The sequence below is a fragment of the Delphinus delphis genome, chromosome 12, assembly GCF_949987515.2.
Source record: "Delphinus delphis chromosome 12, mDelDel1.2, whole genome shotgun sequence".
In the NCBI taxonomy this organism is placed as follows: domain Eukaryota; kingdom Metazoa; phylum Chordata; class Mammalia; order Artiodactyla; family Delphinidae; genus Delphinus; species Delphinus delphis.
This window is the reverse complement of record NC_082694.2, coordinates 7,545,308-8,698,740: the sequence shown is the minus strand read 5'-3', so window position 1 is coordinate 8,698,740 and position 1,153,433 is coordinate 7,545,308. Positions and strand designations below refer to the sequence as shown.

Sequence of the window (1,153,433 nt, the reverse complement as noted above, 5' to 3'; positions counted from 1 at the left end):
TTCTCTTGGGCCAAGGGGCTAAATTGCTGGTTCCCCCCTGCAGCAAACATCCAACCTCTCATGTACAGACCATAAAACTCCATAGGATCCATTAGCTACCCTGAAACAAACTGATGAAGTAACTCTAAGTAAAGTTCTTTATTGTCCACAGGCATGGAAGTGTGAGACCAATAAAACTGTCTTATTCAGGAACCAATAAAATTCGTAGATGCTGTGACTCATGCAGTGTCTCAAATATCCCAAATGTGGAAACCTGCCCAAGGGATCACCCGGTCAGACGTCACAGTGGTGGATCACTTCCCAGGGTATCAGATACTTTCACACATGCTATAGAAGCGTCCTTATGATGTATGAAGCAGGCGTAATCATTACCCATATTTTACAGTTGAGGAAACTGTGATCCTCAGTAATGAAATGACTTAGATGACCTAATCAGGTCAGGTTAGGTAGACTTGTTTGCCTACAATTTTATGTCCTGTAACTCCCCAGAGAGGATAGAGTTCCTCTCTTTAATGGGATCTCTGGGAGTACCGTGATTTGGGATTCAGCATCAGTCAAGGCCACAGAAGTTTGCCTATGTGGGGAACAATGGCCCACCATGGCTGTAGAGAGGTGATTGGCCTCCGGTGGTGGCTGGGATCCCAGGGGTATGATGCTTCCCTGGCAAGGCTGAGGAGATTGCCATTGGTCAGGGAATGCCATTGGTCAGGTGAGGGAATGGACCACTGTGTCCTGTGCCTTGGGGATTTGCATTCAGGAATGGAGGATGTTGGATGCTCTGTCCAGTCTCTATAGAAGAGCATGGAACTCCCAGGGGTTGTTACCCAACATCAGATCATGGGGGAAGCCTAGGTCATGGAGTCACCAATATCAGGTCTGGGGTGACCCTGGAAAATCTGAGATGGAGGCTTCTCTAAGTAGTAGGATTTGTGGCCTTGAGAAATGAAGACCTGAGTCTTGGGCCCTCCTCATTAGCAGCCAATAATTCCAAGCCATCTAGGGCTTCTGTAATAGTAGCTACATGAGCAACCAAAGGGAATAAGAAGGTCCTATGGTCTGCAGATAAATCCCTTGAGAATAACTGCCTTGTGTCTGCATCAAAAGGAGTGTGCTCAAAGCTGGCTAGGGCTTCCCATCCACTGGTTCTGAATTAAGTTTAACTTAGGCTGAGACGCAAGGATTGGCTGTTCTATCCTGTGATTCCCCCAAATAATATTATTATGGCATCCACTCGACTTGTGGAAATGAGTGTGTAATTGTGTTCAATTCTAAAATTTCTATTTGATTCTTGGTATCTTTTAAATTTTTTTTCTTTTGCTGAGACTTTCTATTTATCTGCTGAGACTCTAATTTTTTGTTTGTTTCAAGGGTGTTTGTAATTGTTTGTTGAAGGATTTAGAAATCGCTGTCAGATAAATCTAACATCTGTCTTCTGGGTATGGGCATCTACTGATTGTCTTCTTTCATTCAGTTGGAGATCTTACTGGTTTTGGGTATGAGTGATTTTTAGTTGAAACCTGGACATTTGAGGTATTATGTTATGAGACTCTGGATCTTATTTAAACCTTCTCTTTTAGCTAGCTCCCTCTGACACTGGTCCAACAGGGGAAGAGAGAGGTGCTATGTCCTTTTTTTTTTCTTTTTGGCCATGCCGTGGCATTCGGGATCTTAGTTCCCCTGACCAGGGATTGAACCCATGCCAACTGCAGTGGAAGCTCGGAGTCTTAACCGCTGGACCGCCAGGGAAGCCCCAGAGAGGTGCCATGTCTTTCCTGCTAAGTGGGAGTGAAAGTTCCGGCTCTCTACTCAGTTCCACTGACACCCAGTGGGTGTCATTACTGCTGTGCGGGGGTGGGGGGTTGGTTCCCAGCCAGGCCTCCGTTGACATCTCCCCAGCTGGGCAGATTAAGGGTGCCCTGCTGCTCCCCTGGCATTGGGTGCGGGTGGCCTCATTACCTCTGGGTGGTAAAGTCCTGATTCTCTATTAGACCTGCTCAGAATCACCTCTATTGGAGAGAGGTGCTTATTACTGCCAGGTGGTAGTGGAAGTCCAGGTTCCTCACTTGGTCCCCAGTGACACTGCGGTGAGAGCAGGACATTCATTAGCTGCTTTGGGATGAAAGTACCAGCTCCCTTCCTGACACCACAGCATAGGGAGGAATTGGGGCCCCTTGTTACAGCCTGGCAAGGGGGGAAGTCTAAGCTCCCCGTTCAGCCTCTGTTGCTGGGGGTGGGGCCACAGTTTTGCCTCTGGTGTTTGGATAGACTTGAGCGGTGGTCGTCTAAAGTTTGTCTGTCCTGCTAGGCTTCTCCTTTCCTGGTCCTTTGGTTAGACACAGCAGGCTTCTGTTGAGGTCTCTTGGGGGAGGGGAGGGACTTTTTCTGGGCCCTTAGGTGTTTCCAGGTTAGTGGCTTCTTCAACTTCAAGTCTAGCATATATGAAGCAAAAAACAAACAAAAGAAAAAAAAAAAACAAAGCAAGAGAAAACAAAACCCAGGGAACTCACTGCCATGTCATTCTTCAGGTCCTGAGCCAGTCTGCCTTCTTCTCTCAACCTTACAGTTTTCTTATGTTTTTTTTTGTTTGTTTTTTGGTTTTTTTAACTGAAGTATAGTTGATTTACAATATTGTGTTAATTTCAGGTGTACAGCAAAGTGATTCACACACACACATGCATATATATATTTATATAGCTGAATATATATAAAAGAATATATATAAAGATCCTTTTCCCTTAAAGGTTGTTAAGATATTGACTATAGTTCCCTGTGCTATACAGTAGGTCAGTGTTGGTTATCTATTTTATATATAGTGGTGTGTATATGTTAATCCTAACCTCCTAATTTATCCCTCCCCCCCAGCTTTCTCCTTTGATAACCATAAGATTGTTTTCTGTGTCTGTGAGTCTATCTCTGTTGTGTAGATAAGTTCATTTGTATCACTTTTTTTAGGTTCCACATGTAAGTGATATCATATGATGGTTGTCTTTGTCTGGCTCACTTCACTTGGTATGATAATCTCTAGTTCCATCCATGTTGCTGCAAAATGTTTTTTAAAATATATAAGGTCCAGGGTTTTTAGTTGTACTTAGAGGGAAAAGTAGGGAGCAGAGTGTCTATTCTACCTTCCCTGAAGCAAAGTCCTTCATTCACTTGCTTTTGAAAGAAAGGAAATTTTTTTCACATTAATATATTTTCCAAAAGGTACTTTATTATTTATTTATTATTTGGCCATGCCACAGGGCTTGCAGGATCTTAGTTCCTGACCAGGGATCAAACTCAGGCCCCAGCAGTGAAAGTACTGAGTTCTAACCACTGGACTGCCAGGAAATTCCCAAAAGGTACTTTTTTTAAGCACCTTTTTTTTTTTTTTTTTGCGGTACGCAGGCCTCTCACTGTTGTGGCCTCCCCCGTTGCGGAGCACAGGCTCCGGACGCGCAGGCTTAGCGGCCATGGCTCACGGGCCCAGCCGCTCCGCGGCATGTGGGATCTTCCCGGACCGGGGCACGAACCCGTGTCCCCTGCATCGGCAGGCGGACTCTCAACCACTGCGCCACCAGGGAAGCCCTAAAAGGTACTTTTTTAAAGCTTATTTTCACACTTAATATTATATTGCTAGGACCCATCCACATTGTGTATAGCTGCATTCCAGGCTTGGATGATTTCCAGTGCAGACTCGTGGTCAGTGCCCTGTACTGCCAGTGTAAGGCTGCCAGGTTCAGTTAACTGGCCACCTTGCCCAGTCCTCGCAGCCATGGGCCCTCCAGAGATGATCCATGACCACACAGCACAAACCCCATTGGTGGTGTTTTCATGGTCGCTCATTCCCCTTTTCCTTCAAAGATGGAGATGTGGGGAAACTTGGGTGCCCACAGTGTTAAAGATGCAGGGGACATGGGTTCGTGCCCCGGTCCGGGAAGATCTCACGTGCCACGGAGCAGCTAGGCCTGTGAGCCGTGGCCACTGAGCCTGCGCGTCCGGAGCCTGTGCTCCGAAACAGGAGAGGCCACAACAGTGAGAGGCCTACGTGCCAAAACAAACAAACAAAAAAAGAGCAATAAGCCATGAATGTGGCCACTGGGGCATTTGGAAATGACTTAGAAGGGTCGGACCTACTCAGTAAGGCCTGGAGAATCTTCTAAATTCTCCAGAAGAAAACTACCAAAAGCTGATAAGTGTTGCTTTACTGGGAAATTAAGCTACAGTTTGGCTGATTTTATGATGTGGATCCCTAACAAAAATCAGGGAGGCTCTATTTTTAAAGGAGTAAAGATATGTGTGTATATATATATGTTTTCTGTTTCATCTTAAATGCACGAAAAAGTAGTTAAGCTCAGTATTGGCTTATAAATCATGAAATGTAACCTGGCCCATCCACACTAAAGACCATTTAAAAGTACCTGGTTATGAACCTATTTCTACTTCTCTAAACACAGACCCCCTGTATCAAGACTCCTCAGGTCATATCTATAGCTTCTAGAGTTCATCACAGTTTATAGCCCTCCTGGAATTTCAATGTTAAATATCTGATTTACACCTTTTGCTTGTGAGTCGAAACTCTAAATGCTCTTTTACCTCTATTATCCAGTAGCAAAATGATGCAGATGTTACAACAAGTCAGACAGAACTGGGAGTCACTCCTTGTTCTACTGCTTTCTGCCACATGATCTTGGGCAAATTTCTGAGTCTGTTTCCTTGTCTGTAAAATGGGGCTAAAAACAGTACCTGTTTCCTAGGGTTGTTGTGGGGATTGCTTGAGAGAAAATATCTGTAAAATGTCACCACAGTATTAGCACAATTAATTTATCACAATGCCTGACCTATAGATGTTAGTTGTCATAAAGGAAAAATCCAACCATCATAAATTTTGAGAGATCTAATTGGCTTTATTCAACAATTCATGAAGCAATTCACGAATCGGACAGTCTCCAGTCTAGCAGATAGAAAGGAGCTCCGAAGAACCGTACAAGGTGAGAGATTTTTATAGACCAAAGTAAACAGGAACAAGGAAGTTATCCTGGGCATTTGCTGATTGGTAAAAGCAGGGCTATTCCCTTATATGGAGCAAAGGACAGTCTTGGAGCAGGTTAGCTCACTTGTGCTGAGCAGGCAAGCACTGATTGGGTGACCTGACCTTTCCTTTTACGGGAGAGCTGAACACAGAAAAGTAGCATGAACCACTCCATCTTGGGCCTAATCAGGTTACTTTAACAGTTGTTAAGTAAAAACAGGTTGTTGGGAAGGTTAAATGGTATATAAATAATAAAAACATCTAGGACCATGCTAGATGCCTATGTATATTCTATTTCTTTAGAGCAGTGGCTTTCAATGGCAGGTCGTTAGAGCCTCTTGGAGAGCTTTAAAAACATCAAGATGCCCGTGCCATATTCCAGGCCAATTACCTCAGAATCTCTGGGGGTTGGGCCCAGGCATCATTACTTTTTGAAGCGCCCCAGGTGTGGTGGGCAGAACAATGGCCTCCCAAAGAAGGCCGCATCTTAATCCCCGGAACCTGTGACCTGTTTTCTGGATGTATGTTACCCAGCTGAAGGGAATCGGGGCAGCAGATGGAATTGAGGTTGCTCATCAACTGACCTTAAAATAGGCAGAATATTCTGGATTATCCAGGTGAATCCAGTATTCACAGGGGTCTTTCAATGTGACAGTGGGATGCAGACGGGTCAGTGTCAGAGACTCTATCCGGCCTTGACGCTCATGAAGACAGAGAGAAAAGGGCCCCGAGCCAAGGAATGAGGCAGCATCAAGAGGCTGGGAAAGACAAGAAAATGGATTCCCTGTAGAGCGTCCAGAAAGACCACAGCCTTGCTGACTTCAATCTGAGCGCAGTGAGAGCCCCGGACTTCTGACCTCCAGAACGGTAAGGTAATACATTTCTGTTGTTTTAGGCCACCAAGTGTGTGGTAATTTTTACAACAGCAACAAGAAACTGATATATGCAACCAAAGTTAAGAACCACTGCAAAAAGCAAAAGAAAGCCCCACTGCTGTAGAGTTTCTGTGGGCTCTCAGCCGTCATTTGCCGAAATCTTTCTAAGAGTGTGGCTTTGCCTGAGAGGAAGGGGCTTGTCTCGACTGTTTCCGGTTCTTTTTTATTTCTAAATTTTAAAACTTGAGATATGATTTATGTATACTATGGGAATTCCACTCCACGGTGGTCCAGTGGTTAGGACTTTGTGCTTTCCCTGCTGAGGGTGTGGGTTAGGGAACTAAGATCCCGCATGCTACATGACCAAAACAAAACAAACAAACAAACAATTATGTGTAATATCATGTAAGTTTAAGGTGTCTGTGTCGATTTGATACAATTATATGAGGCAATTTGATTACCACCATAGTTTTAGCTAACATCTGTATCATGTCACATACTTAGTATTTCTTTTTTTGTGCTAAGAACAATTCAGATCTAGTCTCTTAGGAACTTTCATGTAATACGGAATTGTTGACTGTAATCCCTGTACTGTGTATTAGATCACCAGAGCTTATTCATCTACTTCCAGGATTATACCCTTTAACATCTCCCAGATTCCCCCACCCACTAGCCCTTGGTAACCACCATTCTACTCTTTTTTTTTTAATAAGTTTGGCTTTTTTAGAGTGTACCTGTAAGTGATATCATATATTATAATATTTGTCTGGCTTATCTCACTCAGCATAATGCCCTCAAGATCCATCCATGTTGTTGAAATGGCAGGATTTCCTTATCTCTCTTGGCTGAATAATATTCCATTGTGTGTTTGTATACATAGTATATAAGGTATATCTGTATATCTCATCTCCTTTATCCATTGACGGACACTTAGGTTGCTTTCATATCCTGGCTATTGTGAATAATGCTGCAATAAGCATGAGAGCACAGATATGTTTTTGATACCCTGTTTTCAGTTCCTTTGGATCTATACCTAGAAGTGGGATTGCTGGATCATATGGTAGTTCTATGTTTATTTTTTTGAGAAAACTCCATACTGGCTGCACCAATTTACATTCCTACCAAGAGTGTAAGAGCGTCCCCTTATCCCTCTACATCTTTGCCAACATTTGTTACCTCTTGTCTCCTTGCTGATAGCCAATTTAACAGGTATAAGGTGATACCTCATTGTGATTTTGATTTGCATTTCCCTGATGATTAGTGATGAGCACCTTTTCACGTGCCTCTTGGCCACTCAGATGTCTTCTTTGGACATTTGGAAAAATGTCTATTCAGTTCCTCTGCCCATTTTTTAAATTGGACTGTTTGTTTTCTTGTTATTGAGTTGTATGATTTTTTAAATATATTTTGGATATTAACCCCTTATCTGATATATGGTTTGTAAATATTTTCTCCTACTCCATAGGTTATTTTTTTCATTTTGTTGATGGTTTCTTTTGCTGTGCAGAAGCTTTTTATTTTTTAATTTTTTAAATTTTTATTTATTTATTTTTGGCTGCGTTGGGTCTTCATTGCTGCACGCAGGCTTTCCTCTGGTTGCGGCAAGCGGGGGCTACTCTTCTTTGTGGTGAGCGGGCTTCTCACTGCGGCAGCTTCTCTTGTTGTGGAGCACAGGCTCTGGGCATGCAGGCTTCAGTAGTTGTGGCACACAGGCTCAGTAGTTGTGACTCGTGGGCTCCAGAGCGCAGGCTCAGTAGTTGTGGTGCACGGGCTTAGCTGCTCCACGGTGTGTGGGATCTTCCTGGACCAGGGCTTGAACCCGTGTACCCTGAATTGGCAGGCGGACTCTTAACCACTGTGCCACCAGGGAAGCCCCTATGCAGAAGCTTTTTAATTTAATGTAGTCCCACTTCTTGACTTTTGCCTTTGTTTTTTGTGCTTTTGGTGTCCTCTCCAAAAAAATTGTTGCCAAGACTAATGTCAAGGACCTTCTGCCCTATGTTTTCTTCTAGGAGTTTTACAGTATCAGATCGTATGTTTAAGTCTTTAATCCTACATACAAACAAGTTCCATTCCAGGAGCACGTTCATAAAGTCCAATTTGTTTGTAAGTCCAACAAATTAGCCAAAGGTACCCAACTAACACAATCAGCTATATAGTAATGTACTGTAATAGGTTTCTAATACTTTTCACACAAATAATGCATAAACAACAAACACAAAAAATAAAACATTTAAAATCTTACAATGCAGTACCTTGAAAAGTACAGCAGTACAGTACAACAGCTGGCGTCCAGGGGCTGGCATCGAGGGAACAAACAAGAGTTACTGACTGGAGGAGGGAGTGAAGGTGGGAGATGGTAGAGCTGAAGGATTGTCAGCAATAGGCGATGGAGGGCAAGCTGCAATTTCACATGGCACATGTTCTAGTTCCTTGCTGGATTCAAGTCCATCTACCCTCTTGAAAAAACAATCTAGTAATGTCTGAGTGGTAGCTTTTTTTTTCTCGTCATAGATGACATGGTAGCACTGGATTGCATTCTGAACGGCTGCTGCAACTTTCATATACCGTTCTACATTGGAGTCCTGTGCCTCAAAAACAAACAGGGCCTCCTCAAATAAAGAAAATCCCCTTGCCATTTTCTGTGTCATGAATCTCTTCGGTTCTTCAGTTACTTCTTCCTCTTGTCTCTGTTCGTCCTTTCTCTGGGCACATTCCCATCTTTGCCGTACGCGGGCCTCTCACTGCTGTGGCCTCTCCCATTGCGGAGCACGGGCTCCGGACGCGCAGGCTCAGCGGCCATGGCTCACGGGCCCAGCCGCTCCGCAGCATGTGGGATCCTCCCGGACCGGGGCACGAACCCGTGTCCCCTGCATCGGCAGGCGGACTCTCAACCACTGCGCCACCAGGGAAGCCCCCACATTCCCATCTTTGAAAGTTCACAACTTGAAGGTTCGTCTGTAGGGGACTTAACAGTATTTCAAGTTTATTTTGGTGAGTTGCGTAAGGTGAGGATCTAATTTCATTTTTTTTTGCATGTTTTTGAAACACCATTTGTTGAAGGGATTATCCTTTCCCCACTCAGTGTTCAGACCCCCTGTCAAGTAGTTGACCGTACACGCAGGGGGTTATTTCTGAGCTCTCTATTCAATTCCATTGGTCTGTGTGTCTGTTTTTTACGCTAGCACCATACTGATATAATTCTTTTTTTTTTTTTTTTTTTTTGCGGTACGTGGGCCTCTCACTGTTGTGGCCTCTCCCGTTGTGGAGCACAGGCTCCGGACGCCCAGGCTCAGCGGCCATGGCTCACGGGCCCAGCCGCTCCGCGGCATGTGGGATCTTCCTGGACTGGGGCACGAACCCGTGTCCCCTGCATAGGCAGGCGGACTCTCAACCACTGCGCCACCAGGGAAGCCCGTGATATCATTCTTATAGCTTTGTAGTATAGTTTGAAATAAGGAAGCGTGATACCTCCAGTTTTCTTCTTTTTCAGGGCTGCTTTGGCTGTTCAGAGTCTTATGTGGTTCCATAAAAATTTTAAGATTGTTGTTTGTATTTTTGTGAAATATGTCATTGGAATTTTGATAGAATTGCATTAAATCTATAGATGGTTTTGGGTGGTATGGACACTTTAACAATATTATTTCTTCTGATCCATGAACATAGTATCTCTTTCCATTTTTCACACTGTCTTCCATTTCTTTTATCAAAGTCTTGGGTTTTGCTGTCCAGCTCTTTCATTTCCTTAAATTTATTCCTAGGTATTGTTTTTGATACTGTTATAACTGGGATAATTTTCTTTATTTCTTATTCACATATTTCATTGTTAGTATATAGAAACATAACTGATTTTTAAATATTATTTATGGAAGTATAGTTGATTTACAATATTGTGTTAGTTTCAGGTGTACAGCAAAGTGATTTTGTTTTATTTATATAGAGAGAGATAGATACATATATGTGTGTGTATATTTTTTTCGATTCATTTCCATTCTATGTTATTACAAGATGTTGAATACAGTTCCCTGTTCTATACAGTAAATACTTGTTTATCTATTTATTTATGGTAGTGTGTATTTGTTAATCCCATCTTCCTAATTTTTCCCTCCCCCCTTCCCCTTTGGTAACCATAAGTTTGTTTTCCATGTCTGTGAGTCTGTTTCTGCTTCATAAATAAGTTCATTTGTACTGTTTTTTTTTAGATTCCACATATAAGCGATCTCATATAATATTTGTCTTTCTCTGTCTGAATTCACTTAGTATAATAATCTCTAGGTCCATCCATGTTGCTGCAAGTGGCATTATTTCATTTTTTTATGTCTGAGTAATATTCTATTGTATATATATACACCACATCTTCTTTATTCATTCATCTGTTGATGGACATTTAGGTTGCTTCCCTGTCGTGGCTATTATAAATAGTGCTGCTATGAACACTGGGGTACATGTATCTTTTCAAAGTATAGTTTTCTCTGGATTTATGCACAGGAGTGAGATTCCTGGATCATATGTTAACTCTATTTTTAGTGTTTTTCGGAAACTCCATACTGTTTTCCACAGTGGCTGCACCAATTTACATTCCCACCAATAATGTAGGAGGGTTTCCTTTTCTCTAGCATTTATTATTTGTAGACTTTTTGATGATGGCCATTCTGACTGGTGTGAGGTGATACCTCACTGTAGTTTTGATGTGCATTTCTCTAATAATTAGAGATATTAAGCATCTTTTTATGTGCTTGTTGGCTATCTGTATGTCTTCTTTGGAGAAATGTCTATTGAGGTCTTCTGCCCATTTTTTGATTGGGTTCTTTCGGGTTTTTTTGTTTGTTTGTTTGTTTTGCGGTATGCGGGCCTCTCACTGTTGCGGCCTCTCCTGTTGCAGAGCACAGGCTCCGGACACGCAGGCTCAGCGGCCATGGCTCACGGGCCCAGCCGCTCTGCGGCATGTGGGGTCTTCCCGGACCGGGGCACAAACCCACGTCCCCTGCATCGGCAAGCGGACCCTCAACCACTGCGCCACCAGGGAAGCCCTGGTTTTTTGATATTGAGTTGTGTGAGCTATTTGTGTATTTTGGAAATTAAGTCCTTGTCAGTTGCATTGTTTGCAAATATTTTCTCCCAGTTCATAGATTATCCTTTTGTTTGTTTCCTTTGCTGTGCAAAAGCTTCTAAGTTTGATTAGGTCCCATTTGTTTATTTTTTCTTTTATTTCTTCTGCCTTGGTAGATGGACCTAAGAATATATTGCTATGATTTATGTCAAAGAATGTTTTGCATATGTTCTCGTCTAGGAGTTTTATGGTGTCACGTCTTATATTTAAGCCATTTTGAGTTTATTTTTGTGTATGGTGTGAGGGAGTATTCTAACTTCATTGATTTACATGTGACTGTCCAGCTTTCCCAGCACCACTTGCTGAAGAGACTGTCTTTTCTCCATTGTATATTCTTGCCTCCTTTGTCGAAGATTAATTGACCATAGGTGTTTGGGTTTATTTCTGGGCTCTCTATTCTGTTCCATTGATCTGTATGTCTGCTCTTGTGCCAATGCCGTGCTGCCTTGATTACTCTGAAGTCTGGAAGGGTTATGCCTCCAGACTTTATCCTTTTTTCCTCAGGATTGCTTTGACAATTCTGGGTCTTTTGTGGTTTTATATAAATGCTAGGATTATTTGATCTAGTTCTGTGAAAAATGTCATGGGTAACTTGATAAGGATCACATTAAATCTGTAGATTGCTATGTATAGCTGATTCACTTTGTTATAAAGCAGAAACTGACACACCATTGTAAAGCAATTATACCCAATAAAGATGTTAAAAAAAATCTGTAGATTGCTTTGGGTAGTATGCCATTTTAACTATATTAATTCTTCCAATCCAAGAGCATGGGATATCTTTCCATTCTTTGAATAATCTTTGATTTCCTTTATCAGAGGAAACATAACTGATCTCTGTATGTTGGGTTTTTTTTTTCTTTGTTTTGTATCCTGGAATGTTACTGATTTCATATAGTTCCAACAGTTTTTTGGTTGACTCTTCAGGATTTTGTTTTTTTGGCGGCACTGCAGGATACGGGATCTTGGTTCCCCAACCAGGGATCGAACCAGTGCCCCCTGCAGTGGTAGCATGAATTGTTAACCACTGGAATGCCAGGCAAGTCCCAGAATTTTCTTTATAAGAGGTAATACATATCATCTATAAATATTGACAATTTTTCTTCTTCCTTTTTTTAGGAATATTTGAATTTTATTTTATTTTTTATATAGCAGGTTTTATTAGTTATCCATTTTATACATGTTAGAGTATATATGTCAATCCCAATATCACAATTCATCCCACTATCACCACCAGCCCCCTGCCCCTGCTTTCCCTCCTTGGTGTCCATATGGTTGTTCTCTACATCTGTGTCTCAATTTCTGCCCTGCAAACCGGTTCATCTGTACCATTTTTCTAGGTTCCGCCTATATGCATTAATATACGATATTTCTTTTCCTCCTTCTGACTTACTTCACTCTGTATGAACGGTCTCTAGATTCATCCACATCTCTATAAATGACCCAGTTTCATTCCTTTTTATGGCTGAGTAATATTCCATTGTATATATGTACCACATCTTCTATATCCATTCGTCTCTTGATGGGCATTTAGGTTGCTTCCATGACCTGGCTATTGTAAATGGTGCTGCAATGAACACTGGGGTGCATGTGTCTTTTTGAATTATGGTTTTCTCTGGGTATATGCCCAGTAGGGGGATTGCTGGATCATATGGTAATTCTATTTTTAGTTTTTTAAGGAACCTCCATACTGTTCTCCATAGTGGCTGTATCAATTTACATTCCCACCAACAGTGCAAGAGTGTTCCCTTTTCTCCACACCCTCTACAGCATTTGTTCTTTGTAGATTTTCTCATGATGCCCATTCTAACTGGTGTGAGGTGATACCTCATTGTAGTTTTGATTTGCATTTAACTAATAATTAGTGATATTGAGCAGCTTTCCATGTGCTTCTTGGCCATCTGTATGTCCTCTTTGGAGAAATGTCTGTTTAAGTCTTCTGCCCATTTTTGGATTGGGTTGTTTGTTTTTTTAATATTGAGCTGCATGAGCTGTTTATATATTTTGGAGATTAATCCTTTGTCCCTTGATTCATTTGCAAATATTTTCTCCCATTCTGAGGGTTGTCTTTTTGTCTTGTTTGTAGTTTTCTTTGCTTTGCAAAAGCTTTTAAGTTTCATTAGGTCCCATTTGTTTAGTTTTGTTTGTATTTCCATTCCTCTGGGAGGTGGATCAAAGAAGATCTTGCTGTGATTTATGTCAGAGTGTTCTTCCTATGTTTTCCTCTAAGAGTTTTATAGTATCCGGTCTTACATTTAGGTCTCTAATTCATTTTGAGTTTATTTTTATGTATGGTGTTATGGAGTGTTCTAATTTCATTCTTGTACATGGTAGCTGTCCAGTTTTCCCAGCACCACTTATTGAAGAGACTGTCTTCTCTCCATTGTATATCCTTGCCTCCTTTGTCATAGATTAGTTGACCATATGTGCGTGAGGTTATCTCTGGGCTTTCTATCCTGTTCCATTGATCTTTATTTCTGTTTTTGTGCCAGTACCATATCATCTTGATTACTGTAGCTTTGTAGTATAGTCTGAAGTCAGGGAGTCTGATTCCTCCAGCTCCATTTTTCTTTCTCAAAACTGCTTTGGCTCTTCAGGGTCTTTTGTGTCTCCATACAAATTTAAAAATTTTTTGTTCTAGTTCTGTGAAAAATGCCATTGGTAATTTGATAGGGATTGCATTGAATCTGTAGATTACTTTGGGTAATATAGTCATTTTCACAGTATTGATTCTTCCAAACCAAGAACATGGTATATCTCTCCATCTGTTTGTAACATCTTTGATTTCTTTCATCAGTGTCTTTTCATTTTCTGCAAACAGGTCTTTCGTCTCACAAGGTAGGTTTACTTCTAGGTATTTTATTCTTTTTGTTGCAGTGGTAAATGGGAGTGTTTCCTTAATTTATCTTCCAGATTTTTCATCATTGGTGTATAGGAATGCAAGAGATTTATGTGCATTAATTTTGTATCCTGCAACTTTACCAAATTCATTGATTAGCTCTAGTAGCATCTTTAGGATTCTCTATGTATAATATCATGTCATCTGTGAACAGTAACAGTTTTACTTCTTCTTTTCCAATATGTATTCCTTTTATTTCTTTTTCTTCTCTGATTGCCATGGCTAGGACTTCCAAAACTATGTTGAATAACAGTGGTGAGAGTGGACATCCTCGTCTTGTTCCTGATCTTAGAGAAAATGCTTTCAGTTTTTCACCATTGAGAATGATGTTTGCTGTGGGTTTGTCATATATGGCCTGTATTATGTTAAGGTAGGTTCCCTGTATGCCCACTTTCTGGGGAGTTTTTATCATAAGTCGGTGTTGAATTTTGTCAGAAGCTTTTTCTGCATCTATTGAGATGATCATATGGTTTTTATTCTTCAATTTGTTAATATGGTGTATCACATTGATTGATTTGTGTATATTGAAGAATCCTTGCATCCTTGGAATAAATCCCACTTGATCATGGTGTATGATCCTTTTAATGTGTTTTTGGATTCTGTTTGCTAGTATTTTGTTCAGGATATTTGCATCTATATTCATCAGTGGTATTGGTCTGTAATTTTCTTTTTTTTGTAGTATCTTTGTCTGGTTTTAGTATCGGTGATGGTGGCCTCATGGAATGAGTTTGGGAGTGTTCCTTCCTCTGCAATTTTTTGGAAGAGTTTGAGAAGGATGTGTGTTAGCTCTTCTCTAAATGTTTGATAGAATTCACCTGTGAAGCCATCTGGTCCTGGACTTTTGTTTGTTGGAAGATTTTTTTTAATTTATGTATTTTATTTATTATTTTTGGCTGTATTGGGTCTTTGTTGTTGTGTGTGGGCTTTCTCTAGTTGCGGCCAGCTGGGGCTACTCTTCGTTGCAGTGCGCGTGCTTCTCACTGCAGTGGCTTCTCTTGTTGTGGAGCATGGGCTCTAGGCATGCGGGCTTCAGTAGTTGTGGCTCGCAGGCTTCAGCATTTGTGGCTCACAGGCTCTAGAGCGCAGGCTCAGTAGTTGCGGTGCACGGGCTTAGCTGTTCCGCGGCATGTGGGATCTTCCTGGACCAGGGCTAGAATCCGTGTCCCCTGCATTGGCAGGAGGATTCTTAACCACGGTGCCACCAGGGAAGACCTGTTGGGAGATTTTTAATCACAGTTTCAATTTCATTACTTGTGATTGGTCTGTATATATTTTCTATTGCTTCCTGGTTCAGTCTTAAAAGGCTATACCTTTCTAAGAATTTGTCCATTTCTTCCAGATTGTTCATTTTATTGGCATACAGTTGCTTGTAGTAGTCTCTTAGGATGCTTTGTATTTCTGCAGTGTCTGTTGTAACTTCTCCTTTTTCATTTCTAATTTTATTGATTTGAGTCCTCTCCCTCTTTTTCTTGATGAGTCTGGCTAATGTTTTATCAATTTTGTTTATTTTCTCAGAGAACCAGCTTTTAGTTTTATTGATCTTTGCTATTGTTTTCTTAGTTTCTATTTCATTTATTTCTGCTCTGATCTTGATCATTTCTTTCCTTCTGCTAACTTTGGGTTTTGTTTGTTCTTCTTTCTCTAGTTGCTTTAGGTGTAAAGTTAGCTTGTTTATTTGAGATTTTTCCTGTTTCTTGATGTAGGCTTGTATTGCTATAAACTTCCCTCTTAGAATTGCTTTTGCTGCATCCCATAGGTTTTCGATCGTTGTATTTTCATTGTCATTTGTTTCTAGGTATTTTTTTAACATCTTTATTGGAGTATAATTGCTTTACAGTGGTGTGTTAGTTTCTGCTTTATAACAAAGTCTAGGTATTTTTTGATTTCCTCTTTGATTTCTTCAGTGATCTCTTGGTTATTTAGTAATGTATTGTTTAGCCTCCATGTGTTTTTGTTTTTTACATTTTTTTTCCTGTAATTGTTTTCTAATCTCATAATGTTGTGGTCAGAAAAGATGCTTGATATGATTTCAAGCTTCTTAAATTTACTGAGGCTTGATTTGTGACCCAAGATGTGATCTGTCCTGGAGAATGTTCCATGTGCACTTGAGAAGAAAGTGTAATATGCTGTTTTTGGTTGGAATGTCCTATAAATGTCAGTTAAATCTCTCTTGTCTATTGTGACATTTAAAGCTTGTGTTTCCTTTTTAATTTTATGTTTGGATGATCTGTCGATTGGTGTGAGGTGTTAAAAGTCTCCCACTATTATTGTGTTACTGTCGATTTCCTCTTTTAGAGCTGTTAGCAGTTGCCTTATGTATTGAGGTGCTCCTATGTTGGGTGCATATATATTTATAATTGTTATATCTTCTTCTTGGATTGATCCCTTGATCATTATGTAATGTCCTTCCTTGTCTCCTGTAGCATCCTTTATTTTAAAGTCCCTTTTATCTGATATGCATATTGCTACTCCAGCTTTCTTTTGATTTCCATTTGCATGGGATATCTTTTTCCATCCCCTCACTTTCAGTCTGTATGTGTCCCTAGGTCTGAAGTTGATCTCTTGTAGGCAGCATATATATGGGTCTTGTTTTTGTATCCATTCAGCAAGCCTGTGTCTTTTGGTTGGAGCATTTAATCCATTCACATTTAAGGTAATTATCAATATGTATATTCCTATTACCATTTTCTTAATTGTTTTGGGGTTTTTTTGTTTTGTTTTTTTGCGGTATGCGGGCCTCTCACTGTTGAGGCCTCTCCCGTTGCGGAGCACAGGCTCCAGACGCGCAGGCTCAGCAGCCATGGCTCACGGGCCCAGCCGCTCCACCGCATGTGGGATCTTCCTGGACCAGGGCACGAACCCGTGTCCCCTGCATCAGCAGGTGGACTCTCAACCACTGCACCACCAGGGAAGCCCTGGGGTTTGTTTTTGCAAGTCCTTTTCTTCTCTTGTGTTTCCCACTTAGAGAAGTTCCTTTAGCATTTGTTGAAGAGCTGGTTTGGTGGTGCTGAATTCTCTCAGCTTTTGCTTGTCTGTAAAGCTTTTGATTTCTCCATCGAATCTGAATGAGATCCTTGCCGGGTAGAGTAATCTTGGTTGTAACAGTTTCTTCCCTTTCATCCCTTTAAATATGTCATGCCTCTCCCTTCTGGCTTGTAGAGTTTCCGCTGAGAAATCAGGTGTTAACCTTATGGAAGTTCCCTTGTATGTTATTTGTTGTTTTTCCCTACTGCTTTCAATAATTTTTCTTTGTCTTTAATTTTTGCCAATTTGATTACTGTGTGTCTCTGCGTGTTTCTCCTTGGGTTTATCCTGTATGGGACTCTCTGTGCTTCCTGGACTTGGGTGGCTATTTCCTTTCCCATGTTAGGCAAGTTTTTGACTATAATCTCTTCAAATATTTTCTCGGGTCTTTTCTCTCTCTCTTCTCCTTCTGGGACCCCTATAAAGCGATTGTTGTTGCGTTTAATGTTGTCTCAGAGGTCTCTTAGGCTGTCTTTGTTTCTTTTCATTGTCTTTTCTTTATTCTGTTCCACAGCAGTGAATTCCACCATTCTGTCTTCCAGGTCACTTATCCGTTCTTCTGCCTCAGTTATTCTGCTATTGATTCCTTCTAGTGTAGTTTTCATTTTATTTATTGTATTGTTCATCTATGTTTGTCTGTTCTTTAATTCTTCTAGGTTTTTGTTAAACATTTCTTGCTTCTTCTCGCTCTTTGCCTCCATTCTTTTTCCAAGGTCCTGAATCATCTTCACTGTCATTATGCTGAATTCTTTTTCTGGAAGGTTGCCTATCTCCACTTCATTTAGTTGTTTTTCTGGGGTTTTATCTTGTTCCTTCATCTGGTACATAGCCCTCTGCCTTTTCATTTTGTCTGTCTTTCTGTGAATGTGGTTTTTGTTTCACAGCCTGCAGGATTGTAGTTCTTCTTGCTTCTCCTGTCTGCCCTCTGGTGGATGAGGCTATCTAAGAGGTTTGTGCAATTTTCCTGATGGCAGGGACTGGTGGTGGGTAGAGCTGGCTGTTGTTCTTGTGGGCAGAGCTCAGTAAAACTTTAATCCGCTTGTCTGCTGATGGGCGGGGCTGAGTTCCCTCCTTGTTTGTTGTTTGGCCTGAAGTGACCCAACACTGGAGCCTACCCAGCCTGTTTGGTGGGGCTAATGGCAGACACTGGGAGGGCTCACACCAAGGAGTACTTCCCAGAACTTTTGCTGCCAATGTCCTTGTCCTCACTGTGGGACACAGCCACTTCCCGCCTCTGCAGGAGACCCTCCAACACTAGCAGGCAGGTCTGGCTCAGTCTCCTATGGGGTCACTGCTCCTTCCCCTGGGTCCCGATGCACACACTACTTTGTGTGTGCCCCTCAAGAGTGGAATCTCTGTTTCCCCCAGTCCTGTCAAAGTCCTGCAATCAAATCTCACTAGCCTTCAAAGTCTGATTCTCTAGGAATTCCTCCTCCCGTTGCTGGATCCCCAGTTTGGGAAGCCTGATGTGGGGCTCAGAACCTTCACTCCAGTGGGTGGACTTATGTGGTATAAATTTTCTCCAGTTTGTGAGTCACCCACCCAGCAGTTATGGGATTTGATTTGATTGTGATTGTGCCCCTCCTACCGTCTCATTGTGACTTCTCCTTTGTCTTTGGATGTGGGGTATCTTTTTTGGTGAGTTCCAGTGTCTTCCTGTTGATGATTGTTCAGCAGTTAGTTGTGATTCCGGTGCTCTCGCAGGAGGGAATGAGAGCACGTCCTACTCCGCCATCTTGAACCAATCTCGGCACTTCCTTTTTCAATGAATGCCTTTTTATTTCTTGCATAATTGCTTTAGCTGGGACTTCTAGTACTATGTTGAATAAAAGTGGTGAGTGTGGGCATCCTTGTCTTGTTCCTGATCTCACAGGAAAAACTTTCAATCTTCCACCACTGATCATGATGTTGGCTGTTGGCTTGTCATATATGGCCTTTATTATGTTGAGGTACATACCCTCTATAAATAATTTGTGGAGATTTTATCTTGAAAAAAATGTATTTTGTTGAATGCTTTTTCTGCATCAATTGAGATGATCATGATTTTTATCTTTCATTTTATTAATGCGGTGTATCACATTTATTGATTTACAAATGTTGAACCATCCTTGCATCCCAAGGATAAATCCCACTTGGTCATGGTGTATCACCCTTTTAATGTGTTGTTGAATTAGATTTCTTAACATTTTGTTGAGAATTTTTGCATGTATATTTATAAGGGATGTTGGTTTGTAGTTTTTTCTTGTAGTGTCCTTATCTGGCTTTGGTATCAGGGTAATGGTAGCTTCATAAAATGAGTTTGGAAGTGATTCTTCTTTGATTTTATTTTTTGAAAGTTTGAGTAGGACTGGCATTAATTCTCCTTTATATGTTTGGTAGAATTCACCAGTAGAGCTATTTGGTCCTATATTTGTCTGTGTTGGACGGCTCTTGATTACTGATTCAATTGTCTTACTTGCATTATTGGTCTGTTCAGATTTTCTATTTCCTGATTGTCTTGGCTCTATGTATCTAGAAATTTATCTGTTTCTTCTAGGTACCCAATTTGTTGGCATGTAAGTATTCATAATAGTCTCTTAGTCTAGTTAAAATTTGTCAGTTTCATTTTTCTTATCAAAAACTGAGTTCTTAGTTTTGTTAATCTTTTCTGTTCTCTATTTCATTATTTTCCACTCTGATCTTTATTTCCTTCCTTCTGCTAACTTTGGGCTTCCTTGTTCTTTTTCTAGTTCCTTGAAGTGTGAAGTTAGGTTGTTTATTTGAGAGCTTCCTATCTTCTTAATATATGCATTTATTACTATAAAATTCTCTCTCAGAACTGCTTTTGTAACATCCCATAGATTTTGATGTGTTGTGTTGTCATTTTCATTTGTTTTGAGATTTTTTTTTTTCTTTATGAGCCATTTCTTGTTCAGGAATGTGTTGTTTCCACATGCTTATAAACATTCCAGTTGTTCTCTTGTTTTTTATTTCTAGTTTCATCCATTGTGGTTTGAAAAGATGGTATAATTTTAATCTTCTTAAGGTTGCTAGTATTTGTTTTGTAACCTATCATATGATCTATCCTCTAGAATATTTCTTGTGGTCTTTAGTAGAATATGTATTCTGCTACTGTTGGATGGAATGTTCTATAAATGTTTTGTAGGTCCATTTCATCTAATATATGAGTCCAGTCCAATGTTTTCTTTCTGTCTGGATTATCTTTCCATTGCTGAGAGTGGGGTATTGAAGTCTGCTGCTATTATTGTATTGTCTGTTTTTCCTGTCTGATCTGTCAGTATTTGATTAATATATTTAGATGCTCCAATGTTGGGTGCATATATATTTATGATCTTCTTGATGAATTGACCCTTTTATCATATATGATCACCTTCTTTATCTCTTACTACCTCTTTTGGCTTAAAGTCTATTTTGTGTGATAGAGGGGTAGATAGCTACCCCTGCTTTCTTTTGGTTTCCACTTGCATGGAATACTTTTTACTGTCTCTTCATTTTGATCCTATGTGTGTCCTTAACCCTGAAGTGAGTCTCTTATAGGCAGCTTATAGTTGGGTCATATATTTTTTTAAATCCATCCAGCCACTCTGTACCTTTCTGATGGGTGAATTCAATCCACTTACACTTAGAGTAATTATTGATATGTAAGGACTTACTAATGCCATCTTAATAACTTCTCACAGTTTTGTAGTTCCAGTGTATTTTTTTTTTCTTGTTTCTGCCTACTTTTGTCAACTGGTCATTCCATGGTGATATGCTCTGTTTCCCCTTTCTTTATCTTTTGTGAATCTCCTATAGGTTTTTGCTTTGTGGTTACCATGAGGCTTACGTAAAACATAAATAAAGCAGTTCATTTTAAGCTGATAGCAACTTAACTTCAATCACACACTCCCTCCCTTTACATTTTTGACATCACAATTTACCTCTTTCTATATTTTATGTTCATTAACAAATTATAGAGATACAGCTACAAAAATATAGAACTATATATTTTAAAATAATCTTTTCGTATAATCTTTGTACTATAGGTAACTTGTTAACATACCACCTTATTACAGAATTAGAGTTTTCTAAATATGACTGTATATCCACCAGTGTTCTGTATACTTTCATATGTTTTCATGTCACTAATTAGCATCTTTTCATTTCAGCTTGAATAATTCCTTTTGGCATTTCTTGCAAGGCAGGTCTAGTGGTGATAACTCCCTCAGTTTTTGTTTATCTAGAAAAGCCTTTATTTTTTCCTTCATGTCTGAAGTGTAACTTTGGATAAATTATCTTGGTTGGAAATTTTTTCTTCCAACATTTTGAATATGCCATTTTCACTCTCTCCTGGTCTGTAGGGTTTCTTTTGAGAAATACACTGATAGCCTAATGGGGGGTTCCTTGTAGGTTATAATCTTTTTTTCCTTCTGGCTGCTTTTAAGATTCTCTTTGATATTTGACATTTTCATTATAGTGTATCTTACAGAAGTACTTTTTTTTTTTCATTGAAAAATAGGGTGATCTATTAGCTTCATGAATTGGATGCCCAAGTCTTTCCAAAGTTTGAGAATTTTTCAGCTATTACTTTAAACTTCTTACCACTTTCTCCCTCTCTTCTCCTTCTGAAATACTAATTATTTTAATATTTGTACATTTGATGGATTCCCATGGATCATGTAGGCTTTCTTCATTCTTCTTCATTCTTTTTTCTTTGTTCTCCCCTAACTGCATTATTTCAAAATTCCTATCCTCTAGCTCACTTATTCTACCTTCCATTTGGTTTACTTTGCTGTAGATATTTTATATTGCATTTCTCATTTTATTCATTGAATTCTTCAGCTCCAGAATTTGTTTGGTCCTTTTTTATGATTTCTATCTCTTTGTTAAATTTCTCATTTTTTCATGTGTTTTCCTCATTTCATTGAGTTGTCTTTCTGCGTTTTTTTGTAGTTCACTTGAGTTTCCTCAAAACTGCTATTTCAAACTCTTTATCAGCTAGATCTCAAAATTCCATGTCATTGAGTTCAGTTTTTGGAGGATTGTTTTCTTTTGGTGATGATATTTCTCATGTTTCTTGGAGGTTTGCATTGTGGCTCTTGCACTGAAGTAGTGGAACCCCTCAAATCTGTACCAGTTGCCTTTGGGTGGGTTCATTGGTCCTGTTATATCTAGATTTTCTCTGACCTTGTATGGGTACATCTGCTCCACACTCCTTATTCCCTCTTGTGGTGGAATTTTTAAGCTTTCATGCCTTCTCTGGTTCTTACAACTCATCAGGTTGACCTTTGGAAACCTCTTTGTTTGCCAGAAAGTGGCACTACCACTCAAGTTTGTGGTTTCTCTCTTGCCAACAGACCCTGGTATGATTTTTCTGAGAACACTCTGGCCATTGCACTCAGAAACACACACAAAGAGTCACCTGCAGACTTGGGGGTGGGGGGAAGTGTGGGTTTAGCACTCAGGGCATTGGGGGGTGCCTGCAGGCCCAGTAGAAAGATCTTCAGGTGAGCCTCCCAGAGGCTCATAGGCAGACTTCCTGCTGAAGTCCTGAGTGCAGTTAGTGGGAATTTTCATTCCCAGCCTCTGACTTCTCAGTGGGAATGGTATATTCAGTCATGTTTTTTATCAGACAATTAAAAAGTTAAGATAGCTCTCAAGGCTATTTCATAATGTGTAATCTGTGCTTTACATTTTACGAGCTCAGAAAACCTGGTACTTTGCTCAATATTGTTTGTTTTTACTTGGAGATCTCATTTAGAGATTTGGTTTCCTCTTCTTTTATGAAAGAGAAAAAAAAGAACATTGCTGAGGTTGCTGGCCCAGAGCAGTCCACATTTTATTTCTTGTGGAACTGATGACACAGGGCAAGTCCTTCATAAAATAAAGATTTGGGGGTGTGTTAAAAAGAAAGGGGAGTCCACAGGACTTCCCTGGTGGCGCAGTGGTTAAGACTCTGTGTTCCCAATGCAGGGGGCCCGGGTTCAATCCCTGGTCAGGGAACTAGATCCCACATGCATGCTGCAACTAAGAGTTCACATGCCACAACTAAGGAGCCCACAAGCTGCAACTAAGGAGCGCGCCTGCTGCAACTAAGACCTGGTGCAACAAAATATATAAATAAATATTTTTAAAAAAAAGAGAGAGGGGAGTCCAGAGGGTTTTCTCTTTCACATGTGCCTGATTAGGAAACATTTTCATATGAAACATCTGTACAATAGAATACTTTGCATTCATTAAAGAGAGAGGTAGCTCTGTATGTACTGATATGGGAAAATGTTCAAGCTATGTAGCTAAGTGGTGGGGAAAACAGAGTCCATGTTAGAGGCTGTCCTGACTTCTGCAGGGTACCTCAGATTCTCATCAATGAAAACAGTCCAGCCTGCTACTGACAACCTGAAGAGTGGCTTTCCTGTCCCTTCTAAGTTTTTCTAAAATTATTCATATCCCTTACTTTTCCTCTTCTGTCTCATTTCATTCCTAAAATCCCCTAATATTCAGCTTCTGTCCCAATCACAGTGGGTTTTCCAGTATAGTTCCTTTTCATTATATATATTTTTTGTTCAGTAACGATTCAATTTTTAAAAAGTAAAAAAAAAAAAAATTGTCAAAAAGGATTCAACACAGAGGTTCAAAAGATACAAGAAAAAAAAGGAAAAACAAATGGTAGATAAGGGTCTCTTTTTCGACCATCTCACAACTACCAATCCACTCTATGGATTTACCTATCCTGGATACTTCATATAAATGGAATCATAAAATATGTAGCTTTGTGTTTGTCTTCTTTCACTTAGAATAATGCTTTTGAGGTTCATCCATGTTGTTTCATGTGTTAGTACTTCATTCTTTTTTTGTGTCTGAGTAATATTGCATTGTATGCATGTATCACAACTTGTTTATCCATTCATCCAGTGACGGACATTTGGGTTGTTTCCACCTTTTGGCTGTTATGAATAATACTGCTATGAACATGCATTTACATTTGTTTGCATAGCTGTTTTTAATTATCTGGGGAATATACTTAAGAGTTCAATTGCTGGGTCATATGGTATTTCTATGTTTAATGCTTTGAGGAACCAACAAACTGTTTTCCATGGCAGCTGCACCATTTTACATTTCACCAGTGATTTACAAGGGTTTCAATCCACACACATCCTAGCACTTGTTCTCTTTTAATTTTAATTATAGTCATTCTAGTGGGTATGGAGTGGTATCTCATTGTGATTTTGATTTACATTTCCCTAATGGCTAATGATGGTGAACATATTTAATGTGCTTGTTGGCTATTTGTGTATCTTCTTTGAGGAAATATCTATTCAAGTCCTTTGCCCATTTATAAATTGGTTGTTTGCCTTTTGTTGTTGAGTTGTAATTTCATGTGAATTTGAATTGGTTTTTTCCATTTTTGCAAAAAAAGTCATTGGAATTTTTATAGGGATTATATTGAATCTCTAGATTGTATTGCCATCTTAACAATATTGTATATTATAATTCATGAGCTTGAGAAGTATTTCAATTTTTAAAATAAATATCAATTTACTTCAGTGACGTTGCATAGTTTTCAGTGTACAAGTATTTCATTTCCTTGGATAAACTTATTCCTGGTATTTTATTCTTTGGATGCTATTGTAAATGGCGTTATTTTCTTAATTGCTTTACTGATTGTTCCTTGCTAGTATATTGTCAACACACAACTGAGTTTGTGTGTTTGTTTTGTAAACTGCAACTTGGCTGAAATCATTTATTCTAGTAGTAGGTTTTTTCTGTCTATTTGTGTATTCTTTGGGATATTGCATTTATAGGAGCATATCATCTGTAAAGAGAGGTAGATTGATTCTTCCTTTCCAGTTTGGATGCCTTTCCTTTTTCTTGCCAAATTGCTCTGGCAAGAACATCCAGTACAATGTTGAATAGCAGTGATGAGAAAGTGGACTTCCTTGTCTTGTTCCTGCTATTAGGGGAGAAAATTTTACCATTGAATATGAAGTTAGCTTTGAGGTTTTACATGAATCATAATGAGGAAGTTCCCGTCTATTCCTAGTTTTCTGAGTGTTATTATCCTGCAAGGATGTTAGATATTTTCAAAAGCTTTTTCAGCATCAAGATGATCATGTGAGTTTTTTCCTTTGTTCTATTACTGTGGTGTATTATATTGATTTTCTTATGTTGAACCATCCTTGCATCCTGGAATAAATCCTACTTGGTCATGGTGTATAATCCTTTTGATATGTGGTTCAATTCTATGTGCTAGTATTTTATTGAGGATTTTGCAACTATAAGTGATATTGGTCTGCAGTTTTTTTTGTACTTTAGGTACCTTTGTCTGGCCTTTGGTATTAGGGTAATGTGACCTCTAATAGAATACATTAGAAATTGTTTCCTCCTCTTCTTTTTTTGGAAGAGTTTGTGAAGGACTAGTGTTAGTTCTTTAAATGTTTGATAGAATTCACCAGCAAAGCCATATGGTCTTGGATTTTCTTTCCTGGAAGGCTTTTTATTACTAATTCAACCTCTTTACTCAATAAAGGTATGTTCAGATTTTCTATATCTTATTGAGGTGGTTTGGTAAGTTGTGCATTTTCTAGGAATTTGTCTATTTCTTCCAGGTTATCTAATTTGTTGGTGTATAATTGTTCATAATATCTTACAATCCTTTCTAATTCTGTAAGGTCAGTAGTAATATCCCCACTTTCACTTCTGATATTAGTTATTTTCATCTTTTCTCTCTTTCTCAATCTAGCTAACAGTTTGCCAAATTGGTTAATAGTCTCAAAGAACCATTTTTGGTATCATCAATTCTATTTTAAAAAAATTTCTATTTTATTTGTCTCTGCTTTAATCTTCATTAGTTCCTTCTGCTAGATTTGGGTTTAGCTTGTCTTTCTTTCTGACTTCCTTAAGATGTAAAGTTAGCTTATTAATGTGAGATTTTCCCTTTTTTTAAAAAATATACATTTTTAAGAGCAGTTTTAGGTTCACAGGAAAATTGAGTGTAAAGTGCAGAGATTTCTCATATATTCCATGCTCCTACTCATGCATAGCCTCTCCCATTATCAACATTCCCAACCAGAGTGGCATATTTGTTACAATTGATCACCTACCTGCCTTGACACATCATTATCACCCAAAGTCCATCGTTTACATTAGGGTTCATTGTTACTGTTGCTCTTTCTATGGATGTGGACAAATGTATAATGTATACAGGTATAATGACATGTACCACTATTACAGTATCATACAGAACACTGACGTCCCTGGCTTATGATGGTTCAACTTAATGATTTTTTGACTTTATAATGGTGCGAAAGCAAACAAGCATTCAGTAGGAACCGAGCTTTGAATTTTGATCTTTTCCTGGGCTAGTGGTACGTTGGCCAGTACTCTCTGGTGTTGCTGGGCAGCAGGAGTGAGCCACAGCTCCAGTCAGCACGATTACTAGGGTAAACAACTGATACACTTATAACCATCTGTACCCATACAATCATTCACTTTTTTTCACTTCCAGTACAGTATTCAATAAATTATATGAAAGAGTCAGCACTTTATTTATTTATTTATTTTTTGCGGTACGTGGGCCTCTCACTGTTGTGGCCTCTCCTGTTGCGGAGCACAGGCTCCGGACGCGCAGCCTCAGCGGTCATGGCTCACAGGCCTAGCCGCTCCGTGACATGTGGGATCTTCCCAGACCAGGGCACGAACCCATGTCCCCTGCATCGGCAGGCGGGCTCTCAACCACTGCGCCACCAGGGAAGCCCTCAACACTTTATTATACAATAGGCTTTGTGTTAGATGATTTTGCCCAACTGCAGACTAATGTGTGTCCTGAGCACATTTAAGTTCGGCTAGGCTAAGCTATGGTGTTAGATAGGTTAGGTTCATTAAATGCATTTTCGACTTAAACCCACCATGAACTGAAAATATCAGGATGTAACCCTGTTGTTAAGTCTAGGAAGATCTCTAGTTTCACTGCCCTAAAAATCCTCTGTGGTTCACCTTTTCATACCTCCCTCCCCTTTAATCCCTGGCAACCACTCATCTTTTTATTGCCTCCATATTGCCTTTTCCAGAATGTCATATAAAGTTGAAACCATACAGTATATAACCTTTTCAGATTGGTTTCTTTCACTTTGTCTAACATGCATTTAAGTTTCCCCCATGTCTTTTCATGGCTTAATAGCTCATTTAATTTTAGCACGAAATACTATTCCATTGTCTGAATATACCACAGTTTATTTATCCATTCACCTACTGAAGACATCTTGGTTGCTTCCAAGTTTAGCAATTATGAATAAAGGTGTTATAGCCATTCATGTGCAGGTTTTTGTGTGGAAATAAGTTTTCAACTCATTTGGGTAGATACCAGGAGTGCAATTTCTGGATCATATGGTAAGAGTATGTTTAGTTTAGTAAGAAACTGCCCAACTGTCTTCCAAACTGGCTGCACCCTTTTGTATTATTACCAGCAATGAAAGAGTGTTCCGCTTGCTCTACATCTTTGCCAGCATTTGGTGCTGTGTTTTGGATTTTGGCCATTCTAATAGGTGTGTAATGGTATCTCATCGCTTTAATTTGTGTTTCCTTCATGCCACGTGATGTGGAACATATTTTTGTGTGCTTATTTACCATCTGTATGTCTTCTTGGGTAAGGTGTCTGTTCAGGTGTTTGACCCATCTTTTAATTGGGTTGTTTGTTTTCTTTTTTTCTTTTCTTTTTTTTAAAATATGGAATGCTTCACGAATTTGCGTGTCATCCTTGCGCAGGGGCCATGCTAATCTTCTCTGTATCATTCCAATTTTCGTATATGTGCTGCCGAAGCGAGCACTTTTTTTTTTAATAAATTTATTTATTTTTATTTATTTATTTTTGGCTGCATTGGGTCTTCATTGCTGCATGCAGGCTTTCTCTAGTTGCTGCAAGTGGGGGCTACTCTTCATTGTGGTGTGTGGGCTTCTTATTGTGGTGGCTCCTCTTGTTGTGGAGCACAGGCTCTAGGCACACGGGCTTCTGTAGTTGTGGCACGGGGGTTCAGTAGTTGCAGCTCGTGGGCTCTAGAGCGCAGGCTCAGCAGTTGTGGCACACGGGCTTAGTTGCTCTGCAGTATGTGGGATCTTCCTGGACCAGGGATTGAACCCATGTCCCCTGAATTGGCAGGCGGATTCTTAACCACTGCACCCCAGGAAGTCTCAGGTTTTTGGTTTTCTTATTATTGAGTTTTAAGAGTCATTTGTTTTCACAGAGCAAACATTTTTAATTTTAATGAAGGCCAGCTTATCAATTCTTTCACTTATGGATTGTGCTTTTGGTGTTGCATCATCACCATACCCAAGGTCATCTAGGTTTCCTCCTATATTATCTTCTAGGAGTTTGAGTTTTGTGTTTTACATTTAGTTCTCAAATCCATTTGGAGGTAATCTTTGTGAAAGGTATAATGTCTGTGTCTGGATTTGGGTTTTTTTGGGGGCTGGCATGTGAATGTCTAGTTGTTCTAGCACCATTTGTTGAAAAGGTTATCTTTGCTCCATTATATTGTCTCTGCTTTTTTTGTCAAAGATCAGTTAACTATACACACACACACACACACACACACACACACACATACATACATATACATATATGGGTTTATATCTGGGCTCTCTATTCCATTGATTTGTCTATTCTTCCACCAACACCACACTGTTTTGATTACTGTAGCTTTATCATAAGTCTTGAAGTTGCGTAGTATCAGTCTTCCAACTTTGTTCTCCTTCATTATTGTGTTGGCTATTCTGAGCCTTTTTCCTCTTTATATAAACTTGAGAATTAGTTTGTCAATATCCACAAAATAAGTTTTTGGGATTTTGATTTGGATTGTGTTGAATTTATGAATTAAATTCATGAATCCGTGAATCAAGTTGAACCTATAAATCTATATATCAACTAATATCTTAACAGTATTGAGTCTCCCTATCCTGAACATGGAATATCTCTCCATTTATTTAGTTCTTCTTTGATATCTTTCATCCGTTTTATAGTTTTCCTCAAGTCTTGTACATACCTTATTAGATTTGCCTATTTCATTGAGCACTAATGTAAATGGTTATATGTCTTTAATTGCAAATTTTACTTGTTCATTGCTGGTATATAGGAAGGCAATAGACTTTTGTGTATTAACCTTGTATCCTGCACTTTGCTATAAACTTTTATTAGTTCCAGGAGGGTTTTTTATTTTGTTCATTTGCTTGTTTTTGTCAATTCTTCCAGATTTTTTACACAATTATGTCATCTACAGATAAACACAAGTTTACTTCTTCCTTCTCAATCTGTGTATATTTTCTTTTCTTTCTGCATTTGCTAGGACTTCCAATATGATGTTGAAAAGCAAAGGTGGGAGGGGCAGACATCTTTGCCTTGTTCTTGATCTTAATGGGAAAACTTCAAACTTCTTCCCATTAGGTATGATATTAGCTGTAGGTTTTTGTAGATATTTTTTATCAAATTGAGGAAATTCCCCTCTAATCTCAGTTCCCTGAGAGTTTTTATCATGAATGGTGTTGGATTTTGTCAAATGCATTTTCTGCTGTATCCATTGATATCATTATGTGATTTTAATTCTTTAGCCTGTGATTACATTGATTTTTGCATATTGAAACAGTCTTGCATACCTGGGATAAATCTCACTTGGTTGTGCTGTATGATTATTTTAATACACTGCTGGATTGATTTGCTAATATTTTGTTGGGGATTTCTGCATCTATGTTCATGACAGATATTGGTCTGTCATTTTTTTGTACTGTCTTTTTTTTGGCGTTAAGGTAATGCTGGTCTCATTGTATGAGTTAGGAAATATTCTCTCTGATTCCATCCTCTGAAAAAGATTGTATAGAATTAGTGTAACTTCTTCCTTAAATGTTTGCTGAAATTCACCTGTGAACCCATCTGTGTCTGGTGCTTTCTGTTTTGGAAGATTAGTAGTTGTTGATTTTATAATACAATAGAAAGAGGCCTATTGAGATTTATCTATTTCTTGTGTGAGTTTTAGCAGATTGTGTCTTTCAGGGAATTGGTCCATTTCACCTAGGTTATCAAATTTGCAGGGACAGATTTGTTCATATTATTTCTTTATTATCCTTTTAATGTCCACAATCTGTAGTGATGTTTCCTCTTCCATTTCTGTAAAATAGTTTGTGTCCTCTCTTTTTTTCTTAGCCTGGCTAGAGGTTTATCAAATTTGTTTTTTTCTAAGAGCCAGCTTTTGGTTTGGTTGACTTCTCTCTATTGATTTCCTACCTCCAGTTTCATTGATTTCTGCTCTAATAATTATTATTTCTTTTTTTCCTGCTTCTTTGGATTTAATTTTCTCTTGTCCAACTTTCCTAAGGTGCATGATTTATTTAGACCTTCTTTTCTAATATATGCATTCAGTACTATAAGTTTCCTTTTAAGCAGTGCCTTTGCTGCATCCCATACATTTTTTAAAATTAATTTTTATTGGCGTATAGTTGATTTACAAAGTTGTGTTAGTTTCTGTTGTACAGCAAAGTGAATCATTTATACTTATACATATATTCACTTTTTTAGATTCTTTTCCCATAGAGGTCATTACAGAGTATTGAGTAGAGTTCCCTGTGCTATACAGTAGGCTCTTGTTGGTTATCTATTTTATATATAGTAGTGCATCCCATAAATTTTGATAAATTGTATTTTCATTTTCATTTAGTGAAAATATTTAAACATTTCTCTTGAGACTTCTTTGACTCATGTGTTATTAAGAATGTGTTGTTTAATCTCTGGGGATTTTCCAGCTATCTTTTTGTTATTGATTTCTATTTTGATTCCACTGTAGTCTGAGAGCAGACATTTATATGATCTCTACTTTTTAAATTTGTTAAGGTGTATTTTATGGCCCAGAATGTGTTCTATCTTGGTGAATGTTCCATGTGAGAAGAGTGTGTAATCTGCTGTTGTTCAATCAGGTAGTTTATAGATATCAATGATACTTAATTGATAGATGGTGCTGTTGAGTTCAACTATGTCCTTACTGATTTTTCTGCCTGCTGGATCTCTCCATTTCTGATAGAGGAGTGTTAAAGTCATCAATGATAATAGTGGATTCACTTATTTCTCCTTGCAGTTCTGATTTTTTGCCTCACATACTCTGATGTTTCAATGCACATGCAAATTAAATTGTCATGTCTTAGATTAGGTAAGTCTCCTTTCTATCTTTGACAACTTTCCTTGCTCTGAAGTCAGCTCTGCCTGAAATTAATATAGCTAGTCTCAGTTTCTTTATGATTAGTGTTAGAATGGTATATCTTTTTAAAGATTAACATTTAATCTATATGTGTCTTTATATTTAAAGTGGGCTTCTTGTAGACAACACAGTTGGGTCTTTTGTAAAAATCCAGTCTTACAATCTCTGTTAATCAGCATATGTATACCACTAATCTTTAAAGTGACTATTGATATAGTTGGGTTAATAGTTATAATATTTGTTTTTCTATTTTTTTTGTTCTTTGTCCCTATTTTTGTCTTCCACATTTTTTCTGTCATTTGTGGCTTTAATTGAACATTTTATGATTCCATTTTCTCTTTCCTAGCATATTAGTTATACTATTTTTTTTTAAGAGTTTGCTGTAGAGTTTGCAATATACGTTTACAACTAATCCCAAATCCAATTTCAAATAACACTGTACTGCTTCACAGGTACTATAAATACCTTATAATAACAAAATAATCCTAATTCCTCTCTTCTATCCCTTGCATCATTGCTGTCATTCATTTCACTTACACATAAGCATACACAAGCATATGTGTGTACACACACAAGCATACATAGACGAATAAGGTATTGCTCTTATTAACAAATTGTCATCTTTAGAACAATTAAGAAAAAAAAGTCTTTATTTTACATATTCCTTCTCTGATCTTCTTTCCTTATTGGATCCAATTTTCCGTCCTACATTATTTTCTTTCACTCTAAAGAACTTTTAACATTTACTGCAAGGCAGGTCTACTGGCAACATAGTTCAATTCTGTTTGTCCAAAAAGGCCTTTATCTCTCCTTCACTTTTGAAGGGTAATGCCACAGGGTACAGCATTTTAGTTTTGTGGGCTTTTTTCTCCCAACATTTTCATTTCACTATATTCTCTTCTTGTTCACCTGGTTACTGAGAAGTGTGTAATTCTTAACTTACCTACAGAAGAGTGAAAGGTATTTTTTCCTTCTGGCTTCCTTCAGGATTTTTTTCTCTATCTTTGATTTTTCTGTAGTTTGAAAATGATAGGCCTCAGTGAAGGTTTTTGTGTTTTGTTTTGTCTAGCATTTTTCCTTCTTGGTGTTCTCTGAGATTTCCTGGATCCATGGTTTGGTATCTGATATCAATTTTTGGGAAAATTTCAGTCATTATTGTTTCAAATATTTCTTCCGTTCCTTTCTCTTTTCTCCTTCTGGTATTCCCACCATGCTTATGTTACACCTTTCATAGGTGTCCCACAGTTCTTGGATTTTCTGCTTATTTTTTTTAGCCCTCCTCCCCTTTTTTCCCTCTTTTTCAGTTTCATGGGTTTCTATTGCAATATCATTAAGCTCAGATATTCTTTCCTCATCCATGTCTACTAGTCTACTAATAAGTCCATCAGAAGTATTCTTTATCTGTGTTACAGTGTTTTTGATCTCTAGTATCTATTTTGTTCTTTCCTAAACTTTAGGTATCTCTGCTTACATTGCCCACCTGTTCTTGTATGCTGTCTACTTTATCCATTAGAGCCCTTAACATAATAATCATGGTTTTAAAAATCCTAGTTAATAATTCTGACACCCTGTGATATCTAAGTCTGGGTTTTATGCTTGCTCTGTCTCTTAAAATTGTGGGGTTTTTTTTTTGTTTTTTTACTGTTCTTATTTAATTTTTTCTTGATAGCTGAGCATGATGTTCTGGGTAAGAGGAACTGTTGGAAACAGGCCTTTAGTAGTGTTGTGATAAGGTTTGGGAGGAGCAAAAACATTTTATTCCTATGATTATGTCTCCGACTTTTGGTGAGCCTGTGCTTCTGGACGGTGAACTTCACTCATGCTTTTTTTCTCCTCACCTCTTAGGTGGGACAGGATGGTAAATCGGGACTAGGGTTGGGTATTTCCCTTCCCCAGGGCAGTTAGGTTTTGGTCTGAAGGCCAGACCTTATTAAGGAGAACAGAATGCTCTGGCATATTTCTAAATGCTTCCTTTTCCCTTCCCCCCGACAGAACCATGACGGGATTTTTCTTTGACATTCATTTTGAGAATCCGATAGAGATCCCGGAGATAACACTCACAAGTGCAGCGTCTCCCCTCCCCTGTTGAATGAGTTCCCCTGGAAGTTTTAAGTCTGACTTGTCCACACTGAGCCTCCAGAAATTCATCAAACTATAGTTGAGGTGTCCCTACCCTGGCACTGGTTCCCAAGGAGATTGCTGCTCCAGTGAATTGTAATTCTCTATATTATCTGTTGGTCTGTCTAATTTTAGGAACAGTGGTTTTCCCTGTGACCTAACTTCTCTTAGGGACATAAGAAGAGTTGTTGATTTTTCAGTTTGTTCAGCTTTTTACTTGTTAGGATGGAATGGTGACTTCCAAGCTTCTTACATGCTGGACCAGAAACTGGAAGTCTCCCTCTTTTTAAAATGTGTTTGCTACTATAAATTTCCCATTTACCAGTATTTTAAGGTGGGAGATCATTGACTTGAGATCTTTTTATCGTAATATAGGTGTTTACTGCTATTAATTTCCCTGAAAATGGTGCTTTAGTGGCAGCCCATAAGTTTTGGTATGTTGCATTTTTATTTTCATATATCTCAAAGGATTTCCTAATTTATCTTGTGAACTTTCCCTTTGACTCATTGGTTATTTAAGAGTTCACTAAATTCTACATATTTTTGAATTTCTCAGTTTTGTCTTTATTTCATTCCATTGTGGTCAGAGAACATACCTTTTACGACTTTTAATATTTTTTCAATTTATTGAGGCTTTTTTATGGTCTGACATATGGTCTATCATGGAGAATGTTCCATGTGATCTTGAGAATTGTCTATTGTGTAAATGTTCTATAGATGTGTTAAGTAGTTGGTTTATAGTGCTGTTCAAGTCTTATTTCCCTGTGGATCTTCTAACTAGTTTTTCTATTCATTATTTAAAGGGGAGGCAGGGTCATGTCTCTGACTAGTATTGCTGAATAGTCTATTTTCCCCTCAATTCTATCAAGTTCTGCTTCAGAATTCTTGCAGCAAAATACAGAACTGTCAAGAACATGAGTTCTGTTGTGAGGTGCAGAGATGTTTACGCTGTTATAGCTTCCTGACAGGTTCTTTTCTATCATAAAATTACCCTCTTTATCTGTAATAAGCTTTTATTTTCAAGTCTATTAGTTTAGCCACTCCAGTTCTCTGACTGGTGCTTGCATGGTATAGCTTTTTCATTGTAGTTTTACCTTTCATTTTAAAGTGTGTCTCCTGTGGACAGAATATAGTTGAGTCTTGTTTTTGTTATCCAGTCTGACAACTTTTGCCTAATCATTGTTAGGCATGAGTAATAATTCACTCACATGTACTGTTACTATGTATATGGTTGGGTTTACATGTCCTTTTACCTTTTTGTCTTCTATACGTTACATCTTCTTTGTTCCTGTGTTCTCCTTTTTCTGGTTTAAGTGAATATTTTCTAGTGTAATATTTTATGTTCTTTAATAATATTTTTCTGTATATTTTGGGAATTATTTTCTTAATGGATACCCTAGGACTTACAGTATACATCTTGTCAGAATCTACTTTAGCTGTATAGCATTTGTTACCCACATTGCATCACTATATGTTAAACATATAATACTTTCTAGAAGTTTGTTTTAAAGTAGCTGAATATATTTTTAGATTTTTTAAATTAACCTTTTAATTCACAATTTCTTGTTAGCTTTCTGTTGTTTCATTATTGAAGTATGAAATATTTGCTCCCACCTGCTTTATGGTGTTATATGCAAATATACGTTTCCATATGTTATAGGTGCAACACCACAATTATATATATATGTATATTGTTTTATACAATTGCTTTTATATCAGCCGAAAGAAGGGGAAATAAGTTGTTACAATGTCTTTTATAATTTCTTACATTTTAATTGGCATTGACTTTTGGTAAGGGTGTGAATAATTGTGGGGTCTCACTTCCTTTCAGATAGAAAAACATCATTTAGCATTTCTTGTAAGGTGGGTTTCCTGGGAATGAGTTCTTAAAATCTGTGTCATTTTGCCTCCATTTCTGAAAGCCTGTTTCGTTAGACGTAAACTCTTTGGTTGAGTTTTTTCCTTTTAGCACCTGGCATGTCCTTCCACTGCCTTAGGTCCTCATTGTTTCTAATAAGTCAACTGTTAATGTGGTTTCCTTGTACATGATTAGTGGTTTTTCTTTCTGTTTTCAAGATTCTTCTGTCTTTAAACATTTTTATTCTGGTATGTCCGGGTGTGGATCCTTTTATTTTCAGAACCTGACCTTCTTGGATTAATGCTTTTCATCAAACTTGAGATTTTTAGGCAGTTTCTTCTAGTAACTTTTCTACTCACTAGTTTCTCCTCTTTGTGGCACTTCCATGACATATATGTTGATGTTCCCTATTTCTCTGAAGCTGTTTTTTTTTTCTTTTTCCTGTTCTTCTGACTGCATTATCTATATTGATTAATCCCCACATTGGCTTTCTACTGCAAAGCTACTGTTGAGTCCCTCTAATGAATCTTTCATTGCAGTTATTATACTTTTTAAGTCCAGAGATCTCCATTTGGTTCTTTAAAAATAATTTCTATCTCCATTAATATTCTTTGAAGGAATATTATACCTTCCTTTACCTTCAGCATGGTTTTAGTATGTGTATGTGTGTATGTATGTATATATATATTGAGATGCTTTGAGGTTTTTGTCTGCTTCCAATACCTGGACCCACTCAAAGGCAATTTTTTTAAAAAATTTTTTTTTATTGCTTTTCTCCCCACCATGTATGAGTCACACTTTCCTGTTTATTTGTAGATCTTATTTTTTTGGTTCAAAACTGGACATTTTACATAATACAGCAGTTCTGGAGACTCATACTCCCTTCTCCAGGGCTTGTTTGCTTATATGGTTAGTGACTTAGCTGGACCATTTTGGCTAAGTCCACTTACCCTGAATTGTATGGCCTCTGATGTTGCAGTACGTCGCCTGGGCATAGGCAGTGTTGCTGACACCTCCCCTCAACCCCAAGGACAGTAGTTTTAGCAAGGCTCTCTTGCTGTTTCTTTCCCTGCCGTCCCTGCAAGCGTTCTAGTTGGTCTGTCTCCATTGTTATCACGCTGTGCTGTTAACATCCACTAATTGCTGGTGGACCTCTCTATTATTTGACAATGTCCTGGGACATAAATTGCCACACAGTTCAATCTAATTGAATTTAGGTTTTTGTAGTTGTTGAGGTTTGTTCCAACTGTAGGGCTACTCTGAACTTCCACTTTCATTCTCTGTTGAAATTCTCACTGGCCTTCCTTTCTGCTTGTTTTGCTAACCTGGAGATCCCAGGCTCCTCTTACTTCACCCCCAACCCCACCTGAAATCTCCTTTGTCTGCAGCAGCATCCTTATGCTTCAACTTTTCTCTGTTCTAAATAAAGTCAGTCCCTTTAGGGAATGCTATGGAAGCTGTTTTTACAGCCTGCTTCTCCCACTGGGCAGAACCTCTGTGCTACTCCCCCCGCACTGGGAATGGGGAGAGTAGCTGGCTTTGCTAGTAGTCTGTAAGTAAAGCAGTGGGTGGTAGCCCCTGATCTTCTCTGCTTGCCTCTCCTTCCATGGAACCTCCACCCTAATCACTATTGCTCTAGTTTATGAGTACGCCAGGGCAACAGTGATTAGAAAACAGTATTGCTGGGGTAGATATTCTGTGCTACAAGTGGGGACTGGGTGGAGGAAGGCAGGCTCAGACCTCTTTGCTACTGCTGCTTGCAACAGAGCTTCTGCAACACAGACCTTGGGGGAATGAGAGATGCTAGCAGTCTGCTCCTCCTAGGGATAAACTGTAGGCCAAGACTGGGAGATGAGGGGAGGAAGGGTGCAGGCTCATGGTTCAAATACCACAGAGACTCACTATTCTTACCAGGATTGAGTATTTTCTTGGATAAATGTTTCTGTTTGCTGTGTGCTCTTATGACAATTTCCAGAGACTTTAATTTCTAAAAAAATATTTACCAGTTATGATTGTTTCACTGAGGGGTCTGTACGTCTCCTCATGTTGCTATTTCGAAAGTGCTTCTTGATTTGTTTAATACATGTCTTAAAATATAAGCAATCAAGACCCTTTAAATAAGGCAGTATGTTCACAACCTGAAAAAGCTTTCTGTTGCCATCAGTTGACTCAACAACACCATGCGGCATACAGAATAAATACAGTTCTTTAAGTTACTTATATTCCAGAAGTAAAGAGTGTTTCTAATCATTTACAAGTGCAGTCTGTTACACCAGTAAATGTTACTTGACCTCTTTATAAAGTAAATAATGCTAGGTAAGAATTAGTCCTGGAATAGTGTGCTGAATTTCTATTTCCAATCCAGTAGATTAAAAACACAATTGTGGATGGTATAAAAATGTAAGAATCATATTGTGATAAAACCAATCTCAAAAATAGAGAATCCAGACCCGACTCAGATAATTTTAGAACTCAGAAGTTTTCCTCAACTTAAACACGAGCTCCACACAGAAAATATCACAGATGTTTTTCAATGTGATGCAACTGCATAAAACTCTAGAATGTGACCATTAGGAGACGAATGTACTGAAATCAACAGAATTTAGAAAACACATCTAATTCTGAAGTCAGGAGACGATTTACAAAGAATTAATCATCATCAGAGTCAGAATCATATTTCTTGCCTCGAATAATTTTCTTTTCCAGTTTTGTGAAGTTTGTTCCAAATTTCTTTTGGCTCTGAAATGGTGGCTCCGTTAAATTTCCACTAAAAAGAAAGCAAATTTGAAAAACACTTATTCTGTATGATTTAGTACAGCTGGTATACTAAACTGCACAAAAATCTATCCTCACTGTAACACAAGGAATAGAGTAAAATTTTCTTTAAAATGTTGGTGTCAAGGAAGAGGTGTATTATTTACACTGATAGTTAACAGTTTTAAACCTTACTATGTACTACTAAATGCTTTAGATCAGCGTTTTATTTTCTTATCATTAATTACTGATTAACATTTCACGGGATGCACCAACAAAATTTCTGACTGAAAAAGCATAGAAGGAAATCAGTTATTTTTATCTGTTTTGGGTATGCTGAATCTGTATTAGATTCTTTCCTGAGAATGACACAGGAAAACCATGCTCTATTTTTGATAGCCTGTTATGACTGGTTTGATTCTATTTAACATCTTTTAATGCTTAGATCTCTATAGACATCAACAAAACTCATGGAATTCATTATCATTAACCCAGAATTAGTATGGAACTCTTTTCATGACGCCTGAAAAATATTTCGAAAATATGTGGAAATATTCCTAGCAGCTAGATCTTGGTTCTGAAGTATCATCCACCACTGAAAGGAACCATGGCGTCTCGGAGAAAAAGCCAGTTCCTATGGAGAGTATAACACGAGGCCCCCTAAAAGACCTTACGTGCACCAGAAAGAAAGTGCTCAAAGAATTATGGGGATGTGTCAAAAGGACACAGAAGCCAGTATGAAAGGCTCTCACTGGCCAAATTTGAGGCAATCTGAGCTTCAAAGTAAATAATAACAGCAACAGACTATAACCCACTGAATAAAAGAATCCACAGCCCATTCTAATACAGATAAATGAAGAAGTAAGTTAATGTGGGGTCTGGAGAAGTTCTTCCTTAAATCACCAGTTGGCTTGGTGGACAACTGGTTAACCAGTGCACAGTCATCACCACCAGCAATGAGACAAACCATCATATATCTCCTGATATGGTACACTGAGAAGAAAGAATACAACATCACTTCCATAATACACCTGTGGAAAACACGCAGAATCTGAATCTAACTTTGAAACAAACTGGGAAATGCTCTATAAAATAACTAGCTTGTACTCTTCAAAAATGTTAAAGTATTGAAAAACAAAGGAGGGGAACAAGTTGCTACAGGTTAATGGAAACTAAAAATACATAGTAAGTACACAGAACCCATTTTTCCAGTATGGAGGACATTATTGGGACAATGGTGGAATTTGAATAAGCTCTGTAAACTGTATTTTGTGTTTTAATAAATTGTACTGTGGTTATATAAGAATGTTCCTGTTCTTAGGAAATGCACACAGAAACATTTAGGAGTAAAGAGACAATATATCTACAACGTCCAATCAAATGGTTCTGAAAAAAAGTTTACATATATCTAGAAAGAGAACGATAAAGCAAAGATAAAATGTTGAAAATTGAGGGACACAGGTCAATGATATACAAGAATTCAAGATTTCTTTGTACTAGTTTCCAACTTATTTAAAGTTTGAAATCACTTCAAAATAATTTTATTTAACATTAACATTTTACTTAATATTAAGAAAATAAAACCTATAACTCCAAAATCAATCACTACAATGTAGGAATGATTTATGCATGTGGAGGAGAGATTCAGAGATAAAGGAGGAAGGGAAGTAAAAAGATGAGAGAGGTTTCTACTTATCAAAAGGCACTCTGACTGGAATAACTGGAAAATTTCACCTGTTATTTTTGCAAATCAAAAACAGGCCCAAAAGATAAGATGATATGCTCTGATTTGTGGAATTAGATAAATTACTTGTCTAGAGAAGTGGACAAAGAGATAAGCGGAAAATGGAAGTTGGATTTTATCAACAGATGGTTTTCTGAGACTGTTTCCCAGAGTAAGTAATTTAAGCTAAGCATAGAGATGAGATTTTATACGTTTTATCAGATTCTACAAGTGATACAGGAATATCTACTTTCAAACATTAGATTTTTCATGTAAGTCATTATCAATTTGATTAAACTCGTTTAAATCAGGAAGGAGTCAATTCTTCTGGAGTGTCATTTGGGTTTCCAGATTAACAGAGAATTAGATTCCATAGGCTCTGTTAGTTTGAAAACTTTTATAGTTAGATGGACTCCAAGATCCAAGATCAATTTTATTTATAACTCTGATTTTGCTGTAAGATCGTGCTAATGTACACTTTAAGAAATATGCTTTTCCTTTGTGAAAATTTTTCTACATCTCAGCTTAAAGATCTTAGTTCCATAAAATAAATGTTAACATAAAAAAATTCTCTAAAAAATCAACTGGGTATGTGAATTAATACAAATTGATAGTTTACTAAAAGTTACCTGTAATTGAGAATATCAGAACAACCCAGCCTCCATTCTAAAGTTTCTGTGGTGAAGTCATCTGTATTTCCTAGGTCAGAAAATCCAACAACAAAATCTTGTGTTTTCCCATCTTTCACCAGTGCTAGCGTGGGAATGACTTTGATATGCAGTCTCTCGCAAAGGAAAGGTGCTTTTTCCACATTCAGCTTCAAAAATTTGGTCTCAAGATGTTTCTTGGACAGTATCACCAAATGTCTGTCTAGTATTTTACACCTATAAGTGACAACACATAGAAAATCAAAAGCTAAAAACAACAGATTTCTTTTTCAACATAAATATTAAGGCACATCTAAGCTTTTAGTTTTTCTGAATCTCATAATCTGGCAGCCAACCTATGCTTCGATCAGATAACCTCATTTCCATTTCACAGGTTAGGTACCTCTTTTTCTACCTCTCATGATATCATATTCTAGAAAGTCAGATCTCCCTTAATGATACTTATAAAAAACAAAGTATTCAACTTATGCCTTAAGTGGTTCACAAAGCTGTCATGTTCATGGTTAAGAATAAAAAAACTGTCATTTCCCTTATGCATGTTTCCTGGCATCTCACAGGTGACACATCTGAACTTGACAGAACTGGGAAGACAGTTCTCAGAATTAGAAGGGAACATGTGGGGCCACATTCGGAAGTCACTAAGAAAGACTGAATGGTGTCACTGAGAAGGAACCCTTCCAACTGTGCAACTCTGTTAGTGAGCAGCGTATCAAGGTTAAGGGCTACAAATATGGTCATTATGGTATGAAAAATACCAGCAGTAACCTTTATTAAGCCACCTGAAGAGTGGAAAGCGATCTTTTCTTTAAATTATATTTTAAACCGGCCAACCCTCTAGTGTTTCTGAAAGACTACTGTAATAATCTTTTGAGCAGTAGTTCTTACCCAGAGGCGATTATTACAGTCAACTTTTAAAATATGCAAATGAATCAAAATTCTCTAGGAGTTGAGCTGAGAAACATGCAAGTGATTCTCATGCCCAGCAAAGTTTGAGAACTACTGCTTTCGATGAGTAAGACACCGAACGCTTCATAGCTGGTTTTACTGGTAGGCTTTTTGGGTACGTCTTGGTATAGTTTTTCCTGAGTTAGGTTTGGGTCCACGGAGTTTCTTATACCCTTGATGCATCATCACCTGAGTGATTCTTTTTATATGTCACCCACGTACTGCAGCAATGGGATGTTAGTGAAAAATGGTAGGGGAATAAGCTGTTTTTGAATGAAGTTCCAAACAAGTGACAAATCATTTTGAGAAATACGTTCCTGAAGATTTGTACAAAAATCAGCTCCATTGTTTTATTGGAGTAATACGGAATCTATTTTAAATAGGTCTGTGTCCCACTTGTCAATTAATCCATTTTTTAAAAATCCAGAAGTAGTAGTTATGGTGTAGTTAAAACAGCATTAGGCTTAAAACCTGGGTTCAAATCCTCTTTTATTATTTAGGAGCTGAGTGACGTTAGGTAGGTCACTTAATCTCTCCAAGTCTTAGTGTCCACGCATGAAGCACAGGAATTATACGTGCTTACCTCCAAAGGTGATTGTGAATGCTCCAGGATTTTATACAACACGAAGTATCTAGCGTACTATGTGCTAGAAACTTTGATATCTACCTATCTATATCTCTATCACCTCATTTCAATCTTGACTTTTCAGTTCTGTTTTAAGGTAAGTACTGCTGGTGCTGCACTGTTTATAAATCCATCAAGTATACTTACTGAGTACCTACTATGTGTAGTCAGTGCTGCTCTATGGCTAGGAACCCAGAGCACAGTGGGCCACACGACACAAAGGCAAACCCTCTGCCTTCACAAAACTAACAATCTAGTGGGCAGAGACATCTAATAAATAAGTGGACAAATAATATCAATCTTCTATTTACCTTCCTAATCCCTTTCCCACTTTCCCTTATAGGAGATTTCATCATCTCAGTTATTTTCTTTCATCTTTATTTTCTTAGTCAATAAATCCCAGGCAATCAGTCCCTGAAAGGTGTTAACTAATAGCCACGTTGTTGGGTGATGAGGTAAAGACAAGGGCCAGGCAGGCTTTGGAAATGCGAGAAGAGGGCAGGGCTGGGATCCCAGGGAATAACAGAGACTCTGCATTGGAGTGTGTGTCTAAGGGGGGCAGGAGCTACTTGGCATCAGTGAATTGCTTTCATACAGTTCTAGGTCTGTTATCAAGTTATCTGATACTTAAAAAAAAATTCTAAAATCTGATTGGTTGCCAACATTTAAAAGTTTTTTTGCCAACACTTAAATGTTGGCAAGTATTCAAATTTGGGGGCTAAAAAAAAAAAAGGCTTGAGTCCTCTGGTTTAAGATGTAACCTCTTCTGGGGCTATTTTCACTTTGAGGGATCTGCCTCCAAAGAGAGGTTGGCAGACCTGGGTGCGTCTAATAGAAATCACTTTATTGTCCTTCCAGCCATGCCTGGTGCCGCAACTCTGCTTCAGGTGAAAGGCTTGGTCAAGCCACAGCCTCCCGGTGAATTGCAAGTTGAGAAGAAGTGACTGAATTCAAAGCTGGTGTTCAGGTGTTGGCCCCATTTCCAACACTGTGGCTGTATCATAATAGTAGGGACAAAAGTAGAATTCTTTTGGCATTGATAAAAAAATTAAAGTGTTCATTTCTAAGATGTTTTAAAAATTAGCTAGTGAAAATATAGTTCAGGAAATAGCCATTTCTATGGAAATACTGATCTTCTATAGTTTGTACTTTTGTATGACACTGGTTTTTAAGTTAATCTTTAATGATTGCTTAACTTTAATATAATTCTAGTACAAAGAGACAACTTAGGAATTACTTCCTTTTATATTTTTCTTAATTTCTCTATTAAGTCAGTGTATCTCTATTTAACAATCTCATCATGTTCAAGAACAGTCACTGAGGGAAACAAATTACCTCAATGTGGAGTCTCTGTAGAAATGGCAAACCACTTTTTTACTCTCCTTGACTTCTTGAAAAAAGTCTCTCTCACTAGGGATTTCTCTGTATTCCCCATGTCCTTTTGAAAGCCATTCCTGATTTGGAGAAAAGGGAAAATATCACACATTTGAAATATCTCTTTCAATATCACTTTATATTTTATGTCCAAATCACTATAGTATTTTGTAATCAAGCTGACTTTATCTTAGAGAGAAACGAATTCCTTTCGGTGATGTACTTTCCTATGTTGCTAGTGTCAATGCAAATACAGTCTGTGGGCCGTGACTATCTCCACAGCATGGCTCATATTTAAGATGATTATCTGTCTTGGTAACTTAAAACATACGTTTTCTTAGAACTTCGAAAGTAAAAATTTAGACTACAAAGAGACTTAGAATGTAACCATCTACTTAATTTCTTTGCACTGAAACTATTAAAGTCAGAAGCATTTGATCTAAGTTACTACATAGCTTTAAAAAATAATGCTTGTGAGATAAAGCCAATCCGTCTTTGGGGAGGGGGCGGGTACTGCAGCTCTGAAGCTCGGGAGCCCTGTTTGCTTTTGATGACTAACTCAGAGACAGCAAACCTCTTCTGTACTGGCCACCAATGGGTAGTGTCCTGGGAAGAAAAAGGTGTTTGTCTTCACGTGGTGTCCAGAAACAAAGATCCCGCAAGTCACCTAATCCAACTCCCCAAATCAACAAATCAACCCTTATCATCCATGTTGGATAGACATTTCAGCTTCTTGAACCTTTCCTGTGGCAGGAAGCTGGTCCCCTCAACTGGAAGCTTGTTTCCTTTCTCAGGAGCTGGTTTTAATAAAAAGGAGGACTGGACTTGCAGGCAGAAGGCATGGGCTTGAATCACTGCCCTTTCTGAGTCTCACTTTCCTCATTTGTAATGTGGAGATCATAAAGCAACTATCTCATTGAGTTACTGTGAATGGACAACGTGACAATAACTACAACAGTGTCTGGCAGGTGTGCTTAAAAAGCATTTGTATATGTACTCTCTGTTCTTAGAAAAGTCTTCTCACACTGAATCACAGTATATCCAGAACAGTGGGCTATGGAGCCCAGCTTGGACCTCAGATGAGAAAGAGAAATTCTAATCTCCTTCACGTCAGCCCTTCAAATATCCTACATCGCCTATGTCCTCCCTGCTTCACATTGAGCATTTCCATTTGCTTTTGACTTTCTCCTATGAAATGACTTCTAGACTTTTTCATCTTCTGGCTGTCCTCCTCTGAACAGTCTTCCAGAAGTGGTCCAACTAGAAAGGGGCAGGAGTGCCATCCCTGGACTTACACTAACAAGGCCGAGACTGCGTCACCAGTTTTGGTATCTATACATTTCATGTTGGCTTACACTGTGCTGAGACCTACCGGAGGCCCTGATATTTTTCTCCTTATTTCTTTGGTAAAGCTTCCATAAAGAGTTTATAAACTGTCAAATACACTCCTTAATGACGCATTTGCTTTGAGCACAGCTAAGTTATGACAGGCTTTCTCATAACTCCACCTGAAAGGGAACCCACTGACCCCTATTCCTCCCAGGGTTCTTCCTCATCCACTCTCTCCTCAACCACACAAATCTGAACTCAGAAGATTATCCTGGGCGCGTGTTTCCTGTACTTGACTGTGGATTAATACACTGGTCAGGCTAATTCTGAATGTGTCTTTAAAACAAATCTTTTTTCTGGGCAAATTTTTAATGGCATTAGGTACTTTGAGGTCAAACCACCCTAAGAACTACAAGTGACTACTGCAGCACGGGTATATGTAAGTTGTTAGAAGCATACTGTTAGAGCAATTTCAGAAAGCAGGGCAGAGAGGTTACTTGTTTCTGCTGCTGAGCTCTCCTCAGTGCCTTGAGTCTCTTTTCTTTGAGGTGTTCCAACTCATCCTCATCCATCTGATCCAGTTTCTGAATTTCCGAATCCAAATGTTCTTCCACTTGCTTGGTTGTCTGAAGCAACTGATTCTCTAGGACTTTTGAAAACATTTCAACAGATGCATTCGCTTCCATTCTTCTAAATGGTACAGTTCAGCCTTGATGCTGGGGAGAAGGTTTACAAAGTTAGAGAAAAAAAATAAGACAGGGGCTTCCCTGGTGGCGCAGTGGTTGAGAGTCCGCCTGCCGATGCAGGGGACGCGGGTTCGAGCCCTGGTCTGGGAGGATCCCATGTGCCGCGGAGCAACTAGGCCCGTGAGCCACAACTACTGAGCCTGCGCGTCCGGAGCCTATGCTCCGCAACGGGAGAGGCCACAACAGTGAGAGGCCCGCGTACCACACACAAAAAAAATAAATAAGACAGTTTTCTCTTAGTTTCAAAAATGCTAGCAAGTATATAATTTGTAGTCCACAAAGTGTTCTGCTGACAACCAAGCATATCATGTTAAGAATTTTTATTTAAATGTTTTAAAATTTAATTTTCAATGGATTATAGTTACACTCCTCAAAAACGATTTAGACCAAAGTTTAGGTGCTTTTGATTTGGTTTGTGTTTTACTACCCTAAAGCAAAGACAAATCTTTAAGACCATCGCCAGACCAGAAAGGAATGACGAAATTAAACCTAGTGCTGTATACTGACAGTATTCTTTACCAAAGGAAAAGGGAAGAAAAGCAGAAATGACTGTGAACAAGATAAAGTTTAACTGCAGTGAGGTTTTACACACACATATACACGCCAAACTTTGCTTCAACATAGAGCAGAGTTGAGCAAAAGACATATTTTTCATCTCTGCCTAAATGATTTTCGTTTAGCTCTGAAGAGAGCTCATTACAACTTATGTAAAGAACTCTGCCTGATGTTCCCTAAGCTTTAGTTTCCATTCCTGTTCTCCCATTACCTAATAAAGTCTATGAGGCCACAAAGATTGATACTGGTATTGATTCACTGACACTCAGTGTTCTTAACTTTGAGGTCAAACAATATAACACTACAAATAGTAAAAAGAATATTGATTTTTCCATCAAACCTCTATGTAAGATAAGAGTTTAAAAATAGAATCTAGGGACTTCCCTTGTGGTCCAGTGGTAAAGAAACCAACTCCCAATGCAGGGGACGTGGGTTCGATCCCTGGTCAAGGAACTAAGATCCCACATGCCGTGGGGCAACTAAGCCCTCGAGTCGCAACTACTGAGCCTACATGCCTCAACTAGACAGCCTGTGTGCCACACACTACAAAGCCCACATGCTCTGGAGCCTGAGCACCACAACTAGAGAGAAGCCTGTGCTGCAGTGAAGAGCCTGCATGCCACAACGAAAGATCCCGCATGTCGCAACTACTAAGACCTAACACAGCCATAAATAAATAAATGAATATTAAAAAAATCTAATTCAGATTAGAAAGGAAGATCTCTCTCAATTACATATTTATTTTATATTGGCATATAGTGATTTATAATGTTAATTTCAGGTGTACAGCAAAGTTATTCATCTATACATATACACGTATCCTTTTTCAAATTCTTTTCCCATTTAAGTTACTACGAATATTGAATAGAGTTCCCTGTGCTATACAGTAGGTCCCTGTTATCTATTTCAATTACATATTTTAGAAGAAATGTATTATTGTTGCTGGTAGAAAATCAAATGTTTTATGGGTAGCCCTGAATTTCAATTTATAATTTGCCTATCAAAGCAGGAGGCTGTTGCATCTCAATTAGTTATGTGATACATTTGCAACCACTACTGAAGCACTTTCAAAAATCTGAATAAACTTGTGAGCTTATTCACCCAGCTTCAGACACGCAGTCTGGCCCACCAGACCCTCTATAAATGTCGAAGTGAAGAGAAATAGTCTTCTTGCAAACTTCGCTTCTGATTCCATTTTTCTACACATGAAAAGAAGCTTTTGAAAAGCATACTGGGGACTTCTCTGGTGGCGCAGTGGTTAAGAATCCACCTGCCAATGCAGGGGACATGGATTGGATCCCTGGTCCGGGAGGATCCCACATGCCTCGAAGCAACTAAGCCCGTGCGCCACAACTACTGAGCCTGCGCTCTGGAGCCCACGTGCTACAACTACTGAAGCCTGCGTGCCTAGAGCCCGTGCTCCGCAACAAGAAGCCACCGCAGTGAGAAGCCCATGCCCCGCAACGAAGAGTAGCCCCCGCTCGCCGAGACTAGAGAAACTCTGCATGCAGCAACGAAGATCAAACGCAGCCAAAAATAAATAAATTAAAAAACATACTCGATTTCACCTTGTATTCCTGGAGCTAGCAGTGCTGAGAACACTGCAGAGGCACAAAAAATGTTTGTCAACTGTTGAAGGAACGTGCGTAACTTTTGTTCAAATTATCGTTAAGTTTCAAAAGTATTTCCGGTTAGGAAAAAAAACAATGTAACTTCCTCATAAACGCTATAAAATTTTAAAGGAGCCGTATTTCAAATGTAGCAAATGAATTTCACACTCTCTACCTCCCGAAAAAAACGTAAGGCTGTGACTCAGGACTGGGGCCAGACGAGGCAAAAACTCGACATTAAACATTGACTTGCATGTCACATCCTGTTCTTTACCGGGGGCGTAGCTGTTGCTTATCCCTAGAGGTTTATAGGCTGAGCTCAGGATTCAAGTATTGGATAACTGGGAGGAGAAACGATTAACAAGGGCTGCTCTGCGGGCAGGTGGTGCTGGTCACCGCATTCAGAAAGGGGGAAAGGAGATGGTGCAGGTATCCTGGGAACTTCATTCCCCAAACAAGCTTCTTTTTTTCATTTCAACTGAATGGTGAGCAGGGACTTGTCCTCAAATTACCTAACCATTTCCTTGATCCCCCGGCATGCACCCGCCAAAACAACCAGGGGCCTCACCCTTAACTGCACGCCAGCCGCTTCCCAAAAGTACCCTCGCCACTCCCTGCGCCCCCGGAGACAGATGAGGGCAGAGTTGAGGTGGTCCCGGCTTCAACGCCTCCCGGGGCGCATGCGCCAAAGCTTCCTCCGCGGCGCGGACACCCTCGCCCGAGCCGCGCCCCTCCCCCGCCCAGGCAGGAGGCTGAGCAGTCCATTAGCACCGAGATGCATGGCCGGCTTTTTCACACCACTCTCTGCCTCACCTGAGCTCTCGGTGATACCTGAGAAGTGAGGAACCAGCTTCTCCAGAAGAGCAATCCACTCCGGCTTCAGCCTCGTAGCAGCTTCGGGGGACTGGGGAGCGGCCGTCACTTCTGCCTCCTCATTGGCCGCGGCTCTCACGCGATACAATCTGCGACGCCCCAGGAAGTGGAGGGGGGGAAGGGAGGGGACGTGCGTGCGGTGAGCGCTTCTGCGCGTGCGCTCCCCCCACCCTTCCCCGCCCCACCGCCCGGAACCGAGGTGGCCCAACCTCTCCCTCCCTCCGTGTAAACAGCCCAGAGAGCAAGGAAGCGATGTATGCTGGAGTTTGTAGTTTCTTAGTGCCCAGCCTGGAGTTGACGTTCTTAGGCTCTGACATAATGTTACATCAGAAATGAAATAGCTACTGTCTTCCTCAGGAGTGACACTCCAATTTCGTTTCCATTGTTTATTGAACGTTTCCCCTTTTAAAAAAAAAGTTGAAATATAACTTATACGCCATAGTTTTTACATAGTTAACACTCGTAGTGTCATCGTCCAGATCCGGATATAGAACACTTTCACAACCCTAATAAGTTCCCTCGCGACTTCCCTGACACACAATTTTAGAACTTGCTCTCGCTTTGAATGTAAAGGTTATGATCTATTTTTCAGAATTAATGGGTGTGTCCTTGTTTTATGATTTCTGGTTTGTTTGGTTTATTTATTTATTTTTTTGGTAAGTCATGGACTCATGTTGTGCTGGATTTCTCTATCTCCCTTGGGAACACCTGGACAGCTCACCAGGGGTTCATTGTGGTTCTTTACTGAACTTCACGCATCTGAGAGTACAAAGGGACCGAGGTTAAAGGTGGAAGGGAAACGGACAGTCCACTCCTGAACTGAGATCCGATTCCCCAAGTCTGCGTTCCCCACAGGGAGAAGGCTGACGGTGGAATTTTCAGCCTCATTGTCCACCTCCGGGTTCTAGAATCTGGAAACCGCACGGGCGTCGGTGCACGGCTGACGCTTGCGGAAAGGGGGCGCTCGGGCTCCTGCCTGGCGGGCGGGTCAACTGGAGACGCTCTACCCGAGGCGCAGCTCTCAATGAGCCGCGCCCTGCGTCCACACGCCGAGGCGGTGGGGCGATGCGCTTGCGCACTCGGAGCTCACACCATATGTGCCCTGTCCCAGTGCGCGGGTCTGTGGAGAGCCGGGTGCGAGAGGCGGCACCGCGGTGGGGGACGGAGCCGAGCGGAGACCGAAGTCGGCCGGGGGACACTGGGTCTGTGAGAGACCGAACAGAGGGGCTGGGGCTACGAGCGCCGCTGACACACGATGGGAAAGAAGCAGAAAAACAAGAGCGAAGACAGGTAGCCGGTGTCGGGGTTTCAACGGCGGCGGCCGGCGCGGCTGAGGGCGGCGCGCGGGTCCCGTGGGCGCGCGGCGGACCGGGGTCGAGGCTCGAGAGCGGCCCCGCGGGGCACCGTCCGGGGCCCACAGTGGGTGGCGCGGGCCCGAGACCCCAGTACCGGGCGGGCGCGGAGGGCCTCAGCGGCGGGCGGGTTCCCAGCCGAGACTCCGTCCCTTTGCTGCCCCTCGCCCGGCCCGGGAGAAGGGGTGTCCGGCCTGAGGAGCGGGGCAGTCGTTTGGGGTTCGAGGCCCCGCGGGGCAGGGCTCGCGGCCCCGCGGGGCCGGCTCAGCCAGCGTGGCTCGGAGGTTGGGAGTTGTTTTCGTGGCGCTACTCTTGCTGGGGGTCAGGAAGAGTTCTTTTTATGTCTTTGTATCTATGAATTCTTGGCGAGAGAGGGAGTTGGGATCCGCTCTGTCTCCAGCCAGGTGTTCCCACTCTCTGAGCCGCTCAGGTGCCTTGGAGTTACCGGGAGGAGCGTAGCAGCAAGCTCCCTTTAACTTCATTTAATTTGGGTACAGCTTTCAATTACTTAAGGGCTGATTGTCCAGACTCCATGCTTTTCGCGTTCCTTCTTCCGGCCTTTTGGTCATTTCTTTGCTCTCTAGCACCTCCCCTAAGAAAGGAGGAGGAGATGAAACAAACCAACCAGGGTCGGTCTTTTCTAAACCATTTAAAAGACTTCTGAGGCGAGGGAGCGTAAGGATGTATGTAGAGTTGCGTACCCTGAGATTATTGGAACATTTCTGGGTGTCATATTCGGTTGAGTTCTTTACCCCTTTTCATTGAAAGGGTTTTACTTCCTGGGAGTGAACATTTGTTACTTTTCACCCTTCTGTACTACTCACCAAACTTAGTTCAAATACTGGGGATAGTAAGAGAAATTCAAAAGACAAAAACAACCTGTGATAGTTCATTTTGACTCAAAACGGATATGTGGTCTTGAAGTTAAAATCAGATTACCAGTTGTGAGTTGGAATCCTGGGTTGTGTCCTCACTGGCCTTCACCTATCTGATGAATGGCGTTAAAAAGACACCAAGGTGAGTCTTGTATTTCAGTTACAGGTCTATTGGAGGAAGTTAATTGGTTTCAAGAATAGAACTTATTGTTAATCAAAGCAGATAAGAAGAAAGAAGCAGAATTCTGGGGTGATTTAGTGGGAGAGAAATTTCTATGCTTTTGACAGGGTGTTTTGGTGCCTAGGATACTTTTTTTCTTCGACCTTATACAAGAAATAGAGATGAGTGTAATAAAGCTTCCTGTACCAGTTACCCAGCTTCGACCATTGTTGTCACATGACTGGCCCTGTTTCATCTCTGCTGGATATGGTAAAGAACTCTCAAAATCCTTTCAGGTGTAAATCTTTCAGGTGTATCTGAAAGATAAATACTTGAGGGAAAAAAACAACCACAGGAACACAACATAAGACACAATCACAATGTCATCATTAAGCCTAAGGAATACTAACAGTGATTTCTTAAATATTATCAATTGTCTAGTCAGTTTTCTGTTTTCACTGATTCTAATTAAAATTATGTTTTGTGGGTTTTTTTTTCATTTTGTGTTTTACAATTGGTTTGTTTGGATCAGAATTACAGAAGTTTGTTCTTTAGATTAAAAAATATTTATGTATATGTTATTTTAGCTACAGTTTTTCAAGCTCTTTCACATTGGACAAAAGCTATTCAGAGGAGAGATTTATTTTTGTGTGTGTATTTTTATAGAAAAGTGAAAGTCTTTTCCTAATTCATAAAGGTTTTCCTGGATGACATAAAGTTTAAATTGCAAACACTAGAGCCTGTTAAATGATTGGTTTGTTAGTATAGAAGGAATGCTACTGGGTTTTTTTCCTTTCCGACTAAATCTGCAGTGTTTACTTTTTGTCTCGTATTGAAGGAAAAATGGTGGCAGTGTAATGGAAAAACACACTTTCTCATAAGCCAATATCAAATTTTTTTGTTTGTTTTTTAATGCTTCGTGGACTCCTCCCACCTCTCCTTCCCTTCTGAGCTGTCCTAAGCCAGACATGTTTCTGCTCAGGAAGAACTGGGTGAGAAATGAGCACCTGCTTATTAGCTATCAAGTTAAGGCCTTGAGCCACTTTTCAGTTCTTGGAAAAAACATAAAATACTTGAGTGTTTTAATCCTTATATTGTTATTTAAAATTTTTAGCCACTCAGCGTTTATTTAAATTTAGATTTTACTATCTAATCTGAGTAATTTTATTTGGATTACATATGTTTTATCAGTGACTGATCTTTGTTTAAACATTGAGTTCTAGAATCTTGTTTCAGCTTGTGAAATTCTGAGAATGAGATTTTGATAGGTGTTCAGTTTTCCTGTCTTTTTCAGTTGACTGGGGTAGGGTTCAATATTCACAGATCATATAGACAAAATATAAGGCCAATATTTTCATTTCTTCCTATAACCTTCCCAGTAATCAGCTTACATAATGGGACCATATCTTATGGGATCTTGTGTGTTGTAGCAATGTCTTACCATTTCCATTTATATAACATGATGAATGTTCTCTTATTGATGTGTGCAGAGAAAAAATGATCCTGATTATCTAGTTTTTCACAATTAGCCTCCAATTCTTCATTCTGATCCCTTTTTTTAATCCCCCAAGTGTGGTAGTTATGTTTTTCAGGTTGTAAGGAATGTGGTATATTACCTTAATAAATGGGATTAATACATCTATACCCCCTCACAAAGGATATAGAGGGAAGGAAGATCATTATTTCACCTATCTCACAGTCAGACATGAAGGTGGGGATGTCATTCAGGAATTAGGAGGTCTTTCAGGATTGAGTACAGGTATCTTCAGCTATGATTCTCTATGCTGGTGGTGAGTTAGTATAGTACCTCTTTGTTTTTAACTACACATAATGCTCCTATTATTCTTGGCAAAATTCCTCCTTTTGGGGGAGTTCTGGCTATCTCTGAGACAGCTGCCTACGTTTTAGATTTTTGTCCTGGTGTCAGATATTCATTGTAGCCAGGTATGATCAGGGTATCGGGTCCCTCTTCTGGGATAGAAAGCATGGTGATCTGCTTAAGGAACCTGTCCAGAGGAGCTGTGAGCATAGCAGGTACATCTAAAGCATCCCAGAACATCTAAAGCATCCCAGAGAGGAAGTAGTCCAAGTGGCAAACAGTTCAAATAGTCTAGTTCAGCAAAGGAATTTATTTCTCATTTGAATATATTTGAATTAATAATAAACTATCTGCATACATTAGATCAAAAAAGAAAAAAAGATGTATAATCTGAGAGTTCTCTTGGTTTACCTTGTTCCTAGATTGATACTTTAGGTAATCAATATGTGGAAGGACGGGAAGAAGTCGTAGTTTGCCATAAATGAATAAGAAAGCAGATGATAAACTTGTTAGCTTGTTAGCTTATAGAAACCTCTTCTGCCTTCTCTACTGGTGATCTCTGGGGAGCTGATGTAGCTACTTTTTTTTTTTTTTTTGCAGTATGCGGGCCTCTCACTGTTGTGGCCTCTCCTGCTGCGGACGCGCAGGCTCAACGGCCATGGCTCACGGGCCCAGCCGCTCTGCGGCATGTGGGATCTTCCCGGACTGGGGCACGAACACGTGTCCCCTGCATCAGCAGGCGGACTCTCAACCACTGCGCCACCAGGGGATCCCAATGTAGCTACTTTTGATGTTACTTGCCCACTAGTTGTGCTTTACTTAGCCTTCTAAGTTTATTCCAATCTGGCAGTTGATCTATACGTTGGGCAAAGCATTGTTTAACTGAGGAACTGAGTGTCTGCTTAGGTTAGAAAAGCAGTTCTCAAACTTTTTGGTCCTAGGACCCCCTTACTCTCCTAAATTACTAAGGAACCCAAAAGCCTTTTGTTTATGTGGGTTAGGTCAATCAGTACTTACCATATTACAAATTAAAACTGAAAAGTTCTTTAAATATATTGATTTAAAAGTAAAAATAACATCACATTAACATAAATAACACTGTTAAATAATCATTTTCAAAAATTTATGAAGAGAGTGGTGGTAAACATTTTGTAAATGTTTACTATCTGGCTTAGTAGAAGATAGCTTGATTCTTGTCTGCTTGTGATTCATCCTGTAGCAATATCACACATCGTGTGGCCTCTGGAAAACACCACTGTACAGTTATGAGGAAATGAGAATGAAAAAAAGGCTAATAGCCTCGTAGTACTATGTTGAAAATAGTTTTGACCCCTTGAATTAGCTTAGACCCTCTGAATTGTGTTGGGGGGAACTACTCTGAGAACTGTTTATTTAGGAATTCCTAAACCAGATTTAGGCATTTGTGAGACATTTCCCAAGCCTTTTGACTTCCATTCATGTTTGTCCAACAGGTGCTTAGAATGTTTGAGAAGCACTCAGAGGACAACTTAAGACATTTGTGGGTATGTTCATGCTCTTGATATTTTACCCACTTATGATTTTTAAATTTTTTTATGTAATAGGTGAGTTTATCAAGGTCTATTAAAAGTCTGTTGGGACTGATTTTAATTGGGAGTCCCATTAAGTTTTTAGATTATTTGGTACACTTACATCTTTATGGTATTGAATCATTCCCTTCAAGAAATATATTGTCTGTTTAAGCAGTTAAGTGCCAGCTGTTGTTCTAGGTGCTGAAATGTAGTGATGAACAAATTAGTAACATGACATGCTTCTTTATTTGGTTAATTATCAGTAAAACTTTATTTTCTTCAGTTGAACCTTTAAGGATATTTCTTGTTTGGTTTATTCCTAGGTGTCTTATAGTTTTGGTTGCTGTTAATGTAGGAAAACTTTTTTTCAAGATGGTCTGACCAACTTAACTCTCTCTTATTATTAAAAGTAGCTGTTATTAAAGGATGAGGCCTTAACTGTGATTTGGTTATTAGTTTGTGATAATATATAACAGAGGGGGAGACCAGGGAGAAAAATTAGAGACATTACAGCAGCATTCAAATGTTTTAGTTAGTGACACACAAATGACTCCTTTTTCCCTCCCTTTCTAACTTATGCCTTGTGTCAAATATGTACTGTTAAGAAATTTCAAATCAGGTATTTTGAACTATTGAAATAATCACAGTATACTACTTGCTCTAGCAGTAATCACAGTATTTACATAATTTTAATAATGAAGACACTTAATGTAGAAGAAATAACTATGCTGTAACCAGTTTGAGAATCTGGAGGAAGGGAAAGGTATAAAGATAAAAGAACTACTTTATAACATATAGAAGAGGAAACAGATTTAGCATAATAATGTGCTTGAGGCTTAGAGCCTCTCAGCTGTTAAGCCAAACCAGACCTCAGAACCTGTGGTTTTGTTTTTTTTTTAAACTGTGCTGCACTAGCTGATTTAAGAAATCCTGCTACTCCAAAATGTAGACTTCCCAAAGGATCTTTACTGGTGAAGCAACTGTTACAGAGGAACAGTTTAACAAAGGAGGGAGAATAGAAGAATGACAGCCGTTGTCCATAGGTCAATCAGTGCCAGAATTCCTTTAAAAAAATTTTCTCACTTAACCTTAGTTGAATAACTGCCTGTCTCATAGCCTGTCTGTTTAAAGTGAAAACAGTGATGATTTAATGTTTCATTCCTTCCCATTTCAGACATGGTATATAAAATTTCAGGTATATTTTTTCAGAGGAATCCCTACTTTTCACCCAGGTAGCAGTCATTGTTTAGAATCATTGGTTTTCAAATCTCCCTTTGGTGATAGAAAGATACTTTCTATTGAGATTTAAAATAATGTTTGTTTTTTCTGTTTTTGAAACTACCTTCGTACTGTAAACTTTATATAAACAGTCTCTGAAAATACAATAAGTACTGTGTTAATTAAATTTGTGTCATTAGGTTTCGGGTACTGAGCTCTGATGAAACTAATAGATGTGATTGATGATACTGCAGTAGTTGGAATTTTTTCTAAGTCTAGAATCACATGTTCTAAGGATTCATTGTATGGGTGTGCCACATTTTATTTACCAGTCCATACATCAGTTAATGGATTCAAGGTTGTTCCACTTTTTGGCTGTTACGAATAATACTGCTAAAAAAATCCGTGTATAAGTTTTTGTGTGGACTTGTGTTTTCAATTCTTTGGGGTATATACCTAGGAGTGAAATTGCTGGGTCGTAGAGTAACTCTATGTTTAACTTTTTTAGGAACTGCCAAGTAGTTTTACTTTTTTTCCAGGAACTGCCAAAGCTGCTGCTCCATTTTATAGTCCAACCAACAGTGTGTTAGAGTTTCAGTTTCTCTATATCCTCATCAACACTCGTTATCATCTGACTTTTTGATTATAGCCATTCTAGTAGGTGTGAAGTGGTATCTTATTGTGACTTTTGGTTGGTCTGCACTTCATGATGGCTTGAGATGTTGAGTATCTTTTCATGTGTTTATTGGACATCTGTATGTCTTGTTTGGAGAACTGTCTATTCAGATCCCTTGCCCATTTTAAAATTGAGTTCTTTATTATTGAGGAATAAGTGCTTTATATACTCTAGATACAAATCCTTTATCAGATATGATTTTCAAATATTTTCTCCCATTCTCTGGGCTGTCATTATTTTCTCCCATAGGAGGTTGTTGTTTCACTTTCTTGGTGTCGTTTGTAGAACAAAAGTTTCTAAAAAGCCCGATTTATCTATTTTTTCTTTGGCTGCTTGTGCTTTTGGTGTCAGATCTAAGAAATCATCACCAAATCTAAGGTCATGAAGATTTACTATTTTTCTTCTAGTTTTACAGTTTTAATTCTTACATTTAGACCTTTGAGCCATTTGGGGTTAATTTTTTTTATATTGTGTGAGGTAGGGGTCCAACTTCATTCTTCGCGTGTGGATATTCAATCGTCCCAGCACCATTTAAAAAAAAAAGACTATTACTCCTCTAATTCCTTGATCAAATCAATTGACCGTATATGTAGGATTTTATTTCTGGAGTCTCAGTTCTGTTCCATTGATCTGTATGTCTATCCTGATGGCAGTATCACACTATCTTGATTACTACAGCTTTGGTATTAAGTTTTGAAATTGGGAAGTGTGATTTCTCTTTGTTCTTTTTTGAGATTGTTTTGGCTATTCTGGGTTCCTTGCATTTCCATACAGATTTTACAATTAGAATCTCTCAATTACTGCAAAAAAAAGGGGGGGGGGCAGCTGGGATTTTGATTGAGATTGGATTTCTTCTGTAGATTAATTTTGGGAGTATTGCCAATGTTATGCCTTGAGATCCATGAACATGGAATGTCTTTCCACTTATTTAGGTTTTCAGGTTTTCTTTCAATGATTTTTTGTAGTTCTCAGAGTACAACATTTGCAACTCTTCTAAAAAATTATTCTGAGGCATTTAATTTTTTTTATGCTATCATAAGTGGAATTATTTTTTAATTTCATTTTCAGATTGTTTATTGCTAGTACACAGTTTAAATACAGTTGATTTTTATATATTGATCTGTTCTGCAATCTTACTGAACTCATATATTAGCTTGAATTTTTTTTGTTGTGTATGTGGATTCCTTAGAATTTTCTATGTACATGGTCCTGCCACTGCAAGTTCAGATAGTTTTCTCCTTCTTTTCCAATCTAAATGGTTTTTATTTCTTTATCTTACCTTAAGCTCTGGCTAGATCCTGCTGTACAGTGTTGTACTGAATGGGGAGAATGGCCATTCTTTTCTTGTTTCTGATCATGGGATGGGGGGGAAGCTTTCAGTTTTTCGCATTGTGTTAGGTGTGTCCCCCCATCCCGCCCCCCGCCCCGTGAATGGATGTTGGATTTTGTTACATTGCTGTCTCTTCATCTGTGAGATGATTATGTGGTTTTTGTGTCTTATACCATTTATATATGGTGGATTACATTAATCAATTTTCATATGTTGAACCAACTTTGCAATCCTGGGATATATCCCAGTTGGTCATGGTGTGCAATCCTTGTTATATGTTCTTGGATTTGGTTTGCTAGTGTTTTGTTGAGGATTTAATTTTTTTTTTTAAACTTTTAACCTTTCTATGTACTTGTTTGAGGTCTTTGGATAAACTGCATAAAATTGAATTCTTACTAAACCAATTTGATAACACCTTTAAGAGTTTAAAGTTACTTACACATTGCTTGTGATTAATGATATATTTGATCTTATTTCAGCCATCCTGGTTTGTTTTTTTATTTGTGCCAATTCTGCAATGCTTTGTTTCTATTTTTCCCCCTTCTTATCTTGGGTTAGAGTTTATACATGCTGTTTCTATTTTTTTTTTAAGTGGTTTGACTTATACCTTGCATATACAAAGTCAATATTTAAAGTCCTGTAAAACAGTACAAGGACAGTAGTACTATTGTCTGGTATTTTGTTTTATAATCCCCCACTTCAGGTCAGTGACCTTTTACTTAAGGTTGGATGTTACTTGAAGGCATTACTTGTCAGGAATGAACCTGGGGGGAAAAAAGACACATACTTACTGGATTATCCATTGTTCTCTTAGGAATTTAAGAGAAGTGATTTTCTCTTTCAGACATATTAGTAGCTAATAAGTCTTAAAAAATGAAATGTTGGGATTAAAGTTTAAAATTTTAACTTTTTATTATAAAAATTTCAAGCACACAGAAAAGTTGAAGGAATAATATAAGGAACTCTTATATACGCATCACCTAGATTTAATCATTACCAGTATTTTGTCCTCATTTTTGCTTTATGTATTTTATTTTATAGACATCTTGACATTTTCTCTCTAAATGTTTCCTTATGTAACCATAATACCCTTATCCCACCTAGTGCAATTAACACAAATTCTCTTATATTTAATATCCAGTTCATATTTCAGATTTCCAACTCCACAATGGCTTTTCAAACCAGGTTGCAGAGGAGGTTCACCCTGCATTTCATTGTGGTGTAGCTCACAATGTTTAAAAGTCACACTTTCATTATAGGTATCTGCTAAAGTTATTCTTTTTTTTTTTTTCTGTGTAAGTCTTCTTTTCACGTTCTCACTCTGAACTTAGAATTTTCACAACTTGGTCATCTCAGCCTATTGGTAATTAGAATGGAGGGGAGTTATTAGAGAGACTTGTAAGTAGCAGTTGGCATTGTGTTGTTTGGTTTAAGAACAAAATTCTTTTGCAGGCCTACAAACTTGTCACTCCTGAATGATGACTGAAGTGCTAAATTATATTAGTTTACTCCCATTCAGGTTGGTATGAAACACGTAATCAGTTTTGTGAATTTTTTTTTTTTTTTGGCGGTACGCGGACCTCTCACCACTGCGGCCTCTCCCGCTGCGGAGCACAGGCTCCGGACGCGCAGGCTCAGGGGCCATGGCCCACGGGCCCAGCTGCTCCAAGGCATGTGGGATCCTCCTGGACCGGGACACGAACCCGCGTCCCCTGCATCGGCAGGCGGACTCCCAACCACTGCGCCACCAGGGAAGCCCTTGTGAAATTTTTTTGAGGCTAAATTCATATAACATAAAAGTAACCATTTTAAATGTACAATTCTGTGAGATTTAGTACATTCACGGTGTTGTTCAGTCTTCTCTGTCTAGTTTCAAAACATTTTCATCACCCCCAAAGGAGTTCCTATATCCATTAAGCAGTTACTTTCCCTTTCTGTCCTCCTCTGAGCCCTTAGCAAACACTAATATACTGTCTTTTGATTTACCTATTCTGGATATTTCATATAAATGGAATCATACCATGTATAACCTTTTGTGTGTGGGTTCTTTCATTTTGCATGTTTTCGAGGTTCATCTATGTGCAGAATATATCAGTACTTCATTTTGTTTTTATGGCTGAATAATATTCCACTGTGTATATATACCACATAATGTTTATCCATTCATCTGATGATGGATGTTTCAGTTGTTTCCACCTTTTGGCTATTGTGAAAAGTGCTGCTATGAACATTTGTGTCTAGATGTTTGAGTACCAGTTTTCAGTTCTTTTGAGTATAGTATATATCTAGGAGTGGAAGTGGTAGATCATCCTATGTTTAACTTTTTGAGGAACCACCAAACTTTTCTACAGCAGCTGCACCATTTTACAGCACCACCAGAATGTACAAGGGTTCTGATTTCTTCATATCTTTGCCAACAATTCTGTTCCTTTTTTTTCCATTAATAGCCATCCTAGCGATTGTGAAGTGGTGTCTCATTGTCATTGTGATTGGCATTTCCCTGGTTACTAATGATGTTGAACATCTTTCTATGTATTCATTGGTCATTTGTATATCTTTGGACAAATGTCTGTGCAAGTCCTTTACTCATTTTTAAATTAGCTTGTTTCGCTTGAGTTTTAAGAGTTCTTTATATATTCAGGATACTTGATCCTTATAAGGTACATGATTTGTAAATATTTTCTCCCATTATGTGGGTTGTCTTTTCACTGTCTTGACATAGTATCATTTTTACAAAAGTTTTTAAATTTTGATGCAATCCAGCTGACCTAATTTTTGTTATTGTTGTTGAAGAGACTATTTCTTCCCCTATTGATTGGTTTTGGCACCACTGTCAAATCAATTGGCCATGGATGAATGGATTTATTTCTGGACAGTTTTATTCTTTTGATGTTTATGTTTATCCTTATACCAGTACCACATTGTTTTGGTTACTATAGTGTAAATTTTCTTAAATAAAAAATTTCAAACGTATATAGAAGTAGAATAGTTTAATGAACACACCTGTCCATCACCCAGTTTCAGATATTACTGATTCACAGATAACCTTGTTTCATCTGCATCCTACCCACTCTCGTCTTCCCTCTCCCCATTGTACTGAAACAACCCCAGACATTTGTAAATATTTCAGGGGGTTACATAATCAGTTATAAGAAAGATTTACATTTTAAATATGAATTTTAAAGAATGGTACGTTTCCATTCATTTGGAAAATTCACATACAAAGGATCCTTGTCTGTGTTAGGTAAATAAAATGTAGCTGTAGTTTTCTCTCAGTGGGATTTTTAAACTGGTGTTTGAATTTATTGTTTCAGAAAATTCAATTTGGAAGTTTTACTACGATCAAAATATAGTAATTGTTATGGTGGTAGATGAGGTTTTTATTAAGCCTCAGTGATGAAACTGGTGAGCCTTTCTAATTGTATGAAAATTGTGGTTGCCATTCTAAAATAGGGCTTTTTCTTTAATAGTGCCTGTTAAGAATGTGTTACATTCCCTGCTGGTTGCTAGTTGTAAAAGGTAGGGAGGTGGGGACTTCCCTGATGGCGCAGTCGTTGGGAATCTGCCTGCCAGTGTAGGGGACACGGGTTCAAGCCCTGGTCTGGGAAGATCCCATATGCTGTGGAGCGACTGGGCCCGTGTGCCACAACTACTGAGCCTGTGTGCCATGACTACTGAGGCCTAGAGCTCGTGCTCCACAGCGGGAGAGGCCACTGCAATAAGAAGCCTGCGCACTGCAGTGAGGAGTAGCCCCCCCCACCCCCACCCCGCTCACCATAACTAGAGAAATCCCATATGCAGCAACGAGGGCCCAGTGCACCCAAAAATAAATAAATTTATTTTTTAAAATGGGAGGTGAATTGAGCACACAAAAAGGAGTTTTCTGTTCTCAGAGGAGCTTACGTTTTAATATAGCAAGTAGGCATATGCACAGATAATACAGTGAGGAGATGAAGGGAGAATGTGAAGTTTAGGTTAAGTATGGGAGTGCTACCCTTGAGATTTCAAATTTCCCTCCTAAAGTTATTACATATGTCTTCCAGATCCCTTTGTAATTAAATCTGCCGTCAGGAGAGCAAGCCAGATTGGAAGGAATGGGAGTGTGCTGTATGTTTCTGTCTCTTGAGAAGCAAGGGTTGATGATGAAGAGTATCCAAGATCTTCAGTTGCTTAGCTAGTGCCTGCACACAGGTGCAGCCAGACCATTCTAATGATGATGTTGTTCAGCAAGTGAGAAGTACCCTCTCCTGAGAGTGGTTACCTGCATCAAAATTTTATTAATATTTGTTTGGTTATGCCAGGTGTTACAAAAGGAAATTAGGTGGGAAGAATCCTTTAACAGTGATTAAGGACCAGAGTTACTTTTACGGAATACAAAGACTATGAGTTCACTATCTGTGAGTGCCGGAAGTGCTCAGTCTAATCAATTAATTTAGAACATAACTTGTGTCCTTAAGGTGTTAATTGAGAATGTTGACTTAAATTGTTAATATTGCTTATATATATATCTTCAGGCCCAAAACTAAGTATAAACTTACCTCTTAGGCAGTTATGAAACCCTAAATACACTTATATCAAACAGTAACAAATATAAAAATTTTTGAAGTTCAAATTTGCAGTATTGATGTGAATGATAGTGTTTTGTTGATTCTAAACCAGTGCTTCTCATATTTTAATGTGCATGTGATTCACCTGTGGGTCTTGTTGAAATGAGGATTTTGATGTAGTAAGTCTTGGGTGGCACCTAAGATTTTGCATTTCTAACGACGTGATACTAATGCTGCTTATCTTGGAATTATTCTTTTGAGTAGCAGGATCTAAATCACTATTTTATTGTGAAAGTATTGCCTCCTATAATGGACTTCTTTTGAGTTCAGCATGCATATACTAGTAAGAACTCAATTTTTCTAATCTTTTTCAGTATGAACTAATGATTTTCACCTTTGTTTTATAGCACCTTCTCTTGGCTAAAATGTTTAATTTACATATTAAGTCTGCTTCTGCTCTTTTTCGTCAATGTGAAACAACTTAGTGGAGGTTTGTAAACAAAAGCTTTGGTTGATATTCTATGACAGTGAACTGTGATAAAGTGTCTATCCATATGCTTCATGGAATGTTCATCTTAAATCTTTATTATCATATTAAAATTAAAACAAATTAAACAGATAAAAGTTACTGGGGAGAATTTTCAGTCTTCTGAAATTACCCACAACCCTGCGTTTCCCCCTCCTAACCCATCTCACCTGCCCCCTTTGAGGGTACTCGTTCTGGTTTGACAAAGCTGCCCTGAACTGATTTTATAGTTAAACACATTGGAATCCATAAAAATGTGTGAACTTAGATTATATATATTTGGAGGTCTACAAGATGACGCTTATACTTGCTTTTGTATTCTTACCGCTTCAACTATGAGGTATTTAGAAAGTGGAGAATTAGGCTGAATTTTGTGGAAGGTAATGAGATACATTCTGTTTGCTTGCATTGTACAATGCAGTATGGTTTCACATGCCTTTTAAAGACGTCAAGACCCAGTTCATAAGGAAGTTTTAAGCTCAGAGGGCTTTTTTTTTTTTTTTTAAAGACATGATTGGGTACCTCTGAATTTATTAATGGGTTGTGGTGCTTAAGATAGAACTCCATTGAGGGAGTGGGGAGTGAGAACTGTTGGGTTCTGTGGTGCAAATGGTGAGAGCTAGTGAGGAGCAATGACTGCTGGGCTTTTCCCTCTTTCGTCTTGTTTTTCCTGTTTGTATATGTAACTGTTGTCAAGGAGTGCTGGGTAAGAAGAGATGGAGGTTGGAGGAAAAGAGATGCCAAAAGGCATCTTATGGAGAAGGCAGGACTAGATTTCCCTGTTTCCTTTATTGCTACTGGCACTGCTGGGATAGAGTTAGGAGTAAAGAATGGGATTCCTCCTTATGTTTTTCCTCTTGTTTGTTCTTATTGAGCCTGTTTCAGGCGAGGAGCGGAAACCAAAGTAAAGTGCAAAGAGTTAGATATCACCATGTCTTCCCTCAGTACTTATAGATTACGAACAATTTTTTTGGTCAAGTTGGTGGGGAGAGAAGAAGGACTGGTGTGGTTTCTACTTCTGTAGGCCCTGGTATCCATTAGGAACAGAAGGAAATATGTGAGTGCTTCAGTTATTATTGTATCATAACAGGTCATCCCAAACTTAGTTCTTTAAAACAACAAAAATCATCGTCTCTCTTGGTTCTGAGGGTTGACTGAGCTCAGATTGGTCTTGCTTGGAGGTCTCCATGTGGTTGCAGGTAAATGATGACTGTGATGGAGTCATCTTAAAGGCTATCTCACTTGCACATCACTCACTTCTGGTGGTTGATAGTCGCTGTTGGTTGGCACGTCAGCTGGAACACCTATCCTTGGCCTCTCTATGTGGCCTGGACATCCTCATTAGCTTGGCAGTGAATGTCTCAAGAGCCCGGAAGTACAAGGCCTGGGCTTAGAAACTGTAACATCATTTCTGCCATATTCTGTTGAGTAAACAGTCACACAGTCTCATATTAAAGGGGAGGGGCATAGACCCCCACCTCTTAGTGTCAGAGAAATTTTGAGCCAGGATGTAAGACCTCCTCAGAGGGTAAAAATAAAGAGACATTGGAGAAGAGGGGTTGGTAGGAGAGAATCCTAGGAAGCTTGGAGATTTTGAATTGTGGAATAATTTGGGAAAGGGTTGGATTTCCTATGTTCTTGTAGAACTTAAATCAGACAACTTTTTAGTGGAAAATGTCTGTCATTAATAAATAAAATTTGCCAGTTTGGAGTTGAGAGGAGATTTGCAAACAGGTTAATTTTTCTTTTACTTCTTTACAATGAACGTTTTTTTTGGTTATATTATGTGTATTTAAAAGGCTTTAGTGTATTGATCTCAAAGTGAAGTGTCTCATTTTTTATTTTTATGCATGATTTTTGATTATTCCAAAAAGCCAAGCACCAAAGTTGATCACATGCCTTTTACATACAATTAATAAAGAAATACCATGTTTTTAAAAGATTCCTTCACAGTAATGTCATTTTAGTTACATATTACATTGTGTTAATAGAAATTAAGGTGTTATAAAAATATTATATGTTGATTCTTATTTTCATAACTTATAAAAATGGTTAAAATGACTTATATTAGGTATATGTAATTTTAACCTTAACTGTTTTCAGTAAACTGATAAATCCATTCTGTAACTTCTCATCCGTTTTTATAGTATCCCTAGAAATTTAAATTCTCTTCTTTGAGGTGTAATTGACATAAAATACACAAAGTTAAAGTGTGGCGTTAATAAACTTTGATAAATTATACAGTTGTGCTTCTTTCACCACAATCATGATACTGAATATTTCCATTAACCCAAAAAGTTCCCTCATGACCCTTTGTAGGCAGTCCTTTCTGGCCAAAAATCACTGTAGCTTTTGTGTTTTGTGTGTGGGGGGGGGTCACTGTAGTTTTCACTTTTCTAAAAATTCCTATAACTAGAATCATAGAGAATGTAGCCTTTATTGGCTGGCTGGGTGTCACGTGAAATAATCTCTTGAGATTCATCCATGTTGGTGTGTGTAACATTCTTTACTTTTATCATTGAGTAGTATCCTTTTGTGTGGGTAGATGACAATTTGTTTATGAATTATCTGGTAGTTGGATATTTAGGGTTTTTTTCCCAGCTTCTTGTGATTATGAATAAAGCTGCTGTGAACATTTGAGTACAAGTCTTTGTGTGGACATATGTTTTCGTTTCTCTTAGGTAAATACCTGGGAGTGGGATTGCTGGGTCATATGGTAAGTGTGTATGTTTAACTTGAAGAAACTGCCAAACTGTCTTTTCCAAAGTGGCTGCGCCAGTTTTGCATTCTCTCTTGAGGTGTGTTCCAGTTGCTCCACATCCTCTCTCAACACTTAATATTATCAGCCCTTCATTTTAGTCATTCTGGTGGCTGTGTAGTGGCATCTCATTGTGATTTTGTTTACATTTCCTTATTAGCTAGTGTTACTGACCATCTTGTCATGTGTTTATTTCCCATCATTATATCTCATTTGGTTAAGTGTTGAAATCATTTGCCCATTTAAAAATTGTGTTCTTTAATGTTGGGTCATAGGAATTTTTTTATATATTATAGACAAATCTTTCATCAGATATATGTATTGCAAACATTTTTTTTTCTCAGTTTGAGGTTTGCCTTCTCCTTTAAACAGTGTTCAGTTTTGTTAATTAAACTTTTAAGATTATTATAGATTCACACGCAGTTGTAAGAATTAATACAGAGGGATTCCTGTGTCTTTTATTTGGTTTCCTCTAATGATAACATCTTGTAAAACGGTACAGTATCACAACTTGGATATTGACACTGATATAGTTCACTGATCATATTCAGATTTTCCCAGTTTCACTTGCACTAGCACACGTGTATGTTTGTGTTTAGTGTTATACAGTATTATCACATGTGCAGATTTGTATATTCACTACCACAGTCAAAATACAGACCATCACTGCAAGGATCTCTCATGTTGTTCATTTGTAACCATAATCATCTCCTTTCTGTGCACCTCCTCTCACTAAACCCTAGTAACCATGAATCTTTTCTGTACTTATATGAATTTTTGAAAATAAAAAATTTTATAAGTGGAATCATATATGTATATAACCTCTGGGAATTGGCTTCTTTCCAGTCAGTCTGATTTTCTTGCGATCCGTCCAAGTTGTTGCATGTATCAATAGTTCATTCCATTTTATTGCTGAATAGTATTCCATGGAATGGGGATGAACCACAGTTTATTTAACCATTCACCCATTGTGAAGGACATGTGGGTTGTTTCCAGTTTTTGGCTGTTGCAAATGAAGCTGCTACAAGCATTTGTCTACAAGTTTCTGCATGAGATAAATTTTTTGTTACCCTGGGATAAATGTGCATGAGTGCAATTGCTGGGTTATATGGTAAGTACATTTTTAGTTTTCCAGGAAAATGATACTGTTTTCCAGAGTGGCTGTACCAGCTTACATTTTCACTAGCAATGTGTGCGTGATCCAGGTCCTCTTCATCTTCAGCAAACACTGGTTATTACCACTGTTGTTTGGGGAGAGGACATTCTGATGGTGTAGTGATATCCCATTGTGATTTTAATTTGCATTTTCCAAATGGCTATTGATGTGGAACATCCTTTATTTGCCATCTGTAAATACTCTTTAGTGAAATGTCTTTTCATGCCTTTTGTCCATTTTCTAATTGGATTGTTTGGGTTTTTACTGATGTGTTTTGAGAGTTCTTTACATAGTCTAGATACTAGGTTTTTTTTCAGATATGTAGTTTGCAGATATTTTCTTCCACTTTGTGGCTTGTTTTTTTAAATTCCCTTCATATGGTCTTTTGCACAGCAAATATTCTAAATTTTGATGAAGTCTAGTTTTTTTGGGGGGGTGGGTTGTACTTTTAATTTCAAATCATAACTCCTTGCTTAGTGCAAAGAACTAATAAGTGGGTTCAACAAGGTTGCAGTATACCAGATAAACATAAAAAAATTCAGTCACATTTTGTATATTAGAAATGAGTATGTAGAAACAGAAATTAAAAATACCACTTCAGATTACTTTAAAAATTAAATACGAATTTTGTGAAAATCGCAAAACACTGATGAAAGAAATCAAAGAAGATCTAAATAAATGGAGAAATATGGTGTTCATGGATTGGAAAACTCAACATAATAAAGATGTTGGTTTTCTTTAAATTCACATACAGTTAATGCAGTTACTATTAAAATTACAGCAAGACGGACTTCCCTGGTTGCGCAGTGGTTAAGAATCCACCTGCCAATGCAGGGGACATGGGTTCGAGCCCTGGTCCGGGAAGTTCCCACATGCCGTGGAGCAGCTAAGCCTGTGTGCCACAGCTGCTGAGCCCGTGTGCTGCAACTACTGAAGCCCACGCACCTAGAGCCCGTGCTCTGAAGCAAGAGAAGCCACGGCAATGAGAAGCCCATGGACCACAATGAAGAGTGGCCCCCACTCACCACAACTAGAGAAAGCCCGTGCACAGCAACAAAGACCCAACACAGCCAAAAATTAAAAAAAAATAATATTAAAAAAATTACAGCAAGATTCTTTTTGTAAATTCACACAAGAATATTCCAAATTTTATTTGAAAAGTTTGAAGGAATTAATAATAGATAAAACAATTCTGAAAAAGAAGAATAAAAGCAATCACTCTGATTTCAAGACTTTTTGTGTAGCTACCTTAATCATGACAGTTTATTAGTGTCAGAGGGAAAGACATAAATCAATAGAGCAGAATAGAGGACTTAGAAATAGCCCCATACAAGTATAGCCAAGTGGATTTTGACAAAGGTGCAAAAGCAATTTTATGTATATAGGATGGATAGTTGAAATGTTGCTGGAGCAGTTGGATAACCATAGGCAAAAGATCAAAATACAAAACATTAAAATACCCAACTTTTGGAATATAACATAGTTAAAAATCTTCAGGACCTATGAGTTGGTGCAGAGTTCTTTTTCATGACACCAAAAGCATAAAGAAAAAGCTTGATAAATGGTACCTCATGAAAATTCAAAATTTTTGCTCTGGTTAAAAAACCCTGTTAAGTGGATGAAAAGGCAAGCTACAAATTGGAAGAAAGTATATGTAAACCACATAGCTGACTGATGACTCATAAAGGGCATATAAAGAGTTCTCAAAACTCAACATTAAAAGAAAATCAATCCAATTAGAAAAGGGTAAAAGATATGAAGACACATTTCACGGAATGTATATGTATGGCAAAGTAGACCAAAAAATGTTTAACTTCACTAGCCTTTAAGGAAATGCAAAGGAAGACCTTGATAGCACCACACATCTATTAGAACAGCTTAAAGGAAAAGTAGCCATAATGCTAAATACCGGCTGGTTGTGGAAAAATACTAAATACTGGATGTGGAAAAAATACACATCTCCATTCATTGTTGTTGTGAATATTAAATGGTGAAGCCACTTTAGAAAGTAGTTTGGCTGTTTCTTAAAAAAACTACATATGCAATATTTTTAATAGCTTCATTTAAAAAAAATTAATTTTTATTTCTGGCTGCATTGGGTCTTTGTTGCTGTGCATGGGCTTTCTCTAGTTGCGGCAAGCAGGGGCTACTGTTTGTTGCGGTGCATCGGCTTCTCACTGCGGTGGCTTCTCTTGCTGCGGAGCCACGGGCTCTAGGTGTGTGGGCTTCAGTAGTTGTGATGTGAGGGCTCTAGAGCACAGGCTCAGTAGTTGTGGCGCACGGGCTTAGTTGCTCCGTGGCATGTGGGATCTTTTCGGAGCAGGGATCAAACCCATGTCCCCTGCATTGGCAGGCAGATTTTTAACAACTGCGCCACCAAGGAAGTCCCAATAGCTTCACTGTTTAAAGGCCATTAAGTTATAACATTTTTTCTGTCCTGATGATGGAGGAATGTGGCCTGTGAAAACACTGAGTTGAATACCATAGAAAATTGCCTTTTATTTCTGGAAGTCTGCAGTAAGTTTAGAATAAAGGATTGGGGCTGGAAGGGCAAATATTAGTAAGAATACTGTAGCTTTGATAAAGGAAAAATGATCTGCAGAAAGATGTACCTACATAAAAATACTCTTACACATTCCTTAAAGGTTTTAAAGCTTTCATTATCAGCATGACTGGATTGTAGATTTGACTCTTGGTTTACTGAAATCTTTAAGCTGTAGTATGTAATGGGTAGGTAGAAAAGTAGGGCTGAAATGTAGGTAGAGTATAAAAGTCTCAAGTTAAATAACTGATGTTATGTGTCACTTTCATGAACTTTTGTAATATGGTTGACATTTTAGGACATTCTCTTGAATCAGGGGTAGGAAGTTCAGTACACATTGAAAGAACACTGTAGAAACCATGGTAGGTAAGACTGTTAAGCATGTTGTTATATCATTGATATATTTTGTAGCTGTGTCAAATAATTTTCAGAAACTTGATTACTGTATTTCCCATTTTCTAGGAAGTCAGTACAATCTTGGTGTCAGATTTGGGCTTGAGTTCCTGGTATGTAACTTTCTAGCTGGATGCCTTTTATAAAGTATCATCATCTTTAAGCTTAATTTAATAGAGTTGTTTTGAGGATTAAATGACATACAGTATGTCTAATAATTGGTCAGCACAATTCCTGATAAACAGTAAGCACTCAGAAGCTGTTAATTTCTATTACTAGCCAGAAGAGCTTTTCAAACTCAGCAGCATACAGATGTAGTCCAATGTTTTATTATTCTGGAGATGTTTGTTAATGAATACTGTGGCAGTATAGCAAATCACAGACTATTTTTATGAGGTGAATAGAGTCAGATGAGGACTGGCAAGTTTTTGGAGGTGAGGTGCCAAGCATCGATCATTAACTACCTTCCCTTGTCACCCTGTCTCGGAATCTGCTGTAGTGTGGAATATTGGCAGAGCTGCCTTTGGAGATGGTACTGGTTGATCTCATGCTGCTGGGCCGGATGGTTGATGCTGGGCCAGACTAAGGTTTCTGTTACCTGATGAGACCTGAGAATTATCCTTGATTCTTCCCTCCCCCTTTCTATATACAACCAGTTGGTCATTTGTGTTGCTGATTGATCTCCTTAGTATTTATCTGATTCATATATCTTCATCTTGCCTGCCACTGCTGCAAGTCAGATGTGTGTTTGTCATCCCAATTAGCTAGAAAAGCTTCCTACCTTTTCCTGCTGCTTGACTAGTTGGGATTCTGCCCTATCATTTATACCAGAGGTAGCTTTCTGAAATGCAAATTTGATTATGCCAGCAGGGTTACTGTCTTTGACTTCGGAATCAGAACTTCGTGGGTTCAAATCCCATCTCTGCCTTGTGTGATCCTGGACAAGTTCTCTGTGCCTCAGTTTCTTCATTTATAAAGAAAGAAAAACCATTCAAATCTGACCTGGAAAGATTGCTAAAAATACGCTGCCTAGCTCCGACCCCCAGTTTCTGGTTCCCTAGCTTGAGTGGGCTCAAGAAATCAGTAACCTACAAAAAGCTTCTCAGTTGATTCAGATACCTTTTAATGAGTCCTCCTGAGGCACCATACATGTATTACCTTTAGGTTTTTGTGCTCATTGTGTCTGATATATGCACTCTCTTTGCCTGGTTAACTCCTTTTTCTCCTTCAGTAACTTGGGTCTAGGTTTCTCCTCTGCTAGGAAGTGTCTGACTTTCTCATTCTGGATTTGGTGCTTTGGGAAGTCACCACCAGTACAGTGGTTCAGTGTTCTATGATCCCCCTTAAATACACTGTCTAAAATGTAGGACAAAAGGGAACACATTTCAATTCTGGTCACCTGTAAAAGCATTAAATTCCTTTAATTCATGGCATTTAGCATTTTGCAATTTCTGGTTTTTTACTCGTTTGCTCTCTCTCTCTCTCTGTCTCTTCTGTGAAGCTCCTTGAGGATAAATTCTGTGTCCTCCGTGTCTTGTTACATAATCTTTATGTTTATCATATTAGGAATTATCTTTATTGAAGTGAAGCATCTTCACAACAAGGCATCCACCAGTGGAGGCTCTGTTGCATGAGGTCTTTGTTTTCTGATTGTATCATTTATTTGAATTCATACACCTTTTCTACTTGTACATCTCAGACTGACCTTCTTTGTTTTCTGTAGGTTTTAACTGGAACTTAGTTTGGTTTATTACTCCAAGTAATATTGGTAGATGGAGGACATTGTGGGATGGAACCAGAAATGAAACCAGGAATGTAAAAGATTGTGACCAGGTTTGGTTCTGGATTTTGGGGTATTTTATTTACTGAATCATTCCTAATTTATTTAGATTTGGATGTGTGGTGATGTTTTGCTGAAAGCATTCAAACTTTGTGCATCTTGTTTTCCCTTTGGTAAAATGAGAGACTAGATGAAAGTCCCTTTCAGCTCTAAAATTTTTGCTATTCCAAGTAAAAATGCAAAGGTTTCCAAAGATTTAGGTGTTATTGATAATCAAATAATAAGAATCTTTTTCTCTTTTAACTTTTCTTCATTTTATAAATAATTCCATTCAGACACTCAACAAAAAAAACTTTGGTATCAACAAAAGTGAATTTCCTTTTCTTTTCCTTTCTTTCTTCTTTTTTGTTTTTTAGGGTTACTTGAATACAAGCATGAATTTCCTTTTCTTGATTACCTAGATTTTCTTCCTGGAGCTGTTCATTATAACTCTTTCTGGGTTTGAGTGTAACTCAAACTTTATTGAAGCAGATACAGAGAGGCTTATGAGTAGTTATAACTCAAGTGTTGTCATGAAAGAACTTGCCAAGTGATTTTTCTCAGTGGGCTGCTAATGCATGAAAAAGGCTAAAGTGAAAAAAAAAATTCTCTGTAAGTGAATGTGACAGATTATTTTGCTCTGGAGTAACATTTAGGTCTTCTGTGTTTTCATTTAAGTGCCAAGGATGACATTGATCTCGATGCCTTGGCTGCAGAAATAGAAGGAGCTGGTGCTGCTAAGGAACAGGAACCTCAAAAGGCAAAGGGGAAAAAGAAAAAGGAGAAAAAAAAGCAAGATTTTGAGTAAGTATATTTTAAATATATTTGATTTTTATTAGCTTTCGTACTAGATTTACTTATTAAACTAATACAGTACCTCAAAATATATTTTAATCCATTTCTAGTGAAGACGATATCCTGAAAGAACTGGAAGAATTGTCTTGGGAAGCTCAAGGCATCAAAGCTGACAGAGAAACTGCTACAGCAAAGGTGAAATACAGATTGTTGTTACCTGTTTATGCTTCTTCGTAGCTCCAGTTTTAGGGACTGCTTGTGGAAACCTTTGAGCAACATATATGTGTTAGTTAAAAGTTTCCATAAAATTTGATGCCAAAGGGGGAAAACAGTTTTTAGGGAATCAATAATGCATTTTAAAACCTTTCACAAATATAAAGATGCTTTATTTGGGAATCTAAAGGTATTTTGTGATATGTTGTCTATTTATAAAATTGGTGCATTTGGAAATATAACATTTCCCAACTCTACCCGCAGTTTTCTATATTATTGATACTTCTTTCCATCCTTTGAAATTGGATAAGCCTCAGAGTAATGAGAGAGGGATGGATATTTTTTCTTTCAATTTTCCCCTTAGGCTTTTTATGCCATTTGAAGAAGGTAATAAATGTGGACTGGTGATTAGTGTTTGCTTCAGAGTGCCTGGATTCTGAAATTTACAGTGATTATGAGATGTACCTGAGGCCTAGGCTAGCTTCTGGTACTTGCTTGAGTTTTATATTCTTGTAAAAACAACTTTATTTTAAAATTATTTCGATAATTTTTCCATGTGTACTTAACGAAGTACATGACTTTGAGGAGTTTCAATTAATAAAAAAAATAAAGTATAACTCTGTTAATATTTCTAACAATGGAAATTTTTTAGCCAACAGAAAATAATGAAGATGAATTCACCTCAAAACAAGATAAAAAAAAGAAAGGACAGAAAGGCAAAAAACAAAGTTTTGAAGATAATGATAGTGAAGAATTGGAAGATAAAGATTCAAAATCAAAAAAGACTGCAAAACCCAAAATGGAAATGTACTCTGGGAGTGATGATGATGATGATTTTAGTAAACTCTCCAAAAAAGCTAAAGGGAAAGCTCAAAAATCGAATAAGAAGCAGGATGGGTCAGAAGAGGATGAGGATAACAGTAAAAGAATTAAAGATTGCATGAGAGTACATTCTTCTGGTGAAAGTGGTGATGAATCAGATGAAGTTTTGCAGTCCAGGAAAGGACAGAAAAAGAATCAGAAAAATAAGCCAGGTCCTAATGTAGAGAGTGGGAATGAAGATGACGACTCCTCCTTCAAAATTAAGACAATGGCTCAAAAGAAGGCAGAAAAGAAAGAGCGTGAGAGAAAAAAGCGGGATGAAGAAAAGGCAAAACTGCGGAAGCTGAAAGAAAAAGAAGAGCTAGAATCTGGTAAAAAGGATCAGAGTAAACCAAAAGAATCTCAAAGGAAATCTGAAGAGGAAGCTGTAAAATCCAAAGTGACTCTTGATTCTGGAGCACCTCCTGCCTCTGAAGAGAAAGGAGAGGCTCCCACAGCTGCAGAAGGTTGGTAATAATATCGAGGAAAGGGCAAAAGGCTTGGATTCATAATCAGCCTAAGTTTTGATTATTATGCCCCAAAGTCATTTTGTTGTTTGTCCTTGCTTATAAAGGTACTAAATTGTAAGAAACTTAAAATTAGGTCTAAGTACTCCTTTAATTGATTTTCACTGTTAAACATTTATGTATGTAGTATAAAATATCTTTCAAATGATTTGTGCACACACTAGGATTTTTACGGAATTTCACCGTGGAAAACAGTTTTTTGCTGCTCATGAAGGCTGGAAGTTGCCTAATGAAAAATTTACTCTTCCTTTTGATGCCTCAGTGTGAGATAATATCTGAATTCTTTCCTGTTTTTAAAAACCTAATTTGGTCTATGAAATGGAAAAGTAACATGCCGAAATTAGTTAACATCTTTTAAGCAATACTGAGGCACTTTTTTGTACCAGAACCAATTAGCAAAAAAGAAGCTTTCTAGTTAAATTTCCCCCTTATTCAGAATGGAAACAAAGATCAAATGACTTATATAATTTTTCTTTAGACTAGAAAACTTTTAATGGGAAAATTGACATAGCTTTTTAACCACTCAAATTTTTACTGTCTGGACATGTTTGAGGAGAACCATCAAGAAAGTAGCTTCATAATCTTTAATTCTTTAGCATAATGCTATAGAGTTCTTGGAATATATTTATATTTTTGTATTTTATTCTTCTAATGTCTGTCCCCTTAAGGTAGGCATCATTCTTATCATCCCCATCTTACAGAAGCAAAACTAGCTACAGAATTTATGAATTCAGACACCATGGATTTAGAAGATACGTTAGGTACTGTATATCTTCTCCCTGATGACAGGATCCTCACATCTTCTTGAATCCCTCAGGACAACTCAGAGTAGCACCAGCATTGTAGGCTTCTAAGGAGGCCAGCTGGGTTGTTTGGAGCTCTTCTGGTTACTCAAGTGCTCAGGGGGCCTAGATATCCAAAGCCCTTAGCCTGCTGCTGGCATCAGCCCTGGCCCATTATGGTTCCTGCACTCTGGGGTTTGCTTACCATTGCCGTAGGAAACAACTTTTAAAAATATTCTTTGCCTCTCTTCTTTTTTGGTAGATGACAATGAAGGAGACAAAAAGAAAAAAGATAAGAAGAAAAAGAAAGGAGAAAAGGAAGAAAAAGAAAAAGAGAAGAAAAAAGGACCTAGCAAAGCCACAGTTAAGGCTATGCAGGAAGCTCTGGCTAAGCTTAAAGAAGAAGAGGAAAGACAGAAGAGAGAAGAGGAAGAACGGATAAAACGCCTTGAAGAATTGGAAGCCAAGCGTAAAGAAGAGGTATGTCATTGTGAAGCTGCTGACTTTGACTTGGTATTTTACTTAAATCCGCTTCTCGTAAAATATCTCTAGCTTTCTAATTCTAAAAATTTCTTAGTTGTATGGTATTTCAGTTGCATTATTGTTCAGATATAAATAATAAGATGAAGGGGTAGAGAAAATCCTACCTTATTTCCTCAGGTACAGACAGGAGTTGCTTGTGCATCATTGCCAACACATAGTCGACTCTCATGTGATACTAATTAATACTCATTATGTACAACATTTAAAGTACTTTCATTTGGAAGCTCCTAACATAATACTTTGCATGTATCTCAAGAGCTTTGTTAGAAATTTGGGTTGTTTATGTTTAAATTTTGTAATTCATTAAGCTAATACAGTTTTTGTCTGATGCATATTCTTTTATAGGAAAGATTGGAACAAGAAAAAAGAGAGAGGAAAAAGCAAAAAGAAAAGGAAAGAAAAGAACGCTTGAAAAAAGAAGGGAAACTTTTAACTAAATCCCAGAGAGAAGCCAGAGCCAGAGCCGAAGCTACCCTTAAACTTCTACAAGCTCAGGGTAGGTGGTGTTCTTAATTAACTGAATGCTCTAGAAACTTCTCTCATGCAGTTATATCTCTATAATGGTCAAAAGGAGAATTGAATCAGGAGGAGAATTCTATGAAAATGCTGTGAAAAAGTCCAATAATAATATAAGGAATAGGTGAGATAATTTCATTATTTAGGGAGATGACATCTATACTGTGGTAAAAATTTGTGTGTAAATGATAGTATGTCTGTAAATGAAAATACAAAATAGTAAAATGAGTCCCCGTGTAGACATCACTCAGTTTCAACAATTATCACCATTTACCATTCTTGTTTTGTCCCCCCTCCACCCACTTTTTTCCCCTGGAGTATTTGAAAGTGAATTCCAGATGCCATTATGGGTTTACTCACATTTTACTTTAGTGTGTATACCTAACAGATAAGGACATTTTACTTTTTAATATAAGTGTAGTATGTATTATTATATTAAACAAAGTTCCTTGATATCTTGATGTTGTCCATGTCTAGTTTTTTCCACTTATCTCCAAAATGTCTTTTATAATTGATTGTTCAAATCAGGATCCAGATTAAATTCATGTGTTGTATTTGGTTGATAATGTCTGTCTCTCATTGATACCAGTACCACCCCTATTTTTGGCATGGATTTATTTGTTGAAGATACTGGATGTTTTCCTAGAATTTCTCCTATCCTGGATTTGTCTATTTGCATTCTCCTGGTGTTGGCTAACTTATTTCTCTATACCTTGTAATTTTTTAGATCTAGCAGTTTGGCTACTTCTTAATGGTGCTTTACCACCTAAAGTGCCTCATGTGAGGAGGCACGTGATCTGCTTGCCTTCTGGTGATGTCAAGATTGATCAGTGAGTTTAGCTATTGGCAGCCTTGTCCATTAGAAAAGTTCTTCATTGACTTTTCATCTAATAATTTTAATTCCAATTGGTGATCATTGCCTATATCCAGTACTTTGTTAGGAATTAAAGAATTGTGATAGTCTGTCATTCTTTCTGCATTTATTAGCTAGAATCTTTCTCTAAAGAAAAGCTTTCCCTGAAATACAGTTCATGCAGGAAAACCAGAGTATATGCTTAATTCTTTCCCTTTCTTTACTAATTTGTAAAATAATAAGTTGATGTCCCCTTAACCTCCAAAGGTGACCAGTGGAGGTTTAGTATTAAATTTAGAATTTAATTTTGCTTTGGATGTATATCATTTTATCTTAATGGAATTTTATATAATTGATATGTTTTCATCTCCTAAAGTCATTTATGGTTTTGTTTTGTTTTGGTTTGGTTTTTTTTGCGGTACACGGGCCTCTCACTGCCGCGGTCTCTCCCGCCGCAGAGCACAGGCTCTGGACGCGCAGGCCCAGCGGCCATAGCTCACGGGCCCAGCCGCTCCGCGGCACGCGGGATCCTCCCAGACCGGGGCATGAACCCACGAACCCTGCATCAGCAGGTGGACTCCCAACCACTGCGCCACCAGGGAAGCCCCATTTATGTTTTTGATACTCAAATTATACCATCTTTGGCTAGCAGGAAGTCATTCAGGTTGGGCCCTGTGACTTTTTCACTTGACTACTGTATTCTTGGACCTCTTCCTTGCTTTCTAACACCATGAGATATCCCAGGCTCATCTTGCACATTTTCTCCTCTAGACCTTGAAATCAACTGTTTACCCAGGGAACCTTGGTTCCTTTTAGTTTAGAGACCATAATCTGAGCATTTAATCACTTATGTTTTTGACAGGTAAGATGATTTAAAATAGTGTCTTTGCTCCTTTGAGAAGAATATTTTGGGACCTCTCTTAATGTCCTGTCCTTACGTTCCACAGATTTTTATATTATAGTAATTTTCGTGCTTATGCTATAATTAAAGTAAGAGCTACCATGTATTATGTATTTAGTATATACCTGATGTTACCTTTGACATTATTTCCTCATAAATATCTTCATTCCCATCATATAGATGAAAAAATGGAGACTCAGAAAACTTTAACAGCTTGTCCAAGGACCTAGAACTGAGATTTAATTGATCTGTGTGACCAGCTCTTTGTTATGCATTATATGGTCAGCTGGGAGCAGTAAATGTAGAGAAACACAGTACTTAGATTTCAGAAAGTCTTATTCTCAGTTGGGGATATAGCTTTTTAAAAAACAAAAGTAAAGAACAAATTCGAGTACAACTAGCACCCAAATATCAGATTTGACTTGTGGCTATCTGACAGGCTAGAAGCACTCATGGAGAAATTGGGATAGGATCACGTAGGGAGTAATTTGCCAATCTCAGAAATGCTGTTTTATGGAGTAGCTTGACTTGTATTTACAAGTTTAGATGAAAATCATTTAAAATTGTGAACTTGGCATCAATCTTTAGGACAGGCTTGGAAGAGATGGTCTCTCAGGTAGCATCTCTGGCCCTAGTCTCTCTTCTTATTCTTCATAGTGTTGCTCAGTTTTTGCCCTCTTATGGGTTCCCTATTGTCTGTTAATAAAAGTGTCCAAACTTCTTAACCTGACATTAACGGCCCTCCACAAGTGCATTCATTGAAAAGATACTACATGCTACGTCTCACCATATCTTTAAAAGCTGCCTTGTTAGGTAAATATTATTTACCACATTCATTACCTAGAATAATATAAAACTTATTAATTGAGCTCAAAATGTGTTCTTAGTGTATCTGCAGATATTTTCGGATAATTACGCTGAATTGTGTAGCAGGTTACCTTTTTAGTCTGTTCCATAGCCTTTAGCCTGTAACTACTAAGCATATAGCAAGTACACATTCCCCTAAAAGACACAAACAACCAACATGCAAAGAAATACATAACCTGGGTAGTCCTATACCTGTTTAAAAAATATACTCCTATATCTACTTACATTTTATCTAAGTTAAAAAAAAATTTCCAACAAAGAAAACTCCAGGCCTCTATGATTTCACTTGGGAATTCTAACAAATATTTAGGGAAGAAATATTGCTAGTTATGAACATTATCTTCCAGAACTACCCAACTCATTTTATGAGGACAGCATGCCCTTATATCATAGTGAGACAAAGACATTACGAGAAAGGAAAACTGCAGACCAATATCCCTCATGAACAAAGATGCAGAATTTTTCCACAAAATATTAGCAGTTTGATTCCAGCAGTACAGTTGACCCTTGTACAATCTAGGGGTTAGGGGCAACTCTCCATGCAGGCACAAACCTGTGTATAATTTTCTAGTCGGCCCTCTGTATCCACGGTTCCACGTCCACATATTGAACCAGCAGTGGATCTTCTAGTACTATAATATAATACATATTTAGTGAAAAAAATCTGAGTATAAATATCTGTGTAGTTCAGACCTGTTATTCAAGGGTCAACTTTATAAATATTTATGTTTATGTGCGTATATTTATATTTAGGGTTAATCTATCATGACCAAGTGGGTTTTATCCTGGGAATGCAGGGTTGGTTCAGTATTTAAAAATAAATAAATAGTTCACCATATTAATAGACTAAAGAAGAAAATCTACATGATCATCTCAATAGATGGAGAAGAATCATTTGACAAAATTCACCATTCACGTATAATAAAAATTCACAAACTGAGAATAGAAGGGAACTTCCTTCCCTGATATAAGACATTTACAAAAAACATACAACAATTTTCAGTTACTGGTGAATGACTGAATACTAATAAACACTAATATTGTGATTTAGGCAAGGATATCCACTCTCATCACAATCATTGCACATTGCACTGGAATGTCCTAACTCAGGCAATTGGGCAGAAAGAGAAATAAAGGCATGTAGACTGGAAGGAAGAAGTAAACCTGTCTATTCACAGATGACAGTTGTCTACATAGAAAATCCCATGGAATCTACCCCCCACAAAATCCTACAGCTAATAAGTGAGGTTAACAAGATTATAGATAAGACCAGTATGCAAATATCAACTGTATTTCTATATGCTTGCAATTAACAGTAAAAATTAAAAATGGTACCATTTACAGTACCCCCCCATAAAAGTAATTGAAACACTTAGTATTTGTGGAATCTATATGCTGAAAACTATAAAACACTGACGAAAATAATCGAAGACCTGTGTAAATGGAGAGATGTTGCATTCATGGATTGGAAGATTTGATGTTGTTAAGATATCAGTTCTCCTAAACTGATTTGTAGATTCAGTGCAATCTCAGTCAAAATTGCAGCAGAATATTTTGTGGATATCTATAAGCTATTTCTAAAATGTGTATGAAAAGATAAAGGAGTTAGAATGGCCAAAGTATTTTTGAAAAAGAACAAACCTTGGAGGACTCACTATCTGATTTCAAGACTAACTGTAAAAACAGTAATCAGTACAGTGTGATACTGGCAAAAGGATAGACAAATAGATCAATAGAACAGATAGAGTCTACGTATGGTCAGGGTTTTTTTTTTCTGTCATAGGAAAAGACAATTCAGTAGGTAAAATATGATGTTTGCAACAAGTGATAGTGGAACAGTTAGACATTGTGTAAAAAAAAAAAAAACCTCAAAACAAAAAAACTTAGTCCTAAATCTCAATCGTTATATAAAATTTAACTCAAAATGGATTGTAGATCTACATATAAAATATACAACTTAAAAACTTTTAGGGCTTCCCTGGTGGTGCAGTGGTTGAGAGTCCGCCTGCCGATGCAGGGGACACGGGTTCGTGCCCCGGTCCGGGAAGATCCCACGTGCCACGGAGCAGCTGGGCCCGTGAGCCGTGGCCGCTGAGCCTGTGCGTCCGGAGCCTGTGCTCCACAACGGGAGAGGCCACAACAGTGAGAGGCCCACGTACCACAAAAAAAAAAAAAAATTTTTAGAGGAAAACATAGGGGAAAATCTTTGTGAGTTTGTGTTAGGCAGGGAGTGCTTAGTTACAACTTCAAAAGCATAATCCATAAAAGGAAAAAATTATAAAATTGAAGTCCAGTTAAAAACTTTTGCTGTGCAAAAGACACCATTGAGAGAATTCAAAGAAAATACCTGAAAGTCATACGTGATAACTGTGTGTGTGTGTGCATAAAAATATATATAAAGATAACTCGAAACTCAACAATGAGAAAAACAATCCTATTTAAAAATGGGCAAAAGTTTGAAGAGACACTTCACCAAGAAACTATTCAGTATAAGCACATGGAAAGACTGCTCGACATCATTAGGAAATTCAAATTAAGACCACTGTGAGATATCACTACACATTTATTAGAATATGTAAATTTAAAAGAACCCAACATCTGTCTTTACCAAATGCTGGTAAGAGCAGTTGGAACTCTCATATATTACTGGTGGGAATGCAGAATTGTAAAGCCACTTTAGAAAACAGTTGACAGTTTCTTACAAATTTAAATACAGTTGACCCTTGAACAACACGGGTTTGAACTGTGTGGGTTTACTTAATAGGTGGATTTTTTTCCAATAATACTACAGTAACTACACAATTTGTGATTGGTTGAATCTGAGGATGCAGAACCATGAATATGGAGGAAACATGGATACGGAGGGCTGACTATAAGGTATATGCAGATTTTCAGCTGCGCGGAGAGTTGGCAGCCCTGACGCCCATGTTGTTCAAGAGTCAACTGTACATATTTATCTTAATGTCCCATCATTCCCACTCCACAGTATTTACCCCAGAGAAATGTTCACAGAAAAATCTGCATGCAAATGTTCCTAACAGCTTTATTCATAATTGTCAAAAACTAGAACTCAAATGTCCTTCAGCTGTCTGTCGAATAAGGGAACTGTGGTACATCCATACAATGGAATGCTGTTCGGCAATAAAAAGAAATGAAGTACTGGTACATATAGTAACGAGGATGACTCAAATCCATTATGATGATAGCCAGACTGTAAAGTGTTATTTCTGTGACTTTCTGGAAAGAGCACATGTTTTGGGTTGGAGAACAGATCAGTAGCTGCCAGGGGCATAAGGATGTGAATAGGGTTTAACTTCCCAGAGCAGCACAGGGTGATGGAACTGTTCTGCATCTTCATTATGATGGTGGTTGCATAACTACATGCATTTGTCAAAAGTCATAGAACTGGACACCAAAAAAATGGAATTTAAACGTATATAAATTTTAAAATACCTTACATTACAAAAGAGGGTTTTCCATGAATGTTCCTTTATATTTTAGGGTATGCATCTCTGAGGTGAATAAAATGTTATCTTCTTAAGTAGTATTTCTTAGGTGACAAGCAAGTAGTATAAACCCTGAAATTTTCCATTTTTATCCCTCAGGTGTTGAAGTGCCATCAAAAGACTCTTTGCCAAAGAAGAGGCCAATTTATGAAGATAAAAAGAAGAAAAAAACACCACAGCAGCTGGAAAATAAAGGTTTGCATACAAAATAGCCTGTGATTTAGAAACAGTTTTGTTTGCCTTTTCGTAAGCACACATTGATAAGTCCAGTGGTTATTGGAGGTGTGTATATTAAAGAAATAGTCTCCCGATGATGAAAGCTGTATGAACATTCCTGGGGATAGAGACCAGTCTTGCTCTCTCCATTGCCATGGTTCCTAAGTCCTCATATGGATCCTGATTTTATTAATAAATGGTTTTTCAGAAAGTCATTTGTAAGATAGTTGCCTAGGCTTTAGAATACATTTTTTCTCAGAAGTCTTAAAAAGAAATCAGCAAATCAGAATTGCATACTGAAACTTACTTCCTGTACCTTGTTTCTTGTTATTATCATTCTCAACGTATTCAAATGACAGGTTAATGGAAAAGTACTTTTGTTTGAAGAATGTGGATCCTATGCTATGAATAACTGTTCTTAACTCTGAAAAGCACAACTATCATTCTTATGTTTTCTGTTCCCTTCTCAACCTTCTGTAATTTTACATTCTATTCTTGAGCAGAAAGAAAAACTAGTTTCCTCTTTAAAAAAACAACAACGCATAGCTGATGTTTAAATGTTTTCTAAACTTGCTAAAGAATTTAGGTTGTACTACTGGTTTTTATTCAGTACTTAATAGAGTATCCTAACAGAAATTATGCACTGAAAAGTATTGTTAACTTGTTTTCTGTTCCTTTTTTCAGTATGTGAACCAATGGAATTAAGTGCTGCTGTAGAAGTTGTGGAACAAGGAGTACCTGAAAAAGAAGAGACACCACCTCCTGTTGAACCAGGTCAGTAGTGTTGACTAATTAATTCCTGTTAAATATCACTGATGTGTCATAAGTTGTCTTGGTTATCGTTAGTTTGGGGAAACCAAATGTCTGGCAGGATGGCCTTCTTCATAGTTCTTTCTTTTCTCTAAATCATTTCATTTCCACTGTAAAAAGTGTAGAGGTGAGACTTGAATCACTTTTGTTCTTTACAATAGTGTTGGTAAAATGTTTTTTAGAGAGGATAGAGAGAGGTATTTGGATTTTTTCTGATGTTTTTATTTATGGGTCAGAATTCTTAAGCGGTACCAAGAAGAACTAAAGTTCTTTATTTAATCCTTCAGAAGCAAATTGGAAGCATTTTTAATTAGAACTTTTATTAAGAGTCATAAAAATTGGCATTTTAAAATCTTTATAGAGGTCAGCTTCTGTTTACTAAATTAGTAAGAGGATTCAACTTACTCATTTTGTGTGTGTGTTTTGAGATTGGAGAAAATCTCTGGATTTTTTTTTTCTTTAAGATAAACATTGTTCTAATTCATGAGATAGCTGTTGCTAGGAGAGCCAGAGGCCGGCTAAATGTATGTTTTGTAAAATCAGGAGAATCTCCAGTGTTTAAAGACAGGAATGGGAGCAGCTTTAGAGAATGTTAAGACTGACCCACACTGGTGAAAGGTATTACTGATCCTATTTTTCTTCCCCTCCTATTCTCAATATAAAAAGGATCATTTTCCTGGGCACACCTCAGCTTAACAGGATGAGATTAGAGAAATTCACATTGATAGACTTAACAGCAGTTCCCTATTTTAGGTGATATTTGTAGCACTAGAAAGAATTGCTAATTTAGGAGGAGTTAGGGGTATGTGTTTCTGACTCATTTCCTCCTCAAGAAGGCGTGTCCAAACTTGCTGACAAATAGTAATTATGACAGGGAAACAAATACTACAGTGTCCCAATCTCATCTTCCTTTCATTTGAGAATAATTTTGCTTGATTAGATTTCAGTAAAAAGAATCATTTTTGTTAATGAGAGTTTAAAGTCTATAAATTCAAAATTATACCTTTCTGGCTATTTTTTGGGTTGTAAGCACAACGTACTGTTCTTATTTTCAACTGGAATAGAAGTGTAGATTTGTACCTCCAACTATGTAATTTAAGTTGTATTTATATGTATTTGTAGAGGTTAAAGCAAAATAAACAGTACATTCTTCTGTATAAAGTATAGGTTGAAGATCAAAAAGAAGATATATGTGAAATTTCTTTTATCCTCAAGAACTGAATGCCATCATTTACCCTTTTCAAGATCTAAAGGAACATTTCAATGAGTTGCTAATATTTTAATTACCTCAAATGTGAAATCTGTGTTAAGTTTAATATAGTGTATTCAAAACACGAGGAAATTGTGAAGCATTTAGTAATAGTAGAGGATTTAACATGGTAGGTATATTGAAAACTAGTTCCAAAGGTAATGAAATTGTGTACATACTTTTTGCATAACTAAAACATTTATTTCTTTATGTCAGGATAGTTTTCTACGTAATTTTTTTTTTCTAAAAGCAATCTTATCTGTCTAGATATATTCTGTGTCTTTAATGAAAATTTTATTTACAGAAGAGGAAGAAGAAACTGAGGATGCTGGATTGGATGATTGGGAAGCTATGGCTAGTGATGAGGAGAGAGAAACAGGTGAGTAGCTCGTAAGCACTCATTGATAAGTCCAGTGGTTATTGGAGGTGTGTATATTAAAGAAATAGTCTCCCGATGATGAAAGCTGTATGAACATTCCTGGGGATAGAGACCAGTCTTGCTCTCTCCATTGCCATGGTTCCTAAGTCCTCATATGGATCCTGATTTTATTAATAAATGGTTTTTCAGAAAGTCATTTGTAAGATAGTTGCCTAGGCTTTAGAATACATTTTTTCTCAGAGTGATAATGTTACAAATGGGGATAAGTTATTAAAGCTAGCCTACCAAAAAAACCTCTTGAACTTAAAATATAATACAAAGATAATACAAACGAATTGTTTAGTTCCTAATCACTATGAATAAAAAGTGTTTTTGTCATTTCTTCCTGTCTCTTTTAGGGTTTAATTTGCTGGCTTTTTGCTAACTTTTTGAAATGAATATTTGGCTCTGTTTTCTCAGTCGTTTTTTAAAACTACAGATTTTTCTTTAAGCCTGGCTTTAGCCAAATTCTGTAAGGTCTGATACGTTGATATATTAAATTTTCTATTTTGATATATTAACTTTTACCTGTGATTTGTTTAGAAGTATATATATATATATTTTTTTTTTTTTTTTTTTTTTTTTTTTTTTGCTGTACGCGGGCCTCTCACTGTTGTGGCCTCTCGCGTTGCGGAGCACAGGCTCCGGACGCACAGGCTCAGCGGCCATGGCTCATGGGCCTAGCCGCTCCGTGGCATGTGGGATCTTCCCGGACCGGGGCACGAACCCGTGTCCCCTGCATCGGCAGGCGGACTCTCAACCACTGTGCCACCAGGGAAGCCCAGAAGTATATTTCTTAATTTATGAAAATGAGGACTTTACGTATCTTTGTTACTTCATTGTGATCAGAAAAATACATGGTTCTGTCCTTTGAAATACGTCGACTTAACCAACCATTTGTTGGGCTGTAAATTATTATGAATGTTTCATATGTGATTGGAAAGAGTTTATATTCTGCATTAGTTGGGTGACTTGTTACCTATATTTAGTTAAGTTTGCTGATCATTTTCACCTCTTATGTTCTGTTCTGAGTTTTTTTTCTGGTGTGCTTTTTCTCTCTCACTGAGAGTTGTGTGTTCAAATCTCCCATCGTGCTTGTAGATTGTCTGTTTCTCCATGAGTTATATTAATTTTTGCTTTATATATTTTGGTGCTATATTATTAGATGAATGTAATCTTATATCTTTCTGATGAAATAACTGTTTTATCGTTTTATTTCTAGTGATGTCTTTTGCCTTAAAGTCTACCTTATCTGATATTAATAGCTATGCCAGCTTTAATTTACATGATCTTCTTCTGTCTTTATTACACTTTCTATATCCTTAAACAGCATATAGTTGAGGTTTTAAATCCAGTTTGTCAATTTTTATATTTTACCTAGAGTACTTAGCCCATTACATCTAACATTTGATAGAGTTAATAAAGTATATTGATTATATATTTATCATCTTATTAAGTTCTTCTTAAGTTCTTCTTGTTCTGTTTCTTTTTCTCTCCTTTCTAACCATCTTTTGGATTATTTGAATTTTTTCTCCTTTCATGAGCTTGGAAGTTTCGTACTTTTCTGCTTACTTTTAGTGGTTACTCTAGAGAGTTTTCACGTGGATCTTTTTTTTTTCCCCTTTCTCTCCATCCTCTCACCCAGTATTCCTCCTCCCAGTCCTTATCTCCTCCTCTCACATCAGCCCCACTAGAAGATGAGGACTTGATTTCTCTGTTCCCTGCAATGCTTGTGGCAGTGCTTTGCACATTAGACACCTCAAACAAGGATCTGTGCAAGAATAAATGGATGGGTGGGCAACTGCTCTGTGTAATCCCCCCCCCCCCCCCCCCCCCCCGCTTCCTGATAGATGCCTTTTAAATCCTCACAAAAGCTGAGAGGGGCTGAGGGGGTTAGGAAAGTTGTGAGAGGGTGGGCAGCTGTCCTTAAGTGGTGCAGCTGCATCTGGAGCCGCCTGGGCCTGATTCCAAAGCCTGCCTCATCCCCTCTCCCTCTACGGATTCCATAACAAGATGGCTCCTGCCCTCAAATCTGATGAGAGACAGAAACTAATGCAGAAATTTAAAAACTCTGCCTGGCAAATAACAGGCGCCAATAAACACGTTTCGTTGTTGAAGGAGCGAAGCCCTAACAGTGGTGTGCAGACATTTCTGTGGGGCCCAAAGGAGACACCTAAGTGTGTTGGATGAGGGGTGAGGAAGGGGCTGTAAAAGACTTCTAGAGGGGCACACTTGAGGGGGACCTTGAAAGGTAGGTCCTTGCCAGGGGTGCGGGAACAGCACGGAGGGATGAAAAGGAAGCAATCTGAGAAAATGGAAGACCTTTAAAAGCCACGATAGGGAATGGCTCCAGCCCGAGATCAGCAGACAGTGCTGGGGCCTGACAGGCTACAGAGCTGGCAGCAGGTTGGGGGACTACGCCGCACAACGGCTGCACCCTGCCTTCCCCCGCTCTGCCCAACCCGGACCAGTGCTCCTTGGCCCTCCGACTGGGCCTAACATGGATCTTTGAACTATCACTGTCTACTATTATCTTCTTTCCAGGCAATGTAATGACCAAAGAATACATAAACAACATTTAACCAATTCTCAATTTATATACCATTGTTCTCATTAATTTTAATTCTCTGTTTTAAACCCCATAATAGCTTTTTTTAAAAAGCAGTCAGTATATATTTAAGTTTACCCACATTCTTAGCTTTTGTTGTGCTTCATTTTTTTCCTGCACCTCTGACCTTTATTTGGGATCATTTCTTCCAGCCTGAAGAATACCTTTTAGAATTTCCTTCAGTATGCATCTGTTACTGAGACATTCCATTTTTGCTTTTCTGAAAATATCTTTATCTCATCTTCATTCTTGAAGGTGACAAACTGAATGAGGAATTCTTAGACGTAATTTTATTAATACTTTGAAGATATTAGTCCCTTGTCTTGGCTTTTATTGTTTCTGTTTAAAAGTCAGGTTACCAGCCTAAATTTTTCATGTGTCTTTCATTTTCATCAGTTTTATTATGATGTGGCTAGGTTTGTTTTGTTTTTATTTATTCTGCCTATATGTTTTTATTAGTTTTGCAGTGTTATGAGCCACTGTTTCTTCTCAGGGTTATTAGTTAAGCCTATGATAGACCTTCTTACTCTATCACTGTATCTTTTCCTCTTTTCTGTATTTTTTACCTATTGAGTCTCCGTGGTTCATTGTAGATTGTTTCTTCTGATCTGTGTTCTGGTTCATTAATTTTCTCCTCAATTGTTTGCAACTGTAGAAATAATTTGATGTCAAGGTTGGTGTTTTCTTCCCCCAGAGAGAATTTATATGTACATCTACCAGGAGTCTGAGTGAACTAGCAATATAGAGTCATCTTATTCCACATGTGGAATTTAGAGGATCTGGAGGTGATATGCCAATAATGGGGAGGCCCTGTTTACTTCTCGTTTATCCTTACTGCTACAGTACAGTTTTTCAGGATTTCACCCCACAATAAGGGTATTACCCAGTGTCCATCTCCCTCGCCCCATGGAAATCCTTGGTAGGCCTGAACTCCCAATGCCTGGACCCCTAAGCTTTGAGGGGCCACTAAGAGCTGCATAGCTTTTCAGCTGCCTCCTCCAGGATCAGCAAATGACCCCAGGGGAACAAAGTACTAGGCATCGTGTCCACCTCCCTGGGTTTCTGTCCTCTCTTGTATCCTAGCTTAGTAATGTTTTTCTTGTTTATTAGCTGAAGTATGGTTAATGCATTAAGTTTTTACTGTTAAGTGGCAGTCTTCATTGTAGCAATGTAGACAAACACTTTGCATTTATGATGTATGAAAACATTAATTTGGAATTAATGCTGTATTAAAATGTTACTCCCTGGGCTTCCCTGGTGGCGCAGTGGTTGAGAGTCCGCCTGCCGATGCAGGGGACACGGGTTCGTACCCCGGTCCAGGAAGATTCCACGTGCCACGGAGTGGCTGGGCCTGTGAGCCATGGCCGCTGAGCCTGCGCGTCCGGAGCCTGTGCTTCACAATGGGAGCGGCCACAGCAGTGAGAGGCCAGCATACCCCCCCACAAAAAAAAAAAAATTTTTACTCCCTTATTTAGTACATGTTCAGTATTATTTTCCCTTTAAGGTCACTATCTTGATAGAAATCTCATTGTTAACTTTCATTTATTTCAAAATCTGTTTTCCTGAAAGTAGGAAACACGGTGCATATAGAAGTAAAAGAAAACCCTGAAGAGGAAGAGGAGGAAGAGGAGGAGGAGGAGGATGACGAAGAGAGTGAAGAAGAAGAGGAAGAAGAAGGAGACAGTGAAGGCAGTGAAGGCGATGAAGAAGATGAAAAGGTGTCAGATGAGAAGGATGTGGGGAAAACATTAGTTAAAAAGCCAAGTAAAGAAGTGAGCTCGGAATCTGAGTATGACTCTGATGATGATCGAACTAAAGAAGAACGGGCTTACGACAAAGCAAAACGGAGGATTGAGGTATTTATTTTTCCTCTTCTCTTTCCTCCTTTCCTCCCCACTCCTCTGTGAACATTAGAACTATACAACTAAAGGCTTTTATTGAGGAGCACTTTTAAAAATACAGTCTCGGAGTGGTATCTTTGTCCGGTTTTTGTGGAGACATAATAGGTCTTTAACAGTGGTCTAACCCAAGGACCTCACTCTTACCTAAGACAGAATGGTGACTGCTTCATCATTTTTTTCTTTTTTCCTCCAAATTTTAATGTGCTCTTTGACAATTTATCGGTATACAGAGGTATTCTGAGCTTATGCCCTCTAGTTGAGTTTTTGCCTTACGTATTTAGGTTAGTCATTCTGAGGCATCTGATCCCTTTAGTTGTTTAAATCTGGTGGGTTAATGAGGCTTCTATCAATATTTAGTCAAGTTCACATACCTAGCCGGCTTACTGTTTGGCCTACTTAATGAGGTAGACTTCTACTACTACTTCTACTAGGCTTCAAGAGAAAGTTTCCTTTAGTTATGTCAGCTTAGCATAAATAATACACTAAAAACTACTTTAGTTTGCTTTGAGGATGCTAAACTATTTTAAAGCTAAAAACTGTTCTTAGCTTTCCTTTTCTTAATCTTTTCATATGTAATTCTAGTTTTTAATTTTTGTTTTAATACCTATATATCAGTATTTGCCTTTCCTTCTGTAAAGTCTAGATAGGAATAGATTTTCTGAATCTCTAAAGGACTAACAAAGTCTATTATTGTAAACTGGGGTTTCTCAACCCCAGCACCGTTGACATTTTTGGGCTGAATAATTCTCTGCTGCGGGGGACTGTCGTCTTCATTTTAGGATGTTGAGCAGTATCTCTGGTCTCCACCCACTAGATCCCCTCCCTTCTCCTGAACGTGTCTCTGCTTCTTCCCCACAGCACCTACCTCAGGCCAACTCCCTTGTATACCTATGTGTAAGAGAGACAGTTTGTGTACTGTGTTTGATGATTTAAAAACAAACAGAATGGGTGTAATCAGAAAGTAAAAGTTCCCCCATTATCTCACTCCCCAGTGAGATAACAAGAACTACCCTTGTTAATGAATCTGTTTATCAGCCTCATGTTAAAAAAAATTCATTAATAATTAGATAATAAATTTTGTGGATGCATATTTTTTTCCACATAACAATATGCTGTGGGCTTCTTTAGCTCAACAGTTTTTAAACAGCTTGGTTGAGATATGATTTACGTACCATAAAATTGACCCATTTTAAGTGTACAATTCAGTGACATTTTGTAAATTTACAGAGTTGTGCAACCATCACCACAACTCAACTTTAGAATATTTTCATCACCCCAGACACATTCCTTGTGCCAGTTTGCAGTCATTCCCCATTCCTAGCCCCATGCAACTACTAATCTGGTTTTCTGTCTCTAGAGAGCTGTCTTCTCTGGAAACTTCATTATAAATGCAATCCTATAATATGTAGTCTTTTCTGTCTGGCTTATTTCACTTAAGCCTATTCATCTGTGTTGTTGCTCTATTAGTACTTTGTTCCTTTTTACTGACAAATAGTGTTTTGTTGCACAAATATACCACATTTTATTACTGTCCATTCACCAGTTGAAGGATATTTGACTTTCCACTTTTTTGGCTATTATGAATAGTACTGTCATAAACATTCTCATATGAATCTTTGCATGGAAACATGTTTTTATTTCTTTTGCATATGTTCCTAGGAGTGAAATTGCTGAATCATATGGTAAATTTGTGTTTAACTTTTTCAGAAACTACTAAACTATTTTTCAGAGTGGCTCTGCAACTGAAAATTTTTATCAGTTGAGGGTTCTAGTTTCTCTACATCCTCACTAATACTTGTTACTGTCTGCTTTTCCATTATAACCGTTCTAAAGGATGTGAAGTAGTATATCTTATTGCAGTTTTTAATTTGCATTTCCATGATGTTGAGCATTTCTTTGTATGTTTATTGGCCATTCCTATAATCTTCATTGTTGAAACATCTATTCAAATTTTTGTCCATTTTTAAATTTTGGAATTTGTCTTTTTATTATTAAGTTGTAAGAGTTCCTTTCATTTTTTAAGTTTCTTTTGAAGTGCATAAATTTTTAATTTTGTTAACATCCAGTTTATTAAATTTTTCTTTTACTAGAGCATGCCTCTGGTGTTGTGTTGAAGAAATCTTTGCCTAACCCAAGATCATGAATATTTTGCCCTGTGTTTTCTTCTTAAAAATTTATACTTTTTGTTCTTGTATCTTTAACTCTATGTTAAGATAATTTTTTTGTATGGTGTGATGTAAGGGACTAACATCATTTTTTAATGAATTTAACCAGCATCATTTGTTTAAAAGACTACTCTTCCCCCATTGTGTTGCCTTGTCATTTTCGACAAATCAAGTGATCAGAAATGTGAGAGTTTATTTTTCGACTTTTGAGTTCTGTTTCATTCATTTGTATATCTGTTCTTACATCAGTACCATACTGTTTTTGATTACTATAGTTTTATGGTAAGTTTTGAAATTGGGAAATGTAAGTCTTCCAACATTATTCTTGCTTTTCCAGATAGTTTTGACTATCCTAGGTCACGTGCTTTTCCATACAGATTTTAGGGTCAGCAGTTTCTGCAAAAAGTCTACTCAGACTTTGATAGAGATTGCATTGGATCTGTAGATCAATTTTGTGGAGAATTACCATCTTATTAATATTAAATCTTCCAATCCATGGAAATAGGCTGTCTCTCCATTTATTTATATCTCTTAAAATTTCATCCAGCAGTGTTTTGTAGTTTTCAGAGTATAGGATTTATGATTCTTTTGTTAAATTTACTGCCAAGTATATTTATTGTTTTTGATGCTCTTGTGAATGGAGTCACTTCATTTAATCTTCCATTGTCAGTATAAAGGTGCAGTTGATTTTATAGATTGATTTTGTATCCTGCAACTATACTGAAATTTTTTTATTCCAGTAATTTTTCATGGATTGCTTAGGACTTTCTGTAATCAGTGTCATGTCATCTATCAAAGACAATTTAATTCTTCCTTTCCAAACTTACTGCTGCTTATTTCTCTCTTTTTGCCCTATTTCCCTGGCTAGACCAATACATTGTTGAATAGAAGTGGTAAGAACAGACATACTTGCCTTGTTCCCAGTATTTGGGGGGAAAATGTTCAGATTTTCACCATTAACTATGATATTAGCAGTGGGTTTTTCACAGATGTCCTTTGTCAGTTTGATGAAATTCCCTTTTTTTCCTAGTTTGTGGTGAGTTTCTGTTGGTGAGTGGATGATAGATGCTTTTTGTATATTTATTGAGATGGGTTTTTCCCTTTTTGTATTGATATATGATGTATTATGTTAATTGGTATTCAACCAACCTTGCATTCCTGGAATAAATCCCACTTGATCATGGTATATAATCCTCTTTATATGGTACTGGATGTCGTTTGTAATATTTTGTTGAGGAATTTGTGATCTATACCTATGAGGATATGGATCAGTAACGTTCTTATCTTAAGATGTGTTTCTCTGGCTTTGATTTCAGATTAATATTAACCTTGTAGGATTAGTTGGGAAGTGTTCCATCCTTCTCTACTTTCTGCAAGAGTTTGTGAAGGATTATATTATTTCCTGTTTTGAATGTTTGTTGGGATTCATCAATAAAGCATTTTGGGGGGGAGGATTTTAAAATTACTAATTCAGTTTATTGTATTGTCATTTTCTTTTGCATCTTGAGTCATTATCAGTAATTTTTGAGTTTCTAATTATTGTTTTTCATCTAAGTTGTGAGCATAAAGTTGTTCATAGCATCCTTTTACAGTCCTTTAAGTTTCTGTAAGGTCAGTAGTGGTGTCTCCTCTTGATTCTAATTTTGGTGATCTTTGTCTCCTCTTTTTTTTTTTTTTTATTGGTCTGTCTGGCTAAAGGTTTTCCATGTTTTTGAGCATCTCAAACCAACTTTTGGTTTCATTGATTTTTCTTTATTTTTGTTTGTTCTCTTTTTAGTTGATTTTTTGTTCTGTTCTTTATTATTTTCTTTCTACTTTGGGTTTAGTTTCCTCTTTTGCTAATTTCTTAAGGTGACAACTTAGATAATTGATTTGAGACCATTCTTTTCTTCTCCACATCATATAGGCATTTACAATTACAGATTTCCCCTCTAAGGTACTGCTTTAGCTGCATCCCACAAATTTTGACTTTTTTTGGTTTTCATTCAACTCAGATTTTCTAATCTCACTTTTACTATTTCTTCTTTGATCATGCATTATTTAGAAGTGTATTGTTATAATTTACAAATATTTGTGGATTTTCCTTATTTTCCTTCTGTTAATTCTAAATTCTGACCATTGTGGTCAGAGAACATACTTTGTATAGTTTCTGTCATTTTAAAGTAATTGACCTGTTTTATCTTCTAGCATATGGTCTCTTCTGGAGAATGTTTCTTGTGTACTTAGGAAGAATGTGGATTATGCTGTTGGTGGGTCTGGTGTTAGTTAGGTCAGTTTTGTTGATACTTCTGTTCAAATTTTGTATACATTTGCTCATTTTATGTATAGTTTTTCTATCCATTATTGAGAGTGGGCTATTGAAGTTCCCAAATTTATTGTTGAATTTTATTTCTCCCCTCAATGTTTTCAGTTTTTTCTTTATATATTTTGGGTCTCTGTTAGGTTTGTATGTGGTTATAATTGTTATATCTTCTTGAGGATACAGATATGTCTCTCGTCTCTAATAACATTTTTTGTGTATTATTAACATAGCCATGAATCTCTCTTATAGTTATCATTTGCATGGTATGTCTTTTTCAGTCTTAATGCTTTCAGTTTATGTCTGTGTCTTTGACTCTAAAGTGTCTCTTGCTGACAGCATGTGCTTTAATCTTGCTGTTTTATCCAGTCACACAATGTGCCTTTAAGAGCATTTAATTGATTCACATTTAAAGTTATTATGGGGAATTCCCCACTGGTCCAGTGGTTAGGACTCTGCACTTTCACTACTGAGGGCCTGGGTTAAATCCCTGGTTGGGGGACTAACATCCCATAAGCCACTTGGTGGGGCAAAAGAAAAAGGAAATGGAAAAAAGTTGTCATAGATGTGATGGAATTTTCTTCTCTCATTTTGCTATTTGTTTTCTACATATTGCATGTCTCTTGGGTCTTTCTCTTTTTTTAAGTTATTTTCTTCATGGTTACTCTAGGCATTACAATATGTATCTTAACTTATTATTTTCTATTATTAGTAGCTTAATTCTAGTTAAAAAAAGATTTTGTTCCAATATAGATCTATTTCTTTCTTCTTCCTTTATGCTATTATTGTTACATATATTATGTATTATTGTTACATATATTATGTTTATAAATGTTACAAACCCAATAAAACAGTGGTGCTATTAATGTCTTATTTGATCTTACATCTTTTAAAGGAATTCAGAGAAGAAAGGAGAAAAATATATTGATAGTCTTTAATATTAGCCTAAATATTAACGTTTCTAGTATTCCTTATTTCTTCCTATGAATTTGAGTTTCTGCTGGTGTCATTTTGTTGCTACAGTATAGCTCCAGTACCTCCCTCGCCTTGCCTTTGATCTTTGTTATATTTGTTACATCTTTATCTGTTATAAGATCAAGCATACAACTTTAGAATTATTTTTGAAGTTATCTTTTAAATCAGCCTTTAAGAGAAGAAAATAGAAAAAGGTAATTTTTACTGTGTTTTATATTTACCTATATAATCATCTTTTACCATCACCCTTTTTTTCTTCATGTGGCTTTTCGTTACCATCTGGTGTCACTTCATTTCACCCTGATAAACTTTCTGTGATATTTCTCATCATGCTAATCTTCTAGCAGTGAATTCCTTAGTCTTTTTAAGTCTGGGAATTCTTTATTTTACCTTCATTTTTAAAGATAATATTGCTGCATGCGGAATTCTTGCATGACAATTTTTTTCTCTTGTTTAGTCCTTTGAATATGTTACTGCATTGCCTCTGGCCTCCATTGCTTATGATTAAAATTAAGCTGTTAACTCTTATTTGGGTTCCCTTCTACACAGGGAGTGATTTTTCTCTTGCTGTCAAGATTTTCTTTTTGATCTTGGCTCTTAACAATTTAACTAGGTTGTGTCTTGGTGTGGCTATCTTTTGTATTTATCCTACTTGGAGTTTATTGAGTTTTTTAGATGTGTAGATTGATGTTTTTTGTCGAATTTTGAACATTTTCTGCCATTATTTCTTCAGATATTCTTTCTGCCTATTTCTCTGTCTCCTCTCCTTCTGGAACTCCACTGGTGCACTTGAGAGTATCCTGCAGATCTCTCAGGGTTCTGTCCAGTTTTCTTCATTCCGGTTTAATTTCTATTAATCTATCTTTAAGTTCTTTGATTCTTTCTTCTGCCAGGTTATAGCTACTGTTGAGCCCCTTCAGTGACGTGACTTTTTAAATTTGTTACGGAACTTTTTAACTCCAAAATGTTCAAGTTATTTTTTTTAATTATAATTTTTTTTCTGTTTATTGATGTCCTCTTTTGATGAGTCATCATCACACTTTTCTTTCAACATGGTTCCCTGTTTTTGAGTCTTTGTCTGATAAGTCCAAAATCTGGATCTCTCAGAGGTAGTTTCTGTTGACCACTCTGAATTCTGTTAGCTCCTACAAATGTGGTAGTTTGGGTTTTTTGGTTTTTTTGCCTAGTGAATCAGGTGGACTAATTCTGTTATGTCTTTGACTTTTATTGTATGCAACTGCTGATGCCTCTTCTCAGTTTTGTTTTCTTTGTTTTTGTTTGTTTTCATTTTTTAAGTTCTTGTTAGAGGACCAAGGACCTCTTTGTCTCTTCTGACAACCTTGTAAGGGGCACAGCCTTCTGGACCACCGGAGATTAGTAGTATCTTATCAAAGCCTGGTTTGTCAGTCTTGTTCCACAAGCCTCCCTGTTAAATGTCTGACTGATCTTCCTGGTTATCTCTTGTCTCACCAGTATCAAGGCCTTAGTCTAGTTGTGATTTTAGTTTTATCTTTTTGTTTGCCATTGGGGTCACTCCTGGTTTTGGCAGTGCCCTACAGTGTGAAATCCCCTGTCCCTCTCTCGTATCACTTCTGCCCCATGGAGCTGTGGGAGTGAGAGGAGTGTGATGGAGCAACTCCAGTCTGAAACTCCACAGTTGCTCTTACTGATGGTCAGTAGATTTTCTTGAATTAAATGTTTCTCAATTTGTTATATGCTGTTGGCCAACTTCTAGAGTCTTTAAGTGGCTGTTTCAACAATTTTGTCTAGTTTTATCTTTTCTTTTTAGGGAGAGGACTTGCTGAGCCTCCTCATTCCATCCTTTAAGAAGTCCTGCCTCACAACACCTTTTAACAGCTCCATGTTGTCTTCCATTTTATAGAAGGATCCTAATTTAACTTTGTATCCGTCTGCTTGGGCGGCCACAACAAAATACTGCAAAAATACTGCAAACTGGGAGGCTTAAATGACAGAAATTTATTTTCTGACAGTTTTTGAGGATAGAAGTTCAAGATTCAAGAGCTAGCAGGGCTGTTTTCTGGTGAGGACTCTTTTCCTTACTTGCAGGTGACTACCTTATTACTGAGTCCTGACATGGCCTTTCCCCTGTAAGTGCTGAGAAAGATTTTTGATTTTCTTTTATAAGGACACCAGCTCTATTGGATTAGGGCCCCACCCTTAGGACCTCATTTAACCTTTCCATTACCTCCTAAAGGCCTTATCTCCAAATAAGTCACATTGGGGGTTTGGACTTCAGTGTATAAATTTGGGAAAGATACAGTTCAGTCCATAACACACTTCATGGTTCTGAAACCTTGCTATATACTATAATTTTCTGACATTCACCACAGACTTCCTAAGTAAGACTCTCCATTGTGGATAGGATACCTATATGATTCTATGCAACCAGAAAGGTATCAGCCCTGGGGTTTTGGAAACACTCATTAAGAAATCCTCCACTAAAGATTAAGTGGTTACTGATTCTTGCTATTATAAATACTCCAGTGAGCAAACTGTTGTACACCTGTACATCTCTGTATACTTGTCATTGCTTCAGAGCAAATACTTAGAGGTAGAATTTCTGAGTCGTGGTCTATATATACTACATTGCCCTCCAGAAAATTTCAGCATTTCATCAAGTATGGGAGAGAAAGGCAGTTTTCAACCATATCAAGTTCTAACTAAGGTCCCGTTTGCTTTTGAGTCGTACATGTTGTGACACTGTTGTGTACTACTCTTCGCTAGTAAATACTTGAGTCTTACTTTTGACATTCCAAAATGTCTTTTCATTACAGTTTCTATAGAAAGAATCAGTGTCGTGGTAGAAATGAAAGAGTTCTTAGAAAAACGGTTTTTTAGATGGAAAATAGTGATAGTTTTGTAAATGACATTGCTTCAGACTTTTTGTGAAAAGTGTTATTTCATTTGAATGCCAGCTTTACTGTACTTCAAAGGCCGTCATTTTAAAGAGGAACTGCTAGCTTGTGTTTTGTTTGGTTCTCAGAAAGCTGAAGTATTTAGAAGTAAATGATACAGTAAATACATTGTAGTTCAAGGACAGGCTTTCTCATGCTTAGTGGTTACTTAGGAAGGTAGGAAGTGTCATTTGGATGTGTCAGGCTGAAGCTTGCAGTAACCATGTCCTAATTGAAAAGACATAGCATTTGTACACTGGATACAGCTTTGAAATATATTGCTTTATAATTTTTAACAATTCTTAAGTTCTAATGAAAGTGTTGGAATGCTAGTGTATACCTCTTTCTATGTAAACCTCCACGTAAGTTAGAGGTTGTACTATATAGTAAGTGTGACAAAATGATCAATTCCTTTTTCTATTCATTATATTCCATTAAATTAACCATGTGCAAAAGTGTTCAGAAAGTTTGAGCCAACACTTTACACCATTCTTATTCATAATTAGTAGTGCTGCTCAGAAATCTCTTATAAACAGGTGTCTCCTTGTCCAAAGGTTGTAAAGTTCACATTGTAAAATGCAGTTACATGTAGTTAAAGCAGCAAAACAAGCAGCAAAACCTGTATGCAGGTTGTGGCATTCCCTTGCAAAGGCAAAATAATTTAAAGGAAGATGGTACTAAGTGTTTGAAATAGTATTTAATTTTGTGTTTTTTTTTTTTAATTCCTAGAAACGGAGACTTGAACATAGTAAAAACGTAAATACAGAGAAGCTAAGAGCTCCTGTTATTTGTGTACTTGGACATGTGGACACAGGGAAGACAAAAATTCTAGATAAAGTAAGAAAATGTGTGCATTGATACATAACTTTTTGAATAAGTGAATGATACCTTATAAAAAGCTAATAGAAACCATAGCACACATGGGCAGTTCTGTTTACAAGCTGCTGTTTTCTTATTGCTTTTGCTTCTTTTTGCATTTTGAAATTTGAATCTGAATCTGCCATCTTATCCCAGCTCCGTCACACGCATGTACAAGATGGTGAGGCAGGTGGTATCACGCAGCAGATTGGTGCCACCAATGTTCCTCTTGAAGCTATTAATGAACAAACGAAGATGATTAAAAATGTAAGTACACTGTACTTCATGTGTTTTAATCTCTGACAAAAATTAACGTATAAATTATTTCAAACACAGAAAAAAGAACAGAATAGTATAACAGACCCATATGCTCACCGTTCATAATTAACACACGCCATCTTTAAAGACATAAACCATTAAATGTTGTAGGAGTCCTCCTTCCCTCCTGCTCCAAGAGGCAGTCACTATTATGAAGTGAAGTAATCTCTAAATGTTGATATTCCAGTCCCATCATCTGATTACTTCTATAGAGTCCTCATCTACTATTTGGTCATTGAGTGATGGGATGTGGAGGAAAGGCAGAATAAATGCCTGATCCTTCACCTTTATTAACCAGCTCTTAAAATAAAGAGTGATTGGTTTGGTTTGCTATTATATTATTATAAACTCATGGATTTCAACATATTTACTGTGTTTTTTCTTACCTTTTTATTTTTTTTTATTTTTGGCTGTTGGGTCTTCATTGCTACTCACGGGCTTTCTCTAGTTGCGGCGAGCCGGGGGCTACTCTTCGTTGTGGTGCATGGGCTTCTCATTGTGGTGGCTTCTCTTGTTGCGGAGCACGGGCTCAGTAGTTGTGGCTCGCGGGCTCTAGAGCACAGGCTCAGTAGTTGTGGTGCACAGGCTTAGTTGCTCCACGGCTTGTGGGATCTTCCTGGACCAGGGCTTGAACCTGTGCTCCCTGCATTGGCAGGCGGATTCTTAACCACTGCCCAACCAGAGAAGTCCCTATTTACCGTGTTTTAATCCATTTCAGTTATTGTTGTGCTGAGATAGTTCCATCTTTGCCCAGTGATTGGCTTCTGAGTCTTTTTGATACAGGTTCTAGTAGTCTTATTTGTGTTTGGTTACATCGTGCTGTCTGATGTAACACATAGCACATTATTACATGCTGGTATCTCTCTTCATTCCTTATTTAGTCTCAGTTCTGTGTATAGAAAGGGTCTGTGAGCTTATCACTCAGTTTTTGTTTTGTGTGTTTGAAATTGTTTTATGCAGCTTGTTTTCTGGTAGATTGCTGAAGAAGGAGTAATGGGAATAATATTACTTGAGTTTTTTAATATTTAAGAGTTACTTTGTGGCCTTCATCCTGGAAAGTTAGTTGGCTACATGTAAAATCTTTGGTTCACATTTTCTTTCCTTAAGTATCTTGACTGTTACTCCAATTTCTTCTGACATAAATCATTGCAAGTTTGATTACAAGCTGGTTTTCATCCTCGTATAAGTTATGTAGTCTTTTTGCATCTTGCTTTTGGTTGTTCTGGGTCAGTTTTCCCGTTACATGGTGTTCCATTTCAGTATGTAGTTTAAAATCTTTATTTTAGGACAGTTTTCTTGAATTACAGTTTTCTGAATTTGTAATTTAAATTTTATTTTGGTTGTTTCTATCTGTTACTTTTCTGTGCTAGTCACTGGGGAGTTTATAACAGCTTATTCCACCAGTTTCCAGACTCTAAATCTGGTGTTATTTTAGCACATAGTTAAAAAGCATGATTTTTATTAGGCCTGTATGAAAGTTCTCAGGATAACCTTTATATGGCAATTGTCATTATATTGTTTGTATTCCAGACAGCGAAGTGGAAATAATTATGGTGAATTTTGATCTAAGACCACCAGAATGCAAAATTGAAATGTTTTGCATTTGAATCATTTTGACCTAGATCCCTGGATAAGATTTTGGAAAATCATTTGAAGATTGACAAAAGTATAGATAAGCAAAGAAAAAAGTTTTGTGTGTGTATGTGTGAGAGAGATTTGTTGGTCAGTGCTACTCTTTAGATTAAAGGAGGACGTCCATATCTGGCTTGTTGTAATGTTGTTTCCATTCATTTGTGTGCTTTTGTCCAGAAAATCAAGTGTTGAGGATAGTATTTGAATAAAGCAGGGTATGAACTTATTCTTTAATATTTTAAGTTGATGTGGTAAATTTTCTTTAAAACATGCTTTGAGATATTTTTCAGAGTTTAGAATTGCTTTAAAATTGGACCAGATACATTTTCCAGATACGGAGAACCTCTTCTTCTGTGTCAGCTTTTTATAAATAATCACTCTCGGATGACTACTCTGTCATTTGTCACTTACTATGTCACTTACTAATAATCTGTTCAGATTTAGACTACATCAGTTATATAACTTTAACAAGGGGAATATTTTCTCATTTCAGTTTTTTTTCTGAAAAATTCCTTTTGATATTAATGAAAATATTAACTGTTGTGCTTTGCTGGTTGAAACAGTTTTAAAACAGTTCATTTGGAAAAGGAAGTGATGTTGAAGTTTTCATGGCAGAATAATTGTTTTGTAAAGAAGCTTTCATTGTTTTGGCTTTGTTAAGCTCTCCACTTTCCCCCACCTTTTCTAGTTTAATAGAGAGAATTTACGGATTCCAGGAATGCTGATTATTGACACTCCGGGGCATGAGTCTTTCAGGTAAGAATGATTTGTGTCTTTTGTCATCAGGCAAACTGCTTGAAACCATTAAGTCTCAAAGTTCAGTGAGTGAGGAGTTCTAACTAGTCGCTAGTCTTGGGGTACTGTTTTGAGGTCTGTGCTCCCTGTAACTGCCAATCCTCATCTGTGCCTCACTGATTTAGTAGTACTTTATTTGGATACTTGTTTTTTGTAGAGAGAAGTCTTTTCCACTTTGAAAGAGCAAATCCTAATACATACCTGGTCTATCTCCTATGAAACCCATTACAGGTGGAATTTTGTCCTGTTACCTCTTGGCTATGTTCCTTAGCGCAAAAAACTTGGTCAGTAAAATTGGCAGAAATAATGGAGTAACTTCTGGAACTAAGTCATTCCAACTGATGTCAATTCACTGTCAGATAAGCATTTGGCAAGTTAAGGGCTAATGGCACTTGAATTTAATGCATGTACTTCATTTTGTTCTTTTTTGTTTAGGTTTTACAAAGAAATTAAAATTTTAAGTTTTTAAAATAAAAGTATTAATTGCAAGATTTCTATTTATACATCTTTTTCTTTTCCAACAGTAATCTGAGAAACAGAGGAAGCTCTCTTTGTGATATTGCCATTTTAGTTGTTGATATTATGCACGGTTTGGAGCCCCAGACAATTGAATCTATCAACCTTTTGAAATCTAAAAAATGTCCCTTCATTGTTGCACTCAATAAGGTAAGCTCTCCTTCTGAAAAATTAAGTTGTGAAAATATGCTTCTTATTTTTTTGTGGTTAAAAAAATGTAGTATAACTTTCATGTAAGAAAATGCACTTAACGCTAAGTGTACAGTTCAATGTATGTTGACAAAATTATACGCACATTTAACCACCGTCATTCAGAATATAGACTTACCTCCATATTCCCAGAATGTTCCCTTATGTTCTTTTACAGTCAGTGTGCCCCTTCTGCACCCCGAAACACACCAGCCTTCTTTCTGCTGCCATAGACTAGTTTTGCCTGTTTTATAATTTCATATTAATGGAATTATACAGTGTATAATCTTTTGAGTCTGGCATTTTTCACTACTCATGTTAATATAAATTTATCCGTGTTGTTGCATAGGTCATAGGTTGTTCCTTTTTATTATTCAGTAATATTTCATCATCTGGCTAATACATCTTAACACTTGATCCATTTACCTGTTGAAGGATTCTTGGATTGATTACAATTTTAGGTTATTAGTGAAGCAGCTATAAACGTTTTTACACAAGTCTTTGTGTAGACGTTTATTTTCCTTTACTTTTAGTAAATATTTAGGAATAGAATTGCTGGGTCATATGGTAGGTATATGTTCAACTTTATGAGAAAATGACACATTTTCCCAAAGAGATTGTACCATTTTACATTTTTTAACCCACAATTTGGAAGAGTTCCAGTTTCTGCACATTATTGCCAACACTTAACCCTACCTGTAGCCATTCTAATGAGTGTGTAGTGCCAAAGTATACTGGTTTCATTTGCATTCCCATGATGACTAATGGCATCAAACATCTTTTCATGTACTTGTTCCACCTCTGTCTCTCTGAAGTATCTATTCAAAATCCTTTGCTCATTTTTATTCGATTGTTAGTTGTCTTAATTCAGTTTTAAGAGTTCTTTATATTGTCAATAGAAGTCCTTTGTCAGTTATGTGTATTGCAGATATATTCTTATAGTCAAGGACTTAGTTTTTCATTTCCTTAATGAGGTTTTTGGAAGAGCAGCAGAAACTTCTAATTTTAGCAAAATCAATTTATGAGAAATTATTTTTTTTTATAATTTGTCGCTTGTGTTCTATATAAGTAATCTTTTCCCACCCCAAGTTCATGAAAAATTTCTCCAGTGTTTCTAGATATTCAGCATTTAGATCTATGATGTTTTTAAGTTAGTTTTGTGCATGGTGTAAGGTAGGGTCAAGGTTAACTTTTTTCCAAATGTATATCTACTTCAAAAACCCCTTGTGAAAAGATTATTCTTTTCCCCATTGAATTACTTTGCAGTCTTTGTTGAAAATTAATTGACCATGTAGGTACATGTTTGTTCTTAGTATTTCTCTTCTCTTCCATTGACCTATATGTCTGTCCTTGTGCCACTGCTACCCTGTCTTGATTATTGCAGGTTCATAATAACGTCATGAAAGCAGGTGGTGGTTAAGTTCTTCAACTTTTTATTTTTCAAAATTGTTTTGGTTATTTCAGGGTCCTTGAATTTCCATATAAAGTTTAGAATCAGCTTGTTAGTTTCTTCCCTCCGGGATTTTTATTGGGGTTGTATTTGTAGATAAATTCTGGGAGAATGGACATTTTAACAAAATTGAGCCTTCCAATCAGTGAACATGATGTCTGTCTCTACATTTACTTTACTTTGTCTTGACAATATGCTCCAGTTTTATTATCTTGTGACCTTTTTAATTCACTGATTAGGCCTAGTAGCTTTTGTAGCTCGGGTGGGAGTTTCTATATACGTGATTATGTTATCTGCAAATAAAAACTGTTACCCTTTTTCCCTTATCTGTATCCTTTATCAATTTATAAATGTTTTTCTTCCTTATTGCACTAACTAGACCTTCTAGAACAATGTCGAATAAAAGTGGTGACAGACATCCTTGTTTCTTCTCCATACTTACCATTAAGTATGATGTCAGATGTAAATGCACTTCATTAAACTGAGGAATTTCCCTTCTATTCCTAGGTTGCTTAGTATTGTTTTTTCTTTTAAGTCTGGAATGGTTGTTGATTTTTGTCAGATGCTCATTCTGCATCTCTTGATATGCTTATGTGGTTTTTCTCCTTTATTCGGTAACAGCCTGAATTGCTGTTGCTGTGGGGGTGAGGGGCTTTACTTTTTGTTATCAGGACTTTATTGTTTTTAGAGCACTTTAAGGTTCACAGCAAAACTGAGGGGAAGGTACAGATTTCCGGTATACCCCTGTCTTCACACACGCACAACCCCCTCCGTTCCCAGTGTCCTCCACCAAAGAGGTGCATTTGTTACAACTGATGAACCTCCTTTGGACACATCATTATCACCCAGAGTTCATCGTTTTCATTGGGGTTCACTCTTGGTGTTGTATACTCTGTGGGTTTGGACAAATCTAGAGGAGACTGACCACTAAGCCTTCTTCCCAGCCACAGCTTCACTAGAAGACCTTTGTAAACTGAACCCTTTCTAAGTTTGTCACTTTTTTTTAAAGGAGAGATGACAATTCTCATTAAGCTCTGATCTGTACCAGTTGCAGAGATAGGGTTGTTTTCTCTCTTTTCTAAGTCATGAATCCTGTTAAATAGCAATAACAAGAATTTACTGAGTGCCTAGTAGGTAATGGGCACTTGGCATGTATTACTTCCAACTATTGTATTAACTTTGGAGAGAGAAGATTTCATGGGTTGCTTTAATTCAGTTTGAGCTTATAAGTTTCCGAGTCTTTTATTATACAGTGTACACACCTAGTAGACCATTTCCTTCCACTTCATTTTGTTAATCTTGTTTTCTTCTAGGAGTTTAACTGTTTGTGTTTAATCCAGTTTCTCTAATTTATGAAGGTCATTTTCGAATCTTCATTTATTTTCTAAAGTTATAGTTACTTTGTTCAAACGCAGACACATCCTCCCTTAGGAGTTCTCTACAGGCCTATGCTTTTGACCTCTGACTGGAGTGTGGATTTGCCAGTGGTGGGCAAATCTGGATTAAGCAGGCACGGTGACCCTAAGATTGCAGTCTTCGTTGTATCTTGGAAATCTCCATTTGCTCTTCATTCCTAGAACGTTTCTAGTGAAGATGACAGTCTAACAGGATCTCAGTCTGCTCTTCCTCTGCAGGCACTACCTTAGTCACTTGCTCTTTCTAGTTTCGTTATTGTCTCCAGAGAAACTACATCCTACGAGCTCTGAGTTAGCAGAGTGGGACAGTGGTTAAGAGCTTGGCTTCCAGGGTTTGAATCTTGGGTTCATATCCTGGCTTTGGCACTTCAAACTGTATAAAGAGGGTCCTTAATTAGCCCCTTTTTGCCTGCAAAACAGAGCATTACTGGATTTTTGTAAGAATTAGAGGCGATAAAACATGTCAAGTGTTAAGACTAGTATCTGATCAAAGTAAGGGTTCAAAACAGGTTAATTATTATTACCAGGTGGAAAAGCTGTGACATAAATATTTTTATGCTTTCTGTAAATTTGCTATATCCTTATTTTTAAAATTGAGGTAAAATTTATATACAGTGAAATGCACAGAACTTAAGTGTGAAATTGAGTTTTGATAAATGTATATACATCCTTGTTACACAGCCCAAATTAAGACATCAGACTTTGCATCACCCGAGAAGTACCAACATGCCCCATTCCAGTCAATCCCCAGCCCCTCATAGCAACCACTGTTCCAAATTTTGTGCCCATGGGTTAGTTTTGCCTGTTTCTTGAACTTCATGTAAATCAAATTTGACAGAATATGTTCTTTTGTGTCTGGCTTTTTACATTTAACATTATGCTTCTGTGACTTCATCCATGTTGTTGAGGGTGTGAGAAGTTTGTTGCTATTTAAAAAACATGTCATTTTTTAGAGCAGGTTTAAATTCACAGAGAAATTAAGGGGAAAGTACAGAGATTTCTGATATATCCCCTGCCCCCCCCACACTCATAGCTTTTCCCATTATCAATATACCCACCCAAGTGGTACATTTGCTACAATTGATGAACCCGTAGTTTACCTTAGAATTTACTGTTGGTGTGGTGCATCCTGTGGGTTTGGACAAATGTATCATAATATGTATCCACCATTATAGAATTATAGAGCCTTTTCACTGCCCTAAAAATCCTCTGTGCTCTGCCTATTCATCCCCCCACCTCCCACCCACTGGCAACCACTGATTTTTCTACTGTCTCCATAGTTTTGCCCTTTCCAGAGTAGTCATATAGTTGGAATCCTACAGTATGTATGTAGCCTTTTCAGATTATCTTCTTTCACTTAGTAATATGGATTAAAGTTTCTTCCGTGTCTTTTTGTGGCTTGATAGTTCATTTCTTTTAGCACTGAATGATAATCCCATTGTCTAGATGAACCTGTTTATTTATCCATTCACCCACTGAAGGACGTCTTAGTTGTTTCCAAGTCTTGACAATTATGAATAAAGCTGCTGTAGACTTTTGTGTGCATATAAGTTTTCAACTCCTGGGTAAATAACGAGCACGATGGCTGGGCCGTATGGTAAGAATGTTTAGTTTTGTAAGAAACTGCCAAACTGTCTTCCAAAGTGGCTGCACCATGTTGTATTTCCTCCGGTCGTGCATGAGGGTTCCCGTCACTCCACATCCTCACCAGCATTTGCTATTGTAAGTGCTTTAGGATTTTGGCCATTCTGATAGGTGTGTAGTGGTATCTTGTTTTAATTCGTATCTTCCTGGTGACAAAAGGTGCGAAACATCTTTTCATGTATGTATTTGCCATCTTTATATCTTTTTTGGTGAGGTGTTTTTTGTTAAGTATTTTGGCCCATTTTCAAATTGGATTCTTAGTTTACTTACTGTTGAATTTTGAGAGTTATTTGTATACTTTACATACCATTCCTTTATCCAGATGTGGTTTTTTGCCAATATTTTCTTCTAGTCTGTGCTTTGTAATGTCACTCTCTTGACTCTCTTTCACAGAAGTTTTTAATTTTAATTAAGTCCAGCTCATCAGTTCTTTCATGGATCATGCCTTTGGTGTTGTATCTCCGTAGTCATCACTGTGGCCAAGGTCATCTGGGTTTTCTCCTGTTATCTTCTAAGAGTTTCAGAGTTTGGTGTTTTACACTTAGGTGATCGATTCTGAGTTAATTTTTTTGTGAAGGGTGTAAGGTCTGTGTCTGTATTCAGTGTTTTGCCTGTGGACGTCCAGTTGTTCCAGCACCATTTGTTCTTTACTATTGATTTTTTAAATGTTAAACCAACCTTGCGTTACTGGAACAAATTCCACTTGGTCATGATACATTTTTCATATATTGCTGGGTTTGATTTGCTAATTTTGGGGGGGAGATTTTCATGAGTGATTTTGGTATGTAGATTTCTTTTAATATCTTTTGTCTGGTTTTGCTATTAGAGTAATGGCCTCCTAAGATGAGTTGAGAAGTATTTCCTCCTCTGTTTTCTGAAAGGGTTTGTGTAGAAATGATAATTATTCTTTACGTGTTTGATAGGATTCACTAGTAAAGCACCATCAGCATGGAATTTAAGCTAAGTTTAGGTTATTTAGGCTTTTTACTTTTGTCAGTATAGAAATTTGTGTAGAAATTTGTGTCTTTCAAAGAACCAGCTTTTGGTTTTATTGATATTCTCTAGTTTGTTTTGTATTTCATTGATTTCAGGGTTAATTTCTATCATTTCTTTCTACTTACATTTGTCTTCATTGTTCTTTTACCAGTTTCTTAAGATGGAAGCTTAGATGATTTGATTTCAGATATTTTTTTCTTTTCTAATGTAAGCATTTAAAGGTATGCTTAAAAGCACTGCTTAGACATACTGTGTTTTTATTTATCATTTAGGTCAAAATATTTTCTGAATAGTTTTACTTGATATAGAATTCTAGGTTTAAAAAATATTTTTTTCCTTCATCATCTTCATTTTCTGGCTTTTATCTCTACTCATTCTTTGTTCCCCAGTATGTAATGTGGGATTTTTTGATTGCTTTTAAAAAGACTTTTTCTTTAAGAGTTTTGTCAGTGAGATTATATAATAGTTTTCTTTATATTTATCCCACTTGAGTTTGACTTTCTTAGAAAGTTCTTGGTCATTACTTGTGCAGTTATTTTTCTGCTCTCTTTTCTTACTCTTTCCTTGTTTAAGTGTTTGATAGAATTCTAGGACTTTACTTCTCTTAATATTGTCTCATAGTGACTGAAGGTTTTTCTTTTCTCCATCCTTTTTTCTCTACCTGCTTTGGTTGGGATAGTTTTTATTTGCTTTATCTTCAAGGTTGCTGATCTTTGGCAATATGTAATTTGCTTCAGCTCATCCAGTGATTTATTTTTTTTCATTTCATATTATATATATATATTTTTTTTTTAGCTCTACAAGTTACATGTTTTTCCTTTAAAGTCATTGAATATATTTATAATAACTATTTTAAGGCCCTTGTATGCTAATTATATACCATCATTGTCATTTCTGGGTCTATTTCTACTTACTGATTTTCCTTTTTGATAGCAATCAGATTGGTCTGCTTTTTTATATTATCACCCTAGAATGAGCCAATATATTATGCCTTTTTGTTTGTTTTTACTCTTAAATAATCTTCTTTATACCCATTTATCATCTTTTGAAAAGTGAAGGAAAATAGATTATTTTCTATTATTTTTCATGTCATTTTCCTGGTGATGGTACTTGGCTGTAATTAATCCTTTTTCCTGCATACTACTTAACATAACCATTTTGGAATTCCAACATATGTTAATGTTCCCAGGATAATTCTAGTTTTTCATCTTTTGCAGGAAATGGCAGCCTCCCATGAACTGGCTGGAGGCTGGTAGGCAGTGTGGCACTTCACATTTAAGAGGGGGTGCGGTTGAGCAGACTGAGGGGCTTTTGGTGCAATGAAAGTAATACTCTTCCAGATATGTGTGATATGCATTTGGAATTTTCTGGAGCTTTTAAATTAACCTTAATTAACTTCCTGAGTGTTGTGAATGCTTTAGAGATGTTTCTTACGAAAAATACTTTTCCAGATTGATAGGTTGTATGATTGGAAAAAGAGCCCCGACTGTGATGTGGCTGCTACTTTAAAGAAGCAGAAAAAGAATACAAGAGATGAATTTGAGGAGCGAGCAAAGGCTATTATTGTGGAATTTGCACAGCAGGTAAGAAAGCTTTCCCTTCTTTACGAAGAGACTATATCATAGAATATTTTTTCTTCTTTTACATTGTCTTTATAATTAAGTCACTATTTTCATTAATACTGGTTCTGTTCCCCTATTAATGGCAATTAGCATTTTCATTCTTTTCCCTTCTCCCTTTTCCTTTTAAAATCTTTATTTCAAGACCTCTCTTTGTAGTCTGAATGTTTAACTTTGAAAAACCAAATTGACTTGGAAAGAAACTACTTTTCTGCGATATGGTTAATACCTCCAGGATATACATGATCTAAGTGTTTTTGAGGATTTTTCAGAATGAAGAGCCATTATTCATCCAGCTTCTAGTTAGTCATTTCTGTTCTGGAGACCTCCTTCCACCACTCGGCCTGTGGGAATGACTTTGCTTTTTATGTCTCTAGGGGTTGAACGCAGCTTTGTTTTATGAGAATAAAGATCCCCGCACTTTTGTGTCCTTGGTACCTACCTCTGCACATACTGGTGATGGCATGGGAAGTCTGATCTACCTTCTTGTCGAGTTAACTCAGACCATGTTGAATAAGAGACTTGCACACTGTGAAGAGCTGAGAGCACAGGTGATGGAGGTACTGTCAGCTTTTCAGTTTATTCCTCCCCCCACCAACCCCCAAATAGGGTTCTTGGGTGGGGATGTCCACTAATTTAGATTTAATCTCAACATGGTGCATTGTAGCCTATATTTCACTCCCTTTGCAATAAATGTCTCTTAGGTTAAGGCTCTCCCAGGGATGGGCACCACTATAGATGTAATATTGATCAACGGGCGTTTGAAGGAAGGAGATACAATTATTGTTCCTGGAGTAGAAGGGCCCATTGTCACTCAGATTCGAGGCCTCCTATTACCTCCTCCTATGAAGGAGTTAAGAGTAAAGGTAAGTCAGGGTGGTAAGCGTTGGCATGTGTGGACTTGCACAGTGTTTAAAAATTCTACTGAGGTTGTTTCCTCACTTCAAGAGCCACCTGGCTTAATACACAACACACACCCTTCACTGGTTTTATTTTAGGTGTCTTCATACAGGAGGGACCATCCATCAGAGTAGAGATGTGTGAAAGTCCTTGTTTACCAACTAAGTTTCTCATAAAAATCAAAAGTACATTGTTTTCGTTCTACACTGGTAGCTAGTTACTAGTATGTTACTGGTTTGTATGCACCTTCTGTTCTGTGACTTGTCTTTTTACTCATTCTGTAGTAGCTTGAGAAACAGAATTATTTAACTTTAATGTTGAATTTATCAGTCTTCCATTTGCACTTACTGCTTTTTGTATCTAGTTTAAAGAAATCTTGCCCTGTCCCAAGGTCATGACAGTATCGTCTTACATTGTCTTCTACCACTAACCACTTTTCAAATAAACGTGATAACAAATGTTTTGATCTCTGTAGAACCAATATGAAAAGCATAAAGAAGTAGAAGCAGCTCAGGGGGTAAAGATTCTTGGAAAAGACCTGGAAAAAACATTGGCTGGTTTACCCCTCCTCGTGGCTTATAAAGAAGATGAAATCCCAGTTCTTAAAGTAAGTTATTTTATTTTTTCCTCCAAAGCTGTTTTGAGTTGTACCTTGTGTCAGTAGAGCACACGCTAAGAATGATGAATAAAATGGGCATCTTTGTCTTTGTGAAGACTTACCTGGTGGTCTCTTAACAAACAGTTGATGCTTTTAAATTATTTCACTTTGTATAATCATGAATTAGCATCTTAAGAAACTGGAAAAAGAACAATGAAGACAAATGTAAGTAGAAAGAAATGATAGAAATTAACCCTGAAATCAATGAATAAATGATAATTTATATATATTCAAGTTAGAACATTTTAAATAAAAAATGAACCAGAAGCTAGAAGAAGTTTATTCCTTTTTTTTTTTTTTAAAGATACTCAGCTATATAGATGGAACTAAAATAATCTCTTACTAGGTTTTAGGAGTCATTTTAAAGCCTGTTTGCCTATTTTCAGGAACAGATGGCACACATGAGCCCAGCGGAGTTTCACAAAAGCAAACATTGAGACATATTTATTCTCTTGCCAAAGAGAAGATACCACTGTTCCCAGCACATGGCTCTTGTCCTATGCTGGGACCATTATTCTTTAGGCAGCACCCAGTCACTGTCGCCAGGGAATCGGCCCCCTTAGGGCCTATGAGAACAGGGCAGGCATCCCTGTGGCCAGTCTTGAGTATGGGTGGACTTGTACATCTTTAATGGCATCGACATGGTTGTTTTACTTATTTCTGGTCAAAATCTCTTCACCTTCAAAGGAGTGATGATGGAGTAAAGGGCTGCTGAGATTAGGGTATTTCATCATTAAATACCTTTGGGCTACTGTAACATATTACATTCATGTAGTACTATTTAAATTTAGAAGATTCTTATTTATCACGTCATTTCATTCACCCATCTACTCTGCCAAGTGGTGCAGAGGTTAAACATATTTCGACATTAGTAAACCTAACATAGACAGAGGTGAAGTGGGATACAGCTCAGTTATGGCCGCCAAATCTCTCCTTCCTTTCCCGTACAGGTTCTGCCATGCCTTGCCCGTCCTAAGCCTTGGTTTCTTATTTTCAGATGAACACCTAATCAAAAACAGGAACAGTTTAATTCTAGGCTGCTGAGATAGAGGTGTATTTATAACCTTGTCAAATGTAATCTTTTTTCAAGGATGAACTGATCCATGAGTTAAAGCAGACACTAAATGCTATCAAATTAGAAGAGAAAGGAGTCTATGTCCAGGCATCTACACTGGGATCTTTGGAAGCTCTACTTGAATTTCTGAAAACATCAGAAGTGCCCGTAAGTAATGGTACCCGACTCCACGAGAGTCAGTGGTCGGCATAGTTTATGGCGCTGTTCCTGTTACCCAACACAGGCAGTTAAACTAGGAAACTCCCTTTTTACAGTATGCAGGAATTAACATTGGTCCAGTCCATAAAAAAGATGTTATGAAGGCTTCGGTGATGTTGGAACATGATCCTCAGTAAGTAATTTCTCTTCTGCTGTAAAGGCTTTTATGTCGCCTATCTATTTTATTTTAGTAGAACTGTTATGACATGGTCTGTGTTTCATTGAATGATCTTTGATGTGTTTTAACCTTTTAGGTATGCAGTAATTTTGGCCTTTGATGTGAGAATTGAACGGGATGCGCAAGAAATGGCTGACGGTTTAGGAGTTAGAATTTTTAGTGCAGAAATTATTTATCATTTATTTGATGCCTTTACGAAATATAGACAAGACTACAAGAAACAGAAACAAGAAGAATTTAAGTAAGTTGGTGATTTTTACCTACTTTGGATCTTTGGTAATAAAGTTGATTATTTGAGGATTTCCAAATACCAGCCAGGTGTGTAGACAACAGAAGCATGGCACTCGCTCGTCTCCCGGAAGCTGCATCCTCAGGTGGTGTGTTATACGCCACAGATTTGGCCCACCTGAGACACTCCAGCAGTGTGTGAACGAATCCTCTCTGTAACATTTCTGCTTAGTTTTTAATTTTCTTTAACTTGGCAGACCTAGGTTGCGTTAATGGGTGAGTAGTTGCTACATCTGGGGACTTTATCTTGCTGGAGTTCCTCATCTGGGGTTGCATGGAATGGAGGTAACACCGTGAGAGTGTGGAAAATTAGAAAGAGAAAGGAGGCGAGGCATTCCTTGGCAGGTGTCATTCCTCGAGCAAACCTGACAGAGCCTGTGGTGCTGGGGAGCCCTTGTCAATGGACCTGACCAGGTCCCTGCCTCTCGGAGCTTAGGGGAAGACAAGTGAAGAACACATGAGAAGTTGGGATAAGCGCAGGATGAAGCAGGGCAGGGCCTAGATAAGGCGAGGAGAGCTGTGGTTAATAGTGTGGTGGGGAGGCAGCTCAGCTGGGGAGAGTGAAGCGAGCCGCCCAGACACCCGGGAGGTGTCAGGTGGAAGGACAACGCCGGCCAGCAGGGCCGTGTTCAGAGGTGGAGGCAGCCACAGTGACCCTCGGGGAGGGTGGCAGGAGCTGCGGTAGAGAAGCTGGCAGCACCCATACCCTGTAGGACCCCGTAGGCCACAGGCGGGGTTTAGGGGGCTGCTGGTTAGAGCCTGTCAGGAGGCCCCCGTAGTCCAGGCAGGACGTGGTGGAGGCTCAGACCAGCGTGACCAGAGGGAGGGACGGCTCAGTCTGAGGTGCATTTTAAAAGCAGACTGGTAAATACTGGGATTTAGATTGAGGTGTGCTCACTTTAGATCATGAAACCTGAAGGGGAAAGACTGAAGTTCGATTAAGAAAATGCTACAAACCATTAAAGCATTCTAAGCATATGCTTCATAAGCACAGAAATAGTGTCCTTTTGGATCAACTGATTTGGGAACGTGGTAGAGAAAAGGAGGATGTGGTTTGATACCAGTGTGGTCCTCAGAATAGGCCTCACACGGGCCCCAGGACACACCTGATGGTGGATTCCACCGAGGCACTCAAGCTCCATCTTCAGGGGCGGGGCTCAGCCTTTGGTCTGGGCCCAACGTGCTCCTGTGATGCAGCTGCTTTGAGGGGAGGGAGGAGGATGAAGAGACGATGCAGCACCCTAGGGACCCCAAGCGCCGATGTGTGGCCTTCCTGCTGCCCTCAGCTGAGGGGAGAAGAAGCCTCATATTCACCTGCATTTGCTTTTTTATGCTTCGAAGTGATTTTGTAAGCTTAAAAATTCTTGGGTTTTCTTTTTTCCTTTTAGACACATAGCAGTATTTCCCTGCAAGATAAAAATTCTGCCTCAGTTTATTTTCAATTCTCGAGATCCGATAGTGATGGGCGTGACTGTGGAAGCAGGCCAGGTGAAGCAGGGGACACCCATGTGCGTGCCTAGCAAAAATGTAAGTTCTGGTTGTACTTTTTAGAAAGTGTGTCATCTCTTAAAGCAGTTCTGGGAGTCAAGAGTGATAAAAAACTGAAATCAAGGAGAGCTTGTCACCTCCTGTAATTTATACAAATTCAGTATCAGTGTTCCTTAATCAGTGTTGATTCTCAAGCACCTGGTGTCAGTGCTTCAGGTAATGAAAGTTGCAGAATTATTGCCCTTCAAAAGTTTTTGGTGTTTTGAGTCTGGGGAAAGCTTAAAAAACAGTATAATGGACACGCATGTCTTTCCTCTAGCATCATAGCTAAGAGAAAATAACATTAATTCCATAAAATCCTGTAGTTCACAGTTCACATTCACTTTTTACCAATTGTCCCAAATGTCTTTAGTAACGCTGCTTGCTGACCTGGCCCAGGGCTCCTTCGAGGTGCACTGCATTTGGTTATTAGTGTTTTAGTCTCAGTGATGAACGGTCTGCCATTCTTTTTAAAGAAGAGTCCAGAACAGCAGTTCCACAGATGATTTCTCAGCTTGGATTTGTCTGGTTGTTCCCTTGTGACTAGATGCAAGTTAGAATGATTGGGAAGGATACTGTGCACACAGGTGCTCCTGCGTGCCTCTGAATTGTCACACGGGTTGTCACTGTCGCAGTGCAAACTTGGGTGATCAGAGAAGGTGCTGTCAGCTCAGCATCGCCATCAGAGACAGATCCTCGCCCGCTGTACTGACTCAGTCACCTGGAGCACTGAGAGTCCCTGTGAGCTTCCCAGCGGCTTTAACCACCATTGACAGTCCTCGCCTGAGTAGTTATGACATGGATGGTGGCAGTATTGTGATCCCCCTTCCCACACGCTTCTGTAAAGAACCATCCCCCACCCCGGCCTTTTCATTAGGTATCTGAAACACGCCGGGTTTTTTTTGAGACCCCCGTTATCCAGCGTTTGGTCACTGGGAGCCCGTTCAAGCTGCCTTGTGTCCTTGCACATAGCACTTGGGGCCCTTTCTTCCTTTGTGGTGCAGTAAGGTGCTCCAGGCTCATCTAGGACTTTCCCTGCCCCAGACTTGGTTCCTTTAGTGGGAGACGGCACCTGACGTCCTCCGAGTGCTGTGACTCACTGCTTCTAGGAGTCATGCTTCTCTGCCAGTGGCTAAGCTAGGACACTTACTGACAGCAGTGATCGCCTGTGTGGCTTCGGCCAAACCAGGCTACCTGTTTTTACTCTCGCTGCCCAGGCAGCAGAGTGGGATGTTGTTGTTGTTGCCTTCCCCAGACTGTGACTGAGGTCAGGTCGCATCCTCAGAATGAGCAGCAGAGTTCTCAGCATGGCCGCCGGGGCCCACACAACGGGTCCCTGCCTCTCTGCCTGCATCCCCATCACCCCAAGCTCATTTCTGACTCAGAACTTGTGTGCCTGCTGGCCTCTCTTACTCTGGGAGCTGTCATGTGGAAGGGCAGGGTGGAAACACGTCGGATGGACAGAGCACTTTCCACGTGTCCCAAAGCACACGAGCGACCTCCTTTTGTCCTCACAGCCATCTTGTGAAGGCAGACGGGGTGGGGTGGTATCACCCCCAGTTCTCCAGTGAGAAAAATCACACTGCGGAGAGACCCAGAGACCAAGGTGATAGAGGGGCACAGGGCCCAGGCTCTGCAGCTGGCTCATTCGCTCCAGTTACATCAGTTGTCCAGTTTGGGCGCCTGTGACTGCCACGATTCCTCTGCCCACATCGTAGTTTCTGTTATTACTTTACAGTTTGTTGACATTGGAATAGTAACAAGTATTGAAGTAAACCATAAACAAGTGGATGTTGCAAAAAAAGGACAGGAAGTCTGTGTCAAAATAGAACCCATCCCTGGTGAATCTCCCAAAATGTACGGAAGACATTTTGAAGCTACAGATATTATCGTCAGTAAGGTAAGTATCTCACTCAGCAAAAGTGGCCCCTTTTAAGAAAGGGGGCCGTCGGCTCTTCTGATGGCCTTTACTCAGGAGCTGAGGGCTTGGCCTGTAGCCTGGCCTCCTGACAGAGTGCCCGCTAGGACTCTAGGCCGGATCCCCAGCAAACAGATGTGCTGGCATTCTGCTCCCAGAAAATAGAGGCAGGCAGGCTCTGGCAGTTTCTGCCTGAGCTTTCCATCTGTGATGAGCAGGATCTGGTAACAAACTCCGGGGCCACATGCTCCTCTTTGGCACTTGTTACATTGTTTTGTTCACTGTGTGCCTTGGGCCTTACAGATCAGCAGGCAGTCCATCGACGCCCTCAAAGACTGGTTCAGAGACGAGATGCAGAAGAGTGACTGGCAGCTTATTGTGGAGCTGAAGAAAGTATTTGAAATCATCTAATTTTTCCACACGGGTCAGGAATTGGAATAAATGCAAAATGATGTTGTAATACTACCAAGAAAAACAAGGCAAAAAATGGAATGGACCTATCTGAAAACTGATGAACTAATTAAGCATAGAAGGAAAAAAAATAGGCGTATAAGATGTTTTCCATGAGAAACCAAGAAACTTACACTGGTTTGACAGTGGTCGATTACACGTCCCCACAGCTCCGGCGTGCCTGCGCACTCGTCCACGCCTTTCCCAGTCCTCCTCTACTGGCTGCTGTTTTAAAGGTTGCCCTTCCCCAAATTTGGATTTTTATTACAGATCTAAAGCTCTTTCAATTTTATACTGATTAAATCAGTACTGCAGTATTTGATTAACCAAGCTTCTGCAGATTTTCTGATACTTGGGACTTTTTTGAGGTAAGAAATACTTATTTATGCATACCCTTCCCACAGTGGTGGTTTTTTTTTCTTTCCCCCCATGCGTTCTTCTGCCATATGCCCTTAGGAATTTTTTAAGATAGAAGATTAGGCGTTCTGGTATTTATCTGCTTTGTGTGAAACCACGGTGTAAAGCAAAACTGGCTGCTACTTACTGCTTGTGTGGTCGTGAGAGTCCACTGTAATCAGCACAGTTCTGAACTCCAATAAAGAACCCAGACGTTGACCCGCGAGCTCTGCTAGGCTTCATGTCAGCGTAGCTGCTCTTCTGCGAGTCTCCATCCCCGTGCAGCTCGTTCTCTCAAACTATTTTTATTAACTATCATACCTTGTGTACCAGCACATGTTAACATTAGGAATTCTTATACCTCCATCTTGGTCTATTTTGTCCTAGCAAATTCCATCATGCATACATTTTCTGATGAGACAATCAATAGGGTGTTGATTACCTGTTTGGACTTAGTGTAAACACTGAGTTGTTACAGAGGCATCATAGTGGTTTCTTCATATTAGTCTGATTGATTGAAGCTAGTTTCTTATGGTTTTCCTGAAGAATGTGGGAAGTGGGTCCCTGAGGTAAGAGATCTGTTAGCATCAGAGTAATTCTTCTGGCAGATCCCTAATATCTGACTACCTATTTATAGCACAGTGTTGAATGAAGTCAGTGTGGGGTGTTGGAAGAAAATGTTCCTGAGTATTCACTGGCATAGAATTATAAACTATTTTTAAAGTGTTATGGCATAACATATAGCATAGAAAAATACTTTTATATACATTTGAAAATCTGGACCATTCTTCATTATGATTGAAGTTTCTCAAGGGCCAGTAGAGGCAAAGACAAAACTCTAAACCATCTGGGGGACATAATTTTTCCCAGGAAAAACTTAATCTTCAATTGTGTGTGTGTTCTAATTCAAAAATATGTAAATTCCTCCACTTGGAAGAAGTAAAGAAGATTTTCTTAACATGTTCCTGTGTTCATGCTTTGGGTCAGGCGTGATCAGAGTATTTGGAAGCTTTCTTTACCCTTGCTTGGAACAAGTAGAACACCAGTCTGGGCCCCCTCAGGCATTTCAAAGCTTAGCATGAAGCGTGTAACGGTCCAGCCGTAATAGTTCAGGATTTGCTTCCTAAAGGATTCACAAAAAGGAGCCTGTACAAAATATACATACAGTTCTTTATTAAACAACTGTAAACACTTCACTGTAAAAATCCATAAAACTTTATAAACAAACATTTTGTAAACAGAATCTATGCTACAGTAAAAGAATTAACACAGTTATTTACATGCAATACTGACAAATTTGGCACTTATTGAAAAGAAATGTACAAAAACACGTGGCTTAAAAAGAAATTTAAAATTATAAAACTCAGAGCGTTACTATCATGCACTTTGCAAATACCTCACAAGCACTTATGGCACAGCTAGCGGAGAGCAGCAGGCTCCCTGGTAACGTTCATGTAACTTTCAGTGTGCTTCCGTAGGTTTGCTGTAAAACCACCTGAACATTGTCTAGAATAAAGTCAAATGCCATATTCCAAACCGACTCCACCGACTGCTGCATCAGCCTGCAGGTGAGGAGAGACAAGCGATCAGGAAAGACCCATTCCTTCAAGAATCTGTTTAACATGTATGTTTAAGGGTTTTAACGTCTCTATATAAATACACTCAAAAACGTACTTCTATGGTTTAAACTCTATAAACCTTGCGAGGAGGAGCAATCTCGTCGTTTCGACCATTTTATGCTCCCCAGTCAATATTACGGCACCTCTTTCTCTGGCATTCAAAATACAGGGCTTCCCTTTTCAGTAATGCTGAAGAGCAGTTACCATACCGCAACTGATGGCCAGAAAGGGTACGGCTCGCTCATCACCTCCCTCCAGTAGCTGTGGTGACAGACATGCTGTCTAAATTTTTTCCCCTTTGGGTAAAGCACCGAGTAGTTACCTTTTCATGTATTTTATAACTAGGTCCAGTTTCTCCAAATCTTTTTCCTCTATTAGATCAGTGCAGTATTTCACAACTTGCAGAATGTCTTCTTCCATTGGATCTAGAGAGGGGAGAAATCTCAAATGAGGACCAACTTATGCTTTTGAAGGAGAAAGCGCAGCGATCTGCAGGGACCAAGGAAACTATGTGCTACGATAGTGACTCAGAGCTGCCACACGAGTGGGCTGTGGTAAGGAACCTTTCCGAGCCGCCCACAGAGGTCAGAAGGTTGGGGGGGGGGGCTGGTTTACGCTCATTCGATTTAGGAAAATAGTTCCTCTACAGAGCTGAGTTCATGTTCTGTAGTCATAGGACATCACATCTCAGTACCAGCCAGGCCAACCTGAAATGGTAGTTATCCATTCTCTGAGCAAGGTCTTCACATCACTGAATTCCACAGCTCCAGCTAGGTTGGGTGCTGGGGGTCTAACACACGCAGACGGCTCAGGCTGCAAACCAGAAAGGCCAGCAACACCTGAAGTGGAAGCAGAGAGTTCTCCCTGTTAAGAAAACAAATAATAGAAAGTGCTATATTTACATAACATCGAGTACATAAACATCCGATGGAAGGAGAAGGTCAAAGTTTAAAAAGCATGAAAGAAATTACCAGAGGTTTCTCAGAGGCAGGACCTTCATGTTTTAGAAATCCATCGACTAACTTCTGGGGACTGCCACAGGCCCCTGGCAGAGTTTTTGCAGGACTGTTAAGCAGCACATTTTTCAAAGGGCTCTGAATCTTTCTGGGGGGACTGATGGAGCTTTTTTTCTTGTTTCTTTTCTTTTCTTTCACCGCTGCTGGTTTTAACTGCAGTAGCGGGTTCTTTGGCACTAAAAGAAGATGGACATAAGATCCTCAACACAACATGCCTGGGGAGCAGCACGGGCCCCTTCCTCCTCCCAAGAGCAGCCCTGAACACACGCATGCACACAGCACAGGCCTCCCTGAGGTGGCCCCGCATTTCCTAGGGTTGCTCAGCCACTTATTGGTGACATTTGGGACCTGCTAGTCTATACGGGGCTCGCAGCAGTCAATGAAAACTCACAGGCGAATTCCTTCCAGCAGTTCAGCAGGGCAGTATTCTGTTTTCATTCTAAATGTGGTATTTGTGACGCACGTTCAGAAACCATCTTCACATTCTGGGCTTTAAACCTACATCCTCTGAAGGATCGGTCTCAAAGGACAACTGGCTTGACAGATAATCAATTCAAAAGATTCCTGGGTAATAGCTTGTTCAGACTTTTAAGTCAAGAAGCTACAGATACAAATCCACCTAGGACTCTTGACAGCACTTAACCTGTACTGCGTACTAGTTCCGTTCCCCTGATGTGAAGAGCACTGAACATGACTAACAGCTTAAAGACTTGGGCCATCATATATATATATACTACAACAATCAAACAACAGTTTCATGTCTCACATCTTCACTTCTGTTACGTGTCACTTGCAAAGCTTACCGGATGTGCTGGCCTGCTGCGGGTGAAGGGTGTTTTCTCCCTGCCTTTGTCTTTGATCGTAGGCTGCTTTCAGCTCCTTCTGAAGCTCTGCTGGAAGGGCCGCAAACACCTCAGGGTCCACCTGGTGGAAAAGAGAAAGTTCAAAGTCAAACCTGAGCTGACTCTATATAGGCGGCTGGTTTATATTTTTCACAAAATAGACTTTATTTCAAATCATACTTTTCTGATCTGTATGAATTAGGTCCTCAGTGTCAAAGCTCATAAATAATCCTCACAAGGTTATAGGGTGAGAATAAGGAATACAGCTTTGAATGTGAATTGACTTAATTAAAAAAACAAAACAAAAACACTGTGCAGAACAACCAGGGCAAGAAGCACTAGTAGGAAATGAGAAGCAAAACGCAAGAAAACAGGTGCACATGTCATGTTTTTCTTAAACATCAAACTCTGATTGTGTTACTGTCCCTAGTGTACGGTTACACATCTTCACCCTGGCACTTGAGTGTGGCCCGGGGTCTTCTCAGGCCAATGAAACAGAGTGTTTCTGTCTTTGGGGTGGAAGCTGTGAGCGCCCACACCCCATAGCCTCCCTCTTCTCTGCCCTCTGTTGTCCATACTTGGCTGCTCTGTCAGTTTGTGTCCCGCAGGTGATGCGGAGACAGGCCATCCCTCCTCCCCCAAGGGACGGAGTCAGCCACTGGGAGGTTAAGGGGCAAAGGAGAAAAGGAAAAGAGAAGTGCCCTGAGCTGGGAGCCAGATGGCCGAGGATATTCACGCTATGGTAGAAGGGCCTCAATTCAATTCACCTGTGAAAATGCTGGAAGGGCTATTACATTAATTCCCCCATCGCTGTTAGATTCTTGAGGTTCCGGTATTTGTAACAACACTGTCCCAGCTGGCTGTGGCAACACCCCTGTGCTGTAGCCGTTTACGGGCTCTCTCCTCCTGTCGCCAGGCGGCTGCCCCTGCTGCGCAGCACACACTTGCTCCACCTGCTCCCGGAGATCAGGTGGAAGCGCTTCCAAGACAGACTGATCTAGCTGTAAGACACCAGACAGATGCTGAGATGATGCATTTCCAGAGTTCATGCCCCACCTTCCTTTCCATTGCAACATCATGGATAGTGAACACAAGGTGCAGATCATCAAGCTAGGAGAGCCACCCCCAAACCAGCACGTTTTTGAAACATCTTGGTCTTTTGCCACTGATGCCTGGCTGGTCATGTGTGGACTCGAGATGACAAGGGCAGGCCCCTGGCCGGTACCCCAGGGTCAGCTCAGCCATGTCTCCTCACTGAACCTCCTGCACAGGAACAGACAGACAGACAGGCGGGCCCTTGTCAAGCTCAAATCTTAAACTTTGCCCAGGGGAAGCGGCCAGTGCCTAAGGTGCATGTCCATTTCTGGGATGAGGTCAAGAGTCCTGGGTCAGAGGCTTATTTACCTTTCAGACAGGAGACTGTCTGCCCCCAAATATAAATTATATTCGTCTGAGCAGCAAGCTAGGAAAAAGGGATTCTAGAAGCTCAACTCTCCAGCCTACACACTAGAATCCTCTGCCCATCCATCCCTTTGAAAACAAGCAATTACCATACGCCGGTAGGCCAGTCTTACCTCGCTAGGAGCCACCATTTTGGGGTAGCTCGCCAGCACCAGGGACCTAGTGCAAGCATTTCTCAATCGCCCCTTTCCCTGGCCTCACAGCCAGCACATCCCACCACTTAGGGGAACAGAGAAAACTGATTTTCCCAACAGAGCTTAAAGTGCTATGTAAAGTTTCCAAGAAGCAAAAATGCCAACAGCATACCACGTTTACAGACCACACCAATGGAATTAATAGCTGGTGTTAGGAAAATCATTTACCCTATACAGAGAACTGTTTGCAAATCATGCAAGAGAAACCTTTGACAAAAGGCCTCTACTAATGAGCAGCAAAGCCGTGCTGTTGACCAGAGCTGTGTCCATGTGATCACAACTGTGAGAGGGAGGTCCAGAGGCTGCCGACAGTGGCAGTTCACAGAACGGGCTTTCTCATCCATGTTTTACAACCCGCGAGAGTCGCAAATCTTTGCAAAAGCACAATCTTGCCCTGAACTTGTTTCCCATTTGGAACTAACACCATGATCCACCCTGTCAAGCTGCCCTTTCTCCCTTTCTTGGCTGTACTGATAACTTAAAAACATCATTCCTACTGTAAAACTACTTTTGTACTGACATCATATTTACAACTATAAATACATACCTGGGAAGGTGATGGGACCTCTATACTCAGGTTAAGTCTTGATTTTAAACTGATGGGAGAATGTAGACCATTCCATTTCCCTGAGGACTCGGCTTTGCTAGTAGTAACAGGACTGACACTTGATGTCAGATGTGAAGACAGAGATGGCAAGAAAGTGCAAGTTCTAGAGGCAGATGAAACTTCCAGATCCATAGCAGCCAGAAATACTGAAAACACAGGAAATGATGTAAAATAGCCTCTTCGCTGAGGGGGAGGGAGGGAGGGGAGGAAGGGTGCACTTTAATCCATTACAGATAAGGCTTTATTACTGATTCATCATAATTCAGAATGTCAGGGTGTTTCTGAGAGTCACAGGCAGCAAGGCTGGACGACCTGTACACTAACTTCCCACTCCGGACGGTATAAGCTCCAAACGAGAACCACGCTGACGAGCACTGACCTTCCTTGTGCTCCTCTTCCGTAGGCTTCTTAGCTTTCTGAACTTGGAGGAGGTCAAGGACAGAGTGTGACCCACCAGGACAGTGGCTTGACTGAACTGCCGGGCGACTGGGACATGCAGAGGGGTTTGGATTAGTCGGAACCAACTGATTCACATGAATCCCAACCTAGAACCAGAATAAAGTAGGCTTCTAGGAAAAAAAGTTAAATTCAAACAGCCTTTTATACAATTTATTACAAAAACAACTTCTATACTACCTATACTAGCTACTCTCAATTTTAGAGTATCTAATCTACCCAAACATTATCTCTTCAAAATCAGGAACTCCAAAAAAGTGGAATACTGTACCCACTGAAGTTCTCATCAATTGAGTTTTTGTGTTTGTTTATTTTTGGCCACGCCGTGCGGCCTGTGGGCTCTTAGTTCCCTGACCAGGGATTGGACCCGGGCCCACGGCAGTGAAAACGCCAAGTCCTAACCACTGGACCGCCAGGGAAGTCCCAATTAAGTTTTTAAAATAAAACTTGAACAAAATTTAACCATGGGACAGTCTACTTGCAACCTTACTTTACCTATCATTTTTGTCAGTAAAAACCGGGAGTGGGGGTAGGGTGGGCAGTGGGTACGCGGCAGGTATCCGCACAGATAAGCACCGCCCCCTGCCCATGACAGTACTCCAGGGAGGAGGATCATCACTGTTGGCTTAGTGACTTTTTTTTTTTTTTTTTGCGGTACACGGGCCTCTCCCGTTGCAGAGCACAGGCTCCGGACGCACAGGCTCAGCGGCCATGGCCCACGGGCCCAGCCGCCCCGCGGCATGTGGGATCTTCCCGGACCGTGTCCCCTGCAACAGCAGGCGGACTCTCAACCACTGCGCCACCAGGGAAGCCCGGCTTAGTGACTTTTTAATCCTTCCACAACACCCATACCAAGCGAGTAACCATCCTTTACTCACACACAACCTACAAAGGTTAATCTTTAAGAAAATGAAGGCTTTCACATTTTTGATGCCCTCTCACTGATCATGCATCCTCACGTGCCCATGGTAAACTCTCCCTTCTAGATCATCGTTTATCAGACATCAGAACAAACTTCTGATGAAAAAGAACCTTAAAGGTCAAGAAACATTTGCAGCTTCACACTCCCTCCAGCCCCGTCTCCTTCTGCGGGAACCAGAGCAGGAAGCAAATAACGCATGTTAAGATAGGTCTTTGGTTGTTCAAAAGAAAGGCACTATAAAAATTCAAGATATGATACTTACTATTCTAAGCAGAAAACAGATTTCAGAACAAATGTGAATTCTTAAATAAGGAGACCAGCTCAGATGAGAAAGTCGTTTTTCAGTTTCTCTTACATTTCATCAGTGGAGCTGCAAAAGCTGCATATAAACCCCCTGAACGGCACCACGACCACCCTCCAATCAACCCTCAAATAAGAAAAACATTACAGAAAAGCCTGTTTTAATATGTTACTACTCACCCCTCTCATGTCCGATATGTTGAGTTTCATTGTATGAAACATGTTTAGTGCAGCCCTTCCAATTATTTTTGCACTATCCGTTGCCTGGTCAAGAGTCACAGTCCTGTAAGTGATAGAACTAACTTTTTTAAAGGAACAAAAGCTACATTCCATATGTATTCCCTGGTACCTCAGTAGTATGGAACAGTTTAAAGAGTTAAAGTTGTAAAGCAAGTTATCAGAAAGTTTAAATTTTAAAGTATTAAATATGATCTTTAAAAAAGCAGGAGATAGTCTTCCTTCAAGGAAGCCAATAATGCTAAATTAATTACATTGGCAACAAGTGGGAAAAGAAAAATCATCAAGAACATTGGGACTTTCAGAGAGCTGGTCAACCAAAAATAAGTTGAGAAAAATGTTTTAAAGAAATGTACTTCAGTTAATGTATATTCAAATATAAGCATATTATGTTGCAACTAAAGCCTGAGCAGTAAATACAACGTTTTAGATTCCCAGAGATGTTTTAGGTTGCAAGATTATCTTTGTTGAGGTACGGTTAATATTCAGAAGAGAAAGATGAATCTCCCGGATTCTCCTGACTCTGTTTTCAACATGTGAATATGCCCAGTACATGGGCATGTGGATTCAGAAATGTGTGGACACCTCTGAGGAAGGAAGTATGGTGGCGCCCTGTCTAAAACCCAGAGAGACTACAATATGCAATTTCTACATCTGTAAGAACTCCTCAAGGGGGACCAGAGAATGTGCCAGCAATACCAGGTGCCCAAGACTACATTTACTCTCTTTTCTCAGTACTACGAATACATTATCTATTTATCTATGAAAAGTACCTATTTCTTTAAGGAAATCATTTGCAAAAAAATTTCCATTGGTTTGTTACCTAATGATTACCTTAAATTTATTTCACACAGATAAATAGAGAGTAACTTAAAAGCAAGATCTGTAGTGGGCCATAGTGGTTTAAACACGTGTTTATCTTCATTTCTTTCCAAAACAACACTAAATGGACTTGAAATTATTTTTGAAAGGTGTAAACTCTTAAAAGATAGAAAAAGGACAGAAGACAAGAGTAGAGGAAAAATGTCAGCCATAATTTAGAATACTCAAATGCCTGCTAAATGCCTAAAGCAAGGCACCAACTTTGAGATAAGCCAATTTATGCTACAGAACCTCAGAAGAGCTCAGCAATTAGAGGTGTCAGATACGTCTGAAAGGAGGGGGAGAGAATACATGGGAAGCAGGCTCTCACAGCTGGCCATCCTCCTTCCTGGACAGCTTCCCAGAGATGGGAATGTTGACACAGAGAAGCTACAGGGGGGGTCAGGCACAGCAGAGGACGAGCGAGGCCCCTCGCTCGGAAGCAGCACAGTACACCCGTTTCTCCACCCAGACCCCTCTCCTCCTGAGTAACCAGAACACTAGCTGTCACTGGTCCATCTTCTCACCCACCCCCTGGGTGGAACATGTCACAGGAAGAACCACAGACACTGCCAGCTGGTTGTGGTAACCAAAGACCAAGCCCCTCCAGCCGCCCTCCCAGAGTGAAGCCCCCTGGTCTGCGTGTCCCGCTATGAGTCCAGAGGCTCCCACAACATTTCAGCAGTTCACATACAACAGCCAAGAACTGTGAGACAGATAAATGCTTGAAGAAAATCTCTGATATAAAAGGCAGCAACCAAAACAGGAAAAAAGGAACTCAGAGAAACAGACTGACACTGGGAGTAGAAGAACATTTTAAGAGGTAAGAGATAATTCTGCATCTTCCAAAGAATAAATTCAAAAACTCCAATGTAAAATGTTAGTATTGATAGAAATGGTAAATTTAATACCGGCAAAGTACCTGGCACGAAGACAAACTGATACCATCCCAGAACACCTGTGATAAAGAGAAGATCCTGAAAGTTCCAGAAAGAGCAGATCTCCTATAAAGACCAGGCAATCAGAAGAACAGTGAACTTCTCAACAGTAACCCTGAAAAGATGATGACAATGGAGCCTTTAAATGAGGAAAAATGATTTCTAAGATATGTTTATAACCTTTAAGTCAGCAAACCACTGGGCATGAGGATAGACAGGTTTACACCCATGAATTCCTTCTCAAGATATGAGACCAGGGATCTAGGAAAACAGGGATCCAACACAGAGAAGGGACACCCCACGACTCCAACTTTTCAGCAAGTCTTAAACAAATTCAGACCGGAGTAGCAGGCTGGGGGCCCCAAGAGAAAGGCCTCCAAGAAAAGAGATCACAGTAACAGACTTGCTGATGTGTTAAAACACAGTCACAGTGGAAGGCAGTCTGGGGATAAACTCAGTGGCAAATTCACAAAAAAGCAAGCAAAACGAGATACTCAGTAACTCCAGGAGAAACATATTCAAGAGGAAAGAAAATGTGATCCTAGTGGACAATATGGACCAGCTATGTACACTATGTACATGTCATAATAATGGGACAGTGGAGCGTGACTGAACCAAAACCCACCGACCTGACTGGGGGCAAAGGAAAGAAACACGTCTGGGGAGAAGAGCAACAGGCAGTGGAGGAGAGAAGGGAGAAGATCCTCTTCTACAGTAGAAAGTCAGGCAAACGTTCTGCAAGACTCAAGACAGAAAGAGCAGTTTAAGTATATATCTAGAAATATGGATGTAAATATCAGAAGAAACCACAAAAAGGTTGAAAAGTATGGTGCTCGGAGCTGGGGAGAGGTGCAAAGGACTGGAAGCTGTATTTGACCTTTTCAATTTCGTTTATCACTTTTAAATATATATAATATACATATATATACACACACACAATTCAGATTAAAAGCACATATACAGAAAAGAACTCCAAGAAGGAAGAAGTCTTTTCCCAAAAGGAAAACTTGTAAGAAAAATTTTCCTAAGTGATAATCAAGCCACAGATCTCCATCTACACGTGGCTCTTTGGCTTATGCAACTTAAACTTTGTCGTTTCGATGACAGTGTCAAAATGTGCCTGTGAGTCACGTGATTGCCATGCAGCTTTTGATTAAGGCCAATTACAAGAGATTACAGAATAATTATACACTTCTGAGTTTCCTAAACCACACAGGACTTCAGTTTGACTAGAGCACGGGTCCAGACTACTTCTGGGAAGGGCCAGATGGAAAACAGCTTGTACTCTGTTGTCTCTTTCACCTACTCTTCATTTTTTACAATCTCTTATATAAAAATCATTCTTAGCTCCCATGAATCATGTAAAAACAGGCCACAGGCTGGATGTGGTCCACAGGAAGTAGTTTGCCAACCCCTGAATTAGAGGAAATACAGGATCAGTATTATAATATTTCATAAGCTCTCACCTAAAGCATTTCTTATGCAGTTACAATACCACCAAAACGTTAGGCTTAAATTAATGGCTTACAATTGATCTACATCTTATTACATTTACAAAATTACACTTGTTTCAATTAATCACGTGCTATTTATGCCTTATGATGTCTCATCCAAAGATATTTATTTTAAGTGCGTGGCAAAATGTATACTTTACTGCCAGCAATGCAGGCAGATTTCTGAACTGTCCTGTGTTAATATCTGTGGAAGAAATGATACTGTATCTGAGATTTGCTTCAAAATAACTAGGGGGAAGGAGAGGAAGGATGGTACAGGTGCCCACCAGCAATTGTGGAGATCAGGTGAAGGGTACATGGGGTTCATTACACTGTTTTCTCTACTTACATGTTTAAATTTTTCAAAATAAAACTTTTTTAAAAGTTTAGGACAAAAATGAACAAATACCAATAACAGCAAGCAGATATGTGCTTACCGAAAAAGCTGAATATTATCCTTGAATTGGGGGAAATAAAGTACAGTTAAAATCCCAGTTTTTCTTAATGCTATATTTAGATTTTTGGAATACCTAGATTTTCCAAAAAGGATTAAACGAAGGCTGATTTTCTTATTGTGCTCAGACAGAGGGAGCCCCTAGGTACTGCTGAATGCATCACAACATACAGTTCTAAGAAACTGTGAGATATTTTAAAATGCACAGACAGCAAGAAGAAACTACTACACTGTATTTTATCTGTCAATCAACCAAAACTTTGAAATCCAGTGTACTGTGTAGCATAAAATGGCATACAAAATTAGGTATTTTCATATTGGCCACAAATCTTACATGCAGTTTTATATTAGTAGCCCTCACATAAAAAAAACAGGGTTTTAAAATGCCTTCTACCAGTTTCCAGAGACTACCATAATCTGATTAATCTTTTCACAAAAAGAAATTATACCTCCCTAAATGAAGTACATGTTTCACTGAAATCATTTTCTGAATTATTACACTGACGTTTCCCTGCAAGACCCTTCCACCAAGTCCACAACCGCCTCCCTTTCTGTCCCTGCACTGAACTCAAGACCCCAAGAACAGTCTGCCCCGGTCAGGGACACACAGACAGGCTGGCCTGGAACCTGGCAAGTCAACGTAGTTCTGACAGCCTTGAGCTGAGACCTGGCTCCGCAGAACGTCCAGGAACATCAGCGTTTTGCAGATTTTTATTCATACTCTTCCTTGTTTTTTTTCATTTTCCATTAATTGTAATAACCTGCACTGAAACATCAGTATCCAATATCCTTTTTAAGATAAGCTTACCTGGTGATGTTATCACAAATTCCATGGCCTCCAAATTTTGCAGTTTCTACAGGGGCCCCCGGCTTTCGTACCATGATTTTGAGAGTCAGGCGTTTACCCTTCATGCCAGCAGCTTCAAGTCGCCGTTGGATTTCTTCTGAAAGACTCAGAAGAAAAGCTTCTGCTTCTTTTGGCTACAGAAAGACAAACATAAAAAAATACCCTCCATGTTACTTTCCTACATGCCTAACAATTCTTCTCAAGTAGATTAACTTTCAACATTAAACATGTATATGATTTAGTGCCCTGCTCTTGTCTACTTAAAAACAAACATTCTGCCAGTTCTGGGAACGGCAAGAGTTTTAAGACTTAATTTCAAGCATCAAGAGTCTATGGTCTAGTTGGAGAGACAGGACTATGTGAAAATATAAAGAATATAAAGTAAAACCTGTGAAGAGAGCAGTACCTGGGTAAACCTTATTCCATAGTTGATCTCAGCTGAAACAGATTTTCTTTCCTTTTCAGTTCGAACTGGTCTATCGTCCAAACCACGGCAGAACCTATAAAGCATCTGACCTGTTTTGGGACCAAATTCTTTCTGGAGTCTTGTCATGGTCATATATTGCAAGTCTCCACAAGTTCTAATTCCCAAAGATGTCAACTTGGATTCCATTGAGCGTCCAACTCCTAGGAAAGGGACAGTTCTTTAATTCTGCATATAAGCTATTAAAAACAATTGAGCATTATGAAATAACTATTCATGCACAAACAACTAATTTAAAATAATCTCCCTTAAAATTCTGAAGTGACATAACTGAAGCATCTCATAGATTAAGAATTTTTTTTTTTGGTTGGTGCAAATCATACTAGTGCAAACTTATTTTTAGAAGCTACTTCTCAATTTGGACTCTACCTATAGGTGAACCAGAACTTTTCAAGTGTGTATGACTAAGTAAGTTCTCCAAAAAAATGTTATTTTTATTTATTACTGAGTAAAAAAGTTTTCTATCTTATTTACAAAATCAACTAAGTTACAGACTCGTTTAAGCTAGTCTATAGTATGACTTACAGACATACTAGGAGACTCAGGAATGTTAGGGATTCTACTATGACTTTGGTGAGGACCAAACTTCTCAATGGTTCGGCCACATTTTCTCTGAATGGGAACTAGAACAAGAAGTCATGACAGAGATCCAAGCCCACATGTCGCTTGCTCTCATACTGGACAAAGTGGCACAAGTGACGTGGAGATGAAGCTTCCTGAGCAAAGTAGCAGCGAGGGGAGGACAGACAGATGTCTTTTACCAACAAAGATCATCTCCCTGAAAGGCAGTCAGTGTCCTGCAGCTGGGCCAGCGTGCAGCAGCCCCTCATCACCGTCTGCAAGATGCAAGGTTAGAGCCTCGCCCAAACGATGCTCATGAGCTCTGTTGCTCTCCATGTGCCCAAAAGCTTAACGAAGGTACACATGTCTGGGAAAGTGATTTAAGAGTAACCTGGGGGAACTAAAACTCTTATTAAAATGGTCTCCACACCATGAGATCAGTATTGTCCATCAGTGAGGAAGACTGCGGTCTGGCCCTCTGTAGGATGTTACCAGAGGGCTCAGAGTGGAGTCTGGGGTCGCCTATCTGTCACCTTTATTGTTACTTCTGGCTCCAGTTCTCTGAGTGGCCCTAGTGGGGGAAGGAGCATTCTCGTCCAGGTTCTGCCAGGAGAACCTCTTGGAGTAGTTATGCAGACACACGGTTAGGAGGGAGGTGGTCAACTTTACAAAAGGTCTATGACCACAGAGGTGGGCGAGACAAGTTTAACCCAAGAAAATCTGTCCCCTAATGGAAGTCAGATGAAAGGTGTTAAGGGTGCTGTATAGCATTTGTGCCATTTTCAAGTTCAATTCGGAACAGAGAACAAGCAAGAATAGCAGAGTCTGAGTTAACAACAAGAGAACCCTCCAGACGAAGACCATTCACAAAAAGACGAAATTCTAAGTGAAACCTATTGGAGTATTTTTCAAGATGGGGAGGAGGAACCCAATGAAAGGGACAAATCAGATACGAGGGTGGCCAAAGCCAGAGACACTCTACGCAGCTGTTCGTGTTCAGGGAATGCTTTCTGTCTCTATTTTTTTCCATTCCATCATTGCCGCAACTCCCCACCCTCAAGATGTGATCATGTTCTTTCCCTGACAAATCTGGGCAGCCGATCTGTTCTCCCTGATTTGCAAAATCAGCAAGAGGCAATAATCCTGCATTAATTGTGTGTACTGGGATGGGCAGGGGGAAAACCTATGGTTTTTGAGAGTCTCTTGAGTATACCAGAACACAATTATTATTCACTAAGAGGTACAAAAGAAAGACTGTTACATTAAATCTCACCAACTTAACCACGATCAACCTAATCTAACTGAACTGCCGTCTAGGGAAGAAGAGAGGTTCCTCTCCATCACAAGCTCACCTAATGGAATGGAATGGCCTGAAGGTGAGTGGGGGACGGAGGCATATGGATGGTCTACCTCTAACCCCATGACGTCTGCACAGGGGGGAAAAGTTAGCTTGGAATCAGCACCAAGACCCCGAATGGGTGCTAGTTTGATTGCTTCATGTGAGCGTTTTTAAGGAAAGGAGGCCCCTCTAAGGAGGAAGGAACAGGGTCTTGAGAGTCACATTGAGTGCAGCCACCTAGAAAGGGAAACATGAAGGAAAATGTGCAGCGTAGAACCAAGCTTCTGAGAAGGAGAGAAGAAAACTCTCTTCTCCTTGAAGAAGCCGTGGAAGCTGCCAGTAGAAGCCACTGGACGAAGATGTGGCATCTGTCCTTGAAGGGGAACCATGACCCCAGGCTAAGAACAGCCAGGAATGCCTCCTCCCGGCACCCGGACCTTGACAGTCCAGAGACGCAGAAAAGTCAAGTTCCAAAGAATCAACCTTTGCCATCTAAGTTAGCACCGTTCAACAGAACTTTCTGTGGTGATGGAACTGTTCTCTTCTGTGCTGCCCAATTCAGGAGGCACCCGCCACATGTGGTTAACTGAGCACTGACTGCAATGTGGGCAGTACAACTGGGAAGATGAATTTTAATTTTATTTAACTTTAATTAATTTAACCTAAAGTGTTCTAGCTTCACTTGGCCAGTGGCTCCCATATCAGGACAGTGTAGATGGTCATGTACACCTACACGGCCGCGGTGCTTATCTGACACGAGAAGAAAGAGCCGGAAACCTCAGAGTGGGTGCACACACCCAGCAAAGGATGGACAAGGGGCAGAAGGTCCTACAAGCCAGGGTGGAAAGCCTTGCGAGGAGCCACAGAAGCAGTGGAAAGAGCGACCGCGTTTAAGCGGTTGCTGGGGACAGTCCTCTCTTTCATCAGCTGAACAGACCTCGCTGGTGGTCTGTATGCTAGCACACATGCAGTCGCTACCCTGGGGCGCCTTCATACACTTACCAGCACGTGCTCCCCTTTTACGCGGCTGTAATGACTGTGTGCCAGGCACGCCGTGTGCTCAGTCACCGGGCAGGGCACACAGGGACAGAGGCAGCTGGCGGGGGACAAGCAGGGAGGCGCGTTTAACATGGACCCGCTTCTGGTTATTGGTTACAGAGCAGAACTTACTCAAAGCACGTGCCACAAAATGTTAATAGTCACCATGTATTCACTTTCAACTATCTTTGGGAAATGACCAATTTTTAACAAAGATGAACAACTTCCCTTCTTGTAAGAATTCCCGCATGCGTGTGGAGCCTGCTTTCAGAGGGCAGCTCGTACTTGAGATGCGTTACCATCTCAGGGCAGGAGTAACAACAGAAAAGGCTGACGTTTTACATACCGAAATGTTCTAAATCTTCCTGACAATAAATTTGGGGATTTTTATAAAAGTCAGTAGTCTTACACATGAAAATCTCTCCAACAATTCTGGGCGGCCACAGGCTACAAGCTGGTTCTCACGGAGAGAGGAGCAGGGGGATCGCCAGAGGAAGCCCATCCTGGCCGCCCCCATCTCCCCCAGATTTCAAGGTTCTCTTAGGAACTTCAAGGCTGTGCCTAAGAACTCAACCGGGACACATAAACCCACATGTGCCCTTCAAAAAGTAAAGTCCTTCCAGCCAGGAAGCAAATGAAGGTGAAAGGTAAGATGACTAGGTCAAGGAACTAAAACTAAAACCTCTCTGTTTCTATGTAAAACAAAACAAAACAAACAAAACAAAACTTACAAGAATGATGCAGTATAAAGATGGCGCTGTGGACGGAACTGTGTCTCTTCAAGATACCTATGCTGAAATCTTAATTCCCAGTACCTCAGAATGTGACTGTAACTGGAGAAAGGTCCTTCGTAAAGGTAATTAAGGTAACAAGAGGTCACATAGGTGGGCCCTAATCCAATATCACTGGTGTCCCTATAAGAAGAGATCAGGACACAGACGCACAAAGAGAAAACACCATGTGAAGACACAGGGAGAAGACGGTCACCTACACGCCACGGAGAGAGACCTCAGAGGAAACCCAACGCGCTGGCAGCACATTCATGGACCTCCAGTCCCCAGGATCCTTGAGGGAATAAGCTGCTGTTGTTTACGCCACGCAGTCTGGGGTGTTTTGTTATGGCAGAGCCTCAGCAAACTAATGAAGATGCCAAGTAATGGTAACTGTGAACTCAAATTTCACATGCACTTTAAATACCCTGGTTCCTTCTTATATAAAACTGCAATAAGACATGTTATTAAAACTCCTAAATTGTGTTGTCTAATAAGGTAATTTGCTAGCATGATTTTATAAGGTTACTCTTCAAATTTAACCTCAAACTGACCATCAAAATGTCATATTTCACATTTCTGATACTACCACATTCTTGGATGTTATTTACTAGGGAGTCAGGAGGCTTCAGAACTAACCCATCATAAAATGGCATTTGGGTCATTTAATAATTTTGGCCTATAACAGAAATTTCTAAGTTTGTTCAGATATACTTTTCTTAGGCTTAAGAACATGCATCTAAAAATACCACTAAATCCACTGTTAAAAGTGTTAAAACTTTTAACAACAAATGAATAAAAAGAAAACCTTTCACCAAAAGTATACTCTCTTGAACTTTCCCACCACAAACACCTGGGAGCTTTGTGAAGCTAACGCAGGCTGCTTTATAAAAACAGGAGAGGATGATCTGAAATGGTATCCTGGATTACTACATGGCTTAGAGAAATTTCTTAGAAAGAGGTACCTACCATAGAAAGCAAGTCTCGATATTTACTAATTGTGAAATGAACTGCCCTACACACAAAAATTACATCTGTTCAAGGCCCCAAAAGGCAACCATTTTCCAGTTACAATGAATTATACTTGATTTCTCCAAAGAGAAAGGTTTTTACACGCTAGGTTAGCTAGCCACACTACACAAGAAAGTAAGACAGCTAAGCATCCTGCCCGTTAGGTGAGAAAGGTATGCCTTTTTGGGCATTTTACTTCAGCCTGAGTTAACAAAATACAATACTTCATTTTAGGTTTTCTTCTTCCTAATATGGTTTATATATTTTCTACTTTAAAAACTATTTGTTTAGTAAACTCAGAAAAGTATCACTAGTTTGGAAGGACAATTTTGTAAATAGGGGAATCGATTTTCAAAACTTTACCTTGGGTCTAGAAGTACACTATTTCAATTTTGATTTATTTAAAGGACCAAAAGTCAATTTCATCATATTCTTTTAAGTATGACTTCTTAGAATTCCTTGATCTTGGTACTTGAGAAATACTTAAATACTTGAAGTAAAACACATGAGAGGCAAAACTAAAATGTTATATTAGGGTTCTGATAAATCAACTGAAAGGATATTCATTGTGGAGTTCTAAATTTTGCTTCCCATGGCACTCAATAAAAGATGAAAAATTTTTAATTCATTTTTTAAAAAAGAAAGAAACGTTCTACATCTATGAAAAGCACTAATGAATACTTACAATAAATAAAAGTTAAAAAGAAACGATTTGTATTTACCTGGTAGATTAGTAACTAGCTGACCTCTGATAAAATCATCTACTTCTTCTGGTTTTAAGTGGTACTGGCCATCCGGTTTTGCTTTCCTAGTTGCCATTCTAGCCAGGAGAATATTAGAACCTATAAATTTTTTTTTAAAAAAAGGAAAGAAAGAAGTCATTCAAGAAATATTCACAATTACTTTCAAAATTTCTTAACAAAGACATCTAGAAACAGGTTACCTATCAAATTTCTAAAGAGAACGAAAATAATGTGCAACTTTGATCATTTCAAACACAGTACAAAACTGGCAGAATTCTGTTAAGTATTACAGATTATAACCAGCATGGTTCCTGGACAGATGTTACCTTCTGTTCCAAAACACGTGACATTTCAACATCTCCTACCCAGGTAAAGGAATAGAGAAAACAGTCCTAATCTAAGATTGGAGGTTTACAGGAACTGTGGGCAATGACCAGCCATCAGTTCATTTTACCAACCAATGTTTATCTGTTTGTTTGTTCTTGGCTGGCAGGGTCTTAGTCCCCTGACCAGGGATCCAACCCGGGCCCCCTGCAGTGGAAGCGCAAAGGCCTAACCACTGGAAAACCAGGGAAGTCCCTCATTTTACCAACCAATGGATCCACGCTGGGTAGAAATAAGGCCAAAGAAATGCCATTGGACTTGGGGAGGAGAAGCCCAAAGAACCAGATGTCTCACTATATGATCAGAACACGTGGAGTAGAAATTGAGGGTATGAGCTTCTTAAAAAAGGAGACAGACAGTGACAGCGAGGTCCAAGGTGTGTGAACGGACACAGACAACTAACGCAGAGCAGAGAGAAGGCTACTGGAGCCCGAGAAGGTATCAGGCATCTGAGAAATACCTAAATGGGGTCAGATGAACTTCTGTGTAAATAATAAAATCTCCACGAATTACAGAAGACTTCTATAAAGCACATATCTTAGTTTTACAGGAGACTTACATTAAAAACAGTGTGTTTTCCTAGGGTAAATGTATAGATATTCATGAAGAGAAAAAGTACTGGAAAGGCACACTAAAATGATAAAAGTGGTGAGTTCTGAAGAAAAGAGGGCTGAGAAGTGGAAACATCATTTGGGATTTTTGTCTTAATTATGTGCTTGAACTTAAAAGGACATATTCATGTCATCCCACTTGTAAATTTAAAATAAATACAATTTACAACAAAGAACTAAACCTGTGCCTGACAGTGGACTCCAGAAGGCAAGTCCTAAACGAATGCTGAGAAGGGAGTGCAGGCCACACACCGGGGAGCCGAAGGGCAGCCTGCTCGTAACCGGAGGGACGCTGTTAATGTGTTCCTCACGCTCTGTATGTTCTGCAGCTTACGACGTTCTGACATCTTAAAAATCCCTCCGACGGGGAGGGCCTGCCCTCCCAGGGCTGGTTAATCCCTAAAGACAGCAAGCAAGTTCCTGGGGGTGCGCCTCTCACACCCACGCCAGACACCCCCAGACACCCCAAGAGAGGCTCATCAAACTCACACACAGACCCCAAGAGAGGCTCTGGCCGAGGATCTCCCCTCACTCCTGCTTCTGCCTCCAGACCTGTACGTGGCGCTCCTGCACGAGGCCCTGCGTGGGGCTGCACGCCCTGCCCTCCTCTCGGGACAGGTACCCAGTAAAGATCTCCTATGGGTAGAGGCACTGGGCTCGCTCAGACAGGAGGGACACGGGGAAGCTCAGGGTGACAGCGGGGGCTCCAGAGCACACAGCTGCGAGAGTCGACAAGAGGAGGACCAATGATGTGAAGGGCTGAGGAAGCAAACACGGCTTAGAGACAAAACAACAGGTGGGGGGAGGGGATAATGGGGGGTGTGTGTGTGGACGAGTCAATAACAGCAACTTCTGGCCCCGAGAGAGTGAAGACAGGGCTGGCTGAGCGGTCCAGGAAGCTTCAGAAAGTAACTGAGTTACCACAAGACCCAACAGCATGGAACTCCAAACCCCACTCACACTGCACTGCCTTGAATACCGCCTCCGTTCACTTGAAAAAAATACTGCTGGCATACATTGCATCCAATATTCCCCATTTTTGAAGAACAAGAAATATTCCAACTTGTTTATTCCAAAGATGTTATCATTTACTTACGTTTCCAACACTTTCATCTCATGCTTTGCCCAACTGTGAGCCATGCCGAGAACTGTTTCAGAAGTGGGAGACCTATGCGGTACGGTGATAAAAACGAAACCTAAAAATCACTCCTAAAGATCAAGCGGTATTCAACGATCCCAGAGCACTGCTTTGAGGAAAATGAGTCGTACACGATACGCTGGCTACTAACCGATTCCCACAGAGGCAGCACATTTAGTCTGGTCTTTGATTTCCGTGCGGACAGCATTTGCAAATTCGTCAGGAGTGAGCCTGGTCTCTGCGAGGATCTCAGTGATGTCTACCAGAGCTTCATCACAGCTGACAGCCTCGATGCTGTGTGTGTAGCTGCCAACACAGAGCAAAGGCAACGAATCACAGCCCCAGCCTAACGTCAAGCAGCCACATGTGGCAAAACAGGCTCTCCTATGGTCTCTCTCTTCGACATTTCCTTACAGACTTAAAAGGCTAAAAATATTAGCAGTTTACCTGAGCTGGCCCAAGTGCCCCTATTTAGTCACTTAACTTTTAACTGCAAAGTTAATCAATGTTTTCTTTTTTTCCATATTAACTACCAAAAATACAACAGAAATGACCATTTCAGTTTCCCTATACTGAGAATACTGTTGTAAACCTCTCAATAGTTGAAAAGTAGTAAGTGAATTGGAATTGTCACAACACTTAATTTCAAAAATGTTCAAACACGGTTTACCAGAATCCTTGAGGAACAGAAATATCACACAAATCAAACAAGCAATTGACAGTCTCCTAAACAAAAACGCCCAGGACACAGCAGGATATGATGGTGGCCAGTCACCCAGATGCCTGTCCAGGACGCCAGCAACACCCCCTGCACGTGGAAATGCTCTGGGTTCTGACTGCTGCTGCTGTTTGGTCACGATCTACTCACACAAAGGACTGTTTCAATTCTCCACAGAAGAGGAAAAGGAAGAGAAGAATCACCACGTGGCTCTGATGCTAATTAAATATGTGAACCACAAGGCCAGCAGAGGCCTCAGGACCAGAAATGGATGGTCAATAATCCACCTGGTAAAGTACCAGGAGGGCCAGGCCTCACCTCTCACTACACCTTACTGTAGGTTACGAATCAGATTAATTACTATCAATAATCATTTAAGAAATGAGTGTTTTGTTAGGCTTAACTCCAGAGAGAAATCTGCAAGAGCAGAAGGCTATTCCTGATATGAAAGCTGCTCTGAGGCGTGGAGAATATGAAGCAGAGGCAGGATTTCCAAAGGTGGAAGGAGAACAAGGAATTTTTTCCCCCAAAGAACAGCCACGTGCCACTAACAATGTCTTCACCCACTAAAATTATATGATAGCGTCCACCAAACCCCCCAATCCGAGGTGCAGGCTGGCTGCCCGCTCCAGGGCCTCCGTAACCAGAACACACAGCACCCAGCTCAGCCACCTGCTCCCAGCCCACACGCGGCGCTGCTACTGACCGCAGCTTTCGGACAGGACTTGAAAAGCACTCTCTCCACCTGGTAACACTGACATTCCCACACTGGGGTCTTAAGGACAGCTGTGATTGTAACTGGCTTGTCACTCAGCCCTAAGTCCACAGACTGATGCCAGATAACTTCACCTGCCCCTCTATGTTTCTCTCTCCTGCTAAAGTAAGCTCCTCAAAGGCAGAGCCTGGATCTGACTCCACTCTCACAGGATTGGCAGCATCAACAGTGGTTTGCACTTGGTAGATACTCCATAAACAGGTGTTCAAAATAACGCGTTAAGAAAGGAGAGGAAGAAGTGAAGATAGAGGCAAGAACCTCCCTTAGAACATCAACACAGCCCAAGGGTTGGCGGACCCTGGTCTGCTGTCTAGAGATCTGTTTTGGTGAATAAAGACTGAAGGGAGCAGAGCCGAACCCGCACCTCATCTGTGACTGCTGCCACTGTCCACGGCAGGGCTGAGCAGCTGGGACAACGACCTCATCCGGCCTTTTATGGAGAAAATATGCCAACTCCAGCTGTAGAGTATACAGGGCCTGACATCTACTTATCTAAAATTTTAAGTTTTGAGTTAACATTCAATATACCTACACTGTAAATATTCTAAAAATTAATCTCTTTTTCTCAAGCCAACTAATCGCCCACCTTGAAACTACAGCTGACCCTTGAACAACACTGGTTTGGACTGCACGGGACCACGTATACCTGGATTTTGTCAGCAGTAAACACTGGAGCGCTACGCGATCCCCGACACGGAGGAGCCACGGGCGCAGCGGGCAGCTGCCACGGCACGTGGCCCTCCACCGCACGGAGGACGGCACCGCACCACCCCAAGCTGTGCAAGCGCCAGCTGTACTGCTAGAACCTTCTATGAAAGCTAACTTCTGGCGTCCTGAAAGATCTTAGAGGACACAGGGTTTGACAAGGTCTCTACTTGTTAACGTATAGTTCTCATTTTAAACAAAACCATAATTCAAATGTAATAAAAGAGAATAACCAGGTTAAAAACTCCAATCCTTCAGCTGTCTGGTTCCACGGAGGGAAACCTGGAACCGCTGACGAGAAGTCATGCAGGCACAGAATCAGACTGACATCACCACCAGGGAGCAGCTGAACAATCCCAGCCGTGCAAACACGTCCCTGAGGCCTGAGCCCTGCTCCGGGAGGTGCTCGTGGGGAGGAGAGGGGGCCGTGACACCCGAAGGCAGAGGAGCAGGTTCCCGGAAGAGAGGAGCATCCAGCAAAAGTGACCCCGACAGGCCTGGGGAAACTGTTCTCTCTTCAACATTAGGTAAAAGCAGTAAAGGAACAGACAGGAGCGTGAGCGCAGCACACAGTGTACCTGGCCAGTGTCTCATACATCGTTCGTGCAACTTCCTTATACGCGTGAAAATCATAAGGGACAGCCTGAAGACTGGGACAAAGTTGTTTCGCTTGCCCGAAAAACATTCCATTCCTAATGCCAACTTGTCTAGAGAAAGAACAAAATACAGTGGAGGTTAGACTAGGAATTTTTAAATGCCAAATCAAGTATCAAATACTGATAGTATCTCCCCAAGCCACTGATACACAATTTTCATTTAACTCCATTTTCATGAGGGGTAAAAAACAGGCATTAAGACAACTTACAGGTTTGTTTTCCCCCAAAAGGAAACTGACAAGATTGTCTGATGCGTGTAAGTGACATGTGCAGATGTGCCCAAGTACGTTATTCAAAGGCCAGGTTTGGCTCCTGCCTCTGTGAAGACGTCTCCTGAGACTCAGACCTCTGGCGCCTGTGCAGAGATGCCAGCATACCACACGTCGGTGATACCACAACCACCGCAGAGCAGGAGCGTGCTGTCAAAACGGTCTGCTTCCACTCACACGGGGCCCGGTTTGGCCAGGGCTCAATCCCCCAAAGACAAAGAATATAAACAGCAGAACCACACAGAACAGCGCTATGCGACAGACAGACACAGTGTACTCATCCTATTACCACCCAATTCCCAATTGACCAATTCCAAGCTCCTGCGGTGGCTCCACAGTGGCTGAGATGCCAACAGCATTGGACATGGTGGGACATCACTCTGGGCAGGGGCCAGGGTTCCAGAACTTTGAGGGACCTAATTGAAAATGGTAAATTTCAAATCTTTTGCGTGTCTCCACGCCCCACTTACCTGTGGTAATTTGGAGCATTCAGCACAAAACTGTAATCATGGAATTATACATAATGAGTACAATTCCACGTTACTACTATGCAATGAATCGAAAAAAAATCTTGCAGTAAAAACACAAGCAGATAATAATAAGCAATGTTTCCCCAGATTACATACCCATAGGTGTAAATACATCAAATGGTTACTTTATACATCCACCCAATAAATATTTACTCAGTGCTCACTTAGTACGGAGGTGTGCCCTGTGGCACAGAGGCCTGTGGCGCCTGCCCATCCCAGACCACCAGAGAGCCAAGAAGGAAAAGACTCCGCCAAGCCATTCAGATGAAAGAAATGCAAAATGACATGCATTTTTAATGTATATAAAAACAATAATAGATCATCAGACTGCAAAGCCCAGAGTAGATGAGAAATATCTAATAAGAGGGAAAAATGACAGTAAAGGAAGAGATGATTAACAAATCATGGTGAAGAAAACAATGCTTTCATTCATTTAACAAAAATTTATGTCTCGGGCACTATGTGAATAAAGCGTATCCCATGACATCCACGAGGATGACCTGCACTGGCCTAGGAGAGGACGGATTCAAGGTGACGGACCTGGTTCATAAGGCAGGGAAGTGTGTGCAAAGGAGTTCACAAGTCTGCAGAGAAGTGCATAAACAAGCTGAAACGTTCCAGTAATGCTAGATACATAGCTTCAGCATGTAAAAAAGCTAAACTTACAAATTAAAGGTAATTATTCATTTTTAAAGGAATGTCTTACATAATTCCTGTAAGCACAATACTCCTATATTTACAATAAATTCATTTTCAAAGTTTTCACTTACACAAAAAATTTCAGGGACATATTACTTAGAAAAATGTAATACATCAACTTATGTACTCATGCATACCTACATCTCATGGAGAAATGTTTAGGGATCACTAGACACTGTAAGGGAGTTATGAACAAAAAAAGGGTAAACCTCAGAGGCTTCCCGTAACTAAGGGAAGCAAAAGACCTTGAGTTGGTGGTTGGAAAATTAGACTTGTTTCATATAAAATAAATGAGTAGGAATTCCCTGGCGGTCCAGTGGTTAGGACTCATCACTCTCACTGCCAAGGGCCCGGGTTCAATCCCTGGTTGGGGAACTAAGATCCCACAAGCCATGCGGCACAGCCAAAAAAATAAAATAAGATAAATAAATAAAATAAAATAAGATAAATGAGTAAAGACAATTACAAAACAGCTTGAAATAACTTCACTACAGTGACATTTATTCCTCTCAAATGAAGTCCCAGGCAGCAAAGACTACCAGTACTTCATAAGCTGCAGAAACAGTTTACTCCCAGGTTTAAAGTGAAGGCAGCACACTCCTTCTTCCACGTGCTGTATGCTCAGACAACGGTATTTGGTGTTGCATTAGACAATATTAAAAAAAAGTAACCAGTAAATCACTGTCACTGTCAATTCAATATACCGAAGGACATCCATACCAATTAAGGACTGTAAAGTGTCCTTACAAAAGCACGTGAAAACAGAGATTTAGAAATGATTTGCTCTTAAAAATTTATGATTCTAGGATATTTGTCTATCATTACCTATCCGTCTACATTATTCACCTTCTAACTATGTATAAAGCTAGTTCTCTATGGTAAGTATGAGTACATATTCCGACCTACATGTACACATTCTACCTTCCTATGGCTTCTACCGTCTCATGTTCACGTTCCATCCTTTGCTGACCCGTTATTATAAAGTCTATGTCTACTGAAAACTCACCAGTGCCTAGAGCTGGGATGACCACGCCCACAACACAGTCCCCACGCCAAGCCCAGAAACATTTCTCTGATCCAACTGTGAATATACTTATTTAAAAAAAAAACTTCTCACTTAAGGAAAATATAACTATTAGATAGCCACACACACACAAAAGGGTATTCAAGAGACCTTCATTAGGAATAGTCTTCTAGAAAATGAAAAATTACAATTAAAGGACAAAAACCCCATTGCTGTGGGTTTCATGTTTTTCTTCGCCAACTAAAACAAATTCATTTTCATCACTTTCTGCATCTCCTTAAAATAAACATGTGCCCTCTAAGCGACACTCAAATGGCTTGCTACACAGCATTTGGCCCTCATATATCGTCACCCCAATTATTCTGTGACACATTCAGCCTGACAATCGCCATCTGTGGTACAATACAAAGGCACCATCCAAACACCAACAGAGGCCCAAGCCCAGACATATCTGTGGCTACTGGACTTGAAAGCCACCAGGAGTTGGCAGTGCTTCTAACTTTGAGGTGGCCTTGGTGCTCACTCTCCAGCCAGTGTCCAACCTGGGCCGCTGGGAGAGAAGGGAGATCCTGCAGAGGCAGTATGGAAAGGCGGCGCTTCTGTTTCACCAACAGCAAAATCCAAAGACTGAGCATGTGTTTCTGGGTTTCATCACACCCTCCAGATACAGGACACGATGCCCAGTCATCATAAGCGCATTGCCTGTAACTCAGCAGGGGGAAAAGACCAGCCTACGGAGCACAGCGTACAATCAGCTCTAAACCGCCTGTGCTAATAAAAACATAATAATGCAAAATGTATTTAGACCTGACGTATCTCTTTCATTAAAGTAAGGTTCAATTCCTTGGCTACATTAACAACTAACAATGAAAAAGATTAAAACATAATTCTATCAATGAGAAAGGCGAAGTTAGTTCAGGAGTAAAAGTCTGACAAGTCATAAACAGAAAATAATTTAAAATATTTTATGGACTTCCCTGGTGGCGCAGTGGTTAAGAATCCGCCTGCTAATGCAGGGGACAAGGGTTCGAGGCCTGGTCCGGGAAGATCCCACATGCCACGGAGCAACTAAGCCCGTGCGCCACAACTACTGAGCCTGTACTCCAGAGCCCACAAGCCACGCTACTGAGCCCGTGTGCCACAACTACTGAATTCAGCCCACGCGCCTAGAGCCTGCGCTCTGCAACAAGAGAAGCCACTGCAATGAGAAGCACGTGCACCACAACGAAGAGTAGCCCCCACTTGCCGCAACTAGAGAAAGCCTGCACACAGCAACAAAGACCCAACACAGCCAAAAATAAATTTATATAAAAACATTTTTTATAATTATGCATGTTTGAATATAATCCTTTTTTCTTAAATATCCTTTTTATAAAATAATTGGCAAGATTTAAGCAAACTACTCTGGATAGATGATGTTGTGTTGAGATACTTTTTGTTCAGACTGGACTTGCTTGAATAACCCCAACTTTAAATCAAGACTGAAAAATGTTATATATATCAAGTCGTTGTATGCAGTTAAGGTTACATGTCAATTGTAACTCAATTTTTTAAAAGTATGAATGACTAAGCCATAAAGACACTATCTAAAAAAAAAAAGGCTGAAAAATGTAGCTGATGTGACTTGACTCTGTTTCTATAATTAGTAAATACTTTAACACTTGCCAACAATGTGTAAATAAATGCTTGCTGTGCTATAAAGGTAAAAATGTTTGTGTTCAGTTATAAAGAAAGAAAAAATAAAGAATACTCTTTTAAATTAATCACTTCAGGGGGCTTCCCTGGTGGCGCAGTGGTTGAAAGTCCGCCTGCCGATGCAGGGGACACAGGTTCGTGCCCTGGTCCGGGAAGAGCCCACATGCCGCGGAGCGGCTGGGCCCGTGAGCCATGGCCACTGAGCCTGCACGTCCGGAGCCTGTGCTCCGCAACGGGAGAGGCCGCAACAGTGAGAGGCCCGTGTACCGCAAAAAAAAAAAAAATTAATCACTTCATTATTACTCCATTTTTACAACTATAATAATCGATTTTTAAAAAACAATTAATTTTTTTAAAGTATGAGGAACATATGATATATATGTCTGTTTTTTTAGTACTGAAACAGCTGGTTGTAATTAGGATTAGTGCTAACAGGTTGACAACTGCAACTTTAAGTGAGGAGATGATTAGTTATGCCATTATGGAACTGTTTAGTTATAACTTAACAGGCAATCAAGTTTTAACATAAGTTAAAAAAAATACTATTAGGATGTTTAAATAACAAGGGATCCTGGTGCTAAAAGGGAACGATCAGAGTAGATGACATTAAGGCCCTCTCCTATTCAAGAATATCTAATTCTTTAATTCTATACTTCAAGAGACAATGGTTTAAAAAACAACAATGTCCAGCTTCTTTTGGTTTCCACCATAGGACCCACTGGTTCATCAGGACACTAAGGTATTTATTTGAAGTTATCTAGCATTTGTGAAGGGAAAGAAAAGGAAACTGAAGGGATTAAGGCTAGAAAGATTTCTTTCCATAACATGTTTCTAACATTTAAGTCATAGGCTTGACCAGCATATCTAAATCCACTTCAAAAGATTATATAAAAATGATTAAGTAAATTAATTATTCATTAAGTATTACAACACCCTTAATTTCTACATACCTGGCTTCGTAACTACAAGATGCGATTTCAGCCTTTGACAAAACAGAATCAATTCCATTTGTTTGTGCAGAATCTTGATTCTCCCACATTGATGAATCTGGTATTTCTGCTTTAAAAATAAAATTTAATGATTGTGTGTTAAAAACTGATTTTCCTTAACTTTCATTCAAGAAATTTGTTTACCAGTCCTTTCATATATAAATGTTCAATAAATTCCAAATATAGTTATCTCCATTGACATTTATCCCCTTATTTAATAAAAGAAAATCTATAACTCTAAAATGGTTTGCTTCCAGTACATTCTTCACCAGCAGTCAGACATAAACTTATAATAAATCGAAAGAGTTCTGTTTTAACAATAGTTTTAAAAACCATATACCAAAAGATAAGTATAAAATATCCCTTTAAGTCTGTTGAGACAGACAAGGATGAAAAAAGTGATCAGGAAGATAAACCCCCTCCTACAGCCTCAAAAGGATGACACAGCTCTCTGGAATGGGAAGCAGTTAGTGGGAAATACAGTAAATTTCTCTGAATGTTCTTGCTGTTTCTTAAAAACTATCTGCAAAATTTAAATCTAATTAACAACATTTTCAACAAACATCAAATTCCTTCCTACAAGTCATTTGATCAAAAAATAATTTAAAAGGTCATATACCATAAGAAGTTCCATCCTAAATCTAAGCTTTTTCTTTTGAACACACATCACGTAAAAGAGCTTCACAGTATTATCCCTTATCCCCCCTTTCAGGAAATTCTACTTTTGGCTTAGCAATGCATGTGCGATTAAAAACATTCAAGTGAGGGCTTCCCTGGTGGCGCAGTGGTTGAGAGTCCGCCTGCCAATGCAGGGGACGCGGGTTCGTGCCCCGGTCCGGGAAGATCCCACATGCCGCGGAGCGGCTGCGCCTGTGAGCCATGGCCGCTGAGCCTGCGCGTCCGGAGCCTGTGCTCCGCGACGGGAGAGGCCACAGCGGTGAGAGGCCCGCGTACCGCAAAAAAAAAAAAAAAAAAAAAAACATTCAAGTGAGATGAGACTATCACTTGCTCTACAGACTACAACTCTAGCCTAAAGAGTAGAGCTCACAAATAAGTCTTAATATCCAAACCAAACTGACAGATTCACGCAAGAATATTAAGGCACTCAGTCTAGAAAGCCTACTGACCGCACGTCACGTGACATCACTAGCCAGTGAGAAACAGATGAAAACACAACTTCAGCTATGTCTCTTGGGATACTACTGAGTTCCAAGAAGAATATGCTTTAAAAACATCAATTCTCAGTCATAATTCTACTATTCTGAACAAACAATCAGTAAAATAAGACTACGACAGGACTTCAGCTAATTCTAGACAAATCTATTTAGAGTACAGTGTAACAACACGTAACTAATAAACCCAGTATTTATCTATTTATTTCAGAGACATAATGTTCCACAAAAAAATCAGCCAAGTAAAGCACCAGCAGGTAAACACGGCAGGGTGTCCGGCTCTACGAGCTGTAACAACTCTTCCTGGTCTGACCTCAGTAATCACCAGCTTTCACCCAACTAGGAAACCCACACGAGCAATTCTGGATTCTGGCACCCATGCATACGAAGTGTAAGTGCGAATCAAACTCTGAGGATTGGCATGTTAATGGGGTCAAATTCCACTTGCGTCCAAAATAAAATCAGCAGAGTGTACAATCTGAGCCATGATTTCTGATACACTGTGACTAACAGAAGCTGTCCCAGGACAAATTAAAGACAGAACACAGAGCAGACAGCCCAGTGTTCTGAAGGGTTTTGGAAGGCTAAATATCCCATTACTCTAAGCTGAAAATCTGTGAGAATTTTGGGGCTGTCAGTATCACAGTTCAACAGGGGCTGCTACTAAACCGAAAAAGAAGAGCTGAAGCCTGAACGGCCACAACCAGCTGCCTTTCAAAGGTGCACCCGTGAGTTATGCCTTGTGAGTTATGGGGAGTCAGGTGACTTACATTCGAAGGGCTAAACAACCTAAGAACTTGTTTTGAAAATCACAGAAAAGTCATGCTTGTGGTGAGAACAGTGTCTGTGGTCCCTGCTCCCAACGCCCTGCCTGGGGTGGCACCTCGCGTTCTCTCCTCTGGGCGGGCTGACCTGGTCCACAGCGCGGCAGGGTGCGTGGTCCCTCCACGAGCGGAGTGAGTTGCTTCATGGGAGATTCAGGGAAATGCAGGGACACACTGTCCTCACTGGAGGGCAAAGTAGAGAACTGCTCATCAAAACTCGACAAACTAGACGGGCACATGGAGAATGTGGAGGAACGGTTGGAGAAATCAGAGGCCAGGACCCAAGTCTGTGAAAAAGAAATCGCTGAGAATAAATCTATGACTAACACGATTTTAAAAACTGTTGTTCTTTAGACTGAACACTGAAGTTGTTGAAGGGATAGGAGACGTCTGCATTCTGGAATTCAGGAAGGGAGAAAAGGCCCCAACCATGAAATTCTGAGTATAAATGGATTCCAAATTCAAGATCGTCAATGAGAAGGCTCGCTGCTAAGCACTGCTCAGGAAGCGGCTGCCAAAGAAGCCAGGGATGGAGAGCCCTGGTTACGTCGGTCCGATTAGACAAAGAATCTCTGAATATGACAGGTAAGAAACTAAGTTGCGATAAAGGGCTAAAGATGCTATTTGTTCTAATACTTTGCCTAGACATACAATCCAAAACATCCGAACTGAATTTTTTTTAAAAGCTACTGTACAGAAGGCAAAGATTCTAATTCCTAAACTGCTCCTCAATATTTTAAAATTTGGTGTCATATCTAATAATAGGAGCCAGAGAAAGAAAGATCAGAGAATAACAAGGAAAGAGGAACAAAAGCATGGAAAAAAACAAGTTCCAAGTATAAGCCTAGCTGCAACCAAACTCTGTAACAGAGGACAATCTATTCATGTTATATGTAGCAAATATTTTGGTAAGATCCTAATGGGTCAAAAGGCTTAGGACGTACATAAAAGCAAATGATATCAAGTTAAAGAGAGAGTATAAAATACAAAGTATCATATTCATTTTTTCTAGTGATAGGAAAATCTGTTTTTGACAGTTTTCAATGGCAAGTGAAATTTCAATACTTCTCCTAATATATACCTTCTGGTTTACCACTCACACTTAGAGGCAGAGGGAATGTGAGTTATAAAAGGTCATTACAATGTTATGAAAACCCAGTGGCTACACTGATGAACACAATTAAGTAACCAATGCCAGAATTCTGTTTATAAACTGTTTATGGTCAGATCATTTGTGATGCGAGGAGAGACAGAAGAGGACCAGCTCTCTGCTGCTCTAAGGAATGTGTAGATATAGACTGTAAAGTAAGGGCACGTGTGCAAACACAAGATTCTTCCCATGGGAGGAGCTCTGAGCACCGAGTAACGAGAGATGCTATGAACGGTATACACAGGGTATTATTCTTCCCTCTTTAATGTTCATCCAATATTTTACTGAGTGCCCAATGCGTGACAAGTACTGTGCATTCCCTTAAGCTACTATTTGTTTTCCAGAATTTTAGATTTCATCTTTAAAATGATACCACACAGAAAAGACAAAAAGAAAAACCAACCTGCCCCCAAACCAAACTACTAATACTTAAGAAACTACCCATATTGTCAAATACCATAAAGTAACTAAATCTCAACAAGCTCAGTATTTCCTAACCTCAACATCTACTCATTTCACACAAAACGCTAGAATCCTAAAAATTCTCTTAAAAGATTTAATGACCAGGAAAAGCTTTAGGAAATCTGCAGAATACAGGTACACGTGAAGCATAAAGATGTATCTATAATTATTTTCCTTTGTACCTATAGCATGTAAACAGATGAACACAACCAGCAAGAGGAATGTAATCCCGAAAAGGTTCTCAGAGATGTCTACTGGCTTTCCTTTTGTCTTAATTTCATTAAGAGCATTTCTAAAATAAGCCCAAAGTTTTATAACTGAAAACTAGAGACCTGAAATAATTGGGACGAAATTTAACTGCATGCCTTCCATTCTACTGCATATCTAATTTCTGTTTCCTGATTAACATTTTTTTGAAAAACTAATTAAAAAAAATTTTGGCTTTCCAGACATTCATGAGGAAACTGATCAACGCCAAATAATTTCACTTCTAAGCAAATATTTCTCAGGGAATTTAATGAAGGCGGGGGGGGGGGGGAGAAACATGAAAATCTTAACAGCACTGTGATTAGTATAATTTATGATTTTTGTTTACTAATAGCCAAAATTTAAGAGCCAGAGAGGCAAGAAAAAAGTTTCTCATATGAAACAGGTTCAACAAAGATATGGGGAATGACTGCCGGCACTTATCTTCTCATTCCAGTAAATTAAAGCCTTACTGTTTCTCACTCCACTGGCTCATACACATCTTCGGCAACACAAACTTTAGTGCCCTTACTGGGATCCGTGACCAAACAACAAGTAATTAACTTTCAAGTGGAGAGGTTCCACAGAACGATGTCCATGATTTTCATCCCCAATCTAAATTTATACAAAGCAAACTAATCACACCCTTTAAAACATTCTTCTCTCTCTTTCCCAGGAAAGTATCGTTATCCAATTCAACAAAGCGTAACTATTAAACCACTCATTTGTACTGCATTCGGATTTTGCTTTAAGATGTCACTGACACCCTTGAAACCCTTGAATGAAAAAGCTAATTATTTCATCTCTGCTTTTATTTCTGTAACAACAATACCAAAGCAAAATCCAGAAGTCTTCAACAGGAGCACTCTGACTTCAAAGAGGGCTCGTTATCTGTACCTGCTTTGCCTGTCAGGATTTTATTCTGGTACCACTGCCACTCCAACTGGGGGTTAGCGCCAGGGCGCAGAGGTGCCCTTCCCGTGCCTCTGTTACTTGTGACAGCCACCGGCCTTCCTGTAAGGAGAGAATAAAAGCTAAGTACAGGAACACTAACACTTAAGAAATAAGACATCTCTCTTTAGCTTTAACTTAGGCATTAATCCCTAAAAGAGCCAAAACCTTTGAAGATTATCAGTCGCTATGCAAAAGTCATCTATTGATGTTTCTCTGTACCCCCCCCCAAAAGTAAACTATTTATGACAATTTTGATGCATTTATTCAACTTAAAAGCAACACTATCATAGCTTTGTATGGTTTTTGTCTGGTTTCTTACAGTAGAAAACAGGCAACTCAGATCCTAGATTCAGACTGGCAGGGTGGGGAGAGAAAGAAAAACTAACTATCTAGATTTTTAATATTTCTGGTATCAGAAAAGTAAGGTAACATCTAAACTAATCTTTATTTTTACAGCAAGAAAAAAAACTAATTAAATGTATATGTAGAGGAATCACAATCTGACCTATTATATAATCAAAGGTGAGTATATACAGTCCCCAAATTTTTGGTTTAGTTATAATATCTTTCATGCATCATTTCCTTATATGTGTTTGTGTTAAAAGATAACTCTAACTTTGTAAAGCAATAGCATGGATAATCCATGTGTGTGTGTGTGTGTGTATATATATATATATGGTATATATATATACATGCATATATTTCATTGAATGCATTTGTTGTGAGGACAAAAAAAAGCATTAAAAAGTCACTCATGGGCTAAAATCAACTCTTTACAGTCTAAACACTCCTATCATAGCCGAAGCAGCAACTGCCCGTGATAAAAATAAAGCCCTAGTATTAACCCCGGCAGTTTCTATGCTTTCCTTAAGGGGAAGATTCTCTCTCAGAAGACAGTACTAATAGCTATCTCTTTTGGACACAGAACTCTCAAAAATCGAGAATAAATATTTTCAAAAGTATTGACTAGGTCACAAATACCTAAAATTTCCATTAAAACAAAGACTGCACAGATGACAACATATTCTAGCAATATTCAATAATACAAAATTACCCTACAACCAAAAAGTGGGAATGTTCCCTAGCATCAGGACAGTTAAGCTATTCATTCAAGAAAAAGCATAGTGACTCAAGGTGCAAAGACATATGCTACCATAAAATCTCCATTTATTGACAAAGTTATCATAAATATAGATTAAAAATATAGAAAATGCCCAAAGCAGGTGCCTATCTACATTAGTCTTAGATGTTCAGCTGAAGAGGAATATTCTTCCCTAAAGGCCAGGTCTCTACAGGGAGGAAAAAACTTTTCTATTTTCCCTCTCTTTCTTGATAATGGAGTCCAGAACATTTGGAAGTAGGAATTGATTTTGCCAAGGAAAATGAGAATAAATATTTCTTAAAGAATACTTTGTGACCCCTTAGAATAAACGTCTATAACAGTATATCAGTTTTCTTAATACATAAACGAGAATACAGACCTTTGAGATCTGGTCTATTTCGTATACCCACTGACACAAAGAAGCAATCCATATCAACATGCATTATACAGCTCTGAGGTCTGGGTGAACTCAATACTGACATAGCTCCTGGAAGGAAAAACAGAATGTTCAAACCCCAAACTAGTTTTTAGTATTTAAAAAAAAATCAGGTCTGGTTAATTTTAGAAATTACATTTTTAAATGCTTACAAGCAGAATAAAGTTTTAAAAAAATACAGATTCTATAATAGATTACTTCTATCACCTCAAGAGAAATCAAATTTCAGTTTCTTTGGCTCTAGAAATAATTCAGAGATACAAATTTAGTTTCCAAACAGAATTTAAAATCAATTGTGAAGACATCATGTTTTCCTAGTCTATATTCTAACAAGTCTCCAATTAAAAGTCTGTCTAAATGCTTATCTCCAAGTTATTTCTGTGGGCTGAATGATTTATAAAAATGTATAAAGATGTTTTCATATATTTAGTTCCACAGACCTAAGTTACTTTAGATGATTACTATTCTATGCAGTAACAACATTCCTTGGTAAGACAGCAGTAAAAACTGCTACTGTTATTGAGTGCTCTGTAAGTAGGTGTCAGGCACTGTTTTAAGAGGTTCACATGTATTAATTTATTTAAATTCTCACAACAACACTATGAGAGAAGTAAGATTATCCCCATTTTGCAGATTAATAACTTGAGTCATACAGCCAGTAAGAGGCTGAGCTGGAATTCAATCCCAGGCAGTCTAATTTCAGAGCCCCATAAGCCACCACACTTGTAAAAAGTGATGATCTCATAAAGGAATTTTCCTCTGCTAGATTTAAGAATAACAGTACTGAGGTTAATCTTCATAACAGGCTTCCAAAAACTTACATTTACTCCCCAAAATGTTGAGACAACTCTATTTACCAAATTGTGACTGTGAAAGAGTTTACCCTGTTCTCACTAGGTGCAGGGCACCGGACCTTTGTTCCTATTTTCTGCCTGTACTATCACTTGTGTGCCGACAGGAAACTGAGACTCAGAGAGGTGAACTCACATGCTCTGCATCGTAAGAGTGGCAGAGCCAGGATGTGGACTCAGGCTATTACCTAACTTCAAAGCCAGGGACTTCCTTGCTACCCTCTATATTCCCTCGAGAAATCATTTATAAAATAAACCTTAACAATTGTAAGTCTGCTGTATAAAAGTATTATACACACATAATGCAAACAACTCAAAATAATGGTTTTAAAGATTCAAGTCACACAGAATGTATATACTAAATGCCTACTGAATGCTTTCATACAACATAAAAATCTCTCATCTTATTCCCATTCATAGAACTGATCCGTAATAGCTCTTTGAAGCTTTCAAAATTAAACGACCTTTAGGTAACAAGGCCAAGGCATGATAAAAGGAAAATCTAATACCTATAACATTATTTTGAAATATCTCATAAATAACAAAAAGCATTTGGAATACATCAAACACAGCAAAACATAACAGAAAAAACCCACATGGAGAGGTTCTATCACATTGTGAGAGAACCACGAGCTTCTCTCTGCACCTCAGTTTCCACAGCTATAAATTAAAGGGTAATACTAGATAATCTCTGAGATCCCGCCCCAGGGGGAACCCATTTAATCCATAAAAAGCAACTAAAACCTCAAACCAGATACCAATTTATAATGACAGGCACAGAAATACAGCCTGTTATTGTTGGTTTTGTTTGTTTTTGATGCCAAGAAAACTATTTAAAAAACAAAATACAATTAACCAACCTACTTATATGTGAAAATACTTAACCTCACTAAAAGCTTACCACTATACTTATAATAGCTATTATGACAAAGTTATTTAATTATTGATAAATCATTATGACGCAAGCTTTTAAAAATTAACAGTTACTCTTACCAAACCAATTCATTCTTACAGGAGTTTAAGCACTGAATATAAAATATGCTATATTTTACAGTTCAAAACTTCAACAACTGATAAGGTCTACAGGAGGAAAGAATGCTCAGAATCCCAACCTCATTACTATTTAAATTACCTAAAAATGTTCACTTAGCCACACTCAAATCTAATTTTGTAGAAAATTTTTAGTAAGAAAGCTTTCTGTCATCTGTTATACTCACTGTTACTTACATAACCTGCTATGCCTAGAGACTTCCATGTTACAAGACCTTAGTATTGACGAGAATACCAGTGACAGATTAAGAACGAAATGATCAAGCATGATTGTTTCTTAAGAAAACAATTTTAGTAAGTATCTACCTGGGTCAGTTACAACAAATGCAGACCTGCCTGCTTTCATTTTTTTTAACTTTTCCCTTCCTGGAAAGATACCACTACTTTGTCTCTGCAGGGTATTGACAAACTCAGTCAATTCGCACTTCCACGTGGAAATGTGGTGCAGTCTCGAGCGAGAGTAGAAGTCCGAGATGAAGCGGCAGGGCCTGGGTGGCACAGAGGGTGCCGCCTTGCTCGGTGAAGGGACTGAAGAAGTGCTCTTTGTGCTTGAAGGCCCCTGAACAGTGGCGTGGTGAGCACCATTGACTCGAGTGTTGCTGTGCAAAGGTGACAGGGAGAAGGAATTAGTTCTGTGCGGATTCCGCAGAGCATCTGTGCTTCTGGTGCTTTGCTGGGACTGTTGCTCAGCGCAGTCTCTGAAGCCGCCGCCGCTCCTCTCGGCTGCTTCCTCCTCATGGGCAGGGTCGGGGGACAGGCTGCTGGCAACACCGCTGCCCCTGGGCACCAAGCAGTCCTGTGTCTTTAAGGCACCGTTAGAGCTATGAGTGTGTCCGTTGCAAACGGCACTGCCATCTCTGGGATGCGGAATTCCGTTCTGTTTCCTTCCTGGGAAGAAGGGCTCCGGCTCCACAAAACCCAAGTCATTATCTGCATCTTCTTCATTCCAACTGTTCACTCCATTGACTCTGACTTCATTTTCCGTCTCAATCTTCTTAATTATGTGATTTCTAGGGCAGGAAAAAAATTTGTTTAAATGAATAATGTCTGACTTTCAGGCTAAAACAATTTTCCATTTAAACGCTATCTTAGTGGTACACACTTTAATATTCCCTCCACCAAATCTGAATGATTAAGCCACAAACTTTTTTTTCATTATTGCTCTTCTAATAAAAGATAATTCTTTGCTAAACTGAAGGAGCAAGGTAACTAGGAAAATTCTAGCACATTAACAGCCTTTCAGGTTTTTGTTTTTGTTTTTTTAATTTCAGAGACTCACAGAGAAGAAAATAGAATTGGATCTTTTTCAGACTGAAGAAAAATCCAAGAAACTCTTTTCAATTATTTTTCCCACTATAAATTAACTGTAATCTGTAAGCTTTAAATACCCAGTTTGTAGCACAGTGTCTGGCATTTACTAGGTAGTCAGTAAGTATTTGCTAAATTAATACAATATGAATTAATTCCCGTAAAAATGGGTAAGAAACCTTATCTGAATTCTTACTCCTCTTTTTACTTTCAGTTTTATGTAAGGCACTGTTCAACACATTAAATCCAGTACTGCTACAATCCTGAGGCTCCTTACTTTCCCCCAGGAAATGACTGACAGACTATATTCACTAATCCATTAACAGGGTCAAACTGTTGCACAAGTAGATAAAAAGTAAAAAAAAGGTCAATGTGTATGGTTAATTCAATAAAATTCATACCTAGAAAAATGAGGATGTTCGCCCTATTGACAAGGGAATTAGCATTTCATTTCTAAGAAAAGCATTATTTAGATGCCAGGGCGGTAGGTCCAAGGCAATCTGGACCAAGTGTCCTGATGACAGGTTTATAAATGCAGTAACTATGACAAATGTTATGTTAAAGTCACATCCTGGCTCTTCTAGATGTCTGCTTGGTAATGCTCTGTAATAAAGACAAGATTCATCTGCATTCAAAAGAATCACCTAAGTAACAAAAACAAAAATCTGAATTACAAAGCAGTAATTCATTCTACTTAGAAAAGTCCACAGCATTAGTCCAAGTACAGTTCAGGCTCCACATGAGGGTGCCACATGCAGCACCAAGGCACAGGTGAGATTACCACGGCACTACCAGGTTTAACCTAAAGTTCCTGCTCCTAATACCAACTGGGTACATTAGTCATGACAGCCTGACTGCACAGCAAACCACGCATGAGCTGGATGCGAAACAGCACCAGCCATTCCTGGGTTGGCTCTGGCTCTGGCTGACCAACTCATGGAATCTGACAGCCAAGTCTGAGTAGGTCCTGTCCTCAAAGATGATCCCACCAGTGGAAGAGGAAAAGATGACCAACGGGAAACGATTAAGAGAGGAAGGAAGGAAAACCTCATTTGATATGTGTCAGAGAAAGTCTGGCCCTTGAGACTGAGAGCAAGGGAGCAAAAAGTCACATAAAGGAATTGCAAAGAAATTTATTAAATGCACTGAACATGCCAAAAATAAAGAACACAGAAAGCAACAAAAGTAAAGTCAGAAAAGTCTTAAATCTAGTTTTCTATGTCATAAATATTAAGGTTTTTTTACTAGCAACACATGCAACAGAAATGCACACATTGGCAGAAAACATACTGCTCATACCCATTCTTTCTGCACTACGGTGTTTCAGCCCAAATGGACATTTATAAAGTAGCTGTACTAGAAATATATCACGAGTGGATATACATTCACTAGGCAACAGCATAAATGGATCAATAATTTAAATCTAATAGGTAAATTCTTCCTAAAATCAACACAAAGAAGAATTTCAAAAAAACACACACATATGTATTTTCTTTTATTAGTGAAGAAAAAGCTTCTGAATATATTATATTATATTCAGAAGCTTTTCTGATATTATTTGTACACCTTGATGGTACTAAAAAAACAAAATTAAATGTTTTAGGTAACATGAAAAACAACTGAATACACTTATAAGTGAACCTATAAGTTAAAGAACAAATGACAACAAAACTACAGAAGGTAGTGACACTGGATCATCCCAAGTTAATTAGACTCCTGGTCTTTTAGAAAAAATATTATCAAACTCCCAAAGCAAACAATTTAATAAATAAGGGGAAGGCTAATGATAATGAACCATGATAATGAACTACTACCTGATACACAAGTTAAGGCAACACACCAATTAACTGTGAAGCCAATTTACCCAGGATTACTGCAATTAAAACTTAAGTCAAAATATTTTTTAAAATCAGACACATGGACTAAAGTCTAGATTCACCTCTAACTCTATAACCTTGAGGGTCATCAACTAAATTTTAATTGATATAAAATATTTACCTATTTAGAATTGTTACTGATTTAGAATTTTTCAAAAATAACCTAAAAGTGTTAACGTTTTCATTACCTGTCTTTCTATGCAGTAGCACACAGCAAAACTTTAGCTGGAGTAGTTAGTTCAGTTTTTGAGAAAGCAATAGTCTATGGCAAATTACTTGTGTCAAAAATAGTTACTGCCATGAAAACCCATGGAACATTTTACTTCTAATAATTTAAGATCCATTGGTTTAACATGGGAATCTAATGAGAGTGGAAAAGCTTTCTTGTTTACATTTTATTTATGAAACTGTCATGATAAAAATAATTTTTAGGTAAGACATGCACGCCTGTACTTCAACAGGATTAATATAGACGAATAGCCAGTTTTTATGTTTGTCTCTATCTTCAGCAAAGCAGGGGCCGTTCTCACTGCTAAAAACCAGCTGTGTAGTCTCCCCCAACCTAGACAAACTTACACCCTGTCGTTGAGCTGTTTGGTGATGCTGCTGGGACCTGGTACAGGGTCCTCAGGTTTGCACACAGGATTAAAGTTGAGACCTTTCTGCGTGGAGGACTGCTTGCTGTACAGCTGATATGGAATGTAGGACAGGAGTCGTCCAGCTTTGATGCTAAAATAAAAAAGTAACACCAATTTAAGAGTTTAATACTTGGGGAAAAGGAGCTTCACAAAAAATGAATGTTCTCAATGACAGGAATATTTCACCAACAACATGCCATCTCTTTTCCTAGTTTATTCCTTTTTCCTTTGTTTTAGTGGTCCTAATACCTTACTTATTACACACTTAAGAATGAGACCTTCTGCCCATGAAAAGACAGGTCTGAAATTTTAAAAACTAGTAGCCAACCATCTCATGTTGAGGAAAAGAAAATAGACTATAGAGTAGGATGAGAAAAACTTCAAGCACAGAGTTGGACTAGTCGATATTGTAATCGTCATGACTTTAATATTTAACCACAATCTTCCCCCCCCCCCAAAATTCACACAGAATCATCAAGATTTTCTCAAATCCTATCTCACATATTAAATTTTTCCAGAATAAGGGAACTGGATGAGGATTCCCAATTTCCAAGATTCATGTTAGGTCTATTAAATGTGAAAAACTGTAAAATAAAAGGACAAAATAAAGAATCTCAACTGTAAGATTAACAAATAATTTATACTATCTTATGTGTGTAAGAGTGACAGAGACAAGGCCACTTGAAGACAGAACTCTGAGAGGGCAGAAGCTATCATATATATCTATATATCGTCTTCCAAATGCTCACTATATATGCATCAAACACCACCTGTAAAAACGAGGGGAACAGCAGTATTATAATACTAGATTAACTGACACTCCCTAATGCCTATTATACTTCAGAACTAAAACTGATTCGATGAAACTGAGTTTTGCTTTCTAATAAACTGAGTTACACATATGGTTACTGTATCTTTAAAAATACCATTTTAAACTCAAATTTTAAAACAGCCAACTAATATGCTTAGGCTAACATCCAAATTTTAAAACAGGCTCCTTAAGTATCAGGAAATATTTCAAAGCACATGTGTGGCTTTAAACCTAAAATATATATTAAGAAAGCCATCCTTTAATTATTTAGAAGAAAAATAATACAGTAAAATACTTTTCTTATTATCTGACAAATCCAAGAGTTTTGACATTTTTATTTTCTCAAAGCACACTCCACAGAACTTAAAAAAAAAAAAAAGACTGAACTGGCTTAAAACAAACAAAACCAATCTAAAATATTAAGTCAACAATTGTGAATACAGAAAAACATACTGATGACATACCCTAAAAATGAAACTATACCATATTATAGACTATGTCCTTTATGTAATTATATCAATATACAATCCCACCTAAACTGCCTTCAACTTTAGGCGGAATTACTAAATATGCTAAACTACTAATTTATGACAGTTGAGAACATACTAGTGACAACACGCTTCAATTTTCATTTACCTAAATAAATTTACCATCAGGCTAAAAGTTAGTTTTATCAAGATTACAGATTACATTCAAATACTAGAATTAAAATCCTAAAATTAGACCGTCTATTAATTTACTTTATTCTTTTTAAAAAATTTTTATTGGAGTGTAGTTGATTTACACACAATGTTGTGTTAGTTTCAGGTGTAGAGCACAGTGAATTTTACTTTATTCTTTTATCAAACTAACTTCACTTCCTTTAGCAACTGGTCTTAACTGCCTGGCTATGGACCTTTGTCTTCTTAGTTATTACCTATCTTGCCTGCTCTCCCACACTCAGAAGCAGAGGGACTTACCCCTAACGTTAGCCTTCTGCCTCCTTCATGACACACAGCACAGCTGTAACTAAGGGGTAAGTGGAGACTGAAACTGTGCTCAATATGTCAGCTGCACATCTGAAGTAAGACCAACGTGCAATGAAGCCAGGACACGCCCCATTATCATGCTGGCTTCCCCCATCCTACTGACAGCTTGCTGGGTGACCCAGACGCTACAGGTGCTCTCTAAACTGATCATACACGACTCCTAACAACAGTCACCCAGAACTTAAGGCTTACATAACTAAGTCCGTGGAGACTGATATAAAATAAGAGCCAATTTAAATACTGCAGTCTCTAATCAGACATCCTCAGTAAAAGAAACTAAAGCCCAGTGCACTATAGTAACGTTAGACAAGAAATTCTTTTAATTTCAAGCCCAAACCACTATACATCTGTGTACATTCTTAATTATCCCTGCTTATCCATTTATCCATCTACAGATATATGGAGAGAAACATTATCTGATGGTATATTTTTAAAAGATCTTCTTTTACAAAGTCTCTCAGGGATTCATTTCTAACGTTTTCTAATTTCACTGTTTATCCTAAGCACAAAGGAGCTGTATTCTATATTTTCTACCATTCTTCTTACAAAAAAAAAACACAAACAAACAGAGCCAAACATCAAAACCCATATTTCAAAACCAAATGGAGCTTCACTTTACCAAAATATATTACTACATGGTTTCTTTATATACTGAGCTTTCTTCCCACGTACACTGAAAGTAGATTCTGATATATATGAAAGAGCTTACATTCTATACAATGTATCAGGCACATACTCATTGCATGTGAGATATTCACTTCCTTTGAGGAGTTGTAACTCTTGGTTTGTCCTATAGCCCCAGTAAAGTTATCTACAGCAGAACTTTGTTCTTTAAATCATTTCCTATTTCCTATGCTGAAAATGAATTTACACGGCCAGTTATAACCAGAGTCTGGGAGATTTTACAAAAATTAAGATACAAGAAAAGTCACTAAATTTCTATTCCAAACTTTTTATTGTAACTGTAGCAATAGCATCTTCTTTAGATGAAGTAATTCTGCACATCAAATGTTTGTATGGTTCCAGTCAACATCCCAGTCGTTCTCTATTAGAAAAACCATATCTGACACTGTATACCCATCTGCCCATCCATTCACGCATCTATCCTTCTTCCTCATTCAAAAGTGGATTTAAGGCAAGAAAGGATCTAATTATGTGCTAAGGACAAACTGAGCTGTTTTTGCCTATTATTCTACCATTAAGCAAACATTATTCTTTATGCATTCAAAATTAAAATTCGCTTTGCCACCACCTCTCCCATTACCCAAACTTTCCAACCACTCACCAAGATCCCACAAGCTCAGAAAAGGAAATAACAGCTAGGAACATATGTATATAACTTTTTGCCCTTTATCCTTCAGGGTCCAGATTGCTTTTTAATTTTTACTACAGATACTGAGAGAGTTAAGCTATTCATATTCATTCTTTAGCTCCTGAAGACCAAGACTCTATTTTCTAATAAATATTACCTACAACAAGTCATGGGGTGGCGGGGAGACTGAAATGTGTACTGGTTAATTGGCCAAGTAAAAATAATTTGAGAATTCTTTAGTACTGTGAGAGAAAAAAGTAAACGACTCAAGATTAATTTTTTTTAAGTCAAATCTATACCAGAAACTAGAATCACACACATTTTCTACGAAGAATAAACTGAGGCAAGACACACAAAAAAATAAGGGGAATGAAAAAAATCATGAGATAAAATTGCAACCAACTTTTGAGTTGAGTTAAGCACTAATATTGACACTGAGTGTAATTAGAAACAAAGTTTCAGACCATAGGAAGTATGAGATCTTCAGAGCATCACGAGTGTGTGACAAACGTGCTAACGTTACAGGTGGGAGCTTAGAAAGAAAGGACACACTCACTGGGAGCCAGTCACCCCCCACGAGAAGAACCGAGTTGGCAACAACTGGACCCTCTCATTTCACAGCAGAGCCCGTGAGAATCCAACCAGAGGAGGCAGGTTCCCACGCCACCGAAGACTCAACACAAAATGAACAACGAGAACAAAATGGACTCGGAATAACTTAGGACCATGTTTTCAACTGTGCTCGGGCCTGATGAGGCAGTGAGGTGAACCACAGCAGCTTCCGTAACTACGTCACACTTCAAATTTCAGTGTAAAATTGTCTGAAGAAAAGGATTAAGAGAAAAATTTGAAAATCACTAACTTATACTATACTGTACTATATACAAACATAAGATTTACAAAGCAAGGCCTTCAGTAACAATCTCAGACCTTAAACTAACGCACACAGGCTTCTCATTAAAGGACTGCCCTGCCTCTCAGAAGTCATGACCCCATAATCATGCCTATATTAACTCAGGTTTAATGGCACCTACACAGACACCAGGAAATTCTAATCAAAGCAAAGTAATCATCCTGCACACTTATAAGTGGTAGTCACTTTTCAAACTGCTCAAACTAAAAACAGGAAAACTAATTATAGAAGAGAATATCATGTATGATCCATTAAACGGCTAATATAATGTTCAAATTTTTAAGTATAATAAAATCTCATTAAAACACTGCTGAGAAGGAGAAAAGATGAAGACGACTGGGATTAGAGTGTAAAAGAAAACAGCACTGTGATTTAACGTGGAGGAGCCCATGCTTATGACATCGTAGACACTGGGCATTTATTTCATGTATTAGGGTACAGCCCAGACTGAACCATTTCCACATGGGCCAACTCACCTATAACAATTTAATTAAATGGCAAAGAGCAGACCCAAATACGAGTCAGAAAATCTGGGTTCTGAATTCTTGGGCAAATCAGTTAACCGTATTAGCCCTGCCTTCTCATATACAACATAAAGCAAATAAGCCACATAACCATGATTCCAAAGTCACTTCAGGGGCTTCCCTGGTGGCACAGTGGTTGAGAGTCCGCCTGCTGATGCAGGGGACGTGGGTTCGTGCCCCGGTCCGGGAAGATCCCACATGCTGCAGAGCGGCTGGGCCCGTAAGCCATGGCCGCTGAGCTTGCGCGTCCGGAGCCTGTGCTCCGCAATGGGAGAGGCCACAAGGGTGAGAGGCCCGCGTACCGCCAAAAAAAAAAAAAAAAAAAGTAAAGAAAAAAACAAAGTCACTTCAGTTATTTAAAAACAGATAATTAAGCCTGACTTCAAACTAAAATAAAATCCATTAAGGTGTATTTTATAACTTGTAACTGTCTCAGGTGCATTTTTTATTGTATTATCTCTCTAGCAGCATTCAGCACAAGAAAGAAGAGGAGGTATAAAGCAAGAGCTGTAATGAAGACCACCATTTTCTAAGCAAGTCAAGTCCCACCCAGCAAGAGCTCTTTTCACCACCGCTTTCCTTACCCATGGATCTCCCCCACCCCCTCCAAAGCCAAAGTAATATCCCCAGATCAAAATCCTTGCCCCGGCACAATGAAAGGATTGTCTTTAAGTGACAACACACAGTTACACTCTGGAATGATACTAACTTCTTATACTGAAAACTTCACAATTTACTTTTAAGAAGACACACAGCTAAAAGCTAGGTTCATTAATCCTATATAATGAATGGACAGTGGCTGGGTCCTGGGAACATAGCACAAAGATGTTTTAGGGATGGACCTTCAACTTAATCTGCCAAGGCTTAAAAAAACCCTAATCTATAAGAATATTTGGCTTTCCGGAAGACAAATGCACTTTGACCTTTTGGAATTTATTTTCTGATACTCGGTGATGTTTATAGAATAAAAATAAAATAACAACAGTAGCTTCTTACATCTTATGCCTCTACAACGCACAAGGCATTGTGCTAGGTAGTTTGCACAAATTATTCCTAGTTGTCACATAACCATAGCGGGTAGACAGCAGCCTTCTTTTACAAATGAGGAAACACGGTTCAGAATGGCTGCGTAACTGTTCCCATTACACAAGATCACAGGGACCCTGAATTGCTGAGTTGGGATGTGAACCCAGGTATGTCTCCAGAGCTCAAGCACAGCCTTTCCACTATAATACACTGCCTCTCACAAATCTATGCTGCTATATCTGCTATACAGAGGAACAGAACAGTTCTATTTAATTATCCTTTTAAAAAATTTTTGGTCGTGCCACGTGGCATGTGGGTTCTTAGTTTCCCAACCAGGGATCGGAACCACACTCCCTGCACTGGGAGCATGGAATCTTAACCACTGGACCGCCATGGAAGTCCCGAAACCTAACAATTCGAAATCTACTGAATAAATTAATGGAAGGTGTCAGAATTAATGAAATATAGGATAAGAAAAAAGCTCGGCAGTTGACTTAAAAAAACATAATTTCTAAGTTTGTTTCATCAACACTCCATTATACAGTCTGACCATTCTCTCATATACTGATTACAATCTATTCATAAAATTATGATTTAAATACTTTCACTTTTAACTTTCATAAATCTAGCAATCACTCATATGTATTATATATGAATCACTCAAGTTCTGGCTCATCACCAAGGTTCCAGATGACATGTTTAACCTTAGGAAGTTAGTATGAATGGCCAGCACTGATTTACAACACGCCAATTCCAAACCAACAGCCAAGGAGCCACACTAACTGAAAAACAGGTACTAATAATACTGCAAACTGCCGCCCACTCCTAGTGTTCCGGGTGCACGTTATCCTGATCTTCCTTCTTCCCCCACAGCATGTACTGACTTTTAACATATGACATAAATTTACTTATATACTGTATTATCTGTTTCCCCTTATAAAATGTAAGCTCCAAGAGGTAGGGGAGGGACTCTGTTTTGCTCACTGATGTATTTCCCAAGTACACAGAACACTGCCTCCTCGTAACAGGTGCACAAATATTTGCTGAGTGAACAGCATGCTTTGTCAACCCCTCCCATCGCTGCTTCCTGCCGCTCACTTGAGTCATCTCCCTTAATTCCTGGGAGCTGACGTTGCAAGAACACTAACATCAAACCCCAGGCCACCTGAATCATCACGCGAGGCTAAGGAGCACAGTGGTGTTTCTTAAGACATGGATTACTCTCCACCCTTAAGAGGCAATACAAGAGGCAATACAAGTTAGATAAGGGTTTATAACAGAAAAAGTATTACAATTTTTAAAACTCATTAATTTAATTAAAAATTAAACTTACCTTTCCACAATCCATTCTGGTCTAATTACTTTTTCTCCCTTTAACTCTTTAATTTTGGCATTAGGAAGATTTGTGGCAATGATGTGTGTTGTTTTGGATCTGGAATAATACACATGATATTGGCCTCCATGCAACATCATTAGCTTTCTCAATTCCTCAGCAGATGGATCTGTAAAATTAATAATAAAACATGTTAAAAGTTTTACATGAAGAAAGTAGAGCCCTAGCTGAACAATCCCTTAAACAGGATGATTTAAAGAACGTATCACTGGTACACCTTCTCCTTGGCTGTGTTGCCAGTAAGCAAAGTTGGGAGGAAAATCACAAAGTGATAGAGCTATTTTGCCTTAGCACATCCGACTCTCCTGGCTGCTAAAGGCACAGTCAACCAACACAAAAACATCTACTGCCAAGCAATGCCCAGAAAAGCAGATAGGCACCTCGAGTAATGAATTAAATACTGATAATAGAGCAAATATTTAAAAAATTTCAACCACATTTAGCTATATTGACCTTGACATTTTTATCTTATGTTTAAAAATACTTACTGTGAGCACACTTACTGTAGAGCTTATTAGACTTTACTCCTGTGAAGCTTAATAACTTAAACTTTTATTTAAAAAATATAAGGGCTTCCCTGGTGGCACAGTTATTAAGAATCTGCCTGCCAATGCAGGGGACACGGGTTCGAGCCCTGGTCTGGGAAGATCCCACATGCCGCGGAGCAACTACGCCCATACGCCACAACTACTGAGCCTGCGCTCTAGAGCCCGCGAGCCACAACTACTGAGCCCGTGTGCCACAACTACTGAAGCCCACACACCTAGAGCCCGTGCTCCACACAAGAGAAGCCACCGCAATGAGAAGCCCACACATCGCAATGAAGAGTAGCCCCCTCTCGCTGCAACCAGAGAAAGCCCGCATGCAGCAACAAAGACCCAACACAGCCATAAATAAACAAACAAACAAATAAATAAATAAATGTTTCTTTCAAAATGTGTAAAAAGATGATTGGCTTAAAAAAATTTTTTTAATAAATAAAATAAAAAATATAAGAAAAGTTAAAAAAATTTTACTCCGTTTCCTAATACGAACTTGTATCAAAGCCAAAAAATAAAGTTAACCAAAACAAAATAAGAATTGCAGACCAAGAAGCACTGTTTTTTCCCCCAATTTTGTTTCAGATTATTTTATTCTTAATAAAATTATAGAAAAATATCTTAAACAAGAATCAATGTGGTTTATGCTTTCCCATAAAAAAATGTCTGACTCACTAAAGTTATGTTATGACAGGCATTACTAGTATCACATGAAACTAATTATTTTCAATAGCTTCTCTATTTCTTTCACCTATTAATCTAAGGGAAACTCTGTACCACACTTCTCCTAGCAACAGCTGTACCTGGGGGTGAGGCTGGGGGTGGCCTCCACAGGAGGCTTGTGTATCTACTTTGTTATTCAAGCAACAGATTTTCTTTAAACACAAATGATACAGGTCCAAGTATTTAAATAAGTACTTTTATTATAATAACTATCTAATTCAGTGAGTTTTGGTCTTTAGAAGAAGAAATATGTTCCCTCTATACCGATTTTGGTAAGAGTTTTTATCATGAACAGATGTTGAATTTTATCGGACGCTTTTTCTGCATCTATTGAGATGCTCACGTGGTTTTTGACTTTTCTTTTGTTAATGGGGTGTATCACACTGACTGATTTGTGTATGGTGAGCCATCCTTGTGACGCTGTGATGAATCCAACTTGGTCATGGTATATGATCTGTTGTGTTGTTGGATTCGGTCTGCTAATATTTTGTTGAGAATTTTTGCATCTATATTCATTAAAGACATTGGCCTGTAGTTTTCATTTCTCCAAAGAAGACATAGAGATGGCCAACAGGCACATGAAAAGATGCTCATCATCACTAATTATTAGAGAAATTAAAATCAAAACTACCATGAGGTACCACCTCACACCAGTCAGAATGGACATCGTCAGAAAATCTACAAACAATAAATGTTGGAGAGGATGTGGAGAAAAGAGAACCCTCTTACACTGCTGGTGGGAATGTAAACTGGTGTAGCCGCTACGGAGAACAGTATGGAGGTTCCTCAAAAAACTAAACATAGAGTTGCCATATGATCCAGCAATCCCACTCCTGGGCATATACCCAGACAAAACTAGAATTCAAAAAGATACATGCACTCCTATGTTCACAGCAGCACTATTTACAAAGCCAAGACATGGAAACAACCTAAATCTCCATCAACAGAGGAATGGATAAAGAGATGTGGTATACACACACACACACACACAGAGGAATATTACTCAGCCATAAAAAAGAACAAAATAATGCCATCTGCAGCAGCATGGATGGACCCAGAGATTGTCATACTAAGCAAAGTAAATCAGAAAGAGAAAGATAAATATAATATCACTTTATGTGGAATTTAAAACACAACACAAATGAACACATCTTAAAAACAGGAACAAACTCACAGACATAGAGAACAGACTTGTTGTTGCCCAGGGGGAGGGGGGTTGGGGAAGGAAAGATTGGGAGCTTGCAATTGCAAACCAGTATATATAGGATGAATAAACAACAAGGTCCTACTATATAGCACAAGAAACTGTATTCAATATGCTGTGATAAACCAAAATGGAAAAGAATATATATAACTGAGTCACTTTGCTGTATAGGAAAAATTAAAACAACATTGTAAATCAACTATACTTCAATAAAATATATTTACAAAATGAAGAAGCAAGCAAGCTAACAAAGCGCATACAGACATGCCAGGTTTGATTACTTCTTGTTAAATGCTTACAGCGTAGAATCCATCTGTTGTTACTGACTGCACCTACTGGAGATGCTCAGTAAAAATACGTTAACCACATATGCAAGCCACATATATAAGTTTTTCTAATTGCCTCATTAAAAATAGTAAAAAATTAATTTTAATGTTTTTATTTAACTCAATAAGTCCAAAATATTACCATTTCAGCATGTAATCAATATATAAAATTGGGATATCTCACACTCTTTTTCTCATACTAAGTCTCCAGAATACAGTATATATTTTGCATTTACAACACACCTCTATTTAGACTAGTCATATTTCAAATGCTTATTAACACACATGGCTAGTGGCTACCAAATTGGATAGCGCACTGGAAAGAGAAATGAGAACAACTTTCAAACAAAATTAATTCAAAATTCATAATTGAAGGTTTTCAGGGGCTAGGGATCACAGAAACTAAACTAGAGCATCATAATGACTTCACATACAATAGTGGAAACTGAACATCTGGCCAGTCAGGAATCTACAGTTTACTTACTTTCTCTCCCTAAGATTAAAGCATTTGCTGATAAACAAAACTGATAAACCTCTAGCCAGACTCATCAAGAATGAAAGAGAGAGGGCTTCCCTGGTGGCGCAGTGGTTGAGAGTCTGCCTGCCGATGCAGGGGACACGGGTTCGTGCCCCACTCCGGGCAGATCCCACATGCCGCGAAGCGGCTAGGCCCGTGAGCCATGGCCGCTGAGCCTGCACGTCCGGAGCCTGTGCTCTGCAACGGGAGAGGCCACAACAGTGAGAGGCCCGCGTACCGCAAAAAAAAGAATAAAAGGGAGAGGGCCCAAATCAATAAAATCAGAAATGAAAAAAGGAGAAGTTACAACCAACACCAGAGAAATACAAAGGATCCTAAGAAACTACTGCGAGCAACTCTATGCCAATAAATGAACAACCTAGAAAAAATGGACAAATTCTTAGAAAGGAACAATCTCCCAAGACTGAACCAGGAAGAAATAGAAAATATGAACAGACCAATTACTAGTATTGAAATTGAATCAGTAATTTAAAAACTCCCAACAAGCAGAAGTCCAGGACCAGATGGCTTCTCAGGTGAATTCTACCAAACAATTAAAGAAGAGTTAACACCTATCCTTCTGAAACCACACCAAAAAGTTGCAGAAGAAAAAACACTTCTGAACTCATTTTATGAGGCCACCATCATCCTGATACCAAAACCAGACAAAGGGGACTTCCCTGGTGGCTCAGTGGTTAAGAATCGCCTGCCAATGCAGGGGACACGGGTTCAGGAAGATCCCACATACCGAGGAGCAACTAAGCCTGTGCGCCACAACTACTGAGCCCACGTGCCACAACTACTGAGCCCGTGTGCCACAACTACTGAAGCCCGTGCACCTAGAGCCTGTGCTCTGCAACAAGAGAAGCCAGCTCAATGAGAAGCCCGCACACAGTGACGACGAGTAGTCCCCGCTCGCTGCAACTAGAGAAAGACCGTGCGCAACAACGAAGGCCCAACGCAGCCAAAAAATAGTCAGTAGACACTCTCATTCTAGTAGCACCAATATATATATCAATTTTATTAAAAAACATCCACCTCTTTGTAGAACAAAATAAAACTGTCATTTACTGCTTCATAATCATAAGCAGGTAAAAGGAACTGAGGAAAGAAAATTAACATTAATTTAGCACCTATTCCAGTCATGTACTTTCCATACTTCATCTCACTTAATGCTCACCACTGGTGATTCCAAGATTGGAATTCAACAACAGAGTTTTGGCACCACAAGTTCTCTGTGAGATGATTATAGTCATTTCAATGTTATCCTTACCAAAAACAAAAAACAAGCATGTTCTCGATAATTTGGATAACCATGATTTCATTGCACAGGTTTTGTTCATGAAGGTACTGGTGCTGTCAGGGACTGCTTTAAATGTCATGTGCTAATGAAAAGAACAGAAACCAACTTAAGGTGCAAATGATGCATCTTCATCAAATGAAGACCAAAAATGTCATGGTACAATGTTCAAATGTTGATTATGTAGTGACAGAACAGAAAACATCAGTGGGGGGAAAAGGTCATTAAAAAACACATTTGCTGGATATCCACATGCAAAAGAATGAAGTTGGGCCTTTATCTTATACCATACACAAAAATTAACTCAATGGACTAAAGACCTAAATGTAAGACCTAAAACTATAAAACTCTTAAAACACAGGGGAAAAGCTTCATGACATTGGATTTGGAAATGATTTCTTAGATATGACACCAAAAGCACAGGCAACAAAAAGAAAAACAGATTAAGTTAGACTACATTAAAATTCACAACTTCTGTGCATCAAAGGACACAATAAACAGAAGTAAAAAAGCAACCTGTGGAACTGAAGACAATATTTGCAAATCATCTACCTAATAAGGGGTTAATAGAATATATAAAGAAGTATTTCAACTCAACAACAACAAAATAACCCAATTTAAAAATGGGCAAAGGACCTGAATACACATTTCTTTAAAGATGATATACATATGGCCAACCAACATATGAAAAGATGCTGGGCTTCCCTGGTGGTGCAGTGGTTGAGGGTCCGCCTGCCGATGCAGGGGACACGGGTTCGTGCCCCGGTCTGGGAGGATCCCATATGCCGCGGAGCGGCTGGGCCCGTGAGTCATGGCTGCTGAGCCTGCGCGTCCGGAGCCTGTGCTCCGCAGCGGGAGAGGCCACAACAGTTAGAGGCCCACGTACCGCAAAAAAAAAAAAAAAAAAAAAGATGCTCAACATCACTAATCATGAGAGAAATGCAAATCAAAATCCCAATGGAACATCCTTTTAAACCAAAATTCTTAGCTCCTCAGCATCCTAAATGAGGATTTTATAAAGGAGACCAACTTCAGATAAAAGAGGACTGTAACACGGCAACATTTTCAAGTTTTAATAGATCTAAAAACAGGTTCTAAAATGCATCTTATAGGCTGAACAACATATACACCTTTCTTTTCTATGTTACATGTATCCTTTCTTGACAAAACACAAGATACATCAAAGAACATTGGATCAACAAGAAAATAATTTTTACTTAAACTGTATTTCTCACTGAATAGGACTGTGCAATTTTAAAAACTTAAAGATATCTTGGAAAGAAAGCTTTGCAAATCTGTAACACTCATGGTCCATAATACTCCTACTGTTAATTTTACAGAACATTCTTCGAGAATATTCTGTATGCAATCAAATTTTAGCATTAACTAAAACCAACCACAGAAAGTAAGAGACAGGCAAGCACAGAAAAGGTAAAAGGCACATAATAAACACTGGACCACGATTTAGGCCTAAAGCTCCACATGGGAAATTCCACCACAGCAAACGCCATCACATAACATCGGAACAGCCACTGAAGACCACTGTGACGTCTCTGGACACAGCTTATAAAAGAGTTTTGCTCATGTGGTTAAAACACATTCTATAAACAAAGTTTTAAAATCTTGTGCAAAAGCTTTCCTTGATAGATCTCTATTGAGAAAACAGTCATCATGTGTACGGTTTCATCCTGCATGTCCAAAGAACTTGATTAAATCTTGGCTGTGTCACATACATGCTAGAAAGAAGTAAGCCAATGGCTGCTTATACCTCCTTTGGTCTTACAGTAGTTAATATCTTTCATTATTTCATTTGAGTCTCACAATCCTATAAATTAGAAAGATAATTTAGCATAGTTTACTGATGAGGAAATAGAGGAAAATTAGAGGACTTGTGCACAATCACCTAGCTATTGTGCAGACCCCTTTGTCTTCTGACCCCTGGCCAATACTCTTTCTCCAGCAGCCATGCCTACTCTCTCTTCCCCTCTCCTCCCTAAGTACAGCAGACTTACAAAATTCGACTAAAAGCCACATACACTCAACCAAGTAAAAAGCAAAGAAACGTCTCAAAAGCCTAAATAACACATTTTTGAGTACCTAACAGGTGCAAGTACCTATCAGACACAGGCAAAATTACAGGGGGTGGTAGAAATTAATACAGTAAGTCTCTCCCATGTAGGAGGTTAAATTCCTACATCCCTGGATTCACACCATCAGTCTCACAGGAAACAGGAGGAGATGCTATGTATATATTCGTAGAAAATAATTCCTGGAAGGTATCCATTTCAAAAAATTAGATTAGAGCATTAAATGGACTCTTTTCCTAAATCACCATATTCACATGCTCAGAAAATTATCAATGTTAAGGTTACGTTTTCAAACAAATCCCTACCACTTCAGATATAAGTCTGTTATACTTGTATATCCCCTTCTTTCATTTTGCAAATCATACGCAAGCCTGCCCTGCTTTTCCACAAACTTCAGCAGTGCCAACGTCACCAGACCTGGTCTCTTATCCACCTACTGAAAAAGCAGAAATTACCAGAACGCCTCTTTCCATATTCACTGTCCTGATCCAACTCCACAGAAGAGCAATTACCGCTCCCTAGATTTGAAGCACTAGCTCACTCGGAGAGCTTTCATCAAAATAAACATGCCCAGGGCCTATTTCCCAGAGATTACAATTCAGTAAGCCTAGAGTGTGGCCCATTTCTTATTTAAAAACTACCCATTTGGGCTTCCCTGGTGGCGCGGTGGCTGAGAGTCCGCCTGCCGATGCAAGGGACACGGGTTCGGGCCCCGGTCCGGGAGGATCCCACATGCCGCAGCGGCTGGGCCCGTGAGCCATGGCCGCTGAGCCTGCGCGTCCGGAGCCTGTGCTCCGCAACGGGAGAGGCCACAACCGTGAGAGGCCCGCGTACCGAAAAAAAAAACAACAAAAAACTACCCATTTAAGAAAACTGAGTTGAATTAGTGTATGAGTGAACACATTTTAACATTCAAACATCAAACACATTTTGTGTTTAATGTACAAACACAGAACTCTGCTATTCATTTGTAGGCTCAACTAACATTTATTGAGAATCTTACAATGTGCCGGGCAGGCTTCTAGGCCCTGGCACTCTCGGCTGTGCTCCACAGCACTTTTATTTCACTACGCAGACAGAAAGTAAGTCAGATAAATACCAGTTCAGGAGAAAATAAATTCTATGAAGAGAAATGAAGCTGGATAAGGGATTAGAAAACAACTGGGGGGCAAGATACATGTATTTTACATAAGGCTGGTCAGGGAAAGTCTCCTGGAGAAGGCAACATCTGACAGAGCTCCGAGGGATGAAGCCCTGGAGGAGGAGCTAATGGAGGCCCCACAGTGTTCTCTCTGATCCACATCCGGCCAGTGTCACCACACACAACGGGCTTTCGGACTCCCCCAAACTCAGCACATAAGTAAGACCTGGCAATACAAGACAAAACTCAGGTGTCAAAAGTAAATGTTTCTAGCAATAATGCTATGAAATGTATATTCTGTGGACCAGTTTAAGGAAGGAGGCAAATCTAATTTAACTGGGTCTTAATGGATGAATATGACTCCATTTCACAGAAGTGAGGGAAGCAAGAGCACAAACAGCAGCACAGGAAAGAGGAAGTACAAAGACAAATCTCAAATATCAGAATAATCCTGTTGACCAAAATTAGAGAATATAAAGGTGAAAATGGAGGTCAGGGTTAGGACAAGAATGCCCTTACCCATTTTCGTCTAAAAAACACCTTATTTATCCAAGACCAGTTCAAAAAGTCAGTTCTTCTATGAAGTAATCACTCTAACCCTCAAAGGTAATTACTTCTATGTTGCCACCCACGTGGCTCTGTTCACGTCTAATGCCCAGAGATTACTTTTTTGTCACAAAATCCACATTCTCCATCACTGTCATCTCTGTTCAAACACAGTACCTAACACGCAAGCAGCATACAAAATATATTCGTTGAATTAATTAACACAGAGTAAAATGGGATGAAAGGTCCAAAGATTGGAAAACTTAACAGAGTAAAGATGTCAATTCTCCCTAAATTGAGATATAGGATTAATTTACTTCCTATCAAAATTTCAGCAAGGTATCTATTCTGTAGACACAGAAAAGCTTCTTCTAAAATTTATGTGGAAAAGCACAGGTCCTAGAAAATAGCTAAAACAACCTTTCCAAAGAAGAATAAAATGGCAATGATCACTGTACCCAGTATTATGGCTTACTATATAGTACAGAGGTACAGTAATCAAGACCATGTGGTACTGGTGAAAAGACAGATACATATGTCAATGGAATAGAACACGGAACCCAGAAACATACCCACCCAAATATGCCCAACTGATTTTTGGGCAAAGTACACAAGTAATCCAATGCAGGAAGAATGGCCTTCTCAACAAATGGTGCTAGCAAGTGGATATCCACAGGCCACAAACAACAAACAAAAATATTCTAATGGACCATGAACTTAAAAATTAAACATAAACTTATAAAATTTTTAGAAAAAATAGGAGAAAATCTTTGGGATCTAGTACTAAGCAAAGACTTTTGACTTGAAAGCACAATCCATAAAAGGAAAGGCTGATAAACTGGACCCCAACAAAATTAAAAACTTCTGTTCTGCAAAAGACCATGTGAAGAGGGTGAAAGGCAAACCACAGACCGGGAGATAATATCTGCAAACCACGTATCTGACAAGGAGTAGTATCTAGAATTATATAAAGAACTCTCGAAATTCAACAGTAAAAAACCAAACAATCCAATTGGAAAACAGGCAAAGGACATGTACAGACATTTCACTGAAGAGGATCTACAGGTGGCAAATAAATACAGGAAAGGATATTCAACATCTTTAGCCATCAGGCAAATGCAAATTAAAACCGCAAGGAGATACCACTACACATGTATTAGAATACCTAAATTAAAACAAACAAAAAACCCAACCTGTCTGTACAAAATGCTGGTGGGGATGTGGAGCGACTGGAATACAAATTAAAACCACAAAGAGATATTACTACATACCTATTAAATTTTTAAAATAAAAATCACTAAATGCTAGCAAGGACACAGAAACTGGATCACTCATAAATTGCTAGCGGGAATGTAAATAGTACAGCCACTGGGAAACAGTTTTGCAGTTTCTTAGAAAAAAACGAAACATGGAACTACTATATAACCCAGCAATTGCACTCTTTATGTTCACACAAAAACCTGTACACACGTGTTCACAGCCAAAAAGAGGAAATAACCCAGAAGTTCTTAAATGGGTGAACAGTTCAACTGTGGAACATCCATACCATGGAATAAAAATGAAAAAACTACTGATACACACAACAACTTGGATGACTCTCCAGCGTATTGTGCTGAGTAAAAAAGCCAATCCCAGAAGGTTATATACTGTATCTTCTATTTACGTAACATTCTTGAAATGAAAAAAGTAGAGGAATGGAGGCCAGACTAGTAGCTGCCAGGCTGAGAGCAGAAGGGGAGTAGGTATGGCTCCACAAGGGAGGCAGGAAGGATCCTTGTGTGAAAAGGTTCTGTGTCTTGACCGTATCAATGTCGGTTTCCTGGTTGATACAGCACCATCTTCTAGAGCAGCGGTCCCCAACCTTTCTGGCATCAGGGACTGGTTTTGTGGAAGACGGTTTTTCCACGGAGGGGTGGGCTGGGGGGTGGTCCGGGCGGTAACGCGAGCAATGGGGAGCGGCAGATGAAGCTTCGCTCGCGCACCAGCCACTCACCTCCTGCTGTGCGGCCCGGTTCCTAACAGGCTGCGGATGGGTTATCGGTCTGGGGCCCCGGAAGTTGGGGACCCCCGCTCTACAAGATGTTACATTGGGGGAAACTGGGCAAAGGTTCATGGTGTCTATTTTTTCTGCATGTGGTTCTACAGTCAAAATTTTTTTTTAATTAAAAAAATGAGATAGAAGGCAAAGAAGTTATTAACCTTCGAAAGGAAAAGATGCTGTTTCGGAGAAAAAGAGAGATGAGAGAATGGGTTAACAGAGGCAGAGTAGCCAGAAGATGGGGGAATCTTATCTCTAAACTCAAGTTCAAAGCTAATTGTGTTGGAAGGGATGTGGGTTACCAAAGAGAAGTTCAGATGGCAGAACTAGGAGCTTTAAAGGAATCAAGAAAACTTGGAACATCAGTTAAAGTCTATGTGTAGCACGAGTAAGAACCAACAACAACACAGGATTCCCCACCTGTCTCACTGCATCTAAAGCACTATTCTTTTCATGCTGATTTATCACAGAGACTGTTAGATTCTGTTTTATCTATAAAGCTTCAAAAGTAGTCACTAAAAGTGAAAATTTTTCTAAAAAATTGTATCACCACAACTTGCATGTCCCTATGAAATTCAACATAAAGGAACTTTACTTAAAGAATTACAATGTAATCCTAACAATAACAAGAATAAAAATTAATATTATCTCTATCTTAAAGAAAAGGATAGGGATAATAATAGGTCCAAAAGAGAAAATGTCTTACAGTCACATAAAAATTAGTGATGAAAGTAAATTAGAATTCCAGATTCTCAACCATGGTAATGATTACTACAATATTCATTTTTTTCTCCCTCACACAAAGAATCTTTTTTTCTTCCTCTTATGTAAATAAGGGTGCCCTCGAAAACTGGGGACTTCCAAAACTTGCTGATGTAACAAGCAATGTTTATTTCTTAACACCTTTAATCTTTTATAATGCATCTCAGGAAGGTCTGTGGAGCTTGAACGTTCTAAGATGCCTAAGTAGAAAAGGTGCATGTGAATTTTCCCAAAGTTGCACCACCATTCGTTTTAAGATAACATTCTTAGACTAAATTGTCAATCACACCTGCTAAAACTCAACCAGGCAACTGTATCAGTCAAATTAAAACTTAACTTTAATCAACAAGTACCCCCTGAGTGGTTATACCCATCACTGTAGAGGCACCAAGGACACAACAGTAATGAAAATGTGGAAATGAAGCTCTTGCTCTTGTCTAGTAAACAGGCAACTACAATAAGATCTAATAAATGCCAAGATGTGAATAAATACAAGGAGCCAGAGCCCCACAGAACCTTGAGAAGCCACCCCCACCAGTAGCAAGACAATCAGACAACCGAGGGGGAGTGCTAAACGGAGACCCTAAAAACGAGCGGGTATCAGCCGACTGAGAGGTGGGGAGGAAATACCGTTAACCGACCAACACAAATATTTATAGCCATTCACCTCAAAAAACACAAGAAAATGATCTTAAGAGGAGAGGAATCCTCAAGAAAATAAAAAGAAAACTTTGGCAGTAAAATCTGACAGCCAACAGACAAGTGGTAACCGACGGGGCAGATCAGAGAAAGATAAGATCTGACAGATGAGCTGGCTGTGTGGAGACCCAGAAAACACTGCTTGGTGCCAGTGAAACCAAGAGAAACTCGTGAAAACAGAGGCACTGGGCACCTCCAAGAGTGGGCTTGTGGACAGGTTGTAAAACAGGAAGCTCACGGCTGAAACTGTGAATTAGAATCCCAGAACTCCTCTCCAACTCACAATGAAACACAATCCTGTCCCTTCCAGATACTGGACTCAATGACAACAGGCACAGCAAGAGGGGCGAAGGGATGGAGAGGAGGAAAGAACACAGCAGGGAGATTAAATGGCACTCTACTCCCTAAACAGTGAGATTCCTGGCCCTCTCCTTCCCTCCTGGCAACCAGGATGCCAGCAGCTGGGTTTACACCCTTCTCTAGGCAAGAGTCTGGGAAATCTGACACACACACTCCACCCCCTCCTCCACCAGCCCAAAAGGACCTCTGGATAATTACAGCTGAAGATTCACCAATGAAGTGGCCCTACCAGATCCCCCTCTTTGAAGCTCACAGTTGACAAGCCCCATACGTGTAATGAGTTGTTTAAGCAGGAGGATCCTAATTTTTCATTTTAAACCTCACTGGACTTTAAAAAACTATGTGCTTTGATAAAATTTAAAATAAGACAATGGCAGGCACAGGAGGAGGGAAAGGAAACGTGAAGGAGGGGTATCTAAGCAGAGGGTTTTACTTTTACCTTTTTTATATACAAAATAAATAATTAAAAACAGAATTCAAAACAAATCGCTCCCAATTCTAATAAAAGTACATGCCAAAATGGGGTACCTAAAAGGTAAAGAGTACTCAACCTGTATATCCATTAACATAGATGGCGACGCCACTAAAAATTGTAGATGAAGCTCCGTCCTTCTGTACAGCAGCATCTGATCGAAACTGTTGCTCCAGTTTCTGGACCTTGGCAGCCATATACCCACCCTAGAATTAAAGGAAAGGTAAACTAATCACAAAAGTTTTATTTTTCTTCCCACCCTCCCCTTTTTAGAAAGAAATTTATATTTAAAAAAATAATAATAAAAAGGCCTTACTCTGTGCTAGTAGCCAAGGTATAAGGATGACATAAGGTATAATGACAAACATGAACCATAATGCAAGGCAATAAAACAGGCAGGTCAAGGGAGAGTTTTTCCCTCTGTCAACTCAATGTTTAATAATTCTATCACATTGTTACAATGGTAAAAGTTCCGTTAAAAGAGGGAAAAGGTAAGTCAAGGTTAGTAAGTGTAATGCCACAAAATATTGTTCTTATCTACAAAATCAAGCAAAAGTTATACCAAAGCTTAAATCAATTAAAAATTTGACAAGTGGTCAGTAAGAATATATTTTGACTGGCTTCCACTATCTTCTGTGTATGTGAAGCTTAAGATTAATAAATTCAAGTAAAATGAAGCAGTTTGACAAACCAGTAAAGGCTTCCATACATGTAGATAAGAATACAATAAGTGATTCAGCGGCTAAATTCTGGATCTAATCAATCTATCTGGTAGTACTACTAATATTCATAACACCAACCTCAAAAAGAATATAAAAATATTATTATTTTTGCTAAAGACCTTGACAAATCTATGAATTCAGCCACACCTTTCCTGAACATCGAAATAATTAAGGTTAATCGATTAAGACTATCAATTCTACTTTATCAATAAGGTTTTTAGAATAAAGCTGTAGGTGTCTAGAAGTGGTATATATTTTTTTCCAAAATGGAAATGACTTCATTGTTTTTGATTACTCAAATATTACATGCTGTCAAAATTTTAAGAAAATTTAAATTAGCTATGATCCCATTCATTGCTAACATTTTGGGATCTTACTTTCAAAGTTATTTCTGTGCCTCAGAACACAGAGGTTTTACACAAATAGGATCATATGTAATAACAGTCCTTTATAATACACCCTTTTAGTTAAGGCCATCTTGCCAGCTTAAGAAATATACAGCTAAATGATGGGTGTACACTGTTCCACGGTATAGAGATAATCCCCTATTACTGGATATCTACGTTTTAATGTTTTTCAGTATTATTAACAATGCTGCAATAAAATTATCATACAATAAATTCTGTGCACCAGAACATTTATTTCCTCAGGACAAAATTTCTCAAAGTTTAAGCTTTCAATACACTGTGAAAACACAGAGTTGGTGTCTAAAGTGATTTACAATTTAGAAAACGCCTTCAACCACATTATAAACTAAAAGAAGAATGAAAAATACCTAGACAGTTCAATATAATTATTTTTATTCTTTTAAAACACACCCATTTTTCCCAGTCATCCTCAGCTCGCTTCCTCCATCCACCTCGTCTCATGGTGGAGCTTCTGTATTAGGGGAAGAAAGAAATATATCAATTTCGTGACAAAAGGTACTACTAATTGATATCTTATTTCAATATCAAGAAAAATGAGAAATTAAAATAAATTCAAATGTTCAATTCATAAAAGTTCAAAATATCATACTGAGGAAACTTTTTCCAAAGCATATCATTCTCTGGCTTCACAAGTGAAATTTGTTCCCCCCAAAACTCCTGACAGCTAAGTATCAGGTTTTAATTATAACTATTTTAAATTTTAATTTTAACAGGAAAAACTTTTATGCATTTCTGGGCATCAATCCTAACACCTTCTTATGTAAAACATCACCAAATCCAACTAACATACTGTGCTTACTTAACATTAATGTTAAGGGAACCTCAGAAAACATTTTCCTTCATGCACTGCCCTATAATATGGCTCTTAAATTCTGTCTTTGCTATTACATACTGCACACTTAAGAGTACAGTCATAGTGTAATTCATCTATTATGCAAAAATCCTAAAAGAAGTCAATCAAAGCAACTAGGGGACATGATGCAGAAAGACTATCACCAATAATAAATTGGTAACTCTGGCATTCTCCTTAAGGCAACACATGACCAACTATACCATGAAGCCACCAAAATGGCTCATCTCAAGTGTCAGCTGGCTTAGTGGTGAGCAAGGTATAAATCAAAGCAGGCATTATATGAAATTCCTTGTGAAGTCAAATTCTTCTAACCCAAATGGCTACATCTTGGGACATGACTGCATTATTCTTCACAAAATTAATATGATCTCCAATTAAGTATTTTTCTTCTAATAATTATATAGGTTAATATCAAAGGGTTACCATACACCATTGGAGAAGGCTTATACGTTATCCAAGATAAACTGGCTTTGATATGCTTTAAAAAAATCTTTTATTGAATAACATCTTAAGATAGCCACACTTTATCCACACACATCAGCAGATATTTTCTTTCAAATATTTCTATTCTTAGTATATACAGGATTTATAATTTCTCCTTGCTGACTTTATATTAATTATGAATTTTTACTGTCTACTCTTAATAGGTGACTGAAAGACATGCAGAGAGAGTCAGAGTTGAGTCCAACAGAGAGACAAGGGGCAGGTGGAAAGGGCTGAGAACAGGAGGCAAAGTGATTAACCCTGATCAGGTGCTGTGGATGCTGGCGGAGAGAAGGGCTGCTTTGCTTTGTTTTGCCTTTTTAAGTTTGACGAAGGTAAGGGCATGGCTACCCAATGTGTTCACCCTGAGTCCCAGGACTGCCATCAGTGCTGTTCAATACTTCTTCTGATTTCAAGAGGCTCACTTTGTCCAGTCCCTCAAGACCTCTCCCTTATCTTAAAGGAGTCTGGGAAATGTGTTAACACACAGTTCTTGACTTCAGTATAAACTATGACTCTGCACATCTGCTCTTACAAGTAAAGAGTGTGGGTGTTCTGGCCACTGTACATTAAGAATGCACACTCACAAAAATTATCTGCAACTATTAATCTGCTAAATGAACATAAATTAAAGAACAAAATACATTTAAAAAGTTTAATTCATCTGGCCATCTACTTAAAAGCCTCATTTATTTAAGATCTACCAGGTACCTATTGCAAAAGGCCAATATGAAAATCTTTATCCATAGTTTAATGAGGGTAGACCAGTATGCAACAAAATCATTTTTTAAAAAAAGTTTTAAAGGTTCTTCCCCCATTCCAAAGTAAAAGAGCTATCCCAGTCAAACGTTTAAAGTTTTGAAAAGTGAAAGGAATGAAGGACTGAAGATGTAATTTCATCCAATTTCGAAGAATATAATTTGACCTATGTACAGCAAACTCCTATTGGTGCAGGATTCAATTAAGATCAAGAAAAGGAAAAAAGAAATAAACATATTTCATTTTACACATTCAAATTCTACTTTTGAGAAAATCCCATAACAAACAGTGAACTAGGTAATTTGGACCTACCCTCCCGCTGAGGAGGAGGAAAGCTAGACAAAACATAGTTTTAAAAAACTGCCTCAAGACACAGAAGGCCTAGCAAATAATGAAAAATCACTGAGCCAAGATTCAGTAGATGACAGAGGAGACCTGCCACCTCACATCATCTCCCCAAACTGGGAGACCCTTTCCCTCTGAGAAATCTGGCAATTCTCAAGGAGTGGCTGAGAACAAACAGAGCTAAGGCAACGACAGCTAGGGCTCTCTTCCTAGGACACAGCTCTCACACCTGGGCGTAGGACCCCAGGATCAGAGTAAACTGGAGGCAGGCCGACCAGAGTATCCTGCCCCAGGTCATCTCAGTCTCCGAAAGCAGATGCAGGTGACCCCAGGCTGCCCCATGAGTGCCCCATGGCACCTGGCAGAAGGAAATGTGGATCCTCTGAGGATGAGACAACTTCCTAAACTTCATATATTTCTACAAATGAGTTTGCAAATATAGTATCTAGTACACAAATAAAAATCACCAGGCACACAAAGAAAGATCACATGAACCAGCAGAAAAAAGAAACAACAACAGACAGACCTACAGAGACTCCAGATACGGAATTTAAGGTAGACTTTAAATTAATCAAGCTTACCCTGGCTCAAAGAGGGAAAAGACAAATTTCAGTATATCAGTAAAGAACTGGAAAATATTAGAAATAACTAAACGGTGACTCTAGAATTGAAGGATACAATATTAGAAATTAAGAACTTAATAAATAGATAAAACCAAAAAAAACCAAAAAACAAATAAAAGCATAACTGGGGGCTTCCCTGGTTGAGTGGTTGAGAGGCCGCCTGCCGATTCAGGGGACACGGGTTCGTGCCCTGGTCCAGGAAGATCCCACATGCCGCAGAGCGGCTGGGCCCATGAGCCATGGCCACTGAGCCTGCGCGTCTGGAACCTGTGCTCCGCAACAGGAGAGGCCACAACAGTGAGAGGTCCACGTACCGCAAAAAAAAAAAAAAAAAAAGCATAACTGGAATAAGTCAGAAGAAAATGTCCAGATAAAGCACAAAAGGACGGAGAATATGGGAGATGAGACACCGGGGATACACGAGAAAGTCTAATTTAAATAAACTGGAGGGAAAAAGGAGAAAAACAGAAGTTATATTTAAAGAAATAATGACTAAAACAGTCTAAAACTGATTAAAGATATCAAGCCACAAATTCAAGAAGCCCAATGAGCCCCAAACAGGAAAAAATAGAATCTATATCTAGACATACAATAGTAAAACTATGAAAAACTGAAGACAGAAAAAAAACATCTTAAAAGCTGCCATGGGTAGGAAAATCAGAGATTCCATCAAAATACTCAAAGGAGCAGCAATTAAACAGACAGCTGTCTTTTCAACAGAAACAACAGAGCCAGAAGACAACAGTGCTGAAAGAATACGATTACTAACTTAGAATTCTAAACCCAGAGAAATATTCAATCAAGAAAGATGAAATAAAGGCACTTTCAGGCAAATAAAAAGAGGTTAATGCCACCAGCAAACTTGTCTAAAGGAAATTCTAAAGGATATCCCTTAGATAGAAGGAAAATTCTCTTGGATGAACCATCAAAAATACAGGAAAAAAACCCCAACAAGGTAAACAATAAACATCTGGATAAATCAATGTTAAAAACGGACTGAATAAAACTACAATGACAATCAATCTGTTATTGTTTGTAGCATAATACACAGCATACGTGAATCAAAAGATTACGAATAAAAGATAGGGGTGAGGGATTTCTTTCTAATCCAGGCTCTGCCTCTAACTAGCTTCATTAATCTCTGGTAAATCTCCATCTCTCTGAGTCTCAATTACTATCTTATCCGGCTCTCTCACTATCAGACGTTTGGGTAGTTGACTACTAGAGTTCCCCTTGGTGCTCTACACAAGACATACTGAAGAACCATTTTCAGAAACTAAACATAAAAAATTAAAACTACTATATTCACATACTTTAGTAATGTACTTCAATTTCAGAAATTTGATTATGTAACAACTTTGATGTTCTACATGTTTGTTTATATTTTTAAAAATGTATCCCAGAGAAGATTTAAGGCAGCTTGTCCTATCAAATCCATTTAAATAATATATATGTAGATTAAGATGGCCTATGACAATGGATTAGGGGTAAAAACCTAACTGTAAAACTGGTCTTTGCTGAATATTAGGAGTAGCAATTAATCAGCCCTGTCACTGCTGGATGACATCAGTTGTGTAACTTTCTTCTGTCCAACAGCAGATGCTAGATAGTTCAGTTAGGGTTAGGGTTACAACCGTAACCCTACACAATGTTCCGAATTACAGTGTGTCCTCTTGACTAACCCTGCTCACTAAAAAGAGAATGCCCTTTAACAACAGCCATCCAATTATCAAGCCAGACTTGCAAATAAAAATTGCCTTCTAGTTTTCAGATGAAACTCTTGCAGACTCTTGCAGAAAAATTCCCACTACATACCCAGAAAATGCCCAAATACATATTCGTCAGTGTTAATCTGTTGCTTTCATATTCATAACTCTCAAGTATATTGACTATTAATTAAGGAAAGTGAGTGGCTTTTATTCAGTCTCATTAATCTAGCCATATGTACATGTATGGGTTTATCTTATCTTCATTTAACAGTTACTTAAGAAATAGTTGCTGACTGTTGGTGGGAATGTAAATTGATACAGCCACTATGCAGAAGAGTATGGAGGTTCCTTAAAAAACTGAAAATAGAACTACCATATGACCCAGCAATCCCACTACTGGGCATATACCCTGAGAAAACCGTAACTGAAAAAGATACATGCACCCCAATGTTCACTGCAGCTCTATTTACAATAGCCAGGACATGGAAGCAACCTAAGTGTCCATCGACAGATGAATGGATAAAGAACATGCAGCACATATATACAATGGAATATTACTCAGCCATAAAAAGAAACGAAATTGAGTTATTTGTAGTGAGGTGGGTGGACCTAGAGTCTGTCATACGGAGTGAAGTAAGTCAGAAAGAGAAAAACAAATACCATATGCTAACAACTATATATGGAATCTAAAAAAAAAAAGGTTCTGAAGAACCTAGGGGCAGGACAGAAATAAAGACGCAGACGTAGAGAATGGACTTGAGGACACGGGGAGGGGGAAGGGCAAGCTGGGACGAAGTGAGAGAGTGGCATGGACATATATACACTACCAAATGTAAAACTGATAGCTAGTGGGAAGCAGCTACATAGCACAGGGAGATCAGCTCAGTGCTTTGTGACCACCTAGAGGGGTGGGATAGGAAGGGTGGGAGGGAGATGCAAGAGGGAGGAGATATGGGGATATATGTATATGTGTAGCTGATTCACTATGTTATACAGCAGAAACTAACACACCACTGTAAAGCAATTATACTCCAATAAAGATGTTAAAAAATAAATAAATGGGCCACACTCTTCAAAATGTTAAAAAAAATAAAAGTAAACAAGAAAAAAAATTTATCAGGAAAAAAAGAAATAGTTGCTGAATGAACTGGAATACAGAAATGAATACACAATGGAAGAATGAATGTGCATATTATGGTAGCATACTCATCCATGAATGCTCCACAAATGCAGAGAAAAGAGCGCGCAGCCACACAGACCATCACCAGGCAAGGCCAAAATAAAGCAAGTTTACTTGCAGCTCCCACCACATCGCTGCTCAACACCTCTTTTTTCCTTCTTCAGGGCCTCCTTCTCTACCTTAGTTAGCTGTCAATTCTCTGCTAACAATTAAGAAACTGCTTAATAACTGGCTTAAGGTATGACCCATCCCAGGGACCTGTGTATTTAAAAGGACTTCTCTAGGACCATTCAATGGGGGAAAGCACCGTCTTTTTGACAAATGAAGTTGGGAAAACTGAATATCCACAGGCAAAAGAATAAAGTTGGACCCTTAACGTACACCATATACAAAAATTAACTGAAAATGGATCAAAGACCTAAATGTAAGACCTAAAACTATGAAGCTCTTAGAAGAAAACATAGGAGAAAGCTTCATGACATTGGATTTGGCAATGATTTCTTGGATGACGCCAAAGCATAGGCAACAAAAGAAAAAAATAAATTGGACCATACCAAAATTTTAAAATGTGCATCAAAAAGGCACAATCAACTGAGCAAAAGGCAACTCACAGAATGAGAGGAGATATTTTAAAACATCTACCTGAAAAGGGACTAATATCCAGAATATATAAAGAAGTGCTACAACTTAATGAAAAACAAATACGCTGATTAAAAAATGGACACAAAATTTAAATAGACATCTCTTTAAAGAAAATATACAAATGGCCATTAAGCCTATGAAAAGATGCTTAGTATCACTAACCATTAGAGAAATGCAAATTGAAACCACGAGATAACATCTCATACCCATTAGGATGGCTACAATCAAAAAAAACCAAAAAAACCAAAATAAGTGTTAACGTGCATGTGAAAAAACTGGAACTCTTGTGCACTGTTGGTGGGAATGTAAAATGGTGTAGCCATTATGGAAAATGCTATGGTGGTTCCTCAAAAAATTAGAAATAGCACTGCCATATGATCCAGCAATTCCACTTCTGGGTACACACCCAAAAGGCTTGAAAGCAAGGTCTCAAGATATTTGCACACCCATGTTCACAGCAGCATTATTCCCAAATGCCAAAAGACAGAAGCAACCCAAGTGTCCACAGATGGATGAATGGATAGACAAAGTGTGGTATATACATAAAGTGGAACACTATTCAGCCTTAAAAAGGAAGGTAGTATTAAAAAAATAAATAAAATAAAATTCAAAAAAAAAAAAGGAAGGTAATTCCAACAAATGCTGCAACATGGATGGACCTCGAGGGCATTATGCTAAGTGAAATACGCCAGTCACAAAAAGACAAGTGCCATATTATTCCGCCTATATAAGGTATCTACAGTGGTAAGATTCACAGAGACAGAAAGCAGAAGGGTGGCTGCCAGGGGCTGGGAGGGCAGGGAGCTACTGTTTAACAGGTACAGTTTCAGTTATGCAAGGTGAAAAGCATTCTGGGAAGACAGATGGTGGTGATGGTTACACAACAGTGTGAACATACTTAATGCCACACTTAAAAATGGTGAAGATGGTAAATTGTATGTTATATGCATTTTACCACAACTAAAACTTTTTAAAATATATTTTTAAAAATAAAGAAAGTTTAAAAAAAGGACTGTGACACTGGCAACTGGGTTCACAGGGACTGGTTAGCTGCAGGGAAGGGGGTAACCGGGACGTCCACTTAGGATACAAAGCTCAGAAGCAGGCTGTCCTTCTCCAGGACACTTGTATAGCACATCTGGGATTTTTTCCTGGGGAGGGCAGTGGGAGGCCATGTGCAAAACTAATTTACTAGGGCCAAGTATCCTCCTCATGAGTGACAAAGTAAACGAAATGCTAGGACACAGTCACTGACAAAGTTTAACAAAGCTGCTCCACTGGGCTCTCATCTGTCCTTAAATGCTGAAGGCTTCAATACCAGATAAACAGCTGTTTTGAGGTTTTGTTTTGGTTCAACCTTAGAGACCATCATTGTCTAAGGCTATAGTTCTCAGACCACTGAAGTTATTAGAGCACAATGGAGATTCTTGAATCTCAAAACCCAGGGAAGCAGAACCTTCTTCTAGACCCACCTACATACTAGTCAGGTTTTGACTTTGAAGAGACTTTCACCAAGGTATTAAAAACAACAATCAGACACCTGTGTGAAGGGCATTATTGTGCCTTTGTAACAATCTTTTGTCTTCACCATATACTGGTTTTTAGGGATTCTAAACCGAGCTGACAAGTTTATATCATAATACAGCATGTATTTCATGTATTTAAAATACCTTTGAAAAACATATAAAAATAAAATGTCAAAATATTTAGACCAAACATTATTCCTAGTGTAATAGAACCCTTAAAAATTTTTTTTAACCTGGTCTCTTCACCTTCAGTATACTGAAGCATTTTCCTATTATCAATTTTTTATGCACAGTTAAACAATTCCTGTACTATATGATACCATTTTGATCAACACCAAACAAACACAGACTTCAAAGAACTTTAACCCACCAAATAAAAGGGGCTACAACATACACAGCACTCTCTAAGCAACAAATTATACATGTGGGTACTGAAGCCTTTTCTTGAGGCATTCTCTATTACCCTCCAAATTCATGATTTGTGTTTATACACTGCTCTGAGTGTTTTCGGTATTCAGTCTTGTTAAGTGTTCCTTTTCAAAAACAGTTTTTCCTTCTCGATTTATAAAAGCACTATATGTTTACTGCAGAAAACTGAGAAAATGCAGGAAACAGAAAAAGGGAAGGGAAAATTACCATATTCCCACCTTCTTTTAAAAAATTCACCTGTTGACTGACACTTTACATTTCCTTTTTTTCAGTACTCCTTAAATTTTTAACATTTAAATTTTAAAAATTTCAGCACACCACTATATCTTACATTTCCATAGTGCTTTTATTTTTCCAAGGGGTCCTTACATATCGTATTTATCTTGACAACACATCCATGGAGTAGGCAGGCCAAATACTAGCTATTTTGCACATAGGCGCCTTCTAGGATGGAAGGGCTAAGATAAAATATCTGATAAGGCTGCACGGCTGGTTTGTGGTACAAAACCACACTTACCTTGTACAAACCTATGTCTCCAAATCTTCAGTGGAGAAACGAACAATGCTATCAGTATAATAAACTCCTGAAAAGAACACTCCTACTGGATTGAACCAGCCTAATACAATTCAACAAAACAGATGCTTTGACCCTAGCACCTGTCTGGGTCAGAACAGTAGCTGCCATACATGTGACAGAAGGACTAAGGAGGAAACAGGTCCAACAGACAGCTTGCATCTAGACCCCAACTGTACACGTCCATATTCATGAGAAGTAGAGACCCAGAGACACTACCAACTTTAACTGACCTTTTAAGCAGTCAGATCTTAGTTCTTTCATTTGTGGATAGAGGTGGACCTGACAAACCCTAGTCTCTTGCAGTTTTTTAAATGTATGATTCTATATATCTACCCATTTTTTAAAAAGGCTTTTAAGATGAAAGTACACATATTATGCTACTCTGTTAAAAAAACTCAAAGGCTATGCACAGATGTGGCTATACAGTAAAGAATTAACCCTGCTCAAAGAGGGGTCTGGCCTTTGCTCTTGGAACGCCCTGCCTGACAAATGTCTGTTTATCTAGGGGCTAAGAGTCACTCCAGATAGTCTAACAATGTGATTTGTGATATACGGTGGAGGCTTCAGACCATGCACTACCAACCTTCTGAGAGGCTGGAGACAGAAGGTCAACCTCATCTATTTGACCAAACTCCAATACAAACCCTGGACACTAAGGCTTAGGTGAGCTCCCCTGGTTGGCAATACTTCATGGGCATTGTCAGTTGTCATTAACAGAAGTCACCTCCATCCCAGATTCCTGTGGTGAGGACAACTCAAAGTTCCACACGTGGACCTCTCCTGTGTGCCCCATGCCTCTCTTTGGCTGGTTTTAACCTGTAACCTTTCACTGTAATAAATCATAACCACAAGCACAACAGCTTTCAAGAGCTCTGAGTCCTTCTAGTGAATTACTGAACGTGAGGGTGGTCTTGGGGATCCCCAAACTCTGGAGTGGCAGAATGACAACTGTCCCCTAGTGTTCAGTCTCCCTTTCTTTTAGTAAAAGAACACCTCTCCCACCCCCTCTTAGTGGGGAGCAGGGTTGCCAAGAGGCTACATTTCCTCAGCTCCTTTAAATCAGGAGTGGCCACGTGATTAAGTTCTGGCCAACGAGATGCGAACAGAGTAACGTATACAAAATTCTGTGCCATCTATCCTTAAAGGAAGTTGTTTACTTTTTTTGGAATGCAGCTGTGAGGTAACTCGGCTTCAACCAAGAGAATAAGGACAATACCCTAGCGGCTGGCTAAGCAAACAGAAGGAACCTGGGCCCCGGAATGACCTAAAACAAGCAGTAGTTCATCAGCTGTGAACCGCCACCCCCATCACAGCGGAGAGAGCTACTTCACTCTCTGCATCACTGCGCTCTCAAGTCTCTGTCACAGCCTTGCACCCTGGTACCTGGTTAGCCTGCACCCTAATGAACCTAAGTGCATTCCACTGTCTTCATATTATGACTTAGAGTCAGTTATTTCAATAAACGACGCAGAAATAAAAGGAGAGACAAGCAATAAAATACATAAGAAAAATGTCTAGATACACAGGCATCCTCCACTTTTCAAAAGCTTACTTTGCACCACTTCGCCCTTACGAAAGACCTACATTAGTACCCGTTTCCACTAACCAAAAGAAACCCGAAGATTTTCACTTTTACAAAACAAAAAGGGCAAAGCAAAAGCAGCATTCAGCCTGTCTTACAGCAGGCTGCTGCAGAGGGAGCGTCCTCCCCAAGCACCTTGGTACCGCCCAGTCCTTGCCCAGGAACCTTGCTCAGCATCTCAGCATCAAGCCCCCATGGTTTTGGACTGTGTCACTGTCTGTGAGCATCTGTGCTTTATCTTGGTTTATTCTGTGCATCCGTTAGCAAGATGAGTCCTACGGTAATGGTTTCTTTGCTTTTGGCCATTTCGGCTTAAGAAAGGTTTCACAGGAACACTCTACTTCCAGGTAGCAGGGGAAACCTGTATTAAAACTGAAAATGCATAACATCTATAATGTCCCAGTTTGAGGCTGATCTTATTAAAAGCAAATGTTCTATCCCAAACAATTTAATATAACAAATTTCTCTCTTATCCTCTTGGTTATTCGTAACAATGAAAATACACACCCCTCCCCCACTGCAAATGACTGATCTAACAAAATCAGTCATTTGAAAACAAGCGGAAGGAGGCGTTCTAAAAGAATCACTAATAATTTTCTTCCCTGTAATTATAGATTTCCATAGATGGGAACGGAAATGAAGACACCATTTTAATAAAGTACAAAGAACCTCCTTCTCTGGCTTTCCAGGGTGCGGCAAGATGAACTGGTTTCCCTCACCTTCATGAACTCCTATCGCTCATTAAGTATCTCCACCAGGATGTCCCACATGCATCTCAAAGTCAGCATGTCCAAAAGTAGGGATCAGGCTACAGAGGAAAAGAAAAGAATATTCTGGAGATGATATGATAAAGAAAAGAATCTATAAGGAGTAAAAAGCCAGTGATCTTCACTAAGGAGAGGCAGCACAGTCTTATAGGAAAGCCAAAGGGTTAACTGAAGAAAAGTTCAAGGTTGCAATAAATCAAAGACTCCAAAGGCCACAGCACAAGTAAACAGGGACAGAACTCAGCTGGAGAATAAAGGAGGTAACATCAAAGAAGAGGGGGCTGTATCCTGAGCAGCGGTTCTCATTCTTGAGTCTTCACCAGTATCACTTAGAGGGCTTGTTAAACTCATTACTGACCAGGGGATTTTTGCAGAATCTAATGCCCGTGCCGGGCAGTTTTTATTTTGGCTGGCCAAAAATTAATTCTGTTATCTCACTAACATTTTGTGCGTTATTACATTCAATAGTTACACCCGACACACCTGTAAAGTCTTCTAATTTTTGTGAAATGTTGTCTTCAATCCACTCTTCTGTGGAAGAAAAGGAGCATTCTCCAGCATCGTGAGCTTCATTTTCACTTTCTGTATCAGAATCAATCACTAAGGTTTTTTTGTCTTTTTGTTGCTCTAATATTCACATCGTCTGAATCAGAACTATATTCTGAAGAACTATCATCTTCTGAGACATTAGTATATACGTTGCTCGGACAACCATAGAGAGTATCTGCATAAAATTCACTGAAAAATTCTTCACTCAAAATTTTGCAATATGTCATTTTTGAAAATTTTACGTTTATAATATACACAAGGTTGGAACAAAAATCTAAAGGAGCAAAATGTGAATCATAATGACAGTCTTAAGTTGTATAATGAACCTTTGATCAATTTTAAGCTCCAACAACTTCGCATGGTGATGTTAATTGCATCACTCTCTAAAAATGTACTGATACGTCTCCGGTCAATAATGTGTTAAAACCGACTGCTGGGCCCCAACTCCAAGTTTCTCATTTTGTAGGTCAGGAGTGGGGCTGGGAATTTGTATTTCTAAAAAGTTCCCAGGTAATGCCGATGCTGCTGGCGTGAGGCACATACTTTGAGAACCACCAATTCTGCCTGTGGTGTACCTAGAGTGGTCACCGAGAACAGAGACAAGGACCGGAGAAGTTCAGAGGTAATGAGACAGTATACTATGTAGAAAGAATGCTGTTACAATGTGCCCTAGTAGAAAGAATTTCACAACAGGCATAAAGGCAACTCCCCAGTTGGTCTGGGAGGGAGATCTCTCCTGTCCTTTGCCTCCCACTCCCTCTCCCCGCAAATCCCAGGTCTGATCTAACACGTTACTCCATATTCACGGAGTATTTACTGTAATTTTCAGTTTTCAAGATGAGTAAAGTGTAAACCACAATCCAAAGCTACCTGTTAGAGAAGAAAGATGTGCATAGCACTACAGTCAGGAGCCAACATTAGAGGCACCGACAAAACACAACAGACCACACAGAAGACAGCAGTAAAGCTCCCCTTGGAGAAGAGATCCAAGAAGGCTTCACTGAAAAGGTGGATCTGGGCTGAGGGAAATAAGTAGGATTTGAACGGGCAGAGGGGAGTGAGGGGGTGAATTCAAGAAGAAGGAAATTCACGAGCAAAAACATAAAAGAGAAAAAGATGTTTAAGGCAACATTCTGGGGCTGACACAGAGACAGTGATAGATGAACTAACAAGGTAGCTGAGGGAATGTCCCGAATATCATACTAAGAAGTTTGAACCCTCCTTTGTGAAAGTCAGGAAAGGAAGTGTGAACTTGTGCATATAAATGATGGGGGATGGGATGGCTGCACACAGATGGGAAAGGTTCTGGCTCCCCAGCCTCATCTACACCAAGATTTATTAACTTGTCTCGGCAGCAGTCCTCATCACATGTATTGCATCCGCACAATGCATTAGATCTCCAAACTCACAAGGTAAACCGGCATACATGGTGGCATATAACTAAAAACAAATCCTTCTGAGTAACTGCAATTCAAAAAATATGGTCAAACTCACTCTTTTCTAGATCTGCTATCAGTTCCATCTGTCACGCATCTCTTTTCTCACAAATCCTTATGGTAAGTGTAACTGCAAGTGAAAACAGAGTAGAATGTTGAAGAAACTGCCACTGCATTACCTTCTGGCCTCGCTTCCCTCGCTTCATGCCAAGAACCCCCCATCATAGATTAAAAGCAACAACAACAAAAAACCCACTACTTTTTAGGATGATATGACATTCTAAGGAGATGCTACATTCTTCAACAGACACTTATTAATGCACTCTATGCCTGAATTAATAGACGCTAATTCTGAGAAACACTCAGTGAGCTCCAAGAGGATGTAATAACCTTTAAGTGACAATCGGAAGTAAGATTTTCTACTGGGCATAAACGATATGCAAAAAAACATTATTAACCTTCAACACTGTAAACTTGAACAGCTAGTAACTTCAACTCAAGATCTAAAATTCAAAGTGGCAACTAAGTTACTACAACATTTTTACAGCTCTAACAACAAATACATTATCAACACCTCCACCTTAAGTTTAGATTTCCTTTCAGTTAACAGTAGTAATAACCTAAGCCTAAAATTACAAACTCAAAAAGAAATACCAAAATCAAACTTTTTGAGCCAAAATTATTGTGTTTTTAAAAAAATACCAAAAAGTATGTAGTTTATAATCCTACCTACAACACAATTTACATAAATAAAATATTTCACTCAAATGAACATCAACCCAGGTTTCAAATACTATTATACCGATAAAAAAAAAAGCTATAATTTTCAACAGAAGGCAACCTTTCTACATACATAAATATACTGAAATGCAACCTGCTCCAATCTTTAGTATACTGGAGATCTCCGAGCTACCACTACAGAGGTGTGTTCTAGTTTGAACTGTAACAATTGTGCATCTGTTCTCACCTCCTCAGCTACTGTTCTCTAATGAACAGGGTGGCTGGCTGGCCTTTGTCCCTGGTTCTTGGGAGACTCTAAACCCTTGGAATTTCACAACTGATAGGAGTCTCCTTGTTATCCATGGTGGACCCCTACGACACATCTTTTTATTAACAGGTGACTCCCAGTAAGCCCCTCATTTCAAGATGGGGCTAGCCATGCTGGAAAGGCCAACCAAGTGATTAGAGGGTTGGCTTTGAGCCATATGCTATCAGCCTGACCTCCTGGAAAAGGAAGGGGTTTGGAGATGAAATTCGACCTTGTGGCCCATGACTCAATCAATCGTGCAATGTAATAAAAATCCAATAAAAAATCTGGACCCTGAGGCTTGGGTGAACTTCCCTGGTTGGTAATCATAAACCAATACAGGAGGATGATGTGTCCTGAGCACATGGAAGCATCATCTTTGGGACCCTCCCAGACCTCTCTTTGCATATCTCTTCCTTTGGCAGGTTCTGGTTTGTATCCCTTATAATAAAACGATAATTCTAAGTACAGCCCACTCCTGAGTTCTGTGAGTCACTCTAACAAATTATCAAGTCTGAGGGGGCTGTGGGAACTCCCAATTATGTGGCCAGTTGGTGAGAAGTGCAGTGGCCTGGAAGCCCTGGAGCCTGCAGCTGGCACCTGAAGTAAGGGGAGTCTGGTGGACTGTGCCCTTAACCCGTGATGTCTGTTCTAACACTGGGTGGTTAATGCCAGAATCACACTGTGCCTATAAAATAGGAGATACTGCCCTACCTCTCTTCTCAGGACTCTATGGGAGCTGAATGAGAAAAAGTCAAGCAAAAGCACTTTTTAAGGCATAAAGCATTAGAAAAAGTAAGGGACTTTTTTGGTTATGCTCTCAAAAACGTTAAAGAAGAAATTGTTAAAATATTTTTTAAATTCAGGATCGTCCAGCTTAAATTTTTAAAAAGGCTTAAAATAGGGATTTTCCTGGTGGCGCAGTGGTTAAGAATCTGCCAATTCAGGGGACACGGGTTTGATCCCTGGTCTCAGAAGATACCACATGCTTTGGAGTAGTTAAGCCCATGCGCCACAACTACTGAGCCTGCACTCTAGAACCCGCGAGCCACAACTACTGAGCCCGTGTGCCACAACTACTGAAGCCCGCACGCCTAGAGCCTGTGCTCTCCAACAAGAGAAGCCACTGCAATGAGAAACCCACGCACCACAACAAAGAGTAGCCCCGCTCGCCACAACTAGAGAAGCCTGCGTGCAGTAAAGAAGACCCAACGCAGCCAAAAATAAACAAATAAATAAATTTATATTAGAAAGGCTTAAATAGGCAGTAAGTCATCTAGAAATACAGCTTATTGTAAGATAAAATTGAGAAATTTGATGAAAAGCATTTAAGAGTAAGGAATCTAAATCATAATTTCAATTATGTAACTAAGACTAGTGCCTAAATGATAAAAACATATTAGCAATCTCAAGTGTAGAAATGATGGAATTTAGAAAATGTAAAATTCAGCTACTATTTTCTGACTAAACTTCCCAAGAGCTCGTTTTAGTCTTGGTTCTGATCAGGCATGATTGAAAGCAATAGACAACATTTTGGTTACTCAGATACTGGGCTCAAGTAAAAACTGTTCACATCACAACCAACTTTTTTGCCCATCCCTAACTAATTTAAGGATAAAGCCACAAGATCTGATCTTTAAAGATCAGGTCTTTAAAAAGCTTGTCAAACCATCCTATGTGCATAAGACAGTTACCTGCCTACGTGAATGAGAAAGCATAATTTCTAACTACATTACAGAATCGCTTCTATTACTTTAAAGCCAATGATTAACAAAAAAAACCTCATGACTTTAAATCACAAGTTTACATGAATATATTGCTCAATTCTCTACCCTCTTGAACATAAGATACTAAGCGTACGCTGGTCTTACCCTGCATGATGAAGGGGGCAGTTTAGTGTAGCAGAGGAAAAAATGGCTTTAAAGTATTAAAACAAACAAACCCACCCCACAAAACCCTAGATTCTGGTCCTGTTTCTCCTCGATCATCAGATGATTCTCTGGGTCTCATTTTTCCTCAGGGAAAATACAGGGGCATGGCCTACAGAATCTACAGGGTTCATCCTAGCACTGGCATTCTGAATCTACTTAAGTGTTGAGAAGTCAACAACTCATAATTTAGATATTCTTCATATTTTTGAAGTGTCACAAGTAGATGTCAAAAATCATCGAAACTTAGCATTGTGTAAAAACGCTCCACACCAATGAGTCCTTCCTTACTAAAAACAAAAATAATAAAGATTCGCTCCATGATCGGCAGAAACACATGTATTTACTTGCTACCTGAAATTTCTTTTGGCCTTAAGCAAATTTAAATACATTCATGTTTTCCTTAAATCTGAGGCATCACCTCTATTACATGCAAAACCTTTTCAAACTAATTACAAAGCTGACCTACCACGACACACATCATGCTGACTTATTTTTAATGATTTAATAAGGAAAAATGATTTTGCATATCATCAACCTATTAAAATGTTTCACACTCATAAAAAATAGACATTATGTATAGTAGAGATGGTTCCTAACTTATGATGCTTCGATTTACAATTTTTCGGCTTTATGGTGGTGCCAAAGTGATACACGTCCAACAGAAACCGTGCTTTGACTTTTGATCTCTTCTGGAGCCAGAGATATCGGTACAGTACTCTCTTGTGATGCTGGGCAGGAGCAGCACTACAGCTCCCAGTCAGCCACGCGACCCTGAGGAGGAACCACTGATACACTTACAACCATTCCGTTTTTCACTTTCAGTAGAGTATTAAATAAGTTACACGAGATGTTCAACACTTTATTATAAAATAGGCTTTGTCTTACTTGATTTTGCCCAACTATAGGCTAATGTAAGTGTTCTGAGCACGTTTAAGGTAGGCTAGTCTAACCTATGATGTCCAGTAGGTTAAGTGTATTAAATGCATTTTTACTTACAACATTTTTAACTTACGATGGGTTTAATGGAAAGTAATTCCATTCTAAGTTGTGGAAGATCTGTCGTAGTCAGAGCCAAAAAACAAGAAAGAGAAAGAAAAGAAAAAAACAGCCATAAAACTATAAAACTGCCAGTAGTAAAGAAGAACGACACATACAAATAACGTGATGAAACACAATGCAAGTTTCCAAACAGAAACCTTGTTTCGACCTGCCTCATAGCAAAGTGGATGTGACCTTGGGTTATGGAATCAGGTGGAAGCAGACTGAAATCCTGGCTTCCTTCTCACCTGTGTGACCTGCCCAAGTAGCATCATCTCTCTAAATCTGTTTCTTTAAAACTGTGTCCACCTGACCCGGTGGTTGTGAAGATTAAATGAGACCCTGCACTAAGCAAAGAGCCTGACACACAGTAAATATTTAATGATTTAGCAATTATTATTAAACTTTATAACAAATGTTACACAGAGCAGTATTGTGATTTTTTTTTTTTTAAGTTTAAGGCCCAAAGTCTAGGATCCTATTGACTAAAGTTCAGACTGAGAAATGAAATAAAACAATGCTCCTACAAAGAGGCATTTTACTAAGGACCAGTGGACTAAGTAAAGATAACTGGTATTATGCAAGGGCAATCACCACAGGCAGCTTAGTTTCTACGAATACAGTTTGGGGGTGGGCAACCCATAATGAAAGAAGGCAGAAATTGAACACACTAAAGATGGTAAAACATCTTTCCTTTCCCAACTACTACAGGACTCATACTTCAACTGCATCTCAAGGATTTTCCTGTCTTCAGCCTCCAGCAAGTCCTTTCATCACCACAATTACATCTCTAGCTGAACTTCAAAGGGAAATATATAAAAGCCACTCCCGTGGGCAGCTGTTGAGATAATCACTCTTAGCATCTTCCACAGATCTAAGAATAAAGAAGCTGACTTAGGGCTTTCTTGGTGGCACAGTGGTTGAGAGTCCGCCTGCTGATGCAGGGGACGCTGGTTCGTGCCCTGGTCCGGGAAGATCCCACATGCCGCGGAGCGGCTAGGCCCGTGAGCCATGGCCGCTGAGCCTGCGCGTTCGGAGCCTGTGCTCCGCAACGGGAGAGGCCACGACAGTGAGAGGCTCGCGGACCGCAAAAAAAAAAAAGCTGACTTACACATTAAGAACGAATACCGGTCACCATTCTTAGCAGTTTATTTTTTAATCCGTTCTAGACATCCACAAAATGTATTTATTTTAAAAAGGAGTTCCATAAATATAACTTTGGTAGCCAGAAAAATTCAGTAAAAGTAGTAAAGATAAAATTCAATGCTTGCATTTTTAATCTCACACAAAAACACAAAGTCCTAAGTGAATACTCCAAGCTAATTTCAAGTACTGGTTTTCAAAACTGTGAAATAACCCTGTTCTAAGAACTTTATATACATTAACTCAATTATTTCTTACCATAATCATAAAAAGTAGGTATTACTGTCCCATCTTACAGATGAGCAAACTAAGGCACCAAAAGATATTAACTAGCCCAAGGCCACACAATCAGTAAATGGTAGGAGCCAGGATTCTGACCCTGGCTGTCTGACTCCAGAACTAATGTTTAAATTAACTATACCACTCGTTCACTTAATTCACTTAACAAGTTTTACTGAGAGCCTACTATGTGCCAAGCACCCTTCTAAGCACCAGAGACAGGGTCATGAACAAGTCAGACAAGGCCTCTGCCCTCCAGTGGGGGAGAGGCTTTGGAACAAACAAGTCTTATGGGAGAAATGGGTAAGTAAGTGAAGAGTGTATCTCTGCCTCGTAATAAATGCTGTGAAGAGAAATAAAGCAAAATGAATCAAAAGTGACAGAGAGAGGGGCTGGCTTCTATTGTAGGGATCAGAAAAGAGATCACTCTGACGTGATGACATCTGAGCAAGATAGCCACCAGGAGGATGGGGTGGCCCAACTAAAAGAACAGCAAGCATAACACCCCCAAGAGAGGAACAGTTTGGTTTGTTCGAGAAACGGCAAGAAGTTCTGATTCAATTCTAAGGGTAACAGGAAGCTTTTGGAGGGTTTTCACCAAGAGAGTGACAATATGATTTATTTAAAAAGATTAAAAAAAGTGTTTAAAAAGATCATTCTGTTATGTGGGGATCAGTTGGGAAGGGAGCGACAGAAATAGGGACACCGGGGAAGGCACTGTTGCAACAGTCTAAGGGTGACATACTTGAACTCAGACTAGGATTCCCGTACTGTTCATAAGTAGATGAGATACTAAAAAGGAGAGCATGCAACCTAATTGCCCCTGAAAAAGACTTTTTTAATATTCCTCCTTCCTCATGTCCCATAGATTCTTTTTAATATCCATGTTAATGCTTTAGTGGGAGCTGTTATAGAAGGAAAGTAAGATTAAAAGGTATTTCCTTCATTTATAAATGTTCTATTTAATACACTCCAGGATTTATTACAATATCACATACACTCATACATTCTTGAGAAGCAGAAAGAGCTTTACTGCTCCTTAGTTTAGGGCTTGTTCATTTATTTGGAGACAAGAAGAGGTACCTATCACCTCTTGTGATTAGCTTTCTTATGCTTTGTCTCAGCACATCCCAGCTCATTCTAGACTGTGAACTGCAATAAAAAGGTATACCAAAGGGAATCTGTATTTACGGAGCACCACTGTGTACCAGGGACTCACTAGATGCCTTACATTTAAGAGCTCATTTAATCCTCAGTTACCCAAGGTAGGAAATATCTTCGTTATACAAATGAGAAAAAAATCAGAGATATTAGTAACTTAAATTGTCCAAGAACACAGCTAGTAATGGGTAGAGCTAGAATTTAAATCTACATCTAACTCTGAAGTTCTTATCTTCCTACTACAGCAGCTATGAAAGAAAGGACTATAAAATATACATTACATGTAGTCTCTCTTATTAGTGACTAGCTTGTTGCTGGTGGGGACGGGTTTCTTTCTCTTACACAGAATCTGAGTTTTGAAGTTGGGGTTGGAGAAAATGGAGTGATCTTACATATTCAAACACATTATTTTGAAAACATATTTACTACTTGAGGTTTCAAAGAAATTAGTCCTAAAAGAGTGATTCCTGCCTTAAAAAAAAAAACTTAAATACGTATTGTTTACCATGAAATAGGAGTAATGTTCTATGACAAGTTTGGTACAGATTCTGCCCACAAAAGACCTGGAGATAGAGAAAAAGAGGATACGGATAAAAAGATAATCATCATAACACATGAGAAGTGGCAAAAAAACAGCCTAAGAAGTGAATGGAGATCCTTCTAGACCAGGGAAGGATCGCTGGAAAAAGAGGGACGCTAGGTGCGCTTCCAAGAGTCTAGGAAGTACGGGGAGGGAACTACACGCCCGCAGTACCTGCTCCGGCTAAGACAAGGCTACGTGGGAAAGCTGAGATGGAAGTCTGGAAAGCAGGTAAACGGTATACCCCACAGGACGGGTTACCGCGAAGTCCACAGGAAGAACCAAGGTTATTCTATGTCCTACCCTAAAGCGGAAATGGCTAATTCTGGAAGACGATAGTGGAGAGGCCGGGGAGACAAACAGAATTAAGAATCGCTACATCAAGTCCTTACCAGTTAGTTACAAGCCCTTTGATGATATGTGCTAGTCTTGTTATTTTCACTTAAATGATACCATTTCTATGCTGGACGTGACCTGAAAAGATGTAGAAGATAGAAACAGCAGGCTTACACCACCTGCAATTTTTTTTTTAAAAATCAGGTGGGTGGGGGGTCAACTAATGAGTGACACACTAAGGTATTTCTTTACAAACTGGGTTTCGGTAGAAAGAGCAGGGAAACATAAGGAAAGGGCCCTTTCCGTCTGCACAGGTGCTGAATCATTTTCACAAGGAGTGAAGTGGGAAACGGGCACTTACCAGGACAGTTGGGGAAAGGAGCTCTGCATATCAGTGAACAGATAAGTAACAAGGAAAAAATAAGTGAGTAAAAATTGCCTTCGGATAGTCCGACACCGATGCCGGGATCCGACACGGGGCAAGGGGTGGGGGGATGCGGGGTCACGGGGAAGACGCCGCGGCGAGAGGCCGGGCGGAGCATCCAGCGCGTGGCCCCGGCCGGCAGCCCGCGCGCATGAATGAATGGCGCGGTCCGAGCGGGGCCGGCGAGCAGGGCCGCGGGCGCGAGTCGTCGGCGCGGCGCCTCAGCGGGCGGCCGAGCGCGGGCGGCGGGCCGGCTGCGCCATGGCGGAGGGGGAAGGGGAGGTCACGCGTTACATAACCCGGCAGCGGCCGCGCTCCGGGCGCCGCGGGCCGCCCAGGCCGCGAACCAAGGGCCGCGGGAGCCGGGCCGGCGCGCCGCCCCCGCCCCGCCTGAGGCCGCCCGCGCTCGGGCCGCCGCCCGGCGACGCGAGGCCGGTCCCACCCCGCCCCCATCCCCGCCGCCGGCCCGGGGGTCGCTCACCTTTCGCGTTGCCCCAGACCACCATGCCCGGGCACGGCCGCCTCCTCCGGCCTCGCTGGCCCCGGCGCCGCCGCCGCCACCGCCGCTGCCGCCGCACGGTGCCCTCGCCGGGGACGGGGAGAAGGGCCGGGTAAGGAGTCACACCGCCGCGCCGCGGTCCACGTTCGCCCCAAGCTCGCGGCGGCCGCCCTGAGCGCGCCCGGTGGCTGCTCTGTCCCTCCCCCTCCAACGGGCGCGCGCGCCGCGGCTCCGCCCCGCCCCTCCCCCTCCGGCGGCCGGCGCGCTCCCAGGCTCCTCCCCGCCCTTCCCCGCCCACGGCGGTCCCGGCCCCGGCTCGCGCTGCGCAAGCGCCCACCTGGCTCCTAGCCCCGGGCGACCCCGAACCGCGGGCGCGGCGCCCCTCCCAGGCCCGCCCTCGGGAGTCAGCGCCTCCGCTGCACGTGACCGTCTCGTTCGCGGGGGCGGAGAGGAGCGCGGCGCCCGCTTTGCACCCCGAGACCTGCGAGCCTCCCGCTAGGGTTGATGCGCTGTCCTCATCTCTGCGAGTCCCGGCCCCGCGCTGCACTCCCCAGTCCGGGAGGACACTAGTTCAGGGACCCACCATGCTTAATAACCCTGAAAGATCCGTAAAACACCCAGGTCCCCCGCCACGAGCGGTTGACTTACAGTGACATCTAGTGGAGGAAGGGACACACGTGAACTGACACTTTGCTGTGTCAGGGAGCGACCGGGAATCAAGGCCCACAGAGGTTAGTGGGAATGAACGCTGCGCCGCGGGGTTTAAGCGTTGCCAGCTCTGGGGCGTGAACATCATTCCCTGCGCGATGAGTCCCGCCCTCCATTGCACCTGGATATTCGTAAACCTGCGGCAGGTGTCCCATCTCACATGCAGCACTGGGATAACACGCGAAAGCAATTTGCTACTACTGTAAAAACAAACAAAAAAACATACATTATGTGTGCTTAAATGCAATTTTAATTGAGGGCCTTCTGGCAAAAGACAATTGTTCCCTAAGGACCATTTTCCCCCTCTTGGCAATGTCGGTTTGCCTGGAGATCCCACATCGCTATTATAATAGTCTTTATTGTTGTAATGCACAAACATGAAGCGAACCTCCCTGCAAAGGCTTGACACTTTTCCCCCTTTTTCCCTTACCTGAGAGACTTGCAAGTGCGTAGTAAACAATTAGTACTCGTTTCAAAATTGATTTTGCAGAGCTGAGGCTCGTTTACTGGTAATTTAGAGAATATTCAAATGACTTTGTTTCTTTTTTCGAGCCCCTTCGTTTTTGCCACTTTATAGACTTCTATAAATGCACTTCAACCTCAGTATTCTTGTCTCTAACCCTACAAAATCACGTTGCATGCTTTTCTGAAACGTCATAATTTAATACAAACAGCGTCGTTTCAATAGACTCACAAACAGTTGCCAGCTGCAACATCAGGGTATCATCTGCTGAGATGCCACAGAAAAACAGTGGCAGCCCCTTATTAATTATGGGGTTTTTTTTTGGTTTGTTTTTGTTTTTTGCGGTACGCGGGCCTCTCACTGTTGTGACCTCTCCCGTTGCGGAGCACAGGCTCCGGAAGCGCAGGCTCAGCGGCCATGGCTCACAGGCCCAGCCGCTCCGCGGCATGTGGGATGTTCGCGGACCGGGGCATGAACCCGTGTCTCCTGCATCGGCAGGCGGACTCTCAACCACTGCGCCACCAGGGAAGCCCTTAATTATGTTTTTTTAATGCATCTCTCTAAATGTCAGTATTTCACTAACATGAAATGGCAAAACTCGATTTTCAAATTGAAGAACGATCTGTGGACTCTACTGGAAAAAATACCGTCGTATTTCAATTTTTTCACACTCCTATTTGAGTCAAAGGTTCTTGTTGTTATTGTTGTTTTCTTTATTTTCTCAAGAAAGAAACACAGACGCTGAGCTAACTGACCTTGGCAACACCTTTACAGAATATAGTAAGACAGTATTAACTGCATTTTAGTGCAAATTAGTAGGCAGGCTCTGATAAGGGAAAAAAAAAATCAGGTTGCTCTCTAGATACAATAGGATAAAAAGAGAGATAAAGAATAAACCCCAGAATCTTTGCTAAAGTTTTCTTTTCGCCCATTCTAGAATATTCTGTTATCACCTACATTCATTCACTCATTTATTTACTTCCATTTATTCTCATGAGGACTGTCTTTCCCAGGCTAAGGGGAGTTGGCCTGACCTTTGGGTAAAGCAGCTGAGATGTCTACTCTGGACTCCCACACATGGGGGAGAACTTTGGGGGGCACTGCACCTTATTCCTCTTTTCTGAACTTTATTAAAAATCATTTTTGAAATGCCTAATATTACTGACATCTCAAGATCCTATGAAAGTGCAGACCCGTGACCCTTGCAGGGACAGCCCTGGGTAAGGGCATGGATCTGTTATCTTTTAACCTCCGTATCCAGCAGTAAACATTTGTCGGAAAGATCCACATCTAGTCTCTCAAATACCAAAAACAGAAAAAAAAAAGAACATGAAACCACTAAAAAACAAAGATTTGTACTCAAGTCCCTTGGGTGAAATACACACTGTAACCCGTGCTTTGCTCTTAGGAAAGAGTGATCTTGATGATTGTTACAAGGCAATATATGCTTTTATGTTACAAGGCAATTTGTGCTGAAAGATGAAATAATAAGAATGAGCACCAGCCCACAGAAACTTAGAAAGGAAATTGGAACCAGCATTGGCTTACCAAAACTTAATTCTTCTAAAAACAGTATCTGTCTTTACAGAGTAAAGAAAGTCCACGGACAGGTATATATACTGTCGGCCCTCCATAAGGGCAGGATTCCATCTGGAATTGGCTGAACCCACTGATGCAGAACCCTGGATACATTAGCCTGACTGTACCACACTATTTTATATAGGGGACTTGAGCATCTGGGGATTTGGGTATCCATGGGGGTCCTGGAACAAATCCAACATATTTAAACAACATAGTTCCCATAATTCAGGATGATTAAATACTTGGTTATAATGAGCATTCTGAATGCCAATCACTGTCACGTCAACAGTGAACAAAATGCACGTCCCACCCTCAAGAAGTTTCCATCGTAGTGAGGGAAGCAAATAAGTACCACGTGCCTGCCAGATAGGCTCAGGGCTGCTTCCAGAGACTGTTCTATGGAGCACATAGGAAGGGTGTCCGGGAGGCTTCCTAGAGAGAATGACATCTCAGTAAGGACTAGGAGACTAGTGGGGTACCACTGCCCATGGAAGGAGCAACATCTGTAAAGGCAGAAAAGGGATGGAGAACAGGGAACATTCCAGAAACTTCGAAGTGTGAAGTACAGAGGGGGATGGGGGGGTGTGCTGAAAAAGGAGGTTGGAGAGGTAAGAAAGGGTCAGAGCATGAAGGGCCCCACAAAGTATATGAATGGGTTTTGACTCTATCCTAAAGGCAGTGAACAAATTAAAGGGTTTTAAGGGATAAGGTGACTTTAGAAAGTTACTCTGCTGCATGGAAAATAGTTTTGGGAGGCATTCAGGAGGACTTGTAATCGTCCAGGTGCCCAGGGGCAGGCCAAGAGGAGGCAGGGGGTTGGATTTGACCAGGGTAGGGCTTTTGCAAAGCAAGTATAATGAAAGAAGAAAAAGGGAAAGAAGTCGAGGACATATGCAAGGGAGGAATCATACTGATGGATCATGGAACTTAGTGATTTTTTTTTTTCACAGCATGAAACACTTAATAGTTTTGTTTATTAAGTAGGTAGAGCCAAACAACTTAGTATTTGTGACATAACAACTTAGTAGCCATTTGAAAAAAAATAATACACATAAAGTGAAAGCAAGAATAGTGTTTTGATTCCATTCTTAAATAACCATTGTTACTTACCAATGGGAACTTTGTGCCCACTGGGCAGTGTAAAACTTCTCAAACTGTGGGATCGGATTTGGTACTGCCACCCTCATTTCCCATTCCACACTGGCAAGAACCATTCATACACATTGCTATGTACCTCATACTCCATTATACCAAGAGGTGGAGGTTGTCCCACTACTAGTGATACGAAGTTAAATCACTTGGCTGGGTGGTGACAGCCAGATCTCTACATTGTAAAACTACATTTTCCCCTATGCATGCCACGGAGTAGTACTTTTTACCAAGTGAGTATTCGCTTCAACCATCTTTTCACCTAGTGGTTTCAGCATCCATTGATGATCCTGAACTGAGTCAACTTTTTCACTGGGTTGCAAAGGAGTGACTTTCTACTTCCGTCATTCCTTCCACATTTATTAGCATTTTTCTTCAAAGAAGAACTGTCCCTTATCAACTGGGGATAAACTATCATTTCTCCCTAAAAAGGAGGGCAAATGCTTCCTTCTTTCCCTATAATTACTAATTTTCATAGAAAAGTATTGTCTAAATAGTTACCTCTAATGGTGGTAAATGAGTTTTTTCTTCCTGTTTCTCCTCCTCTTCTTGAAAAATTCTAATGAACTAAGTTTTAATTTACTTATTGTAATCTTGAGATTGATTATGTATATATATATATTTTTTGATGCACAAATGGTCCCAGATTTGGCCCCTTCAAGTTCACACCTACCACACCTCCATTAGTTATTTAAAGTTTTTTTTTTTTTTAATCTAGTAAGGCTACCACTATTACCCTTCTCCCCCACCCAACCCCCCAGGTTTTCTTAGCTATTCTTGCTTGCTAATTTTTCTATTCTAAGATCAACTTGTGTAGTTCTGGGTGGAGGGACTTGATATTTTTATTAGGATCTCATTAGGCATATATAAACTTGGGGAGAATTTTTGATGGTGAGTCATCCTATCCAAGGACATGGGACATTTTTCAATTTATTCATTGTCATATTTGAATCTTTCAGAAGTTTCCCAAAATTTTATGCACCTTTCTAATGGGCTATTATTACTTTTTTTTTTTTTTTTGGCTGCATTGCACAGCATGCAGGGATCTTAGTTCCCAGACCAGGGATCAGCATAGAGTCTTAATCACTGGACTGCCAGGGAAGTCTGGGAATTCCCTATTCTTACGTATTTTGTTTTTGTATTTTTATTGCTATAGTAAATAGAGTCTTATTTATTATGTCTTTTTATACTGGTTATTGTTTATATGAAGGCTGTTGATTTTTGTATATTAATTTTATATTCTACCATATTAAAATGGCTATTATCTATATTGGTGTTTTTCATTGATTTTCTTGTGTTTTTCATAAGAAGAACACATAATATGAAAACAATAAAAAATACATAATATGAAAATAATTTCATAGATATTATTTTAATTCTTCTTTTACAATTTTCATTTCTCTAATAATTTTTCCTTGTTTGATTGCATATATACAATGGAATACTACTCAGCCATAAAAAAGAATGAAATGATGCCATTTGCAGCAACATGAATGGACCTGAGATTATCATACTGAGCGAAGTAAGTCAGACAGAGAAAGGCTAATATCTTATGATATCACTTATATGTGGAATCTAAAAAAAAAAGATACAAATGAACTTATTTACAAAACAGAAACAGACTCACATAGAAAACAACCAATGGTTACCAAAGGAGAAAGGGCAGGGAGGGATAAGTTAGGAGTTTGAGATTAACAGATACACACCACTATATATAAAATAGATAAACAAGAAGGTCCTACTGTGTAGTACAAGGAACTATATTCAATACCATATAATAACCTATGATGGAAAAGAACCTGAAAAACAGTATTTGGATATATAACTGAATCACTTTGCTGTACATCTGAAACTAACACAACATTGTAAATCAACTCTACTTCAATAAAAAAAAAAATTTAAAAAATCTCTTTATGGTCATTTTTCTGAGATTTGGAAAGGGATAATGTGTGCTCAATCCAGAGCTTAACAGGAAGTCTCCTTGTTTGATTATTTTTAAAATTAACAAACGATTATTTTTCTGGTTTGCTCAGGTCAGTTGTTCTTTCCTGATGCTTGTATCAGATGTTTCAGAGCGTGTGTATTCTGACTGAGATCGATCAATAATCTGAGTGATAGGTTTTTCTTCCTGCTTTCCTCCTCTCCCTTTCTCTAAATCTTCTTCTTGTGCATGAGGCAATGTATTTTATTTATGAATTGCCTGGGAACACTCCTAGCAGTCACGAACCAGGAAAAAGCATGCCATAACCATTTAAAACTACAAGGAGTGTTTCCTTAGACAATGTGCGCATGTGTGAGTGTGTGGGGTCTGTGTGTATGTTTGAATTTGAGGGTTTGCACTTATGAACATTTATTCTCGGGTTAGAGTAGGAAGTCACAAAGACCCTTACAAATGTAATTGCATTCCACCTCCATTTAGCTTAGGCCTCAGCTGGGTGGGAATTCCGAGGGAATTTGGAATCAGAACAGAGAGGGGGTATCCTCATGTCACACACCATCTCAGGAGCTCTGGGGAATTTATAGGGTGCAGGCCAGGAAGCCTCTTCTTGTGGATTCTTATAGCTGATTCCTGGAGCCAAGTAGCCACAGGTAGAGAGAACTCTTGCCGGGCTCCCTCTCAGGGCTTTTCCAGGCCTTGTTAGATCAGTCCCATCCCTGCCCTGAGCTCTGTGACATAGGCCTGTGTCCTCGCAGTGGATTTCTCTATCCAGTGTGAGTTGACTCAAATTGGTTTCAGTAACTTACAGCCAAGGATACTTAATAAGATTAAAGATCTGTGTTTCACTGATCTGCAAGGTTGATCCAACTTTCCCTGGAGAGATAAAGCATCGTCATAAAGAACCAAGGCCAGGGCTTAGGACCAACTTAGCTCTCAACTCAACTTTCCTGGGAGGCCAGCAAATTCCCATGACCTCAGACTATTCCTGGGACTTTAGCAGAACTTGATCTCAGGGACTCACCATGTCCCACCATACAGAGAAAGCAGCATAAGAACATAGGCTCAATCAGCACTCCCCTTTTCCCTTCACTAAAATAGTCAGCAAACCCAAGGAACCTTCTAAATTGCTGTGGGTCTTGGGCTTAGTGGGAGAGGATGAGAAATGTACTCTTAAGTAGCATGAGAGACAGGAGGGTCACATTTCTGGATTAAAAGTAAGCGCACTTCCCCAAGTTAATGTCCTAAATGATGCTATATATCTCATTTTTGGACTGTCTTAGACGAGGTCTTTCTTAGGGTCTGTCTATAACTAGAATCCAACATATTAGGAAAGCCCAAGGGGAAAATACAACCAAAGTTACATACCAAATCAGCAGGAAAACTGAAAATAAAGCACAGGGACTTTTCCTGCCCACTCTGACAACAGTGAGTCCAGGGACCTGCAGGGACCTTGAAGGATGGAGTCTGTTTCTTGATTTTATTGGAAGATTTCCCTTTTGTAGATGTTCCAGATACAAATACTGAAGGAAAAACGATTAATCCACATGTGAAAATGATGACCTAGGCGGTTGGTATTCAAACACAAATGCCACTTTACATGGAGACGCAGTTCTGTTGTAGAAACATCACTGGACAAGCAGTCAGGGACCAGGTTTCACCTGCGCTAGTGAGCTGCTTAATTTTGGACAAATAGTTTAAGTTCTCTAAACCTCAAATTCCTGGTCTGTACAACGAGAGGACTGTAAAAAACAATGTTTTCCCTAGTTCTAACATCCTATAAAAACCTTAATTTTTTGAAAAGTTTTATTTTATAGTGGAGTGTAGTTGATTTACAATGTTGTGTTAAGTTTCAGGTGTACAGCAAAGTGATTTGGTTATACATATACACGTATCCATTCTTTTTCAGATTCTTTTCCTATACAGGTTATTACAGAATACTGAGTAGAGTTCCTTGTGCTCTACAGTAGGTTGTTGTTGATTATTTTAAATATAGTAGTGTATGTATGTTCATCCCTAATTCCCAATTTATCCTTCCCCTCCACCTTTTCCCTTTGGTAACCATAAGTTTGGAAAACCTTAGTTTTAGAGGTTTAAAAATTGAATAAAATGAATGGGAATGATGGTTGCATTATGCGGTCCAAAATATTCACAATAATTCATTTAATTTTAAAAAGCTAAAATGGTTAAGAAAGATATTCAATTAAGGATAGAGAGAACAATAGAGAGGGCTTTTGTTTCTGTCTTTTTTTTTAAGACATGAGGAAGTCAGAATAAAGATAAGGGGATTATAAAAGACAAGCAGAATTAATCATTATATGAATTTAATCAGGGAAAGATTAAAAAAATCAAGAGGCTCAACATTGCAAGCAGCATTCATAATCATCAGCTTTTAAACCACATACACAAGACATCAAATATTTTCACATGGGGGAAAAGGGGGCTCAGAGTACAAAAGGAATAAAGAAAGACTAGATTTTGAAAAGACAATTTCATTACTCACAGAGGGAGAGAGTGAAGAATTGCCAAAATCTAGGAACCACAGCTGATACTCAGGAGACTGAGTGAAAGGGTGGTGATAGTAGAAATGATCAACAGGCAGAATGCGTTTCAGCTAAGCAAAGCACCAAGCTCAGATATTATTGTCTCAAAGGTGTTCAGCAAAGAAGCAGAGATACAGATAAAACTTGAAAAAAAATTATGGGAAAAAAAAACCCCAATCAATGTGAAGAAAGATTCCAAAGTAGGAAGAAGCACAGTTACCTTGAAGGGAAAACAACCAACAACTGAAAGATGAAATCAGAATATACAGTAGTCTAGGCAAATACAAAATCTATTGTGGGGAAATGGCCAAGAAGGAAACTATGGAAAAGTAATTGGAATTTTGAAAAGCGCAATTTGGTCTCATTTTTAGACACAAGCTTAGTCATCCGTCACCAAACTTCGGGCATTTCTGGAGGTTTATTGCTGTAATGATGACGTAAAGCTGATGCCTGGGCTGTTCTATACACAGTGATTTTTAGTAAGGAGTATTCGAAAATTCCTGCAGGGGAAATAATTTCAAATGCTGAGTCAGAGGCTAGGAAGTTGCCCCACTTACGAGCCAGGAAGAGGTAGGAAGGTGGCTCATCAGTGCCCTGGGACTAGAACACCACTGCTCAGAAAGCCCGGATTCCCAGAAGGAAACTTGGGAAGGGCAGCAGGAAGAAGAAAATTGCGAGGCAAGGGGCTTCTGGGGTGAATAGCATCTGTGCAACTTGGTTCCCTCTCTTCAGCAAAATTCTTATTTTAGTCTCCAAGACCCTGTGCTCACTGGCCCTGCTTCCTCGCCAATGTCACTTCGTCACAGTCTGTCCTTTGCCCACCACTCTGCAACCAAACTTTGTGCCTTTTCCTCGACTTCACCTCTGGCTCTTTCCCTTATCTGTTCCTCTGCCTGAAATGCTCCTTGTACACTCTCTGTTTGGCCAGCTTCTGCTTGCCGTTCAGGTCCCAGCTCATCACTCACCACCACAGGGTGACCTTGCATGAACAGCCTGCCCGAGTTGCCGCCACCACTCCTTCTGTCCACTTTCCATCACAACCCCTACTCTGTTGTGTGTCTCCTTTCTTATCACAAGCCCAAATGGTCTCCATCACGCTGCCCTCACTGGAGTATGACCTCTCTGAGAAGAGGGATTAGGTTGTCTGTGTCCTGCAGGCATCGGCTGCCTGCGTAAATGAATGATAATTACTCAGTTCCCACCAACTCTTCTCCCAAGTACCCCTTGTCTCTCCATCTTTATTCCCATGACTGTAGTCTTAGGACAATCCCTCATCCCTTCCCTCTTAGACAAGCATGACTGCTTCCTAAATAATTACCCCATCCCGTTCTCTGGCCCTTCCCACATGTTAGTTTCAGATGATTCTTCATAAGACATCATCTTTATGACTTACCCTATGATGAATTTGTCAACACTCTCCAGCCAAAGACCACTGGGGACATACCTGTAGTTAGGAAGCTGGGTTTTATTACTCACTGTGGAGAACACACACTATGGGGGTTGGGGGACTCAGTCAGAGTGTGAGGAAGAATCTACTATAAAACTTGGCTTTCTGGGCTTCCCTGGTGGCGCAGTGGTTGAGAGTCCACCTGCCGATGCACGGGACACGGGTTCGTGCCCCGGTCTGGGAAGATCCCACATGCCGCGGAGCGGCTGGGCCCGTGAGCCATGGCCTGCACATCCGGAGCCTGTGCTCCGCAACGGGAGAGGCCACAACAATGAGAGGCTCGCGTACCGCAAAACAAACAAACAAAAAAACACTTGGCTTTCAGTGGGTGATTTGGAAGAGGGTTTAGGAATTAGGGGTATACTCTAGATTGTATGTCAGAAGCAGGGGTAATTCTATGATTGCTTGTCTCAATAAATCTTACCTGTGGGGAGAGGAGACCAGAAGGAAGATAAAGTTGTAATTGGTAAAGAAGCAGCTGTCACTTGTTTGGCTGAGAAAGATGGTGTTTGGTACTTGTTGAGTGGCAGAGTAGCCTTATTTTTTCCATACTTAAGCAAAATTATGAAGTGGCCTTGCTTTATCTCATTTCATCATGGTCTCAGAGTGACCTTGTCTGAGAATGGGATTCTGTGAGATTGTTTATCTCTACTAGAAGACTAATACTCCTCGCTGTCAGAGCCAGGCCAGCTTCTGAATGTCACGGGCTGCTCTTTTTTCTTTATTTCTCATTCCCTTTTGGCCAAGGGCAGATGAACTCAGGCCACCAGACATCAATCATGACATCCACATTTCTACCATTGCCCAGATTTTGTTGATTATGATCAGAAAAGTGTGCTTCGAATGTAGTCTGCGGTTGATCAAAGTTTACTCTTTCCTTCTCCTTCTGTTGTAGGATGGGTTGTTGAAATTCTGATGTGACAGTGGCTTCCCAGATGCATTTAGGATTCTGGACAGAATACATCAGCCAATTGCAACACAGGCGATTATCAGAAGCAGAATGACTATTAGTCTTTGTTATTGGGCTTGAAGCCAAGGGCCTAGATTATGAAACCCAGTCAGTGTGAAAGTGTGCCCTGTAATCCACCACAGAGTCTGTTCAAGAGAGCCGGGTACCTTTTTCCTTTAGTTTACTCAAATTGTTCTATTTACCCTGCAGTGTTTATATAGGTGCAACCAAAGTATACGCTAGGGCACAAACTCCCCCTTGGTTGGTTAGGAGGAAATCAAGGGCTGTATGATTTTCCAAGATAACTCTAGATACTGAGTTTAGACTAGCTCTTTGGGTTTCCGGATCAGAAGTAGTGTCATTTATGACTTCTGCTAAAGGTAGAGACAAGTTTCAAACGACTTTTCTAACTGTATTATCCCCATTATGGTAATCCCTCTGGAAGTTCTCCCCAATCATTTGTGCTTGCTTCATTTTGGAGGTTTCTGGGTATCCTTCTCAAGGAAGCAGGATCCAGTAGAAGGATGGTGTTCTAAATACCTGGACATCTCCATCAACTACTCTGAATAGACAGGATTGGTGAGTGTGTGGTACAGAGGGATAAGCTTGATGTCCATTTAAGAAGTTGTATCCTAGTGGAGCACAGATAGAATTGGGAGTCTGAGTATCACTCATTATACTAGGATTGAGCCGCTACTGTGTACCTGAACACGGACACATTCCTTGAGTGGAATTAAATAGTTCCTATAAGGCAGGCTGAAGTATCTCTGAAGAGAACAAACTCTCATGATCAGGATAGCCCTAATATTAGTGCCTATTCCTGGTTGACTAGGCTTTGCTAATAGGACTGTAATGATCTCAGCAGAAACATTTCATTGATGAAAGGTCAAAGTTCAATTTTTGCAAGATTGGAGGTTGGGATTAATGATGCAAGGGAAACTCAAGTGCCAGAAGGGATCTGTTAAAGGGAATTTTCCTTCTGAAAAATGCAAAGGAATAGCTATTACATGTTTGTCAACAGGTCAGTTAAGGGCTTACAGATCCACCAACCCACTGGATTCAGAGTAGCAGCTATGGTCTGAGAAAAACATATAAGAGAGTTTTGCTTTTCTGTAAGGGGGAGGAGACCACAGGAAGTTAGAAATAAAAGAGTGAAGATAAAAGGGATTAAATCAGTGTTTTGGAAGGTGTTAAAGTGGATAACGGGCCACATTGTATAGTAGAGTGAAAGGAAATCAGAAAACTGTTGAAGAATATGAAAATTCACCTTGTTCCATCACCTTGAGTGGAAGCTGTCCATTTCTGAGGTCTATCATTTGTCCCGTCCTCTTGAGTGGACACCATCCATCTCTGAAGTTGGCAACTTCTGGACAATTCCCAAGAATCCTCAGTATAAGGTCTCAGATGGAATGGATATCCAGTATTCAGGAGGAAGTGATGTTTATCTCTGGATCCAGGAAACATGAATCCAAGAGCCAACACCCTGGCGTTTTACTCTGGGTTGTAAATGGTAACTGACATGGTCCTTTCCATTGAGGCTCGGGGCGGTTTTTCTCTGTGCCTTTTCCAGACTAAATCTCCAGGTCACAGACCTTGCGGAGGCTTTTTGGGTGGGGGTGGGGGGGTGTTGGAGATGCAGCTCTTACTTGTTGATGTTAAATCTGGAAGTACGTATGAGTCCTTTGCAATAATTAATCATATCTGCTTGTAAGAATACTAGTATATTAGTTTCCTAGGGCCGCCATAACAAGTACCACAACATGAGTGGCCCAAAACAACAGAAATTTATTCTCTACAGTTCTTGAAAGTAGAAGCCTGAAATCAAGTTGTAGGTAGAGCCATGCTCTTTCTGAAGGCTCTAGGGAAGAATCTTTCCTCGCCTCTTCCTAGCTTCTGGTGGTTGCTGACAATCCTTGGTGTCCCTTAGCTTGTAGAAGCATCACTCCAATCTCCGTCTCTATATCATACGACCTTCTCCCTGTGTGTCTCTATGTCCAATTTTTCCTCTTTATAGAAGGACACCTGTGCTTGGATTCAGGCTCACTATAATCTAGCATGACCTCATCTTTATTTGATCGCATTTATGAAGATTCTTTTTCCAGATAAGGTCACATTTATAGGTATTGGGGGTTAGGACTTGAAGATATATTTTTAGGGAACATAGTTCAATGCACAACAGATAGAATCTAAGATTGGGGGTGAAATTCCCAGGCATATGAGGCAATCTGTTATTCATAAAGAGAGAATCTGTAGGTTTCATTTTCTAGACATTAGAGTTAATGGTAATACTTTAGGCGATGGGAGTTTAAGGTTTCCGAGAGCTTTGCTAACTTTGTTTTGAATTCCACTAGTTCTATCTTTTGTGAGGATTGTGGCTGATTAGTTGCACAGTAGAAGACAAAACTTTATGGAGTTCTTTAGTAAAAATACCAGTAAAATCAATGTCCCTCTCACTAGAGAAGTGGAAACTCCTCAAGTTGGAAAAACAAAAGCAGGCAATTTTCTTTTCTCTTTACTTTTCTTCTTTTCTCTCTCTTTTTTCCTTCCTCCCTCCTTCCTTCCTCCCTTCCTTCCTCCTTCCTTCCTTCCTTCCTCCTTCCTTCCTCCTTCCTCCCTTCCTTCCTCCTTCCTTCCTCCCTCCTTCCTTCTTTCCTCCCTCCCTCCCTCCCTCCCTCTCTTTGTCTCTCTCCTTCCCTTCTTTCTTTCTTTTTCTTTTTTTAGCATAGTTAGAGCAGTAGCTCTCTGAGAAGAAGCTTCAATCTGCTCTGAGAACAAATAGTCAATAACCAGGATGTATTCATAACCCAGGTAGGAGGCATTTATACAAAGCCTATACGGAGTGTTTAAAGGGTCCCTGAGGTTTGGTTCCTGTCCACACCTGTTCCCCAGAGTTTTGCCAGGATTGTGTCCCTGGCTGGTGTGATGTATTTTGGAAACATCTCAGCATACCTATAAAATTATCCCACTAATGGTAATCTAACACTCCTAGCAAGTGATTTTTGCTATTATGTATAATATCATAAGCATTTTTGCTAAACTTCATTTAAATTCTTTTTGGCACAACCAGAGAGAGTACCAATTGTTTTGGCCATCATGAGAGTGCCAAATATTATCCACATGCAGTGAGCATCCTAATTCCTTCCACTTACTTTTTCTGAATCGGGGCTTGTCTCTGATAGTTAATAATTGCCTTTTTTTTTAAAAAAAAACATCTTTATTGGAGTATAATTGCTTTACATTGTTGTGTTAGTTGCTGCTGTGTAACAAAGTGAATCAGCTACATAATAATTGCCTCTTTGAATTCCTCCAAGGCGCTCTTTTCCATGTGATTACATGAGCAATTATCTTGGTTAACGTTGCCCCCTTTTTTTTTAGCATAGTGGTCAGCTAGAGCATTACAGGGAGATTCAAAGTCTTTGCGTTTTGAATGACCTTCCATTTTTATTATAGCTATTTCCTGAAGTAAAAGCAAAGCATTAAAATTTCTTTAATTTGTCGTCTAGTTTTTATAGGGGATCCTAGCAATGTATTTCTGAAGCATTCTGAAGTCAGTGACTACTCTTAAAAATATATCCACTATCAGTATAACTATTTGCTCTTTTATTCTTTTCCAGTTGGTAGAACCAGGTGAGGGCAATTACATCTGAGCTGACTTGATCTTGGGGAGTGGTTTATCTTCCAAAGGTGAATTCGGTTTTGTGGTAGCATAACCTGCTTGATAATTTCAAGTTTCTGTTTTTAAGTAGGAACCATCCACCAATAAAATCAGGTCAGGGTTATCCAGAGAATCTGTAATAAATTGGTAGGAGACATAGGTAATACCCCAAGACACACTTAAATTATCATGAAGTTATCCTTTAGGTAAAGGAAGGGGAGAGGTTGGGTTTCATGGGTTGCAGCAACAAATAGTGATATTGAAATAGAAAGAATAAATATTCCATTGGATGTCAGGCAACGAGTTGAGAAACGCTGACTACTTTCCATCCATAAAAGAATCTGTTCACGGAGAGCCATTAAATTTAGTGGTGACCCAAGAACTAAGCCAGTTGAAACTTCCAAAGCTTTGATGCTGCTGCTATAGTTCTTAGATGAGCTAACTTTTTCTGAGCTGCCAGATCTAAGCAAAGACTGAAATAAGCAATGGGCCTCTGATGCCTCCCAGGTAGTTGAGTCAACATTCCTGGTGTTCAGACCTTCCATGAATGAAAAGGGTTTATGAGAATCAGGCAACCCAGGTTCGGGGGTTCTTGCAGACCGGTTCTTAAGTTTCAGACAGTTTATCTTCCTAGTAGAGGTTCAAGGTCTGAGGATTTAGTTCATGAAAAGGAGATTCAATATTAGACAAGTTTGACATCCAGTGCCTGCAAGATACAGTCATCCTAGGAATCCTCAAAGTTGTACTTTAAATCGTTGGCCTTGGAAAATTCTGAATAGTTTTTCATTTTTAATGTATTGAGAGAGTTGCCTTCTTCTGATATTGTCTGCCATAAATCATGAACTTGTTGTGTTGCAAAACTGTAATTTCTTTGAAGGGTTTACGTCTCCTCTGAACTAAGGTCTTTAAGAAATACACAAAAATCAATCTCAAAGCTTTGCTCATTTTTTGAACATAGTAAAAGATCATCTACATATTAGATAAGAACAAAATCACAAGGAAATCTCAAATCTTTAAGGTCCCAATTAAGACTCTGAGAGAGATAAGAGGAGAGCTTCAGTATATTCCCGAGGCAAAACAGTCCAGGTATATTGTTTATTTTCCCATGAGAAGGGAAATAAATATTGACTGCCTGGATCTAGTAGGATGCTAAAGAACATAAGTCCATCACCGCAAAGTGGGTGGTTTTGAGTAGCACTGAAGACAGAATAGAATTCGGGTTAAGGTCCATTGGGAAAAGAGGAATCACGATCTTATTTACGGTACCACAGTCTTGCATAAATCAGAATCTATGCCCATGAGGCTTTTTACCAGGCAGTCCTGGAGTTTTACAAGAGCTGATGCAAGGAATAATAAATCCCTGTTTTACAAAATCTTTTATACTGGGTCTCAATCCTTCCTTAGCTTCAGGCTTTATAGGGTATTGAGCAAAAGAACAGGGAAGGGTTTAGAAAAGTCAATTTCTACGTTGATGGGTTTGGTCTCCAGAATTCTTCAGGAGAACTGTTGTCCCAGAGAAAATCAGGGACCTTACATTAAGTGCTCAAATTGAGATTGGGTTAGATTTTTAGGTACAGGAAAAGTGCCATCTAAATTGCACTATTAAAGGATTATGCGGGGCTTCCCTGGTGGCGCAGTGGTTGGGAGTCCGCCTGCCCATGCAGGGGACACGGGTTCGAGCCCTGGTCTGGGAAGATCCCACATGCCGCGGAGCAACTGGGCCCATGAGCCACAACCACTGAGCCTGCGCGTCTGGAGCCTGTGCTCCGCAACAAGAGAGGCCGTGACAGTGAGACGCCCGCGCATCGCGATGAAGTGTGGCCCCGGCTCGCCGCAACTGGGGAAAGCCCTCATACAGAAACGAAGACCCAACACAGCCATAAATTAATTAATTAATTAATTAATTATTTTAAGAAAGGATTATGCATGGGAGAGTCTTTGGGTGTTTCTAGCAATAGTCCAAGGAACATTTGAGGGTGTAGTTCCATTTACATAAAACATCCTTGCCAATAAAATTTCCTGGTATGGTATCAAAGAGAAGAAATGCATGTTGACTACCGAGGGGCCGAGAGCTACAGTCACAGGCTGGGTAATGGGAAGTCTGAGCACTGTTTGAAATTCCTAGTTTAATGAATCTGAGGAAGATGGGCAGACGTTGTGGTAGAATTTACAGTGACAGAGTAGCACTCATATCTAAAGGAAAGATTTGCTTTTCTTATTCTATTATTAAAGATAATTCTCCTTGTTGATTTAGAGGAATCATTGGAAACTGGGCGCTACAATATCCTTCAGAGTCCCTTCATTGTTCCTGTTTGGAATAACAAAGGGGCAGCGTAGCTCTCTTTCATTTTAGTTCCGATGGGGCAGATATTTTTCCAGTGCCCCCCACCTTTTTTTTTTTTTTCTTACAGTACTGGCAAGTGTCTTTATCAAAGGGTAAGTTTTTATTGTCTCTTGAGGGAGAGGAGGGTGGATTTAATTGCTTTAATTGTAACATGATGTGCTTAGTTTGTTTTTCTTTTGGGTTTCTAGAGCCTCTTCAAAATGTTTAGCCAAATGTTAAAGTACATGTAAGGGGGTAATTTGCAAACCAATTTTTAAATGTACCATATCTGCAGTTTCTACCTTTAAACCACCAACAAAGAAGGGTGGACAGGGCATTAGAAATGCTATCAGGAGCTAAAGCAGGATATTGTCTAAATGTGCTGATCAGTCTGCTGATGAAGATTCTTTGGATTTTTTCTTTTGCTATTTGCAAGATTGAATCAAAGTCCAGTTTTTTTGTTTTGTTTTGTTTTGTTTTAGCATGAAAGTCTTGTGTTATCGTTTCCAAAATGTTCTCATCCATTTGCTGTACTTTAAGATGTCCTGATTGAGTAAAATGTATCCCATTATTTTTATTAAAGTTTTTTTTTAATTGAGAAAAGTAGATTCCCATGTTCTTGTAAGAAGTCACATGGAGAGATCCCATGTATCCTTTATCCAGTTTCCCCCAATGGTAGCCCCTTGGAAACTGGGGTACAATTTCACAAGGATATTGACGATCCACCAATTTGTTCAGATATCTCCCCGGTATTACCTGTACTCATTTGAGTGGATGTGTGTACAATTTTATACTTTGTGTAGGTTCATGTATTCACCACCAACAATCAAGATACAGAACAGTTCCATCATTGCAACAACCCCTCCTGTTGTCCCTTAAATACCACATCCACCTCCCTCCACTCCCTTTCCCCCAAGCTCCTACCCCCTGCAACCAATAATCTGTTCTCTGCTTCTAAAACTGTGTTCTAGGTGTTAGAGAAATGTTATATAAACGGAATCATGCAACCTTTTGAGACTGGTTTTTTTCACTTAGCACAATCCTCTGGAGATTCATTCAGTTGTAGCAGGTATAGATAATTTGTTCATTTTTTATTGCTGAATAGTATTCCTTTTTCACTCATTCACCCATTGAAGGACATCTAGGTTGGGCTTCCAGTTTTTTGGCTATTACAAACAAAGCTGGTATGAGCATTCATGTACAGGTTTTTAAAAATTAATTAATCTTTATTTGTTTATTTATTGGGCTGTGTTGGGTCTCTGTTGCTGTGCTCCAGCTTTCTCTAGTTGCAGCGAGTGGGGGCTACTCTTCATTGAGATGCGTGGGCTTCTCACTGCAGTGGCTTCTCTTGTTGTGGAGCACAGGCTCTAGGCACGTGGGCTTCAGTAGTTGCTCCGTGGCATCTGGGATCCTCCTGGACCAGGGATCGAACCTGTATCTCCTGAATTGGCAGGCAGATACTTAACCACTGCGCCACCAGGGAAGTCCCGTTGTACAGGTTTTTGTATAAACGTAAGTTTTCATTTACCTGGAATGAACACCCAAGTGCAATTGCTGAGACATATGGTAGTTGCACGTTTAGTTTTATACGAAACTGCCAGACATTTTGCAGAGTGACTGCACCATTTTACATCACCACAAACAACGCGTGCGTGATGCACTTTCTCCACATCCTTGCCCACATTTGCGGCTGTCATTATTTAGGTGCTTCTGTTTTGGGTACGATGTTAGGCATTCTGATAGGTGTGTAGTGGTATATTGTTGTGATTTTAATCTGCATTTCTTTGATGGCTAATGATAAACTTCTTTTCATGTTCTTATTTGCTACTCATTTCCCTTCAGTGAAATGTATTTGTGTCTTTTGTCCATTGTTTGACTGGATTTTTTTAACTGTTAAGTTTCAAGATCTTTATATATTCTAGATACTAATCCATTGTCAGATGTGTCATTTGTAAATATCTTCTCCCATTTTGTAGCTTGTCCTTTTATTCCTCTTAACAGAGCCTTTTGCAGAGCAAAAGTTTTAAATTTGATGAGGTCCAATTTATCAGTTTTTCCTCTTATGGACTGTATTTTTGGTGTCAAATATAAGAACTCTTTACAAAGCTCTAGATCCCAAAGATTTTCTCCAATGTTTGCTCCAGAAAGATTTCTAGTTTTTCATTTTACATTTAAGTCCATAATTCATTTCAAATTAATTTTTGTATAAAGAGTAAGGTTTAGGTTGAAGTTTATTTTCTTTATTTTGCCTGTGGATAGCCAATTGCTCCAGTACTGTTGGTTGAAAAGGCTATCCATCCTCTACGGAATTGCTTTTTCATCTTTGTTAAAAATCGGTTGAGTACGGCTTCCCTGGTGGCACAGTGGTTGAGAATCCACCTGCCAATGCAGCGGACACGGGTTCAAGCCCTGGTCTGAGAAGATCCCACATGCCGCGGAGCAACGAAGTCCAGGCACCACAACTACTGAGTCCACGCTCTAGAGCCCACAAGCCACAACTACTGAAGCCCGCGTGCCTAGAGCCCATGCTCCTCAACAAGAGAAGCCACTGCAATGAGAAGCTCGCGCACCACAATGAAGAGTAGCCCCCGCTCACTGCAACTAAAGAAAGCCGTGCGCAGCAATAAAGACCCAACGCAGCCAAAAATAAATAAATAAAATTTAAAACATCAGTTGAGCCTATTTGTATGGGTATATTTCCAGGCTCTCAATTTTGATCCATTGTTCCATATGTCTCTCCCTTGCTAGTACCACACTGTGTTGATTGCTCTAGCTATAAAGTAAGCCTTCATATTAGATATAATGATTCCTCCCACTGCATTCTTCTTTGTCAAGATTATTTTAGCTATTCTATAGTCTGTGCCTTTTCATGTAGATTTTAGAAAACCTGTTTATGTCTACAAAGATCCTTGCTGGGATTTTTGTTGTTGTTGTTGTTTTGGAATTACATGAAACCTATATAGATCAATATGGGGGAAACTAACATCTTTACTATGTTGAGTCTTCTAGTCCATGAATATAGTATGTTCTTCCATGTATTTAGATTGTCCAAGAAGCTTGCTGCAGTGGAATTCTCCCCTATGGGGCCACTGGGATCTCTGGGTAAGTCTTAGGCTAAACAAAGAAGTTTAGCAGGCTGGGTGCTTCCTGGGTAGGATTTTTTTAGTGGGTAGCTCCATATATGGTGGTTTCCTGTCTTTTGGTGGGGAGGGGAATCTCAGGACCACAGGGAAGGAGAGCACCACCAGGTTAGGCACTTGCGGCAGGACCCCTTGCCATTACTGTGGGTTTATTTGGTGTTGGTGGAGGGATTGCTGTTTCATCATGGAGGAATGAGCCTACTTGAGTCACCATCTGTTGCTAGGTTCAGAGTCGGGAGATACCAGGCCTGAGTGTTGGGTGGTTAGTTGGGAGACACCCTACTGCTATGTTGGTCATCCATTCCTGGGTCCCTAAAAAGCTCTCCTTCCTCCTTCTACCTTCCAGCCCTCTCCTTTGGTTGCATCTTGCATTGTCTCCAGGGTTTACAGTCGTACTTAGGTTGGGGATCAAGGAGAGATGAGTCTATGGCATCTTGTCCAAACTGGAAGACTCCGTTTTAACTTAATTTTAAGGCAATTAGAGAGTTAAAATAGAGGAGCCATAATATACCTATCACATCATAAGAAAACGCAACTTTCAGTCGAAAGACTGGAAAAATGGAATTATTTCCAGTAAGAATTAATGTAAAATAACTGGATGTGTTTCAGACTTCCATCATCCAACATTTTATCCATTTACGCTGTTCCCAAATGCATGAAATAAAACCTTAAATGTATTACATAAATAATAAAGAAGGAATAAAAGACTTCGTGTGATCACTCATACATCAGAAATGTTGGTTTTGAGTTTAAGAATATTGGACACGTGCAGATGAAGGAGAACGCTGCCGTTGGCTGAACATCTGAAGGTCCTTGCCTTTATCCTTTTCTCGAGGACAGCACTGTCCAGAGGAAATATAACGCAAGCTACATGTATAATTTTTTATGGTGATGGATTTTTTTAAATTAATTAATTAATTTTTGGCTGCGCTGGGTCCCCGTTGCTGCGCGTGGGCCCTCTCTAGTTGTAGCGAGCGGGGGCTACTCTTCATTGCAGTGAGCGGGCCTCTCACCGCGGCGGCCTCGCCCGTTGTGGAGCATGGGCTCTAGGCACGAGGGATCAGTAGTTGTGGCTCGCGGGCTCCAGAGTGCAGACCCAGTAGCTGTGGCACACAGGCCTAGTTGCTCCGTGGCATGTGGGATCCTCCCGGACCAGGGCTTGAACCCGTGTCCCCTGGACTGGCAGGCGGATTCCCAACTGCTGTGCCACCAGGGAAGCCCATGGTGATGGATTTTTAAAAATTATTTAAATTGAAGTATGGTTGATTTACAACGTTGTGATAATTTCTGCTGTATAGCAAAGTGACTCAGCTATACATATATATACATTCTTTTTCAAAATTCTTTTCTATTGTGATTTATCCCAGGAGATTGGATATAGTTCCCCTTGCTATACGGTAGGAGCTTGTTATTTATCCATTCTAAATGTAATAGTTTGCATCTACTAACTCTAAACTCCCAGTCCATCCCTCTCCCTCCCCTCTTCCCCTTGGCAACCACAAGTCTGTTCTCTATGTCTGTGAGTCTGTTTCTGTTTTTTAGATAGGTTCATTTGTGACATTTTAGTTTCCACATATAAGTGATATCATATGGTATTTGTCTTTCTCTTTCTGACTTACTTCACTTAGTATAATCATCTCTAGTTGCATCCATGTTGCTGCAAGTGGCATTATTTTGTTCCTTTTTATGGCTGAGTAGTATCCCATTGTATATATGTACCACATCTTCTCTATCCATTCATCTGTCGATGGACATTTAGGTTCTTTCCATGTCTTGGCTATTGTGAATAGTGCTGCTATGAACATAGGGATGCATGTCTCTTTTTGAATTATAGTTTTGTCCAGGTATATGCCCAGGAGTGGGATTGCTGGATTATATGGTAGTCCTATTTTTAGTTTTTTAACAAACCTCTATACTGTTTTCCATAATGGCTGTATCAACTTACATTCCAACCAACAGTGCAGGATGGTTCCCTTTTCTCCACACCCTCTCCAGCATTTGTTATTTGTAGAATTTTCAGGACATTACGTTAAAAAAACCCAGAATACACATTTCAAGTGCACACAGAACATTCTCTAGGATTGACCACATACTAGGGCACAAGACTAACTTCAACAAATTTAAGAGCACAGAAATTATTTCAAGCATCTTCTCTGACCACAATGGCATGAAACTAGAAATCAACCACAGGAAAAGAAATGAGAAAAAAACGATTACCTTGAGACTAAACAACATTCTGCTAAAAAGCCAATGGGTCAACGAGGAAATTAAAAAGGAAATTTAAAAATACCTTGAGACAAACGTCAATGAAACCACAACGATACAAAATCTATGGGATTCATCTAAAGCAGTTCTTCTTAGAGGGAAGTTCATAGCGATACAGGCCATCCTCAAAAAACAAGACAAATCTCAAGTAAACCACCTAACATACCACCTAAAAGAATTTTAAAAAGAACAAACAACACCTAAAGTCAGCAGAAGGAAGGAAATAATAAGGATCAAGGAGGAAATAAATAAAAGAGGTTTAAAAAAACAGTAGAAAAAATCAATAAAACCAAGAGCTGGTTCTTTGAAAGGGTAAACAAAATTGACAAACCTCTGGCCAGGCTCACCAAGAAGAAAACAGAGAGAACCCAAATAAACAAAATAAGAAATGAAAAAGGAGAAATCTCAACAGATACCGCAGAAATACAAAAAAACCATAAGAGAACACAATGAACAATTATATGCCAACAAATTTGACAACCTAGAAGAAACAGACAACTTTCTAGAAATATACAGCCCATCAAAACTGAATCAAGAAGAAATAGATAACTTGAACAGACCAATCACTAGAAGTGAAACAGAACCTTTAATTAAAAAAAACTCCCTACAAACAAAAGTCCAGGACCAGATGGCTTCACAGGTGATTTCTAACTAATATACAAAAAATAACTTATACTGATCCTTCTCAAACTCTTGGAAGCAGCCGCATGGCACAGGGATATTGGCTCGGTGCTTTGTGACAGCCTGGAGGGGTGGGATAGGGAGGGTGGGAGGGAGGGAGACGCAAGAGGGAAGACATATGGGAACATATGTTTATGTATAACTGATTCACTTTGTTATAAAGCAGAAACTAACACACCATTGTAAAGCAATTATACCCCAATAAAGATGTTAAAAAAATAAAAATAAAAATAACTTATACTGATCCTTCTCAAACTCTTCCAAAAGATTGATGAGGAGGGAACACTCCCAAAGACATTCCATGAAGCCACCATCACCCTGATACCAAAACCAAAGACACCACCAAAAAAGAAAATTACAGGCCAATACCTCTGATGAATATAGATGCAAAAATTCTCAATGAAATATTAGCAAACTGAATCCAACAACACATTAAAAGATCATACACCACGACCACGTGGGATTCATCCCAAGTTCACAAGGATGGTTCAACACATGCAAATCAATCAGTGTAATACACCCCATTAACAGAAGAAAAGTCAAAAACCGCATGATCATCTCAATAGATGCAGAAAAATCATTTGACAAAATTCAACATCCATTCATGATAAAAACTCTCACATATGTAATTTAAATTTTTCTAGAAGCCACATTTAAAAAGTAAAAAGAAGGAGGTCAAATGAGTTTTAATAATATTTTAACCCAATGTATCAAAAATATTATCATTTCAACATATAATCAATAAAATATTGTTAATGGGATGGGTTTGTTTTTTTTTAATGTTAAATCTTCAAAATCTTGAGGGTATGTTTTACTTACACACATCTCAATCCAGACTAGCCTCATTTCAAGTATTCAGTTCCACCCCTTTCCCCCTCACCTCTTTTTGCCTGACAAATTCTTCCCATAAGACAATGAGCACAGAATAGCCTTGAATGCTTGAATTCTTTTTAAAAATTCTTTTTACGACAGGTTCTTATTAGTTATCTATTTTATACACATCAGTGTATACATGTGAACCCCAATCTCCCACTTCATCTCACCACCACCACCCACCCCCCTTCCCCGACCCCACTTTCTCCAGTTGGTGTCCATATGTTTCTTCTCTACATCTGTGTCTCTATTTCTGCCTTGCAAACCCGTTCATCTGTATCATTTTTCTAGATTCCACATATATGTGTTAATATACGATAATTTTTTCTCTCTCTGACTTACTTCACTCTGTATGACAGTCTCTAGATTCATCCACGTCTCTACAAATGACCCAATTTCATCCCTTTTTATGGCTAATATGCCATTGTATACATGTACCACATCTTCATCCATTCATCTGTTGATGGGCATTTAGGTTGCTTCCATGACGTGGCTATTGTAAATAGTGCTGCAATGAACACTGGGGTGCATGTGTCTCTTACAATTATGGCTTTCTCTGGATTTATGCCCAGTAGTGGGAATGCTGGGTCACATGGTAATTCTATTTTTAGTTTTTTAAGGAACCTCCATACTGTTCTCCATAGTGGCTGTATCAATTTGCATTCCCACCAACAGTGCAAGAGAGTTCCCTTTTCTCCACACCCTCTCCAGCATTTGTTGTTTGTAGATTTTCTGATAATGCCCATTCTAGCCAGTGTGAGGTGATACCTCACTGTAGTTTTGATTTGCATTTCTCTAATAATTAGTGATGTTGAGCAGCTTTTCATGTGCCTCTTGGCCATCTGTGTATCTTCTTTGGAGAAATGTCGTCTATTCAGGTCTCCTGCCCATTTTTGGATTGGGGTGTTTGTTTTTTTAATATTGAGCTGCATGAGCTGTTTATATATTTTGGAGATTAATCCTTTGTCTACTGATTTGTTTGCAAATATTTTCTCCCATTCTGAGGGTTGTCTTTTCGTCATTTATAGTTTCCTTTGCTGTGCAAAAGCTTTTAAGTTTCATTAGGTCCCATTTTTTTACTTTTGTTTTTATTTCCATTACTCTAGGAGGTGGGTCAAAAAAGATCTGGCTGTGATTTATGTCAAAGAGTGTTCTTCCTATATTTTCCTCTAAGACTTTTATAGTGTCTGGTCTTACATTTAGGTCTTTAATCCATTTTGAGTTTATTTTTGTGTATGGTGTTAGGGAGTGTTCTGATTTCATTCTTTTACATGTAGCTTTTACATGTCCGCTTTTCCCAGCACCACTTATTGAAGAGACTGTCTTTTCTTCATTGTATATCCTTGCCTCCTTTGTCATAGATTACTTGACCATAGGTGCGTGGGTTTATCTCTGGGCTTTCTGTCCTGTTCCATTGACCTATGTTTCTGTTTTTGTGCCAGCACCATATTGTCTTGCTTACTGTAGCTTTGTAGTGTAGTCTGAAGTCAAGGAGTCTGATTCCTCCATCTCTGTTTTTTTTTCCCTCAAGACTTTGGCTCCTCTGCTTTGGCTATTTGGGGTCTTTTGTGTCTCCATACAAATTTTAAGATTTTTTGTTCTAGTTCTGTAAAACATGCCACTGGTAATTTGATAGGGATTGCATTGAATCTGCAGATTGCTTTGGGTAGTATAGTCATTTTCACAATATTGATTCTTCCAATCCAAGAACACGGTATACCTTTCCATCTGTTTGTGTCATCTTTGATTTCTTTCATCAGTGTCTTATAGTTTTCTGAGTACAGGTCTTTTACCTCCTTAGGTAGGTTTATTCCTAGGTATTTTATTTTATATTTTTGTTGCAATGGTGAATGGGGTTGTTTCCTTAATTTCTCTTTCTGATCTTTCATTGTTAGTGTATAGGAATGCGAGAGATTTCCGTGCATTAATTTTGTATCCTGCTACTTTACCAGATTCGTTGATTAGCTCTAGTAGTTTTCTGTGGCATCTTTAGGATTCTTTATGTATAGTATCATGTCATCTGCAAAACAGTGACAGTTTTACTTCTTCTTTTCCAATTCGGATTCCTTTTTTTTTTTTTTTTCTTCTCTGATTGCTGTGGCTAGGACTTCCAAAACTATGTTGAATAACAGTGGCGAGAGTAGACATTCTTGTCTGTTCCTGATCTTGCAGGAAATGCTTTCAATTTTTCACCACTGAGAATGATGCTTGCTGTGGGTTTGTTGTATGTGGCCTTCATTATGTTGAGGCAGGTTCCCTCTATGCCCACTTTCTGGAGAGTTTTTATCATAAATGAGTATTGAATTTTGTCAAAAGCTTTTTCTGCATCTATTGAGATGATCATATGGTTTTTATTCTTCAATCTGTTAATATGGTGTATCACATTGATTTGCATATATTGAAGAATCCTTACATCCCTGGGATAAATCCCACTCGATCATGGTGTGTGATCCTTTTAATGTGTTGTTGGATTCTGTTTGCTAGTATTTTGTTGAGGATTTTTGCATCTATATTCATCAGTGATATTGGTCTGTAATTTTCTTTTTTTGTAGTAGCTTTGTTTGGTTTTGGTATCAGGGTGATGGTGGCCTCATAGAATTAGTTTGGGAGTATTCCTTCCTCTGCAGGTTTTTGGAAGAGTTTGAGAAGGATGGGTGTTAGCTCTTCTCTAAATGTTTGATAGAATTCACCTGTGAAGCCATCTGGTCCTGGACTTTTGTTTGTTGGAAGATTTTTAATCACAGTTTCAATTTCATTACTTGTGATTGGTCTGTTCATATTTTCTGTTTCTTCCTGGATCAGTCTTGGAATGTAATACCTTTCTAAAAATTTGTCCACTTTTTCCAGGTTGACCATTTTATTGGCATAGAGTTGCTTGTAGTAGTCTCTTATGATGCTTTGTATTTCTGCGGTGTCTGATGTAACTTCTCCTTTTTCATTTCTAATTTTATTGATTTGAGTGTTATCCCTCTGTTTTTGGATGAGTCTGGCTAAAGGTTTATCAATTTTATCTTCTCAAAGAACCAGCTTTTAGTTTTATTGATCTTTGCTATTGTTTTCTTTGTTTCTATTTCATTTATTTCTGCTCTGATCTTTATGATTTCTGTCCTTCTACTAGCTCTGGGTTTTGTTTGTTTGTCTTTCTCTACTTCCTTTAGGTGTAAGGTTAGATTGCTTATTTGAGATTTTTCTTGTTTCTTGAGGTAGGATTATATTGCTATAAACTTCCCTCTTAGAACTGCTTTTGCTGCATCCCATAGGTTTTGGATCATCGTGTTTTCGTTGTCATTTGTCTCTAGGTATTTTTTGATTTCCTCTTTGATTTCTTCAGTGATCTCGTGGTTATTTAGTAATGTATTGTTTAGCCTCCATGTGTTTGTGTTTTTTACGTTTTTTCCCCTGTAATTTATTTCTAATCATAGCTTTGTGGTCAGAAAAGATGCTTGATATGATTTCAATTTTCTTAAATTTACTGAGGCTTGATTTGTGACTCAAGATATGATCTATCCTGGAGAATGTTCCATGTGCACCTGAGAAGAAAGTGTAATATGCTGTTTTCTGATGGAGTGTCCTATAAACATCAATTAAATCTATCTGGTCTATTGTGACATTTAAAGCCTGTGTTTCCTTATTAATTTTATATTTGGATGATCTGTCCATTGGTGTAACTGAGGGGTTAAAGTTCCCTAGTATTATTGTGTTACTGTCGATTTCCTCTTTGATACCTGTTAGCATTTGCCTTATGTATTGAGGTGCTCCTATGTTTGGTGCATATATATTTATCATTGTTATATCTTCTTCTTGGATTGATCCCTTGATCATTATGTAGTGTCCTCCCTTGTCTCTTGGAACATTCTTTATTTTAAAGTCTATTTTATCTGATGTGAGTATTGCTACTAGAGCTTTCTTTTGATTTCCATTTGCATGGAATATCTTTTTCCATCCCCTCACTTCCAGTCTGTATATGTCCCTAGGTCTGAAGTGGGTCTCTTGTAGACAGCATGTATATGGGTCTTGTTTTTGTATCCATTCAGTGAGCCTGTGTCTTTTGCTTGGAGCCGTTAATTTGTTCACATTTAAGGTGATTATCGATATGTATGTTCCTATTACCATTTTCTTAATTGTTTTTTGTTTTTGTACATCCTTTTCTTCTCTTCTCTTGTGTTTTCCACTTAGAGAAGTTCCTTTAGCATTTGTTGTAGAGCTGGTTTGGTGGTGCTGAATTCTCTTAGCTTTTGCTTGTCTGTAAAGCTTTTGATTTCTCTGTCGAATCTGAATGAGATCCTTAGCGGGTAGAGTCATCTTGGTTGTAGGTTCTTCCCTTTCATCACTTTAAATATATAATGGCACTCCCATCTGGCTTGTAGAGTTTCTGCTGAGAAATGAGCTGTAACCTTATGGGACTTCTTCTGTATGTTATTTGTCGTTTTTCCCTTGCTGGTTTTAATACTTTTTCTTCATCTTTAATTTTTGTCAGTTTGATTACTATGTGTCTCGGTGCATTTCTCCTTGGGTTTATCCTGCCAGGGACTCTCTGTGCTTCCTGGACTTGGGTGGCTATTTCCTTTGTTAGGGAAGGGAAGTTTTCGACTATGATCTCTTCAAATATTTTCTCGGGTCCTTTCTGTCTCTCTTCCCATTCTGGGACCCCTATAATGCTAATGTTGGTGCATTTAATGTTGTCCCAGAGGTCTCTTAGGCTGTCTTCATTTCTTTTCATTCTTTTTTCTTTATTCTGTTCTGTGGCAGTGAATTCCACCATTGTGTCTTCCAGGTCACTTATTCGTTCTTCTGCCTCAGTTATTCTGCTACTGATTCCTTCTAGCGTAGTTTTCATTTCAGTTATTGTATTGCTCATCTCTGTTTGTTTGTTCTTTAATTCTTCTAGGTGTTTGTTCTTTAATTCTTCTAGGTCTTTGTTAAACATTTCTTGCATCTTCTTGATCTTTGCCTCCATTCTTTTTCTGAGGTCCTGGATCATCTTCACTATCATTATTCTGAATTCTTTTTCTGGAAGGTTGCCTATCTCCACTTCATGTAGTTGTTTTTCTGGTGTTTTATCTTGTTCCTTCATCCGGTACATAGCCCTCTGCCTTTTCATCTTGTCTGTCTTTCTGTGAATGTGGTTTTCATTCCACAGGCTGCAGGATTGTAGTTCTTTTTGCTTCTGCTGTCTGCCCTCTGGTGGATGAGGCTATTTCAAATGCTTGAATTCTAAGGCACAGGAGGTGATAATTTAGAAAGTGGGAAAACAACTGGCAAATATCTCAAGAAGTATTATTCCAGCAGAAGAGGAAATATTTCATTCATCTGAGACCCTCAGCTGATTTTCTATATACCCTTTGCTTAATTTTTTAAAAATTGGCATATTCATGGTGTCTTTTCCATCTAAAATATAGGGCCTGAATATATTTTCATATTATTTTGTACTACACTTCCAATAGGAAAACGACCCCCAACTTCAAGGAAGCTAGGGGATTAAGTGCCTGTTTTCTGCTCAGAAATGCATCAACTCAGACACTTCTAGGAGCTTCCTGGGTACTTGCTCCTTCAGGATCTGGTTGGCAGGATAGAGGAAGGGGAACTCTGTTTGCAGCCTTCACAGGGATGTCAATCCCTTCATTGATGGAGCCAGCAGAGTGCTAGAGCAGCTTAGAATGGAATGAGTAAACGTGAATGGTCTGAGAGCAAAGGGTGAATCTACGGACAGAGCGAACTCAACACAGCCAGCAAGGAGGGACCCCCAAGAAAGGCCAGTGTTTGAACAAGGATGATCTGGAATAAGCAGTAATGATCAGAGAAAGGGTAAAGTACTTTGCCTGACATTAAAAAGAAATAATAGCCCAGCAACTGATGTATGTGCTAAGGGCCTCGCTTTATTGAGATATATATATATATATATATATATATATATATATATATATATATATGGTTTTAATGAGGGACAAGCATTTACTTTTATGGCTGAGTTAGCGGGCTTCTAGAAATAAAAACTGAACACAGAGAGCAACATTTACTACTCCTATAACATTAGAAAGATCTCTAACAGCTTTTCTCCTTTCTCTCCTTCCTTCTCCCCCCTTCCCTGCTTCCCTTCATCTCCCCCTCCAGCCCTCCCTCCTCTCATGCTCATTTACTCAGCTAGCATCTACCCTGTGCTAGGAATTGTGCCAGGTACTGCAGACAAAGAGAGAAAAGACAGAGTCCCATCCTGATCTCGCAGACTAGCTCACACTCTGATGCCATAAAAGTCTGCACAGAGGTTTCTCCTAGGAAGTGCAGGAAGGTGGGGGTGGAGCTCTGAACAAGGTGCTTCCAGGGTCCAAGGCAGGAGGAAGAAAAGTAAAGGAAGGTTGTATTTGGGGGTGGTGGTGGGTGGTCTGGATGATGCCTGTCTGAGTTTTGAAAGGTAATAAGGGACTGGCTGAGTGAATTTGGAGAAAAGTGGTCTAGGAAGTGGGAAGAAGGTGTACAAAGGCATGGAAGCACTATTGTGGGGCTTAGTCCAAAGACCTCAAGTAGGCTCAGCATGACTGGAGCCCTCTATGGGGACAAGGGAGTAGGCTAAGAGAGGAAAAGACCAGATCACTACGGGCCTTTATATATCAAAGACGTTGGATTTTCTTCCAAAGCAGTAGTTCTCAGTGTGGGGAGACTGTGCCCCTCAGGAGACACCTGGTAACGTCTGGAGACAGTTTTCATTGTCACCACTTGGAGAGGGGTGCTACTGGCATCATCTAGTGGGTAGAGGTCAAACATCCTATAATTCACAAGACAGCTCCCCAGGGCTGACTCTTTACTTTGCAAGGTCCAAACGAGAAGACAGCTTTTGACCTAATGTACACTGATCAGGGTTCCGTTTGATCATAGTATACCAATGCTCAATCATTTGTGTCCTGTTTTGCTTCCCCTCTTTTAATGTTTGGAGCGAATATAAGCTGTTGGAAAGCCTTATTTTTTTGTGCTGGGTGCATGAATTAACAAACCAAGAACAGCTCATCACAGTAAGAAAGAAATACTATTTTTCTAGATATTAAGAATGTGGAGGGTAGGAATTATCTCCAAATTCATTCATTCATTCACTCAACAATGAAAGCCAGACTCTCTGCACACTTTGCAGGCCACCTGCACAGCTCACCACAGCCCTTCACTTTGGTTTGGAGGTCAGGACGGTCCATGGGACTTCCCAAAGTCTGGGAGGGTCCTGGATCACCATTCCTCGTGCAAAAGCCCACATCTGTGAGCTTGTGTTCCTGTGACTCCTCTTCCTGTTCAGAGTCCTCCCTGCATCGTAACTTATACACATTCTGGGTTACAGATATCACCTCTTCCACTTCCCAGTTGTTGACCTCAGATGCAGAATTTTCAATCCACAGCAAATATCTGGAGATTTTCAGACCAAATATGTACATTTTCAGAATGGGTCTCTCATAGAAAGATAGATATAAAGTGTCAATTCAGTGAGAAAGGATGAATGGGCAAAGATTCAGACCCTGCTCCCTGTCAGACTGTCAGACTGTAAGGCTAGTATAAGCTATGGGAGGGGCTTCCTTGAAAGTGGGAAAGGTTTTTTGACCTCTGACAGACACTCATCTGAGTACAGCCTGTGGCCCACTCCCCCTAACCTTAATGAATTCATATGAATTAAAAGAAATTAGACAGATATATAGATTATTCAACTCTGGTTCTCTCTTCTTCCCTTCCTCCCACCCTCCCCTCCCTCCATTTCCTTTCCCTCCTTCCTTGCCTTCCCCTACCCCTCTCCCTCCCTCCCTTCCCCTCCCACTAGGAATCAGGTGTGTATGACAGTCAGCAGGTCTCTCCTATTACCCTAAGTAGGAGGGAAGGAGGCTGGGACCACAAAGAGAAGGAAATGGGAATAGAACTGATGAAATCCTCTAGCACCTCCTATTGGGGAGGGGAGTGGCTGACAGCACTGCCCCTTAGCTCTGTAACCATGGAGAAGTTGACAGTTCTGGTTTCAGACAAGGTATGGAGCCCTTAGCACTGTGTCCCACATGTTGGGAGGGCTCAGTCAATGGCAGACATGTGTGCATAGATGTATTACACAAAATGCCAACAAAAGAACAGAGAAAAGTGATCATCTCGTCCAACTGGTCGACCTCTCAGATGTGGAGACCATGGCTCAGAGAAGTTAGTGTACTTTTTCAAGGTCACAGGCAGTAGGATCCCTGGAACCATCCCCTGGACATCAGATTATTTGGCTGGAATTCTTAAAGCCTCCCACACCCTTGGAGTGAATAAATCAAAACCATTGAAAAACCTGTATTCCGTCCTGCACGTGTTCTTTGCCATGTGTTTTGGCCATCACTGAACTTAGGGTTTGAAGCTATCATTTTCATACAAAAGCAAAACAGAATAAAACAAAACAACCCATTCAAGATGATTTACAAATCGAAGGCACCTAAAAATACCTCGCACTCCCAGACAGCTTTTTAATCTACAGAGCACTTCCTAGACAATAAGTAATGAATTCTCTAACTCCCCTCGGGAATAGAGACACACATATTCCCACATGCACCAGCAACTTAATTTACATGAAATGAAGGAAAAGACATTCTGAAGCCGTGTTCCACTAAATCATAATTACAACCTCAAGCCCAAGATGAACATGTTGAACTCTCCTAGGAAGGCAGTGACGCTCACCCACTGGGGAGTTTCCTCTTAGAGCCCAGCACTTCCTGCATGGGGAGGACAGATCACGAGTGTTCACATAGAATCAGTTTTCCCTGGGATCATGGTCCCCCTGTAAAGGCAAACGACCTCAGGTAAATGACCTGTTAGGCGGCAAGTGCTGGTGCAGTGATCGGATTGGACTGCGGGCCTTCCTCCTCTGCTGGGCATCTCCCCTTCTCACCACTGGGCCTCTCTGGACCTCCCTGGCACCCCTACCTCTCCATAGTCTCCTCCTGCTAATTAGGGGGAAACAGTGAGATGAGGTGTCATGGATGTGTCAGGGACTTCCTGTGAGATGCCTCACGGGGATATGGGCATTTTACAAAGAAGAGCCTGGAGATGGACACCCAGGAGTTGTCAGTCACCTAGGGAGGTGGAGCAGTCTTCCGAATGCTCCGTGCATCACACTACCTGGCGTTGCCTGCCTCCACCTCCCCAAGGGGAAGGTCCCCTGTCCAGGCTCACGTGTCCACCTGTGCGTTCATCACCCTGGACCCTTTCCGTGGTCTTGCCTTACTTACCTTGCTTACTTACCTGCTTTGAGATGACATCAGCTACCACTGAGATGTCTCCAAGTCCCACATTAGAAATGTCCTGGGCTAAATGATGGCTCCATAGGGGTACAGTGGCTGAATGTGGAACCGCCCTCCAGGTCAGCAGGCTCTGTAAGAATCATTCTGGTGGAAAGGATGGAACCACTTTACTTGCCTCTACTCCTCACCCTCTTCCTTTCCATGGCTGTGGCCATGTGACCTCCACCTGCAGGCCACTCATCCCAGGCTCTAGACTCTGAGCTACGCTGAGTCAGGAGCCACATCTCAGTGTTTGGGCAACTCATGATCAAGTCCCCTTGGTGCTGGTCCAACTCTTCTGTCTCAGCACTGATACCTGTTATTTTTCCTGGGCTATGTCCCTGATTTTCACCCAGGCTGGGGAGTGCTGTGTTGACCAGCAGTGGATTAAAACTGCCTGGCTTCTGAGTGTGGCTCTCTGAAGGCCAGAGTAGAAATGGTTTCAACATGGTCTGTGATGGAGAAGACATTTCTACCTCCAGGGAGCATTTTTAAGGTGAAATTAGGGGTGGGTTCCAAGAAGCCACCTTATACTAGCTTATGAGTGTGGCAGAAGCAACAAAAGCCAAAAAGAGCCAGTAGGGAGGAGAGACCTGCCAGGGGTCCCACTGGATATACTGACCAGAGGCATGGAGAAGCAGTAGCAGGACTGAACAGCAAAGGGGTTCTTCAAAGGGCAGAGCAGCAATGGAACCAGAAAGGCCAGGATAACTAGAGCTGGCTCGCCAAGGACGTGGCCGCCAGTGGGGCTGCAGCCTCAGTGAGATCCCAGCAATGTGGAGTCCAGAAGTCCAAGGCAATCTCAGAAGAACAAGTTAGACAGAAGAGGAAGGAATGCAGACCACCAACATACAGAACCACCAGTAGGGAAGCCTGAGCTGCATCAAGCCCAATCCCAGTATGGAAATGCTCCTGCCCCTGGGAAGCATTAGAACTTGATTTTACTAAAGAAGAGAGGATCAAGGTGGCCAAAGAGATATAATCTTCATCACCATCACCGTCACCACCATCACCATCATCATCATCAACATCAACATCATCACAGCCATCATCGTCATCATCACCATCGTCATCCACAAACTGCACTAAGAAACTAGAAGCGGTGCCTTCAAAGGTCCAGGAACTTTGAGGCATCTGTGAAGGATGGAAGGATCACCATGAAGAGAAAACCACAGTTCTGAGGTTGTGCAAAACTGAAAAGATAGAGGCCTGCTCTAGGATGCGATGAGCTCGGAGGTCGAGAACACTGGGAGGATCCTGGGAGGGTAATCACTTGGGTCACACAGAGGCGCTGCCACCTCTCTACCCTGAAGGTCGAGAAGCAGGCAGTAGGTTCCCCCTGGGAGGGCAGAGGTGTGAAAGGCAGCGACCTGGGCTCAGGAGCTGGAAAGTAATGCCACACCTGGGAAGTTAAAAAGAAACATGGCCGATCTCCACCCCAGGCCCTCAGCCTGCAGAGACCAAGGGAAAGGCACTCCTCCATGCCGGCAGTGGCTGAGGCCTCCCCAAGGAAGGTGACCAGGGGAGCTGAAGGGCTGCCAGCCCGCGTGAGTGCCCCCGGCTGGGCCCTGACTCTGCTCTCTGCCTCGGGGTTGCCTGAAGCAACCCCCAAGGTCTCATTAGACCCTGATCCAAACCACCCAGGTCTTCATTGGAGTCTAACAGGATGTTAAGATAGGACTCATTTTCTCCCTTTTTTGAGGAGTCCCCAAGACAATAGATGCCAACTACTCCCACATCCCAAAGTGAGGTGAGACCCACTATGCAGGGCTTCCAATGCAGACGTCAGAGACCCGTGGTCAGACGCACTGCAGGCCCATAATAGAAGGCAGAGAGGCCATGGGAAGGCCTGGGAATTCAGGAAGGAGTCACCAGTGTGCTGTGAGTCCCACCCTGATTCCAGGCACCTCTCCATCACCTCAGGTTCAATGAGAGGGCCTCGTAGAAGGCTGAATCCACGTGCCTGCAGTCTGGGGAGTACCTGACTTCTCACACTCACAGGTGTGCGGGTCAAAGCTGCCCTCAGCAGCAGGGAAGGTGCCACGTGTGGAGGTGGCCTCTGTCTGTCACACTGGGGTCAAAGGGGATGACACGGATCCATCTGCACAAGAGGTCTGGTCTGGGCTTGTCTGAGCGCCTGACCACAGTCCTGCCCAAGACCTGTCCTAGAGGGACGAGGAGGCCTCAGCAGGAGAGGCTGGAGGTCTTGCCAGGTGCCCACACATGAGCAAAGGCCATTTATTAGTCTCCCAGGGCGGCCTTAACAACATACCACAGTCTGAGTGGCTTGAACAACGGAAATCCATTTTCTCACAGTTCTGGAGGCTGGAAGTCCAAGATCGAGGAGCCAGCAGGGTTGTGGCTGGTGGTAGATCTCCATAATGGGAGTGAGGGAGTGGAAAGAACAGAGGGGTTTCCTTCCAAAGACGCCTCAAGGATGTCCAAGACAGAGTCAGCACCAGGCAAGGAGACCAGCATAAGGTACATCACGGCCAGTAAAAGAAGAGCCTCCCTCCCCCTGCTTCAGGCTGGAGGAGCTGCAATTGCGAAGGACAGTGAAGAGGCCAAGCATAGCCCTTTGCTAACTGCCCACTTTCCACCAGAAGCTGGGCAGGGAAAAGCTTCAGCTTCAGATGGAGTCTGAATAACGCACAGGCCAGGCCCTTTAAGGTCGAAAATGAGATAACTTTTGGATGAGATGACCCCAGGACTTTTTCTTATTTGAGGGTGCCTGGCAAAGTTATGGGCTCAACCCTAGATTTCATGCAAGGGTCTCGGAAGAACTGACCCTCTAGAGGGGGCTGGAGCAGGCAACGGTGGGTGGGTGTTGCAGGTAGGAAGTATAAAGTCACTTTCTGAGTGTTCCCTCTGGGTTAATTCATTCTGTCTGTTCTATGTTCCCATATACTAGCAATGAAGTAAAATCTATATCCTTGACGGTCACAGGAGAATCTGTTCGACTCCAGGAAGATCAGCAAAAGTGGCCAGAAAGACTTGAAACATGGTGAGACGAAAGTCCCAAAGAGGTGCGGGGGTCAAGCATGCCTGTCAAGCGCTGGGAAATCTGGTGACCTCAGGCAGACTGACACAGGTGTTGTCTTTTGAGTGGGACAGAGTGGCCCAAGTGCCAGGTCCACACTGGGCACTGAACATACAGCACTGGGGCAGAAAGAGGCTGCTGGACTCTGGAAGCACAGAATATCTGGACCAACTTTATATTTCTATCGTACCCTCAGAAACACATATTACATATATCAAATGCTCCAGCTTGGTGGGGGACGCCCAGATACTAGCCCAAGAACCCCGGGATGGGCGGTGTCTCTTGGAGGACAGGGACTGAGAATGTGCAGGGACTTGGCTGGTTCATGAACCCATTCTGCACTTTCCATACAGTTCTTTCAGCCATGCTACTAGGGCACACATTATTTGTTTTTAAGCTGGGCTAGATGTCACCTGCTTGAAACAAGTTCATTTATAGGAAATTTAATACATAATTGATGGTTAATTAAAAAACCACTTTTCGCCCAAAACAACTTGCAAAAGAACAAAGTTGGAGGACTCACACTTTCTCATTTTAAAAATCACTACAAAGTTACAGTAATTAAGGCAGTGTGGTGCTTCCATAGGGCACAGTCAATTGTTTTTGGACAAGGGTGACAAGACAATTCAATGGGGGGGGGGGTGAGAATAGTCTTTTTAACGAAGGGTGCTGAGACAACTGTATATCCACATGCAAAAGAATGAAGCTGGACCCCTTTCTCATGCTATACACAAAAATCATCTTAAAGTGGATCCTGCATCTAATTTTTAGAGCTCAAACTTTAAAACTATTTGAGGAAAATATAGGAGGAAATAAATCTTCATGACCTTGGGTTAGGCAAACACTTCTTATATAAGACACGATGAAGGTGCAAGAGACAAATTTCAAATAGATAAATTGGACCTCATCAAAATTAAAAACTTTTGTACCCAAAAGGACACTATCAAGAAAATGAAAAAATGAAAAAATGACCACAGAATGGATTTGCAAATCCTGTATCTGTTAAGGGACTCGTATCCAGTACACACACACACACACACAAAAAACCCTTACAACTCAACAGGCAAAAGCCAAATAACCTTTTAAAAATGGGTAAATGATTCAATAGACGTTTCTCCAAGGAAGATTTTTAAATGGCCAATAAGCACCTCAATATCATTAGTCATTAGGGGAATGCAAATCAAAACCACAATCTAATACCACTCCCACTCAGTAGAATAGTTATCAATAAAAAAAGACAATAACAAGTGTCGATGAGGATGCAGAAATTGGAACTCACATATGTTGCTGGTGGGAATGTACAACAGTGCCGCTCCTGTAGAGAACAGTTTGAAAGTTCCTCAAAAAGTTAAACACAAAAAAAGAAAAGGGGAAAAGAAGTGCAGGCTTACATCAGTCTTAGCATGGACCGTTTTCAATGTTCGTCGGCCGTCTGTGTTCGAACCATGTCATATAACAGCTACCATTTATGCACTGCTTTATAATAAACAAAGCTCTGACATGCAAACAAACAATAAACAACAATCAAAAACTCTCTTAGCAAGATAATTCCAGGTTCTATCACAGGCTGCTTTATTTCTCTTTCACTCCAAAGTGACACTTAACCTCTCCTGCCAAAAGCATTCTGAGACCGGTGCCCCTTCCCTTAAAATGCTGTCATCCATTCTCCTAGCTCAGAGGGAGTCCGACTTTTGTAGAGGAAAAGATAGTTTGTGACTAGTGGATTATATTTACAACCAAATCGTGTAACCCAAGAGAAAGAACATTTTACTCATAAGAAGTTCTAGCAAGAGACAGTAGGATGTTTTTGAGACAGAGTGATGTTGATTTCAAGGTTTATTAGGACATTAAAAAAGTAATTTCACTGATGCCTTAGCATTTACCTTCAAATATAAAAGTGCTTATTCTTATAAATCCTTAAGGCTCGTTCTGTTACAGTGCAGTAAGACACTTCCCCAGTCCAGAACTGTGCTGCACGTGTTTCATGTGACTTACAGACACAGCAAAATCTCCAAACAGTCAAATAAATGGTCGATGATTCCACCATCTTTGTACATGTCAATTTAAACTCAGACAAAATATAAGATCCCCCTAGACAAATCCTTGATATTAGTTGTACTTCTCCACTCCTTCCTAATATCTTGCCCAAATAATTCACTCTTGAATTAGTCACGATTTGAACGTGGACTTCTGTTTATTTGCAATATGATAAATACAGCTGTGTGGGAGTAATTTTTTTTTTTTCCCTTAATACAAGAGGGAGACAGAGAAAGGGGAGTTAACATTTGCACTTCCTTAAGCAGATCCGAGCAACCAGCAAAGTAGAGAAACTTTAGGCTCCAGGCAGGCAGACGTCGTAGAAGTAGCCTGGGAGTTGAGGCCCCTCTTCGGGAAGAGCTCTGGGGGACTTAGAGTCCACTGGAATTTCCTTGGAAAAAGCGTTCACGAATTTTGAGAAGAAAAGCTGGAGGAAGTGTTCCTTACTAAAGCCACTGTTCTTTATTAATTCCTTGGGTTAAGATTTTTATCACATTCTTAAAGACACAGGTAAGAGCACACGATTTCATCAGGAGTAGGGTTTGTCATGGTGACGCGTAACAGACCATTACGACTACTTGGATTAAAACAGTGCCGATCCACACAGATCCCGGACTTTCTAACCATATCAAACGTTCTCACAAGAAGCCCCAAATGAATATCGCATAACAAAAATGAACTTAAACTCTTTTAATAGTGAACAACTAGACAAAAATGGAAATGGTATTGGACCTTAATAAATACAGCACTTTATAATCAATGCTACAATATGTACATTTTTTACAGCGTAAATGATTGTACAGAATTGTCCGACTTAAAATCCTCTTCAATTGTTGAAACAATGGTAAGACCAATTCCTGTAAGAGGAGAAGATGAAGGCCCTTTAGTTTGGTTCAGTGGCTGCTTCATCCGGATTGCTGGCAACGTCTCCAGGGGAATAAGCAGGATTCTAAGTTGCTGGCAGCTTTCCCAAGACCGAGATGCAGAATTTGAAATGGTGTTTGATGTGACACACTAGGCCATTGATATCAGAATATTGAATTAGAGTTGCCAGCTCCATGAATAAACATCCAAGATGACACAGCAAAAGGAAAATGGTGGAATTAAAATTCCTGCTCCAACCGAGGCAAACTACGTGGGAGTGAGTGACTTTGAACTTGATTCCACAGAGCCTCAGCAGTAAGCAGCTATTGTGCTGTAGTAGGCGTGTCTGTTCCTTCATATCCTGCCTGAGATCAGGGGAAATCTGAGTATCTAGCTGGAGTATCTCCACCTCCTCACGCTAATACACCTTCTGTTGCCACCCTAGAATTTTTAACGCAAATACCCGGAGTTTACCCCATAAGGTGTTGTGCTCCCCTGGAAAGGGTATTGGTATTGATTCGGGCTTAAATCAGGCTGGATCTTTCAGAACCTTCAGCTGTTGCTCTTTTGTCCTAAAGGAAAGGGGGTTTCCAGTGACTATGAAAAGAGGCCCTTTTGAATGAGTGTTTCATGATTATTTTGGTTAAGCTCAAAGCACTGATTTAGGGACACAAGGAAGCCCCCGTGTCTAAATAATATAAATATTAAGTAAAAGCTAAAAAACTTCGATCCAACATTTAGGTCGTGACCTCCGTGGTGTGAAACACTCAGGTCAATGGTCAGAGTTCCAGTCTCTGTCCTGATGTTTGGGGCTAGAACAGTCACCCTCTAGCTCGGCATCACAAGATCACTCAGTTCTCAGGTTGATTTTCTTTCTCCCGGGACCCTAAGGTTTAGCCTGCAATGAAGCAGTCATGTTGAGGCAATTCTCTAACGCACTACAGAAAAAAAATCCATCCCTTCCTCAGGAGGAGTTTCCTCTTTCCCGAAGCTCATGACATACACAAGTCCCTTATGACAGATCTCCTTTCTCAGGGACAGACCTCCCAGAGCAGCTGTCCTCTGTCTCCCGGCCCCAAACAAACAAAAAATTACCATCAGAGGCACAGGATTCACATGAAGAGAAGTCAGCTTCCCGGCATTCAAAGGAAATCCAGGAGAGCACAGGTAATGGGACTGTGCTGTGGGCATCTGGCTTGACAGGGATGTCTGAAGCCCGGTGTTCTCGAGGCGGGCTATGTTCTCATGGAAGAGGCACCCATTGGAAGCTTGGACCCAAGGTTCCCTCTTCCGCTTTCCACCTGGATACCCACTGCTTCCATAAGACCAGGACGGGACAAAGAAGAGGACGGTGCGACTGTATCACTGATTGCAGGGTACCTGGCAGCCCTGGTGCTCCTGCCCAGGACAGGACACCCTGCCCCAGCTCCCTCACTGCTGGCGGGATGGACTCAAAGTGGTAATAACGAAGGCTGAGGGGTCCCATGGAGGGGCCTGTGGCGACCCCATTGTCATCCTCTTGGTCCCCTAGAAACGGGTCAGAGCTGGGACAAAGTGTCATCTCCCCCATCACCCACCTTTGCATCATGGTGCCTGCAGAGACAGTGGGTTTCCGGTGCCTCTGTTCTGACAGTGATGCTTAACTCCAGCTGTGGGTGACAACTGGGGATCTCAAAATGCTGCCCCAACAGGGTGGTCCTCACACTCTCTCGGGGGGGCGGGGGGGTGGTCAGTTGATGCTCTGCGTTACATTTCAGATGGACGAAAAGCAAGCGTGGAGAGGGGCTTTATTTAAGAACCAGGGGCAGCAGGCAAAGGAGGAGAGCGTCCAGGCAGCCCGCTTATTTCCCAGACTTCTCATCCCCAACGTCGGCGAGTTCTAATATTGAATCTTTGTCTCCCGAAAGCCCCCACTGTCTCTAGTAACTGTTCTTCGAAATAGTCAAGATACAGAATCTGACTTACAGAACTTAGAAGGAAAAACCCCAAAGGAACAAAAAAATCAAGCCAGCTCTCAGAGAAGGACATTTCGGGTTGAGTTGGCAGCCCTGGGAACTTCAGGGGATCAAGAGTCAGTTTGCAAATTATTCAAAGGAAAAGTGTTAACATTGCCATTTCACCCCACAAATAGGCCCCAGAGAGAGCTGGTAATGCTAGGAAAGTGTCTGTCACTAAAGATGAGTGTGTTATGTGCTTAGGATTTTTGACACCTCAACTACGTGGCTATATTTCAGGCTTCGTGATCACTCACACTGTAGATGAAGGTAACAGAGGAGACTCAGAGAATGTTCTTTAAAACAGGGGTCCCTAACCCCCAGGTCTCAGACTGGTACTCGTCTGTGGCCCGTTAGGAACCGGGCCGCACAGCAGGAGGTGAGCGGCGGGCAAGCGAGGGAAGCTTCATCTGTATTTACAGCCGCTCCCCATCGCTCGCGTTACTCCCTGAACCGTCTCCCCCCATCCCGCCACCATCCGTGGAAGCACTGTCTTCCATGAAACCAGTCCCTGGTGCCAAAAAGGTTGGGGACCGCTGCTTTAAAAATAATACATACGTTTGGCTACTGTGGGTGGATGCTGTATGGTTAAGTAACGCACATTCCTCAGGGGTAAGTATTTTCTTTGCTCATTTGGGCATCTAGAAATAAAGAGATGATAAATACGGGGGAAAAAAAATCAGTTCTGTTTTACGAAAAAGCATTGGAAAACAATACGGAAACTAGAAAATGGTGATCATTTTTATAACCAAAGAGCACTGTTTGAAAATCCTGAACATGGGTACTATCTTATAGTTGGATATAAATATTTTCTGATGAGCTTTTCCTGTGCTAGAAACGCGTGGAAAAACAAGTCCTCGATTCAGTTTTTCAGGTCTCGTCACTACTTCCTGGTGCTTAAAGACAAGTGCTGATCCTTGTGTTGATGGGCAATTAGCAATTCATCCCTTAGATCAATGTGTTTAAAATTGGCTACACGAGGTGGATTTTCAAAGTAACACAGAGGGATTTAGTCCCTTGATTCCCATTACTTGAGTCAGAGCTGTGAGTCTAAATCCCCTTGTAGCCGACCCCAAATTCACCCCCTGCTGCCTCAAGAGTGCCAATTAAATAAAATAAAAACCAAAACCATGGTCAGAGGTAATGCGTTTGAGAACAGAGTTTTATCATTTTCCTCATGCCAAGCAAACAAATGGACCCGTCTGATGACATATACAGAAGAATTCGGTTTGGACAAAGAGAACACAAATCTCAAGTCTGAACATTTCTTGTGCTGTCAGGAAGTTGTAATATTGAAAAACTGTGCTCTTCTGGGAATGGGAAGACAAGGAAATAAAACTCTGGCTCCAATTTGTTGGAAATGCAGTTCATGTTGTTGTTTTCTTTTTTTTTTTTCACTTTCATAAAAAAAAAAAAAAGCCTTTCAAGACTCCACTTGATCCAGGTTTCATCGAAAATGGGTTACTTCTTAAAAATAGGATTCTGATGGGAACAGACTTCAGCTGAGTAGTAGGCAAAACTGCATAAGGGAAAGACAGTTCTTGAAAGACTCTTGGGCGTTTCTTAGCCCAAACCACCTCTGAAAGAGTATTAAGCTCAGTGGTCTCTCGAGCAAGCAAAGCCAAGGACCCCGGCCAGGTCATCTTTGGGATGAGGCGGTCTCCATGGTGACCGGAGCTAGGGTTCTGCTGTCGTATTTGAATCTAAGGATATAGGCTGGGTAAAGTGAAGTAACTGTTTTGTTTCTGTGGCTGATTCTGCTTCTTTGTTTAGTTTAGTTTGGGGAGAAGGGGAATGAAAAAGGAGGGAGAGAAGAGTAAAAAAATGAGGTTAACAAAAAACCCTCCCACATCGGGGGGGATACATTACGGAAAGCCACTGGTCTAATATGTCTATCTTTGTTAGTTCAAAATTCTCTCATTTCACTCAACCAAATATTGCCAGCATTATTCCACCATGTTGGTTAGAGTTGGAAAAACCAGGTAGACACAAGTCAGGGAGTTAACTTCTGTCATTATGGAATGATGAGTCAAACAGTGTCCCAGGGCTACTGGTTGGACAGGCATCAGTAAAGTCATCAAAATAAACACCTCAAGCTTCTTATGCAGTGTTTTCTGGGACAATGGGGGTGTGTTCTCACCCATGCGTGTGCGTTTGTATTCTCACACATGCATGTGTGTGTGTAAATATGCTGGGAAATGGGAAAGACAAATAGTAAACTATACTTACAATAAAGAAAAACATACTTTTTACCCCCATGAAAAATATCAGACTTATTAATGATAATCTGTGGAAGCGCCATTTAAAAATTTTATGAAACAACAAGGTCCATTCTAAAGAGATTATGAAATGGGGACCAGAATGCTTATTTGAATATATTTTTGATTCTGAAGTTTCCTTGTAAAAATATTCACAGAAATTGGTGGACATTTTTTTTTTTTTACGTACAACTCGATGCCTCTCATTTATAACATAAATCATTTAATGTAACATTTGCAACCTTAGAAAGGCAGACATAGTTAATCCAAGTCAGTTTATAAATTCCAATTTCACATGGATTAAAAACTGCAGATAAATTAAGTCACAATAATATCCTGTACATGCATTAAGGCTGGTGACTGCTAGAGTGTCTTGGGTATCTACAGACAGGAAATCACACACAGATTACTGGGTCTGAAGAGTGTCTATGTCATTTAAAAAAATCTTTTTTTTTTTTTTTTTTTTGGTGATACAGATTTCAACAGTAACTCTGGAAAACTGTGAAAAATGTTATTTAAAAATATATATGTATATACTACTGCACAGTTTCAAAGATGTGGTTCATAAATAAGGTTGGCTGCACTGATCAATTTGGTAACAATTACTGCACTTCTGAGGTGATTTGAACACGTAGTGACTTATACTCAATATTAGGCACTAGTCATATCCTTCAGGCGTACTACAGTTTTATGTTAGCTGTATTGTACATATATATTTTTAAACGTATGCATTTATACAAACTGTGTATTATGTATGGGATGTCAGAAATGTACACATCACTGTTATATAATACACACATCATCGTTGCACATACGAGGGTACGTTTTAGTGCAGAAGGCTCATTGCATTGATTCCATGTGTTCAATCTAGTACACAATTTGTCAACTCTTCAGATTTTTTTTTCCAGTACATTCCTCTTTAGACAGTGGGTCCGAGTTTCCCTTTGTGATGTGAAAGTTTCCAGCAGTGTGTTTTAACTGAACCTCTCTTTCCAAGCACAATTCTGCACATGAGTCTGATCTGTGTCGAATGGTAACAAATCCCACATTTTGATCAGGAATATATTTGGGTTCCTCTCTTTCAAAGGTAACTCTAACAATTGTGATCCAGGTCCGTTCAGGTCATGGAGGGATAAGGCCAGTTGAACTTGTACTGAACTTCTGATGAAATAATGTCTTCAAATAGAAAAAAAATGATGATAGACATTCTACGTTCAAAGGGGAGACTCTCTAGAAGGATATACAGGAAAAGGATGATACAGGATATACAGGAAAAGGATATACAGGAAAAGGATGAGCAGTGTTGTCTCTGGGGAATGGGACTGAATACTTCCTACTTTATACTTCTCTGTATTGTTCAAGTTTCTACCATGAGCATGTATTACTTTCATAACCAGAAAACACAAGAAAGGTATTTCTACTTTGAACAAAGCTAACTAAAAGAAACCAGCAACAATCAGAAGATGCTTCCTTATCAAAAGCATCAATGCCAAAGCAAGGAAAAACCACTGCCATCACTGCCCCCAACATGCTCTACCAATGAAACAAAAGACACTGAGAATGGCGTGCTGTGACGGCCCCCAAATGACCAGCTTCACGTTTTGCTGGAAACATGGCCCACCGAGTGCTGACGTGCTGCTGCTCGCACAACTAGCCAGAGGTCACCTGTGTGTTTAAATGGGTTTCACAGGTGAGCACATCACGTGAACACCACCACGAGGCCAGAGAGTGAAAGGTGGGGAAGACCAGAAAAGCACCCCAGGCATGCACCATGGACCTTGGGGGCCATCCCTTTTTGTGAGAGTCTGAACATTTCATCAGAATTCAGCAGGAGTGAGTACAACTACGCCTCAGTCTTCCTTCCAGAAAAAAAAAAAAATTCAGAATGTCTTAAGTGAGACTCCAGTGGGATTGGGAACTCTAGCAACAATTAGTGAAAGGAATGTCAGAAGCACCTCAGTTGAATAAATGTAAAAAAGAAGTACTGTTAATATTTCCAGATGCTTGAAGGCCAACGCCAAATGCAAATTGCACAAAGCCTTCACTTGTTCATTTAAATGAATTTCAAATCACCAAAGCTACTCAATCCTTTGTAAGGTTTTAAATCAGTGCTTAGAGCTAGGGGATGACAGCAATCTTATTTCCCACCTACAGATCAGGCTGACAAAGACATTAACATTGCAACCAAACCAATAAGACCATCAGTATCTGTTATAAACGTTTTGTGTTCCCATCACCTTGAAACATGATTGTTCCACATATCACATCACCTTTCTCAGGCCGTCTTGGGGCAATTTTGTCAAGTGAGAGGCCTCAAGGTCATTGTTTTTGTTTTTAAAGTATAGGAAGTATATCCTCTTTTCCAGGAGTTTTTCTTTTTTTTTTTAACCAATATTTTTATATCCAAATATATTTAATAAGAAGAAGACCAAATCTAGGGTATGACGAGAGACAATAAAAGAAATAAGTTTCAGACAAAAACTGTAAACAAAGATGTCAAAAAAACTAAAATGTAAACTTAATTAAAAAAAAAAAAAAGAAAAGAATCAAGGGCGAGACGGAAACATACCAGACTGGTCGTTGCTACCCCAGACAGGACTGCGATCCTTGCAGGAATAACTTATTCTGTAGAGTAAGCAGCTTGCTAATCAAAGCCTGAAACACATCGCCCAGATCAAAATGCATTCAACGCCCGCAGTGGCACTTCCTCCAAGAGTGAGAGGATTAGATAGAATCATGATAGCAAATAGTTTTTGGCCTGAGAAGCAACAGATACAGACCCGAGTGAACGAGTGAACGGACGTCCTAGGTAATGTCCTCATCTGGCCAAGAAAACTGGTAAGAAAGCTATCATGGAAAGAAAACACTTGAAAACTATCGGCCGACAGACACCACGTGGCTCCACAGCCCCTGGGTCACAGTGGCAGGAAGAAGAAACACATGTGCCGGGCGGGCTCCTGGCGTGTGCAGGAGATTTCAGTTACTCACTGAGCCCCCCAAAAGCAGTGGTTGCTGCTTTCATGTTGGTGAATTTTCAAAGACACTGAAGTTTTACCAAATCTCAGTGTCATGGTCATACTATTTTGCGGGGCAGGGCAGGGAAGGCCCGTGGGAGTCAATTCACTTGCTTTCTAACACGTTTAGTTGACAGTAAAGTTGGCTGGAGGGGGCAGGTACTAGACAAAAGGCAGGGTATTTGGTAACATGCAATCTAGTAAACGTACAGAAAAATAACTGACTTATTTTCATTATTCAATTACCCATGAATACACACAGTCAAAAAAATAATAACTGGGGGAGAGTATATTAATACTGAAAGTAATCAAAAGTATAAGAACTAAGATGATCTTAAGTGGCAGTCAAAAAGCTTTTGGTGTGCTGTATTGCACCTGGTTCACTAACCCATGAGATTTTCGTTGAATGTTCTAAGAAGTCATGGTTTAGCTTTGAACTGGAAAGTGTGTGTGTGTGTGTGTGTGTGTGTGTGTGTGTGTGTGTGTGTGTAAGCGTGTTTTCTCTAATCAGAAACGTCTGATCACTTTGTCTAGCCTGGGATTATGGAAACTAGACAAAGGAAACGTGTTCTAAAGAGCTGTGTATCTCACACACTTACACAGGCAGCTTTTCTACACCCACACATACAAACACACATGCCCTGGGAGAAAAGACCATTGTTCGATGCTGAGAAAATATTCACCGCCGTTTGAGAAATGCTGTGGCTGGGAACTTCAGGAGCACAGTGTCCAGAAATGTTGAGCCGTCCGTGAAGACAAGAGTGCCCTCCAGCCCGAAGGCGGGGCCCCTATGTCAGGTGGGTGCTGTTCCGCAGCCAGTGCAGGCCCTGCTGGGAGTACTGGACCAGGTGCTCCATGCTGCTGTGCAGGGTGACTGGCCCCATGAGCAGGTCCAGGTCATTGAAGAATTCTAGGGGACAGAGAGGGTCGTTAGAGGGACATGCACTTGGTCCTCTTTGTAAATCAAGCCTTCTCTGTCCCATCACTTGACATGAGCTCAACCTAACAAAATAAAGCCCCCGAGAGCTCACCTCTATCCCAATAATCCCTCAACTGGCGACTTCTAATTCAAACGAGTGACATTTACAATATTGAATTTAATGGATGTTGTGTGTTTTACATGTCATTTTTTCACTGTTCTGCAAGTACACTGATTTTAATAGATTTAACTCTTCATGTTTAAAATATATACATGTATATAGACAGAGAGGAAAAATATGTATTTTACTGAAATAGTTCTGAATAAACAAAGGAAACATGGCATGGCAAAACCAAACCAAACCAAACCAAACCCAAATGAAGGGCATTTGTTTAGCCAAAGAGCAAAGAAAATGTACTTCCTCAGGCTGCATTCTCCTTGTGCAGTAATGCGTCCCACCCTGAACTTGGCCTGCAGCTCTGTCATCCCTTACACTGTCCTCAGCTGTGCTATGTGCTGAGCCCCTGTCGGGGGAGGGTGGGAGTCCGATGGAGGAGGCTCCAGGCTCCTGGAGACAAATCAGAGACGGGTTTTTCTTTCTTTTTTTTTTTTTTTAATTTTATATTTATTTATCTGGCGGCACCGTGCGGCATGCGGGATCTTAGTTCCCTGACCAGGGATTAAACCCGTGCCCCCTACAGTGGAAGCACGGAGTCTTAGCTGCTGGACCGCCAGGGAAGTCCCTCTTTTTTTTTTGAAGCATCCAGCTTGTTTAAATTGTCTTTTATTTTTATTTTACTGAAGTATAGTTGATTTACAATGTCGTGTTAGTTTCAGGATTCAGTTATACATATTCAGTTATATATCTATTCTTTTTCAGATTCTTTCCCCTTATAGGTTACTACAAAATATTGAGTAGTTAGTTCCCTGTGCTATACTGTAGGTCCTTGTTCACAGATGGGTTCTGAAACACCTCTACTGAGGTCACCTTCTAGTCCTTGGACATTCTCTGGGTTTGTCCTTTCCTTAAACATTTATTACTGCCAAGACACTACACTAGGTGTAGGAGGGCAGAGGCAGGGGGTACACCGAGATGAAGAATGTAGGCTCTGCCATCGCAGAGATCACGGTTTGGTGGCTCAGAGACACGAATCAATTCATGTGGCTGCCAGGCTGCCCTAACGGGACCACTGAACAGCACTCCTTGAAAGTAAGAAGCTGGGAGTATTCTTTCAAAGGTGCTCTTGTACGTGCTGAATGAGGTCCTGCTGGGGAGGCTCTGAGAAGGGCCGGGAGGACAGCGTGGCAGGAGGTCAGGAGGAGAACAGGGGAGGAGAGGCAGGTCTGGGGAAGCTGTGCGGACTTTGCACTCGATGTGCAGCTCTGCTGAGGGACGGCTGGCAGCAGCTGGCAGTGCCATCTGGAGCCTGGCCTGCTCAGGCTTCTCCCAAACTGACCGCGGACATTTGTACATTTGTCCCTTCTGTTTCATCCACTTGTGACACATCCACCCCACTCCATCTCAGCCACTCAACTACTGTTTGCTTTTCAAAATCCTGTTCCGTGCCAGCTCCTTTGGCGAGCCTGCTGGGCTCAGCCCCTGGCACTGACCTCCTTGGCACCCCACTGGATTTTCAGGGTGCATCACCGCCGCACTACTGTTATATCCTGTCTGGTTTCATTATCAATTTCACGTACTCAGGCCTATCTGTGCCACTGGTTCCTCATCTCATCATGGACATCCTGATCTTAGCCGCAGAGGCACATGTTACCATGGGAACAAAATTTGCATTTAATGGCTTGATAGTGAGCTCAGATTCACACTCTCACCCAGCACTGGAGAAAGAGTAGTAAATTGGTATAATCTTATGGGAGAAAGTTAATAATATACCAATACATATCTTAAAAGAATCTATACCTGTTGACCTCCACATTCTACTTCTACAACGCCCTCCTATGACAGCAATTAGAAATATGAACAACGATTGACATGAGGATACTTATCGTAACATTATTTGTAACAGTGGGAAAAAATTGGAAGTAACACAAATGTCCAACAACAGGGGAATGGTTTGAGAAATCATGATACTTATGATTGCATACCTCTGTTTTGAAAGTATTATAGAGTCATCATAAAAGGTGTTCCTGAATGAGTTAGTGACATGAGAAAATGCCTGACATAATGTAAAATGAAGAAAAGACAGGATGTAAAACTGTATATATACTATGATCTTATTTTGGTAAAAATCGTGCATATTTGGAGAAAACGAGAAGCAATTTCTAAAGGTTTTTTTTTTTCAATAGAATGTTAATAGTAGTTATTCCTTAGTGACAAGATTACGGATGATCAAAAAATTTTTTTCTCTATAGTTTTTCTGTACTTTACAATTTAGCCACGGTAAACATGCATTCCTTTTGTAATCAGTAAAAACAAACATTATTTAAAAAGAAATACAGCTTACCCATCCAACACGTTTTTTTTCAGTTGTAAGCAGCTATCACTTCAATAGCTAGCAACATTCATACTCATCAGTTAATTAATTCATCCAGTATTTCAGATCCCCAACTGTGTTCTAGGCACTATGCAGGTCTTAGGAATACAGAGTTGAATAAAATGTAATCCCTACCTTTAAGGAGCTCACTGTCCGAAGGAAAAAAACATGTGTGTGTGTTTATCTATATAATTTGTGTCTGTATCATTGGTACCTATATCATCTCTATCTCCATCTCTATCTCTGATCTTTCCCACAGTATAGACAGCTTCTACTATTTCTTCTTTGCCCGCTGATGCCCAAGGATCGGGGTGTCCCCCTGAGCTGTGGCTGAACTATGCACACACTCCCCAGAGGCACACACACCTCTGTTCTCCTTGGCCAGGTTGTCCGCCATCTCCCAGTAGTCATAGCTGTGGAGAATGCTGTTGGTGATGCTGACGTGGTTGGCTGCCATCTGGTGGATACGCTGTGGGATGCTGACGATGGTTGATGGGGACAGGGCGTTCCCATTGGAGAGGCTCCCCTGAGATCCCACGGAGCTGGTGGGAGAGGGGTTGGGAGACATGGGGGATGGGGTGCCAGTGCTCCTGGAAGGGGAGAGCATAGGAAAACAGGTGGAGAGGTTGGTAGGGCAGCCCCTCAGGGCACTGTAAACAGAGGAGCACCTTACCCAGTGTCATGCAACACCTCATTTATCACCTTCACTTTGGAAAAATGAACTTACTTTCCACTGGCCCCCCATGGAGATGGGGCTTGGGCAGCTTTAGATGAATTCTGCAGGAAAATAAAAACATTGACAGTGAGTACCATCTGCTTGAGTTTAAACAGCCCACAACAACGTGTTCTCAGGTGACCGCTGAGACAAGTAATGGCTGACGCTGTAGATAAAATGCAGATTCACAGAAATTGGATCTGGGGAGTTTTTAATTACCAGGCTATTGGCTTCCTCTCTGCAAGATAGTGGGAGGCAGCTGCCCCCTCCCACTGACACAATGAGAATGTCTTATTTTTAAACGTAGGGCATATTTGCAGAAATTGTTGACATATATTTAATGCCTGAAAATATATGAGACATCAACTGTTACCATTTTTTTTTTTTTTTTTTTGCGGTACGCAGGCCTCTCACTGTTGTGGCCTCTCCCGTTGCGGAGCACAGGCTCCGGACACGCAGGCTCAGCGGCCATGGCTCACGGGCCCAGCCGCTCTGCGGCAAGTGGGATCTTCCCGGACCGGGGCACGAACCCGTGTCCCCTGCATCGGCAGGCGGACTCTCAACCACTGCGCCACCAGGGAAGCCCAACTGTTACCATTTTAACTTATGAAGATTAAAAGTATTTCTCTTAAAGGAAGTTGATCTTGAATGTTTCTAAAAGAACAGATTAAAATGTATTTCCTTAACAACAGTGAATTCAAAAATTCTGATATATTTAAAATTCTGATATAGGATATGTTGCATGAGCCAGTTGTTTGCATCAGGCATTTAAAAGACATTTTCGCCTTTGGCAAGGAAAGCTTCTCAGTGTACAGATAGATTCCCTCCCTGAGAGCCCAATAATGCTTTCTTGGACGTAAGTCTATGAGACTGTTAAGGAGAAAATGGACTTTATAATATTGAATTTTCCCTTCCAGAGACAAGAAAATAGCCTCAGCCTGGTTCCCCAGAGACAGAGTGTTTCTTTTGGTTAAAAAGAACTTTAGGAAGTGGTGACTGATTTTTAGTTTTTAGTGGAGGTGTCATCAAAATGGTAAGAAATGGCCTTACATGTGGGAATTTGGCAAAATCACCGTCAGGCCTCTTCCCCTACCACTAAAGTCCTGTGACTATAAGAAAAACATGGGTGGGGACAAAGGCCTTTTGTTCGGAGCCAGCTGTCCTGATAAAACTCATTTTTTATGGACCAGTTATCACTGTTTCCTAAAGGTTTCCTAATCTCTGAACTTTAAGTAGTATTTAAATAGCCTTTGATTTAGGGTCTCTACCAATACCTTCTGGGGGAAGCTCTGATATTTAATTTGTATCCTCTATTCGTTCTGTACAGTTTCATGGACTGCCTACAGACATTAAGAACATCTTGGATCCCTTAATAGTTCTGCTGTAACCTCTGTGGCTTACAGAGTTCAGATTCCTTCTCTATTCAAGCGTTTTGCTTGACTGTAATAACTCTCTTTAGTATTAGCGCTTAGATTCTAAATTTTTCAAAACTACTTATCTTGACCTTAGGCACCCAAAGTAAAGGGAAAGGCTTAGTGTCAGTACTTGTCATTATGACTGATGACCGTCAACGGACCAAGACAGTGGCTTAGCTCCTGGTCACTGCATGCATGACCAGGAAGCAGACAGTATGCTGGGTGGACATCGCCCACGGAATGCCCAGCACAGCCGGCTCATCAGAGATCATCTCCAAGAAGTGGAGGTTGGGGATTAAAGATCGAAAATGATGGTTGTGTATCTGACAAACAGCCGGTGGAGGTAGAAATGGCGTAATTTCTTGTTTCTACGGTCAAATGGGCAGCGAAGAGGCCCAGAAATCTCAGATGAATTATTCACAACAGTACATCAGAGGTTTTCTGGTCTTTTTACCCCCCTTTTTTCATTCTCCCAGCGAAAATGACTTCATTCCCTGAGATAGGTAAAAGTTAGCGCCGTTTGCAATTCTACCCTTATACGTGCACATTGCTACTGTTCTAGTGCCTCTGGGTTCTAACAAGTCATTTCTTACCATTTAAAATAACACCTTTATGAAAAATTATATTAGCTACTGGAGATAGCTAAGAGGAAGTTCTAAGGAATTACTTCTCAGAGGAAGAAGCTCTAAGTGAACATGAGCAATTTATGTTAGCTATAAAGACGGATTTGCTAGGACACTGGGATAGGTAACGGGATCTTCTTTCTTTAGAGGCTATAAAAATACTTGGACACAGGCAGAGGGATAAATTAGATGGGCTCTCAAGGCCATCCTCTGAGCCCTGAACACCACGAGTATGTCATAAATGGGGTTCGTGTGGATATCAGCTCCTGTATTATCCCCAAAGCAATGGATTCTACCTTGAAAATGTCCTTGACAGGGAGACAACTGGGTACAACATGTTGCCTGTTAGCCAGACAGTACCTTGAAATAGTCGATAAGTGCTTTTGAATACTTTACAGCGTGGTCCCTTTTGAGTCGAAACATCCGCCAGTACAGGAGAGCCAGGCATCGGTAACTGCAGCAGAAAAAGAGGAATAGCCCCCGAAAGTGTGAGTGGGCCCTGTGCTAACAAGACTTAAAAACAATCTTGCTGTTCCAGGTGCACTCCAGGTCCATAGCACAGTAGGCATATGACCTTCCTATCTGTTCAATGTAACTCAAAATGTCAAGGAGTTACTCCACAAGTATATCACTTCATATAAAGAAATATGAATAAAAGAAGAATATACATAATTAAAGAATATAAATATGAAGACAGAAAGCAGCTTTACTGCTTCTTTGTGGGGACTGAGGGGCTTGTCATTTCCTTCTTCCACCACTAGGAGACAGTCTCTCTCCATGAGAGGAGGGAGGAGGCTCTAGCGCACAGCTCTCACTGCTTGCTGGGTGAATTTCAGGGCACAACTACCTTATTCTGATTTGCCTTGACACCCTGGACTTCGGGCAGCGGCTTTGCTAAAAGAATAGCCAGCCCTTCCACCTGTTTTTATTCCCTTCACTACCACTGTACTGGACTATAATTAGTTCAAATAAAGTAACGGACATGAATGTATTTTATGAAAACCATACTGGGAGTAGTCACTATTTTATGTTACAGTTTATATATTTGTTATTTACATACTAGTATTCTATTTTATATAATATTAACGAATCATTGTTAATTTATTAATCCTAATAAGGAACTTAAAGTTTGAAAAGAGCACAGAGAGCATTTCCTGCACCATACCCACTTTTTTTTTTAACATCTTTATTGGAGTATAATTGCTTTACAATGTTCTGTTAGTTTCTGCTGTATAACACAGTGAATCAGCTATACTTATACATATATCCCCATATCTCCTCCCTCTCATGTCTCCCTCCCACCCTCCCTATCCCACCCCTCTAGGTGGTCACAAAGCGCCGAGCTGATCTCCCTGTGCTATGCGGCTGCTTCCCACTAGCTAGCTATTTTACATTTGGTAGCGTATATATGTCCATGCCTCTCTCTCACTTCGTCCCAGCTTCCCCTTCCCCCTCCCCGTGTCCTCACCATATCCACTTTTCCTTGGTGCTTTCCACTCCTAATTATTTGCTAACTCAGATCTGGTGTTGACATACTAGAATACCAACATACCAAATACAACTTAATAGTCTCTTAAAATTTTTTTTTCAATTTTAATTTTTCAATTTATTTTAATACAAGTTTTAAAGGTTACTTTCCATTTACAGCTATTACAAAATATTGGCTGTATTCCCTGTGTTGTACAATACACCCTTGACCAAGAGTCTCTTCTTAGCACACCAAACTCTAGAGGACGTGATATTGCAAAACTAATGTTTTCTCTTTTGCGTATGTTGCTGTTGTTGCTGTTATATTATTTTGAGATTCAATTCTCCAACTTGCAGATCCGGTTCTAAAGTGGAGTATGAACCATCAGAGAAAAAGACACTTTGGCCCCCCGTCACAGGAGGAACCAACAGAGAGGTGTCCTGTGATTTGAGGCAGTACTAAGGAGATGTCGAGGGGAAAATTATTATTATTATCATTATAATCGTCATCATTATAGAAAAAAACCTATTACGTGTTGATTAACATTTAAATATTGCTTTTATTATCAAAGTGGGATGAACTGCTCCTCAGTTTAATGTGTTGAGAACTTGAATACATCATCTTGATTCAGTTCTACTAATCCCACATGTAAAGAGACAGATGAATTATCTTGATTGCCTCTAAAATGTTAAACACAAGAGATTCCATTTGGCGCAATTCACATTCAAGTGATTTAAACACAGACTTACCTGATTTTAAGACACACACACACACACACACACACAGAAAAATGGGTCCTTGTGTCATGGACCTGTTGGTTTTCAATCACTGTGAATTCACCTCATGCCTAGGACAGCAGGGTGCAGGCTCTCCCTGGCCACCATGAGCACTGCCTTTGGTTTGGTGTGTCAGAAGCGCTAGGAAGCCATCGTGCATTTCAGCACCTGGTTTGCCACTGAAGAGGTACGAGGCTGGGGAGGCTATTTTCATCTGATGTGATGCACTTACCATAATGCAGCCAGCTGTTTATCCTCTGGTGTGGCATTGGGGCCTGAGTGGGTTTTTAGTCTCATAGCATATCTTAAAAGAAAAAAGGAAAGAAAAACAAAACATTAAAGCTTTCTTATTAACAACAGAACATCTTCTAGGATGGAAGTTCTCTCTGCCCAATACTTAGTTTTTCATAGTGCTTGCTGACAGTTCTTTCTTAGAAGCCAGCTGAGGCTGCCCCATTTTCTCTAAGCATGACATGATTGTGATGTGACTAGAACAAAATGGCTTTTATGACCATCTAGCAACTTTCTGCCCTTTAACAATACAAGTGCAAACGCGACAGATGGTCAAGAGTGGTATCGGTTCAAGCATTATCCACGTATGTGGTGACACACCCATTTTTACCAATTCTGATTTATGGCTGAGTGGCTGACAGGAGGGAGCGAAGGTCAATCCTTCCAGGCCAATCTCCAGAAAAATTTTTATTCCTTGTCCTCAGATGAATGTTTGGATTTATTTCTTTTTTATTGTTATGGAACTCTTACTTTGACAGTAGTGTAACTGTCCTGGATGCATAACTAGTAGATTTTATGAACTTTATTCAATCTCACTTATTTCTCTGAACCAGAGGTCTATGGCTGTTCCTTTCTCCAATAATACACCAAGTTACTTGCAGACTCTTGGAGAGAGCTGAGGCGGTATATGGAATGGTCAGGGAGACCTGGGTTCAAGTCCTTACAGTCGTGAGAACTTAGACAAATTAACAGCTTTAAGCCTCCATTTCCTTATTTATAAAGTAAGATGAGTACTGCGGATCCCATAGCATTGCTGTGAGGATTAAGTGAGAGAGTGTTTATAAAGTTCTTGGCATAGTGGGCTGGCTTATTGCAAATTGCTCAAGAAGTGATACTGTTATTACACTATCTCCACAGCATGCAGACTTGTAGTGGTTTTTTCTTTTTTTAATTTATTTATTTTGGGCTGTGTTGGGTCTTCGTTGCAGTGCGTGGGCTTCTCATCGCGGTGGCTTCTCTTGCTGCGGAGCACGGGCTCTAGGCGTGCGGGCTTCAGTAGTTGTGGCACGTGGGCTCAGTAGTTATGCCTCGCAGGTCTAGAGCGCAGGCTCAGTAGTTGTGGCACACGGGCTTAGCTGCTCTGCTGCATGTGGGATCTTCCCAGACCAGGGCTTGAAGCTGTGTCTCCTGCATTGGCAGGTGGATTCTTAATTACCACGCCACCAGGGAAGTCCCTTGCAGTGTTTCTGAGTGTATCTCTTTGCTTAGTTTTCACAGTGGTTTCTCCGGGTATTACAAGATACATATGTGACTCATCACAATTTATTGGTATCAATATTTTCCACTTTGCTTGAAGAGTTGAAACCTTACTTCCATCTCACTGCTTTTAAATAACACTGTCTTGAGCATCACATGGTGGTATAATTTTTGTTTCAATCATCAACTATGATTTATAAAACTCATGAGGAGGATAGTTTATTGCATGTACCCATAGTTCTGTTCTTATGTTGTTTTTCCTTCCCTCCTGTTGGTCCAAGATTCCTTCTTTTGTCACTTCCTTTCTGTTTGAGAAACTTCCTTTAGCCAACCTTTAAAGGTAGGTCTGTTAGAAACAAAGTCTTTTTCCTTAGTCTGAGAATGTTTTTATTTCCTCTTTATTCCTGAAGAATGAATTCTCACTGAATCTAGAGTTCACAGTTTGACAGTTTTTTTCTTTCAGCATTTAAAAAATGTTGTGCCACTCCCTTCCGGCTTTCATGGTTTCAGATAAGAAGTCAGCTGTTATCTGAATTGGTGTCCCCCTATGGGTAATGTGTCATTCCTCTCTCATTGCTTTCAGGATTTTTTTTTCCTTTGTTTTTAGTTTTCAGAAATGTAGTTTTGATGCGTCTTGGCATGCATTGCTTTGGCTGTTTATGCTGTTTGGGTTTTTCTCCACTTCTTGAATCTGTAGGTTTATGTCTTTTGCCAAATTTAGCAAGTTTCAGCCATTACTTCTTCAAAATATCTTTCAGTTCCATTCTCTCCCTCTCCTTCTGGGACTCCAATATTGACATGGAGGTTCTACTGTCATTGTGCTTGAAGCTCTATCCACTTTTTTTTTTTCAGTCTGTTTTCTCTCTGTTGCTCCGATTGGGGGGTAAATTCTATTTTCTGTTCTCAAGTTCATTGATTCTATCCTCTGTCATCTCTACTACTGAGCCCCTCCAGTGAGATTTTTATTTGTTATATTTCTCAGTTCTTTAATTTCCATTTGGTTCTTTTTCAAAACAACTTGTATTTCTTTGATGAGACTTTCATTTTTTGTTTGTTTCAAGAGAATTTGTAATTTTTTGTTGAAGCATTTTTATGATGGCTGCTTTAAAGTCCTTGTCAGATAACTCCAACATCTGATTCATCCTGGTTATTGGTGTCAACTGATCGTCTTTTTTCATCTCAGTTGTGGTTTTCTTGTTTCTTGGTATGATGAATGAGTTTCTATTGTATCTTGGACATCTTGGCTATTATGTTAGGAGATACCTGGGTCCTGTTTAAATCTTTTCTTTTAAAAGGAAGTCACCCTGTTTAGGTTTAGCAGGCAAGTCATAACCTACTTCTGTGGGCTGTGGTTCCATGTACAATTTAATTTTCAGAGGTTTTGTGGTGCAATTTTGATCTGTGGTGGCAGGGTTCCACCCGTCAGTGTCCCCCAGTCACTTGGTGTCCTTTGGTGGAGAAAGGAATTCTCTTGCCTACTGGGACAAAGAGCACATCCTAAGCTGGGTACCTGTGGCACGATCCTCCTTGGGGGTGCTCCCAGCTCCCGAGTATCTCTCAGTGGGGGAGGGGAATCTCAAACCTGGTGGGCAACATGCAGATTCAAGTGGTATATTAATGCTGTTTTCTAACTCAGAGAAGAAAAACTCTTTTTTATCTTAGTTTTTGGAGTAGCTTAAGGGATTCTATTCAATCATCTAGAAACTGCATTGTATTTTCCACCCACGCAAGGTCCCATCTCTGGTGTAGCACGGGTGTGCACATCAGCACCTCCAGTTTATTTGACATCAGGCTTTTATCATTGTTTGGATTTATTTGTTTGTTTTTTAAAGTCTGAATGCCTTTAGGCAGGCTATGCAGTTCACCAGAGGCCCTGTGACTTGCTTACTTGTTCATTCCTCAAATATTCACTGAGTACATACTGTGTTCTAAGATCTTTTCCAGGGGGTATGACCACATACACGAACAGATCAAACAACAACCAAAAACATCCCTCTGTTTGAGGCACTCACATTCTAGAACACATTATGGCTTTGTGCCTGTCCACTTCCACCCATATTCTTCCATGCCCTCCTGTGGGCATCTGAGTCTGTGCCTTATTCTGAGGAAGAAATGTGAGGACCTAGGGTCTCTTAAAGTAATTTTAAGTTTTTTTTTTTTTTTTTTTTACTATGGCAACTTCTTCTCTTCACTGCCCAAGATGCTGTACCACGTAAGAAAACGGCATGAAGGAGTCACCAATACATTGGTGTAATAGAAATATTTATTTATTTATTTATTTATTGTGTGTGTGTGTGGTTTTTTTTGTTTTTGTTTTTGCAGTACGCGGGCCTCTCACCGTTGTGGCCTCTCCCGTTGCGGAGCACAGGCTCCGGACGCGCAGGCCCAGCGGCCATGGCTCACGGGCCCAGCCGCTAAGCGGCATGTGGGACCTTCCCGGACCGGGGCACGAACCCGTGTCCCCTGCATCGTCTAGGTGGACTCTCAACCACTGCGCCACCAGGGAAGCCCAATAGAAATCTTTTAATAAGAAAAATGCTTGGAGAGTGTTAACTTTCAAAACATTCTTGAGAAGTACTTTTTGAAGATGATGTGTTCTTGATACTGGGATGACAAAGTCAAAGGCTGTCATCCTTTCCTATTTCCTGAAGGAGAATAGTGTAAAATACCAAGGAGCAAACCTGGGCCAATGCATACCAAGAAGGTTAAATTTAGGATGACTAGAAATCTTCCATCTGGAATGGTGAGACATGGTAAACCACATTTACTCTTAGGTTGCCTAGAATTCCAGAATTAGAAAAGTCTCTTAAAGTTAGTTTTGGGAAGGATTATTTCACATAATGGGTATTAGACATTATCCCAAGCAGTTGAACCAGCTAAAGACATAAACCATATGACGAAGGTTCCCAGTAGTGTTAATGGATGAAATTCCTTTAATGGTTCATTAAAGAGACATTAAGGATGTGCCTTTCCATGTTGCCATCATGGAAGACAAAGAGTCTCCCACCCAAGTCCTTGCTGTGCCCCAGTCAGAAACCCTGCTTCTGCGCATACTACAGGTCTTAACCCAGGCCGGGGGATGGCGCTCACGTCCAAGTCTTAGACCAGAACAACGCCAGCACCTATTCAGATAGTGCGTCGTAGGATGGATTTCCTTTCCTAAAATCCCCTTGAATCTTCTTTCCTTTCATTAAATACTCCTGGATCATTTACTGATGAAGTTAGGATTTAGATTATATGAATCTGGATCAGGTTAAAAAAAAAAAGCAGCATGGAGATGTAGTGAATTCAAATTCCGCCACTTCCCAGCTGGGTGAAGTAGACATCTCACATCTCCCTCAGATTCAGCTTCCTTTCTGCAGCCAGTGGGGTTAGAGGAGCTGCCGCCACCCCCAGCACTCACACAGAGAGCGAAGGAGGCAGCCTGTGCAAAAATGTCTTGCAAGATTGTCCACTCTTATTTGGGGGATGAACATTGGTTCTTGGTAGCTCACAGTGCAGGCTGACGTTCTTTTGTGTGTTCACAGCACTTATATACATTCTTCCCTCCACCCCCAACCCCTGCCCCCAAGCAAGAAAACGCAGCGCTTACCTGATGAGCTCAACTGTTTCTGAATACATTGTATAGGGAGATTTGGATTCCATTGGGCCCTGCTCCATTGCATTTCCACACTCAATGAATGACAGGGCTGCTTCAGCATAGTTCAGAGCCTTTCCAAACTTTTCCACCTGATCAAGAGAGTTAATACAGTGTCTTCCTTAGGAATAGTTTTTCAAACAGCATTGTCACATAATCTATACACTTTGAGAAACCCGACTTTGAAGTTCCAAACTCCTGTGAATGGAGCTGAGAGAAGAGAGAAATAGGGTAATGCCTTCTCTAGGTATTTTCGCAAATTGCTACTGGTTTAGGGTAAATGAGTAAATGGTTATACAGAATTATACCAAATCCACAACTGCCAATCAGAATTGTGCAGAACTTCACGGTTGCTTTAATTTCTGTTGCCCTCTTTCCAACTCCTAATGGTTTCTCAACTTCGCTCCTTGGTCCTCACTGCTGTGCTAAATATATATCTATGTTCATAGGCCTGACTCCATGCAACAGTTTTCACACTTTTGGGCTATACTCTCACTTTGATGGTTTAAGGCCTTCCTTATTATCTTTTACACTATTTGTGACATTTACATCTCCACGCCTTCCTTTCAGTATGTATTTTTTAGTTGTTTCGTTAGCAGTTAGAACGTCACCCTAAGCGGGAGGGTGAGGAGAGAAAGGGAGAGGAGGTAGAGCTCAAGGCATGATTTCAGCTTGAAGGACACAATGTTGAAAATTAATTAAAAAAAAGACCTTTTGGGATTATAGGAGGTCCCTAAATTTACGTTAATCTTTACCCGTATCAGTGAGGATAACCAAGAATCAGCTTTACGTTCTTAGGTTCTCATAAATCTAAACACACACGTCAGGTTCGTGCACGGTTCCGTGCATTCTTCCTCTCGGTGGATCGTTGACACATTCTAAATTTGAATTGCATCATCTCCGCAGTTTTCAAACATTCCTTCATCAATCAAAACAGAATTACGCAGATACTCTTAACTACTGATCTAAGTCTTGCCTCTTAAAAAACCTCTCATTATTCATGACACCTCAGGAAAGGGAAATGCAGAGCAGAATTCTCCCGCATTAGCAAGTCAAAATTTTAAACAGCTTATAACCCTAAGAGGCTATAGAGCAATATTTCTTGGCAGTGCTTTCAGATTAAGGAAGTCATTTCTTTCAATAAGTATTTGCTAAAGCACCTGATTCTGTGTGGTCTGTACTTGACACACAAAAGCTCCTTCCAGGAACATATATTTGCAGGGAAAAAATGTGCACTCACAAGATAGCTCAAAGTGCAAGGAAGTCTGTGATTAACTAACCGAATGCAAAGCAAGGAGTCCCATGCCAGAGAGAGGGCAGGAAGGGAGCAAGTGATGGGGCTACAGGGAGGCTGGGGAGGAAACTGGGAAGGAACAGTATGATCTGGCTGAATCTGGGGAGGACACTGAAGGTGTGGGTGTGCGTGCGAGTGACAGTGTGAGTGTGAGGCTCTGCAGGTGCAAAGACCTGCCAGCTGGCACGAGTCAGGTGTGCTTAGAGGCGGCAGGGGGCCAACATGGCTGGAGCAGAGTATCGCTGGGAAAGGCCAGGTTGGGCAAGATGACACTGACTGAGGAAGCCTGGTAAACACTGGATGATTCAGGCAGGAAATTTCATTCTGCTTTAGAACTCAACGTGACCATGCATCGGTTCCTTCGGGTGACCAGAACTCTCCATCAGACTGTGGGACTGTGATGACAGAAGCTCTACCTCCTATTTCCCTTCTGTATTTTCTGACACCCCCTGGTTATTTCTCTGTACACCAGTGGACCTAGGCAGTTAGCTTCATATAAATGCATGCTTGGTGGGCAAAATCAGTAGCATTGGGGGGGGGGTGGGGTACAGTTATGGCTTAGGCATCTTCAGCCCTGGAATAATACTCTGAAGGTCATTTGAAATGCCTTATTCGCCTCCAGCACCCTGATTTCACTTATGAGCACTGGAGGGGAGCAGAACTAGAATCGCTAGATAGGAAAGACTCCCTTTGGATGAGATCTTCTGACAGAACAACCATATGATCTCTTTTAGGAAAAACCAGAAGTGTTCTAACTCTTGCCTGAAGGCTTTAAGCTTTCTCAAATAAATTATCCAAGTCAGAAAAGTTACTCTCTGAAAACATCAAATCATACAACTTCAGGGTCTTATGTGCAGTGAAATAGTTTCTGGATTGTCCAGATTCATAGGAAAAATTCATTCTGGCAGGTACATATGAAGAACGCAAGTCTTTTTGAAAAGGGATTTGATCCTGGGACCAAGCCAAGCGTTGGCCAGGCTAACAAGGGAGAAATATGCAAACTGGGGTGTTTTCTTTTTAAGGAAAAAAACTATTACCACCCACTGACTCCATTGCCTCTGGTTCCTAATCAAACTTTAGGTCTAAACTGAAATATTAGTTTATCCAGGGCTTCCTCCCAGTCAGACATTATTGGCTGAGGTCATAATTTATTGGGCGATGAGCACTGGATTATCTAAACATTTTTGCCTTTAACAGACCCAGCCATCCTTGTAATAGATTTTATAATGACCCTAGCTATGTTGCCCCAGTGATGAAGCTGTGGTACAAACATCATTTGGAGGAAAGGATCTGGAGAGAAAAGGTCTTACCATTGCATCTGCTTTATGCTTCATTCGCTTAGCTTCTTGCATAAAATAATCTGCACTGCGTGGCCTACGAGGAGAGGGTGATATGAAACGTCATTACCGTGCACGTGCAAGATCTTTGGAAAATATTCTTTCCTTTGCTCACACTTGAAGCACAATTTCAAGACTCTTCTTAAGACGGAATCAAGTATTTTTCTTTTCTTTTGCATTTCCAAACTACTATAGCCTATATGTAAAAGACTACGATTATATTTCTCTTAAGTTAGCAATCCAAAACACACTCAATATATGCAAATAAATATATACATTTACAGTGATTTTTAACATGGATCCCCAGTACCTAATTTGCGAATCAGATTTTTTATTGCACGGTTAAGAAATCAAGTGCAAAATCTTATTTCACAGGTTATTTACATAAAACAATCCCTTTTTAATGTAAAGATGGCAAAGGTATCTCATAATAATTGTATGGATATGTACAGGTGAGTATATTTCTGTACCCTTATGAAAATCAGTGTTGTTTGTATGCATAAATGGTACCCAAAGTTGCTTGTATCTCTATATCTAATTATTTTAAAGCTTTGCAATGAAAAATGAAAAGAGGTGCTGCTGTATGATTACATTCCAGTTGTAATAAAGTTAACTGTAAAATGATGTCTTCCTTGTCACAATGCAAACATGGCATGTATTCTCTCTAGCTCTGATTAACTGGCTGGTAAACATTAACACCAGACATGGGCATTATTAAAACAATAACCCTGGCCAGCGCTGACTCTGCTGGGAGATGAAGGGAATTCATCCAGAGATGGATCTGAGTGTGTGACATGACCCCAAGTTACACTAAACTACTCATTAGACAGTAACTTTAAATGCTTCATTGGATAGATTTTTTTAAATCTACGTACTTTAGGTACCATCAGCATAAACTTGTTTTGCATTATGGGTCTTTATATAATCAGTAAACTTGACCTATTCATGTACACACCATAAGCCAGGACCCCCTGAATGGGAGATAAGATGTAAGTAGCAATATTAATCATGAACTGTTTAACCTATTTAATACACTTATTTTGAACTGCCTTCTTTCAGCTAAGGCATCTTTTCCCCAATGCAGTATTAGGTAGTCAGAGCGTCCTTTTATCCTAAGGGGTCAAAAGGCTTAGAAAAATCACACATACCATGTCAATGACATTACCATCCAAAACTATAATCCTCAGCTGAATGGTTTTAATCAATCAATCAAACAAATAAACAAACCAGGATCAAAGCAAATACTTAATTTTGAGTCACAAATCACAGAAGCAAGAAAAAGACCTTGGTTTTCTGTCTCTTCTTCCGCATAAAATATTGTCAGTACTGTGGAACATGCTGGGAATTTTTAACTTTTCCAACAAAGAAATGAGGAACATGGCTGCAGGATTTCCCTAATGTGCACAACGAAACTCTGTTTCTCGATCATGAGCCCTTCACCATTTTTCCTGCCATGCAGGCCTGGACTCTTTCATTCATCATGATGGGTCTTCATTCGTGGGTGAGGCCTGAGGTTTCCTTCAAAGGAAGGCCCTGCTCTGACCGGCTCTTCTTGTTCTAGTTTATTTCCTCAACGTTCACGCTTCTTCCATTTGAAGGGCGTTTTAGTTGACTTTCACGATGGTTTGTTCTTCTCTGTCCACATATTGACCTTTGAACACATACTGGCTATCTGTGGGGTCTTTGATGCCGACTGTGGCAATTTACATTATTTTTGTTCTTGTTTTTGTTGTTTAATGGACTGACTTAATTTTTCTGAGCAGTTGTAGGCTCCGAGCAAAATGAAGTGGAAAGTACGAAAAGTTCCTGTGTACCTCGTGCTTCTGCACGTGCACAGCCTCCCTCACTACCAACATCCCCACCAGAGCAGCACATCTGTTACAATCGATAAACCGAACCTGACATATCATCATCACCCAAAGTCCACAGTTTACATCTGGGTTCACTCTTGGCGTTGCACGTTCTGTGAGTTTTGAGGAATGTATAATGACACGTATCCACCATTATAGTATCATACAGAAGAGTTTCATGCCTTAAAAATCCTCTGCAATATCTTTCGTTTGTCCTTTTGCTGAATGCCCCGAAGCAGAAGACCAGACCTACCTCTGCCCAAACCCAGATCTGACTCCTGAGCTTCAGATGGGGTCCTGGAGCCTATTTGTTCAGGACAAGAGTTCAGGCATCTCCATCCATCTCTCCCCCAGTTATCAAATGCTATGAATGCTCCCTCGTAAACATCCCTTTCTTTCCCCAATGACCGTATCCACCAAGTCTAGGCTTTCATCACCTCTCCTGGTCTCTAGTTTCACACCCATCCAACCTATTCTGAGCTTTAAGCCTTGACCTATGTTTGTAAAACGTGGCTTTCATTATATCCCCATCCTACTCATAGATCTAAAATCCATCTCCAGGGCCTATGAATTCCAATCGCAGTTCAGGTCTCCAATCATCTTGCCTAACCCTCTTAACCGTACCACTTACTCACCAAGTCCCTCAACCACAGCCAGAGAGGTGTCCTCACTGTCTGGTTGACATGCCATGGGTGTCTTAGAAGCTCTGCTCATCCTTTCCGTTCTTCCTGGAACACTCACCTCTCTGCTCATTCATTAAGTGCTTATGATGAGCCAGATGTTACCTGTCCCTCAAATTCTTAGGCCATAAGGCCTTCTTGGTCATTTTGGTCCATGATCAGCTATGTCTTTCCTGATCTCAGACACTACCTCTTGTTTACACTTCACTTCCAGGCATTTAATTACCTTCTGCTGTCCTGGGCTACAGTCACTGCATGTATGCAAACTTTGCAGCTGGACCATTTTCAGCGGGGGCCCTGTTGTAGACCTCTTTGATCTTCCCCACCTTGTAGTTTTAGGTACATGGTAGAAAAGAAATGAACCCCCCCCCCCCTTGCATTCATATTTTGAGTTTCAAAGAGAGAGAGACAGGGTTGACTTCTGATGGGGTGCAGCCTCGAAGGCAATGAGCCAGAGAACATCTCCATGGCAACCTGAAATTCTCCACATCATTATCTGTCCCACACTCCAGTATAGGAATTTGGTCGTTTTTCTCTTGCCCTGTTTTTTGTAGACCTCGTCACTAACGGATCATCATTTTTTCAAATGCATTTCGTTCTCACGAACGAATTACTTTGGTAATAAGCAAAGGCATCTGTTAGCCTTCTTAGTTACCCCTGGGGTGGCAGTGCCACCTGATTCCTAATACGGGTACCTTAATCAATGCTGTTTTTATCTGCAGCATGTAAGTGTATCCTTTAAACCTGAGTTGGAGGCTGAGTCACAAACTCTCACAAGGGTGTAGGTGGATAAGTAACACACCTATTTTCTGACTACATCACAGCAGCTACAACATTAACCTGAGATGCTGAAGAAATGTACTATCAGGGCCTGTTTAGGATCGCATAAGAATTCTCATCTTTGCATCTAATGGAGGGCTTATTACACTGAGTCACTGAAGATTGCTTGATGATTGGCCCATTTGTTTTCCTTTCAGGTGATTTCTAGAGCCACACTCCTAGATCAGATCATTATAAAGGCAATGGGATGATGGGATGTCACCCAGATTGTCCGGCAAGGCAGTGGACACGTGCTGTCATGAAGGCATCACTCCGACGGTGACGTTCAAGTCAGCAGGAAAGTAAAACTGCCGTCACCATTGTGGCAGTTACAGAATATAACATGGCACAGGCACTAAAATGAATCTAATGATCGCAGCGTTCAAACTCATTTTTCATTGAATCTTCTTTCTTTTCTTTCACATGGAAAACCTAGAGTTTTGCTTTTCATTGTGATCATAAGGTTCTTCACACCGTTTCTCACAGCGATGGTATTTGATGATGATACGTGAGCAACCCTAAGAAAAGTACAGTTCAACATCATGCATGTAACTAACCGTGTCTCTGGGGCTCTTCAGAAGCTGGGCTCGAGTGATCCAAAACGCCAAAGCCGAGCCCCGTGTATCTTTGTTATAAGAGCTCTCGGCAGCGAAAAAAATGGGAGCACTTGATCCAGAGGGGGTGCGCCCTCCTCACCTCTCATTGCCCCCACCTACACGCGAGCCACCTTAGTTCTAAGCAGCGGCGGGGGCTGAGCTACCCTAAAATTTCTTCTGGCACCAGCGTATTAGAGCAACCTTGCTCTTTGTTCTCCTTTGTGGCTGCGATGGAGTTGAACGCCCTCCCACGGAGAGGCTGGCGGGCTGCTTTCTGTGATTCCTACCTCTGTGAAATGCACCTCCTCAGCAAAACCAGCCTGTTTTATGAAAACTGGCAGAGATGGCGAACTCAACGTGTCTGAACAAACGGGTTCCTTGGCATAGCAGAAGTGGGGATCATTTTCTTAGGGAAGTTGAAATCCAAATCAGACAGCTAGGCAACTGCACACCAAATGAATTCGTCATCTGATAGCCTGTCAGCTTGTCATTTAATAAGTCCCCGAGGTGTTACTGTGGCCCAGGCTGTGAGGTACTTTCTTGACCAAGAAGAACGCGTAAGAAGTGAGGTAATTGTTTTTCACGCACTGAGTAAGTGGGTGCTGCCGATGAGGGCATTGCGCAGCCAGGGACCCCGGTGCTGCCGCTGGCTTTATGAGTGCTTTCCGAAGGAAGCAGGAAGACTGCTTTCGGCAGCAAGGATTCAAATGCAGCTTTTGTTTCTATGCCCTTGATGTTGGCTGGGACTCCCGAGTCCCTGGCTTCTCAGAAGCATAAGCAATCACTCATTGTGTCTCCTACAGGCCACAGGCTCTTGCAGGTGACTTCTCTCTCGGCCACACATAGAAAACGGCGTGTGCTTTCCAGGACACACAGGCTAAATGGCAGGTTTTGGTCACGTGAGCATAAGCAACTTTCTATCGAAAGGGAAACACATCAGTTTGATTGTTGTTCTTCTCTGGGTGTGATATTTAACAAATGAATTTATTTACAAAACAGAAACAGACTCACAGACTTAGAAAACAAACTTATGGTTACCAAAGGGGAAAGGCGGGGGCAGGGATAAATTAGGAGCTTGGGATTAACATATACACACTCCTATATATACAATATATAATCGATAAGGACCTACTATATAGCACAGGGCACTCTACTCATTACTCTGTAATAATCTATATGGGAAAAGAATCTGAAAAAGGATATATGAATATGTATAACTAAATCACTTTGCTGTACACCTGAAACTAATACAACATTGTAAACCAACTATATTCCAACATAAAATCAAAAATTAAAAAAGGGCTTCCCTGGTGGTGCAGTGGTTAAGAATCCGCCTGCCGATGCAGGGGACACGGGTTCGAGCCCTGGTCCGGGAAGATGCCACATGCCACAGAGCTAAGCTCATGCGCCACAACTACTGAGCCTGTGCTCTAGAGCCCGCGAGCCACAGCTACTGAAGCCCGCGTGCCTAGAGCCCATGCTCCGCGACAAGAGAAGCCACCGCAATGAGAAGCCCACATACCGCAAGGAAGAGTAGCCCCTGTTCGCCGCAACTAGAGGAAGCCCGCACGCAGCAACAAAGACCCAACGCAGCCAAAGATAAATACATAAAATAAAATAAACCATGATAACTGTAGAAAAACGACTGATAAAAAAAAATTAATCAAAAGAGATAAAATCATTTGACAAGCCCTTAAAATGATCAGAGAGCTCAGATTTCAATCAGGGAGATCTAAAAGGCCTTGTCCCCAGCTCCTGCCCTCCCAACACCCCCAGCCAAGTCCTCTTTTTCCCCTTTCTTTCTGTTTTGGTTAGAAAAAAACAAAAACCTGGCTGAGAGGGGTTCATAAAGTGAAAAAATTCCATATGAAGAACAGAAAGGCACATGAATGGTGTATCAGGAAAGGTGGGGTCCAGCTTTGAAGCAACTGGGAAGGGGAGCCCCTCGGGAGAGGAAGAACGGCCACAGCAGGTCCACCGTGGGCGCCTTGCCTCGACGTAACATCACCTACTCAAGGATTGCAGTTGGTGTCCTCTTACTCCATCATCTGGCCTTTCACATACAGGAATCTTCCACCCTCTATAAAATTAAAACGCTTTTAGCTATGAGGCGGCTGAGCATATCACAAATGCCGACTCCCTCTTCCTGCCCTGCCAGCCACATCTCCCAGGCCAGGGCTTCAGCACCGCGTGGCTAGGGAGTCTCTTCTCACGTAGGGAGGTTTAAGTAGTTGGGTTCCTGGTATTGGTGCCACGGGGACAGATGGGATGTTTGGTGGTGTGGCTGAATGTGACGATCATGACTGACTCTTCCTTGTGAAATGTGGGCAAGAGACAGCACATCCTTCTGGAAACAGCAGGCAGGGCTGGCACCTGGGGTTCTCTGGCTCCCCGGCACAGCAATATGGCACGTGGGAAGAGAGGCCAAGCATTTCACCACTCAGCTCTGCTCTGACGTCTGTACTGAGGACTTCGTGACACAATTGTTCCCTGGATTTTCCAGCGCCAAGAACTCCCCTGTCACTAATTATGACACCAAGTAATTTACAGCTCATGGCTCTGCACTAATAAGATCCGTTTCTAGGCTTTGAGTTGAATCAAGTGCTGTCACTCATGGACATAAATCCTTACAGATTTTTTTTAAACAGAAGTTTGGTAATTACACCAGTGTCACCTTAAAATCAGGGCTCTCGAGGAGAGAAAGTGGAGCACGGCTAAACGTCAGGGGTGATTCTGCAGGACAGGCTGACCTGGATCACAGTTTTAAAACAAATGATTCCGTTCAGTTCCATCTACATCCTGAACGGGTAAGTGACCTAGGAAAAGGGCCTGGAAGCCTGTGAATTTAAATTGACTTGCACGTAGTAGATTCCTTACATTCACGGAAAGAGAAAGAAAAAAAGATGCAGGCATTACCCCCTGGGAATGTTATTCTAATTTAGCTGGGGCCATTCAACGGTTGTTATTTGAGTGCCCACTGGATTCGGGTGGCTGTTGTCTGAATCTCATGTTTATTCAACCGTTAACGAGTATTTGTAATACAAAAGGATGAGTTTACTTTTTTTAAAAAAAGCTACGTGATGTGGCTTTAAAAGTCACGTGACAGGATGGCATCTGTTACTCGCTGGAGCGCTATAACTGGATTTCCATCAACTCTAAATCATTCCGCTGCTAATTCTCTAGTTCTTTCTTTCCTTCTGGTGGCTTCTCTTTGGTCATGTCACTGCCTGTTGACACCTCTAGTGAGGAGAAGTCAAGGAAAATGACAGGAGCCAGGTCATGGTCCTTGAAGCTGGTGCAGAGCAGAGAGGTAGCAGGAGGCGGCCAAGGTTGTGGTCCCGGGGAAGCTTCCTGGAGAGGCCACCCATATGCCTCCATCTTCCCTCAATTAATAACTGAGAATGAATCAATCACATACCCTTGTTCCTACCACTGGACCTCAGGACACACCAACTGAACCTGGGAGACACTTTACATACTTTTAGGTGACTTCCTAGCCCAGTGATCTCTTTATTATTATTATTTTTAAAAATTTATTTATTTATTTGGTTGCACCGGTCTTAGTTGTGGCAGGTGGGCTCCTCAGTTGTGGTATGTGAACTCAAAGTTGCGGCATGCATGTGGGATCTAGTTCCCTGACCAGGGATCAAACCTGGGCCCTCTGCATTGGGAGCATGGAGTCTTAACCACTGTGCCCCCAGGGAAGACCCCCCAGTGATCTCTTCACGGACATATTTTTATTGTTCCAATGAAGAGACAATGCCTGTTTTTGCTTTTCAAGCTTGAAGAATCTTCCCACGACTTTCTCAGTTCAGCAGTTAAGCGGCTGTTTGAGTTGCATGTTTCTCTTACTGTCATGGATTTCAAATCAATTGGGACACGTGGCAACTGGAAGACGTCTCTCTCTATATATGATGGATATGAAAGAGTGCTTTTTTATTCTATTGTATCTTTATCCATAAAGGGAGAAACACTGTATTGTAGCTGCCAGCCAGAAAAATTACACACATTGCTAATGGGAAGAATGAATGATAACAGCCTCTTGATTAATACAGATAGGGACAAAATTATATTAGCTGCAGTCCCAGCAGACTGAGAAACATTGCCTCTTGTAAACAGTCCAAGACACTGCAGGTAGAAGTAGGACCATTTAGTTGTTGCTGTTTCAAACTTAGCTTTCTGGTCCATACACTGGGAAATTCCTTACATTTTAATTTCCCATACGTGTGTGTTTAAACACCATGCCCTTGATACATTTGATGCTTTGGGTACCTTACTGTCAAATGCACGTGTGTTTGTTCATGTTGTAGATTATGACTGCTTCTCCTTTTTTTTTTTTTTTTTGCTCCCTGAGTCCAGATCTTTTATAATACCTGCAACTTTCTTTTTCCTTTTAAATTTATTTTTTATTGGGCTTCCCTGGCGGCACAGTGGTTGAGAGTCCGCCTGCCGATGCAGGGGACACGGGTTCGTGTCCCGGTTCGGGAAGATCCCACATGCCATGGAGTGGCTGGGCCCGTGAGCCATGGCCGCTGAGCCTGCGCGTCCAGAGCCTGTGCTCTGCAACGGGAAAGGCCACAACAGTGAGAGGCCCACGTACTGCAAAAAAAAAATTTTATTGAAGTATAGTGGATTTACAATGTTGTATTAATTTCTGCTGTACAGCAAAGTGACTCAGTTATACACACATATATATACATACATATATATATATATATATATATATATATACATTCTTATTTATATTCTTTTCCATTATGGTTTATCTCAGGACACTGAATATAGTCCCCTGTGCTATACAGTAGGACCTTCTTGTTTATCCATTCTATACATAATAGTTTGCATCTACTAACCCCAAACCCCCAGTCCATCCCTCCCCATCTGCAAGCTTCTTGAGATGAATAAGGGCAGTTTTGGGACTGGTAAAAATGACAGGTGGGCTTTGAATGATGTCTAAAGCCCCATTTCCATTCTTATAAAGACTTGATTTGTAAGATAAGTATAATTGTTTTTAATTCCTCAAAGAACTGGGTTGCAACCTAAACGATATGGAGGCTGACCCACCCATATAACTACTTTGTCTTCAATTTGCTTCTTAATATTAGGAAGAGCATCTTTAATTAAGATGAAAATCAAAAGATTCCTATATCTCCTGAATGCAAATTTCCACACTGTCATTAAACACGATTCTAATCTCCTGTTTTTGCAAACGGTTAAAGCTCCCTTGAACAATTTACACCACCAAACCCTAATTATATATGGAGTTGACTGCCTGATTGTACTCCCATTACACGCCCCCCACCCCGGGGATTAATTACCACCTCCCTTGATGCCCAGGGCAGCGGGCAAGGAGGGGAAGGGGAGGTGCTGAGGGTCAGGAGAGAGCGTGCTTGGGGTTGAGTGCAGCTGCGGCAGCCATGGGAAGAGGAGAAAAACACACGTCCTCCTGGGCCACCCTTACACTTTGGTAAAACCAATTATCTGGGAACGTGTTCAATAAAGAAACAAAATAATGTGGATTTGGCTTTGAACCCTCAAAGTCTGTGCCCTAAGTAGCTTAATGAAGTCCAAGCAGGGCTTGAGGGCTACAACTCGGTATCCTTTTTTTTTTTTTTTGTGGTACACGGGCCTCTCACTGCTGTGGCCTCTCCGGTTGCGAAGCACAGGCTCCGGACGCGCAGGCTCAGAGGCCATGGCTCACGGGCCCAGCCGCTCCGCGGCATGTGGGATCCTCCCGGACCGGGGCATGAACCCGTGTCCCCTGAATCAGCAGACGGACTGTCAACCACTGCACCACCAGGGAAGCCCTAACTCGGTATTCTTGCTTCTTGGAGGTGAACCAACTGATCGTGCCTATACTCTGAGTGAAGGTAGGATTGGAAAGTAGGATGGGAGGGAGATGAGGGTGGAAGAGTCATCACCACCACGCCGAGCTTTCACTTCTCAGGTGGTCACGCTCAGGAGAGACCATCTCACTGGATCTCAGATGAGCCTGTCATGACAGTCACTTTTTCCGATTAGGAAGCTGGGACTCAGAGACATTTAGCACCATTTTATTTTCTGACTCTGGGTGAGGGTCGTGGCTTACAGTCTGTCCCCTCAGCCAGACTGTCAACAGTCAGAGAGCAGGGTGTCCTCTCACTGTTGCCCGCTGCTCCACGCCGGGATTTAAGGGCGTGCCTCAAACACACACACGCTACACGCTTGGTGAACGGCTCAAATTGAAAGGAGGATTCAAGGCGAACTCTTGAAACCATACCTGCTGCCTTCCAGGCTTGTCCTTGACACATATTTTTTCCCCAAGAGCCTAAATAATTTTCAGTATCATTTTATCATTTCTCATTTGTCATTTTCAGCATCTCCAGAGCATTCCAGGATGTTAATTTATTCCTTTTCTTTTGTTTCTCCTCCTCTTAAATCGATGCCGGGAACGGAACTAATACTTGGGTTTCAGTGTTAGGACTGGGAGATGGATGACAGGATATTTTCTCCTGGATAAGAACTGTTTACACTTTTATAAAGACTACAGCATTTTAGAGGAAAAAAAAAAAAGCTTTCAGGAGTGAATCACTATTATTCTTTGCCTGTTATAATTTACAGAAACAAAAAATGCTTCTCCTTCTGGCAGCATACAACCCCAAATGCAAGGGCTTAGAAATATGACTCACTGATGCCATTTAGCTTAGTTTTCTGACATCCTGGAGGCAGCCCTGTTAGCCCTGGTTGTTCTATTCACTCAGAAGTCTCCCAGGACTCAGGGATACACTTGGAGTGAAGCTGCAATTCCCTTCGAGAGGGTGACATTTAACAGATGAGATCACATGACAGAAATGGCCACCCTGTGAATCAGACGCATATTAAACCATCTCCCTGCTCCCACCGATCTGGCCCTCACCGTACCAACCAAGGGTCCACACTTACATGTCATCGAAGATGAGTTTCTGCCTCTTGCAGTCCCTGTGGCCATTGGAGCCTGGAGACCATGGCTCTGTCTGTGGCCGTGGCTTGTGGAGAACGTTTTCGGAATTGCTGTGAGCCGCTTTCTAAACAACAAACAAACACACCTGTATTTGAGAAACTGGCCACCTGGCTGAAGGAGCAACCTGTTAGAATCGCTTGTGTTCTGTGTTCTAGGTTAGAGCTGATGGTGCTTTCCTCGTTGAAATAAAGAAGAAGAAATACTTGCACTGCAGGTCTCAAGCTGGAGGCTTTTACATACGTGGTCAAATGCCATTCCCGGGACATCAAAAGGGCACTCTCTTGGGCTTCCCTGGTGGCGCAGTGGTTGAGAGTCCGCCTGCTGATGCAGGGGACGCGGGTTCGTGCCCCGGTCCGGGAAGATCCCACATGCCGCGGAGCGGCTGGGCCCGTGAGCCACGGCCGCTGAGCCTTCGCGTCTGGAGCCTGTGCTCCACGACGGGAGAGGCCACAACAGTGAGAGGCCCGCGTACCGCAAAAAAAAAAAAAGGAATGTCAGTGTGCCCACTCCCGCAGATCCAGATCTTGAACTCGCCCAAGCTCAGATGGCTATTGTGGATGGAGGCTGGGGGCTTAGGATTCAGGCTCCTACGCTTCCCAGTTGGCTAGACCCATGGTTGTCCAAATGGACTGCATCAGAATCACCATTAACACACAGCCAGCTGGGCCTCACCGCCAGCATCTCTCACTCAGTACGTCTGGGGAAGAGCCTGACAACATGCATTGCTAACAAGTTCCAGGTGATGCTGGTCCAGGAGCCAAGCTCTCAGAACCACTGAGCTATGATCATCCCTCACAAAAGAGGTCATTCAGGTCACAATTGACGGGTTCTCATCAGCTGTCTGTGAAGAACAGGGAGAGCCAAAGGGAATCACTAGAAATTATTTAAGATGTGTTTTAAGAAGGAACACTCTGGATCTGGGGAAAAATGGAAACACCCTTTGTCCTGGAGATGCGGACATTATAGAGAGCACCTACTGTGTGCTGATGTCTGGATAATAAAACACCCCGGTTTTAGTTAGGAGATTCAAATGGATTCCTCTGAAGTAATTAAGGTGGAGTGTATATCAATGCTTCTTTAAATATGGACCGATTTTATGCGTAGATTAAGCCTCTTTGTTACGAGAGCCTCCAGGACTCTGGGCGTTTCCTTTCTGGCATGCAGGGTAGTAAATTACGGATGTGTGTGAGCCCTGCTCTAAGTGGCTCTCCCCAGCTAGAGTGTAAGCTATCCTGCAGGTAGAGACTGAACCCTTTAGATCATCAGTGCGTCTCTGTTATGTAGCAAAGTGCCTGGGACACAATAAATACTTCCTTGATAAACACCCGTTCAGTGAAAAGAATGCCTCAATAAAGTCTATCATTGTTTTACGATTCTCTGCGTATCATAGTTGCTTGTGATTGAAGGATCTAGAGGCAAAGAAAAGTTGTGTTTGGTTTAAAATTGGAATCGTTAGCTTTTTATTTGTTTTTTCTAATATGGTCTTCTCAGATTCGTGTATCCTAGAACCAAAGATAATTGCTCCCAAATGAGGGTGCATGAAGGAGTTAATTTCCTGATGGTTCCGTAAGATTTAGGCTCTTGCTGGACCATCTACCGACTCTTTTTGCCTCTTTAATTCATGGGATAAAGCATGACATGCTGCCTCCCGCCACTTTCTTTGCAGAGTCCTATCGCCAAGTCTCATTTCTCCCTGCCTCACAAAGCCCCACTGGTTTTGAGAGGCACAGGGGGAAGAGTTTGGAATTAAATAATGTACCTGGAGGATGCAGGGTCCAGGGCCGCCCGCTGTTAGATGGAGGGTGGCAGGAAAGAGGAACTTACATGCAGTGTTAGCTGCACAGGTGTCCACAGGGGTTGGGTTCTTTAGGCGGTACTGCCTCATTGAAATCTTACACCACCGTTTTGCAAATGAAAACAGGCTCAAGAGATTAAGCAACCGGCCCAAGGTCACACGGTGACTAAGCTATGAGGCTAGAGGGGAACCCAGGTTCCCAGGGGAATACAGCGTGTTGGAATCACCCTTGACAAAGTCACCGGAAGAGGGGTGGTGGCAGCTGTCCCACCCTGGTCACCACATTGGTCACTGAGGGCAGCGGGGAGCCCTGCAACTTGGCCTTGGGCTCCAATCCCGGATTTAGCTCTGCCCCAGGGCAAGAAATCTTTTCCAATAGAAAGACTGGCTGGTCCAAAACTCCCAATTTACTTTGTCCTGGGAGAGTTACGTTAGGGCTAATTCTTTTCAGGATGGGAAATGAAGTCCTCCAAAGAGTGTTCCTAAGCAGAAGAGGCTGAAAATGCCTCCTCCGTTTCTTCCGCAGCTGCCTGTGCGAGACGCGAAGAGCAGCTGCTTTGCCAGGTCTTCCCAGACCAGCCTTTAGGGCTGCTTTGCGGGACCTCACTGGTCACCACGTATCAATGTAATCTTCCTCGACCAGGACAGGCTCCCATCGGTAATCTACCCGTTGGACCAAATGGAGGTATGATGCCACCGCAGCCAGGCATCCCACAGCAACGAGGAATGAGACCCCCAATGCCGCCTCATGGTCAGTACGGCGGCCATCCTCAAGGCGTGCCAGGTTACCTTCCTGGCGCTACGCTGCCATGTGGGCAGGGACCGCCAGCGGGGCCCCCTTACCAAGGTGGGCCTCCTCGACCTCCTGCAATGTCGCAAGGTGGGTGTTACTGATCTTAGGTCATCCAGTCTAATACGTTTGGAGATTAAACCTTTTCTCAGCTTGTGCTGTTTCTACAGCCAAGCTTTCTGTCAATAAGGCCTCCTTGTGTTGAACGAACATTATCCTCCCACATACCAGAAACTATCGGACATTTATTTTACCTGGGAACATTTATTTGGAATAATAAAGCAGGAACTTTTCCTGAAGTTGCAATTTAAAAAGCCTGTGTTCGGACTGTGCTGGGCTAGAGGCAGAGCAGAGGGGCGTGCTCATTTTCACTCCTGTTTTATCTGGGGCAGAAGAGCATCAACGTACCGTGAGGTCTCCACCATGGGTCTGCAGCTGGTTCTCAGCCTTATGCTTTTTGCTGGACGAGGCGGAGGTGAACAAACCGTTGCTGTTGGATCTGCTGGGGGAAGTCAGGTCCTCGCCGGGGTATTTGTGTTTAGATGCGTCGGAGAGGGGTGAGGTGGGTGAGCGGAGCATTTTTTCATTTTTATTTATTGGGATTGCCAAGCTGTAAACGGAAATCACAGTAATGGAATGTCACACACTCAGCGCGTGGCAAGGTAACTGTTTTATCTGTGACCCTCCCACTTAAAACCTGCTGGTAGGAAGACGTTTATTGGGAATTATCATGCCAGGAAACGATTTTATGGCATTAGGACCGTAACGAACAATAAAGAAATTTCGTTCATGGTTTTTTTACTCGTCCTCCCAGAAAAAAATAGTAATCTAGAGTTAAATAACTAAGCATAATAATACCTTCATTTCCCAAGTTCTTCATCCAAGGATCTCAAAATACACGACAACTTACTGTTTTTCTAACAAGTGTAAACAGCAGGTAACAGGAAACTCAAATTATACACGAGATCTCCACTTCCAAAAGGACTTTTGCTAACACCTGAGCTTGTACTAATTATTATATGGAGAATAACAGAATCACAGAATACCCAAGCATGAACCCACCTTCTAATTGTTAGGTAGCCAGGCATGGATCAGAATAAACAAAGAATAGAAGACTGTCATTAGAAATGACATTTTCTGATTCCTAGCTCCTTATTTTACCTTCCAAACTATTGTCTATGCCTGAATATAAATCCCCCCACACCCCGCCAAAGACCACCAGAGAAGGGAGTCATATTTGAGTCTTTGTAACGTACAGTATGTAGATAGGGCTCCCTCCGTTGAAACAAAAATTGGGGGAAGACACATTAGCCTCAAATAAACCCAATCATTGCGAATTTGGGATGCTTCTAGAAGTCACCTGGTAGAGTCAGTTAAAATAAATTCATTTAACAAAGATTTAGTCATTATTCCCGCAGTTGTGACTTCTTAATTGCATGCGTTGACTATCACTGCAAACAAGCCAGTAAAGTCACTTTTTATTTTTAAGCAATTTCCTTAGTTGGTGGTCACAGTGTAGAAATTACAAACACAGGCCCCTAGAACAAACGAGAAGCCAAGGTTCTTAATGTTATGCAAACAGATCTGTGTCGGGAGAGAATTTCTGATGACAGCTTTCTGGTTCAAGAAGTACCGTGCATCCACCAACTTAGAAGTGAGAGGTGTGTTCTCGAAAACTGCCTTGGACGAGTCAAAAGTGGCTCAGCCAGTGAAGATGAAAACACTGATGTTGAAGACGGATATGAACCGTCTGAACATAACTTTCTTGACATGTGAGTGAAAAAGTCTTATTTCTACGTCTCAATTATTTTACATACTACATGATCTTAAATGTTTGCAGAAAACTAAATTATTACATTAAATATTGTCATGAACATATGACTATTTCTTCTTCATCATTGTAAGTTTATCTATTCAGGTTGACCAAAGTAACTTGGAAACGTTCTTGGGATCGCATCTTTCGGATGGGCAATCACCATATATGAAGGATTGTCTGATTACGCAGGTAAAGCTTAACAGTGGTAATCACAATTCCAGAGGTACACAGGCTACCTTTCCAAGAAAAACTCAAAGCACTTTCATCTGCGTTGAGTCCTTACTTAACGTAAATGAAACTATCAGAGCCAGGAGGCTCTGCCAGCAAAAACTCTAGAGCAAGAGCTCTTATCCTGGGGTCCCCGCACTTGCATGGGAAAGAAGTTGCATCTTCACTTTCCTTAACCTCTCACTGAAACTGAACATTTCCTTTAATTACGAACAAAGGCAAGAAACCACAGTGGTGGTTTAGCAGGAGTACTACTAGCAAGACCTGGGATTGTGTCACCAGTGGAAATCACAGATATTTTCATGCCTTACCAGTTGTGGCAGACATCCTGAAATATGGTTTACACTCATCACTACTAGAAATTATGGTCATTACTAGATCTGCTAGAAAGGTTATTTAAGGCATGAACAAAGAAGCACATATATAACTCTATCACACATTTAAAAAGACATTTTTGAGGGTTTCCCTGGCGGCGCAGTGGTTGAGAGGCCGCCTGCCGATGCAGGGGACGCGGGTTCGTGCCCCGGTCTGGGAGGATCCCACATGCCACGGAGCAGCTGGGCCCGTGAGCCATGGCCGCTGAGCCTGCACATCCGGAGCCCGTGCTTCGCAACGGGAGAGGCCACAGCAGTGAGAGGCCGCGTACGGCAAAAAAAAAAAAAAAGAAAAAAAGAAATTTTTGAGCCGTATTTTCCCCATTCACATTTCCTCAATATTTTGGGATGCCATCTGCTTGGCCCAGAGGACTGTGGGCTCGGGCAGCTTGTGTGTGTTGCTCTTTCTTGCTCAGACCTTCAAGGGCTCTTGCCCTTCTTCCCAAGGTGATTCTAACACTGCAGTGGGCCTGTGCTCAGGTGCCCTCGCTCTCCAATTTCCTCTCCGGGTTTTAGTACTACTCTACATCTTCTCCTAACCTTTCAGTTTACATTTTTATGTGTTGCGCTGAAACATTAATCTCCCCTTAAAAATTCTATGTACACAGTCAGGGAGAGTGAGGAGTGTCTCAGCAGAGGATAAAGTGGTTTCTGAGCTGTGCTATTTCTAAATGGAAAGGACTTCTATGACTGATGATAAGCTGCTCACTTATAATAAATATCTGGGACCTTGCTTTGCTAGGAAGCCTTTGTCACAGAGGGGATTCAGTGCCATGTGGGTCTCTCTGGAACCCACTGAGAGGAGGGACTGGGTGGCTGTTTCGCCTTGGAGACCCGGATCCTGTCTGTCACCGCAAATTCAGTCTACACCCAACGCCTTTAGGTGTGTCATATGGAGATTCTGCTCAAGTTTATATTTTTCATTGGTGTAATAAGCTTATTCAGTTTGTAAGTTTTCAGAGTGGAGGGTGTGTTTTTGAAAGGATAGAACTGCGTGCAACTAGTAACTGGTCTTTTGTTATAAAGAAGTACTTCCAGCGCACCTGGAGCTGTGACAAGAAGCACACGTCCAGGCATACTGGTTAGTCTTGGGTTAAACCAAGGGAAAGGAGTCTGCATGAGACAGGCTGGGACCTGGGACCCTCTGCTGCAGTGCTTGCACCTGGACAAACATCTCCTTGAGCCACAAAATACAAAGAGACTACAAGGGACTAAAAATAACTGCAGGCACAGGGCAGTTGGAACAAATTACGAACAAGATACAAAAAGACCAAAAACCCAACGTCCACTTCTGAGGAGTCCGGAGCAAAAATGCAGGGTGTCAGGAGCAAAAGTAGGTTACTGCGCACTCAGCGCCAACAAGGGGGTGAGCAGACCTCCTAAGCCACCCCTCCAGCCTGGCCCCACCCTACCCTCACCCCATTTAAGGAATCAGCTGGTCCCGCCCCAGGAAGGAATCAGACCCCTGGCCCCACCCTACCCTCACCCCATTTAAGGAATCAGCTGGCCCCCCATCAGACAGCGTGCAAGGGAATCTGTTACTTGTCTTTGTTCCCTCGTGCTACAGCACGAGCCCCAGTAAAGCCTTGTCTGAATTTCTTGTCTGGCCTCTTATCAATTTCTATTGATGCAGGAGCCCAAGAGGCTTGGTAGGCAACATGGAGACCCAGAGCAGAGCAGTCACTCAAAAATCCGACTCTCCCCCAGTAGGCATGTGCCTCTCAGACCCAGACACGCCTCCAGCTCCCTCTGCCTTCCTGGGAGCGTGAGTACCTGTTGACGTTCACGTTGCAATGGTTTGCGGACAAAGTACTGCCGGCGGAGGCAGTGAGTCGTGAAGAGCTCTCCTTCTCTCCCTGAGCCTTCCTGATCTCCCGGCAGTCATCTTCGCTGTCACACTGCATGGGAAGAAGCAAAAGCCAGTCAGCTTTAGATTTCAAGGGATCACAGCGAGCTCCCATCGCCAACCAGCTCATCCGGGCTTCTCTGGACAACATCCCGAGCACCAATGTGGCTGCAGCACTCTCGGCCCTGGCCTGGGTTCCCCATCAGCGACTCCGCGAACAAGGAAGAAATCTGTCAGCTTACTGAGAGGAAAAAGCGTGACACAAAGATCACCACTGAACACTTCTTTACCCACAGGCAGATTCCACCCTCCAAAGAAGACCTGTTCTGGAGTTTCAGCATCCCTCCCTTTGGCGTTTCTTGGTACCCAAACAAGGCATAGCGACCTATCCTGGGCTTGATGTTGTAAGGGCAGTGACAAGCTCGGACCTTTCTTTTGAAATTCATGGCCTCAAAGGACATTTTTATAAAACAGTAGTTTGACTGGATTCTTGTTTTCCACGATGGTATTTAACCTAGGCGTGTACTAGGGTACGAGGCACATGCACTCAACCAAATTCCATTTTTGGTGAGATCGCAGCAACACGGTACAGGCACATGTAGGGCTCTCAGCAGAGCTTTCCAGGAGACAAGCACTGGCACCAAAGATAGAGAAATTTTGACCTTCTCTCTCCAGCTGGGATTGTTACACAGCCTCTATTGCAAGGACCCCAGCAGCTCACGCCGAAACTGTGCCCCCGTAAGGGTCCAAGCCAAAGCTCTGAACCCCCAGTTCTGGCTTCCAGGGCTCTGGCAGGGCTCGACTCTGCACCCTGGGAGCCAGGTCTGCGGTGTCCCACCTCCAGCACCCAAAACTGAGGGCTTCACACCCCAGATACTGAGTAAAGAGTGCTGTGAAAATGTTCTTTCACTTCTCTGTGTGAGTTTAATCATGATTCAGTAGATTTCATGAGGAGAGCTGAGTGTGAGACTTAGTGTAAATGAAGTTTTGTAAGTTAAAATAAAAAAGCCCATGAATAATAAACTTATTTAAATACAGAATACTATGGAATATACATGTATATGTTTTTGCACATCTCTATCTAAATATACCTATACAGCTATATATATTTCCAATCTATCTGTATGTTTATCAATTTCTATCTCTGAAATACCTCTCTCTCTCTCTTTCCATCAGCCTGTCCATTTATCCATCCATCTCCAGATGACTGGCTGATTCACTCATTAATCAATTAATCACCTGGGGACTGACGGACAAGCCAATCCAACGAGTAAGGGGGAGGGCAGGGTATGAGAGGAACACAGAAGGAAAGAGGGTAGGTATGTAGTGAGCTAACCCGCATTACTGCATTATATCATGTGACTCTGACAACACCCCTGCAAAGATGTCACCATTTTACAAACAAAGAAACTGAAGTCCACAGAAGGGAAGGTCACCCAGGAGGCCAGGGCTGACTGCGTGATTTGCGGGATTCAGTGCAAAATGAAAATGCTGGGAGCCTTGTTCCAAAAGCAGGAAAAGATGCTTGATGTCAGTCTTGGTGATGATTTTTTTGGATTTAACACCAAAAACAAAGGCAACAAAAGCAAAAAATAAACAAGTGGGACTATATTAAACTAAAAGGCTTCTGCACAGCAGAGGGAACCATCAACAAAATGAAAAAGCAACCTAGTGAATCGGAGAAAATATTTCTAAATCGTATATCTGAGAAGGCATTAATACCCCAAATATATAAAGAACTCATACAATTCAACAGCAAAGAAACAAACAAAAAAATCCAGTTGAAAAATGGGCAGAGGATTTGATTAGACATTTTTTAAAGAAGACATATGGACGGCCAACAGGTACATGAAAAGATGCTCAACATCACTAATCATCAGAGAAATGCACATCAAAACCATAATGAGATAGGACCTCATACCTTTCAGGATGGCTATTATCAAAAAAACTAAAACTAATAAGTCTGTGAGGATGTGGACCAAAGGGAACCCTAGTGCACTGTTGGTGGGAATGTAAATTGCTGCAGCCACTGTGGAAACAGGATGGAGGTTGCTCAAAAAATTCAAATAGAACTACCACATGATCCAGCAATCCCACTTCTGGGTATTTATCCAAAGAAAACGAAAACACTCATTTGAAAACATATCTGCACCCCCATGTTCACCACAGCGTTATTTACAACGGCTAAGACGAGGAAGCCAATGTCCACGGCTAGACAGATGGATAAGGGTACTGCGGCATATATGTGCGTACAACAGAAGAAGGAAGCCTGCCATTTGCAACAACACGGATGGACCTAGAGGGGATTATGATAAGTGAAACAAGTCGGACAGAGAAAGACAAATACCTCACTGACATGCGGAATCTAAAAACAGAAACCAAACCTCCTCCCAGCTTATGCTGTCAGACTGCTGACTGCCTGGGGTTGGGGGGAGTACAGAATGGATGAATGAGGTCAAAAGGTACAAATTTCTGGTTATAAAATGAGTTAAGTCATGGGGACGTAATGTAATATACAGCATGGTGACTATAGTTAATAATACCGTAGTGCATATTTGACAGTAGCCAGGAGAGGAGATCCTGAAAGTTCTCACCAGGAGGAAAAGAAATTTGTAACTGTGGACAGTGACGGATGTTAACTGGACTTACTGTGGTCATCATTTTGCGATACTTATAAACCAATATCAAATCATTATATTATACCTCAAAAAAAAAAAAAAAAGCAAGCCGCTAAAGACTAACATTATAAAGTACTAAGTCGGAAACATTTTCTTGTCTTTCGTGTCTTTCAAAGTCTGTCTCCTGACCTGTCACGCTGTGTTTATTTGCTATTTCATACTGTGCTCCTTGAGGCACGGGGATACCTGAGGGGCATGTGTAGACACTCCCAAGTACCGGGGGCCTGGGCCTGCGACAGGGCGCTTGTGCGCAGCCCACCAGTGAAGGGCTTCCCCCGCCAGCCATTTGTGGAACCCATGGGTCAAGGGGTGAGGAAGTCCAGTTAGGCATTTCCCCTTCCCCAAGGCCAACTGGCAACCCCTTGCGGATTGGACTGCACTCTTCCCTGGAGGACCCCTCAGTACTGGGATTGGGGGTGGGGAGATGCCCATCCTGACCCCGACCCTCATTAGGCCTGTGCCTTGGCCCCTGGATGGGGATGCTGCACAGGGCTAGGAGTGCACAGGGGCCACGGGGCAGGCAGAACCTGTCCTGGGAAATGGGCAGGAGGTGGGACCGCGCAGGCTCCATCGTCCCATCACACTTCACTTACTAAACACAAATTCAAAAATAAAATGAAGAATTCCAAGATGGCAACTGCAAGCATTAAACTCCAAGTACAGAGCCCTCTGAGCAGGGGCCCTGTGGGGAAAATACTGCACAAACCTCATGCTGACTTCTTACTGGGAGACCCTGGAGCCACAGACCCAGGCTTCATTCCCGGCTCTGCCCTTTCTCACCTATGTGAACCTGGGGCAAGTCCCTTTAGGCACTATGAGCCTCAGTTTCCTCATCTGTAAAATGGGCATGATGATAATATTTGCTTCATAAAGTTGTAAGGACTTTATAAACAACTTAATATGTACAAAAACAGCATCCCTCATGGGGACATATATACGTGTTAACTGTTGTGAATGATTTTCTCCTAAATTTGGGACCATCCACGATGACTACAATCTTTGGCTTGTCACGCATTGTGTTTTCCTCTGTGGTCCAAGTTACTTTTGAAGATGCAGTAACAGGAGGGAATAAAAATCCTCAAAATTGGTTTAAAATTATGATTAAATTATTCCTGTGCTCAAAAATCTTCAAAAACGGCCAAACGGCCGAGCATTTGGGTCTGCTTCCTGACAAACGTCCTGCTCTCCGAGTACTTGAGCTGCCTGTCTCACTTCGTGCAACCCGCCTTTGTTCAGCTTGCTTCCCTCCTTTGGCGCCACCTCATCCCTGACCCTCTGATTACTCAAAAGTCCCTCCTCCTGAGGGCCCTGTTCCCAGCCTGTCTCCACCACAAAGTTCTCCTGCTCAATGCCACGGGAGCGCCAGCCGCTGGCTCTCATGGCGTCCCCTCCCGGGGCCCCGTCGTCCACGGTCCCCACTAGGCACTTCCGGATTCACGCCTCACCCCAGTCACAGCCTTACTAAACTCTCTGAGGCTGCCGGCTTCTAAAGTCAATGAACGATCCCACCCCTTCCAGCAAAGAATGGGGTTCACCCGTATTTAGCTTTTCTCACAGGCCCGGCCTCCAGCTTGCCTCTCCACACACACTCAGGGAAGATTTCCCGTTCGCCTACTTCCACATGCAGTGAGACGGACCTTAATTATCTATAACGTGGCAATAATAAGGATACTTCCCTCATTGGGCAGTGCTAAGGATTTAACTGAGTTAATAGGTGTCAAGTACTTACAAAGGTATCTGGCATACATAAAGTGCTCTATGAACGTTTGTTGAGGAAAGTCACATAGAACTCCTGCTCCGGGAACATTCTAGACCAGCAGACCTGCTGCCCACAAGTTCAGGGAGAGCCCTCCCTCCCGCCGTGCCCTCAGCCCCTCGGGTTTCCAGGCCTACCTTGCGTTTCCTCTTGGATTTTGGCAAAGCCTTTTCTGCGGGCGCATCGGATGCGTGGCTCGGCGGGGCGCTTTCAGTGTCCTTGGCCGCGGGAGCGCTCAGGACCCCCGGCTCCTGGGGCAGGTGTTCTGGGATCCTGGACAGGAGGGTCAGGTCAATTTTGACCCAGAGTGACCTGACCTCGTCACTGTCCTTCAACGGGGAGAGAAGTTCATTGCGGCCGAAGGGGACCAGTGTGTAGAACTGCTCTTCCAGCTCCTTGGCGATGTCGCTGGTGGTCCTGGCGTTGATAGAGCCCACAGGGGCCCGCGGGCCGCCACCGCTGATGCTGCTGGCAGCCTCCTTCAGCCTCGGGTCGTTCCCGGAGGCGGCAGTGGCCTTGGACAGAGGGTAGTCCTCTTGCTCCGACTCCAGGTCCGAGTCCGCGGAGGAGGACGACGAGGACGACTCGGTCTCGATGAACTCCTTGGATTTGGGGACGATCCGGCTCAGCCCCCGCGTGCGGCGCTTCTCGCCGGTTACGGCCGAGCGCAGCTCCTTGCGGTGGCTGGTCCTACTGTTGCTGCAGGGCCGGGGCTTGGGGGGCTCCGGGGGGATCCCCGCGCTCGCCCCCAGCGCGTCCGCGGCTGCGGGCTCCTCGGGCCGGTGGCCATTGTCGCCGGCGGAGGTCCTCTCGGTGCGCCGCGTGGGTTTCTTGCCCGCGGACCTCCGGGCAGGCGCGGGCGCGCTCTCGGCGGGCGCACCGGCCACCGTGGGCGGCGGGGCGGCGGCGGTCACGGCCACGGCCACGGCCGCGGGCGGGGACTTCTGCTTCACCCCTTTGCTCCCCGGGGCCTTGTTCGCGGTCCTCGGCCTCTGCTCCTCCTTGCAGGCGCTCTTGATGTCCTTGTCTCTCAGGCTGGTCGGGCAGACGTTGTCGGGAAGCTTCCCGCAGTCTGGCGCTTCGTCCTTCACCGGGGTGTAGTATTGATTGCTCTCGGGCCCGTGGCTTTCATTGTGGATCAGGATAGGAGGCTTGTGGGGATTAACTTTGTTTAGCCATTTATCCAGCTGCCACTTGTTAGAGGACGCTGGTTCGGCCTAAAAGCAGAAAACCAGCGACAAACAAATATCTTTTATGATGGGCTCACGTAAAAGGGGCCTGGCTGTTTTCCTCTCGACTTAGGGCAGACAATGGATGGGCTGGAAACAAGGAACATGGAAGCTGTAGGTGTGTGCAGCATCAGTGGGCACACAAGATGCAGAGATGCTGCCCGCTTCCTGGTCCCCGGCACTGAAATGCCGTTGCAGCAGTTGGAGGCCTATGCACTATGCTTCATTAGGACCCCTTTCCAACATTTCTGAGGGTTATACAATGTATATATTTTTATATTTATACAGACATACATAAACGTGAGAGTCCACAAAAGTTAACTGGGGTGTAGTTTGGAGACCCTGAGTGTTAAAGCACTCATTTTTTGGGAGACTTAAAATACGGGGAGGGGGGCAGAATTAAAAAAGGGGACTGAGTGGAAACTAAACTCCCAAAGAACTACCTGTGTGTGCCCAGTGCACTTTGATGGCTGGACTTGGTTTGTCCATCCTCAACCTGCATCCGTCACACTTTGCCCGAAATATTTCAGATGAGGAGGTGACAATGGAAACCTTTCCTGCAAGCAGTTTTGCTACCTTAAAGCAAATCCTGGACATTTCAGGTTTTAAACTCTGGCCCATAGATTGGCTCCGGGGGGTGGGTGGGTGGGCGGGGGCGGTGGTGGGGACTTGGGGAGGGCAGGTCAGTGAATGCCCTGTAACAGAATGTGAAATGTCATGTAGACGCATTTTTCGAGGAGAGGGACATAGCTTTCATTCATATCTCTAGGCAGCTACGTCTTATTCAAAGGTTAAGAACTGATGCTTTTACAGGGAGTAAATGTTGTTGATTTCTAATAAAAGTCCATTTATCCAGCATCTGTGATTATTAATAGAAAAGAGGTATATTGATAAGTATAGAACTTTAGCTAGAGTATTATCAATTTGTGAATATAGGTGAAATGGGGAAAATTTTTGAAGTGATTAAGGTGATGTATTTTTCCTTCCCTATGGTCTCTGCCCTACGAATTCATGGCTTCTGATGATCCAGGGGAAGACTAAATACCAGCCTAAAATAAAGAATCAGCTTAGCTTTGCACTTCAAACTTGATTGGTTAAAGCCCAGAGGAAGTCAGGCAACCTTGTAGGCGAAAACCACTGTTTTCTAACATAATAATTTCCTAAAGCTTCCTTTCATGTATCAAGATTTGGTTCTCAACAGTGAGGTTGGTATTAAGATCAGAACTTGGGGCATAGCCACGTGCAGCAAGGATCTTGGGGGAGGGGAGGGGAGGGGAGGGAGGGGAGGGCAGTAATATTAGACCCAAGGGTCCTGGCTGAGTCTGGAGGCATCTGGGGCACAGCTTAGGGAGATGGGAAGCCTTTAATGGGCCAGCAGGGCCTGGGGCCAAGATGAAGTGGCCACAGGGTGTGGGCACCAGGCACTGGAGCTGTGGCAGGGACCGTGGACATCCTGCTGGTTCCCCCAAAACAGATGAGACTGTCTACACTTCAGGGAACCACAGCGCAGGGTGTCCAGGGACTGGGAATGACAAGAGACCTTTCAGTGGAGGCCAGCATGGGGATTCCAGGCCCTTTCCTTGGCACCCTGAGGAAGGGGAGCCTCCCCCTGGGATACAGGTGTAGAAGGGGAATCTCTCATGACCCTGATAGGGAGTCTGCTGTGTGACTTAACTTTCTGCTTCATTTGCTTTCATGCCGTCCAAAGGACCAGGGCTCCCAAAGCAAGAGGCAAAAGAACAAAACGATACGTCTTTTTTTGCACCTCTGAGTTGTCCTGTGTAAATTCTGACCTCGCTTTAATTTGGCTTCTCCAGAGATAGGGGACAATGGAACCTGCAGAGCACACCTGACCTGGTCCATCCTGCGCCAGTGACGCAAGAGAGGAAGCAGGGCAGCAGGACCTCTTCTTCGCCAAGGGGAAGCTCTCGCCTGCCCTGAGATTAGCCGGGTGTGGTTGAAGGCTACTTTGGTGGCAAACACAGCTATGGCTCTGAGGCTGTCTCCTCCCCACCCCATTTCTCTCGGACCACCGGCGAGTCAGTGACTTCTGTGCCTCAGTTTCCCCAGATAAATGGGGCCCAGTCATATGAATGGATGCTGAAGCGGCCTTGCAGAAGGGGACACACACGGGGAGAGGGTGGACCATTTACGGCAGAGCCTGCCACTCACACTGGCCCCGGCACCACGTCTCACGCTAGCTCGCCCTCATCCCCAGCATCCTGGGCCTCCCACACCTCCCATCTCTTATGTGGGAGAACACAGACGTGCGCCTGGAGCTAAAACACAGCGGCTCACGGGGAGACTCCCACTAAAACTTCCTGGAGGGAGCGTTAACAGTGAAGGGAGAACTGAAGCACTTGAGTGCGGGCCCACTGCCTGATGTGCTCTAGGGACACTTTTTCTCCTCTTCACAGCTGAAGAAATGAGGCTGAGGGACCATTTTCAACACATCACTAAATCACATTCTCTTTCTCAAAGGATCTACAAGGACCTCCTCTTGCCCCTCAAACAAAAATCCAAATTCCTCGGGCATCCATCCCCTAACAGCCGTCTCTCCTTGCCAGAACACCTACAATGTGCTCCCACTTTATAGGCATCATCTAACTGAATCCATACAGGTAAGAAATACTGTCGCCCCTAGTTTGTAGATGGGGCTCAGAGAGGTTAAGTGAAATGCCCAAAGCTGCTACCAGGCACCACCAAGGCTAAACCCACATTTGTCTGGGCTTAAAGACCAGATTCTCTCCCCTGCTGCCTTGCCAGTCTCCCATTACTGTCTGGTGTAGCCTCACGAAAGAGGGACCTCGTTTCTTTTGAGAAATGTCAGTCTTCAACCTAAAATGATAGAATTAGATTAATTTTTGGAGACACCACTAACTCTCCAAATAACACCTGTGGCCTTCTGTTATCCTTAATGCATCACCTTTTGATGTCCACAGCCATTTCATGTATATAAATCTTGTGTCTTCAACAAAGCCCAACACTGCTTTCCAGCAGGGGCCAGGTCTCTGCTTCTTTGTATCCCTCGCAGGACCCGTAATAGGTTAGGGGGACAGCACGCTATGACTCTGCTCTTCCTAATAATGACTCACAATGAGCTGTCACTCCATTTGTATCACTTATTCCTCAGAACAGCGTCACAGATTAGACGGCATGGGATTATCCACCATTTCGGGGATGAAACAATTGTGGCCAAGGAAGCTCAAACAGCCAAGAATTAGGTGGCAGGGGAGGAGGGGGAACTCAGGGCTTGGGGTTCCTTTCCTGCCACGCTGCTGGCTCTGGTCCATTTCCTGAGCTGTCCATCAGGGTTTCTGCCCAGTGCATTTGATTGTTTCCTGGCTTGCTGCTTTGTATCTCCATCCAGGACTCTCCTCTCTGATCAATCTTCCCTCTGATCAGTGTATAAGCTCTCCACCGTGTACTTTAGTCTCTACTTCATCTATACCCTTCAGAGCACCCACGGCCACATACCCCACAGATGCCTAATTAAGGAGAAGCCTATTGAATCAATGAATAACTTGTATCGTGTACCTGCTGATTTTCAAGAACAATCTAGGGCAGCATTTTCCAAAATGTGCTTTGAGTTCATATATATCCCAATAAAGAAAAGTTTCCGTGGCTTTGAGTTCATATATCCCAATAAAGAAAAGTTTCCGTGGTCAGATACATTTGGGAAATGCCACAGTGGAGAACACCGTTTACATGAGCAAAATTAAGGGCTGAATGATGCCCTACGGTAAAGAAACAAGTGAAACCTACTTTATCCTGGATCTCCTCAAAATCCTGTGACCAGGCTCTTTCTTGTCCCTGCAGCATCCTTTACTTGGGGAACACCGGTCTAAGGAGCTCTGTGTGCTGGTGTAAACGTGTTAACTGAAGGGCGAGGCGCTTCCCCCTATGAAGCTCTGGCGTGAAAGGATGTCCCAGGCCAGGAAAGAAGATACAACTCAAATGAAAACAATTAGGCTGAGGAGAAGCAAGCAAACGTCAGGCCGCAGAGGGGGGATCTGCAGTGATGGAAATACTGTTTTCGGGGTCTCTTCCGTGCTAGCTTGCAGACAAGGGGTTAGACTATGGTGATTCATGTGAAATGCAGTGGCTTTCTACAGCCACGGCCATAAACAACAGCTCGTATGAAACTCAGGAGAGCCAAGTGGGTGTCCAGTGCTGGACGTTGAGGGGGAGAATGCAGGTGTCTTGGGATATCATGAGGGTCTCCTGCTTGATAATAGGAGGGTCTCAGGATATTTCCAGGAAGGAAAGGAGGGCCACAAATGTTCTGCTGCAAAGCAGCGTAAACAGGTCTTGACAACGGAATGTGAGGTGTGTGGCTATAAAGTGCTGGATTGTCCTGTGGGGGGGAAGGAAAAGGGGTCTCACTGCTCTCTTTAAGGGGTCCTGGGCTAGCTTGGCCAGAAGAAGGCAGAGATGCCGTGGAAACTCAGCAGGTAATGCTTCCCCTCTTCGCAACTTTCATTCTGCAAACTCACTGTATTTCTTTTTTAATTTTTCCGTGGAGACTCAGCAGGTAATGCTTCCCCTCTTCTCAACTTTCATTCTGCAAACTCACTGTATTTCTTTTCTAATTTTTTTCTTTTTTTTTTAATTTTTGGCCATGCCACACGGGTTCTGGGATCTTAGCTCCCTGACCAGGGATCACACCCGCGCCCTTGGCAGTGAAAATGCAGAGTCCCAACCACTGGACCACCAGGGAATTCCCTCATTGTATTTCTGAAGGGCGTGTCTCTCTAGTCACCTTGGGAAAAATGTTAAAAGAAACCTTACTTTTATTCCAAGGAATACATTCCTTTCCAGCAGAAAGAAGCCACCTGCAGTGTGGCTACATCTCTTGTCACTCCTGCACTCCCTCTGCATAGAGAAGCCAGGAGTTGAAAGCTACACGCGGCCTCAGGCAACTTAAACTTTGAGGCCTGTGTTACCAGGCTCCCCTCCTTCTCCTCAGCTAGGGGCCTCTGGTAGCTGCTGGAAGAAACAAGGAACGGCAAGTGCTTCCTTTCATCACCCAAGAGTTCAGGTCTTTGTGATTATCTCAGTGACATTTAGAGAGAATCTGCTTAAAGCCGTTTATAGCTGTACTTCTCCAAGGCTGCTTTCAGCCTCGCCTAGAAACTCCAGGAGTCACATTTCAGCGTGCAAATGAGACTCAACTTTCCTGAATTTAACCTTCAAAGTCACAAAGAGCCTGGGGTGGAGGTAACGTTCACAGACCCTAACGCTTTTAATCTACCGCCACTGTCCCCCCTGGCTCTTGCGATGTCCCTGGAACCCAGTTCTTTCTACTAAATATTCTGGAGTTTTTCAACAAATTAGAGCATAAAGCTGGCTCTGAAGAAGCCCGGTTAACGCCTCTGTTTTATTTAACTCCTGTATTTTTGTTTGTTTCAAATTACTCCCATTAGAATATCAGCTCTGTGAAGACAGGAACCTTCTCTGTCAGCTCATCGCTGTCTCTCAGGGCCAAGCATCATATCTGTGGCAGAGACTCAATAGATCTTCGTTGAAGGAACACTAAATGAGTGAATGAATGGATGAATGAATGAAATGATGAAGAAGGACAAATAATTTAGCTTCTGGGAAAAGTCAGGATTATATCAACATATGGCTTTTATAGGTTAATGTTGTCAAGGGCCTTCCCCTTAAATAGGGAGATAGGGATAGAAAGATAGATAGGGAAAGGGAGAGAGAGACAGAGAGAGACAGAGACACAGGTACACAAGCTGGAAACATGGGTCTTGCTGGCCCTTAAAGGTGCTCCTGGGGACTTCCCTGGGGGTCCAGTGGTTAAGACTCCACACTTCCACTTCAGGGGTCACAGGTTCGATCCCTGGTCAGGGAACTAAGATCTGCACGCATTGCCGTGTGGCCAAAAACAAAAACAAACAAAAAAAAACCAAAAACCTCTCACCGCCAAGGTCTGCATATGTGGGTTTGGTTTCATTTTTTTTTTTGGCGGTATGCAGGCCTCTCACTGCTGTGGCCTCTCCCGTTGCGGAGCACAGGCTCCGGACGCGCAGGCTTAGCGGCCATGGCTCACGGGCCCAGCTGCTCCGCGGCATGTGGGATCTTCCCGGACCGGGGCACGAACCCGTGTCCCCTGCATCGGCGGGCGGACTCTCAACCATTGCGCCACCAGGGAAGCCCTTGGTTTCATTTTAGAGCATATTTAGAAATTTGGGCCCAGAGTGGTACAGGAGGTTGTAGGTAAAAAGTCAAATCCTATGAGCCACAGTAGCATCAAATGTTTATACACTCGAGAAGCAGCATATTTTATTCCCTCTTTAGAAATCAAAGTCTACCCTTACAGATCCAGGGACTAGAGAAGGGTGCTCTCAGCCCTCTCTCAAGAATCCACGCTCTGAATTGCTATTAAATTTCCCCCTTTTTCCCCTTTAAAGTAGAAGTAGCAATGGCTTTTATTGGGACCTTATAATATTTTTATAGGAGGCACCTAAATCTTCCACACAGATACTCATCATAGCTATAAAAGTTTTCATTAGTATTTGTAAGTTGATGCTAATTTTCCTTTTTATATTTTTACAAAGAAAACAAAGGAGGTTTTATTCATATTTATAGCCCTTGTTCTCCTAATCTGTGATGAACTGAAAAAAGGTAAGATCCTAACCATGTCCAATCCACAAAACTCCTTTCCCCGTGATTTACGGGGGCTCACACTTCCAGGCAGGGAGCTGCCCTGTCTGCTTATTGCCTCGGCTGACCCTTAGGGAGACCCGATCCTCAGGTTATTTCCAGTCAGTGATGTTTACAGCATACTTGGAAAGTTCTGGACGTCAAGATAGAGAATTTGGGGACCATAAGAGATGAAGTTTCTAGACTTCAAAGGAAGCTCTGTGATTAGGAGCACTGTGAGGAGGGGCTGGGGGAAATGAGCCTAAACCAACCCCGGCAGGCTGCCAGGAGGTGGTGGCCTAGAGAGGTCACGGTGCCTCGCAGGCCAGTGTCATAGCACTGAGGCTGGAGGAGCAGGAGGTGTGTGAACCACACTCGGAGGAAGACTGACCTCGCTCACCGGGTCGGGGAGACGCAGGCAGGGGAGGCGCTCAGGGGCCGGCGTGTCCTTACCTCAGGGCTGGAGTAGTGGGGGGGTTTGCTGCCCTCACTCTCGCTGGAGCTGCTCTCGGTCTCTGAGTCAGATCCCGAGCTGCTCTCCGAGTCGCTGGAGGAACTGCTGCCGCTGCTGCTGCTGCCGCTGCTGCTGCCCTTGCTGGAGGGCACGGAGGCCCTGCAGTCGGCCTGCGGGAGGCCGGCACTGTCAGCCCACGAGGCCCCGGGAAGGGAAGGGGAGGAAAGCCAAGTGAGCAAACACGCATACACCACCGAGCGAGCTGTTGTTCCACCAGCCTGCGCATCTGTCAGCGTCACCTGAAGCTCCAGAGCCACCGTCAAGGTCAAAGCAGCCTCACAGTTAAAACAACGGATGCACAGAAATTAAATTGGGAGTGAAAGTTGGTGCCACTTGGTAATCAGGCCCTCGTCAGTGTGACTAGTTTGTGTGATCGTTTTAGAGGGGAAGGTGGTGTAACTGCAGAAGGACTGTTTCTAGTTTGCTCCTGTTTCTGGGAATGGCTTTTCAAATGCATTCCCGATTCCAATCACCGACAAAAAGGCAAGGAAATCTAAAATGCTTGAAATGTTTTGTAAAGAACGAAAATGTCTGTTTGCTTTATTTTAGGAAGTGGGCTGTGAGGAAGGGAACAGTGTCCTGCTCTGTGCTCTCACGGCCTGCTGGAAGGTTCCGGAGACAGCGGGACTGACAAAGTTGTCTTGCTTCCCACCTCTTCCTGCCCACAGAGGCGAGTCCTGTAGTCTTTACAGGAGCCGGCTTGCTGTATAAACAAGTAATTTTCCTTTGAGCCCTTTATTATAGAACTGAAGATCCCTCACTCACACATTTTAAAACATTTTAGACTTTAAAATTCAACCCCAGTACAGTGGCTTATAGCAATACTATTTGGAATTATACTCGATGTTCGTTCGTATCCCTGCTGAAATTTGCCAGAAACTTACATACTCAAATTATAGACTCAAAGAGAACAGGAAACACGGACACTTCTCATGGTAATTAATTAACCACAAAAATTCAAATCACACACATCCACCCAAACAGTGAGCCAAAAAGAAAGTTTCAATACTCACATAATAGTCAACATCTTCAAAGTCCTTTATTAATTGCATTGAAACACACCTGACTGTTTTTTTGAGGTCAAACTCTAAACCCAGAAAATGCAGTGACCACTTTTTAAATGTCGAGTCAGCAAATATCTGCTTGCCCCTTCCAGCCGGGACCACTGCTTCAACAGGATGAATGCGAGTGAAGGCCCAGGGCTGAGGGAGCTTGTCAGAGAGTTTATGGTCTCAAGTGCAAATCAGCCAGGACAAGGTAAAGGACCCTTTTCACCCGCCCCTTAAATCTTTGACAAATGCTTTGCTCAAGGACAGAGCCTCATAAATCCTCAGTGTTGGGGCAGGGATTGGGGGGGGGGGAATGTTTAAAACTCACTGGAACCTTGCTTCTCCCAGAGGAATGATAAGACAAGAAACTATCTTACAGGATGTACCTGAAAGTCAAAGCACTGTTTTGAACTGCAGGCTTAGGGAAAAATGGAGTTTGAACATAACCTTCCCTAGTGGTTTTTATTTCTTCTGCCAATGTCATGGTCCATACCTACTGTCTGACAAAATTCTTCAACGTCAGACAACATCTGCACCTTTACGCCTTGCCTAAGCTGCAACAATTCCTTTTCCAGCCTGCTGTTTGTTCTGGTGTTGAGTGAGGAATCCTGGATCTTTTTACAGAGGCTGGGAAGGGACGGTTAGTGATCAAAGGGTTGCAATATTTCTTTCTTCCCTTATGAACTAAAATCCATCTTTCCTGGCAGCTGAGTCGACATGGCTACTATCAATGGAGTCATTAAAAAAAAAAAAAGAAGGTTATTAGATTGTGACTGAACACGAACGGCTGGGATCCATGTTAACAGTGTGTCAGGAAGTCCCCCAAACACTGGGGGAAAACTCCAAAAACAAACAGATAGAAACCCACCCCAACCCAAACAAACCAACCGAAACGTAAAAACTCCCCAGAGCCAAGCAACACATGGTGGAGGAAAGAGGTCTGTCTCCCCGCCACACCCTGGAATGACATTTGCTGAAGACTAGGAAATTAAGGGAAATAAAGAGCATTTTGATTGGTTTTATATGATGGTCAAAGGCTTTGATCACCAAGCGGTACATTCTCCCACTTTCATTCCGACAACAAAGGACACTGAAGCCACTGCTGTGTGCACCTGGTTGCTGTGTTTGCGGCAGAGGCAGCAACGTGTGTGCAGTTCCCTGGGGCTTGCACCGCAAAGTGACTGTCTTTTGAAAAGCTGCACTTTAATTTCTGGGAAAACGGCCATTAAACAGTTCCTGTGCTGCCTTCCTTTTCTGACTGCTGTCCTATCGTAATGAGACCCACTAGCCCAGCAAGACAGAGTCTCTGATCTGAATTAGATTGGCAGAAAAGTCTCAGAGTTTTATGTTTTCCTTCCTTAAATTAGGAAATTGACTTAAAACGACAGTTTTACTGGCGTAATTATTATTTGTTTTTGAAACCGTCGGGAGAGCCAAGAATTTCAGGTTTTCTTCCTGCTTTGCTTTGAAGTGCTGTGAGGCCCCAGTCCTCTGGAGTCAGGGCCGAATACATTCATGTTTCAATGGTCCCGGTGGAGACAGTGTCGCTGGAAGCAATCCACGTCAAGGATGGGGGCAGGCTTGTGTGCAAGGGCTCTGGTGGTTCCAGTTGTGGGATCAAGATAACTACCCCTACCTGCAGAAAGCCTGCTCCATTAACTAGCCTTTTTGTGGGTCTCTGGGGGACAGCTGGTCATTCAGGACTCGGCACAATGACTGCTCTCGCCAGGAGAGCGTGCAGTTGCTTTGCCTCTGCTGGGGGAGCTGCAGCAGCCAGGGTGGCAGAATAAAGAAGCCGGGGATGGTCATCACTGCAGATGAGAACTAACAGAAGGATGGGCTCAGTGAAGCCAGGAAGGCTCTTTGGAGTCATGGAATCAAGAAGATGGAAAAAGACATATCAGACAGACCCTCCTGAAAGAAGACTTTAAACTTTATATATTTAAAATTGCCAAGTTTGGCGTGCTTACTAGTTGTCACGTTTCCATACCAAAGACGCTAGCAGTTCTTTCAACTTAATTTAAAAAGCAACTTTTTTCTGAAACGATAACATGGATTGACTTGACATGATGACACAGCATTGGACAAGTTTTAGGAGAGTTCTTGGACCCTCTGCTATTTGAGGAACATGGTGCCACTGTAAACGTGTGGGCATGAAAACATCACTGAGGTCGTGGAATAAAAGGCTTTGTGTCACCAAACTTAGCACAGTGCCTGGGAATAATAGGTATTCACCTGTGATTACGAAATGAAAGAATCAATAGAAAAAAGTCTATCACTAGGTTAATGAGTTAAAGGAAGAAGGATTTAACCTTTCAAAAAGGCTACAATCTTTCTTTTCCAATAAAAAAACACTTAAGGGGATTTCAGCCCCTCTTGTGCTTTTCCAATGTTAACAGCACTTCCTTGCACAGAATGTCTTTAAATGTACTCTAGATTTCATCTGCTATATAATATGAGCCCAGTTCTCCCCTGGATGGTTTATTTACTTCTGGTATTTTGATTTCATGACATGTTTTGCTGGTTTTGTGAGTGGCCAAGACCAAATCCACGTTTGGGAGAGTCCCAGCTTTATTCTAAATGATCTGCTTCCTGTGTTCCCTCCTTTGGCTGCAGTGACACATTCTTTTCCGAATCTGGCCTGGGCTGAATCTGAATACAGACAGTAAAAGAAGAGATCTGGAACCTAAATGCCTGCATCTTACAGGCATGGGTGCTCCTGCCAAGTATATTGTGGGGTCTGGGTAAATATCCAAAGTTGTTCATGAGCTTTGAACTAACAAGGAACTTGGAGGCAGGCTCTGCGCCTAGTGGGCACCGCGTGGATGGCCGTGATGCCCAACAGCCTGTGGGCAACGCCACTGGGATGGAAGAAAGGTTAATAATTTAGAAGAGGTCCCAGCTCCCTCTCATTCAATACTCCGGATGAACTCAACACATGCTTGATTTCTAAACTGTAATCGGTGCCCTGGCAATGGTGTTCCTTTATTGTTGGCATCTCTATTGATATGAACTGATCTAAAATTATAATCATGTAATGAGACACGAAAATGGAAAGCTGGCACAAGGAGGTTCGCTGATAGGACTGCTGGTCTTGTACTAAAAGTTTTTGTTAGCTCTGTAATACCTCCAGGAACAAGTCTTCTATTAAACACAGCTTTTGAAGCTCTTCATGGTCTGGCCTCAATCAAGTCTTCAGCCACACCTCATAGGGTGCACCCCCAAAGCTTGTCTATAATAAATTTCTCACCGTTTTGACAACCTGTGTGCCTCTGCATGCGCTATTTTCTATGCTACGAAGCCCTCTCTCCCTTCCTTCTCCTGGGACCTCCAACTCACTCTTCAGGACTTGGTTGCAAATATTACCCTATTCTGTAAAGTTTTTCTCAATTCCCCCAGGAAGAGTTAATATTTCCTCCCCTAAGCCCCTTAGCACATCACCTATTTTTCTTTTGTAGCCCTTACCACACTAAGGATAGGAATTATCTACTTTATCCTTGTATCCCCAGTGCTAGCAGGCGGTGCGGCATGAATAGGCTGTCAACAACGTTCAGCTGAATGAATGAAAGAAAAATGATTCTTGACACAGTAAGCCAATGCATTTTATTACACTATGAAATAGCCTACGAGATGTTCATATATTCACATATGTAGTTTTTCTGTTGCCTTGGGGCTGCCAAAGATTTCATAGAACAGATGACTTAGAGAGCTACTATCTATATCACTGGTTGAAAATCCAAAACCTACAGGGGTCAGGCAAGTAGCATAAATGAGTGAAGTGTCCAGTTATAAGAGAAACAAATGCCTAACACACGATGATAAAGACAGTGGACCGTTGGCTCCCCAGTGGGAAAGTGTCAAGCTGGACAGTCCTGACTGGTCTACTTCTTCCCCAGGCCAGCGGATCTCTGCCACGCGGAAATAAGAGCCAGTGTTACCAAATCCTTCAATTTTTTTTTTTCAGAGGAAGCCCCAAATCCTGATGTTTATATCAAATCTCCTGATTTTAAAATGCTAGTAACTAATTTGAGAATTTTTAACAATGAAAAGTTTCATTTTATTTTTTGCAATGAGACACATCTGTAGGTCAGATGAGGCCTGTGGGGTACCAGTTTGAGACTCGCTAATCTATGTCTTACTCTTACACCTTCTGAAAGCCTAAGGTGGTTCCATTTAGAAGAGACACAAAGAGACCACAACCAGGAGTTTCGCCTCTCTCAGGGATTCAGGTTCGCAGGGACAAACAAGAGGTTAGCCAAATACGCTTATTCTCTCAGCCCGCTTATTTAAACATCTAAAATTTTTAAAAAATTACTGATTCAACAAGAAAAATCTCAAATAAACGACCTAACCGTACACTTAAAGCAACTAGAGAAAGAAGAACAAAACCCAAAGTTAGTAGAAGGGAAGGAATAATAACGATCAGAGCAGAAATAACTGAAATAGAGACAAAGAAAACAATAGCAAAGATCAATGAAACTAAAAGCTGGTTCTTTGAGAAGATAAACAAAATTGATAAGCCTTTAGTCAGACTCATTAAGAAAAAAAGGAAGAGGACTCAAATCAATAAAATTAGAAATTAAAAAGAAGTTACAACGGACACCTCAGAAATACAAAGGATCATCAGAGACTACTACAAGCAACTATATATGCCAATAAAATGGACAACCTAGAAGGAATGGACAAATTCTTAGAAAGGTATGACCTTTCAAGACTGAACCAGGAAGAAAGAGAAAATATGAACAAACCAATCACAAGTACTGAAATAGAACTGTGATTAAAACTCTTCCAACAAACAAAAGCCTAGGACCAAATGGCTTCATAGGCAAATTCGATTAAACATTTAGAGAAGAGTTAACACCTACCCTTCGGAAACTCTTCCAAAAAAACTGCAGAGGAAGGAACACTCCCAAGCTCATTCTATGAGGCCACTATCGCCTGGATACCCAAACCAGACAAAGATATAACACAAAAAGAAAATTACAGGCCAATATCACTGATGAACATAGATGCAAAAATCCTCAACAAAATACTAGCAAACTGAACCCAACAACACATTAAAAAGAATCATATAACATGATCAAGGGGTATTTATCCCAGGGATGCAAGGATTCTTCAATATACGCAAGTCAACTGATGTGATACACCACATCAACAAAAAGAAGAATAAAAACCATATGATCAACTCAATAGATGCAGAAAACGCTTTTGACAAAATTCAACACCCATTTATGATAAAAACTCTCCAGAAAGTGGACATAGAGGGAACCTACCTAAACACAGTAAAGCCCATATACTATAAACCCACAGCAAACATCATTCTCAATGGTGAAAAACTGAAAGCTTTTCCTCTAAGATCAGGAACAAGACAAGAATGTCCACTCTCACCACTATTATTCAAAATAGTTTTGGAATTCCCGACCTTGGCAATCAGAGAAGAAAAAGAAATAAAGGAACCCAAATTGGAAAAGAAGTAAAGCTGTCACTGTTTGCAGATGACATGACACTATACATAGAAAATCCTAAAGATGCTACCAGAAAACTGCTAGAGCTCATCAATGAACTTGGTAAAGGTGCAGGATACAAAATTAATACACAGAAATTTCTTGCATTCCTATACACTAACAGTGAAATATCAGAAAGAGAAATTAAGGAAACAATCCATTTACCATTGCATCAAAAAGAATAAAATACCCAGAAATAAACCTACCTAAGGAGGCAAAAGACCTGTACTCATAAAACTGTAAGATAATGATGAAAGAAATCAAAGATGTCACTAACAGATGGAGAGATATACCATGTTCTTGGATTGGAAAAATCAATATTGTAAAAATGACTATACTACCCAAAGCAATCTACAGAGTCAATGCAATCCCTATCAAATTACCAATGGCATTTTACACAGAATTAGAACAAAAAATTTTACAATTTGTGTGGAAACACAAAAGACCACAAATAGCCATAGTAATCTTGAGAAAGAAAAATGGAGCTGATTTTAGACTATACTACAAAGCTACAGTAATCAAAACAGTATGGTATGGGCACAAAAACAGAAATATAGAACAATGGAACAGGATAGAAAGCCCAGAGATAAACCCACGCTCCTATGGTCACCTAATCTACGACAAAGGAGGCAAGGATATACAATGGAGAAAAGACAGTCTCTTCAATAAGCAGTTCTGGGAAAACTGGACAGCTACATGTAAACAAATGAAATTAGAACACTCCCAAACATCAAACACAAACATAAACTCAAAATGGATTAAAGACCTAAATGTAAGGCCAGATACTATAAAACTATTAGAGGGAAACATAGGCAGAACACTCTTTGACATAAATCACAGCAACATCTTTTTGATCCACCTCCTAGAGTAATGAGAATAAAAACAAAAATAAACAAATGGGACCTAATTAAACTTAAAAGCTTTTGCACAGCAAAGGAAACTATAAACAAAACGAAAAGACAACCCTCAGAATGGGAGAAAATATTTGCAAATGAAGCAACTGACAAGGGTTTAATCTCCAAAATATATAAACAGCTCATGCAACTCAATATCAACCAACAAAACAACCCATTCAAAAAATGGGCGGAAGATCTAAATAGACATTTCTCCAAAGAAGACATACAGATGGCCAAAAAGCACATGAAAAGATGCTCAACATCACTAATTATTAGAGAAATACAAATGAAAGCTACAATGAGGTTTCACCTCACACCAGTCAGAATGGCCATCATCAAAAAATCTACAAACAATAAATGCTGGAGAGGGTATGGAGAAAAAGGAACCCTCCTACACTGTGGGTGGGAATGTAAACAGGTACAGCCACTGTGGAGAACAGTATGAAGGTTCCTTAAAAAGCTAAAAATAGAGCTACCATATGATCCAGCAATCCCACTCCTGGGCATATATCTGGAGAAAACCATAATTCGAAAAGATACATGCACCCCAATGTTCATTGCAGCACTATTTACAATAGTCAGGACATGGAAGAAAGCTAAATGTCCATCAACAGAGGAATGGATAAAGAAGATGAGGTACATATATATAATGGAATATTACTCAGCCATAAAAAAGAACGAAATAATGCCATTTGCAGCAACATGGATGGACCTAGAGATTTTCATACTGAGTGAAGTAAGTTAGACAGAGAAAGACAAATATCATATGATATTGCTTATATATGGAATCTAAAAAAAATGATACAATGAACTTATTTACAAAACAGAAACAGAGTCACAGATGTAACAAACCTATGGTTACCAGGGGATAAGGGGGAGGAGAGATAAATTGGGAGACTGGGATGGACATATACACACTACTGTATATAAAATAGATAACTAATAAGGACCTACTGTATAGCACAGGAAACTCTACCCAATACTCTGTAATGACCTATATGGGAAAAGAATCTAAAAAAGAGGGGATATATGTATATGTATAACTGAATCGATTTACTGTACACTGGGAACTAACACAACATTGTAAAGGAACTATACTCCACTAAAAAATTTTTTAAAATTTATCAAGTGGAAAGGAACCCTCTCTCAGTACTTCCAACCTCCAGCTCTGATTAATTGTATCAAAAGATGATGAATGAAACAACCAAGCAGGTCTCTTCTATAGTCAGTCACTGCCCATTTTATCACCCAGTCAAATTAGGCATTACTTAATTTAGTTAAAAACCATTATTGTGGAAATTAAGCTCTGATTTTAAAAGTCTGTGTACCAAAGCTAGAAAGAACAGGTATATAGATAGCCTTGTGAGAAAAATGACTCAAATAAGTGCGGTTCTAAAAATGTTAAGGATAAAAAGGTGGGTGGTTCTTTAAATTTATGTTCAGAGTAAATGGCATGGAGATGAGGGATGATACTGGTGTGACCTTTGCTGAGAATTCACTTGGTGCCAGGTACCACAGAGCCATAGCATGTGTGTTTGTGTGTGTGTGTGTGTGTGTGAGAGAGAGAGAGAGAGAGAGAGAGAGAGATTGAGAGAGAGAGAGAGAGAGAGGAGGGACTTGATAGACACTCAGCTAGGCAGAGAGCTTGGAACAGAGGAGTCAGCTTCTCCCAGGAGAAAAGTGTAACTGTCAGAAACCATACAGAATCATAAAAAGTAGATGAAATCAGCTATGAGAAACTGTAATGCAAGTTACAATACCACTTGTTGACAATGCAAAAACTGCACATGTTTCATTAATCTACAAAATCAAACAAAGAAAAGTTCTACAAATAAATCAGAATGGAGCACCCAGACCCCAGGGGAGGACAACAGCCATATCCCAACACAAAATAGCAACTGAGGACAACGGACAAGACCTCCCTCGAGACCAGAGACCCTCAAGATTTCTGTAGTTGTTGCTTTATGCCTTGGTCTCCTTCTTACAGGGTAGGTATTATTCTGTCTCCTTCTAGGTAGGGACAATAAGGATCCTAATAAGGGACAGAGCTGAGATTCTACTTCTAGAAATTTACCCTATGAAAATAATCAGGTATGTTTAAAAACATTTATCTACAAGGTTATAGGCTCTTATGCTATTTGCAATAGGAAAGGATTTGTAAACAACCAAAATGCCCAACACTAGGGGATTATACACCCTTATGAGAACACTTTTCAGTACTATGTAGTCATTATAAACATATTAGAGTGGGCTTCCCTGGTGGCGCAGTGGTTGAGAGTCCGCCTGCCGATGCAGGGGACACGGGTTCGTGCCCCGGTCCGGGAAGATCCCACATGCCACGGAGCGGCTGGGCCCGTGAGGCATGGCCGCTGAGCCTGCGCGTCCGGAGCCTGTGCTCCGCAGCGGGAGAGGCCACAACAGTGAGAGGCCCACATACCGCAAAATAAACAAACAAACAAACAAAAATCCAAAAAAAACCGTATTAGAACAGAATATTTACTGTTGTGAAAAATTCTCACTCTGTATTTGTGAAGCAATGGGCTTTCCAGTCATCTGAGGGCAGAGAAATAGATCAGGACTACTTAAGTGTTAAACCCTGCTTTTTCCCTGGGACAGAGGATGGGGTTTCGCTGACTCCGGGTTTTGCTTAAGAATCAGAGGGTCCCACTGTCTGTAAACAGGCTCTGACATGGGATTATTAAGAACGCAGACTGTGTAAGTCTTCTTGACTGGACATGTGAGGTCCAAGCGTAAAACGATTGAGGTGTAAGTACTGTTACAACCTCCAAGGGCACCTGGGGTACACCCGTTCCAGCTTGGTCTCAGCTGTGTTTCTGAATTCTTTGCCAAATTAGGGGAGGACCTCACAGGATATCTGTACATGGTCTTTCCCTGACAGTCTGCTGGCTACAAAGTAGCATGATCGTAATTACATAAGAAATTTATACAGAGAAAAAAACACTGTAAGGATATATACTCAAATGTTAACTGTGGAAAATTCCTGATGGTGGAATTACAAGGATAAATATTTTGTAAACTTTCTTATTTTTTCCAGTTTTTCATTTTTTCACCGACAGAACATATGCTACCTTTTAAATGTCTATTTCATTGTGGAAGGTGATTCTACCACTATATGATTGAATTTAACTTGCGACTATTTTAGCTAGCATTTGGGGAAGATCTATGTTTATAGGTGAACCTGACATATGTTTACATTGATCTGTTTTATATTTGCGGGCAATTTTTGGCAGGTTTTGCATCACGGTGGTTTTAGCTGAAAGGAATACATTGGAGAGTGTTTTACCTTTCATAGTGTTCTGTCTATAAGAAAAGCTTATCTAGTATGAGAATTATCTGTTCCTTGAAAGTTTAGAACTTATCGCCAGTAATAACGCCTAGTCATAAAGTCTTTTAGAATGGCAGGTCTTCGGTTTATTTTACAATTTATTTCTTGGTTTGTCCATTTCTTGTCAATTCTGTTCATTTGTTTTCAAAAAATTCTATTTAATTTATATTTTCAAGTTTATCCTACAAAATTTATATAATAGTCTCTTAAAATAAAAAATTGTATTTATTCTAAATTTTGTTTTTTCTCCCCTTTTTCTTTATTATATTTTGCCAAGGGTTTGTCTATTTTATATTATTTTCAAAGAAACAGCTCTTGATCTATATAATAATTGGACTATTTTCTGGTCTTGCTTCCTTCTACATTTTTCAGGATTACTTTATAATACTTTTATAAACTTCTTGAGTTGTTCATCTTGGCTATTTAAAAAGCTATTTATTTATTTATTTGGCTGCACTGGGTATTCGTTGCGGCACATGGGATCTTTTAGTTGCGGCATACGAACTCCTAGTGTGGCGTGTGGGATCTAGTTCCCTGACCAGGGATCAAACGTGGGCCCCCTGCCCTGGGAGCGTGGAGTCTTAGCCACTGGACCACCAGGGGAGTCGCCATCTTGGCTATTTTTATTCTTTCTTAATAACAGAAGCTTTGGGAACTATCATCTTGCCTTTGAACGTTCCTATGGTCGCAGGTGATCGTCCTCATTATGCCGTGTTTCTCATTTCTTTACTTTCTAAATAGATTGTCGTAGTAGTTTCAAATCTTCCTTTAATCAAATAGTTATTTAGAAGATTGCTCTTCAGTACCAGGTGACAATGAAGAAGGATAAACATTATGTTTAGGTCCAAAAATAAGCATGGGGGATATAGTTTAGCCTATGTAAAAACTTCAGGCAGGATGGTGGCTTCAGCCTGAAGGGGGACTCCAAAGGGCTCAGGTAAGACAATCTGTTAAAGGTAAGAAAAAAGGGGCAGGGAACTAGGATGGGAGTAGGGAATGGCTTGGGGAAGGGATTAAGGTCATAGAGAAGACTTATTCAGCATGGCACATATCCTAAGGTCTCTGAAAATTTCTGCTGGTCTTAGGGGAGGATAAAAGTCAACAGAACTTGCCACATTCAGCAGGAGAGAAATCCAGTAACATAGGAGGTCTGTAAACGTGGACATAAATCATGCCTCATATTTCAAAGCTGATCCCGTGGTAGCATACGGAATACTTTGTGTTACAAGCCAAAGAAACCAGAAACCCTCCTGACCAGTCAATGGGGCCATTTACATAGTTCGATCAAGGACTGAAGAACTAATGCCCAAATTCCAATTTTATGAAAGGCTTTGGAACATAAGGCTTGATCATCAATTTCAAACACCAGAGAGCACAGATGTCACCTCATGGGGCCCTTGTCATGTTCCAGATTTCTGACCTTTATGACATCAAATGTTACAAATGACAGTAAGCCATTAATTCTTTTTTTTAAATTTTATTTATTTTTGGCTGCATTGGGGCTTCGTTGCTGCATGCAGGCCTTCTGTAGTTGCGGCGAGTGGGGGCTACTCTTCGTTGCAATGCACGGGCTCCTCATTGCGGTGGCTTCTCTTGTTACGGAGCACAAGCTCTAGGTGTGTGGGCTTCAGTAGTTGCGGTGCGCTCAGTAGTTGTGGCTCGCAGGCTCTAGAGCTCAGGCTCAGTAGTTGTGGCGCATGGGCTTAATTACTCCACTGCATGTGGGATCTTCCCGGACCAGGGATTGAATCTGTGTCCCCTGTACTGGCAGATAGATTCTTAGTCACTGCACCACCAGGGAAGTCCCGCCATTAATTCTTAACCAGCTGTCTGGTGCTCTGCTTCCTTAGCTTAGAGGGGTGCCATGGTTTGGGAAATCTGTTTGAACAGCACCAAAACACTCCTTTAGGATCCCTGAGGTTACAGCATTACTGCCCAACTAATAATACTTGCTAAGGGATGTCAGTTCTTCTGTTCTGGGGTCAGCCCTGCTTTTGGATTTACCTGATTTTCTTTTTAGGGATGGGTGAAGAATTTTCTCTTCCAGATGAACCAAGAGAAAAAAAAGTTATTGCTTGGAGTTCTGGGTCATATTTGGAACAAAGTTTTACTTTCAGTTGACTAAAGACCCACATGTGACCCAACCAAAGAGGATGACATTTCACAAATAAAGGAAAAATACAATAATGTACAAATACTCATTGGTTCCCAAATAGTCCTGGACCTGTTGATATTTTTTCTGTTTCTAAAATATTTAATTAGTTTACTTTAAAATAAAGGCCTGTCGGAGAACATTCTCCACCCAGCTATCTTCTCTGGACTGAAGGCTTTGAATGATCAAAACCAGGCCCCCTGCATTGGGAGCACGGAGCCTTACCCACTGGACCACCAGGGAAGTCCCATCTATGTTTAATCTTCTGAGGAACTGTCAGACGGCTTTCCAAAGCAGTTGTCCCATTCTGCGTTCCCAGCAGGAGGGTGTGAGGGTTCTAATTTCTCTACATGCCTGCCAACACCTGTGACTGTCCATCTTTATGGTTCTAGCCATAGTGGTAGGTGTGGAGTAGGAACTCATTGTGACTTTGTTGTGCGTCTGTCTCATGATATTGAGCATCTTTTCATGTACTTATTGGCCACGTGTGTGTCTTCTTTGGACAATGTCTATTTAAGTCCTTTGCCCTTCAAAAATTCTTCATTAATGAATTATAATAGTTCTTTATATAATCTAAATAAAAGTCCCTTGTCAGATATACAATTTGAAAATATTTTCTCCTGCATGTGGGTTGTCTTTTCCCTTTCTTGATGATATTGTTTGCAGCAAAAACACTTTAATTTGGATGTAGTCCAATTAATCTAATTTCTTGTCCTTACTTGACTACTTTTAATAGTAATAAGTGCTTGAATTTATATGGTTCGTTAACATTTTTCAAAGCATTTTCTTTTCAAGTCCCTCCTCTGAACCTCACGATAAACCTATAAAGTAGCAAAGTCATTATGTCTACTTTACAGAAGGCAAAACAGAGAGATTAAGTGACCTACTCAAGGCTGCACACCTAGTTAGTGGAGGAGAGCGGCTGCAACCCAGATCTTAGGCTCCTAACGCTAACCTGTATTCTGTGTAGAGCCAGACTTTCCCAGCAAGTGAAATAAATTATCAGCGTTTCTGGCCTCAGCCACATTTAGAGAATTTTTACCACGTGAGGCAGAATGTTGGGTAGGTTTTAGAATCAGATGGACAGACCCAGATGGACATTTGACCTCCCCTGCTTGCTGGCTGTGTGACCTTGGGGAAGTTACTTAACCTCTCTGAGACTCAGCTGCCTCACTGGATTAACGAGGTAATAACAGTGCTGACCTCACAGGGCTGCTAGGTGGACCAAATGAGAACATGCTTGTAATGTTCTTAGCACAGTGCCGAGCATGTCGCAAGTGCTCAATACATAAGGTTAACACTGGTCTTTAATTTTTAAGAACTCTAATACTTCTTCCAACACGGCAGCCCAAACAAACAGGAATTCCTCCAGTTTACTGGCGTTCTTAACTCACTTCACCCATCTGGTCACTCCATGGGGTTATAAAATGTCTGATCAGGAAAAAACCTGGGAGATTAGCTACTCTTGTCTCCCCAGAAAAGGAATGTCCAAAATGACTCAGCAAATGAGCTTTCCAACACTACTTCTTAGAAGTCTCCTATTTCCATAAACCTGGCTGTTTTAGTGCAGAGCTCCAGACGGCTATGGCCTTGAACGAGGTCAAAGGCAGCTCCCAAGGGAGGCTGGCAGGGCTCAGAGAGCCTGGTGGCTACGGAATTGTGTCTGGCTCTTGAAAACACTCCTCCTAACCTCATCTCCATCGGAATAAACCAATTCCATTTTGCTCCTGTGTTTAAAGCAAATAAGGTGAGCTTCTGAATGTCGGCACGATGTGGCGTTTAATTTGCATCTCACCAAGGAATACAAGACTTCAGGACGATGAGCACAAGTTTATGGAAACCAAATGACAGCATCTGAGACACAGACCTGTGGCCGTACCCGCTCAAGCTGTGAGCTTGCGAGCTGTCGTACACCAGGCTGGGTTCGCTCCTCAGATAAGGACTCTCAGGGCAAATGTGTAAAGTATTATTCAGGTGTTTCTGCGGGAAGTGCCGTGCAGAAGGGCCTTCTGAAAGGCTATGTAATAGAGCATAGCTGACAGGCTGTGTGTAGTGACAGGGAACAGGGATGACAACTAAAATAAGCAAAAACATAGTCAGGAAGGACGTGCAGGCCTCATGTGAGAAGCCCCAGGGAGGGGCGTTTCCAGGATTGGCTAATTCTCAGGCTCCGAGGCCTCCTCAAGGACCCAGGTTCTTTCCATCTTCTCTCACTGCCGTCCTTGGCTTGTCTGCAGGCTGACGCCCCTCATGGCCCTCAGAGAGCCGCTACAGTCATCACTCATGGCTGACCATGTCCAGAGAAAGCAACGGTCCTGTCTTATTTCCCTCGTTACACAGACTACCCCTCATATCTCGCTGGGCTTGCACTGTGTCACGTGACCACGACTAAACCAGCTCCATAGCAAGGGTAATAAGACCACGAAGACTGGCTTGGACCAATCAGTAGTCCTTTCTTAGGACTGGAGCCTAACCAACCTCCCCTGAACAACGTGCAGCTCAGGGTAGGGTGAACCCAATAGGGGATTCTCTCTGTAAGGAAGTGAAGGGCGTCTCTTGGACAGGCCATCATACAGCCTGCTCCATCCAGGAGGTCTTGGACACATGCCACAAACCCAACTTCCCAGCTACCTGCTATATGATCATCAAGGTGAGCTTGACGGCTCATCCCAGCTGAGGTTCAAGGAGAGTGAGGCAGCCTGGAAACCTTCACACCTGGGTTGTAGTCATTCCCTGAAGGTCTCCACCTCTCCATCTATTAAGACATGGGCTTGGACCAGATGACTGCTAAGGTCCCCCTCACTACTAATATTCTTTGTAATTAAAAACCCGGTGACCCTCATTTTAGTTACTTATCCCTAGAAACGCCTAATACCAAAATTTCTAACTAGAAGGTATGTTCATTTCTATGCAATTCTTTTCCTTTCCCCCATTCAGGGTGATGAGCCGTGGGGAAGCCAAAAGAAAACCAGAGAACATTGGAGCCAAAAGTCACGATGACTTGTTACTGCCAGTTAGTCCGGATTGGACGATAACATGCTGTCCTGTGTTTTCTTCCTGGTTGTGCCAGGAGGTTACTGTGTAACAGCTGAGCATATGCCAAATGCTTAGCTCTGCTCCCTCTACAAGCGCAGGTAATCGCAGACATTCTTCTGACAACCAGGCACTGAGCCTCTGATTCGTCAGGCGCTGTGCTGGGAGCTGGAGATGTCTTATCTTGCCACGTGTTGACTTCACGGAGGAGCTGAAGGCAGTATCTGCCTGAAGCCGGTCACATCCAGAGCATCTTCATGTAGTTTTAGGTCAATGGGGGTTTCTCTGCCATTTAGAATGTGCCCGGCTCCTTCCCTTGCACGGTAGCTTTGCACTTCCCCTGCCCGGCACTGTTCTGAGCGTCCTGGGGGAAAGAAGCACGGTGCTAATCCACGCCCTCAAATTTGGAGGGCCTAGAACAAAGTTCCAAAGAGGACAGTGTAGGTTAAGTGCTAAATTCTGCGATAAAGTTCTTAGTCCTAAGAATACAGAGACCGGGAGAATAAGGAGGGCTATAGCGTTTTCAGGTAGGAGTCCATGGAGGAAGTGAGAGCTAAGCTGGGCCCTGACCACAGGCAGGATTTCTCTGGGAGATGAGAAGCAAAGCAAGCCTCAGGGCAAGGGGGTGGGATAATGGCGCGAAGCCAAGGCCGACCAAGAGATGGGGACCCACCAGGGCGGGTGTGTAGGGGGAAGCAAAACAGGCTCAGACCAGCGGGTGGAATCATTTATCCTTCTTTCTAGTTTACAGAGTCCAGTACCAAGTAGCCCTTTAAGTTATTTATTTATTTAGGTCCCAGCAGCCCGCGCCTGTGATCCAGCCTCTCCCTCGATAGTCTGAACAGCGAACCGGGTCCTGGGAATCATGGAGCCTGAGGCCTGCAGGCTCGCGCATGCGCAGTTCACGCCCAGCACCCGCCCTCAGGTATCCGAGTTCTCCAGAACCACGTGGACACGATGGCCCCTCCCACGAAGCTGGATTCCGCGGATCTCCGCAGTCCAGCCCTTCTATTTAGGCACACGGGTGATGATGAAAAGAGCTGGAAAAATAGACTGGGATTGACTGATTTCCTGGACCAAGTGAAGTAAAGTTCTATAAGCCAACATCCTATGTAATTTAAAAGAGTAGAGACTATTCTGAGTGGGACACTCTTGAGAAAAACACTGGACCAGGAGTCTCGGTGCGGGCGTGGCTAGAGAGGGGGGGCAGATGAGTCAGGGAGGGTTGGTCCCCTCCAAACTGTGTGGCCCCTGCGAACACAGGGGCTGCGCCCCCAAGAGAACACTTGGTGAGACCTCATGGTTGAAAGCAACCCCCATGCACAGAGGCCGGGAATAGCTGACGCTGTGAGAGGGAAATGACCACGAGGACATTCTAGTCAAGGAAAGGCACGTTCGGGCCAAGCCTTTGTTTCTTTACGGTTTGCTGAACGTGGAAAGGTGCTTTCTGGGCAGGCTGAGCAAAGAGGGAGAACAGAAGAGAGGGGGAGGTAAGAAAAGGAAGGGGGAGCAGAATAAACTAGAATGTGGGCAATATAATTTTATTCGCTTTATTATGCCTGAGTATGGTGCCAAGTTAGACTGGGTCCTGTGACTCCCCAGCTCCACCATCGTGGAGAATGTGAGCAATCCTGCTTCACAAATGAGCCGCCTGCTAAAAGGAAAAGAATACCAAGCACCGTGCCACAGGCCAATCAAACTTTAAGCCCAGGCCCAGCCCGATGTGATGATTTCTCCCGGGAGGGTCTGAATGGTCCTGTGCATCAGCTGGGGACCGGGCCTGCAGAGCTGCAGCCTGTTCTTTCACGGGACACCAGGATGGAGTCAGGAAATGCAGTCAAGGCCCCAGCAGGCTCTGGGGAAAGGCAGGGGGACTGCACCTTGTCCCGGGGACACTCCCTGCCTGCAGGGAGCTCCCGCTTCAAACCGGTTTGTCTCCTTGATCAGAATCACTCTGCTTCAAAGGTGGTCTCACTTTTCTTTTCCCCCATGAGGAAAAAAGGAGCGAGGGGATTCACAGGAGAGTTTTGATAACAGGAGGAAGAGAGGGCAGGGGGAAGGTCTGTAGCCAGATGTCAGAGCACGGCTGGCAGTGTGTGCCTCGCATGATTCCTAGGGGCAAAATGCATGTGGGACCTCAGAGTGTCACCTGAGAGAAGGCACTCCATGCGGATCTTAAGACCTTAAAAGACAGGCCTTTCCTGATGCCGAATAAGGGCAGTGACCCGGCTCCCCTAAGCCCTGGAGCCAGGACCTGACACATAATCTGCAGGGCTCACTGCAAAACGAGTATGTGAACCTCTTATTCAGAAGGCAGGGAAACAAGTGTCGTTACAAGCACTAAGACGTGGAGCCCTTCTTTCTTCCGTGGCCTCTCGTATGCTGCCGCATTTTTTATTTGCTATTTCATGCCATGCTCTCTGAGCCCTAGGATACGTGTGGGGTGAGTATAATCCCTCACGGGCATTGGGGGGTCTTATCAGGGGGTGCCCCGGCCGGGGGGTTGTGAAACTGAGCCAGGCATCTCCCCTTCCCGTAGGCCCACTGCCCCAAATCAACATGGGCATGGGGTAACCTCCGAGGGTATTGTGACCTTTGCACCAGGACGCATGAGGCACCTGGATCGGGTCGCGGGAGGAGGCTCGCCCCCAGAGAGCTGCCCACTGAAGACCCCGGTGCTGCCAGCTTGGAGCGGAAAGGGCTTTGTGGTGTCCTGGGCGTGCTACCCTACCCCGACCCCAGGTGTGTCCATGCCCTGCTGGGGGCGCAGGAAGGCAGCAGTTACCGTGCAGGTTGGAGAGGGGAGCATTAGATGGGACCAAGGCACCAGGCAGGGATGCAGACGTCTTTGAACCTGTCGCAGGAAGGAGGATCTACCCACGAGCCAAGGTTCCAAGCCCCTGCCGCACTCTCTGTCGTCCCACTGGACTTTGCTTACAAAACACGGATTCAAGGATCAAACTCTTGAGAATTTCAAGAGGACAAATGCAGAGCATTACACCGAGTGTGGACCCTCTGAGCATGGGGCTGTATGACCACATGGGTCAGCGGCCCACGAAGCTGGTCCTGCCCAGAGTGCAAGTTTCTTCTACCTTTGTCCTCCTCTGAAACAAAATGCCCAACACACAGGCTGTCTTCCTGGCTCCTGGGGTGGGTGGAGGTCCAGTGCCTGCTGATAACCTACCCAGTTACCCATCTGCTTGAATGCCCCTACTTGCTCGCTACTGTAAAGGTGGAAGAAAATTTTGCAGACTGTCTTCAGGTAACCAAGGTGGTGACAGCTTTGGAAGCTCCAAGGAGGCTCTGTGGAGACAGGCTTTTCAATAAGTTGGAGTCCCATGTAATTAAAATCATCTCGAATTAAAATTGCCACTTCAGTCATTGCTTTTATGTTATAATATTTACTACCATTGCCATTGTGTAACGTATCTCATTAATTACATTTGGAAAAAAGTTAGGCAATGAATAATTAATGGGATGTGATAACTGAGGGAATAACAGTGCTTATGACACAGAGCTTGAAAGGAAGTGTCACCCACACGCAGTCCCGTTAATGAGAACCTCGCAGCCTGACGGCCACGTGCTGGGAGGTGATGCTCTGCGACCATCACCAGCTATTTTTAGAGGTCAACACAGAAATCTCCTTGGTCTCCTCACAGACGTGGAAACAGGTCAGGAATTCTCCTCTGTGGCAGCAAAAAAAAAAAGCTTCCACATTATCGAACCAGACATTCCTTGGTACAAATAACTCAGCAAAATATAAATTATAAATGGCATCAAAAGGTCAGCATGGTACTGAGGAAGCGGCCTGTGCCTCGTAGAAAGTGGAGCCTGATGTCTTCCATCACGACATGGATGGTGGGTGGGGACGGGGGTGGAGGGGGCAGGAGTTCAGCCAGATGGCTTTGACCTGTAAATGGTACCAACCCTCACTTGAATTTCCAAACAGGCCAACGCTTGCTACAAGGAAGACACACACTCCACATGCACAAAGATACATAATAGGATGAAAAATCAAAGAGAATCCTTGAGCACTGTCCTGTTGGGAGTGAGATGCTTATGCTACTGTCAGAAAAGAGAGAAAATTCGTTTTCAAGGAAGCTCTCTAGGAGAGTAAGACAGAATTTTGATTTAAGCTGCATTCACAGTTTATATACAGATGGCCCTCTAAGATCTTGACATTTTCTGATGTAATTTCCAACAAAGATCAAATACTTTCACAGAATACTTTTTTTAATGGTCTTTCAATCAAAATATGGTATCTGTAGGTTTGCCAGATAAAATACAAGGCACCCTGTGAAATTTGAATTTCAGATAAACAATGAATAATTTGCAATATTAGGGACATACTTATACCAAAGTCATTTCTGTATTTTTATTTGCTAAATCTGGCAATCTTAGGTTTGTGATCTTTCCTATCCACCCAGTGTAGAAATGTCTGGTGCCAAGCACTGAAGACATGCTCCTGGAATGTCTGTGGATGAATTACTGAAGGAAGATGCATGACATGTGGCAAACAGCATCACCATTAAATAACGTGCAGGGATTTCCTGCCTGAAGTTTTGCAAAGTGCCTTCTGGGTCACTTGACAGGATCCAAGATGGAATGACATGTGATAGGATTAATTATAACTAATCACAGATTGGGAAGTTTGGGGACCTGGGAGTTCATATTTCAGGTTGCCAAAGCTGTATTTTAAGAGCAATGTAATACAGCAGACATTCTCATGGAGGAACAGTCAGAAGATAAAAGGATGATAAGATATGGTCTGTTTCAAAGTCACAAAATTCAGGGATAGAATGGTGCCTTTTAAAGCTTTTGAACGAGCTGAAAGGGATGAAAAGTGAGCCTTATGTAATCACTTTCCCAGCGAAACAAAACTTGTTTACAACTGCAACACTGCCAGCTAATTTAGAATCTTAAGGTGGCCATACGAATAGATTAGAACTTCTATAAAAAGAAATGTACCAGAGCCGGTGGAGAGACGGCCCACACCAAAGGGCCTTCAGTGCATCCCTGCCCTGAGATGTGTGCTGCTGCATCTGGACAACAGACATTGGAAAATGTTATTTTATTAACAGAATAGGCTTGGTGATAATGCTGGAGTTAATAAAGACATGCCCTCCTTGGGCTGTTTCACTGAAAGAAAGTGGGATCTGTAAACCTAGAGCTGACTTCCCAAGCTCCGGCTTGGGCAATTTTCATTCTCATACTACAGACAAGGTAGAAACTTCCCTTGGGAAGCGATTCTATTCCTTTAGACCCTATTAGACCTTCCTACTGCCCTGGATGCAGTTTACCCTGTTTAGAATAGGTAGGGAGGATGGAGAGGTAGGTGAGGTTGATGGTACACACCAAGTTTTACTTGGGGTCTGCTCATGGGGGCAGAAACATGACTCCTCAGAAACATGACCATTGCAAGGGGCGAGCTCATCAAGATACAAGTTTCCTGGAGAAGCTCTGCCTCCATTCTAGACTTCCAACAGATGACCTTCCTCAGAAAGCTCAGAGAGAAAACTAACACCATAGCTACCATGGGGATGCATCGCACGAAGCTTGGAAAGGGGAAGGTTAACACGCCGACACGTTAAACAGTAACTGAAGTCATGACAATGGTGATTGCCAATGGGAAATGGCCTCCAGTAGCTAGCCACTGCTGGTGTTCAAACACCTGTCATGGAACCAAAGAGAAGACTTTAAGACACCATCTTCATACTTCCCTCCAGAAGTTTATCAGCTAATGCAGGATGTGAGGCCAGTGGAAGAAGGATGACGGTCCTGGGGAGAATGGATGGGGTGCTCTAACACGGTGAGGACACAGCAGAAGGGCCCGTACCTTGGAGGAAAGGGAGAAGCCTGGTGGGTCCTGGGCTCACCTCGTGGAGGGGCTGACCTGTTAGGGGACCCAGGGTTTCAAAAGGGACAGTGGAGCTGAGATGGAGGAGGGCATTTCAGGAGGAAGCAGTCACGAGCTAAGTCTGGAAGACGGGGAAGGCCTGTGAGCTGTTGCAGGCCGTGGTGGAAGGCTCAGTCCAGGAGTGAAGGCTCCTGGGAAGGGCCTGGACGTGGGAGCCTCTCCCTCGGCCCTCCTACTAGCATTCTAGAAACGCAGGGAGCCTTCTTTCTCAAAGAACTGCAGCCCCGAGTCAGTGAAAGGATGGGAACATATGTATATATATAACTGATTCATTTTGTTGTAAAGCAGAAACTAACACACCACTGTAAAGCAATTATACTCCAATAAAGATGTTAAAAAAAAAAGGATTCAGTTGGGTTCCCCCTCACTGGGGGCCTGATTCTCGTGTGAACTCTTGCCTATCACGCCACCCACTCCAAACAAATGTCCCTTAATCTCTGCCCCATCTGCCTTGGTAACAGGAGCTTTTTATTCCATAGTTAGAAATAAATGGCTAAGATTGAAAATGTTTCCTAACACTGACTGACACATATTCAAAATTAGTAATAATTAGGGTGGACATATAATTTATGGTCTAAACCAGGACATTTTGCTTTTTTAAAAAAATTGTGGTAAAATACACATCAAATAAAATTCGCTATCTTAGCCATTTTTAGTCGTACAGTTCAGTAGCATTAAGTATATTCATGTTGCTTTGCGACCATCACCACCCTCTATCTCCAAAACTCCTTCCATCTTACAAACCAGAAACTCCATACCCATTACACACTACCTCCCCATTCTCCCCTCCTGCAGCCCCTGACGCCCACCATTCTACTTTCTGTCTGGATTTGCCGGCTCTACATACTTCATACAAGTGGAATTACACAGTTTTAATCTTTTTGGAACCGGCTTATTTCACTTAGCGTAACGTCCCCAAAGTATATTATGCAGCACATGCCAGAATTTCCTTCTCGTTTTAAGGCTGAATAATATCCCACTGTATGCAGAGACCACTTTTTGTTTTATCCATTCATCCATCTATGGGTGCCTGGGTTGCTTCTACTGCTTGGCTACTGTCAGTAATGCTGCTATGAAAGTGGGTCTGCAAATAATCTCTTGGAGATCCTCCTTTCAATTCTTTGGGATATATACCCAAAAGTGGAACTGCTGGATCACGCGGTAATTCTATTTTTCATTTTTTGAGGAACTGTCATTTTTTTCCTATAATGGCTGCATCAGTTTACATTCCCACCAACAGTGCACACGTTGTTCCAGTTTCTCCACATCCTTGCCAAAACTTGATGTTTTCTGGGATTTTTTTTTTTTTTTTTTTTTGCGGTACGCGGGCCTCTCACTGCTGTGGCCTCTCCCGTTGAGGAGCACAGGCTCCGGACGCGCAGGCTCAGCGGCCATGGCTCACGGGCCCAGCCGCTCCGCGGCACGTGGGATCCTCCCGGACCGGGGCACGAACCCGCATCTCCCGCATCGGCAGGCAGACTCTCAACCACTGTGCCACCAGGGAAGCCCTGGGGTTTTTTTTTTGATAGTAGCCATCCTAATGGGTGTGAGGTGGTAACTCCTGGTGGTTTAAATTGGGACACTTTTAAGAGTGAGGGAGGCACGGCCTGTCATTACGCCGGGGCAGAGGCACCTGCTGGGGCCCGTGGCGGCTGCCGCTGTACTCAGCCCGGGGAGTCGCGCCGGAAGTGCTGCTCACATGCCCTCAGATCTACGGGGGCCGGGGGCGCAGAAGCCCGGTGTGCAGGGCTTTGCAGCAGAGCAGCCTGACAGTCTTTGGAGGGGGCACAGTTCTTCCCTGTCATCTACCTGCTACCTAGCTGCTGGCATTCCTGAGTTGCAAAGGTGGAAGAAAATTTTGCAGATTATCTCCAGGTAATCAAGGTGGTGACAATTTTGGAAGCTCAAGGAGGCTCTGTAGAGACAGGATTTTAAATAAGTTGGCGTCCCCAAGCACTGCTGTTTACTGCATAGTAAACACAAAGAAAATTTAGGCTTGTCGAAATTCACATCCTGATTAGGAGAAGAGCGGGCATTTGAACCTGACTGGGCTGATAACCAAGGCAGTGCAGTTAACTACTACGCTATGCTCGTACAGCTAGTTAGCTGTGTGCTTCAAATAATCCACATCTCTAACTGGATCTGTTTTTATACCTGTCATTTTATTTTAGATTGGGGTATTTTATAGGATAAGTTTTGGCTGTGACAAACATTCTCCATTTACGTGTAAAGATTTATTACGTAGGCCAATTTGGATTATGAGTAAAGCTTTAGAGACCCAAACAAAAGGCAGATGCATAGAATAGTGAACAAGTTAGTGGTTACCAGTGGGGACAGGGAAGGGGGGAAGGGTAATGTAGGGGCAGGGGGAAGAAAAAAAGGGTTATTATGGGATTATATGAAATCACGTGTGTGAAACTTTTGAAAACTGTAAAGCATTATAGAACTGAAAAAAATCTTACATTCAGTAAAAAAATTAAAAATAATAAAGGACAGATACTAATGCAGTTACTGAGAAATTAAACAGATGAATCAGTTCTTAATCCTGATAAACTCTTTAACAACAACAACAAAAATACAGATGCACAGACTGCAGTATGATGATACAGGAAACGACCTCATGGGCAAGTTGGATTTAATGAACATAAGAATGGCTCAAGATTAGGATGGCAACATAGAAACTCAGTTGTTTTTATGCTTGGTGATCCAGGATATTTACAGGAAGAGAGATTATATCAAAGATTGTAAAAAGACTGTTCTTTATCCTGAGTATCTAATATTCCAAGCATCCCATGTCCAGTCTACTAGGTGCCCCAAATAAAGAAACAAAATTACCAATTATACTGTTTTAATATTTCCTAATTTACAGATTTTTTTTTTTTTTTTTGGCTGTGTTGGGTCTTTGTTGCTGTGTGTGGGCTTTCTCTAGTTGTGGCAAACGGGTGCTACTCTTCGTTGTGGTGCGTGGGCTTCTCATTGCGGTGGCTTCTTTTGTTGCAGAGCACGGGCTCTAGGCGCACGGACTTCAGTAGTTGCAGCACGTGGGTTCAGTAGTTGTGGCACGTGGGCCCTAGAGCGTGCGGGCTTCAGCAGTTGTGGCGTGCAGGCTGTAGAGTGCAGGCTCAGTAGTTGTGGTGCACGGGCTTAGGTGCTCTGAGGCATGTGGGATTTTCCCAGACCAGGTATTGAACCTGTATCCCCTGCATTGGCAGGCAGATTCTTAACCACTGCTCCACCAGGGAAGTCCCTACAGATTTATTATTTTAGAACTTTGACCAAATTTACACGAACTAAAACATTCTCAAGGCTTTACAGTGGGTATTATTCAGGTTCTATTCCAAGTATGGAAAAAGAGGAAACTACTGTTAAGGTTTTCTTCAGCCAACACCATCCTGCTGTTAAGAGGCAGTGCTATGAGGAAGGATCCTAGTTGTGAAATATCTAATGGTATTTTAATAACAGATTATAATATAACTATTACTATAATGACTCCAGGATTTTAGTAATTGGGACATCTCAATTACTTTTCCAGAAAAGCAACTGGATGTCAACAGCATCTCTATATTGATTTTGGATATATTCAATTTATGATACAACTTTAAAATCATTATATTTAATGTCATGGTTGCTATAAACCACTTGAAGTAATTGTGTCTTTAGTTCACGTTATAGATTCAACAAACAAGAAAAAAATAAGTTGGAGTCCTGTGTAAAGTAATTTTGAATTAAGATTGCCACTTCAGTGATTGCTTTTTTATTATAATATTTACCACCATTGCCATTATGTAACTTATTAACTACTATTGGAGAAAAGCCCCTGCCTTCCCTAGGTTGGGGTATAAAGGGTTAAGAGTAAAGGAGGGAATGGGGTGTTTTGAAGTTACCCTTTATTCCTCATCAAAGGTAAGAGCTATTCAAGTTGCTTTTTCTTTTTTTTGCAGCAACTCTACTACTAAAAAGTGGGCCATTTGTAATCAGCCTTTTTAAACATAGCTCTCTTGCAAAAATAATCTCCCAGAGCCTGACAACAGTGGCTTGAGATGGACAGAGTGAGCATTACTCTCTCCACTTTACAGAGGAGAAATTAAGCCCTTGTCGGTGTGACATCCCTTCTGAAGGAGCCTGTGTGGTCTCCATTACCAAGGGTCTTCCTCTCACATGACTAAGGCAAGGAACTCGAGAATGATGGATGACCCGTGCCCAAAGGAACAATATATGGGCAGGGTGAGGCAGGCAATTCAGCAGCTCATTACCATAGTGACGAGGGCCACACAAGAGGCAAGTGGAGGGTGCCCTGGGGGCGGACGGCAAAGGCAGGAAGGCCTAAGGGGGGACCGGCTGTTTCAGCTGTGACCTGAAGCATGGATAGGGGTAGCCAGGCACGTTGGAGGGGAGGACAGGGGAGAAAAGACCCTGTTCCAGGTGGGAGGAACAGCATGTGTGCAGGGGTAGGGGAACTAAAACTCCTGCGCCTTGACTCACAAAATTAGTCTGTAACAGCGCCTGGGCTTGAAGGGGACCCGAGGAGTGCTGTTAGTTGAGCTCCTGCTGTGACATCTCTTCTTCTCTTTTATTCTTTTCCATGATAGTTTATTACAAGATATTGAATATAGTTCCCTGTGCTATACAAGTAGGACCTTGTGGTTAATCTATTTTATATACAGTACCTTGCATTTGCCCATCCCAAAACTCCTAATTTATCCCTCCCCCACCCACTTTCCTCTTTGGTAACCGCAAATCTGTTCTGTCTGTGAGTCTGTTTCTGTTCTGTGTGTAAGTTCATTTGTGCCATAGTTTAGATTCCACATGTAAATGATACCATATGGTACTTGTCTTTCTCTGACTTACTTCACTTAGTATGATCATCTCTAGGTCCATCCACGTTGCTGCAAATAGCATTATTTCGTTCTTTTTTATGGCTGAGTAATATTCCAGTGTGTATATATGTACCACATCTTCTTTATCCACTCATCTGTCGATGGACATTTAGGTTGCTTCCACATCTTGGCTATTGTAAATAGTGCTGCTGTGAACACAGGGGTGCACGTGTCTTTTCGAATTAGGAGTTTTCTCCGGATATATGCTGAGAAGTAGGATTGTAAGATCATATGGTATGCAAGAACATACTATCTTTATAGTTTTTAAAGGAACTTCCATACTGTTCTCTATAGTGGCTGCACCAGTTTACATTCCCACCAAGAGTGTAGGACGGTTTCCTTTTCTCCTCACCCTCTACAGCATTTATTATTTGTAAACTTTTATTTTATTTATTTATTTTTCTGTTGGCCGAGCCACGTGGTTTGTGGGATCTTAGTTCCCCCACCAGGGATTGAACCTGGGTCCTCGGCAGTGAAAGTGCCAAGTCCTAACCACTGGATGGCCAGGGAATTCCTGTGTAGACTTTTATTTTTTATTTATTTATTTTTAAAATTTATTTATTTGTTTTTATTTTTGGCTGTGTTGGGTCTTCGTTGCTGCACGTGGGCTTTCTCTAGCTGCAGTGAGCGGGGGCTACTCTTCGTTGCAGTGCACGGGCTTCTCATTGTGGTGGCTTCTCTTGTTGTGGAGCACAGGCTCCAGGTGCGTGGGCTTCAGCAGTTGCGGCATGCAGGCTCAGTAGTTGTGGCTCGCGGGCTCTAGATCGCAGGCTCAGTAGTTGTGGTGCACGGGCTTAGCTGCTCCACAGCATGTGGGATCTTCCAGGACCAGGGCTCGAACCCGTGTCCCCTGCATTGGCAGGCCGATTCTTAACCACTGCGCCACCAGGGAAGCCCCCTGTGTAGACTTTTAAATGATGGCCATTCTGACCAGTGTGAGGTGATACCTCATGGTAGTTTTGATTTGCATTTCTCTAATAATTAGTGACGTTGAGCATCTTTTCATGTGGCTATTAGCCATCTGTATGTCTTCCTTGGAAAATTGTCTATTTAGATCTTCTGCCCAATTTTTGATTGGGTTGTTTGGTTTTTTTTGTTATTTATTTGTATGCACTGTTTGTATATTTTGGAAATTAAGCCCTTGTGGGTGTGACATCCCTTCTGACACCCAGAGAGAGCCCCTGTGGTCTCCACTACCCAGAGGCTTTGCCTCACTTGAATGAGGCAAGGAAGTCAGGATGACCGGTGAGCAAAGGAACAACATATGGGCAGGTTTACATTTTAAAGACTCACAGGGGCACAGAGCTGCTGTAGGGATGTGAGCAAAATTTGGCCTTCATTTTGAAATGTTAGTGAATAGCTAATATTTCTCCAGCCAGTTGGAAGGAAAAAAAATCTTCAAGAAATATGTCTTAGGCAATCATGCTGGCTTGGCTCTCTTTTCCTCATCGTATAAGTCCATCTAAGCACGACCATAGCGCTTCTCAAGTTTTCTGCCATCTTCTATTTTAAGCACAGAGCACAGAAGGATGGCTGAGATGCCTAGAAGTACTTTCTTGGAGAGAACAGAACTGGATGAGGTCTGTCCTAACACGCAAGGCCCCAGCAGGATCCTTCGTGGCTGTGCGGTCATTCCTGTTTTACATTCAAACGTGAAGTGGACAAAGATGAAAGGTGATTAAAAGTGCCTCCGCTCTGACACACGGGCAAGGGCAAGGGCAGCTCGTGGCCCCACATGCGGTGCTCAGGCCTGAGTCATGAGTGCAAGGCTGCGGCAGGCTGGGTTTTGTCCTGTTTCAAGGGGATTCTGTAGGCAGAGCAAGGATGAGGCCCTTCGCCACCCGCTCGGTCTGCAGGGCCACACTGCTGCCCAGAAACCTGGGCTCTAGCCACCTTGGGCACATGACTCCATCCTCCAGGCCTCAGTTTCCCAGTGTGGAAAGCAGGGACAATGACACCTATCCCAGAGGGCAGTCGGGGGGATGAAGTGGGATTATGACATCAAGTCCCAGCACAGGACAGGGTGTGGTAGCCATGAGACTCTTGGAGGCCTGGGGGTGACCCTGAAGACCATGGGCCCCTGTCAGAGGGCTGGGGTATCATTCAGCTTTGTGCTCATCTTGCAACCACACCAAAGGCCCACTTGGCTGTCCTTTCAGAATTCTATCAAATAGTTCAGTGGCTGGGCAATGACTCAAAGAAAACAGGACCTCCTTCACACAGCCCTGCAAAAACTAATAAATACCCCAATTCTCTGTGCCTGTGTAGCGTCCATGGCCGACAGGGCCTTCACACATTCTATCCGCCTTCCCTCCCACTGGCACCAGGGTTGGGCTGGCTGAACAGGGGTTATATCTTCATTTTAAGATGAGGAACCATGGCCTAAAGAGGCTCCCTGGCCAGGAACAGGGCAAATGGGGCCACAGGGAGGTCAAGTGGGGTCTCTGGACTCCAGGCCTGGGCTGGGCTTCTGGGGGCCCCATCCAGTTAGCGGAGCAGGGCCAGCAAGCAGGCGGACCTGGTCTGTGAGATGGGAAAAGGGGCCATGGCCTTTCCCTTCCCAAGGAGTTGGTGTGGTTTCAACATTTAACCCAACTGACCTGTAATTCATTAATGGGCGTTGACATACCGAACGCCGTCTCTCAGGATTGCAGGAGCAGTGGGTACCGGGCAGCGTGTGAAACTCAAGGCCACAGAGAATTACAGGGAGGGGAGGCAAGCTTCAGGAATCTGCTCAGGTTAGATGGCAGACCCCGAATAACAGGGGTGCAGATGGCCGGGCTCCCATGCCGGCTGATGAGGGCAGAGGTGGGCGCCGTGTCCTGCCGGCCAACGGGAGGATCCGGTATGGCAGCTGGCCCGGTAGCCAGCGCGGGAAAGGTCAGCCTGCTGCCCTCTGGGGGGGCACGTTAACCTTTCAACACCAGCAGGGGAGCTCATCAGGCTCCAAAACGCAGTGGAGCCAGCGGGCCAGCCTGCCAATGCTGGCCCACGGCTGCCTCCGGAGGACGCCAGAGGCCTGAGTCACGGGAGGCAAGTGGTGAAGGGTCGGAGGCGGAGGGGCCGGCCCCGTGCCCAGAGTTAGCAGCAGAATGGGCAGCTCGCTCCAGCTGGCTCAGCATCCCCAGAGCGAACTGGCCTGGGTGGGACTGTCTGGGAGGGAATAAGGGGGATGGAGAGGTGCTGGCCTGAAAGGCTCTTAAGGCAGAGAAAGAAGGCTCCAGGGCTTTGGCCAGTTTTCTCCACTAAAAGGAGATTCAAAACAAAACAAAACAAAAAACAGTTGTGGTGTCGAGATTTAAATAAACTTTCATCAAAAGCAGCTAAGTAGTTTGGTTTTAAACAAAACAAAACAAAAAACACCACTAATCTATTCGTTTTAAAACTACCCACCCCACGAGAAATGTTCCTCCAGCTGCCCTCCGTTCACTAAAGGCACAGACACCAGTGAAAGAGCTACAGACAGTGGCCTCAGTGTGTTAAGAAATATACATGGGTATTAAATATGCACCTTTTGTGAATTTTTTCCTGTAAAATATATGATTGGTTGCTCTTGGGTTTATTTTATGTTCAGTTCAATTTCCCAGATCTGAGTCAGTGTGAATGCAAAGTTTAAAAAGGGGGAACGCGGGGGAGATTGCATTATATCTTCATGTGTAATCAGTTTAAATATTTGAATAGAACTGACCACTAATAACCAATCATCAACACATTCAGTGCAGGACAGCAAGTGCTTAATTCAATCTAAGTAGTTATTCAAGAATGTACAGGCATAATTCCACTTCAGATATACAAACAAATATGTTTATATATAAATATGTGTGTGTGTGTATATATATATATATATATATATATATATATAAATACTGTGTGTGTGTGTGTATATATTTCTTTTTAAGAAAAGGAAAGATTTACTACTTGCAGCAAGTAAGGAGAACACCAGGGATCTTTTCCGAGTAGTGTCTCCAGCAATATATATTTTTAAAAAGGAAGAGGCAGCATCGAGAAATATTGAAAACTATGCTCATTACACAGTCTTTTATTTCTCTTAATTTTAACTTGGAGATGTCTCATGTATTGGATACATTAAAAATTTTGGGGGGGGGGCTTCCCTGGTGGTGCAGTGGTTGGGAGTCCGCCTGCCGATGCAAGGGACACGGGTTCGTGCCCTGGTCCGGGAGGATCCCACATGCCGCGGAGCGGCTGGGCCCGTGAGCCATGGCCGCTGAGCCTGCGCGTCTGGAGCCTGTGCTCCACAACGGGAGAGGCCACGACAGTGAGAGGCCCGCGTACAGCAAAAAAAAAAAAAAAAAAGAAAAATTGGGGGGATGCATTAAAACTTAAGTGAACAACAAACATCAGACGTACACGGTACCATCGTCCTTGGTCTAGAAGTGATGCAACACAGTGTTCAAAAGGGGTAACACACAGGGACAAAGCCTTCCAGCAAAAACAACTCCAGTTCTGTTATTTAAATATTTTACCACTGGCAGCTCTATCAACTTAGTCTGAAGGAACGAGTCCAGAAGAGAGGAACACCGTGTGCACGGTAACAGGTCCAAGCTAGTAACCTAAGGGGTGGTCCTAACTGTTAGGTCACTCCATCCATGGGGTGTCTTGTTCCTCTGGTCCCTTTCCTGAGGCTGGTTAAACCAGGTGGTGTGGACAGTGAGCCTGGCTCTTCTGCAGCCACAGGTCCCTGGCGACAGGAGGGAGGTGGGCTGGGACCTGGGACCCTGGGCTGCAGTGCTTGCACCTGGACAAACATCTCCTCCAGAGCAGAATACAAAGGAACTATGAGGGACTAAAAATAACTGCGCGCATGCACAGGCAGGGCAGTTAGGAACAGTAAGATACCAAGAGGCCACAAACCAAGTGCCACTTCTGAGCTGTCGGAGCAAAAGCACGGTCCTTGCACACGATCCCTGCACATGACACCACCAAGCGGGTGGGCAGACCACCTAAGCCCCGCCTCCGGCCCCCACCCACAGATCCACCCCTACTTTCACCCCACTTAACAGACCAGCTCGCCCCCTCTCCTCGGGGAGTGAGCAAGGGCACCTGTTACTTGTTTTTGCTCCCTTGTGCTGATGCACGAGTCCCAGTGAAGCCCTGCCTGAATTTCTTGTCTGTCATCTTATCAACTTCTATTGATTAAAGAGTCCAAGGATCTGAGTCAGTAACAAGAGCAGGGGAGGGACGGTGGCTCTCCCCAGCGCAGGATACCAGAGGCACCTCTGCTAGCAGAGAAGGAAGGAAGGAAGAAATCTCCAGGCTGGAACCTAGCACCTCAAACCTGGGAGAGAGACGCCTGCTTCCCACTCCAGACATTTGAGAGAAGGGACCATCCTGAAGACCTGGGGATATTAGTACGTGCAGAGATGTACTCATTTTTTCTTTTTTATTGTGGCAAATACACATACAAAATTTATGATTTTACCTGTTTTTAAGTGACAAATTCGGTGGCATTAAATATATTCACATCGTTGTGCAGCTGTCACCACTACCATTCCTTAAATTTCTTTTTTAGTGAATGAAAGATTTTTTCTTTTTTTCGGTACGCGGGCTTCTCACTGTTGTGGCCTCTCCCGTTGCGGAGCACAGGCTCCGGACGCGCAGGCCCAGCGGCCATGGCTCACGGGCCCAGCCACTCCGCGGCATGTGGGATCTTCCCGGACCGGGGCACGAACCCGCGTCCCCTGCATCGGCAGGCGGACTCCCAACCACTGCGCCACCAGGGAAGCCCCGGAAGATTCTTTACATTCAATAGTGCTTTACAATTTTCAAAAGTCTCACACAGATGATTTCACATAATCCCATAACAAACCGTTTATTTTCATTCTTTTTGAAAGAGGTTAAACCCTGCTAAAGTATGCCCAGCTCGCATCACCCCATCTGCTCCTTTAGGTTCCTGGCAACTGTGGGCATTGACTAAAAGGGTTATTAACACTTCCTTTCACCCAGAGGTCCCTCCGGGCTGCATCCTCCTTGCCCAGACCTCAGGCAGCGGGTCCACGAGAACCTGCAGGCATCACCACCCCACTAAACCATCTTCACAGGTAATTAGTGGCTTCATACAAATTGTTATTCATTTACTCGAAAGACTGTTAACAGTTTCTTCCAGGCTGCTCTGTTCTATTGTGTAAAATACATGTTTGGGACCTTTTAAAATGTGTGTTATTTACCTGATAGAATTCAATGTCTTCTCTGGAGCCATTAAGTTTCGTGGTGGAAATTAGTACTCACGGGGACTTTTTTTTTAATAAATTTATTTATTTTATTTATTTTTGGCTGCGTTGGGTCTTCACTGTGGTGAGTGGGCTTCTCATTGTGGTGGCTTCTCTTGTTGCAGAGTACGGGCTCTAGGAGCGTGGGCTTCAATAGTTGTGGCTCGCTGGCTCTAGAGCACGGGCTCAGTAGTTGTGGCGCACGGGCTTAGTTGCTCCATGGCATGTGGGTTCTTCCGGGACCAGGGATCAAACCCATGTCCCCTGCATTGGCAGGCAGATTCTCAACCACTGCGCCACCAGGGAAGCCCAGTACTTAAGGGAACTTTTTAAAAGCTGAGTTTTAGATTCGATAGCCTACGTTTGCTTACGATGCTAATGCAGTCAGCTGGGCTAACAGTCACCGAAGGGCGGTCGGGGACACTTAGGTGGCAGTTAAGAAGAAGCAGTAAGGAGAGTGTGTCCACTTCTGTAAACGTCCATGGGTACCGCTGGCCCCGTTAGAGAAGAGAGCTCACACAGAGGCCCAGTTAGCGTTCTTCTCTTTTTACAGGGCCCCCAAACAGATCTCTACCAGGGATCTCCCATGTTATCTGAGAGTCATTGCTTGCTTTTGAAATAATGATGATTTACTTTGGAAATAATAAGATGAATCCAATTCTTCAGGGATCAGCTGGAAAAGGTGTCTGGAAATGACCCAGGATGACTTTTCCAGGCGAGTGAAGTAAGATGCTGACATAGGAGGCACGGGTTGCTGCTTCCTCAGGGGTCGAGGTGAACTTACCCAGGACCCAGAGACCCATAGTTAGGCTTTGATGGGAGAACAGGCTAGATTAGAACCTATTACAAAGTAGGGATGGAACGAGCAATAGTAAGGGATAGTTCTTGGGCTTTGTTGATATTCATTTTTCTATAATGTCAAGGTAAAAACACGCTCCATACTATTAGTTATTCATGGTTTCATAAATTAAGTCCACTCTGTCACATTTTCCTCTCTTTGTTTTTAAGCTTCCTGGCACGACTTAAAGAGTCCCTCATGGAACCTTGATGAGTGGATTTTCTTAGTGATGTAATAGAGTAATTACTATCGTATGGATAGATTAACAAAGCACTTTTTCTACTTATCGCCTCATTTAATCTGTCCATAAACCTAACAAGGAGGACATTATCACCATCCTGTTTATGCAATTGTGAGAGTTCAGACTCAGATGTATAAATACTTTGCCCAAAGTAAGTTCCAGCCCAAGCTCAAGGATTCAAAATCCCGTGCTTGCTTCATGATGTCTTGTAAAAAAGAGAAGAGATTAGGGAAAGCTAGGCCAGAGGTTTGGCATTTTTCCCCCTCCTTATCATGGCAGCAGAGATGAGTGGCATAATTTGAATTCTTAGTCTTTCATGTTTGAAAGGCATTGAGTAAGTCATTATTGAGCATTCTTTCTTCTTCTTTTTTTTTTTTTTAGTTGAAGTATAGGTGATTTATAATGTTGTGTTAATTTCTCCTGTACAGCAAAGTGATTCAGTTATACATATACATATACACATGCTTTTTTTTTTAAACATCTTTATTGGAGTATAATTGCTTTACAACGGTGTGTTAGTTTCTGCTTTATAACGAAGTGAATCAGCTATATGTATACATATATCCCCGTATCTCCTCCCTCTTGCGTCTCCCTCCCACCCTCCCTATCCCACCCCTCTAGGTGGTCACAAAGCACCGAGCTGATCTCCCTGTGCTATGCGGCTGCTTCCCACTAGTTATCTATTTGACATTTGGTAGTGTATATATGTCCATGCCACTCTCTCACTTCGTCCCAGCTTCCCCTTCCCCCTTCCCATGTCCTCAAGTCCATTCTCTATGTCTGCGTCTTTATTCCTGTCCTGCCCCTAGGTTCTTCAGAACGTTTTTTTTTTTTTTTTTTTAGATTCCATATATATTACACATGCTTTTTTTATACTCTTTTCCACTATGGTTTATAATAGGATATTGAATATATTTCCCTGTGCGATACGGTAGGACCTTGTTTATCCATCCTATATACAATAGCTTACATCTGAGCAGTCATTCCGTATACAGTATTACCTAATATTCACAATGGGGCTCCTGTTCTCCAGCCACTGATGAGAACACACATAAACACATAAAGTGAGCAGAGGGCGGAAGCAGGTCTATGTCAGCAATTCCACGAGGCACTGATGGAACAGGGCAGTAGGAGTCAGGGTAGTTGGTTAGTTAAGGTTTCCGTGGAAGATGAGGCTTGATCCCACGTTTGAGGGAAGCCGGGCTCCCCTGCCTCCTGCACTGGGGGGGGGGGGTGGAGAGCTGGCTCCCAGACCCCTATCCCTCTGGATGCCTACACCCCAGGGGAACGAAGGGCCTGCTGCCCCTGTTGACCCCCAGCCTTCCCTTGCTCAGGGTGCTCGTTCTGTCTGCGGAGAAAGCCGTTCCGCTTTCCACTCTTGGGTCCCCTGATGCTCCCCTCCTTTACACGTTACTTCAAATGCCCCCTCCCTGCGCCCCTTGCTCTGCTCAGAGAGGGCTTCGGGTCTACCTGCATCCCCCCAGGGACAGTGATCTCTTTATAACTTGATGGGGTGGAAGGATGTTACTGAAGCTGCTAAGAGCATCTGCTAGAGGCAGACGGGCCATGCAGCAGCTTTACAGCCGTAAGACTGTGGGTCGGTTACGTGTCTCTGTAAACCCAGATTCACTAGGATTCTAGGGAGGGTGTTTGGAAAATGAAACGAAATAAATGTTCATCTCTTTAAGGCCCTAATATTGAATTCCTCCTTCCTGGCTGAGTGGGTTATCGTGAGGATTAATGATAAGTGATGCATGTGAAATGCTTGGTGGTGCACCTACACGCCACTGCTGTACTAACAAGGCCCAGGACCACACAAGCACACGTTGACATTTAATGCACGCGGTAGATCTGCGCACGTTTCCGCTACCACCCGTAAACTCCTGGAGAGTGGGATGCGTGGGTAAAGCATTTTCATGTCTACCACAGAGACTGATGTGATGCCTTACCCATTGCAGGGGGTCTGTACGATAAATGTGCATCAAATGAAGGAAGGAAAAAAAGAAACATGAATAACTGGTGGAGATAATATGGGAGAGCATCTTAAATCGTGTCCACAGTGGGAAGCACAGCAATGAGGAGTGGGGAGGGGGACACAGGGAGAAGCCAGTGATCATCTCTGGCCAGGAAACTTCTCTAAGGCATCCTACGGCCATCCTACAGTTCTCTCTGGTTACTGATTTCTAAGAATTTAATTTCACTTGAATTGAATCGCATGGGATGCTTTCAATCTTTTGAAGGGTTTTTTTTTTTTTTTTTTTTTAAGTCCCTGACCATCAAACTCTGCCTCCTGAGATGGTCTGCTGCAATGGCGGACAGCCACAGTTTCAGAAATCTATTTTCTATTTTAAGCCCAAATTTGCCATTGCTTAACCACAAAACATGGGTTCTGATTCACGTATTCATTTGTTCATTGTTTTCTTTCATTCATCACATAACTTATTGTGTCTCCTAACTGCCAGGAACTGTGCTAGGTGCTAGGGATAAAAAGATAGCTAGGCAAGAAATGTACGGATTATTATAACTACTAGTAGAAACAAAGTATTAGTACACACTAAGCTATTTGTTACAATATAAAATGTGGCCTGAACCACCTGCCTCTGACCCCATCCAAGCCTGTTTCCTTGCTGCGTGATGGGGATGAGACAATTCTACTCCACACGAGTCAGAGGACCTGGAATCTAGTCCCAGCTCTGCCACTTGCTACCCTGTGACCTGGGGTGAGTCCATCACCTGTCTCAGGCTCAGTTTTCTTATCTGTAAAATGGGTCCTTTCTATCTCATAGGGTTATTGTGGGATCATAAAATGAGATAGCCAATGAGATAGGGCTTCTAAACTCTAAAGCTCTTTTAAAAAGTTTTACCAAAAAGACTTCATCATCAGAAGCCCCTGCACTGGAGAGACTGGAGACCATCGTGGGTCTCGAAGGTGGGGCTGATACATGTCCTTCTGCTACCTTGTCATCTTCCAAGCTTGAAATTTGAAACTTTCTTAAAAGTCCCCCAAGCCCCCTTTTTGGACCCTTAGAGAAGAGGCCAACCATTACCAGTGCCTGGCAACTGTGACTTTCTTCTTCAGACTTCAGGGACAGTATGTAAAATGTGACCTGGAAAGACACCATTCGGCGCTGGTGGCCACTCCCAGCATGTTCCCTCGGCTTGGCTCAGGTCCACGTGGCGACAGGTCAGGAAGACCAGGCTGAATGCAAAGCCCCCTCCCTGCCATCAGATGCCTACCCTGCCCTCCCCACTGGTCGTGGGGCCATTCATTTCCAGCCCCGCTTCCAGACACAGGTCACACTCACTTTATTTTACATGATTCCTCACTTACTTAATTTCATTATATTCTCCCTAATGGGAAGAGGAGATGTGACGGGCGAGGTTTATTTGAGGAAGGGCGAAATTGAGGTGAGCAGATGCGCGAGGCTAACAAGGGCTTTCTCTCCGCAAAGCCGTGGTCGGGGAGGCCATGAGCAGAGGGATGGCTGCTTCCTACCACTGCCCACCTGCACCAGCCCAGTGCCCGCTGTGCACGCAGGACACGTTCAGTAAAGCCTCGCGGCACAAATGAATAAATCAATGGCAGTTGTTTGGATTCCAGCATAAATGGATCCTGGACCTGAGATACTGCCAGATGGGCAGACAGGTTACAGTCTGGTGATGCATCTCCAAGGCTGTAAAAATGTAGCCGTTTCTGGAGTCATAGGCTGACATTTCAGAAGATGATTATACGTACAAGTTAACCACACGGCCATTTGCACCCTCCCAGGGCCATGGCTTCAACAACTGTTTTCATGTTGGCTTTCTTGCTCGTTCCTTTTTTTGTTTTTCTGTTAAAGTCAAGCACAATTTTTCCCCCCAGCTTCTCATCTTTCTAGCTGAATGTGATTTATTCATATGAAATTATGCTGCATTTTTATAAAACCCACGTTACTGAAAATGATGCTGGAGGGTTCACAGAAAATATTAATTCCTGATCTGTGGCTATAAAGCATCCCTGCTCGCTCTGCAGCAGTTCTGTCGCTCTGAGACGGATGCAAGCGGTCCAAGGGGATGATTAACTTCTCAGACCTGGCGATTGCCTAGTGTTCCCCTTGCTCTGGATTTCAAGACTGACCTCCGGCTCTTCTGCAGATGCACAGTTGCCCAGCTTGATAAATCACACAAACCCTTTTTTGATCACAGTTATCTACTATTTACTACTCGGGAAGGGAAGTTAATGGTTTTCAGAGGCACTTCACATGCTGCACACATATCCTGCCTTCTCCTCACCGCACTCTGCATAGTCTCCACATCACTTGTGATGCGGCAGTGTCGATACCAAAGACTCACCTTTAGAAATGACCCACAAAGCCCATTTATCCCAATTCTTCTCTGCCTCTCTCTACCCCATCTAGTACAATAATATGTACAGAGAACAGACACGTGAGAGGCACATCATAAGGTGTGAATAAGAAGGAGAATGGGAGAGACTGGTTCAAGATGGCGGAGTAGAAGGACGTGCGCTAATTCCCTCTTGCGAGAGCACCGGAATCACAACTAACTGCTGAACAATCATCGACAGGAAGACACTGGAACTCACCAAAAAAGATACCCCACATCCAAAGACAAAGGAGACGCCGCAATGAGACGGTAGGAGGGGCGCAATCACAATCAAATCAAATCCCATAACTGCTGGGTGGGTGACTCACAAACTGGAGAACACTTATACTACAGAAGTCCACCCACTGGAGTGAAGGTTCTGAGCCCCACGTCAGGCCTCCCAACCTGGGGGTCAGCAACGGGAGGAGGAATTCCCAGAGAATCAGACTGAAGGCTAGTGGGATTCGACTGCAGGACTTCGACAGGACTGAGGGAAACAGAGACTCCACTCCTGGAGGGCACACACAAAGTACTGTGTGTATCGGGACCCAGGGGAAGGAGCAGTGACCCCATAGGAGACTGAACCCGACCTACCAGCTAGTGTTGGAGAGTCTCCTGCAGAGGTGGGGGTGGCTGTGTCTCACCGTGAGGACAAGGACACTGGCAGCAGAAGTTCTGGGCAGTACTTCTTGGCATGAGTCCTCCCAGAGTCTGCCATTAGCCCCACCAAAGAGCCAGGGTGGGCTCCAGGTTTGGGTCCTCTCAGGCCAAACAACCAACAGGGAGGAAACTCAGCCCCACCCATCAGCAGACAAGCAGATTAAAGTTTTACAGACCTCTGCCCACCAGAGCAACACCCAGCTCTACCCACCACCAGTCCCTCCATCAGGAAGCTTGCACAAGCCTCTTAGATAGCCTCATCCACCAGAGGGCAGACAGCAGAAGCAAGAAGAACTACAATCCTGCAGCCTATGGAATGAAAAACACGTTCACAGAAAGACAGACATGATGAAAAGGCAGAGGACTCTGTACCAGATGAAGGAACAGATAAAACCCCAGAAAAACAACTAAATGAAGTGGAGATAGGCAACCTTCCAGAAAAAGAATTCAGAATAATGATAGTGAAGATGATTCAGGACCTTGGAAAAAGAATGGAGGCAAAGATCGAGAAGATGCAAGAAATGTTTAACAAAGACCTAGAAGAATTAAAGGACAAGTAAACAGAGATGAACAATACAATAACTGAAATGAAAAATACACTGGAAGGAATCAACAGCAGAATAATTGAGGCAGAAGAACGGATAAGTGACCTGGAAGACAGAATGGTGGAATTCACTGCTGCAGAACAGAATAAAGAAGAAAGCATGATAAGAAATGAAGACAGCCTAAGAGTCCTCTGGGACAACACTAAATGCAACAACATTCGCATTATAGGGGTCCCAGAAGGAGAAGAGAGAAAGGACCCGAGAAAATATCTGAAGAAATCATAGTTGAAAACATCCTGAACATGGGAAAGGAAATAGCCACCCAAGTCCAGGAAGCACAGAGAGTCCCATACAGGATAAACCCAAGGAGAAACACACCGAGACACATAGTAATCAAATTGGCAAAAATTAAAGACAAAGGAAATTTATTGAAAGCAGCAAGGGAAAATGACAAATAACATACAAGGGAACTCCCATAAGGTTAACAGCTGATTTCTCAGCAGAAACTCTACAAGCCAGAAGGGAGTGGCAGGACATATTTAAAGTGATGAAAGGGAAGAACCTAAAACCAAGATTACTCTACCGGCTAAGGATCTCATTCAGATTCGACAGAGAAATCAAAAGTTCTCTTGTCTTTACAGACAAGCAAAAGCTAAGAGAATTCAGCACCACCAAACCAGCTCTACAACAAATGCTAAAGGAACTTCTCTAAGGGGGAAACACAAGAGAAGAAAAGAACCTACAAAAACAAACCCAAAACAATTAAGAAAATGGTAATAGGAACATACATATCGATAATTACCTTAAATGTGAATGCATTAAATGCTCCAACCAAAAGACACAGGCTTGCTGAATGGATACAAAGACAAGACCCATATATATGCTGCCTACAAGAGATCAACTTCAGACCTAGGGACACATACAGACTGGAAGTGAGGGGATGGAAAAAGATATTCCATGCAAATGGAAATCAAAAGAAAGCTGGAGTAGCAATACTCATATCAGATAAAATAGACTTTAAAATAAAGAATGTTACAAGAGACAAGGAAGGACACTACATAATGATCATGGGATCAATCCAAGAAGGAGATATAACAATTATAAATATATATGCACCCAACATAGGAGCACCTCAATACATAAGGCAACTGCTAACAGCTATAAAAGAGGAAATCGACAGTAACACAATAATAGTAGGAAACTTTAACCCCTCCGTTACACCAATGGACAGATCATCCAAACATAAAATTAATAAGGAAACACAAGCTTTAAATGTCACAATACACCAGATAGATTTAATTGATATTTATAGGACATTCCATCCAAAAACAGCAGATTACACTTTCTTCTCAAGTGCGCATGAAACATTCTCCAGGATAGACCACATCTTGGGTAACAAATCAAGCCTCAGTAAATTTAAGAAAACTGAAATCATATCAAGCATCTTTTCTGACCACAACATTATGAGATTAGAAATAAATTACAGGGAAAAAAGTGTAAAAAACACAAACACACGGAGGCTAAACAATACGTTATTAAATAACCAAGAGACCACTGAAGAAATCAAAGAGGAAATCAAAAAATACCTAGAGACAAATGACAACGAAAACACGACAATCCAATACCTATGGGATGCACCAAAAGCAGTTATTAGAGGGAAGTTTATAGCAATACAGGCCTACCTCAAGAGACAACAAACATCTCAAATAAAAAATCTAACCTTACACGTATAGGAACTAGAGAAAGAAGAACAGATAAAACCCAAAGTTAGCAGAAGGACAGAAGTCATAAAGATCAGAGCAGAAATAAATGAAATAGAAACAAAGAAAACAATAGCAAAGATCAATAAAACGAAAAGCTGGTTCATTGAGAAGATAAACAAAATTGATAAACTTCTAGCTAGACTCATCAAGAAAAAGAGAGGACTCAAAGCAATAAAATTAGAAATGAAAAAGGAGAAGTTAACAACAGACACTGCAGAAATACAAAGCATCATAAGAGACTACTACAAGCAACTCTATGCCAATAAAATGGACAACCTGGAAGAAATTGATAAATTCTTAGAAAGGTATAACCTTCCAAGACTGAACCAGGAAAAAATAGAAAATATGAACAGACCAATCGCAAGTAATGAAATTGAAACTGTGATTAAAAATCTTCCAACAAATGAAAATCCAGGACCAGATGGCTTCACAGGTGAATTCTATCAAACATTTAGAGAAGAGCTAACACCCATCCTTCTCAAACTCTTCCAAAAAACTGCAAAGGAAGGAACACTCCCAAACTCACTCTATGTGCAGAGGAAGGAACACTCCCAAACTCATTCTATGAGGCCACCATCACCCTGATACCAAAACCAGAGAAAGATACTACAAAAAAAGAAAATTACAGACCAATATCACTGATGAATATAGATGCAAAAATCCTCAACAAAATACTAGCAAACAGAAGCCAACAACATATTAAAATGATCATATACCATGATCAAGTGGGATTTATCCCAGGGATGCAAGGAGTCTTCAATATACGCAAATCAATCAATGTGATACACCATGTTAACAAATTGAAGAATAAGAACCATATGATCATCTAGATAGATGCAGAAAAAGTTTTTGACAAAATTCAATACCCATTTATGATAAAAACTCTCCAGAAAGAGGGCATAGAGGGAAACTACCTCAACACAATAAAGCCCATATATGACAAACCCACAGCAAACATCATTCTCAATGGTGAAAAACTGAAAGCACTTCCTCTCAGATCAGGAACAGACAAGGATGTCCACTCTCACCACTACTATTCAACATAGTTTTGGAAGTCCTAGACATGGCAATCAGAGAAGAAAAAAGAAATAAAAGGAATACAAATTGGAAAAGAAGAAGTAAAACTGTCACTGTTTGCAGATGACATGGTAGTATACATAGAGAATCCTAAAGATGCTACCAGAAAACTACTAGAGCTAATCAATGAATTTGGTAAAGTAGCAGGATACAAACTTAATGCACAGAAATCTCTTGCATTCCTATACACTAATGATGAAAAATCTGAAAGAGAAATTAAGGAAACACTCCCATTTACCACTGCAACAAAAAGAATAAAACACCTAGGAATAAAATACCTAGGAATAAACCTACCTAGGGAGACAAAATACCTGTATGCAGAAAACTATAAGACACTGATGAAAGAAATTAAAGATGATACAAACAGATGGAGAGATAAACCATGTTCTTGGATTGGAAGAATCAATATTGTAAAAATGACCATACTACCCAAAGCAATCTACAGATTCAATGCAATCCCTATCAAATTACCAATGGCATTTTTTACAGAACTAGAACAAAAAAGTCTTAAAATTTGTATGGAGACACAAAAGACCCCGAATAGCCAAAGCAGTCTTGAGGAAAAAAAACGGAGCTGGAGGAATCAGACTCCCTGACTTCAGACTATACTACAAAGCTACAGTAATCAAGACAGTATGGTACTGTCACAAAAGCAGAAATATAGATCAATGGAACAGGATAGAAAGCCCAGAGATAAACCCACGCACCTACGGTCTACTAATCTATGACAAAGGAGGCAACGATGTACAATGGAGAAAAGACAGCCTCTGCAATAAGTGGTGCTGGGAAAACTGGACAGCTACATGTAAAAGAATGAAGTTAGAACACTCCCTAACACCATACACAAAAATAAACTCAAAATGGATTAGAGACCTAAATGTAAGACTGGACACTATAAAACTCTTAGAGGAAAGCATAGGAAGAACACTCTTTAACATAAATCACAGCAAGATCATTTTTGATCCACCTCCTAGAGTAATGGAAATAAAAACAAAAGTAAAAAAAAAAGGGACCTAATGAAACTTAAAAGCTTTTGCAAAGCAAAGGAAACTACAAACAAGATAAAAAGACAATCCTCAGAATGGGAGAAAATATTTGCAAACAAATCAACAGACAAAGGATTAATCTCCAAAATATATAAACAGCTCATGCAGTTCAATATTAAAAAAATAAAGAACCCAATCAAAAAATGGGCAGAAGACCTAAATAGACATTTCTCCAAAGAAGACATACAGATGGCCAAGAAGCTCATGAAAAGCTGCTCAACATCACTAATTATTAGAGAAATGCAAATCAAAACTACAATGAGGTATCACCTCACACCGGTTAGAATGGGCATCTTCAGAAAATCTACAAACAACAAATGCTGGAGGGGGTGTGGAGAAAAGGAACCCTCTTGCACTGTTGGTGGGAATGAAACTGATATAGTCACTATGGAGAACAGCATGGAGGTTCCTTAAAAAACTAAAAATAGAATTACCATATGACCCAGCAATCCCACTACTGGGCATACACCCAGAGAAAACCATAATTCAAAAAGACATATGCACCCCAATGTCCACCGAAACACTGTTTACAATAACCACGTCAGGGAAGCAACCTAAATGCCCATCGACAGACGAATGGATAAAGAAGATGTGGTACATATACACAATGGAATATTACTCAGCCATAAAAAGGGATGAAATTGGGTCATTTGTAGAGACATGCATGAATCTAGAGACTGTCATACAGAGTGAAGTTAAGTCAGAAAGAGAAAAACAAATATCGTATATTAACACATATATGTGGAACCTAGAAAAATGGTACAGATGAACGGGTTTGCAGGGTGGCAATTGAGACACAGATGTGGAGAACAAATGTATGGACACCAAGGGGAGGAAGTGGTGGTGGTGGAGGGTGATGTTGGGATGAATTGGGAGATTGGGATTGACATATATACACTAATATGTATAAAATGGATAACTAATAAGAACCTGCTGTATAAAAAAATTAAATTAAATTCAAAAAAAATTACACTGGCAATTTAGAATAAATTAATTTGACAATTGATAAGTCATCTCAAAAGAAAAAAAAGGAATGAAGTACTAGTACATGCCACAACACAGATAAACCTTGAAAACACGCTCAATGAAAGAAGCCAAACACAAACGAGTGCATTTCGCAGGATTCCATTTATATGAAATACCCCAAAGAGGCAAATTCACAGAGAGAAAGTGGTTTGGCATTTGCCAGCGGAGAGGGCAATGGGGAGTGCAATGAAACAGGACCCTATGGTCCTTCCCCCACCCCCATATCCTCCTGTCTTTTGTCTGCATAAAAACTTTAGCCAAAGAATAAGTTTAATCAGAGAAGTGAGAAAATGTAGAAGAAAGAAAAGCAGTCAAACAGGACAAAACGATAACAGTTTAGTCAGTAAGCAAAGTCAAGGACATTTAGTTCTCTCTCAAGGGCTCTGGAGAATATTCTGAGCCACATCCTGTGAGCTGTCTTACAGGTACTGAAACCCTCACCAGGTGGAAGAAGTTAACTACACGATGACCAGGCTGTAGCCATGACACAGGCTGCCACAATTCCGAGAACTGGCCTCAAGGAAATGGGAACAAACCGACCCGGGAACTGAAGGCTAACTGTACCTAAAACAATCAAGATGGTGCTGGTCAGACCACCGATGACCAATTTCTCGATGACGGCCAGAGCTGACTGTGCCGTTTCTGCGTGTAGCCCGCTCCCTCTGCCTATGAAAGCTCTGGCCCGCTGGTTGTCAGGGGGAGCGAGTCGGCCTTTGGACACGAGTCTGCACCTCCCCCCAGTTGCCAGCATCCATAATAAAGTAAACTTTACTTTCCACCAAAAAAAAAAAAAAAAAGAAGGCGTATCCTCCTCTGCAAAGGGAGGTTCTCTTGTAATTGACTGGTTTACCTTGCTGAGAATTTTGTCACCTCTTCCTGCCCTGGTGTCTTGTTTTTTCGTTATTTGGGGCACTGGCAGGCCTCTGGTAGGCCAGCTGCCTCTCGATGGCATAAAACAGATGGATAAAAAGTTCTACAGGCAGCAGTAGAAAAGAACAAAACCCAAGCCCCCATCCCACCTTCACACACCCTTCCCATTGCTGCAGGTGGCACGGGTTAGTTGGGCCAAAGCCCACATCTGCCTCGCTGTCGTGATCCTGTTTGGATCTGTGGAGTGTTTGGGCTATTTCGGCTGAACCATCACCTAAGCCCATCGCTCAAACTCAAAGAAGGCAAAAGGTTCTCTATGGGAGTGACCACAGATGCTTTTTAAATTTTAGTAATGGCAATATCAGAGTTTTAATTGATCAAGGTTGTGTATTGACTACTGAGGACTCACTGAACTTTAAACCATTACAATCGCCAACTGTCAGATGCTAGACTTCTGCTAGAATGCCCCTGGAAACCAGGAAGCTGGAGCAATGAAAAGATAGACAAGACTGACCTTCAGAAGATGTCTGGATATCCTCTACCCTCTGACACCCCACGGGGATGAGATTTCTATCTGCCCTCATAGAGGGAAACGACACCCCTTTTCCCTATATCTAGTCCCATTAGGCCAGGTCCCCAAGCCTCGAAGGCCGGCTTTCTTACGGGGAAGCAGAGGACAACTGGCTTCCTACAGTGTAAACTCACATCGCCCCTACAATCCCAGTCAAGCGAATCCCATTTCATCATCAAGTTGTACATCTTGAGACAAAACAGCTCTCCTCCTGGATCACACGTCCTGTGTTCACCAGGTACTTAGGCAGTTATAAGGTTAAATGGAAGTGACATGGGCCCAGAGAGGAGCAAACCAGTGGGATACCTCAGTGTCACATGGTAGCCTGACTCAAGCCAGCATGGGCTTTCTGTCCAACTCCAGAATCGCAGAACTCAGGAAGCAGCTTTGAAGGCCTGAAAAGTGCTCTTTCTTTTTCTTGGAGAGAAACAAAACTGCTGCCTAATCATTATGGAATTTTAAATCAAGAGGTGAAAACGGGCTGAAAAAAGAGTTTAGGAAACCAGTAGAGTCTGCGTTAATGAATGTATGATAGATCACCACCAGACTGTAAGTAGACAGAGATACTGGGGTTAGATCTCTACCTTGGGAAGGGCACAACCTGGAGGGGAATTTCTACTCAATTCCCTTCCCAACTTGAGGTCGTTCTTGGGACAGACAGAATTTTAGGCAAGTCATATGGTGGCTGGACCCAAAGCCGCATCCCTCATTTTCTAGAAAAGACTAGTTTATTCAACAGAATAGGTAATGTGATAGAAAATGACATCTGTCATGTGTTAAGTGAGCGTTCTCTAATTGAAGAAACTAGAAAACATGAATCCAATTAATTCAGTAGGTGTTACAAGTCCTTATTTTGAAGAAGGGTTTTTAATTGTATCGCCCAACAATTACAGAGACTTCTCACTCATGGAAATACACAAGTGGTCCTGAATTAATGGAAAATATAAAACAGGAAAAGCACAGAGAAGTAGCTTTACACAACTGCATTGCTGTCAGCCCATTACTTTGAAAGGCGCTGAGTTCCTCCCATTGTGAACAGAAAAACTGTTAAGATTTAGAGGGAAATGCTCAGTTACGTTTGAAGACAGGGAAATTCGTTAGAAGAGCAGGGATAATGGGAACCTCTGTTTTTCTGTTTCTAGGGAATGAACTTTTTTTTCCTCACAGTATCTGCACTAAGTGGTTATATAAGAACAAGGGCTAAGATACTAACTTAGTAGTCAATTAATAATTATTGGGCTTCAGGAGGGGTTTTTGAGAGAAGATCAGAAAATGTCAAAGGTAATAGCATTGCTCATCATGAAAATCTATGCACATTTTCTACCCAGGACAAAGTCCTGTATCTTTTGGGGAGAAGCCTTAGAATATACCGGTCCTAGCTTCTGATGACTTGTCTTTGTACCTACAATCATGTCTTCAGTGGGAGTCCATGTTTTTAAAAATGGTTCTTGATTCATTCTACCAAAGTCTATAAAGATATTTTGTGTCTAGATATGTAGCATTATTGAAATGTAATTTATATACCATAAAGCTCACCCATTTAAAGCATGCAATTCAGTTGTTTTTAGTATATTTACTGGGTTGTGAAGTCTTCACCATAATCTAATTTTACACCATTTTTATCACCCTGAAAAGAAACCTCGTCACCATTGGCAGTGGCATAATATTGTCAACTGAGGGCTTTCTCTTGCTTCTCAATGCATTTTGTTGAAGGAATCACTGAAGAAGAAAAGTCAAAGGGAAAAAAGAAATATGTAGAGGAAAAGAATTAATGTGTCAGATTTTAAGTGTGTTGTGATCCGGAGTCTCTCTTCTTTCTACCAACAGACTCAGAAGCAGTACAGTTATCAGCTTGTGCGAGAATCCCAGAAGCAACCCCAGAAGATCACGTGGCAGCCACTCTTAGAGCCCACAGGCTTGTGTGGTTGTCATGGGGAAGGCTTTTCAATTGAAATCAAAACACTTGGGCTCAGGCTGCCACCATCGAGAAAACGCTTTTCATCCATGAGCACAGATAATTCGCCTAAGTGACAGGTTTCACCTTGGAGAAGCACTGAACTGAGCTGGTTTACATAGTCAATTATTGCTCATTCCACAGAAGAGAGCTGGGAAGGAAGGGAGGGGGGCGGTGGTAGCTAGACAATGCCGAGATGCCTGCCAGCCCGCTGAGGGGAACAGCTCCTCCGGCTGTTTCCAGCCCTGTGAGAACCTCACTTGTGGAGAGAAAACAAAGCTTCATCTTTACCTCCTGATGGTTCTTTAAAACACACACACACACACACACACACACACACACACACACACACACACACTTTGGCAAATGAGAAATCAAAGACCAACCCAAACCAAGAGATGGTCTGCTCTATTCTAGAAAGTAACTTTATATATGCCCATTCAAATACTTTCAAACAGTCTTATAGGCAAAGGAAGATGTGAAATACAGCTGGAGTATGTTTACTGATTAGCTTTACATATCTCATTCAATAACACAAGTTAGGAAAAACAAGCCAGAGCAAGGAGTCAAAAGTCAGGCACGCACAGCACCATGAATGGGGTTCCGCGCATAAAGTACAGTTCGAGAGAGAATCGCATCAGAAGGCAGACAGCTCTCGGGGAAATGATGTGGAAGAGAAGTCTGAAGACAACACCCCAGAATAAATGAAGTACTTATTGTTGAAAAATGAGCTCAGATCTCAACCAATTCCAAAGTTCAGAATTTACTGCACCATTCAGGACTTTCCCTCCAAGTTTCCTGTCTCCTGTTTCATTGTACAACAAGGGATTCTTCATACTTTCTATGAAATACAACAAGGCGATTTTTGCAGTAATAAACTCCACACAGGCATGACAAATTGAAGCATGCAAAATGTTTAACATCCCAGTTCACAGACACTTTAGGGACAAAATCCGATTATGAATTATACGCCACAGTAAATAGGGCTCAATGTTTCATAAAGCAATTTATAGTTCATAAAAATGACAAAACGTACCTGTCAGACAGAGCGTGGAGAGCCGTTCTCTGGGCTGCCTGCTGGAAGAAAGGGCAGAGATGTTTATTTAATATGCTGACTTTAAAATTATGTGCTCAATCAATACTTAAAAAGAAACCCTGTGTCACCCACACTTCTGACAGGTGGCCAAATATGAAACTACTAATAACACAGTAGAGAATCCTCTCGTGTTAGGAAACGAATATTTCTGAAGAGTTAAGGGAAGCCCCCATGGGTCACACTTGCCACCAGGGGGTGAGCTTGAGGAGACTGGACATACTGCACAGGTGAGGTTGGACAGGTCTCAGGAGACGTGGTACTGATCAGAGCTGTTTCACTTTTACTTCCGGAATTCCCTTTTACCATTTGCTTTATTCTACTTTCCTGTAAGGAGAAGATCTGTCTTGGTTCCTTTGCAGCTTCTTTTCCTACGCAGCTATAATTCTGGACCTGGTTTTCAGATTTATTGATAAAAGCATCACAATTGGATATTGGAACATTGACTCGCTATGTGATGATATTAGGAGATTGCTGCTATGTTTTAAACACAGGAACATAACTGTGGCAATGTTTTTATAAAGAGTCTTTTAGAGATTCATACTGAAATACTTATGAATACAATTACACGATGCTGGGGTTTAAAATAATACAATTGGAGGGAAGAGAGAGTAGGTAGGCATAGAAATGAAATGAGATGGCCTTGGGTTGATAACTGTTGAAGCTAGGTGACAAGAACACAGGAGGAATGGTATAGTATTCTGGGAATTATTGTGTGTTTGAAATTTTCCATACTATAAAAATTAAAAGAAGAAAGGAAATAAGAAGGCCTCCACTGCTCCCTCAGATTCTCCAAGTTTTGCACTCACTTTCCTTTCGTCGTTTGTCCTATTTTTTTGTCTGTTTGCCTTATGCCGCCAAGCACTCTGAATCTACGGAAGGCAGAAAAAGACTTCTCTGACTGAGAAGTCACAATTGGGAGGGGATCAAGGCATGGCCTCGAAGACCAAGGCCTCCTCAGGATGCACGTAGGAAATAAGGAGCGTTCAGAGTCAGTCTTCACCTCGTACATGACATACGTCAAATTTACTGTTTACCAGGGATACCAATGTTTCCCACGCTATTCCTCATTGCAGGTGGGTGGCAGACAAAATAGAATCTTCAGATTAGAAAAAACGACACATCAGAACCATTATCTCTATTACAGAAAAGAAATATACCCTTGGCGATGGTTGCATATCCTTGGATCACGCAGTCAGACCAACACTTACTGAATTCCTACTACATGAAGATGATTGCTCTGGGGTTTCAGAGGGGAAAAAAGCCAAAGCAGAAGTGGTCACTGTCCTGGACAAGCTGAGTCCCCAGGGAGGGAGTCAGAAGAGAGGTCCAGGGATGACTGGCAGACAGTTATGAAGTAACATGCAAATAAACAGATGAAGATAGGACAGAGCTACGAAGGGGCAGACGTGAGTGGTGACTAATGGCTGGTGGACCTACAGCTCCTCAAACAGGGTGTGGAGCTGTTAGCAGGTGCTCTGGAAATATCTGCAGAGTAAACATCAACGAACGAATCACTTAGGGGACCCTTCCCACTGAAATGTGGTCAGGCGAGAAGAGGCACTGGTGGTCCTGGACTAGACGGCGGAGGAAGGGCCTGTCCAAGCCCCTGGCAGTGGTTCTCACCTGGGCTACCCTCCCCCCAACCCCCGGAGCATCTGGAATTGAGTGTGTTTCTGCGTGTCACACTCACGAGGGGATCACTACTGGCATTTAGTGCCTGGCCCCAGGGATGCTAACACTTTTCAAACGTCGGCAGGGTCCCCTTGTACAATCAGGAACTGTCCCCTTCAAATAACAAGGGTGTCTCTGTGGAGATGCTGCAGCAAAGGAGCGATGAAAGGCAGATCTGAAAGACAGAACCCAGGGAACATGAGCTCCTGGGCCTGGCACCAGGATTGGAAAATAAATTAGTAAGAGAAACTTAGATAATTCCACAAGGGACGCAACCACAGTGAGTTAGGAAAAAGCATAAAATCTGTTCAACAGGGAATTGAGAGTCTTACATTCTGGGACAGGTTCTGCCTTACATTTATATTATGGACCTGGAGTCTGGTCCTCGACCCAGGTCTCAGTTTCCAAACTACCCTTTCCTTCTCCAAATGGAGGCTGAGGGAGCCAGTCAAGGTCTAGGCTACTGTGGACAATCCAAGGGGCAGGGGTCCCCTCCTTCTTGCCTGGATTCCAGGGAACGACAGCCCAAGTGACCTGGCATTGAACGAACATGATTCGTTCAAGATAGAGAAGAAGAACTACAGCGCTTTCTCTTTGCGGGGACACCTGAGGGGGTCGAATGTGGCAGGGGGAAGAGGTGAGAAGCCAAGGAAGGCCTGGACAGTACTCCCTGCCCTCTCCTCTCTCTCCTTTGTCTGTGCTCTCCCGAGGGCCACCCCAGGAGCAGGTTCACGAAAAGCACCCGGCAGGTGACAGGCAGCTGTCATTGTTCCCAGGTTCATCTCCTAAAGCGTTCTCCCTCACACAGCAAGATCGCTTTCCACTTTCGGCAGTTATCCTTGAAAAGAACTTCACTCTCTAGTAAATACACAATGTGTTTGGCTAAATATACAAAAAGTGTTTGGAACTCCCCGAAGGAAAGATGGCAGGTATTATCAGCACAGCCTCTCATCATCTCAGCAGGAGGCACTGGAGACACACTCCTCCCGGAATAACAAAAATCACGAGATGTGACTAAAAGGTCAATAGGAATCTCTCACATGGCACCTGAATTTTCGTCCAGCCCTGGATGTCAATTTTTTTTTAAGTCTATTGATTCTCTTCTCTCCTGCCTGCAAATACTTCCTGCTGACTTTTGTGATAAGGAAACACAGTGCTTGTTGATGTGCAGTCTATAAGAAGATGATTTAAGAAGCAAAAGCAAAGCAAAACAAACCCCAAACAAGAAACTCAGATGCCCGACCATCACTAGAATGCCTGCGAATTGACGCATCCCAGGTGGTGGTACCTGCTGAGAATAACTCCCTAGGACTGACATCGGTGAGTCCTCTAATGTAAGCTGAGTTGGAAGCTGGGAACAGTCCTCTAATGTAAGCTGAGTTGGAAGCTTTCCTTTAGCCGATGGACACGATGCTGGGACCAAAAGGGCCTTCTGGGCTGAGACATCATGCATGTCTTTCTGTGACCCTCACCCTTCAATCTGCCACACGACTGCCTGCACTACTATTTTTAATGCCTGCTTTTGATTGTTCTATTTAATTTGTTGTTATTCTACATCATTCAGAACTTTACAGAGGAGGACTCATCACCCATCAAAAAGGAGATGAAACTATATTAAATGCTTTAAATAACTCCTTGAGGGAAAAAAAAACAAACTTAACGGCATTAAAATTGTATGTTATATACCAAAGCAAAGACCACCACCACCACCTTTTTCTTACTGCCTCCTCTCTTAAAATAAACTTTGGCTGTTGCACACTATTTTATTTTACTGTTGGAAAATAATAAAATAAACACTGGAATGAAATAGCAGAGAAAAAAATTACTTAGGTGACTCATGATTGAAACCTGAAAAACTACTCGTAGAAAACTAGATGAATTTCCCAATTTCCTTCTTTCAAGACTTGTATGTTAGAGCAACCATATTTCTCTTTCTAAATCATCGTCTCCTCTTGTGACTTTTTTATTCAGTTCTCAGCAAAACAGATTGAAGCCTTAAGACAATGCGTCACTGATCCTTCCTGAGTTCATTACTCATTCATGAATGACTCTGAAGGGTAAGTCTGTGAGACAAAACAAGTTCTCTGCCAGAAATAATTATTTTCCAGGTTCTCTTTGAGAGATGACATCTTTTCTCTGTCTTTATCACAGCAAGCTGGGCACTTGGGAACCTAATCAGTAGACTTGCAGGTTTCAACATACGCTAAATGAATTACCAGTCACAATCTGTTATTGAGGGGAAATCAAAGAGGAAGTTAAGTGCCCTTACTGTAACTGGGTCGAGCGTAGAACAAGTTCATGGATATTGGAGGGGGAGAAAGCAAAGGGAAGAGGCTAGAATTCAGAGGGGTCTTAGCATAATCCAGTTTCTTTCTTACTTGATAGAAACAGAAATACCACGTGGACAGCTCCATAAAGCCAACTGCTGTACCTATCAAGTGCAGGGCCTGGGCTCTGCTTGGGTGACAGTCAAAGCGGACAAAGCTTTTGCCACATTGTACTTGGAGTCTACACGTGAGCCAGACATGAAAAGTTAAACACACACACGAGCATTCTAGATCCTGGATCTAGACAAGGGCTATGACCAAAGAGGACAGAATGTGAAGGGACCTCATTTGGAATGAGTGCTCAAGGAAGGTTCACTAAGGAAGGGATAACAAAGCTGCCACAAGGAGGGCAAAGAAGAGTTACTGAATGAGAGAAGTAGGAATGGGGAAGGAAGGAAGGGAAAAGTGTTCGGGAGCAGAGGCCCAAGGCAGGCCTAGATCTCTGGTCAGTGGAGGAACTACAGGAAGGTTGCTGTCAGGGAGGTCAGTGAGTGGTGGGGACAGTGGCAGGTCCCAAGGGCTTCGGAGGTCAAGTTAAGGATTTTGGACATTATCCACAGCAATGAGAAGTCACTGAAACGTTTACATGAGGGGAAGCTGGGTGAAGGATATATGGCAGCAGTCCCCAACCTTTTTGACACCAGGGACTGGTTTCATGGAAGACAACTTTTCCAAGGACCGGGGGCAGGGGGGATGGTTCAGGAGGTAATATGAGCAATGGGCAGCGATGGGCAGCGATGGGCAGTGGCAGATGAAGCTTTGCTCGCTTGCCCACCACTCACCTCCTGCTGTGCGGCCTGGTTCATAACAGGCCGTGGACCCCTGATATATGGGACCTGCCTGTACATTCTTTGCAACTTCCGGTGAATCTATGTAATTAAAAAAAAAGGGCTTCCCTGGTGGCGCAGTGGTTGAGCGTCCACCTGCTGATGCAGGGGACATGGGTTCATGCCCCGGTCCGGGAAGATCCCACATGCCGTGGATTGGCTGGGCCCGTGAGCCATGGCTGCTGAGCCTGCGAGTCTGGAGCCTGTGTTCCGCAACGGGAGAGGCCACAACAGTGAGAGGCCCGCGTACCACAAAAAAAAAAAAAAAAAAAAAAAAAAGAGTAGGCAGTGAGGCAATGACCCACACTTTTATTTTATTTATTTATTTATTCATTCATTCATTTATTTATGGCTACACTGGGTCCTCCTTGCTGCGCGTGGGCTTTAGTTGCGGCGAGCAGGGGCTACTCTTTATTGCGGTGCACGGGCTTCTCTTGTTGTAGAGCACGGGCTCTAGGTATGCGGGTTTCAGTAGTTGTAGCATGGGGGCTCAGCAGTTGTGGCTCTTGGGTTCTAGAGCGCAGGCTCTGCAGCTGTGGTGCACGGGCCCACCTGCTCCACGGCATGTGGGATCCTCCCAGACCAGGGCTTGAACCCGTGTCCCCTGCACTGGCAGGTGGATTCTTAACCACTGTGCCACCAGGGAAGCCTCAACTTACACTTTTCAAATTCCCTTCTGGCCTTTGTGTGTTGAATGGATTGGGGCAGGAAGGGGCAAAGTTGAAGGTCATCTGCAGTGATCCAGGAGAGAGAAGGGCACGGTAGCGGTGGAGGTGGAGAAAGTTCATGCTACATTTTGGAGGTAGGGTTGAGGGAACTGGTGATTGATTGAACGTGGGAAGTAGGGGAGGCGTCAGGAATGAGTCCCAGGTTCCTGGCTTGAGCACCTTGTACAGACCGAGGGTCACTGATGGGCAAGACGGGTGCAGGAGCAGGAAGGCAGAGCTTAGGTTTGGGTGTAAAAAACTCTACTTTGAAAAGACACATACACCTCAGTGTTCACAGGTGCACTATTTACAACAGCCAAGACATGGAAACAACCTAAGTGGCCATCAACAGATGAATGGATAGAGAAGTTGTGGTGTGTATTTACAATGGAATACTACTCAGCCATAAAAAGAAAAGAATTTTGCCATTGGCAGCAACATGGATGGACTTGGAGGGCACTATGCTTAGCGAAGTAAGTCAGACAGGGAAAGACAAATACTGTATGATCTCACTTATATGTGGGATCTAAAAATTACAAGAAACTAGTGAATATAACAAAAAAGAAACAGACTCAGATATAGAACAACTAGTGGTTACCAGTGGCGGGGGTGGGGGAGCGCATTACAGGGGTGGGGAAGTGCGAGGTACAAAGTACTGGGTATAAGATAGGCTCAAGGATGTATTGTATAACATGGGAGGAATATAGCCAATATTGTGTAATAACTGTAAATGTAAAGTAACCTTGAAAAATTGTATTTCCAAAATGCTATGCTCTCTCCCCCGTCTCCCAAAAAAGTTTGGGTGTGTGAAGTTCAAGTTGTTTATGGGAAGTCAAGTGCGGATGTTAAACAGACGGTTGGATTTGAGATTAAAGCTGCTAAATGATAATTAAGTACACAACGTCCATATGTTTTTGACAAATGACAGTCATAAGAAGACAGATGGCTTGATTTTCTGGATCTACATTTTGCTATTGTTCTAAGAGAAGAAGATCCAGGAGACAGCTGGTTAGAACACATCTTTGTTTCCGCACTCCATGTGGGATTGACCTCCATCTCTGCTACACACAGTATCAGGTTTATGACACTGACAGTCAAGGAGGTATCACTGCAGCAGTGATTGTAATCACATTGCTTCACCTGTGTTAGGACACTGTCTCCACATTTAATTACCTGAATAAATACTATCACAGCTTATCTTACTTCATTTGTGTTTTGCTGTTATTGGAAGAAGGCTGTGAAATTTATATGGACACACCTGTCTTTCTAGGAATTCTGGCTGGTGAGGCCTTACTTTTTTCTTGTCATTCTTCTTCAAGTTAAGACTTGTTATTTATTAACTTATTTCCCTGTTTAATTTCCTTCTACCTCTATTAGCATATTTTATGTTTCGTTAACTTTTATGTTGTTGTTTTTCATTTTGGTCCCCGTTGATGAGCATTTTTATGTTGTGAACATCCATTTGGTGCTTTACAACCCATTTAGGAACATTTGTAAGACAAAGGAAAGAGTCTATTTCTGGTCTTTTTTTTTTTTTTTCTCAGTCATGAGTACTTTGCAATTTCGGATTCCTAGAAATGCTGTCTAGGAAGCATTTTGTTCAGTGGACTTTGACCTTATCCAGTACTCTACAGGGGTCAGGCAGAGTCAGGGAGGACAATATAATTTATCATCCAAATAAGAATAGTTCTATCCAAATAAGAACAGTTCTGAGAGTGAAAGGGGATGCTAACCCAGTGGGAGTCAGGGACAAGGGGAGAAAACCCTGCTTTTTGGGGGCACAATGTATGGTCAGTTCTAATAAAGATGACTCTACAAATATAAACAAGATCAGGATTAGAGGACAGAAATTCAGGGGCTGAGGAACCTGCCAATAATGAAAGCAAACAGCTGAACGGGGGTCAGCGGTGGACAAATCACTGCGACTCTTGGTGTCTCTTTAAATCAAGCCAGTGCTTCTCCTGTTCTCTCTCCAGTTCGTCCTCTTCCTCTTTTGAGTCTGCCTACAACCCAAGGTCCTTTTCATGAAGCTTGCCGCGACCGCTCAAGCTCTTGTTGACCCTCTGCTCTCAGAGCTCCTGGTCTAGAACATGGCTTAGCGCTGGGTTCTCTTCTTTCCTGGGGAGCTTGCCATCTGCTTCACGGAAATTTTAGTCTTGGCTAAAAATTCAAGTTCCTTGAAGATCACTGAAGGCGGAGATCCCAGCTCATCCTCCCTCCGCCGGAAAGAGCTTCCTGCTGACGGACAGCACCTGCCGTGTGATTCGCCAGTAGGACATGAGTAGGTAACTTCCGGTGATAACAAATGTTACTCTCTGCCATGGCTCCAATTTCAGAGCTTTGATAAATACATTTTTTCCCCCTTAGCTGTATATTCTTTCTCTATTTTACTATCTTGAAAAACTAGGGTACACATTTCTCTTTAGAGAAATTTTGACTGGTTGTTTTATTTTAACTGTGTGGCTTAGATTTGCACGTGTCTACCAGAAATTTGATAAAGACGATAACAGACATTTATTAGTACCTAGTGTATCCTATGGGAAGTGCTGATTAAGGTCGATGACACCAGATGGTTTGCTGGATAACATTATCTCATAATTCGGATTCCGGTTCCAATTGACTGATTTGGGGGCATTATTTGAGGTTGGGGGCTGCCCAAATTTGGCAACTCAAATCTCCTGAGAGGGATTATTAAAGGAGGCGCTCTTGGCTTCACTGGGCATTTCCAGGACATTTTATTCTAGAGATAACACTATGAATAATTGGTGACATCTACCACGTGGTCCCTTCTGCTTCCAGGCCCTGGAGGCTTTTGCCATCAAAACAGAAAACTCGGGGGGCAGCCGCTACGAGCTAGGAGAAAGAAGGGAAGGTGTGGGGATGGTGTGAGTACATGCCCCGGGGGCTGTCCCTCACCCACAGTGATTGATGTCAGAGTCCTCCCAGCAGGCCAGGGTCCCACTGAGGGTATGGACGGTATCAGGCACCCTGAGTGATGGGCCATACTGACTGCCATGTGGGCAACATTATGGGTCAGAGGATCCCAGTGGATTCCTGGAGGATGTCTGTGCACCAGGGGTAGCTGGTGTGGAGGTGGTAAGAGGTCAGTCTGAAGTGGGCGGGTGGTGGTAGGAAGATCCATGGCTGTGCATGAGGTTATAAGTGTGGGTGCTGGGAGGGAGAAGTGAGCTGGGTGACATTCAGCCCCAGTATAGGTCCTGGGGAGCAACTTGTGCTTCAAGAGCTGTGGCATCACTGTCCCATGGCAAGTAGCTTCTTCTACCTGGTCATCTGGACATTTACCCCATAAAGGACTGGACTTAGGGAGGCTAGACACCAGCTCCTTGAGAATAGGAAGTGGGTACCAGTTACATGACTGAACAATGTTTGGTACAAGGTCCAACCAATAGCACAAGGCACATAAATGCTTGACGAATATAATGTCACTAGGTGACCAAGCCATAATGGTGCCCCTCCTGAATCCCTGAGGTATAACGGATTAGCTTTTATCTCATTCATTCATTCAATTTGGTCTCATTCCAAAAACGATTTGTGTCAGAGGATGGGACAACCGGGCTTTAGTCTTTAACAGATTCTAAAGTTTATTCGAGCTTCTGTTAGTACAATTACAATTTTTTTTTTAATTATTATTTTTAAAGAAATGAACAAGGCAGTCTTTTGCTTTTAAACAGGCATCACCCTTCAGTTGCCAATTACCCTTTTAGATGAGAGGATCTGACAAATCTTTGCTGAACTATTATTTTGTTCAAAATCAAAATGGCACTCTCTATGTACCTGCTTCCTTGTAAGAAATTCACTTCTTTCCTTGTGGCATTTTTCAGTAAAAGCTTCTATCCAGGTACTATACAAGGGACCGTTTTACTCTATGTGACCCCTGCTGGGCAGGTGGTAAATTACTAATCTTTCTTCTCTCTCTGCCTCCTTACTCTCTCCCCTAGATTACCAGCTCACCATTCTCACTTCCTCCTCTGACTTCTAGATCTATTCTTCTATCATTAGCTCCTTGCCTTTGCTTAGATAAATCAGTTTTCTGGCTTCTTCCTGTACTCCTCTCCTTTTATTACCTAAATAAGCCTAAAAAAAGTTCCAGCAATGTAAATAAAGAACATTTCTGGGGAGAAGGGGAAGAGGAGGGGGGGGGAGATGTTAAGATGTACAGTTTAATGGTTTTACACTAATATCTATGTATAGTAATATAAATTCTTTTTTAAATTGAAATATAGGTGATTTACAACATTGTGTTAGTTTCAGGTGTACAGCGAAGTGATTCAGCCATATATGTATATATAAATATATACACACATATGTATATGTATTTTTTTCAGATTCCTTTTCATTATAGGTTATTACAAGATATTGAATATAGTTCCCTGTGCTATACAGTATATCCTTGTTGTTCATCTATTTAATTTTATTTTTTTTAAATTTATTGATTTTATTTTTGGCTGTGTTGGGTCTTCGTTGCTGCGCGCGGGCTTTCTCTAGTTGCGGCGAGTGGGGGCTACTCTTCGTTGCAGTGTGCGGGCTTCTCACTGTGGTGGCTTCACTTGTTGCGGAGCATGGGCTCTAGGCATGCAGACTTCACTAGTTGTGGCTCGCGGGTTCTACAGCACAGGCTCAGTAGTCGTGGCACGTGGGCTTAGTTGTTCCGCGGCATGTGGGATCTTCCTGGACCAGGGCTCGAACCCGTGTCCCCTGCATTGGCAGGTGGATTCTTAACCACTGTGCTACCAGGGGAGTCAATCTATTTTACATATAGTGGTGACTATCTGTTAATCCCATACTAGTAATTTCTCTTTCCCCCCTTACTCTTTGGTAACCACAGGATTGTTTTCTATGTTTGTGAGTCTGTTTCTGTCTTGTAAATAACTCATTTGTATTATTTTTTAGATTCCACATATAAAAGATATCATATAATATTTGTCTTTGTCTGACTTACTTCACTCAGTATGATAATCTCTAGGTCCATTCATGTTGCTGCAAATGGCGTTATTTCAGTCATTTTTATGTCTGAGTAGTATTCCATTGTATATATGTACCACATCGTCTTTATCCATTCATCTACTGATGGACACTTAGGTGGCTTCCATATCTTGGCTGTTGTAAATAGTGCTGCTATGAACATTGGGGAGAATATATCTTTTCGAATTAGAGTTTTCATCTTTTCCAGATATATGTTCAGGAGTGGGATTGCTGGATATATGGTAACGCTATTTTTAGTTTTTTAAAGAACCTCCATATTGTTCTCCATAGTGGCTACACCAATTTACATTCCCACCAACAGTGTAGGACGGTTCCCTTTTCTCCACACCCTCTTCAGCATCTATTATTTGTAGACTTTTTAAGGATGGTCATTCTGACCAGGGTAAGGTGAGCTGATACCTCATTGTAGTTTTGATTTTCATTTCTCTAATAATGAGCGATGATGAGCATCTTTTCATTGGCTTCTTGGCCATCTGTATGTGTTCTTTGGAGAAATGTCTATGGAGATCTTCTGCCCATTTTTTGATGGGGTGGTTTGTTTTTAAAATATTTTCTATTAATCCAATTTAGCATTTTTGTCTACTGACATTAAGATATTGGAACAGAGGTTTAGGGAAGTTGGCTTCCTCATGGTCAGAGTCGGTAGGTAAGGGAACCAGGCCAGTGAAGTACCACAGAGCACCCCGGTCCTGCCTCTGCCGGGCTGTGGACTCTTCAGGGCAGAGATTGAAGGGAAGGGGACCAGATACATTTTGGATTCTGCCAATCCCAGCCAAAGAGGACTGGTGGGATGATGAGCAGATGTAAACAGACACGGGGGGCAAGCTTCCTCTGGGGATGCTAATGCAGAAGCAGCAAGGAGTCGTCTCTTAGATGTTTGCAAAGAAGACAGGACGGCTTTAGGTTTTTGAGACTAATCTTGACTCTTCAAGCAGTTTACAGGCAGAAACATACGGGTCATTTAGAGCTTGCCCGAAACTCCCAGGGAAGAATTCTTTTTACCTCCAGGGCTCACTATGACAGGACTACACATGTAAAGGAAGTGCCTGCCTGAGTCAGGTCTGGTGCTGTTGGATGAAGGCGAAAGATCCCAGCTCGGCTGTCAACTCTCAGATCTGTGAGAACGGCAGAAGCTTTTGGATTCTGGGACAGAGCGCTGGCAAGGCAATAACACCTTCCATGTGAATGAGTCCGTGTGTGTGCGTGGGCCCGTGCGTGTGTGTGCGTGCACGTGCTTGTCAACGTCACATTGAAAGCAAACAAGAAGGACCAACGAATGGCAGCTGAGCTGCCTGGAGACAGGCTACAGGTAGTGCATGGATTGCAATTCCTGGTTCTTGGGAATGGGAGGCTAAATTGGGAGCATGCAGGGTGATGCAATCCAGGCCCCGCAGGCTCTACGTGGCTGCCTGGCTTTCTGGCCTGCTCCTCAGGGCTTTGGTCAGCCACACACTCCTGCAACTCTTCTCACAGTGCTATTTCAGTACAGGCCAGACTTTGAGCACAGCCAAGATGACGTGGCCCAGTAATAACTCTCATCTTTGGCAGAGCAGGTGGACACTGGGATTGCTCACTCCCCACTTTGGTGGGTTTGCCCAATGCCTTTTGGAGCTTTTAATAGAATCCTTACTTTACCTTCATACAATGCTTTGGTGGAGTCCCATTTACTTTTTCTTTCTTTCTTTCTTTTTTTAAATTCCAGCAATTAGGTTAGCGGTTGGTTTAATTCAGCAGCTAAATAGATGTTATCCAGAGACCCGCTTTGTTCTGTGCTTACATTGTCAACGTCACTGCCTCAGTAGGTGGTTGGTTCTTATGAATGCAACCAGAGCCCAGGTTGTGGAATACAAATGCTACTTTGTTTTTGCATAAAGACAAGATGCAAGTCACATAACTATTTTGATAGTTTTGTTAAAATAATGCAACCTGTGCATGAAGAACAAAAATCTACCAAAATCTAAGTCTGGCTTTCTGTTTTCGCAAAACATCTCTTTTAGTCAGACAAAGTAGCAATATTTGAAGGTAAAAATAGGTTTGTCATGGTTAGGTAAGAGTCTCATAATTGCACTTTGCAAACCAATTATATAACGTAAGAGAAAAGCTGAAGCAGTTCTGATTGTTCTATTATTGGTATTAGGATTTTCACCCTTCAAGTGACCACTGCTTGATGGTTTATACCTGAAAATGTTTTCACATATAACATGCAATCACACCCTCTTCCTTCAACTGCCTTGGACTTCTAAGAATGAAGTCCAGGTGGAAAGGAGACGTACCCAGAAACACGTTGCTGAATCAGACCTCCACAGACAGAGATTCTGGCTAACCCACACTCTAGCACTTTTCTATGTGAAGAGGACCATGTCTGGTGACATTTCAGAAACCATCTGGTCTACTTCTTTGTTTTTTGATCTTCTTGGCTACACCGTGTGGCATGCAAGGTCTTAGTTCTGTGACCAGGGATCGAACCCATGCCCCTTGCAGTGGAAGTGCGGAGTCTTAACCACTGGACCACCAGGAAAGTCCCTGGTCTGCTTCTTGTTTCACTTGGCACAACTTGTTGGCTACAGATCTGGTCAGGATGGAACTGCAAGTGCCCAGGGGCACTGAATTCCTGCAAATGATTTTGCTCCAGTAGAAACAAAAGGTTAAGATAGTCTCCTGAGAAAATCTGTGCTTCTGAGATAACCGGCCCCACTTGGAGAAGATTTGGAAAAACACAAACACAATTTTCCGAGTGCATATCTGGACCAGGTACCTGAATGACTGCAGGTAAATCCTTTCCTATATGAAAGCCCCCAAGCCTGGATACGAGTGATAGCACAGACTCCAAGGAGCATCCAGTCTTGAATGGTTACAATTCTGCAAAAGCTACTGAAGAAAAAAACCCCATAAAAGTCACAGGACAAAGGGCTATTCCTCCGAGTTAAATAGCAGTGTCCTCCGGAGGGAGATTTCCACTTCCTCTGCCAACCAGCAGCCCGGCTGGCAGCTGTATTTGAGCATGCCTATCCAATAATGGTACATGGCCCTTCTTCTGTTTTCTGAATGGAGTCTATTTTGGTGGTACTGATATGCACAGTTAAAAAAGCTTGGCTTAGTTTCCAGAATGTAGCTTCCTCTGAATTCTTCAACTTAACAAAGCCATGATTCTCCGTTTTTGTGTTAATTGCACGTTTGCCCAAATTCAGTGGATCATCTCCTAATTTTTATATAATATTCTCATTTTCCAGATATCCGCTGAGGGTCCTCAGGTTGAAATCAGTCACATCCTATGATCCAAGCTGAGTGGACACAACTAAACCTCCATCAATCTCAGGTCCCCAGAGGAGGTCTGAGAAAAAAAGTGAGGAGATGGGGTTGTGAGCCGTTGTATATCTGTGCTCTGTGACATTTAGGTTTGCTGACCATTTCAGTTTTGGAAATGACAGTTGATTAATATAAAAAAAGACAACTACTTTTTTGTGTATCTCCACCAATGCCTGCGCTTCTCACAAATGTTTATAAAGAGTGGCATGATGTAATAAAACTGGCCTTCTTAAAAGAGTTTTGCATTTGCCTCTGGTGACAGTAAAATTTTATTTATAAAATATTACTTAAGTAAGCTTTAGGGCTGTTAAACAAACAAATAAACAAAGATGCAAAAACCTCCTGTTGAACATTCGTGTTTCACTGACTGTGCCTGAAGGTTTGAATTATGATTACTTCACATACAGATGACAAAGATCTGATAGTTTTCAATGAGCGTTATTGTGCCGTTTCCATATTAGAAAGAAACCAACTTGTCAGTATAATTAAACTGGATAGGTAGCTTAGGTTCAACATCAATGCAGGACAAAAAATTATAAAAAACATAAACTACTCTTTTTTTTTTTCTATTTTTGCTGTTAGGTTTAATATATGTAATACATACTTTTTTGTATAGTCATTGAGAACAGGGCATTTCCCAGCATTTAAAAAGTCCTTTAGATTTTTGAGGTTAAATTATCCTAATGAATATTACGAATGTGTAATTCATCAAGACCAACAAAGCCAGCGTCTTGCACAATATTTTACATTTAGTAGGCATACAAGATTCTTCTCAGAATGACTCCTTTGGAAAAATGTTTCAGCTCTTGTTGGCTACAAATCCCATCTATGATATAGTTCATTTCTAATGTAGGAGAAACTTGATTTTGGAGCTCACCCCTCAAACCTGGTCCTGATTACTGCTTCAACTCCTGTTTATATAATTCTACACAATTTTGGCAGGATTCAAGAGCACATACCAGGGTGTTGGCTTTTATGAATCTCCTGGGATGTGAATGTCAAGCTGACTGGATGAACTCTGGCCACAAATCCCAGACAAGCACAATGACTCTATTTATTCAGACTTGGCCGCCTGAATGCAGATTGACTCTGTGGGTAATAAATTTTCACAGGCCAAGAACTTCAGCATCAACCAAGCTGATTCTGAGAAGAAAAATACACCCAGGGAAGTGGAGCTGGGCTGCAAAAACCTCCTATATTTTTATTTCACATCTGCATATCATTCGGCTAATACATCTGGTGACGGATGGACACGCACTGCTGATGGCTTCAGAGGTTCTTCTGAAAAGCTCTGCTTTCTGTTATGCAATTGTCATATTAAAAAGGAACAAGGAAAAAAATGACCAGCGGCCATTACAATTGGCAATCTGCTTTTAATATTACACCCAGAGCTGATGTTACTTATCCAGTGACCTCTACGGTAAACAGCAGAAAATTGAGATGGGAATGTTCCTTGTGCTTCTTCTTAAGAAACCAACGTTAACAAAAGGCAGTTAGGAACTGTAATTCAGTGCTCAGAGCAATCTCACCACCTATAATCCTGACACCTTGAGACGCGAAGCTTTAGAGTCACTCTAAGAGGACCGAGATTCTTTTTGAGGGACATGATTAGTACTCCATGCGTTAAGAATAAGAAAAGAAGTGGCTCTTTAACTTGCAGATTTATGCTAATTACCTGGATATCTATTAAATGAATTGTGTGTTCTCCAAATATTGACTGGGGATTAAAAGGTAACTCTTCTTCATTGTGAGAAGTAAATGATGCCAGTAGGAGAACTTCCCTCTACAGATTATATCTCAGGATCACTGTCTGTAAAATTAAAACTGTCAGTTTAAGTGGATAAACCATGCTCATTTAAAGAGAAAAATGTAGTTATATAATTAAAATGAAAAGACTGCCTAATACGTACGGATAATGTAATTACTGGAAGCTGCAGGCACATACACAGCCATTTAGTTTGCATCCCCTCTCCTTACTTCCCTGCGCTTATGTATCTGTCATCTCTGAAACGCTGTGTGCAGTTGACACGATCTTAGCTGCTCCTTGTTGAGTGTCTTATTCACGTGGCCCTGTCCTCATGCCTTAGCGGTAATAATTTCATCTAGATATTTGCTGTGTCCAACCTCCCAAGCTTACCCTCCTCACCTGAGAGGCAGAACTCATTTTTTTTTAATAACCTTAAATCTGCCTTTTATTTATTTAATTTTTTTGGCTGCGCCCGGTGGCATGCGGGATCTTAGTACCCCGACCAGGGATCCAACCCGTGCCCCCTGCAGTGGAAGCATGGTGTCTTACCACCAGGCTGCCAGGGAAGTCCCAGAACTCATTTTCTTTTTTTTACTAAATGGGAAGATAGGCAATATAATTCATTTCTCCCTTCCAAATCCATTTAAAAAATGGCTTGAGTACTTAGTACCTTCAGGAATCATTTTGTCTTAAATCTTCTAACTCCTTTACTTTCTTCCAAAGAAACGCTGGCGTCTAGAATTGTTAAAACCAAGAGCCACAGGTTTTAACTGGAGATCAAACCAACTGCCACACATATCTTGTGTCCTTCCTTCATTTACTCAGACACAAAATCTGATTCTCAAATCATTTGTCCTGTTTCTAGTTTGAACCTCATCAAGTATGAAAATTACAGGAGCAAACATGAGATTACGACTCCATTTCCATTAAACCTCCACATTTTGTAAACCTGGTCACAATCCTAGCTCTAGAGGTTAGTCAAAATGCTACAGTTTTTGAAAGGGAAGGCTGTGAAGAAATGCACTCTCTTGGTTTTGGAGGCTTCTGTTTGAGATACCTTCTAGAAAGTTATAACCTCAATAGGGCTTGGTATGAAGCACATTTAACAAGTGACTATTGACATTTCTACAGAGATTGGATAAATGCTTTTCTCCTAAATAGGTAGGTGATTTGTGTATTTATCTACAGACAATTTTTGTCCTTGGGTCTATGTTTTTTTCTTCTTTGTCAATACTTTTGATCTTTGGATAGGACTAATTTGAAAAAAAATCAGTGTTTAATTAAAAAAAAAAAAAAAAGGGAGACCCAAAGTCATCTTTGATACTGGACAACAGACAGCAGGAAATACTCTCAATTCAATAACATTATGCATCATTCATGCATCCATTCAGCAAGTATCCAGCACCTCTGCTGTGCCAGATACAGTTCCTGCCCTCAGGAAACTTCCAGTCTGGTTGGTTGAGATACTTAAAAAAGTAAACGTAATGCACAACTAAAATTATGATAAGACCTAAGAAGAAAGCTTAGGTTATTGTGACACGGACTAACCAGGGGTCCAAGTTAGATAACTGGAGACTCCCTGATGAAGTGAAATTTATGCTGCACTTCCAAGATGAGTAGGTATTAATGGGGCAAAAATCAGGGGGGAGAGGCCTATGGAGGGCCTGAGGCAGCTGAGTTTGGCTTGTTGGAGGAGCTGAAAGAAGACCCATGGGGTGGAAGTACCATGAACCATCTCAGTGTGAAGTGAAAGGGAAGCGTTGAGTGAAGCCAGCTGGGTAGGGTACTGTCGGCCAACTACGGGCTCTGGATTTTACCCCAAGTGAAATGCGAACCCATTTAAGATTTTAGACCAAGGAATGACTTGATCTGATTTTGATGCTTTGACTTGATCTTTTTCAAAAGATCCCTGTGAGGAAGTTGTATTATAGAGGGGGGAGAATGGACTGGTTTAGACTAGCCAGGATGGAAAGAGGTGGATGGACTAATATTTGTGAATTTATAGGGATTAGAGATAAAATTAACATTTGAGTGAGGAATAGGGAGTCGTCAAGGATGAGCCCGATGTTTCTAGACTTAAACAACTGGGTGCCTGGTAGTTCTAGGTTTAGAAATGGTAACAGTCACAAGAGGAACATATTTGTGTGTGGATAGGTAGAGGGGTGGCAAAGACCAGAACTCCAGTTTGGCACAACTTGGATTTGAAATGCTTGTGAGACATCCAAGTGGAAAAGTCAAATAGGTCTGTGGTTAACAAGAGAGTTCTGAGCTGAGGGTATAATTTTAGAAATTGTAAGTATATAAAAATTGGGGCTTCCCTGGTGGCGCAGTGGTTAAGAATCCACCTGCCAATGCAGGGGACACGGGTTTGAGCCCTGGTCCAGGAAGATCCCACATGCCGTGGAGCAACTAAGCCCGTGTGCCACAACTACTGAGCCTGCGCTCTAGAGCCCACAAGCCACAACTACTGAGCCCACGTGCCACAACTACTGAAGCCTGCGTGCCTAAAGCCTGTGCTCCGCAACAAGAGAAGCCACAACAATGAGAAGCCCGTGCACAGCAACAAAGACCCAACACAGCCATAAAATAAGCAAATAAATTTATTAAAAAAAAAATTGAAGGTCATGGGAATTGATGAGATCATCCAGAGAGAGACAGAGAGGACGTGGAGAGGACAAATCAGAAATGCTAAAAGATTCCAACATTCAAGATTGGCTGCAGGAGGAGCAGTCAGCAAAGGAGTCTGAGAAGACACAGCCAGAGGGGCAAGAAACAAACCAGGAGGGTATGGTATTAGACAACTCAATAAAAGTGGGGTAATTAACAGTTTTCAATGCTGTAACTCTTCTGGTGAGACAAAGGACTGAAAAGAGTCTGGTACATGTGCTCTGCAGACCCATTGCGGTCACTGGTGACCCAGTGAGTGGTTCTGGTGGAGAAGAGGGGCAGAAAAGAGTCAAAGGAGTAAGTCCCCAAGTAACTGAGAGGAAATAGGACAAACTTTTGATAAGAGGAAGGCAGTGTCCTCTTATAGTAGGGGGAAGGGAGACAATGAGTGAAGACAAAGGTAGTTGTGTGCATCTGCTTACAGGAAGATGAGGCTTCCCTGTTAGATGCCAGTCAGCATGGTATGCAATAGGGAAGTAAAGATGAATAAGACACAGCATCAGATTCAGGTCACTCACTCAAGAAATCAGGAAGACAGATAACTAAATCTCATATTATCAATTCTGTGATGGAGGTAGTTATAGGATACTCAGGGAGAAAACTCATAAAATGCCATCACCAGTGAACTGCTGTGAGTTACGTATATATAATGTAATACCCAGAAATGCCACTAAAAAAAGCTATACAAAGAGATACACTCAAAAATACTATAAATAAACAGGAATGAAATTCTACAAAATGTTCCAGGAAGCTACAGGAATTCAGGAAAGAGAAAACAGAAAAATGAAAAAACAAAGAGAACAAACAGAAGACGAAAAATAAAGTGGTAGACTTAAGCCCTAACATAATTAATTACCATTAATGTAACATTACATTAATTAGTATTAGTTAATCAGTTTAATTATCAACTAATAATTACATTAAATGTAAATGGTCCAAGTACATCAATTAAAAGACAGAAATTGGCAAAGTGGATATGCTGTCTGTAAGAAACTCACTTCAAATATAGGTAGGTTGAAAGTAAAAGAATGGAAAAAGTTATATTATGCAAACATTAATCAAAAGAAACTAACAGTGGCTACATTGATATAGGATAAAGTAGACTTCAGGGCAAAGAAGATTACCAGAGTGGAACATACGTAATTATAAAAGGTCAATCCACCAAGAAGATGTAGCAATCCCAAATGTGTGTGCACAAAATAACAGCTGTAACATATGTGAAGCAAAAACTGAGAGAATGGAAAGGACAAATAGACAAATCCACAATTACAGCTGGAGACTTCAACACTCCTCTCCCAACAATCGATAGAGCAACTAGACAGAAAGTCAGCAAGGATATAGAATATCTCAACAACAACATCAACCAACAGGTTCTAACTGACATTTATAGAACACTCCACCCACCATCAGCAGAATACACATAAAACATATACCAACATAGATCATATCTTGGGCCATAAAAAATACTCAATGCATTTATAAAAACTGAAATCATACAGGATATGTACTAAGACCACAATGGAACCAAACCAGAAATCAATACAAGTAAGATCACAGGGAACCTGGAAACACTTGGGAATAAAACAACACGCTTCTAAAAGCATCAAAGAGGATGATGTCTCACTGAACTGACAATGAAAATACAACATACAAAAATTTGTGAGATGTGGCTACAGCAGTGATGAGAGTGAAATGTACAGCACTAAATGTTTGTATTATAAAAGAGGACTGGGCACATACCCTGAGAAAACCGTAATTCAAAAAGAGTCATGTACCACAATGTTCACTGAAGCTCTATTTACAATAGCCAGGACATGGAAGCAACCTAAGTGTCCATCGACAGATGAATGGATAAAGAAGATGTGGCACATATATACAATGGAATATTACTCAGCCATAAAAGGAAACGAAATTGAGTTATTTGTAGTGAGGTGGATGGACCTAGAGTCTGTCATACACAGTGAAGTAAGTCAGAAAGAGAAAAATAAATACTGTATGCTAACACATATATAGGGAATCTAAAAAAAAAAAAAAAGGTCACGAAGAACCTAGGGGCAGGATAGAAATAAAGACACAGACGTAGAGAATGGACTTGAGGACACGGGGAGGGGGAAGAGTAAGCTGGGACAAAGTGAGAGAGTGGCATGGACATATATACACTACCAAATGTAAAACAGATAGCTAGTGGGAAGCAGCTGCATAGCACAGGGAGATCAGCTCGGTGCTTTTTGACCACGTAAAGGGGTGGGATAGGGAAGGGAGGGAGGGAGACACAAGAGGGAAGAGATATGGGGATATATGTATATGTATAGCTGATTCACTTTGTTATACAGCAGAAACTAACACACCATTGTAAAGCAATTATACTCCAATAGCGATGTTAAAAAAAAAGAAATCAACATAAATCAATTTTCAAAAGTAAAAAAAAAAAATAAAAGAGGACAAATCTCAAATCAATAATCTAAGCTCCCTCAAGAAACTAGAAAAAAAAGAACAAAATGAACCCAAAGCAAGCAGGAGGAGGGGAACAATAAAGATAAGATATCAATGAAATTGAAAAAAGAAAAACTGACAGACTACCAATGAAACAAAAAGCTAGTTCTTTGAAAAGAGCAATAAAATTGATAAAGCTCTAGTAAGACTGACAAAGAAAAAAAGAAGATCTGTATCAAGAATGAAACGGGCTATCACTATAGATCCAGGCATCAAAAGGACAATGAAGGAACATAACTCTACACACATAAATATGACAACATAAATGACCTGATGGATTAATTACTTGAAGAGCATGTACCACCATAACCTACCCAATGTGAAATAATCCGAATAGTCCTTTAACAATTAAGGAAATAGAATTTGTAAGTTTCTAAAAGTCTCCAGGCCCACATGGTTTCCCTGGAAAATTCTGACAAACATTTAAAGAAGAATTAACATTAATGTTATACAATCTCTTCAAGAAAGAGAAGAGCAAGGAACACTTCGCAATTCATATGATAAGCCAGCACTGCCCTAATGTCAAAACCAGACAAAGGCAATACAAAAAAAGAAACCTTCGGAACAATATTCCTCATGAATATAAAAAGACGAGCATGTGAGGAAAATGTAGAGTAATGGGAATTCTCTTATACTGCTGGTGGGAGTGTCAGAAGGTACAACCATTCTGGGAAAATGGTTTGGGATAGTCTACTCAAATGGAACATCCTATAGCACTTCTACTCTTGGGGACAGACCAATAGGAATGTTCCCACACACCCCCCAAAGACCTGTACAAGAATGTTAGTAACAGCACTATTCCAATAGCCCTAAACGCCCTCGTGTACGTCAGCAGTAGGACAGGTAAGCAAATGACAGTATATGCACATAATGGAATGGGGTCCAGCAATGGAAATGAAAAAACTTCACTTCATGCAATATCATGCATGAGTCTCACAAACAAAATGCTGAGCGACAGAAGCCAGACACAGCAGCGTGCACTCACGATCCTACTGATGTAATTGTGCTTCAGAGACAAGCGCAATTACCCTACGGTGTTAGAAGTCAGGAGAGTGGTTATTCTTTTGGAGGCTGCTGCCCCGAAGGGGATGTGGGAGACCCAAGAGGCCGGTCATGTCTGTGTCTTGATCTGGGTGCTGGCTACACGGGTGAGTGTGGTTTATGAATATTCATCAAGTTGTATTCTTAGGTAACGTGTAACTTTCCTCTATGCCTGGTGTATTCCATTGTAAGTTGACTAAAAAAGAAGAAAAAAGCCTACTGGATCTGGTGACATGAAGATTGTGGGTGAGCACAAGTTGTGAGGAAGTGGCAGGCTGCAGGGATCTAAGGTTGATTCCAATTTTACAAATGGCGGCACCAGAGCACCGAGCAGTTCAGTGACTGGGTCTAAGGCTGCAGAGCCACTGGGTAGCAGAGCAGGGACTTGAACCCAGGGAGCTGCTGAGCTGGTGCTCACTCACTAAACTAGCCTGTCTCTTATTTTGAGAGCACAGAGGCAATGATAAAGGAACATCAAGACGGGAATATGCAAATGCATGAGTGTAGGAGGCTACTTTAGGAAGAGCAAACAGCTATAGCAACTCGATGCTCTTGTGGATGTTCCTTTATCACAGTGGCTACACAGGCTGGTGACCGACAGTCACAAAGACAACCAGGTGTCATGTTAGAAAAGGACAAGGATTTTAGTACACTATATTTATCGAGGCAGGGAAACATACAGTACATTTTTGAAAGATTCTGGGTTAAGAGACGGACTCTGATTATATCTGAAAAAATAATTTACGTTAGATGCTTAATTATCTCTCAATGCCAGAGAAATGCAGAGCGTGTATGTGTGCCGTGTGTATGCACAGGCTCCGCTCTTTTGGGGTGCAATCACATTTCGGTCTTGAAGAGAAAAAAAATTCTATGTCATCAGTGTTTTTTAAAAGCATGGGATTTACGATTTTGTGATTAGGTCAGGGTATATATAGGATATATAAAGGATAACTTAATATAATCAGTGTTAGAGCAATCACTAAACTGCCACATACGAAACCACTGTCCGGAGTCTTAATTACAAGGGAGGATTAGGGTATGAAAGTCATTCATTCTGTCAGCTGCTTTCATTGTAAAAGACAGGAAGGTGTACATACGTACGGACCGAAAGCAAGAAGGATGTGACTGGTAGGTTCACAGTACAATATTTTCCACAGCTACAGACTGAAGCAAAATGAGTAAACGAAAGGTTCTCACTGCCTTAGAGAACGTTTCTAGTTCATCCTTGATAACTAATTTTTTAAAATTGTGTTTTCAGTGGAAACATTTCCTGGAGATAATTCAGGAAATTCTTTCCAAATTAAGAAGGTCTCGCTGAATGAAACAGTCTGTAAATCCCTTTTCCAGTATCAAGTATACACACTCTACATGTTTGCTGTGACTTAATCCACAGCAAACATAGGTCCAATCCTATCTGGACCTCCACTGGGAAAAACAACACAAGAGATGAAGTCATTTGCTTGTAGACACAAAGACGAGGAACCAACATGAGGGGTGAAATCGTTCCCCAGATCTGCCAAGATTGCTGGGTTGTGGCTGTCTGACGGGCCTGCTGCTTGCACCTAGAAACAGATCAATAAATCTCTAAAAAAGCCTGAGTGGCCCTCCTTGCTCAAACTTTCTTCACTTGGGCTTTTCTCAGCTGGCCAATCTAGTTTCAAACTGCACTGGGTTCTATCTCATACCCAGTCCCTTCTTTGATGCCTCACCTTCTCTTACAAGGCGAGCAAGCTTTTCTGTGATCTCACAGTCATATCTGGCTCAGATGCTCTTCCCGGAAATTTCCTTTGATCTCACCTCTGCACACTCTCTCAGTACATTACGTGCATTTGCATGTCTAGACAGCTGCAACACCTGCACAGCATTCCATGACACCTCTGTATAAAATTCACCATTCCAAGATGACCTGAACAGTACACGTGTCTTGTATCACGTGTAAAAATGACAGAAAACCTCTCTGAATTGTCTTCATACCTATCACGTTTATCCCACCTTGACACGATACAAAACAGGTGATGAGAAAAAGGAAACAGAAGTGGAGGAAAATCTGTCTTTTCATGCTTTCAAACTTGCTTTAAAATACAAACATTTCCTGAAATGCAGAAGTGAGAGTGATGAATGTTAATTGGGTATTTTATCACCTTAACTGACTGATCAGAAGAGTATTTATAAACCCCTGACTGATGTCTCGAGCTGATAAATCAACACCAGGGGAGAACATTTCAAGCACATTTATCACTTAAGACAAACAGGCTATTCTGAGCGCGATTATTTTTTATTCATCGTTTTAGCTCACCTCTACCTTTGCTTCCGCTCAATGTTAATGATATCTGTATAAGACTTCTCAATATTTAATGCTAAAGCATGCCTGTTGCATGCTGATGAGGTGAAGCTCACACATTTGATCTCCAGAAAGCCAGTAACCTTTCCGAAAGAGAAGCTCTATCTCACATTGAAGCCTGATCCCAGGCGGCTCCCTTATAAACAGCTGCTGTTGGCTTCGATGCCATGAAGATCACAGAATTACAGTTTTACGGGAAATTAAAGCCAAGATATTTGAACAGACTGGCCCAATGGCACAGAATCTCATAATCAGCAGAGGATACCCAGCGTCCTAGAGCATCACAATTGAGCATTTGTATGACTCAGTTAATACCCAGGACAGTCTACCAGATTGGCATCATCATATCACATTCAGAGAACGGCAACATCAAGGAAAATCTTACCTGTTCATTCTCCTCTTCATCGCTACTCAGCTTAAGGTCATCTTCTAGCATTCTGAAAGAGGGAACAAAGAGGTACAGATACTTAGAAAATTCAAGAGAATTTAGCACCAAAATACCTGTATTAGAGCAATGTTTCAGTAATGAGTGTATTAGATTTACTAATTAAAAAAAAAATGTTTCCTATTGAGCCCTTTTCCTCTGATGCACTTAGGAAATTACAAACTGCCACATCATGAAAATAAACCCTCACAACAGCCAAAGGACGTGATGACCTGCTTCAGGATTATGAGGTTTTTGGGCTTCCCTGGTAGCGCAGTGGTTGAGAGTCCGCCTGCCGATGCAGGGGACACGGGTTCGTGCCCTGGTCCGGGAAGATCCCACATGCCACGGAGCGGCTGGGCCCGTGAGCCATGGCCGCTGAGCCTGCGTGTCCGGAGCCTGTGCTCCGCAACGGGAGAGGCCACAACAGTGAGAGGCCCGCGTACCGCAAAAAAAAAAAAAAAAGAATATGAGGTTTTAAACGAACAGAGTCAAATAGGTGCTTTTCCTTGTGAAGTTGTAATTCCACAATTATTTGTCCAGTGTTTTCCATGTGGCGGGTGCTGAGCTACATCTCCATCACCATTCGTGGGAAGCAGAAGGAGAGAGCGGGCAGAACCCTGCCGAGAGCTAGAAAACCACAAACTCAAGTTCTCAGAGCAGCTGCTGGGTCTTCCCCCATCAAAGATCTGGAAAAGACAGCTGCCTGAACATCCTACCGGATGAGGAAAACCAAATAGGAGGAAACTTTCTGGAAAGACTCTGGGGAGGAACTCCCCAGAGCCCCCTGGGTCCCTCAGCTGCGTCATGACAACCGCAGTGGGGAAGCTTACTTTTGGGTCCGTAAGAGTTAAAAGTTTAAAAAAAAAAAAAAAAGAATTTGAGAAAGAATATATGGGTATGTATAACTGAATCACTTTGCTGTACACCTGAAACTAACACAACACTGTAAATCAACTATACTCCAATATGAAATTAAAAGAAGAGGATATATTAAAAAAATTAAATTAAAAAAAGAAAAAATTTCAAACATTATTTCTGACGATGATGAAACTGTATTCTTATCAGCATTGCTGATTTATTTCTTTGTAGAATAATCGTTTTCAGATGAACTCATTTCATAAGAAGTCTCACTCAGAAGTGTGTTCTACACACAGATGAATGCAGAGCTCTTCTGTCCGGAGTGAGGGGAAGAGTCCGTCTTTGGATGGACCCTGGGGCTCCAGGGATCAGTCCGGAAGCCACTGAGTCCCTGTGCTCGAAGGCCTCGCTCTCCTCTCTGAAATCACCTTCAAAGTCCAAAGACTGACCCCTAAAATGTGGTGTTTCCTATAAAAGCCAATTATAGGCCTATTGTAGATACATTCCTCTGAATATTTTTATAAGTAATTTCAGTGACTTTTGGGGTGAGCTTGGGGTAAAGACCTGCCAGGGCAGGGCGTGGGCCCACTTCTGCCTCTCACGGCTGTGTGTTTGGGGCAAATCAATAAACGGCCCCGCCCCCAGCCCCATTTCCATCTTTGTAAAATGAAGGGCTGTGCTGGACATCTCCAAGGTCCAGTCCTCCTTTAGCGTCCAAGTCTGCAAAATAAATGTGCGCCCTATTTCCTAAAGTAAAACAACTCCTGTATTTGCTCTGAAGAGCACAGTTATGAAATTTTAAAGCAATTCTTGGTATTAAGAATTTAAGCCATAACCATTAGGACACCAAATCCCCCCTGGCTACAGCTATTCTACTAGTAGCAAGTGGTATCCTTCTTTTATTATTCAAACCAGAAGCAAACAAGCCAAACACTGGCAAGGACTGCACAGCTGCACCTCAACCGCCCTTTACGTCTGTGTGGCACGTCACTCATTTCCCTTGACCTCACAAACTTGAACCTGGGCTTCGAAGAGAAGAGATGCTGGTGATTTACTATATTAGAGTGCTTCGGGGGGAGAATCTAGGAGAGGATGGTGTTTCCTTTGTCCTGGGACACTACTGACCAGCATGGTGACGGCACAGAGTACAGTACCAGTTGGTTGGCTGGGGTGGGCAGCTACCCCAAGACGATTTTTTTTGTTTTTTGTTTTGGCTGCGTTGGGTCTTCGTTGCTGTGCATGGGCTTTCTCTAGTTGTGGCGAGCAGGGGCTACTCTTCGTTGCGGTGCACGGGCTTCTCATTGTGGTGGCTTCTCTTGTTGCGGAGCACGGGCTCTAAGTGCACGGGCTTCAGTAGCTGTGGCACGTGGGCTCAGTAGTTGTGGCTCGTGGGCTTAGCTGCTCCGCGGCATGTGGGATCTCCCCGGACCAGGGCTCGAACCCGTGTCCTCTGCATTGGCAGGCGGATTCTTAACCACTGTGCCACCAGGGAAGTCCCCCCAAGATGACTTTCCTACCCAAAGGCACAAATACGTTTCTGATGAAAAGGACCAGAGAAGTCAGGACAGTTTCTTACCCTCCACTCCTCACTCCCTCTTTTGGGGTCAGCTGCCAACTGCGATTCGGTTTACTCTCAAGGACTGCCCTGTAAACACTGGGTGTTCAAAGTGTGGGTGGTTCTGTCGGGGGATGGGAAGGGGGAGGGAAGGACACACAATCGTTGTTAATGACCCCCGTTAGATGGAAGTCACGTCAAGGGTGACTGAGGAGTTTCATCTGCGTATGGGCGACGGTGTGGACAGATTTGAAGGCCATGGCCAACCACAGCAAGATGCCCCTAAATGCCCCAAAGCAAGGGATCTTAGCTTGGCCGCACACCCGTCCTGTGACTCGGTTACCACGTGAAGCTGGCAGAGTAAAAGCCGTGTGTGGGGTTCCTTTTAAGGTAGGGAGTAGAACTTGTTTTGTTTATTCTAGGTGCACGCTCAATGTGTCAACACATGAACATGTGTCTGGTTGAATCTCAGGCTGCCTTTCACACCCCTGATCCTGGGAGAGTCACACCTCTGGGCCATGGTTTTGTCATTTCTAGAGTGAGACTCAGCTCCCTTGTCATCCTTTCCAGAAGAAAAGCAGTCAGAGATCCACCTCACTTTGGGAATAGAAATTATCACTGAATTTACCTCTCTTATGTTAAAAAAAAAAAAAAGATTAATTGTGTTTCTGGTCTGAGATCCAAAAACAAAGGATCAAATGTAAAAACATTCTGTATTCAACAGAGGCCTGGAGAGAAGTTAGACGCCAATAAGCTTCAGAATGTCTTGGAAAAATGGGAACACCGAGTCCGACAGCTCATTCACATTGCACAGTAATCCTGTGAGCCTGCTGCTACCAGCACGAGGGACCGCATTCCTGGAACAGACGGTCACCACTGCCCGGCGCCCCAGACCCCAACAGGCGTGCGCTGAGATGACTCAGTCTCAAGGCCACCCAAGAACACGCCCGGCCCTTCTGCATCATTCTGGTCACAGTGGAGTCCCTGGGACTCAACTTCCAAAGCACAGTGCTGGTCCCTTTTAATGCTGGGAAAACCAGAGTGGCTTCTTGAGAGCCTGAGGAGGAGCTGAGGAAGATGTGAAGCTAGAGAAGAATACGGGAGAGCTGGGGCCACTTAGAAGCCTGAGAGCTGTCCTCGTTTGGTGAAGGCTGTGTCTGCCTCCATTGAAACACACAAATGGCACCATCGGAGCAGTCTGCCCCCAAATCTGATCCCACCTGCTTGACAACATGTTTATCATCTGTCTGTTTTCAAAAGGAATTACACTGGCGTGAGTAAATTAAACAAGAATAATAATAACAAAAGTTTTAAACCAAGAGTGAAAGAAAATGCAAAGTAAGTGTTGGTTAGGACACAGGGCAGAGACGGAGGATACCTGACTCTGTTTTTGATGCTCTGAAGCGCTGAGGATGGAGACTGGGAAGGGTCATCAGCACATAAGTGCAGGGCCCGTGCTCCAGCATCACATTGACTCGCAGGGCACCCTGACGCACCTCTGCATCCCTACACCCCCCTCATCTGAGCACCACCAGGCCTTCCTCCCGATGGTGACGCCCACCCACCCACAGCCACGCTCCTTCCATGTCCCTTGGCGCCCACCCCCCCTTCGTGTCCCCGCAGCACCCTCCTAGGTGTCCCAGCTCCTGTCCAACCTGATCTCATTCAACCATACCTCGAGGTGGGTGCTGCCGGGGCAGCAGACCTCGGGGGTCTGAGCACAGACTCTGGAGTCAGACTGCCTAGGAGGAATCCTGGCTCTGCCACTCAGCTTGCTATTAGCACAGAACCTTGTGCGGAACCAACATTCAACACATGTTCATTCTTCATTAGTGTTCCTCTTTTACCTCTGAGGGCCATGCCTTGGAGCGTTTAAGAAACTTGCATGCGTAAACAGTTTGGGACAGAAGATGTTTCTGTAACAATGCCTTAAAACTAAGCCATTTGCTCTGTTTTCAGGCCATCTTGAGAAGAAAAGATGACGTTTTCTAGAGGTTGCGGAGGGGGATCTATTTTAGGATATAACTGCTGCCATGGTTGATTGATCTGATGTGAGTTCATGCCTGCAGAGGACAGAAAACATGGCCACCAGCCTGAGTGCACAGGGGACATATCCTGGGAGCCTGTGGTCGGTCACACAGCCTGGAGTACCCACAGCCTGATGACAACAGCTGAAATAAAATAGATAATAAAATCAAACTCTGCGAATGAAGGCCAGAGAGCAGAGGTGCAGCCAGAGGTACAGAGAAACCTGGACTTCGTGCCCTGAGCACCTGCGCAGCTGTCACACTGTGTCCAGAGCACTTCCGGTCAGTGCCTGGTGGTAAGTTCACAGTGGAGTCTGACCAGACAGCTGACTTCACAGTGGGGCCCTGACAGGACCGAGGCAGGATTTTTTTTTTAAACATGCAATTAGGTGATTCAGATTCTATCCATTTTTCACTGGTGAACTGTGTAGACAACAGTTTCTTAAAATTATTGTCCCAGGAAAATTACAACACGCCCCCTGAACACCTGGTACAAAGGGTCAAAAGGTTTGAGCCACGGGCTGAAGGCTCTTATGCTTTCATGCAGGGACAGAGGGTCCCATTGGAACTGTGTAGAGGAAAGGGTGTGTGGAGGTTTGCCTCTGAGCTCAGATCGGGGAACCCAGTACAAACATTTCCATCTGTGGTTTGCCAAGGACCACCTCAGGTGAACCTCTCTGCTTCTGGAAGTGAAGGATGAAGAAAACACTGCCTCACCACCAACAGTAGAATTGGCATTCAAACACCCAATCACCTACACATTCAATTTTCTACTGCGTTCTTTCAGTGGTGGGCACCTATCTTTGGAAAGCATACTGTCTCCCAGGGCTGGTTCTTCTCACACATTACATTCAAATCAGCATTGCCATTTTAGCCATTTTTAAGTGCCTTAAAATTCTGAAGGTCTGGCATAATGAACTCTCACAGAACCCAGTCACCTCATCTGAAGGTAAGGCCCTCAGAAAAGGGAGGGATTCAATACAACCCTTCCAACTTTACTATCTGATGATGGTAGCTTCCCTGTGTGTACTATTTTTTAATTGAGCAGTAGACAACTTTACGTTGTAGCTAGTGCTTTTATATACATATATATTTTAAAAATAAATTTATTTATTTATTTTTGGCTGTCTTGCATCTTTGTTGCTGCACACAGGCTCTCTCTAGTTGTGCCGAGCAGGGGTAACTCTTCACCGTGATGCGTGGGCTTCTCACTGCAGCGGTTTCTCTTGTTGCAGAGCACGGGCTCTCAGCACGCGGGTTTCAGTAGTTGTGGCACGCGGGCTCAGTAGCTGTGGCATGTGGGCTCTAGAGCGCAGGCTCAGTAGTTGTGGCACACGGGCTTAGTTACACTGCAGCATATGGGATCTTCCTGGACCGGGGCTCGAAGCCATGTCCCCTGCACTGGCAGGCAGATTCGTAACCACTGTACCACCAGGGAAGTCCCTGGTGCTTATATTTTTGAGGTCCACAATTTCTCAGGAAGCAGAAATAGTAGCCTACCCATAACAGATGGCCAACTGCTTCTAGGGTTCATCTGTATCTTACACAGGTATTGCAAACGGGCACATTAACTACCTTCAAATGTAACGGCAGTCATTTCACAGAGCAGCAGTTTTTAATTAATAGGGTTTCCCTGGAATTACTTGTCATTTGGGGTCCTTATCAGATCTGAATCCTTTAGTCCTTTAAAGTTCATTTCATTTTGCTATGTCTTAATGGCTTCTTGAAAATCTGACTTTTATATGGGCTGTTTGGTTTGCAGATTTGTTTCTATAGCCGGTGCTTCTATGATCTCCACCTATTTGAGATTTAAAGCCAAAGGCAAATGTTTATGAATCCCCATTAAACATATTCATATATGCAAAATGGATAAAGAAGATGTGGCACATACATACAATGGAATACTACTCAGCCATAAAAAGAAATGAAATTGAGTTATTTGTATGGAAATGGATGGACCTAGAGTCTGTCATACAGAGTGAAGTAAGTCAGGAAGAGAAAAACAAATACCGTATGCTAACACATATATATGGAATCTAAAAAAAAAAAAAAAAAGGTTCTGAAGAACCTAGGCGCAGGACAGGAATAAAGATGCAGACATAGAGAATGGACTTAAGGACACGGGGAAGGGGAAGGGTAAGCTGGGACAAAGTGAGAGTGGTATCGACGTGTATACACTACCAAATGTAAAACAGATAGCTCGTGGGAAGCAGCTGCATAGCACAGGGAAATCAGCTCGGTGCTTTGTGACCACCTAGAGGGGTGGGATAGGGAGGGTGGGAGGGAGACTCAAGAGGGAGGGGATATGGGGATATAAGTATACGTATAGCTGATTCACTTTGTTATACAGCAGAAACTAACACAACAATGTAAAGCAATTATACTCCAATAAAGATGTTAAAAAAAAAGACATTTTCTATAGTGCATCTCATTGAAACCTCAATGATTAAATGATAGTACTACTAAAAAAAAACCCCATATTCATATACGCAAATATCTATTCTAACAATTAGCCGTGCATGATAAACCTGTTATGCAGGTCCACCTCTCTGAAGGAATCCAAGCCATCCTCTCCACTGCTTGGAACACAGGAGGAGAAGTTATAAAACTCATTTCATTGTTTTTGAAGTCCACTGCTCTGTCAGGGTCAGCACTACCATCTGCCTGGGCTTATTTTCAAAAACACTTGACCACCTTCCTCTCCACATTCGTTCAGAAGAATTTAACTTGCGCCATTCCCCAGGTAACTGGGAACCAGGATGGCCTGGACAGGCTCAGCCTGGGGCTGGTGATGTAGTGCATCCAAGGCACAAAGGAAGGAACTTAGTCTGGAAGCCAACGTAGAAATCAGGAACGAGACAAAGGGTGGTCTAGATGACCTGAGAGCTTCCAGCTCTGATGCTTTCCTACCTGGGTTTCCTACCTACATCTTTTGAGGCAATGTGGAGCATAGGGAGATGGTTTCTGTTCACACACATCTTCTTCCTGGACCCCCTCTTCCTAGGATTGGTTCTAGCTGTCAATGAAATCACAAATGATCTTCTGATTCTGCCATGTTCACCCTGGGGCGAAGGTGTCCTGTACCTCTTCTGTTTAAGAACAATAGGTTCCAATGGTCCTTTTCTTCCACTTATACGATGAGTCCACCTGCGACCTTGACACAGGTCTGTTTTCCCTGGGGGACAGCATCTCATTTCTTGCTACTTCAGACCCTCGCAAAAGCCAACCTCATTCAGGAGACCTGTCAAACCCTGGTGACATACAGGATGAACGTGTGTCTTCAAAATCTCAGTCAAGCAACCGCCTTTCCAAATAGTCCCATATCTAGTATATTAATATAGAATAAATGGAAATCAAAGGAAAGTAAAAGTCAACACTAATAAAAGGACACAGTCTGTGGTACTAGAGTGTGGAGTGGTGGAATGAGGCTGGCCAGCATTGAGTCTGAGTTCTGTCCGTAACCAGCTCTGTAAACTTGGGCAAAGTGTGCACTCACTCTGGATATCATTTCCACATCTCTAAAACGAAGCTGGGATAAAAGGACCTCTACAGCCCCTTGTGGCTCTGAATTCTGACTCTCTGCCTTTACCAATGCGTGGAAAGTCCAGTTAGATTGTTGGAGGTTTAGAGGGTTCCCTGGATCTGAGCTGATACGACTCATAAAAGTAAAACTGACAGGTTGGAATCTGAGTCAGGATCCACACTGGAGTCAGGAGCCTGGGGTGAAGTCCGGTTACTTCTTTGAGCACTTACTTCCTCGTATGTCAGGTAAGACATTTCCCATCGTTGTTCTAAAAATTCAATAGGAAATGGACATGGCAGTGCTTTTAGATGGTAGGGTGCTACATAGAATGTTTGACTACTTCTGGAAACATTTCGCATGTGATACGGTGTGTAGGACAGAGCCTCGCCCTCAGGCAACAGCCTGTGACTCTATGATACCAGAGCAGCTTCTCGTGGACCAGGAACAAAGGCAATAATCAGACTGGAGCCCGGAGCTCCTGCACCAGGTGGCCACAAGGACTGGACTGGGAGATCATGCCAGTTCCCCAACTGGGCTTGAGACCAGGGAAGTGTTCTTTCCTCTGTTACAAACTAATCAATTGTCTCTAGGTATTTTCTGGACACTTCCTTATTACAGTGAAATGTCTCCCCAAACACACATCCAACAGCTTTTGGGTAGTTAAAAAAACTAGATTCATCTTTTTCTTTTCTCCTAACAGCATCTGCAAATAAAATCAGATGACACGTATGCTAAATGATGAGCAGAGCAACAGAGCATTTGCTGAGCCCCCAAGGAGCCTTCGTCAAGTCCTCTAGGCTCTGGGCCACACGGCGCCAGAACCATACATCCTCTCAAACGCTCTGTGTCTGCAGGATCCTTCATTCTTTCTAAGGAACAATGTGTCCCCGAGCTCCACCACGAAGGCACATTTAGAAAAGCAGGAAGTCACAAAATATTCTTCCAAGTAACTGAAAACGGGACGCTAGCGGCCAAGTGTACCGAGAAGTTCCTCATCACATCAGTCCTCTGGGGCAGGTGGACTGCCGTAGGACGCGGAGGTGCTGTGGGAGAATGTTTACAGAGAAAAGCGGCCTTAGCAGGCCACCTGCTCTGACCTCCAGCCCTAGGGAAGCAGGAAGCTCCCTCCACAGGCACCCTGGGAGTCAAAGCTGGGCCAGTGGTTCTCAGACTAGAGCAGAAGCAGCATCACCTGAGGGCTTGTTAAGACACCGGTGTCTGGGCCCACCTCCAGGGGTGGGAAGGGGCCCCCAATTTTGCATTTATAGTAAGTCCCCAGGTGATGCAGAGGCTGCCGGGCAGAGGCCACAGTTTTAGAAGCGCTGGGCTAGGCCATCACCTCCTGCCCGCAGAGGTTTATCACATCTCTAGTCAGCTACTGAAAGTCGAGAGCCTGTGATATGGCCCCTTGAGCCACCTCTGAGGGCATATTGGGGCCTGTGGTCTGGGTGGATGGGTGGGGGGCCTGGGGCCCTGAGGATGTGTACTCCTCCCCAGATCTCTCCCAGTTTGCCCTGGCCCACAGGGTAGGACCCCAGAGAGGACCAGGGACCCCCTCCTCTCACCCCCAAATCTGCTAAGGAAAAGAGCTCGCTCATTCAACCAACTGAGCCTGACTCACTGAATACAAGTTCCAAAGGCTCTGTGCCTGCCCTCAGAGCATCGGGTTATCAGGGGACAGAGACAAGTAATCCAGTGATTGTTATATGGTGGGATGGGCCCTGGAGCAGAGCACTGGAGGAGGAAGGACCTGTGCTGGCTTCAGACTCCTAAAGAAGTCAGATGGAGTCGGGGAAGGTGACCCCCGAGCATGGCATGCCTGGGGATGGAGGCAGGTTATATCCTGCACTCCCACGATGTTCTTTTCTTTTGGAAAAGTGATACACACACAGGGTTCCAATGCCATCCCCCCGCCAAAGAAAAAATCCAGGGAAATGTCTACCTCCCCTCCTGTCTCTACCTGCTCGCTTCCCACTCTTTCCCCCAAAGTCACCACTGTCTGTAGTTTCTTATAGATGATTTCCGAGTTTCTTTAATGCATTAACCAGCAAATGGGAACACAGCACTTTGGACCCCTTACAGTCAGTACATGGCACTGGTGGACGGGTGTAAGGTTAACGGGACCCTCGTTATCTAGCTGCAGCAGGCAGCTCTAAGACACTCCCAACGACCCCAGCCTCCTGGTACTGTGTCCTCCCCACCCTGAGTGTGGCTGGACCTAGTGACTTCCTTCTAGGGAACAGAACAGGGCAAAGTGATGGGGTGTCACTCGTGAGATTGGGTGATGTCCGCCTGCTGGCATGCATACTCTTTGGCTCTCTGGCTGGTTTGCTCGGATGATGAAAGCTGCCACGTTGGGAGCTGCCGTATGGAGAAATCCCCACGGCCGGGAGCTTAGGGGACCTCTGGCCAACGGCCAAGGAGGGAATGAGGCTCTCAGCCCAACCACTGGAAGGAACTGAGTCTGGCCAACAATCACGCGATGTGAGCTTGGAAATGGATCTTTCCCTAGTCAGGCTTTGAAGTGACTGCAGCCCCGGCTGCAGCCTCTCCAGAGACCCTTAGCCGGGGGACCCAGCTAAGCCATGCTCAGATTCCCGACCTACGGAAACCATGAGATAACAAATGCCACTAAGTTTGCGGGTAATTTGTTGGCATCAACAAGTAACTGGTATGCCACTGGATGGTAGTAAATATTTAGTGTGTCCCTTTTCAAGGTCACTCCCAATTGCTTGCGCCAAAGCATGAACAGCCATCATTCAAACTGTCTCACAGTGGTATAACGCAAGCCTAACAGGTCATTAAAATGTTCTAATAGCCACATTAAAAAAAAGGAAAAACAGGTAAACTTACAATATAGTCAATATGTTTAAGCCAACATAGCATTTCAAGGTGACAACATACACATTTCAAGGGCTCAGTAGCCATGTGTGGCCAGTGGCTGCTGGACTGGACAACACGGGCTCAGAGCTTCTGCAGAAGGTGAGGGGTGTTGACAACTCCAGAAGGTGTCATGTCCCCACCTCCCTGCAGCTCTCCTTTGCCTCTTGCAGGGGTCAGTCTTCTCTACAATTCCTGCCTCACAGGGTGCACTGGACAAGCCTGTGAAGGTAAAGGCCCTGGTAACTTAGAGTGTGGAGGAGCTGAGCGGGAAAAAGGGAAGGCTCTGGTCAGAACGGATTGCAACCGCACAGCCCCAATGACGACCGCTGGTGGACACAGGGATTCCAGAGGCCTGTTTCTGAGCCAGTTGAACGTGTTAACGACCCATCTTGCTCCCAATTCTGATGATGCTATCTGCTCATGGCATGGCGCGCCGTGATGTCTTACAAAACAGCTGTAAGGCAGAAACCAGCGCACAGCTGCAGGTGGCCCACAGAGGGCTACGCTCAGGGCCATGCGTTGAGGAGCCATGGCCTCGGAAAACGGAACAGGGGCAGCCTTGCAAACACACCTTGTAAAACGCTGACCACTTGGCAAGGGAAGTCTGTCCACTGTTTGCTCTCATTTATCACGTCCCCATTTCTGTTGGATGTAGTAAAGACACATCTCACTAAAGTTATTTGAAATATCCCAGGTTTTCTTTTTAGTTTTGTTTTTTGCTTTTTTTTTTTTCAGTTGTGTATTTTAAAAAGTGTGCTCGTTGTTCTTTTTACTTGGAATTACAGTTGCAAGGGGACTAGATAGGGGATCTGAGCAGCCTGGAGGGAACTCTTTGTCTGGGAGAAATGGAATGCTGGGCCCAGTTTCCCTGAACATCTCAGGACTCTTTCCACCCAGAAAGCTGTAAGCACCGCACACAGCTGGTGTGACTGTGAAAATATGAAGATGCTCCATCTTTTCCACTCAGGGCACTGCAGGCCACGGTTGTAAAGTAGCTTTCTCCGAACTGACTTGAAAATTGCTTCCTCCTAAAAGAATTATAGGGAAAGAGGGCTGGACGGACTCGATCATTTCTATCAAAAAACAAGCTGGACTCTAGAAAGGGTACTTTAATAGGGAAGGCTCACTCCTCAAAGATGGTTTTAAAATTCCTCTCTTTGTTCGGTACAAGGACTTTTAGAAAATTAGCTTCTGAACTAATGTTCTTGGTATTAGAGAATTCCGTTTCTAAGGCGTAATGAATTCAAGTACAGAGTGTGAAAGAACATGGTCCTTTTTCGGCAGAACTGGAAGAGAGGTTGGGGGACCTCGACTGGGAAGCTTTGCACAGACTTGACCATGGGCATTTCTTTTTTTGTTTGTTTGTGGTACGTGGGCCTCTCACTGCTGTGGCCTCTCCTGTTGTGGAGCACAGGCTCCGGACACGCAGGCTCAGCGGCCATGGCTCACGGGCCCAGCCGCTCCGTGGCATGTGGCATCTTCCCGGACCGGGGCACGAACCCGTGTCCCCTGCATCGGCAGGCGGACTCTCAACCACTGTGCCACCAGGGGAGCCCTCATTCATAACTTTTGACAGGAAGAATGTATTGAATCTAGAAGGGTCACACATACGGCGGGCCCAATACCAGTTTTTGCATGTCTGTGGCGATCGTTATTGACAAGTTGATTCCTGAGACAGCCCCTAATTAAGAGATTTAATTGAACAGATAAACTGTTAGGGTCAGGAAAGAGAACCCAGCATAATCTCCAAATAAGCAAATGCACACATGTTGAGCTACGCCCATGTCACATGTTCCCTGAATATGGCCTAACATGGTGGTTTCTAAGCTTTACTGCACACTGGAACAACTTGGGAACTCTGAAAAATATGGATGCCTGGCTCCCACCCCACCCCCATATTCTGATGGAATAGATTTGGGGTGTGATCTGGGCATCCACAGTTTTAAAGGTTCCCTAGGTGATTCTAATTTACAGCAAAGCATAGGAACCCCTAGACAACACAGAGTGAACTTGGACCGTCTGCAGAGCTGAATGTCTTGAATAGCTCTGTTCCCTGGATCAAGTCCCGAACTCTGAGTTTTAGTTTGTCCGCTAATAAAACGCTACGACAGTAGAGACACAAATGAGACAATAAAAGTGAAAGCACACTGGAAACTGTAAAGCCTCCGAGGGGTTGCTCAATGATGAGGTCAGCATTGCCCGTGGTGTTTAAACGCTGATTCGTGGGCCTCCTTCCCAGAGACGCTAATTTAATTGGTCCTAGATTGGGCACAGGCATCGGCATTTTTGACAAGCATCCCAGAGGAATCTACAATTCAGCCAGGGTTGAAAACCACTGCTTGATTCCAAGTGAACTTTCGCCTTCTCATTAAAACCATCTGCAATCCACAGAATAGAATTCTCTGCATCTTATCTGCCTTTGTACAGAACTAGTGCATTGTATTAAGACTGTGTATCAACTCAACAGCCTCCACCTTTCCCCCGTCTTCCATTGGAATATGAATGCTTCCAGGGGAGGGGTGTTACCTCCTGAGTACCTAGCGTAAGGCACAAGCCCATCCTTACTAATGAGTTAAGGAGTTATCATTTTGCGTTTCAGAATTCTTCAGGGGTTGTTTTCAGAAATCATAGGCAGTGCCAGGGCATCTGAGATCATTTTCGGGCCTGTTCTTTAGCCTCTGGGAGGAAATACAAAAGATACCATAGGTTATCCTGCCTTCCAAGTTCTCTGGAGAAGTCCCCAAGGTTTCTTCAAGACAGTACGGCACAGTATGCAAGGTAATCTGTGGACATCTCAGCGTCATTTCTCCCTTTGGAGCACTACCCTGTTTCACAGGGGCTAGAGGACTGGGAACTACATTTCCTACATGCCTGCCTGCAGGGTTCTGAGTTAGATGTTGCCAATGAGAGGCACCCCCATAGGGTTTGGAAGGCCAAAGGGTAACAGAGGCCATCGTTGTACCAAGGCAGTGGAAGCAGGTGTATAAGCTTCAGCAGGTGGCAGATGTAAGGTTCTGCCAGAGGCTTCCAGGCAACCTTCTGGGAATAAAACCTGTCAATGCTGAGATGTCTGTTAGCAGTTCTCTGCAATTCTGGCATTTACTGATTTCCTGAACTAATCACTGATTTCCTGTTGGCCCCCTGACCTTAGATTCCCTAGCCCTCCTGATGGACTTGGAAGGCATTCATGCCCTATGTTAAGTGCCCTCCTATTAAAACACCTAGAGTGGTTTCTCTTTTCCAGACTGAATTCTGACTGGTGGGTATAGTAATTAAGAGCCTGAGCTCTGCAGTCAGAAAGCCTGATTGATGGATTCGTATCCCGGCTCTGCCACATACTAGCTGTGTGTCCTTGTGCAAAGAACTCAGAGTCGCTCCCTCAGTTTCCTCATCTTTAAAATAGACAAATAAGAGCGGTAACCCCCAAGGAATGTGGGAATTATATGGGGGAAAATGTACACAACATTTTATACGGTGGCTGATACACAGGAATGACTCAATATTCAACATTCGTATTGGAATTTTACTACCCATGCCATCTTGTAACAATCACCAGGCTGTAACTTAAGTCCATTTCACTTTTTCTAACAGAAACTTCTTAATTTGCTGACCACCACCAGTGAACCAGGTACATTCTAGATGCTCGAGATAGAAGGTTGAAAAGCCTTTGCCTTCACATGGCTCACTGTTTATTGAAGGGAAAGATAGATAAGTAAGCCTAGTGAAGCGATAAAAAGTGGGAGTACAGATCCCCATCTTCTTTCCTTGTCAGAAAATCCTGGCCCCTTTTTTTCTTTCCTCATGGGCTTTATTCTCCAGTCTTTGAAACACCTGTATAGTCTTCAAATATTAGTTCCCCAATGTCCTTCCCAGGGTACAGTCATGTGAAGGACAAAGTCCACTACCCAAGCTAACTCAGTATTAACTGGAGGGGGAGAAGTACCTGTTCTACCTTGGAAGTCAACAGTTCCTAAGTTTCTCTAATTAAAGCTTTCTCCACTTTAGTTCATTGAGTTGTTCCTGCGCCATTAAGTCTTTTTTTTTTCTTTCTTTCTTAAACATCTTTATTGGAGAATAATTGCTTCACAATGATGTGTTAGTTTCTGCTGTATAACAAAGTGAATCAGCTATACACATACGTATATCCCCGTATCTCTTCCCTCCTGCGTCTTCCTCCCACCCTCCCTATCCCACCCCTCTAGGTGGTCACAAAGCACTGAGCTGACCTCCCTGTGCTATGCGGCTGCTTCCCACTAGCTATCTACTTTACGTTTGGTAGTGTATATATGTCCATGCCACTCTCTCACTTCGTCCCAGCTTACCCTTCCCCCTCCCCGTGTCCTCAAGTCCATTCTCTACGTCTGCATCTTTATTCCTGTCCTGCCCCTAGGTTCTTCATAACCATTTTTTTTTCTTTTTAGATTCCATATATATGTGTTAGCATACGGTATTTGTTTTTCTCTTTCTGACTTACTTCACTCTGTATTACAGACTCTAGGTCCATCCACCTCACTACAAATAACTCAATTTCGTTTTCCTTTTTTTTTTTTTTTTTGGTACGCAGGCCTCTCACCACTGTGGCCTCTCCCGTTGCGGAGCACAGGCTCCAGACGCGCAGGCTCAGTAGTTGTGGCTCACGGGCCCAGCCGCTCCGCAGCATGTGGGATCTCCCCGGACCAGGGCACGAACCCGCATCCCCCACATCGGCAGGTGGACTCTCAACCACTGCGCCACCAGGGAAGCCCTTGCTTTTCTTTTTAAGGCTGAGTAATATTCCATTCCCATTAAGTCTTGAGGGAAAGAAGCCACTGCCTCTCTGTTCAGGGTATCCATAGGTCATTTGAGACTTATGGAATGTTAACCTCCTATGCTGTGTGGACCAAGATGCCCATTCTGGCCCCTGTGATTATGGGCAGAACCAGCTGGAACCGGATACGGCAGGGATCCCGCCAGCGCTGCAACTCCAAGCTGTCCCTCTCTGGAACGTGTGCCTTCGGCTGCCTATGCCTAGACGCAGCCTTCTACATGAATCCACTCACCCTCTCTGCCACAAACGTAGTAAGCGGATCACTTAAATGTAAGGAGAAGGAAAAGCCATATATGTTCCATGTTAAAGCAAAAGCATCCTGTTAGCTATTCACTGAACTGGGAGATTGGCATTTGATCCTCAAACCAAGGCATTTCCGTGAATTCACCTTTAATGCTACCATTTTTGTAGTACTTTGCATGTTATCTCTGATGCTTCTAGAACTATTTACTGTAAAACGAATCCAGGTGGTCAGAATACGTAAGTCAGATAACCTCAATTAAAAAAGAAATCTCAGAGGGGATACATGTATATGTATAGTTGATTCACTTTGCTGTACAGCAGAAACAAAACATCGTAAAGCAACCATATTCCAATAAAAAATTTTTTAAAGATCTCATATATATTTGTACACACACACACACACACACACACACACACACCACCAAGACTAGTTCACCACTTTTTCTTTTTTACAGTGAATAGGTTTGAAAATTAGGTCAATATATGAAATGTTCTAATTTTCAGGTGGCATAGGCAAAAAAAAAAAAAAAGAGAATGAAACAATGCCACTTACAGCAACACAGAAGGACCTAGAGATGATCACACTAAGTGAAGTCAGACAGAGAAAGACAAATACCATATGATGTCACTTATATGTAGAATCTAAAATAGGACACACATGAACTTATTTACAAAACAGAAACAGACTCACAGACATAGAGAACAGACTTGTGGTTGCCAAGGGGACGGGGGCGAGGGAGGGATAAATTAGGAGTTTGGGATTAGCAGATACAAACTATTATATATGGAATGGATAAACAACAAGGTCCTACTGTACAGCACAGGGAACTATATTCAATTTCCTGTAATAAACCATAATGGGAAAGAATATGAAAGAGAATATATATATGTGTAACCGAATCACTTTGCTTTATACCACAAACTAACACCAGCATTGGTCAGGCCACTCTGCAAGAAAGCTTCAGCATTTCCTCATGGTTTTAGATCAGGTATATTTTGGGTTTAAGTAAAGAAGAGTAAACTTGCAGAATCAAGTTGTTTGCTGCCTATCCAACTTTTTATGTATTCATCTACAGCAGACCTCGTTTTACTGCACTTCACTTTACTGTGCTTTGCAGATAATCGTGTTTTTTACAAACTGAATGTTTGTGGCAACCCTGCGTTAAGCAAGTCTATCGGTGCCATTCTTCCAACAGCATTTTCTCACTTCATGTTTCTGTGTCACATTTTGGTAATTCTTGTAATATTTCAAACTTTTTCATTATTATTATATTTGTTATGGTGACCTGTGATTCGTAACCTTTGATGTTTTACTGCTCTGATTCACTGAAGGCTCAGATGATGGTTAGCATTTCTAGCAATAAAGTGTTTTTAAATTAAGGTATGTACATTGTTTTTTAGACATAACGCTATTGCACACTTAATAGACTACAGCATAGCGCCAGCATCATTTTTATATGTACTGTAAAACCAAAAAAATTGTGTGACTCACTTTACTACGATATTTGCTTTAATGCTGTGGTCTGGAACCCAACCTAGAGTATCTCCGAGGTCCACCTGCGCTTGATTTTCAGTTGGCAGAAGGGAATCTCAAGTGCAAAGAAAAATGATTCAATAAAAAATTTTAAGTGCGAGTGCAAACTTTTGAGACAGAATTTGACTTCAAAAGAGTGCTTTTCTACTTGCTGCTTAAGAAGATAATCAGTACTAATCATGATAAATTTAGTTACTATACTGGAACTCATGGCTAAATCCTGCCTAATTGGGTCTATTCTTTGATGGAGGACAGGAGAGGAAGGCTGAAAAGAGATGGGATCCATGACCAACGCAGACTTCTTGATTTTCCAATTTTAGATGAGTCAAGACTCCTGGTACATAGGTTTTCATTAAAATGGCAGAAAATCAATTGATCTCTGGATCAACACTAGACAACACTGTGAGGTAGGTGACACTTATCTTTGAAAAACCCTACCTTTTCAGGGGTGCTCCCCCCACTCCAGGGCTATGCTTTCATCCAGATTCCTTTCTTACACGGGCACTGGAGCACCCCCTACCCCTGCCTGGCCCCTAACCATGGTCTAGAATGGGTCTCCTTTCCTGCCTACCTGCTAAAATAATCTTCCTCTGTAGCCCACACCCTTGGAAGCGGCTGTGACCTAGACACACTGCATGGTGCAGGTTGGCCAGAACACACCCCTTCTAACAGTTTCCCAGGCGCTTGTGATCTGTGATGACTTCTCACAGTTAAAAAGAGAAGAAACGGAAAAACAGAACACAACAGAAACCTCCCCAAATAACACCAAAAAAGATCCTGAAGGTGTGAAAGTAAGAGTAGAAGTTTTCAGGCACAGTGTCAGGCCCTTGGATGGACCATTTTACTTTCAACCGGCCTTACTGCACAGTTAACACAGAAAAGAGTGGGCATTCTTGACCAGGAGCCCTGGTGAAGGCCCGACAGAGATGAGACAGTGTCTAACCAGGTCCAAGCAGCACTGCCCCTAATGTGCCCCTATAACCAGGAGCCTATCTTGTTCTGGGATAACAGCATAGCGGCAGCCTACATCACCTGTAGTGAGATTAATTATTTAAGTAAAATTTTACTGGTACCCTACATGTGTCAGGCACTGTGCTAGCAGATGGGTAGACCAGGACAAATAAGAAATGGTCCCCAACCTCACAGAGCTCCAGTCTGATAAAGGAGCTCAGGCTTACAGGATTTTCTTACCCGGACAACAAACTGTCCCGGGATCTCTGAAACAGTGCTCCTAGATTCCCCTGATGCAGTAAGGATGTGACATGAAACTCAGAACAAACAGAAGGAATGTCACTTTCTATATGGCCCAAAGATAGCTTCCTACCAGAAATTCACCCCTGGCTTCTGCTGCATTTTCATCACTGAGACTCACATAGCCGTTTTTAATAGCAAGCAGCTAAATGGGCCACAGGAGGTACTTTGCGAGTATTTGTTGATTTGAATCGGCTAGTCTCAGGCCAGGGAACACCTTGCTCCCGTGCAGCAAGGGGCTGGGTGCAGTAGGAGGCGTACCGGATCCTCGGATTAACTAGGTGGGTGACGGGAGAGACACGTAACTTCAAGTCAGTAAGAACAGAGGGAGCGTTCTGTGTATTCAGCGGGGACGAACTTCAAGCCACGGGGCCAGCTCTCACCGGCCTGCAGAAGGGAGAGGTGGCAGTCTCCTCCTGGGTGAGGTCCAGCCAACAGTACATGAAAGCACGGGGCTCAGTGGGAAAACTCAGGCCAGTAATAGTCAGCCATTGCTTTTTTTTTTTTTTTTTTTGCGGTACACGGGCCTCTCACTGTCGTGGCCTCTCCCGTTGCGGAGCACAGGCTCCGGACGCGCAGGCTCAGTGGCCATGGCTCATGGGCCCAGCCGCTCCGCGGCATGTGGGATCTTCCCGGACCGGGGCACGAACCCGTGTCTCCTGCATTGGCAGGCAGACTCTCAACCATTGCGCCACCAGGGGAGCCCAGCCATTGTTATTTTTAAACAAACTTTTATACTAGTTTTAGATTTACAGAAATGGTACCAAGATAATACAGGGAGTTCTTGGAAGCTCAGGACCCAGTTTCCCCTGCTGTTAAGATTTCCATCAGTGTGATCCATTTATCACAACTCATAAACCGGTATCGAGATGTCATTATTAACCAAAGTCCACACTTCGTCCCAATTTCTTTAGTTTTCACCTGACCTTCTTCTGTCCAGGATGGGATCACTCGGTTGTCATGTCTCCCTAGGTCCCTATTTGCGGCTGTGAGTTTCTCAGACGTGCCTTGTTTTTGGTGACCTTGACCATTCTGCGGAGTGTTGGCAATGTATTTTGTGGAAGGATCCTTCATGGGGCTGTTTGATGTTTTTCTCATGATGAGACTGAGTTTATGGTTTGGGGGAGGAGGTGAAGGGCCCCAGAGCTGAAGGGCCTTCTCATCCCATCATCGCAGGTGCTTGTTACGCACGTGACTTATCACCGGGCTGAGGCTGTACTGGTCTGGTTCCTGTGCTGAGACCTTACCCTTCTTACCCCTTCCAGGCTGCACGTGGAAGCTATTAAGACAGCCCACACTTAAGGATGGGGAGTTATGTTCCACGTCCTTGAGGGGGCAATACGTACATGAATTATTTGGAAAATTCTGTACGGGACATTTGGGGGGACTATGTACGGGGACACAGTTGCCCCCATTTATTTATTTACTCATTTATTTATATCAGTAGGGACTCTTGTGTATTTACTTTCTACATTAGAATCCAATAGTAGTCAGCTGTTTCTTAGTCACCTACAAACTCTTAGGTATAAAATAAGCTACACGAATACACTGTACAACATGGGGAATATAGCAAATAGTTTACAATAACTGTAAATGGAATATAACCTTTCAAAATTGTGAATCACTATATTGTACACCTGTAACATATAATATTGTTCATCAACTATACTTCAATCAAAAAAAAGTAACAGAACCAAAGCCCATAAAGGAAGGGGAAAAGTATGTAAAGATTAAAAAAAAAGTACAAGACTGAAGTCTATAGATACAGCTAAGGGGTGGGGTTGCAGTGTGTTGCCAGTGGTAGCAACAGGCACAAATCAAAGGCTTGCATTACCTGTGCAAAGTGGTAAAGTTCTGGCCAGACACTGCAAGTCCTAACAGAGCATTCACATTCTTGACCAGCAAGAGTAGAATTTTTTTCCAAATGGCAGATAACTGCACATGCACACATACCGACTAAGGGTATCGGGGACATTGAATTGCCGAATCAAACGGACATCTTTGTTTCTTTGTCTTTCTTGGTCACTGATTTATGTGCCATTTATGTGACACTCCTTCCTTGCAATGTTCATTGCACGGCTCTCTGGCCTCTCAAGGGTCTCTTTATCTTTGACTTCAAACTACCTTGGATGAATCCACCTCTTCTGGCCGCTGCTCAGAAGCTGATGCTATCCTAGGATCCTACCCTCGGTTCTCTGGTCTTCTGCACCCTCTCATCTCTTCATCTGCTCCCAAGGAGACCACCATGAGTTTGTCCTCCTACTGTCAGCTCTACAGGGCCAAGTGCATCTCTGTACTGTGGTTTCCCGGAGGCTAGAGCCCACATTTTATGTCACTGGGCAGCTTGAGAATCTAGTCAAACGCCTGGCACAGAATAACCACACAGTAAATGTTTGTTGAGCAAGTAAGTTCATCTCCACTTGGACGTGCCTCCACCTTGATGTGCCGCCCCAAACCAGGTCCCGCTACCTCCCCACCTAAAATCCAACACTCACTGCTGAATTCTGTATCCACCCGGTCACCTGCACGTGGTTTTTGACTTCCCTTCTCTCCTCCTTATGGACAACAAAACTCCTAGAGGCGTCTGTCCAATTTCTTCAGCTTTCTCTTGAAGGCGTCTTTCTTTATCCCTTATCATACCCTCACCCCTTCCCACACTCCAGTTCTCACTGTAATACCTTATTCACTCCCTCCTCTCTCCAGTCCTGCCTCCAGCTTCTATTTCCCACCTGGCTTCAGCCCATCTAAAGTCTAAGTTCACGGTGCCTGCTGCTTCTTAAGGCACACAAGCCTCCTCACCGCCTGGCCTCAGCTCACTGCAGGTGCTTCCCTGTCCTAGCCCTTGAACTCAGTTCTGGAACACTGCAAACTATTTCTGGTTCTGCTTCTCTGAATGTCAGCCAGGGTTTCTCCTCCTGCCTTAAGTGCCCTTCATTCTGTTCCCTGTTCTCATTTATTACCTTTCAAAGGCCACCCCAGAGGGTATATCTTGATGCTCAGTGACCTTAACTAATTACCCTCTTCTGTACACACGTCTATCAGTGCATTTGCCACCCTATATTGTAAGTATTTGTCTTCAAGTCTGTCTCACCTACCTGAATCATGGGCTCCTTGAGGGAAATGTCTGGCCTCACTCCTTTCTGTGTCACCAGGGCCTGGGGGCACAAGTATCTGTCTAACTGAAAAAACATCAGCACCCACCCCTTCAAAATAAGAGACAAGACCTGTAACTGTGCACAGAAGAACTTGATCCTTGACCCCAAGTGGGGTGGAATACACTAACAATATACCTATATACCTTTAGCGAGCTGAAAACCAACGAGCTCCAATTAAGTTACATAAAAGCTTATTTAAAAGAGAAAACACTTGATAACAATTACGCATTTTAAAGCTCACTGGCTTTTACTTCAAAAAGTGCACATCTCTCTGCTCTAGAGTCAGACCAACAACGGGAAGAGCTCACACAGAAACTGCTGAGAACCCCAGGCCTCCTCCGGCTGGGTAGTCGCTTATGCAATAAAAGTTGCAAGACTGGACACCCACATGCTGCTGTCGGAACTCCTGTAGGAGATGACAAGATAGCGTATGCTAGTTTTTATCCAGACCTTTTCCAAGTAAGAGTTTGGCATTTGACAAATATATTTTGGTTGAGGTATCTTACTACAATATCCTTTTTTTTAAAAAAAAAAAAAAAGGAAAATTCATTTGTGTTTCGAATGGTTTCTCCGCAGGTGTGGTGCACTTCCTTTCGGTTTTCTTGGTGGAGAGGCACGAGCTGGGGGGGCCAGGAGGGGTGATCGGGGAAGGATGCAGACGCTGGCTGCTGTGCAGTGTCAAGCCAACTGGGTGTGTTTCCAGCTGAATGTCCAGGTTGTGGTGCCCAGGAGGCAGGCACAAAGGCGGGTGTTAACAGGACTCACCCCTCCTTTGCCCTGACCTTGTCTGTGGCCTACAGGACCAGGCCCTCAGAAATCTGAGGCCAAGCAGGTGCTACTGAGCCCTGTGAGACCCCCTCACTGCCCTTTCTCCCTCCTCACCAGACCATCTTAACCAGATCTTCCTCCCTCCCACCTGCACTGCACTCCCTGTTTCAGAGAAATCTCAACCTGCTGGATTCCCAAGGCTGATCTCCAACCCAGACTGCGACCCATCACTGCTCCGTCCTCCCAGCTGAGTCTGGGTTCCCGGCAGATTTAGTCTCACGGGTACTCTGAGAGCTCCGTGTGGGATCTTTCAGTATACCTGCACCCAAATGATCTTCAAGAAAGATACAGACACCATCACAAAGCTCCACCGGGACGTGTGTGCCCTCGGGACACCTGCGGCCTGCGGTCCGGGGCGGGGCATTATTCTGGAGCATCTGGTGATGCAACACTCCTGTGCCCTTGCCCCCAGTCCCCCCACCGTGTCCAAACCAGAGCGTTTCCCTGCTTCCTCTGAGCTGCCTTCCCCAAAGACCTCCACCCAAAACCACAGTCAAAGGACTCAGGCCGTGAATGAGCTCGTGCACCAGAGAAACCCTCTGGAAAGGGATTTGAGAGGCTTTGGCGACGACGGAGGCCGGTGGTTGATAAACTGCTATTGTTGCTGGCATCCCAACCCTTTCTGCAGAGGAGAGCCTGTGCAGGAGGGCAGGGGCCTCAAACATCTCACCAGCCACTCAGTCCTCCACAGGGAAACAGCACTGTGACAAGGCACGCGGGACAGTCCTGCAAGGTTAGGAGAAAACCGAACTTAAGGGAAAAGCTCCCCAGGACAAGGGCTGTTAGATAAAAGGTAGAAATTCATTCTCAGAGAGGTCATGTTTCAGGAGGATATTTACTTAGCGATCAGGGCCCAAGGAAGGGCTAAGTTCATGAAATTGACTTAGTAATTAACATGGAATTAATGTTATCTAAACCTCAGACTCCTTTAAGGATGTTTCGGGAGAGCCTTCTTGCCTTCTCCTTGGGAGCAGCCACTGGTCATCATCCCCCAAGGCTCTGGCTGAGCTGGCCTGAGTGGCGAGGTCAGAGCAGCTTTGCTGAAGGCCCTGGAGGGTGCGGCTGCTGCTTCCCTGGCCCGTGTCCTCCCAGTCTGGGCTGAGGCCGCCTCCCGCCAAATCCAGAGCACTGCTAACTCTTTCCCCGGCAGGACTGAGGCCCAAGGCACAGAAAAGCCCCAGCTGCTAAATCTGGTGTCGGCCTCTGCCGAGGTCGCCCGTCAGCCCGGGTGGCCCCTGTGGTCAGGGGAACAGGACAGTGAATTCTGCTGGTCCCTTGGTCTTGGTTCCTTCTTCAGCAGCACTGTTTTCGATTCTTGCCCAACCATCTTATTAACAGCAGCAAGGGCTGGGAAAAGGTTATCAGTTTATGGTGGTTGGAGGTGAGGGCTGTGCCTGGGAGTTGCAGGTAACAGCAGGAGGATGGGCTGATGAAGGCGCCGGAGGAGTTTTCGATGAGTGGAGAGGAGACGCAGCAAGCCAGATCCTGCAGTGCTGGGCGCTGCGTCCTCACCTGCAGCCTGGCCTCCTTCCTCTGCAATTTGAACCATACACACCTTTGAGTATGTCCATCCCCAGAACTGCTCCTCTAGGAAGCCCACCAGACAGTCCACCTTCTCTGATCTCCGCTCTTCTCTGAGCCCCATCATGGACCCGATGTTTTGGCTGGGCGCCAGGGGTCTCCTTCCTCCTCTAGACTCTGAAGGACCGAGATGATGCGTGAAAATCCTCTGGCGTCCTTTGGACCAGTCAGGTGGTTGGGTACCAGGTTAAGTGCAGCGTGAGGAGACTCAATGTCAAAGCTTCCTGAGGCTGGAGCTGCTGCTGTCACGTGGGGCTCTGAGCCCCTCCGGATACACCCTTCTCCGTTCCACCCCACTCCAGCAGGGTCAATGTCGTTTGAGCAGGGGCCGTGCCATTTTCCCAGATTTATCTGGTCACGTCCAGTGCTGAGGGTGGGGCCCCCAGCAGAGGAGGAACGTAACAAATGAACAGATTCCCAACTGAACCAAATGGAAAGGAACAGACTGCTGTGTGGTTACACAGGAAAGAGCCGGGTGATGGAATAAGAGAAGGGGGATAAAACGATGTCGAGATGAGAAATCCATTCTAACTTCAACTCAAGTCAGTGTTAATTGATAGGAATGTTAAGATTATTACCCCAAATGGGTATCTTTAAATGTGATTCTGCAAGAAAATTTTATTTTTCTCTGTGTACATTTCAGTCAGATTCTTGGAAATAAACTTTCCTTCTACTCTCAGATATTGCAAAAACCGGCTGTGTCCAAATCTAATTTTCATATGGAAAGAGTTTAGGATTTCTTACCTGGGAATTACGGTAATTCTAAATTTTTTCTATTAAAGGAAAACACTTACGCATTTTTTTTTTTTTTTAGAAGCCAGGGTGACTTCAACCAAAGAAAAACTAAAGAGTGAGTGGATAGTACAGAAATGGCTTTGCCTCCTGGATCCTGCAGGTTTATTGTCCTAGGTTTATTGCTCGTTCCTTGATAACAGGGAAATGACTTTTTTTTTTTATCCCGTGACACCAAGTACTTCCTTCTACCTTTCCCTTATTCCTCAAAAATAAAGCCACTATTTTTTTTTAAAGAATGAACATGAAAGCCAGCGATTTTTGGTGCCCAATTTATATTCAGGTTGGTAATAAGTAAAGCACTCAAAACACTTCTTTCCTTTCCCATCATTATTTCCAGTGTTAAGGTATCCTACATCAAATCTCTAGCCTTTTCACTGTGTAAATACATGCCTTTCAGAACTCTCCAGCCAAGAAATTAGAGATGGGTACTCTAGGCTTTCAAAGGATTTTGTGGCCTCAAGGTCAAGTTCTGAAGGATGACCCATCTGGCTGCTCTTACCACACTGGTCAGGCAGCAGGTGTAAAGAGAGGGGTGCTTGTGGCGTCAGTGTGGGCCCTGGGCAGTCAGTCACCCTGGCAGTCCAGAGGAAGTCAGGGGCTCTGAGTGTGAGTGGGTGAGTTTCCAGCTCTACTCGCTAGTGTTCTTTACCAGCTGGGTGATGTGGTGGCGGTACTGACTGTCCATTTCCTCCTCTGTAAAGGAGAAAATAAAATACTCTCTCAGGACGGTGTACCTGAAAAACGCTATGTTGAACTAAGGCTTCTGTACACCCAGGAATAAAACATCATCACGCCATAAAAAGGAACGAAATAGTGCCATTTGCAGAGATGTGGATGGACCTAGAGACTGTCGAGTGAAGTTAGTCAGAAAGAGAAAAACAAATACTGTATAATATCGCTTATTGGCAAAGCAGAAATAGAGTCACAGATGTAGAAAACAAACTTACGGTTACCAAGGAGGGGGAGGGCGACGAATTGGGAGATTGGGACTGACGTATATACACTACTGATACTATGTATGAAATAGATAAGGAGAACCCACTGTGTAGCACAGGGAACTCTATTCAATGCTCTGTGGTGACCTAAATGGGAAGGAGATCTAAAAAAGAGGGGATATATGTATATGTATAGCTGATCCACTTTGTTGTACAGCAGAAGCTAACACAACATTGTAAAGCAACTATATACTCCAATAAAAACTAATAAAAATAAGTTTGTCACTTGGTTATGAGATATACTGCAATTTCTTATCTCGGGGGTTTATCTACCAAAGCCTTGCATCCCCCTTTCATATCCCTACAAGACAGCAGCCCTTTTCACTGAGCCAGCACCCTGGGTCGTTTCTGAGACCAGTTCTCATAATTTATTTGCTGCCTCCCCGGCTCCATTCTGCCATTTCGCATGGTTGGGTCAACCTTTCCTTCACAAGTCTGGGGTATCATTTAGATTTTTAGCCTAACTGTCAAGATGTATTAGGGAAAGAGGCTGAATGGTGTCAACACTGCTTTGGCAAATAATAAGAAAAGTCACATTTCTGGGCTAGCAGTGGGCAGGCCATCACACCTCCTCAATGACCTTCAAACGTCCAACACGTGTACTCACAACAGGTACGGCATGAACAGGAAGTGGCTGACACCTGCATGGGAAGAAGTGCTGGGTCTGCAGTTAATTTTTGACTCCTAACTTTGTCACTAACTAGCGCTATGGCCCTGAGTAAATTATTCAGCCTTTTCGGGTCTCCACTTCTCAATGTAAATTGAGAATGAATAGTACATATCCTCTCAACTTTAAAGGACTATTGGGGAATTGAATAAGAAAATGTAGACAAAAGTATTCTGCAAATTTTACAGCACAGAATAAATATGAGGGCTTGTATCAGTGTAGGCTCAGAGCCCTGTACACAGTAGGGCTTCAAGAAATAGGAACCGAATTGCAGGGTACGGAAGAGCCACCACTAATTCTTCTGGCAACTTGACATGTAAACCAGAGGTGAGGGAGGCAGGCAATCAGGCTGGCGGATTAAACTTGGGCTCAGTACGCTCCAATCAGCTTTCTTAACTGACACAAGGATGGAAGTAATGAACTTCAACATCTGGTGATGTGGATCTAAGGAATCAGTTCACATGACAAAACGCAGGGAACTCATTTAATTCTAGAAGGCAGCATCCTTAGGGTGTCCCTTGGGCCTCCTGGAAAGGCAGGCAACAGGCCAAGCCTCATTAAGTATCTGGAGAGGACAGACATACAGGTGAGGGACCGGAAAACTGCACCCCCTTTCCTTCCCTCTCCTGCCCCCTCACCTCCATGCTGCACCTGCCCAGCCCCGCCTGCCTCTTCCGCACGCCCCAGACCTGGGAGCCTGTGCTGGCTGCTCTGCTCTCTTCTCTTCTTCTGCCTGCACTTGGAGCCGGTTTCATTCACCTGTGCACTTAACCCTTTTGCTATTCACCGTGGTTTCTGGGGCTTCACCTTCCCTGCTTTGAGGTCAGAGACTGTATTTCAAGTGTCTTTTGAGTTCCCTCAGTCCCTGTCTGAGGACCAAGCCTGTAGCAGGTGATAAATACCTGCTGATGAGGAACCTGGACACCTGTGAAGGTGCTGGAACCTGGTCCTGGAGGCTGTGGGCATCCTTAAAAGGACTAAAAGCAGGACAATGACCTGCTTAGATCCATCTTTAAGGGAGACTTGATGGAAGACAGGGAGAGCCAAGCCAGGTTTTAAGGGAGGGAAAAATTGCTTCAGGTCCACAGTCCTTACCTGAAACCCTCAGGTCTGGATGTGTTTTGGGATTCAGAACCTTTGTATTTTAGGAAGGCAAACTGATGCCTACACCACACACCATACACCACGCCAGGCAGGGTCTGGGCCGTCTAACGAACAGACAACCACGGGAAGTGGGATCAAAGCTATACATCACTTTCAGTCAGTTCTACCAAATGAGCTCTTAAAAACTTCAGGCGTTCAGAGCTTTCACAATGTATGAATGGCGGGAGAGAGACTGTGGGTTGATATTTTAAGAAAAGCCTTCTCAGGAGGAGGGGTCTGGCTGACCAAAGACTCTTATGTTTTGCTGATCGCCTGGAGAGGAGTCCGGGGACGGGTCAGACAGAGGAACCGCTCAGCTCCATGGAAGGCAGGGTGTCTGGACTGTGGGGCAATCCCAGAGACAGGCAGAGGGCGAGGAGGGGGCCCAGCGGGCTGGTGCGGGATAGACGCTGAAGCCACGCAACGAAGCCGGGGAGAAGCAGCCGGTGGGGCAGCCAAGGGCCTGCAAGAACAGGAACGCCTAGCCATCCAGTCTGAAACTGTTTGCATTGTTTTCTGCAAGTCCCCTCCTTGGCCACCCCACGTGCGGGTCCGTTCTCTATCTACAACAGCACTGTCTAGTACAAACATCATGGGAGCCACCTAAGTAATTAAAAGATTTCTAGTAGCTGTGCTAAAAAAGTAAAAAGAAATGGTGTGATGTTAATAATATATTTTATTTGAGCCAATACACCCTAAATATTGTCATGTAATCAATAAAAAGTTACTAATGAGACCTTTTACTTTTTCTCCCCTTGGTATGAAGTGTCTGAAATCCGGTGTGTATCTTACACTAACAGCCATCTCGGTCCAGACTCTCCACACTTCGACAGCCGCCTGGGCCTGGTGGCTGCTGGACCGGGCAGTGCAGCCCTAGATTCCCCAGTGGGGCCTTGGGGGGCTCAGGTCCCACCCTCGGCTCTTTGCTGAGTGAGTCTCCCAAGTGGGACCCTTGTAGACTGAACGCTTACAGCTCTGGACAAACTGACTCAGGTAATTCATTAGCCTCCCAACGACGAGGGGATTTAGACCAGGTGCCTATATGTATGAGCATAAACATGTTCTCCTCCAGCTAGATCTTTTGAGAGAGGCTGGAAGTCTGTCCTGAGACTGCAAGGGAAAATCTGGGATGTGGGCTTTCCTGTAAAAACTCTGAGTTTACATGCCTGCCTGTAGCTACACAGGATGGAGTAGGTAGGGTTACCTCTGCCCCCACTTTTTTTCATTATAAATGAACGTGTTTAGTTCCGACAACCGTAATGAACAGATTTCTCAAACTAACAACACAGCCCTACATTTTCACTGCTTTTTTTAATTGGTAAGAGATGGGATTTCATTTGGAATGATTAATCCTGAGACTTTGTGAGCACTTATAAGCGCTTGAATGCCATAAAATAAGGGAGCTTGATGGAAGTCGAAATAAAGTCTCTGCCAAAATAAAGACCCATCACAGAGTCGTTTTTTTTTTTTTTTAATATTTTTGCGGTATGCGGGCCTCTCACTGCTGTGGCCTCTCCCATTGCGGAGCACAGGCTCCGGACGCGCAGGCTCAGCGGCCATGGCTCACGGGCCCAGCCGCTCCGCGGCATGTGGGATCTTCCCGGACCGGGGCACGAACCCGTCTCCCCTGCACTGGCAGGCGGACTCCCAACCACTGCGCCACCAGGGAAGCCCACAGAGTCGTTTTTATATAGCTAAAGACCTCTCCAGAATCTGTGAAGAGATGACTCGTGTGTGTGGAGACACCCCAAACCGTGCCCACAGGGCACTTACTAAACAATGAGTCATCCTAATACTTGCTCAGCTTTCCCAAGGAGGCACCCACTCCTCACGGACGGATGGCCCCCAAAGCAGCTAGCCATCCAAACCCATTCAAACAAAGCTGATTGTTTTTTGGTGAGGGGTGTAGATAAAATTCCTAGATGAATTGCCTGGGAAGTCAATTTGACATACAATCACCTAAAATCTTGGCTGCTCGGAAGAGCTATAAAAAGTTTCATCGATAACCCTTCATTTTCCTCCAACGCCCTCCCACTGGCGTCCCATCATCTTACAGCATCAAGGCTCGGGTGGTTTACATGCAGGAAGCTAAAATCACTGCATCTCAGCCAAAGACTATGCAATTTCAAGCCAAGTTTATCCTGTGCTGTTGTTATTTAAACTTTTAGTTGCGTTCCATAGAAAAGGTCTAAGAACCCAGAGTGTCAGCAACCTGCACAGTTATATCTACCTCCATTTTGTTTTCTACAAGAGAAAGAGAATCAAGTCTCGCTTATTACTGTTCCATGTTGTTCCTCCTTCTTCTGCACTGGACACACAGTCTCTGGAAGCCCAGAACTTGGACTAACGAAAAGTCTGCACATCTTACAACACAGCATGTGATCTCTGTGTTCTGGTGGGATTACTGACAGCCGTGGAGAAGGAGCTGGCCAGCCTCTCTGCTACCTTTGTTCTGCTCTTCCACCATCTATTTCTTCCGAGATCCCTGCCATGCCATGAAGATTTGAAAGCATCAGGTCTCTCAACTCAACTTTTCTTCCCATACCAAGGAAATAAAGCCCACCTGGCTCTTCCTAAGCAGAAACTATTTAGAAGAAGGAATGGAAAGCTGGTGAGAGGGCATTTCACAAGAGTTCAGATCAGGTTCCTGCAGATTGGAGAATTCTCAGTGCCGTGTGGGGTCCTGCCACCTACTTAGCTAGGTGGCCCTGCCCGTGGCATGAGATGGCCTTCTGCCCATTCCTGACCTGGATGTGGGGAGTGGTGCGTGCACGTGTGTGTGTGTTTGGGACTGTGGATATTCTACACAGAAAAAGACTTTCCAACTCAAAGACCAACTGTTAAGAGCTCAGAGGTTTTCTTTTTTTTTCAGAGAAATAAAATATGCAAGTTTCAGGTCTACAGAGAAAATGTAGTAAGAAAGCAGTGACTAAGATGACAAGTTAGGTTTCTGGGCGTACTTCTACCGTAAAGACTATTTTTGTTTTAAATAAGCAAGGCATTCTCTTCTGGAAGAAAGGCCCTTGGGATGGAAAGAAGAGAAAAATAGGTCCTAGTAAGGACCCAGGTCCCAGGAGCTGTTTTCAGGGTCTGACAGCTCTGCCAGGTGTTCAGAACTGAGGACCGGAAGACCCGAGGATCTGACTTCTCCTGACTCTGATGTTAACTACTTAGCCATAAACTTTCTGGTGGCTTCTTTATAATGGGAATAAAGAACCCAATTCTGCCTTCTTTATACCTTGTTTTTGAAGACAACGTGATATAGTAGAATGGAAAGTGCTTTGAAAAACATTTTTTTAATGTACATAAATACAGTAGTAAACAAATACCTGACTGAATTTGCATGCTGCTGATATATCTACTGCCTGTATCACAAACTCTCATCTATAATGGTCTATACCTGGGTTTTTTTTTCTCTAAAACTTCTCTGTATATTCCCAGCCTGTTCAAAATAGAATTCCAAGTGTGTATCATCTGCAGGATTGGGCAACGGCAGAGCGCTAGGCTGTTCCTGTACCTCACCCAAAGTTCCAAGAACCAGACAATCTCTAAACTTCTTTCCAGCTTGAAAACTCATCTAATCTAAGCAACAACAATCTCTAGCCAGGCATCTCTCCTCCTTGCCTTTGGACTACTATTTTAGCAGCTTATTATTTTTTTTTTAGCTCATTTCTCCACCCCATGGCTACGTGTCTTCTGACACCACTAACGATGGAGTGCTGGGGCCAAGCTGGGCATCTCTTCGTTGCTGACTGTCCAAGAATCTGCCTGTGACTCATGCCTTGGACTGCCCAGCGTTCGGATGCTGGGTGGCTGTCACCATAATGTTTGTAGGATTTGGAAATTCTACCTCAAGCTCTACTCCAAGGGTGTTGATCCTGGCTGGCTGCATTCGTGCAAAACAATCCAAGCACTCTGACTCACTTTGGGAATCTGGCATTCTTGGGCTTTTGATATTGAGACAGTGGAAAACTTTTATATCAGTATCCGTGCTGCCAATAATTTTTATCCATTTAAGCACTTAATCTTTTACATATTTACCCAGCAATTTCCAAGGCTCACTATAGATCAGAGTTAGCACTCTTCTGCTAGGACAGACTTCCCCATGGTGCTGATAGAGACACATTTGTAGATATCTCACGGGAACATTTGAGGCATTTCGGCATCAGCATTTTATAATTTTCATCATAGAGCCCTTGTACATGTTTTGTTAGATTTACACCTCAGTATTTCATTTTCTGTGAAGCAACTGTAAATGGTATTGAAGTTTTAAATCTGGTTTCTACTTGTCAGCATATAGAAATCCAAATGATTTTAGTGTGTTGACCGTGTATCCTATAATACTTCAGAACCTGTTTATTAGTTCTATTTGGTAGATGCTTTGGGATTTTCTACAGAGACAAGCATGTTGTCTTCAATTAGAGACAGTTTTATTTCTTCTTTTCCAATATGTATGCCTTATATTTCTTTTTCTTGCCGTATTGCAGTGGCCAGAACTTCCAGTATGATACTGAATCAGAGTGGTGACAGTGAACATCCTTATCTTGCTTTCAATCTTAGAGGGAAAGCATCCACTCTTTCACTATTAAGTATGATGTTAGCTGTTAGCTGTGTTTTGCAGACGTTCTTTACAAGGTTGAGGAAATTCCCCTCTATTCCTAGTGTACTGAGAGTTTTTATAATGCATGTGTGTTAAATTTTGTCAAATGCTTTTTCTTTATCAGTTGATATGATCATATGCCTTTTCTTCTTTAGCCTGTTGCTATAGTAGATTACAATGGTTGATTTTCAAATACTGAACCAGCCTTGCACACCTGGAATAAATCTCACTTGGTCATGGTCATGGTCTTTTTATACATTGTAAGATTCAACTCGCTAAAATTTTCTTGGACTTTTTTTTAAAATGTCTAAGTTCATGGGGGATATTGGTCTGTTATTTTGTTTTTGTTTTGTCTTTGTCTGGTTTTGGCATCAGGAAAATGGTCTCATATGATTTGGGAAGTGTTCCCTCCTTTTTTTTTCTGGAAGAGATTGTATAAAATTAATGTTAATTCTTCTTTAAATATATGGTAAAATTCTGCAGTGAAACCATCAGTGCCTAGAGATTTTTTTTTTGGTGAGGGAAGGAACTTTTAAACTACAAAGTAAATTTCTTTAATAATTACAGGGCTATTCAGGTTAAGCATTTCAACTTGGCTGAGTTTTGGTAATTTGTTGTTTTCAAGGAATTGGTCCATTTCACATACCCATCAACTTTATGTGTGTAGAGCTGTTCATAGCATTACCTTATCCTTTTGACATCTGCAGGGTCTATACTGTTATCCCTCGATTCACTCTTTTTTTTTTTTTTTTTTGGCGGTACGTGGGCCTCTCACTGTTGTGGCCTCTCCTGTTGCGGAGAACAGGCTCTGGACGCACAGGCTCAGTGGCCATGGCTCACGGGCCCAGCCGCTCTGCGGTATGTGGGATCTTCCTGGACCGGGGCACGAACCTGTATCCCCTGCATCGGCAGGCAGACTCTCAACCACTGCGCCACCAGGGAAGCCCTCCCTCGATTCACTCTTGACCTGTGTTTTCTCTCTTGTTATCTTCACTAGAACTTTATTAATTTCTTCAAAGAATCAGCTTTTGTTTATTAATTTTCTCTATTGTTTTCATGTTTTCAATTTCATTGATTTGTGCTCTTAGCTGTATTACTTCCTTTCTTCTGCTTGCCTTGGCTTTGTTTTGCTCTGCTTTTTCTAGTTTCTTGAAGTAGGATTTCGCTAACTGATTTCAGGTCTTTACTCAAGTCTACTGTAAGCATTTAGTGCTGTAAATTTCCATCTTGGTACTGTTAGCTGTATCCCACAAAGTTTGATATGCTGTGCTGCCTCTTTTTTTTTGGTGTGTTGTCATTTTTATTTCTTTCTATGTATACTATAAATTTCCTTTTTGACCTACGGGTTATTTAGAAGTGTGCTGTTTAATTTCCAAGTGTTTGGAAATTTTCATGTTATCTTTCCATTACTGATTTTTAGTTTGATTCTGTTATGGTGAGAGAACATACTGTATATGATTTCAATTCTTTTAAATTTGTTAGGGTTTGTTTTATGTCCCACAATAAGGCTTGTCTTGGTGAATGTTTCATGGGAGATTGAAAAGAATGTGTATTCTACTGTTGTTGGGTTAAGTGTTCTATTAATATCGATTAGATCCTGTTTGATGGTATTTTCAGTTCATCTATATCCTTGCTGATTTCCTGTCTAGTAGTCTATTAATTGCTGAAAGTAGGGTTTTGAAGTCCCTAACTATAATTGTGGATTTGTCTATTTATCTTTTCAGGTCTATCAGTTTTTGATTCATTTATTTTTAAGCACTGTTGTTTCTCCACACACATTTCTGATTGGTATATCTTCTTGCTGGGTTGATCCTTTTATCTTTATGTAATTTTCCTCTTTGTCCCTAGTAATTTTATTTGCTGTAAAATCTTTTTATATTAATATAGCCACTCTTGATTTTTTTATTACTTTTTGCATGATGTATTTTCTGACATTTTTACTTTTAACCTACCCATGTCATTATGTTTGAAGTGAGTTTCTTGTAGACAGTAAATAGTTGGGTCATTAAGAAAAAATCCACTCTACCAATTTCTAGGTTTTACTTGCTGTATTTAGACCATTTACATTGAATGTAATTATTGACAATATTAGAGTATAAGTCTGCCATGTTATCCACTGTATACTATTTTTTTCCTTTGGCTTCTTATTCCTCTTTCTTTTGGCCTTCATATGGCTTACTAGTACCTTTCTCAGAGCTCTGTTTTAATTTATTTATAGTGTTTTTGAGTATGTTGCTTTGTATAGATTCCTTATGGGTTGCTTTAGGTAATGCCATACACATAGATAACTTATCACAGCCTAATGTATCCACTTTGAAGCATAGAAAAGTTACCTCTATTAAAGTCCCTTTATCCTCTCCATTATGAAAACTACAACAGTTCACCTGGGATAAGAATAGAGTTTTAGAAGGTTGGGTCCAAAATATAAAGCCCTGTGGTCCCTGAACTTCAGGTATGACCTTGAGGTCTCAAGCCATTCTTGTACTAGTAACACCCTATTTGTACAGGCAACGAGCTTGCAGGTACCCCACATAACATACCCTCCTTTATGCCCATCAATGCAGTTTAAAGAAACATAAGAATATAACCATCCACTATAGTTCAGACCGCAGATGTCTGAACATCTGTCTAAAAGCCCTAGGCAGATGGTCAGTGTCAATATACAGGATCACATCTGTGGCTGTAATTGGGTAAAATGAAGTACTTGTCTCAGAAGGTACGGATCCCACCATGGAGAGCTACTCCACTTGCAGAATTTGGTTTCTATACTATCTCTGAATTCTGGAAATTAAAACCAACAAGCAACTAATCATGTTTCTTGCCCTTTATTGCTTTTCTAGCAGTTCTGTATCACGGAATGTATTATGTTCCTAGGTCAGTGTGCTAATACCTGGCTAACTCACATTTTGGCATGATCAGAACTGTACTCTAGATACATTAATCATATGGTTGGAATGAAGAAATGGGTAGCAGGGAGATCAGCCTTCTACAGAGGGCTGGGAATGAAGCAGGGAAGGCATGAACAAAGGTGTGGCCATGGAGATGTAAAGGAATAGAATTAGGTAGGAGAGGCTGCAAAAATAGAACGTGATAGGATACAGCAAGTGATTGGGCTCCGGAGCTAAGGAAGGAGAGAAAGTCCATGGTTTTGAGTCTGTGAGGCAGCACTAAGAAAAGTAGGTGAATAAGAGAAAGAGCTGGGGGGAGGGTGGAGAGGAATGTGAGATTCTGAACATGTAGGATCTAAGGTCTCAGTGGCTGGCTGTAAAGACTGGTTAGGAGCTCAAGGAAGACATCACAGTTAGGGATCTCAATGCAGTAGGCTCCTGGACAGAGATGAGAGTGAAAGCGGCAGGAGTGGATGAGCTCACCATGAGGAGGATGCAGAGAAAAAGAAACAGACCAAAGATTGAACCCTGGTAAAAAACCAAAACAAAACAACCAAGGGAGTGCAGTCAGATGACAGACAAAGAGTAGATCGTTCAAAGAGGGCATGATTGACAGGTCACAGGCTGCCAAGACATCAGGGAAGTTAAGGACTGGGAAAGGGCCACTGGTTTGGCCCGATGCAAGTAGATCATGGTGGCCCACGTGTACAGATGCCCGAAACCAGATGCAGTGGACAGGTGGCCAGAAAGCAGGGCCCACGAGAGGTTCAAGGACTGGGAGAGAGAGAACGACTTCCAGAGCTCAGCAGCTACAATGGTTGATGTGTGGGGATTTTGTTTAGTTTGGGAAAATATGAGTATGCTGTAGGAGGAAGAGTACCTAAGGAAAGAACAAGCCAGGCCTGGAGAAGGATGGAGGGAGGAGATGAGGTCAGGGAACCAGAGGAGAAAAGGATCAGGCATTTCTTCCTCCGGGATGGGGGAGAAGCAGGGAGGCACGTAGCTAGGGAAAAACTGAAGGTGAAAACAATGAAAGTATAGTATGCTGCTCTAAAGGCTCTGTACACATGATTAATTTTATTTTTAACCCAAAATGCTTTTCTCAATGAAATTTATGTAATTCAGTTGGGGCAAAGGGGGTTTCCAAATCTGACTAATCAGCAACACTAATTGGGAAAGTTTAAAAAATACAGATTCCTAGGCCTCAACCCAGCCCCACTGAAAAAGAATTTCTGGCGGAGGGAGCCCCGGAACCTGAATTTTAAAGCCTCCTCAGTGATTCTGATGGTTAGTTGGGTTTGAGACCTCCTAGTATGTTTCCAACCAAAGACGTGTATCAAAATCATGGCGGGGGCAGACGTTGACTCTGCAGAGCACAGCTATTAATATTTTTAAAAGCTCCCCAGGTGATCTGATGGGCACCCTGGTTAAGAAACACGGTCAAGAAATGGGATTGAAAAAGCCACCTGGTTGGAAAGGATGCTGAAGTCGCCATGCAGATTGGTTCTCTGTTGTTGATATCACCTGGCAATTTCCTTCGGACATTTTTCCTATCAAAACAGCACCTGCTCCTAGCCTGGCTGTCACAGGTGGACGATATGATTCCCTGTGGCTTCTCAGTGCATTTCCACAGGCAGCCAGGCTGGTGGGAAAGTCATCTCTGCTATTTGGAGAGACACTGGAATTTTTTGAAGTCTCTTTAAGGGAAAGCATATAGAATAACATTGTTCTTTCTCTGAACTAACGACACACTGTACCTTATGAAAGAAACAGTAAGATGCAGAATGGAGACAAGGTGGTAGAAAAAGCAACGATGGTTCATGTTTCATTAATTCGAAAGAAAATCTGATCAAGCAGATTCATAATTAATTTGGTCTGAAAATTCCTTGCCCTCTTCTGTCGATTTTTCTTTTTTTTTTTTTAAGCAGCAGCAACAATACAACAACAACTACAGAAATGAGAACCTGACACATAATTGTTTGGCTTTGAGGGAGGCTGCAAGCCCAGCTCTTTTAATGCCTCCCAGAGAAATACAACATTTTCTTTTATCCAAAATGGTGGTGTGATCCAATTCCTGCTCCAGCAGCCCCAGTACCTCATCTGTTGGAGTCTTTAAGTTTACGGCACAGACGGAAGCAGTCAGTTTCTCTCTTTTTATAGGATATTCACATTTGCATTCTCAACAGACAGTACAAGCCTCAAAGGCCATATTCCCCCCAATGTAATAATCCTACACTTGAAATACGAACGATATAATAGCAGCATGAAAATATTCTTACCCCGATGAAGGCTGGCTCCAGCTGTGGCTTAGTAAGTCAAAAACTAGTAAACTTGCTTGTAATAACATCCTAAAAATTCCAAAGGTTATTTTCCCTCATCCACAGTTAAAAAGCCATCTCCTACAGAACACTGTCACATCTGTGACGTGTCCAGGATTAAGGCAAGAGGGTTCTTGCTTATAGTAATTTGTCTGGTTAGAGATTAAAGAAAAAAACCTGTCTTGAGCTGTCAATTAATATTTTTTCACTTAAAAAAAAAAAATCCATCTTCATGCTTCACAGCAGAACTGTGTGATTTTTAAACAGAGGTAAATTCTCCTATCAGGCATCTGATAGTTTTTTGCATGTCAGCGCAAGGCAAGCAAACAAAACACGACCCGCGAAGTTTCAAATGCATCTTAGTAACATAAACGGAAATTAGCTAGCTTTCTTTGATATCGAATTACCGAAGCATCTCACTGAAAAAACAAAATCCTCCTTGCAATTAATAAAGAATTGGGGTATTCTAACCAAGTTGAAAGCTAAGAACCTTCAAATTCCAAATCTTTCCATTCCTGGATGAGCTTTGGTATTCAGATGTTAATAGGATGCCTTTTTTTTTTTTTGGCCAATGTTTAGGCCGAAGAGTCTGTGAAACAGACTTTTTCCATCCTATGACCTGTTTTAGAATTTCTTTCTTGCAAAATGTTAGTTATTTTACTTGGCGGGTTGCCCAAATTCATTCTTACTTTCTCTCTTTCTCCTATTACTTTACCTCCTCTCCCTTCTCTTTTCTCTCCCTTCCTCACCCTGTCTCTCTTCTATTCTTTGATAAATTATGGATTTAAATGAAAATCCACTTGGCCCTACAGTCTATGTGAGATTTGGCAGGGTTGCTGGAGTTAGCAAATAAAAATACAGAATCCTGGGGCTCCCTGGTGGTGCAGTGGTTAAGAACCCGCCTGCCAGTGCAGGGGACACAGGTTCAAGCCTTGGTCTGGGAAGATCCCACATGCCGCGGAGCAACTAAGCCCATGTGCCACAACTACTGAGGCTGCGCTCTAGAGCCCACAAGCCACAGCTACTGAAGCCCACGTGCCTAGAGCCCGTGCTCCGCAACAAGAGGAGCCACCACAGTGAGAAGCCCGTGCACTGCGACGAAGAGTAGCCCCCGCTCGCTGCAACTAGAGAGAGCCCGCACGCAGCAACAAAGACCCAACAGTCAAAAATTAATTAATTAATAATAATTTTAAAAAAATACAGGATCACCAGTGAAATTCAAATTTCTGGTAAAAAACGTTTTTTTTAGTGTATGTCTCAAATACTGCATGAGACATACTTACACTCAAAAACTATTCCTTGTTCATCTGAAATTCAAATGGAACTGGGTGTCTGGTATTTAATCTGGCAGTCCTAGTTTGGAGGCTAAACAGAGGGACATGAAACAACAAAGACATCTATTTACAACAACTGGAAGAAGAGACATTTCCATTCCCGTCCTCCTGAATGCTTTTGGTCTAGGTGTAACATTTTCTGTGGCATTACTTCAATTTATTTTTGATCAATCAAGTTTTACTAAAAGCTCCACAGAGGATATCACATCTCGATACTGAAGAAGTCCAGCCAGGGTTTCAGGGCTAACCCAGCACCACCCGAATCCAGAACTTGCAAAATCGGTCCCTCAGGAAACATGCAATTTTAGTCCAAGCAACAAAAACCGTACGAATATTCAAGTTTTAATGGCTCACTTTTCTTCAAAATTTGAACCTCAAATTTAGTACTTGCAAAGGCACTGAACTCTCTGCTGTTCTTACTCTGAGGCTGTGTAGCATGATTGGTAACAGTATTATTAGAAAAAACAACAGAATTCAAACGTACTTCAAAATGTAATGAAATGATCACCTCTTGGACATTGTAAGGGGAAGGTAAAAATAATGATATGCTACAGACATTTATAGATAAGATTAAAATCTTAATTATGCTAATTTTTTTTTTTTTTCCCGGTACGCGGGCCTCTCACTGTTGTGGCCTCTCCCGTTGTGGAGCACAGGCTCCGGACGCGCAGGCTCAGCGGCCATGGCTCACGGGCCCAGCCGCTCCGTGGCACGTGGGATCTTCCCGGACCGGGGCACGAACCCGTGTCCCCTGCATTGGCAGGCGGACTCTCAACCACTGCGCCACCAGGGAAGCCCTATGCTAATTATTAATTCAAGTGTATTTTTCAACATCTTGAGTATACCCAGGGGTATCACACAATTCAGAAATGCTGTTCTCTTGTTCATAGACACATTAATATTCAGTATTTGGAAGTAATTTGAAGTCTAATAGCTGAAATGAAGGCTGTATAGAAGCGAGGTTAAAAGCATGGACTCAGGAGGCAAAATGAGTTCAAATCCCAGCTCTGTCACACACTAGCTGTGTGACTCTGGGCCAGTTACTTACCCTCTCAGTGCATCATTTCCCTTATCAGTAAATGGGGATAACCATCCCAGAGAGCTGTGAGAATAATATGAGTAAAATGCTTAGAATAGTGCCTAGCACATAATAAATGCTCAGTAAACTTAAGGAGCGAGAGTCATACGACCTAGTCAAAACTGTCAATAGGAAAACAAAACTCACAAAATTAGAGAATGTCTCCATTCTTACAATTGGCTCATGAGAAAAAAGAGTTTTTTTCTTGTGGTCAAACGGATAATATCTATTTTTTTCAAAATTAAAAACAATGATATTTTACGTATTTAACCATTAAAAAATCCTCTGTTTTCAGAGTAACCTGCTTCTGGGGTTGAGTGAAAGTAACATCATCCTGTTTCAAGAAGTGAGGCTATACGATTACCAGTTCTATCCAACTAGTGCTTGTTTTTCTTGTCTCACCCTGCTTATTATTTTCCTTACTTGCCAAAACTCCAAAAGCAAATGATTAATACTCTCTCCCCCATCCCTACAAGCCAATTCATCTAACTCAACCCTCTAGCTTTAGTGTTAAACAGACTTTCAAATGAAATAGTCTCCAGTCGCTGGGTTTCCTGCCATCTGGTCACTCGTAACTTTGTCTGTGTTTTGAGCCCAGCACTGCTTAGATCCACACGACGGTGCAGCGCACGTGTCTGCAGTTTAAGGCGGCATCGAAGAAAGGGGGCTTTCAAGTCAGACAACTGTAGGGGAATATCCTGGCTGGGCCACACCACCTGTGTAAGCTCTTGTAGCCTCGGTTTCTTTATCTATAAAAAGGGAGGTTCTAATGCTGTCGACGGTTCCCAGTTGCTATGAGGATTCAAAGAACTGATTCATCTGCAGGGTGATCCTGTGTTCCGTTTACACCGGCTGTCCCTGCATTACTGTTATATTATACAGCTCTCCTATTTTTAGAAAGCATTTAGTACACAGTCTGGCTTATAGTTAGTATTTGCTACCTCTTCATCATGATATACTGACACTGGTACTATTTGAAAGAAATGCTTTAAATCCCACGGAGTCCTCATCTTTCAAGCAGGAATGGCCTGCTTAACACAGAAGGGTGAGTGCGCACGTGTGTGTGAATGCTTGGTCATCTGCCCATTATCCCTACAGTCCCTGTCTCTTTGTATATTTCAGTCACTTAAGAAGCTCAGAGTGGAGATGGAATTCTCTGTGGCAGAGCCCTGAGGGCAGAGGCTTAAATATTTTACATGTTTTTGTGGGGATCATGTGAGCACTGCTTTACCAAAATACACTCTGCCAACAGCAGAAGGCCCTTTGAGGTGAGCAGGTGGGCCGGGGCCGGGGAGCTGTCCTTCGACTTCTGCCAGCTACTCGGACTGTCAAATGAATTCCAGACTCCAGCCTCTACTACTTCCAAGACCTCCATCACCAGGCAGAAATACTACCCTGACTCATCGCCTGTAACCAGGCTTCCTCCTGTCTCCTTCCGCAAGCTTTCTCACAGGCTCTGTGGGCTGCAATGCTCTCGACACTATGGAAGGAGAGCAGATATTCAGGGCTTGAAGGGAGACGCCAGCCCTCTGCTCAGAAACAGAATTTCTTCCTTAGTGTCTCTTCTAGTCCATGCGCCCTCTGCACCAGACCTAAAGCAGCGGCTCCAAGTGGCTCTGACCCAGCTGGGATCTCAGCTCTGCCACTGCCAACTGTGAGGTCTCACTCACTGAGACCTCGATTATCCCTTCTGTAATATGAGATGTAGTAATGTCACCTCACCGGGTTGTTGTGAGACTGAAATAAGACAACGTGTCCGGCAGAGTGCCTGACACAAGATAGACATTGAAAGCTTGGGGAGTAGCATTTTGGTACTAGGCTGCCTGAGAGGGGACCAGCATTAGAGGCATAGGGGTGCAGAGAGAATCTGTGATCTGGGGGTGGGAGGGACGGGGGAGAACTCAGTTTGTAAATATACAAGCTCTGCATTTTGCAGATTTATGTCTAATTAAAATCCATAGAAAAGAAAGCACAAGTCAAGCTAACGGCATTTCTGAAAGAAGATACACGAAATGCACAGCGGATATATTCCAGACATCTTCTGTGTTATCCTGCATGCGTTCATTTACTCACACTAATAATCTTTTACTGAATAAGTATTATGTTCTAAATGCTGGGCCAGGCTTCAACACAAGAGTGTGAAGCAGCTTTATGAAAGAAAACACTTGGAGGAAGCATAATCAGCCTGTTAATGTCAGGCAATATTTATTGATTACGCACTGCAATCAATACATATGGTAATATTTATTGATTTACCACAGTCTCCCTTGGCCAGAGTGACTCAGAAAAACACTGCCATCTGCTACAGTCACGCTGAATACCGAGGAGCTCCAGTTTATTAGTGAATGTCTCTTTGGACTGAAAGAGCTCTTTGCAAACGTGCCAAACTCACTTTCAGATACTGTCCACCTGAATCATTAAGTGAAGGAAGCAGTGGCTTCTGTGGTCTAGTTAGGGGTTGGTGAAGACTAACCCTGCCTGCATGGCATACACCCCAAATACCTTCTTCTTGAGCCTGTGAATGGGTCCTGAAATTTTCTGAGTTGTCACTCCCTTGAGCTAAAGCTTTCCTTGGCCCTAATAGAATGCCTTGGGTCCTCTGAGGGGAGTCCTACCAGGCACCCTATACACTAGCCTGTCAGGCAGTGTGGGCCAGAGAGATGGCCCGTGGCAGATGGGAGAGGCGACAGACTCACTGGAGGCAAATCTTTGGACAAGCTTCTTATACTCTTTCAGCCCTGATTTCCTCTTCTGTAAAACAGGAAATAAGAACTTCCTTTCCAGGCTATTGGGAGGACAGAAGAAATCATCTTCATCAGGTGACCAAGCTGGGGTCAGAAGCACTGCAGGGCCCCTACAGGTGGTTTCCTTTCTGTTCCTGACTCCCGTGGCACAAGCTATCTCGTTAGTTGGTCAGTAACCTCTACTGTGTTTCGTGAACATGGGTTGACCAAAAATGAATTTATGTAGTGTGACGTGCATTTTAAAAATATTAACAAAAAAAAGAAAATGTCAGCGTCATGGTGGGTCCTGTTTTGTGACACTGTTGTTTGAAACATACACTCTCATAGGATGTGACATATGGCTGACTGGGTAGGTTATATTTGAAAATTTGTGATGGGTATGATCTCCAAAGAATGAAAGCTGGAACTTGAGGGGATATCTGTATACTCATGTTCCTAGCAGCGTAATTCACAACAGCCAAAAGGTAGAAGCAACTCAAATGTCCATGGATGGATTAATGGATAAAGAAAACGTCTATACACACAATGGAATATTATTCAGTTTTAAAAAGAAAGAAAATGCCTTCTTAAAGAGGAAGGAAATTCTGACACCTGCTACGACATGGATGAACCTTGAAAACATAATGCTAAGTGAAATAAGCCAGACACGAAAGGACAAATACTGTCTGATTCCACTTATATGAGGTCCCTAGAGTAGTCAAAATTAGAGAGACAGAAAGCAGAGTACTGGTTGCCAGGGGCTGGAGAGAGGAGGAAATGGAGAGTTACTAGCTATGGCAATCTATTAATTTGGCCTGTTAATGGGGACAATTTCAGTTTGAGAAGATGAAGAGTTCTGGGAATACTTCACGGTGATGGAAGCCACAACCATCTGAATGTACTTAATGCCCCTGAACCGCACACTTAAAGGCGGTTAAGACTATAAATTTTATGCTCTGCATATTTTATCACAATTAAAATTAAAACCCTTTAAATTACCCCAAAAAAGCTTGAGAAATGCTGACCTAGATGACACCTTGAGGAGAGGTATGTTTGGATGGAGTCCAGGTGTAGAGGAAAGAGAAAGCATCAGTTTAGGGGAACAAAACAAGAGAGGGGAACAGAACAAGAGAGGGGAACAGAACAAGAGAGGGGAACAGACTTCCTAGTTTTGCTGAAGAATTTTCTTCTATGACCTCTGGGACCATGGGCCTTCCAGTCTGGTGTACGAACATGAAAGATAAGGTTTGCAGTCTTGTTCTGTGATGTCATAATTTCCGATCTACATTCCTGGATCTGTTTGCTGTTTTAATCTGACGGTATAACCAACACAACAGCAACATCTAATTTCCTTTTCAGGTAAAACTAACAGCCTTCTCACCTCTCTTTTCCTTCAGCAATGGTGCCCAGCCCCAACTGGACTTGTTGGTCTTTGAAGGCTGGGTCAAGGCCCTCCCTCCTTATCCACTGGACAAGCCATACCTCTCAAAGGCCTTCGGTCTAATTTATACATCTACATAACAAGGGGGTCCAAGGAGCCCTAGAGACCCTTCCTACGTTCTTTTTTATTCTTAGTGTCTAAGCGTTGGAGAAATGGGATCTGGCCAATTTTCTCTAGGCCAAGTGTCTATACTAGATTTCTCATTTTCCTAGCAGACAGGAGCCTGGCAAATTACTTAAACAGATAGGGAAAGGAAGTCTCTGGGGAAGGTACCTCGTGGGCTAAAAGAACAGTCACAGTTCATCATTTTAGACACGCATTGCTATGGCCAAAATAAATACCAGGAAGGTTTTAAACTTCTCTGAAAAAAAAAAAAAACATCTTTTGGTAACAGTTCTCAGATCGACTTTGATCTCTCAAATTCCAAAACCTATTATATGATCAGTTTGTATAATCTTATTATTAAAAGCACATGCGTAAGTGATAGATTTCTTTATATGTTTAGCACATAATTGTTCCTCTGTATATTTTCCCTCCATATTTAACATTTCCTAAGATAATTCTACAATGGGCATAAGATATTTTTAATAAATAACTATGGACTGAATGTTTGTGTTCCCCTCCCCCCAAACTTATATGTTGAAATTCTAACCTCCATTGTGATGGTATTAGGAGCTGGGCCTTTGGGAGGTAATTAGTCATGAGGGTAGAACGATCACAAATGGGATTAATGCCCTTATAAGAAGAGACACGAAAGAGCTTGCTTCTCCCCTCTCCGCTCTTTGCCATGTGAGGACACAGCGAGAAGATGGCCATCTGCAAACCAGGAAGTGGGCCAGACACTGAATCTGCCGGCACCTTGATCCTAGACTTCCTGGGCTCCAAAACTGTGAGAGAGAAATTTCTGCTGTTTATCAGCCACCTAGTCTACAGTGGCTTGTTACAGCAGCCTGAACTGATGGAGGTAAATACTTTTCACTGATATAAACACGCTTCACCTTTCACCTTTATAAATGAATCACAGGTGCACATCAGACATCTGGAAAGGAGCTTTGGGCATCACCGTTAGACCCACTCTGTTCCATCAGTCAGTGATATCCAAGTCTTCTAAGACATTTAAAATTAGAAGTCCGTGGTGGAGGTGAATTCTCCAGCCACCTCCTGGCTATGCATTCTCCTTTGGGGAGAGGTAAAGCCATGCACTGCTGGCCTCTGGTCCTATTGTCTGAAGGCTGGGAGAAGAGCTCATTCCGGCTGACATGTCTGGAGAAGACTGACCACTCTGCATTCTTCTTCACAGCTCCGGCTTCCCTAGAAGACCTTTGTAAACTTAACCCTTTCTAAGCATGTCACCTTTTTTAAAGGAGAGATGACAATTCTCATTAAGCTCTGATCTGTACCAACTGCAGAGATAGGGTTGTTTTCTATCTTTTCTAAATCATGAATCCTATTAAATGCAGTAATAAGTATTTACTGAGTGCCTACTAGGTAATGGGCACTTTCCATATATTACTTCCAACTGCTATATTAACCTGGGAGAAATAAGATTTCATGGGCTGCTCTAATTCAGTTTGAGCTTATAGGAGTTTCCAAGTCTTTTACTGTACAAGGTACACACCTGGTAGACCATTTCCTTCTGCTTCATTTTGTTAATTTTTTTCTTCTAGAAGTTTAACTATTTGTGTTTAATCCAATTTCCTTAATTTATGAAGGTCATTTTTGAATCCTCATTTATTCTTTAAAGTAATAGGTACTTCGTTCAAATGCAGACAGGTCCTCTGTTAGGAGTTTTCTGCAAGCCTACGCTTTTGACCTCTGACTTAAGCGTGGACTTGCCAGTGGTGGGCAAATCTGGATTAAGCAGGCACGGTGACCCTGTGAAATTGTGGTCTTTGCTGTAGCTTGGAAATTTCCATTTGCTCCTTATTCCTAGAACTTTCCTAGTGAAGATGACAAACTAACAGGATCTCAGTCTGCTCTTCCTCTGCAGGCACTACCTTAGTCATTTGCTCTAAAAAGTCATCACCATAGTCAAGGTCATGTAGGTTTTCTTCTATGTTGTCTTTTAGGAGTTTTCTAGTTTTGTGTTTTACATTTAGGTCTGTGATCCATTCTGGGTTAATTTTAGCGAGGGGTGTAAGGTCTGTGTCTAGATTCATTTTTTTGCATGTGGATATGCAGTGTTCTACCACCATTTGTTTTAAAGACCATCTTTATCCATTGTATTGTCCTTGATCCTTTGTCAAAGACCAGCTGACTATATTTACGTGGGTCTATTTCTGGGCTCTCTATTCTGTTCCACTGATTGACTTATCTATTCTTTCGCCAACACCGTAGCTTTATAGTAAGTCTTGAAGTCGGGTAGAGTCAGTTCTCCAACTTTGTTCTTCTCCTTCAATACTGTATTGGCTATTCTATGTCTTTTGCTTTTCCAACGAGACTTTAAAATCAGTTTGTTGATATCCACAAAATACCTTGCTGGAATTTTGATTCAGATTGCATTGAATCTATAGACCAAGTTGGGGAATTTGTTTTTTATTAGAAGTATTCCATTATGTTTCCAATATATTGGAAAGTATTCCAGTATACCAAGATTGTTTATCCATGTACCAGCTGATGTATATTGGGGTTGTTTCCAGTTTTTGACTATCAAGAATAAAGCTGCTATTAAAATTCTTGTACTAATCTTTTTTTTTTTTTTTTTTTTTTTTTTTGCAGTACGCGGGCCTCTCACTCTTGTGGCCTCTCCCGTTGCGGAGCACAGGCTCCGGACGTGCAGGCTCCATGTGGGATCTTCCCGGACCGGGGCACGAACCCGTGTCCCCTGGATCGGCAGGCAGACTCTCAACCACTGTGCCACCAGGGAAGCCCAAATTCTTGTACTAAGCTTTTAAAGGACATGCGTTTCTTTTTTTTCCCATGCTAATAATTACAAATGGAATTGTTGGATCTAGTACCAAGTGTGTGCCTAATTGCTGGGGAATGCAATAAATGTGTGTAAAAGGAACAGTTTTTAAAAATGGTTATGCCATTTTATGCTCCCATCAGCAATGCACTAGGGCTCCAATGGCTTCATATCTCCTGACTATTTGGTGGTGTTGGTCTTTTCAATTTTAGTCATTCTAGTGGGTGTATACAGTGGTATCTCATTGTGGCTTTAATGTGCATTTCCCTGAAGATGAATATTATTAGTAAAATGCATGTTTTCAGTTCCTTACTGGACATTTGTATATCTTCTTTGTCTGTTCGAGGCTTTGCCCATTTAAAAAATTTGTGTCTTTATCATTTTGTTATTGAATTGTCAGAGTTCCTTATACATTCTGGATACAAACTATTTGTCAGATATATGTATTGCAAGTATATTCTCCCAGTTTGTGTCTTGCCTTGTCATTTTGATGACCAGATGTTTTGAATTTTGATGAAATCCAATTCATCGGGGTTTTCTTTTCTTTTCTGTGGTTTTGTGATTTCTGTAAGAAATCATTGCAGGTTGTGAAGATATTGTCCCATGTTTTCCTTTAGAAGCTTTATAGTTTGGGCCTTTAAATGGAGGTCTGTGATCCATCGCAATTGTGTCTTAAGTGAGATTCAGATTTTCCCCCAGTAGTTCCTCCAGCACCATTTGTTGAAGACTTGTCTTTGTCAAAAATCAGTTGACCATATATGTGTGGGTCTATTTCTAGACTCTGTTTTGTTCCATTGATTTGTCTGTCCATGTCAATGCCACACTACCTTCATTACTTTAGTTTTACAGTAAGTCTTGAAATCAGGTACTGTAAGGCCTCCAACCCTGCTCTTCTTCAAGACTGTTTTGGCTACCTAGGACCCTTGCTTTTCTATAAAAATTTTAGAATCAACTTGTCATTTTCTAGAAAAGTGCCCTGTTGGCCTTCTGATCAACACTGTGTTGTATCTGTATATCATTATGAGAAGAACGGACATATTAACATTAGGAGCCTTCCAATTTATGAACATCTCTCCATTTAAGTCTAAAATTTCTCTCATCAAGGTTTAATAGCTTTCAGTGTACAAGTCTTATATGTCTTTTGTTAAATTTATTAAGTATTTTATATCATTGCAAATGGGACTGCTTTTTAAATTTCATTTTGCAATTGCTTACTGCTATTAGAAATAGAAACACAACTGATTTTTGTAAACTGACCCTGCTAAATTCTTTTATTGGTTCTAGTAGTTGTTTATTAAATTTCTTAGGATTTTCTCTATAAACAATCATTCATAAAGATTTTTCCAAAAGATTTTTCAATCTTTATGCCTATTATTTCTTTTTCTTGCCTTATTGTACTGACTAGAACTACAACGCTGAATAGAAGTGATAAATGCAGACATTACTGCTATGTTCTTGATCTTAGGAGGAAAGTGTTTGGTATTTCACCATTAAATATGACATTAGCAGTCGGTCTGGGGGTAGATGCCCTTTGTCAGATTAAACAAGTTCCCTTCTTGTACTAGTTTGCTGAGAGTTTTAAAAATCATGGATGGGTGTTGAATCATGTCAAATGCTTTGCCTTCATTTTTTTAGAAGATCATATGGTTTTTCTCCTTCATTCTATTAATACGGTGGATTACGTTAATTTTTCTTCTAACATTAAGCCAACCATTCATTCCTGTGATAAACCCTACTTAGTTATAATGAATAATGTCCTTTTCATATATCACTGGAACATATATGCTAATGTTTTATTAAGAATTTTTTAGTGTTTATAAGAGATATTGGATTACAATTTTCTTTTCTTATAAGGTTTATGTCAGATTTTGGTATCAAGGTTATACTGGCCTTATACAATGAATTGGGTAGTTTTTCTTCCTCTTCTATTTTCTGAAGGAGTTTGTATAAGACTAGCAGTTCATTTGTCGATGTTTCATTGGTAAAAACATTTCTTATTTAAGTTTTGATGGAATTTACCAGTGAAACCACCTGCCTCTGGAGGAATTTTCTTTGTGGAAAAGTTTTGATTACAAATTCAATTTCTTTAATAGCAATAGGGTCATTCAGATATTCTATTTCTTCATGTGGCAGTTATGGTAAGTTACTTACGGTAACTGTATTTTTCAAGGAAATTGACTATTTCATCTAAGTTGTCAAATTAATTAGCAGAAAGTAGTTCATAATATCCAGTTACTGTTGTTTAAACTTCTGTAGGCTATATAGTGATACCCACTCTTTCTTTGCTAATGTTAGTGATTTATGTTTCCCTCCTCTCTTCCTTGATTAGACTTGTTAGTGTTTTGTTAATTTTACTAAATTTTTAAAAGAACTAAAGTTTGGTTTTTTAATTTTCTCTATTGTTTAAAAATTTTTATTCCTATCTTTATTATGTACTTCTTCCTAATGATTTGGGTTTAATTTATTCTTCCTTTCTGGCTTCGTAAAGTGGAAACATAAATTACTGATGTTCAACTTTGTTCTTTTCTAGTCATGTAAAGCTATACATTTTTTTGTGTGTATTGTTTTAGCAAAGCCCATAAAGTTTCATAAACTGTATATGCATTTTCATTCAGTTAAAATTTTTTCTAATTTCCTTTGTGATTTATTCTAACTCAAAAACTATTTAGAAATGTTATTTAACTTTCAAATAGTAGGCATTTTCTAGAATTTCATTGCTATTGACTTATAATATAACCATGCTGTGATCACAGAACACATTCTGCAAGATTTTAATCATATGGAATTTATCTATATGTCTTTTATTGTGCACAGTAAGGTCTTGCTTCATGTGTACTTGATAAGATTACATATCTTGCACCAGTCGGGTGTAGTGTTTTATAAATGTCAATTAGGTCAAAGTGGTTGATAATGTTCAAATATTCTATATACTTCCTAATATTTTGTTTAATTTTTCTACTGATTACTGAAGAAATGGATGTTAAAAATCTCTATTATTATTGTTCTGTCAGTTTTTGTTTCATATATTTTGATAATCTCTTAGTAAATATGTACATATTTATGACTGGTCTGTTTTCCTCATTAACTGACCTTTTTAGCATGATAAAATGTCCTTTTTACCTCTTCTAATACTCTTTGTCTAGAAGTCTGTTTGGTAGTTTAATAGTGTCACACTAGCTTTCTTATGCTTACGGTTTACACAGTCTATCTTTTCCTCTTCTGGCTTCAACCTACTGTGTTTTTATATTTAAATTGTATACCTTATAGACAGTAGGCAGTCTTTCAAATCTAATTTATTTTGGTATTTTATTTTAATCCCTCCAATGACATTTATGCTTTTTTTGGTATTTTTTTTTTAGTGGTTTTTCTGGTTATTACACTATGCATCCTTAACTTATTGCCAGTCTACTTGGATTTAATATTGTATCACTTCACATAAAATGTAAGAATCTTAAGAGTCATGCAATTCCATTTGCCCTCTCTTATCCTTTGTGGTATTTTTGTCATACATTTTACATCTACATACATCATAAGTCCCATAAAAGAGTATCTTGTTTTTTACATTACATAATCTTTTATATTTACATATATATTTATCATTTCCTGTAAATACTTCCTTCGTGTAGGTCTGAACTTCCCCCTGATATTATTCCCCCTCAGCCTGACAAATTTCCTTTATCACTGATTGTAGTGCAGGCCTTCTGGAAATAAATTCTCTCAGATTTTGAAAAACCAAAAATGTCTTTATTTCACCTTGTTTTGAAGGATATTTTTGCTAGATTTAGAATTCTAGCTTGATAAAGTTCTTTATTTTTTTTAATTTATTGTTTTTATTTTGTCTTCCAGCACTTTAAAGATGTCTTTGAATAATATTCTAGCCTCCGTTGTTCATGGTGGGAATCCTTTGGTTAACTGCATCACTGTTACCTTTTACATAATATGTCATTTATCTCTGGCAATGTTCAAGATTTTTCTCTTTATCTTTAATATAGGTTTTAGCAATTTTACTGTAACGTTTCAAGGTGTGGTTTTGTTTTATTTATCCTGCTTAGGATTTGTTAAGCTTCTTGCATTTGTAAGTTAATGTGTTCAGCCAGTTTGGGATGCCTTCAGCCATTATCTCTTTGAATATTTTTTCTGATCTGTTTTTTCTGTCCTCTCCTTCTCAGACCCCAATTACATGTATATTATACTACTTGATATTGTCCTATAATTCACTGAGGTTCTGTTTATTGTTTTTAATCTTCATTCTCACTGTTCCTCATATTGGATAATGCTTATTGATCTGACTTTAAGTTTACTTACCCTTTATTTGGTCATTTCCATTCTTCACTAAGGCTATCCAGTGAAATTTTTGTTTCAAATATTTTACTTTTCAGTTCCAGAATTTTCACTTGGTTCTTCTTAATCATTTCCATTTCCCTGCTGAGGGTCTTCTTCTTTCAATTATTATGACCATGTTTTCCTTTATATTCTTGAATATATTTTAACACCTGCTTTAAAGTTATTGCCTGAAAATTCCAACATTTAGGTTACTTCAAGTTCTATTATAGTAATTACATTTTTTCTTGATTATGAGTAACAGTTTCCTACTTCTATACATATCTGTTAATTTTTAATTAGATAATAAATATTATGAATGACATGTAATAGAGGCTCTAGATCTGTTTTATTCCTTTAAAGAGTGTTAATATTTTTGTTTCAGACAAATTACTAGCTGAACTTGTGAATGCTTAGGATTACACTTTGTTATGATCTACTTTGGTTTTGCCCTTAGTTTTAGGATGAATCCTTTATTCTTAAGGCGAGGCCTTTCTGAGGGTTCAGACAAAAACCTAAGTGTTTGCCAAGTCCCTATAACTTGGGTGAGATTCAAATTCCAAACTCTACAGGCAACCTTTGTAGGCAGTAGGCAGCTATTGAAATGTATGCTCAGCTTTTCAGCTCTCTAGCTATTGTTTTCCACTGGGCTCACTGGCCTTTCTCCCATACCTATGCAGTTTAGAAGTCACCCAAGCATGGAGGAGAATTTACATACAGAAGTGGAACTCTCTTCTCTATGGCTGCCTCCTTTCTGGAATTTCTTCCCTTAAATCCCAGCCACTCTGGCAGCCTTGAACTCCATCCTCATACACTTCAAGAATATATGATTGTGGCCTTGAGTTGTAGTTACTCTTGGTGGAATGGGGAGTGCCCTCAGGAGAGAAGCTGTAAAAATGTAGGTCTCATGCATTCCAATTCTTTCTCTCAAGGATCAAATTGCCAACATTTCTGCCTTCTTTTGATCAGCCTCTAGTGTCTTCAAATAGTTTTGTTTTGTAAAAAATATTTCATCCAGTTTTTTTTTCTTTGCGGTACGCGGGCCTCTCACCGTTGTGGCCCCTCCCGTTGCGGAGCACAGGCTCTGGACACGCAGGCTCAGCGGCCATGGCTCACGGGCCCAGCCTCTCTGCGACATGCGGGATCTTCCCGGACCGGGGCACGAACCCATGTCCCCTGCATCGGCAGGCGGACTCTCAACCACTGTGCCACCAGGGAAGCCCTTTTTTTTTAAGATTTTACATACAAATGAGGTCATATGGTATTTGTTTTTCTCTGTCTGACTTATTTCACTTAGGATGATGCCCTCAAAGTCAATCCATGTTGTCGCAAGTAGCAGGATTTCCCTCTATGGCTGAATAATATTCCATTGTGTACAGATACCACATTTTCTTTAGCCATTCATCCATCAGTGAACACTTGGGTTGCTTCCATGTCTTGGACATTGCAAACAATGCTAATCTCTCGTTTTTAAAAGAGGCTAGTGAGGAAAGATGCTTTTTCAGAAAATGAGCTGTCTGGATACTCTCAATTTTATACTACAGTTTAAAACCAAATAATGGCTTGAAATGACTCACAGGTCATGGAACTATACAGACAGAGGGATGTATAGGCATTACTGACTGAAGCCAAGTCTGTCCCACCAAACCACAAATGTAGAAGAGGTATCTTTCCTAGTGCCTGTGTGTATGTTATTTACAGTTTTCAGCTCTCCTTCACCTCTTTGGTTTCCATGGAGCTCATAATTTTTGGTCTGTTTTACCACCTTGTTCCATCTTCTGGCATCTGTATACTCCTGATTCTCCTGACCTGGCTTCTAAATCATTTTGATTGCTCTGACCCTTAATGTTGAGTGTCCTCTCAAAATCCATATGTTGAAGTCCTAACCTCCAGTACTTCAGAATGTGATTTTATTTTGAGATAGCATCTTCACGGGGTAATCAAGTTAAAATGAGAACATTAGGGTGGGCGATAATCCGACATAACTAGTATTTTTATAAAAAGGGGAAATTTGGACACAGAGACATGCAGAGAAGGAAGATGATGTGAAGAAACACAGGGAGAAGATGTTTATCTACAAAACAACGGACAAGGTCTGGAATTGATCCTTCTTTCACAGAAGAAACAAACCCTAATGACTGATCTTGGGCTTCTAGCCTCCAGAACTGAGACAATAAATTTCAGTTGTTTAAGGGACCCAATCTATGCTACTTTGTTACAGCAGCCCTAGCAAACTAATACCCTTACCACTTAACAAATAAATGGGTCCCCACTTTTCTCCTTGGTTCTGCCTTATGACTTTGTTTTGTCTCCTAAGATCCCCTGACCCCTCAGTACGGTAAATGGCCCAAAAAGCTGAATATCCAAAGATGTGTGTCCGAATTTTTTCACTTAAGTTGAATGACTTTTCTGATCCTTAGATTCCTTATACATGAAATAAGGATATTGTCTTACCTATCTGTCTGCATAGATAAAGCTCAGATACGATACCACACAGAGACTGTAAAATGCTACGCAAGTCTAAGGCATCCTGAGTCCCTGCTCTTTATTCATAATGAGCTGCTCCTCTTGCCTAATTATAACAGACCACGGTTAGAAGGTTCTTTGGGAGGATCAAGTTTAGAATTCTCCACTTTTAAGAGGGATACTTGCAGCCTCAGGCTTTATTTCTGCTGTTTCTAGTTCAAGAGGCAGGATATGAGATGGATGACTAAGTCTGTTTTGCTCAAAGAGACAAGAATGTGGGGTGATGCTTTAAACTCTCACTGTTCACAAATCTCCAGAGGGTTTAAAAATAATTCCTCAGACAACATATTTATTTTGATTAGGTAATGAGTTATGGAAACCAATTCTTTTAGGGAATGGACTTTTCGGAGATGTATAAGGGGTGCAGAACTTTAGCGGCACATCAAACTGTATTAACAAAATCGGAGCCCACTGAATGTGATTTTAAATTTGAAAAAATTAAATGCAGGATGCTAGCAGCTTTCCAAAATATTTTGTATGCTCCTTTGCCTGTTTTTAAGATGATTTGTTAACGAGAATTTGAAAAATTGTTGTTTCTACAGTAATTAACACTTTTATAAAATTATTTATAAAAAACATAACTTACTCCCAAACAGTTGACATTCTAGTTGCATAAATTCTTATGTAGTCTCAAACACCGCTCAAAAGAACTACATATTTAAATGATTCTACCCATTTCAGTTCTCTAGAATGCCTCCAGATGGCATTAAAACCCTTTTCCTACTATATTTTACAATCAAAAATTTAAAAATTAGTAATATTTTAACCATTTAAAACCAGTCACATTCATTATATCATTAGAAATCATGATAATGGAACTATTTTGAACTTTTAGGGTAACATCTTAAGAAACATGTAGTCATAACCTTTATGAAACAAACAGCCATCCTATGTAAGCCAAAGGCTCTTCCTAGATTGAGAAACAGATCTTGGACAAATACACTCAATAATGTTATATAGTAAGCTGTCATTTCTAATGAATAGCACTTTAAATGCTTAGTAATAAGAGCACTGGTCCAAATATAGATATATGCACAAAACTGTCTTATAATAAGAAAATACATTTAACTCCTCAGAAATGATAAAAAATAATGATTTTTAAGGAATAAACCTGTTACTAATTCCTATGGAGCTAAAATAACTTGTTAGCTTGTGAATTATGTAAACTTTGGCATATAAATTTGGCATCGAATTAATCGTCAAAACATTTCTTGGATTGCTTGGCTATCGAGAGGAAAAAGACAAAATGTAGAGTGAAGAACATGTTTTAAAAGCCTCTTCTTATCTTTTCAAAACTGTGCTTGTTAACTCAAAACTATGAACAAACCCTTGAGGGTCCAGAGATATCTATAACTGTATATTTCACATAATTCAGAGGTCAGGTTGCAAAGGGCAGGCTTTAAAATGACACTGGTACTTCCCAGGTGTGCAGGACAGACTATCTCCTAGTATGTGTGAAAAGTCCTCTAATTATTTATGACAGTGATGGAAGTTGCCAAGCAAATTCCAAAAGCTTTCCTCCCCTCCCCCTGCCAAAATAATACCATTAAATCTCGTTACATTTGTACTTTATGAAGGAGCCTTGTGTTTTCAAGATTATTCTTACTGGGCTAAAGCATAAGAAAGACCTCAAAATGCATATGCACCCAAAAGCATTTAAAAACACATTATCATGAGAAAGAGAACCACAGGCTTCTTTCCATTATTACTGTTACTATAACAAGTTATTTGCGCAGTTTCATATTATAAGCATATTAAAGAACAGTCATCTCGGGATAGAAACAGGAAACAGACTTACGATGTATTCGATGTGCCATTGTCTGGACTCCCTGGCTCAGCATCACCTTTCTCTTAAAAAGGAAGAAAATACCAACATGTGAGCGTTACAGCCTATAAGATTTAAGAGAGGTTCAATATATTTCCACACTCCTACTAACAACCATTCAAAATGTGCAGCAGGAAGCTTTTCAAACATCTTTTTTATTGTCCAAGAACCGGATTTGCAAAATAATTTCTTCTTTGTAATACAATGGCCCGGGCAAGGATCTGTGAATAGGTACTACGGAGCTGTTTGCAAACAAGCAGAGGTTCAGAGTGGAGACCCTGCCAAAAGATGAATACCTTACAGATGGCATCTGTTTCCTTCTACTTCTTTTACAGAAAACTTAAGGAAATAAACCCCATTAGCATTCTAGATGCAAGGCGTTTTGAATTCCGATCCCTTCTGCAAACACAAGCTAAACCAGGTCAGGTGACATCAGAACTTGGAGGAGAGAATTTTACACAACACTGAGGTTGCACCCCAGCTTACAAGATTCCCAAGAATTACACCCCACAGAGAGCCCCAGCAGCAGGTTCTGGGGTCACCCTGTTAATGCAGAATAAGATATAAATCAGAAATCCTTCCTGGCCATCTGAGAGACTAGTTAAAGAAATGTTTCTGCCGTCTGTGGTCACCGAGGATTGAATGGGTTTTAATGAAGGGAGCCTGGAACCAGTTCGTTTCTTGTAGTTTTAAAGGGCAAATTCCTCTTGCAATTGACGTAATGTAAGTCTTAGATCCTCGACCACTGATGGCTTGACACCATACATCCTTGTATTGTAAGGCATTTCTTTTTGTTTTCTTGAGGCTACGGGATGGAGGAAGGTCATGACTGCCATTGTGAGTTAGCTGTGGTTAGTTAGGCTGGTTATGTAGTGCTAATAGTTTAACACACCCCAGAGAAGGTTATGAGTTGCAAGAGATGGGCCTGATGGTGGTAACTTGCTTTGCTTTGCTCTTTCAAGTCAGGCCTGGAGACCTCACAGAATCCCCCAGTCTGCTGTTTAGGGCTTCAGGCCTATGTCCTGTACCAAGTCCCTTTTGTCAGCTGTAGCCATTAGCTTATTGTCACCGAGGCTTGGGAATGACCCCCTAAATTACATGATGAACACATTCTGAAGATATCGTCCAAACTGAACTCAAAAGTAAACTTTATAATTTCTTTTCCTTTTAGTTCTTTCAAACAGAACGGTTGTGAGAGAAAGAAGACAGTGACATACAGTGCACACATCTATCTCAGATGTGACTCTGCTAATGTGTGTCTACACGCTGCCGGGACATATGTGAGGGACAGTCACCTTGTGAAAAGTCACATCTATTTTAACTGCCTCAATAGCAAACACTGACGGAGTCCCAGTACGTGGGAAACCATGCTGAAGTAAAAATAGAGGCAGAGAATTAATGAACTTGCTCTAAAGCTTGTACGTTCATAATATATTTTCTCTTCCAGGCCAGGTTTGTTGTAAACTCACGTAGGAGACATGCAAGACCTTGTCAACTGGCTTTGGTGCTAGAAAATAACCTTAGTACTGTCCAAAATCACTTTTCAAATGAGAAACCACAATTCCTGCCAGAATCCTAAAGTACAGAGTTGTAACACCTGCATCACCTAAGATAAAACTAAATGGAGGTTTAATTTTTCTCGAACATAGCGATCTTTTTTTCCCCCTTAAATTTGGAGAAATTGGTTACTTTCCCTGGTCTGGAGCTGCCAGAAGTTACCCCACATCCAATCATCATCAGGAATGTAGGCAGCAGGCTCAGAAGCCCAGGAGTAAACGTTTCTCAACAACTTATGTCATTAAAAAAAAGGAAATCAATCTGATACGTGAAGACAGTGTTTGGATGTCTGAATAAATATGTTTCACCTTGGCCAACAATGCTGCCAGATACCCCGTGGGCTGAGAGGACAGAGGCCTTATTGCACATGGGATCTGGGGGCTGCAGGAATCGGGAGCGGGAGCGGCGCAGGAACAAAGCTGCAGCTGGTTATCTCTGCTCTTAGCAGCACTTATGTTGTGGCAACAGGGAAAACAGAATAGGTTCTGGCGAACAGGAAGGATGCAATGGGGCCACACTGGGCATGTATGAACAGTCGGGGAATGAGTGCTCTCAGTGGATCATGAATTAACCTTTTTGGAGAAAAGGAAACGCAGGATGGAGTCAGGAAGTAAAACTCTGTTTGCCCTTCAGAACACAAAATTCTCCCCAATATCTGGAAATTTTACGTGATGTAATTTCTGAAGTTAACTTGAAGTGTCTCTGTGCACAAGCTATGGAGAATCATAGGCTCTTTATCAGGACCCAAGGGAAAATGATGAATGGGAGCCGGAAAAAATCCTCAGTAAGGGATTTTTCAGTTGGGTGCTCAGATGTTTCCTCTCCGCCGCCAATGAGGACTGTTGGGGCTTCGTCCTGATTATTCCGGCTGTTTTCATGATAGATTCAACACTGCTCTCCTAGGGAAGGAACCTGCATTGATCTTTAAGACACTGGGCATAAGAGAGAGGCTCAGGTGCAGTGTGGTCCTTTTGCAGGCGGACATATAATTAAAGAGAGAAAGAGAAAAAACGAGCCATAGAAAGAAAATGTACACATTCACACTCACATATCAATACATATGTATGTGTACATGTATATGACATGTATACTTTCAACTTGACACTCCATATTTGTCTGCCTGAGTCTTCCACAGTACCAAACATATATTACATGCTCAGTATATGTCTTCTGTCTGATGACCTATCATTAATGCAGTGTCCCACGCTACAGTGGGAAAAGAGGACAAAGGTACACATACCACGGAGATGGTATACAAGTTAGGGTATGAAACGGCTTGATGCCTCCAACAGGTCACTTAAAAAATTACAGTAGCTACATGTTTAATCCAGTAAATCTACCAAGGACGTTTATGTCGAGTAGTCTCTCTGGAAACATAGATAATATCTAATTCACGCCCCTTCAACTGAAAATGACTGCACTGCTGGAGTACCATAATTAGCGCTATGAAAAGGAAATCAAAATCGACCTAGGCTGTATTCTGCTTCGAAGGCAAGTTTTGCTGTGCTACCACTTTATAATAAAAGGAATCTGTGCTCAGCGTAAAGAAAAAAAAACTGAACAGTAGAGAAAAGGTAACGGCTCTGCTTGCTTTTGTCATTAGTCCTGTTAGCCCTGCAACTATAACACTAAGTAATATGCTTATTTCTAGATGAATCAACTTCAGACAGTATGTAATAATTTCTGATATGAAAAATGAGAGATAAGATATTTAATACACTTATACTGCCACCTCCCTTCCACTTAAAATTTTTGTTAGTTCTGTCAAACTTTAGTGTCTAGTGGGTATTTTAACTTTGAATAAATTTAACCTATTTTTTGATTAAACAACTTCTGACAGTACCTTTTCTTTTGTACTATGCAAAGTGAGGCAACTCACATCCCACTATGCACAGCTATACCTTTCCTCCGGCATAGCCAAGATTTAAAATATTTATATTCTGTTCAGTAACTATTAATGAGTCATCCTCATTAATATTAATTTTATCAGTAATTTAATTTTGGGAATTGCCCATAGGCCATGAGAAAAATTATACATGAGTAACGGAATTTACAATATTATAACAACATATATATCAGCCTCTAAGGAACAGTAGAGAGACCGGACCTGCACGGAGGGACGGCCACTACACTTGAAAGAAGGCAAGGGTTCCCAGTATTTACGTCAAATGGATTCTCATTCTTATATCTCATCACGGCACAGGTTCATTTGTCTCAAGTAAAGGCTATGCTTTTCCTAAAGAGAAATTCAATAGAGCATGCATGTAATGTGTACAAAAATGTTTATATACAGTTTTTAAAAAGTAAAATGAGTTAACTGTAAAAACACCTTCCAGGCCCAGAAAGGGGACACTGACAAGAAATAACCCAGAAGCCTCCTGAGCTTGTGTCCTATTCAAGCCCAGCTAGCTAGCAATGGATTTTTGTGTTAATCATTCTCCCTTTCTTGACAGTTTCTGCCACCATGAATTAATTTGTAAATAAAAGTCTTTAGTTTTTCCTGATTTTAAATTTCGTATGAATGCAATCATAGTGTAGGCATTCTTCTGGGATTACTTCTGTCATTCAATGATATGACTTTAGATTCAGCCAATGTGATGTGCATAGCTTTGGTTCATTCACCCTCACTGCTGTGCAGCATCTCCTTATAAAAATCTGTCATTTTGGGCTTCCCTGGTGGCACAGTGGTTGAGAGTCCACCTGCTGATGCAGGGGACACGGGTTCGTGCCCCTGTCCGGGAAGATTCCACGTGCCGTGGAGCGGCTGGGCCCATGAGCCATGACCGCTGAGCCTGTGCGTCCGGAGCCTGTGCTACGGGAGAGGCCACAACAGTGAGAGGCCTGCATACCGCAAAAAAAAAAAAAAAAAAAAACTGCCGTTTTCCTTTATTTGACACTTTTTCGGTGTTCTACTTAAGAAATACATCAGAAAGATGTTCTCTATTACCTTTTGAAAGTGTATAATTTTACTGTTCACATTTAGGTCTTCTACAAACACCTGGAATAGTTTCTGTATATGATGTCAGGTAGGAGATAGCTTCCTTTTTTTCCCTATAGATAACCAATTATTCTGGTACTATCTATTAAGAAGCCCATTCTTTCCCCATTGATCTACATTTTAGCTCTGACACGAATCTAATTTTCATAAATCTGTGGTCTGTTTCTGGGTCCTTTACATCTGTTTCATTGCTCAATTTATTATTATCTTCATTACTTAGCTAAAACATTTATTCATTCATTCACTCATTCATTCATTCATATAATAATATTAGTAAGGCAAGGCTCCAACCTGGTTCTTCTTAAGGAGTGTCTGAGTTATTTTTGGTTCCTTGTTCTATCAAATAAATTTGAGAATCACCTTGTCAAATTCCAGATACACGGCTGCTGTTGAGAAGTCAACTGGAAGTTTAATTGTTACTTCTTTGAAGTTATTAAGGGCACTTTAAGAATTTTTCCTTTACCTGTGTGGCTTGCAGTTTCACTATAATATGTCTAGGGTGGACTTCTTTTTATCTATCCTGCTTAAGATTCATTGGGAAGATTCATTGGGTTTCTTGAATCTATGGGTTAGTGTCTTTCAATTCTGGAATATTTCCAGCCATCATCTCCTTTAATATTCCCTCTGTTCCCTTATCTTTTTCTGGAATTCTAGTTAAATATATTTAGGCCTTCTCACTTTATACTCCAGGTTTGTTAACTTCCTTTTCATATTTTCCATTTCTGTCTCTCTAGGTTGCATTCTAGATAATTTCTTAAGTTCAGTTTCCTGATTCATTACTTTTTCTTCACCTATGTGTAATCTGCTGTTAAACCTGACCAAAGAAATTTTATTTCTGTTATTATTTTCTAACTTCTAGAGGTTCTGATTAGTACATTTTCAAATGTTTTTGTTCTTTATCATATTTTCAATTCTCTCATTTCCGTAAATTAAAGTAAGCACTCTTACGTTATATTCTGGGCTTGGTAATTCCAATATCTGAAGTCCTTGGAGATCTCTCTAATTCTCTGCTGTCTGTTCTTTTTCCTTGCTCTTGTTTCATTGCACACAAGTGTTTTTGACAATGAGTGCTCATTTCCTGAGGAATTCTATTTCTATTATTATTTATTCTTATCCATTTTCTTTTTCTGGTATTCCTACTAGCTGGATTTGACCTTTCCACCCTGACTGATCTTCCATGTAACTTAACTTCCTTTCATATTTTCCATCTGACTTTTGCTTTATATTCAGAAAAAAAAAATGTTTTCGACCTTATATTCCAGACTTCAGATTTCAGCTATTATCTATTAAATTTTTAAATTTTGTCAACCCTATTTTTAATTCCAGAGTGCTCATTTGTTCTGTAACTGCTTCTTTTTCATACCAATCTGGTCTTTTCATTTGATGCAAATAATTTCAAATCCTTCTGAAGACTGTAATTACATTTGAAATTTTTTTCTTCTGTTCCTTGAATTAAGTAGATTTCCTCTGGGTCATTCCTTCTCTTTGGTGCTCCTGGGTTATGTATTCACATCTTTGAATGATAACAGGCTGGTTAACAAAGGTACTGGCGTGGATTTCCCATATTAGTATATTGATCCATTTTGCTAACATACGTCTCCCTTGTAGGGAAGGGCTGATTTAGGGCTCTTTCTAAGTGGACAGGGTATGTTAACTGGAAGGCTTCATTTAGGGTTCAGGAGAAGAGGCCTCAAGACAAGCTGGGAGCCCTGACTGCTCTCTCACTCCCCAACAAAAATACGAAGTACTTTATTCTGGGTGTATAGCATTTCGGTTTACTTCCTTCTTGAGAAAAGTTAGCTCTTCCTCCGCCCATCAGAGATATCTATGTTTAAGGTCTGGTATTATCTCAGAATCTATTCTGCTTCTCTCTTAGGTACTAGCTCCCAACTAGAAGTTCTAGTTAGCTGTTCATTTTCTTAGCAAATATTACTATGTGTTTTTTTTGTATTTTGTTTTTTTGAGGGAGGAAAGCCAGACTGAAAGCTCTGTATGAAAACCCGCTAAGATAGTGGTAGAGGAGTAATGGGTGGAAGAATGGCCATGTTCCTATCACTACGCACAGTCCACGTCTCTTCTCTGTTGGGGTTGAGAGGAAATCAAGTCTCTCCTGGAGCTCCCAAGGACATTCCCTCTACCACCACAGCTTGTTCCTGTTTGGTTCATTATTTTCCTTTTTTCTTTTTCTGGGTCATGACCTTCCCTGCCCAGGATTACCTATCTAACAGTAGGGTCCTGTCCAGTCTCCATTTTCCAGACACTCAGCTGAATTTCTGGTTCTCAGTGCTGTTACGGATTTATTTGCATCACTATTGCTTTACGGTTAGTTCAATGGAGACTGTGAAGGCAGGGAAAGAAGCGCTTACGCTCAGGCTGCCACCTGAACAGGACAGTCTTACGCGTTAAAAAAACTGTAGACGTACATCACCTGTTTTAATATTTAAGTTTCTCAATACTTAATTAGCTTCTATTTTATATTAAATTAAATTAATCGGTAATCAGCAAACTGGCTAAAGTAGCTCTCTTTAAAAAGATTTGGATTAAAAAATAATTTTCTGTTTAATTTATACACTCTCTTCTCTTAGTACCTACACAAGTTAGTTTTTCTAATTTCAAAAAGATAAAAATGACTGACCTAAAGTGGCGAAGGTCAGTCCATCAATACACATTCTGTCTCTCTGAAGTACAGTTTTTTCCTATTTTCTACATATTTACTGGAGTCATGACTCCCAAAGCTGTAATGATTCCAAACCAAATACAAGAAACAGCACAGGAAATGCTGGTGGGACCAGCTCTCCTAAAATTTCCAATGTGCTATAATCTACAGAGGACACTGCAATTTTTATCTTTCTTTTTTTATTTTCCATTATGGTTTATTACAAGATATTGAATATAGTTCCCTGTGCAATACAGTAGGACCTAGGTGTTTAACTATTTTATATATAGTAGTTTGTACCTGCTAATCCCAAACTCCTAATTTATCCCCCTTTCCCCTTTGGTAACCGTAAGTTTGTTTTCTATGTCTGTGAGTCTGTTTCTGTTTTGTAAGTAAGTTCATTTGTGTCATATTTTAGATTCCAGACATAAGTGATATCATATGATATTTGTCTGACTTATTTCACTTTGTATGATAATCTCTAGGTCCATCCATGTTGCTGCAAATGGCATTATTTCTTTCTTTTTTATGGCTGAGTAGTATTCCATAGCATATATATACCACATCACTATGATTTTTAAATAGTGATATTACCTTTTTATAGATGTGCTTGGTTTTGAGGGGCGGGGATTTATTTGAAAAAAAAAATCCCCTTACCCCTAGAAAAGAGAAAACCAATTACAAATGTCCTCAGGTGATGAAATGCCAGAGGGATTTATACCACACCATGCAAGTGCCGCTCACAGTTCCCCAGAAGATACGTCTGCTTTGACATAATCTCAATCGTAGCATCAGCGAGTGAAAGTTACGGCATGCTGTAAAAATATGCCAGATGAAAACAGAAATCTTGGACAAGAATTCAATCTCACACTGAAGGGACAGAAGCAACATTTGGGGGGTCAAGGTAATGGGTTAGTTATTAACTGCAGAATCTCATTTTCATCACGTGCAGAATGGAGATGTCATGCCTACTTCACACAGCTATGGTTAGGATTAAATAAAATAGCATACATAAAGAAGAGACTGAACACAGACGGGACTGAACAGCTGTTTCCTTTGTTCTTCTTTACGTCAAAGACTCCAAGCTGAGAGAAGGTACATTTATTCTATTATATCTATTTTCTCCTCCCTTTACGCCGAACTGTTTAAATTCAAATGGAAAGAAATGGTGAGGGAAGCAATGGCAATTCTTCCGTACGCTCTAGCCTTCGGCATATGACGCTGATGCCTACGAACCTCATGGACCTAACCATGCATCTCCTGAGTCCTTTCCTTACTATTACATTTATTAATTTCTATAGATTTCAAGTCCCTTGGCATGTCACCTCTTCCCTGGTGCTAGTACTCACAGCAAATTCCAGCAGAGGGTGGGATAACTACGGGATACTGCCTGTGGGTCATTATGCCATCCTCCTCCTACCCTGGCCTTTCTCTAGCTGTGCATTAAAAGTCTGGGGCTGCCCAACGCATTTGTCTGGATGTCTTTTCTCCATAATCCTCCGGCCCTCACAGACGCTCAGTAGGTGAGCCTCCGTTCCTAAGACACATCTACTGGCTCAGAGTGATTTTCATGTTTAAACATAGCTTTGAAATTTGCAAGGGATGCTCTCAGCCGACTGGCCGATCAGGAGACTAACAGAGCCCAGTCTTCGTGGGTGTGCTTTCACGACATGAATGGGGCAGCTTATGCATATTTAATGCTCAAGAAAACATTAATACCAATTAACAGTGCCAAAGAAGAGAATTAAAACAATACTTCATGAAATGATATTCCCTCTTCGATGATGAAGTCCACATGTTTTATTAGACACTGGGTTCAGTAATGAAATTCCTTCCTGGACCCTTTAGTCTGTTTCTCCCTGGAAGAGGGCATGGTTTCTTCACGGATTCTAAGGACATTTATCATGAGGTCTTCTGATCTCTTTACCCACCTATTTTCTCTCAATTTAGGTAACTCATTAGCTGCCTTTAAAATTTTTTCCCCTTACACATACCAGAGGCCAACTATAAGAAAGGATGGCGTTCCTTCCTCCTCGGGTTGGTTTGAAATTCACCATTTTATGTTTTGGCCCTCCCTCCCTTGAATAAAAAGACAGAGGAGCATTCACGGTCACCATGCATCTTATCCATTTTGGGTAGCACTTGGACAAATGGCCCTCCTTTCCCCACTTGATTTTGTCTTTTAGTGAAATTCTTTTAAGCCTCCTCACCTGTTCCACCCCCTCCAACGCCCACATATGAAGCTATAGAGAGAAACTTTTCTTACTTGGATTACTGTGTCCCGAGGAAGTGAGCTGAGAGTCCTAAAAAAAAAAAAAAGAAAGAAAAAAGAAATATCAATTAATTTTCTTATTTTGACTTTCAAAATGTAACTTGAATATGAGATATATTACTGGTCATTCAGAACCTAATCACAGATCATAATCTCTACCAGCTACCGTAATGAGAAACATTTACGTGTCTGTTAAGCAGCTCTGGTAACAGAGCTCACAATCACTTCCATGTTGTATTACAGACTTTTTGTTTTATTTATTGAGGTGAAATTCACATAACATAAAATTAACCACTTTGAACTGAACAATTCAGTGGCATTTCACACAGTCACAATGTACTAAACCACCACCCCTATCTAGTTGCAAAATATTTCTATCATTCCAAAGTAAAATTCCTTACCCTTTCGGCAGTGTTTCCCCATTTCCCCCTCTCTTCAGTACCTGGTAAGCACACACACATGCACATGTACTTGTTTGAGTCCTTCTTTTCAATCCTTTTTTTAGAAATTAATTAATCTAGTTTTGGTTGCATTGGGTCTTCGTTGCTGCACACAGGCTTTCTCTAGTTGAGGCGAGCAGGGGCTACTCTTTGTTGCGGTGCGTGGGTTTCTCATTGCAGTGGCTTCTCTTGCTGCGGAGCACGGGCTCTAGACATGTGGGCTTCAGTAGTTGTGGCACGTGGGCTTCAGTAGTTGTAGCACATGGGCTTCAGTAGTTGTGGCTTGCGGGCTCTAGAGCGCAGGCTCAGTAGTTGTGGTGCACAGGCTTAGTTGCTCCGCGGCATGTGGGATCTTCCCAAACCAGGGATTGAACCGGTGTCCCCTGCACTGGCAGGCGGATTCTTAACCTCTGCACCACCAGCGAAGTGTCCTATATTATTGACTTTTAATCTAACCCACTTCCCTTTGAATGTACCTTCACTCTCACCACCTTACTGCAGACGAGGCTGGCAACCATCCCATCAGGGACACTCCACTGAACAACTGCTGTCAATCTCACATTGGTGGGTAGAAAGATTATTACAGATTTCCACTTATCTGAAATGGCAGAAAGCCAGTACTATGTGGTATTTGAGTTCAGTTATTGATCAGGTAAACAGTGTTTGAACCTGATTTTATTTCCATTAAAGTGAAATGCTAAATTTTGTCTTGGGAATTCACATCCTCTTTCCTTGCAGAAGTCCCATTTAATATGAAATATATAGGAGAGTTATAAAAGAATGAATGAATGGAGACAGGGTCCATGAAGGACTACTGCCCTGCTCAGCTGGCTGCAAAACCCTGGGGGCCCCACAGAGTGTGCAGATCCTTCGTCCTTCACAGAGCCAGGCTGGGTTCAGAGCAGAGGGCAACAAGCCCCAGGCACTGAAGCCCTTTCTGCTTCTGTGTCTCCTGCTGCCCCATCCAGATAGGCACCCTTACACCTATAGCTTCTGTCTCAAAGGCCTTCTCTCCCTTTGTGAACATCGTCCCTGAGTAGATGCCTAGGGCATGGCTCAACACATCTGCGCACTGTCATTTCAGCCTCCTCTGGGAGCATTCAAGGAGGCCTGCTAGGTTCTCTGTTGGGTCCTCAAGAGTTACAGAAGTGAGGGTACAAAGCCCCTGCCTTCCGGGCCTGGGAGCCCAGTGAGTCAGCAGAGGAGGTGATGTGTATGCAAGTTACGAGAACCCAGGGCTGAAAGGCATTTCATCACTGCTGTGTGGGAGTGCTTCAAGCCTCGAGAGCCTGTCCTCAGCTTTGGGATGCATGTCCTGCCATTTTCTGTTTTCTGTCTGGCGAACTTCATTCTTCCTTCCAGGCTCAGAACAAAAAAGCTCAAGGGTTACCTGTTCTTTGAAATATTCCTGAATCTCAGAAGGACTTACTTGCTTTCTTTATGTTTACACTATACTGTGTCAAATTTCCATTACAGGAATTGCATTTTCAACTATGACTCCTTAAAAAAAAAGCTTTATCAAGGTATACATGATATAACATAAACGGTACATATGAAAGCATACAAAAAGAACGCTACTATTATTAATTGTCTTGACCCAAGGATGGCTCCATCCTATTAAGTATTTGCTATTTAAACAACAAAAAGTAACATTAATTTATTAAAAAATAATTCAGAAAAATAGGAAAGTATAAGAAAAAGTTGCCTGTAATTCCTAACAGGGCATTGCCGAGATTACTCTACTGCTTTTAGTGGTTTTTTTTGGTTTGTTTTGTTTTTTGCGGTACGCGGGCCTCTCACTGCTGTGGCCTCTCCCGTTGCGGAGCACAGGCTCCGGACGCGCAGGTTCAGCGGCCATGGCTCATGGGCCCAGCCGCTCCGTGGCACGTGCGATCTTCCCGGACCGGGGCACGAACCCGTGTCCCCTGCATTGGCAGGTGGACTCTCAACCACTGCGCCACCAGGGAAGCCCTACTCTACTGCTTTTAATTTCCCACATTCACTCAGCAAGTGTGTGTCCTTCTGACGGTCACGTGCACAAAGAGGAGAACCACTTCTTAGTTACTTAGAAGAATATCTGCAGTTGGAAACTTGTTCTCCTTTCTTAAATCCTTTATTCCCAACACCTAAACTATTGTTGCATACACAGGAATCCCCAAACTTCTTCAAAGGTGGTATTTAGCTGGGAAGTAAAGTTTTACAAATCACTGTACTGAAGGCAGAAATAACCAAGTGCACTGGCAGCCGAGAAAGCCATTCAAGGAAGCACGATAATAAGTACCGTATTTCATCACACGTAACCAAACTGTATAAGGCTGCATTGCTTCATGTATAACTATGGAAGAGAATGGCTGCCAATGAATTGTAAAATGCCATCAGCTGTAAAACAAACCCTGATTTTGGGGATCTTAAAACGTGAAAAAAATATGCACCTTAAACCGATAAAGTATAGTTGTTCTTAAGCCATGTTGCTGATGGAGGGCAGCCTTTATCCTGTGAGAACACTCCTTAAAAATGGCTTTTTGGAACCATCTGAGGACTGCTGTACCCTTATCTCCTCTTGCTTGTCTGTCAATACATCATTAGAATTACAAAAGGCAAGAAATGGAAATATATCTTCTTTGGTTTTCAGACCTCCACGTAAAGCTAATTACTCTAGGAAAAAGCACCACTTGGTGTGGTTTGGTCTTACTGCTTCCCTACCAATCCCTTTCTTTTCTCTAAAGCTCAAAACAATTGAAATAATGTAAATGACAGTAAATGTAAATGTTTACTTTGAGGTAATGAAGTAAACATAAAGTTTTAGCCCAAGCATTTTGTGGTCGTTTCTGAAGCACGCTAGGAACCCAAAGAGGGAGACATATCATAAACTTCCCAACTTCAAAGCACTTTCCTTCACACTTGCTGGCTTTCATTCTCCTTGTACTGTAGAAAGAGGATGGCAATAGGATTCTCATTTCTGTAATCATGCTAGAACTTTTCTGCCTAATGCTTTAGAAACTGATCAGCAAGAATAGTTTCAAACCAGGTCTGATCCCATCAGATCTGGCATTCGTTGCCACATGAAATGCTTGTGAAATGCCATTAGATCCGCACAGATGCCTTCTGAGTATGGAAAAAGTTCTACAATTTTAGCTATTTGCATTTCAGAACTTAGGAGACTGCTACAGAAACCGAGGGAAAAGGACAAAGCAAATTCATTTCTTTTTCTTGGTTGAAATACCTCATAATAGCATGCATTCTTTTCTTTACCAAAGTCAATAACTTCTGAGATTTGAAGAATGAGGCAGGCACGTCTGATAGTGTTTGTCTAGGGAATTGTGACTCCCAATTAAGCCTCCAGAGAATAGAAAAAAACATCCAAGTTCAGTATCAATTGACTTTATTATATATTATGTCCTTCAATACCCGGACAAATTGGGAAAATTCTTGGAAGTATGTAGCTAATTAATTTAGTGGTACTGGTAGCTCAGAAAGCACATTTAAATCGACTTTACTTGTGAGGTCAAACTGCCCCTTTAATCTCAATAAGGGCTTAATTTCATCATTTATTAGTCATTTTGGAGATTCTGCCCTGCAAATTCCATAAACAATTCTAGCTCCTACATAGTAGCAACTGTGATCATCTCAAACATTAGTAGGCTAATTAATGAATTGCAAGCCTCCAGCTGTCAGAATACTAAATAGTTGAGACACAGGTTAAAAGAAGTGCACTATGGGTGAGAACTCGTGATGTCTTTGAAGTAGGCACAGTCAGGGCTCCTCCAAAGATGTCTGTATCTTAATTCCCAGGCCCTGTGAATATGTTACCTCTCATGGCAAAAGGGACTTTGCAGATGTGATTCAGTTAACTATTCTGAGATGGGAGATTATCCTGGATTATCCAGGTGGGCCCAGTATCATCACCAAGTTTCTTATAAGGAAAAGGAGGAGGCAGGAGAGTCAGAGAAGATGTGACAAGGAGGTCAGAGGTCAGCATGATGAGGGCCACAAGCTAAGTAAGCAGGGCAGCCTCTAGAAGCCGAGAAAGACAAGAGAACAAACTCTTCCCTAAAACATTCAGAAGAAACGTAGCCCTGACCACACCTCAATTTTAGCTCCGTGAAACTGATTTCAGACTTCTGTCTTCCAGAGTTGTAAGATAATAAATTTATGTTGTCATGAGTCACTAAGTTTATGGTGATTCGTCAGAGTAGAAATGACACTAATGAAGTCTTATTTCATTGATACAAGATAAAATTTTTTTAAAATATTTATTTATTTATTTGTCTGTGCCAGGTCTTAGTTGTGGGATCTTTTAGTTGCGGCCTGTGAACTCTTAGTTGCAGCATGTGGGATCTAGTTCCCCGACTAGGGATTAAACCTGGGCCCCCTGCATTGGGAGCACGGAGTCTCAGCCACTGGACTGCCAGGGAAGTCCGATACAAGATACGTTACCAGCACTTATTGTGAACTTTTTGAAAGAAAAGCATTATTAAAATCATGTAATGTCCCCACACTCTGTAAAGTCACCTATTTTTTTTTTTTTTTTGCTGCAATGGGTCTTGATTGCTGCGTGCGGGCTTTCTCTAGTTGTGGCGAGCGGGGGCTACTCTTCATTGCGGTGTGCAGGCTTCTCATTGCGGCGGCTTCTCTTATTGTTCAGCACGGGCTCTAGGCATCCGGGCTTTGGCAGTTGTGGCTCGTGGGCTCCAGAGCACAGGCTCAGTAGTTGTGGCGCAGGGGCTTAGTTGCTCCGAGGCATGTGGGATCTTCCTGGACCAGGGCTTGAACCCATGTCCCCTGCATTGGCACGTGGATTCTTAACCACGGTGCCACCAGGGAAGTGCCTGTTTGTAAATTATACCTTAATTTTTTTAAATGGAAAGAAAATTCAAACCTTTAAAATATTCAGAAAGCTAGAAAAATAGAAGGAAGTACCCTCAGCTGGACACAGAATAAGAAATTATTATATTTAACAATAACACATTGGAATCATTCTTATTAAGGGACTTTGGGACATCTTCAACACTTCAAAAAGAAAGCTTTTATCCTTTAGCTGTCACTCAACCCTCTCTCCCTACCCCTAAGCTGTAAGCGACTACTAATCTATTTTCTGTCTCTCTGCATTTGCCTCTTCTGGACATGTTGTCATTTGTGACAAGGTGTGACAAAGGTGAAAGGTCTTTCACCTTTGCTCAGCATATTTTCAAGGTTCGTCCATGTTGAATCGTGTATCAATGCTTCATCCCTTTTTATGGGGCCTAATATTTCATTATAAAGATATATCACTTTTGTTTATCTATTCATCAGTTGATGCACATTTGTACTGCTTCCACTTTTTGGCTGTTATGAACAATGCTGCTGTGAACATGTGTGTAAAAGATTTTTTGCAGACGTGTGTTTTCAATTCTCTTGGGGATATACCTAGAAGTGGAATTGCTGGGTCATACAATAATGCAATGTTTAACCTTTGAGGAAATGTTGAAACTTTTTCAAAGAGGCTGCACCATTTAAGATCCCACCAGCAACTGACATCAGGGTTCCAATTTTTCCACACTCGTGTGAACACTGGGTATTGTCTGTCTTTGATTTTAGCCCTTTAAGTAGGTGTGAAGGAGTCTCATGGTAGTTCTGATCTGCATTTCCTAAATGATAGCAATAGTGTCTTTTCATATGTTTATTAGTTATCTGTAGATCACCTTTGGAGAAATGTCTATTTAAATCCTTTGCCTATTCTTTTTTTTTTTTTTTTTTGTGGTACGCGGGCCTCTCACTGCTGTGGCCTCTCCCGTTGTGGAGCACAGGCTCCGGACACGCAGGCTCAGCGGCCATGGCTCACGGGCCCAGCCGCTCCGCGGCATGTGGGATCTTCCTGGACCGGGGCACGAACCCGTGTCCCCTGCATCGGCAGGCGGACTCTCAACCACTGTGCCACCAGGGAAGCCCCTTTGCCTATTCTTAAAACGAGTTCTCTTTCTATTATTAAGTTGTAAGACTTCTTTACTAATTGTGTTTCTGTAAATAAAGTTTTATTTGAACATAGTCACATTCATTCATTCAGATATTGTCTGCAAAGCCTAAACCATTTACTATCTGATCCTTTAAATAAAAAGTTATTTGACCTCTGACTTAAACAATGAGTTATTGGGAAAGAATGAGATGAATATATCAAAAGAACAGAATAGACAGTCCTGAAACAAAACTGTGTATTTATGAGACTTTCAGGTGTTGACGTAGGTGGTATTTCAAACCAGTGGGGGGAAGATGGGCTAATTTGTTGATAGTGTTGCCATCATCTACTCAACCAATGAAAAGAATAAGGCTAGAATCCTATGACACACCAATGCAAACAAAAGTTTTAAACCTAAAAACAAAAATTATAAAAGAATTACAATAAAATAGAGAACGTTGTTAGAATGTTGGGCCGGGAAAGATCTTTTTTCTCTGACATGAAAATTAAACACTTTGCTAGTATAAAAGGTACATAAGTAAGGTTGCAAGAAAATAGTTGCATCATATAGGACAGGCAAATGAGTAAGATATAAGGAGTTCCTACGAATCATTTTTTTAAAGTGGCAATGGACATGAATGGGCAATTTGCAAAGGAAAAACAGTCAATGCTCAAACTCAGAAATTACTGGAGAAGTGCAAATTAACGAAATAACAGTTTTTCATCCATACTACAGACACGATGATAAAAAACCAGATAATATTAAACACTGGCAAAGATTCATAAGAAAATACTCTTGAAACATAGTCAAGGGTAAATAAGGCTTCTGATGCCTCCAGCACCCCAGCTCCTGTTCTAGGTGTCTGGACAAGAGACACTGAATAAGAGGCACACACAGAGGCACTTACAAAAACTGTGTGTTGTAATAGTGTTTCTGTTAACAGCAAACCATTAACAGTCTCAATGTCCATTAAAGGAGCTTGAGCAAATAAATTACAGCAAATTCACACTATGAGATATTTTGCTGCTGTTAAGAAAAAGTAAGAAAATCTCTACGTATTCACTTGGGAAGATCTCTAAATACGCCTTGTTAAGGGAAATAAAAACCGACACTTAGAATGGAATTTACCATTGTGATAATAATGAACTATTATTTCAATAATTTACTTTAGAACGTTGTGATGTTAATATTTAGCAATGATATGTATGTACTGTGTGTATCTGGAAAAAAGTCTACTCTTAGAAAAAGTACTTTTAGTACCATTTAGGATTTTTAAAAAACTGCATATGCACATATGTGTATGTAACACACAGGGAAAATGACTGAAATGGTACACACCAGACTCTTGATAGCCATCTGTGGGTAGGGAAGGAAAATCTGGGCAAGGGCATGAGAAACTTTCATATTTTGCTGCTTCTATGTGCATAATTTCACCTTTGTAATGAATATGTAATTACGTGTTGGATGGTTAATAAAAATCAAAACTTATTAGACTCACGTGTAATTTAAATATATTTTGTAGCTGATATTCTGTGTATGCTGGTTCTTAGAAAATATGGAAATCATTTTTTTTAAGTCCTAGAAAATATTTTCAGTTTTATAAAAGATAACCGAGAAATTATATACTTCATGTCCTCAATTCTAAGACACTGATTTTAAAATACATCATTAATTTAATAATAGCTTTTCAGGAAAAAACAAGACATACAATCACACTGGATGTATAAAATGATCGTAAGATGCATTTCAACTTCACAGGTGTTTTTAGATAACATGATAATTGTAATATTCATCATATTTTGCAGGAAGTATGGAAGTGGAGGTAGGTAGGACTGCAAGTTTGATTTCTTCCCTTGGAATGAACAGACCTATGCTTGCAAACTGTTGAAAATCAGATCCGTGTGCCTGGAGCAGGAATATTTACAGAGGAAAAGACAATCAAGGGAAACCCACTGTCCACTAAAAATCTCTGTGTGAGTAAAAAGCCTATTCAACCTGGGCAACGCAGGATCTCACCTTATTTGGAAATGGAAATTTGCTCGGTTCCACTTTTCCAGGCGCTGGAATAGCTGAAAGTGGTGGAAGCCAGGTCATCTCCTAAAGGGAGGGAAAAACAAACAACATTGTAATACAGAGAGTATTTAAACTCAGTAGCATACAAAGCAGTTTCACAAGTCTGCCTTAATAAGCATAGATGGGATAAGGAATGAACAAGAGATGAATAGAAATGAAAGGGGTTTTTTTAAAAAAGGATTTAAAACCCACTTTTATAATTTCTTTCCCTAATCTTACCAATTCTTGGTTCAGTGGCTATTGCCATCAACCCTTTATACCTTAAAAAGATCTACAAGCCTGTCCTATTTCCATTTCATTTAAGCTCCTAAGTAAAGGGACAACCCAGTAGTAAAAGTTCTATGTAAAATGCCATACAAAGGGAGCTGCTTCCCACAAAATTTACAGGAAGTTTCTGAAGTAATGAACAAAGTACTTTTACATTAGGGATCATTATTAGCGGGGCTATTTATTTTATTAGAAACTCCTATCAGTGTAAGTTTCCAATAGGTCCCACACATCATTTTGGTCTTCATAAAAATGTCATTCATGGAGAAGTGAAAAAACCAATTACACATATGAAATAAAGAGAGAGTGCTGTGATTTTTATAACAGTATTAAGAACACAACTTAGGATCAGCATGTAATCTTTCCTATACTTTTTGACATACGCTCTCACTAAACTGTGAGAGAGAGCAAGGTGGGGAGAGGTTTGTTGCATTAACATCCAGTATTCTTCTCCAGTTCCTTCTCCTGGAAGATATTTGCATTCACTAAATGAGTGTGGAATTAAATCGAATCCATTTCTGATTTCCAGGAAAGTGACTTGGAATTTACAAATCAGGTCTCAATCCTATTTCTTGACTCCTTCCACTTCCAAATCGAAGCAAGTACAGAGGCAGGAGTTGATCCACTTTGAGAAAAGTAAGAAATTCTTTCTTTAGGTAAAGACAATTTCTCACTTCCCTGGGTTGTGGGGCGGGAGGTTGAAAAGGGAATCTGTCAGGTGTCTGAAGGGAGACTTTCTTGAGGCTGCTCTTGTGCCTTCTTTTCTTGGGTAACTCTCTCCCCCCAGCACCAGAGAGAGCGTGGACCCACACGGAGAACAAGGACAGTGAGCGTGTTCAAACCCACCGGGGAAAGATTTACTGACCCTATATCACCTCTCACCTACTGTGACACATGTGCCATTGGGTGGTCAAACTCCTAGACACTCGAGGTGTCCCTTCTCCATCCTGATGTTACCAAGGTTTCTCCAGTGGAAAGCAAAGGAAGATCCAGTGTCCCTTTATGACCCTCGCTCCTCTGCTCCCCAAGTACCTGCCTGTTCTGTCCTGTATCTGACCCTTGTTGTCTCTTTTGAAGAGGATGCTAAGCAGCCCTGCTGAATTTGTGTCCAGGAAGACAGGTGGTGCTCAGTACGTTTTTGAATTAGTATCTCTGCAATGTCTCTACCTTGCTTTCTGGTTACCTGAACTACCACCCTAACCACACCTTCATTATTTTTAACCAGAGGACATTAATGGTTTCTTTTCTTTATTTTTTAAATTTTATTTTTTTTATTTATTGTTTTAAACAGCAGGTTCTTATTAGTTACCTATTTTATACATATTAGTGTATATATATGTCAATCCCAATTTCCCAATTCTTCTCACCACACCTCACCATCATTTTGCCCCCTTGGTGTTCATACGTTTGTTCTCTACATCTGTGTGTCTATTTCTGCCTTGCAAACCAGTTCACATCTGTACCATTTTTCTAGATTCCACATATATGTGTTAATATACAATATTTATTTCTCTCTTTCTTATTTCACTCTATATGACAGTCCCTAGGTCCATCCGCGCCTCTACAAATGACCCAATTTCGTTCCTTTTTATGGTTGAGTAATACTGCATTGTATATATGTACCACTTCTTTAACCATTCATCTGTCAATGGGCATTTGGGTTGCTTCTATGACCTGGTTATTGTAAACAGTGCTGCAATGAACATTGGGGTGGATGTGTCTTTTTGAATTATGGTTTTCTCCAGGCATGTGCCCAGTAGTGGGATTGCTGGGTCATATTGTAATTTTAGTTTTTGTTTTTTAAGGAAACTCCATACTGTTCTCCATAGTGGCTGTATCAATTTACATTCCCACCAGCAGTGCAAGAGGATTCCCTCTTCTCCACACCCACTCTAGCATTTGTTGTTTCTACATTTTCTTATGATGCCCATTCTAGCCAGTGTGAGGTGATACTTCACTGTAGTTTTGATTTGCATTTCTCTATTAATAAGTGATGCTGAGCAGCTTTTCATGTGCCTCTTGGCCATCTGTATGTCTCCTTTGGAGAAATGTCTCTTTAGGTCGTAGGCCCATTTATTGATTGGTTGTTTTTGTAATACTGAGCTGCATAAGCTGTTTACATATTTTGGAGATTAACCCTTTGTTGATTCATTTGTAAACATTTTCTCCCATTCTGAGGGTTGTCTTTTCGTCTTGTTTATAGTTTCCTTTGCTGTGCAAAAGCTTTTAAGTTTCATTAGGTCCCATTTGTTTATTTTTGTTTTTATTTCCATTACACTAGGAGGTGGGTCAAAAAAGATCTTGCTGTGATTTATGTCAAAGAGTGTTCTTTCTATGTTTTCCTCTAAGAGTTTTATAGTGTTCGGTCTTACATTTAGGTCTTTAATCCATTTTGAGTTTATTTTCGTGTATGGTGTTAGGGAGTGTTCTAGTTTCATTCTTTTACATGTACCTGTCCAGTTTTCCCAGCACCACTTACTGAAGAGACTGTCTTCTCTCCATTGTGTATCCTTGCCTCCTTTGTCATAGATTACTTGACCACAGGTGGGTGGGTTTATCTCTGGGCTTTCTATCCTGTTCCATCGATCTATATTTCCATTTTTGTGCCAGTACCATACTGTCTTGATTACTGTAGCTTTGTAGTATAGTCTGAAGTCAGGGAGTCTGATTCCCCCAGCTCCATTTTTTTCCCTCAAGACTGCTTTGGCTATTCGGGGTCCTCTGTATTTCCATACAAATTTTAAGATCTTTTGTTCTAGTTCTGTAAAAAATGTCATTGGTAATTTGATAGTGATTACACTGAATCTGTAGATTGCTTTGGGCAGTACAGTCATTTTAACAATATTCATTCTTCCAATCCAAGAACATGGTATATCTCTCCAGCTCTTTGATTTCTCTAATCAGTGTTGTATAGTTTTCTGAGTACAGGTCTTTTACCTCCTTAGGTAGGGTTATTCCTAAGTATTTTATTCCTTTTGTTGCAATGGGGAATGGGACTGTTTTCTTAATTTCTCTTTCTGATCTTTCGTTGTTAGTGTATAGGAATACAAGAGATTTCTGTGTATTAATTTTGTTTCCTGCAACTTTACCAAATTCATTGATTAGCTCTAGTAGTTTTCTGGTGGCATCTTTAGGATTATCAATGTATAGTACCATGTCATCTGCAAACAGTGACAGTTTTACTTCTTCTTTTCCAATTTGTATTCCTTTTATTTCTTTTTCTTCTCTGATTGCTGTGGCTAGGACTTCCAAACTATGTTGAATAATAGTGGTGAGAGTGGACATCCTTATCTTCTTCCTGATCTGAGAGGAAGTGCTTTCAGTTTTCCACCACTGAGAATGATGTTTGCTGTGGCTTTGTCATATATGGCTTTTATTATGTGGAGGTAGGTTCCCTCTATGCTTACTTTCTGGAGAGTTTTTTATCATAAATTGGTGTTGAATTTTGTCAAAATCTTTTTCTGCGTCTATTGAGATGACCACATTGTTTTTATTCTTCAATTTGTTAATATGGTGTGTCACATTGATTGATTTGCATATACTGAAGAATCCTTGCATCCCTGGGATAAATCCCAGTTGGTCATGGTGTGTGATCCTTTTAATGTGTTGTTGGATTCTGTCTGCTAGTATTTTCTTGAGGATTTTTGCATCTATATTCATCAGTGATATTGGTCTGTAATTTGCTTTTTTTGTAGTATCATTGTCTGGTTTGGTATCAGGGTGATGGTGGTCTCATAGAATGAGTTTGGGAGTGCTCCTTCCTCTGCAGTTTTTTGGAAGAGTTTGAGAAGGATGGGTGTTAGCTCGTCTCTAAATGTTTGATAGAATTCACCTGTGAAGCCATCTGGTCCTGGACTTTTGTTTGTTGGAAGATTTTTAATCACTGTTTCAACTTCATTACTTGTGATTGGTCTGTTCATATTTTCTATTTCTTCCTGGGTCAGTCTTGGAAGGTTATAACTTTCTAAGAATTTGTCAGTTTCTTCCAGGTTGTCCATTTTATTGGCATAGAGTTGCTTGTAGCAGTCTCTTAGGATGCTTTATATTTCGGCAGTGTCCATTGTAACTTCTCCTTTTTCATTTCTAATTTTATTGATTTGAGTCCTCTCCCTCTTTTTCTTGATGAGTGTAGCTAAAGGTTTATCAATTTTATCTTCTCAAAGAACCAGCTTGTAGTTTTATTGATCTTTGCTATTGTTTTCTTTGTTTCTATTTCATTTATTTCTGCTCTGATCTTTACGATTTCTTCCCTTCTGCTAACTTTGGGTTTTGTGTGTTCTTCTTTCTCTAGTTCCTTTAGGTGTAAGGTTAGAATGGTTATATGAGATTTCTCTTGTTTCTTGAGGTAGGATTGCACTGCTATAAACTTTGCTCTCAGAACTGCTTTTGCTGCATCCCATAGGTTTTGGATTGTCGTGTTTTCATTGTCATTTTTCTCTAGTTATTTTTTTATTTCCTCTTTGATTTCTTCAGTGGTCTCTTGGTTATTTAGTAACATACTGTTTAGCCTCCATGTATTTATGTTTTTTACGTTTTTCCCCTGTAACTGATTTTTAATCTTACAGTGCTGTGGATGGAAAAGATGCTTGATGTGATTTCAATTTTCTTAAATTTACCGAGGCTTGATTTGTGACTCAAGATATGATCTATCCTGGAGAATGTTCCATGTGAACTTGAGAAGAAAGTGTAATCTGCTGTTTTCAGGTGGAATGTCCTATAAATATCAATTAAATCCATCTGGTTTATTGTATCATTTAAAGCTTGTGTTTCCTTATTAATTTTCTGCCTGCATGATCTGTCCACTGGTGTAAGTGAGGTGTTAAAGTCCCCCAATATTATTGTGTTACCATCAATTTCCTCTTTTATAGCTGATAGCATTTGCCTTATGTACTGAGGTGCTCCTATGTTGGGTGCAGATATATTTAACATTGTTATATCTTCTTCTTGGATTGATCCATTGATCATATGTAGTGTCCTTCCTTGTCTCTTGTAACATTCTTTACTTTAAAGTCTATTTTATCTGATATGAGTATTGCTTCTCCAGCTTCCTTTGATTTCCACTGGCATGGAATATCTTTTTCCATCCCCTCACTTTCAGTCTGTATGTGTCCCTAGGTCTGAAATGGGTGTCTTGCAGACAGCATATATATGGTTCTTGTTTCTGTATCCACTCAGTGAGCCTGTGTCTTTTGGTTGGAGCAGTTAATCCATTCATATTTATGGTAATTACTGATATGTATGTTCCTATGACCATTTTCTTAATTGTTTTGGGTTTGTTTTTGTAGGTCCTTTTCTTCTCTTGTGTTTCCCACTTAGAGAAGTTCCTTTAGCATTTGCTGTAGAGCTGGTTTGGTGGTGCTGAATTCTCTTAGCTTTTGCTTGTCTGTTAAGCTTTTAATTTCTCTGTCGAATCTGAATGAGATCCTTACTGGGTAGAGTAATCTTGGTTGTAGGTTTTTCCCTTTCATCACTTTAAATATATCATGCCACTCCCTTCTGGCTTGTAGTTTCTGCTGTTAACCTTATGGGACTTCCCTTGTATGTTATTTGTCATTTTCCCCTTGCTGCTTTTAATAATTTTCCTTTGTCTTTAATTTTTGTCAGTTTGATTACTATGTGTGTCCGTCTGTTTCTCTTTGGGTTTATCCTGCCTGGGACTCTCTGTGCTTCCTGGACTTGGGTGGCTATTTCCTTTCCCATTTTAGGGAAGTTTTCAACTATAATCTCTTCAAATATTTTCTCGGGTCCTTTCTCTCTCTCTTCTCCTTCTGGGACCCCTATATGAGAATGTTGGTGAGTTTAATGTTGTCCCAGAGGTCTCATAGGCTGTCCTCATTTCTTTTCATTCTTTTTTTCTTTATTCTGTCCCACGGCAGTGAATTCCACCATTCCTTCTTCCAGATTGCTTATCCGTTCTTCTGCCTCATTTATTTTGCTATTGATTACTTTTAGTTTATTTTTCATTTCAATTATTGTATTGTTCATCTCTCTTTGTTTGTTCTCTAATTCTTCTAGGTGTTTGTTCTTGAATTCTTCTACATGTTAAACACTTCTTTTTCTTAAAAATAAATTTATTTATTATTTATTTATTTTTGGCTGCATTGGGTCTTCGTTGCTGTGCGCGGGCTTTCTCTAGTTGTGTCGAACGGGGGATACTCTTTGCTGCGGGGCACGGTCTTCTCATTGTGGTGGCTTCTCTTGTTGTGGAGCACGGGCTCTAGGCATGTGGGCTTCAGTAGTTGTGGCATTCAGGCTCAGTAGTTGTGGTTTGTGGGCTCTAGAGTGCAGGCTCAGTAGTTGTGGCGCACGGGCTTAGTTGCTCCACGGCATGTGGGATCTTCCCTGACCAGAGATCGAACCCATGTCCCCTGCATTGGCAGGTGGATTATTAACCCTTGCACCACCAGGGAAGTCCCTGTTAAACATTTCTTGCATCTTCTCGATCTTTGCCTCCATTCTTTTTCCAAGGTCCTGAATCATCTTCACTATCATTCTAAATTCTTTTTCTGGAACGTTGCCCATCTCCACTTCATTTAGTTGTTTTTCTGGGGTTTTATCTTGTTCCTTCATCCGGTACATAGTCCTCTGCCTTTTCATTTTGTCTATTTTTCTGTGAATGTGGTTTTCGTTCCACAGGCTGCAGGACTGTAGTTCTTCTTGTTTCTGCTGTCTACCCTCTGGTGGATGAGGCTATCTAAGAGTTTTGTGCAAGCTTCCTGATGGGAGGGACTGGTGGTGCCTAGAGCTGGGTGTTGTTCCGGTGGGCAGAGCTCAGTAAAACTTAATCCACTTGTCTGCAGATTGGTAGGGCTGGGTTCCCTCCCTGTTGGTTGTTTGGCTTGAGGTGACCCAGCACTGGCAGCTCCAGGCTCTTTGGTGGGGCTAATGGCAGACTCTGGGGGGGCTCACGCCAAGAAGTACTTCCCAGAACTTCTGCTCCCAGTGTCCTTGTCCCAGTGGTGAGCCACAGCTGCCCGCTGCCTTTGCAGGAGTCCCTCCAACACTAGCAGGTAGGTTCAACACCTGCAGGTATGGGGTCACTGCTCCTTCCTCTGGGATCTGATGTGCACACTACTTTGTGTGTGCCCTCCAAGAGTGGAGGCTCTGTTTCCCACAGTCCTGTCAAAGTCCTGTAATCAAATCCCGCTAGCGTTCAGTCTGATTCTCTGGGAATTCCTCCTCCTGTTGCTGGACCCCCAGGTTGGGAAGCCTGATGTGGGGCTCAGAACCTTCACTCCAGTGGGTTGACTTCTGTGGTGTAACTGTTCTCCAGTTTGTGAGTCACCCACCCAACAGTCATGGGATTTGATTTGACTGTGATTGCACCCCTCCTACCGTCTCACTGTGGCTTCTCCTTTGTCTTTGGATGTGGGGTATCTCTTTTGGTGAGTTCCAATGTCTTCCTGTCGATGATTGTTCAGCAGTTAGTTGTGATTCCAGTGCTCTCACAAGTGGGAGTGAGCACACGTCCTTCTACTCTGCCATATTGAATCCATCTCCTCTCATTAATGGTTTCTGATGGTTCTCTTTCTTCCATTATTAATAAATCCTACACATCCCTGCCAACTTAATTCTCCTTAAGTGCAGATCCAAACAAAAAGCTCCCCTGCTCTACAATCTTCATATACCATCATGTACACAGCAATAACGATGGTGATGATGCCACTGGTTGCGTTTTATGGTTTTCAGAGTACTAATTCCACACAAGTTTTCTCATTGACATCCAACCCTTAATGTAATTATTATCATCTCCATATTGCAGGTGAGGAAGTCAAAACTCAAAAAGATTAACTGCCACCACTGATACTTGCACAATCTATCGTGTTAGTACCAGTCTGGTATTTGTTTTTTACTCTACTGCATTCAAGACCTTCTACAACAAGGTCCTAGTTTTCAGCCTTGTGCCTTTTGGTTAAACTACACACACTACATGTAAGACAAACTACCGTCTCTGCTTTTACTTACAGCAACCCCTTTGTGTGTGAATGCCCTATCGCCACATGCCTTTTGGATTTCTAGCCATCCATGAAGGGTCATCTCAAATATTACATCTGTCTTGAAGCCTCTGCTGATTCCCCTTCTGTTCCAATATGATATGAGAGCTCCCTTCTCATCCTCCTCCAAGGCACTTTCTTTTCCTTTCTTTTTCACAGTAACTGTTACATTCCTTTTTGTGTTGTAGTTTTATGAGTATATACCTCAATCTGCATTCAACCATTTCCTCCTCTTCTGATACCCTTCCCCCAATGCAGAATAAAAATCATGCTTAGGAATCCTAACAATCTCTTTCAAGAAGAGTTCTCTAAAAAGGACTGAACACTTCCTCCAAGAGGGATACTGTCTGCTCATCCTTGTGTAGACTAAATAAAACACCTTGCCCAAAATTAACTTGTTGAATTGAACTGAACGCCTATATTTCAATGCAAAATTGCTTGCTAACATTACTTTAATTATAGCTAAGTATTTCCAGGTGATTTTTCCATCTAATGAGTACTACTAAATATACGAAGGAATAGTAAAGACAGCTTGCTTAAAACAATTAAATCTGTTAGAATTTCCCAAAACATAAGAATTATTTATAGCAACCATTTAAATATATTTGTTTTTATTTACTGTGCAATGAGTTTTTAAGATTGATTATTCATCGTATTAAAATTCTCCATTAGGGTTACATGGGAAAATTAAGGGAAAATACAGTATTTTTATTTCCTCTTCCATCACTTACTAGCTCAGTGAGCTTAGGTAAGTCACATCTTTAGCCAATTGTAGTGATTTCAAACCAAAGACTCCGGAATCAATCAGATCTCAGTTTGGGGCATCATCTCTGAACCAGAGGAAATGTAGGTGTTAACTATATCATGGTTGAATCATGGGGACTAAATGATTAAATGAGAGCTCATATATATGAGCATGGTTCTCTTGTGTTTAATCATTCAATAAAAACCAGCTGATTAATACCAAGCTGATTTTCAGAATTCTCTCTAAAATGAGAAATAGAATTTCTCTCTGTGTTTTAGATGTTGGGAATCTGAGATGACAGAGTATCTGGGAAAGTGTTTTGATAAAAGAATGAAGTATTGTGCAAATGTAATCTGTAATTAAGCTAGTAATAATTAATACAAACTATATATTACTAAAACTGTAAGTTATTTAAAGAGACTATTATGATTCCTAAGTATGACTTGCACTTTATCCTGTAAAAAACGTCCTTAAGTTTTCTCATCAGAGCAGATCTCTGACATAATAATAGCAGTCAGTGAGGGAAGATCTGATTTTTAAAAACGTATTTAATTTGTACCTTATTTCTGGCAGTGATTTAAAATAAAAGCAAAGGTAAAACTTTTCGTAGCTGCTAAAACTTCACTTAGTTTGCTTGGGATTATTTTCTTCACAGGGAAAGGATGCTGTGTCATTGCTAGGCCATGGATCCCACACCACTGCATCCACGGGTCCCCACCCCCGTCACTGCTCCTGACCACCTAACCTCAACCATCCCCTCATCACTGCTTTGCTCCTCCTCCCTCCACTCGGCTGTCCTTTACCCACTTCCTGGACCACAGGTAAGACAGGAAGAGAAATACAATGTTTGAAGCTGATTACTCCCAGGTCTGGGTAGCTACCTTCTGATCTTGTAAACTTCCCTGCCACTGCCAGGATCTGTCTGCCCTTCTCTCTTTTTGATTTTCTTGTCACTTGGAAGTGAGGGCACATCCTATCTCCCAGCATTGGGAGGTCCTCACTTTTGAGTCTACATTCCTTAGCCAACTGACAGGATTAAGAATGTAAAGACATGATACAAATGAACGTATTTACAAAACAGAAACAGACTCACGGACACAGAAAACAAACTTATGGTTACCAAAGGGGAAAAGACGGGGAGGGACAAATCAGGAACTTGGGATGGGCAGCTACACACTCCTATATATTTATCAAGAAAATAAACAACAGGGACCTACTGTATAGCACAGGGAACTATATTCAATATTTTGTAATAACCTGTAATGGAAAAGACTCTGAGAAAGAATATATATATACGTTATGTACAACTGAATCACTTTGTGAATCACACCTGAAACAGAACATTGCAAATCAACTATACTTCGGTTAAAAAAAAAAAAAAAAGAATCCATACATCTGTCTTCACACAGCCTTATTGTGTTAAGCTCCCTAAGCAAATGTCTAGTTACTCAAGGGACATATTTCAGAGTATCTTATTTCTTAAATAGACTTAAAATGCCAAGTCTTTTTATAGCAAATACACTCACTTTTGTCCTAACTGAAAGAACAGAAGAGGTTAAATGATTGGGGCATAGAATACTGCCTTTCATTAACTGTCCAGCTTTCTCTCTCCTCCATATACCATCTTCAGAAGGCCACGGGGCACATGGGCTAGTTGCCATTTTCCTGTCTACTGAACAGCAAGACTGACCACAAGCCCCAAGAATCCACAGCTTCAAGGTGAGCAGACTCTCGTGTCCTCATTCTGCACCCCACCTCCACCCTGTGTAGCTACCCACTTGCTCTGATGTCACCTGCATCAGCCTGTCTCAGGACGAATGGCTGGAGGATTACGGTATCCATTCACTAAGCACCGTAGCTCTTTGTTATCAAAAAAGAGAAGAAACAAAAATTGAATTTTAGCCTGAAATCTAATCTTGGAGTTCAAAACATTCAGTTATGAAGAGCTGCAAAGTATATTGAGTTTGCAAAAAGATGAAATCGGAACAAATTTAAACTGTATGCTAACTTTCCTATTAGATTCAGTGAATAGAAAAACACTTCCCCTGGTCTCTCTCCCTGGCTACCGTTTCCCCAGTGCATTCTGCCTTAGTCACAGCCACAGAGGTGTTTTAGCGGAAACAGTTACCATGCCACGTGGCTTCCAGCGACCCTGCTCCAAACACTAAGGATGCTCTGTCATAGGGCACCATCAAGGACCACTGCAGGGTTACTGGTCTGTTACGTTCCTATTACATTCCTCCTCCAAAACCAATGGGTTTGCTTCCTGTCCTGCCCGAGATTTTCCTGTCCTGACATCGTTTAGTTTTCCTTTCATGTGATTCCAACTTCACTTACTTCTTCATTTTTTTCTCACCCCCGGCCTCTCTCTGAATCAGGTCACTGACCAGTGCTGTCCTCAGCGAGGGCTGCCCACCCCCCCTGCCTTTCCCGCGACTTGTGTCACTTTAACGTTTACAGGCTACCTGGGGCTGTGAGTTTTCATTTTATGGGTTACTGGTATTAGATTATAAACTTTTTGACCCCTACTAGATGATAACCTCTTTGAGGGAAGGGATCGTGTCTTATAACTCTCTCGTAACTTCTCAAAGGCCTACACAATGGGTAAAATAATAGGACCATTTAATCATTCATTTAATCTCTCTGGGATTCTCTTTTCTCGCCTGTAAAATGGTGGCGACAATAAATTATACTGGTCCCACCAAACACATACGACTGCTGCCAGGTTTGAGAAAGATTAAATTACTTCCTTCTCTCTCTCAGCAATGTCTTCACAACCACTGCCAACTCAGGGTCCACATCCACAGGCCTGGCCCGTGACCATAGTAAACTCCAGAATGCTCTGTGCTCAGAAACTCTTTTCAAAATAAAACACTGAATTAATCCCGTCAAATGCAAAATGCCAGAGTTGATTATTATGTGTGGCAGTGGTTACTGCAGATCAGAGCATTGTTTTATTTTCGGTTTCCATCTCAGAACCATCACTCAGCACTGTAGTTCTTTCACATGTATTATTCATGTTATGACACTCCTATCAGATAAATGTCGCCAACCACAGAACGCGGTAATTTTTATTACACTGCATATCCTTTCAATGCTGGAAGCTAACAGGAGCACCGTGTCTGGTGAAAGGAAAACACTCCTGCAGGCCTGTACTTGGGAGGCAGAGTACCGGCCGGGTATTGGGCGAGATAAAGTGGGAGAAACACGCTCCTCCCCTGACAGAACCGGAGAGTACATTCTAATTGTCAATCCGCTCCCGGACTGTAAACACAGACACCAGGTCAGACTTGAAGCCTAGGCAGACTTGGGCTTAGAACAAGGAGGTCACAGTCAAAATCTCTAATTTGGCCCCTAAATCCACAAAAACGCAAAAACATCCTCATTCTGTTACCACAGTAGAGGGACCTATACTTTGAAAAAAGTAGTAAGTATAGTGCATTCGCAACCACTGATGGAAAGCTTCTGGAAAAACAGTAGCTGCTGAAAAATAAAAATATTTTCTTCATTAAGATTTTTAAAAACCTATTTTTCCTTTGTTAAAAAAATTATTTTATTGAAGTATAGCTGATTTACAGTGTTATGTCAATTTCTGCCATGCAGCGAAGTGATTCAGTTACACATATACATACATTCTTTTTCATATACTTTTCCACTATGGTTTATCACAGGATATTGAATGTAGTTCCCTGTGCTCTACAGTAGGACCCTGTTGTTTATCCATTCTATATATAATAGTTTGCATCTGCTAATCCCAAACTTCCAATCCATCCCTCCCCCTACTCTCCTTCCCCTTTGGCAACCACAAGTCTGTTCTCTATGTCTGTGAGTCTGTGAGTAAAAACCTATTTTTCTTAGTAACGCTTAGGCTGCTATAATTAAAAACATGCAAATAACCAATGGAAATCTGTAAAAATAGGGTTACCCAAAATCACAATGAAATCTTGTTTCTTTAACTGAAAAGCCAGGCATATGTCCAATTTGAACTAAAATTGGCCTGAGAAGGGGATTCCCAGTTGCTGTCTGTCTATTTTCTGGTCGCATGCATTCCCCTGGGTGAGAGAATCTCTGATTGGAACACTGACTACTCTAATTCACTGCAACACCCAAGCTGTTTAACTTGTCGCTGTCCTTCCTCTGCTCTCAGTGAGGGTAATCACCAATGGATAAAACGGAGGGTGGACCACATAGGTAAAGATAACCGGAATCAAATCGAGAAGCAGCTTTCAAATCAGGTTTCGCAGACTGGAGAACACATGCATGAGACAACAGTATGACTCCAGGGGCTTACGGCAGGAGGGCAAGCACTGGGTGCTGACAAATACAGAGCAAACCTTCAAACCGGAAACTCCAAGGGCTCCTTAATACCTGTACTGCCCATTCGCTCCCACAAATCGTCCGCACGATTTCCAGTTCTCACAAAGCTGAGGCCGTGCGGTGTCTGGTCTTTCCTTATTTCCTTCACGTTGTAAAGAGTGTGATTCATTGTAAGGAAATCAGTCCCATTTGCTGGAGACCCGGACCTCTCACCCACCTGACTTCAGTGGCCCCTGCAAACTCTGGACTCTTCATGGAAAGGATAAGAGCCTTGACTGAAGTCGATGTAACTGTCACTCTTTTTTTTTTTTTTTTTTGTGGTACGCGGGCCTCTCACTGCTGTGGCCTCTCCCGTTGCGGAGCACAGGCTCCGGACGCGCAAGCTCAGCGGCCATGGCTCACGGGCCCAGCCACGCCACGGCACGTGTTATCTTCCCGGACTGGGGCACGAACCCGCGTCCCCTGCATCGGCAGGCGGACTCTCAACCACTGCACCACCAGGGGAGCCCTAACTGTCACTCTTAAAAAAATTATCTCACGCTGGATTTCTTCATTTTGGACTTTTCTGAAGATTTCTTGCTCTGGATGCAGTTGTGTTGTTTTCTTTAGCAGAAGGAAGGTGGACGTGATCTGTCCTATTCTCTTGTCCCTCTGTGTTAAGTGCTTTCCTTCTTCTATCTATGTACTTGGGAACTTTTGGAACAATAAAAACCACACATTTCTAATATTCATTTTAAATGAAGCCTATTCATTTAAAATGAATATATTTAAAGCGTACTATCATTCCCATGCTTTAATTTGGGGATTTTTTTCTAGAACAGAACGTTGTATTAAAATGTTATAAGTAGTGGAATCGGGCTCCCCTGGTGGCGCAGTGGTTGAGAGTCCGCCTGCCGTTGCAGGGGACGCGGGCTCGTGCCCCAGTCCGGGAAGATCCCACATGCTGTGGAGCGGCTGGGCCCATGAGCCATGGCCGCTGAGCCTGCGCGTCTGGAGCCTGTGCTCCGCAACAGGAGAGGCCACAACAGTGAGAGGCCCGCGTACCGCAAAAAAAGAAAAAAAAAAAAAGTAGTGGAATCTACGCTGGGTTCTCAGAATGTAAAGGAGATGGTTTTGATGTTGAGTGTACAGCTGCAGGAACTTAACGACTCTTGTTAAACCCAGGTGACAACTTCGCCCCTGAATTCCTGCTCCAATGCACAGGCACCTGCTAGTTTCCTACACTCCTACAAACCCTGTGCTCCCGCTAAGAGGCACTCATTGGTCTAATCTTAAATTTAAAAAAATGCTTTAAAGAAAATACTAAAGCATTTGAGGGGCATTAAGAGTTTTCCCCAAATTCTGAATCTTGGGCTGGTATTTTCCCATATCATTTCTGAGAATAAATCATGCTAAGTCTAGATTTACAAGAAGTGAGTCAAATTTCTGACCAGCTTGTGAGAAAGGTCATGTTATTAATGATGCCACTGTCACCTGACTTCTGATCTACACAACACCTCTCAGTGGTAGCGCAAACGCTCAGAAATTTGCCCTGGTAAAGACATAAAGGTTGTAATTAATCTTTGAACTAGCTGTGGCTTGCAATAATCAAACTGCTCTTTCATAGGCATCTAAGGGGAAAGATGCTATGGTTTGGGACAGAAAGGAAGGCCACGGAGGCTAGAAGGAGAGGAGGGTCATAATTACGTTCTTGGCCATGCTTTCCGCTTAACACGTTCCTGAACTTCTTTCCACAGACAGACAATCTGGAAATGTGCATTTGATGAAACCTGTGTCTCAATTACAGGGAAGTAGAATGGTGGAACAGAACAGGCTTGGAGTTGGAGTTTAATACTGGCTAAACTTGCCTAATGCTGGCCCTGCCATGAACCAGAAGAATGACCCTGGGCAAGTTTCCTTTTTTGACTATTGGTGGCCTCATCTGTAAACTGGTGTTAGTAACCCTATCTCACAGGATTACTGAAAGGGTTAGTGATAAATACACAAAGTACCTAGCACCGGGTCTGGCACAGAGTAGGTGCTCCGCAGAAGGTAATTATTGCTGTGTCACTACCTTTATGATTAGTGTTCCAGCTTTTGGCTTGGACCTTGTGAAAAGAGGGGATGAATACAGAAGACATTTATGAGTTTGTTTTCTAATCTATTTCACTCAGTGAATTACTTAATATTTAACTGGTTAATTATTCATAGTCAAATAGAAGGCATAATTGAAGTGTGCTGATTAAACAATAATGTGCCTCCCTAATGCCGTTTGCCACTCAAGCATCATGCATACAGAGGGAATGGGGGATGCTGTCTCAGTGTCTGGTATTTTTCCTAAATGGGGCAATTACGAGTAAGCAGGAGGCATCCTCTTCCCAAAAGCTGGTTTTGGGTTCCAAAGAGTTTAGATGCTTTGCCTTTGTGCCTATAGACTTCTCCCGGGGCAATGGCGAGGGCCGTCTAGCTGGTACGCTGGCCTGAGAGCTCATCTCAGATGAGCTGAAGGAGGCAATGGGGAAATGGGACATAAAGGAGGAAAGCTACTGTGTTAGCATCCAGGCAGGGCACACAGCAAGGTAGGCCAGCCTGGACATAAACAGATCCTGAAAGCCACTGGGGCTGAGACAAAAGTCCCTGGTGTGGCAGGATTTCTGGTTCACCGGAAGGAATGGAAGTCTCAGCTTCTGTGCTGCTGTGGACCTCACCCCGCTGAAGGTACACATCTTTCTCTCCTTCAAGCCCTTTCCCAGCTAACGTCCTTCTGGATACAAGGTTTCTGTCTATTAAGTTTACCCAAATATTTCTTCTCAGTTTGAGAGCTAGTTTATAAATCACTGGATGGCATTGCCCAAGTCCAGCCAGATGTTTCCCAGTCTTAAGGATGAATATGAAAAGCAGGATGACGTTACAGGAGACAGAAAATGTCTACTGAAGTACTCTAGATACGGACAGCCAAATCCAGAGGCTAGAGGAAAGCTGCTTAGCCCTGGAGACATTTTTTTTTTTTAACCAGGAGATTAAAATATCCTTAAAGAGGAGAAGCAAAAGACTAAAGTGTTTTCCCTCAAAACTTCACAGGTCTTCAAGAAAAGAGAAGTTAGGTTCAAAATAATATATCCTTTCTAAAGGCTGCATAGACCACTGCATTGCCTGGAAGTACTATAGTTTAATCAAGGGATGGAGAATTAAGATGTGGCTATTTTTTCATTACCACGACCATATCCTTTGGCAAAAATCCTTGTCCATTGATTTTCTTTATGGTTCTGAATTTCTTCCATAGGATTAACTCCTGGTATAGAATTTCTAAGTCAAATGGTATCAAGTATTTTAAATTTTAATATGATGTCAAATTGTTCTCCAAAAATGGTCTATTAATTTACAGCTCTCCAACAGAATATAAGAGTCCCTGTTCCTAAACACCTCTACTAATACTCTTTTTAAAAATCACATTTGAAGTGGGCTCTGGACCACTATGGCAACACAGGAGGCTCCTGAACTTCTCTCCTCTCATGGACTCACTGAATATACACTACACATGGAGTAATTTCCTCTGAGAGAAATTCGGAAACTAGATGAGTGACTCCTACACAGCAGCCAACAGAGAACATGCCCATATCAAACTAGGTGGGAAAGGATGAGACACACTGTTGCCATACAGCCCACCCCTGGCATAGCACCACAGACTGGGGAAGCAGCTCCCCAACTCCCAGCTTCTCCCTGAGAGTGAACCATTTGGACCACAGACCACACATCTAGCACTCTAACCTTTAAGGATGCCACCTGAGGGGTAGGCCCCCAAGTCACTCAGCTCTGATAACCAGTGGGGCTTGTACTCATGAGTCCCACAGGACCACGGAAAATAGGACTACAGAAGCAGTTGTTAAGAAGTACAGGAATACTCCCATGGCTACACACCTGGCTCAGTGCAGAGGGAGCAGGTAAAAACACGCAGTTTCACGTTTCTCCCTGGAAGGGGTTCAACTGCATACTTTCCCAGTTGCTTCCAGAGAGTCCAGTTTCCGATCAGCTTGCATCTAGGTACTATAAATCTCCCCTTTGGGACACTGACAGGTGTTGGCACACTCCCAACTACTGGGAGACACTAAAAACAAAGACAGCAGCTTGGACAATCACAAAGATGTGAAAGATAACCAGGAGCTTCACCCAGGCTGATTGATAAGGTTCATCTACACAAGACCAGTCTGTCAAGACTGAGAGAAGTGGCTCTTCTATCTAGTGTGCAGAAATCAACAAAGGATGCATCAGAAAACAAAGAAACACGGGAATACATTCCAAACAAAAGAACAAGCTATTGATATATTTCTAGAAACCAATGTCAATGAAAGAGGATTTACCCAACAGACACTTCAAAATAACAGTCATAAGGATGCTCACCGAGGTTAGGAGATCAGTGCATGAACAAAGTGAATATTTCAATAGAGAGACAGAAAATATTAAAAAGTATGAAAGAGAAATCAGAGACCTGAAGAATGTAATAACTGAACTGAAAAGTTCAACAGAGGAATTCAAAAACAGACTATATCAAATGCAAGAAAGGATCAGCGAACTAGAAGAAAGGGCACTGGGGGCTTCCCTGGTGGCGCAGTGGTTGAGAGTCCGCCTGCCGATGCAGGGGACGCGGGTTCGTGCCCCAGTCCGGGAAGATCCCACATGCTGCAGAGCGGCTGGGCCCGTGAGCCATGGCCGCTGAGCCTGCGTGTCCGGAGGCTGTGCTCCACAATGGGAGAGGCCACAATGGTGAGAGGCCCGCGTACCGGAAAAAAAAAAAGGGCAGTGGAATTCATCCAATAAGAGGAGGAAAAAAAAAAAGATTGGAAAAAAAGTGAAGATAGCTTAAGGAAGTTATGGGACACCACCAAATAGAACAATATGTGCATTGTGGGGGTCCCAAGAGGAGAAGAAAGAGAGAAAGAGGCAGAAAGCTTATGCAGAGATACAGTGGCTGAAAACTTCCCAAACCTGGGGAAAGAAACAGACATCCAGGTCCAGGAATCCCAGAAAGTACCAAATAAGATGAATCTAAAGAGACTCATACTGAGATGCATTATAATTAAATTGTCAAATTAAAAGCAGCAAGAGAAAAGCAACTTGTTATGCACAAGGGAACCCTTATAGGACTATGAGCAGATTTTTTCAGCAGAAACCTTGCAGTCTAGAATGGAGTAGGATGATACCCAAGAATAGTCTACCCAGCCAGGCTGTCCTTCAGAACGGAAGGAAATATAAAAAGTTTTCCAGTCAAACAAAAGCTGAAGGAGTGGGCTTCCCTGGTGGCGCAGTGGTTGAGAGTCCGCCTGCTGATGCAGGGGACACGGGTTCGTGCCCCGGTCCAGGAAGTCCCCACATGCCACGGAGCGGCTGGGCCCGTGAGCCATGGCCGCTGAGCCTGCGCGTCTGGAGCCTGTGCTCCGCAACGGGAGAGGCAACAACAGTGAGAGGCCCATGTAACGCAAAAAAAAAAAAAAAAAAAAAAAAAGCTGAAGGAGTTTATTACCACTAGATCAGCCTCACAACAAATGTTAAAGGGACTTCTATGAGCTGAAGTAAAAGAATGCAAATTAAAATAGTAACAAAAAACATATGAAAGTATAAAAGTCACAGGTAAGGGTAAATATATAGTTAAATTTGCAATCCTCTAATATTATAATGATGGTGGGTATTAAAATGGTGATAAATTACTTATAACTCTAGTACAAAGGTTGAAAAACAAAATTATTTAAAATAACTATAATTAGGTAATGGATATACAGTATAAAAAGATTTATAAAAAGATTGTGACATCAAAAACATAAAATGTGGGAGAGGGAGTGTAAAAATGTAGAGCTTTTGTGTGCGTTCTAAGTTAAGTTGTTATCAGCTTAAAATAGACTGTTATACCTATAAGATGTTCTGTATAAGCCTCATGGTAACCACAAAGCAAAAACCTACAGTAGAAGCAAAAACAATAAAGGAATCAAAGCATATCATTACAGAAACTCTTCAAATCACAAAGGAAGAGAGCAAGAGAGGAAGAAAGGAAAAAAGGAACTAAAAAACAGCCAGAAAACAGTGGAGCAAATTGCAACAGTAAGCCCGTACCTATCAATAATTATTTTAAATGTATATGGATTAAATTCTCAAATCAAAAGACAGAGATGGACTGAATGGATAAAAAACAAACCCAACTGTACGCTACCTACAAGACACTCACTTCAGCTTTAAGGACACACAGGCTAAAAGTAAAGAGATGGAAAAAGATATTCCACACAAACAAAAACTACAAGAAAGCAGGGTTAAATACACTTAGGTCAGACAAAATAGATGTTAACCAAAAATGTTAACAAGAGACAAAGAAGCTCATTACATAATGATGAAGGAATCAATTCATCAAGAGGATATGGCTTCACTGGTGAATTCTACCAGATATTTAAAGAAAAATTAGTATCAGTCCTTCTCAAACTTTTCCAAAAACCTGAAGAAGACACACTTCCAGACTCATTTTATGAGGCCAGCATTACCCTGATAACAAAACCAGACACAGACAACACAAGAAAACTACAGGCTGATATCCCTGATTAACACAGATGCAAAAGTTTTAAAAAAAATACTAGCAAACTGAATTCAACAGCACATTAAAAGGATCATACACCATAATCAAGTGGGATTTATTCCAGAGATGCTAGGATGGTTCAACAAACACAAATTAATAAATGTGCTATATGATGTTAACAAAATGAAGGATAAAAACTATATGATCATCTTAATAGATGCAGAGAAAAGCATTGAACAAAATTCAACATCCATTTATGATAAAAACTCTCAATAAATTGGGTATAGAAGATCTTACCTCAACATAATAAAGGCCAGATATGAGAAGCCCACACCTAACATCATGTTCAATGGTGAAAGACTGAAGGCTTTTCTCTAAGATCATGAACAAGAAAATGGTGACTACTCCAGCCACTTTTGTTCAACACATTACTATAAGTCCTACCCAGAGCAGTTAGGCTAGAAAAAGGGGAAAAAAGCAGCTAAATTGCAAAGGAAAAAGTAAAATTATCTCTGTTTGCAGACGACATCGTATTATATATAGAAAACACTCAAGACTCCATCAAAAATATGTTAGAACTAATCAATGAATTCAGTGAAATTGAATACAAAATCAGTATATACAAATCAGTTGCATTTCCATACACTAACGACAAACTATTAGAAACAGAAATTAAGAAAATAATTCTATTTACAATGGCATCAAAAAGAATATATTACTTAGGAATAAATTTAACCAAGGAAGTAAAAGATCTGTATACAGGGCTTCCCTGGTGGCACAGTGGTTGAGAGTCCGCCTGCCGATGCAGGGGACGCAGGTTCGTGCCCCGGTCTGGGAAGATCCCACATGCCGCGGAGCGGCTGGGCCCATGAGCCATGGCCGCTGCGCGTCCGGAGCCTGTGCTCCGCAACGGGAGAGGCCACAGCAGTGAGAGGCCTGCATACCAAAAAATATATATATATATCCATATTACGCTATTGATGCAATCCCTATCAAAATTCCAATGACATTTTTCACAGAGATAGAATAAAGCAATTGCAAGATTTGTATGGAATCAAAAATGACCCTGAATAGCCAAAGCAATTGTAAGAAAGATGATCAAAGGCAGAGGTACCACACTTCCTGATTTCAAACTATATTCCAAAGCTGTGGTAATTAAAACAGTATGGTATTGTCATTAAAAACAGAGAGAGATCATTGGAATAGAATTAGAGCTCAGTATTAAACCCTGAGGCTTATATTGCCAATTAATTTTTGAGAAAGGAGCCAAGAATATACCATGAGAAAAGAATAGTATCTTTAAGAAATGGTGCTGGGAAAACTGAATATCCACTTGCAAACAAATGAAACTGTCCCCTATCTTCATCATATAAAATATCAAGTCAAAATGGATTAAAGATTTGAAGGTAAGATCAGATACTATAAAACTCCTAGAAGAAAATACAGGGCATAAGCTCCTTGACATTGGTGTTGGCAATGATTTTTTGGGTTTGACACCAAAAGCAAAGGCAAATCAAGGAAAGTAAGCAAGTGGGATATCAGACTTAAAAGCTTCTGCACAGCAAAGGGAACATCAACAAAATGAAAAGGCAACCTATGGAATAGGAGATTTGCAAACCGATATCTGATAAAGGGTTAATATCCAAAACAGACAAGGAACTTATACAACTCAATAGCGAAAAGCCAAATAACCCAAATAAAAAGTGAGCAAAGGACCTGAAAAGACATTTTTCCAAAGAAGACACACAAATGGCCAACAGGTTCATGAAAAGGTACTCAATGTCACTAGTCATAAGGGAAATGCAAACCAAAACCATGTACACCGCATTTTTATTCGGATATCTATCATCAAAAAGATAAGAAAAGACAAATGCTGGCAAGGATGTGGGGAATAAAGGAACCCTTGTTCACTTTTGGTGGGAATGTAAACTGGTACAGCTACTATGGAGAACAGTGTGGAAGTTCCTCAAGAAATTAAAAATACAACTGTTATCGAACGCAAGTCCGCGTGCCTGACGCACAGTGAGTCTCAACAATACCAAAATGTCGGAGTTTGCAGCAGAGAAAGGTTTACTGCAGGGCCACGCAAGGAGACGGGTGGCTCATGCCTTAAAAACCCTGAACTCCCTGAAAGTTTTCAGCAAAGCCCTTTTGTAGGAAAGGTGAGGGAGGGGCGTGGTTAGTTGTTGCTAACTTCTTGGTGTCTGATCCTTTGTTCTTGAGGTCGGGTCTCGGTCAGGTCATGATGTTCCCCTAAATCTCCACCAAAACAAATGTCTTTCTCTATTCTGACAAGAAAGGACAAGGGCCCAAGGCTCAACTTCCGCCCTCCGAGGTCCAGGTCCTGCCTAAGAGGAGCCTGTGCAGGTCGCTTACCCTGCCCGGGAGTGTTCATCCAGCGCCCAGTCTGGGTCCTGCGGCCAAGGCCCAGGCTCCGCCGAGGAGGCAGATCTCAGCTGGTGGCGCCCTCGGGGCCAGGTCCCCAGACCCCGCCCAGCCGTCATCACTGAGGGAGCCAGGCACGCCACACCCAGTCGGCCCTCAGCTTTTCATTTAAACTGGAGAGAATCATTTGCAGAGCATCAACAGGAGCACATGCTGTAGCAAATGCCAATCAGGCGAATGCCCAGCTCACCACAGCTGCCCTTCTTTGAGAACAGCCCCACGACAGAGGTGGACCTGCAGTCACGACGTGCAATGCCCTTGCAATTTAACCCTGACCTCTGGCCACCTCCTAGGGGTGGACAACTGATCTAAGCTGGACCAAGTTTAGAAACTTGAACGGACAGACTGAAGCTGGTTGAAGCTGTTACCTTCATGGCTGTGTCCGTATACTCCCGTTGCTGAGGCCTCCAGGGACTGCGACCCAGAGACGGCCGCCGCCATGAAGTCGCGGAGGCGGGGATGGGGGAGGGGTTCGCTGCTGCCTCAAGGCCTGGGCCCGGCCAGTGGGTGGTAGTGAAGAGGACTCTGGAGCTCTGGGGGACACAGCCCTCAGCCTGTCCCTGGGCCCCCGCCCCAGCTCACCCACCAGCCCCGAGGCCTGGAGGGCCCCGCGGAGAAGGCCACCATCCGCTCTCACTGCACTCTCTGCCGCGAGGACCACCATCAGGCCGACCATGGGTGGAGCGGGACGTCCTACCACTGCGCACAGGGTCTTGCTCTAACAGCCGCGTGTCACCCTGCCCCTATTACAGAACTACCGTATGAGCCAGCAATCCCACTTCCGGGTATATATCCAAAGGAAACTAATCATTATCTCAAAGAAATATCTGCACTCCCAAGTTCACTGCAGCATTCTTCATAATAGCCAAGGTATGCAAGGAACCTAAGTGTCCACTGACAGATAAATGGAAAAACAAAATGTGATATATACGAATATTTTTTTAAATTAATTAATTAATTTATTTTTGGCTGTGTTGGGTCTTCGTTTCTGTGCAAGGGCTTTCTTTAGTTGCGGCGAGCAGGTGCCGCTCTTCATCGCAGTGCGTGGGCCTCTCACCGTCGTGGCCTCTCTTGTTGCGGAGCACAAGCTCCAGACGCGCAGGCTCAGCAGTTGTGGCTCATGGGCCCAGTTGCTCCGCGGCATGTGGGATCTTCCCAGACCAGGGCCCGAACCCGTGCCCCCTGCATTGGCAGGCAGATTCTCAACCACTGAGCCACCAGGGAAGCCCACGAATCGTTTTTAAAAAGAAGAAAATCCTGCCATCTTCAACAACATGGATGGACCCTGAGGACATTCTGCTAAGTGAAATTGGTCAGAAGGTAAAGACAGATACTGTGTGGCATCACTTTATGTGGAGAAACAAAGTAGAACAGTGGTTGCCTGGGACTGGGTGGTGGGGTAAATAGGGAGAGGTTGGTAAGAGGGTACAAACTTTCAGTCATAACATAAATAAAGTCTGAGGATCTAATGTACAGCTGGTAATAATGCACTTATAGTTGTAATAATTATACAACTATAAGTGCATTATTACCAGCTGTACATTAGAACCTCAGACTTTATTGTATGTAAGTATACTGCAATAATTATACTGTATAAAGTATTCAATAATTGAAATTTGCTGAGTAGAACTTAAGTGTTATCACAAAAAGAAAAAGGTAAGTATGTGAGGCAATGGATTTGTTAATTACCTAATTATCTCAATGGTGAGAATACTTTTACAATGTATACGTATATCAAATATCATGTTGTACACTTTAAATGTATAATTTTATTTGTTCATTATAGCTCAATTAAAAAATCATTTTACCTCATTGCCAATTTTATAGGAAAAATGCTTCAACTGTTGCTTGAACTGCAACTCTAATCATTATAGAGCATATTTATTAGACATATTCTTTTCCTATTCCCAGAACACCTATTTATATCCTGGCCCCCTTTGATATCAGAATGTACATATTTTTATTGCTGTTTAAAGAGTGCTTTGGGTATTTGGGAAATCAGCTCTCTGTCCCACCTGTTAGGCTGTCCCACAAATATATTTTCCATATCACATCTCTACGGACAGAATTCCTAAAATAAATATGAACAAGAAAACTTGGAAGGAAAAGCAACTCTTGAGAAGAAAAGTTGAGCTACATAATTTTATTCTTGAAAAGTATTCAATATACTCACCGAAGTATGCAGCAGGCAAGTTTTTTTGTAGAGCAGCAAATTTTCTAAATGTTGAAACCAGATTGCTAAAAATCCGTGTTGTAATAAAAGCCTAAATAGGGCAGGATATTAATATTCCAGTTGAACCATCAGATGTGTGAGTGAGTGTGTATGGGGGGGAGTGTTATGTCAGTGAGAGTGTGTGTGTGTGTGTGTGTGTGTGTGTGAATGTCTTCTACACAATGGGTATGAGCGATCCTACCAGGTTGACGAAATCTTCTAAAACTATTTTATGGTGGTAGGTGCACATATCTATAAATTTACTCCATATCACTGAATTACACACTTGAAACGAGTGAGTTTTGTGATATGTAAATTATGCCTTGATACAGTTGTCAAAAAAGGAGAGCTAGAGATTGCCCAACTGTGCCTGCAGATGGTGAGTGGCAGAGCAGTACGGGGATGATAAAGACGCTTTGCACTTAAGGAAGGAGTAGCAAGTTTTTGATGAAGGGTCCAGACCCTCGTCAGCATGGCCCTGACAGCACCCAACCCCAGCTAAACGTTCTTGTCACGATTTGACAGACTGAAGGAATACTGAAGGACGCAGAAGCCCCAGTTTCACATTCTAGCCAAGTCCCAGAACGACCATGTGGCCTTGGGCAGATAACTTCTCTGGGCCGAGTCCTCTCATTGGAAAAACAGGAACACCGCTTGCTACGGTGGCCTTCGCCCCCAGATTCCATGGTTCCCCGTGGCTCTGGGACTAGACTCAATATCTCCTCATTCTGAGTCCAGTGCTATTTCTACTTTTTTACACAGAGCTATTCTATCTATGGGGGCCCAGAAATACTGGGGGAAGCATAATTTTTAAAAATTCCAGGTGCCTCTGGCCTGTCTGAGTGGACATGTCCCGATGCCCATCCCAGGAGCCTGGGGTTCAGGCAAGCTGGGTTCCCACTGCTGCCCACAGGAAGGAGGCTCGTGCATCCCCCTTGCAGTCTGCTCAGGTGTCTGACCTCTGCTATCACATCCATGACCACATGCTACCCTCCCATCACATCTTAGTTCATGACCCAGATGGTTCAGGAGTGTCTGCTCACGGCCTCCTTTGCTTAACCTTTCCTTTCTTTGGCTGTCTAGAGCACTAACCGTTTATAACACTCAATCAACACCAACTGAGACCACCGTTAAGCCTTCTGAAGGCAGACACCCCTCTTTTGTTCCCCGGGGTCTATCTTAGTGCAACGCTCATGGCAGGTACTCAGAGAACGGTTACTTAAGCAAACGAGGTGCGATGCGGTCCTGAGTCCGCTGCTATGACCTCTGCCGAAAGAGGCATCTTGTGTTGTCACTGTTGGGCAGATGAGTCTTTCTTTCCAACGGTGAAAGCTGAAGATCTTTCTGAAATTCCTCTTTAGGAACTAACTGCTCTACATCACAGGCCTTTGAATTCCCGGAGGATGAAGGGTGGGGAGTTTCAGTGTTAAGAGTGGATCTGGATTCACAGAGAGTCAGAAGTCATTCAGAGTCAAGCCTCAATGAAGCGAATGAGTAAGCTAAGGAGAGCCGTCGTGAGTCAAAACTCAACTCAGGATGTTGGTCCCTCAGAGCTCATCCACTTCATCCTCAGAAAGAAAGTACAGCTCTAGGAATGCTTCAGAGGTGACATCACTAGAATGAGTATTTGGTTTCTCAAAATAACTTTGTGAGGAACAATGAGTGATCCCTTTGAATGCATTAAAAATACCCCAAGCGGGAATACTTCTTTTAAAAATGAACCTAGCAACTAAACACAAAACAGGAACTAAACAGACACCGACTGATTGCGCCTTACTTACAGTTGTGGTAGAACACTAGCTTGGTTCTGTGCAAATATGGACTTTGAAATAAATGTGATGCCTAACAAATTCCAAGCATCTCTAGTAGAACAATAAAATAATGTAACGGTAGGAGACACACGAAACTGAATAATGATCTCTCAGGAGGAAGGAAAGTGTGGGGAACTTGCAAATTACAATTCTCAGAGGGGTTTCAAATAACACTGGGCAAAAAAGGAATGCACTAGATGTTTCTGGAGTTCCTTATAATTGTGTCTTTTTGGCTCCTAACAAAGAATCAACAGCAGAGTCAGGATTATTTTGGACAAATTTCAAGAAATTAAAACAAAAGTTAAAAAAAGGAGAAGAACAGAGGTCAGTCTGTTTACCTAGTACGGACAGATGGTTGTATTTATGTATGAGTAAGGCAGAGAGACTTCCAGAGTTCCACGAAGTACGTTTGCCAAGAAAATGCTTCAGGTTGGCAGAAGGTAGAAACCTAGTATCGGGTAAATATTTAGCAACACTGACGAATTTTTAACACTAATATCTCATGTGCAGCAGAGTAGGCTTTATGGTCTGAAATCTCTCCATTCTGTTTTATAAGTGATGATACAAATCAAAACATAATAATCACCTGTCGAGGATGAATCCTGCACCTGTGAAGCTATGCTTCAAACAAGCCAACTTCCTAATAACAATGGAGAGGAACTGGCCCGAGGAAGTGTGCTCTCTCCCTGTTCCAGCAGTGTGCTCCAGGCTCTTAGACGGAGGGCTGTTGGTACAACCACGAAAAAAACCCGCTGAAACATCTTTTATTATTCCTGTCTGCACAGCCAGCAGCTCTCTGTCTGGGGCTCCACGGCAGACTCCAGACCAAACTGGAGAGGCTCAGCTCTGAGGCATCCACAGCAGCCCTGCCTCAGGTAGGAACCAGACGACCAGAAACATCACGAACACCGTCTCTGCAAGTCAAGGGACAGCTGGCCTCGGGGGCTGCAGGGGGAATGGGCTGAACGTGTCAAGGGACACAGAGAACAGGAATCATGGACTCTGCTGTAAGGGAGCTTACAGGGCAGCTGCGGAGACAGGAATCCACAAACACATGCCATGCGGGAGCAGAATGGTCTCTCAGGCATGGCTGTCAAACTCCAAATTCAGGGCCAGGCAGTGATGCAGTGCTCACCCTAAGCTGGCATGGTCAGGGCTGCATGGATCTATTATCCAGAATTTATAACAGAAGGTGAGATTGGGGTGACCCCAGGAACAGGCTGGAGGGACAGTTTGAGCCGGGGTGAGGGAATGAGGTGAGAGCTAAGGAGGGTAATGGGTGTGGTCTACACGGGGCTTTGAATGCCACATCGAGACGCGCAGGGTAGGGGCTGGCAGTGGGTGGGCAGTGCGGGTTTGAACATGGAGGGTCACACGTGCCAGGTGCTGCTTTAGGCAGAGCAACTTGGCAACAGTGTGCCAGACAGTCTGGATGGGGAGACAGTGGAAAAGAAGGCGTCCTTCTAAAGTGATGAGAAATACAATTACAATTGGCTAGGAAGGAGGAAGTGGCAGGCTCTAGGAAACATCAGATGTTTCGGCATCAGAGTGAGGAATTGCTTTTAGAGGACACAGTCTGCTGGGCCCACTTCTGATCTCAGAACAGGTTTCTTCGAAGGCAGTTTGAAGAGCACGCGGTGCCCCAGGCCTGAAAGGATGACTAGATGGGGCACTCCCACCCCAACTCCTGGATCCCTGCCCTGCCCGGGCACCACCAGGACACAGAGAGCCCCCTTCTCTCTCCTGGATTCTCCTTTCGCTACTGCAGGGAGGCGTGGACCTGGTCGGTCTGCATGTAAGTGAATCAAACAAAAACTGCATATCAACCTGCCTGATTTATTCAAATGCACGCAGGGGCTTCATACAGTCTTTCCCTGGCTTCTGACCATACAGAAGAAATCCAAACCGCAGTCCTTCCCCTCAGGAGAATCGCGGTTAGAAGTGGAGACATGATGAACACACATCAGTTAGTGCACAGCACAAAATGGCATGTGGTTTAGGGCAACATTATGTATTTTAGATCACAGGGGCTAGAGGGGCTGAGAGACGTTTAGAATCAATGACCAAATAATTTCAAAAAGCGCAAGAGCCTAAAACTGAGCAGAGCAGCCTTGCTTAAAGGACACTTGCTCTTTCCTTACGGAGGATAAGACTTCAGGACAGAGGACTTGTTGGGCGTCGAGGAAGAGGGGAAGGACCTGAGTTGATGTGTGAAGATTAAACAATAAGGGGGATGATCAGTGTAATCACCAAGTCACCTTTAACTGGAAACGTCACATTTAAAATCACAATTCAAAACAAAAAAAATCACAATTCAAAGAAAAAAAAGTCACAATTCAAAAAAAAGATCACAATTCAAGTGTGAGACTAGCTGATTCAGCTCCTTGGGCTACCACTGACCAGAGCACGGACACCTAACATGTTTTCAAAGGCACAGAGTACTAGCTGCTCGCGCAGGGCTCCCTCCACACGGCTCCAGCAATCCTCAGAACAGCCGCGAGGTAAACACGACTGCCCAATTTACAGATGAGGAAACTGAGGACTTGAGAGGTTAAAGAACTTGCCCAAGGTCACACAGCCAGGAAGTGAAGGAGCGACACCTCCACCCACCTCTGAGCCACGCTGTCTCTGTGCCCACCTCCGTGGGAAGGCGCAGCCCGGCTCCCACCCACGGGGACTGGCTGCTGAAACTGCTCCCACCGCCCTCAGCAGACGCCTTCTGCTACTGCCCAAGCCCTCGACGCAGCTGCAGAGCAGAACGAGGCTCTCCCAGGTTCCGCGATGAACGCCTCCAGACGGGACGCAGGCCCCATGTTGCTCCTCACTCTGAAACAGGGAGACTCTTCAGGGGGAATCTACTTTGCACTAGTACAACCTTAGAGGCATAGCCACTTGCAGAGAACTAGGTATTTCCAGAGAGACTGTTGGTAAGGCTGGGGGTGTGATGGTAAAGGGGGAGTCCTGGACCTAAAATCATCTCTGGTCCCAAGCAAGGGGCCTCTGATAAGGGGTCTATGTGTTTCTGGAAAAAAAAAAAAATTCAGGCTTTCGAGTCAGTTGTGGCTTAGGTGCTTGGTTTTAAACTAGCATCTATTGAGAGCCTCCTGCCTCCATGCTGAGGTCCTACATAGGTCCTCTCAGGTACCTGCTTCCTTCCCAGGCATGTCTGGGGAAAGTGTCACCAGGCATCTGCAATGCCTTCTGCACCGAGGAAATCTCTATTCCTCCAAAAGCCTTGTCCTGACTCCAGGCCCAAACCCCTGCAACTCCTCTCTGTGGGCCTTAAACCAGCTGACAGCAGACAGTGGCTGCGGTGAGTCCGAGGCCGGCTGTGCAGAGCAGCGAGCCCTGGACCGTGGGCGTCTGCAGACTGACCACGCTGGGTCCCCGGCTCGAACGCTGAGTCCTGGGAGTGGTCTGCCAGGGAAGACGCTGCCCTGGATGGCTGTGCCCTTGCTTTGCAGTGCTGGGTTAAGCATCCCACTGCCTGGCCTTCTACGCGTCTCTCCCAGATTTAAGTACAAGGCTCCTCGTGACAATTCTCTTAAACTGCCTCATTATAACTTCTAAGGATGCTAGCTCAACACCTCCAGCACCTGGCAGGCTTTCTACTCTGTTCCTTTCCTTTCTGCGGACACAACAATGCCCCGGAGAGCGGGTTTCTGCCAGGGAGAAGTCAGCCACCTTCAGAGGCTCCCCGGGCTGCCCAGAGGAGAGGTCCAGCACTCCCGAAGCAGGCCCCAGGGTTACTTTACAAAACCCAAACCCCAAACCTGGGAAAATTAGTTCCGGCACTGGCAGTTCAAATGGGCAGCCTGCATGTGCCTACGGCCTGGTCCCTGCAGGTCTGACTGTGTAGTAAAGACAGGTTTCAGCTGGTTTGTCCCAGGCCTGAGGGCCCGAGGCAGAGAGCGGTCTCTGCAGCACCAAATGCAGAGTGACACCGGTACCTGCTTCATGGGTCAGAGCCGCCAGGCGCCCCCTCTGCTCGGGGAGCGCTTCCCCTTCCCCGGCCTCTAGTCTCCTAATCTCCTTCCTCCCACAGGTCCATGGCCGTTCCCTGTGGCTCACCACAGTACTGGCGCTGAGCTCGCCCGTATTTGTTCGGGGATTGAAGGGATGAGACCGTTGATCTAAGGAAGTGGTGAAGCAGTGGGTATCTGAGACAGGCAGTTACGGGGATGGAAGGCGGAGGAGACGGGGTGAAGAGCAGATGTAGAAAGCAGGAGAGGTATCACGTACACACATATACTCCAGCACGATTCCCCCAGCTCTCAGCAATAACCAGCTGGGGCAGGACCGCAGCCTGTCTCTCTCCAGCTCCCACGTCCATCTCGCCTTTTACGTGAGCATCCGTGGGGTCCATATGGATGCCCATCTGTCTACGGATCTACGGATCCATCTATCAAGAGTGTTTCGTGAGGGCATCTCTGTGTGTATTAAACATGTGCGTGTCCTCTGCCGCCACCCCCCCTACATAGAAATATAGAAATAAGGAGCTTAGAAGAGTCATCTCTGTTTAAGTGGTTCCTCCTCAAACATTTCAATACAAGGATACCTTTCTGAAGTCAAAATTTTGTGGGCTTGTGGTTTTTAGGATATGTTGACCGTGAAATGACTTAAAAAAATATACTAAGGCCACAACAGTGAGAGGCCTGCGTACCGCAAAAAAAACCAAAAACTATATATATATATATATATATATATATATATATATATACACTAAATTCAGTGGCACCTTTAAATGAACACATTTCATAATCAGGAAATGAAATGACATTTAAAAAAGTATAGCCCCTCCTTAGGGATCATCTTAAATTTAGTGATGAGAAAAAGAGGCTCTGAGAAAAATGCTCATTGGACTCTCGTTGATGGAAGGGTACAGGTGGACCTTCAGATGTTCAGCTGTGATGACGTTAAGATCCTCAGTCACTTTCAATTCAAATGGCCACAGACAAACATGTTGATTCATGACTCCCAGACCTTGAAATTTAGATAGGCTTTGGGGAAAGAAAAAGATTATGGGGCTTTAAGACTTCATTGGCCACATATGTTAGGGTAATAGGCCTGCATCACAGAGCTTCACTATATTTCCTATGTGAAGGCTCTTTTTGTTATTTTTGATCCAAACAGTCTACCTTCACAATGAAGAGAAGAGCAGGAAAGGGTCTGTGTGTGTCAGTGTGTGTGGATGAGTGTGTATGTGCTAAGGAGATGCCTATCATGGCCACTTCCCAATAAAGCAGCGGTCCCCAACCTTTTTGGTACCAGGGACCCGTTTCGTGGAAGACGGTTCTGCCACGCACGGTGGGTGGGGTGGGGGGGATGGTGGGGGATGGTTCAGGCGGTAACGTGAGCGATGGGGAGCCATGGGGAGCGGCAGACGAAGCTTCGCTCGCTCGCCCGCAGCTCACCTCCTGCCGTGCGGCCCGGGGGTTGGGCACCCCTGCAATAAAGCATATTCTACAGTTGGATTTTTCTGGCACCTCAGAGCCCAAAACGGCCATTATGTTATTTGTACTAGGAACTACAGAATAACTTTCTAAAAACTGAGGTAAAATTCACATACTAGAAACGTCATCATTTTACCCATTTTAAAAAGCACAGTTCAGGGGGTGTTTAGTTATTCACCATGTTGTACAATCTTCATCTACCTCTAATTCTAGAACACTTCCATCATCCTCAAAAGAAACCTTGTACCTTCCAGCTTCACGCTCCTCCTGTCCCTTGGCAACGACTCTCTACTTTCTGTCTCTATGGATTTGCCTATCCTGGACACTTCACAGAAATGGAATCATCCAGTGTGCGGCCTTTTGTGTCCGGCTTCTTTCACTTAGCATAATGTTTCCAAGGTTCATCCACGTTGTAGCCTATGTCAGTTAGTACTTCATTCCTATTTATGGCCCAAAAAGACTTCATTGTACCACAATTTGTTTACCTACTCATCAGTTGATTAACATTTGGGTTGTTTCAACTTTTTGGCTATTATGGATAATGCTGCTATAAACATTCATGTACGAGTTTTTGTGTGAACGTACGTTTTTATTTTTCTTGGATATATACCTCAGAGTGGAACTGCTGGGTCGCTGGTTACTTTGTGTTTAACTTTTTGAGGAACTGCCAATAGTTCTCCACAACCCCTGCAACATTTTATAGTCCCACCAGCGATGTATAAAGGCTCCAATTTCTATACAACGTCGCCAATACTTGTTTTAGTTTTAGTTACCCTAGTGGTGTGAAGTGGTGTCTCATTGAAGTTTTGATCTGCATTCTCCTAATGACTAACGATAAGCACCTTTTCATGTGCTTATTGACCAACCATTTGTAATCTTCTTTGGAGAAATGTCTACTTAAATCCTTTGTCCTTGCGGTATGCGGGCCTCTCACTGTTGTGGCCTTTCCCGTTGCGGAGCACAGGCTCTGGACACGCAGGCTCAGCGGCCATGGCTCACGGGCCCAGCCGCTCGGCGGCATGTGGGATCTTCCCGGACCGGGCACGAACCCGTGTCCCCTGAATTGGCAGGCGGACTCTCAGCCACTGCGCCACCAGGGAAGCCCCATGTTTTTTAGTTGTTTTATTATTGTTGAATTCTAAGAGTTCTTTATAAATTCTGGATAATAGATCCTTTTTAGACATACAATTTGCAAATATTTTCTTCCATTCTGTGAGTTGTTTTTTCACTTTCTTGATAGTGTCCTTTGAATTACAAAACGTTTAGATTTCGATAAGGGCTAACATAGCTATTTTTCCTTTTGGTTGCTTTTACTTTTCATGTAATATTTAAGAAATAATTGCCTAATCAGAGATCACAAATATTCAGACCTATGTTTTCTTCTAAGATCTTTATAGTTTTAGCTCTAAAATTCAGGTCTTTAATCCATCGTGAGTTAATTTTTATATATGGGATGAGGTAACTGACTTCAGTCTTTTGCATGTGGTCATCCAGTTGTCCCAGCGCCATTTATTGAAAAGACTCCTCTCTTCCCATTGAATGGGCTTGGCATCCTTGTCAAAGATCAACTGACCATAAAATGATGGGTTTAATTTTGAACTCTTAATTCTATTCCATTGATCTGTATGTCTATCCTAATCCCAGTGCCACAACACCTTGATTACTGTTGCTTTGTAGTAAGTTTTGAAGTCATGACGTGTGAGTCCTTCAACTTTGTTCTTTTCAAGGTATTTTTTAGGCTTTGGAGGTCTGTTGTATTTCCATATGAATTTTAACATCAGCTTGTTCACTTCTGCAAAAACTGCAGTTGGAATTTTGATGAGGATTGCACTGAATCTGTAGGTCAATTTGGAGGAGTACTGCCATCTTAACATTATTCTTACAATCCATGAACACAGGATATCTTTATATTTATTTAGGCCTTGAATTTCTTTCAACATTGTCTTCTAGTTTTCAGTGTACAAGTATTGCACTTCCTTGGTTAAATTTATTCCTAATTTTATTTTTCTGATGCTATTGCAAATGGACTTTTTTTCTTAATTTCACTTTCAGATTGTCCAATTATTTTTGTATATTGATCTTGTATCCTGCAATGCTGCTCCTTGTTTATTAGTTATAATAGTTTTATGTATGTGTGTGGGGGGGGGTTCTTTAGGGCTTTCTATATAAAAGATGATGTTTTCAGTGAATAGAGATAGTTTTACTTATTCCTTTCCAATCTGGATGCCTTTTATTTTCTTTTTTCTTTCCTAATTGCCCTAGATAGTACTTCTAGTACAATGTTGAATGGAGCAGTGAAAGCAGACATCCTTGTCTAGTTCCTGATCTTAGGGGAAAGTTTTCAGTCTCTCACCAGTAAATATGATGTTAGTTGTAGGTTTTCCATAGATGTATTTTTACTGGTTGAAGAAGTTCACCTCTGTTTCTAGTTTGTTGAGTGTTTTTGTTTTGTTTTGTTTTGTTTTGTTTTGCGGTACGCGGGCCTCTCACCGTTGTGGCCTCTCCCGTTGCGGAGCACAGGCTCCAGACGCACAGGCTCAGCGGCCATGGCTCACAGGCCCAGCTGCTCTGCGGTATGTGGGATCCTCCTGGACCGGGGCACAAACCCGTGTCCCCCGCATCGGCAGGCGGACCCCCAACCACTGCGCCACCAGGGAAGCCCTGTTGAGTGTTTTTATCATAAAAGGGTGTTAGCTTTTGTCAAATTTTTTATATCTACTGAGATAACCATAGGTTTTAAAAAATTATTTATTCCATTAGTTATGGTGTATTACATTACTTGATTTTCATATGTTGAATCAATACTGAATTCTTGGGATAAATCCTTAAACAATAATTCTTAATAACAGCAGGAAGATGATCATTATGCTTATAGCATGATATACCAGTGTGGTAATTCCATTTTCATGGAATTTTCACAAACAAAACACCCTGGTAAAGTGACCACCCAGGTATTATTATTCATCTTCATTTTACAAGTGAAGAAACTGAAACTTAGAAACTTGCCCAAGGATACAACAAAGGCAAATGGTGGACCTGGGTCCAAGATTCGGATCTTCTCATTTCCAGTTTATATATTCAACCACCAATAAATAGTTTTTAAAATTCTACTGAAAAGATTGCCACGGGATCATTATAAGAAAAGGTAAGGAACACACCTCATTAAAACTAGAATCCCAACATGCGAAGCCGCGGAAGCATTTAAAGGTCATCTGCTCATAATTCCTCTCTATGTATCATCCTATCACTATAGCAACAGCAGGATTTATCTCCCGTCTCCAAACACTCTCCCTTGACCTCACAGCACACTTGAACAACGATCCCGTTTTTCTGCTCCCTTTATAACAAAACTCCTTGGAGTTAACTCCTACTCTCTGGCTCCATGCCCGCTCCTTAATCTCCCAATTCCAGTCAAACTGAGCCGACACAGTATCCAGCTCTGATTCTCAGTCTCCGTCTTACTGGACCTCTCAGCAGTCTTTATTTCAGGTGAGAATTCTCTCCTCCACAAATCACACTGCACCTGGTCACGGAATCACCTTCTCTTAGTTTTTCTTCCTTAACAGCCACTCCTTCCGGTTTCCTTTGCAAGAGGATTGTGTGACCCTGGGCTCAGCCCTCAACCACTACTCTTCCAAACAGACTTATGTTCTAGGCGATCTCATCTCAGCCGAGTTTATCCTGATAACCTACATCTTTACCTGGAATTCCAAATTCACGTATCTAACTGCTTCCCATTTGCCTCCGCTTTGGTATCTGAAGAGTACCCCAAACTTAGTACATTGAAAACTGAGCTCTTGATTTCTACCACAGGTCTAACCGTAACCCCAAGCCTAAGAACACAAAACCAATCATGTCACTCGTCTGCTGAAAACCTTCCAACGGCACCCTGTCTTACAGAGAATAAAACCCAAGGGCCTTACGAAAGTCTGAACGGCCCCATACAATCTGGCCTCTGGTTCCCTCTCTAACTCAGTTCCCATTATCCTCCTGTTACTCCCTCCAGTTTACCTGCACTGGCCTCCTTGTTATTTCTCCAAACAAGCTCCTGCCTCAGGACCTTTGTACTTGCTGTTCCCTTAGCCCATCCGCTCCATTCCATGACAGCAACACCACTCACCCCCCTCCTCGGTGAGGTCTCTGCTCAACTGTCACTTCAATAGAGAGGCCCTCCTGCCCACGTCCTGTCTTAGATAACACTTGCCCACTCACTCTCCGTACTCTCATGCTGCCTAATTTTCCCTCTTAGCATCTATGACCACTTGACATTTATATATTCACTGGTTCATTTGTTTCTTGTTTCCCTCCACTAACATGTAAACTTCAGGAAGACAGAGATCTTTCTCTGTTTAGTTCATTGTTCTATCACGGAACAGGGGTCAGTATACAACGGCCTCCAGACCAATGTGACTGTCACCTGATTTTGTAAATAAAGTTTTATTGGGACATGGCTATACCCCATTATTCACTATGGTTCCCTCTGGCTGCTTCTGTACTACTAGAGCAGAGCTGAGTAGTTGCAACATACAAGCCACAAAGCCTAAAATATTTACCAACCTGGCCCTTGATGGAGAAAGTTTGCTGACCCCTGTTTTGAGGCCTAGAAGACCATGCTGGCATATGACAGAGGCACTGAGCACACTTGTTCAATGAACGAATGACTGAAAGGGAAAAAGAAAAAAAGCAAAGAAGTCGGGTGAAGAAATATCATATCAAAAGGGGTATCTGCATTTGTTAGCAGCTTAACTAAGTATAGCAGAATATAGAGATTCGAACTTAATAAAATCCAAACATATGTAAAAGATATTTTATAATTGTCTTTTCCATAAACTGGAAATACAATGCGTTGTCTTTGATGTGAGGATAGAGCAATGCTGAGACGGATGCTGTGAGCCGACGTGTCATTTAAGCTTACGGTGAGCATTACTATCTGGGAGACTTCATTCCAGATAATCAAACACCCCCCCCCCAAAAAAAAACTGCTTCAGAAACCGAAAAGGAAAGTTCTTTTTCTTTCTCTTCTTTAAATTATTCTGGCCAATGTTTTGATTTTCCGTTTCCCCTTGGGCACGAAGACTGTTGTCTTTGGGATTTAGGGTCCTCACATTGTAATAACTGTAAACAGAGTGCACTTGAAATGCTTAATGTAGGCGTTACCAAAAGCCCTGTAGCCCAAACATCTGTAAATGCTAGTGAACATTATAAAATAAAGAAACAGGATTCCAGGTTTATGATGTTATTCTTTTTAAAGGCACTAATTCTGCCAGCGAAAGCGTGAGAGACGGAAGGAGGGGGGAGAGAGAGAGAGAGAGGAAGAGACAGAACTCAAAAGGGGGAAGGTCAGCATTAGAATATTAAAAGGCAGTACAATGTCCCCACCGAACACTCAGGGGACACCCTGCCTGAGCCACGACCTTTGCTGTCGCCGTAGCATGAGGGGCCCACACTGACCCTGCCGAGGTTTTCCAAGTTAATCCATTTGAAGCTGCTCCTGAAACTTTTTAAACCTTGACCTGCAGTGATTGTTCTCAAGAGACCCAGCTTCAAATGCATCTGCTCAGTTCCTCTGGGCTTTACTTTCGGTGTAACATCCAAGGCCTGATCAGGCTTCTCCCGATGTTTGACCGTTCAAACCGGTAGTTGGGTGTGTGGACAAATACTCCTGCCCCAATGTGCGCACACACACACACACACACATATACACACACCCCACCGGCGGCAAACTCAGAGATGAGGCTTCTGAAGGTAAAATTAGTGCTCCAAAGCCCTATGAAAGGACCCAAAATATCAACACTTTAATGACATTTAGAGATCCAGAAAGGACAAAAGGACACAAATGCTTATTGTGACCCACAAGTGTGTAGAGAGTCTATTTTCTTAAGTTTGAATATCTGCCAGACAAATCATTTTCAACATCCCAAAGTCCGTCTTGCTTTGCTGTTTTTGGCAAGTGCCTCGAGTTTCAGGGACTTAAGTGGGGGACAGAGACAGTGAATGGCTGCGTGGAGCCTTGAGCCCAGGTTGGCCTTCTCTTCTCTTGGTATCTCTTTTACAGAAGACAGTGGTGGAGGGACTTCCCTGGTGGCGCAGTGGTTAAGAATCTGCCTGCCAATGCAGGGGAGCTGGGTTCGAGCTCTGGTCCGGGAAGATGCCACATGCCGCGGAGCAACTAAGCCCGTGTGCTACAACTACTGAGCCTGAGCTCTAGAACCTGCAAGCCACAACTACTGAAGCCCGCGCTCCTAGAGCCCGTGCTCCGCAACAAGAGAAGCCACCGCAATGAGAAGCCTGCACACTACAACGAAGAGTAGCCCCCGCTCGCCGCAACTAGAGAAAGCCCGCGCGCAGCAACGAAGACTCAACGCAGCCAAAAATAAATAAATAAATACAAGAGGGGAAAAAAAGAGAGACAGTAGTGGATAAAATCCATCCCTCACAGGAGGAAAACAGACAACGAGCAGAGATTTCAATGAGAAAACTTCACTATTTACCCAACTTCAAAACGGCAGGAAAGGGTCGTTGCCATGCGTTGCCAACCCGCACCTCCTAAATACTCTTAATATCTTCCTCCAAACTTGAGGGGATGGAAACTCCCTCCACCCTTGGCCCCAGCTGTGGAGATCCTGAAATACTGCTTGTTGCATGACCACTTCCTCCCCTGGAGTCCCTGCGCTCGGAGGGGGCTCATGTGTTGTCCATGCCCGGGGATACTGGGCAGGCTATAAATGTCAACCCTGCAGTTTTGTGCCAGGAGCCAAGCTGCCCTGCGTTGCGAGAGAATCCACCTAAACTCAGGCTTCACGTGTCACGCAGGCCTCTGTTTCTCGAGGGCGCTCAGTATCTACTAAGGAAAGACGCCATGTGACAGCAAGGACGAGACAACCTAAGACGGTTCACTTCAACCCCACGTGGTCCTGAGGACTAAGTTCAGCTTGGTCACTGACAGAAAGTGTGCTCTTTTCTCAAACAAACATCTTCATTCAAATCATCTGTAACAAAGCATTTAGCCTATCTTTCTAGAATCCAGGCCCACTTTATGGTGTGGAAGCCGTCATTTGCAGAACCTTTCCTCCAGAAAAGGAAAGAATGGTCAAGAGACCGCTCTGAAGCTCTAAAACCAACCACTTTTCTAAGGTATTCTGTTCTCTGCTCTGATAGACACGGCGCCCTCGTGGAAAGGGAAAGGGAGTCGGGAGGATCTTCTGGGCCTGACTAGAGCAGCCAATCAGAGCTCTCTTTGGAGCACCCACTCTGTGCTAAGCTCAGAGACTGTACTTCGTCAGTCAGACACCATCCACTGCAAGTACCTTGGGCAGCTGCATTCACTCTGATCAACTTTTTAAGGTGCACCCAGGCGTCCCCCATAGTACCAAAGAAAATACTCAAGGAAACCTCCTCCTAGGCCTGGACTTACCTCGCCAGCTGCTCTAGCCTGAATGATTAGCGAGTGACTTATTTAAGCCCCAGGCCCCTCAGAGAACTGGATCTAGTCCAGAGAAACTGGAGGCGGAGTCTTGATCAGAACCAGGCCCACAGAGCCTAAGTTCCCAGGACCTCGTCCTCTCCGACGCCTCACTGCCTGGAAATAAGTCTTCATCACGGAGCTGCCTCAGGCCTCTAGTCAGGGGTGCTTTTTGGGCTCAGTGTGCGCGTGTGCACATCAGTGTAGTAATACCCTGTCCAGCCTCAGCAGGCCTGACAGATGCAGGACTCACACCAGGGACCATGGTGCACATCACAGAACAGGAATGACAGATGCAAGGCCTGGGACTTCCCTCCCTACAGGGGCCAGGAACAGACTCAGAGCAAAGGCTGGACGGAAGGCAAATGGGCCGGCCAACAGAGCTGCACACACTAGGAAATTCTATTCATGCACGTGACATACGAGTATGATACTAGGACAGTAGAAAGCTTTGTGCAGACCTAAGATATTCTGTTTCTCAACTTTAAAATCTTAGGCTGTCAGCATGTGGTGAGCAGGCTCTACAAGGCATTAAACACGACAGCAGTTTTCTTCTACTGAATAATGCGAACTTCAATCCTCTTAGCCACTTTTTGTTTCGGGATCTGAAGTGAGACTATGCCCATGTACTTGTACTGCCCTAAAATTTAGTCCATACCCTTTCAATTACCTTTAGAGGCTGTTTCTATCATGAGTACATGCTAAGTTATCAGAGTATAAAAATTCACAATGATCCTATAAGACAGTGTGTTAGTTTTCCTCTTTGCGAATGTGCTCTCCGTACTCTCTTTTGCGTGTTTCCTCAATCTTTAACTTTAGCTCTGCAGTTGTTGAGGGAATCCTAACTATACAGTATCTTAAACTGTTTGTGTCTTGTTTGGTGTGTGTGCATAGAGGTGATGCTGGGACCCTCTGAGGTTTTCTTTACCTTATCCTCATTTACATCCTTGCTTGTGTCCTGGCAGCCAAGAGGACACACAGGGGGAAAGAAGAAGAAGAATGAGTTAGAGGTGCTGCAGGTCAGCCTTGAATTGGCTCGTCTGTTCCTAATCAAACTCTGCCTAAGCCATTGCAAGCACTAATCTATGTGGACCTGTATAACAGGAAGAGAGGAAAACAGAGAATAGAGAATTACAGTAATGGAGTCTGTGAGTTATCAGATTATATATCACTACCTTGGCGCTCACTCATAGTAAGGGGCCATTTCGAAATCTAAAATAATAGCATGGAGGTGGATTCTACCTGCCTTTCAAAGGACAGCGCTAGTTCAAAAATTATATCCAAATCTCCAGCAATTACCTGGAAAGGTTACAACTGCCAAAGACAGAAAGACTAGCTTAAAAAGAATAGAGCTTTTCTCTCTCCTTATTCCTTTTCTCTTTTTACAACTGAATCGTATCAGAAGTTCTCTAAGGGCAATAAAAGGGGGACTTCTCTTTCACTTTGGGTTTCTGATAGATACTTAAGCTAAAAGTTGTAAAAAATATTGTAGATGAAAGGTTTCTCTGCTCTATCTTCTTCCATGATATGGAAGAGTTTAGAACGCTTCAGAAAACTTTCAACTATTTCCATACACTCAAGAAATTCTGGGAGTTGGAGTCAAGTACAAACTTTTCAGTTTTTTAAGAAGCTCTTTAAGATGTGGAGTTCACCTAGTGCAATACACCTGTCTACATATTCCCTTCTCTCCATTCCACAGATACTCACTGAGTTCCTGCTCTTTGAATTCCACTGAGTGACATGTGACATTCACCCAACACAATGCCTGGTGTGTTTTGCATACGAACTGCAGGAGGGGAAGAGTCTGAGCTCTATAACGTGACCATGGGTGGGTTTGAATCTTAGCTCTGCTGCGTTTGCTCTGTGCCCTTTGGCAAGTTATCTAACCTCCCAGGTCCAGTTTCCTCATCTGTAAATAGGGACTGATGACAGTACTTGACTCAAGGGCCAATGGGAGGCTCAGAAAAGACACGAGCACTAAAGCCACTATAAGCACATGAGCTCCTTGTATGTTTTTAAATATCAGTTGTGGCCATTGACAATTTTTTTTCAGGGTGAATGCTTTCTTTAAAAAATTTTTAAAAAATGTATTGATATATAGTTGATTTACAATGCTGTGTTAGTTTCAGGTGTACAGCAAAGCGATTCAGTTATACATACATGTACATATGTGTACATATATATATTCTTTTTAAGATTCTTTTCCATTATAGGTTATTACACGATATTGAGTAGTTTCCTGTGCTCTACAGTAGGTCCTTGTTATCTATTTTATATTTAGTAGTGTGTATATGTTCACCCCAACCTCCTATTTTATCCCTCCCCCGCCTTTCCTCTTTGATAACCATAAGTTTGTTTTCTTTTTTTTTTTTGCGGTACGTGGGCCTCTCACTGCTGTGGCCTCTCCCGTTGCGGAGCACAGGCTCCGGACGCGCAGGCTCAGCGGCCATGGCTCACGGGCCCAGCCGCTCCACGGCATGTGGGATCTTCCTGGACCGGGGCACGAACCCGTGTCCCCTGCGTCGGCAGGCGGACTCTCAACCACTGCGCCCCAGGGAAGCCCAAGTTTGTTTTCTTTGTCTGTGAGTCTATTTGTTTTGTAAACAAGTTCATTTGTATCATTTTTTTAGATTTCACATGTAAGCAATATCATATGATATTTGTCTTTCTCTGTCTTACTTCACTTAGTATGATCATCTCTAGATCGATCCATGCGGCTGCAAATAGCATTATTTCAGTCTTTTTTATGGCTGAGTAATATTTCATTGTATATATGTACCACATCTTCTTTATCCATTGAAATTATTATTAAAGATTAAAGTAGTCATAAAGTGAAGGATATAATATTGCATAGTCAGATAAAAAAATAATGTTTCACCTTCAAAACCAACGTTTAAAAAAAAAAAAATCAAGATTTCCCACACTCTGTTTAATGGTCCTGTGTGATAAAAACATGAGTGTAACTCCGTAATGTGGAAAAGAATCGGGCAGGTGAGCCTCTGACGCTGCCCAGAAATCGGGGGTGCTGGAGTCAGTAAACAGAACAGACACTGGAAAGCATCTGTGGTTTTGATGCTGTAGTGCTATAGAGTAAGAGAGTAAACATATAAATGATAACTCCAAATTAATCCTTTTATGCGAACTTGCTATGAAATATTTAAAGGATTCAGGCTGACTTTAGTGATAGGTTCAATGTGCCGTGGAGCTCTGTCCTTTCCCGTACTTTTAGCTCCAATGGCTGGATTCCCACCATGACATCTGTTCCTGACGCTTGGTCTCATTAGCACGACTCTTTTTATTGATACACACCACAATGCTTCTCATACCATCTTAGCTAAGCATTATTTACTGTATCTATATATACAACAATATTAACACAGTCAAGCAGCAAGATCGGCCCTTGAGGGTATCATTAAAACCAGCCAGTGTTCAGCGAGAGATTTAATGACGGATTTAATAGTATTAAATGGGAAAAAATGCCCTTGGCCTTTACATCCTCATTTAAAAACATATAAAAGAGCAGTAATTCAGGCAGTTATACTTCCCTCAAAGATTTTGCTCTAAATCACAGATGGCCATGGGAGGCCATGGCGGTGGCTGGCTCTCACCCACCCACTCCAAGAGGAGCCAGAAGGGCCTCGTTGAGTCATAATTAGCAACCTGCCTGCAAACTCAACTCTTTACATCAGAGGCCAGTGAGGCCAGGCTAAAGCACAGAGAGTAGAAAATAAGCAAAAATGGCAGTCTAGGTATTCTCTGGAAGCCGTTTACTCTGGATACCTGCAACCCCTTCCTTTCAAACTCATGCAGTGCAAAGTGGTGTGTTTTGCTTTCTAAGAAAACCTCATGGTTTGGCTCTTTGCTTTACAGGGCTTCAAGGCAACACGCTTCCCCTGACTAGCTCCGGCCCACCCCCTCCCCAGACAGGTCACAAATTTATGTTTCAGAATCACATCACTTGGCCAACTAATTATGAATTGCCTATGACGGGGTACCCTGGAGAGTTCTGATCGGGGCTGCTGCTCTGAAAGTCTAAACATTTCTGATTGGAGACCATTCGTCTGGGTTTCTAATTTGGATGGAGATAGTTTTGGCAGAGCAGGAAAAAAAAAATCCTGGGTTTTACTCAGAGGATTGGCTTTGAATTCGCTCGGTTCTGAACCAGCTCTGTGAGCTGGGGCTTTGTTCTAGTCTCTGTAAGATGTCTCCCAGATTTCGTATGATACTTCTCATAGAAAACAACTCTAGGTAAAAAAAAATTAGATAACACCTATGAAATGCTCTGTATAAAGCTTAACGTCCATAGTTTTAATAAGAAATTGTTGAGGACTCAAGCAATGGGTACTGTGCTCTTTTCTAGACCCTGGAAATCATGGAAGTGTGACCATGACTGCCCTCTCCTGGAACTTCCATCAGGCCTCACTGATAACAGCTGGGATTAACAAGCAGTGGGAGGCAGCGATGCCTTTTCTTGCCTCTGGCATCAGGGAAGACTCACTTTGGAAATGCTGCAAATCAGCCCTGAGAATGGGTCATGGGGGAGAAGCTGGAGAGGAACTGCCCAAGGACTCAGGCTGCCTCTATGGGAAAGTGACAGTGCTGAGATCTGCCCACACGTTTTAAAGTCTTGTCAGGAAAAATAAACATCAGTGGCAGAAGCACAAGCTCTGCAAATTAAGATATAGCTACAGAATGATCTTCTTTGCATTTTAAAGCCAATTACAGAATCATTCAACTAATTTCGACAATGAAAGGAACGTAGATCCTGTCAAAATTACACACACATGGACCCTAGTGATGACACCTAAAATTAGACTCTCGGTGGCAGCTCCTGCAAAAATAAATGCAAAGCGATTGCTCATCAGAAAATACATACATTCCCATGCGAAGCTCTCTCGCCTGTGATGAATTCTTCCAACAAAATGATTACTCAAGCATTTACCAACCTGCTTTGGAAAATACTGCAAGCTAACGTTTCTTGTCCAAAAATGTGTACACAGCACAGATAAGAGAAGAAATGTGACAGCAACATCAGAGTCTTGAACTGTGTGAAAAGCCAATACAGTAAATGAAGTGTAACAAGAACTGGCTGAAATTGACTAAGAGCCAGGTAAACATGGTAACCATGGTGTCCAACAGTGGTGCCCGAAACAAAACGGCTAAAAACCTATTAATAAGCACATTAACATATGCTCTTCAATATCCAGACACAATGGGCCTAAGGCTTTGGAATTTTTGAATGAAATGCACTGAACAGGATCTTCTGTGACTGAATGAGACACCCAAGATCTGCTTCTCCCTGGTAAAGGAACTCTGAGAAATACTCATGCATCTGAGGATAAAATGTTTCCTTCACTGAGCACTGTTTGCTTGCAGAAGCTTATTAGCCATCTCCACTAAGTGGCTACCAAATTCTAGGGTGGTTTTCAACCAGGGGCAAGGTCTGGAGGTATTTTTTGGTTGTCACAACTGAGGGGATGCTACTGGCATCTAGTGGGTAGGGGCCAGGGGTGCTTCTCAACATCCCACAAGGCACAGAACAGGCCCCCACAACAAAGAATTCTCTGGCCCCAAATGCCAAGAGTGCCAAGGCTGATAAACACACAACCCAGCAATTCTACTCCTAGGTATTTACCCAAGATAAATGAAAACACATGTCCACGAATCAAGAGCCACAAATGAATGGATACAAATGAACAGCCAGGTGAAGATACACAGGGGGAGGTTCAGAAGACGCTGAAGCGAGTTTGCTCTCCCAGCATAGGAATCCGTTCTTGTTCTCCAACCTGGAAGCTCCCTGAACCCCATCCTTTTGGGGTTTTCTGGAGGCTTCATTCTGTAGGCATGATTGATTAAACCATTGGCCATTGGTGATTAATTCAACTTTTAGCCCCTTGCCCCTCCCTGGTGGTCAGGAGGTAAGGCTGAAAGTTCCAACCTTCTAATCACATGGTTGGTTCTACTGGCAACTAGCCTCCATCTTTAGATTACTTCGGGGCTTCAGCAAAAATCACCTCATGAATATAAACTCGGGCATGGTTGAAAGAGGTCTGTTATGAAAAACAAAAGAAATCTTTCTCTCTCTTATCACCCAGGAAATCCTCAGGGTTTGAGGAGTGGTAGGCCGGCAACGAAGACCCAATATATATTTCTTATTATAAATCGCAATATCATAGTGGTCTTTCATGGACTTGCCCAGAATGATGAACAACTGAAATGCTTAATGTGCATGTTCCCGCTGAGGTCCAACAAGGCGACGATGCTTTGCCATCTTCTTTCAGCTCTCATACTATAAACAAGTGTCCTTATCACAGTATATGCAGTGCCATGGTGTTCGCATTTCTGTACTTTTTGTCGGTGATTTCGCTGTTTATAGCCCCCACGCATAGTGCTGAAGTGCTGTCCGGTGCTCCTAAGAAAAGTACATCACAAGAAAGCTGTGATGTGTCTTATGGAGATGAGCTTCAGTCAGGTCTGAGTTAGAGTGCTGACCATGAGTTCAATGCTAATGAACCAATAACATATATTAAATAAGGTGCCTTTAAAAAGAAACACACACAAATCAAGGTTGTGTACTGATGGGTTGATGAAAATGTTGTGACCAGAGAGGCTTGCGGGAACCTTTTATTGTTATTCCCCTAGGTTTATACTTTGGAATTCAGAATTCATGGCAACATAGAACATAAATGCCATGAGTACTGAGAATTGACTGTACATGTGGGTCCTCTACTAGACTCTATGATGCTTGCATTTCCGTCTATGACAATGTCTGTTTCCCGAAACACTATGGTTTAGCTCCTCATTTAGGCTTTCTTTAATTTCCCTTAGTAATTTTCTATAACTTTCAGAGTATAATTTTGCATGTATTCTGCTAAATTTATCAATACCTACTTTACAATTGTGATGCTGTTGTGAATGGACTATTTTATTTCATTTTTGTATTGGTCATTACTTGTATAAAGACACTGGCAAGAGTGTCTATCCTTGCCTTATTCATTATCTTAGAAGGGACGTATCTGTTCCTTTATCAATAAGTGTAATGTTTCTCTAAGCTTTTCGAGAATGTCCTTTATCAAGCTGAAGTTCTCTTACATCCCTACTTTGCTGAGAGTTTATATTCAATTTTGTTCAATGCTTTTTTTGCATCTGATATGGTTTTCTCCTTTGTTAATGTGGAAAGTTACATTTATTGATTTTTGTATGTTAAACCCTTCTTACATTCCTGGGATAATTTACTTGGTCATAGAATAAACTTTCTTATGTATTTCTGGATATAATTTACTAAAATTCTGTGAAGGATTTTTGAGTCTATATAAATGAGGGGTGATCGTCTATAGTGTTCTTTGTCTTATTCTGATATCAGGTAATACTGGTCTCACATAAGTATTTGGGCAAAGGTTCCTCCTCTGTTTTTTCCTCTCAACCACTGCGCCACCAGGGAAGTCCTGTTATGCACTTTTGATAACTTATTATGTAATCTTTATCACTTTAAAACATACACTACATACCTGGCCATATTATCTCTTCTGAATTCTACTTTGGCTGATATTAATATAGACCCTCAGTCTTTCTTTAGATTAATATTTGAATATATTTTTCATCTTTTCACTTTGTCTATCTCTGTCTTTATATTTAAAGCATGCAGACAGAATATAGTTGATTTCTGCCTTTATTATATCCATTTAAAAAATCTTGGTCTTGGGCTTCCCTGGTGGTGCAGTGGTTGGGGGTCCGCTTGCCGATGCAGGGGGCATGGGTTCGTGCCCCGGTCCGGGAGGATCCCACGTGCCGCGGAGCGGCTGGGCCCATGGGCCATGGCCGCTGGGTCTGCGCGTCCGGAGCCTGTGCTCCGCAGCGGGAGAGGCCGCAGCGGAGAGAGGCCCGCGTACCGCAAACAAAACAAAACAAAACAAAATCTTGGTCTTTTCATTAGAGTATTTAGACCATTTCATTTAATGTAATTATGAAATTACATTAATTTGTTAAGTGTACGTTACATTGGGCTTTGGTTTAAGTTTACTACATTAGTAGTTGTTTTCTATGTGCCCTGTCTGTTCTTTGTTCTTTTTCTGCTCTTTTCCTGCCTTCTTTTGTATTAATTGAATCTTTCTTGTATTTTTTTCCTCCATTATTGGCTTATTTGCTATACTTCTGTTTACTTTTAAGATGTTGCTCTTCAGTTTACACTGTGTATTTTTATTATGGTCTGTCTTAAAGTAGTATACCACTCGATTTCCAACGTAAGAGCTTTACAACGGTAACCTCTATTTCCCTCTTCAGTCCTTTGTACTGTTGTTATCATTCATTCTACTTTTACATATGCTATAAACACTTGAATAAATGTCTATCTTTGGTTTTATTTTTATTTTTTGAATTTTATTTTATTTATTTTTTTATATAGCAGGTTCTTAGTAGTTATCTATTTTATACATATTAGTGTATATATGTCAATCCTAATCTCCCAGTTCATCTCACCCTCCCACCCCCTCCACTTTCCGCCTTGGTGTCCATACATTTGTTCTCTACATCTATGTCTCTACTTCTGCCTTGCAAACTGCTTCATACGTACCATTTATCTAGATTCCACATTTATGCGTTAATATATGATATTTGTCTTTCTCTTTCAGACTTACTTCACTCTGCATGACAGTCTCTAGGTCCATCCACGTCTCTACAAATGACCCAATTTCGTTCCATTTTATGGCTGAATAATACCCCATTGTATATATGTACCACATCTTCCTTATCCATTCGTCTGTCAGTGGGCATTTAGGTTGCTTCCATTACCTGGCTATTGTAAATAGTGCTGCAATGAACACTGGGGGTGCATGTGTCTTTTTGAATTATGATTTTCTCTGGGTGTATGCCCAGTAGTGGGATTGCTGGGTCATATGGTAATTCTGTTTTTTGTTTAAGGGACATCCATACTATTTTCCATAGTGGCTGCATCAATTTACATTCCCACCAACAGTGCAAGAGGGTTCCCTTTCCCCTACACCCACTCCTGCATTTGTTGTTTGTAGATTTTCTGATGATGCCCATTCTAGCCATTGTGAGGTGATACCTCACTGAAGTTTTGGTTGGCACTATTCTAATAATTAGTGATGTTGAGCAGCCTTGCATGTGCCTCTTGGCCATCTGGTATGTATTCTGCACATTTTTCGATTGGATTCTTTGTTATTCTTAATATCGAGCTGCATGAGCTGTTTATAGATTTGGAGATTAACCCTTTGTTGATTCGTTTGCAAACATTTTCTCCCATTCTGAGGGCTGTCTTTTCATCTTGTTTATAGTTTCCTTTGCTGTGCAAAAGCTTTTAAGTTTCATTAGGTCACATTTGTTGATTTTTGTTTTTATTTCCATTACTCTAGGAGGTGGGTCAAAAAAGATCTTGGTGTGATTTATGTCAAAGGGTGTTCTTCCTTTGTTTTCTTTGAAAAGTTTTATAGTGTTCGGTCTTACATTTAGGTCTTTAATCCATTTTGAGTTTATTTTCATGTATGGTGTTAGGGAGTGTTCTAGTTTCATTCTTTTACATGTACCTGTCCAGTTTTCCCAGCACCACTTACTGAAGAAACTGTCTTTTCTCCATTGTGTATCCTTGCTGCCTTTGTCATAGATTACTTGACCACAGGTGGGTGGGTTTATCTCTGGGCTTTCTATCCTGTTCCATTGATCTATATTTCCGTTTTTGTGCCAGTATCATACTGTCTTGATTACTGTAGCTTTGTAGTATAGTCTGAAGTCAGGGAGACTGATTCCTCCAGCTCCGTTGTTTTCCCTCAAGATTGCTTTGGCTATTCAGGGTCCTCTGTGTCTCCATACAAATTTTAAGATCTTTTGTTCTAGTTCTATAAAAAGTGCCATTGGTAATTTGATAGGAATTGCAGTGTATCTGTAGATTGCTTTGGGTAATATAGTCATTTTCACAATATTGATTCTTCTAATCCAAGAACATGGTATATCTTTCCATCTGTTTGTGTCATCTTTTATTTCTTTCATCAGTGTCTTATAGTTTTCTAAGTACAGGTCTTTTACCTCCTTAGGTAGGTTTACTCCTAGGTATTTTATTTTATTTTTTTTGCAATGGTGAATGGGATTGTTTTTTTAATTTCTCTTTCAGATCTTTCATTGTTAGTGTATAGGAATGCGAGAGATTTCTGTATATTAATTTTGTATCCTGGTATTTTACCAAATCCATTGATTAGCTCTAGTAGTTTTCTGCTGGCACCTTTAGCATTGTCTATGTATAGTATCATGCCATCTGCAAACAGTGACAGTTTTACTTCTTCTTTTCCAACTTGTATTACTTTTATTTTTTTTCTTCTCTGAATGCTGTGGCTAGGCCTTCCAAAACTATACTGAATAATAGTGGTGAGAGCAGACATCCTTCTCTTCTTCCTGATTTTAGGGGAAATGCTTTCAGCTTTTCACCACTGAGAATGATGTTTGCTGTGGGTTTGTCATAAATGGCCTTTATTATGTTAAGGCAGGTTCCCTCTATGCCCACTTTATGGAGAGTTTTTATCATAAATGGGTGTTGAATATTGTTGAAAGCTTTTTCTGCATCTACTGAGAAGATCATGTGGTTTTTCTTCTTCAATTTGTTAATATGGTGTATCACATTGATTGATTTGCGTATATTGAAGAAATCTTGCATCCCTGGGATAAATCCCACTTGATCATGGTGTATGATCCTTTTAATGTGTTGCTGGATTCCGTTTCCTAGTATTTTTTTTGAGCACTTCTGCATCTATATTCATCAGTGATGTTGGTCTGTAATTTGCTTTTTTTGTATATCTTTCTCTGGTTTTGGTATCAGGGTGATGGTGTCCTCATAGAATGAGTTTGGGAGTGTTCCTTCCTCTGCAAGTTTTTGTAAGAGTTTGAGAAGGATGAATGTTAGCGCTTCTCTAAATGTTTGATAGAATTCACCTGTGAAGCCATCTGGTCCTGGACTTTTGTCTATTGGAAGATTTTTAATCACAGTTTTAATTTCATTACTTGAGATTGGTCTGTTCATATTTTCCATTTCTTGCTGCTTCAGTCTTCAAAGGCTATACCTTTCTAAGAATTTGTCTACTTCTTCCAGGTTGTCCATTTTATTGGCATAGAGTTGCTTGTAGTAGACTATGATGATGCTTTGTATTTCTGTGGTGTCCATTGTAACTTCTCCTTTTTCATTTCTAATTTTATTGATTTGAGTCCGCTCCCTCTTTTTCTTGATGAATCTATCTGGCTAAAGATTTATCAATTTTGTTTATCTTCTCAAAGAACGAGCTTTTAGTTTTATTGATATTTGCTATTGTTTTCTTTGTTTCCATTTCACTTATATCTGCTCCAGTCTTTAGGATTTCTTTTCTTCTACTAACTTTGGGTTTGTTTGTTCTTCTTTCTCTAATTCCTTTAGGTGTAAGGTTAGATTGTTTGAGATTTTTCTTGTTTCTTGAGGTAGGATTGTGTTGTTATAAACTTTGCTCTCAGAACTGTTTTTGCTGCAACCCATAGGTTTTGAATTGTTGTCTTTTCGTTGTCATCTGTCTCTAGGTAGTTTTTGATTTCCTCTTTGATTTCTTCAGTGATCTCTTGGTTATTTAGTAACATATTGTTTAGCTTCCATGTGTTTGTGCTTTTTACATTTTTTTCTCAGGTAACTGATTTCTAATCTCATAGTGTTTTGGTCGGAAAAGATGCTTGATATGATATCACTTTTCTTAAATTTACCAAGGCTTGCTTTGTGACCCAAGATGTGATCTATCCTGGAGAATGTTAAATGTGCACTTGAGAAGAAAGTGTAACCTGCTGTTTTCAGATGGAATGTCCTATAAATATCAATTAAATCTATCTGGTCTATTGTGTCATTTAAAGCTTGTGTTTCCTTATTAATTTTCTGTCTGCATCATCTGTCCATTGGTGTAAGTGAGGTGTTAAAGTCCCCCACTATTATTGTGTTACCATCGATTTCCTGTTTTATAGCTGTTAGCATTTGCCTTATGTATTGAGGTGCTTCTACACTGGGTGCATATATATTTATCATTGTTATATCTTCTTCTTGGATTGATCCCTTGATCATTATGTAGCACGTTTCTTTGTCTCTTGTAACATTCTTTATTTTAAAGGCCGTTTTATATGGTACGAGTATTGCTATTCCAGTTTTCTTTTGATTTCCATTTGCATGAAATATGTTTTTCCATCCCCCACTTTCAGTCTGTATGTGTCCCTAGGTCTGAAGTGGGTCTCTTGTATACAGCAAATATATAGGTCTTGTTCCTGTATCCATTCAGTGAGCCCATGTCTTTTGGTTGGAGTATTTAATCCATTCACATTTAAGGTAATTATCGTTATGTATGTTCCTATTACCATTTTCTTAATTGTTTTACATTTGTTTTTGTAGGTTCTTTTCTCCTCTTGTGTTTCCCACTTAGAGAAGTTCCTTTAGCATTTGTTGTAGAGCTGGTTTGGTGGTGCTGAATTCTCTTAGATTTTGCTTGTCTGTAAAGCTTTTGATTTCTCCATCAAATCTGAATGAGATCCTTACTGGGTAGAGTAATCTTGGTTGTAGGTTCTTCCCTTTCATCACTTTAAATATGTCCTGCCACTCCCTTCTGGCTTGCAGAGTTTCTGCTGAGAAACCAGCTGTTAACCTTTTGGGACTTCCTTGTATGTTATTTGTCGTTTTTCCCTTGTTGCTTTTCATAAATTTTCTTTGTCTTTAATTTTTGTCAATTTGATTACTATGTGTCTCGGCGTGTCTCTCCTTAGGTTTATCCTGCCTGAGACTCTCTGTGCTTCCTGGACTTGGGTGACTATTTCCTTTCCCATGTTTGGGAAGTTTTCGACTCTAAACTCTTCAAATATTTTCTCGTGTTCTTTCTCTCTCTCTTCTCCTTCTGGGACCCCTATAATGAGAATGTTGGTGCATTTAATTTTGTCCTAGAGGTCTCTTAGGCTGTCTTTATTTGTTTTCATTCTCTTTTTCTTTATTCTGTCCCACGGCAGTAAATTCCACCATTCTATCTTCCAGGTCACTTATCCCTTCTTCTGCCTCAGTTATTCTGCTATTGATGCCTTCTAGTGTATTTTTCATTTCAGTTATTGTATTGTTCATCTCTGTTTGTTTATTCTTTAATTCTTCTAGGTCTTTGTTAAACATTTCTTGCATCTTTTCAATCTTTGCCTCCATTGTTTTTCTGAGGTCCTGGATCATCTTTACTATCACTTTTCTGAATTCTTTTTCTGGAAGGTTGCCTATCTCCACTTCATTTAGTTGTTTTTCTGGGGTTTTATCATGTTCCTTCCTCTGGTATGTAGTCCTCTGCCTTTTCATTTTGTCTGTCTTTCTGTGAATGTGATTTTCGTTCCACAGGCTGCAGGACTGTAGTTCTTCTGGCTTCTGCTGTCTGCCCTCTGGTGGACGAGGCTATTTAGGAGGTTTGTGCAAGCTTCCTGATGGGAGGGACTGGTGGTTTGTAGAGCTGGGTGTTGTTCCCGTGGGCAGAGCTCAGCAAAACTTTAATCCACTTGTCTGAAGATTGGTGGGGCTGGGTTCCCTCCCTGTTGGTTGTTTGGCTTGAGGCAACCCAGCACTGGCGCCTCCAGGCTCTTTGGTGGGGCTAATGGCAGACTCGGGGTGGGGGGGGGGTGCTCACGCCAAGGAGTACTTCCCAGAACTTCTGCTGCCAGTGTCCTTGTCACCGCGGTGAGCCACAGCCACCCCCCGCCTCTGTAGGAGACCCTCCAACACTAGCAGGTAGGTCTGGTTCATTCTCCTATGGGGTCACTGCTCCTTCCCCTGGGACCTGATGCACACACTAGTTTGTGTTAGGCCTCAAAGAGTACAATCTCAGTTTCCTCCAGTCCTGTCGAAGTCCTGCAATCAAATCCCGCTAGCCTTCAAAGTCTGATTCTCTGGGAATTCCTCCTCCTGTTGCTGGACCCACAGGTTGGGAAGCGTGACGTGGGGCTCAGAACTTTCACTCCAGTGGGTGGACTTCTGTGGTATACTTGTTCTGCAGTTTGTGAGTCACCCACCCAGCAGTTATGGGATTTGATTTTACTGTGATTGCATGTCTCCTACCATCTCCTTGCAGCTTCTCCTTTGCCTTTGGATGTGGGGTATTTTTTTGGTGAGTTCTAATGTCTTCCTGTCAATGACGGTTCAGCAGTTAGTTGTGATTCCAGTTCTCTCACAAAAGGGAGTGAGTGCACGTCCTTCTACTCCACCATCTTGAACCAATCTCCTCTATCTTTGGTTTTAAATTGCCAGCTATCTTTAACATGAAAGTAAATTAGGAAAAATATTTTATATTTTGTATTCAATTATATGTTTACCATTCATGGAGCTCTTCATTCTTTCATGTAACTCCAAGTTTCCCTCTGGCGTTATTTTTCTTAAGCCTGAAGAAATTTCTTTAAAATTTCTTTAGTCCAATATGTCGGTAATGAATTCTCTCACCGTTTGTTTATTTGAAAAAGTCATTTTTGTCTGCATTTCTGAAAGATATTTTCATTGGATATATATTTCTAGGTTGACTTTTTTTTCTTTCAACACTTTAAAAATGCCATTATGCTGTTGTTTGTATTATTTCTGACAATAAGACTGTAGTTATGTTTCTGTTTGTTCCCCTTTGTATAGTGTTCCTTTTTATTCTCTATCTGCTTAAAAATTCTCCATTACTCATTTTTAGCATTTTGAATATGATCTACTTTGATTGTGTGTTCTTTGTATTTATCCTACATAGGGTTTCTTGAACTTCCTGGATCTGCAGGCTTATAGTTTTCATCATATATGGAAGACTTTAAGCTATTATTTCTTCAATATATTTTTTTCTGCATCTTTCTCCTCTTCTCTCCTTCTGGGATTGCCAGGTACACCTACAATAGCCATGTAGATACGGTGACACAGAGCACTGAGGCTCTGTTCTTTTGCTTTTGCAATCCTTTTTCCCCTTATGCTTCATTTTGGATAGTTTCCATGGTGATGTCTTCAGCTTAACTGATTTTTATTTTCTGAAGCCTCAATTTAATGGTTAAGTCTATTCGGTGAATTTCAAATTTCAAATAGTATACTTTTAGCTTTAGAAGTTCCATTTTCATATCAGCAATTTCTTTCCTTATTGTGTTAGTCTTTCCTTTAAATCTTCAAGATCATTTATATTAGCTGTTGGAAAGCCTTCATCTGATAATTTCAAAATTTTTTTCATTTCTGGGGATGTTTCTATTGAGCAGTTTTCCTATTATTATAGGTCACATTTTGCAGCTTCTTTTTATGCCTAAAAAATTGGAATGAGTGCTTAACATGAATGCTATAATGATAATTGTTTTAACCATTTTTCTTGCTACAAAGATTGGTGAAATTTGCTACTAGTAAATAAGGCTTATCTTTACAAGGCTTAATTTTAAAGTCCGTTAGGGTGTGTCCAAAGTAGCCTTTCCTCTAGGGATATTTTATCCTTATTACTAAGGCATGACTCTTCTTGAGTCTCTACTAATGGTCTGTTTTTTTTTTCCCTCCATTATGGCTTGTGAGAATTCAAATATATCTCTGCCTTATGTGAGCTCTGGGAACTTGTTCAGTTTACAGTTCCATGGAAATCTTTATTTGCATGGCCTGTGGAGTTTCACATTATGTATGCAAGGATTAGTATTCAGCCAAAGACTCAAGGGGCTTTCCAGGCAGATTTCTGAAACTCCTTCTCTGAATGCCTCCATTTTTGTATTCTGCCTTGCAAATTCCAGTTCCCTAGGCCTCTCCAAACATTCTTCTCTCCTCTCATCTTGGCGAGACTTATAGGTTCTGCTTGAAGCCACCTCTCCATATTGCAGACTGGAAAGCACTTCTGAGTATGAATCTGAAGTGGTTTCAGGAGGCATCTAATTTGTTTTTCCTTCTAATAGAATCACAAATCTGTACTGACTGTTTTCTGATGTCTGAAAATAGTTATTTCATGTATTTTGTGCCGTTTTCTAGCTATTTCCGATGGAAGGACAAATTTTATGCCATTATTACTTCACCAGAGGAACCATTCAAAAATACAAGCGTGATGATGCTGCTCTCGAGCTTAACACCTTTCCAAGCTGACGATATAACTTATTGTCTACAGTGGGATATTTTGGTAGTGCTAAAATGCTAATCCAAAGTGAGTATTGTAATAAGAGAAATAAAGGAGCATGATCACAGGAAAACTGTAACCCTCCGCCAATGTCATATATATGGCTTCGCTTCTGGGCTTTCATTACATTTACCCACCTCTTTCTCCAACAACTTTTATTCCTTAAGCTTTAATACCTTCACAGTGCTCTTTCCTTTGCTTCTGACACCTCTCTTCTCTTGTCCACCAAGTAAACGCCTCTTCTGCCCTCCACGTGGTTGAAACACTATCTTCCTCTATGTCTACGTAGGACTCAACCGTATTTGGCATGTACTTCATGGCACTGCATTAATTTGTTCACATGTTGCCTCCTCTTATGAGTTAGGCTTTTGAGGAGGTGAGTGCAAAATCAAGAAATATGACTTAGAAAAATTAATCTTAGAAGCACTATTTGTGAAAAACTGGATAAAGGAAAAGTGATCAAGGCAACTTAGGAGACTGTTGAATATCTACAGTTTTATTTCATATTACCCTTCGAAGCTAAAGGAACTCCAAGGCCTCAACACATATCATTCTACTTAATCTTAGACTCTCAACAATAGTCAAAATCTGTTCAGAAAATCAGGATTTTAAAATCTGCAAATCTCAGTATAGAGGTTCTTCATAGTTTATGATCTAAGCAAACCTGACAAGGTTTGATAAGTTTTAAAGCTGGGAAAATACCAGCAATTTTCCCACTGAGCTATATTTAATATCCTACTGTAGAACCCACTGCAACTGACATATATAAACACATTGTGCCCGCAATCGCATTACTTGATATAAAACTCTCCAGCTTAGGGGGCTTCCCTGGCAGTGCAGTGGTTAAGAATCTGCCTGCCAGTGCAAGGGACAAAGGTTCGACTTCTGGTCCGGGAAGATCCCACATGCCACAGAGCAACTGAGCTCGTGCACCACAACTACTGAGCCTGCGCTCTAGAGCCCGCGAGCCACAACTACTGAGCCCACATGCAACAACTACTAAAGCCCATGCAACTAGAGCCTGTGCTCCGCAACAAGAAAAGGCACAGCAATGAGAAGCCCATGCACTGCAATTAAGAGGAGCCCCCGCTTGCCGCAACTAGAGAAAGCCTGAGTGCAGCAACGAAGACCCAACACAGCTAAACAAAACAGATCAATAACAAAAAACTCTACAGTTTAACACTGTCATGATTTTTTTTTCCTTTTATGAAAATTTATTATAATTCAAAGAGTTTCCAAACTGGGACAAATACATAAAAGAAAGATTTTCAAGAACATAAAACAAAGATTTTCGGCCCTCCCTGGTGGCACAGTGGTGGAGAGTCTGCCTGCCGATGCAGGGGACACGGGTTCGTGCCCCGGTCTGGGAAGATCCCACATGCCACGGAGCAGCTGGGCCCGTAAGCCATGGCCGCTGAGCCTGCGTGTCCGGAGCTTGTGCTCCACAACGGGAGAGGCCACAACAGTGAGAGGCCCGCGTACCACAAAAAAAAAAAAAAAAACATTTTCAAGATACTCGACATTAGGCAATCAACAACACTGATTCCTGGGAGATTGAAAAGAAGTGAGGTAGAGCTATTCATTACCCCAGCTTCCTGCATTAAGAGAGTTTCCAGACTATGGTATCTAGAGGATAGCCCAGTGACCATCCTGAGATGAGTCTGGGAGGACAAGGTGACTAGAGTTTGTAGGACAGGGTGCCAGAGAGACTACTGCAATAGAGAGAACCCTGAGATCTGCAGAAGGTCTCCATAGAGTACTCAGCACAATCCTGAGTGGCCCAAGTGTGTGAGGAAACAACTTGAGGCTGGGGAAAGAATCATCTGAAAGGAGCAGAAAGAAAACACCAGGTGCTCACACAAAGCCAAAAACAGTCATTGTTTTCACTAGCTAGAGTGGAAAACCTCATCATTAATGGGGCACTGGATACAGCACTCAAAAGAATCTTGTCTCAGCTGTGGGCAATAATTAGCCATAGACTCAATGCTGCTCTGTTCTCACCTAACAAATTGCAAAAGCAAGACCCAGAAGGATCACATTGTTTCCAAGTAACTTAACTGCACCCTAGAAGAAAGCTCAAGAAGATTCATAGAAATACAAAAAGGCAGAATTCTCACCATCTGATATCCAACTGAAGATTACTAGACCTACAAGGAAGCAAGAAAATGCAACCCATAAGGAGGAGAACACATGTCAAAATCAACTCAGAACTGACACAGGTGTTAAAGTTAGCAGATAAGGATATTAGTTATTATAATTGTAATCTATATGTCCCCAAAGTTAAAGAGACACAGAAGATATACAGAAGACCCAAATCAAACTTCTGGAGATAAAAACTACAGTGTGTGATGAAAATATACAGTGAATGCAAATAACGGCAGACTAGAGATTGCAGAAGAAAAGATTCATGAACTTGAAGACACAGCAATAGAAACTACACAAAATGAAACACAGAGGAAAAAATGGTAAAAAAAAAAAAAAAAATAAGACTATCAGTGAACTACAGGATAACTTCACGTGTGTCCTAATGTACATGAAATTGGAGTCCCTATAGAAGAAAGGGATGAGGGGGATAGAAAATATGTTTGAAGAAATAATGAAAAAAATTCAAATTTGATCAAAATTATAAGTTCACACATTCAAGAAACTCAATGAACTCTAAGCACAGGAAACATGAAGAAAGCTATACCAGGACACAGTAGAGTCAAATTGCTCAAAAATCAGTGATAAGGAGAAAATATTAAAAGCAGCCAGAGTAACATGAAATTCAGATAAGGATTACAGCAGATTTTTTTGTTGCTGTTGGAAACAATGCCAGTGAGACAATGGTAGAGCCACATCTTTAAAATGTGGAAAGAAAATGAATACTAACTTAGTAATACATAACCAGCAAAAATACCTGTGAAAAACTAAGGTAAAATAAAGACATTTTAAGACATACAGAAGCTGAAAGAATTCATAACCAGCAGATCTTCACTTCAAGAAACGTTAAAGAACTCCTGTAGGCAGAAGGAAAATAACAGATGGCAATACGGACATACACAAAGGACTAAAGAGAACTGGAAATGGTAACTTCAGAGGTAATAACATAAAAATATATTTTATTATTAAATGTGTTTAAAATATAATTGATTGTTTAAACAAAAATAATAATTGATGTGGAGTCTATAACATGTATCAGGAAAACATGTAACAACAATAGCATAAAGGTGAGTGGGAAATGAAAGTATCCTATTGAAAAGTTCTTATACTGTACACGAAGTGCCAGGATATCACTTGAAAGTAGACTGTGATAAGTTAAAGAAGTCTGCTACAAACCCTAAAGCAACCACTGAAATAACTAAGCAGAGTTATAGTTAGTAAGACAACAAATAAGATAAAATGCAATAATGAAACAATACAAAAGAAGGCAGAAAAAGAGGGAAGCAAAACAAACAAACAAAAAAGAATGAGTAGAAAACAGATAGCAAGGCAACAGACTTAGTCCTATGCATATCAATAATAACAGGTAATGAAAACATCCTCAAATCCCAACTGAGAGACAGAAATGGTGAGAGTGCGTAAACAATCAAGACCTATTATATGCTGCTTATAAGAAACATACTTTAAATATAAAAAAATAGATTTAAACAAAATGATAGAAGTAGGTATTACACGCTAACATTAGTCAAAAGAAAGCTAGAGAGGTTATATTAATATCTAAGTGTATCTCAGAGCAACCAGGGAAAAGAGGGTTATATCATAATGTTTAAGGAATCCATCCATCCATAGGACATTACACCTATATGACTACACACCTAATAACAGAGTTTCAAAATGCATGAAGAAAAAATGGATATGATGGCCAGAAGAAATAGACAAACCTATAATTATAGCTATATTTCGATATCCCTCACTTAGTAACAGACAGAATAAGTAGGAAGAAAATCAGAATGCAGCCTTAAACCACTCTATGACATGATGGTCTATATAGAAAATCCAGTGGAATCTACAAAAATTAATAAGTTAGTTTCACAATGTTGCAGGATATAAGATCAATAAACAAAGATCAATATGTACCTACATGCTAGCAACTAATAAACAGAAACTGAAATTAAAAAACAAATGCTATTTACAATCGCAAAATACTTAGGGACAAATCTGATAAAAAATGTTCAAGTCCTATACTAAAAACTGCAAAATAGTGCAGAGAGAAGTTAAAAGAGATTTAAATAAATGGAGATGAATACTGTCCTCATGGCTTGGAAGAATCAATACTGTCAAGATATCAATTCTCTCCAGCTTGATCTGTAGATTCAATACAATCCCAATAAAAATCCCAGCAAGCATTTTATTTTTAATTTTTTTTGGTAGAAATTGACAAGCTGATTCTAAAATTGACAAGGAAATGCAAAGGTGTTAAAATAACAAAACTTTGAAAAACAAGAACAAAACAGAAGAACTAACACTATGTGATAGAAAATCTCATTATAAACCTACACGGACAAAGACAGTGTGATATTGGTGTAAAGACTGAGAGACAGGAACCAAATAGAGAATCCAGAAATACACATAGATGGACAACTGATTTTTAGCAAAAGTGCAAAGGCAATTCAATAGAGAAAGGAAAGAATTTTCAATAATTGGGGGCTAGAACAATTGTATACACATGTGCAAAAACTGAACTTCCAACCATACTTTAAAGTGGACCTTAAACCCAAATGTAAAACTGTAAAGTTGCAAAACTTTTCAAAGAAAACATAGGGAACAAAATCTTTTGACCTTGGATGAGGGAAAGATTTTGTAACTATGACACCTAAAACATTATCCATAAAGAAAACACTGATAAAATAAACTTCATCCAAATTATTCTTAAAAAATTAACAATGTCAGGGAGACCTTCAAGATGGCAGATGAGTAAGACATGGAGATCACCTTCCTCCCCACAAATACATTGGAAATACATCTACATGTGGAACAACTCCTACAGAACACCTACTGAATGTTGGCAGAAGACCTTACACTTCCCAAAAGGCAAGAAACTCCCCATGTACCTGGGTAGGGCAAAAGAAAAAAGAAAAAACAGAGACAAAAGAAAAGGGATGGGACCTGCACCTTGGGGAGGGAGCTCTGAAGGAGGAAAAGTTTCCATAGGCTAGGAAGCCCCTTCACTGGCAGAGACGGGGGGTGGCGGGGGAAGCTTCGGGTCCACGGAGGAGAGCGCAGCAACAGGGGTGCGACGGGCAAAGTGCAGAGATTCCTGCACAGAGGATCGGTGCCGCCAGCACTCACCAGCCTGAGAGGCTTGTCTGCTCGCCCGCTGGGGTGGGCGGGGGCTGGGAGCTGAGGCTCTAGCTTCGGAGATCAGATCCCAGGGAGAGGACTGGGGTTGGCTGGGTGGACACAGCCTGAAGGGGGCTAGTGCACCACAGTTAGCCAGGAAGGAGTCCGGGGAAAAGTCTGGAACTGCCTAAGAGGCAAGAGACCATTGTTTTGCGGTGCGCGAGGAGAGGGGCTTCAGACCACTGCCTAAACAAGCTTCAGAGACAGGCGTGAGCCGTGGCTATCAGCGCGAACCCCAGAGATGGGCATGAGACGCGAAGGATGCCGCTGCAGCCACCAAGAAGCTTGTGTGCAAGCACAGGTCACTATCCACACCTCCCCTCCTGGGAGCCTCTGTAGCCCCGCACTGCCAGGGTCCCATTATCCAGAGACAACTTCCCTGGGAGAACACACGGTGCGCCTCAGGCTGTTGCAATGTCACACTGGCCTCTACTGCCGCAGGCATGCCCCGCATTCTGTACCCCTCCCTCCCCCACCGGCCTGAATGAGTCAGAGCCCCCTAATCAGCCGCTCCTTTAACCCCGTCCTGTCTGAGCCAGAACAGATGCCCTCAGGCGACCTACACGCAGAGGCGGGGCCAAATCCAAAGCTGAGCCCTGGGAGCTGTGAGAACAAAGAAGAGGAAGGGAAATCTCTCCCAGCAGCCTCAGAAGCAGCGGATTAAATCTCCACAATCAACTTGATGTACCTGCGTCTGTGGAATACATGAATAGTCAACGAATCACCCCAAAACTGAGGTGGCGGACACTGGAAGCAACTGCAGACTTGGGATTTACTTTCGGCATCTAATTTGTTTCTGGTTTTATGTTTATCTTAGTTTAGTATTTAGAGCTTATTATCACTGGTAGGTTTGTTTACTGATTTGGTTGCTCTCATCCTTTTTTTTATATAGAGATATACATATATTTTTCCTTCTTCTCTTTTTCTTAGTGTCTCTGTGTATGCTTCTTTGTGGGATTTTGTCTGTATAGCTTTGCTTTTACCATTTGTTCTAGGCTTCTGTCTGTCTGTTTTTTTCTTTTTGTTTTTTAGCAGTTTTTGGCACTTGTTATCATTGGTGGATTTGTTTTTTGGTTTGGTTGCTCTCTTCTTTCTTTTTCTTATTACTTTTTAATTTTTTATATTATTAATAATTAAAAATTTTTTAAAATAACTTTTTATTTTCTTTCTTTCTTTCTCTTTTTTTCTCCCTTTTCTTCTGAGCCGTGCAGCTGACAGGTTCTTGGTGCTCTGGGTGGGTGTCAGGCCTGTGTCTCTGAGGTGGGAGAGATCCAAGTTCAGGACACTGGTCCACCAGAGACCTCCTAGCTCCGCATAATATCAAATGGCTAAAGCTCTCCCAGAGATCTCCATCTCAACGCCAAGACTGAGCTGCACTCAACGACCAGCAAGCTCCAGTGCTGGACACCCGATGCCAAACAACTAGCAAGACAGGAACACAACCCCACTCATTAGCAGAGAGGCTGCCTAAAATCATAATAAGGTCAGAGATACCCCAAAACACACCACTGTATGCGGTCCTGCCCACCAGAAAGACAAGACCCAGCCTCATCCACCAGAACACAGGCACTAGTCCCCTCCACCAGGAAGCCTACACAACCCACTGAACCACCCTTAGCCACTGGGGCAGACACCAAAAACAACAGGAAGTATGAACACGCAGGCTGCAAAAAGCAGACCCCAAACACGGTAAGTTAAGCAAAATGAGAAGACAGAGAAATACACAGCAGATGAAGGAGCAAGGTAAAAACCTACCAGATAAAACAAATGAAGAGGAAATAGGCAGTCTACCTGAAAAAGAATTCAGAGTAATGATAGTAAAGATGATCCAAAATCTTGCAAATAGAACGGGGAAAACATAAGAAACGTTTAACAAGGACTTAGAAGAACTAAAGAGCAAACAAACAATGATGAACTAAACAATAAATGAAATTAAAAATTCTCTAGAAGGAATCAACAGCAGAATAACTGAGGCAGAAGAATGGATAAGTGACCTGGAAGATAAAATAGTGGAAATAACTACTGCAGAGCAGAATAAACAAAAAAGAATGAAAAGAATATAGGACAGTCTTAGAGACCTCTGGGACAACATTAAATGCACCAGCATTCAAATTATAGGGGTCCCAGAAGAAGAAGAAAAAAGGGACTGAGAAAATATTTGAAGAGATTATAGCTGAAAACTTCCCTAATAAGGGTAAGGAAAGAGTCAATAAACTCCAGGAAGTGCAGAGAGTCCCATACAGGATAAATCCAAGGAGAAAAACGCCAAGACACATATTAATCAAACTATCAAAAAATAAATACAAAGAAAAAAATTTAAAAGCAGCAAGGGAAAAACAACAAATAACATACAAGGGAATCCCCATAAGGTTAAGAGCTGATATTTCAGCAGAAACTCTGCAAGACAGAAGGGATGGCAGGACATACTTAAAGTCATGAAACGGAAAGACCTACAACCAAGATTACTCTACCCAGCAAGAATCTCATTCACATTCAATGGAGAAATTAAAACCTTTACAGACAAGCAAAAGTGAAGAGAATTCAGCACCACCAAACAAGCTTTACAGCAAATGCTAAAGGAACTTCTCTAGGCAGGAAACACAAGAGAAGGAAAAGACCTACAATAACAAACCCAAAACAATTAAGAAAATGGTAATAGAACATACATATCGATACTTACCTTAAATGTAAATGGATTAAACCTTCCCCCCAAAAGACAGAGACTGGTTGAATGGATACAAAAACAAGACCCATATATATGCTGTCTACAAGAGACCCACTTCAGACCTAGGGACACATACAGACTGAAAGAGAGGGGATGAAAAAAGATATTCCATGCAAATGGAAATCAAAATAAAGCTGGAGTAGCAATGCTCATTTCAGATAAAATGGACTTAAAATAAAGACTATTACAAGAGACAAAGAAGGAGACTACATAATGATCAAGGGACCGATCCAAGAAGAAAATATAACAATTGTAAATATTTATGCACCCAACATAGGAGCACTTCAGTACATAAGGCAAATGCTAACAGCCATAAAAGGGAAAATCGACAGTAACACAATCATAGTAGGGGACTTTAACAGCTCACTCTCACCAATGGACAGATCATCCAAAATGAAAATAAATAAGGAAACACAAGCTTTAAATGACACATTAAACAAGATGGACTTAATTGATATTTATAGGACATTCCATCCAAAAACAACAGAGTACACTTTCTTCTCAAGTGCTCATGGAACATTCTCCAGGATAGATCATATCTTGGGTCATAAATCAAGCCTAGGGAAATTTAAGAAAATTGAAGTCATATCAAGTATCTTTTCCGACCACAATGCTATGAGACTAGATATCAATTACAGGAAAAAATCTGTAAAAAATATAAACACATGGAGGCTAAACAATACACTACTTAGTAACTAAGAGATCACTGAAGAAATCAAACAGGAAATCAAAAAATACCTAGAAACAAATGACAATGAAAACACAACGACTCAAAACCTATGGGATGCAGCAAAAGCAGTTCTAAGAGGGAAGTTTATAGAAATACAATCCTATCACAAGAAACATCTCAAATAAACAACCTAAACTTATACCTAAAGCAATTACAGAAAGAATAGAAAAACCTCAAAGTTAGCAGAAGGAAAGACATCATAAAGATCAGATCAGAAATGAAGGAAATGATAACAAAGATCAATAAAACTAAAAGCTGGTTCTTTGAGAAGACAAACAAAATTGATAAACCATTAGCCAGACTCATCAAGAAAAAAAGGGAGAAGACTCAAATCAATAGAATTAGAAATGAAAAAGGAGAAGTAACAACTGACACTGGAGAAATAGAAAAGATCATGAGCGATTACTATAAACAGCTATATGCCAATAAAATGGACAACCTGGAAGAAATGGACAAATTCTTAGATATGTACAACCTTCCGAGACTAAACCAGGAAGAAATAGAAAATATGAACAGACCAATCACAAACACTGAAATTGAGACTGTGATTAAAAATCTTGCAACAAACAAAAGCCCAGGACCAGATGGCTTCACACGCAAATTCTATCAAACATTTACAGAAGAGCTAACACCTAACCTTCTCAAACTCTTCCAAAATATAGCAGAGGGAGGAACACTCCCAAACTCATTCTACGAGGCCACCATCACCCTGATACCAAAACCAGACAAAGATGTCACAAAAAAAGAAAACTAGAGGCCAATATCACTGATAAGCAAAGATGCAAAAATCCTCAACAAAATACTAGCAAACAGAATCCAACAGCACAATAAAAGGATCATATACCATGGTCAAGTGGGGTTTATCCCAGGAATGCAAGGATTCTTCAATATATGCAAATCAATCAATGTGATAAACCATAGTAACAAATTGAAGGAGTAAAACCATATGATCATCTCAATAGATGCAGAAAGAGCTGTCAACAAAATTCAACACCCATTTATGATAAAAACCCTCCAGAAAGTAGGCATAGAGGGAACTTACCTCAACATAATAAAGGCCATATATGGCAAACCCACAGCCAGCATCGTTCTCAATGGTGAAAAACTGAAACCATTTCCTCTAAGATCAGAAACAAGACAAGGTTGTCCACTCTCACCACTATTACTCAACATAGTTTTGGAAATTTTAGCCACAGCAATCAGAGAAGAAAAAGAAATAAAAGGAATCCAAATCGGAAAAGAAGAAGTAAAGCTGTCACTGCTTGCAGATGACATGATACTATACATAGAGAATCCTAAAGATGCTACCAGAAAACTACTAGAACTAACTAATGAAATTGGTAAAGTAGCAGGATACAAAATTAATGCAGATAAATCTCTTGCACTCCTATAAACTAATGATGAAAAACCTTAAAGAGAAATTTAGGAAACAGTCCTACTTACCACTGCAACAAAAAGAATAAAATACCTAGGAATAAACCTACCAAAGGAGACAAAAGACCTGTATGCAGAAAACTATAAGACACTAATGAAAGAAATTAAATACGATACAAACAGTTGGAAAGGTACCATGTTCTTGGATTGGAAGAATCAACACCGTGAAAACGACTGTACTACCCAAAGCAATCTACAGATTCAATGCAATCCCTATCAAACTACAACTGGCATTTTTCACAGAACTAGATTTAAACATTTCACAATTTGTATGGAAACACAGAGGACCCCGAATAGCCAAAGCAATCTTGAGAAAGAAAAACGGAGCTGGAGGAATTGGGCTCCCAGTCTTCAGACTATACTACAAAGCTACAGTAATCAAGACAGTATGGTACTGGCACGAAAAGAGAAATGCAGATCAATGGAACAGGAAAGAAAGCCCAGATATAAACCCACGCACATACAGTTGCCTTATTTTTGATAAAGGATGCAAGAATATACAATGGAGAAAAGACAGCCTCTTCAATAAGTGGTGCTGGGAAAACGCGACAGCTACATGTAAAAGAATGAAATTAGAACACTCCCTAACACCATACACAAAAAGAAACTCAAAATGGATTAAAGACCTAAATGTAAGGCCAGACACTATAAAACTCTTAGTGGAAGAAATAGGCAGAACAGTCTATGACATAAATCACAGCAAGATCCTTTTGAACCCACCTCCTAGAGAAATGGAAATAAAAACAAAAATCAACAAATGGGACCTAATGAAACTTAAAAGCTTTTGCACAGCAAAGGAAACCATAAACAATATTAAAAGACAACCCTCAGAATGGGAGAAAATATTTGCAAATGAAGCAACTGATAAAGGATTAATCTCCAAAATTTACAAGCAGCTCATGCAGCTCAATATCAAAAAAGGAAACAACCCAGTCCAAAAATGGACAGAAGACCTAAATAGACATTTCTCCAAAGAAGATATACAGATTGCTAACAAACACATGAAAGGATGCTCAACATCACTAATCATTAGAGAAATGCAAATCAAAACTACAATGACATATCACCTCACACCAGTAAGAATGGCTATCATCAAAAAATCTACAAACAATAAATGCTGGAGAAGGTGTGGAGAAAAGGGAACCCTCTTGCACTGTTGATGGGAATGTAAATTGATACATGGAGAATGTAATTTGATATATGGAGGGAATGTAAATTGATATATGGAGAACAGTATGGAGGTTCCTTAAAAAACCAAAAATAGAACTACCATACGACCCAGCAATCCCACTACTGGGCACATACCCTAAGAAAACCATAATTCAAAAAGAGACATGTACCACAATGTTCACTGCAGCTCTATTTACAATAGCCAGGACATGGAAGCAACCTAAGTGTCCATCGACAGATGAATGGGTAAAGATGTGGCACATATATACAATGGAATGTTAGCCATAAAAAGAAATGAAATTGAGTTATTTGTGGTGAGGTGGATGGACCTAGAGTCTGTCATACAGAGTGAAGTAAGTCAGAAAGAGAAAAACAAATACTGTATGCTAACACATATATACGGAATCTAAAAAAAGAAAAATCGTTCTGTAGAACCTAGGGGCAGGACAGGAGTAAAGATGCAGACGTAGAGAATGGACTTGAAGACACGGGGGCAGGAAGGGTAAGCTGGGACGAAGTGAGAGGTTGACATGGACTCATGTATACTACCAAATGTACAATAGATAGCTAGTGGGAAGCAGCTGCGTAGCACAGGGAGATCAGCTCGGTGCTTTGTGACCAGCTAGAGGGGTGGGATAGGGAGGGTGGGAGGGAGATGCAAGAGGGAGGAGATATGGGGATATATGTATATATACAGCTGATCCACTTTGTTATACAGCAGAAACGAACACACCATTGAAAAGCAATTATACTCCAATAAAAACATAAAAAATAAAATGAAAAAAAAAACCTAACAATGTGAACCTTCGAAAGACACTGTTAAAGAGAATGTAAAGACAAGCCCCATACTGACAGAAAATATTTGCAAAGTATGTATCTTCAAAGTACACAAGACTTGTATGTATATAAAATATATATAAGGAATTTTCAGGCTTCCCTGGTGGCACAGTGGTTAAGAATCCGCCTGCCAATGCAGGGGACAGGGGTTCGATCCCTGGTCCGGGAAGATCCCACTTGCCGCGGAGCAACTAAGCCCATGCACCACAACTACTGAGCCTGCGCTCCAGAGCCCACGAGCCATAACTCCAGAAGCCTAGGTGCCTAGAGCCCGTGCTCTGCAACAAGAGAAGCCACCGCAGTGAGAAGCCCGCACACCACAACGAAGAATAGCCCCTGCTCACTGCAACTAGAGAAAGCACACAGACAGCAACAAGACCCAACGCAGCCAAAAGTAAATAAATGAAATAGATAAATTAAAAAAAAGAACTTTCAAAAAATTAATAATAAAACCCAGTGCAATAAAAAAGGGCAAAAGTCTTAAACACTTCAGTAAAGAAGATATATAGACGGAAATAAGTACCTGAAAAGATGCTCAATGTAATTAGTCATTAAGGCAATGTAAATTAAGACCACAATGAGATACTACACACGTCAGAATGTTTAGAATTAAAAAAGACCAAGTGTTGGAAAGGACGTGGAGGAACCAAAACACTCATATACTGGTGTTGGGAATAAAAAATGGTAGAAGTGCTTAGGAGGACAGTTGGGTAGGCTTTTTAAAAAGTTAAACCTACTTCTACAATTTGATCCAAACACCCTACTCCTGAATCTTTACTCCAGAGGGAAAACAATAAAAAGCGTAATTCTACAAAAAGACATTTTGTGTGTTGTAAACACGTGCACAAAGGTTTATAACAGATTCATTTGTAACAGCCAAGAAACAGAAACAACTCAAATGTCCTTTGAAAGTCAATGAATAAATACAGTACATCCATACACTGGAATGCTGCTCAACAATAATTAAAAAAGAATGAATTATTGATACAAGCAAAAAGATGGTTGAATCTCAAAATAATTATGTACAGTAAAAGAAGCCAAAGAAGAAAGAGTACATGCTGTTTGATTCCACCTATATAAAACTCTAAAAAGAATGCAAACTCCTCCATAATGAAAGAAAGCAGGTCAGTGGTGGCCTGGGGATAGGCAGGGCATGTGGAGAAGGGTAAGAGGGATGAATGACGAAGGGCTCTGAGAAAAATATGGGGATGATGGATATGTTCATTACCTTGATGGTGGTGATGCTTTCACAGGTATACACTGACATGAAGACTTATCAAGCTGCCATTCTAAACACGTGCAGATTATTGTATAACAATTATACCTCAGTGAAGAAATGCGAAAATATTTCCTATTTCCTCCCAGTTCTAAGCAATTTACACTTCATACATGTCATCCTTTCTGTAAGCTCCAAGCAGGAACCCTTTCATCAAAACAAGCCAAGTAATTTCTGAGAAATTTTTCAGAAAATTTTAAAGTAATTTTCAATTACTTCTTGTCATTTTATAAGTTAACTTTCTTCTCCAACCTTCTTCCAAATGTGCTAAAAGGTATTTTCTCATGTTTTCATTAACCTGGTCTTCAGTGTCATAGATTCTGGTGATTGTGGCTATTTCAGGTCAAGTAAATGAAGCCAATGGCTGCTAAGTAGGGCAGCCATGGGCCCATCCCTCCCACTGGAGCACAGAACCTGTGCTTCCTTCCTTCAGGACGCCCTGGATGGAGGAGGCTGCTCTGTTGAAAAGTTTTCACCAACTATCTCCCTATCTTAACACCTCGTTGTGGGATCTCTCATCTTACTCATACCCCTGAGTTCCAGCTCTTCAGTTCATGCATTCCCTCTGACCATAAACGTAGACCTTGTGAACACACACGCTGTAGCATCAGTACTCCCTATAGTATTTCAAGTCATTAATTAGCCAAGTTCCTTTATTTTCTGTAAGTCAATCCTTTCGCGGCTCTTCCCATAACTACCTCCCTCAGAACTATTTCCTTTGTTAAATACATGCTTATATAGGTTTTTGCATGTGCATTATGTATCAATTATATAATTACATAATTACTGTAATCGGATTTAACTGCATAATTAGAATGCGTAATTACGTAATTAAAACATGTAATTACCAAGTTTAAAAAGTTATGGAAATTATTTTTTTAAATGAATAATGCATGTATGAGTAGGTGACTCTCGAAGTTCACTACTTAAGCCTTCTAAAAATCATTTGAACTGCAAACTCCATTTAGAATCCAGTAACCAGTTATTTCACTTGACGGGTTGGCTACTTTCAAAAATGTTAATAGATTTTAATTTTATTAAAATGGTAAAAACCTTCAAGCGTTCAGCCTTTGGATGCAAGAGAAAGACAGAAAGGCAGTTCTAGAGGTTTGACTCCATTTTTAACCTATTCCCCTAGACAAACTGAAAGTTTCCTTAATGCAACTAACTGCACATAATAAGTAGTGATGACTAAGTATGCAAGTCATTACCCAGCTGGTGTTTTGGTGAATCCAAGAAACGGTGTTTCCGATTCTGCCCAAAAAGCCTACGCTTGGTCTCAAAGGTACAACGTTACTTTTAAAAATAGATGTTGATTATACGTATGCTTCTTAATAAGAAAAAAACCTACCTCTATTCATTTAATTTCAACTTGAATAAAAATTTTTTTCAAGTTAGAAGTGTATTGTATCAGTGGTATTATGATGATAATTCAACTATGTTATAGATGCTGGAGATGAAAAGAGGGATCAGATGTGTTCTCCAGATTTATGTTGTTCAGACAGACCCATAAGCCAATAAATAAAACACAGAGAGAATATGGGCAGTAAGAGCTTCAATAAAAACTTTAAAAAAATCTAATAAGTCGCAATTTGGCGCCTAAGGAATAATCCTCATAATCTAAACCAGCGATCAATTACTGATTTTTCTGATCCAAATCAACACAGCAGTTGATTACGTTCTGTGCAGGAAAAAATCCCTAGTCCTCTTCAGGCCCAGAACACTTCGTACATACTTAATAATACAGCGCGATCCCATTATCTCATAATTATGTTTATGTCTGCCACTTCTTCAGAATGTGAGGTCTAGGAAGGCAATCATTCAGTGCAGGAAACACTTCTCACACGCATTGAATGTCTGCAGGAGTCTTCTACACACACGCACACACACACACACACGCACGCACACACGATGAAGGAACATGTGCCTGCCCTTTTCATGGGAACACAGAACGTGCCTCTCTTGACAACACACGTAACCAGCACGTCTTTCAAAGCCCAACAGTTTAACTTGCAAATATTCCTAAAGATCATTGTCAAATGACAACTTGTTCTTGGGCAAAAAAAAGGAAACACAAGTACGAAATATAAGAATATGCCGCAGAGAGATGGCAGAAAAACATTAGCAGAATGGTTACAGTAAACCATAGGCTAAACCTTGATGTTTTGCATCACATCACATATACGGCCATAATAAATAAGGTCTGCATCTGTCAGATCTGATCAGCCTGGTCTCCAGCGTCCCTGTTCCAGCCGAGTGTTCCATCACTGCTCATCTTGTGAATTCACTAGCAGCAGGTTAATGTTCAACTCATTAGTTAATTACTCCCATCAACGTTTCTTGAGCTTCTGTTTACTCTATGAGAAGCGTGTGCTGGGCACAAAAGATGCAACAAACAGCAGGAAACAACAGCCCCTGCCCTCATGGAGCTCATGCTCCAGGAACAGGGCAGACACAAGCAAACAGCAGCGCATGTGCTCAGCTCTGTGATGAGAGTGTGTGTCAAGACCCAAGGAGTGTGGAGGAGGACAGGCCTCCCCATGACAAATTCAGTGCACAGCGCAAGGGATCCAACTCCCTAGGCTCTAAGCACTGCAGATTTGATGCAGGTAATCCAAGTTGAACTTCATATGATATAGCTCAGAACAATTCCACTGTCCCAGAACCTAGAATATCAGATCCACTAACCTCAGGAATCCCATTCCCTCTACACACACCCATCCCTAAGCACCCATGCTTATTCCAGGGTAAAAATTTGCAAGCACTGTTCTAGTGTGTTTTCACTGGGAAACAAATTAGTCGGTCGGGGCCCAGCGTACTGTCTGGTAAATAGTAAAACATTCCATGTTGAATGCTTATGTGGCTGTCTTTTATAATCTGTGGTACAATACGTTTGAGTGGGTTTCTTTTTTTTTAATCATCTTTCATCATTTCTGAAGAAAGGGACATGTTGACGGGATGTGAAAATCCATGGAAACCTCCAGGTTTATCACAGATCATGGAGTTGATCGTGGCCTCAGGAATTTATCCAAGTCACGTGTAAGGGCTCAAAGCTCAGCTGAGGCTTTTGGAGAAGGACTGAGAAGGTGGCATAAATCTTAGCCTAAGCCCCAACCATTCCTTGCTTTGTTTGGGTGGGGCTACTGGTACCTCTAGGGCTATTTCTTGTACCATCATCAGTCATAGAAGGAATTAAGATCCTGGGTGGAAGGGGATAGAGCATAGAACAGGTGAGAGAAAATGGCTTGGTGTATGGGTTGCCACCTGGTCTGTTGGCTCTTTCCTATAAGTTCACAGAATCCCAGGTCTTGGAAGGACTAGCCATGAACCTAAGGCAGGAATCCCTGCCAACACACCCAGGTTCTGTTCCTCCTCGGATGGGAAGCTGTGACCTCCGCAAACAGACCCTTTAGTTTTCTGGTATCTCAGCTGGTAGAAAGGTCTTCCTGATCAACCCCACACTGTAAAAGCAACTCCTTGGCCCTGTTTTTTTGTTTAGTTTTGGTTTGAGGTTTTTTGCCCTGAAGTCTGAAGAACCAATCTGATCATCTGTCTCTGTGATGGAAGGACTACAATTGAGATTCAGTACTATGTGCTTCCCTGGACATCGGGTGAAACCAGGAGGGCCTCGCCTGGCCTAACCACAAGCCCCCACCCACTCCGTCCCCGTGGCTAAGGTCTCTAGCCAACAACCCCCCTCAGCCAGGGACCAGGTGCAGCTCCAGCTCACCCCTGAGGCAGGCGTCTAGTTCCCCGCCAGCCTGCCGAATCAGCTGAACAAGCCCAGCTCACCCCCGTGGGGTCTCCCGTCCCCTTGTTACTCCAGAGCCTGCCTCCTGCAGTCCCTGCTGGTTCACTCTGTGCTCTGGGTGCCCCTCCCCAGGCTGAGGATGAATGGGACCAATAACCTGCTGTCCATCGCCTCTGCCCAGCGTCGGGAGGCCCGCGCTCTGCATCCCCGTCACCGTAGGGCAGGAATCCCTCCCTTACCAACAGGGTGAAGACGAGGCCATCACAGCAGCTGCCAGTTAGCAGGAACCTGGGACAAGTGGGTAAAGAGAGGCCAGAAGAACTCTATTTCATGGGAAATTAATAGTCACATTTCCTTACACTCTCCACCTCCTCTAAATACCACTTCCGGGTTCTGAGACAGCCCATCAGCAGGAAACAAGACCAAGTAAACAGAGGCGGAAACAAGAGTCACACTTCAGGAGGAAGAAAAGAAAGAAATATTCTGGCGCCTCAGGACCATTGGTGACAGGAAGCTTATTCTAGAAAATATCTTAATTATTTCATTCACTGGCAGATTCTGTCCCCGTCTTACTCCCGTTCTTTGAATACCGCATCCCTGGGTACCAGAACGCTACCTGTCTCCGTATGAAAACAAAGCGTGATGAACAAGAGAGCTAATGATTAGTATTAGTATGTATGTGTTCTAGTTACAAACACAAACCTGCCTCTCCCTTCCGCCTCCCACCCCGAGCTAATGTATGAGTCTCAGTCAATAAACTCAGGAAAGACCACAGAATCAATAACGGGTCTAATTTAACAGAATTAAGAAGTGGATTTTTTTTTTTAAACAACAAAGCGGACACATTTGCAATAACCACATTCTTATATGTTGCCTAGCAACAAGATATAAAAGATATACAATGTCAGTAACTTATTTTCACGTACAAAAACGGCCCCCTGCCTTGGCAAGGCTATAATGTACTTTTCCCCAACTAGAACACCATGGAGACTATTAACACTGCCATTTTCCATAATATACTCTGTTAAACAGTCATGTGTTTTTGTTAGTGCATTAAAACACTGAATTTACTTAATAACTACTGGTGAAGGAACAGCTACAGAAAAGGGAGGAGTTTTTCCGTTTCCATTTTAAGCTCATGGGTTCATTGCCTGGGCCGGAGAACTCAATAGATAGCAAAGGTAATGAATCAAAACACTGGAGTTCACCTATAAAAGGTAAGAGAACAGGGCAAGAAGTGGTCTTGTGGGGGTTTTTTTTGTTTTTGTTTTTTTTAAATTTATTTTATTTATTTTTGGCTGCTTGGGTCTTTGTTGCTGCGCGCGGGCTTTCTCTAGTTGCAGCGAGCAGGGGCTGCTCTTCATTGCGGTGTGCAAGCATCTCATGGCGGTGGCTTCTCTTGTTGTGGAGCAAGGGCTTCAGTAGTTGTGCATGCGGGCTCAGTAGTTGTGGCTCGCAGGCTCAGTAGTTGTGGTGCACAGGCTTAGCTGCTCCAGGGCATGTAGCATCTTCCCAGACCAGGGCTCGAACCTGTGTCCCCTGAGCAGATTCTCAACCGCTGCGCCACCAGGGAAGCCCTCTTGTGTGGGTTTTAAAGGGAAAATAGACAATGAAGCGAAGTATTGGTGTGTCTTGATGTGTTTTAGAATTTTTCTTTGGAATATGAAGGAAGTTTCTGGAAGGTGGAAAACTTCTGAGGTTCCAAGGTCTGTCCTTGGGTATGGGAGTGAAGGTGTGACAGGAAGGGAACATGACAGCAGAGCTTCAGCTGAGGGGCTGGTGGAGAAGAGGAGGCAGTTCCTGAGGTACCGAGCTCTTAGTGGCCACCTGGGATCGCACTCCCAATGCAGCTGCTGCTCCTGCCGGTGGGATGTGGGGACAGGTCTGCCCCGAGCTGGGGCTTTGCATGTACTGCCTCCTTTCATCCTCCTATGATGTTGAGTCCATTTAATAGAAGCAGAAAATAAGCTCAATGAGATTAGGTAATTTACCCAGAATCACTCAGCTAGTCTGTCGTAAAGCTGGAATTCAAACCAGGATCTAACTTCAGAGCCCCCAAGCACCTTTGCCTCAGTTGGCAGTGACTGATGTCCAGCTGTGGGGAAAGTTCTGGGATTGCAGCTACTTAGTAGCAGGGAGCTAGGGAGGAACCTATTTCCTCAAAAGAAGTAAACAAACAAACAAAACCCAAGCCTTCCTGATAAGCCTCACATCACACTGCAGGATATTTGTGCCCACATTTGTTAACTTGCATGCTTCCACGATTTTTGCAAGTTTCCTATTCACCGTTACGTGGGATCATTAACTCCTTAGTTTAGGGCCACGTGCTACATTAAAAAAATATTTTCTGCTGAACAGGGCATTTCATTCAGGAGACCTCCAGTAGGTATCGATGGACAACTTGTGGGACAAAGGACATTCCGTTTCATGAAATCTTTGGGGGACTGAATCTGTCTGAGTCACAGTGCTAGCTTCAACACTTGTGCTGGAATATTGCAAGTGCTCAATAACTATCTATAAGATGAACTTTATGCACTCATGAATTTCAAGGCTTCCCAAACAGGCCGATTGACCAGTGATTTTTTACTCATGATCCTCTGGAGATTGACTCAGTACTGCTAACTATAAAAAAGCCCAGGGCTTCCCTGGTGGCGCAGTGGTTGAGAGTCCGCCTGCTGATACAGGGGACACGGGTTCGTGCCCCGGTCCGGGAAGATCCCACGTGCCGCGGAGCGGCTGGGCCCGTGAGCCATGGCCGCTGAGCCTGCGCGTCCGGAGCCTGTTGCTCCACAGCGGGAGAGGCCACAGCAGTGAGAGGCCCGCGTACTGAAAAAAGAAAAAAAAAAAAAAAAAAAAAAGCCCAGGATGAGCAAAAAGGTCTGTTATCCCTGGAGCTAATCTGGAGTGGAATGAGTTGTTTAGTGGGAAGGGCAGCGATCCTAGGTGAAGACTACTCCCAGGCAGCTGGGCATCCTCTGGTTACTATGCAATCCCAGCCAATTCCCTCCTCTTACCTGTCCTTTCTCACCTCATCTCCTTCCTCCTCTAGGAAATAATTACAACACTTACACTGTCAGACAGTCAAGAAGTATTTATGGAATACCCACAGGGCACATAGCAATAAACTTACTGTTTACTTAAGCCAGGAAATAAAGCTAAAGAGAAGGACAGGATTAGTCCAAATACCTGGGCAAACCAGGTTCAAGTAAAAAGCACTAGACTCTTACTTCCTCCAGGCAATTGTGGTCACATGCAGTCTTGGCCTTGGGGTATTTTAAGATCAGTACCTGAAAAACTGCATCTACCTACTTTTGTCAAAATTGGTGCACGTGTTACGCGTTGGTTTTTATTATTTATTTTATTGCTGCTGTAACAAATCACCTCAAACTTAGTGGCTTAAAACCACACACATTTATGATCTTGCAGGTCAGAAACTCAGAAGTCCAGAATTGGCTAAAATCAAGATGTCTGCAGGGCCGTGTTCTGTTCGGGACGCTCCAGTGGAGAACCTGTTCCTTGTCCCTCCCAGCTTCTAGAGGCTCCCAGCTTTTCTTGGTTCCCGGCCCCTCCCTCCATCTTCAAAGCCAGCAAGGTCAGGCAAGCCCTCATTTCCCCAGCTCTCTGGTTCTCTCTCTTCCATTTATAAGGACCTCTGTAATTACGTTGGACCCACTCAGATAGTCTAAAGTAATCTCCACCCCGCGCCCCCCCAAGGTCAGCTGCCTAGCAACCTAATTCCATTTGTACCCTTAATCCCCTTTGCCATGTAACCTAACATAGTCACACGTTCTGGGGATTAAGACATGGACATCCTTGGGGGAGGGAATTACTCTGCCTACTACAGTGTGCATCTGCATATAGTTAATTTTTTGTCTATCATCAATCATCTTTTGTCTATCAATGGTGGGGTATGAATTCTATGGGTACAGCCCTGGGACCTGTGTAAGACTGTCTTTGGCCGTGAGAACTTTGTATTCTAAGGAAGGTAATACATAAATATTAACTACAATCAGAAACAACCCTGGCCATTTATAACATGATTTATAGCTTGTAAAGCACTTGGACATATATATTTATTAGATCCTCACCACTACTTCGCAGGACAGGTAAGGAAAGTATTGTTACTTCTGATTTATAGATGACTCAACTGAGGCACAGAGGGAGTTTTTTTTTTTTTTTTTTTTTTAAAGCCACAGAAACGGCAGATTCAAACCCAGGTAGGCAGAGTTCCAGTCCAGTGTTTTTTCTCCCACTCACAATGCAGAACCCTGATGTTCTGTGTCGTATCAACATCTACCACCCAAAGAAGCAGTAAGAGACCCTACTTGTATTCTATGAAAGGAAATCCAGGTGTGGGGTTGTTCAGAAACTTTATAAGGGACACAAAGTATGCCTCTTGCAGAGCTGAGATTCTCTTCCCCTCACCCCAGGGCTAATTCCTGGTCCCTGCGGTGGTCAGTCACGTAATGATGGAGCAAGAGGACAGGAAGGGCTGCTTAAACAGCCAGCGTCACCGCAGGGTTGAGGAGCAGCGGAGCAGTGCGTGCGCTTCACACCCAGAGCCGAAACGAACTGCTTGCTTTATGGTTCAGTGTTCTGTGTGTTAGTAAGAGGACGCAGCGGTAGGACGGCTTCAGCCTGCTGTGCCCACTAACAAGCACGCACATGAACACAGGTAACCAGGGAGGTGGAGGAGTTCTGTTAAAAGCTGGCTCTCCCCTTGACATTCTGGGTTATTTGATTCTCCAAAAAGGCACATCGTTTTCATGGAGAATCCAAGATCAGAAACCTGTTCGTTCTAACCACGATCTCACAGATCGGTTCTGATGTCGTACCTTCAAAAAATAAATAAAGGGACTGATTCTCGCATCCCACCAAAGTAATGTGCTGCTCATCTGTGAAATGTGGCCGCTCCCGCGTCCCACGATCTCCCACTCTCCCTATTTGGAGGCCACCTACAGTGGCCACTAGAAATGAGGCATTTTTCCAGGGATCTTTATTTTATTTTTTTTAAAAAATAAATAAACAAACAAATAAATTTATTTTTGGCTGCGTTGGGTCTTCGTTGCTGTGCACGGGCTTTCTCTAGTTGCGGCGAGCGGGGGCTACTCTTTGTTGTGGTGCGCGGGCTTCTCATCGCGGTGGCTTCTCTTGTTGCAGAGCACGGGCTCTAGGCGCGTGGGCTTCAGTAGTTGTGGCACACGGGCTCGGGAGTTGTGGCACGTGGGCTCAGTAGTTGTGGTGTACGGGCTTAGTTGCTCTGCGACATGGGGGATCTTGCCAGACCAGGTCTCAAACCCGTCTGACCTGCACTGGCAGGCGGATTTTTAACCACTGCACCACCAGGGAAGTCCCTTCCAGGGATCTTTAAAGAAACCTCTGAAGGTAAAAAACTAACAGAAGCTTAAAAGTCATGCTTGCCTGCTGGTGATGTCTGACAAAGGCTCAGGGGACATGATGACTGAGTGGTGTCCCAATGCAGCATCCCTTGGAGGTAAGACCTGCCAGGCCCCAGAACCCCCAAATGCTCACTGGCCACCACAAGACGTGACTCTGATGGTTAAGTTGTTGGAGGACGAGAAAAACGAGAGTCACTGGTATAAGAAGATACATAAATATGAATGCATGAAGGAAGCCTAGTGTGACTCCCTTTCTTAATTACCTAATACAATTCCCACTAGATGCACAAATTAGAGTTCCTATTAACAGCCCTATGAATAATAATCAGTTTACTTTCTGACTTGTATCTAAATATACTTTCTATATGATTTCATCTTTTATTCAGCTGTTTAAAAGCAGAACATCTAATTACAGTTCCTATTAGTCAACATTAATTTTTTTTTCCTTTTTGCCATGGAACATGTGTGATGACTGACTTTCTAAAAACAGAATTCCTTAGCATATGGAACAAATCGTGTTATTATTAATGCATCCCCAAATGACTCTGCATTTCAATTCCCTTAATTATTTAGTCATTGCTGATTATGTCTTTTTACAATTCATTATCCCATTTCTTGCAACGTGGGCATTTTATTTATTAAGTGTCAAAACGAAGGGTTGGACCTCATAAAAGAAGACATATTTTTTAACGTCTGTGCTTCCCTTCTTTAACATTTTCAGGCTATGTGATAACAGAGCTCTTAACAGCAAGTTTTTCAAGGACACCGTTAGGTACATGCTAATCTGTCCATAGTGACAGCCGTTGTTGGCAGGCTTTGTAAAGGAGGGGGGAAGTGGGCTGTGGAGTTGCCCCCAAGATATCGCTAAAGATCAGCGCAGGATAAATCAGGAGTTTGGGATTAAGATACACACATTACCGTATATAAAACATAACCAACAAGGACCTACTGTATAGCACAGAGAACTCTACTCAATATTTTGTACAACATATATGGGAAAAAAATCTGAAAAAGAACAGATATATGTACATGTATAACTGAATCACTTTGCTGTACACCTGAAACTAACACAACACTGTAAATCAACTCTACTGCAATATAAAATAAAATTTTAAAAGAAGATCAGCTGCACTACTTCCAATTCAATCACACTGAAATGTGCTCATTTTAAACAAAGATACTGTTTGTGTAAGTAGATTGTTGTACTACTTTTATCCACAAGCTAAAATGATCTTTTAAAAATAGCTCTTCAAGTAGGACTGGGAAACACAGGATAAGAAACATTTACTAAATTAAAAGAGAACCGACTCAATAAGAATTTTGTCCTCTGGCTGATCCTCTCGAACTTATGAAACCAGATTCCGACCTGTGCTATTTAAAAAGGCCTGGGCAGTAGGACCATCGTGCAGATGTTGGCTCATGACTTCAGAGGTTCTTGTCTGAGGCCAAATTCATTGCAAAAACTTTTAAAAAGGCAAAGGGAAAACAGGAAAGGATTAAGAAGGAGGAGAATGTGAGGAAATTAAAGGAAAATAAACATACTTATTTCTACCCAGCTAAAGCCTTGTCTCTGAGATGTGAGGTTTTCTTAACTGTGTTTTTTGTTTTTGTTTTTATATTTATTTATTTATTGAGTAACATCTTTACTGGAGTATAACTGCTTTACAGTGTTGTGTTAGTTTCTGCTGTATAACAAAGTGAATCAGCTATATGCACACGTATATCCCCATATCCCCTCCCTCTTGCATCTCCCTCCCACCCTCCCTATCCCACCCCTCTAGCTGGTCAAAAAGCACTGAGCTGATCTCCCTGTGCTATGCAGCTGCTTCCCACTAGCTACCTATTTTACATTTGGTAGCGTATATATGTCAATGCTACTCTCTCACTTCGTCCCAGTTTACCCTTCCCCCCTCCCCGTGTCCTCAAGTCCATTCTCTACGTCTTCAGTCCTGTCCTGCCCCTAGGTTCGTCAGAACCATGGTTTTTTTCTTAGATTCCATATATATGTGTTAGCATACAGTATTTGTTTTTCTCTTTCTGACTTACTTCACTCTGTATGACAGACTCTAGGTCCATTCACCTCACTACAAATAACTCAATTTCGTTTCTTTTTATGACTAAGTAATATTCCATTGTATATATGTGCCACATCTTCTTTATCCATTCATATGTCAATGGACACTGAGGTTGCTTCCATGTGCTGGCTATTGTAAATAGTGCTGCAATGAACGTTCTGGTGCATGTATCTTTTTGAATTATGGTTTTCTCAGGGTATGTGCCCAGTAGTGGGATTGTTAGGTCATATGGTAGTTCTACTTTTATTTTTTAAGGAACCTCCATACTGTTCTCCGTAGTGGCTGTATCAATTTACATTCCCACCAACAGTGCAAGAGGGTTCCCTTTTCTCCACACCCTCTCCAGCATTTATTGTTTGTAGATTTTTTCATGATGGCCATTCTGACTGGTGTGAGGTGATGATACCTCATTGTAGTTCTGATTTGCATTTCTCTAATGATTAGTGATGTTGAGCATCTTTTCATGTGTTTGTTGGCAATCTGTATATCTTCTTTGGAGAAATGTCTATTTAGGTCTTCTGCCCATTTTTGGATTGGGTTGTTGTTTTGATATTGAGCTGCATGAGCTGCTTGTATATTTTGGAGATTAATCCTTTGTCAGTTACTTCGTTTGCAAATATTTTCTCCCATGCTGAGGGCTGTCTTTCTGTCTTGTCTATGGTTTCCTTTGCTGTGCAGAAGCTTTGAAGTTTCATTAGGTCCCATTTGTTTATTTTTGTTTTCATTTCCATTTCTCTAGGAGGTGGGTCAAAAAGGATCTTGCTGTGATTGGTGTCACAGAGTGTTCTGCCTATGTTTTCCTCTAAGAGCTTTATTTGTAACCTAGATGGTATATACTACGGTAACGTAGAACAAAATGGCAAACCTTCTACTAAGCGTACCTTCTATTTAAGCATGTACCTCCGGATCGTGCTAAAACTGAGTACTACTGAACAGGATGTGACAGTGGAACTCGTTCTTTGTCTTTTGATTTAGAACAAACAACAGATGCCATATAATCCAAGGGAGGCACACCCAGGCAGGGCAGAGCTCTCATCCAGGGGCTCAACAAGCCTTTCATGACCTTTTGCTCGACACTCTGTATGACAGACTCTAGGTCCATCCACCTCACTACAAATAACTCAATTCCGTTTCTTTTTAGAGGCCCCGAAAGTGAATTTCGTTGAAGAAAGTAGCTGTAATACCACTACATTTGCCTCCCCCATCTGAAGTGAGGGAGGGGAAGGGAGACGGTTTTTCCTCACCTCAAGCTCAAGTAAGAAGGCTTTTAAACAGCCCCCATCCCACACCCACACATACCCCAACAGCCCTCGGGGGGCTTTATATTTGCTCTGGGAGTTTGGGAATACCTAGCACAAGCCTGAGAAACTCCACAGGGGCGTTGGCTGACTTGAGTGGCCAGGGTGGCAGCACAGAAGACTGTGTTGGCTATGGGCTCCACTCCCATCTACAGAGACTAACATACCATTGGATGCAGAAGCCAGGTTGGGGCAAAAACAGGCGGAGAAGTGAGGTCGTTTAGACTGGAAGAGGGGCATCACCCTCATCAAAGCAGCTACAGGTGGATGTTTACAGTTAGGAAAATCTACTTGGAACCATTAAAGAACCCTGTGGGAGAAAGAATATTCTTTCTCTCCTAGAGAGAGAGAGAGAGAGAGAGAGAGAGAGAGAGAGAGAGAGAGAGAGAGAGAGAGAGACCCACCAACCCAAAAGAGCACCAGTGTCAGCTCACAAGGACCACCAAGTGTGACTTCTTTTGCCCTTCACCTCTCTCTTGTCACCCTAGCTCTAGTGGAACCAGAAACCTCAACTGAAAAAAAGAAAAGCACAAGCCAGTGAAGTAGAGAAGGCACAGCCATGACCCTCATTCCTTCCTAGGATTCCAGCTTGCAGGAAACCCAAGTTGGGGGAAAGAAATCTTTAACTTTAAATGAAGTTCAGAGCTTTGATGATGGCTTGTGACTGGGCATTTTAATTACTGAAGTGAAACATGTTGTCACTAAGAGTGACTAGAGAACTTTAAAATCATCGAGTAGTATCTGGAAAAGCCATGGGAGTTACTGAGAGTTCATTCATCAGCAGGGAGAGAAGCAGCTCGTGAAAAGGGTTTCAAGAGAAAATGAGGGACTTCCCTGGGGGCACAGTGATTAAGAATCCGCCTGCCAATGCAGGGGACAGCGGTTCGAGTCCTGGTCCGGGAAGATCCCACATGCCGCAGAGCAACTAAGCCCATGCACCACAACTACTGAGCCTGTGCTCTAGAGCCCGCGAGCCACAACTACTGAAGCCCACGTGCCTAGAGCCCGCGCTCCGCAACAAGAGAAGCCATCACCATGAGAAGCCCGCACACCGCAACGAAGAGCAGCCCCCACTCGCCGCAACTAGAGAAAGCCCGCATGCAGCAACAAAGACCCAACACAGCCAAGAATAAATTAATTAATTAAATTAAATTTAAAAAGAGAGAAACTGAGAGGGAAAACATTGCTGTATGTTTGCATGCTGTGGAGCACCTCTTGGATATAACAGTTGCTCACTGAGGTAATACACGCGATGTAAAATTTACCATTTTTACGTACGTGGTTCAGTGGCCTTACGTATATTTGCATTCTTGTACAACCCTAACCACCACAACTTCTTCATCTCTCCAAGCTCAAACTCCCTACCTGTTAAATAGTATGTAATGGTTGCCTTTTAATCAGTAAATAAAGGAACTCGGTGTAAGGCCAGGCTTTAGCATTTACGACATGCTGTTGGGCCTGTTTTACTTTATCTATTCGTTTCTGATACTCTTATTTTTGTGTGGGAAGATCTGAGTTTTTGACTACATCATATTCCTTCTGCCTAAAGAACTTCCTTTACCACTTCTTGTCTGGTTGATCTGATAATGAATTCCCACGGTTTTTATTTGCCTGGAAAACTATTTCTCTTTAGCTTTTGAAGAATATTTTTGTTGAGAATTCTCGGTTGACGTTCCCCCTCACCTCGTTTCACACTTTAAAGATGTATTCTGTTGTCTTTTTTTTTTTTTTTTTTTTTTTGCGGTACGCGGGCCTCTCACTGCTGTGGCCTCTCCTGCTGCGGAGCACAGGCTCGGGACGCGCAGGCCCAGCGGCCATGGCTCACGGGCCCAGCCGCTCCGCAGCATGTGGGATCTTCCCGGACCGGGGCACGAACCCGTGTCCCCTGCATCGGCAGGCGGACTCTCAACCACTGCGCCACCAGGGAAGCCCCGTATTCTGTTGTCTTATTGCTTGCCTGGTTACCAATGAAAAGTCTGTCATTTTTATCCTGGTCCCTCTGTTGGTAAAGTGTCTTTTTTTCTCTGGTTGACTTCAAGATTGTCTCTGTCTTCGGTTTTCAGCAGTTTGAATATGATATACATTAGGGTGTGTGTGTGATTGTGTGCATGTGTGTGTGTTGGTATTTATCTTGCTAAGTATTCTCTGAGCTTGAGTTTCTGGGATATGTGGTTTGGTGTCTGTCACGAATTTTGGAAAATTCTTGGCCATTATTCCTTCTGCCCTGTTCTCTTTGTTTTTCCTCCTTCTGGAATTTCAGTTACATGTGCTTGACCATTTAATATTATCCGACCAGTCTTGGATGCTCTGTTCTGTTTTTGTTGTTGTTGTTTTACACTGTTCTCTCTTTGTTTTCAGTTTGAGTAATTTCTGTTGACTTATCTTCATGATCATGGATTCTTTCTTCAACTGTGCCCAGCCTACTGATGAGCCCATTACAGACATTCTTCATCTCTTTTTCATTTATCAATTTTTTTTCATGTGGTCATCTCTTACAGTTTCCATCACCCTAGTGAAATTATCGGTGTGATCTTGCATGCTGTCTGCCTTTTCCATAAGAGCCATTAATATGTTAACTGTAGCCAGTTAAGTTCCGTGTCTGATAGTTCTAATATCTGTGTCTGGTTCTGATGATTGCTTTGTCCCTTCAGATTGTGCTTTTTCTTACCTTTTTATAGGTCTCCTAATTTTCTGTTGAACACCGAACATGTTGTATAAGACAGTAGATTCTGAGGGAAGTATGTTCTATTCTTGGAGATGAGAATGCCTTTCCTTCTGTTAGGTCTTCAGTGTGGAGGTTTGTGTTAATCTAATGAGGGGTTGGGCTGGATGTGAATTTGTTCTCTGCTGGGCTATGAGGCTCCCACTTGGCTTTGGGTCTTCTCTTTGCATAGCTCTCCCAGTTGTATCCCACTGTTCTTTTTACTCAGTGCTAGTCTGTGCAGTGGTTGGAGAGCCGGGGAAAGAAGATGGTCTCTGATGTTTTGCTTAAGCCTTGGTGTTAGCTGGGCACTGTGAACATGAGTCTTGGTGGTGTAGCTTTCCTCCAGATGTAATGTAATGTTAGGGAGCACATATTCCTGACCCTTCCCTAGGGGTAGAGCTTTTTGTTTTTTCTAAAAAAAAAAACCCCAAACTCTGCCGATACAGTGGGTTTCCCACAGGGACTTCAGGATGCATTCTGGTTGCCCTAACCCCTGAAGATTAAGGAATGACAGGGGAGAAGGGTGTGCGTTGTTTGGGTGATGGTTGCCATTCCTCTCCTCCAGCTATAGGGGGACCCACCAGGGCTCTCAGGCTGCAGTTTTGTGCCCTTCTTCCTACAGATTAAGGTTTGTGATCAGTAGGAGAGAAAGAGGAGATGGGTCTGGGTGGAGGTTCAGCAGTGGCTGCAATTCCCTTCCCCTAGCCAACACCACAGGTGAGGCCTCCCAGCCTGCTCCCAGGTCTTCCCTATGAGCACCTGGGGGCAGAAAAGCCTGCAGAAGAGTGCAAACTCCCCTGTGCTTGTGGTGCCCTCCTGTGAGCCCATGTTCACCTTTGCCAATCATACAAGTTTCTGCTAACTGGTTTACATGGCCTTGGGTGGTGTCCCTTACAAGCAGATGCTCAAGTCCTGTTTCTCCCTGAAGGTGCCTGTCTCCCTTCACATTTCAGGTCGTTTGCCTTGCGACCTCAGTTCTTTCATGGGTTTAATACAAGTAGCTAATGTGCTCTTTCTCTGGCTTTTTTTCCCTCTTGTAAGAGTGGACGTGGTGCTCTCTCCAGCTCTCTACCTTCTGTAGCTCTGAGCTGAAACACTGCTGTTTTTAATAGCACTTTACCAAGCTGTGTGCAATCCTTAATCTCCTTTGAGCCATACAACCAGCCTGGGTCAACCACATGTTATTGCTGCCACAGGAGGAGAAGAAAATCCGTTAAAGGAGACTGGGATTGACACACACACACACATATACATACACATACACTCCTATGTATAAAATAGATAACTAATGAGAACCTACTGTATGGCACAGGGAACTCCACTTAGTGCTCTGTGGTGACCTAAATGGGAAGGAAATCCAAAAAAGAGGAGATATATGTATACATATGGCTGACTCACTTTGCTGTACGGTAGAAACTAACACAAGACTGTAAAACAAATATACCCCAATTAAAAAAAAAAAAGAAAACTCACTACTGACTGCTGAATGTGCATGCCCAATTCTTCAGTTTCAAGTAACCACAGGTATCATTATAAACTCCTAATCCACTCAAGAGTGGATTCCTAACAGATGTAAAAACAGTTTATAATTTTAGATGCCTTTGAGTTCCCATGAAGACCTAAATTTTCTACATGTAAAATTCCAGCTCTTACTCATTTTTGGATGCTAGGGGTCACTGACTTTTTTATAGTAATAACTCAAGGTGTTGAATATAAATAATTAACAAGTAATAAGTCCCATACTTGAAAGGATATATAAGATGTCTTTAAAGATTGAATGAGTCAGTTTTTTCATGAAGTTACATTTTCAATAAATCATTCAAGTACTTACTGAGAATACTGCTGGGTGCTACCAAATCATACAGAAATGTAGGCAATCACATTCTAATTGAAATTAAATCTGTATGTCAATGAAAAACACAATACTGAAAAGATATAATCCTTCATACATGGTACAGGAATATCCACCCATTTCCCTTCTTGTGTCTTCTTTTAAGGCTCTACGTGGAAGCTGGGGATTTTCTCAACCTACCTCTTTAAAGACTTCCACTATTTGAATTCACTGCCCTTCCAAGCCCAAGCAGATTTCTGAGCCTTACTCTGCTCTCCTCATCAGTTGGATAAGTCTTAACATGGGAAGGATTTATATTTAAGTAGGAGGGTTCTATGTCATTTGCCAATAAGCAAGACAGCTGTTCCAAGCAATCTACCCAGTTTATTTCAATGTGAAAATACTCCTATAAGTTAGAAGCTAGGCATAATTTTTAATCCTTTGTGAGCTCTGAAAAGGAGTCTTTAGAAACACAGTAGACTAGAACATATATTATAAAAACGACTTTGCCTGGGTAATCTGATTCATAATTAGGCATACTTGGTATAACCATATACTTGTAAAAGCAACTAACAGGCATAAATTGACATAAATGAACGTAGTTTACAATAATTAAGAAGGCAAAGAAATTTAAATACGCACTTCAACTCTATTTAAAGAGAGAAAACGCCATCAACCACCTATCAAACAATGTTCCACCAGGGGGTGTAGTCTGCATTTATTCCCTTTGCAGCCGCTTTGCTTATTAGTGTGCGCACCTGAACAGTTGTACAAAAAAAAAAAAAATGATATTTTTGTAAAGTGATTTATAATGTCCCACTGGCTTTCATTTTTATTCCAAGGAAGCACTGTCTTTATATTTTATCATTTGTCAAATCAAACTCAAAGTGATTCCAACACCCTTGTTTTCTAGTCATGCTAAGTTGTAAAAAAGCTGTAAGCAGATATCTAGATTCTAGATATCTAGGGGAATTTGCTATGAATCCTAGGTTAATCCTTTCCTGTAGGCAGGAGTCCTTTAGCAAAACAATGATTTCTTAGCAATAAAGAGCTAATCTCACAAATATTCTACAACCGGATTTCATGGACTGAGATTTCCTTAAGTGAACCTCATCTCCAACGAGTTTGAAAATATTTGATTACCCTAATGAGAATAATGGCAGCTAACAGTCATCAGTTCCAAAATAAAAGGCTGATTTCAATCACAGATCTGCAAGACTAGTTTACCTCCAGAACTGCGTTTGATGAATGAAAACGTTTGGTTAGGTATGCTGATTCACGATGATGTTTGTATCCACAAATTTATCTGGCAACAGATGTTACAGCCATATCAAATAACGAGCAAGAACTATAGCTTTCTTCTTTGCAAACTGTGCACTGTACTGAAATCTCTGTTGACTCAATGCTACCAAGCTGGTCAGCGGCAGAGCCGTTGTCAGACAGAGTGTCTGATGCAAGAACTCCCTCCAGCGACAGTGAAAATTCACACCTGTGCAGCCAGGGGTGTGGACTGCGGCCACCTGGACCTCTCGGTGCCTCTGACTCTACATTTTCACCCACCCCTCTCCTGGGGAGGAGGACAGTGTTGACTATTGGGGCTCTTACGAAGGGTAATACGAGCAGGTGGTGTCAGTAACATGGAGCTTTATGGAAGGTAGCAAAACACAGGCTGATGCAGAAGAAGCTGGCCCTTCAAGATGTACTACCAGGAACTAGGTTACAGGTGAATACACGCTCAAGACCAATCTGTAAGGAACTATCAAAGGTACTTCTGGGGCTTCCCTGGTGGCGCAGTGGTTGAGAGTCCGCCTGCCCATGCAGGGGACGCGGGTTCGTGCCCCGGTCCGGGAGGATCCCACATGCCGCGGAGCGGCTGGGCCCGTGAGCCATGGCCGCTGAGCCTGCGCGTCCGGAGCCTGTGCTCCGCAACGGGAGAGGCCGCGACAGTGGGAGGCCCGCGTATCGCAAAAAAAAAAAAAGGTACTTCTGTGCTCACTGTGCACCCCTTATGCCACACCGCAGGCATCAATGCTCCATCTAACTCCTCAGAAACGCTGTGTGGCTTCTGAAGCAACGACTGCAGCCATGAGCATCCTTTCCTGTCCTCAAGGCCGTGAGAAAGAGGCGGTACGAACACGAGAGTCCTGACGCCTCCCCACAAGAAGAATCTGCCTCGTCTTACGTACTGAAAATATTCAGCCTTTTAAAAAAATCACTCTATCTGGTTTATGAACTTAGGCTCTGGACTCTGGAGTTTAAACCTTAACCATGTCTCTTATTTACTATGTGTTCCCCTCCCCTTATCTCGGTTTCCTGCTCTGGAAGATGAGGATGACATCATCTAGAGTTAGAGTGAGGATTAAAGGAGATAACAGACATCGAGGGCACAGAAAGCCATCAATGCGTGTTAAGCCATGCTATCATTATTGCTTCTGTTGCTTTCATTCATGGAGTTTGCTCTAGTCCAAGGAGACGATTGAGACCCCTGCACCTCAAAGAAAGGGGGGCTATCACACAATATTGCTTTGATGGGCTCTTTATCGTTTTTAGTGATAAAAGGTCCAGCACACATCCTTCTAGGGACCGTGAGTTTTCCCAGGGCTGCTAAGACCTTGGGGGTGGGAGGTTGGGTGGGGCATAAGAATGCATTTAAAAAATGCTCCAATCAAAATTATTGCCAATCTGATCTCGGAAACATTTGCTCTAATGCACTAAGTATTCTGACCACTGCTTTTTCTTTCCATTTTCCTCCATTTGCACGTGCTTGGCTTTTGATGTGGCATACACTTTAAAAATACATTATTAAGCAGACAGGCCTGTCACCCCTGGAGGTAGCACTCTGTCCCCCGCTTATTCTTAACAAATCTCCTTTTGTGCTCTTTTGTGCTGAAGTGATTAATCATTTCAACTATCCAAGGGTTGCTGACGATCTTTCTAGATGACTCCAGTTACCATGAGTCCCCCCCTCCCCCCATCACCATCTACATTGTTTTGAACCTGCTGGGAATCTGCTCTTGAGTCTGTATTCATGTCACAGTGATCTCCTGATTTCATACAACAATAACCAGCGAACGTCCAAAAGAACTCAGTGTTCATTTCTTGCCTCTTTCCAGAGTCTGGGGTTGGGGTGCGGGTGGAGGGCTGAGTGAGAGACTTCATTGAGAAAACCAAGGAAATAGAAAGCGGAAAGGTCAGAATGATCAATGCTCATGTTGCAGCCCAGAGGGGAGGTTTTGCTCTCACTGGAGGGAACCTCTCGCGACACCATCTTCTTCATGCATCATGGCCAGATTTTCTTTCTCCCTTTTCCTCTTTCTCTCTAGTTTATCTGCAGCTGAGTTTTCAAATGGCTTTCCTGTTTGAAGCTGGGTAAAAGACTGTCATTTGGTTTCCAGAGAAGCAGCCTGGGTAGGTTTTGGGGGATTCGGTCATTTTTCAGAAGCTGTACTAACATTTTTAGCTAACTTGAAAGGTTCTATTTTTAAAAGCCTGTCCTGTCAGCATATGCTCAAGGACTTTCATTTTTATAATATTACTTTTTAAAAATACTTTGCGTATTCAAACTCAGATATTAATATATCTTGAATATATTAACTTTTCTCTTGGGCTTATCGTACTAAACTGTTGCCAAGTTGGAAAATAAAAAGTAACCACTTATAATAATCTATATTCTACAAAGGAAAGAGTAGGATTTATTTTAATCAATATTTTATCATATCCTTGATTCTTGTTTGCCCTTATAGATTATATTTTATTAAAAACAGTATGTTTACCAAAAAAGTACTCTTTAATTATATAAAATAAAATATCTTCCAAAATTGCAAAAAAATAAGAAAAATAAATGAAAGCCTATCATTCCCTCTCCCCCACCCAGATAGACACTGTTAAACTGAATTCAAAAACATGTTTAAAAACTGACCAAAAATACTGTGAGATCACAAGTTATTGCCAGAGAAGGGAAGGCTAAAATGATTCATAAAGTATGCAGATATAAATATATCGATACTGTTAAATTACTATAGAATCCCAGGGTGATTTTTAGAAAATATGTACTTCATATGCAAAAATAAATCTATATTTGAGATTATTAAAAAGATATTTACAAGTAGCTGAGGCATAGAGTTTTAAATTAATGCGTAATATGTCAATAATAAGCATGTTGATCTTAGGATTTTTAATCACGTTTCAGAAGCCTAATCAATGTTCACAGAAAAATACTTTTTTTTTTTAAAAAAAGGAGAAGAATATAAAATTTTTAGTATTTTTAATTCTACAGAACCACAGACCTCTCATGATTTAGGATTACAATTAAAAATAAGGCATTAAAATGAAAACGCTGTAATGAAAAAGTTGTAATAATAAACAGCAAACTGCCCATGGGTTACAACGCCTGTAACTTTTTAGGAAATTCAGGGGAGAGAGAAAGATATACTTTTGCATAAATAGGTACACCTTTTTAGTGGGAGGAAAGAGAGAGGGAGAAGCTGTAAGAAATAAATCAGCTAGTGTCAGGATATGACATTATTTTCCAGCCCAATACTGCAATCCCCCCTTATCCAGGGGGTATATGTTCCAAGACCCCCAGTGGGTGCCTGAAACCACAAGTAGCACCAAACCCTACACACATTGTTTCTTCCTAAATATACATACCTAGGATAAAGTTTAATTTATAAATTAGGCACAGGCAGAGAAGAGCAGAACCACCAGCATCACTACTCTTGCACTTTGGGGCCATTATTAACTAAAATAAGAGCCACTTGAACACAGTACCGAGAGAGATACCGAGATGCACGGGATACGCCGGACAAAGAGACGGTTCTCATCCCAGGTGGGACGGAGCAAGATGCCACAAGATTTCATCACCTGCCTCCGAACAGCACATGATTTAAAACTGATGAATTATTTCTGGAATTCTCTATTTAACATTTTCAGACCTCAATTGACCATGGGTAACTGCAACCTCGGATAAAAGAGGACTACTGTATCTGCAGAGACAGGAAGAGGTGTACGTTTCCCAGTTCATCAGCAGAACCAAAGGTGTTCAGAAGCAGGCCAAGCATAGCGATTCTCCAGAACTTCTGGGCTACACGTGGGCCCAGGAATGGAGCCATGTGCAAATGGGAAAATGCCTCAGGCGCAAAAACCAGTTAATTTAGGAGCTTAAAGAATGCCAAAACTAGGGCTTCCCTGGTGGCGCAGTAGTTGGGGGTCCGCCTGCCGATGCGGGGGACGTGGGTTCGTGCCCCAGTCCGGGAAGATCCTACATGCCGCGGAGCGGCTGGGCCCGTGAGCCATGGCCGCTGAGCCTGCGCGTCCGGAGCCTGTGCTCCGCAACGGGAGAGGCCCTGGCAGTGAGAGGCCCATGTACTGCAAAAAAAAAAGAAAAAAGAATGCCCAAACTGGATTACCCATTCTGAAACTGTGGGCTGTGTGTGTGGACAGCTTTCAAAATCAGAACAAAACCACCTGTAGATAAATACGGGCACATGTTCTAAAAGTCATGAAAAACGTCCTGAGTTTCAACCCCTACATTTTTAAAATACTTACATCTCATTGCATCCAACAACCATTAAAAACACACAAACTGCATAACTATAAACCAAATATATCAGAAATCATAAAACAGCACATAAATGAAATGGCAAAAGAATAATCAGGTTTCTAAGTTTTTTCCATTATAATGATCTAAATAATTATGAGTGTAAGAACTACAGGTAATTATGTCTTACTTAAAAGATATCATTAATATATAGATAGAGGTTCTAATTTTTCAAGGCCTGTATCTTCTCAATCCTCAAATTATCATTTTCGATCTTAGCAATTATTTTTAACTTTCCTGCATGTGTACAATAGTAATTTGCAGCAAATCTGTGTAATTTCACAACCCTCCATTTGAAAAAAGAGAACACCGTGTGTGGTTTTCATGGTAATAAGTACAATTTTAAAATGTATGTCTTGAGTTGATAACTTTGGGTAATTGTTCCAAGAACTGCTTTACACGGAGCATATTAGCAGTGGAAATAGCTTTGACTTCCCTCCCTCGATTACACCAGCAGCAATATGGTAATTAACCAAATTATCCCTGCAAATTTATTATCTTGATTTCTTCAACTTGTACATTACATTCATTAGCTATCAAAATGGAAAACTCAGTTTCATGAAAGATAATCAGACTACAAGTGGCAGACACAAAAGGTCTGAGCTTTTCTGGCATGGATACCAGCAGTAGCTGGGGATGCCTTTTCACTTCCAACCCTCAGGAGTTATTAGTTGAACTCTCATCTCTCTTGAATTTGTGCGAAATGTAGAATGTTCTAATGCTCCCAGGTAACCCAACAATCTCGGCCGTCCTTGGAGAGCTTATGTTTCAGGGGGACAGCACCTCAATCTTTTTTTTGTTGGAGGACTGGAAGGACAACAGGGTGGAGAGGAAAAACAGACACTGAGCAAAAGGTCAAAGGCATTCATTCATTATTCCTCATCCATTTATTCAGCATTAATTAAACACCCATTACATGCCAGGCAGTTTGATAGCCCCTGGAGATGGATGGTAAGAGCCTAATGGGGCTTAAGAAAGACAATTACGACTCAGTACAATAAGTGCTATGATAAAAGTAAAGGGTACTTGGGGAATATAGAACAAGAGCATCTAACTCAGACTCTGGCAATCAGGAAGGCTTCCTGGAGGGAGTGACATCTTAAGTGAGGCTTGGAAGATAAGCAAGAAACAGTCAGGTGTTCGGGGTCAGGCGTAGACAGAGCGTGCTCTGGGGTTAGAGAAGAGCATGCGTGAAGCCCGGAGGTGAGGGAGAGAGCTGTGGTGCCGCTCCTGCAGAAGCCATGTACAGAGTGAGAGGTGGGCAGGGGTGAGAGATGGGGCCAGAGCACGTGTGGCTCTGCAGAGGACTTCCAAGAATCTGCCTCTGTCTTGAGCCCAGTCTCACTATCTCTTTGCTCGGTGGATGTACCTTGCAAGGCTAGAGCAACAGACAACTTTAAAAATCAAGTATATTTAATGCCTCAGTCCTCTAATGTAGCGCTGAAGTTCTCCAAATTTCTTCACGAGAAATGGGGAAGGTGTGCCTTTGACCTTGCTGGAAACCCCGCCCATGGTGCAGTCTGGCTACTGACATGCTTCCCTTGTCCCAGCCTGGGCACAGCAGGAGGTACACGGCACCGTGAGCTCCGTGACGGCCTGTGGCATCCAGCTGTTGTTAACACTGTGTGTGCACCTCCTCCTGTCTTCCAGTCGGCACCTTCACAGTAAGATAATGACAAACACCCAGGCAAAGATATTGACTGCGGTATCAGAACTCACCCTTGACTATGAGGGCAGAGAGTATATTCCCACAGAAGATATGCTGCTTGGGCTGCTAACATCCCCTCGGTCTTCCACACCCCTGGTTCTGTAAATGCCTCTGTGATGTCTAACCGTGTGCATCAGAAGGAGACAGGTAAAAACAGAAAGGCAAAGCCATTCACTCCCAATGGGAGCTTCCAGACCTCCACGGTCCCTGTGGCCATCACCCCAAAGCCTCTGGGCTCGGAATAGATTCTGAATTAGAGTATTCTCGCCCCACCTCTGTTACAAACTGGACACCTCCAGAGTCATCACAAAGCCTACAAAGTGTAGCCAAATGGCCCTGAAACAAGCGGCAGGCTGCTGCACACCCCTTACAGGCACCAGGATGCCCCTGGAAGAGAAATGGAGTCATTTAAGTAGGGCTTTTGGTTTCAGCCAAAAGGACAAATATAATAACATCTAGTAAAAATGCACCTACAGATGTAAAATAAGATATAAATTGTGTTCCTGCTGTCTCTATCCGTCCAAGTGGCCAACTGCAAAAAGAAAAATCAAAACAAAACACTACCCAGTGAAACTCATTTATCTTGGATAAAACATGTAGCTTTTGCTTGGTGAATTTCTCTAGACCTCCACCAGGTTTACTTTTGCTTTGATTCGATTTTATTATGACAAGTCATGGGATATATAAACGGGCTCCTCTACATTTATACCCGGATTGATTTTGCCATTTGTGGGCTTCATTTTGCCATGAATAAAATCTTTACTACTTGAAACAAATGAGATAATTTATAAAATAAAAAAAAACACAACATGAGGCAGGAAACGCCTGTCTGGTCTGAAACGGGAGATTTGACCTAGGTCCAGCTCTGCAAACGACCCAAACAGGTCACTTAAAACAAGTTGTCCCTTTGTTCTCTATTTTCTCCGAGTGGCTAATATATTTTCATGTGGGTTACGGAGCCTGTAGACATTTAAGCACAAGGTTTCTCTTGTCTCACCATCCAGGGTCTGAACACGTGAGGGGGCCATGACGACGTGCGTCCCATGTGATGGTAATCTCAACTCTCTCCTCACTCACAGATCTCCCAGCAACTGGAAATCTTGCCTAGGAGGCTCCTTAGTTTCTAGAAAACCAAGGAAAAGGAGTTCCCTCTGTCTGCTGGAAATCCGTTCAATTATAGTGTCAGGAAATTGGTTTGGGTCTCCAGAATTTAAACAAGTCCCAGTTACTCCTTTCATATCAACAGAAAGGCAACTCTACGTAAACATTCGCCATGACTATTTCACAGGAAATTGGAATTAAATTAGTGACTAAAGATGAAAGCCAAGAAGATAATCTGCTCAGATGTTGCACTGAGATTGTCTCTAAATTCATCCTTTAAATCCAAACCAGATCTCAAAATACTGGTCTCTTATGACAAAGGCTCCCTACGTTATGAGGAATGCTCAGCAATAAACACCATCTAGAGCTGTGCGGCATAAAATCTGTGCATTCTAGATTCCAGCCCTGCACACCCCCATTAAGTTGTAAATGGATTTTATTTGCTGAACAAATGTTAATGCCATTCTACGTTAATGGGTAATGCTAGGGAAAGCACCTAAGTATTACAGCACTGGAGCCTTTAGGGATGAAATACAGTGTAACAGAAAACTGTCTGTTACAAACATATGTCAGCAATAAGGGCTCCCAGCCCTTAGTGCCCATCTCCTAAATGAATTTTGCAGTAATACACAGATTTACTAGGTCCCAGGATTGAAATTCTCTGAGTGACGATAAAAAATAATTATACTGGAGAACATAATGTAATATTCAAATGACTTGAAAACAGTCACCTCAGCAAAAATAAGAGAGGGGGGAGGAAAAAGAAGTTCAAAGGTGAGATTGCTGACGTTGGCCATAAAACCTCCATTAAGTTCAAGTGCACACACGCGTGATCGGGCACTTTCAGATCATACACACATGGGAACGGGAAACCTCCCTTTCACAGCAAAATGCCTGAGTGGTTTCATGAATGAGCTGGGGTGGGGGGGGGCTTCTTCCTTTAATAAGACAGCACAGCAGGTAAGAGAGAGGGGGTGCTGGTCCCAGATGGTGGTGCTGGTTAAAATCCCAGCTCTACCATGTGGTAGCTGTTCCCTTGGCGAGCTGTGTTTAACCTCCCCTCGCCTCAGTTTCTTCCTCTGTAAAATGGGGATGATAATAGTTCCCAGCTACACAGAAGGCAGTTGTGATGGTCCAATGAGAAAACACATGCAAGAAGCTTGGAAGAGTGTCCCAGATATAGTAAGTGCTCAATAAATGTTAGCCTATCCTCATTGGTGGTCGTGACTGTGTAGGAAATAAATGGAATGGAAATAAATGGAACGGAAACCACTGCCTTTCCTCACAAGAGGTCTCTAAACTCAGGGACTCCATCCTCTCAGTTTTCTCCAGTCTGGACCCTGCCCCCTCTCCTCCACAGAAACAGCTCTCCATGAGGTCACCAATAACCTTTTTGTTGTCCAATCCGTTGGGTGGCTTTCGATCCTCATCTTTTCGTGTCCTCTCAGAAATTCTGCACCCTGTTGGATGGAAACTCTCTTTCCTTGACTTCTGTGGCTTTCCACGGTCCCAATTTTCTCTAGTCACTCCCTCTCATGTTCGTTTGCCAGTGGCTCTTCCTCCCTTCCCTGCCCCTGAAATGGTGGAATTCAGGCCCTCATTGCTTCTCGGCCTCAAGTCTCTCTCCAGGCAAATGTACCCATTTCTGTGGTTTTACTGCCAATGTGCTAATTCATCCAAAATGCTGGCCTGCAGCTCAGACCTCCGTTCTGAGTTCCTCTACATTCTCCTCGTCTACTTGAACATCACAAAGGCACCTCAAACTCAGCACGTCTAAAAATTAACAGAGGATGTCCTCTTCTCCCCAACCCAACACAGCATCTCCCTCAATCTTCCCGTGTCTCCACCAAGCGTCCCTCGCTTGGAGCCTGCATCAGCCCCACATTCCTCTTCCATTTTCCCCTCAAGCCACTCCTCACAGCAGCCAGAGCGGTGCGTCTACAATCTGATCACATCCCTCCCAGCCCCAATCCTTCGCCGGTTCCCCTGTGCTTAGAGGCTCTCGAATGTGGCTGAGAAAGCACAGCTCGGCTGGCCGCTCCTGCCTGGCTTTTCCCACCTGCTCTCCAGCCACGCGGGCCTTCTCTCTCCCTCCCGGGTCTCTAACCAGCTGAGCTCTTCACTCCCTCTGCTTGGAAGCTTCACCATTTTCCTTAGGTTGCTTTCCTACTCACCCTCCAGCTCAGTTCAAGGGCCGCTTCCTCAGGGAAGTAGTTCTTGACCCCAAATTCGGTAATACACCCTAGAGTAAGCGCTCATAAAACCCTGAGTATTTACCACAATTCACACTATACATTTATTTATGAGATTAAAAAAAAAACTTAGTATCTATCTCTTCCAGCACATTGTCGGTTCCCAAAGGGCCAGGGGTCATGTCTCTCTGACCCACCGCTGTTTCCAGTACCTCCCACATGGAAAGGGCATGCAAACACTTGTCCAATGACCACCTCCATGTTCATAATTTTAAGGTATTTTTCATGACCCTGATTTTCCTCCACAACAAGAGAGAGCCTTTTTACAACGAGATGACTGCAAGTAGTAAGCACCTCTGGTGACCTTGACGACATCAGGTTTACCTGAGCTGATTCCAAGGGGAGAGATGCTGGTAAGGAAAACTGGGCTCCACAAAGATGATTCACAGGAACCGAGCATTAAAAAGGCCAGTACATCTTGTCTGTGATTTACAGCAAAGGGAATCTCTGAGCCATCACAACGGTACTCATCACTCTCCTTTGGAGGATTCTTTTACTCACTCACTCATTTATTTATTCATTCCACAAAATCGTGAATTCTAAATTCCAAACATTAGGGCCACCGTGTGGGAAGAATACTGATGTGTGACAGATACACAACAAATCCAACAGGCTGTAACTGAGAAGGCGCCCTGCGCTTGTGTTTGCAGGAGAGGAGATGCTTAGGATAAGAGGGGAAGACGATCCTGGGGCTGCCTGGTGTGAGAGGCAGGTGACAGCCAGAAAAACATTCCAGGCAAAACTGGGAACACAGACATGATCCTCTAGGAGCTCCTGAAGTTAGAGCACTACTAACACCTTAGACTGCCAGGTGAGGGGAAAGAAAGATGCTCACATGACAGCACCAGCACCACCATCACTTCCCAGTCTATACCATCTCCTCTTTGGAACACTCCTCACAAGCTCTGGGAAGTGTGGAGCTCAGAGCTCAGCTGTCTTCCGATGAAGGAAGCATCCCCCTACCCTTGACCCTGCGCGTACACATAAATCAATTCTCTCATTGGTCCAGGCTTTTCCTCTTGTTCCACGCCTGATTCAAGGCAGGTAGGGGCAGCACCCGTGGTGTGATGGATTTGGGGTCAGTATTGTGGGAAGGTAGGAGAGTGGGGCCGGGGTGCCAGGCTCTCATCAGCTTTCTTAAGAAAATAAATAAATAATGCTTTAAACTCTTGACTACAGCATTCAGTTTTTGGGGGTTTTTTTTTGCTGTACGCGGGCCTCTCACTGTTGCGGAGCACAGGCTCTGGATGCGCAGGCTCAGCGGCCACGGCTCACGGGCCCACCCGCTCCGCGGCACGTGGAAGAGATCTTCCCGGACCGGGGCACAAACCCGTGTACCCTGCATCGGCAGGCGGACTCTCAACCACTGCGCCACCAGAGAAGCCCCAGCGTTCAGTTTTATTTGAAGTGAATTTTGCACTGTCTAAAGCAGGGGTCCCCATACCTCGGGCCACAGACCACTACCGGTCCGTGGCCTGTTAGGAACGGGGCCGCACAGCAGGAGGTGAGCGGCGGTGAGCAAACGAAGCTTGATCTGTATTTACAGCCGCTCCCCATCGCTCGCGTTACCGCCTGAGCTCCGCCTCCTGTCAGCATTACGGTGAGTTGTATAATTATTTCATTATATATTACTATGTAATAATAATAGAAATAAAGTGCACAATAAATGTAATGCGCTTGAATCATCCCCAAACCATCCCCCCCTCCCCCGTGGAAAAATGTCTTCCACAAAACCAGTCCCTGGTGCCGAAAAGGTTGTGGACTGCTTCTCTAAAGTATATCGTTATGGTATGAGAAACACTCAAGCTCTTTGTAAACTTCAAGCCCTGCTTAGAATATAGGACAGAAAGGTCAAACAACAGAGTTCTTCCATATCCTCAGAAAAGATAAGAAAGGATGAGAAGCGGTAGGATTTTTTAAACATAAACAGAGAAACCAAAGAGGGGATTGGTGTGTTGTGGTATTATCATTTTGCAGATATAAACACCATAACCAATCAAAGGAAGATGGCTTGAACACTGAATATTGGGACCCCAAACATGAAAGTATGTTAAAAGAGAAAAATAGGAAAAGTACATCTGCATTTTACACTGTCTGTGTTTAACCTGAAACAAGGCCCCAAGATAGAGATAATTTAGATGTAAAATACAACACGTATTTTATACAACGTATAATTAAATGCCAGAAATGAAGCTACCACACTTTGACAACTGCTTTCTATATAAATCTCTCCCAGAAAAACAAAAATCATTATGAATTCATCAAATCAAACTTCAATGAGTTATTTTAATCCATTCGAGAGTGAAAACATTTATTTATGAAATAATGCTTTCCAGGAAGAAATAAAAATCCTACCGCTGAAAACAATTTGATTGGTTAATGTAAAATTTTAAACCACATAACCATATTACTGTAATTCACTAGCCATTCAAGAAAAAGTGTGTAGGATGCCCAAAAGTTACAAACATATTAAAACAAAGTTTTTCTTTTTCTTTATAGAGAATTGCCACACCATCTGGTCTGATTTGCCTTGGTGTTTCGCCCAGTGTAATATCAGCTTTCTGAGAGCTATAAATTATTAGGTTATTCCGATGAAAAATATGATTGAAGACAAAATACAGGTTGAAGAGGACATCCTGATTATGAGTTCTGAGTACTCAGGAGATCACTAATACGGCAGAACAGCCCAGCCTAAGTGCATCTGCGCATGAAACTAGTTCACAGAGGCTGTGCGCGTGAGATGATGATGATGAAAAGGACAGGCCTACAGAGACTAACAGGCAAAATAATAACAGGCATAACAACATAGAAATAAATTTTCAACACGGAGCATCACCTCTTTGTCAGAGTGCTTCTGATTCTAATTAAGTTTGGGAGAAAAATAACCAGGCAACCCCTGCCTGACTGGAAAGCACAGACTATTGAAAGATGCTTTTAAATAGTAGGGTGACAAATGGGGGCATCCAAATGTGAACACAATCATATTTTTCATCTCAACTCTGTTGTTCTGTCTTCCAGCTGATCCCTTTCATACAGTGTCACCCCAGCCTGTGCAAAGGCACCAGATTAAGGTGTAGCTCCTAGGTTTCTAAAAGAAGCTTTAGAAGTTGTTTTGTAAAGTACTGTTATTTAGGCAACTTAGGTGATTACCCTCAGAAAGGGTAAAGATCAGACAACACATGAACAATGGGCTCACTTTGACACTGCAGCTGCACCTCCTTCTATTTGGAATCTATGTCAACCAGTTGGTAAGATTTGTAAAAGAATATCCTTACCCGAATTATTTCTTCAACACAGCTGTTGGTTTCTCCAGATCTACTCTCCTGCAAGCAAAGGGAAAAAACATTAAGCCAGATAGAACAGACTCATGGTTACAGAGAAGAAATGACCCATAAGCCTCCAAATTTAATAGAGTTTGGACAGGGGGCCTTGCCTGAAGTAGGACTTACAGATGAGCTCCCTTCCTTAATGCGACAACTCCAATCAAGACTGTGACCATCCTCCCTTCCCCACTGCTGCACCGTGGACAGGGCGGCCGGGAGCATCGCACACGCCCCAGAGTTGCAACGCTGGGCCCTCCAACCACGTCAACTCTAAGCAGGGAAGGCTCCTAGGAGTACAGCACATGACTGGCAGGTACGAGCTCCATTCACCTTGGGTTCCATCAAAGTGGAAGCAAATGTGGCCTACACCACAAAGATGGATCCGGTCCACCCACCAAATACATGCAATGGTCCTGCCGAATACAAGTGAAACTCTTGGTAGTTCTACCATCCTCAGAGCCTAGATTTACTGGGTGATGGGCCAAAACCCAAAAGACCAAAAGGAGACACATTCTCCCAGCACTCTCAGGGTAGGCTGGGTGTCACACTCCAGAGCCACTGGTTCTGTAACCCACACTGCCCTGTGCTGGGGAGATGGTATAGGCTCCGAGGAACGGTGGCTTCAGGTCACAGCCGACTCTGGGGACCATCTTCAGTTTCAGAGATGCTGTGTGGTTACTGCTGGTAACGTGCTCCCAGAGCACAGGAGGTAGTTTTGTGGGGACGAGAAAGCAGCATTTGCTGGTAAAAGTGCCTACTGTGGTCTCAGCAAAATACTCCCCTGGCCTTTTAATTCAATGACATTGACCACGACTCAGCATGACCTCCAGCATGAGGCTTTCTTCGCGATGTCTTCCCCAAGCCCACTCTGCTTTCCTTCCCCCTCACGGTTCTCTCTCCCCCGGGAACGCTGCTCTGCACCTTCCTGGTTTTCCTGGTTCATTCCAAGTCATCCTTCAGAGGCAGGTCAACCATGACCCTCAGAGCATCCCTAGCCCTGGAATACTCATCCACGCAGCATTTACTGTTTCTTCAGCACACTCACCACAACTGCAGTTCACAGACGGACTCTGGAATGATCTCTCCTCCCTCTAGGACAGACACTCCACCCACTCAGGGGCTCTGTGTCTTTCAGTGTGGATATCTGCCAGTGGGCGGCATAGGAAGGAATGAATGAATCTACCTCCTGCCCTTCCCAGGAATGTAAGTGCTATCACCACCAGCTCCAGGACTTCTCAGTATTACAAAGGCGCTACCAGAAAGTGTACTTTCACACTCCCAGACCCCTGTGTGTGTCCCCCACCCGCTCTTCCTGGTAGTAGAGCATTCCATCAGGAATATTCCACCCTTCACACTGGGTAAGAGGCCAAGGTGAATGCAAGTGTGTGAGGCTTGAAAACGTCCCACAAGTGATTGACATTTTTCCCACCCAGAAATAGAAGGTTTGTCCAAGGCTCCCAGCTGAGGCCCAGAGAGTTTACATGACTCGCCCCAGGCCGCAGAACAGCGAGTCTGGGCCAGGAAACAGGACTCATCCTCAGTCATGCACATTTTCTCTTCCAGAAGCTTTCCCCAGTCCCAAAGGCTGTACTTCAAATATATGCATCTCCTCAGCAAACCTGAGCTCATCTGTTTGTCAAATTACCAGCGTTTCTATGATGTTTATAGAGTCTGGAAATGGTAAAACACACATAACATAATCTTTACTATTTTAACCATTTTAAAGTGTATAATTTCCTGGCCTTAAATACATTCACAACATCACCACTATCTAGTTCAGGAACGTTTTCGTCACCCTGAACGGAGACCCCATGCCCCTTAAGCAGGAAGTCGCCATTCCTCCCTCTCCCCAGCTCCTGGTAACCACTAATCTACTTTCTGTTACTACGGATTTTTCTATTCTAAATATTTCATATAAATGAAATCATATAACACGTGGCCTTTTGTGTCTGGCTGGTTTCACTGAGGATAATGTTTTCAAGGTTCATCCATGTCGTAACCTATGTCTACTTTATTCCTTTTTGTGGCTGAGTAACATTCTATTGTATGGACAAGACCACGTTTTGTTTATCCGGTTGATGGACATCTTGGTTTTTCCACTTTGGCCGTTGTGATAGCACTTCTATAAACACCTGTACACAAGTTTTTGTTTGAATACCCACGTCCTTTGGGTATAGAACTACAAGTTGAATTGGTGGGTCATACGGCAATTCTATGCTTAGCCTTTTGAGGAGCTGCCAAGTTGTTTTCCACACTGGCTGTACCACTTCATATTCCTACGAGCAATGTATGAAGGTTCTACTTTCTCCACATCTTAACCAACACTTGTTATTTTCTGGTTTTGTTGTGTTTTGTATACTAGGCATCCTAATGGGTGTAAAATGGTACTGTGTTGAGACTTTAACCTGCATCTTCCTAAGGACTAATGATGTTGAGCATCTTTTCATGTGCATTTTGGCCATTTGTGTATCTTCTCTGGAGAAATGTCTTTTGCCCACTTTTAAATTGGGTTTGTTAACTTTTTATTGTTTTCTAAGAGTTCTTTATATATTTTGGATACTAGGACCTTATCAGATACATGATCTGCACATATTTTTACCCATTCTTTGGAATGTATTCTCACCCCCTTGATAGTGTTCACGGATGCACAAAATTTTTAATCTGATGAAGTCCAATTTACCTAGTTTTCTCTTTATTGCTTTGCTCTTGGTGTCACGTCTACGAAGTCATTGCCAAATCCAAGGTTATAAAGATGTACCCATGTGTTCTTTTAAGAGTTTTATAGTTTGGGTTTTTATATTTAGGACTTTAATCCAACAGTTTGAGAACTTTTAGGTGAAGTTTATTTCCTTATGGATTATTTGATGTTTTAGTTAAAACAGGTATATTGTCTTTGTATAAATTACTCCTTTCTAGTCTCATCATTAAGAAAATCAATAATGAAATGTGCAAAGCACAACTACTGTTGCTAACAGTGCATGAACATAACATATATGTCTATCCTTATAAAACAAGAAAAACAGTGTTAAATATCGTGATAAGATTAGAAGACCCAAAGCTTTTTACTAATATTTCATTCCTCTTTCCTATATTCATCCCTTCTCCTGTTTTCCCAAAAGTTCCAGTTTGGCAACATACATCTAATACACCCCCAACTTCTGTTCCCAATGCCTTTTCCTGGGACTGCTCTGGAAATTTCACCGCTCTGCTACTCCAATCAAATTAGATCAGAGAGCTCTTTTTGGAACCAGCCCAAACCCTGTTTCCTTTTCAGAGCAGCCAGAGGCAACCATCACAAAGGCTATGTGGTGAAGCCTCAGCCAGGCCAGGGCTCAAGGGTCCTTTGAACTGACCTCCTTCAGAGCTCAGGTGGGAATCAGTGGTCGAACTGGAAAACGAATCTTCAAACCCACAACCATTTCTCTTACCCTGCTTCCAAATCCCAACCCTTTCCTACCATGTAATATACTGGGAGAGCAGATGCTAAATTCTCAATGTACTTTTTATTTTCCACCTTAAAACAATCAATCAAGGAAAACTTGACTTCATGCTCTCCTGGTGGACTCACCCAGGTACACAACTTACTACAAAGACTCTTGATGTGTTTCGTTCCTTGAAACTAAGCTTCCCCTGAATACCACACTATAATTTCATTTGAAATGATTTATCTCAATGGCAGGTGGCCCTTAGTATCTCTCCCCATAATCCTATAAATTTCCACTACCCTACTCTGAAGAGGGAACACACTGAGAGAGGAACAGAATATAAAAGCTCTGCTAAATATTTCCCTCATCAATGTAGATGAAATATGCAGAATTATTACACTGGGTCATCTCGATGGCAACTCCAACCGGGAACTTTGATGGTCTGGCCAGACATCAGGTCATTCCCTCCTGGGAAGGCCCCTTGCCCAGCTGAGCAGGTGCAGAACTGAGGCCAGGACAAAAGACTTCCTACAAAAGTCTCAGGGAGTCCTGGCTTTAAATTACAGAGTGGAGGAGCTTTGGCAGAGGAAAATCTTGGCCCTCGTCTGGAACATTTCTGACTCCTGGGGCCACCTGGGGAAGGGTACCACATTGGGGTTGAATTTCCCAGGCCCCATTTAGATTGGAGTGGATCCATGAGGCATAATATTACAGAAAGGTTGAAATGGAAGGAATCTTACAGCTCAGATGGAGAAACTGTGGCCCAGTGAAGTGAAGATTCTTGTCCAAAATCATTTTGGCAGCAAAGGACAGTCAAGGTAGAACCCACACACATTTCTTCAACACCACTGCAGTCAGTTTTCTACTATCTAATGCTATTTCTCCAAGCTCAACCTTTAGAACTGGATCTACTTGAGGTCACTCTCGTGCTTAAAGTATGGAAATAGGAGAATCTGGATAGTGTTTGGATAAATTTCCTCCTTCACTCCCATGCTGCAAATTATCCAATGCTTAGTCACTGTGGACCGTACTCATGAACCTCAAACATCACATGCATAGACCAAAAGGGTTAAGGCAGGAGAGGAAATGGAGCGAAAGGGTTAACACTAACCATCTCTTCTGTGATGTCGACAAATGAAAGACAAGGATTTGTGTCCTCAGAAACTGGAGGGCAGAATTCTATCTCTTCTTTTCCGAATCCACAAAGGTGGGGTTGGGATGGGCAGGGTGTGAGGGTCGGGGAGACTGCAGGGCCTTTCACCTTCTTTCTTTCTCAAGATCCTTCTCAAATCTGGTTTCAGCTGCAGTTGTGCACTTTGATTATATTTACATTTTAAAAACTTTCAGTGTTTATGAACAGGATTAAAACATGCATGTAATTTACATCTCCAAATTTGTGTTTATATTTTTCCACAATAAAGTCACTGCTTTCCTTGGAAAGGTACCCACTGAGGAGGGCTGTGCAACGCCAATTTTAATTACTCTGCATTTTGTGAGGGTTCGTAGCTGTTGCTTCACGCTGGGTTGCTGAGCTGTTGCTCTGTATTTACTCCGACTCTGATGAACCCACCCCCTCTTCCTATCATTACATTTTGAAATCTGTCATAACAGCCTCACCTCATTGAACCTCCAACTAGACTTCAATTAAAAGCGAGCAACCCCAGCTGATTCTCCTTCTCTACAAGCCTTGTCGATCACGTTCCTTTTTCCATGGAACTGATTTCCTCAAATCTTACCGCTTAAAAATACACACCACACGCTCTGCCAGCGCAGTGTGAGGAACGGAGCTGTGGGTAAGTATAGCTCAAGAAATAGCCAGGAGCATCCTGCCACTGAGAACCTAAGCCCCTAATTACCATGCCACGCACACAGCGCTGGAAGAAGCCAGCCAAGCTTAAGGAGAAAAGGCTCGATCCAATCAGTGGGAAATGTCATTTCACTATGGAGGAGATGAAGCTGCACATATCCTGTTTTCAAAAATAGTTTAACTCTTCATCAGACACATTGAAGGCGGAACCTTCACGCTAAAATAATACTGTTTTAAAGTCACAGTACCCTTGTCTGTCTGCAAGCACTCGAAAGGTCCTCAAACATTTAGACATTGTTTATCACACGCACACTCTTGAATACTGCTACAGAAATATTTTTAAATAAGTCTTACTATTTTTGATATAGAGAAAAATTGAGGTACAAAGAAATTAGGTGTCCCATCAGTGCTACCAAAGCACTGGGCGAGGATCTAAGCTTGAATCCAGGGATTATCGCAAGTCTATGTGAAGCTCCATCCACTGACTGTGGCACCAGCCTCACCTGAGGCCAGGGTCACCTGAGGTCAGGAGCGTGTCAGCCAGTTCTCTCCTCAGCAAGTCTTATGCCCACCTAACTCTTCCCCCTTCTTTTCTTTTCTTTCTTTCTTCCATTTTTTTTTTTACAAGTGCTATTTTTTTTAGGAATGATCATGCCTGCATGGCTTTTTTGTTGTTGTTGTTTGCACCACAGTCACCGGCATGTGGGATCTTAGTTCCCCAACCAGGGATTGAACCAGTGCCCCCTGCATTGGAAGTGCAGAGACTTAACCCCTGGACCGCCAGGGAAGTCCCCACTTCCCCTTTTGAGGCTACACCCTGCTCCTGATCGCCAGAGCTGGAGACGGGTCTCATCCCTCCTGGGTCCCCACTCCTGACCTCCCCAGTGTGCTCAGCCAATTGGTTCACCTGTTGCTCTGCTGCTCACATCCAGTTTTATCCCTCAGAATTACTGTCACCACTGCTTAGACGTTTATACACTGAGAAAAAAAAAAAGAATAAAAAAAAAGGAAAGGTGTATAAATGTATATCATAGGGCTTCCCTGGTGGCGCAGTGGTTGAGCGTCCGCCTGCCGACGCAGGGGACGTGGGTTCGTGCCCCAGTCCGGGAAGATCCCACGTGCCGCGGAGCGGCTGGGCCCGTGAGCCATGGCCGCTGAGCCTGCGCGTCCGGAGCCTGTGCTCCGCAACGGGAGAGGCCACAACAGTGAGAGGCCCGCATAAAGCAAAAAAAAAAAAAAAAAGTATATCATAAGAATGCAAACATAATGACAGCAAATAGTGGTGATATTATTTTCAACTAAAGAACAGTTCATAGCAAAAAAAAAAAATGAATTGGAGAGTACAACACAGAATGAGGGAAAAATAGGGCATTAATAGAGCATCAAAATAAGGTATGCTAAGAAAAAGGAAAAAAATAGAATTATTACGGTTGGACATCTTTAGCCCAGCCCTATTTTTCCTAAGAGACAAAGGATACCAAAACAAGATCCCAACTATATAAGAGAGATAGAGAACTTGAAAATAAAATTAAATAAGGACAAACCGAAAGATATCATAAACTTAGACTATTATGAGGAAACCCCAAGTTTTCAAGCACACATGAAATAGCTACTGAAGTGGTTATATACTGAGCTATAAAAGAGCTTCAAAAAATTCCAAAAAGCAGTTGTTTTATAGCCCAGACTCTTTAGCTACAAGTTATCAAAACACTTAAGCTATGAATTAAAACAGGGTAGACATTAAAATCTCCTAGAACTCTTGGAATAAAAAAAAATCACTATAAAAATCAACTATAAATAACTCTTCATATTTACAGGAAAATAATATAAAAATACTGCAAAACAAAATTATGGGATGCTCCCAAAGATATTCTTAGAGGTAAATTCATACACTAAAAACTTTCATTATTTTTTTTAAAAAAACCAATGTGCTAAGCAATTGAAAATTTAAAATCAAAGAGGCATAGCAGGAAAAGAAAATAACAAAGAGAGAAAACCAATGAAATATTTATAAAGCAAAAAGTCAGAATTTATAAAGCCAAAATATAATTTCTTAGAAACAAAAATAAAACATATTACCCAAAACAATAATGGAAAGTCACTTAAAAATCTGTTCAATAAAAAGAAAGCTCGGGCTTCCCTGGTGGCGCAGTGGTTGAGAGTCTGCCTGCCGATGCAGGGGACACGGGTTCGTGCCCCGGTCCGGGAAGATCCCACATGCCTCCAAGCGGCTGGGCCCGTGAGCCATGGCCACTGAGCCTGTGCGTCTGGAGCCTGTGCTGTGCAACGGGAGAGGCCACAGCAGTGAGAGGCCCGCGTACGGCAAAAAAAAAAAAAAAAAAAAGAAAGCTCAAATAAACATAAAATAATTTGATATATGAAGGGGATAAAACATATGAAAGCACTTATAATCATGAGAAAGTATTGAGGTTAACATTAATATAGAACACAATACTAATAAATGAAAAATTTTGATGAACTTGGCAACTTTCTGGAAAAAACTGACATAAGACATAAAGAAAAATGAAATTAGGCCTATAAATCTGAGAATGCAGATTAAATTAAAAATTATCTTCAAATAAGGATTTAAGCCGAATAGTTTTACAGTGAAGTATTTCAAACTTTCAAGGAAGAACTAATTCCCACATATTTTCTCTTCCAGAGTAGAAGGTAATGGGAAGCTATATGATTTATTTTATTAAATTAATATAAAAACCTCACATAAGAGACTAAATCAATCTCCTTATGAAAATAAATGTAAAATCCTCAAAAGATTATTAGTAAATATGATTCAATAAAATGTTATAAGAATTAGTGGGAACTTAGTGGGATTTGTCCCAGGAATGCAAAAATCGTTTAATATTTAATATTAGGGCCTCTTTGAAGTATTGTATCACTAGGGAAATTACGTAAAACTGTGATCATCTCAGTGTTTTTTTGATCTCAGCAGATTTTTTTGATCATATACCTAGAAAAATCCAAAAGACTCCACTGTTACTGTTATTAAAAAGGGAGATTTAAAAAGTGGTTGGCTATGAACAGTCCAAGCTCAATAGCTCTTCTGTGCAGCAGCAATAAACACTTTAAAAATACGAAAAAAATCCCACCCACAATATCAAGAAAAATAAATGAGGAATAACATTAACAAGACATGTTTAAGACCTATAAGAAAAATCTTCAGAATTCTAGTGAAAGATACCAAACAATGCCTGAAAGGGCCAGAGCCAGGCTTCTCAAATACCTTCCAACTCTAATATAGGATACAAAGTCAAATAAATGTATCAAGAGGAAAAAACTGCAAAGTATATTTAAAAAAATTGAGGTGAATGTCATGCAACAGAAAACCAACCATTTTTAAAGTGTACAGTTTAGTGGCATTTAGTACATTCACAGTGTTGTGAGTCATAATCACGTCTATCTAGTTCCAAAACACTTCCATCATCCCAAAGTAAAACACTGTACCCATTAAGCGGTTTCTCCCCACTCCCCTTCACATTAACTTTATGATTTTACTCTAGTAATAAATACCATACTGAAATGAAAAGAAAAAAATGAGAAAAATGTTAATGAGTGTCATTTACTTGTATTAGTAGATTTTACAGTGGATATGGTATTTCTCATTTATGACCACTTCCTAGCGGAGTACTGGTACAACATAGTAAGCGCTTGAAGATGTTTGTTGAATGAATAGTAAATGGCCAATATACTAAAAAAAATTAGAAGACTATTTAAAAAATTAAAGTCTTACACTTGAATACGGCTGGTCGAACAAATGTCTTTGCTTTATCAAAATAAATTACCAGAGTTATCTTAAAAACAAATTCTTAAAATATCAACATTTATTTACTCCACTGAAGTTAAGCACATACCCATTAACACAGAAACCATTAGGAAATCATTTGGCTTCCTAATCTGCACACTGGTATTTGTAAATTAGGGAACAGGTATTAGCCTTCTATCAACAGGCAATATTGTTAAAGAGTTAGTAATCGATTTTTTGTCAGATTCCTAGCCATAGGACAAGATCATTTAATCATGTTATTATTTTTAGAATGAAAATTAGTGATCTCAATCAGAGCTTCTAGTTAAAAGTACACTTGGTTTTCAGAAAGTTAAGTGGTCTGTCAATGCACTGACCTTGTCAAACATCTATTGATGGCATAAAGAGATTAAAGCCAGAGACAGTGTTTTTACATCCTGAGCACTAATTGGTATTGAGTGCTTTTCCAGGGGGTCATGTCTCAATAGAGTACCCCGTGCTGTATACCAGGGCCACCTTCCACACTGTCCTGTCAAAGCTGGGTACAGAATCCACATAACAGGAACAACAAACATGCCCATCCCACTTGTAGTCTGAAATTGACAAGAACACTTCAAGATTCCTGTGTTCTTTACTCTGTGTTCTCTCATCTGAAACTGCGGTCATTGCTTTTAACACAGGCTCAGGCAAGAGTGACAATGCTGAAGTTACTTAACCCTCACATGTCAGGCCGACTTCAGGGAGACTTCTAAAATGTACCATTTCCTTTTTAAAAATTTCCTGAATCTCATCCTGCAGCCCACCTGCATATCGCTGACCCTTGAATAACAAGGGTTTGGACCACTTACATGTTCGCTTTCTCCAACAAATATAGTACCTGTATTTTCATTTTACAGACCTTTAAGTTAACTAAGTATGGGGGAAAGTTTGTGTTCAATTAGAGATCAGCGTATGTGAATCAAAAGAACTAGGATCTGAGTCTTGATTCTATCCAAACTGTTCCCTGCCCTTGGGTGAGTCACTTATCAATTCATTTGTTTTTGACGCAGAGATGGCAGTATGTGGACTTTTGACTGTTCAAGGGTCAACCTAATCTATTAACACATAACATGTTATTTGTAGGTAGCAGAAGGCTTACTGATAGGGCATCCCTAGAGTATATCCTTTTTTCCCCCTTAAATGATGGAGCGAAATGTACAAGAAAAACACATTTGATTATTATTTATAGTCAGAACATGGTTTTCTTTTCTAATCATGAAATTCTGAACACAAAAACTTGCAAGATGGAGAGAGTAATCCAATGGGCCTGAAGAAATTAACCAATTAAAGGTACTTAGGGCTACTCTGATTTATGTCCCACAGAAAGACAGAAAATCAGTTCTCTTTTAGCCATATTGGAAATGGCAAAAGTGGGGCTACATATTGGACAATATTCTATTTGGTACATTCTATTATTTTTATTTTGCTAAAAGAAAGAAAGCAGCAATTCACAAGTAACCCTTAATATGTTATGTCCTTCATGAGTCTTTCTCCCCATTATCATTTCACCTTTTCAAAAAGGTCTCAGGTCGTCTGGCCCCCAGAATATAGTTCATTCTGTGTATGCCTGACATCAACTGTTTCTATGTATGCTCTAGTAGGAGATATGCTATAAATACATGCTGAATAAAGAAATCCAGCTGAAATCAGCTAGGGTGCAGGGCAGAAGGATCACCTGAGAAGTGGGAGCAGGTAGCATGGGAAAACATGAGAAATTGGTACGCATTTTGATTGGCTGGTGAGGTGGTTTTTTTGTTTGTTTGTTTGTTTGTTTTTTGCGGTACGCGGACCTCTCACCGCCGCGGCCTCTCCGGTCGCGGAGCACAGGCTCCGGACGCGCAGGCTCAGCGGCCATGGCTCACGGGCCCAGCCGCTCCGCGGCATGTGGGATCCTCCCGGACCGGGGCACGAACCCGCGTCCCCCACATCGGCAGGCGGACCCCCAACCACTGCGCCACCAGGGAAGCCCGGCTGGTGAGTGTTTAATACTCGAAGTTTCATATTTTAAAATAAATCTATCTACAACGCCGTCCTTAGAGATTTTCTTCTTTTTTCCTTCTTTTAATTCGTGCACATTTACAGCATTCTCATTCTTGAGTCTGCTGGTGTCGCTTTACTGTTAGTCTTGGAAGACCTTTGCCGTCTATTGGGAGGAAAGCTGTCATAATGGATTTTATCTTCTACCTCCCATTGCCATAAAATGCTCAGTTGTTTCAAAGCCTGTATGTGTGTCGTGGTGTAAAGCAGAGTGAGCCCATTGGCCTGTGGAACCAGGGTACGTGGGGCCGAACAGGGATATGAATCCACACATGTTCCCTTTCCTCTATCAGGGTAGGTCTCAGAAGGCCCCTGGGAGTGTTGGCTGACCCTTGGATTTCCATGTAAAACATCACCAGACAAAGCCATCCTCTGGTAACTCTTGCTGGGCCACCCAGGAAGAGAGGAGACATGTCAGCTCCTGTGTCCCTACTACAGAGGGGGCTGAGCTGCTTTCTATCCCCACTCCAAGGCCTCTGAGGGGCCCAATGAGAAGACAACCTCTCTATGTCTTCATTCCCTCACTAGATCACAAAACCCCTTGCCGTTATAAGCCAAAGGGAGAAAAACAAAATCTTTACAAAGCAAAAAGTTTAATAATAAACATCCCATTTTAACTATGCTGCAATTATTATGGCAAGATGCCATCTGCACAGAATGCAGGCATCCCCTCTTCAATGCCACCTAGCACCATGTGTAAGACCTTCCAAGTACAAAGGAGTTGGAGGGCTTCCCTGGTGGTACAGTGGTTAAGAATCTGCCTACCAATGCAGGGGACATGGGTTCAGGACCAGGTCCGGGAAGATCCCACATGCCGCGGAGCAACTAAGCCCGTGTGACGCAACTACTGAGCCTGCACTGTAGAGCCCACAAGCCACAATTACTGAGTCCACGTGCCGCAACTACTGAAGCCCGTGCTCCGCAACAAGAGAAGCCACCACAATGAGAAGCCCACACACTGCAATGAAGAGTAGCCCCAACTTGCCGCAACTAGAGAAAGCCCGCACGCAGCAACGAAGACCCAACACAGCCAAAAATAAATTAATGAATTAAAAAAAAAAAGTAAAGGTTGGTGACCACTGGGGTAGATGGTGGGGTGAGAAATGGTACAACATGAGCGACGACAGAAGAAGGCATGACTCGACTTCTACCGTGCTTCTGACTTCACACCAAGAACCATCCTCAAAGTGAGGAGTAGACAGATAAGAGGGTCTCACACCCTGGTGAGGTGGAAACACTAAGAGAATGCTAAAAGCATTTTATGTTACTTTACGTGGCAGCCCCAGAAAAAAAAATGCACTAAGAGCACTGAAGGAAATTACATCAGGAAAAGGCTAAAGCTCTAGCTCTTCCTAAGGCAGGATCCCCAAACTACAGACTTAGGTTTGCCCAAGGTTCCAACGGTCACGCCAGAGGCTGTACGGTGCGGTATCCAGAGACATGGACTTTTGAAAATCCAGTTCTGCTTTTGTCATATGTGTCCCCCAGGAGAAGTTACCTAACTTCTCCAGACATCATCTTTCTCATCCATAAAACAGGATAATGATAGTACCTAATAACTGTGAGGACGAAATGAGGCAATGTGTAAGAAGCGTTCAGGAGGGTGCCTTCCACATGACAGCTGATCAGTAAATAGGCACAGTGATTTTATTTTTGAGTTACATAGAGAATATTTTAGTACTTAGAAAAGAAAGCAGTGATTACTAGGGTCCAGCATGAGTTCCCGAAGACCAGATGATCAGATGATGTTCTGTCTCCAATTTCCTCTGGTCTTTTCTTTTTTTTGGCCGCACTGCATGGCATGCAGGATCTTAGTTCCCTGATGAGGGAACAAACCCCCAGCCCCTGCCATGAAGTCTTAACCACTGGACCAACAGGGAAGTCCCTCCTCTGGTCTTAAACATAATGTATCTGGATTTCTGTAAGGTATCTGTCAAGGACTTATAAGATCTCCCAGTAGGTGACCTGGAAATGTATGAATTTGTTGTTAATATGGTTAGATGGACGGGTAGCTAACTCTGAATAGTTATATCTAAGGGTAAGTATTGTTCAATAGGTACTTATTGAGCTTACTATGTGCCCAGCATATTCTAGATGCTAGGGATTCACAACTGAATATAACAGACAAAAATTCCTGCCCCTGTGGAGTTTAGATTCTACCGAAAGGAGGCAGTTAAATGATAATCAAATAAATCATACAGTATCCTAGAAGGTAAAATGTTAAGGGGAGAAACTCGAACAGAGCAAGGGGACTGGGAGTGCGGGATGGAGCATTATGTGTGAAATCCGTTCATCTCATGGGCATGCTACCTCTGCGACCAACAGAGAGTTTAAGGCCTGGGCTGGGTTAGCACCCTCCCCAAGCTCCCTCTCTATCATTATACCTGCAGCACTTTTTCCTTCCACTATGAGAACCTCATTACTCTTAGTAATACTTGTGTGTTTAGCGTTTCCCTTTGTTGCTGAGCTGAAAGCTCCTGGAGTCTAGAAAAGGATGACAAGACTGATGAAGCATCAGAGCACTTGAGGAAGAGCTGAAGAAAGTGGAGATACAGTGTCATGGGAAGGAGAAGAGTGGAATGGGCCACACTGGACATCTGCCATATTTCAAGGCCATTGTCATGGAAAAGGGTTTAAAGTAATTCTGGGTCACTCCAGACACTGGAGTTTGGACCAATGGGGTCAAGCACAGGAGTCATTTTAGCGTTCTGAAAGTTCTTTTTCGAAGAACCATTCAAACAGAGAATGGGTATGATTAACTACATGTTCAATCAGAAAATAAGTGACTCTCTGAGTGGTAGTTACTTATTAACTCACACTACTAAGTGTGAGATTCTTGCTAACTTTAAGACTATAATTTTGGGCATTGCCAACCAATTTTCAATTAATAAAATGTTGCAAGGTAAATTTTTTTTCACTTTAAAAAAATTTTATTGAAGTATAGTTGATTTATAATGTGTTAATTTCTGCTGTACAGCAAAGTGATTCGGTTATACACACACACACACACACACACACATATATATATATATTCTTTTTCATATTCTTTTCCATTATGGTTTATCACAGGATATTGAATACAGTTTCCTGTGCTATACAGTAGGACCTTGTTTTTGCTTTTTTTTTTACTTTTTTTTTAATGCACGGTAAATTTCTGTATCTTCTAGTTTAGTTATAGTACTGTAAGTCTATATGAGTGATTTGTGAAGAAAGCCCACAACGAGAACAAAAAGAATATTTTTAAAGTACTAATCTATGAGTATGGAATAAGAACTATTACAGTATCCAATAAATTAAGTAGATTAATTGGGTAGAGATTTTAACGAACAATTAATCAATAAAAGTATTCAACATGAAAATCTATTACAACCCTGTTGACATTATTTAACTTTAAGCACTTGAGTTCTGCATGCTTATAATTAGCAAGCTACAAAAGATGCCATCCAGGACTTCCCTGGTGGCGCAGTGGTTGAGAGTCCGCCTGCCGATGCAGGGGACACGGGTTCGTGCCCCGGTCCGGGAAGATCCCACATGCCGCGGAGTGGCTGGGCCCATGAGCCATGGCCGCTGAGCCTGCGCGTCCGGAGCCTGTGCTCCGCAACGGGAGAGGCTACAGCAGTGAGAGGCCCGCATACCGCAAAAAAAAAAAAAAAGATGCCATACATAGGAACACAATGAGAAGAACTGTTTATAATGATAATTAGTATTCATCTTCACAGAGAGGAAGGTTACATGGTTACAGGTTGCAGCAAACAAAGGGTTAAACTCATTACTGAGGAAAATACTACACTTAGGTAGCATTTATTATACACTTAACCCTATAATGCAAAGCCCTGCCTTAGAAAATACATAAATAAATAAAGCTTCATGCTAAGACAGGTGAGATTGTTTTCCAAAGCGAGAAAGGAAGTATAACGAATCCATATACCTTCACTGGACATAACGAATCCTACCGTTTTTGGTAAAGACTCACATCTAGCAGCTGACTTTTATATTCTCTTCTTGGTTCCCAAATCTTACCTGCATAAATGTTCCACAAAAAAATACTGTGCGTACTGTGAAGGCCAGGAAAAAAATTTTTTTTTTAATTTTTACTTTATATTGGAGTATAGTTGATTTACAATATTGTGTTAGTTTCAGGTGTACAGCAAAATGACTCAGTTACACGTATACATATATCTATTCTTTTTCAAGTTCTTTTCCCATGTAGGTTATTTCCTGCATTGGGGCTGGAGCTGACCTCCTACAGAACTTTATCTTCTACTCTGAGCACAGTTGGAGGCTTCCAGTGGCAAAATCTAGGCTCAGAAGTGGGAAACAGAAACCCAGGGTACAAAGACCCTCACTTTTGTAATTCTGGCTTTAGATAAATCAAAGTTTTCATTCAGCAGAGATGAAGCTCCTGCCCCTTTTCACAGACACTTTAATATCTATAAAGATCTACTTGGTGAAGCCAAAAACACTTTATAGACACATGGTTGAAGCCATCAAAGTGTCTCTTCACCTCTCACTGTACCTCTGAGCTGACAGACAGAATCTGTTACTCTACTGACAAAGAACCCGCCAACACCTGGCAATAATTAGAGCTGACGGCCCTTTTCTAGACCCAGCACTGTGTAACTGTCAATATTAAATGTTTCTTCTATTTGTTCTATGTGCAAGGCTCAGACTGAACAAATCTTAGACAGGTTCCTAGCCTGAAGTCACGGAGACATTTAGTGCACGTCATGGGCAGGGCACAGCAATGATCAGGGCAAACCCAGATCCCCGTGCATAGCAAGCCGGTGGTCAGACAGTGCGGCCCGCTGCATGAACCCCCTCTGAGCCGCGCAGGTGCCCTAGCAGACCTCATTTAGATTTTTTAAATTTTTATTTTTTTGGCTGCGCCGCACAGCGTGCAAGATCTTAGTTCCCCGACCAGGGATTGAACCTGGGCCCCGGCAGTGAAAGTACCGAGTCCTAACCGCTGGACCGCCAGGAATTCCCACCAGACCTCATTTAAAAAGAGAAAAATCAAACGACCTTAATAGAGATATTGGGGGGCTTACTTTTCATCATCACATGCCTTTAAAAGGAACCAGCTCTGATCAGTACAGCCTCTCCTGCATCCTGTGTCTTTTCAATCTGTGAAGCAGGAAGACAGATGTCTAGATGTTGGCACTAATCTCACTATGCCCTCCAAGTAAAAAAAAAAAAAAAAAGTCTCTTGAGGGACTATTTATATCCACACAGTCATTCTTATTAAAAAGTCATTTATTATTTTTTTTTAAAAATCATAAAAAACAAGGAAGGCTATGAAGACATCACTCCTGGACAAACCCTTTTGCAAACAGACGTGAGTAAAATAAAGGTAAAAAGATGAGAAAAGCAATTATGTTCAGGGAACCCATATTCTGCTGGCGAAAGAATTCTAGTACCTAGAAGGTCCTTTATTTTATTATTATTATTTGTTTTTATTTAAGGCCTTATTTTTTAGAGCAATTTTAGGTGTAAAATAAAATTGAGAGAAAGGTAAAAAGATTTCCCATATACCCCCTTACCCCATACATGGATAGCTTCCACCATTATCAATATCATTCACTAGAATGGTACATTTTTTACCAAGTATGAACCTACATTGACCCACCATAATCACCCTGAGTCGATAGTTTACCTTACGGTTCACACTTGGTGTTGTACGTTCTATGGGTTTGGACAAATGTATAATGACATATATTCATAATTATAATATCACATAGAGTATTTTCATTGCCCTAAAAAATACTCTGTACTCTGCCTATTCACCCCTCAACATGAACCACTGATCTTTTTACTATCTCCATAGTTTTCTTTTTCTAGAATATCACAGAGTTGGAATCATACTGCATATTGCCTAGAAGGTCCCTTATTAATGACTTCATTCACTCATTCATTCGTTCACAGGTGATCATTGGGAACCAACGAAACAGACAGGGTCCAAGCTCTCACGGAGTTTATTCCATCCTTGGGCAAAACCAGACAAAAAACAAACAGGACAGTTTCAGGTAGCAACTAGAAAAGTCAACAGGGTGACGTGAAAAGGTGACATGTAATCATTAAGGTTCCTCTCAGCACTAACACCACCCCATTTTTACTCATATCATAAAGGTATAATGAGGACTTGTAGTTCTCTGAATGAAAGGGCCAGTTTGAAATGACAGGATGTACTAGTAACAGGAGTATAAAACCCCCAAAATATAATCACATAAAATTAAAAAGAAGAAGCAATACGCGATCCCAATTTCCACCATATCCTCGATGCTCTGGGGAAGAATCTATTTACCATTTCATTGCAGCCATACTGAAAAGGTAGAGAAAGAATCACAGGTTTGTGCTAAGAAAATTTGCAAATAACGTGGCAGGATTGCAGAATGCAAATGTACATGCCGCCGCGCCATCTGTTCAATATGACGGCAACACTGGGAAAAGGCCCTGAAAGAAATGATGTTTGAAATCATTAAAAAAATAACATGTCAAGTTCAAAATACTCAGGAATCTTAAAACCAGCATCAACACATTCAGCAACCATATGGCCCTACAGCAGGTTACAGGAAAAAAAAAAAAATCACCCTGCCTGCATTTTCTACTTCAACCCAATGGTTTCTAAAACAGGTTTCTTTTCTTCTGTTGAATTCCTTGGTGTTTACAGCTTCTTGAATTATACCTAGAATAATAATATGCATTTCACCCTTTCTGAAACAGCAGATAATGTAGTGAGGAAGATTAAAGGCAGCTGTTCCAGAAAAAGGGACGTGGAGGTGACTACGTATAACTTGACGAACACATCTTGTTTCAGGTCGATTGGTCTATCCATATGGATCTCACAGTCTCAGTAGTAATTGCCAACTTCACTGAGTATCTTAACTTTCCAGGCACTGTGCTGAGTGCTTTACGGTCATCATCTAATCCAATCATCAACAATTTTACAAAGTGGATACCGTTTTACCACATTTTGAAAAAGAAAACTTCCTCAACATCATATGGCTAGCCTAGTTCAAAGCCAACTTGGGAGGCCAAGTCTGCGTTCTCAACTACCATTCCATGCAATACGTCAGTATTCAGATGTTGGTGTAGGGCAACCTGAACTGACTTTTCAAGCTTAAGAAATGACCAGTGTATGTTTAGGGTAGAGCTAGCTCCCTTGTCTCATCAAGAAGAGATTCCTGCAGAAGTGCCTTTTGAACTCTAAGGAAAAGAGATAGTGGTCTACAGGAAAATTCGTCCAGAGGCAGCAGAATGACAGTCACAGAGCTGGGGAAACCAGGAGCAAATGGAGGACCCTGAGCGAATACTGCCAGTGACGTTCTTGAGAAAGGAGTTAGAAGATTAACATCAGCAAAACCTAACCTGCCCCCCACAATAAGTCAGAGACTTAAATTTCAACCTAACTTGTAAAGTGACTTCTACAAAACCATCATTTACACTGTCAGTAATAGACGATATGTCCTACTACATAACCCAAAGCAACCACCACCAGAGAACTGACTTTATCTCCATCAGAGAAGCGGAGTTTTAGTTAGAGAAAGCTTTCCGGCACCTGCCCAAGGACACGCCAGTTGCACAGAATACAGTGGTTGACCAGCACTGCAGAGATGTGTGTCGATCAAATCAAGCAAAGGGTTTGTGATCAATAGTTCAACCTGTGAGATGGAAAAGCAGCCTGAAGTCCATTGGTTAGATGATAGTTCATAATTCATCTCACAAGCCAATTCCAATGGTTGGTAAAAATTACAAAATTTATAAAGGCCTAGAGAATTATAAATTTATAACAGAATCCTTGGGGCTTCAAATGAATTAAAAAACGAGTTTCATTCCACTTAATAGTTTCACACAGTATCTTGGGGACATAGTGGGAGCCCAATTCTTGATGACTGGATAGCAGTCTTAATTCATATGTAAAAATCAGTACAGGCATACCTCGTTTTACTGCACTTCTCTTTACTGAGCTTCACCGATAGCGTGGTCTTTTACAAATTGGAGGTTTGTAGCAACCCAGAGTCGAGCAAATGGACACCATTTTTTTATGGACCCCATTTTTCCAACAGCATTTGCGCACTTCGTGTCTCTGTGTCATATTTGGGTAATTCTCACAGTATTTCAAACATTTTCTTTATTATATTTGTTATGTTGATCAGTGATCTTTGATTACCATTGCAAATATTACAACTTGCTAAAGGCTCAGATGATGATTAGTATTCTTTAGCAAGAAAGTATTTTTTTTTTGCAGTACGCAGTCCTCTCACTGTTGTGGCCTCTCCCAGTGCGGAGCACAGGCTCCGGACGCGCAGGCTCAGTGGCCATGGTTCACGGGCCCAGCCGCTCCGCGGCATGTGGGATCTTCCCGGACCGGGGCACGAACCCGTGTCCCCTGCATCGGCAGGCGGACTCTCAACCACTGCGCCACCAGGGAAGCCCTAGAACAACTTTTGATTTCAGACTCAGAGAAAACCTAACTGACCTCCAGCTTGAATGGGCAAATGCAACAGTCCCTGCAGACGAATCCATCATAGTGCCACCTTAGTGGAAGTGGTTTGTGCCCCAACAGGATTTATCTTTTTTTTTTTTTTTTTTTTTTTTTTTTTTTGCGGTACGCGGGCCTCTCACTGCTGTGGCCTCTCCCATTGCGGAGCACAGGCTCCGGACATGCAGGCTCAGTGGCCATGGCTCACGGGCCCAGCCGCTGCGCAGCATGTGAGATCTTCCCGGACCGGGGCACGAACCTGTGTCCCCTGCATCAGCAGGTGGACTCTCAACCACTACACCACCAGGGAAGCCCTAGCAAGAAAGTATTTTTAAATTAAGGTATATACTGGTTTGGTTTTTTTTTTTAGAAATAATGCTATCACAAACTAAACAGACTACTGAATAGTGTAAATATAACTTTTATACACACTGGCAAACCAAAAAAATCCTATGACTTGCTTTATTGTGATATTTGCTTCATTGCAGGGTCTGGAATCAAACCTGCAGTATCTCTGAGATATGCCGATATTACCTCAAAAGGTCAGGGTCTGGTGCGTACATTTTATTTTATTCATTTATTTATTTTTAACATCTTTATTGGAGCATAATTGCTTTACAATGGTGTGCTAGTTTCTGCTTTATAACAAAGTGAATCAGCTATATGTATACTTATATCCCCATATCCCCTCCCTCTTGTGTCTCCCTCCCACCCTCCCTATCCTACCCCTCTAGGTAGACACAAAGCACCAAGCTGATCTCCCTGTGCTATGCAGCTGCTTCCCACTAGCTATCTATTTTACATCTGGTAGTGTATATATGTCCATGCCACTCTCTCACTTTGTCACAGCTTACCCTTCCCCGTTCCCACATCCTCAAGTCCATTCTCTACGTCTGCATCTTTATTCCTGTCCTGCCCTTAGGTTCTTCAGAACCTTTTTTTTTTTTTTCAGATTCTATATATATGTGTTAGCATACGGTATTTGTTCTTCTCTCTCTGACTTACTTCACTCTGTATGACAGTCTCTAGGTCCATCCACCTCACTACAAATAACTCAATTTCGTTTCCTTTTATGGCTGAGTAATATCCCATTGTATATACGTGCCACATCTTCTTTATCCATTCATCTGTCGATGGACACTTAGGTTGCTTCCATGTCCTGGCTATTGTAAATAGAGCTACAATGAACATTGTGGTACATGACTCTTTTTGAACTATGGTTTTCTCAGGGTATATGCCCAGTAGTGGAATTGCTGGGTGGTGCATACACTTTAAATGCTAAAGTTGTTTTTGTATCTATAAGACTTCTAAAAAAAAAATCACAAAGCATATTTAAACAAGTTGATGAATAATTTAGGAAGAACTCAAAGGAAGTCAGACAGTAGGAACATCTGTCACTTAAGTTCTCTAAATGTAGTGATAGAAATGAAGTTGTAACTGTAACCTCACCAAATGCAAAAACTGTACAAGAAATAGATGTGCATGTAGTCAGTGATTTCCAAAAATCTGCAAAGGTACATTGCTCTTTAGTTATGTCTACAAATCAGCCAGCAGAGGAGTTATTGATACATATGGCCACAGGCATTAATGTTAGTACAGAAAACCATGTGGTCTCATAAAACTCTTTCCCAAAACTTTTATTTCACATTCATCTGTCTTTTGCTTTTGTCTAATGATTTTATTTCCTGACTTATTAGCAGTCTTGACTGTCTTCAGCAACTCTTTAAATCTCATGTAGCCAAAGCATAATAAAATAAAGAGAATAAATAACCACAACAACAACTTGGGCAAAACAAGTCAATGATAAGCAGTTGTAGTTACAAACTTATCACAGAAAAAATCCATACACCAAATTCACATAAACACATATACATTAGTTACAGCTCACAACCTCCTACCACTTTCGCCTTTTGTTCCCTAATTCAGGACACTTGGTAAACCTCTGGCCTAGAGTGGTATTTTATTTTTGCAACAGTTAAAGATTTATGAGTAGAATATAGCTTCTTGTAGATAGAACTTGTCCTCTTTCCTCTCTACTCAGCAGGGAATCCTTACAATAAGGATGGCAAGGTTTTGCATGCCAGAATTGGAAATATATTTCTTTTTCTTGCCTAACTGCTTTGGCTAAGACTTCCTGTACTACACTGAATAGAAGTGACCTTGTTCCCGATCTTAGAGGAAAAAAGGTCAGCTTTCTACCACGGAGTATGATATTAGCAGTGGGCTAGTCCTACATGGCCTTCATTACCTTGAGGTACAGTCCTTATATACCCAATTTGTTAAAAGCTTTTTTATCATAAAAGGATGTTGAATTTTGTCAAATGCTTTTTTCTACATCTATTGAGATGATATTATTTTTATCCTTCATTTGTCAATGTGGTATATTGTATATATTGATCTGTGTACGCTGAACCAGGGATAAATCCCAGTTGATCATGGTATTTGATCCTTTTAATGTACTGTTGAATTTGGTTTGCTAATATTTTGTCAAGGACTTGCTTATCATGGGTACTGGTTGGTAATTTCCTTTTCTTGTAGTATCTTTGTCTGGCTTTGGTATTAGGGAAATGCTGCCTTATAAAATGAGTTTGAAAGTGTGCCTCCCTCTTCAATTTTCAGAATTGGAGAAGGATTGGTATTAATTCCTCTTTAATATTTGGTAGAAGTCAATCTTTTAATATTTGCTAGAAGCCATCTTTTCTTTGTTGGGAGATTTTTGATTACAGATTCAATCTCCCTACTAGTAATTGGTCTGTTCAGACTTATTTCTTCATGATTCAGTCTTAGTAGGTTGTATGTTTCTAGGCATTTTAATAATTTTAACAAAAATTTTTAATGAAGTTTAAGAAACAGACTTGAATATAAATGGTTAATTTGTTTTTTTTTTGTTAATTTGCTTTTGATGAAGGTATTTTGTCAAAACATAATTCAATAAGGAAAAGATAATCTTTTCAAAAATGGTGCTAGAACAATTGAATATCTGTATGAAAGTAGGTGAACCTTGAACCTTGCCACATACCACATAATTAAGTTGTCTCAAGATGGATCTTAGACCTAAATATAAGCACTAAAATACAAAATTTCGAGAAAAGAACACAGGTGAAAATCTTAATGACCTTGGGTTAGGCAAATATTTCTTAAATAATACACAAAAATCACAAACCACAAGAGAGAAAAATAAATGTGACTCTGTTAAAATGAAAAGTCTTTCTTCTTCAAGACATTGTAAAAAATGAAGGGATAAAGGGTAGAGGGTTTCTTTTGGGGGTGATGAAATGTTAAAAAAATTGACTGTGATAATGGTTGTATAACTCTGTGAATATACTAAAAATTACTGAAGGCTTTTAATGAGTGAATTGTATGGTGTCTGAGTTATATCTCCATAAAGCTGTTAGCAAGGGAAAAAAAAAGAGAATCCACAGTCTGGGAAAACAATATTTGCAAAACATATATACGATATACTCATAACCAGAATAAAGAACTCCTACAACTCAATAATAAGAAGACACACAACTCAATAAAACACAGGCAAAAACACAATGATGGAGTATGTCAAAGGGCCACATGAAAGAGTTACTAATGACCAAAGCTGAAACGATAAAATACAGTAGTATTGGCTTGTAACTCAAAGTATAAAATGAATATCCATGATTCCATACTGGTATAAACAAATGACTGAACCAGCAAGAGCCACCACTGTCCCTTACCTCACTGGAATGGATTCCATGCGTGCCAGGTAGAGTTGCAGGAACATGTAACAGAGCGAGATAAAATCCCAGATTTCTGGCAGGATGTGTAAAAAGAGGAGACCCAGGGAACTAGAAAGTTCTAGGGAGAGCACAGAGAGGGAAAAGGTTGAAAAATCAACCTCATAAAGTTTTTTTATGATCCCCTGGGCTCACCTCCAAGTGGAATATTACATTAGTATTATCTTGGCAGTAGGGTGCGATAAATTTAGACCACAGGAGTGGTCTAACCAGCACACAAATGATCTGAAAACAGAACTGATGTTGAAACTAAAACTCACAGAAGGTGCATCAGAGCTTAAAGCCTGAATCTTCCCAGGGGGACTGCCCACTAAAACAAAATATCAACATTCTCCACACAATTTAAACGAGAATAGGGGTCTTAACGGCATATAAGTTTTAACAGGAGGATAGAAATATTACATTAGTATTATTTTGGCAATAGTGCGCAATAAATTGATTCTTGTGGACTATTCTGAAACTAAACCGCTACTCACAACGTTATTTCTTTGAGAAATTACGTTTTAAGTTTCAAACATCAAAAAGTTTTCTGGCACCCAGTCCTTTCTTAAGTTAGTGACCAAACACTTTAGAAAATGTGGTACCATACAGATCTCATCTTAAGCCCAGGAACATGAGACTTTTGATTAATTGGGTATTAAATTATACATAAGCATGCCTTAATGCGATTAATATTTTTCAAAGGATTTTGGAGATAGTACACTAGAGGAAGGGTAGGCTTTTAGGCAAGCCTCAAATGATGACTCAGCTGTTGTGCTGACATGAATATGAACGGCAGAACTATTAAACTCTTTCTTCCTCTCGTATTGAAATTCTGCTAGAAATTAATGAGTTCTGCTTTTGTAGAGTCTCTCTCTTTAAATTCTTCAGCTTTTTCCTAGAAAGAACCACAGAGACTAATAGGACTCTAATTTTTATCTTTACTTGTTTTTAAAGTATTTGGAGAGGGACGTATATACATAGATTTCAAGAAGATTGCCCAAATGAATATTTATTTTCTCAAAGGGAAAAATCTGTGAAACTCATCTTCTTTGATTCTAAATAAATGAATAATCGTAATTGGTATCTATGTTTGGGAGCTCATTTGCAAACTGTTCCTGTAATTGTGTCACTCATTTACAGGCACGACTGAGCGAATCAGTACATAATACTGCATCTTACTTATTTGCATTAATTGTGATCAATTGTCACAGTTTGTTTATAAGACTGAATAATTTTTAATCCAAAATAACTATGCTGATTATCAAATGATTCTGTATTATTTAGTTTATTTTAACATTTGGAAAATGTTTAATATAATCATTGCATTCTTGGATTTTGAACTACGGAGCTTTTTAATTTTACTGTGCTTGCTTTATTTCCAAGAATTTAGAGGGTTTTCCAAGTCATTCTATCAACTGCTCATTAGCAAAGTAAACTAGGGTGATATTTATATGTTGCGATTTTTAAGTACGATAAACATTAAGATATAGAAATGTAACATTAGAACATATACATACATGGATCCCAGCCTGGATCATACTGACTTTGTTTCTGATGGTGTAAGATCCCATCCATCCTACAAACCCTATTCAATACAACCTTCCTGGATGATCCTAAAAATAATTAATCATTCTTTCTTATGTTCCTCTCAAAGCCCTTGCACCTATTGTCACATTTCTGCCAGCACATCTTTAATTTGGGTGAGTTTTCCTCGTAACTCGACCTTGAACCGGTGAGGATCTCAATAATAGCATTTTTCCCCCTGATTTTAAACTAAAGAATAATACCTCCACTGCGCGATTTTGGATTATTGTTCAGAAAATATTCATTTCCCTTCCCCTCCCACTGTGGGTGGAATATTCTTCCCTACCCCTTGATTTTGGGTGGCCAAGTGACTTGCTTTGGCCAGTGGACGTGAGGCAAACCGAGGCTAAAAATATACTCGGTCAGTGTGCCTCGCCCTTCCCCATGAAAAGACACATCCAAGGTAGCGTGTGGCTGAAGGAAGATTAATTTGTTGAACAGATCTGAACCCAACTTTCAACATAAAGATCAGTGCAGCCAGTTGTAGCCTAGGCTGGATATAGGGGCAAGAATAAATGATTATTGTTTTAAGTCACTGAATTTTGGGGTGGTTTGTTCCTCAGTAGGATCTGACTGATACACTTGTTAATGTGAGGTGTCATAACACCAACAGGGAACCGTAATGTAAACTATGGACTTTGGGTTTATGGGATTACGATGTGTTCATGTAGGGTTACCAACTGTAACAAATGTTCCACTCTGGTGGGGGATGTTGATAACTGGGTACATTTTGAATGTGTAGGTGCTGGGATTATATGGTAAATCTCTGTGCTTTCCCCTCAATTTTCCTGTGAACTTTAAACACCTTTGACAAAATAAAGTCAATAAAAATGTTTTAAAATTTAAAAAATGTGAGGTTTCATCCTTTACAAATATGTCTATGTTAAATTACATTCTGGAATAATCTCCAGAATAAAACAGCTCTGAGTTTCCCACGTTCTAAGTACAGTGTTAAATCAAGATTGGGTTGCTTTCCTCTACTGGCATTACCTTACACTTGCCTACAGTAATGCTAATGTTTCTCTTTTCTGCCCACTCAGTCTTTGAAGATTTTCCTGTGATTTTTCCTTACCACACTGTTCTTCAGAAGAGTTGGGAATTATCTGCAAACATGCCACTCTGCACCTTGTCTTCTAGAATCACATCATTTTTAGTACGGGCTTTTTTTTTTTTGAGCCTGGTCAGGAACCATCCACAGCACGATCATCTAGAACTTTTGTTGAAATTACCAATTACTGGGCCAGCTCCAGACTTACTGACTCAGAATTTCTAGGGTAGGATCCAGGAATTTACATTTTGAACAAGCTCCCTGGGAAATTCTTATATTACAGCCAAGTTTGTGAAACACTTGAATACTATGAATATGGTAACTAACCAGACCCCCAGCTAATACTTAGGCTAGTCCTAGAGGATTTAAATGATTATCTATCATCATCCAGAAATATATCTGCTTACCCTTTATTTTTGTTTCCTATATGTTCATTTTCTACCTACTTCAAAACATTGCTTTTTCTTCCCTCCACTTTTAATCCCATGAAAGCTCAGTTTTCTTTTTTTTTTTAGTAACCTTGGTAGAGAGTATTTTTAAAGGCCTTTTGATTATCTAAATTAATTTTTTCTTTTTCTTAAAATTTATTTATTAATTTATTTATTTTTGGCTGCATTGGGTGTTCATTGCTGTGCACGGGCTTTTCTCTAGTTGTGGTGAGCAGGGGCTACTATTCATTGAGGTGTGCGGGTTTCTCATTGCGGTGGCTTCTCTTTTTGTGGAGCAGAGGCTCTAGGTGTGCGGGCTCAGTAGTTGTGGCTCGCAGGCTCTAGAGTGCAGGCTCAGTAGTTGTGGCTCGCAGGCTTAGTTGCTCCGCAGCATGTGGGATCTTCCCGGACCAGGGCTCGAACCCGTGGTCCCCTGCACTGGCAGGCAGATCCTTAACCACTGTGCCACCAGGGAAGTCCTAAATTAATTTTTCAATGGCTTCTCTCTATTAAAAAATTTATATCTTCTCTCAAAACTGTGGTTTTTGGGTTAGTCAGATACTTTCCCTACAGAAAACACACTCCCCATCCCTCAAAGTGTATTTTGCACTCAGTGACTCTCTCCTTTAACGGAGTGAGTTCACTGGCTGGCCTCGTATGGAAATGACGCACAAATGTTAATTCATTGAGTTTCTGATGGAAAGAACTCAACTGGTAGCCAACCAGGTTTTCAGCAATTTGCCAGTTAAATGATGGATATGGTCAACTGCTCCCAAATCAATGTTGCCGCTGATTTGTTTCATCTGTAGCTTCGAACCAAAAGACAATTTGAGACATACAGATAAAAAGTTGCTCACTGTCACTAATTATTAGAGAAATGCAAACCAAAACTACAATGAGGTACCACCTCACTTCGGTCAGAATGACCATCATTTAAAAATTTTTTTAATTAATTTTTATTGGAGTATAGTTGCTTTATAATGATGTATTAGTTTCTGCTGTACAGCAAAGTGAATCAGCTATAGAATAACCATTGTTTAAAAGTTTACAAATTATAAATGTTGGAGAGGGTGTGGAGAAAAGAGAACCCTCATATTGTTGGTGGGTATGTAAATTGATACAGCCACTATGGAGAACAGTATGAAGGTTCCTCAAAAAACTAAAACTAGAACTACCATATGATCCAGCAATCCCTCTCCTGGGCATATACTCAGACAAAACTAATTCGAAAAGATACATGCACCCTAATGTTCATAGCAGCACTATTTACAATAGCCAAGACATGCAAACAACCTAAATGTCCATCAATGGATGAATAAAGAAGATGTAGTACATACAACAGAATATTACTCAGCCATAAAAAGAATGAAACAATGCCATTTGCAGCAACATGGATGGACCTAGAGATTATCTTACTAAGTGAAGTCAGAAACAGAAAGATAAATACCATATATCACTTATATGTGGAGTCTAAAATATGTCACAAATAACCATACCTACGAAACAGAAACAGACTCACAGATGCAGAGAACAGACTTGTGGTTGTCAAGCGGGAGGGTGGGTGGGGGGAGGGATGGATTGGGAGTTTGGGATTAGCAGATGCCAACTATTACATATAGAATGGGTAAGCGACAAGGTCCTACTGTAGAGCACAGGGAACTATATTCAACATCCTGTGATAAACCATAATGGAAGAGAATATGAAAAGAATATATGGTTGTTAACTGAGTCACTTTGCTGTACAGCAGAAATTAATCACAACATTGTAAATCAACTACATGTCAATAAAATTTTTAAAAAAGACAATTTGATCTTTGCTATCTAACAGCCAATGCAAATTTTATTTAGGCTCTTTATTACTATGTAGGTGTTACAGAAAAGAGGCCAAGAGCCTGGGCTTGGGAGCCAACGTGCCTGGATTTGCACCCTGTCACACTGTGTGGTCTCAGTTTCCCTCACTGTATAAATGGCCATGGTAATAACATATTACAGAGCCCTGTGAACAACATGAATTATTACATTTAAAAGTGCTTGAACAGAGCCTGGTTCGTCCAAAGTCAAGATGTGAAGTCGTTATTATTACTTCCAAATCCTCACGTGTATTCTTGGCACTGTTAGAAATCTTTAGTTGGGCTCCTTTGTACTTAACCACTCCTTGTTCTGTTTTCTTAAATGTTTTACTTCAAAATGTATCATACGTACAAAAGTGTGTCCGTAATGCATATGCACGTTTTAAAGAATAATAGTAAAATACACATTTGTGTACCCAAACAGCTCCAGATACAGAATTATAATACATTTTCGGGTCCACTGTGCCCCTCACTTACCTCATAACCCTCCCTCACCACCCCAAATGGTGTGCTTCTCATTCCCTTGCTTTTCCTTAGAGTTTTACTACCTGCTTATTACAATTTTCAAGGAAACTTTGCAAGTTGCTCATAAATTCTTCTATGACCTATTTTCTTGTCCACACTTCCCATCTGCCGCCTTTTTTTTTTTTAAGCTCCCCTGTTCTCTTAAAGTGAGGGACTGTCACAGATTCTGAAAGATGTTTTGTTCCTCACAATGGTCCATTTTTTTCTTCACTGCCTAGTTTCTGAAGGCTTCCTCTATCCTCCCCAGGACTCCCTCAGCTAACGTTTCGGCATCGCCAGTCGTGTTTATGGTTAACACCCAGCATCATGAGTCTGGACCAGGGGACCATGGTGTGGTCCTGACACTGCCCTGAAGTACTTAGGCAGGGAATGTCCACAGTCTCAAATCATTCTTTATGCTCTTTGCCTGGTGTAAGAGCCGAGTAAAAAACTGTATTTTGCAAGCATAAAAGGGATCTTTGAAACCTATCTGGTGTGTCAGTGTGCAAAAGGCTAAAGGCATCACAAAAGGAACTAAATGAGATTGTGATGAAACTTACTCAGTTTTCTGTTCTAAATTAAATTTCTGTGCCAGATACCAAAGGTTTCCTCTCTCCGTCCTTCTTTTAAGTAGTTCTGATGGCAGTTAAAAAGGGCCCTGTGGTCATTACACTGTGCTCTATTCTAACCACTTCTATCATCTAACGATGCTATTTTGGCCAATGAATATTACAAGGATTTTTAAAATTAAAATATAGTTTTAAATGGAAACACTCAATAAAATATCTCAACAGATGTTTTTCCTACAAAGAAAATGGAACCACAGAAATTCAAAACGAATCCATCCACCTTGCTCAATAAAGACTCTGCTGTTCACTTGCTGTGGTCATTGATTTTTGGAGGTAATAACGGAGGTTGAGAAGAAGTAAGGTGTTTAAAAGGGGGATGTTTTTGTCATTCACAAAGGAGCTTTGTGGAGGAGACTTTGAAAAAGTCTGCTCCTTTTTCAGACAAAAAGGTAAAATTGCCTATTTTAGACCAAAAAAAGGTAAAAATTTATCTTGTGTTAAAAGGATAACTATTTCAGAGTAAAAGTGACACTTTTGTGCTATGAAGATGACTATTTCAGCGTTAATATACTACTTTCTCATGGGCTATGAAGTCAGCTGATGACTGATTTAAACTATATAAACATCAGAGTCAGACTGTTCTATTTATTTTGTCTCCACTTTAAAAAAATTTCAGAAAAGAATTCACATCGCCCCAACCCTAATCCGTTAGCTACCAAATAAAGTATCTTAAATAAATATAAGTATGATTTAGAGACACTGGAAAATATCTGAATTCCTCCACTGATTTATGTTTCTTACATGCAATGTTATAGAGATCACTTCTAAAACTCAGCTATTAATGTATGTTATTATGCTTTGATCCCAGGATACAAAAATATTATTTAGTGGAGACTAATTTATCCACACAGCAGACCCTTTCTTAACAAGCTGATCCCGAAGTTATTGGGACGAGTGTGGCCAGAGTGTATGAGTCAGCTGACAGCATCCTAACCAAGCAGCTCCAAGCCAGATGAGCATGGAAGTGCTGTATGAAACAAACATGACAGGTTCATGATCAATTTCCACCTGAAATCCACATGCCACAAAGATGTTGCTTCTTTCAAAAGGGTGGAGCAAACTCTCTGCATTGGAAATGACAGAGAAGGAGATAAAAGAGAGACATCATGAAGAACTTCCAAACCATGAGGGTACCAGGAAGATGCAGTAAACATCACCTATGTACCTGGTACTTCAATTCCTCTGAATCACCTTCCTAAGGCAAGCTGAGGAAGGCGGTTGTTGCCACGGTCCTGACAGACAGTTCACTACTATTATAACATCTGACTAGTCTAGCTACTTCCTCATCTCACCCACTCCCTTTTCCTTGATTGATGATACAAAGAATCTGATGATGGTTGCATAGCCCAGACAGAAAACAGAGGATAAGATCAAGGTCTCTACTCTGGGTCTGTCACTTTTACCCAAGACGTGTGATATCACTTGGAGTTGGACTCTGGGGTCTTGACAAGTTTGTCTGCCGACAGAAATCCGCACATGTCTTTAAAAGTCCCCTTGGCCTTTTCCATGATGATGAGGCCAGGACGGGCAAAACTGTCTGAAAAATATTGTCTCCATTGTGGCTGGAGTAAAGCAGAGTTCCACATTAGCTTCTGTTTTGATCAATCTATTTTACACATTTTTAAAAGCACAAACACAGATCTGTGGACTGGTGTAACTATGAATCCAGTCCTTTGAAAGAGCCTCTCAAGTGAATAGGCTACGAATGTCATGAAAACTCCTTGGGATCAGCCATTCGATTAGCTATGTGACTAGCTACCCAAAGGCTGCCCACTTTCCAGACACCATGACTGCTCTGCTGGTAACTGACCTCCAAGGGGCAAGGAGAAGCCTGAGTCCCCACGCTGGGCAATGCCAGGGAGACCTGCAAGCAACCAGAGCCTCCTCAAAGAAAGGCAACTAGGAAGTTTGCTTGAATTCTGCTTCATGACCCAACGTGTTCACGGAACATGAACCTGAACTTGAGTCAGTGCTGACACGTTCTCTGGGAGCGTGATGGACAGAGTTCAGCACCATCGACACCCCACAAAACCCCAAATCAAACAAAAGGGCAAAGAGTTATGCCTTCTTTGCAGCTGGAGACATGGAGGTGACATGAAGGTCACATGTTGCTTCTTAAGCATTTTAACTAGTGTCCTCTAGGAAACTTCTTAGCAGTAAATAGAAAGAAGAGATTCCGAGAGTCAATGTGACAACACTGCTGAGAACACATGGGGGCTGAAGCGGAACCAGACCTCAAGCAACAGCTATGTGACATGCTGAACAACAGTGAATATGAGCTATGGGTAGATAAAATGCTCTAAGGACACAGTGTCAGAGCTCCGATTGCTGTCGCCTAGCCACCAGGTGCCGAGAGAGACAGCAACAGGGACCATCCTAACCAGTGGAAAAGGGACAGCTTCTCTGGGTAGATTCTTCAGAAGCCTTCAAGGAAAAAAAGTGGGCAGCTTTGGCCCATGAGCAATGAACTCTGGAAACAAAGAGTGACTAAAGAGTAAACCAAAGAATTATTTACATGAGCACAGAAGGTCCTGGCTGTCACACTGCTTATTTTAGCCACACATACTCCATATGTTTGATGACAGAATTAGATTCAGAAAGATCTCATTAAGCTGGATGGGCCATTCCAACAGAATGGAATTTAGTAGAGATAAATGAATATTATATTTAGGCCCAAAGATGCAACTCCAAGAACATATGAGCTGGAGCTGAAGCAGCCTCATGTGTATACGACTTAGGAGTGACAGGTGGGAATCCACAACGAAGTAAAGTTGACCAAAGAATAATTTCATTAATTATGCAGGAAAAAAGGACAACCCTATTATGGACCAAATATAATGCACTGTGCTGTGTTCTGGATGCCGTCCATGAGGAACGTGCCCAGAGAAGAGGAACACATGAAGTCATGGAAAATGCTCACTCAGGGGACGTGAAAAGTCAAGGATAGTATAAAGCCCTCACATTTTTGAAGGGTTATGACATAAATAAGAGACTGGAGTTATTCTATGGGGCTATTATGGGTGAAATTAGAGCCAATGATGGGCATTACAGTTTAATCATTCACTCAACAAATATTTGCTGAGCTTCTGCTATGTGTCAGGCATTGTGCTAGGTAGCAGAATTGCAAGATAATGGAAATTTCCCCAATACTTGGATCCTTATAGAAATAACCTAGGCTCTACAGTGAGTGCGGAGTCCCTGAAGATCTTAAGGCCAAACCTGGAGGCTACATTTCAGCCTTAGACTGTCTGGACATAGGATAGATGAATTGTAAGCTCCCTAATTCAGTGTTTTATAATCAACTACGAGTCACACTACATATTTCTCTTTTTCAGTTCTTCCACATTCTAAGAGACAGGTTCACTAATTCAACATAGTTCTCAGTAGAAAGCCACAGAAACCAACACTGGCAAACTTAATTCGAAATGGCATTTATTAAAGAGAATATTGGGTTTCTCATAGACACTTCAGGAACCCTGCAAAGCTAGGCTTGAAGATCTTACAGTCAGAGAAGCTGCCCAGCGTGCATGATGGGGCTGGTCGGGGGAAGACGCCTCTCTGTGAGTGATGGACGCCATCCCTATCAGGGGGCACTGGATGGTGGGCACTGGATGGTGCAGCAAAAAAACAGCAGCCTGGAAACCAGGGGAAACTGTCACCATTGCCCTCAACCTCACTGGTACGGATTCCATACATTCCCTACATCCTTGGACCACAATTCCAATTTTGAATCAAGCTGGCAGAGCCTGGATCACGAGCTTAAGCACCAGCTTCAAGGGAGGCTGGAGTATCTGGCATTCTCAGCTTCTATACATGGGCTCTGCCTCTATCAGGATGTTCAGATGCTGAGAGTCCCCCAAGACTAACACAGATGTAAAAACACTTCATGGAAATGACAGCAATTCTTCTCCTAATAATACTTTAACCAAGCCCGATAACTAAAACAGAAGGCCGAAAGGTGAGAAAATGGAAGTTGACAAAGTAGCTTCCCTAATACTAGAGGGAGTATTTGCTTCTCTGAATCCCTTTTTAGGAAGAATTCTGACAGTCATGGTCACTCCCAAAAGTGGGTCACATTGATGAGAAATTGTCATGGTAGGTCTGAAAGGAACTGATAACAGGAGAAAAACCAAAGAGAAAGTAGGGAGTTCCAGGCTATGTTACAGCAGATGAGGCTGGAGTCACCCTATAGGAAAAGTCATCACCACAGCAAGACTAGAGTAACTTACTAGTATCACAGAACGGGGAGAAGCCTCCAGCAGCTAAAGAATCTATCACACAGTGTCCCCGGGGCCTGCATTTCCAAAGAGATGGCTGGCAGCCCCCTTCTTCAAAGGGCCTCTAGAGAAGGTCATTTGATCACCTCCCTAGATGAGGCCGAATTGCAGATGACTTATATCTCATGCTCAGAATGTCCTCTGATAATGCCTTGCTCTTTCCATCCAAGTGCCCTCCCTGCTCCAACCCCCAGGAGTGAAAACAGAGACGAGGGGCTCACCATCTCTTCCAGCCATTTCACTGTGGTTTCCAAGAGGACAGTGCTGGGGGCAGGGCAGGGCAACCTCACACGCAACCCTGGGACGCATCCGCTGGGGTGACACCTCCGAACGCTAGACTCCCCCCCAGGAAGTGTGAGTTTGCTAATCATGCCCCCGGGACAGGTGGGCACGTGGAGAGAGAGATTCGCTATCCCAACAGCTGTCAAGCTGGGGCTCGCTCATTAACACCCACGTTTCTCTTTCTTTTTTATTTTTTTTAGGTCTTTTGACTGCAGCTTGTATACTTGAAGCATGTCACCAAAAAACGCACAGATGGGATCTACCAGATCATGAGAAGGCTTTCGCGGCTTCTGAAAGAATGCTGGGTTTCTTTCCTTAGGAAGAAAAAAAAATCCTGTATTCTGATACCTACACATTTCCCACTCTCTTCCTGCTTCAGAGATAGACTATCACAAAAGCCAGTGTTCCTCCAAGTAGTAATAACCAACAGGGCAATAATTAAAATCGAGTCCTTGTGAATTTTTTTTTTCTTTTGCTCTTAAAGCAGCTGATTGTATCTGCTAATCTTGTCTTCATAGTTCACAGAGAGGGCACAGCATCGGAAATAGACTTGACATTAGCTGGAACCTACCGAAATTCAATGTCAGGCCAGAAGGGGAGACAGCAGGGCAGGCAAGGGGGTGGGGGGGTGGGGGTGTCTGACAGGTGGTACCCTGAGGGCGTGTGCGTCCTGAAGCAGGAGGCTCTTGCAGGAGGGGTCTTTTATCTTGTTAGGAAAGTTCTGGAGAGGGGCTGGGAGTTTTAGTACAGAAGCAGGACGACTCTGTCTGGGATGACCCTGTGACTTGAGCATTTTAATCAGTAGCACCTCTGATCCTCTGAACATCAAAGAGGCAAAGAGGATAAAGTTACTATTCTCTGGGTGGACACTGTGTTCTCTTTGTAGGAAGAAGAAAGGGAGCTATGCCAAGATCCAACAGTCTGATCCTGAATACAGATTCCTCATTCTGGACTCAGAGGTGGCCCCAGCTACCCACCCCTGGCCCCAACCAGCTCAGGAGTCTCACCAAACTTATCCCCAGCAAAGTGCCCCCCTTCCCTGTGGGAGCCAGTACAGAGAGGGCTGCAGTCAATACATTTAACAAATGCCCAGGATTTGGAATGGATGAGATCAGCAATCTTCCCAGAAAATACCCAACAATTCATTTGGCTAATAAAAATTATAGGACTTCTTCAGTCTCAGCAAAGCCATTCCATAGAAAGCAGGCACTGGCTCAATAAACATTTACTGAGCACCTACTATGCCCATGTATCAGGTGCAGGGCTAGAGCATGGGTGTGGGCAGACGGGGGGGAATTAAATACAACTGGGACAGGTTTTTTACTGCAGAGAACCCACAGTTTAAAATATCACTAATACAATCTTGGAAATGATGACATCTGTCCCCAGGAAGTATTGGGACTGACTTTCCTGAATCATAAGAAATGCTGAACAAGGAGTATTCAAACGTGTCCGTAGTCCCCAGCCCAGCAGGTCCACCACCGTGTGTCCTTTCAAGGGATATCAGAGTAACACAGCTTACCCGGTGTTACCCAGGGGGGCACCACAGTGCAGACAGTGACGTGCCAGACAGCAGTTGAAGCCAATGCATAACGATAGAACCCTGTCACAAAGAGTCACTTCTGTGGGAGGATTTAGAAGGGAGAGTTCTACGTTCTTAAAAATTTTGTCACTAGTGGATGAACTCAAAATTCTGCTCTTATCTGTGAGTTACTTTCATGCTGTTCCTGAAAACTCAGAAAGAGCAGGAATGTGTACATTCAGTGAGAGATTGGCTGGATAACGGGGAACCTCCACTAGGGAATTCACTGCGTGCAAGTGAGCCAGGCACAGAGGAGCTAGTGTAGGTGACATCAGCCAGGACCGTGCACTGGTGATGTCTCAGCATATCCACAGGGACCCCGTTAGAAAGCTTTTAGAAAATGAATTAGACTGTGAGCCCAGTGGCCCTGCAGGTGTCTCTCACTTCAGTACCACTGTTTGTACCTAACAGAGCGAACCAGCCTCCAAAACCCCTCCAAGCTCCTCCCCAGTCTCAGCCTCTGGACCACCTTCTTGGGCATCCTCTGCTTCCGGTTGGCATCTTGTCATTGACCAGCCATGGGCTCCCAGATCCAACAGAATTACTCCTCCCAGGGTGAGGTCATGACAAGTCTCCTGGTCGATCTGCGTTCATCTCCTTTATTGTATCTCCTCCCTGTGAACCTAGACCTCCACCCTGATGGCGTGGCCCGAGGGGCGTGGGAACTTCCCCAGCTGCCAGAGGGGAGTGGAAGGATGTGCCTGCTCTCCCCGCACACACGGAGCTGGCCATGATGAGGGGGGCGGCACCCTGGCATCCTGGCCCTTCCAAGAACCTGCACCAGCCCTGCTGGATCTGCCCACACAGAGCCCATCCCTGTGACTTGCGGGAGAGCCACTTCCTAGACGAGGAGAGGGTGACCACCTGACTATCCTCCGCAGCTGGCAGGCCCCCAGGTGGGCCGGGCTAGGACCCCTGAGAAAGTCAGGCCCTCCATGACTAGGAGCCTCCTAGGCCTTTGAGGGAGCTTTTTTTTTTTTTTTTTTTTTTTGTGGTACGCGGGCCTCTCACTGTTGTGGCCTCTCCCGTTGCAGAGCACAGGCTCCGGACGCGCAGGCCCAGCGGCCATGGCTCACGGGCCCAGCCGCCCCGCGGCACGTGGGATCTTCCCGGACCGGGGCACGAACCCGTGTCCCCTGCATCGGCAGACGGACTCTCAACCACTGCGCCACCAGGGGAGCCCCAACAAATATGATTTTTTGATGTACTATAATGAAATGTGTTAGCATATGGAAGATCTGTGTAACTCAACCAACCAATATTTTCCAAATTACCAGTGCATCATGTTCCATAATAATGCATGTGTAGGAGATTGTTCAAAGTGCCAGACAGACCAATGGATTTTGACGCGGTGGTGTTGCAATGAAAACTTCATTGCTATGATTTCAGAGTTCACCTAACAACTAACCTTTATCATTTCTCAAAACATTGTTGCCATGTGTAATAAAAATATGCACAACATTGCCTTCAATTAATTGTTGAGTGAGAGTCAACCCTGAAGAAAAATCTACAGGGACTTCCCTGGTGGCTCAGTGGTGAAGAATCCGCCTGCCGATGCAGGGAACACGGGTTTGAGACATCGTCCGGGAAGATCCCACATGCCGCGGAGGGGCTGGGCCCGTGAGCCATGGCCGCTGAGCCTGCGCGTCCGGAGCCTGTGCTCCGCAACGGGAGAGGCCACAGCAGGGAGAGGCCCGCGTACCGCAAAAAAAAAAAAAAAAAAAAAAAAAAAAACATATTTGTTTACATCACCAGCAGTCTCATCAAAAAAGTCTTTTAAGTGTTTAAGTTAATGCAGTTGTCAAGCTCCTAAGTGGGAGATACAAGTTTTCTAAAATTCTAATTTTTACTCACAAGCTCAAATTTTATCATTAGCAACCAAACACTGTCAATTGTTTTCCCTGAAGTGACAGTTTCACTTCATTCACTTTCAAGAAGGTGTCTGCCAAATGCCCAAGTCTGAGAATCATCGCGTGTCTCTCGGCCATTCTCTAAAGTAAAATCGTGTCCCATCTTACTGTTGTGCCGCTAAGTGGTTTTTCTCGCCAACCATCCTACCCGGGGAGGCACAAGTGTCTTACACATATGTCCCACTTACAGAGTATTAGAAAGAATGCCCTCACTGTTGAAATCTAACAAAACTAATAACTTGTGCTTTTTCATCAAGGACATTCTTAAGTGAAACTGGCAGGGTTTGTTGTTTGTTTTTTAACTGTGAGTACGTGGCTGCGAAGGATGCAGCGGCACTGCTTTGATTCATGCTAAGGACGCGCAATTTTACTCTCCATTGTTTTTACACCAAGTGAAAAGTCAACACAGTGAAAAAACCCCCCAAATAACAGTTCTGTATTAGTATGAAGAGAGTTTTGACCTTGGGGACCCACTGTAAGGGTCTTGGCACCTTCAGAGACCACATGGTAAGAACTTCACCTCTCTCTGACTCAGTTTTCCTATCGATAGAATGGACATAATTCATAGGACCTATCCACAGGGCTGTTGTGACAACTACATGGAATAAACCACCTAAAGAACAAAGCTGGCCGATGGTAGGTGCCATGTAAGGACTGGCTAAAAGGGCAGTAGGGATCACGTGAGAGCCCTGACTCGTGCAGGTACGATCAAAACAACCATCTCAGTGATTTAATAAAGAGGAGAACATTCATCAGTCATTTGCACTGAAAAAGTCCTCGGTTGAGCATTTCCCTGAGATCATTTTAAAAAGATCAGCGGGTCAGGGACTCCTTCAAACGCCCCAACTATGAGATCTCTGTTTAAAAGGCTCTAATTGCTGCCTTTCCCCTGTGCGGCCTGAGCACATCCACGGCCCCGCCTCTGCGTGTCCCGGGCACCTTGCTCAGGGGCTGCCTGTGAATCCCTCAGAGCACCGGGGAAAAATAGCTGACGTTTACATTCATGTCTTTGCGTGTATCCGGGTTCTCAAAATATTGTGACAGCAAAAGAGATGAGGGATTGCCTGGAACCTGGACCTGACGGGCCATGTCAGCTCTGCAGCTCAGCTCAGCTTTCAAAATGTGACACACACGGGACAAACACATCTGTCCCTGCAGCAAACAAGATAGGAAAATGATTTGGGGTTTTTTTTTTCTTCATGGTACTAATGTGATTTTCTTTAAATTAAGGCAGACACAGACACATTATGGAGTAAAATACAAACCTGTATGAATTTTTTATTTTTTTTGCAGTACGCGGGCCTCTCACTGTTGTGGCCTCTCGCGTTGCGGAGCACAGGCTCCAGACACGCAGGCTTAGCGGCCATGGCTCACAGGCCCAGCCGCTCCGTGGCATGTGGGATCTTCCCTGACCAGGGCACGAACCCGCGTTCCCTGCATCGGCAGGTGGACTCTCAACCACTGCGCCACCAGGGAAGCCCTTTTCTTGCTTTTTAATTTTTTTTTTTTTTAAATTTATGGCTGTGTTGGGTCTTCGTTTCTGTGCGTGGGCTTTCTCTAGTTGTGGCGAGTGGGGGCTACTCTTTGTTGCAGTGCGTGGGCTTCTCAATGCCGTGGCTTCTCTTTGCGGAGCACAGGCTCTAGGGGTGTGGGCTTCAGTAGTTGCGGCCCGTGGGCTCAGTAGTTGTGGCTCGTGGGCTATAGAGCGCAGGCTCAGTAGTTGTGGTGCGTGGGCTTAGTTGCTCCACGGCACGTGGGATCTTCCCAGACCAGGGCTCAAACCCGTGTCCCCTGCATCGGCAGGCGGACTCTCAACCACCGCGCCACCAGGGGAGCCCAAACCCGTATGAATTTTTAAGACAATACATTTGTGCTTCCGTTGTGAGAGCTTCCAAATGACCTTGCTCCCAGGCTGTCTGCTCCATGTGTGCCTCTCCGGCCTCATCCTGAACCACCACCCTCCTGTCCTGCTCAGAGCACTGCGGCCAGAGCACCTCTTCCCTGACCCTCAAACAGGCCCAGATCTGTCCTGTCTGAGGCCTTTTGCCCGGACGTTCTCCAGGTCTTAAATGGTGCTCCCCTGGGCTGTGCACCCCGGGCTGTGCTCCCCAGGCCGTGCTCCCCCAGGGCTGGTCCTCTGAGAGGCAGGTCTCGGCTCAGTCATCTCAGCCCCAGGGGCCTTGTCTGACCACCTGATTTAAATGAGCTCCCTCTCTCCCAACGCAACTCACTCCCTAAACCCATTCCCCTGTTTTATTTTTTAAGTACAATTATTATTACTATTATTGACTGAATGATACTATATGTATGAATGAATGAATGGGAGAGTTTCTGAATCTAAAGAGGTCTAGAATCTGGAAGGCTGAGGACCTCCCTGATCACACCCAGATACTCTCTGCAGCCTGGTGGGATACTTGGTGGATACAGTCTCTGTGACATTAACTCTTATCAAATGACTTCAGTCCCGCTCCTGCCCCATCACCGCACAAAAATGGCTCATGCTAAAGCCACTCATGATCTCTACATTGCCAAATCCAATAGGCTTTTTCAGTCTTTATCTTTCTTGTCATTCTAAGCAGGGCAGGCCCCGCCTCCTTCACTGACTCTAGTCCCCGGGCTTCCACGGCTTTGGTGACTTCTGGTTTCTCCCCGACTCTCACTTTGCTTTGCCAGCTCCTCCCCAATCACCTAATTTTCCTGATGGTTACAAAGGGTTCACCAGCACCTTCTTCACCTCCCTACCACACCCATGCCCTTGGTCATGCCCTGCACCCCTGTGGCTTCAAACATCATTTGTAAGTTAATTCCCAAACGTGTATCTCCAGCCTGGATCTACTGTTGAATTCCAGGCTCACTTATCCAACTGTACCTGGCACATCCCCTGGACTATCTCACGGAAATCTCAAAGTGTCTAAAACTGAACTCTCGATCTTTGTTCCTAAACTTCTTCCATCCGCCTCACCTCCTATGTCCATCCTACAAAGCCACTTGCTGTCTTACTGTCACATCTACTTCACCAATGTCAAGTCTATTCCATCTCCAGGAGGTATTTTCTTTTTTCTTTTAATTTATTTATTTATTTTTGGCTGCATTGGGTCTTTGTTGCTGTGCGCAGGCTTTCTCTAGTTGCGGCGAGCAGGGGCTACTCTTTGTTGCAGTGAGCGGGCTTCTCATTGCGGTGGCCTCTCAGCCTGGTACTCTTTTCCTCCAACTTTTCTGCCATCTGAATCAGTTACAATGGGAACCTCAGTTATTATGGGCATTTATTGAAAATTTTTCAGGAAATAAAATCAAATTCAGATTTTATAGCGGCAAAAGAATGAAAGATGAATTGGAGTGGTCAGGATAGAAGAGTGACAGCACTGAGATGGCGATGTTTAGGAGGAGATGAAATTGGTAACCAGGGTGGAAACAGGACAATGAGCTCTGTTTGGGATGTCAGTGAACATCGGGTGGAAACGTCCGTCACCTGCCGTGATGCGGGCATTGGGCAGTCCTAGCAGGTGGGAACTACCGCTATGAGAAATGAGAAAGGGAACTACTGGAAATGTGAAGAAAGACACTGAGAGCCCATGGGTTGTGGAAGCCATTACAACTGTTGGCACTACAGACAGGGGACCTCTTTTATGATGAGACTGTCCTAGCCACTTTATTAAAGACCAATATTCTGCCGGCTTCTCTGGTGGTGCAGTGGTTGAGAGTCCGCCTGCCGATGCAGGGGACACGGGTTCGTGCCCCGGTCCGGGAAGATCCCACATGCCACAGAGTGGCTGGGCCCGGGAGCCATGGCCGCTGAGCCTGCGCGTCCGGAGCCTGTGCTCCACAATGGGAGAGGCCACAACAGTGAGAGGCCCGCGTACCGCAAAAAAAAAAAAAAAAAAAAGACCAATATTCTGTAGCCATATGTTCATGGCCTGTTCATATAACACATGAAGCCCACATGACTCTATTTGGAACGCAATGAAAATATTAAGTGACATAGAAAACTTTTTTTTACGAGCACAATATACTACTTTGTTTAGAAGCCAACTGTAACTTTTGTTTGCCACTAGCATAAATATTGCTAACACAGACACTAGACACCATCATCCAGATACTAGGTATTAATTTCCTTCTACGCAAAAACAGTGTAATTCACAAGAGAGTGTGCTCTTCATTCATTCAACAAATATTCAGAGTCTTACTGTGTGCCAGACACTACCTAGATGCTGGAGATAAAGTGGTAAGAAAGACATAAAGAAGGCGCTTACAAGATGTGTGCTGAATGAATGGATGAGTCACATCAAACCACACTATCACTCTATCACAGCCTCAACACTGCTCAGCTCCACAGACACGATGCTGTTAGTCAGCTTACCTGGATTATTTAGCAGTAAGCGTTGCGAAAGTACCTAATAGTTAAGCTCTATGTTGAAACAGACATCCAACAGAATGCCATTTTCTAGTAATATGTAGGAGAAAACAGAAAGCAGGAAGAGGAAGTCTGTGTAACCTCTATGGCAACATTCTCCAGGTCAACAGGAGCTTAGCTTAAGCTGAGAAGAAAAAGCAAGGCAGGGCAATTTGACCTTGGAACAAAATTCTTTCGGTTGAATTTTAAGTGGCTAAACGATAACTTCTAGGAGGAAGAGTTCTTGCCATGGAATGTTCTTCCCTTTGTGATTAGACAATCTCAATATTTTTATGCAAATATATTCTTATTTTTTAACGGAAGTATTGTTGACTTACAATATTATATTAGTTTCATGTATACAACAGAAGGGGCAAGACAGGTGAAAGGGATTAAGATATACAAAGTACTAGGTATACAATAAATAAATTATAAGTACAGCACTGGGAATATAGCCAATTTTTTATAATAACTTTATATGGAATATAATCTATAAAAATCTCAATTGTTATTTATTTACCTTTTTGTACTTCAGAGTCAGGGAAAATCCCATCCTGTAATCATCTATTTATTGGGACACTAAGAGTGCTTTACCCATTCATGATGGATTTTTAAACACTCAGAGCCTTCCAAATCAATTCAAAGTCTCATGATTTCTTCCTTTAATATGCTACTTTGCTGGGCTTCCCTGGTGGCACAGTGGTTGGGGGTCCGCCTGCTGATGCAGGGGACACGGGTTCGTGCCCCGGTCCGGGAAGATCCCACATGCCGCAGAGCGGCTGGGCCCGTGAGCCATGGCCGCTGAGCCTGCGCGACCGGAGCCTGTGCTCCGCGGCGGGAGAGGCCACAGCAGTGAGAGGTCCGCGTACCGCAAAAAAAAAAAAAAAAGGTTACTTTGCAACAGAAAAGAACAAACCTGACTCCAAATTGAACCTCTTCCATTAAATCTCTGTTGCCTGTGCTTAGTCATGCTGGCTCTGCACCTTTTGCAGAATAATGTTGTCTATATCCTGAAATATACAGGATAATCCATTCTCAATGCTCTGACCTTTAGAGGTGTAACACTTTTGCATTCATATAGAGATTAAAAAGTTACAGAACAGAGAACAACAACTGACTTATTGGAGTTTTACAGGAACACTGTGATCAGATGGGCTGTGGACAGCTGCAAGAACAAAGGATTCCCGCACGGAGAAGTATGCAACAACCAGCTACACCCCCGCTGCCCTTTTAGTATGAAAGAAGCCTGAATTCTAACTCGGGTAAGATGGTTCTTTGGGACACTAGTCCACCATCTTCACAGTCTGCTGGCTTTATGAATAAAGTCACTATGCTTTGCCCCAACACCTCATCTCTCGATTTACTATGGTGCCGCGAGCAGTACGAGCTTGGACTTGGTAACAACTTTATAATAAGTAGATTTTAGTAGAAACAAAGGAAACAAATTTGTTCTGTCAGTAAACACTGACTGTTTCTTCCGATTCTCATGTTCTCTGGGGTCAATGAAAATTGATACAATCTAAAAATAGTCGATAATAAGTGTAAATTTAAGAGCATGTAAGACATTTCAATCAATTACTTACGAAAGCTATCACTAAACTCTTGATTTGGTAATGTGAAGTCTCGCAAGTCTCCTGATGCCTGCTAACAGGTTTTGTTTTTGCACTCCTTTTTTAATAGCATCCTGTCAATATGCCAGTTTTAAGCAGTAATCCTTTTTACACATCTTGATTCTTTAAGTCTATGGAATATCTTGCAAATATCTGAATTAAACATGGGCAGAGGAAGAAAAAAAACTAGACAACTTGAAGTCCAAAAAATCAGCTCACTTTGGAGAAGATATCAGGTTTTCTTTGTTTGCATGAAGTCTGCACTCAGGGCAGCCCAGGAATCTGCTGGGTAGAAGCAATGAAATAATAACTCATAGGGCTGAAAAAAATAATCCCAGAGCTGGTCATGGTGAGGGAAACACAGAGCATGCAGGCCTAAAACTGTTTTCCAGACTGTGTCCTTTAACAAAGATACCTACTATTTATGCTTTTGAAAAAAAGTCAGTGACTTCCCTGTGCAGTCGGTAATGAGTTCTGCAGATTCATGGAATTCCTTTCTTGAAATTGTTTCCTTTACCTGAATTTTTATGTTTATACCATCCATCTCCAAGCTATTTAAATTCAGCTTTGTACACAGGGACCATGTTTATATCTTCTGAGCCAATGCTCGCCAACCTCCTAGTAACTCCATAAATGTCTAGATAACAATATTAACAATACCAATGAAGCATGACATAGAAACTACAGAGTGCGTATCAGTTTTTCTTCCATTTCCTAGAGGTGCACAGAGCCCCCTCTGTAAAATTTCTCTATTATTATTACCCCATGTTAGGAAAACAGTCAGAGGTTCTCTGTGAAGGCAATTCTAGCTTCTGGAAAGTTTGCTCAGAGTCAACTGAGAATAAACAACTGATGTTTATTTTGCAAAAAGAAGCAAAAGAAATTGGTCATTATTTCATATGTGGCCAGGTTCACAAGCAATCTGGTCTTGCCAACGTGCCCATGGCCACATCTGTGTGTTCTTGTCCCAAATATGAAAATGCTGATCTTAAGTTTTCTTGAGTTTTTAGTGCCCTTTTTGATTATTACTAGTGTCAATGGGAATAGATAAAATAGCTACCCTTTTAGGTATTAGCTATCATCAATTATCATTTTAACTTTCATTAAAAAAATTAAAGTAGTTAAGGACCAAAGAGAAATAGTTTCCCTTATTAATATCATTTAAAAATAATGACAGTGGTAAGATGGTTGTATGTTCATTCAATTGCTAATGAAGCCAGTTCCATAACTCAAAGCTGGATTCCCTGCAGAACATCGATTTGAAGTATCAACAGCCAAGATAATTTGATAAGAGAGATTTAAAATTAGTATCAGGATTTTTTACTTTCCAAGAATTCATCTTTGAGCTTTTGTTGCTGGTTGTTTTATCTCCAGTCGACTGGAAAACGTAAGGTCACCTGAAGCAGGCAGGCATGAGTCTAGATGGAGGAATGAGATTACGATGAAGCCCTTGCACATCCTATGACAGTGGATGGGAGCGCCCTGCACACTGCCTGGTTCCGTGTCACACGCCCTGGGAGGGCCCCACGGGGGCTGCTGAGCCACCTCCCAGGACACAGCTCCCTCCGAGGCTCTGACTCACTGCGTCAGGGCTGTTTTTCCTCTTGGGAAAGACCAGACACTTGCCCTTTATAAAAACCTCCAAGATGAGTCACAAGGAAAATGAGTTGGCATTCCGGGGTGGTGTGTGGCAATCAAGGCTTGAAGCGAGGCTGTGCGCGGGTGGAAGGATGCTGCGGCCGCGTCCCAGGCAGTGGGGGAGGGTTCGTGGCCACGCCGCATGGAGAATCCCTCGCTCCAGGGTTCCTGGCGGGGATCTCATCATGCATCTAGGACTCCCACTCAATCTCCAAAGGGTGCTACCCACCCTGGAAACAAACCTAGCCCATGGAGGAGATGGGAAGATACACAGCCCGGGAAACAGATGGCTCGGGAAGAAGCAATCTGGAAGAAGAGTGAGGGTGTGGGAGTCGACGTGGAGGCTGGGAGAGGAGAGAACAGGCATCAGTATGTGGCAACAGATGACAAGAGTGTCGTTGGTGGGGGGAAGCAGTTGGAGGAGGCAGGGGAAATGGAAGTAACGCATTTATGCAGAAGGGCTGCAGCATAATTAGGAAAATTCCCCTTCTGTCGACTCCGCCAGCCCTGCTTGGTTCAGACGGAGGGAGACCTGCCTCCTCAAGGAAGCAAAGGTTACACACTATCCCAACAGGCTTTCTATTTCTGATCGAAACAAATCCAAACTGAGCTAATTTGTGTACAGCTGCAGGCAACAGAAACATGGCTGTGTAGAAGTCTTTATAGAGTAGAGGCCTTTGTACTCCATACTTCACTGAAGTTAATAAGTAGGTGTCAAACTCTGAATTAAAATTCCCCGAAGAGGACACAGAACAAAGGACAATAAAAATGATTTTTAAATAATCATAGGGATAAATAGCACCCAGTTCTGACAAATGTAAGTGCTGGCATAAAATGTTATTAGGCTACAGAGATTGTCTTTTGTTCAGGAAGTGTGTTTTATTCTCCAGCCGTGTCATTCATCATCCTAATGACCCCTCAAAATGTAAATTAAATAGCAAAGACGGATTCATTTGAAAAGCATCTCTGTGCTCGGTGTTGAACCATTTTTCTACTTTTATTCTTACATATCGGTTCATTTTTTCATTGAGGAAAAAAAAAAAACCCTCAATACTTGAACACTTTACGGGGTAAGTTCATGTAATTCGTATTTTCAGTAAACAGTTCATTCATTCTCCAGTACTGTGGAATCTGCGATTTCAAAAAAAACCACAAAATCCCAAATCTCATTTTAAAATGCTGTGCCCTGTAAATTATGTCTGATCCGGAAAAATCTTAGAAACCTGTGCAAGCATTTGCTTTATTGTTTTATTCATAAGTGATTTGGTCTAGGGAAGCACTCAGTGGGCAAGGATTAGTGAAAATTTCAAACAGCTTGAGTTTACTGAACCGAATGCATTAATGGCTAGGCAAACACCATTTCAACCATTACTGATAAAAGCGTAAGGTCATAAGCCAAATTAGTTGCAATTTCTTGTTACGTACTGATGAGAACGTTACCCGTTCCTATGATGAATAGAGAAATCAGGGTTTTTTGTACTTGACCTGAATTTATGCACGAGCACACACACAACAGGAGTGACGGCTCGGGAGGCATCCAGGAAAAAACACACTGGGAAAGGAAAACAGCAGCGAATCGTGTCTCATTTTGGCATGATTGGTCCTCATTTGCCTCCCTCTGTCTCTCCCTGTCTGTCTGTCTCTCTCTCCCTGGCTACCCCTCCCCTCCCCCCAGCCTATCCTCTCTTTCCGCAACTTATAAATCATTCTTTGGCTGTCTCTGCTTATGGGAGAGCTCAGCTCGGTCTATCCAGCTCTCAGCTCTGTGTGCGTGAGTGAATGTATCTAAAACGAAGATACAAATAATTGCCCTGCTGAGGTTTACCTGATGTCCAGGGAACAGCCATTAATCTGTGCAAGGGGGTTTCTACAGCCCCGATCTGCAGAATAAATTATCATTAACCAAGCTAGGTATTCTAGAGACTTTCTATTTTATGAGGTCAGAATGCTGAAGAGATAGCCCAGGGGGACGGCTTGAAGCCATCCAGCTGGGAAAGAAGAAAGCTCGTAAGCAGCATCGTAGGAAAGCCTGGGCTCTTGCAGTGGCTAGGAACCAACCGCTTGCCTGGCTTGAGGGACACCCCAAAGCCTGTCTGGTTCATGGGGACTGCTGCATCTGAGAAGCTTCCATACCTAGTGGCCAGGCCCAGTGATGGCCCCCCTCTGGCTGAGCGCCATCCCCTTCTGAAGGTTTGGCTGATGAAAGAGCGCATCATGACAAGTAGGGGCTCACGGTAAGGGCTGCATATTCCACTGAACAATCTGTGGGTTATTTTTAATGGAGAATTTTCTTTCTTTCTTTCTTTTTCTTTCTTTCCTTCCTTCCTTCCTTTCCTTTCTTTCTTTCCTTTCTTTCTTTTCTTTCTTTCCTTCCTTCCTTTCCTTTCTTTTCTTTTCTTTCCTTCTTTCTTTCTTTTTTTTCTTTTTGCCGCATTGGGTCTTCATGGCTGTGTGTGGGCTTTCTCCAGCTGCGGCGAGCGGGGGCTACTCTTCATTGCGGTGCACATGCTTCTCGTTGCAGTGGCTTCTCTTGTTGCGGAGCATGGGCTCGAGGTGTGTGGGCTCCGTAGTTGTGGCACGTGGACTCAGTAGCTGTGGCTCACAGGCTCTAGAGCGTGGGCTCAGTAGTTGTGGCGCCCGGGCTTAGTTGCTCCACGGCACGTTGGATCCTCCCAGACCAGGGATCAAACCCGTGTCCCCTGCATTGGCAGGTGGACTCCCAACTACTGTGCCACCAGGGAAGTCCCAGAGAATTTTCTTTATAATGTGATGGATTCACGTTATAAATTCACTGAATTCAACGCAAGGCTCAAGACTGTCAACAGGACACTTGGCCACATAAAGAGACTCTGTCGTCTGAGCTCAAGCCATGGCCATTTCACTTTTGCCCATCAATGTCCTAATAATGCACGTTTTGACGGGCCCATGGATTGGTTTATGATCTAAGAACCGCACTAATGAGTGAGGGGGAAGTTAATGCCGTGTGTCCGTGGGGCCTTAACAAGTCCTGGTGGAAAAGGGACAAGATGGGGAAGGGATACAGTTTGAGCAATAAAGTGAACACTACTCCCGACAAAGAAAAACAAGGCATGATTCTACACAGACATCTAAGTCTAAGAAAGTACACATCGATAGGTGTATTTTAAAGTGGGATTTAAGCCTTATCTACAGTCTGGGAAGATAATTGGTTAGGATGTCAATAAATTAGTTTATTTTTGACCCCAGGCAGGAAAAACAATGTCCAATCCAGGAACGGGAAGGTTCCCCACTGTGGAGAATGTGCCTTTTAACCTTTGCAACCTTTCAATAACATGAATTCACACCAATATGGTACCTTCTTAAAAACACAGAGCGCGCACACACAAAACCTTTCAGGTGTAAAAGAAAGAAGCTCGTCCATAAATGTCTTCTGAGAAAATTCCCGGTGAAGAAGGATCTCACAGTCTGAATGCCCAGAGTTTTAACCAGGCCTCAAATTCCTGCAAACAGGCCCCTTTATAAATGACTGACAGTCCCACTAGGAACTCCACAAAATAAAATACATGCTTCATTAGTCCCCCAGCTGAACTCAGAACCCTCTGGCTCAGAATAAATCTCAGCTTTTAAAAATAAATTCTCCTCCGAATTAACATCTCAGAATCATTCATCTTTGGAGTGACCCTTCAATTTCACTTGGAAGAGAACTACCGCATGTCACAAAAGGTCTTTTTTCTTTTGGCAAACCATGATTTCATGGAGAGAAGGAAAATAACGTGCCCGTTCTTTTATCACGTGCCCATTCTCACCCTCAAGGTGGCTGCTTTTTCCTTCTCAACCGAAACATCCTAAATCTAAAATCAAAAGACAGCCATCGACTGAGTCAGGAAGGGACTAAAATTTAGTTTTAGGTATATGGAAAAATAAAAACAGGCTAGAGGGAATGATTATACATTTCAGGAAGAAAGAAGCACTGCACTTAATAAAAGCTTGCTACATTCACAATGGTTGGCATTTTACTCTTCATTGAAGGGGTCTGGTTTATCAAGAAGACACAACTAAGCTTGATTATTCCACGAGGTAATCACCAAACAGGGATTATACTGATTTATTTAACAAGTCCAATGAAGAGATGAGGTCTGTGTGCAGTCAGGATAAATGTTCCCTTTTTTAACCCAATGTGTGGGGTATCGGAGGAACAGACGTCGAGTTTTAAATACACGTGGAGGGCTTGGTCTACAAAGCAATTCTTACTACGATTCCTCCTGAAGCAGGGAACCATTTTGATAAAGCAAATAATTGGTCCTTTATTTGCTTGTTCACTAATCTAGGTTTTCAAAGTTAGATGTTTACTGAAAGCAAAGTATGCTATACTGTCTGCCAACAGGCCAGGGCCCAGAGGCGAGCCATTCTGGCGTAAGGATTGCTGGGTTCACCGTGTCTGCTTCTCTTACCATCCCTCTAACCCCAGTTCTTCCCTCTGCCAAGGGTATTCCCTGGAACAATCCATGTGTCTTCCCACATCTGGGGATTCTTTAGCCAGAAATGATGCCCTACAAGCTTGTCTGTCACCCACCCCTTCCAAACAACTCTATTCTCTACTATTAGGTTAATCTGAAAACACAGCACTCACCACTTAGCTCTTCATGCTTACCAACTTTGCACGGCTCCCTGACGCCCAGAGGATAAATCTAAAGCCCACAGAGCCCACGGCAGCCCCACACTAAGCGTTCCTGTCTGGCTCATTTGGGCATTTCCTTCTGAACAATCTCTCTAATGGCAGGAGTTGTGACAGGTACTGAAAGGCATATAGCCTGCCTATAACCTAGTGCCTTAGCCAGAGTAAGGACTAAATGAAAATGTAATCATCTCCAAACCATTTTCCTGTTCCCACCTTCAATTTGAGGAAAAATAAGTCTCAGAGAGATACTCTGTGTTCTAAATTTGTGTTCGTGCCTAGTCGTTGCTGGCTTTCTGGATGAGGGTACAGGGGCCTTTTAAGCCCTGAAAATTTCATCCTTGGCTCCTTGTAATTTTCAGAGGCAGTAAAAGGTACGGAACACTTTGGGGTCCTTTTTCAGTGATCACTGACTTGGTGGTGGTGGATATGCCCTTCCCGGCTGGGAGAGAAATTCACCTACTCACTGGGGCCATGTAGCAAGGTCATTTGGAGGGCAGATCTCAGCCTTGGAATCTGGGTTTCTCTGTATCCCTTCTGTTGCTACAGTATAAGCAAGGGAGGCTCACCTGTTATTAACTAGTTTTACTTCATGCCCTACTGTCTGGAGATGTGCCAGGAGATACTGGAACAGGGGACATGCAGACAGCGAAAGTGTATTGATCCAGTTTACTCTTGGTGATGAATCCGGGTGAGGCAGAACAAGGCCTGAACCAGGTGGGCAGTTCTTCTTTAAATCCTCCAAATACATTAACAAATCTCCTTTAAACATGCCTCTCTGCCTGATGTCCAACCCTGTTCACGTTTTGTTCAGTTCTATTGTGCCTTTCAGATTTATCATCTCTTTCCCACTTCAGAAAGGTTTACATGATGCTAAGGTGGGTGCCCAGCCTCATGCTAGCTGGGTCTTATCATTAACTTTCCACCCACACATTCCCGAATTGGGAGAATGCTCATCTGACCCCGGGCCAGGTCTTGCTAGGGTACCCTTTCTTCAGATGGGTCTCATCCTATCCTGACCCATGGACGCTCCAAGATCCCCACGGCTAAATGAAAATGAATACACTGGAGTCATTAAAGAAAAATGTTTTTTCTGGAACAAAGGAGGGACAGGCAAGGTCAGACAGCCTCCTTCACACAGGATGGACATGTTCCTATGATGCCAGGCCTGCGGTCCCCTCCCTGACAGGCAAACACAAAGCATGCAAGTTTGCCATCAGGAGAGTTTCTAATTGCTTTTGGACTATTTTAACTTCAAGTCCATTGGATTAAGGTCCTTTAAAAAATGGTCTGTATACCATGCTCCATGGAAGAAATTTTATTAGCCAAATTGAAAAAAACTCAGTGACAATAAGGCAGACGTATATTACATCAAAATGATGCTGCAATATAATATAATATAATGATTCCATTATATTATAACATGTGATTTGTCGATTTCTTGACAGGAAAAAGAACAACAGTATTCATGAAGAAATTTTACTATATGAATTTGGGCTGTTTTCTTAAAGATTTTCTCTTTAAAGGGACTTTCATTTAGAAAAATAATCTTTAAAATATAGTGACTTCAACTTTGGGAAATAGTAAATTTCTCTCACTTTCAAGTCCTAATTTGTAAAATGTTGTCACTCATTGTCTCTCAACTTCCTTTAATGGGATGGTTGAACTAGCTCATCTACCAAAACCCCTATCACCTGTTGGTGTTTGAAAGGGTGGAACCATTGGTTTCTCCCCACAGGTGGCAGCCACCTCCTGGCTTCGGTGGGGCGGAGCGCCTAAGAGCAGCAGGTGTGCAGATGGAAGACAGCTGAGCTAATGTGGTCACCTGCCCTCCCCACCCCCGCCCCGGCCATGTCCAATTTAGCCTCCAGCTATAGAAACACAAGGTAAGAGGTCTAAGCCACTAGCAAACGCAGACTCAAGTCAGAGAACCTGTCTGAGTCCAGAAGGGGTAAAAACACACAGTTTCCTGACAAAACGTCCTGGAAACACAAAATTAGAGTGAAGAAAACCTTTGTTATTAGGCTCCCCTTTGGGTACGAAAGACAATAAATTCATCCAGGACTCTGAGCCTTTTTATAACCGATTATTCAGGGTAAGGTAACGCTGAGCTTGTTAATTAAGCATCTGCTTCCTTGATGAAGTTGATTTATTTTAAGCAACACGTTATCCCTGCTCACAAATTATCATAGTGTGTATTAACAACAACTCGATTATTATATTACAACTAATAATAAAGCATTAAATAGATGTGCTTTCCCCCAAAATATAATCGCTTCAATGTTAGGAATTATTCTATCATTTCTTTTTAAGTCCCAGTTCATAATACAGTATCTGGAACATGGTTAGCATTCGCTAAATATACAATTTTTACTACTGTTGTCCTTATTATTAAAGCTATGATACAGCTGTCAAGTATTGAGTAGTAGTAAAAGACACCGTGCTGAGCTCTTTCCATACATCAGGGGATTAATCGTTCATCACATCCCTATGAGATAGGTATTATTTCCCCCCATTCACAGGTGAGTTAATGAGGCCTGACAGGGCAGGTAACTTGGTCCGGATCACCCCACCACGAGGGAAGGAGACAGGCTTCAGCCTGGGTCTGAACAACTCCAAACGGGCAAGTTACTAAATATCCATGAGCACCCCTGATTCTAAGAGCCACCTCTCTGCACTTACTGTTTGTAACCAAATTCAGCAATTGTTGTATTAATAACTTCACACACACTGTGACACACAGCCAAAACTCTGCACGGAATGTTTGAGTAATGAACCTGATATGAATACTTCAGATAATTCCAAAGTAAGGGATGAAAAAGTATATCCCCAATAACGTACTGGGATGGGAACTCAAAAATTAAATACAGTAAAACATCACTGGTGTTTTGAGAACGAATAAGAGAGTAGATAATGGAAGTATTGGGATAAATTAAAGAGATCTTGTCTACTAAGCACAGACACTGAGGACATTATACAAAATTCCAAGTGAATAAAAACTGTCAATTAAATAGAAGCTTTAGCATATGTATAACGTTTGAACTTTGCCACTTTAAAATAGCATTTCATTTTCTGCATCATATTCAAAATGACATTCAGGATTTCACAGTTACAAGACTAGGAATGTTTATTTAAATTAAATGTTACAATTACTCTAGTGCTTGTAGATAAATTGATTAGCTTTTCCGTTATTGCTTCCTACTTTGCCAATTTCTTTTTAAAAACTGTATAAGTGGTGTGAATTTTGAAAATCGCCATCCTGCAATGACTTTTATTCTTAAGTATTTCAGATGGACATTTAACTCGATGTAACTTCAGGACACCTCTTCTGTGTGTTGTAATCCATCACTTGTAACTTCTGAAAAGACTAAAGCGTGTACATCCAAACTGTATCTTTTTTGAAGTGTGCAGCTGTCTTTGTCAAAGCATTGCATCTTTTCAAGGAAATGTCAGCAATGCTATTGTTGGGCCTCCCCCTGCCCAAGAGGCCAATGAGGGCCGAACAACGAAGCCAACAAGACAGTTAAATCAATAGCAGTCTCTGCACCAGTTAACCATCCAGAATCTTCATTTTCAATGAGGTTCACATCATTAAAGCAAGAAAATAGGACTGTCAATCTCTATTGGTTTCAAGTGCTAGATGAAAGAATTAATTTGACTGTCATAAAAATTATAATGCAACTGTGTGCCTCACGCCTTTAAAAATTCATGTTTAGGTTTAAAACCTAGAAGAAGGACAGATGTATTGCCTAGAATGAAAAACACTGATTTATCAATTCTTTCTTTTTCTCATAGTCTACAAAGATTTCAAACAGATCTGAATCTTGCAAAGAAAAGCAAAAGCTTTCAATACAAGTCCTTTAAGATGTTATGAATAACATATCTGAGGTACATTTATTAGCAGCGGTACCGGTGCCATTATTTATGAATGATGTTGACACCTGTCTTAACATGTGCTCTAATCATGACAGATTTATATGAAAGGAGTGAAAACAGCACATAACACCCACATACCCCTTTCTCAGGGGCAGACGTGGGTTTTGTGGGCCCCAGAAGCTATCTCTTAAGAAAAAAAATGCAAAGTTAAGAATACAAAATTAGGTACAGGGCCTTGTAAGAGGACAATGCAATCAGAAGCCCTGAAATTTAAGCTTGATTAATTTAATGGTGAATTCACCCCTGCCTCATCCACTGAAAAACGCAAGGATCCTTCTGCTGGTCCACTGGCAAGTTCTGAATGAGCTGGGCTTCTAGTTTGGACTTATTCTCAGAGCGGCCTCCCTGGACCCCTGCTAGATATTCTGTGTTAGTGTGAGGAGAGAAGGCATGGCAACACGGGCTCAGTCCACAGTGTCCTGTGAACATCCTAGAAAACTGCTGGGGCCACTCACACCCAGAAAGGCAGCAACCAGGCAGTACTTTCCGAGTTCTACACAATTTAGGGGACTGATAGGTTTGCCGTTAGGTATAGGCTCACGGTTTTCCTAACTAGCTTTATACATTTACATGTTTTGCTTCTAATCATTTATTTTTAGTATTGATTTTCAATGGAAAATTAATCAGAAATGCAAAAAAAAAAGAATGGAGAGGAAGCAGAAGAGATAAACTTTTAACACTTGATTAAGTTACTTGCATTGGCGCCTCATTTTCAGTTGCGACACAGACAAAGCAAGCCCTGTCTTCGGGCTGTCACCATGCCTGGCCAGGAAGATGAATGTTCACGGTCAGTCAGGGCGGCGGCAGGGCTGGAGCAGGAAGGCACGTGTGACTGCTGTGAATGTGGCGTTTTCTCACAACCACCACGTCCTCACAAGCTGACGCCTGCTGCCCCTCCCTCGCACGCCCTTCAAGCAGCAGGGGTGTCCGAGACGGGCTTTGGTGTGTTCCGATTCTGGCTGGGTAGAAGGGACCTCTGCACGCCCTGGGCCTACCAGGTGCAGGATCGAGGGCCTGCTGGCTGCATCTTCCCCACCTCCATCATGGGACCCATGCAGACCGGCAGGACATTTCCTTGCTCACTGGGGCCTGCCTTCCCCCCAGCGCTGGTGTCTTTTCAATGTGGGTTTTATTATTATTCAGGTAAGGTGACAGGAGACAACAGATCAGAAGACAACTGCCATTGAAAATATAGTTTGTTACTCACAGATCCCAAGAGGAGGGGACACAGCACACCATGGGGGCCACACAGGGACTCACCAGGGCTGGTCAGGAGACAGAGAGAGTGAGGGGGAAATGTGGGCAAGAGGCTTTAGTGTGGTTTCCAAGGCAAGGAATGGGCGAGAGCAGGATAGGCAGGTTTAGGATTAGGTAATTTGAGTAATTTCAGTGGGCTCTGGGGCACAGGGGCTGTCCCTAATTGTCTGGTACCTGGGGTGATTAGGGCAGGTGGACAGTAGCCTGAAAAAGGAGGTAGCTGAGGGTGTGGACCCTGGATTTAGTTAGTTTGTATATGAAAGGTGCATTCCCAGCAATCAGCCAGCCCTGGGAGGGGGCAGTCCCTCCAGGGTCAGCCAGGCCCCAAGATGTCAAAGCATCAGAAACGGAGAATAAAAAGATGTAACTAATACAGGAGGTTACAATTAGTTACAATTAGATTGTAACTGATACAAGAATGTCACAGCCTGCAGCAAAGGCAGCCAAAGGCCCACCCAAAGTCCTACCCAGCTGTTGGGATGCTGAGGCTGGGGAAGAAAGACCTCTCTCACTCCTGCTTCAGGTGTGGGCTGGGAGGGCTACTGAACCTCCCACCCTGATCCCTGGGACAAAAGGAGGACAGTCGGAAGTGAATGTCTCACCCAACACCAAGAAAGCATATGTGATCTCATTGGGGGAGGCATATTAGCCCCATTTTACAGACAAAGACACTGAGGTTCAGAGTTTGAAAGTACCATTCCCAATGTCACACAGCTTGCAGGTGATGGAGCCAGGATTCCTATCCAGGTCTGGGACCATTCCATCTCTCAGGCACTGGGCTTAAAGTCAAACCAGATTTTAAGGTCCCACACAAATATTTGGGAGCTGAAGAAGGAAAATATATGGGCTCCAAAATAAAAAGAGAAAGCTGTCAAAGTTAATAAATGTTTAATTAAATGTCCAAAAACATGAGGTCATTTTTGTTATACGTATTTAGTATTCATTTTAAAAATCCATTACACTTGAAAATAATTGTATAGCTTAGTGTTTTTTCACTTCCCATGAATTCCTGAGTTTGCCTGATAACTACACAGAAAGCAATTGTAAATTAAATGAATTATATTCAAACTTCAAAAGCAAAATTACAAAGGCTCTTTCAAAATTTTTAAAATATTAAAATAAAAAAAACAAAATGTCATATTCAATGTAGGATGTGGGTCTATTTTAATAGGTTCGATAGGACAGGGTGGGGGGACCTCTAAAAGAAGCAGGCCTGAGGGCTTGGAGTTCTAAAAGGCCCTGCCTGAGTCGGCCTGCTCCCAAATCTGGGCTCCTTCATCCCATATTCCCATGTCCATCACACCAGCTTGGAGGGTGGCTTCAGAGGTCCCTGAAGGAACGGGCCAAGGGCTCTGCTCACTGCCTGTGCAGGACTTGATACCTTCAATGCTGTAGGAGATGCTGCCAACTATTACACAGGAGGAGAGAGGATTCAAATGCAGGGAGGTGCCAAATGCAGTTTCTGGAATGTCTGTCGAGAGCACCGACAAGATCTAGGAGTCTGGAGACCAAGTTCTCCTTTTAGTGCCATCATTCCCTGACTACCTGGGCAGGTTCCTGTCCTGGGCTGGCCCTTATTCTCCTTACTTCTGAATTCTGTGACTTGAATTAGAGCAGACGGAAAGGTCTCTGACCTTTCAAGTCTTTTATTCTATACTAAAAACATACACATCTCTTTGTGAAAGGGCGTGATTCTCAGAATGGAAGGGTCTACTTTAATAAGCTGCTCATAATAGTATTTATAGGCTCAATTTAAACGGAGGGGCTCAGGGCAGCCATTGAGACAGACAGGCTCTGGGGCCAGGCTGCCAGGTTTGAATCTTGGTAACAGAGACATCGGGTGATTTACTTAACCTCAGTTTTCCCATATGTAAAATGAGGATTACCTCTCCTAACATATAGGGTTGCTGCTCTAACTAAATTTAAACACTTACGATAATGCCTGGCACACAGTAAACGCTCAGTAATTGTTGATATTGTTTTTAACTTTTAAAATCTGTTTTTAACGATCAGAACTTCAGTTCCCTAGCAAGAAGGGCTGTACCTGTAAAAGTCACTGAAAACAAGATACAGTATAAAGTTGAAACACAAAGACCCTTGGAATCTGCAAGTTTTGTATGTGTACTGGTTGCTAGATTTCAAAAACTATAAATTAAAAACTCCGTGGTCAGGTTCAGCACGAAATCAGTGCCTCCAAAATGCAATCATATTCTCATAAGTTACAGAACATCACCTCCTGGGAGACAGGAAAGTAAATGTACAGTTATGGGGCAAATCTCACTGTACAGCACACATTAGGATGTCTAGCGTGATTTTAAATAGTTATGAGACTAAGAGATTGAAAACACAATGTAACTTCACTCTTTTAACTGGTCTTCTGTATCACAAACTATGATTCACGGGTCAAATCCGGCCCACCACCTGTTTGTACAAATAAAGTTTTACTGGAACACAAGCATACTCATTCATTTATGTACTGTCCATGACCGCTTTCATGCTCCTCTACCATGGCAGAGTTGAGTGTCTGCAGCAAAGACCAGATGATCCACAAAGCCTTAAATATTTATTATCTGGCCCTTCACAGGAAGAAGTTTGCCAACTCCTGTTCTGTTCTGCTCCCCTTTTATTTATAGAATTACCTGAAGAACATTAGAGGTTGACATTCACACTTACTGATTTCCATACAGTAGTTATCTTAATTCGATGATCTAGGTTCTCTGGGATCACTTTCCTTAAGCCACTCTCCTCTCTGGAATATTCTTTCAATATTGTCTGCCTGCAGAAAATGGTTCCTGCCTTCTCCCTGAGAAGGCTTCTCTAAAGCCATGTCTTGGTAACTCGAAAACATTTTAAATTACTTGCCTATTTCTTATTTCTCTAAGGATCTGGTGTAACTACCAATGTTTTATCACAGCTCAGATGTTCACTGCAGCACTTGATACCTATAATGTTGCAGTGTATGATCCCATGGTTATAAAGAAGGTGAGAATATTCAAATACAGGGCAGATTTCATATGGAGTTTCAGGAATATCTGTCAAGAGCACCAACAGGGTCTGGAAGTCAATTCTCCTGAGACTCAGAACAAGTTCTCCTTTTAGGGCTACCTGGGCAATTTAACACAAATTTCGGGTACAATACATTCGTCTAGACAACTTAAAACTAGGATACTATTACCAAAGTAGACACATTCTCAAATATAAATTGTTTTAGAATGTGGAAAAGGAAATTCTATATTATTTGATGTTATTCATGTAAGTCTCCTTGGAGGGACTCCTAGACTCACAGGTCCTAATAAAACATTATTCGGATGTCAAATAAGGAGACAACAGAGCCTAAGTGCCATGATCTGTCCCCCGTTAGTTTAGTCATCATTTGTCATCCTCTTTTCCCACCCAATTCTTCCCAAGGCCTGTGTGTTCCTTCCATCTGAGACAGGCTGGGACCTGGGACCCAGGACCCTTTGCTGCAGTGCTTGCACCTGGACAAACATCTCCTTGAGGAACAAAACACAAAGAAACTATAAGGGACTAAAAATAACTACAGGCCTGTGCAGTTGGGGCAAATTATGAACAACAAGATACAAAAAGACCAAAAACCCAACTGCCGCTTCTGAGTTGTTGGAGCAAAAGCAGGGTCCTGCACATGATCCCTGTACCTGACACCACCAAGCGGGTGGGCAGACCACCTAAGCCACCCCTCCGGCCTGACCCCTGGACCCACCCTAACCCTCACCCCATATAAGGGACCAGCATTCCCTCCCCTCCTCAGGGAGAGAGCAAGGGAATCTGTTACTCGTTTTCATTCCCTGGTGCTGCAGCATGAGTTCCAATAAAGCCTTGCCTGATTTTCTTATCTGGCCTCTTATCAATTACTATTAATTAAGGAGTCCAAGAACCCTGGCCGGTAACACATCCACATCAACAAACTGAGCACGGAAGAGAATCTGTGACATCAATAACATGGCGAATAACTGTCGGGTTACCTCCAATGCTGTGGGGCTCAGCATTCAACACTACGACCTCTCACCCTAGAGCAGCACAGAGGGAAGGTGTGGATTTGGGGGGGAGGGCAGGAGGGAGTGATGCGCCATCATGGGCAAGAAAAAGGACATGGTCACCTAATTCTCATCACCCTGAGACTTACACAGACCGTTCTGTGAACCATGAAGAAGAGAAACGCCACTGTCACCATCTGGACAGACATCATAGAGTGAACCAGCTTTGGCCCTCCCCCTCAATTTTTTTTTTTTTAAATCCAAGTAAACCATTTTGTTAACCATGGCTGGGCCTGTCTGTTCCCTGGTACAGTCTAGCTTTCTTTTCAGGATGAAGATGATCAGACCTTCTCAACACCTCTCACAACAGGAAAAATTTCTCTTAAGAATATATCTGAAGCACTTCAGAGTATGCTACACAAAGCAAGTATTTAATAAATGTTACTGAATGACTGGAGTTTGACAGTCTCTTTTTGGACAGTGCTATGGACTGAATGTTTGTCTCCCCCCAAGTTTATATTTCAAAGCCCTAACCCCTGATGTGATTGTATTTGGAAGTAGGGACTTTGGGAGGTAATTATGGTTAGATGAGGTCATGAGGGTGGGGCCCTCGTCATAGGATTAGTGCCCTTTGAAGAAGAGACACCAGAGAGCTTGCTTGCCCTGCCTTCACCACGTGAGGACACAGTGAGGAGGACACAGTGAGAAGGAGACAGTCTACGAGCCAGGAAGAGGGCCCTCACCAAACCCAACCATGCAAACAAACACCCTAATCTAGGTCTTCCAGCCTCCAGAAACTTGCAGATATAAATGTCTGTGGTTTTAAACCACCCGTCTATGTTTCTGGCATGTTGTCACAGCAGCCTGAGCAGAAGAACACTGACAGCTTTATGGGCTGAGGAAGAGCATCAATGAACACTATTTGATTTCATAAATTAAGACAGAGGAATGAGGCAGAAAGATCCAGAAACTGCTAACTACTTTTATCATTATCTTCAGATTTTGACTTGAACTTTTTTATCTATTACTATTTAAGGGACTCAAAACTAAATCTAGGTTTAGACTATCTGAGTTTATACCCTGTTCTGCCACTTTCTCATCTGTAAGCCTCTTCCTCTCTGAACTACAGAGGGTCCTTATCTATAAAAAGGGCTAATAACAGGACTAATTGAGATGTTCCATATAAAGTGCTTAGAAAAGTCATAACCCACCCATACAATGGAACACCATGCAGCTGCATAAGGTGATGAGGAAACTTCTAGAGAGAGATGTCTAAGTCAAATTGGTGAGTGAGAAAAAAGAAAAACAAGGAAGGGAAAATGCACACTGATATGGCATCTTTTGTTAAAAAAAAAATGGGGAAAAAAAGGAGGAGGACAAAAACAAATAAGGAGAATATTTATTCCTATGTGATTGCATCTGCTTAAAGAAAACTTTAGAAGGAGACACAAGGTAATAAATACAGCTATCAGAGTGCTGGGGGACAGAAAGGAGAGATGAGGACAAAGGTGGGAGCGGAATTTTATTGTATAGTTTTTTTTTAATATTATTTAAACTTGAAAACTCACTTACTTATGAAGGAAGGAACATAAAAAGGAAAAAAAGGAGGACCATGTCTGGTACTTAGCATTTCGATTGTTTGGCAATTTTTCTGATGAATGCCATGAAAATATTTTTTGGAAGCTTTATTACATAATACATAAAAGCACATGCTTTTAAAAAACTTCACAATGCATGAAAGTACACAGATTTAAAAATGTAAATCCCCTTTACTTTTGCACCAGTCTGCACCTCTCTCCCCAAATAACCAATTATTAATAGTGTTGTGTGTCACTATTTAAAAATAAAAGTAGGATCAGCCTATATATTGGTTTTACAACTGCTTTTTAACATTTCTGAAGTTCTTTCATCGATTACAGATAGATACATAGATTTGCTATATTCAGCATATGTAGATTTGCATCATTTTTGTGTCACTGATGTATGATAGTCCACAATATTTTTATACCACAATTTAACTTCTTCCCTACAGGAGGAAGGCATTCAGGTTGTTGAGAGTTTTTTCTCGATTACTAGTTCCTGATGCACATGTGTGTGTAGTTCTGCTGGAAATGTTCTTAGGAATGAAACTGCCAGGCTAAAGGGCTTGTACTTGCAAATTCTGGCAGATTTCGCCAAATTGCACTCTGAAAAGACAATGCCAGTTCACAATCCCACCAACAGAGCACTTCCCCACACTTGAGAAGAAAACTGATATAAAAATAAATTTAAATGTGTTTTTGAAGCTGAACTGTATTTCAATAACACAGTGTAGAAACACGTCTTTGATTTTAAAAATATGACATGTTGAAATTCAGAAAGGCTAAAGCACAAAGATATTCTTGTGGAATAAGGATCATAGCCTCCACTTATATATGATTTAATTGCACCTATTCACACAACCCTTGAAGTCAGTACAGAGGACACGCAGCTCACTGCTGAGAGCACCCTCATCCCCAGTAAAGCCTGACCTCTGACACTGGCATGAAGAACCCACTCGCCTTGGTGCCCCCTCTAATAAAGGTCTGGGCTGTGTGCTCTGTCTGTGCTGATGAAAAAGAAAGAGCAGCACATCAGGGACTTGGTGGAAGTGATTTAAAGCAAATTGATTAAAATAATAAACCATATCTGTACACACTTAGTAGCTGTTTCTATACTGTAAAAAGGCTGCCTCTTTTTGTTTTCTTTTTTCTCCACCTCTCCCTCCTCCATTTTTGCCTCCTCATCCTCCCCTTCTTCTTTTTATTTCTTTTTAAACTAAATCTAAACATCTATGGCCAGATGAGAAATCATCTGGCCATAGAAAACTCAAAAAAACTGTTCACCTTAAGTTTCTTGAATAAACAGGTAGGAAGGCCCAAGTTGGTTATATAATAAATACAGCACGTATATGATATTATAAGTTTATATGAAACTGTTATTATCAGTTCAGGGAACTTCCCATCAACATCATCTAAAGTGCTCACCTATTATCCCCAAATTTCAGAAACAGACAAAAGCCCATGCTGACCTACTTCCTGCTATAGCCACCTTCCCAAAATGCCACTCCTGCTACTTTTGCAGGTGTCTCTGGTTCTAGAATAATTTTCCTGGGACAGTACTTGATGTTTTCTGCACAAAGCTTGACCCGAGAACCTGCCAGAAGTTTCCACCTGAAGTGAATCAGAATTAAGTCAAGGTGCTTTAAACTTGCTAGTCAAGATATTTCATTTGGTCATTTTTTTCCCTGTCAAAAATACATTCTTGGGCTTCCCTGGTGGCGCAGTGGTTGAGAGTCCGCCTGCCGATGCAGGGGACACGGGTTTGTGCCCCAGTCCGGGAGGATCCCACATGCCGCGGAGCGGCTGGGCCCGTGACCCATGGCCGCTGAGCCTGCGCGTCCGGAGCCTGTGCTCCGCGACGGGAGAGGCCACAACAGTGAGAGGCCCGCAGACCGCAAAAAAAAAAAAAAAAAAAAAAATTATTCAATAGTTCTCTACCCCAGGTGTAAATGAACTGTTTTGCAAGTACAACCCAAAAATTTTAAAGAAATGATTTACTTTTTTATATATATATATATAAATTTATTTGTTTTTGGCTACATTGCTTCATTGCTGCACGTGGGCTTTCTCTATCCGTGTCGAGCGGGGGCTACTCTTCGTTGCGGTGCGCAGCCTTCTCATTGCGGTGATTTCTCTGTTGCAGGGCACAGGCTGCAGGTGCGCAGGCTTCAGTAGTTATGGCATGCGGGCTCAGTAGTTGTGGCTCGCGGGCTCTAGAGTGCAGGTTCAGTAGTTGTGGCACACGGGCTTAGTTGCTCCGTGGCACGTGGAATCTTCCTGGACCAGGGCTCATACCCGTGTCCCCTGCATTGGCAAGCAGATTCCTAACCACTGCAGCCACCAGGGAAGTCCCAGAAATGATTTACTTTGTTTTTTTATTTTTTTCATTATTTTTTCAATTGTACTGTGAAGGTTTATTCAAAAATGGAAATGTGGTTGGTCACTTTATCTGCCAAAGTTAAATGAAACAGATATTTCTTACAAAATCAATAGAAAGGTGAATTCAACTAATTTACCATAGGTATGATCCCCATTTTAGGACAACAAAGACCAACATTTAAACTGCATTTCAGAATTTTTATTTCAGCAACGAATAAAAGACAAACTGGATTGTAAGCATGCATACTTAATATAATTTTTAGTCACGTGCAACTGATTTATTGTGTCTTAAAAAGCAAACTCCACCCCTGCTCCTGCCTCCCTCCCTGCCTGCCCACCCCCACAAGCCATTCCAACAGATTCTCATGAGAAACTCAGGGATGAATGAGTCCCGCTGTCCACACTCACCTGCCTCCTCAGAGCCCACCTTCTTTCCCTTTGTGAAGCCTTTTCTGATGATTCAGGGCCCATTTCTAAGTTCCTTCCACTTCTGGAGTGCTGACTGTCTATACCACTCCCTTTAGTCTTTACTCATTTACTTTGTTATATCACTATTTTATAGTCTTACACATCTTATGCCTTTTTATTTGTCCAGACTAGGGATGAACACATAGTTGGCAAATTCCAGTAAACACTGAATTGAAATATTTAGTTGAAAAAAAAGTGATATAGACATAGCAAATGAATATGACTCATTTAAGAGCCCCTGAACCACAAAGCAGAATGATGATCTGCCAGTTTGATAAAAACACATCAATCGTGAAATGATGAGAAGAAAACGAAGCCTCTCAAATGACTAACTTCTGAAATATCCTGGAGACCTTATCTGATAAGCTGGGTCAACAAGTCTTAAGACTTTTCTATTTCCAACCCTCTCTGCAATTCCCACTGAGGACATTATAAAGTTATAAGCAGAACCCAGACAAAAGTGGATTCTCTCCCATCCTGTTAGCTAAGAAATGTGGTTGCAGAGAGAAATCTGTGCTGTCATCCCCATGTTAAATGTTGATCTCTGTTGTCCTAAAATGGTGGTCATACCTATTATGGTAAATTAGCTGAATTCACCTTTCTATTGATTTTTTTAAGAAATATCTGTTTCACTTAACTTTGGCAGATAAAGTGACCAACCATTTTTCCATTTTTGAATAAAATTTCACAGTACAATTGAAAAAACAGTGTCAAATAACAAACAAAAGTAAATCATTTCTTTAAAAATTACAGATTGTATTTGCAAAACAGTTCATCTACACCTGGGGTAAAGAACTACTGAATAAGAATGTATTTCAGCAACGAATAAAAGACAAATTAGATTGTAAGCATATATACTTGATTTAATTTTTAGTCACTTATTTTGTCTTAAAAAGGAATTTCCACCCCCATTCCCGCCTCCCCTCCCCCCTTAGCTTTTTTTTCTTTTTAACATCTTTATTGGAGTATAATTGCTTTACAATGGTGTGTTAGTTTCTGCTTTATAACAAAGTGAATCAGCTATACATATACATATATCCCCATATCTCCTCCGTCTTGCACGTCTCTCCCAGCCTCCCTATCCCACCCCTCTAGGTGGTCACAAAGCACCGAGCTGATGTCCCTGTGCTATGTGGCTGCGTCCCACTAGCTACTCCCCTTAGCTTTTGTTTCAGCTTTCCGGAGACGTAATATTTTCCCATATATGACTTCAAAGTAACAACTGTTCACATGTATTGAGCATCTACCCTGTGCCCAGCACGGTGCTCAGTGCTGCCACTGAATCATCTCATTTAATCTTCACGCACACAAGGACATGGAGGCACAGAGCGCGGCTCTAGGCCGGCATTCTCGCACCGCCCTCAGATTCCAAAGCCCTGGCTTGCGACACACCACAGGGCTCCATGACCCCACGCGGGAGAAACTGTCATCTCCAACCCCAAAAGCAAGCTCACGATCTGGAAGAGCACTTCCGTAAGCAACTGCATCTTGGACAACTTCTCTTTTTACCATCTCCTTTTCTCCCCTGGGGGAATCCTATCACTTGTCTTACCCTCAGCCCAGCGCTTGCTCTTGCCCGCGCCAATACTTTCAACCCCCAAACGTTGCCTCGGACCTGCAGCGTCATTCCCTTGACGCCTCTTCCATGTCTACTCTGCCCATCTCCTACTCCCAGACTGAGCTTTCAATAATACATTCTTGGAATATTAAAAGCAGGGAAAATGCATTAATTACCACTACACGTGACAACATGATGAATCTTACATACCTAATGTCAGCTAAAGAAGCAAGATAAAAAGAGAGCACAGTCTGTATTTCCAAATTAGAAAAATAATGAATGGGGACAGAATAATGGTTACCTTTGGGGAGGGCATGAAGGCAGCGTCGAGGTTATCGGTTCTGTCCTATTTCTAGATCTGGGTGCTGATTACATGGGCTTGTTTACTTAGTAAAATTGTAGCAAGCTATATAGTCATGATTTATATATTTTTCTGAATTTGCTATATCTATTAAACATGTGGGCCCTCCAAATCATAGTTTTACTTTTAGGAAATTGCAATGACTTCATTATATTTTGAATCCTGGAACAGAGTGTGCAAAGTTTCCACGTTTCTTTCCCCAATCTTAATAATAAACAACACGTGTGATGAGAAAAAAAATACATTTTCATCTCAGCTTAAAATTCTACAACAGCTCCCACTGCCTCCAGGCCTAAAATCCAAGGTCCTGCTGACGGGCACCCTCTTGTTGGCCAATGTCACGTCCATTGCTGCCCCTGCTCCAGCAGGGCTGCATCCCTCCCTTCTTGTCCCTAACTCTTCCTTCACCAGTATCCCAGCCCCTTTCCTGCTTCCTGTTCTCAGCTCCTCTCTTCTCTCATGTCTCTCCTCACACCTTCAAATCCAAGGCCAGTTCAAATACCATCTCCTCTAGAACCCGTCTCCCAGGGCTCGGCACGAGGTTGTCTTTAAGAAGTCCTGTGGCTTTGGAATGTCTGGGTTTGGCAACACAAAAAAGAACGCAGAAGGTCGAGTACTGAAAACAAAAAAAGCCCTCTTCATGGTTTCTTTTCTGTCTTTCGCCCCACATTCACTAATATACACATGTCCTTCCAACTCCCCTAATCTTGGCAAATTGAAACTGCAGTTTTCTGGAAACAAAGGTCACTTGCTCAGCTACAGATAAATAAAAATTCACAAGCGTTGCCGGGAAAATCAATACTGGTACTAAAAAATCTAAGTTGATAATAAATTTTAGTTCCCCTTGCACATTGCTCATGAATGTCACTATTTACTGGAACCACTGCAATATCAAATATTTCAGAAGGTTATTGATTTTGCCACTGAAGTGTGACTAAAGGGATAAATAAACTGCTGCTGGGGTCAATCGATCCATTTATCTTCACTGGTATTTTATAAAAAGTCAAAGTAGCATAAACTTTGATAAATAAATGTTATCACGAAAGAAATATTGCTGACATAAGGAGTGGAAGGAAGAAAGAACAGACAATTCTGCTTTCTGAAAGACACACAACTGGCTTAACATTTTAGCAGTTTTAATAATGGCTCCCTACGTAGAAACGTCAGTTTTCATCTGCTCTCCATCATCCACGTGGGCCCAAGTGAAAATCTGAGCCCCAGGGCCAGGAAGAATAGGGCCCACAAGTCAAGTCCTCATGAAACAGAAATGCAAGTAACACAAAGTTTTGTTTGGTTTTGTTTTCCCATTTAATCAGAAAGGAACTACTAGAGTCTCTAAGGTAGAGAAATGTCTCTGGATGTTCTGAAGGTACGTTTGGAAATGGCAGAGCTTATTTATATATTAAAAAAAAACAGAATGGGGCACACTCTGAGGGCTTTTTAGGGCTTTACTGTTAAACCAGGCTGTACCAGTAACCGCTTAACTGCACCACAATGATCCCATGAAGATTTCAAGGCAAGGCCATGGGGAAACCACACCACGGTGGCTTTAAGAGAATATTAAGGCTCCCAAGGAACTTTAATTCAAGTGCAGGAACAGTGGGACGCTGTGAAGAGGCTACAGCTCACCATGACAACTTACACTGGCCAGAAGATTTTACTGCAATTGCGTGAAGACAGCATTACCATCTTGTGATGGAACAAAATGATGATGATGAAAGTACACATGTTGATACAGTCATTTCAGCCCCAATCACGACTTCAGTCAAATCCCCATCCCCCAGGGAGACGCACGGCTCTGAGGACGCATAGACTGCTAAATGATCATGAACTTGGTTTAGGTGACCTCGGAAAGGGCTCTCCAACTTAAAAATTTTTCCAATCCAAATCTCTCAGATTCAAGCCTGCTCTGGTTCTCTCCTCATTAAGTACCAAGACCCCTTCAGGAATGCCTGATTTTTCTCCTTTCCTTCACACAGACCACAGCTGCCTTTAAAGACCCCTGCCTAAAAAGACACTTTTAATGGTCCTGTTGGAGAAAAGCCTGTTCAGCATTTGGTGAGGCAGCTAAAAGGAGCATCTCTCCCGGGGGGCTGGTGCAATGCCCAGCACGACACAGTGGGTACCGCATACAATGCTATTTACTGACAGCGAGTGTCTGGGTGGCCAGACCAGGCCTGGGGTTCTCTGAGGGTCACAGGATGTTGGCAGTGTGGTTCTAACAGCTGCGAAAGCTATCCCGGGCAGGAAAAGAGTGGTAGCCATGGGTACAGTCAAAGGGGGAAAGGCCCTCGATGAGCGGCTGTCTGGAAGCCTTGGACGCTCTCCACCAAATAAGTCTGGCACATTCTCGTGATGCCAGGTCACTAGAAAGAGTCTGCAGAGTGTACAATGCTCTTCAGTTTCCATCTCCTAACGAGCTGAAAGTAGAGGATTAGCCCCAGGCTTACAGGAATGCACGCCCCCGTCCGATGGCAGCATCCCTCCTTGTCATTTGAAGTAACAGGATGCGTGTGTGCATGTGTGAGTACGCATGCGTGTGTGTGTATGCACGGGCGTGTGCACGCATGCCATCCAGCTATGAATTTACTGTAATAAGTCTCCCTGGTGTGATGGCACTAAAGAAACAGGGAAGGTTTTCTTGGATGGGGGCTTTCTTCTCTCTTCTCCGCCCTCCCAACTCTGTCCCCCTAAGTCCTTGGGAGGCATCCTGGACTTGCCTTCCTAATGCATTATGACAAATCAGTGCAGGCTTCTCTTCCTCCCCCAGTACACCATCTACACGTGAGTTATGTAGCCCAGCTGGAGAAAATCTAAACGTAACCCAGCAGAATGGGCTCTGTCCTGATGCATGGGCTGTGAAGCCACCTGTGTTTCTCCATCCAGACTTCTCCCAGTCTCCGACAGGTGCTACAAAACCCTGCTGACTCTATGGCCAATGGAACATCTCCACTTGGTTCATCTTGGTCCCCTGCCCTAACCTGCTTTTCTTCATGTATTCACTTCCTCAAGGAATGGCACCGCCATCCTTCTGGCTACCCAATCTGGAGACACGGGAGTCAGCCTCAACTTCTGCCCTCATTTTACCCCACAACTGATGCATTACAAACTCTTCCTGAAGACCTCCGATCTCTGCACACTCCTCTCCATCCCTGAAGTATCTAGTCTGCTCCGGCTTCCATTCCTTCTAATCTGACTGCAGCACTCGCCTCCCGGCACGTGTCCCAGCATCCTGTCTGACTTCAGTGGGTTCTCTCACTGCAGCCGTAGTGATCTTTCCAAAGCACCATCTCATCACGTCTTTCCCCTACTGGAGACACTTTGATGGCTGAACCCTTAGCAGCAAAGGCCAACTACTCCTCACAGCTAAGAGGGCATTTCATGATCTGGCCCAGATGTACCTGCTCAATTCCTTTCACAGTTCCTCCTTCCAGCCTCGTTCAGTCTCTCCTACGCATCTAGGTTTTGCAAACGTGTTTCCCCTGTCCCTGTGCATCACCTACGTCTCTGCTTGGAGGAAATTTTCTCCTGAAATTTGAAAGGGAGGTCCCTCCTGGGTGCTACTACAAAACTGTATGTGGTGGCCGTCAATATTGTTCATGAAATATCTGGAAGTGTATTTGCTCATGACTGTTTAAACTGTAAACTCATGCACTTAAAAGAGTATAAACTTTAATAAACAGTATAAATAATTTATAGCCCTATAAATTCTTAAAATCTTGAAGTCACATGCTACAATTAGTACTGACTTGTTCTGCATATACAATGGAGGAAATATTTCTTTTTACAGTCAGAGAAATCGAATATTTATTTAAAATCAATAAGTGATAAATTCTAATTCCCAGGGGGTGACTTTTCTGCATAATGTTTAAATATACACATATGCAGCATACTATGTGTTTGAGCACAGTTAGCTGAATTCTGTTGACTCGGCTCAACAATGCAGGTGTACCTCATCAATGCAGGTGTATCTCATTTTACATGACAGGCATCCTTTGAAAACTGCATGCAACCTGAATTTCTGTGAATCAAAGTTGATTTTAAATGTCCCTTTTGAGCAAATTCTATGGTAATTCCATGTTCAAAGGGAAGAATCACCTTCTAATTTAACTTTCGTGAATAATCCAGACTTTCATAATTGGATTTACTTATAGCGATATTATAAAGTAATTAAATCGATTTTTGTCACAGAATAAAACATGAAGGAAAAAACCAGTAATGTAAGATATTTAGATACTCATTACCAACATCCTACAAAATACAAACACTGAGATGATTAAGCTATCTTAAAAGCCTCTCATGCATAATGAAGGAAGAAATAGAGGAAAGTTTAGTATTTACATCCTTCTGAATCCCATTTTATCCACTATTTAAAAAAATTTTTTTTCTCTCAATTTACAACTACCAAGAACACACAGAGCATTCTAGAGTAAAGCCATCTTTCCCCCCTAGGGGCACAAAAATGAGTTTCTTGGAAGAATTATCTCAATTTTCTTCATAAATAAATATGAAATAGCTTCTTAGGCACACCAACATATATGTGTATAATTGTATCATTACACTCTATTTCGACAATTATAAGATGCTGTCAATTGTGAGATGGACCACAATGCTGTGTTTCACTGAGAAAGAAAAACTTCTGTCAACCATGTTATGACACATAATAGATTGTGAGACACACGCTAATTTCAGAGATGTTAAAATGTGAGGAAATGTGCATTTTGAAATCAGTGATATACAGGAATCGAGTCCTTTCTGCTTTATCTCCAGCATTTGGAATAGTGCCTGGCAATAGTAAACATTCTATAAATATTTCTTGAGTGAAGGAAAAAGTAATAATATTTAAAACATAGAGAAATAAATATATTGCATAGAGGAAAATTACAGAAATGATGGGCACTGATCAAAGGTTTTAAGGGTTTTAAAGAGTAACAGTTGTTTTATTGTCTCTTAAATTGTAGCTCAGGAAATTAGAATGATAACTCTTTATAAACTTCCATAAATAGATAACAATCAGGTTTAAAATATGCAAATAAAATCATCTATAAATTTGATGAGATTTTTTTAACTAGATTTTAAAATGATCACCCTGATATGCCATTCTGACATAGTTTGCAACAGACTGTCCTCTGAATTTTACTTTAAGCTCATTACTTATATCAGACTTATCTCAAAGGTCTGGGTTATCTTAATGTGACCAAACACGCCTTAGATTATGTCTTTTTTTAATATATAAATTCTTTTATTTATATTTTTGGCTGCGTTGGGTCTTCGTTGCTGCGCACAGGCTTTCTCTAGTTGCGGCGAGTGGGGGCTACTCTTCATTGCGGTGTGCAGGCTTTTCATCGCGGTGGCTTCTCTTGTCGCGGAGCATGGGCTCTAGGTGCACGGGCTTCAGTAGTTGTGGCACACGGGCTCAGTAGTTGTGGCTCACGGGCTCTAGAGTGCCTGCTCAGTAGTTGTGGCGCATGGGCTTACTAGTTGCTCCACGGCATGTGGGATCTTCCCGGACCAGGGCTCGAACCCGTGTCCCCTACACTGGCAGGCGGATTCTTAACCACGGCGCCACCAGGGAAGTCCCTTAGATTATGTCTTGAATCCTGTCAATAAGAATGGGAAAATGCCCTATTTCACAACTGCTGACAACTTGCTGATGCTGCCGATAACAAACGTCCTCAGCGTATTTCACGAACAGTTCTTCCTCTAGTATATTTCTTTTATGTTAGCTGACATCCTTTTAAGATATTCCCAGCAGAGAGCACTTTTATAAATGAAGAGAGTTCCATAACTTCTCATTTGTTGCTTAAATTGGCTAAGTTCTAGTTAATCACTTTACACATCCTCTTCACGAGTTTTATCCTTCATCTGAAAACGTCCCTTTTCCTCCCACTTGTTCTGCCTTCATGGGCTCACGAGTATGAAACCAGACATGGGTGATGTCCTCCCTGATAGTTTTGCCATCTGATGGTCCACTGGCAGTGGAAGCGACGGCCTTCCCAAGCCTTGACCTTCACGTATAAATGCCAGGTCCGCTAGGTCTGAAGTAACTCTGTCTCCTCTGTACTCAATACACAATGCAAAACGGGGTCTGGACTCTGGAGAATAACGGAGCAAGGTCACCGTGTTCTCTCTTCAGAATAAGATGCACATCTCCCATTAAATGTCAAATCCTTCCTTTCTAAAGGTTGAATAGGACAGTATTTTTGAAAGAATTCCTCTTGGTAAAATTGAGAGGGCAGGAAAAAAGTCCTATCCAAAAATACACCCTGGCTTGGGGCCCTTTTCGTTTGATTTTGAATTAACTTATTTTACACACTTTTCTCTCAATATCCTGGCAGGCAAACACTGGTCGATACAGCAGTCTCAGGCCCTGAAATCTGAAATACTGGGTTGGCCAAAAAGTTCATTTGGGTTTTTCCATACGCTGTTATGGAAAAACCCAAATGAACTTTTTGGCCAACCCAATACTTTCATGCTCTGTTTTAGCGGCCTTGTAGAGTTTTCAGTTACGAGAGGGCTTTCTTTTTTATTGATACATTTTCAATGCAAGCAATATCAGTAGCAATGTTTCCCTATCTTCTTCATCATTTTGTTTCTTCAGCAATCAACTCTGCCTTGGCCTCCTTCGCTAGACTCCCCAGGTATCCCTCTTTCTGCTTTGGAGGAGGAAAGAAGGTCCCAAATGACCGTGGCCAGTTCTACAAGACTGTCTGGATCACTAACATCATCTGGCTGGTCCTCCTTCCTAGGTGCCTTTTAGGGTCTAGAATTACAGGCCTCTCCACACCCCTAGCGCCTGCATCCCTGCCTGCGGCCATGCTGGCCAGCTGCTCCAGAATGATGCCCAGGTAGCTGGTGCCCCAGCGGCCTGTCTTCCCTTTCCTCCACCCTCCTCTTTGCTGCTGCCCCTCTGGCTTCTTCCCTTTCCCCGGCATCTGCTCCTCCCACTGTCTCTACTGCTTTGGTCTCCACACTGGAGTAGCCCACAAGCCATGCTCCCCCGTGGCCCACATTCGAGGGATGGAACTGTGCCGCCTACAACTCTGCAGGGCATCTGATGATGGCGTGCCACCCAGGAAGCTCTGCCGCTCCTTTTCCCTGCTGGCACCCAAGTCCTCAAGGAGTTGCCCTGAAGACGCTTGCTCAAGTTCCTGCCAGCCTAACTCTGCTCCTTTGGGGAAACGCTTCCACTGAAACTTACGTAAGAGCCCTCTTAGTCTTGGAAGCCCTCCACACGTAAGGGCAAAGACGGTGCTCAGCACACCTGCCTCACGTTCATGCACACAATGCTCCATGCCTGCCCCTCTGCCCTCCCTCCCTCCCTCCCTCTCAGAAATGAAGATCATCTCGTCAGTTATTGCTTCCTCTCTCACCATCTCAGATGGCGATTATTGTAAAGTGCCAAGGAGGAATGGCCCCAGTGAACTGTTCCCTTTGCTCTTGGCGTGTTTATTCCTGGCTTCAGACCCACAAGAGAGAGAGAGGCTTCGCGTACTCCACGGCATTGACACAAACAGCAGTGTAAGGCTTTTGTTGCCATTTTATAGTTTAAGAACTATAACAGATATTCATGAGTTTAATTTAACTGTCTACTTACCACCAGCCATGCTTGTTAAGGGCTGCAATAAACCAACAGAAAAATTAAGCGCTCTACTAATAGATTATGTGAAGAGGTCCACGTTACGGATTCACTTGGTACTCATACCAGTGGCGTAGATCCTGATGACTCCATTCGGTATTCCTGCAGATGTTGTCATGTATCATGCCTTCCACTGCCATCAGAGGAACAGGCCCATTCACTGTTTTGTTTTGGTTTTTTTTTCCCCAATTCTCTGTGTTGGATAAATAAGCTGATAATCTTTGTGGTGCACAATAAAAAAATATTAAAACCAGGCCTGACTAACGTGTGTCTGGAGACATAAGAAGAAAAACGTTTTAAAGTCCCAGCCCTAAAATACTCTGACTTCTTCCCTACTACTCCATCCGGTTGATTTTTAGGCATTCTTACATTTCTGGACGCCATTCCAAACAATGTGAATATAAAATGCTCTAATTTGCATCTGAAGCCTTTAACTGTGTTCTTCTATCACACCATTTATTCATGGGATTGGCCTAAGAGAACTCCACAAACCCCACGCTACAGGTGAGGAAACGAAAGCCAAGAGAGGTTAAGAAGCACGCTTGGCAGCCACAGACCCAGAGCATGGCGGAGCTGGGCTGCACCTACACTCTGCGACTGCCAAGTGGGTGCTTTACGTCAGCCCCAAACACAATCCTACTCCTGCCTGTTTGGGATGGTCAGCTGTATGTGTCAGCCTGGCTAGGCTGCAGGCCCTAGTTTCTCAATCAAACAGTCATCTAGGCGTGAAGGTATTCTGTAGATGCTGTTAACATCCACTATCAGGCGACTTTATGCAAAGAACATTAGCCTGGATAACCTAGGTGGGCCTGATCTAATCAGTTGAAAGGCCTTAAGAGCAGAAGTGAGGTTTCCCTGAAGAAGAACAAATGCCACCAGTTCCACTGGGGGAGGGGGGGGGTTACAGCATTAGCACCTGCCCAAGAGTTCCCAGCCTGCTCTTCCTGACGGCCTGTCCTATGAAATTTGTACTTGCCTAGCCATTCCCCAAAACTGCATAAGCCAACTCTTTGCGATACTTACTCATGGTTAAGGGGCTGTTATGGGCCAATACTGTGCAGGGCCCTCAAGTCATATACTACATGCCAGGCACATATTTGATGCACATATTCTAGAACATCAACCTCCCCTAACCCCTTCGTTGCAAGCGTTTAATTCTAGTTCTCCTTTTGTAATTCAGGGCTCCTTTTTCCTTACGGGAAGCATATCTTTCAAGGATATCCTACTCATATACTTGAAGTCACTCGTGTTTATCACGTCGTTGATAAAAAAGATGTTAAAATTAGGTAAAATCTGTGTAATCTGCCTAACACTGGCCCAGTTCTGTTGCACTGTGTACAATTTTACTATTTTATATAATTAACAAGTTCATGCAAAACTCAGTCATTCTATGTGCAAGATTATAGTGACGTATTTCTAGTATTACCAAAGTATCACTGCTTAGACACTAGTTTAGAAAAGCCTGTTCTTCTCTTCGGGTTAAGTAACCCACACTCCCTGAATGCTTCACTGTGAATCAGGCACCCAGTCCGGCAATTACTTCATCTGCTCGCCTGTGGAGCTTTTACTAGTCATTCTTTCTCATCCTAAGTAGCCAGCACTGGATTCAGCCTTCTAATAAGAGATTCTGAATTGTTAAGGAATGCTGCTCTTAATAGGGAAACAAATATTTACCAACCACCTTCAACCTTGGGTTTACTATATCCATCCTTACACTACTACAGCTCAACCGTTCATTCTCCTCCTCCTACGCAGAGAGGGACTTGGTTCCTCCCTCTCCATCTTAAGTCAAACGAATGAGGACTGGACTTATGACCACGTGATGCTTACAGCTTATCTGTCTGCCCACCTGACCCTTGTGTCTATTCATGTGGCCTGTACTTGCCCATTTTCTCCCATTTCCCATAATAATTTTGAATCTGTGTTGGCCTCCTGCTTACCAGTCTAAAACCAATAAGAAGTCATCTATGTGCCACTGAACTTAACTCTCAACCCTTCACTTATGTCACTGATCAAAAGATGTTCAAAAATGATCTTTTCATGGACAGCAGCAATATGTTCAATCTGAGATGAACTTCAGAATATAAAATGTGCTGATTTGGATTAGAAGGAACACAAGCCCAATGCTATGCTCTGCCACAGAGACTACCCGCTAAATATTAATTGCATTAAAATGATTATTCAGGAGAAAAGCACTCAATGCTTGATTTGGAAATAAACATACTTCTGTTCAGGCAATGATAAAAAACTATCCTCTCATTATTTATTCACTAAGTATTGTTAGTTAACAATTTTATTGTTCATTTGCTTTCATTCCCAAGCATATTTTTTAAAACTATACTTGATTAATAATTTAAAATACTGTATTATACAGTAGCCTTTGGATATTGTAGTAAAGCATTAAAGGAAGATCTAGGTAGGGAAGAGATAAAACAGCAATAACTCATCCCCTACCACCACTGTACCACATTTTAGCATTTGGATCACTATATGCACAAAGGGGTGCAACAAAAACATCTAGATGAAAATTTATAGTTATTGCAAGGATGTTATAAACAATCCTGTCGTCTGTATCACTGTCTGCGAGAATATATGGAAATAATGTCTCTTGTCGTCTGTATCAGTGTCTACGAGAATATATACGAATAATGTCTCTTGGACCACAATGTGAGAAAAGTCTCTGCTTCTCCTAAGTGACTGAGTTCATATTTAAGGTCAAATGACCCTTGAAGCCCCTCAAGTTTCCCTTTTCACTTTGGTTGCTGGGAATCTCAGAGTCAACTTGGAGGCTACTTTTACTCACTAATAATTGTATGAATTTTGGTAAGTTACCTTATATCCATCTCTGAATAAGAGACCTATGAGCAGCATTGTGGTTTGGCAGACTAAGTTAAATATGGTCATTTCAGGAGCTCTGAATGACTTTGCTGTTTGGCAGAGCAAACCACTTAATTAGAGCTCACATCACATATGTCTCCAAATAACAATTAGGGACTCTACAATTCCTTCCTCCTCATCCAAGGCTACTCTGATGATTGGTGAAGTTTCACTGAAAAATCTTAAAAAGGATGCTTTTCCATAAACGTTAAGAAAGGGATATTTTAAAAGCTTTTGATTTGTGTGCACAGTAAAATAACCCAGTGCAGCGTCTGAGTCAGAGCTGCTGGGCTCTGGGCTTCCTGGAGTGGAGCATATTAGTCCATTTATTCCACCAGCAGTCTGATGCTTTGTCTTTGACAGTGGATTGCAGGAGGTGTGGCATCAAGGGTCTAGGTGACTTTGTGTGTGGCCATCACATGCCAATCTCCTTCAACCATTGATCTATCATTTCTATGTGTTACTTTTTATAAGCCTGAGAACGTACCAAGATTTAGTACAAAAAAATTTTTTATAAGAGAAAGAATACTCTCAAAAACTCAGTAGAAATTGGAAATTACAGACTACCTCAAGAGATGAAACTGTTTTCATCAAACGTTTATGCCCATTTCGAGACTTGCTCTTTTTTTGTTCACTCAGACAGGCAGGACAAAGGATTTGGGTCTGGAAGCTAGTAGTGACATGGCAAAATTCCAAGCAGGAAGGTTGAGTAGTTGTTAGGGGTTTCCTGTGCCCCAAGATTCATACTGAAATTTACAGATCAACACTTAAACTACATATAAAAACAGATCGTAAGTGATGTATTATGTATCAATGCAAAATGTTCCCTAAAAAAAAATAAGCTGCTATACCTGGCAGCAGTTATCATACCTGCCATCATCCACCTGAAAGGATGCTGAGTGGTACCCGAATGCGGTGAACTGAGTTATGGCAGCCAAGGGGCTGGAAGAGGGGGTCTGTGTACCTGGGAAATGTGCACCACGAAGGCAAAACCTGGGCTAGGCGGTAAAGAACCCCACACTCTTAGGGCTGGGATGTGAAATTCCAAGAAGCACTGGGTACTTGAAAGCAATTTAACACGTTTAAAGCTCTGGATGGTAAAGGTTAACTTCTCTGCTGATTCACCAGGACTGTCTTGTTGAGTTGCCAGAATTTACAAGCACAAAGTAATGACCGGCAAGGGAAGCGCCCCAAGGAAAGAGAGGAACGGTTCACCTGCATCAGGGATAGGAGGCTCAGACACAGCATCCTGTGGCACGTGGAAGTAACTCAGAGATCCGTGGGATAACGTATGGCTCTTCAGCACCAAAGAGGGCAAGGCTGCATTCACGTTGCTAAGGAATAGGAAACCCTGGTTTCTCCAGGCGATTAGCCTGCAAAAGGAAGGCTGCTCTACTTAGTAACGTAAGAACCTAGCAGGATGAGAGGCTTATGGCAAAAACCTACCGTGACCCATGGGAGAATGTCTGCCCAGGAAACTAACGATCAATAGCTCTGTACTGTATTTAACTACAGTTTTATGCCTGATGACGAACACAGTCCATAAACATCGCTTGGTAATTTGCATGGGCAAAAATTATTAGCTAAAAGTCACACGTGAGGCATGCGTGCGTGCAAACACCACGTGACTGATTACAACATGTCTTCATACTTATAACTCTGCTGTATGTTCCCATTAAGACCCAGTAAATTACTTCTCTGCACCACTGATGATGAAGATTTTTCTCCATTAGGGTAGCTTCCAATCACACAGACTTTCAAAAGGTCATATTTTTAACCTGAATAAATGTAGTTGTATTTCTCACCAAATGGTCCCTTGGAAATCAGAAATCACTAGGGTACGAAGAGACCTGGGGCTACGTATTCAATCAGGAAGCCATACATTTACTGAAGGGCAGGTACTCACAGGGTCATACATCCCCAAATGATAACACAGGGAAACAAATTCCTAGCTTATGGTTTCTGTACTAGGGATTGATTTTTGCTCTGTCAAAATCACACATCCATGAGCAAAATAAATCATTATGGGCATTTTAAGCCACTAAGAAGACTCAAGGTGTTACTTAAATAATTATATTAAACAAATACTAAACTCTTGGTAGTCTTTTTTTCTCACAGGTGTATGTGTTATCCATGTGAATCTTTGTGTGTGTGTGTGTGTGTGTGTGTGTGTGTGTGTGCGCGCATTCTAATACTGAACAAAAAGGTAAATATATTGTGGATAATAAGAACAAGGTTTCTCCCTGTCAGAAAAGGGAGCTATGAATACAGGAAGAGAGGAGACTAGAATTATCCCTGTGGAATTGGACTGGAATTAGAGGTATCAGTGTGAACCCTAATTTTTGTTAGACAGAAAGGTAGATAAATAAGATGGATGGATAGATGATAGATGTTAGATAGATAGTGAAGTAGTTACAGATGTGTGTATGTATATGTATTTTATATACCTGTTTTAATATAGCATTATTATACAGATAGATAGATAGATCATCTAGTAGCTTTGTCGAAGGGAAGGGCCTAGTAGCAACGAGTACACACAGTGCCCAGATCTTGGTTTCTAAAAACCATTTCTGCAATAAACAAAACCAGGGCTGCCTGGAGAAATGGCTGATTCCAGGTCTGGGGTTGGAGAATTACAAAATGATCTGTGAACATTGTGCTGTACCAGAAAAAGAAATAATGAGGAATAATGAGGATATGTCAGATGTAAAAAAGTCAGCTTGAAGGGAATCCCACTGCCCAAATCTAGGATAATTTGAGCACTGAAATAATATGAAATAATCAGTTATAAACCATTGACTAAAATAAAAATCCATGAATTCATATTGGTTAAATAAAGTAGAAAGGAAGCTCTTCCTTACAGAGGAATGCCAACTAATAAATGTAGTGGTAATTATGCAATTAGAAAACCACCATCTGGCAAGCACCACTATAATAACTGATTCAGGCAAGAATTATCAATGGGTGCTAAAGCTATTGAGTGAAAGCTTCATGATAAATAAGGTGTTGACATGGTCTCAAAGATACCTACTGACACTACTCATTAATAATTTCAGTGGAGAAACCTGACAGATACCACCTTAACCAAGTGATGATGTTCACACCACCAGTAACAGGAGAAATTGATATCATGGACCTCTGGACGTGATGTTTTGAAGAAGATTGGCACCCTTACTATGGCATTCCTACCAAAAACGCAAAACTCGAATCTAATCGTTAGAAAACATTAAAGAAACCGAAATTGACGAACAGTCTATAAAATACTGGCCTCTGGTCCTCAAAAATGTCAAGGTCATGAAAGACAAAAGGAACTGAGGAACTGATGCCTATTAAGGGAGCCTAAAAAGACATGTCAACTAAATGATCTTAAAGTGGATCCTGGACCAGAAAAAGAAAGAGAGACATCATTAGGACAATTTGAGAAATTAAAATAAGGTCTAGAGATGATAGCATTGTCTTAATTTTAAATCCCTAATTTTGATCACTGTACTGTGGCTGTAATAAGAGAATGTTCTTTCTTTGGGGGGAAATATACACCAAAGTATTTAGGAATATATAAGCATCATGTCTGCAACTTATCATCAAATGGTTCAAAACAAATTATATGTACATATGCCGATGGATTTTATATTATACACACATACAGGAAGCAAAGTGAGGAGAAGCAAAGGGAAGGGAAAGGGAGGAGAGGAGAGAAAAAGAGAAAAATAAAGAAATGTGGTTAATGTTGGGGGAATCTGAGTGAAAGGTGTAAGGGAATTCCTTGACTCTTCTTGCAACTTTTAAGGATGAAATTATTTCAAAGTGAGTGTCTTAAAATTATACAGATGTGGAAAGATGAAAAACATTCACTTAATAATGGAACAGGTTAATTAAAATGCTATATATTAACTTCTAACAGTAGTTAAAATGAAAAAATATATAGAACCACATGGACCAACAGGGATAGATGCTGAAATCATGTCAAACGAAAAAGGCAAGTCAGACAATGTCATGGACAGTTCAGCATCATTTATGCAATTTAAAACACATATGGGAAATATGACCGTTAAGGTATTTAGTAAAATTCTTAATAATTTTTTTGACATGGGGTCCTACATTTTCATTTTTACCTGGGCCTCAAATTACGTAGCCCCATAAACTATTATATTTTATTTCTTTCATACCAAAGAATAACCAAAATGAATTAGTTATTTCTGGATAGTACGTATCCAGGTGTTTACTGTATTATTTTATGTACTTTTCAGTATTTCAATATTTTTTTCAAGTTAAAAAGTATCTTAAGTTCATCTTAGGATGCTAATATAGCCTGTGGTGATAAAACTAGAAAAAAGCAGCAAAAGCAACCTGATAGTCAACATTTCAAAGTTTTTTTTAAGGTTTGTTATATTTATTTTTCTATAATTTACATTTAAGGAAAAATAATGTCACTTATATAAAAACATAGCATCATGATAAATCCCTTGATTTTCTCTTCCAACCAAACTGCTCCTCCTACTTTCCTATAAATAAGATCTAGAACCACACTGATAAGAGAATCCTGCTAACTTAGTGTTTTGTATATTTCAGATATATCATAGGCTAAAAACTGGGTAGTTTGGAATACACATGGCTCCATGGATTTGTGTCTCATCCCCGAAGCAGAACTACTAACATCTCTATCCAGTCACTTCCCTCTACATAAATAGAGCAATTTCACAGCTGGCCTTTCCTGTTTTCCCTGTTCATTTTCCCTGCAACTTAAGTTCTGTCTTTTGCATTCCTCCTTGTTTTTCTTATTGCCAGATGTCTTTGCTACTCAGGATTTAGTTTAATTTGTCTCTCACCTCACACTTTCGCCTGATTTCACTTCTACAGCATCTACTTTTGCTTCATATTTGCAGCCATTCCTGATGTGGTCACCAAACCATCTCTCTCTCTTTACAACAGCTTTTCAAAGTTGAGTTGCCCTAAACTCGAGTTTAGTTTATAAGAAAAATTCTCTGCTTAAGGATGCTCTTCCCTTATCTGAATCCTCTGCATACACTTCTCTGCTGAAACATTACCTCTTCAAAAGTGTTCTTCAACCACCCTATCCACGATCCCTCCCTCCCTTCCTAGCCCATCACTCCATCCCCTCACTTTATTTTTATCACAGTACCCACTACTCTGAAACTCTCTCATTTATTTATGTACTTAGGCATATTACACTCTCCTTCAATAGAAATAAGCCCTGGGAGGTAACGGGCTCTACATTCCTTGTCCTCTGCTATATACCCAGCACCTAAAACGGGACTTGGCACACAGCAGCCATCTAATATCTATTGAAAAAATGAACTTAGAATGAGAGGTAGAGAGTAAGAGAGAAGGATTTGCAGAGACAGAGAAGGGAGGTCCAAAAATGTCCATGCTTTTGGAACAAGCTCAGAGCAAGATTTTTGCAAGAGCCTTCAGGATGCCCAGACAGCATAAGCAAAGACTTGCAGGAAGCTAGTGACACCTCGGTCCTTGGAAATCCCACTCTCCAATCATGCCCTTAGCAAACTCACCCTGGCAAGGCTCCGTCAGGGAATGATGAGCTCCATTTCAAATGCAGCAACTCCCTGGGTCATCAATTCCAGTCACCTCAAATCTGCACTTCAGGGGGAGACTGTGAGAGAACCTCGTCCTTCAAGGCCAGAAGGCAAAGATCCCTGCACAAGTGAGTGCCTGACCCTTAACACCAGGGATTTCCTGATGCCATCTCCTGAAGACCAGAACTGCCAGAGATCTCTAGAAGATCTGCACCTCTGCACGTCTCTGCTCTGTTCACCCTGCTCCCTGTTTCTCAGACCCCTGACCTCCAAGGCCTGGCATGAGCTTACCTTCATACAACCTGCCCTAACTCCCGGAGCCCACTGTATAGACAGGGTCCTGGCAGACTGGGTAAGCTAGGACCAGGCAGATGAGAGTTTAACAGAGGGACTACTGCCTGCCCCATGGTACTGGATAGGGAACCACAGGCCTGAGGTTAGGAACACAAGGGAGTAGTGACTACTCCTTGGCCTGAAGGGCCGGAGCCCCCCTAGTAAAGAGGAGGTGGGGGGGGAGGGGAGGAGATGGGCCCTCACTCTCCTCCCTCCCTCTGATCTCCCCATTGGCTGAGCTCAACTGGAAGCCAAAGGGCAGGAGAGCCTGATGCAGTTCTTAGAGGTGAGCTTCCTTGGCAATAAGTGGTTGGGGGCAGAGGAGTGGATTTGGGAGAAGCAAACACAAGAACCTCCGAATACTCACAATCCTTGCCCCGCTCGACACACTTACAAGGAGCACACAATTATACCCCGTCTTGCTTGAGTTCTACCCTTGTTTCCTGTGTTCCAGCCTTGTCTCTCTTGGCTAGATGCTAAGGTCTTCAGGGGAAGGGACCATATATTATTTTTCCTGCACCCCCTAAAGAGTTTGTCATATAATCATATATCATATCTTGTAATCACAAAAATTCCTTGATTATATGACAAATTACTAAATACACCGTCAGATTTTCTGATATTAAAAAATAACCAAAAAGTGTCAGAATTTACAAGACTCTGATTATATGTGATAGCAATGAGTATCTATCTCATTAATGGTAGCCAAAATTCTGTACCAGCTAATATGTATTTCTACACAAGACACAACATTATCTAGTAAGGAAAGTGAATGATGTCAGTAGTTTGCTATGTACAAAGAAACTGCATTATCTGCTCCACAAAAAGCACGACAAAATTTCTGTTGGGTATTTATTACTTGGCCACTATATGAAAATATTACAGAAATAAAAAGTCTAGGAAGAGAAAATATCCTAACAAATTCTTACAGAACTGAATAGTAATATGCTACTGCAAATCAATTCTGATACAAAAAAGGAGGAAAGAAGAAAACCCAGCTTTTCTCTTTCAGTATAGTTTTCAAAAGGGAATAAGTAATTTACTGTTCCTTCAACCAAGCAATTCTCTCCTATTAGTTGAAAAGTATATTCTAATTGCAGTTAACAAAGTAAGACACAGAGTCTTGTTCTTTCTTTCTTTTTTTTTTTCCTGGCATGCCCTTCACATTGCTGGGTATCTTCTGATGATGAGCGTGGTGACTCACAAGGCATAAAGTTTTCAAAGCGTCTTCATCTGGCTTTGGAGACAATGAGGAAAAGGCAAAGTTTGAAACATTCTGGGAATATCCTGGGCCATTTAACAAAATTTAAATTAGACTACTACTGCATCGCATTTCATGCTCTTAAAAATCTACTAACGAGGGAGAGACCTTCAAGATGGCAGAAGGAGTAAGACGTGGAGATCACCTTCCTCCCCACAGATACATCAGAAATACATCTACACGTGGAACAGCTCCTACAGAACACCTACTGAACGCTGGCAGAAGACCTCAGAACTCCCAAAAGGCAAGAAACTCCCCACGTACCTGGGTAGGGCAAAAGAAAAAAGGAAAAACAGAGACAAAAGGATAGGGACGGGACCTGCACCAGTGGGAGAGAGCCGTGAAGGAGGAAAGGTTTCCACACACTAGGAAGCCACTTCGCGGGCGGAGACGGGGGGTGGCCGGGGGTGGGGGGGAAGCTTCGGAGCGGCGGAGAATGCAGCAACAGGGGTGCGGAGGGCAAAGCGGAGAGATTCCCGCACAGAGGATAGGTGCCGACCATCACTCACCAGCCCGAGAGGCTTGTCTGCTCACCCGCTGGGACGGGCTGAGGCTGGGAGCTGAGGCTCGGGCTTCGGAGGTCAAATCCCCAGGGAGAGGACTGGGGTTGTCTGCGTGAACACAGCAGGAAAGCGCCTAGTGCACTACAGCTAGCGGGGAAGAAGTCCAGGAAAAAGTCTGGAAATAAGAGGCAAGAGACCATTGTTCTGGGGTGCTCGAGGAGAGGGGATTCACAGCACCTCCTAAACAAGCTCCAGAGACGGGTACGAGCTACGGCTATCAGTGCGGAACCCAGACACGGGCATGAGACGCTAAGGCTGCTGCTGCAGCCACCAAGAAGCCTGTGTGCGAGCACAGGTCACTATTCACACCTCCCTTCATGGGAGCCTGTGCAGCCCGCCACTGCCAGGGCCCTGTGATCCAGGGTCAACTCCTCCGGGAGAACGCACGGCACGCCTCAGGCTGGTGCAACGTCACGCTGGCCTCTGCTGCCGCAGGCTCGCCCCGCATTCCGTACCCGTCCCTCCCCCCGGCCTGAGTGAGCCAGAGCCCCCTAATCAGCTGCTCCTTTAACCCCGTCCTGTCTGAGCGAAGAACAGACGCCCTCCAGCGACCTACACGCAGAGGCGGGGCCCAATCCAAAGCTGAACCCGAGGAGCTATGCGAACAGAGAAGAGAAAGGGAAATCTCTCCCAGCAGCCTCAGGAGCAGCGGACTAAATTCCCACAATCAACCTGATGTGCCCTGCATCTGTGGAATACATGAATAGATAACGAATCATCCCAAACTTGACGTGGCAGACACTGGAAGCAACTGTAGACTTGGGATTTACTTTCTGCATCTAATTTGTTCCTGGTTTTATGTTTATCGTAGTTTAGTATTTAGAGCATATTATCACTGGAAGCTTTGTTTATTGATTTCGTTGCTGCCTTCCTTTCTTTTTATATATATATATTTGTGTGTGTGTGTGTGTGTGTGTGTGTGTGAGTGTGTGAGTGTGTATGTGTATGCTTCTTTGGGTGATTTTGTCTGTATAGCTCTCCTTTTACCATTTGTCCTAGGGTTCTGTCTGTACGTTTTTTGTTTTTTGCTTGTTTTTTTTTTTTTTTTAGCATAGTTGTTAGCACTTGTTATCATTGGTTGATTTGTTTTTTGGTTTGGTTGCTCTCTTCTTTCTTTTTTTTTATTACTTTTTAACTTAAAATTTTTTAATGATAGATTTTATTTTTTTATTTTAAACTTACTTTTCTCTTTCTTTCCTTCTTTCTTTCTTTCTTTTCCTCCATTTTCTTCTGAGCCATGTAGCTGACAGGGTCTTGGTGCTCCAGCCGGGTGTCAAACCTGAGCCTCTGAGGTGGGAGAACCAAGTTCAGGACGTTGGACCACCAGAGATCTCCCAGTCCCACATAATATCAAATGGCAAAAACTCTCCCAGAGATGGCTATCCCAACGCTAAGACCCAGCTCTCTTTAACCACCAGCAAGCTACAGTGCTGGACACCCTATGCCAAACAACTAGCAATACAGGAACACAAACCCCACCCAGTAGCAGAGAGGCTGCCTTAAATAAGGTCACAGACACCCCAAAGCACACCACCAGAGGCGGTCCCACCCGCCAGAAGGACAAGATCCATCCTCATCCACCAGAATACAGGCAACTAGTCCCCTCCACCAGGAAGCCTAAAAAACCCACTGAACCAACCTTACCCACTGGGGTAGACACCAAAAACAATGGGAACTACAAACCTGCAGCCTGCGAAAAGAAGACCCCAAAAACAGTAAGTTAAGCAAAATGAGAAGACAGAGACATACACAGCAGATGAAGAAGCAAGCTAAAAACCCACCAGACCAAACAAATAAAGAGGAAATAGGCAGTCTACCTGAAAAAGAATTGAGAGTAATGATAGTAAAGATGATCCAAAACCTTGGAAATAGAATAGAAAAAATATAAGAAACGTTTAACAAGGACCTAGAAGAAATAAACAGCAAATAAACAATGATGAAAAGCACAATAAATGAAATTAAAAATTCTCTAGAAGGAATCAATCAATAGCAGAATAACTGAGGCAGAAGAATGGATAAGTGACCTGGAAGATAAAATAATGGAAATAACTATCACAGAACAGAATAAAGAAAAAAGACTGAAAAGAATTGAGGACAGTCTCAGACAGCTCTGGGACAACATTAAACACACCAACATTCGAATTACAGGAGAAGAAGAGAAAACAAAAAGGGACTGAGAAAATATTTGAAGAGATTATAGTTGAAAACTTCCCTAATATGGGAAAAGAAATAGTCAATCAAGTCCAGGAAGCACAGAGAGTCCCATACAGGATAAATCCAAGGAGAAACACACCAAGACACATATTAATCAAACTATAAAAAATTAAATACAAAGAAAAAATATTAAAACCAGCAAAGGAAAAGCAACAAATAACATACAAGGGAATCCCCATAAGGCTAACAGCTGATCTTTCAGCAGAAGCTCTGCAAGCCAGAAGGGAGTGGCAGGACATTTTTAAAGTGATGAAAGGGAAAAATCTACAATCAAGATTACTCTACACAGCAAGGATCTCATTCAGATTCGACAGAGAAATTAAAACCTTTACAGACAAGCAAAAGCTGAGAGAGTTCAGCACCACCAAACCAGCTTTACAACAAATGCTAAAGGAACTTCTCTAGGCAGTAAACACAAGAGAAGGAAAAGACCTACAATAACAAACCCAAAACAATTAAGAAAATAGTAATAGGAGCATACATATCGATAACTACCTTAAATGTAAATGGATTAAATGCTCCAACAAAAAGACACAGACTGGCTGAGTGGATACAAAAATAAGACCCATATATATGCTGTCTACAAGAGACCTACTTCAGACCTAGGGACACATACAGACTGAAAGTGAGGGGATGGAAAAAGTTATTCCATGCAAATGGAAATCCAAAGAAAGCTGGAGTATCAATTCTCACATCAGACAATATAGACTTTCAAATGAAGACTATTACAAGATACAAAAAGGACACTACATAATGATCAAGGGATAGATCCAAGAAGAAGATATAACAATTGTAAATATTTTTACACCCAACATAGGAGCACCTCAATACATAAGGCAAATGCTAACAGCCATAAAAGGGGGAACTGACAGTAACACAAATATAATAGGGGACTTTAACAACCCACTTTCACCAAAGGACAGATCAGCCAAAATGAAAATGAAATAAGGAAACACAAGCTTTAAATGATACCTTAAACAAGGTGGACATAATTGATATTTATAGGACATTCCATCCAAAAACAACAGAATACACTTGAGAATTCTTCTCAAGTGCTCATGGAACATTCTCCAGAACAGATCATATCCTGGGTCACAAATCAAGCCTTGGGAAATTTAAGAAAATTGATATCGTATCTACTATATTTTCCAACCACAACGCTATGAGACTAGATATCAATTACAGTAAAAAAATCTGTAAACAGTACAAACATATGGAGGCTAAACAACATGCTACTTAATAACCCAGAGATCACTGAAGAAATCAAAGAGGAAATCAAAAAATACCTAGAAACAAATGACAATGAAAACTTGATGACCCAATACCTATGGGATGCAGCAAAACCAGTTCTAAGAGGGAAGTTTATAGCAATACAATCCTACCTCATCAAACAAGAAACATCTCAAATAAACAACCTAAACTTACACCTAAAGCAATTAGAGAAAGAAGAACAAAAAACCCCCAAAGTTAGCAGAAGGAAAGAAATCATAAAGATCAGATCAGAAATAAATGAATAAGAAATGAAGGAAACAATAGCAAAGATCAATAAAACTAAAAGCTGGTTCTTTGAGAAGACAAACAAAATTGATAAACCATTAGCCAGACTCACCAAGAAAAAAAGGGAGAAGACTCAAATCAATAGAATTAGAAATGAAAAAGGAGAAGTAACAACTAACAATGCAGAAATACAAAGGATCATGAGAGATTACTACAAGCAACTATATGCCAATAAAATGGACAACCTGGAAGAAATGGACAAATTCTTAGAAAAGCACAACCTTCCGAGACTGAACCAGGAAGAAACAGAAAATATGAACAGACCAATCACAAGCACTGAAATTGAAACTGTGATTAAAAATCTTCCAACAAACAAAAGCCCAGGACCAGATAGCTTCAGAGGTGAATTCTATCAAACATTTACAGAAGAGCTAACGCCTATCCTTCTCAAACTCTTCCGAAATATAGCTGAGGGAGGAACACTCCCAAACTCATTCTACAAGGCCGCCATCACCCTGATACCGAAACCAGATTAAGATGTCACACACACAAAAAAAACTACAGGCCAATATCTCTGGTGGACATAGATGCAAAAATCCCCAATGAATTACTAGCAAACAGAATCCAGCAGCACATTAAAAGGATCATACACCATGATCAAGTGGGGTTTATCCCAGGAATGCAAGGATTCTTCAATATACGCAAATCAATCAATGTGATACATCATATTAACAAATTGAAGGAGAAAAACCATATGATCATCTCAATAGATACTGAAAAAGCTTCTGACAAAATTCAACACTCATTTATAATAAAAACTCTCCAGAAAGTAGGCATAGAGGGAACTTACCTCAACATAATAAAGGCCATATATGACAAACCCACAGCCAACATCATTCTCAATGGTGAAAAACTGAACTGTTTCCACTAAGATCAGGAACAAGACAAGGCTGCCCACTCTCACCACTATTACTCAACATAGTTCTGGAAGTTTTTGCCACAGCAGAGAAGAAAAAGAAATAAAAGGAATCCAAATCAGAAAGGAAGAAGTAAAGCTGTCACTGTTTGCAGATGACGTGATACTACACGTAGAGAATCCGAAAGATGCTACCAGAAAACTACTAGAGCTAATCAATGAATCTGGAAAAGTAGCAGGATACAAAATTAATGCACAGAAATCTCTTGCATTCCTATACACTAATGATGAATAATCTGAAAGAGAAATTAAGGAAGCTCTACCATTTACCACTGCAACAAAAAGAATAAACTACCTAGGAATAAACCTACCTAAGGAGACAAAAACCTGTATGCAGAAAACTATAAGACACTGATGACAGAGATTAAAGATGATACAAACAGATGGAGAGATATATTACGTTCCTGGATTGGAAGAATCAACATTGTGAAAATGACTATACTACCCAAAGCAATCTACAGAGTCAGTGCAATCCATATCAAACTACCAATGGCATTTTTCACAGAACTAGAACAAAAAATTTCACACTTTGTATGGAAACACAAAAGACCCAGAATAGCCAAAGCAATCTTGAGAAAGAATGATGGAGCTGGAGGAATCAGGCTCCCAGACTTCAGACTATACTACAAAGCTATAGTAATCAAGACAGTATGGTACTGGCACAAAAACAGAAATATAGATCAATGGAACAGGATAGAAAGCCCAGAGATAAACCCATGCACATATGGTCACTTTATCTTTGATAAAGGAGGCAACAATATACAATGGAGAAAAGAGAGCCTCTTCAATAAGTGGGAAAACTGGACAGGTACATGTAAAAGAATGAAATTGGAACACTTCTTAACACCATACACAAAAAAAAGCTCAAAATGAATTAAAGACCTAAATGTAAGGCCAGAAACTATAAAACTCTTAGAGGAAAACATAAGCAGAACACTCTGTGACATAAATCACAGCAAGATCCTTTTTGACCCTCCTCTTAGAGAAATGGAAATAAAAACAAAAATAAACAAGTGGAACTTAATGAAACTTAAAAGCTTTTGCACAGCAAAGGAAACCATAAACAAGGCGAAAAGACAACCCTCAGAATGGAAGAAAATATTTGCAAATGAAGCAACTGACAACGGATTAATCTCCAAAATATACAAGCAGCTCATGCAGCTCAATATCAAAAAAACAAACAACACAATCCAAAAATAGGCAGAAGACCTAAATAGACCTTTCTCCAATGAAGATATACAGTTTGCCAACAACCCATGAAAGTATGCTCAACATCACTAATCATTAGAGAAATGCAAATAAAAACTACAATGAGGTATCACCTCACACCAGTCAGAATGGCTATCATCAAAAAATCTACAAACAATAAATGCTGGAGAGGGTGTGGAGAAAAGGGAACCCTCTTGCACTGTTGGTGGGAATGTAAATTGATACAGCCACTATGGAGAACAGTATGGAGGTTCCTTAAAAAACTGAAAATACATCTACCACATGACCCAGCAATCCCACTACTGGGCACATACCCTGAGAAAACCATAATTCAAAAAGAGTCATGTACCACAATGTTCACTGCAGCTCTATTTACAATAGCCAGGACATGGAAACAACCTAAGTGTCCATCATCAGATGAATGGATAAAGAAGATGTGGCACATATATACAATGGAATATTACTCCGCCATAGAAAGAAACGAAATTGAGTTATTTGTAGTGAGGTAGATGGACCTAGAGTCTGTCATACAGAGTGAAGTAAGTCAGAAAGAGGAAAACAAATACCGTATGCTAACACATATATATGGAATCTAAAAAAAAAGGTTCTTATGAACCTAGGTACAGGTTAGGAATAAAGACGCAGACATAGAGAATGGACTTGAGGATACGGGGAGCGGGAAGGGTAAGCTGGGACGAAGTGAGAGAGTTGCATGGACATATATACACTACCAAATGTAAAACAGATAGCTGGTGGGAAGCAGCCGCATAGCACAGGGAGATCAGCTCGGTCCTTTGTGATCACCTTGGAGGTGGGGGGGGGACAGGGAAGGGAGATGCAAGAGGAAGGAGATATGTGGATATATGTATATGTATAGCTGATTCACTTTGTTATACAGCAGAAAATAACACACCACTGTAAAGCAATTATACTACAATAAAGATGTTTAAAAAAAAAAAAATCTACTAACGAACATCTCCATCAGCTAATTCCTAGTTCTTTAGACACTCTGCGGATCAGGATTACTGACCATGTCACCACACACTGTGTTCCACTCCTGCCTTCCACAAAGATGGTGCCACTATCAGAAAAGCATCTGTGCGAGCATCAGTGCTTGTAATATTAAATGCTCCAATCTTTAATTCTTTTTTTTTTTTTTTGCGGTATGTGGGCCTCTCACTGCTGTGGCCTCTCCCGTTGCGGAGCACAGGCTCCGCACGTGCAGGCTCAGCGGCCACGGCTCACGGGCCCAGCCGCTCCGCGGCATGTGGGATCTTCCCGGACCGGGGCACGAACCGCGTCCCCTGCATTGGCAGGCGGACTCTCAACCACTGCGCCACCAGGGAAGCCCCCATCTTTAATTCTTTGAAGGATAAGTACAAGCATCACTTGAAACCAAAACCTAAGAGAAGCAGCCTCCAAGGGCCAACTTTATATACATTTCAGTCTTGTTTTCAAAGCTTATTATGAAACAGAACAGCAGCAATAACATTTAGTAGCAAAGTTCCACATGAAGTCTAAACTTGGAGGTCTTAGTCCCTTCTCTGTCATCCAAAACCACTTTTGCACAAAACTTCTATATCCCCCCTATGGCCCCATAAAAAAGGTACTTTTGGGCTTCCCTGGTGGCGCAGTGGTTGAGAGTCCGCCTGCCGATGCAGGGGACACGGATTCGTGCCCCGGTCCGGGAAGATCCCACGTGCCGCGGAGCGGCTGGGTCCGTGAGCCATGGCGGCTGAGCCTGTGCGTCTGGAGCCTGTGCTCCGCAACGGGAGAGACCACGACAGTGAGAGGCCCGCGTACCGCAAAAAAAAAAAAAAAAAAGGTACTTTTCATCTGGGGCATGAAAAAGCCTGGTTACCCTGCTTTGAAAAGCAGGAAGTGTTATTAATCCTAATCATTATTGTTATTGCTTTATGGTATACCTTAAGTTACCATCTGATTTTTATGAATATAGATAATAATCATTCATTCTCATGGTCGTCGAGAATCATTTCCCTCCACTGTTAATGTACTTCCCCATAAAGGACATGGATGAAAAACACTGGGGGCGCCTAATCCTTTTATGGATGATTCATGAGCATAAAACTATTAATGTTTATCTCTTAAGTGTAATTACCATAATTCTCAGATCAATGCCCACGGTTGAACACATCAATTAAAACTAGATGTATAATTTTCATGTTTCAAACGAATTTAATTGTGTGAAGAAAATCCGTTGTATGCCCTCTTGTATATATCTTTCAGGAGGCATTACTTTGCCAATTCTAGAAAGGGTTGTGGTTCCGTCTATGAACTAATCCAATCCTGTGGGCAGCTGCTATCAAGACCAGGGCAGCCATGCTTGCTCAGAGTATTTTAGTAGACATCTAATAGGTCAACTTTGCTCATAATATATTAAGTTCAACTTACTGTAATATTTTTCATTAAAAAAGTATTCCCTATTAAAAAAGTTTCATAGTAGTTAATCTTTTTTCTCCTTACTAATTAGTAATTCCATTAAGGAGAATGTTAAAAGTAATACAGTTTCCCAAATTAAACCTGAAGCAAAAGACAGAAAATTTAAAAAAAAAGAGGAAATTAATGAAATGGAAAAGTGACAAACAGAAAAAGAATCAACAAAGCCAGAAATCAGTTCTTTAAAAAGATTGATAAAATCGATAACCACCTAGCAATACTGATCAAGATGAAGAAAAGACAGAGAAAACAGAAATTATCAATATTAAGAATAAAACAGTGACCATAACTACAAATTACACAAAAATTAAGAGCCTAATGAGGGTGTATCATTAATAACTTTATGCCAATAAATTTGACAACCTAGATGAAATAGAAAAATTCCTTGAAAGATACAACTTACCAGAAGTGACATAAAAGGACATAGAAAATCTGAATAATGTTGTATCTGTTAAAGAAATTGAATTTGTAATTAACCAACTTCCCAGAAGGAAACTCTAAGACTAAATGTTTCTGGTGTTAAATTCTTTCAAAAATTAATCACAGATAATACCTGTCACACACAATCTTTTAGAAAATAAGGAAGAGAGTGTTTCCCAACTCATCTTATGAAGTCATTATAATCTTGGTATCAAAACCAAAGATAAGGAAAGAACATTACAGATCAAAATCCCTCATGAACAACAATATAAAACATCTTTAACCAAATATTATCAAACCATCTGGAAATATACAAAGAAGGATAATATACTATAACCATGTAGAGTTTACTCCAGGGATTAAAGGTTGGAAATCAATTAATGTAGTTCACTGTATTAACAAATTAAAGGGGAAAATTCATATGATCATTTCAGTAGATGCTGAGAAAGCACATGACACATCCATTTATGTCCAAAACATAACCCATTGTGTTACAACACCCATTTATGTGAAAAACTTTCAGCAATCTAGAAAGAGGAGAACTTCCTCAGCCTCTAATGGACACCAAAAAAACAAAACAAAACAAAGAAAGAAACAAACAACTACAGCTAACAAAACTAAACAGGGAAATATTAAATGTTTCCCCCTCAGGTTGGGAATAAGAAAAAATGTCTACTCTTTCCACCTCTATTCAACATTTTACAGAAGTCTTAGCCAGTGCAATCAGACAAGCAAGAGAAATAAAGTCATACAGATTGGAAAGGAAGAAGCAAAACTTTCTGTATTCAGTGATGACATACTGTGTACATAAGTCTGAATAAATCTACAAGAAAACTACTAGACCTGACAAATGCACTCGGCAATGTCACAGGATATAAAGTCAATATATTGGCAATACAAATCACTAAAAGTACTACTTATAAAAGTACAAGAAATACCAAATACCTAGGAATAAATGTAACAAAAGACATGTCAGATCTTTATACCAAAACTCTAAAACATCGCTGAGAGAAACTAAGGATGACCTAAATAAATGGAAAGACACACCATGAATGCATGAATTGAAAAACTTAACATTGTTAAGATGCCAATTCTTCTCAAGTTGATCTAAAGACTCAAAACAATTCCAGCCAAAATCCCAGCAGGGTTCTCTCAAAAGAAAATACACAAAAATAAAATTTGAGACAATCATAGACCTAAACATAAGAGCTAAAACCACAGCAACAAAAACTACTGGAAACAATGAGAATGGTACATCACCTCTGTAGCGTTCATTGTCCCAAGTCATCCAAAACCTCAACCTAATCATGAGAAAAACTCAGATAAACCCAAATTGAGGGGTATTTACAAAACTTCTGGAGTAGTCTCCAAGATGTCAAGGTCATAAAATATAAGGAAAGACTGAGGAATTGTCACAAACTAGAGAACGTTAAGGCGTCATGACAACTAAATGCAACATGGTGTCCCGGATGGGATCCTGGAACACCACAAGGACCTTTTACTTAAATTTACTTAATATATTGTACTGATGCCCATTCCTTGGTTTTGATCATTGTACCATGCTCATGTAAGATGTTAACATCAGGGACAGCTGGGTGAAGGGTATGCAGGCACTCAGTGTACTATCTTTTCCAACTCCTCTGTAAATCTAAAATGATTTCAAAATAAGTTTTTCAAAAGCTATTAGAACAAAGTATAGACTAATAATTCATGATGTTGAAGTAAGCAAAGATTTTTAGAGAGAGTACAGAAAAGAATAAAACATAAAAGAAAAAAGTTGGATTTCATCACAATTTAAAATGTCTGTTCATCAAAAAGTACCATTGAGAGAATGAACAGGTAAGCCGCAGAATGGGAGAAAACATCTGCAATGCAGATATCCAAAAAATGATTTGTATCTAGTACATAAAAGTACGTTGATCCCTAATAAACAATAATAATAGCAACACACTAGGAGACAGGCAAAAGACCTGAGGAGGTACTTCATAAATGAAGATAAGCGAATGACCAATAAGCATGTGAAAAAGTGTTCATCATTATCATCTCCATCTGGGAAATGCAAATTAAAAACAATGAGATACCAACTCACCCACGAGAGTGATTAAATGAAAAGGTCTACCACCACCAAATGTTGAAAAGGATGTGGAATACCAAAACTCTTCAATATCGCTGGTCAAGTATAAAAAGGTACAGTCACTTTGGAAATCTCTTGCAGTTTAAAAAGTTAAACACAATCTTTTCTACAACCCAACAAGTCTATTACTAGGTATTTATACAAAAGAAAGCAAACCATATGCCTACAAAAAGCTCTGAACTACAGTGTCCATAGCTGCTTTATGCATAGTAACCCAAGCCTAGAAAGAGTTCAGATTTCCATCCAGGAATCAATCTACTGTGATACTTCATACAGTGGATTTTTCATTAGCAATGGAAAAAAAAAAAAAAACTACTGATACAGGCAACAATATGGATGACTCTCAGAAACATGATGCTGGGTAAAAAGCAGCCAGAAATAAAAGGTACATACTGTATGGTCCCATTTCTACAAAATTCTAAAGTGGGTCAGAGTCCACCTATGGTGACAGAAATCAAATCAAGAATCAAGGCTTGCTTCTGGGGACCAGGGAACTGATTGGACAGACGCACGAGGAAGATGCCTTCAGCCTTTGCATTTACCTTAACTGACTGAAAGGTACACTTAATAACTGAACATTTCACTGGGAGCAAATTATACCCCGATTAAGAGAAAGGTAACACAGTTCCTAAGAAGTTAAGAGCCATTGTAAGTTCTCAATTTAACATGCTTTTTCCCTTTATGCCTGGACTCCTTCCTACCTCTGAGGCTGAAATAAGCCTATTTCATAGTTCCCATCCTTTGGCCACTTCTCATGGAGTCGTGGTGGTGGTGGTGGTGGTGGTGGTGGTGGTGGTGGTGGTGGTGGTGGTGGTGGTGGTGGTGGTGGTGGTGGTGTGTGTGTGTGTGTGTGTATATATATATATATATATTTTTTTTTTTGCTCAGCCTTTTGGAGCTCTCAGCGAGGGCTCTGCCGAGCGTCCCTGCGAGGCTTCTCTGATGCTACTATATTGATGGATGTGCCATGCATTCCCAATACGCCCATCCAGAGCATCCACCTCATCAAGGCTTCACATTTTACAAACGTTGGAAAAGAACAGAGAGCTCCGCCTCTGCAACCCTACCTTTGGGAGAGTTTCAAACCACCATGCCAGACACAATGTATTTTAAGCAAACTCTGTTCCTCACCCCATGGGAGTTAACGTGGCGGTAACTTTGCTCCACACTAGATGCGGTAACACAGGGGAAATTGGAAGATAAGACGGAATGGGGCTCTGTTTAACTTTGATCCACCCATATCTTCTCACAGTTGCCCTCTCTTCAGACCAAATGCCGCACTGCTCCAAGTTAAACGTCTTCTTAAGGAATTACTGGATTGTGTGTACAAAGTATCAGTAAGGACTTTGGTCTGAACTGTATTTGTGACGCTTCCCAGAGTTCAGATTGTCAAGTTCTAGATATAAGCTTTCAGTACTGAAAAGCATATAGAATAGCAGGAAAGAAATATGCTTTGGGCTTAAGAATCAAAAAGTACTTTATTTCACATTCTACCCAAGTATTCTCAAGAGCCATAATTACAAGTTCTATAGACTTAGAAGCTGATTTGTATTTTTGCAAAAGGAACAATTAAAGATGACGAGGATCTTCTGAATTCTAGCTGAGTGGAGAGTGAGGTCCAACGAATTCATTCAAAAGAGATAAAGCACAAAGTGACAATAGCAGTTCAATGATGTAAAGCATACACCTACGATGCCGTCTGCGTACATCATTTGAATCAGGTGTGTTTTGAAAGGACTTGTCCCATAGCTCTTTTCCAAAAAAAATTCAATTTTGCTTTGGGAAGAACACACTCTCCAAATAGAAAATTTCTGCCTCCTTGGTGTCTGAGATTTACATAGCTAAAAAAAAGAAAAAAAAAGGAAAAAGAGAATGCTCTGATCTACCCCAGTATACATGTACTGTACTAAATATGTTAAATGTGTGTGTTGTGTCTCTGCATTCACAACATACAATACTTTTTTTTTTCCCCCGGTACGCGGGCCTCTCACTGCTGTGGCCTCTCCCGTTGTGGAGCACAGGCTCCGGACGTGCAGGCTCAGCGGCCATGGCTCACGGGCCCAGCCGCTCCGCGGCATGTGGGATCCTCCCGGACCAGGGCACAAACCCGCATCCCCTGCATCGGCACGCGGACTCTCCACCACTGCGCCACCAGGGAAGCCCTAGAATACATTTTTAACGTTGCAACTCTTACCATTACAATTAAACCAAGGTCAAGAATAAAATCATATATAAAGGGTAGGAAAGTCCCACTTTAAGAAACCTCTCTGCTTTCTGACTGTGGAATGAGCAGGAGAGAATTAGAGCAGGTGGCTGAGTTGAGGTCTATGGGGAGGGAGCTTATGTGTTAATCAGCCTGCCAGAGAGGGTCCTCAAAAGAAGGAGCATCATCCTTTCTCCAACTCAAGCCGCTGCTCCTAGTTTGTTGTAACATGCCTCCCCCATCCCCGCAAGCTTCCCGGCCCTGTCCCTCCAATAAGTACTACTGAACAAACTTCTGTGCCCTACATCAGATTGGGGATTGAGGGAATTTCTTCGGGGACTGAGAGCCTGTTCCTACCTCAGGAGGTTAAGTGCTTTAGGAAAGAACACACTCGTGCGCGCGCCCACACACACAGATACACACACACAGTCAACAATGCGTTTCCTCCCTCTTCAGCTAACACCATCTCACACAGCCCTCGAGGTTCTACTTGCAGGTCACCTCCTGTGAGTTGCTTTCTTAGAGCCCCCAAAGAAACTGACCTTCCTACTCCCATCCCAGCCCACATCCCTGTCACGGCTCGCCCACGATCCTGCGACGATCTATGGTTTACGTCTAAGGTGGGTGTGGTCTCTGTCTATTCCTCTGTCTGTCCTTCCCACAGCGCTCAGCACAGCACCCTGCGAGCAGCAGTGCTCACTCAACAAGAGCTGTATCCCTGCCCTTTTCATCTCAGTCTAGAACACATGAGAGGACTCTGGTTATCAGGAAGGGGAGGGCGGGAAAATCCCGTTCCTTATTAGTATCACCGTTCTTCCATCTGTCACATTACACGTAAACTCCAACTTCACTTCATCTTTGCTTTTCCTAGAAACTCAGCATTGATCTGGCAAAAACAGCAACATTACGAGGACCCTCTATCACATGCTACGTTTCAGATTTAGAAACTATTAAGATGATACCTAAAACCTAAATGTCATTTTATCAACTTAATTTTCCCATGCCGCATACTCCAAAAGGGAATTTCTATTTTAGAACTACAGCATCAAATGCAAATGACTAAGGTTTTTATTACTATTTTTGTTATTATTATTATCATCATCATCATTATTATTATTACAACAATTTTTTTCCTTTTGCTCCCACTGACTCATTAACATTTACTTCAGTCTTGGCACGGATGATCAATCTTTAGTTTTTCAAGCTCAGCAGTGAGATTTTCCTACAGAATGTGCTTATTATTATTGATGAATGCAATCCCTTCCAAGGAATAAATTTCATTGCCACAGAGCAGATCTTGGAATGGACGTCTATTGCTTTGGATCTCCTTGAGGTCAAGGACCACACATTAATGTCAAACGTGTTCTCAGCAGACAGCACAGTGTCTGGCACATAGTAGGTACCCAATCAAAGTCTGTGGAATGGATGCCCTGCAATTAGTCCTGGGCAGATGAAAAGATGACTCAAAAATGAAGAAAGAGCGTGCTGAGATCTCAGCCTTCCACTACCTACGACCTTCCTTTTTGGGCTTCCCCAGGGTGCCTGCCTTTGCTGAGACTGTCCTGGTAGACGGAGCAGGTCAGAGGTCAAGTGCACACACAGAACATGGCGGCAGACCCTGACATCAGCTCAGCACACAAAAGGACACAGTAAATGTTTGTTCAATTCAACAGCCCATATTGTTCTAAGACCCAGCAGCTGAGCTTCCATTCCCGGGAAGCTGTTCATTAACAGGGTATCATCCAAGATCTCACAACCATGGATCAGGAACTGATAATGCTGGTGGGTAAGCTGATGTCCCTTTTATGCTATAGGCAACTGTGCAGTCTTTGCAGACATTTTAATTAACATCTGCAAAGGCTGCTCATAGGAAAATGAAGTCATCATACACACATTTTGGTAATATTTATTGAGCCCCAAGTCAGCTGTGTGAGGAGTTGAGGACACAGAAGTGAATAATTCACAGCCCTTCGTCCTCATGGGGCATCCTGCCGTGGGGTCCCAGTTGTAACATAAACCAGTAAGTTCAATATCAGAATCCAAATATCTACGCCCGGAAAAGAAACAGAGAGCTAGTAAGAGGCAGGGAGGAAAGTGCAAACGCATGGGTGCAAGAGCACGACAGCCACTGAAACATCTACTGATTCCACTGGCCGTGTCTCTGCAATGTGCACACGTGCCCAGAGCACGTCTGAAGTGAAAACAGGGACCTACTGGTCCACGTTCAGGGGCAAGTCCTTTATGCTTCTCATTTCCCTGCACTGAGTTGGGTTCTACTGTTTTAAGGATCCATATTTTTCATACAACAAAGTCCCTACACCCCAACCACACACTTCCCACATTACTCATTTATGCACACCTGTTACACATACACAGGGGGAGGTCTGGGTATGTTAGAACAGGCATAAACTCATCTTTAGGGAAGGTTGAGCGTGTCTCAAGGACAGTTTTGATTAAGTACAATGTTCATCCCATAGACCGGCTTTGAGTCTAACGGCTCCAGAGGATGCACAAAGCGCTTCAGACATGCAGGACCTGCACGAATCGGCAAGCCTGACGCCCCTACAGGGTTGCAGAGGATGAAAAACGGCCTGTGCTTTTATTATGCAACAACTTGCTTCAAACACACCATACACACTGAACCACGCTTCCATCGATCTCCTGCTCGAAGCCTGATTTCCTTCCTCTGCTTATATTAACAGGTTAAATACTTTTTCATATAAAATAAAAGCTCTGAAGTCAAACCAACCAGGATGTTGCCTACAAATGTAAATCTCCAAAACCTCTAGAAAAAAGCATCTTAGCGGATATGCCGACCTAGGTCAATCGCTACCCAGTCTCCGACCAGCTCCTGGGGGCTCCCACACTCGGGGTGTAAAGTGATGTGCAAGGCGGTACTGGACTCTCTTGAATGCAGCGGACACCTGCTTCCTTGAAGGAAAGGGGACGAAAACTGCACCTCTCATCTCCCTACTTCTCATTATGCCTCTACTTGTGCAGACGGACACTGCCTTAGAAGTGAGCAAACGATTTTCCAAAGTTTCCAAATTAGAAACCTTTGAGCTGGATTGAGCTGGAAGCCATCTAGCCCCAGAGCCTCTCCAGGTTCCAAACCTTCAAAATATGAAACGTCCTGATCAGAGAACCATGAAGGTATATGGAGGTAGCACAGAGCACATGAGAGGCTATTTCATGCTTCAGGGTCCATCAGGCTATTGTGGGACAGATGTACTAAGACGGGAAAGAAAATGAAAGTTTGAGGCTAAGCAACTTCACAAAAACCTCAAAACGACAGCAGAACAGCATTATGTCAATCTTTTTAATACACACAACAGGAAGCCGGGGATTCTTCCTTAAACACAAGTTCCCTAAAGCTTTGTCCACATGGATATTTGCAAGTGATATTTATAGGTCATCTTCATAGAATGTACTCACCTAGTTATATTTACAAAACTAGAACAAACTGGACTTGGTTTGCCAGTATCCAGAGGAACTGTATTAAAAGCCACTGATGGGGGCTTCCCAGGTGGTGCAGTGGTTGGGAGTCCGCCTGCCGATGCAGGGGACACAGGTTCGTGCCCCAGTCCAGGAGGATCCCACATGCCGTGGAGTGGCTGGGCCCGTGAGCCATGGCCGCTGCGCCTGCGCGTCCGGAGCCTGTGCTCCGCAACGGGAGAGGCCACAGCAGTGAGGGGCCCGTGTACCGCAAAAAAAAAAAAAAAAAAAAGCTTAGTGTATCTGCATAAACTAAGTGAGGTCACTCTTTTTATCATATCAGTTCAGGTAAATATGGCCAGTTCTAAGCGTTCTTCAATAGGAAACATAGAAAGAAGCCAGAAAACAAGACACGGGTCCTCTGGCAGGACGTGGCGATTTGCTGGATAATAAAGTAATACCCCTCCGTGGCTTGCGATGGTCCAACCTCAATTCACCTGAAGCAACAATTTTATCATCCCAACACTAAGGGATCTGTCAAATTAGTTGGGAGTGAGTTCAGACCAACTCTCTCAGATGCAACAGCCTCTGACTATAAAGCTCAGATCACAAAACACATGGCACAGCAGTGTGCTATGCACAGATCATATAAAAACCTTCCTGACATGGATTAAATGCTATAGATTAAAGCCACCTTTTTCAAAAAGTAAAAAATATATTTTAGATCAGTTTAAGATATTTTGGGCTTTCTGACTTACTTCACTCTGTATGACAGACTCTAGGTCCATCCACCTCACTACAAATAACTCAACTTCGTTTCTTTTTATGAGTGAAAAACAAATACCGTATGCTAACACATATACATGGAATCTAAAAAAAAAAAAAATGGTCATGAAGAACCTAGGGGCAAGACGGGAATAATGACGCAGACCTACTAGAGAATGGACGAGGACATGGGGAGGGGGAAGGGTAAGCTGGGACAAAGTGAGAGAGTGGCATGGACATATATACACTACCAAATGTAAAACAGATAGCTAGTGGGAAGCAGCCGCATAGCACAGGGACATCAGCTCGGTGCTTTGTGACCACCTAGAGGGATGGGAGGGAGGGAGACACAAGAGGGAAGAGATATGGAGATATACGTATATGTACAGCTGATTCACTTTGTAATAAAGCAGAAACTAACACATCACTGTAAAGCAATTATACTCCAAAAAAGATGTTTAAAAAAAAAAGATATTTGGGGCTATGTTTAAGAAATGGCATGGGTAAATGGAAGTAAAAACCCTGCTAAGTATGAGAAAACTCACAACCAATTATGTTACATAATTGAAATTAATTAAGTCCATGGACAGACTCAGTTCAAGAAGAAAGTATATACTCCTTCATCGTATCATTAAGTCTGACTGCCTACCTCCTTTGATATAACTTTAACTTTATGTTGACCTCAGTTATTTTTTCTTAAAGGAATCTAGTTTCTTGTTCCCTAGAACTTGTATTAATCATCTGAAAAACCACTTTAATCAAAGCATGCCTTCTTACAGTAAAATGCCCTCTTCGAACAAAGCCCTTTCTGATATCACATGGCACCGCCCTCACTTGATTTAGATTCAAGTACACAGTGCGATAAAATAAAAAGCAATTCAAAACTTTTAAAATAAATGTGTTTTCAGTATAACATTTTACAACCAAAATAGCTTTAAAATAGCATTTCTAAACAACTGAAGAGGCTGGAATGCCAACAAATATCTGAGAATGAGAATCACTTCAAAATAGACTTTGACATGTTCAGTGAAGGAGAACCAGAGGGAAATGTACTATCATACATAGAGAATTTTTATTTTTTTTAATGAGCGTCTGACTGACTTCTTTATATGTTTCAAATTCAAGAAAAGCAGAACATTCTGGGATATTTACGCAGATAAACTATTTTCAGGATTCTACAGTGACTGCCACAGACCTACACACCAGCATCTATGCAAACTTAAAGGAAATGCTGACTCTGGGCTGAGAGTGTCCAACGCACAGTTGAGGTTGACAGGATGAGCTCAGTTTACCCAAACCCTGCCAGGAAAGGATAAAAGAATAATTCATGTCTGAAGAATGAAATAAAAATCTTTCTTCTTCCAAGGACTGCAATCTGTTAACAAGGCAGAGAAGCAGAGTAAACAAACAGCTGGTCCCCAGGAAACACACTCAGTCATTTGGGTTCAAAGTTCAAGGTCAGCTGCACTGTCAGCTGTGTCTTCAACAGGGCCCCTGCATGCCAGTCCCCAGTCTCAGGGTCCAGACTGAGCCCTGACCCCAGCCATGGATACCAGGCGGTCACCTGAATGTGCCAGGAACTTGCTTTGAGACAGGAGAAGAAAATTCTGTGGCAGGTTAGCTAGGCTCTCCCCGTCCTTCCATCCCTTCATCTGGCTTTCTCTCCCTCTCCTTCCCTCCCTCTCTCCTGCTTTCTCTCTTTTACTTAACTCCTACATTTCCACACGCTAGGACCAACCAGGCTTCTGATCAAAGGTGATCTGTGACTGGGGTTCAAAAGGGTTGATTAATGCTTGTCCCTGCTACATAGATCCATGGGCAGATCCACGGGGGGTAGGGGAAGACTAGCTGAGAGGCTTCTATGCTTCTTTAAAGCACCAGCCATTAATGGGCTAAGTTTCCCACTGGGACCCTGGAAGTTAGCTTCAAAACACAAGCTCAAATGTATGTATTTTCCAATCTACGTTTCTCAATCTACATTCTCCAACCTACGTTTCTCAATCTATGTTCTCTCTAGCCTCATGTCTGGGAGGCCTTCATGAGACCTGAGAGGTGCATGCCTGTAATTGCCCTCACAGCACATCTGGGTGGGATTTAGTAACTTGCCTACACTTTTGCATACTCAAGTTCTAACCACCATGAGTTTAAGACTTGGAACTGAAATTCATACAAAACAGGGTTTAAAGTCACTGAATGAGTCTGCTTTTTTTTCTCCTTAAATTTCATAATCTTGGGCTTCCCTGGTGGCGCAGCGGTTGGGAGTCCGCCTGCCGATGCAGGGGACACGGGTGCGTGCCCCAGTCCGGGAACATCCCACATGCCGAGGAGCAGCTGGGCCCGTGAGCCGTGGCCACTGAGCCTGCGCGTCCGGAGCCTGTGCTCCGCAACGGGAGAGGCCACAACGGTGAGAGGCCCGCGTACCGCAAGAAAAAAAAAAAAAAAAATTCATAATCTTGTCAATGGTTCATAGTTTTAAGACACTGAATAAGCAAGGATTATCATGACCCCAGGACCGGTTTGCTTTATGACAAGTCAACAAAATGATGAAATAAATACAATGGCGTCCTCCCATCTCATTACTTTTGCTTGCTTCATGCCCTGAGTGTGATGGGTCAGGTGTTCAGAGTCTCCATTCACTGAATAGCTGTTGAGCTCAAGCCACTCGCTGGGATGTCAAGCAAAGCAGTCTTCATGCTCTGTCCGCAAAGAACTCTCAGGGTGGCCACCAAGGGAAGCCACAGGGTACAGTTCCTTTTGAAGGGAGGGCAAGGCATTGAATTCACAGCCAAGAATAGACTGGACCTTTCTGGGTACCAGCCCAGAAGGACTCCAGCTTTGAGGGCTGGTTGAGGTGCTCAAAGACCTCCCATGGATTCTCTGCTTTTTTCATTTCACTGAGTGTGTAATTAAAGCCACTGTTATTTATGGGCACTGTTTAGAGATCACTGTGATACTTTTGTCGTTGTTTGATTTATAGAAACACACTCTAAGTAATTTGCATCGTGAGGTTTGCTATGTACCCTCTTCAGTCCACGGGAAACGAGATGGTAAACAGCGCAGTCTTTGTAACTATAAATTAGGTGCATTTATCTTCCCTAATTCAGCACTACCATCAGTGCATAGATGATACAGCTGACTCTGCTCGTTTTTCTCTTTGAGAAAGACGATTTCAGAAGATATTTCTCCTCATTCCAGATTTTATGCTGATTAAAAAAGAGATCTGGTAGCAGAGCACTCTCCAGTTTTGTGGGGCGAGTAGCAGCCACTGCTAAGAGAATGCTGCACTCCACAGGCATCCAGGTATTAACAGCCTTTCCCACACCGCATGCGCCAGAGCACTGCCTGCAAACTGTGCAAGGGGCCTGTCGAATGGCGCTGACTTCCCCTGCTCACGGACAGTACTGTACACAGGACGCTGTGCCACCTTACAAACTCTGTCTGCCCAGCTGAACTGGAAGAACTAGGAGGGTAGGGACGGCTTCTCGAATTCACCCATGTCTGGCATGTACAAAACACTCTTCAATGTCAGTTCCATACCTTAGGATCAAAGAATGCATCTTCAAGAGTTTAAAGGGCTACACAGAGAGGCAGCAAGGCAAATCGTCTCCATCGGACCCTGTGGACTTCTGAGTTAATCATATTTTCCAATTAACTTTTCCATCGTGCTACACAGATCTTCTTGTTCTATTCGTGATCATAATATACAGTTTCAATAATGTGGGTTTTTTTTTTTTTGACGTAAAATATGCTCCTAAGAGTTGCACTGCAATGAAGTAATTTCATAGAAAGGCAAACCAGATTTGCTTGTCAGATAATAAATATGTATGTTCATAATCAGAACAGATGTATATTTCCAGAAAGAAGTGTAATGGAAAGAAGAAGGTGGTGTGGAAATTCTCAGCCCTGCATCACTGGTGATGCATTTCACCTGAGATCTCTTTTAAGCAAACACAACATTCTAAAACTTAAAGGCTTGGGGATAAGTTGGAGAAAGTTCCTTTGAGGACCCATCAAGAAAGCAACGAGCTTAAACTAGAGGTGGTGGCATTTAGGGGAAGCATTCGAAAGACTCTTAAACATGAGCCTTGAGAGCTGGTAGAGCAGACGACTAAAGACGGCTGGAGGTGTTAGGAATAGGATAGCCCCAGGAGGGAGATGGGCTTTCATACTAGTGTCAACCCAGCTGAGCACCACGACCTTCCTTGAACCTGTGACCTACGCACAATGCCCCGTGGGTACTCCAGGCTTGGGGAGGAAGCACGAGCATCTCTAGGGTAGCCAGTCATTCCTCTGGAATGGTTTAGAATGACAGCATGAGGAACCGAAAGGGGCCTTACATATGACACAACAAAGTGAGGAGCGGAAGCCTTGCGTGAAGTCTCCCCATCAGAAGCTGGGCTTCTGGCTCCTGATGCTTCTCCCCCCACTTCACCGGAGGGGACAGCGATGTCTAGATGAAGCCTACAGTTCTCTTTTAGTCCCATGGTTGGACATTTTGACACTGAGCTATCAACTGCACATTTCCAGGTCTAGAAGGTGAACAGAAGTCATGTGAGTTTTCATAAAGTGCTGAACGTCAAAAACGTTTCCGAGAAGGCTCCTCTGTAACCTAGCCCACAAAGAGCTACAAAGGCAATTCCCTAAGACAACAGAGGGACCTACAGGACCTCAGAGGTGCTGCACATGTGTCCATAAGGGCCTCAGCGGCAGCCTAAGACCATAGAAGCAGATCACCTCTCGGCGGGGCAGAGCAGCAGGGGAAGGTCAGAGGAGGAAATGCCTGACAACCCTCCACCCGCGGGATGGGGCAGGGCTGCCATGAGCTTAGCCCGACAGCGAGGGCTGCGCTGGTCCAGGGACAGCAAGAGAGCAGATCCTGTTGACTTTCTAGACAACTTGTGTTAACAACAGCTGTTTACATACAAATGGTTACCCTGTTAGACTTCCCCTCTTCTCTCTGACCCAGAGGGGAGCAAGCTTGCACTCCAGTGCTCAGAAAGGACCAGCTGGGAAGCAGCACTTCCAGCCTCAGGCAGGGGAACCTCTTCCTATTACTGCCTAAGGGAGAGGGAGAGTGCCAGGTCCTTCAGGTGCATTCATTCATTCTGCTCTCACACCGGGCAGTAAGCTTCACCCAGCCTCTCAGGAGAAGCTGCGGTTTCCAGCATCACCTGAGCCCACTGGGATTGGAATGTTTAATTCCGAGGAGAAGAGAGACACATCAAAGACCACCTTCCCTTATCCACTCTATCAGCTGAGATTTCCACCTACATCTGCTGCTTATGTTTTATTCCTCAATTAGTTCTGAATCCAGGACAGGAAGAGAGAAGTGTGTTTACACCCCTCTTAGGAACCTGACATCTTTATGTCTGAAAAGGGGAGGTCACCCAATGTTTAGCTTTGGCACAGGGAAGGCAAACGCCCCCTCCAGCCCGGGTGGCATTCTTTCCTCCAGAACCTTGGAGACACCTCAGAATCCCTCTGAACACAGTGTTCACGGCACCAACCACCACCAATAAGCTGCCACTGCAACATGAAATATAACCTATATGTCATCCCTGACCTTGCATATTAGAGGTGGGCTGTGTTTTCTGGAAAACTCCTTCTTACTGTACTTAGCCAGACAGACTTCTCCCACTTGGTCATTCATTCATTCACTGTACAAATATCGAATAAGCAGTTTATAACTCAAGTGGGAGAGAAGGAAGCAGACGTTTTCTTTAAGGAACTTCTTTAAAAGAATTAAGTACTGAGGATAATAAAGTACCATGAGCCCGACTGAGAAGACATATTCTCACTACCCTCGTGGCTACAATTTAGAAAGAAAGAAGCTCAAGCGTTTCCAGAGAATGGCAGGCCATGCCGCCTGCACGAGGATGGTGATCTTACGTTCCATTTGATGGCTGAGAACTTTCAGAGATGTTAGCACCACCACAGGGGTGTTTCTAGGACCCTATAAACAGCCCCATATGGAAAAGCCTGCAGTCTGTCCCCAAACTCTCTCACCACTCTATTTTGAATACACTCACAATTTGAACACACTTCAATTTGTTCCATTCCTCTGAAGGTTATCAGAAAGTAAGGTATCAGAGTGTTGAACAACATGGAGGAAGGAGCTGAGAACATGTGCTTGAAACAATCCGACTTCGAATTCACAGCCTTCCCGGTAAATAATCCAGTTACTCATCCTCCATCATCAGAAGCAAAAGGAAGAAAGGGAAGGAGGTGGGAAGTAAGAAAATGAATTCAAACAAAAACAAAAGCAAAAATGGCCTCCAAAATCAGAAGAGGAAAAACACACATACTCATTGGCTGATCTTGGCGCATATACAGATAGATAGGTTGATCGATAGGTGGGTAAACTGACGGATCGATAGATATATAGATGAGTGTCCAGGGAGAGAGCTAGAGAGAAAGAGAACTTCCCAAGATGCTTAGAAGGAAAAGGAAGTGTAACCCAACACTCCTGTGGTTTTCTTTTTTGTGTCCCCCCTTCTACTTCTTCCTTGCTATTACTGCTCACAGACTACAGCCTTCTGGGAAACGAAGTTGGGTATTAGCTGGGTATTAATTAGAGAATGTAAGTTCGCTGGTACAGAAGGATGAATTAGCATGAGCTCACCACACGATGCTCAGCTAATGCCACACCTGAGGCACCGCAGCCACCACGGCCTGGTGTTGCTATGTGGGCAGGGGTCCCCAGGAGGTCTAGAGGATCACTTCCTGACGGCTTCATATGCGGAGCGCCAGCGCCTGGCCTGCTTTGATGATGGGCTTTACCCTGAAGAGACCACCCAGGAACTGAAGGGACAAGGAAGCCAGCTGAGTTTCTGAGAGATGTCCAGGCAGCTACCAGGACGGTTACAGAATCAAGGCATTCCTGTGATCTGTCAAATCCACAGACATTCCCACACAGACTGGAGGAAATACCATGTGGGCCTGTGCTTACGCAGTTTATAGCCGGTAACTTCATGTTCTAATTTTTTTAGACCACTAAGGAGAAGTTCCACAATATTAAAGGAACCAAACGTAACCTCAAATTCAGAAGTCCCAGAGAAGGGAAAAAGAACCAGGGTGCCTTCGTTTTGTTTGCAGATGCTGGCTCATGGGGAGAAATGACTGGACTTACGAAGTGCAAACGCACTTGTCGGAAAGGCAAACACTATTTAAGGTACTAATGACCTTCATCGAGAAAAGAGTTTCTTCCTTCAATAATTATCGGCGCACATTTTCTGCCCTCAGTCCGGACACGAGCCCGAGTTGGACTGGTGTGTGGCATCCTCCGCAATCAGAACACCTCAGTAAGTGGAACCCTCAGACACTCAGGTATGGTCCAAGGGCATCTATGACTATTTTATGGGCCACAAACTCCGAAAGTAACATTCGAAAAGGATTATTTATATTCAAGAAGAAAAGAGGAGGAAAGTGCAATGTATTTCATGGTGGACAGACATAAGAACCGCGAAGTGCTGGTCTGACAGGCAGGGAGACAAAGGAAAAAGGTTATTCACAAAGATACACAGCAGCATAAAAAGGAGATGCACGTATAAAGGACATATAATTTAAGTGAACTGAAGGGTTCTTAACAGAAAAGATTTGAGAACAGTAAGCCCTTATTTAAGGATCCAAAGTCTAGTGACACATGGTCTAACAAACATGAGAGTATTTTTTTTCACGGTACGCAGGGCTCTCACTGTCGTGGCCTCTCCTGTTGCGGAGCACAGGCTCCGGACGCGCAGGCTCAGCGGCCATGGCTCACAGGCCCAGCTGCTCCGCGGCATGTGGGATCTTCCCGGACCGGGGCACAAACCCGCGTCCCCTGCATCGGCAGGCGGACTCCCAACCACTGCGCCACCAGGGAAGCCCAACATGAAAGTATTTATGAGAGTGTGGTCATAACTGGGGAGACTGTCCTAGAACACCCAGAACACATGGTCCCTGGATTAGATGGAAAAGGTTACAAAAAGAAAGTATCAGTCACTTATGTACTTCCAGAATCATCTATACTTTAATATTGGCTTTAACCTTTCCATACCTGATGAATATTAATAGATGTTTTAAGATCACAACCACCAGAGTGTGGATCCTGGTTCCATCATCCACAGCTCCCTTTGTTCAGGTTCCCAGCTTCTAAGAGCCTCAGTTTCACCATCAGTTAAAATACCGACCCACTTTAATTATCTTGAAGCTTCGAGTGTTTCCCAATACACAGTAACTGCTCCCCAAATGGTCACCGTTATCATTCAATCAGCAAACAGTTACTGAGCCCCTACAAAAGGAGAACAGTATCTGCCATGTCTTCAAGGAACATTTATAGGCAAGACAGATGTGCACAACCAAGTCAGATTAGCTGTAGAACTGTGGGCATGTTATCTGGCCTCACTGACTGCAATTCTGTCATCTGTAAAATGGGTACAGTAAGAGTATGTATCTGATGTGGCTGCAATGAGGATCCAGTGAGTTAATACATGCAAAGTGCTTAAAATAGCAAACGGCATATAGGAAGTAACGATGATAGTGAAGATGATGATGATGCTAATTTTATGTATCAACTTGGCTCAGCCACGGGGTACCTAGACATTTGGTCAAACATCAAATGGCGCTAGATATTGCTGTGAAGGTACTTTTAGATAAGATTAGCACTTAAATCCAGAGACTCTAAGTAAAGCAAATGACCCTCCACAGTGTGGGGGGGCCTCATTCAATCAGCTGAAGGCCTTAAAAAGACTGAGCTCCCTGAGGAAGAAGGAATTCTGCCTCCAGACTGCCTTTAGAATCAGACAGACTGCAACACCCACTCTTCTCTGGGTCTCCAGCCTGCCAGCCTGCCCTGCAAATTTTAGCCTTGTTGTCAGTTCCCACGATCACGGCGTCAATCCCTTAATATGAATCTCAGTCTCTCTCTCTGTGTATATACTGTGCATTACTTCGCACAGTATGTGTGTGTATACATTCTTATTATATATATACTCTTACTCTTTATATATGTATGTCTATGTATATATACATACACACAAACACATATGCACATACCCTACTGGTTCTGTGTCTCTGGAGGACCCTAATACAAATGTTATTCTTTTATTATTACTTTATGGCCAAGGAAGGTGAGACATGCAAGGGATCAATATCACAAGCAAGATTCCATCCTGATGAACTTTTTCTGCAAGGATCATCCTGTTTGTCTTGGTTCCCTTAAAACACGGGCAGAATGTCAAGAGGACGATTTATTTAACCCACACATGGTTGTTTCTGTTCTGTCAGAAAATAAATACAAATGTTTAATTAAGATGCCCTTAAGTAACATTTAACGTTCCTGATCACACCATGCGCAAAGGCCTTTATATTTAACTCACCTACTCACATAAACACAATGACTAAATTCTTTAATTTAGAAAAGAAGAAGGTCTCTGTTGGCCCTCATTTTCACTTGGTTAAAGAACACCTAAGCCCCTTTCCTACACAGTAGTTCCTTCCTGTTTAGATCAACACTGTATCTAAGTAGCATTTAAATATCTGCAACAAATTGGAACAAATTACCCAGAAACATCCAGCTACATGCAGCTTTGGAAATGCTATGATACATTAAAGTAGAAACTAATAATTTTCTTTAATATTTCTTAACTCCAGTCAGGGACAAACATAGCTATTTGTTAAAACTAAGCTTCCAGAAACATTTGATATTCTGCCTACTTCTGCTAGATTAATGAAACACTTGAAATAGAAAAAGCAAAATCTACATTTCTTTCATTATCTGTTTATGGCATTAATAAGAACAACTTTGCTAATTACTCCACTGTCAATTTTCTATTGAGATAAATTTAAGTTGTTAAGAGTACATAAAAGCTTTATATTTGAGCTTCCCTGGTGGCGCAGTGGTTGAGAGTCCGCCTGCCGATGCAGGGGACACGGGTTCATGCCCCGGTCCGGGAAGATCCCACATGCCGCGGAGCGGCTGGGCCCGTGAGCCATGCCCACTGAGGCTGCGTGTCTGGAGCCTGTGCTCCGCAACGGGAGAGGCCACCACAGTGAGAGGCCCGCGTACCGCAAAAAAAAAAAAAAAAGCTTTATATTTCAGACTTGCATGATGACTATATTGTTCTGATGGGGCCTGTAGCATTGAGATTACAGTCAGATGTGCTCCACTGTATTGAGCTAAAAAGCTAATTTAGGGAAAAAATACCCCTCCACAAACACTGAGATCTTAGATTTCTCATTAAAGTTTACCTCCAAATGTATATACGTCTGACGTGCCAAATGACTCATGCTATAATCTTAAAATCAGGAGACCTGATGCACCAGAGTTTCTGTGTACGTTTGCACTGACTGCTCATAGGGTATGTGTATGCTATTCCATTTAATCTGTTATATGGGCTTTCCTGTGATTATAAAATATTTTTTACCAATTAAGTAATTAGAAAACTCTCTCTCTGAAGTTGATAGAATTTTCCAGTTTTCCAAATTATCTTCCCAGATAACTTGCTTTCAGAAAGCAAACTAGAACTAAAACCAGGAGGAAATTCCATTTTGTTATGCTTTCTGTCTGTTGTATTCTCATCTGTTTCCTGACCACCCCCGCTTCTGACTCCCTCTTCACTTTCCAGATTGCTAGGTCCATCGTAAAGGGAATCAGAAAAGGTCTGCAGAGGCTGAAGACCCGGTGGTAGAGAACAAGCGTTCCCAGGACGTCACTCTGAAGCCCTGGATGGGGAGATGAGCTTCTGCTGCCACCAAGCGCAAACCAGGACAGGCAAGGCCCGCCAAGAAGGAGGGTCCTGCTGAGGGCCGCTCATCAGCGTACGGACAGCAACCATCAGGGGAGTCTCTCCGGCAGTCAGAGCAAAAGAAACCTGCTCAGTGCTGCTCTAAATTCACAGGGACTGCCGGGAATTCCTTAGAAGACTAAGCAGCCATTCCTGCTATGAGAGGCTCTGCCCAAAAGATTTCCGTGGGTAGACGTCTTACGGGCAGCCTAACAAGTTACTATGCTATTGTTATGTTGTATGAGCCGCCTAGCATGCTACGTGCAGTAAACCTCTCGATTTTACATAATTTCAATTATACGTAGTGGCAGAGACTGCTAGCTGCATGTCACTATCCATTCTCCCCTTCCTCTTTACCAACAGCACCCAAATTTTGTTGGACAAGGCGATGTACCCACTTTACAAACCGCATTTCCCAATTTCTGCCGAGACTATTCATGTGACTAAATTCCTTTCAATGACATGTAAGAAGTTATCTGTTAGGGACTCTGAGAAAGTTTCTGAAGTGGAGACTCAGCTGGTAGCCTCCCTTCTGTTCAGGCCCCTTCTTCCTCCTTCCTATCAAGAATAGTGACATGATGGCTGGAGCTGCAGTAATAACTACATTGTGACAATGAAGTAACTTGGAGGAAAGAAGCTACATGCTAAGGACAGTAACACAAAGAATGAGCCTCAGGCACTGATGACATCATGGCTAAACCGCCTGTTGAGATCCATCAACCGATGAATCTTTTAAAGATCCACACAGTTTATCTCCCAGGTGCCTGTGGTCACTTGTTTTCCTCTAGTCAATCATTCAGCACTTACTGAGTGCCTACGGTGTGCCAAGTGCTGAAGATACAGAGATGGGTGAGACGCGGTCCATGCCCTCGGGAGCTAATAGTCTACTGGGGGAAACATTCAGGGAAGCAGTGGAGTCCATGTTATATCACAGTAAGATGCTCGTTATTCATCTATTCAAAAGACGTCTTCTAGGCACTGGCTAAGTGCTAGCTGCTCTCCCAGCATCATAGGACAATGAGTTTATATTCCAGATGGCATGGGAGGAAAACAAAAATAATAAAGAAAAAAATTAATGAACAAGGCAGTTTCAGAAAATAAGGGTGATGTGATAGAGGGACTGCTGGGGGGCTATTTTAGATATGGTGGCCAGAAGGAGCCTCTCGATAAAGGTAACATATAAACTGAGATCCTGAACAAAGAGGAAAAAAACAAAAAAACCAGCCCTGTGAAGAGGTAGGGGAGGAACACTCCCGGCAGAGGCAGAGCGAAGGCCAAGGTCCTGGGGCAGGTATAAGCTTAGCATGCTGGACGATGGTGCTCGTAACTTGCAGAGAAACCCTGAGGCCTGACTGGGGGAACGGAGAAGCCAAGGAAGTTTTCCCAGTTGGCCCTGGCTGCAACCACCACCCCCTGCTCTCTGTAGCAAAGGGATTCCCAGCAGAGAAGGGGCACCGTGACTGAATCCCTGCTCCACACCACCCTCCCTGTCCCGTCCCACCGCTCACCTGGCTCAGGGACACCACCATCTGTGTCTCACTCCCAACGTATATTCCTTCCCTGGGAAACAGTCACATGAGACTCGGAGAAAAAACAGAAGAAACCCATCCTTCCCCTTCTGTGTTGGAGGACGATATTTTTTGGCAGCAACTCCATCGCAAAAGTGGTTGCTGTGAATAAGACCCAGCCTGTTCCCAGATCAACGGCCATTCAAAAGTTCACTAAAGCCCCATCCCTGTTCAAAGTTTGCCAGGGACTGCTGATCAAAAGGGTCAACTGCATCTTCCCTGACCATATGCCACGCCTGTGTGGAAGAGAAACAACCCCTAGGACCTCAAAGCTGCAGACAGCGCACAGCAAGGGAAACGAATACAACAACTCAGCCCCCTTACTCCAAAACCTTGACCCAGTCCTGGGGGAGGACCCAGGAACAGTCTGCAGTCCCGAGGACCCTTCAGGGGCTCCAGGACAAATACCAAGAAGAGGGTGATAGCCTGATGCTTCTGGTTTAGTTCACCATTATTTGAACCTTGGGAAATGTAAGAAACACAGTAGTCCACTGACTTTAGAAGATTCACAGGTGATATATCTGATTTTCACGGGATGATGATGTTATTATATGTACAATGATTCTCTGATCATTAAGAGAAACTGTGACACTGTCCTCTTCTCAAGCCCCAAAGAGCTCTTTTCCTCTGGAAAAAAATGAGAGATTATCGAGTGAAAGGGTTTTTCATCATTTTAGTGAAGATCCTTCCTTTCCTTTCACAGATTTACTGCCCTCAATAACTGTCATATTATTACCTGGTGATCTATTTCTAATGAGATCAACTTGGGTAAAAAAGAAACCCAATGTGGAATAATAATTTCTCATCAGTTTCCTATTACCCCTCTGCTGACTGTTCACAGCCTCCCATGTAATAATGGAGCTAATGACAGTCTTGAGGAGTCTTCTGGTGCTTGCTTTCTTGTTTGTTTCTCTCAGATTAGTACTTTCTTTAAAACTGGGACCAGTAGATCATTTTTCCCACTGAAGTCTCTATTTGCAATTTTTGCCTAGATGTTCATCAACATTAGACTGAACGCTGGCTTTCAACCTAACCCGCGTTAACTTTTTGCTCTAATGGCCAAGACTAGCCCTGGGGTTGATTATCTTGAGTTGGAGTCGATTATATTCTTTGCATGTTGTCACAGTGTGAATGTTTATTTCTCATTGAACATTAAAGCTATTAAATGTATTAGCTGTTGCCCTAATCAGGAGTAACATCCATATTTAGGGATCTCCTAATAACTGAAGTAGGACTGATTAGACAAAAACTCAACTTAAGGCCAAGCAGACTCATTGGTGGTGGAGAATCTGAATTCCTGCTTCTTCAGAAATGCAGAGGTTGGTGAAAGCTTCCCATCCCCATCAAATTACGCCATCTGCCAGGGGCTCTAGCACCAAAGAAAACACAGCAAGCACGAGCCCTTCTTTCACTGCAGGTCAAGAAGTTGACATTCTAGGGAAAAGTCAACATGCTCTACCTACTACTTTTGCTTTTTGCATTTTGCGGTACTAACGTGCTACGAACCACACTTGGCCCTAGCGGGTCAAAGAAGGATAAGATAAGGCAGTGAGCGACAGAACTCCCAAGGAGCTCCGCTCTATCTGGGGTGACATAGAGTCAATGGCTCACAGGACCCAAATCCAGAAAGAGATTTCTTTTTCAAGCTAAAATATAATAATCACAGCTTTAAATATATGTTATTTTACATTCAACTAAGAAAAGAAATGGACCTTAAGAGGTTACCTGTTGGGTTATTTTAGACAGACTTAGAGAAAATTGGGTCCTGAGGAGTTTGTGAATCTGTGACATACGCTCTTAATGTGGTTCACCCATTCAGGCATCCCACAGATAACAGACACCCACTACGGGCAGGCACTGCACCAATGCCAGAGGAACAAGGGCAAGACGTGACCCCCTCCTCCCAAGAGGACCTCGTCCTCAGAGATGAGTGAATATACAGAGATAACTCAGAATACCGAATGATGAGGGCTGATGCAGAGATACAAACCAAGCACAGAGGAACCAGCGATCAAAGAATGGCCTTTAGCTGGTTCTGGGAGACAAATGTGATTTCTAAGAGTTAGTATCCCTTTACTGAACATTCCTTTGGCATTTCTACTCTTCCAAATCAAGTGTCTCTTTGTCCCTCTGTTCAGACATCATCAGGATCACGTTAATATACGGATGCAGAAGACACAAATGCGGAAGTCTATCTACATGTCTAGTTAGCAAAACAAGCAGCAAGAAAACAGTTCTTTGACCAGATAAAACCACTAGGCTAGTGGAACTCTGAGGAAAGCGTCTACACTCCCCTTGAAGACTGGTGGCAGATACGACCCCCTCTCCGTTTCCCGAGATGGGTGAAGAGCCGAGGTCAGAAAACACAAATCTTCTTGGTTCCCATCACACCTTCTCACCTGTGGGGTCAGACCGCCCACCCAGGCATCCCAGTGGTCCTCAGCACAGGGGGTCAGGTCCAGCCCTTCCTCCACTTCATGAAGCCTACTGGGAATGGTTTCTGTTTTCCATTTGCTCAATTTCTGCCCTAAGCTGTCTAGCTGGGAAAAACGAGGACCACGCCATCAGTCTCACCCTCACCAGGGAAACCACTGGTGACCCAGGTTACGCAAACGACGATTCCTTCGATCAGCTTCTTGCTGACTCTAATGCCTAGTTCACACGTATATTACAGATGGCTCAGTTCTAAACTCTGGGAGAAGTAATCACTAGAGAAGCCACGTCCCCTGGAAGTAACCCCTGCACCCAGAAGAGGCCTGGGGTTCGAAAGCAAAGGCTTTACCAAGCGCTCAGCGCTTCTCAGGAAAAGTGTGAGGGGTGTGATAGAGGGCTCTGCCCCACATCAGCACAGGGAACTATATTCAATACCCTGCGATAAACCAGAATGGAAAAGAATAGGAAAGAGAATGTGTGTGTGTATAACTGGGTCACTTTGCTGTACAGCAGACATTAATACAGCATTGTAAATCAACTGTACTTCAGTAAAAGTAAAAAAAAAAAAAAATACACGTGCTGGATGATTAGCATAAATGACTACGTCTGTGCAAAGGCAGTTAGCCAAAGTTTGGACAGAGAGAAATTCTTCAGTTACCTATTTCAGTGATTTTCTAAATGTGTCATATGTGTGCCTCGTGAAGCCTTCTAGGCGCTGAGAGACACAGCCCTGACCACGCAGAGGAGTTTCTACCCTGCCATACAACAGAGGGAAGGACAGTGAACCCAAAATACAGCGATGGTCCAGAGGGAGGCTCGGACATCCTGCTGAGGGTTCGAGAGGCACCAATGTCTCCAGAGTTTCTCCCTAACATGCCTCAAACTCAGACATGACGCTTCCCTTGCAGATTGATAGTTATCCAGGATTAATGTGGGCAGTTAGAAATCAGTAATAGGTGAATAGTTAGAAATCAGTAATAGGTGAATAGGAATTAGGTCAAAGTTTACATTTTTTGATACTTGGGTAAAATAGTTTGTTAAAGAAATGACAATACCAAGATTGCGTGTGTGGGAGGGTCATTCATAACCTATTTAGGAGACGGGAGAATCTCACGCAGCTTTAAGCCCTAATTATAATCCAGTGAGTAACTGATCGCCAACCTGTAAGCAGTGACTATGCCTTTTCACTCGTGTATCACCCACAGGGCCTTGGCTGCCTCCTAGAGAAAAGGATCCTTATTAAGACATGTCACTGATGGGCTTCTATTCGGCCACATTTGTTCCCCTCGTGTGAATGAATGTCTTATTTGACTTATTCAGTCATTAGATAAATACTTATTCGATACCTATTATGTGCCAAGCCCTGTATTAAGTACTATAACAGACTGGAAAAATAAGCAGCACATCTGAGCAAGTTCATGGAATATAAGTGAAAAAAACAGGTATATGTAGGCAAACCGTGTGGCGCTTTCACTGGAAGTGGAGGTTGCGTCTGACCGGGGAGATCAAGAGGAAAGCCTTTAGGACCAGCTGGGGGATGGGAGGTTGGAGAGCAGCTCCAGAGAGGTGAGAAGCATGGCCTGGGGGTGCGCGGGGAATACTGAGACCTTCAGTTTTTTCAGGGCATGGCATCAGTGAAGGGGCTGGCGGAGGATAAACCCGGGAAGAGTGAGCAGGGAGACAGCATAGGCATCCTTCAGCCAAGAGCAGGCATCTAGATGGAGGCCATACACAGTGAGCGGCTGAACTCCTTCACGCAAAGAAGGTCATGATGCTCGATGTAAGAGCAATAAAACCAAATTACTTTTCCAGTCCTCTGCAAGGCAGGGGCCTCTCACTCGGGCTGGCTGACCTCCCTCTCCCGCACTGGTCGGCACGAAGGAGATGTCACCGTACAGGTCCTCGGTCTGGAGCCCTCGGAGCTCTGAGCTCTCTGCCCGTGTCTACCTCCTCCCTTGAGGAAGGCCTGATGGCTTCCTGCCTGCGGCGTTCAGATCCTACATCACTCACCCCTTCGCATCTCCAGGTCTCAGAGACTCTCTCACTTAAATCCTGCAACAACTCCCGCTGGTGCCCCGGTCCCATCTATCAGTACTTGCTCCCTTACATGTCTCAGCTTCTGCAGCCCAATCTGAGGGCCTTGCTGGACGTTGTATGCAAATAGCATGCATTTTTCTTGCTGTTCTATTCAATCGTGTTTCAGCTGGAAGAGAAAAACTCAAAGGGAGGATGATGAAGGAGAACAGTGGAGAACAAGGGCCTTGTTGAAAGAACACATACCCCCCCACCCCCAGCAAATGAGCTTCTCCTGCTGTCTCCAAAGGGGCCTCCCTGCCTAATTCTGAGAAAGAATGAAAGTCCTAAAGACACAGCCCAGGAAATCCAGGGCAGAGCTATCATCCTCTTATCCCAAACCAGCAGTCCCTGTAGGAAAACATCTGAGAATGAAAACCACTGGGTCAAAAACAAACAAACAAAACAAAACAAGAGACATACCAGAAACCCCCTCAAAACCGTGTTTTCCTACCGTTAACTCATGACAATATCTAATCCTCTCAACTACAGGGAGATGAATTCTGGGGGGAAAAAAATGGGTGGGAAACCTCTGGATGTGTCCTCAATTTAATTGCTTCAAATAAAGTTTTAGTTGGAAAAAAATGGAGGTCCCTTTCAAGGTGACCTTGACCAAGTTACTCGGGTTTCGGATTTCTCATCTGTAAAATGGGAAAATAATATGACCAAACCGATGAAGCTGTCAAGAATTAAGTGAAATAATGCATGTAAGAGTACTTAACATACCCACTTTGGACACCTTATTGCTGCCACATTCATGTATCGAAACGGTTTTATTTATTTAACTCTTAACTGTTTGCATTGCAAGTAAAAGATGTTTCCTTTTAGTTCCCCTAAAGACAGGAGAAAAGATAAACTTTGGGGGAAGGATGTAAACTCCACTTGGTGTATGAACGTCCTGAAACACTCATAGACGTCTAGGTATGTCTTCTACAGCTCTTAAAATAACACTTCAATTACCAAAAAATGGAATAAAATGTCTTTTTACACAATAACCATGAAGTGGTATTTTTCACTCTTCCCAAGTACTTTAAAAAACACTCCCTTTTATGTTTTCCCTAGTCATTACAGAGAAACTTTAACCATCAAATCTCTAATATTAGCAATTCGATTTTATGAGAGACAAACAAAGCATTACTAACAAAGTGATCTTACAGCTAAATCTTAATTACATGTGCAACTGCATCAATTCAGTTTGGACAAAGAACTACACGACTAACTGTGCAGTAACATTAAATGTAACCTAACAGGAAGAGTAAGTGAATTCTCTCTCCATTCCTTCTGGCGCCAAGTATTTCTACACTTGTGGTTAGGTTTCTAGGTTTTTGTTTTTGCTTTTTAACCCATCAAAAAGTAAGAGGGAAACAAGTTAAAAGAAAGTGGGCGTGGGGTGAATGTGCGACAGATATTCCAGGAGAGAAAGAATGGAAACGTGTTGAATCTGAATATTCTGTTTGGTAAAAGAGATATAAAGTCACAGTATTCTGTACTCCAGTGCCTAGGGTATGGGAGACAACTAATTGTTTCTTCTTTAAATGAATGATCACAGTTGTTCATTACTACTAGTAATAATGAAAATAATACGGCCAAATAAAAATTTAGTGGGTTTTTTTCGGTGTGTGTTTTCAATGTATTGTCATATCCATGAAATCATTTTCTCTTACAAAGTTAAGATTAAAAGAGATTAAGGTTAAAAAATTTAACCATTTTAAACTCATAATGGAGAATGTATCCATCCATTTAGCAAACATTTCTTAAACACCAAATGCATAATTACAACAGGAGAATCGAACTCACATACCAGTCTGCTAACTTAAAATTGTGTCTCATTTATATGTTTCTTGCCCTCCCAGTTCTATGGTACTCCTGAGAAATTAGAGACACACTTCCTGTTGGGACAGCAAATAAAATCTAATTTGCAGATACAGAATGAATGCAAGAAATTAGATAATAATAAGAATATCTATACCTACATTCAAACATATGTGCCTGTGTGCACAGGCATCCTTATTATCCAACTCTGTGCCAAAAAGGTGCTAAGTAAAATTAAGCCACCAACAATAGACGCTAAGGGTCTACACTAAGCGGTGAAATGAGTTTTTATTTAGTCTAAACACTAAGAGAAAATTTATTTTATAGATCAACATTTTAATATTCTAATTGTAATACCCACTCTGTCTTGAGCAAAGAATGAATCAAGGCATAATTACCCTTCAAAATAATTTTTCTGACAAAAATGGAATGCCTGTCCTTGAGAACATCCTTCTGAGTTTTGATCCATAAAGAGAATTCTTTTGCAAAAATAATTGAGAGTGTCTGTGGTTCTTCCAAGGATTTCTCTCCTTTTCAAAATACCTACCAGGCCATCCTCTTGGTGGATTTTTTTCTCTCATTACTAACCTCCTCTAACTCTGCCAAATGCTCACTCGCCCATGGCTCTGCCTATGATCTGAGTAGGTCTCCATCAGTTTCACTGACATGATGAAATCCCAGATTTTGGTAAGATGTGCATGTCCCATTTCCAAACTGCACTGTATTTGCAACTTACTGTCAGGTGTTTACAACCTCTTCGTGACAGACAGATAGGACGGACAGACACAAGGTCAGTAAAGAGATATTTGAGGAGGAATTAAGGTTATAAATGGTCAGTTCCTTTGTAAATATTATCATATTACAATGACTTGATTTTCTCTGCACACCTGGAATGACTGAACTCTCTGAGAATGACCGTCTGGAGGAATTAAAGTGAGATGTTAACTTGCCCTGTTTAGAGACAAGAGGTACCAGCAGAGTTCAGTCTCTCCTCTTCCACTACAGGAAAGTCCTGGGCTTTCTAAGCACCCAAACCCTCCCCTGGTTCCCTCTGTCCCATTGCCCCCATCCTGAAGATGCTCATCTTGACCTGTCCTCCAATGTCTTGCTTTTCCTCCTTCTCTGATTTTCCAATCCTGTATGTTATTATTTCTAAGTTTTATTAGGAAAATAGCTACCTAACATAAAAACCTTATCTGAACTATATTATTTATGATTGGAAAGGGTGCAGAGACAGAAGTCCTTTCCTTCGACACACTCCCCTTTGCCAGGGCCCTTCTGTTTCTCACTCAAAGGACTGACTAATCCAAGGCCCATGGACCTAGTGGCTGGGAATGTGGGTGTTGGGAACAGCCAGCTCGGTGCAAATCCTGGTTCTCTAACTTACTATGTGACCTCAGGTGAGTGGTTTAACCTCTTTGGGCTTCAGTTTCCTTACCTGCAAATGGGCGTAATAACGGTGCTAGAGCCAGTAAGAGGACTAAGTAAGAAAATGTAGGAAACGTGCTGAACACAGTGCCTGGTACCCAGGAAGCACTAGTGTTAGTCGTTACTGGGAACTTCAAGCACCCTCTAGGGCTAAATTAACAGCAGGCCTTAGGATACACAGATCATCGGCACTGCCTGGGCCCTGAAATCTGAAAAGGGGTCTGTATTGTGGGAACTATAGAGGTGCCCTCACATTGACAGGCTGTATGATTTGGTGACAGAGTCGTAGGGACACACATTCAATGCCACCTGTGCCTTCTGGCGGCTCTATGACTCTGGATTGACTATCTAATATCTTTAGATTTTCCTCCACTGTAAAAGATGGACACAATACTCCCTAACTCACAACATTTTTGGAATAATTACATGCAAACCACCTTTGAGAAAGCATCTAAAACAGATTCATACAGCTACTTCTCTTTCCTTCTTTAGAAAAATGACCATCTATTCAATTTGCAAATACCTAGAAGAGGACGTGCCATTTAAATAAAAATACACTGTGGTTCATTTTAAATCCTTCCATGTCCAAACTACAAACCTTCGAAGACTAAGGACCAAGAACAACTGTAACTTCTCAACTTCACCGAAATGTACTATTCCATTCCGTACAGAAGTGGCTAACCAGTGAACTGAGAAAGTTATTTTATAATATCCTTTCTGGGGCTGTGTTTTATATGGAAGGGAGGGGGAATGCCAGTTGTTGCAAATAGGCAGGAAATTGTGAAAATGAGAGACAAAGTGAGGGATGGCAACAACTGCAGAACCAACACAGTGAGATGAATGCATGCGAGAGAGGGGGACAGACAGCGTGGGAAGGACCCAAGTAAGGAGTCGGCTTCTCTCCCACAGCGCCTGCTTCCACGATCCTTGCTGCCTCTGAAAATGGTCCACAGCGGGAGAGATGCAGCTCTCACCCACAGGACCGACGGGGCTGTCAGAGAGATGTAACAAACAATTTGTAAGAACCCAGACTGTGTCTTGTGGGTTTGACTGCACGCCCAAGGTCATGGCTTCACTTGCCTTGTATATTAATTCCAGGGACTTTTGGTGAATGTGCGTGAATGGAGTGATGAAGTGATACAGATTCTTTACCTCTATTGCACACAAACCAAAACCCTCGAAGGAAAAGTCCTTCTGACAGAGGATCAGTGACATCTTTTCATATACATTTAGCATTATATAAATGCAGGGAAATTAAAATCCCGTGGTACAAAAAAAAACCCTACTTAATTAACAATTTGCCATTCTGACAATTACACACACAAGGTATTGCTTAAGGATTTTCTCCTACCTTTATTCACATTTTAGGGCTTCTCCAATTTCTAAGTACAGAGAAGATGGATTTCAAGCATTTTCTAGTAAATGGTGAGATATCTATCTATCTATCTATCTATCTCTATCTAGATAAATACCTCCTAAAACTTTTGGACATGTTAACAAGGTTATACACACGCAAGACACTCTAAGGAACTGCAGTGTTTAGAAATGCTTTGATGATCACCAAGGTGATATAGTAAAGTGAGGACGATAAAATATAATTAACCATTAATTACAGAAACTATCAAAAAATAACTGACTTGTACAAAGCACAGAACTCCCATTAAAAAAGAAACTGATGGATAATAAAATATATACAGTATTCTGTCCTCTGGACATAATTACTTCACGGCAGCAATTAGAAAGTTATTAAAGTTATAGAAAGCTGTTAAGTTTCTTCTGTGACACTTTACTACTGTGAATTCAAGACATTTTCATTGAGAATTGCCTCCAAAAAATACTTACAGTGGTGGACCCTGCTAATAGGAAACGCTACCATAAATGCAGATATGCGTGTGATAAACAAGTAGAAACGAATTTTGACACAGTCAGGACTCTGCTGCGCTTGTCATATTTCTGGTGCCGACAAGACAGACTTCTGCTCTCATTAGAAATGTCTAATGCTCTGAGAGCCAAGGCTGAGCCTAGTTTAATATTAAGAAAAAATTAAATTTTAATGCAAAAACAATATTCTGAAGGAAGGCTGGCAGAAGAATGTATTTTTACTAACGATTATCATGCCAACTCTTTTACACGTTTGTTTCTTTATTATTTAAGGAAGTAGGACAGAATTTCATAAAACCATTCCAGTGTCCTTGTGGGAAGCATTCAGTTTTTAAAAGGGTATAGAGAGTCCCCTTTTTGGTCTTTTTTACAGTATATTCAGAGAGTCCAGAGAATTCTCCCTATATATAGGCAGCTGTAAACACAAACTTCTGTACACTATTGCAGGGGGTGGTGGGGGGAGGCTAGGATTTCAAATGTTTTTATACTGACAGATTTTGTAACCACTCAAAAATGAAGATGGTTTTAGTAAAAATAGACAGCAAATTTGAGAATTCTATATGTGTACGTATATGTACATAAAACAGCCTTTAAGAATCTAATTGTATTTAATTTTTCCTCTTCATATACTTTGGGTTATTTTGGGGGGGCACAAAAGATGCTTTTAAGATATATACTGTTTTAGTCCAAAGATATCCTTGGCACAAGTGAAGATAATACTACAGGGACACTAAAGCAGCGGTCCCCAACCTTTTTGGCACCAGGAATTGGTTTCGTGGAAGACAATTTTTTCCACGGACGGGGGGGCCAGGGTGTGAGGGAAGGATGGGGAGAGATAGATGAAGCTTCACTCCCTCGCCCACCACTCACCTCCTGCTGTGAGGCCAGGGGCTTGGGGACCCCTTCATTAAAGGAAGAATTGACTGATGTGTGTCTATCGAGAGAAGAGCTGAGTGTGAGGCCAGGGCCAGAGCAGGAAGACGAGGAAGACAGCGTTAGCAAGCGCCAAGGCCCTCCTGCACTAATGTAAGAAGAAGCTGGAGCCTGGGAACGAATGTTTCCTGGAGCAAAACTGAAATGGAACCATGACAGACATGGAACGCAAACCGCTGTATCGGAAGCCGCTGAACCGGGGCTTGTTTGTTACTGCTGCAGTTTAGCTTAAGCTGACTGACACGGAGCCTGCATCTAGCTTTTCATAAGCAAGTTGTGGTTTGAGGACCTGTTTTTACATGAGCACAAAACTTATCCCTCTCCTGCAATGCCTTGTTTTTACGTGAAAATAAACGGAAATGATTTGGCAACAGTCCTTAAAGGTGCCTAATTTTGACCACTCATTATTACGCCACTAAAGAAATTTCAGGAGCACTTGTGCCCATTATCCATCCCTATTCATGACAGAACATTTCAGCATCACTGAACAATAGGTGATAGATTATACCCTGGAGTGCGGTGATAGGCAATCTCAGCAAGGACTTCCTGAGAGAGGAACAGAAAGTAGAATAGGAAATAAGGAACTCACTGATATTACACGATAATTCACCGCCTGTTGCCTTTGAATGAAGAGGAGAGAGGAGCTCCGTGCCCTACGAATCACAATGTAAAAGTGGCTTAAGTATAAAGAAAAATACTATAAGCACCTACCCACCAAAGTCACAACTTATGGAAAGTTCAGCAGAAAGGGCTGAGCACGGTGCTCCTTAATACCAGGGCCCATGTTCGAGCCCTGGGACCAAAAGACAACACATCTTCCCTTGCCCGTGACATCCGAACGGGGTTCTCCAATGCACCAACTGCACAGGCCCCCCAGGTTCACAGGCCGTGTGTGTGTGCGTGTGTTTGTATTCGCCCCTGCATCACTGGGCAGAGACCTGCTTGATACCTTACTTAATTAAAGGTTGACTCTTAAGAATTTGGGAGGGCATTCCAGAGTTATTTTTTAAATGCCTCACTCCTTTACAGGAAGGCAGTCGTGCTAAGCACCTCCGAGTGGCCGGCAGAAAGAGATGAAAATCAAGGGCAACCATCCAGCGTGATGGTTCCCTTACATTTATCTCTGCAGCCTGTCACATCAGAAAATGCACTTATGTATGTGTGTGGGATGTGGAAGGAGGGAGAGAGGAGAAAACAGAAGTGAGCCAGTGTTTCTTTACAGAGTGCAAAAGATACAGCCCAGGGTCGCGGAAACACCAGCTTCCCAGTTGTCGGCCCCAACCATGTGTTCACAAGGCAACACTGTCTCCAACGATGGAGTGTTAACAGGATGGACTGGATCCTCCAGGTCCAAGAGGTCTTTCAGATAAAGCATATGTAAGGAGAAAAAAGAAGCAAACTCTTAAGATTCCTGGAAGATAAAGTGCACATTCAATCTGTTTCAGAGGCAAGTCCGCTCAGTGCATGGAAACAACGGGCTGTGATGCTCTGTTTGCTGTATTCTCAATGTCTAAAGCAAGGGAGGTGGGTGAGCCCTTCCAAAGGTGAATGGCAGCAGGTTAGACGCAGACCTGGGCTGGCCTGGCCACAGGCCCAGGAGTGTGGTTCACGGCCATTAGGCGCTCAAAGAATTCCTGGTTGACTTGATTTGCCCACGATAATTAAAGCAAGATGTCTCTCAGACTGGTGGGTGGTTTCTTTCCCCAGAAAGAGGAAATTGGTTGTCATGCTGTACTTGGCCCCAGGAAGAACAGTTTTCAGTTCTAGACACGCTATAGGGACAATATCCAAACGAGAGCAAACAGAAAGACAAAGGCTTTGGAAACAAGTCTTAAGAACAACTGCAGATGGAGAGCCTGAAAAATTGGTGGAACAGAATAATTATCTTCAAAATATTTGAATATTTGCTCTACAATACAAGTCAATAAATATTTACTGAGGGGGCCTCCCTGGTGGCGCAGTGGTTGGGAGTCCACCTGTCGATGCAGGGGACACGGGTTCGTGCCCCGGTCCGGGAGGATCCCATATGCTGTGGAGCGGCTGGGCCCGTGAGCCATGGCCGCTGGGCCTGCGCGTCCGGAGCCTGTGCTCCACAACGGTAGAGGCCACAACAGTGAGAGGCCCGTGTACCACAAAAAAAAAAAAAAAAAAAAAAAATTACTGAGGAACTTCCATGTGGACGATCCCAGGAGGAATGCATGAATACTGGTCAGAAACAGTCCCTGTCCTCTGGGACAGAGACTTCAATCTAATGCAGGTCGGGGAGGTTAGAAATAACTAGTAACAACACCAGGCAGGTGTGAGGAAGCACCAAGTGCCCTTGTAGTGGGGAAAGATGATGTTTCACTAGAGGATTTCTGGAGGGATGGATGAAGCTGACAGCCCAATTTTTCTGAGAAGAAGGTAAGAAATAAGGACATTATCAGGAATAGGATGAACAAAGGTTGGACGTGGAGAATAAAATGTATGAGGGTGGAGGGAAGAGTCCATCTTTGCCTAGAAACTATAGTATGATGAGGAAAGTAATGGAAGATTGATGTGTAAATACATATTTCCCAGGCATATGTGTATTTAAAGAGAATTTTTATCACATTACAAAAATATTCTTATTTGAGAGTTAGGAAAATGGAGAACAAACATTCTTCCTCACAACCCCTCGGTTCTAGGTAATACTTTTTAGCCCAGCACTTTGTAAATACTCAAGAGTGGAATGCTGAATTGAACAGAAAAATGAAATTATGTTTTTAAAAATAGTGTCCAGGATAAAGACAAATGAGTTCACTGGCATTTTTCCTCCTAAAATCAGTCCTAGATTTTTCCCCTTTCTGTTTGCCAACACAGCCCACTCTTGTTGAACACATGCTTATACTGTGAGCCCCGTTTTAAATTCCTATTAGCCTCCTGTCGACACCAAGAGTTCATGGCCTCTCCCTCCCACACCTCATCGCGTCCACACCCCATCACAAGACCACGGATATTTTCCCAAGGACGTAGATGGAACAAGCACGGCCAGGGGTTCTTGTGCGCTTTGTTCACTAGAACAGTCCCTGGCACATGGTTTGCGATCAACAGTTTATTGTCGAATAAAGGAGACAGACCTTAAACTTGTGCAGAGTAAGCCCAAATAAAATTATGCGTTCAGTTGTTTATTTGCTTCTTAAAATTATCCATGATACAATGGAGTGGCACAACCCAGATTTTGCACTAAATGAAATGTGAACATGCAGGCTTTACAAGGGCAAACCCTTTTCTTTCCTTGATGGACACCAGAGTGATCATTCCCCCCAGGACCCACGTTTAAATGTTTAACTGCATATAAACAACAACAATAATAATAGTGCAGATTTCTCGGCTGTGATTTTCAGACTCAACTAGAAATTGCTGGCCATGTATATTTTCACACGTTCTTAACTATTACAAGGTAACTAGTCATTCTGACGTGCCGTCTAATAGCACTATTTACAATCATTTTTTATGTTTACTGAAACAACCGTTGGCACCATACGGACTAACTCAGAGATATCCTCCTGGAACGTGCCACTTTATTAACAATACGCTAAATGTGATCATCCTTATAATAACCCCCCCACCAAATATCTTTCCTTCTATCAAGCGCTGAGCTTCATATTGCAAATCTTTGATTTAAAAAAGAAAATCAGGCTTGCCATCTACGTCGCATTCTTTTTTTTAATCTCTTCCTTCTCTCTCTCCTCTCCTTTGTGCCTACAGGCTACCTAGTCCGGGGACCCTGCAAACAGGACCAGGTGCTTGGAGCGCCTGGGGAAGGGACACCGGCAGGTTCCAAAGCAGCGTGGGTACCAGCAGCTGCACACATCAAAGTGGTGGGCCTTCCAGGTGCCCCCTGAGCACTCGGATAGGCTAACTCAGGATCCGGCCTCCACCTTCTGCCAGTCACCGTCACGCCGTGCTGTGTGCTCTGAGCTGCACGGATAGGGCTGCCAAGCCCATAACCTACTTTCACACAGCCCCGTGCTTCTGGCTCTCCCCACCGTCACATGCCTGCGCACGTGGTGGGCTTGCTACCTGTTTTCTCAAAACTGCAGATCCCACTGAGTCAGCCAGACACCTTTTTAGCCTATGAATCACTGCCTTCAGGGTTCTGGTCACCATGCGCAGGCATTATAAAAGGCATTCTCCCGAAGTTTTCCCCACTGCCCATCTCCCACTGACCTCTCCCTGCCCTGCTTCCCACTCCCTCAGTATATGGTAAAGCAGGGACTGGATGATTCCAAGGGGGAGGTGTCTTGTATTAAGATGTTACTTTCTAGCTGCTGTTTTCACACTACCAGCTAGAAACCTCTTTCATCGGAAGATCATATCCTATGGGCATCGTGACTGCTGAACAACCATGGTTATTAATTGTTCAGATCAGATTAGGAGATATATTGATCTTCCCTCCCTCGGAGCCCCCAGTGTTTCTTGTCACTCACTTGGCGATTAATCATGTCTTGCTTTGAGACATCTGTGGTTTCACTTCCGCCATTTTCTTTAGTTCTTTATTCCCAACTGGCCAGTCCACTTGATGCACAGAGCTTATGTGGATTCTATGTCTCTGGGTTTTTCACAGACTATCCAAACTGGGTCTCAAACATTTGTGTGGACTAACCTGTGAACCTCAGTTCCAAACAGGGATGGTGTCAATTCATTTCTCCCTGTTCCTGCTAAGCACAGCCATGAACCCTGAACCATGAACACAAAGGGCAGCCAAAGGAAAAGGCTAAATGGTGTCCAGGGTAAGGTGAGTTGGCTGGGATCCTAGGTCCCGCAGTCCACAGAGTGACGGCACCTTAGGACTGAACAGAAGAAGGTGTCCCAGACCTGGTGTTTCCTAACTCACAACCTGTACGAACAGAAGGCAGCCCAGGTAGACTCATTCCTTTTGCAGACTGAATAAGAGTCTTAACCTACAACACCAGATAAGGCAGAACTGGTAAGGGGAAATGGATCATGTGCCCCACCCACAAAAATGGCCAGGAGAAGTGTTCTACCTGCCAGGCCTGAGACTGCCCTCCTTACCCAGACACACCATGAAAGGGGGAAATCAGCACCTGACCAGGGAAACATTCTCCATTCCTGTCCTCCCCACAGGCCAGATACTCCCTTCCCCAACCTAAAGGCATCAGGGGACCCAGCCTGGAGAAACTCCTTCCTTCTCCTCAAGGAGTACTAGGGAGCAAGATAAACCAAGCTGGGCTTCCCTGGTGGTGCAGTGGTTGAGAGTCCGCCTGCCGATGCAGGGGACACGGGTTCGTGCCCCGGTCCGGGAGGATCCCACATGCCACGGAGCGGCTGGGCCCATGAGCCATGGCCGCTGAGCCTGTGCGTCCGGAGCCTGTGCGCCACAGCGGGAGAGGCCACAACAGTGAGAGGCCTGCGTACCGCAAAAAAAAAAAAAAAAAGATAAACCAAGCTGACCAAAATAGCACTGCAAAGGCTCGGAACATCAAATGTCCTTGTAACACAGTCCACAAAAGTAGCCTGGGTGCTAAACCTCAAAAAAGAGACTCTTAATACAATAATCGGAATGTCCAGGATAAAATTTTTAAATGACCCGTCATACCAAGAACCAGGAAAAGCACAAGTTGAATGAGAAAAAAGCAATCAACTGATGCCAACACTGAGATGATCAGATGCTAGAATTATCTGACAAGGACTTTAGAGCAGTTATCATGAAACTGCTTCAACAATCTTATAAACATGCAATAAAATCTCTCGAGATAAATGAAAAACAAAATCTCAACAAAAAATTAGAAGTTATAAAAAAGTTATAAAAATGAAATTGTATAATAAAATACTTTTTTGGATATAAACTCACTGAATAAGCTCAATAGTCAAGTGGGGTTGACAGAGGATAAAATCAAGGAACTTGAAGACGTAGGAATAGAATTTACTCAACATGAATAGAGAGAAAATAGGCTGAGAAAAAAATGAACAGAGCCTCAGAGACCTGAGAGCCATAACAAAAGATCTCATATTCTTTAACATCAGAATGCCAGAAGGTGAGGGAAGAATATGGATTTTAAAAAGTGTTAAAAAATAATGGCTGAAAACTTTTTGAATTTGGTGAAAGATATAGCTCGCAGATTCAAGAAACTGAGAGAATTCTAAATAAAATGAAGGGAAAGAAAGCCACAAGACACATCATAATTAAATTTCTGAAAACTAAAGACAAAGAAAAACTCTTGGAAGTGCACAGAGGAAAAGGGTATCCTATTTATAAGGGAATAATGATTCATATGAAAACAGATTTCTCATCTGAAACCTTGGTGACCAGGAGGAAAAAGCACATCATTTTTCAAACAGTGGAAGAAAAAACTGTCAACTGTGAATTCCATATCTGGTGACAATATCCTTCAGAAATGAAAGGGGAAATAAAAACATTCTCAAATGAAGGAAAACGAAGAAATCTGTGCCAGTAAATCTACCCTTAAAAATGGCTTAAGGTATATCTATACGTACATGATTCACTTTGTTGTACAGCAGAAACTAACACAACATTGTAAAGTAACTATACTCCAATAAAAATTAATCTTTTAAAAATGGCTTAAGGAAGTTCTCTAAACAGAGAAGGAAACAAAAGAAGAAAGTTTGGAACTTCAGAAAAAAAAGAACATCAGAATGGGCAAAATTGATCGTTGAAGCAAAAATTATTACACCATCTGTCATGGTGTGTGACACATATAGAGGAAATACCTAAAACTATATTTAGCGTTGGCCAAAAAGTTCGTTCAGGTTTTTCCGTAAGATATTACAGAAAAACCCAAAAGACCTTCTTGGCCAACTCAATATTTAAAGAGCAGGAAGGCCAAAGATACCCAAATGTAGCATGGTTTCTACATTTCCATCAAAATGGTATAACACTGATACCGGTAGTTTATCAACACTGGTAGACGATAAGTTTTGTATGTGTATTGTAATGCCTAGAGCTATCACAAAGAAAACTATACAAAGAGGTATACTCCAAAAAAATTATAAATAAATCAACAGAGAATACTTTAAAAATTCTTCACATAACCCACGGAAAAGAAAAGAGAAATAGAGAAACAGTCAGCGAAAACAAATCAGAAAGCAAATAATAAAATGTTAGACTTAAGCCCAAAAGTGTCAATAATTACTTAAATGTAAATGGTCTAAATAAACCAATTAAAAGAGATTGTCAGAGTGGATAAAATAACATGAGCTAACAATATGCTCTCTACAAAAAACTTCATATACAACACCACAGGTAAACTGAAATAAGAGGATGGAAAAAGATATACCATACAAACATCAATCAAAACAAAAAGGGCAGAAGTGGCTATATTAAACATCAGATAAGGCAGACATAAGACAAAGGATAAAAAAACAGAGACAAAGAGAAATGTTATATAACTATAAAACAAACACTCCACTGGGAAGGCATAACTATCCGGAAAGTATATGCAACAAACAACCTCAAAATGCATGAAACAAAAACTGATCGAGCTAAAAGGAGAAACAGATGAAAAACACAACTGCAGCTGAGAATTTAAACACCCCACTTCCAGCAATAGTTAGAACTACTAAACAGAACATCAAGAAGAATCTGGAAGAAATGAACAACACAGATCTCATTGACATATATAGAAAACTCCACTCAGTGACAGCAGAACTCACTTTTCTTCATGCCCATGGAATATTCAGCAAGGTAGAGCATTTCCTGTGCCGTAAAACAAACCTCAACCAATTTAAGAGAATTGAAATCATACACAGACCATAATGCAATCATACTACAAATCAATAACAAAAAGACAAGAGGATAATCTCCAAACCCTTGGAAATTACACAGCATAGTTCTCAACAATTCATGGGTCAAAGAAGAAATCTTAAAGGAAATAACAAATCCACAGAACTGAATGTATATGAAAATATAACATATCAAAAGACAGGGCATGCAGCTAAGGCAGTGCTGAGAGGGAAATTTATAGTACTAAAATGCCTACATTAGAAAAGAGGAAAGATCTCAAGTATCAGATACAAAAAGCCTCAATAAAATTTCAGCAAATCAAATCTAGCAGTGTATAAAAGGCATTAAGCACCATGACCAAGTGGGCTTTATTTCTGGGATGCAAGACCAACGTGAAGGATCTTTGTGGTGGATAAATTCCTCTGATCTTGACTGTGCCAATGTCAATATCCTGCCTGTGATATTTTACCAGTGTTGCAAGATGTTACCACCTGGAGGCAATAGGTAAAGGGTACATGGGGTCTTTCTGTATTATTTCTTAAAACTGCATGTGAATCTACAATGATCTCAGAATAAAATGTGTAATTAAAACATCTGTGGGTGCCGAATGTAATTCAACTCAATCATTCATCTCTAAGTGATCCCATATTACGGAAGACTGAGTGCCATGGTTGTTGATTCTTAGAGGTTAGATTCCTCCAAAACTAGGGTTGGAGATTGTCCTTTGAGACTTCAACTTCTATTAATGACACAAAGTGAATGCAAGATGAAACAGAAAAATACATTTTCCAAAAATTACTATGAATGCTAGACCTACAAGACTAGACTAGAATCTGACTGAAGCGATCTACCTAAAGAAATGCCATATGGCTCAGGAGGGTGGTTGAAGTGACCATCCCAGCCCTTTCCAGGGAAGCAGCAGCCTTGGTCAAATCTATCACTAATATCCTGTCAGTAAGACATTCACCCCATTGGGATGGAAGCCCAGAATTGTACTTATTGGACTTCAAATATTCCAGTCTATTCTCCTTCCTAGGGTGCATGGCAGATAAATCAGAATATTTAGAGATCCATAGTAAACCAGTATTTGATGACAACTAGCTGGAAGTTATTCCTGCACACACGTCTACCTTTTGCTTTTTCTCTTCTAAGCCAGCCAGATCTCAACCCTATATTCCTTCCCAAATCTGCAGTCCTTGTCCCACTTTCGCGACTACACTGACATTCTAGGTTCACACGCCTTGTTTGTTTACTCTGTGTGAGTGCAGGCTCAAGAGTCTGGTGGCACAATCAGCCTTCTGCGCCCAAGACGCAGCCCGTGGGCTGTGGCAACTTCACCACTGAAATGGCACCAACCACGAACAGCCTCTTAGAAGCCGGGCTGACTTTCACAGCCATGGTCACTCCCTCTGTTTGTCTTGGGGTCCAGTCTGATCTTTTTGAACCTACTAGCATTCTTCTGCCAACAAAACCAAATTCGATACAGTGCTTTGTTCTTGGACTATATTAACACACTTGTCACATGGTAAACAGAAATATACATGAGATTTTTATCATTGTTTTGACTAGCAAGTGAAATAATTTGGTGGTTTTGATTATTTTATTTATTTATTTACTTATTTTGCGGTACGCGGGCCTCTCACTGTTGTGGCCTCTCCCACTGTGGAGCACAGGCTCCGGATGCACAGACTCAGTGGCCATGGCTAACGGGCCCAGCCGCTCCGCGGCATGTGGGATCTTCCTGGACCGGGGCATGAACCCATGTCCACTGCATCGGCAGGCGGACCCCCAACCACTGTGCCACCAGGGAAGCCCTGTTTTAAAGCACTGTGATTTAAGATTTTACAACTGTTATAATACTAGAGGCAATGAAATTACTATCTGCCAATATCAGACTTTAAGACTTTTATTAATTACCTCTCTTGCGTTTATGATGTGGAAGACTAGACAAAGACCTTTCCAAACCACTTCATCTTTCTCCATTAGGCTTCCACCTGGTCTCCTAATGCCCTGGGCCCAGGTGAACTGGTAAGAGAAAGCAGCTTTTTTAGATGGGCTTACTGGGTTTGTATTTAAAGACAAAGTAAAACATAACACGGCTATAATGGCCAAAGACGAAAATTTATACTGATGAAATACTGCTTAACAGATCATCTGTTATTAATGGTAAAAAAAAAAAAAAAAAAAAAGATCCAGGGAAACTGGACTCAGAAATCATGACCTCAGAAGAAAATAAACGATAAAGGATATCATCAGTAAAATTCAATCGAGATTTTTTAAAGTTATTGATAAATCTTTATCATGTTATTTATGAGGAATATCATCAATCCTGATTTAAATAATTTCATTAAGATAAATATGAAAATGAGAAAAATTGGAAACAGATTAACAGCGCTCTATGGAAAATTGATTATGGGAAGGAATTAAATTGGCTTAATGATGTTCCCTCAGGAACTTCATGAAAATTAATTCATGCTGGGCTGATTCTGATTAAAATGTTATGTTCATAAATTGAAGTCAAAACATCCTATCCTCCTGATGACATCATTCTGCTGCTTGGACCCTTTGCTGTCTTGGATGCCACTCTGCTGCCGTCTCCTGATTCTCCCCCCCTCCGTCCCCACCCCTACTTTCTCTTTCCCAGTCCTTCACTTCCGTTTATGTTTTTCCACATCTCACCCCTTAGACACAGGTGTCCCCTGGGTTCAGTTCTAAGTCCGCTTCCATAAATCCTCCCTCCCTCCCCCCTCCCCCCAGTCACTTTCCCTCCCTTCCTCCCCCGTGACACTGTTGACTTCGATCTCCGTCCCTCCCCTGCCCTTTCTCCTGAGTGCCAGCTATAAGTTTCCAATGCCTGCGAGACTCTTTCCACACGGATGGCCCGCTGATGCACGACATTTGAACCATTCCAAACCGGACCTAGTATCCTTCTCCACAACCTACTGGACACAGCGGTGTGCTGAAGCCGGCTCCAGCCGGCTCCAACCGGCTCGTGCTCTGATTGGCACCCCTCTTCTCAACTCCACATGGTGAGTGACACCATCCCGGTAGGCCCACATCAGCCTTGGTGGGAGTGTCTACAATGCAGAAATTGGCAAACTGGATCTCTCTGGATTATTCCTCCACATTCCATTCGATGACACTGCCTAGTTCAGGCCATCACCGGTGCGTGCCTGGGCTACTGCAATCCTTTCCTAACTGGTCCCGTTGACTTCTGTATTTGATTATACAATCTGTCCCTCACACAGACGCAGGACTCTACCCCTTATAACAGAGCTTGATACATTCAATGCTGCTTCAGTATCTCACCATTTTCTAAGGAATGAAGTCCAAAACACAGTAGATCGTTCCATGTTCCCTGAACACAACACTATGTGCCTGCACACGTGCATCTGTGAACTTCCCTCGTATTCCCTTAACTTCGCATGTCCTTGTCCTCATCTTCTCAAGGCCCACTCAGCTGAGAAGCCCCCATCCTGATCCCCCCAATAAGAACCAAGTCTTCCTTCCTTTGTGCCTACATGACCTTTGTTTGATCACGATTTCTTCTTCCCTCCTAAGTCTCAGTGTCTTGCGTGTGAAACTTGGCAAGCAATCGACTTCATTTCCATCCGTTTTTAAAACCTCCTTTTTCCCTTAACTGATGGAGATTCCATTTTCCTTTCAACCACGGATTTCCTTCATTTTGCTTTTCTAACCCAATTTAATTATCCCCAAACCATAAGCATTTACGGAATTAAGAATGCCTGCTCTGTCTCTCACAATCATGCAAGATGAAAGGATGTTTAACCCCAGGCTGGGTGTTCCAAGTGCCTGCAATTAAAGTGAATCTTTTTTCCCCCTTTGGTTGACTCTAAGATTAAAAAAAGCAAATGATTTCATTAAAGATAATTTAGTTGACATTTCTGCTTTGGTACAACTTGGAGATGCGATGGCTTCCACGGGCCTGGCAGGATTTAGCGTGCGGTGACATCGAGTAACAAGGAGTGGGAATGCCCTCAACATATCTGAGGGACGGGTAAAATGTGGAGTGAGCAGTGAGAGACAAGAGGCCTAGAGGAGGTTTGGTTTGTCATAAATACCCATGGGGAGCCCCGCTAGCTTCTGGCAGGCTGGAGAGTTTGTACCATTTCCCATTACCCTTCCTTTTTCAACTTTACTTCCCTTTACCTCTTTGTTGCCCACTCCTAAGGCAGCTGACGCAATATCCTCTTAATTATGTACCAGAATTTAGCACTGCGCTATTGCAAAAGCAGAGATGCATAGACGTAGGGTCACACGTGAGATGAGGTAAAAATGAAGCAAAAGGGAGGTGACACAGGGTCTGGAGTCAGATGGAGCAAACTTGCTGTCTTCCTGAGGCCCACAGAAGGAAGGAAGTGCGGTGGCAGTTTTCGGATTTCTGCTCTCCCCTTTGCTGGGGTACGGAGGTGAGAAGATGTGCTCCTCAGGCGTGCAGGTGGCATCTCCCCTGCAGACTCCCCAGGGAGGCCAGGCCTCGGGGTCACTCCACTCCCTTTAACACGCTCACACGTGATACTGACATTCATTTTCTCTTTTGGTGACTAGTTACCTCAGTCTACCTTGAACGAAATATACTACTTGGTGGAAAGATCCACGTTCGGACAACTCTACCTTTTACGGGGGAGGGTCCAGCTTAAACTCTAAACCTGAAAAATCCGTACCACTTCTACCAGGTCACCTAGATCCATTTTTAAAAATTAAAATAAAATAATGTTAGTATTTTTAAGCCTGAATATCTATCTGTTGTCATCTATTATAATTGGGACCTTTGAAATTTTATACAGAATTATCACAATAGCACTATACATTTATATAACATTTCCCCCCCCAAGAAATACAGAACATTCACAGGTACTGTCTACCTCGCTCTCAGTTTTTGTACCGCCCTTTGGACCGAGAAGAAACACATTATTACCTAATAGCCTACAAATGGTGCCTCTTCTCTATGAGAGGTAAAGACATTTTCAATAAGGGCTGAAAAGGAAAAAAGTGGCAAAGGCGCAGACATGAAAAGATGTGTCCATAGTTTTTCTTTGGGGCATTTACTCTTAACTGACAATCCTCTTCAGTCACCTTCTCGCAGTCCTGAAGGAAGAAGGGTTTCCACCTTCTCTTGAGTGACCCTCCACCTGTGACCCAGAGAGCATCCCTCCTGTCTCCTGTGCATCACCTGGACTCTCTCCTCTGCCAACACTTCCTCCTCTCCCCTTCCAACAGCAGTCTTCCACAGCCTGAAAACCCACTGACTGATCCTGTTGCTTTTCTAAAACCCGCCCCCCCCACTTTGCCCTTCTTCATAACTAAACCTGGCTTGGAATCAAAATCTCTATTTCATCACTGCCCATCCACTCACTTTGAAACCTTTCACCACCTGGCTAGCTTCTTACCAAACTATCTTCCAATGTTTACTACTCTCCCAAAAGTCAACAAGGCCCTTCTTCTGCCACAGAAATGAGCCCTCTTCCTAACCTCTCAAGGCATCTACGCTGGTGAGCCCTGTCCCTCTCCTCACCCTCCTGACACGCTGCCCTTCCTACGCCTCCAAGACACTCCACATCCTTCTTCTCGGGCTCCTCCAACTATTCCCTTCAGGGTCGTCGGCTGCGCCCGAAGGATGCAGGGTTCCCAAGGCTGACTTCTGAGCCTTCAACTACTCTTTCTCTACATCTCCTTCCCAAAGAGACTCAGTTACTGTTTCATCGACTAAATTATCATTTCTCAGACTTCTGTCTCAAGCACCAACCTGACATCTCCAAATGCTTTCTCAGAATTCCACTTGGATTTTCTGCCATGAACTCAAATTCAACATCTTCAGATGAGAATTTATCACATTCTGGACCAGGTCCCAGAGAACTGAGGCTCCATGCCAGCATCTCCACTTTTATTACGCATGTGCCTTGCATGGTCTAAGCTTTCTGAACATCTGCATCTACAAGAGGAGAGACAAAATATCTTTCCTGCCTGGTCCAGAGGGTTGCTGCAATGGTCCAGTGGTTTTTACACCGACAGGATGCTATAAATCCCTAAAGTAGTGTCCTATCAATTCTCCTACCTCCCCCATTGCTCTAAGCAGCCCTTTCTGTTGTTAAGTCACAGGAGCAACACCTTCTCTCCTGGGTTCTCCCTTCACTGCATCTCCAGGTGCATCTCTACATCCTGCAGCTCCCCTTCAAGGCATCTCGCAGCTTCATTCTTCCCATCCCTGTCCATCCTTCTCACCCTCTCAGCCCAGACCCGCATCCTCTAGCACTTACTTCCTGCAACGGTTTCCTAATTAACACTCCCCTTTCTCCCCCTCCCGCCATTCTGATGCCCCCACAATAACCTCCCTAAGGTTTAACTCCCACGATATTTCTTCCCATTTCCTATACTGATAATGGTCCCCACTCTGCTCAGGAAAATATCCAAACTCTTCCGGCTGGCTTTCAATCCCTCCACTATCTAACCTTTTCTGTCCAATCAAAATTATCTCCAACGAATCCAAAACCACAACCCACCACTCCTAAACGTAAATGCCATGTCTCCCCCCGAGGCTGAAAGCTCCGTGAAAATATACATACATTAAAAAAAAAAATGTCTGAAATTTATTTTGTGTAACCCACACTGTGTAGCCCACTGGTGACTGAGCATGTGGTGCTGGATCCATCCTGTGCTGAAAACTCTAAGCAGGGTAATATGATCACAAAATCACATTGAAATGAAGGCCATTTCGGTTTCAATAATAACTCATCATCCAGCTCTACACTGGGGAGCCAGGCCCAGGGCCAAACCAACAAATGAGCAACAAAAGTCAGTGTATTCGTTGGAGGTTTCAGCTCAGTATGATTGATCTGGAAACATATCTTAAGGCCCAGTTGACAAAACTTTATGGTGGGAAAAAAAAAACAATTTGGATGATTTCCAGTGTCTAAATCATGAGCAGGAAACCAAAAAAATTTGACATGTCTATGCATTGTAAAGACAGAAGAATCCCAGATCCATTAGCAGGTGAAACAAGTCATCTCCACGTCAAGCCAATGTCTTTCCCAGGGGGGCGCAGAAATCTTCCTGTTTAGGGCCAGCTGACCATCTGCCAGAGGACAGTGGTTCTCATAAATCCACTGTGCACTGAGAGCATGGAACTCTAATACTGGCTATCAACCAGCACAGATCCCCAGCCCTGGAGCAGGGGCCAATGAGGGTCTAGCGCAGAGGCCACAGGAGTGTGCCAGGCTCAGGAGACACGGGCTGGCTTCCCAGTCACCCACGTGGCCATCCTCAGTTCCTAGAGGCCTCAGGGAGGCCATAAGATCTGTTCAGCAAGAAGATCTGGGCAGGAGCAGGTCCAAGAGAAGGTTTACGAGAGCTGCTATAGTTGGTTAATTCTGGAGTCAGGGAAGCCTCAGGCAATGTGCTTTCCTATCATTTCATAGAAATCACGTGGGGGAAGGGGGCTCAGATAAAGATGAACAGGACACCAGGCAAGTTTCATGGAATATTCTGGTTAACTTTCTTTTCACGATGGATGGTATTTTCATTAACTCAACGACTAGTTAGGGGGCCTTTCTGGATGCGAGGCCCTGCTATAGGAGCCCGTGATATGGCAGTAAACAAGACAGACAGGGTCCTTAATAGATTGAGGAGGAGGGCAGTGAACTGGAAAGTGACGAAGGTAACTGCAGACCGCGAGAAGTGAAAGGAAGAGTTCCTAACAGGCTGGAAAGAATGGAGAGTAAGTGCACGTGGTTGGGGACCTGAAGGAGGCAGTCAGTGGAGGCCAGCTGGCAAGGATGTGTTCCCAACTCCTTCTCACCACCCTCCCCCAGCTCCCGAAGGTGGAGGCCACCTTTCAGCCTTAGCTCTGTCTTCACTTCTGCTCAGGAGAAATACTGCATTGCTTCTTCATTCCTTTGCGAAGCCTGGCATCTTCATAACAAAGCAATGCCTCCACACCTATTAAGGATTAAGTACAGGGACTTCCCTGGTGGTCCAGTGGTTAAGATGCCATGCTCCCACTGCAGGGGACACGGGTTCGATCCCTGGTTGGGGAACTAAGATCCCGCAAGCCACACAATGAGGGCCCCCCCCAAAAATAAGAAAGGGTTAAGTACATACGGACACATGAGCTCTTTTCTGGTGATTTCATTTCGTGGAAAAGCACTCTTTTGGACACACTTAACCCGATCAGAAATGGACCTACAACAACACATGACCCCTTTCATTTTTTTCCTGAAGACCTTGTATAATTTCCCATGACCCTTAGCAGCTCTATATGGAGTGTTCGTTGTAGACATGGTTGTTCTTCTTAGCATTCGCCGCTAGCACTTAGCTCCTGCTGACCTGTACATGATCACAGCACAGACGCAGCCAAAGAGCAGGCCACCTGCCCACTAGAAAAATACCTGTTTGTTAAGATTTGATAAGAGGAGGGGGAAACATAGGCCCTCAGGACTTGTGTCTACTGAAACTGCTTTAAGCAAGGTGGAAAATGGGGGCCAACAAGCTCGTCATTCTCCCGGCCTCACTTTCCCATGACCTACATCAATTTAGAAGAGTTCCTGAATAATTTTTACCCATAGATTCAGACTAACACCTAGGACAGGGGTTTTCTCTTATTCAATTTTATGCACAGAGGGGGAAAGATCACTTAAAATGGACCCACACATCTCCCAAGTTTGATACCCCAAGCCTGTGCTGCACGGAATTAGAATCACGCGTTCGGGTCCATCAAGATAACTCTCACCGTTTGGAAGTGGGTGTAGAAAACCGCACTGTCTCAGGCCTAACTGCCTAACCCTAATCCTCAATGTTTTCCCCTATCTAGGTGGAGTTTTTTAAAAAATGAGACCTTTGGACTTCCCTGGTGGTGCCGTGGTTAAGAATCCACCTGCCAATGCAGAAGACACAGGTTTGATCCCTGTTCCAGGAAGATCCCACATGCCGTGGAGCAACTAAGCCCACGCGCCACAACTACTGAGCCTGTGTGCTGCAACTACTGAAGCCCGCGTGCCTAGAGCCCGTGCTCCGCAACTAGAGAAACCACTGCAATGAGAAGCCTGCGCACCGCAACGAAGAGTAGCCCCCGCTCGCTGCAACTAGAGAAAGCCCGTGCGCAGCAGTGACCCAACACAGCCAAAAAAATAATAAATAAAAATTTTTTTTAAAAATGAGACCTTTAATGGAAAACTATTGCTACAGGTACAGGTCTTCTGTTCCCAGTCTGTCTCTGCAGCTATTGTTTTAATTACCTTGCCCTTTGGCTCTGGAGCTGGCCCTTTGCTGTGGCCTGCTTGTGGGGGTGGGGGGGGCGGTTCGGTGGCAGGGGAGCTTCCTCTTCTGGAATGCAGGCCTTAATGAGCCATTTCAGAAAGACAAGCCCTACTGAGCCAGGAGCCAGAGCACCGAGAGGCCCCAAGGAGCAGAAAGGCTCATGAATTTCTGAGGCTGCCTTTCTAATTTGCATTTAAACGTAACTCCTGGAAGAACAATTTCACCTGTGATTTTCTAAGCTGGGGCTTAAGGGAGTTTAGATGTTGAATATGTACAATTTATGTTAATACAACAGAGGTAAATGAAAGTCAAGTGCATTGTCATGTTAAATGTATACGTGTTATCTAAATGACTACTTTCTACCAAAGGTTGTTTTTTTTTCCCCCTCTTAGGTGAAATGTGATGGAAATTTTTTAAATTAAGTGAATCTTTAAAATTCCTATTTGATTAACACTGTCTGATGATTCCTCATCTTCCTGTAACCCAGACTTCAGAAACCTTAGCAAGAGGAGGATTAGTTGGTGCCTGGCGACTTGGTACAATGCCTTGAAACCAATCTAATTTAACACCTGTGTGCGCGTCAATAAGTGTATTCAAGCACAAAAGTGAGCACGGTGTTGAGAGATTTTGACACTGACTGCATGGCAAACCACTGATTCTGTATTGAAACACTCGCAGACAAGAAACTAATTGCAGTGATGAAAGGCACTCGGCTAAAAGCAGGAGTAATCGCAGCCCTGATCCAGAGACAACCTGCTCGTCTTCACTGCCAGGGCGCTGGGACATTTATCTAAAACCTGCCTCTACCAGGTCTGACCACCTTTTGTCTCTCTGACCAATGAAAAAGGAAAATGATTTGTCATCACTGCCCCCGCAACAGGGAAGGGTCTCTTGTTGAGCATAAAATAATGCAAAGGCGGACACTGGTCGTCCCACTGCAGAGCTGGAAAGCTAATGAAGGGCATCTGTTTGAACCCCTTCTCCTCATCCACCCTTTGGTGCCGATGGAGACATAACCTTCCAAGCTGTGATACGACACACGTTAAGAAACCGTACCAGGCAGGGCCAGCGATGTGCAGGAAATGGATACCATGATGCAGCCCTGTGATGCTGTGGTGACACGAAGGAGTCCTGTCAGCAGGTTGCAATTCAAGGTCATTAATAATGTGCTTCCTGAAATACACAGCTTCAACCACTAAGGGGATGTGAAGACTGTCTGCTTGGTTTGGAACTTAAAATAACCAGCAGTATGTGAGCCAACAAAGAAGGCTGCCAACCTGGAAGGCATCCTTAACCTGGGACTCACATTCACCTACTTGATTTTCAGTTTTACCAAACTCTTCGGGTATTTTCTCTCGACAGCAATGAGGCCAGGAAGCATGACATGTGGAGTTTGAAGTCCGCATCCACCCAGACCCACTGAATCATTGATTTCTCATTTTAACCCCCATGAATTGGGGTAGAATTGGGTATTCTTCAGTATCACTCAAAGGAGAAAAAAATCAACAATCTGTCTAAAGTATCCAACTATCTGGACTGAACAATTTTACTTGGATAAGATAAACCTGCTTCTAAAATATGAACGATGACAGCAGAGAAGTCTTCTGATTTCAAATCTACGGGCGCCAACACTGATTGTGGAAATATACGTGGAAACTAATTATCTGTAAACCAAGTCATTTATTTTGGCATTTTGCTAATTAGTGAGACTGAAATGGAGAAAACCGTTTAGGAAATCTGGATTCTCACATACTCTGCGTCCTTAAAGTGTGCTCCTGGGCTGGGAGTGAGAAGCATACGCGTTTCCATTTTACTGCACAAAGTTTGGAGCCCAGCTGGCTGAGGTGAGATGAGTGACACACGTGCTTTGATGAGCAGCTGTGGCCACAGCCCTTTGTGCCAACATCTCATTATACCTTTTCCTTCACTCTTTTTTGCCAAGCTGCCCTACTTGATTATAAAAGTGATGTGTCGGGCTTCCCTGGTGGTGCAGTGGTTGAGAGTCCGCCTGCCGATGCAGGGGACGCGGGTTCGTGCCCCGGTCCGGGAAGATCCCACATGCCACGGAGCGGCTGGGCCCGTGAGCCATGGCCGCTGAGCCTGCACGTCCGGAGCTTGTACTCCGCGATGGGAGAGGCCACAACGGTGAGAGGCCCGCGTACCGCAAAAAAAAAAAAAAAAAAGTGATGTGTCAAGGAACATCTCACTGAACTCTGGAAAAGCACAGCCAGGGAGATGGAAAACTAAAATACAGAAAAATGAGGCCAAGAAACAGATTCTGAAAGCAGTATTTTACAGGTAAGAAGACCCAGGAAGATGACAGATAGACCCATGTCCATACAGCCAGCCAAGGGCAGAAGCAAGAGAAGAACCTATCATCCTGGTGCCCACCCAGGGTTTCCATACACAGCTCACACACTGCATTATAAGGAGGAGGTCAACATCGACTCTCATTCAAAATCAAATTCTATTAGGTATTATCGATTTCTGGTGGGAATACCTTAGAAATGAAAAAAGCATTTTCAATTTAAATTAAATTAAATATCCAATTATGTCCCCGAGAACTCATACCTCAATAGGAATCTGTTTTACTTTACCCTTTTATAAAAAGAAAAATTCACTTTTTCCTTTCTGGTCATACATTAAGAGTTTTATGCAAGATGATTCATTTTCACCTCTGATTGAAATGCAGCCTATTAAAATAGGTGTGGTGATTACAATTTGAGGTCCAGGGACTCAACAAAATTGTATGGAATTGTTCCTGTAGGTACACACACACATTTTTCTAGGAAAGGGTTCTCGGCTTTTATCAGATTTTCAGATGGATCTATGACTTTCCCCAAAGATAAATAACCTCTGTTCCAGAGAGAGCTGAGGTTTTGGCAAAAGTAAGGAATCCTTACTCCGGAATCTTGTTTCTCTCAATAGCTCCTAAATCTCTTTGATTCGCACAACTGCTTTTAAATTCGCAAAGGAAATCCCAAAGACCTACAAAGAAAAGTCAGCTCCAGCTCTCCTTGGAAGGGGAACGGGAAGGAATTGATTCATTCTACAGTGATGAAAATGTAATATACAACTTTTTACTTCATTCCAGGTAGCCTGAATTTCAGATTGGATATTGTCAGCAGAGAAACCATTTATCTTCCTTTTTTCTCCCCTCTCTATCCTAGTTTTTCGCCTTTAAAAGAAGGGCTTATATTTACTTGGCTTGAATTTTCCTAGCAAGCTTTTTCTTCTGAATTCAAGGGACTGCAACTGAAATTATTCCACCTGGGGAGAAGAGAAAGCTGAAAGCCAATTTAATATTGGTTTTCAAATACATGAAGGGTATTCAGAGGGAGGATGACAGCTGCAGGAAATGGTCTTTGAACTAAACTATGAGGAATCTGAGTTTCGCTCTGAAGTTAAATTTCCTGACATAAAGAGTTCATAACATTAAACTGAGAGATGGAAGGACTGTTTTTGAAGACTTTATAAATAGGGTAGGTTCTTAAAAGTCTGGGATGGCTTGGATGTGGTCCTGCCTGAAGTCAGGAGGATGAATTTCACCACCAGTGGTCCCTTCCTGGCCTATAAACCTAAGGATATAGATGGTGTATCAGAAGTTCGAACACTAGCCCTGGATGTCCACAGGCACCTCTCTAACCAGGGCTGAGCAGCAGTTAATCAATGAACCCCACACACCGGCCACCTCTCAGCTAGCCACCACTGCCACAATGTAACCTGAGGCCTGCTTCTGTCTGAGGCTAGCAAGGGGGTACCCAACAGTGGGGAGAGCTCTGCTCCCTAATTTCACCCCTAGTCCCCACCAAACACTCGGAGACCCTAAGTTTTCAAGAAAAACAAGGAGATCTCAGGTATTGTAGTAGACGTTTGCATGAATGCCAGTTTTGTTTACATCCATATTTTAACTTTGCAGCACACATTTTTTTCCTCTCTTGGCAAGAGGTAATGGCCTAGCTCTACTTCTGAAACCACCATCTCTAAGACTGGGCTGGTCTCTGCCTTCCTTTTTGCTGGACAATCCTGTCCCCACTTAGAATGGAGGAGACGTCTACAGCCTTAAACCTTCAGAGTGGCCTCAAACGTCTTCATGTGGATCCCAAAGGGGACATCAAGGGGACACTTAAAGATCTGGAAGCTCAGCTCCCTCCACCTCGGATCGGCCCACCCTCACAGGCTCAGAGATGCTGAGTTGTTCGGGGATCCTGGAAAACATCTGGTCAACCCTCGTCTGCAATGCTTGCCCCTCGGTCACAGCTCCCAGCTGGTCACCCAGCTCCAGCCAGGGTGCCTCCAGAAGAGGGAATCATTAACTCCAATCAAAGCATCCAAAAGCCGCCCTGCTCTAAACAAGAGAAAGAGCGGAACTGAAATCTGCCTCCTCCTCTTGTCCGCATGTGCCCCTTCACACAAGTCTGTGAAACGTCACACACAGATCTAAATGCAGGACATTCACCTGGGCAGTAAAGTCCAAAGACATGTCCAAAGACATGCTATAATGCATGTGTCTTCAGGTTCAGCGTTGGGGATGGCGAGGGAGGTTTGGGGTTTGTTTTTTTTGTTTTTTACATTTTGTATGTTTTTTTCTTTGCTTCAGGTGACATGTGAACTGTCGCTTGCCCGCACTCTGGATTTTTTCTGATCCCACAGCAAGGAGCCCTCAAATCAGCTAACGTGAGAAACTGGGAATGAAGACCCCACATCCTGCCATCTTGCCGACAGAGTCTCCTTTTCTAGAAGAAATCAGAAGGTTATTGAGTGAGGCTGGACGGATCCCACTCTCAGCTTTCCACCATCCCGGCCTCCGAATCTCAGGTTCCGGAGCAGCATTCCTAGAAGGCTAGCGCCATCTCCCCTTTTCCAGCAACAAAAGAGTCTGAAAAACATGTCTGAGGATGCTTTACAAGTGAAGAATCCCCACAGAGCTCTGATCCATGGGAAAATGTCGACAGGGTAAATGCATGTACCTGTGTGGCTGCCTAGAGTAGAGCTAAATACCCAGCAGAAACCAAAGGAGGCTAACACGCTCAACACAGAAAACATATTTAGAAAATGCCCACATTATGATTTTATTAATATTGGTAATAGGGTGATGCTAACCAACATTCCTTATTGGTTAATAAAAAAGTCAAAGCACGGACGAGAAAAATATGAAGGTGAAAGGGACTGACTTTTCCCCGAGCACACAGGCCCGGCAGCCAACACGGCAGATGGAAATCATCATCCAGACCGTGGGGACATCCTCCTCCTCCTCCTCCTAGAGGAGGCCACTGCGCCATGTGCACCCATGACACGGCAGGAAAGAGATGAACAGCTAATGGGATCAAGAGTGGCCGTATAAGGACCAAGCAAGCGTTCCCCAACTGCAAGAGATGAACTTAGGGAGGGAAGGAAGAGGGTTTAAGTCTGTCCAAAATCTGGAAGGGTATAAGTAGGGAATATTTTATGAACAAACACATTTGTCTACCTCACTCGTGTCCTCAAAGACAAAGACTGGGACTGAGTTATCTTCGAGTCACCCCGAGGCCCTGCAGGGCCTTGCACACACTAGGTGTTCCGCACGCATGCATACTGAATTGGATTGCATTTTCTCAAAGCCAAAGTCTGTGCCTGAGAACTAGCTCCTTTCAGTAAGCGGTGTTGTGTGGGAGGAGTCTCTGTAGAAAAGGACTATGCTGGCTGGTCACATGCTCAGAACAGCTGTGGAGCTGAGGCTGCGTGAGAACAGATTCCGAGGGCAGTCTCATCAGCCGTGAAAAGGGACCATTCAGAGTACAACAGAGAAAAAAAAGTCCGTATTTTTTAGGTTTCTGTTTTCTATTCTTTATTTACAAAAATGAATCACCCCCTAGTTCTGCTATCTCTATATTAAACAGTTTCTTTCCTGCTGCAAATCCACTATTTGAACTCTGAGCATCACTAGGAATTTGAATTCCATAAAGCAAAGCAATGCAGATACACAAACGCTGTTCTGAGTATCCTACTGTCTACGTTTCTCACTGTCTGTGGTTTTCAACTACACTTCTTACCATAATCAGGTGCCCTTAATTACATATGTTTCTGGCCAATCTTTTAATAATATAAAAACTCATGACAATCTCCTTGGGCTTATGGCCCCATTATGGCTACAGCACGCCATTCAACCCTAGCAACTGCTTAACTTAATGGAGGATTGTGAGTTTCATGTTCATGGATGGAATTGTAATGTCACTTATGGAAACACATATTGTGCTGTCTGCCTTCCCCTGCTGTTCTGCAATCTCGTTTCAGCCTCGAGGGCTGTCAGGCACACTTGGCCCTTGTGCCAGGACAGAAGACACAAGATAAGCCCTAACAGACATAATGTCAATGTTTTCTTTCCTCTAACTGCAGATATAATGACCTTCAGGCACAAACGTGCATGAGGTGGCCATCAGAGACAGGGCACATCTCGGAAACGACTGTACCAGAAGGACAGGAAGAAAGGCAGTAATTTCTCTTTCCTAATATGTGGCAACTTTTAGATATCAAAGGAATAACAGACACAATCTATGAAAGGATTTGATTTGTGACGATTGCTTTTCTTTTCCTGATTCCATTAAAGCCAGGTTTGTTGACCCATGGGACCGGGTGTTTTCTTATTTAATACTCCCTGGGCAGCAACTACTTGTATCAATTTCCTTTTATCCAGATTATTTCTATAAAAAATATGTCTTTTGATCATGGTATTTTATTTACCAAAATATGCGCTGGCACAACATGCTTTTAGTCAGTCTGATTATAGTCAGTTTAAGTAACAGAGTTATTTTAAAAGTCTATGAGTTGTTTCTAATTGTAAAAGTAATTTATATTCATCGTGCGAACAAAGTGGAAAAGGGTAAAAAAAAAAAATCTATAATGCCACCAACCAAAGTGATCTCTAGTCATAGACTGTGTATTTATAAAATTGAGATCATCCCCTGTCTGCTGTTTTATACACTTATTTTTCAGTTAACATATCATAAAATTCTCTCATGATATAAGTGATCTTCAAAATCGTATTTTAATGCCACATAAGGCATAGGAATTTTTTCCTATTCCTTGATGTGTTAAATGAAACTATGACACACGTTCCTGTAGGTAATATCCTAAATTTCTTCACTCGTGTTCCAAATTGCTCTGCAGAAAATTAACAATTTAAACCTCTATAAGGATATGATTAGAATGCTCCCAATCCTTCACAGTCTTTAAATTATTGCCAATTTGATAGGTAACATGCTGTGGTACTGATATTTTCATTTGCGTTTTTCCATATGGTTTTTTGGACAGCTGCGTACCTTCTTTTGTGAACTGGTTGCTCAGGACCTTTGCCCATTTTTCTTTTACAGCACTGTTTTGTTTCCTAATTGGCAGTTAAGAGTCCTTTATGTGCTAGGGATATTAACAGATTGCAAAATTTTCCCAGGTTTGTCATTTGCCTTTAAATCTGAGATCATGTTTTAAAAACTCAAAGGAGTAAGAATTTGTATCTGTGTCATTTCTCATATGAACTTCAAGGTGTCATTGGAAATGACTCCATTTATAATAATCAGATGCATTTGATGTTCTGGACTTGTCCGCTGGCTGTTAACCACCTAAAATACAAAACCACTTGAGGGACTTCCCTGGTGGCGCAGTGGTTAAGAAACCGCCTGCCAATGCAGGGGACACGAGTTCGAGCCCTGGTCCGGGAAGGTCCCACATGCTGCGGAGCAACTAAGCCCGTGCGCCACAACTGCTAAGCCTGTGCTCTAGAGCCCACGAGCCGCAACTACTGAAGCTCACGTGCCACAACTACTGAAGTCCGCATGCCTAGAGCCCGTACTCCGCAACAAAAGAAGCCACTGCGATGAGAAGCCCACGCACCGTAAAGAAGAGTAGCCCCCGCTCGCCACAACTAGAGAAAGCCCGAGCACAGTAACGAAGACACAACACAGCCAAAAATAAATAAATTAAATTAATAAATTAAAAAAACCACTTGAACCTTTTGAAAAAGAGAGTCTTCAACTGACAACTATCCGAAGACAAAATAAATGCCAGTAATCTCCATTGGTCTTTTGCCGTTCACGACATCAGGACCCAGAAATGCCCAAAGGTTTTATCCCTACACAATGCTCTCCCTCAAGCCACGGGAACCACACACCAGCAAGCAAAGGCTGTCTAGGACCAAACTCTCATCCTTCGGAATGCAGGCTAGAGTTCTAAGGAAGCCGGGGAACATAAACAGAACAGAAAGAAGCACCCCAGCTGGAGCAACCATGCTCACTGAGCTACCTGAAGTCCTGAGTCTCATCCTGGCAAGTGAACTACGGGAAATACTCCTTAGGACTCTCTGGGTCTGATGTGTGGAGCCAGGATACTAGATTCACTAGAAATGTGCAGAAAACGTTAAACACAGAGCATTTAACTCCAAATGCAACTGAAAGCCAGGCCATCAGGAAGAGAGGTAAAAGCAAATATAATACAGAAAATCAGAAAGGACAGAAAAAAATACTTCCTAATTAAAGCACGGGAGGATTTAACAGTGGAGGAAGCAGAACAGACTGGGCTTTAGGAGATAGGTTCACTCACCCACAATTACTCAGGTCATTGCCACATACAGGTAATCTCCCTGCCGGACGGGACCCTGTCTTCGTCACAATATGTTAAGTACTCATTCATACATGGGATAATCCACAAATCCTTCATAAAGACAGAAGTCTCAGCCCCTTAAAGAATTATTCATAGGCCTGTGGCTGATTAGAATTCAATCATAAGAGATTAGAAATACATTAGAGGAAATCTAAGCTCTGCTTAATCAGATGAGCCTGGTACAGGTGTGAGATTAACTCGCCGGGTTCCCTGAACAGGACGCCAAGCCATCCATCCCCATGGCGGACGACGCACAGCTTGAATGGAGCCTGCCGTTCACCTGGCCCAGCTCCTCCATTCTGCTTTGAATGGTTTATAACTTTTCAATCGTTCGTATAAAGGATGATTCCCACAGCTCTGCATCACCTCTCTGGTTTTGCCTTAGTCCGAGATGATCCAATGCATTTTTTTGTGGATTACTCGTGAATTATTTGTAAATGTTCTGTTGTTGCTATACTACTATTAATATATCCTGAAATAACATCAAATGCTTGACAGAATCAAGTGTTTTGACCTTCAAGGGTCTGGTGTGGTTGGCCAGCTGAGGGGAGAGGCTGCAGAGAGCCAGGACCGGAATCTTTTTATCTAATTGACCTCAGAAGGGCCAAAAGGCAGAAACATAATTATCTGGACAATGTGGGTGAGAAAAACTCACTTTTCCCTGAATCCCTTGTTTAAAGAGGCTTTAATGGACTGAATTACAGATAATTGTTCTGCACTGGTTTGTGTTTAATTAAAATCAGAAAGGGAATAGCACTGCCAGGCAGGCAGCTTCCTCTGGTTTAGAATACTGAGTGCTCACTCCAAAGGTTTATGCCATGGTTGTACTTCACGGCTCCAGAAAGGGCCAACTCAGCAGGAACCACATTAGTTTTACTTTCACTAATTTCTGAAAAAATCCACTTCACAGAGCTTGTAAAACCCTGGTTTTCAAGCACGAGAAAGAAAAACTTTCTCCTCTTACATAAAATAATCCAAATTATAAAAGCATGTTCCTCCCAGTTTGTCAAGACTTACCTCTGTTTTTGCACTTTGGCTTTTTTTTTTTAACTTTATCGTGTATTGTAAGTTGCCTTTATTTTTTAAAACATCAGGCTTCGAGTGATTGTGGCAAGAGTTGAAATAACGTGGACGGAGAACAAAACCACATTGTACCGAAGATTCACGTAGGGGATCAATCACTTCCAACTAAACAATTCACTGATTTCTGTACACAAAAGAGATGTATGAAGCTTTTCAATTCAGCCCTGCGTGGAAACTTTTCACAATGAAAGATCCCCTTCACACAGCTTCCACATCCTGTTTCATCCGAAGTCCTCACTTCAGCATGCCATGAAATACCTAGAAAAATTAAATATCGGCCCCTCCTGTGAAGGTCTGGGCCGAGAATTAAGGTTGCTTAGAAAGAACCCGAAAGATTATCTGAATCTGTTTTTGCTTTGTTTTGGTAACCCACAGGATCAGAAATATGCTTCGGCCCTATGGATGTAAAACTTAACCGACTAGAAATGGAAAAGGGTATGTTAATAAATCTACAAACTAAAAACAAAATAGTTTCTTAGCACCGTATGTTCTGGTTCGGTATCTTCCAGCCCGACCGCCACCCCGCCCCATCGGCAGGACCCGGTTCATTCACAAGAACTGCCTGCTGCCTGAGACTCTTGCCAGAGCACTTAGCAGGCGCCTCATTTGCTGGGTGGCATTATGGGTCTCTGGTGCCGAGCAGAGGTAAGGACAGCTTGCAGGGCATGAGGAAGACAGATAAAACCACCCTGCTGTGCACGTTTAGTCCATTCGCAGTGGCTCTCATACAGAAAACAAATTGCAACCTCTCACAAAGGGGCTCTTTTTTGCACTAGCAACCCCGGAAAGCGCAGGCAAAAAATGAGTAAATCAGGCAACTTCACATCAGGAGGAGGAAAAAAAAAATGGCTACCACTGCAGCAGCTGCTCTCATAATTAAGAACAGATTTCATCACTAAACTCTTGCTGGTTCTGTCTACAGCAAAACAAATACACAGATGTGAGGCAGTCACATACTGGAAATTTTGTTCTGGGTAACCAAACCGAATTCACCTTTTCTGCTTTAAAATAGTCTGTTAAAAATACCATCCAAAGAGAAAGCGTAAGCCAACGTTCAAACCTTAAGTACAACGATATTTCTGTCATCATCTTGCAACTAACTTTATTTTGGCATTCTCCCAAATTCACTTTCTTTTTACATATTCAGAATTGCAGTGGACTGCCATGGACATGACCTCTTTCAAATAATGAGAATGTGGGACCAGCTTCTTTTCCTCATAACAGGGGCTCAATTTATGGATGCCTCTTTTATCCAGCAGATAAAAGATTGCACAGCATGCAGTTAAATGAATAGCATTTGACCTTTTTAAAGGTAAACTGGTGTGCCGTTAAATCAGATAAATAAAATTAATGAAACGACAAAATTATAATAAAAATGGGTAGGTGAGGACAAATTAATGGAATGCCACTCTGCTGCAAAGAGAAATCTACAATTCGCACGACATGAGTGACTCTCACACACAAAAGGCTGAACACATGCAGCCAATCATTTAATGTACAAAAACGGGCAAAAATCATTTTGCTGTTAAAGTCAAGAGAGTGGTCAACCCCGGGTGGGTAGGGTAGGTCCTGTGAGGGGGCATAAGAGGGCTTCTAGGGGCCTGGTAGTGCTCCCTGTCTTCATCTGGGTGAGGGTTACACAGACGCATGCAATTTGTAAAAATTCTTCAAGCTGTATACTTAGGATCACTTTTCCATTATATAAATGGTGCTTCCATAAGAAGTAAAAAAAATAATAATGAGATTAAATTAAAAAGATAGTCAAGGCATGCACTGAAGTTCATGATTCTCGATGAGCTGCTCACCAATTTGAGCCAGGACCTCTTCACATGACCCAGTCTATCCAGTGATCACAAACATCCTGACGCTGTGATGGTAGTATCCTGATTAACAATCTTTATCAAGTCGTAAGTTTTACTCTCTGATTGACTGAGTTGGCCATACTTGGTCACTTAAATGTCCTAGCACAGCTTCTTATTTAATAGGTTAAACCGATTACCACGCCCCCCCCAAAAGGTATGGATGTTAAATAACTTTCTATTGTGTATTTCATTAGCACTGTTATCATTTAAAGCAAAGAAGCAGTTCTAAACGTGTCATTTTCAGTAAAATGTGGTTCTAAGCACATTTTTTCAATGACGTGTTATCACACTATTTTGCCCGAGGAACAATCATCCTTACAGAGCGCCACCGATGTAAAGAAGCTAAGAGAAAGGTAGAAAACGTAAGACGATGCCTACACCAGTTGACTTATTTCTAAGAGTCCGAATACTTAGATTTAAAACACTACCACCGCCGAAATATCCAGTAGGTCAGTCACATTTCAAAATATCGTGCAGTTCAGTAATGTTTGGTGGGTTGAAGAGTGGTGGAGTTTTCATTTGGAATTGCAATTTCGGAAGCTGACATTAATGCTGTAAATTAGCATTAAGACAGGAGCGGACCTGGGGAAGCTTACTAAATAAGTCGTGGTGCCCATAGGGTGGTGGTTTTGCACGTTCTCTCCTCCCAGTTGGGTCTTTGATGAACAAAAAGGCTTATGGTTACAAACATAATCACACACACTTTAAGTGGCTTCACAGCTGCACTTCTCAAATGGTGACCGTCAATGCATGAACCAGGGGTCAAAGGCATAAAGAGGCTTTCTTTACCCTGAGAGGAGGGTCTCACTGACCCCTCTCATTATGTTTGTTCATCTATTTCAACATTGTTGCAAAGGCTGACTTCTCTTCTGATAGCTTGATCCTACCCCGTAATTCATGTCAAACCATTAAACCTAAAAGAAAGGGATATGGGACACTTCATCCATAATCTCTGCGGGAATCTCTCTGGAGCCCACATTGATTAGGGAAAACCCAAGAGAACTTGTACCCAGCACAACGGAACTCTCCACAAACTGCTGTCTGTTGCAATGAACTGAAATAACTCAGCATTTGGTTTTGCCTTCACGTGCAATGATCCCACAGACAGGGATATCTCAGAGCTAATGTTAGTTTAGGTCCATCCACAGACCCTCCCGTGTTCATGCCACTGTGAGATACAGCCAGGGACCCAGGACAAGGACAAGGTTTCATTTTAATTTATTCTCAATTTTAGCTGGGATAAGCGACATTACTTGGACTTTGGCTTATACCAGACTATGGGCACTTACTTGCTTTAAAGAACTCTTTTGTAGCCGAAATTTAAGAAAACTAGATCTGTATCCTTAATGAAATTATAGATTTCAAATTCTTATTTACTCTTAGAGTGGGAACACTCCCCTGCTAACTGTCTGCTGCTCCAAACGAAGGTTTTATACACATGCTTTTAATCCTGAGCTACCCATAGCTTTTGAAAATGTATTCTCTGGTGTTTAAGAATTTAATGTCTGGCCAGAATTCTGACAAGAGGTAAGATATAAAGTATGTTATTTTCTCAATCTCCAGCCTGGGATAACGCTTGCTTACAAAACACTATGAGTCCTTTGTGGGGAAAAAAAATCACTATGTTTTTAAGCTTCTTTTTTAACTGGACATTAATTTGTGGAGCACCTGCATGGTAAGCACTGTACTCAGTGCCCAGGATACAAAGATGAATAAGACAGGGTGCCAGCCTGACTGGGAGCTCACAGGTTAGTAAAAGAGACAGCTACGTAAATGGACGGGTGGATGGATGGATGGATAAAAACGGAGGGACAAGAAGTGCTGTGAAGTAACAAAGAAAGTAGCTCATTCCATGAGGAGCAGAGGTTTCACAGAGGAGATGGTAAAGAGGTTTAGCGACGGGTGCCCGATGGGGTAAGGGTGAGTGGATGCAGCAGATTTCAGGTAGGGAACAATTCACCGTAAAACACGGAGGCATGAGAGCACGTGGTGTGTTGGGGGACAGAGTCAAGTTCTGAGTGGCTAAAGAAGAGTGGACCTGGCTCAGGGTCCTGAGGTGTGAGCCAGAGGGGCGGGTGAGGTGAGATGGTGAAAGTCCAAGTATCTGGATTTTTATCTTCTAGGTTAGTATTTTCTAGCATGTTTCTCAGAATACGAATTCCATAAGTTGCTCTGCAAGAAACAAAAACAAAACCACCACCAACATAGTGTTGTGGTCACGGGAGCTTAGAAAATGCTGCTTCGAATGGTCTCCTTTCAGAGATTCATAATCCACATTTGGTATAAGAGGCTGAGAAATATGGGAGCAAAAACTAGTGTAACTTGAACATCATTTTCACAGAACTACTGATAACCCTCCCAACGTGGAAGACACCTGTGGGATGCCGAAAGCTGCCCCAGGCCAGTGAGGAACAAAAGGAGCTGCTGGAGCCAGAATGTAACATGATCAGACTCGGGTTTTCCTTTTCATTTCCTCTTCATTAGAAAAAAAAAAAAATTTTTTTTTTAATCAGTACACGTCTGGTAGTGATATGGAGGCTAAACTACACTTGGAAGAGATTAATGGCAAAGAGCCAAGAGGTGATAAAACCCAAGGACGAGGGATCCCACTCAAGAGCCTTTCTTACATAAAATTAATAGGAATTAACTGCGGAGTAGAGGTGACTGACGGAAACAGCAAATGACAATGGCTGCAAAGGTTCTAGCTTAGAGCCCAGAGGAAAGGCCCTCTTTTAACCAAGACACAGAATTTCGGATGAAAAGCCCTCTGCGGAAGGCAGTATGAGCAGTGCTGGTCATTTTAAATCCGGGGTGTCTACAAAACCATCCATAAGGGCACATCAAGAAGCAGTTAGAAATAAGGCTCTTCAGCGTAGAAGGAAGGTCGAGACTAGAGATACATGTTATAATCGTATAGATGATATATGAAGTCATCGGATGGATAAACTCCTCCCCCTACCCTCATGGGAAAACTTGTAGGGCGAAAATAGTACAGAATCCAGAATACCAACACTGCAGTGTATAAAATACAAAATTAATTAATCAGCTTTATGCAACTTTTTTTGATATTTTAATCCTAGGGGGTTTTACTGTCATTTATGGTCATCTTAAAGTTTCATTGCAATGTAAAAGGTTCTATTTCACATCATCCAAATCAGAAATATAGTGCAGAGGCTGACAAGGTTGTATATTATATTTTATTATACCATGTCATTGGTACATCATGAAAAAGGAACCAAAATAGGTTTGGAACAGAATAGGGCCTAATTTAATGCACCTGAAGCCCAGAGCAATTAAGAGAACTGACCAAAGTCTTGCGCCGGTTAGTCTCGTTGGCGACTAACCCAATAATGATTCAAAAAAGGAAAAAGAATGAATCAGGGGCTCAGGTCTGGAAAGGAGATTGATAAGTCCACCTGTGAATTTTAATCAAAACCATGATTTTTTAATCCTATGAAATGAGAAGGTTGAAAATCAGTTCAAAATATGCTGTTCTCTTTCATTTTACTTATTTCTAAAGGCATGTGTGAAAGCAAGTAAAATCAAATAATTCACTTGAATAAGATTATTCACAGATATTAGAAAAGTATTTTGCTGCTTTCACATGTTCTCTTTTTAGTTTTAGTTGCTGATCCTAGAATGTTAACAATATTTACAAGTTTTTTTCTTGATGTAGCTGAATTGTGTTTCATCATAACATCATGGCATTAGCCTGACTTCTTGGGAGGGCGGTGAAAAAGCAGCAATATCCTACATCAACAGGGGTCTTACCATCCCACACAGCCACTCAACAAACAGTTCCCAAGTACCTAACATGAGTGAGGCACAGTCCTTACTCACCGAGGAGACACCAGGGAAAGGAAGAGGGAGCAGCACGATCGTAACTGAGCTCCAGGAAGATCCCAGCAGCCACCACTTAATTGCGTACAATGATTCCACCTGAATGGCATTAAGTTCGTAAGCATTTAAGTACAGAATACTTTAAAAACCTGTGTGAGATATCACAAGATTTACAACTCTCTTCAGAGAGGGGGGGATAAAACCCCTCAAGAGTTATGAAATACTGTTGCACCGCAATGGGAATGCACTTAACACGACTGAGCTGTACACTGAGAGATGGTTAAGATGGTAAATTTTATGCTATGTGTTTTGTTTTTTTTTTTTTTACAATTTTTTGAATTTTTAAAGGAATTATGGAATTAAATTATCTTAAACAACTAAAATTTGTCCATGAAATGCCTGTTCTATAACCCACAGGGAAGAGGGGAGCTTGCCAAGATTTTGAGGTGGGGAAGAAAGAGGTGAAATTGGATCTTTAGGAGATTAATCAGATAATGCTGTTCAGGGCTTATTAAAGAGAGGTTGACCAGTTGAACATTCAAGAGCTGTAAAAGCTAGTATGAAAGTGAAGTAGTTAAATAGGAAGGTAGCACAAAGATTTGGAAGAATATTCGAGTTTTTTGGAAAGATCAACCAACAAGATATGGTATAAATAAAGAAGAACCCTAGATGATTCCAAGACATCAAGTTCCAGTGAGAACACGGTACATGTTGGATGCTGCTTATTTTAACCACCAAGGCCCCAGAGATACCAGCCTGAGATACATGCCAGAAACTCGAACCAGGAACTCAGATGAACCCAACTCACCGCAGCCCTCACGTACTCAGCTGAGCCATCACTTTTTCTCCCGGGGAGGTTACCCTACTCACCTATCCCTACATAGTCTTCCCTTGAAGTTTACTGGGGAGGAGAGGGATTCACAGAGAAAGGAAACAGTCATTTCATTTCCAATTTGATGGAACTGAAGAAATTTCTGGAGGGTGAAAGAGTCTCTTCTAAAACGTCACTGTGCTCTAGGAAACAGACTGAGAAAAATTAATCCCTTTACAGACTTTATGCCTTTAGGCAATCTGACAATTGGTGATCTTCCTTCGGTTTTGGATCTCAGTTCTGCAGGCAACTCAGAAACGCTCTTGCTCTGATCTGTACAAAAGGTCATCTGGTGTTTCCAGATCCATCTCTGTGGTGTTCCATTCACTAGAACAGCAGATTAAATTAATCTTGGCTGTTCAACATTCACAAGGCCTGCAAGGCTCTCCTCTCCATTCCAACGCTTGGGCAGAGGGGAAAAAGCTGAGTCAGAATGTCAGTGTATTTGAGTTCAAACATCTTACCATGGTGTGTGGTACTGAAAAAATAAAACTCAAGTTTTTAATTAAAACCTTCACAACCTTATCACAAAATGTTTCAGCCTTTGCAGATTAAACGGAATTTTCCACTTAATAAAAGCATACTCAATTTCTAGGGGAAGAAACAGTACCTGGAAAAGCAAAATGAATTTTTTTCCCACTGAAATGTACATATTTAGACGATCTTACCTACTTCTATTCTTTAAATTTAAGCTTAAATATTTATTTTCCATTTTAAAAGTAGGCATATTTTAATTTTTAACCTAAGGATATTGTGGTCTACTAAATATTTTATGTTATTTTTTTTTTTACTTCTGCTAGCTACTTAATCTATGAAATACAGCTCAGGAAAAAAATGCAGTCATAAAACCTGTTGGTATAAAGATAAGCAGTTTATTTAATATCTAATTAAATGTGGTCACCAGAGAAATCACAGCTTATGAAACTTTATCAGAAAAAGATTAATCCATTTCAGGCTTAACCCAAATGTCATAAGAGAACTCATGAATTTAGATAGGAATCCACTTATTATTCCAAGAAATTTTCATATTGAATAAGAAGAACCTATATTACTGGCTATATTTATACTTACTTCAATCAAACTTATATACTTTGTAATATCATTGATTTTAGGGGTAATTATCATACATAATAATATAATAGGGAGCCTTTCTCTATTTGTCAAAAATTTCTATAATGTCCCAAAACACTTTATGAATTTATAGATCCCATTCTTTCAGAAATCCAACAAATTACATAGACTGTGTCATTTTAATTCAAAAACAACAATTCAACAAAAACTACTGAACGAACACCTAGTATACGTTGGACTCAGGCACTGGGGAAATCAGAGTGGGGAAATAATTCTTTCCTTTCAAGGGTTCATGGAAACCATGAGAGACAAACCTTTAAACAAGCAACCACCGATATACAGAAATAAGTACTATACGGCAGAGACTGCTTGTTTTTCTCTAAATCTATTCGTGTTTTCTTCCATAATGATAAAAATTTTCTCTGGGCACATGGTGACCCAGCATAAAGACTGGATGCTTTCCTCAGCCTCCTTTGAAACTAAGAGAGCCGGGTGACTAATTCTGGCCAATGGGATATGAAAGAAAGTGGTTTGTGCCCCTTCCAAGTTGAACCGTGAAAGGGCAGGATGTGCTCCCCTTTCCCTTCTCTCTTCCCGGGCTGGAAAGGAACATGGTCCATCTTGGATCACATGGATGAGCCTAACACTCCTACTGGTCATAGAACAACAGGAGAAAAGGAGCCCGAGTCCATAAGGGGATATCATAGAACAGAAGCCCCACACCATCTCAGGTTTAAAATGAAAGAAAAATTAACTTCTGTCTTGTTTTTAAGCCACTGTTTTTGGAATCTGTCACATGAAGCAGCACTGTGCTCTATTAATTTATAATAGAGATGCTTCTTTTCCTGAGGATTGTGTAACTAGAAAATGCCCATTAAAAGGAAGAATGAAAATTTAATAGTCTAAGTGAAGGAGAGTTTGATTTATAACTTTTTCATGAAAAAATAAAACCCTGAATTATAACAATAAATTAACCTTATAATTAATACAACAGAAATGAGAATTAAAATTTTGTAAATTCTTAGAAAAGTAATCATTGGGGTGTGTGTATATATATATATATATATATATATATATATATATATTTTTACAGAAATAAATGATCATGTGATACAACTAAGCAAAAAAACTCAGAGGCAGCAAGAAACAGAAGGTACACCCCAAACTGAATCACTGACATGAAGAAAAGGCTTAGGAAAATAACAGTGAGTGCAGGTGAAAAAATACAGATCAAAGCAATTAGAAAGGAACTAACAGGTCTGAAAAAAAAGACCAATATGACTCAACATAAGGATAATTCAATTCAAAGGCAAATCAAAACCAGTATGTGTGAAAAACATGTGCAAACACTTAATATATTAAAAAAAAAAAATTCCCTGAACTAGAAGAGTGAACTAATCTTGAAAGACTGAAAGAGCACTCCATGTTTCCGGAAGTGCTCGGTACTGAAACGTTCTCATTAAGCTGCAGAATTTTAAAGAAGAAATTATTCAGGTATTTAAGCAGAAAGAATGAAACATCTACAAGAAATAACAGGATGGGCACATCAGAACGTACATCAAAGCTCAAGAGCAGCTCCACGTTCGATGAATCCAAAGAAATATAAAGACAGAGGAAGAAAGAGAAAGAATGTTATCTGGAGTGAAGTTCACCTTATGTCTGTGATTTTTTCTTCTGGATGGTAGGATTTGAGTTGGCTTTTATTTCTTTTTAAGATTTTTTAATTTACTTATTTATTTTATTTTTCGCTGCGTCGAGTCCTAGCCACGGCACACGGGATCATCGCTGAGGCATGCAGGATCTTCGCTGGGGTGCGCGGGCTCTTTGTCATGGTGTGCAAGGGTTCTCTCTAGTTGTGGTGTGGGCTCCAGAGCGCATGGGCTCTGTAGTTTGTGGCACTCGGGCTCTAGTTGAGGCACGCGAGTTCAGTAGTTGTGGAGCAGGGGCTTAGTTGCCCCGCGGCATGCGGGATCTTAGTTCCCTGACCAGGGATCGAACCTGTGGCCCCTGCATTATAAGGTGAATTCTTTACCACTGGACCACCAGTTAAGTCCCCTGATTTGGTTTTTAAATTTCATTGTTCTTCATTATTTAAATTGTTTAAATGAGCATGTAACTTATTAATAAAAACAATAAGTAACGAAACAGAAAAATATCAAGAATAAGATGGAAAGTAAATATGCCAATATGTCAACAATTCTCAATTCCAGGTGGTGACTTTCTAATTTCCAAGTATTACTGTTGTATTTTATAAGAGGAACTGGCCTTGAAAAAAGGAATTTGGCAGGCAGACTAGGAAAGGATAACACTCCAAGCATAAGCAAAGAGAGAAAAATGTGATAGAAAATGACATGCTTATTAGGACACAGCAAGATCACTGGTAAGCAGATGGAGATAAAGGCTGGGTCGGATTATATGCTATGTTTGAACTTTATTCTAGTCTTTATTTCTGTCACTGAGTTACCAAACATCATCCAAACCAATGAAAGTAGGTGTGTCTCTATCAGGTGCAGAAACAAATTCAATGTCTAGAACTCAGGGACAAAATAATTCTGCACTAGATCAAACAGAATCCTATTCTAGATGTTGAGGCGAAGATAAACAGGAAGGAAGCCTGACCTCAAGGTACTTAAGATATTTTTGAGATCAAATGGACACAAAGAAAAGTAAATAATAATATATGGTAACACAACACATGTGGACATGATAGGAATTTAGAAGAAAGGAAGTTCTTTGATGGTTGAAGCAGACTGTCAAAGTGGTAGGACTTGAAGAAAGGCTGGACATGTTGACTTAAAATTTCCAGTTTCATAAGAAATTGTATCATAAGATCCCTACCTATAGCTACATCTCTTTTCTTACTGAAATTATAAAGAAAAGATACACTAATTAATCAGTAATACTGGAATTTGACTATTTGAAAAAATAAGTAAAGTCTTACCTTATAGCAAAATAAATTCCAGATAGGTAACTTTTCATCTAGTTCTTTCATGGTTTCATAGGTTAGATTTAACTCTCCAATATACCTATGGAAATAGCCTTTAAAACATGGGCTGGCCAAAAAGTTCGTTTGGGTTTTTCCAACCCAATACAAAGAAAACCATCACAGGAAGAAAGATACAAAATGTAATTTCACTACTATAAACAATGTTAATCAAAAGACTAAAAATTGCTTACAATATATTTAGGAAAGGTCAACTTTAAAGAACTCTTTCTCAGTAAGAACAAATACTTCAACAGAAAAATGGGTAAAGGACATGAACAGAAAATTTACAAAGATTATATATGATAAGGTTTTGTTCATTTAGAATTATAAATTAGATGTCTAAGAATTTTTTCTTGGGAAATATTATATCAACACAAAATTTATTTATAAGGTCATTCATTGCAGAAAAATTTACAATAGTGGGAAAAAAAACAACTGAAAAACAGCTTAAATGCCCAACAAAAGGATTATGTAAGTAAATTATGGTACCTCCATAGGATAAAAACACTGAAATCTCTCAACTAAATAAGATGCAAAAACCAGCACTGAATGTTGCCAAAGACTGTTCAATGACATGATAAAGTGGTTATGGTATGTTAGAAAAATGAATGGGATAATGACCATATAATAGATTCATTCCAATTCCATAAAGAAGCTGGAAGTACAGGAAAAGACCAGAAGGATCTATACCAAAATGTTAATTATGATCATTTCCAGATTGTAGGATTACAAGTGATTTTCTTTTCTCCTTTATGTTTTCAATTTCATCCAAATTTTTACAGTGAAGACATGCTACTTTCAAAATCTCTGCTGACCTTTGCAGCAAAACTTCTGGGAACAGTTGTCTATATGTAATGTGTCAATTCCTCTGCTTGATTCTCTCTTCAACCCAAACAGGCTTCGGCCCCCAAACATTTCCTCCATGTTACTAAACGCAACATCAGCAAAATTTACACTGGTGATCATTCCCTTCCTGTCTTGACACCCTCTTTCCTTGTGGCTTCTGGACACCGCACTCTAGTTTTCTTCCTACCTAGTGATCCCTTTTTCTCCGTCTCCTTTGCGGGTTCCCTCTACCCATCAACCCCTTGACGTAGGACTGCACCAGGGCTCAGCCCTCTTCTTGAGCCACACTCACGTCCTGGGAGACCCCATCCAGCCTCAAGGTGTTAGGCACCACGTGTATGTGGGAAACTCCCAGATCTCCATCTCTGGCCCAGATATAGATTTCCTTCCCTACCAAACTCCGGAATTGTCACTGCAATGTGTGTGCCCACTTACCACCTCCACTGGATGACTAAGAAACACCCCAAACTCAATAAGCCCAATAAACTTCTGCTCTTCCCCCCAAAACCCTGCTTCCCATATAGCTTTTCCCATTTCAGTTGACAGCAACTTCCTTTCAGTTGCTCAGGGCAAAATCTGACCTCAGTTCCTCTCCATCTGTCATCCGAGCCGTCAGAAAACCTTACCGGCTCTCCTTCAATATAGATCCAGAATCCAATCTTCTCATTAACTTTGCTACCACTTTGGTCCTAACCACTATCAGCTCTCCCCTGGATCAGGGCAGCAATCTGCCGACTGAGCTCCCGCTTCTACCCCTGCCCGGTTACAATCTACTCTTAATATGACAGCCAGACTGATCCTTGTAACACCTAAGTCAGATCACAACACTTGTGCTCAAAACCCGCCAATGGCTCCCCATTCTCACTCACAGTAAAGCCCAAGTCCTTATTGGGCCAAAAACGCTCAGATGGTGGGGCTTCTCCTCCCGTCCCCGTCCTCGCCGCAAACTCCACTTCAGCACACGCCTTGCTGCTATTCCAGGGCGAGGGGCTTGTCCCCACCTGGGCCTTGGCTCAAAACGCCCACCCTACTCTACCTGACACTTTCTCCATCTGTCCTCCTGGCGAACTCCCTCACCTTCCTCTGCTCGAATCTCACTCGCTCAGTGAGGATTACACTAACCACCCTTTCTAACCCTGCAACCCAATCCCTACTCTCTGAGCATGTGCATCCCCGGCCCCCTTTACTCTGCTCTGCTTTTTCCTTTTCCTCTAATACTTATCACCACTTATAAAAGGTTATAAAGAAGAGATTTAGATGGGCTATGATGAAGCAAGGAAGGCTACCCTGAAAACTCACGCTTAAATGGACTTGAATGTCTATTGGGAAAAGGTGGCATGACCCCGCGTGGCGTACTGTCCAGAGGAGCAAAGTGAAGACTTAACCTACAGGAGTTAATAGTAAAACACAACAGAAATAGACAGCGATTTGAAATCCCAGTGGGCACAACTAAAGCTAAGAAGCATGAGGGAATTCCCTGGTGGTCCAGTGGTCAGGACTCTGTGTTTTTGCTGCCGAGGGCGTGGGTTCAATCCCTGGGTCGGGGAACTAAGATCCCACAGGCCACCGTGCAACCAGCATGGAGCGGCAAAACAAACAAACAAACAAAAAAACTAAGAAGCATACGTTACAGAGAGGTGGATTTGCAGGTCAACATAGGAAAGGTGAGAGCAACCAAACATGGGAAGGCCCCCCAGGAGGCTGCGAGCTGCCTCTTGGCTGTGGAGTTTGGACACAGACAGGATGAGCCTGTATAGGGCCGACACAGAGAGGAATCAGACATGCCACAGGGATCTGGGGGAGACCTTCCGTCACCAACGCTCTCTCTGTGAGAGTTTCAAGACACCCGAGAAGCAAAGGGAAGGGGAGCGCAGGGGCTGGTAAATAGCTGAATGTGTACACTTTTCTTTTTTCCACCATTTATCCTTCTGTCACACATTTAAACAGGTCAACCATTTACTGCACTGACCAAGGCCTACGTGGACCTGAATGTTACGTAACCGGCAATATTGCCAAAGGATGTGTCTGGAAGACGACAAATAAACAGAGCTCTGGATAACTATGTGTATTACGTTTGTGTAAACTATGAACAAGTGCCTTACCACGAGTGACTGGAAGAGCGATCGTGACAGAAACAGGATCAGTGAAGCACAGACTGACACGTAGAGGAAAAGGGCCAAGGGACGTTCTGGGAATCAGCGCCCCCTGGAATCAAGGGGGCCTCCAAGAAGCCCACGTATTCTAGGCTCTTTCAAGTCCATGAAAACTTAATGCGTGTGGCAGAAGGTTTGAAGATGCAGGCTCTTCCCTACAGCCCCCATCGCCCTGCTCATTCCCACGTCCTTTCACCACAGCTCACATCATGTGGCCGGAAACCAGAAGCATCACACACACGGCCCGCCACACGTGTTGCCCCCCAGCCAGGGCTTCTGCTCACGGAAACCAAAGAAAGGAGAACAGGGAGAAAGAGGCCCAGCCTGCTTCAGCTTTTGTCTCCGAGGCCAGCATAGAGCCCTGTGGTTTATTTCACTCGGGCTGTGTTTACATACAGCAGTCAGTATGGTTCCCATTTCCCTTCGGAACAGCGGCTATAAATTACTTGTTGGAAGTGTCGGCCTCCTCTCTTCCCATAAAAGGTTGGGCAGAAATGACTGAGGCCCCAGCGAGAGGAGGTCAGGGGTTGGAAGGGAGTGACTTCCTTCACCCACGTCCTTAAATTAATCGACTGATTCAACAAATACCTACCTAAGCACAAACTACGCGCCGGGCACAGTCAGGGATGCTTCCGTAAGCAAAGCAGTCAAAACAAAACAGAAACCCTTGCCCTCACAAGGCGCTCCAATTCGCGTGAACTTCATCCACACCTCACCTCAATTCCCAGGTTCTGAGCTCTCAGACCACCTAGGGCTGAGCATATCAGAAGGGAAATGGGAGGCAGCCAGAGCTACTATAAGTAAGTATAATAATAATTATAGTCGTTACCATTAGTGTGGATGTTCTGAGGGTTGACTACGTGCCCGCCACTGTTCTAAGCACTGTACGTTATTAACTTATCAGATAGTCATAAAAATGCCATCAGTGGGCACCGGCTGCATTGAATTGTGATCCCCCCAAGCTTAAATTCTAAATGGAAATAGGGTCTTTACAAAGGTAACTGAGTTAAAAGGAGGTCCTTAGTGTGGGCTCTAATCCAATATAACTGATGACCTTACCAAAAGGGGAAAATGGGACAGACACAGGTAGAGGTTTCACACCCTGAAAACACAAGGAGGAGATTACCACCTACAAGCCATCGACAAGCCAAGGAAAGAGGCCTGGACTAGATCCTTCCTCGTGACCCTCAAAGGAAACCAAGTCTGCTGACACCTTGATCTGGGGCTTCTAGCCTCCAGAACTGTGAGACAATTCATTCCTGCTGTACGAAGCCAACCAATTTGTAAAAGTGTCTGCTGGTCCTGAAGGTTGACCTTGGGTCAAAATAGATAACTGCCACGTCCAGGGGCGGCCGGCAGGCCGCTGGTCCCCTGGCGCAGCCCCGGATGGAGCGTGTAAAGAGCAGGACACCCCGTTTACTACAGAGGCATCACGAACGCAGCTTCCTCACGTGGGTAAGCGACCCTGCCGCTCAGCCCAATCAAACACGCTATTTAATACTCTGTGCCTTCAAAGAGATCTATTTCAATGAGTCATTCTAAATACTTGCTACCTGAAAATGTTCATGTTTTTTTCTCAGCCCCCATCTTGTGGACTTTCTATCTCATTTAACTGGAAATAAAGCTCAAGTATGATGTGGTCCACGGCAGATAATAATAGCTCAGAAAAGCCGAATACACAGCATGAGAAATTCCATCCCAGACTTGGCAATAAGTAGGAGGGGGCTAACTGTTAAATAAGGGAGAGTCATGTCACTCAGGCCTTGCTGTATTAATCCAGGATAGTCTCAGACTTCAGGACTGCAGTTACTTTTAACAAAACAAACACAAAAGAACTTGCAGAATTTTATTTTTCTTTCTCCTCCCACCTCTCGTCATGGGGCCTCTGTCTCTCCAACTCACACATACACACACACACACACACACACACACACGCAAAACCACTGCTAATAATACCCTTATTTGTATATCTTGTTTGCTTTTATTGTTTCAGGGGCATTTCAAATAAGAATAATGTAGCCAGTATTTTCTGAATGCTTACCATGATATCACTGTGCTAAGCACGTTACATACTTTATCTCATCTACTCCTCCCTCCGGTAACTCTGTCAAGCAGATATTATCATTCTCTCCACTTCACAAGGAAGGAAACGGAGGCGAAGTTCAACCCCTGGCTCCTGGCCACACAGCTAACAAATGACAGAACCAGGATGGGAACCCAGTCTTTGCAGGCGTCCAGAGCCCCGGCCATTCCACGGAGCTCCGCGCCAGCTTGCGTGTGCCTTCTGACCAAGAAAGGATGCAACTCAAAAGAAGAGGCTTTCCTCGCTGGACTGTGCAGTGGCCCTTTCTCTAGGGCGGGGGAGATGCTGGACCACATCATCTTTTCAAGTGGCTCCCAACTCACAAGCCTCCAGCTCTCAATTAGCCCCGGGTCTGGAATCACACCCACGAGGTTGCAGTTTAAGGGAAAACAGCCCTGTCATCCACTTAGATGCTTTCTGGGACAGGAAGCTTCATGAGAACCACGAAAATACAAGGGGAAAATAAAGTGGGGCTTGCCAACCCCCTCCATCTGGGTCCTGCCCACAATGCCTCCACCGCTGGGAGCAGTTTCCCACCTGAAGGCCGGAAGACGCAGCTTTATAATGTGAATCTAAAGGAGCCAGTGGGGAAAGGGGGACGGAAAAAGACACCTGCACCTTCTCACCACAGGACAAATTTTAATATGCTTTCTTCATCATTTTCAATAACAGATCATAGCAACCGAAGTTACTTTTAAGTGATTGAGTGCTTTACCTTTTAGGGCCCCAATGACCAAACGTAAGAGTACTAAAAACTACGGAAACATTTCCACTTGCCATCCTTCACTCTGGCCTACAGCATGACCCATGTATGAGATGGAAAACAAGTGCTTTCATCCCATATCTGAGATCAAAATTGTGAGTCTTCACTTCTAAGTCCAAGCGGTACCAGTTCTCCACATCCTGGCTGAGTGAATGGAGGATGCCCATTTTGTGGAGAGGAAGACTGAGAGAGAGTAACCATCGATGCCATTGCTAAGCCACACTGTGAAGGAGGCCATGGTCATGGTGACGATGAGACCAGAACAGACAGGGACCCTCATTCCATCAGGGAGCAATCAGAGAGCATCCTTGGATTTGAAAACAACAGCTCAAACGTAATTAAGAAATTTAGACTGGCATGAATATGTAATGTACACATTTCTTTGCAGATGCCTTTTTTCTCTGACAGGCTGGTGCCAACTTTCATTTGGAAGAAATCCATTTTCATACAAAGGTAACCGAGAGTGACAGGACATAGGAAACCTACCTCATTTATCTTTTATGAACTTAAAAAAAAAAAATCAGTTAATTGCTTTTCTAGGAAGCTATTTTATGAAATCACAGTGCTTCATCTTTCTGCTCTTTATTCTTGGTATAAATGGTGATTTTAAAATGCCCATCATGAAAATGCTATGATTAATCAATACATCTTAAACAATATAATGACTTCTTTTAACAAACAGATTTTTGATCAACCAAAAACGGTCACTGTGTTCTTGTGGATGAATTATCAACCCCTACGAAAACTCCTAACATACAGTCTATTAATTGATATTCAAATGTAGGTGCCTCTTTCCCCTTCACTGACTAACCTACAGGGAGGCGTGGCAGTCACTGGTTTCCTTCCTTCCCTGGCTTTGCAAATGCTACTTTTCCCAGCTCTTCAAGTGCTCTGCAAGAGCAGTTTTAAGTCACTGCCATTTATTAAATTAATAGCAAACAGGAACTAAAACGTGTATCTTTTAGAATGCCACTGCTGAAGCTGTAATGTGCCAAACGCACGGATTTCATGGCTGACACCCATATTTTATCTCCACGGCACTGCGTTATTAGGCTTTTTTTTAAAGCATTATCCCATTTCTGCCTTGCCTATAGCACCTGGCATATAAATACGCATTTTTTATTTCTAACAAATTCGAGACTCATATAAAGCACACTTTTCCAATCTAAAATTATCATTTTAGATAATTTCTTATCCTATTTCAAATAACAATGTCTTACTAGTCCGTGAGCCAAAGACAGGCACTGTGAAACTAATGACGCATAAGTTTCAGGGGCTCTGGAACCAAGGTTCCTCCAAGGTCCCAAGAGGGACCCTAAAAATGTATTTATATATGTTTTTGTAAATATTTCAAGTTTGGGGACTTCCTTGGTGGCGCAGTGGTTAAGAATCCGCCTGCCAATGCAGGGGACACGGGTTCGAGCCCTAGTCCAAGAAGATCCCACATGCCGTGGAGCAACTAAGCCCGTGCGCCACAACTACTGAGCCTGTGCTCTAGAGCCCGTGAGCCGCAACTACTGAGCCCACGTGCCACAACTACTGAAGCCCAGGCGCCTAGAGCCTGTGCTCTGCAACAAGAGAAGCCACCGCAATGAGAAGCCCGTGCAATGCAACAAAGAGTAGCCCCTGCTCGCCACAACTAGAGAAAGCCTGCGCGCGGCAACGAAGACCCAACGCAGCCAAAAATAAATAAATCTACACATATTAAAAAATATATATTTCAAGTGTAAAATATTTCCATATTCTTTATTTCCTAAACAGGACCCCCAAGACAGTATAAATGTTGGGCCCCACAACCTATAACTGCCCCTCTAGGTTAACAGTGAATTATTTGCTACACGTTAAGGACAAAATATTAATTGTGTGTGTATGAGACAAAAAATAACTCACTTCAACTGGAAATAAGATTCAGTGTGCCCTGCCCTGGAACGTTCTAGAATGCCTGCTTCAGCCATTCCTTAAGGCCCCTGTCTCCTACCTAACAGGAGTCACCCTTCCAAGTGGCCGGCCAGGGAAGGCTCACTTAATGAGGGGTGACATCAGGAATGAAAGACTCAGCTACAAAAACAAAATTATGTTTTTCATTAACACAAAACTGAGCTGGGCAGAGCCAGCCAAGAGGCAGGTGGATCAGTTAAGGAATTCCCTCGAGGGCCTTCACTTCCACATCAAATTGCACTGCATTTCTCTACACTAATTACCTATTATTGAAGATGAAAGAATGATAACAAATGATTCGCCACAGCAGCTGACAGACTGCACGTGTCCGAAAGAATGAAGGATTTACCAAGTGCAAAATCAAATTCTCAATTTAAAAAAATAGCATAGAATCTTTCTCTACTGTAAGGACTATGAAAGGTGAGGGAATTTTCTTAGGCCTAGAAGCCCAATTTTAAATTTTGTCTGGACTGTGAGAGAAATTGCAAATTAAAAGTGAAGTGCTGGAGTCTAATTTATTCAATTCACGTAAATTTCTTGGAGGCAGAGATCACATCTTAAATTTTTTTTTTAATTCCTCACACCACATTACACCTAGCCATTGATTTGATTTTCTTATGAGGAACATCCCTATCCAGTGTCATACAGCTATATTTTCACTTCCCTTGTCTTCATGTTACTTTTACCCAATGCTTCCTTTTAGCCTCCAAATTCTTCACACTGTCTTAAGTCTTGCTTTCCAGCTAACATCCTGAAAAAGCGTAGTCAAGTAATGTAAGTTCCCTTCAGGTCATCTCCTCCGTCAATTTTCCTAAAATACACATTCCCTCTCTCAGTGGAAATCAATGTCAGTACTAATGAAAGGACACTTTCATAGAGGTGGTATCTGTTTTAAAAATATATAGGCATTAAAATTTTTTTAAACGGTTTGCCACACTGTTTTAAACCCTCCAAAAAATAAAAGCAAATATTCCTTCAAATCCAATTAGTTGTTAAAATTCTTCCATTTCTATTATGATTGTGGCTTTATAGAAACGTCCTATAAATACTGAATGATACATCTGCAAAAGGTTATTTCTTAGTCCCTTGGGTACTGTAAAGAAACCAACCAACCAAACAACAAACCCTTTGAGTCTGAAGGCTAGGAAGCCTTACTTTCAAACTTCCAGGTAGCCCCCTGTTGCCCACTGAGAAGGAGTCATATTGTTATTATAATTGTGGACTGTTTGAACACACAAGATTTAAAAGATTCAAATTACCATAGTGTCCATAATATGAAAAGCTTTTGGCTAAAATAATGACTGTATACCCTCCCACACCAAAAAAAAAAAAAAAAAAACCAAAACACCACCACCCCCCCACCGACTATAACTTTGTTCCACAAACAACACTTCTTCTTACTTCTTTTCTATCAATGTATGATTGGCCTCTTTGAAATATACCTCGTATTGATAGAATGTTAGGGGAGTTCAATGTCATGGAGGGAAATGAAACACTTCCTGTATAAAAGCTCTCATTTCTCTCAGCGGGACCCTCTATCTCACAGAAAAAGTTCCCTCTTGCTGTGATTACCCAACACCTGTACAGGGTGTCATTCCCAATCGGGGGTCCTGAAAGGGCATCCTGGACGTGTCCACGTGATCAAGGACATACCCAAAAGCCTGATGAAACTGTAGAGTCATCCACATAAGGCTGCCCTGGTTGTCAAAAACAGGCTTTCCACCAGAGCTTCATCAACTCATCAGGTTCCAAAGTAAATACATTGTTACCTAATAAACTTGGAGTTTCTTTGGTACATGAAAATCATTTTAACAAGGAATCACTGGGGATTAAAATTATAAAGGGAATCCTGGTGGTGAGTCGCCTCTGTTCAAAAATGAGTCATGCTTTATTGGCTGGTACAGGCTCTTTGATGAGGAAAACAAAAATCAAAGCGCTTGACAACTTCAGTTCTGAAAGAGGGTAACTACGTGTGTTTCCCACAAACTTTTAAAAACATAAATGCTTGCAGAACTTACGTTGTGCTTCCATTAATTCCTAATTAACACTTTTTGGGATCCATCCTAAATGAATAATCAAAAGAAGTTACTGGTATACATGTCACTTAATTTCCTCATGAGAGCCTGTGTAAACATCTCAGAGTAATAAATGTGTCTTCTCTAAGGGGAATACATTGACCTCCCGATGGGTGCCGGGCGCTTTCTGAGATGAGAGCTCAGAAATGGGTAAAGCTCAGCCTTGCCGGACAGGCAATGAGAAATGTCAAATCATTTGTTTCGTTTGGTTACTAGATCAAATTAAGATACAAAGAATATTCTGGCCACACTGTTATTCCATCTTTAGAAAAGAATATATCAAAAAAAAAAGAAAGGTGAACAGTTCCTAAGTACAATGTTCTGGAGCTCACATTGTATTTTAGTTGGTATACCATATCACAGCAAAACAAAACAAAACAAAAACGTGCAGTCATATTTTTTCTTCACATGTTCCAGACAACTGTCATCAATTTGGAATAGAGTACGAGATGTGCTTTTCTCAAACAAAACCTCATTTTCCATCCAGATGTACTGTTCAAGTGACCGCAGCCTCTTTGCTACCTCTGTGATTGTGATTTACTTGTTTTGAAGTCTAACAGTCCTTACATCCATCCTATGTATTTTGTAATGCAGTGAAAAAACACTTTAGAATAAACTCAAAATGTAAACCAGAAGATTCTGAACTAAAATATTTCACTCTCTTCATATAACCTAAGATCATTTTTTCTAGGACAAGGAGAATTCTCACTTGATTAGCAACAACCAACCTGGATCTCAAATATTTTAATATGGATGGGACACCTGAAACATTTGAATAATCACCATATTCAATATTGAATCATTTAACAATTACTTTAAAACTCATGAGGAGGTCTACCCTTGTGATGCTTGTCCTGGAACATTTCAAAACTGACAAAAACGTTGAATTTCTGAACTCTTTTACCCAGAAATCAACCTCTTTACATACTAAAAGCTTTGACATGCTTTTTATTCCAGGGTATAAAATCTCTGACAACGCTGGCTCGTGCACACACACACACAAAATTCCCTTGAACTATACGGACGGAGGCATTCCTTCCTGAACTAACACGGACACACCCCAACAGCATTTGCTGGTACTTAAAAATACTCTGATGATAATCAATTTGAGATTTTAAGAAATCATTACGGATGTGTACATCCTTCCACACTGATGGCTACAAATCCCACATGACGTCAGTCACACACTGAAATGAAGACACACGGGAATGGAATTGACACCTAGTCAGCTCGTCCCTTGGAACCACTCGGAAGCGTGTAAGTGGTGCTGAGGAAAGACTCACCTCTCCTTGCTTGGGGATGCTGAACTTGGCGAGCTTGGCCTTGGTTCTGGCGGGCTCCGGCTTGGCGGCTGAGGCTCCCCTGTAGGACGCGCAGTGCACGCTGGTCTCCGTGGACGACTTCAGCTTCGGAGACTCGTTGGGAGCCTGGTCCTGGCCATCCATCGGCCGCACGTAGGCAGTCGGCTTCTGCTGGACGAGGCTAGGCTTTGAAGCCAGGGATGGAGGAAAGTTCTGAACACAGTGGCCACTGCCACTGTGCTTGGCTCCCATAGCAGGTGGCCTGTCCTGGGTCTGAAGACCCACCTCGACGTTGCACACCTGTTTGGTCCGCGGCTGCTGTCTGCCAACACCATCTCCGAGCAAGGTCCTGAGAGAGCCCTGTTGTGCTGATTTGGAAGAAGAAGAAGAAGAGGCAGATGAGGATGAGGGGCTCAAGACACAGGGGTTAAGGTTTTTATTATGGTTCTCTGGGTGAGCAGGTCTGTTCAAATCAAGCGTCCTGTGTCCGTGCTTACTTGCTCTCTGTTGGCCATCGGACGGTGGGTGCCCGGCCTTCTGCCAGCCCACGGTGCCCCTCTTACTCTGCTGCCCAGGGACCACTGCTGGGACGGAGGATGTGGTGCTGCAGACGGATGCAGGCTGGGTCTGGGCTCTCGAATCTGCAACAAAATGCTCGTCAATCTTGTTCACGGGAGCCTGAGGAACCCCAGGTTTGGGAACGCCAACGAGATGACTCTGATTCGATCTATCCGTTAAAAAGTCTTTCATTTCATCGTAATTGCCTAAAGTGTTCTGGAGCCGGTTGGAGAGCTCATCCCCCTTGTTAGTCTGGAAAAAGAAGAACATAACATCCATGCTCCTGTTACAGACAATGGAAACACGGGAAATGATGGAGAGGTGCCTTTACTGCTAGAAGAGGCAGGGTTGCCACATTCAGAATGGGAGCTCAGAGATTCCATCAAAACGGTCAGCGTCTCTGAAGACGTCTGTCAACACTCTGTATCTCACTAGGACTGGACCGCAGCTAATGGCCTCAGAGGGCATGAACGAAGCATCTCTCCTTGGTACCGTGCCACAGCCAAGGAAATCAGGAAAGTTACGATTGCAACTTCACAACCTGGTCTGGATTAAGTCTTTCCAGGACTAGATTTTCTTTTCCTTTTTCTTTTTTCATCCCACTGCAAGCTTTCCTTGAAAATTCAGATTTGGCTCAAATTATTTGGCTTCCGACTTCTAAATATAGAATTATTCTTGTTAGAAACCCAGAGGGACAGGCAAAAGAAATCAGAGAGAAGCTTACAACGAGCGTGGGGTTCAGTCTGCAGGAAGCCCTCAGCCTGAACCATCCCCAGTTCCAAGCAGCCTGAAATAGGAATGAAATCTGGGGAGCTCCTTCATTTTGCAAGCGAAGGTATATTTCCGCCCTTTGATATAAATGAGAAACAATCCAACATTCCCTTTCTTATGAGCCCTATCGAGTACCCTGCTCCTAGCATGACCTGTGGGTGACAAATACGTAACCCAACCTCTCTTTAGTGTTTGTTTCCTAATAGCTAAGAAAACACAACAAATGGCATTGACTTTGCAAACTGATGCAGAGATGAAACCAATTACTGATAAAAGTCATAGCATGCAGATCTCCATCTTAAACGAAAGTTATATTTCATTGAGGGACTAGCCAGTAAAGACATGTGAAAGAGGCACCAAAATTTGTGGGGGAAGACCCCATCCTCAGGGGCTGAGCTGTCTGAAGTTTGGTTGGCCAACTCCTGTAGTCAAGACGGCCGACGGGGTTAGAGGGAGAGATGAGGGGTGGAGATGAACAAGTGAAAACCATCTACCTTGTAGGGTTCACTAAAGAGGGAGTAACTTGAATTAAACGCGCCATCATCCTGCTGAGTTTCCTGATTTCTTCTTTCTCGTTCTTTCCTCCGTAACACGTTTCTATCTGGTTCATAGACACTGCATCAGGGAGAGAGAAGAGAGAACAACCACACACGAAAAAGTTAAAGGTAATGCTCAATACAACATTCACCTGAATGCAGAGGTCTGATTCACGGGCAAATGGCAATGGTAACGGGAACACGGATCAGATGAAAGCCAGTCTAATCAAGCAGTATGACTCGGGTGTCCGAGAATTCCATTCTTTGGGAGGAAAAAAAAAATCCTTAGGACAAGCTGCAACCAGTACTAGACCTCTCTGCCTGATGTGTGAAAGAGGAAATATCTAAGCAACTTTGACAGGAGAAGACTGAAAATAATCTTCAAGCAGAAGGTAATTACAGAGATGTGTAAATAGAAATTATGAGTGTATTTCCTCTTATGACATGGCCCCAGAGTGTTATATGGAAAAGCTCCTACTCTTTTCTTTCTTTCTTTCTTTTTTTTTTTTTGCATGGCTGTGCTTCTGTAGTGATTCTTTCATTAATTAGGTCCCAAAAGAGCTGTTAAAACTCCATGCTGCAGTGGTTTTCACTGTTATGAGCCTTCTTCTGATCTCTGCTAATCAGTCAAGTTGTCAAACTCCTACTGAATCCATCCTTCCTTCTGATATATTTCACACGATCACTCTTCCTCACTATGAAAAATGCGCTAAGAGGAAGGGGTGTAGGTAACGAGAGAGAGGACGGAAATTGAAACATGGTTATGTCATCAAGGAACTCAGCCTTTTTGTGCAAGAAAATTAATACCTATTCTCCCAAGATATAATTACAAAGTGACCAGAAACCAAATAACTAGAAGGACTTAAGGAAAAAACTAAAAGGCTAATTCAACTAATAATAAGGAAGTGACTTAAGTGACTGAAGGAAATAGACTTGTCTTTTCAACTCAGTAGACAGAGAAATCTGGCCCCAGTGTAGACAACGGAACTGACACTACCCCTTGTAAGGAACTGCCATGTCCTCCAAATGAGCAACTGTGTGCATTTCAAGCAGACCCATTTGGTTTAAGCGACCTTGTCATCGCTTTGCTTAGAGTTCAGGCTTGATCTAGTGGACAGAGGCTGAAGCTGGGAGCCAGGACAGCCACGTCCTGACTGTGGTCCTGCCATAACCAGTGATATGATGACGAAAACGCCATGCAATCTCTCTGCAGCCCAATGTCTTCATGGTGTTGTCACAAGGTTTAAATGTGAAGGAAATCTACAAAAGGGCTTTGGCATAGCTTCAGGTGCCCCAAATCCAATGCACTGCTATTAAATGTTGCTGATAAGAAGAAAATCTGCGGGTTCAAAGAAACTTAAAAAAATAGTGAGGTTTGGGGTTTTGTTTTGTTATGTTTCAGCTAAATTGCTATCTTGAGTAAAAGAGCATACTTGTGTCATGTTGCTGTAGAGGACGCAAATCAAATGATCATAAAATAAATATTGCTTATCTTCCTAGCTCTGCCCGTGTGGCCAGGGTATATTTTAAATTCACTGTCTAAGGGGTGATGCTTCTGTCAAGACTTTGAGAGCACCTAAGGCATTTCATTTAAATTTCAGATCAGGGAAGGTTAAAATACCCAGAACATGTAGCCTATTAGCATTTTAATTCAGCCTCAGTACATTACCCAAAGTTACTCGATTTGGAAGTCCAAGCAGTGACCTTCATGGAAAGGGAGGCTGCAGCCCCAGCCTCCCAACGGCGAGGCTCACAGCTCCAACCCCACAGTCACTGGAAAGTCTCCGGGGTGGCCGTGGTGACAGTGACGGGCATAAGGGAGGCACGAGATGGGAATGACACTCCATCACAGAACCAGGCTTCAGATTCACAGGAAGGGGCACGACTGTCCTGCCCTGCTTGCAGGGCAATATGCTTCTGCAATATGAAACCCCAGCTTTCATGAACATTCCATGGATTTCAAATGGAGACTGTTCTGAGGATACACAACTCATGCTGTGGATGGGCATGAAGTGGGCTGCAGCCAGGAGAGGAACTGCAGGTTTTCTAGGAACCGGCTTGATTTCTGGACCCAAAGCAGCATTTGCAACCAGAAACACAAGCTCGCATTGCATGCATCGCACTTCTCCTCCTCTCCGATAGGTACAGCGGTTTGTGAAGCACCTACTGTGTGCAACTCCATGCACAGAGACTCCCCCAGACATGCTTGCTGTCCTCAGCCAGGTCAAGCCAACCAAACACACAAGACTGGTGTGATGCATGAAGTGGCCTGATGTAACATGGAGCAGGTGGTCATTTAGGATGATTTCCAGGCTTCTGAGAAGCCCCCATACCCAACAGAATACCTCCTGCATCTGCTGGCTGACGACTGAAATTCCACAACTAGAGAGTCACTCCTCTGGTTTAAGATGTCTTCACCCCTGTAAGAAATGTAGACACCACAAGAAGGGAAAACACTTTACACCTGATCAGCCCTCAGCACCTTAGTGTGCACGAGTTTGTCAGCTTTTTCCCAAAGGCCAGGGAGAAAGGGCACAAGACATCAGGGTCCAAAGGGCACAGGACGTGTGAAGAGAAGGTCAGGAACAATGCAGAGTGTAGCAATGAAGATACATTTGGAAACCCTACCGATTTTGCAACGTGACTTGGATGTTTAAGACAGAGGCATTAGGATACAAGCCCAAATCAATGAGGCAGGTATCCGACTCACTGCATTTCCAAGGTCAACGATCCCTTCCAAATATGGAGAAGACGGAGGTGAGGGGGAAGCACTCCTTAAGTAAACCTGCCTCATTTCCCAACCCCTTTAAGCTGGAAGATAACCAAAAGCACTCCCAGATGCAAACCACCGCTGAGTAAAGTTCTCTAATGAGGTCCCGCTGGCACGCCCAGCCTATGGCCTCTGATACGAGGAGGACTGAACGCCCGCAGGACCACCTCCACATAAGCTACTAACAGAAGCGCACTGGCCACCTTTCACAGGACCGCCACGATGCCTGTGCCACGCCGTGCCCTCCACACCATCAGCTGAAACCAGAATGACCGAAGATGACAACCCGTCCCCCTTCTCCGGAGGAGGGCAAAGGAAACCCTGCACCAGAGGCAAGACTTCTTGACTGCCTTTCCTCGGGTTTCTCAGCTCTGCCACTTCCACTGAGCACTCAGCGCCTCCTAACAGGAACCCACCCACTCATCCTGAACTAGAACCACAACCCCCTCCTGTCATGTCAGGCCCAGGAAGCTAAAATGTCATCTGCATAAAGCAAATGTCACTGGAAGAGAAAGCCTGGACTTGCCAGCCCTCATCTCTCCCTAAGCGTCTGAACTCGTACCTCTTCTGCCTCATAAAGACAGTACCTTCTCAACAGTGAGTCCACCGTTCCACGGACCGCAAGTGAGGCCTGGGCAGGTTGTCACAATCCTGGAGCACGCCTCTCTCTTGAAGTGTCACCATTAAAACTCAGCCCTCTTCCCTCTTCTGCCATCCCAGCAATATGAGGGCCAGGCCATTTGCTCTACAAGCAAAGGAACCTTCTCCCCTGACGTGCTGCACATGAGGTCAGCTTCCCTGGGGACAGCTGCAGTAGAGAATTCCAATTCCTGGCATGCTAACACATCCATTAAACTCAGTAAGAGCCTCGTGTTGTGAGTTATGTTCCTTTGTTACTCACAGACGGCAAAATCTCTATCGTCTGTGAGGTGCTTCCTTCCTTCTGTGACAATTACAAGAGTCACACTCTTCGAATGGATGTCGCCAAACGTATTTACTTATTTTGCATTAGAGGCAGCCAACTGCTACGAGACTATTTATTATTTATTGCAGATGTAGAACAGTCCCAGAAAATGTGATTCCACATTTCGAAACCGGAGATTCTGCCTTTTTGTAAAGAAACAAATGGACTCTCGCTGGCTGCAGGCGCCATGGCCATTTTCCTCGGGAAAGCTGAGCTGTGAGCAGCTTTTTTTTTTTTTTCTCTCTCAAAGGCGGGACAGCCACTTCCTCCCCCTGTCACAATGACAGTGCGGCCCGAAAGGACTGGCCAGAACCGTTATTGTGAACGAGTCTGGCGCTGGGGGAAGGGGGCACAGCAGTGCTTCAATGTTAAGATGTGTAAAAAAGACAAAAGAAACCTCAAATTGTTTTAAAGTGGGGGAAACACATCCAAGCACTTTAACTCCACTGCACCAGGTGAACTGATACAGCTCAGAAGTTTTCCTTTACACCAACTGTCAACGCCGGAATTTTGTATTCTGTTTTGTAAGGATTTAATAAAAGTCATAAAAACTAAACAAAAAAAAGAAAAGAAAAGAAAAGGAGGAGCCTCCCCTGACCCCCTGTCCTCCTCGGGCTGTTGCTCTTTATGAGACACAGATTTCTGCAGAGCTGCTCTCCCTCCAAGGCCTGGTTCTCCGAAACCCATGTGATCTGCGTTCACAGCAAGGTCCCCCTCCTCGCGGGGCTTCCACGGACACTCCTCACCGCCCAGCCCCCCACACGGCCAACGCCGCCACCTCCACACGCTCTCTCCCCGGGCTGTGGGGCTGCGAGCCTGTTTTCCTCCTGCCTCTCGGGCTACTCCCGAGTGTGCCTGCGTGTTTCTCTTCCTGCGCCGCCCCTGTAAAATGTGCTGTCACTCCAGGCTCTAGGCCTGGCCTCTTCCTGGGTAACGTTGTGCATTCCTTGCCTGCAGGTGCCGTTTTCACATTGATGACGCGTGAAGTATTTTGTAGGGCAGTGGCCAAAGCCAATTATGCTGGTTAAGGAGGAAAAGATATCCAAATATGATATTATCATCATTTCCAAAATCACATGATAACAGCATGGAACTAAATAACAGTAATACCTTTGAGCCTCAAGCCTTCTCCCTTCCACTGAGCTCACAACACTTCACATGTATGTCTCTTCGTTATCCTTACAATGTCCCTTGAAGAAAGACAAAGCTGGTAGATACTCCGAGGAACTTAGGATGAGAGTCTGATCATCCGACATCATGTGGAAAGAACAGCAATGTCCAAAGTATTTTATTCAGGTCTATCCGGGAGACAGGACCTACCTAAGAGCCAGGAAGTGGCCACACTTCCTACACCCTAGTGCCTACAAGCCCAGCGACCACCAGTTGTGAACGTGAGCCACAGCAAAGCTAAGCAGGGTGAGTGAAACCACGGGAAGTCCTCTCTCCTTCAGAAAGAAGTAAAAGAAGAATTCTGGATCAAAGGCTGGCCTGTTATTTTTATACTCCCAAAACAACGAAAAACAAAAATCGGTCTCTTTCCACAGCACCCATACGAAAAGGATATCCATGTACTACAGAATAGAGGAATGGAGGACGGGTGAGTGAATAAAGAAATTACAGAGTCTAGAGTAAGCCTGCCAGGGCTGACAGTGTCATCACTTTCACCGGATCCGACCCAGGAACCAGCCAACTCCAATCTGTGCCCAAGCTGCCCTCCTGGAGGGAAGGCACTGGAGTTGGCACAACGGCCTCCGCAACTGAGCCCCAGATTTGACCCAGCAGACCCACTGGCCAGAGAGAGACTCTGCCCTCCTCCTTCCTGCACCGATCCACGTGCAGCCCGTTCAAATCTGACCACTCGCTTCAAACAAACTGCATCTCCCATGACAAAGGCTTTCAGCCAAGGGTATATGTGGTTCATTGCACCCCTTGACTAGAATCATCAAAGTGTTTCATCCTTAAGAAAACAAACCAAGTAAACAAACAAAAACCCCCATTACTCTACCTACTGGTGTATCTCCAGGGTTGGGATCTAGGAAATGAGTGAATTCAAGGAGAAGAGAATGAGATGAACCTATTTACGGGGCAGGAATAGAGATGTAGATGTAGAGAATGGACGTGTGGACACAGCGGGGGAAGGGGAGGGCGGGATGAATCGGGAGGTTAGGATTGACATATATACACGACCATGTGTAAAACAGCTAGCTAGTGGGAACCTGCTGCATAGCACAGGGAGCTCAGCTTGGTGCTCTGTGGTGACCTAGATGGGTGGGATGGGGGGAGGGAGGTCCAAGAGGGAGAGGATATATGTATACATATAGCTGACACACTTCACTGTACAGCAGAAACTAACACAACACTGTAAAACAACTATACTCCAATGGAAAAAAAAAAAGAGAGAGAGAATGAGAAACCTTTTACCTGTCTTCTGGATAAAGTTATCATGTTCTCCACATTGAAGAAATACTGTCCTCCTCCAATAGCAGAGCCACAATTCACTTTAGTCTAAAAGCATTTCTGAATGCCTCCTGAATGCCCTTGTGTCAGATACTGGGAAGACCATTAGGGCTGCTACTAGCCTATCCTGCTGCTGAGAAGCTAGCAGTCTAGGGGACCAGGGGGAGGAGAGGAAGGGGCCCTTCTAAGCAGAGAATGTTAACATCCTGTGGTCCGGCATGCAGAAGGAGCCAGGATTGCGTCCTGCAAGAGAGCTGCTTTGAGCTGGGTCTTGAGAAAGGGGCAGGTGGAGGAGAGGGAAGGGAAGAGGGAGGACGCAGAAGTACAAGATACATAAATTACTATTAAGCGGCCTTTGAGAGTATTCGGAGGAGGTGACCTTTGTCCTCACCACACCATCTTCCTTCTTTAGCCACTTGAAATTCCACACTCAAAGTTTCATTTCTTTGGTTTGCTCCACTGCTAAACTACCTCGCCCTAAATAAGTTTACCTGATCCCTTCCTGAAAGCAGGCTCGGTTGGGAGTAAGTGAAGGACGGACGCAGGGGAGAATGAAAGGAGAATCCCAGACTCGCTCGCCCTTTCCTTGCAGTTTGCATCAGGGCTGGCCTCGATCAGCTGGACCACAGAGGAGACAGTCTTTTCAGTCCTGGGATGCGGACAGTCCTGGGATGCTGTGCTCACTCGCCCCCGGGGTGGGGGCTGAGGTCACAAGGGCCAACGGGAAGAAGAAGAGGCACCAAAGGAAGAGGGGAAGAATGTTCCAGAGACACGCTCTGCTCTTCGGAGCAGCGACCGTGTATAATTAAGGAAACGTAATCAAGCGCTCCAAAATGATAACAACTGCTTTAAATTGAAAGGGTCAAACCAATTAACGTCTCTTGTTATTTTTAAAGCAAATACTAAAAGATCAGTAATCCCTCCTTAAATCAGGGAAAAGCAAGGTTGTTGAAGTTTACTTGCAAATTCCTTCCTTGGTCTGCAGTCAGAGCCAGTGGACTGGAGGGCAGAAAGGTGGTCAGGGAGTGAGCGGGTGATAGAGGCAAGTCAGGCTGAGAAGATGGGGCTGGAGACAGAGACTGGGGAGGAAGCAAGGATGCTCCCCACTGGTGTCCATCAAGGCCCTGAGCTGTTGTTGCTATGGTGCTGGTGACGATGGTGGTGACTGTGGTGAGGGTGACAGTGGTGCTGCTGGTGACTGATGGTGACGGCAGTGATGATGACGGTGGTGACGATGGCGACTGTGGTCGTGGTGACAGTGGTGGTGGTGAGGCTGGTGGTTAAAGACCTGCTGGGGAGTGAGGACTGGCCAACAGCGCATACGACGAACGCTTAAATCCTAAAGAACATTACTAGGACCCTGCTCACTTACACCAGGCTGTTCGCTGTGAGTCACTGCACTCCAGTTCCCATGCCTGCTCACTCGGTTTTCCCCCAACAGCTTTATGCCTCTGGCTCACCACGAGCTTTGGAAGGATCACCCCCTTGATTACTTCCACCAGGGACATCTTGAAAAGGTCAGCCCAACCTTACTTGTTTGTCTCTGACCACAAAGGCTGTCGCAATCTTAATTCAATTTTGAAACTCAGAGCATTTACAGATCTCTGCCTTAGGGCTGCCGATCTGTTCTACAAGAATGGGAACAGAATTGAGGCTGGTTTGTGCCATAATCACTTCTGTACCACAGCTTTTGTGAAACTAGGAAATGGAAGGGAGTCATAAAGTAACAGACGCCCACAGAAAAATTTAGCCAGTAAATATTCCAATGAAAACTAGCCTTTTGGGATGATCTATACCATCATCTCAGACCCATCAGGCCCATATTAAATTTTGCTAATACCAATTTCCCTTTATTACTATATGCAGCCACTGTAGGAAGGACTTCACGTGCATTATTTCATTTAACAGTCTTTAAAACCCCAACAGACATCTTCCCGTCCACCCATGAAGGAACGAGAGGCTCTGAGGTTAACTAACTTGTCAAATGCCCACAGCCAGTGAGAGACAATGCCTGGGTCTGAAGCCAGGCAGTCTGGCACCAGAGACTGAATTCTTCGACTCTGCTGGCCTGGCTCCCTGGGGAACCTGCTCACTGACGGGCTTTGACAAATGGTACCCCCATCCTTTGTTTGTAAATGCCAGGCAGAAGGGTGTTAATTTTCAGATCGTGACAATTTCAGTTCATTCTTCTAAGGTCTGCTAAGCCTCCTTGGTGGATATACATGAACCTTAACAATTCTTCTAAAGCCTATAAAATAGAACTGGGATAAGCAATTCAAATGAGTCAGCACCAGCAATTAACTAATACTCCAGTCACTGAATTCTGTTCCGTGAGCTCCTTGAGAATTACGGAATCCCATGGTAAGTGCATTTTATAACGGAACTAGCAGTGCCAGGCCACTTCTGCAGTGTGGGCCTGGACACTTCACTGTTTCTTGACTATTTACTGAAGCCCAAATCTATTTCTAATTCAGCGGAAATGATGACTGCTCCAAATCTCTCTTGTAAACGTACTCCAGTGGGTTTTTAGAGAGATGACAGATAAATGACAGCTTTGCACTGCCAAGGGTTAAATGCTTTTCCTGAGGGATCCCAAGTCTTGGGGCCTTGAGAGCAAGTGTCAGGTTCTAATGGAATTGTTCCGTGATAAACCGCCAGGCTGTATGACAAGCAGCTTTCAAAGAGGCTCTCCATACAGTATCAACAGCCGAAGTTAATTTGAGTTTCTTAACAGGACCTCTTTGCTTTACAATATAAAAGTGCCTTGGGATGAAGCAATTACCCTGATTTACCATCTTCTCCTTGGTAGAATATAAAGACACAGCAGAGCCTCACAAAAGCAGTAACATAATCAAATGAGACCCACCTGCGAAGTCCCTACTATGCTCTTCTAAAGTGCCCACTTGCAGCCCGCAGCACAGAGCCGGCATCCATCAGTGGCGTCCGGGGTGAGAAGGACGCCTACTCCCAGGGCTTTTCATGGTAGAGCCAATAAATTACTTTTCCTCCACTAAATGCTCAGTTAAATTTCATTTTCACTTTACAGCGTCAGTTGCTAACCTTCAGCTCCTAGGATTTTAAAGCCGTACACAGGATGGGTCCTATCTTCCAGCGTGCCTATGTTGTAACCAGGATGCTCTCCCAAAGCACCCCTGCGCGGCCCCTCAGGGTCATGGGCGTGGTACCCACATGGGGGGGGCAGAAGGGTGGCCGAGTCCCCTCATATAACTTCCTGACGCTGATGGGTCGGGCTCCTAGAAGAGGAAAGCCCTGCGACCCCGAACACCAGCCATGAACACACGGCTCCAGCTTCTCCTGAGCCCGACTCCTCGACTTTGTGTCCTCCCAGAACCGCCAAGGCAGGTAAGAGCTTGGGCTCCTGAGGTACAAAACTAGCCCCAGGCTAGGATGAAAGCAAAGAGAGCTTCCCCTCTGGAGAGGGCGGTAAAGGGACAGGCACGGCCTCAAACACCTTCCCACGTCTGAGCAGACGGGCCCACCGCGAGGATCTTCCACGTGGACGGCACAGATAGAAACTAGCGAAACAGACTCAACCATTCATCTGGGAGGGAAGGAGGCCCTGCTTTGAAGATGAGAATGGCTTCCTTTGGTACAAAGCAGTTTATCCAGCTCAGCCGGAAGTCTCGGTGGGTAAAGGATGCAGCAAAGAGGGAAATAAGACCGTAGTGATCCTCAGGACTGAAAGGGAATGAAGACGCCCCCACCCCCACCCCATGGTCCCCAGGGAGGCAGGACTGGCGTGCGAGGCCCAGGCCTCCCTTCCTGGGTCACAGAGAAACAGAAGCCCCCGGGCAGAGGCCCCCCTCAACGTCCTGTCCTCCACCCGCCTCACCTGGACCTCAGGCCTCCCCTTCTCCTCTCTCAGGGCGAATCCTTCCTCCTTGTCACGAGGACCCACCCCCCTGGGCTCTGAAGCCCCCTTCCGTTTACTCCCCACCTTCCATCCACCCTCCACCTCCCCACAGATGCACTTCCCCCTATTTGGTCACCATCTGGGTCTCAACTGGCTTTTTCTCCGCAGCAAATAAACCCCTTCGAGGCCCTCAGCTTTGAAAAAGAAAAAAGGAAGGAAAGAAAAGGAGGAGCCTCCCCTGACCCCCTGCCCTCCTCGGGCTGTTGCTCTTTATGAGACACAGATTTCTGCAGAGCTGCTCTCCCTCCAAGGCCTGGTTCTCCGAAACCCGTGTGATCTGCGTTCACAGCAAGGTCCCCCTCCTCGCGGGGCTTCCACGGACACTCCTCACCGCCCAGCCCCCCACACGGCCAACGCCGCCACCTCCACACGCTCTCTCCCCGGGCTGTGGGGCTGCGAGCCTGTTTTCCTCCTGCCTCTCGGGCTACTCCCGAGTGTGCCTGCGTGTTTCTCTTCCTGCGCCGCCCCTGTAAAATGTGCTGTCACTCCAGGCTCTAGGCCTGGCCTCTTCCTGGGTGACGCTGTGCATTCCTTGCCTGCAGGTGCCATTTTCACGTTGATGACGCGTGCAAGGCTCCAAGGGGCACCCACGTCTCCCTTCTCCGCTCCAGACCCAACTATCCAACCATCCACGTGGTCTCCCCAAGTCAGGCTTCCCACAGACACACAGAGCCAGTCTCCCGAGCGCACCTCCACCTGCCACCCCGGCCTCGGCCTCCATTGTTTGCCCGCATCAGCACCACTAGCCACTACATCGCTCGGGCCAGAAAGGCGGGAATCAGCTTGGCTCCATCGTTCCCATGCCACTGCCCCTCATCTCCAATCAGTCCCCAGCACTGTCAACGTCCCTCAGATTGGTCCAGCTCTCTCCTCCACCGCCCGCTCCTCAGTCCAGGCCACCCTGGGCTCTCTCCAGACCCTGGCAGTGCCTCCCAAAGGGTCTCCCAGCTGTTCTTCCTGCCCCAGTCCAATGGCTTCTCCAGAGTCAAGCCAGAGTGGGGTTTTCTGAAACAGAGATTTGATCATGTCACCACTCTGGTCCCACCCTGCCGCTGGACAGAAGCCAACTCTGGCAGCCACAGCCTGGCAGGACCCGGCCCCTGTTCTCTCCCCACTGTCAGCCCCCAATCTCCCCAATCTCTGAGCCCAGGTGTGTGCTATTCTCTGTGCCTTCAACGCCTCTGCTCTCCACCCGGCCCCCTCCTCCCGACCCTGGAGGTCTCAGCTTAGCGGTGTTCCCCTCTCAGAAACAGTCCCTGACTCCCCCAAGAGACCAGGGGGCCCTTCATAACTCCTACATAGAAACCTACGGTTTCCACATCACTTTTCTTGTACTGATTATCTGAATCCTCCATTAAATGGTTAGTTCCACAAGCAGAGGGCCTATGTGTACTTTCTGTATTTCCAGCACCTAGAATACTGCCTAGCACAGAGTCGGCAATGAGAACAATGCTTTAAGAATAGATGCTCAATGGTTGTTTAATTTTTTTTCTCCTTCCTTATCAAAATGTGGCCTATACATATGCCACAGTTTGAACAAACAGAATGAAAATCCACTCAGATTTGGATCCTAAAATATTCTTTATGGTTATAGAATATAATAATGAGAATCACAATAATGCCAATATTGGCCAACTGTCTGGTGCTGGAGAGTTTATAAAGAAAGTTGTATTTGTTCTCTTGTTTATCCCTCTCTACAAACCTGTTATGTACCCCTTATTTATGCAAAACACAACATTTTAGTAAATGAATATATATAATGAAATAAAATCTGTGTGTCATAAACAGCTCCTTATGCTCATTTTACAGATAAAGACCTTTCTTCAATGAAAAAGTAGGACTTGGAAAATTTAAACGTTATTCTGAACAATAACTGTTAGAATCAAAATTCTAAGTTCTGCATAAGTTCTGCATATGAAAGACAATTTAAGTTTTTAAAATAATATATTTTTATTCAAAAAATGTTCCCTTAACACTCACTATATACAAAGTGCCGGCTAGTCTGAGGCCCACACCTTGACACGGACGCCTGAGGACGTTCCTCCATCTTCCCAGGGTGAAAATTCTGTAGTCAATTACGCTTGACTTAGAGGAAGATGTTGAGAATTATGAATTATTGGAACTCTACATTTCTATAATTCGTTCTGTGCTAGTGACACTAAAGACGACTGATTCTAAATATCCATGTAACAGTGTCAGAAAACCAAGGGGTCCTCCCATGGCTGCTGTACCACTTACACATTCCCCCATTTCAACTAGACATGCAATCTATCATAAAACTATTTCATTTGATTCCCTAGAACTTTCAGAATATTATATACTATGGGGCTGCCTACCCATGATGATAACTATCACAGTTCTTTAAGAAACGTTTCAAAGAGGACACTAAGTCTGTTCTGACAACACGTTTGCTTCATGTTCTCTTAAAACATCACCTTCTCCTCTCCTTTCCTCTCCTCCCTCAGCTCTTGCTCTTTCTGTCTCTTTTTATGTTTCCCACATATGCCCGTACACAACAGAGTAAGCCCAATGTCACAGGTAATGTAAGTAGCTCTGTGATATCAGGATAAATTTATTAATGTCCGCACCCCTCAGAATCAGCTGAGAACAAAGCCTGGCTCACAGGAGACGCTCAATGACCGTTCGTTGAATGAGTAGATGAACAGATGGATGAATGAATCACCAACTTTCTTTTGCACTAACCCCACCTTCACTGAAGCCAGGGAGGAGAAGCAACACTGGGAGTGGATTTGCCTGGTCCTCCCGGGACAGTAAAACACGTGCTTGGACACACGAATGCCTTTCAGGTACAAGGCATTGATGACGCTAGGCTTTACCAAATAATTTTTTCTTCAAGATTTGCACAAAGAGACATGAAGTGTCATGATGTCCTTTCGCAATGAAAAATCTACTTGCATTTATAGAAGCTACTGTAACATCTCCGTGGGAAACATCCTAGAAAATTACTGAACTTGAAGCTTTCTTAAATTAGAAGAAAAGGACTCAGAGTTGGCTTGGAATTACAGAAATGACATAGCAAATCCTCCCATCAGACAAGACTATCTCCTCCCACTGGGCCCATAACTTCCAAGGACTCTCCTCTCCATTCAAAGGCATCACCATCGGGCCAGGAGGGAGAAGACCCAGGGGCCGTAGTTTGGAGCTACTCCGAGCTGCAGGCCTTCAGCTCAGGCACGGTAAACAAAACCAACCCGCACACTGATCAGTAAGAAGGGAACGGGGTGCTTGGAAATGTGAACATGTTCTGCCAACGTGAAGTACCACGAAGAGCTGGATGGAAGGTGATTAAAACACCCATGACGCAGAAAGAAATACCACCCCTCATCCATCTCAGATAGGTGGCCTGAGCAGGCCGCCACTAAATGCTGACTTTGACCCGGGCATCTCCTACTTAGGAATATACTGTTCGTATTTAGGATACCTCCGCAAAACAAATTACTAAATGACAAAACAAATACAAATTTAAAACCAGCGGAATATCATTCCTAGGAGACTGGTTAACCAACTACAGTACTTCGTACAATGGAAGAGTATGTAGCTACTGGACGGTGTGGACCTAAATGTACAGACGTGGAAAACATCCAAGACATAAAAAGCGAAAAGAATAAGTTGTAGAGGGAAGGATGATATAATCTCTTTGACATAAAATAACGTGTGTGTGTTTATGGATACATAAAAACGTTTAAATAGTTATCTCTGAGATGAACGATGGTGTGGTGAGGATGGGAAAGAATTTATACTCTTCTGTCTTCCTTGGTTATTTTATAGCCACATATCACTTTTTGAATAAAAAGCATTATATTTTAGAAATATTAACAGTTTTAATTTGTCCTTCCCCTTCTGAAGTATCTATAAACGTGCAAAATGTAAAATTAAGGCAATGATTAGTAAGTCATGTGCTACACTATCCCAGGATCCTGGCTCTCCCTACCAGGCCAGGCCTATCTTCTCCACTCTCCTTCTCTCCTACCCACCCCCTCCCTCCCCAAGGATGAACTAAACCAACTCTCCACACCTCAGCTACAGACTTTAATCCAGCCGAACTCTACATCGAGCAGGAACTTTCTGAATCGCTCAGTATTTCCCCTGTACTTAGGCATGCCAGGAAAAAAAAAAAAATCACTGTATTCACCTGGAGAGCATCTACTTTCTCCCTGCACCTGCCCCAGTATCATCTGGGCCTCAGACAAATCACCTGCATGATTCCCGAGGATAATTCAGAAGACACCAGGTCATCTGATAGCAGCTCTGGGAGCTTCCCTTTAGGAACTCAACTTGTCTGCTTCTTCCAGGACATACAGAACCTCAAGACTAGGAGCCCTAGTGCAGGGGCATCTGGGACTTTCGACTTACAGTGGGATAACAATCGACATCAGAAAGGGTTTGGTGAACTGCCAAGGTCCTCCAGGAACTCTGAACCCTCCTTTCCCGGCTACAGATTTATCAACTGTCCATTGCCCTCCAACTCTCTCCTACCTTATAATTGCCCCAGTACGCTTTCCAGTTTTTGTGTGAAACTGTCTCCTTATCTTTCATCTAATCAAACTTCGTTTGCTGTTTGAGAAATACTATTTATGATATTAATTTCTTTTCAACTTAGAATTTTCGATAAAAATGAATGTTTCCTCAGATTATGTGTGTTTGCTTTGTTTCCAATATTTATGTTTCAAGCAGTTTGTCTCTGACTAGTTTTCACAAGTCTTACAGAGCAACAAAATTATCATCAATACATGCAACACCATCTCTTAGTATTAATATTAGACAGATCACATTTTCTTAAACATTAAAGGCTGTGACTAATCGCATCTCTAACAGCATCTATAAAAATATTGGTAATTCTGCAAATCCAATGTGCCATTTCCTAGCCGTGTCAATTATTTACCAGGCGTATAAAATTCACAGAAGAAAAAAGACATATGTGAAAACTGCACATCTTCGCTAATAATTAAGGAAATGCAAACTAAATCAAACTGAAATCATTTTTTTATGTACTCAATTGGAAAAGATTTTAAAAAACAAGTTGGAAAGATAATATTCAATCCCGGTAAGTGTTGGGTGTCTCCCACGTGGCTGGAAACAACTGTGCATTTTGTAGTATATATTCAGAAACTTTGAAGAGAACTGTTTACCTTGCTAACCCCCTTCTAGGAATCTGGCCAAACAAAATTGTCAGAAATGCAGAGATACATGTAGATGAAATTTTCATCAGAGAATTGTATATAACAGGGGGACCAGGAAGCAACCTTGTGAGCAATAATCAGAAAATAAGGAAACTATTTTGTATGTTGCAGCCATTAAACTCATGTGTTTCAATAATATTTAATGACATAGGAAATGCCCATAATGTAATATTAAATGAAAAACAGGATAAAAATTATATAAGCAATGGGATTAAAGTTTTGTTAAATTTATACATAAGCATATGTACGTGTGTGTGTGCCCATATATTAAAAAATCTAAGAGAATACCAACACGTTAACACTGGTTATTTCTGAGAAACAGGAAAAATAAAATTTCCTTTTTCCTTTGCTTTTACTTAGTATGTTCGAGGCTGTATATTAAATATTTGTTATTCTTCATACATATTAGGATGGGTATTCTCCAAAAAAACCAAAATAACAAGTGTTGGCAAGGATATGGAAAAACTGGAACCCTGTACACACTGTTGGTGGGAATATAAAATGGTACAACTGCCATGGAAAAGAGCACGGCGCTTCCTCAAACAATTAAAACTAGAATTACAATATGATCCAACAGTTCTACGCCTGGGTATACACCTATAAGATTTGAAAGACGGTCTCAAAGAGCTATCTGTACATCCGTGTTCACAGCAGCACTATTCACAACACCCAAGAGGTGGAAACAACCCAAACAATGAGTTACTGGATAAACAAACTGTAGTCTATACATACAGTGGAATATTACTCAGCCTTAACAGGAAGGAAATTCTGACACGTGCTACAACATTATGGGCTGAACTGCGTCCCCCCAAAATTCATATATGGAAGCCTTACCCCCAGTAGCTCAGAATGTAACTGTGTTTGGAGATCAGGCCTTTGAAGAGGTGATTAAGTTAAAATGAGGTCATTAGAATGGGTCCTAATCCAATCTGACTGGTATACTTATTATAGGAAGAGGAAATTTGGACACACAAAGGAGAAATCAGGAAGGCCTGTGCATGAAAAGACCACAGGAAAAGCTAGCAAGAGCTTGTCCTCTGCAAACCAAGGAGAGAGGCCTCAGAAGAAACCAAACCTGCAAACACTTTAACCTTGACTTCCAGCCTCCAGGACCGTGAGAAACTAAATTTCTGTTGTTTAAGCCCCTCAGTCCGTGATATTTTGTCATGCAAACCTAGCAAACTAACACATACAACATGGATGGACCTTGAGAACATTATACTAAGGGAAATAAGCCAAGATCTTGGTTTCTAACACCATTCTTCAATAAAGGAAACCAGGGCTTCCTGGAGAAACAGCTGATTCTCGGACTGAGGCAGGACATATACAAGACAGGTGTGAAGCAACGTGTAGTACCAGAAAGCAAGAAAAGTGCTCAAAACAATAACTACAACAGCACAAGGATGGGCATATGTCAAAAGGATACAGAAGTCAACTGAAAGGGTTTCCAACAGCCAAAGCTGAAGCAATTTCAGCAAAAAAATATAGTACTGGATTATAGCCCAAGGTATAAAAGAGATATCTGTGAGTGCATATTTATATAAACAAATAACTGAATGAATAAATAAACCTCCCATGCAGAATGACTACATGTAATTTACATAGCTACCCTACCTTTAGGGAGGTGACGCCTAACTCTACACTCCTTAAGAACTACAGCTATACGCAACGACATAAATAAATCTCACAAACATAATACTGAGTGAAAGCAGCAATACAGAGAAGCCCTACTATATAATTCCACCATATAATTCATTTGTATGATGTACAAAAACAAGTAAACTACAGTGCTGGAGTTCAAAATAGTGGTTATCCCTGGGGAGAAAGGAAAGGATAATGACTAGAAAGATGCCCGAGAGGGATTTCTGATGCTCTGGAGACGTTCTACTAAACTTAATCAATGATCTACGCTCTGTCCATGATCTAATCAACTCAATGCACTGAACTTGAGCCCTATCTCATATTACGTGTGAAACCAAGTTCAGTTCAGAAAACAGACAAAAAACCTGAAATTGACGCTGATGAAATGTATGGATCAAGTTTAATTCTTTTTCATATGGTGATCCAAATGACCCAGCACTATTAGTTGAAAGGACCATTATTTTCCCAGTGCTCTGCGGTCCCAACCTTTGCCAAAAATTATGTCTTTATATATGTGTAGTTCTGTTCCTGGATTCTCATTTCAATTTCATCTGTCCATCTGCCCACCCCTGTGCCAACAAAATATGTCTTAATTGTTACAGCTTTATAATAAAACCTGACTATCCAGGAGAGTTAGTCCTACAATCTTTTTCTTTTTCCAGACTGTCTTGGTATTTTTAACCCTTTGTATTTTTCGTACATATTTGGAGTCGGCTTGCTGATTTCCACACAATTCCACACACAATTGTTTGGGAGCTAGTTTGGGAATAAGTATGCATATCCTTGTATACGTCATGTCTGTATTTCCTCCGTTGCCAAATATGGAAGCATAAAAATGGAGTTTCCTTGGGACTTCCCTGCTGGTACAGTGGTTAAGAATCCGCCTGCCAATGCAGGGGACACGGGTTTGATCTCTGGTCTAGGGAGATCCCACATGCCATGGAGCAACTAAGCCCGTGAGCCACAACGACTGAGCCCACGTGCCACAACTACTGAAGCCCACATGCCTAGAGTCTGCTCCGCAACAAGAGAAGCCACTGTGATGAAAAGCCCGCACACCACAACGAAGAGTAGCCCCTGCTCCCTGCAACCAGAGAAAGCCCGCGCGCAGCAACAAAGACCCAACGCAGCCCCCCAAAAAAAAAAGACAAAGGAGTTTCCCTTCACCTGGGTCCCTGAGTGATGTCAATGTCACCGAGAGCAGCCACTCACACTGACATGTTATGAACATCTAGCATGGGCAAGAAATAAAACTTCATTATTAAAAATAATTTTTTCCATGGCCCCAAAACTTCTATGGCCTTGGGGTACGAGGAGAGGTTAGAAGAAAAAGGTTTAAGATTAAATGGATTTATTTTAAACATCTAAGCTATGACTAGCTTACTGCACACACACTCACACACGCAAATGTGAGCTACATGATTCGTCAAATCCGTATGAAACATCTCAGTTACTTGCAACTCTCTAAAATTAACTCAAACCATTTACCAGATGGTAAATTCTGGAAATAAATTTAAAATATGCAAAAAAATACTATCTGACTTTTATATGAAACACAGAGTACCTAATTATAACTTCATATTTTAATTTTGAGAAGAGGAAACAATATAGAATTCTATTTCTAATATCAGCTTTGAATGATAATCAATTCTGATTTGCAAAATGGTCTATGTTTTGTAAGCAACAGTATTTCCCACTTGAGACTTTTATTGGACAATAAAGGCCATATGGCTAAGAATGCATCTGGATTAATAAAAATAGATGCAAATTCTTATAATACAATGTGCCTCTAAAACTTTTTAAGAACCTCTGCAACAGCTTTGTGTGTATCCCAAATTAAGATTTACTATACAATAAAATTATGTAGTAATAATATACAACCTTTATCTAAAGTCGCATGACTCTCCATTATTTATTCTCGCTACACTGCAGCACGTAAATCATGCAAGGGAATTCTCGAGATACGTATTATTTAGAGCACAGAATTATTGTGATTCAATCCTCAATAAGAAGTGAAGCAGTAACTTGTTACTTGAGACTGGCAAATCAATATCAAACGCTTGTTCTAAGATTGCTTATCACTCTAGTCATGCAAGTAGCTTGGAAAACTGAACTATTCACATTGACAAAGGGGTTGTTTTCCGAAAGCTTTCCGGTATGACTCTATACTTAGTTTTACGACCAAGAAAAAAATCAATTTCCTTCTTCAACTTGTCAATCAGAAAACACATACAGAAACAGTGATTTTATTAGAACACATAAAAGTACACTGAATAACAATGTAAGATGAAATGGAAATATAAAATGGCATCACATATAAAATATACACATATAAAATAGAATTAACATACACAGAAAACAAAAGAATTAACATACATATATAGACCTAAATGCAAAAGAAAGAACTAAATACAGACATTAAAGCTAAAGCAACAAAAATCAGTTGAACAGACTTACTCTCATCTTCAGTTTTCAAATACACCCATCTCTTTTCAGTTCAGAATTCAAAACAATAAATAAATAAAATCATGAGAGCAACTAGCTTTTCCCATTACCATGAAAGTCCACCGAAACCTAATTTTCCTTTTTGTTTTTATCTGTGAACACTAAACTTTCCAGAGGGGTGATAATGCTGGCCCATTGATATCAGACCATCAATGAAAAAAACATTTCTCTTTAAAACAAAGAGTCTGAGTGACTCTAAATTACACTTTACACGACAAAGAACCAAGAAATAACAGGTGTCTGGCTTTTGATCTAGTGCCTACAAAGAATCCTAAAAAGGTATATATGGGCAACTAAGGTAGATAGCAACATAATTTACTGATCTAATTACTACCCAAGTTCCCTCATTTCATCAAGGTCACTCAAGTTCATCATTCATGACGTATTAAATGTCACCCACACTAACTGCCTCATGGGATTTTTTTTTTTTAATTTTAACGGATGGTTATTGCCAAGTACCAAGGCCTGGCTCTAAACAGCAAAGTCTGATGCAGGAAAGGAGTCAGTTCCTTCCTTGTCCCAGTGTCCATTCCCCGGAAGGATCACCACGTGCCCCACCTGGGCATCCTCAAGGTCACCAACAAGGTATCACATCGTGAGCAATACGTGCCTCGGGGCCAACCACGGTTCTCTTCACTACGGCCAAGGTCAACTTCCTCTATTCAGCTTCCTCCGTTCAAACTTTAGTCTTTGGGCACCCACGGAACCACATGCCTACACGAAGTGGAACCTGCTTTGAGGATGCGCACGCCAAGAGCCACCCTTACTTTATACCAACTCTGTCAAAACAATGATGCTGGGCTTCCCTGGTGGCGCCGTGGTTGAGAGTCCGCCTGCCGATGCAGGGGACACGGGTTTGTGCCCCGGTCCGGGAAGATCCCACATGCCGCGGAGCGGCTGTGCCCGTGAGCCATGGCCGCTGAGCCTGCGCGTCCGGAGCCTGTTGCTCCGCAACGGGAGAGGCCACAACAGTGAGAGGCCCGCATACCGCCAAAAAAAAAAACAAACAATGATGCTTATGAGGCATATTTCACCCGAGTATCAGCACCCCACATCGAGCTATGCTAAAGAAATCCTCACTGAATTAGCCAACCTTCTTCAATCCAATGCTGCCGGTGTGCTAGGAGCCTCCAAGTATGAATGAATCACATTTAGTCAAAGCAGTAACCAGACGTACCAATTATGAATGAAATGACTGCTGCAGAGGATGATGGCTCTTCAGTCAACTAAGGATGACCACCAAGTCCCGACAAACGAAGTAAACTAATAAGCACTTTTTTGACCAGTCTCAGTCACAAAGCTTATGGGTCCATGAACCAGAAAGTAAGGTGTAGCAGGAAGACCACAGCTTAGAGTCACAGGATCTGGGTTTTAGTTCCAGTGCTGCCTTTTCCTTTCCTTAAGTACCTGAAGAGCAAGACCTCCCTTTCTGAAAGAAATAAATGTCATTTGCAGCAACATGGATGGACCCAGAGATCATCATACTAAGTGAAGTAAGTCAGACACATATCATAGGATATCACCTGTATGTGCAATCTAAAATATGACACAGGTAAACTTATCTACAAAACAGAAACAGTCACAGACATAGAGAACAGACTTGTGGCTGCCAAGAGGGAGGGGAGGAAGGGAGGGATGGAGTGGGGGTTTGGGATTAGCAGATGCAAACTATTATATACAGGATGGATAAACCACAAGGTCCTACTGTATAGCACAGGGAACTCTCTTCAATATCCTTGATAAACCATAATGGAAGACAATATGAACAAGAATGTAAATATATGTATAACTGAATCACTTTTCTGTACAGCAGCAATTAACACAACATTGTAAATCAATTATACTTGAATAAATTTTTTATAAAAAGACCTCCCTTTCATCTATGTATCCTCAGTATCTAACAGTGCCCAGCATACAATGGGCCCCCCATGAGTGTCTGTTCAATGAAAGAACAAGAGAACATATCTTCTTTGTGTGATCTTAAGCCCCTAATGTCCTTGGGCACAAGTTTCCAAATCTTTAAAAACAAGGACATCAAAATACCTGCGGGCCTTCTACATTCGACTGTCGTGAGAGGCCAGGTGAACCAACAGGTACAAAAGTAATCTGTTAACCATAAAGGTAAGTTGTGCAAAGGTGATGAAGTTTATATAGGTAAGTTCTAAGTAAAGAAGTGTTCTTGGAAGGGGTGTGGTGGCAGCAAGAAGGGCACTTCAAGGAGGGAACAATTATGAATAAAAATAAAATGGCCTCCAAAAGCCCAGATTTCTCCTCCGTCCCTTGAAACACGTAATCCACCTCTTGGCTTGCAAAGACGTCCAACCTACCAAGAAAGACCGCTGATACAGTTCTAACCAAAACTGAAAGCGTGTGCCAGGCTCTGAGAAAATAAGGTGCTGAAGAAAATGTGCAAACTCTTTGCTGACAAGCGTCGCCCCTCATGAATTCCCCACTTAACACAGACGGCACCACCATCCTCATGAGGCCCTAGGTTTGAAGTACCTGCCGTTTACCGATCACATTCAGTTCCTTTTATTTAATAACCCTAGGATTGGCCCACACATGGCCAAGGTCATTACTATCTTACCAACTTCTTAAAAACTCAACTTCGTATCATTACAAATCCTTGAAGAAAAGAGGGTTTTTCAGTACACCCGCTTTTGGGTTTTGGGATAATAGGTAAAGTATTTGGGGGAAAAAATTTTAGCCTACCTCGTAACATGTTTAAAAATAAATCCCAACAGATTAAAGAATAATTTTGTAATGAAGCTATAAAACAAGAAGAAAATATAGGTAAATATTTAACTGATCTTGGAAGGGGCTGGCAGTCTTCATCATTAAAGCCATGAAAGAAAGAACATTTGACCATGTAAAAATTATACATTTATATACGTCATAAAAGTCCCACAAAATTAAAAGACTGAAGATAAATTGGGGAAAGGATATAAAACATGTAAGAAAAGGGGCAATAGTATTATTACATATATATACAAAGAGATGTTAGAAATGAAGAAAATGGTTTAAAAATATCAGATAATGTGAGTTAAGGACAGGAACAGGAAATTCCAAAAATAAAAAATAAAGACAGAGAAGTAAAAATTACTGAACATGTTAAAAATGCAGATCACCAGTAATTAAAAAAAAAAAAGAGAAAAAGAAAAAGATAATGGAGAAATACCATTTTTCCCTACCAAACAGGCAATGAACTAAAAGCATACTCCTCAGTCCAGACGATGGCACAGGGCAGCAGGAGGTCTCACTCGCCCCTGCTGGTAGCTAAACAGGTCAAGCATTTCTGAAGGGAAATTTGGCAACATATCAAAAACTGTATCAAGGCTCATATCCTCCAAACAGGAATTCCATTTTTAAGAATTTTTACTAGAGGAATTATCAGTGATATTTGCAATGACTTCTGTACAAGAATGTTCACCACAGCTGATGTTCATGTAACAGCTAAAATATTAAGAGAAAAAAATCTCAATGTCTAACAGAAGAAGGGTTAAATAAGCTATGGTGCCTTCACGTAACTGAGTGTTATGAACCTGTTTTCAAGCAAAATATCATATTTCACGATAAATCCTCACAATATTAGTGAAAATGCAAGATTCAAAACTATACGGGGTATGATCCAAACACGGGGGGGAAGAGGCCAACAGGAATACACATGATATACATTTGGCTCTGTGAGAAAATCATGGACGGTAGTCTCAACTTGAACCTTGAGAGCCTTTGTGTTTTTTTGTTTGGTTTTTGTAATTGTTTGTAATTTGTAATTGTTTGATTTGGGTCTCTGCTGACTCTGAAATGGCATGGAGAAAAGAAAGACTTTCAAAATCAATATTTCAAATTATAAAACTCTTAGCTTTATTTCTTCTCACCTAAAAAATCCCTAGCAAGCCATTAAAGGGAGAGAAAAAAAAAAAAAAGGAGAAAAAGGCAAAGACAATCCAGGAATCATTCCTCTGCAATGAAGTCCAAGCCAGAAAGCTCAGTAGGCCCCTGGGTGGTCCTCCAGAGGACACAGGACACAACAGAGGCACCCACGGACACTTCCGGTGAGCAAGCGTGTCTGTACCCTGCCTGTGTTCCCACCATGCTAAGGGCACTGCATGGTCTTACTCCCCCAGATCTCAGCCTAAAGACCACCTGGCCCCTTACTGCATCCTCTCCAGGATTCCAGCCTTCCAGAAGCCAACTTAAATTTTCCTCAAATTAAAAAACAACCTGGAGATATCAATGAGTCCCCCAAACAATGAGCAAGTGTGTATGTACCAAAAGGCAAAGGGCTGCAGAGAACAAAAAGTGTTTTACAGAAAGACACAGAAAAGAGTGAAGCGTCTCAACCATTTTGTGAAGTAATAATACAAAGAGAGCTTTATTTCTCACATATTTCATAAACACTGGAGAGACAGTGAAAGACATCATGCAGCTTGCAGTTGCAGGGGAAAGAGGCTGGGCACCAGTCCAAATCTTCCCCCCGATTTTACCTCTGAAACATAAATGCACAGAAAAGAGGCAATGTAACAAAGCACTCAAACGACAGAATTTTTATCTACAGGTCGTGGGGCTATGCAACACGTTCATTTTCTTGTTTTTAGCTCTTCTACTTTTGAATTTTCCTGAAGTTAGTCCATCTTACTTTTATAACGAGAAAAGACTCTTATGAGAGTACTTAAAACTGTAATTAGTTAAATGAAATACTACCTTTGTTATATCAGTTTCCTGCTCAAAATCTACAATGGCTTCTTAGGAGCTAGTAGCTACCCAATCAAATTCACACTATTTCCAGTATTTTCTATCAGACTTGATGATATCCAGACACCTAAGCATGACATAAAAGCTCTCCCCACCCCCCTGCCCCGCCCATTGACCTACCTGCCTCCTGACCTCTAGCCAAGTTACTCCGCTGCATGTGTCCATGTCCTAGAAAGAGCAGATTGCTCCCCCATGCATTGGGTTCCTTTAGGTGCACACGCCTCTTGTCACTTAGCTTGAAATTCCTCTTCTGTGTCTCCTCCCCACGTCCCACTCACGGTGGGCTCTGCTGGAAGTTCCTCCTCTCCTCTAGGGGCCAGTCTCTCCCATAACTAACGGCCTGCTACAGGTGCCTGGGGCTCACATCCAGTACAGATCGCTTTCATCCTCCCCTCCCCGGCCAGACTCTGAGTTCTGGGGCAGGCACTCATCTTTGCTCTCCCCGCACCCAACTCAATGGCTAGTTCAAAAGGGCACTGAATACATGTTGTGGAATTGAGTTTTCCTCTTAACTGTTCTATGCCTTCAAAATCTCCAATACAGCAAGCATCTGCCTCAACACCACTGGCCACTTCAAACCCAACAACCCTACCTGCCATGCTTTCTACCTGGAATTGCAGCCACCCTCATGCCCCATAACCTTCCTCCTTCCTCATGACCTCGTCACTCCTTCACAGGGGGCTTCCACCCCTTTGACCCCACTCTGCTGACCTCCGTATGCCCTTCCATCCTCATCTTCCCTGGGGGACCTTTCTAAACTTGTAGTCGGGGCTTCCCTGGTGGCGCAGTGGTTGAGAGTCCGCCTGCCGATGCAGGGGATGCGGGTTCGTGCCCCGGTCCGGGAAGATCCCACATGCCGCGGAGCAGCTGGGCCCGTGAGCCATGGCCGCTGAGCCTGCGCGTCCGGAGCCTGTGCTCCGCAGCGGGAGAGGCCACAACAGTGAGAGGCCCGCGTACCACAAAAAAATTAAAAATAAAAAATAAACTTGTAGTCATTTGGACCCTGTTTGCCCAGTGTTACAAAGTACTATGGTAATTATTGCTCATAGCCCCCCCATTAGTCTGTAATCTCCCTAAAGAAAGAAAACATGACATATTACTTGGAATTCCATTTGTCCCGAGTCCCTGCTAAGTGCTCCACACAAAGAAAGAGTTCCACCCCAATGACTAACATTCCTTTGCTCCAAGAAAAGTCCAATCCAGCTGAGATGCAATCATTTTACTAATGCAGCCCGTATACAGCACTGAGTTTTTTCAAAGGGTCCAAATGCTGCTGGAGACCTCCCTCCTGTCAGTAAGGTCAGAGGGAAAACAAGGGAAGGGACCCCTTTTCTAGCCATTACATCCTTATCAATCCCATCAGAGGCTCACTATGAACCCCTGATATGAGCAGATGATGAGATAGTAACAAAAACTGGCGTTAGCATCGCCAGGTCTGTGGCCCCTGCCGGGTGACAGCGTGCAGAGCTGGGGCACCTGCCCCCTTCACCTGACGCTTACAGGCCTGCCTTTTCTTTAAAGCATTCTCTCATGGACCATCACAAGTGAAAGCAGTGTTTGAAAACATGGTTTCAGGGCTTACGAAAGTGTTGTTTTGCCAGACTGGCTGGGAAGTCAGACTGAACAATGATGGAAGACGTCCCTGAGCGGACAGAGCCCTCCTTGGCTAAACCCTCGAAGGAGAAAAACAAGGATGTGAGACTAAAGGATGAAAACCTCCATCAATTGGGAGATGCACCTTTGACAACAGTCAAGCAGACCCGTGTTCTGGCAGCAGTCTGTCGCATCCTGCGGCAACGTTCCTAACCTCGTGATTTTTTTCCCTTTTATTAGGATTTTTTAAGTAAAAAGAAAAGTGAGAGCGTTTTCAGTAAAAAATAAGAAATACAGTCATATAGAAAAAAAAAACCTGTAACTGTCTCTTCACGTTCCCTCTATTACAACCATATTTCCATGTGTCCTTGAATCAACAGAACACAGAAAGAACTAAATCTTACCGAATTCTAGTCTACGAATTCTAAAAAAGATATACTTCAATCTCAACACAAATAGCTCTTAATCCTGAAGAGGACGGTCTCCTTCTTGATCACCCTGACGTTCCTCCTAAACCAGCGCAAAAGGAATCTTGAAATGCTCTAGCTGAATATTTACTATTCCACATCTCCTTCTACCCTGGAAAGAGCTACACTCTGACTTTGAAGAAATTTAGCAATTTCTTCTCAAAAACTGAAAGGCGGCATAGAAAGGCAGGAGAAGCACAGAACTTAAGGTCTGCACATCTGGGGGGGAGGGGGGGACTCAGCTCTACAACTTGCCAGGCATCTACCTTAGAGAAACAATCAGTGTCTCTATCGACAAGGCGAGCTAATAATGCTGATACTCCACATACTCTTTACACTTTTGGAAAGACAAAATAAGCAATTGCTCATGCCCTGTGAAAGAGTAATTCAAGTAGAAAAGCAGTGTAACAGTTATCAGGGAAAGAAAAACTGGTGCTAATAGCGCAACATTAAAATCTGTAACACAGGTTCTTTGGGGAGTTGAAATTTGTCTCCACTACTACTAAATTTTATTACTGAGCTTCTTGAAAAGTCAGTGGGACTCCCCTGGTGGCACAGTGGTTAAGAATCCGCCTGCCAATGCAGGGGTCACGGGTTCAAACCCCGGTCCGGGAAGACCCCACATGCTGCAGAGCAACTAAGCCCGTGCGCCACAACTACCGAGCCCTTGCGCCACAACTACTGAGCCCATGCGCCTAGAGCCCATGCTCCCCAACAAGAGAATGAGAAGCCCACGCACCGCAAGGAAGAGTAGCCCCCGCTCACTGCAACTAGAGGAAGCCCGCCTGCAGCAACAAAGACCCAACGCAGCCAAAAATAAATAATTTTTAAAAATAAAGTCAGCAACTTTAAGAATTTGAAAGCACATCTGAACTACATCTGAATGTGTTATGAGTATTTATGCAGTGGATTCTCTGAATGGTGGTGAAAGGGTCTGGATGACCAGTTGAGGACCTCTCAGTCTTTATTTCTTTTACTCCCCAGAGGTGAGGAGTATATAGACCCAATGCCAGCTCTTCAGGCCAAGGGCCCCATCATCCCGGTAGGTCAGCCCTGTCGTCTGGGTGACAGCCTCCCTCTTCGTCACCTGGAAAGTTGAGCCAATCCAGGTCTCTGGGTCTTCCGAACACAGCCACACTGAGCTAAAAATATATGCAAATGCACTGTCTCAGGACGATGAAAGTCACGTGGGATTGACGGTTTCACCAATATCATATCCACAGAAAAGTTCCGTATAAGCCTCCTAAGCCCGTGGCACCCTCCAGTTCCACCAGAGCAGCAGACAGGTCCATACAGAAGCTATGAAACAGGCCTTATTGCACATGTATGGCTTTCACCACACCTGGACTTCAGGAAGGAGAGTGTTTCTGAAACACATCTTGGGAAACACCTCACTCGTAAGTAAGGATTATATATGCCAGGCACTGTCAGTGCTTATCTACGAGACAGTGTAATACTAAGCAAAATATTCTGTTAACAGTAAAAGAAGTGCTGCAATTTTCATTATGGAGTGACAAGTCAACTCACCTTCAATGTTGCGTTCAGATGACAGGCAGGCAGCTGAAGCCAGAGTTTAGGCTTCTCCAATTAATCCAATAACCTCCATGCCACTTACCCTTGGAATTGGCATTAGGAAAGCCCCATGTGCCCCCAAATCATATAAATTCCATAGTTTCCTGTTCATTAGGTCCAGGTTGGCCTACGCCGGTATGTCATATTTTGACATGTAGCCACAAGGGACATACAATCACAATTAAGGGGAGACTTTAGCTAAAATTGGCAGGCCCCGCTCGAATGAACAATTTATGCCCACACAGGGGTAAAAACGTATATAGCTTCTCCAAGTGATGAATACTAAACTGTGAGAAACACAAAGAGATATAATTCATTTATTAAGTTTGCATAAGATATCTCTGCACTTCCAACCAAACACACAGAAGGGGTGTTCGCATCACAGCAAGGACACAGGATGTTATTACAGGTAATTGCATACAGACTGTCAATACTACAATCATCATGATGTTTACGGAATAAACCTGCAATGTTAATAAAATCCTCTTCTTCTTCTCCCGCATGTAACCCTCCCCTGGTTTCCCTGTGCATTTAGAATTGCTTGCAAAGCTCCAGCCTGTGCTCGCTCCTGGATCCCATCTCATGCCACCCCCTCCCCATTCCACAACCTCTCCAGGCCCCTGGCCCAGCCCTACCGTGGCTCACCCTGGCCCTGGCTGGCGGGCCTTCTTTGCTTGTTCTTTGTCCTGTGGTGAGCGAAGAGAAAGGCCGCTGTCCTTGTTGCTTCCCTTGTTTGAAAAGCTTTTCCCCACACCTTTGTGCGGTTAACTTCTCAGATCTCGGGTCAAATGTCACCTCACGAGTAGGGCTTCCCCGGCCACCCTAATGAGCAGTGCCCTACACCTGCAATCACTATCGTGTCCCCTATCGCCCGCTTTACTTTCTGTGTAGTATAAATCGATTTCCAGCTGAAATTTGCTGTCTGTTGATTATCGGGCCCACTAAAGTGGAAGCTCCAATAGGAGAGCTGCTTGCTCTCCGTGCAGTTTCTAAAACAGTGCCTGGCGCGCAGTAGGTTCAAAACAGGTGTTTGTGACATAAATAAACGCTGTGCTGGAAGGTGGGTAACGCAAGTTACAGACATGACCATCCACACCCTGGAAGCTATCTGATGACGAAGAAACAAATGGCCCAAGAACAAAAAGTAGTTTTAAAAAATTTAGCAGTTGCATACTAAATTGTGATTAAACCATCAAAGTGAGCTGAATGTATCCAACTTGAACAAATTATTTAATAAAAATAAGGACGGTCGTACAGAAATGTGAGTGGCCTGGGCTGGGAAGGTGTTCTGAGGTTTGATGATGAAGAACCTGGTGAACTTTCTAACACAGTGTTCTGGACTGAATATTTGTGTCTCCTCCCAGATTTGTGCTTTGAAGTCCAGAACCTCCTTTGATGTGATGTATTTGGAGGTGGAGGCCTTGGCAAGGTAATTAGGTTTAGGTGAGGTCATGAGGGTAGGGCCCCCTGATGGGATGAGTGTCCCGATAAGAAGAGGAAGACAAACCAACATCTCTCTCCCTCTCTCTGCTGCATGAGGACACAGCCAGAGGCAGGCTTCTGCGTACCAGGAAGAGAGGGCTTGTATCAGAAACCAAATCTGCTGACACCTTCATCTTGGACTTCCAGCCTCCAGAACTGTGGGAAATGAATGTCTGTTGCTTAAGCCACCCGGACTCTGGTGTATTCGTCATAACAGCCTGAGCTAACACACGTGGTGTCTGGTATGGTACCTACGGCCTGGAACATCAGAGTTGCTCAATAAATATCACTGAATTTTGAAATATTTAAACTAAGAAAACCCTGAAATGATACTGTAGCCTTCTCAGCGAAGTTTTAGGACCACTTCTCTATAATCCCTACTGATCTTTCTAGCATAAATATGGGACATGTGGATACTGAAATTAAGCAGGAGAAAAATCATCTAGGGACGTAGGGATGACAAAACCCAAAAGTTTTTTTTTTTTTTTTTAAGTAGGGAGGACTTTTTTCTTTAGCCTCACAAATTTCAAAGAGGCTTCGCACATGCAAACAGACTCCAGCTTTTTCACGTTCCTCGTGCCCAGAAACTGGGACATTAGGATGCCAGGAACCCTTTCAAAATCTAAACCATGTGGTAAGTGCAGGAGAAGCTCTCAAACAACCACGAGAACTTCTGTGGAGCTGCCAAAGAAAGCCAGATGCTTCTTTCAAAAGAATAGATGGAGTTGGCTTGGGAAAAAACCTGTGGCCTCAGCCTCCAATGAGAAGGGCAGGTGGCACGGCGTGGTGTGCCGTGAGTGTTCCGGTCCCCTGGGCCGGCATCTCCTCCCACGGTAACACCGTGTCACCACCGGGCTCGGTGGCCCGTGCAGGACACGGGGTTCTCCTGCACGGGATGACAGGGATGGGAAGGCTTTGGTCTGGGGCCGTGCAAAACGAATCCCATACAATTATGGGGAGAATGTGATATTGAAAAAGATGTAAAATTGCTTCACTGCACTTGAGGTTGTTATTTTCAGAGAAACTGAACAGAGATGAAGAAAGAAAGAAAAATCTGCGTTCAAGAAGGGTTTCACGATGCAGGATACCAGGAAATAAAACATTTTTTTTAACCAGTATGTACAACAAAGAGCAGGTGTTTTTACTATTGCCCTCTACCAAACCATAAGGTGTGTGACCTTCTGCCTTAAGTATGAGCTTTTAAAAGATTCTCTTCACGTGCGTTCACTGTCACACCCTCTTGTGAAACTAGCATGATGATCTGGCTTGAAATAATGATTCCAAAGGGCTTTTGTAGTTGTTATTGAGGGGCTTTTTGTTTTAATTTTTTGAGAAAGCCTAGACTCCTTTTCTATACTTGCAGCTCCTGATGGAGCTTCTGCGAGTTTAAATTTGCTGCCAAGATTATTTTTCCGGTATCTGTAACACTGGCGGTCCCCTGGAAAGCCTGTGTGCCCTGGGCTTTCATAACTAGACAGCTCACACCTGAGTTATCTCGCCTCTGGTAATGACATCTCATAGCACTGCTTCCTTCCCATCCGGCCACGAGGCCACATGAACCCAGCCAGGAGCCGTGACCGTGGGCAGCGTGGCCGCCCTGCCCTTCCTCTCCACCTTACTGCGCCTTGAGACGGCTGGGCTCTCCCTCACTCGGTCAGTGCCTGGAGGGCAGGAACGCATCTTCCACGTCTGCCCTCTCTCCGCACCTCGAAGAATCCTCTCTCATGGAAGACGCCTCGTAAACATTCATTTCCTGGCAGGAACAATATCTGTATATTCATAGACAGTGACACGTTTCCAGTGAAATAGCTTTCTGTTTTCATTTGCCACTGTCCTCCAAGACACAAATATTGGGGATGGTACAAAGAAAATCTCGATGAAAATACTCAATTTATGCAGAATTCCCGCTTCTCTCTCCTCCTTTACATCTATCTATATGAGTTACAGAGGGCAGTGAATCTCAATGTCATTTATCAAGATTTTTTTTCATTCTCAACACACCACAGCAGTGCGCTGTCCTGAGTCAATGCGGTAGCCAACTGCGAAAAGAGTCAAATCCCCAAAGCAATAAATAGAAAGCCATACGATCTCATTCTTCCCTCTGTGGGTTGGCCGGCTGTTTGCTGGTTCACTGGCCGATAGATGTTTATCACAGCATTCAATTTTCGTTGATCCCTGAGATTTAGTTTGGGGGAAGTTGATATGTTTATATTCCTTCAAAAATAACCCATAAATGTGCCAAAGAGGAAAAAGATAACAGTACTGTCCATTCAGAGGCCCGCAGACCCTGCCTATTCCTCTGCTGGTTCACTGTCCCGCAGGTCCCATTACATTAAGCCGTGAAGCAGACCTGAAGAGACTGGTAGGAAGGGTCTGGAGGGAAGGGGGTGACCATCTGCTTTGGGAGAAAGAGCCTCGGCCCAGAGACTCCCAAGCACCTCCCCAGCCTAACCAGCCATCCTCCTAAAACTGAGGGCTGTCAGAGAGCAGGTCGCAAAGGAAGGGGGAGAAACCAGCCAGGGCAATGGGTGGGGGGCGAGCACGGGGGAGGGGGCGGAATTGGCACTCTCCTTTAATCAAGTGGCCAGTGGTAGCCAGAGCAGATGTGAAACGCCCTCAGAAAAGCTGGCCACTGATGAGCTATGCAGCAGCTGAATGGCAGCAGCTCCCATCCACCAGCAGCAGTCACGTTTCCACCAGTGTTTGTGTTCTGCCTCTAAGACAAAGAGAGAACAGCCCAGCAACTGCAGACAAACTTACTTGCCAATAAGAAGTACAGAGATCATTACTGAGTTCTCACCGTATGTCACGTATTCTGCTAAGAACTGCCTGAAATCTTCCCCCTAAGGGTACCGATATTTATTATTCTGGGTATATGTGTGTATGTATACGTATTCAAATATAATTTCTAACCTACTCTACAATCCTGCTTTGTTGGTGTATCAGGTTTCTCCAAAGAAACAGAACTAACAGGGTATGTGTAATGTGTATGTGTGTGTGTGTCTGTATAAAGAGACTATAAGGAACTGGCGTGTGCAATTACGGAGGCCAACAAGTCCTAAGACCTGCAGGGTGAGCTGGCCACCTGGAGCCCCAGAAGAGGTGAGGATATAGAGCAATTCCACCTCCCAACAAGAATGTAAGCTCCAGAACTTGGTAGAGACTGAGTCTAGAATTCTCCAGGTATTACTGAGTACCTGCTACGTGCCAGGCTTAACAAGGACACGGCACAGATCCCGTCCTTATAAACCTTTCCATCCTCTACCTCTAGGATAAACCCCAAAACAACCTAAATGAAATAAACTGAAAATATTTAAAAACAACTCAAAAATAATCCACGGTACACAACCTTGACAATTTTTTAAAAATTCAGAATGATGAAAACCTTGAGTTAAAAAAAAATCAACTGTAAGATCTAAGCCCATGTTTATCAGGGCCATAACACTTAAGTTCTTCATTCTATCATGAGTGTACCGATGAAATTCTCTGAAAGGAGTAAAACCTCATGTCCTTTGTGACAAATTAAGCTGCAAAGCTGTTTCCTCTTATGCTCTGGTTTCCCGCTTATATTAACAAGGGGCATAAAAGAAAGCCTTTAAGATAATATTTATTTGCAGAAACAAACATTGATTTGGAGCACTCAGAGGCACGTATGTGCCTGGAGGGGAAACACTTGAGGGAATCTGAATATTTTATCATGCCGTGGATATTATTACCCTCCTACCTGCATATCTCCCCCTTCAACCTGCTCTCAATCTTTCGCGTCTGTCTCTACCCCCGACCAGAGCCCTGCCAGGGCGCACCTGCCCATTACTCACAGTAATGACACCAGTAAATATCACATTTCACCCTCTGTCAGAACTAAGATTACATAAACGTGACACATTTTAAGAAGCAGCGCGTCTCTGTTGTTTACAGTTTAACAAAGATAAAGCCATGATAAATACCGTAAGCTGTAAATCAAGACATCTACCGTTGTACACTTCTTATTCCTCTCAGGGCTGAACAAATGTTAATTATAGAGAATTTGAAAATGAGACTTGTTAATGTCATTTTTAATTTAGCATGTTACAGTGTAAATGTTTTCCATTGTGTTAATTTACACCTGTTCTCACAAGCTTCATTATTAGGTTTACAGTGGAGCAGCTCTCTGTGACTCTGGAATTTGCTTAAAATGGCAGAAACAATTACTAATTAGAAGGGCATGTTTACTTTAATGATATTTATTTCCTAGTCTAGTTTTGTATGTAATGTACTATGGAAGTGTATGATTTAATTAGCGAAACCCATTTATCACAAGCAGTTTCTCAAAAGAGAACAGCTTAAAAAATACAACAGATTCATTCAGAGTTTGATAAATTCCTTGGATGAAAAGCCTACAGAGTGACACGTCTCTACAGGGATCTTTCACTCATAAACTCAGGGCATTTCCCCACTTCTGTTCCAACCACTGCAATAATTACCAATGGTAAGACTTCGACTCTAATATTTTTCATGCAAATTTTAAGAGGAGGTGTCCAAAATTTTGAAATTTATAGGCTCAAAAATTCAAAACCTGCGTTCAAAATTAACACAGGCTTCGACTTACTGATAGCCACACTCACCAATTTCATCTGTATATTTTAAGTATACAAAAAGCAAATTCCTTTTGTTTTTAATATAAAGGAAATGGCTTTTTCTCCCTAGAGTCATTTCTCTGGCACCCGAAGTATAATTGACATTTTTCCCTCCAAATATTGGGGCACAGTTACTACCAACGGAATAACTGATTCACAAAAAGACCATCCAGTAGATATTACAACTCCCGGGAAAGATTGTTGGAGAATAGGACATTCACCTGGTCTCAAAAGACCACCCCAAAGGCTCTTAATCACAGAAGGAATTGCTTTTAGAGTGGAGAAATATGTTCAGGAAGCAGCTCTCCCCAGGTGGCTTTCTTCAATCTTGTAACAGGAAACAACTGAACAGATACAGACTGCAGGACACTCCACAAGAACTAGCCTGGACTTTTCCAAACGGTCAACACCACAAAAGACTTTGAAAAAGCCGAGGGAGTAGTCTAGATTTAAAAGAGGCTAAAGAAATGTGACAACTAAATACAATATGTGATCCTTGATTGGATCATGGATTAAAACAAAAACAAAAAACAGCCGTATAGAAAATTACTGGGACAACTAGGGCCACCCGAATACGGACTGGGCACTAGATAATATTATCATATCAGGTTAAATTTCCCTGGTGTTTTAATGGTAACAGATTGTGTAACAGAATAAGCCAATTCTTCAGAGACACCCCTGAAGTGGCTCAGGATGAATTGTCATGATGGGCAACCTTCTTGGAAATACACAGAAAACAAAGTGAGAGCTGGGAAGGAAATGTAGCAAAATGGCAGGGGCGGGGCAGGGGGTAAAGGTCATCACAACATCTCGTCGCTTTTCTATAAACCTGAAATCAAAGGTTGGGAAAGTATAGCTAACCCAATGGGCTGAGTGGGAGGCCAAATCAGAAATATTCTTCCTACAACTTCTTACATGCAGACTTTATTCAAGAACTATTATCGCACGTCTTTGAGTGTAAGCGTTTCAGCATGATTATTAGACCCACTAAAATAGCAGGTACCCTTGGAAGTGGCTTCACAGTCGTGTTTCAATATATAGATTCACAACATTCCTATGAAACACAGTCTAATCACCTTACATTTTCGGACCCCAGAAAGAATCCATGCTACAAAGCAGCCGAGACGTTTCCCATGAGGATTCATGCGTCCATCCTGAGTGAAGTAAGTCAGACAGAGACAAATATCATAGGATATCGCTTATATGCGGAATCTAAAAAAAGGGTACAAATGAACTTATCTACAAAACAGAAATAGAGTTACAGATGTAGAAAGCAAACTTATGGTTACCAGGGGGTAAGGGGGGGTAGGGATAAACGGGGAGTTTGGGACTGACATACACACTATATATAAAATGTATACACTACTATATATAAAATAGATAACTAATAAGGACCTACTGTATAGCACAGGGAGCTCTACTCAATACTCTGTAATGACGTATATAGGAAAAAACTCTAAAAAAGAGTAGATATATATATGTATAACGGATCCACTTTGCTGTACACCTGAAACTAATACATCATTGTAAATCAACTATGCTCCAATAAAATTTTAAAAGAGAAGACTCATGCATCCCACAGCCCAAGGAGAGATTTGGTATTTGATTCTGTTAGAAAAGCTGTATCTAAAGAGGGTGTGTTGTTTAACTTCAAGACACTCACTCTAAGTTCCATGACACCATATTCTACACTTGTGTTCTTCATAAGTAAAAGTAAACATCGGTACATGGAGATTTTGCCCAACCAAGAGAAACCCCTCAGAACACTAAGGGGCAGAGTGTTGCCCACGCATCCCCAAGCAGTGCCGGGTGAGTATCCGCAACCTGCTCTGGACCACACCCACGAACCCCCATACAGCTGGCGAGGCCGACCATCTCCTCTGGGGGAGGCCCGGGGCACTTGGATTTATGTGGACTCACGGCCAGCGGGGGCCGGTCCCACTGTCGTCGGGCCCACAAGAAGACTCGTCATTCCTCCAGTCCTCCCTGTTCAGGCAAAAGAGCGTACACATGCTCTCTGTTACTCCCTGAGAACAGGCCTAACGAGGGAAGTCAAAAGGTGTTTCGATCAAGAGTGGGAAAACCCAAGCTGAGCCCCTGTGATGCATCTGAGGAAGGTGCAGAGGGCTGCCAGTAAAGAGCTAATGGAGTCATGACGCCTGGGTAAATCTGCAGCCTTTAACGACAGTCTCCACACCTACAGCACTGGCACATTCCCAAACTGAAAAGCTTCTGGACGCTCCCACCTCCAGAAAAGGAAAGAACTGGAATGAGGCAACGCTTGCAGGAGAGATAAGGGAAGCCAAGAGTGAATCTGATGGGGCGGCAGCATCTTCCCACCCCTCTTTGCCAGGCTGTGCAAAGTTAAGAGGAAACAACTAACCTGGCTCCCACTTTTGACCTGTATATACAGAGTCAAAGTTAAAACCCAGGGCGCTTGACAGGCAGACACTGTGTACGTGTCTGCATGTGTGTTCACCTCCTGGTTCACATATGTACAACACGCACTGGCATGCGTGCTTCAGGAAGGAACAACCCCTTAAGGAGATGGCTGGTGAAGCAGGTAAGTTTCAGCCAAATGTAACCTTCACCTTAGAAACCAGGAACTGGAGTAATTAGATTACGATCTTTCCAACACTGTGGGAGAGATTTGATCAACTGCGGCCAAGATCACTTACATTATTTGGTTTACCTAAGTAACGGACCCTTAACCGCAATCAACACTTCTCCAGGCTGTGAGTCTTCGAGACCTGAGATGCATTCAACAGAAACGCAAATGCATCTTCAAAGGGCCTTAGGATGTTCGATCAGGGGGGAGGGGGCCTGCAGAGGCGGGAGGTAAACAGACATCTAACATCATCGCTGCATAGAGTCTGCCTTTCCTTCACCTCATTCCTGCGCTATTTTCATGTTTCTGTAGTTCCTGTACGAATTAAATGTGTTTTACTGAAGATCCTTAATCCTGGGATGCGCAGCCATGCCACTCCGTTTCTTTTTAAAATTTCAGTATTAAAACTTCTTTACGGGGTAAAGAATAAGACCAAGATTGCTCTCGATGCTCAAGGAAATTCAGGAAACTTAAGTAACCTGCGAAGGTCTGAAGAGAAATGGCAGAAGGAGCTCCCCATCTCCTCTCGCCCCTCCACGAATGGATCTAGGGAAGGGCAGTGGGGGAGTCATGCCCTGTTTGTGTGGCGAGAGCACCCAGAGCTCTGTCCTGCCTCCCGAGACTCCACCTGTTTGGCCTGGATCCATAAGGTCCCCGTGGTAACATCAAACTTCCCGACTGTCTCCACTTCCTGCCCCACCCTAGTCCAAGTGCAGGAGCTGGGTCTAGCGATTGTCATTCAACTCAGTAGGTCCATTTACCAATTCTTATGGTTTAAACCCGGCAAATCCTGTACTTGTACATCCAGACAGAACGCTCCGCAAAGCGTGCTGGGTCCACCCACCAGCATCAGTTCCGTCTCCTGCGGGGGCTGGACAGGGATGCTGGCACCCTCGGGTACCCGGGCACCTGCAACGCGCAAGCCTCTCACCTGGGATTTGTTTAGCCCATTCGTCATAATGAGCAAGTTCAAGCCACGAATTCCTGACTTGCCCAAAAGGAGGGCTTCCATTAAAAGGGGTGGGGCAATGTGACAAGAGGGGAAATTTATACCAAGAGGCTTCTTTGCGTTGCTTTTAAGTCTCTTGGGTAAGGATGAAGAGAAGCTGCCGTAATTTACAACAGGTAATCAGAGTCACTCGTGTTTACCTCTTTTCATCAATTATCTTCCTCTTGCCGGCAGCTGAAAAATTACATTTCACTCAAAAGTCAGCCTGTTGATTTTATTTCGACAACACCTGAACAGTGCCCGGTGGCGGCATGTTTGTGAGTTTCACATTTTGCTGTGGGACGGTCGCTGAGAGCTGACTCTGTGTGCAGTCTTCTGAATAACTGTATTAGTGGTCCTAAAACCAGATGGGCTCAGGGCCAGCGGAGTGGATGCACGCAGGGGCATTCCATTACAACGCATCTAGGCTTACGGTTCAAATAACTTTCCTCCAAAATGAAGAGGCACGGACCTCCCTGGTGGTGCAGTGGTTAAGAATCTGCCTGCCAAGGCAGAGGACACGGGTTCGAGCCCTGGTCCGGGAAGATCCCACATGCCGTACAGCAACTAAGCCCATGCGCCACGACTACTGAGCCTGTGCTCTAGAGCCCGCGAGCCGCAACTACTGAGCCCACATGCCACAACAACTGAAGCCCACGTGCCTAGAGCCCGTGGTCCACAACAAGAGAAGCCACCGCAATGAGAAGCCCGCACGCCACAACGAAGAGTAGCCCCCGTGCGCCGCAACTAGAGAAAGCCCGTGCGCAGCAAAGACCACCCAACACAGCCATAAATAAATAGATTTAAAAAAAAAATGAAGCAGCAGCACCCAGAGCTCTGTCCCCTCATCTGTGGAATGGGAAAACCAACGTGGAGTGCGCACAGCTGGTTTGGGACTAGGAAAAACTAATGCATGTGAAGCGCCTAGAAGCGTCTCAGACACAAGGTTAAGTGCCTAGGTACAGGAGCAGTAACCTACAGCAAGTTTCCCTTTGAGGGTCTTGCACATTTCTGGCCATATCATCTACTGATTCCACAAGAGGAGGCCATGTGCCCAGAACACACAGGGAAGCCCCCAGTGGAGCTCCTGCCGGCGGCCTTGCACTGGCCTAATTCTGCATCCGGCATGAATCCTGCCCGAAGATCCCTCTTCCTCATGCTCTTGACAGCATGAAAGGATTAACTAGCACTTGCAGCTCCGTGAAGAGGCCTGAAGGGTGTTTATGTATGAAATCCAAGTACATGAGCCCGTGGCTGTCACCTGGGTGTACCCTGACTGCCTCCGTATCTAGTTGATGGATTGGTGCCTCAGATCAAGCGCTGTGCTTTCCAGTGGCTGCAGTGCTTTGTCCTGCTGAAGGCCTCTCGTTCCTAACCACTACTGCTTCCATGTCCAACAGAGTCAGTCTAACCCTGAGGACTGGAGAGGACGCTAGCGGTCATCAGCATGCCCTCTCCATCCACCGGCCAGTCTGGCAGGAAGAGCGCAGGGCTCCCTTGGCCACTGGGGCACCGTGGGCACCTCACATCCTCTGAGACTGTTTTCTCAGGCATGAAATGAGGATGGTGCACTAGGTGGTCATTGTGATGGTGGATTTCTGTGTCAACCTGATGAGGCCATCGGGCGCCCAGACACGTGGGCAAACATTATTCTGGGCGTGTCTGGGAGGTGTTTCTGGATTGGACCAACATTTGAGCTAATAGCCTGAGTAAAGCAGACTGTTCTCCCCGACGTGGGTGGGCCTCATCCAATCCAATGAAGGCCTGGATAGCACAAAGCAAAGCTTGACCTCCCCAGAGGAAAAGAGAATTCTTTCTGCCTGACTACCCTCAAGCTGGGACGTGGGCTTTTTCCTGCCTTCAGACTTGAACTGAACTATGGGCCCTTCTTGGGTCTTGAACCTGCAGGCCTTCAGCCTGGAACTTACACCACCGGCCCCTCTGGCTCACTGGCCTTAGGACTCAAACGAGAAATCACTGTCTCCTCTGGGTCTCCAGTTTGCTGACTGACCCTGCAGAGCTTGGGACTTGCTGGCCCCTGTAATCACGTGAGCCAATCCCTTACAATAAATCTCTTCATATATATAAACACACACATTCTCTTGGTCCTGTTTCTGCAGAACCCTGACTACTACAATCACCAAGGGTATCTGCGTTTCTAAACCATGCGTAATGGTCATCCAACCTCTGCTTGCACACCTCCCAGGGAGGAGACTGCCTTGCCTCTCACAGCAGCTCACCCTGCTTTAAGGAGGGTGGTACTTGGGAAGTTCCACCCCTGAGTGAGTATGCAAAGCTGAATCAGCCTTATTCTCGGCATAAGGACCTTGCATCTAACAGGTGTGATCTGACCTGAACAAAGCACATATAGGGAACCTTTTATCCTTTAACACAGGCTGAGACTGCCTTGGCTGTTATTTGTTAGTTTTGTTTCATTTTGATTTTCCTGGTTATATCATAACGTTAGTAACGCTGAGGCTGTAGTGAAACCCTCAGCCCATTTTCACATGAATCACAGTGAGGTGAAATCACCACCCAATATTCTGTTCTGCAGGGGACAGCTAGTGCAGAAGGGCAGGACTTCACATTGATTGTGATAACCAACATCATTTTGTTACCTTAGGAGCACAAACTGTGGAATGATTACCTTGTCGTCTAGAGGACTAGCTCATCCCCTCCCCTCCCTGTCATCCAGAGACTGGATTAACATCTTTAGCTCCAACAGAAACAGGAGGTGGCTTCAGGCCTCCATAGCACTCCCCACTCCGTCCCCCCTCCTGGCCAGAGGCCGCCAGCCCCGACAGCACATTACAGCACTCCCCACTCCGTCCCCCCTCCTGGCCAGAGGCCGCCAGCCCCAACAGCACATTACAGCACTCCCCACTCCGTCCCCCCTCCTGGCCAGAGGCCGCCAGCCCCGACAGCACATTACAGCACTCCCCACTCCGTCCCCCCTCCTGGCCAGAGGCCGCCAGCCCCGACAGCACATTACAGCACTCCCCACTCCGTCCCCCCTCCTGGCCAGAGGCCGCCAGCCCCGACAGCACATTACAGCACTCCCCACTCCGTCCCCCCTCCTGGCCAGAGGCCACCAGCCCCAACAGCAGATTACAGTCACCTGGGACTCTTCAACATAAATGCCAGGCTCAACCTCAGAGATTCCTATTCAGCTGGGAGGGGAGGGGTTCAGGCATTAATTAGAACTTCTTCTTCAGTGATTCTGATGTGCAGCTGGCCTGAAAACCAGGGTTGTGTCCAGGTCAGGGGTCAGCAATCTTCTTCCGTAAACAGGCAGAAAACAAATACCTTAGGCTGTGTGGGCCATCTGGTCCCTGAGGCAGTTGCTCAGCTCTGCTCTTGCAGCATGAAAGTAGCCGTAGACAACACATAAATGAGTGTTCCGATAAAACTTTATTTACAAAAACAAGCAGTGAGCTATATTTGGCCCACAGGCCACAGAATGCCAATTAATCCATTCCTCACCCAGTTTTTTGTTTTTTGGGTTTTTTTGTGGTACGCGGGCCTCTCACTGTTGTGGCCTCTCCCGTTACGGACGGAGCACAGGCTCCAGCGGCCATGGCTCGCGGGCGCAGCCGCTCTGCAGCATGTGGGATCTTCCCGGACCGGGGCACGAACCCGCGTCCCCTGCATCGGCAGGCGGACTCTCAACCACTGCGCCACCAGGGAAGCCCTCCTCACCCAGTTTTAAAAGGGTTCTTGCACCAAATATAAACTCATCAAATTGTGTTGTCACCCAGCTCACATTTCTCTGACGTGCCATGTCACGAGGGACTCGCAAACGGCTTGGTGAGATCAATATTCACTCTTATCTGACATTCCCTTCCTGTATCAAACTAATAATCCCATCCAAAAAGGAACAAACTTGTTCTTTGCGAATCCTTTTTCTCTGCCAGTAATCACTGCTGTTTTTTAGATGTTCACAAACATCTGTTTAAGATTGCTTCTAGAATTTCATCAGAAACTGACTTAAGCTTACCCATCTGTAGTTTCTAAACTATGCTTTTCCCCCATTGAAAACCAGGACATGTTCACTGAAATCATTTGCAATCTCCAGGCGTCCCTATTCTCCGTGATTCACAAAATAGCATCTAAAGTGTCTCCACAATCATATCTGCAGGTTCTTTCAGTGCCCAGGAGACCTAAATGCATTTCTAGCAACTCTCATGATCTCTTCTATCCTGGGCTTTAATTTCTCCAAACCATGTTTATTCTACCCTTTCCATTTCAAGATCACTTTTCCTGATAAATATGATAAAGTCAAAACCGGAGTCAAGCAGTTCTGCTCTCTCTGTGACATCTGTTTGCACCACACCATCTGTTCTAAATAAGGCTGTGTGTTCTCTCTCTTGGCTCCAAATACAATTGTTCTAAAACCTCTCTGTCCAGGTGGCCGTGCCTCCTGGGCTGCCTAGGGCAGTCAGGTATCTATCTTTGGCCCTGAGGTAAATGGTAATACAGTCCTTCACTCTGAAAAGTATCCAGTCTGAACAGCCGGTTCCTGGGAAAAAGCACAAGAAATGGAGGCAGACAGCGTTTCATAGACTTGCTGGCTTCCCAGTCTCTCACCCACCCAAGAAAAAGAGTGTGAGGTCTCTATAGCCAAGCTGGGTTCACTTCCTGGACCTGCCATTTACTAGCTGTGTGACCTTAGCCTAAGTCATTCAGTCTCTAACTCTCGACTCAATGGAATCTTCGTACCTATTAAATGCCTACCCACCTGATTTCAGCCCTTAGCACAGCACTCATGTCACAGAGTAAATGCTCAGTGTGACCTACTTTAAGAGCATCATTATCAAAGATATTCATTCCCTCAACTCCACCTCCCCACGAACTTGTAAAGTCTCTCCCGTCTCGTTGAAGAAGTCTATGTCTTCCCTGGAAAGCTGGGCTCCTCAGAGGAAGTTTCTCCCCTGGCACAGAAGCAACCTGCATTAATAACCTACCTAACATGAACTGCTCTGGCAGGAATGCAAACGTATATTCCACGAATCCCTCAGCATCGCTATCCCCTGGAATCAGGATAAATGACTCTCCTGCATGGTTCCCTTGGGAACACACCCCCAAAACTTGGGGGATTTCAACTCCCAAGGATGGAGAGTAAATCACACCAACTAGAAAACGCAATGACTACATTGCAACAAAAATGCAACAACACATGTACAAGAGACCAGAGAAAAAGACTGTCTGAAGGCATATTCGAGTAAGGGTATTAGAAAAAGGCCCACACAGGAAAAAAAATGAGTGATACCTGGGGTTTCAGCATCAACTACAGAACTAGCAACCCCTTACTGAGTGAACTACCATACGCCAGGAAATGACATACCAGGCATTTCGTACATGTTACCTCACGTATCCCTCTCAACCATTCTGCTGGAGAGAGAGGCTCAGAGGACTCGATGGGTGCCTAATTGGTAAACGGCAGGAAGAGAGTTCACCCCAGTTCTCCTGTACCCAAAGTTCATGCTCTTCCAGACATACGATGCTATTTTCTTATGAAGACAATCCAAGCCTGGTTTTAGAGGCAGTTGAAAAACAAAAAGCCTCCAGGAAAAAAGCGAAAGAGTAAGATTTACTTGCATTTTAGAGAAATCTATGAGCCCTGTTGATTAGGTGGATGGCTGACCTTTAACCGGCAATTTGGATGATCAAAGTCAGATATCCAAGGCTGCTTTTTACACAAGACGTACAAAACAGACACAAGGCAGGTAGCCTGAAGCAGGGAATTACAAGGAATTATATACATCCAGCAAACTCAGGAAATGTATCATTTTTGACACATCCTGTGTACCAGAGAGAAAGTGAGTAAACACCGTGAAGTGGCCCAGAGTTGGTCCTGAAGTTAGAAGATTGGGTCCTGCTATGGACTGAATGTTTGTGCATATGGTGAAATTCTAATCCCCAGTGGGATAGTATTTGGAGGCGGGCCCTTTGGGAGGTGATAAGGATTAGCTGAGGTCATGAGGGTGAGGCTTCTATGATGGGATTAGTGCCCTTATAAGAAGAGGAAGAGACCAGAGCCCTCTCTCTCCCCACCAAGTGAGGATACAGCAAGAAGACATCCATCCACAAACCAGGACGAGGAATCAGCTGGCGCCTGATCTTGGACTTCCCAGCCTTCAGAACTGTGAGGGATAAATGTCTCTTGTTTAAGCCACTCGGTCTATGGTACTTTTGTTACAGCAGGCTGAACTGACCGACAGGCTATACTAGTCCACATACTTGTCACATATGTGACCTTGTATTAAGACATTTGGCATCCTTGAGCTCGAGCTTTCAGAAGTTAAATTTCTCTTTGAAACTGTATGCCTTCTTTCAACAAATGATGCTAGAACAACTGGATATCCACGTGCAAGAGAATGAAACTGGACCCCGTGTTGGGGAGCCCTAGGACCACCACCAACGTTCAGATATTTGCTGAAAGGACATGGACTCAGTAGAGTTACACTCGTAACTCGATGTAGTACAGCCATGCAGGAAGGATACAAAGCTGGACCACGAGGGAAAGATAGAGGGGAGTCTGGAGGCATCCCGGCCAAGGCTTCCTATCCTCTTTCCCTCCCATGAGGGCTCGTACAGAACACACTTTTCTCCCAGCAACAGAAATGCAACAACACATGTACAATGTTTCTGCCCACAGAAGCGCATTATAGACTCAGCACCCCAGGCTTTTGATCGAAGCTGGTCTTGTAACTCAAACCAAAACTACAGACGGACCCTGCCCCTATCCAGAGAGAAAGCAAGAGATCTCTTCCTCATACCAAAATTAGCTCAAAATAGATCACAGACCTAAATGTAAGAGCTACAACTATTTTAAAACTCTTAGAAAATACGGGAGTAACTCTTCATGACCTTGATTAGCAAAGCTTTCTTAGATATGACACCAAAAGTATAAGTAACAACAACGAAAAACAAAGTAGATTTCATCAACATTAAAACCTTGTGTGTTTCAAAGACACGCTGAATTAGAGAAATTATTTGCAAATCATATGTCTGATTAAGGGACTTATATCCAGAATTACAAAGAATTCTGGCAACTCAGAAAAATCACCTATTTTAAAATGGGGAAAGAATCTGTACAGACTTTTCTCCAAAGAAGATATTTAAATGGCCAATAAGCACATGGAAAAAGTGTTCAACATCCTTAGTCATTAGGGAAATGCCAATCACAACACAGTGAGCTACCACTTCACAAGCACTAGGACACCTATAATGAAAAAGACAGATCATAACAATAGTTGGCAAGCATATGGAGGAATCAGAGCCCTCATACACTACTGGCGGGATATACAATGATGCAGCCACTTTGGAGAACAGTCTGGCAGCTCCTCAACCCGTCAAACATAGCATTACAACATCTGGACCACCAATTCCCCTTTCAGGTACACACCCAAGAAAACTGAGAATACATATTCACACAAAAACCTGTATACAAATGCTCAAAGCGACATTTCTGTAACAGCCAAAAAGTGCAAACAACTCAAATGTTCCTCAACAGATGAAGGGATAAATAAAATGTGGTCTATGCATTCGATGGAACACTACTCAGCAATAAAAAGGAATCAAGTACTGATAAGCGCTACAACTTGGATGAACCCTAAAAATGTTATGCTAAGCAAAATAAATCAAACACAAATAGCCACACATTATATAATCCCTTTATAGGAAAGGGATAGAACAGGCAAATCTGCAGAGACAAGAAAGTAGTTTCGTGATTTTTCTAGGGGTGGGGGTAGTGGGGAATTTGGGGGGTGATCGCTACAGGGTACAGGATTTCCTCTGGGGGTCATAAAAATGGTCCAAAATTGACTGTGCTGAGGACTGCACAGTGTGAATACACTGTATGTGGATGAGTTGTATGGTATGTGAGTTATATCTCAATAAAGCTATTTCTTTTTGAAGTGTATGTCCGTTCTTCTAAATCAAGGCAAGTTAACAAAAGGGCAATGAGAAAACGAGAGCTAATTTTGATCCAGAGGCCACGTCAAGGCTCCCTCTGGCTGAGGAGTCAGCCAACGAGCCAGATGTCAGGACCGCAAGAAGACGGCCCAGGACCTGGCCCTGATGCCCTGCAAGTGTCTCCGAAGAGGACAGTGAAAGCTTTTCTGGCAGGAAACGCAGCAGCACCCACAGGACATGCCTTATGACCCCAGCCATACGACATGTTTCCTTAAAACCATAAATAAATTAAGTTCTGCAGGACCGCAAACGCAAAACACACCCAACTAAATGTATTCATCTGATCCATTCATCAATATTTAAAGAGCACCCAGAGGGTCCAGGAGACACAGCTGATGATGTTATTACCGAACAAAGTGGGAAACACACGCTCCGTCCTTGTTCACTTCAACACTGGCCTCTCAGAACAAATAATGTCATCCTAACCTGCCTGCCATCCTGTTACCCACTCACTTGTCACGGTTATCGTCATCTGATAGGTAGTAAAAATGTTGGATGAAACAGTGAAAGTCCTGGTGGCACACAGGGGCGTGGTACCCACCAGGTAAGCCTTCTGTGTGTTTCCTCATTAGTCCTCGCAATCTCCCAGTGTGGGATAGAAATCCTACAGATGGGGATACTGAGGCACAGGAGTGTTCATTTGCCTGAGGTCACACAGCTACAAGGAATGAAACTGGGCTTCAAACCCAGTTGGTTTGGCTCCAAAGACTGTGCCCTTAACCGCGGCGCTAAATGCTGCCCACGTAAGGGTGCCACATTTCCTCCACAATTTCCCGTCTCTTCTAGAAGGTGGTCACAGGTTTGGTTGAAGTACAGATAAAACACATAGAATATTTCTCAGAGCTATTAGGAAAATTGTTTAAATACCTATGTTTGTTTAATTGTATTTATTTTCAATTTTTGATTGAAATACACTTGTTTTACAACAGTTTTAGAGGTAAAAAAAAAAAAGCTAGACAGCTAGTACAGAGAGTCGCATCTTACATTACTGTGTACACCTGTCACAACAAAGGAACCAACACTGGTACACTGCTATTAACTAAATGCCACACTTTGAATTTCATGACGTTTCCCCCCGACATCCTTTTTTCTCTTCCAGGATCCCATCACATTACAGTCTGTAGTCACAGCTCCTTCACCGCCTCTGGTCTGGGACAGCTTCTCAGACCTTCCTTGTTTTTGATGACCTTGACAGTTTTGAGGCATACCAGTCAGGCACTTTGCATAATGCCCCTCAGTTTGGGTTTTACGGATGCCTTTCTCATCCTCAGACTGACATGACGGGTTTCTAGGAGAAGACCACAGAGGTGAAGTGCCCTTCTTCTCACGTCTCATCAAGGACATGTGCTGTCACATGACTCACCACTGCTGACACTGACCCTGACTGCCTGTCTGAGGAAGCAACCACCAGGTTTCTCCACCGCAAACTTATTCCCCCCACCCTCACCATAAACTGCTCTTTGGAGTAAGTCACAAAAAGCAGCCCACACTCCAGGCATGGGGAGTTAAACTCCACTTCCTTGGTGGGCGGAGCTATATAAACATAATCGTAATTTTTAATGGGGTTAATCTGTCATGACATTTAAAAAAAAATAAAACATGCCAAATGAGCATGTACTGCCCTGTCCTGTTTGGTAGTGACCCTGTAGGGGTTCTGAGGGCTCACTGCTCATTCTTCTTGGGTCTCAGAATCTCAGTGGGTAACAGGTACTTTCTACAAGGTGATCAAAAAGTGAACCAACCAGCTTGCGGAGAAAAGTCGGAAATCCGTTCCACTCTAGAGGATGCTTAACAAACAAAGGGAGGTGAGAGGAAGTAGAAAAGCTATCCTGTGAGAGAGGAGGTGACACAGTCTGTATATGTTCATATGGACAGTTATTAAACTGCAAGTTTCCAACGAGCTCCCAAGTCACAACAGGTACATACATAGTTCCAAAGTGAGGTGTCAGGCTTCTCAGAGGAACTTTTCAAGGTTAATGTATCACAGCTATTTCATGAGTTTTTATACCCTCTGCCTACTCTAAGTACAAAAAACAAAGGAGGTCAGGAGAGAATTTCCTATTTCTTTTGAAGAAAAAAAGCTGTGCTGTGATTATCACCACTGCCGCCACTGGGGTTCGGTTGCGGGTAGCAAGGTCAGGTGGAGCGTCCACTCTCACTTCAAGTCTCATCGGAGAAGCTCCGAGCAGAAAAGCACAGCCGTTGATGAGGTTTCCCTAGAGCCAGGGGGCCTACTGGATGGGAAGCTGACCCCCACCTGAAGGCCAGCTCGAACTGCTCAGCAATACCTGCACCCTCATACCCACTCCAAAGTGGAACAAAGGGGCCTCAACCTGGGGGGGCCAAACATGGAATTTATGGTGGGCATGATGGCCGGAGGTCACCCTGAGGCTTTTTCCAGGGGATGAAGTGACCCCCAACAGGGTCTGGACGGAGCAGACCTCCGTAAAAATCAGAATCCGTGCGAGACTTGGGCGCAGCTGAAGGAAAAGGCTGCCCCAGCAAGGATGCTGCCCCAGCAGGGGAGCCAAAAGAACACCCGAGTGAAAGTGGCTTTAAAATCAGCTAAGGCTTCCCAAAGGAGGTAGACCAGCTACCCTGGGAGTCTACCCGTAAAACAATCAGATCCTGAATTAATAACAATTATATTCTGCTGGGCTCAGAAGAAACAAGAAAAATTGCCAAGGGGCACAAAGGAAAAGCAAACAAATGAACAAAAAACCCTGGGCAGTGAGCACAAAAAAGGGGAAGGTCCTGTGAGGTACAGCGTTGCTTTCTAGGCAGCCTTCGGGAGGGCGTTAAGTCTGGGCTCGGTAGGAAAGCTAAAGGGAAACGGCTGGGTTCCACCGGGGCACTGAGAAGGGGGTGAAATTGGTCTCAGGACAGCAGCACTCACGGCTACCTGCAGAAGCAAAAGCAAACACCCTCCTAGGAAAGCATGCTTTAGGCCCCATGGGCTTTCCTATAGATTAAGATCAACCAAATATAAGCTAGCAATCAAGGCTTCCTAAATACACATAGAAACAAAGCAACACCATGAGCGAGAGGCAGAAGAAACGACAGACAACAGATTTAGATGACCGTGCATTTCAGAGGTTTCAACTGCCAGGCATAGACTAGAAAGTAACTACATATTAAGTATTACAGAAGCAAAAGACAGAATCGCAAAAATAAGTGACAAGTTACTATCAAAAATGACTGGGCAGGTCCGGTTTTGCAAGATGGAAAGAATTCTGGAGACGGGCTGCACAACAACATGAACGTACTTACAGCACTAACTGAACTGTACACTTAGCACATGTTAAGATGTTTGTAAATTTTATGTGTACTTTATCACAATTTTTAAAAATGATGAGACAGATTTTAAAAGAACCAAGTAAAACATTTAAAAATAAAAACAGTAATTACTGGAATTTTTTAAATCACTAGCGACATTATACAGCATATGAGTCAAAACTGAAAAGAATTAATGAGGAAGGAAGAGCTGAAAAAGATGAGCCCTGAAAGGCGATTCAGAGAGACCAGGAGGTGAAAATACAAGAGAGACATCAGCTGATACGGAGAATACGATGAGAAGGGTCTAAAGTAAGTCTAATCACAGTCCTGAAGAAAAGAATAGAAAGGATGGAGGAAAGCGAATACGTATTCAAGGAGATAATAACTGAGACTTTCCCAGAGGTGATAAGACATGAATCCACAGATATACTAATCGGGGTAAATAAAAAGAAATCCAACCTAGACATATTGTACTAAAATTGAAAAGCACCCAAGATAAAGAGAAGATGGCAGCTTAGCCCAGAAAATACAGAGCCAGCTTTTGACCAGACCGGTCAGGTAAGAAACCCTCTGTATTTCTCACAATTAAAGTACCTTCCTTTCCTCAACTCCTTTTCTTTCCCAACACAAACCCAATGAGAAAGGGCAGTTAGAACACAGGGGGGAAATGAAAAAGGCACCAAACACACCTCCTCTCCCATAACGAGGATGGATGTCCACAACCATGCCTCGGGCAGGAAAAGTCTTACCTTTGGATGAAGGAAGTTCCTCAAGTGTTTATTAACCTATTTTTTTTTTATTGGCGTATAACTGCTTTACAATGTTGTGTTAGTTTCTGCCGTACAACGAAGTGAATCAGCTATACGTATACTTGATCATCCATTCCAACTGCTACCAATTTGAGACAGCATGTTTTCTACTGACCCAAATGTCCAGTGTAGAAGGGTATAAAAACAGACTCGTGGGCTTCCCTGGTGGCGCAGTGGTTAAGAATCCGCCTGCCAATGCAGGGGGCACGGGTTCAAGCCCTGGTCCGGGAAGATCCCACATGCCGCGGAGCGGCTAGGCCCAATGAGCCACAACTACTGAGCCTGTGCGTCTGGAGCCTGTGCTCTGCAACAAGAGAGGCCGCAACAGTGAGAGGCCCACGCACCGCAATGAAGGGTGGCCCCCACTCGCCACAACTAGACAAAGCCCTCGCACAGAAACGAAGACCCAACACAGCCAAAAATAAATTAATTAAAAAAAAAACAAACAGACTCGTGAGTTAGCCTTCCTCAATGCAAAGTGTGTGTTAAATTCTTGTTACCTCTATAGTGCAAGCTGCAGAAGAAATCAAGACTATCTCCCACCATTTGTTCTCCCATGGATGGAAACCACAGGTGGCTTGATACATGAGGCCTGTGTAAATACAAAAATAATCGTTGTGCAGGATAATTTCGATGCCTGCACTCACCTCCACTTCTACTTCTATTCTAATAAGCAACGTATTCACCTGCCAACTCGTTGTGAATAGCATCTACTCTAAAAATCCTACAGATGCATTACGATGAGATGCTCTCTTTAGACATCAGCTAGCCAGAAAAGAGGATGAGATAATGAAAAATACCCAAGGGAAGGAAAATCCCCTTTTCAGCTGGTTTAAGTCTTGCCGATAGTGTGCACACAGCATTTCACATCTACCATAAAGCTCCTCAATTAGTTCATAGGCAAGTTAACCTCTTAACTCCCAGAAAATATAATTCATGCACATTTTATACCATGTGGCATCCTGCTGGCTATTATCCATCATTTACAAGTGTTATTTGTCCATAAAAATGACACTAAATTTTTGAAAAATGACACCGCTCTGCCTGCTTCTGGCTGTGTTTTAACAAATGGTACCCCTGCAAAAGGCTTTAAGCTGGATAAGAAGCAATTAGTCAAAGATACAATAAATATTTTTTAAAAGGATATAAATGATGGCTTGTCTAGATAGCCAAATGTCTAAAGGCTGATACACAATAAAATAAGGGTTAATGTAAAAGAGTCCACTTCATTATTTATGGTTAATAAAATTAATCAAATTCACTGCTTCTTACTCATGCATGCGTTTAAACAGAAACACGAGTATGATATGCATATTTATGGAAAGCAGCCCAAAAGATCATTATCTCTAAAAGAAAATCCAGCAAAAAAAGAGATGCCTAAAATGTTGTTGTTTCCTCTTACAACATAAACTGTTTCTGCCTCAAACACAAACATTTATTTTAATTAAAACTATTAAGCCAGGCTTCCCTGGTGGCGCAGTGGTTAAGAATCCGCCTGCCAGTGCAGGGGACACAGGTTCAAGCCCTGGTCCAGGAAGATGCCGCGGAGCAACTAAGCCCATGTGCCACAACTACTGAGCCCACGTGCCACAACTACTGAAGCCCACGTGCCTGGAGCCCGTGCTCCACAACAAGAGAAGCTGCTGCAAAGAGAAGCCCACGGACCTCAATGAAGAGTAGCCCCCGCTTGCCACAACTAGAGAAAGCCCATGCACGGCAACCAAGACCCAATGCAGCCAAAAATAAATAAAATTTAAAAACAAACCAAAAAAAACCTATTAATGCAAATAATATTTTCCACAACTGACAACAATGACTAAAACATGAATTCCAGGATTAAATATTAAAATAATTTTTGGAGAGAGAACATATAGTCAGAGCCCTTCAATTTTCCTTTTTCTGGTACCTTATCCACCTATCCTAGAGTATTTTTGTTCTTCCACTCAAAAATCTAGTCTCGAAAGATATACTGAGATCTTTTTAAAACAAAATTAGATAAGCATGAGCTCATCAATCAGCAATTTCTTAATGCGTTATCTTCAAGTGACTTGGTCTTTTATGTCACTTATCTGCTTAAGATTAAGTGTAAAAGAGTTCCCAAGAAAAGAAGATAGAAAATTAACTTCATTTCATAATAAGTTCTCCAATCATGTCAGCAGACAGCTGACATTACTACAGCTCACGCTTAGAAATCCGTGATTATATACACTGGTTAAGCAAGAGAAGACATGACAAAGGGAAATTATACAGTGGTGAAATTCCCATGCGGCACGTTTGTAGTCAATATTGCTAAACAGGAGTTCACTTGTAGTTAAAAAACAAAAAAAACAAAAAAAAACACACACCTCCAGATATTTGGGGGGTTAGTCACTTTTGAGGGGAAGGAAACAGGAAATCAATGCAATTTGTCTTACAAGAGAAAAAGCCAGCAAGAAATCAACGAACTATAACTCATTTATTATTTATTTTGAAAGTGAATCCTGAAATTTCCACATATCATAAAATGACAAAATAGTATTGAATCAAACTGAGAGTAGAATATTTGGGGGGAAGGGGTGCTATCCAAATATGTACAGAGGTTTAGTAACGAAGGAGCCAGTGGCAAACAGACACAGGAAATGAGCCCAACTTGGTTTCCACACCCTTTTCTGTCCCGTGCCACTGAATAAGGTCTAAAATGCCACTTCTAACCTTATTTTCCACTTCTTAGACGTATTTTATTAACTCTTATTGCACAGTTAAATATTCTAATCAGCACATTGTAGACATACAGTTACTAGACGTTGATTAGACTGAAATGTGTTTGTAATGGTCTGTAGTAGGAAGTTCTGGCAGACCCAGTGAGGGCTCATTTATTTCTCCACTTATAATGACTACATGTTAATACACGATGACCTAAGCAGTGCATCACTGCAAGAGGAAGAACATTCCCTCTTCCATCTTCTTAAAATTACTTGGAAGAAATGAGAGATCTTTTCTACTCCAAATGAGGACCAAAAAATGTTTATCATGTCTGGAGTACCATCTGATTTTCAAAGCATGTGCTAGTGATCTATTAACTAATCCCCACAGCGTCTCTGCAAGGAAAGCTAGAGAAAATACTGTCTGATATGGATGTCTTACAGAGGGGAAAATGGGGCACAGATCTTCAGAAAACCTGATGACAGTCTGAGAGCTTCAACAAATGGAACCTGGAGAAAGATAACACTTTTATTCGTATCTTCAACTCCAGGGTGACAGACTCCCTGAAGGCAATACTGCTCATGAGCATGGGCAAGTGCAGTTCGTTGACTTGTATCTTCACCTAAACCCTCCTACCCAAACCCTCCTACCCATAATTCTTTCCCTCTCAACCAGGAAACTTGAAGATCTGTTCATACTTTCGCTTAGTTAAAAGTGGCGCTGCTCAAAAAGCCAGATGGATAATCATAAATCCCCCGCCCCCTGGGAGATGTATAAAGAGTTTACTTCTTAGAGTCCAGTCTACAGCCAAGGAAAGAGCTGGATAATCTGCAGGGGAAGCAGTCTCTTATCTGTTTCCTTCCTGAGTACAAACAGAGCCAGCACACAGACCCGAGTATGCGTGTATGCCTGCACACACGCCCTTCTTCAAGCTCATCTGAGATCAATTAAGAGAGTTGTTTCTGAGTGATCTGTCTGTTCCCTGCAAGGTCAGAATTTTCTGGTAAATATTTCTGACAACTCCACCCTGTTTAAACTAAGAGCCACAGCAAAATAAGAAACAAAATAGTCCGCTAGAAAAAGAGTCTAAGCTCCATGGATAAGCCAACAGTGGCCTTAAGAACAACGGCAACTAACTATTCACAACAGCATTACATTGTTTTATGTAACCCACTTCTCTAGATATGTCAAGACTCTGGGTAGGCAATATCATTAGCACCCCTCCTCACAAGGCAGGGCAAGGACACTTATTAACCCTATTTAGCAGAAGAACTTTGGCCCAGAGAATGAAAAGACTTGTCTAAACTCTAAATTGGAAACAAGGTAGAGAGACATGAATTCAGGTCTCCTAACTCCCAGCTAACTAAATGACAGACAGCTCAGAAGAGTTAGAGAAAAGTCAACACGGAGTGTCAGCTGTTATTTACATGGCCTACAATAAATGTTTGTTCCAAAAAAAAAATAGTTCAAACAAAATGGGAAAGAGTTTAAACACAAAGGGCTGAAGGGTTTAATGTAGGAGAAAAATATGTTTGCTTTTCCTCCAATGGAGGAGCTGGTCAGCAATAGTCCACCCTTCTGGAAAGGTTGGCCTGGTGCTGCAGAGGCCACGAGACCGCAGGCCACGTGGACCTGAGATGCCTGCTGCTTCGGCACAGCTAACTTCTCTCTTAATGCCCCCAGTTCCGTTCTTTTAAATCCTGCCTATCTCTGCCCTGGAATGTGAGTGATTGCTTTTGACAAGCCAGGTTCAGATTTGTGTTATAAACAACGACCAAGTGTCCAAATTCTGATACAGAGCTAAGTGATAAAGAAGAAAAGAAAATTAACTGTGGGTCTGGGGAAGCTAAGAGATGAGTGATGTAAGTCAGACAGACAAAGACAAATATCAGATGATATCGCTTATACGTGGAATCTAAAAAAAATGGTATAAATGAACCTATTTACAAAAGAGAAATAGGGTCACAGATGTAGAAAACAAATGTATGGTTACCAAGGGGGAAAGAGGGGGGAGGGATAAATTGGGAGATTGGGATTGACATACACACACTACTATATGTAAAACAGATAACTAATAAGGACCTACTGTACAGCACAGGGAACTCTATTCAATACTCTGTGATGACCTATATGGGAACAGAATCTAAAAAAGAGTGGATATATGTATAACTGATTCACTTTGCTGTACACCTAAAAGTAACACAACATTGTAAATCAACTATACTCAAATAAAAATTAATTTAAAAAAAAAGATAGAGAGATGATCCCATCCTGGGGAGAAACAGACACACCACACACCCTTCCCATCAAGCTGGGGAGCTTCTGTGGTTGATACCTTGGTTGTTTGCGGGGGTTATGGTGGGATTTCTTTGGCGGGGGGTTCAGACCTGGCACCGGACACAGTTAGCCCAGAGTAGGAAAGCCTCAGAAGGAAGAAGCTGGGATGATCTGAATAGCACCTGTTGTGCCGAAGGAGGGCTGGACTTACCCTGGATAGCTCTAGAAGGCAAAGCCAGTAACGGACAGACGGGAATATGCATGCCCAGGGCCGAGAGAGCTTGCTAACAATCAGAAGCTCTCCACCACAGCAAGGGTCGCCAGCAAACTGGAGGCTCAGATGCCCACCGTCAAGGGTGTCCGGAGGACACTCCCACGGGGAGAAAGACGCCAGACACGATCAAAGCGCGGATTCCTTCAAATGCTAGGATTTGATGGTGGTTTTCAAACGTCTCTGCTCAGGCCCCATGACGGTCACCTCCAGAGGATGAGCCCTGCGGTCACAGAGGCCTGAGTCCAGTCTTGGTGCTCCCATCTCTTAACTGTGTGACACGAGGTGGCTCTTCCAACCAAGTGCGGCCTCCAAACCTGGGTGTTTAGTAGAACCAGCTGGGGAAACGACTTAACCGTAAAGATACTCCCATCCATACTCTAGAACTTCTAAATCCTGCTCTCCAGAAGCAGGTCCAAGAATCTCTGTTTTTAAAAAGCGTCCCAATTTGGAGAGCCAGGGATAAACTTTTTTAGCCTACACCTTCATTTGTGAAATAGGATTAATGTTAGTTTTTGCCTACATGAGTCATAAAGATATTTAAAAAGGATGACAAATGTAAAACACTTAGCATCACGCCTATATCTAGTCAACACGCACAGTCCCTTAAAAAAATGTGTTCTCTGTAGTACAAGATCAAGCTTAAGAGCATTCATTGACTAAAAATGAGGGCCGTATGGCTTACGTAGAGTGGATGTGTAGCCATCTCCTTTTTGTAGCCTGTTTCCCCATCCTTCAGGCACCATGGATGAAATCTGATGCAAGAGTAGTTGAATCAGTTGAAAAAAATGCCTCACCCGTGTGAGGATTACCTTAATTTCACATAGAGATGCATGTAAAAGTCGAATGCAGTACTACCTAAAGCCTGTGGAGTTTTGCTCTTTTGTAACAATTAGAAGCTATAAATTCTGTACAAAGTTGAAAACTCATATTTATTCCCACATACGCAGGTAAAAGATAAAAGACCCCATTTCTCTTCTTCCCTTTATCAGGCAGTCACACTCACTCCTTTAAAATCCTGCAGGGCGTTGAAGTGGAAGAATTATGCCGTCTGTCGTCTCTACTGCCGCAAATGGCTCCCATTCTTTAACTGTAGTTGCCTCTAGACTCTAGGGTGAGAGTTAAAATACCCCCAGACAGAAAGGAAGAAAGGAGGTCATTGGAGCAATTTTTATCGAGTAAAAAAATGTCTCCTGGATTTCTGCATCCCTCGTTGCGAGTTATTAGACTGTTTCTGTTTGGGTGGTTTTATACAAAAAAAAAAAAAAAGTGGTAAAGCGTGGTCATTTAAGCACACCTAAAGGTTAAACTCCAAGCAGCTGATCTGTACATGAGAACAAGAAACTGTCAATCACTTCACCTTCTGCAGATTAAAACCAGCTGACTAACAGATGTGAAATCATAGTTGCTGGAACTGTTGTTAAGCAGAAATCTGAGCATTTTCAGAAGATACACCACTTTTTACAGCAGTCGTTTGATGCCCTGGGTCCACTTTCCTGTTCGTGACTGAGATAGAATCCCTGCCTTTCATCTATGTTTGTCCTCTGCTTCCCCTGAATGACTACACAGTTCATCACTTTACAGCTTGAAAAGTGTAAAGAACTTTACAGTTCTTGAAAAGTGATATACTGACTTCTAATCAGCAGTTATATTTTCACCTTGTTCCATACGTGGTAATTTTAGAAACGCATTATCTTCATTTCTGCCTGATCTTCATTGGCCGTGGCCCCTGAGAATCTCTGTGCCCACTTCTGTCACAGCATTGGAAGCACCCGACTCAGTGTAGATGCTCAGTCAAGATTTGTTGAATGAAGTAATTATCCTCAGTGCCCTGAGGACGGTTTTTGGCAAAGTCTTTTCGTATTGCAAATCGCAATCTCTAGTGTACCTGTTTGATCGTTTTTAATTTTAATAAATGAGGTTTTTGGGCTTCCCTGGTGGCGCAGTGGTTGAGAGTCTGCCTGCTGATGCAGGGGACACGGGTTCGTGCCCCGGTCTGGGAAGATCCCACATGCCGCGGAGCGGCTGGGCCCATGAGCTGTGAGCCGTGGCCGCTGAGCCTGCGCGTCCAGAGCCTGTGCTCCGCAACGGGAGAGGCCACAGCAGTGAGAGGCCCGTGTACCACAAAAATAAATAAATAAATAAATAAATGAGGTTTTCCTTAAAACGGAACATATTGTTTCTGACTTTCTGTCTTAAAGTTACTAGAAAGGAACATTTTTAACATACAAGAGTACATAAAAGAATAAAATTATAGATATACTCTTGCCCAGAAGAGTGTAGGTGCTCCAATATTTGTTTAAAAGGACTCTACATTTTAGAAGTTATAGCATTGAAACACTGGACTTGAAACATACTGCAATTTACTAATGTAAATTCATTTTTATCGACGGTGGTCTAATAGTATATGACCTTTTTCTAAAAAGAAACAGAAACAGAATGTGGGCAAAAGCTTTTAAATTCCGGAACTGTCATCACAGTTGAAATTGAAAACGTTTTTAAAACCAAAAATGACTGACAGGAGAAAAGTCTGAGATAATCTTTCAATGAAAGTATAAAAGATATGGGAGGGGTTCAAAGCTCGGCATTCCAAGTTTTTATGTGAACAGTGTACAAAACATGCACTGTGAGATGTACACTAGACCATCTATGAATGAAATGACTCCTTAAGGCCACACTCTACAAATATGCACTTAGGTTTGAAGGAACAGTCCCAGTGCAATAGAGAACACACATCTATCGATCCTTGAAACATATGTGGAGGGAGGGAGTGTGATTCTGTGAGGCCCCTCCTCTAAAGAAAGGAAGCTCCAGCCTAAGCTGGATCAATGATGTGGTTCCGTATCAGGGTCTTCTTTCAAAGGGGCTGGTGTTTGCATGGGTGTTAGAAGGCGTTCAGCAGAACTAGCCACAAATACCCAATGACGCAGTAAATGGCCTGGGCCTTTCTCTAAGACACCGTGACTGTGACATGATTTTCCTTTTTCTCTCTGCAAATCAGCTGCCTGTTTCCTGTGGAGACACTCTCCCCGTCTCAGAGCCTCAATGAGTACAGATTCAAGGCACCCACTGCCCAGCAGGTGTGGTTGTCTGCAGGTAGGAGAGTCTGTAAATCCAGTTTGCTCAACTAAACAGCATTTATCGTGTATTTTTATGCCTTCTGATGCCTGTTACTAAGTACAGACCAGAGAAGAGTTGCTAAAAATTGGAGCTTTCTAGTCTACGAGATGGGAAGGCTAAGAAATCACCTCTATTTTATCCACAGAATGAGACATTTTGGCTCATTCTCCCCGTGTCCATGTGCAGGGGATGTGCTCCAAGTGACCCACTGGCCTTCAAGGGAACACGCTGTGGACCCGAGGAGAGCACGAGCCATGGAGGGGGCAGTCCTGAGCAGGGCTGGGGCAGGCTGCTGGCTGGGCCACACTGTGAGGGGCCCCTCCTGCCGATAAAGGCTGCAATCCCTGGGACGGTGCCCTTCTCAGACCAGGAGGGGAGGTGTTAACAACGAACTGAAACACCTCCAAAGTCATCCTGAGAGTTGCACCTTTGTTTTTCTTAAGCGTGGGACTCATGCCATGAATGCTAAGAATCCTCCGTATCACAAATATTGACCTGCTGGGTCTTATTACAATAAAGTGTGCTTGGAACACTTCACAGATTTTCTGCACCCAGAAAATTCCATCTGAAACATGCTCCCCAAATAAACTATCATGGCTGTCTCTCATTTGTGTTTTATCTTTGCCATTTGATCTTCATTTTCTTCTTTCCTGCCACCACTCTTACTTTAACTGGGTCCTTTTGTTCCCTATGTCTGTTCCCATATTAAATGACTTGGCTGATTTAAATACGAATAAGGTATTGCTGGACTTCAGTGAAATGTCATTTTTCAATGAAGTGCAAGATAACGTCCAACACTTTTAAGTCTGAATGTTGAAGACAGAATCCCCAGTCTTGGAGAACCTTACTCTGCAGTAGTCTGTTATGGATTGAACTGTGTCCCCCAAAATTCATACATTGAAGCCCTAACCCCAAGGACCTCAGAACGTGACCTTATCTGGAAACAGGGTCTTTGCAGATATAATCAGTCAAGATGAGGTCATGCCAGAGTAGGGTGGGGCCCTAATTCATCATGACTGATGTCCTTACAACAAGGGGAAATTTGGACACAGACCTACACACGGGGAGAACTCCAGGTCAACATAAAAGTAGAGAAGGGGGTGAGGCGTCCACAAGCCAAGTGTTGCCAGCAAACCAGGAGAAACTAGGAGAGAGGCATGAACAGACTGTCCCTCTCAGCCCTAAGAAGCCCTGACCACAAGGTGAGGCCGTAAATTTCTGTGGTTAAAGTCTTCCAGTCTGCAGCACTTTGTCACAGCAGCCCTAGCCGTGCACTGTCTCTGTTCACCCATAACCTCAACAAAATGTGTTATTTGGTCAAATACTATATACAACCTAGAGCCAGATACACAAGACACTAACCTCTTCTACAGTAAAGGCAAGTTCATGTATCACAGTCAGAAGTTAAAAATTAGAAGAATCATGGTGGCCGTCTACAATTCAAAGGCTGCTGTCAAGAGCTTTCAGATGGCCACTTCACGGAAATCAGGGTTTTGTTTTTTTTTTTTTTTTAACACTTAAAGTGTTATATCTAAATTTAAACTTGTAAGTAAGCAGCTTAATGTGCAGAAAGCATTTTACTCCATCTATGATATATATCTAATAAAGATACAAATGAAATGAGAAATATTTAAATTATATAAAATGAGAACATATATACAATGGGGTACTGTGAACAAGTCGTATCTAAGGAGCCAGTCTTCATGAATACAAAGGAGACTGAGTGGAAAATTCCAGAAGGAGGACCACTACCAGGACCCTCCTGGCTCGGCCACGGGTCAGACACTGAATGGCTCTGAGCCCTGGTTTCCACGTGTAGTTTGTCAGTGTCTCAGGCATGGCCGCCCAATCCAACACCCGCTTTCCAGATCTGAGTAAGCTGATGACTGCTGCCCCTCACCCTTGAAACTTCCCACCTCCTGGGCTTCTGGACTTTTCTGCCTCCTGGCTCTCCTCCTGCACCAGTCAAAGCCCCACCGCACCCCCGACCCAGCGCACTTTCACCCTTTACGCTCCCCCCCATCCTCTCCCCGCGGCACAGGCCCGGCAAGGCCAAGCCTGAATTTCCTATCCCACCGTCTGGCCTCTCGAGCAGCAATCTCTAGGCAGGCAGCTATGTTAATATCATCATGATAACATGCCTGGTGCTTACATGCACATATAAGGATAGTTTTGCTAAACAATATTTTTACAGTTGATCCGCAGTGGAGTCAACCCCACATGAAGACAGAGATGACTTGAGAAGTGGCGTGTTAGTAGATTTGTCTCTTGAAGGAGGTCAACACATCCCAGCAACTTGTTCACAGTGTTCTCTGCTTTAGCAGATGCTTTTATCTCATTTTACCTGGTGCGAAACGAGGTTAAAGCCCGATGTGTCTCCGACTTCTCCATCGGAGGGGTACCAAAGAGGCAACGTGTCTTTAACAGCATCCAATATGAGGCTACAGAGGTCCTTCCCAAGGCTAAACGACCAGGAAGAACTAAAGGACAAATGCCTAGGAGACTGCCTACTGACCTTGTTTATCCTGATCACACCAACTCTGCCCTCAGAGAAAGAAGGAATATTTTGCAAACAGTCACTGCAGCTTGGAGACACACTGAAACCCCCCTGTTATCGCTGGTAGAGAAAAAGGTAAGCAGAGGCAGCTGGATGCCTGAATAGGTTAAAAATTTTCTAATTTAAATGTTCAAAAGGACCATTATAGGATCTTAACTCCTGCCAGTAAATAGAGCACTTAATTATATGACAATGAGCTATAAATATAACCCCTCTAGCAAGGAAATGCAGGGCAGAGCTCTTGGCTCTAGGGAGTATACTTTGCTTTCACAAGAATGACCTGAGCTAACTCCTCATGTTCTTGGCGGGGGATGAGACTAGTTCAGAGAAGACCCATGTGGCAGGCACACAGAAGCTGGCCTTGGATGAAGTTCAGCGTCAAGGCTCCCAGGTAAACCATGGCAACCAACGCTGTCTCCCCATCCACCTCTTCCAAAACCCTCTTAGGAAACACCACGATCACTTAGGAAACAAGTCCTCAGGAAGCACAGCAACCCACGATCACTTAGGAAACAAGTCCTCAAGGAGCACAGCAACCGAGTATGGGGCCACAGTCATGCCCCTCCAGTGAGGGGGCAGCTCTTCTTTATAGTAGAGCCCTGAGACCTGAAGGGAAGCAACACACAGTAAGAGCAGCAGAACACGGTCCGGGCTGTTTGTTTCTCTGTCTCAGGACACCCTGTAAGATGCTTTGCTGGAAACACCCTTCCATGGAGCACAACCAAGACAGAGCTTGGAGAACAAGCAGCTACATTTCCTAGAAATTGTTAGACCAGAATAACACTATTTCTAGACATGGCAACAACAGCAGCCAAAAAAAAAAGCAAAAAAACAAAACCCCTGTTAATTGGGGAAATAACTAAGGAAGTTTCCCTTTAATTAGGGAAAATCTCCAATTCGGGTATTTTATAAATGTTTCCAGCTTTCACTTTTCCTTATAGGTTCTGGCCAACTTCCCAGCACGCATCTGTCTGATGATGTTTCAAATGACAGCAAACACAGAAGACCATGTTCTAGTTGACCCACCGCTCGCTTCTCTGGGCGTCCCTCTTCCGTAAGACGTTTCGGGCCTGGGAGGCGCTGGGCTGTCAGAATGCCTTGGGGTCTGGGTTATGGAGCCCCAGTACCAGCTGGCTAACTGGACACACCCACACCACCCAGAATCCTTCTTAAGACCCCAGTCAGTGCTTCCCCACCACTCGTGGTGGGGGTGGGGGGGCATTAGTCTGGTCGAGAGGCCGGTTGGCATGCCTCCAGCAAAGCAAATGAGAAAGTAAGAATGGACTGAAGAAACAGAATTCCTTCTGGAACCAACTGAGTTTCTTCTGATTGACACAGATGCAAAGTGGCTGGAGTTTACGGGGGAAAAAGATGTGGCTTCAGGGTCGCTAGCTAGTTTGTTCTCCCGAACTCTGCCTCATCCCCAATTACACCTCTAACTACAAATGGAGATAAGTTCTTATCTAATGCAGTGACAATTAAAACGTCACCCCCGAGACACGAAGAACACAAATTCGCCGTGGCTTCTGCTGCAGGGAACTATCAACACTGTCGGTGTCACCTTCGGACTGAAGACAGGAATTTCTTTCCCATAGAGGATTCGATAATTTCCCAGTGCTTTAAAAAGGAAAAGAAAAGAAAAGCCTCACCACCAGAAAGTAAATACATGTGACCTCAACATGAAGTGCAAGGTGGCCAATGCAGTTGAACTCCCAGAGAACCTAAAACCTCCTATCTCATATCAGATTTCCTAGGAGACAAGCCTCAAAGTACCTGTGGTTCTGGCCCTCGGAACTCGTTTGTCCCTTTCTCTGCATGACTGAATCAGAGTATGTAGCAGACGCTCCTTCTGGAGGCCTTGCCTTTGACGCCATGTGAGTTGCTATAACTGCCTCCCGACAGTGTAGTTCTTTTCCCATTTTCTCCCCTTTTTCCTTTTAATAAACTTCCTGCCGTGGCCCAAGAGGCTGGAACAGTGCAGCTGTAGCTCCCTCATGAATGCTAAAGATGATTTAATCTGCTAGCAATATTTCCTTCGCAGGAGGGAAGCCTCGTCTCCTGGGCCAGTGCAACGTCATCAACGTCAGGGGTGCGTAGGAGGTGAGATCATGGGCCCCAAAATGCCCACTCCTAACCCCAGGAACCAGTGAATATGTTACCTCATGGGGCAAAATGGGCTTTGCAGAAGGGATTAAAAAAGGATCTCGAGCTAGGGAGATTTTCCTGGATTATCTCAGAGGACCCAACCTAAACACAAAGGTCCTTAGAAGGAGGAAGAAGGGGGGGTGGAGAAGCAGGGGTTGGCATGGGGCGGCTGCTGGCTTTTAAATATTTATTTTATTTATTTTTCTTTATTTTTTTGGCTGCATCGGGTCTTAGTTGCGGCAGGCAGGCTTCTCCAGTTGCAGCGCCCGGGCTTCCCTCTAGCTGTGGCATGCGGGTTTTCTCTCTCTAGTTGTGGCGCACGGGCTCTCTAGTTTGCGGCACACGGGCTCGCTCGTTGAGGCGCATGAGCTCAGTAGTTGTGGCGCGTGAGCTCAGTAGTTGTGGCGTGTGAGCTCAGTAGCCCCGTGGCATGTGGGATTGTAGTTCCCCGACCAGGGATCAAACCAGCCTCCCCTGCACTGGAAGGCAGATTCTTTACCACTGGACCACCAGGGAAGCCCCCCAGCTGCTGGCTTTGAAGGTGGAGGAAGACATCACGAGTCAAGGACTGTGGAAAGCCTCAAGCAGCTGGAAAAAGCAAGGTGACATATTCTCCCTGAGCCTCCAGAAGGAACACAGTCCTGCCGACACCTTGATCGTAGCCCTGTGAAACCTGTCTCAGCCCTCTGACCTTCAGAACTGTAAACAGATGTGTGCTGTTTCAAGCCGCTCAGTTTGTTGGAATTTGCTCCCCATGCAATAGGGAAACGAATTCGGCATGTTACCGCCTCCCTCCTGATCTAATCTGACCTAGGAGTTTGGGGAAGCGCGGGGTTAGTCTCCCAACTCTATTCTCAACCACCTCCACTCCTGAGATTATCTGTTCCATTAACAGAAACCAACGAGGAAACACTTCCTTTCCTTGAAGACTACCCAGCACTGCAGAATTCTTAAAGCTGGACAGACAATTTCAGTCAAACCTCCAATTTTATCCAAGAGGAAAATAAGAACTAGAGAGGCTCAAGGAACGCCCATGGACACCCAGTCAGTTGGTGACTTTTGCTGAGATTCTCACCCAGTTCTCCACATTTCCTGGCTCCCGCTTGTACTGTCAACAACTCTGTCCCTCAGAAACACAGTCTTCCGTCCCTAAGTTATTCCCTGGGAAAATTTCTCTGAAATAACCATTTCAATTAGTAAAATGTACATGTTTTGCACATTCCCCCTAGGAAATAGCATAGACTGGCTCAGAGAACTTCAGTGCGCATCACAATGTCAGGTCACGGGCTAGGACGAGGCGCGCTAAGTCATCAAAGCCTTCATCTTAAAGCCAGGTGCGTTCAGCTCCTGCTGGCACGTAGAAGATGTTGTAAATCAACGTACAGGTTTGTCAAGCTGTAGGTTCTACAAATACCATCCAAAATACTCGAAAGAACTTATATGTGGAACCTAAAATATGACACAAATGAACTTATCTACGAAACAGAAATACACTCAAACACAGAGAACAGAACTGTGGCTGCCAAGGGGGAGGAGAGATGGGGGAGGGATGGATTGGGAGTTTGGGATTAGCAGATGCAAAGTATTATATATAAAATGGATAAATGGAAAAGAATATGAAAAAGAATATATATGTATAATGGAATCACTTTGCTGTACAGCAAAAAATTAATACAACATTGTCAACCAACTACACTTCAATAAAGTAAATTTAAAAAAAAACATACTGGAGGGCTTCCCTGGTGGCGCAGTGGTTGAGAGTCCGCCTGCTGATGCAGGGAACACGGGTTTGTGCCCGAGACTGAGAAGATCCCACATGCCGCGGAGCAGCTGGGCCTATGAGCCATGGCCACGGAGCCTGTGCGTCCGGAGCCTGTGCTCCGCAACGGAAGAGGCCACAACAGTGAGAGGCCCGCGTACCACAAAAAAAAAAAAAAAAAAAAAACATACTGGATAGAGTTTTTAGCACCTCAAACTCAAAGTTTTTACAAGGCTTGTTTTTATTATTTTGAACCAAAATCATCTGTTTAGAGCTGGAAGAGACTTAGAGACCATTAGTTCCATCTTTCATTGAGTCAGAGAATTCTCTCGACAGGAGTATGTACATATGACGTGGTCTTGACCCAGAAGCACAAACCAAACAATGTCTCAGAGGGCCCTGCTCCCAGCTGCAGTATCAAGTCTTGTTTTTAATCAGTGGCGTAAATGATGACACAGGGCACAGGCTCACTGTGCTGCAGACTGAACTGGGTTAAGTGGACTTGCAAACATCTCCCAGTGAAAGGATTAAACAATCAAATTAAGAATAATATTATGTCAAATGAAGTTAACTGTTATGTACAGAGAGTATACTTAAATCTCCTGGGCATATATCTGGAGAAAACCATAATTTGAAAAGGTACATGCACCCCAATGTTCACTGCAGCACTGTTTAATACAATACCCAAGACACTGAAGCAACCTAAGTGCCCACCGACAGAGGTATGGGTAAAGAAGATGTGGCACATAAATACAATGGAATACTACTCAGCCATAAAAAAAGACCGAAATAATGCCATTTGCAGCAACATGGATGGACACAGAGATTACCATATGAAGTGAAGTCAGTCAGACAGAGAAAGACAAATACCACATGATATCACTCATATGTGGAATCTAATTTTTTAAATGATATAAATGAACTTATTTACAAAACAGAGACAGACTCACAGATTTCAAAAACAAACTTATGGTTACCCAAGGGGAAACATGGAGGGAGGGACAAATTAGGAGCTTGGGATTAACATATACACACGACTATATATAAAATAGATAACCATCAAGGACCTACTGTATAGCACAGGGAACTCTACTCAATACTCTGTAATAACCTATAAGGGGAAAGAATCTGAAAAAGAGTGGATAAATGGATATGTATAACGGATTCACTTTGCTGAAAACGTGAAACTAGCACAGCACTGTAAATCAACTACATTCCAATAAATTTTTTTAAGTAACCAACTAGAAACTAGCAAACTAGCAGATTTCAAGTTTTTCAACTACATTGCTGACTCCTCAGGGCAGACACTGTCTGCCACACTCCACTTCTTGTCTGCTGCCCCTTATTTTGTAACAGGTGCACCATCGGTACAAATTGAATTCCACTGGCACACGTGGTCCCTGCTCAGCCCTCAGGGATGCGGAGACCCTCCAGAACACAAGAGTTTGCAATACAAACTGTGCTTTCCTCTAGCCCTTCAACAGAACTCGAAGTCCCCAGCTTCATAAACACTTGCAGATATAATCTAAACTTTTCCTGCTGGTCTAGCTCCTGTACCAGTGTTTGCTCCTTGGTTTGAAGCTTATTTGCAGCTGGGACCGCAGCTTATTTGCCGACGCTATGTCTGAGCGCTGGGTGGACGGGGTGCTACCAGATTCATCGTAAGAAGAGATTAAGAAGTCAGCCTCCCTGAAGTTGGATGTTCCTTGAGCTCCTGGCTGTGAAGACAGGACATCCTGGTCTCACTTCTCCTTGCTCTTAACTAACCACGCGCTTGTTGATGCTACTTACGTAGTATATAAAATACCATGCCCCTCTCCTCCCAGCCCTCCAGCACTCAGACACAGCAGACTGACCAAGAATAAGAACCACAATTTACAAAAAAAAAAAAAAAAAAAAAGTTTCAGAGCTGTGATATCCTCTAAAAGATAGAGACGGAGAGAGTACATGCTTTGCTTTAAAATCAGAATGGCATTATGTCCAACGTCATAACTGGGTTTTGACCCAACTGTGTCTTGGTTTCCTCATCTGCTGGCTGGGGTAGGTTACTGTGAAGACTAGAGAGAATATGGATGAGATGCTGTTAGTGATGAGTAGCTCTTATTTTATTATTTATTGCTATTTGCATAGTATTACATGGATATTTAGTACAAGTTTGTGTAGCTCTGTCAAAGAATATATTACTTCTAATTAAAACATGACTATACTTCATATTGAAGGTTTTCTTTTCCTTTACATTTTTATACAGGGCCTTAGCTTTAAAAAGCTCTATGTAAATGGGCCACCCTTCTTGTACATCATTGCCCTGAAGCCCGGAGACAAGAGGCCAACCATCCCAGCTCATAAAGCTCATAAAGAAGGGGAGGTAGGGGAGGGAGGAGGAAAGAAATGAGAGAGGGAAGGTTATATAAGAAAAAAAAGGAGGGAGGGGGAGGGGGAGGGGAGGGGAGGGGAGGGGAGGGGAGGGGAGGGGAGGGGAGGGGAGGGGAGGGGAAGGGGAAGGGGAAGGGGAGGGGGAGGGGACGGGAGGGGAGGGGGAGGGGAGGGGGAGGGGAGGGGGAGGGGACGGGAGGGGAGGGGGAGGGGACGGGAGGGGAGGGGGAGGGGACGGGAGGGGAGGGGGAGGGGAGGGGGAGGGGGAGGGGAGATAAGACAAGACTCTGGGGATAAGAAGCACAGGCATGCACCAAGTACTAACCAGTTGGCCTCAGATCTTCTTGAAAGAAGAAAAAAATGTGTGGGCTACATGATCAATTACAGATAAAGATTAAGAATGTACATTCTGGAGGTTTCTCAGCCAGGTCTCTACTTCAGGGCCAAAGGGCACTGTTGTCCTCTTCTGGGGACAAACAGAAGCAAAGTCAAAAGAGAAGGGGGTGAAAACTGGGGAGGATGGTCAAGGTAAGGCTGGAAACCAGAGGTGGGACCTTTGCTGGGTCAGGAGCAGAGGTCGGTGGGGAGGTACCCAGAAGCTTTTAATCAAGATTAAGGAGGTGGCTAAAAAGCCATGGAACAGTAGGACCTGGGAGCCACACGGAGGTCATGGAAAAATGGGGCTCCGGGGCTTCCCTGGTGGCGCAGTGGTTAAGAATCCGCGTGCCAATGCAGGGGACACGGGTTCGGGCCCTAGTCCGGGAAGATCCCACATGCCGCGGAGCAACTAAGCCCGTGCACCACAACTACTGAGCCTGCGCACCACAACTACTGAGCCCGCATGCCACAACTACTGAAGCCCGCGTGCCACAACTACTGAAGCCCGCGTACCTAGAGCCCATGCTCCACGGCAAGGGAGGCCACCGCGATGAGAAGCCCACGCACCGCAACGAAGAGTAGCCCCCGCTCACCGCAACTAAAGAAAGCCCGTGCACAGCAACAGAGACCCAACTCAACCAATAAATAAATAATAAAAATTAAAAAAAAAAAAAATGGGGCTCCGAAACCAGCAAAACTGCCTGCACAGCAGTCAGACAGCAACATGGACGAGACCTTATGCTCCTGAGTGTTTCTCTGGGGGAGGAGCCAAGCCCACCATCCTCAAGTGCAACCAGGTTAACGACCCTCAGGAAGTAGGGTGATTACAGTGAAGTGTAAGAACACTTCTTGATACAGGTGAAAACAGAGAACTGTCTTCTCTCTAACCACGAGGTGGTTTCCAAACTTCAGCAAGTGGATTCTTAAAAGTAATTCTCTCCCCTTCGCTCAGATCTGACAACAAGAAAGAAAGTCCCTGGGAGCCTCGTCACACAGAGCTGGAAGTGCAAGAAACCCCCCACCTGCACACCCAGTGAGCTCCCCGCACAGACAGGTTCTGGGGAATCCATGCTCTGCTCTGCCTCTCAGACTCTCCACTGCCCTCACTCTCCTACCTCACCTGGCCTAGGAGCTGCGTGCCCACACCCACCCACATTCTAGATGCCCAGAGGAAAGGAGGGCAGGGGGAACTCTGAATAGGATACAGGGCCACAACCGACTCTGACTCACCCTCTGTTCCTCTGGAGGCACTGAATCTTTGGGGGAAAAGTTATGATGTACTGAGTGCTGAGTGCAGGGTTCTTTCCTGGGTTAGCTGTCAGCATTCACTCATTTAATTCTCATAAGACAGGACAGTATCAGCATCCCCATTTATAGATACAGAAATAAAAAATCAGATGCTAACCACAGGCACGGCCGGACGTAAGCCCACATTTGGCCTCTCATGGACCAAAAGCTCTCCTGTAACAGTCAACAGGCAGCCTCTGTAAAGAAATTATTTCTACTGGGGGTAAAAATGAGATGGAATCACACAGAAAACTCTTGTGTGTATATGTGGGTTGTTTTGTTGTTTTTTAAAATTACTTTAAAGAAAAGTTCCTATTGACATTTCTTTCCTTAACTTGGTAATTTTTTTTTTTTTTTTTTTTTTTTTTGCGGTACGCGGGCCTCTCCCTGTTGTGGCCTCTCCCGTTGTGGAGCACAGGCTCCGGATGCGCAGGCTCAGTGGCCGTGGCTCACGGGCCTAGCTGCTCCGCGGCATGTCGGATCTTCCCGGACCTGGGCACGAACCCGTGTCCCTGTGTCCCCTGCATCGGCAGGCAGACTCTCAACCACTGCGCCACCAGGGAAGCCCAGCTTGGTAATTTTTAATATCTGGTTCCTTGAAAAGCTCTTTAGGGAAGGTTTAGCCAAAGTATAAAAGCTCTAATGTTTTCTTAACTTTAATTTTTCATTGAGATTTTCTCATCAAAAATTATTCAGATCCTTCTAAAAATGTCCCGTAAGTAAACATAATGTCAGGAAAAATTGAGACATGTTGAAATATGAACCAATGAATGAATGAACAAACACTTCAGGACAGACAGGGCACCACTGTCCTAGATGCCTAAATTATCTCACTTTATCAGGACTGTGACCGGACATCGGCTGGCACAATGACCGTCCCATGGTGGTTTCTGGATTCTAAATATAGACCGGGTCCGAATTCCCGAAGTCTAACCCTAGCTTTATCACACATACTTGGCAAAAGAATGTCATCCTGATAAGGCCCTCCATACTTAACGCCCCCAACGTGAACTGTCTTCCACCCAACTGCCGGGGGAGAAATAGATCGCTTCTGTACTCTTGGTGTCCAGCCAGACTATATTAAAAAGTCCTTGATCTCACCACGGCAACAGAAAGTACATCGCCATCAGTTATGTTAAAGCTGTTGTGTGACAAATCTGTATACTGCATCGTGGAGGAAAACATCGAGGGCCACATTATAGATCTCAAGGTGACACGGGAAGCTATTTGGTCATGATTTTATCTTTAAGTAAGTGACCTTCAGGATAACTCAGGCTGCAATACTTGAAAAGCCCCTAGGAAACAGTGTAATATGCAATCTTATAAAATGGCTCTTATAACAATGCATTTGAATTCCTGAGTCCTTAGACACAGCATTGGTCCCCTTAATTTTCTTTTAATCACAGAATGTCAGCATTTTTCTTTAAGGAGTTAGCCCTCACTACGAAAACGTCTAGTAACCAGCTCATTTGCAATTACAGCAAATCGAAGGCACCTGACTCCCATGTGCCCTAAGGAAATGATGGATGACGCAAGGGCCCCACAGGCTCCGAGTTCTTTCTGGCTTACTTTCTATGGCCCGCGTTGTCCCTGTGCCCCAGCTGTATAACTCCAAGCCTCCGGCTTGTTTAGACAGTTCAGAAGAGATTCAACCCTGTCTTCACGATACAATCACTTTTACCCAGCAGGATAGCTTGGCCAAGCCTCCCTCTTAGGGCTCACCCTCTCCTCTGCAGCTGGAAACAGTAACAGGAACGTAGTTCCTCTACCTCTCCGAGCGCCACTCAGCTTCTGCTCACAATGGAAAAGGGCTGCTGCAGAGCCACATCCACCCTGATGGAAGTGGGGTCACGGATGCCTTTGGGAGTCAGATGAAAGCTGTAGGCGCTCTTCTCAGAGAAAAGAAAAGAAAGAAAAATGCACATAAGATAGGAGGGGGTTCCCTAACCTCCAGGTTACAAGGCTAAGAGAGGAAGAATGGGATTGGAGAGAGAGATGGGGGGAGAGCGGGACAAGCATGCAGAGAGAGAGATGGGGCAGGGAAGAGACAGAAAGAGAGAGATGGGAGTGGAGGAGAGGAGGGAGCAGAGGAGGGAGGGAGTCAGACCAAGTGACAATGAAGAGAGTGCTGCAGAGAGAACTCTTTTTTTTTTAACATCTTTATTGGAGTATAATTGCTTTACAATGGTGTGTTAGTTTCTGCTGTATAACAAAGTGAATCAGCTATACATATACATACATCCCCATATCTCTTCCCTCTGCGTCTCCCTCCCTCCCACCCTCCCTATTGACTCTTTTCTTTTCTCTCCTCACCTGGGAATCAGGTGGTCTGGGTTCTGGTCCAGGTTCTCACTACCTAGCGACCTTGAGCAAGCTCTTAGAATAAGCCCCAGATCCTTCGATGTGTACAATGAGGGGCCTTAACTGGATAACCTCAAAGCACTTTAAGCATCTTAACTCATTTAACCCTGACAGCAATCCGTTGCGGTGGGTATAATTCTTTTTAAGAGTTCACGGTTGACAAAATAGTCCTTCATGGCCAGCAAGCAGCAGCACGGGCGGCAGAACTCAGACCACCTGGTCTGCAGCCACGCTCTCCAGCATCACTATGTGATTCCTGCCCTCCACCAACTCACGCACCAGGGGGAAGTGTTTCAGCACTATATATATATATATATATATATATATATATGCTCAACATTTTGACAGTGAAACGAATATGGCTATAAAATATACATAAAGCGGACAGATTTTCTACAAAAGAAGGAAATTGGTTCTTACTATACACACTGGTTAGATACATTAATTTATTATGAAGGATTTGTATAGATATTGTCCAATATCATGTATCTTAGTTAATATTTAAAATGTCATCAAGATGTCTCACTTTCTTGAGGAAATAAAACGATTTTCAAAGGACAGTTTATAAAGGCTCATGTTTTCACTGTCCGTAGTACACTTCTTTATGCAGACGTTTATTAGCGCACTGCATATCAATTACTTTATTGCCAAGAAATACAGCAACTAAGCACACGAAATTATCAGTGTCACTCTAAAACCAATTTGGGGAAGGTATCGAAGATACAGGCCACCTTATGTGTCCGCGGGTTCCGCAGACACTCAGTCAACCAACCTGGGATCCGTGGACATGGAACTCACAGATACGGAGGCCGACCTACTATGCCATTTTATAGAAGGATTTGAGCGTCCGTGGATTTTGGCATCCTCAGGGGTTCTGGAACCAATCCCCCACGGATACCAAGGACAACTGTATTAACCATGACACTAATGATAACTGGAAAAAAATTATGCTTAGTCAAATACAATGAATTCAGGTTTGCAGAATTACTTGTAATGCAATCAAATACTTTCTTAAAACCTTACACATACAAAGTTAAAGTGACATCAGAATGTCTTGAGGATATCACAGCTCTTTGTCAAAGCAAATCCCCTTCAGCCTCTTGCTATCCCAGAGGCTCGCGTGACGTAAACATCTTTCTCACCACCTTATTCACGCCACTCCCAGTCTCCACGCCCTCCCCTTATGGCTCCCCTATCCCAGAAGATTCCAGTCCACGCTTCAGAAACACGCAAGTCCTCCATCAGGCTCTTTGGCCTTTCACTGAGATTTCTATACCCTAAACTCCAAAACCACTCACGGCCTGACTGTTCCCATTCCCAAATCCATTAAGCAAACTGGCTATGCCAGAATCGCCCAAGACTATGGGTCTTTTGTACCCCAGTATAAATCTCTGGTCACTCACCCCAGAGACTCTTGAATCCCTACGTGATTCTGGGAGACAGCAAGACTTGAGAACCCCTGGACTATGCCACAGATATTAACATTTTGTTACAGGTACAGTTTTCTCCGCTGTAGAAAGAGGGAACTGGGCTAGAGAGATGATCTCCAAGTCTCAAGTCGGACAGAGCTCACAGCCTGTGAGTCCAGCTTCTAGAGCTACGTCGTGGATACTGGTTTCTCTCCAACCAGACTTCATGCTTCTTCAGAGCAGAGGCCCCATGACTTCTTCTGAGTGTCTCATGCCTAGTAGGAGCTTAATAAACACAACCATGAGCCACTATGACCGTGCCCTGCCGACTGAAGAGACAGACACCGCCGTGGCTGGGCTACTTGGCAAAGCTTGTGCAGATGCCGACCTACGAGTTACACCTTTTGCTCCCAAAGAGCCTCCTACAGAAGCTGCAAGATATCAGCACTTGATTCACTGCTGTCCTAAAACTGTGGAACTCTCTCTCTCTCAAACACTAGAATACTAAGAAAGCGTAAGTTCTGACTTTCTGTTTATTTGTTAAGGAAACCACAGAAAATCCTTACAGATACCATCTCTGCTTTGTGAGAATCATGAACCATACTGCTGTACTGTCAAAAGAATCCACACGTCTCAGAGAAAGTAATGGTGAGAAAAACAAGACCACAGTTCTTTTTACTGCAACGACAACAGGATAATGCAGGTTAAGTCCAGTAAACATATCGAATGGGCTTTGCATCTCTCCTGCTATTGAAAGGGGACTTTTCTACCCGGCCTTTTGGAGTTTTCCAATGTCTGGCTATGGCTTCTTCTCAACAAGAAAAACATCTTCATTGGAAAGCTAAGATTTATAGAAGCAGAGAATCAACAATATTCCTCACTTTTATACAGGCCTGATAGTTTCCTGGTCATTTTCACACGTTATGCCGTTTCAGCCTCTCACAACAGCCCTTGGGGCAGGCAAGGCGCACGTTATCTGCATTTTTATAAATGAGCAAATGAAACAGAGAGGTTACGAACTTTCTCCACGGTGGGAGATGCCCAGGATTCGCACTCTGTCGTTGACTCCCTACATCAGGGGTCCCACAGAGGAGGAAGATGTGTGATGTCTGGCCAGGTCAGTGCGGGGGTTGGTTTGTTTTCTCCATGTTACTTTGTTTGTTTTACTTTGAATCTGAAGGCACTGAAACAAGGTGGCAGAGCTTCCAGCTAGCCACAGGCCTCATCACATCCAACTGTGTGACTGTTTCAGACAATTACTGGGTCGTCTTGGTCCTTAAAGGTATTTGAGTTTGTGAACCCTGTGCTAAATAATTATATTTACATACTTATATAAATATAAGTAATTCTCTCTTAGCATCACATAATATCTTAAGAGCACATTCACATACCATGTTTCACTTGCTCATTTTCCTGTTTCCTGATTAGAAAACTAAGCTTAAACAAAAATTGAGTGATGATGTTCACAAGGTCAGGACCTAAAATTTGAACGTGTCATGTAAGAAATAACATTACGTGGGAATTTCTTAAGCAAGTTTCAAGGTAAAGTTCTTTAGATAACCAACACGTAAAAGTTTCTGAACTTGAGTACTCAGGTAGGCGTATTTTGAAATCTGATCATCACTTAAAGGACAGTCATCAAGAGTATGAACAGAAAGGAAGCTTCCATATTTCCACTGGGAAGTCATGTACCTTCATTTTTCTCACCAGTATTCATGAGCTTCTAATAATAAAGAATAAACAGAAAATTTGTTTTTTTAAAAATCATTCAACAAAATACTAGCAAAATGAATCCAGCAATGTACAAAAGAATTATACACCATAACCAAGTGAGATATTCTGGGAATGCAAGGTTGGTTCAACATACAAAAACCAGCCAATGCAATAAATCACATTAACAGAATAAAGGACAAAATTCACAGGATCAGCTCAATAGATGCAGAAAAAGCCTCTGACAAAACCAAACACTCTTTCATGATACTAACACTCAGCAAACTAGGAATAGAAAGGAACTTCCTCAACCTGACAAAAGGCATCTATGAAAACCCACAGACAACATCATACTTAATAGCGTATGACTGAAAGCTTTCCCCTTAAGACTGGGAAGAAGTCAAGGATATCCACTCTCACCACTGCTATTCAACATTGTACTGGGGCTTCCAACAGACCAATCAAGCAAGAAAAAGAAATAAAAGGCATCCAGATTGGAAAGGAAAAAGCAAAACTATCTCTATTTGCAGGTGAGCTGATCTTGCATATACAAACTCTGAAGGAACACACACACACACACACACACACACACACGTACACACCGCTACACAACTATTAGTATGAATGAATACATTCAGCAAGGTTGCAGGAAAAATATCAACATACAAAAAAAATAATAAAGAAAAAATATCAGTGATCCATGTTTCCATCACTAAATAATTTTCAGCAACCAAAAAGGTTGCTCTTTTATTTTCATTAATCTCAGCCTGAGATGTAGACATATAAAATTCAGGATTTACTTTGGCTTTTTAAACGATCTATGATACTTAAGAGAAATGTTTTCTGGTATACACACACTTCTAGAAAATGTGAAGGGATAGATACTTTTGCTCATATAGCCAAGAAGGTTAAGTGATGAGAATTAGAAAAGATTTTGAAGCAACAAAAGATCATGTGCTAGGCCCGCTGAAGAGCACTAATGTGCTCAAGTTTTAATTCTCTTCTAATGGGTCTTCTTCAAAGTACTACATAGCAGTTGTCATCTGTTCAGAATATTGCATCTTGATGCTCATACAAAGTAATGACTACATTTCCACTTATTAAGTTTATATTTTCACTTTGGCCCAGTCTCCCAGAGATTTTAAATACTATTAAGCACTTCACAATATTGGTGTGGACTTTCTTTCTTTCTTCAATTTCATTAGAATTAACATAGAAGGGGTAATCTTATTCTAATAATATTGAGCATGCTCCTTACGTAACATAAACCAAACACACACAGAAAGGAAAACTGTCCTATGTTTCAGAAAGTTCTTTTCTGAAGATTTGAATACAGACCCTGCCTACTCTAAAATGTGAGGAATAAAGTGGGCTCGGGGTAAGACCAAGCTCTGAGAGGTCCTGCTAAGTTCCAGGAAATTCCTTTCACACCGTCTACCTTAGGACCTCAATAAACACACATTCATTAATTCACATCAATGGTTAATTATCGTTCCCTATGTATGTGTAGGTTCACTCATCTTCTTTTGTTGCTTAAATTTTTTTTAAACATCAAAACCAGGCTCAAGTTATACGTAAGGCTTCAGTTAAAGAAAACATTAATGAGACTTTTCTTTCTGTAAAGCAGATAGTTTATTGCCTGATTCCCTTCCAATGTATATGGATTTTGCCCCTCATTTACAATTTGCTTCTAATCAGTGATAAGCAAAATCAAGTTATTAATTTAAGAATCAGGACATAATAACTGAATAATAGTATTCTTTTACACATGGCGAAGGCAAATTATTTACAGATGAAATGTTAAATAAACACATACTTTTAAAAACAATTGCTCTAATCCTGTAAGCCTATCACACAGAAGCTTTGGTCCTTTGGATGAAAACATTTCACCAAGGTTCTTCATCTGTCCCTTTTTTTGCAGTGAAAATTCAAGAGGTGATAAATTCCAGTAAAAATAAAACCACAGGCCAAAAGACAGAAATCTTCTATAATATATATTATAAAAGAATATGCGACCAGACAGTTCTGCAAGCTCTTTTTTTGAATCTTGTTATTTTTCTTTAACCTAAAAACACTGATTAAATGTATATATATATATACACACACACACACACACACACGTTAAGTACACAGCAGACTGTATCATTGTTTTCCATTTTTCATTGCCCTCCCTTTAAGAGGATACGCATCCCTGCTGGTTGGCATGTGACTTGCAGTACTGCTTTGGAAAAGGATAGTTTCCCTCCCTACTAATATAAGTCTTGAGCTTATGACTTATTAAGCCAGTGAAATGGGAGCCATATGACGTATGCCACACCCAGCAAAAGCTCTTTTGCCCCCTCCACCAAGAGGACGGCATATTTCAAAATAGTGCACTCTGTCAGCCTGGGTCTGACAATGAAAAAGACACTAGAGCACAGCTGACCTTCAACTGCCACATAACATGGACAACTACACTTTGCAACTGTAAGCCACTGAGATCTGGGGGGTGTTTTGTTACTACAGCATCACCTGACAAAAGCTGGCTATTACAAACTGCAACCATAACGTTTAACCCACTTTGCCATTTTAACTTATCTGTAGGTAGATAAACCTAACAGATGTCATAAACAACCCCTAGGGGAGGCTGATTTCACATTTCAGTATGAAAGAAATATGTGATGACTCAGCTCCAGGTTTGCCAGAATCAAGCAATTTGATGCAAAGCTATCCTATGTTCTGTATCAGCAATTAATGCATAGATGAGAGAAGGGAATCAAGAGAACAGAAAGCAGCCAAATCAGAAGTCTATAAAAACGATAACTACGTGACGTAGGGTCACTGTACCAAGACCACAAGGAGCTGTCATCCCACTGGAGAATCTGGGGTCATTCTTTGTCCAGAGACTGGGGAGCAAGCATATGGGTATGGACCAAAGTACAGATATGAGGTCAAGGTATAGTCATCCATCTGAAATAATATAATGACCTCAGTTTGGTTCTGACAGAAAAGAATGAATAGAAAGTTTGCCATTTGGGCTATCAAAACTCATTACTCCTAAGTCCACCTAAACTGAACAATAATATAATTGCTTCACCAATTTTGAAGTTCTGGTTTTAACTGTTTTCTATTTTAATTAAAATACACATAATAAATTTTAAAAATAGGTAATTCTTCGCAGCTACAATGCACAGGGCTCATTATATTAGCCCTGTGGAGTCACAAGAAGGAATCCTTGCTCTCAAGAGAAGAAAGTATTAGAGACCATCTTCTATACCTGTGTTCTGCAGGCATTAAATAAACACAAGCCCACACCTTTGGGGAAAAAAAGATACCAGCTAAAAAAATTTTTTTAAAAGATACAAACTGAAACACTGACTCATAAATGCTTTTAAATATCTTTTCAGCCACAGAATGGATACAGTCATTGAATACAACTGCTAATCAAAAACATTAAGTAAGCATGAGAAGGGAAAAAAGAATTAATAAAGTTACCGCTTTTTGAGGACCTACTATGTCCTGGGCTATTTATGCATATTATCTCATTTAATCTGCATAGCAAGTCAGTGGCACAGGCATTATTACCTCCATTTTATACATAAAGAAACTGAGGTTAGGAAACTGAGAGAGGTTAGGTTACTAGTCTGAGGTAGCACACCTAGTATATGGCAGTCAGGACCCATTGCATGCTGGCTCCAAACCCCCTGCGCTTCCCGGTATCAAATGGCATCGTTCTAGAATTTCGTCAGCCAGGCAGATTTTTCTCCTTAACATTTAAATTGTCTTATTCAAGGATTTTTAAAGAAGACATTTAAAGTTATTTTTGTCATCTGTTTCAACATGTCACAATTCCTTAAGCCAAGAATCTATTACTGTTACTTCACCCAAATATCTCGTGACACAAATTAAGCCTCTTTACTCCTTCCATGTCATCAAAGTAACACTTCTTATAGAAGTAGTCACATACCTAGAAGAGACAGTTTGTCTTTATGTAGAAACTAAATTACTGCAAGAAAATCTGCATGAAAAAGAATCACCTCGCAAACAGTTTCAGATTATTTTCATCTGGTAGTTTTACTAATTTGAGTGCAGCACCATCATTATTGTGATTAATAAAGTTACATTTAGGTGTTGGGGTCGATTGGACCAGCTGTGGTGAACAGTTGCAACCATTTTCTTCATCCATAAAACTTGTCAAATTAGTGGTTTTATGAGTATACAAAATTTTTATACATTTGAAATACTGACAAAAAGAGCAGTACCTAAAATGACAGTGAATTGCAGACAATCCTTGCACAGGAAAGCCTGTTCGATTAGAATTCCACCAGTCTGAAATACACAATAACTTGGACCCAGTGTATTATTCATCCAGGATTAAAAAGCTGACAGTAAACATTGTACCCATTGCACCTGTTGGAGACCACACACACATATGTGCATATATGTATAAATCACAAATATTTTAAGATTGGAAAGGACCTCAGAACCCATGCCCTATAATTCTGTTCCTGAGAGACACCAAGATACTTCTGATAGGATGGTGGCCACAGGGAAGGACTCTTGAGCCAGACCGCCTGCGCTAAAACCTCAGCTCTGCCGCACTGGCTGTGGGACTTAGGGCAAGGTACTCTATGCCTTTGTTTCCTTCTCTATAAAATGGGGAATAACAGAACCCGCCTCACAGGTTAGGAAGATTAAGTGAGATGTGGTTCATGTAAAGGGCTCGCTACACTTTGTGATGTGTAAGAAACACTAAGAAACTCTGAGGCCAGATGGGCTGAGTGCCCTTCTAAGGAGATCCTGCCTTTAAATGTCAGAGCAACATCCTGGGGCACCTGACTCTGTCAGTCTTGTGTGTTTGAAAACGCTTTTAAAAATCCATTTTCAACAGTCCACAATGAGAAAAGTCCACTAAGTTTTTCCTGACAATGTAGCCTCATCCAATTCCTTCTGAATCAAAATTACTTCTAAGAACACTCTAATTAAATTACAGACAGAGAATCTGACACAGGTTTACGCTAACTTAGTCAGTTTTTCAAAGATACCTATGAAACACTTATAATTTACTGTTTCGAGTCTAATATTTGATACTATCCTCTTCTCAGTGGTTCCATTCTCTGAAACTCCCATTTCTCATAGGGATTTTTTAAGTCTCCGCTGCCCCCCACGTTTGGACATCTGGAACCACCTTGCGTTCTTCCTCCCCTCCCGGGCCGGCCGGCCCCTGCCCTTCTCTGAGACCTTCCTCCCTGAGCTCACCCCCTCCCTCCCTCCCCTCCGCAGCGAGAGAATTCAGTCTCTTTCAGTCCCACTGCCCTCCTCAAGGAGAGTGCTCTAAAGCAGCTGACCACGGTGGGGAGTGGGTGAGGAAGGACAGACTGGGAGTCTGGGGTCAGCAGATGCAAACCAGTACATACACAGTGGGGAAAAAAGGAGGTCTTCCTGCAGAGCCCAGACAACTATATTCAACATGCTGTAATAAACCAGAAGGAAAAAGTATATATATACATACACACACACACACACACACACACACACACACATCTATATGTGTATATATATATATATATATACACATATGTATTGATATAACTGAATCCCTTTGCTGTACAGCAGGAATTAACACAACACTGGAAATCAACTATACTTCAATAAAATAAAAAATAAAGCAGTCGACTGTGGACCCCTCTCTTCTGGCTCCCACCTCTCTGCACGGGCTGCCTTCCCTCCCACTGCCCCTGTGGGTCCTCAGCCCACGTGCTCCCTCCTCACTCTTACTGGATCATCTTGTCCGATCTCATGGCTGTCACTGTGTATGCTGACAACTCCCAAATCTTTATTTCTGTCCTCTCCTTCTTCCTAAAGGTCACTACCATACAGCAAACTTCCTGCAGGCAACTCGACCTGCACGGCCCACAGGCGTTCCAAATGGAACCCTGTAAAATCGAAACACTCCATCCTTCCCCAGTCAGCTCGCCCCTCCTCCTATACTCCCTACCTCATCACACAACCTCAACAGCCTGGAAGCATCTTTGGCCCCTCATCCTCCCTCATTCCCCCAACCAGTCAGCAAGTTTTCCGGTGTCATCTCCTACACCAGGGGTTCCCAAGCCCCGGCCGAAGACCCCTGTTAGGAATCCGGCCGCACAGCAGGAGGTGAGCAGCGGGCTAGCGAGCAAAACCGCATCTGTATTTACAGCCGCTCCCCATCGCTCGCGTTACCGCCTGAGCTCCGCCTCCTGTCAGCATTACGGTGAGTTGTATACTTATTTCATTATATGCTACAATGTAACAGTAATAGAAATAAAGTGCACAATAAATGTAATGCGCTTGAATCATCCCGAAACCATCCCCCCCTCCCCGGTCCGTGAAAAAACTGTCTTCCATGAAACCGGTCCCTGGTGCCCAAAAGGTTGGGGTCCGCTGCCCTACACACTTCTCTAGTCATCCCTTTCCCTCCATCCTCCCTGCCTGACCTGATCCTCCAGACGTGGCCCATCACAGCCACCAGACTCACCCATGTCAAATGCCTTCCAGAAATAATAAAATGCAAGCGTGACCATTTTGTTCCCCTGTTCAAACGGCAGGCCGTCACCTAAGGGAAAGTGTCCAGGCTCCTCGGAATGCCACGCAAGGCCCTCCACACTCCAAACGCCTCTCCTGCTGCTGCCTACCTGGAATGCTTCAGACCCACAACCTGCCTGAATTTGTCGCTACCACCATCGCGACATGCTATTTTGCACCTCTTTGCCCTTGCTTACATTGTTGCACCTGGCACACACCCTGCTCCCCGACTCCTAGCCTAACTCCTGCTCACCCTTGAAAACTCAGATCGAATGTCACGTTCCCCAGGAAATCTTCCCTAAAACTCCACAATGGACAGGGTATCCTTTTATGCACTCCGCAGGATTCCCTATTAGAGCAGGTAAAAAACCTACTGAGATTATTTGAAAGAATCTGTCTGAGGCTTACATACACAGACACCGAGGGCTAAAAATGTGGCATTTACTTCTGTGTCTGGCTTAATAAGTAGTTGCTCATCTCAACCCAGAAACCTATAAATCTAGAAAAGGAGGGTTATGAAGAGCAGCTGAAGGCATCCATACTGTGTCACATTATTGTATATAGTATTTCAGGACACTAAAATATTTTTGTCCTGCTGAGGGGTAACAGTAAAGAACCGAAATTAACTTACGTAACTAATTTTCTACCTAAATATTAGAAACGGAAATACCATACTCCCTCCCTTTTTCGACGATAAATATTTAATTTCCATACTCAGAACTTGTTAACTCAGCCTTGGCGTTTTAATTCAAGTTGCAGCGGTTGGGGGGAGGGCCAGGTGGTAGGTAAAATTCACCGCTTTCCCAGAAGATGCTTTTCTCAGGTATCACCGAGAATAAGTTTACATACTTATTATTTATATATATTATATAAATTATTATAATATTAAATATATTATCTATAAGTAATTATTATATACATATAAGTATAGATATACACGTATGCTTTTCTCAGGTATCAATGAGAATAATAAGTTTAATACTCTACTTATCGAAAAACAAACACACACTCTAAAGGAGAGTCACCCCAAAGATTTAGTTCTCAGAAGCCAAGCCATATTCTAGGGAAGGATCTATCTTTAGTGGAAAAAACACAAATGGGAGAGTCCACGTGGTTCCAGCTGAGCGGCCCCCTCCGGCACACGGACAGTTCTTCTGAGAAGGACTCAGCCCTGCAAGCAACACCTGTGCTGAGCTCCAAATATCACGAGCAGCAGATGATCGGGGCGCTCAGGAACAGCATGGGCCTTCCTGCCTCACCCCAACCTGAGCCCAAACAACGGGAGCCAGGTGAAGGCTTCAGCCTGGACTTACACAGCCAGCCTTCCAACTGGTATACCAGGGTAATACGGTAAAGGATTGGACCTTCCACCAAAGAGGGAAGGCTGCTGCATTCGGATGTTAGCTGAAGTAGTGTGCTCTCCCCATCAGCAGTACGCTGATGCTGCAGCCTGCCTCCTCAGGATGACAGACAGCTTAACACAGTTCGTTCCGCATGTCTCTAAAGCTAACCCTCTCATCCAGGGAATCCTCATTTCCACCACGGCTATGGACCAGGAGAGCGGCGAAACAGCACGTTTCAGAAAGTGGAGGGACCAACCCATTCCGGACCCAGAGCCTCTATTTCAGTGAACTGCAGAGTCCATGGCCAGTGGAGACACCTGCCCCTCAGCCTGTAAAGCCCTCAACCTCCAACAGCGCCTTCCTCCTCGACAACTCTGAGAAATGACACCAAAGGGCTCCCTGCCGTGGAGTATGGCTGGTATGAAAGGGAGCTAGCTGGGCCATGTTGACAGCCTATCTCCTCAGTCAAGCCCCAATTCTGAATAACAAAGTTCAGAATTTAGCTGACGGCCAGCAGTTGCTCTTTTGTTCTGAAGGAACTCTTGGGTGTGCCTTCTTACGCCCCAACAGAAAACCACTAACTCTGAGAGACCCCTTTGGGGGGAAGTTGTGCAAATCACCTGACTATTCCGTTATCTGTATCATTACTGAGGGTCAACAAACAGTGTTTTCTCCAGTGTGAGAGAAAATACATTAATTTGATGACACTGACACCAGTACAAACCAAAGCAATAACCAAACACGTGCTTTCCTTACAATGGGTCTGATCTATCTCCATGCTTGAGGGCAAGAGTTTCCCTCTCACCTGTTCCCAGTCAGAAAGAAAAGTTACATGGAATGCAACATCGCCTATTTCACGAAATGGTTAAACACAGTTAGTCAGATAACATAACGGATTATGAGGTAGAAGGCAATATCACAGCACTAAAAGCACAAATGCAAAGTATTGCACCAAATAGGCTAAAAACCTATTGCGAACACTTCCTCTGTGGGTTCACATGTGTCCTGAGGCTGCAAGATTTAAAGGAGTCACTATCGTTCCTTAAGAGTCAGCTCTGTTTTCCCAATCTGAAATGGTCAAAACTGTGTAAGCCCAACCTATCTTGCTCTTATCAGCCACAGTCTTCCATGCCTATCTCAGAGAATGGAAATGTGTGTGTGCAAGTGCACCCATGCGCGCGCACACACACCCCCCCCCATTAAGAAGATAAAGTAAATAAACTTCCCGCCAATCTCACAGCACAGTCAGCCGCGCTGTATTTACTCACATGATCAGTCCCATCTGCACTTATTCTTCTAATGAAGTAGGAATGGAAATTAAACATGGAAACTGCAGCTAAGTCTGACCACCTGAGGGACTCGGGGCACTCCGTGGTGGGGAAGAGGCAGAGGTGGCCGGCAGTGCTGGGAGAGAAGGTCCCCATCGGAGGCTCTGAGCCCCCCATGGGTTCCACCAGGAGCTGAGCTGCAATTTCTTTTAGGACGCTGGGAAAGTTGCAATTTGCAGCTATGGCCACAGGGTAGTGCAGTAATTCTGCAAAATAGTTACCCCCCTCTCCCACCACTGCCACCTCCCTGCCCCACCCTACCCCCAGTTCCCTGCCAAAGAGAACGGGGACATTTGGTCTGAGTCCTGGGCACCTACAGGAGTGCTTGTGAGATTCCCGACAAATCCAGAGTGTTTCCAAGACTCTGAATCCAGTTACTCTCGGCACTGGCTCCTGAAGAAGGAGGACTCCATCTCTGAAGGGCTGACAAGAACTGTAAAGCTATAAAAAGTGATTAGCCTATTTATTACAAACTTTGTTTACTTAGGTTTTTATGTTTATTTCCCACTATATCCCCACTAGGATACAATTAACCACCCCCTCACTCATCAAAATTGTATTAGAAAGACTCACGAAAATAAAATAAATGCTGCATCGAAATGTAACCTCCTGGCACTGTGGAATTATCATGTTATCATACAAAGCCTCCTCAAAATAAAAAGAAGAAGATGAGGAATTTTTAAAGAGCTTCTTTTCAAAGGAATTTTTATCCTTTTAATTCCTGCTACTCAAGGTTTTGTCTATGGACCAGCAGTTATACCTGGGAGCTGGTTAAAAATGCAGAATCATAGCCCTACCCTGGACCTATTAAATCAGAATCTGTATCTTATCAAGATCCCTAAGTTACCTGGATGCACGTTAAAGTTTGAGAAACGCTGGCCTGAGTGCTAGGTAAGCATATGGACCTTTATTTTCAAAACTGTTTTCTAAGCCCTAAGTCTTTTCTTCCTCTCAAGATACGTTTTAAAGAAAAACAAATATATTTTGACATTTGAAAACAAAACAGATTATTTCCCAGAATTGGTGACGATCCACTAGAGTAAAGCCTTTTTCTGTCTAAACTGCCAGGTAACTAATTAACATTTCAATGAACATTGACGGAAAATTTGGTCTGTCACCTCATAACTCAGGTAAAAAACGCAGGTACGACAAGAAAAGTTTAACTAAGACTAACAGACGCGTATTGCAGCACTCCAGAGGATTTTTGGAAACTAATTTCCTGTCATAAAAAGAAAAAGAAAATTATTTCAGCTCAAGTTAAGCATGTAACTCTAAACTGAGTTGCTATGCTAGCGTGGTCTCCAAATTACAGTCACTGTTGTTTACCTCGGCTAACAAGGAGCCTCCTGAGAAGAAATTACGTGAAGAAGCCTAAGTACCCTCCCACGCCTTTCTCCACATGTGAGTGGAGAAATTGCAGAGGGGAAAATACACAAGTGAATACAATTAATGACTCTGGCTCTCTTTGATTCCTGCTCCCCTGTGATGGGGATGATCATAGACTCCTGAAGCTGGAAGGACTCAGGGATAACTTCTTGCTGCTGGCCCACTTACTCTGGAAAGCTCTTTCTACGAAGTCCCTGGCAGGGGGTCTACAGCCTCTACGGACAGGTCATTGTTACCCTCTGAGACAGCCTTGTCACACCGCTGTTAGATAACCTCACACCCACTGACTTACTTATATCCTCGGGCAACCCAGCAAAACACCTGGAAACACTCGGGGGGCCTCTGTCACATCCCCAGGTGTTAGTTTCCATAGACTAAACCCATTAAGTTTCTTGGATAGTGTGGTATCCTCTCATCCTGGTATAACTGTGTTATTCTGTTTCTGTTGAAGCTAAATTATGATTAGCCTGACATAATTTAATGAGACCCACAGAGCCAAATGAAGTCATTTGATGCAATGGGTGGTAATTCAATACATTCTTGGTGAAACATCAACGATTATGTAATGGTTAATATATCTACATTTGTTACTAGTACAACCATAAGTAAGGACACATTTGTCTTCTCGACTATGACGTACAACTAAGAAAAACTACCAGCCTCTACTCAAAAATGTCCCTGGGTCCCATTACCAGGAACAGAACTCAGCACCAGATGGATGACCCGACCCAACGTGACCTTTCTGCATTCTTCCTTGTTTATGATAAAGAGACGTTTTGAAGGAAGCAAAGGGTATAAAAGAACTGCATTTGGCATTCACAAAGCAACGGACACTTTTATTACTTAACATCACAACCTTATGAGGTAGGCCAGTATAAGTGCTGTTGTTTTATAAGTGATGAAGCCAAGACTGAGAATAGGAAATGAGAGAGATGGTGAGCTGCCCAGGGCCAAACAGAAAGGGAGACTGCAGCCAACTGAATTCAGAAACCTCAATTAAATTCCCAAACAAAAGAGAACAGGCAACACTGAAAATAAGTTTTATGGATTTCACTTTGAAACAAAACAAGGAAACGTTATGTTACCACTAAATGATATTTAAAATCGTCTTTTATGTCCTTGATTTTGCCCCCAAGGCTTTATTCCCAAAATAAAGAAAATTTAAACAGGCAAACTTATTCCAGGTTGAAAATTCCATTTACACAGGAAAAAAAAATCTTGCATTTCATTTTCAGAGATTTTTTTTCTTAATTTGACTGTTACTGTAACCAATATTATGCCAAAGGGCCTTGTTCAAGTTGCTAAATTTAAAGTGGCATAGATTAGACCCATTCTGGTTCACAGGGACATTCTCCCGAAATAGATTTTCAGCATTTTATAAGCCTCCTACATTTTCACAAAAGAGACTCTGGAACACAGGAAAGAATTATTTCCCCACACACAATACTCATGTTCATCGTCATCAAAAGGCACTTGGTTAAAACTCATCTGCACATCCAGCGCGCATCCTCCCTGTTATATCCTGACACCGAGCTTGAGAGCTTGAGCCCTCAACCTCGATGACCTGAATTAACAAATCCCTCGCCAGCTCTTTCCAAAACACACCACCCACGGTACCACAAGTGGAGGCACGCCTCAGCTCCCGGCCCCCAGCACTTCACTGCTTCCCATCCACACCTCCTTACCTCCTCCACGATGGCCATCAGCCCCTTCACGGAGACAGCCCTCCCGCCCTGGCCCTGGAAGCCACTCTGCTGGAAACATTCTCATCCCTGCACCAGGGGAAGCCCTTTGCCACGTGGTGGGCGTGTTCTGGGGCTCTCGGCCAATGATGGCCACCGCAGCCAACCAGTCCACCACTTCGGGCCAATGAGAACGAGCGGGGCCAACGGGGCTAGACCTATGGGCTCCAGGACGCCCGGCGCTCAGGCCACGCCCAGTGAAGGTGATGGGCCCCAGGTGCGTCTCTCCTATGCTCCGTGTTCTGGCAAACTACTTTCACCCCTACGGGCTGATGGAAGGGATAGGGGTAGGCCTTCAAATGTTTGCTTTGTTGGGGATGGAGGGAAGGGCTAATAAGGGTCAAGAATAGGGATCCGGGCAGTTGTCTGACTCTACCCCGGGGAGCCTAAGGAGGCCTGGAAGAAGGCGACTGACTTGCAGAGAACCAAGTGGGTCAGCAGGCACTACTGGAGACGAAGTTGTTAGTGTCTCCACCTGGCTCCCCTTCCCCCCACAGGAGTGCAGTACATCTTCCCCCTGAGTTAGTTAATAACTTCATCTTCACCCAACGAGCTCCACGCTTTATTTCCTCCTTATTTCTAGCCACGGCCTTCGCTCCACATGGACTTTCCTCCTTTTTATTTTCTCTTTCCGAAAGTCCACTTCTCCAAGAGGCGTTTCACAGGCCTCTCAGCCCTAAAGGTCTCTTCCCCTCCCAACAGGATGCGCCCTCCTCCCCCTCAAACGGGCAGCGTCAGCTTTGTACAGCAGATATGGATGTGGACGGCTTACTCTCCTACAAGTTACTCGCAAACGCTCTGTTTCCTTTGCGTCGCTACAGTTTCTTTTTTCCCCTAAACTACAGGTTTCAATCCATGGATGGGGAATTTTTAAAAAAATAGAATAGAAAATATCAAAGTACACCTCCCATAATACGGATAAGTGTTATTTCATGACACTTGTTTCAGTTATGCGTCTGTGTGCACACAAATGATGTGGTGGGTTGCAATGTTAAACATACTGGTTACTGTGAGTCATAGTATAAAACGTTCGAAAGCTACCGCTCTCTGGTACCTAAACTAGAGGGATGCCTAACGCTCTATGAATGCTTACTGAATTGAACAAATTGGTGAGTATGATACAATCCACTTATTACAACTTCAAAGGTTCCACTTTGAAAGAATATAAAGTATAATGTCTCCTGGAACAAAAGTAAATGGATGCTGGGCTATGTGAAGCTATGGGGCGATGGGGCGGGGGAGTAGTAGAGAGGGATCTGAATATTTACTATTTTATTTCAACAGACTTTCTCCCCAGTAACTAACATGTGTCTGTATTTAAGGGAGATTGAAAACAATTTTGACCAAGTTCACCGTGGAAAGCTTTTCTCATTCACTGAAACCACCTCATGATTACAAAGTTCTGCATCTTTAAAATATTTGGTATAGGTAATTCCACCATGATTCATAAAAGGATCTTTCAGAGACACCATGAAAGCCTTTGTTCCAGTTCTTTCTTTGCCCAAAGATGCCGCTATGTCCTCTCAATACCCCACCCCCACCGTCTGTAAAAATCCCATTCATCTTCGAAGGCTTAGTTCAAAGGCCACCTTTTCCACGGAAGCCTTTTTTTTTTTTTAAACTCGATTTTTCCTCTTTCCCTCCTCCACCACCCACCCCAGTCCCAAATATGGTCCTTTTCACTTCTGAATCACCAGCGCTGAAACGTTTTTATACTTGTGTACTTGTCTTATCCCCACTAGACAATAACACGCACAACCCATGGTTTACTCTGCTCTGTATCCGCTGTGGCAACCAGCATGAGGTCTTGTATTTAAGAGATGATCAATAAAATTTGTTAAGTGAATAAATGAAAGCAACTGTTACCCTGTTCAAAGGGATGGTCATTATTTTAAAGGCCCTGAGGAAGGGCGCACATGCCCAGCAGCTGATCAAAAGCTGGTGGATAACAGAAAGAGCAGCCAAGGGGATGGAGGAGGAGTTTGAGAAGGGGTCCTGCTCCTCTGGTCACCCGCCCACGTAAACTTACTGAATCCCCAGCTCTTCAGGGATTCGGCTCTACTGAATGAAACTAGGGAGCCGGGTATAGAATGAATGCCTCCACCTTGTTCCAAATTCTTCATTCGTACTTCAAACCAGAAATGGGAAGTGGAATTAGAGGTGGGAATTAGGGCAACCCTTCTCAATTTTAAGGCGTGGCTGAAAAGAAAAGTTGAAACAGCCATCTGGATAATTCCGGCTCAAAATCTCCCCCTCCACCTTGAAAAATAAGTATGGGAGTTTCTGGAGGGCAAGGAAGGAGGGGTAAGGGTGTGCAAGGAAGCAGAGGAGATCAAATTCAATACTACTGAGCTTTTCTCTTCGTGTTGTCTATACAGTCATTTGGGGACACTTCCAGTGACCACTAGACTAAGCTAGCTCAGATTCAAAGCCACAGTCACAACTAACAAACTGCAATTTGTTTTTTTGGAAAACGATGCCCACCAATGAGAAAAAATTGTTTGTTAAAATACCATTTTCCTTTGCCATTCATCTGTACCTTCCCCCCCCCACAAAAAGAAAAGTGTTCTTCTAAAAGGGGTTAAAGAAAGAAGTTTTTAGTAGTCTCTATTTTAAATTTACATACATTTTAGAAGTTAATTCAAGTAGGGTAGCAGACGTAATTTCCTAAATCATGGTATTGTTTCCAAATCTTTAATTTTAAATTAATATAATTAAGGGCTCTGACCTTCTCTTTCTTTTATATTTTAGCAGAACCTTAATTTCCAGTCCATCAAGGTTTTGTTTTGTAATTAATTTCAGAGCTGCGCTCATAAACTGGGAATACATCTGCAATACTATAGAAAATATGCTGGATTTGAAGTCAGAAAACTGAGTTTTGAAATTAATGCTAGGTTCGAATATGGCTTCTCCACTTCTAGATGTGTGACCTTGGGCAGGTCACCTGATCTTCCCACACTCAATTTCCCAATCTGTAAAATGGGAATAACAATAGTTATTGCTTGTTTCCTAAGGTTGCTCTGAAGATTAAATGAACTAAGACATGTAATGTACTAGAACAGAGTTAAAACATTCTAAAGTACATGCATTGTACTTAGAACAGAGTCTGGCTAAGTATTTGGTAAATGTTAGTTTAAAAATTCCGCTGTCATTTGTTTTATGGTCTCAGTAAAGTCATTTTGCAGTTCAAAGCCTCCATTTCCTTGTCTGTAAATGGGACTACTACCATTTACCACTTCTGGGATTGTTATAAAATTCAAATAAGAAAACAATGGATATAAAAATGTTTGACCCACAGAAAGCACTCAAATGTTAGTTATTTGGGGTCACCTATAAGCTTAAAACCAAGCCATAATCTTAAAAACTTATAAAGTCAACCATAAAATTGAGTTAGAAAATACCATCCAAAAACTTCATCCATGACTGAGAAAATGTCCGGGTTAGAAATGCATACCCAAAGAGTTTGGTTTATCTTTAACTGATGAGACATATATAAGCTCTTAGAAGATGTAAATTCTACATCTGCAAACTAGAAACACTCCCTCAGTCAAGCCAAACTGTCCTATTATATTGTAAGCAAGAAATCCTGCACAGTTTCATAAGCCAAAGACAAACTGATGGATTGATCAAAATCTGACTACATGTACAGTAGCTTCTTAAAAATGCTTTTTTTAATTTTTTTTTAAATAACAAAAGTACTGTAGCTAATGTAAATTTCAAGTCAATTCAACAGGCGTTTATTATGTAACTGTGCTCCAGGTAACCCAGCTGGGAACTAAAGATGCAGAGGGAAAGACAGCTCAGGCCTGTGCTGGAAAAGCCACAGATTATGGCTGATAATTTCAAAATATCACTCGTAAAAGTCATGAGGGCTTCAGTTTTGAGTCAGCAAGCAGACAAGCAGCCTAAAAACCTGCCGAAACAAAAAGTTCTTCCTTTTGACTGAAAATGTGACTTTTAAAAGCAAAAGTCAATTTTAAAGCACAGTTTCTACCTGCAAACCTACTGAATTTGTGCCAGAAACCAACATTTCTAAGTGTAAACCTGTAAAGTAATAGGTATCTGTAAATGAGAGGCTGAAATAACCCCAGCAGCAACAACACAGTAATTGGCGACTTTTATAGAGTAATAACATGTTTCATATTCTTTCTACACTGGCTCTTTGAAGTTTCCAGTGTAATGTATAAAAGTTTTATTACATTAGGGCCCATCCTTGTGTATTTTATAGGCACCAGCATTATGCAGAGCAAGCTGTACTTACTCATCCTGGGATCTTTTCATAAGAAACTGCTCGATAATGCACTAGCTTTGTGTCCAGTTTAGTTAGTTACACCTGGCTTTAGACAGAGCAGTCACTGGAAGCCTGCAGCATGGAAAATATACACATTTCCACATATTGTATACGATCTGTAAATCAAAAGGCAGTTTAGCTTTACAACTGCACACTGCATATTCATGTGCACACCACTTGCAGTTTTAGACACATGTGAACTCTTTACTGAATTAAAGAAAAACGGGGGGGGGGGAGGAAAAAAACCAAACCTCAGCTCTACAATAAGCGATTACCAGGGGAAGAACAGAATGCAGTTAATATGCTTGTTCCACAGATGTTCATTCCCGTAAATATTAAACATAACACAAGTTCATCCAGGAATATGCAGGCGGTAATTTTACCACCTGAATAGGGCTGGTTGGAAACATTTAGGAGATTGGGGCGGGGGGGGGGGGGGGGGGGTGGACGGGGGGCGGGGGGTGGATAAGAGGGATGTGGAAACAGCCAATGGGATTTTTAACACACCCGCAACTAGAATTAAACTGCTTCCAGCGGCGCTTTACCTACAGTAGCTCCTCAATATGAGAACCCCGAGCCACAGAACCCCGAGGGCTCTTCCACAGCCTCCCGCTCCCCAGGCTGCGAGCTTTGAGCGCGGAATAAAGGGATACACGGGGCGTCGGTGAGCCGGAGCGGGGACAGGAGGAGTGTAACTGTGGCCAGGCGGGGTGTGAAGAAAGGGCTCAAAGGGATTGCGAACCTCGAGGAAATGAGCCTCCCAGGGCCAGGGCCTCAGAATTCCCGCACGGAGAAGCACTCGCCCCCTGCCCTCGGGTTCACTTTCCATCTCGGGTGTTGAGAGACAGAAAGGATGCGGCCGCCAAGACCCGGTGCAGACAGGCAGGAGGCTGGAGCATCCTCTAAGGGCACTACGCAGCGGCCACAACTCCAGAGGGTCGCTGGTGTGAACCGGGGGCCCTCGGAGAAGAGGGGGGGCGCGAATGGAGGGAAGGGAGGTGAGAGGGGCCGGGGGGCCGAGGGGTGGATCCCCCGGCATTAGTGACACGTTCTAGAAATCGGTTCCTTTTCTCTTCACGATTGCGCTCTGCCCCCGGCTCCCCAGATCACCGGCCCCCGGGCTGGGGCGGGCAGCACCGGGGGGAGGGGACGGGAAAGGGAGGCGAGAAGACAGGCGGGCGGCCCGGCCACCCCTCGGGGGAGGCGGGAAGGAGCCGGCGCGGCGGCCGCCCCCGACCCACCCCGCCCCCACGGCGGCCGGTCGCCCGAGCCCCCCGCCCAGGTGAGAGCGCGCGGGCCGCCGCGGTCGCCCCCCGCCGCTCGCTCGCTCGCTCGCTCGCGCCCGCCCGGCCGGCACGGGGACTCACCACAGCGACTCGAGGTCCCATTCCTGGAGCAGGGCTAAGTCGAAGCTGTCCATGGTGGGAGGTGTCAGCGCCGCCGCCGCCGCCGCCGTCGTCGCCGCCGCCGCTGAGGCTCGGGCCGCCCGCGCGCTGCAACGAAAGGCGCCGCTCAAGGTGCATCCCGGCCGCTCCGGCGCGGCCGCCGCCCGCCCGCCCGCTGCCCGCTCCCGGCTCGGGGCTCCCGGCTCCCCCCTCCCCGCCTCTGGGCCGGCCGGGCTGCTGGCGGCGGCCGGCGCACTCACCCGCTCGCCGACTCGCGCAGGCACACTCAGCAGAGAGCGGCGAGATCACCGCCGCCGCCGCCGCCGCCGCCGCCTCGCCCCCCCACCCCCCGCGCCCGCCCCTCCTCCCGCCCTCGCGGCGGGCCGGCCCGCTGCAGCCGCCGCCGCCGCCGCCGCCGCCGCCGCGCCGCTCCGCGCCCGCCCGCCTTTCTCCTCGGGGAGGCGCGTGTGCGCGGGCGAGGCCGAGACGCGCGCGCGCCGTGAGCCCCGCGCCGCGCCCGCCCCGCGCGCCCCTGCGCTCACCGCGCCGCTCTCCGGGTCCCGGCCGCTCGCAGGCCTTGCCGCCCAGCCCGCCGCGACCCCCGTGTCCCCCCTCCGCCGACCCTGGCCTCCCGGGGGCGCCCAGCGCGGTCCGGCGAGCGGAGGCGAGGGTCGGGCGGCGGCCCAGAGGGCCGGGATGCGAGCTCGCCCGTCCTGCCGCATCTTCTGCCCCGGCCCCGCCCGGCCTCTCCCGGGTGTACGCACTTCTTGGGGGCCCCGGGCTGCCCCCTGAGCGGCCGGGTGGCCCCGCGGGCCGGGTGATGAGGCGGCTGCTGACCTGGGTGGGTGCTAGGAGATGCCCCTGCCGCCCGCGGCGCGGAGAGAGTTGGCGATGCAGCCTGCAGCAGCGCCGTAAACAAACCGTTTAAAATATCTGGAGCCAGTAAGTTAAGTGAAATCAAGGGGATCAGGGACGAAACCTCTACTGACGGGACCTCCAGTTTGGCCTGCAGTGGGGGTCCCCCCCCCTCCCGTCCTTCAGCTGGCCGGACCCTGGACACCCACCTCCTTTCTGTTTCTTTCAGGGAAGGGTGACAGGCCTCTGGGGGTAGAATGCAAACTTCCAGCCCTATCTGGAAGTCTAGAGAGCGGCGTATTGTCTGCTAGAAGGATGAAAGAGTGTCACTGTGGCTCCTAAAAATTAAGTTCTTATTATGACTACTTCCTTGAGTTTAAAGATCATTTTCCCCTCCCTTGCTTGTGTAAGTGCTGAGCCAAAACCCAGAACCCCTCTTTTGTCCCTGACTCTCTTCTTCTCTTGGCCACAGCTCTGGGAGCGTGGCTCAGGATACCAAGGACTTCCTGGAGAGAGCAGTACAGGGCAGTGTAATATCCCATCCCTTGCACCCAACCCCAAGTCCCTGCCATAGGGAGGCCTTTCTGGTGCTCTCCCCTTTGTTCATTCTAGGCAGGAAGAACCACTGCCTGGGGCTGCCAGAAATCTAGACCCTTGGGTAGAAGTCACAGGATCCCTCCATCTGGGGCAAGCTTACGAGTTACACTCCTCACCTCCCTGACCTCTGAATGAGGATTAACAAACTAAGTCTGGAGCACATGTAGGAGAAGAAAAGACCAACAAGAATTCTTTCCTATTTGGGGTTGGCTTACAAAACAGTACCCCCCTTTCTTCCCCCAGCTCTGAAGCAGTCCTTCCCTTATTAGCATCCATAACTAATGTGCAAATATAAAACAGTAAATTAAGGCAGAGTTTGACGGAAGGGAATTTGCCTCAACACCGTTTAAGGGAAAGGAGTTGTTATTTTACAAGCTGGCAACTCCCAACCCCTAAAAGCTTCCCTCATTAGTTGAAGGTAGTAACAAGGCTACAGAAGAACAAAGGGAATGTTGATACAGGAGAAGGCACAGGTGTGAAGGACTGTCTTCCCAAATCCCAGTCTATGGTGTATTTGGAGAGACTGCGGGGGTGGGGAGGAAATCTGTCTTCTTAACGTCTCCTTAGCATAAGCCTTGTTGTAAATTTTTGCTCCGGCAAAAGTGAGACGGCTGAGGCATCCAGACAGTGTTCCCAGGAGCAAAGGATGGGGGGCGGAGGGTGAAGGAGAGCTAGAGGAACAACCCCTCTCTGGAAGAACTGCAAGTTCCACTTTCCCAACAAGACATGCATCCTATCCCTGTGCTCAGGGCTGCCGGCCGGGAAGCCTCTCCAGAAAGGAGACCTCCCACCCCTCACAGGGATCTGGCTTGCCTTCCCTTTCCACCACATCTGTTTATACAACGCAGGAAGGCTGAAGAACAAACAGAACCATGATTACTGGGACTCCCATCCTGGGCCTAAGCTCAGGATACAGCTTTGCCCTCACCGTGGAGGCTGAGGATAAACAGATCATCCTGGAAAAGGAAAGGGAGAAAGCCCTGGGGCTACACAGCTGGCAGAGTGGATGGCTCATAAGAGGCCTCACCCCCGAAGCCACGTAGGAATGGGTAGATTTCTATTAATGCATGAGTATACTGGAGCCTAAAGCAATTTCACTGTGGGTAATAAACATTTTCAGTTTGGGGCCTCTAACGTAGGGGAAGTTACATGAATACTTTTATTTTCAGTTTTTGTGTATGGTCTCCAGTTGGAGAATAAGGCCTTTTGAAGAAATCCAAATAATATTGTAGATGCCATTTTTGCTAAGTTCTCATGGGAAGAAATTTAAATTTACAGGTAAAATGTAGAACAATGAATGAGAGCCTTTATAGGGTGATCTTTTTATATTATTTATCTGGTTTATTAAGATGTTCCCATTATCCTCCAGCCCCTACACATACCAAAACAAGCAGTTAACCTAGATGTCAAAATTTTAAATCCTTAATAAAAAGCACCACAAAAAAAAAAAAAAAAAAAGGCTTGGACTTCCTGGGATTCAAAGGCCAGAACTAAAAGGGAGGATTTTTTTTTTTTTTTTTTTTTTTTTTTTTTGCTAAAGGAGTAAGAGACAACCTGAGTTAAAAATAAAAATAAAAACTGGTGTTTCCTGTGAAGCTGATGTAGCTTCTGTGCATAGTACAGGCCTTCAGGCTGGAGGGACTTCTCTCCCTCCGGGGATAAATGAGGCAATACTACAGAAAGCTAAACGAAAGTGCCCAGCTCTGGAGAGCCTCTGGGGGAGTCAGCTAAACCAGAGGGGCTGCTGGGCTTCCTAGGTCAGGTTTGTTTGTTTAGGCTACATCTATGAAGGAAAGGGACTAAGAAATGAATCCTACTCAGTCTGAGGCAGATATACAAGTGCACTTAGCTAGGGCCCCACTCACATTCTGCCAGCCTGGAATTGGAAACCTCCTAAATAGACCCAGAAGCAAATCTGTGGCATCCAGCTAAGATCTCCCTGTGGATATGAATTGAGAGACAAGAGACCTTACATGGCTTTATTAATTCAGGCCTTATTCTGAAGACCTGGCTGCAACTCAGAGGTTTTTTGTGACCAAGTGGGAATTTTCCTTTTACAATCCCACCATTCCCCTGGAAGGATATGCCTGGCCAAAAGACAGCTGTGCAGGTGGTCCTGCTGGAAGGTGATGGGAGCCCTGCTCCGCCTCCACCAGCACTGTTTGTCACCACACCCTCCCTCCTGTTCCACCATGACTGCAGGCAGCATGCAGTCTGCTTTCTCCTTCCTGAGGCTTCTTGGGTGTTCATAATTGTATCTAGGGATTGCAGGATCAGCCCTCTAGGCTTTCTGCTTGCAAATGACATGCTAATATGTCGAGCCCCAGGATAGCACGGGTTTTAATCCACCTAGGAGTTGGACAGTCTTCAGCCCTTTCCTCTCCACTGCTCTCTTAGAGTGGTTCTAGCCGGGGATCTAAGGTGCCTTTCTTTTTCTATTTTTTTCATCATTCACCAGGTCCTGAGCAGATGGTGTGGCTGTGCTGGCTGTCATCACTCCTCCTATGTTTCCATGGAAACGTGGGGCATAGGGACCATCTCTGCCTTGGGCTCTCTGGCAGTATCCTCTGGCAGAGAACTTCAGCACTCTGGCCCTCCCCCTTGCCTGCCCACATTCTGGAGGGTTTGAGAATGTTCCGCCAGGGTCATTTGTGAGATCATCCAAGGACATACTCCCCAAGCACGGTTGTGAACTGGCTTGAAAAGGGAGGGGAGAAGGAGGGGTGCCAACACCCCAGTTGTATGGCTGAGGCCAATTTGCAATGGTGGCATATTTGGACTATCTGTCCCCTCAGCTGGATTCCATAATCGCTGATTATTGCCCAGATGTCAAAAGAGATACTCCTAAGGTTGTATCTGCTCATCAGGTAAGGGATATTTAATGAGTATACAATGTTACTGATGGTTTATGTTTTACTGACATTCCACCCGCTCCATGAGGAGTCTTTTCTTTTTTTTTCAACAAAACCATGTTTTCCCTAAGGAATGTACCTTCCTCAAAGTTTCCAACATCCTCCTGCCTACATAATTCACTTATATAGCTACTAAGACATTAATTAGATTCAGAAGTCTGTAGAAACAGCAGAGCTGGGCAGGTCAGAGGCCAGACAGGGCAGAGAAAAGAGTGGGGAAAATGACCCTTGGGAGAGGGTAAGGAAGCAGAGGGAAATTTTTCATGCCATTCAACTACCAAACAAGACAAAGATAATTTCAAAATGTGGTCAAGTACCATAACATTGTTTAGAGAATTAAAGTATTGTCCAATTAAAGAGTCCTTTTTAAAAAAAAAGTTGATTTGGTAGAAGAATTCTATGCATATATGTCTTTGATGTTAGTTGCTCCTTATACATCTGCTACAAAAGACTAGTGTGTGAAGCTCACCACATTTTTAAAAAGGAAAGAAACAAAGCACTTGTACTGAAAATGAAAAAGCAGGCAGAAAAGGCATAGGCGAGTCATAAAAATGATCAGAAAAGTGATTCCTGTCACAGATCATGTATTTCGTGCCACGCTGACCTACTTGGGGGATAATCCCATTATTTGTGATATGAGAAGAGCCCTTGGTGCCAGTAACAAGAACCAACCATCCTGACTTAAAACTTAATATTCCCACTGGCTCTTTGCTGTGCTTCTTGAGATGTACGCTGGCCATCATGCAAGACGCAAGGACTCTAAACCTTTGGGAATAGGAGGTCACTAATCATAATGATAGCCCACATTTCTACGTGATGATGCACCGGGTACTGCTCTAACTATCAACTCTGTTTACTCCTCGTAAAACCACAGGAGGTTTGTTACCATTGTTTTTATTTTACAGATGAGTAAACTAAAGAACAGATACGTGTCACAGACCAAAGAACGACAGATCAGAGACTGGATCTAGCCACCAAGGCTGTGTTGGGTATTTTCGTCTCTGTCAGTTTTGGTCTCCGGCAGTTCTAAAACGTTAGAGTTCAGTCTTCAGTTGTTCTTTCCTGAGCACTGCCAGACAGGCATCTCTGGAGGACGTCAGGAGAGCCATAAATCTGTTCTTGTTTAAAGGTATGGCCTCCTCCTTGGCTTAAACAAATCTCAAGGTGTCAGTCTGTTCCAAACAGGAGCGCCTGCTGTTTTGTTAGGTGTTTTTTTTTTTTGTTTAACTTGGTATTTTGTATTGGAGTATAGTTGATTAACAATGTTGTGATAGTTTCAGGTGTACAGCAAAGTGAGTCAGTTAGGTGTTAACAGACAGCAAGACCAACGCGTCCAGTAGGCGGAGATGCAGCGTAGGTCTGAGGGGAAATGAGGGAGGGAAGTCACGACGTGACTGACATGTCAGACTCTTTTCTCTGTGGCATCAGAGAGGTTTCCCGCATGAGCTAATGATCCCCACAGAGCCCCTGGAGGACACTGAGGTTGCAAGTGGACCAGTTCTGGCTCACTTCCTGAAGACAGAGAAATTTCCAAATTATATCCTGATGGTTAAACACTGATGGGCCACGGACAGCGGTATAAGTTCCTCCCAAAGCCTATCAGGTAACAGCATCTCCAAACCTCAAAGGTCATGGTGGAGGTGCTCCCATCTAGAAATAGAAGACACAGAGAGAGCAGCGTACCTCATCGGGAGCTTGGGACAAACACGTTATGTCAGTCACTACTGGTCGCCTACCCAATATCTATCTGCCCTCTTCTCTACTAACAAAACCTAAGTTTGGGGATGTGATGAGCCCAGCAGAAATAATTATATTTTCTAGTCTCTATTTCAGCAAGAACTGGGCATGGAACACAGCTCAGGCCAATGAGACATAAGCTTAAGTCAGCTGGAATTTCTTGGAAAGTTTCACTTTCCTGGCATAGGCAACATTTTTTCCTCTAGGTTACTTCTTTTTTTCCGGAATGCAACTGAAGGCCTGAGGTGGAGCAGCCATCTTGGACCCTGAGGGCAAAAGCCACAAAATAAAATTGGCAGGTGTGAAGTTAAAAGGAGGCTATGTCTTTGATGGTTTCTTCACACAATCGTACCATCTTTGAACCACCTACGTAGCTCAGGACTTTTGGGAGCAAAACAAGACCCTATTTGGCCGAGCCACTATAATCACGTTTTGATTATTACACCTAACTCAATGAAGTCATGTTCCCTCCAGTGTGCCCTGCACATGGCCACGTATGGTGAGGTCTACCAGATGTCCCAGACTATGTGCCCCATAGGCAAAGCCTATGTTTTCCCTCTTAAATATCTCGCCTTCTGGGTTCACTCTGGTTGCAAGAAGAGCAATTAACAAGAAACCCATGCTCAATTGTCTGAAGGCTGATTAATCCAGCTCCAGCATTTTTTTAGTATTCCATATTAATAATTGTTTATTTTCATGTTATCTGGTTAAGTTATTGTTACATCCTCACAGGGATACTAGAAGATCTCATTTCTGGAAAGTAGTGCAGGAACAATAAGAGTCAGGCTTTTCTTTTGTCCTTGCCACATATACAAAAAAATATGCATGTTTCAGGCTCTGCCATTGTTTCTACCAATAAGCTAATTACCACTGTATGAAGCTGATTCACTTCAGAAGGAGTTTTAAAAAACAACTAATTAAGAACAGTATTCTGAAATATAAACTGTATTACAAGGTTAGAACCCTATAATGAAATAGTAGAAGCTTGAAAGTCGGGAGAAACCATGGAGGCTCTCTCTCACCAACCTCCTCCCCAGGCAGGATTTCCCTCTATATTAGCCCTGGTATGCTCAGCCCACTCACGAACACTTCTAATGATAGGTAGCGCACTCTCTCAAAAGGCTTCCTATTCCATTTTTAATGGAACTTAGCTCTGCCTGGAACAACATCCTTCTTTATATTTATGAATCCCAAATTGATTTCCCTGTAACTTCCTAGCATATCACTAGCTTACAGGAAACACTCAATTACAGCTCAGTTCCCCTGAACTTCTCTTGGTCCTAGAGAATTCCTTGTTGGGTGGGGAATCCTTTACAGAGAAGGGGAGCCAGTCTCTTAAAAGGAGGGCATGGACGGGGGTGAGAGAAACCCCACCTTCTTCCAACTGGTGGTTGGTTTCTTGGAAGCAGGGAGCTTCAAAAAGCAGGTGGAGCCGCAAGAAGGAAAATGCCCAGCACGAGATACGGAGGCAGGAGCCTCCTCAAAAGAAAGCAGCCTCCCTGCTGGTTCTCCAGGGAGTCGGCGCACAATGAGAGGTGGAAAATGGGGCCCAAGATCATGGGAGAAGGGTGAGAATGAGGCCAGGAAGGAGGCCTGATGAAAGCACCAAGGCCTCAGGGCCAGGCCCACCCTGACGTCAAGACAGCAACTCTTGCAAGAGCTAGTTCCCACCCTGACGTCAAGACAGCAGCTCTTGCAAGAGCTAGTTCCCAGTGTTTTTCCAAAGTTCCAACTCTCCTGTGATGCTTATTATAATTCTATATACTTGGCACAGACACTTACATTTTCATGAATTTAGCACTACTTTCTGTCACTCTCTAGACAACTATATGAGGTTTATTACAACAGAAAGGGAGAATCATCATCTTGGGCCTGAGTGAATGGCAGCCCAGATCCCCACACCCTGTCATCCTCCCCTGAAGAGCACAACCTCAAGTCAAGGATGGGGTTACTTAACCAAGCCCAGGTCTTGGGCTCAGGACCCAAGACAATACTCTCAATGAGCACATATATCATTTCAGACTTTTTTCTTTAACTGAACAAACATTACTGAGCATCTAGTACATGCCAAGCAGCAGGTTAAGAAATAAGGAGAGATTATAATACAATTATAATACAATTAGTGCTATGACTAGGGAAGAACAAATACCCAGGGAGATCTTTCTAGAAAGAATGACTGACTTGTAGTCTAAGTCAAGAACTGACTTATCCAGAATAAGGTGGGTGGGAGAGGATGGAAGAGGTCTGTATGCCAGGCCGTGTCACCTGCTATGACAGAGGAGTGTCTTCAAAGCTACAGGAGCAAAAGCCCGTGGGTGATGACTTCTGTCTCAGGCTCTCTTAGTGCAGAAACGAACATTTGGGCTGGGCCTAAAGGAACGAAAGCCAAAGTGACTACGGGTGGCAGTGATGGAAAAGCATTCCAGGCAGAAGGAAGAGCACACGATGGGGCACAAAGGCAAGAAGCACATCCTGCTGTGGTGACAGAGCAGGTTCTGTGTGGTCAAAGTATTGCCTTGGGGAGGAGAGCTGAAGCAGTTAGTGAGTCATGTTCAGGGTGGGAGCAGAGGCAGAAGGAGGTGGGGGGGGGCGGAGAAAAAGGCACAAGGCCAGGGCAAGAGATTGGGGCCAGGTGGTGAAGAGCCCCGTTCGGCTGCTGTGAAAACATGGGAAGTGGGCAGGAAATGAACATCAGCGCTTCAGTGAGGCAGCAAGTATACACCCAGCTGCTAAACCCAGGGGGACAGGCGAGAGTCGAAAAGAGGAAATGGTTTCTGAGAAGCCAGAGAAAGTATTGCACAGAGCACTCGGCCCAGAGACTTTTCTTCTTTTTTTTTTTTGCTGTAAAATTGAGCAAGCCCTTTCCTCGGTACAGGGCTGACCGCATTGTCTGCAGGGCCCACAGCAAACTGAGAATGCGGAGCCCCTCGTTCACAAACGATTAAGAATTTCAAGACGATGACAGCAGAACATTAACCCAAGCGCAGACCCTTCTCCATGCGGGGCCCTGTGTGACTGCCGAGGTCACAGCCCACGAAGCCGGGGCTGCTGAGCTATTGGTGCTATGGGGCACATCTTCACTCACAGGGTGCACGTCAGGCAGCCCGCATCGCAGGGGCTGCTCGAGCAGCACATGGGGAGCACAGCCCCGCATTCACACAGTCTGCGCCACTACTGAAAATACACACAGAGGAAGACGATCCAAGCCACGCACAGCAATATGCGATAGCGAAAACCTTAAATTAAAAGTACCTTCAGTTTCTAAGAGTGAGTCCTCTTAGAGAGTGAGTCACAAAGGCCTTTGCTTGCTAGGCAAGGTGATGATAGAGATGTAGGCTAGGGAAACTGAGGGAAGGGAGCAATTATTCTCCAAAATAAAATAATAATAATAACAGGAGTACAGGAAGGCATAAAGAGTGTGGCTAGAGGGGAAAGGGGTCGCAGCTTAAGGGAGTAGAATTTGGGGGAAAGACAGAAAATCTGAATGGATTTCAAATTTTGGGGGATATGATATAATCGCGTTCTCCATCCTCCTAATGAGTTTTAAATAAAAAATGCCTTTGCTCATCCAAGCTTAGGGAGAAAGACGTGTGCGCCTGCATGTGTCTGTGTGCGCACGCATGTGTTGGGAGAGGTGATTTTCAAACCCACCTGCAGATCAGAGTTAACTGGGGGAAAAGTTCCAGTCGCCTACCTGCACCGCCTGCCCCCTTGCCCCAAGCAAGATACTGATGTGATTGGTGTGAAGTGAGTTTGAAGAGCCTCTGACTCAGGGGAAGCCATCCCAAGTGGCCAAGGTTAGGTGTCTCTTCTGGCCCTGGTCCAAGTCTTTTTCTTTGGTAATCCTGTCATTTTCATTGGTCTGTTTGTCTCTTCTTGGGTCAGTTTCACACTTTGCAGTTATTTCCACCTTGTTCTTCCTTCAGATAATCTTCTATTCCTAGTCCTTTGTTTTTCATTATCGCTTTAGAATCAGCTTGTCAAATTACACACACACACACACACACACACACACACACACACACACGTGCACAAAGAAAACCTCTTAGTTTCAATTTCAACAGAAATTGCTTTGAATATATAGATCAGTTTGGAGAACTAATACATCAAAGGTATTGTCTTCTGACACCTGAACACGCTATGTTCCCCGATTATTTAGATTTCCCTTTACTTATACCAATAGTGTTTCATATTCATCTGCATACAGATCTTGCATATCATTTGTTAGATTTTTTTCCCCTCTAGGTGTTCGATTAAACTAACCTATTCATTCTAATAATTTGTCTGTAGCTTTATTTTTATTTCCTATGTACACAATAATTCAACAACATCATCATGTGATTAAGGGCTGCTCTTTCCCAGCCTCTGCAATACTTACACCTTTATTTCTTTTCTTAAATTACCAGCTAGAACTTTAACTACAATGTTGAGTAGAAGCAGTAATGGTGGGCATCCTTGTCTGATTCCTGATTTCAAAACTAGGGATTTTTGGTAGATCCTTTATCAGATTAAGGAATTTTCCATCTATTCCTAGTTTGTTAACCTAATAGCTATTAATTTTTGTTGTTGAAATTGTGAATTGTAGCGGAATTTTATAAAATGTTTTCTGTGGCCTGTTGAGATGATTCTATTACCTGACTGTCTTTTTTCTGTTAATGGTTAATGTAGTGAATTAGATTGATTGATTTTCAAAACTCAAACCAGCCTTGTATTCATGGAATAAACACAACTCAGTTGTAATGCATTACTTGCTATAGATTCAATATGCTATTTTTTTGGGGGGGAGGGGAATTTCTGCACCGATGGTCGTGAATAAGTGAGTAGAATTTTCCTATTTTGAAGTGATCTTGTTAGCTTTTGCTAAGAAAGCCCTTGAAAATGAATTGCGGACATTTACCTCTTTTTCTTTTTATTCTCTGGGAGAGTTTGTGTAATCTTGGAATGGTTTCTTCTTTAAGAATATAGTGGCATTCACCAGTAAAGTTATCTGAGCCTAGACTTTTCTTTGAAGGAAAAATTTTAATTATGGATTTTATTTTTAATAGTTTTCAGTCTATTTTCTGTCAATTTTGGTAAGTTGATGGCTTCTACGATATCCAAGTCACGAAAAATATCAAGCTGAGTGGCATAAGTCATGATGTTTACTTACTTACTATCTTCTTAGTAGCTGCAGGATCTGTAGTTATTCCCCTTTTCATTCCTTACATTGCATATTTATAGCTTCTCTCCCTCTCTCTCTCTCTCTCTCTCTTTAAATCAATATCACCAGCACTTTATCAATTTTATTAGTATTTTCAAAGAACTACCTTTTGTCTTTTTTGGTTCCTTCTGTTGCCTGTTTTCTGCTTCGTTCATTTCTGCTCTCATCCTCATCATTTCCTTCATCCTAATTTATTTTATTTTGATTTGCTGTTTTCTTCCTAATTTCTTGAGCTGGGTGCTTGGCTCTGACATTTGGCCTTTCTCTTTTCTAATATATGCATTTAGTGCTATACTTTTTCACGTAAGCACAACTTTGGCTGCATTCTATAAGTTTTGATGTATAGATTTTCATTATCATTTAGTTCAAAGTATTTTCTAATTTCCATTGTGATTCCTTCTTTAACATAGTAGTCATTTAGAAGCATATTTCTTTATTTCCAAACATGCAGGATTATCTAGTTATCCTTTTGAAGTTGGCTTGTAGTTCAATTGCACTGTGATTGCAGAAAATACTCTATCATTTTGATCTTTTGAAATTTTTGAGACTTACTCTCTGGTCCTACATATGCTCAATTTCGTAAATACTTCCCATGTGCTAGAAAAATATGTGTACTCTGCTACTGTTGCTACCGTATTATATATATATATATGTATAAACACACACACACACACATGCGTGTGTATATATATGTGTGTGTGTGTATATATATATATATATATATATACACACACCTGTATATATGTTATGTTTTCTAATATTATTGTTCAAAGCTCTTTATCCTTACTGATATTTTGTCTGTCGTTCAGTCATATCTAAGAGATATGTTAACATTTCCCTCTATAATTAAGAATTTACTTATTTCTTATAATTCAAGTTTTGCTTTACATATTTTGAGGTCATGTTTATTAAGTGCATAAAAATTTAGAATAGATATATCATCCTGGTGAATTGAGCTTATTAAAAGGATGATGTGTCCCTCTTAATCTCTAATGATGATTTTTGCCTGAGGAGACATAGATAGAAAAATATTGCTAAGGCCAGTATCAAAGAGCATACCACCTATGTTTTCTTCTAGGAGTTCTGTGGTTTCAGGTCTTACATTCAAGTCTTTAATCCATGTTCAGTTGATTTTTGTGTATGGTGTGAGATAGTGGTCTAGTTTCTTCTTTTTGCATGTGGCTGTCCAGTTTTTCCAAACATCATTTATTGAAGAAACTATCTCTAATACAGAATATCTCTAAATTCTCTATATTATTTGCTTCCTTGTCATAAACTAATTGTCCATATATGTGTGGATTTATTTCTAGGCTCTAATTTCTGTTCTATTTTTCTGTTTTTCTGCTAATACCATGCTGTTTTGATTACAATGGCTTTGTAATATAGTTTGAAATCAGGGAGTGTGATATCTCCAGATTTATTTATTTTTTCTCAGGATTGCTTTTGCTATTCAGGGTCTTCTGTGATTCCCTATAAATTTTAGAATTTTTTATTATATTTCTTTGAAAAAACGTCCTTGGGATTTCGATAGAGATTCCATTGAATCTGTAGATTACTTTAGGTTATATGGACATTTTAACAATGTTAATTCTTCTAGTCCATGAGCAAGTATATCTTTCCTTTTATTGTGTCTTCTTTAATTTCTTTCAACAATGTCTTATAGTTTTCAGTGTATAAGACTTTCAACTCCTTGGTTAAATTTATTCCTAGGTATTTTATTCTTCTGGTTGTGATTCTAAGGGGAATTATTTTCTTAATTTCTCTTTCTGCTAGCTCATGGTTAGCATAAAGAAATGCAAACGAATTTTGTGTGTTGATTTTGTACCCTGCAACTTTTCTACATTTGTTTTTCATTTATAATAGTTTTTTTGGTAGAGTCCTTAGGGTTTTCTGCATATAGGATCATGCCATCTGCAAACAGAGACTGTTTTACTTCTTTCTTTCCAATTTATATGTCTTTAATTTCTTTCTCTCACCTAATTGCTCTGGCTAGGACTTCCAGTTGAATAAAAGGGGTAAGAGCGGGTATTCTTGTCTTATTCCTGATCTTAGAGGAAAAAGCTTCAGCAGATGGACCCCTTCAGGCAAAGACTGGTATATGGGTGATTTTCCCTGCTCCATCTGTGCTGAGTCCTTGGGTGATTAGCTACAGTGAGTGCTTGTGTGCCCATGAATAACCTCTTCATTTGCCATATTCATTTGGGTTCCATGGACACAAGATCATGGTTTTCAGAGCTAGGTGTTTGAGGGATCTGTCCCTTGGGTGGGAGCCTTAAAATTGAGGTGCTAAATCTGGGGTTCAAACTGTTTGCTCCTTAGCGAGAAGTCAAGAGTTTGGAGTTCCCACCAGACTGTATGATGCTGTGCCTGGGGTGGGGTTTATGGAAAGAGTGTGTCTCGGCATTTCCTACCCACTTCAATGTGGGTATTTCCTCATTTGCCTGATATGTAGGAGTCTCTCAGACAGTTTCTACATTTCCTGCAGAGGTAATTGCTCTGTGTATAGCTGTACATTTGGTGGAGAAGAGTAGCCTCCTATATCACCATCTTGATCAACCTTTATTACTGAAGGATATTTTGCTAGGTTTACAATTCTAGGTTCACAGGTTTTTCCCCATCAATTTAAAGATATTACATCATTATCTTCTGGCTTCTATCTTGTCTGTTTAAAAGTCAGCTGTCAATTATATTATTTATTATTCCTTTGAAGGTAAAGCCTGTATTTCCTCTGGCTGTCTTTAAGATTTTCTTTTTTGCTTTTGCTTTCAGCAGTTTTACTAGGATGTGCCTAGGATGCAGGTTCCTTTTTCTTTATCCTACTTGAGGTTCTTAGGGCTTCTCATCTGAGTTTGATATCTTTTAGCAGTTTTGGTAAGTTCTTAGCCTTTATCTCAATAGCCTTTAGTTATTGATTTTGACTCATTCTCTCTTTCCTTTTCTTCTGAGATTCCAATTTCATGCACATTAGAATTTCTCACTGTCTTCTGTTTTACTCTTTTAAATTTTAATTTTTTGTCTTTTAAATCTTCTTTCTGAATATTTTCTTCTAATATACTTTCCAGCTAACCAATTCTTTCTTAAGCTGTATGTAATCTGTTGTTAAAGCCATTTGCTGAGCTCTTAATTTGGAATATCATGTTTTTTGACTCTAGTTCCATCTGATTCATTTTTGTAGTTTCTCATTTTCTAAAATTCTCAATCTTATCTTTTTTTCAATTTAGACACGTAAGCATGGTTATCTTAAAGTTTGTATCTAACTACTTCTTTATCTGGAGCCCCTATGAGTATACTTCTACTGTCTATTTTTTCTGCTGACAGCATGTCATTCATATTGTATTACCTCCTTCTATCAAGTTTTTTTTTTATATGATGGACACTGTATTTGCAAAATAATTTTCAGAACTAATTTGAGGCCTACGGTGATATTATCTTTCTCCAGAGAAGTACATCATTTCTGCCAGGTTCTTAGGCTCATTCACAATTCATGATTACGTTTATATAATTTCACAGGTTAGGGAAATTTTAAACAATAATGAAAAACCTTTAGGGGCACATCTACTTTCAAGTCCCCATTTCTTTTGGGGCACACTCCTCAAGATTCCAATCCAAATAATGTGGATTCCTTATGCTTAGTTTTTCCTTTGTGGACTTTTGTCATCACCTGAGCCCCAGAGGGCTGCCAACAGCTTGTGTTGGCCTCTTGACCACTGCCTTCAAAACTGATCCCCAGACAAAAGTAGTCCTAGACACCAAACTCACTTCCTTTAATTTCTGTTCTCTTCTGGAGCTTGGCTCTGCAATTCTTCACTTAACTTTTAGGTCTCCTAATTATTCAAAAACGTCTTTAGATGCACCAAATAGATGCCTATGTGCTACGAAAATCAAAGTTTTGCTTGGATTTGGGTAATTTGCTCTGACAATGACCTTCACAGGATGGCTGTGAGTTATCCTGTGTATTAGTTAAGAACACAGGATTTGGATCCAGCAACTCTGGTTCAAATCTTTGTTTTGCTTCTATTAGCAATGTGGTTTTCAGCAATGTAATTAAACTTTCTGATTCTCACTTCTCTCATGGGTAAAATGTGAATGATGATGACAGCTCCTCTGTTGACAAATAAATAGAATACTACTGCAAAGATATAACACAGAGTTGGCATCTACTGTAAGGACCCATCAAATGGCAACTAGTCTTATTCAATATGAATTATTTAAATATTTAATAACATGAGCCAAACATAACTATTTTAGATTTAAGATGGTTATAGTTATGGGATTTTTTTTCTGGTGTTGTATTTCAGAAAGGAACTCTTAGGTCATGTCTCTGGGGTCCTGGCAATACTTGCTTTGTAATTTTTCCATACTCAAATCTCAGCAATGTTTATGCTGTAGAACTCAGGGACCCGGTGGAATACTTCCTTGCATTCTGGGGTCAATTACAAACTCCAGTTAAGGCAAATCTGGCTTTGCCTACATGTAGCGTTAAAGCATACCTCCATGCAGAGATGTGTGAGATTCCTGGTTATGTGTATAATTTTCTACAATTGCTCCAGTTGTTTTAACGTCTCTACTAGCTCCCTCTTCACCCACAGGTAAGACCAAAGGTACATTAGCAAAAGTCCCTATGATTACCCTCAGGGACCCCATTGTTCTAGCCCCACTTTAAACCACTTGGCCCTGTTTTATATGTCGAGAGATTATCCACTCTTCAGGAGACTATTCCTGCCAATTCTGCCTGTTGGGCACTTGAAAGCAGGTTCATTTAAACATCAATAACTAGGAGTCATCATTGACCTCATGCTGCTTAATTCCTAACCTAGTCTTGACCCCAGAACAAAATCTTGTGAAAAGTCAATAAAAGTAGCAAACAGTGTTATGTTATTCTTGGCAGACTTTGAAAAACAATGAGAGTGTTTAACAATAGTTCATCACATGCTTGATAGTTGCTGACGAGTAATGAGTGTTTACAATGCAGCAGGCAACGTGCACACACGCTCTCATTGGATGCACAGAACAACTGAATGAGGTAGGCATTGCCGTTACCCCTGTTCTACAGGGGAGGAAATGTGGTTTACAGGGGGGCAGAGTATTTAATCCGAGGCCACAAACCAGCAACAGGGCTCCTGTCCAAAACTCCTGGAGTCTGTGTGCTATCTGTGTAGAATATTAGACTGAGAAACTCAGACTCAGTTTAACATAGAGGAAGCTGTTGTGAAGTTTAGAAGAAATGACCAGAAGATTAATAGGTCTGTAGTCATTCTGCAGAATTGCTCTGTTAGAATGGGGTAGATGGTGTTTTTATTTCTGGAGAAGAAACCTTTATTTTTCAAGTACATATGGAATGTTTCAAACTTTGACTATGAACTTCACCAATGGAATAAAGTTACAAACCAATAACGAGATAAGCAGAATGAAAGCATAGGATGCCCTTGGGGAGAGGACCTTCAGGATGGCAGAGGAATAAGATGTAGAGATCACCTTCCTCCCCACAAATACATCGAAAATACATATACATGTGGAGCAACTCCTACAGAACACCTACTGAACGCTGGCAGAAGACATCAGAGTTCCCAAACGGCAAGAAACTCACCACGTACCTGGGTAGGGTAAAAGAAAAAAGAAAAAACAGAGACAAAAGAACAGGGACAGGACCTGCCACTCTGGGAGGGAACTGTGAAGGAGGAAAAGTTCCCACACACTAGGAAGCCCCTTCACTGGCAGAGACGGGGCATGGCGGGGGGAAGCTTCAGAGCCACGGAGGAGAGCGCAGCCACAGGGGTGCAGAGGGCAAAGTGGAGAGATTCCTCGCACAGAGGATCAGTGCTGACCAGCAATCACCAGCCCGAGAGGCTTGTCTGCTCACCCACCAGGATGGGTGGGGGCTGGGAGCTGACGCTCGGGCTTCAGAGTTCAGATCCTAGGGAGAGGACTGGGGTTGGCTGCGTGAACACAGCTGGAAGGGGGCTAGGACACCACAGCTAGCCGGGAGGGAGTCTGGGAAAAAGTCTGGACCTGCTTAAAAGGCAAGAGACCTCATTGCTTTGGGGTGCACAGGAGAGGGGATTCAGAGCACCTCCTAAACGAGCTCCAGACATGGGCATGAGCAACGGTTATCAGAGCAGACACTGGAGATGGGCATGAAATGCTAAGGCTGCTGCTGCAGCCACCAAAAAGCCTGTGTGCGAGCACAGGTCACTGTCCACACCTCCCTGCATGGGAGCCTGTGCAGCTCGCCAGTGCCAGGATTCCGAGACCCAGGGACAACTTCCCTGGGAGAACACGCGGTGCCTCAGGCTGTTGCAATGTCATGGCAGCCTCTGTCACCACAGGCTTGCCCCTCATTCCGAACCCCTCCCTCCCCCTGGCCTGAGTGAGCCAGAGACCCCGAATCAGCTGCTCCTTTAACCCTGTCCTGTCTGGGCAAAGAACAGACTCCAGAGGGCAACGTACACGCCGAGGCGGGGCCAAATCCAAAGCTGAGTCCCGGGAGCTGTGAGAACAAAGAGGAGAAAAGGAAATCTCTCCCAGCAGCCTCAGGAGCAGCGGATTAAATCTCCACAATCAACTTTATGTACCCTGCATCTGTGGAATACGTGAATAGACAACGAATCATCCCAAAATTGAGGTGGTGGACGTGGGAACAACTGTAGACTTGGGGTTTGCTTTCTATATCTGATTTGTTTCTGTTTTTATGTTTATCTTAGTTTAGATTTTTGCACTTGTTATCATTGATGGATTTGTTTATTGGTTTGGTTGCTCGCTTCTTTTTTTTATTACTTTTTTTATTTTAATAACATTTAAAAATTTTTTCTATTTTAATAACGTCATTTTATTTATTTTTTCTTTCTTTCTTTCTTTCTTTCTTTTTTCTCCCTTTTGTTCTGAGCCGTGTGGCTGACAGTGTCTTGATGCTCCAGCCAGCTGTCAGATCAGAGCCTCTGAGGTGAGAGAGCCGAGTTCAGGACATTGGACCACCAGAGACCACCCAGCCCCACAAAATATCAATCAGCAAGAGCTGTCGCAGAGACCTCCGTCTCAACGCTAAGACCCAGCTCCACTCAATGACCAGCAAGCTCCAGTGCTGGACACCCCATGCCAAACAACTAGCAAGATGGGAACACAACATCACCCATTAGCAGAGAGGCTGCCTAAAATCATAGTAAGTTCACAGACACCACAAAACACATCACCGGACGTGGCCCTGCCCACCAGAAAGACAAGATCCAGCCTCATCCACAAGAACACAGTCACCAGTCCCCGCCACCAGGAAGCCTACACAACCCACTGAACCAACCTTAGCCACTGGGGACAGACAAAAAAAACAATGGGAACTACAAACCTGCAGCCTGCAAAGAGGAGACCCCAAACACAGTAAGTTAAGCAAAGTGAGAAGACAGAGAAATACACAGCAGATGAAGGAGCAAAGTAAAAACCCACCAGACCAAACAAATGAAGAGGTAAAAGGCAGTCTACCTGAAAAGGCACTCAGAGTAATGATACTAAAGATGATCGAAAATCTCAGAAATAGAATGGAGAAAATACAAGAAACGTTTAACAAGGAATTAGAAGAACTAAAGAGCAAACGATGATGAACAACACAATAAATGAAATTTAAAATTCTCTAGAAGAAATCAAGAGCAGAATAACTGAGGCAGAAGAACGGATAAGTGACCTGGACGATAAAATAGTGGAAATAACTACCATGGAACAGAATAAAGAAAAAAGAATGAAAAGAACTGAGGACAGTCTCAGACACCTTTGGGACAATATTAACTGCAACAACATTTGAATTATAGGGGTCCAAGAAGAAGAAAAGAAAAGAAAGGGACTGAGAAAATATTTGAAGAGATTATAGTTGAAAACTTCCCTAATATGGGAAAGGAAATAGCCAATCAAGTCCAGGAAGCACAGAGAGTCCCATACAGGATAAATCCAAGGATAAACACACCAAGACACATATTAATCAAACTATCAAAAATTAACTACAAAGAAAAAATATTAAAAGCAGCAAGGGAAAAACAACAAATAACATACAAGGGAATCCCCATAAGGTTAACAGCTGATCTTTCAGCAGAAACTCTGCAAGCCAGAAGTGGGTGGCAGGCTATATTTAAAGTGATGAAAGGGAAAAACCTACAACCAAGATTACTCTACCCAGCAAGGATCGCATTCAGATTTCATGGAGAAATTAAAAGCTTTACAGACAAGTAAAGCTAAGAGAATTCAGCAACACCAAACCAGCTTTACAACAAATGCTAAAGGAACTTCTTTAGGCAGGAAACACAAGAGAAGGAAAAGACCTACAGTAACAAACCCAAAACAATTAAGAAAATAGTAATAGGAACATACATATTGATAACCACCTTAAACGTAAATGTATTAAATGCTCCAACCAAAAGTCATAGACTGGCTGAATGGATACAAAAACAAGACCCATATATATGCTGTCCACAAGAGACCCACTTCAGACCTAGGGACACATACAGACTGAAAGTGAGGGGATGGAAAAATATATTCCATGCAAATGGAAATCAGAAGAAAGCTAGAGTAGCAATCCTCATATCAGACAAAAGGGACTTTAAAATAAAGACTATTACAAAAGACAAAGAAGGACACTACATAATGATCAAGGGATCAATCCAAGAAGATATAACAATTGTAAATATTTATGCAACCAACATAGGAGAAACTCAATACATAAGGCAAATGCTAACAGCCATAAAAGGGGAAATTGACAGTAACACAATAATAGTAGGGGACTTTAACACCCCACTTTCACCAATGGACAGATCAAAATGAAAATAAATAAGGAAACACAGCTTTAAATGACAGATTAAACAAGATGGAGTTAATGGATATTTATAGGACATTCCATCCCAAAACAACAGAATACATTTGAGAATTCTTCTCAAGTGCTCATGGAACATTCTCCAGGATAGATCATATCCTGGGTCACAAATCAAGCCTTGGGAAATTTAAGAACATTGAAATCGTATCAAGTATCTTTTCTGACCACAACGCTATGAGGCTAGATATCAATTACAGGAAAAAAAAAACTGTAAAAAATACAAACACATAGAGGCTAAACAATATGCTACTAAATAACCAAGAGATCACTGAAGAAATTAAAGAGGAAATCAAAAAATACCTAATAACAAATGACAATGAGAGCACGACTACCCAAAACCTATGGGATGCAGCAAAAGCAATTCTAAGAGGGAAGTTTATATCAATACAATCCTACCTCAAGAAACAAGAAACATCTCAAATAAACAACCTAACCTTACACCTAAAGCAATTAGAGAAAGAAGAACAAAATACCACAAAGTTAGCAGAAGGAAAGTAATCATAAAGATCAGATCAGAAATAAATGAAAAAGAAATGAAGGAAACGAGAGCAAAGATCAATAAAACTAAAATCCGGTTCTTTGAGAAGATAAACAAAATTGATAAAACATTAGCCAGACTCATCAAGAAAAAAAGGGAAAAGACTCAAATCAGTAGAATTAGAAATGAAAAAGGAGGAGTAACAACTGATGCTGCAGAAATACAAAGGATCATGAGAGATTACAACAAGTAAATATATGCCAATAAAAAGGACAACCTGGAAGAAATGGACAACTTCTTAGAAAAGTATAACCTTCCAAGACTGAACCAGGAAGAAATAGAAAATATAAACAGACCAATAACAAGCACTGAAATTGAGACTGTGATTAAAAATCTTCCAACAAACAAAAGCCCAGGACCAGATGGCTTCACAGGCAAATTCTATCAAACATTTAGAGAAGAGCTAACACCTATCCTTCTCAAACTCTTCCAAAATATAGCAGAGGGAGGAATACTCCCTAACTCATTCTATGAGGCCACCACCACCCTAATACCAAAACCAGACAAAGATGTCACAAAAAAAGAAAACTAGAGGCCAGTATCACTGATGAACATAGATACAAAAATCCTCAACAAAATACTAGCAAACAGAATCCAACAGCACATTAAAAGGATCATACACCACGACCAAGAGGGGTTTATCCCAGGAATGCAAGGATTCTTCAGTACACCAAATCAATCGATGTGATACACCATATTAATAAATTGAACGTGAAAAACCATATGATCATCTCAATAGATGCAGAAAAAGCTTTCGAGAAAATTCAACAAGTTGTGATAAAACCACTCCAGAAAGTAGGCATAGAGGGAACTTACCTCAACATAATAAAGGCCATATATGACAAACCCACAGCCAACATCGTTCTCAGTACTGAAAAACTGAAACCATGTCCACTAAGATCAGGAACAAGACAACGTTGTCCACTCTCACCACTATAATTCAACATAGTTTTGGAAGTTTTAGCCACAGCAATCAGAGAAGAAAAAGAAATAAAAGGAACCCAAATTGGAAAAGAGGAAGTAAAACTGTCACTGTTTGCAGATGACGTGATACTATACATAGAGAATCCTAAAGATGCTACCAGAAAACTATTAGAGCTAATCAAGGAATTTGGTAAAGTAGCAGGATACAAAATCAATGCACAGAAATCTCTTGCATTTCTATACACTAATGATGAAAAATCTGTAAGAGAAATTAAGGAAACACTCCTATTTACCATTGCAAAAAAAGAATAAAATACCTAGAAATAAATGTACCTAAGGAAAAAAAAGACCTGTATGCAGAAAACTATAAGACACTGATGAAAGAAATTAAAGATAATACAAACAGATGGAGAGATATACCACGTTCTTGGATTGGAAGAATCAACATTGTGAAAATGACTGTACTACCCAAAGCAATCTACAGAGTCAGTGCAAACCCTATCAAACTACCAATGGCATTTTTCACAGAATTGGAACAAAATTTTCACAATGTGTATGGAAACACAAAAGACCCTGAATAGCTAAAGGAATCTTGAGAAAGAAAAATGGAGCTGGAGGAATCAGGCTCCCGGACTTCAGACTATACTACAAAGCTACAGTAATCAAGACAGTATGGTACTGGCACAAAAACAGAAAGATAGATCAATGGAACAGGATAGAAAGCCCAGAGATAAACCCACGCACATATGGTCACCTTATCTCTGATAAAGGAGGCAGGAATGTACAGTGGAGAAAGAACAGCCTCTTCAATAACTGGTTCTGGGAAAACTGGACAGGTACATGTAAAAGAATGACATTAGAACACTTCCTAACACCATTCACAAAAATAAACTCAAAATGGATTAAAGGTCTAAATGTAAGGCCAGACACTATAAAACTCTTAGAGGAAAACATAGGCAGAACACTCTGTGACATAAATCACAGCAAGATCCTTTTTGACCCACCTCCTAGAGAAATGGAAATAAAAACAAAAAAAAAAAAAAACAAATGGGACCTAATGAAACTTAAAAGCTTTTGCACAGCAAAGGAAACCATAAACAAGATGAAAAGACAACCCTGAGAATGAGAGAAAATATTTGCAAACAAAACAACTGACAAAGGATTAATCTCCAAAATACACAAGGAGCTCATGAAGTTCAATATCAAAAAAACAAACAACCCAATCCAAAAATAGGAAGTAGACCTAAATGGACATTTCTCCAAAGAAGATATACAGATTGCCAACAAACACATGAAAGGATGCTCAATATCACTAATCATTAGAGAAATGCTAATCAAAACTACAATGAATTATCACCTCACACCAGTCAGAATGGCCATCATCACAAAATCTACAAATGATACATGTTGGAGAGGGTGTGGAGAAAAGGGAACCCTCTTGCACTGTTGGTGGGAATGTAAATTGATGCAGCCACAGTGGAGAACAGTATGGAGGTTCCTTAAAAAACTAAAAATAGAACTACCATGTGACCCAGCAATCCCACTCCTGGGCATATACCATAAGAAAACCATAACTCAAAAACAGTCATGTACCACATTGTTCATTGTGGCTTTATTTACAATAGTCAGGACATGGAAGCAACCTAAGCGTCCATCAACAGATGAATGGATAAAGAAGATGTGGCACGTATATACAAAGCATATTACTCAGTCATACAAAGAAACGAAATTGAGTTATTTGTAGTGAGGTGGATGGACCTAAAATCTGTCATACGGAGTGAAGTAAGTCAGAAAGAGAAAAACAAATACTGTATGCTAACACATATATATGGAATCTAAAAAAAAAAAAAAGTTCTGAAGAACCTAGGGGCAGGACAGGAATAAAGATGCAGACATAGAGAATGGACTTGAGGACATGGGGAGGGGGAAGGGTAAGCTGGGACAAAGTGAGAGAGTGGCATGGACATATATACACTATCAAATGTAAAATAGCTAGTGGGAAGCAGCTGCATAGCACAGGGAGATCAGCTCAGTGCTTTGCGATGACATAGAGGGGTGGGATAGGGAGGGTGGGAGGGAGACGCAAGAGGGAGGAGATATGGGGATATATGTATATGTGTAGCTGATTCACTTTGTTATACAGCAGAAACTAACACAACAATGTAAAGCAATTATACTCCAGTAAAGATGTTAAAAAAATTAAAAAAAGAAAGCATAGGAGTACTTTCTAAGCAGTGAGGAAATGAGAAAAAAATCACAATGATATTAGAATGTGTTTACACTGAATGATAATATATAAATGTCATGTATTAAAACATGAGGAATATAGTAGTACTTAAGAGGAATGCATACCCTTAAATACTTGCATTAGGAAAAATGAAATCTCGTAATTTTTTTTATTGAAGCATAGTTGATTTACAATATTTTGTTAGTTTCATGTGTACAGCAAAGTGGTTCAGTTACACATACATATATATGTATGTATAATATATTGCATATATGTATGTGTATGATATATGTATTTTCTTTTTCAGATTCTTTTCCCTTTTAGGTTATTAGAACCATATTGAGTATGGTTCCCTGTACTATACTGTAGGTCCACTTTGGTAGATTGTGCTTTTAAAGACTATCCTGATGAGAACAGAGACTGAGGATCTAATTAAAACAAGTAGGTTTGCAAACATCCAAACCAATCCATCAGAACAGTGTGAGAGGAGTCTGGCAGCAAAGGGAGAGCATCTGGTCATGTAAGTGGTCATGTTCAATAAATAATCCATAAGAGGAGACACTAGCAGATCCTGGGACAAAGCTTCTTAGAGAAGCCTCCAATGTGCGAAATGAGAGGTAACACTCCTGAAAGTCCTGCTGACCCTTGAACAACATGGGTTTGAATTGGTGTGTCCACTTAAAAGTAGATTATTTTTCAGTGGTGGATACTGCAGTAGTACATGATGGGCGGTTGGCTGACACAGAACTGCAGATACGGAGCACCAATGATAACTTAAACATGGATTTTTTTTGTTTGTTTTTGCAGTACGCGGGCCTCTCACTGTTGTGGCCTCTCCCGTGGCGGAGCACAGGCTCTGGACACGCAGGCGCAGCGGCCATGGCTCACGGGCCCAGCCGCTCCGCGGCACGTGGGATCTTCCCGGACCGGGGCACGAACCCGTGTCCCGTGCATTGGCAGGCAGACTCTCAACCACTGCGCCACCAGGGAAGCCCCTTAACATGTATTTTTGATTCCATGGAAGTTGGTATCCCTAACCCTTGCATTGTTCAAGGATCAACTGTATAAGCCTGTGAAACACTAACCCTCTCGGCCCAACTGGAAATTGTGTTTCCACAAGACGTCTGACTAGACACATTTAGTGGGTAACCAGGTTACAGAATTTACCCTCATTAAGGATTCTAACAGCCCACCCAAGACTTTCCACAGAAATCACTGCACCTGAGGATCCTTTATGGAGGTGAAATGAAATGATAGTAAGAATAAAATTGCTGAGTGGTCCTGCTGCCTTGCCTACTTATACAAGGTTTTGTATTTGCTCTGTGAATACTTATCCAACCAGAAGCCTGAAGCCTGAAGGGTGAGGACCCCATCTACCCAAATAGTTCTGGCTACCCCCATTTACCTGCAGGGAGGAGATAAACTTCCCCCTTAACTTCTTGAGACAATTATGATGTAGCTTCAGAAGATTCTCATGAGATTGAAGAGTCCTTTACTTCACCTCAGCCTTCTAACCTAATCGGACAAGTCTAAGTATGGATAGAAACAGACTCAGGAACTTCTAATATCAAGGTGCAGGTATGAAGGTGAAATGGTCTATGACACCTGTTCCAAAGATGGTGGAGATGAGGGAAGGGTGGTCATACAGGCTATAACTCTGGCTTCCCAAGTGAAGATAAATAAATGAAGTTCCCATAGGTTTGCTCTGTATCCTGCCAGTCATCAATCCTGGATAAGGCCTGGACCACTAAATCCTCAAAGAATGCTGGTTGGGTGGATACCTTTGTTTAGAAAGTGCCAGAGCTGGTCCAGGCTTTGAGCTAGATCTTAAAGGATGGATTTGGCCAGGGGGAAAGTGGTTCCTTCAACTCAGAGAGGGAAGTCAAGGGGCGAGGATGACTTTGAAGTTCTCACTCAGACAGAAGGTGGGCAGTGCTGCCAAGGGGACAGTTGGAGGAGGAGATGTCAGTCAAAGTCATAACAAACATGGCATCTGGCCACGAACTGGGGAAATCCTTGTTCAAGACACTGGTGGGCCTTGACGAGAGTTACTGGCGCACTCTGCCCTTCTCCGTATTACACAACTGCAGTCCTCCTCTAACCTTTCTTGTTGGTACATGTGTGGCTATCCCAGAGCTTGAGTCTTTGTTTATTTTTGATCTTGTTATTTATCACAATAGGATATCGTCTACTAAAGGCTGAGATGATCCATCCTGAGAGAACTCTCCACAAGCAGGAACTTTATTTCAAATGCTTTACTGTCACCTTCGGGTCATAGGTAGGCTGTAATCTTTCTTGCTCATGTCTCACTAACGCCTAATGTGTTTGTGGGTTAATATTTTGCAGATGAGGAAATTAAGGCATTAACATACGGCATCTTCAAGGATGTGGGGTTGTGAAACTAAGAGGTGGTCATAGCCCAAATGCAAAGAATGAAGGTGAATGTAGGAGCAAGGTTACCCAACCCAAATAAAGACTGAATAGGCCTTGGGAATGAAAAGCTACACGGCCAGAGATGTGGCCCAAGATGGAATAATTGAGAACATGTCTCTGCAGAGGAAAGCAAAGCAAAATGGCTCTTTAATAAATTAAGTAAATGTCTCTCAAATTGTGTGTTTTCTAAATTGAGCGTTGCCCAAAATGTGCTTTTCCCAATGCCTATTAGCAGTGAAAGGCTCTGAGAAGAACAGCTACAAAGGAAAATTAACTTCATTTAACCCAGAGTTGATCAAACTTTTTTGACCTGGGAATGCATTTTTCATGGAACATCTATTACCACCACCCAGGAAGGTGTGGGGAATGTTGAATTAAAAACACAATTCAGGGCTTCCCTGGTGGCACAGTGGTTGGGAATCTGCCTGCCAATGCAGGGGACACGGGTTCGAGCCCTGGTCTGGGAAGATCCCACATGCCGTGGAGCAACTGAGCCCGTGAGCCACAACTACTAAGCCTGCGCATCTGGAGCCTGTGCTCCGCAACGGGAGAGGCCACAACAGTGAGAGGCCTGCGCACTGCGATGAAGAGTGGCCCCCACTCGCCGCAACTGGAGAAAGCCCTCACACAGAAATGAAGACCCAATACAGCCAAATATAAATAAATAAATAAATAAATAAATAAATTAAAAAACAATTCATGTGGTACAGCCGCTATGGAGAACAATATGGAGGTTCCTCAAAAAACTAAAAATAGAGTTTCCATATGATCCAGCAATCCCACTCCTGGACATATATCCAAACAAAACTATAATTCTAAAAGATACATGCACCCTTATGTTCATTGCAGCACTATTTACAATAGCCAAGACATGAAAGCAACCTAAATGTCCATCAACAGATGAATGGATAAAGAAGATGTGGTACATGTATACAATGGAATACTACTCGGCCATAAAAAAGAATGAAATAATTCCATTTGCAGCAACATGGATGCAACTAGAGATGATCATACTAAGTGAAGTATGTCAGAGAAAGACAAATACCATATGATATCACTTATATGTGGAATCTAAAATATGATACAAATGAACTTATCAACAAATCAGAAACAGACTCACAGCCATAGAGAACAGACTTGTGGTTGCCAAGGGGGAGGGTGTATGGGGGAGGGATGGATTGGGAGTTTGGGACTAGCAGATGCAAACTATTACATATAGAATGGATAAATAACAAGATCCTACTGTATAGCACAGGGAACTGTATTCAATATCCTGGGATAAGCCATGACAGAAAAGAATATGAAAAAGAATATACATTATGTACAACGGAATCACTTTGCTGTACAGCTGAAATTAACACAGCATTGTAAATCAACTAAACTTCAACAAAATTTTTTTAAAAAGCATAGGGTGTCATATGTTGAGATTGTCCTCACCCAACATGGGAATCCCTGATGTTTAATAGAAGAATTTTATCTATTAAAAAAATAGAAACAGGGCTTCCCTGGTGGCACAGTGGTTGGGACTCCGCCTGCCAATGCAGGGGACACGGGTTCATGCCCCGGTTCGGGAAGATCCCACATGCCGCGGAGCGGCTGGGCCCGTGAGCCATGGCCGCTGAGCCTGCGTGTCCAGAGCCTGTGCTCCGCAACGGGAGAGGCCACAACAGTGAGAGGCCCAGTTACCGCAAAAAAAAAAAAAAAAGAAACAAATTCATGGTTTAATTTCAGGGTGTCTGGTATATCTAGGTGATCCATACATGTTTATTTTTGAATTTTTAGAGTAATTTTTAAAATAACTAAGTCATTATTTGTTGTCAACATATTTTTCCAAAAAGTGGATTTTTAAAAAGTGAAGTAGTAGTGACCTTCAGAATCAGAACAAAAACTTAGAATTAGGAAGAATGTGGCTTTCTTAACATCCACTAAAAATAATTTAAGAAATTTCTACTGTCTCATGGCCTGCCCAACCCAGGAATAAATTATTCCCTCTAGTTCCTCAGCTCATAGTTCCTCTGAAACTGTTAATTCTGCTTAGATGACTTCTGAGTGTGAGTGAAATTTAATTATCTCATTTTCTTTAATAGCAGAGTGTAGATTAATTGCTTAAGAGGAAAAGATGGCTTGTTACATGTGTGGAAAGGTGCAGTGTCCCCTGTGCTCAAGATATGACCATCAAGGCGGAAGTTTTAACTATAGAGCATGTGAAAGAGTATACTTACAGAAAAGACAGAGCTTTTAGTCATATAACATGATTTTTCCATTTACATTGAAATTTATTTGGTTTTGTGGAATGAGAATAAAAGTGTTCATCTAGCAAATGGCAGTTCAGATTTTGGCTTTATCACTTACTAGCTATTTAACCACAGGCATGTCTCTGAGCTTCAGTTTCCTCTTTGTAAAATGGCATTAATAGCTTGGTGTACTAGAATAAAGCCTTCATCATTTCAGCATTTAGAAATTTTCAGGAGGATTGTTGCTCACCATCTTGCTGTCCTCAGCAAAGCTTCCTAGCAGACACACCCTTCCATCCCACTCACAGCTTTAAAGGAGAGAGATCCAGACAGAAAATAGACCTGCTGACAATAAACACATGAAATACACACATTTTCCTTCTCCCTGAAATGGAAATGCAAAACTAAGAATCAACAGGAACACAAGGAGAACTGTGACATAAAAAAGAAAGACCGGGCTTCCCTGGTGGCGCAGTGGTTGAGAGTCCACCTGCCGATGCAGGGGACATGGGTTCGTGCCCCGGTCCGGGAAGATCCCACATGCCGCGGAGCGGCTGAGCCCGTGAGCCATGGCCACTGAGCCTGCGCGTCCGGAGCCTGTGCTCCGCAACCGGAGAGGCCACCACAGTGAGAGGCCTGCGTACTGCAAAAAAAAAAAAAAAAGAAACACCAAAGGAAACAAAAACTGACCCAGAAAAATTTAAAAAAGGAAAGACAATTAGGGAACAGAAGGCAACATTAAAAAGACTCTAATTAATATGGCAAGAAGATTTTGGAGAAAACATAATAATATCCTTAAAATGAGAACAAAATACTAAGAAAAAGAAACAATTAGAGAATAAAAGACAGTATTTGCAGATTAAAAAGATAATACTGGTTGAAAAAAGTTTTAACTAAAGAAAGACTAAAAAATAAGCCCAAAGACTCTCTCTACTCTCTTAGAATGTAGGGAGAAAAAGGCAAAAACTTAAAAACTATGAGAGAGAAGATCAGTCTAGAAGATTTCACATACAGGGTTGGAGGTGAAAAAATTATTTAAAAAATAGTTAAAGAAAACTGTCCAAAGCTTAAGGACAAAATTCTTCAGAATTAAAAGAACTTTCTGAATGCCCAGAACAATGAAAGAAAAGAGAGCTATACCTAGATACACCTTTGATGTGTCAGAGTACCAAAGATACAAAGAAACTTTACCTAAAGGCTTCTATGCCCAGCCAGGTATCAGTCAAGCATGAAGGCAAAGCAATGATATTTTCAGACAAAAACATCTCCGAAAGTTTATCTCCTATACATCCTTTCTTTAAAGGTATTTGGAGATATACCTAGAAAAACACAGGGTAGAATAAGAAGGATATTGTGTGATCTAGGAATCTGTGGTTCTAATCCAGACCCCTGGTAACAGTGGAAAAAATTTGCAACATGGCAAGTGCATGGCAGGCTTAGAGGGAGGGTAAACAGTGCAGATTTGAGCAGAAGGATGGTGGGGAGATAAGGGATGGAGTTCTCCAGGAGAAAAGGGGGACTGAATAGAAAAGACAGGCTTGGGAATATTAACCACAAGGGCAACTAATGCAAGAAAAACAACAGCAGCCAGGGATCAGTGGAAACTCCAGGGATCGGTGGAAACTCCAGGGATCGGTGGAAACTCCAGGGATCGGTGGTAGGGTGAGGAATGTATAATACAGCTGAATGCATAATAAAACCATAATTCACACATGAAGCAAACTAAAGTGTGGCTATATTGGAGGATAAAAACAACGAGAGAGAAGATCCATTAACCCTTGATTCTGGGAACATCCTCTCTTGACTGGCCCAGGGGTTATGATGTTAGACTTATTAAGTGACTTGATCAGTGGGTGGATGAGCCATGGAGACTTGGCTGCAACTACAGGACCAAGGGTACAGTCAATGTTTATCTCGCAAAGTGGGACGTGGAAGGTGGAGAAAAGGACAGGGGCACCTTCATTTTCTCAAGTGAGGAATCAGAGAGATAATATTATCAAAAGTTGATGAAATGAGAAATACAGATTTAGTATAATACTTCAAATTACAAATATAAACACAGGAAGAACAAAGATAATAATATAAACGTCAAACACTGGATATGTCCAGGGTTCTGGGAGAAGAGGGGTGGTATTGAGATAAATCCTCTCCTTTCACATTGAGGAGTCTGTAAATAATATCTTTTATTAATACATTTTAAACATAGAGGGAACTATACTCAATGCTTTGTAATAACCTGTAAGGGAAAAGCATCTGAAATATATATATGTATTTATGACTGAATCACTTTGCTGTACACCAGAAACTAACACAACATTGCAAATCAGCTATACTTCAACTAAAAAATAGAGAGTGATAATCATGTTGTCTATACGGAGGCAAAAGCAGAAGAATTGAAAATGGAAACAACCTCTTAGAACCGGGTCCTTGTTTGTCTCATTGGTCTGATGGTGTACCCTTGGTACCTAGTACCTGGCACACCTGTTTGATAAATGGTGAAGGAAAAGAAATTGACTCTGGGAAATGGTGCTGGAAGTGGGGAGAGGAAGAACCAGAGGCTGTCCCTTCCCAACAGTGAATGGTTAGCAGATATCTGATGAACAAAATTATAATTGTAAAAATAATTATCAGAAGAATGGAGCAGGCCGTGCATAGCGGTGGTTTCCTGGGGGACGTGACCAATAAGAGGAACCTGAGCAGGATCCAGTCAGGTGAGGGAAGAGAGCTCCAGGCTGGGAAACACATGCAAGGTTTCAGGCAGAAGGAAGACCCCGGTGGCTGGGGCAGAGTGGGGTGTGGTAGGGAAGCTCTGTGTGAGCCTGGGGAAGAGAAGGGGCCAAGTCTAAGAGGGTTTTGTCGGCCACATTTAGGATGCTGAGGATTTACTCAAGAAATGACATGTGACTTGTCTGTATTTCATTATCACCCGCGAGGCTGGGAACTTCTGGCTCTGGCCATGCACTTGGGACCAGAGTTTCCAAATAGCTCTGTGCTTGACCTATCAGGAAGGGACTCGGCTTGCGGATTTGCTTTTCGGTATCTGATAACTTTGAGCTACCAAAGAAGAAGAAAGTGTTTTCTCTTTTAGATAACTGAATTGAATATGGTCCACTTATTCCAAACATGGTGCGCTTATTGCAGACATCCAACCAGATGACCTGCGGACGCTGAGGGAAATGGCTACATGTCCTCGACACCAAGGTGATGGCACTTGTCAGGACACTGAGAAACCGTTTCAGCAGGGAGGTAGAGGGACAGTCTCAGGGCCGTCAAGGCATTGATCAGCAGCAAAGCGCACTCCATTCAAAAAGCTGGAGGCGTGTTTACTGGGCTCTCCCGAGCCTGGGGCTGGGCCAGATGCCAAGGAACACTGTGCAGATGTGAGCTCTACCCTAGAGAAGTGCCTATTCTTGGAAGACAGAAATAGATGTGGATGAACACGGACCCAGATTCTCACAGAGCACAAATGCTGCCCAGGGATTAGGCTTGGTGCGTCCCCGTTAGTGCACTGAAGCCGTAATTTACTCAGTCACAAGGCTTCCTGGTGCTTTCTAAGGCACTTAACCTACTCCCAGGATGTTGGTGGCACGTCGGGGGAATCCGGCTCACTAATCTTTAACACTTGGCATAATTATTTCTCCTTGCATAATACTATTTTCCCCCGAGAAACTCAAAATTATTACATAAGAAATGTAGAAATATAAGTCTGTGATTTTTTTTTTTTAATAAGATGTAGTCAGTGGCCCCAGGGAATTTTTGTAGCAAAAGCCTCTCAAATCAATTATATTTTCTCATTTCGGGTTCTAATAATTGAATATTTTATTTTGATATTTATTTAATTTCTCTCCAAATGAAAAGGTGGAGTTCTGTTGACACACCGAGAAAGGAGAGTATTATTAATTAAGGTTGTTTAAAGTCAAAGATGAAAACAGTGCTGGTGCATACCAATTTGTCTCAATGAGCTGTCAGGCTGCTCTGGGAGATTATATGGACATTGCTGGCAATCCTGGTGGTGGGACAGTAGTGCTGCACTTCCATCCTCTGTAGGAGGTAAGTCTGCAATCACAGTTTCATCAAGTCAGAGAAAAAGTACCTGATGCAACCAGCCAGGTGTTTCGTGATGATGGGTAAGGAATACCAGGTTCAGAAAGGTTGAGGACACTTGCCCGGGGCCACACGGCTGGTTGGTGTGCAGAGCCAGAACCACACTTGGGGTGGGAGGTCTTTGATTCCTGCTGGGCACTTCTTTCTGACTCCCTGACCCCAGGACCCACTTGGCCTGACTCTGAGCTTCAACCGTTGCACTACAATCCCGCTGCACAAATGTTCTGAACGTCTGAATAAACAAGGCCGGACAGGAGCAGCCCCAAGGCGGTCCCTGCTCCCAACGTGATGCCAGTGAGTTACCCAGACGTGTAGAGAACTTCCAGGATGGGGTGCAGCTCAGGCAGGAGTCAGCATTGGTCAGCAAACAGTCACGGAGCAGGTAGATCTTTGACCCTCTCTTGCTAGCTCACTTTCTCAGCTGGGGACTCCTTTCTCACAGGTACGAACAATACCACCCCTAGTTCTCTCTCTCACTCATTCTGTCTCTCTCTCTCCCCTCCCCTTGCCCACTCTCATGGGAAAAACTCTCCAGAGGCTTCCGATGTTTTTAGTGGTTGGTTAAGGACGGCCGGAGTGACCCACTTATGAAAGGTTCGTTTCGGAGTTCAAGCAATGAGTTTTCCAGAGCCTGCCTCTTCCAACCCACACCACTGGAGATGAATAAACGATGGTTATTGTTATTGGGCCCAAAGGATGCTCTGAATACAGGGAACTATGATCTGTCTGCCTAAGTCAATCTCATATTCTTTTCTCTATTCCCTGTGACACCAGAAGGCAAAATGGGAAACAAGGGTCAAAATCACAAAGAGGCTGATTTGGCTTTGAAAGGAAGGATTTTCAAGTAATTGAAACTTTGGGGAAAAAGGAATGGCCGTATCAAGGGGCTGTGAGGTTTCCATTGTCAGAGGTAGTTAAAGAGAATGAATGGCTACTTATCAAAATGTGCTGGAAAAGGAGAGTATGGTTAGAAGAGATGACCTCTAAAGTCTCAACACTGAGATATTTAATTTGTTTATCCTTCCTATGGACACATTTCTGGAGTTGGGTCAGAGGTCAGGGGTCAATGGTCAGGCACCTCCAGTCCATCTGTCGCCTTGGCTAACCCAAGCTGCTCGTCCACTTGGTCCAGCTAGGAATGTGTGAGCTGTGGCAGCAAAGAGAACAGCTGAACAGAAGACAAGCTAAGGGGTCAGAGCTCCCCGATTCCAGCTACAGCGCCACTATGGTCAAACTGAGCCGTGGCAACCACTTAAAAAAAAAAATAGATCATTTGGTTTAGTTAACATCTTTATTGGAGTGTAATTGCTTTACAGTGGTGTGCTAGTTTCTTCTGTATAACAAAGTGAATCAGCTATACATACATCCCCATATTCCCTCCCTCTTGCGTCTCCCTCCCACCCTCCCTATCCCACCCCTCTAGGTGGTCACAAAGCCCTGAGCTGATCTCCCTGTGCTACGCGGCTACTCAAAGGATCTATTTTGATGAGATTCTAAAACAAGAATCCCTAACGATTTTCTCCCCTCGAATCACAGGAAAATGTGGCAGGGATATCATCATATCATTTGAATGTGTACCCACTTGCCAATTACTCTGGATTGATGCTTTCTGATGTCAACAATCAGCTGAACATAAAATCTAAATCATATATTTGACACTTTATTCAAGACCAAAAAAGACTGGCTATTTAGGCAAAAACATCAGCTTCGTAGTTTTCCTGGCAAATGTGCTATCACTAAGTGGATGTGTATATTAAAACAGTTGACATTATGAGCAAGTAATGGTCAGGCCATTCCAATGGGCAATTTACTCTCCGGGAAACCAACAAGGCCTGTGTTAGATGCACGCCCTTTTCCATGTTACTCAGAGCCATTCAGAAAATTCCCATTGTTATTCACAAAATGCTCCACCAATCTGAGGAATTAACCCTCTTCCCAACATGTCTCGCTTACTTGTTCTTCGAGTAATAGACATGTTAAAGCTGATGTGGGTCCAGTGTCTAAATAAGAAGAAGCTGCTTTTTACTGAGTACTTGATGTGTTGCATACAACCTCATTAAGTCCTCACAAAAACCCAGATGTGTTAGCATCCCTATTTTAACTGAAGAGTAGACTGAGGCTCAGAAAGGAAAGTCATTTGCCGGTCAGAATGGCCACCATCAAAAAGTCTACAAAAAATTAACGCTGGAGAGGGTGTGGAGAAAAGGGAACCCTCCTACACTGTGGGTGGGAATGTAAACTGGTACAACCACTATGGAGAACAGTGTGGAGGTTCCTTAAAAAACTAAAAACAGAACCATCATATGATCCAGCAATCCCACTCCTGGACATATATCTGGAGAAAACCATAATCTGAAAAGATACATGCACCCCAGAGTTCACTGCAGCATTACTTACAATAGCCAAGACATGGAAGCAACCTAAATGCCCATGGACAGAGGAATGGATAAAGAAGATGTGGTACATATACACAATGGAATATTACTCAGCCATAAAAAGGAACAAAATTGGGTCATTTGTAGAGACGTGGATGGACCTAGAGACTGTCATACGGGGTGAAGTAAGTCAGAAAGAAAAACAAATATCATATGATATCACCCACATGTGCAATTTTGTTAAATGATACAAATGAGCTTATTTACAAAACAGAAACAGACTTACAGACGTCGAAAACAAACTTATGGTTACCAAATGGGAAATGTGGGCGGGAGAGATAAATCAGGAGCTTGGGATGAACACACACACACTACTATATATGAGATAGATAATCAACAAGGACCTACTGTATAGCAAAGGGAACTCTACTCAATACTCTGTGATAACCTATATGGGAAAAGAATCTATAAAAATGAATGAATATAGGTATAACTGAATCACTTTTTTTCTACACCTGAAACTAACACAACATTGTAAATCAACTATATTCCAATGAAATTAGGGGGAAAAAAAAGAAAGTAATTTGCCCACAGTCATACAGCGAAGTGTGAGATGAGTGATCATTAATATCCTTTTATATTGGGAGGTACAGCTGGGATTTAACTCGAGGTTGTACACTCATCAAAGCCTTTACACTTGGCCTCTTTGTGGTTCTGCCTCTTACGACTTGTGCTGTCCGTGAGGAGGAGGTGGGTCATGGCCATGTGTCACTGGCCGGAATCTGTGTCCTAAGGGAGCCGTATTGTGGACGTTACACTTTCAGGAGCTCTCTGTCAGTTAAGAGCACGTAGCACGAATGATTAAGATGTAGTCTCCCAACTTGGATAGGGTGCACAAAGAAGTTTCTAGAAGCTCACTGATACATTCAGTGTTAATGGAATCCATGGTCCGACCCTCAGTTTGCAGAAGTAATCCTTCCTAAAACTGATGTGCCCAAGACTGCTGTGTGGGCAAGGCTCCATGCCAGCTCTCTGTTCCCACCTCCCTGGCACCACTGATTGCTGCCACACCAAACACTCCCCTCACCCAGGCCTGGCCTGGGTACATGCGTGAGAGACACCTGCTCCTAAGGGTCCAGCCCCATGGGCACAGGGCTTGGTGAGATGCTGGTGCCACTGTGAGAACTGAAGGAAAGGTGTCCCTTCCTCCAGGCGAACGGAGCGTAGGCTGGATTTTAGCCCCTAATCACACACTCAGCTATGTGCCCCTGTGCAGGTGGCTGCCCACACGAACATTCCTACAGTGCATGGTGTGTTCATTGCCTCAGAAATAAAAGCCTTGTCCATCAATAGTTTCAAATAGTGATTTCTAGGAAGCCTCAGAGTACAGCGTTTTCTGGAGCTCTTTTAGGAGGCGTGTAAGCAAAATCACTGATGCAATTGGGGTGATTAGATTGCTGGGCTCCTTGCAGCTTCCTGAAGCGTGTCCTGCCCCATCGGACAACCCGACCGAGGCGCCGTCAGGACCGCAGAAGTGTCAAGTGTAGAGGGCAGGAGGGCGTCTGCCCGTCAAGAAGGCTAAGCGCTTACTCTTTATTGCCAAACAAAGACTGTCTGGCATCTCCTGAAGTACAAAAATATAACTGCAGGCCAGACAACAATAAAGATCGAATAACAGGCTCATACCATCAATGGCCAGCCATTCCACAGCAACGTTCTCAGTCCAGAGTTTCTCAGACCCCAGATGGTAAACATGCTATTTACAAAACAAAAAGATGGACTCAACAACTCTGTTCCCCAACATCCCTGTTCCTTTAAGAAGAGGGCAGCCTACCACTCCTGTGAAACTCAGACCCCACGGCCACACTTCATTACACTGTTCACCAAACTGAGGAAGCGTCCTTTCAGTGTGTCCCTGAGTGCTTTCTCAGCCTTTAAACTACTCAAATGAGTATGATTTTGAGGTTGGTATTATTGATGTGATGTAAGAGCAGTTTTTCTGGGAAAGGCTGGCTTTTTAAATAGATTTCTCAAGAATTCAAGGGCTCCTGCAGCACCTTTTCTTCATTATATTTATGAGTCAATGAGGGAAGACGGCAGAGTGCAGCCTGTGAAGTGGTGCAACACTTGCACCCCAGGGAATTAATGAATGGATGGATGGATGGATAGATGAATGGATGGATGAACAAATGGATGAATGCATGAATGCATGAATGGGTGGATGAATGGATGGATGAATGGATGGATGGATGGATGGATGGATGGAGGAAATAATGAATAAACATTTAAAACCCCATCTATGTGTCATGCATGGCATTCGGAGATAATAATATTAAAAGCTAATGTTTATTAAGCAACATTATATGCCAGACACTTTTCTAAGAAAGGTACATATATTTGCTCATTGAATCCACATGGCTTCCCCTTTTACAGAACTGGGTAGCTTGACTGCAACTACACAGCTGGTGGAATTTTTATTCTGAAACGCGTATTAGGCTTTTATATATCTTCCTTTTCTGAATTTATTTGACAGAGCTCTCTCTATATTGAGGATTGTCTGTGCTCATTTTATATTGAAGTATCTGTCCAAGTTTGCTGTTCATCTTTTCATTGTTTGTGTGGTGTTTTTGACAGAGTCAAATCTGTATTTTTATTTCTACTTCATTTATTTAGTATCAGGCTTACAGAAACCCTTCTCACCCCAAGATTATTTAATCTTCACCTGAATTTTCAAGGTTTATTATAATACATTAAAATCTTTCTAGAACTTATTTTCGTTTAATGTATTAGGTATGCATCTAACTTTCCTCTCCTCCCCCCACCCCAGCTGTTAGACAGTGTCCCAATATCATTTAATGAAAAATTACTTGTCCAGTCATTCATTTATTCAACAAATATTTATCCGGAACCTTCAATGAGTAGACATTTTCTAGGTCCTCGTGATACATTACATTCTAATGGGAAGAGGCAGATAATAACAACTAAACATTTGATAGTAAGATGGTGCTAAACACAACCGACAAGAAGGGGTTGGAATGGCTTTCTCAGTCAAGGGTTGTCAAGAAAGGTCTCTCTGAAATGGTAACATTTGGGTAGAGACCTGAAGGAGGTGAGAGGTGACCCATGCACCCCGGGAAGGGCACGCCAGGCAGAGGGAACCACGGGCACTAGACCATGAGGTGGGATTACACTTGTTTGTTCACATCATAGCAAAGGGGCCATGCTAGGTGAAGTCGTACCACTAATGAGGGGAAAGGGTACTAGAAGTGAGGGGTGGCAGGAGTCAGACCCTGTAGGACCTGACAGGTCATGGTAAGCACTTTGGATTTGGCTAATGGTTGAGTGTAGCGGATTGCGTTTCCCAAAGATGGCCACAGGAACACCCCGTGTGTTTTTCTGTATCATGACATTGCCCTGCCCCCGTCAGGAGACTCTCAACCTCTTCGAATCTGGGCAGGCCTGCTGACTACTTTGGCCAACAAAACGTGGCAGAAAGGATGCTGTCCCAGCCCCTGCCTCTTGTGGCAGCTTCCTCTTCCTGCCTCTTAGAGACAATCACAATGGAGGAAGTGCACAGACCTCAAGACCGGCATTCTGTCCACGCCACATGGAGAGCCCTGGAAGATGAGGAGTCACAAGGTGCCAGGATGTGAGGGAGGAAGCCACCTTAGAAGGGGTCCTCCAGCCCCACCAAAACTAAACTGCCCCAATGGCTGACCCATGGGATCTTGAGCAAAACTGAAAGTTTGTTTTAAGCCACCATATGTTGGGGTACTTGGTTATGCAGCAATAAATAACTGGAACACTGAGGTAAGGAGGCCATTGGAGAGTTTTGAGCAAACATATGATTTGATTTCAGTTTTACAAGAATGCCTCTGGGTCTGTGCCAAGAACAGGATGAAGAAGGAGCATGTGGGAAGGAGACCAGTTTGCAGAGCAGGTGAGAGACCCAGGAGGTTGAGTGCTAAGAAGGGATTCAACTCTGGATATATTTCAAATGACATGTGAATGGGATCTACTGATGGATTAGACGTAGGCTGTGAAAGAAAGAAGTGAAGGATGGCTTCAGGGGGCTGGCCTGACCCTGGAAGAATGAAGGGATCTTCTGCTGACATGTGAGGAAACCACAGGAGGAGCAGGACCGGGGTTGGAGAAATCAGGAATTCTGTTTTGGACATGCTAAGACTGTGAGGCTGAACACATATTCAAGTGGAGATGCCGAGTGGTGTTGGACAGCGGGGTTTCTGGTTAGAAAACAGGTCTGGGCTAGGAGAAGTCATTTTGGACATTGTTAGTGTTTCAATGGTCATATTGGACCAGATCACCTGGGCAGTGAATGCAGATAGAGCAGAGATGTTGGAGGACTGAGCCCTGGGCACTCTAGCATCTAGACACAGGGAAGAGTTGGAAAAGGAACCTGAACAGAAGACCAGTGAGATAGGATGAGAAGGAAGAGAAGGATGTTCTGGAGGCAGAAAAGAAGGTATTTCAAGAAGGAAGGAAGAGTTTACTGTGTCAGAGCTGCTGAAGAATCAAGCTAAATGAGGACTGACCATTCATTCTCGATATGACTGCCCTCATTCTTGCTATGACTGATTCCAAAAGGTGCTTTTATCACACACTACATTTGCATGTGCATGAATGCGTGTGTGTGTGTACTTTCTCTTCTCTCCCATTGATCTGTTTATCCATCTGGAACGATATGACCACTGAAACTTTCACAGTTGAAAAGGCAAGCACCACGTCTGCCTCCACCTTTTCTTCAAAAATATCCTTGTTATTCTTCAGAATTTTCGATTGGAATTTTATCAAGTTCCCCTCCGCCCAATGCATTGGAAATTTTATTTTACACACTTTTTGCATACAAATCAGGTTGGTGAGAATTCATATTTACTTATCTAGTTTCCATATGCCATGTGTTTCCATTTAAAAAAAAATTTTTTAAATTAATTTTTATGGGAGTATAGTTTCTTTACATTGTTGTGTTAGTTTCTACTGTATAGCAAAATGAATCAGCTATACATATACATATTTCTCCTCTTTTTTGGTGTGTTTCCATTTACATGCTTTACATCCCTAAGTAGATTTTTTTTTTTTTCGTAAAGGTCTCATGTGTTTCCTCTTAAGTTCTTTTCTAGATATTTACATTGCAGTGTCTTTTGTGAATTATATCCCTTCTTACTGGCTATTTTTGCTGTAAGAAATCTATTCATTTTTGTATGAAGAATTCTCTTATTATTTCTAATGATTTTACAGGTGATGCAAGCAGATTTCAAGACGTTTGCTATTGTCATGGGCATGAGGCCTCCCAGCTTTGGAATCATAGAGCCAATGTATAAGACTGTCCCAATTTCTGTTGATAAAATCATCCCTAGTTTGGAGAATGGGATTTAATGTTTTAGTATTTCAAAGTGTTTCCCAAAGAACTCCATGATTCCCAGGTGCTCTGGGAATGATTGTAGCCACACATCTCAAATTGTCCCAGAGAGTCCCAATTTCAAATATTTTTCCCTTTGTTAACCCTTGAGTCAGACCATATGTCCTTTGATCTTTGCTTCAAAAAATATTGTCACGGTCTTTAGAAACAGGGACAGCCCAGGCAAAGTTATAACATATGGGATGTTTTCCCTCTGAACCCCTAACTTTCCTCTTAGAATTCCTCCTGGTTATGTGTGTGTGGGGCGCGCGCGCACACACACGCACACACACACACACGCACACACACACACGCGCACACACACACACACACACACACACACACACACCGGTGTCCTGGAAGAAAATGATTTCATTCAAATATTAGCACATGTCCTGCTTCTGTGCAGCCTAGACTCAGGGTCGCCCTAAGGCCAGCTGGAGTGGAAGGTTTCAGAGCTGGGGAGCCTGGGTTTGAGCCCCATGTCTAACTGTATGGACTAGGTGAGCAGGTCACTTAACCTCTTGGAGTCTCTGTCCTCCGTATGTAAAAGGAGTGTGTAATATCTACACTGGGGGACTCAAAAACTGACTGTGAAATGCTTGACACGGGTAGGAGCTACGGAGACAGCACCGATTCCTCTGATTTACAAGGAGGGTCCGTCTTCTTGCTCAGGTCCTTAGGAAAATCCCTTGGTCTCCTACTCTACTCCCAGCTGTAGAAGCAAAGCGTCCAGGACAAGGATTCAGGAAGCAGCGGGGGCTCAGTTTCCTGATTCCCCCTTGTGTACACCTATCTGTACAAACATCCATCAAAGGCTGATCTCTCCCAGTGATAACCAACCAGCCACCACTAAGAGACTGCTGGGCAGGAACCATGTGGAAGACGCTCGTCGCTTTTCGCTGTCACCTTCCAACCGTCCACCCCTTCCTATTACCGCTCCAGTCTTCCTTTGGGGGAGGACTCCCTATGCATAGCGTGAAGTCACATGGATGGATCTGACCTTTCCCTGGGGACAGGCACGTGACCTAGACGCAGCTCATCACTCTCTCCCTTCTTTCTGGGATCCTGTATTTTACATAAGTGATGCCCCAACGTGGGAACAGTTGAGGTCATATCTGTTACAGTGGTGGCCACATTACGTGGCCCAGCCTGTGCCCCCATTTCCACTGCTGTGGTACCTAATGGTGTTCTTACTGGTTCTGCTGCCTGGACTTCATATCTCCTTGCTTGTTGCTCTTTAAGCCTGGTCAGCCCCCCAGATTGTTCCAAAAGATGGTCTTTTTATTCAGCACAGCTCCATGTGGTTTCTTTCCCTTGCAACACGAGCACGGTCTGATGAGGCCAAATTCCCAGAGAAAAATAAGAAAAGAATTCTTCCCTTCACAAGCATTCTCTCTTACTGTGGTCAACATCCAGGGCTTGGGAGAAAGGTGAAATCTTAAAACACATCACTAGGGCTTCCCTGGTGGCGCAGTGGTTGAGAGTCCACCTGCCAATGCAGGGGACACGGGTTCGTGCCCCTGTCCGGGAAGATCCCGCATGCCGCGGAGCGGCTGGGCCTGCGCATCCGGAGCCTGTGCTCCGCAACGGGAGAGGCCACGACAATGAGAGGCCCGCGTACCGCAAAAAAAAACAAAAACAAAAACAAAAAACTGACAAAACGATGGCACTAAAGGATTTGTGGAACAATCACTGCAGTTTAATTTCGACTATTTAAAAATGGAAATAAATTAATTTTCCATATATGAGACTGGTGAAATGAATTATAGGATATCAGTACCAGGCAGTACAAAGCAGTCATTTGAAAGAATAAGTCATACTTAATGACATGCCATGAAGAACCAACATCATTTTTACTTTTCCTTTCCTTTTTAACTTGCCTTTACTGAGAGTCACTTTCAACATTTTTTCCTTACATGAATCAGAAATATATAATAGCTATAGAATTACCATATGATCCAGCAACCCCACTCCTGGGCATATATCCAGAAAAGATGAAAACTCTAATTCGAAAAGATACATGCACCCCAATGTTCAGAGCTGCACTATTTACAATAGCAAGACATGGAAGCAACTTAAGTGTCCATCGACAGATGAATGGATAAAGAAGATGTGGTACATATATACGATGGAATACTACTCAGCCATAAAGAAAATGAAATAATGTCATTTGCAGCAACATGGATGGACCTAGAGGTTATCATACTAAGTGAAGAAAGTCAGACAGAGAAAGACAGATATCATGATAAGACTTATATGTGGAATCTAAAAAAATGATACAAATGAACTTATTTCCAAAACAGAAACAGATTCACGTACATAGAAAACCACTTATGGTTACCAAAGAGGAAAGGGGGGAGGGATAAATTAGAAGTTTGGGATTAACCGATACACATTACACTATATAAAATAGATAAACAACAAGGATCTACTGTGAACAGTAGTAGCACAGTGAACTATATTCAATATCTTGTGATTATCTATAATAGAAAAGAATCCGAAAAAGAATACAGATAAATAGATAGACAGATAACTGAATCACTTTGCCGTATACCTGAAATACTGTAAGTCAATTGGACTTCAATATAATAGCAGTTTACATATGTAGCCTCACTGAATCTCATAAAACCTTGTAAACTACATAGGGCAGTTTATTTTACCCACTTTACAGATAAAGAAACCAAAGCGTGGAAGATAAAGTGACTTATTGAAGGAGTTCCACAGCTGTCAACCTCAGGAGGCAGGGTGCAAGCCTAGGGGTTCTTCCTCTGAACTGCAGAGCAGAATAGAGGGTCTGGAAATCAGGGATCAGCCATCCAGCTCCCCGCCACACCTTTAACTCTCAGTGTGACTTTGAACTTGTTTCTTAATTTCCTGAAACTCAGCTTCCTCATCTGGAACATTCCATTACCACTTAGCTCACACTGTAGAGGCAACACAGGGGCTAGGAGCAGAGTCTGGAGATAGTTAGACCCCAGCTCTGCACGCTTAGACCAGCTCTCAGCTTTCTTCTAAAATAGGCACCATCCCACAAGGGCTCTGATGCAAGACACGAGAGAAGGCATGTAACACGCGAGCACATGCTTTCCACATGAGAGGCACTAAATACAGGCCATTTACCATCACTCGGATGTAACGGTTACACGTATCTGCCTTTGGTTGCTGTGCACATGGACGTACAACATGTATAAGAGCTCAGGGGCACCCCTGCTCCTTTCCCACCGCCTGTTCACGACACCTCTGCAGGGTAAAGGACTGCATGTTGGTGTCATGGCTCTGACCTCTTATGTCTCCCCAACACCCATCTACATAGCCCCACTTCCCACCTTTAATCTTTGCCTCCTACCATTTCCCTTCAAATCTGACAGCTTAATTGCACAAAAACTGATGACAGCAGTAACAATAATAATGGCCGCTAACACTTATGGGGCCCTTTCAATGTATCACTCTTTTGAGCACTTTACATGTATTAGCTCATCTAACCCTTATTTAAGAGGTAGAAACTGTTGTTGTACCCATTTTACAGATGCCGGAAACCCAGATGCAGGTGTAGTGACTTGCCCAAAGTCACAGGAAGTGTTAGAGTTGGGACTTGAACCTAGAGGTCTACCAATAAGCAATGGACGTGTTTTCCATTTTCCAAATGCAAAATAAATAAAAATATGCATGGCATATCTGAACACGAAGCACAGATAATGCCCAGAGCAAGGGAACAGCAGTGACGGAAACAAAACCAAAACCTCAGAATGTTGAGTCTTTGTGCTACTCTTACTCTAATAATCTCACCTTAGTGAGACGGGAAACCTTGACAGCCTCACGTAAGGCAAGGTGCTCTTCCTTAGCTTTGCACCAAGAGCCCAATACTTTGGGCAAAAGTGGGGACCATAATTTTTTTTTTTTAATTGAGGATTCAGTGCGTACACTCAGGACTCAAAGAAGGAGCGTACTGCTACCTCTTTGCTGATGTGGGTGTGAGTTAACATCTGGCCTTTAGTTAATTCTTGCAGCAATATCAGGTCCCAGACTACCTGAACAGCTCCCATCACCTGGGATTTTCACCCCTTTGAATAAAAGGGGTTATAAAATACATATCCAAATATGATTTCACTTTTATATTTGTAAAACTTTAGTAGCAAGGAATTCACATTTTAGGAAAAGAAATCTCTCGTCATACCATTAACTCTCTAGTTTCAAAAATACAGTCACTATTGCTATTTTGTATTATATACGGGTCTCTATGTATCACGTGTGTATGCCTGTCTATACACATAGTGTAGCATGAAGTGTGCACACACGCACACACACATACAGACATAACGTGCTGTGCAAGGAACAGGAACAGTGCTGTCAGCCCCTGCCGACGAGGAGGCCGTGTGTCCTGAGCCACTCCTGCAGGAGCGGCGGTGGCCTCAGGGTGAGCCCTGCATACTCTCTCCTTCCTGTGCACTCACCGGAGCCATGCACTGGGGTCCAGTCTGTGACCATATATATCATGGGCTCTTTGTGTGCGGTGTAGCCAATGGCCTAAACGGAGTTCAGACACACTCCCCCGGAAGCCTACAGGGCCAGCCACCATCACAACTGTGTGTGCACATGCTCAGACCCAGGGAGTGCATTTTTTACAAGCTATCCCCACGTGAATCCTGTGACCTTTCGGGACCACCTTCCAAATCTGCCTCTCCAATTGGTCCGGCCGCTCACCCGAGCCTGGGTTCTCTCTGTGGAGCAGATCGGGAGTCCCCGCTGCCCGGCCCTGGGGAGCTTGGGTCAGGCTCCTCTGGGTCACCCCCTGAAGGCTACAAAGGAAGGGTCACTTCTTTTCCACCCAAGGCAGCCCGAAGGGCCCAGATGGTCTTTGGCTTGACCTTACCTCTCAACTCACGGGCTCCTTTTCTCCTTCTCCCAGATAAGTTGTGCAACGTCTTTCTTTGGAGCTGAGGGTGCAGCTCCCTTCTCTCTGGCAAGCTTTCTGAATGGCACTTTCCGTATAAACAGGAAGAGTGCGTGTGGTCACCACTGAAGTGTGCAGGTGTTGATAGAGGATGTGAAAGTGTGGAGGCGAGTGACTAACCCAGCCAATGGCGTTTCCCCACCAGGCACCCAGCTGGCCGCCTCTCACCCACAGCAGGGCAAGGTCTACCAGAAGGCTGGAAGCAGCAGCCTGCACCCCACTCTGGGGGACCACCTGACACGAACCAGAAGAATGCGGTCAGGGAGGCCAAGGAGAAGTTCTCTGTTGCTCTACTCCTCTCCCTAACTCTATGCAAACTCTTTAAAAGAATCCCAGGGAAGTTTCTGAATCCCTTAAACATACTCTTATCATCAGGTACACTGACTTTGATGGGGTACTTGACTTGTCCGAAACTCTGCTGGTTCTCCCAAAGTGCCTGGAAATCCGAGAGATCAGAACCAAAAGCCTCATCCTGCCTCTGGACTGTAATAAGACTTCTAGAACTTTCTAGGGCCAAGCTGCACCGGGAGAGGAGAAACAGCATTAGATGAGAAGTCAGACAACCCAAGCCTGCTCTGCTGGAAGGGTTTTTACCTTCTCATCTCCATCCACCAGTAGGGCTCCCTGCTCCATGCCCTTGCCTCCCCCCTGCCCCACCCCACTCATCTCCAGAATTACTTTCGCTAACGTCACCAGGGAGCGTAGCCAATGGACACTTTTTCAGTTCCTGTCTTTTTTTTTTTTTTTTGCGGTACGCGGGCCTCTCACTGTCGTGGCCTCTCCCGTTGCGGAGCACAGGCTCCGGACGCGCAGGCTCAGCGGCCATGGCTCACGGGCCCAGCCGCTCCGCGGCATGTGGGATCTTCCCGTACCGGGGCACGAACCCGTGTCCCCTGCATCAGCAGGCGGACTCTCAACCACTGCGCCACCAGGGAAGCACTCAGTTCCTGTCTTATTTGTCCTCCTGTAGTGTCTGACACCTGGGACCACTTCTTTCCTTCTGGAAATTTCCCCTTGGCCCTGTGACCCCGAACTCTCCTGGTGATTTCTCTCATTGTCAGCCTTCCGTTCCTCTGCCGGCGTCTTACATTTTGATCTTCCCCAGGGCTCTGTCCTCAGCCCAGTGGCTCACGTTCTCCCGAGCAGCCTCTTCTGCACTCCAGATGCTGCTACCCAAGCCCACATCCATCTCTTCCCAAGTGTCTGCTGCTCCCCCGGGGCACCTCCTGGGTATCAGGTTCCATGGTCTGGAATGAAACCCTGGTCGGGAAGACCGCCCCCTCCCCTGGCCTGCATCACTTTCCATGTGGGCTGTGAAACCCTTCCTGCCTAGTTCCCAGCTTGCCCCTGGATTCCCACTCCTGAGTTTGCCTCCTTCTGACCTCTCGTTTGGCCCTTGGCTAATAAGGCTTTTGCAGACTAGACTCTCAGTTTCCTCATCTAAACAGGACCATTTATCTATACCCTCAGGCTGGATTCACTTCTGGACATGCCTAGAAACTCCCCACCCAATCCTATGCCAACCCCTGGGACATGATCCCAGGACACACCAAGTCCCCAAAAAAGGGAAAAGTTTTCTTTTCCTATATCCAAACCAGAAACGGGGCATCTTCTGCCCTTTCCCACACACTCCTCAACCTCCAAACATCGACCTCTATCAATTCTACCTCTTAAACCACACCTCAAATCCTCTCTCTCTTTTCCTTTCCCACAGCCATGCCCTTCCTCCAGACCTCAACATCAAAGGGACACGTGCACCCCATGTGCAAGCGATTCGCTGTGGTGTGGAAGGGGAAGAATAGAATATCTACTCACACTTGCTTGTTTGTTTTTATGAGGTTAAGCCCCACACAACATGAAATTTACCATTAACCATTTTGATGGGTACCAGTGGCATTGAGCACAGTCATGTTTTAATGCACATAATGCATGAGTACCATTGTACTGTGATCATTTGTGAATAATCACACACCTACTGGGAATACGTTGTGATGATTTCTTCACCAAGGAAGGTGTATGAGCAGACAGGTGGACACACCTGGCTGCCTGACGCATCTCCCAGGGGACAGGCTCCAGAGTATATTCCCAACTGCCTCCACATTTTCTTTGTCAAGACTGCAAAAATGATAACATGATACTCTCCTCACTCCCCTCCCAGACCTCACACCCTTCAATGGCTCCCCATTCCTTCCAGGAAAATCCCCAAGTCCCATTGCTGGGTGGGCAAGGTTCTCGACGCAGTAGCCTCTGCTCTTTCCGGCAGCATCTCTGCCACTCTCATGACTCACCTCCTTCTTCACTACCCAAGACCATCATACCACTGGTGATTTTCTGAACACCCAGGCTACGCTAGACCACTCTGTCTTTTCCCACATCATTTCCTCTTTGGGGGACGTCTTTCTTTCCAATGGCTATCTGACGAGACCCCGTGGATGCTAAAAACCCTTCCTTGTTACTCCTCTCTGAGGCAGAATTCATTATGCCTGTGCACTGCCACTGTAGCATTTGCCTCTGTGCTGGATGGTACGATGGGCGATTTGGTGGTTAAGAGGGTGGGATCTGACATCAGAAGGACATGGGTTCGAATCCTGCCTCTGGCATTTACTGGCCCTGGTCCCTTGGGCACGTAACTTAACTTCAGCTTCCTCATCTATGCAACACCCACGTCACAGAGTTATGGTGTAAATTCAACCACATCGTGTCTGAACAGGATGTAAAGAGTATTCGGTAAGTGGTGGGGATGATCGTTATGGCTATTTTGTTTGTTTACCTTACTATTCAGAAAACTCCTTATAAAATGCATCAATTTCATACCAAGGAGACCTACTCCTGATAAGGCAGAATCCCTTCATTGAAAACAAAGACCACAAAAAACAGGTTAATCCTTTAGTGTACACTTATAACAGGTCAGAGAACGCATTTTCTGCCAGCTGTCGAGGGCGGGGCTGTGCAAACATCCCCAGCCAGGCCTCCTTCATTCCCTTTTCCATTCACTTCTCACTGCTTGCCCACCCAGCAGTAACCCACCACCGGCAGGTTGCTGAATGCTCTGGGCTGCATCTTGTCACCATGCTTTTGTATGAGCTCCCCAAGTGCCAGCCCTGGCAGGGGGCACTCGGGGGAGACTGCCTGCCCCTCTCGGCCAGCATCCCTGTGTTCCCCGTACAGACATCCCCATCCCGGGCCTGGGATGTAAGCAGCAACAAGTCCAAACTACTCTATATAAAATAGACCAACAACAAGGACCTACTGTAGAGCACAGGGAACTATACTCACTGTCTCGTAATAAACTATAACGGAAAAGAATATGAAAAAGAATACCATGTATAAATGAATCACTTTGCCATACACCAGAAACTAACACAGCATTGTAAATTAACTAGAAGGAAAAAATAATAAAATAAAAAACTGATAACTATCAATAATAATTATGATTATTTTTTAAAAAACACAGAAAACAAGTCCCTGGAGTCGGGGCTAGTCACAGATGCCTTCATTCAGATTTATTTCCATCCTCTGGTAAAACATCTGGCACGATGTTTGTTTGTTTGTTTTTTCCAGCCGTGCTGTGTGGCTTGCGGGATCTTAGTTCCCCGACCAGGGATTGAACCCAGGCCGTCAGCAGTGAAAGTGCAGAGTCCTAATCGCTGGACGGCCAGGGAGGTCCCTGGCACCATGTTTAATAAAAGTCCTTCTTCTGCTAAAACACCCATTACACTTAGTCAGTCAGTTAGTTCGTTGTGCACCTTCTCCTGGAGGCTGGAGGCTTTGCAAGGTAGGGGTGGCACCAGTCCTGTCCACGCCTGTCTCTGCGTGACCTAGGTCCTCAATAAGGATTTGTTGAGGGAGTCCATGAATGAAAAGGTCATTACACTGCAGCTGGGTGAAACCAATTACGAGCCCAAGTTCTGTCATGTGCTAACCTTGTCCTCCTGTGCAACCTGGAGCAAGTTATAATATCTCAGAGCTGCAGTTTCCTCATCTATACATTGGGAAACACAGGACACATCCTCCCATAGGCACAGGGGCAGTTTCCAAAGCAGGCTGCAAAGCCCTTTGTGAAAGTGATACTGCCGGGTGTGTTTGGAGCTGGGAGCAGGAAGTGATGAGCGAGGATGACGGAAGAGTTGGGGCAAATGCGCTGCACCCAGCGGGTCAGCGGCAGGATGCCCGACCCCACCCACCCACCCACCCCCATCCCGCTTCTCCAGCAGGAGAAAGTTAGGGCTTTACCTCTGCGCCGGGGAAGGGCTGTGTTTGTGGAGCTGTTGTTCCCCTGAGCGAACTGCCTGCGTACTTGGCAAAGTTCTCGAGCCCTCCCTGCAGGGAAATGATGCATCCTACATCCTCATGCCCCACAGTGGGGAACGAGAGCACAGGAAACACGGCTGGTCCTCTCTGCCGGGACCAGGAAACAAGCCCACGTGGGCAGCACGCGCTGGACCAAGGGGGGCTGCATGAGGAAGCCTCTCTAGGAAGGTGGGATGGGAAGGTGTGTCTGGGAATCCTGCAATTCCCTGCTGGGCAAATGGAACAGCTTAGGTGGTAAATGGGTGAGGATGGGCTGGTCAGTGCCAGCTGGGGCTTCATCATCATTCCCAACCACACAGTGGGTGTGGGCAGCCTCCTTTGCCAGGTTGCCAGATTAGGTATGGAGACTAGCTACCGAGGGAGGGGGCTCGCCTCAGTCCTCACCCGGTAGGACTGTGCAGGCTCACAGATGCATAGGTGAGAGTTTCCCCATCTCCACACCCCTCTGCGCACTCTAGCCAGGCCTCTTGCTCTCAGCAGGTGCTGTGAATTTTGGTTGCGTGAACAGAAGGATCTAATCTAATTGATACCTCTTTGTGTATGTCTATATCTATTGTTTGTCCTGTGTGATAATGAAAAATAGCTGACATTTATTGCATTTATGCTTACAATGCCCCAAGAAGCACTTTGTATGTATGTATTTATTTAATCCTCCAAAAACCCTGTGAAATAGATACTATTCTTATCCTTATTTTACCAGTGTGGCACATGAAGTAGAGAAGTTTAAGAAATTGCCCAAGGTCACACAAATAACCAATGATAGATCTAGGGTTCAAACACAAGTATGACTGTTCCAGGGCACATGTAGACTCTCTATACACACACATACACACTTGATTCACATACCTTTGTACGTATGTGTAAAAACAAGTTTACACATTGTGTTTATATTTATAGGTAAGTCTGTAAGCATAATGTTTATTCCTGGCATGACCATCCCACATGAAATTCTCCTGAGCAGCCCCAAACACACACACATATGTAAAATCATTTTACTGGTAGTAGTAAATTTCGGTAGCACAGAAAGCACACTGAGGGAGGAGAGGGAAGGGGCCAAGACAGTGGAATGACTTATCTCTATCAGAACCAAAGACTTCCAGATTAAAAGGACATAACAAAGGAAACAATCAAAAGGAAGAAGGGGCAAGTCTCCTCCACTGGGTTTAGAAAGTACAGGTAAATAGGTAACAGATCAAGGGGAGGGAGGTATGCATCCCATCACACACAAGAAAAATTGCTGCGGGAGCTGCTCAGTAATTCATGACTGGAACACGAAGCAGGAACTGTGGCAGGGATAAAAGAAACAAATAGGGTAGATGGGGATGGAACATAATTACGGAGCCACTCAATCCACTGGCACCGTTTACCAGAGAATAAGTTGCATACACGAGAATTTGCATATAAATGAGATGCTGAAAGCACAGGAACGGTACAGTGATAAGACTTCGTACATGTTATTAAAGCATGCCAGTGGGAGAAAAAAATCACTCAATTGATACCATGTAGGTTTAACTACATCGCATGACCCAAATAAATTTTAAATGGTGTCCTTGGCTTCAAAACAAGTATGTGGCTTGCAGTTCAGAATGCTAACTGATGTTCTGTGTAGGTCTATCTCATTCATTTGATTCTTTTTTCTCTTCTTTAAACAATTTTATTTATTTACTTATTTTTTAAATTGAAGTATAGTTGATTTACAATGTCATGTCAGTTTCAGGTGTACAGCACAGTGATTCAGTTATACATACATATATATGTGTGTATATATATATATGTATACATATATATGTATATATATTCTTGGCCTCATATATTTGAAGTATTACTTTAGGAACAAATATTTTAGAATAAATACTGAAGTATCAGTTCTCCCACTGGTTAAGTGTAATCATTGCATTGTTTTTTAACTTTCATGAAACACTCGTTTTTATTCTCTTGTTCTATGCAGCATATAATTCCTAAACAAGACTTTTAAAGAATAATTTCTGACAGTCTTTCATTGTTACTATTGACACAAGCTTCCTTTATAGGTAAGACAAACTTAAACTTTATAAATAACCACAAAAACTTCTACAACAGTGAAAACGGTATTTAAAGCATCTGACACCTTACATCTGAAAGTTGTATTGGTGAAATAACTTGTGAAATGCAAATGGATTTTTGTATCAAATGAAACTTTATAGGAATATTTTTAAATAGTGAGGAAACTCTCATTTTCAGTTTGCACATACATTGTCAGACGAGTCACAGCTCTGCTAGCACTGAAAGGCATATCCAAGACACGGCGAGGGGTTGGGGAGAGGGATAAATTAGGAGTTTGGGATATAAACACACTACTATATACAAAATACATAACCAACAAGGACCTACTGTAGAGCACAGGGAACTCTACTCAATATTTTGTAAAAATCTATAAGGGAAAAAAATCTGAAAAAAATATAGATATATATGTATGTATAACTGAATCACTTTGCTGTACACCTGAAATTAACACAACATTGTAAATCAACTATACTCCAATGAAAAATTTTAAAAAAAGAAAGGCACAGCCGCCTGCCACAAAGCACCCAAATCACACGACAGAGATGTAGGCCTGAGGCTTGGCCAGGTACCTGTTCAACCTCCCTAACTCCCAGCCACGTGCTTGCTGTGTAACTTGCCCCTCTGTCCCCCTACCTGGACTTACCTGCCCCAGGACAGGAACTTCTCTGAAGGTGGCTGTCAAATCAGATGCCCAGGTAGCAGACACGTCCTTGCCAAGCTCAGTGTACTGGGCAGCAGTGGCAGAGAGGGATGTCACTTATCCTACTGTCTCTCCCTGGTCACAGGGACTGCAGGCCATGCGGTCAGACAGTCTGTTTAATCAGTTCTCTGAGAAGTACCGGGAAAAGCTGCTCAAGGCTGGGGGTGACCAAACTGAAGTTTTCAGCATCCCTAAGCTCCTTACACAACTTAAGGACTTAGGAGGTCCTATGGCCCAAGAGTGCTTATTGCTTGGTTGGGAAACTCTGCTCTAAGGTATGGAAGCTAAGAGGGGGTTATTATTTTCATACTCAGTAGGCCATTGGCTGATACGTGTGTGTTGCTATATCCCTGCATTTGGGGTTTGTTAGTTACTCTTTAATTGTCTTAAAATTTTGCTTTCTATATTTTGATGCTATGTTTGCGGGCACATAAATGTTCCTGTTTGTTTTCATTTTGTTATTAATTATACTTTATACGAATTTATTAAGTTATTCCATTTCTCATTATAATTACAATGCATTTTACATTGAATTTAACTTTGTATGACTATAAGTACTGTCTCCCCTGCATCCTTTATGTTTTGCATATTCCTGAGAGTCTTTATTTATTCTTTTAATTTTTATATTTCTTTGTCCTTTTGATTTCTCTATTAGGAGTCTAGTAGCTTAGTTAGAGTTTATGTTTCAGCTGGTATTTGCCCTTTAGAAAAGGATCTTTCCCTATTTACTTTTATTGTCTTAATTAATTTAATTGCCTTTTCTTCTGTTATTTTTCAGGCTTCCCTTTTTTGATATTTCTTGCTACTTCTCTTGTTTTGATATTTCTATATAAATTATGGATTCTTTTCTTTGAAAGGTAGAGATCCTGTTTCAATTCCATTGCCTTTTATTCTCTAAACCTTGTCGTTTTGAAACTGGTGGAAACATAAGCAATATTTACTGTTTTAATTTTAGCAAACTGATATAATGTTAACAGAGAAGCCTATTAAATAGAACTACTAACTGCACCATAATTTCAGTAATTCTGCTGGGAGCTGACGGTAACTGAGTGTTTACCCCGTGCTAGAAACCTGGGCTAAGTGCTTCAACGATGTGACTGGGAATGGGATTCCCAAGACTGAGGGCCCGGCCAAGGCCAAAGGGCTAGCAGAGTTGAAGCTGGAATCTGAAACCCAGGCTGTGTGATTCCAGAGGCCAACCGCAAATCCAAAGGGATGCCCTCAGAAATCTCCTAAGGAATAGACAGTCTCTTCTCCCCCAGTGGCCTCTGCAGCTCCTCCAAGGATGTTCAGATGGTCCTCTTAGCCAAAGGTCACTGGAAAAAAGCCACTTTGAGTGAATCCACTTCAACTGGGGACCAAAACTTGATACTCAACAGAGAAATAAGAAGTTTGACTATGACTTAATCTTTAAAAATAAAGTGAAAAATTATGAAAGTTTATCTTACATTTATTAAAGTGTAGGTTATAATTGCCATTACATGTTAATTTTTAAGACAAACAAGAAATAAACTGAGTATTCTTTGGGTGGCTTTTGGGTGCAATATTCCTAAAAAAAGAGTAGGATGGCATATAAGGACATCCTTCACTTCAGATACTTTTATGACACAAGCATAAAGAAAGTGTCTCAAAAAAAAAGAAGCAACGGCAGCAGCAGCAGCAAAGGATTTATATGTTTGCCTAATGCCTCTCTTAATCCTTGACATGAAAATCACTCTCTTTTGAAATGCCTAAGCGTGGATTTTCTCTTCAATTTTTAACTAGAGAAATTCTGCTAAACTGCATTAGATACTAGTTTTACATGTGATTCGAAGAGCTCTCCAACACCATTTTTATCTGCTTCATGAAATCTTACCGTCTTTTGCAAAATGTATAATTTCACTTTGCAATTGACTTGCATCGCAAATCCACGGCATTGCACTGTCTTGCTCTGCTTAACGTCTGACAAATGAGGAGGGACAAACTGTATCAGTCTTGGTCCCTGCAGGAAACAGATGGCATACTCACTCAGACACTATAATTGAGGAGAGTTTAATAAAAAAAAAAGTGTAAAAATGTTGTTGGACAGGGTTAGGGGAAACCAGTAAAGGATGCTGAAGGATATCTGGGTTAGCAACATCAGGAAGCCATTACCAGCCACCTCCATTCCTCTAACCGCCTCCTGTGACCCAGGGAGCATATCTGTAGCTGGCAGGCAGGGATGCTTCGAAGGAGCGGTGATTTACGTAGAAGGACACAAGCCATTTGCAGTGACCCAGCTGAGAGGGACCTGGAGATTAATTACCCTGACATCACCCTTCTACTGTCTTCTGGTCTCCTACCAGTGACACCCATTGGCCAAACCCAAATGGAATCCCGAGAGCAAGGGAGCCCACTGATTACCTTTATAGAGTTCAGCTTCTCAGGACACAGAGTGGGAAGAGAGAAATTGGACATAAGAGGGACCAATAAAAATACCTGTCATACTGACCGAAAACATGTCGATTTCTTGACTCAGTAGATTCTGACATTAAGTGAAGAGGAATGTTCGAATGATAACAAGCTTTAAAGGTGCTCAATTTGTTATGAATCTTCTAGTTTCACAACTTGTGTTTCCTATATTACGTCATAACTGGAGTGATTTGGGTGATTAATACTGGGTTACTGTGATCTCCTGCCGTTTCCCTTCTAAAGGCATGCGGAAGAAAGTTTCCTTCTACTTTGAAGAGAGAAGAAATGGAGTGAGGAGTAAACTGAACACGTGTGTGTACTGGGGACAAATTTGTGTATACATATACACACGCAGAAAAATGCCACCCATACAGCCTGAGTGAATGTATTGAGTCAGCTGGCAGTCATGAACATTTCAATTGCTAGGAAGTGTTTTCTGGTATTTTGAAGCCAAGAGGCCATATCTAAGTTTTCAAGCCTTAACTGAATCACCAGTTTCATCATCTCACTGGATTTACAATGTTTAATGAGCAAAATGGAAGTTTTAGAAAGGGAATTAAGAGGGAAATCACTCCATTTTGTATCATACTTTGAATGACTTAAGACAAATCTGAAAAACAGAATTACTTCTGGCTCCTTTTTGAAAACTTTCAGAAGATCTGAGATGAATGGCATCTAAAACAATCATTAAAATCCATTTGCTTCTATACATTCAGAATAATTTCCCTGTTTTTGAACATTCTGATGGTTGATACAGGGCAAATAAAGGCAAAAGGAACAGAACACCTCATCCTGATAAAAAGCTTAGTCCAGGCTACCCTTGCAGACGGAAGTACTTGTTTTTAGCTGGTGAGTCATTCACTTACTTTCAAAATGTAGCTTACCACCATCTACCCAACTAGGAAACAGACCACTCCCTAGTGCAGAAGATTCTTCTTAATTTAATGCCCCCTCAACAAACATTCTGTGAGGCTGACTGTGCCTCCTGGCCCACAGCCCCCCCTGAATCCTCGGCCTTTCATCTCTGGAGTCTTGTTGTCCCCTCTGGCTACTGTCTGGGAACCAGGTCCTGGAGCATCTGCACCAGTCTAAGCCCTGTCTTAGTTAGAGTCCCCCAGAAGCAGGCTCTCGAGATAAGGATTCTAGTGCAAATGGTTTCTTCGGGAGATGAAGAAAACACCAGTAGGAGAGTTGGGGAGAGAGACAGGGAAGGGAAGCAGCCAGAAGAAGGAATTATCAAGCCACTGTGGTTAACTGGGACTTAACCTTCTGGGGAGATGACATAGCAACCCATGTAGAACACACAAGTCGGGTTGGGGACTGGAGTATTTATATACCGACTCCTATCTGTCATTGGTTGAAAGCTGTTTGCTGGAGGGACTAGTCGTCTGATACTTTCAGTCTGCCAAAGATGAAGGCAAAATGAGATTTGGGGGCTTCCCTGGTGGCACAGTGGTTGAGAGTCCACCTGCCGATGCGGGGGACATGGGTTCGTGCCCCGGTCCGGGAAGATCCCACATGTCGCGGAGCAGCTGGGCCTGTGAGCCATGGCCGCTGAACCTGCGCATCCGGAGCCTGTGCTCCGCAGTGGGAGAGGCCACAACAGTGAGAGGCCCGTGTACCGCAAAAAAAAAAAAAAAAAAAAAAAAAAAAAAAGAGATTTGGGAACCAGAGAAAATCCTCAGGCATAGAAGTGTAGGCCGTGGCAGTTGGATGTCAGATGGGCATATTCTAAGGTGGTTAGTTGGGGCCAGAGGGTTAGGGCAGGACACTAATGGCATCTGCTATACCGTGGCTCTCTCTCCCGTCACTTTCTGTCACCATCAACTGTGGAGAATTATGTTCTTGTCTTGGAGCAGCGAGACTTCTACTCTCTCCAACCTGTTTCTCTCAAGAGTTTTGCTGAGGCCTCACATTCTCTAAGTTGTCCTAAAGGCCTAGGCTTTTGGAACACCAAAGCCAGAGACTCATAGACCTCTTCACTCTCCATTCTGTCATATTTTCACATGGGACAATGGACACAGAACAAACTCTCTGTAAAAGTGGTAAAAGCAAAAGGTGGAAATATTGGAAAGTTTTAACATCTCAAAACTTTACTCTTCCATAGACACCACCACTGTTATTACCATCGCAATTAGTTACTTCATTACTATGAGCACAACAGAAGATATCATGAGAAGACTCATGAACACTAGTACTAGTAAGTGTGACCAACTAGAGTCAGACGAAAAATAGTATAGAATCTTTGGCATCTGCATGTGCACAATTCAAACTTGTTTTTTATTAAAATCCTAGAGAGTATTTCTCTCTAGGCTATGATGGAGCGATTTGTAGTAGACAAATGCTTCAGCTGAAAAGAAGTAGAAAAGTAAATACACAGTAAATTTGTTTGAGAGCACTAGGGAGGTGCTGGGACAAATGCCAGCATCTGAGGGGCCGAGGCTCTCAAGAAAATGGAAACCCATTGAGAACGCAACCATTTTCATTCCATCCTTCCTCTTAGGACATTTGCTGATACCTGATACAGAGAGAGTAAGGTTGAACTGGGCAGAAGGTTATCAAGAATCAGATAAGCCAGAAGAACTTTTGCTAATCTCACAGGGATGCAAAGGCAAAAGAGGAGTGTGGGGTTGCCAAGGCGGCCAAGACGTGAAGGGCCCAGGATGTAGAAGGAAGAGAAGTTCAGGAAAGTGAGCCTGACACTCCATAGCAGTTTTCCCCTTGAGGCACTTCCTGATTCTTAATTTGTGCAATACAAAATGCTCAGAAACCTCTACAAAACCAGCTGGAAAATTATGCAGAGGTTTTAGTGGTCTTGTGTATCTGGGAAGATAAACATCCATGCTCTCAGCTGAGGGTCTGGAGTACATACTAAATGTAGTCTTGAATTAAATATAGATTCAGTCTTGCAAAGTCTATAACATAGCTTTGAACCAAGGATTAAGGTAAACTGTCCATATTTGAGCTATCTGTCAGAGATAACATTAATCCTCTCTGAAGGAAGAAAAAAAATCCTCAGTCTCCTCAGTTTTCATACATGATGTTTGACATTTAATTAAAACATCAAGTATATATAAAAAAGGTCAAGAGGAAAATAGGCAATAATAATAGAAACAAAGGTGATCAAGATATTTCAGTTACTATACACATTCACATATAGGATGAATGAGTTTGTAAGAGTAGATGATATGGTGAAGAATTTCAATAGAAAATTCTAATATATTAAAGGGAAATTCTAGAAATTAAAAATATAACTGAAATTTTAGGTAGAACACTCTTTGACAAAAATAACAGCAATAAAAAAAAAATCTGTCTCCTAAAGTAAAAGAAAAAAAAAGCAAAACCAAACAAATGGGACCTAATTAAACTAAAAAGCTTTCGCATAGCAAAGGAAATCATCAATAAAATGAAAAGACAACCTACTGAATGGGAGAAAATATCAATATTTGCAAATGATATGACCAATAAGGGATTAATATCCAACATATATAAATAGCTCATACAACTCAGCACCAAAAAAACAAAGAACTCAATTAAAAAATGGGCAGAAGATCAGAACAGACATTTTTCCAGGAAAGGCAGATGGCCAACATAGCTAATCAGCAAGGAAATGCAAATCAAAACCACAATGAGATATCGCCTCACATCTGTGATAGAATATCTGTCAACAAAAAGAAAACAAACAACAAATGTTGGCGAGGATGTGGAGAAAAGGGAACCCTCCTACACTGTTGGTGGGAATGGAAATTGGTGCAGCCACTGTGGAGAACAGTATGGAGGGTTCTCAAAAAATTAATAATAGAGCTACCGTGTGACCCATCAATTCCACTGCTGGGTACTTATCCAAAAAAAAACGCCATTAATTTGAACCCAGTGTTCCTAGCAGCATTATTTACAACTGCCAAGGTATGGAAGCAACCCATCAACAGATGAATGGATAAAGAAGATGTATGTATACCACCTAAACACCTCAATTAAAAAGGCAAAGATTGTCAAATGGGATTAAAAAAAATCAAGACCCAAGTATATGTTGCGTACAAGAATCCAACTGAAATGTAAAGACACAAAGAGGTTAAAAGTAAAACAACGGAAAAAGATACACCACGCTAACACTAGTCAAAAGAAAGCTTGGGTTGTTCTATTAAAATCAGATGGAGTCACTTTCAGAGCAAAAAAACTACCAAGGACCAAGAGGGTCACTTATAATGATAAACAGATAAATTAATCAAAAGGACATACAATTCTAATATTTACGTTTCTGAAACAGACCTTCAAAATATATAAAGTAAAAATTGAAAGAACTGCAAGGAGAAACAGAGAAATTCACAATTATGGAAGACGATTTCACCGCCCATCTATCCACAATTGAGAAAACAAGTATACAGAGAATCAGAACTAACACAGAAGATTTGAACAACCCTATCAATGTAGCTGACCTAATTTACATCAAAGAACACTCCACCCAAAAACAGAAGAATGCGTATTTTCTTCAAGAGCACATGGAACGTTTACCAAGATAAGCCAGGTTCTAGGTCATGAAAGTATTCTCAATGTAAAAAGGGATGAAGTCATCCAAAGTATGCTCTCTAGAATGGCATTAAATTAGAAATAAATAATAAAAATCCTTAGGAAATCCTCAAGTATTTGGAAATTAATAAGAGATTTCCAAATAACCTACGGATCTCAGAAAAAATACACAAAATGAGAAAGTATTTTGCACTGAATGAAAATGAAAACATAACCTATCAAAAATGTTTGAGATGCAGCTAAAGCTCTATTTAAAAGGAAATTTATAGCACTGAACACCTGTATTAGAAAAGAAAAAATTTTCAAAGACTAAACCTTAAGAAACAAAAATAAGAGGAGCTAATGAAACCTAAAGTAATCAGAAGAAAGGAAATAATAAAGATCAAAGCAGAAATCAGTGAAATAGAAAAACAATAGGGAAATATTAATGAAACAAAAAACTAGTTTTTTGAGAACATCAATAAAACTGATGAGGTTCTAGTTAAATTTTTAAGAAAAAATTTTCCCAGGTTTTCATCCTTTATTATCTGTGTGTTACATACAGTGCTTCCTTTCTCACTCTACTGTCCTCATTTTTGTCCAAATTCTCAATGCCTTTATTAAAAAAGCTTAACTAGTGTTTTGTAAAGATCATAGCTGAGAAATTGACACTGATACAATCTACTGATTTTATTAAGATTTCTTAAGTTTTACAGCACTCGTTTGTGTGTATGTGTGCATGTGTGTGTGTGTTTAGTTCTATGGGATTTCATCACCTGGGTGGATTTCCATGACCACCACCACAATCAAGATACAGAACAGTTCAATTGCAAAGAGCCCTCATGCTACCCTTTGATACCCACAGCTGCCTCCTCCTTACTACTAACCCCTGCTCCTATCTCTAATCTCCAGCAACAGCTATTCTCTTCTACTGTATAATTTTGTCATTTCAACAGTGCAAAATCTGCATATAACATAGAGTCGGCCCCCTATATCAGCAGTTCCTCCAAATCTGTGGTTCTGCATGAGAGGATTCAACCAACCTCAGACCAAGCAGCACTGTATTATTTACTATTGAAAATAATCTGCAAATAAGTAGACCCATGCAGTTCAAAGGTCAACTGTAATTCTTCTGCATTGAAAATTACAACATAGCATACAGAGAAGTTAAAGAGGACCTAAATAAATGCAGGGATATATCATATTTGCTTTTTATACTATAAAAATCTCATTTTTCCTCTTCAATTCAATGAATTTATATGGGAACGGAAAGGGCCAAGAAGTGTCAAGACACTCTTAAAGGAGGAAGCTGAAGTTCTTACTCATCCATAGATGAATTCCTACGAAACACCTTCATAAGTCCAAACCAGGTCTGCACATATACTGCAACTGATTCATGATGAAGGTGACACTGGACACTGTAGTAGAGTAGAGAAATCATCCTTTTTTTCCCAAAAACAGTGCTGGACCAATTAGATACTATAGGAGACAAAAATGAATCTTGATATCTACCTCACACCACACAAAGAAACCTATTCTAGATGAACTGTAGATCTAAATGTGAAAGGTAAACAATAACATTTCTAGAAGAAAACATTGGAGAATACCTGTGTGACGTGAGGGTAGGCCAAGACTTCTTAAATAGGATATAAAAAGCATTGACCAAAAAGGAAAACTAATAAGTTAGACTATTAAAATCAAGAATTTCTGTTCATCGAAAGATACCATTGGGGAGTTAAGGTACAAATCACTGAGTAGAACAAGGTATTTGCAATCCTTTCTAACAAATAATTTGATACTCTTACCAATCAGTAAGGCAAATACAGACAAACCTTGGACAAAACATGTGAGCAGCTATGTCACAAAGGGAATACGCAAGTGTTCAATAAACACATGAGGCATCAGGTGAATACAAACCAAAACCACAAGGCGATACCACTACACATACACTGAAATGACCAAAATTAAAAAGATGGGTGACACCAAGTATTGGCAAGGATGTGGAACAACTAGAATTCCCAATCACTGCTGATGAGTGTGTAAATCTGTACAACTGTCTGGCAGTATTTACTAACCCTGAATATCTTCATACCTTATACTCCAATAATTCTACCTTTGGGTATATCCCCAACAGAAATGTGTACTCATAGACACCAAAATGCACACGCAAGCACTGCACGCTTCATGATAGATAAAAACTGAAAACCACCAAATATCCCTTGGCAGTAGAATAGAAAAATAAATTGTGGTATAGTCACACAACACAATTCTCTATAGCAGGTTCAGCAAACTTTCTCTGTCAAGGGGTAGTGAGTAAATATTTTAGGTTTTACAGGCCACATGTTGTCTCTGCTGCATATTGTGTATTTTTTTATGACTCTTGACAAATGCAAAAGCCATTCTTAGCTGGTGGGCCATACAAGGACAGGCTGGGGTAACTTGCCTGTCCCTGCTCCAGACCACTAGCAGTGAATGTGTTACTCGGCATGCAATAACATGAATACATTTCACAAACACAATTTTGCGTGAGAGAACCAATTCACAAACGTGTGCATACGTATAATTCTAGACAAACTGCTGTGGATAAAAGTCTTGATAGTGGTTATCCTTAGCGGTAATAGTAATAAAATGATGAAAGCAGACAGAAATAGGGCTTCCGAGGGGGCGGCAATATTGTTCCTTGATCCGGGTAGTGGTTACACATGATTCATTTGGGGAAAATTCCCTGAGCTACTTAAGATTTGTATCATTTTCTGTATGTATGTTATACTTCCAAAATAATTTTACTTAAAAATACTACAAAATCATAGAAGTCCAGTTTTTTCCCCACACAATCTACTTTCTTCTCTTTGCCATTTTTTATCAGTTTCTTTTCAGCGATCTTAATTAGTAAGAACCTTAGCCCACCCAAATTTCCACTTTCATCTAAAAAGCTTGCCAGTGGTCCAGAACACTGTGTTAGTGACTCATGGTCACCGTAATGTTACTAAATAAAAGTGCCCCAAATATCGACTTCTGTGTCATGAGTGAGGTGGGAGAGAGAGAGAGAAAATGAGACCGAGTCAGAAAGAAGCAGCATAGTGCTTCGAGGGGAAGTCACCCCAACTACAAAAGGACAATGGTTTCACCATCTGGCCTGCGGTCATTCTCCCTGATCATAACACATTTCAGTAGAAGAGAATTAAGAACACGGTTTAGCTCAAACCAAAAAGACTCACTGAACATGTTTTTCTCGTTTGCGCTTTATCTTAAACATTTGTAAAGATTTAACAGCGTACCCCAGCAAGCCTTTTTAATCCACATTCCAATAAGAGAGATTTCACAAACGCTTCTCAAGGACGTTTTTATTTCCAGGCTTCCACAGAGCCAAGTTACTTCAGTCTCTCAGGTGGCTTGGGGAAACCTTAAGACCATGCACCACAAAAGGACACACAAGACGGTGACTCGTCCGACTGGGGAGTCCTCATGCCTGTTTCAGTGTTCCACCAGGATGGGGATGTGAGGGCAAAAGCCCCAGCGTCCAGACACCAGCAGAAATACAAGAATGGTCAATGTTATCTTCCACTGTCTCAAGTCTGGTTTGAAAAAGTAATATGTACTGACTTTGCTCTCAATTTGTAGTTGAGCTGATATGCAGTGAAGCTGGGTTTCTTAGGAAAAAATGAGGCTTTAAGAAAAAAGGGAATGACTGTGGGGTATTAAGAGTGGATGGATCAGCCTTGGCGGCAAACTGATTGTGTTAAACCACCTATATCATGAAGTGGCGGGCATCTGTAATTCTAGGGAAAGATTTACCTTCCTCACCTGGAGCACTTCAGGTGTGTGTCACCATCTGTGGCCCTAGAGAATATTTTATCTGCCATTGTGGTATCCCATACAAGATGTCCTACAACTAGAGGACACATTTCAGAGCAAAGAAACTGGGACTATGGGATCACGGCCCAGAATTCACTGGTCTCCCCTATGTCCCATTAGCAAGCTAGAGCTGTCTTGATAGAATGGTGCAACGGCCCGCTGAAGGCCCAGACACCTTCAGGATGAAGTATAAGCCTTAAACCAGCTGCTAGTATATGGTACCATCACCTCCAGAATTTGGGAAACCAAGGATTGGAGGTAGAAGTGGCTTCTCTCACTGATACACCAGACAACACCTGAAGGAATTTGTACTTTCTGTTCCCACAATTTTGGTTCCAGACGGTTTAGAGTTAATAGTATCCAAGGGAGGAAGACTTCACCTGGGGCCACAGTCATGGTTCTGCTCTGTTGGAAGGTCTTCTGGTCGTTTTGGCCTCCTCTTGTCATTGACCCACTAGAAGAAAGGGGTCACTGTGTTGTCTGGGGTTCTGATCACCAGAAGGGAGGTTGGGTGACCGCTACAGAACGGGGGCAAGAAGAATTATGTCTGCGATCCAGGAGATGCCCTGCAGTGCCTTGTCATCCTCACTTGCCCAGTAGTTCTGGACAAAAGAGAAGCTGTCAACTGATCAAGGCAAGGCCCCCAATGCATCAGATTTTGCAGAAATGAAGATCTTGTTGATGCTGCCCCCCTCTGCTGTCCAGCCAAGACGCTGGCAGAGGGAAGGGGGCACATGGAATGCATGGTGGGGGGAGAAAGCTATGTTACAACTTAGGCCTGTGACCAGCTATGAAAACGGGGACGGTAGCATCTGTGCATCTGTTGATGAATTGCTGTCACCCTTGTTTTCTGTCCTCATATGAAATTTACTAGCTGTGCTAATGCTTTTGATTCTGGAGGGACTATGGCTAAAATGGCCCTGATACCATCACCAAGAGGACTATACGTGCCCTTGGTTGAGGATACCAATTATTTCTCAAATAAAAAACAGTGAGGAACCTAAGACACAAAGAGGGTGAAGTCTTCTGGTTACTTCCCATGGTCCCTCCAGATCTACTCTGCACCCTTCTTCTGCCCACTCTGTGCCCGGGGAGGCTGGCCTGTACGGACTCTACACTAACAGCCATACCTGCCTTCTCCCTTCTGGCTGATGTGGCCAGTGAGAGGTACCAAAAAGGTATCGGAGGTGGGAGAAAGGCGAGGTGGAGGTATTTTCCTGCCATCCCCCTGCGTACCGCGTTGCCTTGGCTGGGGTGTACCCCTCCATGGAAGGCCACATATTCTATCAGGCAGCCCTTCCCATGCAACACTGCTTTCCCTGGGTTCTGCTCAGGCTTGAGGGTGGAACTGACTATTTCTAGTACTTCTGCTCTGGCTTCGGTTGATTTCCCTATACTCTGCACAGATCTTTACGTCTGTAGATAAAGCTAAGGGAGTGAATCACCTGTTAGATTTTTTGCTATCCAGGTCTCAAACACTTAATAGTTTATCTTTCAATAACCTAAACCAGCTACTGTGATATTAACTAGAAGTAGGGTGACCAACCACCCCAGTTTGTCCAGGAACTAACCAGGATGGTTAAGGTCATCCTTAAAAGTATGCTATCTAAAAGGAATAAATTTACCTCTATGGACTTTGACCAATTTTACTTTGTTTTAACAAAGTCACCAGGATAACTTTTACATGTTGTCTCTGCCACCCATTAATAACTATCAAACAACAGTTACTGATAGGTAGACAGGCCCTCACTTATCTTTTCATTAAGCTGTAGCTTTCCTCCCAGGCATCCTGAGATGGTCTTGCTTTGTTGTTGAGTGGAGGAGAGGGGGTGAAGGGATCCCCTAGCCCACTGAGGGGAAATGCAGGCACAGCTGGGTGGAGGGAGAACTCCCCCTGGAAGGGACAGGCCTCCAGGATTGTGAAAATCTTCCAGGAGGTCCAACCTTTCTGACCTGCAGGGTTGTTCTCCAGGTGCAGGCCTGGGAGAGGACAGATCAGTCAAGGCCCAGAAGCTGCCCACACGTACCACCTGCATCTGTCAGACGGTACACACTGGGCTAGCCTTTCATTCTGCAAGAGATTTGAAAACTCAGTATGCACAGCCAGTGCCTTTGACGTCTTCGTCATAATTGGTTGATTGCCATTGGCTCTCCCACCTCTTCACCTTGCGGCCTCAGAGGGTCGTTCCCATCATGCCTTTAGCTTTCTTTGTCCCTTGGCCCCCTGCCATCCGCTGGAATCTTTTCCTTGAGCAACTGGGGAAACACATTTATCCCAGTCTCTCTGGTGAGATCTGACTGCCTCGGCCCCGTGTGCCGTCTCATTTTCTGTGAGTTCAGTGTCCCGGGCAGGAGAAAAGCACCCCTTGCTTGCTCCTTCTGCTGTATCAGACCAGGCAACAGCCACACAGTGAAATGACAAGTGCTGGAGGGGCGCTCATTTCCTGAGCCTCCCTTCACACCCGCTAATGATCTGCCCAGTCTGGGCTGAGGCGTGTAGACTGGCAAAAATAAATCCTCATGGGTGATCATTTCAAGTGGCATCGACAAAGCCACACTCAGGCAGAAAGAGGTATGCAGGTGGCACGGACTGTGTGGACGGTCTGTAACCAGGATGCTTCTGAACCCAATTCTTGCTTAAGAGTGAGCTGATAAACAATCGAGAAATGAACAGCCTGGGATTTGAGATCATTTGTGTAAAATTCCGTTTGCATCAGAAGAACCTGTGTCCCAGAACCAAGACTGGTTGCTGTGGCTGACTACATCCTCCCAAGCGGTGATCCCTAACACGGAACTCTGCATAATTTCCTGACATTTAACCATCTCTTCTGCATGAGAAATCAGTTCTGAAATCCAAACAGCTCCTCAGGTAAAAAAGATTCTAAATATGAAATGAAATTTTATTTTCTCCCGATCTCTAGAGAGAAAGCAGCACCACTTCAAGAGAGACACAATTCAATCCTTTAAAACTCCAGTCTTAATCTAGCATCACGCTGTAACAGTACAATCCTTCCTGGGGGTAAACGGAAGCATGCTTTAAGGTCCCAGCTTATAATTATTTTACCATTAGAAGCATAACCATATTTCGAAAACCTGGTGTTTACTGTTCTGATCTATTTGCTTCACTCCCAACCATCAGCGGGTTCCTAGTTAGAGTGATGAGCCTGGAAGGAAATGAAGGCCTTTCTAAGAACTAATAAAAGACCATCTCTTCCGCAAGTGGTGTTTATATTATGTTTGCCATCGTTTGCTGGAAGACAGTCTAGGAAATGGGAAGGAGATTATTACACAAGAACACATCTTGTAGGGAAAAATAAAGATGGGCCCATCGATGCTGTGTCCTATCCCAGAAACTGGGCAATGTGGTTCCAAGATGCTCAGTGATGTTCTTTTATTTTGCTTTGGAGAGAGAGACAGAGAGGGAGTAGCTTGGCCCTGGGAAACCAGCAGTATTGTACTGGGTCTGGCATGGCACTGAGGACAATTGCTTAAGAGCTCACAGTTAACTCAGCATTAAACATATGATGAAATATGGTATTGCTTGTATGTGGAATCTAAGAAAAAAGGGTACAAATGAACTTACCTACAAAACAGAAATAGAGTTACAGATGTAGAAAACAAACTTATGGTTACCAGGGGGTAAGGGGGCGCCGAGGGATAAATTTGGAGATTGGGAATGACATACACACACTACTATATATAAAATGGATAACTAATAAAGACCTACTGTAGAGCACAGGGAACTCAGTACTCTGTAATGGCCTATACGGGAACAGAATCTAAAAAAGAGCAGACATATGTATATGTATAACTGATTCACTTTGCTGTACACCTGAAACTAACACAACATCGTAAATCAACTCTACCCCAATAAAAATTAAAAAACAAAAAAACAAAAAACGATGAAAAAGAGTCCTGACATTGCTTGACCAATTCACCAACCTAAAAAGGAGATGGAGGTTTCCTTTTTGTCATTTTGCTTAAGGACCCAAGAGACTACACAAGAATACTCGGTGACCCCGCTGTGTTTAAGGAGTCCAAATTTAAGGAGTGTTAAAAGGATATAGTCTAGGGCTTCCCTGGTGGTGCAGTGGTTGAGAGTCCACCTGCTGATGCAGGGGACACAGGTTCGTGTCCTGGTCCGGGAAGATCCCACAGTGAGAGGCCCGCGTACCGCAAAAAAAAGGATATAGTCTAGTGACATTCATCTGTGGGCTTATTTCTTCCCTGCTCACTCCTCTTTTGTGAACTCTGCATAGCTCTGCTCTGAACCAGCAAGGTGGTGGAACAGCTCTGGGTGACATGAGGATGCCACAGAGACCAGGGGGTGGCAACGGATAGACCAGCCCCTCTGTGTCTCAGGCTTCCTTCCCTGACCCTGGGCAGTTTCTCAAACAAGCCCCGTGTCCCCACGCAGCCTCCTCGTGCCCAGGGCCTCCCCCAGATCTCTGGCTTCCTGCGAGCACAGCCTTCCAGCTCCAGGCTAAACCCCATGACAGCCCCGCTCTGCCCTGACCTGTGTGCCTTGCCAGCTGGAATCTCTTCCCCCACCAGATCTTCACTGTGACATTCATTCCACCCATAAACCCAGAATACTGACTTATCGGCTAATATGTTAGGAAAGTACAAACCCAGCACCGTTTTCAACCCCAATACTAGGCATCAGTGGTGCCAACCTACCCTCTGGCTCTGCTTCCCCACGCTGGGCAAAACACCAGTCATTGTCAATTACTGTATACTGATGCTCAAATCTTTCTCCACACAGTCCTCCCAACGGCCACTAGCTACTGCTGCGAGTTAACAAGCAAGACTGCTCAGCAAGTAAGCATTCGTTGAAGCCTGTCATGTCCCAGGTACCTCTCCTGGGCCCTGGGGACACAGCAGAAAACACAACAAAGAATATGCCCTCATAGGAGACAGATAAATAGGTATATAATTTAACATCAGACAGGGAAAATAATAAAATAATAAAATCTTCCTTCAAACACGTGTGGGGAAAGTATTCGAGGCAAAGGGAATGGCGAGTGCAGAGGCCCTGGGCTGGGAGCCAGCGAGGGAGCCGTTCGCCAGCCCCGTTCAACAGCCTGGCCCCAACCGCCCTTATTCCGTTTTCCACTCTCGCCAATCATTGCAAATCATTGCTCACCTGTGCAAGAGTTGTTCCTTCTCACCGGCGTCTCTGCGTCTCTGGGCGTGAGGTTACAATAAAGTGCTCGAAACGCCTTGCTTCTGTAGCTGAAATCCCTCACAGAGGCTGCAGGAATTCAGAGGCTTGCATGTAGGATTAAGGGAAACAAACCCCTGTTTTGCTTTCTGGCTGAATGTTGACCCTTTTTATTCATGCAAGGAGCTCAGTTAGTCACAGAGAAGAGGCCAGCTGACCTGTTGGATATTTTCTTCTGAACCCTTAGGGAGATTTTGCCCCTAGGATTCTTAACACGTTTCCCTCTACCAAGTCAGGTCAATTCTTCTTGACTAGCTTTCCCTCCCTCTCCTCCTGCCTCCCTCCCTCTCTGTCTCCTCACCCACATCCTACCTGGTGCCCCGGGATGAACCCAGGGACCCAGCTTTGGGGGGGTGGGACCTCTCAGCAGGGCTTGGCGGGTGTGGCTTCCCCTCCCCGGCACTAATGTGCCCTGTTAACTGCAAAGTGGGGGTCCACGAGTTCGTCCTCACCTCCTTCCTGGGGGGACCCTGCAAGAGGCACCTCTGAGACGCCATCCACCCTCGTCGTCTTTGCCTCCTCTTCTAGGGCTGGGTTTGCGGGCTTGTATTATTGAAGATTGATCTCAGGTGAGCGCTGTTAACTCCTGCAAAGTGAATACACCCAGGCTGTGCGTGGTCTTGGCTTCTTTAAGGTGATGACGATTTGTTACCGTGTTGCCAGACCCATTGAGTCATTTGCATATTTTCTGGTGATGCTATTGGATGATGGAGGTCTTTGGGGCTGTGTTGGCACAGTAAGACATGGAGGTGGATTATAACATCGACCGTTGCTCTCCAGCTCTGAGAACAAACTACATCCAAAGCTCCAAATTCTGAGTCCTTAATGCTCCTGCCAGGGCTGGAATGTCACCCTTTCCCATTTTGTCTGTGCCTTCAGCCATCTCTCCTCTGATCTAAAATTATTATTTTATAATTATTAATAGAGTTTAAATAAGTTTAATGAGATATAGATTTTTATCATGGTAAATATAAATGAATGTTACCACTTTAACCGTTTTTTTTTGTTTGTTTTGTTTTTTTGCGGTACGCGGGCCTCTCATGGCTGTGGCCTCTCCCGTTGCGGAGCACAGGCTCCGGACGCGCAGGCTCAGCGGCCATGGCTCACGGGCCCAGCCGCTCTGCGGCATGTGGGATCTTCCCGGACCGGGGCACGAACCCGGCTCCCCTGCATCGGCAGGCGGTCTCTCAACCACTGCGCCACCAGGGAAGCCCCCACTTTAACCATTTTGAAGTATACATTCACACCATTGTGCAGTGATCACCACCATCCGCCTCCAGAACTTTTTCTTCTTGCCAACCCGAACCTCTGTACCTATTAAACAGTGACTCCCCACTTCCGCCAACCACAGCTCCCATGATTCAACTTTCTGTCTCTCTGACCTTGACTACTCTAGGATCATGTATAAGTGGATTCGTACGGTGTTTGTCCTTTTGTGACTGACTTATTTCACTTAGTGTAATGTCTTCAAAGTTCATCCACATTGTAGCACGTGTCACAATTTCATTACTGTTTAGGGCTTAATAATAGTCCATCGCGTGTATAGACCACATTTTGTTCGGTCATTCCTCTTTGGAAGGACCCTTTGGTTGCTTTTTGGCTTTTGTGAATAACGACGTTATGTTTTGCACATGGATCGTTTGATATGAAGACTCTGCTGTAGTCTAGCCCCCTCGTTTGGAAATTACCATTTCACAACTCAGTTAGGTGGGCAAGGAATACACAGCCTACCCATCCAATGAGACTAGAGCCCTTTTCATCCTAGACCCTCAGGGCACAAATAATAGTACTGTCCCAACAGCTAGAGGAGGCACAACGGGTTCACACCAGCGGGAGGGAGGTGGGGATGCGCAAACCTGTGGTTAAGATGTCTGCGGATCCTGTTATTCCAGGAGAGGGAGTTCTTCTGGTCTTTCACTGAAAAAAAAAAAAAAAGGCCTCTATGGAAGAAAGCCTGAGGGTCATTTTTGGCCATGAGGGGGCAGAATGGACATTGCTTGTACGCTGAAGAGATTTGGTTGTGCTCTCTGATGTGTGACACGGTTCATCCTCGGTCTTGACATAACACTTTTGGAAAAGGTTAACCCTTTAACTCATCCCTGAATACTACTCTGGGTTTCCTTATTGTGGGCAGGATCATGAAGAAGTAGGCCATCTGGGACTTAAAAGTCTGAATTACTCCTGAGAAGTGAGAAGGGAATGATAAGGTAGAAACACCCAAAACAATCACGGAAGCAAAGAGAAAGTTCCCAGAAGAAGGAAATTTAGAAAATTCATTAGACTCACAGTGAATTTATCTTCATCATTTACTTAAATTTTAATAATTGGAAAATAGAATACATATAGATTGGTAGAAGTACATAAAAACATAAATTTGCTGCAAATGTAATTATAAAGTTGTTTAAGTCAATAATTAGAATCTAGGTAGCCCCCTAGAGACCTACCCCTGGGCTTCACTCCCCATTAGCACCCAGCTCGCCGTGCTCCGAACCTCAGCCTGAGGCCCTGGGCTTCAGGCAGGGCTGCTTCACGGGTGCCAGCGGCGAGGTCTCTTGGAACGCTAATCTCAAATGGATCCCAGGCTTGGGAGTTAATGCTCTGCTCTCACCATCTTTAAATTCTTAGTAATTCTTTGAACTCGTGTTTTACAAGCAAAGCCCAATGGAGTATGCACACGAGCAGAGGAGTTACATGCAAGAAAGGAGGGGCGTCTCTCCTCTCAACCACATGTTGCCCAGCAGCTAAACAACATAGAGATTCCAGTAGTAAAGAAGGATGGCTAGTGGCAAGGTAATCAGCAGTGCCCACCGCCCCAAGCCTATGAGACCCTCCACCGTCTGGCCCTGCCTACCCAGCCTCACCCATTGCCATGTCTCTCTCCCATTCTCTTCTTCAGCTGCACTGAATTTCTCAGCCTGCCAGACTCTGCCTATGTTTTGGGTATCTTCTCATGCTGTTCTTTTTACCTGGAACCCTTTTTCCACTGAAGCACCTACCCCCAGGCCCCAATATGCGCGTGGGTGTGCGCGCACAAACACACACACACACACACACGCGCGCGCACACACACACACACGCACACGCGCGCGCACACACACACACACACACACACGCGTGCGCACGCACACACACACACGCACGCACACAGAGACTTTAGCTGGCTAACTCTGGCTCATTCTTTTGAGCAGTAGTTTAGGCCAGGAGTGGGAAGCAGGCAGCATCTGGTTTACTGATACATTTTGTTTGTTTCCCTTAGTGTTTTCATATTTTTGGATTAGTTCTGGACATTTAAAAATAAAAACCCAGCTTTTTAATATTTCTTGAAAATTGGGGACACTGGTCTCCTGTGGTTGCAGGACTTAAGCTGAGGACAGTGGCCCACTGGAGGTAAGTAAGGCATGCTCTCTCCAGTTCATTCAGCCCCCACCTGTCTGGATTAACTCACTTTTCTAGGCTGCTTGGCCCTGCAGGCATTTGAGGTGGACAGTCTTGGCCTAGACTTCCCCTGCCAGCCCACTCCTAATTTGGATTGATTTGGGGGGGGACGTTTACAAAGCCCTCTTCCCTGCCCTAGTCAAAGCACTAACAAACACTACTGTAACCACCCATCTTCTTGTCGGCTCCCTCAATACTTCCTTAGATTAGAACTGCCTTAAAGGCCATGAGTGTGTCTGTCTTGTTCATGGTTCTGGCCCCATCACCTGGCCCAGGGCCTGGCAAGAGGCAGGTGCTTACTGAATGTACAGATGAAAGTGAAAAGTAAAGAGTCTAGTGTTTGTCTCAGAAGAGCATTTAGACCCTATTTGTTTAACCTGCAATTACATGTTCATTCAAGCAGTATCAACTGACTGCCCATTTTAGGGCTGACGGTGTGCTCAGGGCTGGGGGTGGGAGGTAAAGGAGTCAGCCTTGAACGTCAGTGAGCTCACAGTCTGACAGGGAAATCAACAGAAATATGAAGATTACAGTGGAGGCGATAAATTGTATCAGAGAAGAAGGTAGAGGGGCCCTGGCGTGTAGTTGACTAATTAATCTTCAGTGGTCAAGAGAATCTATGTCTGGGTCCCAGCAGGAAACAGAAATCATGCCAGACGGTTCAACTGGAGAGTTTAGTGAAGGGAACAGTCACAGAGCTGTGGGCAGGGTAAGGAACAAACACGGGTCTGTTGAAACAAAGCAGGACCCTGTGGGGCCCTCCTAGTACAAATCCATTCTGTGTCCCTCTTTTCTTGTTTGTAGGAAATAGGCTTTATTCAGCTTCCTTGACCTTTCCTGAATTCCAAAGGACAGATTCAAAAGTTGCTTACCAGGGAAGGGAGGGAATACAGAAACAAGGGAAAAGCTGTCAAAGGACAATAGTGCAGTGATGGGGCAGGGTCCTGGGTCCTCCTCAAGGAACATACGTAACAATACCTTTGAGTTCTTCTATAGGAACTAAGACCCCCACCCAGGTGGAGGATGGTAACTTCTGGCTGAGCACCAGATTCCTGGAGCACTGCCCTGTCACCTCACCACCAGCCAATCAGAAGAAAGTCTGCACACGGTGGAAGAGAAAGAAGACTCTGAGCCCCTCCCCAAATGATTCTCTCTTTTAAAACTTTCATGGTCGAGCAGAATCTTCAGAGTTGGTTTTTGGACAGGAGTCCACCTTCTCCCCAGGTTGCCATCCTCCTGAATAAAGCAGCCTTTCCTTTCCAACCAACACGGTCTCTCGAGTATTGGCTTTCGAGCAGTGAGCAGCCAGACCTGAGTTCAGGAACACTGTCGTTGCAACACTGGAAGCCATTGTTCTCCAAGGGCTGAGGGGCAAGAAGAGGGAATGGTGCCATTGGAGCAAAGAAGAGCTGGAGTTCTGGGGGCCTGTTCAAAAGGAGAAACCTGGCACCAATGTAAGCAGATAGGGCAGGGGGTCCCCAGAGAAAAAGAACCAGGCACGGCTTTCTTGACATAAGAGAAGCCATTTTGATCTAAGCCATTTTGTGACCTAAGCCTGACTACAATGCTTGCCCTTGGACAGGACTCAGTAATCAATGATCTTAAGGGAAGAGAGGGAACACAGGGACAGAGGGAAAGCAGTCAAGAAACAATAGTTCAGCGATAAAACTGAGTCCTAGTTCCTCCTCAAGGAATATACGTAACAATCTGATACAAGAACTAAGCCCCTGAGTTCTGCAAGAACTAAGCCCCCCTCCATCCCCTGGTGGAGGATGTAAAGAAGATGTTGACCCTGTTGACTTCAACCAACTAAAGCCTGGACTCTGTCGACCTTTGCCCCAGTTCTATGCTGAGTTCTCCTCTGCTCCAGCCCCTTCATGAATATGCGTGTACCTTAGCTTAAAACTTTCCCATTTTTGCTGTTAGTGGAGACACTGCTTGGGGAAAGATCCCCGGTGTTCTCCTTACTCGTCGCAAGTAATAAATGCTTCCTTCTCCCCATCTTTGGCTTAGTTGTGTCTATTGGCTCGACACCTACCAAGAGGTGAAACCAGTTTTCAGGAAACACCAGTATATGGAGAAGTAAGGACGAAATACCCCAACCTCTCTCTCCTTCCTCCTGCCCTCCAACCTCCTGCCAGTCTCTCTCATTGGCTGAATCCCACCAGGAATTGCATGGGCAGGGTGCTAGGTGACAAGTTCTGCAGAGGTCAGCCTCCCAGGGCACAGTACAGGGCAGAGGAGGAGAGAGAAGGGACCTGGATGAGGGGCAAACAGAAAACACCTGGTGCAGAGATTTTCCAAGAAGAGGTCCCTTGTGAGCTGAGGATACAGTCAGGAGGGAAAATATTGTTTTCATATTCTGTTTCATTTATTTTAGTTTTTTGTTATTGTTGTTCTTGGTCTCTTTGGTTTGGTTTATTTGTTGATTATTTTTATACGTATGGATGTTTCTGCCTTGTTTGCAGTTATTATCACAGGTAAATGTGTTTGCTGAGTCAGCGACCCTTCGTCAACCCCAGTCATTCACTAAGGCAGAGGTTCTCCACTTAAATCCTTGGGAATAAAAATCTATAAACAAAAATACTTAGGAGTTTGGGGGGTTTTGTTTTGTTTCTTCAATTACCAAACACAGCTGGAGTTCAGGCGTTGGCAATGGTGTCTGCAGCACGTTTTGTTTTCAGTATAATAGGGAAGGTTGGAAACTACTTCTGTGATCAATCTAGATTTCCCTGTAGCTCTGAATTAAACAGAAAACTTGCCTTAGTGTTCTCATCTCAAATCTTAATCCCCTTAAAAAGTGAGATCTGGCTCTGTTCGGTCCTTCTCTTTGCTCCTATAAAAGAAGGAACATTTGTGAAGGGTTAGGTTCCTCCATCTATTACAGGAAGAGCAGGCAATCAATTTCTGCCCTTGAGGGAATAAAAATGCTGGTGATTGTGCAAGTTTAGGATGAAATCTTTGGAGCAGACTCTTCCCTGTGATCCAGTTAGAAATTTCTCAAACTCCATGTCTGCTCTACGTGGACCAAAACATCTGGCTGAGAAATGAGACCGAGACAGAGTTGTGCAGTTTGTTGCCTCCCTAAGGAAGACCCAGAGGCCAGAGGTCATGTAGGTTCCCAGCAATGGCTCCATCGCAGACACACCTGGCGACCAAGTGGGGGCAGCTCAGGGTAGGGCTGCTTATACCTTAAAGCTCAGGGAGAAGACAAAAGGCAGTTAAAGATCTGGAAGGCAGCAAAGGTCCTCTTCAAAAGGCTGTAATGGGAACTTATACAAAGTGTTTTGACCCAGAAAGCTGATCGATATCCAGCCCTCCACTGATGGGTGCTGTCAATACCGGGCAGCCTCATGGAAAATGTCCTCTGTATGTTGTAACCTTAACCTTTATGGAGATTTAAAAAAATGAGTTATGTGTCCATTTCAAAAGGATATTTTTAAAATCGTTCCAACAGGATGTCGACATCCCGATGGTTAGGGTGGGCAGAAGGGGAGTTGGGCGCCTGTACTCTAGTTCAGGGCGTTTGACCCCCGGCAAGTGCTGAGCCTCTTGTGGCTTGATCTCTCAGTGAGTAAACAAAGATGAACACCTCTGCCTCACTGCCTCGTTGAAGGTCGACAGGGAACAAATGAGAACTTGTTCTGGTACTCGAGGAAGCACAGACCATCATACAAAAGCACAGTACCACTCGCCTGCCTTTCTGGCTCTTTGCCAAGCACTCAGGGCTACAGTCTGATTTGGTCCTTGGAGGGGAGGGGAGGGGAGGGGAGGGGAGGGGAGAGGAGGGGAGGGGAGAGGGTGCGGCCGTTCAGCAGCAGCGCATTCACTGCAGTGACAGCAGCAGGTTTGGGTTTGGTGGGTGTCAGAGGAGGTGAGCTGTGGGCACACTCTCTAGACAGTGATGCCTGTACCTCCAGGGTCTGAGATGTTCTGAACATGTTACCCACTAAAGCTGGCACGTGGTAGGGACGGGTGAGTCCTCTGGACTACAGGAACCCGTGCTGGAATGCTGTGCTTCCATTCCAGTGGGACTGCCTGACGTAAGAAGGTGTGGGTGAGGCTCTGAAACCACAGTCCCCAGGGAGGCATGGTTGAGGGGCTGCGGCCCACTGGGTCCTTAGCCGGCCACTCCCGCCTCCCCCCAATGCACATGCACAGTCCCTTCAGAGTCCTGCCAGGGGTGTGCTCCCTCACATGTGTGTCCTCTGGGGACTTCTACCTCCAGAGTCAGGAGCACTACACTTCCTTGTTCAGTTGTCCCCGCCCCAGTGCCTCTGTCCCCGTGGGACCAGTGATAGCGTGTGTCCCTTGCACGGCTCTAGGTTTCGTGGTCTTGACTTCCCTTGTTAGTGAAGTCCACTCAGTCGCCTTTGATTATCAGTGTCAGGCCTCGCTCCTTCCCTCCAGGTAAGCCTGGCCACACCCCTTGGGTCGGGCAGGCACTCGCCATCTAACTGTGACTAACAAAAAAGATTTAAATCCTTGAATAAGGAGACTTAGAGCTTTACAGCGACCCTAGTACTATAGCTTTTCTTTCTCTTCATTTTTTATTTCAGTAGTCACCTCCTCTCCCCTGCTGCTTGGGCCTTCATTTAAATGCCCTAGGGGCCAAGTTCAAAGGCATCCCCTCCCATCTATGCTGACTGGACATCAAAACTGGTGTTCCCGGGCCCTCAGTGGGCGCTCTGTCCCCATCCAGTGTGCTCCCAGGAAAGCTGAGGGAAAGCCCTTTCTTTCCCATCCCACCTGAGTTTGAGGGCCCCAGTTCTAGGGTTGCGAGTGAAACCGAGCAGAACCCTGTGGGGCTCCTGGGCAAGGAAGCCTTTCAAACAGCTGCTCATCCAGGAAGGGAGGGGATGCAGAGACAAGGGAGGAGAAGCCAAGAGACAACAGTGCAGACTTACGGCAGGGTCCTGGTTCCCCTTCAAGGGGTACGCATAACAGTATCTTTAAGCCCTTTTGCAGAACTAAAACCCCCAACAAATGGAAGATGATCCGGAGGGAAGTTCTTCAAGAGACCACCTGAGTCCAGATAAAAGCAGGTCAGGCCCTGCACACACCCTGATCCTTATCTGCAGCCCCGTCCACCCTTGAACCATTGCTATAAAACTCCTCACCAAATCCTCCCGGGTTGGAACACAGTTTTGAGAGGCACGAGTCCGCTGTGGCCCCCTTTGCCTGGCAAAGCAATAAAGCTCTTCTTTTCTACTTCACCCAAAACTCTGTCTCCGAGCTTCAGTTCGGCACCGGTACACAAGAGGTCGAGTTTTCAGCATCACCATGACACCCAGGGCCCAGGAAACTTCTGCTCCACTTGGGGAGCCTCAATACACAGTGGTGGACAAATATGCTGTCCTTTAAACTTATCCTGTAGATTTGCACTTCAGACCAAGACAAATATGGAATTTTGAGCTCAACCGTATTAAAGGGATTTATGCATGACTAAAAATAGAGAAAAATTCATTACATTCTTTTCTTGTAAGAAGCTGGGTTTACTTTGCCAAATGTGTCTCAGAAAGTGCATCTTTTTTTTTTTTTTTTTTTCCTGTCAATAGTTCTATTTGCTGCCGTTCCCAGCAGGGCAGATTGCCCATTAAATAATCACAATATAAGGGAATCCTCAATAAAATACAATTCGAGCTCAGGAGGACAGAGGTACGCTTTGCTTTCAAGAATAGAGATGTTCTTCAAAGTGATTTTTCGGTAAAGCAACTAAGAAATACCAGAAATGCACCAGAAGGGAAATGAAAAATGTGGCTGCGACTCCAGACAGGAGGGAGGGGGGCTGGTAGCGGGAGCAGTGGGGGAGGGGCTCCGGGGCTCAGCCTCGGCCCGGCTGGGGAAGGAGGCCTGCTGCTCTGTCGCTGGTACCGTCTGTGGCTCCACGAAGCCGGAGACCCTGGCTTCCCAAGGGGGCCACTGCCAGCAGGGCCAGGAGCTCCAGGCTCCCCTCCCCTCTTCCCTTCTGGCCTGCTTTGCACGATTATCAGGCCAAGGCAGAAAGAGCCAGAGATGGGGCCACGCCGTGGAGAGGATTCCAGAGCCAATAGGAAAGAAGCTTCTGCTTCATGGACAATTTACGGCGGCTGTCTGAAGCACGGTGGCTTCTGTGATGCAAGGTACAGTGGGTACAGCTCTGAGGAAAGCATTTTATGTCCTAGAGATGTTCTGTGCCTGTTTGAGGCGCTGCCTTTTCGGCAAATTGCTGATGTAACCCAGATGTCAGCTGGGGCCTCGTTAACCTTGGAGTTGAGGGAACCTTGGCTTCCCAAGTCCACAGCAGCCTCCTGCGGACTCCTGAACACCCCCAGATTCACTCTCACTCTGGACCCTACCCTCTGTGTCTCCCACGTCCTCTGCCCCGATGGGGGGTCAGACACAGACTCCTCTTGGGTTCCCCCATTGGAATCCACTTACACAAAAGCATCGTAATCCAACCCGCCTGGAGGCTGAGGTTGGGACGCGTTTGGGGAGTTCTATCATGTACTTCCCTGCTCACAACATCAAAACCTTCCTCCACAAGGTCTCCCTTGGGGGTGACGAAGACGCTTTGGAAGTAGAGGGTGGCGATGGCTGCACACCACTGTGCATGTGCTAACTGCCCCTCTGAAGTAGATCATCTTCTGTTCTGTGAATTTCACCTCAATAAAAACCAAAAACCATCTGCAGCAACATGGACGGACCTAGAGATGATCAAACTAGTGAAGTAAGTCAGACAGAGAAAGACAAATATCATAGGATATCATTTACATGTGGAATCTTAAAAAATGATACCAGTGACCTTACTTACAAAACAGAAACGAACTCACAGACTTCGAAAACAAACTTACAGTTACCAAACGGGAAAGGTGGGGAGGGATAAATTAGGAGCTTGGGGTTAACATATACACACGACCATATATAAAATAAATCATCAGCAAAGACCTATTGTTTAGCACAGGGAACTATAGTCAATATCTTGTAATAACCTATAATGGAAAGAATCTGAAAAAGAATATATATATATGTGAATCACTTTGCTCTATACCTGAAACATTGTAAATCAACTATACTTCCATTTAAAAATAAATAAATAAAGGAAAAAAACAAACCAAAAAATCCCCAAACCAAACACTGCCCCCTCCAGCCCCCTCTTCCCTCCCCTCCCCTCTCTCGGGCCAGGCCAGCCTTCCCTGTCCACCGGGGCACTGACGCTTGCCCTCGCAAATACCTCCAGCGTATCAGCTTTCCAGGGCCTGGTCTGGACCCATCCATCTTCCAGAAAGGTCAGTCAGAGGAAAAGAGTGACATTTCTCTCTGTTCCGCTGACTTGAGTGAGGGCTTGGGAGGAACCCATGAGTGCAGAGGAAGATTTGCTTTTTAATGACCAGTAGCATCTGTGACATTCCAAACCCCCCACGTACCTGGGCCCCATGGGCGGGATACACAGCTCTTCTAGCCCTACAGAACTTCTCAAGCTCCCAGAGAGTAGAGACAGGCCATCCACAGCTGGGTGGTCAGACGCACTGGTCAACAGCCTGCCTCTGCCTCTTCCTTGCTCCTTGACCTTGAGGGACCCTCCAGCCTCTGTGCGCTGTGGTCCTTGCACCACTACATGGGGATGATAGCAGGACTTGCATCATCTGGTCATGAGAAGTGGACAGCACGGGCTGCGTGGCAATGACAGTTAACATTAGAGTCTGTGGTTCCAGCCACCTTGGAGCACGGCCGGCAGAATGACTTGGTTGTGAGGGGCTTTGGGGTGAACTTCCTATATTCCAACTATACCCACCTTTATGCTTACCCTTCCCAGGGCACCTGTCCAACATGGACTCAGAAACTGGGGTCCCTGGGATGGCAAAGATGGCCGGAAAGCCAAGGCCTAAGTGTGTCACAATTCAACTGGAACTTGCTAAACTGCTTACGTTTGTAGTAATTACAGTTTACAAAACACCTTCAGAATAATTTTCTCACTTGTTGTCACAACTGCCACAGGGAGCAGATTTCATCCCTATCTTTAGAGACGAGAAAGCTAAGATTCAAAGAGGTTAGGGGACTTGGCTAACGTCACCCGGCAAAGGTATCCAAGGTTCAAAACTGCACGTCCTGAGTCCCGTGTGAACTCCCAGGCGGGAGCTCTGTCCCCAAAGCTGGCGTCTTCCTCAGCTGAGCGCTGCCATGTGGCCAGCACCAGGCTGACGGCTGGTGGGCATAATGAACGGAAAAGTCACGCAGGTCCTGCCCCCGGGGAGCTTCCAGTCTACACGGAGACAGTTAAAGTCCTGCAGTCCCTGGTCCATAGGGTTGCCAACATGTATTCCTCAAATCTCCAGGGCGTCTTGTAAGGAATTCTTTTCTTTTCTTCAAGGGCATAGCGTGATGGTGAGCTGTGCCCTCTGGCCAGCGTGCCTGTGGCTGCAGTGAGGAAAGGAGTGTGGCTGAGTCTCTACGTGACGAGGGAGGTGGTGCAGTGGAGGGGACCCTCAGCCCAAGGCAGAGACAGGGGACCAGGCTCTGCTGCTGGGCAAGGTGCCCAGGCTCGCCTAGCCTTGGCTCAGCTTTTGATTTGTCAAAAGGGGATCATTAGAGTAGCTACCTCATAGAGTCATTCTGAAAATTATACGAGAAGATCTATGCAAGATACTTAGCACGTGTCCAAAATGATCAATATCATCCACTGACTATCTTCAGTAATAAGCAAGTTCGACGTTGGCTGATGCCACATTTTGTGCAATGATTGGGTCTTATGGGATTAACTGCGATTAATTACTCCAAGTTGGATGTCCTTTATTCCTACATACGCCTCTGTACACAGCCTAGAAATCCAGAGAGCAGTAAAAGCCTCATCACGATGAATGGCAGGGAGCAAAATCATAGTTTGAGAGTGTTTTACAACCTGAGTCACAAGAGAGATTTTGGGGAGAACACTCAATCGTGAAGACATTTTTTATATCTACTAATTCACTTCAATGTCAGATTAGAGAATAGACTTTAATTAAAGTTTGTAATAAGTATGCTTGACCTCTGTTTCATATACATGTTTAGGAAGCTTTGTAAAAGCTACTAAAATACAGTAGAACAGATTAAGAAGATGGAATGATACGTCCCTCTTAAGAAAGATTTTGAAAGATTTAAGAGAAATGGCAATCTCCCACTCTCATCATTTTGTTCATTAAAAAAATTTTTTTTAAGATATTCAAAAGAGGATTTCCTCAAGCCAATCCTGAGGGTAACTATTTTCACATGTGAAGGCAACTTGGGTCAGTCATCATTTTTAATAAAACTGATTAATGACTAAGTGTGAACAAAGTAGGGAAGTGAGTAATCAGGTGGAATTTATGTTATTTTAAAGCTGGAATAAAAGTCTATGGGATGGAAAAAAAGCCTTTGGGGGCTTGGCCAAGCTCTTCGATAATCAGGAGGCTGAGGAGAGTGGCTGTTCTCAGGAACTGGCGTCTGGGCGCACAGACAGAACCCATTAAAAATTAACAAAATAATTTGGAAGACTATTTTAAGCACTGTGAATTGGCAAATGGCAAATACCTAGCTGAACAGATGACTGGTTTGGATTGTTAATAGCCAGTTGTGAAGGAAATGGACCACGACAGGCTTTCAGACACAGAAGTGGCTGCCGGCGCAGAGATGGAGGTGTGGGGTATCCCGACGTGAGGATCAGCAATTCCCTGTGCAGCAAACAGGAAAAGCCAAGTCTAATGTCCCATCAGTTGCTGAGCATTTTCTAGCAAATTACGAGTAAGTCTGGAACTGGGGGTAGAAATGGATGGAGGGGAGTTCTGCATTGGAGTGGGTCTTAGGAACGGGAACCGCCCAGTAACAGGGGGAGGCTGACAATTCTAGGCATTATGCAATAGTTTAATAATTTGTGGGTCTTCCCTGGTGGCGCAGTGGTTGAGAGTCTGCCTGCCAATGCAGGGGACATGGGTTCGAGCCCTGATCCGGGAAGATCCCACATGCCGCGGAGCAGCTGGGCCCGTGAGCCACAACTACTGAGCCTGCGCGTCTGGAGCCTGTGCTCCGCAACAAGAGAGGCCGCGACAATGAGAGGCCCGCGCACCGCAATGAAGAGTGGCCCCCGCTCGCCACAACTAGAGAAAGCCCTCGCGCAGAAACAAGGACCCAACACAGCCAAAAATAAATAAATAAATAAATAAATAAATAAATAAATAAATAAATAAATGGGGGTTCTTTGTTAGACCATTGTATTCATTATGTTTTTTAATTTTCTGTGTTCCTGATGCTCTGACACCTTGGGGAGTGGATAAATCTAGAGAGAAGGCCCCTCCCACGGGCTCGCCAGTTCCTAAGGCCTGTGAGCTCGCCTTTCATATGCAAACCAACCTATCCAGATCCCACACTCCAACCGCCTCCGCTTCAGGCTCTTACCCTGAGGGCCACGACTCCCCTGCCCTCATCACCCCACGGCAGGGTACCAGACAACTAGGGACAGCCCCCAAGTCCCAGAGCCTGCTGGAATTCTTCAAGCTCGTCAGTCCTAAACTCGCTTCCCAAGCTTTCCCTGCCTGGTCTGTTCCTTCCTGCAGGAACCACAGTAAGGACTGTTACCTGCCCAGTCCACATCCTCCCCTCCCTCCCTCTGCCTCCTGACCCACGCTGGTGCTTCCACTGTGCCCCTGCCTGGCATGGCGTGCCCCCTCCTCTTGGGAACCGTGAGTCACAAACTATCTTTTCAATGGGGCCTCCCATACCTGAATAGTAATAAAACCTGTATTTTAAAACAGCCATGCCAAATATCCCTGGCTTCAAAGAAGCCCCACCAGAATGTCACGTACCCAGAAAAGGCCAGGCTGAGGAAGTGAGTCTGGGCTTCAGACTGTGCCCGCACGAGCAACCTGGACTTTATTCTGCAGACATCAGGGAACCTCTGCTACCTCCGGAGCAGAGAGGAAGTGATCGCAGCTGTACTGGAGGGAGGTGGATCTGGCCTGGACTGTGGGGTACACTGTGGAGGCAGGGAGGCCTGTGAGGAGGCTGGAGTAGCTAATGAGGCCAGAGGGCCAGACGCAGGGAGGAAATAAAAAGAGCACTGTAGATCAGAAAGGGCCAGATCTGCCAACCAATGGAGTGGGATGGGCAGGGGAAAAAGAATGAAAATGACCAGAGCTCCCAAACACCAGCCTCTCCAAAGACAGGGGCAGGAATAAGCGTGATATAAAGAAGAGAAGTTTGGAAGTAGGGGGATAATTGGTTTCCTCACTTCTTTTCAAATCAGGGTGCTAGTGATCATCATATATGCCTTTATCCCACGAGTACTAACTTGCTGAGCACCTCCCAGGCCCCAGAGCTTATATCCTAGTGCAGAAGATGTTTCAAAACATACCGCTCCTTCTTTTTTTTTTTTTTTTTTTTTGCGGTACACGGGCCTCTCACTGTTGTGGCCTCTCCCGTTGCAGAACACAGGCTCCAGATGCACAGGCTCAGTGGCCATGGCTCACGGGCCCAGCCGCTCCGCGGCGTGGGGGATCTTCCCGGACCGGGGCACGAACCCGTGTCCCCTGCATCGGCAGGCGGACTCCCAACCACTGCGCCACCAGGGAAGCCCACTGCTCCTTCTTTAAGGAGCCTCATAAGCCAGGAGCTGCCAGCCAAAGACTCACCCGCATGCCCTGCTCCAGTGACTTGCTGTTCTTTTCATCCTTGAAAACACATTCATGTCTGCCTCATCAACCTCATTCCTGCTGGCATTAAGATAGCATCAGGGCTTTTAGGGGAGAAGCCAGAGTCAGTTACACTAACTTAGAAATCCATATTTATTTATTTTCCCCTTCGGTGTATCCAGTAAGTTCTAATCAAAGAGACGAAGGAGTCACGCGGGTACCAGATGGGTGTGAGTGAGTCACCCGGCCCAGAAAGGGCAATTCCTCCTTGTTGCCCACTCCTGGTTCCTCTCTGGAGGCAGGGAAGCCCTCTCTCTTGGCCAGGACTCTCCCTCCTTCCCAGGGTGCACACCCACCATTGCTTTTGTCTAACTTCTGCCTGTAGAAAGATCATTTCATGTCAGATTCCTTCCCAACACCAAGACTGGGAGTCACAGATTCAACAACAAAACCCACAGATTAGGAACAGAGAGAAAGGCACCAGGTGGGCAAAGCCAAGCAAAGTGTCCCGACAACAGGATGAGAGCTTTTCCACCTGTCCGTCTCCCCTCTGCCCTCCGACATCTCCTCTGGCTGTGGGTAAGAGCTGCTGTCTTTCCTTCTGTCTTAGCTCAGGCAACTGTAACAAATAGCAGCTTAAACAACAGACAATTATTTTTCACAGTTCTGGAGGCTGGAAGTCCACCATAAAGGTGCCGGCCAATTCATTTCCTGGTGAGGGCTCTTTCTCTGGCTTGCAGATGGCCACCTTCTTGCTGTGTCCTCACAATGGCAGAAGAGAAGGATATCATCTTTCTCCTGTCTCTCCTTACAAGGGCACCAATCCCATCACAAAGTCTCCATCCTCATGTCCCAATTCCCTACCAAAGGCCCCACTTCTACATACCATCACATTGAGGATTAGGGCTTCAATATATGAATTTGGGCAGGGGTGGGGACACAATCATTCAATCCACAGTACCTTCATTGGCCCAAAGGCTATCAATGGGCCCTTCAGAGTCTCTCATTAGGGATGAATTTGCGTAGAGATTTTTTTTTTTAATCCAAGCAGAAGGTAAAAGGTTTTTACTACTTAATAATGCCAATTTTATCATCATTTAGCATAACTTCTTTCTGACGACTTTATCATCACTTACAACAACTTCCATTAGGGTAATAAGGCATTAAGTAGATGTTGATTGCAAATAATCTGCTTATGTTCACTAATTATATGCAGACTGATATTGTTTTCCTGTTTAATATGTAATTTTAAAACACTGTTACTTCCTAAAAACAAGGCCTATCAAAGAAAGGAGACACATAGGCTACACAGATAGAAAATTCGATTTCTATATATTTGGCAAGTGCTGGATTAGAAGATGAAAATAAATGGAGAATTCATCCTTAGAAATAAAGAATGTAAACGGCTCACTCTAGTTGATTTGCTCTCACCTTCTCTCCCTTGGGGTCAAATTAATATGCGTACTCCTGACAGGCCATTTTATACAGCAGAAGATATTGATGTCTAGTTGCCATCTCACAGGGGTGGGGGCGTGGGTCTCCCCAACACACGGTCTTTATAGAGATTAAGTATAAATTACCAGGTTCTGAATTTTATGAGACTTCCATAGCTGGGAAGTACTCGTTTAAGTGAGGTGTAAAGACGCTTTTGATACATTATACTTTTATTTAAGCCCGCTATAAAGTTTTGTAAGGCTGTTCGTTACAACCCTGGCTTTCAGGTGGCTATCCTAACTCAATGGAAATAATGATACGACCATTGCTACTACTACTGGCCAATTGCTACTTGAATATTGGCAAGAACATAGATTCAAATTATTTGTTTCCAATTTGATAAAATATCCTTTGGTTGTTTTCATGTTTGTAAGATCAGTCATGCCCTGAGCACCCCATCTAGACCTGGGGTGTCAGAGACATCCTTCCGGGTTTTTTGCAATTGGAAATCACTTCCTTTCATCCATGGACATTTTCTTACCTATTTTTCAGTAAAATATGTTCAGATTTTTTGGTCTTAGTGGGAATAAAAAGTAACACAGATTTCAGTAGAAAGAAAATAATGACAGTGACAGTTTGCCTGTGTGATGTTTTTAACTATTTAAAAACAATGTTCTTCTCTCGCTCTCGTTAGAAGATCCTGAGCATTAGTTGAACACATGTTATTTGTTACACTTTACGGATTAGGCAGGTATCTCCCTGTTTTATAGATAAGAAACCAAGGCTTAGAGAAATCAAGTGACTTGCTTCAGGTCACACGAGTAAATTTCCACATTGAGAACAGAAGGAGCCACGTGTCCTGATCAATAGCCTTTCGGCCATAGGACATGAGACGCCAATGGTGAGAAACGCACACACACTCTTTTTAATGTACTTTTATCACAATCTCCCTGAACGTGATTCTCACATAAACCCACAAACTTTCGTGGTAGAACTTGCCAGTCAGGGCCAATGCCAAGGGCCTGGCCCATCGTATGGGGCCTATTTTTTTGCACAGTTACCATGAGATCCACCTGAAGCAGTTTTGAGACAGCCAGCTGCCCTGCCCCAGCACCTGTGGACTGGGGCACACCTAAGTGGCTGCGACGACACCAGTAGCACCACCTCTGTGCTCACTGACTCTCCACCAAGATGCACCTCTCAAACATCAATCACTCTGATTCCCCCCCAAGAAAGCAATTAAAGTGGGCATAAGTTCTGTCTCCCAGGAGGTTTCCAAAGAGAAAATTAAAAATTTAGCATAATTCAAATTCTCAAGTCTGCCAAGATTTGAGCTTATATCTTCCAATTGCAAACTGCTACCCCCAGGATGTACTGACTCCCACTGACACGCTGCTACTACACTTGATATTTTTTGGGGGTGGGGGAATGGTCAGGAAAGTTCAGATTAAGAAGATCCTAGCACTGTAGAGCACAGGGAGCTATATTCAATGTCCTGTAATAAACCATAATGGAAAAGAATATGAAAAAGAATATATATATATGTATAACTGTACGTATACTGTATAACTGCTTTGCTGTACAGCAGAAATTAACACAACATTGTAAATCAACTAGACTTCAATAAACTAAATTTAAAAGAAACAGACAGACACAGAAACCAAATTTATGGTTACCAGAGGGGGTAGTGGGGGTGGGAGGGGAGATAAATTAGGAGTTTGGGATTAACATATACACCCTACTGTACATAAAATAGGTAAACAACAAGGACCTACTATATAGTGCAGGGGACTATATTAGATACCTTGTAATAACCTATAATGGAAAAGAATATGATAAAGAATATATACGTGTGTGTGTGTATGTGTATGTATATATATATATATATATATATATATATATATATATATATATATATATATATATATATAACTGGATCACTTTGCTGTACACCAGAAACTAACACAACATGATAAATTAACCATACTTCAATTTAAAGAATGTTTACAAAAGAAAGAAAGAAAGAAAGAAAAAATCCTAACTCAAGAAGGTCAAGAAACTCCTCAATACAAGCTCTTCTTTTCTTGCCATCTCTCCCATCTGTCTACACACCCACAATGAGAATCAGAGAAGCCTGGGTCCCGGGGCACTTCCGGAGCCACAGGAAGCAAGGTTTGTTTACGTATTGCTGGGGTGCACACTCCCAACCTGAACTGTATGGTGCTTCGTGCCGTAACGTTCTCCCCCTTTATACGGCAAGTTGTATTTCTTAAAGTATAGAAAGGAACTGCTTGGCTTCCTTCAGTGCAAAATCACCATGGTGAGTTTATTTTTCCTCGCCATGGGTTGTCTTCTGGAGTTTCAAGGTTGTAGCAATGTGTCCACCATCACCACATCATGGTTTGTTTTGTTTTGTTTTGTTTTTTAGCGGTACGCGGGCCTCTCACTGTTGTGGCCTCTCCCGTTGCGGAGCACAGGCTCCGGACGCGCAGGCTCAGCGGCCATGGCTCACGGGCCCAGCCGCTCCGCGGCACGTGGGATCCTCCCGGACCGGAGCACGAACCCGTGTCCCCTGCATCGGCAGGCGGACACTCAACCACTGCGCCACCAGGGAAGCCCCACATCATCGTTTTTACTGAACATCCTTTGTGAGGGTTCAAGTGAACAGACTCAGGCCCTGCAGTTCCAACGCTGACAATCTTTATATTAACAAGAACATAGGTCTAACGATTCCAAATTCTGCTAAAATTAGACCCAAATGTTCAATTTTCCGTATGTTCCTCTTAATTAAAAATGAAGTGAAGAAACTATCAAAATTACATAAATTAAAGCAGATGGAATGCAGTATGGGAAGCTCTTCTATGATAATGTTCCCTTTAATAAAATTCATTGGTTAATTTGGTTGATAAAAGCAGTGTTAAAATTATATAAGAATGTACATACACTGAGTAAATATTTTGTGGTTTCCAGCCTGTACTACCATAATAAAGGTAATTTAGCTTAAAAGCAGTCATCATTTTTCTTCATAACAGATAAAGCATTACTAATTGTGTGTGTTAATATGATACAATATAGAATTGGATAGAGATTTTTATCTTAAAACATCTCTATTAAATTAAAGACAGCATTGGACGACAGCAAAGATAAGTCTGTTTATTTCCAACTAGGACATCAAAAGAACTGTGGGGAGATGGTCCAGTAAGTCATGTTTTCTATACTATTTTAGCTGGTAATGTTACATTTATACTCACTATTGTAAATGACACTTTTTTGGGGAATAATCGAGATAATGTTTTATGGAGAAAAGCGATACTTTAATTACGATGCATAAGATACCAATCTTTTCCTTTACATGTCTGATAGGATATTTCTATAAACAAGATGCTGGGTGGAAAATGGTGCAACTCAGCTGCAATGAAATAAGCCTTCTTCACAGCTATTTCACCGCCCCTGAGCCTCTGCTAGCATGAGATGGGCGGCCAGGGATTGCCATGGAGAGGACTCCCTCGTTTGTGGGAGTGAATAATAAAGCTTTAACTGCAAGAATGCTGGCACCATGGTTCCCGTTCCTTCCTCCGGCTCCTGAGCTACCTGTCAGTGTGTGACTGAGGTGTGCAGGACCCCTGGCGGCTCTCCGCTGTGTCCCCACCAGGCTGGAGGGGCAGGATCCCTTCTGGGGCGCTGGCCAGCTGGAGGCCCCATGTCTGAGAAACACATCTCCCTTCTCCACCTTGGCCTGGGCAGCCTCACCTGATAACACACATCATTGCCACAGCCCTGGCTGCCCTGGAGGACCAGGAGACGTCTTGAAAGTCAGTTGTTTAGACTGTTAATGTGTGTGTTTGTTTGTTTGTTTAGATTTTTTTGGTGTGGACCATTTTTAAAATCTTTATGGAATTTGTTACAATATTGCTTCTGTTTTATGTTTTGGTGGGGTTTTTTTGTTTTCTTTGGCCTCTAGGCATGTGAGATCTTAGCTCCCTGCCCAGGGATCAAACCTGTACCCGCTGCATTGGAAAGCAAAGTCTTCACTACTGGACCACGAGGGAAGTCCCAATGTGATTGTTTTTAAAAGCACGTGCCACAGACTGCCTCCTTTGAGGCCGTGCGTTTGCTGTGAACGTGAGACCCCCACGCTGCCACTCATCTGTATGTGGCCAAGCGCCCATGTCATCTTCTCCCCTCTGGGGGCAGAGAGCCCAGCCCCCCAGCCACGTGTGCAGAGCCTTGGAAGACCTATCTCTTTACTGCTGACTGAGCACATTCGTCACTCAGACGTCTCTGACACGACACAGCACGAGTGTAGACACCCAGAGTAGTCATCAAGTACCAGCTGAGAATGAAAGCAGCTCGGGAATAAATAAATCCAAACCTTCCCTGAAATATGCTGTTCGAAAAATCAGTCTGCAGGAGCGGATGCCAACCCTATTTTTGTACCAACCCGACTGAATTCTTAATACCCGGCAAAAAAGAAAATCAGAGTTTCACATAAAGTGGAAAATGTAATAAATAATAAACAGCACTAACAACTTAGCATCATAAGGAGACAGATGGAAAACGTCTCTCCCGAGATCACTGCTTCCAAAATTAGAGAAAGGGTTTCTGGACGTGTTCAGGGTGGATAGTTCAAGCCTGAATTTCAACAAGGTGGGAATACTTTTTAGCACAAATGCAAGATTTTCCTGTCTCTCTTTTAGAAAACACAGAAAGGATGGCATTCATCTGCTTCACCCAGGACTCAAAGGCAAAACCTCGGGCTCTTCCAGAATGTTGGATTCAATTAAACAAGGGAAGATGCTGCTGGGGCTTTGTTTCCTACAGAAGTGTTATGATGCCATCGTCTGTCCGGGAAAAGAAAGGACCACGTACTGAAAGTTATCAGAACACTGGAGCATCAGGAATAAAGGAATCCTTTCCATGAGAAAAGCACGACCAGCCATAGGCTCATAATGGGCTAAAAGGGCAGCGACCCTTTCTCGGGGACCCTGAAGGCCTGCTGTTCTGTACCCACAGCTGCAGCTGAGGGGACACGGCACCGATCAAAGAGCAGGGGTGAGGCTGGGCCATGTCGCCCGGCTGTCTCTGCTCTGAATGACCTGGGAACAGCGCAAACGCCTCGGTCCGTCTTTATTCCCTTTCTAGGAAAGGGGCCCATTTACAGATGGACACGCCAAGGCACAGGTAATCCTGGGGGAGCTCATTTACCACAAATCCTGGCTCCTCTGGCTCTCCAGAGTCCCTCCTTCCCCAGCTGCCATCTTCACGAAGTTATTTGACTATACCACGTCCTACTGAGAGGCAGATGTGTGCCTATGACCTTCTGTTCACTGGTCAGGAAACTCCAGGCTGGGTTCCAGCCCCTTCTGCCTCAATTCCAATGATAACAAGGTTCCTCTTCAGACTTTCACTTCGCAGCTGTTTCAAGAGACCTCTGCTGTTATTGTCGTCACCTCACCAATACGGCTTTTTTTTTTTTTTTTTTTTGCCATGCTGCGTGTCTTGCAGGATCTCAGTTCCCCAACCAGGGACTGAACCCAGGCCCACGGCAGTGAGAGTGCCAGGTCCTAACCACTGGACCGCCAGGGAATTCCCCAACTTGGCTTTCATCTTAGAAGCTGGCAAGAGCAAAATTTGCATGAACAGATGATCCAGAATACTCTGATTGGGGTTGGGGGCCATCCAGAGCAAGTCTGGCAGACGACGGCTTCCCCCCAGGAGACCTGAGCCAGTAGGTGGCCTGATGCGTCCCCGCAATTACAGGTCACGGCACTAAGTAGCCCAATCCCTGCAAAATCCAACTGACTCTTTACAGAAATCATGCGTTTAAAAACAATGAATTGGGGATGCTGCAAATAGTGAGGTGTTCCAGTTTCACCATGATGCCTCGGATGAACTTTTCAACCCACGACCCACATGAACACAAATGGAGAGTCAAGGCAAATCCAAGTTCAAAATGTCAGAAAATAGGAGATCAGGATAAGAGTAACTTCCCTCAACTGCAGGAAAGGATAGGAAATGATTAAGTCAAAAGCATGCTTTTCAAAACCATAGCAGCTTGCTTCTTCAAAACCAACAAGAGGGCTTCCCTGGTGGCGCAGTGGTTGAGAGTCTGCCTGCCAGTGTAGGGGACACGGGTTCGTGCCCCGGTCCGGGAAGATCCCACATGCCGCGGAGCGGCTGGGCCCGTGAGCCATGGCCGCTGAGCCTGCGCGTCCGGAGCCTGTGCTCCGCAACGGGAGAGGCCACAACAGTGAGAGGCCCGCGTACCACACACACACAAAAAAACCCAACAAGAGCCTGAGAGACTCCAGTGAGGTGGGACTACAATTTTACATGATGCAATCGCATCATGGTGGATGTGTAATCAAGCCCTTCCAGCCACTTTACCATATTCTGTGGGTTAGAAAAAGGCCATAGGTCTTTATATTTTCCAACTCTTTGTTAAAAACTTCTAACTTCTCACTCTGGGCATCCGTTCTTCTCCCAAGTTCTTTGATCATCTTCGCGACTGTTACTGTGAACTTCTTGGGTAGACTGCTTATCTCCACTTCACTTAGTTCTTCTTCTGGGGTTTTATCTCGTACCTTCGTTTGGAGCACGTTCCTCTGTCGCCTCATTTTACCTAATTAACTGTTTTTATTTCTAGGTATCTGGTAGGTTGGTTACATTTCCTGACCTTGGAGAAGCGGCTTTTTGTAGGAGATGTCCTATGTGCCCCCGTAGCACACTCCCCTCTGGTCACTAGAGCTATATGCTCTAGGGGTACCTCCTATGTGGGCCGCGTGGGTCCTTCTGTTGCGGCGGGCTGACTACTACGTGTGGTCTGTTAGGTGTGGCTGGCACCCAGGTCCAGTTCGTCATTGCCAGGCTCTGCCTTGTAGGAGGGATGCGGCTGCTGGTGGGTGGAGCCAGGTGGCTGGCTGCAGAGCCCCCGGGGACCCAGGGGCTAGTGCTGGCTCACTGATGGACAAAGCTGGGTCCCAGGGTGAGTGAATTGAAATTGTAAACTAACTATACCTCAATTTAAAAAAAAAGAAAGAAAAAGGTCACTGGTCCTGCCCAGTCTCAGAGGGAGAGGATCATATAACGCGAGAACACCAAGGGGGGGTGGGGTTCATGGGGGACACCTTATGTGTCTTCCTGCCATAACACACAGTTACCAAAATCAGGAAACTTAACACATAACTGACCGGGGGGATTTCTGTAGAAACCAACGCCTGTGGCCGGCAATTTGTTATGAAAGTGAATATTTTTGAGTAAATATCAACCCTTTTTGCACTTAATGTATTTATTTGAAACTTTGCACGTCTTACTAAAGCATTCTAATATTTCGTTAGAGCATGACAGGCAGCATAGCAGACACCTCTGTGCAGGGGAACGGAACATCCATTACAAATATACCGTGTTTCACTGTGCTTTCCCCTGAAAAGAGCAGACTCTACACTTTCTGGCAGCACGTCTTTTAGTCCTGTGGGTATTATTTCCTCTAGAATATGTTCTTTTATTTGACCTGATAATCGACGAGGTGGATCTTCGTGGGGAGGCTCTTTTAGAAACTCCACAAGAAGGACCAGGTGCAGTACTACCACTACATTCCCCAGGATGGTCCGTTACCCATTCTCTAGCTACTGCGAGCAAAAATTGCTTGTGAGTCATTTCATTCTGTGCATTAAGGCTACAATAAATTTTAAACCCATTGAATAAACTGCAATTACTCAAATAGAAACCCACTTTCTTACACCATTTTCGAGTTTTCCAGAGGATATTGAAGTTTGCCAGATACTGATCTCATTGATCAACTCCTTTCATATGTTTGTTACACTCTACTATACATGTGGGCTTCGTTATCTGATGACCAGTCCCCCTGTCTTCCTTTCCTGTAGATGTTATGGAGGCGTCATGAATAGCTGTCACCATGCGGACTAGCCTCTTGTCTTTCCATATAAGAAGAATCACTTCTCCCTTCCGTAAGAATGTCATTTTTCCCCTCTGTAGATTTTTAGATTTCTCCTTCAATTGGTTTGGTAGACCACGATCTCTCTTAGAGCCCCACAAACTCTGGTTTTATTTTTCGACAATATTTCAGATGTGGACACGCTGTTGTAATAATTGTCTTGGTAAATATGGTGTCACAAACCAAGATAAGGTTGTAGGACCCATAATATTGTTTCTTGCGGTTTCTTTCCTTCATCTGTGTAAATCTCAAGGTTGCATAGATATCCAGTTTCACTTTTGCGAACCATGCTGACCAAAATTCCATACTTTGTAAGTTTTCTGGGATTCTAGATTTTGAGTCTGAGTCGTCCTCTCCACTTTATCATTGCCTCATCAAGTGATAGCTCTTGTTTGGGTATATAGATCAATTGAAATTTTGGTAGAAAATAATCCAAAAAAGGTTTAACTTTTGAAATCTGTCTGCAGGAAGTGGAGTTTCGGAGTTACCGTTAAAGTGAAGGAATGTCATTATTTGTTCGAACCTTCTTGTCATAATCTTTGGAAAGACAGGGGTTTCAAGTCAGGGATCAGTCGACCAATATTCTTTCCAGTGAGACTTTCTTTTAATACATTTATTTATTTATTTACTTTTGGCTGCGTTGGGTCTTCGTTGCTGCGTGTAGGCTTTCTCTAGATGCGGTGAGCGGGGGCTACTCTTCGTTGCAGTGCGCGGGCTTCTCATTGCGGTGGCTTCTCTTGTTGCGGAGCACGGGCTCTAGAGCACGCAGGCTTCAGTAGCTGCAGCATGTGGGCTCAGTAGTTGTGGCTCGCGGGCTCTAGAATGCAGGCTCAGTAGTTGTGGCGCACAGGCTTAGCTGCTCCGTGTCATGTGGGATCTTTCCAGACCAGGGATCTAACCTGTGTCCCCTGCATTGGCAGGTGGACTCTCAACCACTGCACCACCAGGGAAGTCCCTCCAGTGTGACTTTATTTGTCCCATCAAAATTATTAATCCAAGAAACTTCTCATGTCACTATTGGTTACCTCGGTCCATTTTAAAGCCTTATCATACTTTTTATGACTTTTCATTCTGTGGTGATACAAGTTTGTTTGAGAGGTGACCAACTTGAGAAAGTCATTACCAAAAATTAATTCTGTTATTTCACTAACACTTTGTGGGTTATTACATTCAATAGTTACACCTGACACACCTATAAAGTCTTCTAATTTTCATGAAATGTTGTCTTCACTCTTCTGTAGAAGCAAAGGAGCATTCTCCAGCATTGTGAGTTTCATTTTCACTTTCCATATCAGAATCAATCACTAAGGTTTTTTTGTCTTTTTGTTGGTCTAATATTCACATCGTCTGAATCAGAACTATATTCTGAAGAACTATCATCTTCTGAGACACTAGTATATATGTCGCTCGGACAACCATAGAGAGTATCTGCATAAAATTTTACATATACACAAGGTTGGAACAAAAACCTAACGGAGCAAAATGTGAACGATAACGACAATCATAAGTTGTATAATGAACCCGTGATCGATTTTAAGCTGTAACAACTTCACACGGTGATGTTAATTGTATCAGTCTCTAAAAATGTATTGATACGTCTCCGATCCATAACGTTCAGGTAACAAAAGACCTATTAATACGTCTCCGGTCAATAAGGTGTTAACATGATGCTGCTCTTCTCAGGGGACCAGTGCCTGATGTCAGTTTGTCCCTTTATTGATGATGTGAACTCTAATCATTTGGTGAAGGTACAGTCTACTAGGTTTCTCATCTATAGTAAATTTATCAATTTTCCCTTTGTGATTATTGTTATAACCTGTTCTTCACCAAATCTTCACCCAATAATTTTAGAAAAATTGATGATTTTGCCTGATTCAGCTGTTACCAGGATTTTTGCAGATTGGTGGCTCTGTCAATTCCATCATTCTTTTTACTTTTATTAGCTGGCATTCTGCTTCCCCTCTTCCTGCATGTATGTGGGCATCTAAGTATGTTTGTATGTGGGTTTGTATGTCAGTGTGGACTCATGGATTCCTATTATTTTAGTGGTTTAAGATCTATGACTGTCCTTATTTATTTTGATGTTCAAATTGTCCCAGGCTTGGTCAGTGGGAATACTTTCATGCTGGCTCCTAACTTCTGAGTCCTTTTTAACATGTCCCCATCATTCTTTATGCGCTTCCTTGCTTTCTGGTATAACAAAGAGATCCAGGCCCATCTTGTACTTTCCTGCCTCAGACCTAGAATCGGGCATTTTTCCCGGGAGCCCTGGTTCCTTGTATTGGAGAATGGCATTTAGAAACCAAGATCAGTGTGCGTGACAGGCTTTCAAATAAAGATATGGGCAATAGAACTTGGAGAGGCCACTGCAGTGGGTGGAACAATGTCCACTGTAGGGTTAGAGGTGCTGTAGGGTTAGAGGCCAAGAGCCCCACTGCAGGCAGCCTGTCTCTTGCCCTGAAGTGCTTAGAGCCACACTAGACCCTTAATGGGTCCTCTATAAATACCTGGTTGATTGACTTATCCATCCATTGACTATATTTATTATTCAATAATAGAACTGGTTAGTTCATTAGATGCATTTTCCTGGACTTTTGCAATAGGTAAAATCCTGTGCATGAGCAGCCTGGAGATCATCCAGGCCTCCCCTCCATTCAGTTAACGAGGCCTCTGGGACCTCAGTGAGGGGAATGCCATCTTCAGGTCACACGCTTGGCCACCAGCAGAGCCAGGCCTGGACTCCAGCCCTCCCAGCTCCGAGCCCTGCAGGTCACACACCTCTCACCAGAACCATCGGTAATGAGGTACCAAAAAGAATCCTTTCCCTTTTTTTTAATTCTTAAAAAACTTTTTTCCCTCTTTAATTAATTGATTGATTTAGGCTGTGTTGGGTCTTCGTTGCTGCGCGCGGGCTTTCTCTAGTTGCAGAAAGTGGGGACTACTCTTTGTTGCGGTGCACAGGCTTCTCATTGCGGTGGCTTCTCTTGTTGGGGAGCACGGGCTTCACTAGTTGCAGCACTTGGGTTCAGTAGTTGTGGCTCGTGGGCTCAGTAGTTGTGGCACATGGGCTTAGTTGCTCCACGGCATGTGGGATCTTCCAGGACCAGGGCTCGAACCCGTGTCCCCTGCATTGGCAGGTGGATTCTTAACCACTGCACCCCCAGGGAAGCCCCAAGAATCCTTTCAACAGAGGAGGTTTCCTCAAGCCTCACCCGTGACTGCTCCAGTGTGACTTGGCCTGGGAGGTGCGCCTTCTGCCCAAGCCCACGCTGGGGGCCACTCCCAGTATCACGGTCACGGGTTTCACTACAAGCCACCAGCAACACATGCTTGGTGAAGTCAGCCCCCACTCCAGGCACTGCAAGTTCTGAGCATGCACACTACTGGCTCCAAGCCAGTCTGTAAACCTTTCTTGACCATTGAGACTACCTTCAGGGCACTCTGCTCTAGGGGCTGCGGGGATTCAGGGAGGGGCAATGTCCCCATCTCTGCCCTGAGGTCCGCAGCATCTATCTCACTGCAAGAGTAAGCCGTCTTACTCCTTACTCATTAAAAAGTAGTAAATGCCTATAATTTTCTACTGATAAAAAGCTAGTTGCGAGTGTAGCTGCGCGTTCCTGAGACCCTTCTCCAGGCCCGGTCTCTTGCATACTTCCTCTGTCATCATCACAAACACCCTGCAAGGAAGCTACAAGCAGCTCCCATTTTTCAGTGGAAGAACCTGGAGCAAAAGAGCTCAGCAGCATCGGTGAAGGTCACACGAAGGGTGTGGAAGTGAGAGGGCTGGGGGCTGCCCTCCTGACACACAGACTCTGAAGCAGGAGCTTCCGCTCCATAGGGACGCAAAGGGTGTCATAGGCTGAAAGGCTGAGGTGTGGGGCTGGGCAGCCTGTGCTCTGAGGAGGGGGCGTCCCCCCGGCCCTGCCTCCTACTCCTTGCACTGGACTCCCTCTCTCCCCATCCCCAGCCCGGGGCGGGCTCTTCAGGCGGGGCCTCGGGCTCCCCAGCAGCAGCATCTTCATTGGCTTCTTGCCTCCCAAAAAGGACTTAGTTCCAGTTCTCAGCTTTTTAAATCCCTGAAAATTATCTGGCAGGGCCAGCCCGTAAATGTCCCAGCTTGGCTGAAGGCAGCAGTAAGCCACACTGAGGTTTCCCTCTCACAGTTTGGAGCTTTTCCTGGACCACTCTCTAAGGGAGGGCTTCAGTGTGGAGACGGGGCTTTGCCCTGTGGGGGAAGGTTCCTGGCATCTGTCCTGGGAAACACTTCTGCTTGGGACAGAACCTGGGATGGAAATAGAATCTACTACTCAGGACTCTGCTCGGGGAGCTTCATCTGAAATACTGTGAGCAAGCAATAATTTCCACCACGGGACCAACACTCAAATAAGAACATTTTTTTTTGGCTGCGTTGGGTCCTCATTGCCGTGCGCGGGCTTTCTCTAGTTGCGGCGAGCGGGGGCTACTCTTCGTTGCGGTGCGCAGGCTTCTCATTGCGGTGGCTTCTCTTGTTGGGAGCACGGGCTCTAGGCGTGTGGGCTTCAGTAGTTGTGGCACGTGGGCTCAGTAGTTGTGGCTCGTGGGCTCTACGGAGCAGGCTCAGTAGTTGTGGCGCACGGGCTTAGTTGCTCCGCCACACATGGGATCTTCCCAGACCAGAGCCCGAACCTGTGTCCTCTGCATTGGCAGGCAGATTCTTAACACTGCGCCACCAGGGATACCCTCAGATAAGAATATTTTAATGAATCTAGATGGGGCAGACACCAGGGTTTCCAATAGTAGCTAAGAGGTTATGGGGTTAGACCTGGATTCCAATGCTAGTTCTACGGGTTACTAGCCATGGGATCTTGGCCTCAGCTATTTAACCAGATGAGAGACTACACACGTACCCCATCCCAGTGGCCCATCTAGCCTAAAGTTAACAAACCATAAGACTTTTTTGTAGTTGTAGTTTTAAGTCATTTGTTTGGGAGGGGGAGCCCTCAAACTGTAATAGGGAAGAACCTTTGTATTCTAAGTTAATCTCTAAAGGGACGTTGCCTATAAGTTTAAATTATACACAATGGTCCATCTCTGGGAAGCCTGCCTCCCAGGTAATGAGCATTAAGCTAAAGTACCTTTGTTTAGCTTGCAGGAGACATCCTGACCAGGTCCACCTGTGAACCGCTGCAGGAAGGAAGAAAGTAACACATCCCCTCTGGAGGCAGACCAAAACCAGGAAGTGCTTGAGTTTACTCCCTCCCCTTTGAGCATAAAAGAAGCCTGAATTCTAACTCAGGCAAGATGGTTCTTTGGGACACGAATCTACCACCTTCTCAGTGTGCTGGCTTTCCAAATAAAGGCACTATTCCTTTGCCCCAACAAGTCGTCTCTCAATGTACTGGCCTGTCATTCAGCGAGCAGTACAGGCTTGGACTTGGTAACAGCACTGCACGAGCTCCAAAGACTTGGCGGCACTTCTGCCATTACTATGGGCCACTTATGTGTTTGAAGGGACAGTCTTTTCTCTTTAAGGAATAAGTGCTACGGGGGGAAATGACAGCGTTCGGAGCACGGAGCCCAAGTGCAGCCCCAGTATTCTTTGGGATGGAAACATCACTGTCCTTCTGGCCTTGGCTCTGACTACCCCCTTCCCCACACCTGCCTGGGTCTCTTGAAACCATGTAGGTGAAAGCGCCTAGAACAAAGAAGCGCTGTTCACACGTCTGGGGTGAACACGTCCTGCCCTTTTCAGGCCTTGTTCCCTGGCACAGAGAATCCCCACCTGGCCCACGTTGGAATCAAGGCGAAAATCTCGGCAAGTACAGATGTCTGGATTCTACACCAAGCCAATTAAATCAGAGGCCCTGGGAGCGGGACTCAGGCATGGGCACCTGGTTTCAGTTCCTCCAATGATGCTGCTGTGTAGCTGAGGTTGGGTACCACCATCTTGGAAAGCCATACTGCGCCTCCCAGGTCCTGTACTTTTGGAACGTTGATCCTGGAATACTCATCTTTGCCATTCATTTGGTGCTTAGCATTTGCTTCCTTGTACTGTCATTTGTCATTTTGTTTCTGCCTCCCAGGCTAAGTGGTGAGTCTCTTCACACCCTCCCCATCCTCCCCCTGCCCTTCTACCCGCCTGCTCTTGGTGTTTAAATATACCTCCAGTTGTGAGCAGGAGATGTAGCCAGCTGCCTGCTGTGCACCCAGGGACAGCTAATCCCACTGGAAGACAGGAAAATAACCTCCATTTGTGCAGCCCTTTATGTGCTAGGAGCTTCCATGCTAGAAGCCCTGTAAGATGTTACGACGTCTGCCAGAGAAGGAGTTGGTTTACCCGTATTTTACAGGTGAGGGAGGTGAGGCTCAGAGAGGTACAGCAGCTTGCCCGAGGTCACGGAGCTACCCAGTGCTGGAGCTGGGACGTTCACAGTGCTCGGTGTGCTCCAAAGCACGCTCTTTTCTCTGAGGCTGCCCCGACTATGGTCCCGTTGAATGCAAAGGTTGATCAGAGAGAAAGTGTTTGGGTACAAGGCTGGAGGCCGGCCCAAGTGGAGATTAAGAGAACAGTAAAACCGAGATTCGAATTTCACTGCACACATTACTGATATGATTCATACTTACTTTGTGTGGCCAGGCTGAGAACCGAATGACTAACTCGGCTATAAAATCTGGGTGCTTTCCTGACTTCCTGAGGAAATAAATTAATAATAAGGTGACCTATAAACATTTAATCGTTGATTAGAAGTTCTTCCTTTTTTGGATGGGAATCAACATCCTTTGCTAATTGCATTTGAAAGTTGCAAATAATCTCTGACGCCCATGCTTTTTGGTAGAACCTATGTAAATTACCTCTTCGGAAAAAAAAATCTATTTGGAGTAAAAGGTCTGGAGGGAAATATGAAAAGCGAAACCGTTCTAACTTGGAGGTCATTTCATTATGAGGGTGTGAGGACAGCATGCTTGCCTGAGAGCAGACAGGCGGTAGGTGCACCTGTGAAAGACTTACTATGTCCAGGCTGGTCTGTGTCCTCTTCCTTTATGCAGAAAAGCATCCACCAAATCCCACGCTGGCCTCAGATGACTTGGGACTTTTTTGCCTTATCGTGCCTGTTGCTGGAGCCAAGAGGACAAGGCCCACCTTCAAAGGATGCTGTTCTCCCTCAGTGGTTAGCAGGATCATTCTGGAGCTTGTTCTAAATGAAGTCCAGCGGGTCCGGTTTGGTGGGTCCAGCTGGGGCCAAGGGAGAGCTCAGGAACCTGCCATATTAGTGAGCATCCCAGACTCCCTGGGGCTGTGAGGTGCAGGCTTAACATCACAGACCCACGACGCCTCAAAGGTCATGCAGTCCAACCTCCTCTTTTTGTCTGACTCCCTCCCATCCCACCCCCTCAATCAGGGGTCCCCTGTGCTCCTCTGTGGAAGGAAGCAGGACTGAGCCAGGTGAGAAGCCGGGCTGCACTGCAGACTCGGAGAAGGCCTTGGCCAATGCCACGGGGGCCCTGCAGCAGGCAGGACCATTCAGAGGTGTCCCAAGCCAGGTGAGGGGACAGACCTGGGCCTTTTACCCCCGCACTGAGCAGTTATTCCGGAAGAGGGCTGACAGCCAGGGGCCGTCTTCAGCAGTACTCCAGCATCTGGGGGCGCAAGTCTCGATGGGGATCTGGTTGGTCCCCCACTGTCCACCACGGCTGTCTCGACTACAAGGTCTCCTCCTCCCAGACTTTCCACAACTAAATACTGTTGATACAACTTCTTCCCCGTGCTGAGCGAACACTCATCTGAGGAATTCTACAGACCGGGATCATATCCTTTCTCTGAAGGCATACAGGTGGGCTTGCACGGTCCTCCCATGTAACGGGCATGCAGATACGTGAAGGAGCGCCCTTCACACAGGGCCAAAGTCAAGATGGGCCAGATGTAGTCCTGTCCCCGTTGTGATCATCATTCATTGCAAAAATTTCTGTACACCAGGCCTGCTGCTTAGAAAGTTCCCATTAATTTAACCATCACCACAAACCCATAAAGTAGGATCTAGAAAATAATCATTGTTCCCGTTTTACTGATAAAGAGATTTTGAGATGCTCAGAGAAATTAAGTGAGTTGCCCAATGTCCCCATACAGCCGGTGGGTGAGTCTGAACGCAAACTCAGGTCCCCCTGACCTGCTGCTCACCAGCGTTAGATATATTCACTTTGGAAGCTGGGTCCCGGGTACTAGCTGGGAAGGGGGATCAGGTGCAGGGAACCAAGCACTCCTTCTGGAGACGGTGTTAGTGAAACACCTCCTGGCAGCTGGGAGTTCAGAGGCCCCACTTGGAAGCAGAGCCCTCTCTGTGATCACGCACACAAGGTCCTGGCCCTTCTCCCTGTGACCTCCTCACGCCCCAGGCTTTCCTACACAGAAGAGGGTCTTCAGGGAATCCCCCAGATATTCCATCAACCAGCCTAAACCCTCTTCCTTTTACTGGTGAAGAAACTGAGGCCCAGGGAAATGACATCACGTGGCCAAAATCACTTTATACGACTGTTCTTTTCCGCTCCTTGGCAGTCTGACTACTTTAAGGTGTACCTTTAAAAACTATCCAGATGCTTCAATGAAAATGTAACACACACACATTCCTTTCTTTCCCAGGAAGGCTTTTCTCTAACTTGAATGTTTTAATAGAAGCAGGCGGGAAACCCCAAGGTCACAGAAAGACCAGTTGGCAGGAGTAGGGGTGACATCCTTCAGCCCCACTCTGGAGTCCTCATTGCCAGAGTCCTACCTAGGTTGGAGGATTCCAGGTTTCGCCTCAGGGCTCCGAGGTGCAGAGATGCCAAATCACATGGCTGAACAAACACGGTGCTGGGTCACCCCTCAGCAGCACCCCCAAACTCAACGGACACCTCTCTAGGCTCCCTGGAGGCCTGCTCCTGGCCCCAGGAGGCCCCCTACCAGCCAGAGGAAAAGGATGGATGTGACCAAGCCCTCTTGACACGGGGGTGTGGTTCGTGTTTCCTCCTAGAGTCCTGGGAGGTCCCTGTTTTATCAAAGTGCCCCACTTTGGGTTGGCGGGGGCATCTGTACTTCTCTGAGCATCTCCCAAGACTTCCACTCCCCCAGGGGAGGACCTGGGACAGGTATGCCCTTCCTTCCTTTCTCTCCCATCCTGCCCCCCTCCCCCTGCAACAAATGCAGCCACTTGTCAGCCACCAAACCCCTGTGTGACAGAAACTCTGATTCTCACAGCTTCAATATCAACGGAGAGCCCTTAGGTAGGCAGTGACCTACATAGCGTTTAATGTGGAAATATAAGAATGTTTATCTTCAAAAAAACCCCTGACCCACTTTCAGGCCACTGACACAGGTACTCCTGGGCAAGGCAGATTCCTGTTGACTCCTAGCCTCATGGATGCTAACATCATTAGCATTTCTCCTAGGGTTTAGAGTAATTCAATCAAAGCTTCCCTCCCCGCACCCAGCAAGGGCCAATTCTGAAACGTGCCTTGATTTATTTGTCAGAACACGGCTGCCGCATCAAGGGCCTGAATTAAAACAGGAAATTCTCAAACACAGGCTCGCGGCCCAGCACTTCTATGTATCCTTTACAGGATGGGGTGTTTGGGGGCAAAAAATGAGCTGAAGTATCGTAGTGATGAATTTATAAAAAGAGTGCTTGTCATTTTTCTTCCCTTCATGTTTCAGTGGATCTAAGAAACTCTTTTGAAATTATTTGTAAAGAATGATCGTGTCGCTTTAAAGGGTACTAGCTGAGATTTAAACTCTCTGTCCGGAAAAGGGGACAGAAGAGGCTCCGTCCACATTAGCATAGTTGAAAGACACATGATTTGGAGTTCAGAGACCTAGGCGGAAATTCTGGCTCTGCCGTCTAATAGCAGGGTGGCCTGGGGGGGTCCTTATCTTTAGGTTCTACTTGCTTCTCTTGAAAAATGGGCATCACATTCATGCTTACTTCATGAGTTATTTACTATAAAGACCAAGTAAGATCATGCATGTGCTTTATCAACTATAAAACTTTATCCAAGGATAAGGCATCTTCCCCTACTTTTGCTTCACTAATAGAAGGGGGAAAGTCCACACTGAGAATCAAGAAAAGTTCTTTTTGGGACTTCCCTGGCGGTCCAGTGGTTAAGACCTTGCCTTCAGTGCAGGGGGTGCAGGTTCAATCTCTGGTCACGGAGCTCAGATCCCACATGCGTGCGGCCAAAAAACTTAAAAAAAAAAAAGTAAGGTTCTTTTTTTTTTGATTGGCTTCCCAGTTTATCTTCTGGTCCTCAGAGGTATCCAGTCTCTGTTTTTATCTCCACATATGGCACGGAATGGATTTTAATTCATTCATACTAAAGTGTAAATGTCTCTTGCAGGAACTAAGACTTTAATCTGAATTGCAAAGTTCTTTGAGTGAGGAAGTGAGGGGCTAATTTGGGGATAGGGAGGTATATTGGATTCCCCAAATCCCACCAACAGGGAATCCTATTTGTCATTAGAAATACTGGTTTTGGGGACTCCAGAGCCTGTCTGCTTGTGGATAGTTAAGGACACCCCATGTGTGGCAGGGGTGTGCTCTGAAATGAGTCGTTTTCCACAAGAACCCAAGGTAACTTTCACCAATATCTGAACCTGCGCCTCCACAGACCCGTCAGGAACCATCACCTTCCCGGGCCCACTTGCAGCGATGGTCCTGACCCAGGCTCCGCACGTTGATGTTAACACCCAAACGCCGAGAAGCCCTCCTTTTCTGCTTTTTAAAAGAGTTTGCAATTCTTCAAGTGTTTGGTAGAATTCACCAGTGAAGCCGTTTGGGACTGGGCTTTTCTCAGTGTTTATTATTATTATTACTAATTCAATCTCTCTACTTGTTATAGGGCTATTCAGATTTTCTTTTTTTTTTCTCTCTGTCTCAACTGGGGAACGTGGTGCTCCAAGGACAAAGAACAAGAAAAACTCAAAGGGCCAACACTGCCGGAACAAAGAGTTACGGGACTCCTATCACGCTGTCACACTGCGACCATGACAATGTCCCAGAGCCGTCCCAAGCAGCGTGCCCTGTCCCCCTCCCGTCCCATACCAAGAAAGGTATTTGTCCCACTCTTCTCACGCTCTGCACACTGCAAGTATACATTCCCTGCCCGATCAGCAGATGACTCGCAGGTTCCATTGTTCCCTGGCTGTAAAAACAGACCAGTAACCCTTGCTCAGGGTCGACTCTCCCTGGCTATCGGGAAGTCGGCCCACTGTTCCGGCAGCGACCCTTCCCTTTAATAAATTCTATCTTCTTTTCATTCTGCCTCGGGTCTGGAAATTCTTTTCCAACCCGTGTTCAGATCGCGACAGGGAGCCCTTAACAGAATCAAGTCACCATAAAGCGAACAATCTCAGAAACGTTACAGAGTTGACGCTCGGAGCTGAGTCCTTTTTCTTCTTCCGAGCAAGGAGATGGTGGCCGCAGCATCTAGAAACTTTTCTTGAGCCAGTTTAATGTCCTGAGCCATTTGGTCCAAAATACAGGCTTGTGAGTGAGCAAAAGCGTGATGGAAGTAAACCTGCATCATGCTGCAGTCCAGCAGCAGATGGGGCAGGTGTTAACCGAGATGCCTGTGGCTCTCCTCTAAAGCTAGAGGAGGCTGGCTCCCACTACATGGCCTCTTAGAGTCAGCCCCCAGGAAAGGCATACAAAAAAAACCCCAACAACTGCTCTTGTTTTCTCTTCCCCTATCTCCTGGCCTCTAGAGAGTTATTATCAACAACAACCTCCCTCACCCCATAGGACCAGAGCCCTTCAGAGTTGCCACTATGGACCCAGTTTCCTGTGATTTCTTTTCCACTTCCGCCTGGCTACAAGGAAGTTTAGTTTCCCAGACTTCATTTCTTGCTGTATCTGAGAGGCATTTTCATTGTTATTATCATTTACCTAGAAATGGAATTAATGTGCAAAAGTAATACATATGGAGAACTGGGTGGACTCAAGAAGTCCAACTGAGTTCTCACAGTCATTCCTGGACCACAGTTATTGGCTTCCTTCCTGCATGGAACCCATAGGCTTTTATTTTTCATTTGTTCTCTTATTCCTGAGAGGAGAGCTTGTCAAACTGCTCCCATTAATTAGACTCCCCTTGTCTCTAAGGTATGTTTGAGGTCTCCTCCCCCACGGAGTCTGCAAGGGTTGAATGAGAACCCCACAAGGGGAGTGAACGGCTGTGGGGCTTCCTTCCTGGGCCAGGCCACCATCACCTCTCGCCTAGGTGGCTCCACGACCTCCAGCTGCGCTTTCAGCTTCCACCTCACCCACCACGGTCTACCCTCACCCCAGGGCCAGAATGTTCTTGTTAACACATGAGTCAGATCATGTCACTGCTCTGCTAAAATTAGTCCAATAGCTTCCAGTCTCACTCAGAATAGAAGCCCGTCTCTCCTGTGACCTACAAGGCCCCCCCTGATGTGGCTTCTCACCTGCTTTCTGCTCTCATATCTGTACTCTGTCTGCCTGTCCACCTGCTTCCGTGTCAGTAGTCTCCTTAAACACGCCCGTGCATTTGCTCTTCCCTCTGTGCCTGGAACGGTCTTCCCCTAGAGAGTCACAGGTTCACATTCAAAGTGAGGTTGCTCTTCAGACCTGTGGTTGCCAGGGGGGAGGGCGGGTGGGGGAGGGATGGATGGGGAGTCTGGAATTAGCAGATGCAATCTAGTATATATGGGATGGATAAACAACAAGGTCCTACTGTAGAGCGCAGGGAACTCTATTCAATATCCTGGATAAACCATAATGGAAAAGAATATGAAAAAGTATGTGTATATGTATAAGTGAATCACTTAGCTGTACAGCAGAAATTAACACATTGTAAATCAACTATACTTCAGTTTAAAAAAAACAAGAAGTGAGGTTGTTCTTGACTACTCTTTAAAATTTAATCTCCATCCCTACCCCCTAAAGCCTCTATTTTCTTTGCATTTTGTGTGTCAATTCCGTTAGTGTCTTTCTCTCTGCTAGACTGTAAGCTACACAAAGGCAGAAGTTTTCTATTCACTGAAGGGACTGGGGTTGAGTAAGGACATTTTTACATTACTTGACATCTCATCACCCAAGCAGCTACCACTTGTACCTAAAGACCTGGTTGACCCTGTTAACAGAGTTTCTTCTGGATTAATTTAACTGGCTGAGTGAAGCCAAGGCCACCATGTTCATTAGGCAGCTTCAAGGGAAACTTTTTCTCCTTCTTTTCCCAAGTAGAGAAATAAACAAAATTCAATGTCCGGAGAATGATTACCTTTCCTTTTAAAAAGATCAGTTCACTGCATCCTGAACTTCATTCTAACCACTCCACTGAGAACTCTAGTTAAGGTCTCTGCTGACGTCCCCACACCAAACCCAGCTCTCAGTTCCCAGCCCTCATCTTACTCGTCTTGTCTTTCTTGAAACTCTTTCTTTACCTTGTTTCCAGGAACCATCCTCTCTCCTCTCTCCTCCTACCTCAAGGCGCCTCTTCAGATTCTTTGGCTGGTTCCTCTTTACCAACCCAACCTGGAGTGCCCAGAGCTCAGTTCTCAGATCTCTGGTCCTCTCTCTCTACACCCACTCCCTATGAGGTTTCACTACTCCTAATTGCTCATGACCGTGGAATTCATACCTCCAGCCCAGGCCTCTCCCAGGAGAGGCAGATTCATAGTCAACTGCCCACTTGACATCTACCTGCAGATTAAGCATCATCTCAAACTCACTACATCCAGACAGAACCCTGGGGCAGACAGACAGTTTTCCATTCTAAATGAATGGTACTTTAAGCCAAACAACCTCTGAGTCATCCTTGGCTTCCTTTCTCTCACGTGCACGGTCAACCCACCACCCAATTCTTCAGACTATGTCTAAAATCCAACCTTTTTTTTTTTTTTTTATCACCTACACTATAACCTTACCAGGAATATTTAAATGGCCCAACTGGTCTCTCCCTGTTTCCCTTTGTGCCCCTCTATAATCTATCCTCTATGCCAGAGTGGTCCTTTAAAAATATATATAAGCCATAATCATCTGTATCATTCCACTTACATGCCCCAAGTCTTGCACTAACTTTCCATCTCACGTACAGTAACATCTGGTTGCTGGCAATCGCTACGACCTCATATCCCCTCATTTCCTCTAACTCACTGCATACCAGCCATGCTGGCCTCCTGGTCCTTTCTCTAATACAGGCCTTGGGGCCTTTGCACTTGCTCTACCCTCTGCCCAGAATACTTTCTGCCAGATATCTGCCTGGCTTGCTCCCCTACTTCTTCCTGGCCTTTTATTGGTCTGACCCTCTCTGAACACTCTCTGTCAAATAGCATAGACTCCAGCGACCCACCCCCTCTACTCCCCTCACCCTTCCTAGCACTTCAGTCCTACTAACATATCATATGCTTATCTGTTTAGAGCCTGTCTCCCTTACCTACAGGGGAAAGCAAATCCCTTTGGAAGCAAATTCCTTTGTCTGACTGGTTCACTGCTATATAGACAGTAATTGACACAAATAACACATTTTAACATCTTCTATGTGAATAAAAGAATTAGTTTATAATAGTAGAATTCAGAAACAATGTGTCCAATAGCAAAAAAATGATTCAAGTAAATTACAGTTACACTTCTCAATGGAATTTGACATAGTCAGTAAAATTGATGGAATCACTCATAGGTATTACTCAAAGGACATGAACAATTTCCAAAAAGGACTTCAAATTGTTAACAGACCCACAGGGGAAAAGTATTACCACCTAGCAACCAAGAAAAAGCAATTTAAAAGAACTACGGGATACCATTTTCCCGTTATTAAATTAGCACATGTTTCTCTTTAAATGTACATCACCAGATTCTAGAAAGGCTTTCTGGTGGTGAACTCTCTTATAGGGGATGTAAATTTACACATCACCTTTGGAAAAAAAATTTTTTGGACCAAAATGCATCATATTACATCAAGATGTTCATTCTTTTTCATATGGTAATTCTGCTGGGAATATCACATAAGACAATAATAAATACCATGGAGATATGTGTATATATATATATATATATATATATGTACCATGATGTGTGTATGTATATATATCAGATAATTTACATGTCTCATGGTTAAGAAAATGATGATATATCTACCCCACTGAACATTATAAAGTTACTAAAATGATGTTAAGGGTTTTACTGTCTTGGAGAAATGTTTATAACATAACATGATACTAATTTTTTTAAAAAAATCAGCCCTGAGGAAGACACCAGGTTATCTACATAAAGAGTGCAAGAGGTCCACAGAGTTCCTTTGGGAACTGGGAGAACTTTGACTTCTGCACAGAATTACTGACTTGATATTTTCTATTTGTATTTCCAAAGGTTTAATGAAGCTTCTCATCAGATAATGCTTTGGCTGAGCTCTTTTAAGTTACAAATAACAATACAGTAAGTCCCCTACGTACAAATGAGTTCCGTTCCGAGAGCGCATCTCTAAGTCCTATTTGTTCGTAAGTCCAACAAAGTTAGCCTAGGTACCCAACTAACACAATCAGCTATACAGTACTGTACTGTAATAGGTTTATAATACTTTTCACACAAATAATATATATAAAGCAAACAAACACAAAAAATAAAGAAAACATCTTTAATCTGACAGTACAGCACCTTGAAAAATACAGCAGTACCAGCTACCTCACTGCTGTTTTTATACTTGCTTCTGGACATCCTGGGCTTGAAATACAGATACTGTACTACTGTACGCTATACAGTACTGTACAGTAAAGTAAACATAAGCACAACCACTTGTAGAGGATGCACGCACGTGACAATGTACGCCAGACACGTGAACTAACTTACGTCGTGATTAGACACGCGAACACACGTTCACATCTTTGAAAGCTCGCAACTTGAAGGTTCGTATGTAGGGGACTTACCATAAAGATTTCACTATGCCTTCCCTACTGCTAACCTCCATTAGTACCACACATAATTATTCAAGTTTATCATGTTAGAGGTTTTATGCTTAATTTTTAACCATAAAGAGTTGTTAGCATTTTTAATAAGTCATAACATTTCACATCTATTAACGAATATCAATATAGAAACTATTTTTTACCACAGTGCATCTGTTTTTCTCATCAAAACAAACAACAAGAGGGAAGTATTACCTATAGGAAAACCTCACCTTTAACAAGTTCTCTCTTTGGGGGAAAGCCTCACTAGCACCATAGCTGTGCGTGCGGACAGCTGGAATCAGTGGTACTTGGAGGAGGAAGAGTGGCCAAGAGGGGCTCCATCTACTGTGCTCATCACCTACCACTCGGAACCCAGCAGAGCTGCCGGTTAGGCGCGTGGAATTCCCAAACCATAAACGCTAAACCAGAGGCTTTATCCCCGGTTGCACACACGGGCTCCTACACACGCAGAGCCGAGTTTCAGTTCATCCAAAGAAGTGAATGGCTCCCTGGCCCTTTTTAAAAACAATTTGAAACTTCTGAAAGAGCTGTAGATTCAGACTAACTCAGAGAGACAGCTTCACCCAGTGTCCCCCGGCGGTAACGTTTTGCAGTACTATAGTAAACTGCACAACCGGCATATCGACCGAGGTTGACACAATCCACTGATCTTATTCAGATCACCCCAGTTTTACTTGCACTCGTGTGTGTGGGTGTTGAGTTCTGTGCAATTTTACTGCCTGGGTAGGTTCATGCTTTCACCACCGTGATCAAAACACAGAAAGGTTCCCTCACAAGGATCCCTCTGTTCACCTTTTATAGACACCCACCTCCTTCTCCTGACCCCGGCTGTCCCTAACCTCTAGCAACCACTAACCTGTTTTCCGTTTCTATATTTTTCATGTCAACAAAATTATATAAATGGAATTATATAGAATGTAAGCTTTGGGGACTGGCTTTTTTTTCCCACTCAGCATAATTCCCTCCAGACCCATCCATCTAAGGGATTCATCCAAATAGCTGCATGTGTCAATTCCTGGACCCTATTTATTGCTGACTAGTATTCCAATGGCGTGGGTGCACCACAGTTCAACCACTGAAGGACATTTGGGTTGCTTCCAGTTCTTGGCTGTTACAAATAAAGCCGCTACAAACATCCATGCAGTTTCTTCTATGAACTTCAGTTTTCATTTATCTGGGACAAATGCCCAAGAGCACAACTGCTTGGTCGTATGGTAATTGCGTGTTTAGTCTTATAAGGAACTGCCACACTATGTTCCAGAATGGCTGGACCAGTTTACGTCCTCACCAGCAATGTGTGAGTGATCTAGTTTCTCCACATCCATACCAGCACTGGGTACTGTCACTGGTTTTTCATTTTAGCGATTCTGATCAGTTTGTGATCATTTTAATTTGCACTTTCCCGAAAGTCAATGATGTCAAACATCTTTCCATGTGTTTAGCTGCCGCTTGTATACCTTTCGGTGAAACGTCTGTTCGTGTCTTTTGCCCGTTTTCTGATTGAGTTGTTGCTCTTGTTTTACTGTTGAGGTTATTCTCCAAATAGGCTTTATTTTCAGAGCAGTTTTAGGTTCACAGCAAAACTGAGCAGAAAGTACATGTCCCCACGCATGCACAGCCTCCCCACCATCAACTCGCCCCGCCAGAGTGGTCCATTTACTACCACCCGTGAACCTACGCTGATACATCACCAGCCAAAGCCCATAGTTCACATTAGGTTCACGCTCGGTGTTGTATATTCTATAGGTTTGGGCACATGTATAATGACACGTATCCACCACTGGAGTATAATAGAGAAGCATTTTACTGCCCTAAAAATTCTCTATGTTCTGTTTATTGATCCTTATCTCCCCCTTGACCCCTGGCAATTACTAATCATTTTAGTGTCTCCACAGTTTTACCTTTTCCAGAACGTCATGTAATTGGAATCATACATGTAGCCTTTTCAGATTGGTTTCTTTCACTTAGTAACATGCATTAAGGAGCCTTCATGTCTTTTCATGACTTGGGAGCTCATTTCTTTTTTGCACTGAATAACATTCCATCGTCTGGCTGTATCAGAGTTTATTTATCCATTCACCTATGGAAGTATATCTTGGTTGCTTCCAAGTCTGTGTGATTATGAATCAAGCTGCTATAAACATCCACGTGCAGGTTTTTGTACAGACATAAGTGTCCAATTCATGTGAGTAAATCCCAAGGAGCGAGATTGCTGGAATATAGAGTAAAAGTATGTTTAGTTTTTTCAAACTGTCTTCCAGGGTGGCTGGACCATTTGCATTCCCACCAGCAATGCATGAATTCTGTCATCCCACCTTTTCACCAGAATTTGGTGCTGACAGTGATTTGGATTTTGGCCATTCTAATAGGTATGCAGTGGTGTCTCATTGGTGTTTTAATCTGCAATTCCCAAATGACGTATGATGTGGAGCATCTCTTAGTATGCTTTTGTGTCATCTGTATGTGTTCTTTGGTGAGGTGTCTGTTCAGGTCTTTGCCAATTTTTATTTGGGTTGTTTGTTTGTTGAGTTTTAAGAGTTATTTGTAGATTTTGAATAACAGTCCTTTCTCAGATGTGACTTTTACAAATGTTTTCTCCCAGGCTGTGGCTTGTCTTCTCACAATGTTGATACTATTGAGTTTTGAGATACTATTGCTTCATCAGATATGTGGTTTAGAATCTTACTTTTCTTACAGTCTGTAGCTTGTCTTTTCATCCTCTTCACAGGGTCTTTCATAGAACAAAAGCTTTTAATTTTGATGAGGCCCAAATTACCAACTGGATTGTGTTTTTGGTGTCAAGTCTAAGAACACTTTGTCTGGCACTAAGTCCCAAATATTTTTGCTTTAATGTAAGAGGCAACCAAGGAGAGCTCTGAGAGCTGGAAAGAGGAAAACAAAGAGGCTGAAACTGGAGAAACAACAAGGCATCATTACTGTGTTGTTTTTTCCAACCCTCTACCACGAGATGAAAGTGACACAGTCCCCTTATTTTCCAACCCCCAACTTTGCAATAGAAAATAGCCCAGGCACAGTGGTTAAGAATCCGCCTGTCAATGAAGGGGACACGGGTTTGAGCCCTGGTCCTGGAAGGTCCCACATGCCATGGAGCAGCTAAGCCCGTGCACCACAACTACTGAGCCTGCGCTCTAGAGCCCATGAGCCACAACTACTGAAGCCTGCGTGCCTAGAGCCCGTGCTCCGCAACAAGAGAAGCCACCGCAATGAGAAGCCTGCGCACTGCAACGAAGAGTAGCCCCCGCTCACCACAACTAGAGAAAACTTGCGTGCAGCAATGAAGACCCAATGCAGCCAAAAGTAAATAAAATAAAATAAAATAAAATAAAATAGACCAGGTAGGCTCATTCCTCCCCTGGATAGAACAGGAGTCCTGTCCCCAAAAGGGATGGCTCAGGAACCCTGCCGACAAAACATGGCAAAGGGAAGTGTTCTCCGTTCCTACTGGCTTGAGACCCTCCTCCTCCACTGAGAGACACCAAGAGACTGGACAGTCCAGGCAAGGGGGATCCTGCCATAGGAAGTCCCGAGCCCAGGAAGCCTCTTTGTCTCCCGACAAAGGCTTAAGAGACACCAGGTGGCAGGGTGGAATCAGTAAGAGGGAACTTGCCACAAAAAGCACCTGTCTCAGGAAGTGCTCTCTGCCCCCAAAGGCATGGGGGATCCTGCCCAGGAATCACTCTTTATTTCCAGGCCCTGCAATGCCCCTTCCCTCATCTAGAGGCAGCAGCCTAGAGGAATTCCCTCCACCTGCTGTGGCAGCACGAGGAAGGACCGGTGGGAGCCTCAGCACCCGATAAAACAAGCAAATCAAAATAGCACCATGAAGTCTGCGAAATGTAGTTGTTTTTGTAACCATAGCTCACCAAAGTAGCCTGGGTGCTAAACCTAAAAAGACAGTCTGCTAACATTATAGCTAAAATGTCCAGGATACAATAAAAAAATCACCAGCCATACCAAGAACCAGAAAAACCACAACTCAAGTGAAAAAAGGCAATCCACTAATGCCAATACTGAAATGAATCAGACATAGGGATTATTTGACAAGGATTTTAAAGCAGTCATTATAGAAATGCTTCAACAATCAATTACAAATTCTGTTGACACAAATGAAAAAAAAATGTTAAGTCTCAGCAAAGAAATACAAGTTATATATTAAAAAACAAAACAAAACAAAAACCAATGGGAAGCTGTAGAACTGAAAAACCCCATACCTGGAATTTAAAAAAAAAGTATTGGATGGGCTCAATAGTAGAGGGGAGATAGAGGAGGACAGAATTTGTAAACTTGAGGAATTATTAATAGATTTTACCCTGTCTGAAGAAGAGAAAGAAAATAAACTGAAAACAAAAGAAAACAAAAAATAGAGCTTCAAGGAAAAAGATCCAACGTTTGTTATATCAGAGTCCCAGAGGACACAGAAAGAGACTGAAAGAGGATTCAAAGAAATAGCAGCTGAAAACTTCCCCAATGTGGCAAAGGACATCAACCTACAAATTCAAGAAGCTGAGTGAACCCCAAACATGATAAATCCAAAGAAATCCATGCCAAGACACATCATAATTAACAGTCTGCTGAAAATAATGAAAAAGAACAAAATCTTGAAAGCAGTCAGAGGGAACTGATACATTACCTATAGGAGGACACCAATTTGTATGACAGTGGGTTTCTCATCACTTATAACCATAGATATCAGAAGGAAGTGGCATACTCTTCAAGAGCTGAAGGAAAAGAATTGCTAATCCACAAATTCTATACCTGGCAAAACTATCCTTCAGGAATAAAGGGGAAATAAACATACTGACAGACAACAGACACAAAATCTGCAGTTAGCAGACCTACCCTTAGCAAATGGCTAAAACAAGTTCTTCAGACAGAAAGGTAATAATAAAAGAAAGAATTTTGGAGCATCAGGAAGGAAGAAACAATGGAAAGAGAACATTTATGGGTACATACAATAGACTATCCTTTTCCGTATGAGTTTCATAAATCATATTTAACTATGGAAACAAAAATTACAACACCATCCGATACTAAAGTCAATGTGGGGAGATGAAGGGACTTCAGTGGAAGTAAGGTCCTTCAAGTGGTAAAATGCTGATAAGAGTAGACTGTGGTGAGTCACATCTACCAGAGCAATTACTAAAAAGGTTATTCAAAGAGATACACTCAAAAACACTAAAAGCAAATAAAAATGGCATTCTAAAATTTGGGTCTTTCCTGTAGGAAGATAAGGAAAAAGAAACAGACAAATGAGAAACAGAGGAAAGAAACAAATAATAAAATGCCAGACTTAGCTCTAACATATCAATGTTTAAATATAAATAGTAGAATTACATTAAATTTAAAAGGTTTTGTGCAGCAAAGGAAATTATCAACAAAACAAACAAACAAAAAAACTACTGAACGGGAGAAAATATTTGCAAATGATAGGCTCAATAAGGGGCTAATACCCAAAATACATAAACAGCTCATACAACTCAATATTAAAAAAAAATTTTTAAATGGGCAGAATCATTGACAGACAAATGGATAAAGAAGATGTGGTACATATATACAATGGAATATTACTCAGCCATAAAAGGAACAAAATTGGGTCGTTTGTAGAGATGTGGATGGACCTAGAGACCGTCATACAGAGTGAAGTAAGTCAAAAAGAGAAAAACAAATATCATATATTAACGCATATATGTGGAATCTAGAAAAATGGTACAGATGAACTGGTCTGCACGGCAGAAACAGAGACACAGATGTAGAGAACAAACGTATGGACACCAAGGGGGGAAAGTGGGGTTGGTGGGGTGGTGGTGGGATGAACTGGGAGAGATTGGGATGGACACACATACACTAATATGTATAAAATAGATAACTAATAAGAACCTGCTGTATTAAAAAAAAAATAGGGCTTCCTTGGTGGCACAGTGGTTGGGAATCCACCTGCTAATGCAGGGGACACGGGTTCGATCCCTGGTCCGGGAAGATCCCACATGCCGCGGAGCAACTAAGCCCGTGCACCACAACTACTGAGCCTGCATTTTAGAGTCCGTGAGCCACAATTACTGAGCCCACGTGCCTACAGCCCATGCTCCACTACAAGAGAAGCCACCACAAGGAGAAGCCCGTGCACTGCAATGAAGAGTAGCCCCCGCTCGCCGCAACTAGAGAAAGCCTGCACACACCAACGAAGACACAGCACAGCCAAACATAAATAAATAAAATAAATTAATAAAAAATAAATACATAAAACCAAGGTTTTAAAAAATAAGTAAAAATAAATAAATAAAAGTGTTCCCTATTTAAAAAAAAGGGCAGAAGAGCTGAATAATTATCTTTCCAAATAAGACATACAGATGGCCAATAGGCACGTGAAAAGATGTTCAGCATTGCTAATCATCAGAGAAATGCAAATCAAAACCACAATGAGATATCACCTCACACCCATCAGAATCGCTATCATCAAAAAGTCTGCAAATAACAAACGTTGGTGAGGATATGGAGAAAAAGAAACCCTAGTACACTGCTGGTGTGAATGGAAATTGGTACAAACGCTATTCTATTCCAAAAACAGTATCAAGTTTCCTTAAAAAACTAAAAATAGAACTATCATATGATCCAGCAATGCCACCTCTGGGTACATATCTGAAGAAAATGAAAACACTAATTCAAAAAGATACATGGACCCCAATGTTCTTAGCAGCACTATTTACAACAGGCAAGATATAGAAGCAACCTAAATGTCCATCAACAAACGAATGGATAAAAAAGATGCGTGTGTGTGTCACACACACACACACACACACACACACACACACACACAATGGAATATTACTTAGCCATGAAAAAGAATTAAATTCTGCTACTTGCAACAACATGGATGGACCTAGAGGGTATTATGCTTAGTGAAATGTCAGAGAAAGACAAATACTGTATGTTATCACTTATAAGTGGAATCTAAAAAGTAAAACAAATGAATGAATATAACAAAACAGAAACAGACACAGAGAACACACTAACTAGTGGTTATCAGTGGGGAGAGGGAAGCAGGGATGGGCAGGATAGGGGTAGAGGATTAAGAGGTAAAAGCTACTGTGTATAAAATAAATAAGCTACAAAGATATGTTGTACAGCATAGGGAGTAGAGCCAATATTTTATAATAACTTTAAATGGAGTATAATCTATAAGAATACTGAATCACTATGTTGTACACCTAAAATATAATATTGTAAGTCAAATATACTTCAATTTATAAAAGGCAGAGATTGCTTTAGGGGATTTTTAAAAAGTTTCAACTCGCAGGGAACTGTATTTAATATCCTGTGATAAACCATAATGGAAAATAATTTTTTAAAAAATCAGTGTATGTATACATAACTGAATCACTTTTCTGTACAGCAGAAATTAACACAACATTGTAAATCAACTATACTTCAATATAAAAAAATTTCAACTATATGCAACTTACAAGAAACTCGCTAAATTCAGTGACATAGGTAGGTTGAAAGCAAAAGTACTGAGAGAGATATAACATGCAAACATCAATAATGCAGAAGTAGCTATATTAATACCTGATAAAGTAGATTTTAGAGCAAAGAACTTCACCAGGGTTCAAGAGGGAATTACATAATAATAAAAGGATCAATCCACCAGGAAAAAATAATGTTCCTAAGTAGGTACACACAAAATAACAGAGCCTAAAAATCCATGAAACAAAACAATAGAGTTGGAAGGGAAAAGAGACAAATCCACAGTTATAACTGGGGACTTCAACACCCTCCTCTCAGCACCTGAGAGAATTTCTAGAAAAAAAAATCAGCAAGAATAGATAAGATCTAAACAGTGCAGTCCACCAACAGGATCTAACTGACACATACAGATGACTTCAACCCACAAGGGCAGAATACATTTTTTATAAGTGCTCATGACACATTCATCAAGACCTACCATATCCTAGGCCACAAAACAATCTCAAAAAATGAAAAGGCATTGAAGTCATAAAGATTATGTTCTCTGCCCATAATGGAATCAATTTTTTGACCTCAGTAAGATGAAGAATGCAGGAGGGACTTCCCTGGTGGCGCAGTGGTTGAGAGTCCACCTGCCAAAGCAGGGGACACAGGTTAGATCCCTGGTCTGGGAAGATTCCCACATGCCGCGGAGCAACTAAGCCCGTGTGCCACAACTACTGAGCCTGTGCTCTAGAGCCTGCGAGCCACAACTACAGAGCCCACGTGCCACAACTACTGAAGCCCGTGTGCCTAGAGCCCGTGCTCCGCAACGAGAAGCCAGCGCAATGAGAAGCCCGCACACCGCAACTAGAGAAAGCCTGCGCGCAGCAACGAAGACACAACGCAGCAAAAATAAATTTTTAAAAATGGTTAACTTTATTAAAAAAAAAAGAATGCAGGAAAATCTCTAAACACTTGGAAATTAAACAAGATACTTCTAAAAGATCCATTTGTCAGAAAGGAAGTTTCAAAGGGAAATTTAAAATATACATAGAACTGCATGGAAATGCTCACCAATTTTTAAAAGTTTGAAAGGTTTACAATGAAGAAAATTAGGTCTCTTTTTCTAAGTCACCCATCAGTGTCTTTCTTCCCCATTTCCTGACCCCTCAATCATTTTTTGGTCATTTGTAACCCAATCTCTCCTCCCAGATCACAGCCCTCTGCAAGTTTTCATTCATATTATATCCACCATATTCTTCTGCAGGTAGGAAAATTTAAGGAAAGGAATTTTTCCTTTCATAGAAGGTGTCAGAGAGCAAATGTGTCCAAAAGGGTCAATACAATCTCGATTTTAGGAATGGCTCCTGAAGAGAGCTGAAAAGGCTCTCGTGCGGTTTAAAATGTGGCAATTAACTCCTGAAAGAATGCCTGAGAACCTCTAATGAGCTTTGCATGTTTCCTCTTTTTAGCAGTGGGGTTGAATGAGTTATATTATTCACACCTGGGAGGTGTGACGCTTCCCTAAAGCAAGCTTGATGACGTTTAGGCCAAGTACTATGAAAGCAACATGGTACTCAAACACCAATCTTCAGAAATTAAAGAAATATACATAGCGCTGCAAATGGAAGCATTTTTCTTTTTTAAAAAATCAGCTGTGGGTACAGGAGTGGGTATAGCTTTGCCTTCCATCAGGCAGGGACCCTGCTGAGGATGGTGGTGACACGTTAATTTCAGCAGCGTGTGTCTGAGAGGAGAAACACAGCACATGTTTCATGAGAAGTTTCACTTGGGGACAGAGGTCCAGGCTGGCTTTGGCGGTGGTCTGAGGGCCACCTGGACAAGTCAGGTTTCTGGCTACTTCTGGGACTGGCTCACTTCCAGGCCTCATTAGGTGAAGTTAGATTGGAGCCAGGGTGGGGAGGAGGGGTACGGGGAGGGGTCCAACCCCCTGGGGAGTCTGGACAGTACTCGCCGGAGCCCTTCAGACCCAGGGCAGCGCCAGACACATCCATGCCCGCCCCGGGTGAGTCTTGCTGGAGTTGGGTGAGCAGCAAAGGAGGATAAGATCTGGTCTCTGCCCCCAAGAATTTTACAATCTTAGCGGGGAGGTGAGGGACAAAGGAAACAATCAACCAGCACATGCCTTGTGCTGAGATGAGAAATCGCTGGAAACAGTGGAAACAGGTTGGAAAGGACGGAGATGGCGGCAGGTAGCAGGGCTGAGGCTCCATGGCCACACCTTTGTCCCCAGAAGCTGACTTTCAGTGGGACATCACCCTCTGAAACCTTGTCGAGAAGGTTGCCTGAGTGGAGAAAAGCCACCTTCCTACGAAACAGAACCACCCTTGAGTGCTGGCATCCCCTTTGCTGTCACTTCTATCAAGACAGCCAGAAAGTGTCTTGGTGATGAGATTTGACGACGGTGCACTGACTCTTTGCTGGAATCGTGTGCTGTTACCTCAGGTCTAAACGTCACAACCTCTGCTCTGAACTTAGGGCATGAATTTGAAGCTGGTTTGTCTTTCTGGTTAGGCTCTGCTGAGGTGCCCACTAAAATTCGTGGGCATTTCCCAATCACATAAACATGAAGGGGTGAGAAAAGAATCGAGAAGTAGACTGGCCAGGAGGAGGAACCAGCCCAGGCCTGGGAAGCCACTGGTACAGCTCTCCTCAGGAGATAAAACATGCACATTAAACTGCAATGACATATTGTTTCATTGATCAGATTGGTGAAGCCAAAAATGGGCCACTGAGAATCAGCATTGGCGAGGGTGTAAGAAATAAACGGATGCTCAGGTCCATGGCTGGGGAGCATGTAAATCAGTACACCTTTTTGACCTGCAGTATCTACTGAAATGTTTCAAGGTCATACCTTTTGATCTGGTATTTCTACTTTTAAGATTGAAGGCTCCAAAACTCTTCTGTAAGTGCTCAAAGACTCAAGAATGTTCCTTGTGGCTTTGTAATATAGAAGTAACCCAGATGAACTCTGAAGAAGATTAAATAGATGTTGGGACCTTCACACAGTGGAATACTACACGTCTTAAGATGAGTTAGACCTGTTTGTCCTGATGTGGAAAGTGAAAAACGCAAGCTCAGAGCAGCTTCGATGGTATGAGTCCACATCCGAAATAATCAATAGCAACAATAGTAGAGTTAATATCAGCGCAAAAAAGGAAGGTGGAAAATTAGGCACCCCTATTTGGCAGTGCACCTCTAGAAGTGAAATAATGTACATTCCTGGAAAGTTTGGAATTTTAAGTAACTTTGGAACTTAAGTAAATGCATCATTTAATCAGAAAAAAAAATAAACAACAAGGTCCTACTGTATAGCACAGGGAACTATATTCGATATCCTGTGATAAACCATAATGGAGGGCTTCCCTGGTGGTGCAGTGGTTGAGAGTCTGCCTGCCGATGCCGGGGACACGGGTTCGTGCCCTGGTCCAGGAAGATCCCACATGCCGCGGAGCGGCTGGGCCCGTGAGCCATGGCCGCTGAGCCTGCGCGTCTGGAGCCTGTGCTCCGCAACGGGAGAGGCCACAACAGTGAGAGGCTTGCATACCACAAAAAAAAAAACAAAAAAAAAAACTCATAATGGAAAAGAATATGAAGAAGAATATATATATGTATAATTGACATGCTTTGCTGTACAGCAGAAATTAACACAACATTATAAATCAACTATACTTCAATAAACTTTTTTAAAAAAGAAATGAAAAGAAAACTAAGGTAGGACCCATCCTAGCGTAGTTCTGAAACACATTTCTATCCAGTGAATATTCGCAGGAGTTATTCATGATGTTCGTAAACACCTGAGCGGATGAGGAGACACTTCACAGAGGCGTCAGGACACGGATCTCCTCTGTGAATAAACAAGGGGAGGTATGGCCAAGGCCACGTGGCAGGTTCATTCAGAGCCCCACATCGCATCCAGGAGTTGCAGTTGGTTGTGAGTTTTGAACGAGGAATTTTTAAGTCTCTTGAAGTCTCGGTTTTCTTATCTGTAACTCGCAGTTGGGTGAGGTGTCCTTTTTAAGGACTAGTTGAGTTGGGCTCAGCGGGCAGATCAGCGGAGTACAGGTGAGCGATTTCTGCTGGCCATGGCAGGCACCGTCACATCTGCTAGGACCGGGGCAGTGAGAGCTGGCCACCCAACACTGAGTTAGCCTAGAATAACCTAAGTAGCCTTTCCCACTCCAGTAATTTCATTCATCCCAGGCCTCCGCTTCCCCAACTATACTTGACTGAAGAAAATCAGGAAAAGAGAGACAGACAGACACACAGACAGGGAGAAATGTATTAGGAAGAAGAAAATACGAGTGGTGACGGGGACTGTTGGGAGGGAGGGCAATTACAGATGAGTTACTGGACGTGCAAATCACATAAACAAGTGTTTGAAACACAAACCCGGGCCCCAACAGGCGATGACGGACACCCAGCCACAGAGCTCCGGGGGGCCTTCTCCACAGCGCGGCCATTGATCCAGCCCAGGTGTGCGCAGCCTTGGCCACCCTCATTTCCCCTTCCTGCCCGAGGCCTCCCCGCTGCTCAGGAAGCTGCGAGGTCCCGGCTATGCGTGCAGAACTCAGCAGCTGGTCAGGAGCCCGGGGAGCAAAGAGGGGGCAGGTGGGGGACAGTTCCAGGCCCATTCTCACCCTGAGAGCAGCTTTTGTGGCAAAGACAAGCCATCGTGTTAACTTGAGACAGTCTTTCAGGGCTTATGCCTTTCCTGCCGGGCGGGGCTGGGCCCAGGAAGAAAGATAAAGTCACCAACGATACTGGAGCCATTACAGTGCATCTTGTGGGCACCCTGACCCTCATGAGAGCTCCCCAAGGCAGGCACTGTGATGTGCATTGAACACATGAGGGGTCAGCAGGTGGTCAGAAAGGTCAGACAGCTTGTTCAAAGTCACCCAGCCAGAAAGAGACGGGGGCAGGGTTCAAACCCAGCTCTGCCCAACTCCCCTCCCTCTGATATCGCTGTCTTGCATTTTTGCCTTTGGTTCTTTCCAGGGATGTCTCCTGTCCCTTCCAGACCGAAAGCCTGACATGCCGAAAGCAGGCTGTCTTCTGTCTCTGTTTGTGATGCCCTTTTGAATACATTAGAAGGTTAACCTCAAAAGATATTCCAAAATCAATAAGAAACCTCAGCAATAATTGCAAAGCCATCACGCCTACAATGTCATGTTGCCTAAAAGCATCTGCGGTCATTCAGGTCTCGGCCCTGCATCCCTGTGTGGGTGGACCGTCCCTGCTCCAAGCTACGACTGCTGCTGTCACGCACTTAGCACTAGAGCGTGCCAGCCTGACCCGATCCCCTGCCTCTCGTCTCTGACTCGCTGCAAGGTACACCAGCTCTCACCCCATCTGTGGTTCCACATATCCAACGTCTCTGAGCACAGGAGGGAGACCGGCCGAAGGCACAGTTCTGTAACGATTCACACCCTGATTGGAATTTGGCAAAACAGATTTGGGGCACACGGGTGGAGGTCCACGGCGCTAGAGAGTGAACTGAAATCGGTATGTCACTATCCCTCCTGGGCATGACTGCAATCAGGTGAGATCCCTGAAAACCAAGTCATCTCCAAGATGCAAAAGGACAGGTCTCTAAGGGTGTTTCAGTCGCCCCTGGGGACAGGCTTGGGAAGAGGCAGAGGGGGGAACAGGGAGAAGGAGGATGGGGGTGGGGCAGACCCCCCCATAGCTGTTACAGGTTGAAGTGTGTCCCCCTCAAATTTACAGGTTAAAGTCCTAACCACCAGTACCCCAGAACATGAGCTCATTTGGAAATATGATCATTGCTGATGCAATTCATTAAGATGTCATAGCAGAACAGAGTGCACCTTAATCCAAGATGACTGGTGTCCTTATAAAAAGGGGAAATTTGGACACAGACGCAGGTACAAGGGGAAGGCCATGTGAACATGAAGATGGCCATCTTCAAGCCAAGCAGAGAGGCCTGGAGCAGACCCTTCCCTCACACCCCCCAGAAGGAAGCAACCCTGCGAACACCTTGATCTCGGACCTCCAGCCTCCAGACTGGGAGATAACACATTTCTGTTGTTTAAGCCCCCCCGTTCGTGGTACTTTGTTCCGGCAGTCCTAGCAAACAAATACAACAGCTCATTTTCAACATTCTACAAAGAGAAACCTGGACTGTTTACAACAGTTCTCAGTGTAAGGCTACACATTAAAATACAGCAAAGTCAGAGTGACCTGCTTTCAGCCTAAAATAGGATGATGGACTCTCCGTGATATTTCCCTCACTTCTCAGGAAACCTTCCAAGAACCATCTACATATCCAGGGCAGTGCTGTGTCACCTGCAGGAGATATCTGTGTCTTAATTGACAGATTGTAAATATGTACACACACACAAAAACAGAGAGCGGATACCCTAAGCATAGAGTCCTAAATATTAGATGAGAATTAGATTATATGCATGTTGATTACGTGTTTTAGTCCTCTGTATAATTGTTGACTGGAAATCTGTGCATCTGAAAAATGATGTAAGTTTTCACTTACTATCCTTACATATTTATAACACACTGAAGAAAAAATCCATACAATATGGGCTTCAAAACAAACAGAATCAAACCAAGATGTTCTTTGTTTAAGGAACGTGTTCTGAATTAGGGCCATGAGAACATTCACAATTTTGTGGCAATTTTGCAAAATAGGATTTACCTTGATGACTTTATAAAACTTTGCGCTGTAATTTTACCTACAGACTTTCTGATTTTCTGTCATCTGATATGCATTTTGCTGGGTGAAAGCATAAACATGAATTCCATTTTGGGTCTTTTTCTCATCACTGGTAACTGTCACCCAACACCCACAGACAGGACGCGAGCTCACTAAAGGTAGAGGCGGTTTTCAATTTGCCTCATGCAACATGGCACAGTGTCACACGCATGGACTCTGCATAGCTCATTCATTCATTCAACAAACATACACACTTCCCCCGTTACTGTGCCCAGCATCCTGGATGGTGAGGAATCCCGCAGGACAGAGTAACACATCCTAGAAGGAAAGCAGTGCAGAGCTATTTTTTTCTATCTACATAGACGTAGTCTATACACATGCAGATTCACCACCTTGTTTAAGATTATTTGGGTCAAACCCAGCAGGCCAGTGTTCTATTTGTTCTCTGAGGGCCCTGGAAGGTCTGGGTTGGTGGCAACAGGACGTAGGTCTCGCTGGCTCTTTCCTAAGGATTGTAGCCCTAGGACGGGGAGGAGAGCTGTAATACAGAATGTCTTCTCTAGTTGACCGCTTTTGACTAAAATAACAACATTCACTCTGACATAATGACTGCACCAATTAGACTTAAGCAAAGAAAAAACTCTGGTGGAATAAATTTAGTCGTGGGAATGGAAACCTCTCCAGCAATTATTTGTGTCCTCCCAGGGGTTGGGTGACAGGCATGGTGCAGGCTGGACATCTACAGGGAGGCCCAAGCTTCTGAGTTGGGGACAGGGCGGGGAGGGGGGGGCGACCTACCCGCTACCAGCTCCTCGCTGGGCATTGCACCTTCTCTCCTGCCTTGCATCCCCAGCACAACCTGGAGGGGGCGTTGCAGAGGCAACAGGGAGGGCTGAACAGCGGGGTCTGGGCAGCAGGAACCACGAAAACAATCCTTGGGCTGAAGCTTCCAGACTCTTGCCTTGAATGGAAGCCCCCAAGGGCGGGACCTCAGTCCATCCAACCGTGCACAGAGCGAGTAAGTACCAAATGAAAGAATGGCTGGATCCAGTTTCAAGAACATTAAAATAAAGCCATTCTCATAACAGCCCACGTCCTTTCTCTGGGTGCCTGCACACGTAGGGGGCGCCTCCAACGCAACCCCATTTGTGTATAGAAGACTCGAGTGGGGTATAGGGCTGTGGTCATGATTTCTTGGGGCACCTAATGGCAAATCAAGAGACTTGAAACTTTAAAAACGAACAAAATAAAACAGAGGCTCCATTAGCAAGTACTTTGGAGTAATTGTTCGAAAGTGCAAACGTCACTCTGCTGTGGCCAACAGAAACTAGTGTTTACTCTATTTTGCTTTTTAAATGAAACTGTCAGCCAAGCTGAGAAATCCTTTTCATCCCCGGCTGCCGCCTGTGAGGACGCACGAGGCTGCGCGTCGGTGCAGACGCTCACTCGGCAAGGCTGCAGCCCCTCCCTGGGGAGGCTATTAGTGTCCTGACTTCTCGTAAAGACGGGGAGACATGAGAAGCTGATTACTATTCAGATCAGCAGCCAGGCCCAGGCTGTCTGGAACTGACATCGCCAGGTAAATAAAAGGGCGTATTCACTACAGGCGGAGCACGTTGTCCCATCCCACTGTGGAAAGGGGACACACCTGCACCCGTGGCATTTGTGGCCCCCGTATAGCAATGCCTCCAGCCCCCCAAAGGCAGGGCTCATGCATTGTGCACAATGTAATTTCTTATTTGGTGTCGCTTAGCGCTCCGTCATCCCCAACATCCTTAGCCGGCAAGTACCTGGACCACTGGGACGTAGCATCAGGTGGGAACGGATCACAGCCCGGGGTCTGATTCTTGGTCCCTCCACTCATTTCCTGGGCGGTGGCCTCTCGGCATGGGACACTGGCCACTTGTCGATTATGCCCTGTATCAAACAACAACAGCAAAGCCGTTGGCTCCGTGGCTTAAATGGATTAAGGAAATGACCTCATGATAATAGCTAACCTGTATGGACCTCTTTCTCTGTGCCCAGGACTGTGCTTCATAATCATTATCTCACAACAACGCTGTGAGGCTGTGATCACCCTCCTTTTCCAGGTAAGGAAGCTGTGCACAGAGAGGTTAAGTAACCTGCCCCAAGTCACACAGCCAGCAAGGGAGGTAGCCTGGACTCCAGTCTGGTTTGTTCCTGACTCCAAGCCCATGGCTGCCCCTGCACACAGCCTGGGGGTGGACAAAGCATCCCTCTCCCCGCTCCCCTCCCACGACCCATGGAGTTGCAGAAGGTGGTTTCTCAATCATATGCAAATTCGATTTGCCTCAAGTATCAACCCTACTTTATCTAAAAACCCATCTTAACGGGAACTTGCAGGGAGCTGAAGGGGGCTGTCGCGATGCAGGAGCTCAGGGCCCCTCCTGGGAATGTCTGTGGTAAGACTACACTCTGCCTTATAAATCTTCCAGGAAAAGAAAAGAAGCCGGATTGTGCAGGGGTAGAGTTACTCCAGCTGCCGGGACCCCCGCCTTCCAGACTTGGGGAGGTCGGGGGGCAGCCAGGCCCATCTGATGCCTGGCCCAGAGGGCCATGTTTGAAGCAAACGTTCTCAGGTTTCCAAGGAGCGAAGGTTCGCTGGGGAGCTGGGACTGAAGGATGAATCCGTGCTGTGTGTTTCCTTAGATAAGTTGAGGGTGGCAGACAGCATAATGAGTCCGACTCCTTTCGGGCTCAGATAAGATTGAGGCCCCTGTCTCTGAACGTGTTATGAATACTCAGTTTGGTCTGCTGCCTGCCCGGGCGGAAAGGAGAGAGAGCTGTTCTTTTCCTGCAGAGTCAGAAGACGCAGGGGCTTCCCCAAGGCAGGGTGACCCCGGGGTTACAAACCCAAGAGGGCAGAGCCAGGCCAACCACATTGGGTCCCATCCTTGCATCTTGGACACTCAGCGCCAGCTTGGTCACGGAGGCTGTGGCCACGACCTCTCTCTTCCTTGCAGTGTAACCACGTCTACTTAAGCATGGATATGGTACAATAAATACTGCATTTTCATAAATCTGTTTGTGAGATCCAGTGGTATGACAGAAACTATGAAATATGCATCAAAATCTATGACAGCCTCCTCCGAGCATTTTAGACAAATGTTTACCTGCGAGAACATTGCAGGGCTATCATCTAGACTCCAGGAAACACTCGAAGCTGCTTCTCCATTGCGGTGAGATATTAGCAAAACACTTTTTTTTTTTAATGCAAGTTCGTTCACCTTTGGGATCCCCACGTCCTGCACCTTCACCCTAGGAAACACGTGTTTCCATTTGCATGAACCGTACCTACCCGTGCCCCCCGCCATCCCCACTCCGTGCTGGTTCCATCTGCCAGGCAGCCACCCAGCCCTCCTGGGTCCACGGCATCCCCTAGTGCAGCGCTACAGCTGGCTTCCTCACGCTGCCCTGCTTCCTGCTGAGAAGACGGTCAGTATAAGGCGTGTGCCTCCCCACCCCACTCCCAGCCTCCCGCCATGGTCCTTCTGTCTTCAAGTATCCAATACAGTAAGTCCCCTACATACGAACCTTCAAGTCGTGAGCTTTCAAAGATGCGAACGTGCGTTCGCATGTCCAGTCACATAAGTTAGTTCATGTGTCTGGTGTACACTGTCACGTGCATGCATCTTCTACAAGCGGTTGTGCTTTTGTGTACTGTACAGCACTGTACAGAGTACAGCAGTGCAGTGTCTTTACTTCAAGCCCAGGATGTCTGGAAGCAACCGTAAGAGCAGCGGTGATGTAGCTGGTACTGTACTGTACTTATCAAGGTACTGTACTGTAAGATTAAAAAGGTTTTCTTTATTTTTGGTTTGTTTTATATGTATTATTTGTGTGAAAAGTATTATAAACCTATTACAGTACAGTACTATATAGCCAATTGTGTTAGTTGGGTACCTAGGCTAACTTCGTTGGACTTATGAACAAATTAGACTTACAAACGTACTCTCGGAACAAAACTTGTTTGTATGCCGGGCACTTATGGTAAACATTTACATGTAGAGAATGAGTTAATTCCACTAGAGACACTCTCTCTCACACGCCCACCCATATTCTCTCTAACTCCTTCCTCTTCCTTATTTTCTTGAAACTCATCGGAGTTTCTCCAGGAAACTCTGTACACACCTCCTAATCCTCTTTCCCTTGCATTTGGGAGCCAAATGTGAACCAGAATTAGGGATGAATGATGTAAAAGTGGTGCTGGGGGGCTTCCCTCATGGCGCAGTAGCTAAGAGTCCACCTGCCAATGCAGGGGACATGGGTTCGAGCCCTGGTCCAGGAAGATCCCACATTCCATGAAGCAACTAAGCCCGTGCACCACAACTACTGAACCTGCGCTCTAGAGCCCACAAGGCACAACTACTGAGCCCACGTGCCGCAACTACTGAAGCCCGTGTGCCTAGAGCCCATGGTCCGCAACAAGAGAAGTCACCGCAGTGAGAAGCCCGCGCACCGCAATGAAAAGTAGCTCCCGCTCGCCGCAACTAGAGAAAGCCCGTGCGCAGCAACAAAGACCCAGCGCAGACAAAAATAAATTAATTAATCAATCAAAGAAAAAAGTGATGCTGGGGACGCAGGTCCACCCAGGAAGAGACATGCCCGCCTTTGCCGTGGAGAAAGGTGCAATGGCACTCCAATGCTGTTTCGAAAGCTCTGGAAAGTACCCAGAAGTGCCTTTCAATTTCCATGAACCTCTACCTACTCATCCGATTTCTCCAAGGAAACCCGCTTTCCTCAAGCACTAGCATTCAAGGTGAACTTCACAAACACGATTTTCCTCAATGTGATGGTTTTTCTGTGGTCCTCCGCAGAGAGCGCCTTGAAGGTGTGGTTATTTTCCCCTGAGCAGTGCATCCAGATGTGGCTTGAGTTGTATGTGGACTGCTCTACAGGGTAATCTAGTTCCATTTAAGTGCAACACGCTCTCTACGGAGAAGCGTGGTCTGAGTACCAACCATTTACCCCCCGCCGCTTGGGCCCACACCTGGGTGGGGGGCACTTCTGGTGCATCCCCTCAGCTCCTGTCGGCCTCACCTCTTGTTTCAGCCACTGACCTGGGGACCAGTTCCCTGCAGGTTGCAACCAGCTTCACACAGGTGTGAACAGCTGGATTCCTGTCTCACCACACCCGTTTCTGATGGTGAGATGCGATGCCCGGGGGAAAGGTCTCACACACACATCACCTGAAAGTGCAGAGTTAACACCTGTGAGGACGGCAGGGGAGTCAATGCTCCCCACTTCAATGCTCAGGTAGAGTGTTCTGAGTCTTTACTCCAGAAGATTCTTCAGAGCTCCAAGGAGCAACATCTAGCGACCCTTTGCGGGGTCCAGCTGGATAACACATCTCTCCCCTGTCTGCTCCCTCACCCCCGCTCTCTGGGACCACCCAGTTTATTTATTTGCTTGTTTGTCTGTTTATTTATCCCTGAATAAACCAGTCATATCAGACCTTGTCTCAGGATGTACTTTGTGAGGAAACCAATGGAGACAGGCTGTTTCTCAATGCTTCCAACTACACACGTGGATTAGCTGGAGAACCAGACAGGAAGGCAACTTCTTAACGCAATTTCTGTAAGCATGACTGTGGCTCATTTTGGTGCTCTGGGCACCCAAACCAGAAATATATTTGTGACAAACCCCAGAAGACCTTCCATGAACATGAGGGTCCATAAAGACAATCAAAGGAAGAGCTGGTCCTTGCTCTAGAATGAGGACAAAAGGCAATTTATCACACAGTTAACTTGAGCATAAACGCTTCAAACTATCTCCAGGTAATAGAAACAGATTCTGACGTTAATTTCAATTCTCCGCACCGCCAAAAGTGAGACCGTTTTTAACGGCACGTGGAGAAGAGACGGTCTCTGCTCTGTGCCGAGCCAGATCCCTCGGCTTCTGCATTTTCTTTTCTCTGGATTTTGCCTGCCCTGCAAAGTTTGCACTGGGACATCATTTCTAGGATCGGGTTCAGAGCTGAGCCCCGGAGGTTTTACTGGGGGGACTGCAGAGAAGGCTTGGTTCCCCCCCGGGACTCTGCAAAGTGCCTCCCCCCGTGTGGAGTGCCCCGCAGTGGTGCCCCTGTAGCCTGCACAGCCTGGACCCCTGGGTCTCCTGGTCTCAGACCCCTTGCTCCCCAGCTGATCTGTTGCCAAGACTCCAGATTCATCCTCTGCCTCTTTGCAGAGAAGTGGCTTCCCAGCTGGGGTCTGAGCTAAGACGGATTCCCCCCAGGGAGCAGGGACAATCGGTCCCCTCCCTTCATGTCCTCAGATCACCCCCCTCCAGGCAGCACTGTGGACTCATTGTCTCAGTACTTCCTGCCCAAAGTCCTGTGAGCTACAAAGAGACAGAGGTAGCCCTCCTGCTGGCACGTGGGCCTCTGGGCACCAGGAGAATGTGACCCGTTGGAAACAACGTGAGGTGGGATAAAAGGGAATCCAAAAGCTGGGGATCTGCAGGTGGTCAGCCACTCCCCTCTGGCTCTGGAGACAGCCTTGTGCAGGCGTTAGCATATGCGATGGGTGGGGAGTGGAAAGCAAAGCTGGGCAGGCCTGACACTTCTATAAATATTCTAGTTCTGTTGGGTAGGAAGAGCGTAAGATGTGAATTCTTTTACCTCAGTAAGAGAAAAACCCAGTCAGGGACCCCGCCTGAAGGAGGCGGGATGCTTTCCTACCCTGGTCTCCCTCCACTTCTAGAAAGCTCCAGGTGGAGCTTCCTAATTGCCTGGCGAGGGAGGGTCGGGGGAGGGTGTCTCCGTAGGGGTTGGCTCTCTGAAGGCCTGGGGAGGGGGAGGGGGACGGTCACCGGGCTCTTTCCAAGGCAGAAGAGGGTGGTGGCCACAGAGCGCCAGCTGGAGACCAAGGGGGCTGAGAACTCAGAGGGCCTCAGTCCAAAACCCACCTCCACTCGTTTGCTCCAGGGAGGCTTAGGGGCCTCAACCTCGCCCCCCAGGTCCTGGACAGGCTCGTACACAGCCAGGGCCTTTTAATGCACTCAGGGAGAGGCCAGCGACCCCAGAGTTCTCGCAGCTTCCTCTGGATTTGGGGGTTGGTTGGCTCGTTTTTTGGCCACACCATGCGGCCACTTGCAGGATCTTAGTTCCCCAACCAGGGAATGAACCCGTGCCCCCTGCAGTGGAAGCGCAGAGTCCTAACCACTGGACCACCAGGGAAGTCCTAGGTTTTGGTTTTTATTTCACATTTAGTCTTACCAAATGCATTCCAACCCTACAGACTCTTAGGACTCAAGGAGAAGATGCTTATTTTTACGAACTAAGTCAACACAGAAGAAGTGGAAAATCCACACTTCTTAACCCAAATGCTATTGTTTCCCTTGATTCTTTTAAAGAATCTACTTTATAGCCAGCTAGGGGTGTGTCTTTTTAGTTCTCAGCATAATTACGGTCGGCTTAGAAAACACCATTTTAAAAATCTAAAACACTACCCCAGTTCTTAGAAAGAGTTCTCAGACTCCTGTTAAATCCCAGGAGAAACGTAATGCACCCAAACCCAAGCTAACTTAGCTACAGTCTCAAGGGGTGTATGAATCACCCCTCTCCCCAGCCCGTCCATGGATGGATTCAATATCCCTCCATATCTGTTCAGTGTGTGAGGCCAAGTACTACACCTGGTCCAAAGAGCCTCATTCTCTAAAGAAAGTCTAAGGAAACAGTCTTGGACTTTGTACATGCTGTTCCTCTGCCTGGAAATCTGCCACTCCCTGTACCCAGTTATTTTTCAGAATTCTGTGGGCTGACTGGGCTCATACAGGTGGTTCTCACTTAGAGTTTCTCATGCAGTTACAGTCCGATAGTGGCTGGAGCTGGAACCATCAAAAGGAGTCTTTATTCACATGTCTGGAAGCTGCTGGGCTGGCCAGAACAGCGGGGGGCTGACTGTAACTCTAATCCACGAGGCTCACTTGGGCTTCCTCACAGCATGGTGGTCTTGGGGAGGTTGGACTTCTTACTTGGCATCTGCCCTCCTCCTGAACAAGTGTTCCGGAAGGTCTGGGCGAAAATTCAAGGCTTCTGGGGACCTAGGCTCAGAAGACCCAGAGAGTCACTTCTGCCACATTCTATAGGTCAAGTGAGGCCAGCTCAGATTCAAGGGGAGAAGAATTAAATTCCATATTTCAGTGGAAGAGCAAAGAGTGTGTGGCCCAGGATCCCACCTACGACACCATGTTATCTTTAGTCATCATGTCTCCTTAGGTTTCTCTAGACTGCCACAGTTTCTCAGACTTTCCTTGTTTTTGATGACTTTGGCAGGTCTGAGGATTACTGTTCAGGTATTTTTTGCACTGTCCTTTAATTTGGGTTTGTTTGATATTTTTCTCATGGTTAAACTGGGGTAATGGGTTTTGGGGAGGAAGACCCCAGAAGTGGTTACCAATCAAGGGTACATGACTTATTACTGTTGCTATTGACCTTGACCACCTGGCTGAGGCTGGGTTTGTCAGCTTTCTCCACTGTAAAGTTACTCTTTTCCCCCTCTTTTCATACCATGCTCTTTGGAAGTCATTATGCGTGGCCCACACTTAAGGACTGGGGAGTTATGTTCTGCCTCCTTGAGAGAGAAGTATCCATATAAATTATTTGGAATTCTTCTGTATGAGACACTTGTCTATAATCCCCCATTTGTTTATTTATCACTTATTCATGTCAGTATGGACTCATGGGTATTTATTTTATACGCTGCTTATACTCCAATATTTTATTGCTCAAATTGTTCCAGCTTTGGCCACTGGAAAGTGCTTGCATTTGTCTCCTCTGTCCCTTTGACCTTCCCCCATCACCGTGTTCTTTGAGCACTCCCTTATTCTCTGACACTGTAAGATGCTCCAGTCTCACCTTGTACCTTTCCTGCCCCGGCCCTGGAATCAACCACTTCTTCAACAAGCCCTGGTTCCTTTTAGTTGAGGTTGGTATTAGAACCCAAGATCTGGGTGCCTGGTTGGGCAGCAGGATTGGTAATTCTGGATCTAAACTCACAGTGGTTTCCAACACTGAGCGCACACGAGAAGCACCTTGTACACTGACGGCAGCAGGGCAAGTGGTTCCCCACAGGTTTCTGAGGCTCCGCACCACGCATCACCCTCTGCACATCACACATTATTTACCGGATAAGATATGCATTCAGTTGACATTTTTTTCTTTGTAGTTATTTGCAAGTACTGTTTCCACCAACATTTACTGAAGTTGAAGTATCTTAGCAGAATTTACTAAGCCAGGCACTGCTAATGTTCTCTCTGTCGCCCCCTGGAGGTTGGTCCTCCTCTCAAAGCCCAGAGAACGTGGAAGGTGAGGACTTCATTCTCTCAAGGTAATAAGGGGAGCTCAGGATCTAAGCCAAGGCCATCTGAGCCCAAGACACTAACGTGACTACCTTCTTTCTGGAACCAAGAAGAGAGCTCTAATTGGGATTAAAGTGCGTTTGTGCATGTGTGTGTGTATACAGGAGAGTGTGTGAGCATGTGAGAGCCGTGTGTGTGTGGATTGTGAGTGTGCGTGAGACCAGGCGTATGTCATTGAGGTGAGTGTGTGTCTGTGAACTGTGAGAATGTGGTGTGTAAACTTGATATTATGTATGGGTGTGTGTGCGAGGATAATATGTGAGCGTGTGTGTGTGTGTGTACATGTGCAAGTGTGTGAGAGTGTGTGAGCTTGGGGTGGGAACAGGCAACACCCAGTCCCTGGGGCAGCCCGGTGACACGAGCCCCCCGGCCGTCCTCCGTCCTCACGCCGCCTTGAACTTGCCAGCCCACCCTGCACTCGCAGGAGGGAGCGGAGTCCCGGGCCCCGGGCTCCGAGCTTGGCTCAGTGCCAAGCCTCACCTCTCGTCTCCTCCAGAGAACCCGGATGCAGCACCACACAGCCAAATATTTGCCTTCTCTGCCATCACTAACTACAGCTCCACAAGTTCCCACATGGCTACGTTCGCCAGCGCCATAATTAGCAATTCTCTGACATCATACGAACACTAGTTATTCCCTTGGAGGCGAAGCAAATTCACGGGATGCCACTGGTAAGTGGGTAGGTTCTGCTCCGGAGAGAAGCTTGGCACTTGTGTGTTAGTCACACTGCAGCGTGGTCCCCGGAAGGCCTGGGTGACACGGAGTGGAGCCGGGGGTGAGGGCGCAGGGGGCGGCCTGGGTCATAATGCAGGGTCCCTGGTCTTGTTCTCCTCTGCCTCACAAAGCCTGCAGCTTTGGGAAGCTGCCCTCCCGCAGTCCTTCACCGATGCAGCGGCCGGTCCCACAGCATCCCTGGCCAGGGCCCCGGTGGGGAGAGGGCAAGTTTGTCCTCATTCCCCTTGTTCCCCTCCCAAGCTGCCTGTGCAGCCTGGCAGCAACCCCACCCTGCATGCCAACCCAGTTAACCTGTCTTCACGCCGTATCCTTAGGGCCCTGCTTTGTGTCTGCTTCTCCCCTCAGGGACCAGGTGACTTGTAATCCCCTCCTGCAGGCAGGGCCTCCTGCAGAGGCGGGACAAGGAGTGGGGGTGGGGGTCTAGGCATGGGCCCCCATCTCCCCCCAGGGCCCCTCCGCTCCCTGGTGAGAATAAGAAGGGGGACTGAGAGTTCTGGGACACGTGGTTACGTGGGACACACCACAAACCCTCTCAAAGGCTGGCTTGGGGAAAAGAAGAAAAACCACCCTCGAGGCTATTTTTGCCCGGGTAATTCTAGTGACTAGAGCAGACGCTGTGTTTTCTTGCCCAAGTTACTCAAATAACAACCCCAGTGGTGTCTTCCTTTCGTGAGCGAGAAAGTCCCTTCTGGGTGGGAAGTTTAAGCGTCTTCTCTGTTCCCAGAATGCAACGGGGGCTGCAGGGTGTGTGGTCCAGGTGCGTCCAGGCAAGTGAGATGTTTCCACCTCTAGCTGGCTCCTCCCCCCGACCCCCCTTCGCACGGGGCTTCGAGAGATGCTCTGCCCTTCACGTTCTGTTTGCTCAGGACGCCTTTACCTGAGCCCTTCCACCCAAACCCCCCTGAGCCCCGCCAGGGACCGTGCTGGGCTGGTCGCCTGTGTCCTGAAGGCCCAGGCGGCTGGCTGCTCAGTGACGGCGTGACTGCATGACCCAGTTTGCTGGGACGGCCCTGGCTGACACCTCCTGTCCTGGATGAATGGTTAATAACACCCTAGAGTGTAACGATTTGGACCAGAACCACTGTCACCCTACCTGGTGAAGCAGACTCGAAGGTCAGCAGTGTTTCCTCGGCCCCTGAAGTCCGGCCAGCCTGCAGCGTCTCCACCCCTGCTGGAGAGGGGCCGGCTGCCCTTCCCGAAGCTCTGGACGAGCCACTGTGAGGTGAGGAGAGCAGGCCGCCCCCCTGGGCAGACACCTGAGAAGCCCACGTCTGTTCAAATCCAGCGCAGCCCTTTCAGTGCCACCGGCATCCTGAGCCCTTCTGCGTGTTTCCAGCCATAGGTGTCCTCCCTCTGAAGCTGCGAATCCACCCTGAACGCCTTTCCCCTGCCTTGGTACATCCCTTCTGAAAATGTGGAGAGGCAGCGTCAAGCCTCAGGAAGATTCTCACCCCAGCAAACCCCAGCTCTGGCTGCGACCTCGGGCCGGTCATTTCCCTGCACTAAGCCTCCCTTTGCCCGTCTGTGAAATGAGAGTGGTAACAGCGCATGCCCCGTAGGGTCGTTAAGAAGATGAAATGAGTAAATACACGTGAGGCGCCTGGAGCCGGGTCTCACACACGTGTTAGCTGTTACTTTAAGTTCTGTGTCTTCCCTTCCTTTCTAGATCGTAAGCACCTTTCCTTTAAAAGGCAAAACTCAAAGGTATTTGTTGAGTAGGAACCACGTGCCAGGTGCTTTCACAACCAACTCTTCACCAATCCTCAAGCCAACTCTGAGCGCTGGGGGTCATCGACCCATTTCATAGGTGGAGAAGCAGAGGTTCAGAGGGGTTAGCTAAGTGGCCCAGGTCACACAGCTTAACAGTTAAAAGATCAGGGATGATTTCGAACACAGGCCCTTCCTCCAGCTTGTCACACACCCGCCCCATCTCCCTCCACAAAAACCTTACAATACAAATAAACCTTTGTTCTGAAATATACTGCAGGTTAGCCAGGGAGGTTTAAACAGGTGACACTTGAAATCAGTTGTGCTCCTTAAGAAAAATCATATGGACTCCAGGCATCAATTTAAGAAAAGGACGGTCATTTACACAAGCCAAGAAGCATTAAGAGCTTCGGCCCAAATCAACAGGTTACTGCTCCCTATATGCTGCTCTGAGTAAGTACCATTGAGCCTACTCATGGCCATGACCTCTGGGTTGAAGAGAAGACATTCAAACAAGGTTTGCTGTTTGCAGAAAGGGTGAGGGGATGTTGTCTCTAGGTACAAGGATTTGTGTCTGAGGAGAGGAAGTCTCACCAGTCTATCTTGGGCTTTGCCACTTCCCCTCTGGGCCTCAGTATTCTCCTCTGTGCAATGGGCCTGGATGAGGTCTGCTCCAGGACCCCTAGGGCCCTTCCTCTGCAGGGGTCTCTGAGGCACACATCTTAGATGCTCAAGGTTTCATCTGCTTTCTAGAAGGTTTGCCTGAGCAAGTAGTAGAGTGCCCCCCGCCCCCGAAGGATATGTCCACATTGTAATCCCCAGAACCTGTGAATGTGACCTTATTTAGAAAAAGGTTCTTTGCAGATAAATTAATGTCAGGATCTTAAGATGAGATCATCCTGGTTTACCTAAGGGGGCCCTAAATCCAATGTCAAGTGTCTTACAAGAGACGCATAGAGGACAAGGCCCCGTGAAGATGGAGGTACAGCCATGCATCAAGAAACGCCGCCAACCCCACCAGAAGCTGGAAGAGGCAAAGAAGAGGTTTTCTCCTATGGCCTCCGGTGGACCCCAGCCCCGTGACACCTTAGTTGTTGACCTCTCGTTTCCAGAATTATGAGACAATAAATTCCCGTTGTTTCAGGCCATCCATTCAGGAAATGAATACCAGGAGTTGATATGAACACAAACTGAGGACATACCTTCTCACTTTCAAAACACAACTATTCAGTGGAATTACTGTGACTCAAGTCAAGATGAGCCGTGGCCTGTTAGAACACCTGAAGATGATTTCCAGTAAAAGGACTAGGTGACTGAACAAATCCCTCTGGCTACTGAGTTAGTTCACAACTTCACGGAAGGTTCCCTTTGCTGGGGTCATTCCGCCAGTGAGACGTTGCCATTTGAAGCTTCCTGAACATCTCTAGACCATGTCAGGGGCAGAGATGCACCTCAGAGCCTAAACCCACCCCATCCCAGTTTGTGGTCACACCCCCGTTTGTTCTGTGTCAGAGCCAGTAGCCCCCAGATCAACCACCCCCATCCAGGGCAGCTGGCACGTGCTCCAGGAGTGCTCGACGGCCAAGGGCTGGTCCAGGCAAACCCTCCACAGGCCCTTCAAAGCCACCTGATCGTTCTCTTACACGGTCTGGTTACTTGTCCCCCAGAGCATCGTTCTCCAGGCCCACGGCCTCCCTCACGTGCCTGCCACCACCCCAGTGGGGAAAACAAAGGCCTTGCGGCATGAGCTTCCTTGACATTCCATCAGCCGCCTCTACCTGATGAATGGTCAGTCCTTCTTCCCTTCCTGTCAGAGGATCCGTCCCCTCTCCAATCTGAGTCTAATTGTTCCCGTGTCTGGGTCCCATCCCCTCTTGCTTCCCCAGGTCCTTTGCGTCACCCTCAGCCAGTGTCTTTAATCCCTCCTTCCCAGCGGTGGAGGTCCACAGACACTGTCTCACATGAACAAACGACCCTATCAAGAAAGCAGAATGACTAATGACATAAGAAAGGATCCTCAGCCTCGCCAGAAGCAGGGGATGCAAATTAAAACCACAACGAGGCATATATGTATATATACGTGTATAACTGAATCACTTTACTGTATACCTGAAACTAACAACATTGCAAATCAACTATATTTCAATAAACATTTTAAAAAACCCCAGGATCGATGGCCAAAAAGCCATCGAAAACATGGCTCAACATCACTAATCATTAGAGAAATGCAAATCAAAACTACAGTGAGGTGTCACCTCACACTGTCAGAATGGCCATCAGCAAAAAATCTAAAAACAATAAATGCTGGAGAGGATGTGAAGAAAAGGGAACCCTCCTACACTGTTGGTGGGGATGTAAATTGGTGCAGCCACTATGGAGAACACTATGGAGGTTCCTTAAAAAACTAAAAGCAGAGCTACTGTATAATCCAGCAATCCCACTCCTGGGCATATATCCAGAGAAAACTCTAATTCAAAAAGATACATACACCCCAATGTTCATAGCAGCACTATTTACAATAACCAAGACATGGAAGCAACCTAAATGTCCATCAACAGAGGAATGGATAAAGAAGATGTGGTACATATATACAATGGCATATTACTCAGCCATTAAAAAGAATGAAATAATGCCAGCAACATGGATGGACCTAGAGGTTGTCATACTGAGTGAAGTAAGTCAGAGAAGGACAAATATCATATGATATCACTTACGTGTGGAATCTAAAATATTGGTACAAATGAACTTATTTACAAAACAGAAACAGAGTCACAGATGTAGAAAACAATCTATGGTTACCAGGGGAGAAAAGGGGGGGGTGATAAATTGGGAGACTGGGTTTGACATATACACACTACTATATATAAAATAGATAACTAATAAGGACCTACTGTATAGCACAGGGAACTCTACTCAGTAGTCTGTAATGACCTATATGGGAAAAGAATCTAAAAAAGAGTGAGTATATGTATATGTATAACTGATTCACCTTGCTGTACACCTGAAAATAACACAACATTGTAAATCAACTGTGCTCCAATAAAAATTTAAAAAATAAAGTAACATAAATTAAAATAAAAAAACTCCAGGACAGAGTTGAAAAAAACCCACAATGAGGCACCATATTTTAATCAATTTCGACTGATGTGTTTCAATTACATCCAACTGCCTGACATGGAAAATGTCCCACGACGCCCAGTGCTGGTAATCGATGTGAACTGGAGCTTTCATTTAGGAAAGAACCTAAATGGACATCAGAGGGGGACCGATCTGTAAACCAAAGCACAGTCACACAATACAGAGTGTCTGTAGAGTGAGCACAGCCGCTCAGCATGGACAGGGCAGTGGGAAGGGTGGCCCGCGTTTGAGAACGCACACTCGGTTAAGATGACTGTTTTACTGAGGAAGAGAGAATGGTGCAAAGGATGTTCCCAAGTTCAAGGATGAAGTGAGTGACTGAGATTCCTTTTTAGCTGTTTAGTTCCTCCAAGGAGCCCCACGTTCAATGGTCCCGGGAGGCTGCACGGCGGGGATTCTGCCAGGCGAGAGGAGTTGAGATCCCAGCGCTCGCTGCCTGGTGTGTGTGTGCGTGTGCATCTATGTTTGTATGCGTGTGTGCACACACAGGCTTTGGAGGGAGGGTACACCAGCACTTAAAAGTCTACTCTATCTCTTACCATTTCCCATTTCTTAAAAATAAATATGAAAAAAAAAAGAAAAGAAAGAAAAAATAATAAGTAAATAAAGAGATAAATAAATGAATCACACATGGAAACCTGTTAGAATTTGAGACAGTTGCCAGTGAGACCAACGGTGTGGAATATATTCTCGATACTTTTCTGTATTGTGCAACATTTCATTTCAAAAGCCTGGCCCTAGGTCCTGTCACCTTTCCACTTGCCATCCCCAGAAGCAGTTAGGAACTACAAGAACCGCAAAAATTAGGAATCTTTGCAAAATGCCCACATTTGTGCTTTCTGTAACCCTGACTCTTGTCACAGGGATTCTCACAGCAGTTTCGGAAGCAGAAGAGACCTGCTATACATGTTTTGGGGTCAGCAGAAGGCAGAGAGTGCCCGGGATCCCACGCCCCACTCCGCAGCCAGGCCTGGAGAAGACAGATCCCAGAGGTGATGGAGGAAAACTGAGTCCCCAAGACCTGCAGAAAGGGGAGACCCAAACCCATCATAGCCGGGGAGCCGGGCCCCAGGCTCACCTCCGATGAATGCACGGTGATGGAACCGGCCTCCGCCTTGCCTCTCCCGTCTTCACGGCTGGCCTGTGCAACCTCCACCCGCTGGCCCCCTCCGCATCCTCGGTCCAGCTTCCATCCAGTGCAGCCGGCCCGCCCATCACTCCACAAAGGCTGCTCTGACCCAGGCCTTCAGCGACCTTCGCAGGGCGAGAGCCCAGGGTCCTCTGCAGCCCTGCCTGACCCGGATTCCCTGACACAGCTAAGCCTCCCTCCTTTCTGAACCCCCCAAAGTTCTGAGGATGCGACCCTTCCCTGGCTTTCAGCTGGCCCGTCTTCAAACTCCTTCCCGGTTTCTATCTTCCCTGCTCCCGGCGTGGTCCTCTCAGGCCTGCCCAGCCTCAGCCCACCTCACCTGGGGTAGGTGACGGATAATTTTATGCCAGCCTGCCTGGGCCATGGGGTGTGCAGACATTTAGTCAAAACTCCTGATACAGGAGAACCCTGATACAGGGAGTCATTACAATGCAGATTCCTGGTCCCTGCCCCAGAACTAGTGAATCTGAACTTTTGGAGGCGCCCAGGAATCTGCATCTTGCAGACACCACAGTTGGTTCTTACTCTCCTGTGAATGAAAACACCTGCTCTTCTCTCAGCTTCGTGGCCAGCAGAGAGCTTTCAGGGATTGGCAGCCTCTCTTTTTCTCAGTCAGCAGGGTCTAACATCCGCTGTTCCCCCTGCCCTCCTTCACCCAAAGAGAGCAGGATGGGGTCTCCAGGAAAGCAGCTTCCTGGTCTAGTCCGGGCAAGGCAGCCCCAGCCTGGGGTCTGCAGGGTTGGCTCTCCATTCAAGCGGGGCCTCCCAGTGGAAGGTAACAGATGGCTTACCTCTGAAAATAAGGCATTGCGGCAACTTTCAGAAGGATTGCTTCCTTCCTATTGACTAGAATCTGCGGTAATGAAAACCAGCCTTCCAGGAACACTTGACCGAGTGGGAACACCTCCAAGCATGAAGACTCTCCTTCCCTGCTGGCTCTGAGTGTCTGGTTGACTGAAGCCAAAGGCTGTCACCCCACTGACTGATTTCACATGCACACAGGTGAGACCACCACCCACAGGTTTACGACGTCCACACCTGGACCAACAGGCCAGGCTCCCCCCAATGTCCGGGACCATGTTTCTTTTGTTTTAAATTTACTTTATTGAAGCATAGTTGATTGGAAACAATATTGTGTTAGTTTCTAGTGTATGGCAAAGTGATTCAGTTATACGTATATATATTCTTTTTCATATCCTTTTCCATTATGGTTTATCTCAGGACATTGAATAGAGTTCCCTGTGCTCTACAGTAGGACCTTGTTGTTTATCCATCCTATATGTAAAAGTTTGCATCTGCTAACTCCAAACTCCCACTCCAATCCTCCTCCCTCCCCCCTCCCCCTTGGCAACCACAAGTAGGGCCGTGTTTCTGATGCCTCCTAGAATTCTCTACCTGGATGCCTCAGCCTGCCTTCCACTTGGCATATCCAAACCCGCTTTGTCCAAACCCCTCCTTCTAGTCTATTCCCTGCCTTGGTTAATGGCAACAACAAGCACTCAACTGTTCACGTTAAAAGTTCCATTGAGGGCTTCCCTGGTGGCGCGGTGGTTGAGGGTCCGCCTGCCGATGCAGGGGACACGGGTTCGTGCCCCGGTCCGGGAGGATCCCACATGCCGTGGAGCAGCTGGGCCTGTGAGCCATGGCCGCCGGGCCTGCGCGTCCGGGGCCTGTGCTCCGCAACGGGAGAGGCCACGGTAGTGGGAGGCCCGTGTACCACAAAAAAAAAAAAAAAAAAAAAAAAAAAGTTCCATTGACATATTTCCCCCACTTCCTCACCTCCCACACCCAGCTGGTTATGGGATCTTGTCCCAGTCTCCACTTTACCACTTCCCTCCTCTCTCTCGCCCCACACAGCCAGCCTCGTCTCAGGTCTTGTCACTTTCTGCCTGGATTTCCATAAGAAAGGAGGGCCCTTTAAGAGGCTGTAGGTAGAGTTCTGGCGTCAGACTAATCTAGGTTCAAAGCCCAGCTCTACCATTTACTGTGTGACTTTAGGTCCGTCATTCAACTGCTCTAAGCCATACAGTTTCCTAACGTGTAAAAGGGGGTAATACAAAGTCCTATTTCATAGGATTCTGAGAAGGATTAAATGAGATGATGCTTAGCTCAGAAACAGGCACAGTGTGTTCATTCAGTGAATATCAGCTCTCATGACTGTCAGTTCTCCTGGGTAGACAAAGTCTTCCACGGTCTCACGTGGTCCTTCAGGCTCCCCTGGAGCCCCCACGCATTTTCTCATGCTTTTCTCTCTGCCTGGAACGTCCCCTCCTTTGGCCATCCAGTTCACCTAGACCTGACCTTCAAACGTGAGCCTAGGTGTCACTTTATGACATGTCGGCTTGAAACAGACTGTGCCGGGAGCATTTACACAAAGGAAATTGGCAAATACTGCAAACCAGGGCCTGACTTATTGTTTGGATGCTCGTCTAGACTTGAGAAAATACCGGCGAACATGTGACTAAGGCAGATTAAATTTAAGAGTGCTATGCCTGTCACAGTTACACTGCAAATAGCTCAGAAACTGAGCAAATACTCTTCCAGTATTTGTAAACTATTACCTAATTTAGCAAAGAACTTGCTTACATCGTTGACAGATGAGTGACTCACATCTTTGTTGGTTCGCTCTGTCTTATGAACAACAGACGTTTATGGTGACGCTTTCATCATTTACAATATGATGCGACTGAGTTCTCTGACAAACGAGAGTGTCGCGCCATTTCTCTGTGGTCTGGTTTTGCGACCCTGTTGTTGGGGATAAGATTATAAAGACTGAGAGTACCGATAGGAGATTTTGCAAGAAATAGCAAATCGCACTGAAGTTATAGGTATAAACTGAAAAATAAGGTATTTAATTTAAAATCTATGTCATTTCTAAACTTAAATAACAAAATCACAGACAGAAAATTTTGTTAACCCTCAAGCGGTCTCATGAATTTCACTAACAACGTAGATTTGTTTTTCAGATCCTAATTCCCCAAATATCAAATGACAGAGTGATCAGTTAAGCTTTGTAAATGCAAGCAAGATGAAAACAGACACAGAAAATAGCAAGAACAAGAATCACGCAAAGCACTGAAACCACTCCATTTCTCAAATCATTGTTGAGATGTGACCATAGGATGGCTAAGGGTACAAGACTTCTAGAAAAACATTTTTAAAAGTCTCTGCGAGGGCTGCCCTGGTGGCACAGGGGTTAAGAATATGCCTGCCAACGCAGGGGACACGGGTTCGAGCCCTGGTCCAGGAAGATCCCACATGCCGCGGAGCAACTAAGCCCGTGCGCCACAACTACTGAGCCTGTGCTCTAAAGCCCGCATGCCACAACTACTGAAGCCCGTGCCCCTAGAGCCCGTGGTCCACAACAAGAAAAGCCACCGCAATGAGAAGCCCGTGCACCGCAACAAAGAGTAGCCCCCGCTCGCCTCCACTAAAGAAAGCCCACGCGCAGCGACGAAGACCCAACGCAGCCAAAAATAAAAACAAAGTAATTAATTAATTTTAAAAAAAGTCTGTGCGAATCAATTGGCTATACAGGTTTTACAGTAAAGAGTAGCGTGAGAACTCATTTCAGCTGTGTGCAGCTGCCACACTTTGTACAGGGTGGTACACATTCCTGGGGTGCATTTTAAAACTTTTTACACTGAAGGAAAACACAAACACAGTAATTACACAAAGTACACTGGTCTTAAGTATATTCCTCAATGCATATATACATATTCATACAATGGAATACCACCAGCAACTGAAAGGGCAGGAAGCCCTGGGCACAGAACGACATGAAGGAATCGCACAGATTGTAGCGAGTGGAAGAACCAGGTACAGAGGCATGTATCCTGCGTGACTACCTGATAGGGTGATTACTTGAACCTCACCTGCATCCTTCCTGAAGAATATAACACCCTCGCCCAGGTCCAGGGTTCCAGGCAGTTTGCAGCTGCTTCCAGGGCTGCCATGAAGTGACAATGCCCAGACGTAAGGGGCGGGCATCGCGGTGGCAGAGGGTCCCTGGAGAAGCAATCAGCAGAGTCGGCTGAGTGGGGGCTCAGGCTTCGTTCACCTGCCCGCAGAGGCTACCTGGGTGAGGGTGTGCTACCTGGACCCTCGGGGGAGAAGTCCAGCTGGGACACTCAGGATCCCACCTCCACTCCTTCCTTCCATCCACATCTCAGAAGGAGATTCCCAGGCCAGGGTTTGGGGGGCACAACATGGCCAGGAAAATGACTACTGGACACTCTTGTGTCCCCCTTTTCATATTTCACCTGGGCAGCAGGGTAGAGAACCGTGGGGAGGACGCTGGCCATGTGGTTCCCTGGCTGACCTCATCTGTCCTCCCCGAGTCAGGGCAGGTCCTCAGATGGGAGGGTCCGCCAAGTGGGAGGGCCGAGCAAGCAGAGCCCTTGCTCTCCGGAATGTGGGTCTTGGAGGGCAAAGGGGTGGTTATCCCACGAGGTCGGATCTCACCTCTAGCTATGAAGGAGACCTGAGGTCACGTGTCATGGCTGCCCGGTGGCTCAGCTGGCTTGGACCCATCTCGGGAAAGTGATGCTCATCCCTATAGAACCTCAACCCCAAGGATCTATTAAAGCCCTCGTTCCAGGGCTTCCCTGGTGGTGCAGTGGTTGAGAGTCCGCCTGCCGATGCAGGGGACACGGGTTCGTGCCCCGGTCCGGGAAGACCCCACATGCCGCAGAGCGGCTGGGCCCATGAGCCATGGCCGCTGAGCCTCCGCGTCTGGAGCCTGTGCTCCGCAATGGGAGAGGCCACGACAGTGAGAGGCCCGCGTACCGCAAAAATAATAATAATAATAATAATAAAGCCCTCGTTCCAGTGCTGACCTTAAGGCCAGTTCCTTTAGCAGAATGAAGCAGTGTGTGATTGAAAATTGGACGGTGCAACCATAGACACAGAGAAGCCGAGAGGCACGTGCTAGCGGCCGAGCCGTTGGTGAGGAAGGCCGGCTCCACAAGACCACCTCCACTGGCCTCCCCCTCTCCCCTCCCGCTCATGCGACTCTGCTGGGAGCAAAAGCCTGCCTTTTGATTATGCACATCGAGACACAGTAGAGAAAGCTCCCCTTCTCAGCATTTACTACTCCACCTTAGGAGGCCAGAGTTCTGTTTGTGCTTTTGAAATAAGGAGAATGTGCTGCCCTGGGGACAATGGCCAAGTGTTGCCGATATTTAGAGCTAAGTGGCACATGCATGCATCCTATTAAACAAAACCAAGCACACAGAACATCTAGTGCTAAGGTGTTCCGAGCGGCCACCAGCTTGACTGAGATTCATTCTACCGCTGGGTCAAGGCTATAGGGCTTGTCTGGTTCAGAAGCCACACCACACACGTGGCTATTGAGCCCGGGAAGGGTGGCGGGTCCCAACGGAGGTGGGTGCTGCGTTTAAAATCCACACTGGATTTCAAAGACACACACACACACACACACACACACACACACACAAAAGTGAAATAACTTATTCGTAATTTTCTACAGATTACATATTGAATTAACATATTAGGTTAAATAAAGCACTTTGTTAACATTTATTTTGCTTATTTCTTTCTACTTTTAAAAAGTATGACCACTGGACTACCCAGGACTTGCACTGGGGCTGACAGTCTATTTCAGTCGTTTTAAGGGAACGTTTCCCTACAGCCAAAGGAATCCAGGCTTTAAAAATAACCAAAATAATAACAACCAAACTAGACACTTTGCTTCAATGATCCTGATAGTCTAAGGGTTTTCCGCCAAGGGTAGTAGGAGTGGCGGCCCTGGTGCCAGCCATAGAAGGTACATTGCAGAGAATTTAAAAACAATAAGGGGCTTCCCTGGTGGCGCAGTGGTTGAGAGTTCGCCTGCCGATGCAGGGGACACGGGTTCGTGCCCCGGTCCGGGAAGATCCTACATGCCGCGGAGCGGCTGGGCCCGTGAGCCATGGCTGCTGAGCCTGCGCGTCCGGAGCCTGTGCTCCGCAACGGGAGAGGCCACAGCGGTGAGAAGCCCGCGTACCACAAAAAAAAAAAAAAAGAAGAAAGAAAAAGAAGGTAAAAACAATAACAAAATCCAAACAACGATGAGTCTGCTGTTTATCATCACCTAAGTTGCTACTTCCGTGATGAACGGCCCCTACAGCCCCCAGCCCCCGCCCCCAGGTGCACGCTGGGACTTACCTTTGGGACACCCAGCTCTGCTGCTTCCCCCGGGTCCCACTCCACACAGCCTGCCCTCTGCTTTGGCCAACAGCGGCAAGGGTCGGCATCCAGTCTAGGGCCCACTGGGGGGCCACAGGCTGACATTCTCCCTGCTTTGACCTGACGCTGTCAATCACTCTTGTCCTGCAGTCCTGGCTCTGCTCACCCCACCACCCTGCCCACTCGCTGGGCCTATACCTCTTCCCACAGCCCCGCAGGGGTCAGGGAGGAGCGAATGCCCTTCTCGGGGGTGGGGGTCCATTACACAGGAACCCCTGGCTTCAAAAATGCTATATTGCCCCCACGGGTTGGGTGCTACACTGAGTGCCCTGGGGCTGCCCAAAGCACAGCATCTACGAAAGGCTCCTCTATTAGCCAGGACCCTCCAGAGAAACAGAACGAACAGGATGTGTATCTATGTAAAGAGAAAGAGGTTCATTACGAAGAACTGGCTCACGTGATCATGCAGGTGGGCAAGACTAAAATTTGCAGACCCATTGTCCCAGGCCAAGTCCAAAGGCTGGAAGCTTCATAGAACAAGGAGCTCATGTTCTCGTCTGAAGACTTCAGGTGAGAGGTGTCTCTTTTACTGGGGGAGGGTCGTCTTTTGTTCTATTCAAGCCAGCAGCTGACTGGACGAGGCCCCCTCACAGGATGGAGGGCCACCTGCTCTACTCGCCGTCCACCAATCAAATGTTAATCTCGTCCAAAAACACCCTCACTGACTCACCCAGAATAATGTTTGGACACCATGACCCAGCCAAAGTGACACATGAAATTAACCCTCATAGCTCCTGACAGGCGAACGCCAGGGAAGAGATGAGAAAAGGAAAAGGCAGCCGTACGGGCTCAAATCCTGAGCTGAGCCACTCCCGTTGCACAACCTCTCAGGGCTGGTGCCCCCTTCTCCTGATCACACCCACCTGTGGGGAAGCACCTGCAAAGTGCTCAGGCCCGTCCTCGGCACCCGAGATGTGGCCACTGTGAGCTTATAGTGTGGCTGGGGCTGTGGCCCAAGGGGCTGAGGAGCTGGGAGCAAGGAAAGACTGAGGGGTAAACCAGGGAAGGCTCCTCGGGGGAGGGGGACATTCTGAATAAGTTCAAAGTCACTTCCCGTGGCTTTGGAGCTTCTTTTATTGCATCTTAGGTTTTAGATTTAGGGCCTTTTGAAGGTAGAATTTCATCAGGTCACAAAAATGTGTGCAAACCCTGCTTTTCCTGGATCAACGACACTCCTGTGGGTCAGAGATACTCAGGAGGCTGGGTGCCACTTCTTCCACCAGGCACAGGCATTCCTCCTGCTCCCACACCTCCTGGGGCCCAAACCTGTGTTTACACCGGGGCTGCTGAGCCCGCTTCATCTCCCGGCTCTAAACTGAGCTCTTCCCGGCCGAGCATCTGAGGTGATCCGACAGAGCTGCCGCACACACACACTGACGCTAAAGATAGGTACCTTTTCACGGCCAGAGGAAGCCGAGTCCTTAGAAACCACACAGCAGGAGAAGCTGACCCAGGCCCCGGGGGCCATGGGTAGGGGAGCAGTGTGGGTCCAGCGTGTATGGAGCGCCTCCCGCACACAGGGTACTTCGGTGGGGGGCGCTCTCTTTTCTCTAGGCTCAGGGGAGGAAGGAATCCCCCATCCTCTCCCTGGGTCCTCATCGGACCGGTGAGAACTTGGCATCCACTGGGTCCCGTCCACCGGTGGATGGGACTGGCAGGAACAAAGAAAAACAGGTATCTCCAGATACTGTTGATGGGGTCATATTTGTATAATTTTTCTATATATAATTTGACAATGTATGTTAAAATATACAATATGCATATCCTCTGACTCAAAAATTCCACTTCAGGGGCTTCCCTGGTGGCGCAGTGGTTAAGAATCCGCCTGCCAATGCAGGGGACACAGGTTCGAGCCCTGGTCCTGGAAGATCCCACATGCCGCGGAGCAGCTAAGCCCGTGCGCCACAACTACTGAGCCTGCGCTCTAGAGCCCGCGAGCCACAACTACTGAAACCCGCGCGCCTAGATCCCGTGCTCCGCAACAAGAGAAGCCACCGCAGTGAGAAGCCTGCGCGCTGCAGCGAAGACCCAATGCGGCCAAAAATAAATACATAAAAATACATTTATAAAAAAATTACCCTCATCTATGTGAAGCACTTCAAGTAGTAAATGCATTAAATCCCTATCACCCCACAAAACATGAGCTATTTAAAAAAAAATTCCACTTCAAAAAATTTTATTTAATCAACAAATATATATTGAGATTGTGTTATATGCCAGATACTATAGACACTAAAGATAAAAAGATGAACAAGGCTCTCTCTTCTTCACATGGGGTTTCCATTTTAATGGGAATTTATCCTAAGTAGATGACTGGACAAATATACAAAGATACAGGTGTGGGGTATTCTTTCACGTAGTTGATGATAGCTAAAAATTAGAACTCGAGTGCCACCAATATAGATTAGATAAATTAACTATTGCACATTTCAGAAAAGCACACCCTGCACCCTCCTCCAGGAGCTCTGGCTGTGCTCCCACCCCCTCCTCTACCCCTGGACCCATGCTGACTGTGCCTGCAGGGGCCCAGGGGCAGTTCCCTGCGGGGAGAAGAGGCTGCCCTTCCTTCTCACGCGTCCTTCCACTCACGTGGCCGTGAGGCTGGGGAAACCGGGCAGACAACCGGCACGGCTCTGGTGCAGGTGCGGGGCTAACACCCTCTTCCTTGCTGCCTGCGTGGCCTTTCTCTGGCTCTGGGGTGACTGTTGGCATCCCACATTGTCCTGGTGGGGCACCACTCTGGGCCCTGGGGATGAAAGAGGCAGATCCAGAGGGGCAAACAGAGGCCCAGTGGCCTCCATCCACGTGGGCGGTGCAAACAAAACCAGAGCTCTGTTTCCAGAGTGGAGCTGAGACGTTCCGCCCCCGCTAGAAGCTCTGCAGTGGACCAGCTGATCGGACGTCCCCTGCAGGGTCACCAGGTCAAGGATGTGGCTGGCAGGGAGGGTGCCACACCCAAGGCTGCACAGCCTGGAGCTCAGCGGCCAGGAATGGCCTTCTGGGGATCCCAGATGGCACTGATTTCCACCCACGCTCTCCCCTGGATTGCTGGCAGAATGACATGAAACTGTGGATGGAGGCCCCTGGAGTGTCTCCCTCCCCAAGGCCTGGGATCATGCCGGGTGGGCAGGGCCCGCGCTGCACAGAACCGTGACTCAACTCCCCCGCCTTGGCTGCCACTCCCCTCCCCGCTCATCCAGGCTGCCCCGCCCTGAGCTCCCAGGACATGAAGCCAGAAGGATGGCTGTCACTGGACAGAGTCCACACGAGGTACCATGGCCGATGCCTGACTCCTCCTGGGCTTAGCCAAGTAAGGCGACGCTGAGCTGTGAGCGGCGGCCCAGCGCCACGTGCCCAGGGACCCACTGCCGACTCGAGCTCAGCCGCAGGGAGAGAAGGGTGGGCTCCAGAAGGATCCACTCCAAGGCCTGCGGAGGCTAGAAACATCCACCATGACTGGCTCGGGGGAGCAGAGGAGCTTTCCTCCCTCGGCCTCTGCTCACCGACAAGGACCCCAAGGGGTGATGAGACTCCGAGCTCGGCCTGGGCTGGGGGCACCCACGGCCCCGAGTGGGGTGCCCGCACGAGGCTGTCCAGGAAGGACGGACGCTCTGGCTTCCTGGTTTCCATGGTAACAGCAGGACGCCTGGTTCTGTGCTGAGCGCTTTATCTGGAAAGCAGGTACTGCTCTCATCCCTATTTCACAGAAGAAACCAAGAAGCTGTCTGATGCCAAGAGAAACAGCCAAGCCCCTGACCTGACTCGCCACAGCTTCTGCCTCCTGAAGCAACAGGGAAATTCAGAACTTAATGGACTCCCTCCTCAGTCTGAGAATCTGGGGAGGATGCTCACCCGACACGAGTGCCTCCACAATTTAAGGGGTGTAGACCTGATCAGTTCAAACAAGCTGTCCTGTTGGCCCGGTCTCCTCAGGGACCCAGCAGCCTGGGGGGAAGACAGCTGGGGGGTGGGGTGGGGGGGGTCAGTGTGGGGCAGGGGTCACCCTGGCTGGGTGCAAAGGCTGCTACTGTAATAGGGAAGAACAAATCTGACTCCATATTGGATGTGTTTCTTTTACTTTGACCTTTGTATTTTATTGCTTTTGCTAGAAGTTAATCACTAAAGGGACGTTGCCTAGAAGCTTAAATTATACATAATGGCCCATCTCTGGGAACCCTGCCTCCCAAGTAATGAGCAGTAAGCTAAAATACCTTTGTTTAGCTCACAGGAAACATCCTGATCAGGCCCACCTGTGAATGACTGCAGGATGGAAGAAAGTAACAGGTCCCCTATGGAGTCTGACCAGACCCAGGAAATGTTTGACTTTACTGTCTCCCCGTTTAGTATAAAAGAAGACTGAATTCTAACTCAGGCAAGATGGTTCTTAGGGGTAGGAGTCCACCATCTTCCCAGCATGCCAGCTTTCCGAATAAAGTCGCTATTCTTTGCCCCAGCAACTCGTCTGTTGATTTATTGGCCTGTTGTGTGGCGAGCGGTACGAGCTCGGACTCAGTAACACTATTATACTCTCTCCACCAGTGGTGACTGTTGTCATTAGCCATCTGAGGGGTGCCCAAAGGCCACAAAATATCCCAGCATCCCCATCTGGCCCTGGGATTCTTACTTTCTCTTTTTCTTAAGGAAGCATGCATTTTTGCAAGAGGAAATCTGGGCAGGAACTTCCTTACCCCCGTTTATGGGACTGGTGGAAGTTAGTGTACTTGGTGAGCCCTTCACTCTCTACTGCAAGGTGCCAGCTCAGGGAGCAGAGGGAGGGGCAAGCACCTTTAGACACCCAGAGTCTGATGAGGGGAGGTGGGAAAGGTAGGGGATGGGGATGCCAAAGAGGAAAGGGCCGCTAAGGAGAAGGACGCTAGGAGCAAATCTGCCAACGGGAGAATGGCCGAAGCCCGAGCACCGGGCCCACACTTCCTTCAGACCAGCGGCTCTCAGGCTTTAAATCACATCACCATCACCTGCAGGGCTTGTTAAACCCCAGCCTGCTGGTTCCCACCCAAGTTTCTGATCCGCAGGTAGGGGGCGGGGCCCAAGACATTGGCTGTGTGACAAGTTCCCAGGTGACGCTGATGTCACAGATCTGGGGAACGTACTTTGAGAACCACTGGTTTAGACCAATGATATTCCAATGTTTTAAAGCCAGGGAACCCTTTGGTCAAATGAAATCTTTTGGGGGCAAAAATAAAGGAACAGGAAGATGGTGTGCCAGACACTTCCTAAGGCACAATTCCAAACCGACCAGAAATTCTGAAGTTCATCCCTGCCTTTAAGACCAACCACTGAAAAGCAGCGAATCCAGGCCCCCTGCTGGGGATCCAGAAAGAGCTGGTTACAACTGCACGGTATTCAGGGTCCGCTGACCCAGTGATCTTTGTTTCAACAGCCTTCCAGTGCTTCCGAGCTTATTAAAGTTTGAGAACCACTGGTCTACACCCCGTGCATCTGCACCACCCCAGAGCCCTCCAGCTCCCCTGAGCCCTAGGCTGCCCGTCCACCTGCCTCTCCCGGCCACGTGCAAACACATCCAAGCTCATATTGAAACGGAGCAGGGCCCTGTGGTCCTTGCCCATGTCCTCCTCCTGCCTTTTGTCTGTGGAAAACCTTTAGCCAAAGAAAAAGTTTAACTAGAGAAGTGAGAAAGTGCAGAAACAAAGGAAAACAGTCCAACAAGACAAAACTAATAGTTGAGTCATTAAGCAAAGTCAAGGACCTTTAGTTCCTCCTTAAAAGCTACAGCTAATATTCTGAGCCATCTCCTGTGAGCTGTCTTATAGATACTAAAACCCCCTCCAGGTGGAAGAAGTTAACTACATGATGACCAGACTGTAGCCATGACACAAGCTGCCACAATTCTGAGAACCAGCCTCAAAGAAATGGAAACAAACCGACCCTGGAACTGAAGACTAACTGTCCTTAAAACAATCGAGATGACCACGCTGATCAGACCACCGCGTGACCAATTTCAAGATGACGGTCAGAGCTGACTGTGCCGCTTCTGCGTGTAGCACCCTCCCTCCGCCTATGAAAGCTCTGGCCCGCTGATTGTCAGTGGGGGGCATCGGCCTTTGGACACAAGTCTGCCTTCCCCCCAACTCCCCCACACCCCATCCCCAGTTGCCGGCCTCCGCAATAAAGCAAACTTTCCTTTCCACCAACCTTGCCACCTTATTGGCTTTTGCACGTCCAGCTGCTGGACCCCGCTTTTTTTTTTTTTTTTTTCCTTTTGCGGTACGCAGGCCTCTCACTGCTGTGGCCTCTCCCGCTGTGGAGCACAGGCTCTGGACGCGCAGGCTCAGTGGCCATGGCTCACGGGCCCAGCCGCTCCATGGCATGTGGGATCTTCCCGGACCGGGGCACGAACCCATGTGCCCTGCATCGGCAGGTGGACTCTCAACCACTGCGCCACCAGGGAAGCCCCTGGACCCCACTTTTGGTAACAACATCCCAGCCCACCGGCTTCTCCCCAGGCCTCTTTTTCTTGTGCTTCCAACCTGGGAGGCACATGGCCACCTGCTGACGGCTCTCCGTGTGCTGTACCCACAGTAACTCCCGACCAAGGCGGAACTCAGAGTTCCCATTTTATAAGTAAGAAAAGCAAGCATCCAATAAGTAAAGCAGGTCACCCCGCCAGAGTGGGATTCAAACCTGTGACTAGGGCAGCCCTGAAGTTCTCTTACCATCCATCCAGCAAGGGGAGCTAGACACTTACTTACCACCAGGACCCCCTGGGCTCCAGGCTTTGGCCTTGATTTATCGTAGTGGGTATTTGGCCTTTTTAGAGAGAGGATCTATAGCTTTCATGATCTGTGAGCCAGAAAAGATTACATGAGAATTCCAAAATCCTATCACAATGAAAACAATAACAGTAGTATTCTGCAAGCCTGGTTTCGGGGTCAAAGACAACACTATGGCTCTTCCCTCTCGGCTGCACTGGGGGACTCAGCTGTGCAGAAAGGAGATCTTCCATCCCTTCCACGGGCAGCTCCTTCCTCAAATCCGAACCCTCCTAGACAGTCTCCCCTTCCCCGAGGGCTGGCGTCCATCCCTTCATTACTGAGCGCGCAGCGACCCCCTGTGGCCATTTCCCAATACGGCTGCTTGCTGCTCTAGTTCCTCATCTAAAAAATCACGAGATTGATGTCTTTTGTTAGACGTTTTGCTTTCATCCCGCTGAGGAGGAGAGGCAACCGAAGCAGCTCTGACTGGGAAGAGGTCGGCTGAGCTTGTGGGAACGAATATCCTCCTGGTATGCTGACCACGACAACCCTTGAGCTCGGGAAGTGGGCTGAGGGCGCCCTCCTGTAGGCAGTGTTAGGGGGACAGCAACACGGTGATGAGGACCTCAAGGTCTTGATCTAATCTTGAGCTAACCTCAGGTCTACTGCTACCTTCTACTGGCCCCTCCACCTGCCCCATTCCTCCCCATCCCCTGCCCCACCCCCAAACCAGGCTGCTGCAACTAAGCAAAAAGATCAAGGCGAAAACTCTGCTTTGGTGTAACCCCCAGACTCAGGAGGTCGAAATAGGAGCCTGTTATGTGAGAGGGGAAAGTCCAGAGGGGTTATCTGAGCCCCTCCTTTATTTCAGAAATGAAAGTGAGGGCCAGAAGTTTTAGGAGGTCTCTCCTTAAAGCCACGCGGCAAGGAATTGCACACGGCTGCTACCAACACGTGTCAAGTCATGATGGCTTAGACGAGGTAGGGGGCGTTTTCTCTCATACAACCTAAAGTCCCTCAGAAGTAGGTGGCCCAGGACTGCTATGATCCAGGGCTCCACGATGTCATCTGAGACCCCAATTCTTCTGCCCTCTGCTTCATCAGTCCTGAAGCATGACTTCCATTCACAAAGTTACATCATGATCCCAACAGGGTTGCTAGAGCTCCACTCATGGCTTCTGAGTTCCAGGCAGAAAAAAGAGAGAAGCCTCATCTGTAGCTAGTGGTGATGATAACAGCTTCTATTTCTTCAGTGCCTGCTGTGCTTACATGCACTGTCTCATCCATTCTCGTAATAATCCTGCCAGATAAGAGTTTCTTAGTCCCATTTCACAGGTGAGAAAAATGAAGCTTAGTGAGGTTGTTACCTGCCCTACAACTAGTGAGTGATGGAAACAAAATCTGAACCTAGATCTGACTCCAAATTCCGTGGTCTTAACACTCCAGCACCACTCGAAGGGGAAGAATCACAGGACTCAGCCATGGATTTTGCCCCAAGGGCTACCTTTCAAACCTGCTCCCTTGGCATAGTTATTAACGATTCTTGATTGTAAATAGAGAGAAACAACACTAAACACTTCTGGAGGAGGAGGCTGCTTCTGCTGCTGCCGTTTCCACCGTGGGCAAGGGGTGGGGAAGCATTCAGTAGAAAGGTCTGTTTCAAAATAAGCAAGTTTGCCGGGTGCATTTCATGGAGACCCTTCACCCTTTTTCTGACCTGCTGCTGACTAACTTATAGCCACAGGTGAAACTTCCACGTGACTCTGGGCTGTTTCGGTTTAACATCCCATCAAAGCGTCATCTTCTACTATTTGTACAGTTGGGTCAGAATTTTTCAAAAATCATTTAAACGTGTAAAACAGAAAAATCCTTCTGCTTTGTAAAAAGGCTGTCAGCTTCATAAAAGAACTCACTCCAGGGTTCCTTTGACTGGAGCTCTCAAGTATGTTTAAGTATAAGATAGTTCTCAGTATTAACTAGTTGGCAAAATGGCTCAAGGAGAGAGGAATTTAAAACTAGACAGTGTGACAGGCCACCCATCGAAGACCAAACAGAAATTATGGCATACATGATAGAGATCAGTGGGGAAAGGGAGCTACATTTATAGCCAGAATTATCCCGCTTGCCGTTCCCATAAACGGAAGTCCACCCCTGCCTAGAATTTTGGATGAGAAGAAACGCCGAGAGTGGGCCTATGGAAGCGCTCTGCTCCACAATCAATGCCTGTGCAAGGGCGATCGTGCTTTGTTCTCCTGCAGCCGTTTGTCCTGGGATCTCAGCTAAGACCTGCTGAGCCCCCGACGGGGCGCCCTGCCCACAGCTCACACCCCTGCGCCTCAGTCCTCTGCAGTACCGCAGATGGCGCCAAACACCCCGTCCTTTAGAAGGAACTTCTCCCCAATACTTGCCCCTCCCACACTCCCCCCATCCGGTCCTCCCCTCCCTCTGCTGTCCTTCCCTTTCTTCCTTTATTCATTGAGACACCAAATATCTATGAGAGCCTAAAGCAGAGCTCTGTGCACATACTGGGGAGATGAATTAAGACTGGGTCCCTGGGCTTCCCTGGTGGCGCAGTGGTTGAGAGTCCGCCTGCAGATTCAGGGGACACGGGTTCGTGCCCCGGTCCGGGAGGATCCCACATGCCGCAGAGCGGCTGGGCCCGTGAGCCATGGCCGCTGAGCCTGCGCGTCCGGAGCCTGTGCTCCGCAATGGGAGAGGCCACAGCAGTGAGAGGCCCGTGTACCGCAAAAAAAAAAAAAAAAAAAAAGACTGGATCCCTGCCTTTGAAGAGCCCAGGGCAGGGAAATAAAAAGTATAGACAATTGGAATCCAGGAGGCTGACACAGGTTGCTGAGGGAGCAGCGTCATTCAAGAGCTCCATCATCTCAGACTGTGGGTTCTGGAGTTAGACCTGTCTTGTCTGTCTTGAGGTCCCAATTCTGTTACCCAAGCAGGTTCGTCTTGCTCCACAGGCAGCCAGCCCAAATGGTGAGACCCGGAGGTTTGCAACGAAGAGAGGGTTTATTCACGAGGCAGCCAAGAGAGGAGAAGGGAGAACAGGCCCCGAAAGCAAGGGGTGTTTATGGGATCAAGTATAAAGCAGTAAGGCAGGTCTGAGACATGAGGGGCGTTGGGGGTATGGGGAAAGGCAATGGAAAAAGGTGCAGTAATCATCCTTCTGCCCAGGTGTGACTACGCTACAGGCCTCTGTACGTTTAGAAAACTGAGGTGTTTAGCACATCTGAGGGTGGGATTTGGGGCCCTCTGACACCAAAAGGTCACTGAGTGGACACTCGCACCCGTCCAGTTGGAGGCTTGGTGGTCCACTCCGGTCTCAACCAGCTCAGCTCAAACTAGACACAGCTGACTCCGAGTTCCTCTAAAACAACTTGGGCAAACATCTTATTGCTTAGGCTACATGCCAGTTAGAGAACATGCAAGGTGGTTTAGGTGGTTTAGGTGGCAGAATTGAGTTTATTCGGGAACAGCAGAGGAATTGCAATTCAGGCCATGCACACCATGGTGAACCATGGGCAAGGCTGGGGGACACGGGAAAGGAGCGTTCTTTCATAGAAGAGACGGGGGAAGTTGGGAGGAGCTGTTTTGAATGAAAGTTCATTGGAGGAGAGCGAGCGTTAGGCGTTGCTGTGGTTTCTCATTGGCTAGGTTGTTGCTGGGTAAGGAGAAAACCTTCCCTCTTCCTGCTGGGGGATGTAAATTAAGCTGAGATGAGTTATGCTCCCAGATGGCAGTGCTGAAGCTGCTGGTCCAGGCCCACACCTTGAGAACCACTGAATTAGAGAAGGTCCTTGCAGGAGTCCAATCCTCCCCCATCCCTGCCCTTCCACAAGCACCCCCTCACTAACTTGCACAGATACGGCTCAAAATGCCACATGTTAGAGTTAAAAACAGCCCTGTAATATAACAAGGTACTTGGGTGCTACATTTTGCTTTGATGTAGCTTTAGTCTCCTGTTGGCTTCAGTCTCGGCAGGGGCCTGGGGGCCTCTCAGAGCCTCCTTTCATGTGAACAGCAGCTGGAGTTGAGGGTGTGCCCAGCTGTGTCCAGAGGTGGGCAGCCAGAAAGCACAGGAAAGCACCATACAATCAGCTCTGGTGCAAACTGGGTGTCCCCCCACCTCGTCCCCCTCCCTTCCTCCGGCTCCAAGGCCCTGGCTGCAGCCACAGCATCCACCTGGTGGCCCTCAGTTGTAAGCTGAGCTTATAAGGGTCCTGCTACTTACTGCTACTTATTGCCAGGGCTGTGTTTATGCCAATTGCTAACTGCTTGTCTTTGCTCCGCAGAGTTTTACTGGATATAAGATCTTTCCTCAGAAGTGCATTTCTGAAACTGTCTTGAAGTGGTGAAGAAACAAACGGGGAGGGATCTGGACACACAGCTCGACCTGCTTGCTCTCCTGTGCTGCCGCCCATGTTGTGGGCATCCTAGGGAAGCCACGGCCCAGGCACTCAGCATCTGACCTACAGCTTCACAGTCTGGTCTGATGTTACTGCTGCAAGAGGAATGAATCTATTACTTGCTACCGTTTCCTCCGCTGCCTCTCATTTTCTTCTGCTGTCTGAAACAATGGCCAGTCACTTGCTGTGTTTTCCAAAGTCGGCTTCTGAGGTTTCATGTGAAACAGGGACCCCTGACAGTGTCAAGTCTACTGTGCATCTCCATGGCAACCTTTGGTTTGAAGAACCAGGGTTGGGGGGGGGGGAAGTTCCTCTCTCTCTCATGACATAGCTGTCACTGCCCCCTCCTGCTGAAGAGGATTGGCAAGGGGGTGGTCCAGGTCCTAGAAAAACAGCCCTTCTGGAGTGTCCAAGTTTCCTATTGTTCTGTCACAAAGTACTACGAATTATCTTTCAGTTCTGAGGTTGTTGGTGGAAATAATCAATAAACCGATCTGTGCCTCTTGGACACATCTCTTCATATATGTTCCGGAAGCAGCTCCTTCAAGATTCCCGGGGGCCTCCTCCTCTTCCTGGGGGACACTTAAAAGGAGGTTAATAGGATGCCTCTGTTGCTGGTTTCAAGGCCACAGCTGATAACACTATCCCCCTTCTGGACCATCTGTTCCAGGCTCCCCTCGCCTCAGCTAGCACCTTTGCTGGTCTCAGTGGCTTAATCCATGTGATGACTCAGAACCTCACCTCTGCGAAGTATGAACGCTGGTCTACATGCCCTTCTCAGGCTGGAGTTGTTGCTTGTTCATCTACCATCAACACTCAGCAAGAGGACCACGTGGCAGCCTGTGCATCACCTGGGTTCACACATCCCAGTGTGCAGCAGCCCTGCCTCGTCCTTCTGGGCACATACCCCCATCAGGATGGTGCCTCTTCCTGCTTGCCGGTGACTCTGACACGCCCAGATGAAGACGGCAGCTTGTAATTCAATGAGTCTCACATGTTCCCAGGCAGAAGTCTACCTTTGGGAACCAAGACATCTCAACCTGCAGAGCTTAGATTTAAGAGTGTGATTTTTTGCCTTGTTACCGTTTCCAGACCACCCCTGATTGCGGGTGTATACAGCTGCCATCTATTTTCAGCTTCCACATATGTACCAAGCCCACCTGACCATGAACTAGAGTTGGACTTTCTCTTCCTCCTTCGTCTGGTCATACACAATTTCCCAGTCACAGGAAGGAACGGATGAGCTGCCCTGGAGCAAGAACTGTGGGTGAGAGAGAGATCTGGGCTACGAGTTGTGTAGTTTGCTGTCCCCCCTGCTCTGGCTTATGTGAGACTGTAGATACACCACTTCCATCTTAAAATGGATCCTGGGGGCCCACCCAGCCTTGTCCTGGGGGCGTGTGTCAGAATCCAGCTCATCAAGGGCATCTGTGGCTGCACAGCCACTTTACGGCCCATGGTCAAGGGTCCCGTCTCCACCAGGGCCCCGCAGGGTACCAGGAGTGTTTCTTAAAAGTGGAAGAGGCACAGTATTGCTCTGCAGAAGCAAAGGGGTATGTGCTGTGATTGTCCACAGAAGCACACAGCTCCTTTCCCACCAGCGATACACCTGCCAGGTTACACGCTCCAAATGTCAGGGGTCCTTGTACCACAGCCTGGGCTGCCGCCAGTCAGCAGCTTTTTGTTTTATCTCATATGTGGGTTGGAGCAGAATCCCAGACATGTAACACGCTGCCTCCCAAATCTGAAGAGGCTTACAAGATGCTGTGCTTCTTTCTTCATGGTGGGAGGTGCACGAGGCGATCGTCTGTCCTTTCCTTCAGGTGGGATATCCTGTTCCTGCATGACTCTCGCCACTGGACCCTGAAAAGCTTCACTGAGGCGGCAGGTCCTGAATCTTCGTAGGGTTTATCTCCCGCCCTCTGCAATGCACGTTCTACCACCCGGGCCTTCCACGCACTGGCCACTTCTTGCTAATCCAGGTTGGTTAGGATGGCATCAGGTGGTGCAGTGGATTAATGAGATGCTCTGCAAAACTTCCAGATGATCCAGGTCTCTTCAGACTATATCGTGACGGTGGGCAGAAGGGTCAACACTGGTCCTGGGACAAAACTATAAGTGTATGTATTTGTTTCATGCGAATGCAAACTGCCTCTTTTCTCATAGGAAATGCATTTGCTAAATCTATGTCTGTACACCCTTTGCCTCAAATAAGTTAATATATCCTGGCAAAGACATAACATCTGGTGTGGCAGACTGCGACCCGGGTGAATGCTCAGTTGAATTTAGGAGAATCTACTCTCATGTTCCAGGATCCGCTGGGATTTTGCAAGGGCTAGACGAGTAAATTAAATGGAGAAATGGTGGGACCACTACCTCTGCAACCTTTTGATACTTAACACTAACTTCTGCCATCCCACTGGGACGCAGTATTGTTTCCATTCACCATCTGGCTGAGGAAGGGGGGAATAGTTCAGAGGCTTCTGCTTGCCCCTCCCCACTATGACAGCTCTTACCTCTCAGGCCAAAGACCCTAAAGTAGGTCTATTCTGATTACACATTCAGGGACCAGGGAAAGGACCGCCCGGGCTGGTGAGTCTGTGAACCAATGGACCCAGAGGGAGCTAGGTCCTGACCAGGACTGCATACACCCCACTGTAACAGGGGTGCCAGGATGATGTTTCATGTGCCTGGATAACAATAGAGACCTGGATCCTATGTCCAAGAGTCTTCGAAATGCGAAATATTCCTCTTCCCCTGGTGCACTGGTAGCTGAACGACTGGCTGAAGGGACCTTTGCAGAAGGCCCAAGAGAAACTTACCAGGGTGTGACCGTCCCCTTCCTCTGGGAATCTGGTCTCTTCTTCAGGCAGTGGGTTCTGGGTCTGAAACTGACTCAGATACGGAAACTGGGCAAAGGAATGTGAATTTTCTGTTGGAGTAACTCCCCTTGACCTCCTGGTCCCAGCTCCTTGACTTCTTTGAGGGGTACGGACGGAGCAGCTCCCTTGGCGGCTGTGCGTCTGTTCTGCCCAGGGACACTTTGCTGTAATAACCATCCCGGTACCCACGTGTGGGTCAGCAGCACCCCTCCCTCCACTGTGACGCCTCACCTGCCTCTGGCAGTTACGTCTGTCACGTGACCTCTCTTGCTTGGGAATTCTCCAATCCCGAGGGCCATGAGTGGGCTGGGTTCTGTAATGCACTTTCCCACATCAGCTCTGGGCTGGATTTTAGGGTTTCTGGTACCCCTTTCACCAGGGCATTCTCCCATCTCCTGGAGTCCTCCCAGTGTGTTAGACAGATATGGAGTCCCAAGAGACTGCACCCACATCACCGAGCTCTCTCTTACTCAACTTGACGTTCCAAACCCTTTGATGAAGCACCTACAGAATCCCACCCTAGGCACAGTCTTCTGCCTTCTGCTGGTACCCATGGGCAAGGTCTTGTCGCTCCTCTGGGATACAGCACTCTCCCCTACCCCTAATCAGGTCAGAACGTCTATGCGTGGGTTTTATTGTGATTTAACCCCAGTTATAAGCTTAGTGACCAGGAGGGTAGGTGGGGGTAGATTCTGAAGGGCCCATGGTGTTCGCCCTACAGGAAGGAGCCCTGGCATCATCTCTAAGCTTCAGAAGGTTCAGGGGAACCTGGGTATTCAAAATTTCCCAGGGCTTTTGATTGGTGATAAATTTTTCATAGCTTTTTATCTTTTTCTAGAGCATCGATCAGTCTTAGCAATAGCTACCCAATTCCACTGTCCTTATAACTATTTACACGCATTTCTCAAAGGCCTGACACCCTGCGTGAACCAGTGCATTTCCTTCTGCTAGTACACCATCCCAGTTCACCACCAGTGCAAGTTTTAACCATTAGATGGTGACTTCATGCAAGAGGCCCTATGGCCAGTGATGGGGAGTTACTGCCAGAAAATGGTGAGTAATCCAACTCCAAAACCCCACTTTATCACTTGATTTCTTGGCCCACTCCTGGTATTAAACCACTGCAGGTTGGCTCTAGGGAAGCAGACTCTAAGACAAGAGTTCCTCCTGCAGGATATTTATTAAAGCGTGCCCTTAGAAACAACACCTGTGAGACTCACACCTCAGGCAGGAAGGGGGAAGTCCAGCCAGACTGCAGGTGCAACAGCAGCCTCTGCTGGGCTCACAGGGAACTCAGGAGCTAAAAGGACCCTTCGGAGTTGTCCTATGTTGGGCTGAGATGGCTGCACCCTTAATGCTACCACTTTGATCAACCACTGAATGTGAGTTTCTCTGGGAAGGGATGAGACTTGGTGTGAGGCGTCACCTGAAGGGGCTGACAGCAAAACACTCTCCCAGCAGCAGGCCACCAGTCCCGCACTGAAGGGGATCTGGGCCATGCATCCCTGGTGCCCGCCATTCATAGATATGTCATGGAAGTAAAATAATAAACCTTTACCATCTGAAAACCAAAAGATTTGGGGGTGTGCTTGTTACTGTAGCATCGTGGTCTATCCTGACTGACACATGGGGCCTCATGCTGAAAGAAGCCTCGAGAACATAAAAAGGAGTCTGTTCCAGAACGATACGCCTTTCCCTTCTTTTTTTTTTTTGCGATACGCAGGCCTCTCACTGTTGTGGCCTCTCCCGTTGCGGAGCACAGGCTCCGGACGCGCAGGCTCAGCGGCCATGGCTCACGGGCCCAGCCGCTCCGCGGCATGTGGGATCTTCCCGGACCGGGGCACGAACCCGTGTCCCCTGCATCGGCAGGCGGACTCTCAACCACTGCGCCACCAGGGAAGCCCTGCCTTTCCCTTCTTAAACATGTTGATTCAACAGTCATTCTGAGCACACGCAGGTGAGTGAAGGAGACAGATTTTTTCATACCTCCACATCCTTAGATGGTTTCACCAAATTCATTGGCTCAGGCTCTAGTCTGCTGACATAGTCACTGGGCCTGGAGGGGGGCCCACCAGAGGGCACTGAGGTTGGCCCCAGGGCTGGGAGTGGGCAGATTTCTGGGTGAAGAGCAAAGGGTTAAAATGGAATTAAATTAAAAATTCTGTTCCTAGCCACACGCATCACACTCTAAGTGCTCAATAACCACCTGTGGTTGGCGGCTACCGTATTAGCTCCTATACATTTGCATCATCACAGAAAATTCTGCTGGGCGGTGATGAAGGATGTAAGATGAGTCACCCCTCCATGAGATACCTTGAAAAATGCCTGAATTTTACAGCTCATACATAAAAGAAGCTCAGTTTAGGCTTCCCCAAATTTAGACAGCAATCCTAACAATTTCAATGACATCACCAATAACAACTTGTGAAACTGAAACTTCGAAATTACAATTTGTTCAACAACTATGCGAGAGACAGAATTTAAATATCATTATCTCTTAAGAAACTAATACAGTACAAAACTGTCATAGGAGGAGGTGATTGAAGCATATGCAACCAAAAAAAAAAAAAGGAAGGAAAAGTATCATAAAGGTGTCAGACAGTTAATAAAAACGGCTTTCAGTATTCTGTGATGGGGGTGGTATATGTCAACTTTAAAACTTTTAATTTACTTCTTTAAAAATTTTAAATAAATATGCATTTTCATACCTAACTCTGTATTTGGAATTTTACATTCCTTTTCTTAAGAAGCATTACCCCCACCCCTAAAAAAAAAAAAAAAAAAAAACCACTATACAAGCTTCAGCTCCTATAAAATCTTATCTGCCTTGGACAGAACTGATTTTAAGAAGTAATTTTTCTTTTTAAGGCAAAGCCGCTGACTTCCCTTATTTTTCTACTCCTGAATTAAGGTGGAATAATTCCACATCTGTACTGGGTTAGATAGTGTTCCTCCAAAGTTCATGTCCAACCAGAACCTGTGAATGTGACCTTCTTTGGAAACTGGGTCTTCGCAGATGTAATCAAGTTAAGATGAGGTCATTCTGGATTAGGGTTGGCCCTAAATCCAACGATTGGTGCCCTTATATAAGAAGAGGGAGATTTGGACACACAGATACACGCAGTGAAGGCAGTCATATGATGACAAAGATGGAATTACGCTGCCACAAGCCAAGGACTGCTGGCTAACACCAGGAGCTGGAAGAGGCAGGAGAGAACTCTTCCATGGGGCCTTTGGAGAAAGCACAGCCCTGCTGACACCTTGATCTCGGACTTCTAACCCCAAGAACTTCAAAATAGTAAATCTCTATTGTTTAACACCACCAAAGTTGTGGTAACTGGTTGGAGAGCAGCCACAGAAAATTAATACAATATCCTACACAATGATTGGATCTAATTTCCAGTCACTCTACCCTATTACTTGCGCACAATTATTTATTAACGAACATTTACAACACTTATATTTACTCCAAATACCAAACGTTAGATATACAATTCCAAGGAAAGAAAGCAAACAGTACAAGAATACACGAAGTAAACATCACAACATTGAAGTCTGGGCCTCACTTAAGCAACAAGAAATGCCAAATCTTGTTATTACACCTTTAATCCTGACTTGAACTTAGGAAATAAAAGGAAGGCCGGAGGAATCAACTACATTCTATGAATGTGATGACGTATTGCCTATCTCTAAATAGGAAAAAGCATGATTTTTAAGTTTATCTCCATTGACTTATATCCACACCTGCCCTTCTAATTAAATAGAAAAAAAATACACATCAAATTCTTAACTAGTAAAATCATTTCACAACTATAAAATTAAGATGCTATAAAGACACCACCCTCTACATGCATGAAAGAGCAACATACAGATAGAACTCTCTGACCTGTTTGTTTGCCAGAGTTCCGTGGACAGTTGTGTGCATGGGGTGGAGGGGTGGGTAAGCAGCACGAGAGAGAATATACGCCAGTGAAAAACGTGACCAAACCATTCAAATTAGAAGAGTATATTAAATAACGAAGGTCCCAATGCAAGGTTTTAAAATGATCCCTGGAGGTAAAAGGTTAGAGATAATCCAAGTTGCAACCCCCCTTTTTGTCCTGAAGGCCAGCTTAGCCTGATGTCCCAGGCAAACTTCCTCCGTGTTTTCTACTGTGATTAGGCTCGATCTTTCTACCTGGGGACTGTCACATGCCTCTGCAGACCTGTGCCTTTGCTGCCTGACTGCAGCAGTGGGTCTGCAGCCACAGAGTGCAGGGTGCCCGCAGGCCCACGCCCTGCAGAAAACACCTACTTATTTCCAGAGTACAAACCTCTTACAGAGGCTGTAGCCAGAAAGCTACAATGAGCTTGCTTAATGATGTTTTTTCGTATTTTGTAACATTTTGACATCGTGGGGACCACCCAGACTGGGGAGAGACTGGCCTCTCCTGGGGTAGCAGCCAGTTCTCAGAGACAGCAAAGGGCCCCACCAGGGAGCATGACTTGCACATGAAAACCAACCAATCCACAGCCCACACTCTGAGCACCTCCTCTGACGGCTCTTGCCCTCCAAGAGGCAATATTCCCCTGCCCGAATCATCCAGAGCCAGTACCAGACAACTAGAGACCACCCTGCAGCCCAGAGCCCACCGACATTGTCCAAACTAGCCAGTCCTTCGCTGCATCCCCCGCCCTTACAATAGAGGCTCTGTCCCACGCTCTCCCCCCACTCCAGCCTCCTGACTGGGTCTGGTGTTTCTCCCTGCGGCCCAGCATGGCACGGCATCGGCCTCTCCCTGTCACTCAGTCACCTCCATAAATTAAAATCCTGTGGGTATATTTTAACACAATTGGTACAGCAAGCAGGGTGACGGCGCTCGCCAGAGGGGCATGTGTCCGACTGCTCTTGACTTGCTAAACAGAGTCACCAAGTGGCCCACGTCTGCCTCTGAAGGCCCAGCTGGCTGTTGGCCCCTCCATGGCCACAACTCAGGCTGTGTCTGCCATATGCTGCCATGGTTTTCCAGCCTGAATTATAAGTAGACCTCAAAGGCCTGCTACCCTCTGTGGTCCTCACTTACTCTTTTTTTTTTTTCTCCATCAAAATTATTTTAATTCTCCACATGTGAGGCTTAGGGACAAAACAGTCAATACAGTGTTTGGGGCAGAAGTGGGACACTAGAAAACCTAGACTGTATGCAGTTTTTTATTTCCTGTCCACTGAGCACAGAAACAAATTGCTCATTACTCTGTGCTGGGGTATTGTGTTGGTCTGTTTGCTTTAGAAAGTAAGCAAGTTGCACTTCTTAGCCCTTACAGCCCGCTGCAGGGGCTTCAGCCGGCCAGAGCAGTGGTTCTCAAACTTGAGCCTACTCCAAGGCAAGTCTGCGTTGGGGCCCCTCCCAGACTTGGCCCTGTGGGTCTCTTCTTTGGACTGGTCCCATTTCACATCCTGGAGCGTAAACTCTGACCCTAAGTGGAGAGCTTTCCAGAGTTCCCTGAGTTGTTCTAGCACATGGTTGAACCCGAGGAGGTAATGAGAACCCCCCAGTTTGCAGACAGTCGGTCACAAGTGCGGTGTGGCTGGTGTCTGAAGTGGGGGCAGCCTTGCGTGGTCCTCACTTAACTCTCAGGGGCTGTAGCCCAGGATGATGTTAATCGTAACCCCTCACTGGCACCTTCCGGATTATGTAATAAGATCTATGCGTCCCATGTGATTCTCCACCCCGAAAGCCTAGTCTCCGGGCTGGTGACCCTGAGGGCGACCAGGATAACCGGCTAACAAGGCAGAGCCGCCTCCCAAAACGGAGCGAGGAATGACTTCCTCCGCCAGTGTGTGCTGGAACCTGAGCCTGACCTAGCGAGCCAACGGCCCCACTGAGTCACCCTCACCGCCGCCCTGTGAGCGACGGGCCCTGCTGGCCTGCCCTGTCAGAGGCTGTCCCTGGCAGAGGGTCCAGGTGTTGGTCCCCCATGTGCTAAAGGGTGACACAGTGACGGGTGGCCTCCTGAAGTAAACTGTGGCACCTAAAGGCTTCAGTGTTGCTTCAAGGGCAAACCTCTTTGCTGAGGCCTGCCTTGCTGCTGTTGCGACTTGTCCCTGACCCCGCGGGATGTGAGAGACCCCTTCCGTGGAGACCGGCAGCTCAATGTCCAGTGTGCTATGCAAATTATAACTCAATATAAAAAAAGAAAGAAGGAAAGAAAAGGATAAGGGGAGGGAGTACTTTGTCCCCAATCCCCCAAGGCCCAAGGAAGCTTCTCAGCTCGTGGGGGATGGTAAGTCTCCTGGCCGACGTGTCTGGGCACTGTGAGTGTCGCTACCTATGAACAGGCTGCGAGCCTCCTCCCACATCAGGATGCTGTCACCACGGCTTTCCTGGATCAAGACCACGCCCCGTGAGGCTGACTGGGACACCCTAGGAAGGAGGCCACTCAAGACCACCAGAAGCTAAGCAGGCTAACCCCAAAGGAGAAAAGAAAAGAAAAGAAAGGGTCATGGGGCTTCCCTGGTGGCGCAGTGGTTGAGAGTCCGCCTGCCGATGCAGGGGACGCGGGTTTGTGCCCCGGTCCGGGAAGATCCCACATGCCGCGGAGAGGCTGGGCCCGTGAGCCATGGCCGCTGAGCCTGTGCTCCGCAACGGGAGAGGCCACAGCAGTGAGAGGCCCGCGTACCACAAAAAAAAAAAAAAAAAGAAAGAAAGGGTCATGGACAGACAAGGGACAAAGAAAGAAAAAATAGGGAAAATTTTTAGCAGCCCAGAGATATAAGCCATTCTGAAAAAATTTAAAAGAAGAAGGGGTAAAGGGGACAGATGATGCTCCAGTCAGCGGCCGTCCTAGGGAGAGGCTGCTGCCTAAGGCACCAGGCTCCTTCGCTACCCCGCTCTCCCTCCAATCAGACAGAAACTAAAACCCTCAGCTGCAGGAGGCTAAAAGGTGGAAACAGAAAAAAATTTTTTGAAGAAAAAAAAATCCCTGTAGACACAGGGGAGAAAATAAAAGGTAACTAAATAGATCTATCTATATGTGTGTGTATATATGTGTGTGTACATATATATATATATAATTTTAATGCAAATATAATAAAAATATATTTAGTGAAAATTTAAAAAGTAAAACCTCACTAAAATGGAGTCGGGAGGCCAGAAGGGCTGCTCATGCAGTACTACGCCAACATCAATCACAGGAAGCACTGTCGGTTACAGACCTCAGAAGAAGAACCGTCAAGGAGAAAGAACCGTCCATTACCGGCCCCAACAGGGAAAGATGCACGCCGCACCTCCTACCAGAAGTCAACTACTGAATAAACCCGTTTCTGCTGATAAAAATCACTGACTATTCTATGTTGAAGGTCACCAATACCTATACACGTGTAACTACACTAAAACAAAGGTGCACGACTTGATCCAACTGGAAATCCAAAATGTACACACTAAGCGTTTATGTCACAAATTGTACGATTAGTGGGTATTTGGTCCTGTCCAGAACACCCATTGAGACAGCTGGTCCCCGCCAAATGGTCCTTGATATGTGGCCCTGTCAAAAGCCATCCAGGCGTATTAGGAAACGTCCTTGGGTTCAAACAGCCGGTAACATTTCTTTATACTTTTGGTTTCCAGGATTAATACATAAAAATACTCGTGGTTTATTGGTCCGATAATGTGTGTTGCTGCATTGCCAACAATAACCCTTCTTTGCCTGGTAGCCCAGCTGGCAACAGCACACGGGGTCAGGACTCGAGTCTTGCAGAAGAGCGGGACCAAGGTCCAGTCCTACAGCTAGAGAGATGCACAGAGGACGGCAAGCTGAGGCTGGGATCTCGTGATACACGAGTTAATAAGTAAGTCACTGGGCATGTGGACGGATGTGGCTGGGTCGTTCCGTAACGGTGGCGCTTGAAAGGAGGGGCTTGGTCAAAGTACTATGCAAAACAGGCAGCAAACGCATTGACGTGAACACTTGATAGAGCGTCTCATCTGTTTGGGAGGAGTGGGAACAGGTGTGGCTCTCCTACGACCAAGGGTTTGCGTGTCATAGCCGTCATGGCGGGGGGGATACCAGGCATCTAATCAACCTCCCTACAGCCATCCTGTCCCCGGGGTTAATGGATAATGTGTCCCTTGAATCGATGTGCTACAGAGATACCCACGAGAAGCACCCACCGCTATTTGAAGAGGTGACTCCCAGACTTACCTGCCAATTGGCATGGACCACCACACCCCTGGCTGGTACCTACCGACTGGCTGATCCAGCCCGGCTGAACCCAGATGTCAAATCCCTAAGACGTTCGTAAGGCTTCCCCCTACCAGTAAACCAATGACCATTGGTCAGATAGCTATAAAAGGGGAAAAAAACCCAAACCTTCTTCTATTGCTTAGTAATATGACATATTTATTTCTCAGCAGAATATGACAGAAATAGTATACTCACAAGAAGAAAAGGCTACATTGTCAACATCTTTGCTATCGTTTCCATTCCTTGAACGGAGATGGGAGTAAAAGGTACCAGCGCTGTGAAGAGAGGAAAATCTGCAATGTCTGTACAACTCCTCAGGATTCAGAAGACACTCCAATCATTCAAGATGGGACAGGAAGACACCAGCACAACGTCGGTGTTGAGGGGAACTAAGGAAAACCCTGAATAGGTTAAAATGACATGCAAAGAAGAACCAAGGGCAACACTATTGCAGGTCCTTAGAAGAACTCCCATGCCATTCATGATGGAGAGGGCCTGTTAGAACAAAACTCATTACTGAGGTAAGCAAACAGAATTCAAAACAGACATCGACTTCCAAACCCAACTTCGTGGCATGGAATTGAATTTCCAGAGGAATATAACACAACCAGACGTGGAAAACAATTTCTTATGCACAATTCTGGGGCCCAAGATGATGGAAGAATTCTTATACAGTTTATGACAATATTCAATACTGAAGTACCAGTACCACATTATTCAGTGATGGCACTGAAACCACACCCTGTATCTTACAAGGCCCATAAAATGGAAACGGAACGATTTACTGAGCCCCCCAAGCTTGTCCGGCAGCAAACCGGGGAAACTGCAGGAATGGAAACAACTTGCTAAGGGCCCCTTCAACTGAGCATCGCCCGGGTGAGCAGGCGCACTGAGGAACTAGAATAACCGACAGTGACCGTCAGATGTCACTGGCTGAACATTCGCCACAGGTAACATATGGACCGCCCCAAAATTGCACACGTGACCCATGAACAGGCAAGAAGGACAGTCGTGCCTGTGTAGAGAACTTTGACACTCACACCTTACTTCCTGCCAATCATTTTCCGAGCCCCCTCCCCCTCCTGCTCTCTACGTCCACAATAGATACCCCTGAGCAAAACCTGATCAAGGAGACAGATCTGACCTTTGCCTCCTGTCTCCCTGCTTGGATGCCCTTCAGTAAAGCCTGCTCTCTGCAGAAGACTGTTCCCTCAGGATCTGGTCTTTCTGTCGTGCAGCAGGCAAGGAGCCCACTTACTCGGGTACAAATTTTGGCACCCCAGATGGGACCCTAAATCCTGTCTGGACAATTGCTCATGGCTTCTTGGCCCTGCTTCGGGCGTGGGGTCCAGACAACCTGTCTCAGCAGCTGTCTAGGCGACTTTGCCTAGAAGACGCATCCTCAGAACCTCTGCCCTGGCACGGCGTCCACAGCCTTTGGCACATTGCCGGTTCACTTCTGCAGAAAGAAAGGCCCCCGAACAAGATCTCTTCTGGGTGTCTCAGTACAGGGGTTTGAAACCTGTTTTCTCTCATTATGTTAGCAGAGTTGCCATTAGACCCTTGCTCAAAACCCACCAACTCCTCCCTTGAAGAGGAACCCACTAACCCCTCCCTTGAACAGGAACTAACGTATCTTTAAGTCACAGGGTCTGGGCACAAACAAAGGAAGCTATAGGAAGAGAGAAACAAAACCAGATAGAACCAGCTGAAACCAAGATGGCAACGAATCTGACCTCCAACAGACCGTGAGTCTCACTTTATGCTGATCTTACTATTGATACATTAGTGTACTAAATGACACACCTACCGGTGGCCAAGATCAGAGGTCACAGCCCAGAAAAGAACAAGAAAGGGGCGGCGCCCCATTTCCAGAAGAGCTCTGCCTCTTTCCTAGAAAACTAACACCGTGCTCCCCAGCACTGGTCTCACTTCTCCCCCGACTGCCCTTCCTCCTTAAAAGCAAATCCCATTCACCATTAAAGTGAGAAGCTGATTTGTGAATTAAGTTCCTGCTTCTCCATTCTCTGGCCATTGAACAAAGCTTGTGCTGCTTCCACCTCACGTTGGGTTTCATTTTTGGCTGCACGAACCCAAATGGAAGAAGAACCTTCCCCGCCAAGGCAGAGGGCCTCGATCGGCCTAGGGCCCGAGCAGGGGTCCATACGACTTAATTCGGTAACAGTGAGGGTGCGCTGGTATTGACGCTTGTTGGAGGGCCCTGGTATTAGGGGGAGACCCCACTGGCAGAAGAGAAAGGAAGTGAAAGAATCATTCTCAGAGATGCTCTTGATACTTGGAAACTTGAATGTGGTCTAGAAACTCCCGAAAACTGTTGGCTTAAATGTGGTCTCGAATCTGACTCAGAGCAAATTCGTCTGAAAGTGAGGTCTGTGAATGTGAGTGAGGGATGTGTATTATCGTCTATTACTGTTACTTGTTTGAACTGGCTCTGTGGGGACTGAGTTTCTCAGTGATCGTGACAAACTGTTAGTGAGGCAGCAGTAGGGAAAGGATGGGGTTAAACCAAAGTGTGTTTTGTTTTGTAGAAACTAACCTTTAAGTTGCAGAAAGTTCCAGGCACCAGATGTTCCAAAAAGGTTACAGTGCATTCCAGTCAACAAGATACCACAGTGCAAACAACCAACCAAAAAACAACCAACCACCTACCTGCTCACAGTTTTTGGCAAGCTAGAGTAACCTTTGCCTCATTACAATGATCACGCCTACCCTTCCATGAATATGCATGCTCCCCAGACTTGAAACTCCCCTGGTCCAGCTCTCTGGGGAGTCAGCACTTTGAGAGCTATCTCCCTGTCTCCTGACTTGTCACAAGTAATTAACTGCTTCTGCTTTAATCAAAAACACTTGATGTGTTCACTGGCTACGCGCCCCATGCGAGCGACGGACTCATTGCATCGGTAACAAAACTCCCTCCAAGAATTCACCTCATGAGGGTTTTCTGATTCCAAGAAAAGAGGCACCATTCCCTCTGATCCTTTGGGATGTTCCCAAGGGACTAAGAAATTTACAGGGGTATTGGAGCATCTGCTCATGACAGGTAATGGCTTCAAAGGGGCCCCCTTTTAAAGAAACAACATCTTTTCAGGCCTTCATTTTCATGGTGAAGCAGTCACCTTGTTTCAAGCCGGTATTTGCCTGAACCCAGGCACCGGTGACACATACTTCCTGCAAACACCACACAGTCAGTGTTCTTAGAGAGCCTCTGTTTGCTGTGGCCAGATGGAAAAAGCCCCTAAAATGGGAAATGCAAATGGTACACTGAAATGCAGCCTGTTGAGACGCATTCTCCAAAACTGGGGTGCTTTCAGTTACGAAAAAGTGTTCTGTAACACTACCTGGCTGCAATACTCTCTAGAACTGGGGGAGCAGCGGCCTGAGAACGGATCTCCGAACTACAATGCCATCTTGCAGTTAGACTTATTTTGTAAAAAAGGAAGAAAAACGGCATCAGTTTCCTTACGTATAGTCTTTCACGTTATATCAAGATAAGGTAATTCAAAAGAAATGTACGGTCATGGTGCAACGGGAGAAACCCTAAAAGACCCCCGTGCTGTTGGAGCGAGACAAGGAAAAAGAGAGGCTTCCCTGGTGGTGCAGCGGTTAAGAATCCGCCTGCCAATGCAGGGGACATGGGTTCGAGCCCTGGTCCGGGAAGATCCCACATGCCACAGAGCAACTCAGCCTGTGCGCCACAACTACTGAGCCTGCGCTCTAGAGCCCGCGAGCCACAACTACTGAAGCCCACGCGCCTAGAGCCCGTGCTCCGCAACAAGAGAAGCCACCGCAGTGAGAAGCCCACGCGCCGCAACAGAGAGTAGCCCCCGCTCGACGCAACTAGAGAAAGCCCGCACGCAACAACGAAGACCCAACGCAGCCAAAAATAAATAAATAAATTTTAAAAAAGAAAAAGAAAAAAATAATCATCACTAACTCACAGGGTCACTGAAGAGATTTTATAAAAAGCAAGTGCCCGTAGGAGGAACTGACGCCGCAGGTCAGCCTCAAGGCCTGGTACGCCTCCACACCCCGCTGGCAACACCTGACCTGCGCAACTGGAGGAATAACATGCCTGCACACCAGGACGATCCCAAGAAAACGGAGCATCTTTTCTCCCCCATTTTTGCTACCTACAAGCCAACTTGGGGAGATCTTCAAACCCTCCTTAACACGCTCCTCACTTCTGAGGAAGGCAGAATGGTTGTGGGAAAGGCAACACAGGCCGACAGGACTCACAAGGCCACTCCAGGCAAGGCGGTGAGGGCAGGAGCTGCCCTGCTGTCCCCCTCGCTGAACCGGGATGGGACCCAAACAAGCCTGGAGACAAATAAGCTTGACCACTACAGAGGCCTCATTATCTCAGGACTGCAGACAGGGGTTTCCAAGCAGGGGCGCCTTAACAAAGTTCAGGAACTGAGGCCCAAACCCCACAAAAACCCTTCAGAATTCCTGGGGAGAATCTTTGAGACATACAGGCAGGTGACTGATATAGATCCAGAAGATCCTAGCAAAGGTAATAAAATATGACTTTTATTACCTAGACTGCTCCTGACATCCAGAAAAAACTGCAAAAAGTGGATGGCGTGGGACTTCCCTGGTGATCCAGCGGTTAAGAATCTGTCTTCCAATGCAGGCGACGCGGGTTCGATCCCTGGTCGGGGAATTAAGATCCCACGTGCCGCAACTATTGAGCCCACGTGCTCTGGAGCCCGAGCGCCACAACTAGAGAGAAGCCTATGTGCTGCAACGAAGAGCCCACGTGCTGCAACGAAGCACCCACGTGCCACAACTAAGATCCAACACAGCCAAATAAATAAATAGATAAATAAATATTAAAAAAAGGGTGGGTCAGCTATGTCAGATTCAAGAATGCCCCCACCATTTGGGGGGAAGCCTTAGCCAGAGACTTAAGGGATCTACAGTTATAGGGGGAACCTTACTCCAGTATGTAGATAACATTTTGATTACCAGTAAAACCAAAGAAGCTTCAGACAGAAACACAGTTTGGTCTCTTAATTTCCTGGCTGATCGAGGATACAAAATATCAAAGAAAAGGGCCCAAATCTCTCAATCCAATGCTAAATATTTGGGATTTGAATGATCTCAAGGACAGAGGATCTTGTTCCCGGACCAAAGGGAAGCCTTGGAAAGGGTGGTAATACCAACAACTCAGAGACAATTACAGGGATTCCTGGGTATGGCAGGATTCTTCTGTGACTGAATTCCTAATTTGGGGCTCATTGCCAAACCTTCGTATGAGACCCTTAAAGGGAGAGAGAGTGATCCTCTAGATCGGGCTGGAGAATGCCGAAAGGCGTACTTCACCATCAAAAAAAGATTGTTAATGGCTCCAGATGGGTCTCCTAGAACTCAGAAAACGCTTCGGCCTCCTTTACAGAAGTAAAAGGATGTTTGTTTCACTTTCACAATCACGGGGGTGAAAAATATCTTCTTTGGGTCTAACACAGGAATATCGGACAACAGAAAGCAACACCTGTGTTTGGAGACTTCCATTAATGACTCTGGAGGATGTAAATGAACTTTTGAGTACACTGTGGAGAATGCAGATGAAAATGACTGAATGGATTATGTTGAAAGAGTATATGTCTGTGGAAGGTGTGACAGAGGCAGAAGACCACAGCTCCAGGATTTCCACCAGAAACTTGGAATGTTTATACATCAGGATTGAATGGTGATCAAAGGATGAACAATGCAGTGCAAGGCTGGCAAAGCACATTTCAAAAGCTGATGGTAGAACATCGTCCTTCAATTTGGAGATTTACTGAAGTTTAAAAGATGAACAGCAAAGCAATGAACAAGTCATCACCCAGCTTCTTGGTGGTCACACTCAAATATGGCCACCAGCTTCATAATGATACCCACAAAATCAAATTCATATAACCAAAACTGTTAACATATATAACTAATATAAAGCCAATAACCAGGTTGATGTATACGTGAGAGCAGCAAGTGCTCATCCACTTAAGAAAAACCCCGCTGAACTTCACGGCAAGGACAGAACAAGAATAAACGTGAGGGAGAGGGGGAAGATGGCGGAAGAGTAAGACGCGGAGATCACCTTCCTCCCCACAGATACATCAGAAATACATCTACACGTGGAACAACAACTACAGAACACCTACTGAACGCTGGCAGAAGACCTCAGACCTCCCAAAAGGCAAGAAACCCCCCACATACCTGGGTAGGGCAAAAGAAAAAAGAATAAACAGAAACAAAAGGATAGGGACGGGACCTGCACCAGTCGGAGGGAGCTGTGAAGGAGGAAAGGTTTCCACACACTAGGAAGCCCCTTCACGGGCGGAGACTGCAGGTGTCGGACGGGGGAGCTTCAGAGCCGCGGAGGAGAGCGGAGCAACGGGGTGTGGAGGGCAAAGCGGAGAGATTCCCGCACAGAGGATCGGTGCCGACCTGCACTCACCAGCCCGAGAGGCTTGTCTGCTCACCCGCCGGGGCGGGCGGGGGCTGGGAGCTGAGGCTCGGGCTTCAGTCGGAGCGCCGGGAGAGGACTGGGGTTGGCGGCGTGAACGCAGCCTTGAAGGGGTTAGTGCACCACGGCTAGCCGGGAGGGAGTCCAGGGAAAAGTCTGGAGCTGCCGAAGAGGCAAGAGACTTTTTCTTCCCTTTGTTCCTGGTGCGCCAGGAGAGGGGATTAAGAGAGCTGCTTAAAGGAGCTCCAGAGACGGGCGCGAGGCGCGGCTAACAGCGCGGACCCCAGAGACGGGCATGACGCGAAGGCCGCTGCTGCCGCCACCAAGAAGCCTGTGTGCGAGCACAGGTCACTATCCACACCCCCTTCCGGGGAGCCTGTGCAGCCCGCCACTGCCAGGGTCCCGGGAACCAGGGACAACCTACCCGGGGAAACGCACAGCGCGCCTCAGGCTGGTGCAACGTCATGCTGGCCTCTGCTGCCACAGGCTCTCCTCGCATCTATACCCCTCCCTCCCCCGGTCTGAGTGAGCCAGAGCCCCCGAATCAGCGGCTCCTTTAACCCTGTCCTGTCTGAGCGAAAAACAGATGCCCTCCGGCGACCTACACGCAGAGGCGGGGCCAAATCCAAAGCCGAGCCCCGGGACCTGTGCGAACAAAGAAGAAAAAGGGAAATCTCTCCCAGCAGCCTCAGGAGCAGCGGATTAGATCTCCACAATTAACTTCATGTACCCTGCATCTCTGGAATACCTGAATAGACAACCAATCATCCCAAATTGAGGAGGTGGACTTTGAGAGCAAGATTTATGATTTTTTCCCCTTTTCCTCTTTTTGTGAGTGTGTATGTGAATGCTTCTGTCTGAGATTCTGTCTGTATAGCTTTGCTTTCAACCATTTGTCCTAGGGCTCTGTCTGTCCATTATTTTTGTTGTTTTTCTTCTTTTTACTTAAAAAAATTTTTTTCTTAATAACTTTTTATTTTAATAACTTTATTTTATCTTACTTTATTTTATTTTATCCTCTTTCTTTCTACTTTTTCTCCCTTTTATTCTGAGCCGTGTGGATGAAAGGGTCTTGGTGCTGCAGCCAGGAGTCAGTGCTGTGCCTCTGAGGTGGGAGAGCCAACGTCAGGACACTGGTCCACAAGAGACTTCCCAGCTCCACATAAAATCAAACAGCGAAAATCTCACAGAGATCTCTATCTCAACACCAACACCCAGCTTCACTCAACGACCAGCAAGCTACAGCAAGCTGGACACCCTATGCCAAACAACTAGCAAGACAGGAACACAACCCCACCCATTAGCAGAGAGGCTGCCTAAAATCATAGTAAGGCCACAGACACCCCAAAACACACCACCAGACGTGGACCTGCCCACCAGGAAGAAATGATCCAGTCTCATCCACCAGAACACAGGCACTAGTCCCCTCCACCAGGAAGCCTACACAACCCACTGAACCAACTTTAGCCACTGGGGGCAGACACCAAAAAAAACAGGAACTACGAACCTGCAGCATGCAAAAAGGAGACCCCAAACACAGTAAGATAAGTAAAATGAGAAGTCATAAAAACACACAGCAGATGAAGGAGCAAGATAAAAACCCACCAGAACTAACAAATGAAGAGGAAATAGGCAGTCTACCTGAAAAAGAATTCAGAATAATGATAGTAAAGATGATCCAAAATCTTGGAAATACAATAGAGAAAATTCAAGAAACATTTAACAAGGACCTAGAAGAACTAAAGATGAAACAAGTAGCGATGAACAACACAATAAATGAAATTAAAAATACTCTAGAAGCGATCAGTAGCAGAATAACTGAGGCAGAAGAACGGATAAGTGACCTGGAAGATAAAATAGTGGAAATAACTACTGCAGAGCAGAATGAAGAAAAAAGAATGAAAAGAACTGAGGACAGTCTCAGAGACCTCTGGGACAACATGAAACGCACCAACATTCGAATTATAGGGGTCCCAGAAGAAGAAGAGAAAAAGAAAAGGACTGAGAAAATATGTGAAGAGATTATAGTTGAAAACTTCCCTAATATGGGAAAGGAAATAGTTAATCAAGTCCAGGAAGCACAGAGAGTCCCATACAGGATAAATCCAAGGAGAAACATGCCAAGACACATATTAATCAAACTGTCAAAAATTAAATACAAAGAAAACATATTAAAAGCAGCAAGGGAAAAACAACAAATAACACACAAGGGAATCCCCATAAGGTTAACAGCTGATCTTTCAGCAGAAACTCTGCAAGCCAGAAGGGACTGGCAGGACATATTTAAAGTGATGAAGGGGAAAAACCTACAACCAAGATTACTCTACCCAGCAAGGATCTCATTCAGATTTCATGGAGAAATTAAAACCTTTACAGACAAGCAAAAGCTGAGAGAGTTCAGCACCACCAAACCAGCTTTACAACAAATGCTAAAGGAACTTCTCTAGGCAAGAAACACAAGAGAAGGAAAAGACCTACAATAACAAACCCAAAACAATTAAGAAAATGGGAATAGAAACATACATATCGATAATTATCTTAAATGTAAATGGACTAAATGCTCCCACCAAAAGACACAGATTGGCTGAATGGATACAAAAACAAGACCCATATATACCCTGTCTACAAGAGACCCACTTCAGACCTAGGGACACACATAGACTGAAAGTGAGGGGATGGAAAGATATTCCATGCAAATGGAAACCAAAAGAAAGGTGGAGTAGCAATACTCATATCAGACAAAATAGACTTTAAAATAAAGACTATTACAAGAGACAAAGAAGGACACTACATAATGATCAAGGGATCGATCCAAGAAGAAGATATAACAATCGTAAATATTTATGCACCCAACATAGGACCACCTCAATACATAAGGCAAATACTAACAGCCATAAAAGGGGAAATCAACAGTAACACATTCATAGTAGGGGACTTTAACACCCCACTTTCACCAATGGACAGATCATCCAAAATGAAAATAAATAAGGAAACACAAGCTTTAAATGATACATTAAACAAGATGGACTTAATTGATATTTATAGGACATTCTATCCAAAACCAACAGAATACACATTTTTCTCAAGTGCTCATGGAACATTCTCCAGGATAGATATCTTGGGTCACAAATCAAGCCTTGCTAAATTTAGGAAAATTGAAATTGTATCAAGTATCTTTTCCGACCACAACACTATGAGACTAGATATCAATTACAGGAAAAGATCTGTAAAAAATACAAACACATGGAGGCTAAACAATACACTACTTAATAACGAAGTGATCACTGAAGAAATCAAAGAGGAAATCAAAAAATACCTAGCAACAAATGACAATGGAGACACGACGACCCAAAACCTATGGGATGCAACAAAAGCAGTTCTAAGAGGGAATTTTATAGCAATACAATCCTACCTTAAGAAACAGGAAACATCTTGAATAAACAACCTAACCTTGCACCTAAAGCAATTAGAGAAAGAAGAACAAAAAAACCCCAAAGTTAGCAGAAGGAAAGAAATCATAAAGATCAGATCAGAAATAAATGAAAAAGAAATGAAACGCTAGCAAAGATCAATAAAACTAAAAGCTGGTTCTTTGAGAAGATAAACAAAATTGATAAACCATTAGCCAGACTCATCAAGAAAAAAAGGGAGAAGACTCAAATCAATAGAATTAGAAATGAAAAAGGAGAAGTAACAACTGACACTACAGAAATACAAAAGATCATGAGAGATTACTACAAGCAACTCTATGCCAATAAAATGGACAACCTGGAAGAAATGGACAAATTCTTAGAAATGCACAACCTGCCAAGACTGAATCAGGAAGAAATACAAAATATGAACAGACCAATCACAAGCACTGAAATTGAAACTGTGATTAAAAATCTTCCAACAAACAAAAGCCCAGGACCAGGTGGCTTCACAGGCGAATTCTATCAAACATTTACAGAAGAGCTAACACCTATCCTTCTCAAACTCCTCCAAAATATAGCAGAGGGAGGAACACTCCCAAACTCATTCTACGAGGCCACCATCAACTTGATACCAAAACTGGACAAGGATGTCACAAAGAAAGAAAACTACAGGCCAATATCACTGATGAACATAGATACAAAAATCCTCAACAAAATACTAGCAAACAGAATCCAACAGCACATTAAAAGGATCATACACCATGATCAAGTGAGGTTTATTCCAGGAGTGCAAGGATTCAATATATGCAAATCAATCAACGTGATACACCATATTAACAAATTGAATGAGAAAAACCATATGATCATCTCAACAGATGCAGAGAAAGCTTTCGACAAAATTCAACACCCATTTATGATAAAAACCCTGCAGAAAGTAGGCATAGAGGGAACTTTCCTCAACATAATAAAGGCCATATATGACAAACCCACAGCCAACATCGTCCTCAATGGTGAAAAACTGAAACCATTTCCACTAAGATCAGGAACAAGACAAGGTTGCCCACTCTCACCACTCTTATTCAACACAGTTTTGGAAGTTTTAGCCACAGCAATCAGAGAAGAAAAGGAAATAAAAGGAATCCAAATCAGAAAGGAAGAAGTAAAGCTGTCACTGTTTTCAGATGACATGATACTATACATAGAGAATCCAAAAGATGCTACCAGAAAACTACTAGAGCTAATCAATGAATTTGGTAAAGTAGCAGGATACAAAATTAATGCACAGAAATCTCTGACATTCCTATACACTAATGATGAAAAATCTGAAAGTGAAATTAAGAAAACACTCTCATTTACCATTGCAACAAAAAGAATAAAATAACTAGGAATAAACCTACCTAAGGAGACAAAAGACCTGTATGCAGAAAATTATAAGACACTGATGAAAGAATTTAAAGATGATACAAATAGATGGAGAGATATACCATGTTCTTGGATTGGAAGAATCAACATTGTGAAAATGACTCTACTACCCAAAGCAATCTACAGATTCAATGCAATCCCTATCAAACTACCACTGGCATTTTTCACAGAACTAGAACAAAGAATTTCACAATTTGTATGGAAACACAAAAGACCCCAAATAGCCAAAGCAATCTTGAGAACGAAAAATGGAGCTGAAGGAATCAGGCTCCCTGACTTCAGACTATACTACAAAGCCACAGTAATCAAGAGAGTATGGTACTGGCACAAAAACAGAAATATAGATCAATGGAACAGGATAGAAAGCCCAGAGATAAACCCACACACATATGGTCACCTTATCTTTTATAAAGGAGGCAGGAATGTACAGTGGAAAAAGGACAGCCTCTTCAATAAGTGGTGCTGGGAAAACTGGACTTGAGGATATGGGGAGGGGGAAGGGTAAGCTGTGACAAAGCGAGAGAGAGGCATGGACATATATACACTACCAAACGTAAGGTAGGTAGCCAGTGGGAAGCAGCCGCATAGCACAGGGAGATCAGCTCGGTGCTTTGTGACCACCTGGAGGGGTGGGATGGGGAGGGTGGGAGGGAGGGAGACACAAGATGGAAGAGATACAGGAACAAATGTATATGTATAACTGATTCACTTTGTTATAAAGCAGAAACTAACACACCATTGTAAAGCAATTATACTCCAATAAAGATGTAAAAAAAAAAAAGAAACGAAGACCCAACACATCCATAAATAAATAAATAAATAAAATTTAAAAATAAATAAATAAAATAAAAAAGTAAAAAAAAAAGATGTGGCACATATATACAACGGAATATTACTCAGCCATAAAAAGAAACAAAATTGAATTATCTGTAGCGAGCTGGATGGACCTAGGGTCTGTCATACAGAGTGAAGTAAGTCAGAAAGAGAAAGACAAATACCATATGCTAACACATATATATGGAATCTAAGAAAAAAAATGTCATGAAGAACCTAGGGGTAAGACAGCAATAAAGACACAGAGCTACTAAAGAATGGACTTGACGATATGGGGAGGAGGAAGGGTAAGCTGTGACAAAGTGAGAGAGCGGCATGGACATATATACACTACCAAACGTAAAATAGATAGCTAGTGGGAAGCAGCCGCATAGCACAGGGAGATCAGCTCTGTGCTTTGTGACCACCTAGAGGGGTGGGATAGGGAGGGTGGGAGATGCAAGAGGGAAGAGATATGGGAACATATGTATATGTATAACTGATTCACTGTTGTGAAGCAGAAACTAACACACCATTGTAAAGCAATTATACTCCAATAAAGATGTAAAAAATAATAATAATAAATGTGAAATCCAAAATTCATCATGAATTACAGTAAAAATAAGTAAAATTTTAACAAAGTTAAATTTTTGTATTATTTAACAAATCATGGACCAGATGTCTCAAGGGATGTTTTGAACAGGACCAAATGTCCTGCAAGGGGTCTCTGTCATTACTGTGAAAAGCCAGGACCTTGGAAGAAACACTGCTCCAAGCTTAAGCACTCCAGGTACCTTCGGCCCTCCAGCCAGCCTTTCCAATGTCCTCCTATGCCCAATGACAGGACTCCCAAGAGACTACAGGTGCTTTTCCCAATCCTTTCCACAACTGACTTGGAGAAACCACTCTCCAGGCTGGGAATGAATCTTCCTGTCCTTACTGACACCAGAGCTACACTCTCAGTGCTCAACTCCATCACCACTGAACAGCTCCTGCTTTAGAGTTCTAAAAAGTTCAATTAGTGGGTCTCAACAAGTTCCTAGCTCTAAATTCCCTTTTCTTAGTCCCTCTACGAGATACCCGTTTTTTTCTCCTTAGCTCCTCTGCTCTTATTAATTTACAGGACCAAGACTTCTTAGAAAACTATCCTGCTGGAATATCCTTCGCTCAAAAGGTGGAAATAATTGTAGACCTTGACAGAAGCAACCAAAATAGCCAACTAGGTGAATCAAATACCCCTTCAACATCTTTTATTTGCTCTGTCTCTGATGGCACTAGAGCCAATTCCAAGGACACTGATCATATATCCCTATTGGATCAGCTACCACCCTCCTTATGGGCAAAATCCTCAACTGATATTGGCAGAATCCACAGTGCAGCTCCTATTAAGATCCAAGTAGATCCCTCAAGACCTCTCCCCAGAATTAATCAGTATCCTGTGAATACGGCATTAATCCATATGAGACTAAGGCCCAGGGCCTCGTTATCCCCTGCACCAGTCCCTGCAACACTCCTACTTTACCTGTGAAGAAACCAAATGGCCACGGATGGAGGCTTGTCCAGGACCTCTGAGCCATAAACAATACTGTCATCCTTTGCCACACTGCTGTCCCCAGTTCCCACACTTTATTAGCCACCATCCCTACTAGCAGCAATTTTTTTTTTATTATTGATTCATGTAGTGCTTGCTTTATTTTTCTTTAGTACCCCAGTAGATAAAGCTAGTCAGAGGGCTTCCCTGGTGGTGCAGTGGTTAAGATTCTGTCTGCCAATACAGGGGTGCGAGTTTGAGCCCTAGTCCGGGATGATCCCACATGCTGCGGAGCAAATAAGCCCGTGTGCCACAACTACTGAGCCTGCATGCCCCAACTACTGAAGCCCACGTGCCTAGAGCCCATGCTCCACAACAAGAGAAGGCACCGCAATGAGAAGCCCATGCACCGCAACAAAGAGTAGCCCCCCGCCGCTCGCCGCAACTAGAGAAAGCCCACGTGCAGCAACAAAGACCCAGTGCCGCCAAAAATAAATAAATAAATAGTTTTTTTAAAAAAAGCTACTCAATATCTTTTCACCTTTACTTGGGAGGGACAACAGTACACCTGGATAGTAATGTCCCAGAGTTTCACTGAAAGCCCTTCTGATTTCTCACAAAACTTAAAGGCTGATCTAGATGATACCAAGTTCCCTGGAGGCTTCACTTTAAACTCTTTTTTTTTTTTGCGGTACGCAGGCCTCTCTCACTGTTGTGGCCTCTCCCGTTGCGGAGCACAGGCTCCGGACGCGCAGGCTCAGCAGCCATGGCTCACGGGCCCAGCTGCTCCGTGGCATGTGGGATCTTCCCGGACCGGGGCACGAACCCGTGTCTCCTGCATTGGCAGGCGGACTCTCAACCACTGCCCCACCAGGGAAGCCCAGCTTCACTTCAATACAACATGTGGATGACTTATCTCTCTGCTCCCCTTCACAAGTCTCCTCACAAGAAGACACAGCATCTATTGGCTAAACTCCTAGCCTAAAAGTGACCAAGTCTCTAAGGAAAAACTACAATTTGTTCACACAAGTTCAAAATTTAAGACATTTAATCTCAGAACAAGGGCTGCATTTAGATCCAGGCAGCCTTTATGGCACCCTGAACGTCCCAACGCTCAAAACCAAACTCCAACGGCAAGGTTTTCCTGGATTGGCAAGCTATTGTCACAACTGGATCCCAAACTTTTCCCTTATGGCCCAACCTTTATATGCCTTGTTAAAAACTACTAAACCTAACCCTATCTTCTGGGAAGATTCAGATGGCATGACTTTTCAAATCTTAAAGTTTAATAAACCCCCCTGCCCTTGGACATCCCAATGATCAACTCCCTTTCTTCCTTTTTGTATGAAAAAGAAGGGAATGTCCTTGGGGCACTCACCCCAAAGCAAGGGGATCACCACAAACCCACAGGATATTACAGCCAACAGCTAGATCCCACAGCCTGGGATACCTCCCCTCCCCTGCCTCAGGGCTATACCTGCTGCTGCCCTTCTTGCAAAGGCCCCTGAGGAAACAGTCATGAGACTGCTCTTAACCATTTTGGGCCACATGCTGTCAAAGCTCTTAACTCTCATACTCAACGTCTTTCAGTACACCATCTCACTTCCTAGGAAATTCTCCTGTTAACTGTCCCTTATATATCACTCTTACTTGCTGTAATAACTTTAATCCTGCTTCTTTTCTCCCCACCTCTACTGAAAAAACCCTCACGATTGCTTAATATTGACAGATCACCTTCTCACCCCCCATGATGACTTATAGAAAACTCTTTTGGATAATGTTGACACTTCATGGTTCACTGACAGTTCTCACTGGAAAGATGAAAATGGTAGATATTGTGCAGGATACGCAATATCAACTCCTTTTGCATAACTGAAGCAGCACCTTTGCCTTTGGCTGCTTCGGCCAAACAAGCCAAACCACACACACTCACAGGGGCCTGTATCCTAGCCAAGGGCAAAAGTTTCAAAGTTTATTCCAATAGTAGATACAACTTTGGAGTGGCTCACGATTTCGGAATGTTATGGAGACAACATGGCTTCCTTACTTCCAGCAGAGATAAAATTTAAGAAGGCCCTTACGTTCAGGAATTATTAGATGCCATACTCTTATCTTCTGCTTTGGCTATTATTAAGGTCCCCAGGCATTCCAAGCTTGACTCTGGAAGCCACAGGAAATCACCTTGCTGACATTTCCACACACACACACGCACAAATGCTGTCTTCAAAGAGTCCAAAAGTCAAACCTCTGTCACAGTCCAAGGGAGCTCATCTCCTGATGATAGTCTGGAGAAACTGACAAGAGACACCCAACAATCAGGACCAGAGAAGGAAAAACATTACTGGCAGTCAAATGACTGTTGGTACGATAAGAAGAAAAACCTCGGGTTTGGACCAAATAAAAACCTGGTCCCACCAGAAATTCTAAAATTCCCACTACTGATCACTGTACATGCATTAAACATGGCATCATCAAAACTCAAGTGGCAATATTTGTGGAAACTCTTCAAGTATCTTGGCCAGAAGTATTGCCATTGGTTCTCCTAAATCTCAGATCCAGCCCCTCTGGAACTCAAACTCTCACCCTTTGAGGTGATAACTGAGCGCCCCATGCATCTAGCCTCTGCCTCTTTTGACTTTCAGTTAATAAAAGGAGATACACTTCTGTGAAGCAAGGTCTAATTGAACCCTTTGAAAGAAATCATGCTCTAGTAGAGCAATCACCTCACAGTGCTCCCAGGAGATGAAGACCTCAAAGACCCTGCAACCTGGGGATTTTGTTTATTGGAAAAGGGATCTCCAAAAAGCCTTTAACCAAACTGGAAAGGCCCTTATCAAGTGTTACCGACCAACACGTGTGCCTCCAAACTCCACGAAGTTGATTCCTGGATCAATGTGTCTCATCTACAGAAAGCCCCCACCCCTGACCGCACCTGCACACCAACCGGTGACCTCAAATTAAAGACTTCTAAGGACTGAAGCACACAACAGCTAAAGCAGACAGCTTTCCCAAGACAATAGGATCAGGCCTATATATTCTCTCCTTTCTGCCTTTTCTCACCTTGTTGTTTCCTTCTCTATCCCGGAGAAACAATGCCCTCATTCCCATTACCCAACCCCTAGCAAAAGGAAGAAACCTTTCTGCCTGTTGCGTCTATCATCAGAAACCCAAATTTGCCCATGATGGCAGTGACCCTTCAGTCTTCCCCGTAGCAAACTTCTCCTTCATCTCCAATGCGACCGTTAACTATACCCACAGCCCTTTGGGTATTTCTTACCAAATCAAACCTCTACAGCCAGGTTTGTACCTTGCTTTGACCCCTCCTCTGCCGTAACATTCAATGCAATTAATTGTATCTATACCACTTATAGCTCCCTGTTCTCACTACTACCTTAGGTCTGCTTGCCATAGCAAAACAATCCCCCTCTGTAGGGCCTTCGAGAACAAAGTCCACAGGACACGACAGTTTCTCCCTAACTGTTCCCCAAACACCACCGACCCTTGGCTAGAAAGGGTCAACCAAATACTCCCAATTAGTGGCACTATTAATAATCAAACCCTAGCAGGGGTCTTGTGTGCCCCACCAGGGTCTATCTTTGTCTGTGGCAAATAAGCCTTAAAGGGGCCCATGGGTATTCAGACAGTTGGTGGACTGGAGGCCCATGTTTACTAGAATTTCGAAGTCTCGCCATGAGCAACACAATAAATGAGAAGCCTCCCATTAATCTTCCCAATGAAAACTTCATCGCCACCGCCTTAGGCAGGAAATCCCAGGAGGTCTCCATGATGCTGGATTTGCCTCCATCAAAGGGCACTTATCCCTTTGTGGGCTTTCACGTCTATGAACAAATCATTAGAAATCTCTCTCTGGAATTGGGAAAATTTGCCGGTTTCACTGCTAACGCAATAGCAACTCCACAATGATCACTTCACTCATTGGCTAACGTAGTTCTGTCAATCACATAGCCCTTGTTACCTACTTATCGAACAAGAAGGTGTGTGTGGGACAGCAAACACCACCTGCTGCACATAGGCAAATTCCTCTGGAGCAGCAGAAACCCAAGCACATAAAATTAGAGAACAAGCACTTTGGCTAAGACAAATTTCACCTGACAATCCATGGTCCTTGTATCTCTTTAGCTGGTTACCTTCAGGTTTGGGCTCCTAGTTTAGCACTATTATATAACCTGGGGTCATTATTCTGCTCATCTTATTTTGTATAATCCCTTTTAAGCTTTGTACCTGATGCCTGTCAAACCTCTGTAGAAAGGATGTACCCAATAAGGTGATGCTGACTCAATACTTCAAGGTGATCTCCAAAGCTTACAACTCTAGTAAGATAGAGACTTTAGGTGGGAAATGCCTCAGTTCTTCCTCTTCCCCTTCCCTGTGACTTAAATGTGGCCTCAATGGTTTCCAATCTGTGTACCTCCTCTGATGTGGGACTTGGCACCCAGGTGTGAAATTAACAAGGGAAACCTTAACTCAAACTGGTGTTGAGAAGGCCTGCAGAGGGAGCTCTTACACCCGACCATAGATGGCGGCAGTGGTGGGACTGAAGTGAGCTTCTGACAGCATTTGGGGACGTCTAGAAACACAAACTTGGCATCCATGAACACTTTGAGCTTACTGTCTATCTCACTGTTTCTGGGGACCACTGGTAAGTTCCTCCTGGTTGAGCTCGGTTCTTCTTGCATTCAAGTTCCTGATCTAATTGGCTTTCCTTTACAGGGCGGGTCAGCTTGAACTGGTAGAGGATTCTGCCTGCAGCCGCTTGAGTTGGCAGACGGTTCTGCTCAGGGCCAAGCCCCCAGCCATTCAGACCACAAAACCTTCAGCCCTGTCCCCAGATTCCACATCGGGAACTGCTGGTGGCAGCTACAGGCCCCTGTTTGTTTGGAATCAGTCCACAGTCCCCATTCTTTGGGGCCTGCAAGTTCAGTCCTTTTCCCGCTTTCCAGATTAGCGTGGCTCCAGGAAACCCAAAGGCCTGGCTGAAAAAAGGGAGGGGGGCTCCTTTATATGTAGACAGTTGAGTATACTACGACCTGATTATTTTATGTTTAACGACTATAATCCTGGAAGTTGCAATTATCTAATAAGCTGGCAAAATTTTACTAAAAACAACCTAGAATGACAATGGCCATTATGGGGAATGCTCCAACTAGACAAGATTGTTCAAAGAAATACAATGGAGAGCAAAGGATCCCAAACTGGACAGACAGAATGGGATACCTATTTTAATTGCTATGCATAAGACTACAAAACACTTCAAGATTCCAAAATAGCTTCATTAACAGACTCGTTACAAAAGGCTAAGGGGGACTTCCCTGGTGGTCCAGTGGTAAAGAATCCGTCCTACGATGCAGGGGACACGGGTTCGATCCCTTGTCAGGAAACTAGGATCCCACATGCCACGGGGCAACTGAGCCCGCACACCTCAACTAAAGAGCCCACGTGCCGCAAACTACAGAGCCCACGCGCCCTGGAGCCCACGTGCCACAAATAGAGAAGAGAAAACCTGCATGCCACAACTAGAGAGAAGCCCATGCGCCTCAATGAAAGATCCCACATGCTGCAATGAAGATCCCACATGCCATAACGAAGACCCGACGCAGCCAAAAATAAAAGGCTAAGGAAAAATTAAAGACAAAAAAGGTAGCTAACACAAAAGATGCTAGGACAGACGTCACGACTGATGTGACTCTTACTGCCCCCCATCCTTTTTCACCTGAGTACTCCCATTTTACTAACTTTCCGTCTAAGATACATTTTCACTGCAGAGAGACTATCAGACAATTACCATTTAAAATAAAACTACCCAAGGTTGCAGATGAACCCTCTCAGGTGTCCTTCAGCCCTTGGTCTAAGACTGAACAAAGAACTATAAAGAATTTTCTAAACCTAGAGAGGAACCCCAAAAGTTTTTTTGAAGAACTTAGAGTCACCATCTGGGCCTGTGACCTTGGACTGCCAGATCTTTATCAGTTTGTTCACGTGCGGTAGGACCTGGGGTAGCCCCCAAAATGGAGGCAAGAAACAAAACAGCGGGACATCCCTGGTGGTCCAGTGGTTAAGAATCCTCCTTCCAATGCAGGGGATGTGGATTCGATCCCTAGTTGGGGAAATAAGACCCCACATGCTGTGGGGCAACTAAGCCCATGTGCCACAACTACGGAGCCTGTGCGCCACAACTAGAGAGCCTGCACGTCACAACTAGAGAGCCCACACGCTACAACTACTGACCCCACACACCACAACTACTGAGCCTGTGTGCCACAACTAGAAAGCCCACACACTGCAACTAGAGAGCCCATGTGCCACAACTACTGAGCCCGTGAGCCACAACTACTGAGCCCGCACACAACTAGAGCTCACGCACCACAACTACTGAGCCCACGCGCCACAACTACTGAGCCCGCATGCCACAACTAGAAAGCCCGTGTGCCACAACTAGAGAAGCCCACACACCACAACAAAGACCCAGCGCAGCAAAAAAAAAGTAAAGAAACAAAATGGCAAAACCCCAAGAATGATATTCGAGATCCTTAATCAGAAAGGGCTCACAAAACAGCAACTGCCCGTTAACAAGCCATTCCTAGAATTTCCCTGCCTGCACTGATTTTGTCTATTATCCAGTCATGCAAACAAAGGAAAAATAAATCTGTGGCAGACATTACAGCCCATCTGGAAGCTCTCCTTTTCTGGCATTCAGGGTTCTATAGGATAAATAACCCAGACAGCCTGCTCTAGGTGCCCTCTTTGTAAATGGATTATCTCATGAGATTAATGGACTGGCAAGAAGGCAGGAAATAGGATGGGAGGCCACAGGCCTGTCTAAACTCGTGAGGACAGCTGAGCATTTTGAAAGGACCCCGGAGCAACACTGCACACAGAAATCCACCGAACTAACAGCCGGCTGTTAGTTACAACGGCTCCAGGGCCAGAGACGCAAAACACCACCTGCGCTGCAGTCTCCTAAGGGTTCCATTTTTGAAAAATGTTGGTCCAAAGACTGGTGTCACAGCTGTAATCAACTGGGGCACTGAAAAACCAGATTGCTCTCAAACTATTACCAGTAGTTCCCATAAACCGCCAAGGGGAAACTAAAATTAAAATTAATGGGAAAACGTGCCAAATTTTAGTTGATACCAGAGTTGCATTTTCTACTTTAAATCCCACCCTCACAGGACAACAAATTCCTCGGAGTAAAAAGGAGGTTCCCATCGTGGGGGTAGCTAATAAAGTTCAGAGAATTTTCATCTCAACTGGTACAAATGACTCTGGGACCTTTCACTGAAGAAACTTCCTTTGTGCTATGCGACCCAGCCCCCGTCATTCTATCAGTTGGAAATCTGAGAAGGTCTAATATGTTTTGCTTCCAATGGAAAACTCACCTTAGAATTTCCTGACCAACCTGAACCTGATCTTTTATGTTCCTTGTAGTGTTTCCGAGACAGAGAAGAGAAAGTTCAACAAAAGCCCCCTAATTTAACTGACATACCCAAACATTTGTGGGCTGCTTGTAATACTGACATTGGAAGAATAAAAAGTGTGGAACCTAATATAAAGGTTCAGATAGATGTAGCTAAACCTCTCCCTAAGTTACCTCAATATCCATCGAAGCCTGAGACCATACAAGGCCTTACAGCCAAAGCAGAAGACTTAAGCAAGCAGGAGCTAACCGTTCCCTGCACCAGACCTGCAACACGCCCATCTTACTGGTCTGGAAACTTAATGGACGGGGACGGCGATCTGTCCATGCCCTGAGAGCTACTAGTAAGATGCAGGTGACCCTTGAACAACATAGGCATTAGGGGCGCCACCCCCTATGCAGTTGAAATCCGCATATAACTTCACAGTCCACCCTCCACATCCGTGGTTTCACTTCCCCAGATGCAACCAACCTTGGAGCGTGTAGCACTGTAGTACTAGTTACTGAAAGAAAATCCACACAAAAGTGAACCCACGCAGTTCAGACCATGAAGTTCAAAGGTCAACTGCAGGTAACCCCTTTTCCAGTCGTCCTGAAACCAAAACCCTCTGTCACAGGTTCCACCTGATTTGAAATGCTTCACTGCCGTAGGCCTCTGTTCAGCTTTCTTCAACAACCCTTAGACCCCAAAAGCCAGCATCTACCTGCCCTTACTTGGAACAATCAGCAATATACCTGGACACTCACGCCTCGAGGACTCACTGGGGCCCCTTCTTATTTCTCCCAAATGCTCCACCAAGACATAAGCGCCCTATAGTTCCCGGGAAATCAACCCTTTCACAGTATGTAGAAGATCCCCTGCTGTGCTCAGCTACCCAAGAGGCATCCACAAAAGACCCCTTGTATTTGCTCCAACAGTGAGCTGGAAAGGACACAAAGTCTCTAAGGAAAAATTACAATTATCTCCAGACACTGTTCACTACCTAGGTCACCATCTAAGCGCTGAAGGATTCCGCTATCTCCAAAAAGAACTCGGCTAACACAGGGTTCCCTAGACCCACTACCAAGCAACAGCTCGGTGAATTCCTAGGTTTGGCTGGTTATTGCTCACCTTGGGTTCCTAACTTTTCTCTGTTGGCTTCCCCACTCTATGAACTAACTAAAGTTTCAGTCCCTGAACTTGAAACAGTGGGGGTCTCTAACATCAAGAGGGTCCTGTCTCTGAACCTAGTCCCTTTTGTTTAGGCTCTTTGAGAGACGCTCATCCTTTTCGCCTTAGCTCCTCTGCCCCTATTCATTTATTAAGCCTAGACTTCTTAGAAAAGGATCATCCTGAAATTTTTGTCTCCCTAAAGGGGAAAATAATTATAGAACGTGACACAGTTGAAATCAAACTAGCCAATCAGGTGAATTAAATGGCCCTCAGGCATCTTTTATTTGCTCTGTCTCTGATGGCACTGAAGCTGGTTCTGAAGACTGATCATCTGAATCAGCTACCACCTTACTTATAGGGAAAATCTCCAACTCATACTGACAAAATCCACAGTGTACCTCCCATTAGGAGATCCCTCAGAACTTTTCCCTAGGGAATTGGTAATACCCTGTAAGTAAAAAAGCCCTTCGAAGTGTAAAGCCAATAATAGAAGATTACGAAGCTCAGGGTCTCATTATCCTTTGCATTGATCCCTATAACACTCCTATTTTGCCTGTGAGAAAACCCAAGGGCCAAGGAGAGAGGTTTATCCAGGTCCTCCAAGCAATACACTGTTATCCCTTGAACCCTGTTGTTCCGAACCCTCACACACAACTGACATCCATTTCCCCTGGAAGCAAACTTTTTCACTGTAACTGAATTATACAGTGTGTACTTTGGTATTTCAGTTGAGAAAAGTAGCTAATATCTTTTTGCCTTCACCTAGGAAGGACCATAATACACGTGAACAGTAATGCTCCAGGGTTTCACACAAAGTCTCTCTTACTTTCCACAAATCTTGAAACCTGATTTGGTTGAAATAAAGTCTTCTGCAGGCTCTACTCTGTTACAATATACAGTTGACCCTTGAATAACGCGGGGGCTAGGGATGCCGACCCCCCATGCAGTTGAAAATCTGAGTATAACTTTACAGTCAGCCCTTCATATCCACATCGATGGATCCAACCACCTGCAGGTTATGTAGTACTGTAGTGGGTATTTACTGGGAAAAAAAAAAAAGTCCACATATAAATGGACTCGGGCACTTCAAACCCATGCTGTTCAAGGGTCAACTGTATAGATGATTTGTTTCTATGTTCTCCTTCTCAAACCTCTTCAGAGGAGGACGGCATCCACCTGTGGAAACTTTTGGCTTAAGGGACATAAAGTCTCCAAAGAAAAATTGCAGTCTGCCCAAACTCAAGTTCAGTATTTTGGGCACCCAATCTCAGAAGAAGGACTACATTTGTATCCAGGTAGGCGTCATGGCATCCTGAACTTCCCAAAGCCTAAAACTCTGCCCCAATTACAAGGTATTCTGGAGCTAGCTGGCTGCCCTCAAAACTGGATTTCAAATCTCTCTCTTGTGGCCCAGCCTCTATATGCTGTATTAGAAAGCAGCAAACCTGACCCCACCATTAGAGGAGATCAACATGCCACAGCTTTGAAGTCTTTAAGAAAAGTTTAATGACACCACCTACCCTTGGACATCCTCAATACCAGCTTCCTGTTCCCTCTTCGCAGGTGAGAAGGAAGAGAACAGCCTTGAAGTACTCGCCCAAAAGCACGGGGACCGTCATCAACCCATAGGGTATTAGAGCCAACAGCTGTAACTTACGGCACTGGGATATTCCCTTTTCCTCAGAGCCATTCCTGCCGCTGCCCTTCTGGTTAAGGCCACCAAAGAGAGAATCACGGGATCCCCTTTAACCATCTCTGTACCCATGTAGTGAAGCCCTCCTGAATTCTCATTACACCTATGAAATCCTTCTGCTAACTGCTCCTCACATAACTCTTTCGTGTTGTGATAACCTCAATCCTGTTTTTCTTCCCTCTTCACTGATGAAACTCCTCATGACTGTTTAACACTGACAGACCACCATATTTTTTTTTTTTTTTTTTTTTTTTTTTTGCGGTACGCGGGCCTCTCACTGTTGTGGCCTCTCCCGTTGCGGAGCACAGGCTCCAGATGCGCAGGCGCAGCGGCCATGGCTCATGGGCCCAGCCGCTCCGCAGCATGTGGGATCCTCCCGGACAGGGGCACGAACCCGTGTCCCCTGCATCGGCAGGCGGACTCTCAACCACTGCGCCACCAGGGAAGCCCCCACAGACCACCTTTTGACTCTCCGTATTAACTCAGAGGAGACTCCTCTGACCAGTGCAGGTTCTTCACGGTTTACTGACGGCTCCTATTTAAAAGATGAACGTGTGAACATCATGCTCTATTTGCTATTACAACTTCTCTTGAAGTCACTGAGACAGCACCTCTACCTACGGCTACTTTGGCCCAACAGGCTGAATTATACACTCTCACTCTTTGGTCAAAGGCAAAACCACAAACATTTTTATCTATAGCCGATAAGCATTCCTTGCCACTGTACGTGCATTAAACCACTGGTCCAGTGACAAAGCACTCATGAACTAATATTGGTGGGAAAATAATAAAGCTACAAGACGTACCAACCTTGCTTGTCCCACCTGTCCAAAATACAATCCAGGGAAACGTGTTCACATTACTCCTGGGCATTCTGAATTGCCTGATGGACCATTCAAGGTTTGTCAAATGGATTTCATAGCTTCCCCCATCTCATAGATATAAATGTTTTAATCATGGTCTGTATGTTTTCTCACCAGAGTGAAGCTTTCCCTTGTAGATATACAACTGCTTCTATGGCTAAAATTTTGTTATAAAAGATTATTCCTTCCTGGGGACCCCCTCTCGAGCTTCATGATAGAAGGAACTCATTTTACAGGTCAAGTGCTACAACAAGTCTGTGCTGTCTGGCAAGTTTTACATTTTCACTGGGCTCACCATTCTCAATCCTCAGGGTTAGTTGAAAGTGCTAACAGCACTATTAAAACTCATTTGGCAAAATTTGTAGAGACCGTCCAAATACCTTGGCCAAAAGTATCGCCTTTGGTCCTTCTGAATCTCAGATCCACCCCCTTGGCAACTCATAAACTCTCACCCTTTGAGAGAGTCACAGGACACCCAATGTACTGGCCCCTGCTTCTTCTGATCCACAGCTGTTAAAAGGAGATATATGTCAATACTGTAAAGGCCTAATTTTTTCTATTAAAAATAATCATGTTGGCAGAAATGCTGAAACCAGGCCATTCCTAAATGACTGGGGGCAGGAGTTAGTGCTTTCCAAAATTTCTCAGTGCCTTAAACAGAGTAGGTGACATAAGGAACTTGGCATATTATGAGAAGGTAACGTTCTGTCCTGACCTAAGCCACATGGCTGACAGGGTCTTGGTGCTCCGGCTGGGTGTCAGGCCTGTGCCTCTGAGGTGGAAGAGCCAAGTTCAGAACACTGGTCCACCAGAGACCTCCCAGTTCCACGTAATATCAAACGGTGAAAGCTCTCCCAGAGATCTCCATCTCAACACCAATACCCAGCTTCACTCAACGACCAGCAAGCTACAGTGCTGGACACCCTATGACAAACAACTAGCAAGACAGGAACACAACCCCACCCATTAGCAGAGAGGCTGCCTAAAATCATACTAAGTTCACAGACACCCCAAAACACACCACCAGACGTGGACCTGCCCACCAGAAAGACAAGATCCAGCCTCATCCACCAGAACACAGGCACCAGTCCCCTCCACCAGGAAGCCTACACAACCCACTGAACCAACCCTTAGCCACTGGGGGCAGACACCAAAAACAAAGGAAACTACAAACCTGCAGCCTGCGAAAAGGAGACCCCAAACACAGTAAGATAAGCAAAATGAGAAGACAGAGAAATACACAGCAGATGAAGGAGCAAGATAAAAACCCACCAGAACTAACAAATGAAGAGGAAATAGGCAGTCTACCTGAAAAAGAATTCAGAATAATGATAGTAAAGATGATCCAAAATCGTGGAAATAGAATAGAGAAAATGCAAGAAACATTTAACAAGGACCTAGAAGAACTAAAGAACAAACAAACAATGACAACACCACAATAAATGAAATTAAAAATTCTCTAGAAGGAATCAGTAGCAGAATAACTGAGGTAGAAGAACGGATAAGTGACCTGGAAGATAAAACAGTGGAAATAACTACCACAGAGCAGAATAAAGAAAGAAGAATGAAAAGTTTCGAGGACAGTCTCAGAGACCTCTGGGACAACATGAAATGCACCAACATTCGAATTGTAGGGGTCCCAGAAGAAGAGAAAAAGAAAGGGACTGAGAAAATATTTGAAGAGATTATAGTTGAAAACTTCCCTAATATGGGAATGGAAATAGTCGATCAAGTCAGGGAAGCCCAGAGAGACCCACACAAGATAAATCCAAGGAGAAACAAGACACATATTAATCAAACTATCAAAAACTAAATACAAAGAAACAATATTAAAAGTAGTAAGGGAAAAACAACAAATAAAATACAAGGGAATCCCCACATGGTTAACAGCTGATCTTTCAGCAGAAACTCTGCAAGCCAGAGGGGAGTGGCAGGACATATTTAAAGTGATGAAAGGGAAAAACCTACAATCAAGATTACTCTACCCAGCAAGGATCTCATTCAGATTCGACGGAGAAATTAAAACCTTTACAGACAAGCAAAAGCTAAGAGAATTCAGCACCACCAAATCAACTTTACAACAAATACTAAAGGAACTTCTCTAGGCAGGAAACAAAAGGGAAGGAAACAACCTAACAATAACAAACCCAAAACAATTAAGAAAATGGGAATAGGAACATACATATCAATAATTACCTTAAATGTAGTTTAAGGCATAAACTGGCTGAATGGATACAAAAACAAGACCCACATATATGCTGTCTACAAGAGACTCACTTCAGACCTAGGCACACATACAGACTGAAAGTGAGGGGATGGAAAAAGATATTCCATGCAAATGGAAATCAAAAGAAAGCTGGAGTAGCAATTCTCATATCAGACAAAATAGACTTTAAAATAAAGACTATTACAAGAGACAAAGAGGAACACCACATAATGATCAAGGGACCGATCCAAGAAGAGATAACAATTGTAAATATATATGCAACCAACATAGGAGCACCTCAATACATAACGCAAATGCTAACAGTCATAAAAGGGGAAATCGATAGTAACACATTCATAGTAGGAGACTTTAACACCCCACTTTCACCAATGGACAGATCATCTAAAATGAAAATAAATAAGGAAACACAAGCTTTAAATGATACATTAAACAAGATGGACTTAATTGATACTTATAGGACATTCCATCCAAAAACAACAGGATTGCTCTCCAAACTTGCCTGTGGTTCACCATAGCTTGCTGGTCCCAAATTGCAATTCCTCTGCTATTTATGAATAAGCTCAATTGTGCGGGCTGAACTGATTATTTTTTTTTTCCAAAAAGGTTGACACCACTAATCGCTAATATACTTTGCTAAATTACCAGATCATACCCTCCAATAGCGCAACTGCTCGACCTGCCATCTTGACCCAAGAAATGCACCAAGATATTATTACCAGACTAATACTTTTAACACACTTTACAACTCCCCAAAATATTATTAAAGAACCCCTCCCCCCCAAAATTCCAGATCTGTGATCTCGGCTAATGCCATATAAATGGGAAACTTAATTATGAGCCGACCTCAAGGACTCCTTATACCTTCACCAGTGTTCCCCTGTGCTTTATTTTACTCTCATAAAAAATGCTTTCTATGCTGTTTAAGGTAACTTATGCCCTATTCTCTAAATGTCTCCATTGTCTCTGTTATCACCCCAAGTTTCCTTAATATGATGTCAAAACAACAGAGGACTAATTGTATTAATCATGTTTTTAAAAAATATTTTTATGATATTTTGACTTCTTGGGGGCCTCCCTGACAGGGGAGAGGTGGCCCCTTCTGGGGTAGCCAATACTTAAGAGACAGCAAAGGGCTCACAAGGGAGCACGACTTTCATACAAAACCCAACAATCCAGCGCTCACACTCTGAGCCACCTCCTCTGACGGCTCTTACCCTCCAAGAGGCAATATTCCTCTGCCCGAATCACCCAGGGCCGGTACCAGACAACTAGAGACCACCCTGCAGCCCACAGCCCACCGACATTATACAAACGAGCCATGCCGTTTCCCCTTTCCTGCCAAAATACACTGCCCCATGCCTTCCCTTCACTGCTGTCTCTGCCTCCGGACGCTGGGTGCTTCCCCAAGTAGCCCCGAGTGCCATGCCTCTCATTTCTAACAGAACTGCGAATAACAGTAAACTCTTCCTTCAATGGCATGGACCTCTCTGTATTGTTACTCAGTCACCGTTACACATTAAGACCCGGGCACAAATCAGAGGTACGGTTCCCAACGTGGCCAAGTACAATGGTGGTACTTTAACTTCTCCTTTATTTTATGCTGCTGAAACATCCTAATATTTCAATACGCACTACTAGAATATACACCTAAGATCCACTACTAAAAGCTACTTTATAGGATCCAGCAGATGTTGGTAATTTTTTTTAGCAGTGGGTAAGTGACAGGTGAAGTTAACGTGAGCAACTGTAAGGGTGAAAAGACCTTCTTCTAGGAGACTGAAGTCAACGGCTTAGACTTAAGCATCTAGGCCTAGTAGAGAGGAGGGGATACTTGGCAACATTCAGGGTTCAATTCTTCAATTCAGGGTTCGTTCAGGGTTCTTTCCCGTTGTGGAGCACAGGCTCCGGACGCACAGGCTCAGCGGCCATGGCTCACGGGCCCAGCCGCTCCACGGCATGTGGAATCTTCCCGGACCGGGGCACGAACCCGCGTCCCCTGCATCGGCAGGCGGACTCTCAACCACTGTGCCACCAGGGAAGCCCCACCACTGCTTTTTAATAGATAACATCTGGTCTGATCAATGTAAAACTTACTAAAAAAGAAAACAAATATAATTTTCAGGTTGGGGTTGGAGAAAAACTTGCTACATGCTTACATCCCATACCTGCCTCCCTCTCCTTGTATACTGTCCTGATGTGTTTTCCTGGCATAGGCAGATACCCATTTCATAGCAGCTTTTTAATGTCTTCATATATTAGTGGATGGATGGTGAACTCAAATTTACTGATGGGCCTAGTTTCTAATGCCAATCTGAGTAGAAAGATGACATTTCCTACATGCTTCACATCCACTGAATTAATGAGACAGGGTTGGTTTCAAGGGGTTCTTTGCACTCCTTTGGTTGTATTCTGAACATCCCAGTACATGTACAGTTTTAGCTCCCTTTATTCATTCTTTGTTGTGTGTGTGTGTGTGTGTGTGTGTGTGTGTGTGTGTAAGTACATACCCTCAAATCAACTATACTGTTTTCAGATTTTTCTATATCCAAGGTACCCTTCTTGTATTTTGATATTAATTAAAACATGCAATTTACAACATCTGAACTACGGCAGGACACAAAACGCAGTTCTAACCCGTTCTGTACTACTCCTCGGGTAAGGACTAACTTCAGCCCTGCCGCTAGACAACTGTTTGATTCCTTCACAGACAACTTCACAGTGACACTCAAAGCCTAAGTGCGTTTTTGGTTAGCCTGTACTCTGAGAAATATGCTTCCAGGTAAAAACGTGATTTCCCTCCAAAGCATGATGGGAACACTTCACTGGGAAGGGAGTCTTCTTTCTTGCAAAACCTGAACCACCTGTCAATCATCTGGGTTGTCCCCTGTTGTGAGTGAACTACACACCGAAAACATCTGGTTCAGAGAGATTTTCTTAGGTTGTTTTCCAACCATGGGATCCATTCAAATTTCAGGCTAACCTTGTACAGAGTCAGATGCCACCAGGCACAGACTTCCAACTTTTGAGTAGGGGTCAAGGTTTGCTAAGTGTTCCAATCTGTAACCCTATCAACAAGCATTTTACAAAGCACGATGGATGGATGTTACTCGTCCGTGCCTGGAACTCCTCATAAAAACACAAGGGCTTCCAGAAACCCTGAGAGAGAAAATCAATTATTTCTCTCCCGGCCGTTAACCAGCTCTTGCCGACTATTCATCTTACGCGTGATGATGGCTAGTATTCGCCGAATGGCGAGCAGACGCTCCTTCAGCGAGATCATGCTGAGTATGGCCAGCTGAGCCTTCCGCTCCAACGGCAGCACTGCCAGGATCCACCAGGACCAGGCAGGACCACTAAGGTTACTCTGCAAAACAAAGGGAAGCACAAAATTAGCACCTACAATACAAGCCTGTTCCCCCCAAATGGTCTTTTGTTTACCCACAGACACGTGAACAAGAATTAAATGCCGTCTTCACTTTGAGGTCTACCGCGCAATTCATTCAGCCCTCAAAACACAAAGCTTACTGTCACGTCACACACTGAAATGTGGGGAAACTCACAAAAGGAAGAATGTGTCAAGAGAAGCATCTTCCACAGGGAAACGCTACGGATTAGTCACCCTTGTTCTCTCAAAGCTCTAGTTCAGAACATATGACCAGCCAGAAAAGGAGACTATAATTTTTACCTCTACTGTCCAATGTTCTGCTGCTGTTCTTTAAGTCTTAAATATGTTATATACAGCACAGTGTTTATAAAGCACACAGTAGGTGTGCAAGTTTGAGTGTTACAGTAAGATAAACCTTATAATACAGTCAGTGACAAATGTACCTCTATATGAAACATCTATATATATGAGTTATTGTTAAATATATATATATAAGAAATTACTATAATTATATATTATTAATAGTTACTATTAATTATACATGTAGATATATATGAACTAGTAAGCGACCTGAGAGCCTTTATTTCACATAACCAAGCAGCAGGCACTTCTGGAATGAGCTCTAAGCAAAAGTTGATCACAAAGTTGTTCTCAATAGTCCTGGTACTGGAACCAAGGCATCCAAGGCGCCCTGCTTCTAATGTCTTGACTTCAGAATCCAAACTGGGAACCAGGGAGGGTGGCTCTAGCCTCACCAGAGCTCAGGAGTAACACAGAGGCCAAAGTACGCAGGGTGAGAGATCAGGAGTAACACAGAGGCCAAAGTGCACAGGCAGCCCACGTCACTGTGCGCAAGGCACCCGTCTCCTCTCCAAGGGAAGAAGGCCCAAGTGTTGGACAAAACAGCCTTCTGTGTGATTCACACCCTCCCTTTCCCTCCTCATCTTACCGAGTGGGGAGAAATTGAGTAGCATGATTAATGGGAAGGGCCTTGGCATAAAAATATCTCCCACAAAGGACCTAAAATCCTCTGTGGTAGGAAGACTAATGGTCTCCCGAAGGCGTTGACCCCCCAGTTCCTGAAGCCCGTGGCTACGGCAGCTTACATGGCAGAAGGGACACTGCGGATGCGAGTGAGTCAGGGACCTGCAGATGGAGCGCTTATGCTGGATCTCCCCCACCTCGGTGGGCTCAGCCTCATCGCAAGGGTCTTTCCAGCAGGGAGCTGTTCTGGGCTGTGATCAGGGGAAGATGAGTCTGTGGAAAAGGGGTCAGAGGTGCAAGCTGCTGGCCTGGAAGACGGACAAACGGGTGAGAGGCAAGGAACACCGCAAGCCTTTCGAGGCCAGAAAAGGTCAGGAAATGGATTCTCCTTTAGAGCCTCCAAGAAGGAAGAAAGTCTTGCCATCACCTTGGTCATAGCCTGGTGAGACCTGTGTCGGATTTCTGACCTCCAGAACTGTACAATAATAAATTTCTGTTGTTTTTAAGCCACTTCCATCATGCAATGTGTTACAATTAGAGATTAATTGGGGTTAATAAGCAAAAACTCCTAGAAAAAAGAATGATTCATACCTCAATCAAGTTAGTCTAATCACCTTGCTTTCTGAATCCAGGCTACAGAACAGAGGAGGAGGGGTTATAACAGAGTGGAGGGTGAGAAAGGACTCGGAGGTGAGCTGAGGCTGAAAGCACTGTCTTGGGTTTGGAAAAGACAGAACTCAAGTGGGGGTAAAAGACAGAAGCCCCCAAGAGACAGAAAAAGAACATAAAAATGGATGGAAAAGATACAAAAGACATTTCATCTGACCGTAAACCTGCTGAGACCTGGCCCTGCCCCCATTTCTCCAGGATAGGTGAGCGGGCACAGTAGGACGAACTATACACTCTCAGTCACAAGCGCACACCATCCCCACCTGTGCCACCCAAATGCAGAGAAGTGGAGTCATCTGCACTTACAAATGCTTCACAGACCTGAAACCCATTCATCACTTAAAGAACCAGTGTCACTGAGAGCAGTCCTGGGAGCAGGGAGAAAGCCCACGATGATGGGATCGAGGGCGAGGAAAGTTTCCGATTTAACGAGAGTTGGGGATTTTCTCTTCATTTATCCAACGCCTGTTCATTGGGTGCAGGGCAATCTTACATGCAAAACATAAAGTGTTCCTGCCCATATACTAAAATGACTACTAAATCTTCCCATGTTGGTGGGAGAAGTACAAAAGCTTACAGCCGATCAGAATAAACTGATTTCTGAGAGAAAAGAAATTACCTTCATGTAGTATTAATCAGAAAGCATGTATCGCTTTGCTCCAAAAGGCACATGCTACTATACCAGGGGCTTCTTTGGGCTGCTGATAAATGAACTGGTTCATAAGCGACCATAATGGAATAAACAGCATAGCAGGTACTGCCAAGTTTTCCCCAGCATAATGTGTCTCAGCACATGACGGCAGGAAATAACAGCATGATAGAAGAAGAAAGGACAGGATACCTCAGGCTCAGGTTCTCTGTCGGGCATTAACCCAAAGTGGCTTAAGATCTGTTCTTTCATGTGATCCTGAAGTGAAGCAAACCAGGACACAGACTGCTGATAAACGGACTCATGCAGGGCGGTGAGCTCTTCATACGCTGCACCTTCCACCTGAGCAAGGAGAAGAGACAACCTTTTCAACAGTTCATTATCACACGCGTGTCCATCCCACAGGGACTGCGGCCACGTCTGCTGAGCGGATTCCTGGCATCTGACACGTCAGTAATTCATCAGTGTTTTATAAACAAGCTATATGCTCAACATAGAAATCTTCACTTTTTTTACACAGTGGAGCTCTATCTACCCTGTCTGTCTGTCCGTCTGTAACATCCAGATGTTTCTCTTAATATAAGCACGGACCCGATGTTATCATGAATCATTTTTAATGAGTACATGCAATCCTATATCGGAGCTGTGCCATGATTTACTCAACCATTCACGTAAGATACATTTTAAAATAATACAAGTAAAGCAGCCGCATGGCACAGGGATATTGGCTCGGTGCTTTGTGACAGCCTGGAGGGGTGGGATAGGGAGGGTGGGAGGGAGGGAGACGCAAGAGGGAAGACATATGGGAACATATGTTTATGTATGACTGATTCACTTTGTTATAAAGCAGAAACTAACACACCATTGTAAAGCAATTATGCCCCAATAAAGATGTTAAAAAAATAATAAAATAAAATAAAATAAAATAATACAAGTACTATAAGTATTTACGCAAAAGTGGTTTTGCGTGTGTGTGTGTGAGAGAAGGGGCTGTCATTTCCTCAGGTTAGTTTCTCAGCAGCAGAATTACCAAGTCAAAGAGTTATAACATTTTAAAACTTATATTCCACGTCACCACATTATATTCCAATAGACACGTTACAGCGACAGTGCATTCACGGCCTGAGCCTGATGCCAGGGGGAGGCCCTTAGGCTTCAGACGGATGCGCCCTGCTGCCCGGGGCCCCTCTCACTGCCCAGCAAGGCTCAGTCCTAGGTAGGGACACCTAGGAACAGGTGAGCAGGAACAGCTCTGGGCTGAGGACCAGGGGACCCAGGTTTGTTCTGGCTCCATCATTGCCTCTTGTGTGGAAGCTTCGGCCAGTTGCTCAGCTGCTTTAGGAGAGAATTTTCCCATCTGTAAAATGGGAATAAAGCACTAAGGTCCTTCCTGATTATAAAACAACAGCATTTATGAAAATTGAGGTAAACTGAGGAATCAGATTATAACACACATGACCATTCTCAATTTGATTTATATAATACAAATCAAATATTCATATGTAGTGGAGAGTTTTCTTTTAAAAAAAACTAAAATTATTTCATGTGGTAGCTATTTAAGCTACCATTTTAAAATATATACATACACCCCCAAAAGTCATCATCCACAATGATAGTCAATAAACCCTCTATCAGCATAGAAGAGGGACCCTGAGAGCCACCGCACTCAGTCTTCTTCACGCTCAGCTCCCTGGGCCTCAGACCTCAGAGCTCACCTCGCTGCACTCTGCCCTCTGCCCCACAAGGCCCGGTGCCCACAGATGACCAGAAACAGCAGCTGGCAAGGGGACAGAGCTGGCACCGTGGGTGTGACTACTCACCTTTTCATCTTCCAGATACTCAATATCTGCCGTGTTGTAGCCGTCTCTGTGACGGTGGCTCAAAACCCGGAAGCGGCTAATCCCGACGGCATCCACGACGGAGCTGCCGTCGGGGAACGTTCTGACGTCCTTGATCTCCAGCATGCAGCCGTACTCTGAGATCCTGGCAGGACAGGCGGGAGAAACAACCCTGACTTTAAAAATGCAGGAGGGTCTTCAGTTCTCCCCAGATGCAATCCTGGGTCTTAAAGGAATAAAAAGCCAAATGAAACAAACAGCATCTCCATGCCAGAGCAGCAAGGTTATTTCCTCCAAGAGACCAGCAGCCGATGAGAAACACACTGATGTGCGACGTGGCAAGAGAAGGGCCGGCAGGGACGGGGTACTTGTGCCTCAGCCCTTCTAACCAGTGGGGTGGGGACAGGTGGACCCGAAATGTGGCCCCCCAGCCCCCTTGGCCGGGGCACTAGAGCACTGTCCCCACCCCCCGCCCCTCAGACTCTGCTCCCCTCCCCCATGCTGTTTTCCTCCCCAACAAACTGCCGCAGAAAGGCATCTACAAGCACCGTCTTTGGGACTTCCCTGGTGGCGCAGTAGCTGAGAATCCGCCTGTCAATGCAGGGAGCACGGGTTCAGGCCCTGGTCCGGGAAGATCCCACATGCCGTGGAGCAACTAAGCCCGTGCGCCACAACTACTGAGCCTGTGCTCTAGAGCCCGTGAGCCACAACTACTGAGCCCACGTGCCACAACTACTGAAGCCTGTGTACCACAACTACTGAGCCCACGTACCACAACTACTGAAGCCCGTGTGCCTAGAGCCCACACTCCACAGGAGAAGCCACCACAATGAGAAGCCCACGCACTGCAACGAAGAGTGGGCCCCGCTCTCTGCAACTAGAGAAAGCCCACGTGCAACAATGAAGACCCAACACAGCCAAAAATAAATAAATAAATAATTTTTTTTAAAAAAGCACTGTCTTCATCTCCCTGTCTCCCCATCACACCTCGAGACCCCGCTGTTCTACCGACACGAGCCCAGTGGAGTCACACGTGAGGCTGGTACACCCCAGCTGACCTGTCGCTGACCCAGCACTCTCGCCCTCCCTGACCGGTCCCTCCCTTCACCACCTGCATCCTCCACGTGTCCCCACCACACTGGGGCTGCCCGGGACACTGTATCCTCACTCCAAAGCTCTCCCGCGTGACCCTACCCACAGTCACGGTTCCCACTGTCCCCCACATCCTGATGGTATCGATCGTGCCTACGATGTGTCAAGCATTACACAGAGCGATTTATCATACGTATTCATCCAAGCCTCACAGGAACATGGAGGCTCAGGAAAATTAAACTGATCTAGGTCACAGGAAGATTCAGAGCCGACATCTGAACCCAAGGGTATCTGATGCTAAAGTGGATGAACAACTGAACTACACACCTCCGAACTAATGCTGAGGGAGGACTCCCAAGTTACACACCTGCACAGAGTTATCACACCTCTGCCTGGATCACCAGTAAAGCGCCCTCCTTCCTAAGGGTCTGTCTTACCCACAGCTGCAGTGTGCATGCAGCCGCCTGAAGAGCCCCTTCAAAGGAGGCCTCGGTGCCCCAGCTCACATGTCAGCTCCTCCAAAGTCGGTCTCAGCCACAAAACCTGTTCCTGCGATAAACATCTCACCTGGTCTGTGGCCAGGAACTTGGCTGCCAACTCTGCAGCATCCAGGGGATCGAGGCTCTCATGTTTGCCCACATGAGGCCATTAGAAATTTGTCCAAAAAATCAGCTGAATTCTCCCCCTCTCCTGGGCTTGGCCACGGGTGAGCCAGGGCTCCTGTCTGCTCTCTCCCTGGAGGACCCGTCTCTCCTCGGTTACCCTGAGCAACCTGCCCTTTGACGGGTTCAGGAAACAGGTTCAGTAGCTTATCTGTAGTAAATCTTTTCTGAATGTTCCATATTCCCAGTGGAACTTATGAAACTTTTTTCACTTTGCTTATGCTGACTGTGATGAATCAACTCTTAATAATTCAAATGTATTCATCTCTTTCTCTACGCTAATGCTCTCGGCATGTTGTGTAAGAAAAGAATCTCTCCCTGTTGCCAATTGTAAAGATAGTCCCCAATATTCTCTCTTAAATGTTTTAATATTTTGTTTTTCACATCTCACATTGGGAATGTAAATGTGCTACTTTTTGTGTATAGTATAAGGCAGAGAAAAGATTTTTTTTTCCCATTTGGACTACCCACTAATTGTCTGAGTACCTTTTATTGAGGAGTTTTGCCTTTTCTCACAAATTACATATAAATTTGGAGTCCAGATGTGAGTGGATCTGCTTATCTCTATAGTCTGTTTCAATGGTCTACTTACTTGGACTTGTAAGTTTATTGCAGGGATGTTCTCCCATCTTTCTCAGCTGGTTTTTCAAAACTACCAGGTCTTGGTCTTTAACATAATGATTCTAAAATCAGCTTGAGCAATTCCATGAAAAACCCTCTTGTGATGCTGACCAGATCTACTTTGGATTTATAGACCAACTGGGGTAAAAAGAACATCTCTCAGCCATAAAAAGAAACGAAATTGAGTTATCTGTAGTGAGGTGGATAGACCTAGAGTCTGTCATACAGAGTGAAGTAAGTCAGAAAGAGAAAGACAAATACCGTATGCTAACACATATATATGGAATCTAAGAAAAAAAATGTCATGAAGAACCTAGGGGTAAGACAGGAATAAAGGCACAGACCTACTAGAGAATGGACTTGAGGACACGGGGAGGGGGAAGGGTAAGCTGTGACAAAGTGAGAGAGTGGCATGGACATATATACACTACCAAACGTAAAACAGATAGCTAGTGGGAAGAAGCCTCATAGTACAGGGAGATCGGCTCGGTGCTTTGTGACCACCTAGAGGGGTGGGATAGGGAGGGTGGGAGGGAGGGAGACGCAAGAGGGAAGAGATATGGGAACATATGTATATGTATAACTGATTCACTTTGTTATAAAGCAGAAACTAACACACCATTGTAAAGCAATTATACTCCAATAAAGATAAAAAAAAAAAAGAACATCTCTCTATGACACTGAGTCTATGTACCCATGAACACAGTATCTCTGTCCATTCTTGAATATCTTTCAATAAAGTTGTAGAATTTTCTCCATAAATGTTCTACGTACATCTTTAGAAAGATACGTTCCTAGGTATATACGGTGGAAACTAGCAGATAGCCCTAAACATCAATTCTCCCCTAACTCCTGGGCAACTGGATGGACTACATTTCCCAGCCTCCTCTGCTGGAGGTGTGAGCAGCAGTGACTGCTATGGGCCCCTTTTCTCCAGGATCCCCTACAAGCACCAGGGCCTCTTCCACCAGCTAGAACTTGGATGTAATGACCTCATCAGGACCACGCAGTAACGACAAAGCCCTAGAGGATCAGGAAGCCAGGACGTGGGCAAGACCCGGGGTCCCCAGAGCAGTCTTTGGAGGGGAGCTGCCTGCTGATTTGGAACATCTTCCCTAGAAAAATGATGCAAAACAAAAAGAGATAGAAAACCAAGCAGGGCTTCCCTGGTGGTGCAGTGGTTGAGAATCTGCCTGCTAATGCAGGGGACACAGGTTCGAGCCCTGGTCTGGGAGGATCCCACAAGCCACGGAGCAACTAGGCCCATGAGCCACAACTACAGAGCCTGCACGTCCAGAGCCTGTGCTCCGCAACAAGAGAGGCCGCGACAGTCAGAGGCCCACGCACCGCAATGAAGAGTGGCCCCCGCTTGCCGCAACTAGAGAAAGGCCTCGCACAGAAACAAAGACCCAACACATCCAAAATAAATTAATTTAAAAAAAAAAAAAAAAAACAAGCACCATGGCTTTTTATAAGACCGAAAGTTTTCTGGCTGTGTGGATAAAGGTTTCGTGGAGGATGTAACAATTTTTTTAGACCTAAAAAGTTGGACCAGATTTGTTTGTATAATGGTGAGCTAGAAGAGAATTACAGACAGAGGGAAGCATGGAGGCATGAAAACATGAACTTTTTTTAGAGGAGGGCGAATAATGTGGCAATGGACTAGTAGGTATGATGTTCCAAAGGAAGGAATAGGAGATGAGGCTAGAAACGAAGGGTGGGACCACATCATGGATGGCCCTGAACTTATACTTTGTTACGTAACAGGAGACACTAGAGGTTTTCAACATCACCTTAAGCTGTTCTTCAAGAAAAATGACAAATGATACACTTAATTAGAACCCTTTCTTTGAACACTGGTAATTCTTACCCTGCGTGCTCTGCAGATAAACACATGCCAAACCGTTTGGTGCCAGTTTCCACGCATCTTCTTATCATAAGCCGATAGCGGGGCTCAAAGACGTGGAGCGGACAGGACACGGTGGGGAAGGCCATGGCACACACAAAGATGGGCACATCCCTGGTCAGACTGCGGGGTGAGGGAAATGTGAACTTAGAGGTGGAGCTGTTAGAAACAGAAGGGAGTGAGAGTCGCTGTGAAACAGCAGAAGCTAGCCAACCTCAGCTCTCTCACTTACAAACCCCTCAGGTTTGCCTCAGGCTTAGGTGGGAAAAGAAAGCCAAGGGCCACAGCTTGAGAAAGTTCTCAGCTGAGCCACATTCCCTGCCAAGCCCTCTTATTTAATCTGAGGAGACCACGCTTATGATCACTATAAAAACATTCTGATGACCTTGAGGACACTGTGCTACGTGAAATAAGTCAGACAGAGAAAGACAAATACATTGTAGGGGCTCATTTATATGTGGAATCTAAAAATAAACAAAACCAAGCTCACAGATACAGAGAACAGACAGGGTTACCAGAGGAGGGGGCAGGTGAAATGGGTGAAGGGGGTCAAACAGCACAAGGTTCCAGTCATGAAATAAATAAGTCCTAGGGATGTAAGGTGCAGCATGGTGACTATCGTTAATAACACTGTGCTGCGTATTTAAAAGTTGCTAAGGGCTTCCCTGGTGGCGCAGTGGTTGAGAGTCCGCCTGCCGATGCAGGGGACGCGGGTTCGTGCCCCGGTCCAGGAAGATCCCACATGCCGCAGAGCGACTGGGCCCGTGAGCGGTGGCCGCTGAGCCTGCGCGTCCGGAGCCTGTGCTCCGCAACAGGAGAGGCCACAGCAGTGAGAGGCCCGTGTACCGCAAAGAAAAAAAAAAAAAAAGTTCCTAAGAGAGTAGATCTTCAAAAGCCCTCATCACAAGAAAAAAATTTTTGTAACTATGTCCAGAGACATGTTAACTAGACTTATTGTGGTGATCATTTCACAATATACACAAATATCAACTCATTATGTTGTACACCTGAAACTAATACAATGTGAGATGTCAATTATATCTCAAGAAAAGTAAATAAGAAAAAAATTCTGATGAAAGCCGTCAAAGGTAATGAGTTCTAAATAAAAAAAGAGTAGCAGAATGATAAGGTCTCAATACTTACGGGTCACTACAACACAACATTTTAATCACTTTAAAAGAGAAAAAATAACTGTCAAGCCTATTTTCAGTGGTAATCCCTTTTTCCCTTCTATGTCCTGTGCCTTTTCAATTCTGAAAAATTCAGCATTGCTTATTTAGATACAAAAAGCAACCATATAATATTGTCAAAACACACTTTTGAAATATTTCTTACAAACTTTTTCAATTAAATTCATATAAACTCTTTGCAATTAATTTTTTTGGAGGCTAATTTCTCTGCCAAAGCAGGGGGAAAAAATGAGATAAAGTCGTGAAATTAACAAGGATTTTCTTCTTTAGCCTGAACTCAACACCAAGTACCTGGAGCACGGAGACTTACTTTGAAAGCTCCGTCATTTCTTCATCATAAATTCTCTTTCTGTCAGACAGTTCGTCTGACAAATATCGAAATATTAATTCTTCAGCCAGAGTAGTTATATGAAAATTTCTGCTTGCCAACAACTGGAACAAAAGAAAAAGTTAAATAATACCACATGGTAATTAATTCTTAAGGACAAAGAGCTCTCTTCCTAGTCAAGGGTCAACAAGGAGGTGGGGGGAGGGGAGTCGTCTCAGAAGACGAAAGGGACTGAGGTGAGAGCAGGGGGGTTGGCCCTGAGAGGGAGAGAAGGGGAGGGGGAGGGGAGGGGGAGGGGAAGTCCCCGGACGCCCCCCCCCTCCATGAGAGAAGCAAAGAAAGGGTTCCCTTGGAGCAAGGAAGAGGCAATTCCCATTTTGCTGGTGTATACCCTTTCCATGAGTATCATAATGTCAGGGAGGGTGAGTAGCAGGTGGTGGGAGAGAAGAGAGATGAAAGAATCACCTGGAGAGTGAAAAGCTGAGGGTACCAGAGAAGCACAGTACGGATGACTAATAAGGACTTCCCTGGTGGCGCAATGTCTAAGAATCCGCCTGCCAATACGGGTTCGAGCCCTGGTCCGGGAAGATCCCACATGCCACGGAGCAGCTAAGCCCGTGCATCACAACTACTGAAGCCCATGTGCCTAGAGCCCGTGCTCCGCAACAAGAGACACCACCACAATAAGAAGCCCGTGCACCACCACCACAACGAAGAGTAGCCCCCACTCACCACAACTAGAGGAAGCCTGTGCTCAGCAACAAAGACCCAATGCAGCCCAAAACAAATAAATGAATAAGTAAATTTATAAAAAAAAAATGACTAATAAGGTTTTGGGTCTCAGATTTAAGATTATGAATTTAAAGTGAAATTTAATCTTCCCTATTTTGTGGGTTTACTCTGGCACTGCGATGCTACTTATACAGACGCACACAAAAGGCAAAGAGTTGACTTGACCTGGACTGGGAAAGGGCATTGAGGGTCTGAGGAATTAAAGCTGGATGTGAAGGGGAAGTAGGTTGAGACCGAATAAAAAAGTGCTAGGAATTGTCAGTTCCCAAGAAATACTTACTTCTGAGAGTTTTTCTTTGCACAAAGGACAATGTGGGGCATGGTCCAGGCAGCGCTCGAGGCATTTTAGGCAAAACATGTGTCCACAGGGCGTAGTGACAGGCTCAAAGAGCAACCTGGAGAAGACATCTGGGTTTTCAGCAAGAAATGTCCAGAAGACGTTTTCAAATAACCTTTTTATAAGAATTCTAGAAATCACTTATATCCATTTTCCATTTACAACTTCCTTAATCTTATTTTTAGAAAATAAATCAATTGTTATTGAGATATACGTAATTTCTCTAACAATAAAAAGCCCGTTATGTTTGGGATACAAAATTCAGAAAGGCTGAATTCTTCACAGTTGCGTAGATTCTATGTCATCCTACCTCATGCAAAGGGCACACTCAAAATCAGCCACATCTATCAGGAGCTCTGCACTTTCTCCTACGTTAGAGCTCACGTTCCTTTGGGGTGAGGAATCAGCCTCTGAAAAAGTTAAATCCTATAATTAACACTTGCACATCTGGGTAAGAGCATGTGATAACTGTATTTCCTCTGGGTAAAGTATGTTACACCAATGTAACAAACCATGCTGGATGGGATTAGCAGTCCAGCTGTCCCTCCGTATCGCCGTGGGGACTGGCTCCAGGATCGCCACAGATACCAAGACCCCTGACGCTGCAGTCCCTTATGTAAAATGGTGTGGTATTTGCATATAACCTAAGCACATCTTCCCACGTACAGGCATCGCCCAGAGATATTGCAGGGTCAGTTCCAGTACACTGAAGTCAAGTCAATATTGCAATAAACTGCATCACACAAATTTATTTTTGGTTTCTCAGTGCATATAAAAGTTATGTTTATGCTATACTGTAGTCCATTAAGTGTGCGACAGCATTATGTCTAAAAAAAATGTACATGTGTTAATTGAAAATAATTTATCGCCAAATGTGCTAACCATCTTCTGACAACACAGGTTTGCCACAAACCTTCAATTTGTTAAAAAAAAAAAATCTGCAAAGCACAATAAAACGAGGTGTGCCTGTGCGTTAAATCATCTCTAGGTTACTTATAACACTTATAGTAACATATGTAAATGCTATGTGTTGATGACTCATCCCTACACAGGGCAAAAGAAAGTTTTGCTTTTGACACTTTCTGGAATTCTTTTTTTTCTGAATATTTTTGATCCGTGGTTGGTTGAATCCGCAGATACTGAGGGCTGACTGTATACAGCCATAATTTAACTGTAAAGCATGAATAAAAGTGAAAGTTATACCTAAATTTTCTCTGCTATTTTTGACTATGAAGTCCTTGTAGGGGTAAACATTTAAACTGTCCTACAATCTTGAAGGTGATATGTTCATTTCATTACCAATTTTAAACCACCTATATAAAATGTTTCTAAAGTATACTGAGTATCAGCCAACATTCTATCACTCTAGGGTCACACACGCAGTGACAAAATAGCCTTACTGGGCTTCCCTGGTGGCGCAGTGGTTGAGAGTCCGCCTGCCGATGCAGGGGATGCGGGTTCGTGCCCCGGTCCGGGAAGATCCCACATGCCGCGGAGTGGCTGGGCCCGTGAGCCACGGCCACTCAGCCTGCACGTCCGGAGCCTGTGCTCCGCAACGGGAGAGGCCACAACGGTGAGAGGCCCGCGTACCGCAAAAAAAAAAAAAAAAAAAAAAAAAAAAAAGTAGCCTTACTGACCTTTCTTGGGAATTTTTCCAGGGCCGTTCACATCGTGCGCATCCTCCAAACCATTCGGAAACTGTCTCTTTAAACCAGTGCTCAGCGCCGCTGGAAGAAAACTTTCTAACACTTCCTTATCCTCCTCAGAGTGTAGGCCCAGTATAAAATATAACACCGAAGAATTGGTATTTCTAAATACATCCTGTTTCTCAGATGGATTCTGGTTAAGTAGGAAAAGAGAATCCTGAATCTTAAAGAAATCATAGCATCAGAGAAAAAAAAATCATGCAGTAGCCTTTCTTAGAAATCTCTGGAAAAAAAGAGAGCATATACTCTTCCCTCATAACTGGTTTCATCTATTAACTTCTAAGATGAACTTTACACTTTTCATCGTAAAATATAAGGATAATTTCTTCCGGAAACAGATCAACTGAACACCAATCTTCATACATTCAAACCATCCCTCTGCTCTTTTTTCTCCAAGACAAAATAATATCAAGTCTCCTGATGTTGTGAGTTGTTTGGAGATGTTCTAAAAGTTTCTTTCAATCTTCAGTGATTTTCATTACTTCCATCAAATTCCTTTAAAAGTGTCAATTCTCAGGCTGAGAAGCCAGAACTGGTCTTAAGAAGTACTTGTAGCTAACGTAACGCAACCGTGTGAGTAACTTGTAAATGTTCAAAATTACATAAAGCTTAATCAACATAATATTGACAAACACGTGCACTTCCCACCTTAGAACTCCCTGCACTGCCACCTCCCTCCACAGGAGGCTGGCTGTTTATGTGGTTCTGACACTGCGCCGTTAATCTTGTGTTCAACATTCTGCTTTGGATGGAAGATGTTAAATTCTGAGGCACGTTTTCTGAAGCAGGGAAAAACACCTCACACATTACCTGTAAAATTGCCAAGATGGAAAAAAATATATTTTAAGACACTTTTGAAAAATACATCACATACCTGAAAGACTCAGAGGAAACTCTGAAGCCAAACAGGCCTAAGACATTGACAAAAATAACTACCCTATTCCAACTGCCAATGTTTTAAAAATTCAAGTGTGTCTGAAACCACAGTCAACATCTTAAGTATCTGAGCCCCCAGTTCCTGTCCATCTTACTCGTACCAATTACAAAATACGAGCATTACAGTCTCTTTGAGTTTGGTCCTTACACACCTGCTACAGAAAATCTCCCCTAAATGTCTCAGGGGTAAGAGAGAAACGTGGGGTGTATCGGTTGCAGGGGGTCCCAGACTGTACCTGAGCTGTGATGACCCACAGGATTAAGATAGTTCTAGAGGGCTGCTTAATTTACAAGAGAACCGGAAGAGTCAACCAGTACGAACTTTAAAGGAAGAGAAGGTGAAGGGACACAGTTCTGGTTCACCAGCTTTTGGTGGTGGTGGGAAGTGCTGGCCAGTCCCTCGATGGTCCTGCAGAAACTCATGGACTCAGCTGAATCCGAGGGCTTAAGAGAGGCGTAGAGGAGTCACTGAAACCTCAACGAAGAATGCAGCCACTGCGCTGCAGGTGACAGATGAGCGCACCAGAACCCACGACCTCTGCGGCAGTGAGGGTCAGCACCCCAGCAGGGACGGCAGTGTCCTCGGCACTGGCCCTGAGGGGTCAGCAGAGCTGCAGGAGGCTGCCAGGGAGGGTACCACATCTCATGGGCATCAGGAGGCTGGCACTGTTTGGCACCGTCCGTGACAGAAGATACCTAGCACCTGTACCATGCTGGAGGGAAAACATCATGTCTGCATGCAAAAGCGCCAGACGGGCAAGAATCCACGAGACCTGAATCCTGGTCCTGGGACCTTCCTGAATCTGCTGAACGTCGCTGAGCTCGGGCTCAACTTCTCGTGATGCTGTTGTGAGGATCAGTTGGGGTAACACATGTTTTACGATTCTTGTGAAAGTTGCAGGTGAGACAAAGCAGGCAGGAATCGTTCAAAACAGCCAGCTCAAGATTCAATATTATTTTGACAAGTGGAAACAGTGATCAAAACCAATGAGTGACAACTTAACAGGACCAACAAAGACCAGTCAACTACACAAGAATAGGATAAAAAATAGTGCCAGGAAGTTCTCATTACAAAAGCAACATCTGGCTCTTCTGGCCAATTACAATTCTAACAGAAGCCAACAGTGTGATGGGAGGCTAAAAATAAACTCCCAGTGAACACAGGGAAGATACACGTTCACCGCCTGCAGCCACTGCATATAGGGGCTAAAGTTCGGGGTATACAGCAAGGCAGCCAGAGGAGGAAACCTGACAACCCCGTTCTATGGGGAGAGGATGTTAGGTTCAAAGAACTAGTTAAGGCGAAGATGATAGCTCTTCTCTAATATCTAAGGCGGTTTAAATTAAGGAGGAAAAACTTCTCTCTTGCTCCAGAGACTAAAACTCAACTGTAGAGTGGAAATTACAGGGTAAGTGTACCGTACAAGTTGAAAATAAAGTGTTAAAATATGGAAACGTTGATGTAAAAGCAAGGACTCCTTGTCATCGGAAATGCTAAGACTGTGTACCTACTGTACAGGCCTTTTTATAGGGCAGGTCCCCACATCAAGTGTGACTCGATGACCTCTAATAAGACTGGGTTAAAGATTTGCATAAAACAGCAGGTGTTTCTGCTCCATGTTGGTAAAGCTCTGCTGAAAATTTCAAGTCAACCTATGTAGCTCAATTGATAACTTTTGCATAAATCATGATGTCTCTTACAGGGCTTCTGCACAAACTACAGTCCTTGAATTACAAACTCCAGGATAAATCACTTTGCCTCCCCAGCTGCACACATCTACCCTGCCTCAGTAATACGTGTCACTATTTCAGTAGAATTGAGGTATGTGTACACTGTCTCATGAAACATGCGGCATCATCAAATGCATGAACTCATCATTATCACTGTGTGTTTTAAATCACACTGTCATGAATAATTCAGAACTACATTTCTTGTTCATTTTACGTGTAGCAGCTACTCAGCATGGACACAAAGGCTGAAGATAAGACTTCAAGAGGAAAGTCACTGAAAGGAAATCACACCTTCTGCACTTCTTTCTTCACTGAGTTACATTCAGGATTCAAAGCCAGGCAGTAGAGAAACTCCTTCAACACTTCCTTACTTCTTCCCAGTCCGGAAAGAGCCAGAGCTTTCACGTGATGTCCCTGGATTCATCCAAAGATATACATTTGAAAAAACAGTGTGATGATAATTTACTCATGTACAAACAGCCCTGAAATTAAAAAAAAAAATCACTGGAACTGTGTTATTTGCACATTAAGTAGAATAAACACAAGCCCACCGAGGATGGCTCTAGCTCTACTGCCTTCGAAACTGGGCAAACCTGAATGTCCCACAAGTGCAACACACAATCAGAACACAGGAGTCCATACCTGGAATGTGAGCCCAAAGCAGTTCTAAGGGACATGCTGAGAGAGAACTGACTGTCTACCACCCTTCACTCACCCAGCAATCACAGGTCACTACCATGTTCCTGTCTTCAAGGAGCTTACAGTCTCATGGGAGCACACAGACAGGACAGACATAACTAACACAAAGTGTAATATACAAAGGCCCACAACAGAAATGAACAAAACGCAATATGGGTCAATATTTTCCAACAGCATTTTGTTTTTGCTTTATGGATGCAAGGCGGCAACGAAGACCCAATGCAGCCAAAAATAAAAATAAATTGATTTAAGAAAAGGGAGGGCATACTTGTCTTGCTCCTGACCACTGAGAAAAGGTTTTTAACTTTTCACCACTGAACGTGATTTTGGCTGTGAGCTTGTCATATATAGCCTTTATTATGCTGAGGTTCATTCCTTCTATACTTAATTCGTTGAGAGTTTATATCATAAAAGGGGGCTGAATTTTGTCAGATGCCTTTTCTGCATCTATTAAGATGACCAGGGTTTCCCTGGTGGCGCAGTGGTTGAGAGTCCGCCTGCCGATGCAGGGGACACGGGTTCGTGCCCCGGTCCGGGAAGATCCCACATGCCGCGGAGCGGCTGGGCCCGTGAGTCATGGCCGCTGCGCCTGCGCGTCCGGAGCCTGTGCTCCGCAACGGGAGAGGCCACAACAGTGAGAGGCCCGCGTACCGCAAAAAAAAAAAAAAAAAAAAAAAGATGACTCTATAATTTTTATCCTCCATTCTGTTAATGTGGGGTATCACACTGACTGATCTGCATTTGTTGAACCATCTCTGCATCCCAAGGATAAATCCCACTTGATCCCGTTGCAGTGATCCTTCAGTGTGCTCTTTCATTTGGTTTGCTGGTATTCTGTCGAGAATTTGTGCATCTACATTCATTAGAGATAACTGGCCTATACTTTTCTTCTCTTGCAGTGGCCTTGTCTAGCTTCAGTATCGGGGTAATGCTAACCTCATAAAATGAGGAAGTTGGAAGTGCTCCATCCTCCCTCAATTTTTGGAAGAGTTTGGTGAGGATTGGCATTAATTCTTCTTTAAATTGATAGAATAGATTGAGATCAATTTAGATTGATAGAATTCATCAGTGAAGCCACCTGGTTCTGGGATTTTCTGTTCTGGGAGATTTTCCATTACTGGTTCAATCCCCTTGATTGTTATTGGTCTGTCCAGATTTTCTAATTACCTCTTGATTCAAAACTTGGTAGGCTGTATGTTTCTAGGAATTTACCTATTTCTTCTAAATTATCTCATTTGTTGGTTTATAAATGTTCAAAGTAGTCACTGAACCTTTGTATTTTTGTGGTATCAAATGTCTTCTCTTTTACTCATAATTTTATTTATTTGAGTCATCTCTTTCTTCCCTAGTCTAGCTAAGGGTTTGTCAATTTTAACTTTTCAAGAAACCAAATCTTAGCTTTGTTCATCTTTTATGTTGTCTTTCTCATCTCAATTTCATTTATTCCTGCTCTTTTTTACTTCCTTCTGCTAACTTAGTTTGTTCTTTAGGTTCTTGAGATTTAAGGCTGTTGTTTTCTTTTATTTTTTTAAAGCATTAGTATCTATTTATTTGTTTATATTTATTTATTTTTGGCTGTGTTGGGTCTTAATTGCTGCATGCAGGCTTTCTCTAGTTGAGTGAGCGGGGGCTACTCTTCATTGCGGTGGCTTCTCTTGTTGAGGAGCATGGGCTCTAGGCACGAGGATTTCAGTAGTTGTGGCACGCAGGCTCAGTAGTTGTGGCTCTCAGGCTCTAGAGTGCAGGCTCAGCAGTCCTGGCGCACGGGCTTAGTTGCTCTGTGGCATGTGGGATCTTCCTGGACAAGGGCTCGAACCCGTGTCCCCTGCATTGGCAGGCGGATTCTTAACCACCGCGCCACCAAGGAAGTCCCTGAGATTGTTTATTTTAGATCTTACTTTTTTCTTAATGTAAAAGTTTATTGCTACAACTTCCTTGTTAGAACTGCTTTTGCTGCATCCCATACATTTTGGTATGCTGTGCTTCCATTTTGGTTCGTCTCTGGGTATTTTTCTATTTTCCTTTCGATTTCTTCTTTGGCTCAGTGGTTGCTCACAAGCCTGTTGTTTAATTCCTATGTATTTGTGACTTTTCTAGCTTTCCTCCCATTTATGTATTTCTAGTTTCATACCATTGTGTCTGGAAAAGATACCGGATAAAATTCCAATCATCTTAAAATTATTAAGACTTGCTTTATGACCTAGCATATGATCTATCATGGAGAATGTTGTGTGCCCTTGAAAACATATATTTTGCTGCTGTTTGTTGGAATGTTCTGTATGTGTCTATTCGACTCATTTGATCCAGGAGTCCATGATTCCTTGTTCAAGTTCAAGTCCATTATTTCCTTATTGATTTTCCATCTGCATGACCTGGCTTCAGGGGATCATCTAAACTCCCCTTCACCTAAAGTTGGCTGTGAGGGTACCAGCTGGGTAGGGGTGCACTGGCACCATCTCCATGCAGATCTGCCAGCTGAGTTCAACGCTGGCAAAGACCATGGGGACACTCAGCAGCTGAGACTGCCAGCATCCCATGGGTACCTGCAATGGCAGCGGCAGCTAGGGCTGCTGGGGTCCTCCTCTTCTTCTCTTCGATGTGTGGGGGGATGTTCCAGCTGAGGGGATCCCTCTGTGGTACCAGGCCTGAGGCACTTGCATTCAGAGCAGAGCAGGAGTCACAAGCTCAGTGGCAGGCAGAACTACCGTGGCCCCTGTGGCCTGGGACATAGGCTCACTTGCTGCGATGATGGAGTCAGTATCTGAGGTGCAAGTGTGTGTACATCACCCATGGAACCAGGGTCTGGGTCCCCCTGCAGTGATTTGTATTTAAGGGGGTCAAGAGGGTGCGCAAGATGCAGCAGCAGCAAAGCCCAGGGATAACAGGGCACAGAGGTGTCCCAGTTGAGGAGGAAGGGATGGAGCACAGAGCAACAGCTGCACAGTCTGGTGACAGAGAGTCAAAGTCCCAACTGAGGACCCAGGGGGCAGGGCACAGAGCAGCAGCTTCATGGTCCCGTGATGGCAGAGTAGCAGATGCATAGACCCTAACTCACTTAGGCCCCAGGGGGAAGGGCACAGCACAGAGGCAGCTCTGATGCCCACAGGTGGTGAGGCCCTGTGGCACCCTGATCCTCGTGAGTGGGGCCCAGCAGCAACCTGGGTTCCTGAAAGGTCTCACCACAGTGAGAGCTCCAGCACTGGGAAGGAGACCCTGGGGAAGGACCCTGGGCAGCTCCATCATCTGGGTTCAGGGTTGGTGAAGACTGTAAACGTCCTTGGAAGCAAAGGCTGCAGAGGTCCATGGTGGTGACAAGGATTGCTGAGGTCCTCCTGTTCTCCTTTCCCCATGGGGTGAAATCCCTCTGAGGGTATATTTCTACTGACTTTTAAGTCTGTATCTTTGCATTTAAAATTGATTCCTGTAGGCAGACACCATGTAGTTAGCTGGTCCTTGCTTTGGTCTATTTGTGGTGCACTTCATCACTTCCTTTATATTTGAGTTACAATTTACTGTTTTCCTTCAGACTTGGAAAATTCCTTTAGCATTTCTTGTAGTACACATCTGCTGGCAACAAAGACATGTTTCCTAAAAATGTCTTTATTTCAGCTTCATTTTAAAGATATATTTTTACTGGACATAGACCTTTGGTTGAAAGGTTTCTTCTTTGGGCACTTTGAATATGCTATTCCAATGTTAACTGGCTTCCACAGTTTCTGATGATATGTCATTAATGATCTTATTATTTTCCTGTATGTCGTTTTTCTCACTTCATGTCATTTTTCTCTTGGTGCATTCAAGAATTTCTTTTTATCTTTGGATTACTGAGTGGCAGTCATTATGATGTGTCAGGGAGTGTATTTATTTGCATTTATTTTGCTTTGGGGTCATTAAGCTTCTTAGATCTGAAATTAATATTTTCTATTAAATTTGGAAAGCTTTCAGCCCTTATTTCTTCAAAAATTTTTCTGCCATTTTCTAGCTTCTCCTTCTGGGATTCCAATTACACATATATTGTACCATATGTTTCTAAGATTCATTTTTCTTTAAACTTTTTTGTTTCTGTTCTTTGGATTGTGTAATTTCTATCCTCAGTTTCACAGATTATTTTGCCGTGTGTAATGTGCTATTGAGCTTATACAGCAATCTTTTATTTCAGCATTTGTATTTTTCAGCTCTAGTATTTCCATTTTTTATAGTTTCAATTTCTCCCTTGGGACTGTCTATTAATTCCAAGACACCACACTTTCCTTCAGTGCTTTGGACATAATTTCATTTAATTCTCTGAACTTACTTATAATAGCTGCTTTGAAGTCTTTCTCTGCTAAATGCAACTTCTGGGCCCACAGGAAGACAATTTTTATTGACTATCTTCTATCCCGAGTAAAGGTCAACAATTCCTCTTTCTTTGCATGTCTAGTATTTTTGGTTAACACTGCATATTTTACATAACATGTTGTATCAACTCTGCATTTTGTTGTATTCGTCTGAGGGTTACCGGGTTTTGTTTTAGGAGGCAGTTAACTTTCCTGGATTCAGCTGCATCAACTTATCATTTGCTGGGTTATATTTCTGAATATGGATAAATGATTTGCTAGTACTGGTCCATCTCTATTTGCACCAAAAGCTTGGACTCAGTATCAGCCATGGCGGCTTGCTTGAAAGGATGGCTTTGCTTGGGTAAAACACCTGCTGCACCAGCCCCGCCTGAAGCTTCCATCTCAGCTTAACCACAGTTGGCCGACGTATCCTCCCTCCAGTCCTCTGAATTCACCTTCCAATGGCACCTCCTCTAGCTGCAATGGTAACCTGGAAATAAACTTTTGTCCTTTACTACCTTAAAGTGATTATCAAGGCTGCACTTCTGCTGGAGCTGCTCTTCACTAGACATATATCAACAACTGAGATTCACAGATTTACAATAAACCCTGAAAATAAAACCAAAATCCCAAAGGCTAGAGATCCATTTGCTGCCTCCCTGACATGTAACTTTGTAGTAATTAAGCCTGTCTTTTGTCAGAGACACACTGCCAGGTTGTTAGCACAAAGATCAATACCGTGGAGAAGAATCTAGCTTCAAAGGGCAACATAGGTCTACTGTCAATCAGAAATACTAGACTTGTAATTCACAGTCCTTAAGGCTCAATCACTACTGATAGAAATTACCTCAGAAGAATAAAAGATCAAGGGATCAGAGAAAAAGTATCAGAAATACGAGTAGGGAATGTATTTAGTGAAGCAAACAAGCAGCAAAATGAATTTCCGGGCTTGGTCCAACAAACGTTGGCTTCCCATTCTTGGACTCATCCCCACACCCATCTTAATACTCAATCTAATATGAAAACATTTTGTTTTAAAGGATGACTGGTTGGATGAATGGATGGATGGAAGGAAGAAAGGAAGAGCAAGCTACATCCATCCTGTCTATTAACCTGGGTTAATGTTTCTTCAGTGTTTCTAAAACAAAGATGATTATAAAGCAATACAGCAGGAGAAAAAAGTATTTTTATTAGATAATAGAGAATGCTATAGGCATTAATCTCATCACAAGTTCTTTAAAACTTTAAAATCTTGTAAGGGGTTTAAAATTCAAAAATTCACGAAAAAAGTTACAACTTTTATTCTTTGACTCCTTAAAGACCTCAAGGACAACTTAAGCTACTGTTATTAGGTTAGCAAACCTTATTTCGTGTCACTAGAGGAAGTAATATCAGACCTTTCCAACCAAGACACAGAGATTAAAATTATTACAAAATAAATACATACAAAACATTCACCCTTTTACTAACACCATTTATATGCACCATGCATATTAGGGCCCAACTGCTAATCACTATTATTATGATCATAATAATAATATAGTATCTTCCTACTTAAACTGTAATTTTAAACATTTCTTCTTTATTCACCAATTCATAAAATTCTATTAGTTTGTTTATATATTTGTTCAGTGCCTAAGGCATATTCTTCAGCTACTCATCTACTAATAGTAATCTAAATTAGTGTTTCCTATCCAGATCCAGTTGGAAACTTGGTCTTTTAAACTGAATTGGTTTATTATGAAGTGGATTGCTACATTTAGACTATCTACAATTTGAGGGAAATGTACTCTGTCCGTAGGTACTAATCACAATGATCTTACTTTATTCTTCAGAAAATCCCATACACAGGTAACTATGTGACAAACCATAATGGAAAAGAATATGAAAAAGAATGTATATACGTGTAACTGAATCACTTTGCTGGATGGCAGAAATTACCACAACGCTGTAAATCAACTATACTTCAATAGAATTTTTAAAAATCCCATAAATTTACATTTATTATCTCCAAAGCCAACCTATATAAACAAATACCTTAGGCAGGAGAGGTTCATTCTGACAAACTGCACTGGCGTCCTGCAGAGCCTGTTCATAGTTCTTCATGGATAAATACAACTCTGCTCGCAGCAGCAATAACGAATTATCACCAGGAGCTGAAAGGCATGAGGAATGGAAATAAATTAAACTGACTGCATTTTTTAAAAAAGATCTTTAAGTCATTAAAAATATTAAATTAGAAAACAAACATAAAGGTAAAATAAATAACACCTCCTCTAATCATGTGTAGAGTTCCGTAGTTTGATAAGTATATTTTACATAGCTTTGCTCAGGAAATCAGAAAGAGAATGAGTAAGGTTTCAAAATGCACCAGGAAAAACAGACTGCTACACACACACTAGCTGCGACATCATCTCTATTGAGTAGATGCTGAATGATCTTAATGTTATAACTAGGTATTTAAAAGGAAAAGATTTAGAATAATTTTCTTGAAAGTACACAAGGAAATTCACGCTTAAAAACAGAAAAGTAAACCATGATTTGTTTTTCTATGCAACTGAGCGGGTGCAGATTCGTACCCATGATATGTTCAGGTAAGTGGGAAAAGAAGGGAAAACAAGTCTTCCTTTTCCCTAGATTCTTCAAACGAAAGAGATCTTGAGAATTGCAGTGCTCATATGCTACTAAGGACCTAAGAACAGCTTACAGAGAAGCTAACAGCGCTCTCACTGTGAAGTGATGACAGTGTATGAAGTTGTTGATTAGGCAGGGTACCATGGAAACGTGACAAAGCCGGAGCTCAAGAAAGCAGAACTATCATGGCCATGTTTCTAGGCCGCTGGACAGAGTTCACTCTACCCATACTCACTGTAGTCTTTGAAATAGGGCTGAAGGGTGCATTTTAGTTCATCAATAAAATTCTGGGCGCCTAAAATGTGTTCTCATCTCTCCACTGAAGACGCACTTTTGACCTGCTCCAAATCCTTGATCTTGACCTTTTTCTCAAAGTAACCACTTGGTACTTTCCAAAGCCTACCACATCTCCTCTCTGTTTACAGCGTTAACTGGTCAAAGGTACAGGCAGGGCATGCGGAGCAGGTATTAATTATGTTACTGCTACAAATGTATAATATAGAGAAGGTATGACAAGGAAACAAGTGGGAAAAGGGAAAAGTAACAGCAGGAATGGAGGAGCCAAACAAGAAAAGCTGAATTTTTTAAAAAGACACTGACAGGCTGGAGCAGAGATTAACAACTTTTTCTGTAAAAGGCCAGACATTAAATATTTTAGGCTTTGCAGGGAAAGACGTCAACTTGAGGGTATTATGCAGGTATTTGTATAACAAAAGAGAAAACAAATATTTACACCTTTTTTATTGACAAACTGCAAAATATAGTAATTTAGTTCTTTTTTTGTAGTATAGGTCTACTAATTAGAAAAATGGAATTCTCTTAGAGAAGACAACATTTTCCTCAATTCAGGTTCAAAGTTAGTGTTCCCTGTCATAAAAATTGATTGAAAATGTTCACCTATTGATCTGTAATGAGATTTTACATATTCACCTTTGAGAAGGCACACAGGTACTATGGAATACTTATGAGAATCCACACGCATATAATTTTAAATTGAGCATTTCACTGCCTGGAAAGTGTTTATAGAATTCTATTAGATTCTTTTTTTTTTTTTTTTTTTTTTTTTCAGTATGCGGGCCTCTCACTGTTGTGGCCTCTCCCATTGCGGAGCACAGGCTCCGGACGCGCAGGCTCAGTGGCCATGGCTCACGGGCCCAGCCGCTCCGCGGCATGTGGGATCTTCCCGGACCGGGGCACGAACCCGTGTCCCCTGCATCGGCAGGCGGACTCTCAACCACTGCGCCACCAGGGAAACCCTCTATTAGATTCTTCTCATGATATTTGCCCCTTTAGTATGTCAATATACACTAAATATAATCGCAGATTAATCATTTTCAACTGAATATTAGATGAAAGCCCCTCAATTGCATGGTTGAATGCATTTTGAAATACAGAAATCTTCTTTGGAGACTTTTGGAAATCTAAAACAAACAAAACAAAACAAAACAAAACCGCTGCTGGGAGTACAGTGTGAGCTTGGGAAACATACCTACGAAGGCATTAAAACAAGCGAGTATTAAAGTTCATAGAACGCTCTTTCAGCATCTATTACATGCAGTATATCTCCTCCCTGTTATTACAGTGAACCACGTTGAAAGATTTGTCTAACGTTGAATTATCCTTACATTCCTTGGATAAGACTTCCTTCCTGACCTTAACTCTTATTACACTGCTGGATTCAAAATATTACTAAGAAGTTTAATTAAGGTTTGCGCATCTATGTACATGTCAGACCAGTCTATAAATTTTTTTCCCGTGCAAGCTTTACCTGATAACAGTAACAAGATTATTCTAACCCTACAAAATGAGATGGAAATCTTTCCAAAATTTTTTATGAGCTATCGATAAAATAAGATGGGAGTTAATCTTCCTTGAAAGTTTGTTAGATCTTGCTTGACAGTAGTGCCTCTGTTCAGAAGAAAATCCCTGAGTTCAATTTCTTTAATGGTTTTTGGTCCATATCAGTATTTTACTTCTTCCTGGATCAATTCTGGTAATTTATAGTTCCCTTAAAATTGTTCTTTTCGTATTGATTTTAAGATCTGTTGTATTTATATCTGCAGTTATACTTTCCTTCATTCCTGATGCTACTTGTGCTTTGCATTTGTCTTCATCACACTTGCCAAACGTGTCTGTTTTACCAGTTTTATAATAAACCAGCTTCTCACTTGTTAACCGGCTCAGTTTTTCCTATTTCACTAATTTTTCTGTTTTTCCACTATTTTGTTGCTTATACTTTGTGTTAGCTCAATTGATGTTGAGTTTCCTGAGTGAAAAACACATTTCATTTACATTTATTTTTAATCTTTTTCTAATGCGTTTAAGCCTCCACTCCTCAGATTCTAAAGGCTGCTTTTACAGAAGTCCGAGGGCAATAAAATTCACTTCCCATCTAGACGTTGAATGAATCAAACTATTTTCTTTGCTGGCTTCTAGCATTTGACAACCCATTTATGAAGCCAGCACTTCATAATTTAACCTATTAAAACATTTAAAATAGATCTCAACACATTTTCTAAGCATCAAGCCTTAAGCTTAATAATACTCAGAATTTATTGAGGAATCGCTCAAAAATGAATGGAAGAAGAAAAACAATTTTAAATGTTTTGTGTAGAGAAGGTAAATGGAAGAAAAATGTTTCCTCCAAAAAAACTAACACAAAATTTCAGAGAGTTTACCAATTAACCCCTGTACAGGCAAAAGATTCAGAAGAGGACAGCCTGAGAACAGGCTTTGTGAGAAGAGAAGAGAGATTGTAGTTTGTGTTTAGGGCTGATCAAAGGCTGTTCTCCTCCAATTGCCACCCAGGGCCACTGTGGTGCTCGGAGCTGGGGTTACTGCTGGACAGTCTGTCCAGTGAGTGGGCAGTGGAGAGAAGTAGAGACCTATACAAGTGCTACTTTAAAAGGGTTGAATGAAGTGACACAAAGCAATGACAACTGGGTAGTGTTCCCAATGAATAGAAGGAATGAATAGCAATCTCCTCATAGGTTATTTGTTCAAACTAATGTAGGACTTACAAAGTCAAGTCCATAAATCTTGAGTGTACACCTTGAACTTTACATATGTTACACCCATGTAATCACCACCATGGTCATTTCCAGGATCTACGAAGGTTCCCTTGGGCACTTTCCCAGTTAGGACACCTCTCCAAAGGGTCACCACCAGTCTGACGTCTATCACTACAGATTACTTTAGCCTATTTTTGAACTTCTTATACATGGAGTTATATAAATGGAATGGACCCTTGTATCTTTCACTCAGTATCATTCTGTGAGATTCATCCATATTATTGTAGGTCTCAGTGGTCTTTTTAAAAAATAAACTTTTGTGTAATATTATTTTGTGCATTTTACACAAAATACTCTGAATTGATTTACTTACTCTACTGGAGGGTTGTTTCTCAAATGTTTCTGGCACATATAAGTAAAGCTGACACATTCTTGCATGTGTCTCCTGGTGGACATGACATTCATTTCTATTTGGTATATACTCAGAAGTGGAAACACTGTGTCAGAGGTTGTATATATGCTTAGCTTTAGTAGGTACTCCCAAACATTTAACCTCTACCAAGTGACATTTCCACCAGCAACATAAGAGTTCCAATTCCTTCAAATACTTGCCCAAACTATGTAAATGTTTAACCATGTAAATGGTTAAACTTTCATTTTAACCATTCTGGCAGGTATGTAGTAAGATCTTATTTTAGTTTCAATTTGCATTTGATCACCAATTATGTTGGGCACCCTTTCATATGTTTATTGCCCTTTTGAGACCTACTTTTGTAAAGCATCTGTTGAAGTCTTTGCCTATTTTTTGGACAGACTTCGTTTTTGAACCATAGGCATTCTATCAATATTCTGGACTTGCATTCTCAGTAAGACACATATTACATATACATACCACCTTTTCACTCTTTTAGGGGGTCTCTAAGGAACAAAAAGTTCTTCATTTTAATCAAATCAAATTTATTTTTTCTTTTATCATCCTTTTAGTGCCTTATTCAAGAAAAAATTGCCTGTCCCAAGTTCATATTCTCCTATGATTTCTTTTAGAAATCTAATTGTAATTTCAATGTATGAGGTAAGTGTCCAGGTTCATTTTTTTCCATATGAATAAGCAACTGACTCAGACTATTTAAAATACTTCTTTCCCCAGTGAATTCCACTGGCATCTTTGTAGTAAATCAAGTGTCAGTTTCTGTGTGTCTATCCTTGGGCCAATACAACTCTTAATCACTGCAACATCACAGTACGTCTTGATACTTTATAAACTCTCCAGCTCTGTTATTTTTCTTCAATACTGCCTTGGTCATTCATCAATTTCCACCAAAACCATTGGCTGAGACTTTGAAATTGCATTGAGTCTACAGTTCCATCTGTAGAGTACAGATATCTTATTGATACCCAGACTTGCAAGTCATGAAAATAAAATCTTTCCATTTGTTTAAGTCCACTTTAATTTCCCCCAGAAATGTTTTGTATTTTCAGTGTAGAGGTTGTGAACATCCTTCAGATATTTCAGGATTTATTCCAAGAAATTTTTTGTTCAATGGGTTGTTTCCAAATTCTGTTTTCTATTTGTTCTTTACTAAGTATTTATAATTATCATTGGTCTTTCTATATTGACCCAATATTCAACACTCTTGATAATTCACTTATAATTTATAATAGTCCAAATATTATTCTGGAGTCTCTAGGTACTCCCACACATGATCTACAAATAATAACTGTTTTATTTTTCCAGTTTTGATGCTCTTTTATTTTCTCCTCATTACACTCACTAGAATCTTTAGTACAATGTTGAGTGGCAGTGATGACAGTGAACAACCCTGTCACCTAGTGAATGGGGAAATATTCAATATTTAATTAGGATGGTTTCTACAGATATTCTTTAACATATTAAGAATGTTTCCTTTTATTCCTAGTTTCCTGGGAGATTTTAACAGACATACGATTTTTCTCCTTTATTCTGTACATGTGGTTGATTTACAATGAACAAAGTAACATTCTACTTGATCATGATGTATTGTTCTTTAAGTTTATTACCAGATTCAATTTGCTAATATTTTGTTTGGGATTTTTGTACCAATGCTCATAAGAAATATCGGACAGTATTTTTCCTTTCTTACAACTGACGTTTGCGCTCACCTTTCTTTCCTCCTTTCTACTTCCTTGGGATTCGATTTGCTTTTCTTCCTCTAGTATCTTGAAATAGAAGCCTGGAGATCACTGATTTTCAACTTTCCTTTTGTAGTACAGACATTTAAAGCAATAAATTTCCCTCTAAGCATTGTTGCAATGACATCCCATAGTTTTACATACAGGCATACATGAGCGAGATTGTGGGTTCAGTTCCAGACCATCACAATAAAGCAAGTCACACATTTTTTTGGTTTCCAGAGCACATAAAAGTTTTGTTTACACTATATTATAGTCTATCAAGTGTGCAATAGCAGTATATCTAAAAAAAACAATGTGTATAACTTAATTTAAAAATACTTTACTGTTGGGCTTCCCTGGTGGCGCAGTGGTTGAGAGTCCGCCTGCCGATGCCGGGGACGCGGGTTCGTGCCCCAGTCCGGGAAGATCCCACATGCCGCGGAGCGACTGGGCCTGTGAGCCATGGCCGCTGAGCCTGCGCTCCGCAATGGGAGAGGCCACAGCAGTGAGAGGCCCGCGTCCCGCAAAAAAAAAAAAAAAACTTTACTGTTAAAAAACATGCTAACCATCAACTGAGCCTCAAGCAAGCCATCATCTTTTTGCTGGTGGAGGGTCTTGCCTTAATGCTGATGGCTGCTGGCTGATGAGGGTGGCGGCTGCTGGAAGTTGAGGTGTCTGTGGCAATTTCTTAAAATGAAACAATGAAGCATATGCCACAGTGACTGACTCCTCCTTTCATAAGCAATTTCTCACAGCATGCACTGCTGTTTCACAGCATTTTACCCACGGCAGAATGTCTTTCAAAACTGGCATCAATCTTCTCAAACCCTGCTGCTGCTTCATAAACTAAGTTTACATAATAGTCTAAGTCCTCTGTTATCGGTTCAACAATCTTCACAGCATCTTCACCAGTAGATTCCATATCAAGAAATCACTTTTTTTTTTTCTTTTTGCAGTACATGGGCCTCTCTCACTGTTGTGGCCTCTCCCGTTGCGGAGCACAGGCTCCGGATGCACAGGCTCAGCAGCCATGGCTCACGGGCCCAGCCGCTCCGCGGCATGTGGGATCTTCCCAGACCGGGGCATGAACCCGTGTCCCCTGCATCGGCAGGCAGACTCTCAACCACTGCGCCACCAGGGAAGCCCAAGAAATCACCTTCTTTGCTCATCCTTAAGAAGCAACTCACCTACTAGTTTTATCCTGAGATGGCAGGAATTCAGTCACACCTTCTGGTTCCACTTCTAATTCTAGTTCTCTTGCTGTCTCCACCACATCTGCAGTGACTTCCTCCATGAAGTCTTGAACCCCTCAAAGTCATCCATGAGGGTTGGAGTCAACTTCTTCCAAACTCCTGTGAATGTTGACATTTGTACCTCTTCTCATGAATCACGAATGTTCTTAACAGCACCTAGAATCGTGAGTCCTTTCCAGAAGATTTTCAATTTCCTTTGCCCAGATCCACCTGAGGAGTCACTTTATCTGGCAGCTATAGCCTTACGAAATGTATTTCTTCAATAGTAAGACTTGAAAGTTGAAATTACTCCTTGATCCTTGGGCTGCAGAATGGGTATTGTGTTAGCTGGCATGAAAACAACATTAATCTCTTTGTACATCTCCATCAGAGCTCTTGGGTGACCAGGTGCATTGTCAATGAGCAGTAATAGTTTGAAAGGAATCTTTTTTCTGAGCAGCAGGTACCCACAGTGGGCTTAAGATATTCAGTAAACCATGTTGTAAACAGATGTGTTGTCGTCCAGAGTTTGTTGTTTCACTTATAGACCACAGGCAGAGTAAATGTAGCATAATTCTTAAGGACCCTAGGATTTTCAGAATGGTAAAGGAGCACTGGATTCAACTTAAAATCCCCAGCTGCATTAGCCCATAAAAAGAGAGGCAGCCAGTCCTTTAAAGCTTTGAAGACAGGCATTGACTTCTCCTCTCTAGCTATGAAAGTCCTAAATGGCACCTCCTTCTAATAGAAGGGTACTTCGTCTACATTGAAAATCTGTTGTTTGGCGTAGCCATCTTCATTAATGATCTTGGCTAGACCTTCTGGATAACTTGCTGCAGCTTCTACATCAACACTTCACCTTGCACTTTTATGTTATGGAGACAGCTTCTTTCCTTAAACCTCATGAACCAAACTCTGCTAGCTTCAGAGTTTTCTTCTGCAGCTTCCTTACCTCTCAGTCTTCATAGAATTAAAGAGAGTTAGGGCCTTGCTCCGGATTAGGCTTTGGCTTTAGGCAATGTTGAGGCCAGTGTGCTCTATCCAGACCACTATAACGCTCTGCATATCAGCAATAAGGCTGTTTCACTTTATCATTCATGTGTTCACTGTAGTAGCTCTTTTAATATCCTTCAAGAACTCTTCCTTTGCATTCACAGCTTGGCTAGGTGTTTGGCACAAGAGGCCAAGCTTTTGCCCTGTCTCAGCTTTCAACATGCTTTCCTCATTAAGCTTAAATATTTCTAGCTTCTGATTTAAAGTGAGATGCATGACTCTTCCTTTCACTTGAACACTTAGAGGCCATTTTAGGGTTCTTAATTGGCCTAATTTCAATACTGTTATGTGTCAGAGAACAGGAAGTCCCGAGGAGAGGGAAAGAGTTTGAAATAATCAATATTCTCTTATATTTTTTCATGTATTTACTCTGTCTAGTGATCTTCATTCCTTCCTTTAGTTCCATGCTACCATCTGCACCATTTTCCTTTAACCTGAAGAATTCCGCTCAGTACTTCACGCAACTGTGATGGCAATAAAAGTCCTTCCTATTATTTACCTGCATTTAAGCATCTTAATTTTGCCTTCATTTCTGACAGATATTTTTCATCGGAGTAAAGAATGCCAGGTAGGTTTTTTTTCCCCCTCTTTCATCACTTTCAAGATGTTACTCCATTATCTTCTAGTTTTAATAATTTTGTTGAAAAGTCAGCTACCAGTCTTATTCTGGCTCCTTTCAAGGGAATATATCCTGCCTTCTCTAAGTGCTTTTAAATGTCTCTTTATGTTTGATTTTCAGTAACTGGGCTGTAAGATACTTAGATACATTTTGTTTGTTGTGTGAAGCGAATGCTTGTGTTTATCCTGTCGGGCTTACCGAGCCTCTTGGTTCAGTGACTTAAAGTTTCCCATCAGATCTAGAAAATTCTCACCCATTTTTCCTTCAAATATTTCACTTGCCCCTGCTCCCTCTCTCCTCTTCGGGGGCTCGTATTCCACAGATTTTAGAACTTTTCTCTGTGTCCCCCATTTCTCTTATGCTCTGTTTTTCTCTTCTGTGATTCAGCTTGGATATTGTCTATTGGCTTGTTCCTGAGTGTTCCCATCCTGATTTCGGATGTGTCCAGCCTGTTTTCGAATCTGTCTAATTCTCAACTTCAGATACCGTATTTTCCAGGTCTAGAATACCCATCTGGTTCTTTTTAATAGACAGTTATCTATTGAGTTATCTTTTCACATGCTTATTTCTGTTTTAACATACAGTTATTTTGAATTCCACTCGCAACTTATTGGCCAAAATTAGTCACATGGCTCTACCCAACCACAAGCAGGCAAGGAATGCAATCGTACTTGTTTGGAGAGGCTATAAAGATACAAACATTCGGGGAACAGCATTAATGATTACCACCCTTGGCTACAGTCACAAAATAACTAAGGGTCAGCCTGGGTCTAAACACAGGCATTTCCAAATCCAAATATTTGTAACCTTTTTACTATAACAAAACCTCTCTTGGGAGCTAATTCATTACTAAGTTAACTTTTTTCTATAAATTTTTAAACTAGGGAAACTTGGCTTTCTTTTCCAATCTTTGAGTGGAAAATGGATATTGAATAAAGTTCTCATGATGAATTGACTGCAATAATTCATGTTTTTAAAACTTTTAAATTGAGGTCTAATATATAAATGGAAAATACAATGAATTATCACAAAGTGAACACACCTGTGCGTCCATCGTCTAGGTCAGGGAACAGAACATTACCACTACCACTCAGGTCCCTCCCATACTTACTCACAATAACATTCCCTTTTTTCTTCCCGAAGGTAATCACTGCCCTTACTTGCTTCTAACATGCCATAGTAATTTTGCCTGTTTGGACTTACAGATAAATATAATCATGTATTAAAAATGCTTTTGAGTCTGGCTTTCAATTAACATGTGATTCATCCACACTGTAGTATGTAACTGAAGTTGGCTTATTTTCTTTCTATGTAGTATTCCACAAAGACATCACAATATATTTACTTATTCATTCTGTTCCTTTTGGACATTTGAGTTCCACTTTAGGGCTATCTCTAATGATGTATATACGCTCTTGTACACCCCTGTATACATTTTTTCAGTGCACGTATGCTTGTACCTCATTGAAGCTGCTTGGCCAAAGGTCATAATTAACATGTTCAGATACTGCCAAACAACGTACCAGGGGTATAACTATGCAGACCCATCAGCCGCATACAATAGTCCTCATTTTCTAAGTCTTCTCCAAGAGTTGGTATTGTGATCTGTTACATTTCCAGCAACTGTTTTTTAAGGTTCTGTACTTGTGCTGTCTACAACAGTAGCTGTTGGACACATGTGGCTAGTGAAAACAAGAGAGAGGTCTAGGGCAACAAAGGAACTGAGTTATTTTTTATTTTAACTAGTAGAATTTTTAAAAACGGATACTCTTCAGTTAGAGGATAACTTTTAAGTTAATTTGGAACGACACCAACATGAGAATCCACTTTTTCAACTCTAAATTTTAAGAAATCTAAACATAGAGGAAGTAATTCTGATGAAAATTTAGTATCCAAATCGGGGTGGGTAGCAAATGTAAAATACACAATGAATTTCGAAGATTTACTGAGAAAGTAAAAGCTGGACTTTTTTTACATTAAAGATATGTTGAAATAACATTTTGAAGGTATAGGGTTAAAAACATTTTTAAAATGAATTTCACCTGCTACTTTTCACCTTTTTTAAATGGGTTAACAGAAAACGTAAAGTAACATATGTGGCTTACACAGTATTTCTACTGAATAGTGTGGCTCTGCACCATATATACTGATACATAAATAATTGAAAACTAAAAAATACACAGCCTGTTAAAGTACGGATATGTTGGTTTCAAATACGGTACCAATTATTTGCTACATAAAGCAATTTAACTGACCGATTCCAGCAGAGAATCTCCCAATTTGGATACAGGTGTGCCTTCTAAAAGAGAAAACCTTAACCCTAGTTTACAATAAAATGCATAATGACTAGAGCACACAATAAGACTCTTAGTAACAAAACATTAAACCAAGTCTTCTTGACTACAGATTTAAGTCATGCACACACAACCCTGTTTCAAAACCAGCGAATTCAGAAAACAAATCACCCTCCATCCACACATTCTCCACCCCAAACAACTGTCAATAGAGCACACTCATTCAGAGTCAAACGCAAGGACCAGGACCGGAGTTTGGGCTTCCTTTAAATTATATATTCTTAACAGGTGGTGGCTGGGCGGGAAGCGGCTGGTGCTGGTCACAGACTCTAGTTTAAAAGATAAAATAAAATAAACCAGACTACTAGTTAGTATATAACCATCTAAAAAGCTAATCACACCATTACGACATCTAACGGCCTTTGAGAGAGAAGGGAGGTCAGGGCCAAACAGTGGAGTGTAAGAGCATCCTTCCTGGATCCCCAAAGCATTTGCACCAGCAAATCCCCCAATCACAAGGCTATCTTCTTGTGATAGCCCGGGAGTGTTACCTTCTTGTAACACACGAGGGTGTTCGCTATTTGCATTTCCCTGCAAGACGAATTAAAACCCTTGGCCCTCCCCCCACTCCTATACGGCTGAGATAGGGTGAAAAGCAGTGCTGGCCTCACAGGGCGGCTCAGGAAGGCCACGGAGGTCCCGGAAAAGACAGCCCGCAGGTGCAACTGGCCCCTACTCTTCGCCTCACCGCCTCCAGACAGCACAAGAGCCCCGCCGGCCGAACCCAGCTCTCCCGTCCCGGCCCTGCCCCTCAACAGGCGAGCGTGTAGGTGGCCCAGCCCCCGCGCCCGCTTACCGAGGTCCAGGGCCTGGTGGCACCTGAGCAGAGCGGCCTCGGGCTGCTGCTGGCGTTGCAGGATCTGCACCTGGCCCGCCAGCCTGCGCGCCCGGCACTCGGCCGGGAAGCACTTCTCCAGCAGGCCGCTCAGCACCACGTTGATGCGGCGCACCGGCGGCCGGCCCGGCCCCAGCTCAGCGCAGCGCCTGCACACCGTGAGCCCGCACGGCAGCGTTACCGGCTTGTGCAGCAGCCGCTGGCAGCGCGGGCAGTCCAGCAGGTCCCGAGGCGCCGCGGGCACCGAGGCCGACGGCTCCCCGCTCGGCGCCTCCCCGGGGGCGCGGCCCGGCTTCCCCACCGGCCACCGCCGCTCGCGCGGGCCCGGGACGCACGCCAGGCCGCTCGCCAGCTCCCCCAGCTCGTCGGGCCGCAGCGCCCCGAGCCGCGCGGCGCCGCGAAACGCGCCCAGGGCCTCGGGGAGGCGGCCGGCGCGGGCCAGCGCGTCCCCCAGCCGCAGGCATAGGCCGCGGTCGGGCCGCGCCAAGCCGGCCAGCGCGGAGCGGAAGAGCTCGGCCGCCGTCTCGTACTCGCCCGCGCGGAAGGCCTCGTCGCCCTTCTCCACCCGCTGGGCGAGCGGCTCCCCGCAGTCGCAGCCACGACAGGGAGGCGGCGGCGGGACTGGCTCGGGGCTCATCACCGCGGGGCTGCGGCGACTAGGGCCGAAGGGAAGAACGGAGAAGGGAGGATGCTCGCTGCCCGGGCCCGGCGACTGCAGCGCGGGCGCCGCGTTCGCCGAGAGCCACGCGCGTCTGTGGGTGGGCGGTGCGCGGCTGGCCGCGCGACCACCGCCGGGGGCGGGCGCGGGGTGGGGCCGCGTCTTCCACGCGGCGTGGGCGGGGCGGGCACGGTGGGCGCGGCCGAGCCCCGGCCCGCGGGGAACGCCCTCCTAGCTCCCCTGGCTTAGGCAGCCGTGCCGCAGGCGGGAAGGCGGCGACCCCTCCAAGTTCGTTCGGCGTCTCCGCAAACCCTCTCCCTCCTCGCCCCGGGCGGCCCCGCGCGCGCGTCTCCGTGCGCGCTCGTCTCCACGCGCCCTCGTCCCGCGCGTTCTCTGCCCGCCCCGCGCAGCTCCTTGGCCGTCCGCTGCCGCCCCCGCGCCTGCAGCAGGTGTCTTCAGCCCGCCGTGCCCCCTTCTCCCCGCACCGAGTGCCAGCCTAGCTCCAAGGCCTGGCCAAGCCCACCTGCGGTTGTGGTTAAAAAGAGAACCGATAAATAAGTACCAGGGATGTAAGGTGCAGCATGATGACTATAGCTAACGCTGCTGTACCATATATGGGAAAGTTGTTAAGAGAGCAAATCCTAAGAGTTCTCATCCAAGGAGAAAATTTGTTTTTTCTTTTTTTCCTTTCTTTCTTGCATCTATATGAAAAGATGGAAGGTAGCTGAACCTATTGTAAACATTTCAACCATATATGTAAATCAAACCATCATGCTGTATGCCTTAAACCTATATAATGATGTATGTCAATTATTTTTTAATATAACTGGAGAAAGAGAAAGAGACAGACAGAACTGAGGGAACGTCACCCAGCACACCACTGTAACCCTAGCTTTGACTTAGGAAATTGTGTTAAATGACCAGGAAGCCTGAAGTGGGCGCTGATCGGATCTCATGAGTAAGCTTTTCTTAACGGAACTCTAGATGTTAGAGACATTTTAGAGCTCTAATTTAGACAGAACTCTAACATAGCATGTGAGGAAATACCAGACTAAGTACTGGAAAGGATTTGAGACATGGAAAATTGTATTATGTCCTTGATAGGAAAGTAGAGATAGAATTTCTAAAACTGTCTCCTACAGTGCAGTACTACAGAGAGAAGTTGCTGGAAGGAGGGAATTAAAAACTACACATAACCTGCTCTTCTCTCCCTAGTGCTCGGCCATCTGTTTCATGCTATGTATTTGAATGCGATAAAATGCATTATAGTATTCCAAAATCCGTACTGTTCATTATTTCAAGTCGAAATGTCTTCATTCTAAATTTGTGAAGTTTTTCTACATCTAAAATTGGCTAAAGAAAATATAAGATACTCCCATCAAATCTGGCTTGGAAGAAAGGAAATGCCTCATTAAGTGAGGTGAGAAAATTTTAGATGAGTCCGTAAAACGGAAACGGAGACAACTTTGGCCAGCCTCCTAGTCCCACGATACAGAAACATGCAGAGCAAATCCCCCTGCCACCCCCTCCATCGGCCACCTCCCACCTTCCCATGAATGATTTTTCTCCTCAGCTTTCTATTTTAATTGATAATGGTTGTAGTCAAACTAGGTTTTGATCTGTTCCTCATTACTGAATGGGTCCAAACTCTCTTTTACATCACTCTTTGGGTTTTCATCTACTCTCTTTATGTAGTAATTCACTTGGATTTGAAGGTTGCTTATCCAACAAATTCACCACCAACAACCGGGAAGCTGCCGGGGGTTGGAGGGCAGCTTTTGAGTAGTTAAAATTGTTGCAACACTAAGGACTATGAAACCTTATGATCTTGGACTAAGGACTAAGGACTATGAAACCTTGGACTAAGGACTATGAAATCTTATGATCTTGTTGCAACACTAAGGACTATGAAACCTGATGATCTTGGATCTTATTTGTTCTTTTAGACAAATTTCTAGCAAAAGAACAGAAAGGAGACGCTGTTCGGAGGTATGCCTGCTGAGAGCAAGAAGTGTGTAAAGTAAAAATATCAATATATTGTGAGATTTATAACATGCAGAAATAAAGTACGTGACAGAAATAGCACAAAGGCCAGTACAGGAAAAACAGAGGGCTACAAAGTTCTAATACTGCATGTGAGATGGTGTAGTCACTTGAAGGAATATTGTAGTGAGCTAAAGATACATACTCCAAACCCTAAAGCAGCCACCTAGATAACACAATATTTATAGTTGAACGTCCAACAAACGAGATAACTAGAATTATTCTACAAAATAAAGTCTATTAACCCAAAAGAATGAAGAAAAAGAGGAGAAGGGGGAATAAAAACAGAGGAGATGAATAGAAAACAAAGAGCAAGATGGTAGACTGAAACTCAACCATATCAATCCATGTTAATTAAATATTAATGGTCGAACCACTATAATTAAAAGGCAACATTGTCAAATTGTATATAAAAGGAAGGTCCAAATATACGCTGCTTCCAAAACAAAGATACATATAAGTAAAAGGTAAAAGTTAAATAAGAAGATACAAATAAGTTAAAGGTAAAAGGATACAAAAAGTTGTTTCATCTTAACCCTTACCAAAATAAGGGGATAGTGACTACACTGATATCTGACCAAGGAGATTTCATAGCCAAGAATATTACTAGGAGAAAAGATGGCCATTTCATAGTGATAAAGGGGTCAATTGGTCAAGAGGACAGAACAATCCTAAACAAGCATGTGCCTAATAATGGAGCTTCAAAATGTACGGGGTGGGCTTCCCTGGTGGCGCAGTGGTTAAGATTCTGCCTGCCAATGCAGGGGACATGGGTTCAATCCACACGTGGATCCAGGAAGATCCCACATGCCGCAGAGCAACTAAGTCCATGCACAACAACTACTGAGCCTGTGCTCTAGAGCCCATGAACCACAACTACTGAGCCCATATGCCACAACTACTAAAGCTTGTGCGTTCTAAGGGCCCATGTGCTGCAACTACTGAGCCTGTGTGCTGCAACTACTAAAGCCTGCGCTCCACAGCAAGCACTCCAGAGTGGTTATTTTTTGATAGTAATGATGATGAGAATAATGATAATGCTGTATTCAATGAATGCATTCTTCTGTTTCTGACAGGCGCACTGAGTAACAGTATTTTGGAAGGTCTCATGGTATTTATTTATCAACCTCAAAGTGAAAAATAAAACCAAAATATTCTACTTCCGTTATTAAATGCTAGAGCTTTATTATTTACTAAAGCAGCTAAGATCTTTTAGCTCTTAAGTATATTTTTAGCCTGTATCACCTCCTGGACACTAAGATTTGAGGACACATCAGTAGGTTTTGTAGCATAACATCCCATCTTGGTACCTTGTACTGGGTGGGCCAAAAGGTTCAGTTCTGTAAGATGGCTCTAGACGCACTTAGCTGTCTTTAACTTCATTCAAAACAATTTTGTTAGATTGAATGTGCCAGCTGTCATATCAGCGTGCATTTTAAAAAGACATCAAAATTGGTGAATTTTTGTGTAGCCATTTTAATATTGAAGATGGAAGAAAAAAGGCAACATTCTCGGCATATTATGCTTTATTATTTCAAGAAAGGTAAAAACGCAACTGAAATGCACAAAAAGACTTGTGCAGTGTATGGAGAAGGTGCTGTGACTGATCGAATGTGTCAAAAGTGGTTTGCAAAATTCGTGCTGGGGATTTCTCGCTGGACAATGCTCCATGGTTGGGTAGAACAGTTGAAGTGGATAGCAATCAGATCAAAACAATATTGAAAACAATCAACGTTATACCACGCAGGAGACAGCCGACATACTCAAAATGTCCAAACCAAGCACTGAAAATCATCTGCACCAGCTTGTTGTGTGAGTCGCTTCGATGTTTGGGTTCCACATAAGTGAAAAAAACCTTCTTGACCATATTTCTGCAGCAATTCTCTACTGAAATGTAATGAAAACGTTCTGTTTTTAAAACAAGTTGTGACGGGCAATGAAAAGTGGATACTGTACAACAATGTGGAACGGAAGAGATCACGGGGCAAGCGAAAGGAAGCACCACCAACCACACCAAAGGCCGGTCTTCATCCAAAGAAGGTGATGTTGTGTATATGGTGGGGTTGGAAGGGGGTCCTGTATTATGAGCTCCTTCAGGAAAACCAAACGATTAATTCCAACGAGTACTGCTCCCAATTAGACCAACTGAAAGCGGCACTCGATGAAAAGGGTCCAGAATTAGTCAACAGAAAACGCATAATCTTCCATCAGGATAATGCAAGACTGCATGTTTCTTTGATGACCAGGCAAAAACTGTTACAGGTTGGCCGGGAAGTTCTGATTCATCTGCCATATTCACCAGACATTGCACCTTTGGATTTCCATTTATTTCGTTCTTTACAAAATTCTCTTAATGGAAAAAATTTCAACTTCCTGGAAGACTGTAAAAGGCACCTGGAACAGTTCTTTGCTCAAAAAGATGAAAAGTTTTGGGAAGATGGAATTATGAAGTTGCCTGAAAAATGGCAGAAGGTAGTGGAACAAAAGGGTGAATACGTTGTTCAATAAAGTTCTTGGTGAAAATGAAAAATGTGTTTTCTATTTTTACTTAAAAAACCGAAGGCACTTTTTGGCCCACCCAATGTTATTATTCCTACAGGAAAAAACTAGGGAACACACAAGGATGAAGTAATTAATCATACGGCAATACAGGGAAGGAACCAAAATGAAATGTTTGGGATTTGGAAACTCCCCTACTCACTGATAAACTCTGATGCCAGCCCTTGATGGGCACTGAGGATGCTTGTTCCTTATTTTCACAATTATACTCACACTACACTTATATTGAGAAAACATGGTAATGCTCAAATGAGTAGGACTCTCTAAGCATTATAAATGATGGATGAGGAATTCCTATAGGTGAAGTGAAACTGCAGGAAACATCACTGATCCCTGTGCCTATATACTGGCCTTTGTCAGACAGTTTTTAAAAATCAGGCACAGACTCCTCAGGATTCATGGGGATAAAGATAAACTATGGGAAACATTCCAGCCGTCTGTGACATAGATGCACAGTGAGCAGGCGATGGCGTGCATTTCTGTAGAAAATGACCATCAGTCAGTCTACCAGCTTGGAACTTGTTGCCAAAAGCGGAAACAAGCCATCATTAGTGTTAATGGAGGCGCTGGCTGACAGGTAATGAGGCTATCGATCAGACAAAAGCTCTGTGGCCCTTTCTCCCCTTGGAACTCCCCGAACTGGGCATGTGCAGCATTACAGTGGAAATTTCCCTCAACAAATCCTTTCCACCATGTCCTGGTAAATCTTCACCAAGTAGTCCTCAAATATATAACTTAGTTTCATAGATCATCTAGCTGTTGATTTCCACTGTCCAGAATCATCTGGTGAAAAGACAAGCGCGTAGGCTAAAAAGAAACTGGACATAAAACAACCCCATCCATTCTGCATTATCTGCATTCATAGCTCTTCTGGGGCCACTACCCATTTCTTAGGCTCCGCCACTATACACCTTCCTGCTCTTCACGTGTGGCTGTAAAGGACTGTACCCACCAAGGCCTCCCCAGGTGACTGCGTTCACATGCGGATTCCCACCTACATTTTCAATGACATTTTCCATCAATACGGGGAAGGCAGAATCAACAGGATGTTGTGGCTTCCCTGCATAGGACAATTATCTCGGGCAATAAGGGTTGAAGGCTGTCACTGAAGCGTGTACATGATAACGGGGGGAGCAAAAAAAAACCAATGTATAGAGCACAAAGCTCTCAAGGAAGGAGAATGCCAGTGGGTCACATAGAAACAAAGCATACATTTCGTATCTGTTTGCCAAGAATGGAAGCTGTAGGCTTCCTGAAATCAACCTAAGTTACACATAGATATAGATGAATGGACTGCGTATTGTTACAAAGAAACAACAAAATGGAATCGCTTGTGCTAAGCCCCACATCAGCAAACCAAACTTAATACCTAACCTAATTACAGTTACAGCCTCCCCCAGGAATATAGTCTTAACGCAGCGGACCCCAACCTTTTGGGCACCAGGGACCGGTTTCATGGAAGACAGTTTTTTCACGGACCGGGGAGGGGGGGATGGTTTCGGGATGATTCAAGCGCATTACATTTATTGTGCACTTTATTTCTATTACTGTTACATTGTAGCATATAATGAAATAAGTATACAACTCACCGTAATGCTGACAGGAGGCGGAGCTCAGGCGGTAACGCGAGCGATGGGGAGCGGCTGTAAATACAGAAGCAGCTTCGCTCGCTCACCTGCCACTCACCTCCTGCTGTGTGGCCCGGTTCCTAACAGGCCATGGACTGGTACCGTTCCGTGGCCCAGGGGTTGGGGACCCCGTCTTAACCGGTCAGTATGGAAATTTCTTGTCAGCACCACTGAGGCAATCTACCACACAGGTCCCTTCTGTCCCCTATAGGTAGCTTACCTAAGCCTGAAGCAATCTACTCTTTTCCTCCTTTTGCTTATAAAAACCTTCCATTTTGTACAGCTCCTCAGAACTCCTCTCTACTTGCCAGATGGGATGCTGCCCAGTTCAGGAATCGTTTAATAAAGCCAATTAGACCTTTAAATTTTACTCGGTTAAATTTTTGTTTGTTAACAGTGTGTACAGGTAGACACACAAGCGCATACACAGAAAACTGTCACACCCAAAGCCTTTTCTGCATATCTTGATTTTACTATATTTTCTGAATATTAAGCAGGAAAACCTTTCTGTAGAATAATTAACTTACCTGCACGTTTGAGCAGTTGTGGAATAGAAAACTTGCTAATGAACGCTATTCACCTGGGTTTTGTTGATGCTGGACAGGAATAGAGAAGATTTCTTTTTCTGAAACTCCCACCAACGTCCCAAGGAGTGTTTTCAGGCTGACAGTTGCTGGTGAGGACAGCCCTTGGCAAACACAACAGCCGCCCTGGGCCCACAGCAGGTCCCCATTCCCCTCAGAACAAGGCATCCAGAGTTGGCTGGATTCGCTCCAACTATCACTGAGGCAAGTTCCAGCAAGAGTAAAATTGGGTGACATCATACAGAGACCTAAGCAAGGGGTTCCAGTCTTTTACTAAGAATTATCTCCTGGAAGGGAAGCTGTCCGTTTGTTTTTAGAGCTTATGATTTAATAAAATAGACAAAATTTCCATTTCCCTGGCTCAGAGATTTTTGGCAACCTCTCCGTAGACTTAGTTTGATTTCCTATCCTCTACCTGCTCTTCAGCAGAGCAAATCTGACCATGTACATTCTGGGCCTAATTTCAGAAGAGTACTGTTTTGTAACCCCCTTCATTGCAGCTTCTAAGACCACCTTGGTGAGCTTCCCTGTGTACACAAAGGGAACCTGGGTTTAGCGGGCACTAGAATAGGAGACAGCGCCCCCTGGAGGAAACTGGTGAAGAAAGCTGGCAGAGAAACTGCTACAACCTGATGGCTTATGAGTCAGCAGTGGCCCAAGGACCCCCTTAACTTGTGCACCTTTGATGTTCCCAACTGTAAACTGGATATTCTTACTTCTGCTATCCTGTCCATCTTCTTATGCTTGGAAGTTCAGGTCAGAGGTCGTCCACATTTCCCTCCTCAGAAAGCACTTTCGCTTTATCCAAAATTTTATGTGTTTTCATATTTGGCTATTTTTAAGATCAGTGAGATACCATCAACGGGAATGCCAAAATTGTGAAACATCAGAAAGTAAATTAAAATGAATCATGAGGTTTCATGCAGATATGCTGGGGGAGAAGGGAACAGGTTGTCAGTTCTTTCTTCCCAGGAAAAAACCCTGATGTCCGGGGGTTTCCCAGCCCTCCTGGCCTGGGCAGGGTAACCACACCTTTTTATGGGGTGGGCCCTGGCTCAGAAGACTACAGCTTTTGGTCATAATTACCTAATATCTAACCAACTGAAGACTAGAGAATATACAGCTGCTATTTTTATTACCATCCTTCTAGTTTCCAAATAATTTTGCAGTGTAATCTCTTTATGGCCAACTCTTTACTTATATTCTCTATGTAACGTGGAGGTTGGTTCTAGTTTTTTTGCCTTTTAGAAACTTCCCTAAAGTCGTAACATTGGTTTTTTCCTTTTCATTAAAAAATATCTGTGGCCCAGAAATTCTATGCTGAGGTATCTACCTAAGACAACCAAAGTGTTCAAATCTATTTCTTGTATCAAGGGTGTAAGAGGAAGGTAAAAGGAATACTCTTCTTCAGCACCTGGATTTTCAGCGTTTTCTGTGAAGGCCTTGAGCAATGGTTTTTAAGGGGTATCCTCACCAGCCACAAAGCACTACTTTAATGTGAGGCAGCTGGAGCTCATTACCAGGAACAAGGGTGGGAACGGGGGCCCTACTTCCTTTCTTCTTCCTGTTTGTGCCCAGCTCCTCCTGTTCAGCTCAGAGGTGTATCTATCTCTCCTCCTTAAACCACTGGACCTGCAGGGGCTCATCTGGGCCTCTGGACCCTAAGGTGGAGCGGCCAATCTGCCTGGCTCAAGATGAGATTCTCATATTCTTATTTCCAAAGTGCTGTCTCCTGATCCTAATTGAACTGCAAATGTTCACAGATCAGTTTTGCTATCATGTACAGAAGGCTCTAGAGTATATCTTACACTCAAGTTATTTTAAGAGATGAAAGAAAGGGCAAATTGTTATTGTTCTTTTCCTAAGGAAAAAGGTAACCAATAGCTGAGAACATGCATGGAGAAATTGGCAGCTTTCTTGTGAGGCAGATGTTCCTTCTTTAGCATCCCTGTCCTCCAGTTATGGGATGGGGAGGGTGGGAAGGAGAAAAGGCGCTCATGAGTCTTTAGGATGGGGTGGCGTGGAAGCAGCTTAGTTCATGACTGACTCCCAGTGAATGCTGGCAGCTGGGGAGAAGGGAGGTCCGACGCTGCTGCAGCGGTGCCAGGCGTGCAACAGGTGGGTAGCCAAGGGGGTCAGCGAGTGTTCCTGTAGAAAAACGCCATGCTCAGAACGACTGTGCTAAGTCAAGGGAGCATTCATTAAGTATTTGTTCAGGCTCAGGAGCTACGGGAATAAATGGAAACAGTCCCTGCCCTTGAGGGTCACTCGGTCGTGGGTGAGGAGGGGAGTGAGTGGTAGGGGGTGAAGGAGAGCAGGAGATAGGAGATCGATCCATTTAAAACATTCTTTCCTGTAACAGGTAACTGACCTGAGGCTTCCTCGCAGGGGGAGCAGGAGTTAGGTTTATTTAATCCACTATCCTGTTGGCAATCACAGCAAGCCCTCAAGGGCTTTTCAGGAGAATGAGGGCCTAGTTTATCCCCCTTGACATAAACGTCGGAGGTGTGGGGAGGCTCCGCTTTTCCTAGAAACTGTACTTGCCTCTGTAATTCATCGACGGCATGTGCTGTGGGAAGAAGACAAGTGGATTGAAGTTAAAGCATGAGAGTCTGCTTGGTTCAGATAGTCGCTAGTTGTATAATCCTTACACTCAAAATGGGTTTATTGTACACAACATGTAGCTGGGTCTTTTTCATCCACTCTGGCAATCCCTGTCTTTTAATTAGTGTATTTTGACCATTCACATTTATAGTTATTACTTATACAGTTGGATAAATATGTTTGTAGCTTTTCTATTCATTGTGCTTGTTCTTTCTTTTTTTCTTCTGGTTTTGAACATTTTAATGTGATTCCAATTTCTCTTCTCTTAGAATATCAATTACATTTTCTTTTTATATTGTTTAGCAGTTGCCCTCAAGTTTACAATATACATGTATAATTAATCTGAGTCCACCTTCAAATAACACTATACTGCTTCATATGTAGTGCCCAGTCTACTGGGAAGCCATCAGAGGCATTACACTGTTACACTTCTGTGGATTCCTAGCATTTCCTTTTGATTTTTCTCAGAGTTTCCATCTCTCTGCTTACACTACCTATCTGTTCTTTCATGATGTCTACTTTTTCCATTAGAGCCCTCCACGTATTAATTGGTTATTTTAAATTCCCTGCCTGAGAATTCCAACATTTGTGTCGTATCTGAGTCTGGTTCTGATGCTCTTCATATTGTTGTGGGTTTTTTTAAAAAAATTATCTTTTAGCATGCCTTGCAATTTTTTGGTTAAAAATCCAGACATAATGTACATCAGGTTATAGGAACCGAGGTAGAAGGCCTTTCATGTTAGGATGTACGGTAACCTGTGAGCAGCTGGGCTGTGTGTAATGTTTGCTGCAGCCATAGGTGCTGGAGGCTCCAGCTTCCTCCAGGGTCCTTGCTGCTACCTCCTCTCTTGTCCCTGGGCTTCCCTAGGAACTACTCCTTAAACAGAGTCTGTGCCTTGCAGCTCTCCCAGCTGTAACTCGGAGTCATTGTATTTGATTTCTGGTGCTGTAGAGGCAGGGCGTGGGGAGGGGGTGGCATTCTACAATTGTAGCTTTAAACCTCAGTCTTTTAGTGGGCCTGTGTCTCCAGGCTGTCACCTTTACAGGTGTTTCTTAGCTGTTTTTTTTTTTTACCCCTGAGGTGAGACAGGAAGGCTTGAGGGGGCTGGAATTGGGTAAATGCCCATCTCCTATGTGGGATAAGGCTCTGGTGAAGTCTTTCACTCTAGCTAGTAGCCCTTTGTTACGGAGGGTGCTCTGGGCATAGTTCAAAATGGTTACCTTTCTCCTCTATCTGCAGAGCCAGGAGGAGATTTTTCTTGACTCTTCATCATAAGAATGCCTGGTAGCTCACACTCAACCTCCAGCAATTTGTCAGGATTACCACGTAAGTGATCCTACCGGTCCACGGCTCTGGTGGTTTCTGCTACAGGTAAGTTGATCTCAGCTGAGAATCTCCGTATTCACCCATCTCATGATTCTCTGACGAGTATTAAGGAAAGGTGTTTATTTTCAGTTTTCTCAGCGTTTTTCTTGTTGTAACAATAGAAACGACAACTTCCAAGCCCTTTTTACACACTGGGCCTGAAACCGGAAGTCTAGCTGTACAACCTTGAGTAAGTCAACTCCTCTGAAGCTATTTCTCCCTTTATGATATAGTGATCATAAACCTTTCAGGCCTACTTCACGTCATTATTTACATTAAAATGCTTTGTAAATGGTAAAGCACTATACTTCCATACGGATTATTATGGATTTGTCAACATTCACCATGAATTTGGGAGTTGTCACCAGGAAATGTCTGTCAAGGCAGGAATTACATTTCCCAGCTCCCGTGAAATTGCTGTGTGCCAGAAGGACGCAGTGAAAGACATGTGTCCCAATGCCACAACTGGCTCATAATAATGCCCCAGTGGTCCTCCCTCCTCCTACCCTTCTCCTGCAAGCAGAGGACCATGTGACCTTTGGGTATAAGGGAGCCACAAGATGGAAGATTCCCTGCCTACGAGGAACAGACCACTGGATTGTTATGTGTGCAAGACACAATGATTTTATTGTCTTTAATCACTGAAACCTTGGTTTTTGTTTGTCAGGGCAGCTGATGCTACCCTATCTAACAAAGAAACCGTTATCCTGATAGTGGAGCTGCAGTTACAAAAACCTAAAATTTGTGGTTTTCAAATTTCATATTCACTGGTTAGGAGCTGCGTGGCTAAAAAAACAGATATTGTGGGCTGGAAAGATTGAGACTCGTGATGCTGCAGTGCAGTATGGAGTGAAACTTACCTGTGACAATATGAGTGATAAAGAGAAAACAGAAAGACTGTTGGGGAAAATGGAGGGAAAGAGGCAAAGTGCAAGTATGTATTGACTGTTCCTCTCTACTTTCTGAGGGAGGGAGGGACAGAGAGAGAGAGAGAGAGAGAGAGAGAGAGAGAGGGAGAGAGAGAGAGAGAGGGGTGGAGAGAGAGGACTGGCTAGTTGAAATTGGCAAGCACAAAGGAAAAGTCCAGAATTTTGGGTCCTTGCAGTGTTACAACAATTGAGAGTTTACAGATTACAGACAACAGGAAATAAGACTGAAAAAGGCCTGTTAAGACTTACCAGGTCAACTCAGTTTTGAGGACAATACAGATGATGGATGTGATGTTGCTGTCCAAGTCTTGTTTTAGACAGCTTCAAGATGACTGCTAATAAACTGACAGGGAGATTGGCTTGAGGGCAAGGAAACAAACATGTAACTGCCCAGTCCTTCCTGTGTACCTGCCACCCCCAGGCCTGGGCGGCCCTGTTCAGCACTTGGCGGCCTCTACTCCGCTGCAAGCTCGCAGCTCTGCTCAGCTCTGAACCCCATAACCCTGATGGATGCAGCGCCTGGCGTGTCCAAGGGGCTTGGAAGAGGTACTGTGAAATAACACATTTTATAGCAAGACAAGAAAAACTTAAATCTAAAAAAATCTTCTCTGCCCTCTGGCCTCGTCTCTACCCTCTACCGTGCATTGTGTCTCTGCATTAGGCATTGACCAAACCTCCCAATCGGCAGAAACACCTGCTCAGCCATAAACAGCAACATTCCCCTAGAACCAACAAGACAACTCCTTAAAAGATAACATTCTTTCTTAATCTTCAAAGGGTCACAAGGACCCACCACTTTGTACCTGAAAATCTGGATTGTGTAAACTGTCAACAGTCCATCATTTAATGTATAACCCTCTGTCTCCAAAAATTTATGTAAACTGTGCTCTGACTTCTAATGGGCAGAATAGCTCTCAGAGTTTTCTGAGAGGCTGTTCCTGGGTTATAATCCTCAATTTGTCTCAAATAAAATTTTCCATTTCCTTCTTAGATCGACGGATTTAATCTTTCATCAGCAGTACCTAGAACAATTTACATTTCATCAAAGAGGTGGCGAGGCTCTTTGTCCAAAGTTCGGCTGCATCTCGATCGTTTTCCCCTTCTTGTCCCGCTTTCTGTTCCCTGCTTCTGCAGGTTCCAGTTAAATGCTCTAAGCTGGGGTTGAGTGGGGAAGTGGGGGTGGGGTGTGGTGAGGGGTAGAGGGTGAGCGGTTGGGAAACCAACATGCCCCAGTAACCCTCTGGGACCGTGTCCCCGGTCGGCGATTCTTTCTCCCGGGACCCCTCCCCGCCCTCCCCCGCCCCCCCCAAACAGAGCCACCTGGGCCCCGGCGTGTGGGGATCTGCCATCTCTGCGTGCACTCAGCCTCTAGGGAAACCAAATCTCGCCTTGGCTCTGCACATTTCACTGTTGACAGTTTCCAACATAAGATCCATGAAACTAAAATGCGTGAGAAGAAATCCAGTAAGAGAAAAGCGATCTAAGACACAAGCCTATTAAGTCAACCTAATATTATTAAACTTCCAAATTCAGGAACTGCCCTCCCTGCCTTAAGACCGCTTCTTGGAGGCAGAGTTGCTTCTCCTGTTTCTTTTTGAATCAGGCTGATGCTACTTCTGAGTGCTCACCTGCACATTCCCTGCGGGGTCGCCCTCTCTAGCTGCCATATCCTCCTCCCCCTGCCCCGCCAGGTGTCTCCCCTGGGAATGAGCTTCGCTCCACCCCACAGAGACACTCCTGCATCAGGTGCGGAACGATTTCAACAAGCCTCTGCTAAAACATGATAGAAGAATGACTGATCCTGCAGCCTCTGCGTGTCAGCAGAGGGTGACGGGCCGCCACACTGGCTGCCCCTCCGCCGGCGTGGCGGGCGGGCACACGAGTGCCTCTCCTCCACCGCCGGCTCGCCCGCAGCCATCACGCAGGCCCGCGTGCCCCTCACCGTCGCCAGGCCTCGGGGACGTCGCGTCCACACAGCACCTGACCTGGAACCGCGGCCCACGTCAGGTTGGCACGTGTTTTAATTTCATGTTACTTTCACATTTACAAACTCAGGAAGCCACACTGAGCAAGGGACGGTGGAGGCTGCCTGGAGGAAAAGCTGGGCTCCTGGGCCCTGTGCAGCCTGGACGCTTGGGACTTTTCGCAGGGAAACTCTCCCGTACCTCGAGGGACCTCGCTGTCGGACGGCACCTGAAATGGTAGCCGTGGCCTGCTCCTCAGCGCCTGGAAGGTGCGTTACTGCGGCTGCCTCGGCCCAGGAGTTTATTGCTGGTGAACTTGATTATCCAACTTACAGTCCAGGATGACGGCATCATCAGAAATGGGTCCAGTGGTGCGCATTTTGCTGAGACGAAAGGAGACTGAAATGTGTAAGCTGCACTGACTGGGCAATACTGGCATGTTGCTCGTGTTTGCCGCTGGCCCCCAGGAGGGCCTGGCCTTGGGGGAGGCAGGTGGAGACCCCCCTCCCCGTGCCCATCCACACGGGACCATCAGAGACGAGAGGCAGACAGTCACCATGGTGGACGTGCCCAAGCCCAGGGCAGCCTGAGCTCCAGCACCCGGCCAGCTCTGCCTCTTCCCAGGCTCCCTTAAAGGTCCCCAGAGACGTTCCCTTTCTCAGGTGGGAAATGTGTACACTCCCCTCACTTTGCAAAATTGGATCTCTTGGGCTGAATGAGATCATCACTTGGAAGGCAGAGGTCTGGAAATGTGGCCCAGCAGCACACAGGCATGTATTCTGAATAGATGGACTCCCGGAGAGTGCCCTCGAGTCATCCCTGAACTTCTCAGGAACAGAACAGTCGTGGAAAGACGGGTCTGCCTCTGTGACTATAGTGGCGCCAAGATGAAACCCAGAGGTGTAATTACTCAGATTTGACCCTATCTCGGCCCCCGGGATGTGTGCAGACCACTCGCTCTTCCATCTCTCCTGAAAGCGCTGGGCCCCATGTCTACAATCCCCTGGGGACAGGCATGACCGCCCCACCGTCTGCGGGCGCTGCAGGTGTCTGACAACCGAGGGAGGTGACTCGAGGCTGTATGATTTTTCCTCCCGTCTGTTCGACTGCAAATGTTTAGTCTCTTTCCCCGCTGAGGAGAGCAAAGGCCCCATGGCACTGGGGCTGGGGTGGAGGAGGGAGGCAGGGCCCGCCGTGCACCTTCTGTCCAAACTAGGTCATAATGGTCAGGGTCCAGCTTCACTGGCCAAGGCACACCCAGGTCCACGGGAACTGAGGAGTGTTCGGGGGAGTGTGACAGAGCAAAGTGTCATTTCTGTGCCCAGATCTCCACCTGGTTAGCCTCTGGTCTAACAAAGATACTTGAACTCACAGTCCTACACATTAGTTTAGCAAAAAATCTGGCTTCTGATACCCAAAGAGTTTAAAGTCCCCTTCAAAACGTGCATAGAGGCGCCGGATGTCTCGTTTGCTGATACCCAGAAAGTAGTGCTCGACTTTGGTTCTGTTATACGCGGTGATGCCCGGGGGGATGGTGGGGTAAGACACCAGGTGGTCTATGCCAGCCTCTTTCAAGATGTATGGGGCGTCGTCCTCCAGGGTCTCGTGGTGACCGATGACGCTGTACTTGATCTCGCAGGGTGCGCACAGTTCCACGTATGTCACCCAGTGGATGATGTGGTCCCCAAACTGAAGGTCCAGCCACCTATGGTTCGGATCACCCAGGTAGCGCACAAAGTCCTCAAACTGGATGCCCCTGGTCTCCGTTCGGTTCCTCCTGTACTTCCTGATGATGCCAGGGGCAATCTCGTGCCTGTACCAAGGCTCAAAGCGGGGGTTGTGAACAAACTTATCCTTAAACGCAGAAATCAGTCTCTCGAAGGGATCTCTTACGATAAAAAACTTGAAGTATGTCTTCAAGCTAAGGGAAAAAAATGAAGATGAAGAAGTTAACCTGATGCTGCTGGTGGTGCTGGCTGTGGGTTGTGAGGAAGAGTGAAGTGTGATGGCTGGAGCAGTGGCAGCCACCAGGCTGAGCCCTGTGCCAAGCACACTGCATGTGGCTCTTACTCAATCCGCACAGCCACCCTTGGAAGCAGATCCTGTTATGAACCCATTTTACAGGCTGAGGAAATGGAGGCTCAGAGAACTTTACTGTCCAAGACCACAGTACTCATCACCCCCGGGGCTGCTGTGAAGACATCTATTTAACCCATGTTTTGTTTCACTTGAGTAGTTTGAAACTTCAGGAATGTTTGAAAGTTTTGTTCCTGTGCAGAAAACCGTTAAGGGCAGGAACCCTGACTGAGTTAGGAAGAGCTGAGGCCTGAGAATGACTCTAAGGGTACGTCTTTAAAAACTCAATTCAAAATTTCCAGGGGAAGGAAAATGGGGGGCAGAGTAGGGGGGGAAGAGGAAAGGCAGAGTGAGGCTCCAGTCTCCAGCTGGCGGAAGGGGGTCTGGGGGAGCTGCCAGTGGGGGGGTGGCGGCGCAGGGGTACCCCCGTAAAGGGCCTGTACTGACAGTGACAGAGCAATGACGACACTGCTGTGATTCCATGCGCTCACCCAGGCCAGAGACCCTCTCAGCGCTGCAGGTCTCAGCGTGTCTACTCTCACAAAAGCCCCGCAGGATCGCTGCTGAGGGGGGTGACAGGACCGCCCTCCCCCAGGAGGGTCTCTGACCTGGCATTTGACACCTGCCTTCTAAGGCTGTACACGTTGGCAAGAGTGAGTAACCAATACTGGAAGCAATGAAAATCAAGTAGCTGAAAAGCAAGGGAGGTGAAAGATCATTCGGTGCCCTGACACTGACTGGCGTATTATGTACCTGTTCCTTTTAAACCTTGTTCTACGGGGCCATACCACAGCTGTCAAGACAACTGTCCAATCAGCTAAGGAACTTTCCCGATGCCGGTCTCCCTCCTTGCCGTGGTTGGTGAGGCCTGTCTCTCTCCACCTCTGCTGGGTCCAGCCGATCCCACCACCCCCCCAGGGGCAGCTGCCGCCAAGGCAGGCATAACACCTTGGGAGAAAATGAAAAATGAAGTGGGGTTTCCCTGTAACCCAAATCCCTTTCTTATGAAATGAAGGTCATGTTCAGTAAGAAATCCATAAAACTTAACAAAATCAGAGCAGAACAAAAACGACCACTCATTTCTATAAGACAGTTACGCAACCTTCATTTTAATAGCCTGCATGAAGGTTAGGGTGGAGAAGACATTCAGAAATTCTCACAAAGACGTGAATTTAAATGCGCTGAACGCTGGGCGTATGCCCGGCTGCCTCTCACCAACGCAAACCAGTAGCTCTCGGAGCCATCTGGGAAACACGGCAAGTACAGAGCCGAGCCTGCGGGGTTTTATCGGCATCCCCCTCCCCTGCTCCTACCGCTTCTGAATTTCTGCATCGCTGAAGGAAGAGAGACGCGGGAGGCCGTTCTTCTCGTGGTCGTGCACCACGCTTTCAGGGATCTCTTCGATGGAAGGAAAGGCTCCTGGGAGGCAAACAGGGAGAGGGCGTGTTGGGGATGCTGCCTTTAAAGACAGATGCCCGTCTCAAAGCCCGGGCCCGCGTTCCCCATGGGCCATCCCAGTATCCACGTTTAGGTCTTTGAATTTCAACTGCTTCTGCGGGCAGGATGAGAGTGAAGAAAAGCTTCTGGTGATCCACAGGCCATCTGGAGGAAACAGACGAGTTAGGAGGAGGGAGAGGGAGGGAGCAACGGCTACAGCAACGAGCACCTAAATCGGGTTCGATCTGCCACAAAAGACAGATCAGTGCCTGTAAGCAGAATGCCCAAAACCTGCAATACTGACTCTGCTCTGGAACTGGGGGAAACTGCCAGAGAACTGGGACCATGAAACCCACAGCCAGCAGAAATAGAGACACAGAGGTAGAGATCAAATGTATGGACACCAAGGGGGAAAGCGGGGGTGGGTGGGATGAACTGGGAGACTGGGATTGACATACAGACACTATTGATACTAAGTATGAAATAGGTAACTAATGAGAACCTGCTGTATAGCACAGGGAACTGTACTCAATGCTCTGTGGTGACCTAAATGGGAAGGAAATTCAAAAAAGAGGGGATACGTGTATACATACAGCTAATTCATTTTGCTGTACAGTAGAAACTAACACAACATTGTAAAGCAACTGTACTCCAATAAAAATTAATTTAAAAAAAAAAACAACACAACAACACACTGCTGATCCATGCCCGCAGCTCGGGCCCATCACTCCCAGCATGACATCACCCAGGCCTAAGAGGTTCCTAGGTAACCTCACAGCATCCCAGACTGGCAGTGGCCAAGAAGTTTGGTGCTGGACAAGTCAGGCTGATGCTGTGCGAGTGATGTGATATATTCGAAGCACGGCTCAGAGGAGGACACGGGGTGTCTGAGGAGAAGGCAGGGCAGGGCCGAGAGCCACAGCTCCTGGTCCAGGCTGCAGAGTGGAACCTGGGGGGCCCATCCTAGGGTTGGAGGGTTGGGCAGGTGCTTCACTCTTTTCTCAACTTAGACAAATGGACATAAAGCATCATTGTGCTGGGGTGCTAGCCGAGCCTCTGCAACCCTTCATGTGCATCTTCGTGTTAACCTTGCCACGTTAAACTCAGAGTCTGGCGGGGAAGGATCTCTGTTGGGCCATCTAAGCAGTGATCACAGCCTCCTCAGAATATTTAAGCCCCGATCCAGAAGCCTGTGCTAATAAGTACAGTGGACGGATGGCTATAAAACAAGCAAGATGCACACCTGCTCTCACGGGGCCAACAGAGGAACCAGCTCTGGGGATCTGCACCTGGATCTGCTCTGGTACCTGTCCCCACGCAGGTGCATCTACGGACAGCTGAAGGCAGCCCCGGGACTGTCCTTCTCCTATCACATGGCCTGGCAAACCGCTCCCGTTTCTATCCCGCCCGCATCAACGGGTTCTTCTTCTTCAAAGTCTGATGCGTCACACAGTGGTAGCAAATCTGTAAGACTTTTGTACGTTTGTTGCTTTAAATCTGATTTGTAAGCTCATTCTCCGATGTCAAAAATCCAACGTACTGCCTGATTACTCAAGAAGTGCACTGATTATAAGCAGAAGATGAGGCGGGTGTCTCCCTTTTCTTCCCCAACGAACCAGGGAAGAGGCCGAATGACACCCAACTCCGACACCACCTCTGAGAGCAGCGGCAGGCCTGGGGGGCCGCGGGACGGAGAGCCCGGGGCCATGTCCCATGGGGCTCCGAGGTCTGATTCCTGATCCAGGAGTCACACGGCTGTCTACTGGAACTATGTTTCTTTTGAAGCTGCATTTAGCAGAGCCCATAATTATCTTGGGTCAATTCAGAGTAACTGGAGTTTAAACAAACACAGCGTCTGAAAAGAGTGGTGAGGCGTCAAAGCCTGCGGTGCGCGAGGGGCACTCTCCAACGATCTGATTTGTTCCCGAGTGAACACCAGACTTCCTGAGCAGGTGGATTAAACCTCCGAATACGGATGCTCAGTGTAAGATGGGGACAACTGCAGGTGCGGAGGCCCCCAGACCCACCAGTGTCCGGGTGTGGGTCCTTCTCAGCACAGGAGGGCAGCCATGAGGACAGCTGCTGGATGGCCCAGTCAGCGTGGAGCCCTGACCTCCCAGGACAGAGTGAGTGACTCGCAAGAATCAATGCAGGGACTCTGAAGAGAGGCAACGGGACCAACCGGGCAGGCAGAGATAGGGGAGCCAGGAGGCCCTGACCGTGGGTGGGGAGCGCCTGGGTGAACCCCGCCAACTTCTAACGTGGACACGAACAGGAAAAATGCCGGCACGCTGTCTGTGAGTCACCGGCCCGTCCCGGGCTCCTCTCTCGGCCGCCATCCCCCACTCCCCCGCCCTGGCCCCGGCCACCCTCCCTGCAGACCCTGAGGTCCAGCGAGGACGCACCGTTCAGCACGATCAGCACTTTCTTCCACTGGGTGTTGCCCACTTTGGGCGTCTGGCAGAAGAGAATCTCGTGCTTGTCACAGACGAATATCCGGTCGAGGACAAACTTGGAGACGGCGGTGTGTGAGAGGTTCCTCAAGGTGTCCTCCCTGCACACGTTTCTGACGAGCTCCAGGCGTTGCATATAGACCAAGGGTTGAACGAGCCGCCCTCCCGCCAGCATATTCCCGGTCAGCTGCAGGGAACGGAGATAAAACGGGCACAAGGGCTTCGTTAGCAGAACGGAGCATGCCGGGCATTAACTCACGGAGGCCGGAGCCTGGGGGCTGTCGCCACAGAAGCAGCAGGACGGAGGGCGTGAGTCAGCGCCACGGCCCGGGGTTCAGGCTGCGTGGATGCGCTGGACCACAGCGCAGCCAGCGACGGCTGACCCTGTCCCCTCATGCTCAGCTTGGACAAACCGCGGGGGCGGGTGGGCTGCCTGCCTGTCGCTGTGCTGATGGCATAGTGGCAACGGCAGGATATCCTCCGTTCAGCGATCTGAGGGAAGGCCAGCTTCTGCCCCCTCGCTCTCCCTCCATGTGACCTGAGTGTTAGTATGTGGCCTGGACCTAAGAACCTGCTGTCTACACAGGCGGTGGCTGTTTTGAAGATAACCTGGTACATTGGTGTATCTGGTTTATTAATTTAAGAAAACACCTTAGGTCATTGAGTGTGGGTTTTAAAAAGGCAGGCACCGTTATTCCACCTCCTCAGGGCTGAGCACACCATTACGTTTCTCTGACATGCGGCTTCAGGTGAGGAGAGGGGCTCTGCCTGGCCGTCAGGTCAGTGGTACCAGTGGTTTGGCTGCTGTGAGCAGGTGATGGAGCGCATCAGCACTGGTTCTGCTCTGAGGAGTCACACGAGACCAGGTGAGAAGATCCGCGTGAACTGCGGGGTGAAGGCTGTGATGCCAGAAACCCAGGGGTGTGCTGTCCAGACTTTGCTGGATTCTTTCTGTTGACCTTACGTGCAGCTCATGGGCAGGACTGTCCCTTCTCTGAGTTTAATTCTGGGCTGATAAACATCTTTAGAGCTGGCTCTCCTCACCTCATTTCTTCCTGCACGAGGGCAACCTGAACCTTCCATCCAGACCCGGCACAGGGGCCAGCAGGGGGAGAAGGGGGTCTCAGGAGTGCGCCCCTCACCTTGGCTGGGGGACGATTAGGAATTTACGTGCAAAAGGAGCCTGGGGAGAAATTGGAGTCAGAGTGTCAAGGAAGGTGAGCACGGGGAGGGGTCAGCGGCCCTGGGCCCTGCTGCTAACCCCCCGTGACCCTGGGTGATTAGCTTTCTTCCTACCCTCGGTTCTCTCATCCACACCGCCCGGAGGCTGGACTAGCTGCCCCGTAACTCCAAAGTTCCAGGATTCGGGGGCAGAGACCTTTTCCCCTGGTTTCCTCCCGACTCGCCCAACATCCCCAATCCACCCAGCACAAAGCTCATTCTCGGCTGGGCAGGAACTCAACACAGTCAACACTTCAGAGCACCCACGATGCACAAGGCCCACCGACCGGGACTCCCCCGGCCAGACACTAAAAGCAAGCGGAAAGGTGCAGAAGCAGCGACTCTAAGGCTGAGCATGACAGCAAGTGGAAACCAGCTGATGAGGGCAGGGAGGGAGGGGAGGCTGTTCCCCGTGATGGGGAACCCGCTGGGGCCAGAGGGGTGAGCAGGTGAGAGGGATACGCCAAGGAAGAATGGGTAGAGGGGTCAGTGCCGCGGCCTGGCTGTGCCCACCTTCAGCTCCTCAGGGAAGTGCGTCTCTCTCAGCGACCTCCCCGCGTCGGGCGCGGCGGTCAGGAACAGAAACTCCTGCTTGGCGCTGTAGGCTAGGAGACATAGAGAGGTTAAAACGTCTTCCCATGGAGGGGCAGACACTCCGATCAGTGCCACAGCCCAGAGGCCCCAGGAAGAGACCCACACAAACACACCCAAGTGATAGCTGACAAGGTGCAAAAGCAATGCGGTGGGGCAGCATCTTTTCAACAAATGGTACCCGAGCAACTGGACGCCCCCAGACAAAGAAGGAGCCTTTCCCTAAACCTCACCCTTTATTCGGGATTAGCACTTAAATGTGAAACAAAAAACTATATAACTTCTTAAAGAGCATAGGAGTAAATCTTGGAAAAACTGATAAACTGAATCTCATCAAAATTTAAAACCTTTGCTCGGCAAAGACCCTATGATGAGGATGGAAAGACAAGCTACAGACTGGGAGAAACTATCTGCAAACCACACGTCTGACCAAGGACTGGCATATCTAGAATATGTAAAGAGCTCTTAAATCTCAACAGTAAAAAAAAAACAACGCAAACAATCCCATTAGAAAATGAGCGAAACAGGAACAGACATTTCACCAAAGAGGATCTAGAGGTGGAAAAGGAACATATGAGAAGATGTTCAACGTCATTAGTCATCAGGCAAATGCAAATTAAGACCACAGTGGGATACCACTGCACACCTATCAAAACGCCTGAAACAGACTCCAAAAACTCCAAATGCTAGTGAGGAGGCAGAAAAAGGAATCACTAACACATGGTTGGTGGGAATATAAAATGGTACAGCAGCTCTCAGAAACTCCAGAAGAAGCAGTTTCTTCAAAAATTAAGCATTCAACTACAATATGACCCAGCAATTGCATTCCTGGGCATTTATCCCAGAGAAATGAAAAATTATGTCACAAAAACCTATACACGAATGTTCACAGCAGTTTTATTTATAATAGCCCCAAACTGAAACAACTCAGCTATCCTTCAACAGGTGAATGGTTAATCAAACACTGGTACATCCATGCCATGGAATACTACTCAGCACTAAAAAGGAACAAACTATTGATACACACAGTAAATTGGATGCATCTCCAGGTGACCCTGTTGAACTTAAAAGGCCAATCCCCAAAGGTCATATACCATATAAAACATTCTTGAAAGGACAAAATGGTGGAGAGGAGAACAGATTAGTGGTTCTCAAGGGGGGAGGGGGCAGGGGTGGGGGTGGGGAAAGGGTGGTGGGTGTGGCTACAGAACGGCAACCGGAGGGATCCTGGTGGTGGTGGAGACGTTGTGCCTCGTGACTGCATCCTTGCCAACACCCTTCTTGTGACTCTGCACTGTGGTTTTGCAATGTGTTACGCTGGGGCAAAAGAGTAAAGGGTACATCGGACTCTCTTGTACAACTGCACGTGACTCTACAACGATCTCAAAATTCAAAGTTTAATTAGGAAAAAAAAGCCAAGTCAGCCGTCAAGTTAGTGCTCACCCTATTTTTGAAATTTATGGGAACTGAAATCAGACTAGAGGAGTCTTACAGAACGCTACACCAGAGTAATCACTTACAACAAACTGATTTGGGGGAAAACCTTCGGGTAGAATTTGAAGGTAACTGTCAGATCTCTACAATCAAAGAAACATTGCTTTCAAAGTTTTGCAAAGCCTGGAAACATAATTTGAATAAAAAAGTAGTTATCAAAGAAAAGCACAGAAATTAGCATAAAAAAGCATAAGCAAAGGCATATTTCACTTTGTTAAAAACATCAAAACCAACTCCTCTTGGGTCATTACTACCTACGCTTTGCAGGCTCTCCTGCAGCCTCCCCGCCTTCAGTCTGGCTGTTAAAGATCCCCGCTCCCCAGCCAGCCCCGCCATGAACGAGCCCCACCCTGACGTCCTCCCGGTGCAGAGGGGAGAAACCCATCCTCCCAGAGCCCCGTCAATAATAATATCCCACCTCCCACCTCTCATGCCTCTGAGCTCTCCGACTCCAACAGAAATCTCGGCCACACACCTCTATGAATCCCACGGAAATCTTTTCTCCTTTTCCCTGCGTTTGAGTTGAAATGCAGCACTAACCACAGGTGTGCACAGGAGCTGCTCTGCACCTGCCGTGAGGACAGGAGGCACCACGGACCGCGTGAAGACAGACAGGGCAGCGGCACCCTTGGCCCCAAGGCTCCGGAATGCACCCCGAGGGCCACGAGGCCAGCGTCCAACCTCCTCCTCCTCCGCAGCCTCACCTGCGAGCACCAACGTGCTCAGGGAAATGGCACCTTCCACTCCTATCTGGTCACCTCATGTGCCAACATCTCTGACCAGCACAGCAATGCTCAGCACTTCCACCGGCCGCACGGGTTCCCAGAAACCTAAGCTTCCTTAATGACATATTAGATGGACAACGTAGCGTGAATTCTAAACAACTGACTTAACAGTGAATTTTTGAAAAGCGCCTATTCCACACACTCGGAAGCATCCAGAACGGGCTCTGGTAGCTGTGGGACAGCTCACCTTCCAGCCACACATGTCGGCTATTCGTCCGCCAATTTTTAACTGTTTTTTTTTTTACCTTGAACATCCTGGTATTTGCTCCCCAACTCCCCTCGAACCCAATCCAACTAGATTCAAATAAAACCGACAGCACACCTTATGTTGGTTCTGCTTTCCCACTGCTTTGCTGACAACCATGTATTTTCAGCGGGTGCTGCTGTCGCCACTGTGACCAAAGGGCAGATCCCTGCCCCACCCTGAACCCCAGGGGCGAGACGCCAGCTTCAGGCCCAAGGACCCTGATCAATAGGTACCATCGGCTGTCTTCATAACGTGAGCTCGCTTTCCTTAGAGACATCATTATATTTGTTTTACAAAATGTCTTTAAATTTGCCACGTGCAGTACTGCTTTGTTTTTCTAGACAGGCTAGCATCCTCTCAGCTCCCTGACCTCTGTGTGTCCAGCTGCCCAGGGTCACCACTGCATCACACGCTGGGCAGGGGGCGTGCAGACATCGCATCACAGGTTTCGACCTTAAGGGGCTGGCAGCTGAGCTGAGGCACAAGATTAGGAAGAATATCAGTGTCTACGCATACACACCAGATTCACACGGATGTCAATTCTGTGTTCAAGTCTCAACACACCATGCCATCCAACTCCCACCACTGAATGGGATTTATTTCCCTATGACAAAGTCTAGTTCAAAACGACACTGAAATCTGTTAAAGAAGGATTCACCGTGGCTTCACTGCTGAGCCAAAGAGAGACCACCACTCACACACACTCACACACTCACACACACACGCACACACACACGGCTTTAAACAGCAGCTCAAGACAAATGTGCTCTTCCTACCCACTGGGTGGTAGGGAACTCATTAAGAACACGTAGGTGAGGGCTTCCCTGGTGGCGCAGTGATTGGGGGTCCGCCTGCCGATGCAGGGGACACGGGTTTGTGCCCCGGTCCGGGAAGATCCCACATGCCGCGGAGCGGCTGGGCCCGTGAGCCACGGCCACTGGGCCTGCGCGTGCGGAGCCTGTGCTCCGCAACGGGAGAGGCCACGACAGTGAGAGGCCCGCGTACCACAAAAAAAAAAAAAAAATAGAACAGGTAGCTGAGAACTGGATGCTGGAACAGAGCCCACTTCCCAGGGGACAGAGCTGGAAGGAGCTGCCCGTAGACACTGAGGGCACCCAGCTCCCCGAACACTGAGGCCATGGATCTGCCGCCCACTTTACAGGGATGGAACTTCCCCACACGGGACACCACTGTGTGTTAGCTACTTCTTTGTGATGACAGTTCACAGTGGGCTTCTGGTTCAAGAGCAAAAACACTGAACGGGAGTAAAATAAATGCCAGCACGCGAGGAAATCTCATGGCCACACATTTACCAGCCTCCCCGGCTTCCTGTAGGAGCCCGAGATCCACGGTGGGGCTGAGCTGCCTCTCAAGACAGGGGGGGCCCGAGGCCTGAACTTCTGGGGGGCCCGCTCCCTGCTCAGTCACCCAGGCCAGCAAGACACCATGCATGTGGGCTCGCTCCCTGCACCCGAACCCAGCCAGCAGACACCCGCCTTCAGGATCGCAGCCAGGGACTTGGGGACAGTTAGATAAGATCTGTGTGGTCGAGAAAGGTTGGGTTATGTTTGAGCCCAGCAACAAAGGGTTAGGGTTAGGGTTAGGGTTTAGGGTTTGGGGTTCGTGTTTAGGGGTTAGGACTCTCAGTCCACAGCACGACACGGGGCTGCATCCCCACTGAAGACCGGCTCCTCCGTGCTGCCCGAGGGGGAAAGGGGAGCTGGCTGGTGAGCTCTGGCTCTCACGTTCCCTCCAGGAGCAGCCCGCCACCAGGCTCCCATGCACGGAACCCCAGCAACTACGCGGGACACCCAAGGGCACGAGGACCACCGTGCGCCTCATGGGGCTGGAGCCACTGGTGAGACCCTGGTGAGCGCCCCTAGGGCAGCAGCAGACCTTCTCTGCAGTTTTAACATCCTAAGGCCTCTCAGCCTTCTCTGTAGGGTCACCTTCCACCCATTCACTTTCTGCTCCCCTTCCCCAAAACTTCTCAAGCTTCCACACTTTTCTGAAAACACTCAGCATAAAACCTGCCCCATCACAGCAGCGACACCTCGTTTATCAGATGCCCCTGAGATGCGAGGTGCTCTTCAGAGGCCTTGCTGCTGGATCATATTCAAACTCAGAGACACACGTCTTATTTAATTATTTTGGGTGGAATATAAAATATATTACATACACTCCTCATTTTTAAATAAAATAAACCACAAACAATTCAACCTCATGGCTCGCCTTTCAAGTGCCTCCCTTACCAGGAGGTGACACTAAAGGAATCACAAGTGAAATGTGTAGACTCAGTGACACCATTTCATGTTCTCTGCAGCTTTGTTTCTTGTGCAGTTTCCCAGCCACGTTCCCACTGGCGGTCCTCACCTGGGCCCCCCGCCTAGAGATTCTGCCCCCTGGTCTCTGCTGGGCCTGGGCAGCAGGAGGTATACACAGTCCCCATGCGATTTTAAAGTGCCCTGGGGACCAGAACCACTGCTCTAACTCTTAACAAGGGGTCTCCACTATCGGTGACGTTAACTGTTGGGGGGAGCAGCCCCGCAGCAAATGGCTGGGCTGAGATCTGCAGCTCAGATTCCAACCACCTTCCCAGACTTGGTCTGTGCTGTCCTGACAGTGGCCCTGGTTCCCAGTGTGACCGTGATTAGCCGTGATACCCCGTGATGCTCTTGGCCACCCCAGATGCCTGCAGCTGTGACTCCACCTTCCCTGGGCTGTGAAAGCCTCTCGGGCTCCTGGAGGATGAGGGTAGGATTGAGATGACAGCCAGTTGGGCCCCGATAATGTTACTGACCTGAAACTGCGGAGCTGAGAACCACCCTGGGGGATTATTTCAGCACCTCCCTCTTCTGCCTGCAGATCTGCCTTCCTACCTTGCCCCTCTACAGGGAGGATGGAAGCAGGGGGTGTGGGGCATTGGGCGGCCTCAGCCTAGCCGGGGACACCCCCGGGGGCTCTCCAGGATAAGCAGGGCCCGGAGCCTGCTGGCCACACAAACGGCACGGGGTGTGCACCCGCGGGCGTAAATCAGCAAAAGACTGGTGTGATCCTTTTCTACTTCCCTTCCTCAAGGGCCACGGCCTGCAGGCGGACATGCCAAGCCTCGTGCGGGATAAAGATGCTGTGCGCTTCCTCCCTATCAGGATGGCGGCGCCAGGACACTCTAAGGCTGCTCACGAGCCTTTTCAGCATGTCCCGTGCGCCCTGCCTCATGCTGCCCCTGAAGGAGTGGCCTCAGGGCTCAAGATGACCGTCCCCACAGCTCCTCACTCGTGCCCAGCACCTCACAGGTCACTCACAGGGCCTCACGGTGCCCAGGTCGGGCTTGGAGCTGTCAGAGCAGGGAGCATGCCCATTCCACAGAAAAAATACTAAGGCCCCGGTAAGCAAAGGGCATGGGCACGAACTAGACGCAGCTCTTCTGAGGCTGGGTTGCGTGCTCTTAATATGTCCTCATCTGAACGCCTACATCAGGTCAAGGGGAGTTAAAAAAAATCCTCGAGCACAACCCAACACACATATATTTAGACCACCTTCCAGGGCACTGAAGGTGACCTTCAAACACATGGCCACCAGCAGGCAGCATCACCGAGCACATACGCAGCATCTCTCAACGACACCAAGCAGGGCTGGTCCCCAAACCCACAGACTGCGAGGGGAAAGACCCCTTCATCCCCGTCCACCTCCTCTCCCGAACCTCTGCAACATCAAGGATTTGGACGCCATGACCTCCAAGGCCCTTCTGGGTCAGAGTCACTCATCCAAGCAGGTACCCAGGAACAGTACCACAGCAAGGTCTGAATTTGCCAAAATCCATTCCCTGAGGAGGTGTACCTACCATCAGGGTCCTTAAAGGTCAGTGTGATGAACTTGCTGGCCACCATGAACATGAAAATCACCCAAAAGCATGTGGCCAACAGAAGCCACTGGTGGTGCATGTTGTCAAATGTCAGCCATTCAGTGCTTCTTCCTGGAAAACACAAGCAAAATGCTGCTTACAAATCAATCAATCAAACAGAAGGTAATAAAAGAACGGGCCATTTCAGTTAATAACCTCAATACAAACATTCCTGAAAAATTTTCTATTGATAACAAGGGTGTTTTGACTTATTACTTAACTTAACATCATATTTTTAATTAATAGCAACTTATCAAGTTGATAATTAAGTAAAATTTAAAACACTTTACCGGAAAGGAGCCATTTCTGTTTGGTCTTGGAACATGTGATAAGACTTCACTTCTGCAGATGTGCCTGTTGACTCTTTCTGGCCCAGGCTACTGTGTCCCTGGCATCTGGCACCTGCCAGGGCCTGGAAGCCGGGGCAGGAGGGGGCCTGCCGCGGGCCGGACCTTTGGGTAATCCTCAGAGGGCAGACGCCACCCTGAGGCGATTCCAAGCAGGCTGGGTTTAAAATCCTGACTCGCTGACAAGCTGCGGCCACACCCACTGAGCTGCAGAGAATCTCTGAAACCCGAGAAACGAACCCCGGAGCGTCCCGGCTCCGCCCACTTGCCCGCCAGAGCCTGTGCGGAACCTCGGGGGTGGGCGTTTCTCAGGCTATCGCTGCCCTGGAGTGACGTGGGGCACCTGGGTCCTCAGCGGGTCACACGGTTACACTCCGCTGCAGGGGACACAGAAGAACCGGAAGTCGCACTCGATTCTTTGCAAGCGAGACAAAAAAGTGCTTCGTGTCACCTTTAACACGGGGCTTCCTGAAGCCAAACCAAGCCACTTGGAGAGAGACCGTGCTGGGCTGGGGTGGTGTCTGCCGGCTGTCGCGCCGTCCATCACCCCCGGGCAGCAGGGAGCTGGTCTGTTGCACATGCGCTGACGGAGCCTGAGTGCACCTGGTGGACAGGGCTCACGAGGGCCCGGGCGTCGGCCTTCCTCCTGCCTCAACGACAGATCCTTGCCTCTGAGGCCCTCACTGCGACCTGGATTCCCTCCCGCAAGGGGTTCTCCCCCCGCAGTCCAGCCCACACCTGCACCTGCATTCTCAGGTCTCCAGGCAGCAGGCGCACCATGTTTCCCGGGGTCCCCTGGTAGGGCTGCCACATTAAACACATGAAAACACGGGGTGCCCCGTGAAGTTCGAATTTCAGGTAAGCAAATCATTTTTTAGTACTTAGTATAACTATGTCCCCAGTACTGCGTGGGACACATTTATGCTTTAAAAAGCTATTTGCTGTTTCTCTGAATTCCCAATTTGCCTGGGTGTCCTGCATTCTATCTGGCAACACTACCCAATAAGGAGGACACCGCTCCCGCTCTAACTGCCTGAAGCAGCTGGCCTGTCTCCCTGTCCCCTTCTGCCACGCCTCGCCTGGGGCCACGTGGCACAAAGCAGAGCCCTGGAGTGCCCCACCGCTCGCTAGCTCTGGGACTCAGCAAGTCACTTACCCTCCCTAAGCTGTGGCTTTCAGTCCCTGAGACAAGGCCCTCCTCCCTCCAGGATGGTCACGAGGATTAAATGAGAGACTGCACCAAAAGGACCACCTGGCCTGGAGCAGACCCTCTATAAACAGAAATCGGTCGGTCCCTCGGCACCCTTGGTGACTTTCCTATTTGACTGACACATACCTAGAAATTAACCTAACAGTGTGAACTGCCCAAGAGGAGAAGAAAAGAAAGGCCAGACCCTCAGCCCAGGCTACTAGCTTTTCTCTTCTAGAGACAAGGGAGGCACAGATGGCCCAGAGGGCACAGGGTCCCTCAGGGCTGAGTCTGCTGAGCTGGGCCCTCCGAGACGGGGATACTTGGCGGGGTCCGTCCCCACCAGTCACTGAAGAAGCCCGGCTTCAGGCCTTTTCTAACAGAGGGGTGGAGGGACCAGTGTGGGCTGGAGAGTGGGTAAAGAGAAAGCGGATGAGCTCCAGGCAGGTGGTCCACAACGTGCCCAGAGGCATCTGTGTCTGTGCACCTGTTCTCGGGAAGATTGAGGCTAAGGAAGAGGCCCTGGTGCCGAGTGGCCCAGGGCTTGTGGTTCACACTGTGCCGTGGCAGAGTGAGCACAGACACAGGGGAGTCACTGGGGTCTGCCCCCCTTACACAGACACCTCACCCTGCAGGGCAGGGCACAGAAGAGCGCCGGGCACTGGCACTCAGCTTTGCCCCAGCTCAACCTGCCGACCTCCGGGCTTCCTGCCCCTGGGTGCCACCCAGGCATCAGGCCGGTGCTGGGCACTGCACTTGGGAGGTTTTGTGATTTAAGGATCCGATCTTTCCAATGCGAGCTGGTCACCTGAAGGGATCTAATTTCGCGTCCACCCGCCAAGCTGGTTCACCTCCAGATAAAGGTAGGAAGACAAAGAATAAACAGCCTGACATGAAAATGCAGCTCCCACCATCTGCCCTCCGGGAAGCCAGGCGGCTCAGGGGCAGGATCTCTACCTCTGGGCTGCTTGGAAAGTGAGACCTGCACTGTCGTGAAGCTCCGCCTGCCTTCCTAACCCTGGGTTTTCATGTAAAGTCAGAAGCAACAGCTACTTTCACCCAGAAGCGGGGGTGGGGCAGGGGCAGGATTTGGTCCCTTCTTCTCCGTGTTGGTGTCTGGGGGTTAGTCACAGAATAGCTCTCTGGGCCCCCTACTAGATTAGGACAGAACAGCCGCCTGCATACCCACCCGTGCGCTGGGAGGCCCTGTGAGACAGAGGCTGACAGAGCGCCTCGGCTGCAACGTACAATGATTCAGCCCGCTGCTGCTTCTTCCAGGTGGCAATTTTATTTCCAGAAAGTTCCACTTCTAAAGTGACTTCTGCTAAACTCCTACTGCACTAAGACATCCAGAGAGCCCTCTCCCCTTCCAAGCCCGGCCACGGCATCGGGATCAGGGGAGGGGGCGTCTGCACGGCACCCACCCGCCTCTCACCCCCTTCACGGCCCGCCTGAACCGGGCAGGGACGGCGCCCAGGGCGCGTGGGGACTGTGATGCAGCTGCAGATTTGGGAAGCTCCGCGTGCATAAGCCCAGCCCCCGCCAACATCTCTCGGGAAGCAGAGCGTACAGCCAGCACTTAGCATGCAGGCCAGACCCAGGCCTGCCAGTGACCCCGGTGCCCTGCTGCGGTCCCTGCCCAGGCCACACAGCCTGTGGTGGTCACTGCAGGGGCCTGCGCTCGGGTAGCAGGGGGTGGGGAGTGGGTGAAGCGCTCTCCCAGCCACTGGGCCCCGGAGGGAATCCCCTGGCGGTCCAGTGGTTAGGACTCGGCGCTTTCACTGCCGGGGTCCGGGTTCAATCCCTGGTCGAGGAACTAAGATCCCGCAAGCCGTGCGGTGCAGCTAAACCAACCAACCAGCCAACCAACCAACCAACCAACCACTGGGCCCCTGTAAACGCCAGGCAGGGCCTGCTCCCCCCGCTGCACAGCACAAGGCAGGCTCAGCCCTCCCTGCTGGCCACCCTGATTTGCCCTCCATCCTCACCTAGTTTCACTTCCTTCCCGGCACCCACCACAGCCTGAATCTTCTGCTTCCCCTGGTGGCATGTGAGCTCGTGCTGGAGCACCCCGGCCAGCACAGTGCCCAGCGCACCGCAAGATGACCTTCGCTATTGCTGGATGACGACATCAACCAAGAAACGACCGGGAAGACTTAGGAGAGCTGGCAGGTGCTTTAGAAGACACCTGGCTCAACCCTCCACCCCAAGGTCCAAACTCTCTAAAGTATGAGGCCCCCGTTAAACCTCAAAATACTTTTCCAGTCTCCACGTGAGTGCTTATATATTTAACATGCGATAACTGAGACTAGAAAACAACCCAAAGCTACTAGGACCTCACTATTACTTGAAAATAAAATTCTATTTTATAAGTCACGCACTCACATGCCTTTGAATAGACATACAACTACTGTTCTATGTCTACAACCTACTGACCAGGGGATAAAGAAAGAATGCTGCAGTCCAAAAAAAATTTTTTCTAAAATTTAAATAAAACAACGCTGAAAGGTGGTAAGCCAATTACATAGCTCCAAAGTATCAAGATACATCAGTAAACAAAAAAGGGCAAGTTGCAGAATCGAATTATGATCCTATTAGTTAAAAAGAATTATATATATACATGTGAACGTATGTGATTATATATACACGCAAACACACATACACGTGTGTGATGCACAGAATAAAATCTTGAGGATGAGTGGAGTCATTTTTTACTTCGTGCAATTCTGTATTTTAAACACATTATTGCAAAAAGCATATATCCATTTTATAATAAAAACCAATAAAATACAGAAAATACCACCTACATGTGCGGACCCGGGTGTTTTTATTTCTGCTGTTTAATTTTTTTCCTACCTGACCACCACCAACAGCAGTTTCCTTACCACTTTGTAAAATGGGGCAAAGGATGGTAAATACTTTTCCAGCCAGGAAAGAATGTGGTGCATGGACAGGCAATATGTATCTGAGTGTTTACGAAATACATCTCTGTCTTCACTAGTTAGTTTTTAATTCAGTTTTTAAAATGATTTAATATTTGAAACATAGAATAATATAACAAATACTTGTTTTCAGATGCTCAGTTCTAACAGTTCTGCTGTACGTACTTGAGTCTTTTAAAGGAAATAAAGGGTTACAGATGAGCTGGAGCCCCTGCCTGGCCCCGCTCCCCTCCCTCCCCAGATACCCTCCATCTGGGTGATGACACTTTCACTACATCAAATACGGCTCCTCTCATAGACGCAGCAAGGTTTGGGAGGCTGGTCCTCCCAGTCCAGATGAAGGCAGGGCGGACTGGGGGGAGGGGAGGCGAGCTGCCCCCGGGCTGCGAGGAAACACTGCATTACTTATTATGTTTTCCAGGGGGCACATGCGGTGGTACAGCCGGGTGGAGAGATGGACCGTTTTTAAGCACTTAACTTTTTTTTTCTCGTGGTCTATAATGAGAAAATTCACAAATCACACACAGACTCAAGTGAAGAAGCTGTCAAGGTAGAAGCTGGTTAAAAATTTAGACGAGGGCTTCCCTGGTGGCGCAGTGGTTGAGAGTCCGCCTGCCGATGCGGGGGACACGGGTTCGTGCCCCGGTCCGGGAGGATCCCACATGCCGCGGAGCGGCTGGGCCCGTGAGCCATGGCTGCTGAGCCTGCGCGTCCAGAGCCTGTGCTCCGCAACGGGAGAGGCCACAACAGTGAGAGGCCCGCGTACGGGGAAAAAAAAAAAAAAAAAAAAATTTAGACGAACCAGGACTTGCTCTCCAAGTCCCATGCTGACCAGAACCAATGAGACTGAAGCCCGGGCCCCCGCCACATGCCCCACCCCTCAGGGCCACTATCTCTACACTTATGACATCCGACACACACACACACACACACACACACACGGAGACGTGCACCTGCATACATTCACACACATACACACACACACACGAGGAGACGTGCACCTGCATACATTCACACACACGCGCGAGGAGACGTGCACCTGTATACATTCACACACACACACACACACACACACATGAGGAGACGTGCACCTGCATACATTCACACACACACACACACGAGGAGACGTGCACCTGCATACATTCACACACACACACACACACACACAAGGAGACACGCACCTGCATACATTCACACACATGCGAGATGTGCACCTGCATACATTCACACACACACACACGTGCGCGAGGAGACGTGCACCTGCATACATTCTGAAGGACACACTAACCGAGAAACGATCAATTACCAAGCTCATCACGAAAAGGTGTCCTCATTCATCCCACAAAACAGGCGCAGGGACACAGCACCGAGCCCCAAAGCACCCCCCAACACGCACACGCTCCTCGTCCTGTGGAGCTGGCAGGCTGCTGGGGGCACCGGCAGCCACCAAAGGCTCTACCTAAGACGTGAGATGAGGCAGAGGATGCGGTGCCGTGAGAGGAAAGCACAAGGGCCGCGACCTGGCAGACGGAGGGCAGGGGCGGCACAGAGACCTACAGGGTGCGGGGCGGAGACCCAGGCACCGGGCTGCAGAGCAGCACAAACGGAGGCCCAGGCGCAGGCACAAGCTTCCCGAGCTCGGCCAGAGAGGCACCCTGGCAGACGTGGTCAGACAAGGCTGGGCCCTGGGGAGCGGTCGCCTTGTGGGTGAGAGGGGATGGGGTACAGTGACCTGACTTACATCTTGGAACTATTTCTCTGGCAGCCAAGCACGGCGATCCGCTCAGCCATGCCCCAGACCCGGGGTCACTTCCACAGGCCGCAGGTGGTGCTCCTAAATGCTCCCCATCACATCACCCTCTCGATCTCTGAAAACCCGCCAATGAACCAGTAAGAGCCACAGGACCTGAGGGGCTAGGCTTTGACGAATCCTACGGAGGGGTGTGTCCACTTGGCCAGGCAGCGTTTCTGCTCTGCGATCATCTGCTAAGGTGTCCGACCTTACGTTTAGGGCAGTGGCTCCCAGTCACTGTGTACTGGACCCACCTGGGGAGCTTCTGAAAACTACAGCAACACCCTGGGCCCCAAGAACACCTGAGCAGAGACAATGCAAACCTGTGGAGGAGGATCTAGGCAAACCTGCGAGGCTGAATCTGGGCGAGTTTGAAAAGCTCCGCTCAGGATGCCAGTGAGCGGCCAGGCTGAGCTGCTTGCTGGTCCAGCTCCCGGGCCTCCTCAGCTTTTACTGCCCCCGCTACCCCCTGGGGAACTCATTAAAATGCAGATTCTAGGCCTTTTAGCGTAACAGCTGTCTTCCCACCACCTCTTTACAGTATGAGAAGGAAAACCGTAGCAAAAGGGTGTCTGTCAACTGAGACTGTCTACTGAGGATCTGAATTACCTGTGCTCTGAATAAACAGCTTAAAGAGACCTGATTAGAATAAAGACCTCCATCACTGTTCCCATTTACTCTCCTTTCCAGCCCTCCCATCTATAGGTAACCAGCCCCTGTAGAATTTTGGGCTGACCTTGGAAAACTCAGGAAGATTTGCCCCATTTTTTTTCAACAAAAAGAAAGTCATTCCAAATTCATGTAGCCCCAGCTCCTCCCGGCCTGCCCGCCATCTGCCATCTGCAGTGTTTCCTTGAGCACACGAATTCCCCACGGGTCTGCCTCCTGTCCACGGGCAACAGCCTTGAGGCTCATTGTTTCCGTCTGCAGAGAGTCTGGGGCCTGACACCCACGGTCCTCCCTCCTTGGCTCTGGAAGGGCCACTGCTCTCCCTGCAGCCAGGTGACAAACAGCCTTTAAAGAGCCTGACATTTTCTGTAATTAACTCTCCCTTGTTCAAGGAGCCAAGACAACTCCCAAAGTACCTCTTGCAGCTAAAAGGGATGAACCTGAGCGCGCACCCTGGCTGTTTGCAGAGCTTCCCTACTCCTGATCATTACGTGGGATTTGCACCTCTCAAGATGTCAGGCTCTGAAACTAAGCCAGAAGGTTGGCTCTTTGAAAACTCACAAGGCAGAAGCGGTGGTTAAAGAACTGACGGACATATGGGGAAAGCAGGGTCAGGTATGCAGGAAGACCACTAACCATGCACGAAATCCTAAGCTGCTTCTCTCTCTCTAAACCGTAAGGAAGACAGCACACATCTGACATGTTTGTAATGACAACAGTGACTCTGGTACCATTATCAACTTTTGGTGCAAATTCGGCCTCCCTTGCACTTTCAAAATGATGCTTTTTGAAAGCATCCATTTTGCTCAGCTGCCAGTGGCTTCTCCCCCGTGTTCGAGTTGTTACCCAAAAGCACAATCCTTCTGAATTTGTGCAGAAGAGTTTGACTCCCACCTGCCTAGTTTCACTTGTTTTTCTCCTAGTTCTATTTTTTTTTTTTTTTTTTTTGCAGTACACGGGCCTCTCACTGTTGTGGCCTCTCCCGCTGCGGAGCACAGGCTCCGGACGCACAGGCTCAGCGGCCATGGCTCACGGGCCCAGCCGCTCCGCAGCATGTGGGATCTTCCCAGACCGGGGCACGAACCCACGTCCCCCGCATCGGCAGGCGGACCCCCAACCACTGCGCCAGCAGGGAAGCCCTCTCCTAGTTCTACTTTTACTATGCACATTCACTCCTCCTGTGGTAAATAAGCCCATTTAACTGTTCCAAACAGAGTTAAAACATTTTTGAAAGCAATTGGCCTAGACGTGCACACAAGCACACAGATAAATCTCACAACCGTGGTGCAAAGGAAATACAGCAAAAATAGAATGAGATATATGACACAGTGCCATTTACGTAAATTAAAAACGCAGGCACTGAAACCAAAAATACACGTTCTACAAAAACACAGAGAAAGAAGAGGATGACCTTTCCAGTGATTTCTTATGTGGGTGGACGAGAGGAAATGAGACTGAGGAAAGGGAATTAAAAAGGCATCCACAAGTAAACAAAACAAGGGGCCCTGCGGATATCAGGGATGGTAACCGAGGAGTTAACTTCCATTCAACTCCTTGAATGTGAAGGAGACAGAGGGACAGACAACTAGACAGAGAAAGGAGAGGAGATTTAAAAAACCAAAAAACAGCTTTTCCCCAAATGTTATTCATCCATTCAGCCATATTTACCAAGGGCTTATTCTGAGCCAGGAGCTGTTCCTGGCTCTGGGGATACAGCAACCTACCCGCTCTGCTCTCATGGTGCTTGTTTCTAATAGAGGCAGACAGGCCATAAACAGGCAGAGCCATTAACGCCTAGGATCACACCAGGCAGGCGCTAAGTGACACAGTTAATAACACAGAAGGGTAAGGGAGGAAGGGGCACCTCGGTGGAGACGATGTTGAGAAGATGTTCAAACAGAGGGAGGGGACTCATCACGCAGCACCTGGCAAAGAGCTTGGTCTGGGTCCCAGAATCCCCAAAGCAGCAAGGAGGCTGGCATCTCCTGTGCAGAGTGAGCAGGACGGCGGGGGAGTGGCCCAGATGAACAGCCTTGTCAAGGGCCCTTTACTGAGTTGGAAACTCCTGGACCCCCACCCCCCATCACCCATGTACCCCGGGGAAAGGATCACCTGCCCAGCGTTCAGTTTTTAAAACATTCATTCAAAACCTATCCAGACAGCAAAGGAAACTTCACGAAAAGAATCTGGTCATGCACAAGGACCCGGTAACCCCGGGAGGACAGACAGGGAGAAGGGAAACAAGAGACAGCTGAGGCTGGAGCAGCGGGGACCCTCCACCACCAGCCCTTTCGATTTTGAACTAAAATGTGTTCCCTAATCAACAAAATTATGAAATCACCACTTAAGAAAATAAAATGCTGCGTATGAATTTATAAAATATATAAAGTCTAGGGCTTCCCTGGTGGCTCAGTGGTTGAGAGTCCGCCTGCCGATGCAGGGGACACGGGTTTGTGCCCGGGTCCGGGAAGATCCCACGTGCCACGGAGCGGCTGGGCCCGTGAGCCATGGCCGCTGAGTCTGCGCTTCCGGAGCCTGTGCTCTGCAACGGGAGAGGCCACAGCAGTGAGAGGCCCGCGTACCACACAAAGAAATAATAATAATAAATAAATAAATAAATATATATATATATGTATATAAAGTCTTATTACAATCACTGTGAGCTTTAAATTCATAGTAAGGGTTTCTCTCAGTCTAAGTTCAGAAATTTCCTTTGTCTACTTGGCCATCGTCATTACAATTTACCACCTCAGAACGACTGACTGCTCATCCTTTAGGGACCAGAATGGAAACCTACTCCTCACTCTAGCCAGCTGGAGAATGAACTGGAGGTGAAGACAGATTCTCAGGAGTGACGATGACGAACAGCAAACACGTCTTCGGGGGTCGCTGCAAGCCAGGCACTGCACTTGGCAGGTACCCAGCTCACCTAACCCCCTGCCTAAGCGGGTGCTCCTATTATGATCATGGTTAAGAAAACATTTCTAAGAATCCGTGTACATACTCCTATTTACGAGTTTAAGCTTCCAGAAATCTCCATATGAGCAAGAAAGGAGAATGCTATGTGACGTGGATCTCAGATAACTAGTGAGGTGTCCAGAACCTCCCTTCCATACCTTCTTAGGCCTGGTCCACATCTCCTTGCAGTATCTGCTTTGCCTTGGAGGTTCCTGGCTCCTCCTGTCTCTGTACGGGACGATTAAAAAAACAAATAAGCACCATTAAAGGTTATGAGATCAACTTACTGAACACAACTTGCTTTATACTTAGTAAACAGTTAACCACTTTGATTTTTCAAGTATATTTCCCACGCCAGGTCTCTTACAGAGGGGGGTTATCTTTGGATGGCCTGGCAGATGAATAAATATTCTAAACGTACCAAAAGAGCTAGCTGTTTAAAACATTCTTCCCTGTCACTTAGTATGAAAAAATGAAATATTTTTTGGAGCAAAAATAATCAGATCCTATTATACCTGTTTTATATGTTTGATATTGCATAAAGGATTCCTGTATAAGATGATCAAATCTTTCAATGCAAGATGTTCACGGGGTTTTGTATTTCTTCAAGCTATAACACCCTGGTAAATTCTAGCCAAACGTCATATCGTGAATGAATAAATGGAAACAAGCCAAACTCATGGAATTAGAGAGATTACAGATTTAATAGAGCTACCTGGCAAAATAAACATCCAACTGATTTAAAACACAATAGAGCCCGAGCTGTCTGGGATGCTTGGAGCAGTCTAGCTATGCTTCCCTTTACTCTTATGAACTCAATATTAAAAGGAAAAGCAATTTTATGTTACAAAGACGGAAAGATTAAGATGCAGATTCTTCCAGACCTGTATCAGGACAAAACACTCTCTTGGCTTCTATGATCTCTCAGGTCCTGCATTCACCTCTCTCCCCCGTTTCTATTCTACTGCATAACCTCAAGCATTTGAAAAATGATCTGAATATAACTGCAAGTTGCCCAGGATAGTAACTAATTCTTCCCTTTCTTTGTTCAGTTTTGCAAGAACTCCAGTTTCCATTCCAGGGAAGGAGAGAATTTTTCTCTTAGGTATTTCTTGGAGACTCTATCCTTGAGGGTCAAAAGCAAAGATGGAAAGATTTTTCTTTCCATCTTGAAATTCCCATTTGGACCCAAGATGGACTTTGCCCTAATTATAATGGGAAAAAAGAGAGAAGACCATTTCCCTCCTCGTGTCTCTTCCTCTTAACCCAGTCAATGAAAAGAATGAATAAGCCTGGAGCTAAAGGGAGCTCTGCCTGGTTTTAACAATACCTGAGACATTTCTCACTCTGGCAGTGAAAACTGACCAATAACCAACTCTTTATGGTCCAAGGCCCCAGACTTGGAGTGTCTGAGACAAAAAAAAACCCTTTATAACAGTCCTGCCTCTCAGCTAACCAGAACCTGACTGCGCTGCTTTGCACTCAGTGCCCGGCCCTTTCCTGCCTTTTGCAGACGTGGAAAATAACAAGGCAGCTTTTGGAAGATCTGGTTCATCTTCCCAGCCAGAAGTGCAGAAATTTATGCCTCCACCTCCAACTTCTGACAGGCCTCTCTTCTGTCCAAATCTGAGCTGAGGGCACCCGGGAGCCTACCTGGCAGGACACACGCATTTCCAACCATCCTTTCCCCTCCCACCCGCCAGAGACGTGCCTAATTGTGCACTTAGGGAAGCTGCACATGGCCCTTCTTCCCTGGCCTCTCTCTTCCTCTGTCTGCCTGCTCCCTGCACCCAAGTGGAACATTTTCTTCCTCTTTCCGCCTCCAATTACAAATGCAAATTCTCAGGCAAGGATGAAAGAAGTAAACTATGGATCACCGAGTATCAATGATGCCACGATCACAGCATCCCCAGCAAGGACGCCGCCTCATTGCATAATTAACGTAATGAAGGTTCTCCTCTTTAACCCCACGAACTAGGGAGGCCCTCAAGTCGCCAAACCACACTGGGATATCGCTAGCAAACAGAAGCCGGTTTTCCCCCCGTTTTCCCGTCCACCCGGCGTGTTGTGGGAGTCGGGGTCCGGGAGTATACGACGCTCATCCCCCCCCGCCCCCCGCCCTTCCCCGAGCTCACCCTCTGTGGAGCCGGAGCCTGTCGCGGCCCTCGGGCCCTTCCGCGGCCCCAGGGGCGAAGCTCGGCTCGGGCCTCGCGGGCCTGGGGGCAAGGCGCGCGGGGTCCCGGCGTCCGGGGAGCGCTGGAGGCCCGCCCGCCCGGAGGCCTCGGCGCCGCCGCCCGCCCGGCCCGGGATGTGGCGGCGGCGGCGACAGCGGCGGCGGCGGCGGCGCCGGAAGAAGGAAAGCGAGCGCGCGACGCCCTCTCGGGGGGCGAGGCCGCCGCCGCCCCACGCGGCCCTAGCGCCCGTCCGCGCCGTGCGCGCCCCTGCGCGGCTGTGCGCGTCCCCGCCCCACCCCCCGCGTGTGCGTGCCGCCAGGACCGAGGGGAGGTGGGAGGGGGCGGAGCCAAAGGACCCCAGGAACCCGATCACCCGGTCCTTGAGCCTCCCTTCCACCCACACCCCCCCAAAAAAACACCCCCCAAATTATATCCCGGGAAGTGACAGAGAGACTTGTGGCCAAACCTAATCCCACTAGGTCTCCATCCAGGAAACAGGTTGGGTGTTTGAGAACGAAAAAAAATCCCAAACTTGGAAAAATGAAAAATAGAAAAATCCAAGCTTGGAAAAAGGCAAAATTGCTTGAGTTTGGGGCACCTCCCAGCATTCCTAATCAGCCTACCTGGTAAAAACAGCTTTCAACAGGGCGCTTTCCGCAGACCCACCCTTGGCTGACAGATGTAACCCCCTTGTCAAGGTAGAGTGGGTGGAGTCAGTCCCAACGGTGATGGGGATTTTATTGCCCTAGAAAACGTCAACTAGTTTTGTTTTGATCTAACCTACATGTTTGTTAACTACCTAAATATATATCTACTTAGCAAACACGGTAATATAGATACGTGTGTACACACACGTATGCACTTGAACACATATAATTTTTGTCAAGCTTTCAAGAAACCAGCTTTTTTTTTTCTTCTTTGGTCTACCCTGTTGGTTTCCTCTTTAATGACTTAAGTGTAATACCGGTGGGGCTCAACATTTCAGAATTTCACTTTCAACGTGGTTACTGACCACCATGACTTAAAGATGGCAAGGCAGTTTAAGGGCGGTTTACTCGGTCTTTTGATCACACATTCAGATATTTATTAAGCCCTTTCTTGGGGGCACTATGGTTGACAAGAGACATTTGCTTTCTCCTTGAGGGTTTGAATGGACACACGTACATGAGAGGAGCACAACAAGTAAATTTGGAACTTAGAAGTGACACTGAATAATATGCAGAGTTTAAATAAGAGTCCAAGCTCTGGGAATTAGACCTTGTTGGTTCAAATCTTTATTCCACCCCAGAAGGCTCGTGACCATGTCAAGTTCTTTTGTCTCTCTGTGCTCCCATTTCCTCATCTATAAAATAGGGATATTATATAGTATTTACCCCAGAGTTTGATACTAAAGAATAGAGGAGATAATGCATTTGAAGTACATAGCACAGTTCTCCCCCAGTAGTTAAAATCACAGTAAACATAAACTACTTTCATTATTATTTATTATTTATTGCATTCCTAATATGCTGTTCAAATATTAAAAGATACAGTTCTTTCAAGAGGCTTACACATTGGTGACTAAGGTAGCTGAACATTTTTGTTGGGGTTTTTCCGAATTATTCTAGTTCTCTTTGTTTCTATAAATGAACTTTTCATTCAGTCTTTATAACAGCAGAATAGTTTCTAAAATAGCAGTTCTCAAAACGTGATCTGTGGACCCCTGAAAATCTCCAAGATCCTTTTAGGGGATCTGCAATATCAAAACCACTTTCGCAATAACACGAGAACATTAGTTGTCTTCACTATTTTTTTAAACATTTTAAAAATTGAAGTATAGTTAATTTACCAGTTTGTGTTAGTTTCAGTTGTACAGCAAAGTGATTCAGTTATATATGTATACCTGAATATATATATTCTTTTTCAGATTCTTTCCCATTATAGATTATTATAAGATACTGAATATAGTTCCCTGTGCTATACAGTAGGTTCTTGTTGTTTATCTATTTTATATATAGTAGTTTGTTAATCCCAAATTCCTAATTTATGCCTCCGCTGCTATCCCCTTTGATAAACAGAAGTTTATCTTTTTTTTAACATTTTTATTTTTATTTATTTAGTTTTTTAATTAATTTATTTATTATTGGCTTTCACCTTAAGAAACTAGAAAAAGAACAGCAAACTAAACTTAAAGCAAGAATAAAAGAAGTAAATAATAAAGATTAGCGTGGTAATAAATGAAAGAAAAAATAGAAAAGCAAAAGAGAAAATAACAAAACAAAAAATTGCCTCTTTGAAAAAAATCAACAAAATTGATACATCTTTTTCTAGATTGACCAAGAAAAAAAGAGAGGAGTCAAATTATTAGAATTAAAAGGAGGATATTACTTACAAACTTACAAAAATAAAAAGGATTATAAATGAATACTATGGACAATTGTATGCCAACAAATTAGATAACCTGGACAAGTGGACAAATTCCTAGGAAACACAAACTACCTAAAATTGACTCAAGAAGAAACAGAAAATCTGAACAGACCTATAACAAACAAGGAAGAGATTGAATTAGTAACTTTAAAACTTCCTACAAAGAAAAGACTAGGCCCAGGTGACTTCACTGTTGAATTCTACATTTAAAGAAGAATTAATGCGAATCCTTCACAAACTCTTCCAAAATATAGAAGAGGATGGAACACATCTCAACTCATTCAATGAGTCCAATATTACCCTGATACCAAAGCTAGACATAGACATCACAAGAAAACTACAGACCCATATCTCGTATACAAAAGACACAAAATCCCTCGACAAAATACATGCAAATTGAATCCAGTAATATATATAAAGGATTATACAACATGACCAAGTGGGATGTATCCCAGGGATGAAGGTTGCTTTAACACCTGAAAATCAATTAATGTATTACACTATATCAATAGAATACAAAGGACAAATCACATGAGTAAATAGAAGCAGAAAAAGCATTTGACAAAATTCAACTCCCCTTATTGATAAATACATGCAATAAACTAGGAATAGAAGGAAACTTCCTCGACCTGATAAATGACATCTACAAAACTCTACAAATAATATCATACTTGATGGTAAAAGACTGGAAGCTTTCCCCAGAGATCAGGACAAAGACAAGGATGTCCACTTTCATCACTTCTAACATTTTGCTGGAGGTTCTAGGTAGGACAGTTAGGCAAGAAAACAAATGAATTATCCATATGGGAAAGGAAGAAGTAAAACTATCTCTATTTTCAGATGACATGATATTGCATACAGAAAATCCTACAGATTCTACTAAAAAGAGCTAATAAATTAGTTGAGCAGAATTACAGGATATAATACAAAAATCATTGTATTTTTATAAACTAGCAATGAACAATCCAAAAATGGAATTAAGAAAACAATTCTATTTATAATAGCATCTAAAGGAATAAAACTCTTAGAGATAAATTTAACAAAAGAGGTACAAAACTTATGCTCTGAAAAATACAAACATTTTTGAAAGAAATTAAAGAACACCTAAATAAATGTAGAGACATCCCGTGTTCACGTATCTGAAGACTTAATATTGAGATGGCAGTACTCTCCAAACTGATCTATAGATTCATTGCAATCCTCATCAAAATTCCATCTGGTTTCTTTGAAGAAATTGCCAATGCGACCCTAAAATTCACAGGGAACTTCAAGAAACTCAAAACTTATTGAAAAATAAGATCAAAGAGGGAGGAATAACACTTCTCAATCTTAGAACGTACTACAAAGCTACCGTAATGAAGAGAGTGTGGTACCAGCATAAGAATAGACATATGGATCAATGGAATAGAATTGAGAGTCCAAAAATAAACCTTCACGTTTATGATCAATTGATTTCCAACAAGTGTAACAGGGAAGAACAACCCTGACTCCATATTGGACGTGTTTCTTTAACCTTTGTATTCTATTGCTTTTGCTACAAGTTATTCACTAAAGGGATGTTGCCTACAGCTTAAGGTATGCATAATGGCCCATCTCCGGGAAGCCTGTCTCCCATGTCTGAAGGTTAAGCTAAAATAGCTTTGTTTTCCTTTGTTCACAGGAAACATCCTGACCAGGCCCACCTGTGGAAAAGGAGAAATTAACACACCCCCTCTGGAGTCTGGCCAGAGCCAGGAAATATTTGCAACAACTTATTGCCTTTTTTACTTTACCTCCTCACCTTCCCCTCTTTCTTTTATAAAAGAAACTAGCATCCAAACCTGAGAGAGATGGTTCTTTGGGACACTAGCTCACCATCCTCTTGGTCTGTTGGCTTTCCGAATAAAGTCGCCATTCCTTGCCTCAACAGCTGGTCTCTCAATCGATTGGCCTGTCATGCAGTGAGCAGTACAAGCCTGGACTCAGTAACACAAGGTTGCTAAGATAATTAAATGAAAGCAGAAGAGTCCTTTCAAAAAATGGTGTTGAGATGACTGATATCCATGTGCAAAAGAATGAATTTACACACTCTGTCACAACATATTGAAAAATTAACTCAAAATGGATTGTAGATCTAACTGCAAGAGCTAAAACTAAAACACTAGCAGAAAAATAGGCATAAATCTTTGTAACCTTCAGTGAGACTATGGTTTCTTAGATATGACACCAAGAGCACAAGCAACAAAAGAAAAAAATAGATAAATTGGACTTCATCAAAAACTTTAAATGTTGTGCTTCAAAGGATACTATCAAAAAAGTGAAAAGACAACCCACAATATGGGAAAAAACTTTTGCAAATCCTATATCTAATAAGGGACTAGTATCTAGAATATATACAGAACCCTTACAATTCCATAACAAAAAGGCAAATAACCCAGTTTAAAAATGGGCAAAGGATCTGAATAGACATTTCTCCAAAGAAGATATGCAAATGGACAGTAAGCACATGAAAAGATGCTTAACATCATTTAATCACTAGGGAAGTGAACATCAAAATCACAATGAAATACCACCTCACATCAACTAGAATGGCTAGAATCAAAAAGACAGTAACAAGTGTTGGCAATCATGGAGAAATGCAACACTCACACATTGCTGGTGAGAATATACAATTGTACAATCGTTTTGGAAAACTTCTTGCCAGTTCCTCAAAATGTCAACCTAGCAGGTATATATTCCAAGAGAAATAAAAACATACATCTGTGCAAAAACTTGTATGTGAATGTTCACAACATCGCTGTTTATAATAGCCAAAGAGTAGAAACAACACAAATGTCCATCAAATGATGAATGAATAACCAAATATAGCATATCCATACAGTGGAATATGATTTGGCAAAAAAAAAAAAAAAAAAAGGAATGAAGTACTGATACATGCTACAACATGGAGAGCTCCACAGTATCACTGGTAATGGCTTCATGCTATTTCATTTTATAGGCGTACCATAGTATACGAAACAGATCCCCTTCACTGGACATTTAGGCTACCTCTAGCTCTTTATGTCATAAACAGATTCTAGGAATATGGAGGTGGTAGTGGCAGCACAGTTTTTCAGTTTCTCAAAATATCGGCATAAAAGCAGAGCAACTAGATAGCAAAACCCATGGACGACACTGACAACAGAACCAGATGATGAGCCATTGCCACAAACCTCAAAAATACAAGTAAGCAGGGAAAAACCACAGACCCATAGGTTAACAGCATCTGTACAGGAACAGACAGATAACCAGGCAGCATCTGAAAAACTGGAGAACAGGAGAAACCGGAAGTTGTACAGAGGACCAGTTTGAAAGCAGCCACTGAAATGGGGGAGGGTCTTGCCCAATCCAATAGCAGGTGAGAGGGGTCCCACAGTAAAAATTGAGGGGCTGTAGCAGTCTAGTCTTTAGGAAGCATCAAAACTGACTCCCTGGGGCTCCCAACTCCAAGCATCTTCACTCGATATTCCAAATTGCTTGCAAAGGGGTTGTGCTAATTTACTTGCCCACCACTTCTTGGCCATGTTATTGTCAGACTTTTAGATTTCCGACAATCCTATATGTGTGAATGGTATGTAATTGTTTTAATACATAACTTCTCTAATACTAGTCCACTGGTCACTATGAGACATGGGACCTGGGACACTTTGCTGCAGTGCTGCAAGGCTGGCACTTGGACACACTTCTCCTTGAGCAACAAAATACAAAGAAACTCTATGGGACTAAAAATAACTGCATGCATGGGCACTCTGCACAAATTTTGAACAAAAGATACAAAGAGACCAAAAAAACCCAACTGCCACTTTTGAAGAGCCTGGAGCAAAAGCAGGGTATTACGCATGCCCCCTGCACACAATACCACCTAAGGGGTGGGCAAAACACCTAAGCCAACCCTCTGGCACGACCCCTGGACACACCCTTACCCTCACCCCGTATGAGGAGTAATCTCACGCCCTATCAGGGAACCTGCTGTTTGTTCTCACTGCCCCCTGCTGCAGCAGGGGCCCGGATAAAGCCTTGCCTGAATTTCTTGTCTAGCCTCTGATCAATTTCTATTGATTAGGGAGGCCAAGAACCCTGGTGGGTAACAACTATATTTCTTCTTCTCTGAATTGCTTGCTCATATCCTTTGCTGAGTCCTGACTCAGATCCTTACCAGCTGTGTAATATTGAGTAAGCTGTTTAAATTCTATGGTTCCCCATCTGTTGAATGAAAAATGAATAATAGGATTACTTTATAGCTGTAGGGTGATTATTAGGATAATGTGCCTTTATATATGTTTAGAACTGTGTCCAGCACATAGTAAACACTGTCTAATTGTTAACTATTATTAATTCATAGCATATATATGCATTTATATTTGTATACAAATTCTTCATCTGCCATAAAAATGTTCTCTCTGATTGTGGCTTGTCTTTAACCTTAGTTTGTAGCTTTTTTTTTTTTTTTTGCGGTACGTGGGCCTTTCACTGTTGTGGCCTCTTCTGTTGCGGAGCACAGGCTCCGGACGCGCAGGCTCAGCGGCCATGGCTCATGGGCCCAGCCGCTCCGCTGCATGTGGGATCTTCCCGGACCGGGACACGAACCCCCGTCCCCTGCATCGGCAGGCGGACTCTCAACCACCGTGCCACCAGGGAAGACCTGTAGCATATTTTATCGTATAGAAGTTTAACACTTTTATAATAATACATCAATATCTTTTCTAGTGATTTCTGCTGTCTTTATAAAGAAATCACCTTTCCCCCAATAATAAAATAGTATTGCGTACTTTCTTCCAGTTGTTCTAAAATTTCTAAATTTTAAAATTTATCTAATTTCACATTTATCTAATCTCACTCCCATCTGGAATTTATTTTTATATGGTGTCAAGAAGTATAAATCTAATTTGTTTCCATGTAGAAAGCTGAGCTAGACTACAAGTGCTGGTTATGGCCATGAGGACTGGTGAGGATGACGACCTGCACTTAGCTTGAGTTACTTTCTCTATCGCTTACTTGTGAGCCAACCAATGACCAGGGCAAAGATCACAGGAAGCCAAGGAAATATTTCTCCAAAATTTCCTCTGTTGTCATGGAAGTACATCTGAATATTTGGTGGTCTCAGCAGCCCTGTGGGGAAAGAAAAGTGTCAGAGGCTGCAGAACCAAGACAGCCTGCCTTTTATATCGTCTTGGAGGTTGAAAGTGTAGGTGGAGTCACATCAACCTTTAAAGATCCCTTAAAAATGTCGGTACAATGTGTACCTTCCATTCGGCCTCCCTGAGATTTCGATGCCACGAGATAACACAGTTGTCCCAGCTCCATTTGTTGATTAGTCTTTCCCCCTGATTGGTAACATCTCCCACACCGAGGACCCCCTAAAGGCCAAGGTCTCCATGAACACGATAACTCATAGCGTCCACGTAAAACATACAATGTCAAACACTGGCCATCTTGATCTCGGTTTGTCCAAAGTCTGAAAGCTTCAGAGCTGAAGTGAAAAACAAGATCCTTATTTTTTGTTGACACATTCCAGGTTTTAGAGATTCGTAACACAACCCAGAGCCTTTTTATACAATTGCCTAATGGGATGACACCAGCTTAGGACTTGGATGTGTGCCTTCTGATACATATGGTGGTGTCAGATATTACAGCTGGGTAGTTATAATTGTAATAATTCTGTAGTTGTCTCCTGTAGAAAACTGAGTCACTCCATGAACTGGTCAGCAAACTTTCCAAGAAGAAAGTTACTCAAATGAGAAGAGGAGGAATAAGTGTGTGGTTACAGCCCCGTTCTATCTCCTGTGCACCAGTTGCTTCCTCAGTAGTGTACCTGTGCCTCAGCGCTCTCATGGCGTCATGATGGGTAATAAAAACACAGAATCCGGAGGAGGAGCATTGCTACATTGAATTAAAATATGGCCTTGGGATGAAAATAAATGAGCTTGTGACGTCTGAGTAATAGGGAGATGAAACATTGTGAGAATTATTCATAGTGGGTCATAAAATGGAAAGGCCAGGTTGCCTTTCCCAGAGCAGGGCAGCCAGCAATGCTCAGGGGTTGTTTGCATTCTGTTTCTCTAAATGACAAATTCTAGTCATCAGAGCTTTCTCGAAACTTCCTATCCACCAGGGCTGCTTAGGTTAGTGCACAAATGATATTTTTACACATGCAGATAGCTGTGCATAGATCATGTGGACGCTAGCAGCTGTGATGGAGCCAGGCTGGGGCACAGATCACTCCAGACATTCCACGCAGCTTCTGGGGAGTCCTCTATTATCTTTTTATTTTCTGCATAAGATTTGTCTTTGTCAGTATTTTTCCAGAACCAATATAAAAATACCTTTGTGTGTTCTGAACCCAAAATTGGCTGAGAATGAGCTATTGAGTACACAAGAGAAATCATCTATTTTTTTTTAATATTTACTTATTTATTTATTTTGTTGCACCAGGTCTTAGTCGCGGCAGGCAGGTGGGCTCCTTAGTTGCGGCAACTGGGCTCCTTAGTTGTGGCATGCGAACTCTTAGTTGTGGCATGCATGTGGGATCTAGTTCCCTGACCAGGATCAAACCTGGGCCCCCTGCATTGGGAGCGCGGAGCCTTAACCACTGTGTCACCAGGGAAGTCCCAGAAATCATCTACTTTTGTTTGAACTGAGGTTCTTAACCCAGGGCCCCTGAATCCATAGGCAGAGCTTCTCAAACTCAGAAGGCAGTGGAGCCCTCTGTGAAGTGTGTTTTCAGTGCATAGTCTTGTGTGCCACACCCAGCAATCCTGATTCTGGGAGTCTAGAAGGGGACCCATGAACCTGTATTTTTCATGCACACCCCAGGTGTTTCTCAAGCACATTGTCTGGGGGTTACATTCAGAGGAACCCTCTCCTGAGGGTGGGTGGTTGTTTGTGGTAGGGGTTCAAGAAAAAGGACTGTGGAAGACAGAGAAAACAAACTTATAATTACCAAAGGGAGAATGTGGGGAGGGATAAATTGGGAATTGGGGATTAACAGATACAAAGTACTACATATAAAATAGGTAGACAAGGACCTACTGTATAGCACAGGGAACTATAATCAATACCTTGTAATAGCCTATAATGGAAAAGAATCTGAAAAAGAATATATGTACATATATACACGTATAACTGAATCACTTTGCTGTACACCTGAAACATTGTAAATCAACTGTACTTCAATTAAAAATAATAATAAAATACACACACACACACACACAGACACACAGACACACACACACACACGGTAAATGGATAAACAAACCATGCTAGATCCACACAAAAGAATACTGTTCAGGAATAAAAAGGAATGAACCACTGGTACCTGCAACATGGATAATGCTTAGCAGAAGAAGCCAGACACAATAGTACCTAATGTACGATTCCATTTATATGAAATTCTAGATTAGGCAAAACTAACTACAGTGATTCACAGATCAGTGCTTGCCTAGGGCTGGGACTTGGTGTGGGAATCAACTGCAAAGTCACATGAGGAAACTTTTGGGGGTGAAGAAAATGTTCCAGATTTTGACTTTTTTTAACTGTTTTTTTTTTTTTTGGCCATGCTGCGCAACATGTGGAATCTTAGTTCCGCGACCAGGGATCAAACCCGTGCCCCCGGCAGTGGAAATTTGGAGCCTTAACCACTGAACTGCCAGGGAAGTCCCCCAGATTTTGATTTTGACGGTGGCTATTTGGGTGTATATATTTATCAAAATTCCTTCAAGGATACACTTAATATGGGTGTATTTTATTATATGTAAATTATACCTTGACAACAATAGAAAAACAGGACTGTGGAAAGAACGATGTGCCTGAACCCCTGAAATGGTATGAAAAGTGGGCATCCAGATGTGCCTGTGAATTTTTCAGAGATGAGGATGTATAGCTTCCCTCACATACCCGGAGAGACCCATGTGTCCTCAGAAGTTACAAACCACGATAGCCCTTAGTCCCCACGGAGCTAATGATCACATCTGTTTCCAAGGAGGGTGTTTAACTTCTCTCAACTATGGGAAAGTGACTCAAAAGGGACAACTTATCGAGGTGGATAGGCAGCTGGTCTCTGCAAACAAAGGTGGCCACAGTGCAGTCTGTGCACCAGGCAGCCTTGCTAAAGGCTCCCAAAGACAGTCAGGGGGGCAGGAATCTCCCCTGGGGCTGGTTTCCCTCAGTTGGTTTCCAGGAAATGGCTCTTGGAGGTGGCCTGACTCTCCAGCAAAGGTCTGAGGTCCTTCAGTTCCAGAGCCCCCTCATCTCCTTGAGTTTCCAGAACCTTCCTCTCCTGCTCCTTGGCCTGTGCAGAACCATGAAGAACAGCCCACAATCATGAAGACTGTCCACAATGACCATTCGAACCTTCCCTCTGACCGTAGCCATTTTTTTTTCATTTCCTACCTGGCTTCTCAAGCGTCTATTACCATTAACTTACATGAGTTACTCTTTCAAATTCTTTGTTTACGATAACAAAAAAAAATCATAGGGTTGGGTTCATTGTTATTATTTTCCCTTCACACAGACGGAAGATGAGCAAAGTGCTCCTGGCCCTCTTTTGACTTAAAGACTCACAAATATATATGCCTTTCAGAAAACAGAGCTCAAAGGGGGTGAAACAGAGCAGCACATTTTTAAACGAGACCAATGAGGATCACCGCCTTCACGGAAGCTACAGTGATTTGCAGAAGCCGTAGCAACAATCTCTGAAGTTCCGATGTTTTGTGATGCTTGTGTTAGAAACAACATGGACGAGCATGATTACATGATGCAGAAGAACATTTCTCTGAGCTTTCATCTTGTTTAGTTTGTTTCCGTTAGAGAGGGATACACTTTCTTCTTTAGCTGAGATTTCTCTTACGAGCAATTAGAAGGATCTGTTACGTCAGGGCTTGGATTCCATTACTTAGCACTGTGAAGAATAAAGCAGGCCTGTCTTATGCAAGTATTTAAAAATTTAAAATATAGAGCAGGAAAAAGTGGAAAGAGAATTTAACAGAGAGGATATGGACCGTGTGAGGTTTTGCCTCGAAATTGCCCTAACTTCCCGCTTCTTCCCACCAGCCTCCAGCTAGGTACCTTAGCCTCTTTACATAACCCGGCTCAAATTCCTTCTCCAGCCCTGTGTGTGCCTTTAATCTCCTTCCCTCCTGTTTCAGAGCGGAGAGACTGATCCCTCCTCCTGGCTTGTGACTCTGTCCCCTTGGATAACTCCATGACTTTGGCTTCTCAGTTTCCTTTCATCTCCCTGTCTCTACCAATTCCTCTGCTCTGCCGACCTGCGTGTCCCCATCTCCTTCACCCTTCATTTATTACGGAGCTTCCCTTGTGCGCAGCCCTCTCACCTTCTGTGCTTGGAAGGCTGGTCTGCACGTGCTCCTCTGCGGTCTCGGCGTCTGCGCATGCTCACGCCAGCCCCTGTCGACACCGCTCACCCACGGCATCCTAGATGCTAAATGCACCGTCCCTCTCTCCCTGACAGTTCCCTCTGGATCCCCTTTTGGCTTCTGTTCCGCCCCTGCGCTTGAGCCCTGATATTCCCGATGTCTCGCCGCTGCTCTCAGGTTCCTTTACTCCATTCGTTCTCCCAAAGCGACGTCTTTTCTAGTGATTGCAGCCGCTACACCTGTGCTCCCGATGATTAAATCCACACAGTTCAGTCTCTTTCTAAAGCACAAGGCACTCGTTTCCAGCTACATCCTGGAACCTCCTGTTTGTATCCTCTGCAGGCACATAACCAGCAGAGCAACCCACCGCCCTCCCTCCAAGCCTGCCTCAGTCAAGGCTGCCGCTCTGCTCTGCGTTGAAGACCTCACCCCTTGGAGGCCTCTCCAGCTTCTTCTTTTCCTCCAGCCTCCAATCATCCCCAACTCCTGCCAATTCTCCAGTTCAAACGTCTGAATCCACCCCCTCTTCTCTGTTCTCGGTAAGACTCTGGGGTCTGGCCCTCACTATTTTACACCTGAGGATGCCTGCATCTTCAGATCCCACCATCCCTGCTTTCAAACCTCAAACCTCGAGGTCCTGATTCTGACACAATACATCCAACTCCTGATCGGCATAGCAGGCTCTTCAAGGGCAGCTTTCCGCGCCCGCCCAGCCGCTAACCAATGTGTTCCTCTTCCTTCTCTCCCTTCCCGCAGGAGGAGGCCAAGTTCTAACATCAGAGGATTGCCGTCTGTTGGTGGGCAGCTGCGTTTGCAGATGGGGAGAGTAAGCAGATAAAAATGACTCATTGACTACTCTCACTACAAGTCTGCAGACTGACAACCTGCTTCCATCGAGCCCTTCATTCTGCTTCCCCATCATCTTTGTGGTAGTCCCAACAACCTCCCAAAAGATGCCACACCTATCTCTCCTCCCATTCCAGCTATCAGCCACACTTCCGTCCCCAATCTCTGGAAGCACCAAACTTCACTTTTCTCTGATACTTTCTCACCTTTGTACCTTTCATACTGCCTTTACCTACCTGCTCTGCTCCGCAAACTCCACTTGTCTTTTAAATCCCGGTCAAATCCAGCTCCACTGTAGAGCCTCCCCTGTTCTGGGTTTTGCTCAAGAGCAATTTCCAATCAATTATTTACTCTCTTTTTTTTCCTAATATAGCATTTTATATAAGTGTGTGTGCCTGTGCCTGTGCCTGTGTGTGTGTGTGTGTGTGTGTGTGTGTGTTAGATTTAATTCATTAATCCTCTGGAATTTATTTTAACGTATAGTGTGAAATAGGGAATTTTTTCCGGATGGATAGCCAATTGTCCTAACCACCATTTATTGAGTAGTTCATTATTTTTGCACTGATTTGAAATACCACCTTGACTCTGTATTAAACTGGTCTGCTTCAAGACTCTATTCCTTTCCATTGACCTATTTGCCTGTTGGTGGATCAATAACAAAATGACTACTACAACATAATTACTATTGCTTTATAGTACATTTTTACATTAACAAAGTATCATTCTTTTTTTAAAGAAATTTCTTGCATATTCTAGAATATTTTCTCTCCCAAATTAATTCCAGAATCAGTCTTAAAATGCTATGAAAAGTCATTTTGGAAGTTTAGTAAGGATTATCCTGACTTTATAGGTGAATTTGCCATTAGTTGAAACTTTAACAACAGTGAATGTTGTCTAGATTCATGATGTATCTTTTCATTTATTCACATATTCTTTTATGTCCTTCGGTAAAGTTCTGTACTTTTATTTTTTAATATAGTCCATATTTATCGTTTCGTTTAGTTCTCAATATTTCATAGTTTTTTAAGCTATTTACATTTTCTAATAAACATTTTTCAATTTGTTTTTGCTCATGTCTAAGAAAATTATTCCTGAAAATAGTTTTCATTAAATCCGGCTGTTTCATAACTCTTATTCATTCTGATAATTTGTCAGTTGATTTCTTTGGATTTTCGGGGGTAGATAATTGTATCATTTTAAACAATGAGAGTTTCCACCTTTTACTTTGTATTTCTTTTTTTTTTTTTGTATTGAACTAGCTAAGAATCCCTCTGTTTGTGTTAGTCTGGTTGGGCTGTCATAACAAAAGACCACAGGCTGGGTGGCTTGAACAACAGAAATTTCTTTTCTCCTAGTTTGGATTCTGGAAGTCTGAGATCAAGGTCCCAGTAAGATTGTTTCTGGTGAGACCTCTCCCTTCTGTTTGCAGACAGTACCTTCTCGCTGTGTCCTCTTCTGGCCTTTTCTCTGTGCGTGCATGGGGTGGGGGAGTGGGGAAGAATTGGTGTCTCTACCTCTTCTTATAAAGACACCAGTCCTGTTGGCTTAGGGCCCCATCCTTATGCCATTTAACCTGAATTACCGGCTTAAAAGCTCTATTTCCAGGCTTCCCTGGTGGCGCAGTGGTTGAGAGTCCGCCTGCCGATGCAGGGGACGCGGGTTCGTGCCCTGGTCCGGGAAGATCCCACATGCCGTGGAGCGGCTGGGCCCATGAGCCATGGCCGCTGAGCCTGCGCATCTGGAGCCTGTGCTCCGCAGCGGGAGAGGCCACAACAGTGAGAGGCCCGCGTACTGCAAAAAAAAAAAAAGCTCCATTTCCAAATACAGTCACATTGGGGGTCAGGGTTTCAGCACGATTCAGTCTCTACCAATGTTGTTGAATAGTATCAATGCAGTTTTTTTCTTGGTTTTTCCTTTTCCCATTTCTGAATTATTATTAAAAATAATTTATTTTTTTATCCTGAATATCTGAGAAATAATGAGCGCAAAATATGCAAAGGAAACAAAATAAATTTGATAAAGTCAGTTATCCTATAGGTTTATTTGAAAAATGTATGTTTGTGTATAGAGCACCTAGTTCACTGGTAGACACAGACCAGACGTTCAAAACGTACTTGTTGATTGACATTTTGTAGAACTGCCACAAATCTTTGCTATTATGTGTGTGTTTTGTGTCTAGAATGTCCATTTGTGTCCATAATGTCCATTCAATAAGACATACATAAAAGGTTTATGTTCAAAAAGCAATCATTCACTTTTTTTCTTTCATTCAGTAGAGACTTGCTGTTAGGCAGTGGGTGTATTTTAATACAAAAGACATCATCTCTCTGTGGTGTTTAAAGGCCTTGGTGATTCTCCTTGAACCAAAGTGGTAAATACTGCAATAAACAGAAATCTCTATTTCTTGCTGGCTCAAAGAAGTAGGCTAAAATTATGGCTATAGTTTATAATTCCTGCTCTGTTATGAATTAGAAATTTTGGGGCAAGATACCACATTTTAAGTCATAAATAAATAGCCCATGCTGAGCAACTTCCACCAAAAATTATTCTCCTCATCCTTAAAGGCAAAAATTAAAGATATGCATGGTGGAAAAAATCCTAAAGCTATTTCACATGTGCTGTACATGTTACACTTTTTGCAAGACAGCTCACTTCACTCTTTTTCCTTCTTCCTTCTATCTCATATCCAATCTTAAGGAGGCTCTTTTTAGAAAAAATTAACATATCAACTAGAATCCCACACTCTTACTGATGCGACCTTGGGTCCAAATCCCTTCTCTGCATCCTTGATGGCTTGGTGGTTTTGGCAAGTTCCTTAATCTCTCCCAGCCTCAATTTCTCCATTCATAGAATTAGGAAAGAAATACATTCCTTATAGGTTTTCTGCAAAATTACATGAAATAACCTAGGTGAAATGCTGAATAGGACCTCAGTAGATGGAGTAATTTTGTTATTACTATTTTAAACACTGTCATATTTTCTTGAATACTGATTAAATTTGAAATATTTAACTTGTTCATAGAAATGAATCTGGAGAAACCATAAGAAGTCTAATTCCTAACCATAATTAATTTTTTAAAAACCTTAACTGAACTTCTGAATTTCTTCTAATGTTATATCCAGGACTCCAAATTTTGTTCTCAGGTGCACCAAAGACTATAAAACATCCTTTGTTAAGGGTGGAGAATAAACAGCTTCTTATAAAACAAGATTTCATCATCCAAGAGTTTACAGATTTATATCCAGTGATTTGATTTAAAAAAGAAAAAAAGCCTTTTTTTGAGTCAAAAAAATGTTTCTCAAACTACTATAGACTAACAATTATGACTCTCCAGTTTTTACTTTTATTGCTGGGTTGAAAAAGGTGACTCTACAATGCCTACACCAGGAGGATATAATTCTACAAATAAGGGCCCAGCACGACATTTATGAGCAAAGCCCATCCTCCTGCGCAAAGCTGATTGGTGCTCAGCCAATGGGCTTCAGGGCGTCGCAAATAAAGGCACCTTCTCCACTGGGCTGGCCAGACGCAGTGTTGTCTCTGCCTGTGGAACTTCGGGAAATGCTCAACTCCTATCCCGGCAGAACACATCTGTGGTCAGCAAAGAGAAACCGCACTTTGAAGATGAAGCATCTTCTTGCCCAATTCCCATCCATTTTGGCCATTTATTGCTTCTGCCTACTACAGATTCCCTCCTCAGGTAAGGGGACCCCTTCAACAGACCCCAGCTGGCCTGAGCTCTAAGGAAGACTGGGACAGACCTTGACCTTTCAGGGCACTTCTGGAGGGAGTCTAGCTTGGTTCCCTCACCTACTCTCATTTCTACCCTTTGGAAATGGCTTCCATCAGAGAGGATGGACAGAGCTAGATGCCGCAGCCTTTTACCAAAGGAGGTTACTTTCCCCTGTGGAACTGCCTTTAAACAGCTCCTGTCCCGGGGCTGGCCCCAGGATGTGCCGCTGAAATTGTGAGGAATATGAGTCGGGGGACGACTCCAACGTATTAGCCATTTGTGCTCTTGGAATTCTGAAGAGATGAGAGCAGAGACGAGCTTACAGTGCCAAAGACTGAGGATTGAGGAACAGTTGGAGAAGGGCGGTGTGGGAGCGAACACAGAGAAAGGGAATCTTCTCCTAGCTTCTCCTGTGGGCCTGGCGGGGAAGGTGAGGGGGTTGGGCGGGGGGGAGAGGCCCTGGGAGCGCAGCTGAGGCCCCGTGTCTTCCAAGACTTGGGCGCTGTCCGAGGTGCTGACCGGACGCGGGTGTCTCTTCACCAAATTCTGAGAACCAGTGCTTTTGCAGGGAAAAGGGGTTCCCTGTAGGGAACAGGAGTTGGGTATGGGGTCCCTAGTCGAAATTTGTTACCCATCTCCAGGTAACTCGCTATATGATGCAGGATGTGGTGGAAGCTCCAGTTGGAAACACAGATTATTTCAAAATTTTAGAATTTTCCATTAGAATTTTGGTTTCAGAGAGTAGAAAATCTTTGAAAATATATTCAAACAGAAAATATATTTGAAATAGCATGCTTGTTTTGCCATGTCCTGTAGTGTAATCACAAAGCCTAGGCATTGCAAGGAACCGTGGAGGTCATCTAGTTTAAACTCTCAGGAGAGCAGGGATTGCCTTTATGATCTCCCTAGTTGATTACTTTCAGTGACACCCAACTCACTACCAGCCAAAGTCAGCCAGTAGCTGCCTCCCCTGGTTTCCAATAGAAACTTGTTTTGGAAATTTCTTACTACCTTTTATTTATCTGTCTATATATTTATATCCACCTCCCTCTTTTTCCGATTTAATTTTCTGTTCCCTGAGGATAAGGTCCCTATGGTATTTATCATTGTATTGTTAGCACAGAACCTCTTAATCATTCCTTATAAGATTGGTTTGAATTTCTTTTCATTTTTGAATAGCTCCAATCATCACAAACTTCTTTACACTGAGCTGAAATCTGATCACATGCAACTTCTAACCACTAGCCCTAGTTCTGCCCTTTGGGGATATACAGAATAAGACTAATATTTCTTTTCTTTTTTTTTTTCCGGTACACGGGCCTCTCACTGTTGTGGCCTCTCCCGTTGCGGAGCAACAGGCTCCGGACGCGCAGGCTCAGCGGCCATGGCTCATGGGCCCAGCCGCTCTGCGGCATGTGGGATCTTCCCGGACCGGGGCACGAACCCGCGTCCCCTGCATCGGCAGGCGGACTCTCAACCGCTGTGCCACCAGGGAAGCCCAGGACTAATATTTCTTATGACAGGTTCTCAGAACAGTTGATGGCAGTTAACACACACTTCCTAATTCTTCCCTTTTTGCCAAAGAAAACTGTGCTCAGTTCCTTTAACTCACAACCAATCCTATCATTTCAAGGAGGACTATTACCTTTCAAGGTTGGGACACTATCTTTTGAATCCAGCACAAGATTGCCTCAGCTTTTTCTTGGCTTATAGTGAGACGGCAGGGAGCAATATATCACTCAGTATTTTTTTAAAAAAAAAAATACTACTCTTGAGCCAGATATTCCCTGTCTCAGATTTTTTAAATCTAAATTCAGGGTCTTATATTTATCCCATTTAATTTCATCTTCTTAGTTTTGACATATCCCGTTGATTCTTTCAGTTGCAGTATTAGCTTTTCCTCCAAGTGTTGTGTTACATGCAAACGAGATGAAGACTTCATCTAGGTCAGATAAAAGTCGACCGGTATAGGGTTCAGCTGCATTGCTTACTCAGCTGCATCACCAGTAGCAACCTTCTCCATATCCCTATTCCTGAAGAGTCTGATGAAGCAGAGAGACAGGTATCCGTATTTCTTAAAAGTTCCAAGAGTGACTCTGATGCACATACTTACTGACACCATCTCTTGATATGCTGTCCTTATATATTCCATCAAAATATTACCAAAAGTGGGGTCCAGCTGCTCGCCACTCAAAAGCCAATAAAGAGGCAAGGTTGGTGGAAAGGAAAGCTTCCTTTATGTCAGGTGCTGGCAATAGAGCGGGGAGGGTGGACAAAGACCTGTCCAAAGGCCAACTCCCCAGCCACGCCTCCCCCCGACAATCAGTGGGCAAGAGCTTTTATAGATGGAGGGAGGAGGCTACTTGCAGAAACAGCACAGTCAGCTCTGACGGTAATCTTGAAATTGGTCATGTGGTGGTCTGACCAGCATCATCTTGATTGTTTTAAGTATAGTCAGTCTTCAGTTCTCGGGTTGGGTTGTTCCCATTTCCTTGAGGCCAGTTCTCAGAATTGTGGCAGCTTATGTCATGGCTACAGTCTGGTCAGCGTGTAGTTAACTTCTTCCACCTGATGGAGGTTTTAGTATCTACAAGATAGCTCACAGGATATGGCTCAGAATATTATCTATAGCCCTTGAGAAGGAACTAAAGGTCCTTGACTTTGCTTACTGACTAAACTATTTTTATTTAGTCTTTTGGGAATGTTTTCTTTTGTCTCTGCATTTTCTCACTTCTTGGATTAAACTTATCTTTTGGCTAAAGTTTTTCTACAGACAAAAGGCAGGAGGAGGACATGAGGGGGCAAGGACCATAGGGCTCTGCTCCATTTCAAAAATACAAATTAAGTTGTTAACTAGGTAATTTTTTCCCTCTCCCCTAACTTGCTAACTCTTGTGCTGCTAACTCCTGGTAAGTAAAAAACCGTGCAATTTTTAATTAACTTTGGTACAAATCTCAGATTTGCTAGTGGTAGGTAGAAGTGTGTTTTCTTTAACAATCCTTTTAACAACATGGTATTAATAGAATCGCTGTGTGCTCTTCATGGTAAAAATTTAAAAGTTAATGCTGGACTTTCCTGGTGGTCCAGTGGTTAAGAATCCATCTTGCAATGCAAGGGACGCCGGTTTGATCCCTGGTCGGGGAACTAAGATCCCACCTGCTGCAGGGCAACTAAGCCCACGCACCACAACTAGAGAGGAGCCCATGTGCTGCAACTAAGACCCGATGCAGCCAATAAATAAATAAATATTTTTTTAAAAAGTTAACGCTACAAGCTCTTTTCTCCTAATAGAGATTTTTATGATTTCTCACAATAGGATTTCCTCGACCTTTAGCTGATCCTCCAGATGGCTTGGATATCGTGAAGCTTGAGGTAGACCACTGTTCAGTAATGTGAGATTTTTATTTAGCCTTAGCCTTGAAACTATCAAGTGGATAATGTTCACTTAAAACTATGTGAAGATCAGATTCTTGGCTGCAGCAGAAACTCACTGTTTTCATTTTCGTGGCTTCATTTAAGTCATCTTGGGAGTTGTGTTGAAATGTATGGCCACTGTGTGAGAAGATAATGCAACGTTCATAAATGAGGCAACTTTAGGATTTAATTTTACTTCTATTGATTAAGGAATTTGTACTTATCTTTGATTCATTTTCCTCATTTTTTAGCGGCTGGCATATTGGGCAACTCTTTCTAGACAACCTAAGGTAAAACAATGAATATACATATGGTAATTCTTTTATTTATAACAGCGCACCTGCTTATACCATAATTGATATCTGTAAATAAGCACACTCTTTTGCTACCTATAGGGGAATTCTGCGTGTATGTGTAAGTGTGTGTGTAAGAATACAGTTTTAGGAAATAACGAGTGAATCTCCTAAATGACCATAAAATATTGGTAGTTCATCTGCATTCTTATAAGGATCATAATCACATATACATATCATATACATAATCACGTATATACATAAAATTACATGTCATGTGGGGATACAGTAGTGATCCAAACAGACCAAATTACCTGCTCTCGTGGAATTTATATTCTAGTTGGGGAAGCAGTCTCCAAGATAGATAGATAAAATTTTAAAAATATTTTTTTCTCTAAAAAGAAAAAAAAATAAAGGAAGGAAGGTGCATATGAAATCTTGAGAGTTGGTGTTCGTCACCTGGAAAATCATCTTCAAATTCCTTGGTTATTTTGTGGGGGGGCTTGAAAAGTAATGGTATAAAGTTGATGAACACGATAACAAAAATATATTGCCTAATGGGCAAAAATATTTGCCCAATAGGTGTCCAGAACACACACACACACACACACACACACACACACACACTTCTGTGAACAGATGCTGACAAAGGGATGGGAAGTTGTAAAAATAGTAAATACTTTCTGCTGATTTAGAAATGGTGATCATAAAGAAACAGAAAGTTAATGTCCACTGAGCCTCTGCTATGAGTAATTTTGGTTCATTATTTTGTGTGTCTGTGTGTGTGTGTGTGTGCCCATATTCATGCGGGTACATATACATGCATAACAAAGAGAGAAAGAGAGAATATGTAAGTATTGGTTACTGCAGAAACCCTCCACGAAGTCTGTAGGAAGTCGTACTCACAGCAACAAAATTAGACACGTTACTAACAACTTTCATTTCTGTCTTGATTGGAGTTTGAGCTGTTTCAACAATGTTTAGATGTAAATGAGATGAGATCAATAGTAACGAGATATTTACATCATTCACAGTACCTCTCTGAGTAAGATATGCTGCCAGTACAGCTTTTCCTGGGCTGTCATCCATGCAGACAGAACAGGGTGGTGCTCTAACAAGGATTTAGAAATTAAAAGCTGGACTTTCTGCAAGAACAGTGAAGATTCATGTAGAAAGCTTTCAGGGAAAAAATTTGGTCAATATGAACCAACCCTAGGAAAACTGAATTATAGGGTATACCCAGCAGCAAATTAAAAGTTGCAATCGTTATTTTATCCCACCTCTTAGTTAGATGGCTATCTGGGAACTGATTAGGGTATTGCTTCAATGCATCATAGAGTATGTTTTTCCCCTGAAGATTGAAAAGGTAAAATAAGATTAAGTTTTAAAATAATGATGTCGCTGGCAACTTTCCTTTTGGCAAGATTCTGCATCAACCATAGTCTTATTAAGTTTGTATAATGGATTTCTTTTTAGAATGCCAATTTATTTCATAATATTCAGGTAAATCAGGAAGGTCCCCGGTGTAATTTCTCCTGGAAACCTGCCCCAGGAAAATTCCATGTGACTTACCCTCATCATTTTCTTTCCAGGATAATCAAGACATATACAAAAGGGTGAGTACCACCAGCCTAGTGACAAGAGCATGCAACTACCACATTTACAGCAAGTGATGCTTAGAACTAAAATCAACCTTTTTTTCCTCTTATTTAGTTTTTATTTCATTACTCCAGAACTCAGAAGCCTACGCATCCAGTTAAAACCGGGGTCAGTATTTTATCGTAATCATCTCTCTGTAAAAGTCACTCTCCTCTGCACGCCTTTGTCCTTTCCCATTTAATATATGCAGATAAGTAGAAAAACAGGGGCCTTCCAGAAACTTTGGGTAATAGCTTTCTAGGTGCTTTTTCCTGGGGCTGCAGGGATTCTCTCTCTCCCTCTCTGGGGAAGGGGTTGGGGGAGGTTGACAGATCTGAAAAGCTAGAGAATAATTACAGAAAAGGAAAAATTAGTAAGAAATAACTTTTTATTATGCACTTAAACAGACGTACAAGAAGGCTGGTAAAGACTGAGCTCTATTTACATTGCTCCATGTTACCTTCTGTGTTTTAAATTCTGTAAAGCGCTTTGTGAAGTGTGAAGTACCACATTCTCAATAGTGACCTGTGGGTATGCATCTTTCGTCACTGTCACAGTGTGTATGTGCTGTGGGAATAAAAAGCATCGCCTCTAACTCTCTTATTATAAATTGGAGTTACCCTCAGGAACAGATTGTTGAAGTGAATTTCTGCAGGGTATGATTTGGAGAATATTGGGAAGGTCATAGAATCAATCCAGTCAGAGTGATTGAAATTCTACTATTAGAAAGTCACTTGTTTATATAGTCAAGGCTTTCCAAGTCTTCAGAAAGATCCTTAAAATAAACAAGTACCAAGCAAAATGTTTTTCCCTTTGAGGCAAAGACACAAGAGTAGTATAGATTATAGATTTAGTACTGGGGATCAGGTAAGGATGGGAATAGTATCAGGACAGGCCATGGGCACTGCAAGTTGAGAAGGGTTAAAAATGGAAGGGAAAAGAGAAAGACAAATACCATATGATATCACTTATATGTGGAGTCTAAAATATGGCACAAATGAACCCATCTACAAAACAGAAGCTGACTCACAGACATAGAGAACAGACTTGTGGTTGCCAAGGGGTGTGGGGAGTGGGGAAGAATGGAGTGGGAGTTTGGGGTTGGTAGATGCAAACTATTACATTTAATAGAATGGATAAACAACAAGGTCCTACTGTAGAGCACAGGGAACTATTTTCAATATCCTGTGATAAACCACAGTGGAAAAGAATATGAAAAAAAGAATATATATATGTGTATAATTGTCACTTTGCTGTACAGCAGAAATTAACACAACATTGTAAATCAAATATAGTTCAATAAAAAAAGATTCTTTCTAGCCTAAAAAAGAAAAAAAAAAAAAGAAAATGGAAGGGAAAAGATAAACTCCGTGTCTGTGACACGAATTAACGTTTACTCTGAGCTGAAATACTCAGGGAGGATTCACAGGACTAGATAAGACAGGGTATGTATGTCTGAGTGTGTGCGGGCAGTCACAGATGAGACATACAGGAGAATAAAATGAATGGGGCCGGTGGTTATGCATGCTGCCCTTCCACCTCGTCCCCTAGATAAGGAGAGCACACCTGGGGAGCCAGAGAGGATCTTCATGGAGGTGCTTATCTGGGACGATGCACTCCACACTAGAAGGACAGAATGTTTGGGATTAATGCAGATACAAGTCTGTTTTACCCTAAGGGAATATTTTTGAGCGATGTGTTGGAATGAAATGTGCTGGCAAGGCAAGCGGTTCTTTATTGAAATCATAAAATTTCAGGCTTAGGCTTGGAAATGGATTTTACTCTGAAAATTAAACCCATTTGTAAGGGGGTGAGCAGACAGGAATGCACATAGCCCTGGGCCTGGGCCCGGTGCTGTCTGACCCTCACCGCCTCTTTGCCGCAGTTTCCTCCTGTGAATTCTCTAATGCGTCTGGCTGCTAAGCTGGCCAACCAAAGGATGAAAAGATTTCGGCAGCGCGTACGTACTTTTTCCTTCCACCATATTTTTATGCCACTAGAAGTTCACTTACCCGTGGTGAATGCCTGTTGTCCCCTTTGGGCTCACTGGTGTTTTCTCCTTGTACGAGCTCCACACGGTGGCTGCAGGGCAGGGAATGGGGGAGAGGGGCTGTGGTCCAGCTCCGTGACCATGGGCTCCTCCTCTGCGCTCTTCATCTTTTCTCATTTTAGTTTTCGTGTTGTTTTTTCACTTTCCCTGCCCCTTCCTCTTCCTCCCCATGACATGGACACTTGCCTTGATCATATACTCTGCTTCCCATTGCCCCACCTGCCCTTTTATTCTTATGGCAGGGCTTCGTTTCTTAAAAAAAAAAGAAGCTCTGAAACTAACACAACATTGTAAATCAACTATACTCTAATATAAAATTAAATTAAAAAAACCAAAAAAATTTTAATTAAAAAAATTTAAGTTTAGAAATGACTAGTTTCAATAATAGCTGAACCTGTTCAAAATGTCCATCAAGGTTTTGTTGCGTGGTAGCAGAACAAAGAAACAAACACAAATTTTTGGACACTGTGAGTCCAAGTAGGGTGAACGACTCATTCCCGTTTGCCCAGGACGTTCCCGTTCCTGGGTTTAGCTCTGAAAATGCCAAGACCCCAGAAAAACCGCTCACTTCCTGAGAAACCCATTGGTCATTCTAAGCACAGGCCACAGTTTGCTTGGATACTGGTGTCAGACTTCCAGGTTGAGTCTGCCTCCACCATTGGGCCAGACCCACAAGGAAAGATGAGCTGAAGAAGCTGAAATGGCATATCCTTGAAAATCTGCCTAAACCAGGAGCCAATTTCAAGTCGAGGCTATTGGGAAGAACAAGCAAGTTTAACATTGTCCTGGACCCTAAGGGTAACCCGACCAAGAAAACACACTCGCCTTCCTGAACAGAAAATTGTGATTGGCTCCACGGTTAGCTGTTTTCTTGAAAGGCATTTTGCATCTGACTTCCGGCTACCTTAGAATGGAATCAGGGAGGGGCAGGATCACAGTACACTGCAAGCCTCGGGGATGAGTTTCCTATTAAATGAACCTGGGCCTCATTCCTTCACAGGATTCCGGAGCTGCTGCAGAGCATCTTACCAAGAAGCTATGTAAGCCCTGAGCAAGCACCACCCCCCAAAAAAAGATCTACTTCTCAAAGAGAGAAGGACGGGGGAGTGCTTGAAGCCAGGCCACCTTGCAGCCCCTTTAGATCACTTCTGGAAAGAACTGGTCTCACACTATGCCCTAAAATTCTCTGAGGCCGAGCATCTAATATTGGGTTTCCCTGGGCTTGTCCTGGAGCAGAAAGGAATGATGGAGCGATGCCCTTGGACGGCACTATTTCATCTCCGTTCTTACAGATGCGTCACCTGGGGCCATCTGCCCCTGGAGATTTGCTTTCTGCCTCAGGGGCCCACAGGCCAGCTGTGCAAACTTGGGGACGGATGCAGCATCTGTGCTTCTCCAAGTTGACCGTGCACCGTAAACACTTGGGACTTGTTAAAATTCAGATGGCTGGGCCCCAACCCGAGATTCAGTGGGCACCTGAGATTTTGCATTTCTAACAAGTTCCCAAGTGTTGTTCATGTTTTGGGTCTGGGGACCACACCTTGAAAACCACTACCGTAGACATCTTTGAAAGACCTTCGGCACAGCGTGGTTGCATAATGGTTTATGTTTTTATGTTGCAGGATCACACTGCCACCTTGGAAAGACCATTTTTCCTTTTCAGGGTAAAGCATATTTCCTCTTCTCTGTTTTTCACCCCAATTCTCTCCTTCCGCCCCAATTATGGAGTTACTGCAGAATGAGCCCAGACAGGCCCCCATGGCGAACTGGCGAATCATTAGGGGAACTTTCTCACCCTTCCTTAGGGGATGACTCGATGCTTGTAAAGGAAAGGGTCCAACGGACACGGGCTGCGCGCACCGGGGCTCTGGGAGGAGCTCTGGGGCGGGAGGCGGGAGTTCTGCTGATGGACAGACGCGCGGGCCAACCAAAGTCGGAGTCCGTGTTCCAGAGCCTGAAGGTCCGGGACGCACGGCCCCGATCACAGTGGAAATAGGAGTCTAGGCGTCCTTTTCCCCAGGGAACTTGGAGCTTCTTGCAAAGGTCACAGAGTCACAGATGGTCTTTTAGTTCTAGACCTACCACTCCCTAGCTGTTTCACCCCCTAGATCTTCAGTGTTTGCATCAGAAAATCGTGCGAATCGACTACGTGTGCGCTCCTCCATCTGCATTCTGTGGTCATTGGTGCTAAGAGATGCTCTGCAAAGATCAAATACGATCGAAAACACTGTACCTGACACTCTCCGAGGTTTACAGAGAATACCATGTCCTGCAGGAAGCAACCTGTCTAACTTGGCTCAGTCATACTTTTCCCAAACCCCCATGACATCCCAAGTACACATTTTGAATCTGCATGCCCTACTAGTGGTTGTTTTCTGGAAAGTACTTGCAGAAACAGTGGGTCTCCATGATGTCTTTAGGATGAGAAGTCCTGTGATGCGTTGTTTAGGGATCGTCCTGCCACATAAACAGAGGCTAAGGGGTGGAGTGGTGGGGTGAGGGACAGTGTCAGGGCCATAGGAGCAGCAAGGGTCCTGGAGCACTGCCCCAGAGGATCCACAGAGTAGCAGTGACTGGGGCTCCCCAGGTGAGCCCCCAGGGAAGCTGCTAATGCCTCAGTTAGGAGAACAGAGCCTTAGGGCGTAGAGAAAGGGTCTGGAACCAAGACAGAGATTCCAGGCAGTATGGTCTCAGTACTGTAAGCTGCTCCTTTTTTTTTTTTCAGCCAAGGAATGGAAGAAACCTTGACCTTAGCACCTGGTAGGATCGTCCAAGGTCAGCCTCATTGCAGCTCTTCTCCCAAGCAAATGTTATCTGTCTGACGTGGGGCAGTGAGAGGCAACCAGAGGGGTGATAGTTCCAAGAAAGGGAGGCCATGTGAAACCCCTGAGGGGCTCCTCTGCCCCCTCCCTTTCCTGCTCTCAGCATCACAGAGACCCCACTGCAGCCTGGCACTGTCCCAAACAATGCAGCCTTTGCTTCACGCCAGCTCTTTGCAGGTGTGTTGTCTCCAGCAGTGGCTGCGAGAGGACAGAAGCTCCACAGCTTTTGTGGCTTCTCACCTGGCCCTTGTGATGAGGCAAAATCCACCCTGGCGTGCTTGGTGGGGAGAAGTTCTCTATAGTGGGAACATTTCCGAGTAGAACCAGGCCAGGCTGTTCCCTCCATTCAATGATGCTCTGAGACCTGGAGGTGAAATCTGGCGAGATTTCCTGGCTTCTGGCCTGTGGCAGTTCGAGTCCCTGCACACGAGCAGCTCTGGGCCACCACTGTCTCTCATGTTGATGTGGTCCCAGGGACATGAGGCCACTGTCTTTCAGAGGCAACCCAGCCTCCCTCCTGGAGCCCCTGGACCAACTGACAGTGACTGGGGCCCTGGCAGCGCCAGGTGCCTGAGAGAGCTGTCCAGATGCTGGGGAGCACAGCTGCCCTGGCCAAACTGGGAAAGATGTTCCCTGAGGCCACAGCTCTCACACTGACCTAATGGCCTGATCAGTTACAGCAACAAACCTTATGAGTACCAATTATGGGCATTTATGACATGCCAAATTGAGGTATTTTAAAATATGTTATATAATAACATGACCCTGGGCCTCATCTCCATCCTGATAATGATTCAATCTGACCTGTACATTTTTCTTTTTTCTTTTCAGAATTCAGCGGCAAAGGGAGACTGGATCAGATGAGGCAACTGAGCATTTGTTTTGAACAAACATCAAACTTCTTTCTGTGAACAGTATTTAAAGAGAATTCTCTTGCTCTCTATTCACTAAAATATTCAGTTGTGTAAAAAATAAAGTAGCATTGACACAACATTTTCATTTCTTATTTCTTATCGGGTATATTTTTTAAGTAATAGGGTACGTATGATTAAAATGTGCTGGTTTTGGTGTTGTTTTATCATGTTCCGACAATCTCGTTATTGTCGAGCGTTGAGAGCACAAGCCCGGGACAGCCTGGCTGGCTTCAGATACTGACTCCGCTTTTTAGCTGGGGGACGGTGGGCTGGTCACTTCCATGAAAAAATAACAGCACCTTCACATCGTTTTAGAGATGACTGAGGAGATGGTCCACATGAGGGGCTTGGCATGATGGTACCTCGTGAGCACTCAGGGAGTGTTGGCTCTAATTACATTTCAAAGATGAGTTTTGTTACAGAAATGGTACCAAAGGGACTTGCCCTATGGGAGCTGCTTCTATATTGCTGACCAAGGGCTTGAAGTTACAGCATTAAGTTAACGTATACCAACTCCAATATGATCCAGCAATCCCACTCCTGGGCATAGATCCAGACAAAACTATAATCTGAAAAGATACACACACCCCTATGTTCACGGCAGCACTATTTACAATAGCCAAGACATGGAAACAACCTAAATGTCCATCAACAGATGAATGGATAAAGAAGATGTGGTGTGTATATATATATATATATATGTATATATATATATATATATATATATACACAATGGAATATTACTCAGCCAGAAAAAGACTGAAATAATGCCATTTGCAGCAACATGGATGGACCTAGAGATTATCATACTAGCTAAGTAAGTCAGAAAGAGAAAGACAAATACCATATGATATCACATATGTGTGGAATCTAAAATAGGACACAAATGAATATATCTATGAAACAGAAACAGGGTCACAGACATAGAGAAAAGACTTGTGGTTGCCAAGGGGGAGAGGGGGTGGGGGAGGGATAGACTGGGAGTTTGGGATTAGCAGATGCAAACTAGTATATGTAGGATGGATAAACAACAAGGTCCTACTGTATAGCACAGGGAACTCTATTCAATATCCTGTGATATTCCATGATGGAAAAGAATATGAAAAAGCATGTATATATATATATGTATATATACCCACATACATGTATAACTGAATCACTTTGCTGTATGGCAGAAGTTAACATGACATTGTAAATCAACTATACTTCAATAAAATTTAAAAACTAACAAACAAAAAAAATTCTGCATACCAACTCCAGACTCCTCGAGAAACTGTGAGGCTCAGGCCTTTACCTTCTCAGGTCCCTCCTCTATAAATGATATTTGAGGGGCGTGGATGTATGGAGGGGCCCCGACGATACATGCCGTGAACCTACACTGCACTCAGCCTTCTTTCTTTGAAGCCTCTCAGCTTCTCATCCAATTTAAGAGTCCTCCTTTTAAAATGTCACTTAGACATCACACTTCTAGGATTCGGTTTTTATTTTCACCTTTATAAGCCTTTGCAATAAGTCTCAAGTCTATTTTCTGAAATAGAATATTTTAAGACCCCTCTGTAGACCCTGTCACAAAAGATGAGATGAGCCAGCCCACTTCCATGAGACCCTGGGCTGCGCGCAGGTCCGGTGGGTGAGATAGAGGTGCTGGCCCATAGGTCTTTCACTAAATGTCGGAGTCAGAATTCAAACCTAGGTTTAACTGGCTCCAGTGTCTACAGTTCTTTACCACAATGGGCTGTCTCCCAGGGACACGGAATCAGCCCTTGGCTGAGGTCAAGAGTGAGACTGTTTTCCTCACTTTATATTTTAAAGGCATTGGGTCTTCACAGTACGAGTTGCCCAACCACACGTGAAATTGTTTACATCAGTCCTTTAGTTTGAAACTTTGGGCCTTTAGGAGAATATGGTTAAAATAAGAAGAAAGAAAACAACTTCAAGTCAATGATGAAAGACAAACAGTGAATGTATTAAATAAGTTAGACACCTAAGTAGAGTGATTTTTAGATCTATTATGAAGAGTATCGTAGCTGCCTTTAAAATGTCCTGAGTAGGATTTATTTTTGTAATTAAAAAGTCACACTTTAACATACATTTGAAGTGATTAAAAGCATCAGCTCATAATGCAATATCAAGGCATTATTTATACATGATTTAATTAATAAAATATTTCCCTTTAGACCTTATTACATGCCTTCCATACATTGACGGTACCATTTATGATTTGATCACACCTTCTACCCAGGGTCCCTCCATCTAGACTAGCTTGTCATCATTATGTTTTCCTCTAGTGCTGGGACAGTTAATGTTTGTGAATGTTGTTAAAAGACTGATGGTTTTAAACTAAAGTTAGACTGAACCGGAAAAAAAAAAAAAAGAGTGAGATGGGATGAGGGTACAAGGTTGAGCTGCACATGAAGTTACAAAGCTGCAACTGCTACCCTCTCAGCCCTTGACTTATTAGGTAGAGATGGTATACCTAGTGCAAGGTCAGAGTGGAGCAGGAGTTCATCATGGCCAAGGAATGCCAGAGCTATTCCTGATTTGGGGCCAAGGAGGGATCTGGATGAATTGGGGGAGGCTAAGCAGGGACCCTACCCAACCTCTGCTTGGAGTTTCAGATTCTTTTCCAATTCAACACGTTTAGGGAATTCCCTGGTGGTCCAGTGGTTAGCGTTCTGCACTTCCACTGCAGGGAACTAAGATCCTGCATGCCACGCAACATGGCCAAAAAAACAAAAGAAAAACAACAAAAACAACCCCAACCATGTTTAGACTCTCTGACTTTCTTAGTCTTTATAAAGGTATTTATCTTGTCTACCTCAATACCTGAAAGAAACAAATTTTCCTGGCCCAAACAAACCCCATCCAAAGAGCTGGAAAAATACGCCTTCTGGAAAGGTTTATTTTTTTTGCTCAATTCTATGATCTCTTTGTTGACTCTTGGTATTTCAGTTTAATATTAAAACCATCAATTTGCCTCAAGAGATTAAGTCACAACCAATAGAAACCCTGAAGAAGAGGCAATAGGACCTATTTTATTTATAGCCTTAGTCTTTGCCTTCCAGACATTGGTGAAACGGAACTTAGAGGGTTGCTGTAATAAAGCAGAGTCCAGAAGAAGAGGCTTCACTGCACAGCAGCTGCAGAGATGCTAGGGCTCTGGGCAGCCGGCTGGTAGACCATATGTCTGCAGGCTCGGAGGAGGGGTGGTTGAGGGAAGAGCTACCATTTGTCACCTTCCCAGGGAAAACTCACCTTGACCTGAAGCAGGTGAAGAAGAGTGAGGAGTGTTTGTGGGAAGGAAAGCCACAGGGGAGTAATTTGGTTTTTTTAAGATTTTTTTTTTTGATGTGGACCATTTTTAAAGTCTGTATGGAATTTGTTACATTATTGCTTCTGTTTTATGTTTTGTTTTTTTGGCTGTGAGGCATGTGGGATCTTAGCTCCCTGATCAAAGGTTGAACCCGCACCCCCCGCATTGGAAGGTGAAGTCTTAACCACTGGACCACCAGGGAAGTCCCCACAGGGCAGTAATTTTATGCTCAATTGGCACTTAAAGAGATGGACAACATTGTAAAATGTATCTTCTTACAGGGGGAGGGTCCTTCCCACTCAACTACCAGACAAAAAGAGACATTTTGGTAATGAAACTTGTATTACTTACGGTAAGAGACCAAACAATACTGTGGTTTGAAGAATAAATACGTTTTTCTCTCTAGCTTACAGTTCTGACATGGATGACCCAGATCAGTGGAGCGGCTCTGTTCTTTGAGCTGTTGAGAGGCACAGGATGGTGAAAATCATTGCCCCTCCCCCAGACCCTGCATCATCAAAGCACGGTTGCCAGGAGTCTGTGCTCCAGCTTGGTGGGAGCACGTGCATTGTTTTAAGGTCCAGGCCTGGAAACGGGGAACATCGCTCCCCTCCCTTGGAGAGAAATCAGCGACAGGCCCACACTCGGGGAATGTGGCCTCGGGGGCCACACCGCACTCGGGGAATGTGGCCTCGGGGGCCACATCGTTCTAAAACCCTGCTGCTTTAGATTAAGAAGAAGAGAAGAAGGATTCTTGGTGGGTAACTAGCTGACTAACAGAACTCAACTTTGAGGAAGCGGAAAGGATTCTTCTAGCAAGGTACTAATGCTGTGATATGCCAGGGGGAGAAGGCTGTTGGCTGTGCAAAAGCCTGCCAGGGGCTGGTAGATGCGCTACCAGCAGGATCCAATACACCCCCTTCCCCATTTCATCTGAGCGGAACATGATAAACTGAATGGCTGAAACTGGAGGTTACGGAAAAGAGGCGGAATGCTGTGGACCAGATTACCCAGAAGAGGAAAGGGAGAGGGTCTAAAGAGGAGGGGTTAGGGTTGGGGACTGCAGGAAGGGGTGGATGTGTGGAGCTGCCCCGGAAAGCTGAAGTGAAGGTTCATATTGGGTGAGAAGACGAGGCAAATGGTAAAGAGACTCCATTCCTGAACATGCCTGTGGATATTCTCTGAAAGGATGAGAAGGTGTGGCTGGAACCCAAAGTAAAGCACTGCTTTGAAATTCTTCTGAATCCTGAGCATGCGACCAACTTATCTAAGGATGAGCTGGTCCACCTTCCTCCACCGTGGGGGCTGGGGGAAGCGGCCTGGGGGCTGCTGTGGGACTACCCTTCTCTAATCCCATCTAGTGAGGAGCTTCTCCCCAGGGGCTCTGTTGACCCACACAGGCAGATTTCCCTTGACCTTCTCCTCCGGTAACCTGTACTTGACCCTCGTACCCCTCATTATTCTTTTAACTCCCGATTCCACGTCTGTCTTCTCTTGCAGACATTAAAACACCACGAGGGCATGAAGGCGTGGATCCCAACTGTCTAGGACAGTGCTATACCTACAATTCTTTTTTTTTTTTTTTTTTTTTTCGGTACGCGGGCCTCTCACTGCTGTGGCCTCTCCCGTTGCAGAGCACAGGCTCCGGACGCACAGGCTCAGCGGCCATGGCTCACGGGCCCAGCCGCTCCGCGGCATGTGGGATCTTCCCGGACCGGGGCACGAACCCGCGTCCCCTGCATCGGCAGGCGGACTCTCAGCCACTGCGCCACCAGGGAAGCCCTACTTACAATTCTTAATGCATGCTCAACACACAGTAGGTGCTCAATTAATAACTGTAAATTGAGTTCCTGGGAGGCCCTAGGCTTGTGGAGATGCTGAGTCGAGATCCCTACCAGGGCAGCCAGAACACTCCTGGGGGTTCAGAGCCACCTCTGGCCTCTGTCTGCATCAACCTCAGGACTTTACACAGGGCGCCTGATCTACCGAGGCCGTGGGTACCTCCCACCCCGGCCAATCACTCTTAGCCGCTGGACGCCGAGCAGCCTCCCTGCCCCTTCCCCCAACCCCTGCCCAGCTTCTCGGGGAAGACGAGGGAAGAGGGGGTACAGCATTCAGGGAAGAGATTGTGGATAAAGAGGGGTTTTTATCCTGATTCAAAGGTCCAGCGAGCCGAAAGGGAGGGATGCGTCAGAGGAGAGGGGAGGCTATGGCAGGAGGCTAGACAGGTAGGGTTCCAGGGCAGGAGATGCTTGTTGCCTCTTCAGCGGAGACTGTGGCAGCTGGCAGCATGTGCAGCGTGTTCGGAGGCCAAGTCCAGATGGTCTTTGATGGACAATCCCTTCCCAGCAGCCTCCTCCAGAGGAACACATGGTTAACCACCACCATTACCCCAGTTTGAATAACCAGAACGAATAATCATGACTTAATAGGACATGACATCCTTATATCCTTGGTCTTGCATGCACACAGTGATCTTCCTGCTTTTTTTATTAGCTCACAGGATGTGCCTAATAAGTAACCACTTAGGTTCAATCTAAACATACCTGTAACTAAAATACGTTCTAAAATGCAGTGACGCTCACCGGCAACACAGCATATACCCTACATTGAGACGGGGCTGTATGACACCGAACATGGCCAAGAGTGTGATCACCCCCGAATCAGGACTCCTAGGTCCGGACCTTTGCTTTCTCCACCAGGTTGTGGGGAATGAGCTGGGGAAGGAGGACCCCGTCCTGGTGATGGACGTGAAGGCCCACATCCTGCTGAGCTCCTTCTTGCTGCGCACAGTCCGCTGGAAGGGATTGGACTTGATCTTGGGCACCAGTCGCCCTGCTCTTCTTGGCTTGCAGAGCCCTGTTGCTGGCCAGCTCCGGCATGAGGGCCGAGGGGTAGGGCAGTTTGGTGGCCACGTAGCCAGGCGCCACCATGTCCATTCTGAGTATCCTGCCCCTCTCCAGGTGGCCATGGATGCGGCCGTGGGAAATATCGACCTGCTTGGGAGGCTCCTGGCTCCTTCTGGACACAAAGGGACATGACTTGTAGAAAGTGACTAGAGGAAAGAGATCGACAAAGTCAGGCAAGAGTCCTTCAAAAACATTGAAGCTGACAGGGAACAAAATGATAAACAATCCTGTCATCAGGGAGCTACCAGCCTAAGGAGATAGGCTCAGGGAGATACCATAACATGACATGGGCTTCACTGCTTCTCCCTGAGGGGAGTGATTCAGGTCACTGCCGACGGCAGGGCTTTCGGGAGTAGTGGCGCCAGTAGTTTGTAGAAACCAGGTCTCCTGGGACTTCCCCGGTGGTCCAGTGGTTTACACTCCGTGTTTCCAAAGTCAGGGAACTAAGGTCCCACATGCCATGCAGTGTGGCCAGAAAAAAAAAAAAAAAAAATCCAGGCCTCCAGCTCGGCCGGTTTCTTCCTCTGTCTGCCAGGGAATGGATAACAGACACTGGTAGCCCTCCGCAGCAACGGGACACATCTGAATTCCCTCCCTTCTGCTGCCTCCACAAATGAAGCAACCTAGAGAGGTGCTCTGGGGTCCATCGGGACCCTCACTTGCCTCTGAGATGCTGCTTGACACAGCATTTTGCTGTCACCACTTCTCCTCCATCAGGATCTCAACAGACTTCGGATCTCTGGTCTCCTTATTCCAGGGTGAGCCACAAGCATGCAGCCTTGTTAGAAACATGGAGCAGACTCTGGTCTCTTCTGTCAGGAGTGTTTTCACGTCCTCTGGAGCTGAGGGGTTGCAGAGCATAGAGCTGGTTCCCAGAGACAGGGCCACCCTGTCAGTCTCGGGGGGCAGGGCCCTGGGGGGTTGGCAGGTGGGATGGCTGTACCCGCAGGCAGAGGCGAAGGTGAGGGTTTTAGAAAACACTCCATCTTTTAAAGGAAGTGCAGTGGCGGGTGCCTGGGGCAGTATTTGCCCACTTTGATTCCAGTGCTTGGCAAAATCCAGTCACCACTCACAGCCTTGGGAGTTGACTTAGCTGAAAAAGACTTATTAATGAAACAGGGTTCTCAAGTGTGTCGCCTTGATGCTTCTAGAACTGTGGGCAAACACTATGAGAATACCTTAGGGAAGATGACCTCCGGGTGCTCAGTCCACAGACGGAGACGCTCCTTGGGCTTGATGGTCCCTGACGGTCCACAAGTAATGTACCTCCTACTGGCATCTTCAACTTGTCATACGTCACTTCTCACTATGAGAACAGTATGTGTTCATTACGTGAAACTTGCAAAGTACAGAAACATAAATAGTTTCCTGTTTGCCTACCACCCAAGGAAACTGTTAATATTGTCACGCATTGCTTTGAAATCTTCTATTTTTAATTTTCAAATTAATGTTTGTACCAACTAAAAGCGTATCTGTTACCAGAACTAAGGAAACCACAGACTTGGTTCCCAAAGGAAAACATTTCAACCAGGACACAATTTCATCACCTGGAGCCTCCTGCTTGAACTGCCTGAGTGAAAAGCAGACAACCTTTGTGCACTGAAACCCAGTAGGGCTGCTCCAGGCAAAGATTCTCATTTATTTATTTACTTTGGCCACGTCGAGCAGCAGGCAGGATCTTAGTTCCCTGACAGGGATCGAACCTGTGCCCCCTGCAGTGGAAGTGTTAACCACTGGGCCGCCAGGGAAGTCCCAAAGATTCTTATTTCTAACCCCTGGGATCATTGCCTCTGTTAGCACCTCTGCCGGGATGCTTCAAGAGGCTAAGGTGACACACCTGGGCATCAGGTAGCATCCTCTTGAACACACACTTCACATTCACTCATCATCTCACACGGGAGATGCCAGGATCCTGGGACTTTGGTCATGAATGGGACAGGTAAGACAGAGGGGAAGAATCCTCTCCAGACCATAATCATTGAGGGTGACACCACAAAAGGGTGTAGCAACCTTCCTAGCGAGAAGAGGATTGCAACAAGATTTGAATCACAATTCAATCATTTTTCAAAGAACAGAAAAGCTGTGCATCAAGACCCTTGGCTTCAGTCACTTGCTAACTGTGTAACTGGATCAGGTTACTTAAACTCTGGGAATCTCAGTTTTTCATTTGGAAAACTGGAGCTAATAATATCTGTTCTACTGAGTTGCTATGAAGATCAAACAAGAAATGAAGTGAAAATGCCTGCTGTATAGTAACCACTCAAATGCTAGTTTTGTTTTTTCTAAGTGTTGTCACATAGCCAGGCTGAGATCAGGAAAAGACAGCCATATACGTAGAGAGATTTTAGCAGGCAAAGAAGTGCCCCTCCCCCAATCACCTCCCCACCATTGACTGACATGTGGAATGTCTTGGTCAGAAATTCATTCCAGTGATTTCTGTCATTGTTCTCCCTTCAAATCAGAGCTATATTTAAATCTGTGTCTCTGAAAATTTCTCAGACATCAAAACCGTGTTCAATACCCTTAAACTGGCAGGTCAAAATATTCAGTAATTTTGAAAGCACAATGAAATCAATTTTATTATGTCAAGGATGTGTACACGTTGTGGAGAATTTCTAATTCAATTTTATAAATTAAAAAAAAAATAGAGGCCAAGTAGGGTGGAGGTTAAGCATATGGGCTGTGGAGCCAGACTGGTGGGGTTCTAATCCCAGCTAGGCTACTTAATAGCTGTGTGACCTTCAGCAAGTTACTAAATAGCTCTGTGCCTCAGTTTTCTCATCTGTAGAATGGGCTAATAGAGCCTTTGCAGATTGCTGTGAGGATGAAAGAAGTTAGCACACAGAAAGCACTCCTGGTGCCTTGAACTCGACAAGCATTAGCTACTGTTATCAAAGGCAGATACTTCTGAAGGAAGCGTTGATTAATCAGTTTCCACTTGAGAGAAAGTTCATGAGATCTTTGCCTGAATGTAGGCTTGAAGGGAGTGAAAGTAGAGACTCTGAGCATATGATGTGTCTAAAGCAGTGGTTCTCACCCTGGTGTGCGTCAGAATCCCCTGGTGGGCTTGTTAAAATAATTTCTGATTCGGTGGGCGTGGAATTTGCATTTCGAACAAGTTCCCAGATGGCACTGATGCTGCTGGTTGGAGACCGCTCTTTGAAAGCCTGCAGCCATATATATCCCTACAGGATTTGGGAGCTGCTGCAGTGGACTTTACCAGCAAGGTGTGTAAGTTCTGAGGCAACACCCCCCCCGCCCCCCCCCCCCCACCAAAGAAAGATCTAAAAGGGAAGGGCAGGGAAGTGCTTGGAGCCAGGCCACCCTGCAGCCCTTTAGATCACCTCTGGTCTCTTCTGGAAAGAGCTGGTCTCTCAGCATGACCCTGAAAAATCTTCTCTGAGGCTGAACATTCAATTTCAGTTTTCCCTGGACTTGTCCTGGGGAAGAAAAGAATCCCAGGCACTGCCTCTGGCCATTACTATTTCATCTCCTGTCTCATAAATGAGCTTCCTGGGGCCATCTGCCCCTGGAGATTTACGTTCTGGCTCAGGGGCCCACAGGTCAGTTGTGCAAATTTGGGGAGAAGTATCATGGGTGGCACAAACCCTATATACCAGTGCTTCTCCAAGTTGACCGTGTACCAAAAACACCTGGGGACCTTGTTAAAATCCAGATTACTGAGCCCCACCCCAGAAAGTTTGATTCAGCAGGTCTGGAGCAGGGGCCAAGAATTTGCATTTCTGGGCTTCCCTGGTGGTGCAGTGGTTGAGAGTCCACCTGCCAATGCAGGGGACGCGGGTTCATGCCCCGGTCCGGGAAGATCCCACATGCCGCGGAGCGGCTGGGCCCATGAGCCATGGCCGCTGAGCCTGCGCGTCCGGAGCCTGTGCTCCACAACGGGAGAGGCCACAACAGTGAGAGGCCCGCGTACCGCAAAAAAAAAAAAAAAGACATACATCACTGTATAAGTTTAAGTTGTGCAGCCTGATGGTTTGATTTGCATGTATTGTGAAATGATCACCACAATAGGTCCAGCTAACATATGTCATCTTGTATAGATTCCAAAAAAGAAGAGAGAAGAAAAAAGGGAAAAAGAAAATTTCTCCCTGTGATGAGAACTCTAGGATTTACTTTCTTAAAGACTTTCCCATAGATCATACAGCAACGTCAGCTGTAGTCCTCCTTGTTGTACATTACATCCCTGCTACTTATTTATCTGATAACTAGAAGTCTGTATCTTTTGACCACCTTCATCCATTCTCTTCTCCCCCTACCCTCCGCCTCTGATACCCACAAGCCTTGTCTCTTTTTCTGTGAGTTTTATTGTTTGCTTTCTTAGATTCCACATATAAGTGCCTTAAAGAGAGACTCCAAGATCAAATGTGTTTCAGGCCTCACAAAACTTATCTGCCCCTAAATAAAAGTTTATCAGAGGATTCTCACTCCCAACTTTCTGTTGCTACCACGTGATCTCCATACCCCCTTATCCTACAACAAGTTAACCACTTCATGAATTTCTGATTTCTTCTTTCTGTGAGTATTTTTGCAAAGTTAAGCATATTTGAATATACATACACGTATTCTTATTTAACCTTTTATTTTACACCAAAGGTGGCATGTATGTATTCACTATTTTTATGCAAATTTTTAAAATTTAATTTTTATATTATAGTTGATTTACAATGTTGTATTAGTTTCAGGTATACAGCACAGTGATTCACTTATACATATATCCATTCTTTTTCAGATTCCTTTCCCATATAGGTTACTATAGATTATGGAGTAGAGTTCCCTGTGCTATGCAGTAGGTCCTTGTTAACTATCTATGTTATATATAGTAGTGTGTATATGTTAATCCCAAACTCCTTATTTATCCCTCCCCCCACCTTTCCTCTTTGGTAATCATAAGTTTGTTTTCAAAGTCTGTGAGTCTGTTTCTGTTTTGTAAATAAGTTCATTTGTGTCATTTTCTTTATATTCCACATATAAGTGATATAATATGATATTTGTCTTTCTCTGTTTGACTTGCTTCACTTAGTATGATGATCTCTAGGTCCATCCCTATTGCTGCAAATGGCATTATTTCATTCATTTTTATGGCTGAGTAGTATTCCATTGTATATATGTACCACATCTCCTTTATCCATTCCTCTGTCAATGGACATTTAGGTTGCTTCCACGTCTTGACTAATGTAAATAGTGCTGTCAAATCTGTCATTTTCTAAAATTTGATTTTCTGGATTTTGAGTAATAGTTATCAAAGCCTCTTTCCATTTTCAGGTTATAAAGAAATCATCCCATGTTTTAATCTAGTACTCTTAGCTTTTAATTTTTAATCTAATATACACTGAGAAGTACATATCCTATTTTATCTATTTTCAAATGGCTATCCAATTGCCCCAACACCATTTATTAAAGAGCCCATCCCTTACCCCAACAGACTGAGATGCCATCTGAAGCAAACAGTAATGTTTGTATGCACTTGGCTCTATTTTCAGACTTGTTCTGAACTTCCTGCTCCATTGATCTATTTGTCTATTCCTGCATCAATACCACATTGTTTTAATATCTAGTTGGGCTAGCTGTCCCCTCAGTCTCCCATTCTTACTGTTTATTTTATCATAAAATCTTTAGAATCAACCTGTCTACCCTCAGAAAGTAATTTGTTAGGTTTTTAAAGTGAGATTGTGTTAAATTTTACACTTTGACTTGGAGAAAATTGACATCTCTGTGATGTTGAGTTATTCCACCCAAAAATGAGGGATTTCTTTCCATTCATTCAAGTCTACTTTCGTTATCTTCAGGAATGTTTTATAATTTTCTCACGTAGGTTTTTGTGTACTTCTTGAGTTTATTCCTAGGTGCTTATTTTTCTTTTCTGGTGTTACTGTAATTAGGGTCCATTTTATCTTCTAGTTTGTTATTATAAATACAGACTAAGGTGATTTTTGTATGTTAATTTACTATCCTGCTCCAATACCGAATTCTCAGATTGTTAGTATGAATTTAAGACTTGATACTCCCAGGGTTTTCCAAGTATGCTATCATATCATATCACCCACAGATAGAAATCTTTTTTTCCAATTCTTTTCTTTTTCCATTCTTACAGTTCCAATTTTTTCTCCTGAGCCTTAATTATTTTCTTCAGAGCTAAGAGTGATGGAATGATGGACAGAAGTTTCTGGGGAGGTGGGAGGGACGGCAGTCTGGAGCACGGGAGGATAGAGTCTTTGACCAAAGTGGGAGAGGCACCTTTCTCTGAGAGACGAGAAGGCAGTAGAGTTCGAGCCTTTGGCTTGTTAATCTCCTCTGGAGAGAGGGATCACGGGGTGGGGGTGGAGGTGAGTGTCGGCCACCGGAAGTAACACGGCTTGGAAACAGAAAAGGGTAAAACAGCGCTCCCTCTAGTGCTGTGGAGGACACTAAGCTTAGCACTGGGCCAAACCCACTCTAAACTAGCCTGGGTCCTGACTTTTCTGATGAAACCAGGAAAATTCATTCAGTTTGCTGCCAAATAAATGAATAACCACATGTTTTAAGTGACCTATAATTCTGTGGGAAGGAGTTAGCTAATCTTAAGAATTCTTATAAATGATTAAATCAAAGCTCCTTGCCTTCAAGCAGTCATTTGATTCACTTTATATCAATGGTTGTGTATATTAGCAACACCTGAGGATCTTTAAGAAAATAATCAGTTCCAGGTCCCATTGCTAGAGATTTAATTTGGGGATGGAGCCCCAGGGTAGCTGCAGTTTTTGGAAGGCTCCCAGGTGGTTCTAATGTAGCCAAAGTTGAGAGTCCAAGTTGAGTCCTAGCCTACCCTATAGATGTGTGGGTCTGTGTTACCTGTGTCTGCTTAAGCTGCCAGGAGGCGGCCACCTAGCTCAGATGTGCAGGGAGGAGTATTGCTTTCATTTAACTCAAATTCCAAGTGCTGCATACACAGAAGCCTGGGGCCCAGCCCCTGTATCTTACAATTCAGTTTGCTGAGTTCTACTCGGTATCTCCAGTGTGCCCCGCAAAGGGCTAAGCACTTCTGCAAATATAAAACGCCTGAGGCTTAACCAGGTGAAGAGACTTTCACCTTTCTGTTTTAGGTAACCCTGCATCATTTTTAGTTGTAACACTGAATCACTGAAACGCGTTTCTAATTCTAACTTCTTGGGCAGAGACCTCAGACACCTTCGTCCCGCGGCGGAAGGCCCCCCGGTCCCGCAGCGGACTGCACCTCGGCCTCAGGGCTCGGAGGCCGAAGACCTGCCCTAATTAGGTAGCGCCCGGGGATTGGCTCAGAGTCGCACTTGTAGGCGCGTCCTGCCTCGCGCACGCGCACACTTTCGCGCCAGTCTGTTGAGAAGCGGGCGCAGGCTCAGAGGAGAGAGTTCGCTTCCCGCTGGCTCCGCCCAGCTCGCTCCCGGGGGGCGGGGCGAAGGCCGGGCTGGGAGAAGAATGGGGCGGCGGCTGCGCGCGTGCGCGGAAGAGAGCTGAGGGGTGGTTAGGCCGTCGCTGGCCGGGCTCGAGGGAGTTGTGAGAAAATGCAGGTGAGCAAGCCGGGGGGCGCGACGTCTGGAGGCTGCGGCCGTTCGTTCGTCCCGCTGGGTCTGCGCCGGCGGCGGGCTGTCCTTGCCAGACCTGTGGGAAGCGCCGGGCCCCGCAGGCACGGGGAGGCCACGCGCGGCTAGGCCGGCGCAGGCGCGGTGCGGACGGGCGGGCGTGGTCCCGCGGGTCCGCGGGCTGGGCGTCGCCACGCCGTGTGTCCCACTCTGGAATCTCAGCCCTGGGGGCTGCCTCTCCTTGAGCTCGTCTCCCGTGCGGCCTGTGAAGGCCTCTCCGGGTCTTAACTGAGAGTTACTTCCTACTTGTTAACTCTCTTAGCGAGCACCTGAGCAGGTGTGTTGTGGACCCCTTCGCGGATGGAAGCTGAGGCTTGCACGAGTGGAGGGTCCCGCCTGGGGGGTGGGGTGTCCCATAACACAACCCGTGTTCTGACTCCACCTAGAGCAGGGTGAGGGGTTATTACACCCTCCCCGCAACGTTGGTGTTCAGGTGGAGAGGTGCGCCCCCTCTGGACTCCCTGGCTTCCAGAGCTCAGCCCGAGGGTCCCGCAGCCCAGTTACTTTCCATCTTAAAATGGATAAAACCACATCCCCCAGTTTTGTTCTTTCATTGTATCAGGAATTTGCTAATGGAATTTGACTAAAACCTACGGAAAAGTGGGAAAAAATGACACCGTGGAAATGGATGCTTTTATGAGAAAATCTCTGACAACTCAATTTGGTCACTGTTGAAGGACCCTTCGCCAGAGTCATTCTGCTGCCTCCCGGATCTCGCTGTGGTCAGGAATCCTGAGGGACTCATCTCTGACTCAGCGGCAAAAGGGAGATGGAGTTAGTATGGGTTTGATTAGGGGCTGGAGAGGACGATCATCTCCGAATCCAGCGCGTCTGGTGAAGAGGAAACTCAGGGCTGCCCTGGCCTCCTTTGCATCCTCTGTCCTTCAGGTCTCGGCTTAAAAACATCGCCTCCTTCCTGACCACCCTGTGGAAAGGATTCTGTTCGTATTTTTTTTTTTTTTCTTTTTTTTTGCTTTACGCGGGCCTCTCACTGTTGTGGCCTCTCCCGTTGCGGAGCACAGGCTCCAGACGCGCAGGCTCAGTGGCCATGGCTCACGGGCCCAGCCGCTCCGCGGCATGTGGGATCTTCCCGGACCGGGGCACGAACCCGTGTCCCCTACACTGGCAGGTGGACTCTCAACCACTGCGCCACCAGGGAAGCCCCTAGTTTTTCTTTTGACATATTTCAGCAAGACTGGGACAAGGAGCTGGGGCTGAGGCCTGGTTATCCCTGTGCCCTTTCCACAACTCCCTGGTTTCATATTCCAGACCGGGTCCGTTAGCAGTGTTCCTGCCAAGCAGTGCCAAACCAGGGTTTGGGCCGCTGGGTTCTGGAGCTAAGAGCCCACTTCGACATTTATCCTTCTGACATTTGATCCTGGTGAATTTGACTTGTTCCAGCCTGGCGCTGTGGCTGTCCCAGGCTTGTGAGGATTAACTAGGTAGATACAGGTAAGGGGCTTCGCAGGGTCCCAGCACCTAGGACTCAGTAAGCAGCAGCCGCTGTGAGCTCTTCCACGGGGTCTCAGCTCTTCCTCTCAGGATTGGGCGTTAGAGAGTCAATCAGGCTCTTTTCCCTCTGATTTTCCTGCAGCCACTCAGGGCTTTAGGATGCTTGATCTCCTCACTCAGGCCCTTTGCACAGGCTGGTCCCTCTGCCTGGAAAGTAATTTCCTAAGTTTTCACTCCTCTTTGTGGTTTCGTCTCACCCTCCAGTCATGGTTAAACGTCACCTCTTCTGAAAGAACGTCCTTGGCCATCCTGTGGAATGCAGGCCCCCTGGAACGCTCTAGCTCAGCAGCCTGTTGGTCATTGCATTTGCCATAATTTGTAATATATCTCTTTGTATATTTAATTATTCATTGCCTATCTCTTCCTCTCACCTGTAAAGTAGATGACTTTGGCGTTCACTGTGCTTCCCTACCATCTAGTACAATAATTTACATATAGTAGGTATTTAATATCTGCGGAGTGAATCCCTCCAAGTCATTAATGAAAATACCGGAAGCCAACTCAGAGCCTTGCTGTTAGCACTGATGCCGATCTGCACATCATAGCCCGATTTTTACCCCAAGACAGGAGGATTGGAACAGGGGTTGTGGGTCTTTTGACACTTTCTGAGAAATAGGCCACAGAATAGTTTGGTGTGAATTCCCCTTCCCACCACTTTCCCGTTTTTTTTTTTTTTCTTTCTTTTGCGGTACGTGGGCCTCTCACTGTGTGGCCTCTCCCGTTGCAGAGCACAGGCTCCGGACGCGCAGGCTCAGCGGCCATGGCTCACGGGCCCAGCCGCTCCGCGGCATGTGGGATCTTCCCGGACCGGGGCACGAACCCGTGTCCCCTGCATCGGCAGGCGGACTCTCAACCACTGCGCCACCAGGGAAGCCCCACTTTCCCATTTGACCCCTCCTTACCCATGGCGCCCTCCACAGTGGACTTGGCACTCATGGTATCCTTGGTCCACCTGCTCTAGGACCCCAATGCAGACACCGAGTGGAATGACATCTTACGCAAAAAGGGCATCTTGCCCTCAAAGGAGAGTTTGAAAGATCTGGAGAAGCAGGCAGAAGAGGAGGAGCAGCGGGTCCTTCAGCAGTCCATTGGTGAGCGTGCTGCTACTCGTTACTGCGCGTCTGTCTGCTTAGGAGACAACTCGCCAGGCCTCTCACTGCTTTGGTAGAAGGATCCTCTGAGCAAGAGCTGGGAGCCAGGGCTTGGAGTGCTGAGCTGGATGCTGCCTCTGGGATCTCAGGCGGGTCGCAGGGCATCTCTGGCTTCAGCTTGCTGGGCCACAGAATTAGGGGGACTTCAGAGGCCCCCTCCGTTTCCACAGTTCCTCGTCTGTTTCGGATGAGCGCGTGATAACCCCGAGGAAAGTATTTCCAAGTCTTGACTTTCCTGGTCTGTGATTCACTTTGGATAATGTCATGGAAATCTGCTCAAAAGCTTTTAGTGTTTGTATTCTCGTGAGGATATACTTTATCTTTGTGGTCTGATTACGAATATTAAAACAGCTTGATTTGGGGAAGCATAAGATGTTTGCAGTGTACAGGGTCTAGGAGAGGGGCTTTCTCACATGTAGCTGTATCACCTGAATCGGAATCCCTTGGGGTGCTTGTCCCCCCCCCCAAAAAAAACACACACACACAACAACACACAGAACCTACTGAAACAGAATCTCTGGGGGTAAGGCCCAGGACTCTGCATATTAAACCAGTGCTTCAAAGAGTTTCTGATTTACGCCAAAGTTTGAGAACCATTGACCACAGGGGCTAGGCCTTTTGTCCCCTGTTGACTTGTTAGAGCTAATTTAGAGAAGGATTTATTACAAAGCGTTTATCCTGCAAATGTTTACTGAAGGATTGCCGTGTGCTGGGTGTTGTTCCTAGGCAGTGGGGCTTTAGCTGTGCACGGGTCGGACAAAACCCCCTGTCCTCTTGGAGCTTACATTCTAGCGGGAGAGACAGACAGTACATGATACGTGAGTGAAATGTAGGAAGATAAGGCAGGAAGGGGCCGGAGGAGGGGTGGGTGTAATTGCAGAAAGGGTCAGAGAGGGCCCCCTGGCAGTTGAGTAGACCTGAGGGAGGTGAGTGAGAAGTGGAAAGCATGTTGGAGAATCCGCCAGGAAGCCAGCAGGACTGGGAGACAGTAGTAGGAGCTTCAAAGAGGCAACTAGGGTTCGGACCATTTAGGACCTTGTAGCTTCTAGTACGGACCTTGGCTTTGCTGCCAAATGAGGTGGATGTCACTGGAGGTTTGAACAAAGGAGTGACGTGTCCTCTGTGTCGACAGCACCGTCCTGTTGTTGCCTTACTGAGTGCAGACTGTGGGGAGGCGAGGCAGGAAGTGGGGAGACCAGTCTGGAAAAGGCTGCAGTGGTACCTTCGGCAAATGGTACCATTGGCTTGGAGCAGTGCGGTGGGTGGGAGTGGCCAGATCTGGGTGTGTTGTGAAGGTAGGACTGACAGGAGTTGCTTATGGATCCTATGATGGTGTGAGGGAAGGTAAGTCAAGGATGACTGCAGGGCTCTGGGCTCGAGCGGCCAGAAGGATGGAGTTACTACCAGCTGAGATGCGGAAGGCTCGGGGAGGAGCAGGTTTGGAGGTAAGATCAGGAACTCTGTTTGGGACATGGTCACTTTGAGATTTTTGTTAGACGAATAGAGATGGTAAGGGAGCAGCTGGGGATGCTGTCCCAAGCCAGAGAAATACGGGCTGGAGGCATAACTTCGGGAGTTGTCAGCACGTTGCTAGTATTTAAAGCTGTGAGATGCGATCAACCAAGGGAGTGAGTATCAATAAGGAAGAAAACGAGTCCAGTCAGCAAAGGGCCTGAGGAAGGGGCAGCCATAGAGGGAGGGGGGAGAGGGGGCCAGAGGAAGATGGGCTTTTGGGGAGGAGGTGGTGATGGGTTGGGTCAGATGTGCTCATCCGTTGAGAAGACAGAGGTCATTACTGACCTTGATAAGAGCAGTTTCGGGTAGTGATGGGGTGGGGGTCTGGGGACAAAGGCCTGAAGTGATGTCAAGAAGCAAGGGTGTTTATGGCAATAAAACAAAATACAGATTTTATAGCAGTTGATTAAAAGAAAAGGTAGAGCTGCCTAGCACTCACAAGAGAAGACCAGGGGATAGCCCTTTCACTCTAGGAAGGGTGTGCTGGGGAGGACCTCAGCGGGTATCCTCCATCTCCCCAGAGGCATGAGAACTGTTATGCACCTGTCCGTGAATGTCTGTGCTTGAAGGTCCGGCCAGGTTAGCTCAGGCAAATACAACTCTCCTCTTTTATAAACTTGGGAAACTTCCCGTTTGTATCCTTATTGTGTGGAGGTAAGAGAGCCAGGCTGGCAGCTGTCTTTTAAATACACCCTCCCCTTCTTATTTACTAGTGTAACACCTTAAGTACTCTTTATTTGGGTTTTGGTGGGCTGGGGATCTTTTGGTGTTGCATGCACTCCTTTAGGAAAAGAGTGAAGCGAAGAAAACCAAAATGTGTTTGTTCATCTTTCACATTTCTGGTTTCTTGCCAACTCAATGACATTCAGTGAAAACTTATGAAGACATGACTTTGGAAGAACTGGAGGATAATGAAGACGAATTTAATGAGGAAGACGAACGTGCAATTGCAATGTACAGGTTAGTGCCACCCAGAGGGACTGCTTGGCTTTTTGTGTGGCACTAAAATGTGTGTCCTTTGAAACATTAATAAATCTGCCAAATCGATAAATAAACCTGGACCTTTACAAAGGTTGCTGTGTGAAAAGGGTGGTGTGTGTGTGTGTTTGTGTTTGTAAGATGTCTCTCTCTTCCTTCTGTTGTGCAGGCAGCAAAGACTGGCGGAGTGGAAAGCAACCCAACTGAAGAATAAATTTGGAGAAGTTTTGGAAATCTCAGGAAAGGATTATGTTCAAGAAGTTACCAAAGCCGGTGAGGGCTTGTGGGTCATCTTGCACCTTTACAGACAAGGGTGAGCTGATCTCATGACTGTATTTAAATGTTAATTTGAATTTATATCTTGAACATCTCAGGCTTAATCCACCCAGGAGGTTTTTTTGTTTTTTGTTTTTTGTTTTTGCGGTACGCGGGCCTCTCACTGTTGTGGCCTCTCCCGTTGCGGAGCACAGGCTCCAGATGCGCAGGCTCAGCAGCCATGGCTCACGGGCCCAGCTGCTCTTCGGCATGTGGGATTTTCCCGGACTGGGGCACGAACTCGTGTCCCCTGCATCGGCAGGCGGACTCCCAACCGCTGCGCCACCAGGGAAGCCCTGTTTTTTGTTTTTTTAACTAGTGTTTTTGTTGCTGATTTGCCCAAACCTTATAGCCTAATTTTTGTCTTAAGATTTTCAAATTAATATGTGACTAATAGGAATGCTTTTGTTACAGTGTAGCAGAGGAGACTTTTTTTTTTTTTTTAATTGTAAATGAATTCCTCAGTCACTTGTCCCTCTGGAGAAGCTCAGGCATTTCACAATTCCATGTAATGAATCACTCTTCGTCGATGGTGAGGGCAACCTTTGTGAATTGTCCATGGCGAGTGAGGCAGTGGACCCCCAGCGCTTCTCTCCTCCAATTTTATTACCATCCTGTGGAGTCTAATGCTTGTGTAGGGAGTTTCTTTGAAGCAGGAAATGCTTTCTGAATCACACATTGTAAGCCTTGAATGCTCTCGCCTATAGAAGAGCAAGACAGTTACCTTTTACGTTGGAGCTGTGTTTCTAACTTATTCTTCGGTCAAATTAAGTTGGGCTTTGGATTTTGAGTTCCTCCCTTTGCCTAAACATGTTAGAAAGTTTTGTCTAAATGTTAGTTCATCTTGGCTGGAGTCATTATGAGGTTTTATGTAGGGCAGAAGGGTAGTTGAGATTTATTATGTACAAATGCAGAATCACAGTTGGCTTCTGTTTCTCTTTTTATAGGATTCCCCTGTGTGCCCTGATAAATCAGCACTTTATTGGACTTGCCAGGAAGTTTCCTGATGTCAAATTTATCAAAGCCATATCAACCACCTGCATACCCAACTATCCTGATAGGAATCTGCCCACAATATTTGTGTACCTTGAAGGTGATATCAAGGCTCAGTTTATTGGACCTCTGGTGTTCGGTGGCATGAACCTGACAATGGATGGTAAGGGCCTCTTTGAGGTGCGCGTGGGAGATGGGGAGGAGGTGCTTCTGTTGACGAGGGTGCCTGTTTCCTAGACACACATTAGGATGACTTGTCAGATTCACCTTTGCCCCATGCGAGTGATTGTAAAAAGGGAAGAAGCACGTTGAATCTGTCATCTTAGACAAGTCATTGGGGGCAGTTACAACTGGGCTCTAGTAATTCTCAGTTAAAAGAGGGCACAATGGACTTTAAAATATTTAATATTAATGTCTGATGTGTTTTATTTGTCCCTACAGTTGAATATGTTCGTTTTTACTGGTAGCTCAAGATCACATTGTTCATTTCTTGTTTAATTCACATGAACGTTATTAGTGATACATGCTTATACGTATCTGCATATGTACAAATGTACATATATATAAATCTATAGAAATTTTTTCTCAGTTGAATAGTAGCTTTTAAATTAAAAGTTTAGGGCTTCCCTGGTGGTGCAGTGGTTGAGAGTCTGCCTGCCGATGCAGGGGACACGGGTTCGTGCCCCGGTCCGGGAGGATCCCACATGCTGCGGAGCAGTTGGGCCCTTGAGCCATGGCCGCTGAGCCTGCGCGTTCGGAGCCTGTGCTCCGCAACGGGAGAGGCCACAACAGTGAGAAGCCTGCGTACCACAAAAAAAAAAAAAAAGTTTATTCTCCCTCTTAACTCCTGAAGGATATGTTTTTTTTTTCTGCCTGTTACACAGGAGGTGTTAAAATACATATGCACACGTAACATGAGAGAGAGAAGCTGAGGCCTGCAGGTTTCTTGATAAGTCGAATTCTTTATCTGTTTAGTGAAATAGTATGTCCAACTGTGCTTTAGTTAGTAGTCTTTAGAAATGTGTGTTAAAATATGACTTTATATTCTACTTTATGTAACTCTTTATGTAAGATATTCAACTGGGAAAAGTATAAACATATACATACATACATAGACACACATATGTTACATCAGTTATGCATTATTCCAGTGTTCAGAGGCATATGGAGTTTCAAACTAAATATGGGTTTGCTTCTTATTTTGGTCTTTTTGCACATACCATGAGGGAAGAGAGATAGGTATACAATAATAATTATAGTTTTTATTTCTAGGAAAGTTTCATTTGAGGATTAGTGAACATGTAAAATAATGATTACTGCATATAAATGAACAGTAACATTAAATACATTCATTTATACATATGTGTGAATTTAAATATATTCTTAAGAATCAGAAATCTTAAAAAAAATCATTTTTAAGAAATTTGTTGAATTTTTATCACACTGAACCAAGGTACCTGGAGCTGAAAATACTGGTGGAGCACTTTGAATTAACACGGCTCGGTAAAATTGGTGTTCAGATTTTAACAAGTTTCTAATTGGTAGAGCATCACTTTAACCAGGCTATTTGCAGTAGAATCTCTCAGCTGTCCCTCAGTCCTGCCTGGGGTCTTTTCTGCAGTGGAAAAATACATCACTTGATTGTGCTTCACAAGGTCTCACACCCATGTGGAGTTCCACTGATTACAAGAGCATAAAATACAGGAGCTGAGCCTTTAGTCACTGATTCTTTATTTTCTGGTACTTTTAAAAATTATTATTACTTGGAACAAATGTATCAGACCTAGGATGTCATCATACATTGAGCCTTTGACTCTAATAGGTTAAGATATTGGACATGAGGTTTAAGAATTTCCTTTTGTTAACTAAATTTAGATTTAATGATTAGAGTGCCAGCAGGACTGTGAAAAGTATTTCCTTTACATGTTTCATGCTGATTTCTTTCCTGGGAAATTGTGCAAGCCGAGAAACTAGCTGTTAGAAGATAGATTTAGTCTCTGTTTTTTATTTTAGTTATCATAGAGGTTCAAATGTATGTAATATCCCATTTGACCTCATCTTCTGGAAAAGTGTTTGCAGGTATTTTTTTCCTTCTTAAGGTTCTGATTTTTCCCTTTCTTCCAGGCACCTTATAAATATGGCCCTCAAATTAAATTGTCATCAAATGTTGATGATCGTAGCTTCTGCTTAGAAAAACACTGTGGCTTGAGGGCCCCATGCAGACTGTGTCTTAGGCAACTTGCTTTTTCTTTATCATGTAGAGTTGGAGTGGAAATTGTCTGAGTCTGGAGCAGTCAAGACAAGCCTGGAGGAAAACCCTAAGAAACCCATAGAAGATGTGCTGCTTTCGTCCGTGCTGTGCTCCGTCCCCGCCAGGAGGGCCAGTGATTCCGAGGATGACTAAGGCTGCGGCCCTGGTAACCTGATGAGCTTGCTTGATGTGACACATCATCTGAATTTTTTTTAAAAGGAACAAGTAGGAACGTATGGTTTGGTTTTAGCCTTTTATAACTATGTTTCAAATCTCATAGATCTCAGAAGCAATCATTGCTGGGAATCCTTTTAAATTTCTTGGAACTCTCTTTTTAAATTAATAGTATTTCCTTAAGGAAAAAATAAAAGCCAGATATTAGTATGGCAGGTGTCTATGTTTTCCTCACTTGTATTTTAGGTAAGCTGTAAAGCTGTTCACTATTTGTTCACATAAAACTATAAAAGAAGAAATATGGAGGGTTTTTTTTTTTTAGTAATGTGAGTAAATTATACAGTGGAAAATGGCAAGGTAAGCTTTGCATTTATATTATTATTTGTTTTTATTCTTTTATAGAGGTAGCAACAAGATTATTAACTCAAATAAAATACAGGTGTAATTGGTAGGAAGAAGTCTTAGTATTTATCCTATTTAGAAGAAATAGACAGTAATTTTGGGGAAACAAATACTGCCTTATCAAAGCAGTAACTAAAAGATTCCAATTTACCGCCATTTGGGGTAAAATATTTTTTCTGGTTAAAGTAATTTTTTGTCTCAGGCTGTTGAGACGTCAGTCTCAGTTACTGTAAAAGGTCACCTTAAATTCTTTTTTGGAAATAGATATAAGCACACACATTAATAGATAACGTGTATCTCAATCAGTCAGTAAAATATATAGCAAGATGTTTTCTGAACCAGGATCCTCTTAGCATTTACCACTTCTTGCCAAATTGACATTGACAGAATAATTAGGGGAACCGTTATTCCCTAATGCTTGTGTTGAGTGATGTAGTACTCAGTGCTGGTTTGACTCTTAAAAGTATGAATCAGAGAGGGCACAAAGTTCCTTCAGATTATTGTCCTTTATTTTTGCCGTAATTTGGAAAATAACAAGCAGCTGTGACCCACTTGATCTGTCCGAACGATCTGTGTTAGTGACTTTGTTTCTCTACACGTGAGAGCCAGCACTGCTGATGAAAACATACTCTGTGTCATAGTCTTCCTTGAAGAGTTTCTCATGAAATTTTAGTTGCAGGGTCGAAATAAGCTTGGTCAGTTCTGTCAGTCGTCTGCTGGTCCCATGGGTGGGTTTTTCTGTTGTCAGCTGCCATCAGAGTGAAGTGCGGTGGTGCAAGCGTGGCTGCTGCATTGGCCTGAGAGCTGCGGTGCACATAACTCCCGGGGGAGAGAGCTGTGCCTGAGTGTGGTCGGGGGCTGCGTCCACCGTGACAGGGCAGCAGACTTCATTCCACTGCGGAGCCTGTACAGGGTGTGATTCTCAATGTATGCTGTGCCACTTTGATCTGTGTTCCTGTGAAATCTTGCCTCCATGCAGACTCGGGCACTTGGTTTGCACTCAGAAGCTCAGGTGTCCATGGACTTGGTTGATGAGCTCTGTCTGACCACACTGCTCCCAGGCCCCAGGAAGCTGTTCAGTCGTTCTGACTGAACTTGATTTAAAAAGGGGGAGAGAGCAACATGTCTGTCCTAGAATTAGTATTGTGATTTCGAACCTGTCGTGCAGACTTCTGCAGGTTAGTTAATTCTGGGAGACTTCGCTGTGTTACTACCATTAACTTCTTTCTGTTTCATTTGGAGCATTTGTGATGTGCTAGAGGTGATACAGCTTGGCTCTTAAGCATTGAGTTTGTCTCATTCCACAGCAGAAACACACAGCGACCAGGGAACACCGGCAAGAAAGATCCTGAAATTCTGTCTCCTGGTGTTGGCAGGAAAGGTGTATGGGAAGGCTGTGGAACAGGTGCTAGGAAACCCTTTCTAGTATTGGTGAGAAGTGGTTCCAGGAAGTTGTGATAGTAAGTAATTGGGAGAAGTGAGATGGAATAAGACCCTTGCCCCTCAGCATCAGTGGGTGTTGGTTCCAGGAGCCCCATGGGGTATCCTTGGATGTTCAGGCCCCTCGCAGCTCACTCTCCAGTCCTCAGAGTGTTTTCAGTCCGTGGTTGGTTGAATCCGCAGATGCGGAACCTGCAGATACAGAGGGCTGATTATAATCAAATACAGTTGATTCTTCTTTATTTTCCTTATTTTGTAGAGGAGAAAAAGGATACGGTTAGGTTGTATACACCCACCTCATTGCAGACCTGAATTTACACGCCCTTGTGCTGAGGTTGCAGACAGAACGGCTTCCTGGGGCATCTTCTTCCCGAAGTGCCTCAGAGAAGTCGTCCTGGATGCAAAAGACACTTTATGAGAGATGCGAAAGGGCTGCTTAGAAGGGGGTCCTCTGTCACTAATGCCTCAGTTTTTCATCATTTATTACTTCCAGCTTTAAATTCTGTTTTCTTATATAACAAGCCCAGATTTTGCCAAAGTGCTTTTCAAGTGTGACAGGCCAAATGTGTTTTGACTGTGTCGCCTACTTTTTTTGTTCAATTAATTAATTTATTTATTTTTGGCCTTCTTGGGTCTTCGTTGCTGCGCATGGCCTTTCTCTAGTTGGCAGCGAGTGAGGGCTACTTTTCGTTGCGGTGCGTGGGCTTCCCATTGTGGTGGCTTGTCTTGTTGCGGAGCAGGGGCTCTAGGCGCACGGGCTTCAGTAGTGCGGCGCGTGGGCTCTAGAGCGCAGGCTCAGTAGTTGTGGCACATGGGCTTAGTTGCTCCGTGGCATGTGGGATCTTCCAGGACCAGGGCTCGAACCCATGTCCCTTGTGTTGGCAGGCGGATTCTTAACCACTGCACCACCAGGGAAGTCCCCTGTGTCGCCTACTTTAGAAGCGTGTTCCTATGGAAGTGGTTTTGTCCTGTTTATGGAAACCAGTTGTTCCTCATAAATAAACGCAGGCTTTTCGACAGGTGTTCGTGATGTTTACGTTCACACAGCCAATGGTCCGGGCTTTCCACACTCTGCAGACTGCCCCTGCTCGGTGACTCCACAGGGGAACTGTCACTCATGTGCTACCAGGAGTTCCCTGGGGCCAGTCTCACCACCCATCCCTGCAGTAGCCTTGTCTTCTCTGTGTTCAGCGTCCAGTCAAGATGGGTCTGCTCTCCACGGCTAAGCCAAACCTTTATACTTTTGACCCCATTCTCCTCCACATTCTTTAGGACTTTGTTCTAGTAAGTCATCGTCTATCTCAGCCTCTCCCTTGATGTGGGGCCTCAGGCAGTAAGTGTTTGGGTCCAGTGTCAGGGACTGCTAGTTGCCTAACAAGGGCCAGGATTCCCCAGCTCTGCTCGAGCAGCAGTGGGATCAGCTAAGGATTAAACTCCCAGCCTCCCTTGGTTGCCAGAGGTTGGTTGCCAGAGGGAGGTGGGCAGAAGTTGGCTGGGAGTTCTGGGCAAGCTTCTTAAGAAGGACAGACATTGTAGATGTGATTGCAGCCTCCTTGGGCGGTGGGGTGTGCTTACAGAGCCAGAGCAGAGAGGGTGGTATTTTTGATGCCACTGTGACCCAGCTCTTGACTGCCCTCTCTGGACTTCTCTTGTTGGGAAAGAAGTAACGTCCATCTCGGCTCTCTTAGAGCAGCTTATGCATCTCCCGTTAAAGGCTCCTGCCCTTCAACAGTCAAAACCACAACCGATCTAAGCTTTCTACTCCCCGCTTTCAGACTACTCGGCGAAGCAGAGCAGGGTCTGTTCCCTGCCTCTGCTTCCTCATCATTGCCCTTCAGTAACTTTGTGAACCAGACCAGGACTTCCATTTCCATCTGTGAAAGACCAGATACTCTGAACAGCCCACCTGATGGTAACTCAAAATGTTGGATGGAACTTTTTAAAAATGTTCTTAAATGTGCCACTGAGCTGTCAAGAAAGGAATTCATCCTCTGAGGCCAGAAACAAAGTGAAAGCAGAACTGTGGAAAGATGGGCGAGCCTGTTTACCCCCCAGGGGCACGTACTCTTGGTGACACCGAGCTCCTGTGAGGATGGATTGTGGGGGACAGGTGGCAGGAGATGAGCCTTCAGGGAGATTCCCTTGCAAACAGCTGGACTCCCAAAGGACTGCCTTCAGTCTTGGGGGGAGCCAGCACTGGTTGTAAAGGAGAGCACAAGCATCCCTAAGAATTCAGTTACAAGCCTTCCCTCGTGTGGGTGTAAATTCTCATGGTACATGTGATCCAAACATTTTCCCTGTGAAGTTCTTAAGGAGGTCTTAAGTTGTAATGCCCCTGGGCTCTGGACCAAAGCATCTGCATATCCACATGAGAAGAGCTCAGCTTTAATGTAGCCTTCAAACGCTTTCCACAGGGACATGAGCTCAGAGTCATAAATCACAGACCCCCAAATCACAGGATGCCTTGACTTCTGAATGAAAGCCAGCAGAAAAAGAGTGCATATAGATTGCAAAGATCGAGGGTGGTGGAATTTTCAAGACCGAAAATAAGAGCACATTTAACATGTTTAAATAAATAAAAGAGTAAAGAACAAGAGTTGCTTATATAAGTCCCTTATAAAAATAAGCATTGGGGGACTTCCCTGGTGGTCCATTGGTTAAGACTTTGCCTTGCAATGCACGGGGTGTGGGTTCGATCCCTGGTCCGGGAGCTAAGGTCCCACATGACTCGGGGCCAGAAACCAAAACAAAACAGAAGCAGTATTGTAACAGATTCAATAAAGACTTAAAAAATGGTCCATATAAAAAAAGTCTTTAAAAAAATTAAATCTTAAAAATAAAAGTAAGCATTGGAAGAATGAATTGGTAAACTGGAGAGTAGAGGCAAATAGTTACCCCGTAGGTAGCACACAGAGACAAGTAGGTGGAAATATAAGAGTTAGGTGAAGAGATGTGGAGGAGAGGCTGAGAAGGTCTAACGTGTATCTCTTAATATCTTAAAAGGAGAGTATTGGAAATAGGTAATATTTGGAAAGATGAAGGTAGATTTCCCAGAACTGATGAAAGACATCAACCCTCAGAAAGGTATACAAATTTCAAGTGAGTTAAATGAAGTAAATCCACACCTTCATGTATACAGTGAAACTGCAGAATATCAGAGAAATTTGTAAGTGCAGTCAGGAAAGTCAGATTACCTACAACACGGTAACGGTACGGCGCACTGCCTTCTCAGCAGTGGCAGTGAAAGCCAGGAGACAGTCATAGTATCTATGGGCTAAGAAGATGCATCAACAAAACAGAAGCTATCAACCAGGACTTAACACCCAGTGAAGCTCTGTTTTAGGAATGGGGGTGAACTGGACATTTCAGACGTAGAAGAAGTAGGTTTATCATCAAAAGACTCTCCCTAAGGAAATTTAGAGGATTTACTTTGTGCGGAAGGACAAGGATGAAAGCTCTGAGATTCAAGAAAGCATAGCGGGCAAAAAATGTATGGGTAAATCTGAACATTGACTTTACAAAACAATACAAATAACGTCTTATTTATGACACTAAGATGAAATAGAACTGTGAAAAATAGGACAAAGTAGCACACAAATTGAAGGGGACTTAATTGGAGTTTAAATGTTCTTAGACCCTTAAAAAGTATTCAAGAGGTTGGCAAAAATATGGTTTAAAAAATTCAAGCAACAGTAAAATAAAAGCATATAACTTTTAAAATAGTGTGTGTGAGGGTGCTCAGTTAATTCAATAAAAGACTACATTGAAGAATAAAAAGAAACAGAAGAGGCAGAACCATAGAAAATAAGATGCTAGAAATAAATCTAAACAGCGAGCACAACAAATGGATAATACTCTTAATACTTTTCACCGTATGACTCTGCAGTCACGCTCCTAGGTGCTGGAAACCAACGTCCGCACGAAAACCTGCACACAAATGTTTATAGCAGCTTTGTTCATAATGACCAAAACCCAAACAACCAAAATGTCTGTCAGTAGATAAATGTATAAACAAATTGTAATTTCATACAACGGAATGTAATTCAGCGATCAAAAGAAATGAGCTACCAAGCCACAAAAAGCATGGGTGCCGAGTAAAATAAGCCAGTCTGAAAAGACGGTCTACTAGATATATGATTCAAATTACAGGACATCCTGGAGAAGGCAAAACTGGAGATGTTCCAAAGATCAGTGGTTTCCAGGGGTTCAAGGGGGAGGGTGGGAGGGTTGAAGAGGTAAAGCACAGAGGATTTTTAGAACAATGAAACTATTCGGAATGATACAATGAAAGTGGAGGTATGACAATATGCATTTGTCAAAACCCATAGAACTTTACAGCACAAAAATGGAATCTTAATGTATGCACATTAAAAAAAATCACTTAGAGAATCGGGATACATGGATGGAACACAGACCGACACAACAATTAACTGTATTATAAATGTATGAAACACCCTCGCGGAAGGGGTTGGGGGAGATGGTGCTGATCTAAGTAACCTTGGAAATGAGTGGAGTCTGTAAGATGAAGCACCAAAGAAACTGCGTAAGGACTGCACCGCAGCTCATAAAGTAATTTCTCACGTTGGTAGCGTTAGCAATTCTGATACTGCCGTAATATTCTAGATTTAAACAAGTAAATGGCTGGCGGATGGTGGGAGCCAGGGTTCTCACCGTTAGAGTGTAAGGTTACATACAGATAAGCTGGGGGAGGAGCCTAGAGTGATCCACGAGTCATGGATTAGAGTTGGAGCCATCAGTATGAACTCATGCAGACCCCGGTGGTTACAAATTTAGATGGTGTAATATACACAGGTTAGTAAACACATTTCCTTGCTCTGTCCGTCGAAGGGGCTTAAAAGCAGTGACACCCCCGTTGCAAAGACCGCACCTACCATTCAGATATTGGTTTCTAATAACCATTCCCTAAAAAAGGAACCAGAGCTCTTTAGAAAAGTAGCTGATTATAAAACCCGAGCAGGAAATAGACGAGATTCGCCTGGATCATCTTGTGGTGCCAGAAAGTAAAGACGTGCTCAAAACAAACCCAAAGATCACAATGGTAGCAATGAGTCACAGGGACGCAGGAGTTTTCTAATGGCTGGACGGTTTGAGCAACAAAGTAAATACTGGATAACAACCCGAAGTGTAAAGTAAATATCCAGGAGTCCATACAGACAAGTGATGAGATTAGATAACCAAGTGGGGAGAAGAGACCATCTCTGGCACAGAATTCAGAATAATTTATGTGGATGCTTCACACTTAAGATGCATGGGCTGCACATGGTGACCTCCTTCCAAAGTGACCAGTGTGGAAAGAGAGGAGTAGCTTTACAGTGCAGAAAGCTGGCAGGCTCTGTCAGCCAGGTGGCCAAGGTCAAAGTCACTGGCAATAAGGCATGTTGCTAGTTTGGCCCCTGGATGTGATGGGATGAAAATGATACAAGGTAAACTCTTTGGTCTTCCTCCCCCAAGCCCATAATCGTGCACAAACATCGGACAGATCCCAGTTGAGGAACATTCTACAAAACAGCTGATCACAACTCCTCAAAACTGTCAAGTTTACCAAAAACAAGGGAAATCTGAGAAAACTGAACCCCCCCTGCCAAGAGGTGCCTAAGGAGACGTGACTACCTCATGTAATGAGGTGTCCTGATGGGATTCTGAAAGAGAAGAATGAAAGAATTATGAAGTATGGACGTTATTAGCCAGTAGCCATGTATCAATATTGACTCATTAACTGTAACCCATGAGCCATATTAATGTAAGATGTAAGAGTAGAGGAATTGGGTGCAGGATGTATGGGTACCCTCTCTACTATCTTGTTAATTTTTCTGGAAGTTGAACACCGTACTACAAAACAAAGTTGACTTTTTAAAAATACGGTGGTTCATGAGTCACATCAAATCGGACGTTGTAACTAGTGTAAAAAGGTGGTGCTTGGTTCTTGACTTTCTTCTGTGATAAAGTGCCAGGATTAAAGGGCACAGGTCTTAGTTTGCATCTGCCCCAGTGTACAGCCTGAGCCAAGGGCTTGGGTGCAGAGTGAGAGGGGGTCCAGGAGGCAGGAGTGAGGGAGCTGAGAGGGAGGCTGGAAGGGGGAGAGGCCAGCATAAGGGTGAGAATCTGTGGTCACTGCTGCGGGCGGTGGGAAGTCCATCGCTTAGGGCCGTCTGGGAAGTGTGCAGCGTTGCCCACCCACAGAGGGGAGGCTGGGTCACATACCCCTCAGTCCTGACCGCCACTGCCTGAAGCCTGTTCCCAGGGGGGTAAACTCTCGTGCACTTCTGGGCTGCGCCTACACAAGGGCCGGGCAGGTGTCGACCTGGGAGAAGGACCTGGACAGACAGACGTGGGGTGGGATGCTGGTGGTGCAAAGCCAGTCTGAGCTTGCCCGGAAGTTCATTCTACTTTATATTTTTAAAGAGCTCGCTTAGACGTATTCTAACATAGATTTTTGTCACGTATCACTCTTGTGCATACATAAAACGGCAAGAAGCAAAATAAATCCGTTAATTAATCTTAAAATGTCCTTCCATTAGGAGTCCAGCTCTGATGCCCTGTGCTGCTAGATTTGATGCTGGTACTTCCTCGCTTCTACCAGAAGGTGGCGAGCAAAGCCAACTTGATCCCTGCAGCTGCCTGGCCAACAGACCCTGCAGGATGCACCCGGCCCTCGGAACGTCAAAAATGAGGGGGAACGGTGCTTAGAATTGATGAAATGAGTTAGTTATATCCTATAGTGGATGAAGAAGCCTATTTTAACTTGACCATTCTAGCTTTTAATTTTGAAAGCAGATCATAAACTCTGAAGCCGTTCACTGACATTTAAAATGTTGAAAATACCAGCTTCCTGATAGGAAAAATGCTGCTATTATCCTTTGTATACCTGTTAAAGCAGATACCGTGTTTTTTTAAAAAATTAAAGACCAGTACTTCTTTTTTTGTAGGTAACTTTCTCTGAGATGGTGATTTTAAAAAAACTTCAAGAATAATTACAAAACATATATGTATAGTTCATAAAAAGTTGTAGTTAGTAAAAAGTTGACTCACACATCATCCTTTGCCTTTCTGCAAATGTTACAGAAAACAGTAAAAAAAAAACCTTGCAACTGTTTGTTCTATCCCTTGGATTTGAGAAGATCCCCAAATAAAATAGTGTAGTGAACACACGCACACATACACACACACACACACACACACACACACACACGCAGGCACGCAAACTGGACTGGACTGGGCTATAGTACTGTAACCACGGTAACTAGATCAATGTTGGGACAGATCTGTCAGCCCCTTGTTACCAGCCCTTACTGACTTTGAGTCCCAAAGGTTTTCTCATTCTGTTTTGGTTTCCCAATGCTACGGGAAGAAAATGGGTGAAGTCCAGTACACTTGGCAGTTGTAGTTCTTCCTATAAATTAATGCAGTTCCCAAACTGTGTGCCGAGGCACCCAGATTCCTGCAGCAGGTTAATGGGGGTGGGGTATCCTAAGTTGTGAAGGGAGGCACAGCAATAGTGCTCATTTAACAAACACGACAGCACCTGCTACCTGCAGGGAGTTCACAGCTTTGACACAAGCTTGCACTTGCCCTCTTTGGACGATGTCGTATCTTTCCTAAGCAGGGTTTTTGGCAGTTGCTTTGCTAAAAGCTGATACAGCTCAAAATTCAACCTGAAGCAGGAAGTGAAGGTGACAGTGTCAGATTCCAAGGTGGGGGAAGCGCGCAGCGCCCGACAGGCGCTCACGTCCCGTTAATAAGTAATAAACTTATTTTTTCTTTCAATTTCCTCATATATATATTTTTTCAAACAGCTAAAAGTTTTTAGGACCTGAGTGCTTCTTAAGTTGTTTGGCCCTGACTACTTAATAAAAGAAACTGGTACGTGGGTTTTTTGGCTTAGGGACACAGTGAACAATTTACTGAGCTGTGAACTAGTGGACGTTTGGGAACCTCTCGTAAATGGGTATTCTGGTTTATAATTAAAGCTGGATTATAGTGGTTTGTACAAATCCATCCCTGAGACTCGATTAGCTCTAACTTAAAGGATAATCTTGAATATGTCAGGCTGAGGACTACACCCCGAAGCCTGGTATGACTCCAGATTATCCAAGGGACCAACCTTCGTGGAGCAAATGGCTTCATCCTTATCACTACCTGCAGCACCTACAGTGGCTTCTCATGGTGCCATTAAAACGTCTTTAAGCTCCCTGTGCCTCAGTTTTCTCAACTGTAAAAAGGATCCAACCCAGATGGTTATTGTGAGGGCTAAATGAACTGAGATTTGTAAAGTGTTTAGAACACTCTGCTGGTGTCTCATTGTTGTCGAGGCTGTAATAATAGTAGTCGCCATTGCCAGCAGCAGCAACCTGTTGTTTGAAAGCACAGAGCCTTTGGCATCATGGTGGATTCGCTCATTTGAGATGAATTGCTTGGTCCTAGTACTTGTGATTATAAACGGGGCCTCATATGACCCAGAAACTCATACAGTAAGTTTGTCAGTACAATTTGGGAAGAATCTTCAATTCTTATTTGGGGAACTTCATGTAGTTTTCTTTCCTTTTTTATTTCCACCATTACATAGTCCTTCTGTGTAATCTATTTTTTCCTCTGGTTTTTTAAATTTTGCTTAGAATGTTAGGAAATAACATCTCTTTCTAGATTACCCCTTACTTTCTTGGTGTCCTAGTGAGTAAGATTCTCAGTCAAAAGCATATGAGGCTTTTATGTTCTCACACTGTTTCATTTATCACTTTCCAGGACGCCTCTCCTCCACATGGATTAAATGCTGGGGTTTTTTTCCCTTGCTTTTTCTCTATTTGAGGTCTCTACTGCATAACAGTTGATTGTGTGATCTCAGACTGTTCATCAGCCCTCTTAATGGATGAATTACAGAAGCAATTACAGGAATGGCATCATCGTGGAAAGAGGGCCCCGTGCTGGGCTGTGCAGCATCCGGGCCATTCCTGTCCTCTTCCGGGATCCTACATGTGAATTCTTTGGGAATCATGTACAGCTCATAGAGGGCAGTGACCACATTCACAGACAGGATGAAAGTCACTGGGCTTCAAGGCACGTTTTTCATTTTACATTGTGTTAGAATGAGTCTGAGAGAGAGAAATGGCATCAGCCAGCAGGACAGGAAGCAGAATGAAAGTTCCCCGGACTTGAGAATTCCCTCCGAGGCTTTTTGTTCGATCTCCCCTCACTGTTCCTTGGCAGATCCTACTACTGATATTCAGCCAGACACGTCCTTGGCAGTGAGAGGTCTTGGGAGAATGAACTTTCAGTGTTACTGGATACACTTTTATGCTTCAATCAGTGAACAGTGGATTGGGGTTGGCGGGTGGCGAATCTCTTCAAAATGAATTCTGAGTCATATTTGATCTGCTCTTCTAGCGATTTTGTAACACGTTACGACATATCAGACAGATACAATTCTTCCCACACTCTCCCAGCGTCCACTTGTGTTGGTGACCTCTCGTGGTTCTCACCCTAAACCCAGTAAGCGCATCACTTAAAGAAAGAAAAAAGGAAGGGGGGAGGGAGAGAGGGAAAGAAAGTTGGAAAGGGAGTGGGAGGGAAGAATCAATGTTATTTGGAGGCCCTGTGTTGGCAACTCTTTTTAAGTTAGTGAGTTTGTCCTTCTCTTTGCAAATAGAGCATTAGGTGGGCCAGAAGCTTTGCCGTTTTTGTTCAGGACTCTTAATTGTTTGGGAAGGACCACAGGGAAGGTTTTGTTAATTTTCAGTTGGTGCCTAGAGCCGGCGAGACCTTCTGCAGCAGATTTTTGCACGACCTAATGGCGCCACTGTCAGGGTCTGATTCCACGGTTCTAGGAAAAACTCTTAAAAAGCAGAAGTGGAGTTTAAGAAAGAAAGTTTTTGCTAAAAGTCCACAGAGCGTTATCCTTTATTGACCAGGGTTTGCTCGTGGGTGTGTATAAATGTTTGCAGAAGCAAAGAAATTCAACACCTAAGAGCTCCCGAAGGCCTTCCAAGGCCACTACCATTCAGGGTCCTCTTTTGGAGACAGCAGGCCTGCTGAGTTAGCACACAAGAACCCAGGGAACTCAACGTGTACCCAAATAAAATGACCGTTAAGCAGGGTCTTGCAGCTCAAGAAGCAATCTCTGGTTGCACGTGTGGCTGCAACAAAGTGAACTAGCCCCTGCCTGGGCTTGCGGAAGAATCAGGTCAGGGCCAGGAGTCATTGTGAGGCTGGTCTGAACGGTACCTAATGAACTTGCCCATTCCTAGGGAGAAAGTGTCTTTCTATTAGATTTTTCTTGAGGTGTGCAGAACAGGTGAGTTTCCCTGGAGCATCTGATCACAGTTTAGCAAGGCCAGGCAGAAAGAAGCAAAGGATGCTGGGGCCTGTTGGTGGAGTGGATACATGAAGTTTAGGCTACAGAGATTTGGGCAGAACCAGCGTACCTACCAAGTGGTTGAGGAGTGTGTGTTCCAGAGTTAGATCAACCCCAGTCTGGAAGCTACCTTTCCTGCTTGATAGCTGTGTGACTTTGGGCAAGTTACTTAACTTTTCTGAGCTTCAGTTTCCTCAACTGTAAAATATAGATGGAAATGATACGGACCTCACAGTGCCGTTACAAAGGTCAATATTATAATCATAATACAAATTAATGTCTGTATCTTGCTTAGTAGAGGGCCTTGCTCTGGTAAGTACCAGGTGAGCGTTTATTACGTGAATTCATTCATCAGACCTGGAGTTCCAGCTGTGATTACCGCCCCACAGCCCACCACAAACCTAGTGGCAGGAACAACCACCTTTGTGTTACGCTCACGAATTCTGTGAATCAAGACCCAGTGGGCATGGCTTTCCTTTGCTCCACAGTGTTGCGAGTAAGACTCACGCCAGGAGTAACTCAGGTGGCCAGGGCTGTGTCACCCCGAGGCTCCTTCACTCATGTGTGGGGCTGGGTCATGCTGGCTCGAGGGCTGGGCTCACTGGGACCATCGGCCAGAGCCCACTCATGCCTTGGTCACGGCCCTGGCTTTGCCCATCCTGGAAGCTGGGTTCCGAGAGGGAGTGTCCCAAGGGCATGTGAAGAGAGCCAGCAGGAAGCTGGTGGCCTGTTGTGACTGAGCCCCAGACATCACAGGGAGTCACTCCCACTACATTCTGCTGGGTGAAGATGTCCCCCGCAGGCTGAGACACAAGGGGAGGTGACATGCCCTCCACGTCTCCATGGAATTTGATCTGACAGGAGAGCCTCACCAGCCCCATCGTCTGTGGAAGTCCCACGTGCATTGCTTGAGTGGGCAGAACTGATGCCCCGGCTTCTTCCAGAGGAGCAGAAGCCTCTGGTTGACGTTGGTTCACCCTGCTGGGTGGGCCTGACTGAGAGGAACCTCAGGATCAGTGTCCCTTTTCGTAGGGACTGAGTGCAGGACCCTGGAGTGGCTTCCGAGGCCACAAAGCCAGGGTCAGACCCTTGTTCCCCACTTCCTGCTTCTGGCACAGTGGCTGACGGACCCCATTACCTGAACTCAGTGCTGGATCGCTCTCCTTATTCCATGAGGTTGCCTGTGCTCCGTTGTTTTAATTACAGGCTGTTACTTCATTTAAAAAATCAGCACTAGGATTAAGGGAACTGTCATTTAAAAAGCCAGACTCCTGGCCTAAAAACTCATCAGTGAATCAGAGGACAAATGTTCCCATTGTGCTGGTTAAAAATAGGAGCTATGGAAAAAGTGACAGAATGAGATGAATGCCATTAAAGTGTAATTACATTTACTGTAAATGTGAGCCTTGGGAGGAGTATTCCAGGCAGAGAAGCTCTACCAGAGCCTGTGACACGGAAAGCCCAAAGTCTCGGCTGAATGCTGCCTTTACGTTTTGAATCGTAATCAATATTATAGTGTATTATTGTGGATCGTTCTTAGCGTCTGTTAGCCTTATTGGGGGTATTTGAAAGAACGGTGTTACTCCGGAGGGAAGTAAGAACCGTGCAGTTCGCCTTGAACCTCAGAATGTAGCTTTTCTGTTCTCTCAAGGCAATGTTTCCAAGCATCTGTATTCGATGTATCTATAATCTATATATCTATATGTTTCCATCTATCTCTGTATCTCCTACCTCAGTGCTTAAGTGTGGTCACTGGATTGGATGTATTTGAAAGGCAGGGCTTGTGTGTATGTTTGGGTGGTTTTTTTTTTTCATGAAAATAGCTTGTATTTTTCTGATTTTAAAACAATACCTTCTTGCCATATAAGAATCTTTTTATTTTTATTTTATTTCTTTATTTATTTTTGCTGTACGCAGGCCTCTCACTGCTGTGGCCTCTCCCGTTGCGGAGCACAGGCTCCGGACACGCAGGCTCAGCGGCCATGGCTCACGGGCCCAGTCGCTCCGCGGCATGTGGGATCTTCCCGGACTGGGGCACGAACCCGTGTCCCCTAGCATCGGCAGGCGGACTCTCAACCACTGCGCCACCAGGGAAGCCCTAAGAATCTTTTTAAATGTTCGAAGAAAGTAAACTATCCTGAATCCAGGCACACACAGATAAAGCACTGTTAACATCTTGATGAACATCCTTTCAACTCACAATCTTTTTATGGATTGAGAGATAGTTCTCACTTTTCTGTTGCTGTTGTTAAAGCTCAGAAATATATTCTGGTCCTATTTTATGATAATATAGAGTTACATTATCCTGTCTAGTGGCTAATAGGATAGGATGATATAGGGTTGGTATACCATAATTTATTTAATGAAGACACTATAATGTCATAATGAGCCAATTAAAACTTTGGCTCACAGCTAAAAATTATTCTTTTCCATTATTGAAAGATAAACGATTTCAAGTTTATACCACGTATATACCATGGTTCAATGAACATGTTGCTTATGCAGTTGGCCAGTTATTTTCTTGTTTTCCTAGGAGTGAGATTGCTGGGTAAAAGACATACACATTTACCATTTTGTTTACTGTATTCCAGAGATTTCCCTCTGGAAACATGCCAAATTTATACTCCCGCAAACACCTTTGTCAGCATTAGGTATTATAAATCCTACCAATCAAGAAAACAATTTCATTTTCATATTTATATAATTGGACATTTGTATGTCTTTGAAAAATTACCAGTTCTCTACCCATTTTTATTGAGGTATTCCTTTTTTATTGATATGTGACTGCTCTTTGCATATTAAGGATACTAGCACTTTGTCGTGTGTTTCTTGTTTTTTCTCAGTTTATCTTTGTTTTTAACTTGTTTATTTTTGTTTTGTTTTAGTCCATTTTTGCCATATAGAAGTGTTACCATGTTCAGCATTTCATTGTTTACAACTTCTGTTAGCACACAGACCTGCCCCAGGCCCAGGTGAAAAACATCACTTATGCTTGTTTCTGGTATTTTAATGTTTTCATTTTGTTTGATATAATTTTAGTATAAGAAACCCACTTCTATTTTTGCTTCCCAAAAGGTTATCCAATTAGGATTTCTTTAAAAGCTTGTTTGGAGAGGTAGAAGCCAAAGAGAGCATAGAAAATAGAGGCTAAAAAGCAGGACTGGGTTCTCTCTCTGACCTCTTGTCTTCAGCATCCTTTCCCCGCATAGTAGGACTAAGGGAAGCCAGTGTGGCTTTAGGCGTTGACTTTCCAGGAATGTTGACTGAAGCCAGGAATAAAATTGGGACAATACCCCGAAACTTGGAATGCAAGTTAGCTTTAAAGGGAATAATAGACAGGATGATGATAAGAGGTAGTTTGTGGGATGGAGTTTCCAGTTCCCTGAGAGGCTGCCTTCTCCACGCTGAGTCCATGACCATCAGAGACCAAGTGTCCTTCCCCTTTCCCTGCAGTGGTGTGATGTTAACAGCAGTGCTGACGCTCTGGTGAGCAGCAGTTGGTACCTCTGGCCCAAAACCCCTTGAAGATAGGTGCTGACACCCACCCGTGTGTCCCTTGCACCTACGTGGTCCCTGGCACACAGCTGGCACTTTGAGGGCCTTTACCGGAACGAAAGGAAAGGCACTATGGTAGTTTCCCAAAATTTGTTGGGTCCACAGTGGAGATGAGTCATCACCCGGAGTCATGATGAGTCGAGCAGCGTTTGGGTTCAGAGCTAAAGGTTGTGCTCTTACTGAATTCATTTTCATGGCTGCGTTCACTTTTCCAGCAGGCATGGGCTGAGTGTCTGCTACATGCCGGGCCTGTGCTGGGTACTGGGAACCTGCCCTCGCCGAGCTCCCGGACGCAATGAGGAGAGAACCACATGGGTGTGGAGACCAGAGGCAGACCCCAGAGAAGTCAGGAGCGGCTTCCGAGGGAGGTGGCTTCTAGAACGAGCCTTGAAGGATAAGGGCAGGTAAGAAATTCCCTTCATTATAAACACTTTCTCCCAGGAAGCACAGGGAGGAAGGGCAGCCTGTAAAGCTGGTCCAGGTTTTGTTCTTGTTGAGGATGAGCTTCTAAACCTGCCAGGAAGCTTTGGCAGAGGTTGGCTTCTAGTTCCTTTACCGCCTGGACATGTGTTGCAGTTCATACGCTTTCATACTGTCCATCAGACTACCCTGATGGTTCCCTCGTGGGCTCTGACCACTGTCAGGGAGCGGGGGCAGGAGGTGGGGCTGGAGGCAGCTGCATAGTCCACCTGGCTCAGGCTGGGGCCTGGGGGACAGCGCTGGGCTGGGCCAGAATCCTGGTGATCTGGTCCCCACAGAGTGATGGAGAGCAGGCTCCTTTGTCCTGGACACTTGGCTTGCGTACTTGGCTTATGTTTCCACGAAGTTTACAGTTTTGCCAGCAGTCTGGCACGTTCATAGAGAGCTGTATCAGTTCAGATGTGCAGTCTTTTTAAACAGGAGCTGCTGTTAGAGCAGAAACTCCCCAAGTCACTTACACAGTTTGATTCCTTTTACGTTATTAAGTAGCATTTGACACAGGCGCAGGTACCTATGTAACAGATGTTACATTCGTGTAAACTATGAGGCATAGTAATCAAACCAATGCTCGTGAACTTGCCGTGAACACCAGAACTCGAATGTTGTCAGTGTATCTGAAACTACCCGGTGCCCACCACCCCATCCCATCCCCATCTCACCCCCAGAGGTCACCACTCTCCTGGATGTTATTTTCTCATTATTTTGCTCATCTGGAAGTAGCTTCATCATCCATGTATGTACAGGTAAACAATACACCATGTCTTTTTGCTTGATTGTAAGCTTTATAAGTATTTTGTCTTCTGCGACTTCTTTTCCCACTCAACTTATGTTTCTAAGACTCAGCCATGTGGCTGACACCCAGAAACACTCATTTTCACTGCAGCGTACTATTCCTTAGGTGTCTCTGCCACGCTTTATTTATCCTTTTGTTTATTATTAATTTTTATTAGAGTAGAGTTGCTTTACAATGTTGTGTTAGTTTCTGCTGTACAGCAAAGCGAATCAGCTGTACGTATCCATATATCCCCTCTTTTTTGGATTTCCTTCCCATTTAGGTCACCGCAGAGCACTGAGTAGAGTTCCCTGTGCTATACAGTAGGTTCTCATTAGTTGTCTGTTTTATACATAGTAGTGTGTGTATGTCCATCCCACTCTCCCAATTCATCCCACCCCAACCTTCCCCCGCTGGTATGCATACATCTGGTTTCTATGTCTGTCTCTATTTCTGCTTTGCAAATAAGTTCATCTGTATCATTTTTCTAGATTCCACGAATAAGCAATATTATGTGATATTTGTTTTTCTCTTTCTGACTTACTTCACTCTGTATGACAGTCTCTAGGTCCATCCATTCTCTGCAAATTGCACAATTTTGTTCCTTTTTATGGCTGAGTAGTATTCCATTGTATATATGTACCACATCTTCTTTATCCTTCTTTATAGATGAGCATTTGGGGCTAGGTATCCGTGTACTGTTTTTCTACTGCAGACCCAGGCTTCTCTGCCCTGCTTTGTAATATTGGAGTTGGAGCCTGTAAACATTCTTCTTTTGCTAGAGTTGTCACTAGAAGGTTCTGGATGGACATTGCAGAAGTAATGTTCTGGGTGCTCTCCCCCCTTCTGGCTTGTGTGATGTGGCTGCTGGTAGTGTGTGTGACACCAGGGACTCTCACCCTCTAACAAGCTTCACGTCACCCTGGGCTTCCTGCTCGCCACCCTCCGCATTGGCTGCGGACCAGAGGGGGCCCAGAAAACCCTGTGAACACTCTGTCCGTGAGGTCCGAGTCCCAGCCAAGTCTGCTCCCTCCTCGGACCGCTCCCTCAGCTCTCGGGCATTCTTTAGAGCTCGTATCCCTTCTCCGTAGAGAAGCCCCTGGTACTAGTTAATACGGCTCTATGTTCACGTTACATTTTCCCTGTTCAAATTGCTGGTGTGGTTTTCGTCTCCCATCTGCACCCCAGGTGACGTAATCGTACGCAGGTCCTTTGGTGCCCTGTTGGTCAGGCAGGGCCGAGGCAGGTGGCGGGTACAGTGGCCCCAGCGCACATGGTGTTAGGTCTCCCCGACTCTGGGCCGTTAGAGCCGACGGCTGGCACCCTCAGGCTGACTCTGAGCTCCAGACTCTCAAGAGGTACATGTTTACTGTTGCCCTTTAACTTCAGTCATTACTGCAAAAATGAAATCATTCTTGTGATCATTTTCGAATTTCAAATTCCCAGTTTTAAAAAATAACTTCCTTTGTAATAGCTAATACCCGAGACTCACAGCTCACTGGGTTTTGATCAGTTGGCAGTGGTGTGATTCACCATGTGAGGTTGAATTCTGGAATCATCAGCAAGGGGGAGTGGGGGTGGGGCAGCCATGCTCAGGTCCCATCATCTTCTGGAAGATGTTGTACTCCTTCCCACTTCCTGCCAGGCGGGGAGAGGAGAGGATTCCCAAACAGACTCTTCTCTCAGGAGGGCCAGGGAGATGCTCTTCTGGACAGAAATCTCCTCTTGCTTTGCTTGTAAGAGTGGAGTTCTGCGGTCACCAGCTGCCCTTGAAATCTTTCATCCAGAGTTTTTGTTCCTTGTCGGCTTAAGGACCTGGATGTCTTACGTGTAGCCCAGCATCCTTTTAGAAATAACCTGTGGTACCCAGGCTCTGCTGTCTGACAGACATTTACACCTGAACAAGTCGAGTTGGTCTCTGAGCCCCCGTTTCCCCAGAGCAGAGACCATAATGGGATGAGCCTTCTTGGAAACTGAGCACATGACACAGTGGAGAGTGTAAAGGGCTTGGGGAGCCTGGTGTCTGACTCAGCACTGGCTTGATTACGGGGGCAGGTGAATGTGCCCAGTGGCCAGCATCAAGGGACAGAATTCAACCAGTTGGGAAATTCTGCCTGCAGGTACCACTCCATTAATGAATTCATTTTACATGAAAATTTTCATTGAAAAAAGAGAAAGGAGGAAAGAAGGAAGGAAAGAAAGGAAGGAAGGGAGATAGATGTGTACCAAAATGCCATTTTATATCATTATTCTAGGAATCTATCCTTCTGCATATAGGTTTGGGGAGCCTTTGGAATAACATTCACAAAAAATTATTTTTAAGTTATTTCTAGGTGGTGGGCTGTAGGGTAATTTTAACTTTTCTATTTTGTATTTTTCCATTTTTTGAATAGTTTTACAGAAATAAAGTTAAATTCAGTAACCAGAGAGAGAAATAAAAAAGGCTTTTCCTCCTGGAGGCCAAGCTAGCTGGGGCACCAGAGTTTGCGGGGCAGCGGGGGCCAGGGGCCAGCGGGAGGAGGGGCATGGGGAGCTTCAGGACGGCGCGAGATGCACGCTGGCTCCTGGGAGCCTCAGGTCGCTCACCCGGTGGACCCGGGGCTGCATCCGCTGCACTAACTCCCCGCCCCACCCCACCCCCCGACCCCGCGGGCGCAGCTGTCATGCGAGAAGCGGCCACGCGAGGGCGCGATCCCCCAGGAAACCGCGCCGGCCCTTAGTGCCACGTGTCCTCTGCTCACCGGCTGAAGAAGGGCTGTGGGGAGCTTGGGGAAGCTTGTGACACACGCGGAGCCGGGGCAGCATCATTTTCAGGCATCCTCTCTATGCGGTTCTTGATACCCTGGGTGTGTTTCACACAGATTGCTCGTAACTGATAGTGACCCGTAAACTTAACCTCACAATGACACCCTGCACTCAGGTGGTGCCCTGACCCCTGAACGTGCCCTCATGGCTGTACCACGTTTATCACAGGTCCCTCTGGCCCTGCAAGTAAACCCCATTTTGCAAGGGAGGGAATTATTGATACATTTCAGGGATGAAGCATGTCGTGGAGTCTTAGAGCAGAAGCATCTGGAGCATAAATTACCTGATGGCTCAAGCAAACAACAAAATGTGTTTCATGATGAATTTTGTTCTTTAAATCTTTTCTTTGCTCGATTCTCTCTGCTCAGCACAGCCCCCTCTCATTCCTGCTCTCAGTTCTGTCTGTTCAGAGCTCACCTCTATAGGCCCGTCTCTCATGTCCCATCCCTCTTGGGTTCAGTACTGTGATGGTGCGCTTTGTGAGTCTGGGCTCTGCCCCTCTACTGTATGGGATCCGTAACTGCTCTGAGCTTCCCATTTCCCCTCCAAGTCCTTATGACTGAACTTGGAACCGAGGCCACAGTGAAACCTATTTGGGAGTGAAAGGGCCGTTCTTTCCTCCCACGCGCTGCTGGAGCAGAATGCAGCGGGGTGTGCCCGGAGCCCCCGCCAGCATTAGCAGTGCATCCGTCTAAATGCTGGTGATTCTTCCAGCACAGGCTGCTCTCCCGATTCCCCTTTACCATGGCAACGTCTCTGCGGCCATCACCGGCGTGGGAGGGCTTCGTTTGTCCTGATAGTCAGGGTGGACTCTGAGCCTTGCTACCTTGGCAAGTGGAGGGAAGCAGGCGCCCACCCTGACTGTGGCACCCGTGCGCCCAGAGGAGGACCCAGCTGAGGCCCACAGCACCAAGGCCTGGGGTCTTGCTTAGAAAGTAATACTGGCCCATGAGCTCTGGACAGAGGGTCTGGGGAGGCTCGTCTCCATTCCACAGAGGCTCCTGGGAGCCAGAATCACTTGATGGGCAAGGAGAGGTGGCAGAGGGGTGGATTCTGCCCCCTCCAGGCATCTGGAGGCACTGGGCTCCCTGGGGCCACCTGCTCCTCTGGGCCTGCAGGGGCTCTCCAGGGATGGAGCGCTGGGTGGGAGCACGGCTGCCCCGCCTGCAGAGGGAGCGTCTGCCTGAAGCCGAGACCAGTTGAGACTGTTTTCTGCTCGGGGCGAGCTGCTCAGGAGAGTGTGAGGTGCGTTAGGGAAACGTTCACCCCACAGCTGGAAGCTAGGGTCACACCGTGCCGGGGAGCCCGTGCGGGGGGACACAGACACGTGCGAGAGCCGGGGATTGCCCATGGACCCGTCTTATGAGTTCCTGGACTTATAGTGTAATGAGAAAATCAGCAGGACAGTCTTCCCTCTGGCGTTTGAGGACAGAGGCTCAGAAAGGTGCAGTGACTTGCCCAAGGCCACTCAGGCTTAGCCAGAGATCAGGTCTCCTGATGTCCCACCCACTCCCCTTTCTGCACAGCTCTCTGCCCGCTCACCCCACCCTGCTTCCTCCCCGCCCTCATCCTCCACTCCCTCTACAGTACCAAGGCTCAGTGCTTTTCGGCGTGGGAGCAGGTGGCCACTGGGAGCAGTGTGGGGCTGAGGCCTGGGCAGCTGGCGCCAGGCAGCAGCCAGGTGGGCAGTGGCACTGCTGTCCCAAGGGCAGCAACCTGTTGCTGTCCTCCAGTGATCCTTAGAATCTCAGACTCCCTGTGGAGGGGCCCAGGAAGGCTTTCTATGCAAACTCCCTCTCAAGATGCGGGGAAGGCCGTCAGTTCCCAGAGCTCAGAGCATCCCTCTGGTTGCCTTCAGCAAGGACAGGAACAGGTAGGCTCATCAGACCAGAGCCTTCCCTCGAGGAAACTGCTCCCCTCTGGCCTGGACCGTCTGCCAGGTGTCCAAGCGCCCTGAAGACCAGATGCTTCTCAGCGCCCACACACCACCCCTCCGCCTCCTCCCTGCCGATGCCACATCCTCCCAGTGGCCTGGGGCCTGAGCTCCCCACCACCCGGGGAGCTCTCACGGCTTCACCGTCTCTGACTCTCTGACGTCTGCTTGACTGCTCTCCACGCCCCCAGGCCTCCAGATGACTCAGACCCACATCCTTCTTCCCTGCCTTACCGCCGCTTCCTTAATTGCTTTCCTGCTTCCCGTTTTGTCCCCTTGCAGTTGCTTCTCCGCAGGCCAGAGTGAGTGTCTAACATACACTAAAATCCACCTTTCACCAGGGGCCCCAGGGGCTTCTCTCTGGAAACCGGTCCTACCTCCGTCTCCCTGCTGCTCACCGTCACCAAGTGTCACTGCTTTGTCATTGCCTGTTTGCCTCTCTGTCTTCCCAGCAGGGAGGGCCTGGGGGGCAGAGGTGGCCTGTCTCATCCCCGTGCGTGGTACAGTGTCCCTGCTCAAGGGTGTCACCCAGAGGCGTGACGGGGCAAGTGTGGGTTCAGGAGTGAGTCCAGCTGTCGGGGCCCCGGCCTGGTCCTGGGGGTTCCCGTGGCACCCCCAGGCCTCTCTGGTATTTGGTGTGAGGCCTGTGCATCTCCCTCAACACCCTCCTGACGGAGCAGGCTGTCCGGCCACTGTTTCAAGTGCACAGTTTTTTTTTTTCTTGAGCACATTTAAGGAAGGAAAGAAAGAAGGAGGGAGGGAGGGAGAAGGAAGGGAAAGCAAAGGTGGAAGGATTGAAAGAAGGAAGGAGATGCGTTGACTTCTAAGCTCCGGCTCTCCCGCTTGCCAGGGTTTCCCGTAGTCAGAAGATTCCAGGTCACGACGTCCCGCACAGCTTTCATAGGCCCCGGGCACTTTTGTCTTTGCGGGCTCCTTCCTCCATAAAAAAGTATTAAAAATTACATTTCATGACTATGTTGGTATAAAGATGAATATAATCTAGGCTGGAGTTACTATTTTATAGTCATTATTGTTATACTCATTTTTCCCTCTGATCTTAAAATAAATTAAAGCATGTTGTGACCCCTCTCAGTGTTGTGGGCCCAGGCACTGTGCTTCCCACACCCGTGGAGGTCTCTGGGTGGGGAGGGCCTGAGTGCCTCTTCATCTAGGGGTTCGCTTTCCCTGGAGAAGGAGAAGCTCCCCGCCCACCCCCAGCTCTGAATGGGGTCAGAGGACGAAAAGGCAGGCCGTGCCGGAGCGTGTGTGTAAATGCTGTAAATCTAGAAACACGGAGACTGGCACCGTGAGACCTGCCGGAAGCTGGTCCATGCGGTGTCCAGGCTCCTGGCCTCTGCTGGGAGGGCGGTCATCCACGTCTCTAACTGTACCCCAGGCGGGTCACCCACACCCCTGACTGCCAGTACTGCAGCGGCCTGTCCCGCTGAGGCTCCCAGAAGCAGTCGTGGCAAGTCATGGATCCCTGCCAAGCCCAAACCATGTGGATCTGATCGCACGCGTGGGAAGGAACCAATGGTGGGAGCTGCTTTGAAGACCCTTGGGAATAAAGAGTGCCTGGGCCGGAGTGGGTGCTATAGAGGGGGCAGGAACGAAGGGTGTGCAGGCACAGGAAGTCATTAATTCTTACGATTCCGTGAGTGAAATTATACCTTCAAATCAGTAAATTCTGGTAGTGTCTCCTGAGCTGGGCATTGGACTAGTAAAAAGGCTTCATAGAGAAGTAATTTCCTTTTCAGATGGACGTTTTGGATGAAAGGAGAGAGGATGTAAACTCCTGTGCTCCGGAGCTGTACCCAAAGCCGTGCGGTGCTCAGATTTTTCTGTCGAGGGAGGGGACACTCCTGTCATCATCCACCCGCTCGAAAATCCACTGAGCACGTGTAGCAGGGGAGCAGGGGGTGGGGCTGTGTCCCTGGTGTGTCGGGGGCCTGAAAGTCAGAATTCCAGTGAGTTCCAGTCCCTCGCTGTGTCAGTAGTTAAGCTCTATGCCTCTGGCACCCTCGTCCCCCATTTCCGATTCAGAGATGACTAACATTAGTACAAAAAAACAAATTACCAGAGTGATAAAAGAAGAAAACAGTTTTACTGGGCAAATCTCCAGTTGCATCATCTTTTGGTTTCAGTGAATAACTGCTGGTCCCCAACTGGCAACCTTTTTACCTAGAAACTAAGTTTGGCAAAAATCCAAACAACTGGCTCTCCAGCAAGAAGGATGGAGCCTAACTCTACTTCCCTGAGACACTTCCGAGGAGCGAGGATGGTATTTGTCAGGTCTTCCACTGTCTGAAGCCCCTTAGGATGGAGTCCTCTCCACGGAGGCCCCACGCTGGGGTGGCTGCTTGAGGCCGACTCCTCGGGACCCTCTCCCTCTTGCCCCACCCAGAGCCTGACACTGCTGAGCCCAGAGGGTGCAGGGCACCCGGAGCAGATCCCAACTGCCAGCCGCGAATCAGGTAACCCTCTTGTTGAAACCAGAGACTGTTTCAGAAGATGATCCCATTGGCCCTTCACTCAGCCTAGTGAAGCAGCTACTCAAATCCCACGTGCCCTGGAACAGAAGTAACTCCTGATGGACCCAGCTGAGGGTCTGATGCTCCTGGGCCTGGTGCCCAGCTCAGCAGCCAGCAGCGGCCCACCTTGGCGAGTTCTCATAGGCAAATGGAGATGACGACGCCACCTCCCACTTGTTGATCAGAGCCTTCCAGACCATGGAACCAGCAGAGACTGCGTCCAGTTGGGAGGGAATTGAACTATTGGCATTGCCCCAACAGGAAGCTTAGGACCTGCCCTGAAATGAAGAGATTCACAGGCGAGGAAATCGCAGACTTTCCAAGAACCTCATTCCAAAGTCAGCAAGTTGACCAAGCTATAGGTGAGGCTGCTTTTCTTTGTGTTGCATTAATACATGTGTGTGAAGAATGAGATCTCAAGGTGCATTACCAGTTCCACCCTGATTCCTGCACAAACTTTGAAACACACCTTGTTGTAGCTGAGCTGGGTCTAACCATGAGGTCAGGGAATGCTCCTTCCCGCTGAAGTTTTATCGACATGAGATGGAATCTCATTTGTTTGTACCTATTCATCTGTGAAAATGTTCTCTGATGTCTGAGGATGAGGCAGCCTGAATCCACCGCCATAATCATCTGACATTTTCC

General features: G+C 43.2%; 8 protein-coding genes and 1 non-coding gene across 24 annotated transcripts; 3 read left to right on the top strand and 6 right to left on the bottom strand.

Annotated features, from left to right (window-relative positions):
• Positions 1-27,614: 27,614 nt before the first annotated feature.
• On the bottom strand, positions 27,615-27,721 carry LOC132435664 (U6 spliceosomal RNA). Its single transcript, XR_009521607.1, has one exon. It is a non-coding gene; the product is annotated as a U6 spliceosomal RNA (small nuclear RNA).
• An 8,127-nt stretch (positions 27,722-35,848) lies between these two features.
• TXNDC9 (thioredoxin domain containing 9) lies at positions 35,849-48,405 on the bottom strand. 2 transcript variants are annotated; one of them, XM_060027293.1, is made up of 5 exons: positions 48,248-48,405; positions 45,021-45,239; positions 43,156-43,274; positions 40,212-40,466; positions 35,849-37,872 (listed from the first exon to the last, which is right to left on the bottom strand). In XM_060027293.1, the coding sequence occupies exons 2-5, from the start codon at positions 45,207-45,209 to the stop codon at positions 37,755-37,757; spliced, it is 681 nt and encodes a 226-aa protein (XP_059883276.1). In that variant the 5' UTR covers positions 45,210-45,239; positions 48,248-48,405; the 3' UTR covers positions 35,849-37,754. The 2 variants fall into 2 exon arrangements, with proteins under 2 accessions (XP_059883276.1, XP_059883278.1); XM_060027295.1 differs by having other exon boundaries at positions 48,266-48,390.
• A 967-nt stretch (positions 48,406-49,372) lies between these two features.
• EIF5B (eukaryotic translation initiation factor 5B) lies at positions 49,373-116,926 on the top strand. Of its 3 annotated transcripts, XM_060027292.1 has the most exons (26): positions 49,373-49,597; positions 53,986-54,036; positions 65,042-65,076; positions 71,707-71,832; positions 71,934-72,018; positions 72,689-73,364; positions 74,469-74,686; positions 75,095-75,245; positions 81,492-81,587; positions 82,293-82,382; positions 83,972-84,046; positions 88,263-88,549; positions 97,678-97,785; positions 97,963-98,073; positions 100,445-100,512; positions 101,076-101,217; positions 108,213-108,344; positions 108,758-108,940; positions 109,085-109,246; positions 109,756-109,887; positions 111,029-111,160; positions 111,268-111,344; positions 111,466-111,630; positions 113,066-113,204; positions 114,943-115,104; positions 115,426-116,926. In XM_060027292.1, exons 1-26 carry the CDS (start codon positions 49,373-49,375, stop codon positions 115,531-115,533), a joined length of 3,936 nt encoding a protein of 1,311 aa, XP_059883275.1. In that variant the 3' UTR covers positions 115,534-116,926. The 3 variants fall into 3 exon arrangements, with proteins under 3 accessions (XP_059883275.1, XP_059883274.1, XP_059883273.1); XM_060027291.1 differs by lacking the exons at positions 53,986-54,036; positions 65,042-65,076 and having other exon boundaries at positions 49,417-49,597; positions 88,266-88,549; XM_060027290.1 differs by lacking the exons at positions 53,986-54,036; positions 65,042-65,076 and having other exon boundaries at positions 49,417-49,597.
• A 194-nt stretch (positions 116,927-117,120) lies between these two features.
• REV1 (REV1 DNA directed polymerase) lies at positions 117,121-199,358 on the bottom strand. 8 transcript variants are annotated; one of them, XM_060027283.1, is made up of 24 exons: positions 199,156-199,358; positions 190,814-190,885; positions 177,686-177,746; positions 176,225-176,351; positions 163,372-163,540; positions 156,363-156,515; positions 152,908-153,611; positions 150,644-150,751; positions 149,106-149,222; positions 144,316-144,424; positions 139,071-139,199; positions 136,446-136,600; positions 134,141-134,260; positions 128,622-128,842; positions 128,177-128,349; positions 123,566-123,668; positions 122,087-122,252; positions 121,648-121,853; positions 120,213-120,446; positions 119,407-119,527; positions 118,559-118,779; positions 118,295-118,451; positions 117,910-118,012; positions 117,121-117,530 (listed from the first exon to the last, which is right to left on the bottom strand). In XM_060027283.1, exons 3-24 carry the CDS (start codon positions 177,734-177,736, stop codon positions 117,419-117,421), a joined length of 3,759 nt encoding a protein of 1,252 aa, XP_059883266.1. In that variant the 5' UTR covers positions 177,737-177,746; positions 190,814-190,885; positions 199,156-199,358; the 3' UTR covers positions 117,121-117,418. The 8 variants fall into 8 exon arrangements, 7 of the variants coding, with proteins under 7 accessions (XP_059883266.1, XP_059883268.1, XP_059883267.1 ...); XM_060027285.1 differs by having other exon boundaries at positions 144,316-144,421; XM_060027284.1 differs by lacking the exon at positions 190,814-190,885.
• Positions 199,359-246,048: 46,690 nt separating this feature from the next.
• On the bottom strand, positions 246,049-850,688 carry AFF3 (ALF transcription elongation factor 3). The gene is made up of 24 exons (XM_060027282.1): positions 850,597-850,688; positions 805,309-805,434; positions 715,710-715,784; positions 713,323-713,443; positions 711,997-712,309; positions 711,482-711,867; positions 539,308-539,355; positions 439,414-439,494; positions 431,019-431,055; positions 421,515-421,566; positions 365,697-365,748; positions 341,121-341,161; positions 292,070-292,256; positions 283,871-284,950; positions 279,227-279,351; positions 275,444-275,645; positions 272,393-272,514; positions 261,500-261,563; positions 258,851-258,987; positions 254,003-254,074; positions 251,887-251,980; positions 249,501-249,550; positions 249,140-249,363; positions 246,049-246,272 (listed from the first exon to the last, which is right to left on the bottom strand). The coding sequence occupies exons 2-24, from the start codon at positions 805,359-805,361 to the stop codon at positions 246,151-246,153; spliced, it is 3,738 nt and encodes a 1,245-aa protein (XP_059883265.1). The 5' UTR covers positions 805,362-805,434; positions 850,597-850,688; the 3' UTR covers positions 246,049-246,150.
• A 97,455-nt stretch (positions 850,689-948,143) lies between these two features.
• On the bottom strand, positions 948,144-1,038,417 carry LONRF2 (LON peptidase N-terminal domain and ring finger 2). Of its 4 annotated transcripts, XM_060027276.1 has the most exons (15): positions 1,037,619-1,038,417; positions 1,025,806-1,025,924; positions 1,019,042-1,019,164; positions 1,016,732-1,016,893; positions 1,016,015-1,016,216; positions 1,014,688-1,014,787; positions 1,014,321-1,014,435; positions 1,013,231-1,013,352; positions 1,011,695-1,011,853; positions 1,007,432-1,007,594; positions 1,005,804-1,005,953; positions 1,003,147-1,003,288; positions 966,672-966,802; positions 957,379-957,473; positions 948,144-948,410 (listed from the first exon to the last, which is right to left on the bottom strand). In XM_060027276.1, the coding sequence occupies exons 1-14, from the start codon at positions 1,038,292-1,038,294 to the stop codon at positions 957,420-957,422; spliced, it is 2,418 nt and encodes an 805-aa protein (XP_059883259.1). In that variant the 5' UTR covers positions 1,038,295-1,038,417; the 3' UTR covers positions 948,144-948,410; positions 957,379-957,419. The 4 variants fall into 4 exon arrangements, with proteins under 4 accessions (XP_059883259.1, XP_059883260.1, XP_059883261.1 ...); XM_060027277.1 differs by lacking the exons at positions 948,144-948,410; positions 957,379-957,473 and having other exon boundaries at positions 966,410-966,802; XM_060027278.1 differs by lacking the exons at positions 948,144-948,410; positions 957,379-957,473; positions 966,672-966,802 and having other exon boundaries at positions 1,002,393-1,003,288.
• A 13,614-nt stretch (positions 1,038,418-1,052,031) lies between these two features.
• CHST10 (carbohydrate sulfotransferase 10) lies at positions 1,052,032-1,078,496 on the bottom strand. 2 transcript variants are annotated; one of them, XM_060027274.1, is made up of 7 exons: positions 1,078,233-1,078,496; positions 1,076,256-1,076,325; positions 1,066,141-1,066,272; positions 1,059,693-1,059,784; positions 1,057,911-1,058,145; positions 1,055,382-1,055,487; positions 1,052,032-1,053,913 (listed from the first exon to the last, which is right to left on the bottom strand). In XM_060027274.1, the coding sequence occupies exons 3-7, from the start codon at positions 1,066,238-1,066,240 to the stop codon at positions 1,053,376-1,053,378; spliced, it is 1,071 nt and encodes a 356-aa protein (XP_059883257.1). In that variant the 5' UTR covers positions 1,066,241-1,066,272; positions 1,076,256-1,076,325; positions 1,078,233-1,078,496; the 3' UTR covers positions 1,052,032-1,053,375. The 2 variants fall into 2 exon arrangements, with proteins under 2 accessions (XP_059883257.1, XP_059883258.1); XM_060027275.1 differs by lacking the exons at positions 1,076,256-1,076,325; positions 1,078,233-1,078,496 and adding an exon at positions 1,059,003-1,059,141 and having other exon boundaries at positions 1,066,141-1,066,175.
• Positions 1,078,497-1,094,537: 16,041 nt separating this feature from the next.
• Positions 1,094,538-1,105,738, top strand: NMS (neuromedin S). Its single transcript, XM_060027667.1, has 10 exons — positions 1,094,538-1,094,613; positions 1,097,963-1,098,018; positions 1,098,312-1,098,350; positions 1,099,946-1,099,969; positions 1,100,067-1,100,120; positions 1,101,877-1,101,951; positions 1,103,042-1,103,075; positions 1,103,662-1,103,705; positions 1,104,767-1,104,816; positions 1,105,695-1,105,738. The coding sequence occupies exons 1-9, from the start codon at positions 1,094,538-1,094,540 to the stop codon at positions 1,104,803-1,104,805; spliced, it is 441 nt and encodes a 146-aa protein (XP_059883650.1). The 3' UTR covers positions 1,104,806-1,104,816; positions 1,105,695-1,105,738.
• A 13,658-nt stretch (positions 1,105,739-1,119,396) lies between these two features.
• Positions 1,119,397-1,128,714, top strand: PDCL3 (phosducin like 3). 2 transcript variants are annotated; one of them, XM_060027273.1, is made up of 6 exons: positions 1,119,397-1,119,543; positions 1,122,089-1,122,218; positions 1,124,663-1,124,753; positions 1,124,941-1,125,084; positions 1,126,034-1,126,242; positions 1,128,341-1,128,714. In XM_060027273.1, the coding sequence occupies exons 1-6, from the start codon at positions 1,119,538-1,119,540 to the stop codon at positions 1,128,481-1,128,483; spliced, it is 723 nt and encodes a 240-aa protein (XP_059883256.1). In that variant the 5' UTR covers positions 1,119,397-1,119,537; the 3' UTR covers positions 1,128,484-1,128,714. The 2 variants fall into 2 exon arrangements, with proteins under 2 accessions (XP_059883256.1, XP_059883255.1); XM_060027272.1 differs by lacking the exon at positions 1,119,397-1,119,543 and adding an exon at positions 1,120,239-1,120,503.
• Positions 1,128,715-1,153,433: the final 24,719 nt, after the last annotated feature.

Excerpts from the sequence above, each read along its gene's own strand:
- NMS (XM_060027667.1), top strand. The coding sequence starts at position 1,094,538 with ATGAAGCATCTTCTTGCCCAATTCCCATCCATTTTGGCCATTTATTGC. Across the intron at positions 1,099,970-1,100,066 it reads ATCAAGACATATACAAAAGG|TTTTTATTTCATTACTCCAG; the intron begins GTGAGTACCACC and ends CCTCTTATTTAG. Across the intron at positions 1,103,706-1,104,766 it reads GACCATTTTTCCTTTTCAGG|CCAAGGAATGGAAGAAACCT; the intron begins GTAAAGCATATT and ends TTTTTTTTTCAG.
- AFF3 (XM_060027282.1), bottom strand. The coding sequence starts at position 805,361 with ATGGACAGCTTCGACTTAGCCCTGCTCCAGGAATGGGACCTCGAGTCG. Across the intron at positions 431,056-439,413 it reads AATTTCCATTTCCAAATAAG|GACTCTCAGCTCACTTCCTC; the intron begins GTGAGATCCTGC and ends TTTTTTTTTTAG. Across the intron at positions 251,981-254,002 it reads AAACAGCTGGCTGCATTATG|TTACCGATGCCTGGCTCTCC; the intron begins GTAAGTGCATCA and ends TTTCTGCTGCAG.
- EIF5B (XM_060027292.1), top strand. The coding sequence starts at position 49,373 with ATGCGCTTGCGCACTCGGAGCTCACACCATATGTGCCCTGTCCCAGTG. Across the intron at positions 74,687-75,094 it reads AAGCCAAGCGTAAAGAAGAG|GAAAGATTGGAACAAGAAAA; the intron begins GTATGTCATTGT and ends ATTCTTTTATAG. Across the intron at positions 115,105-115,425 it reads CAGATATTATCGTCAGTAAG|ATCAGCAGGCAGTCCATCGA; the intron begins GTAAGTATCTCA and ends TGGGCCTTACAG.
- REV1 (XM_060027283.1), bottom strand. The coding sequence starts at position 177,736 with ATGAGACGAGGTGGATGGAGGAAGCGAGCTGAGGATGACTGGGAAAAA. Across the intron at positions 163,541-176,224 it reads CTATGTTAATGGATATACAG|ATCCATCTGCTGAGGAATTG; the intron begins GTTGAGTACTCT and ends TTAATTTTACAG. Across the intron at positions 118,452-118,558 it reads CTGCCTCTGAGAAACCTCTG|GGAGAACTCTCTGCTTCCAC; the intron begins GTAATTTCTTTC and ends TTTTCTTAACAG.
- CHST10 (XM_060027274.1), bottom strand. The coding sequence starts at position 1,066,240 with ATGCACCACCAGTGGCTTCTGTTGGCCACATGCTTTTGGGTGATTTTC. Across the intron at positions 1,058,146-1,059,692 it reads ACTTCCCTGAGGAGCTGAAG|CTGACCGGGAATATGCTGGC; the intron begins GTGGGCACAGCC and ends CGTTCCCTGCAG. Across the intron at positions 1,055,488-1,057,910 it reads AGTGCTGATCGTGCTGAACG|GAGCCTTTCCTTCCATCGAA; the intron begins GTGCGTCCTCGC and ends TTTGCCTCCCAG.
- TXNDC9 (XM_060027293.1), bottom strand. The coding sequence starts at position 45,209 with ATGGAAGCGAATGCATCTGTTGAAATGTTTTCAAAAGTCCTAGAGAAT. Across the intron at positions 43,275-45,020 it reads GAGCTCAGCAGCAGAAACAA|GAATGGCTTTCAAAAGGACA; the intron begins GTAACCTCTCTG and ends TCTCCAAATCAG. Across the intron at positions 40,467-43,155 it reads TACAGAGACTCCACATTGAG|GTGTAAAATACTAGACAGAC; the intron begins GTAATTTGTTTC and ends TGTCACTTATAG.
- PDCL3 (XM_060027272.1), top strand. The coding sequence starts at position 1,120,396 with ATGGGTTTGATTAGGGGCTGGAGAGGACGATCATCTCCGAATCCAGCG. Across the intron at positions 1,125,085-1,126,033 it reads TTGCACCTTTACAGACAAGG|GATTCCCCTGTGTGCCCTGA; the intron begins GTGAGCTGATCT and ends CTCTTTTTATAG. Across the intron at positions 1,126,243-1,128,340 it reads CATGAACCTGACAATGGATG|AGTTGGAGTGGAAATTGTCT; the intron begins GTAAGGGCCTCT and ends TTTATCATGTAG.
- LONRF2 (XM_060027276.1), bottom strand. The coding sequence starts at position 1,038,294 with ATGAGCCCCGAGCCAGTCCCGCCGCCGCCTCCCTGTCGTGGCTGCGAC. Across the intron at positions 1,011,854-1,013,230 it reads GAAATGACGGAGCTTTCAAA|TCTGACCAGGGATGTGCCCA; the intron begins GTAAGTCTCCGT and ends CTCACCCCGCAG. Across the intron at positions 966,803-1,003,146 it reads AATACTAGCCATCATCACGC|AAATCTGCCCACTCCCAGCC; the intron begins GTAAGATGAATA and ends CTCTTCACCCAG.